At 44.9% G+C, this 1,070,915-nt stretch overlaps 28 protein-coding genes, 5 long non-coding RNA genes, 7 other non-coding genes and 3 pseudogenes across 81 annotated transcripts; 23 read left to right on the top strand and 20 right to left on the bottom strand.

Moving 5' to 3' along the window:
- Positions 1–2,273: 2,273 nt before the first annotated feature.
- On the bottom strand, positions 2,274–4,669 carry DYNLL1 (dynein light chain LC8-type 1). The gene is made up of 3 exons (XM_061385057.1): positions 4,518–4,669; positions 4,175–4,312; positions 2,274–2,597 (listed from the first exon to the last, which is right to left on the bottom strand). Exons 2-3 carry the CDS (start codon positions 4,304–4,306, stop codon positions 2,460–2,462), a joined length of 270 nt encoding a protein of 89 aa, XP_061241041.1. The 5' UTR covers positions 4,307–4,312; positions 4,518–4,669; the 3' UTR covers positions 2,274–2,459.
- Positions 4,670–32,676: 28,007 nt separating this feature from the next.
- SRSF9 (serine and arginine rich splicing factor 9) lies at positions 32,677–39,088 on the top strand. Its single transcript, XM_061385042.1, has 4 exons — positions 32,677–32,992; positions 35,362–35,522; positions 37,006–37,178; positions 38,596–39,088. Exons 1-4 carry the CDS (start codon positions 32,805–32,807, stop codon positions 38,737–38,739), a joined length of 666 nt encoding a protein of 221 aa, XP_061241026.1. The 5' UTR covers positions 32,677–32,804; the 3' UTR covers positions 38,740–39,088.
- GATC (glutamyl-tRNA amidotransferase subunit C) lies at positions 38,807–46,551 on the bottom strand. Its single transcript, XM_061385044.1, has 4 exons — positions 46,469–46,551; positions 46,198–46,370; positions 41,740–41,843; positions 38,807–40,544 (listed from the first exon to the last, which is right to left on the bottom strand). Exons 1-4 carry the CDS (start codon positions 46,547–46,549, stop codon positions 40,492–40,494), a joined length of 411 nt encoding a protein of 136 aa, XP_061241028.1. The 5' UTR covers positions 46,550–46,551; the 3' UTR covers positions 38,807–40,491.
- A 61-nt stretch (positions 46,552–46,612) lies between these two features.
- On the top strand, positions 46,613–48,923 carry TRIAP1 (TP53 regulated inhibitor of apoptosis 1). Its single transcript, XM_061385045.1, has 2 exons — positions 46,613–46,801; positions 47,931–48,923. Exons 1-2 carry the CDS (start codon positions 46,613–46,615, stop codon positions 48,012–48,014), a joined length of 273 nt encoding a protein of 90 aa, XP_061241029.1. The 3' UTR covers positions 48,015–48,923.
- A 1,136-nt stretch (positions 48,924–50,059) lies between these two features.
- On the bottom strand, positions 50,060–51,952 carry LOC133228942 (cytochrome c oxidase subunit 6A1, mitochondrial). The gene is made up of 3 exons (XM_061385043.1): positions 51,808–51,952; positions 51,519–51,661; positions 50,060–50,353 (listed from the first exon to the last, which is right to left on the bottom strand). Exons 1-3 carry the CDS (start codon positions 51,908–51,910, stop codon positions 50,270–50,272), a joined length of 330 nt encoding a protein of 109 aa, XP_061241027.1. The 5' UTR covers positions 51,911–51,952; the 3' UTR covers positions 50,060–50,269.
- A 54,910-nt stretch (positions 51,953–106,862) lies between these two features.
- On the bottom strand, positions 106,863–109,672 carry LOC133228425 (uncharacterized). The gene is made up of 3 exons (XM_061383853.1): positions 109,596–109,672; positions 109,341–109,544; positions 106,863–108,600 (listed from the first exon to the last, which is right to left on the bottom strand). The coding sequence occupies exons 1-3, from the start codon at positions 109,670–109,672 to the stop codon at positions 108,540–108,542; spliced, it is 342 nt and encodes a 113-aa protein (XP_061239837.1). The 3' UTR covers positions 106,863–108,539.
- MSI1 (musashi RNA binding protein 1) lies at positions 109,668–134,803 on the top strand. 5 transcript variants are annotated; one of them, XM_061385035.1, is made up of 15 exons: positions 109,668–109,839; positions 110,008–110,048; positions 110,617–110,698; positions 110,797–110,881; positions 113,793–113,834; positions 115,607–115,699; positions 119,287–119,335; positions 120,493–120,575; positions 121,138–121,255; positions 124,347–124,427; positions 125,613–125,669; positions 130,438–130,506; positions 131,323–131,510; positions 131,971–132,034; positions 132,975–134,803. In XM_061385035.1, exons 1-14 carry the CDS (start codon positions 109,781–109,783, stop codon positions 132,010–132,012), a joined length of 1,089 nt encoding a protein of 362 aa, XP_061241019.1. In that variant the 5' UTR covers positions 109,668–109,780; the 3' UTR covers positions 132,013–132,034; positions 132,975–134,803. The 5 variants fall into 5 exon arrangements, with proteins under 5 accessions (XP_061241019.1, XP_061241024.1, XP_061241023.1 ...); XM_061385038.1 differs by having other exon boundaries at positions 109,684–109,839; positions 131,356–131,510; XM_061385037.1 differs by lacking the exon at positions 132,975–134,803 and adding an exon at positions 132,396–132,959 and having other exon boundaries at positions 109,684–109,839.
- Positions 134,804–141,205: 6,402 nt separating this feature from the next.
- PLA2G1B (phospholipase A2 group IB) lies at positions 141,206–147,597 on the top strand. Its single transcript, XM_061385041.1, has 4 exons — positions 141,206–141,323; positions 143,706–143,865; positions 144,560–144,687; positions 147,389–147,597. Exons 1-4 carry the CDS (start codon positions 141,290–141,292, stop codon positions 147,502–147,504), a joined length of 438 nt encoding a protein of 145 aa, XP_061241025.1. The 5' UTR covers positions 141,206–141,289; the 3' UTR covers positions 147,505–147,597.
- A 7,950-nt stretch (positions 147,598–155,547) lies between these two features.
- Positions 155,548–172,683, bottom strand: SIRT4 (sirtuin 4). 6 transcript variants are annotated; one of them, XM_061385030.1, is made up of 6 exons: positions 171,766–171,884; positions 160,868–161,368; positions 158,519–158,813; positions 158,004–158,216; positions 157,603–157,738; positions 155,548–155,919 (listed from the first exon to the last, which is right to left on the bottom strand). In XM_061385030.1, exons 1-4 carry the CDS (start codon positions 171,882–171,884, stop codon positions 158,064–158,066), a joined length of 1,068 nt encoding a protein of 355 aa, XP_061241014.1. In that variant the 3' UTR covers positions 155,548–155,919; positions 157,603–157,738; positions 158,004–158,063. The 6 variants fall into 6 exon arrangements, with proteins under 6 accessions (XP_061241014.1, XP_061241016.1, XP_061241017.1 ...); XM_061385032.1 differs by lacking the exon at positions 157,603–157,738 and adding an exon at positions 165,241–165,495 and having other exon boundaries at positions 171,766–171,849; XM_061385033.1 differs by lacking the exons at positions 157,603–157,738; positions 171,766–171,884 and adding exons at positions 163,976–164,089; positions 164,403–164,448.
- Positions 171,307–171,447, top strand: LOC133229304 (U4 spliceosomal RNA). The gene has a single exon (XR_009730530.1). It is a non-coding gene; the product is annotated as a U4 spliceosomal RNA (small nuclear RNA).
- On the top strand, positions 172,105–172,245 carry LOC133229303 (U4 spliceosomal RNA). Its single transcript, XR_009730529.1, has one exon. It is a non-coding gene; the product is annotated as a U4 spliceosomal RNA (small nuclear RNA).
- A 10,879-nt stretch (positions 172,684–183,562) lies between the features above and the next one.
- On the bottom strand, positions 183,563–187,758 carry LOC133228424 (small ribosomal subunit protein uS2-like; annotated as a pseudogene).
- On the top strand, positions 187,543–230,729 carry PXN (paxillin). Of its 5 annotated transcripts, none has more exons than XM_061385001.1 (15): positions 187,620–187,769; positions 218,494–218,717; positions 219,025–219,140; positions 219,511–219,647; positions 219,759–219,960; positions 220,879–221,014; positions 222,472–223,332; positions 224,357–224,632; positions 224,869–225,162; positions 225,820–225,921; positions 226,180–226,350; positions 226,453–226,626; positions 227,165–227,246; positions 227,351–227,499; positions 228,509–230,729. In XM_061385001.1, exons 1-15 carry the CDS (start codon positions 187,757–187,759, stop codon positions 228,773–228,775), a joined length of 3,204 nt encoding a protein of 1,067 aa, XP_061240985.1. In that variant the 5' UTR covers positions 187,620–187,756; the 3' UTR covers positions 228,776–230,729. The 5 variants fall into 5 exon arrangements, with proteins under 5 accessions (XP_061240990.1, XP_061240985.1, XP_061240986.1 ...); XM_061385002.1 differs by lacking the exon at positions 187,620–187,769 and adding an exon at positions 201,384–201,957; XM_061385004.1 differs by lacking the exon at positions 187,620–187,769 and adding an exon at positions 218,135–218,232.
- A 3,158-nt stretch (positions 230,730–233,887) lies between these two features.
- Positions 233,888–237,633, top strand: RPLP0 (ribosomal protein lateral stalk subunit P0). The gene is made up of 7 exons (XM_061385025.1): positions 233,888–233,978; positions 234,928–235,103; positions 235,202–235,289; positions 235,422–235,568; positions 235,675–235,860; positions 236,679–236,819; positions 237,401–237,633. The coding sequence occupies exons 1-7, from the start codon at positions 233,925–233,927 to the stop codon at positions 237,563–237,565; spliced, it is 957 nt and encodes a 318-aa protein (XP_061241009.1). The 5' UTR covers positions 233,888–233,924; the 3' UTR covers positions 237,566–237,633.
- LOC133228935 (uncharacterized) lies at positions 235,754–239,591 on the bottom strand. Its single transcript, XR_009730421.1, has 3 exons — positions 238,495–239,591; positions 238,009–238,146; positions 235,754–236,110 (listed from the first exon to the last, which is right to left on the bottom strand). It is a non-coding gene; the product is annotated as an uncharacterized LOC133228935 (long non-coding RNA).
- On the top strand, positions 238,852–293,949 carry GCN1 (GCN1 activator of EIF2AK4). 2 transcript variants are annotated; one of them, XR_009730416.1, is made up of 58 exons: positions 238,852–238,930; positions 243,828–243,930; positions 246,777–246,840; positions 247,334–247,465; positions 247,979–248,087; positions 250,999–251,097; positions 251,189–251,323; positions 252,104–252,172; positions 252,301–252,409; positions 253,006–253,080; positions 253,321–253,449; positions 254,364–254,414; positions 254,684–254,782; positions 255,002–255,175; positions 256,567–256,719; positions 258,221–258,313; positions 259,886–259,961; positions 260,111–260,270; positions 261,078–261,267; positions 261,357–261,481; positions 262,233–262,411; positions 262,644–262,737; positions 263,879–263,992; positions 264,078–264,276; positions 265,395–265,550; positions 266,018–266,199; positions 267,945–268,025; positions 268,346–268,489; positions 269,402–269,529; positions 269,701–269,890; positions 270,082–270,152; positions 270,665–270,830; positions 271,202–271,396; positions 272,738–272,984; positions 273,392–273,513; positions 273,815–273,929; positions 274,656–274,835; positions 277,243–277,463; positions 278,633–278,701; positions 278,886–279,024; positions 279,113–279,309; positions 279,487–279,629; positions 280,938–281,055; positions 281,169–281,384; positions 282,409–282,573; positions 284,218–284,379; positions 284,612–284,704; positions 284,903–285,046; positions 285,138–285,407; positions 285,613–285,726; positions 286,169–286,399; positions 287,969–288,162; positions 288,276–288,390; positions 290,199–290,295; positions 290,631–290,779; positions 291,184–291,291; positions 291,971–292,179; positions 292,484–292,571. XR_009730416.1 is itself a non-coding variant. In XM_061385000.1 (58 exons), the coding sequence occupies exons 1-58, from the start codon at positions 238,913–238,915 to the stop codon at positions 293,359–293,361; spliced, it is 8,016 nt and encodes a 2,671-aa protein (XP_061240984.1). In that variant the 5' UTR covers positions 238,852–238,912; the 3' UTR covers positions 293,362–293,949. The 2 variants fall into 2 exon arrangements, 1 of the variants encoding a protein (XP_061240984.1); XM_061385000.1 differs by lacking the exon at positions 291,971–292,179 and adding an exon at positions 293,236–293,949 and having other exon boundaries at positions 292,484–292,702.
- LOC133229305 (U4 spliceosomal RNA) lies at positions 255,756–255,892 on the bottom strand. The gene has a single exon (XR_009730531.1). It is a non-coding gene; the product is annotated as a U4 spliceosomal RNA (small nuclear RNA).
- A 9,939-nt stretch (positions 293,950–303,888) lies between the features above and the next one.
- RAB35 (RAB35, member RAS oncogene family) lies at positions 303,889–322,670 on the top strand. The gene is made up of 6 exons (XM_061385027.1): positions 303,889–304,112; positions 309,433–309,483; positions 313,653–313,776; positions 318,975–319,099; positions 319,224–319,348; positions 320,479–322,670. Exons 1-6 carry the CDS (start codon positions 304,061–304,063, stop codon positions 320,605–320,607), a joined length of 606 nt encoding a protein of 201 aa, XP_061241011.1. The 5' UTR covers positions 303,889–304,060; the 3' UTR covers positions 320,608–322,670.
- Positions 318,501–319,006, bottom strand: LOC133228936 (uncharacterized). The gene is made up of 2 exons (XR_009730422.1): positions 318,788–319,006; positions 318,501–318,695 (listed from the first exon to the last, which is right to left on the bottom strand). It is a non-coding gene; the product is annotated as an uncharacterized LOC133228936 (long non-coding RNA).
- Positions 322,671–323,292: 622 nt separating the features above from the next.
- On the bottom strand, positions 323,293–403,418 carry BICDL1 (BICD family like cargo adaptor 1). 3 transcript variants are annotated; one of them, XR_009730417.1, is made up of 11 exons: positions 402,981–403,418; positions 397,096–397,311; positions 351,279–351,395; positions 347,876–348,022; positions 342,294–342,473; positions 341,313–341,531; positions 340,187–340,330; positions 334,743–334,873; positions 327,566–327,686; positions 326,399–326,507; positions 324,543–324,627 (listed from the first exon to the last, which is right to left on the bottom strand). XR_009730417.1 is itself a non-coding variant. In XM_061385011.1 (10 exons), exons 1-10 carry the CDS (start codon positions 403,416–403,418, stop codon positions 324,466–324,468), a joined length of 1,875 nt encoding a protein of 624 aa, XP_061240995.1. In that variant the 3' UTR covers positions 323,293–324,465. The 3 variants fall into 3 exon arrangements, 2 of the variants coding, with proteins under 2 accessions (XP_061240995.1, XP_061240996.1); XM_061385011.1 differs by lacking the exon at positions 326,399–326,507 and having other exon boundaries at positions 323,293–324,627; XM_061385012.1 differs by lacking the exons at positions 326,399–326,507; positions 340,187–340,330 and having other exon boundaries at positions 323,293–324,627.
- On the top strand, positions 336,966–342,878 carry LOC133228937 (uncharacterized). Its single transcript, XR_009730423.1, has 2 exons — positions 336,966–337,727; positions 338,315–342,878. It is a non-coding gene; the product is annotated as an uncharacterized LOC133228937 (long non-coding RNA).
- A 6,507-nt stretch (positions 403,419–409,925) lies between the features above and the next one.
- Positions 409,926–507,091, bottom strand: LOC133228934 (uncharacterized). 3 transcript variants are annotated; one of them, XR_009730418.1, is made up of 8 exons: positions 506,855–507,091; positions 506,659–506,747; positions 488,883–488,969; positions 453,669–454,006; positions 438,323–438,461; positions 426,971–427,090; positions 411,782–411,939; positions 409,926–410,186 (listed from the first exon to the last, which is right to left on the bottom strand). It is a non-coding gene; the product is annotated as an uncharacterized LOC133228934 (long non-coding RNA). The 3 variants fall into 3 exon arrangements; XR_009730420.1 differs by lacking the exons at positions 409,926–410,186; positions 411,782–411,939; positions 426,971–427,090; positions 438,323–438,461 and adding an exon at positions 448,320–452,181 and having other exon boundaries at positions 506,855–507,087; XR_009730419.1 differs by lacking the exons at positions 409,926–410,186; positions 411,782–411,939; positions 426,971–427,090; positions 438,323–438,461; positions 453,669–454,006 and adding an exon at positions 480,179–486,004 and having other exon boundaries at positions 506,855–507,079.
- On the top strand, positions 421,594–421,666 carry TRNAG-CCC (transfer RNA glycine (anticodon CCC)). Its single transcript has one exon. It is a non-coding gene; the product is annotated as a tRNA-Gly (tRNA).
- On the top strand, positions 469,168–494,956 carry ALDH2 (aldehyde dehydrogenase 2 family member). The gene is made up of 13 exons (XM_061385014.1): positions 469,168–469,463; positions 479,853–479,957; positions 481,073–481,213; positions 482,033–482,112; positions 484,366–484,477; positions 484,967–485,095; positions 485,715–485,828; positions 487,623–487,725; positions 488,331–488,515; positions 490,928–491,092; positions 492,742–492,899; positions 493,975–494,089; positions 494,529–494,956. Exons 1-13 carry the CDS (start codon positions 469,341–469,343, stop codon positions 494,559–494,561), a joined length of 1,563 nt encoding a protein of 520 aa, XP_061240998.1. The 5' UTR covers positions 469,168–469,340; the 3' UTR covers positions 494,562–494,956.
- Positions 507,092–507,373: 282 nt separating the features above from the next.
- Positions 507,374–540,794, top strand: MAPKAPK5 (MAPK activated protein kinase 5). Of its 4 annotated transcripts, none has more exons than XM_061385016.1 (14): positions 507,374–507,883; positions 515,737–515,810; positions 516,405–516,480; positions 517,277–517,374; positions 518,850–518,958; positions 520,393–520,482; positions 521,257–521,352; positions 525,128–525,208; positions 527,688–527,875; positions 530,049–530,169; positions 533,641–533,771; positions 534,041–534,156; positions 535,166–535,270; positions 537,382–540,794. In XM_061385016.1, exons 1-14 carry the CDS (start codon positions 507,851–507,853, stop codon positions 537,474–537,476), a joined length of 1,413 nt encoding a protein of 470 aa, XP_061241000.1. In that variant the 5' UTR covers positions 507,374–507,850; the 3' UTR covers positions 537,477–540,794. The 4 variants fall into 4 exon arrangements, with proteins under 4 accessions (XP_061241000.1, XP_061240999.1, XP_061241002.1 ...); XM_061385015.1 differs by having other exon boundaries at positions 507,486–507,883; positions 534,041–534,162; XM_061385018.1 differs by lacking the exon at positions 517,277–517,374 and having other exon boundaries at positions 507,486–507,883; positions 520,397–520,482; positions 534,041–534,162.
- TMEM116 (transmembrane protein 116) lies at positions 516,527–658,807 on the bottom strand. Of its 5 annotated transcripts, XM_061385022.1 has the most exons (12): positions 649,364–649,705; positions 648,757–648,803; positions 648,212–648,275; positions 641,159–641,290; positions 630,176–630,280; positions 628,074–628,123; positions 626,909–626,992; positions 626,149–626,287; positions 623,808–623,952; positions 623,000–623,073; positions 528,833–528,900; positions 516,527–516,803 (listed from the first exon to the last, which is right to left on the bottom strand). In XM_061385022.1, exons 1-11 carry the CDS (start codon positions 649,409–649,411, stop codon positions 528,862–528,864), a joined length of 927 nt encoding a protein of 308 aa, XP_061241006.1. In that variant the 5' UTR covers positions 649,412–649,705; the 3' UTR covers positions 516,527–516,803; positions 528,833–528,861. The 5 variants fall into 5 exon arrangements, with proteins under 5 accessions (XP_061241006.1, XP_061241004.1, XP_061241003.1 ...); XM_061385020.1 differs by lacking the exons at positions 516,527–516,803; positions 528,833–528,900; positions 649,364–649,705 and adding exons at positions 621,125–622,201; positions 658,371–658,807; XM_061385019.1 differs by lacking the exons at positions 516,527–516,803; positions 528,833–528,900 and adding an exon at positions 621,125–622,201 and having other exon boundaries at positions 649,364–649,703.
- LOC133228924 (disintegrin and metalloproteinase domain-containing protein 1a-like) lies at positions 542,378–545,425 on the top strand. The gene has a single exon (XM_061385009.1). It carries the CDS (start codon positions 542,415–542,417, stop codon positions 544,977–544,979), a length of 2,565 nt encoding a protein of 854 aa, XP_061240993.1. The 5' UTR covers positions 542,378–542,414; the 3' UTR covers positions 544,980–545,425.
- Positions 552,922–556,742, top strand: LOC133228918 (disintegrin and metalloproteinase domain-containing protein 1a-like). Its single transcript, XM_061384998.1, has one exon. It carries the CDS (start codon positions 553,320–553,322, stop codon positions 556,170–556,172), a length of 2,853 nt encoding a protein of 950 aa, XP_061240982.1. The 5' UTR covers positions 552,922–553,319; the 3' UTR covers positions 556,173–556,742.
- LOC133228919 (disintegrin and metalloproteinase domain-containing protein 1a-like) lies at positions 564,247–567,811 on the top strand. Its single transcript, XM_061384999.1, has one exon. It carries the CDS (start codon positions 564,634–564,636, stop codon positions 567,058–567,060), a length of 2,427 nt encoding a protein of 808 aa, XP_061240983.1. The 5' UTR covers positions 564,247–564,633; the 3' UTR covers positions 567,061–567,811.
- LOC133228917 (disintegrin and metalloproteinase domain-containing protein 1a-like) lies at positions 582,779–586,265 on the top strand. The gene is made up of 2 exons (XM_061384997.1): positions 582,779–582,868; positions 583,506–586,265. The coding sequence occupies exons 1-2, from the start codon at positions 582,821–582,823 to the stop codon at positions 585,720–585,722; spliced, it is 2,265 nt and encodes a 754-aa protein (XP_061240981.1). The 5' UTR covers positions 582,779–582,820; the 3' UTR covers positions 585,723–586,265.
- LOC133228925 (disintegrin and metalloproteinase domain-containing protein 1a-like) lies at positions 591,955–595,324 on the top strand. The gene has a single exon (XM_061385010.1). It carries the CDS (start codon positions 592,341–592,343, stop codon positions 594,792–594,794), a length of 2,454 nt encoding a protein of 817 aa, XP_061240994.1. The 5' UTR covers positions 591,955–592,340; the 3' UTR covers positions 594,795–595,324.
- On the top strand, positions 604,025–605,722 carry LOC133228933 (large ribosomal subunit protein uL22-like; annotated as a pseudogene).
- Positions 648,390–648,494, bottom strand: LOC133229326 (U6 spliceosomal RNA). The gene has a single exon (XR_009730549.1). It is a non-coding gene; the product is annotated as a U6 spliceosomal RNA (small nuclear RNA).
- An 81-nt stretch (positions 658,808–658,888) lies between the features above and the next one.
- ERP29 (endoplasmic reticulum protein 29) lies at positions 658,889–666,386 on the top strand. Its single transcript, XM_061385026.1, has 3 exons — positions 658,889–659,196; positions 664,057–664,195; positions 665,574–666,386. Exons 1-3 carry the CDS (start codon positions 659,062–659,064, stop codon positions 666,074–666,076), a joined length of 777 nt encoding a protein of 258 aa, XP_061241010.1. The 5' UTR covers positions 658,889–659,061; the 3' UTR covers positions 666,077–666,386.
- Positions 666,387–667,064: 678 nt separating this feature from the next.
- Positions 667,065–733,251, bottom strand: NAA25 (N-alpha-acetyltransferase 25, NatB auxiliary subunit). Of its 2 annotated transcripts, XM_061385007.1 has the most exons (24): positions 733,035–733,250; positions 723,536–723,621; positions 722,954–723,092; positions 719,109–719,227; positions 714,365–714,439; positions 713,162–713,269; positions 712,708–712,786; positions 711,322–711,433; positions 710,691–710,780; positions 709,277–709,446; positions 707,054–707,166; positions 699,600–699,807; positions 697,915–698,004; positions 691,848–692,028; positions 691,132–691,231; positions 686,421–686,572; positions 685,764–685,889; positions 683,360–683,603; positions 682,564–682,687; positions 681,329–681,394; positions 679,694–679,791; positions 678,440–678,550; positions 674,322–674,468; positions 667,065–672,271 (listed from the first exon to the last, which is right to left on the bottom strand). In XM_061385007.1, the coding sequence occupies exons 1-24, from the start codon at positions 733,090–733,092 to the stop codon at positions 672,149–672,151; spliced, it is 2,919 nt and encodes a 972-aa protein (XP_061240991.1). In that variant the 5' UTR covers positions 733,093–733,250; the 3' UTR covers positions 667,065–672,148. The 2 variants fall into 2 exon arrangements, with proteins under 2 accessions (XP_061240991.1, XP_061240992.1); XM_061385008.1 differs by lacking the exon at positions 714,365–714,439 and having other exon boundaries at positions 733,035–733,251.
- Positions 733,252–748,308: 15,057 nt separating this feature from the next.
- LOC133228916 (claudin-6-like) lies at positions 748,309–751,895 on the bottom strand (annotated as a pseudogene).
- A 1,993-nt stretch (positions 751,896–753,888) lies between these two features.
- Positions 753,889–773,531, top strand: TRAFD1 (TRAF-type zinc finger domain containing 1). 4 transcript variants are annotated; one of them, XM_061384992.1, is made up of 12 exons: positions 753,902–754,182; positions 757,275–757,333; positions 761,389–761,524; positions 761,637–761,690; positions 764,027–764,429; positions 765,476–765,682; positions 767,940–768,016; positions 769,451–769,681; positions 770,721–770,841; positions 771,467–771,806; positions 772,352–772,424; positions 772,651–773,531. In XM_061384992.1, the coding sequence occupies exons 2-12, from the start codon at positions 757,287–757,289 to the stop codon at positions 772,705–772,707; spliced, it is 1,746 nt and encodes a 581-aa protein (XP_061240976.1). In that variant the 5' UTR covers positions 753,902–754,182; positions 757,275–757,286; the 3' UTR covers positions 772,708–773,531. The 4 variants fall into 4 exon arrangements, with proteins under 4 accessions (XP_061240978.1, XP_061240980.1, XP_061240976.1 ...); XM_061384993.1 differs by having other exon boundaries at positions 753,903–754,182; positions 772,654–773,531; XM_061384994.1 differs by lacking the exon at positions 771,467–771,806 and having other exon boundaries at positions 753,889–754,182.
- A 2,568-nt stretch (positions 773,532–776,099) lies between these two features.
- Positions 776,100–946,794, bottom strand: HECTD4 (HECT domain E3 ubiquitin protein ligase 4). Of its 8 annotated transcripts, none has more exons than XM_061384982.1 (76): positions 946,327–946,791; positions 892,711–893,228; positions 889,143–889,232; positions 888,381–888,511; positions 884,946–885,054; positions 884,126–884,264; positions 881,086–881,256; positions 869,341–869,533; positions 865,803–865,961; positions 859,724–859,837; positions 858,838–858,978; positions 856,472–856,704; positions 855,955–856,100; positions 855,095–855,165; positions 854,359–854,464; positions 853,648–853,768; positions 852,861–852,989; positions 850,783–850,907; positions 849,113–849,266; positions 848,247–848,347; positions 846,317–846,515; positions 844,096–844,242; positions 842,899–843,003; positions 841,606–841,769; positions 840,769–841,002; positions 839,156–839,348; positions 838,800–838,904; positions 838,209–838,297; positions 837,653–837,828; positions 835,688–835,823; positions 835,452–835,593; positions 835,034–835,200; positions 832,752–832,898; positions 831,878–832,062; positions 829,417–829,570; positions 828,243–828,523; positions 827,836–828,025; positions 826,513–826,594; positions 824,785–824,987; positions 823,808–823,943; positions 822,831–823,013; positions 822,216–822,380; positions 821,642–821,811; positions 820,619–820,734; positions 817,454–817,557; positions 816,157–816,318; positions 815,891–816,039; positions 815,406–815,485; positions 812,728–812,891; positions 810,354–810,591; positions 809,447–809,583; positions 808,844–808,970; positions 807,067–807,204; positions 805,309–805,445; positions 803,227–803,387; positions 801,321–801,502; positions 799,724–799,929; positions 798,964–799,094; positions 798,494–798,699; positions 796,585–796,764; positions 794,230–795,536; positions 792,724–792,931; positions 790,039–790,262; positions 789,800–789,951; positions 788,311–788,417; positions 787,529–787,652; positions 785,839–786,029; positions 784,605–784,751; positions 784,341–784,460; positions 783,512–783,667; positions 781,792–781,895; positions 781,459–781,680; positions 780,188–780,354; positions 779,754–779,949; positions 778,973–779,195; positions 776,100–778,404 (listed from the first exon to the last, which is right to left on the bottom strand). In XM_061384982.1, exons 1-76 carry the CDS (start codon positions 946,501–946,503, stop codon positions 778,268–778,270), a joined length of 13,284 nt encoding a protein of 4,427 aa, XP_061240966.1. In that variant the 5' UTR covers positions 946,504–946,791; the 3' UTR covers positions 776,100–778,267. The 8 variants fall into 8 exon arrangements, with proteins under 8 accessions (XP_061240966.1, XP_061240969.1, XP_061240971.1 ...); XM_061384985.1 differs by having other exon boundaries at positions 788,311–788,414; XM_061384987.1 differs by having other exon boundaries at positions 844,096–844,215.
- Positions 860,061–860,208, bottom strand: LOC133229288 (small nucleolar RNA SNORA79). Its single transcript, XR_009730523.1, has one exon. It is a non-coding gene; the product is annotated as a small nucleolar RNA SNORA79 (small nucleolar RNA).
- An 11,855-nt stretch (positions 946,795–958,649) lies between the features above and the next one.
- Positions 958,650–963,608, bottom strand: RPL6 (ribosomal protein L6). Of its 3 annotated transcripts, none has more exons than XM_061384979.1 (7): positions 963,539–963,608; positions 962,372–962,605; positions 962,186–962,284; positions 960,909–961,052; positions 960,324–960,372; positions 959,307–959,491; positions 958,650–958,859 (listed from the first exon to the last, which is right to left on the bottom strand). In XM_061384979.1, the coding sequence occupies exons 2-7, from the start codon at positions 962,603–962,605 to the stop codon at positions 958,707–958,709; spliced, it is 864 nt and encodes a 287-aa protein (XP_061240963.1). In that variant the 5' UTR covers positions 963,539–963,608; the 3' UTR covers positions 958,650–958,706. The 3 variants fall into 3 exon arrangements, with proteins under 3 accessions (XP_061240963.1, XP_061240964.1, XP_061240965.1); XM_061384980.1 differs by lacking the exon at positions 963,539–963,608 and adding an exon at positions 963,379–963,531; XM_061384981.1 differs by lacking the exon at positions 963,539–963,608 and adding an exon at positions 963,020–963,260.
- Positions 963,609–998,911: 35,303 nt separating this feature from the next.
- On the top strand, positions 998,912–1,069,591 carry PTPN11 (protein tyrosine phosphatase non-receptor type 11). 4 transcript variants are annotated; one of them, XM_061384977.1, is made up of 16 exons: positions 998,912–999,145; positions 1,020,878–1,021,000; positions 1,025,940–1,026,134; positions 1,027,870–1,028,062; positions 1,030,736–1,030,852; positions 1,031,493–1,031,606; positions 1,047,351–1,047,447; positions 1,049,620–1,049,699; positions 1,049,824–1,049,982; positions 1,052,352–1,052,483; positions 1,055,361–1,055,515; positions 1,056,433–1,056,500; positions 1,056,954–1,057,105; positions 1,062,489–1,062,601; positions 1,064,532–1,064,634; positions 1,065,500–1,069,591. In XM_061384977.1, exons 1-15 carry the CDS (start codon positions 999,132–999,134, stop codon positions 1,064,599–1,064,601), a joined length of 1,782 nt encoding a protein of 593 aa, XP_061240961.1. In that variant the 5' UTR covers positions 998,912–999,131; the 3' UTR covers positions 1,064,602–1,064,634; positions 1,065,500–1,069,591. The 4 variants fall into 4 exon arrangements, with proteins under 4 accessions (XP_061240961.1, XP_061240960.1, XP_061240962.1 ...); XM_061384976.1 differs by having other exon boundaries at positions 998,925–999,145; positions 1,025,943–1,026,134; positions 1,052,352–1,052,484; positions 1,055,350–1,055,515; XM_061384978.1 differs by having other exon boundaries at positions 998,926–999,145; positions 1,025,943–1,026,134.
- Positions 1,025,297–1,025,403, bottom strand: LOC133229316 (U6 spliceosomal RNA). The gene has a single exon (XR_009730540.1). It is a non-coding gene; the product is annotated as a U6 spliceosomal RNA (small nuclear RNA).
- Positions 1,047,931–1,049,640, bottom strand: LOC133228912 (uncharacterized). Its single transcript, XR_009730415.1, has 2 exons — positions 1,049,563–1,049,640; positions 1,047,931–1,048,651 (listed from the first exon to the last, which is right to left on the bottom strand). It is a non-coding gene; the product is annotated as an uncharacterized LOC133228912 (long non-coding RNA).
- Positions 1,069,592–1,070,915: the final 1,324 nt, after the last annotated feature.

Genomic DNA, 1,070,915 nt, shown 5'->3' with positions numbered 1-1,070,915 from the left:
CATTTGAAGAAAGGATCTTATAGCCAAAAAAAAAAGTTTGGTAACTATCTAGCCAAGCCCCCTCCAGTGCTCAGCAGAGCGGGGCAGAGCTCTTATCTCCTTAATATAGTCCACTATATTTGATGTTAAAATCAAACCATAAATATTTTCAGTGTGGATGAAATTTAAGGGTTTTCTTTTTTGCAGGGGGGTAGGGGTGGGAAAAGGGCTGGTAAGAAATTACAGAAATCAACCTGGGAGTTGCTGGCAGTTTAATTGCAGAGACCTTGCTATTGTTGTTGAGTCACTAAAGTTATGCCCAACTCTTTGGGACCCCATGGACTGTAGCCCACTAGGCTCCTCTGTCCATGGGATTTCCCAGGCAATAGTGGGGTGGGTTACCATTTCCTTCTCCAAGGAATATTCCCGATGCAGGGATCGAACCCACATCTGCATTGGCAGGGAGATTCTTTACTGCTGAGCCACCAGGGAGGTCCTGCAGAGACCTCAGACAAGGCTATTTGAAATGTCTTCAGATGTGCTACCCTCTTGCCCCAGCACGGATGGGGTCATTTATGTGCCCTCACTCACAAGATCTTGCCCTGTCATTGAAAAGCTTCCAGATACAGCTGTCTATATACAAGTGTCTTAAAGAACAGCACCTAAGAACTTTTGATACAATGCTAAACCTTAGAAAAACTTTCAGCGTAGATTTTGTTTTCAGCCATTTGGAGCCTTTGAAATTAACAAGGATCAGGCACTGAAAAATCTTCATAGGCGATCAACCCAGTCCTATCAGTGGCAGTGATTCTCATATCTGAATCAAGAAATAAAAAGTTAAAAGCTGTCACTTTCTGGTGATATGGGCCAGGTCAAATTAGAACTCCCACTGTCCAGCTGTTTATGGCCTAAGAGCAGCTTTAGGCTCTTTGCTGGACTGCTTCTAAGAAGAGCTAAAATCGACAAGATTGATGCAGCTTTGGAGGCCGAATACCTGTCGGGTATCAAACAAATATAGCCAGATCACAAAAGTGGGAAAGCAGCTAGAAGAAAGGTGAATTACAGGAACCTTTTCAGTCTGTTCACATAAATCCAAACCTAAATCACCCCAATTGCAGCCCCCTGTTCCACAGTACCTCCTTATCTTTTTCCTGCAGAAAGCAGGAAAAACTCTTCTCCCATTTTAATTACCCTAAACAATTTTTTGCATTCTACCCTGAAACTTTCCCAGTCCTAACATTGTTCAGCTTCATCAGAACTTCTAAAACCCCAAGTTCTCATTAAGAAAAAGTCTCCCAAAGATGTTAGACTTAATACTATTCTTAAGACGGAGTCATTGATCAATTCAGATCTATCACTTCCTCTGTGTAGCTGTAGCCTGGCTGCAAGGTCTAAAACAAAGGAGCTTTACCTCATATAAACACTGAAAACAAAGGGAAACTAAAAGCCAGGACCTTCCTTGCAGTTTCCCAAGATGGTGTGGGTTGTTTTAGCCTCTGGATCATTTCATCTACAAAAGCTGTCTGCTTTATTTGCTTTTATTGAGATCTGTCTTCCTAAAACTGATAGCAGGAAAACTTTACTTATCCACAACTTTAATTGGGCCTTTTAATGAAAGCTTCAACTCACATGTGAACACGGCTAGTTAAAAAGCACAGCACAGCAGGCTTGTAAGTTTAAATTCCTGCAGACTTTATTAGAATCACATGGAGGACTGCTGCTCAAAAGCTTTTTCCCTTTAAGACCACCTTTAATCTCTAGAGTATACTTTGGCCAAGGCAGGGGAGGGTAAATGTCTACAGCCCAACAAATTTCTCATTAGCCCAACTTTCTCACCAGCTTATTTCCATTTTACAGCCACAGAAAACTTAAAGGAGTTATACGACACATTCATCTTCTCTTGAGACCTAAGGCCTAGAACAGTCTATAGCAGTTACCACAGAAGGAGCACTTAAGGAATGTATTTATCAGGTTAGGAGTACGAGTTTCTCTGCCATGCATTTCTCAACATGCACTTCTGAGCAGTATTCTTCCATGTACAACAGGAGCAGGCTGGGCAAGAATGAAACTCCAGAGTGTTGAATAGGCTAGTCTATTACATTCCACAAAAACTTCAAGGAATCACCCCCACCAACCTACCCAAGATCAAGTAATAGGCCATCTTCAATAGATTATTTGAACAAACGGTAATTAACGCACACTTCAACAGATTTATTTCTTTAAAGGAATGGATTTTGAAGAGAAAAAACATGGGGCAGAGAGGTATGGAATAGAAAATAAATACAAATGTAAGCTGTTTTACTAATTGCTTTATAACCACAAACTAGTACAGAGAATGCCCTGTACAAAACACAACAAAGGTTCAAAGATGGAGATGTTCCCTTAGGCAAGGCTGAAGACTTCAGTCTCTGGTATTTGGAATTTAGGCTGCAGTCCTTGTTTTTGGATGGATCACTGGGTGTGTGGCACAGTCCATGCTTTTAACCAGATTTGAACAGGAGAATGGCCACTTGGCCCAGGTAGAAGTAGATGAAGTGTTTGGTTTCATGTGTCACATAACTACCGAAGTTCCTCCCCACGATGCAGTGCCAGGTGGGGTTGTACTTCTTGTCAAACTCCTGGGAGGGGGGGGGGGGGGAGGTGGAGAAAAAACACAGAATTTTAGTGCTAAACCTGAGGTCAGAGTTTGCCTCCTAAACAGAGCCCGTAGGAGCAGAAAGGAGGAACTTCGGCATCTGCAAATTCTTAAAATGAAAGAATGTTCCCCAGCTCCAAATCGCCTACATAGTGCATTAATGCAAACATACTTGCAGTCTGAGCTAAACTGGGAATGGGGGCTGGGGAGGTAAAAGTCAGAAAGGGCAGCCTCTGAGAGTGCTTTGTTATCATGGTAATTACACCTTCTAACTTCTATAATATTCAGGGACAGCAGGTGACATCAGTTATAGTTTACCCTCTAGTATTTATCTCTAAAAGAACTAAGCTATCCTAGTGTATGACATGTACCCCCAAATCCAAGAGAATAGTATTTAGCCCAAAATATTGCCATTGTAACTCATTTTAGTATTGCTGAAAACAAAAGGCTTCCGAAAGAACAGAGCCTCAGTGAGCAGCTAAACCACTGGAGATCAAAATTTAAAGGACAAGACACTTGGTGCTCCACTGTCCCTGTAAAAAGAAAGCTGGAAGAAGAACCTGACAGCCACCTGGGCAAATTTTATCTTTACTGCCAACAGCCCTCTTCCCCCATCTATCCTGATGGTGCCAATCTACCCTACCACCTGGTCCTCAAGGCTAGCAAATTGCACTAATAACTTTTCCCTATTTTTCCCCACCCCCAGAAGCTCTAGGAACTAGAATGCCTATGTTAATTTCATCACTAGGTAACTCTAGGTAGGGGCCAAAGCTAGTCTTTCTCTGAAATCTTTCTCTATAAATGCATGAGAAGTGTCTGGCCAGTTACGCGAAATTTGGCTACTACTGTATTGTACACAGTGGGAACGTCTTTCAGATTAAGGGGAATACATTCTTATAGACTAGACAAACGCACTGCTGTTGCTGCCTTTGTCAGAAAAGGTATTTATTTCTGTTCCATCTGAAATCTTTCATCTTCTCATTCTCGACTGGAACCCTCCCACGACTTAGGCTGCCAGTTTCCTTCCCTTCTAGAAAACACAGCTCGAGAAGTTGGCAGACCTGCCAGCTTTCTACAGACTGCCATTTACCAATCCCCCAACCCACTCCCCAACCACCACCACCCACTTTCCCTCAACTGCCGACTGACTCCCCACTGGAGGCTGGCAAGATCTCCCTCCGACCCTGCTGGAAACACCCACGCAGCGCCCCCCTCTCCAACACCCAGATGGATCCTGGGCGCAGCAATCATGCAGAAGGGGGAACCGCTGCTCCCTGATCCTAGAAACCGTTGCTAGGTGGCGCTTTCCCCGTGGAGCTGGGTTTTTAAAAAAAAAGAAAAAAAAAAAAAAAACAAACTTCGGGCGCTTAGGGGCCGATCTTCAAGAGAAGTGCAAAATTCATTTGCGTCCTTTTCTGGAAACCTCTACACCGCGCCACCTTGCGTGCCCCCAAGGATCTCTGCCAGCGCTCTGGGGACGCATTATAGAGGGGAAGGAAGTTGTGACTTGCCCCAACAGTGCGCAAACTGCCCGAGCCCCCGCCCGCGCCCCGTCCTCACCTTCTTGATATGGGCCGCAATGTCCTTCTCTATATTATACTTTTCCAATGCCTGAGTAGCACACTCCACCGAGTCCTGTTGCATCTCCTCCGACATATCGGCATTCTTGATTACGGCCTTTCGGTCACACATGGTTACCTGAGGGGCGAGGCCAAGGCAAAGGATGAGGAGTTAGGAGTATGGGCTGCAGGCGCAGTTTCCCCGGTCCACTCCGCCCGCCCCACGCCACCCCGGGACGATGCCCCCCACCCCACTTCTCAGGAAGCGCGAGCCGCGCGAACAGAAGGCGGGAGAAGTCCTGTAGGGGACGAAGCTGGAGAGCGGAACCCCCTGAGTTTCTCACCAAGGAGCAGGGGCTGGCCGACTGCAACGGTCTCCTGGGGGAGGGGCTGGCGAAGCTCACACCCGCGTAGAGAGGCGGTCGCTACCGAAGCCGTGGCGCATCTAAGGAGCCCCACGCCAGCCGCCGCCGCCTAGTACCTAAGCCCCGCCCTTCTCCCGTCGACCCCGCCCCCGCCGAACGTCCCTATTGGCTTGACGCAACCCTTAGAACTCTCCCATTGGCCTATAGACTCAATGGTTCCCTCAGGGTCTTTCTCCTGCATTTTGTTGCAGACCACAATGCACCGCTCTAGGCGTCGGTTACCCCGGCAATGGGCCGCACGAGGTGAGGCCCGAACATCGGGAAGATGGTGCAGGGGCGGGGTGGCGAGGACGTACCCGAGACTAGAGAGATGATGGAAAGGGAGCTTCCGCTACGGCCGAGAGAAATGATTACAAATTTTCGGAGGTTGTCCCAGGATGCATTCGCGAATAAAGACAGTCTTTGGAAGTTGCGTATTCTACGTGCCCCCTCGCCCCCCCCCTCCCCAGGTCAGAAAGAACTACCCTTTCGACTGAGGTAGTCAGTCCCTTCACAAAAGGGTATCTCTTAAGCTGGGAGGACTTCGTGAGCAAGTGATCGGTGCAGTCTCAGAAAAGAAGCCCTAGGGTTTGGTTTAATGCTCTGCTGTCTCACTGTTGAAATTCTTTTTAATTTTTTTTAAAACAAGGAACGCCACATTTTGATATTGCATTGAGCCATGCAAATTATGCAGCCGGACCGCCTCTGAAATGTAGGGGGTGGGGGGTGTCGGAGATCCTCAGGAATGGAAGAGGGCTTCCTTATAAATTAAAGATTATTCCCAAGAGTGGGGTCTCCCGGCTGGGCAATGCTGATCTCCTTTAAGGGGGTGGGGGACCCTCTAGGTCGATTTGGGAGTGCTGATGTGGGGTGTGACCAGGGTAGGGCTTTTTGCTCTGATGAGGCAGTCTTTCCGGTGTGGGAGTTTCTTGGTGGCGATTTACCTCTAGGGCCATGGTGTCCTAATAAATAGAAAGGCATCCCTCAGGTATTTCCTCTGGTTTAGGGAGACTAACCACTTAATGGTTTAAAAAAAAAAAAAAAGAAGAAGAAGGACTTGGGGTGGGGGATTGGGAGCAGGGTCAAGTCTGGCTTTAAATATTTAAATGTTAGCCCTGTCATCTTACTAGATTTTTGGACCTCGGGGTTTCTAATCTGTAAAGGGACTAAATATAAAAGGAAACCACTACATAGATATATTGGGAGTATTAAATAAACTAGTGCATTTGAAGTTCTCTGCACATAGCAGGGGGTCGCAAAGAATCAGACACGACTGAGCGACTTCACTTTTTTTTTTCCTGAATTAGTGAGAGTGGGTGGTCAAGTAGAAATAGGCAGAAATATAAACAGAAAGCTTTTGGTTACACGGTTAAACTGGTAACTTGTTTATAGGCTCTCCTGGTGGCTCAGACGGGAAAGAATCAGCCTGCAATGGGGGAGACCCGGGTTCAATCCCTGGGACGGGAAGATCCCCTGGAGAAGAGAATGGCTACCCACTCCAGTATTCTTGCCTGGATAATTCTGTGGACAGAGGAACCTGGAGGGCTACCAGTCCATAGGGTCACAAAGAGTCAGACACGACTGAGAGACTATCGGTTTCATGCTTTCGTTCAATGCATTTGAAGTACTCTGCACATGGCAAGGGCTGGAAGAATTTTGCCAATAACTGTCAACTTAGGGAACCGTCCCAAGAGTCATGACAAGGTTTTGAACTAACACTTCAATGCCTATAATGTGTTTTTCAACTTTCATAAACAAGTTACCAGTTTAACCATGTAACCAAAGCTTTCTGTTTATATTTCTGCCTGTTTCTACTTGACCACCCACTCTCATTAATCCAGGGGGAAAAAAAAAGAAAAGTAAAGTTGCTCAGTTATGTCTGACTCTTTGCGACCCCATAGACTGTAGCCCGCCAGGCTCCTCCATCCATTGGATTTTCCAGCCAAGAATACTGGAATGGGTTGCTGTTTCCTTCTCCAGGGGATCTTCCTGACCCAGGGATCAAACCTGGGTCTCTGGCACTGCAGGCAGACTCTTTACCATCTGAACCAGCAGGGAATCCAGAGCCCCTTACAATTTAATCAAAGGCACACAAGAGTCAAAGAGAAACAGGTGGGAATAATCAGAAACTCTGGTAGGACACATGCTTATCAATTAAATTAGGAGGCTTTTCCCAGTTTCAGGTTTCCAATGGTGGGGTTATTTATTTGAGGACTTAATGTAGTTCTACCTGGTGTCACTCTTGAGGAAGAAGTTGAATTGGCAACAGGAGGGAGGCTGGGTTAGTGCTTCTACCTGACTTGGGTGTATGATTCAGAGCTAAGGAATCTATGATGCCAGAGCCTGAATCTCTCTTGGGGCCCTTTACTTTTCATAGACATAGTTTTACTCCCTGTGATCTATGGTTTGGCCAGATTCTCCTTGTTTAAACAGAGGAGCTGAGAGTTGTTAAAGGGATGAGATAGAACAGCCGCGGTGTATTGAGTGGTTGCCTGCCACCCGGTGCTTTGCATTCACTCAGATGTTGTTCACAACAGCTGTGCCTAGGACCCCTTTGCTCCTATCTCCCTCTTGCCATAACTTCTGCTCATTTAGATTTGAGTAGAAGGAGGCTCAAATGCCTCCTTCCCTAGGGAATCATCTCTACTTACCCTCTACCACCACATTCAGTTACTCTCTACTGAAATAACTATTATTTATTTCCTCTATGGTACTTGCCTCATTTATTCCTTCAGAATAAATTCACGTGAATTATCTCATGTATTTATTTGCTTGGTTATTATCTATCTGTCCCTGCCTGTCTTGTTCACTGCTACATCTTCAGCATCGAATTCAGCGTCTGCCACGTAGCATGCATTGACTTAGATACGCATTGAATTAAACATACCAGGTCTTGGTTCTTCCCTGGTGGTCTAGTGGCAGAGACTGCGCTCCCAGTGCAGGGGCCCAGGTTCTATCCCTGGCTGGGGGACTAGATCCCACATACTGCAACTAAAGATTCCGAGTGCTGCAACTAAGACCCAGCACAGTCAAATAAATAAATATTTTTTAAAAATACCAAGTCTTATTTCCCCATTTCACAGATTAGAAAACTGACTTTCATTAAAAGCTCAAGCTGCTATTTAATGAATAAATTCCAGGTCTGGATGACCCTAAAATCCATTCTCTTAACTTAAATATTACTCTAATACATTTAGCTAAGGAGCTAAGGAGACTGTGCATTTTTCTTACAGTTTGAAGAAAAGGAGATTGAAATGGGATGATATTAAGGTTTTCTAACAGATAAGAGCATTTGTTCAATAAATGCCTATAGGTTTTTTCCCATTTATAGTGCCTGCCTTCCCTAGAGTCTCCTGTGTTTTTTGCCCATCTCAACCAGCTCTTGACCCTAATTATTTCCTTTTAATTGAAGGAAGAGCACTGTCAGACACTCATGCTTTTCTGGCCTGTGTTTAACCCCAAGAGATCTTTTGGGGGTTATTGTTTCTAGGAACCAACTGCCTTTTTCATTCCTTTACCATTTATTTTTGCAAAATCATTTCTCATTTCCTATCTGCTTATAGGATATTTATTGAGGCAGGCAATAAATATCTCCTAGTTGTAAATGAAATATATTGTGCAGGATTTGGATGCTTGAAATATTCACCCAGAGTAAGTTACAGCCCCATCCTCAAGTTTCTGGTTCACAGTAACCTAATCTTTCCAACATCATAGGGGGCAAGCAGGTAACATTGAATGAGCTGAGAAAGGAGGTAGAATAGGGAGTGGAGGGGGCTGTGGCAAACAGAAAAACTTGTTTAAAGGTGCCAAGCAGGGAATTCCGTGGTGGTCCAGCAGTTAGGACTCTGTACTTCCACTGCAGGGGGCATGAGTTCAATCTCTGGTCGGGGATCCTGAAAGCGGTGGGGCCAAAAAAATAAAGGTGTCACGTTGCCACTTGGGAATATTGACCCAGTTTTGCTAAATCATCTGATTTTCAAGAGAGACCAGAAATTGGAATTATTTTTATTATAAATACATCATTTTCAAATGTTGGTCACAAATTCATTTCTTAAAACACAGTGCAGGACTTCCCTGGTGGCACAGAGGATAAGAACCCGCCTGCCAATGCAGGAGACACAGGTACAATTCCTGGTCCAGGAAGATCCCACGTACCTCAGAGCAACTAAGCCCACGGACCACCACTGGGGACCCTGCGCTCTAGGACCCATGAGCCACAACGAATGAGCCTCTGTGCCCCCAGGCTCCAACAGTACCTGAACCGTGAACTTCCAGATGTTCAGGCTGGATTTAGAAAGGGCAGAGAAACCAGAGATCAAATGGCCAACATCTGTTGGATCATAAAAAAAGCAAGAGTTCCAGAAAAACATCTATTTCTGCTTTATTGACTACGCCAAAGCCTTTGACTGTGTGAATCACAAAAAACCGTGGAAAATTCTGAAAGAGATGGGAATACCAGACCACCTTACCTGCCTCCTGAGAAATCTGTATGCAGGTCAAGAAGCAACAGTTAGAACTGGACATGGAAAAAGAGACTATTTTCAAATCAGGAAAGGAGTATGTCAAGGTTGTATATTGTCACCCAGCTTATTTAATTTATATGCAGAGTATATCATGCGAAATGCCGGCTGGATGAAGCACAAGCTGGAATTAAGATTTCCAGGAAAAATATCAATAACCTCAGATACACAGATGACACCACCCTTATGGCAGAAATCCTTATGGCAGAAATCGAAGAAGAACTAAAGAGCCTCTGATGAAAGTGAAAGAGGAGAGTGAAAAAGTTGGCTTAAAACTCAACATTCAGAAAACTAAGATCATGGCATCTGGTCCCATCACTTCATGACAAATAGATGGTGAAACAATGGAAACAGTGACAGCCTTTATTTTGGGGGGCTCAAAAATCACTGCAGATGGTGACTGAGGCCATGAAACTAAAAGACGCTTGTTCCTTGGAAGGAAAGTTATGACCAACCTAGACAGCATATTAAGAAGCAGAGACATTGCTTTGCCAATACAGGTCCATCTATTCAAAGCTATGGTTTTCCCAGTGGTCATGTATGCATGTGAAAGTTGGACTATAAAGAAAGCTGAGTGCCAAATAATTGATGCTTTTGGCTTTTGAACTGTGGTGTTGGGGAAGACTCTTGAGAGTCCCTTGGACTGCAAGGAGATCAAACCATTCAATCCTAAAGGAAGTCAGTCCTGAATATTCATTGGAAGGACTGATGCTGAAGCTGAAACTCCAATACTTTGGCCACCCGATGGGAAGAAATGATCCTGATGCTGGGAAAGACTGAAGGCAGGAGGAGCAGGAGATAACAGAGGATGAGATGGTTGAATGGGATCACCAACCCAATGGACATGAGGTTGAGTAAGCTCCGGGAGTTGGTGATGGACAGGGAAGCTTGGCGTGCTGCAGTCCATGGGGTTGCAAAGAGTCAGACACAGATGAGCAACTGAACTGAACTGATATATATATATATATATGTATTTGGTCTTTGTCCAAGGATCCTGGTACAGAACTCTTAAAACCTTTAAAAATACTTTAGTGCTAAGAGCATCATTTGTTACCATAAGGAGCCCCTATCAACTACACTGGTGTTTAGGTAATATGGTAACTCTTTGTGAGGAGAGGGGCAAGATGCTTTCAGATATACATATAGTTTCAGATATCTGGATAGCTGGTCACCAGAGGAAAGAAACAACCATGTGATCAGAGAGTTAAAACTTTCAGCCCTGTTTTGCTTCCCACATCCCATTGCCCTTCTTACCATCTCTGACTTCCTGGGATGGGAGAGTGGCTGAAGATTGAGTTCAGTCACCAGTGGCCATGCCCATGTACTGAATTCTCCATACAAACTCCAAAACCATGAAGTGCTATGAGGGTGGCGCACCCTGAGAAGACATGGGAACTCTGTACCACCCCATCCCCCAATACCCTGTCTTATGCATCTCCACCATTTGGCTGTTCCCGGTGTTGTATCTTTTATAATAAATCTGTAATAGTAAGTAGAGTACTTTCCTAAGTTCTGTGAGTCATTCTAGAGAATTATCAAACCTGAGGAGGCGATTGTGGGAACCCAAATTTGTAGTTAGCTGGGCAAAGTGAGGGTAACCTGGGAACACTGTTTGCAGCTGGCGTCTGAAGTGGGGACACTCTTGAGGGACTGTGCCTTTAGCCTGTGGGTCTGTACTGACACTGGGAATCAGTGTCAGAATGGAATTGTTGGATATCTAGTTGTTGTTGGAGAAGTGATGTGGAGAAATAAGTATTTCATGTTATAAAAACAAACAGGGAATTCCTCAGTGATCCAGTGGTTCAGTTCAGTTCAGTTCAGTGGCTCAGTCATGTCCGACTCTTTGCGACCCCATGAATCGCAGCACGCCAGGCCTCCCTGTCCATCACCATCTCCCGGAGTTCACTCAAATTCACATTTCCATTGAGTCCGTGATGCCATCCAGCTATCTCATCCTCTCCCGTCCCCTTTTCCTCCTGCCCCCAATCCCTCCCAGCATCAGAGTCTTTTCCAATGAGTCAACTCTTCGCATGAGGTGGCCAAAGTACTGGAGTTTCAGCTTTAGCATCATTCCTTCCAAAGAAATCCCAGGGTTGATCTCCTTTAGAATGAACTGGTTGGATCTCCTTGAAGTCCAAGGGACTCTCAAGAGTCTTCTCCAACACCATAGTTCAAAAGCATCAATTCTTCGGCACTCAGCTTTCTTCACAGTCCAACTCTCACATCCATACATGACCACTAGAAAAACCATAGCTTTGACTAGACAGACCTTTGTTGTCAAAGTAATGTCTCTGCTTTTCAATATGCTATCTATGTTGGTCATAACTTTTCTTCCAAGGAGTAAATGTCTTTTAATTTCATGAGTGCAGTCACCATCTGCAGTGATTTTGGAGCCCCCCAAAATAAAGTCTGACACTGTTTCCACTGTATCCCCATCTATTTGCCATGAAGTGATGGGACCAGATGCCATGATCTTCATTTTCTGAATGTTGAGCTTTAAGCCAACTTTTTCACTCTCCTCTTTCACTTTCATCAAGAGGCTTTTTGGTTCCAGTGGTTAGGACTTCACAATTTCACTGCTAAGGGCAGTGGGTTCAATCCCTGGTAGGGGAACTGGGATCTCACAAGCCCCATGGCACAGCAAAAAAAATAAATAAACAAACATGGTATCAGAAGTGATGTCAGAAAAGACACCACAGAAGGGAAGGGATGAAGGGACCTGCCTGTGATTACACAGTGAGTTAGTTATGGAACCAGATTTTGAAGATCTGATCTAACTCTAAACCTAGTGCTCTTTCCATCACATCACACAGGTTGGCTTTATTTACCCTTGGCTGCTGGAGATTTCACACTTTCTGGAAATAAATGGAGTGTGGCCTATTCTGACTACTTGCCATAGGATGTTTGCTGAATATATGCTGAATAAATGAGTGGGTACAGCACCAAAATGCCTGCACTCAGAGCTACATGAAGACAGTATCTGATGGAGTTTTGATTGGCAGCAGGGAGGGTTCAGCTCATCACAAGCCCCAGGGCTTGGGGGGCTGAGGGTGGGGTTCCATGAGAAGGCAAGAAAGTGGGGACTCAACAGCATTTCTGGTTTATCAGCACCATGTCATCAGATGCAGAGAGCCCAGGAATAGATCATTTCCACAGACCTCTGGAAGTTCAGATGATGCTACAGTAAACCCACTATGATTCCACAAAACAGAAACCCCTGAGACATATCCTAAATTATGATTTTTACCCTCATGATTTTTAGCACACCTGCACCCTACTTCTGTTGTTATTTCTTCAACATTTTTTCTTTAGCTGAACTCTCTATTTTTAATAAGCGTATTTTTAAAAGGTAAATCTGGATCATTCCATAAATGGAAAACTAGTCTCATTCATTATAAATAAAAGATAACTATAAAATATAAATAATATTAAAATAGAAAATGTTGGACTTCCCTAGTGGTCCAGTGATGAAGAATCGCCTGTCGGTGCAGGGGACGTAGACTCAATCCCTGGTCCAGGAAGATTCCAGAAGCTATGGAGCAACTACATCCATAGGCCACAACTGCTGAAGCCCATGTGCCCTAGAACCAGTGTTCCACAAGAAGGGAAGCCAGCACAATGAGAAGCCCATGTACCTCAACTAGAGAGTAGCCCCTGCTCACCACAACTGGAGAAAGCCTACGTGCAGCAACGAAGACACAGTGCAGCCAAAAGTTAATGAATTAAATTTTAAAAGAATATAAAAGGTTTGTCCTCATAGTGCTGAGCTTACCTGGGACCCCACTAGTGATATGTGTCCCACACTTGGGCAATACTGCCCTAGAGGAGAGTTCTTAAGGAGGGGCGGGTCCACGTATGGATTGCAAAGGTTTCACAAGTCCCCAGGAGTTATGCACAAGATATGTGTTGTGCTCACAAGCATTTTTCCAGGAAGAGGATCTATACCTTCCATCAGAGGCACAAAAGGATTCAGAACCCAAGGAGGATAAAGAACAATTGCTCTACAATAACCTCTACTCCTGGAATGAATGCAAGATTCTCTCACCATGTCCTACTAAATTGACCCATCTGGGATTCCATAGCATTGCATACCTGGGCAACTCACTCTACTCCACTCCTAGCTGCTAAATTTTCTTGAGAAGCCTTCTGAACCTGAAAACATGCATTTTCTACTCTTCCTACCGGAAATCATATTTAGAGGGAGGCAAAACTGAGAGCATAGGCTTCGGAATCAGACATACCTGGGAAAAACCTAAGTTGTATGTCCTCCTATGAGTTAGTTAACCTCTCAGAGGTATAGTTTCCTGATTTTTAAAAAATATATATTTATTTGTCTGCGCCAGGTCTTAGTCTTGGCATGTGGGATCTAGTCCCTTGACCAGGGATCTAACCCAGGCCCCCTGCATTGGGAGCACTGAAGTCTTAGCCACTGGACCACCAGGGAATTCCTTGATTTTTAAATGGAGATAATACCTTCATTGGAGAAGGAAATGGCAACCCACTCCAGTATTCTTGCCTGGAGAATCCCCATGGACAGGGAAGCCTGGTGGGCAACAGTCCATAGGCTTGCAAAGAGTTGAACATGGCTGAAGCGACTTAGCAATACTTTCATTGTAGGGTGGTAGCAAGGATTATATTAAAGAATACATCTTAAAGACATAGCCAAGGGACTTCCCTGGTAGTCCAGTGGTTAAAATCCTGAGCTTCCCAATACAGGGGGCCCGGGTTCCATCCCTGGTCAAGAAACTAGATCCCACATGCTGCAGCAAAGATCCTGCTTGCCACAACTAAGACTCAGCACAGCCAAAAAAAAAAAAAAAAGACCTAGCCAAGGTCCAAAAGATGGTAGCTACTGCTGACTTAGACCTTATTATGTGCCAAGCATCTAGGACACATTATCTCCTTGACTTCTCACAACTCTATGAGGCAGATGGCAAGAGCCATTGGTCTCTGCCTTACACAGACGAGGAAAATGAGGCTCAGAGAGGTGAAGTCCCTTGCCTAAAGTCACAGTAGAAAATGACAGGCGATTTGAGCCCTGCTCGGTTTGAATCCACAGTCCCACATAGTAGACGGAGCCTCTGAGCTGCCCCCACCCCCCACCCAAGACAAATGGAGCCAGCATCTCTGGCACCTGGCAGGAGCTCCCTAAATATATGTTGGGTGGATGGAAGAAATAATAATTCAAACTAATTCAGCATTGTTTCCTCTCAAACTTGACCCTAGATTGGTCCTTGACTGTCTTGCTCTACTCTGAACAGATTTCATTTGTACTTTAGTCCCCAGACTTTTCCAGGGCCCTCAAAAAGCCCTTTGGAATTGTCCACAAGCACACTGAGGGATTTCTTGCAGGGATTGGAGCTCAACCCTCCCAAAATAGGTGACACAAAACCACAACCTGCTCCACCTCCACCTGGCCACTGGCCTGGGACCACACACTATCCCCAGCCCTGTCCAGCAATCACTTTTCAAGATTTTCTGGGACCTCAAGCCCTTTCCGTGGACTGTGAGTTCTGTCACCAACCTAGCAGCTCCAGCACTCCCTTATCTGAAAGGAAGTGTGAAGAATATGACCTTGTAGTCCCCAGAGTTGATTCAAGAACCCCTATTCAGAAAGGAGGGGCTCTGTGGGAGAGTGTGCAAGGCCTTAGGTCTCAATCTAGAACCTTTCTCCCCATGAAGAAGGGCTGGCACTACCCTGGTACTGGCAGGGGAACTGAGTTTTGGAGCCAAGTACTGTACTGCAGTGCAGAGAGAATGAAGCCAGGCAGACCTGGGACAACTCAGGGAACAAAACACTTCCCTCTGGCCCATAGCCAAGCCTCGCCTGAATGGGCAGATACCTCCAAGGCCTGACTGCTCAGCCTCCTGTACATGGGGGCAGCAGATAAATTTAGGCACATCCAGAGAGGCCTAGTCAGTTAGCAGCTCCCAGTCAATAAGCAGAATAACCTAGAGGAGAGACTAAAAGTGCAGACTTTGAAGACAGGCAGAATTGAGTGTGCAGCCTTACCCTGCCCCTACTAAGACGTCTGACCTTGTGTAAGTGACTCTACCTCTGAGCCTCAGTTTCCTCATCTGTGAAATGGGGATTGTAATAGTCCTTGTTTCTCAAAGACTATGTGGAGATTGAGATGGTACATATAAAGCAGGTGATTTAGAGAATCTCGTGGTGGTCCAATGGCTAAGACTCCATGCTCCCAATACAGGGTGCCCAGATTCAATCCCTGGTCAGGGAGCTAGATCCCATATGCTGCAACTAAGAGTTTGCATGCCATTATCAAAAATCCTGCATATTGCAACTAAAGATCCTGAGTGCCACAACTAAGATCCAGTACAGTCAAATAATGAATATTTTTAAAAATAAAAATAAATAAAAAATAAAGAAAGTGGTAAAGGACTTGGCAGGGCTTCCTTGGGGGCTCAGAGATAAAAGGATCCACCTGCCAATGCTAGAGACATGGGTTTGATCCCTGGGTCAGGAAGATCCTCTGGAGCAGGAAATGGCAACCCACTCCAGTATTCTTGCCTAGAAAATTCCATGGACAGAGGAGTTTGGTGGGCTACAGTCCATGGGGCTGCAAAGAGTCGGATACAACTTAGCGACCAAAACAACCACCACCACAACAAAGGTCAATGATGCTAGCTATCAATTATCGTTAATGGTACCCTAAACCAGGATTCTTTACTTCAGTGCCAACATTTTGGACTAGAAAGTTTTTCGCTATGTGGGGGGCTGTCCTGGGCATTGAAGGATGTTTAACAGCATCATATCCCTAGCCTCTGCCCACTGGAAGTCAATTGCACTCCCAGTTGTTAGCCAAAAATGTCTGCAGACAGGAAATTCCCTGGCAAACCAGTGGTTAGGACTCCACGTTCTCCCTGCCAAGGGTGTCAGTTCAACCCTGATTGGGAAACTAAGAGTCCACGACCAAAAAAACCAGTCTGCAAACAGTGTCAAATGTCCCCTGGAGAGTAAAATTGCTCCCCCCACTCCAGTTGAGAACCAGTGCCCTACATAATCTAGGATGAGTCTGAATGCCTCAGATCCCTCAATTCAGAGCCCTGAGTAAGGCCTACTTACAAAGGGATGGAATGTCTACCAATTACAGAACAAGTTCCCTCCTGCACAGACCGAGGCAGGACCTGACTCTGAGTATGAGCCGCCTCTGACTCACTAGGTGACCTTGCTGTCACTCTTTAATTATATGCAAAGTGGCCCCAAGGAAAATCTCAGTTATTCTAGGGCTCCAGAAAATGGGACAGCTGGCTGGTATCTGACTTCTGGCATCTCCATTCTTCTTAACTGACTGGGAGAAAACCTGGCTTCCCCAGAACTCAAGAGTTCATTCAGACCTTCATTCATTGTTGTGGTCCATCCATGGGTTGAAAAAGAACTTCCAGACACTAGGCAGAATGAAAGGAGAATAAAGTTTACTAGGGCAGGGGAGGGGGGGTTGCTGTCAGCATAGAGAGCCGACTTTCTGATAATCAGGGAGAGCCAACCTTGAAATCGAGTCCTTGGTCTGTTTCTATAGCCAGCGGGGGACAAGGAGCTGGGTAGGGGTCTTGAGAGTCATTTGCTGATTGGATAAGGGCTTCCTAGGTGGCGCTAGTGGTAAAGAGCCTGCCTACCAATGCAGAAGACGTAAGAGATGTGGGTAAGATCTCTGGGCAGGGAAGATCCCCTGGAAAGGGCATGGCCACCCACTCCAGTATTTTTGCCTGGAGAATCCCATGGACAGAGGAGTCTAACGGGCTATAGTCCGTAGGGTCGGAAAGAGTCGGCCACGACTGAAGTGACTTAGCACACACGCACATATACTGGAGGAGAGAAGAACAAGGCAAATACCTTCTCCTTATATGGGGTGGGAGGGGAGACAGGACATACTACTCAGGAGGGCTCAAAAATTCCCCAATGGTTACAGCATGGCAGGAAGGGCGATAAGGGTCTGTTTTTTTCTGTTTCTGCATTCCAAGACCCTTCTCCTTCACCGTGTTGCTTTATCCTTGGGGCATCACATTCATGAGTGCTGACAGAGAGCAAGGTCCAGTGGCTAAGACTCAGTGCTCCCAATGCAGGGGGCCCAAGTGATCGAGTCAGGAAACTGGATCCCACACACCGTAACTAAAGATCTCACATGCCACAATGAAGACTGAAGATCCCTCATGTTGCAACTAAGACCTGGCACAGCAAAATAAATAATAATAATTATTTTTTTTTTAATCAGTAGGGACTTCCCTACAGGGGCAGTGACTGAGACTCCATGCTCCCAATGCAGGGGGACCCGGGTTCAATCCCTGGTCAGGGAACTAGATCCCACATACTACAATGAGAGATCCAACATGCCACAATTTTTACCAAGTTCAAGTTTCCTTGGCTCATCACGTGTAAGCTACAGTTGTTTACTCGTCTGTAGGCTGCCAGACTCCTCTGTTCGTTGGATTCTCCAGGCAAGAATGCTAGAGTGGGTTGTCATGCCCTCCTCCAGGGGGTCTTCCCTGACCCAGGGATTTGAAGCCGTGCCTCCGGAGGCTCCTGCATTACAGGCGGATTCTTTACTGCTGAGCCACCAGGGAAACCCTATAGAACTAGAGAGAGAAGCAATGAGAAACTAAAGTCAAAAGGCAGAATAGAGAGGGAGAGGCAGTAAGGAAGTAAAGAAAAAAGGGTCTTCAGTCTTGCAAAATATCTCTAGGAAGGGCCAGCCTTTGGAATGGGTATGTTAATCTCTTCTTTTTATTTGCACCCATTCACAGGTGGGCAGGGTCAGATAATCTCTCTATGAGCTGAACCAAGGAACCTGAGTTTGAGAAGCAGCATCCTTTGAGGCAACCACAATGAAAAGCAAGTCAAAGATACAGTTCTAACATGGAGTCGGAATCGGTTCTTCTCTGCAACACAACTCTCAGCCAAATAAATAAATAATAAATAGAAAGAAATACGTATTTTTCTTCATCCGTTTCCTAGGTCACAGCTCCCAAACCTGTGGAATTTTCTGAGCAACAAGAGCATTATTATAACATCTTTTGTTATATTTGGTCTCACGTCCTCAGTTCTGAAAACATTTCAGATCCATAAAGGTACAATGAGTGTCTTGTTATTCATAATAAGCTCCTTTCCACTACAAATGGGTTTCTGCTAATGAGCTGACTTTCGGAAACCACCTAAGATGGGGAGCTGGTTGTCAGTGGAGCCAACCATGGGATTAAAGGCTTGGAAATGTCAGTCCCATCCCTGGCCCCCAAGGGGGTAAGAGGGGCTGGAGTTTGAGTTCAGATTCCAATGATCAATGATTTAATTGGGCTTTCCTGGTGGCTCAGTAGTAAAGAATCTGCCTTCCAATGTAGAACACCTGGGTTTGATCCCTGGGTTGAGAAGATCCCCTGGAGAAGGAAATGGCTACCTACTTGAGTATTCTTGCCTGGGAAACCCCATGGAAAGAGGAGACTGGCAGGCTAAAGTCCATGGGGTCACAAAAGAGTAGGACACAATTTCGCGACTAAACAACGATTTAATCAACCGTGCATGTGTAATAAAGCACCCATAAAACCCCAAAAGGATGGGGTTCAGGGAGCTTCCAGGTTGGTGAACATGTGGAGGTTTGGCGAGGGCAGTGTGCTGAAGAGTGCATGGAAGCCCCCCACCCTTCCACCATACCTTGTGTCTCTCCCATCTGGCTGTTCCTGACTTACATCTTTTCATAATAAACCAGTGATTTAGTAAGTAAAATGTTTCTCTGAGTTCTGTGAACTGCTCCAGCAAATTAATTGAACTCAAGGAGGGAGCTGTGGGTACCTCTGACTTACAGTCAGTTGATCAAAAGTACAGGTAACAACCCAGGCTTGCAACTGGTTTCTGAAGTGGGGCTGAGGGGTAGTCTCATAGAACTGAACACTGGACAGTGGAATCTGATGTCATCTCCAGGTAGATGGTGTCAGGATTGAGCTGAATTCTAGGACATCAGCTCGTGTCCAGAGAATTGCTTGTTGGTATGAGGGAGACTCTCACTCCCCACACACATTGTAATTGGTGACCAGAACCCTATTAGGGATGCACAAGAGAACCAAACAGGCAAAACCCCTTCTTCATGGAACTTATATTCTAACAAGTGAATAAAGATAATAAACAAGCAAAAATATGTCTGACTCTGATAAGTGCAATGGATAAAAAAATAGAATAAGAGAACCAAAGGGGACAGAGTGAGGGATCTTGTCTTAAATAGAGGTTTCCAGGCAGGGCTCTCTGACAAGATGCCATCTGAGCCAAGACTTGATGACCTGGCTATTGGGTAGAGGATAAAGTGTGCAGAAGCCAGGGGGAGCAGAGAGACCAGGCCAGGACCCTGCAATAGTCCAGGTGAGAGGTGATGGTGGCTTGGACCAGGACAGATGCAGCAGAGGTAGGGTGAGAGGTGGCTGGATTCTGGATATATTCTGGAGGTGGAGCGGACAGATTTGCTGATTGATTAAATGCAGGGTGAGGGAAAGAGAAGAGTCAAGCATGACTCCAAGACTTATGATCTGAACAGTGAGAAGAATGGATTGAGATGGGGAAGGCTGGCCAAAAGAGAAACAAAAAGTTGTTTTGGCTATGTTAGTTTGAGATGCCTATTAGAATTTCAAGTGGAGATGTTAAATATGCAGTTGAATATATGTGTTCTGGGAAGAGGTCCAGGCTAGAGCTATCATTTGGGGAGTCATCAGATTATAGATGACATTTAAAGCCGTGGGACTTGATGAGATCACCACCAGTGGGAGGAATATGTGTAGACAGAAGAGGTAAGGCTTATCCAGGTAGCAATATCCTCTGAGCTTTCACTGTAGGCCAGGCCCCAAGCTAGGTGTTAGGTATGGAGATGTAAATCCCTCAGCACTTGCCCAAGAGAAGCTCCATTACTTATTTAATTTTTCCTGCCTAAGTGCTTTGGCCAATTAGAGGATAAACATTGAGAATTCCTGCCCTGTGTCTTAGTCACTTGCTCATTTTTTCAAGAGATATTTTTCGAACACCTAGTTGGTACAAGGCCCCCAACTAGGCAGGAGGGACATAAAAGGGAGCAACTCGGATGTGGCTCCTGTTCTTCATGGAGTTTATATTTTGTGTGTAGAGGAAATGGACAATGAGTGAGATGCACATGGTATTTTGTTATAGCAGCCCAAACAGACTAAGACAGAGTCCATTCACTTTTCAGTCCATCCCCCCAAACCAGCTTATCAAGGTTATCAAAGTGACCACCATGCTGCTAAGTCCAGTGGCCAGTTCTCAGCATCCTTCATTGATGGACTTGTTGCCCTCCTCTGAAGCTCATTCTTTGCTCGGCTTCCGGCATCCCTGGAAGAGTTCCCCTCTGTCTCGCTGATTGTTCCTCCTCAGCTTCATCTACCTGCTCCAGCTCTGCTTCCTGACCTCTAAAGGATGAAGCGTCCTGGGCCTCAGTCTTTGGACCACTTCACATAGTTTCCATTTTCAAGTCTTTGAATACCACCTCTATACTCACGACTCTTATCTTAGTCCATTCAGGATGCTGTCACAGAGTATCATAGACCAGGTGGCTTATAAACAATAGACATTTATTTCTCACAGTTCTGGAGACTGGACGTCCAAGATCAAGGTGCCAGCATGGGCAGCTTCTGGTGAGGGCCCACTTCCTGGTTCACAGATGACCATCTTCTTTCTGCATCCTCACATGGTGGAGGGGGTGAGGGAGCTCTCTGAGGCTTCCTGCATAAGGGTCCCAACCCTATTCATTACCTAATTATCTCCCCCAAAGCCTCACCTCCTAATACTATCACATTGGGGGTTAGGTTCCAACATATGAATTTTGGGAGACATATAGTTTACAGTCTATAAATATATAGACTATTTATACATATATAAATAGTCTATGTGTGTTAGTCCCTTCCCTGGTGGCTCAGCTGGTAAAGAATCTGCCTGCAATGCAGGAGACCCGGGTTCGATCCCTGGTTTGGGAAGATCCTCTGGAGAAGGAAATGGCAACCCATTCTAGTGTTCTTGCCTAGGAAATCCCATGGATAGAAGAGCCTGGTAGGCTCCAACATATGAATTTTGGGGGATACATAAACATCTATAGGAACCCCAAATTTGTAGTTGCCAGGAAGAAGTATGGGTAGACTGGTAACCCCACTTGTGCCTGGCATCTGAACTGAGGGTAATTCTTGTGGGACTAAGCCCTTAACCTGGGGCAGGGGAGGTCTGCACTAACTCTGGGTAGTTGTGAATTACTGGACACAGAGTTGGCATTGGAGAATTGATGTGGAAAAATGACACATTTGGTGCCAGAGGTGGTGTCAAAAGAAGATGTCAAAAGAGATACCGTGGTAGTCCCTGGGTATCTGCCCAGTGCTAAATATACAGACTTCAATAAAAACAAAAATTATAAACCACAGATAGGAGAAAAGAAAAAAAGATAAATAGTGATACCAAACTTCTGGATGGGAAAGCCAAATATAGCAAGAATGGAAAAATCTTTCCCAAGTAAATTTATAGATTTAACACCATTCCAGTGAAAAAACTAGAAGGTGCTATATAGAAATTGATAAAAAGATTCTAGAATGTACTTAGACAAATCAACTGGCAAAAATTCTGAGGGGATAAAAGGAATAGTAGAGGATACCTAGGCTTTTCTCAGGTACAAACTGGGAGGAAAGTACGAGGCTGGGGTCACACAGGTCTTGGCAGCACTGAAGACTAACTTACTAAGTCAGGGACCTGAAGATCAAAGAAGGTTTGACCAGGCTAAAGACTGAGGAGGCAGAGGCGGAGAAATCAATGTTCTAAGAAGAAATAGCCCCTGCAAGACAGAGTACAGGCTCTGAGACACAGCAGATCCTGGAGGAGCTGGCAGTCTGGGAGTAATGGGAGATGAGGGAGAGACTGGAGGCAAATCACAAAGGGTCAAGATAAAGGAGAACAGATAGGGCTCTCTCCAGAGGGACAGACACTGTCTCCTCCACCGCTGGGACCCTAGTATCTAGCGCAGTGCGCACAGTAGGTGTTCCAGAAATAGCCTGCAGATCTTTTCATAACTACGTTTAAGGACTTGGTTGTTTTAACATCTGCGGGGTATTCAGAACTGCACGTTTCCAGTGTCGTTCTGATCCTCTGGATGGACCCTGAGATGCTTCCAGTTTCTTAGGGAATCACAGTTACGAAATTCTGAATTTCCCAGCAGTTTGAATATCACCCCCCTTGCAGCCTTCCTCCTCAGGCCTGAGAGGGATCACTGGCTTTTTGCTTGGTCCTCTTCTGCTTTCCCTCTGGCTTCCCAACAAACACCCTTTTGCTCTGCACAGCTCCCCTAGGAGACTGTGAGACTATATTCCCCTCAGGTTCTCGCCTTCCCCCAGCTTTGAGTGTCTCATCCCATTTACAATCATCCTAGTCAGGGATATACAATAAACATTTGTATGAGCAGCTGAAATACTTAGGATTTACACGTATAATCTAACCCAGCCGGGCTCTGACTTACATTAGGGCTTCTCACCCTACGTCACTGGTGGCTTTAGAGTGAAAAAGGAAGAACGCCCCTGCTACCTCCACCTAACTATGGTTAGGAAAAGCACCAAGCTCTTTTCTGTTCTCCCAGCTTTCTTTGCAAATGCTCTTCCTTCTGCCTGGAATGCTTTTACTTATTTACTTAATTTTAACAATAAACTGGGTCTTCCTTGGTGCATGCAGGCTTTCTCTAGTTGCAGCCACAGAGGCTACTCTTCAGTTGCGGTGCCCGGGCAGCTCATGGACTGAGAACACGTGCTTCACTAGCTGTGGCACGGGAGCTTAGTTGCCTCCCAGCGCGTGGGATCTTCCTGGACCAGGGAGGGAACCCAAGTCCCCTGCACTGGCAGGTGGATTCTTAACCACTGGACCACCAGGGAAGTCCTGGAATGCTTTCTTCGCCTCTCCTCATGTACCTGGTCAACACTAGCTGCAACTTCAGGTGTCAGCTCAGAAGCCACCCCCTCCAGGAAGCCTTCCCTGAACACCCCACTCAGCTCTAGGTTAAGGGGCTGCAGGAGCACCCATTGCCATTGTCCCTTTAGTTGTCTGTGAACAGTGCTGGTCTTGATCACTCTTGTGTCCCTGGAGCCCAGCACACAGCCAGGCTGTTCTGTGGCTCCGTAAATACCCAGTTGAATGAATGAACAAATGTCAAGTGGGCAAGGAGTGGGGAAAACCATCAAAGTCCCAGATGCCAGAGACACAAGCCTGGGCTTTTTAGAGCTGGGGTCAGAGAGTTTCACGAGGGGGAGAAAAACCTCTGGTCTTCTGCAGGCATGGTCAAGGAGTATACCACAACGAGAAAAACTGGCAGCCCACGAGAAGGATGGAATAACAAAAGAAACTGGTCCCCAGCTGCCTAGCTCCAGGGAACGTTTGTCAATGTGACATTCACAGAAGCCCTGCACATGTGCTGGCTGAGGGGGAGAGTCAGCCTCAGCCAGACAGAAGGAAATTCAGCTACTGTGCACATGTTAACACTGGGGGAGGGATGGCTCGGAAGGCTGGGCTTTTTTGTTTTTGTTTTTTTAATTTATAAAATCTCCAAATATGTTCTGTATTTGTTTTTACCTTTAAGGAGTGTGTGAACTTTTGAGATGCTGTTACCAAGTTATACTGATGCAGTTCATTAAAAATCTTCTTAGTACAGGGACTTCCCTGATGGTCCAGCAGCTAAGGCTCAGTGCTTCCATTGCAGGGGGCATGGGTTCAATCCCTGGTCAAAGAACTAGAGCCCACATACCTCAGTTGTATCCGACTCTTTGTGATCCCATGGACTGTAGCCCATAGGCAACTCTGTTCATGGGATTCTCCAGGCAAGAATACCGGAGTGGGCAGCCATTTCCTTCTCCAGGGGATCTTCCCTACCCAGGGATCGAACCCAGGTCTCACATTGCAGGCAGATTCTTTACTGTCTGAGCCGCCTGGGAAGCCCCAGATCCCACATATCACAACTAAAAGATCCTGAATGCTACAAGGAAGACTGAAGATCCCATGTGCCTCAACTAAGACTCGGAACAGCCAAATAAATAAGTAAATATCTTTCTAAAATCCACTTAATAAAAAATTGGGTGCAAATTATAGGATGCTATTAAATCAACACATCTTCTTGCTGCATCAGAAAACATTATCAGCGCTGTCATTAATTGTTTCACACCCCTTCCGCCCTTTGCTCATGTTCCTGGTTCACTCTGGTTTCCAAGGTATGTGACAGACTGGAAAATGTTTAGGGAAAAATTCTGGGTTGAGGGTAAGGAATTTAGGGCTTAGAAAATAAAACCTGAAAAACAAAATCAAAAAAAAAAAAAAAAAGAAAAGAAAACCTGGTGAACTTGAGAAGTCCGTTTGTCATTTTATACTTCAGTTTGCCTTTTCTAGAGCTAGAACAACTCTTCTTTAAGTATTAGTTAATGAAATTAACAGGTGTTTATTAAACACTTACTGTGTACCAACACACAGGACTGTAAAGGAAAAGGATTGGTCCCAGTGATTCTTCACCTTTTTTGTGGGGAGTTGAGGGGTGTAGATTTACAGATCTTTGAAAATTATAAACTGCACTGATAAACTGTATGGTAGCCACTGGCCACATTTGGCTATTAAAATCAAAATTAATTAATTACCATGAAATGCAATGAATAGTTTGGCTTCTCAGCTGTAGCAGCCACCTTTCAAGTGCTTAAAAGCTACATGTAGCCACATGTGATTACTATACAGAACTCAAGTAAGAGAACATTTCTATTTTCATACAAAGTTCTACTGGTTAGCACTGCGCTGGTATCCTTCCAGAATCAAGACTTTCTTGTTCATGTGCAATATTTTGTGTCCAACTTTACAACTTTTACAGCTTCGCAGGGTGGTGTTTGTCGGGGTTGGGTGGGGAGGCAGTGCTCTGCTGACAGCCAAAGCCTATGGATCCAAGAAAAAGGATCCCTGACACAACAAGCTATCTGACGCCTCCATCTCAGAATACAGGACGTTGGCAAAAATAAAGCAAGGAGGCTGCTACAAATTCAGCATGCTCACTGCTGTAGATATACCTCACATAAAATCAGGCCCTTGTGTTCCTACTCTGGCCACATTTACAGAAACATCAGTTCAGGGACTTCCCCGGTGGTCCAGTGGCTAAGATTCTGAGCTTCCAATGCCGGGAAGCTCGGGGAACTAGATCCCGCATACCATAGCCAGGAGTTCGAACACCTTGAACTAAGACCTGATGCAGCCAAATAAATAAATTAATTAAAAAAGAAAAAGAAACATCAGTTCATTATCCAAAAATAATTGAAGATATTAACAATTTTCTACAGTCTCTTAGAGAAAACACCAAATATTCACGGTGTACTGCAACTCTACTTGAATTATCTTTCCCATCTTTCTTCCCTTCTCATCCTCCCACACATGGCACTTGCTTCCCTGAAGCTCTCTGCTCCTCCTTCCAAACTCTCTTCAGATCTCCTAGTTCTGCTGCTGCTTGTCCCCTTCCTCCCCTGCACAGCTCAGTTCTTAATTATGTAGTTCTCCAGAATGTTCCACTTGACTCCAGTGCACAAATATAGTGGCAAAGAATGACAGAAAGCTCCCAGGGTACAGCGGTCAGAAACATATTCCACAGTGACCCAGCCCAAGCCCTCCCTGCCAGCCTGGACTAGTCTCTCTGAGATGACTCATATTCCCACCAATGCTTTACTGCCATCACTTCCTCTTCTGCCCACTCCTCCCAAGGGCCAGGGTCTGGGAGAAGCTCCTGACTGAGCCTAGCAGAGAAGAAAACATTTTGCCTGAATGCCAGAGGGGACTGATGTCATAGGCAAAGGGAGGAAACCAGATGGGCAGGTTCATAGAATGTTTTATCCCCAGTGTTAATTGTTTTCTTATTATTTTTTACTGGGCACTGCCCTGCTCTCTCGTAGGGAGTAAATGCACGGCTTGCTGTGGGAAATGCCTTAACTCTTAACTGTCTGCCAAGGTCAAAGGATCCTTTTTAATCTGAAGACAATCCCATGGTGCCATTCTTATCATCACATCAGGAATGATAAATTTTATTGAGCTCCCATACAGTTTGCCTTTCCAGACTGTTCATGGGATCTTAAAGGAAATCAACCCCGAATATTCATTGGAAGGACTCATGCTGAAGCTGAAGCTCCAATACTTTGGCCATCTGATGTGAAGAGCTGGCTCATTGGAAAAGACCCTGATGCTGGGAAAGATTGAGGGCAGGAGGAGAAGGGGACGACGGAGGACGAGATGGTTGGATGGCATCGCCGACTCAAAGGGCATGAGTTTGAGCAAGCTCCGGGAGATGGTGAAGGACAGGGAAGCCTGACGAGCTGCAGTCCATGGGATTGTAAAGAGTCAGACACGACTGTGCAGCTAGACAACAACAACACAGTTTAAATGAAAACTCCTCCCTGTGGGAAGAGCAGGTCTATCCCACGTACCTGAAGTCTCCCATGCCCACCCACCAGCACCTGCTCATGCACCTGGGATTCTGTTTTCAGTACAGAGGGGACATATAGCCTAGAACTGTCATACCTCTTTTTTCCTTTTACAGGTTTTTTTGTTGTTTTGGCTGCACTGTGTGGCGTGCGGGATCTTACTTCCTTGATCAGGGATCAATCCCATGTCCTCGCAGTGGAAAAATGGATTCTTAACCACTGGACTGCCAGGGAAAGCCCAGTCATTACACTTCTTAACCTTCCTTCTTGTATCCTCCACGTGTATCTGAACTCATCGCTGTCCATCCTTTTGCAGATCACTTCCATCTGCTTCATTCCCCATCTTGGAATGATAACCACTGCCTAGCCAGTGCCCCAAGCCAGAAACCTGGGAATCGATCTGGAGTCTTCCTCCTTCTCAAGCCCCCGTGACCAATCTATCTCCAAATCCTATGATTCTGCCCTTGGGATATCTCATCTCCTTAGCATCTACCTCCATCACCTTGGGCTTTCCAAGTGATGCAGTAGTAAAGAACCAACCAGCAATGCAGGAGATGTAGGCTCAATGCCTCAATGGGGAAGATCCCCTGGAGGAGGAAATGGCAACCCACTCCAGTATCTTTGCCTGGAAGATTCCAAGGACAGGGGAGCCCGGTGCGCTACAGTCCATGGGGTTGCAAAAAGTCAGACAGGACTAAGTGACTGAGCACACAAGCACACTATCACCTTTCATCAGGCGACTGGCATCTCTCATGCTTGGATGACAGCTGTGGTCTCCCCATTGGTGTCTCCCTGCACCCACTCCTATGATACTTCCTCGTGTAACTTGCTAGTCAATAGGCCACCTGGGACTATCCCTGTTCTTATCTATATTCACCTTGAGGCTAATCTGAGCACACTGCCTTATCTTTCCTGAACAATACAAATTCAACTCTAATCAAAATCATTAACAGAGAATGCAGATTTTTTTAAGGTCTTTATTTGTTACAATATTGTTACTGTTTTATGTTTTTGTCTTTAGGCCACAAGCCTGTGGGATCTTAGCTCCCCCACCAGAGGTCGAACCTGCACCCCTTGCACTGGAAGGCGAAATCTCAACCACTGGACCAGCAGGGAAGTCCTGAGAATGCAGATTTTTAATGAAGTCACAGGAGGGGGCTTACACTGCGATTACACAGCAACACTTCCTACACTGACCCCTTAATTATTTCTGCTCTTTCCCCAAGTTCTCCAATAATGGCCGCTGTTGCCACATCTCTTCCTGTCTCCTTTTCCTTCCCTCACTGTCCTGCAGCTGCCCTCCATTCAAATTAGCTCTTAGTCTCCTCCCCTACTCTTTATTTTCCATCTGTTCAGCTGCCACTTCCTTCCGAGAAGGTCTCATCCCAACACAACTTCTTAAAACCCTTTAATGGCTACTCACTGCCCTAAGTAGAGTCCAAACTCCATAAAACAGTCTACTAGGCCTTGCAGGCCCCAGACCTAGCTCCTTCACCCCTGCCTTTTTCCTAATCGAACTCTTTGCTCCAGCCATACTGTAGAGCGATGGGGGGTTGCCCCTACTCTGCCATAATCTCATGATCTGGGCAATCGATCATGCCGTTCTTTTTGTCTAAAAAGCCTTCTCCTTCTTCCCCACGGTTAACTCCTACTGTCCCTGAAGGCTAAACCTAAACATCTCCTGGAAGCCTGTCTTATCATCTCTAACAATGCATTAGGTAGTCTCACGGCAGTTTACCCTTATCACAGCTGTGCTCTAAATGACTGATTAGCAACAGGTCAGAGTGATTATTACTGCATACAAACAGGGCCTAAATTATAGCATGCCCTTGATAATGCTGAATAACTAGATGAGCAAAAGCTCAAAAGGGTGTTCCTGCTAGTGTCTATGGCCTTAGTAGAGAATGGAGCCCAGGGGCCCCTTAAGCATTAGACCATAATTTTAGCTTCACTTGGGTTATGTCACGAGTGTATGTTCCTCGGTTCTTTGTCTCGTCACAACAAAGATTTGGAGAAACGGACATTAAAGTCCTCGGCGCATCACGGCTGTCGGGTCTTGGACAAACCGTGTTACAGCTCTTAGGCAAATCAGCGTTACAGCTCCATTTTATTTATAAGATAGGAGGAGAATCCAAGACTCAAAGAGAAGAGAGTGGAGGAGTGCATGGGGAGGGAGGGAGAGAGAGAGAGAGAGAGAGAGAGGGAGGGAGGGAGGGAGGGAGGGAGGGAGAGAGAGCCAGAGCGAGAGAGAGCACATGCACGCGGGAGAGTCCGAGAGAAACCGCTTTGGCTCCTCCTTTTATATGTTTTTCCTCCACCTGGGCCTGCCCTATGCAAATTGGGCTTAGCCAGGAGTGCTGTTTGTTCTGCCTGAAGTCTTCACTCTGGTCCTCGGACCTTCCTTGTCTTTTAGTCACCGCCATTTTGGACTCCTTTTCTCTATTCTACCTACCTAACAGTTACAACTTGCAAAGGTTAGTACCTGGGCTCACAGAAACAAAATCCACCTCTGGGGTTCCCTGGATAATGCCTCTTAGCAATTTAGCGGTCTTCTTCCTAATCCAGAAAGGCTGTACTTGTCACAGCCCATTATATGGGCACATTTTCAATGTTAGGTATGAACACCTTTGGTAATCACAAGCTGCAAAACTTTGCACAATACAAGTTGAATCATTACTATTTATACTTAGAGTCTTATTAGGTCACTTAGCTAACTCCATGCTTCTCTCTCTAGGAGACTGCCCAACTGTCTCCACCAACACGTTCCAGGCCACACCATGTAGGAGCGGTAGGCCTCAGAGAATGGTGTTAATACACCTAAGCACACCCCTCAAATGAGGAGACCTCTGGACTTAAGGATGCCTTTAGGGTACATAAGCTCGTATATACTCTGGCCAGGGCTCTTTCCTGCTTGCTTTCTGAAGGGCAGCAAAGAACATCTAGAAGCTTTACATAATTCAGAATACAACAAAAGGTTCTGATTGTTTTATTTTAGAAATAATTTATTGTTTCATTCCAACTATGAAAGTAGTACATGACAATTATAGACAATAAACACGATAAAGCACAAATAAAAATATAGAAACCACTTGCATCAGAGATATCTCCACAAACATTTGGGAGGTTAGCAATAATAAAAAAAAAAAAAGATGTATTCTCTTGCACAGAACTGAACAATATTGCATAACATTTTATTTCCATTTTTACCCCTAGAATACAAAAATAAAACAGTTGCAGTAACAATCTTCAACTTTATAGAAATGTATGACATCTAAATTGAAAGTTCTCACAACTGCATTTTTTTAGAGACAATTAGTGTCAACCAGTTTAATAGATTCCTTCAGAATATATAGTTTTATGTGTATATGTGCACCATTTTAACTAAATTAGCATGACCTTAATATCCTTCAAAACATCATTTAATACTTGTGTAACAATCAATATTATTGACTGAACCACCTCCTTATTATCAGGAGTTTAACTTTTTAATTGCACAGAATGCAATGAACGTACAAAATTTGTGAGGATTTCTTATGTTCTTGTGATAAAATCCTACAGGTGGAATTACTGGGTCAAGAGGTATATGATCAAAACTTAATATATACCATCAACTGACTTTCAAAAAGCTATACACTCAGTAGTTATATGTGGATGTTTGATTTTTTTGTTTGATTGTAAAAGATTCAGAGGTGGTATAACTACCAATCAGCTACATTCGAGCTAAAGGTTTGGTTTTATTCTCTCTCTATTGCCAAAGCCTTTGACTGTGTGGATCACAATAAACTGTGGAAAATTCTGAAAGAGATGGGAATACCAGAACACCTGATCTGCCTCTTGAGAAACCTATATGCAGGTCAGGAAGCAACAGTCAGAACTGGACATGGAACAACAGACTGGTTCCAAATAGGAAAAGGAGCACGTCAAGGCTGTATATTGTCACCCTGTTTATTTAACTTATATGCAGAGTACATCATGAGAAACGCTGGACTGGAAGAAACACAAGCTGGAATCAAGATTGCCAGGAGAAATATCAATAACCTCAGATATGCAGATGACACCACCCTTATGGCAGAAAGTGAAGAGGACCTAAAAAGCCTCTTGATGAAAGTGAAAGTGGAGAGTGAAAAAGTTGGCTTAAAGTTCAACATTCAGAAAACGAAGGTCATGGCATCTGGTCCCACCACTTCATGGGAAATAGATGGGGAAACAGTGGAAACTGTGTCAGACTTTATTTTTCTGGGCTCCAAAATCACTATAGATGGTGACCGCAGCCATGAAATTAAAAGACGCTTACTCCTTGGAAGGAAAGTTATGACCAACTTAGAAAGCATATTCAAAAGCAGAGACATTACTTTGCCAACAAAGGTTCATCTAGTCAAGGCTATGGTTTTTCCGGTGGTCATGTATGGATGTGAGAGTTGGACTGTGAAGAAGGCTGAGCGCCGAAGAATTGATGCTTTTGAACTGTGGTGTTGGAGAAGACTCTTGAGAGTCCCTTGGACTGCAAGGAGATCCAACCAGTCCATTCTGAAGATCAGCCCTGGGATTTCTTTGGAAGGAATGATGCTAAAGCTGAAACTCCAGTACTTTGGCCACCTCATGCGAAGACTTGACTCATTGGAAAAGACTGATGCTGGGAGGGATTGGGGGCAGGAGGAGAAGGGGACGAGAGAGGATGAGATGGCTGGATGGCATCACTGACTCGATGGACGTGAGTCTGAGTAAACTCTGGGAGTTGGTGATGGACAGGGAGGCCTGGCGTGCTGCAATTCATGGGGTCGCAAAGAGTCGGACAGGACTGAGTGACTGATCTGATCTGATTGCTATGCATTAATGGAGCTTGCTTTTGTTTCATAACTCCCTGCAACATTATGAAAGTTTTTAAATACAGAGAAACGTTGAAAGAATGGTACAGTGAACACACTGAACACATCCACCATCTAGATTCTACAGTTAACATTCTACTGCGTTTGCTTTCTCATATATTTACTCATCCATCAATCCAGGCAGCTTGAGGGATCTCAGTTCTCTGACCAGGGACCAGGGACAGAACCCAGATCCCAGCAGTGGAAGCGGGGTGTCCTAATCGCTGGACCTCCAGCAAATTCCCCAGAGGTTTCATTTTTAACATGAAAAACCTTTTTTGATCAAGACTCATTCTTGTAATGTCCCCAGGTTCAATGCTCTGCACTACGGAACATAAGTGTGGAAACGTTCCAAGATGAGAATCTGAGTTCCTCGACTTCTGAAGGACTAGGCGCATAGGCTGGAAGTATGGCTTGGGTTTTAATCCTGACCCACTATACCTCCGTTTTTGCCCCTTTTTAAATATTGTAATCCCTCCAAATTGTGTGAGTATTAAAAGCACAAGTCGCACCCTATAATGACAGTCGCTATAGTTATGATTCCCCCCACCCCCACGCCGCCCGCCTTTTTTGGCCGCACCGCGCGGCTCGCAGGATGTTAGTTACCAGTCCAGGGATTGAACCCGTAACCCTGCAGTGGAAGCGCAGGAAAGGCAATTCCCAGTTCTGATTCTTTTACTCCCTCTTGGTCTCCGACAAACTTCACGTCCAAGCTACGGAGGCCAGCTCAGGCCTCTTTGCACTCATTTTAGTCCACCTTACACTCTTAGTTCTAAGCAATTGTAAAACAGGGACGGAGGCCAGGGGGCTACAGATCTGGGGCAGGGGGCCGCGACGGCCCCGCTCAATCTAGCGGTCGGGGGCTCCTCCAGGCCGCTGTGGGATCAGCCTGAGGCCCCAGCCGACTCCTTCCCTCTGGCGCCCCGCACACGGAGTGACTGCCCGGGGGACCCACCCCGGGCGCTACACCCGCGTCTACCTCAGCAAATGCTCACAAAAGCCTGTGAGATAGGCAGCGCTACAGAGCGAGAAAATCGAGGCCAAGGGAGCCTGAGTCACTTGCCCAAGTCGACACAGCTGGAGAGTGTGACCTGCCCTCAGAAACTGACTCCAAATCCCCGGACTCTAGAACCTCCCTCCGTCGTCCCTCCCTGGGTCCCCTGGGCGCCTACAGGGGGCGCAGGCGCACGCGCAGTCGTCGCAGCCGCGTCCCCTTTAAGAGGATTCCTTTTTGCCTCCTCCCGACCCCTCCGCTTCCGCTCTCGTTCCCACAATGCTGTGCGGCTGAGCGCCTCCGAGCCCGCGGGGACACTGTGGGGGGATCACCGGCTGAGGCGGCGGCGGCGGCGACGTGGGCTGCGGCGGGCCCGCGGCGTCGGGCGGTGCGGATGTCGGGCTGGGCGGACGAGCGCGGCGGCGAGGGCGACGGGCGCATCTACGTGGGGAACCTTCCGAGCGACGTGCGCGAGAAGGATCTGGAGGACCTGTTCTACAAGTACGGCCGCATCAGCGAGATCGAGCTCAAGAATCGGCACGGCCTCGTGCCCTTCGCCTTCGTGCGCTTCGAGGACCCCCGGTGAGGGCCCCGCGCCGCCCACCCGTCCGCCCGTCAGTCGGTCAGCCTGAGGCCCCGGGCCCCCGCCTTCCCTTTCTCCCTTCGCTTCCAAGGGCCTCCCCTCCCCCTCTCGCCGCAGACCCCTCAGGGCGCCCCCGGGTGGAGGCTAAGGCCTCCTCTCACCGCGGGGCTCCAGGCAGTCCTTTGCTCCGTCACTTCCTCTACTATTATTTTTTTGACTTGAAAACACAAAAGCCGGGTCTGAGGAGGGCACAAGCCAGCCCGGATCAGCCTCGGGGGCTGGTACCCAGGCACCCTTCGGGGGAAGCGGCCCAGAGCTTGGGAAACTTGGCCCCTGAGGCGGCCCGGAAAGGACTCGGTGAGGAGTGAGGAGACCGGTTGTCCTCTCTACCCTCCCCTCCCCTCCGCTGGAACTCGCCGTTGTGGGGGCGCACAGTGCGGGGCGATACGGATGCCTTTGCAGGGCCGAAAGCGAGCTGGCTCTTGGATGGACCGGATTTCCATCCACGCGCGCCCCGCCCCGCAGGGGCGAGAGCCTTGCTCTGATAAAAGCATCAGGGATTTGGGGAGACTTATAGTCTGATGGGGTCTCGGATTTCACTCTTCCTTCCCTAATAAGGGGAGGCACAGCTAGATGGTAAAGGTCTCCGAGGGTTTGGACGCGCTCGATCCGAAACGGGCTCGAAGGAGTCTTTGTAATTTTGCAGTGTCGGCCCTTGTCTCCCAGAAAAGGCTTGGGAACTTTCAAAACTGCGATTGTTGGTTCTTAGAAGCCACCGCACTGTGCTGGCTACTACGCTTGGGGTGAATCGGAGCTTGCTCTCTGGTTTCCAGCATTGGCTCGGGGAGCGCTTTGCCTAGTCTGCGCCCTGCGGGCTTCGCTACGAGGACTGCCCGTGGGATGTCTTGCCCATCTTGGGGGATGTGGGCGGGTGATGCGAAGCAAGGGGAGCGTCTGAGGATGGGGAGGCAGGACGCACCCTGAGGCTTTGATGGATGAAGATTCTGACAGAAATCGTTCCTAGTATCTTTGCCATTTGCCTCAAAAATGGAACTAGGCATTTCCACACCTAAACTGGAAAAGGTTGCACCTCTAAGAATTATTAACGGTACGGGTGTTTTTTTTTTTTTTTAACAGTTGCTATTTGTCAGGTACTGTACTATATATTACTAAGCATTTTCAACAGCCTACAAGGTAGGCTCTGTTACTTTTGACATCTGAGTAAACTGAGGATAGAGTCGATAAAAGGGAGGGCTACCAGGGAAGGTAGAATTTGAATCCCCTGTTCCGCCCTTTTGAACACAAACTTACCGTGTGATGTGCTACATTGTCTTTTCCCCCCTCCTTGCTTTCATAGTGGAAAAGCTATCTTTTTGATACACTAGTGCCAAGTTTCAAGCAAAGCACTGCACACACAGTTATCTTATTTAATCGTTTCAAAACTGGCATTTTACACTTAGATGTGAAGTCCTGATCGCATACTTACCCAGAGACAAAGACTAGTAAGTAGCAGAATGATTTGAACTGAGGTCAGTTTTCATTCACAACATTAAACCCGAGCAGTACCGCCTCTCTCCCAGTGTATTCTGCATATAGCCAGGGTTGAACTGGATGTGGTCCTCCTTGCTTTTGATCCTGGGGCTAGAATCTTCATAAGCGATTGTGTGCCTCTGACATCTGAATGATTCTTTCATTAGTGTGTCTTCAGCTGTTAGTCCCCCATGCCTCAGGGCATTCTCTTTCCTGTCAAATCCTGGAGAGCCATCTTAGTGTTCCTCACTCTCCTAGAACCCTAGGAAAGACTTTTAAAGTATTACTCTATTGAATATTTATCTCTTTTGGCAAAACTGTACCCAGAGAGTGGTTTTGACAACTTAGTCCTCGAAGCCATGCTGAAAAGGTGCACTTGAGGGAATTCCGTATTTCTTACAGAACACTAATATTCATTTGAGCTTTCCCTGTTTTTAAACGACTTTTTCCTTCTGTAGACCTGAATGTACCAGGCCTTGAGGAAGAATATTAAAGGACTAGTGTGTGGTGTGCATTTTGAGAAACAGCTGCCCAAGGTCAAAGAAACACTGTTCTATGGCAAAATCAGTCATTGCCAACAGTTTATTTTTTCTGAATTCTCTTACCTGTTTATTCATTATCATTTCATACCTAGAAAACCCTGTGTGTGTGACAGCTGTAAAGTTTAATTCCAGTGTCATGAAAGGTCTTCAAAGCAGTAGTACATCAAATTCCTGAGTTTTGTTCTTTTGCTTTTTTCTCACTTCAGGTTTTTTTTTTCATACTGGTTACTCATGCCCCTCACAGGGAAATTAGTTGGTCCTCCTGAGCAACACTAACTCCAGACTTTTCTCTGCAGAGATGCTGAGGATGCAATTTATGGAAGGAACGGTTATGATTATGGCCAGTGTCGGCTTCGTGTGGAGTTCCCCAGGACTTACGGAGGTCGGGGTGGGTGGCCCCGCGGTGGGAGGAGTGGGCCTCCTACAAGAAGATCTGATTTCCGAGTTCTTGTTTCAGGTATGTTCCTTTCAAACTCAATGAGATGATGCATGTGAAATACTTAGCACAGAGTCTGGCCTCTAAGAAATGTTAGCTGTTGTTTCTCAGTGCTTAGGATTTGTGGGCTTTTCTTCTCATGCACAGTGACAATCTGAAGCCTTGCCAGTGAGGCAGGTACCTTGCCAATGAAATTTCACTGATAGTGTGGCCTTGATAGAACAGAGACTTGCTTCTTATAAAAAAGGACCTTTCTAGTGTTGAAGGAGAAGATGATGCCCAAACCTCTTCAGCCAGAATTCTAAAGACATTTTCTTCTGGAAATGTACCTTGGCATCTGACTTGCTAGAAAGACATTCTAGAAGCCAGATTTGAACAAATTATACCTAGCCTTGGATCCTAAAATAGGTCAGATTTTGTGATGGTTTTGGAATTATGGAAAAAAGAAACCAAACAACTTGGAGTCTTAGGGATCATATTGCGAAGGACAGAACAAAATGTCTAGTGTTGACAAGTGATGAGATGCTAAGCTCAGAGGTTTATGCATTTTTTGGAAATACTAACACACTGGTAAAAAGCTGGGGCCTTCTGCATGTTGTAGGGGTGTTTTAGGCCCCTGGCAGAGTGAGGTATATTGAGGAACCTGGCACCTGAGATGTGAATGTCACACAGTTGCAGCGACTCCCATGGTGCTGAAGAGGGATACTGTCAGTATCTGCCTGTGTCCCTTTGTAAGTGTTTAACCCCAGAACTCTATTCCCTCCTTCAGGATGTCATACATATCTTTTTTTCTCTCCATGCTGCTCTGAAATCCTGCTTAGAAAACTATTAGGAAATGGCTGCAGTCCTGAGCTGTGAGCGGTAAACACAGCCTTTGAGAGCAGGAGCACATTTCCCTTTCATGACATCAGGTAGGGTTGTATGACTCCCGACTAGTTTTAGCGTCTGAGTCTTACCTTTTCCCCTACTGTATTGAAGAGTGTTGGTGATATTTTAAGAGGTATTTTGTCTAGTTTGTCAGTCATTCCCACCTACAAGAAAACAAACTTTAGGTTTTTCTTGTGTTACTTCATCTACACCTTGGTTATTTTATTGGATGGTTTCAAAATTCCCATGTCCTGCGTCAGACAATAAATAATTGGTACCGATAAAGTTTCATAATGGAAAAATTTAGAATTCAAAGTCTTGGGATTTTGTTATTAATTGTGAAGGACAGAGAAAGAGATGCTTGAATTCTTAGAGATACTAAATCTGTAATGGGATAGACTTCTTGCTATATCAAGAAAGGCTTAGTCTCTGGGAGAGTAGCCTAGACCAGCTTCTCACGGTGCTTTATCACCCATACTTCAGTGTTCTTCTTTGGTTTTGTGTCCCTTGTCAAAATCTGTGATTTGGGGACCATTAGGATTTAAAAGTAGTGACTGATGGGGAAAGGACCCTAGGTCTTGGGGCTCTTAACATGGATGAAGGATGTGGCCTCTTCTCTTGTGTTCTCTGTGCCTAGGACTTCCTCCATCAGGCAGCTGGCAGGACCTGAAGGATCACATGCGAGAAGCTGGGGACGTCTGTTACGCAGATGTGCAGAAAGATGGAATGGGGATGGTTGAGTATCTCAGAAAAGAAGACATGGAATATGCCCTGCGTAAACTGGATGAAACCAAATTCCGCTCTCATGAGGTGAGTCCCCACCTGCTGTCAAGGAGCTCGTTGCCATGCCACTCCACCTGAAGCTGACCTAGCAGAAGTAGCAGCAGGCCCTGTGTTTGCCATTCAGTGACCTTATAATACTATTAAAGAGCTATCTTAAGTGGACAAAGCCAAGGAATTCCTTATGTCCCAGCAATGCAGGGTCATAGCAGAGAGAAGTCTGCAGCCATAGTATTTTTAACCCAGAGAGAATACCCAGTCTGTCATGTGGTAACTGCCTTAAACCACAGTGTCCCTCCATGAACCTAACTATTATGGCTCTCCCTTCTCGGGCTTTGGTCTGGGCTCTGCAAGCCAACCTTATCACCTTACCCTCTTAGGTACTGCTGTTGGGGCTGGCTGTCATTTCACTTTGCCTTTCCCAAAGTGGTGCAGAAGCCTCTTTGAAACCGGAGCCCTTGGCTCAGGTTTTCTTGTTCATCATCTCACCCTGGGGACTTAGCTTTCCATGTTCTTCCCTTCAAGTAGGTGGCTGCTGTTTTGGACCTCAGTCTGATTCTCATGGTAGCTATTCTTTTGATACCACGGAGACCAGACCACCCATTGGACGTTTTTGTCCTGGTTACACTGTCCTGGCTTGCTATGGGGTTTAGGGATGTCTGCAAACATCAATTTCAAGGCCTATTTCTTTCTCTAAGGATTCACTTCGCTAACTATGGCTTGAAGGCTGCACGCCTTAACAGTGCTGTTGCTCAGACTATTCTCTAGGACTTGAATTTGGAGCAGAAACAAAACAGCACCTGGTCCTCAGTTACAGAGCGGGGCCTTGGTTAGGATAAATCAAATTATTGAGTTTACCGAGGGGAACAAGCATCTGGCTTCTTTCATCTTAGCATCTTTAAATCTGAGAATGCTAGCTGAGGGTGAAAAGCCTGGGGATAGGCCTGCCTGAACACTCCTCTGCTGCTTATTACAATCTTAGCTGAGCACCTTCAAACCCTGGTTCCTGTATATGCAAATAGTTCCCAATAATAGCATTATCTTATAAGACTTGACAGGAAGCTAAATTATGAAGCATCTCGCCCAGGTCCTGACACCTGGGAGGTGCTGAATACTGGTCAGCTTCTTCCGTAGGTACCCGCCAGAAAAGGTGGCAGGGGACTGAACCATATATCTGACCTCTGCGAGCCTTTCCAGTTCTTAGATTATGGGGGTCAGTGGTATAATTTAGGTTTGTTAACAGCAGTAGCCAGTATTGGAGTTATTTACCACATAATCAAGTTGCCATTTATTATCTGTGTTACCTTGAGCAAGAATGCCTGCCTGTGGCACTATTGTGCCAAATGGTGCTCAACACTACATTATTGTTAGGCGGCCATGTTAGGTGTTGGTATGCCTTATTCTTCTAGGTCTTATTTTTTCCTTGACTTTTTTGTTTCCTTTTCAGGGTGAAACATCCTACATCCGAGTTTATCCAGAGAGAAGCACCAGCTATGGCTATTCACGGTCTCGGTCTGGGTCGAGGGGCCGTGACTCTCCATACCAAAGCAGGGGTTCCCCACACTACTTCTCTCCTTTCAGACCCTACTGAGACAGGTGGTGGGAATTTTTTCTTTATTTTTTAGGTGAACTGAGCTGCTTTGTGCTCAGAATCTACATTCCAGATTGATGATTTAGTGTCTTAGGAGATTTTTTTAATTTTTTTTTTTTAAGGAAATAAAACTACATAATTTCTACCAGGGCCATATTAGCAGTGAAACATTTTTAACTGCAGAAATTGTGGTTTTGGTTCAGAAACGAGTTGTATATTTTTCACCCCGATGATGGGAAAAAAATCAGTGCTGTATCCTTGTGGGTTGCTCTTCTATGGAGATCAGCAGTTACTGTGACTGAGTCGGCCCATTCTGTTTAGAAATATATTTTAAACGTTTAATAACTGACAGGTGTAGTTGTCTTTGATTGTGTTCATAGATTTCACCAAGAGGCACACTCATATGTTTTAAAAAAAACCAAAACATTGAGTTGCAGTGGCAACTTGTGCCCAATTGGTAAGGAGCAGGAGTGGATTACTTATTTGGGGATAAAGTTAGCTGCTCTGACGATGGTCTGAGAACATCACATCCGAGGGAAGTTTCAGGGTTTTCTTACAATTCAAGGCCAACCATATAAACTAAGCTGCTTTAATGAAAAGGGGAGCATTGCAGATAGGGGAAGGGAATGAGAAGGCTAAAAACAGGCTTTTAAAAGTGGGTGCCAGCATAAAGATCACTGGGAAATTCTTAACCAACTTTGCTTAACTTTAGCAAGTCAGGGGAAAAAACTCATTTAAGTTTTGGTTCTGTCACTTTCGCTCCTAAATTTGTCTCATATTTGTCCTTGGTATCTGAGCTATAAAAAAAGACAAACCCCAAAACCAAAACCTCCCACTGTCTTGGATTCTGCTTAGTTCAGTAATCATAGGGCAGGGAGTCAGGGTAAGGGGGCTACATTGTCACAGGGTATTTTTTTAAACCACTTTATTGAAATATAGTCAGCCCGTAAAAGCTGTACTTTTTACATTGAACTATGGGGCAGGAGGAGAAGGGGACGACAGAGGATGAGATGGCTGGATGGCATCACTGACTCGATGGACGTGAGTCTGGATGAACTCCGGGAGTTAGTGATGGACAGGGAGGCCTGGCGTGCTGGGATTCATGGGGTCGCAAAGAGTCGGACACAACTGAGTGACTGAACTGAACTGATACAACTCAATGAGTTTGGAGTGAAGGTATGCACACATGAAATGACAACCGTGAACGTCATAAACACCCATCACCTCCCCAAACTGCCTCCCCGGGGCACCTTTAACCATAGCAGAAAGTCAGCACTCAGCTTGAAATACAGTGGGTACCCAAGAACAAATTTAAGTATGTTTAGTAAAGATAAAAGGCTGCTCAGGTTGACGGAAACAGCAACTGAAAAGGTGGTCATGAAGTGATTGGATGCAAGGTCTGTAACAATTACATAAATAGATTCACTTAAGTGCAGTTTGGTAGACAGTCTTTTAGGGAGGGATAAAGTCTTCCACACTGGTCTATGAGTATCTATGAATATACTTGATCCATTTCCTTGGAAATCAGCCGTACCTTCCACTTCCTGTTGGTATCAGGGACTCTGCCTTATTTTGGCGATCTTTCCCAGTTCTGTCTTCAGAAGAATTAGTTACTAAAAGATACCTAGCCATCACTTTTCTCAGGTGACTGAAGGAAATGGTACATTAGTGTTCATAATAACAAAATAGTTGTTGCAAAATAGTTGCTGCACTTCCATGTGTTCATAGAACGCCCCTTCCCAGAATAGATACTCAGCGATGTGAGAAGGGCTGTTTTTCATCCAGCTTTGACCAAGAGATATTACCTGTTTGAAAAGAATAACAGAAAGGAATTTTGAGCTAACTGATTTGCCATGAAAAATAAGCAATGGAAGTAAGTGTAGCTATTACCCTGTTTTTCTGAGTATCTGAAAGAACCACAGTTATAAGTGAGGCCTAATTAATGCACACTTAAATAAGTAGCAGAGAGCATTAGACATGTCTAATGTTAATTAGACATTTGTATGTATATAGGAGAGGAAGGAGAGACTACGTGAACTCAATTTTTCCCAAGAAGCAAAACCTGACACAAGGTCCTGTGTGAGAAACAGCGTATGTGATCAATGGCTATGTCCGCTCAAACAGTAACAACTATCAAAGATTAACACCCAAAGTTCTGGGTGCTGTTATTGGCCCAAAGTTTTAAAATAGTTACAGTGAGGTTTAAAGATGCAAATTTGCACACTAGGGGTTGCAAACTGATGACTCACAGGATGCACCTGGCTTGCAGGTATGTTTTTTACTTTCACGGTATTTTACTTTTTTAAAGTCTTTGATTAACAGTTAAAATTTGGGAACCAGCACACAGAATGCCAGATGTCCAGGTTCTCTGGGCATCCCATTCCTGCCTGGCCCTGAACAAGAGAAGCAGCACATGGCAGCTGTCCCTTTAAGGCAGAGCTCCAGATCTGCCACTCGGCACAGCCTTCCCCACCCCAGTCCTGTTTTTGTTTTCCTCATTCCTGTTACCAACTGATCCCTAGAGGTTAATGTGACTTCAAGAATCCACCGCCACCTTGCCACCTATACATACTGTGTTTTTGTTATTCCCAGTTTTACTGAGGTAACGGACATATAGTTGTAAAAGTTTAAGATGTGCAACACAATGATTTGATCACAATGATTTGATACATGTATATACCACAAATTGATTCCCATAGCAGGATTAGTTAATGTCCATTGTCTCACTTGGTTACAGTTTCTTCTCGTGGTGAGAACTTTTTTAAGATCGATCTACTCTAGCAACTTTCAAGTATACAATACACTATTGTTAACTAGTCACCATGCTGTACATCACACATCCCCAGGACTATTTAACTCATAACTAGAAGTCTGAACCCTTGGACAATCACCACTGCCACTTTATACTTGGTCAGAGTGCTTTCACAGAGCAGATCTGGGCCTCACAGTTCCTACAGCACTCTCGGCACAGTCTGTTAAGCCATTTTGGGCAGCACGTACCTGGCGGAGCCACAAAATACTCTTCCACAACTCGGTGGGAGTTTTGTAGTAGTTCTTCAGCACAGCTGCCTTCTACCACATTGTCGGATCTCAAGTACAGACATCTACAAAACCAGAAGCTTAAGGTTAGCTTCTCAGAACATGGCTTTAAGGGCATGGGTGGAAAAGGTCAACAGTGGGAGGAGAAGATGACAGCAGCATATTCTCGAGTTAAGAGTCACTGCTCAAAGATGGAAGACCAAATAATGGCCTACCATTTATTGATTTCCCTAGCAACCTTGTGAGATAAGTGGTATTAATTAATAATTCCTCAATATGGACAAGTTTTAATAAATATTTTTGATGATTACTACAGGTAAGGTGCTTTTGGTGGAGATAGTAAAAAGGCAGTTACAATACAGTGTGTTAAGTCTAATGAGGTAAGCAATGCTTGCCAAGGAAATTGATAAGGGGACCCCACCCAGCCTGTGGTCCTCAGAACAGGTGATGTTACCCCTTAATCATGATCAAGAAAGAGCTGGATTTCGGGGGTGGGGGACGATGGGGATGGGAAATGAGTAAGGTACAGAAACTTTCTCAACAGTGGTTATAAGTGACTTAAGCTGCTAAGGGACAGCATTGGGATCTGAGCCTGGTTCTGGTATCCCTAGGATGAGTGCTTTCTTCATCACAGCCACCTTTGGATGTAAAAGTACCTTCCCTTGCAAGATGTACCACAAACGTAGCCCAAGAATCTTGTAGTGTTGTCGGGGCTTAGTGGCTTCATTAAACTATCCAGATGGGAGACTAGTGAAACCAAACAGGAGTTGAACACATCTGTGGGGCTTTACTACTGTTTTAAGGTTTGAAAGTGCATGACAAGAGGTTTGAGATGGTTTCCAGATACTTGGGCTGAAAAGTAAGCAGTATGCTCAGTCACTAACAGGATAGCAGCCAAGCTTTCTGCTTTGAACCAGACACAGATTGAGGGCTAAACGTAGTAGGGCAAGGATGGGACATGAACATCTGTAGAGGCTGTATAGAAAGGCCAAGGTGTAATCATAAGTTTCTTTTAGGAAAGGACTGGTTCTGTTTCTTAGGGGCACCCAGCCCTGAATGAGACAGGATAAACACTTATTAATGGTACAAAGAGTTCAAAGCTGAACTTTATTCTAGGACTGGCACTGTTTTAACTGTGTGACCTTGGACAAGTATGATCTTTCTAGACTTTAAGTTTCTTGCCAAAAAAGTGAATGCACTAGATTTTTTTTTAAACCATATAAGGAATATGCACTCATACTCATTTAATAAGGATACTTGGAGAACAACAGTAAAAATCATCTGTAAAGGTGACCATTGGACTTTCTGGAGTTTATATTTCTGTTGGGCAATATAACAAAATGTTTAAGAGCTGGGGCCCCTGAATCACTGCGGAATTCAAACCCCAGAGCTGCACATGGCCTGTATGCAAGTTACTTACCCTTTCCTTATCAGTTACCTTATTTCTAAGAAGGTTCAGAGAATTGCTGGGATGATGTTTAAAAAGGTCTGAGCCAAGGGGCAACTAAGTCCACATGCTCTAGAACCTGTGCTTCTCAACAAGCGAAGCGCACACACCTCAATGAACACCTAGCGCAACCAATATAAAAAATTTCCCAGGTTCACTCATTTGGTAATTGGGTTTCCTAGTAAGGTTTCCTGAAGGATGAAATTCACCTCTTTAATTATCACACATTTCTACCCAATTACTGTTTAAGGTGAAGTTGTTTGTAGAATAAATCCACACCTCCCTATTTTCTTAATCATAGGCTATTGAACCCAGAGTCTCTGTGAGGGCACACCAAGCAGACCCCTCATTTGGCAAGCTGCTGAACTTTTCTTGACCTTGGAATCATGCATAAAACACCAAACAGGACCAGATGAGCTCTTCAGGTGCCTGTCAGTTATGAAGGTCTACCTCACCTCATCTTTCTCAGTCGGGATTCTACAAGAGTTTAGTCCAGAAACGTAGGACAACTTCTATGCGTCTGGTCTAGTTGTTAGTTATGTACCATCCTTGGAAGAATTGAAAAAGAGTCCATTGATCTTGCTGTATTCTCAATCAGATGAAAAGCCCTGGTTAAGAACAGTTTCAACTGTGAATTAGAAATCTCTAAAAAAAAAAATCTCTGCCCTCTAAAGTTCATGGACAAGGCACTTAAACCAGTAACTGTGGGCAATGCATCTAATTTCACAGAAAGCACTATGGCAGCATGATGGAAGAAGTGCCTCAGCTGGCCCTGGGGCTGACCAATGGGACAGTTCTGCTGCTGTTTTAGCTTCTTTCTGCTTCTTCCCAGCTATCAGCTGCCAGGAGCTGTTTCTCTGGCCACCAGTCTACCTCCATCTACAAGCCTTTTCATTTAGTTTCACGCAGATTGAAATGAGAGCTAATCAATGTGGCAAACAAGACCCTGAGGAACATCTTAAGTATTGAAGTTATTTGACTGCAATCAGAGATGCCATGTGAGTCAGTCTCTGGCTCTGAGATGAAAAAGAATAGTTTCTATGGGATGACTTTTTTTTATGGCCACCCCACACTCCTTGCAGGATCTTAGTTCTGGACCAGGGATTGAACCCATGACCCCTGGCAGTAGAAGTGAAGCGTCTTAACCACTGGAACCCCGGGGGAAGTCCTGAGGCTAGCAAGCACTCAACACGAAGGTTACAGTTACAGATAAGTGTGGCTCTCCTGACTGGCACTGACTAATGGCAGCCTTTCGCCCACTTCTACCAGGAATTTATTTTTAAAAATTCCATCAGGAAAAGGCTAGGACAGGGTTGTAGATTGCCCTTATCTTTTTAAGTTGCATACCTATCCTTCCCAAGAAGCTGCACTCCTAAATGGCAAACAAGTCTGCTTTGCAAAAGAGAGTGTTTTCTTTAAAAATGTATTAAGATTTGGCAATAACTGGTAGAGGTGGTTAGGGGCTGCACACTTTAAGTACAGTATACACAAGCCGCTTTGTCAAAGACCCAGCCCTCCGGGTTGCATTACACTACTTCACTACTTGGGTTATTACTCTGTCCCCTTAGGCTTTCCAAGGTAAAATTTCCCTCTGCATTTCCACCTTCTCTAACACTGCTGCTGCTGCTGCTAAGTCACTTTAGTCGTGTCCGACTCTGTGTGACCCCACAGACGGCAGCCCACCAGGCTCCCTTGTTCCTGGGATTCTCCAGGCAAAAACACTGGAGTGGGTTGCCATTTCCTTCCCCAATGCATGAAAGTGAAAAGTGAAAGTGAAGTTGCTCAGTCGTGTCTGACTCTCAGCGACCCCATGGACTGCAGCCTACCAGGCTCCTCTGTCCATAGGGTTTTCCATGCAAGAGTACTGGAGTGGGGTGCCATTGCCTTCTCCATCTCTAACACTAACCATGGTTAACAGTTTCCTGCATGCCCTTTCAGGGAACAAAACAAAACTTAATGCATGCACCAGATTATATAAAATATACACATAAAGTATCAATGAAACCACATACCATATTCTGAACTTTGCCTTTTTTATTATTATTAAGTATACCCTGCAAACCTTTCCATATCAGCATATATGGTTATTTCATTATTTTTAACTGCCATTTCAATGTATGAAGGTTAGCCATGAAGGACGCTTCAGTTCAGTTCAGTCGCTCGGTCGTGTCCGACTCTTTGCGACCTCATGAACTGCAGCACGCCAGGCCTCCCTATCCATCACCAACTCCCGGAGTTCACTCAAACTGACGTCCATCGAGTCGGTGATGCCATCCAGCCATCTCATCCTCTGTCATCCCCTTCTCCTCCTGCCCCTAGTCCCTCCCAGTTTATTTTCTGTTGTTCTGTATTATCAACGGATTTGCATACCCTGAATGCTCGTGCACGCATCTTGATGCACTGTCACAGATATATGTCACAGACAGGGAACCACTAGGTCAGAATATGTGTATATCTAAAAAATTTTTGAGACAGGAATCTAGGAGTAAGCAAGTCAGATGTGAGCTCACTTTCTAATTACAAGAAATAGTACAAGTCAACAAAAATAAGATATTCAAGAAAACAGTGGAAGAAAACCCACCAGGATAAGGAGGTAGTGACTGGAGGGAGTGGAGGGAGAATTTAGAGAAGCCACGAATCGGGCGTGCAGCAGAAAGAGGCAGGAAGTCAAGTGGCCGGAGTGATGAGGTAGGGGGCGCTCTAGAAAGTTGGGCCGAGAAGGTGAAAGCTCAGACGTTTGGATTTTGTTACTAGTTACACTGGGAAGGCTCGAGGATTTTAAAAGGGAGGGAGATGATCCTTAACGTACGACGCAAAGAGCGAAAGCGCTTACCCGCAGGGTGGCCGTGGGCAAGTTCTCGCGTGTCGCTAATGTTCTTTTCCCCTCGGTGGAATGAGTGACTAAGCTCCAGCCTTTACTGGTAGCGAAGACGCCGCGGGCAAGCCTTCGAGGGCCGCGTCCGCGAGCTTACCTGTCCTCCAGGACTGATTCCATGGGCTCCACTCCGTCGGTGTTCACCGCGCGGAGCCGGTCGGCGAAGGCGATGGCTTTCTCCAGCCGGGCCACGGCCTCCTGGCTGCCGAAGTCCACCAGCGATAGCCGCTCCAGGTGCTGGATCAGCTCGCCCGTGACCCGGCCACTTCCCTGGGGGCGAGGTGGGGGGGAATGAGGCGGAGGGTGTGGGTTACGGGTGGGGCCTGCGCCGCCTTCCGCCCCGCTCCGACACCCGCCTGGACCTCTACCTGAGGATCCGCCTTGGAGGTGAAGCCGCGGCGCCCGCGCGCCGCAGCCCGAAGACCCAGGTGCACGGCCCGCGCCCACATTTCGCTCCGTCTCGGCCGCCGTAGCGCATCCTCTCCTAAGGCCGCGCGACGCGCTTAAAAGTGATGACATCCGAGAGCGCCGCCACCGCCGCGGACGTCGACGCCATGAACAGCGTAGGGGAGGCTTGCACCGACATGAAGCGCGAGTACGACCAGTGCTTCAATCGCTGGTTTGCCGAGAAGTTCCTCAAGGGGGACGGCTCCGGGGACCCATGCACCGACCTCTTCAAGCGCTACCAGCAGTGTGTTCAGGTGAGCTCCGACCCGGGCCCTCTCGCCTCTGCCCCAGGCCCCAGCTCGAGGGGGTTGGGACGGGCAGGGTGGAAGAAAAGCCTCGATGAGACCAGTGGCAGGAGTTCTCTCCCTTACCATTCACCACCCAGGATGCCTGGTATCTCTCCGGATGTCAAATCCGGAGATGTAAATCTTTTTGCAGCACCTTACTTTCTGCGGAGCCCAGTTACATTCTTTGGTTCCTTTGGTGATGAACCTGAACTTGCAAAGTGAGCCCAGTTATTTGTATTTTATGCGTGGAACACTCACGCCCAGAAATAGTTAAACGAGTAGTCGAAGTTCACTAGAATCAAGTGTCCTTGGATTTTGCGGTGGTGCACTTTTCCACTGTTGCTGAGGGGAGAGACGGGATGTTGAGTCTCTCTGGTCTGTTAGACCTCATGGAGGGTCCTCTTATGTTGTCACAATGCCTTCACTGGCCTATTTTTTCTCTCTTGGCTAGTTAGAACATCTTTATTCCAGCACAGTGAATGTGAAACAGATCTGTTTATAAGAACAGCCCAGGGCAAGGCATTCCCAATTAGTTAAGTTAAAAAACATCCTCAGTAAGTCCAGGTGGAGTTGCTGTCTTTGTCCCATAGACAGATTGGAAAGAGAGGCTTGCTCAAAGTTATATAGCCAGTAAGTCCTAGGACCGATTTGAACTTGTGTCTGTCACAATAGGAGCTTCCCAGGTGGCTAAGTGGTAAGAATTCACCTGCAATGCAGGAGATGCTGGTTCAGTTCCTGGGTTGGGAAGATCCCCTGGAGAAGGAAATGGTAACCCACTCCGGTAGTCTTGCCTGGGAAATCATGTGGACGGAGGAGCCTGGCAGGGGTCACACAGGGTCACAAAAGTCAGACACGATTTAGTGACTAAACAAGTACAACAGAGTGGTGATACTGCTTAAATTGCACTTCTGAATTTTGTTACAACTCTCCAATCTCTCTCTGGTCTTAACACTTAATTTCTTCCTAATCACACTTAGGGTTTGTCGTGTTTGGTAGTCCTTTACTTTTGTACCTAAAGTACAAAGTATTCTACAAAATATTTCTAGTTTCAACTTCAGGCTTCATGTAGTCCCTTTATCATGTTTTCTTCCATCAGAAAGCGATAAAGGAGAAGGAGATTCCTATTGAAGGACTGGAGTTCATGGGCCATGGCAAAGAAAAGCCTGAAAGCTCTTCTTGACCTTGACAGTCATCTTGAAAGTGGACTCCTCAAATCAGGAAATTGAGGACTCTGGATCGTATCAATTAAAACTGAAGATAGCATGATTTGATGAATTTAGGAGGGAAGAACTTCCTTTCCTCCTTGATATCTTTCTCTCATTTGTAAAAAATGATGAACCATCACTCTTTGCTTTGAGATTTCTGGCTTTGGCATCACAGCAGGAACTCAGTAAATAATGGGATTATTTGGGATTATCATTGCAGTACTTGGTCTGGGATCGGTTTTAAATATATCTTGTATAAAAACTCTAGTAAGCTTGTCAGGATGACTAAGGTTGCCTGACCTTGAGCCATTCTTTGAAGGACATTACGTACACTCTCCTGGGGTTCTTTGTTCATGGAAGCAACTGGTTAAGATCTCTTTTCTCTCAGGGAGCTAATCCTCTAGAAAGGGTTCCCAGCACAACAGTTTCAGTCAACGCTTGGAAGCACGGTTTTATTTTCATATAGTAATTTAACTGTTAAAGATCGTTGGTGGACTGGGTTAGCCAAGAGGAAGACCGCTTTCAACAGTTTCCTACCTTAACAAGAGGTGTCAGATTTCATACTAAGATGTGAAAGCTTCGTGAATGCTGCAGTGAACACCATTTCAGAGCACTTGGTGTAGTTCAGGAATTAAAATCTGGAGTGGCTATGGAGGAAGATCCTAAATTACCAAGATTTGCTGCTGCCAGCTTTCAACTTAAGTCAATGAATTAAGTCAACCTGTGTATCATAAAAATGCCAAAATGCTGCTGCATATGATTAAATGGGGGGGGGGTGCGGGCGGGGTGAAGAGGTCCCTTTACTTGCCTTGTTTACTCACCCTGCCCTGTAATGCCTGAAATCATGAAGATGGAATAAATTTGTAACATTTAGTTTATATTCATTATTTGTTCCTGGAACTCAGTGCATTTTATGGAACAACTTCCATTCTATGAACCCCACACATCTCATGTACACTGGGGGGGGAGTTTTATATGCTTTATAATTTTAAAATGAAGATTTATCTAAGCTAGGTTGTATGGTATAGCAAATGGAAACCTCACTGATTTCAATGTTTATATAATGGCACCCAACCCACAAAATTTTTTATGCGCCCACAGAGTATGAAACTTGATTTACAGAAAGCCTAGACTCTATATCTCTTTTCCACTTTACCAATTATTAACTTCATATTTAATGTGACCAGTCCTTAATGCCAGTGCAGTACATCTGCATTTATATTTTGGCAAGCTAAGGTCCATTATACATAAAAGATTTGGAACCCAGCTGAGGGAGGCCAGGCAGCAAACGAGTTAAGTAAACTGCCCTGAAATAAGCCTGGCCGCAAGTCGGTCAGAACCTTGTAGCCTCTTGGATCTTACCACAAAACTGTCTGGATGAGCCTTGAGAATAAAACAAATTTTACTGTAATTGCTGCTGAGGGAATACTTTTTTTCTGATTGTTCCTCATGCTATTTTTACTTTATCCTGCCCATAAAATGACCAACTATCTGAGGCACTTCAAAGGTTTTAAATTTTGAAGAGGAAATCTTAATTGCTCTTTAAGGGTGATTTTGTAACTATTACTGACTGTTGTTTCTAATTCTTATGGCTACAGGAAATTTTTAATTCCAGAAACAAACAAAGCCAGTACTATATGCAAGAAGTGTCATACTGCCATACTGCCTTTATTTCTCCAGGTTATAACCCTTCTAGCCTGAAGGGAGCTGAGACAGGACCCAAGATGCGAACTTGGAGAAAACTGTTTGATTTTAGGGAGTATCCTTCAGCAAATGTCAGTGTCTTTGCCATCCAAAGTCTGCCAGGACCCAATTTTGACTGTTAATTAGCTCAATTTAGATCTTTGTTTTACCCACCCCAGGCACGAGAAACCAAGACCAGGCCTGTTACAAACACTGTTCTTCGGGAGGCCTGACCCGGACCTGAAACACTGTCAACAGTAGCACAGACTGTCACTGTACAAACAGGGAGAATATTAACACTAATTTCTGAGGGAAAAACAACCAAAGAATGCAACTCTCAGGTCATGACTAAATTATTTATTTAAGCCATCTCTTCCTGCTATAAGCAAAGGGATGGAAGATCAGTGAAATGGTCCTCAAGTGTAATGGTCATCACTGGATACAAGGTGGTGAGCTTAAGGTCCCGTATACTTTTCTGGTCCATGCGTGCAGAGTAATGGTCCAAACCAGTGCTCTGGTCCCCACTGGGTGGTGGTCCAGGTTCTCTTTATTCGTCTTCATAGCCGGTTGGAAGCGGGTTCACATGAGGGTTATGGAATAGGGTATGGTTACCATCTCCCCAGGGAAAGGGCTGTGGAGTGAAGACGGCAATTAGGCAGTTCCAGAAAACAGTCAGCACTGCCACGAACTGCTTAAAACAGAGCAAGTAGCAGGTAACACATAAAATGGAAATTCATCCTTTACATAACTGCCATGTTTCAGTGCTCCCGTAAGAGAGCTCTTATAAACTCCAGGGGAGCCTGTAAAGAGGACAGTAGGAAAGGCAAGCTCAAGTCCATTACTCATAAGCCTCTCCCTTGTAACTAAACCTCAGTGCTGTGTTTCTGGAAGTGCAGTCCTCCCATCACCTACATCAGAATGCTAGAGGCGGGTACAGGGGAGGAGATGCTGACTTCAATGCAGATTTCTGGACCTGAAACAAATCTCTGGATTGGAAACTGCAACATACCCTCAACTATTCTGCATGGTACTTTTGAAAAACATTGCTCCAGGGCAGTGATTTCCAACCCAGGATGATTCTGCCCTTGTGGAGACACAGGCCAGCATCTGGAGACATCTTGAAGAGGAGGTACCACTACCACTTAGTGGTTAGAAGTCAAGGATGCTGCTAATATCCTGTAACTCACAGGACTGCCCTTTGCCCCAACAAGAATTATCCAGCCCCAGATGTCAATGGTACCGAGGTTAAGACATTTCGCTGTATGTATGCCTTCTAATTCTACCGTACAAGGGTGGCAGTGGCGCTGAGACTCATCAATTCTTTCGGAATTTAAGAATCCAGCTTAATTTTCCACTTGGGCTAAGTGATAGTAGTTAAATATCTACATCAAGAGTCAAAAAATGACACAGTCGGGGTGGTAACTAGCACAGGGGTGAAGATTAGAAGCTGTCAATCTCTTCGTTATGCAGCTAGTAGCTGTCAGATGCCCAGGTTTTAGAGAGGTGAACCGCCTTCCGACTCTCCCAGCTTAAGGTAATTTCACAAACCTCCAAGTTTTGTACAACCGACAACTGTTAACAGCATCAGAAGTTAAACGATGGGATGACTCAGAAAAAACCGAAGGGCACTTGTTGTATGACCTTGAAAAAGAAAACTCAGGCCTGGCCGGAGAAAATAAAAATGTGTTTGGGAGGATTAAATGAGAAACTGTGCACGCCCGGCACCCACCGTTTTAGAGAATTAAGAACTTGGACTAGGGCATTTGGGGAAAGGCGAAGAGACTGCAAGGGGGTACCTTGGACCTGATGCGGAGATGGGGATAGGCCACGAACTCGGGTTTCTCCTCCTCTCCGTGGTGCGACTTCAGGAAGACATTCAGCATGCTCACTCCCACCCCAGGGAGCGCCACGAAGTAGGTGAGGGCCTTCCACATGCGAGCTGCAGAGGGGGCACGACCGCTCAAGCCGGGCGAGGAGCCGCCCGCGTCTCACCTCCCTCCCCCAAGTCCTCAAACCAAGGTCAAAACCCCGCCGCTCTTCTCTTCAGCAGACCAGAGGCCCGCCCCGCGACCCCGGTCCCAGTACCTGAGCCCTCCTCGCCATGGGCGCCACTGGACATACACCGACTCAGCTGCAGCCGGGAACGACCCAGCAACCCAAAAACCCGAGATCCAGCTGCCGCCGCCATCTTCGACCTGAGTCCCCCGCCGCGCCGGAAGCGGAAATAGAATGTTGCCTGTGGAGGGTGGGACCACAACCTCAAAAGGAAGTTCCTATTGGGCGGTACCTTTTCCGCGGAGGCTGCGCATTGTAGTGTGAAAGCTCGGAGCCGCGGAAGCCAGAGGGAGCATGCGCTCAGCAAGCCTGTGTGCATGCTGCTGCTGCTGCTGCTGCTGCTGCTGCTGCTGCTGCTGCTGCTGCTGCTGCTGCTGCTGCTGCTGCTGCTGCTGCTGCTGCTGCTGCTGCTGCTGCTGCGTCGCTTCAGTCGTGTCTGCTGCTGCTGCTGCTAAGTCGCTTCAGTCGTGTCCGAAACGTCTGGCAGCCCACCAGGTTCCCCTGTCCCTGGGATTCTCCAGGCAAGAACACTGGAGTGGGGTGCCATTGCCTTCTCCTCCTGTGTGCATACCTTGTTCCTAAGGTCAGCACCGCGGTGAAGTTAAGCGCGTAAAAAAAAAGGTTTGTGGAAGGACATCCTGGCATCCAGGGTCGCTCCCTTCGTTGGAGTCCGTGCGCATCAACAGGTTCCGAGCACAAATCTCCTATCTAAAATGCTTTTTCCCTCCTCATCCTCTGTCTCTGCGTTATTTTTTTTTTCAAGACACCAAGACATAATAATTGTCATCATTATTATTTTGTAGGCATCACACAGCTTATAATCTGTCAGGGGAAACAAAAGATTTTGCCACTGCAGCATCCTCAAACTCTGGGATCGTGCCTGGCAAGTAACAGGTGCTTAACACAAATATGTTGAATAAATGAATAGCAACGGGAAACAATTGACATCTCTTACACTTTATCTCCGGAGAAGGCAATGGCACCCCACTCCAGTACTCTTGCCTGGAAAATCCCATGGACGGAGGAGTCTGGTAGGCTGCAGTCCATGGGGTCACTAAGAGTCGGACACGATTGAGCGACTTCACTTTCACTTTTCATTTTCATGCATTGGAGAAGGAAATGGCAACCCACTCCAGTGTTCTTGCCTGGAGAATCCCAGGGACGGGGGAGCCTGGTGGGCTGTCTATGGGGTCGCACAGAGTCACACACGACTGAAGTGACTTAGCCACAGCCACATACTTTATCTCTGCAATTCTTTCCTACCCTTCTTTCTTCTTCTTCTACTCATCTAAAAACAGTTTTTAAAATAAAAGTTAAAAAATAGATGCGTAAGAGAGACTTCCTTGGTGGTCCAGTGGTTAAGACTCCACCCTCCCAATACAGGGGGCTCAGGTTCCATCCCTCCTCAGGGAGCTAGATCTAGCATGTGGCAACTAAGACCCAGCGAAGCCAAATAAAAATAAATAAACAAAATCTTAAAAATAGATACATAAGGTAAAATAAAAGTAAACTTCTTGACCATAGGTTCCTTTAAAAATATGATGAAAGCTCTGAATCCTTTCCTCAAATGAAATATTAATACAGCTTCTCAGCACACACAGTTTAAGCACACAATGAGAGGGGAAGAAGGTAGAGTGCACCCAGAGACCCCCTAAGAGTCCTGTGCTCCAAATTAAGAACCCCTACTTAGAGGAATAAACAGAGAATCTGGTGTGGGTAGACTGGATTCATATTTTGTTCCCATCCCTCACAGCCTGTATGACCTTGAGCAAGTCAGATAAACGCATCCTGCAGTTTCATGAAAACAAAAACAGGGTCATATTACCAGAGCTTCTCAACCTGATCTTTCTTTCTCTGGGTAGCCTGGGTTTTTGCATGTTATGGTGAAATTAGAATTGTCAAATCTCTAGGCATCATCGAACAGAGTTAAAGGGTCTGTGAAGCCCTACAGCGTAGCCATGGAAAGGATCTGAGCTCAAGGATCAGGAAATCCTGGGTTCAAATCTGGTCTGCCCTCAGCTGTTCCTCTTCTCTAAAGTGGGAATGTAATATGCACTTAACTCATTTATCTGACAAACAGTAATTTAAGACACAGCTCCACCTGGAGAAGTTACTCACCCTCCATTCATAGTCATGATGGTTAATTTAGTAAATATTAACTACAGTGGCTACCGTGTGCCAGGTGTACACAGTAGTGTGCAAGAGCTGGAAGAGCTCTCATGCAATTTACAATTCAGTGCTAGAGACAGGATTAAGCAAAAAATACCCAATGCCCGGGATATGTTAAAAATTCAACAAATGTTTATTTTCCCATAGGACTTTAATACATCTTGCAGGGTGGTACTGCTAAGTAAGGATTGTAATATGTTTGGAACACAGTACCTTCTCAGGCATGATACCTATGATATTCTTGCCAAGTATGCTCAGCATTTGCAAAGCCTTGGGTGACTGAGTTTAGACAGTCCAGGAAACCAAAGTCATCAATACAACAAATAGCTAATATTTACTGAGCATTTACTTCATGCTCACATCTATGACAAGCACTTTGCATAAATTGTCTTCCCCACCTCAGAAAATGGTGACTTGGTTCCTCAAGTGAAACACTTTGGAATCATCTTTGATCACTCTCTTCTCTCTCTGTCTCTCATGTGGGATCCAATTCCCTGACCACTGAAATCGAATCCATGCCCCCTGCTGTGGAAGCACAGAGTCTTCACCACTGGACCCCCAGGGAAGTCCCCCCCGTACATTTTATTTTATTGTACTTTATTATTTTTTTTTATACACACAATTCTTACTCAGAATCTGACCATTTCTTACCACATACTGCTCCCAATCTGATCAAAGGTGTTAGCTCTCACCTGGACAATTGCAAAGCCTCCTGACTGGTCTCCTTGCTTCCTGGCCCTTTCACAGTCTATTCTTAGAGAACAGCTAGGGGAATCCTCTAACACTGGTCATCTTCCTCCTCTGCTCAAAATCCTCAGTGGTTCCCATCTCACTCAGTAAATGCCAAAGTCCCGAGAGTGGGCTGCCAGATCCCACACACCGTGTCCCCAGCCGCCCCACTGACACCATCTAGTCTACCTGCCCCCTTGCCCACTTCACGCCAGCAACACTGACCCTCCTGCCTTTCTGTGAACGTGCCAGGCATGCCTCTGACTCAGGACTTTTGCACACGCTCATCTCTCTGCCTGGAAGAGTTTCCCCCCAGGTAGCGGCATGAATTGTTTCCTTATTTCACTCAGGGGTTGTCTTAGAAGTCATCTCTTATCAGGAAGGCCTTCCCAGGCCACCCTGAAGTGACGTAGCTCCTCCCCACCCTGACACTCTATCCTCCTTACTGTGCCTTAGCTATCTTTGTGGCACTTCCCACCATCTGCTGTATTAAATATTTATTGGTTTATGGTCTGCCTGGGGCAGAGACTATGATTTGCTCACTGGTGTGACCACTTGGCCCATTATAGGACCTCGCTGAATGTACATTAATCCCAACCATGAACCTGTGGTGGTTTAGTTGCTCGGTCATGTCCACCTCTTTGCAACCCCATGGACTGTAGCCCCGCCAACCTCCCCTGTCCATAGGATTCTCCAGGCAAGAATACTGAAGTGAGTTGCAATTTCCTTCTCCAGGGGATCTTCCCCACCCAGGTATCGAACTCAGGTCTCTTGCGTTGCAGGCAGAGTCGTTACCGACTGAGCTATGAACCTGTGAACTAGATACTATTCTCCCCTTACTTTTCAGATAAGAAAACAGACTTGAAGTTGTGAGGATATTGCCCAAGATCCCCAAGCTTTAGGCAGTTGGTGGACCCAGGTAGTGTGGGACTCAAGTTCTTCTTTTTTAAAAAAAATTTAAAAAATTAATTTAATTTTGGCTGTGCTGGGTCTTTGCTGCTGTGAGAGTTCTCTAGTTTCGATGAGGGCTTTTCGCTGCAGTGGCTTCTCTTGTTGCAGAGCACAGGTTCTAGAGCATGCAGGCTCAGTAGCTGTGGTGTACAGGCTTGGTTGCTCTGCAGAACGTGGAATCTTCCCCAACTAGGAACAGAACCCATGCCCTCTGCATTGGCAGGCGGATTCTTAACCACTGGACCACCAGGAAAGTCCGTCAAGTCAGTTTTTTTAACCTCAAAGCCATGCAGACTTTGCTGTAGGTAGAACGACACCAACTTCGAGAGGTCACCCTGTCGAGCTCATGCTAGTCTGATGCTCTGAACAGGGATGAACAAGGAAAAAAAAAAAAGAGCTACATAATTTCTGATCTCAGTAGGTTTGGAAAGAAAAATATTTCAAATCATGGGTCCTCGAGAATGAATGGAACCATCAGATGTGTTTTCTAGGTGCTGAGCTGGAAGTTCCCACCTTGTGCTGCCTCTCACAGTGACCCCCAGGGCATCTGGCCTCTCTGTGAGGGAGTCTCCCCAAGGCCATGGCCAGCCAGGCCTGGATTTGACGTCATCTTCTCTGGCAGCTGGTGATGTTTACACTCATGCTGAAGCCACTACGGTCTCTGGCGCTCTATTTCCTTGAAATAGAGAGCTGGCAGGCAGGCACCTCAATCCTGGAGCCAGCTGCTGGTGGGGTAATTGGAGGAAGGCTGGGGGAGGCTGCCTAGCCAAGGACAGGGCTTGCTTAGGGGAAAGCTTATCTGGGGCATCCTGCCTGCTACTTCTCTTGTGGTTTCTCCCAGCTAAGAGTTCCTCCAGTTCCTGGACCAATAAATATTCGTCTGCCAAGAGATAACTGCTGTGTCTTAATTAAGTGTTCACTTATTGTTCATTATTATTTTTGCTATGATCATGGTTAAGGGTATAGGTTCTATGGAATCAGAGCAGAGGGGCCTGGACTATGCAGAAGGCATGAAGTATTTTTCCAAGTATGTTGCAGGGGAGGTTGGGGTGCAGTGACCACCACTTCCATCATCTGAATAACTTGTCTGAGCTGCTCAGCATCATTAATTCATTTAATGTGGAATCTCAACTACGTCCTTGGACTGGGGCGACAGCAGTGACCTTATGGAACACACAGACTAGAGGGAGAGACTGACAAATAAGCAGTTACTACTGTCAGTGTGATAGGTTTCTTCAATGGAAGGCTGTCCAGCATGAACCTTGGTACAAGTTCAAGTCTCAGATCAGCTACTTAGCTATGAAATCATGGGAGGTGAATTCATCTGCCTAAGTTTGACAACCCTTGAAGTGACTGACCCAGGATTCAAATCCAAGAAGTCTGGCCTCACCTCTCTTTGTGCCTCAATTTCCTCATCTGTAAAATGGGGATAATAATAGTAGCAACCCCATAGGAGTCCTGCAGGCTATGCTGAGTTAGGATTTTATCCAAAAGGTACTGAAGAGACTTTGGGTTTTGGGGGCCACACAGCCTGTGGGATTTTAGTTCCCTGACCAGGGATTAAACTCTCAACCTCAGCACAGAATCCTAACCACTGGACCACTAGTAAATTCCCTGAGAAGACTTGCTTTTGAGCAAGGAGAGAGATACTCAACTTTGCACCTGAGGCTTTGCACAGGCTGGCCGCTCCTGGCTAGAAATGCCCTTCCTGACTTGTTGTCCATCTTTGTCTGCATACTCCCCTCAGCCTTCACCTCCTACAGGAAGCCTTTCCTGGTTACACCAAGCCTTGGGCCTCTGGTCCCCTAGCAAGGTTTAAGCTCACTGAACTGTATTTGAGAACTATTCCATCTCATTTCCACTCTGAGCTCCAGATCGCCCCTCCCCCCACCCTTTTCTAAGATTCCCCTGAAATGCTACACAGAACAGTCATAACAAAATGGTCAAGAACTCAGTTTCTCAGTCAAAGCTGGATTAAAATCCTGGCTTTGCTGCTTTTGTTGGACAAACCCCTTCATCTTTCTGGGACTCAGTTCCCTCATCTGCAGAACAGGGAGAATCATAGTATATGTTCACCTAATAGGATGGCTGGGAGGACTGAAAGTGATGGTGTGTGTACAAGCACTTAGCATCTTGTTTAACAAATAGCAACTTGTGTTATATTATTATTAATCATCTACTATTACATTGGGATTGCCTCATAGCCCCAGTAAAGAAACTGCCTGCCATGCAGGAGACTGGGTTCAGTTCCTGCGTTGGGAAGATCCCCTGGAGAAGGGAATGGCAACCCACTCCAGTATTCTTGCCTGGAGAATCCCATGGACAGAGGAGCCTGGCGGGCTACAGTCCATGGGGTCACAAGAGTCGGACACAACTTAGCAACTAAACCACCACCACTGTTACATTAAGTTAAAAACAGAACCAGTGTCTGGTCTGTGAAATATATCTTAATAAAGCTGTTAAACACAACAAAGCAGGCTACAGAGTATGGTGAAATGTGTGTTTCCATTTTTGTAAAATGCATGGGAAAAATGCTATAAGAGTTATGTTGTTGTTCAGTCGCTCAGTCCTGTCTGACTTCGTTATCCCATGGACTGCAGCACGCCAGGCTTCCCTGTCTTCACCATCTCCTGGAGCTTGTTCAAACTCAAGTCCATTGAGTCGGTTATGCCATCTGATCCTCTGTCGTCCCCTTCTCCTCCTGCCTTCAATCTTTCCCAGCATCAGGGTCTTTTTTAATGAGTCAGTTCTTCGCATCAGATGACCAAAGTATCAGAGCTTCAGCTTCAGCAGCAGTTCTTCCAATGGATATTCAGCGGTTGATAAGGATTATACTTACATGGTAAGAGAGGTATGTCTGTGTTTTAATTTTCTTTTAAAAAATTCTGCAATGAATATTTATTACTTGTGCTATGAAAACAAAGACTTTCACCAAAAAGCGACCATGAAGTTGCTCTCAGCACTTCTGTTGTTGGTATTCGTCCCATTAGACTGTAAGCCCCATGAGGGCAGGGATCCCTTCTGCCTGGCGCCGGAAAGGCGCGGAGTAATGGACGGAAAGGTGACCGGATAGATGGGGGCGGCTCTGGTACCCTCACCTGCAGTACCGCACTCTCCCTGTGGGTGGCAGGCTCCGCATGTGCGGGCGCCGCCCACGAGTCTGGCCAGAGAGGAGTCGCGCCTGAGACCTTCAACGTGGCTATCTGATCTCAGGGTCCTTGTAGGAGGGAGAGAGGCGGAATCTGCGAGAGGAATAGAGAGAGCCCAGATTCGGGGACTCCTTCTTAAGGCCTCGCCTCTGAGACGTCTCCAGCATCTTCCCCTGATTGAAACAAGGAAACGAAAACTTTACTTTGTAGAGAATGTCCCCTTACACCACCTCACCCCACAAGGAGAGGCAGAGAGGAGAAACTGAAAGGTCCCCGGACCTGGAAGAGAAAGAAAGTGGTCCTCCCTGAAGATCGTCATCCTCACAACTCATAACTCACGGCCTGCTGCGCCTAGCAGTGGACTAATTGCCCCCACCCAGTAGCTCTTTGATCTTAGAAGAGAGGTGTGCTAGTCTCCCATTTTGCAGACAAGGGTCATTGCGCCTTAGAGAGGTAGTGCTTGCTTAGAGAAGCGGATCGCTGCTGAGTCGGATTCCAGCCCCATTTCTTATCTCTGCCTCCCTACCTCCCTCCACTCCCCCCATCCTGTGTCAAACTGAGACATCCTTGGAGAGGGTGTATTCCAAACTAAATTACATTAAAAAAAATACTAATAGCATTTGTTTAACCTACCCTTCCTATGGTACTGGCACTCATCATATATTATCTCATTTAATCCTTCCAACAACCCTTTGAAGTAAGAATTATTATTATCCCCATTTTACCTATGAGGAAATTGAGCCTCAGAGAAGCAAATACTGACAAATCTAGAGAGCAAGTGGGACAGAGCCATGATTCAAAGGTATGGCTGTCTGACCCCAAAGTCTTTGCGTTTTAGCAGTACATGTTTTTCCTTCGTAATTAAGTATAAGGGGCTTCCCTGGTGACCCAGTCCTAAAGAGTCCACCTGCCAATGCAGGAGACACGAATTTGATCCCTGGTCTGGGAAGATCCCACATGCCTCGGAACAATTAAGCCTGTGCACCACCACTGCTGAGGCTGCGCTCTAGAGCCTGGGAGCTCTAACTTTTGAAGCCCCAACACCCTAGAGCCTGTGCTCCACAAAAGAGAAGCCACTGCAATGAGAAGCCTGTACACAACAACTAAAGAGTAGCCCCTACTCACCCCCGCTAGAAAAAAGCCGGAGCAGCAAAGAAGACCCAGCACACCCTAAATAAATATATTAATTAAATTATTTTTAAACTATATTAAGTATTCAAGTATTGAATACATACATCTATACAGTACAAATTACAAAATAGTTGTAATAATAATGATTTAAAAGCCTCCCCCATTCCTGTTCTCCACCTACCCAGTTTCACTACAAAGAAGGTCATCATACTAGAGATTTCTGATGATCCTTCTAGAGATATTTGATACGTAGACAAACACCTATATTACTGCCTCTCACATACTCATCAATGACTTCCTAAAATTTAAGAAGGACTGAGTCTTCTTCTTCTAGAACAGGATATAATTTCTCTTCACTGACTCCTTGGATTGGCATGCAGGGCCTCCCAAGGGCACCTCCACCGCACTCTATGCGTCACCCACACAGGTCTCCAAGCTCCGCATCACGTTGCCATCTCCCCAGCCTCCTAGTCTCTAGCCTCCCTCCAACAGCTCCATTTATTGGGATCTTTTTCTCTTTGAGTCTCCCCAGCCAGAATCTACCCGCCTCCCGGACCCCAGAGGCCCCGCCAGCCTCTCTTAGCATATTTCATTGTACAGTGATGGTGTATCCCACAGGACCTTGGAGGTCAGAGTGAGGCACTGGGTTTTATCCTAATCGAACAGGAAGCCGTTGAAGGGTTGCAGAGAGGAGAGGTCTAGTCAGATTGGCCCTTTAGAAGGGTCATCCCAGCTGCTCTGTGGGGAACAGATTGGAGGCGGTGAACCTGTAAGGGGACAGAGCAGCCCTCATGCTAATGCAATAGTCCAGTGGAGAGACAACAGTGGCTGTGACAAAACAGGGATGGAGAACATTCGACAGACATTTCCTCTTGCTGGTTGATTGGTTGTGAAAATGAAAGAGGAGACCATGAGAAAGATGGTACAAGGGACCCCTAAAATGAATAATCCAGTAATGGGTGTTTGTCTCCGTCCCTGCCTTTCTTACTGGATTACTCATTTTAGGGGTCCCTCGTCATTGGGTAGCTGGCCTTATAATGGCACCACCATCCATCCACTCCCCAAGCTAGCAAACTAGGAGTCCATCTGTCTTCCAAAGGACCATCACTGCTTCTGGCCACCATATTCACTAAGGACACCTCAGTCATCATCTGAGCTAACCTTCTTTCTGTTTATGAAATATGGCAAGTCCCTCCCAACCTCAGGGCCTTGGCCCATGTTGTTCCCTCTGCCAGGAATTCTCTTCCCACTCCTTGTCTTGATAACTTTTAAGCATCTGGGGAGCTTCATAAGAGGAGGGACCTTGTCCACTTCGCTTACTCCTGTATCCCAGCACCGAACCCAGTGCCTGACATAAACCAGGTGCTTGCTTAATCAATATATATTTTTTAATGAAATGATTCTGCTTGTTACATTTTGATACAAAATTTGGACTCTACCATGCAAAATGGGTCAGGAAGATCTCCTGGAAAAAGGAATGGCAACCCACTCCAGTATTCTTGTCTGGAGAATTGCATGGGCAGACCACATGATGGTAAAAAGTCAGACACGACTCAACAACTAACACTTTCCCTTTCATGCAATATAACACCTTGTCTTTGTTTTTATCTAAGGATTTGGTACACCCCATAGTTATAGCCTAAACTGCACCCAGACAGTCAGCCTCTGTTTGCATTTCCCATGCCAGGCTGCCCAGTAATAAATACTGCTGCTGCTGCTGCTGCTAAGTCACTTCAGTCGTGTCTGACTCTGTGCAACCCCATGGATGGCAGCCCACCAGGCTCCCCCGTCCCCGGGATTCTCCAGGCAAGAATACTGGAGTGGGTTGCCATTTCCTCCTCCAATGTATGAACGTGAAAAGTGAAAGTGAAGTCACTCAGTCGTGTCCGACTCTTTGAGACCCCATGGACTAAAGCCCACCAGGCTCCTCCATCCATGGGATTTTCCAGGCAAGAGTACTGGAGTGGGGTGCCATTGCCTTCTCTGAGTAATAAATACTAACTGTTCTAAAATGTTTTTTTTTTTTTTTTACATTTAAGAGTTTTATTATTATTTTGCTGTTGTCTTATTCTGGTGACAAAAGAAAATATGTCAATTGTATAAACTGCAGGTAGAAATAAATTAGAAGGTACGAGTTCCCCGTGGGCCCTCCCTTTTAGAGCCACTGCTGATTTATTTTTTATCTTTTGGCCATGCTGAGTGGCATGTGGGATCTTAGTCTGCTCAGCCAGGGCTCTAACCCATGTCCCCCACGGTAATCGTGGAGTCTTAGCCACTGGACTGCCTGGGGAAGTCCCACCACTGCTGATTTAAATGGCACCTATATCTTGTTTCCATTCGTAGACTTTTCAGGGGAGGAAGAGGAGACTCACCGGCCTGCCTGTGAGCCTGATCTTGGAGGATCCCTTTCTCTTCTTAATTTCTAGCCCCCACCACACCCTGTAGTTGTTCATGCACATAGCATTGATCTTAACATTATACATCTTCTGTGTTAAAGTTGGCACACATTGGCACCAGTGACTCTGGTGAAGAGGAAGTCTGTTTAAATCTCATCTGAAATGGATTGAAGCCATTCTCAGGCTTCAATCAGGCTCCAGGTCTCCATTCAAATTTGTAAACATTGCATGAACAATTCCTGGGTCAAGTTGAACCCAGATTCAAATCTTGCCTCCAGCACTTCCTGTGTGCCCTTGGACAAGTCTTTTGCTTTCTCTGAGCCTCTTTTCTTCAGCTGGAAGATGACAACAGTAATGGTAGGATCACATTTCAGCTGTATTGGCTTTCTTTCCTTTTTTTTCTTTAATATTTAGGTATTGATTTGACTTTCCCAGGTCTTAGCTGTGGCACACAGGGTCTTTGATCTCTATTGAGGCATGCAGGAACTTTATTTGCAGCATGTGGGATCTAATTCCCTGATCATGGCTCGAACCGGGGCCCCCTGCGTTAGGAGGTCAGAGTCTTAGCTCCCGGATCACCAGGCAAGTCCCTGTATTGGCTTTCTTGTTCCTTGCACAAGCCAAATTCATCCCCACCTCTAGGCCTTCGCAAATGCTCTGCCCCCTGCCTGAAACCTTCTTCCCCCAACTTGTCATGTGGTTATGTCTCCCTTTATTCAAGGGGGAACCTTTTTGGAGAGAGCTTCCCTGGTTCCTCTCTCTAAAAGAGCACCTCTGTCTTTATAGCAAGTCTCATTTAAAAAAAAAAAAAATAGCTTTTGCTTCTTATTAATTACTCAGCATTTTCTGAGGTCCTGTTGTGTGCCAGGCATTTTTCTAAGCATTTCATAGGAAAATTCATTCCATTCTCAACATAACTCTTTGGAGACAGGTGGTACCATTGGTAGACTGCTTGGCTGGAGGAGGAAATGGAGGCATCAGAAAGTCGAGTCACACAGCTCGAGGACAGGTCATTAGAAAATGCCTGGGGACTCTGTGGCCCCAATGCAGGGGCCCAGCTTCCACCCCTGGTCAGGGAATGAGATCTCGCATGCTGCACCTAAGAGTCTGAATGATGAAACTAGGGACCTTGCAGGCCACAACCAAGACCCAGAGTAGCCAAATAAATCAATAAATAATAATTTTTTTTTAATGGATGGCAGGGGATTTGAGTCCAGGCTGACCAGGGCCAGAGTCCTACTTACCATTCACCTAATCTGAGTCATCAGTGGTGTCTAGGAGGGTTATTCAGAGCGGGAAGAGATCCAGTGCTTCTTCTGTGATAGGGTGGTTCTAAGCAGGTGTGCTCCAGGTCCCATTACAAAGGAATTCTGCTCCACCATTTATTACTGGGCACTAAGGACTCTAGATGGAAGGACTTAGTTCAAACAAACAAAGGCTTAGCATTGACAATGGAGGTGAAAATAGCATCCTGATTACAGGATGATATGGCTTCCGCCCACTATTAGTAGGCTGATAAGAGGCCTCTAATGTCCTGGGAGACTGGCCAGTCCTGGTTCTTTTCCACGCCCATTCTCTTCACTTGAGGTGCGTGTGATGAAGGGGCGTCGCTGGTGGTCAGTGGCTAAGACTCCGCTGGTGCTTCCAGTGCAAGGGGTTCGAATTCAACCCCGGTCGAGGAGCACACATGCAGTCCCATGTGACAAAAAAAATGCGATGAAGCACATACTTACACCTGGAAGACAGTCACCTCCTCTGCGGAGTCACCCCTGATTCCTCAGGCTGAGTCAGATGCCTCTTCCACCTTCCCAGAGCCTCCTGGTCACATTCTTCTGCTAAGCTGCTGTCCCCTTCCCTCCTCTCTCCTCTCACTACCCTCTCCCCAACTGTGAATTCTCTAAAGCCAGAGACTGTCTTTTTCCTTGCTGTGTCTCTTTCCCCTTCCTCTCGGTCTGTTCACTCCTACTCACCCTTCAGGTCTCATCTCAAAAGGTCACCTCTTCCAAGAAGCCTGCCCTGGTGACCTCCACAATCCAGAGAGACAATTTTCTCTGTGTAAGCATTGCTTGCTTGTCAAGTCCCCTCACCGTCGATCCAGGAGTTCCCGCATCTTGGTGTCTATGTCACCCTGGGGAAACTTCGTCAGATGTAGATTCTCAACTCCAACCTCAGAGAGTCTGATTCCAGGGACTGGAGCAGGGCCTGAGGATCTGCCGTGGGGTTGTTCACACCCTGAGTCTGGTGCTGTCAGAGGAAGGATGCAGTAAACGGGGCTGCTTGAAGGCAGGGACCATCGTTATCTGTCATGAGCCACACATTAGTCAGCCTGTGTCTGACACGTGCATGATGGTTGAATGAATGCTTGAAGGAATGAATGGTGGCCAGCATTCCTATGTTCTCCAAACACGACTTGATTTGGGCCTTGAAAAAGCCCTATGGGGCTTCCATCCTCTCCTGGAATGGGCGTGGGAAAGTGCTGAAATTCTGGTGTCCCCAGTGCCAAATTGGAAACCGGTGCCCTACTTCTCGGCCATACTCCCTGAGCAAGTTAATGAGTCCCTCTAAGCCTCAGTTTCTTCATCTGCAAAGTAGAAACAATAATAATAAGAGTGTTTGCATCATTATTTACAGGGATGTGAAGAGATTAAATGAAGCAAGGGTGCTGGCCCAGAGTCAGTGTCTGAAGACTTCTGGATCCTGTTATTATTATCGCTGTTGTTTTTACTACAGCTATTAACATAAGAGCTAGCGGGGCTAGTTGTGACTGTTCAGTCTCTCAGTTATGTCCAACTCTTTGCGACCCCATGGGCTGAGCACACCAGGCTTCCCTGTCCCTTATTATCTCCCGGAGTTTGCTCAAATTCATGTCTATTGAGTAGGTAATGCCATCCAACCTCTGTCGTCCCCTTCTCCTGTCCTCAGTCTTTCCCACCATCAGAGTCTTTTCCAATGAGGGGCTTGAGGGACTTTAGATCCTCAAATTCAGGGGCTCCCTACTCAGGGTTCTATGGATTACCCTCTCCATAGTGGGGGTTGGGAATTCCCTGGCAGTCCAGTGATCAAGATTCTGGATTCTCACTGAAAAATGTGCCAGTTCAATCCCTGGTCCTGCACGGGGTGGGTAGGGGAGAGTGAATATACATATAAGGTGTGGGGGGTCAGGAGGGTATTCTATGAACATCTGGAAATGGAGTGCAAAATTTTCGATGCCTGCCCATTTCCTAAAAAGGACAATGTTAGCTTTTAACCATTTAAAGATGGGAAAGTGGGACTTCCTGGTGGTCCAGTGGTTAGGACTCCATGCTTTCACTGCCGAGCGATGGGTTTGATCCCTGTTGGGGGAACTTAGATCCCAAAGCTGCAAGCTGCCCCCCACCCCCACACACCAAAAAGAATAAAAAAATCAAGAACTGCATCATCCCCTCCCTCTTGTCTCCAATTTTAAAAAGTAATCTGTAAGTAGCATCTCTCATTCCATCTCATCAGATGAATAGTTGGTAAGTTTATTGAAAAATTCCATCAAAGCAGGAAATGATTAAAAAGAAAAAAAGGATATAGCCCTGAAATATTCCAATTTAAACACCTATGGCTGTATATTCATTCACCCATCTTTTGATGTAGGGCCAGAGCCTTTTCTTTGAGTTTGATCTGAGTTACCTGGTTGGCATTCCCCAACATCCTTCTTGCAGAAAACACTCCTCTGAGTTCTAGCTTGAGCTTCTTTAAGTCGATGTAGATCCTAAGGCCCTTGTCTAGATTTTTAGAATTGCATGGCCACCCAATAGTCTCTAGTTCTCCAGGCCACACTTAACTAACTCCCTTCAGGCCCCCCCGACCCCATCATCCCCCCATCCCCAGTCCCAGCCCCAGTGGTTTATGACAAAGTTTACTTTGTGCTTATATTATGTGGTCATGTGTGTCAAGCTGGGGCTTTGCTCCGTCTTTCTTTCTTTCTTTTTAAATTGACTGTATTTTCAGAGAGTTTTAGATTCATAGCAATATTATCAAGAGGTACAGAGATTTCTCATAGCCCTCCCCCCATCAACGATACATACATATTCAGCCTCCTCCGTTCTCAACATCCCCCACCAGAGTGGTACATTTGTTACAATGAATGGACCTGTATTAAAACATCATTATCACCCAGAGTCCACAGTTTACATTAGGGCTCACTCTGATGTGACGGTGTTGTACTGTCTATGAGTGTGGACACGTTTGTAATGACGCATGCCAACTAACTTTTAAAATGAATCTTTCCGAAGCATTCGACTGCATTTGGAGAAACATCAATTTTCTTTAAAAAAAAAAATTTATTTATTTATTTTTGGCTGTGCTGGGTCTTCGTTGCTGCAGGGGCTACTCTCTAGTTTTGTTGAGCAGGTTTCTCTTTGCGGTGATTTCTCTTATTGCTTCGCGTGGGGCTTTACTGTGGGTTGTGGCTCACAGACTTAGTTGCCCTGCACCATGTGGAATCTTCCTGGATCAGGAATCAAACCTGTGTCTCCTGCATTGGCAAGCAGATTCTTAACCACTGGACTACCAGGACAGTCCCAAGATCACTTTTCTTTTCCCATTCCTCTTTATCAGTCATATACAATTATGTGATTTAATAACAAGAGTAAATGACTGGAGAACCTACCCAGCTGACTTTTGGTAAGCCCAGCTGCATCCTTGTTAAGTCAGTGGGAGGAGTTAGAAGTTGGTTGTCCTAGAGACCAGTCCTCCAGCTGCTGTGGGCATCACATTGTTCTGGAGTTTACAGTAGGCAAGGTGAGTGATGGCTAATCCAGGAGCCAGCTCCAGTGAGTTGGGGGATTTTTGTTTTGGCTTCATCATGGCCTGTGGGATCTTAGTTCCCTGACCAGGGATTGAACTCAGGCCCCAGTAGTGAAAGCACTGAGTCCTGAACACTGGACACCTGGAAATTCCTCAGTAAGTTAGTTAATCCAGAGAGCCTCTACCATACAATCATGTATAACAAAAAGCTATCTCTCTGAGTAATTGGTGAAACCAGAACTAATCCTGTCCTTTCTGCTCATTTATATTTTCTAGTTATTTTTTGCAACTTTAAAACAGCTGATAAACAGATGATAGTTTTTTTTTTTTTTTTTTTGAGTTAATGAGGAATATCGGGTCATAGGTGCCAAGTGCCAAATAAATTATACTAGACTTCAAAGTCTTTGAGGATTTCCCCTGGTAGTCCAGTGGTTGGGAGTCTACCTGTCAACATAAAGGACACGGGTTTGATCCCTGATCTGAGAAGATCCCACATACTGCAGAGCAACTAAGCCCATGAGCTGCAACTACTGAGCTCTTGCCCCACAAGAGAAGCCACTGCAAGGAGAAGCCTGAGCACAGCAACAAAGACCCAAGAAAGCACAGCAACACAGCCAAAAATAAATTAAAAAACAAACCAAAACTCTTTGAATTGAGCCTAATGTAATAGGCTGGGCATGACATAACCTGCCTAATGGGGATAATGACAGTGGAGTAACCTTGGTATGAAGCTCAGAGTGCAGTCCTCAAAGTGTGCTCCCAGGACCTGCAGCAGCAACATCACCTGGGAACTTGTGAGAAATGCAAGTTCTCAGGCTCCACCCCAGACCTGCTGCATCAGAAATTTAAAGGTGGGGCCCAGTCATCTGTGTTTGAACAAACCTTCCAGGGAGTTACAACATTCCCTGGAATTAACAGATGTTTCACATCCCAGGTTTACCACTTAGAGGCTGTGTGATCTCAGACGAGTACCTCTCTAAATCGGTTTTCTCTCTGGAAAATGGGAATAAAAACAAACCTAACCTCCAAGATAGTTAGTTGTGAAGAGGAAATGAGAAAATACACATAGTAAAATGCCAAACAAGGAAGCCTGGCAGGCTGCAGTCCATGGGGTTGCAGAGTCAGACAGGACTTAGCGATGGAACAAGAGTGCCGAACACACGGCAGCCACTCAGTAAACCTTACACAGAGCTAATGCTATTATTAGGGACTCATGAGTGGCTGCTAATCAGGGTGAAATACTTTTGGGAGAAAAGGGAAAAAATTTTAGGAGGTTGAGAAGTTTTTTGAGCACCACAAGATAGCAGGCATTTTGACCCCATTAAGTCGCTTGGCGCTCCTGATAAATGGGTTGAAGTAGGTAGGAGTCTACTCTCTGCCCACTTCACAGATGTGGAGGCTGAGGCTTGGTGAGGCTGAAGGACAGCTAAGAAATAGGAGAGCTGGGGCCTGACAACATTCAAGTACCTCACACGTCCCATCCCAACCCCTGCCTCAAACAGATGCAGGCAGATTGCCAGCTTCTGGTGCCAGGGGAGCCCTCCTCCTCCAAACCATCTGCCCTCCGGAGGAGGCTGACTGTTCTCCTCCCGGGCCCCCCTGCCTGATGCAGGAGGAGGCTTGGATTTCCTGCAAGGGTCACAGCAGGATTGTTTTCTTGGTGCTCTACAAGTCAAGCCTTTCAACTCATTTCTGCTGCACAGGGATTTCCTGGTTCTGTGCCCTGGACCATTCCTGCTGCTTCAGACACTCGCCCAGCTCCAGCCAACACCAGCATGATTCAGTTTTGGACCTCAGATCAGAATTAATAAAGGCATCACTTCATTAATTCATTAGACATTGCACCTGCTCTGTGTCATGCACTGAGAGTATAAAACAGATGCAGGCCCTGCTGCAAAGAACCTGAATATTCACACGAAGAGCACACAGAAGCAACAAATACCATCCAGCATGATCAGTGCAGAGATGAGAGTATAACCTTGCTCTGTGAGAGCCCAGAAGAGGTGACAGATCCAGCCTAAGAGTGGGAGGGGATCCAGGAAGGCTTCCCCGAGGAGGTGACCTCTGAACTGTTGGGTAGGACTTCACCTTAGTGTTTCATCAATTTCTCATTTTGCAGATGGAGAAATGGGTCCAGAGAGAATTATTTAGCTCATTCATTCATCAAAGCAAGCAAACATTTCCCCAGTATCTACATCCCTGAGCCTAAGGATACAGAGGTGAATAAGGAAACAGCCCTGCTAGATGGAAGGTGCAGAAAGGCCCCAAGCACCCAGGGGACCTCACCCGTTCTTGGCCCATAAGCACCTTTGTTTCTTTTTATGTGTATGTGTATTTTATTTTCCTTTATTGTTCCTTTTTTAATAGATTTTTTTTAATGTGGACCATTTTTTTGAGTCTTTATTAAATTTGTTACAATATTGTTTCTGTTTTATGGTTTGGCTTTCTTGGCCACAAGGTATGTGAGATCTTAGCTCCCCACCAGGAATCGAACCTGCAACCCCTACATTGGAAGGCTAAGTCTTAACCACTGAACAGTCAGGGAAGTTCCCCTCCTTTACCTTTTTAAAGTCAGGATTATTACAGTATGGGCTTCCTTGGTGGCTGAGACAGTAAAGAATCCACCTGCAACACAGAAGACCCAGGTTCCATCCCTGGGTCAGGAAGATTCCCTGGAGAAGGGAATGGCTACCCACTGCAGTATTCTTGCCTGGAGAATTCCATGAACAGAAGAGTCTGGCAGGCTACAGTCCATGGGGTCGCAAAGAGTCAGACACGACTAAGCGACTAACTGTATTACAGTATGCTTTACATAGAGTAAAGTATGCTTTACATACCCTTTTGAGTGTATATAGTCCGGTGAGTTTTGACCAATCCGCACAGTCCTGTAACCATCATAATGGAGAACCCCATTTATATCTCATGCTCAGCCCACTTCCTGAGCCCAAGCTTTCCGCCTGATTCACTGTGGGATCTGGGGCAGGTCTTCCCCTGCCTGGACCTCAGTATCTTCATCTGTAAAACAGGCACCATGGTATCTCTCTCACCTGAGTGAAGTGAGGATGCTGAGCAGAATAAATACTCAATAAGAAATCCCAACTCTTAGTAGAGATCCCTTTTTCGTTTTCCGTTTTCTCTGCTCTCTCTCTTTCTCTCTCTCTCTCTCTCTCTCTCTCTCACACACACACACACACACACACACACACACACACACAAAGACATTTTTTGAAGCCTCTCGTTTCTCAGAGAGGTTTTATTTATAGGCCGCGCCTCATTGTGAATGTGAAAAGGAGAAAGCCCAGGCCCTCCGTAGACCTTTCATGTGTAAATCAGCCTGGGCCCAGAGCACGGGGGTCACCAGGAGGGGGATTTCACTCTTAATTACTCCTGGAGAAAGCGGGCGGGAGGGCAGCCCGGCGCAGGCTCCACCCACGCGGGAGGGAGGCCTCGCCCCGAGCCCCCGGCCGGCCGGGCCCAGCGCGGGGAGCCTGACTCGGCCCGGCGGGGCTGGCGGGGCTGGGGCCGCACCAGGCCGAGGCGCAGGTGCCTCCGGGGAGCTGGGCCCCAAGTGGGTTTCTTTGGGGGCAAGATGTTTGGACGTGGAAAGAGGGTACACAGTTTGGCACAGTGGGTGTTAAGGGAGGGATGGTCTGCGAAAGGGCCGTGGGGGTCTTAATTTTAAAAAAAAATTTTTTTTTGGAAGGTCTTTTATTCATTCTTTCTTTTCCAGTGTAAAAATAACCTGCTCCAGAAAAGAAGTATGGAAGTAGTCTCACCAGGCCCTGCACATTGTTAACCTCTGGGAATGAACTTGGAGGTGAGGAGAGGAACATTATTAACATTCTTTTCTAACACTTTTCTTTATTTTTGACTTAGTGCAATGGCTACATATTGCCTTTTGTAATTAAAAGAGAGGTACTTTTCATAATATTTGTGATCCTGTTTTCTAATTAGAAAAGAAATTCATATTCAACGTAAAATACTGAAATAATCATAAGTACTCATGTTCCCACCCAAAGAAAGTCACTTTTAATATTTAGGATATGGACTTTGATGATTTATTTCAAATTTTTTCCATTCTATTTTGGTATTTTTTTGCATACTTAGACTGTATACTTTGCACACTACTTAACATATTAAGGTTTCTTCCATTTGTCTTGTCTCTTCATGTGTTTTATGTATTTATATAGTATATATTTAAATTTGTGTAAATGTATGTATATAAACATACATGTATTTATATACATTTCATATAAATATATTTAAATGTATTATATATAGTATACACTTGTATATCATTTATTATATAAATATATTATATAATAAAGTTATATATTTAAATATTATAAATGTCTATATCTATATTTATGTTACTGGATGGCAATATCTTGAAATTTAAAATATACAAACTCTTGGGCCCCAGCAATTCCATATCTAAAATGCTATTCCACAGGGAATTCCCTGGCAGACCAGTGGTTTGGATCTGTGCTTTCACTTTAAAGACCAAGGGTTCAATCCCTTCTCAGGGAACTAAGATCCTGCAGGCCAAGCAGTATGGCTGAATAAATAAAGTAATAAAATAAAATAAAATTCTATTCTACAGAGGTAGTCACATGAATTTGAAAAAGATAAATAGTATAAATAAATATGTACATTGCAGCAGTGTTTACAATATAAAGCAAAATCTAGCAACACTCTTGATGTTCATCACCAACCTTGATGGGATTAATTAAACTATGTCACATTACAGTGGAATGTTCTGTAGCCATTGTAACAGAATATCATACTTGCAAAAATACCTAAAAATCTATACTGCATTGAATAACAAAGCCAGTTCCAAAATTATATTGTATGAATCTCTATACATAAACACATTTTTTCAGTGGATAATCACATCTAAGTGTACATGCGCAGAAAATTTCTAGAACACACATGAAAGTGGTAACAATTACTTTTGGGGAAAGAGACTAAACAATAAAGAGGGGTCCAAGAAGTTTTACTTTCACCTTCTACCTTTGTGTACTGATTGAATTTTTCTTTTAATGTGAGCGTATGTTATATTGATACTTTTAAAGTAGTTCACAAAAATGTAGTTTAGCTATATATAACTCTAATATATGTTCATTAAAAAAAGTACAATATTTACTAAATAAACACAAAATTCATTAAAGAAATACAGTGTTGACTAAGGAAAATATAATCCTTTATGCCATCCAAAGGGTTTCCCTGGTGGCTCAGTGGTAAAGAATCTGCCTGCTAAGCAGGAGACTCAGGTTTGATGGGTAGGAAAGATCCCCTGGAGAAGGAAATGGCAACCCACTCGAGTATTCTTTCCTGGGAAATCTTTTGCTTGGACAGAGGAGCCTTGCAGGCTACAGTCCACGGGGTTGCAAAGAGTCAGGCATGACTTAGTGACCTAGCCACCACCACCATCCAAAGACTCCACTGTTAACATTTTGGTTTATTTCCTTCTAGTTTTATTTCTGAAGTTTTTTTAACTTTGAAAAATACACTAGTGGAAAAATATACACAAAAGATATATTTGTAGCAAAGTTAGGAAATAAATACCACTCAAACCCTACTATTCAGAAATAACCACTGTTTACATTTTAGTGTATAAACTTTGAATGCTTCTCTGCAGCGTTTTCTTTGGGGAGTTGATTTTTTTTTAGACTCTATTCCTTCTATATATGTAAATTTGTGTTTTCCTTTAATTCATTAGTCTATTTTTATATGCTCTTTTATGTTATTATAAATGACTTGCAACTGCAGGTTTTTTGTTGTCTTTTTTTTTTTTTTTTTGCTGAGTGGCACGCAAGATCTTATTTCCCCGGACCGAGAATCAAACCCATGCCCCCTGCAGTGGAAGTGCAGAGTCCCAACCACTGGACTGCCAGGGAATTCCCACAGGTCTAGTTTTAATAGTTACAAAATATTCTTCATTCAAATCTTTCCCTATTAATGACTGCTAAATTGTTTCCAATTTTTTTATTATAAAAAGCTCAGATGAACACTTTGTACTTACATCTTTTTGTGTGTGTGTCAAATAATGTCCTTGTATCTCAGCAGTGGAGTTATTGGGCTAAAAGGCAATATCCATTTCTCTGGCACTTAGAAAGCATTGTCCAGTGTTTCTCAAGCATTACCCTCCCTTACATCTCACCTACAGTCTCTAAAATGTCCTGTCCATTTCACTGTGTATGATGGGCACAGGCATTCTGGAGGAGGATGGGTTCGGCAAGATTGGGTGGGAACACTTGAAATTTAAATATATATCTCTGCCTGTCTGTTGCCAGCTACCCTCTTTCTTTCTCTTCTCTAGGATTGCAGCAACCACCAAGATTTACTAAGCATTTACTTTGTGCTTTGCATTGTAAATCCATTATCTCATTGACTTCTTCCAAGAACCCTATGAGGTGGGTGGTCTTCAGTTCAGTTCAGTCGCTGAATCGCTGAATCATGTCTCACTCTTTAGGACCCCATAGACTGCCTCACAACAGGATTCCCTGTCCATCACCAGCTCCCAGAGCTTACTCAAACTCATGTCCATCTAGTCGGTGATGCCGTCCAACCATCTCACCCTCTGTCGTCCCCTTCTCCTCGTGCCTTCAATCTTTCCCAGCATCAGGGAAATGAGTCAGTTCTTTCCATGAGGTGGCCAAAGTATTGGAGTTTCAGCTTCAGCATCAGTCCTTCCAATGAATATTCAGGACTGATTTCCTTTAGGATGAACTGGTTGATCTCCTCAAAGTCTAAAGGACTCTCAAGAGTCTTCTCCAACACCACAGTTCAAAAGTATCAATTCTTCAGTGGGTGGTCTTACCATCCCCATTTTACAGATGAGGAAACTGAGATTTAGGGAGGTAAGTGTCATTCCCAAGGTCATGTAGCTGGCAAGTGGTTCACCTAAAGTTTGAACCAGGCAATCTGTTTTCCTTTGCCTGATTTATAGGCTGATCAAGCAGTCATTTTACAGATAAGAAAAACTGAGGCAGAAAAGGGATGCAAATTGTCCAAAGTCAGAAAAAGAGTCTAAGTCCAAATTGCTGAACTTTTTCTGGCTATGCTCTGTTGTCTGGTCACAGAGTGTTAATCCAGGGAGTTAAGACTGCAGGAGTTCCAAAATTCTTGGCCTTCGAAAATCTGCCTGTGGGGCTTTTTGATTCCAAGAAGATTCAGAGTCTCTCAGAACCACAGCCCTAGCTGTGCGTCTCCCCTCCAGGGCTGGGTGCTGCCTGTCAGTCATAAAAAAAAAAAGGAAATAGCAGTTAAGCACCCACATGCCCAGACAGGGAGGAAATCAGGCAGCCCCACTGCATGTTCAGCCATGGCCATTCCATGGTTGGGAGCATGAAGTATTAAGATAAACAGAAAAGAGATGATAGAAGAGGAGAAGGAAAAATGCTTTAAAAACGAGTGCATTCTGCAGGAAGGCTGCAAAAACAGGCAGTAGAGAAGGAGATTGGAGCCTGGAAGAAATAGAACTGGCTGGTCCCCACAGGTGAGAGAGGACCAAGTGCTCCAGCCTGAGTTCCCACTTCAAAGAACTGTAGTGTGCCTGACCTAGAAGTTCCAGTCACTGCGTTTTACTGATAAGGTCTCTGCAGTAGAGAGAGGGAGGTTCTCCGAAGCCACAGAGATGGCACGCCTGGGTTCTGTCATTGCTTTTGAGTCCCTTCTGTTACAGTTCCATCATCTCTTGGTTGACGATCAGAGCTGCAGGAGGTGAAACTCGAGCTCTGTCTTCCTTGCTTAGGCCTGGGCCACACTCCCTGCTCACATGTGGACTCAGCGGCTCTAATGGGAAGACAACTAGTAGAATGGAAAATTCCCGAAAAGGTCAAGATAATAGATATCCATCCATCCATGTATTCATCCATCTGTCCACCCATCCATTCATCCGTTCATGCATTCATATATCCACTGATTTATCCATCCACTTGCCAGTCATTCTCTCCATCCATCCATCTATCCATGGGTATCCATCATCCATGCTAACACTAACAACTAGTTTACTAGTGGGCATGCTGTTTAAGATGGAGTGCTAGAATCAGACTCTCCAAGTTAGAATCCTGGCTCTACCACACATATAATCTGTGTGAAAGTGTCAGTCGCTCAGTCATGTCCCACTCTTTTTCGACCCCATGGACTGTAGCCTGCCAGGCTTCTCTGTCTGTGGAATTCTCCAGGCAAGAATACTGGAGTGGGTAGCCATTCCCTTCTACAGGGGATCTTCCCAACCCAGGGATCGAACCTGAGTCTCCAGCATTACAGCCAGATTCTTTACTGTCTGAGCCCCCAGGGAAGCCCATAATCAATGTGACCTTAGACAAATTTCTTAGCCTCTTTGGTGTCTTAGTTCTTTCATCCATAAAGTACAGATAACAGTATTATAGTCACCTCAGAGGGCTGTTGTAATTCTTAAATGAGTTAATCCATTTAAGGTACTTAGAACTGGTTCATATCTGCTGGGCACATGCTCCTTAGTCTAATGCCACTTATTATTTTTTTAATAATTTTATTTATTTATGGTTGTGCTGGGTCTACACTGCTGCTCAGGCTTTTCTCTAGCTGCAGCGAGTGGGCAATACTCCCTAGTTGTGGTGTGCAGACTTCTCACTGCGGCGGCTTCTCTTGTCGCAGAGTGCTGGGCTCTAGGGCATGGGGGCTTCAGTAGTGGCAGCTCCCAGGTTCTAGAGCACAGGATCGATAGTTATGGCCCACGGGCTTAGTTATCCTGCCGCATGTGGGATTTTCCTAGACCAGGGATCGAACCTGGGTCTCCTGTATTGCAAGATGGATTCTTAACCACTGAACCACCAGGGAAGCCCAATGCCACTTATTATTATTCAGGAATGTTCTATATAGGGCCCTGAGGTTTGAATAAGTTGCCATGGATAACAAAGGCGAAAGCAAACACCTTGGTCAAGTCAGGGAAAGCTGAGTTGCACGATCTTAGTTCCCCTGGCCAGGGATCGAACCCATGCCCTCTCCAATGGGGGAGTGGAGTCTTAACCACTGTAATGACAGGGAAGTCCCAGAGGTTTCCACTGCTTGATTCATTGTATTCAGGGTCCTTGTTTGGAGTCCAGAGATGAGAGGAAAGGAGAAGGCCCCCCACCCGGCTGTGATCTGGGGCCTGTGTAGCACATGCCATGGGCCACTGCCCTGGTCCCCTAGGCATGCATTTCCCAGGTGCTGGTGGCTGACCAGTCATGGCTGAGTCCTCTTTGTGGCTTCCTCATGGTTGAAGGGAGCAGTTACACCAAGGTCATGCCCTTTTCTCAGGGTAACTTATGTGCTTGGGCTGGTTCAATGCAGCTATAAATGCTCGGCCCCCTCATGTCAACTCAGGACCACGCTGATGGACCATCTTAGCTTCAGAGCTCCCCAGGCAGTTGGCTGGGGCCCCCAGTGAGACTCATTAGAGCCCAACTCTTCCCTCTACCCACTGCCACTTCCTTCCTTCCCTTTCTACAGGATTCGGCCCTAGGAGCAATTCTAATAAAGTTCTGTGTGCTAAGCCCTCCGTCTCTGAGTCTGCCTCTGTTGGATAAAGGATGCAACATCACTTGTGTGTGTACTATGTGCTTCATACAAAATATCTGATAACACCCTCAGGGAGTAGATACTCTTATGGCTCCCATTTGCAGATGGGAAAGTCAAGGCACAGATCGCGGAGAGGATTTGCCCAGAACCCCACAACTGGCATTGGATTCAAACTCAGCAGTCAAGAGCCAGCGTCTGTGTGCTTAACCATTACACTACACTGCTTACTGGGGTCTGACCACACCCAGGAATTCAGTGCAGGGTGGGGTGGGTGGAGGTGTAAATGTGGGGGGAGGATGCACATACTTGTGTGATCACATGTACCCACGTGTTCACTGTGAGTGTGACGGCATGAGTGCATGCCCATGTAACATGTGCCTGTGTTAACATGTGCTCTGGGGATTTCCCTGGCGGTCCAGTGGTTAAGACTCCATGCTCCCAGGGAAGGGGGCCTGGGTCTGATCCCTGGCCAGGAAATTAGATACCCATGTACTGTGACTAAGACCTGGTACAGTCAAATACACAAATAATAAAAACAAATATTAAAACAAACAAACAAAACAATGTGCTCTGCTGACATGAGTGTACCTGGGCAAGGCATGTGGGGATGTATGTGCACCCAGGGTCCCCCACTCAGGCTCCCACAGGACCTGTCTCCCTGCTCTCTCCCCCTTCCCCTTGGTACACAGAAGGAGTAAGTGTATTTATAAGATGTTGTTGTTCAGTGGCCCAGTCGTGTCTGATTCTTTGCGACCCCATGGACTACAGCACACCAGCCTTCCCTGTCCTTCACTATCTCCCAGAGCTTGCTCAAACTTATGTTCATTGTGTCAATGATACCATCCAACCATTTCATCTTCTGTCTTCCCCTTCTCCTGCTGCCTTCAGTCTTTCCCAGCATCTGGGTCTTTTCTGATGAGTAGGATCAGATGGCCAAAGTATTGGAGCTTCAGCATCAGTCCTCCCAACGAATATTCAGGGGTGAGGGGCAGGATTTGGATTCCAAACCCAAAATATCATGTCCTATTCCCATCATGCCTTCCAAGAGTAGTGGAGTCTGGACTTTGGAAACATCAAGGTTTCTGTGGAGTAGACTTGGAGATCAGGGCAGGGAAGTCAGAATGATGTAGTTTGCTCCAGAGGCAGCAGTCCCAGCCTCTGACCTTGCCTGGCTTCCAGCTGGGGTGGCTGGTATCTGCTACTTCACTGGGAGCCATGTACTTATTGATAAGAGAAGGCTGTGGAGTGAAACTGCTGGGTTCAAATTCCAGCTTAGCCTCTGAGCTGTGTGACTTCAGCAGCTTACTTACCCTCTCTGATCCTCCATTTCCACTCTGTAAGATAGGTGCCAAATAATAGTAGCTTCAGGACTTCCCTGGTGGTCCAGTGGCTCAGACTTTGCGCTGCCAAAGCAGGAGGCCCAGTTTCAATCCCTGATTGGGGAACTAGATCCCACATGCTGCAGCTAAGAGTTCACAGGCTGCAACTGTGAAATCCCTCATGCAACAACAGGGCTTCCCAGGTGGCTCAGTGGTAAACAACCTGCCTGCCAATGCAGGAGACATAAGAGACGTGGGTTCAACCCCTGGGTCGGGAAGATCCCCTGGAGGAGGGCATGGCAACCTACTCTAGTATTCTTGCCTGGAGAATCCCACGGACAGAGGAGCCTGGCGGGCTACAGTCCATGGGATCGGACACGACTGAACAACTTAGTACACACACACACCACAACAAACAGTAACACACACCACAACAAAAACAGAAGATCCCAAGTACTGCAACTAAGACTCAGTGCAGCCAAACAAATAAATTAAAATTAATATTTTTACAAATAGCTCCGTCATAGGGTTTGTTGTAAGGCTGAATACCACTTGAAATAATGCTGAGCCATAGTATGTACTCAATAAATGCTAGTTTTGTTATTGTTTTCAACCCATACCAGACTAGTAAAGGTCATTGGAAAGTGCTTTTCCAGAGGAAAGTGATTTTGTCTGGCAGCTGTTGTGTCCACCGTGGTGAAGCAGGTACTATCATGCCCATTTTATAGATGAGGAAACTAAAGCTCAGCAAAATGAAGTAACTTGCCCCAGGTCACACAGCGAATGAGCAAAAAATAAATAAACACCAGATTTCAAAAGTTGGTCTCACTCCAATTCCAGGGGTCTTCTTAGCACCCCACAGCTGCCTCCTCGTTTGGCCTCGAAGCTTCTGGGTTGTGACAACTTGTCCTGGAAAGCCTGTTCAACACAGATATTTTGCTGCCTACATGTTTTTCTCTCATGTTGCCTCCTCACGAGAGAATGCGCAGGGATTCGCAGGTGGTCAGACTTTATGGGGAAAAAAATAGACATTTTTCTTTGTGCAGAAAGAAATACAAGTGAGACAGTTGAGACAGTCAAGGGGAGCTCTTAGAGGAAAATGGGAGGTTCAAAAGGCAATTAATGCTGCTGCCTGAAACTGTAAACAGAGAGTTACCGGCTCCGACACCAGCAGCACACAGACAAAAGGCAGACAGAAACAGCGCACCACAAGGAAGCTGGAGTAGACTACGCCCAGGGTGGAAATTAAATGTTTTCCTGAAAGCAGAAAGGAAAACCATGGTTAAAGCCAAGCCATGACTCTAAGTCTGCGACTCCATGACAGGATAAGTTTAGGGAGTTAAAGGCCCATAATTTGTACGTAGGTGTTGTGAATCTTAAAGTCTTACTCGGCCTTACCTCTTGACCTAAGTTTGTAAAACAAAAGTAATAATTAGAAGTGAGTCTTCAATGTACACTGTCATTTTACTTAAAGATATATATGCACAAATATATGTGTGTGCATATGTATATGTGTGTGTGTGTATATATGTTTATTGCTGTTGTTGTTTAGTTGCCAAATCCTGTCCGACTCTTTGCAACCCCATGGTCTATAGCCTGCCAGGCTTCTCTGTCCATGGGATTTCCCAGGAAAGAATACTGAAGTAGGTTGCCATTTCCTGACCCAGGGATCAAACCTGCGTCTCTTGCATTGGCAGGAGAATTCTTTACTGCTGAGCCACCATATATATGTGTATAATATACAAACATAAGTATACATATGCATATATATATATATATATATATATATATATATATGCATCCCAGGTGGCACTAGTGGTAAAGAGCCTGCCTGCCAATGCAAGAGACATAAGAGATGTGGGTTCTATCCCTGGGAGGGGAAGATCTGGAGGAGGGCGTGGCAACCTACTCCAGTATTCTTGCCTGGAGAACCCCATGGACAGAAGAGCCTGGCAGGCTACAGTCCATAGGGTCTCAAAGAGTCAGACATGACTGAAGCAACTTAGCACGTATATATACATGTACATATATGTATAATACAGAGAGAGAGGACATAATTGGTATATTTAGCCAGAATGCTTGGTTGTAACTCAAACTGATGCAAACAAAAAAAGTAATAATTAATAATAATTATTATTTTGTGGCTCACAACTGGATCCAGGCATCCAAAGATCTCAATTTTCTTGCCATGGCTTGGCTCTGGTTTCCTCAGCAGCTTGTTCTCTCGCAGATACGCTCATCCCCAGGGTGACAAGATGGCCCTCAGAAGCCCCATGCTTGCTTTCTCCTCCTAGTGGAAAAGAAATTGCCTCTTCCCAGCCAACATCTCAGGGCTGTCTCTGATCGGCTCTCGTTGGGCCACAGGTCCATCTTCCAACCAATCCTATGGCCAGGCTGGATCACAAGGCTGGAGTAAATCCCATCCAAGGTACACAGACTAATATTGGCAGAGGGAGAGTTCCCCAGGGAAACTGGGGTGCTATTCCCTGAAGAAGACATATGTGTATCTGGTAGTTCCCACTCCTCTGTTAACCAAGCTTAAGGAGAGGCTGTTATCAAGAACAATAATAATAAATAATTCTTACTGAGCACTCACCATGTGCCAGGCATTATGTTAAATGCTTTTTAGGCATTATCATATTTACTCTTCATATTTTTTTCCTTGGCATCCTCTAACTTCACCAATGGGCAAACTGATGTTTAGAGTGTTTAAAGCACTGGGCCAAGTTGGTACAGATAGTAAGGAGTGGAACTAGGCGATCCTTTCCCAAATCCTGTGATCTTAGCTCCTCTGGGAACTACGTTTAGAGCTGGTCTGTCTCAGAATTGCCAACTCCGTGCCACAGAGGAAGCCCTGAGTCTTCTAAAGGGTTACCTTGCAAAGGCTAACCACTGTGGGATGGCAGATAGCATCCTGAGGCTCATTTATGATTCTCAAAGGATTTCTCCTGCAGCAGAACCATGGATCTGGTGCCTTGGATACTGAGAGGTTTGACAACAGGGAAGTCGGATCCAAGGATCATTGCGAGTTTAAGAGACGGGATCTCTTCAGCCATGCCTTCCTACCCAACCCTCCAGGAGCGGTGGAAAAGATAGTGCCACGGAGGAATGTCCTGGGTTTGAGCCCATTATGCCACTAACCAGCTCTTTGTATCCTTGAATAAACTCCCTTAGTCTCCCCTCAGTTTCTGCATCCATAAAATGGGCATAATAACACATTCCTTAGAAAGTTGTGAAAATTGCATTGTCTGCAAAACAATGCCTGCTTGTCACCTAGCTGGTGCTAGTTTTCTCACAATATCTCCCTTCTCAACACCCCCAGAGATTTAACAAGGGTGGCAAAGGAGAAAAAGGGAATCACCTCTGCCTTTTCTTTCCAGCCTGCTCCCCACAGCCCCTGCCCACTGCCTCTATTCAGCATCGTTCTTGGGTTTGAATCCCAGCTCAGTGGTCCACTTCTTAGCATTGTGTCCTTGGGTAAGTCCTTGTTGCCCTGCTCAGCTGGAGGACACACCTCCCTCACGGGATCCGATGAATGTCTCCTCTGTAAATGAGCCTGGCATATAGCTTGTTTAGTCTCTGGGTCTGAACCAGAGAAAGGGGCAGAGCTGGTGGGTTAGCTTGCTTTGGGCAGGGCCTGAGATGTCTGGTCAGCAGAGGATCCCTCTCAACACCACTTCCCATCTCCTGAATAATTCATGACAAGCAAAATGGCTGGCCCAGACTCGGCCCTCCTCCTCCCGGCTGGGGAAGGGAGAAAAGTTTCTAATTACAGGTCAGCAGCCGGACTCCCTGGGGCCCCTGGGTGCTGCACACAGGGGGTATTTATGGGAAGAGACGGGAGGGTGGGGAGGGCTCAGACCCAGCCCCTTTCCTGAAGGAACTCAGCTCCTTTTGAAATTGTAGCCTGGACTTGCCAAGGCCCAGGGAGTGACTGGGGAAAGAAATTTAGAATCGACAGGAAGAGAAAACCTTGCCGAGGGGTCAGAAAGGAGAAGGCAGGCCTGGGAGGGGCGCTCAGGAAGCCTCGGCAGGGGGAACACACAGGCTGGGGAGGGAAGAGACTTGCCCATCGTGGAGAGCGTGGCCACGCCAGGCTTGTCCTGACTCCAAAATTGCAGCCTCTCAGCCAACTCACCTGTAAAATTGGAAGAAACACTGAACTGACCTTACAGTGTGGTTGGGGAATTACACGAATTATTATACATGAAGGGCTCAGAATATTCCCTGGCACATAAACTCAAAAAATATATTAGTGGTAGTAGAGTTGTTCTTTTTTACATTATGTTGCCCCCGTGTGTGTATGTGCTAAGCTGCTTCACTCATGTCCGACTCTTTGTGACCCAATGGACCGTAGCCCACCAGGCTTCTCTGTCCATAGGATTTCCCAGGCAAGAATACTGCCATTTCGTTGGTAAAGATGAAGGTGACAAAATGGTTCAGGGAGATGGTGGGAGATGAGGAAAGTATTTGTGAGGCAGTTTTGTGTAGTGATTAACAGAAAAACCTCATAGCTTTCACTGCTGTGGCCCAGGTTGAATCTCTGGTCAGAGAACTGAGATCCCACAGGCCATGTGGCACAGCACAAAATGAAAGAAAGAAAAAGAGTGAAGATCCCATATATTTCACAGCAATTATAACAGTAATAGTAAACGATAGGAACCCCAAGACTAGACTGACTGAATTCAATCTCACTTCTGCCTCTTACTAGCTGTGTGATCTTAGGCAAGTTGCTATACCACTCTCAACGTCTGGATTCACCATGTCTAGTCAGGTCCCTGTCCTCATGGAGCTTGCAGTCAAGCAGAAAGTTATGCTAATCAGGAGCATTTACTGAATGCCTACTGTGTGCAGGTCCTGTGCCTACCGTGTCATGGAACTTGCCATCTATCAGAAATGCTATACAAATCTAGAACACTTATTATGTGCCTACTATGTGTAGGTCCTGGACACTCTGCTGCTGCTACTGCTAAGTCGCTTCAGTCGTGTCCGACTCTGTGCCATAGACGGTAGCCCACCAGGCTTCCCCGTCCCTGGGATTCTCCAGGCAAGAACACTGGAGTGGGTTGCCATTTCCTTCTCCAATGCATGAAAGTGAAAAGTGAAAGTGAAGTCGCTCAGTCGTGTCCGACTCTAGCGACCCCATGGACTGCAGCCTACAAGGCTCCTCCATCCATGGGATTTTCTAGGCAAAAGTACTGGAGTGGGGTGCCATTGCCTTCAGACAGTCTTTAAACAAGCCCTCCCAGCATTCCCTCCCATTTTACAGATGAAGAGACTGAAGCTCAAAGAGGTCAGGAGAGAGGAGATTTGAAACTAAGGGGTCATTCAACAGCATGGTTGAATCTCCAAACTAGCATTTGAGCAAAAAAAAGCCAGACACAAAAGAGTACACATTGTATGATTTCATTTATATGAAATTCTAGAAAATGCAAACTAACCTATAGTGACAGAAAGCAGATCAGTGGTTGCCTAGGAACCAGGGGTGGAGGGGGGGGGTAGGCATTGACTGCAAAAGGGCACAGGGGAACTTTTGGGGAGATGGAAATGTTTTATATCCGACAGAGATGCTAGTTACATGGGTGTATGCATTTGCCAATGCTCACTGAACTGGACATTTAAGATGGGTGCATTTTATTGCCTGTAAATTGTATCTCAATAAAGTTGGTTTTTTTTAAAGGGGGAAAAATTGTTCACTAGACTCCCAAGTTCTGCAACCCTTCTTATATTCTTTGAGTGTCTGATTTCAAGCCCATTTGTGGGCAGAAACTGGATCAGATTCATCTTTAGGTTTTTCTCCCTCTTCCGACCCCTGGGGTCTAGCAAACTATTCTCAAACTCAATAGTGCAGATCAACAAACATATCTTGGTAATTCCCTGGTGGTCCAGTTTTTAGAACTCAGTGCTTCCATTGCAGGAAGCGTGGGTTCGATCCCTGCTTGGGAAACTACGATCCTGCAAGCAGCACGGGACAGCCAGACAAAACACACACACACACACACACACACACGCATAAATATACCTCAGGCATCTTTATTTGTGCTGGGTGCTGAGGTCACAGACCTATCCATCTAGTTGGGAAAACAGAAGAAAATGAACAAATAGATACAACAAGACAGTGCAGTCAGTGTTCTGATGGGGTAAGTGAGACATCAAGGGTGTGCCAGCTGGGTCACGGTAGTGAATCCTGCATAGAACCTGGAGCCTGCACTGTGGGGAGGATGCCCTGACTCTGGAATCTACTCCCTGGGTTCAAATCCTCACTCTGCTCCTTGCTAGGTGTGTCACCTTGGGTGACCAACCACCTTAACATACCAAGCTGCAGTTCCCACCTCCCAGAAAGGATCTAAGCTTCTTCAACCTAGAGGGCTGTTATGAGGATGAAACTAGAGGGCAACCTTGCATGCTTAGCCCAGCAAGCATAATAAGAGTTCATGAGTGCGTGCTAAGTCACTTCAGTCATGTCCAACTCTGCGATCCCATGGACTGTAGCCTGCTGGTTCCTCTGTCCATGGAGGATTCTCCAGGCAAGAATACTGGAGTGGGTTGTCATGCCCTCCTCTAGGGAATCTTCCTGACCCAGGGATCAAACCCAAGTCTCTGACGTCTCCTGCATTGGCAAGCGGGTTCTTTACCACTAGCTCCACCTAGGAAGCCATAGAAAGTGTTCAGTAATTGCTAACTGTTCCTACCATGATAGAAGGTGGCACACTCAGAGACAGGGGGACTCCCTGCCCAATCCAGGGGGCGGGGGACAGTGGGAGAGGGGTCAGGGGTGCTTTCCCAGAGAGGCGAGACTTGGAGGAGGAGTTAGCCCATGTAAGTGGCCATGGGGGCAGGAGAGTGGGAACAGCTTGGAGCAAATGCTCAATAAATATTTGTTCAATTAAAAAAAAAAAAAAGACTGCAAGGCCGGCCTGTAACCAGGGGGACAGAGAAAGCCTGACAGGGCAGACTGGGGGATCCTCGGGAGGCCGGATCTGGGTGGCAGGCTCCACTGGCAGGCTCTAGACCTTTCTGGGCTACAGGGTCTTCCTTGGCCTGGTCCGGCCCCACTCTGTGCCCCTGAAGGGAGCTGGACTCCCCCAGACTTGAATCCTGAAGCCCACGGGAGGGGGAACGGTGGGGCGGAGGGGCAACGGTGGGGCGGGCTGGCAGGGCGGAGGTCCTCCCGGGCCTTCTCCCCCTAATGAGAATGGGCCGAGTCCCCTCGAGGCGCCTCCCCGTGCCCGCGTTGTCCGAGCCACAAAGGGCCGGGATCAATGGAAGGCGGGAGCGGCTGAGGGGCCTCCTCTTTGTGCGGCTGTCTCAGGCCTGTTTGCGCCGCCGTCTCCGCGCCCCCATTGATCAGGCATGTGGAAAGATTCCGCCTCCCGGGCTCCCTTTGTGGCTGCGTTGCCAGGCTGCGCCCGGCGTGAGTGCCCCGCGCGGGGCTCTCCCGCCTGCGGTGGGCACCGGGCTGCGAGACCGGGTGGGGTCCTGAGAGGGTCCGGTTGCCAGATTTTAGCAAATAAAAACAGGACGCCCAATTAAATGTGTGTTTCTGGTAAACAACACATAAAAAGCAAAGCAAAACGAAATTAGTGTTAAGTATGTCCCAACTATTGCATGGGACATACTTATCCTTTAAAAGTATTTGGTTTTTTTAAATCTGAAATTCAAATTTAACCAGGCTTCCTGTATGTTCATCTGGCACTCTGGGAGAAGAGGAAGCGGAATACAATTTAGGCTTATACTTCTCCTAACTTTAGTCGCTGGAGTTGTTTTTTGTTTGTTTTGTCTTGCTTTTTTGTGTTTTTTATTTTTTTCTTTTCTCTTGATTTGGTTTGGTCATATCTGCATGTGCCCTGAACAACTACTATTTATTCACTATTATTTTAAAATGAACTCATTATTTTTTAACTTAAATTATTAACAGTGGTTTACTGGTGCATACATTACACACATCAATTTGAATAAACATCAAATGTACCTCCAGATGCATTTTTACCTACGCAGACACCCATGTGATCGCACCCGATCGAGATATACTGTATTTCCATCACCCCAGAAGGTTCCCTTGGATCTCTTCCCTGTTGAGACCCTCCCCAGTCGGCAGCCACTAATCTGACTTCCGTCTGTTCTTGAACTTCATATACGTGGAATCGTATAGTATGTACTCTCTTGAGTCTGGCTTCTTTCATCCAATATTCTGTCTGTGAGATTTGTCCACGTTGCGGCTTGGATCAGTAAGTTTATTCCATTGTATAGCTGTACCATGGTTTCTTCATCCATTCTCTCCTTGATGGATGTCTCAGCTGTTCCTGGTTTTTGGCTACTATGAATAACACTGCTATGCTCAGACTTGTGTTAGTCTTTGTACGGACTTAAACACATTTAACCTAAGCAAGATTACTTGTGAATTCACAGGCTTGACATGCCAGTTTTATAAATATATAACTATTCTACATGTTTATGTGAGCATCTTATACTTTAAAAGTATTTGCTTTTTTTTTGTACCAACCAAGCTCACCTTTTGCAGGGTTGACGGCTACCTGCCAAACTACAGAATAGAGGTTAAGAGAATAGGCTGGCTCAGGGTGGATCCTCGGTAAGTGAGTTAGCTCTTTTGAGCCTCAGTTTCTTCATCTGTAAAATGGAAATGATAATGAAAATTGCCTCTCAGGACACTTGAAAGGCCAAATTGGATAATGCCATAAAAAAGGACTCAGCACAGGGTGCTATACAGTCAAGCATGGGATTAACAGTAGCGACTGATGAGTTGGGCCTGTTAGATGCCAGCTCTCATTCCATCTGCATTTCAATCTTTTGTAATAGGTACCATTATTATCAACCTATTTTACTGATGAGGAAATAGGCTCTGGGAGGCAGTCACTTGCTCATGTTGGCGTAGTTAGTAAGTGGCCAAGCCCCAGTTACAGAAGGTGGGGCAGGAAGGACCCAGGAAGGATGAGGCTCTACAGAGGATCTGGGTACCTTTTCCTCCCGCCTCTGTGTCCTACACCAGCACCCACTCCAAAGGCAGGCAGGGGACAGTGGAACCCGTTTCTCTTTGGAGAGTGGAAGAAGCAGGGCCGGATATTTCTAGGAGAGGCCAAGCATCGCAGCTACCAGGCAGGTTGGAGGACAGACAGGGCGGGTCCAATGGGGGAGGCAGAGGAAGCAGGAAGCAGGAGGAAAAAGCCGGCTCCTTGCAGCTCTGCAGCCACAGCCGCTGGGCATCGCTACCTGCCATCTGAAGGACACGGGGAACTGCTGATCTCAGGCGATTAGCATAACAATCCCCGATCCCACGTCCTCGGGGCCCAAAGCTGGGTCTGCACAATCCCATTTTGAGCCAGCTCTTTCTTTAGCTGGCTAATTATGGGGGGGCGGGGGCGGGTGCAGAGAGGGAGGGGAACAGGATCTTCTTAAAGGGCCCCTACACCCAGGGCCCACGCTGGGGCTGGGAGCGGGGAAAGGACCCCAACAATACCTTCAGCTCTAGCAAAGTGTGGGTGCCATCACCCCAGGCCATAGGGAAAAGGTTCATCCTCACTAGGGATTTCAAAGTGCTTCTTGTTTCAATCTTCCTTGGCTCCATTAGTGCATAACTGGAGGGTACGAACTGTTCACATCTGTATGTATCCTGGGGCGAGGCACAGAGTAGGTGCTCTGTTAAGTAGCTGAAGCATAGAGCCCACGGCTTCAGAACGCGGACTTGACCTACCTGTATATAATGAGGCCCCCGGACGTTGCTGATGGAGGACACTGAGGCAGCCTCATCTTTGTAGGTCCCTCAGGGTCTTCTTCCTTCTGCCCATCCCCACCCTCAGCATCCTGAACCTCTCCTTGTCCCTCCAGCCTCCTGGCACTGGAAGGCAGAGAGAGACTTTGGGTGAGAATGGGCGGAGCACAGGGATAGAGCAGGGTTCCAGTCCTAACTCTGCTGCTTATCACCTGTGTGATCTCGGGTAAGTCTCCTAACCACTCTGAGACTCGGTTTTCTCAGCTGTAAAATGGGGACAATCAAAACCTGTTTCAGGAGGCTTCCCTGGTGACTCAGTGGTAAAGAATCTTGCCTGCCAATGCAGGGGTGACTGGTACAGTCCCTGACCTTGGAATATCCCACATGCCGTGGAGTAACTAAGCCCAAGCCCATGAGCCACAACTGCTGAGCCCACCTGCTGCAACTACAGAAGCCCACGAGCCCTAGAGCCTATGCTCCGCAACAAGGGAAGCCACCACAATGAGAAGTCCATGCACCTCAACTAGAGAGTAGCCCCCGCTCTCTGCAACTGGAGAAAAGCCCATACATGGCAAAGAGGACCCAGCACAGCTACAGATAAATACATAATAAATAAATTAAAACAAAACAAAACTGTTTCAGTGGAATTCCCTCTTGGTCCAGTGGTTACGACTCTGTGCTTTCACTGCCAGGAACTCAGGTTCAATCCCTGGTTGGGAATCTAAGATCCTACAAGCCCCAAGGTGCAGCCAGAAAAATATATATTTTAAATATTATTTATATGCATTCACTAAAATGCCATATGGGAGTGCCTGTCACATGGTTGGGGACAAGTGAATAGGAATCCTCTGTTTGCCTTCCATAGAAACATCTACTGTGTCATTGCCAACATGGCTATGGTTTATCAAGAAAGCAAAAGTGAAAGTTTCTCATTCTTGTCTGACTCTTTGTGACCACATGGACCGTCCATGGTATTCTCCAGGCTGGAATACTGGAGTTGGTACCCTTTCCCTTCTCCAAGGGATCTTCCTGACCCAGGAAGTGAACCACGGTCTCCTGTGTTGTAGGCAGATTCTTTACCAGCTGAGCCACAAAGGAAACCCAAGAATACTAGAGTGGGTAGCCTGTTCCTTCTCCAGCAGATCTTCCTGACCCATGAATCGAACCGGGGTCTCCTGCATTGCAGGAGGATTCTTTACCAACTGAGCTATAAGGGAAGCCCTGTGGTTTATTAGGTGTCCTTTATATGCCTATCTTTGCTCAGCACTTAGATTCTCTCTTCAATTCTCAAAACACACCCTGCAAAGTGGGTTTTGTACTGTTTGAAGAAGAAGAAAACAAAGGCAGAGAGTGACTTGCCCATGGCCACCCAGCTAGAAGTTTCAAAGGGAGGCAGGAGGCCAGCTGACCCCTAAAAACAATGGCTCTGGGGTCCGGGAAGCAACAGCAGACCGTCCCCCTTCTCAACTGACAGCCAGCGGGCCTCAGGTGTCTTGATCATCCGTGTGTGTTAAGCTCTGTGCTGAGTGCCAGCAGGGGACAGAGATGGGCACAAGACAGACATAGCCTGTCATTCTGCCCTCCTGGAGTTGGAATCTGACCATAGGCAAGAAATTTCTGTGAGTGATAAGGACCTTGCAGACTAGAGTCGTGGTGGTGCTGGTGGTGGTGGGGGCATCTGGGTAGTTGTCTCCTGATGAAGTGATACTTGAACTTCAGGATAGCTGTGGGAAGATTGAAGAAGGAGGCAGGTTGTGGGGAGAGCAAGTGCAAAGATCCTGGGGCAGGGTGGAGCAGCCCTGGGCTTGCAGCACTGGGAGAGAGGATGGAGCGGGGCATCATGGGCAGAGGTTGGGGAGGGAAGAAGGGCCTTAGCCAGGCAGGCTCGTTGGACTTGAAGAAGCCACTCTTCTTTCCTTTACTCCTCTCTCACTTCCTTCCTCCTTCCTACCCTCTTTACCTCCCTCCCTCCCTCCCTTCCTTCTTTCCTTTTCTTCCCCTCCTGCCTATTTTCCCAGGCACTGGGCCAGGGGCTGGGCCCTGTGAGTTTCTTCAGGCTTCTCCCTCTCTGCCCATCTCCCCTCCTGTCCCCTCCCCCGCCTCTTCCGAACTGCTGCCCCGCCCCCACTGGTCCAGCTCTCTCCCCCACCCCACCCCCTCGCCCCCCGCCCAACCCCTCCCTTCCCCCTGACAATGAGAACGCACGCCCTGAGCCCAGCTCTCCCCAGCCTTGTCCCTTTAAGGAATCCCTAAATCCAGACACCCCTCTCCTCCCCCACCTGAGAACCAATTAGGGTTCCCGAATTCAAGTAGAGGCTTTTGTGTGTCACGTGTTTGGGGAACAAAGCCCTCTCCGGCAGGAATAAAAGCTTCTATTCAGGAGCCAGTTTGTTCTCATTCTAATCGTCTCCACTTCAGCCTCGCCTCCTTCCCGGGTTCCCAGGGCCGCCCAGCCGGGCCTCACCTTCCCGCCTCAGCACCCCGTATTAGAGCCCTACCCAAAGGCAGGTGGCCACAGACCCAGGGCTCAACCCATCTTCTCTTCCTGAAAGCTCCTGTGACGCTAGCCTCTGAGCGGGGCTCAGGACCTGACGTGCATCCACCCGGAGAGCTGTGACAATCCTCAGTGCGATGGAGGAAACTGAGGCTCAGAAGGGTTAGGGAACTTGCCTGAGGTCACCCAGCTAGTAAGAGGAGTCTAGACTCTAGAGCCCACGCATTACGCTTCAGTACCCTCAGCTGGTCCTAGAGTAGGGCAGGGTGAGGGAGAAGGGAGCTGTCATTTTCACAAAGCCCACAGGGCCAGGCACCTGCTGGGTATTAGAGACTCCTCACAATGCGTTTGAAGAAGCAACAACCGAGGTCAAAGTCACGGGTAAGCTGGAACTCTGGACTCGGAGGATGGAGAGACAGGGGAGTACTTTCATATAATGGAACCATTAAGAAGGATGTATTGAAATGGACCAATCACTGATACATTGCCAAGAGAAAAAAGGCAATACTGAGCATAACGTAATCCCATTTGTGTAAGAGAAAAAGGAAATATGGATACACACAGAAACATACATATGTACTTACTGCACAGTGCTACATGGGCAGAAAACATTTAAGACAAATACGTAATAAATTGTATCCGTGTTTATTCCCCCCTTTTGGGCTTCCCTGGTGGCTCAGAGGGTAAAAATCTGCCTGCAATGCAGGAGACCTGGGTTTGATCCCTGGGTCAGGGAGATCCCCTGGAGAAGGGAATGGAAACCCACTCCAGTATTCTTGCCTGGAGAATCCCATGGACAGAGAAACCTGGTGGGCTCCAATCCATGGGGTTGCAAAGAGTTGGACACAACTGAGCGACTAACATTTCCTTTATTCCCTTTGCGGAGTGGAAATGGAGAGTAGGAAGAGACCTCAGGACCATTCTGTCCTGTGGGAAAAAATATTTTCTTACCACAATCATGTATTTCTTTTATAGCATTTAATTTTGTTTTTTGAGGTTGACTTAACCACGTAAAGCGTAGAATTCTGCTGCCTTTGGTACGTTCACAGTGTTGCGTGACCATCACTTCTATCTAGTTCCAAAATATTTTCATCCCTCCAAAGGCAAACCCTATACCTGTTAAGCCCTTATTTCCATTCTGCCCTCCCTTGGCTGCTAGCAACTACAAACCTCCTTTCTGTCTCTATGGATTTGCCGTCTCTGGCTATTTCATAGGAATGGAATCATAAAATACGTGACCTCTTGTGGTCTGGCTTCTTTCACTTAGCATCAGGTTTTTGAAGTTCATCATGCTGAAGCAGGCATCAGCGTGTCCTTCCTTTTCATGGCTGAATTATATTCCCCGGTGTGGACACACCACTATTTGTTTATCCATCCATTCCTTGATGAACATTTGGGTTGTTTCCATCTTTTGGCATTTGTGAGTAGTGCTTCTATAGTCTGTCTTCAAGTTTCATTTGAATACCTGTTTTCAATTCTTTGGGGTATATACATAGGAGCTGGGTGATATGGTAATTCTGTAATTTTTGAAGAAATGCCAAAGTGTTCTTCACAACATTGCACTATTTAACATACTTACCACAGTGGAGAGATTATGATTTCTCTGAATTCTTATCAATACTTGCAATTTCCTTCTTAATTTTTTTTTTTTTTTACTGTAGCCATCCTAGTGGGTGTGAAGTGACATCTCATTGTGGCTTTTACTTGCATTTGTGTTTGTGATGGTTAATGACGTTGATCATCTTTTAATGTGCTTATTGGCCATTTGTGTATCTTCTCTACAGAAATATCTATTCTAGTTTTTTGTGCACTTTTAATTGGGTTGTTTATCCTTTTATTATTGAGTTGTAAGAATCCTGTTGGCTTCCCTGTGGCTCAGTGGTAAAGAATCTACCTGCCAATGCAGGAGACTCAGATTCCATCTCTGGGTGGGGAAGATCCCCTGGAGAAGCAAATGTCAACCCACTCCAGTATTTTTGCCTGGGAAATCCCACGGACAGATAAGCCTGGTGGGCTACAGTCCATGGGATTGCAAAGAGTCGGATACAACTTAGCAACTAAACAACAACAACAGAGTTCTTGTGGTATATTCTGGAGACTGTGCTGCGTGCTAAGGCGCTTTGGTCGTGTCCAACTCTTTGCAAACCCATGGGCTGCAGCCCACCAGGCTCCTCTGTCCATGGCATTCTCCAGGCAAGAATACTGGAGTGGGTTGTCATTTCCTTTTCCAGGGATCTTCCTGACCCAGGGATTGAACCTGAATCTCCTGAAGCTCCCATTTTGCAGGCAGATTCTTTACTGCTAAGCCACCAGGGAAGCCCCTTCTGGAGACTAGACCCTTATATATAATTATATATAATAATATATAATTTGCAAGTATTTTCTCCCGTATTGTCAGTTGTCTTTTCACATTGATAGTGTCCTTTGCTGTACAAAAATTTTCAATTTTCATGAAGTCTATCCATTTCTTTTATGTTTGTGCTTTTGGTGACATAACTGAGAATCCATTGCCAAATCCATGGTCATGAAGATTCACTCCTATGTTTCCTTCTGAGAATTTTATAGTGTTAGGTCTTTGATCTATTTTGAGTAAGTTTTTAAATGTAGTGTGAGGTAGGGACCTACCTAACTTCATTCTTTTCCTTGTAGAGATTCTATCATAATTGTTTTCAATCCTTGTCCTTGGTATCTTAACCAATGATCTCCAAATTTTTATGATCAGACATCCCTAGAGGAAATCATCTTTGAGCCCATATCTTTAGTATATGTAGATGTACTTATTTTATTTATTTTTTGGCCATGCCTGGAGGCTTGCGGGATCTTAGCTCCTCAACCAGGGATCGAACCCTTGGCCCCTGCAGTGGAGTCTTAACCACTGGACCACCAAGTAAGTTCCTGTAGATGTACTTATTTATTAAGTATATAGGTGTACAATTATAATATCTATGTTATGAAATGTATACAAAGGATCATTTTAAGAGACAAAATAGGAAATTCCCTGGCTTCCCAGTGGTTAGGACTCTGTAGTTTCACTGCCAAGGGCCCAGGGGTTTAATGCCTATTCAGGGAACTAAGATCCCACAATCAGCATTTCAGTGCTTCCAAAAAAAAAAAAGATGAATAGGACAAAATGTAGAAGGCCTGGTCTTTTCTTGGTGGATCACATCTTGAGAGTTCCCAGGGCTCTCGCCCTTCTCTGGAGCCTGCTGATCCTGAGGACAGAGCAAAGTCAGCTGTCCTTCTCAAGGGACAGCTGGGGCTGCTGGTGGGAGGGTGAGCACTCCAGGTTGGATCTGATGTCCCTCTTCCGGGTTACAAAGTCTGGTGTCAGAGGGGCAGGTGTTTGAACCCTTCCTCTATCTCCTAGTTGCGTAAACTCAGGCAAATGGCTTTGCTTTCTGAGGCTCAGAGAACATGAGTGAGTCAGTGAGTGAGTGAAAGTCACTCAGTCATGTCTGACTCTTTGTGACCCCATGACCTATACAGTCAATGGAATTCTCCAGGCCAGAATACTGGAGTGGGTAGCCGTTCCCTTCTCCAGGGGATCTTCCCAACCCAGGGATCAAACCCAGGTCTCCCGCATTGTAGGCGGATTCTTTACCAGCTGAGCCACAAGGGAAGCCCTCAGATAACATAGTCCTCACTTACTTCATGGGCTTCCCAGATGGCTCAAGTGGTAAAGAACCCACCTGCCAATGCAGGAGATGTGGCTTCCATCCCTGAGTCGGGAAGATCCCTAGGGGAGGAAATGGCAAGCCACTTCAGTATTCTTGCTTTTAAAATCCCATGGACAGAGGAGCCCAGGGGTTGCAGAATCGGACACGACTTAGTGACTGAACACACACACATAAACTACTTATAAACTGATAAACCACTTCATGGGGTGGTTTGTGACACAGATGAGTACAAGGCCTGGCACCTGATAATGTCTCAGTAAACCGTAATGGGACTTCCCTGGTAGTGCAGGGGCAAAGACTCCATGCCCACAAGGCAGGGGGCCTGGGTTCAATCCCTGTCAGGGAACTGGATCCCACATGCTATAACTAAGACCTGGCACAGCCAAATAATGAAAAAACGAAAAACAATGATCATTATTACTATACTTAAGGAGCCAAGTTCTGACAGACCTTCTGATCCTCTTCTTCTAGAAAAAAAATTCAAGGCAGGTACCCCTGGTTGGAGGAGCTGAAGGAAGGGATAGGGAAGGGAAGCAGGGAGAGGCCATCCTGGAATGGGCCAGGCCACACTCTGAGGAGCAGTGTGGTGTGATGGGTGAGACAGAGGTGTCTTGAGCAGAGAGGCCTGGGTGGCCTGTTCTTCCTCTTACCAGCCACGTGACCTTGTCCAGATGGTGACACTTCTCTGAACCTCAGCATCCTCATCACTCCAAGGGAGATAATAATAATTGCACTTGCACCGTAGCGTTATCTAATGAGCAAATGAAACAGCACGTGAACGTCCTTGCCCTGCCAGAAGAGCTTGAAACACAGCAGTGATTATTATTACTACTTGACACCTAAAGAGGATACTGTATCTACCACCCTATTTACCCGTTTGTTCATTTTATCGAGATTTATACAGTGCCAACTACGTGCCAGCCATATGATGGGGAACAGGAGAAGACAGTCCTTACTTTCAAGAACCTTATAACCTAGGGATACACAGGCATTAACCAAGCAATAGGTACATGTGAATCTTCACCGTGGCAGATGCTATGAGGAAGAAGGAGTGGGGAAAAGGCAAAGGAATAAAAGATCAGAGAAGTGATGTGGGGAAGTCCTGTGGGGAAGTGACATATATCCGGAAACTCGAAAGATGGAAAGAAAGGAAGCAGGCACAGAAGGAAAGGATGTTCCCAGCTGGAGGCAGCATGGTCAGACTGGGGAAGGGTGTCCAGGCTCAGAAAGGTGCTGCAGGTTGAATAAAGGGGGCTGCAGGCTGAGAGAAGAGGGCGAAGGGCAGGCATTCCAGGATGAAACAGATCCTCCTGTCTGGAGGACGGTGGTTCCAAGGCCCTCCGTGGAGAAAGAGTTTGGTGATTCCAGGTTCTGAAAGGCCAGTTGATCAGAGAAAAGAGAGGAGGTAGGATGTGGGGGGGGGAGAAGGCAATGGCACCCCACTGCAGCCTGGTAGGGTCCATGGGGTCGCTAAGAGTCGGACATGACTGAGCAACTTCACTTTCACTTTTCACTTTCATGCATTGGAGGAGGAAATGGCAACCCACTCCAGTGTTGTTGCCTGGAGAATCCCAGGGAAGGCGGGGCCTGGTGGGCTGCCATCTATGGGGTCACGCAGAGTCGGACACGACTGAAGCAACTTAGCAGCAGCAGCAGCAGAACGTGGGGGAGATGAGGCTAGAGAGGCAGACAGATGCCAGTTTATCTAGAGTTTTCTGGGTGTCTGGGTTTTATTCTATCACTGAAGGAAAGAAGCTATTAGAGGGTTTTCAGCCTGGGGCAGAGAGCCAGAGCAACTGCTAGAATACCAGGCATGCTTTACAGACATCTTACTGAGGGCATGATACCCGAACCTGGTGGTGGACGAGACAACACATAGAAGTGACTGGATTCTAAAGTGGCTTAGAACCAGCCTGGGGACTTCCCTGGTGATCCAGTGCTAAGACTCCACTCCCAATGCAAGGAGCCAGGGTTCGATCCCTAATCAGGGAACTAGATCCCACATGCTGCAACTAAAGATCCTGCATGTCGAAATGAAGACTGAAGATCCTCCCTTGCCACAATTAGGACCCAGCATGGCCAAATAAATAAATATTTTTTTTAAAGAACCAACTTGTGTGAAAATCCCAGCTCCCTATTTCTTTGCCATGTGACCTTGGGATGTTATATACCCTCTCAGGGTCTGGGTCTCCTCTTCTGCCAAGTGAAGTTGATAAATGCACCTACCTCAGTTTGGGAGGGAAAATGATATGATTCAATTAATGTGTACTGCTTAGCCAAGCACCTGGCATATTGTAAGCTGTGACTAATGGTAATTATCACTCCTATTCTTCTTCTTATTGTTTTTCTGTTATGTCCAATAAAGAGAGGTGGGGCTGGTGATGGAATATTTGACTTAAATCCCAGGTAAACATTTAGCACTATGGTTGGAACATAACAGACTTGTAGTAAGTGTTTGCTGAATGAATGGATGAGTACATCTTTCTCTGTTTCTGGTGAGAGTTCCATCCCGCATCGTCTACCACCGCTCCTTGAGCCTTAATGTAGACCCAGCACCATGTTGTGCAGTGGATGTGGGACATGCATACACAGTTCAGTCAACACAGGTGCCCACTGCCTCTCATTCAGGGAGTGCCCACTCCTCTATTTCTGCTTTCTGATCCAGCTCAAATGCCAATCTTCCTTTCCTCTCCAACCTGCTGTACCTTCCCTCTGTTGACCCTGCAAAGCTCTCTTAAGGTCTTATGATCCTCCTACTTTACTTAATATACTGTAATTTGTCCCTTTACTGGAGTGTATCGGAAAAGGAGTACGTCAAGGCTGTATATTGTCACCCTGCTTATTTAACTTATATGCAGAGTACATCATGAGAAATGCTGGGCTGGAAGAAGCACAAGCTGGAATCAAGATTGCCGGGAGAAATATCAATCACCTCAGATATGCAGATGACACCACCCTTATGGCAGAAAGTAAAGAGGAACTAAAAAGCCTCTTGATGAAAGTGAAAGTGGAGAGTGAAAAAGTTGGCTTAAAGCTCAACATTCAGAAAACTAAGATCATGGCATCTGGTCCCATCACTTCATGGGAAATAGATGGGGAAACAGTGGAAACAGCATCAGACTTTATTTTTTGGGGCTCCAAAGTCACTGCAGATGGTGATTGCAGCTATGAAATTAAAAGATGCTTACTCCTTGGAAGGAAAGTTATGACCAACCTAGATAGCATATTGAAAAGCAGAAATATTACCTTGCCAACAAAAGTCCGTCTAGTCAAGGCTATGGTTTTTCCAGTGGTCATGTATGGATGTGAGAGTTGGACTGTGAAGAAAGCTGAGCACAGAAGAATTGATGCTTTTGCACTGTGGTGTTGGAGAAGACTCTTGAGAGTCCCTTGGACTGCAAGGAGATCCAACCAGTCCATCCTAAAGGAGATCAGTCCTGGGTGTTCATTGGAAGGACTGATGCTGAAGCTGAAACTCCAATACTTTGGCCACCTCATGCGAAGAGTTGACTCATTGGAAAAGACTCTGATGCTGGGAGGGATTGGGGGCAGGAGGAGAAGGGGACGACAGAGGATGACATGGCTGGATGGTATCACCGACTCGATGGACATGAGTTTGAGTGAACTCCGGGAGTTGGTGATGGACAGGGAGGCCTGGCATGCTGCAATTCATGGGGTCACAAAGAGTCGGACACGACTGAACAACTGAACTGAACTGAACTTAAACTCCTCAAGCTATGGTTTCTCCAGTAGTCATGTATGGATGTGAAAGCTGGACCATAAAGAAGGTTAAGTGCTGAAGAACTGATGCTTTTGAATTGTGGTGCTGGAGAAGGCTCTTGAGAGTCCCTTGGACTGCAGGGAGATCAAAGCAGTCAATCCTGAGGGAAATCAACCCTGAATATTCACTGGAAGGACTGATGCTGAAGCTGAAGCTCCAATACTTTGGCCACCTGATACAATGAGCTGACTCATTGGAAAAGACCCTGCTGCTGGGAAAGATTGAAGGCAAAAGAGGGCGACAGAGGATGAGATGGTTGGATGGTATCATCGACTCAAAGGACATAAGTTTGAGCAAACTCTGTGACATAGTGAAGGACAAGGAAGACTGGCATGCTACAGTCTATGGGGTTACAAAGAGTCAGACACAACTTACTAACTCAACAAAACAGCAATAAACTCCTCAAGAACTGACAGCAAGTCTCATTCAGATGTAGATTTCTCCAAGGGAACTGACTAGGTAGAAAATGCATATTGGATTTATTCGGTGGGAAGTGAAGAGACAAAGATGGAACCACTGAGTACTTGGGCAAGAGTCTGCAATTTTTTGTTTTGTTTTAATTTGGCTGTGCTGAGTCTTAGTTGTGGCACCCAGAATCTTCACTGAGGCATGCGGGATCCAGTTCCCTGATCAGGGATGGAATCCAGGTGCCCTGCATTGGGAGCTTAGAGTCTTAACCACTGGACCATGAGGGATGTCCCAACCCTTCTCTTTTTGGATCTCTAAGTTTCTCCATCTGTAAAGCAAGAAGGCTTCAGAGGTTCTTCATGGCAGCTATTCTCAACCTTTCTGAAATTGGGACACTCCTGATGGAATGACAATTCCATATGATGCAAATTCCATGGGCATTCAGATAAGATAGTCAGAAGCCCTGTATAATCCCAACTCTTCCTGGAAAGCACATTGGAGAGCACGTCTGAAGGTCAGGGGGCAAGCGTAATGTTATTTATAGACATAACCTTGAGTCCACCATTCCTCATTTGTTTATTTCTTTCTCTTCTTTTCTTTCATTTTTTTGAAAGTAAGTAACGCATTTTCAAGCTTCAATAGAGGGAGCATTTAAGAATACCTGGTCAGAGGCTTCCCTAGTGGTCCAGTGGTTAAGAATCTGCCTTGCAGTGTAAGGGATGCACGTTCGATCCTTGGTCAGGGAAGTAAGATCTCACATGCTGCAAAGCAACTAAGGCCGAGTGCTGTGGAACCCATGCACCACGAGAAGAAAGCCCTTGAGCTGCAACAAGAGATCCCATATGACACGACAAAGATCCGCTTTGCCAAAATTAAATTGAAAAAAAAAGAACACCAGGTCAGAAGCCAGGAGGCCTGCCTAGAAATCCCCTCTTCACCACTTCTGAGTTGAGTAACTTTGGACAACTTACTGAGACTGGGTTTTCTTTTTTCTTTATAATTGTTATTATGATTATTAGTTTACTCTGAGCCTGGGTTTTCTGGTTTGCAAAATTGGAGGATCAGAGCAGAACCAACCTCAGACGACTGTGGAGAGGATTAAGAGAGATCATGCAGCAAAGTTCTTAGCATCATCTGGACCAGGTGTTAAGGGTTCAGAAAAATTGTCTATATCTACATGTACTGTGATTACTTACATGCCCAGTGGCTTAGCGGTAAAGAATCCGCCTGCCAATGCAAGAGACTCGGGTTCGATTCCTGGGCGGGCAAGATCCCCTGGAGAAGGGAATGGCAATCCACTCCAGTATTCTTGTCAGGATAATTCCATGGACTGAGCAGCCTAGCAGGCTACAGTCTGTAGGGTTGCAACAGTCGGACACGACTGAGCACATACACACACATAACACACTAGAAGAGTATGACACGAAGCTGAAGGCTGAAAACTATGCTTTTGATTAGCTTCTCCAAAGTTAATCTTTTGTGGTTTTCTGACCCATTCTTGGGGGTCCTGAATACAGGTAGATTTCTCTGCTAAGATGCTAAGCAGATTTATGGATGTAGCTCATTCTTTCTTTTTTTCTAATATGACTTTTAAATTTTTAAATATTTATTTGGCTGTGCCAGGTCTTAGTTGCAATACTCAGGATCTTTAGTTGTGCACGCAGGGGGTTTTTGAATTTTTCTTTTAGCTGCAGCACGTGCAGTCTTAGTTGAGGTACATAGGATCTAGTTCCCCAACCAGGGATCAAGGGTGGGGGTCTGTACTGGGAGTCTTAGCCAATGAACCAGGGAAGTCCCAGTAGCACATTCTTTCTTTGCCTGGTTACTCTTTCCCCCACTGTCTCTTCCTATATTTCTTTTATTTATTTATTTTTAAAATTTTGCCTTTTTAGTAAAGCATGATGTTCTTTTTTATTGTGCTATAATTTAAATAAAGTGAAATGTACATATTTTAAGTGCATAGCTTGATGAATTTTTATATATAACTACAACCCACAGTAAATAAAATGCAGACCTGTGTGCATCTCACCACATGTGACTACGGGGCACTTGAAATGTGGCTGGTCCAACCTAGGAAGTGCCGTAAAGTATATGTTGGATATCAACTAATGTAGAAGATATCTTAACAATCGTATTTGGTTGACAGCTCTGGTTTGCATCTTAGTTCTATTGGCCAGTGCTGGTATAGAAGAACATTTTCATCCTCCAGAAAATTCTTCCCTGCTTTCCAGGCAATATCTGCTCCCTTCTCCCCTCCCCCAAAACAAACACTATACCAATTTCTCTCCCAATGGATTCAGAAGTTTTGTTCCAGAACTTCATATAAATGGAATCACATAATATATATTTTTAAGGGTTCAACTTCTTTTGCTCAACATAATGTTTTTGAAATTCATCCATGTATCAGTCATTCATCCCTTCTTATTTTTGTGTAGTATTCCATTGTATGAATAGATCACACGATAGTTTATTCATTCTCCTATTAATGGACATTTGAGTTGCTTCCAATTTCTGACTATTATGAATAATGCTCCTGTGACCATTCTTGAAAAAGTCTTTCAATAGTCTCATCAATTATATTTACTGTGTTTTTTCTTATTGTTAAGATGAATCCATACCTACAAACTTCCCAGGTGGTGTTGGTGGTAAAAAAAACCTGCCTGCCATCACAGGAGGCACAGGAGATGTGGATTCGATCCCTGGGTCAGGAAGATCCCCTGGAGAAAAATGGCAACCCACTCCAGTATTTTAGGCTGGAGAATCCCATGGACAGAGGAGCCTGGAGGGCTATAGTCCACAGGGTTGCAAAGAGTCAGACACGATTGAAGCAACTCAGCATGCACTGACAGGAAAAATCCATTTGCGTACTAACACACAATGTGGGCCTCCACCCCTGTTTGATGTTAATGGTTTATGTTTGGTGTGAATCTTTTCAAACCTTTTCCTCCACATATGGAATCAAGTATTATTATTATTCCTGGCAAAGGGAATAGCTACCCACTCCAGTACTCTTGCCTGGAGAATTCTATGGACAGGGGAGCCTGGAGGCCTACAGTCCATGGGGTCGAAAAGAGTCAGACTAACACACACACCCATTATCATTATTAATAAAATTCTCACTTTGCTTCTTCCTCCCTTGACTTCCTGACCTCTGGAGATGGCTGCGTGGCTCTTGATTCTTGCCCTGCTTATTCTAAAGTCCCTAGAAGACCAAAACTGGAAAAGACATAGGGATGGTCCTGGGAAGGCAAATACATGGCACTTCTTCTATATTCCTTCATTACCTGTATCCATGTCAGACATCGCTAATCAATCACAGCTTTCTATCCTTGCCCTGCCCCAGCCACTACTAATCAATAGAAAAACTGAAACCAATTTCCCACGTCTGAAATAATCTGGCCACCTTCCATTTTGCTGATGAATAAACTAGGGCTCAGACAGGGGAAGAGCCTGCTTCAAGGTGAGAGATGGAGCCCCAAGCTCCTGACTTCCTGCCTAATGTTTTTTTTCTACTATATTCACTGACTCCAGAAACGATTTCCCTGGGATACCTGAAAACCTGGTCTCTAGGGAAAGAGCAATTTATTCCCCAAACAGCACTCACAGATGGGACCCTGTCTTCTAGGCAGCCCCTCATCTTTATGCCTTGCCTGACTGTATCCGGAAGCCCCTGCCAACAGACTGGCATCCCTTCCCCCACAGACCTGCGGTTTCTGTGCTTCAGGTCTGCAGTTTCAGTTTCCCAAAATAAACATTTAAAAAAATAAAAAATAAATAAAGGAGGCAGGCTCTTAGCATCTTTGTCTTCAGCCCAAGAATTGTGGAATTATTAACTGACCATACTAAATCAAATTGTTAATTACAACAGAGAGGCGACTTCAGATGCTGAAACCGTGAAACTCCCCAAAGCATCTGCCTTTCACCAACACATCAAACTGACTCTGGCTGTCATTGGAAGCGACAGTGAGAAAGTGGGAGAGTCAGCAGGTCTGGACAGACTGTGGGTGTTCTCAGCTGGGCAAGCAGAATAGTTTATTTAATTCCCTCTCTGCCAGGGCAAGGGGGAAAAGTCAGAGAGAAAAAAATGGAGACAGAACGTAGCCTAATGTTTGAGTTGGGTTGAGTTGGATTTAGACTGGCCCCACACCCTTGCTAGTCGTGTGATGCTGGGCATGTCATTTCTGGTATCTGAGTTTCAGTTTCTTCATCTGTAAAATAGGGATGCTAACAGAACCTACTTATTGGATTATTGATTGCAGTGATTTCAACGACTTGCTTAAAAAGTTGCAGTTTTATAGTAGTAGTTTTATCTCTTGTATTTGACTCTAGATTGTAAGCTCTACAAGGGCAAGAAGAGCTGCCTGTCTCATTCATTGTCACACCCTCCAGTGCTAGCACAGTGACGAGTTCTAGGCAGGGATTTACTGAACACCAATCTAAGCTATGGTCCTGGGGATGGAGATGATGGTGCACAAGATTGCGAAGCAGCTTAGCACAGATACCCTGCCCTTAAGTAGCTCTCCTACCAGCCTGACAGTCCAGAACTTCTGTAATAATAAACACTTTGTTATGCATGAAATAGGTAGATTATATAATATGGTAGTTCATGGTGGAGATTCCGGCATCAAACTTGCTACCATTCTGATCTTTATTAGCAGGTTTACCTCTCGATGCTTCTGTTTCCAGATGGGTAAAATAGGAGCCTACCTAACAAAACTGTTGTGGGGACTGAATGAGTTTTGTGAAGCGAAGTGTCTGTTTGTGTGTAAGTTCAGTCACTCAGCCTTGAACATACTAATTGCTCAAAAAATCTTTGGGACCCTCATGGACTGTAGCCCACCAGGCTCCTCTGTCCATGGATTTTCCCAGGCAAGAATACTGGAGTGGGTTGCCATTCCCTTCTCCAGGGTACCTTCCCGACCCAGGAGTCAAACCCGAGTCTTCCGCACTGCAGGCACATTCTTTACCCGTCTGAGCCACCAGGGCAGCTCAATAAATCTTAGCTATTACTTTTCCCATTTACTATGTGACTTTGGATAAATTACTAAACTTCTCTAAGAGTTTTTCCTGGTCAGTAAAATGAAAATACAAGCGTTCCTACCTTGAAGAATTGCTGAAAGAATGAAATGGGAAGATCCCTGAAAAGCGCTTAACACAGTGCTGGTATGTGGAAAGTACTTAATAATTTCTAAACGATAGTAATAGTAACAATAATGATTTAAAAAAAAAAAGGTGCTACAGGAGAAAAGAGTAAATTTCATTTTGATGGATAGACACAGAGCTAAGAAAAAGGTTTATAACAGGTAAGTGATTTCTTTCCTAAGAACTTTATTGAGATATAATTCACATACTCAATGGCTCAGCAGGTAAAGAATCTGCCTGCAGTGCAGGAGGTGTAGGAGACATGGGTTCAACCCCTAGGTCAGGAAGATCCCCTGCAAGAGGAAATGGCAACCCACTCCAGTATTCTTGCCTGGGAAATCCCATGGACAGAGCAGCCTGGTGGGCTACAGTCCATGGGGTTGCAAAGAGTCGGACACGGCTGAGCACATACATACACAATTCACATACAGTGCAATTTACCCATTAAAAGTTTATAATTCGATAGTCTTTAGTGTGTTCACAAAATTGTGCAACTATCACCATAATCAATTTTAGAATATGTCATCACTCCAAATAGAGACCTATATCCACTAGCAGTCACTTTGCCTCCCTAAATCTCCAGTTTTCCCACCGCTGAAACCCTAGACAACCGCCAGTGCACTTCCTGTTTCTGTGGATTTCCTGATTCTGTGGACATCTCAGGTAAATGGAATCACACAGTTATGTGGCCTTTTGTTTCCAGCTCCTTTCACTTAGCATCACGTCTTCAAGGTTCATCCACTTTGTAGCAGGTCTCAGTATTGAATCCTTTGTACGGCCAAATAATATTCCATTGTATAGATTTGATAGATATTTCAGTTGTTTCCACGTTCTGGCTATTATGAATAATGCTGCTATGAACTGACATGTATAAGTTTTTGTGCAGATTATGTTTCCGTTTCTCGCTGGGGGTGTATACCTAGGAGTGGAATTTCTGGATTATATGGTAATTCAAGTTTAACCTTTTGAGGACCTGCTTTTCTAGACTGTTTTCCACAGTGCTGTACCATTTTACATTCCCACCAGCAATGCACAAAGCATCCAGTTTCTCCACATCCTTACCAACAGTTGGGTATTATCTATCTTTCTGATTATAGCCATCTTGGTGGGTGTGAAGTGGTATCTCATTGTGGCTTTGATTTGTACTTTCCTGATGGCTAACCCTGGACTGCAAGGAGATCCAACCAGTCCATTCTGAAGGAGATCAGCCCTGGGATTTCTTTGGAAGGAATGATGCTAAAGCTGAAACTCCAGTCCTTTGGCCACCTCATGCGAAGAGTTGACTCATCGGAAAAGACTCTGATGCTGGGAGAGAATGGGGGCAGGAGGAGAAGGGGATGACAGAGGATGAGATGGCTGGATGGCATCACTGACTCGATGGACGTGAGTCTCAGTGAACTCCAGGAGTTGGTGATGGACAGGGAGGCCTGGCGTGCTGCGATTCATGGGGTTGCAAAGAGTCGGACATGACTGAGCGACTGATCTGATCTGATCTGATGGCTAATGACGTTGGGGCATCTCTTCATGTGCTTATGGCCACTTACATATCTTCTCTGAAGAAATGTCTATTCAGATCCTTTGCTCATTTTTAATTGAGTTATTTACTTTTTTATTGTGGCTTCCCTGGTGGCTCATTGGTAAAGAATCTGCCTGTAATGAAGGATATGTGAGTTCGATCCCTGGGTTTGGAAGATCCCCTGGAGGAGGAAATGGCAACCCACTTCAGTATTCTTGCCTGGGAAGTCCCATGGACAGAGGACCCTGGCAGGCTATCCTTTTATTACTGAGCTGCACAACTTCTTTATGTATTCTATATAATACAAGTCCCTTAGCAAATACATGACTTGCGAAATTTTTCTCCTCTTCTTTGAGTTGTTATTTTCACTTTCTCATTTTTCCCCTGCATTGGAAGCTTGAAGTCTTAACCTTCAAGGAAGTTGAAGCCAGGGAAGTTCCATTGTTCTAGTCACTTTCTTGATGGTGTCCTTTGAAGTGCAAAGGTTTCTATGTTAATGATGTCCAACTGGTCTATCTTTCTTTTTATTTTTTATTATTATTTTTAAAAAATTCTTTATTGAATTTGTTACAATATCGCTTCTGTTTCATGGGTTTTGTTTTTGTTTCTGTTTTTCTGAGAGGCATGTGGGATCTTAGCTTCCTGACCAGGGATCGAACCTGCACCCCCTGCATTGGAAGGCAAAGTCTTAACCATTGGACCACCAGGGAAGCCCTATCTTTCTTTTTATAGTTTTAGGTCTTTGAACCATTTTGAGTTGATTTTTGTATATGATGTGATGAAGAGATGACACTTAATTCTTTGGCATGTGGACATCCAGTTGAAGAGATTGTTCTTTTCCCATTGAATTGTGTCCATGCCCTTATCAGCAAATCAGTTGATCATAAATGTGAGGTGTTATTTCTGGACTCTCAGTTTTGTTCTGTTGATCTCTATGTATACCCTTATGCCAGTTCCACACAGTCCTGAAGGGAACTGAATTTGAACTGGACGAAGTTAACTGGACCTGGGGATACACAGTCACAGAGCTTCCTACGAAATGCTTCAGAGTATTTAAGGTGTTTTTGTATACATGCTCTCACTTAAGTCTTGTAGCAATTCTGGGAGTAAATGCAAGTCCAGCAGTTCAGTTCAGTTCAGTCGCTCAGTTGTGTCCGACTCTTTGAGACCCCATGAATCACAGCACGCCAGGCCTCCCTGTCCATCACCAACTCCTGGAGTCCACCCAAACCCATGTCCATTGAGTTGGTGATGCCATTCAACCATCTCATCCTCTATCATCCCCTCCTCCTCCTGCCCTCAATCTTTCCCAGTCCAGCAGGCTGAGTGGCAAATCCCTAGACCCACACAATCAGAAATAGTGGTGGTTCCAGGACCAAGCTGTGGACCCCAGGACTCTTGATCAAGTGCTCTCATTAACCCCGGTGGATTGCTTGCTGTCCAGAAATTTGGGGAAAGTAATAAGTAGAGAGAGAAATTAGGGCACAATTGTGGGCGGGGGCGGGGGGGGGAAGGATGTCAGACAGACTGATTATAAATGTTTGGTTCCTAATCAGCTTGTGATAAAATTTCCCTTCTCCTCCTGCATGGACAAGAAATGGGATGTTCTGGGTAATCCAGGGTTTTGCATTTTCAAAGAATGAGAACACAGTGAAATTCTCTCAACACTAAAACCACACAGGCTGTAATTTAATCTTTAATTTTGTTGTTGTCATTCTAGAAGACTCTTTAGTATATTTTAAAGCGGTGTTTCTTCAAGAGTGGTCCAAGGAAAACCTCAGCTATCAGCATCACTGGACGTTTGTCTAAAAATGCCATTTGCAGAGCCCCCGTCCACCCTGTGTCTACTGAAAATCACTGGGTGATTTTTTTTTTAAATGCACGTTAAAGTTTGGGAACCACTGCTTTGGAGCAGTGAAAATAAAATTATGAATATCAATTATCATTGCACTTAGGAGATTCGGGGATTTTGCTTAAATGAGTGTTCTGGATGACAGATTAATGGACCTCATTTCCTTCAAGTCTTGACTAAAACATCACCCTCCCTGTGAGGACTGTGAGGACGTTCCTGATGTAAAATTGCTTATCACCCTCTCCCCCATGCCCCCTACCCTCATCATCCCCCTTCCTTCTCCCTGGCACTTACCATTAAGTAACTGACAAATCACCAATTTTATTTATCTATTTATTTATTGTCTGATTCCTGTCTCTAATAAGCAAGTTTCGCCAAGGTAGCTGCTAGGAATATAGCACCTAAGACAGTGTCTGGTAGGTAGCAGGTGTCAGTAAGTATTTGTGGAATGAATGAATGTGCCAAGTTTTATCTTGGTACTTGGGTGGAATGTCATTGGCCCACTGTATTTCTCAAGAGGATTTTTTTTTAAAGTATAAACCAATTTATGCTTTAATTTTCTGAGTGGTTTTTCAGGGTGTGTCATACTAGAGAGAAAGAACTGGAACCGAATCCTCTAATCTCCTAATTCTGGGTCTGGCCCAGTTGCTCTAAAGATCATTTTTTCCTTAATGCCGCTGAGATCTTCATTTTACTATGAGGACCATCCATTTACAGCTACACTGTCCTATGAAGGCTACCGTTCGAAGGACTCCTTGCCCCTACTGTGAAAGTGGAAGGAAGCAATGAGACTGAGATGAACCTGCAGTGGGAGGGGACTTCTGTAAATTCACCCCACACGTGACAGGTAGTGACAACAAGTAGACGCTTGTTTCTTCCTCTGAGGTCCTGCACAAGGAGGATAATAAATGGATCTTCTCTCACCTGGCTTGGCTGGCTCTGCACAAATGATCCTTACCCATCTCCCACCCTCCAACAGCTAGTACCCAACAGCGCTAGCACCAAAATCAATGCTCATGGGTGCTTGGGGCTCCCTCCTTCTATCTCCCCATTGGCCCCATTTTACACACGGGAAACCTGAAATTTAGCCCTAGGAATGGTCAGTTCCCTAACACTGGAGATGCACCCTGCTGACCCCTATCCATGTCTCTTCCAATACATACCTGATATTCCAGTTTGTATTAAGATGGTGAGAAATACCATGTGTGGGGGCACCCCCCCACCCCCAGTCTGGGGGTGTCTGAGAAATTGTGGAACCAGTCAGACGATAAAAACAGGAAAAAGCAAGTTTGTTTCTAGTGTTATGCACACAGGGTGGCAGGATATACCTGCTGAGTGTTCCCAGAAAGTCCCCAAGGAAACCATTAACTTGAGTCTCTCACGTTCTTCTACCAGAGGTGGCTGGGGTGGGGGGCGGGGAAAGTATACTCAGAGGAGGGGGATGGGCATACTTCCAGAGGTCAGGTTTATGTTGCCCAGAGCTCCTGCACACATTAATAAAAAGTGGTTGACTTGAGGGTGGAGGTCAAGGTGAGCAAGGGGCTTGTCAGCGAGGATTGTCACCGGGTTAGGGACAGTGGACTGAAGGAGGGGGGTGAGAAAAGGAGTGGAGGTGAGTTTGGTGGAGGGGGGCTTGTGTGGCGCTGAGACTGCCAACCCCCACCCCAGCAGGGTTGGGGATTTGGGGAGGAGTGGCTGCTTAGCCTCCTGCTTTGACCCTTTCTTGAGTGGTTTCTGCCAGGGAATTGACAAGAGCCTGTGGATTTGGAGAGATGGGGTAGGGAGAGTGGCCTGAATCTGCCCGCGATTCAGGGTGGACTAGCCGGGCTAAGGGAAGGCACTTAAGGGGTGGGCGAGATGGCTCCCAAGAGCCGAGGGCAAAGGCACTAGAGGGTCTCAGAGACCCAGAAGATGGGGATGTGGGGAGAAGGAAGACGGGAAGGCGTTTGCCTCCATGGGGATCCCTTTAAATTGAGACGGACCTAGAGAAGTATCTTCAAACACACTGGGCAGGCATCTTAGGTTCTTCCAGTCCGATGGGGGTGGGGTTTAGAACTCTGCAAAAAAAAGGGGGGGGCGGTCATTCAAAGAGGAAGGTGCACAGCTGAGCCAACGGGTTCCTAAACTGGAAGCGGGGTGCGGGGGGCCCTCTGGAGGCGCTGACCTTTTCCCCAGCCTCCATAGGGACTGGGCGGTGAGCCTTCTGGGACCTGCTTTCCCGAATCTAGACAGAAGTTCGAGCAGGGCTGACCAGAGTTAGCCGGGGAGTGAGGCAAACGGTGGCGATTCCTCACATTGGGGAGGTGGGGGCAGTGGGCAACCGGCAAACCAAGAACGCGAGCTCAGAGCAGGAGGGTTTCCTCAAAATGACTATAGAGTCCACGGCTGTGGATGCAAGAAGGGGTTGGGGGTGAGGGGACCCGAGAAGGAGTCTCAGAAAGGGTCGAGGAAAACTAACACGGTTTCTACTGAGGTGCTGATGGAGGCTCCCCGCTCGGGACGCTATGCACCGAGAGGGTTCCCTGAACTGGACTTGGGGGAGGTGGGGCGGTATGGGACACTGGGAGTGGACCGAGGGCAGCCGAGGGGGAACTCTAAATTAGGTTTAGCGGGAATTGGGGGCTCGGAGGGCGATTCTCGCTCCGACTGGGGGAATGGAGGGATCCTCACCAGTTGGAACGTGCGGGCACTGGGGGGCTATCTCCCACCCAACCCAGGGAGATTGGGGATTTCTTAGATTCTAGATACCGGGGAACTGAAAGGGAGGACTAGGGATGGGGATCCGGAACCGAGCTACCTTGAAGGCACCGGGAAGCGCTTCATTCCGGGAGGGCGTTCCCGCGGCCCGGCCCCCGTGCCGGGGTGGGTGGGGGGTGCGGCCGCGCCCAGGTCCCGGCCCGCCTCGGGTTTCGAGGGGGTCTCTCTCGCCCTCGGGGACCCGGGAGCCCGGCGGGAGCGAGGTCCGGGCGCCGCCGCCTCCGCGAGCGCCCGGGCGGGCGGGCTGGCGAGCGCTGGGCTTTATGCTCGCAGGGCGGCGGGGGGAGGAGCCGGCAGGTCGGCCCCCGGCGGGCCCTCCCCTCGGCCGTCCCCGCCCGCCCGCCCGAGCGGGGTCGGGGGAGGGGGCAGCATGGCCTGTCCGTCCGGCCCCCTTCGCCGCGCTCCTCATCTGCCCCGCGCCGAGCGCTGCCGCCGCCGCCGCCGCCGCCGCTCCGCTGCCCGCGCCGCCCGCGGCTCCCGATGGAGACTGACGCGCCCCAGCCCGGCCTCGCCTCCCCGGACTCGCCGCACGACCCCTGGTACGTCCCGGCCCGGCCCGGCCCGGCCTCGCTGGCCCGCGCCCGCCCCGGCCCCGCCAACATGGCCGATCCGGGTCGGGCCGGGCCTCCCCGGGGCCCGGGCCCGCGCCCCCTGCGCCCGGGCGCCCGGCGCTCACGCGGGCCCTTTGTGTCTCTCCTCCTCCGCAGCAAGATGTTCATCGGGGGACTCAGTTGGCAGACTACGCAGGGTGAGCGAGCCCGGGAGCGCCCGCCGGCCCGGCGGGGCACCCGGGACCCCCCGGCGCCCCGGAACCGGACACCCCAGCCCAGCCCTGCGCCCCGCTGACCCCGGGCGCCCCTGCGCCGTTTCGCGCCCCGCCCGGGGACCCCGAGAGCGCAGGGCGATCGACAAGCGCGCACGGCCCAGCGGGTGGAGGGGAGGAGATGAGGGGTTCAGGGGGCATCGGGGGTGGGGGGTGGGCTGGGCCCCGGGGACCCGCCGGCGGCAGCGCCAACTCCGCTCGCACCTGCGGCTCAAACTTTTGTGAGGCGGCTCCCGGAGCGGCGGGAACCCGGCCGGAGCCGTCCCCCCTCCAGCCCTGCTCGGCCCTCGGTTTCCTGGGGCCCCCGTGGGCGCCAGGAGGCTCCAGGGGAGCCGGGTGAAGACCTGGGGTGGGGGGGAAGCGCCGGAGAACGTGCAGGCTGCCGGGCGCGGGGGCGGCCGGACCGCGCCGGGGTCACTGGGGGCAAAGGACGGGGGAAGGGGGGAAGGGCGCAGGGGCGCGGGCTGGTCCGAAGGCGGGTGTGTGGTTACAGAAGGGCTGCGCGAATACTTCGGCCAGTTCGGGGAGGTGAAGGAGTGTCTGGTGATGCGGGACCCCCTGACCAAGAGATCCAGGTGAGCCCCTCACCCCCTCCTCCGGCTCCCGGCTCGCCCCGCTCCGCCGCCACTCTCTGCCTTGTAACCATCTGCCTCTCCCTCACTACGGCGCGCAGGGGTTTCGGCTTCGTCACTTTCATGGACCAGGCGGGGGTGGATAAAGTCCTGGCGCAGTCGCGGCACGAGCTCGACTCCAAAACAGTGAGTGGCCCTCGGGGCTTCGGGGGTCTTTTGGGAGAGGGAGGTCGCTGGAGGAGAGGGGCAGGACTCTGTCCGGGGTTGTGGGCGGGGGGGCGGGGGGGGGTGGGGGCAGTTGGATGGGATCCCGGGAGAAAGGAGGGAGTTTGCCGAGTAGAAGGGCTGCCACGCTCTGAAACTTTGTCAGTCGAGTTGAGGGGATACGGAGCTGCAAAATCCCAAGCCTGCTAATTGATGTTACATCCCCACCCCACCCCAGTCCCTCCAGGACCGGGGAGGGACGGTGAAGCTGCCTCCCCCTCCCTGCACATACTAATCTTGATGCCTCAGAGAGGAGCTTGGGGTGGGGCTAGGTCCCTCCCCTAGCCCAAATGGGGTGAGTCAGGGCTGCAGTGACCCACCCGTGGCTTCTCTGAACTCTAACTAGTACTTGGCTCCCCCCCCACCACCACTACCCCATTCCAGACCAATGGCAAAGCATTATTGAATCCCCCCTCCTTCCTCCCCCCCTCCCCTGACTTTTGGTCAATGAGCTCCTGGCTTTGTGTGGAAGATGTGAACCTGCTTTGCCCGTGGAGGAATTTATGAGGAGGGCCCTAGCTTGCCTGGAAACAACTCTTGCCGGCTGGGTCTGGGGAGAAGCCGCTGGCTGGGCATTCAGACTCTGGGAACACTTTGCTGCTGTCCCGCCGCTCCCCAGTGTCTTGGGCCCTGCAGGGGGCGCTGGCCCAGGCCCCGGCTAGAGGGGAGAGGGGAGAGGAGAAAACCGAGGAAGGGCTCCTCTGTGATGGGGTGACTGTCTGCCAGGGACAGTGCGATCTCTCTCCACACTCCCCCACTCTCCTCCAGCGCTGGGCCTCCCTGCTTGGGTCAGTCACTGGCTCCTGCTTACCTGCAACAATAGCTGGTTGTGCCCAAGAATTTGTTAAACTACCGCCTGTCCCCAGCTCCTGTTATCTCTGCCCAGTGGCTCCCACTCTTGCCCGCGGTAATGAGCCAATGAGGCCAGGCCTCAACTTTGCCGGCCCTGAAAGGATCTTCTTGGCGCAGACCAAGTGACCCAAGCTGGGAATGGAGAGACAGTGGCCTATTGTTTTTGGTGATTATCTGCCATCAAGCTGCCTGTTCTCCTACCATCCCCTGTCCTCAGAATGCACTGATGGCTTCTGCGGCACTCAGGAAGCCGAGATGTTGGGACTGGGGTTGGAGCTGGGGGGGCAGGGGCATGGACGATGGACAAGAGGAAGAGAGAGGGGAGGAAGGAGCAAGAGATAGGCATCCTTCTGAGATGCGGAACTTTGCAAAGGGCAGGGGCTTTGTGTTTGGCGTTCTCCAGCCTGGGAAAGGGGTGGGGGTGGAAGGGAGGCTTATTGTGGGGAGTCTATTTTGGGTTCTGACTTTCACCTTTTATTTACTTGTTGGGTTTTATGTTGCCAGCTGTGAGTCAGAGTGGAGGTAGGGTGTGTCAGCGACTGGTTGTGCGTGGGTCTGTGGGCCGTGGCTTAGGTACCATCTCCCCATCAGTGTCTGCGCAGGGGGACTGTCAGAGGTGTGTTCTGGTGGCCTTCAGGAGCAATAGAAGGATGAACATGTCCATTGAGATACAAAATCGGTGGGCAGCTATAATTATCCCTGGAGCCCCATGGGATTTGGGGAGAGAGGAAGCATTGCCCAGTGTGGAGTTTGGAGGTTCCTTCTCTGTGGGTAGATTCCAGTGGGGGAAACAGGAGGGCTGTTCCCTGGCTCGTGCCATTCAGGCAGTGAGGAGACAGAGTCTGTTGCCTAGAACTAGGCTGAGTTGTGAACGGAAGGAGCTGTGGGGAAAGACAGATGTTGCCTGCGATTGGCTGGTGAACTTCTGAGTGGTGTCCACCCACGTGAGTGGCAAGAAACTCTGAAATGACTGGGCCTCAGAGGTCCTGTGTTGATCACAGTATCTCGAGCTCTGCCTTTTGATGTTTGTTAGTATGAATATAGTACCTGGGAGTACCCAGGTGCATCTTGCTTTTTCCCCTTTGGTTGTTCACGGCCAAGGGCAAAGGTGGCCCGCTGGTAATAGCACCTTTGTTTGTGCAAAGAAGGGCAGTTCACAAAGGAACGCTTTCACCTGCGTTATCTCATTTGATTCCATGCAGCTGCCTCTGGGAAAAGTGGGTGCTCTTGTCCCCACTTTGCAGATGAGGGAACTGAGGCTCAGAGAGGTCAGGCAAGTTGCTAAGATCACAGACTTGGCCAGGAGCGCAAAGTTTCTGAGTCCAGATCCCGTGCTCTTGCATGTCACCAAAGCCTGTGCTCTGTTTCACCCCAAGCCAACCTGTACTACCAGGGAACTGTTTGCTTGCACCATCAGGAAGGACTGTTAGATGGCGGTGGTATTGGGAAAACAGAATGGAGTCTACCCTTGTGGTTTACGAACTCTTATCTCAAAGCCTTTTGCAGGCAAAGATTGTTTCCATTCCCAAGGCTCCCGTAATCTGGATTGCCTGCCTCACCTGGACAGGTATCTCTCAGGCAGGAAGGGCTTCAATATACCTGGTGCCGGAAGGAATAAGTCTCTGCTTACTTTTTTTCTGGTTTTTGCTGAGGGCTAGACAAGTGCTTTGTAAGCATTACCTCAAATAATCTTCAGAGGACCCTTTGACGTGGATGTCAGTATTGGGTCCATTTTGCGGGTGAGCTCAAGCCTAAGGCTCAGAGAGGTTAAGTCATTTGTGCACGATCTCACAACTGGGAAGCAGTGTTAAGTGGGATTTGAGCCCAACAGCCCAGCTCTAACCATTACATCTTCCTGCCAGAGGCCACGGTGGTTTCTGTCACTTCTGTGTCACCTCTGTGTCCTGGGATGAGAGTGGTCCTCAGATCTTCAGGCTGTGTTTAATAACCAAGGCTCCTCTACCTCTGTCTTCTCTTTCAGATTGATCCCAAGGTGGCCTTTCCTCGGCGAGCACAGCCTAAGGTAGGTATGTCTGTGTCTGGGAGCAGCTTTGTACCACCAGTAGAGATTTTCCCATCTTTCTCTTCTATGGAAGAGGCTTCTGGGTGGAGTGCTAATGGCATGGCATGGGGTGGGAGGAGGGAGGATTCTTGATGTCCTTGCTCTCTGGATTGCAGAGATGATGCATTTTTCCATCTGTGCTCTGGGGTGGACTAGGGAGAGGGGGCTGCGTGTGTTGAGAAAAAGAGGAACCCCTCAGGGGATTCATTGCCCTGTATTTGAAGTCAGTACACTTTGGATTCTGGGCTTCCTTAGTGGCTCAGAGGGTAAAGAATCTGCCTGCAATGCGTGGAACACAGAGATGTGGGTTCAATCCCTGGGTCAGGAAGATCCCCTGGAGCGGGGCATGGCAACCCACTCCAATATTCTTGTCTGGAGAATCCCCATGGACAGAGGAGCCTGGTGGGCCACGGTCCATAGGGTTGCACAGAGTTGGACACAGCTGAAGTGCCAGCATGCATGCATGCAAACTTTGGACTCTAATTCTGTGACTTTGGAGATCACAACTTCTGTGCCCGCACCTCTTGGGTGGGAGGCACTCAAATACAGCCCAGACTTACCCGCTGAAGCTGAACTAGAGACAGGTCAGGGAGCTACCTCTGACCCCCGGTGCCCCGCCTCCCCAGCTCCCCTCACCTCTGGGATGAGGTACGTTGGGCTTGCAGAGAGGGAAGGGATCCTGGCATCTGTTACCTGTTATCTTTCAACTTGGGTGACTGTGGCTGCCTTCCTAAGTGTTCTTTGTCCCTGATGCTCTGGCAAATTTTTCTGGGTGCCCGCAAAACAGCTCTCTGAGCAGTGGAGCCATACAGAACTCAAAACTTTTGGTGCAGCACAGGGGCCTAACAGTGGTATTCCAGTTCCCAGGGCACCTAGCTACATCTTAGTTTTTAAGCAGTTGAAAACAGGAGACAGGCGGTGGGCTGACTGCAGTCCTGGGAGCAGGACCCCTGCGTCGGCTGATGTCATGTGTCCCGGGACTAGGTCCCTCTCCAGGAGATCTCAGTTTCCCCCTTTGCAAGGGCTTGGTGGAAATTGGTAGCTTTAGGATTCTGAGTCATGGCGCCTAGCTCTGGCCACAGTGAAAGGAGAGGGGCAGGGGAGACAGGAAAAGGGCATCCCTGCCAGGGTCCAGCAGAGGGCCTGAAAGCAATTATAGACCAGGTATTGGAAGGAAGCCGCACCAGGGAGCACATGGTCGGAATTGGGTTAATTCCATTAAGCAGTTTGGTGACAGAAGGTGCTTTAGTGCTAGGATGGGGCTGGGAATTGCCGTGGATTAGCCATGCGCTCCTGGGGTAATTAGGACCATGTGTTCTTCCTAAAACAGGGCTGGGGCCACGGGGCTGCCAGAGGTTGGGTTGGGAAGAGGTTGATGAGGAAAATGTCGGTGTTAAGTTCAGGGGGACCCTGGGATGGGCCTTGGCCTCTTCTAGGAGTGGCTGGTGGGGTCTTCGGGGTACGGCTGTAGGTCTGGGTCACTGAGCCAGCCACCCGCTTCCTGACACAGACCCAGGGAGCGAGCCAGGGTGTGGGGTGTACAGCTGCCTGCGACAGGCCCAGAGGTGGGAGTCCAAGGGGGGAGCTTGGGGTGGTGGTGGGGGGAGTCTTCTGAGTAGCTAGGGCCACAGAGAGCTAGTCAGCTGGCACCGCGGCAGGAGGGCTGGAGCCCCCGCTGGTGGCGGTAGGCCACAGGACTCAGATGCCCACTTTCTCATTCCCTCCCCGAACAGATGGTGACTCGAACGAAGAAGATCTTTGTTGGGGGCCTATCAGTAAACACCACGGTGGAGGATGTGAAGCAGTATTTTGAGCAGTTCGGGAAGGTGGGTCCTAACTAGGGAGTGCTGGCTGGGGGTTAGGGCCGGGGGGAGGGGGGCCGGGCACAGGGTATGAAAGCCCTGTGGAATTTTGGTCGGGTAGCAAGCACGAAGTCCAGCCAGGTCATTCCAATTCCTGCAAGAGTCGCAAAGGGGGCTGGGTCCTTTTGTGGGTGAGGCTGGGCCAAACCCAGCGTTCAGGCTCCTGGCCTATCTGTGGGCTTCAGACTGTGGACGCGTCCCCAGGGAGGGAAGCCACACAGTAGCTATCCCTGTTGTCGCCCTTCTCCTGCTTATCTTCCTTCTCCTGAGGGAGGCTGTTCTCCCGAAGCCAGTTCAATCCAGTCACCCCCTTGGCCTCCTGGGAGTCTGCACCTGTCCAGTCCACAGGGTGGTTGTACCTTCCCCCACTCCTTCCTGCTAAGGATGATAACGAGGCAATAAATATGACTCCCAGTTGTACTCAGAACCCTGCTTGTGCAGGTAGGAGCTGGGGTGGGGGTGGTGGTGCAGATCTCTTAGCTTATTGGGGAGGGGCTGCAGAGACCACCCCAAATTCCTGATCAGTCCCAGAGAACTGGTTCTCAGCTCTGTGGTGCTTGGAACTTAAATTTCTGGGCCATTTAGTTCGTGCAGAAGCAATGTAGTGACATCAGACAATAGCGTGTCCCGCCTTCCCCAGAAAGGGGAGCGTGTGAACATCAAGGTGCCATGGAGAGATGGCTAGGAGGGGACCAAGTTTTACTTAAGCCTCAGGGTGAAGTAGAGATTTCTGTGCTGAGTGCTGGGGTCCCTATGTTTTTCAGACGTGAAACAGGCTGCCGGCTGGGTCTCACCTTCTCATCAAGGCCCTTTCGGTTCCCTATATTAGGCGCAGGGCACAGGAGAACCGTGGCTTGGGAATGGGACGTGAGCTGGTGACTGGGTGGGTTTCCAGCCCCCTGCCTCTAGGGTAGAAGGGGAGCGGGTGGGAGGTCCCCTGGCCAGCGTATGCTGGCGATGCCGGGGCCAGAGGCCTAGGCTCAAGGCGCCTCCGCAGGACCCGGGTACCGGATCCAGGGCAGGTCGGCGGCCTGGGCCCCAGAGGGAAGGGCGCTCCTGGGAAGCAGCAGGCCCCGCTCGGGCTCCGGTGGGGTGTCTTTGTGTCTGAGCGCCGAGCATTAGAGCTCGCACTAATCTGATCCAGCAGCTGTGATTGGAGGCCGCCTGCCCCCGGGGCCGGCGTTGCCATGGCAACCGGGCCCCAGGAGAAGCCGTCAGCGGCCGCGTCTTTTGTTCGGGCCTAAATCGGCGTTGGCATGTGAAACCGGCCCGGGGAGGCCAGGGGGAGCCGGAGAATAGGCTGCCAGGGAGCGAGGGGGACAGCCGGGAATGCCAAGGGCCCCGCGGCGGGGGGCCCCCCGCCCGGATCGAGGGGCCGCCGCCGAGGGGGGAACAATGGTCAGCCGCCATGGCTGCCACTCAGGCTTAGCGGCCGCCGAACTTGGCGGCTCCCACTGGTCAGCAGGCCTCGGCCGCCTCCCCCCCCCCCCCGCCCGAGCCCCCCTGCCCCCGGGTTCCCATGGAGACCAAAGCCTATTAAGGACACTGGGCTGGGAGCCTCCCTCCCCTCTGCTGGCCCCAGGAGGGGACGCCAGTGGGGGGGTCCCCTGGACCCCCAACCACTTTTCCTTGCTCTGTGCCCTGGCCTCAACCCCCCTTGCCCACTCCGGGTCTGTCCAGCCAAGGCCTAGGTTGAAGGGTGGGGGTTGGCCAGGGCTGGTGGAGCCAGAGGGGTTGGTTGGAGGAAGGGCGGTGGATTTGGGCTGAATCAGGAACCCAGCGGCGGGATAGGGAAGGAGGGTGTGGCTGGATTCATCTATTCATTTGTTCAAAAAATAATCAGGGAGCACAAGTCCCGTGATGGATAGGGTGGTCATGACCGACCTGGCACTGCCTTCATGGAGCCTTCAAAGCCAGTGGTGTCCAGTCGTTTACTCTCTAGCTTCGCGAGTCTGCCCCATGTGACTGTGGGCAAGCCCCTCTCTAATAAAGGTAATAATAATAATAACAGCTGCTATTTATTAAGCACTTACTCTATCCCGGGTGCTGTGAGTTAGGAGTGTTGCATGCAGATCTCCTTTAACACCTCCCTATAAGACACAGCTAACGCCCCATTTGACAGATAACGGACTTGAATCATAGAGACCTAAAGCTGCTGGCCAAGGTTACTTTCCAGCTCCAGCCGGTCCTACTCAAAGCCTATGCTTTTATCACAAGCCCCCCCTTTCCGGGTTTCTCTTTTCTCTGTGCCAAATATGAAGTGTCCATCCAGTTTGGATGGCTGAGCTGACTTGGGACTCAGAATGGGCCCATAAGGATAGGAGCAAGGGTGACACCGAGCTGTGCGGCCCTAGGTCAGGTGCCTCTTTGGGCGGAGAGATGTCATTTTCTCCTGAGATTCTCCAGGGACCCCGCTGCCTCCTGACTTACTGGTGTGAGGGGATTCTGGTTCTCCTTGGGGAAAGTCAGGGGCCCAATTGCTGCTTGGTGCCTAAGAGCTGGAGGACCACCCAGCTCAGGGGCCGCCCTTTCCACTTCAACAAGGCAGATGACAGCCTGGAAAGAGAGCAAAGGCGAGTGGGGAAGAGGCTGTGCCCCAAGGCCTCAGGAAGTTTTCCTGATCCCTTGGGTGTCTGACCATTTGGGGGAGGGTCAGCAGCTGGAGTGGGAGGTGGAACGGGGAGAGGCAGTGTCAGAGGCAGCCCTTGATTTCCACCCAGGATGAATCCGACCTTAGCTTAACCCCGTGAGACAGCTGACATTGGCTGAAGAATTAAGAGGGCAAGGAGGAAGCAGCAGATGTAGAGGGAAGCTGAGACTGCGGAAGGGAAGAGAAGGCCTGTGGCTGTCCGTGCATCCAAGGGGATGCCTTGAGGGAGCAGCAAGAAGAGAAGACTTGGGGTCCAAGGGATGGGGGATAATGCAGAACCTCCCCCTTCCTCCACCCTTCTCCCCTCCCCCGTCAGTGGGAGGCCAGCAGCCCAAGCACTGAACTCTACTTGCTTTAATTACAGCCTCTAGCAAAAAGGAAACCTCAATTAAAGGAAAAGATCTGTAGGAGGAGAGGGGAGTTGGGTCTGACTGGAGTAGCTGCTGGCCTCCTGGCCTTTTGCAAGTGGGAAAGAGCCTTTCACTTCCCCATCTCCTATCTTACTCCTCTATTTTCTCCTCTAACACCCACCGTCTGTCTCCTCCTACTCCTCCCAGGCTTGATCTGGGATGTGCTGTGTGACCCTGGACAGGTGACTTTACCTCTCTGAGCCCATTTCCTCATCGACAGAATGAGGCTTTTACCATGCAAGGAGAAGATGGTGGGGCAAAGTGCCAGGCATATAGCAGGTGCTTAATATTTACAGGAGAATCTGGTGGTTGAACGGGGATGCTATGGTAGCCAGTTGGGGTTGCAGATGGAATGCTGTCCCCCACCCAGGAAGCAGGTTGAAGATAAAGCCTGGACCGGGCAGGAGGGGAGTGGGTGTCGGAGCCCTCGCTCCTGGGTTGCGTTGGAGACCCTTGGGTCTGGTGGGTCCTCCATGGGAGCTCTGTTTTAGGTGGATGATGCCATGCTGATGTTTGACAAAACCACCAACCGGCACCGAGGTGAGTGTGGCCCCTCCCCCTTCCTAGGCCGGGCTGGGGGGCCTGTGGTCAGCCAGGGGGCTACAGGTCACAGCTGCCCTTTCATCTCGCCTCCTGACATCCTATCCCCGAGGATCTGCATCCTCTCCCGGGCCTGGCCTTACAGAAGGCTTTTGTCCCGCCGTTTCCTGTGCTAGAAACTTGCCGAATTGCAGACACCCGAGAGGAGAGGAACGGAGGAGTGGACCTCTCCTCCCCCTGCAACTGAGCCCTCCGCCCCCGCCCCAGCCGGTGTCTGCTGGGCTTACCTTGTCCCTGGTAACCAGAGCTGAGGCCCGGCCACCCCAGGGTCAGGCTGACTCTACAGTCTGCTCCTGCCACTGGCCCCCTTGCCCCACCCCTGGGCCGAGCCCAGCCCCCTTGCCCCTGGATCTGTGAGCATCTGGGCCACCGGGTGCGCACTGCCTGCTTGTTTTTTTCCCAAGGGCCTTGCCTTCTGAGAAATACCATTCCAGCCCCTGGGGCACACCCAGGAGGAGGCACGGTTGTTTCTCCAGTGCCTTCAGAGCTTTGGGCCTTTTAGCCTGTTTGGGGAATGGGGTATGTGCTGGTGTGTGTGTGTGTATGTGTTTGTATCTATGCATGTGAGGGTATTTGATATGAACAGTTGTGTAGACCTACATGTCAGGGTAACTCATATGCACACAGGGGCCTTTATGCCTTTGTGAGCACTAGTTAGAGTGTCTCTGTGATGTATGGGTACCTAGGGGTGTGTGTGTGTGTGTGTGTATCTGTATACAAAAATATACTTTGTCCATGTTCATGTACGTTTTTAAAAGTATTTGTGTGTGTATTTTAAAAGTATTTCTATTTCTCTCTCTGGAAAGCATCTGAGGAAGAGAAAAGGCATGTTGAATGTGATATGTGTCACAGCCCTGCCTCTTTCTAATTTGCTATGTGATCTTGGGCCAGTCACTTCACTGAGCCTTGGTTTTCACGTCTATGATTTGGGAACTGAAATCCTGTCTCATCACGTAATTGAGAGGTTGCCAGGGTGCGGGTGAAGCCTCTCATTAGTTCTTAGACACTTGCCTGTAAGAAGGGAGTGGTGCTCTTGGTATGACTCGGGGCTGGGTTTTGACCAGGAGCCCGGTTCTGACCTTGCCTTTGCCCTCCAGGGTTCGGCTTTGTCACGTTTGAGAGTGAGGACATCGTGGAGAAAGTGTGTGAAATCCACTTCCACGAAATCAACAACAAAATGGTGAGCAGGTGGACTTCCCTAGCAGTGCAGTGGTTAGGACTCTGTGCTCCCACTGCAAGGGGCACAGGTTCAGTCCCTGGTTGGGAACGTTGTGCATGATGTGCAGAGGGAGACCGGGTCTCTAGCCTGAGTCAGTCAGGGAATGCTTGGAGGTTCTGGAGGCAGTCAGAGAGGCCTCACAGTCCGTGGGCCAGAGCCAGTTTTTTCACCCCCCTGAAAGTGTGGACAGGAACATGGCAGTTAGAAAGCACAGCTGGTGGGCTCAGAGGGACTTGGACTGAAATCCTTATTCCACCACTTCCTAGTCTAGTCATTGGACAGATGACTTCCCCTCTCTGAGCCTCAGTTCCCTTGTCTGTAAAACGAGAGTGTCAGTAGTACCTCCATCCACTTCAGGGCCGGTGTAAGCATTTGATGAACCACTGCATGCTCAACCCATCTCTAGCACATTGCGATCACGCCAAAAATAGTAACTATGAAATGAACAAGAGGCCTGCCAGGGAATAGGAGGGTCCACGACCCTGGGTCTATAGGAGGGACTGACTGCCGGATCTCATTGCAGGTGGAATGTAAGAAAGCTCAGCCAAAAGAGGTGATGTCACCGACGGGCTCGGCCCGGGGGAGGTCTCGAGTCATGCCCTACGGGATGGACGCCTTCATGCTGGGCATCGGCATGCTGGGTATGTGCTAGGCCTGCACCTGTGGCTTCTTCCTGCCCAGAAGTGCACCTGGGGCTACCAGGAGCTGTGTGGGTTTTGCCTTTCCTCTGTGGTCTGCCCTCCTGTCTGGGAAGACAGTGCCCAGGGTGTGTGGACCAAGGATCTCAGGGCTGGCAGTCCTAACCAAGGTGGGTGATTTGGTTGTGGGGTGCTGCCCTCTGGTGGTGACCGAAAAAAATGGTCCAGTTGCTCCTTATTAATTGGTCCTTCTGTCCATCCCACTGTTCAATTTGTTTGTCCACTCATCCATCCAGTAAGTAGTTATTGAGCAACTATAAATGCCAGGCCCTGTGCCAAGAATTACAGCAGTGACTTTCCTTGGAGCTTTATGGTCTGGCAGAAAAAAACAAATGAGTCCCTGGTGGCTCAGTGGTAAAGAATCTACCTGCCAATGCAGGAGACACGGGTTCCATCCTTGAGTCAGGAAGATTCCCTGGAGAAGGAAATGGCAACCCACTCCAGTGTACTTGCTTGGAAAATCCCTGGACAGCGGAGCCATGGGGTCGCAAAAGAGTCGGACACAACTTAGTGACTAACAACAAAAACATACTAGGTTTCGGATGGAGAAGCGTAGGGAGCATGGTCACAGTGAAACTGACCAAGACTTGGAGACGCTAGGATAGACGTGACATTTAAGCTGAGTCTGAGGGTTGAGTAGGAGCTAAGTCATGGGAGGGCAAGGAGCAGGGGAGGGCAAAAACGGTCAGGCAGATGGAACAGCATTTACAGACGCACATGCCTTTGGGAAGGGAGAGAGAAGCCTGTTTCTTCTTGTTTGTTCGACTAATATTTATTGAGCAGCTTCTGAGAAATAGGACCTGCCTTCATTGTAATTCCCATCAAGTGAGAGACAAGATTAAACAGACCGTGTCACCACAGACTGACTGCAGGCTGTGGGAGGCCCGAGGAGGCACCTAAATCGACCTGGGGGTTGGGGAAGCTCCCTGGGGAGGGGGGTCAAGGTCACCAAGAGCCTTGGAAGATGAACAGGAGTCAGCAGTGCTTGGGGCCCTTGACCAAGGGTGAAAAATCTGAGCTGGGACCCCAAGAAGGTCACAGTCTTCCTGGAGAGACAAGCTGTATATACACAGAAAGAGAACACTAACAAGGGGGTCTTTATGCTGGAGATGGGGGAGGGGTGCCCTGAGGACTCAGAGAAGGGGGTACAGCAGGGCTAGAGGGTCAGGAATGGGATCACAGAGAGAGGGGTGAGGAGCACACCCACCAAGTGGAACATTGTCTGCGCCTAAAGTTTTGTTTTTGTTTTTTGACTTTTTATTTGGAAGTAACTTTATATTTTCAGAAGAATTGGAAAAATAAAGTAGTATTACCAAAAAATCCGTATACCCTTTACCAGATTCACCTGTTTTTTTTTTTTTTAAGATTTTTTTCTAATGTGGATCATTTTAAAATCTTCATTGAATTTGCTACAGTATTGCTTCTTTTTTAATGTTTCGGTTTTTTGCTTGAGAGGCATGTGAGATATTAGACTTGGTTGGGGGACAACCAAGGATTGAACTCTTAATCCCTTTGGAAGGTGATGTCTTAACCAGTGGACCACCAGAGAAGTCCCCAGATTCACTTATTGTTAACATCAGACCCTATTTGCTTTTCTCATTTCCTCTATAAGTGTATGTGTGTATATATATACACACACACACATATGTGTACACACACACATATATGATATGCTTATGATTTTTCTCTAAATCATTTGAGGGTAAATTACTTAAGTGTGTATTTCCCAAGATTAGGGGTGTGCTTTCATGAAACATTGTAATTATCAACTTCATATATTTATATTGATAAAATATTTTAATCTAGTCTACTATTTTCTGATTTTATCAGTTGATCCAATACTGTTCTTTATAGCTATTTCTGTCCTCCAGAACAAGATCCACCAGAATCAGTTTTTGAATTTAGTTGTTCTGTTTCTTTAGCGTCCTTTGGAACTTTGAGAAAATTTTCTTTTCAAAACAATTTATTAGCTGGTTTTACCCCTTTTAAGAAGTGTGGGAGGGGCCTTCCCTGGCAGTGCAGTGGTTAAGACTCAGTGCTTCCACTGCAGTGGGTATGGGTTTGATCTCTGGTTGGGGAACTAAGATCCCACATGTGCTTGTCGAAGCCCCCCCCCAACAAAAAAAAAGTGAGGGTGGGGGAGAGAAAAGAACACCTCTAACCAATAGAGAATATTGGTTAAGAGACTTGGAGCCAGTCAGATCTGATTTTGAATCCCAATTATACCATTATTACTCACTATGTGATCTTTCTTTCAAAGCTGCAAATATCTGTTATATACATACTAACTAGTAGGCACTGTGCTGGTGATGGAGAGACAGAAATAAAAGATGGGAAAGACAGAAAATCAGCTCTTGAAGAAATCCTGGGATAAGTTCAGATACTGGTCATCAGTGCTATGAAAGGAAAAAACCAGGGTGACATGATAAATATTGAAAGGAAAAACCAGGGAGAGTCACATGATAAATACTGTTGTAACTGATGAGAGAGAGGTCTTTTGTGGGATCACTTCTCTGAGGAGGTGACATTTGAGCTGCCTCTTGCACAATGAGAAGGACATAGTCATGTGAAAACCTGAGGAAGAATGTTCCAGGCAGAGGAATTATCATGTGCAAAGGCCCTGGAGTGGGAAGGAGCTTGTGAATTTGAAAAACAGCATGGAGGCCAGTGTGGCCATAGCAGAGTGAGAGAGGGGAGGGGCAGGGTGTAGATGAGGAGAGGATAGAGGCAGGAGCCAGAGCACGAAGAACCTTGATAAGGGTTTGGATTATTCTCAGCTAGTGTCACCTCACTGAGCCTCAGTTTCTCTACCTATAAAATGAGGCTCCTAACTGTGCCACTTGGGATTCTTATGAGGGTTAAGGAGAGAGCAAAGTGTGCAGTGGGCTTTGTATAGGGTTTGGCATGCAGATGGTATGTATGTGGTAAATGTGATTATTATTCATGATACAAAGTGGGGAGGGGAATTCGTGATACATCCTCCCCCACAGTGCTGTAGATAAAGCATCTGACACTGGTCCCCTTGCCTTATCAGGTTACCCTGGTTTCCAAGCCACGACCTATGCCAGCCGGAGTTATACAGGCCTCGCCCCCGGCTACACCTACCAGTTCCCCGGTAAGTCCTGCCCAATGTCCCTCTGCTGCCAGCATGTCCCCGGTTCCCAGGCAGTCTGACTCCTCAGGGCAGTGTTCAGGGGGTGGTGCATGGCTGGGGGAGGTCTGGCTGCTGGAGGTTAGGAAGGAAGGGCATGTCTGAGGAAGGAGTGCCTCTCCCCACCCAGCCCCCCCTCCCCTCCCGAGAAGCTGGGGGTGGGGCTCCCTGTGTGGCCCTGCATGACACCCCTCCCTCCCAGGATGACCTCTGCCAGTCTCTTGCCTTTACTCCCTACCCGCCTCCAGGGTTGCCACTTCCACCAAAAGGGCATCAGGCTTGTGGTGGGGAGTCCCCCCTGAGGGCCAGCGTTGGCTGTGTCCTTATGGAGTCACCTATAATGACCATGTGCTACAGTGAGCTCCTTCCAAGGCAGATGAGACCTTTTGAGACCCTGAATGCTGAAAAGCAATTTAAAACCACGATGATCACCACCCTCATTTGCAATTCAAAATAAAAACAACACTAGCCCTTCCCATATGTGGCAAGAAGCCCAACAAAGTTCTGAGCCTTTCCCATGATGACTATTCAATGTTTTTTTTTAATATCAAATATCATATTTTTGCAAGGCTCTTGTTTGTTTTTTCATCTTATTTCTCTGGAGGGGTCCCCTAAGCCCTTGCACCTTGGGCTGTCCAGCTATGACTCCTCTGTGCCCATGACGCTGACTAGTCCTGACAGTGATCTCCGGGGGAGGCGGGATGAGCCTGATTTTCTAGGTGAGGAAACGGGCTCAGAGGGGAAAAGTGACTGCAAAGATGACTCATCTAGAAGGCGGCAGAGCTGCTCTAGGGTCATTGCTTGCCTGCCCCCAAAATAGAACAAAAAGATGGATTCTGGGAGATGTTTTAGTGCCTTCAGACCTTTTAAGAAAAACACCAGGGACAGAAGCTCCACCATCTCCCAGTGCCCGGGGTGTAGGTGGCAACTCTGCCCACTTGTTCCTTCCTTGTTGGTCTCGCCTCTCTGTGTCTTTGTCTCCTTCCCCACCCTGGCCTGCTGGCGACCATGCTCTCCCAATCCCCAGCTCTCGGGTCCTGTGCATGGCCTGTCCCCCCATCAAGTGTCCCGTGGGTGCCTTCGTCCTCCCTGGGCCACGCACGAGGGGCCTCTCTGCATCTTCCTAAGCTGTTTTACGTTTCATTTTAGAATTCCGTGTAGAGCGGACCCCTCTCCCGAGCGCCCCAGTCCTCCCCGAGCTTACAGGTCAGTCGCTCGGATTTCGTACACCTCACAGGCCACATGGGGGAGAAAGAGAATGACCCAGGGACCGACCCCGGGAAAGCTAGGGGGACCCTGTTCTGCCCTCCAGTCCTCCGGCGGTGCAGCAGCCTCGGGCACTGGCCAGTCTGCGTAGCTACATGGTCCTTAAGGGTAAGGCACAGGGCCAAGGCCAGCAGATGGAGGCGAAATCACTCATTCATCCATTTGATAAATATTTATCTAGCGCCTCCCGTATGCCAGGCACCGTGTAGGCGCTGGGATCCAGCGGTGAACCAGCCAGGGTCTCAAACTCAGAGAGGAGTGGGCGGGGTGGGGACGTCCTACACGGTGGAGGGCGTGGCTCCAGTGGTGGGCGTAGCTTCTTTCGGCCCCAGTCAGGACACGGTGGAGGGCGTGGCTCCGGCGGTGGGCGTGGCTCCGCTCTGCCTCTGCCAGGAGGCAACGTAGAAACCCGATATGTTCAGATCCCATTTTTCCAAGAGAAGCCAGAAACCCGGCTTTCACTTTCAAGTGAATTTTTAAGTTATTTTCAAATATTAGCAACGATTTTCAAATTTTTTAAGTTCCCTGAGGACCAAACGAAACCTATTTGAGGGCCGAACCCAGCCCATTTGCAACTTGTAGGCAAGTAGGGTGATGTGTGCGGCCATCCTGGGCCATTTCTCCAGGTGGAGTTTTCACCTGGGCCTGTCAGCTCAGCTCTGGAGCTGGGGCCGGGGCGGAGGCCCACGGCAAGGGGCAAGGGGCGGATGCAGATGAGGTGAGCTGCAACGGGTTTCTCTGTTCAACCTGCTTCTCCCCTCACCCCACCCCCAGACTCCTTCCCCCAACCTAGCCGCGTGTGGAAGACACAGCGTGGATGCTGCTTTAGATGAGACCTTCCTTCCAAGGGGTGCCCAGAGGGCCCCCAAAATGGGGGAGGGGAAAGAGGCACCTGGGGTGAAGGAAGGGGAGGGAGTCCTGGCGGTGGGGGTGATAGAGGATCTTCCCTGAGCAGAGTGAGTTGAGGGGCAGATGGGGGTCTTTCCTACTCATCTCAGAATTCGTATTGAGGGCCTACTGTGTGAGACAGACAGCCAAGACCTGGAGGCAAAGAAGGAACCAGACAGCAGGCTCTCATCTGCAGAACTTGTGCTCTAGAGAAAGAGATAAATACTTATTATATAAATGAGTAATGCTTTACTGTTGTGATGAGAGCATGCTGGTTTTGCTTTCAGGAAATGCCTAACTGGGCCCCAAACCAGACCTCAGGGCCCAACCCTGCCCTTAAAGAACTGAGGGAAGGAGTAGCCCCTCTGCAGACATTTTGGCCTGGGGAGGCAGTGGGTTCGAGGCTGAGCAGTTCTTGGAGGTCTGGTGTCTGAACTTTTCCCTCACCTTCAAAAGACGACAGTATTTCCTTGTGCATTTAATCAATATTTTTGTTGTGCCAAATGCTGTTCTAGGTGGTGGGGATTCAGTAGGGAGTGAGACAGACAAATTCCCTGCCCTCCTGGAGTTGACAGTCTAGTGGAGGGAGACAGGAATAAACAAGTAAATCAAGATACTTGCACCGGGTGAGAGGTTCCACAAGGAAAATAAAACAAGGAGATGTGCTAAGGTGCTCGGGTCAGGACAAGGGGCTGCCTTAGTAGGGGTAGTTAGGGAAGGCTTCTCAAAGGAGGTTATGTCTTAAGAAGGTGCCAGCACTCTAAAGATCTTAGGCAAATCGTCTCCCAACTGTGCAAGCATGCTGTCCTAGATTTTCATCTCCTGGTCCAACAACCTACCCAAGAATTTTCACGAGGATTTTTTTTCCAGAGTCCCTCACCCCACTTCCAGTTCCAGTTCAAGGCTAGGGTACTAAAACAGCCCCCAGGGGCGCATCTTTGAATGGGAGACGCTGGCTCTGGATGAGAGTGTGGCCTCTCAGGGTTGCAGTGGCAGAGCCAAGCAGTAGGGGGTGCTCACCCCCAGCCGGAGGCAGCTCCAGGCTCATGACAACCCATCATTAAAGCACGGATCCCTCCTAGTTATATTTCTTCTAGTTCAGTTCAGTTCAGTCATTCAGTCGTGTCCAACTCTTTGGGACCCCATGGACTGGAGTACACCAGGATTCCCTGTCCATCACCAACTCTAGGAACTTACTCAAACTCATGTCCATTGAGTCGGTGATGCCATCCAACCATCTCATCCTCTGTCGTCCCCTTCTTCTCCCTCCTTCAATCTTTCCCAGCATCAGGGTCTTTTCAAATGAGTCAGTTCTTCCCATCAGGTGGCCAAAGTATTGGAGTTTTAGTTTCAGCATCAGTTCTTCCAGTGAATATTCAGGACTGATTTCCTTTAGGATTGACTGGTTTGATCTTGCAGTCCAAGGGACTCTCAAGAGTCTTCTCCAACAACACAGTTCAAAAGCATCAATTCTTTGGCACTCAGCTTTTTCTATAGCCTAACTCTCACATCCATACATGACTACTGGAAAAACCATAGCTTTGACTAGATGGACCTTTGTTGGCAAAGTAACATCTCTGCTTTTTAATATGCTGTCTAGGTTGGTCATAGCTTTTCTTCCAAGGAACAAGCGTCTTTTAATTTCATGGCTGCAGTCACCATCTGCAGTGATTTTGGAGCCCCCGAAAAATTCTCTCACCTGATTCCATTGTTTCCCCATCTATTTGCCATGAAGTGATAGGACCAGATGCCATGATCTAAGTTTTCTTAATGTTGAGTTTTAAGCCAACTTTTTCACTCTCCTCTTTCACTTTCATCAAGAGGCTTTTTAGTTCTTTGCTTTCTTCCCTAAGGGTGGTGTCATCTGCGTATCTGATGTTATTGATATTTCTCCAGGCAGTCTTGATTCCAGCTTGTGCTTGGATCCAGCCCGGCATTCGCATGATGTACTCTGCATATAAGTTAAATAAGCAGGGTGACAATATACAGCCTTGACGTACTCCTTTCCCGATTTGGAACCAGTCTGTTGTTCCATGTCCAGTTCTAACTGTTGCTTCTTGACCTGCAAACAGATTTCTCAGGAGGCAGGTAAGGTGGTCTGGTATTCCCATCTCTTGAAGAATTTTTCACAGTTTGTTGTGATCCACACAGTCAAAAGCTTTGATGTAGTCAATAAAGCAGAAGTAGATGTTTTTCTGGAACTCTCTAGCTTTTTCGATGATCCAGCGGATGTTGGCAATTTGACCTCTGGTTCCTCTGCCTTTTCTAAATCCAGCTTGAACATCTGGAAGTTCATGGTTCATGTACTGTTGAAGCCTGGCAGGGGGAGAATTTTGAGCATTACTTTGCTAGTGTGTGAGATGAGTGCAGTTGTGTGGTAGTGTGAACAGTCTATGGCATTGCCTTTCTTTGGGATTGGAATGAAAACTGACCTTTCTGTGGCCACTGCTGAGTTTTCCAAATTTGCTGGCATATTGAGTGCAGCACTTTCACAGCATCATCTTTTAGGATTTGAAATAGCTCCACTGGAATTCCATCACCTCCACTAGTTTTGTTCATAATGATGCTTCCTAAGGCCTTCACTTCGCATTCCAGGATGTCTGGCTCTAGGTGAGTCATCACACCATTGTGGTTATCTGGGTCATGAAGATCTTTTTTGTATAGTTGTCCTGTGTATTCTTGCCACCTCTTCTTAATATCTTCTGCTTCTGTTAGGTCCATACCATTTCTGTCCTTTATTGTGCCCATCTTTGCATGGAATGTTCCCTTGGTATCTCTAACTTTCTTGAAGAGATATCTAGTCTTTCTCGTTCTATTGTTTCCTCTATTTCTTTGCACTGATCACTGAGGAAGGCTTTCTTATCTCTCCTAGCTATTCTTTGGGACTCTGCATTCAAATGGGTGTATCTTTCCTTTTCTGCTTTGCCTTTTGCTTCTCTTCTTTTCTCAGCTATTTACTTATAAGGCTTCCTCAGACAACTATTTTGCCTTTTTGCATTTCTTTTTCTTGCGGATGGTCTTGATCACTGCTATTCCTTAAACACCTGCTGTGTACAAGGCAGGGTGCTAGGCGCTGTAGAGGTGGGGGGGTGGGGTAGACAGCAAACTAGGGAATAGCCAGATCCCTGTGTTTGAAGAGAGGGTCAGAGAAAAGGGGATGAGGAGACCTGGGGAAGGGAGTGGTCATTTCTTCCTGGGTGATGGTCAGGGGTGCTGAGCCAGGAGGAGGGGCACGAGGGGAGCCAGCCAGGGAGCAGAAAGAGCAAAATGGGGTTGTCGAAGCTTCAGCCCGATCTTTTGGTGGGGGGAGTGGGGGTGCGGGGAAGGCGAGAATGCACTTCTTGGTCCGTTGGTCCTTGGAGCGACAGGCCCGGTTTTTGGTGCCTGTGTCAGTCAGTCACTGGCTCCAGTTGACTTGGACTGGAAAGAGGGATGTATCTCTCGATAGCCCTGGGCCGAGTAGCCCCCCGGTTCGGCCAAGGGCCCTCCCTGGCGATGGCAGCAGTGGGTAGTATTCAGGGCAGCTCAGGGGGTGCCCCGCCCCCATCTCACCCCCCATGAGATGTGGCTTGTGCACCCCCCGCCCCCACCATGACATTTGGGTCGTGCACATGTGTCCCTCAAGTCCAGGTTGAAGCTGAGGCCCAGCTGATCCCTGGGAGGCCATCCTCTCTCCTCCCTTTCTCCAAGGGAGCTTTTTTCTGCCTGACCCCGGGGCTGTGCTTGAACCCTCTGAGGTGGGGTATGGCCAGAGAGGCTCTGCCTGCACCCCCGCTGCCCCTCAGCCATCACACTGAAGTGCCCACACCTTTCCTTCCAGCCATTCCCCTCACCGCTTATGGACCCATGGCGGCAGCGGCAGCAGCAGCGGCCGTGGTTCGAGGGACAGGTGAGGCCATCTGGGGTACAGGGGGCGAGGGGGATGGGGGACAGAGAAGTCTAGAGGGGAGGGGAGGTGGCCATGGCCACCCCTTTTCAGAGGGACTCACTTATTCATTCACTCAAGGACTATGAACTGAGCATCTGCCAGGCCTGCCAGGAAGGAGACAGGTGTGGTCTCTGCCCTCCAGAGCTTGCAGGCTGGTGGGGTGGCAGGTGTTAAAAAGGCGATCCCATGCTACAGCCCCAGCAGGAGAAGTCAGGTGTCAGAGAGGGGCCTCTCAGGAAGGGCTGCCAGGAGGTTGCCCCTCTTAACTTCCGATCTGAAGGCAAAGAGGAGGAAAGGTATTCCCAGCAGAGGGACGAGCAGGTGCCAAGGCTTGGAGGCCAGTTAGCATGGGTGGAGTGGAGGAGTGAGGAGTAGAGACAAGGAACCAGATTCTAGGGAAACACCAAACATTTTAAATAGCAGAGTGATGATCATTTTAGACAGCACAGGCAGCTGCAGGGTGGGGACAGGTGGGAAGGGCTCCACAAGGGTGGGGCAGTCAGTAAGGAGCCTGCTGAGCCATGGCACCAGAGATAAGGGGGGCCCTGGGCTGAGGCTGGTGGGGGTGGACGGACTCTGGGCAATCTCCAGGCAGTGGTCCCACAACACTCTGCTGGATGTGGGGATGAGGCCGAGGTGGAGGGGTCAAGGTTGGGGGAGGGGTCAAGGTCCGGGGAAGGGTCAAGGTCTGGGGAGGGGGTGGGATGGGTTGGGGGGTGTTGCTGCGGGGTCACAGTGGGCGCTGGGGCTATCACTGTCTTCTTTCTGGGTTGCCAGGCTCTCACCCCTGGACGATGGCTCCCCCTCCAGGTTCGACTCCCAGCCGCACAGGGGGCTTCCTGGGGACCACCAGCCCCGGCCCCATGGCCGAGCTCTACGGAGCAGCCAATCAGGACTCGGGGGTCAGCAGTTACATCAGCGCTGCCAGCCCCGCCCCCAGCACTGGCTTCGGCCACAGTCTTGGGGTGAGTGGCCCCCAGACCTGGAGGCCCCAGAAGTTGAAGGAAGGAGAGGCCTTGTCTATCTTTTGAGGGAGGGGGAGAAGAGAGGCAAGAGATAATGGATGGGAGACCCGGGATCAGTGAGAGTTATCATTCACTGGTTCAGTGGGCATTTAATGATCGCCCTCTGTATGCCAGGCATTGGGTGGGCTCTGGGAATACTGTGCAAATGAGGCTCAGCATCTCTGCCTGTGTGGAGGCTAGATTCTATCTCAGGGGTGCCCTGCTTTTAACCAGGGTGCTGGTAATCTGCAGATTCTCAGGCCCTACCCTGGATAATCTACCCTAACAGAAAGTAGGGGTGATACGGGCAGGGCTAGAGAAGGTCTGTGCCTTACCTGAGGCTCCTGTGGAAGAGAGGAGGAGCCCCTGGGCTTTCTCTGCCACCCCCAGGAATCTAGGAGTCAAATCCTTTTCTTTCCAGGGCCCCTTGATTGCCACAGCTTTCACCAATGGGTACCACTGAAGCAGGAAACAGGTGGCAGGAGGTGAGGAGGTGGGCTGGGGCTTTGGGGTGTGGGTGGCACCTGGGAGGCTAGCGCTGAGCCACACAGTCTGGGACATAGACTTTCATGGAGCCCACAGCCCCAGTGGAGAGACAGACCTGTATCCCAACAATGATCAAAGACCCGGAGAAGCTACTCAAACTGCTCCAGAAAGGATGTAAATGATAGCCACCATAAGGCAGCACGTGCCGCTTCTCAGGCAAAGATTTTTTTTTAAGACTGTTGGGGCTCCGCTGTGATGAGGGAGGAGAGGAACCTGTGCAAATCGGCTCAGGTTTTTCAAAGGGCAGGGTTTATCTGGACTAAGCATTTCATGCCCATAACACAGCAATTCTACTTCTAGGCATTTATTTTTATAACTGAAATGCCCATCAACAGGAGAGCGGTTAAATAGACTGCATGCATGCACTGGAATATCCAACAGGTGAAACAGGATACTGTCCACATATCTACATATACAGAGAGCCAGGGGGAGGGGAAGACACACAGCCATCATGCTGTGTACAGTGGGGCGCTCTGTGTCCCAGCGACACTTCCTTTGTTTGTCCATTTGTGCATTCCAACAACTATTCATTGAGCATTTGTTTCAGGAGGGGGGTGGTAGAAGACCAAGAAGGCTCGCCTCTCTCTACAGACAAAAAAACAAGTGAGCAATTGAGATCATTCTAAATTGCACGTGAGAGGTCTGCCTGCTTCAGGGGTTCAGAGCGCAGCCCCTGATAAGGTGACATTGGAGCAAATCCAGCCATCCAGAAATCTAGGGAAAGAGGGTTCCAGACAGGGAGTAGGAGATGCGAAATATATGCGCAAAGCTTGCCTAGGAAGGGATTAGGGAAAGAGGCCTTAGGCACGAGGAGACGTGGGTTCTGCGAGTCGCAGAGAGGCGTGGGGCAGGACCCCCTAACCCGCTGCTGTGTTCCAGCGCCCTGGCCTGCAGCTGACTGAGGACCACGAGTGAGCCAGCGAGGGGGCGGGGACACCTCAGCCGCAGCCGCCGCCCCCTCCCCCGCAGCGACTCGGACCGCTACTGCCTGCCCCCTACTCCCTGGGCCCCCCGGCCCCTGCCCTGCTGCCCCCCCACCTCACCCCCGGACATCCATGTCTGGCTCCCCTACTAACCTCCTCCTCTTCCGCCCCCAGCCCTTTCCCCCACCTCCCCTGTCCTACCTGCTTTTATTTATTTTGGATTAGCCGGTTGCCCCCTCCCCATGCCCACCGTCTCCCCCCCCACCCCGCCCCGTTCTCCTCTCTGCGCCCCACCACGTCGGGTCTGCGCCCCTCTCCCCGCCGCGCCCCCATAGGACCCCCCCACCCAGAAGGCTTTTGTATTTGTGCATAGCTAGAGTGAGGGCGGAGGGGGCCTGCTACAGGCCACAGCCACAACCCTGGTTTTTTTATTCTGATTTTTCCTTCCTTTTCTCTTTCCTTTTTGTTTTGTTTTGTTCTGTTTTTTAAAGAAACCGTTTTTTAAACTATTTCTAGGTTTGTGAATGTGAAGCCCCAGGCCGCAGGGGGCAAGGGGCCAGGTGCCCCCCCACCAGCTGAGAACAAAATGTCTGTGTGGGTGTGGGCCCCTGGCCAGCTCCCTCCAGCCCTGGAGAGGAGGACAGGCTGAGGAGGCCAGGCCGAGCCCCTGGAACCATCCCGTCCTGTATCATATATGTAAATACTGCGAGGTGAAGCCCCCACCCGTCTTTAAGACCCCTTGGGGGCGAGGGCGTTGCCTCACCCCACCCCGCGTTTCTGTACCTCCCTCTCAGACACCGTTACTGTAAGCTTGCAGGCCTCAACTGTGGCCAAGGCAGGCCCCGCTCTCTCAGGCCCTATGGGGTCAAAGGCCTTGGGCCCGTTCACCCCAAAAAAAAACCCAGTGTGGGGGCGAGGGAAGAGAAGGGCTCGCCCGGAGCCACTGCTGGAAAGGAATTAACTCTCCAAAGGTCACCCCCCACCCCCCCACCCCCTACCTGGTCAGGCCTTCATGGTTTCTGCCCTGAGCCCCCCATGAGTGGGCATTGGGGGTGGGCACTTTGGGAAGGGGCGGACCCCAGGGGAAAGCAAAGGGCTTCTCAGGGAACCCCCACATTCTCTTACTGAAGTTCCCCACCAGGATGGTCCCGTGGCCAGAGCCCCGAGTCCCTGGGCCCTCTTCAAAGGAAAAAGAGGCTCAGGTCATGACTTCATGAACAGCGAGTGACCAGGCTGGTGTGGCGGGGTGGAGCCCCCCACCCACCCACTGCCTGCCCGTGTCCTCTCCCCCACGTCTGGGGCTGGGAACCTAAGCTCCCTTCCCCATCATAGTCCCCTCCCCTGAAAACCCCCTTTGGAGAGTTAATTGTCTGTGTGAGGTGCTTAACCTATTAGCCCTGAGAACACAAAGCAATAATCTTTGTTACTGAGATGCGCGGCTGTTCGTGGTTTTTTTTTTTTTTAATGTTTCCTAATAAAAGAGAAGCTGCATTTTATTGGTTTTTATTTTTAATTTTCTACACACTTGAGCTGAGTCTTGAGAGACTTAGCTTTCCTCTCCTCCCCTCCCTGTGATCCCCCCACCCCACTGGGCCCACCCATGGGCTCAGGGCCTTGGAATTCCGTTTTCTGATTTGTTTGGGAAATTTTTTTAAAAAGATGTTACACGGTGTTTTGAAGCCAGCAAGTTACCACCCTCCGGTGTCTCTTTTCTCCACATCTGTAACTTCTTTTTCCAGGTTTTATTTTCAGTTTTGAATTCCTAATAAATTATTTGAAAACGGGCCTGAGCTTGTGTCTTATATCTCTCTGTGCATTCAGAACTTGGTACCCCAAAGATACCCTGTTTTCCCTTAATTTCTGTTTTCCTCCTGGAATAATCTTTACTTTCTTGTCAATCCAGCTCCCATCTCCAATTTCTTGACCAGCCTCAAAACTTGGTGTTGATGATGATACCATTTCATACCCAGTAGGATGGCCATCATCAGGAAACCAGAAAATAACAAATGTTGGTGAGGATGTGGAGAAATGGGAACCCCTGTTGCATTGCTAGTAAGAATGTAGGATGGGCAGTTACTGTGGAAAAGTTTGGCAGTTCTTCAAAAAGGTAATACCATCTGATCCAGCAGTTCCACTCCTCGGTATACACCCAAAGGAATTGAACGTAGGGGCTCAAAAAGATGCTGTGCACCAATGTTTACAGTAGCATTATCCACAACAGCCAAAAGATGGAAGCCACCCATGCATCTGTCAACAGATGAATGGATAAATAAGGCCTTTCCAGCCAGTGGAATATTATTCAGCCATAAAAAGGACTGAAGTACTGCTATGCGCTACAACACGGATGAACCTTGAATTAGGCTGAATGGAAGAAGTCAGACACAAAAGGACAAATATTGTATGATTCTACACATTTGAGGTACCGACTCATTGGAAAAGGCTCTGATGCTGGGAGGGATTGGGGGCAGGAGGAGAAGGGGACGACAGAGGATGAGATGGCTGGATGGCATCACTGACTCGATGGACATGAGTCTGAGTGAACTCCGGGAGTTGGTGATGCACAGGGAGGCCTGGCGTGCTGCGATTCATGGGGTTGCAAAGAGTCGGACACGACTGAGAGACTGATCTGATCTGATCTGATTAATAGAATCAGCAAATTCATAGAAAGTAGATTAGAGGCTGGGAAGGAGGGAGTGGAGAGTTAGTTATTGCCTAGTGGTTACAGAGTTTCTGTTTGGGATAACGAAAACATTTAAGAAATGGATTGTGCATAACATTGTCAATATAATTAATGCCACTGAATTGTACAGTGAAAAATGATAAATTGGGAAGGGGCTGTAAAACACAGTAAATTTTGTTATGTATTTTTTTCCACTTTAAAAAAAAAAAGAAGCTTGGCATCGAACCCCTTACTCTCATGTGCTCAGTCGTGTCTGGCTCTTTGCAGCCCCATGGACTATAACCTGCCTGGCTTCTCTGTCCAAAGAATTCTCTAGGCAAGAACACTAGATCGGGTTGCCATTTCGTACTCCAATGGATCTCTTAAGTCTCCTACATTGACAAGCAGATTTTTTACGACTAGCACCACCTTTGCCCTGCTTTGCTTTAAACTCAAAGAGAATCCTAAGAGGGTGAGGCAGGAAAACCAGCTCAGGTGGGTGTGGGTAATCCCCCAAAGTTAGATGTTGTGGTTCTAACACCTGGCTCCTCCCTTTCCCAGCTGAGGGTCCTCAACCTCTCTGAGCCTCAATTTTCTCGTCTATTAATGGGAATGATATAAAAGGTCACATGGTAAGATTCTGTTTATGTGAAATAGCCAGAAGAGGTAAATCCATAAGAAATAGAAAACAGATTGGGGCTGGAGGGAGAGGGGCAAAGGGGAATAAACTCAATGGTTAAGGGATTTCCTGTGGGGTGATGAAAATGTCATTAAAGGCGGTGGTGGCATGACATTGTGGGTCTGATAAAAGCCACTGGATTGGTTACTTTGAAATGGTTATTTTCTAATGTGTAAAGGAATTTCACCTCAACAAATTTAAAAACAGAATGGCAGCAGTAACTAGGGTGGTGGTTAATTAAACAGGGAGGGCAGACAGAGGATTCAACACCAGGCAAGGCACAAAGTAAGTGTTTAGTGAATAGTAGCTGCTATGAATCCCAAGGTTCCTCCAGGTGATTGGGGCTCAGCATTGGCTGCCCCCTCCTGGGTGGTCCCTACTGGCTCCCACACTCATTCAACAAATATTCCCTTAGCATCCACTGTGCGCGCATCACTATTAAGAACTGAAAGGGTGACCAATCTGTCCTGCTTTGCCAGGGACTTTTCTGGTTTGAATACAGGAAACTCTGTGTTCCAAGAACCCTTCAGTCCTTGAAGGGGGAAAAAAAAAAATCAGAACAATTAGTCATCTGAAAGGCAGTGATTTCAGTTGGGTGTGTATGCTGCTGTCACTTCAGTCGTGTCCAACTCTGTGCGCCCCCATAGATGGCAGCCCACCAGGCTCCCCCATCCCTGGGATTCTCCAGGCAAGAACACTGGAGTGGGTTGCCATTTCCTTCTCCAATGCAGGAAAGTGAAAAGTGAAAGTGAAGTCGCTCAGTCATGTCCGACTGCAGCCTACCAGGCTCCTCCATCCATGGGATTTTCCAGGCAAGAGTACTAGAGTGGGGTGCCATTGCCTTCTCCGAGTTGGGTGTGTAGGGGGGGGTCAAGTTCTGCTAAAATCTGCAAGAAGGGTAAGAATTAACTAGGCAAGGCTCACATAGGAGGAGCATACCAGCAGGAGAGACAAGCAGTTGCAAAAGCCTTGAAATGGGAGAAAGCACAAGGACTTCAATCAGACAGCTGAGACAAGGCTTCCTGTGGCTGGAGAAGAGGGTATTCCACCCCATTCTGGGCTGAGAGGTAGGTAGGGGCAGAGGAAATTGGGCCTCTAGGCTGATTTTGTTTCTTATAGAAGAGCCATGGGAAGGCGTGAAGGGTTTTAGGCAGTGGGGTGAGAGACTGATGACGTGATGTAATTGGGTTTGGGTTTGAACATGTCATCAGCCCACACCATAGGGAAAAGATTTGAGGAACGCCATTGTGGAGGGAGCACAGGGTCACTGAGGAGGGTGCTGCAACCATCTGGGCAAGGGATGCTGGGGCAGGTACCAGGTATTGGAGGTCGGTGTGGCTTGAGAGCTGGACTTGCAAGGGACTGGACAGGAAAGAGAGTGAGTATGGGGAGAGTTCCCAGGTTTCTAAAGAAGGTCAGCTTCCTCGGTGGGTGTGCTCAGTTTGAGAAATATTTTCAGCTGAGCCCAGATGTACTGGAAACAGACAGAGTGATGAGAGAGGGGGAAGGGAAACAGCCCCTTAAGGTGACCCCAGCCAAGTTAAACCCAGTCCAGTGTTACCTAAGGCTTTCTGGGAACTTCCCAACAGCCCGCATTCGGGGCTCAGTGCCGGATTAAGAGGCAAGAACATGCAGGTTCAAATCCTATTTCCATCACTTTCCAGCTGTGTTGACTTTGAGCCAGAACTTAAGTTCTCTGAACCTGTTTAATCATCTATAAAAATAAGATGACGACAAAAATAATAACTACGTCAGAAGATGGTTGTTAGGATGAAAAACAACGTAACACTCTTTGCCCAGGGCTGAACAGACAGAAGCACTCAGTAAATGGTAGGTGCGCTTAAGCATTTCCTAGAAGCAGGAGCCGTGTCCTCCAGGGGCTGGCCAGGTGTGACCTTGCTAGAGTGTGGGTATGTCATCACCTGAAGGAGTCAAGAAGCTATACTTAGCCATTCTTTCCACTGGACAGTGTGTTTTTCCCAGGCTGGGAGAAGCTGTGCTGTACACACCTGTGCAAGGGCAACAGCGGGTCACGGTGCAGATCCCAAGGGCCTGGTGGGCTATCAGTGACCTCCCAGGCCCATCCCGCTGCCACCTCCGTGTCCCCTGCAGAGGTCTGGATTGTCACATTTATCTCGTCTCTTTCCAGGGGGAGAGGGTTCCAGCAGCAGTCTGACCCCTCTCCCACCAGCTGCTTTGCTTAAGCCCTGGCACAAATTGCACGTGGGAGTTTGTCCAGCCTGCCCTTGTGGAAGACTTCCAGCTGGCTGGGGTCGCGGGGAGAGAAGCAGGCAGGACTAAACCTCCTTCTGGCCTCCAGGGGCCTTTGACATTCCCACCTGCTACTACAATTCCCTGTTGTGAGGTGACATTGCGTTATCATCAGTGCCAGAACCAACTCGCATCCTGCTGTGTGACATTGGGCAGTGACTTAACCTCTCTGAGCCTCCGTCACCTCTGTAAAGTGGAGTTCGTCCTTGGACCTGCCTCAGAGGGCTGTGCCAGGTTCTTAGCATGCAACTTGGACTGTTAGCGGTCAGTAAATGGTAGTTAATACTATTAGCCTTAGAGGATTTTTATAGCATCAGCTACTCCTCCTCCTTCAGATCACCCCCAAACAGGAGCAGTGCCTATTCTCTGCTCTGTTCTCAGCCCCAAAGAACCCAACACAAGAGGGACTTAGCATTTTGTTGGCCACGACTCCCCTTTTCCTGGGCAGCCTTCACTCATTCTGAAGAGGCAGAACCACTTTGCAGGTTGAAGTTGGGTCCTGAGTTAACCCTGTTCTTCTTCCAGGAGCTCTCACAGGTCTCCTCCCTACACCTGTGGGCCGGCCCCGGGACAGGTGCTGTTACACCCTGAGGGGCACTATGCAGTAGAACCTTCTGTGATGATGGAAATGTTCTAAGTTCGTTCTGTTCAAAACCACAGCCTCTGGCCATTTGTAGAACCTTCTATGACGATGGAAACGTTTTAAGTTCGTGCTGTTCAAAACCACAGCGCCTGGCCATTTGTAGCTATCGAACACTTGCAATGTGGCTGGTGGGACTGAAAAGCCAATTTTCAATATTATTTGCTACCTAAATAGCTACTTGTGGCTAATGGTTACCATAGCTATTGGCTACGGTACACTGGTATGCACACTGGCTAATGGACTGATGGAGAATATCTACAGGCAAGTAGGAAGAGATGGGTGATGAAAACCCTGGATCAAATAGGGGCAGAGTCAGGCCCAGGCAAATAAATCCATTCCCCTTTCTGGGCCTGTTTCCCCATCTGCTTACTAAATGCTGTTTCAGTGTTACTGCATTAGCTGAAGGACCTTTTTCTGGGGCTCTTGGACTTGGAATGAAACCAGGAAGCTCTTCCAGACAGATTTCTTCTTTCTTGCCCCCAGTACCTGTTCAAGGGCAAAGTACAGAGCTGGAATCCTGGGGTGCATGCGTGAGCAGAGGTCACAAGAGTCAGAATTATCAATTCTGCTCTGATTCATGTGACATAACCTAACATAACCTTGCCAAGGGCAAATGGAGGTGTCTCAGTGGGAAGAGACAGGTGTGGGTTCAAGTCTTGGCATGGCCATTCCCAGCTTCATCCCAGGCTGAACCTCATCTGGAAGTTCTCATCTGGAAAGCGTTCTCATCCAGAAAGTGCCCAAGATCCATTCCAAGACAAGAGACGATCAAACCCAGCACGGCCGTGGGATGAAAATGACACTTCACCTCTGTGACCTTCCTCCCCGAAACCCATAGCCAACCCCCAGTCTTACCATGAGAAAACATGAGACAAATTCCAAGAGAGGGGCATCTTATGATACACCTGACTAGTATTCCTCAAAATGCCCAGGTCCAGGGGGCTTCCCTGGCAGTCCAGTGGTAAAGACTCAGCACTGCCAATGAAGAGCACATGGGTTTGACCCTTGGTAGGAGCCGCCAGGCTCCTCAGTCCATGGGATTCTCCAGGCAAGAATACTGGAGTGGGATGCAATTTCCTCCTCCAGGAGATCTTCCCAACCCAGGGACTGAACCCATGTCTCCTGCGTCTCCTGCATGGCAGCTGGATTCTTTACCACTAGCACCACCTAGGAAGTCCAAAATAATAATGTCATGTCTTACGAAGTGAATTTCACCTTAAAAAATGTTATATAGACCTTTGATATGACAGTTGTAAAATTCTTTTTATTCTACAAGTCAGATGCAAGCCTTTGTAATTCCCAAGTCCAGGGTTTTCTTACAAATCCGCGGTGGGGGACTGGGAGAGGGAGTGGTATTGCTGGAGTGGGAAAAAAAATTCAAGCTGTGCCTTAGAATCAGATGTCCTAAGTTGGAGCCCCTGCTTAGGGGGCTAGCTGTGTGATCTGGGGCAAGTTGCTTCACCTCTCTGAGCCTGTTTCCTCACCAGCAAAGTGCATGATTGATGGGAACCTTTCAATGAGACCCACAGCCCAGACTCAGGCTCATGAGAGGACCTGGAGGCAATAGTCACTTCCTTCCCATCCCCCTTCTCCCAGTTGTTCAACGGGGTTGACAGCCACCCCTCCACACACACACACACACACACACACACGCACACACACACAGTGTTGAAGCTGGACTGAGTAAAAAGGAGTGGGTAAAAGAAAAAAAAAGAAGAGAAAAAGAAACACACACACACAAAAGGGGTGGGTATGAGGGTCAAAATTCCAAGGTGCGCAACTCCACAAATAATCCCTTTCATTCCAAAGGGTGGATGACAAATACGCACACTACTTCCAAGGACCCCCGGCTGGCAGGGCTTGCTTGTTGCTCAGGATTATTTCTGCAACAGACTCAAGGCCAACTCAGAGTCAGCAGGGAGCAAAGCAAACACGACGGTCTTATCTCAGGGCAGCAGGGCAGCTATAAGGAGGGAGGCCATAGTGACATTAGTTTTTGCTCACCAACCTGACAACAGGATGAGACTCCTGGTGTTGGCTGCTCTGCTCACAGGTAGGCAAGTGCCCTCAGCCCCACCCCTTCCTGCCCTGGGATCTCTCTGCTCAGCAATGGGGGCCAGAGGTCACAGGGATGGCCAGACCTAGGGTCTTTTTCAGGGCTCACCATGGGGCTTAAGAGCTCCCATATTGGGGTCCCCTCAAATCCCCCTCGATGGGCTTTCCAAGTGGCACTAGCAGTAAAGAACCTAGCTGCCAATGCAGGAGACCTAAGACACGAGGGTTCAGTCCCCGGGTTGGGAAGATCCCCTGGAGGAGGGCATGGCAACCCACTCCAGTATTCTTGCCTGGAGAATCCCCATGGACAGAGGAGTGTGGCGGGCAACAGTCCACGGGGTCACAAAGAGCCAGACACGACTGAAGTGACTTAACACACACACACACCAACAAATTCCCCACATCTGGCATCTTCTCCACCTTTAGGTCTGAACTCAGATGACCCATCTCAGAAAGGCTTACCCTCCTTGTCCATCCAAGCTAAGAGCACCTGTTCTCTCTCTCCTTGGAGTGGGCCGCTATTTCCTTCTCCGGGGGAATCTTCATAACCCAGAGATGGAACCTGCATCTCCTGGTGGCAGGTGGATTCTTTACCACCGAGCCATGGCCTTGGTACAAGGGCTTCTCAGTGCCTGTCTTGGCCTGCAGCATGTCTCTTGTTGATTCATTTTTTATCCCACACCCACACCTAAGCACAGACTCCTTGAGAGCGGTGATAGTGCTGTTTGCACCATTTAATGAATGGATTAATAGAATCAGAATTAACTAGAATTCAAATCACACCTCATTCAGCCATTATTCATTCATTCAACATAGATGGTATCAGAGTCTCTAAGGTATCAGGCTCAGGGTTGAGACTGAGGACTCAGCCATGCTCTGTCTGGGGGTATGCTCATGCACTCGAGCAGTACCTCCGTTCAGGTCTGGCCTCTGCAAAGAGCAGAACTGGTGGGATCAGAGAGAAAAAAAGAGGAGGGAAGCAGGAGAGGGGTCCGGAGAGGGGCCAAGGCAGTCAGGCCACTCCTGTCTGAGCACAGCTCCACCACTCCTCTGGGGTCTGCTCCTGGATGTAGCCGCTGTCAGCTGCCACCGTGGAGGCTGCTCTTGAGAGAAAGTGACCAGCTGCCACCCTTCCTGAGTCCTGGAGCCTAAGCACTTGGAGCGACTCCAGTGTCCACAGCATATCAAGGACAGGAAGGGCCAGGCATGGGGCAAAGAGATGACACTAGGGGCTGAAATCACTTAGCACCATCTTTACGGCACCAAATCTCACAGGTAGGGCTCTGCATCGGAAGTAAAGAGGTCCTAGGAACTTACACTGGCAGTCCAGTGGCTAAGACTCTGTGCTCCCAATTCGGGGCCTGGGTTCGATCTCTGGTCAGGAAACTAGATCCCACATGTTGCTGCTTAAAATCCTGCATGCCATGGGCCTCCTCACCATTCTTCACATTCCTGGCCCCCTTCAACCTCGTCATCCCCCAACCCAACCCCCCATTTAGATTCCCTTACTGTGCTTCAATTTTGACACCTTCTAACACAATGTCCGATTCCCATATTTATTACCTTTATTGCTTACTGTTTTTTCCTGCACTAGATCATAAGCTCAAAGAGGTTACAGATTTTTCATTTGTTCACCGATGTGTCTCCAGGGCAGTGACTATCATATAACAGGTGCTCAGTAAATATTTACTGAATAAATAATGGAAATAGCTTTAAATTATCATATATTTGCACAAAAACTAGTACACAAATGTTCACAGCAGCACTATCCATAACAGCCAACAAGCAGAAACAACCCAAATGTCCGTCAAATGAGGAACAACTAAAAAAATGTGATCTGTCCATACAATGGAATATTAATCAGCCATAAAAAGGACTGAAAAGCTGATACCTGTGATAACAAGGATAAAACTCAAATCTTATGTGAAGTGAAAAAAGCCAGTCACAAAAGGCCATATATTGTATGATTCCATTTACACAAAGTGTTCAGAATAGGCAGTTCCATAGAAACAGAAAACAAATTAGTGGTTGCCAGAAAGGAGGGGAGAAAGGGGAGTGATTGTTGATGGGCAGAGGGCATCATTTGGGGGTGATGAAAATGTTGTGGAATTAGTATTGATGGTTGCACAATTCTGTGAATATACTAAAAACCACTGAATTGTGTGCTTTGGTTAAAATGGTGAGTTTCATGTTTTGTGAGTTGTTTAGAAAATGCCTACTCGCTTTACCAGGTTCCTGTACCCAGCTCTTTTCAGAGGAGGCAGCTGATGGGGGGTCAGGGGGACAGCATGGGGCCTGAGAGGGCAAGCAGGTAGTAAGGTCCCTGGGGCGCCGGCAGCCAACCAGGACATATTTGAACTCTGGCTATGTCCTCCTGCAGTGGGCGCTGGCCAGGCCGGCCTCAACTCGAGGGCGTTATGGCAGTTCAACGGCATGATTAAGTGCAAGATCCCCAGCAGTGAACCATTGCTGGATTTCAACAACTATGGCTGCTATTGTGGTCTGGGTGGATCAGGGACCCCTGTGGATGATCTGGACAGGTGAGTTGCCCTGCCGGGGAAGTATCCCTGAGATGGAGGGAGGGCAGAAGACAAAGGTCAAACAAGACACAAAAAAAAGGGGAGGGGGGAAAGATTTGCCTATTTGCTAAAGTAACACATGTTCACCTCTTAATTGAGGGGAGCGAGGGGAAAGCTGAAGGTTGGCAGGGGAGGGTGTGTGTGTGTGTGTGTGTGAGCTGAAGGTTGGCGGGGGAGGGTGTGTGTGTATGAGCTGAAGGTTGGCAGGGGAGGGTGTGGGTGTGTGTGTGAGCTGAAGGTTGGCGGGGGAGGGAGGGAGGGTGTGTGTTTGAGCTGAAGGTTGGCAGGGGAGGGAGGGAGGGTGTGTGTGTGGGTGGGTGTGTGGGTGTGTGTGTGTGTGTGGGTGTGTGTGAATGCTGCCCTCTAGTGGCAGGACTTTACAGCACAAACGATCACTGCAAAGATTCAATCTTCCAGCTGGAGTGAAACCATCACTGCCTCTTGTGCTGTATAGGCTTGTGCTGTATTCCTGCAACCATTTAAAAATCATCTTCAATAAACATGAGGAAAAGACTTACTGTTTTCAAGCCACAGGACCAGTACCTCTCAGAGCAGGTCATCTAAAACAGCCCCACCTGTTCCAAGGGAGCAAGTTCAGGCTGACGTGCTGCCCTACCCATGCTCCTGCCTCAGCTCTGTTCCTCCCCTTCTCCAGGTGCTGCCAGACACACGACAACTGCTACAAACAAGCCAAGAAACTGGACAGCTGTAAAGTCCTCGTGGACAATCCCTACACCAACAACTACTCCTACTCATGTTCTAACAATGAGATCACCTGCAGCAGTAGGTTTACCCTCTTGTTGGCTCTTGTTAGCGGGCATGGAGGGAAATAATAGTAATGATAGCCATCACTGACTGATCATTTTCTTGGTGCCAGGCAGTATCTCCTTTAATCCTTGAAACACCTGTATGGAATAGGTACTGTTATTATCCCCATTTTACAGATGAGGAAACTGAGGCTCAGAAGCCTGGACAAATTGTCCAAGGGCACACAGTCCCATAAATGGTAGTGTTTGGTTTTTGAACATAGGTCTATATCACTCCAAAACCTCTGCTTTTAACTGCCAGGCCATACTGCTTTGTTTATTTCATAAAAAGAGCTTAGAACTCCCACATATCAGGCTTTCATTATGTGCATATGTGATAGGTCTTATTAAGCCCATTTTACAGGTTAGGAAGCTGAGGCCCCAAAGTAGTCACTTGCTCCAAATCACAACCTATGAGTGGTAGGGCCAGCATTTGAACTCGGTTGCTTCTGATTTTAAAGGCTCGGGTCTTAACCACTAAGTTATACAGCGTTCATGATGAAACATGTCCCTCCATGAAGACAGTTCTGGAGAGCAAGACAATTCAGAGAGGTGTAGGGTTCTGTCTTGTGAGACCAGCATTCTAAATTTTCATTGCCCTTAATTTTGCAATCACAGATACATCCCAATTTTTGAAAATTGTACTAACAACACTGGAATCACCATAGTCCAACTCCCAAAATGCCAAGAAAAGACTGACCTGGCATCCCATCACCCTAAGAAATAAAGTTTCATGACTCTATTCCTTTTAACCAGGGATCCAACCCCTGCAGAGGAACCGCAGAGTATGCTGGACCACCAGGGAATTCCTTCAACCTGTTCCTTTAAATCATATACACATTTTCTCCATCTCTCCAGCATTTTCTCTTTTCTCTCTGCTTTATTTTCTCCACTGAATTTCCTAATAGCTGACATATTAATGTTATTCCTTCATTTGCTGTCTCTCCAATAGAAAGGATTCACAAGATCAGAGGTTGTCTGTTCTCTTTATGGCTGTGTCCCCAGAGTCTAGATCAGAGCTTGGAATCATGGGTGCTCTCGATGTAAATGTTTGATGAATGCAGTCTAGATACAATCTTGCATTCTGTGTTTTTCTCACTTATCACTTTATGACCATGTTTCCATGGTCTCACAGTCTTCCTTATTACTTCTTTCAAAGCTGCATAAAATAGCTTCATTTGCTTACAGAGTCCCTGGTAACAGAGATTTCAGTTGTGCTCTACTTCAGAAAGCCAGATATACAGAAAATCATATTTTTGCCCTGAAACTTGATCAGTAAGAATTTCTTTCTATGGATTCTGGACTCCTTTACTAATCTGCTGAAAGCTATAGACACTCTCCCCAGGGAAACACACACACCACGCATACATGTTTGCAAATAATTTATTTTTAATGCAACTGTCTTCTTCCCCTACAAGCTAGTCAAGAAGCCTTCAGCATAAGACACTGATTCAAATTATAAACAATAACTTGCTAGACACACACTACTATGTATCAGTTCAGTTCAGTTGCTCAGTCGTGTCCGACTCTTTGCGACGCCATGAATATAAAACAGATAAATAACAAGGACCTATATAGCACAGGGAACCATATTCAATATCTTGTAATAACCTATAATGGAAACTAGTCTGAAAAAGAAAATATAAATGTATAACTGAATCACTTTTGCTGCACACCTGAAACTCAGACAACACTGTAAATCGACTCAACTTCAATAAAACAAAATTAAAAGAAAAAAAACTCGCTAAATAATTCTCATTATGCACACTTTATAATCTAACTAAGCACTAATTTATGCTTAATGAGTGGTTGAGGAAAACATTCATGATTTTTAAAAGAAAGGAGTAGAGAAACAAAACCTTAATAAGATTATTGAAGGTAAGCAGATATACATAATAAATTATGGATAATAAAGCTGAAATGCATTTTATCTGCGTTGCTTCTTTTGGTTACAAATGTAAATGAGGTCAAAATAATATAATATCAAATTCTCCAGTAATGTATGTCATAGAAAGCAGAAGGCATCTATAATCCTAATACCCTAGAAAACCAGTTATATATATTGCACTTCAGATTTTTTCAGCATATACTATGCACTTTTTACTGTTAATAAAATATCTTGGAAACATTTCCACATATAGACACAATTATTTTCAACATCTCTATAATACTCTATTGTAAGGATATTCTGTAATCTTAAGAATATGTGCTTTAAAGTAGAGAAATTGGCTTACAAAACTTCACTAAGTTGAAATGTAAAATATTTTGCTGCCTTGAGTATGTGTTTTAGTATTTCCCATACGATTTGCAGTTGCTTATCTATGTTATCAGTGCTCTGTGGTTATATGGGTTTTAAGAGCAGTGAGTTCATTTATAAGTGTGAAACAGAGAATATCCCAAAAGCAGCTATCGTACCTTAGGATCACCAGATAAAACAGGCTGCCCAGTTAAAACTCGATTATCAGATGGACAAGAAATGATTTTTTTTAAAGTCTGTGTCCCAAATAGTGCATTTATTGTTGATCTGAAATTCCAGTATTTTTATTTGCTTTATCTGTCAACCCTAAATTTGCACCAGTGGAATTGCCAGCAAATCATTTCATTTCATTCTTCCTGCCCCTGGATCGTACAAAGCATGAACAGCCTTGACTCAGTCCTCTGTTCTTGCTCTATTCCAGGCGAAAACAATGCCTGTGAGGCCTTCATCTGCAACTGTGACCGCAATGCCGCCATCTGCTTCTCAAAGGTGCCATACAACAAGGAGCACAAGAACCTGGACAAGAAGAAATGCTAGATCTGAGTATCTTCCTGGGAAATTAGGATTCCCTTTGGGCCCCATGGCTTTGACCTTATACCATGTCCTCCAATAAAGCACCCATTGAAAGGCCTCCTGCTTGGAGATTGTTTTATTCTCTGCCTACTGAACATGACTAAATTTCTTCCTGGTTCTTTGGGAGCATCATTCGTTCCAGACCTGGAAGTTGAATTAGAGGGACATTTCTAGGAAGTGAGTACCACAAGACCTGAATAATGATTAATAACCACGGATTATTTACTCTGCACCTGAACTGTGTGTCTCTAGATTCTCTGGGCAGCCCTATAAGATTTAGACACTATTAGCAAATTCTATTTTTCTAAGCTGAGCTTCAGTAAGAAAGGTCATTCACCCACCGAGAGAAATGCATCTGGTAAAGAGCAAGGAAGGGATCTGAAGCCAGACAGTCCAACAGAACATCGGCTCTTAACCATACCCTGCCCAGCCTGAGGCAGTGGGCTCTTCGCTTTGAGTCAGACCTGCCCTCCCTGTTTCTCTGTCTTTTGCTTCCAACCGTGTTCAACCATTTTTTTTCTATAATTCCTTTCTAAACTCTACAAAGCCTTCACCACAGTCTACAAGCTGGTGTGTGTGTGCGCGTGTGTGTGTGTGTGCACGCATGCACACGCGCGTGCACATGCACGCACGGGAGAGAGAATTCTGGGAGAGCGAGAGGAATTCTGAGTGAGGGAGGCTGTGAGGGAATTCTGAGAGATGAAGGGTATGAGACAATTCTGAGACAAGGAAGGTGAGAGGGAATTCTGAGAGAAGGAAGGTGAGAAGGAATTCTGAGAGGAGAGTGAGAGAGAGGAAATTCTGAGGAAGGGAGGATATGAGGAAATTCTGGGAGAAGGAGGCCGAGAGGGAATTATGAGAGAAGGAGGGTATGAGGAAATTTGAGTGAGGGAATTCTGAGTGAGGAAATTCTGAGAGAAGTAGAGTGAGAGAGAAATCTGAGTGAGAGAGGGTGTGAGGGATTCCTGAGAAAAGCTGGGTGAGAGGGAATTCTAAGAGAAGGTGGGTGAGAGGAATTCTGAGGAAGGGAGAATGCACTGTGCTTAGTCACTTCAGTCGTGTCTGACTCTCTGCGACCCTCCATCAGGCTCATGTGTCCATGGGATTCTCCAGGCAAGAATACTGGAGTGGGTCGCCATGCTTGTCTCCTGCGTTGACAGGGAGGGATGGATGAGACAGCCCGAGGGAGGGATGGAGAGAGGGAATTCTGAGAGAAAGAGGGTGTGAGGGATTTCTGAGAGAAGGAAGATGAGAAGGAATTTGTACAAGCTGATTTTTTACATCATAGTCTTAAAGTATAATTAACAATAATAATTTCTACCTCTTGAGCACTTACGATATATTACTGTGCTAAATGTTTTCTGTGTCTCATCTCTTTAAGTGTTCAAACCAGTTCTTTGAGATCCATACAGCTGCCTCCAGTTTATGGGTGAGGAACTAAAAATTCAGGTAAGTCAAGTCACTTGCCTGAGATCACACAAATGGCAGAGTCAGGATTTGACCAGATGTGTCTCTTTGGTGGGTTTCCCTGGTGGTGCTAGTGGTAAAGAACCCAGTTGCCAATGCAGGTGACATAAAAGACACGGGTTCAATCCCTGGGTTGGGAAGATCCCCTGGAGCAGAGCATAGCAACCCACGCCAGTAACAGGAGCCTGGCAGGCTACAGTCCACAGGGTCACAAAGAATCGGACACAACTGAGGCAACTTAGGAAGCATGTTAACTCTCCTTGACAACGCCTGAGCCGTTAACCACTAAGTCACTCAGCCAGGTTTCTCTACAAAAGTTTATTACTACACTGGCAATGAAATTCACCACAGAGAGTGGAGAAGGGCACAGAAGAGAACTGAATTGGAAAAACAAAGATGAGAAAGGACCACGTGGACTATGAAAAGCCATGACTGAGCAGTTTTAAACCACTGGAGACTAACAGAATACACACTATCGGGTGTGTGGTAGGCAGCAAAGGAGTGCATGTGGATTCATCTTTGGTCCCAACTTCTCCTTCATTTCATTCCTCCATTCAAAGAATATTTATTCAATACTCACTCTGGGCCAGACACTGCACAAAATGCTGAGGATACAATGTATCTGGGATTGGCCTGAAGACAATGATTTATTGTTAGTAGCTGCCATCAGTTTTTGAGACTTTTTTTTTCTCCTTGCTTGTCAACTGGCATATGCTGTGTAACATATGCTATGTTCTACCTTCCAGACTGTGCCATGCATTTTGCACAATTACCTCCTCACCCTCACAACAGCTCTATAGTTGAAGGTATTATTACCTCCCCATTTTACAGATGAAGAAACTGACTCAAAGAGGCAAGTCATCTGTCAAAGGTCACCCTCTCATAGATGGTATAGCTGACACTGGAACCCAAATCTGGTCATTTAGAGGAAAAATGCCATCACATCGAGAATTGCTGAAGGTAGAGTGCGGTGTCTTAATCACTTTCATAACTCTGTCTGCCTGGTACTGTACTTGATATATACAGCACTCAATGAATAATTGCCGAATGCTGAATGAAGTGTTGGTCATTAGTGCTCAGCACCTTTTCCGCAGGCAAGAATGGGACTATTTTCAAAAGGAAATTCATCATTTAGGTTGAATGTCTATTTTATACATACTGTGCTACAGTATCATTGCAAGGGACAAATAATTAAATTAGACCTGACCTCGGCCTTCAAAGAACTGTAAAGTTCATTTTTTTGTTGTTGTTTTGTTTTAACTTTTTAGCTGCCTGTCTTGAGGGATCTTAGTTACCCAATTAGAGACTCAACCGAGTGCCCCGAGTTGGCAGGGAGGAGTCTTAACCATTGGACCGCTCCGGAAGTCCCTATAAATATCTTCTTTCAATGGAAGGACACTGCAAGTCCCTGTTTGGATGAAAGAAAAATATTTTAGGGGACTGTTTCTGATTCCTATTTTTTTCGGTGGATAAACAACAGAGTCCCCTGAGTACTCAAGCTGGGATCTAAAAATACTCTCTTACGCAAAATCCTACCTCTTTTTATTATCCCAAGGGTTGGGGGAGTGAGAACTCCTGTAACATATTCCTGTAACAATCTTAATGAGCATCTGCGGGGTGCTTACTACAGGAAACGAAATACCGGAAACACTGTTACAACGGCTGGGATGATTTAAATGAATAAACACATAAACTGGACCGAGAGTAATGCGATGTCAGGATTAGGTATAATCTCAGAAGCTACAGTATCTTCACAGAGCTTGGCACATCACACACGTTCATTAAATAGTCTTTCACTGAAGGTACAGCGACACTCAACCATTTGCCGCAAACGAAGAAAAACCACGTGGCCTTATTTACCTTTTCTGATCACGTGATCGTGTGCTCCCAGGCCTGCCAATTCGCTGGCCACACTCCAGGATGGAGGATTTCAGTAGCAAATGTGACTGGCTTTCTTATGGCCACGTGGCTCTAGGCTCCTCTTTTCTATTGGTGAACACTGGCCCAGCCCCAGCCTACCGCCGCTTACCCCGGGCCCCGGCCCCGCCCCTCTCGCGTGAGGGTAGAGGGTGTGGGCGAGCCAGCGCAGGCGCAGTGGTCGGTGTCCGTGGAAGGTGGGGTTGAGTTCTACAGAATCCCGCAGCAAGGACAGAGTAGGCGAGTCAAATGTGAGAAAAGGGTGAACTACACTCTGGGTCTCTCATTCTCTACATACATGCGCCTGCTTCTACATTCCCTCTGCTGGGAACACCTCCATTGCGTTTATCCTTGGTAGGCATCGAGGGGACCAGGAAAGTCAGTCAGTTCAGTTCAGTCGTGCGACTCTTTGCGACCCCATGGACTGCAGCACGCCAGGCTTCCCTTCCATCACCAACTCCCGTAGTTTACCCAAACTCATGTCTGTTGAATCGGTGAAAGTGAAAGAAAGTGAAAGTGAAGTCGCTCAGTCGTATCCGACTGTAGCCTACCAGGCTCCTCTGTCCATGGGATTTTCCAGGCAACAGTACCGGAGTGGATTGCCATTTCCTTCTCCAGGGGATCTTCCCAACCCAGGGCTCGAACCCGGGTGTCTCACATTGTAGACAGATGCTTTACCGTCTGAGGCACCAGGGAAGTCTATTGAATCGGTGATACCATCCAATCATCTCATCCTCTGCCGTCCCCTTCTCCCCCTGCCTTCCATCTTTCCCAGCATCAGGGTCTTTTCCAGTGAGTCAGTTCTTTGCATCAGGTGGCCAAAGTGTTGGAGTTTCAGCTTCAGCATCAGTCGTTCCAATGAATATTCAGGATTGATTTCCTTTAGGATGGACTGGTTTGATGTCCTTGCAGTCCAAGGGACTCTGAAGAGTCTTCTCCAACACCACAGTTCAAAAGCATCAATTCTTTGGCTTTCAGCTTTCTTTATAGTCCAACTCTCATATCCATACATGACTACTGGAAAAACCATAGCTTTGACTAGACGGACCTTTGTTGGCAGAGTAATGTCTCTGTTTTTTAATATGCTGTCTATGTTGGTCGTAGCTTTTCTTCCAAGGAGCAAGCAACTTTTAATTTCATGGCTGTAGTCACCATCTGCAGTGACTTTGGAGCCCCCTAAAATAAATTCTCTCACTGATTCCATTGTTTCCCCATCTATTTGCCATGAAGTGATGGGACCGGATGCCATGATCTAAGTTTTCTGAATGTTGAGCTTTAAGCTAACTTTTTCACTCTCCTCTTTCACTTTCAAGAGGCTCTTTAGTTCTTCTTTGCTTTCTGCCATAAGGGTGGTGTCATCTGCATATTTGAGGTTATTGATGTTTCTTGCAGCAATCTTGATTCCAGCTTGTGCCCAGCATTTTGCATAATGTGCTCTGCATATAAATTAAATAAGCAGGGTGACAATATACAGCTCTGATGTATCCCTTTCCTGATTTGGAACCAGTCTGTTGTTCCATGTCCAGTTCTAACTATTGCTTCTTGACTTGCATACAGATTTCTCAGGAGGCAGATAAGGTGGTCTGGTATTCCCATCTCTAAGAATTTTCCACAGTCTGTTGTGATCCACACAGTCAAAAGCTTTGTTGTAGTCAATAAAGCAGAAGTAGCCACTGGACCACCAGGGGAGTCCCTCTTAAGACAAAACAGGTACACAATAAGGAAAAGTGGCTCTGGGGGAGATCCGAGTGAGTCTACTCAAAGGAGCACTCAATAGAAGACAAAGGTTTTGGCAGATGGAATGGCTTCTCACCTCACCTTCCCACCCACCTCCCATATCCTAGTGATAATGGCTGACATTTGCTCACTCTGCCAGGCACTGTGCTGTGAGCTATACATGCTTCATTAACTTGTTTAATCTTCATAGCCACCCAATGAAGTAGCTCCTATTATCCTCGTTTATAGAAACTGAAAATTAGATAAAATCAACTTGCCCAAGTTCACCTAACTACTAATTAGCAAGACAGGGTTTTGGAAATCCAAGTCTGCCTGTATCCTAAGAGTTTCAGTGCATTGCTGTATTCCTTCTCTAATAAGAAGAAAGACTCTGCTTTCTTGGATGAGTTTAAATTTCTTTTTGTTCATGTGACATAAAAATTAAGGAATCAGGGTCATTCCTGGTTGCCCAGAGGCTAAGACTCTGTGCTCCCAATGCAGGAGACCTGGGTGCAATCCCTGGTCAGGGAGCTAGATCCCACGTGCTGCAACTAAAGATTCTACATGCCACAACTAAGACCTGGAGCAGACAAATATTTAAAAAAAAATTAAGGAAACAATCTGGACATCAGAGGACCATCTTGAATCTCAACAAGAATAATATATCTGGAATTAACTATTACAGCTGGCAGCAACCTTTGCTCTTCCTTGGAGCAGAGTGAACAAGTCATCTTGATTTTAGCACTGCAAGCCCTGCATCAGGAAACTCCTTCAGTACTGGAAAATCTGGGATGGCTGGTCACCCTACCTAGGAGTGTTGCATTTTCTATCCATCCTGCCTCTGATCCTCTCAGGAAACATTTGGCATCCAATGAGGATTGACCTTGATGCATGCACAAGCATCTCTGGTGGGGTCAACCGAGCTGATACGTTGTAAAATACTTTGCACAATGCTTGGGATATAGCGTGTTCAACAAATGCTATTATTTAAGGGAGAGCCGAGAGGATACTCAGTTTTAACATCGTGAAAGGAGTATGAGTTAGTGGGAAGGAGATTTGAGTATTCTGTGCTTGTTTGCCTTCATGACTTCTACTTATGAAAACCGTGAGGACTTCCCTGATGATACAGTGGATAAGAATCTGCCTTGCAATGCCGGGGACACAAGTCCAATCCATAGTCTGGGAATGACCTCACATGCCTTGGGGCAACTAAAGCCCATGGGGCCCAGGTACTGAGTCTGAGCTGAAAAGCTTGTGCCCTGCAGCAAGAAGAGCCACAGCAATGAGAAACCTGAACACCACAGAGAAGAGTAGCCTCCACTCACTGCAACTAGAGAATGCCTGTGTGTAGCAATGAAGACCCAGCACAGCCACAGTAAATAAATTAATTAAAAAGCAAACCATATAATACAACTGTGATAGCAGAGTTGTGGAAGCAACTAGGAAGGATATGAGTGAAAGTCACAGCCAAAGCTGGATGAATGCAGTTAGAACCATGTAACCAGGGCAGCGACAAGCTGACAGCACCCGCTAGTAGAAGTCTGTTAGTCCAACTCAGGGCACTTAGAGCGGGTTGGGAACTGCAAAGCTAGAAGAAAGCAAAAGATGCAAAGTAAGAGACATGAGAAGCATCAGCTTCAGGAAATGCCAGGTTCCTCTTGAGGCAAATTTTTTTTGCAAAGAATTCATTTCCAGAGGAAATACAACCAAAACAAACATTCCTAAGGCCCTCAAGACTTGGTTTCATGAATCATGCCAGCATTAGGTGATAAAAGAGCCTGACCTCTCTCCCTGGCAGCCTAACCTGGTCTCCACTGCCCACATTGTTACCATTCTTGGCCAGGGGTGCTGTTGACTTCCACTTCAGGCTAACTTCCTACTAACTGGAATCTTCAGAGAGGTAGGAATCACTGCTGTCTAAAAGAACAGGGAGGAAGATCTACCTGGATTCTAGTCCTGGCTCTTTAAAAACTGTGGCCTTAGTTAAGTCTGGATCTTAGACAAAGTGAATCGGGGATGGACTAAATTTTCTCTCCTATCATTTCATGCCTGACTCTGTGACATCTTTTGGTAAGGAATGAGGGTGGGCGAGATAACACATCTTTTGTGAGCCACTTGAGAACAAGGAGCTGTATCTTTGTAGCCTTAGTAGATAAATACACTGTTGGTCAGTAACCATTTATGAGATTCATGGCGGGGAATGGCTTGGAATTCAAAAGACCCAGATTTGAATGCAATTATTGGTAGTACCGACTTTCAGTAATTGAGCAAATCTCGTTCAGAGCATCTTAGTATCTCTAGATGCAAAAAAGCTGGAGTGAGATTTACAACAACCTTACGCCTCTCCAGCATTAATGGATGGTTATGAGCAAACATATTGTGCAGGTGAAAAGAAAGCTATGTGTTTTCAATATCTTGGGTTATCCCAGTTAACTGAAATTTGCTTCCTAGGCAGATGCAGGATAAATGTATATTGCTTGCCCCAATTTCAGACAAAAGACTATCCAGAATAGGCTGTGAATCTTTCACCTGCCTCACTTTTTGATGAGATTGTGCAGAAAGCTTTAGCGTAGGACGATGATTCTCTCTGGCTAACACAGTAATCAAACAAGGCTTGCTGCTTCCCTCAGCAGAAACAAATCAATTTAAGAACCCACTTGGGAATTCACTGTTTCCTCTCTACAGACCAGGTTCAAGGCCCGTCTCATTCCAGCAGCTGAAATCAAGCAGAAATCCTTAGAGAACTGGGTCATCAAGCTACATTCATTTTCAGCTGATTAAAAAAATATAAAAGTACAACCCACATACCTAATGTGCTATTTAAAAAATGTTTCCTTTATCCCTTGGTTAGTAAAAAATTAATTCATATTATTGCTCATCATTTTTTTGAAAAAAAAAAAAAGTATATCAAAATGATTCACTTAAATATATTTAACCATTTAGAATTAGAAATTAAGTCATTTTCTTCCCCCGACCCCCTTACTTAGGATATTAGTGAGATCCCTAGGTTAGCACTCTGGAGGTCATTCTGGTTTACATATTTCCTGGGCTCTTTCTTCTGCCTAATGAGATTTTTAAAAAGCAGTTTTCCTATCAAAAGAAACTGCAAGTCCATCTTATGGGGTAAATCTCATTAGCCTGAAGATTTTAACTCCTGAGCTCTGAAACCTGCTGGGTTCAGAGATGGTCCTGCAGAGAGATGTTGCTTTGCCGCCCTCTGCAGGCTACAGTTGGTAAGCCTCGGTCAGATAGAGGAAGCGGGGATGAATCCTTAGGTATCTGAAAAGAAAAGAAACAAGTTAATGCCAAAATAAGCCGACAGTGGGGAGGAGGAAATGGCTGTGTACATCAGTCCCCCATTCAAAAAACCATAGAATTTAGGGTATGTCACCTCTGTAAGGTGAAAACAGGATGTAAAACACTGCACTGCTTGATTCAACTTTTGTAAGAAAAGAAAAGCTTTAGATTCAGTTACACCAGAATGTTAAATTTTGGTTATCTTGGTGGTAAGATTATGGGTAATTTGTATGAAAATCCTTTTTACTTATCTGTATCACCTGCACTTTCCATAATAAATATGTTTTATTCTAGTCATAAGACACTAGTTAAAAGTGATTGTGGGCTTCCCTGATGGGTCAGATGGTAAAGAATCTGCCTGCAATGTTAGATGCCTGGGCTCGATCTCTGGGTTGGGAAGATCCCTTGGAGAAGGAAATGGCTGCCCACTCTAGTATTCCTGCCTGGAGAATTCCATGGACAGAGGAGCCTGATGGGCCACAGTCCATGGGATCACAAAGAGTTGGACACAACTGAATGACTAACACTTTCAAAAGTGACTGTGCCAAGGGGACTTCTTGGGGGCTAGCAGGGTTCTGTTCCTTGATCTTGATGCTCTACATCTTCATTAAAATAGTTTAAAAAAGTAGTTGTACAGGAACTCTCACACATAGCTGGTGGGGAAGCAGCCACTTGAGAAAACACTTTGATAGTTTCTTACTATCAAAGAACTAAAAACTAAACATATTCTTATCATGTGATCCAGCGATCTCATTCCTTGGTATTTGCCCAAATGAGATGAAAACGTATGTCCACAGAAAACCTCCACTTTATTCATAATTGCCAAAAAGTTGGAAGCAACCAAGATTCCTTCAGTAAATAAACAACAAATACCGTGTGAGTAAACAGGGGGAAGGAATGTATGGGAACCTCCTGTACTTTCTGCTCAATTCTGCCATGAACCTCAAAAAATAAAATCTGTTTTTTAAAAAAGTGGCTTTACTCCTCTGGGAATATATTAAAAACTATTGAATTGTATGCAGTAAATGAGTGAACTGTATGATATATGAATTATATCTCAAAGCTGGAAAAAAACCTTTTTCTTTAAGTGGTTGTACCAATAGTGAATATAGAGGTAGAGTACTAACACCTGCTACAATATGGGTGACTCTTGAAAACATCACACTAAGAGGAGAAGACAGACACCGAAGGCTACCTACTGTATGAACTGTCCAGGACAGGCAAAAACAGAAGATTAGTTGTTGTCAGGACCAGGGAGGGTGGGAAATGGGGAATCACTGCTAATAGGTTTTCTTCCTGGGATGATGAGAATGTTCTAGAAGTAGTGATGATTCATGTGTAAACTTTGTGAGTATACTAAGAACACATTAATTACATACTTTTTAAGTATACTTTTTAAAGGATGAACTTTATGGTATGGGAATCATATCTTAATAAAGCTGTTATTTTTGGTAATGGGGGAAAAGGCAATGGCAGATTTTGGAACATTGTCTTAAATAGCTATGTGCCTAGAATTCAAAAATCATTGTCTTTCCAATATCGCTTAACATACATAAAAAAATTAAGAATGGTTTCATTTAAGAAACCATTTCACTTAAGTTTAAACCATTTCACTTAACCATCAAGAAACCATTTCACTTAAGTTTCAGTTAAGAATGGCCATACCAAGACTTCCTTATTGGTTCAGTGGTTAAGAATCCATCTACCAATGCAGGGAACAGGGGTTCAATCCCCGGTCCTGGAAGATTCCACGTGGTGAAGGGCAACTAAGCCCGTGCCACAACTAGTGAAGCCCTCCTGCCTAGAGGTAACAAGAGAACACAACACAATGAGAAGCCCCTGCACCCCAACGAAGAGTAGCCCTCACTGGCCACAACCCAGAGAAAGCCCCTGCAACACAGCTAAAAATAAATAATAATTTAAAATGGCCATCCTTTTTTTTTGACCACGCCCTTTAGCATGTGGGATCTTAGTTCCCTGATCAGGTATGGAACCATGCCCCCTGCAGTGGAAGCATGGTATTGGACTTGAGTAGGAACTGGAATCTGGTATCTAAGGTTTTTTACCCTTAGCAGCAGAATTAAAGTGAAAGCCCCAGTTTCCGGCTCCAGAACATCAGGCTGTGGTCAGCGTGGGTCTATTAATGGCAGCAACTCTCCACAACGAGAATCCAGTTTCAGAGATGCCAGGTCATCGGACCGCGTGGGCCCAATGTTCAGTATCACGATGGGCAGCTTCTTCTCTCGGGCAGTGAGGATGAACCTGTAACCTGAGTACACCTGTCAGGGCAGAAGAGGCAGGTGAGAGCTCTTTAGACGCAGAAAGAGCTGGACCAAATAGGGAGCCCCTCCAGGGTAAAGCCAGTTCAGGAGACATGGGTTTGATCCCCAGGAAGAGGAAATGGCAACCAATTCCAATATATTTGCCTGGGAAATGCCAGGCACAGAGGAGCCTGGCGGGGGCTACAGTCCATGGGGTCAGAAAGAATCAGACAAGACTTAGAGACTAAAGCACCACCACTACCACCAGCACCAGGGCCTCCCAGCTTGCAGTTAGTTACCAGTAACAACAAGCCAGTTACCTGCAAGGATGATCCCACCACCAGGAGGGAGTCAGCTTCTTTCACCCTCTTGTGCACAAAATCAACCTTGTCAGGCTTCACCGTGTCCCCGAAGAAGACGACGTCTGGTTTCAGGGGGCCCCCACATCGAGAGCAGGATGGGACCTGGAAGCTCTGTACCTCCTCCTCGGTGAGAAAGACATCGCCGTCGGGAGCCAGGCCGTGGGCCTCGGCACTCCAGGTTGGGTTCAGGACTTGGAACCGCTCCTGCAGCACCCCACGGGGAGTCTGCTCCCCACAATCCAAGCAGAGGACCCTGAAACCACAGAAGGGCCGACTGACCTGGGGGAGGCACAAAGCTGCCAGAGACCTTTCATCCCAGCCATCTCCAGCTCCTCCATCACGATGGCTTTCTCTCCCTGACACCCCCCGTTTCCCCTCATTTTATTAATATCTTGTCATGACCTCTTTAGCTATCACCTTCCTTCCAGTGCCTGCCAGCCTTCTAGAACAAAATGCATTTGTTTCTTCACCACCCACTCCCTGCTTAAATCTGCTGCAGCTCACTTTTATCCTTAACATGACTGCAAAGACTTTACCAGATAATTTCCTTAGTCCCGAAACCAGGGTTTTCCAACCCCCTCCATCTTCTGCTCTAATCATTTGCTGTAATTATCGCTGCCCATGAAAATACTTTTCCAGGAGTTCCCTGGTGGCCTAGTGGTTAGGATTCCAGGCTTTCACTGCCAGGTCCCAGATTTGTTTTAAAACATTTAAGAAAATGGGACTTCCCTGGCGACCCAATGGTTAAGACACCCCACTCCCAATGCAAGGGGCACAGGTTTGATCCCTGGTTGGGGAGTTAAGATCCTGCATGCCACACAGCGAGGCCAAAGCGGGAAAAAAGAAATTTAAGAAGAGATGAAGAGAAAGGATAAAGTAGACTTGATAAAACTCTTTGAATCTGGGTGATGGTACGTGGGAGTCCATTATATGACTCTACTTCTGTGGATTTTTAAAATTTTCATCACAGAAAAAAACTTAATGAACCCATAGCCATCCCCAGCTCATTCCCTGACACTAACTTAGTCTGAGTCCTTCTGGCTGACCTCCCTGAGCCACTCTTCCTAATCCTGTCCAGCCTTCCTCAAATGCTATTTTTATCATATTGCTTTCTTGTTCAGAAACCACCAACAGCCCCCTTTGGTCTCTCACAACAGACCCAAATCAGCACTGCAAGATTTTTAAATGCATCCAGGATTTGGGTCTAGCCTTCCCAGACAAGCTGATTTCATACTAGTCTCCAAGGAGACCAGTCCACTCTACAAAAGTTCCCTTCATATGGAAAGCCCTCTTTCCCTGCCTTTGTCAAGTTAAACCTGAGCTATTCTCCAGCCCCATCTCACCTATAAAAGCTTTCTTGATTACTCCTGTTTCTCTGAACCTGTAAAACATGTCTATCAAGGACCACATAAAATAACAGTCATGTGTGGAGTTGTTTGTCATTAAACCTGGTATTTTCGGGTCTCCCCCAAAAAAAGATTACCAAATTCTCACATATTATATTTTGGTATTATTTTATATATATATATATATATATATATATATAATGCAGACCACATTTTATATTTTGGTTTTGACCCCTCCACACCGGCAAGGAGCACACCAGTACACACCACATGTTGCAGGCACCCAATAGAGTTTACAAATGGTGGACTGATTTCAGTTCGCAGAGAACTGTTTCCCAGGCTTAAAGATAAGGAAATGGGCTCCAATTAGCTACAAGTTACAACCAGGGCTACGTATGTTCACTTCATCAGTCTTTATTGGGTCCTGGCTGTCCTGTGATCTATGTGTCTAGGCACTGGGGACCCAGCTGTTTGTAGCACATGCTGTTTGGTGGTCTGGTCACAGTTCCCTGGGAACACTCAGAGGCCACCTGCATACAGATCTCTTGTAAATGGCTTCCTAATTCTCTGGCCATAGAAGCTTTCCTGCAGGAGCAGAGTCAGTATTAGGGAGTTAATTCTCCCAGAGTCCCCCTCCACCAGTGAAGGATGGGAGATGATGGATAAACACCCCAGGTCCCTTGATTTTCAGTAAGATGATTCTGAAACTGCTGAACAGTCAGAGAGCCAGCTGCCCCAAGCAGTAACACATTCATTAGCATAACCTTTCCCTAGCTCTCCTATCTTCCCTGTTTCATGTCCCATTCCCTCACTGAATTTGCTAGGATCAACTCCAAAGTAAACAACTTCCTCCTGAATCATTTCCTCATGGTCTAGGGAAGACAGCAGTGATCAGCACGGCCAGGTCCCTGCTCTGACGGAGCACACATTTCTACCTTCACTGTTTTAGGTTTTCCCGTACCTGTGCATGCATCCGTGCAGTTCTGTTAGGCGCTGACTCCCCGCCTTGGTATGCAAGGCATCCACGTTTTGGGTCACCAACCAGTGCAGCTTTCCGAGTCTCTCCCAGTTGCTCAGAGCCCAGTGTGCAGGGTTAGGCTGGCGGGAGGAGAACTGAGGCCAGCCCACAAAGTTTCTAGCCCAGTACCGCTGGCGGACGGGAGTGCTCCGTACAAAATCCCCATGCTGGATAGGCCTCCGGTCTGTGCGGGCATAAAGTCCCACCTTTTCTGACCTGTAGTCTGGGATCCCTGACTCGGTGGAGATTCCTGCCCCGGTCATTACTAGGAGCCTCTTGGAAAGGGTGATGAAGCGTTGTAACTCTTTGACCTTCTCAGGGTCCAGAGGAGGACTTGGTGGCACAAATAACCCAGTGGATCTGAGTGAGCACTGCTGGCTGAAGTTTGCCCTCCAGTGGACTTTTGCTGTCCTTTTGAAAGTTAACCCAAAGCTCATCCTCATGCTAGAGAGAAAAAAAGCATCACAGGAGAAACTTTTTTTTTTTTTTTTAATTACTTGTTTTTTTTATCTATTAATTGTTTTTTTCTTTTGCCACATGGTACATCCCATAGGATCCAGGGACCTTCCCTGAGACCAGGGATCGAACTGGTGCCCCTGCACTGGAAGCTCAGAGTCTTAACTACTAGCCCACTAGGGAAGTTCAGAAACTGGGTTTTAAAAATCAAGATAACCAAGAGAAGGGGGGTGGGGCAAGATGGGAGAGGGGATTAAGAGGTACGAACTTGATCTATAAAATAAATAAGCTATAAGGATATATAGTACAACATGAATATAGCCAATATTTTATAATAACTATAAATGGAATATAACCTTTAAAGATTATGAATCACTAAGTTGTACACCTGAAACTTTCAACTAAATGTAAAAAAGTTTTTTTCTAAATATTTATTTGGCAGTATCAGGTCTTAGTTGCAGCATGTGGGATCATTCAGTTGTGGCATGTGGGATCTAGTTCCCTGACTAGGAATTGAACCTGAGCCCCCTGCATTGGGAACATGGAGTTTTAGCCACTAGACCACCAGGGAAGTCCCTAAAAATTTTAATTTAATTAAAAAACATACAAAACAGAAGAGTGAATAATCAATAGGTGGAGTATATAAATAGCACAAGATTAACCAAGAGCTGTTCATTGTTGAGGATCTGTGTTAGATCCAAGGATGGGGCTTCATTACATTACCTATCTCCACAATAACAAATAAAATTTTCAACAGTAATTTCTTAGAGGAATGTTTGGATGCCCTAGTGTGCCCTGGACAGTGGAAGTACAGAAATGCCAAAAGTCATGAAAATGCCAAGAGCCAAGTAAAATATACCCATATTTTATAAGCTCAGGAGATATGATCAGAAAATCAGAAAGGACTTCCTTGGTGGTCCAGTAGTTAAGACTCCCTGTTTCCAATGTAGGGAAACTGCAACATTCTGAGCCCACATGCTCTGGAGCTCAAGGGTCGCAGGGCAAGGAAGACCCCACGTGACACAACTAAGACCCAACACAGCCAAATAAATAATTTTTTTTAATGAGAAGAAAGAAGAATGGAGAAGTTTGAAGAGAAGCTTAAATATGGAATATTTTGCCTTCATGGTAGACAAAATTCCAATATCTGGATGATATTAGCAATCATATAGTATTTGGAGAAAACTATTTGAAACAACTAGACATAGTGAACAAGGGCAGGTAACTTAAAACGTATACCTCCCTCCTGTTGCCCTTGACCTAGACAAAAATGACAGCAAGGGCACATGATTATCAACAGTACAGCAGTAAACAAGGGCTAAGCTTAGCCTAAACTTACATAGACAAACCTTAACTCTAGGCAAGAAACTAAAAGAAAAGCCTGGGTAACATCCTTATTTAGTGCCCTTCTCCAGGGGTTCTTCCTGATCCAGGGAAGCCCAAACCCAGGTGGCATTAGTGGTAAAGAACCCACCTGCCCATGCAGCAGACCCAAGAGATGCAGGTTCGATCCCTGGTTTGGGAAGATGTCCTGGAAAAGGAAATGGCAACCCACTCCAGTATTCTTAGCTGGGAAATCCCATTGTCAGAGCAGCCTAGAGGGCTACAGTCCAGAGGGTCACAAAGAGTCGGACATGACTGAGCGACTAAACAACAACCTTGTTCACAAAATAAAACGTATAGTTTTATTTCATGATAGCTCAAGCCTATCTTGTCTTCCTGGTCTCCTAAGAGCCATAGCTCTCCTATGCTCTGACCATCAGATGGGTATTAATTATGACTGGCAAATCTGCCAAGGCTTTCTGCATCCAAGGGAAACTGTATGTTTTGGTTTCCTAAAAAAAAAAAAAAAAAAAAAGGAAAGAAAAAAAAGAGGAGGAGGCCTCTAAAAAATAAAATCTATTTTAAAAAGGAGGGAGATAAAATGATAAAGCAGAATTCTAACATAATATAAGAACTATTCTGTCTCTCCCAGTAACACCTGGCTGGTCAGAACTGAATTTCTTACAAACTTCAAAAAGTGAGTGGTTGGGACTTCCCTGGTGGTCTTGTGGTTAAAAATCTGCCTTCCAATGCAGGTGATGTGGGTTTGATCCCTGGTCCGGGAACTAAAGTAGTATTCCCTGGGTTTGACTCCTGGGTCAGGAAGATCCCCTAGGGAAAGAGATGGCAACCCACTCCAGTATTCTTGCCTGGGTTAGGGGCCTGGTGGGCTACAGTGCATGGGGTCACAAAAAGTTGGACATGACTGAGTGACTAACACTTTCAACACTTTCTGGGAACTGAGATTCTGCGTGCCGCAACGAAGACCCGACACAGACAAAAATAAAAAATATTTAAGTCCTTTAATAGCTCATTGTTAACCTATCTATGACTCCATCTAAAGACGTCTTTATCAGAGGAACATATTTATATTTTTAGTTAAAACCATCCCTTGGGGGACTGTGTGTCCCAAAAACCTACTTCCCACTTTATAAATTAAAATTATCTTATTTCTTCATAAACTAAAGAGGCATATTTGAGCTCCAGTTTAGTTGATGAAACTGTTGCTCAGACTTCTCAGGATTTTATTAATGTAGTTAAGCACTCGCCTACCTTTTATTCTATTTCCCCCACATTCTATTAGTTTACCCTCAGTTGCAAATACAGATGCTTGGACACAGTGAAGAGTCGTGAGACATGACAAACAGTCTTCCTCAGCTTTTCTAGCTGTAAAAAAACAAGGCCTTGACATAGATTTTGATAAAATGTAGACATTCTCCAGTGACACTCACCCCATACGTAAACATTATTTTATATTGGGCTTTCCAGATCTGGGATCAGGACCCTGACTTTCCAAAGTAACACGTGAACAGCTAGACAAATACAGGTTCCCGATTCCTGAGACCAAAGGGCTCGGGAAACCCTGTTGAAAACATGCTCAACTGGAACAACTGCTCTCTCCCAGGTCCCACCAAAGGCAAAGAAGAGAAATGGAATCCACAGTTTCTAGAAACCTGCAGCCGGCACAGAACACACTTACCTTCCACAGCTTAAGGGACACTTTACGCCCAACAGGGACAGACGGGCTATATTTGCATTTTGGGAAATGTAGTTCATGAAGCAGAAATGATGCAAGAAAAACTACAAATCCCACAGTCCTTTGGGCTTCACAGTTGTAGGACCCAGATTGTCTAGTAAGGCCCCCTGTTGGCCTTCTCTGGTCGGAGGTTTCAAACCCAGGTATGCGATGTGTAGCTGTCTCCTAAGCCATCATGTTTTTGAGAGAGAAGCGGTTAGTTTAGATGCCAATGTCCTGAGTGCAAAATAGTACATCCAAGGACTTCCCGGATGGTCCAGTGGCTGAGACTCAGGGCTCCCACAGCAGGGGGCCCCAGTCGATCCATGGTCAGGGAACTAGATCTATCATGCATGCCTCTCTCATGCCACAGCAAAGAACCAGCATAGCTAGATAAATAAATATTTTTTTAAATAGTACATCCTGTCAATTACAAATTGGCACTTGCAAATTTGTAATTGCAAAGAGCTGCAAAGAGCATTTGCCAGCGATTGAATAAAAACAAGGAGATTGAACCCTGTGCTGCTGCAGCTATTGACCTTCAACACCCCCTAAGGGAGTTCAGGGTGGAGTGAGGCACTCTGTGCTCCAGGGAATCTGGTGGGACAGGTCTTTAGATACATAGATATTTTCAGGAACTGATTTCATGATCCCAATTTTTGCCATCTCTTCCTATCTAGAAAATCACTAAATCCCTTCATGGTGCATCACTAACAGAACACCTTTTGTAAACTCCCCTTTCACCAGAATCTTCTATATTAACCTTCCCTCACTACCTCTCAGAGCAGTCTCTCAGAGCTACCTGAGGTGCTGTCCACCAGGCTGCAGTCCTCATTTTACCCCAAATAAAACTTAACTCGCAACTCTCACGTTGTGCATCTTTTTTAGTTGACAATCCAAGTGGGAATTCACTCTCTCATTAGAAGCTTCAGCAATGGATCTAGGTTTGACTCATCCTCAACTTCAGTGTTTACAATCCTTCCCACGCATTGAAACGGAATCAGGTTCCCACCATGCAGTGAGTTGTGAAGAAATTCATTCACAAATGTCTAGAAAACTGATTACAGTTGAAAGGAACAATTAAAGTGAAATATAATACACAGGGACTAATATGATTACACATGTGGCTTCTCCACTTTTATTTCTCATCTTATGTTTTTATTAAATTAACCAACACAATGCCTGAGTCTTACTTCCAAAAATTCTGATTTAACTGGTCTGGGGAGACACGGGCACCAAGCCGTTTTACAAACTTCACAGTTGTTTCTAATACGCAGCCAGTGAGAGCCACTGATCTGTAGCGTGGCCTGGATAAGACATCAGTTTGTGCTTTAGAACACATCAAAGAAGAAGACCACTCTAAGGAACCACTTCCCCCATTTTAAAACGAAGTGAGGAAAATTCTCAGATGGTCCAGTGGTCACGACTCAGAGTTTTCACTGCTGATGGTGCATGTTCAATCCCTGGTCAGGGAACTAAGATCCCTCAACCCACTGGACACCGCCAAACGAAACAAAACAACAACAACAAAAAACTGAGGCCCAGAGAAGAAATATGAAAGCTGGAGTCAGAGTTTACTCTCATTGAATGCATAGCGGTAAATATTGGTAAAGTAAGTTCAGTAGTTTTGAAGCAGGAGGTAGATGCCCCCCACTCACCCACAAGGAAAGCGATTTGAGTTTATTTCCTGTATACAGAAACTCCAAAATATCAATAGCAGTATAACCAAGAGAGGAGGCTGGCCCCTGCCTGGATGAAAATAAGAGACCACATATTTCTCATCCTTCAAGTCAAGGCAACCTTGACTTCCAGACCAGAAAACTCTTTGGAGGTCAAAAGAGGAATGATGCTAAATTTACCCATAAGTTTTTTTGGTGAAATCCATCCTGACAGAGATTCATGCGCACACCTTGGAAGATAGTAAGAGGCACCGAATAGGGACTCAGAACTAGGCAAATTGAAATGACTGGCCAAAGGAAACCCAGAAGAAATGCCTCATATGAGTGATTCAAGCTACCATGAGGTCGCGACTGAGTCCACCTGTGTGTCTATCTAGACGTACTGTACTCTTTTTCCTCCTAACAAACATTTTACTTGTCTCACTACTTTTCGTCTTTGGGGGAATTCTTTTTTTGCAAAGCCAGGGCCTTGTCACTCATCACTGGTCTAGTAGTTAGGATTCAGCTCTCTCTCTGCAAGACCCGACCTCAATCTCAGGCTGGGAACCGAAACTCTGCTTCAAGCCACTGCAGGCCGAGGCTACCAGAGATCACTCTGGGAGCAGTACCTCCAGTCACACCTCAAATAGGTCCCTGGGCTGGGAGAATCACCTGACATGAATATTTTGTGCCTTAGTTAACCTGACCACGCTGGCTGAAAGTGAGTGAAAGTCGTTCAGTCATGTCTGACTCTGCCACCCCATGAATATACAGTCCATGGAATTCTTCAGGCCAGAGATACTGGAGTGGGAAGCTGTTCCCTTCTCCAAGGGATCTTCCCAACCCAGAGATCGAACCCAGGTCTCCTGCACTGCAGGTAGATTCTTTACCAGCAGAGATACAGGGAAGCCACAGGGAACCCTGGCTGGAAAAAAAAAAAAAAGGATCAAAATGTAGACTGGAAACTAAGGCAAAAAATTATAATCCAGAATATTTTCTGCACAAATGAGTGTTTGATCAAAACCTATAGAAATGTCAAAACATGACATTACCCCCATCTCAGGCCAATATTATCCTGGAAAACTTCATATCCACATTATTTCCTCAGTTCTCCCAGGGGAATAAGCATCATTAAGAGACTGGCCAGGAACACAAGATTATTGTGCCTTTAGGCCCCAAAGAATCTCATGTTCTGGGGAGAAGTTAGCTGAGTTTTCCAGCTTTCTTAGTCTGGGAAGTCATCCGTGGAGGATGAAGTCATTCAAGACAGCTGGTGAAATACAATTTCCCTTGGTAGCTACCGACGGGCTGTAATGAGCCACCCAATCGAGACATTCTCAAGGGCTGAGAAGTTCCTTGGATGATGCTAGTCTTTGCATTTCTCACAAATCCACTGCACCAGGCATTAATGACAAAGTCCTCTAAGTTAATCACACTGTTAGTCTTTTCTTTTTCTCTCTGCTGTTTTTTCCTACTCTGGCTGTGGAAAAAAAAAAAAAGTTAACTAGACATCAGCATCAAACAGGTCTTTTTTAGAAAAAATTTTGGCTGCAGTGGGTCTTTGTTGCTGTGTGCTGGCTTTCTCTAGTTGCAGAGACTGGGGGCTACTCTGTAGTCGAAGTGCACAGGCTTCTGACTGCGGTCATTTCCCTTGTTAAGGAGCTGGGGATCTACAGCATGGGCTCAGTAGTGTCCCACGGGTTTAGTTACCCTGCAGCATGTGGGATCTCCCCCAACCAGGGATGGAACATGTGTCCCCTGCATTGGTGGGCACATTCTTAACCACTGGACCACCAGGAAAATCCCCAAACAGGCCCTTTTATGTCAGTTTTACATCTAGTTGATGACTACATAAATATTCAGTAAGCAATACATTGAACATTTCATGTTTGAAGTTTTTCATAATGAAATGTTGGGGGAAATACAATTTTCTCAGAGACTACCGTTTTCATCTTCAGATCAGATCAGATCAGTTGCTCAGTCGTGTCCGACTCTTTGCGACCCCATGAATCGCAGCACGCCAGGCCTCCCCGTCCATCACCAACTCCCGGAGGTCACTCAGGCTCACGTCCATCGAGTCAGTGATGCCATCCAGCCATCTCATCCTCTGTCGTCCCCTTCTCCTCCTGCCCCCAATCCCTCCCAGCATCAGAGTCTTTTCCAATGAGTCAACTCTTCACATGAGGTGGCCAAAGTACTGGAGTTTCAGCTTTAGCATCATTCCTTCCAAAGAAATCCCAGGGCTGATCTCCTTCAGAATGGACTGGTTGGATCTCCTTGCAGTCCAAGGGACTCTCAAGAGTCTTCTCCAACACCACAGTTCAAAAGCATCAATTCTTCGGCGCTCAGCCTTCTTCACAGTCCAACTCTCACATCCATACATGACCACAGGAAAAACCATAGCCTTGACTAGACGAACCTTTGTTGGCAAAGTAATGTCTCTGCTTTTGAATATGCTATCTAGGTTGGTCATAACTTTCCTTCCAAGGAGGAAGCGTCTTTTAATTTCATGGCTGCAGTCACCATCTGTAGTGATTTTGGAGTCCAGAAAAATAAAGTCTGACACTGTTTCCACTGTTTCCCCATCTATTTCCCATGAAGTGATGGGACCGGATGCCATGATCTTCATTTTCTGAACGTTGAGCTTTAAGCCAACTTTTTCACTCTCCACTTTCACTTTCATCAAGAGGCTTTTTAGTTTCTCTTCACTTTCTGCCATAAGGGTGGTGTCATCTGCATATCTGAGGTGATTGATATTTCTCCCGGCAATCTTGATTCCAGCTTGTGTTTCTTCCAGTCTAGCATTTCTCATGATGTACTCTGCATATAAGTTAAATAAACAGGGTGACAATATACAGCCTTGACGTACTCCTTTTCCTATTTGGAACCAGTCTGTTGTTCCATGTCCAGTTCTAGCTGTTGCTTCCTGACCTGCATACAAATTTCTCAAGAGGCAGATCAGGTGTTCTGGTATTCCCATCTCTTTCAGAATTTTCCATAGTTTATTGTGATCCACACAGTCAAAGGCTTTGGCATAGTCAATAAAGCAGAAATAGATGTTTTTCTGGAACTCTCTTGCTTTTTTCCATGATCCAGTGGATGTTGGCAATTTGATCTCTGGTTCCTCTGCCTTTTCTAAAACCAGCTTGAACATCAGGAAGTTCATGGTTCACATATTGCTGAAGCCTGGCTTGGAGAATTTTGAGCATTACTTTACTAGCGTGTGAGATGAGTGCAATTGTGCGGTAGTTTGAGCATTCTTTGGCATTGCCTTTCTTTGGGATTGGAATGAAAACTGACCTTTTCCAGTCCTGTGGCCACTGCTGAGTTTTCCAAATTTGCTGGCATATTGAGTGCAGCACTTTCACAGCATCATCTTTCAGAATTTGGACAGCTCAACTGGAATTCCATCACCTCCACTAGCTTTGTTCGTAGTGATGCTTTCTAAGGCCCACTTGACTTCACATTCCAGGATGTCTGGCTCTAGGTCAGTGATCACACCATCATGATTATCTGGGTTGTGAAGATCTTTTTGTACAGTTCTTCTGTGTATTCTTGCCATCTCTTCTTAATATCTTCTGCTTCTGTTAGGTCCATACCATTTCTGCCTTTATCGAGCTCATCTTTGCATGAAATGTTTCTTTGGTATCTCTGATTTTCTTGAAGAGATCCCTAGTCTTTCCCATTCTGTTGTTTTCCTCTATTTCTTTGCATTGATCGCTGAAGAAGGCTTTCTTATCTCTTCTTGCTATTCTTTGGAACTCTGCATTCAGATGTTTATATCTTTCCTTTTCTCCTTTTGCTTTTCACTTCTCTTCTTTTCACAGCTATTTGTAAGGCCTCCCCAGACAGCCATTTTGCTTTTTTGCTTTTCTTTTCTATGGGAATGGTCTTGATCCCTGTCTCCTGTACAATGTCACGAACCTCATTCCATAGTTCATCAGGCACTCTATCAGATCTAGTCCCTTAAATTCATTTCTCACTTCCACTGTATAATCAAGGGATTTGATTTAGGTCATACCTGAATGGTTCAGTGGTTTTCCCTACTTTCTTCAATTTAAGTCTGAATTTGGCAAGTAGCAAAAACCAAAAGTCTTTTGGAAAATATAGTCCAGAGCTGAAACAAGTCCAATGAAGGTTTCTAGTAGCCTTCCACTTGCCAACACAATGAGAGTGACTGTTACTTCAAACTCACAAACGCTGGGCATTTCTGTGGAAATAACCTCTCTGGGCCGAATTAATATGTCCTGCCCAGAGAAAACCTTTTCAGGTTAAATATTAAATTACCATATGATTCAGAAATTCCACTTCTAGATACATACACAAAAGAAATAAGAACTTAAACTGATACTTGAATGCCAATGTTCATAGAGACATTACTCACAATAGAAGGAAGAAACCTCCTGTCAAAGAATAAATGGATAACAAAATTCCGTACAGTAGAATATCAGCCATAGAAAGGAATGAAATTCTGAAATATACTACAACATGGATGAACCTTGAAAACATGCTCTGAGATAAGGTAGATACAAAAGGTCAAATAAATGTGTGATTCCCTTATATGAAGTACTCGTGGTGGTCTTGTCGCTAAGTTGTGTCCTACTCATGCGACCCCATGGACTGCAGCCTGCCAGGCTCCTCTGTCCATGAGATTCTTGAGCTACTAAATTCATAGAAAGTGGAATATGGGTTGTCAGGGGTTGTGGGGAGAGGAATGGGGAGTTAGTGTTTAATGGGAACAGTTTGGGATGATGAAAAAGTTCTGGAGGTGTGCAGTGGTGATGGTTGCTACCGAACTGTACACTTAAAAATGGTTCAAATGGCGAATTTTATGTTATGCACACTTTGCTACAATTAAAAACAACAACAATAATAATGATAACCAACACTTTTTCAGAGGATAGTCACACCGTGAATCAGAAGCCAAGTGAACAGCACTCAACACAGAGCACATTTCTTTTCCTCCCCAATTCTTAGTCGTGAGTTAAGTTAATTAGCATGTTCCCTCCCACAATGCTTTGCTTCATTCTCCACTAAAAACTAAGCGAAATCAAGCAACTGAATCAGCGTATGTCTTTCCGAGAGCTCTTCATATCGTTGTCTAATTTTTATTCATTCAATATTTAAGGGTTTTGCCACGAGACGCCAATTCACCTTTCTGAAATAGGAACCTTGATTATTGGGAACGATGAGAAGGGGCGTTACTCGTTAGCTTTGCGCAGTGGCAGTATCGTAGCCAATGAGGTTTATCCGAGGCGCGATTATTGCTAATTGAAAACTTTTCCCAATACCCCGCCGTGACGACTTGAAATATAGTCGGCATTGGCAATTTTTGACAGTCTCTACGGAGACTGAATAATTCTGGTTTTAAAAGAAAGTACTACTTTTTCGAAGCAAGTTATATATTTGTTAAGTGCCTATGTGAGAGAGTAGGCTCACGTTTTCATTTATAACCGCTTTGTGAGAGTACATTCTGTTTTCATTTATTCTAGCCGTTTGTTGGATTTTGTGTTTTATGTTAAGCTTTCATGAAGATTACTTGATCAAACGTGGTTAGGCAAATCCAGTTTTTTATTCGTACTGTCTAGTTTTGTATCTTTGTAATACTAACAATTAAAAATTTTAATTTGGGTTTTTGAAAATGTTTTTTTCTGGTCCCACACTCTCACCTCCAATTCCTGGTTCTTCTTCGGTTTGTCCTCGCTTTTCCGGTCCTCCTGATGCTCTGTTTCCTCCTTAGAGTACAAGTCAACCCGATTCGTCTCTGTGACGTCATGCTAATTTGCATAACATTCCCCGGCATCCCCAGCGAGAGCGCTCTTATTTCCAAAATAATAGTGTTCGACAAGAGATGGCCCAACCACAAGAAGCCCCCCGCGCGGATGGGCCTTAAATGTAACTGTATGCAGGGAAACAGATTCAATCCACGAGCTCGCTGGCGGTCGCTCACCCTCAGTGGAAAGGCAGTTGTCATCCGTGGGGGAAGCGGGTGCGTGCTCACGTTCTCCAGCTTTGCGCAGTGGCAGTATCGTAGCCAATGAGGTTTATCCGAGGCGCGATTATTGCTAATTGAAAACTTTTCCCAATACCCCGCCATGACGACTTGAAATACAGTCGGCATTGGCAATTTTTGACAGTCTCTACGGAGACTGAATATTACTTGTATAAGAAAAGCTTAAAATTTTTTCTGGGCTTATAAGTTTGGTTGTATTTTTTCTATGCTGGTTTTACAGTATGTTGGGCTTTTCTAACCGCTGTAATTCTGAGGCTTGCGTAAAACTCGTGTTTGTACAGTCGGTTGATATCATCCAACTATCTCATTTTCTGTCATTTTCTCTCAATTTTACTTAGCATTAGAGTTTTTTTTTTAGTTTTTCATAACGTTAAATACATTTATCTTAAGGAGCCATTCTGTGATATCTTCTTCATTTTTTATTTATTTTTGGGTACATTGGGTCTTTGTAGCTGGTAGAGGCCTTTCTCTAGTTGTGGGGAGCAGGCTTACTCTTTGTTTCTGCGCTAGAATATTTTCTAATAAGTCGGTTTTTCGTATTAGGTGGCCAACTTATTGCCAACCTTCAGCGTCAGTCCTTCAGCGTCAGTCCTCCCTTTGAATATTCAGGACTGATTTGTTTTTCTAGGGTTGATTGGTTGGATCTCCTTGCTGTCCAAGGGACTCTCAAGAGTCTTTTCCAAAACCACAGTTCAAGCGCATCAGCTTTCTTTATGGTCCTACTCTCATACCTATATTGACGTGAAAACATGCTTCACGGAGTTTGTTGGTTTCAGTTGCGGCGTTTTCTTATGTATTTCTAGTCAACGTGATTTAGGGGTACGTGTCTAACTCCAGTATTCTTGCCTGGAAAAACCCATGGACAGTGGAATCTGTCGGGCTAAAAGCCCACAAGGGTCGCAAAGAGTTGGACATGATAGCACGCATGCACCTTGTCACACCTGCAAGTCCAGCCTGGAGGTTTCCCACAGTACTACCCATGATTTTGGTTGTAATATTGTAGTTATCCCCTGGGAGCTCACAGTTGCCAAATGACCAATTCGGCTCCCATCACCCCTGAAGAGGCAGGGACTCTTAAGAGGGTCACGGATGCACAGAACCAGACAGAGGTCTGAAAAATTTTCATCTATTTCCTTTTAAAAGGACCAGGAGGTGGTCCAGTGGTTAAGACGCCATACTCCCAGTTTGGGCTTCCCTTGTAGCTCAGTTGGTAAAGAATCTGCCTGTAGTGCAGGAGACCCAGGTTCGATGCTTGGGTTGGGAAAATGCTCTGGAGAAGGAAATGGCAACCCATTCCAGTATCCTTGCCTGGACAATCTCATGGACAGAGGTGCCTGGTGGGTTGCAGTCCATGGGGTCCAGAGTCGGGCACGACTGAATGACTTAACACTTACTCCCAGTTCAGGGGGCCTGGGTTCAATCCCGGGTCAGGGAACTAGATCTCGCATGCCACAACAAAAATCACGTGCCATAACTAAGATCCGGTGCAGTCAAATAAATAAATACATATATTTAAAGGAAAAAAAAAAAAAGAAGAGGAGGGGAATGGACACAATAGACTTGTTCAGGTCCCACTATGGAGTCCCTGGCAGAGCTGCTCTTGGAACCAAGTCTCCTAACTCTTAATAGGGATGCTGGTTTCCACTTTAGTGGCTACCTCTAGTTTTGTCCTCTTAGGAAGCCAGGTGTGTCTATGAACAGAAGGCCTCAGGAATCCTATCCCTGGCATGGCAGATCCTTGACCTGCTTAGGCGACCACTTATGAATCATTCCTCTGGCCTCTAGCAAAACAACAGACTGGTTCCAAATAGGAAAAGGAGTACGTCAAGGCTGTATATTGTCACCCTGTTTATTTAACTTATATGCAGAGTTCATCATGAGAAACGCTGGACTGGAAGAAACACAAGCTGGAATCAAGATTGCCGGGAGAAATATCAATCACCTCAGATATGCAGATGACACCACCCTTATGGCAGAAAGTGAAGAGAAACTAAAAAGCCTCTTGATTAAAGTGGAGAGTGAAAAAGTTGGCTTAAAGCTCAACATTCAGAAAACGAAGATCATGGCATCCGGTCCCATCACTTCATGGGAAATAGATGGGGAAACAGTGGAAACAGTGTCAGACTTTATTTTTCTGGACTCCAAAATCACTACAGATGGTGACTGCAGCCATGAAATTAAAAGACGCTTCCTCCTTGGAAGGAAAGTTATGACCAACCTAGATAGCATATTCAAAAGCAGAGACATTACTTTGCCAACAAAGGTTCGTCTAGTCAAGGCTATGGTTTTTCCTGTGGTCATGTATGGATGTGAGAGTTGGACTGTGAAGAAGGCTGAGCGCCGAAGAATTGATGCTTTTGAACTGTGGTGTTGGAGAAGACTCTTGAGAGTCCCTTGGACTGCAAGGAGATCCAACCAGTCCATTCTGAAGGAGATCAGCCCTGGGATTTCTTTGGAAGGAATGATGCTAAAGCTGAAACTCCAGTACTTTGGCCACCTCATGTGAAGAGTTGACTCATTGGAAAAGACTCTGATGCTGGGAGGGATTGGGGGCAGGAGGAGAAGGGGACGACAGAGGATGAGATGGCTGGATGGCATCACTGACTCGATGGACGTGAGCCTGAGTGACCTCTGAGAGTTGGTGATGGACGGGGAGGCCTGGCGTGCTGCGATTCATGGGGTCACAAAGAGTCGGACACGACTGAGGGACTGATCTGATCTGATCTGATCTAAGTGGGGAGGTGGTGGGCGAGCATCCACTGGTACAAAGCAGCACCGGGTGTGTCGGAGGGGGGAGGAGGGAGGAGTGGGGGGGAGGGAACCCCCCAGTGTCATCAGACTCTTCTCTGCTTCAGAGAGCTCAGAGTCTTGAGACAGACCACAAATAAACATATGAACTAGATAATTACAGATTATTTCAATGTTATAAAGAAAATAAACAGGGACATGTGATGGAGTCATCCAGGAGACCAGCCAAGATCCAACAGCAACAGCTATTGAGCACTGACTTGTGTGTCAGACTCCATGTGAAGTGCTTACTTCATATCCCAGACTCCACACAAAGTGCTTAATATGCTTTATTTCACTTAGGTTCTCACAGAAATCATCTTGCTATTCCTTTCTTTTTTACAAGCAGCACTATTAAAGGATAATTGATATTCAATAAACTGCACATATTTAAAGCGTACAATTTGATGACTTTTAAAAACATGTACACCCATGAAACCATTTCTGCAAACCAGCTGGTGAACATATCCATGACTCCCCAGTGTTTCCTGGTGTTCCTTGGCAATCCATCCCTCTCCAGCATCTCTCCCCACTAGCTCCCTCCTGCTGCTGTCACTATAGATTAGTTTTCATTTTTTTAGAATTTTATATAAACAGAATCTACAGTATGTGATTTTTTTTGAGACTGTTTTAATGAAAAATATGTTCTTGCAGTCCATCCAGGTTGTTGCATGTATCGCTGGTGCATTCTTTTCCCTTGCTGAATAGTTTTCCATTAATGGAAGTACCAGGGTTTGTTCAACCGTTCACCTGTGGAAGGACACTGGCTTGTTCCCAGTATTTTGCTAGCACAAATAAAGCTGCTAAGAGTATTCCTATACAAGCTTTTGTGTGATCAAAAGTTTGTTTTTGGCTGTGATGGGTCTTTGTTGCTGCATTAGGGGCTTTCCCTAGTTTTGGAAAGTGGAGGCTGCTGTTTGCTGTGTTGTGCAGCCTTCTCATTTCAATGGCTTCTCTTGTGAAGTACAGGCTCCAGGGCACACAGGCTCAGGAGTTGTGGCTCTCAGGCTTAGTTGCTCCGCAGCCTGTGGAATCTTCCTGGACCAGGGATCAAACCCCAATCCCCTGACTTGGCAGGCAAATTTTTATCCACTGGACCATCAGGGAAGTCTCTGAGTATAACTTTTTTTAATTCTCTGGGTTGTATAGTCAGTTACATGTTTAGTTTTTTTAGAAGCTGCCAAATTATCTCCCAGAGTGGCTTTCATTTCCATGTTATTTTCCATCTACAGTTCTTAAAAATCCCAGCAACCAAGGGGAAGGGATAGCAGTGACTCTGGGAAGGTCACAGCTATATTTAAAATGGATAACCAACAAGGACCTATTGTATAGCAAAAAAACAAAACAAAACACCAAAAAACGAAACTCAGCAAGTCCCTCTGCCTTTTTTCTTTCCTTCACAACAGTGATTTTTTTTTTAAGAGTCCAAGACAGTTATCTAACTCTCACATTCCGACTTCCCTGATTGTGTTCCCCTTATTTCCTGTAACCAAGACCACAGCTTGATTTGATTCAGCAGGATTTCAGAGATGGCCTTGTGAACTTGGTATTACACCTGCCACTATAATCAATGCTGAATTTAAATGCCAGGGTAAGCAGTAACTGCTCTCTCTCTCTTGTAAACGTGCATTTTCCCCTGTGTAGTCAGTAATCTGTGGAATGAAGGATCCTTGACATAGGAACTGTTTGGTACTAAAAAAGACCTTTTCTTTCCACAACCGTGCCTTTAAACCACTTTCTGACCAGTCATCAAAATATGGCTAAGTAAGATAAATTAATGTCACTTCTCTGGAACCCAGGGAAGGTTTGGTAAGACCAAGGAATACCCTGTGGTTCCAGAAAAGGGAAGAAGAGTCCCTAATTGACCCAAATGTATCAAAATTGATGAAAAAGGGGGTCAGTGATAGCTGCCAAAGGGGCATCCCAAATGTGGGAACTACAAGAGGAGCCGACATGTGCTACCCAAAGACTGAAATTTCAAGGAGTTAAAAATATCTGTGACAGCGTGGTCTGAAAATGCACTCCAACCATTTCTTTTCACCTTAGTTGGGTGCCAAGATGGCTAACCTGGGTGTCAAAACAGGTCTGGAAAAGACAAAATAAGAATGCTCCCTCCATGGCAAATTTTGTGTTGATTGGAAAGTCAGATGATGCTCTAGCAAACATGTGATTGTGTGTGTGTTTGTGTGTGTGTGTGTGAGATTTCCTTGGAATTCATAATAACAAGTAAGTAATGACTCATTTGTAAGCAGTTACAAGAAAGAAAAGCATGGAAAGAGCACCAAAAATATGAACAAAACAATGCTGAAAAGCAAAACAATGGTTTCTTAAAAATATTTTATTTTCGGTTGTGCTTGATCTTCATTGCTACACTTGAACTTTTTCTACTTTCGGAGAGTGGGGACTACCATCTAGGCGTGTGTGCAGACTTCTTATTGCGATGGGTTCTCTTGCTGTGGAGCACATGCTCTAGGGCGTGAGGGCTTCAGTAGTTGCTGCACGTGGGCTCAGCAGCTGCAGCTTCCTGGCTCCAAAGCACAGGCTCAGTAGTTGCGGCGCATGGGCTCAGTTGCCCTGAGGCATGTGGGATCTTCCCGGAGCAGGGATTGAACCAGTATCTCCTGAATTAACCACTGGACCACTAGGAAAACCCCAGTGTGTTTTATTTAAAGGTAAAATTCATGGAACATACATGTAATATTTTGCTCTCAGCTCTAGTGGAATTTTTCTTTGGGTAGTTTGAGTTACAATGACTTTTTTTTTAAATTGAAGTAAAATTCACAGAACATGAACAAATTTTCAAGTGGATCCATTTGATTTTCACGTAAGTTTCTGTTTCACTATCTAATTTTTATCTGGTAATAAGATTACCGCATGTTGGGATATCAAATCCAGATATTATATATATGTGTGTATATATATATATATATATATATATACAGCAGGGACAGTCAATAATCACCATAATTCCACCTCCAGGACTAGAGGAAACAGCCACAGATAGGTGAGGTTATTCCTCCAAATTGTTCTATTTATGTGTCAACCTAATTATTAACAAACATTGGATTATACTCTACATTCAGTTTTGTGCATGTGTGCATGCTCAGTAGCTTCAGTCATGTCCAGCTCTTTGTAACTCATGGACTCATGAGTCACTCATGGGATTCTCCAGGCAAGAATACTGGAGTGGGTTGCTGTGCCCTCCTCCAGGGGATCTTCCTGACCCAGTGATCGAACTTGCATCTCCTGCGTTGGAGACAGGTTGAGCCACTGGGGAACCCCACATCCAGTTCTACTATTTCCTTTTTCTTTCTGCTAAACTGAGATGGTGGACCTATTTTCCATGTCAGCACATAGCTCTCCTCTTCCCATATAGATACATCCCACTTCAGCTCACCAGTCCCCTATGGATGGACATTTGGGTGGTTGCCAGTTTTTTCCAATGATGAGCAATGCTGTGATGAACATCCTTGAATGTGCATTTTAGCCAACTCATGGGGTATTTTGGGGGGAATTCTGCCTCCCAGTAAGCTATCTCTAGGGGAAATTCTGTAGGTGAGATTGCTTGCACAAAAGCCATTCATATTTTGCATTTTATTTATTTTTCTTAGAACTTTATTTAGTAGTTGTTTTTTTTTTTTTTTTCCTGTGCTGGGTCTGCTGCTGCACCTGAGCTTCTCCTTGTGTTGTTCAGAATATGGGATCTTAGTTCCCTAACAAGGGATGGAATCCTCCTCCCCTGCATTGGAAGGCAGATTCCTAACCACTGGACCACCAGGGCAATTCCCACATTTTGCATTTTAATTTTCCTTTGGCTGCACTGCAGGGCGCCCTCAGCCGTGAAAGCGTGGCATCCTAACCACTGGACCACCAGGGAATTCTCCATATTTTGCATTTTAAGAGGTGCCCCCAAATTGGGTTCCCCCACCATTATACCAATGAATCCTCCCACAAAGCCACATAGGAGAGCGTCTGGAGAATGTTCGATGTGTGTGTTTGGACATGTTCTGCAGCTTTCACAGGACTCTTCTGGGTTAGGGAGGGGAAGTGGAGGAGGGTGAATTCGTATCCAGTTCCAACACTTGTTTGTTCTCCTTTCCAGGCAGAAAGCAGGGAGAAGGGGCTGGGTTGGGTGAGGTAATCCTGACCCTCTCCCCTTCCACCATGTATGGAAATATGCTTGGAAACATCGGTTCCAGATGGAGCCAACCCCCACCCCACCCCCTCCACCCCTGTCACCTGAGCCAGCCTGGACCTATTGGCCTCAGGGGACAGAAGGCTGGACTCAGAGGAATATTTCAGCAGCAAGAGGGTCCATAAGCCCCGAAACAATCTTCCCAGTGTTCGAGTCACTGCAGGCTGGCTGCAGGAATCACTGGCTTCTTTTGGTTAAAAATATCCCATGCCCGAGGGGCCCTCAGTGTCTGTCTCAGAAGGGAGCTGGCTCCCATTTCTTCATCACTGGGGAAATGAGCTGAGACCAACTGATTTTTTTTTTTTTTCCATGAAGCTTTGAAAACAGACTTTCTGGGTTCAAATCCTTGCTCCAGGGCTTCCTTGGTGGCTCAGTGGTAAAGAATCTGCCTGCCAATGTAGGAGACAGGGGTTGATCTGGCTTTGATCCCTGGTCTGGGAAGATCCCACATGCCGCAGAGCAACTAAGCCCGGGCACCACAACTATTGAGTCTGTGTGCTAGAGCCTGGGAGCCACAACTACTGAGCCCATGTGTCACTGAAGCCTGCACTCCCTGGAGCCTATGCTCCGCGACAAAAGAAGCTACTTCAATGAGTACGTTACAACTAGAGAGAAGCCCCAGCTCACCACAAGTAGAAAAAAGCCTGCACAACAACAAAGACTCAGCACAGCTAAAAATAAATAAATAAAATTATATATATATATATATAAAATCCTTGCTCCACCGTTCACTAGCTGCGTGACCTTAGGCTGCTTACTTAACTTCTCTGTGCCTCAGTTTTCCTGGCTGAAAAAGGCGTGTCGGAGTCACCACATCTATCTCAGAAGCCGATGGGTCTCCACCCTGGCTGAGCATTTAAAATTTCATCTGGGAACTTTTAACAAATCCTGATACGCAGGCTGCATTCTGGGTCAACTCAATCAGAATTTCTGAGTGTTAGTTCTGGGGCAGGAAAAAAAAAAAATTTTTTTTAAAGCTTTCCAGATCATTCTGATGTGTCAGTGCTGTAGAGATTTTGTGGGTGTTAAATGAGAACATATAGGGAAAAGGCTCCCTGTAGTGCCCGGCATAGAGTTATATACTTTGGTGGGTGTTGTAGGATCAATTATCCAAGCCTGGGTGGTGGTCAGGGAAGGGTTCCTGGAGGAGGGGGTGGTTGAGCTGTGAAATGAGGGAAGAGAGAAGTTAACCAGGAGAAAGAGGACAGGATGCATATCAGCAGGGGTCTGGAGCTAGGAGAATGTGGCCTCTTGGGGGAATTGAAAGTCATTCCCTGTGACTGGAGCTGAGAAGGGAGAGTTGAGGAGAAGATACCTTGCACTGGGTCCCCTAATGAGGTCAGAGGTCCTGGGGAGTCACTGGGCTTTATTTTGGTGTCAGCAAGGTTTTAAGCAGGACAGTGAGTGGGGGGTGCACGTGTGTTGCTTCAGTTGTGTCTGACTCTTTGCCACGCCATGGACCCTATAGCCTGCCAGGCTCCCCTGTCCATGGGATTCTCCAGGCAAGAATACTGAAATGGGTTGCAATTTCCTGCTCCAGGGGAGTGCGGGGTGGCCTCCGCCCAAATTCAGGAATAAAGGCACTGTGGCCAAGCCTTCTGGGGAAGTTTAAACTTGCTGAGGGGTGTGACACAATCCCCAAGCCCCCCTTCAGGAGCTATGACCTAGACTCTGAAGTCAGATGGTCCTGGGTTTGAATCCCAGCTTTGCCACATCGTACCTGTGTGACGTAGGGCAGATGGCTTCATTTATGAGCCTCAGTTTCCTGGCCTGGAAAACAGGCATAGAACGCCCCCATTGGATCTTTGCAAGGATTAAATGAGATAATAGTGTAATGACTTTACAGGTGTTTCCCACATGCTAAACAATAAATGTTCTCAATATGTGTGAAAAAGAATGGTCTATAAGGATCTACAACTGGTCATTAATTTGGGGGGAATTATGGAAATCTGCCTGCAATGCAGGACACCCGGGTTTGATTCCTGGGTTGGGAAGATCCCCTGGAGAAGGAAATGGCAACGCACTCCAGTATTCTTGCCTGGAGAATCCCATGGACAGAGGAGCCTGGCGGGGTACAGTCTATGGGGTCACAGGAGTCGGACATGACTAAGCAACTAAACTATCACCACAGGGGTCTTTCTGGGCTTCCCAGGTGGTGCAGCAGTAAAGAACCTGTCTGCCAATGCAGGAGGCACAGGAGAGGCAGGTTCAATCCCTGGGCCAGGAAGATCCCATGAAGAAGACATGGCAACCCACTCCAGTATTCTTGCCTGGAAAATTCCATGGACAGAGGAGCCTGGCGGGCTATAGTCCATGGGATCGCAAAGAGTTGGGACATGACTGAGTGACTAACATACACACACATCGCCTCTTTATTCCCAACATCAATTAAATGAAAGTGAAGTCGCTCAGTCGTGTCCGACTCTTTTTGACCCCGTGGACTATAGCCTACAAGGCTCCTCTGTCCATGGGATTCTCCAGGCAAGAATACCGGAGTGGGTTACCATTTCCTACTCCAGGGGATATTCCCAACCCAGGGATCTTCCCAACCCAGGGATCGAACCCAGGTCTCCCGCATTGGAGGCAGACGCTTTAACCTCAGCCACCAGGGAAGCCCAGTGCAGTGGTAAATTTAATTCATTCAATTAAATTCAATAATAGATGTTATTCAGACAACATATTTTTATTGAGCACTTACTGTATCCTGTGCTCCGTGCCAGGCACTGGGTAGAGCAGTGAATGAGACAAACCTGGCCTTTGCCTTCCTGAAGCCTAGAATCTAGGAGAAGACAGACAGATGCAAGCAAGTGCGTAAGTATTTCATTACAGTTCCTCGGTATCTATGATTGGTTCCAGGAGCCCCATCATACCAAAATCCTTAGATGCTTAAGTGTCATAGTCAGCCCTGTGTCTCCGGTTCTGCATTCACAAATTCAGTTAATCTCAGGTCTTGTAATACTATCTACATTTGTTGAAAAAAAAAATCCTTTGTAATTTTTTGTTATTACAAAAAATCCTTTGTAATAACTTTGTAATTCCCTGGCAGTCCAGTGGTTAGGATTCTTTGGGGCGTTCACTGCCCAGATCACAGGTTTAATTGCGGAAGTATGATTCTGCAACCCAAGCAGCCAAAAAAAAAAAAAAAAAAAAACCAAACCCACCTGCTTATTAGTGGACCTGTGCAGTTCAAACCAGTGTTTTCCAAGAGTCAACTGTACAATTATGAGGAGTGCTAAAAACAGGTCATAATCACAGGAGCCCTGACATAGTCTACCAGGCCAAGGAATGGTTTTCTGAGAAAATGGCTTTTAGGTTGAAATCTCCCCACTCCCCCCAAATAATGATGCCAGCTAACATTTAAACCTGTGCCGTCCAGGGTGGTAGCCACTAGCCAACATGAGGCTCTTGAGTCCTAGGACTGTGGCTAGTGGAAATGAAATGTGGTGTAAGTGTAATGTGCAAATGTGATTTCAGAGACTTCCTAGTAAAAAAGAAGTAAGCTATCTAACTGATACTTTTATATTGATTACAAGCTGAAATGGTAACATTTAGGATAGACTGGATTAGATAAAATATACTAAGATTCATTTTAACTGTTTCTTTTGATATTTTTCAATGCGGCTACTAGAAAATTTTTAATTACATACTTTGCATTTTGTTTCTAGGGGCTAAGCCCTGAGTTCCCTGGAGCAGGAAATGGCAACCCAGTCCAGTATTCTTACCTGGAAAATCCTATGGACATAGGAGCCTGGTGGGCTACAGTCTATGGGATTGTGAAGGGTTGGACACCACTGAGCAACTGAGCAAGGCATACGGATCCCTGAGTCAGACAGTGCTTGTTGATGACCAGGGATATACCAAGGTGTAAATGTGTAGTATCTTGTTTAATGCTATGATGACTCTGACAGGTAGCTATTATTTATCTACTTTCTGCAGAGGAGGAAACAGATGCAAAGAGTAAAATGGACCGAGATTCACCACCATCAAGGAAGATAACTGGAATTGGGTCTTTCTCAGTCCACTGAGCTGTGTACTTAACCTCTACCCTACACTGCTGAGCAGAGGCGCCCGTGGGCTGGGACAGGAAGAGGCATCCAGAGCCATGAACGTGGAAAGAACAACTACACGAAGAGACAGACATTCCACGGACTAGAGGGCCCTCGGCAACATTGGCCATGGAGTGGTCCCACGGTCCTGTCAATGTCAGTTCTTCTTTTTTTAGAGACTGTTTATTTTCCATCAACCTATTTCCATTTAAAGAGTTTGTGGAGAACTTCCCACCTCCCCACCCGGTGCTCCAGTGGCTAAGACTCTGTGCTCCCAATGCAGGGGGCCCAGGTTTGATCCCTGGTTGGGGAACTAGGTCCTACATGCTGTAACTAAGCATTCGCATGCCATAACTAAAGATTCTGCGTGCTGCAACTAAGACCCAGTGCAGCCAAAAAAAAAAAAAAGTTTGTAGAAGAACAGCTTAAGATTGTTGTGGTTGTTCCTCAACAACCACAGTGGTTGTTCCTACTCATTCAGTGGCCTGAGTGGTGGGAGCTACAGGCCAGTCTTCAGTGGGGAACTGTGGAATAAGCCCAGAGAGCTCCTGCACACCTCCGGACCAGTCCACCACCTCAGGTTGAGCATCGGTGAACTCAGGAGCTGGAGCGGTCCATTCACCCTGAAATGCCTCCTTGGTCACAACCTTCTCAGCGGCCGCCCGCTCTTCCTTTTCAATCCCTTTCAGCATCTCCATAGAAGGAAAGATAAGGTATGACCTTCCAGGGTGTTCACAGGAGATGGTGTCATGTATGGGCAGAACTTCTCGGGTGAGCACCCACCACGTCAGACCCACTGAGTGAGCTCCCTTGTCACACGGGATGGCTGGGCCCACAGAGCACAGAGGAGAGTCTGTGTCACAAAGATCAATGGAAGGCAGGTGAAGAGACTTCTGTGAGAGGCTGGTGGTCAGCCCTGCGATTAGTAACCACCAGAAGCCTTGGCTCCTGGAAGGCTGCCTAGATCTGGTTAGTGAAGGTTCCAAGAGGGAAGCAGCCAGCAATAGGAACGGCTCCAGTGGCAGCAGCAAACCAGCACAGCCCACAGGCCAGTATTCTCGGAGGAAATGACGCTGATGTCCACTGGGTTTTTAGTGACAGCAATGGCATGAGCTGCCAACAGAAGCTTCTGCAAGGTTCTCTTCAGATTTATGATGTAGATGTCATGACTTTTCCTTTTGTAGACATGCTGTTTCGTTTGAAAGTTAAAGTTGGTGCCACCTAAGTGGGTTTCCCTTCCTTGGTGGCTCAGTGGTAAAGAAATCTGCCTGCAATGCAGGAGAAGCGAGATGTGGGTAAGATCCCTGGGTCAGGAAGATCCCCTGGAGGAGGAAATGCAACCTGCTCCAGTATTCTTGCTAGAAAATTCCATGGACAGAGGAGCCTGGTGAGCTCCATGCGGTCACAAACAGTTGGGCATGACTGAGTGACTGATCACACACACACAAGTGAGTTTCTGATGAAAGGAATTTGAGGACACCCTCCTCCCTATTTGCAGGACATCAAGGGCTCTGGATATGGTGAAAGTTTCCCTTTAAGTTACAATGGGAATCCAGAACAATGCCATATGGACCCCAGTCTGGGTAACGAGGAGAGGCAACATCAGTTCATCTTGAGGAAGGATGAGAAAACCTGGTTTGAATTAAACAAGTCTGATGGCTCAGGGATGGGAATCCCAAGGGGAGGAAATCCCAGGTAAGGGACTGAGTGTCCAAGGTCACAGTACTGAACCGCAAAGACTCAGTTCTCTTTAGAACATTAAAATTGATGTGCTTAGTCACTCAGTCATGTCTGACTCTGCAACCCCATGTACTGTAGCCCGCTGGGCTCCTCTGTCCATGAGAGTCTCCAGGCAAGAATACTGAAGTGAGTAGTCATTCGCTTCTCCAGGGGATCTTCCTGACCCATAGATCAAACCCACCTCTCACAATGGAGGCAGATTTTTTCCCCGACTGAGCCACCAGGGAAGCCCCTCCTTAGAACTTCACCCACCAAAGGCATAATTGCCAGCTTAGTTGATGTTTTCCTTTCCAGGAAATATTGCTTTGAAAAGAAAGGTTTGAGGGACTTCCCCAGTGGTTCAATGGTCAAGAATCCACCTTGCAATGCAAGGAACTCTGGTTTGATCCCTGGTTGGGGAACTAGGATCCCATGTGCCAGGGAACAATTAAGCCTGTACACTCCAACTAGAGAGCCTGAGAGCCACAACGAAAGATCCCACGTGCCACAACTAAGACCCAACAGAGCCAAATAAATAAATAAATACTAAAAAAAATAGTTGATCCACCTTAAAAAAAAAAAAAAAGGGTTTGAGACCTTTGAAACAGGGACATGTGTATGCTGTGGGATTGGTCTAAGGACAATAGTTTCACCTGGCAGAGTAGCAGGTGTCCTGCAGAGGCCTTAGCTAGGCCTTCTCAGGTTCAGATCTCAGTCTTCCCACTTATTAGCTCTGTGACCTTGGGTAACTCAATCTCTCTGATCTTAACTTTTCCAACTGAAAAAGGGGATACTAGTGGTCATTTCCTAGGCTTGTGTCAGAATTAAATGCAAGAAAGCACGGAAAGCACCCAGCTCACAGCCTGTTCATTCTATTGATAGTGCTGCTGCTGCTGCTAAGTCACTTCAGTCGTGTCAGACTCTGTGCGACCCCATAGACGGTAGCCCACCAGGATGCCCCATCCCTGGGATTCTCCAGGCAAGAACACTGGAGTGGGTTGCCATTTCCTTCTCCAACACATGAAAGTGAAAAGTGAAAGTGAAGTTGCTTGGTCGTGTCTGACCCTCAGCAACCCCATGGACTGCAGCCTTCCAGGCTCCTCCATCCATGGGATTTTCCAGGCAAGAGTACTGGAGTGGGGTGCCATTGCCTTCTCCGATTGATAGTGCTGGCACTCAATAAATGGCAGGTGGAAAAACAAAAAACGGCAGGTGGTGCTATCACCTGATTTCTGAGTTTGTGAGAGCAAAGCCCCTTTGGGGTCTGGGGTGGCAGTGGGGTGTTTCAGGAAACCATGCCCAGCACTGGGTATAACCTCCTTGTAGTTTTTCCCTTAGGGTCTAAGGTGGGGTCCTTTTTGCTCTGCCCAGAACTTTGGAAAAGTCTTCTTCTAGGGAGGATGGATATGTGTAAAATTAAAGAATATATAACCTTGAAAATGGGCTTCCCTTGGTAGTTCAGCAGTAAACAATCCAGTGCAGAAGACCCCAGTGAGTGGGTTTGATCCCTGGGTCGGGAAGCGAAGATTCCCCTGGAGAAGGAAATGGCCCCACTCCAGTATTCTTGCCTGGAGAATTCTATGGGCAGAGGAGCCTGGCAAGCTACAGTCCATGGGGTCACAGACAGATACGCCTTAGTGACTAAATGATAACAAACCTTGACAATATTGAATCTGGCCTCAAAGGCTGGGCTGAGAGATTGCACTGCCACGGAGCCAGAGGGCAACCCCAGGAAAGGTCCTTCAAACGTCCCCAGCCTTCAGTTCAGTTGCTCAGTCATGTCCAACTCTGTGACCGCATGAATCGCAGTGCCAGGCCTCCCTGTCCATCACCAACTCCCGGAATCTACCCAAACCCATGTCCATCGAATCGGTGATGCCATCCAGCCATCTCATCCTCTGTTGTCCCCTTCTCCTCCTGCCCCCAATCCTTTCCAGCATTAGGGTCTTTTCCAGTGAGTCAACTCTTCGCATGAGGTGGCCAAAGTACTGGAGTTTCAGCTTTAGCATCATTCCTTCCAAAGAAATCCCAGGGCTGATCTCCTTCAGAATGGACTGGTTGGATCTCTTTGCCGTCCAAGGGACTCTCAAGAGTCTTCTCCAACACCGTAGTTCAAAAGCATCAATTCTTCGGCGCTCAGCTTTCTTCACAGTCCAACTCTCACATCCATACATGACCACTGTAAAAACCATAGCCTTGACTGTGGCACCTTGACGGACCTTTGTTGGCAAAGTAATGTCTCTGCTTTTGAATATGCTATCTAGGTTGCTCATTACCTGGTACTAATTTAGGGTCTTCTTTGGTGGGGTGGCAATTTACTGAAAGATGGACGTAGACGGACGGGCGGACAAATCTGACTCTCCAGTGGACGGCGGTGTGATAAGTGAGAGACCGATGGACGGAGAGACACAGGTGAGATTGTGAGGCGTCAAGACAGGCGGATGGATATGTTAGCCAGACAGTCAGGCAGGCGACCGTGAGACAGAAAAACTGACAGACAGGAAACCCGGGAGCCTCTCACCTGCAGGCTTGGCCGCGAGGCGGCGCCGCCGCCCAGCCCAGCGGCGCCAGCCGCCCCGGCTGGGCGCGTTCTCGCGGGTGGGCGGAGGGGGCGTGGCCATCGTGCGCACGGGGCGGGGCCGGCAGCCTCGCGGGGGCCCCCACGGGCGGAGGGCGCGGCGGGGGCGGGGCGCGCGTGCTCGCGGGGGCGGCCGGGGGCGGGGCGCGCGTGCTCGCGGGGGCGGGCCGTACAGCGGGTGCGGGCGCGCGCGGCGGCGGCGGCGCGTTCCGTTCCGGGCCGAGGCTCGCGGCGGAAAAGTTGCGCGGCGGCGAGGAGCGGCCCCGGGACGGGCAGCGAGCGCGACGCCGAGCCGGCTCCCGGCGCCCGCGGCGCCCCCACCATGGACGACCTCGGTGAGTGACTGGAGGGGCTGAGGGAGAAGGCAGCGAGGGGCGCGCGGCCCCGGGCCCCGGGCCGGGGCGGGGGCGAGCGAGCGCGCGAGCGGCGGGCTGAATCCCACCCGCTGCGGCCCGGGTCCCGGCTCTGGTTCTGGCCAGCCCCGGCTCGGCGGGACAGGATCCTGGGCTGGGCCTGAGTCCCAGGCCAGGCCAGCCGCCGTGCTCACAGCCGCCACCCCTTCGCCTCGAGGACAGCCCCACCTCCGGACCCCCCGACCTCGGGGATCCACCCCCATCTCCCAGCTCAGCCTCAGGGACCTGCTTGCTCGTCAGGGACCCGCCCGGTCCGCCTCAGGGACGGGCCCCCACTGCCGGGACCTGACCACCTCCCCCGCTGCGGGACCCTCACTTCACACAGCGCTCCCCCACCCCCATCGCACAGTTGGAACACCCAATTTGGGGATCAGCTGCCTGATCGCGCAGCCGGGGCCTGCTCCCAGCCCCTGGAGGACCACCCCCACTTCACAGACGGACATCCGGCACCTCAGGGGTAGCCCGTCCGAGTCTACCCTTTTTATTTCACAGGTCAGATTCACAGGTTAGGGATGAGCCTCCATGACCACATCCCCACAAAGACAAGGCTCTTTTCTGCCCCACTAAGGCCCTGGGTCCATTTCACTGCCCTGGCCACTCAGTGGACCAGCCCCTCCGCTTTCATATCACAGACCAGCCTCATCCTAGAAGCGTAAGCTGGGGAGACAAACTGGTGAAGTGCCAAGGGAACGAGGTGGGAAGTGGGCCCCCGAGGTATGGCCATCTCTGAACTTGTCCAGGCTGGCAGTACCTTGCGGAAAGCCCTATCATAGGTAAGGAGGATAGGATGCCCAGAATAGAGTTTTACTGTTTTCATGTGACTGGAGCTCCCAAACTGTTTTTTTTCAGTCCAGCCTTGATCTGGAGTTTGGGCAGAAGAAAGTATCTTCTGAACCAGACACTAAACCCAGGGGTCTTGGTGCTGGGGGTTCTAGGAATGCCTTGAGCACCGTGAACCCTCGAGTGGGAGGATTCACTCTCCCTCCCTCCCCTTCACGCCTGGAGCTGGAAGGCCTCTGAGCCAGGGAGTTGAGGAGGGGGAGGAAAGTTTCTTCTCTGTAGGAGCCTTGTCTTCCCTCTAAGGACTGTGGGTGGCTTGTGTGACCACTGATGCTTTCTCTGTCTCAAGCTCTTAGGGGTGGATTCATCAGACAGGACTGATGGGCCTCCCCCGAGCTGCATAGGGCACTAAATTAAGACTGGTTATTTGTAGGCACTGGACTTCCAAAGGAACAGGGAGGAGGATTGGGGCATGACTGCTTCCCAGAAGCTTCCTTTGGGGATCAAGGTGCCTCCCCAACCCCCTAACTCCCAAGATCCTGGAGCTGGGGAGAGTGTGCGGTCCTGCCTGTTTTGCAGAGTACAATGGCTGCCAAGCATAGTTCTGTCTTTGGGTCAGGCTTGGCACCCATTTTTCCAGCACACTCAAGGTTGGCATGGCTTCCAGGCAGGTATTTTTTTTTTTTTTTTCATGTAAAAATAACTGAACTGAAAGGAGGCTGGGGGATATTTTTCGAATCAGGATCTGAAAGTCTCAATGCTTTCCCTGTGGGAACTCACAAGCAGAGTCAGTTTCTGAAATGCTGGTGTCGGTTCCATTGCTTCCAGACAGGCCCCGTGCTGTTTGAAGGACTGAGAAAGTCTTTGTAGAGTTCCCTGTTGAAGCCCAGAATTCCTGTCCTCTGACAGTCTTCCATTTAGGGCCAGGGAACTGAGTTCGTCTCTTGAAAGGAAAGAAAGTGTCCTGGCAGAGCAGATTGTAGGAATTGAGATTTGCTGTTCCTGGAGTATTTCCCCGTACCTCAACTGTCCTGTCTTCACAGTAACTCTTTTTGAAGAGCCCCTTAAGGGTCCCTGCTATCAGTACTGCTGGCCTTTTACAAATGGAGAAAACTGAGGCTAAGAGAGGTTGATTCACTGGCTCAAGGTTGCACAGTCGTAAGATGACAAAATCATGACTGGAAGCCCGATCCCTCGCTCCTGCATCTGCAGCTCTGTGCACCAGCAGGCCTTTCTTCGTGGCAAGGGGGTCTCAGAGAGGTGATGGCTGCCACCTGTAACTACTTCTGCCTCCCCCTGGAGGCTCCTCAGTTGTCTGAATCTGGGCCGCCTGGCTGCCTTGGCCTAAGCTCCCAGGGGGCCAGCCACGCCTGCCTGGCTGACCGACCGGAGGAGCCTGGGGTGGGCGGAATGGGGCGTGCAGGAAGAGAGAGGAATTCGCCTCTGCTCTCAGCCCCCATCAGCTGTCTGGATGGCTGCTCAGCACCCTGCCCGTCAGCTGTTTTCCTTAGTTAGGCTGGACCCAGAGGCCAAGCCTCTTGTTTTTATTTTTCTCCTGAGAGTGCTGTCAGCTGTGAGCCTCTTGGTTCCTAAAAGAGGAGTCTGACCTGTGGCAAGTCTAGAGGGGTCAGAGTCTGTGCTGTGACTTTGTTTTTTATTTTTTGGTCTAAAAGAAAAAAAATTGGGGAGCCCTCCCCTTCCTGTAGCTGTTAGTGACAAACTCACCATGTGTTGTTTAATAAGTTACAAAGTTACAGCTCTTTGGGCAGAAAGTCCATAAGTAAAGGTAGTGTCCTGCCCTTCCCTGTGTGTTCCGTCCGCTTTGTGCTGCGGGGTGGCTGCTGGTGGCTTTCCTTGTTGCTGTTTAGATGCTGGTTTGGCTGGGAGTTCTCGGTGTTCTAGTTCTGGCTGGAGTTTCCTGGACAGAGTTCTCACAACACGGACAGGCACTCTGGTTATGTTCTGCTCGCCCCTCCTTCACGTTTTTTAGTGCGCTTGGGGGTGGGGGGATGGGGACTGTGACCACAGCTGGGGGCTAATAGTGATCACATGCGTTTGATAGGAGCCAGGCAGCCTACTCAGCACTCCTTGGTATCATCACAGCGATTCCTGGAGGGAGGTGTTTAATCCCTGCTTGATGGACGCAGAAATCGGAGTCAGGAAAGTTCAGTGAGGGCTCTGGGATTGTAACCCAGGTTGATCCACTTCCAGACCTGATCATCTTCATAATAAGTAGTACACGCATGCATGCTCAGTCATGTCTGACTCTTTCCAATCCCATGGACCATAGTCCAACAGGCTGCTCTGTCCATGGGGATTCTCCAGGCTAGAATACTAGAGTGGGTTGCCATGCCCTCCTCCAGGGGATCTTCCCCGCCCAGGGATCAAACTACCCTCTCCTGCACTGCAGGAAGATTCTTTGCGGCTAAGCCCCTGGGGGAAGCCCTAATGAGTTAGTAAGTGCTTGGTAATCAACCAGGGGAATGAGCCATGGGGCCTGCTGAGTAATTGCTGGGTACCTTTTAAACTTCTGCCCTTGGGGCCATCATCCAGTATGGTCTGGGTGGCAGTAGGTAGGCTGGTTCAGGCCTCAATAGCTTTGCCATTCCCATCCCTTGCAGGGGGAGCAGCCAGCTGTTGGCAATGCCCAGTTGCCTCTGGGATCTGGACCTGTCTCCTTGCAGCTTCTCAGCAGTCTTGACCCTCTGGAACACAGTGCCTCATTGTCCTTGGGTGGGGAGTACTGGGGAGCAGGGGAATTGCCTGGGGCATTCCAGGCTACGGAGCCTCTCTGTTTCCATGGAAAGTCTGGACTTTGGGCTCACCCATCTGTGGTGCCTCTGTGTGTTAGGGCAGGGTCAAGGGCACCAGCTGCTGGGCTTGTGGCAGGGGTGGTCTGTGGGGTGATGGTGTGCTCCTCGGGGGGCCCTGCGTCAGCCCCAGATCTCCTCCTAGGCTGTACTCTAGTGAGGTGCGGAGCAGGCACTCAGACCCTGGTGTGTTTGGTTCTTCAGCAGGTGCCCTTTCTGTTGGGCAGCCAGAGGTTGGTGGGGAGAGGTTCAGGCTGCTGCGGGACAGAGCCCTGCCACTGAGGGTTTGAGTCCCCTCAAGGGAACATCCCAGGATCCTCATGCCTGAGGGTACTGACTTCCTAAAGCTTTCCTGAGGTCTTTCTCTAGTTCCCAGGGCAGAGACTGGAAAAACTCCCTTCCACTTCAGTCTCGTTCCAGCCCTCCCCTGGGTTGTCCAGGTCTCAGTGTCTTCATTCGTGATCACAGCCGTCTGTAGAACGCTTTTGCTTGTTTATACGGTGTTTGCAGACCCCTTTCTGTAACGTTTATTGAGCACTTACTACGTGCGAGCCCTGGGCTGGGCACCTTACCCGCGTTTTCTCATTGAATCATGTTGGCCCTACGAGGCGCAGGTTCCGTTACTATTACTGCCACCCATTTTACAGATGATGAAATGGAGGCCCACTTGCCCAAGTTCTATAACTCGAGAGTGGCAGGGCTGGGATTTAAATCTTGTAACCCATTTTCCACGTCTGTTCCTGATACTGGATTGGATCTGGTTTGCCCGTTGGTTTGATTGCTTTCTGTTTCTAGAACGCTAAAAATCTTTTTCCACCCTTCCCATACCCCCAGTCTCTTTTCTCTCTCTCTTTTTTTGGCCACCGTCACATGGCACGCGGGAATCTTAGTTCAGGAATTTACCTGCAGTCGAGGTGTGGAGTCTTAACCCCTGGTCTGCCAGGTGTGTCCCCTCGTTTTCTCTTCAGTCTCACACTGTCCTTTCCTGTTCTCTGTGGCTTCCTCGCTCTCGGTTCTTTCTCAAGGATGCCGTGCTCAGGACAGGATGCTAGGCGCTTACAGCAGTGTCTCCTGCTTGGTGGAAGACCTCCCTTCTCTCTCACTGTCCTCTGTCCACTCACCGGTTAGCCTCAAGACAGAGCTGCGAGCTTCCAGCACAGCTGGCGCTGAGAACCCGGGGCAGGCTCCACGCTCCCTCTTCTACTCTTTGCGGTTGGAGTCAGAAGCCCTCTGTGCCCCCAGCTCCGTACACCCTCCTGTCTTTGTTCAGGTGTTTGCACCTGGCTACCACTGGGAGCCAGCCCATTTCCAGAGGAAGAAATCCTCAGAAAACCTTCAGGTGGTGAACTGAGGAATCCTGGGAGAGGGAGAGGGGAAGAGAAAGCATTAGGAAGTTGAATTTTCCCGGAAATCTTGACAAACCAACAGCTTCCAAGGCGGGGCCGGGGACTGCCCTGATGGTCCAGTGAGTGGGACTCCAAGCTTCCACTGCAGGGGGCGTAGGTTCTATTCCTGGCCAGGGAACTAAGAAACTGCATGACTCAATGTGACCAAAATAAAAATAATGAAGTAAAATAAATAAGTGTCCAGAGATCATCTCCTGACCTGGGATAGGCCTGGAGCCCTATGGCCTCCCAGGCCCATTTTGCCTTTTCAGTTGCAGTCCTGTTGGGAGCCTCACATTTGGCCTCAAGCGTCCATTCTCGACCAGATAAGTCTCCCAACTAACGGATTGATGGCCTACCCAGCGGGGCTCAGGGCTGGCCTCTCCGGGGAGGCCGTGGATGCTGGGCCAGAGGCAGGCAGGACGTGTGGTTGGCCAGGCCCAGCAGAGCCCCAGTGGCCTAGTTTCCCCTTAAAGAGGGCCTCTTAATGCTTATTCCTTGTGTGATTGTGGTATTGTGGTTTTATGGGAGAACGTTGTTATTGTTAGGTGCAGGCGAGAGTATCTGGGAGTGAAGTGTCACCATGTCTGCAACTGAGTTTTAAATGATGTAGTAGAAAACGTAGGGAGGATATGTATATGCTGTGTGTGTATATAAAGAGGGAAAGAGGAAACTTGTGCGTGTGTGCACAAAAAAATGGCAAAACATCACCTGTGACTGCACCCAGGTAGAGGGCATGTGTGTGCTCACTGCAGCGGCCTTTCAGCTTCTTTGCACGTTTAGACATTTGCATGATAAAAAGTTGGGGGAGAAAAGGTGAGAAAACCTTGCTTTTCCACAGCGGGCTCGTAGTCATTCCATCAGGGATGGGCATCAGTTGCCTACCTGTGATTGACCCGAGTGACTCTTGGCCTCCTGTAACTCTGACGCAGGTGGTAGAAAGACCAGGTGGGTAGAGACAGGAGCCATGCAGGCCTGGCATGGGAGTGACTGGTGATGCCGCCGGGGATGGGGACGCACAGTGACCCATGCAGGAGAAAGGACAGGGCCCAGCAGAGACAATGAGCATCGCTGGTGTGGAGGGAGCCTCTGGGGTTATTCTGAGTGTAGCGATGTGAACCAGACTGTGGTCCAGGCAAGCAAGATACCGGGCCCCAGTGGGATTTGGGAAGGGATGGCCTGGGTGGGATGCAGAGAGCTGCCTCTGGGCAGCTGGAGCCTGGGAGGAGGGGATGACATGCCTTGCGCTTCACATCAGGAGAACCTCTTATCTGTGGCCAAAGGAACACCATAGCCGGTGGGCAGTGGAGGCCGGAGTGGCCCCAGGCTCTTGCTTGCAGCCCCTCTTGGCCATTCGATTCTCCAGACTTGAGGCTCCCGCTCCTGGCATCCCCACTCCCAGGGCCCTCCTGTCTCGCTTTCTGCCGACTCCAAAGCTTGTCCGCCGGGCCTCCCATCTCTGTGGGAGAAACAGCCGGATTCCCACACCAGTGGCCCCCTTGGCTCAGACGGCCCCTGGTGCCCACTAGAAGCATTTAGCAGCCCGTCAGCCCTCCTTAGGGGAGTGCCTCACATGAGGGTCTTCTCTGAGCCTCACATCTGTCTGTCTGTCCCCAAGCAAGGACTCCGAGGCTGGCTGCTGGGTCCTGATCACGGGGTCATCCTATGGAGGTCTCAGAGCCGCGTGTCCGACCTGACCGCCTGTTCGAGGAGCAGAATGACGTGTGTTTTATGGGCGGGGTGGGGGGATGGGGAGGGGTGGTGCTGGGAGGAAGCTTTATGTAATTCTTGGCTGGGACTCAGGTAATTGTTTTAATGAAATGGAATGCAGCTTATTCAGAATGCGCTTGGCAGAAACAGCCATGTTCTGTTCTGTGTTCTCGTTGGGGAGAGCGAGTCACACACTCGAGGAGGCCGATTGGGAAGAGAGTGGAGCCTGGGGTGAGCGTGAGCAAGGTGGGCGGAGGCCTCTGGGGATCTCTCCCTTCACAGCGAGGATCCTCGGCCGGCTGGACTCTTCCCCTGGATACCGATCCGGGTGCCTTTCTGAACGGATGCTTCTTGCAACAACAGCAAGACCCTGTTACAGCAAGCGGGCTGTAAACTGAGCCTGAGGCTGCCTCCCTGGTTGTTGGGAGGCCAAGTGACGTGGGCGTGGGAGTGCTCCCACACAGGCGACAGACCCTCCGAGACATCTGTCTGTTATTCACTGTACCCCCTCCTTCCCACCTCAACACCTCCCATAACTCCCTGGCCTCCCCCGCCCCCCTGCCCCCCCAGCATCTCCCATCAGTGTCAACATCCGTGCCTGGATGTGACCTATCCATAGATACACCTGGATCCGCTTTCCTTCTGGTTTCTTCCCCCTGACCCTGTTTGTCCTTCCTAACTTCTTTTTTTCTTCTTTAATTTTTCTCTTGGACACACCCTGTGGCATATGGGACCTCAGTTCCCCAACCAGAGATCAAACCCACACCCTGTGCATTGGAAAGCAGAGTCTTAACCACTGGACCTCTTGAGAAATCCCCCTCCTGACTTATTTAGTTTCCTCCTTGTCCTGTTTTCAATGCAGCCTGGGCCATTCTTCCACGTTTTTCTCTTTGGCTGAGAACACGTCCCACTCTGTAGCAGCCATATTTCCCCCTCTCTTCCTTAAATTCTGCTTCTCTGAAGATCCCCCATTCTCTGAAGAACCACCCTCTGCCCACCCCCCACTTCCTTCCCCACCTCCTTCTCTGATCCCTTTTTGGGGGAACACCAGTGCATTTTTGCGAAGGCTTTTTCTGGGCCCCCTGTTTCTCTCCTATGTATCCAGGTCAGTTTATCTACTTGCGTGACCTGTTTTATCACTTGAATGCTGGTGATGCCTAAATTTATATTTCCACCCCTGACGTGGATTCTATTGTCCAGATTCTTCCGGTCTGCAAGCCAGCAAAGATCCAACTCATTTCCTTCTCACTCTCTTCGCTCCCTCAGTCTATTGTCCGCTCTGTTTTTGTCCCCTCCCTTCTCTTGACCTGGGTTAAACTGTTTCTGCAACATTTTACAGTTTGGAAAACATGTTTATGTGCTCCATCATCATTGATGATTCTGACAGAAGCCCTTTGGGGTAAGCGGTGGTTTCCCCATTTTACAAATGAGGAAGCTAAACTGCAGCTCGGGGCACAGAGGAAGTGGACACTCCCAAGTGTCACCGCAGATAATGTTGCGAGAGTTTGGTCCCAGGTCTTCGAGCGCCCCAGCCGGTTCTCTTTTTGGTTCTTCAATGCTGGAAGCCTGAAGGTAGGGATGGGAAGTCACAGGGTGCCTGTGGCCTGCAGACCCGTGTCACTTGGCCTTCATGGTATTTAAATATATTCAGAATTAGACCCCAGCATTGAAAGTATCAGGAGATGGCACCTCAAAACCCATAGGCTATTTTTTTTTTTTTTGGAAACTCAAAAGTTGGCAACACTGGATGCCCATCCTCCGTGGCACCCGTGGGTTGAACTTGACAGCTCGGCTCTCACAGCGGCTTTCTCTGTTGCCTGTAGCAGGCCTGCTTTGAAAAGTTCTAAAAATGCTCTCTCTTTTTAAAAAAATTTTATTTATTTATTTCTGACTGCCCTGAGTTTTTGTTGCTGCTCTCTATCTTTCTCTAGTCGCGGTGGCGTCTCTCGTTGCAGAGCATGGGCTCTAACATGCATGCTTCAGTAGCTGCAGCTCACGGGCTCAGTTGCCCTGTGGCATGTGGGATCTTCCCTAGACCAGGGATCAAACCTGTATCCCCTACATTGGCAGGCAGATTCTGAACCACTCGACCACCAGGGAAGTCCCTAAAAACGCTCTCTTCCTGCCCTCCATTTATGGCAAACACGCAGTTGCCAAATCTAGGGGATTTCTTAAACTCCATTCTGTGACTTAGATCTGACTTCTCACCACTCTAAGCGCTTAGCTCTGCCTGGGGTCTGGACCCTTGTCCATGTGGCAGAAAATAACCCCCTGACTTGTCCGTCTCCTTTCTTTCTCTTTAAGGTCTCAGTTGCAGGCACTTTTTTAGGAAAGTTTTTTTTTTTTCCTTTCCAGTTAAAACTAGCCAACCTCTTGACCCTCCCACTTTCCTGTAACTTCACAGATCTGTGCCCATTGGGCTTTTCCCCTTGTGTTTCCCCCTCTGCCCTGTAAACCCCTCGAAGACAGGGATCTCACCTGCGGTTCAAGTGTCCCTAACCTCCAAATGTGGCTCAGTTCTTTCTGTGGTTGCCTAATGAGTTTTTTTTTTTTTTAAGTTTTTATTGTTGTTGTTATGTGAGCCATTTTTAAAGTCTTCATTGAATTTGTTGCAGTATTGCTTCTGTTTTATGTTTTGGTCGTTTGGCCACGAAGCATGTGGGATCTTAGCCCCCCGACCAGGCTGCCTGCCTGCAAACCCATGCTGCCTGCCCTAGAAGGCGAAACCTTCCTTAACCACTGGACTGCCAGGGAAGGCCCACCCTATTAAGTATTTAACAATGGTCGATGATGAAATGGGTTTGAACTGCGGACCCCCACCAAGACGCTGATCCCCCATCGAAACACTGCCTCCGCTGGAGAATCAGCGTGAAGCCCTCTGGGTTTCAAGCAGGTGGGGAGGCCACCTGGAGCCCCAGGGCAGAACACAGGGTCCCCCATCAGCCTCTCGTCTCCCCGCTCTGTATCCATGCTGCCACTCGCCAACTGCGTGACCTGGACAGGTCACCTGATACCCTGAGCGTCAGTCCCCTCATCTGTGAAACAGGTGCATTTCCTGAAATGTGGTAAGGTGCTCAATAAATGGTAACGATGGTTCTTTTTCATCCATGGAATAATCTAGTCGTGGGTCACGGGCAGGGCGGGGTTCAGCTTTCTCTGTTACTTTTCCGCCTGCTTTCACAGCCTGCTGCCGGTGTCCGCTGTGGCCTAGGAGGTGGCATTCAGAGCTCTGGACGGCCATTCAGCCAGGGCCTGGAGGAGGAACCCTGAGTTCTGTTAGCTCCCTTGGCGATGTGATCGGAGGACCAGTCGTGGCCCTGTGGGGTGACTAATGCACGTTTGGGGCTCTGCAAATGAAATGGTCAGTCCTAGTGCTGGTGGCATTAGGTTGGGTTTGGTTATATGACGTCTCACTTCCCCGAGCCTCTTTGGTGGCTTTGAGGAGGAAGCGGTGGGGAGGAGGTTGTTTGGTGGCTTGGTTTATCCTGATTGCTCATGTAAGGCGAAAATTTGAGAGCCGCTCTGAGGTCAGCCCTGGGCTTCTCCTGGAACTCGCAGGCCGTACGCTGGCCAAGGCAGGCCATGAAAGATGCTCAGTAGCATCTACAAGGCCTCCCACAATGGGTCCAGGCCAGTGAGGCTCCTAGTAGCAGTAGAACAGGAGAGTTTCTGGGCTGGAAACTGTGGCTTTTGTCAGTGGAGTGGGCTTAGTTCCTGGGCTGCCCCCTGCCTGCCTTTCTACCCTTTTAGGGGCAGTTGATATGTTGGATCAGCACCGGGCCCCCCTCATTTGGGGTGTGGAGCGGCTCAGAGAGTCCTGGACAGGCTTTTTCCTTGCCCTCTGTTTCCAGGAACATTCCTCCTCTTTGGGTGGAAATGGGTGTGTCCCACACAGCCTGTACTTGGTCTCCTCCGGATTCACCGTGTGTCCCGTGGACTCCCAGCCCTGCTGGCCGGCCTGGGAGGGTTCTCAGTGTGGTTGAGCTGCAGGACAGCCAAATCGGGCTGGCCCCTCTGGGGCGGGTGTGAAGGAAGAGCAACCACAGCACCTGGAAAATGACGCTCGTGCCTCGGGGTCACGACCTGGTTCCTCCCCCACCCCTGGCCTACTTGGTCACCTGCTGCTCATCTTGGAAAGTCTTCTGTTCCCACAAGTGGACCTGTAGTTTTCTCACCATCTGGCGGAGCGCCAGCCTAGCTACATCTTGGGGGCAAGGGAGCTGCTGAGCTCGGTGGCCTTGCTTCCTCCCTGTCTCAACCCCTCAGGTGGCTTCTTCTGATGTGTCTTGAACTTTCAAGAGTCCTCACCCCTGCTTTGTCTGGAGAGCTGCACCGGAAGTTTTTTTTTTTGGCCTGGTGTGCTGATGCCACAAGCAAGCTGGGGGTCACCTGGAGGCGGTTGTCACGCTCCCTGTGATCCCTTGTGGTCAGCTGTCCCTAAACATCCTGTTTGCACCCTTAGTGCGGCGGGAACACCGGCCTGGAACCAGCTGTTATCTGTTTGCCTGGCCTCGGGCAGAGGCGTGGGCCCGGGGGTGTCACAGCTGGTCTGCCTCTGGGGGACCCTGGGCTGTGTGGTCCAGGGCTGTTGATGGCGTGGCTGGTGGCAGCTCCTTTCCTTGTCACCAGCCTGGGCTTTGTCCCAGCTCTGCCCTTTCTCTCCTCGCTGCTTCTACTGCCTGTGAAAGTTTTTCTTCCAAATCTTCTGCTGGGCGTGACCAGTGGCCACTCCCTTCCCTGTGGTTCTGGGCCGATTCAGTCTTCCTTAGACTCCTGGACTTGTAGAGTGGAAGGGGCCTTCGGATGTCACCCACTCCCGTGGTTGGGGTTTTCTGCCCGTTACTTCTTCCATCGGAGCTGCTCACTTTGTTTATATATTGAGCTTCCATTGGAGGCTGCAATCGCAAAAGGGGTTTTGTGGTTTTTCAAAAATTTGAAAATAAGAACATAAAAACATTGGAAAATGACTTATGAGGTTCAGCCCACCTGTTTTACAGAGTGACAGGCTGAAGTTCTCCAAGGAGAAAGCACTTGCCTAGGACACTTAGTAGCAGAACAAGGCTGTGTTTTTGTTTTTTTTTCCCCTCTCTTTCTAGCCCTTTTTTGGGGGTGTATCTGGGGTCCTAGTCTTCTTTCTAGAACCACACACTTGCCACAGTGTGGCCTCAGGCCTTGTTTTCTTCTAGAGATCTTTCTAATGTCATTATGTGTCTGATACTGTTACTTGTAAAAGTTCTTGTGTCAGAGGAGATACATACTTATTGTAAAACAAAAAAAGAGGAAGGTACAGAAGTGAAAGTCCTTCCTTCATCCCCCTCCAGGATTAACTTGTTAACGGTTTGGTGTGTATCTTACCCACCCATGTTGTATATATTTATAAATATATAGGCATGCATGTAATATACATATTCTTCATTTTTTTAAAAGCCCAGGTGAAAAAAAAAAAAAAAGCCCAGGTGAAAATCACATAACATAAAATTAACCACTTTAAGGTGTATACCTTAAATTCAGTGGTATTTAGTACATTTAGTACAAGTTGGAGAAGGTGATGGCACCCCACTCCAAAACTCTTGCCTGGAAAATCCCGTGGACGGAGGAGCCTGGAAGATTGCAGTCCATGGGGTCGCTGAGGGTCGGACACGACTGAGCGACTTCATTTTCACTTTTCACTTTCATGCATTGAAGAAGGAAATGGCAACCCACTCCAGTGTTCTTGCCTGGAGAATCCCAGGGACGGGGGAGCCTGGTGGGCTGCCGTCTATGGGGTCGCACAAAGTCGGACACGACTGAAGCGACTTAGCAGCAGCAGTACGAGTTGTGTAGCCATTGCCTCTGTTCAGTTCAGAACATTTTCATCATCACCAAAGGAGTGCCCGTACCTTTTTTTTTTTTTTTAATTTATTTATTTGGCTGCGCGGTCTTAGTTGCGGTATGTGGGATCTAGTTCCCTGACTAGGGATCAAACCTGAGCCCCCTGCATCTCTGGAGCATGGAGTCTTAGCCGCTGGACCACCAGGGAAGGCCTTTGGGTTATTTTCCAGTTAGAGAGTCGAATTCTCCAGCTATGATTGTGGATTTATCTTTTTTTTTTTCATTTCTGTCAATTTTAGCTTCATCTAGTTTGAAGCTCAGTTATTGGATATATGTGTGTTTAAGACTATTAAATGTTCATGACAAATTGACCTTTTATCATCACAGAGGGTCTTTATTTCTAATAATATTCCTGTCTGGAAGTCCATGTTGTCTGGTATTAACGGAACCACTCCAACTTTCTTGATGTTAGTATGAGTGTGGTATCTTTTGCCTGATCATTTTATAAATGTCCTATTTCAAATCTTGCATTTTTATCCAGTCTGACAATCTCTACTTTTTAACTGTGAGCGTATAGACCTTCTAACATGTAAAGTAATTATTTGCATGATTGGGTGTAAGTCCGCGATCTTGCCTCTTGTTTTGTGTTTCTACCATTTGTTCTTGTTTTTTTTTTTTAATGTTTATTTTTTAAATTTTTGGCTGTGCTGGGTCTTCGTTGCTGCGTGGGCTTTTCTCTAGTTGCAGCAAGCAGGGGCTCCCTCTCTAGTTGCGATCCTTGAGCTGCTCGTTGCAGTGGCTTCTTGTTGCTGAGCACAGGCTCCAGGTCTTGTGGGCTTCAGTAGTTGTGGCTCTTGGGCTCTAGAGTGCGGGCTCAATATTCGTAGTGCACGGGCTTAAGTGCCCTGCGGCATGTGGAATCTTCCCGGATCAGGGATCGACCTCCTGTCTCCTGCATCCGGAGGTGGATTCTTTCCCACTGAGCCACTTGGGAAGTCCCTCTACTATTTTTCTGAATTCTTCTTTTCTTGCCTCCTTTTGGATTTGTTGAGTATATCAAGTTCAAAGAAATTAACAAAAATGTTTGCAAAACCTTATCTTTTCCCTCTCCCCTCTCTTTCAGTTTCTCTTCCAAAAAACTGTCGTCTTTTCTCTTTCGCTGGCAAGTTGCCCCCGCCTGCGAGGCTTCCCTCTGCATCGCTAATCCTTGCGTGCTTTTTTGGCTGTCTCATCTGTGCTGGGTGGTGATAATCAATGATGCTATCAGCTGCCCCAGCTACAGAGCCCCATGGCTGGTGTTGCTAACACATTCCAGTGGCCCAGGGTTTAGAAAATCAGCACATTCCAGCTCCTGTCTCCTCCTGCCTCCTCTGTTCCCCGGGAAGAGGTGTGACAGACAGGAGCAGGTCCGCAGGACACCGAGGCTGCGGTCCTCCCTGTTCCTCCCCGCCCTCCTCCTCCCCCGCCCTCCAGCGCCAAGTGAAAGTACCCACCCGCCCCAGGGCCGAGCTGCCCCGGGTACCAGCTTCCCCCCAGGCCAGCTGCCTCTGCCGGCCAGCCCCCACTCCCGACTTGCTCTCCTCCACCCACAGAGGAAGCCAGACTGGCCACACAGTGAGTTGAAGCCTTAAGTACCCACCAGGGGCTGCTGTGCTCAGGCCACAGAGTCCTGTGCGGTGCTCCTTTGATTTTCTTTCTTTTTTTTCTTTAAAGGGCAGGAGCGGTGCCGGTTTGGGAGGGGTGGTGGTAACTAGATCCCAGTAGAGGGCGATTTCCTGGGATGGAAGAGGAGGAAGGGCTGGGGCCCTGCTGCTTGTGCAGGCCACCCTCCCCCACCCCACATTGTGCTTGGCGGGTCATGAGCGCTCACCAAAGCCAGGAGTGGCATGGAGTGCGGGGGTGAGCAAGTCTTGGTGATGGATGGGCTTGGCATGGCTCTGCTGGAGGCAAGGAGGTAAAGATGGATGGAGACAGCCCACCTGCCCTCGATAAACTGGGAAACTGTCACAGACTGGTGGGACCAAGGCACTCCGGCTCACAGTTTCTGCCAGTTTGATGCGTGCTCCCTTAGGGGATGTGCACGGTGCTTTGGGAGCTCAAAGGAGAGGGGCTTGGAATTCTATGCCGGGGATGTAGTCATGGAGGGCTTCTTGGAGGAAATGGTACCCTAAACTCACTCTTTGATGTGGTTTATTTATTTACTTATTTTATATTTCTTTAAAAAAATTATTTCATCATTCTCATTGCTGTTTCTATTTTTTGGCTGTGCCATGTGGGATCTTAGTTCCCCAATCAGAGATCGAACTGGTGCCCCCTGCACTGGAAGCACAGAGTCCTAACCATTGGACCATCGTGGAAGTCCCTAATGTGTGTTTTTTTTAACTGGAGTCTTGACTTTTAGAAAAGCCCCAAGCTTTCATTGTTTATATAAATCACAAGGATTTCTATAATAAGATATGGAAATCTCTTACAGAAGTGCTGTAAGACTTGTTCCTTGTGGGGTACCCATCCCTGAATAAGTGTTGTTTTCTCTCAACAGCATCACCCATGAAGTGTATTTTGACTTTCTTTTTTAACGTTTCAAAGGAAAACGACAGACTGCCTTAACTTATGTGCGCTTCCTCATTGTAAATAGGCTTGCTTCCTGTCTGGATATTTTTGTGCCTCCGTGTTCTACTCATTAACTACTTTTGAAGTTTTAATCTATATTATTTCTACTTTGTTTTGTGTACAAGGGGGAAAATGAAAAAGCTGGAATCCCCTCACCTCCCAAAATGCTTATTTTCCATACTAAGATTTGGGAAGTTCTGACAAAAGAGGCATTCCCCCGCCCCCTCCCCAGCATAAAAACCATGCATTCCTTTTTGTTTAGGTAGGCAGGGTGGATCCTCTTTATCCTCGGGTTGCGGAAGAGGAAACTGAAGTCTTGAGGAGTCTCAGGGGATTTATTGTGGTAAAGAAGACAGGAGGGTGGTCTAGGCAGCTGGTGCTGTGAGTGCAAAGGCCCAGAGGGAGGAGGCTTTCTGTGTGTGATGATGAATTCATGGGCTCTGCTTTGGCACTGTGTGTCATCCCAGTTGGATCTTACAGGCTCATCAAACTCAGCCTTGAGCCACGAGGCCACCACTGACAGCCGCTAACCTTTGGTTCCTTGGTGGAATGACCTTTTTGGGTGGCCTCAGTATGGCAGTTGGAATGAGGCCGATCTCTGGGACACCCAGTCAGGTGTAGAGCCTCCGTTGGGGCAAATTCTTTCCCGGGCTCAGCCGGGGTGGAGCCCAGGGCCCTTTTTGAAGGGCTTTTCCACAGGAGCGTGGGACCTGAGATTTCAGTGTCCCGGGCCCGCTGGCCCCAGCGGTGAGCCCATGTGCTTGTGTGACAGGAAGGACCTGGTTCCTGTGATAACACACCGGATCTGGCCCCTCTTCCGGAAGGGAGCCATTGAGGGGATGGAGCTGGCTCTTATTTGGATCCCAGGGCTGGACTTGGGGAGCAGGGCAAGGGAGGGGTGAGCACCCCGAGAATTCCCCAAGCCAGCTGCATGCAGTGCACGGCCTCCCCACACCCAGCTAGAGCACACAGGCGTGCCTTTTCCCAAACCTCTGCTTCCTGGGCCCTGGAGAGATTCAGAGGCAGCTTGGCCAGGGGAAAAGAAAGACCTGGGGCTCGGTAGCCCCGTGGCTCTGCCTGTCCTAAGTCGTCACCTGTCCCCGTCACCCTGACCCTCCTGTGCGCCTTCCTCCCCATGGCCCTGCCCCCGCACCAACCTGCCCTGTTTCATCTGGTGGATGGCCCGTCCGCCTGCAGGAAACAAATGTGGGAGGCAGCCTGTCCTCTTTGCTCACAGCCGCTCAGTTACCAGGTCGCCTGGATTTCGCATACTTTTATTTAGAGCATTGAGGCTCCTGGCTGCCTCGGGTGCGCCCCGCCTCCCTCAGGGCTCCCCTGCACACGCTGATGTACCAGCACAAGCCTGGTCCTGTCGATCCCCCCGCCCTGCCGTCTGCCCCGGTACGTCCAGACTCCACAGCACCTCCTGCTCCCCTCTCTCCCCAAGCTGGGACTTGCACACTGAGCTCCAGCCCCCTCTGTCTGCCTGGCTGCGTCTCACCTCTGCCTCTGTTCCTCCCTGTGTCTGGGAAGGAAAAAGCCCTGCTCCTTCCTCTCGGCCCCGGTTATGACGGTCTCCCACTCAGTCCTCTGTGGGGACAGACGCTGTCATGTTTTGGCCGTGCCGCCCAGCATGCAGAACCTTAGCTCCCTGACCAGGGATCGAACCTGCACCCCCTGCAGTGGAAGCACGGAGTCTGAACCGCTGGACCAGCAGGCAAGTCCCAGGCACTGTACTTCTGTCACCTCTGTGCCCAGCGTGGTGTTTCTAGACACTTGTCAGGGCCACCAGAGGTGAAGGTGAGGCGGCTCCCAGGGAGAGGGATGGAAGGACAGGAGGAGGCGTGTTCTGAGGAAACCCCCTCCCACCCCTGTGATATTACAGGCTGTTTTCAGACCCAGTCTACAGATGTGGGGACTGAGCTCAAAGAGGTGCAGTGCCAGCAGGTGACAGAGTCAGGACTTAAGGACCGGAGTTGTTCAGCTACAAAACTCACACTGCATTCTTGTGGCAAACTCACGTACTCGCTGAGGCCGGTGGGTGTTATGAATGAGTGGAGTAGGCCCAAAGGAAGGGTGCTGGATTCCAAGAGACAGCCAGTGGCGGCCCTGAAGGAAAGTGGACGTGAGCTGCTAGCTCTTGTGACCCCTCCCCGGAAGCCAGACATTTTGGCTTTCATGTGAAACCTCTCAGTTTCTTAAGGCTAACTCAGATTTCTTTAAAAAGCACAAACAGGGACTTCCCTGGCGGTCCAGTGTTTGGGGCTTTGTGTTTCCTCCGCAGGCAGCACGGGTTCAATCCCTGCTCAGGGCACTAAGATCCCACAGTGGAAGGAAAAAAAGCACAGAAAAGCACAAACACATCCAGGGCCTTATGTGGCCCGCTGCAGCCTACATGCCTTGGGCCGGTGGTCTCTGCCATGTTCTCTGTTGCCTCATTGAACCTGCGCCCACCTTCCCCTGGTCCTGTTGCCTCTAGAGTTTTCTCCAGAAGGAGAAGAATCAGAGTTCCTGACTTAAAAAAGCTGTTGCAAGATTATCTGGGCCAACCCTTAGCCATTTATGTTTCCTGTTTCACCAAAAAGATAGGTAGGTGCAGACAAGTAAGGCCCTGTGAAATCAGAGTCTGTGCTCCCCGGCCGGAGCCGCTGGACTCAGCCCTGCCGCCCCACCCGCAGCGGCCGTGGGCACCTCCTCCCGCCTGCCACTGTCTGCCACCACACACGGAGCTGCCGGTGGCGCTTAGGAGGGCACCGGCCCTGGGATCTTGCCTCAGAGGACCCGGACGTCGGGCGAGGGCGCCAGGGCTGCGCTCTGAGCCTGACTGTTGAAGTTTGTGTCTTCCACGTGGAAACGGGCGTCCTTATTCACAGCCAGTGACAGCTGACTCCTCTCATCCCAGCTCCTGTCTCAGCTGGGTGTGGGGTGGGACAGCGGAGTGGGGTCAGGCACCCCTTCTACTTATAGGCAACCCCCCCACCTCACCCCGATTTCCTGCCAGGGAGGGTTTCCAAAGAGGAAGACGTCACAGTTCAGGGTACAGTAGGAGGGGTGGATGTGGACAAAGAGTTGCAGTTATTTTTTTGCGTGTGTGTAATTTTCCTTTTTTTATTGAGGTATGGTTACTTTACAGCGTTTCAGGTATATAGCAAAGTGATTTAGTTATATATTCTTTTTCAGGTTCATTTCCATTATAGGTTATTACAAGATACTGGACATAGTTCCCCTGTACCATACAGTGTGTGCTCAGTTGGTCAGTCGTGTCCGTCTCTTTGCGACCCTACGGACTGTAGGCTGCCAGGCTCCACTGTCCATGGGATTTCCCAGGCAAGAATACTGGAGTGGATTGCCATTCCCTTTTCCAGGGGGTCCTTTTTAATTCCTTTTATATTATAGCGGTGTGGATCTGTTCACCCCAGACTTATCCCTCCCCCGCTTTCTCCTGTGGTAACCATGCGGAGACCCGCGTTTTTGAAAAGGAGAAACAGGCGGTGTTAAAGAGGGCTGGAGCGGCTGTGCTTGATCAGCGTGCCGCCTTCCTGGGTGGCCACTTCTTTTCTGGATGCAGTGGCAGGCAGGAGGAGAGGCAGCAGCCCCAGCTGGCAGTTCTGTCCAGATCGAAGGTTGCCTAGTTGACCACAGGGCTCCCGTTTCCCATGTAGTTGTTCAGGGGCAGGGGCACAGCAGTTCTTGTCCTGTGCATTCTCAGCAAGTTGAGACCAGCCTCATCCAGGGCAGCTGTGTGTGGCCAATGCCGCCCCCCCCAACACCCCCCCCCCCCACACGCACGCACGCACGCAGTGCACAGCACCTGACTAGGCTGAGTGCACAATGAGAGATCCAGTGGTCCTGGCTTGAGCTGCCCCCTGCTCCGCCTTGGGTGGCCCCTCGGCCCCCTCAGAATCAGAAAGCATTCTCTGTAAACCGCAGAACCTAGCATCCTGTGGAATGAATGATAGAAATGGTCTCCCTGAACCATCACCCCCAAAAGAGACAGTCTCTAACTTCCAAACAAAATTCTGGAAAACTCAGGTGTGAGGACATTTGGGGTCTTCCTTTGTGATGTTTCAGGGCGTTACAGTTCACGCCTACTCTTGTCACCTCTCCTGGCTCTGCTGGGTTGGGTTCCCAGAGCCCCAGATGTCTCCACTAAAATCCAAACCAGGGCTGAGATGGATCCTCCCCACCATTCATCTTCTCATGTCACCAGCTGGGCATGATCGAGGGAGGCCAGCCTCGCCAAGCCAAGCAGAGCCCTGGGACCCTGTTTCATGATCTCCGGGGCACAGATGTCCCTGATCAATTCTCCTGTGAGACCTGTCATCTGCTTGGCTCCCTGCCTCTGCTCTGGGGTTTCTTGCTGGTGGACCACAGGGTCTTCTCGCCCGTCCTCCTCCTCTGTTCCTTGATGCCCCTACATGTGAGCCCTTCCAGCGAGACCGACAGTCCACAGCAGTCCCTCCCTCCCTGAGAAGGACCCTCAGCAAAATCTTTGCCTCCTTTTTCACTCTCGCGGTTTCGCAGTGTGACTCTGGTTAGGCAACACCGTTGAGGACCGCGGCCTCCATCCTCTCCCTCCCTGTCCAGGAAGAGGCTGGTTTCCCAGCTTGGAGAGTGGGCAAGGATCTGGGCTTCCAGAGAAATCTGCCCTGTCCTCAGGGCCGTGGCTGAAGGCATCTCTCCTCTGTAGATGAGCGATGCCAGAGGGACTGGGACAAGACCGGGGACTCCTCCCTTCCTAGGGAGGTTCCAACAGGCAGTCAGCTGGCCCGAGAATTTTGTCTTGCCCCAGACCAAGTAGATGGCTTTCAAACTGGTGAGACTGTTGGAAAACCAGGGCTGGATGGCATAGATACTTCTAGGGAAACGAAAGTGTCATTGAGGTCACTTGGGGGCCAGTTGGCCCTGGCTCTTTCTTGGCCCATCTGCCCCTTCGTCTTTGCTCTTGACTTTCTCAGATAGTGGTTCCAACTGTGCTTTGCAGCGTCACACCCTCCAGATGACACTCATGGCAGATAAGGATCATGAGCTGCCCATCCTTCTTCTGGAGGGTGCTGCCTGGGGTTCCGAGCCCCTCCCAGCCCTTTCTCGCCCTCAAGAAATCATGTTGGGACACATGTGGGTGGGGCCAACGGTCGCAAACTCGCTGCCAGTGTATTCTCAAAAAGTAACAGCAAGAAAGTAGCAAGTGTCCGCGATCTGTGATCCTGAGCTGTGGACAGTTGGTGGCACGCCTCAGGCTGATCGATCCCCCATTACGCGAGAGATTCTTTGTCCCTCTTTCAGTTGGCTGTTTGGTGCCTTCAGAGGAGCCCTGCCTGCCTGCCTGTCTCCCGATGATTCTCCTGCTTCCTGTCCCTGCTTCTGGTGGAGGCTGGGGAGCCTCTGATCTCTCTGAGCCCCGGGCCCCTCCCTCTGTCCAGATGAGAAGAGGGTGGAGGTCAGCGCCCGCCCCGGAGGTAGCCCCATCTTGGGTCATGATGTTCCAGTGGGCTAGTGGGTATGGCACGGCGATGGTGGTGGGGGGAACACTCTTGCAAGTAGACAACCCCCCCCCAGCCCCCAGGCAACAAGTTAGAACAGGGTGCTCCCTGTGCCACACCGAGGGGCTCACCTGTAGCTCAGGAGCCTGCTCCAGGAGGGAGAGACAAGAAGGGAGGCCCAGAGCACAGGCTCCAGCAGGGGTGGGGGTGGAGGGGCACCTCAGTGGCCAGGCTTCTTGGATGGCTTCAGGGGCACTGGAGACGGGCACTTCGGAGAGTGGTTACAGGCAGAAGGAGGGACAGCTGACTGCGCTGTTCCCCTCCCGGTGGGGTGTTACAGCAAGACTGAGGGTGAGCTCTGTGGCCAGGCAGAGCTGTCCCCGAGGGGGTGGCGACTCCGCCAGGCCGCCTGCTGTACTCCTCAGATGTCTCCGCGGCTCCTTGTCCTGCTCCGTCCTCTGCCCGTGCCTGGGGGCAGCCCTGGCTTTGGGTTCCCTCGGGGCACTCGGCAGGCTTTGAGCCTCGGTGGCAGGGGAAGGGGCCGCCCTGCCCTGGGCTCCTCCAGTTGTCCCAGTTCCAGGTTCAAAGTCACAGGGCTTTCAGCCCGCAGCAGCCTGGGGGCGGGGCCGCGAAGCTCTGAAGCTTCTCCCCCGGGACCTCTGTCCTTGCCCGGGAGTGAGTCGGAGGCTCCTGGGCTCAGCTGATGTTCTCCGAGGAGGACTTGGAATGAACCCGAGGCACGGAGGGATGAGGTCAGTGGTTTTGCTCGGCAAGGAGGCCCAAGTCAGTGACAGACCTGTCACAGCTCCCGGGATTCCTGGCCACAGTCCCCGGCTCCGCCTCGTCCCCTCCCGTCCGTCCTCAGAGCGGGGCCTCGAGTTTCTTTCCTTAGTGTCTCCTCCTGTCCCAGCGGGGGTTTCTTTCCTGAGTGTCTCCTCCTGTCCCAGCGGGACGCCCAGGAGGTTCTCCCCCTGTGGGTGGCTTTCGTATACTGATTGATTTCATTGATTCCTTACCCTGCACTCTGTGAGGTGTCTGAGCAACTAAAACCCAGAATTGCCACTGGGAGCAGGCTGAGAGCGCTGTGGATTTGAACGTGCCCCTCCGCTGCCCCTCTGTACTTGGAGGCCCATTCTGTCCACTGAGCCACACTGCCATGTGGGCTGGGATGCCAGGAGGGGGCTTCAGAGAGCTGTGTGGTCAGCAGCCCAGCTCCCAGCACCCCGTGGGCAGCCACGTCTATGGTTTAGACAGGATGACTCCACGGGCTGCTTAAATGTCTCCTGAGCCCTCAGCACGAGCACGTGCAGAAGGGCGCTTTGACACCTCAGTTTTTAATCTCATGGTCCATCGGCATCGGACTCTGGAAGAGTAGCCTTTTCTAGCAGTTTAATTTATATGTTGGTCGCACAGGGTCTTCACTGCTGTGTGCACAGGCTTTCTCTTATTGCGCGAGTGGGGACAGCTCTTGGTTGCGGTGTGTGGGCTTCTTGTGGCAGTGGCGTCTCTTGTTGCGGAGCACGGGCTCTGGGCACATGGGCTTCAGTAGTTGCAGCACGTGGGCTCAGTAATCGTGGCATGAGGGCTGAGTTGCTCCGAGGCACGTGGAATCTTCTCGGCCCAGGGATTGAACCCATGTCCTCTGCATCGGCAGGCAGATTCCTATCCACTGTACAGTGGCCCTTTAATTCAAGGCAGTGGTCTCAGTTTCTGCTCCTGAGTCAGTTTGATCCTGAGAAGGTGTTCCGGGTTTACCCCCAGCTGGCTCCTGTATCCTGGGCCTCCACGTGCCCCCTGGGGGTATGGACATCCCTGTGGGTGGTGGCGGTGGGGGTATATGTTCAGTATTGTGAATAAAGGCACACGGATGGGGAGATGGAAGAGGGGCCCAGTTTGGCTGCAGAGGCAGGTGGCGGTGAGCAGGCCGAGGAGGAGGTAAAGGCTGATCGGGACTGTATTCTAAGAGGCTCAAGGCCAGAATGCCAGCCCTGGGGGTTCCGATCTCACCCTGCAGGCAGAGAGGGTCATCAGTGGCTGGGCACCGTGAGTCCCCCTTGCTTGACACACACTTAGTTACCACCCGAGAGGCTCACGAAGGGCCATGTGCTGTGGATCTGCGGAGCAGAAAGGAGGTTCCTGCCCTCAGAGGGCGAGCTGTCTAGTGGATGCATACGCAAGGGTGGGATTATCAAGAAGTTCACATGCTGGCCTCTTCTGCAAGGGTTAGAGTCGGGGAATGCAGGGCAGGGGGTTGCCGGTGAGTTCGAGAAAGGGCTGAGCATGGATTTGGTTGCCAGTCTTAAATGATTGGCTTCCTGTGATAAAAAGAAAGGGAGGCAAGTAAAGGGAAGAGGGGGGCTTCCCTAGTGTTCCAGTGGTTAAGAATCTGCCTTCCAATGCAGGAGGCGTGGGTTCGATCCCTGGTCAGGGAACTACAATCCTGCATGCCCTGAGTTGCAGCCAAAAAGTGGGGGGGGAAAAAAAAGGGGAGAGGCCCAATGAAGGAAGAACTGATGGTACTTGGTAGTGACATGTGGGGAGTTGGGAAAGGACCTGCAGGCTATCACAGGTGCTACAGGAGAACAGGGAAAGGCTGGGAAGTGGCCCAGCTTCCAGAGATGGGGAAGCAGGGACCTGTGCTGGGGGCCTCCGTGAGCCGTGTTTGTCAGTCAGAACTTGACTGGCCTAGAGTGGGTAACTAGTGCTACGAAATCCACAAACATCGGGAAAAGACTGCAGCTCGTTCCTGGAACACAGGCAAACTTTTGAACTTTCTGTTTGGGTCTCTGTAGGGCGGATGACTCACTGCAGAGCCCCTCCTAACCTCTGTTGATGATCAGCAGGGGTGGGAGGCCCCCGGAGCCGCCCTGCTCTGCAGCAGCCCGACTTGCCTTGAAGAGCCCAGATTGCAGGGGTGGATGGCCTGGCTGTGAAATAGCTGAGAAAAACCCTGGCCTCTGAGCTTCCAAGGTCCGAGGCTGTCTGTCTCACTAGTTGTATGTAAATCCGCATGTCACCCTTTGAAGAAATCACGGGGTGGGCCTGGAGTCGGACCCTAGATGTGACTTTAGAAAAGTCCAGAGTCCCGGGGCACCTGAGGAGGTGGATGAAATCTGACCAATGAAATGTGTCCACGGGGTTGGGCCCCTCTGGGGGAGGGCGGGGCCAGCTGGTGCTGGACCCAGAGATGAGTTATTTACAACAAAAACGAGACTTGGCCGTCCAGGCAGCCTGGACCTGCTGCTGTGCCCGTTGTGGGTGGTGGAGATGTGCAGTGTGTACCTGGGCGGCCTCGCCACCTGTTGCTACTCAGCCTGCTGGAGCCCCCTCAGATGGGGAAGCATGGTGGCCCCCCCAGGGCCGGGTCCCTGAGGGGTGCTCTGCTTGGGTGCCTGGTGCAGACGGGGCCTGGCTCGGTTGGCTTCTGCCTGGAGCTTGGGGTGGCCCCTGGATTTGCCTTTGCGCCTTTATTCTCTCGTGTCTCTGATTACCTGTGCTCGGTGACCTTGGGCGCCACCCAGGCACCCAGCCAAGAGTCGGCCTGCCTGCTGGCGTACTCTCGTTATATCAGTCCCTGCAAGGAAGGGCAGGCGGGAAACTGTTCTCCGAGGCAGGTGGAAAGCCCAGGGAAGAGCGGCCTTCTCCACAGGGCCGCCGCCCACCTCTCGGGGCAGCAGCCTGGAAGACTCTGGCCTACGCCCAGGGTTTCCTGTGTGTCACCCCCAGCCCACACTTCCTGCAGGGCCCAGAGGAAAATGGCAGTTCCTGTTGAGTGAGGCATGAGTCAGCGGAGGGGAGCGGTGGCTGAGTCTTCATAACCTCCAGGCACAGCTATTAAATATTTAAATGACACTCCAGTATTGATTGTTTCTCCTCCTGGCCCCTTAGGGAGCACAGTTTCCCTGTCTGGGATTCAGATAATAGCAGTACCTTGGATTTAGACAAACTCTGAAGAACTCCAGGAAAGTTCTCTCTAAATCTCACCCGAGATTGTGTTGTCTCCTCCTCCTCGGAGCTTGCAGTCTGGCGTGGGAGCCAATTGGGTCTGCTTATTTTAGGCCGACTCAGTGACGGGTACCTGGCAGGCTGGGCCCACTGCTTTCTCTGGCTCACGGCTTCTTCTCCATCTTCTTCCTCCTCACTGTCCCGCTGTCTTTCAACCCTTCATGCTAGCTGCTGGGGATAGGGCACCCAGAGCTTAATTTCTTGGAGAGGAGGCCGTTGGTTGACAAGAACCCAGAACCCAGATCGGCAGGGGAAGGCGCCTCTGAGAGACCAAGTTCCTAGTCAGGTCCTAGCCCAGGCTTGCTGGGGCTGGGCGGTACAGAGCGGACCTGGCTGAAATGGTCGGACTGGCCCTTCCTAGTCCCAGATCTGCCTGTCCTCCCAGGACAGTTATCAGGATAAATATACCCAGCTCCCCATTCCTGGGGAGTTACTCAGCGAGCAAAAGTGCCCCGCCGCTGTGGATTAGATTACCTCTGCCCCTACTGCTCATGTGCTTGGGGCTGGGGGAGGGGAGACCCGCCCTCCTGCGGCTAGCCTTCCTAATCTGGAAGTCTCAGCAGAGGGGGCCGAGAGACCATCCCCATGGAGGGGAGCCGGCCCTGCTGTTAATGCGGCCCCTTCCTTAGGCAGGGCTGAGCCCTGCTCCCTGCTTGCATCCTGAGCTCGGGCAGCTTCTCCTCGGACCCTCGAGGTGACCAAGGCTGCCCCAGTGGTCAGCAGGGGTGGAAACCTCTCGCCCGGCGTTCTGAGCCCAGCAGGGTGGGCAGGCCGGAAGGCCGGGCCTCTCCAGGTCCAGAGGGGAAGGGACTTGCTGTCTGTGTGAGAGGCTGGGTCTCACCATAAATGGCGGGGAGGGACGGCTGGCCCTGGGCCACTGGGACAGCCTGTACCGGAGCTCTCGGGGCAGGATCCACTCTACCCTCCCTCGGCTTCTCAGCTCCTAAGGAGATACCTGCCTGGGCCATGGAAGCTGAGTTAAAGTGGCCTGCAGAAAGAAGGTGGGTGAGCCCAGTCTTGGAAAGATCTTGTTCCTGTTGTGGGCCCCTCCTCGGCCAGGCCTTGAGAATACAAGGCACGTCGAGGTGGGGTCTTTCTGGTGGCCAAAGGACCCCACCTCTTTTAAGTTGGCCTAGCGTTGGTGGGTGGGGCCTAGCTAGGGGGTGGCCTGTGAACTCTGGGATGCGATGATGCCCCCATGAACCTGCCCCAATATGAAGACCCGCTGGGGTGGCTTCTCCTGTCGCGACTTTGTTTTCCACCCCCTGAACGGTGTCCCTCACTGCTGATCTGAGATTGCAGCATCCTTTCCCTTCAGGAGTGGGCCAGGGTGGGGAAGCGCTTTTCTCCTTCTCATCCAGGCCTAACCATCCCTGTGGGCAGGAGCTCATTTACCGAGAGTGTGTGTGTGTGTGTGTCCGCCCGCCCGCCCATCCCAGAGACTGTGCTAAAGCGGGCACTTTATATCCACTCTGTCCTGTAGTCCTTACTCCTGTGAATCAGACGGTGAAACTCCCATTGGACAGACAAGAAAACTGAGGCACAGGAGCAGTTAAGCAGCTTGGCCTGGCCAAGCAGCTTGGCCTGGCCGAGCAACTCGGCCATGCAGCAGAGTCTGTGTGACTCAGAACCATCCCACCGTGTGAATTCAAACACCTAGAGTCCTCAGAGCCTAGGATGGGGGGAATGACATTGTGCTGGGCTCCCCCCACCCTGCCTCCACCCTCCGCCCCCACCTTGAGGGATCACGGCCGGCCTTTTATCTCACTCTCTCTGGCGTCTGGCCAGCTCTAGGCCTCTGATCTTGATAGTCGTTATCGCATTCTAAGAAGTGGCCAAGCTTGGGTAGGAGGAAGGCAGGCTTTCGAAAGAGGCCTGGCTTGTCTTTAGACTCCAGTTGGGGGTGGAGCTGGTTAATGGCTTTTCTTTAACTTCTTATTGGGTCAGCTCAGGCCCCAGGAGCTGCAGCCTGGGGGAGAGATCCCCTATGTTGGGGGCATCAGGGGGTCCTCCCATCCCGGAGTCCCCCTCCCGTCATCCCCACGTGTCTGAGCTGGTTTGGGAATGTGAGTGGCCCTGGAATGCAGGCAGACCGGCCCCTGGGTCTCCTCCCTCCCAGGGCAGAGAGCCTGGACACCTGAGTGTTAACCCTCTCAGGGCGGCAGACCCAGGGGCTCCCACTCTGTCCTGAGGATTGTGCTCAGCGGGTGGTTACTGCAGCCAGCTGGGAGAAGGGCCTGTCACCTTGGCCTGGCCCTGGTGCGCTGTGCCCACCAGATACCTCCCTACACCTGGGCAGCTCTCAGCCGAAGCCACCACCTCTCTGAGCTGCTGCTTAGGTGCAGCCACCGGGCCCTGGAAGCCAGGGCTTGTGCCTGTCTCTCTCGGGTTCCTGCGGGCTCTTGCGGCACTTTTGAGTCTCGCCTTCAAGTGATATATGTGCTTGCAGGCTTGGCACCCGGGCCCGTTGTGCCCTTCCTCGCAGCCTGCTCCGTCCTGAAAGCTCAGTTAGGCCTTTCTGGCATTGAAACTTTGCCGGTGTTCCTGTGGCCGGCCAGGGGCTCCCGGGTCTTCCCCTGGCTCTAAAATTCCGTGATTGCAGCGTGGTTACCTTCGGTTACTCCCGGCCGTGGAGAGCCGACGGGCGACTAGCGCCCCCTGGCGGGCAGTGGGGGACAGTGCACACCCCTCCCAGCCAGGGCGCCGCTGGCTGGCCTTTGCCTCTGGTGGGCTGGAGACTTAGCGTTAACACCCTCCACCCACAGTGTCAAAAGGAGAGACTCAGAGACCCTGTACACATGTACCCAGAGACCCTCTCCTTGGATGGAAGTGCCAGAGCCTGAATCAGCTGGTCCTCGAGGCAAAGCGTCTGCAGAATCTGGGGTGGTTTCCTCCAGAAGGAGACTGGAAAGCCCCCGAGAGATCTCCTTCCCCAGGGTGACCGGGGCCCTCCTGGTGGCTCTGACTTGTCCCAGAGTGCTCAGGCCTGGACCCAGAAGCTTAGTGGAGTTTGAGGCCTTCCTCAGCCTGAACTGCTTCAGATGCCGCCTCTGTGTGGATGAAAGGCAGCCTGCAAACGTGGGAGGGTGTCTTCTCAGACACCCTCTCCGGGGCATATGCTAAGCAGTCTCTGAGCCTGCCCCTAGGGGATCCAGAGCTGGCACCAGGCAGTAACTCTAGCTGAAAACTGGGGACCCCCCAGCCCAGACACCTTGGGCCGCTGCCTGCAGGCGGACTCCCTTGTTCCGTCCTCCACCTGCCTCCTCTGTTTATTCAGGCAAGAGAGGAGTTTGCTGAGCCTGCAAGAAGACTTTGGCCCGGCACCCTTGTGCAGCCTCTGGGGAGATAGCAGCCCCAGGAACGCAAAGTAGAGGCCAGAGAGTACCCCCCACGCCTTCTGTGTTCCCTGGTCTTCCTTGAGGCACCTGTGGGGGGTTTGGTGGAATTGGCAGCCACACGGGTCCCATCCCTCCCTCAGACAGGAGTTTCGACAGCGACGGGGCTCTTCTCTCGGACATCCAGACGTTTCACTTTGAGTGTTACTTTATTACTTTGCTCTTCTCTCTTCAAGGTCACCCTTTTCTTGTCCTGCCCAGATCCTACCCAGAGAGGACTTAGAAGGAGGAGTCAGCACTTGGCACCCTCACCTGGCTTCCTTGGAGGAAAATCTTTTTTTTTTCTCCTGTATTTCTGAAGCAAATGACATGTGATGTTTGCAGCCCCCTCCCATGTCCTGTATCATCTGCTCTCCCATGTAAACCTCGCACCAGTGCCGTCAGGTGGGGGCCAGGTGATCTGCCCTATGGCCATGGGTAGGGTAGACAGAGGCGCTGGGACTGACCTCAGGTCTGGCTTGACTCCACAACCTGTGCTCTTCCGTCTCGATCCCCCAGGACTGTGCCTTCCGGCCCACAGATGTAGCTGTGTTGAAAAGAGTCTGTTTAAATCATAAGCCAATCAGCCAGACTTGGAGTCAGCTCATGAACAAGGCGGGGGACGGCGTTTGGTGCAGGGGCGGCAGTGTCCCTAGCTCAGAAGCTTTGACAGGGAAGGTTCACCATCTGTCTTTGATTGAGTGGAGCCCAAGAGACCGCGTTCAGGTCCGAGTGGCGTCCCTTCGGTCAGCTCAGGTGGCGCAGGCATGTGCCTCTACCTCTCTGAGCCTCAGTTTTGCCATCCGCACTAGTGGTGTTGTGAGGAGCAAAAGTGGTGACCCAGGTGGCACTCCCAGCACGCGGCGGGCCTTCCAGCATGGCAGCTGCTCCCGTTACCCTTACTGGACTTGCACTTGTTGTCAGCTCTAGGGGGCTGGCTCTGTCCGTGGTGGAGAAGGAGGGATCCGCCCCGCCCTGCCGGCTTGGGCACAGAGGAAGCCAGGATGCCTTATGGAGCCAAGGCAGCAGGTGTGGCCGTGGAGAGGCCACTGGGATTGGCCCTGGAGGCTAGTTCCTTTTCCTCTGTTACCTAGACACACGCAGACTCCCTCTAGTTCCGGTTTGCTACAGACAGGAAGTCAGACGTCTTCCAAAGGACCTCGAGGGGGAGGGGGACCTGCAGGACCTGACCTTCCTTGGAACAAGCTTCTGATCAGCAGGGCTAGGAGCCTGGGGTAGGTGGGGCCAGGCCAGCCTTGGGTGTCAGAGATCAGGGCAGGCAGCTGGGAGGCGGTGTGGGCCCGCAGACTGGGGCCCTGGGTGTGGCCCTTGATTCCTTCTCACTGCCTCTGAGCAGGGGTAGGGTTTGGAGACTGGGTCACCAGGAAGGACCAGACTGGCAGCCCTGGAGCTTGGGCCCTGTCATTCAGGAAGCTGTGCCATTGAAACCCGGCATCATCTTGTGATCACCGCAGCCTCTTGCAGGGCAGAGTTTTGGGTTTTTTGGGGGGCCTCCGAGGAGTCGTTCCTGTGACGCACTGGACTTTGGTATGGCGGCGGTGGGCGGGGAGCAGTCCTATCACCTCTTGAAGTCAGTTTCCCATCTGTAAAGGGAGGGTGGGAATTCCAGCCTCATTAGAAGGGTTAATGGAGACCATGGATACAGTGTGCCGAGCACTGGGCCCATTACTAGTAAAGGGCTGTGAGCCAGCCATTGCTTTCTGAGGATGGTTATCACCAGGCCCCGACCCCAATGGGTCAGCACTGGGGTGAGAGTGAGCTGGTTGGTGAGCACAGAGCAGGGCATGAGTGAGGGCATGGCATGTCGGCCGGGCTAGGGCAGCTGAGGGTCTCAGGAGGGGAGGATCAGCAGTTCCTGCCCCCACCCCCTCCCCCAGCTGTACCCTTCTTGTCTGAGGACTGGGGAGATGCAGAGCCCCCCCTGTTGGTTGCCCGGTGCCTGGGTAATGGAAGCTCGCACTCAAGGCCGATCCGGCTCCCTAGCTGCTGTTAAAAGCAGAGTAGTGGGGCCCTGGAGCCTCTGGGGCCAGGCTGCCTGCCAGGCTTCTGCAGAAACAGCCTACAGAGCAGTCCAGCCTGCCCCTCTCTGCCGAGGGGGTAGGGAGCAGCATGCCAGCCTCGTCCCGGCCCCCACCTCCCCAGTAGCCCTGAGACTAGGGAGGAGCTTGGAGCCTGATGGGCTTCTACCTGGTCAGGAAGGCAGGTACCACCCCTCCAGGCTGCGGGCTGAGCTGGCTTAAGCTCCTGGGGGGGACCTGGCCCCTCCCTGTGACGTGGGGCCCCTCCCGCCTGGTCTGTCTGCCTTGCCCTGCGGAGTCAGGCAGGCATTTCTGACTCCCGGCCAGCCAGCCGCACAGTCCTGTCGGGGAGGGAGCGCCGGTGCCTGGCTCCCAGAGGTAGGAGAGCCCCGGGGGGGCGGCCCCAGAGCCCCCAGAGCACCTCCTCCTTGGCCGGGAGCTGAGCTCTGGGCGCACACCTGGCCAGGCTGGTCCGGGCTGGCACCTTTCTGCCCCAGGGCCGGTCTTTTCTCCCATGGGTGGGGCCGGAGCTCAGAAGTTGCTCATCAACTCTCAGGTGCAGGCCTGAAGGGTGCCGGCCCTGGAGGCTGAGTTCCCAGGACCCCTCTCCCTCACCCATTCCCCGCCCACTCTCTGCAGACGCCCTGCTGGCGGACCTGGAGTCCACGACCTCCCACATCTCCAAGCGGCCTGTGTTCTTGTCTGAGGAGACCCCCTACTCCTACCCGACTGGGAACCACACGTACCAGGAGATTGCCGTGCCCCCCGTCCCACCGCCCCCATCCAGCGAGGCCCTCAATGGCTCGGTCCTTGACCCCTTAGACCCCTGGCCACCCAGCACCTCCCGATTCACCCACCAGCAGGTAAGGTGGGGGATGGGGAGGACTCAGAAGTCAGCTTTGGGGCCAGTGGAGCGGGTCTGGCAGGGGCTTGGGGAGCCCAGGAAGTTGGGGGGGAGGCGCGGCAGAGGCAGGAAGCGTCTGGCCCTCCCCACCGGATGCCACGTGAAGGGACAGTGACCAAGCGTTAATCACCTGTCTCCTGGCCAGAGTGTGGAAACTCCCTGGTGAGGCTGGCCGTGAGCGGGAGGCCCCCGGGGGTGATGCGGGCTGTTCCTTCTCCACCCACCCCCGCCCCTCGGGGAGGCCCTGAGCACCGTCCTCCCCACAGCCTCAGTCCTCATCCCCCGTGTACGGCTCCAGTGCCAAGACTTCCAGTGCCTCCAACCCCCAGGACGGCGGCGGGCCCCCGTGTCCCCGAGCCGGCGAGGAAGACCACGTGTACAGGTGCCAGCCCCTCCCCTGACCCGGGGATCCCACACATGCTGGGCTGAGTCAGCCGAGGCTGCGCCAGGGCGCTGGAGGGGGGCGGGGGTTCCTCCTTGGGTCCTCGGGTTACTGCGGAAGGCCCGGTGTGGCCTTATCTGCCATCCCCATGCAGCCACTGGGCTGGGTGTCACACCGCCCTGCATGGAGGAAGGTTCAGGAACTGAAGCAACACTTCCTTTCTTCTCTCCTCTCGCCACATCCCTTCCCCACACTTTGTCCTTGGCTGCTGGAGACGTCGGATTCTCACCCCACCCCCCCGCCCCCTCCTGGTTCTCCTGGAGGATTTGAGGAGCTTTTCTCACCACAGCCTTCCCTTTGCTTCTTGAAGCTTCCCCAACAAGCAGAAGTCAGCTGAGCCTTCGCCCACCGTCATGAGCTCCTCCTTGGGCAGCAACCTCTCCGAGCTCGACCGCCTGCTGCTGGAGCTGAACGCCGTGCAGCATAACCCCCCAGGCTTCCCCGCAGGTAGGACTGGGCCAGGGGTCCCCCACTCCGCCCCTGCTCCAACCCCTTCTGCTGGTCTTGGGTCCCTGCGGGGCTCAGGGCTGAGCGGCTCTTCTCTTTCCTTCTCCCAAGATGAGGCCAACTCCAGCCCACCACTGCCGGGGGCTCTGAGCACCCACTATGGCGTCCCAGAGAATAACAGCCTGCTAGGGGGCAAAGCTGGAGCGCTGACCAAAGAGAAGCCCAAACGGAACGGTGGCCGGGGCCTGGAGGACTTGCGGCCCAGCGTGGAGAACCTCTTGGATGAGCTGGAGAGCTCCGTGCCCAGCCCCGTGTGAGTCTCCAGGGGGCCCTCCCGGGCCGGGGAGGGTCTCAGTCTCGCTCAGCCCATCCTGTGCTCATCCCTGGTGTCACCCTGAAGTTCCTGCTGTTTGCCGGGCCCTGCACCAGGCCCTGGGGGACGGCAGTGAGCCACCATCCCTCACGGAGGACAGACGCTGGGCGCACCGAGGGCACCCCAGCCCAGCGGCTGTCAGTGCAGGCTTTTTATTTGTTTCCAGCTACACATGTGGCTTGTGGGATCTTAGTTCCCCGACCAGGGCTGGACCCCGTGGCCCCTGAAGTGGACCCCCAGGGAAGTCCCCCAGTGTAGGCTTCAGAGCCACGCAGTCGGGGCCACATCTTAGCTCTGCACTTTGGGAGTGTCGTCTTTCAAGCCTTCGTTTTCCCATCTGTAGAAGGGAATAAGGGGAAGTGAGGTCGTGGGGATGAGACCACCCACCTCAGTGGGCTGAGACCTGATAAGACCCTTAGAACACGTTACCGAGTCCACATGGTAAGCGCCTCCCCAGGGTCAGCTCTTCTCTGTTTTTCTGCATGGCTGCAGCAGCCTTGCGTGTGCGTCTAGTGTCGTGGAGGCCACACAGGATGCCGGGGCTTGTTGCACAGGCAGGCTTGGGCTTGGGCTTGGGCTTCTGGGAAAGGTGCCATGTGAGCTGCCTTCTCCTCTCCCCCGTAAGCTCCGCTTGGCGCTCTGTCCCCCTGGCCAACAGCATTGCCCCCCCACCCACCAGCAACATGTCCCCAGGAGAGACTGGGAGCTGGTGGGCTTCCCCGGGGTTGGGTGGCGGCTGGGTCCCAGTGTCGGAGCCGAAGTGTTGACCCTCCCCTGGGGAGGGGAGGGCCGGGCCATGCTGGGGGCGCTCAGGCTGGCCCCAGGGGTCCCTGCTGATGCCTCCTTGCCTGTCCGCAGCCCCACCATCACTGTGAACCAGGGAGAGATGAGCAGTCCCCAGCGAGTCACCTCCAGTCAGCAGCAGACGCGCATCTCAGCCTCCTCCGCCACCAGGGAGCTGGACGAGTTGATGGCCTCGCTGTCGGATTTTAAGGTGCCCTAAGGTCCCCCCACCCCTGCTCTTTCCCCTGCCCTGCCTGCTCAGAAGCCCCCAGTTTTCCCCTCCCATACCCCAGTGTGAGTGGCTGGGACTTGGCCACTCAGGGTTTGGGTGCCTCGCCCCGAGCCTGGGACACAGGGGCATCCAGCAGCCTGTGAAGGCTGGGGACATGCTCAGCAGGACATTCCTTCCTGCCTGGGTGCTCCCGGCTCCCCACCACCCAGGCAAGGATCAGGAGGCTGGGACAAAGGGCCCAGTGTTGGTGGCTGCTCTTGGCGGGGGAGGGCGGGCTCCGCTGGCGGGTGGGATCCTTCACCCAGAGGTCATTTGTCCCGGAGCCCCATCTCCCACGCTGGCTGGCGTCCCCAGCGTGTCCTCTTTCTTTTCTGCTTCTGGCTCCTTCGCCGGCCTCCTTCCAGCCTCCATGGACCTCCGAGGCCCACAGGCTCTTGTCTGGGAAACCTCATCTATCAGGCTCTTGGGCACACCTGCCAGAGGTGCCCTGTCCCCTACCCACCACCTGCTTGTGTAGAGGAGGCAGTGCCTCGGTGGGTCCTGATAGTGACTGAACTCCAGTTCCTGACCGTTACTGACTCCACCCTTCCCATGGTTGGGGGAGCATGGTTAGGGAACTGGAGGAGGGGCACCAGCTCTGGGCCCCAGGGGCACCTCTGAGCCTCTGAGGCTTCACCTGGGGCGGGGCAGTGGCCTGCACGTGTGAACCTCCTGAGTGGCCACAGTCAGGAGCGTGTACACTGGTCTCAGGCGGGAACCGCGCCCCAGCGCCCTTTACACTTTGTCGCTTTCAAACCCCCTTGAGATTCCCTTTAGACTCCCTTGAGAAGCTGTGCTGGTTCTCATTGAGCCCCAGGAGCGAGGTTTCGGGGGGATGTAGGAGACCTGGGATCACCAGGGAGAGACAGAGCCGGGAGCTGCCTGCAGCTGCCTGTCTCCTAATCATGTCTGGGCTGACCTCCCCCGGTCCACCCCATTTTAATCTCTTCTCTCTCGTCCCTACTTGGACTAGGAGCCCCACAGGCGTGGGTCAGAGGCTGCTTTCTGCTGCCTGGGTTCTTTTTTTTTTTTTTCAAAAAAGACAATCTTTATTTGGCTACGCTGGATCCCAGGTGCAACATGTGGGGTCTTCAGTTGCGGCATGTGGGATCTGGCTCCCCCACCAGGAGTCGGACCCGGGCTCCCTGGATGGGGAACGTAGATGGGAACCAGGGAGGTGGAGCCCAGGAAAACCCTTCTAGGGGCTGAGTCTTCTTCCAGAACCAGTTGTTCTGCTTCAGCTTTGCTGCCATCTTGGTCTGGTCAGCGCAGATGGTCTGGTCAGTGTAGCTGGGGCTGTCAGAGCCCTGAGGCCCGGTCTGCCCCCCAGTGTGTGTCCCTCCTCACCTTTCCCGTCTCTCTCCTCCCCCCTGTCTCTTGTCTTTCTCCTCCTCCAGACCAGCTCCTCCTCTGCTGTGGCCTTGAGCTCCTCGGGGCTGCCGCCCGGCTCAGCTCCATCCTCACACCACAGCCTCTCCCCTCCGCCTCCTGCCGGGTCCTCTGGAGGCCTGCCACCCCCTCGGAAGCCCTCCCCTCAAGGCCACAGCCACACCCTGGGCGTCCTCTGCGCCAAGGACAACGTGGCCCCCGGCCAGCTCGATTTGGCTGGCTTTGGGGTGATGCCTGACACCCCCAACTCAAGGTTTCCCTCCACAGAGGGTTGGCCAGGGCTGCTGAGTGTAGAGAGCCAGGCTCACGTTTGGAGGGACCCACCAGACCTGGTTGAGGAGCTCTGCAGGGTGCCTCCTGGCCACATTCTACCCTACCCTGGGGGCACAGGTCCCCAGGATCCTGGGGCCCCCCAAGCGCCATTGGCCAACGCTTTGCACCCGGAAGAGGCGGTGGCTGCCACTTGGCAGGGGCCGTGGGCTCTGGGGGTGCTCAAGCCTGAGCCCCCGCAGGGAGCTGCTCCCAACTTCCAGGAGGTCACCGAGCCGGCCGTCGTGGCCGTGGACCGTCAGGCCGTCTTCCCCGATACCTGGAGCCTCACGGAGGAACGTGGATGTCAGGAGAGGGCAAGGCCAGAGCCAGGGGCGCCGGAGAGCGGCCGCCACACCCCCGTTGAGGACGAGCAGCTAGGTGGAGAGACGCCCCTGGCAGGTGGCCTGGTCAGGCCAGCCTGGGGACCTGAGACCCCCAGGAGGCCAGAGGGCACCACCGAAGTCACCACCGAGGCCAGGATGGACCGGCCAGAACTCCCACGGGCTGTGGCCGTGGACACGCCCAGCACCACGGAGAGGATTTCCACATCTAGCCAGGCAGGCGCGCACTCGCCCGGCTGCTCGGCGTGGCCCCGCCTGGCTGGCTGCATGCAGCCTCCCTGTCTGCGCATGTCTGCTTGGGCAGCCGGTTACAAGAGGCTGCGGCCTGAGACCCTGACGGCCAGCGCTGGGCAGTGGGCTCTGTGGGGCCAGCGGAGCTCCGTGGCCCCCGGAATCTCCTAGTGACAGCCAGCCTCTTGCTCAATGAAGGCTTTTTCCTTTAGATGAGCTTCGCCTGACATCCTGATGGGATGTGTGTGGAATGGTTAAAAGCATGGGCTTTGAAACCAGCAAGAAGTGAATGAATACAAACCACGCTTCCAACTCGCGTGCCCCATGTGACCTTGGGCAACCCCCCCGCCACCAGCCTCAGTCTTCTTATCTTTAAAATGAGGGAAAATAGACCCATTTCCCCCAAGGTTGTCCAAAGGATTAAATGAAACAATGCCTGAAAAGTGCTTCGGAAGAACATAGCACGCCGTCCCCAGTGAGCTGTGGCTGACGTCATGTTATTATCTGCTTTTTGCTTGATTGAAATTTTTAGGCCCTTTTCAAAAGCGACAACAAAATGAAACCAAACTGCTAAAAACAAGTAGGTTATAATCCTTCTTATATAAACGAGGGGAAAAAAAACAACTGGTTAAAGGATATACTGGAAGAAAAGACTATTTTTTTTTGTTTCTATTAAGAAACAAAAAAAAGGAAGGAAAAGTCTCAAGCCCGTTCGAGAATGTCCACTTAACGTTCTTTCACATCATTCTTGTAATAACTCCTTAAAGCCATTGAAAAAAAAAATACCATTACCCCATTTAAAGGATGGAGAAGCTGAGGCCCTGGAAGTTCAGGGTCTTACCCAAGGTCAGGGCCCCCTGCCTCTGCTCTAGCTCTGCTCGGCTCATCTCTGATGGTTGGGTTCTTCTGCTCTCCCCTCCTGGCACCCCCCCCACCCCCACCCCCGAGTGTGGACTGAGCCGCCTCCGCTGACCCCAGAGTGGCCTGTGACAGTGTGCCTCCCCTCTAGATCCGCTCGGTGATCAGGAGGAGCCGGGAGACCGGCCACGCTCACCCCATGTCCCGGGAGCCCTCCCCTCGCCGCCGGCTGGACCCCGCCACCCTAAGCAGAACCCCGTCCCAGGAGCGGCTCATCACCGAGCTGCAGGGTCGGCTGGGCATCCGGCCGGAGGCAGAGGAGGCCACGGGGGCCGCAGGGGCCTCCACTGAGGACTGGCTGACCGAGGGCGTCGTCATCACTGTGCAGCCGCGTGGGAGGCGGGCTGGGGGGCAGCTGGTGGAGAAGGTAGTGAGCAGATGCCCCTGGGCCGGGCCGGGGCGGAAAGGGCCTCTGGTTCTTGCCCATCCCTGGCCAGAGGGCAGGTGGGGTGGGGCGGGCGAGGGGGGCCATCCTGCGTCCTCGCGAGGCCGGCCTCACCCCTGATGCCAAGAGTGAGAGGGCCCTGGGAGCCCCCGCCCGCCGAGCTGCCGTCTCCTCCACCGTCTCCGTGCTCACCTCTGTCCCTCTTCTCTCCCTCCCAGGTCGTCTTCCCTCCCGGCTCTCCTATTCCCCTGCGGAGAACCTTCTCTGTTCTGCCTTCTCCTCTTCCTCCTCCCAGCCCTCTGCTCCAGCACCGCAAAGACGCCTCCTCAGCCAGCAGCTCTCCTCCCCTGCCCAGCCCGCCCACCCCCTGCGGCCCCTCCGGGGTCCAGAGCACTGGGACGGGGCCGCAGGGAGTCGGCGTGCAGGGCCCCGCCCCGTGCGTGGCTGCACCCCGCTCCGTGAGGTCCATAGGCTGCCAGACCGATGAGGATCCGCTCTTCCCCCCGATGCAGGCAGGCCTCCTGGGGCCCAGCCCCACCTGTGCCTGTCCTTATGCTCCAGCGGCGTCCCCACTCTGCGCGCGCACGCGCGCGCGCGCACACACACGCACACACACACGCAGCGCTCTGTCTCTCCACCCCCAAGATATCATGTCCGTCCTTGCACTTGGCCCTGTGCCTCCACCACAAGGCACCTGCGAGGTACCACAGCCCTGCCTTGGCCTTGGCCTTGACCCTGGACCCTCGCTTCACCCGATGTCCACGCTCACTGCCTCCCCTGAGGTGTCAGCCGCCCCTCGGTCCTGCCCCAGGCTCCCTTTGAGGATGCTGTCCTCAGAAGGAAAACCAAGCCTGTGTCCCCTGCAGCCCCAGGTCTGGTACCTGGCAAGGCCCCCTGGCTCTCTGACCCATCACCCCGCCCCTCAGTCCCGTGCCTTTGGTGGGCTCACCTCTCTCTCCTCTTCATCTCTCCCTGGGCCCCTCTCTCTCCTGGTGGTTTTTCCGTAGACTTTTTCTCCTGATTTTGGTTACTGCCAGTAGGGGGGGGAAATCCATTCTCTTATCTTATCCTGGAGTCCCTTTTGTGACATGGTCTAGTGACAAGTTTTCTTATTCTTTCTTCTGTAATTAAAAAAAATAAAAGCAATCCTTCTCGTTTCCTCCCCTAAGATCCAGGACCTGGAACAGAGAGCAGATGGCGAGCTGTGCTGGGCAGCTGGCTGGCCTCTGAACGGCAGGCAGAGTGGCCCCAAAGGGCAGGACATGGGAGGGGTCAGTGCTGAGGCTGGGGCTGCAGGTCCTGCTTGTGTTGTGTTCCGGGGCCCAGTCAGGCCCACCGTGAGCCCCTGGGACCCCCGGATGCGTTGTGGAGACCGTTCCCACCTGAGGGCTTCCAAGGCCCCTGGAGGGGCTACACTTCCGCCCGCCTCAACCTGTCTGTCCAGGAGGGAGAGACGCCCTCGTGCGGCAGCAAGTCCCCGCCCCCAAGGCCCAGGTGTCCTGACCTGCCCTCTTTCCCTGTCTCTGCAGTTTATGGCCCAGGGGAAGACGGGGAGCAGCTCTCCCCCAGGGGGCCCCCCGAAGCCCGGGAGCCAGCTGGACAGCATGCTGGGGAGCCTGCAGTCTGACCTGAACAAACTGGGGGTCGCCACGGTCGCCAAGGGGGTCTGCGGGGCCTGCAAAAAGCCGATCGCGGGACAGGTGATGAGGAGGGGTGGGGCATTACCGGGGGGCATGAGAGGCAGGGTGCCCGGCGCAGGGGCAGGGCCGGGTCCTGAACCGCATCCCCCGCCCCTCCGTCAGGTGGTGACGGCCATGGGCAAGACATGGCACCCCGAGCACTTCGTCTGCACCCACTGCCAGGAAGAGATCGGCTCCCGGAACTTCTTTGAGCGGGATGGACAGCCCTACTGTGAAAAGGACTATCACAACCTCTTCTCTCCGCGCTGCTACTACTGCAATGGGCCCATTCTGGATGTGAGTGCCCAGGTGCAGGGGTGGGGGCCAGGCGAGGCCCAGAGAGGTCACGCGCAGGCCCGAGCACACACAGCCGGGAAACTGGGATTCACCCTCTAGCCTGAAGCACGGCTGGTCCTAACGCCCATCATGCAGCCATCCCCCACTCCCTTCTGCCGAGGACAGGTGGAGCAGAGTGCGGGCTCCCTCGCTCTTCTGCTGTGAAACTTTAGGGAAATGCCTAGCCTCTCTGGGCCTCCATGTCTACACTTAAAAGATGGGTGGCCCAGTAGAATGTATGACCTCAACTGCCCGTGAGGATTACAGGAGACAGAGCGTGTCTGGCATGTCACGTCCTTTTCAGTAAATCAGAATTCTCAGTGGTGTTCAGAGCACAGCTGGGAGAGACCCCCATCTGGGGAGCGTCAGCTCCTTCCTTGACCGGTGGAGGGGGAGTGGGAAGGACACCCTGGCCTGCAGGTCTCTCTCAGCTGGGGGTGGGGGGTGTCTGTCGCGCACACCAGCCGCTCAGCTGGGGCCGCACGCTTGGCTTTCACAGAAAGTGGTGACAGCCCTCGACCGGACGTGGCACCCTGAGCACTTCTTCTGTGCCCAGTGTGGAGCCTTCTTCGGGCCTGAAGGTACTGAGCCTTGGGGAGGTGGGCTGTGGTGCGGGGGGAGCCCTTGCTGAGTCAGGGTGGCCCCTCCCCGAAGCTTAACCTGCCCCCCAACCCCCGCCCCTCAGGGTTCCACGAGAAAGACGGGAAGGCCTACTGCCGCAAGGATTACTTTGACATGTTTGCGCCCAAGTGTGGCGGCTGCGCCCGGGCCATCCTGGAGAACTACATCTCGGCCCTCAACACCCTCTGGCACCCCGAGTGCTTTGTGTGTCGGGTAAGGAGCCCCGTCGCTTCCTCTGGAGGGGCTGAGAGCGGGCCGTTGCGGGGAGAAGCGGCTACCTCCCTGTGCTTTCTGAAGCTGACTTACAGGGCCTGCTTGAGATTCTTGATCAGGTGGGAAGGCAGGCAGCGCACTCCCTCAAGCACAGTTGGTCCTGGACCAGGGCTTGTGCAGGGGCTGCGAGAAATGAGAGCAAGGCAGACCTATGCAGCCGCCCCTGGGTCAGGCCAGGTCCAGGAGAAGGGGATGTGAGAGTGAAATGAGGTAACAAGCCTTCAGCAGCCTCGGCGGACAATGGAGGATGGTTTCCAGACTGCATTCTGGGGGATGATGGCCCCCAGATGTTATGAGGGTTCCGGCAGGGGTCCCCTGATTATGTAAGTTTGGGAAACACTGTTCATTGCAGGACTTCTCAGAGCCTTTAATATACCTGAGTGTGCCTGCGGATCTCTATAAACGGGAATCTAGGATGCGGAGTTTGACCTCAGAACCCTTTTTTTTTGACACCAGGGTTTCTGGGCACATATGCTGCAGTGCCCAGGAGTCAGACCTGTGTTTGAATCCAGGCAGTGCAACTTAGCAGGCTTCCCTGGTGGCTCAGTGGTAAACAGTTTGCCTGCCAATGCAGGAGATGCAGGTTCGAACCCCGGGTCAGGAAGATCCCCTGGAGAAGGAAATGGCACCCTACTCCAGTATTCTTGCCTGGAGAATCCCATGGACAGAGGAGCCTATCGGGCTACAGTCTGTAAGGTCACAAAAGAGTTAGACATGACTGAGCAACTGAACAGCAAAAACAGCAGCACAACTTGGCAGCAGCGAGTCGAGGTCATTACCGGGAGAGCTGAGTAAGGGTTTAGCACCACACTCGGCACGTCGAAAACACTTGTCGAGGGGGAATCGTTTGCTGTGTGGCCACCCTGACGGTCCCCTGCCCGTCACCCAGGAGCTGCCTCGGCCCCCAGCCCCCCAGCCTGAACAGCCCCCCGCCCTCCTCTGTCTCCAGGAGTGCTTCACGCCGTTCGTCCACGGCAGCTTCTTCGAGCACGAGGGGCAGCCCTACTGCGAGGCGCACTACCACGAGCGGCGGGGCTCGCTGTGCTCGGGCTGCCAGAAGCCCATCACGGGCCGCTGCATCACCGCCATGGCCAAGAAGTTCCACCCCGAGCACTTCGTCTGCGCCTTCTGCCTCAAGCAGCTCAACAAGGGCACCTTCAAGGAGCAGAACGACAAGCCTTACTGTCAGAACTGCTTCCTCAAGCTCTTCTGCTAGGCACCCTCGTCCCTCCCCGTGGCCCCTTCCCCGGCCCAGCCTCCTCACTGCTGCTGGGACCCAGAGGCCTCGTCCCGGGGGGGCCGGGGTGGGGGGCGGTGGTGAAGGGGCCAACCCGACTGAAACTGGAACTGCGTCCTTGGCGATGGCGAGAGGACACTGAGGGGTCCTGCCTGCTTCTCTTGTCCCCTGCCAGCGCCGCTGGGCCGCCTTCCTCCTCCCGAGGCTCCCCCAGGCTGCCAGCCCGTCACCCTCCCCCGAGGCAGAGGCTGGAGGGTCCCACCTGCGTCCCCACGAGCCCGCCTGGCCAAGCCAGCACCCCACACTGGAGCCATCTCTTACTTGTATTTTGGCAGTGGAGCCGGGGGTGGGGAGGGCAGGCAGGGTCAGACGGGGGCCTCTTTGCATCCTTATCCCCAACCCCAACCTCGTCAGCCTTGTTCTGAGAGTACCGGGGGGGACACAAGCTCCCCCCCAGACAATGCCAGCATCCACCCAACCCATCCACCCACCCATCCACCCAAGGGCGGACGTGCCTGCAGGGCCTTGGAAGGTTCCTCACGAGCCTCCTGCCCCTCCCGTCTCCCCAGGCCTGGGCAGCTGCCCCCAACACCTGCCCCCCACCCCCCCACAACTGCTCTGGTTCTACTGAGAAAGGCCTCTCCAGCAATAATGTTTTCCAGGCACCTCCTCCGTCTCCTGGGGCCGCGTGAGGTGGTGAGTGTCACCCCGTTGCCTGGACACTGTACCGACTTTGATAGTTTTCTACACTGAGGTTTGGATTCATATCGTCTGAATTGCTTTTACTTCTCTATACGAAACTGACTTTGAAGAGATTTTACAGACGACTCCTTTTGTACTCCTCCCCGTGTGCACCGCGGTGGCTGCGGGATACGCAGGGCCTGCCTTGTACTGAAGGCTCGGGGTGGGGAAGCAATTCGTATCTTATTTTTTTCTTAGCACAAGCAGGTGAACGGGGAGCGGCTTTGTTGACTCCCCATCTTTAACTTCATAGCTCTCCGGGACTGTTTTTATAAACTGCTGTATTTCGAACCCCCTTCCTTACTCCCCAGGCCAGCAAGTTCTTCACTGAAACCCACCTGAACGGTGTCTTGCCCTCTGGGGCTGAGAATTCCGAACCTCATCCGTCCTGTTTCTGAGCGGGGAGAGAGGGGGACGTCCACTCTGGGGGTGCCCCTTCCCTGTGTAAGCTGTTAGGAGTGCTCACGCCCCTGTGAACTTTCTGGCCACAAAGAGAACATTATCAGCCTCCCCCCTGCTACTCTGGGGATCCTTTCTTCTGCCTCCTCAGGAAAGATGGGATCTGATTTTGACCGTTAGTCTTGTTGATTCCACTGGGTGCGTCCCTTCCCCAAACTTCCTGCCTTCCCTGGAGACTGGTGGTGGTGGGCCCCCCCCCCCCCCCCACCGAGGAGAGAGCCCACCCAGGCTGTTGCCTGGGGGCCTGATAGGATTCTGGGCGGAGGGACAAGAACAGCAGGAGGCAACAGGAAGCCCCCTGAGGATGAGACAGGCAGGGCTGGGGTTCCGGGTCAGTGGAACGGGGCCCCAGTGGGGTCTTAAGTGAGGACAAGCCAGACCCACTCCACCAACCTCATCAGAGGCTGGATGTCCTGAGCCTCTCAGGAGGAGAAGGGGGTCCCTCCTTGGAGGCGGGGCTGGGAGCAGCCTGGGTCTGGGGAGCTCGGCCAGGTCCTGCCACAGGTCTGATGTCTCCACTTCTACTCTTAGGCCTTATTGCTCTGTTTACAGTGACCCACCCCAGACCCCTCCCCTAGAGGAGGATCTGGGGCTTCCAGAGGTTCTACCCTCTGGGTGGATGGTTATTTGATGATTTGATTTTTAATTTTTTTTTCCTCTGTAAACTTATAACCTGGCTTTTTCCCATTTTAATTCCTGTGATTTATGCCAATAAAGTTTGCCATTATTTTCACCGGTGTTAGTGCCATTTCTTTGTGGTCCGAGATGAACAGCTCAGCCCCAGAAGAGAGACCAAACCCTCCCCAGACTCACAAGCACCACAGTTTGAGGGTCAGTCACTGCAGTTCACTTACCTGAGGCCAAAGCCCTCACGGGGCACTTGTGGGCCTCCTGGCTTCTTACCCACTGCAATTTGCCATGGGTTGCCTCCCATGGGCGCAGGGGTGTGGCCTCCCACTCACAGATGGGAAAGAGGTTCAGAGAGAGCCGATATCCTGTGAACGAGCACAGAGACAGGCTGTGAACCCAGGGCTTGTCTGTGTTCTTACATGTTGACCAGACACACCACCACTGCCCCCTAGTTCTGGCACCATACCTTGGGTGTAGAACCTTCCTTGTTGCAAGTGGATGTGAGAGTTGGACTATAAAGAAAGCTGAGTGCCGAAGAATTGATGCTTTTGAACTGTGGTGTTGGACAAGACTCTTGAGAGTCCCTTAGACTGCAAGGAGATCCAACCCATCCATCCTAAAGGAAATCAGTCCTGAATATTCATTGGAAGGACTGATGCTGAAGCTGAAACTCCAATACTTTGGCCACCTGATGCAAAGAACTGACTCATTTGAAAAGACCCTGATGCTGGGAAAGATTGAGGGCAGGAGGAGAAAGGGACGACAGAGGATGAGATGGTTGGATGGCATCACCGACTCAATGGACGTGAGTCTGAGTAAACTTTGGGAGTTGGTGATGGACAGGGAGGCCTGGCGTGCTGCAGTCCATGGTGTCACAAAGAGCTGGACACGATTGAGCGACTAAACTGAACTGACTTAATAGTAGAGGATGGGTCTCCACTGCCCCCTGGTGGTCATGTCTGTATTTGCATGCATGCTTTCTCCTTGGCTCTTATCAGAGCCATAACTCCAGTCCTGGGCCTTTGCAAGCTTCCTGGACAGTTTTGTAGCTTTGCAGTCTCCCTGTTGTTTGGAATGGTCCTCCAAAAGCCGCATGTCGATTTCAAGTCTGAACCTTGACCATTTCGCATTGAGCTCAGAAGTGAAAATTACCTTCACCCCTCACCCAAAAATCATATTTCCAGCTCATGTTGGACTTACGTAATTGAACAGGTCCACTTCATTGTAACTGGCTCACTCAACTGTACTTTATGTTTTCCCATGTCAATAAATAGAGATAGGCATCATTTTTTAATGGCTTCACGGTATTCCATTATATTGATGTACTATAATTAGCGACAATATCATCAGAGGCAGGATGTCCTTGGGAAGTTAATGTGTCAGTATGTATATCCTTGCAAAAGTGCATTTGAAGGAAGACAGCCTTAGGGTTTGGAAGGGACTGTATAGCATAGTGAGACTCATGGGCTTTGAACTTGCTTTTAGGTTTTGGTCCTGAAGCCATCACTTACCAGTTGAGGGACTTGGGTGAATTATTTAACCTCTGTGAATTTCCTTACCAGTAAAATGGTACTAATACTGTTTCCTTGGGGGTTTGTTGCAAAGATGAACAGCAGTAATGTGCATAAAGTACTTAGTACAATGCTGAGTGTGCAGTAATACCCTGTCACTAAGAAGAGATCTTAGCGGTAATGGACTCCAGCAGTTGTCTATACAGGCTTATCATCAGGAGGCTTGAAAACAATACCAGGGGTTCTAACTTGGTCAAGTTAAAAGGATGGAGTTGGGGAGAATCACCTCTCCCCTTCCCACCCTAGGATCTAAGCTTATTCATTAAAAACATACTTAATGATACAGCACAATAGTTCAAATAAATGTTGAATGAAAGTGTAATAAAATATGTTGACATTAAGTGATCTCCTGCATTCCAGGAACTGTGTTAACACATAACTCACGTAATCCTCATGGGGTGTGAATACTATTATCCTCATTTTGCAGATAGGGAAAGAGAGAGTCAGGAAGGTGAAATCACTTCCTAAGATGACCAACCTAGCAAGTGACAGAATAAGGATATGAATTCAGGTTATCTGACTGCAAACTCTGCATCCATTCATTCAACAAGTGTTTATTATATGCCCATAGGTGCCAGGCTCACGGCAGAGAGAGAGACAAATTATTTTAGTGTGTTACTAGGTGGAAGTGCTACCAAAAAGTTAAACCGGAGGAAGAGGGAAGTGGGAGTGGTTTTGGGGGTAATTTTGAATAGGGCAATGGGGATAGACCTTCAGCAGGTGATCATTGCGCCAAGACGCGATGGAGGTGTGGATATCGGCAGAAAGCCTTCTAGGAAGAGGGACTAGAGAGTGCATGAGCCCTGAAATGGGAGCGTCACCCAGCCGGGAGGAAATGAGTCAGTAGGCAAGTCAGATGATGGGGTGAAGGTGGGGAACAGATCATGTAGGCCATTTACATTTTAGGTTTTTTCTGGGAGGGAAATGGGGAGACTCGAAAGTATTGCGAGCAGATGAGGAAGTGATCCGACTTAGGTTTAAAGGATCCCTTTGTTTCGATAGGGGGAAGAACAAACTGTAGAGGAGACGAGAGACCATCCTGTTTCTAAAGCATGAGAGTTCTTTCTCAACGTCATACTCTGTAGTTGCGACTTGGCCAGGTGACCAAAGGAAATGTGAACTCAGCTTGTAAATGCTAACTCTACACGGCAGCACCTCCAACCCGGCAGAGGGCAGCAGCTCTGAGAAAGCGCCTCCAGCACACAGCAGTGCCCTCCTTAACTACCTCGTTTAAAAACAGCTTCCTGATGGTTGGAATGGCAGGGATGCCACCCAATGGCTGCCTGCATCTATCCGATTTCTTCAGACAGACGTTGGCTCCAGCCAATAGGCGGGGGGATCTGCCCGTGGCTTCTGATTGGCTGCTTCGCTCATCTATAAAAGATGCCCGCCGGCGCGCGGCCCTCCTCTCGCCAGGCGTCCTCGTGTGAGGTTCGTCCGTCTCGCTGTGTTCTCACCGGCAACTGTGGCGGGAAGGATGGGGTTACTTGGGGGTTCTTTTGGAGGCTCTTGGGGACCGCGGGGTCCGGCCTCCTTGGTTTGGGGGTGCGGCGGTCACAGCCCTGGCTCGGGGCGGCGGGCGCCCGCGCGTGGCCTACTCCGCGTGTGCCTTGGGCTTGGAGCCCGCCGTGCTGTGGGGACGCGTGTCGGGGTGGCTTGAGCTCCTTTTCTCTCCTCAGTGACATCGTCTTTAAACCCTGCGTGGCAATCCCTGACGCACCGCCGTGATGCCCAGGGAAGACAGGGCGACCTGGAAGTCCAACTACTTCCTTAAGATCATCGTAAGTTTGGGGTAGGCCCCAGCCGCCCACCGTGCTGCCTCGGGCCCAGGCACTAATGGGGACAATCAGCTGGCATGTACTGAGGGCCTACTCCTTAGCTACCACATTAGGTCTTTTTAGGCACATTTCATTTAATTTTCACAATTTGCCGAGATCCATGCCCTTCCCCCTCCCAGTGTTGGAGATAAACAGACTCAGGCAGGTGAAGTGGCTCTTCAGGTGAAGAGCATTCAAGCCCAAGCCTGTTGGAAGTTCAGATAGCACTTGTCCTAATTTTCCTGCCTTGTCACCATCTTTAAGAAGGTCTGAGGCGATGAGTGATTCATTATAATGGAGCAAGTTGTTGCCTATTTAGAGCCTGTCAGTCAAGAAACCATGTGAGTTCTTTAATTTAGATGGCCTTGAGTTGGGTCTTCCTGGCCAGAAATGTTAATCACGCTGCTCTTCAAGCCATAGGATGCGTTGTGGAATTTAGTTCTTTGCGTTCTTCCTCATTTATCATGCAGGTTTTCAGTTTAACAAAAAACTTTGTAAAATGATTATATATACACAGCCTAGGTCCTACAAGTTACTATTTCGTTGTACTTCCTTTATGTTGTATTTTGATTGCTGTAAATCTGACTTGGAACAGTATTTTTTTTTTCTGTTAAGGCAGTCATTTAGTGAATCAAACATGCCTCATAATTGGGGAAAGAGCAAAAGTTATAATTTTTTTTTTTTATTTACCGTATAAACAGTTACCATTTATACTCAACAAGCCAGTCTTTGACAAAACTGGTGTTAACTCAGGTGGCCAATAGGAGGAACTGTCCCAATCTCTGTGTCATTTCAAAAGCTTAGAGGAAAGGGTCAGTGAGATGGAAGCTGGTGATTGCGGGATTTGGTTTCTCTTAACCTTTTCCCTCTTTCCTCCTGTGAAACACTGCTTGTTTTTGGCTTGTTTCTGTAGCAACTTCTGGATGATTATCCAAAATGCTTCATTGTGGGAGCAGACAACGTGGGCTCCAAGCAGATGCAGCAGATCCGCATGTCCCTCCGCGGGAAGGCTGTGGTGCTGATGGGCAAGAACACGATGATGCGCAAGGCCATCCGAGGGCATCTGGAAAACAACCCGGCTCTGGAGAAGTCAGTGTCTTTATCCTCTCTTCTCAGTGTCCTCCTCCCTCTTCTTGGAGAGGAATGGTGTTAAAAAGTGACCTTCTCCTGTAAACTTCTCTTCGCAGACTGTTGCCTCACATCCGGGGGAATGTGGGCTTCGTGTTCACCAAGGAGGACCTCACTGAGATCAGGGACATGCTGCTGGCCAACAAGGTAAGGGAGAATCAGGTTGACTGGAGAGACCTTATCATTTGGCTCCTGAAAAGCAACAAAACTGACTGATCTCAGGTTGTGTCTGGAGAGAAGACATCTCACTGTTCACATTTTTTTTTCCCATTTTCTCAGGTGCCAGCTGCCGCCCGTGCTGGTGCCATAGCGCCGTGTGAAGTCACTGTGCCAGCACAGAACACTGGTCTGGGGCCCGAGAAGACCTCCTTCTTCCAGGCTTTAGGCATCACCACGAAGATCTCCAGGGGCACGATTGAAATCCTGGTGAGTGGACCTGGCTTGCCAGTGCTAGCTGGGCCAGCGGTGGGGACTCGGTGGCCTTGGACTTGCCGGACATCCAGGGGTTAACTGCCAACTCCTTGTTCTTCAGAGTGATGTGCAGCTGATTAAGACAGGAGACAAAGTGGGCGCCAGCGAAGCCACGCTGCTGAACATGCTGAACATCTCCCCCTTCTCCTTCGGGCTGGTCATCCAGCAGGTGTTTGACAATGGCAGCATCTACAACCCTGAAGTGCTTGACATCACAGAGGAAACTCTGCATTCCCGCTTCCTGGAGGTACCCGAGGGCCCATTCCAGGCTCTTCCCTTCTCATTAATAGTTGAGAGCGCGTCTGGCTTCAGCTGGATCTTGGCAATGCAGCTGACTAGCAGTTTAATAACCAGGAACAGTTGTTTAATCTGTATCTCAGTTTCCTCATCCTTAAAACAGCAATGACAATATAGGATCGTTGAAGGAGCTAATGAATTAATGAGTGTAAGGCCTTGGAACTGTGCTGGGTACATAGTAAGGGCTGTCATTTTAGGGCCTGCAATAAGATGTGAGATTTTGAGTGTCAGTGAGTCAAAAGAGGGATAAGGAAAATGAGGTAATTAATATACAAGTGTTGCCAAGTACCCTACTATCTTGGGAGAAAGGCTCTCTCAGTCCATCCTTAGTCTTGTTTTGCCACTAATACACTCTCTTAACAAAGTGATGCAATATATAATTCCTGTTTTTTTGGACAGATAGACAATTGTAATTACATATACTCTTAACTCTGGTTACTTTTGGAAATCTCAGTAGTGGACGAAATTCACACCTGGAACTAACGTTTTTCTCAGAGTGCCGTGACTATATATTTTTACAAAACGGTGGCTTTTGAAGTAAATACCATCGTTATGGTATAGGGAAAACCCTTGTCGAGAATAAGGGCAAAAAGCATTTGTAAATTAAACTGGGTCTGAATTTCACTGCCAGAAGCATTTGGTGTGAGGTGAAGTGTCCCTGTGTGAGACTGAGGTACTGAGCAAATCCTGTGTGCTTTTGAGCTCCGCTTCATTGTCTCTTAAGATGTCATGCCTGAAGAGCTAAAGGAATGTTTCCTCCTTCCACAGGGCGTCCGCAATGTTGCCAGCGTGTGCCTGCAGATTGGTTACCCAACCGTCGCATCTGTACCCCATTCCATCATCAATGGGTACAAGCGCGTCCTGGCTTTGTCTGTGGAGACTGATTACACCTTCCCACTTGCTGAAAAGGTACAAAGAACCCACCGGGACCACAGCAAGAATATAGTTGTGCTTCCATCATGGATACCAAAATCCATGCTCAAGTCTGTCATATAATAAAATGGTGTTAGTTAGGTTACATCATTTCTAGGTTACTTAGAATACCTAATCCAGTTTGAATGTTATGTAAGTGTTTATAAATACAATGTAACTTGAGTGTAAATAATTGCTACAATACAGCAAATTCAGTTCTGGAAATCCACCCCCCCCCCTTTTTTTTTTTGAGTTTTGATCCACAGTTGGTTCAGTCTTTTAAGTGTGAAACCGTTGGCTACAGAGCGCCAATTGTCTACTTGAAGTTGGGAGGCAGGGGAGATGTGTTCTTGATTTTAGAAATTACGAGATTTAAAGCAGAGATAGTTTAATGGGTAAGAGCTGGGCCTGAGTTCACCAGGCTTATACCCAAGCTGTCCTGCCTGGTTACTTGAGAGGAAGGCTTCACTGACATGGAAGTGGGCCCTTAAACCCAGATCTCTGCAGAGGCAGAAGGGTTGTGGGTAGTAGGGGTGCTAAGATGACCCTTTTGACCATGAACTTTGCCCTTGCTCTAGGTCAAGGCCTTCTTGGCTGATCCATCTGCCTTTGTGGCTGCTGCCCCTGTGGCTGCTGCCCCCGCTGCTGCCCCTGCTGCCACCACCGCAGCCCCAGCCAAGGTTGAAGCAAAGGAGGAGTCGGAGGAGTCGGACGAGGATATGGGATTCGGTCTTTTTGACTAATCACTAAAAAGCAGCCAACCAGGCCAGCATTATTTGTGAAATGAGAAAATAAAGGCTTACTTCTCTTACGAGTCTCTGAGCTTCTCATTTTGTGCGTTTGAAGGTTATATAGTGCTGTATGCTAGAAACCAAAGGCATGGTAAAATCAGCTTGATTTGAAATTGACATTTGGGTGTCCTCTTTCAAAGTGACACATTGCTCTCCTAGCATCCTATACTTTGTCTCTACCCAGCGTTAACTATATTTGTTAAACTGAAATTTGTCTCCATGACCATCAGGCCACAAGCCTGGGTCACTCAATTTAAGTAGGCTTAGTGTCATACTGAGTTAAGCTGTGTGCTGCCAGGGGTGTTTCAGACTGGGTGGTGCTCCAATTTAGTGGCCACTGTTATTTAAGGAGAGAAAATGTCCTGTAGGTGTTGTGAATCATACATATCACTTACCCTGTACTGGGTCATGAGGTAAGTGCTGGTTGTATCCAGGTCTCAGAAGTGCAAAGGGGCTTCCCAGGTGGCTCAGCAGTAAAGAATCTGCCTGCAACCCAGGAGACTCGGTTTGAATCCCTAGGTCTGGGAGATGCCCTGGGAGGAGGAAATGACAACCCATTCCCTTATTGCCTGGAAAGTCCCATGGACAGGAGCCTGACCTGCTACTAGTCCATCTACCTGCAAAGAGTTGCTTAGCTGCTGAGCATGCACACACACAGAAGTTTGAAAGCCATTGCTAATATCAGAGACAAGGACTGATGTGTGCAGATCATATTTAGGTAGAGTTGTCAGGTTTGCATACAGAATAAAATTTAGCCCCAGCCTCCTACCCTGTGGCCTTGTTTTAAGGAGTTGCCCTTGGGCAGCTTCCTCAGCTCCAGAATCTTCTAACATTGGTGCTGGGGTACAAACAACGGGATAAGACACGACTTGGCTGCCTACCTGTTACTGAGTTCAGCCGCTGTCATCAAGGAAACCCCTCTAGCAAACAAGTAGGCCACACTTATGTAAAACTGTCTTCACACAGGAGAGGCCCACGTGGGGGTACCTGGGCCGGACCTGCCTGCGCACACGTGGGTCGGAGCTGTAGGGACCCTCGTCTTCCACGAGGCTGGACTGAGAAGGGCCCTGGGACCCGGGGGTCAAAAATCACGCCCTTGGCAGGCCTTGATAGTCCCCGGTATCCCTCAGATAACCCACTCAGGCAGCCTGAGTCAAAGCCCGGCCTGCGGCGACCGCCGTCCCGCCCGGGGGCGCCAGGCCCCGGGCCCTGGCTGGCTCCCGGCCTCGCCCTGCCGCGTGGGCTCGCGCTGTGACCCGGAAGCGCTCCGGAAGCGGTTCCGGAGTCAGCGCCGGCAGGATGGCGGCGGACACGCAGGTAAGGCGGGCGACTGCGAGGCCAACGCGGTCAGCGACTGGGCGCGAACGGCGGCGGTCTGGTCGGACCGCTAGTGCAGCTGCCGTAGGGGGTTATGGGGCGGCGGCTGCGGAGGGCGCGGTCCTGGGGGCGCTTCGGGCCAACCCCTCACGGACCCGGGTTCGCCCTGGTTCCCCGCCCGGCCGGCGCAGACTGGCCGTGGGCTCGACGAGTCGGACTCCGGCCTCGGCTTCGGCGGACCCTTCTTGATCCTGAAGTTGCCACAGTTACCCTTTCAGAGTCTGCTCCATTTTTCCGAAGCCCTCCAGCATGAACCTCGGCCAGCGCCAACTATGCCTTAAAACTTTATATTCAGCATATATTTCTCGGACATCTACTACGTTCAGGGACTTAAAGCATAGTGTTTGGATTCGTACGGATCTTAGTTTGAGTGCTAGTTGATCAGTTTCTCTAAGACGCTGGGCAAGTTTCTTAATCCTGTCAAGTCTCGGTTTTTTCATCCATACAATGGAGCTAAACTAATACCTGTCTCGTAGGGTCGTTGTGAGGAATCAATGAAATAAAGTAGGGCTTCATGTAAGTTGGTGGTTATTATTAGGTCCAGCGTTAGATAAAAGAGCTGTCACAACTTTGGAAGAGTCTTGTCACCTTGAGTGTTGTGGGGGTGGGGGTGGGGGGGACTTTTTTCCTCCACCCCAGCCTCCTTTGTAGCTGTGAGTGTTTTAGAGAGAAAAGACAATATTATGGGAAATGAAACAGGTCTCTAAAGGACAGCTTGGCTCACTTGGGTGTCGGGGTGAGGAGATTTATTGATTTTGATATGAAGGCCCTGAAGCCAGAGAGTGAGCCCTTAATTTCATTATTCAGAATGTGTGTATTGTGAGTTTCCTGTGCAAGGAAGGGACTGGTAATTTGTTCAGTTTATTGTGATGGATCCTGGAAAGAAAGGGGTATTTTGAAAGGGGTTGGGAGAATACATGCTGAATGTGTAACATTAAAACTCAAATGAAAAAAGCAAACACGTCTTGGGACTTACCTGGTGCTCCAGTGGTTAAATACGCCTGCCAGTGCAGGGAACACGGGTTCAGCCCCTGGTCCAGGAACTAAGATCCCTCATGCTACCGGGGAACTGAGCCTGGGCACCCCCTGTGCCACAACTAAGACCTGACACAGCCAAATAAATAAATATTAAAAAAAAAAATCTCTAGTGCTGTGTTGTTCAGTATAGTAGCCAGTTAATTAATAGCCAACTACTTAGGTTAGTTAAAATTAAGTGAAATTAAAAATTCAGTTCTTCGGTTGCACTAGCCACATTTCAGTGCCTGGGTAGCTGTATGTGGCTGGTGACTGATGCATTGTACAGCGCAAAAGAACATTTCCGTCAGCACAGAAAGTGCTTCTGGACAGTGTTACCCTAGAGAGAAACCTGTGAACTTTTTAAGCTCTTTGCATCTGATCTCAACCAACAAATGACTTCTCTGAAGAATCTTAGTGTGCTCTTTTTCACTTTTGTTCTGACAGGGTCCCAAGTGGGTGACATTCATTTTCTGATTAAGAAAAAGAGCCTTGTACCTGAAATGCCCTTTAATCTTTCGGGGAGAAACTGTAGCCAGGGACTTACCATTAGCATGGAAAAACAGCTATGTGGGAATTTCAGGTAGAGGGTGTATTATATATATAAAGATGCATCTCAATTTGCTATCCTCTAGCCTTACTGAAACTAGTAAAAAGTTAAAAAAAAAAAAAAATTGAGAGAATGGGGAGCAGACAACAGCAGCAAACTTTGGGAAGCTAGAAAGTGAGGAGTGGTAAAGGATCCTAAGCCAGCAGTTCGGAAAGCTTGAGAACCAACCTGATTTACATTGTAGAATCTCTGATAGCTGGGAATTGGTGGCAGCTGCTAACCCCTGGATGTGAGGGTGAGTGGGGAGGGGTTAAGTTAGGAGGATTGGTTGAAAGCCCTGTTTACATGCCTTCAGAACCCCAGCTTTCTTTCTCCATCTTGGCAAAAGGCTGGAAGTTTTCCTCTCTGGAGAGTGTAAAACAGGACCACACAAAAGTGTAGGAGGTCCAATATCCAAGGAAATCATCAACAGAATAATTCAAGATGCTTTCCCTGAACCGAAGCATGTGTTTTCAAATCAAAAACGGTCAGCACAATGGATGAAAGCAGACTCATGACAGAGCACATTAATGTGAAATTCAGTTTTTCTATTTTTTAAAAAATATTTTCTTTCTTCTTTATATTTATTTTATTTACGGCTGCATCGGGTCTTATTTGCGGCATGTGGGATCTTTTTGTTGTGGCGCATGGGCTTTCTAGTTGAGGTGCGTGGGCTTAGTTGCCTGCTTTGGAAGGCGGATTCTGGACCTCCGGGAAAGTCCCAACCTGAAATTTTTTTTTTTTTTTTTTCCCAACCTGAAATTTTAAAACCTTGGATACAAAAAGATCTTAGAAATTTCCAGGGGGAAAAATCAGATCTCAGACAAAGGATCGAGAATCAGAATGGCATGAAGGTTCCCAACAATACTGAATGCTAGAACTCAGTGGAGAAAAGTCTTCAGTATTCTGAAGGAAAATTTCAATCTAGCATTCTGTATTCAGGCAAACTTCAGGTAGGAGGTCAGAACATTTTCAAACCTGCAAGGACTTCACAAGTTGGAGTGTGTGGTTCACCCAGACACACAAAAAGAGTACATTCTCAGGGTGATAAACCGCATCCCAGCTGTAGCGATCACAGACCAGATCAGGACAGCTCAGAAAACTGGGAGAGACCTCTTCTGGAAGGTGGAATTTGGTCAGACTGCATGATCTGCGTCAATGTATTGAGATTTAGACACGGGGGAAACTGTGGGATTGAATGGTTAATTAGAACAGATAAAACAAGGCAGACTGAGAGTGTAGAGAATGAAGGACTCATTATTCAACTCCAGGGTTAATTTTAAAAAGCTGTGCAGGAGAGCAAACGTGGTTCATTAAACGGAAGTTGAATGCCAGTTGCGTGTAATGTAAACACGGAATTACTGAACTAACGTATATTAGGAAACGTGAGGAATTATTACCGAAATAATCAGTCAGAGTTGGTGAAAGAGATTGTGTTTGTGTGTGAGGGCATGGGACTGGTTTTTAGAGCAAACCTCCCAGAACTTTTTGACTCTTTAATTATATGCATGAATGACTATAGGAGCAAAAGACAGTAAACAGATCCTTTATGTAGAAGATGGAGTTTTGCACATGATTTTATTCATTGCTGATAGAATTGTGGCAAAGGTTTAACTATAAGAGGAACTCAGCATTATTTTACTTCTCTATGCACCCTTAAGTCTTACTCTTTTAATAAGGCCTTTCTGTCAAATACCCTCAAAAGAAAAAGAGGGCAGGAGTTGATCACTTGGGTCTTATTATGCCCTGCTCTACTGCTCATATCCATGACCTGCCTGCTTTGTAGCCTGTAGAACAGAGGTCCCCACCCTCTGGTGTCTAATGCCTGATGGTCTGAGGTGGAGCTGATGTTATAACAATAGAAATAAAGTGCACAGTAAGTGTAATGTGCGCAAATCATCCCCAAACCATTCCCCCCGCTCCCCAGTCCATGGAAAAATTGTCTTCCACAAAACCAGTCTCGGGTGCCAGAAACGTTGGGGAACACCGCTGTGGAATATTGTTCAGGAGCAGATTTTCAGGAGTATTGGCAAACCGCCCCTTTTCCAGGTCTTACGCTGTGTCTCTGTGCAAGGGAGGCAGTTGTAACATGGATGGCGGTTGATAGCCAAGGACTGCTCGCGTCAGTTTCTACACTTGCTGGTTTCAGGTTTAGTTTCAGAAATGCAGGTGCTGCGGCTCTTGACTCCAGTCTGAGCAGTGGCTTCCCCTCTGGGAGTCGATTTCTTCATCACCTGAAAAGTGGGGAATACGATGCCTGTTTGGAAGGCCTGCTGGTTAGTAGTAGCTGATTTTGTGCTCGGGGTGAGAGTAATGCTCTACATGCACTCTCTCATTTATTCCCCATAACAGTCATGAGGTAGGTGCTGTTTTCTACATTGAATCGATGCGGAACCTGAAGATCAAGCAGATGACATAATTTGACTGAGTTTCCACAGCCGGTAGGAGGCTGAACTGGGATTCAGTTTCTTAAATGTTTTACCCTTTAGCCAACTGTGCTTATGACTTGTCAGGATATTCCTCGTTACAGGAGGCTTATAAGAAATAATATAAAGGGGACATACCGGGCACATAGTCGGCCCTCCCTAAATTTTCCTTAGTTCGGAAAGGATGTTTTTTCTGTCTTTTTAAAAAAATACTTCCTTACTTATTTGGCTGAGCTGAGTCTTGGTTGGGCATGCAAATGCTTAGTTGTGGCATTTGGGCTCTAGTTCCCTGACCAGGGATCGAACCCAGGGCCCCTGCATTGGGAGCGTGGAGTCTTAGCCACAGGACCACGAGGGAAGTCCCAGAAAGGATGTTTTCTATCTTGAGGTTTTTGCCTTAAGCCTTGCCTCTTTTTGTCCAAAGTTTAACTGAGTGGCTGACCGGTTGGGTTAAAAGCAGTACATCTCAGCTGGGGGTGATTTTGTCCCCCAGGAGGGGCCTGACAATGTCTGGAAGCAGTTGGGGTTGCCTCAGCTGTGGTGGGAGGGTGGTATGCTGCTACCGGTGTCCAGTGGGTAGAGGCCAGGAGCACTGCCCAAGATCCTGCCGGGTGTAAAGGCAGCCCCCACAGTCAAGAATGATCAGGAGTGGAAGTTGGTCCCCAAAGTGGAGACTGAGAAGACCTGGGTTGGAGGGAGCCTCTCTGAGCCCTGCACGACCCTCCCCCAGCACGCCCTCCCTCTCCCTCCCCGCTGACGTTTTGTAGTCTGACTGGTGGCATTTTCTCCGTGGGCTTGGTCTTTGCAGGTTTCTGAGACACTAAAGCGTTTTGCAGGGAAGGTGACGACAGCCAGTGTGAAGGAACGGAGAGAAATCCTCAGTGAGCTGGGGAAATGTGTTGCCGGAAAAGGTATTTATTTTCACATCACTGATTTCATTTCAGACTAAATTGGGCTCTCTGTTTAGAACCATGGCCTTCTTTTCCTCGCTTCCAGCAACTTCTGTCTTCACTGTCTATATTTGCTTGTTATAAATGTGCACTGAAACAGTTGGGTTGGTGGAAAGTTTATCCTTCTAGGTGCCAAAGCTTTTAACAGTTTTAACCATTTTGACTGGAAATAGTTGTAATGGATGCCAATAGTTTTTCTTAAGTAATTTATTAGATGCAAAAACTTTTTTTTTTTTTTTTTTATTTTACAAAAACTTTTTTTGTTTAATGACTGGAGGCACTGTTTTTGCCAGCGTTTCATGAAAGTCAGCAAGATCGTAACTAGTGATTGGGTAGTGAAGGATTCCAAGATCATCTAAGTTTGGGAGATGTCACCTTTTAATCCAGTGTTTCCTTGAACCTCTTTTTTGCTGAAAACCTATTCAGTCTGGGCAGCACATTTTGGGAAATGCTGAGCACATGTAGTTATTCTGATTCTGTACCATAACTGAGGGCTCTTACGGCAAACTATGGGGGTGTGTATAAGACTAGTTTGCCTTCAACCAATAAATCTTCATTAGTTGGTTTTTTATCTTTTAATTTTGTATTGGGGTATAGCTCATTAACAATGCTGTGATAGTTTTAGGTGAGGATTAAAGGGACTCAGCCATCCATATATACGTGTCCATTCTCCCCAGAACTCCCCTCCGATTCAAGCCGCCACATAAAATTGAGCAGCATTCCCTGTGCTATAAAATCCTCGTTAGTTTTTGAGTTTCCTTTTGGTGTGTTTTTCCTATGCAGTGTTGGTTCTCAAAATGTGGTCCCCAGACCAGCAATATCAGCATCGCCTAAGAACTTGTTTGAGATACAGAATCTCAGCTCCACCCCCAGAGACGCAGATTCATGAACACTCTGGGGATAGAGCCCAGCACCTGTGTTTTAACAAGCTCCCCAGCTGATTCCCATGTTTGCTGCAGTTTGAGAACTGTGGTGGCATAGAGTTGGGTCTCCGATTCTGTCAGCTTTCACTTCTTGTTAGGAAAGAGCCTTCTTCCACTGTCTGACCCACACTCTGATTTGCTGCTGTGATCTGTTGTCGCCTGGTTACATACCCAAGCTTGTTAAAGTTGTGTGTAAGTAAATTGCTGTTCGTGAACTTCTGAGAGATTCTGCTGTGTATCAGAGCTTTGGTGCATGAGTTTATGGCACCTTCAGAAGTCCTTCTGGTCATTTCTCAGCAGGGTTCTAGTTAAAGAAGGCTGCCACATGACAGATGCTGGCTGTCCACCCTAACCCTAGTGGCTGACTCCGTGCTAAGTAACTGCCGAGTGCCACCCTTTCCCCCCAGTTTGTGGAGTAAGGAGTTCGACAAGTGTGAGTGAAGTTTATGAACTACTCAGGCCTTCCAGGGTGATTTTACTCCCCAGTCACCCTGAAATTCTACAGTTCAGGGCGAATCATATTTGTAAAATGTTTGCTTGCCTTTGATGTGCAGGTCGTTTGGGGGAAGCGAACTCCTCACATGAAATAGTTCTCAATTTCCTCATTTTCGGAGTCTGTGGAGCCATTGTGTAGTGATAGTTATTGTGGCCTCTCCTTGTGTTAGGGTCCCAGGTCCCCAGGTGGGTTCATCCAAGGCGGGGCAGGGAGCTGGAAGGCCTCTTTAGAGGCCGTCAAACCCTGAAGGCGGGTGCCCAGCCTGGCTCAGCCCGAGCCTGGCCTCACAGCCTCTGGTGCTCTGCTCAGTCCTGCCTCGCTGAACCTGGAGCCTGAGGCTAGCGAGGCAGGTTTGCTGGGCCTGGCCTTGCCAGTCACAGGCCCTCAGCTCAGTCGGAGGTGATGGGCTCTGTGTTCTGGCCATGGCTCTGCTGCCTCCAGACTGTGGGACCCGCCCGGTCCAGGTTCCTTCAGCTGTGAGCCTGCCTCCTTGCATTGAGTGTGGAGATAGTAAGGCCGTGCTTCCCTCACAGGGTGAGAGTATGGAGGGAATGCGAACATGTAGGGATAGTGCCTGGCTCTTAACAGCCCTGGTATCTGTTAGCAGTTACTAACTGCTTTTCTCCTCTGCTGTGCTTAGTCGCTCGGTCATGTCTGACTCTTTGCGACCCATTGGACTGTCACCCCCCCAGGCTCCTCTGTCCATGGGATTTTTCTGGGAAGAATACTGGAGTGAGTTGCCATTTCCTTCTCCAGGGGATCTTCCCAACCCAGAGATCAAACCCGCTTCTCCTGTGTCTTCTGCATTGCAGGCAGATTTTTTATCTGCTGAACCGTTGGGGAAGCTCTTAGCCACAACCTGTTCCTGGCCCCAGTCACTCTTTTCCTCAGTTACAGAGACATTCTCAAATCAGGTGGGCCAGTGCCAGGCTTAGGGCTCTGGGGAGCTGGGTCCATGCTCCTCCTCCTCCATCGGCCCCCATCCCTCAGGGGCCCGGGCGAGCCCTTCGTGAGCCTCCTGCCCGCTGGTCTGTCTGACACTCAGCTTCCCTTTCCCCCATCAGACCCTACTCCCTTCATCCTTGGGCTTCAGCCCGGTCTGCAGAGCCATCACAGGTTGGCTCTCCGTTACTGACCACTGTTGTTCCACCAGCTTCTCTTTCTCTCAACTGGCCTGCTTAGTTTTCCGTGCCTTGGTTTTTTCTTCTTAAAAACTGGCTCAGTCGCAGTACCCACCTTACGAGAACTGAGTTAGTGTCTCAAGCGCTTAGAGCAGGGCCTGTGCCTCGTGAGCTCCGATTCAGTGTTGGGTGTTGTTATTTCTGGGCCAATGCCCAGGAAGTGTCGATAGTGCTTATTGACTAACCTCTGTGAATCTCTGGTTTTAGATCTGCCGGAGGGAGCTGTGAAAGGCCTCTGCAAACTCTTCTGCTTGACCCTGCATCGATACAGGCGAGTCCCAGCTAAAAGCCTGGTGTCCAGACCACTTTGTGCAGAGAGGTAGTAGAGGGCAGTGGTTAGAGCCCAGGCTTTGGAGCCAGACTGCCTGTGTCCTGAGCAAGTTACGGAAGCTCTGTGTGCCCCAGTTTCCTCCTCTGTGGACTAGGGATCGTGCCTCCGTGGTGGTTCGTGTGAAGTTCTCGCTCGCTCTGTGCGCTCTCACTGGTGCGTGTAAAGGCACCAGGGCTCATCTGAGCCCTGTAGTAAGTGTTCTATAAATGTAGGTGGTGCCCGTACAGCCTTAAGGCTCCTTGCCCTTTGTTAGGTGCTTCTAGAACTCTGGGATGAGGTAGATTTATCCAGTTACTTCCAAATTGCCTCATCTGTGATGCGCTGAAATACAGTGCAATGTTGTTTTCCTGGAAAGACGGGGCTTGGCCGAAGCCCCCCGCCCACCCCCTGCCCTGGGTCCACGTGTTCACCTTGGCCTTTGCCCCTCCCCCAGGGATGCAGCCTCACGCCGGGCCCTGCAGGCAGCCATCCAGCAGCTGGCTGAGGCCCAGCCTGAAGCCACTGCCAAGAACCTTCTGCACTCTCTGCAGTCCTCGGGCATCGGCTCCAAAGCGGGTGTCCCCAGGTAAGAGGGGAAGCTGGTGGCGCCTGAGGCTCCGGAGTCCTCGGGGGGAGCCCATGCAGACCAGCCGGGGTGGCCACGCCCGCCCCTTTGCCCTGTGCAGCCCTGGGGGGCGCTGGTGGTCTGCCTTCTGGATGGAGAGAGATGGAGAGAGAAGCCAGGATGTCAGGCCCAGCAGAGAGACTGCTTTCCTGGGGAACAGGGTTGGGAAACTAGGGGCAGCAAGGCCATTTTAAGGAGAAACCAAATGCTTCCCCTCCCAACCCGTCCTCCCTGCCCTAAAGGTGGGAAACCATCCTTCAGATGTTATAGTTGTGAGTGCTGAGAGGCAGGGGCTCGGCACTCCTTGTCCTGAGTTGTCACAGGTGGTTTGTGGAGAACCAGTGTGTGGTTCCGTCCAGTCGCATGTAGGTCAGCAGAGAGTCCTATGTGCCAGGCAGGGCCCTGCGGGAAGCCCTTGTCATCAGGTGGAGGCCGCTGCTCTGACCTCTCCCCTCCGCTCCCCTCCCTTCCCAGTAAGAGCAGCGGCTCGGCTGCCTTGCTGGCCCTGTCCTGGACTGGCCTACTGGTGCGCATCGTCTTTCCCTCGAGAGCCAAGCGGCAAGGAGACATCTGGAACAAACTGGTAGGTCCCCGTGTCTTTGGAGTCGGCTCCCTGCACAGAGTTGGGGTGTGTTTAAGCACCTTCTCTGGTCGGTGTTCTCCTCAGGGCCGGGTGACCGGCGCTTTGAGTTACCCTGAGGTGTGTGACTTTGGTGGATGGGCATGAGGGCAGCATAACGTTCATCTACTCAACAGATATCTGTGAGCTTTCCTGGATCGGGTGTGGGCTAGACCCTGGGACCTGAAACACAGGGATGAGCAAGAGAGACGCGGTCCCTGCCTTCATGACAGGCCAGAGTAGGGAAGACAGCCGCAAAACTAGGAAACCAGAGAACAGTGTAAATCATTCCGTTTTTTCTGACTAAGCATTCCTTTCCTTGTGTTTGGATTTCAGTGCTGAACTGGCTAATGGAGTGGGATTCTTGCCATGTGCTTTGATCCTTGAATCCTTTCCTCCCTGGTCTATGCCTGCTCCTTCCATTTTCCCTTCCTCGCCTTCCAGCATGTCTGCTAACCAGAGATGGCCCCACAGGCCACATTGGGAGGTTCTCTTGAATGTCTTGATATGCTTAGTGGAGGACAAGAGGAAAGGTATCACAGTTTTAACAAAAAGGAGTCTGAGGATCTTGGTGTGGATTTGATTCTTGGCCTTGAGATTTGGCCAAGTACTTCATTTAGTTTCTGAGTCCATTTCCCATTACTGCGAAAATGGGAACAAGTACCACCCACCCATCCACATCAAAGAGTTGTCATGAAGATGGGCCCAGAAGAGGTGAAAGGGCTGTGGAAACTTAGGGAGGGCTGTGCAGGTGGACACGTGGCGTTAGCAGACCTTCAGCGCTGCTGCCGGACACAGCCAGCTTGTAAGATGCATTGAGGCCTCAGCCCGGGAGCTTGTGCAGCACACTCCTGGGGATGACCGTAGATTGGCCATCAGCAGTTGACAGGAGGATAAGAACACCGAGACTTCACAAGTAGTGGATACACTCCAAACCCTCCTTCGGAGTGTAGGTTCCATTGTTACCAAAAGGTCTTCTTATAAGATGGTTATCTCACAGGCCCCTCATTGGTGCGTCTCCAATGACTTCTCATAACCATTACCCGAGGTAAGTCAGTGTGCTTGTGGGTTAGTGAGCTGGAGGGGTCGACCCTGTCATGTTGTATTTATGGGACAGGATGCATCGAGAGCTTTTCCTTTGCTCGTTGCTGATGTTGACTCTACACACGGGTGGCAGTTCATTCAGTTGCTGAGGTATTTGTTGAGGGCCCCCGTGTGCTGGGGTGCGAAGCTGAGGCTGAAGCAGCGGACAAGGAAGAGGACCTTGCTTTCTCATAGCTTTCAGTCCTGGGGAGAGGCTGGACGCAAATAGGTCCACACCTGGGTGATAAGGTTTAGAGCCGCATAGCAGAAAAGCAGGCAGGAGGATAGAGAGAGGGCCGACGCTGGTGGTGGGAGGGAGGCCTCCGGAGGAGGTGCCGTTTGAGCAGAGACCTGAAGGGTGTGAAAGAAGAAGCCATGCCCAGATGAAGGGTTAGAGCATTCAGGAAGAAGGAACAGCAGTACGGTTCTTAATGAGATGTCAGCAAGCTTAAAAAGCTATTTTAATAAATTTTTTTTTAAAGTTCAATATTCAGCAAGTGTCGAATGTATACCAGTTTCCTTCCCACCCCTTCTCTAGGCATCTTGGTCCCCCGCCAGAACTAGTTCCTTGTGTAGGTAAAGACATTCCTTGTGTATATAATTAAGTCGATTTTTTTACGCAAATGATAGCATGCTGCTGCTGCTGCTGCTAAGTCGCCTCAGTTGTGTCCGACTCTGTGCGACCCCAGAGACGGCAGCCCACCAGGCTCCCCCGTCCCTGGGATTCTCCAGGCAAGAACACTGGCGTGGGTTGCCATTTCCTTCTCCAGTGCATGAAAGTGAAAAGTGAAAGTGAAGTCGCTCAGTTGTGCCCGACTCTTAGCAACCCCATGGACTGCAGCCTGCCAGGCTCCTCTGTCCATGGCATAGATATAAACTTTTTGTCTCATCTTGTGTTTTTTTCTTTAACCGGATGTAGAATTTGTTCTGGAGTATTGTATAAAGAGCTTCTCATTCTCTACGCTTGTTACTAATCCTTTGAGTGGATGTACCACAGTATGTAACCAGTCCCCTGTTGATGGCCGTGTACAGTGTTTATAGCCTCTCATGATAAAAGCGTTGCCGTGAGTAACCTTGGGCATCTCCCACCTTGTACACATGCAGATGGGACTCGGCTGACTTACGCTTGCCCTCGTTCTCAGGGTGGCAGTCCACACCAGTGACCTCAGGTGCTTGTGGCCCGTACGGTCTCTGTGAGGCTTGTTAACCGAGCACCTGTTTGTGCTCCACTCTGGATTGGACAGTGAGCTCCCGCAGGCAGGATCAGCCTGTTGGTCTTGACTTCTCGAGCCACAGTGCCTAGCCTAATGCCTGCCGTTTCATCAGCGCTCACTGCCTGGGAATTAATGGGGAAATAGTCAAGGCAGATGAAGAAGTACCTGCAACAGAATGCTTACCCTTTTTCCACATGGCGCTTCCCTTGCTGTAATTATGTATTCATTTGTGTGTTTATTTGTTTAGTATCTCTTTCTCCCTCTGGAGTGTGAGGTACATGAAAGCAAGGACCATATCTGTCTTATTCTCCTGGTGTTTTCATTGTCTGACTCATAGTTGGTGTTCAGCAGATACTTAAGAAGTGCTTGAGTGAACAGATGTAATTCTGGGACAGGGGCTGAGTTGGGGGTCTGGGGGGTGGAGGGAAGAGGGGCTGGCTGGAGTCGGGTGGGAGAGGCCTGGCAGAGATGGCCTCAGGTTCCGGCTGGCGGGCCTGGCGGAGGCCTTGGGCAGGCCGTGAGGGCCACGGGTCCCCTGCTCCCGTTTCCGTCCGGACCCGAGCACCCTGTCCCCGCAGGTGGAGGTGCAGTGCCTGCTCCTGCTGGAGGTGCTGGGTGGCTCCCACAAGCACGCCGTGGACAGTGCCGTGAAGAAGCTCACCAAGCTGTGGAGAGAGGTGACCGGAGGCTGCGGTGGGCGGCAGGCACTGCTTCCTCCACACACTCCCCCTGCCATCTGATACCCCTGCCCTCCCCGTTCCTCCTCAGAACCCCGGGCTGGTGGAGCAGTACTTGTCAGCCATTCTCAGCCTGGAGCCCAACCAGAGCTACGCGGGCATGCTGGGGCTGCTGGTGCAGTTCTGCACGAGCCACAAGGAGATGGACGTGGCCAACCAGCACAAGGCAAGCGGGCGCTGGGCGGGGAGTGCGTTTTCCCCCAGTGGCCCCAGCCACTGGCCCCATCTGAAGTTGGCTGGTTTTCTCTCCCGAGACCCCGGCCTTTCGCAGTGATGTGTGAGGAGCGGGAACGTTTCCTCTCTGGTTCTCACTGGGGGTGGGCCCTGCCGCAGTTACTGGGATGCTGATTTGCCTGTTCTTGCTGTCACTGAGTCACTCACCCCTGAGCAGCTGCCTTATGCCAACCTCTGTGCCAGGTGTTGGGGGTGCAGCAGTGAGCGAGGGAGCCGTGATCCCTGCCCGGGCGGGGCTGAGTCTGAGGAGCCCACTGTTAGGCAGAGCGGCATCTTGTCATCTCTGTGAAACACGCTACAAAAGGGACCACACGAGAGGCTGTGATACTCTGTGGCAGGGACCTGTCTCAGGCTGTGGGTCAGGCAACACATCTCTAAGGAAGGAACTTAAAGGGTGAAGAGATGTTAACAAGGCCAAGAGGCAAGGAAGGGCATCTGGGGCAGAGAGAGCAGTGTGTGGGCTGGGACGTGGGCGGTACGTGGCTGCCCGGGTGAGAGAGGAGCCGGCAGGCCTGTGAGCCACGCCAGGGGCCTGGACTTGATCCCAGGAGCCATGGAAAGCTGTGGAGGGCTTTTCATTGGGCAGTGGCATGGACACTGGCATTTCCATGCTTGACTCCATGTCATTTGGGGCCCTGATTGGTACTGTTCACAAGTGCTCGCACAAGAGGGACCTCAGAGCACCAGGGTCCGACAGGTCTCTCTTCCCCAGAGTGCCCTGCTGGACTTTTACGTGAAGAACATCCTGATGAGCAAAGTGAAGCCTCAGAAGTATCTGTTGGTGAGTGAGCGGTGGCCCTTCCTCGTCCGTCCAGCTGAATGCCCTTTTAAATTCTGTGATTCGGAGCCATGCTTTATTCTTAGTCTGTTCCCACAAGGGCAGGGTGCCTGACCCCTTTCTCTTGGCAGGATAACTGTGCCCCTTTGCTCCGGTACGTGTCCCACTCGGAGTTTAAGGATCTGGTCCTGCCCACCATACAGAAGTCCTTACTGAGGAGTCCAGAGAATGTCATTGAAAGTAGGTTGCTGCCAGCCAGGACAGTGGGAGGGAGATGACATCACCCAGTGAGCCAGATCGCAGCTGCTTGGCAACAGGCAGTGTTTATGGGGGGTGTGGGGGGAGGCTGTATTCACTGTGTACCTCGTTGGGCCCCTCGAGAGGGAGACTTAGGGACCCTTTCGAGAGTATGTTGAAAGTAATGGGCCCTCTTGTTGAAAGAGTGTGCAAAGTGTATCCGTTGAAAATGCTGCATACATACATTTTTAGAGGTCTGAGAACCTTCTGGAAACCAGGTTAAGAACCTCTGCTCTAGACAGGTTGACCTTGGTGCCGGTGGTATTTGAAACCCTAGGATGTGAGAGTTGAGTCTCTGTCCCTTTTTATCTTGGTAAGAGGTATAGGTGGAGTGTTGGGGGCACAGATTTTGCTGTAGGGATGGGGCAGTGTACAGCTTTACAGCAGAGCAGAGGGATAAAGGTGTGACCATACAGAGGTAAAAAGTGGTCGTGTTCCATGTGGCTAGATAGCGGGCCTGAGCATTGGCTGGGGAGCCTGGCAGAAACGGGCAACTTCCCTCCGAGGTCAGCATGGTGTGTGCTTTCTGTCCCCCTCAGCTATCTCCAGTCTGCTGGCATCCGTGACTCTGGATCTCAGCCAGTATGCCCTGGACATTGGGAAAGGACTGGCTGGTGAGTGTCCCGACCCCTCTCCCACCCCTAGAATGACACCTTGGGTTTTTGGTTGCATTTGTCCCAGTTGTAGAAGAAGGGGCACGAGACAGCCCCGTTTAGAAATAAACTACAGGCGCGGAGTTTCTTTTCTGAGATCCTTGATCATGAGAACGCAGAGCCAGGATGGATGAGTTGGGAGCCAGGAAGACAGACGAGAGCCTGGCTACTCAGCTCTGAGCAGCGGCTCTCTGTGTCCAGGTCAGCTGAAGTCCAACAGCCCTCGCTTGATGGATGAAGCCGTGCTGGCGCTGCGGAACCTGGCCCGCCAGTGCAGTGACTCCTCGGCGATGGAAGCCCTGGCCAGGCACCTGTTCGCTATCCTCGGAGGTGGGCTCGCCTTTCCGGGCATGGGGATGGCTGAGGTGTGGGCTCTGGCACTCCCTGGGCGCTGGGGCCTGCTGGGAGCTCAGTGCTCTGAGTCTTCTTGTGTCAGGAATGTGAGTAGAAGCACAGGCAGAGTGGTGTGGATGGGGGTGAGCTCAGATTTAAGTATAGATGTTTTTGTGCACATAGGTTATAAAAAATAGAGAAAAATACACCAAAATATAAGTAATATTCTTAGATGGGTGGTTTTTAGATTTAAAAAAAAATTTTTTCTGTTCGTCACATTTTCTGCAAGAACATATTTACTTCTTTGCTGCTGCTGCTGCTGCTAAGTCGCTTCAGTTGTGTCCAACTGTGCGACCCAATAGACAGCAGCCCACCAGGCTTCCCCGTCCCTGGGATTCTCCAGGCAAGAACACTGAAGTGGGTTGCCATTTCCTTCTCCAATGCATGAAAGTGAAAAGTGAAAGTGAAGTCGCTCATTCTTGCCCGACTCTTAGTGACCCCATGGACCGCAGCCTACCAGGCTCCTCTGTCCATGGGATTTTCTAGGCAAGAGTACTAGAGTGGGTTGCCATTGCCTTCTCCATTTACTTCTTTAGTCAGAAAAAAGAAAAACCCAATTAGTGTGGTTTTAAACCCAACTTCATGATAAAGAGGCTCTACTTTTAGAATCAGAAACTATCTTTCTTTCTCTCTTTTTTCCTTTTTTGGCTGCACCACTTGGCCTGTGGGATCTAGTTCCCCACCCAGGGATGGAAGTCAGGCCCTCGGCACTGGGAGCATGGCGTCTTAACCACTGGACCACCAGTGAAGTCCCCCAGTGTGTCTTGATGTCACACACATGACTACTTTGTTCACCCCCTTGGGAAAGGTGGCAGATGGGAATTCTGAATCTTTGCTCTCTCTCCTCTTAGGCTCGGAGGGGAAGCTAACTATTGTAGCCCAGAAGATGAGCGTTCTCTCAGGTATAGAATTTCTCTTCGGGTGTCAGGAAGTGTGGTTGTAGATGAGGGTCACCCCGACCATCAGGTGTGGCGAATCTGTTGGATCCTGACAGTCTTGGACGTCCCAGCCTGGCTTCTGTAAAAGGCAGGACGTCTGATGGGAGATTGAGGGAGGGTCAGTGATGGCCAGAGGAGAGGCGTGGCCGCTCGGGAGGGGGCAGCAACAGGAAGATGGTGCGTTGGCAATTCTGTGCTGACCAGGGGCTGAGCAGGGAACCCCCGTCTTCCAGGGATCGGGAGTGTCAGTCATCACGTGGTGTCGGGGCCTTCTAGTCAAGTCCTGAGCGGGACCGTGGCTGAGCTCTTCATCCCGTTCCTCCAGCAAGAAGGTAATTCTGGGCAGCACGGTGAGGCTGCAGCTGGGCGCCGTGTTTGAGCCCGGTTTTCGCGGTTGGAGCCTGTGGTGACCCCTTCTGAAGGCCCTGCTTCCCCTCCCCGAAGCCTCACTGCTTCCTCTCCCTTTACCTGGCTTGCTTTTGCATGTGGCTCGCGGTGATGTGACGTGGGTGTAAGATGTCTGGCTGACCGGCTCCAACTTCTCCCCCTAGTTCATGAAGGCACCTTGGTGCACGCTGTCTCTGTCTTGGCTCTCTGGTGTCACCGCTTCACCACGGAAGTACCCAAGAAGCTCACCGAATGGTTCAAGAAAGCCTTCAGCCTTAAAACCTCCACCTCTGCCGTGAGGCACGCCTACCTGCAGTGCATGTTGGTCTGCTTTCGAGGTGAGAGGTTCCCCGCAGAGGAGACACAGTCTTCAGGGCGTCGACATGGCTCTGGGCCTGCCCTCTCGGTCCAGCCTTTTTTATATTGTTTCCTCCTGAGTCCATGGGAGCATCCAGCTTAGTCATCCACAAAGCCTAGAATCAGAGCCCCGTTTGATTTTGACTTCTCCCCCTTATCAGACCTTCAGAGTACAAAGTTTATTCAGAGAGGACCCATAGCTAGAACCTGTCACTCTGTTTTCTGAAATCATGAAGATATGATTCTGATAGACTGATGTATGAGGTGTAAATGTATAATGTGCACCCTGGACCTGTGAGAAACTAGCCCTGCCGTTGCGCCAGGGCTGACAAGCGTGTCATCTGGGCACTTGCCTCCTTTCCACGTGCAGTGAGGGGACACAGCAAACCTGGGTAGGAGCTTGATCCCCAAGGAGAAAATCTCCAGCGCTGATTTCCACCTCTCAGATGGGCTTGTGTTTCACTCATGGTTTAAATGGATGACGATTTTGTCTAAAGAAATGTCTGGGAGATTCCAAAGTGCCCTCTAAAAAGGTGACCCCCTTCTGTTCTGTGTCCGAGCTTTGCAGACAAAGTCTGTATCACTTTGCAGTTTTGCTGCACTGATCAAAGTTGACTTTATTTATTTATTTTTTCAATTAGCAATAATCGCGCCTTGGATAAACCTCGTTGGCTACGATACTGCCACTGTGCAAAGCTCAAAGTTGACTTTAGATTGAGTTCTAAGTAGCCAAGTCTTGGTTTAACCTCATCTCTAGCTGGAGCTAGTTCTAGTTCTGCTCCAGACTTTAAAAGCAAACATAAAATAAACCTTTAAAATATACATTTCTTGGATTCAAAAGCATGGCATTGTCCAAATGAAATGCTTTCTTTGTGTGAAATATTCTGATATACCACTTTGGTAATTTATGAGTTTAGTTACAGGTTTTAGTAGGTTTTTACCTTTTTTTGAAAAAACAGACTTTAGTTCATAGGTCAGGAGATTGGTTCTGGTTGGGGGGTTTGGGTCTGGAGGTTGTCTGGTATGGGGGAAGTGCCCCAGAAAGAAATTGGTGGACCTGAGGTTTTGCCCTGGTTCTCTTCGCCCAACCAGCTGTGTGGCCATGGGCAACTCACTTCACCCCTCTGTTTCTTTATTCATCAAATGAATAGCCAGACTCTTGGGTTAGTAAGGACCCTTCTAGCTCTATCTGTAAGGTTGTAGAGTTTGATTTAAGCCCTAGATTCTATTCCACTCCTTCGAGGTATTTGAAAGGTAATCATTAGCCGGTTCAGACAGGGGTGAATGTCCTTTCCCGGGTAATCTTGCCGCTCCCCACCCCACCCCGCCCCTGCCCCCGAGTGATGGACAGGCGCCGGTCCTGTCTCCACAGGCGACACACTGCTGCAGGCCCTGGACTTGCTGCCCTTGCTCATCCAGACAGTGGAGAAGGCGGCCTCCCAAGGCACTCAGGTTCCCGTTGTCACCGAAGGGGTCGCCGCTGCCTTGCTGCTCACGAAGCTCTCAATGGCCGACTCGCAGGCTGGTAAGAGTCCAGCGGTGTCCAGGAGGCTGCAGACAAGGGCCTCTTCCAGAGTCCCTGGGAGGAGGGCCAAATGTTCAGGATTTGGCTGCATCAGCTTGGCCACTTACCCCCTGGGCAGCCACGGGGCCACTTGGCACCTGCCGGGATGGATTTTATCTGCAAGCTCCCGTCCCTGAGCACTGGGGCGACAGAGCAGAGGAGGACGGTGACAGCGCCCCCTGCTGCCCTCCCACTGCTCAGTGCGACCCTGAGGCTCATCCCTGCAGGTGCTCAGTGGGACTTTGTTTTTGATTGGTTATACAGTTTTAAGGTGTAACATGAACAGTGTCCCCTGAGTTTAGCCAGCCTGCCTTCCAGCCACTCAGTTTCTGTCCTTGGAGGACAGTACCAGTTTCGTGTCCAGAGATGGCTAATGTGAAATTGCCCAAACACGCTGGGTAACGTACTATACACGGGCTTCACTGGTGGCTCAGTGGTAAAGAGTCCGCCTGCCAATGCAGGAACCTCGGGTTTGATCTCTGGGTTGGGAAGATCCTCCAGGGTAGGAAATGGCAACCCACTCCAGTATTCCTGCCTGGGAAATCCCATGGGCAGAGGAGCCTGGTAGGATACAGTCCCTGGAGTTGCAAAAGAGTTGGACACGACTTATCAACTAAACAACAACAGTGTGGCATTTTATATACTGAACACATCTGGGAAAAGGTTCCATATCAGTGCAACAAAAAGAGCGTTCCTGTTTTTGGGGCTACAGGGTATTCCATGCTTGTTTAGTCTAACTCCTGCTCTGTGCGGACGTAGCTGGACGTACTCCTGTGGTTAGAAACAAGATTCAGCTCTTCACATGTTATTGCTTGACACCTGAGTATATGCCAAGGCACTCAGCTACTTCTCCGTGGGGGGAGGCAGAAATGAACATGACCCTGCTTCAGCAAATTTTAAGCTGCCTTTACTGTAATGGGAGAAGGGATATGCAAACATTATCGGCTGTTAAAGGCAAAACATAGCATAAGAGCAGGTTTGAAGGATGGGTTGCTTTTAGTTTTGGGGTTGGGGGCCAGGAAAGGCTTCCTGAAGGATGGAGCGTTTGAACTAGTGCCCTGAGGACTAGAAGAAGTTTCACTGACTGGAAGGGAACGGCCCAGTGTGAGTTCAGACCAGGGAAGGACAAGGGAAGGTGCCATGTGAGGACTTTAAGGAGCTCAGCCTGGCACCTGGAGCAGGTGGGAATCCGAGGGGGGAGGCAAGTCGTCTGGGCTGCTGCAGGAAGTGGAGAAGCACCAGAGGTTTCCATAAGGGGTGATGCTACCAGAAGAACTAGTTAGTTCTTGGCGTGGGAGGACGGTGAGCCTGGGAGTGACCCCTTCCTGCCGAGCGAGGACCCTGGCCTGCTGCACTGAGGCGGGTCTTCCAGAGGACCCAGCCCTGGCAGCTGCAGCGTGGCGGGGCTAGCCCTGGGGGAGGCGGTGGGCTGTGTGGTGGAGTGACCTTTTGTCTCTTGCAGAGGCCAAACTGAGTGGTTTCTGGCAGCTCATTTTGGATGAGAAGAAGCAGGTTTTCACTTCCGAGAAATTCCTCCTCATGGCTTCAGAGGATGGTGAGTCACTACCTGCCTACTCGAAGTTGAACTTAGGGCCGAGTCTCTCTGGTGGGTCTTCACAGAGGACCCTTCCCGGACTGCCTGTTGTTTTGACCAGTCAGCTCGGCAAAGACCTGGAGCAGAGCGATCTGACTAACAGCTCAGCTTTCCTGAGAATGAATTTATTCCTGTGGGGCCTGGAAGGCTGGGGAGGTGGGAGTGAAGTGGGAGATTTGTGGAGACAGAGCACTAATAGCTGTAGAGCTGTGATATTAGGTATAATTACAGCTGATTGGGTAATTGGTGCTGTCTCAGAGGTTTTCGTATGTTCAGAGACAGCTGAGAAGCTCTAGTGAAGTGTGGCTGGCTCGACTCCCCCACTGGGAGATAGAAAAACTACTGGTTTCTATCTTGGCAGAAAAGGAACTGTGGATCTTTAAGTGTATGTTTAAAATTCTAGGTTGCCTTAGAAGTATCTGTGGCTAATTGGTGACTTGAAAAGTCTTTTGACTCGCACATCACAACATTCTGTTCATGAGCTACAACTGTTAGTCACTTTCTGATGTTTAAAACACATTTAGCTAGTCTTTGAACAGGAAATGTATTCACATAATACAAAAATAAAAGCCCCAAGAGGGGCTACACTGAAAGTTACACTTTTGCTTTGATATCTGCCCAGTATCCCTAGCCATGGAGAGCCAGTTTTATCCCCTTGCTGTGTATTGTTGATATTTTATTTTTATACCAATAAATATCCTTATGTGTTAGTTCTCTTCCTTTTTATATAAAAGGTAATATGCATGCTATATGCATTGTGCTCTCTAGATTTGGAAATCATTTCACATCAGTAAGTGCTCTTATTCTTTAGAACTGCATACAAATTAAATTATGGGAGTATAGTTGAATATACTTACAGTGAATTAATACACTCGTGTGTTAATTTTTACTGTACAGCAGAATGATTCAGCTATATATATATATACACGTTCCTTTTCATAGTCTTTTCCACTATAGTTTATCACAGGGTATTGAATATAGTTCCGTGTGCTATACCATAGGATCTCACTGTTTTAATTAAAAGAAAGTGTATACTTTTGCTTGTTCCAAGATACACGTGTGTATATGCTAAAAGCATAACTTGCTTTTAGCAGAAAAGCAAATTCAGTAGATAACACATATACGTATAACTGAGTCACTTGGCTGTACATCTGAAATTAACACAGCATTGTTAATCAACTATACTTCAATATAAAGTAAAAAATTTAAAAAAAAGAAAATTCAAGTGAAACTGTGATTTTACGCTTACATTTTGATTTCCAACTTTTCCAGTTCTTTCTGGATATTTTCTCTATTAATTTCTTTGTGTATTTGGCTGCTCTGGGCCTTAGTTGCGGCATGTGGGATCTAGTTCCCTGACCAGGGATGGAACCTGGGCCCCCTGTATTGGGAACGCGGAGTCTCAGCCTCTGGACCACCAGGGAAGTCCCCGTTTCCTCTGTTGTAGACGAGATCGGGCCCGTTCAGGGCAGTTCAGCCGCAGATGTATTCTCTATTTTAAAAACACTTGCACTGTTTCTCTCCCCTCGCCAGCCCTGTGTACCGTGCTGCACCTGACAGAGAGACTGTTTCTTGACCATCCGCACCGACTCACAGGCAACAAAGTTCAGTACGTGGGGCTCGTTCACCCTCCCCCTCGGGCCAGATGACCCCGTTCCCTGGCAGGAGCCCGAGCCTCAGCTGTGTGTGAGGGGCGGGAGGCTGGCTGCAGAGAGCCGCGCCCGGCCATCCCCAGCGCGCCCTGTCCCTCTGCTGCAGGCAGTACCACCGGGCCCTGGCGGCCGTGCTCCTGAGCCGCCCCTGGCACGTGCGCAGGCAGGCCCAGCAGACGGCCCGGAAGCTGCTGTCCTCTCTCGGGGGCTTCAAGCTGGCTTACGGACTGCTGGAGGAGCTGAAGACCGTCCTCAGTTCTCACAAGGTCAGGGCCTCTTCCGGGCCCCAGAACTGGGGCTCACAGACCCCCGAGCTGCCCCTGCCTGCGCTGTGGGATCTCACCTGGGGTGCTCCCTGGCTGTCCTCACTCACGTGGGCTCCGTGTGATGCCAAGGTCTCCTGCCCTGCCCCACAGCTCAGGGACCACCTTGTTTCACACCATTCCTTTGCAGATGCCTTTCTTTCTTCCCGTGTCTTATGACACATAAGTCAACCTTTTTATTCCTGAGTAATGGAAAAACACTTCATTTTTAAAGCACTTTATAATTTTTAAAACATTTTTCTACCCTTCTCTCTGTCCGTTTTTCATAATGCCTTTAAAAGGCTGACAGGCTTACTATGCTTGTTTTATGGGAGTTGTTCATGGTTCTGGCAGCTGACATGACTTGCTCAGCGTCTCCCTTCAGCGGGTGGCGGCAGGACGGGGACCTGGCTCCTGATTTCAGTGCTCTCTGTGTCCCGTTCACTGCTTCCCTCCCTCCCTGAGCCGGCTTAAGGGATGTGGGCTGGTGACAGACTTGCAGTCTCAGGTTCATTCCCCCTGGATCGGATTCTGTTGCCTTTTTACCCACTCTGGGCTCTTTGAGGCTCAGGACCCTAGGTGTTTCCTTCCAGGCCTATCTCACAGCCTGTGGATCCCAGCGCAGGGCTCCGGGCCTTGGTCTCCACGCCAGCAGGGGGCCCAGAGAATCTACTGAATGACAGACAGCTACGTTCCTGGCGTCTTCATCTCCCGAGGGCTAGGCCGGCACGGGACTCTGATCATTGGGGCTCATTCGTTGTCTCCCCACAGGTGCTGCCCTTCGAGGCTCTGGTGACCGACACTGGGGAGGTGACTGAGGCGGGCAAGGCCTACGTGCCCCCGCGGGTCCTGCAGGAGGCTCTCTGTGTCATCTCCGGGGTGCCAGGGCTGGAGGGTGGCATCACCGGCATGGAACAGCTGGCACAGGAGATGCTGATCATCTCTCACCACCCATCCTTAGGTCTGTGGCCTGGGTGGGCGGGTAGGGCAGGGACTCTTGTCGGAAGAGCAGGCGGGCAGTAGGCCTCAAAGAGCTCCCCTTCCCTTCAGTGGCTGTGCAGTCTGGCCTCTGGCCAGCACTTCTCGCCAGGATGAAGATCGATCCGGAAGCCTTCATTAGTAGGCACTTGGACCAGATCATCCCCAGGATCACCACCCAGAACCCCTTGAACCAGGTAGTTGGGCCTGTGAGCTGGCTCTGGCATCAGGTCAGCAGGCAGACCAGGAAGATTCAGAGAAACAGAAGACGGGGTGATGAGAAGTGGGTTGGACTGTTGGGTTGCAAGTGACAGAAAGCGCAGACTAGTTTGAGCTTAGCAGGGAGCTTGCTGGTTGCCACGTCTAACTGGTAAGCCCCTGGATGTGACGGGACAGGGACTGAGATGTCCTCAAGACCTCGTAAGTGGTATGTTTCTTGCTCTCTGTCCGTCTCCCTTCCTCCTCTGTCTGTGCCTCACTGCTGCTTTCTGCAGCATGGGCTCTGTTACCAGTCTCTGCTTTTTGGTAGCAGGATAGTTGTTCGAGGCTTATGTCTCATCCCCTGTTAGCTCCAGTGGGAAAAGCTGGCGTTTTCCAACCATTCCAGCTGGCAGAGGGCCTTACCGCCTGGGTTGACCTGACTCAGGTCTTATGCTCATCCCAGGGCCCATCCTTCCAGTCTGGGTCACGTGTCCATCTCTAGCGAGGGTGGGGGAAGCTCTGCCTGAACCACAGAGATCAAGAGTGGGAGAGAAATGTCCCCCATGTCGGGGTGCAGCATGCCGAGAAGGCAGGCACACCCTGTAGCCGTCCACTCCAGCAGCAGGGCTCAGAAAGAACAGGCAGCGGCAAGAAGGGGAGCCTGCCGCCCGGGGCGTGAGACATGGCAGGCCCTCTCTCCTGTGCCAGCCGCGGCAGGCACTGACCGTGTCTGTGTTTGTCTGGCAGTCTTCCATGAACGCCATGGGCTCCCTCTCGATCCTGTCCCCAGACCGGGTCCTCCCGCAGCTCATCAGCACCATCACCACCTCCGTGCAGAACCCAGCACTGTGCCAGGTGACGCGGGAGGAGTTTGCTATCATGCAGACCCCTGCAGGGGAGTTGTACGACAAGTCCATCATTCAGAGGTGAGCCGCCTGCTTGAGGGCTCAGTAAGTGATACAGTCTGTCTGTTCGTTGGGGGAGTGCTGGCTGTGGTCCACACACAGTCTTCGGTCCCGGATACGAGAGCGTGTGGAGGACCCAGCACTTGCCTGGTGCCCATGACTTAAGAGGTAGCAGGGATCTCGTGGCTGGTGGGAGGCTAAAGGGCCTCGTGGCTGGATGGAACCTGGCTGATCACCCACTCTGGTGTTTCAGTGCCCAGCAGGACAGCATAAAAAAGGCCAACATGAAGCGAGAGAACAAAGCTTACTCCTTCAAGGAGCAGATCATCGAGTTGGAGCTGAAGGAGGTGGGTGTGCGGAGGCCTCAGGCCGGTCCATTGGGTCACCCTGACCCGTGGCATGCTCCTCTGACCTCCCTGCTCTGCCCGGCTCCTCCTGTCACCTTCTTGATCTGCTGTCTCTCAGTAGCTTTCTCCACCCGCAACTCCAGGAAAAGAGATTTTTCTTCCTGCTGTCAGTAGTTCATGTATTTCCTGTGCTAAATGGTGTAGCTTGACTCTATGCCCGTCCCCACGCCCTGCTCCTGGATGGCCGGGACCCGTCTGTCCTCCTGACTGGGCGCGGGCCCTGGCACAGTGTGGCCTCTGGGGCATCGGGGTTCATGGCTGTGTTCAGTGGTGATGGGGCTGGTTCTGGCGGAAGCACAGCACACAGGGCTCTTTCTCTTGTCTCAGCCTGTGCACCTCTCTCAGTCTTTTTTATTTTCTTCTTCAATCTTTATAGGCTGAGTTCTTCTTGTCTTCTATATCTCTGCCCACATGTCCCTTCTGCAGAGAGGTGACCCCTCTGCCCACCCTACCCAGAGCCGAGCCGCCCCTTCTCATTTGTTACGCATATTTATTCCTTTCATGACACCTGTCATGATCTGAAGCCACCTTGCTTATGTATCTGTTCCCTGTTCGTTGTATAGCCACCCCCACTAAGATGGTGAGCTCTGTAAGGGCAGAGACTTGGTCTTGTTCCCACAGTCTCCCCAGCATCTGGCACCTCCTAGGTGCTCAGTGAATATCAGATGAATGAATGCTCTCAGCCTCTGCCAGGCTTTAGCTTACACTAGAGGAGAGTGTAGGGCAGGCTGGTCAGAGGTAGGAGAGCCTTAGGCTAGAATTCTGAAGCTATGTGGCTCCCAGAATACCCTCTTCAACACTTGGAGGAACTTTCCATTTCTCTTAACATGTAAAGACTCTTTTTGTGTTTTCCTTATAGAGAATCTGGCAAGAAATGGCCGCTCTACTGCTCTCTGTTCTGTAGAAACCAGGCGGCCTTGGGCTTGTGGGAGTGGGGCAGGCCAGTCGGCAGGTTTGGGGCCCAGATCACAGACTCAGAGCTGGCCTGGGACCGACGGTGGCGCCAAGCTCACCTTGCCTGGTGGTGGGAGGGAGGCAGGTCTGGGCCCTGGAGACGGAATTGCTGTGCTTGTTCCTTCAGGAGATAAAGAAAAAGAAAGGCATAAAAGAGGAGGTGCAGCTGACCAGCAAACAGAAGGAGATGCTGCAGGCCCAGCTGGACAAGGAGGCGCAGATCCGGAGGCGGCTGCAGGAGGTGAGCGGCTGCCCCAGCGACCCCGCCTCACTTGCTGTTAGGGCAGGCCCTGCTGACCAGCCCTCTGGGCTGACTCTGCTTACAGCTGGACAGTGAGCTGGAGGCGGCTCTGGGGCTGCTGGACACCATCCTGGCCAAGAACCCGTCCGGCCTGACCCAGTACATCCCGGTCCTGGTCGACTCTTTCCTGCCCTTGCTGAAGTCTCCCCTGGCTGCTCCCAGGATCAAGACCCCTTTCCTGTCCTTGGCTGCCTGTGTCATGCCCCCGAGGCTCAAGGCTTTGGGTTAGTTCTCATTGGCTGGCTGTGGGCATGACCCCGGGTCAGGAGGGGGGCGGACAGGCGTGCCCTGAGTGCTTGGGGGAGGCATGCAGTGATCTCAGCTACTGACCTGTGTTCCCATGGGTGCAGCCTCAGGCGGCCCAAGCTACACATCCCGGGGAGCACGTGATGCCATCTCCTCTCCTTTTTTATGTCTACTGTGGCTTCACTCTGAGGACCAAGTTTTAGATGCTAGTCAGTGATTGTGTGTGTGTGTGTGTGTGTGTGTGTGTGTGTGTGTATGTGTGTATGTGTATGTGTATGTGCTGAGTCGCTCAGTCATATCCAGTTCTTTGCTACCCCATGGACTGTAGCCTTCCAGGCTCCTCTGTCCATGGGGTGTCCCAGGAAAGAATACTGGAGTGGGTTGCCATTTCCTACTTCAGCGGATCTTCCTGACCCAGGAATTGAACCCTCATCTCTCATGTCTCTTGCATTGGCAGGCAGGTTCTTTACCACTGGGCCACATGGGAAGCCCTTGATCTTTCGGTAGCAGCTTTAAATTCAGTGGCAGTGGGATAGTTGGTGCCACGTGGCCTATCCATGGAGCCCAGAGCTCCTGAGCAGCCAGGTGTGGGTGACCAGAGGGCTCTGTGGCCTTGAGAAGCTTTCTCTTTAGCCACAAAGAACCTTGTGAGGTAGCTGGGAATTGTGGTAACCTCGCTCTGTGGATTGTATGACACCTTTGAGCCTTAAGGATACGTTCCCATGGGTGAGGCTGGAGTCAGGCTGTGCACACAGAACCTATCGGAAGTGTTACCCAGCCGGCTGGGCTGCTGCATGGAAGGTGGGAGCACCCTGTGGCTAGAGCTTCACTCCCAGCTGAGTAACCTTGTGTGGCTCATGCCTCCTTGCTGCATACTTCCGATTCCTTACTGTCAGGAGGATAGCCCCTTGCCAGCTTGTCCATGCTTTTGGAGTGTCACGGAGATGAAACGAGAAACTAGGTTGAGGAGATGGGCAGGGCAGAGCAGAGCTTGATTAGTGTTAACTCAGGGGGATGTGGGTCCCTGGTTCACACCCGAGCCAGATTGTGTGTCTTTGCGTGGGTCATCCCTGTGGGTCCCTTCTCTTGGACACAGGCACTTTGGTGAGCCATGTGACTCTGCGCCTGCTGAAGCCGGAATGTGCCCTGGACGAGTCATGGTGCCAGGAAGAGCTGTCGGTGGCCGTGAAGAGAGCAGTGACCCTGCTGCACAGTCACACCATCACCAGCAGGGCAGGCAAGGGCGAGCCAGGTGAGGGACCGGATAGGGTGGACAGAGGGCGCAAGGCGGGTGAACCGTGCGGGGGCTTGACTTCCATCCTCCGGGCTTCCCGAGGCCGCAGCTTCCGCTGGTCTCTCCCCTTGCTGGTGTTGATTTCCTCACCTCACCCCTTGAACCAGATGGATGATTTTTGAGTCCAGTCACTGTGACCCCCCACCCCACCCCCGCCCCCCTTGAGGGTTTAGTTCTTGCTGTTGGAATCTACTTGTCTGTTTTAATGCTCACATTGTGGAACCAGGCGCTGTCTGGGGTAGGAGCGGCATTGGCTTTAGAACTGGACTGCCGTCTCTTGTCCCTCTTGTCATGCCTCTGGCTTCAGGGTATCAGAAAGGGCCTCCAGCCGTCTCCCTGCCCGCTTGCCCTGAGGATGGACGCTGTGGCGGCCAAACTCGGGGCCCGGCCCGCCTGCAGAGTCGGTCTACTTCTTGCTCTCACAGACGCTGCGCCCCTGTCCGCGCCAGCCTTCTCCTTGGTTTTCCCGTTTCTGAAGATGGTGCTGACTGAGATGCCCCACCACAGTGAGGAGGAGGAGGAAAGAATGGCCCAGATTCTTCAGATCCTCACAGTCCACGCCCAGCTGCGGGCCTCCCCAAGCAACCCACCTGGGCGTGTGGACGAGGTAGGCTGGGGAGCTCAGCTCCCCCTTGGCTTGAGTGGGGTTGCGGGGGGTAGGGCAGGGGCTTCTGACACTTCCTGACCCATGAACAGTTCTGGGGAGGGGGTCCTACAGCAGCGGCCATTGGTGGGGAGACCCTAAATGTTCTATTGAGAGAGCCTCCAAGGCCTTACAGAAGCTATGGGTCTCCTGCATCTGATAGTTTCTGAGCCAAAGGAGTTGAAGGACTCTAACTTATTGTATGTTGTTCTTAAGAAGACAGTGCTGGTTACTATCCTTTTCACTTGCTTTTGAGACGAGCTCATTCAGTCAGGATTTTTGGGTTCTTTTTTTTTTTTTTAAAGACTTTTTGGGTGTGGACCATCTATAAAGTCTTTATTGAATTTGTTACAATATTGCTTCTGTTTTATGTTTTGGGGTTTTGGCCATAAGGCATGTGGTATCTTAGCTCCCTGACCAGGGTTAGAATCCCCACACCTTTCATTGGAACCTGAAGTCCTAACCACTGGACCACCAGGGAAGTCCCAAGGAATTTTCTTTTTTAATAGATTGAAAGTGAAAGTCTCTCAGTCATGTCCGACTCGTTTTGACCCCATGGACTATAAAGTCCATGGAATTCTTCAGGCCAGAAAACTGGAGTGGGTGGCTGTTTCATTCTCTAGGGGATCTTCCCAACCCAGAGATTGAACCCAGGTCTCGCACATTGCAGGTGGATCCTTTACCAGCTGAAGCACCAGGGAAGAGTACTGGAGGGGGTAGCTTATCCCTTCTCCAGGGGAACTTCCCAACCAGGAGTTGAAACAGGGTCTCCTACATTGCAGGCAGATTCTTTACCAGCTGAGCTACCGAGGAAGCCCAGTTTTAGTAGATTATGTTCTAAAAATTTGAAAGTAGTGCTTACGTACTTTAAAAAAATTCCAACAGTACAGAAGCAAAAAGAGAAATGCCCCTCCTCAGAGGTAGCTATTAATAACAGTTTGGTCTATACCCTCGCGGACTTTTTTATTTAAGCACGTATAAAGCTCATACCCACAAATGCAGTAATGCAAAAAATGGATTGCACCGCTCCTTCCACGGGACTGTCTTCTCTGGGCCTCCTCCAGTGTCAGGACCTGTGTGGTCCACATCATGTGGATCTCATATTACAGGCTGTGTTCTGTGGGCGCACAATGTTTTAGTCAGCTTTTTACTTGCTGATTGACATTTTAAGGCCGCAAACGTTTCCATGTTTTGAATGCAGCTGTGGGGTGTCCCCTGTTCATTTACATGCCTTGCACACCACGTGAACATTCTCATAGGACAGATTCTTGGGCGTGGAATTGTTAGGTCATGTGACATGTTCTGAACTATACCCTTGCTAAGCGTTTCCTTTTCTCCAAACCTCATACAACCTCATGTAGTGTTTAGCTTGTCAATGACAGGTGGAAGAATGGTATCTTGTTTTATTTTGCATTTCTTTACTTATTTGTAAAGTTCAGTGTCTCTTTGTGTATTCATGAGCCACCTGTATTTCAAAAGTCTGTGAATTTCAGCCAAGGTTAGGAATAGTTATTTTTAGTCCCTGGAGATCACGGCTGACTGGGGTTGGCTCCTGTGGATTGAGTTGTAGACTTGACAGGGTCCCTCCAGTGTGGTCAGCAGGAAGACCCAGAATGTTCCCCTGTGGGTGAGAGGGACTCACGTGCCTCTGGGCTTGGTTACAGACCTTCCGTGGAGCTTCGTCCTGCCTCATGTGCTTTCTCCCGTAGAACGGCCCGGAGTTGCTGCCTCGCGTGGCCATGCTGCGCCTTCTGACCTGGGTGATTGGGACGGGCTCTCCCCGACTTCAGGTAATCTGGTCCCCTGCTGGCTTCTACTGTTCACAACCCCACCCTCAGGTTCCGATTGCCTCTCCCAGCCCTCAGTTCTGACCTTGGGCACAGCGGTACTCGTGAGAGCCAGCCAGACTGTTCTCAGCTCATGAGTGGTTTTGCTTGGATCCTGCCACTGGCCTTGGTCTGGCGCTGGGGTCTGAGGCCTAGTAGGGGTGGGTGGGATGGGCGTTCTTAGTTCAGATTCCCCCCGGAAGCTCATCCCCAGCTCCCCTGCCTGGCCCTGTAGTAGGAAACGATTTGTCGAACTGAGCCCAGTGGCTGGATGTCTCCCTCAGGTTCTGGCTTCAGAGGCCCTGACCACCCTGTGTGCCAGCAGCAGTGGCGAGGATGGCTGTGCCTTTGCAGAGCAGGAGGAGGTGGACGTGCTGCTCTGCGCCCTGCTGTCCCCCTGTGCCAACGTGCGGGACACTGTACTCCGGGTGTGTGCCCATGCCCTCACGGGGCTGCCTTGCCCCCCGCCCCCCAACATCGTCCCTCAGTGCTGCTGTTTGAGCTGCCCTGATGGGATGTGCCGCGTGTGTGCACCAGTGTGTCCTGGAGGCAAAGAGCAAGGTCACAGAGGGTGGCTTGGGATCATTCTGGGAACTGGAACAACGAAGCAGTTGTATCACTGGTTTTTTCCTTTGCCTTTGAAGACGTCACCTAACTTCTAAAACGCACCGTGGAACTTGGTAGTTTTGTAGATCTGACTCACAGGATTGGCTCATTTCTTCAATCCACTACCTTATACTTGCCCTTTCTTGGAGCTTTGGGACCCAAACTAAAGGATCCCGTAGGAGTGTGAGAACGTGTTTCCCAAATGCCAGTCTGCAGCCTCCAGCTACTGCTCTGTGACAGAGTGTTCACTAGTCCTTGATAAAATGGAAAACACAATGGCAGTGCGGCAGATATTCTTAAAACAAAGGGAACATCCTTTTTCAGAGATTTTTGTCGATCTTGAATGTTAACAGTTGAATTTTGAAAGTTTACTTAAAAAAAATTTTACCACTGCATGCCATCATCTCACGAAAGAAAAGCTCTTTGAAGAGACAGAGCAGCTAATGAGTTGAGCTGCCTCATGGCGCTCCCTAACCAGCACTGCTGTCCAGCGGAGCTGTCTGCCGGGATGGGACTGTTTAACTGTGTCATCCAGCAGGACAGCCACCAGCCATCGCGTGGCTCCTGAGCACTTGGAATGTGGCTGGTGCAGCTGAAGAAGTTAAGAGTTCGTTAATTGATTTTCTGTGGAGACCCACGTGTGGCTGGTGGCTTCATCTTGGGAGGCGGGGAGGGCAGGTCGGAGTGTTCTCCCAAAGGTCCTGCCTCACGTGGTGCGATCCCACCCCTCTCAGGGCCTGTTGGAACTCCACATGGTGTTGCCGGCGCCTGACACCGATGAGAAGAATGGCCTGAACCTTCTCCGCAGGCTCTGGGTGGTTAAGTTCGACAAGGAGGAAGAGATCCGAAAGTTGGCCGAGAGGTGAGCGCCATCAGAAGGCTGGCCTGTCCTGGTCTGTTCTCTTTCTTCTCATGGAGTAATCGGACCCAGCATGCTGAGCCTACAGAGGGATCGAGGGCTGGGACTTTGGCTTTGGCAGAAGGGCCTGCGCTGCAAGTCCTGGTCCGAATAGATGCCTTTGGTCTGTTGTAGGCTCTGGTCGACCATGGGCCTAGATCTGCAGCCAGACCTCTGCTCCTTGCTCATCGATGACGTCATCTATCACGAGGCAGCTGTGAGGCAGGCCGGGGCGGAAGCCCTCTCCCAGGCGGTGGCGCGTTACCAGCGGCAGGCGGCTGAGGTCATGGGCAGGCTCATGGAGATCTACCAGGAGAAGCTCTATGTGAGTAGTCTGGGCACTGTAGTCTGGGCATACAAGGTGGGGTTGGACCCTGATCAGCCTCCAACCTAATCCAGACAGAGCCACCCCGTGGCTCAGGGTGGCTTGTGCCTGATCCCGCCTCACCTGGGCGACTGGCTGGCCTGCGGGCCCGGAGAGAGCCCTGCAGTGCATCGATAACCTGTCTTTTGCAGCGGCCGCCCCCGGTGCTGGATGCTCTGGGACGAGTTATCTCCGAATCTCCTCCAGACCAGTGGGAAGCCAGGTACGACAGCTGTTTCAGCCTTGTACCGCTCAGCACTTCTGGACGTGTGGCTGGGTGGAGGCTGCATGCCGTGAGGAGGCAGCAGAGGGTGATGGGTCAGCAGGGATGGGAAAAGACAAGACCTCCCTCTGAGTCAGAGGCCTGAGGTCCACTTCCAGCTCCTCTTGGCCAGCTGGGCTACTTTGCTCGTGTTTCTCCTTTCCCCTGGGAACTGTTTTCTTAGAGGTCCCCAGGTACCTCCTCACGGCCGTGGCTGATTCACCATACTTGGCTTTGTAGAATACGGGCATTTCTGGTGTTGTCACCTCTGCCTCCTTCCCCTCCGTCTCCTCCTGCCTGGTGGGAGAAGGCTAGGCAGTGCACTAACACAGAGGGAAGCAGGCTTTGTGCTGTGCTCTGCCCTGGAGCAGCGTGTGCTGTTGGCAGGCTCGCGCTCCTCGTGACATGCCAGGATAGAGGCCCCTAGCCAGGAGGCCTCTAACTCCCCTGACACACTTCCCCTTCTTTCCCAGGTGTGGCTTGGCTTTGGCCCTGAACAAGCTCTCCCAGTGTTTGGACAGCTCTCAGGTGAAGCCACTCTTTCAATTTTTTGTCCCCGACGCCCTCAACGACCGAAACCCAGATGTCCGGAAGTGCATGTTGGATGCAGCTCTTGCGACACTCAACACACATGGAAAGGTAGGAGATCTCAGCCAGGCGAGGAGATGGGGGAGAAGGTCTCAGGCACCCGAGGAGCGGGAAGAAGGTTGGGCTGGGGCAGACGGCAGGCTGCACCATGGTGCCATGGCGAGGCCTGGTGCTGGACGTCCTGGCTGGGCGCTGGCCCCGCAGCAGATTCTGTTTGTATTTCCTTGGGGTCAGAAAGACCCCAAAAAGGTATTAAATTGATGTAAGTCTGCTGCAATCCTGCCAGAAAACCGGGAAGCCCTCTGGCATGGCTGGCTGACTGGTCAGGATGCCTGTCACTCACCCAGGCTTGGGCAGAGTCCGTCGTCCCCAGGCACGGCCCCTGGGGCTGACGTGAGGCTCTGGGTGCTCTGGGCTTTCAGGAGAACGTCAACTCGCTGCTGCCGGTGTTCGAGGAGTTCCTGAAGAACGCGCCGAACGATGCCAGCTACGATGCCGTGCGGCAGAGCGTGGTGGTCCTCATGGGCTCTCTAGCCAAGCACCTGGACAAGAGTGACCCCAAAGTGAAGCCGATTGTCGCCAAGCTCATTGCTGCCCTCGCCACCCCCTCCCAGCAGGTATGTGCCCCGACTACCTGGTCCCTGTTTGGGTGGGCAGTGCAAATGAAGTTTGGGAGCTGCAAACGAAGTCGGATGTCAAATCCAGATGGCTGTGTTCTCTGCCCTTCTTTCAGGGGAACTACCTCGTTTATTTACAGTTAGAAATGCCCTAGTGGAGAGTCAGTTTGTTACTATGTTCTAAATCTCTTAAATATATGCATTTTTTTAAATCATTTTTTAATAGTTATTTTTTGCACTTAGTATAAACTTGGTTCTGGATATACAAAGATTAGGGGGAAAAATCGTCCTTGGTGTGTTAGGCTTTTCATGACATTCTCTGTGTGTGTGTTGTATGTTTTGGGGGCCTTTTAATGCAGTTTTCCGGAGAAGGCAATGGCACCCCACTCCAGTACTCTTGCCTGGAAAATCCCACGGATGGAGGAGCCTGGTAGGCTGTAGTCCATGGGGCCGCTAAGAGTCGGACACGACTGAGCGACTTCCCTTTCACTTTTCACTTTCATGCATTGGAGAAGGAAATGGCAACCCACTCCAGTGTTCTTGCCTGGAGAATCCCAGGGACGGGGGAGCCTGGTGGGCTTCCGTCTATGGGGTCGCACAGAGTCAGACACGACTGAAGTGACTTAGCAGCAGCAGTAATGCAGTTTCAGGCCACAGGGCAAAGGATTTTTTTTTTTCTCTTTCTTGAAGAACACATTACGTGTATTTTCTGTGACTTGCGTTTTGGTCACTTCATTTTGAGCCATCCAGAGTGTCCTCCTCAAAGGCACAGTTGAAAACCATAGGTTTACAGAATCGTGGTCGAATAAGCTGTCAGAGCACCCGGCCTCCAAAGCATCATGCCCAGGGCCCCTAGCCACAGGCCGCCTCTTGGGCCTGGTTGGGCATTCTGAACTTTGTCGGGATGATTGACAGCATCTTCTGGAACCACTCCATTTGGGCCTGGTCCTCTAAGTCCCAGCCCCGTTTCCCTGTGATTCTAACAAATTTGAGAATCGAGAGACTCGGGCTGTTTCTAAGAAGACAAAGTAGCCCACTTCTCTCAGGATCCTTCTTTGTGAGTAAGTTTTTCCGTCCTGAGCCTCCACCCCACCTGCCCAGGCCTTGGTTCTCCCTTCAGACCAGAAACAGCCCCATAACAGCTGATGATTTGGGGGCTCACAGACGTAGCGTGCATCCTGTGGGCACGCACTTCAGACGTGATCATGGGCCCCTGTTGGCCTTTCTGATGCTCCTTGTGGGCTGACAGGCAGTGGCAGAGACTGGCCTGGGGGACCGCATCAGCCGCCAGGCACCGGCTGTGGTTGAGCCTCAGCACTGACGGGCAGGCCCCTCCCCCAGGTCCAGGAATCCGTGGCCAGCTGCTTGCCACCCCTCGTCCCTGCCATAAAGGAAGACGCGGGGGGTATGATCCAGAGGCTGATGCAGCAGCTGCTGGAGTCAGACAAGTACGCCGAGCGCAAAGGGGCTGCGTACGGGCTGGCGGGCCTGGTGAAGGGCCTGGGCATCCTGTCGCTGAAGCAGCAGGAGATGATGGCCGCGCTGACCGATGCCATTCAGGACAAGAAGAACTTCCGCCGCCGGGAGGGTGAGTATCTCCAGGCTCGGCCGCTGCCCCCTCCCCGCCCTGGCTGCCTGAGGAGGGAACCTGGCATTTCCTCCCCTGCCAAAGGCTGGCGTCGGGTTGTGTGCTCCTGTGAGCTGTTCCTCCCGGCCACGCCGGTGTGGCCTGGGCGTCCTTGTTTCTGACTCAAGCACCTTCAGCCGAGGGAGACTGTGCTTTTCTCACTGGTGGTGCTTCCCATTCTTGCCTCCTTTCTGTTTGGGGCAGGCAGAGGGCGCTGCTCCCTCCTGAGCGGCCACTGTAGCCCCCCAGCTGCCCTGAGCATTTCTAGAGGGTGAGGAGGGGACGAGGAACTTGTCCTGTGGCTGCCCCATCCCCAGAGGATGTCCCGATCCCAGCCTCACTGCCCCACCTCGCCCTGCCACCCCCAGGAGCCCTCTTTGCCTTCGAGATGCTCTGCACCATGCTGGGGAAGCTCTTTGAGCCGTATGTGGTCCACGTGCTGCCCCATCTGCTGCTCTGCTTTGGGGACGGGAACCAGTATGTGCGGGAGGTAAGTCCTGAGGCTGCGCGGGGCGGGGGTGTGGGGGGGCCTGCCCCACGGGAGCCCCTCTGCCCACCGCTCGAGTGCCGGTCACTGGTGTGGACTCCCCTGGTTCCCAGTGCAGTACGGAAGCCTGGTGAGGTGAGAAACCGCGTCCCTCCTGTCAGTTGCCTGTGTGGGCCGGGGCCCGGGCTCTGACACAGTAGACTCCTGGTGAGCGATGATCACCAGCGGGGCACAAGGTCCAGCCTTAGGCCTTGACCCTGGTGTGCTGGAGAAAGCCCCTGAACGTCTTTTCTCCTCCCTCGAGGCTGCAGATGACTGTGCCAAGGCTGTGATGAGCAACCTGAGTGCTCATGGGGTGAAGCTGGTGCTCCCCTCCTTGTTGGCTGCCCTGGAGGAGGAATCCTGGAGAACCAAAGCCGGTGAGGCTGCTCCTTTGGTGCCGCTGTCTCAGCTTCCTGTTCTGCACAGCACCTTCCCAGGGGTGCAGAGATGCTGCTCTTGTCCTGTGTGCACACCACCCACCCCCCCCACCCTCCCGCCCAGGGGCGAGGCCAGGGCTCTCATCAGGTGGCTTGTTTCTATAATAGTTTGTTCACTTTCGTTCAAGAAACAGGCCTCTGACAAGAACCACAGACCTAAATCAGAAAATCCCAGAGCTCTAAAGTTGGTCTGTGGCTAGGTCTCTGATTCTAAGATCTCTTCCCCTGTTAAGTCCTCTTTTTAAAAATATAATCTTATTTGGAATCCTAACTTGTAAAACGAAGCTGCTCTGCTTTGGGGCGGGTCAGCGTTGGGCGGGGCTCCCCCGTGATCCTTCAGGCTTTGCCCTACTGTGTCTTGAAAACTCACTCTCTTACTCAGTGGGTGAGCGGACTGAGGACAGAGTAGCTCAGTGAACTGACCTGGGGACACTGCCAGTTCTAGGCTGGGTCTGGCCTCTGTCCCCACCACTGCCCAGGCTCTCACCCGGGCTCCCCCGGCTCAGCCGGCCTCAGGCGCGTCTTGCTCAGTTGGCTGGAGCCAAGCCCTGTGCCCTCCCGCTTGGGGAGGAGCAGGCCGCTTCTCCTCTGCCCAGGCAGCCAGCCTGGGTGAACTGCCAGCCTGTGGTTCATGATTTCACACAGGCATGTGTCTGCCGTCTGCAGGGTCGGTGGAGTTGCTCGGGGCCATGGCCTACTGTGCTCCCAAGCAGCTGTCGTCCTGCCTACCCAACATCGTGCCCAAGCTCACAGAGGTGCTCACCGACTCCCACGTCAAAGTGCAAAAGGCTGGGCAGCAGGCGCTCAGGCAGATCGGCTCTGTCATCAGGAACCCAGAGATCCTGGGTACGTAAGGCCTCTCCCACGAGCGCGCGGGCCGTGCTCCTCCCTGTGCTCCTCGACGCTGCAGGGAACGTGCACTTGTTCAGCACAGGCCCTCTGAGGACAGAGACAGTCGCCCTGAGATAACCTTTAAACTCAGGGAAGCCCTTTTCCTACGATAATCAGTGGAAAATAGTTCAGAAGTGGTCTGTTTTCCTGTTGGTCTAGAGCACTCATTGACCATAGAGGTGGGGAAACTGAGGTGTTGACCCGGAGGCAGCTTGATTCTCAGGGAGCCTTGAGATCCGCAGAACTGAATGACAGGCTCTGGATTGCAGCAGCAGCACCCCTCAGGGGTTAGGTTCCAGGGAACTTTGTATTCACGCTCATTCCAGGAGACCTATGATGGAGGGAAGATTAGGGAGCTTACTCTTTAGTATGGTTGTTTCTTGAGTGACTAGGAAAGACTGATTTCTAGAAATAAACCCCAGCCAGCTATGTGGACTTGCAGCACCATACTTGTCAAATTTTAAGCTTCAGCTTAGGGCATTGGTGACCATTCAGTGCGTTTCAGCCTAAGTATTTCCAGACTTGATTTTAATCAGAAAATGATGGGTTTTACGGGAGGAACAGGTAGATGTGGGTTTTGTTGTCGTTCTTTACAATGTCCAACAGCCCTGGGCATTTCTAAGGCCCAGAACCGTCTTATCTCTTATCAAATGAAGGCCTTCCATTTTGGGAATCCAGCCTGGGTCCTTTTTTCTTTTTTTTTTAATTGCAGTGTAATTTGCATAAAATTCACTTTATACAAATGTACAACATAGTGGTTTTTAGCATCTTCGCAAAATTATGTAAGTATCACCACTGTCTAGTTCTGGGGCACTTTCATCGCCCCAGAAAGGAACCCCACACCCATTATTAGGTTTCACTCCTCATTTCCCCTTCTACCTCTAGCCCCCGATGACCCCTAGTCTATTTTCTGTCTCTGAGTTTGCATATCTGGACACTTTATGGAAACAGCATCATACGCTGTGTGACCTTTTATGCCTGGCTTCTGTGTCTAGCATTATGTTTTCAGGGTTCATCCACATGGCAGCATCTGTCAGTGTTTCATCCCTTTCTATGGCCTAATAACGTATCTCGTGTGTGGCTGTGCCATTTTGTGTGTCCATACATCAATTGATGGGTGTTTGCGTTGTTTCCACTTTTTGGTTTTTAATGTTGCTACTAACATTTGTGTTCAAGGTTTTATTTGATTTTTGTTTTTGTAGACATGATTTCAGGTTTTTCGGTTAGATACCTAGAGATGGCATAACTGGGTCATGTGGTAACTGTTCACCTCTTCTAGGGAACTGTTAACCTGGCAGCTGTACCATTCCTGACACACTGAGTAGCTATATACACACGCACAAAGGTGTTCAATTGCCAACACTGTTACCGTCTGTGTTTTTGGTTACAGAAATCCTAGTGGGTATGAAGTGGCATATCACTGTGGTTTTGTTTTGGCCATGCCACATAGCATGCGGGATCTTACTTCCTCAGCCAGGGATCGAACACATGCCCCCTGCAGTGGAAGCACGGAGTCTTAACCACTCATTGTGGTTTTGTTTTACATTTCCCTAATGACTAATGATGTGGAACGTCTTTTCATGTGCTTGTTTTTCATTTGCATATCTTCTTTGGAAAACTGTCTATTCAAATCCTTTGCCCATTTTTAAATTGGGTTATTTAAAAAAAAAAAATTGGGGGTGGGAATGGGGCACCACTCTGCATGGCTTGCTTGTTCTTAGTTCCATAACCAGGGATTGAACCCAGGCCCCCGCAGTGCCGAGTTTTGACCACTGGACCGCCAGGAAATTCCCTCAGAACTCTTGACTGGCGTGTATCTTGTTAGTGGTGAATTCCCTGGACTTGTGGGAAAGATGAGCCAGGTACCCCTCTTGAAATTCCTTCTACTGGGCTGATAACGCTGACTTTGGAGAGCTCATTTTACCTGTGGCGGCTGCTCTGAGTGTTGTGTACCTTATTCCCACCACTGGTTCAGGGGGCCTTTGTCGTCTCCAAACGGTTTTTTTCACAAAGCCTCTTTGGGTTGATGCTGCTTCCTGAGTAAGATCCACGTTGCTAAGTGGCCTCCCCTGGAGGCCTAGCTGGGGCTGTAGCTCAGGGCCACTGAAGCTAGCCGGCAGGCACCCCACCAGCCACAGCTCTGCAGGGCAAGGGGGTGACAGCTGCCGCCCCCACACCACTTCCTCCTGGGGAGCAAGAATAGAATTGCTCTTTGCAGACAGGCTGGCTTCTTCAGCCCCTTGTGGGGCTCTCGGGAAAGGGCCCCTGGCCTCCTTTTCTTCTGACCCATCTAGTGCTGGGGGCTCTGGCAGCTGCCCCACAGACTTGTACCCAGCTGCCTCTCTCTTGTCTGGACACGCAGCCATCGCCCCGGTACTGCTGGACGCCCTGACAGACCCCTCCCGGAAGACCCAGAAGTGCTTGCAGACCTTGCTGGACACCAAGTTTGTCCACTTCATCGATGCACCGTCCCTGGCCCTCATCATGCCCATCGTCCAGAGAGCCTTCCAGGACCGTTCCACGGACACACGGAAGATGGCCGCCCAGATCATTGGCAACATGTACTCCCTGACAGACCAGAAGGTATGGGCCTGTGGGGGGCTCACGCAGGACAGACCGATGGATGCTGGCTCAGGACACACGGTCCCTACCGACAGTAGACACAGGGCAGCTGTGGGCATTTGATTCCTGATGGTATCAGGGCAGAAGTGGACTGTTTGGGGTAGAGGGTGGAAGTCTGAGCCCTCTGCACATCTTGCAGAGCCCAGCCACACAAGTCTCGATTACCTCCACCCCAAGATGAGGCCCGTCCCCGTGAGCTCCTTTCACCAACTGATGGGGAGGAAAGGTCCAGCCTGGCCTTTGACTTTTCAGGGGTGTTGGGAAAGCGGCTGCCGCTTTGATTGCTGGCAGTGTCTCCTTGTCATAAGCACTGGCTTCTGTGAGCCTCTCAGGAAATTAGCCTCGTTTGAGAGATCTGCTCTGTTCACTCACTCCCAGAGGCTGATGTTTGTGCTCTTAGTACCACAGCTCTGATTTGCTTGCTGAGGCTACAGGCACAAGAGATAAGTGGAAAGTTAGGTCAATCCTAGGAAATTTGGGAAATTGGAATTTGGAAAACCAAAACATTTTGCCCTTAGCCCTCCAGAAGCCTAGACAATTATGTTTTAAAATTACGTTTAAAAATGATATTTCTGAACATAAACGTATGTCCAAGTTATAACGAGTTATTCATAAAACCGAGTCTTAAATAGTTATGTAACATTCCAACAAGTTTATATACCATAACTTACATAATTCTATTGTCGGTCACATAGTGTCCAAGGTTTCTTGCTATTTTAAATGATACTGCAGTGAACATAAGGTTCTTTCTATATTTAAAACTGTTTCTGAAAGTCGAGTGCTGTATCAAGAGACATAAACCTTTTAAGGTAAAGATTGTGCAACTCTGAAAGGAAAGTGCTAAGAGAATCTTGTGGATGCTCAAGGCTGGGCAGCCCTCAGTCCCAGGAGGAGAAAGAGCTCTGAATGGCAGCTGGGGGCTCTCCACCACCTGAGGAGGGCCTGGGGTCCCTCAAAGGTTTTTCCGAGTGATCACTCAGGGCCTTCAGGGAACCAGGGGGATGGAGGGGGTTTTTTATCCCTGTGAGTGCTCCTAGTCAGCAGAGTGGGGTGGTCAAGATCTACCCAGGAACCAGTCTGGAGAAAGTGGGCCTCAGGCCTCCACTGAGTCGCTCCTTCCGTCTTTGCAGGACTTGGCTCCTTACCTGCCAAGCGTGACGCCTGGTCTGAAAGCCTCTCTCCTGGATCCTGTGCCTGAGGTGAGTCTGAGAGGGAAGAGGGCGGGAGCTCATGGCTTTAGCCCCACCCCAGCCAACCGATCGCTAAGAAGCCATAGAAGCTGCGTTTGCATCTGTCTGGTGAAGGGCAGGAGACCCTAGGGACCTCTCCTCATTCCTCTGTGGTCACATCTCCCCACCTTGCCCTCTCTCGGTTCCCTGACAGGTACGGACAGTGTCTGCAAAGGCTCTTGGGGCCATGGTCAAGGGCATGGGGGAGTCATGCTTTGAGGACTTGCTGCCGTGGCTGATGGAGACACTGACCTACGAGCAGAGCTCTGTGGATCGCTCAGGCGCCGCGCAGGGTGAGGCAGGGCGGGCCCAGGGGCCAGACCTGGGAGGCAGTCTGGGGGCCCTGAGGTCCTGTGGGCTCACTCTGTCCCTTTCCTGCAGGGTTGGCTGAGGTCATGGCCGGCTTGGGGGTGGAGAAGTTGGAGAAGCTGATGCCAGAAATTGTGGCTACAGCCAGCAAAGTGGACATTGCCCCCCACGTCCGAGACGGCTACATCATGATGTTCAACTACCTGCCCATCACCTTCGGGGACAAATTCACTCCTTATGTGGGGCCCATCATCCCCTGTATCCTCAAAGTAGGCACCGGTGCCCCCACTGAGGATAGGGCCTAGGGTGGGGCCAGGACACATGCTCTCCCCTGGGGGGCTCGGCTTCTCTGCCAGATGCAGCTGGGGTGGCAGGGAGTCCCATTTTTTCTTGGGTCTCGGTGCCTAGGGGGCAGCAGGTCTGGCTGACACCCGCTCTGTGCACAGGCTCTTGCTGATGAGAACGAGTTTGTGCGTGATACTGCCCTGCGTGCAGGCCAGCGGGTCATCTCCATGTATGCTGAGACGGCCATTGCCCTGCTGCTGCCCCAGCTGGAGCAAGGCCTCTTTGATGACCTCTGGAGAATAAGGTAAGAACTCAGGCGGAAAGACCCAGTGACCATAGCTTTGTGTTTGGGGAACTTACTGAGAAATGAGGGCTTCCCAGGTGGCGCTAGTGGTAAAGACCCACTTGCCAATGCAGGAGATGTAAGTGACATGAGTTCGATCCCTGGGTCAGGATGATCCCCTGGAGGAGGAAGTGGCAACCCACTCCAGTATTCTTGCCTGGGAAATCCCATGGATAGAGGAGTCTGGTAGGCTTTGGTCCGTAGGATTGCAGAGTCAGACACAGCTGAAGTGACTTAGCTCACACACACGCATGCACTGAGAAATGAAAAGCAGAATGTTGCCAAAAGCTCTCAACTTTTCCAGATCCTCATTTTTCACCATTTGGTAACTCTCCAGTTTCCTACAGCAGTGTCTGTAATTCTGATTCTCCTCTAAGATGTTCTTTCTTTTCAGTCCTTCAGTTTGTATCAAAATTTTAAATGTGAATACTTTCTCATCTTGAGATTCTCCTTCTAGGATTTCATTTCAGGGACATATTTAGTCAAGTGCTTAAAGATGTATTTAGAAGGATGTGTGTTTCGATACTGCTTACCATTTGAAAACCTGGGGGTAGGTTCGAAAAAGTCGGGTAGCGTGTCCACACCTTGAACTTTGACCCGGCCATTATGAAGAATGGTGTGAGGACGGCGTCCTGTGTCAGCGGACGCCTTCTGTTGCCGGGTGGGGCGGTGCGGGCCGTGGCCAGGTCCTGTGCAGGCCCACTTTGCACATCCTGTGTGTGGGAGGAGTGTCTGTGTACAGGGTGATTGATGTGTACAGGCTGTCACCGGAGTGTCGGAGCGGTTGCTTGGGTGCTGGCAGTCTGGGCGCTTGTTTACCCTCTCTTTCTTTCTATTTGTTTGTATTAATTGAATTTTCAGTTTGAATACAACTGTTAGTTTTATACTCATTCATTCAAAGAGAAACAGTTTCTCCTAGGCCTCTCCTTACGTCCTACATCCTGATGATCTGCATTCCTGGATTCCCTGTTCATACTTTCCTCTGTGTTCTCTCTCTCTTTAATAACTTTTATTATAGAAATATTTGTATCCACTTTTAAAAATAGCTTGTTCTTTTCCATTATTAAAGTAACGTTCATTAGTACAAAACTTGGAAGGAACATACGTGGGAGACTGTCGAGAAATGACTATAATTTGTGACCTCTCCTGTTCTAAGAGAACCACCACCAGTGTTTGGGGTTCATTTCCTTTCAGTCTCTTTTTCTGGCTGGTGCTTGGCTGAGACTTCCTTCTGCACCCTTATGACTCTGTTCTTGGCCTCCTTCTCAGGTTCAGCTCTGTTCAGCTCCTTGGCGATCTCCTGTTCCACATCTCAGGAGTCACTGGGAAGATGACCACAGAAACTGCCTCAGAGGATGACAACTTTGGAACCGCGCAGTCCAACAAGGTGCACAGCCCCAGTTGACCTTCCTCCCTCTGCTGCTGGTGGGGAGACTCCCTGGCACTCACACCGTGGAGGCTTCACCACCTCTCATTCTGGGCTCCCTTCTGCCACTGCAGGCGATTATCACCGCCCTGGGGGTAGATCGGCGGAACCGGGTGTTGGCGGGGCTGTACATGGGCCGCTCGGACACCCAGCTGGTGGTGCGGCAGGCCTCCCTGCACGTCTGGAAGATTGTGGTCTCTAACACCCCCCGCACCTTGCGTGAGATCCTTCCCACCCTTTTTGGGCTCCTGCTGGGTTTCCTGGCCAGCACATGCGCGGATAAGAGAACAGTAAGTGTCCCGGGCCTGGCTTCTGACACATAGCCCTGATGCCTCCTTTCAGAGGCTAGAAAGCTGGGTCTGCAGAGAATGGGAGAACAGTGGGGTCCACCATCTAGCAGGGGAACTTTTATTTACTTAGTTATTTAAGAAATATTTCTTAAGCACCTACCATGTGCTAAGTGGAGGCTTAGGACCTTGTAGAGAAGAAAAGCAGCCTTGTGGAGCTGCTGTCTGGCAGAGGAAACGGATATTAATCAAACAGTCACACAAACAAGTGGGAAATGCAGCTATGGCGAGTGCTACATGGCACTGCCAGTGCGTGTACCAGGTCAGCCAACTAGGGGCTCAGGGAAGGCTTCTCAGAAGAAATGATGTTTGAAGACGGACGGTGAGTGAGCATTAGCAGGTGAGGAGGTGATGAAAGACTGTTTGGGACCAAAGGACCAGTGGTTGAGATACCAGGACTGGACACACACAAGCCTTGAGGTGGGCAAGGAATTTGCCCAGAGCAGGGGCTAAGCAAAGGCCAGGGCAGCTGGAGGAGGGCCCCCAGGGCCAATGATCACTTCTGACAGTCCACTCCCAACCCCCGTCCCTGTCAAACAGATTGCATAATTGGCTCTGAACAAGGGTTTGCACACGGCCTCAGAGGAGATGGGTCTTTTTCCCTGAAAGTTGTGATTACAAACCCAGCTCTCCTTTCCTGGGCAAGATCATGAGGGTTAAGTGACTTCCAGGCCACAGTTTTCAATCCAGGGATATCAGCCCTCAACTGGACAACACGTGTTGAGTTTCTTGTTCGTCCATAAGGTGCTGACTCTTTAAGCTGAGTAGGCATGTGTGATGCAGAGAGAATTTTATTTTGTGGTGTTTTGCAAGTACCCTGGGGGCTTTTCACAGGATAGAGGGTTGGGGAAAGTTAAGTCTGGCTCCAATAACATCTGGGAGGTCCTGGGGCCCTCATTCTGGAGTGGCCCACTGGGTGTCCCAGGGTCTGCAGGGAGTCTGTCCTAACTTGAGCTCTGCTCGGCAGATCGCAGCCAGGACGCTGGGAGATCTCGTCCGGAAGTTAGGGGAGAAAATCCTGCCGGAGATCATCCCCATCCTGGAGGAAGGCCTGAGATCTCCCAAGAGTGACGAGAGGCAGGGCGTGTGCATCGGGCTGAGCGAGATCATGAAGTCCACCAGCCGGGATGCGGTGAGCATGTCCTCAGGGCCTGCAGGACCGCCCCCAACTCAGAGGGCCAGGGGGTTGGGATGCGGTGAGCATGTCCTCAGGGCCCGCAGGCCTGCCCCCCACCCCCTCTCAGAGGGCCTGGGGGTGTGGGATGCTGTGAGCATGTCCTCAGGGCCTGCAGGCCTGCCCCCTACCCACCTCAGAGGGCCAGGGGGTGAGGGCTCCAGGAGAAGCTGCTCCATTAACGACACTGCACCCTCAGGGACACGCCAGCCTCACTCCAGAGGGTGCTGTGGACAGTGAGGTGCTGATGGGGCCACAGCGCCCTGGGCTTTCTCACCTCTCAGCTTTCCCATCAGTTTACAGGCTAAGAACTCAGCAATTTAGGGGCGGGGTGGCTTTTGGAGATTGAAGTGGTCTTTCTCTCAGCACTCCTGAGGTGGCTTCAGATTAATCCTTTTGCGTCAGTGCATCAGTTCAGTTCACGTGTGTGGTGTGCTTAGCCGTGAAGGGAGGTGCATGTGTGTGAGAGGTGGAGGGTGGCGGGGAGCAGGAGGGCGTGGAGTAGATGAGAGTGAGCACCCAGTGGGTGGAAACGCGTCGTCTCCAGCAGTGAGATTGTTTCCATATGGCAGCAGTCAAGGGGGGTTGGAGTCTTTCACCGACCCTACTTTTTCTAATTGAGTAGGTTGAGCATAGGCATAGAGCTCTAGATTGGGATGAAAGCGCCAAAGCGATGAGTGGATAGCGGGTCAGAGATGCAAGCACGTGGCCAGTTGCTCAGCCTGAACAGCCTCATCTGATTCTTCTCCTGCATGTGTCAGTACATGTGTGCCATTTGGGGTTTTTATAGTTGCGTTTTTCAAAGAACAAAGGTAAATTCTGTCATCAAATGGGACTGTGATTAATTAAGTAGGTAGTGCCCCAAAGCCTGAGGCCCTGCCCATGACATGGCCACCATATTCAGATTTGGTCCTTAGATTCATGGAGGGGCGTTGCTTTGGTGAAATTGGTTATGGAGTGCACAGAGCAGTTGTTGGCCCCACTGTAGACCCAGAGACTTCATAAGGGACCAGGTATTTGAGTTGAGACTTGAAGAAGGACTTGGAGTTTCCCAAGAGGATGAACAAAGGAGCCTGGGGAGTGGAGGCCAGGTCACTTGGGGCCTCACCGTGGGAAGGAGTTTGGCATTCCCATGAGAGACCAGAGTATCTGGGGAACTTGCCAAAAAAAATCAAGACTATTAACTGTTAAGTCCATGGCTCAGTTGGTGAAGAATCTGCCTACAATGCAACACAGAGATGCAGGTTCCATCCCTTCTCGGGAATATCCCTGGGGAAGGCAGTGGCAACCCACTCCAGTGTTCTTGCCTGGAGAATCCCATGGACAGAGGAGCCTGGCGGATTGCAGTCCAGGGAGTCTAAAGAGTCAGACATGACTTAGCAACAAAACAACCACCACTGGGGGAAGGCTCCTTAGGGGCAGATCGCAAATCCTCTCTGCTTTCTCATACTTGTGCATTTCCACAGAAACCAGCTGAGTGAAAATCTAGACCCGGCAAGAGTCCAGGAAGCCTGTCTAGGCCAGAGGTCCTCACCACCCCCATCCCCCGCTGACTTCCCCTCCCTCCACCACGTCAGGTTCAGCACTCTCATGCTGTTGCAGGTGCTGTATTTCTCCGAGTCCCTCGTGCCCACGGCGAGGAAGGCTTTGTGTGACCCGCTGGAGGAGGTCAGAGAGGCGGCGGCCAAGACGTTTGAGCAGCTGCACTCCACCATCGGCCACCAGGCCCTGGAGGACATCCTCCCGTTTTTACTGAAGCAGCTGGTGAGTGGCTCCGCCTCACCCCTGCCAGGAGGGGTTCCACCATCTCCGTGGAGGCCGCACGCCAGGGCTGACTCTTGCCAAGGCAGCCAGTGCAGGCTCCAGAGGGAGTGGGTGCACAGGATGGCATTGACTCGCTTGGGGGTCAGGTGGGGGGTATCGGGGCCAGGGAGGTCCAGACTGCAGAGGCGGGGAGAAGAGCGGCTCCCAGACGTCACCCCATGCCCCTCTGCAGGATGACGAGGAGGTGTCCGAGTTTGCCTTGGATGGTCTGAAGCAGGTGATGGCCATCAAGAGTCGTGTGGTGCTGCCCTACCTCGTGCCCAAGGTAAGTCCCCACACATGGCAACCCTCTCTGGCCCAGCAGCCACAGCCACGTCACCATCCCCAGGTCTACGTGATGACCAGCTCTGAACCTGGATGCTGGGGGAGGCCGGCGACTCTGCAATGGGACAGGATCTCCCAGAGCCCAGCACTGCAGCTGGCATGGGCAGGCCCCACTAAGCTGATGTTCATCGTCCTGCAGCTGACGACCCCGCCCGTCAACACCCGGGTGCTGGCTTTCCTTTCATCTGTGGCGGGTGATGCCCTGACACGTCATCTTGGCGTGATCCTCCCGGCGGTCATGTTGGCCCTGAAGGAGAAGCTGGGGACTCCAGACGAGCAGCTGGTGAGGGGCACAGTCACCCCTGTGGACTCTATCCATGTCCTGTCCCATCCTGGAGGCGTGTGCTCAGCTGAGGTGTCGCCTGTGCTTTTAGGAGATGGCCAACTGTCAGGCCGTGATCCTGTCCGTGGAGGACGACACCGGGCACCGGATCATCATCGAGGACCTGTTGGAAGCCACCCGCAGCCCTGAGGTGGGCATGAGGCAGGCCGCGGCCATCATCCTCAACATCTACTGCTCACGCTCCAAGGCGGACTACACTAGCCACCTGCGGAGCCTGGTCTCAGGCCTGATCCGCCTCTTCAACGACTCCAGCCCCGTGGTTCTGGAGGAGAGCTGGGACGCCCTGAATGCCATCACCAAGGTGAGGGGCTGCTGGACCACCTCTGGTGAAGACAGTTCCAGGCGTTTCTAAGACTAGGTGCTGTCAGCCAGCTTCAGCATCTGTCCATGCGTGGCCAGTCTTACCTGTACTCCCGCCCACCCCCTTCCTTTCCTTCCTCCTGCTGTCTTGAGAGGGCTTGACTTGAACCCTGACATCCTCTTTGCTTTTCCCCGGTGTCCCACAGAAACTGGATGCAGGCAACCAGCTGGCCCTCATTGAGGAACTGCACAAGGAAATCCGGTTCATAGGAAATGAGAGCAGAGGCGAGCACGTGCCAGGCTTCTGCCTCCCGAAGAAGGTGAGCCACGGCCCTGGACAGGGCCCTGTGGGCTTGTGGCCCTCCTCTGCCTTCCCTGGGTCCCCAGCGCTGGGGCTGCTGGAGCAGCTGCGTGTTACTCCATGTAGTGCTCTAGGTGCTGTTGCGCACCTCCACGGACAGCGTGTTTCTTCCCCATGGTGGCCCCGCGGGGACAGGGTCAGAGTTCACCACCTCCAGTTTCAGCTGTGGAGGCCACCTCAGAGCAGATGAGTGACAGGGCTGCAGGGACTCTGCTCTCATCACTGTCAAGTCGAGGAGACTGTTCCCCAGCCAGCACCCTCAGGCCACGACCCTGGCCACCCGACTTGGTCGCTCACAGAGTTGAAGAGAGGGTGGCTGACAGAAGCTCCTGGCTTCGGGTCGGGGACACCCGGGCCCAGAACCTTTGCAATTTGACTCTCAGGTGTGGTTCTCTTGTCAGGGGGTAACGTCCATCCTTCCAGTGCTGCGGGAGGGGGTCCTGACTGGCAGCCCGGAACAGAAGGAGGAAGCTGCCAAAGCGTTAGGCTTGGTGATCCGCCTGACCTCGGCGGACGCCCTGCGGCCATCCGTGGTCAACATCACTGGCCCTCTGATTCGCATCCTGGGGGACCGGTTCAGCTGGAACGTGAAGGCGGCTCTGCTCGAGACACTCAGCCTCTTGCTGGCCAAGGTGAGGACTGACAGGTTCACTTGGTCCACGCGGATCTTAGAGCACAGATCTGTGCACAGGAGACCGGCACCCACTGTGCTGTGCAGGCAGAGTGACAGCTCTGCCTGGGAGTCGGCAGAGCAGAGGGAGCAAAGACCTTGGTCTCTAGACTCACCACACATGGTCAAGTCCAGGTCCACCACTTGGCAGATGTGTGGCCAGAATGACCTCAGAGTCTGCTCCTTCACTTGTGTTTTGAGGGTACAACACTGCTTGTCTCTCAAAGGGCTGTGAGATACGGGGCTCAGGTGAAATAACATCTAATGACACGTTCTAACTCAACACACCAGCGTGTGTGTGTCTGATAATCGCTTTTATTAGAAGTGGTTGAGTCAAAGGACAAAATCCAGGGCCATGTGAGTACAATAGAAACTTTGTTCACATACATTTCCCATCTTTATGACTACCTTATAAAGGGAGATGAAGAGAATATGAGGAGAGAACGCAAAGGAAGTCCAAGAGCAACTGCAGTAACTTCAGTTTTTGCCCAAAGTGTCAGAAGTGAAGCAACACATTAACTATTTCTGATACTTTACAGGCCAATAATTAAAGCCTTTAGGCTTAGAGAGTTATAAACAGCCAAGATTTATTTTGTTAAAAAAAATTGTTACTTGTGGTTTGGAAACAAAAGCTTAAGAGAGTGGTAGCTCTTTTCCTTCTGTGAGAAAAGTGTGGGGGAGCAACTTCCCAGCTAAAAAATGGGACTGTGAGCATCAGCCTCGTTCTCTTGGAAATTGTTTTTTCTTTTTTCTTTTTATTTAAAGTATCATCTTTATCTTCCATTCTGTGCCGTGTGTGTGTGTGTGTGTGTGTGAATTCTGTGTCCAGATGGAACCTTTCCCTCCTGGAGTTTGTCCCACAGGCTGTGAGCCAGGTGTCACCGTGGGCAGGTGGCTCTCACCGCAGCTTTGCTAGCTTTATTCTGTGGTCCGCCTCCCAGCAGCCTGCAGCCCCAACCCCAGTGTCTCTAGACCGTAAATGGCATTGAGCCTCCAAACAGCTTCTTTTTCCTTCCCTTTTAGCCTTGAGTAGATCTTTCCTCTGGGACCCATCTGTAGTTTGTCACAGACGTGCGTCTTTTCCTGTACGTGGTCAGGACTCAGACTGGATTGTCAGTGCATAGGTGCACGTGTGTACAGGGATGACCTCCCGAAGCCACCTGTTCTGTAGGATTGTGTGCAGTAGGTGGCACCTGACCTGTTTATCTGCCTTTGCAGAATGTTCTTCCACGGTACTGACAGGTCTGCTGGCCCGCTCTGTAATGTATTCAGAGCCGGGGGTTTCGAGTCACTTGTCCACGTGGGCAGAACTCCCCTAAGCTGAGCGGATGGTTCCCCGCTCATGGGAAGCTGGAAGCAGAAGAGGAGGCTGAGGGGACCCTCTGTGCTGGGCTCCCCCATCTTGTGGCGCCTCTACTCCTAGCCTGAATGTGGAGCCCCGCAGGTTTGGGGTGCTCTGTTTTGATGCCTGTGTGCCCTGTGGCCTGCACTCCCCTTCACCCGGGCTCTGGGATGGGGGTCTCTCTGACAGGTCGGGATCGCCCTGAAGCCCTTCCTGCCCCAGCTGCAGACCACCTTCACCAAAGCCCTGCAGGACTCTAACCGCGGCGTGCGCCTGAAGGCCGCCGATGCGCTAGGAAAGCTCATTTCCATCCACATCAAGGTGGATCCTCTTTTCACGGAGCTGCTGAATGGCATCCGGGTCATGGAGGACCCAGGCGTCAGGTGAGGCGCTGGCGCGGGGAGAGCTGTGGCCCTGGGGCGGCCTGGCCCTGCCTGTGCAGTGGGAGCGTGGGTGGAGGACAGCCAGGTTTGAGTCGGGCACGTTGGTTCTGCAGGGACACCATGCTGCAGGCCCTGAGGTTTGTGATTCAGGGAGCGGGGGCCAAAGTGGATGTGGTCATCCGGAAAAACATCGTCTCGCTCCTGCTGAGCATGCTGGGACACGACGAGGTACTGCCGCAGGTGGACGCGGGGCGCGCGGGCTGGGCTGGTTTCCCTTCCCTTGGGCTGGTGTCTCTGCCTCGAGAAGCAGAACCTGGTCAGGAGTGATCATCACTCCCGACATTCGTGTCACTCTGGTTTGCCACACCTCTGGTCTTGAGGGAGATAGGCACTTGGTGTTGATATGGACGACGTATCATATAGGTAAGGGAACCTAAGGTTTCTAAAGTCCCAGGTCTCGTTCATTTGTTCTCCAGTCTTAAGTCGCTTCCCCTGCTCTGCCCCTCATTTCCCCAGTTGTCAAATGAAGAGTTTTGTTTTTTGGCTCGAGAAACATTTGCTGATGTGCAGAGCCTTGCCCATAGGTGAATGAAGTGTGGGCACAGCCCCGAGGAAACAGTGTCTGGTGTCTGTCCAGAGGGGGTGTTCAGCCCTGTTTGTGAGGGGCAGACTGACCTGGGGCCGTGCCCTACCATGTGTTAGAGTGAGAACTGGGACTGAGCCCATGACTCCTGGTTCTCAGTCCCAAGGCCCTTCCTGGCCCAGTCTGCAAGCATCTGTGAAGTACCAGTTGGCTGCCTTGTGCTCTGGTGAGCCCCAAAGCGGTTGAGTCTTTGAGAAGGATTTTCTCTTTCCCCTTTGACAGACGTCTCTCTGCCATGTCACCAGATTGACACTGTGGGGCTGATCTCTGGAGGGAGGCCTTGGGGTTTGCGCGGAGCTGCACCTCGTTTGCCCATGCCCGGGGCCGGTTATCCCCTGCAGCTGAGGCCCCGGCCTTTTGTGGCACAGAAGGGAGCCTCTGCCTTCTTTTGGTCACGGTCTGTCAGGGTTTTATAGGGCCACTCACAGTGCAAGCAAAAGTTAGTACGCAAACCAATTTGCATTTCACCACAATGGAGCTTAAAATAGACTCCTTTGAGAGAGTGGGTGTTGTGTCAGAGAGAGCCAGCTTTAGCCTCGCGTGACACCTGGGAGCTCAGAGGCCCAGACTGCCGGCCGGCCACCCTCCTCCCCCTCAGAACTTCAGCTGGATCAGAGGTGGCAATCCAGGGTGCCGGCCTGGCTCATGCCTCCCCATGGGCCCTTGAGGCCCTGGTTGGTTCTTTGGTTGTTTTGTTTGGGAGAGGCACGCCAAGTTGGCACTTCGAATATTATAGCACGTAACCCAAAATCCTCTGCACAGCATCCTGTAGTGAGCCAGCAGGGAGAGCCGCCAGGAAGCGCTTATGTACGAGACTTTGGTTTTGACACAGAACCCTCAGCCTTTCCCTATTGCCTTGGGCTGATTAGAGCTTCAGTTTGACTTCCCAGGACAGACCCACACAACGTTGGGGCAGCAGGGAGCCTCTCTGGACACAGGCGGACACATGAGAGGTTTGGGAGCGGGGTGGGGTGGGGTGAGGTTGAGGTGGAGCTCCCAGTGGTCCTCTAACCACCTTCCCTGAGGACTGTGGGCAGAGCTTGCATCCCTTCCCACCTCACAGGGCTGTTGATAGTAACTGAGATAATAAACGTGAAGTATTCAGGCTTGTAAGAAGAAAGGTGCTATGTAAATACAGTTATTGTTGCTATTATGATGATGATCACCATATGCACACATGCTGGAGTTTTCTATAATTAAGTTAAGTGCTGGGTGTGTAATTTTTAACTCGGTGCCGAGTGGCAGCCGCAGTGAGTGGCAGCCCTGCTCTGGCGGCGGGAGTGAGTGTGCCTGCAGGGAAGACTGGACTTGGCGTCCGCCTCCCTCCCGCCCTGGTGCCCGTGGAGCCCATGTGAGGTGGCACCCTGGTTCACTACCTTCTCTGCCCCGTCAGGACAACACGCGCATCTCCTCGGCCGGGTGCCTGGGGGAGCTATGTGCCTTTCTGACGGAAGAGGAGCTCAGCACTGTTCTTCAGCAGTACTTGCTGGGTAGGCCTCTTGTGTGCACTTTTCGGGGCCTCTCTGTCTCCCCTGCCCCTCAGAGGGTCTTCTGGCAGCTGGACCACCCTCTCCTTGGAAATGTCAAAACGGAGTTTCCAGGGGTCTTGCAGCCCGGAGCGTCTCTGCTCCGAGGACGCAGCTGTGGTTGGGAGTGGCCTGTGAGGGATGGCCGCTCGGCGGCCACTTCGGGCAGGGAGGTCTGTGTGCAGTGAGGACTGGGGTTCCCACCAGGCTCCGAGCTGACACACGAGTCTCAGGTGGTGGAGGTGGGCTTCGCGGGCGGTAGACGGTGCAGGTCAGCCCCCCTGTGTCCTTCCACCCAGCGGATGTGTCTGGCATTGACTGGATGGTTCGGCATGGGCGGAGCCTGGCTCTCTCCGTGGCTGTGAGCGTGGCTCCTGGCAGACTCTGCGTAGGCAAGTATGGCAGCGACGTCCAGGACATGATCCTCAGCAATGCCATGGCAGACAGGGTAAGGCTTTGGGGCAGCCAGACCAGGTGGTCAGAATTTCACTCTTGCCAGTAACTTCCTGTGCCCTGGGACCAGTGCTTGGTCTCCCTGGGCACCAGGTTCATCATCTAAATAGTGAGGAGTTTGGGTTGGAGCATCCAGAGGTCCCTTCTAGGCCAGAAAGTCTCTGATTCTGTTTCTGGGAACTAGTGTCTCAGGCTTTGTTCACCTGCCCCACAGCCAGGCAGAAGCTCTTTATGAGAGCTGTCAAAAGGTCTTGGAGATGATGTAGTCAGGGGTGGGGTGGGGACTGGTGGTGGAGAGCCAGGGTCCCCGGAAATGCCTGGGGAAGGGATGGTGTATGGCCCTGCTGCCCCAAGGAGGGAGCCGGAGGCACCCTGTCTAGCTCTCTGCTCACTTTCCAGATCCCCATCGCCGTGAGTGGGGTCCGGGGCATGGGCTTCCTGATGAAGCACCACATCGAGACCGGAGGAGGACAGTTGCCGGCCAAACTCTCCAGCCTGTTCATTAAGGTGAGTGGGGTAGCCTGGCTCATGAGACGGATCTGTGACCAGAAGACACCGGAAGTGTGTCCGTGTGTTCCAGGCACTCTGAGGGTGGCCTGCAGGGCTGGGGGGTGGGGGGTCTCTGAGCCCGTAGGGCTGGGGTGCAGAATGGTCTCTGGAAGACTGCCCAACTTTTTCTTTTGGCCCAACTTTTTGTCAAGAGTCTCCCATAGATCCATGACCCCAAATCAAGTTAAGAACCTCTATTTTAGGCATTCTTTCTAGGTACCCCAATTTTTCAAACTTTGGGGCAGACCTGGGTTCAAATTTATCTTTGCTTTCCTGCCTCCCTTTAGTAGGCGTGACAGTAATTAGAAGGCATGGCTACTCTGGTGGCTGCAGGACCCGCTTGGGAAAGCTGGGGAGCCTGGCAGAGGGGTCTTCAGCATCTGCGTGATAGAGCATACTGCTCGAACGCTGGTGTGCACACAGAGCCAGAACCTACGTTTTAAGAAATGCAGCCGAGCCCGCCTTTCTTTCTACACCCTGCCTTTGTAACCAGCTCCCGGGCAGTCAGTGGCCCTGGTGCACTGGCCTCACTCTGAGCAGGGAGGCTCCCACGGCTGCTGTCCCCACCCTGCAGACACCCAGAGAGGAGGGTGTACAGGGCCCTGATTGGACTGAGCCTGTATCACCCCGCATGCAGCTGTCGTCAGTGTTTATTACTGAGGACCTGCTGTGCTCCTGGCCGGGCTAGACCCTGAAGTACAGAGGTGAACGGGGCAGACAAGATCTCTGGAGGCGGAGGTACACAAAGAGCCTGTGGGAGGGCCCTCATCTAGATAGGGCTGTCGGGGAGATGCCTGAAGGCTGACATCTGAGCCGAGGCCTGAAGGATGAGAGGGGACCAACCAGGTGAGGATCTGGGGCAAGCACGTCCCAGGTAGTGGGACCCGCCAGTGCAGGGGCGCAAGGCAGGAAGCAGCGTGGGGTGTTTGAGGAAGTTGGAAGCCCTTGTGGGCTGAGAGTGCCGAGCCGAGGAGAGGGTGGTGTGAGATGACGTGGAGGAGGTAGGGTCTGAACACACCCAGCCGCCCTCTCACAGTGGGAATGCTGTGGAGGGAGCAGGGGGTCAGGTCCCACGACGAGGGCAGAGCCTGGGCTGTGGCGAGGAGCAGGCTGGATGTGCCTGATGGAAAGCCCACGCTCCTCTTCACAGTGTCTGCAGAACCCATCCAGTGACATCAGGTTGGTGGCTGAGAAGATGATCTGGTGGGCAAACAAGGACCCGCTGCCTGCCCTGGACCCCCAGGCCATCAAGCCCATCCTGAAGGCCCTCCTGGACAACACCAAGGATAAAAACACCGTCGTCAGGGCCTACAGCGACCAGGCGATTGTCAACCTCCTCAAGATGAGGCAGGGAGAGGAGGTGTTTCAGGTGGGAGCCTGGGACTGGCGGGCCTCCCCACAGCTTCTGGGCGCTTGTCTTGTGGGCCTTCTGCATGACAGTGTTTAAGGCTTGTACTCTGCCACCCCATAGGCATGAGTGTTGATGGGCAGATAGTCATCTGGTAGTCATCTGGTCTGGTGCCTAAAAACACTCCCTCTATTCCTGAGGTGTTGAGATTCCTTTCAGCAGCAGGGTTCCTCCTCCAAGTAAAATCTCAGGTGGCTCCCAAACCTGTAACAGACCTCCCAGGGCTGCCTGTTGAGGCCCAGAGTTCTGTCCCTCAGCCCACTGCCTGCTGAGCCACCTTTGAAGCGCTGAGCACTCCAGGCCCCACTCTATCATCGGCTCGGGGTGTGAGGCCTGCATGTCTTGGCTGTCTCTGGATCCACTCGATTTTCTTCCTTTGCCAGGGTCCCCCTCAGTGGTTCTAGTTCTGGGTTCGCGTTCAGTGTTGTCTTTGATTGGAGAAAGCTGAAGCCATATTTTCTCATTTTGTCTCCTCATTTCCCTCCTCCCCCCAGTCCCTCTGCAAGATCCTGGATGTGGCCAGCTTGGAAGTGCTGAATGAATGCAACCGGAGGTCTCTGAAGAAGCTGGCCGGCCAGGCTGACTCCACAGAGCAGGTGGACGACACCATCCTGACCTGACGGACCCAGGCCCGTCCGCTGGGCTTTGTATCAGCATTTCAGCTCCACCTTTTTGTTCACTGTTTTCATTTTTGAAAATACATTTGTTCTGATGGGGAGCTTAGGAGATGGCGTTCCCAGAAAGTATTTTAATGTATCAACAGACCACAGCCAAAGCCTTAAATCAAACCTACACACAACTGAAAATTGCCTCCTCCATCTCTCACTCTTTTCTTTGGAGAAGACAAGAAAAAGCACACGCATGAGCCTCGCCCAGCGGTCACCAGGAGCTGCTTGTCCACTCTGCGTGGCTGGGTCCAGAACGTGAGGCTCAGACGTCTGCCTCCTGGTCTCTTGTGCCAGAGCTCTGGCTCCAGGGCCAGTGCTTCCAACCTCTGCCTAGATCCCGAGGGGGCAGAGAACTGCAGAGGCCTGCCCGTGCAGTGTCTCAGCGTGGCTTTTCAGCATTGTGCAGCTCACCTGGATCTGACCCATCAGGTGACAGGGACAAAACTTGCACAGCCCTAGTAGTTTGCAAGTTGGGGGAGGGGAATAGGTTTAAACGCAGGTAGTTTGAAGGAGGGATGTTGAATAAAGGCTTTGATTTGATCTTGATAAGCAGATTTTTAAAAATCTCCGAACATCCACTAAACATGAAGCTTCGTGCATCAGGAGCAAGGCAAGGGTGCGTGCAGCTGTCCCCGTGAGCACAGGCAACTCTGATTTCTGGGCGTCTCTCCTGCTCTCTGAAGTCTCATAGATACCTGCAGCCACCGGATCTCAAGAGGGCTGCAGTCAGACCTGAGATCTCACTGGTGTGGAGATCCTAGGGGTTGAATCAGCCGCCTCCCTGTTCTGTCCTGACTCAGAAAGGTAGGCAGCTTCTGAGAGTCGAGTTTTACAGAGAAAGTCTTCCCTTCTGTGGAATAAGAACAAACCACATTCCTGTAATCAGAATTGCAAGAGGAAACCAAAGTCGCAGTTGAGCATCTGCCTCCTTTATGAATGACTTCCTTCCTCCTGGTTCTTAGAAGGCTTGTGATCCAGGCGTCCTGTCTGACGGAGCCCGCCCCTCCGGGCCCCAGTGACGCAAGTGTTCCTGGGCTATTTTCCCTGGTCACAATACGGAACAAAACTTGTACCAAAATTTCTGGTATGAGCTGTAAAAGGAAGGGAAAAAATGAAACATGGTGGGAGCGAGCTCACGTTATAAAAGGCCTAAAGTACTATACCAAAAAACAAACAAAAGCGAGGCTTTGCTTATTAATAATGCAGCGGAGGTAGAAAGCCTTGTGACTCAGCACTTCTGATGAATAAGACAGGTGACCTCTGAGGTGCCTGAGCCTTGTGTGTCACAGGACTTCCTGTTTTCTTGCAGCAGACGTGGTCTCCACGGGCTCGTTGGAACTGTGGAGTCCCAGGGCTGGAAGGGACCTTGAGAGGACAGCTGAGCCGGTCCCCACGGCCAAAGCAGCCAATGGTTACAGCTTTGGTAGCCATGGTAACTGTCCTCTGCTCCTGGGATTCAGATGATTGCCGGCAGGCTCCCAGCTGCCTGGGGCATATGTCCAGCAAGCCAGTTGCAGCTGCAGTCACCTCTGCCGGTCAGCCCTGGGGAGGCAGGTGGAGTTCTCATGGGAGGGAGGGGTTGTGGGCTGGGAAGCCTCTTTGAAGCGCCCGAGGTGTGTCCAGTGCTTCCTCCAGGATCTTAGAGCAGACACTTGTGTCCACCTCTGGTGTGCTGTCCCTAGTCTGAAATCGGGAGAGCCTGATGGTACTTACAGCTGGAGGACTCTGAGTAAGCAAAGTCCAAACCTGCCTAGTGGCTCAGACAGTAAAGAATCTGCTCGTAATGCAGGCGACCCAGGTTCAGTCCCTGGGTCGGGAAGATCCCTTGGAGAAGGGCATGGCTACCTACTCCAATATTCTTGCCTGGAGAATCCCACAGACACAGGAGCCTGGCGAGCTACAGTCCATGGGGTCACAAAGAGTCAGACATGGCTGAGCAACTAACACACTGACATTTTCAAAGGAGAAACACCGGGTTCCCATTCAGAGACTGGAGGACAATGAGATCTCTCTATTCAGGATGGATGGACGGATGAAGGTTGATTCACAGACGGAGATGACTCAGAATCCTGGAGTGCACTGACTTGCATCCCCTGAAAGTGGGAAAGTGGGCTGCAAAGGGCTGTCACAGCCATGCCAGTGGAGCAGGTTAAGGGGATCCCACCAGCCCACAATTACTGCGGTCCTGAAAACAGCTGCCCAGACCGAACACCCTGGAGGAGAAGGAGCTTGGCAGCAGAGAATGAAGCCATCTGCCCTGGTGGTTCGTAGGGCTGTTTAGCCTCAGAGGAGTCGCCCAGCCTTTCTGGGCCAGTTTTCTCATCTGCAAAATGAGGAATTTGGAATGGAAGCTCCCCATATGTCTTAAAGTTATCCTTTAGGGGTTAATAGTAATTGTAACAGGTGCCGTTTGGCTTTTTTTTTTTTTTCCCCCACTTAACACACTCAATCTGTGGAGTAGGTTCTCTAGTTAGGACTTTTTTCCTGAGGAGGAAACTGAGGCACGGGATAGTCATAAGTGGCAGTCTGTCCCCAGAGCCACTCGTGTTCTTAGCTTGGCTCTTCCTCCCGCTGCGCTGGCTAGCTGGGCACAAGCCTTGTCTTGTGCCACTCTATAGACTGGTCCTGCAGGCCTCTCTTGTCCTGCAGTGCACGAGGTGAAGTGCCGAGGCGGCTCCAGGTGACTGGCCAGGGGCCTGAGCCACCCCAGGCCTTCCCCCGTGGCTCTGCAGGCTGATCCATACCTCACCCTGTATATAGGACACTTCCAACACTTCCTGTTGTTAGAAAAGACACTTCTCTGAGACTTTTGTGAGAGAGGGGACCCCTGTCTTTGTCTGCCATGTGTTAGAAGGGCAGTGACAAGATGGTGTGCCTTTAGCTAATCTGGAGAAAACTAAGCTGAGCATTCTTAACCTTTTAACTTTGGGAGCCTCTGGAATCTTGGTGTTGAGACTGTTTTAAAATGTAGGGGAGTGTGACGTGGTTCACGTCCCTTGTTCCCTTCATCCCACTGCCAAGATGCTGGAGGGTTTGGGAGAGGGCAGGGGATCTGCAGAGTCAACACTATTTCATTGGTAGGGATTTGGGGACATTATTTTACTGAGTGGATGTCAAAACAAGACAGGCGGTTGGGGATGTTTTTCTTCTAACTAGGGTTCTGTGTGGACTGGTCTTTAACTGCTCCAAGCCTTTCTAAGTAAGAGCAATAGGAAAAACAGGAACCAGCCTAACAGGTTCTAAAATATTTTTAAGGAAACAGCTGTTTCTTTAAAATCCTCATACAGAGCACCCTGGTGGAGCTGCATGGACTTGGAAGTCAGGTTTAAACCTTAACTTGACTGCTTCATGTTAATCCAGAGCACGTCCCCTAACCTCTCAGAACGTGTCCTCGTCTGGACAGTGACAGTCCAGCCCCCCAGGCTGTCTGGAGTGGGTGAGGTAACGCCCTCTACATGGCCGGGCCCGCAGGAGGTGCTGCACATGTGGATGGTGTGAGTAAAGCGAGGTGTGTGGACAAAAAGTGAACCGTGGGCACCTAGTGCTCTGCTAGTGCTCCGATCTGGGGGTAACCGTGGGCCCAGAATTTGCAGATGCTAAGTTTTTGAGCCCAAGTTTTGAAAAGCCATCAACCTAGAGTCAGATCTTTCTGGCGGATTGATTACTGTGTTTGAATGATACCACCCTTATGGCAGAAAGTGAAGAGGAACTAAAAAGCCTCTTGATGAAAGTGAAAGAGGAGAGTGAAAAAGTTGGCTTAAAGCTCAACATTCAGAAAACTAAGATCATGGCATCCGGTCCCATCACTTCATGGGAAATAGATGGGGAAACAGTGGAAACAGTGTCAGACTTTATTTTTGGGGGCTCCAAAATCACTGCAGATGGTGACTGCAGCCGTGAAATTAAAAGATGCTTGCTTCTTGGAAGGAAAGTTATGACCAACCTAGATAGCATATTCAAAAGCAGAGACATTACTTGGCCAACAAAGTTCTGTCTAGTCAAGGCTATGGTTTTTCCTGTGGTCATGTATGGATGTGAGAGTTGGACTGTGAAGAAAGCTGAGCGCCGAAGAATTGATGCTTTTGAACTGTGGTGTTGGAGAAGACTCTTGAGAGTCCCTTAGACTGCAAGGAAATCCAACCAGTCCATTCTAAAGGAGATCAGTCCTGGGTGTTCTTTGGAAGGACTGATGCTAAAGCTGAAACTCCAATACTTTGGCCACCTGATGTAAAGAGTTGACTCATTGGAAAAGACCCTGATACTGGGAGGCATTGGGGGCAGGAGAAGGGGATGACAGGATGAAATGGCTGGATGGCATCACTGACTCAATGGATATGAGTTTGAGTGAACTCTGGGAGTTGGTGATGGACAGGGAGGCCTGGCGTGCTGCGATTCATGGGGTCGCAAGGAGTCGGACATGACTGAGCGACTGAACTGAACTGAAACACTGAAAGAGAGGCACGTAAGCACGTGGACAGGTCTTCACTGTGCCTGGGCTGGACAGCAGTCCTGTCATTGCTGAAGCAGGAGAGGCTGGGAGCCAGCCCCTGTTTTATGAGGAGAAATGCTGGACTGGATGAGTTATAAGCTGGAATCAAGACAGGAGGGAGAAACATCAACAACCTCAGATGTGCAGATGATACCACTCTAATGGCAGAAAGCAAAGAGGAACTAAAGAGTTCTTGATGAGGGTGAAGGAAGAGTGAAAGAGCCAGCTTAAAACTCAATATTAAAAAAAAAATTAAGATCATGGCATGTGGCCCCATTACTTGATGGCAAATAGAAGGGGAAAAGGTGGAAGTAGTGACAGATTTCTTCTCCTTGGGCTCTAAAATCACTGCAGATGGTGACTGCAGCCATGAAGTCAAGAAATGAGTGCTTCTTGGCAGGAAAGCTATGACCTAGACAGTGTGTTGAAAAGCAGAGACATTACTCTGCCAACGAAGGTCCATATAGTCAGGGTTGTGGTCTCCCCAGTGGTCACTTATGGTGGTGAGAGCTTGACCATAAAGAAGGCAGAGCACCAAAGAATTGATGCCTTCGAACTGTGGTGCTGGAGAAGACTCCTGAAAGTCCCTTGGACAGCAAGGAGATCAGTCGATCTTAAGGGAAATCAACTCTGAATACTCACTGGAAGGACTGATGCTGAAGCTGAAGCTCCAGTATTTTGGTCATCTGATGTGCACAGACAACTCATTGGAAAAGTCCCTGATGCCGGGAAAGACGAGAGCAGAAGAGGCGTCAGAGAATGAGATGGTTGGATAGCATCATTGATGCAATGAACACGAACTTGGGCAAACTTCGGGAGATGGTGAGAACAGGGAGGCCTGGCATGCTGCAGTCCATAGAGTTGCAAAGAGTCAGACATGACTGAACAACAACAAAACTGAGGTAGGGAAGGAAGGGAGCGTCTCAAAGGTCATGTGGCCAGTTGGCTGCACAACTGGAAAAGCAAACCCACATTTCTTGATACTGTGGTCACCAAGCCCCAGGGCCATATTATAAAAATACTTTTGGAAGGCGAATTTAACAAACAAGTCAAGTTCTTGGCGTGTGGTTCTGTGGAGTGACTGGGTTTCACTTTTTAGAAGAGGTGGAGCCCCGTTGTTTCATTGGGCAGTTCTGAGCTGCTAGGAGGGTTCCCTGCAGGAAGGAAGGTGTTGATAGTAACAAAGCTTAGGAAACTGGAAAAACTAGTCCAAAGATTATCAGCTCAGTGGGATTTCTGGGTGAGATTCCTGAGTGTGTCTGCATGGAAACACCAGTTCACTGTGAGCTGCTCTGAGAGTTGGTTGAGATGGCATCTGGGTCACAAACTACCATTTAGACCCTCATAAAGAAGGGAAGTGGGACGCTTGGGGTACTGCAGTATTTAACACAGTGTTTCTCAAATATTTCAGCCCCAAGACTCCTTTACACTGTGAAAAATGGTGGCAGACCCCAAAGAACTCTTGCTTATATGCAACTTGCCTACTGATACTTACCATCTTAGCAAAACTGGTCAATTTTAGAAGCTCCATTAATTCACCTGAAATAAATCTATTACACATTAGCATAGATAACCATATAGCAAGTGTTAAGTTTGAGGAGGGCAGCACTGCTTTGCATTTTTGCACGCCTCTGCACTTCCTGGATACTCACGTCTGCTCAGTGCAGCCCTGGGAGACTCCACCATGCCCTCTTAAGGAATGAGTGGAAAAGGCAAATGACATCTCAGTTTTGTGAAAATGTTTCAGCTTCACAAATCCTTTGAGTCTCATAGGGGGCCTTGGTGTCTCTAGACCGCAGTTAGAAAATTCTGATCGAATCTTGAAGATGGGAGAAAAATCCTACTTATAATGGGAGGGGGTCTGACCTTGAGTTACAATGAGAGACCCCAAATTTGGCCCACACTTCACAGAAAGCAAACTTGAGAAAGTTCAATCAGGTTATTTCTGAGGCTCCTAACTGTAAATTCTAGGTGTGGCTGCACTTTAACTGAATGGAAACCAAGTGCCCACCATGTCCAGGTCCCAGTGGGTATCAGGATGGTCCCTGCAATCTAGGGACTTCATGTCCACTTGATCTGGAAGAGGGGCGACCAAAGGGCAGGGCCAAGTCTCTTGATCCAATTCTGCCTGCAGCGTACAGGTGGGGAGTCGGGCCAGTTCTCAGGTCCGTCAGAGAAGAGACCACAGTTCCGTTTATTCCCTCCCTCCTGGACCATCATGTTGGGTAGTGGTGCCCTCTGGTCTTATCTGCACCCACTTCCTGTTACCTGATTGCAGCAATTGCTTTTTCCCTCAACAGAGAGTTCAAGTTCAGACTTCACTGGTGACCAGCCCGAACTGTGGATTTCCCAGGTCCCTCCCCAGCCTCTGCTGCACTAGCCCTCATCTGTCCTCCCACTCTGGGCATTGCTGGCTCTGAACCCAGACCTCACACTCAGGGGTCCCTCCCCTTTCCCCTCAGCCTCCACAGCACTCGACTCTCCTCTGCCAGTTGAGCTTTTTAAAGTGCTCTTAACCCATCTTCCTCCCATTCTTACTACTCTATACTGTTCACTGGCTGCCAATCCTCTACCTACGCTATCCTGGAAAATACTTTATTCACCCCACTGTTCTCAGCAGCCCCTTCATTTCTCTTCATTCACAACCAGACTTACTGAATGAACAGTATATACCCACTGCCTTCAGGGCATCACTGTATGTCCTGTAAATCTCTGTATACTCTGTCCCTCTTACTCTCTTTGGTTTTTCCTTTTAACATGTGTTTATTTGCATTTTCTATCAGAATGTGAGCTCCATGGAAGCAGGGACTTGAAAGCTTTATTTCCTGCCACCTCTCCAGCTCCTCCATCAGTGCCTGGCAGCTGTGAGCCCTCAAATGTTCACTGCCTCATCTTCCCCAGTTGTACTGTAAATTCCTGAGGATGGAGTTTTGTTTCGCTCCTGGTAGGTCCTCAGTGCTGGCACCCAGTAGGTGCACAATACCTACCTTACTAGTAAAGGGATCCAGGTGTCAGGCTAACTGTTTTCTAAAAATTTGGTAGATACTGTTTGCATATCGTATTTTGTACTGGTCCTTCTTGCTGTTACGTCACACCTGGGCTTCAGCAGTAGCCTTCGTTAAAGCTCTGCAGCTGAAAATCCTCCTGCGTGCCTGTACCAGATAACATCCCCCCAGAACATTCTGATAATGCTCCTCTGCTCAGGAACTTTCAATGCCCCCCACTGTAGTCGCTGTAAGGTCTGAACAGGTGGTGTTGCAAAGCTCATCATCGCTAAGCTGGCCCTTCAGAACAGTGGAACAAAGTTTCCCATTGGCAGCACATACTGCTGCTTACCTCCAGGGGCACCAAAGTTTATGTTGTTCTAAATAGAGACTTTATCTACCATAACATAGCTCCAGTCACTGCATTGTAGTTTAGATCATGTATAACAATGTTTCTAGAGGAAAATGTGCTCAGATTTTCCCTTTGGGGAACCAGGCACACACCCTGTCTCATGGGGAATTCTCCCTCAAGGCTAACACCCATCATCCTCAGGGCTGTGAGAGCAGCTCTTAAAACACACCTGCCATTCCCAGCTCTCTCAATTCCAATTCCACCATGAGAACTCTAGGATGAAATCCTTCCCCCCACCTCCCCCCATTCTAATCAAAAGTGCTAGCTCTCCTCTGAAGTCTAGTCTGCTAATCTGACAGCTGTTTCATCTTGTATTTTTTTTTCCTCACAAGTGTGTCTTATCTCTGATGAGACTGAAAGCTCCTGGATGGGAAAAGCTCTATCCTAGAGTCTGTGGCACAGGAATTAACACCCATTGCCTCCTAGAAGGCACACGGAGGTAAGTCAGAGGAGTCTGGGCTTCCTAACGGCTGGTTCTGCTCCACTTCTTCAAAGTATCCTACAGCTGTGCTCTCAAGAGGCCTCCCTGGGTATGTGCGCTAAGGTCTGCAACAGCAAATGGCCCAAAGCAGGAATGAGTCAGTGCAAAATGACCTCAGGTTTAACAGCATTACTATTACTGTTTATCATATGCCTGTAGGAGCCGGGTGATTTGCAAACATCTCTCATCCTCACAACTATTATGAGGAAACTGGGGGCTTTGAAACACTGATGTGATTTTTCCAGACTCTCAAAAGCTTTTAAGGGGTGGTGCCAGGATTTCAAAGCTGGCAACTGAACTAAAGCCTGTCTGATTCCAGAGCAGGTTGAGGTGGTGATCCAGAGCAACCTTCTGCCTCACCAGGTGGGCAGGGTGGACTGTGCCTGCCTGGGGGAAACTGAGGCTTCTTTCTTCTCTTGTATTTTCTAAAACTGCTAAATCAAAGGGGATCCCACTAATCTTTCCCAGAGCAAGAAGGACCATTTTGTTTCAATGATCATATGAAGAGCTCCCCTCCCAGCTAGTACCTTCAGATCCTAAGCCCATGTTCTTTGGTCATCACCAGGCCGATTCTCAGCTCCCGGAAAAACAACTTAAAGCTTGAGTCAAGACACCCCATGTGCTACTCAAGGATCTTCCCTGCAACACTGTTTATCATAAGAGATTGTAAACGTGAATGCCTATCAAGAGCAGAGTGGTCAAATTATAGTATGCCAATGATGGAGTGCTCTGTGGTTGTGAAATGACAGAAGATCTAAGTATGCTGTTAAGAGAGAAAAGGCAATTTACATACATGTGTGTTCCACAGGCAAAGACAATTCATTGAAAGACATTTATTCATTCAACAAATATTTGTTAACCATTTTAAGGTATCAAGAAACTTAGTAACTTGTGAGGGGGTGGGTCTGAGGGGGTAAATGGTAACTTGTACTTTCTGGTAAGCTTCTGTACATTAAAAAAAAAAAAAAAACTCCACAGGCATTACTTTGTATAAAGTCAAAATAAGTTTGGGAAAACAAGAAGAAATATCTAGCAAGTACTTGATTAGAAAAGGACAGAGCTATACAGAACTCAGCAGTAACTTACATTTTCCCCCTGCAATTCTACAAAGGAGGATGGCAGTAGGCGCAACCTATTTTTAGTGCAGGTAGGAATTTAAACCCGGAAAAAAAACCCAACCAACCCACCCTAGGGCTGATAATAACCTGAATACCGCTTAACGTCGGCGGCCCAGGTCTTCCTACCACACAATCTGCAGAAGTTTTATCTGTAGGTGCGGTGCAACTGAAGCTGAGGGCGCTGCTGCTATCGATCTCAAGGGTGCATCTTACACACGGGGGCATTCACCTCGCAGGCCAGGGTCAAGTTGGAAAGCGACCCGGAATCTGGAACCTCTCGGTCCGCTTTACCAACGGGGCATCTCAGGCCCCAAGAGGTCGCGCGGGGCTGGGTTGTGACTGCCCCAGCGCTGCCGTCAAAGGCCACACTGCTCACACGGTAAACTCACACTGCTTACAGTGTAAAGCTTACACGTCCGGTAAAACTCCCGCAGCCTCCAGCCGCCCTCGGAGTCCAGTCCACGGGCCCCGGGACATGGTGGAGGGCCCGGAGCCAGCACCTCGTAGGCGGTGTCCAGGCAGATGGGGGCGGAGTGTGCTGAGTTCACAGTCCCGAGAAGCTTGGAGCTCGGCGTAAGCCCCGCCCCGCCCGGTCACTGCGTGCCAGTCGGTCCCTCTCCGCAGCGCTTGCGGGTCTTGAAGATGAAGCAACAGCAGCAAGTCCACCCCGGGCCACGGTCGGCCTCGCCCGGCACTCCGGGATTCTTGCAGCTAAGGCCTGGCTGCAGCTGCGCTCTCGGAGCTCCCAGCACAGCAGGCCGCGGACGGCGGGCGGGCGGCGGTGGTGGCGGCGACGGTCGCTGAAGAGCCACGGGCAAGACAAGCCCGCGCCCCCGGGACCCCGACAGGGCGCAGGCGCCGTGCGCGAGCGCGGAGAGGGAGTGGCCGGCCGCCACTGCGGCTGCGCGGAGGCGGGGCCAGGCGCTGCGCCTGCGCAGTGGCGGGGCGGGGCGGGAAGGAGTGAGGCGGCGGCAGCGGCGGCCGCTGCCGAGGAGGAGGAGGAGGAGGAGGGGGAGCGAAGGGAGGTGTTTCTGTCAGTTCCGGCTGTTTGTTCGGGAAGTGGATCCGCCGCTGCCGGAGCAGCCCGGAGGGAACCGCGGATCCCGAGGCCAGCACCGACCCCGCCCGCCCGCCCTCGCGCGCGCGCGCGCGCCTCCCCCGCCCGCCATGGCCCGGGACTACGACCACCTCTTCAAGCTGCTCATCATCGGCGACAGCGGTGAGGGCCGCAGCGGCCGGAGGCGGCGTGGGCCCTGCCGGGCGCGGCCCGCAGGGGCCTCGGGGAGGGCAGGCGGCCGGGCGGGCGGGGAGGTGCCGGCCCGCACCGGGCGGCCGGGCGGGGCGGCCGGGCGGCCCCAGGGGCTCGCAGAGGGGCTCCGGGGCGCGCCGGGGTGAGGCCGGGGCGCGGAGCCGCGGAGCGGAGGGGCCGGCGCGCGGGGCTCGGGTCCGGGCTCCCGGTCCGCTCGCCGCGCCGACCCCTCTGCCCCACGTGTGACCTTGGTCCAGTCTCGCGATCCTCTGGAGTTGGAGGGAGCCGGGTTCGAGTCTCGGGACTACCAGCTTCCTCACCCTGACCTTGGGCGAGTTGTTTCGCCTTTCCGAACCTCGGTTCTCTCATTTGAGAGGTGAGGACTTGCCTCGCTGGGTAGTTCCTGAGTCTTGGGTGAGATGAAGCTGGAAAAGTGCTTCACACTGGACCTGGCGGAAAGGGAGCTCCTGGTGTGTGGTTGTCAGTAGCGTTTGTAAGCCTAGGTTTCTTCCTGGGGAAAGTGGGGCGGGGGTGGGGGGTGGTTAATCTCAGAACCCGCCTCATGGGATTCCTGTGAAGTTTAAATGAAGTAAGACAGGTAAAGCACTTCGCGCCGAGTCTGGCACATTCCTGCTGAATTATTCTCTCTGTGGGGTTCCCTGTGTTCATCTGTAAAATGGAGCAGCAATGGGATCCGCCTCGCTGGGGTGATGGAGTGTTGTTCAAGGAGATAATACACGCGCAGTGTGCAGAACCGGGCACATAGTGAGCGCTCCCTGTGTGTTTGCTGTTGCACACTGTCTGCTGGACAGAGCTGGAGGTGGGTCAGCCAACATTACAAAAAAGTGTACCCTCCTTTAGAGCTCCTAAGTCTCTCTCCAGTGCCTGGCACCCAGTCGGTGCCTAATATGTATGTATTGAATGAATGGATATCCAACATCTTCAGAAAAGATAGTCTTGTTTCTGAGAAAGGGTGGAAGGTTGTAGAGGTGTTTGGAGTGTGGCAGGTAAGCAGGTTTATGGGGTGACCAAAAGGTCAGGGAGGTAGGCCCTGGGAGGTTTATAGGAGCATAGCTGAGGTGCTGGGATTTTACGACGGGGAAGGAGGCTTGGGAACGGCCCAGATTTACAGACCAGACCTGAGTTGAGTGCTGACAACGGTATCATGTGACTGGAGGCAGAGGCCAGGTTGGTGGTGGAGCCCATGGATTGTTAGGGAAAGCGGGGACCAAATCAAGGGGCTGTTAGGCCTTGAAGTTGGAGCGTTGTGTCAGAGCCCAGGCAGAACCAGGCGAGTGGCTGGGTCGTGGTCTCACAGTGGAGATGGATTGCGACGTGGCCGGTGACTCGGATCAGGTGAAGGATGGCTGAGGTTTCTGTGGTTGCCCATGGAAGGGAAAAAAGTTTAAGGGCTAATGAGGGAGGTGAAGAGTAGCTGTGGGCAGGGGAGCATGGATTCGTTTTGGTGTGAATGAGAGAAGTCCAGACCAGCTGTGTAGCCTCGAGACCAGCACGGCCTTGGGTGTTTCCCAGGGTCCTGGCACGCTTATGCCTTTTGAGCTTCGTTCTCAGCCCTCACCTTGGTTCTGGAGGGGCTGGCATCAGGGTGATTTTCTGTCCTTTTGGAGTTAAGGTCAGCTTACCACGCTCAAGGTCCCTGTCCCTTTGCAAGAGGCCTGGGGCCTGCGTGTAGCCCCACAAAAATGGAGGGCATAAGCTTAGCCAGAAGATGCACCTTCTCCCCAGTGAAACTCAGGCCATGGTTTGGGCCTTCTTTCTCACCATACATTCTACCTGATGTATTGATTCTTCACTCTGAAGTTAGTTGTGGGAGAAGACTCACTGGGTCAGGATTTATGGATCCGGCTCCGTGGTTGGTCTGAGCATGTAGACTGTTGACTAGAGGAGATCTAGGCTTTGCAGTTTCACGTCCCCTGACAGTGCGCTGCCACTCAAAGCCTTGAAAGTTCAGGCTAAGCTCTGGCAGCTGAGCAAGGTAGACTGGCGTCTCACCCTCCCCTGAATCTGGCTTCTTATGTGATGCTTCCTTAAGGGTTTTCAAACGATTTCATAGACACTCTCTCATTTGGTTCTTACCCATTGCTTGTGTGGTTTGTCAAATAAGGAAACTGAGGCTCAGAGTAGCTGACTAATCGACTTGCCCCAAGTTGCACAGCTCCTCAGAGGTAAAGCCAGGTTTTTTTTTTTTTTCAATAGCAAAATAGTTTCATAATAAACTTGTTTGTTGTTTAGTTGCTAAGTTGTGTCCGACTTTTTGCGACACCATGGACTGTAGCCCACCAGGCTTCTCTGTCCATGGGATTCTCCAGGCAAGAACACTGGAGTGGGTTGCCATGCCCTCCTCTAGGGCAAAGCCAGGAGTTAATGCATATGATGCGTTATGAGCAGCTGGTGTCAGGCCTGGCAGACAGTAGGCCCTCGATGAATGTTAGTCCCTTTCTGTAGAAATCCAGAGCTCTTCTTCCCACTCTGCCACATTGTCCTTGCTTCTGGAATACAGACCCTCTGCTTTTGCATCTCTCTTCTGTGCTTAAGGTGGAACACGGTCTCTCAGGGGCTTCTAACATTGGCTCTGTAACAGCAGTTCGTCCGGTCCAGGGGGCCGATCAGACTCATTCTTAGAACCTGCAGGCTGTGTTGGAGATCAAGTTAAAGCCTCTGACTCCACAGCTGAGTGAACTGCAGCTCAGAGAGGGGAGCGACTTGTCTGAGGTTGTACAGTGAGTTAGTTACTGAGCCAGGATTAAAGCTGAGCACACTTTATTCAAAGATTTTGGGGTCTTCAACAGTAGAGAACTGAAATGAGGAGGAGTGAAGGAGCTGGAGCACACGGGAGGAGCATGGCCAAGGTGGGGCCTGTGGTGGAGGCTTTGAGGACGAGCATCTTTTGAGGACGAGTGCAGGGCGTGCAGGGCGAGGGGCAGAAGCGGGGGAGGGCTGGGGTTTGGTGGAGATGGAAAGTGGTGGGTCCGTTTTTTACAGAATGAGTCTGTGTCTCCCCGCTTCCAGAAGGCATCAGGGGCCGGGCTTATACTCCCTGCGGGGTCGAGGGTGATGGGCTGGAGTGGCCGTGGGGAGGCTGTTGACTTCGGCTGAGCTGAAGGCCGATCGGCACCCTGCACTTCCCTGCTTCTGTGGGTGCTGCGTGTGTTCCCAAGGCTGCCTCTTCAGGGACATTTAGGAAACGCGTTTCTCAGGGTGGGTTTCCCTTCCTTCCAGAGGGACCAGCCAGGCCAGAGGTGGGTGTTGGCCTGAAGTAGCAGTTGACGGGGTGACTGTAGTGGTTTTGAGCAGCTCTGCAGATGAGCTTGGGGTGAATGAAGCCCCGCCCTTCCCCCTCCCCCACTCCCCAAGGCCAGGCTTGGGGGGACGCTGCTGCTTTCCTGCTTCAGGCAGAGGGCGTACCCCAATCCCTTAGGCTTCTGCTCCCCCCAGCCCGCCCAGAGTTTGAACACCCGCGCTTGGGCTCCTCTTCCTGCTGCAGCCGTAGCGTCAGGTGGTGATCGGCCCTGGTTTAGTCACAAGTTCACTGAACAGTGTTCTGTTGGCGCCTACTAAATGCTGGGCCCGGCTTCCAGCCCCAGGACCATGCAGGGCAAATGAGGTGAGATCCCCTTCCTGGAGGAACTCGTGGCCCAGACACAAGGTTTTCGCTGAGTAAGCAGACCAGGAGGCTCTGGGAGGAAGCAGGGAACCCGTGGGGTGGTGGCGTGGGGCAGAGCACTGCCGCGAGGGGCCGGCCCGGAATCTGCCCCCCGCCCCGGCCTGGCCGACAGGAAGCCTCGCGGGGGCAGCGATGAGGAAGTGGGCCCGGTGCTCACAGGCGCTGAGCGGTGGGCCTGGGGCTGGCTGCGGCTCCTGTCTGCTCAGAGCAGCGCCGGCCTGCCATCGGGACAGCCCGAGCCTGGTTCGCTCTGTGAGGCCGACCGGTTCTTCTGGGCATCCCTGGGCGACTCACCCACTGGGAGAGGTCCTCAGAGGAGCTAGTCAGAGAGGATGCCTGGGTCAGCTGGGGAGGGGGCAGAGGCCGGGCCTTCTGCGGGTTTGGGGAACACACACACACACACACACACTCACACTCACACTCACACTCACAATTAGCTCTGAGCTGGATGTGCAGGGGTGCCGTCTGAGACCCCGGGTGAGGAGCTTTTCACGTCTAGCTTTTAGCAGTGCTGCTAAAACTCTTTAACAGGAATGAGACAGAGGAGCCTCTTTGGGTTTCTCTATTTATTTAAAATATTATTTACTTGGCTGCACTGGGTCTTAGTTGGGGCATGTGGGATCCCCTACTAGGGATCGAACCTGGGGCCCCTGTATTGGGATTGTGGAGTCTTAGCCCCTGGGCCACAAGGGAAATCCCAGGTCTTTTTATTATTCCACTTCCTGAAGCAGACACAGGAAGACTCCCAGAGCAGCATGTATCCGCAGGACTCAGATCCAGCACTGCCCCCCAGCCCTGCCGAGGCTCTGAGACCAACGTGTAGGTCTCGGAACCTCAGGTGCCTCCTCTTAAGAGATGCAGCTGGGCTTGCGGGCATGTGCGTGCGGGCTTCCTTCTGTGCTTGGCTGACCCTGCGGGCCTCGGAGGCGGGACAGGAGGGCACAGGACAGGTGTACCTGGGGGCTTATGGTGCCGGGTGTGGGTGTTGATGGGATTTCAACAATCCTTATGAGGATTCTGTCCATCCTTGGAACAGGAGAGGTCGTGGTAAGTGAAACGGTCTGAGTACCGTGAGCTGTCGGACTGAGGAGTGTCAGGCGGACACCCCCTCCCCACCAGTGGCATTGGCCGGGGGAGAGTGGCCAGCAGTGGCTTTGAGTTGTCTGGGCCTCCCTTTCCTCGCCTGCAGAAAGCCCTGATGGTCTCCAGGGTGCTTTGCAGCCGTGCAGCCCCCGTCTCACCAAGCTGAAGCGCTGCACGTGATGTGTTCTCCGGACGGTGTTCTGGACACGCCTTGGGGACAGGAGCACAGGGTCGGCCTTCCTCAGCCTCATTGCTGTTGTCGGGTCTCCTTGAGGGGTTGCTGGAGCCGGGCGTGGACCCCTTCCTTGTCTCTGGCTTGGGGGCAGTTTGGGGCTCACCCTGAGTTGGAGGGCAAGGTCAGAGGTGGAGAGGGAGGGGTGTTCCGGTGGGAGGCTGGCTAGGGAGGTAGGTGGGTGCTGTCATGTGTCTGGAGAGCCGGGACCCGGGCTGTCTCCCCGAAGTGGGGTCGGGCTTGGAGCAGGGACCCAGGCCGCCTCTCACCCCCCGCCCTCTCCCCTGCAGGTGTCGGCAAGAGCAGCTTACTGTTACGTTTTGCAGACAACACTTTCTCAGGTGAGTGTGCCCCTGGGGTGCTGCTGGGTGTTTTGGTTTTAAATCCTTTCCCCTGGCGCCGGTACACCCTGGTCTCTGCCTCAGCAGACAGAAGCGGGGAGTGGCGAGTAGGTTAGAAGTCTCCAGCTGTCTTCTTGGAAAAAAAAAAACAGTTGCAGGCCCATCATTTTTCTACTCAGGGTCTTTTTTTGTGCCCCAACATTGAAAAAAGAAAGAAACAAAAAACTGACGCTTAGGACATGCCCATCTAAAGAATCAAACAGGAAGACTGAACAACATGAAAAGAGAAAGCTCCTGGTCCCCTGCCCCGCACTGACGCTCAGTGTCCCCCCTCACCCTGCCCCCGCCTGTGGTGGGCGGCCCCCCCAGCACATCGGAGATCACCCTTGCACGTCAACACGCAGCCCTGTGGTTCTTCGAGTGGCTGTGCAGCTTCCTGGGCTGTGCAGGGGTGCACGTGGTTCAACAGTGTTCTTGACGCGCGCTTGCTTGCTTTCTGGTAGCCTCTCTCAAATGGTGCCGCGTTTCTTGGGACACTGCATTTATTCCTGTATAGAAGCAGAGGTACGAGGTCAGGGGGTATGTGCTTTTCAGGTTTTCACAGGTCCTGCCAATTGGCCTTTCGCACTTGTGAGAAGCTGAAGGGCTCAGAGAGCCCCTTGTCAATGCCAGTCGCTGCTGGGTCTCAGTGGTCTCCATTTTTGCTCAGCTGATGGGCGGAAAGTGCTGCCCATTTGATCTTGCTTCCCCGATCCCAGTGGGCCACGTTTTCATTGCTGGAGCTCACTGGTTCAGTGCAGAGGCTTCAGGTCGGCCTGGCCTCTCTGACCGAGGACTGAAGGAATGCCCTGCGATGCCGTGGAGGGAAGTGGTCACGTGGCAGGCGCCTCTCTCTCGGGGGAGAGGTGGGTTTCTCCTGACAGCGGTGGTGTGACATCGGAAAGAGTTGTCTTCTCCGCATCACCATGAGCGTGACTGAGTCTCAGCTGACCTTTAAAAGAGGAGCTGACGACCATCCCTGCCACGCGGAGTTTTTGCGAGGATGGCCCGGGCCTAAGGAATCTCTCCTTCCTCGCGACCTTTGCCGCGAGTGGAGCTCCTCGCCGCTGGCTCCTGGCGAGGAGACATCGCCGGTTTGTCCTTGCTGCTCAGGAATGGTAGCCAGTGGGCACTTGCCACTGAGCTGGGAGACCTTCCCCTCCGCCCCGTCCGCTTGGAGCTCTCAAAGGGCTCTCTGCTGCAGCCCGTCTCCTCCTCTCCACTCTTCCTACCAGCTCAGACTGTGGTTGGTTCTCACCTGAGGCATCCCAGCAGCTCCTGCCCACCCCATGCCAGGCTGCTGAATTCGTCGTCTCTAGTAGGGTCTCTTCTGTTTAAAAACCTCAGCGGACCTCTCTTAAGCGAGCCGAGCTCATAGCAAGGTCTCTCCACTTTAGGACCACGGACACTCTGGGCCCTGCAGTTCTCTGTTGTGGAGGCTGTTCTGTGCCCCCGTCCTCCACCCCCCACCCAGCTGTGTCATGAAAATGTCTCCAGGCATCACCAGGCATCCTGGGGGGCAGGCTGGGGGGGCCTCAACCACCCCCTGCTGAAGACCGCTGGCCTTCACACTGTCCTCAGCTCCCCGTCCAGCCTCCTCCCTCCTGCCGTCTCGCCCTCCTTTGTGTCTTCACCAGCTCGCTCGCTCGCTCAGCGGTCAGCCGTGTTTCACGGGCCCACGGTGCTGGGTGCTGGGCCGCTCTCCTGGGCGGAGCCCGGTCCCCGCGGAGCCTGAGGCCGCCTTGGTCTCTGTGCTTCTGCCTCCACCCTTTCCTCTGGCGAGGATGTCCTTCCCCAGCCTGGTCGCAGCCTTGGAAAATGTACCTGTTCTTTCAGGCCAGGCCCAAGTGTGACTTCTGCCCCAGAGCCTTCCTTGAGCTGCACCCGACTTTGAGCCTTGGCCTTTCCTGGCCGCTCTGCACTCTCGATGCAGTCCGTGTGTCTTGTCTGCAGCCCCGCGTCACCGTCAGCTCCAGAGGGAGTGAGCGTGTGGGCTCCTCCCAGCAGCGGTCCTCGGCGTCTTGGGCACCAGGGACCCATCTTATGGAAGACGGTTTTCCCACAGGCGGGGTGGGGTGGGGGTTAGGGCTTCAGGATGATTCGAGCGCATCACCTGCGTTGTGCACTTCCATTCTGTTACTATGTCATCGACTCCACCTCAGATCATCAGGCATTAGCTCTCGGAGGCTGGGGACCCCTGCTTCCTAGCACTCGGGCCTTTGAAAGCCTGGACGAGACTGTTCTGTTGCCAGAAATTCTCTCCAGCGCCATCTTTCACACAGATGCCCCTGGAGAGCTATTTACAATGCCGCTCATGCTTGGGTTAAACCCTTCAATGCCTCCCTGTCACACACAAGAGAAAGTCCAAGCTCTTGAAAATGGCGCAAAAGCCGAGAACTGGCCTGGAACCTCCACCCCAACCTGCCTCCCGACATGTGCTCAACCTCAGATCACCCGCCCCCCACACACACACACATACCACACACACACCCCATTGCTACACACACACATACACACACATACACGTCCCATTGCTATACGCACGCACACACACACACACACCATTGCTACTCACACACACATGCCCCATTGCTATACACACACACACACACACACTATTGCTACACACACACCCCATTGCTACACACACACACATGCCCCATTGCTACATACACACACACACACCCCATTGCTACACACACACACACACACACACACACACACCATTGCTACACACACACGCCCCATTGCTACACACACATACACGCCCCATTGCTATATGCACACACACACACACCATTGCTACTCACACACACATGCCCCATTGCTACACACACACACACACCCCCCATTGCTACACACACACACAAACACACACTATTGCTACACACACACACACACACCATTGCTACACACACATACACACACATACACGCCCCATTGCTATATGCACACACACACACACACACACACACACACCATTGCTACTCACACACACATGCCCCATTGCTACACACACACACACACACACCCCATTGCTACACACACACATGCCCCATTGCTACACACACACACACACCCCCCATTGCTACACACACACACAAACACACACACTATTGCTACACACACACACATACACACACACACCATTGCTACACACACACACACACGCCCCATTGCTACACACACACACCCCCCCCATTGCTACACACACACACACGCCCCATTGCTACACACACACACACGCCCCATTGCTACACACACACACACACTATTGCTACACACACACACCCCATTGCTACACACACACACACATGCCCCATTGCTACACACACACACACCCCCCCCATTGCTACACACACAGACACGCCCCATTGCTACACACACACACCATTGCTACACACACATGCCCCATTGCTACACACACACGCCCCATTGCTACACACACACACACACACACACACACACACACACACACGCCCCATTGCTATTTCTGCTGCTGCCTCTTCTGCCTGGAGCAGTCTTTCAAATCGCAGGTCACGACTTGTGTGTTTTAATTGGGGCATAGTTGGTTTACATTGCTGTGTTCGTTTCAGGTGTCCAGCAAGTGAATCAGTTGTACATACACATATATCCACTCTTCCTTCGACTCTTTTCTAGGCCATTGCAGAGTACTGAGTAGAATTCCCTGTGCTATACAGTAGGTCCTTGTTAGTTATCTATTTTGTATATAACAGGGTGTATATGACTTGTTTATGTTTTAGAAAGTTAATTTTGTGGGTTGTTTAAAATGTTTGGAATGGAGTAGAAAAGAGAAACCCAGAGTGTGTCGTGGTTCCCCCACGGTTCCCGGGCCACTCTGGTGGAGCATTTCCTGTTGCAGTCATGGTCTCTTCTCTTATTTCCTTGATGGCTTCATTGCTGTTGAAATTGTCTTCTTTATCACTTGGTTTCATTGTATCCTGTCTCCTGCCCTCACCTTGGGGCTCAGACTCTTTTTCTGTCCAGGGCTGTGTCCTCCAGGCACTTGGAGTGAGCCAGGCGGGGTGGAGCCCAGGGTCACCTGGGCTGTTGAGGACGCAGTCTGACCAGGGCGGCCCTGGGCCGTGCTAACATCCCTGTGTGTGCAGGCAGTTACATCACCACGATCGGAGTGGATTTCAAGATTCGGACTGTGGAGATCAACGGGGAGAAAGTGAAGCTGCAGATCTGGGACACGGCCGGGCAAGAGCGCTTCCGCACCATCACCTCCACGTGAGTCAGGCTAGCCCAGACCGCTCTGACCCCCTCCCCCCTCTTAGACCACCCACCCCCACTCAGGCCCCCTGCCTCCACTCAGACCCCCAGCCCCCGCCATTGGGAAATGGCTCTGGACGCCCCCAAGGCTGTGGGGAGGTGCGCTCCTGGCCGAGGTGCGGCCCTTCCCCTTGAGACCAGAAAAGCGGAGGGTGCGCGCGCTCTTGCCTGCGGCGGTAGTAGCCTTGCACCTCCCTCTGGGGCTGGCAGGGCAGTGTGCGTCAGTCAGCGGAACCTCTGGCTCCTTTGTCTTTATTTTTATTTTTTAAAGATTTATGTATTTATTTATTTTGCCTGCTCTGGGTCTTGGTCGTGGTGTGCGGGCTTCCCCTTCTGTGGAGCACGGGCTCAGTGCTTGGGGCTTGGTGTACCATGGGATCTTAGTTCCCCAACCAGGGATCGAACCCGTGTCCCCGAGATTGGAAGGCAGAGCCTTAACCACTGGACCACCAGGGAAGTCCCTCCTTTGTCTTTAAAATAGGGTCACAGTGCTGGTGCTGGCCTCGCCGGGAGGTCAGACACTCGGGCAGCGAGGGTACTCCTGTTCAGTGTCAGCTCGCCTGCTGGAGGTGCCAGCTCCGTCACCACCCTGACGTGGAGGAGCGTCTCTCTGTTGGGGGTCTGGAAGGAGCACTGATAGGTGGGAGGCTGTTGGGCGGCCCCCTCCTCTGCCCCAAAGCTGTTGACTGGGGACCCAGCGCATCCTGGAGTCTTCCCTGGTGGCTCAGATGGTAAAGAATCCGCCTGCAGTGAAGGAAACCTGGGTTCATGCAGTCCCTGGGTCGGGAAGATGCCCTGGAGGAGGAAATGGCAACCCACTCCTGTTTCTTGCCTGGGAAATGCCAGGGACAGAGGAGCCTGGTGGGTTACAGTCCATGGGGTCGCAAAGAGCCCGACATGACTGAGCGACTAATAGACTCAGCTCGCCCTGAGGGTCGCCCTCCTTTGCTGCCGCAGGACCTTTGAATCTCTGCTGTAAATGGGCGGAATTGTGCTGGGTCCTGCGGAGTGGCTCTCGGTTCTTGGGCTGTTACTGGAACAGGTTCCGGGAAAGAACAGGACTTTGAAGGCAGGCGGTTTGGAATTTACATTTCTGCCCCCTGGGTTACCTTGGGCAAGTTGCCTAAAGTCTCTGCTCTTTGGTTTCCTGGGGGGCTTGTCTTTGGGGTTTGCATTAATGCGAGGTCCCATGTGCTTGGGCTTCACGTAGAAGATTCTGTGGAGCTCCCTGCGGTTGGTGTTCTCATCACCCTGGTTTTATGGATGGGGGAGCTTCTGAGGGGTGTGTGCAGAGTAGGAGCCGGGCCCAGCCTGGAGTGGCTGCTGCTTCTCCTGGCCTCTCTTCTGCCTCCTCCAGCGGGTCCTGTGGTGGGGCGCTCTCGGGGAGGCGCCACCAAGTTCCCTCTCCTCCCTGCGAGGTGGAGGCAGGCGGCCCCCAGGATGGCCACCCATCGGGGCTGCCGGCATCCCAGGGGTGCGAAGTGTCGGGGTGAAGAGCCCCCAGGGTGGTGGCTGAGAGTGCAGGGGAACCCGGGGGTGCCAGCTTGGGGGGTGGGGGTGACAGACCGGTGGGTGGGCAGCCCTGGTGAAGGGGGTTCAGGGGCCGGATCCTGAGCCACCCTGGAGCAGGACTGGGCCAGCCCTGAGACACGCACATGTGCCGTGATCCACACCCCCTGAGAGCCTGGGGGTCCCCAGTCCCGGGAGCTCTGCAGGGCAGGTCTCTGCAGCCACCTCCCGATGAGCTGCGGGAGCCCCCTTGTGTCAGCGGCTGCCAGCAAGGCCCGAGCTGAGGGGCAGCTGGAGTCAAGGTTCCCGGGGTAGTCGGATGCCGTGAGCCTGGGCCGCCCGAGCTTCCAGGCCTGAATGAGACCAGGACCTCTTGTCGGTGTTGCGAGGTGTGGGCACTGACCAGGGGTCCTCCTCTAGGCCAGGACTGTTGCCAAGGACTGTGGCTGCTTCATCTCGTTTAATCCTGGTAAGAGTCCTGTGGTTCTCTCCAATGTACGGACAAGAAAAGCGAGGCCCGCAGAGGGTGGAGGGACCTGGCTTGGTCAGTTAGGCAGGAGTTGAGTTGAGGTCTGCCCTGTGCCAAGACTCTTGCCTTTAACTCAGCTGTCCCCCAGCCGTTTTGGCACCAGCAACCAATTTCGTGGAAGATGGTTCTTCCTTGGTCTGGGGGTGGGGGCGTGTGTGGCCTGGGGATGGTTCAAGCACATGACATATTTTTAAAATTTATTTATTTATTTGGCCGTGTCGGGTCTTCACTGCGGCATTCGAACTCTGAGTTGTGGCATGTGAGCTCTAGTTCCCCGAGCAGGGATTGAACCCGGGCTCCTGCGTTGGGAGCACAGGCTTAGCCTCTGGAGCAGCAGGGACGTGCTGCTCATGGCATCTACTGTGCACTTCGTTTCTAACCTCATGCCGCCTCTGATCTGACAGGAGGTGCTGGTCCGCGACCTGGAGGGTGGGGACCCGCGCTTTAGTGGATCCACGGCCCCGCCCTCTGCTGGCCCCCCACCCTCAGGGACCAGGGCTGAGCCAGCGGCAGATGATGTGGTGGCTCCTGTGGGTTAAAACCAGCTGAGAACGTTGGGCCTGTGGCCACAAGAGATGTGGCCACAGGCCGAGCAGCAGGCTGGGGTCAGCTCCCTCCAGGGCAGCAGGAAGGGGGTGAACTGCCTCCTTCATCCTTTGGGGGGACTGGAGTTCTCGGCCACCTGAGGGCAAGCTGGGTTTGTCCCAGGAGGGTGGAGGAGCCGTGCGGGCTGGGGGTGGTTGCTGAGGGAAGGAGCTGGGAAAAGGTCAGGGGTGGGGCAGTCTGGGGGCAATAGTGTGGCCCTTTCTGATTCAGGGCTCTAAAAGAGAAACTAAAACTGCATCCTGTCCGCCTGCTGAGAACGAGTGCCCTGTTGTCCCCTCACCGATTCTTGGCTGTGGCTGCTGGGGTTCGCTGACCCCGAGCGGTGGGGCTAGGGGTGCGGGTCGGGTGGTGGTGGGAGAGGCCGAGGCAGGGAAGGCCCGGCCCAGGCCATGGCTTCCGGCAGCTCCTTCACCAGCCTCCTGTCCTAGCGGTGACGTGGTGGCCTCCTGTCTGTGGTAGCCGGTGAGCGGAGAGCATCGAGGTCATGTTGGCACAGAGCCAAGCTGTGGCACGTGGACGTGGTGCCTGATGGCGGGGAGTGACAGGCCCAGCGCCCGAGCTCCACGCCCCAGGCTGGTCCTCCCTCCGCAGATTCTCAGCATCTTTGGTTGTCGTCAACAAAGGAGGCTGGGCAGCACAGTGCACTGTTCTCATGTCCGTTGCTGGCAGGGGACAGTTGTCTCCCTCCTCTCCCCGTTTCCTGGCTTGCTCTCCTGCACCTGCTCAGGTGGGCGACCCCCAGGTGGACCCAGGTGATGATCTGGGGGGAAGGGGGGCAGGGCGTGGATGGCTTGATTGTTCGGGCTGCCCAGGGCAGGGCTTTGTCCCCAGGAAAGCAGAGCTGTGGGTGGACGAAGCCCCAGGAGACGTCAGGCGGGGTCTCAGAGTGGAGAATGGGCGGTTCTCGCCGCCCTGGTGGCCAGCCCAAGGGAGCCCCCCTCACCGCCTTTGGTTTTCCTCTGCCTGCGTCTGGGGCCCGGAGTGTCGCTGAAGGACTGTTAGTGGTGATGATAAAGAGCTGCTGCTGCTGCTAAGTTGCTTCAGTCGTGTCCGACTCTGTGCGACCCCATAGACGGCAGCCCACTAGGCTCCTCTGTCCCTGGGATTCTCCAGGCAAGAACACTGGAGTGGGTTGCCATTTCCTTCTCCAGTGCATAGAAGTGAAAAGTGAAAGTGAAGTCTCTGAGTCGTGCCCGACTCTTAGCGACCCCATGGGCTGGAGCCTACCAGGCTCCTCCGTCCGTGAGATTTTCCAGGCAAGAGTACTGGAGTGGGGTGCCATTGCCTTCTCCGGATAAAGAGCTGGCCCTTGTGAAAACATGTATTATCGCCTTAGTCATACAGCCACCCCCAGAGTTGCATCCTGGTACCCCCATTTTACAGTTGAGGGAACCAAGGTGCCATGAGGTGCGTGCAGTAACCTTCCCAGGTCCACACCGCCTTTCAGAGATGGAGCTTGGTTGATTTTGTCACGGGATGGGGCTGTGAGGAGTCTGCCAGAGCGCTGCTGGGCGGGCGGCTGAGAACGCGGTGCATGTGCGGCCCGGCCGGCTCCGTCCTTTCGGGGCGTGTGTTGCTTCAGGACTGCCACCTGGGAGGGCCTGCTGTCCTACGGGCCCAAGAGGTGGAGGTGCTTCGGGCTGGCTCAGGGAGGCCGCTGTCCACCATGAGCCTGTCTCTTGTGGGCAGTGGGTCTTCCCCTCCCTCTCAGAGGCCCCTGTGAGCGAGTGTCTCCCTGTACCGGGTGAGGTGACGTGTTGGCCGCTGGGTCAAAGCTGGCTCTCTGGAGGAGCATGAGGCCCGTGCTCCTGTCTGTCCCCCTGAACTTTTGAAGCAGCCCCTCCTGCCTGAAGCCTGGAGTGGCAGGAGGGCAGGTTCCCGCCCATCCACTGGGGTGTGAACAGACCTTGGCAGGCCTCACAAGTGGCGCCTGTCCTTGAAATGGCATTTTACTAAGACAGATTTGAGGACAGAAAAACTTTCTTGGATGTTAAAGAGCACAGTGATAATATGCTGTCGAATGTAAACCTTGCCTGAATATTTTCTTTTTGTGTTTATTTACCTGGCTCTGCCAGGTCTTGGTTGCGGCGCAGGAGACCTTTAGTTGTAGCAGTCGGGTCGTAGTTGCCACTGGTGGGATCTAGTTCCCTGACCAGGGATCGAACCCTGGTCCCCTGCACTGGGAACTTGGGAGTCTCGCGCTGAACCATCAGGGAAGGCCCCATTGCCTGAACTTGAAAAAGGAAACAAGAACTTAAGTTTCATGCCTTCGGCTGCCTCTGAACAATCTGGCTGACCCCACAGGGCGGGGCGCTCCCTACGCACTGCGCTCGGGGAGCAGGGTGAGCGGCAGTGCTGACCAGGTCCCGACGTCAGCTTGAGGCCTCCGGGCCTGGGGGGACGCACCGGCCCCTTGCCCTCCCCACCTGCTGTCCGGGTGCGGGCCGGCGGGTCCTGCGAAGGGGCTGCCCTTGTTTACGCCGTAGCTCTGACGCCGACCCTGGTCCCACAGGTATTATCGGGGGACCCACGGGGTCATCGTGGTCTACGACGTCACCAGCGCCGAATCCTTCGTCAACGTGAAGCGGTGGCTTCATGAAATCAACCAGAACTGTGACGACGTGTGCCGGATCCTAGGTGAGGCGGCCGGCCGGTGGGCGGGGCGGCCCGGGGCGGGGCCGGCAGGTGGGCGGGGCGTGGGGCGGCCCGGGGCGGGGCGGGGCGGGGCCGGGGGCCGGGCTGACTCTGTCTTGTGGTCCAGTGGGAAATAAGAACGACGACCCCGAGCGCAAGGTGGTGGAGACGGAAGACGCCTACAAGTTCGCCGGGCAGATGGGGATCCAGTTGTTTGAGACCAGCGCCAAGGAGAACGTTAACGTGGAAGAGGTGAGGCCCCCGCGCCGGAAGGGCTGGGAGCGCGGGCACGCTCCCCACCCCAACCCCGGCTCCCCACTCTGCCTTGGCTGACCCGGGCCGGTAGTCGACAGCATCGTCTTAGCGGCCACTGATCGAGTACCTGCTGTGTGCACCAGGCTCCGTGTCTGGGCATCTCCCTGCCGGGGCCACCTCGCACCTCAGCAGTCCTGAGGGAGAGGCTGCCTCAGACGTGGGCCTGCCCTCAGCCAAGCCCGCGTCCGCTCAGTCCTCCCCGCCCCCCACTGCCCTCTCTCCCCGCTCTGCTCTCTGGCTTTCTTTCCTTGGGCCTTGGCCTGCAGAGCAGCTTGCTTTGCTGTGGCCTCCAGAGCTCTGGTGGGTGTCGAGGCCGGCCCCGAGTACGCCCCAGGCGGGCCGAGTACCACATGTGCCAGGGCTGCTGGAAGTGCTTGGGAGCTTTCGGGAAGGTCCTGCCCGTGGGCTTGGAGCCCAGAGGTCCAGGGGGCTGATCCACTCTGCGTCCTGGGACACAAGCCACCCAGCAGTGGGCACCCTGGGCCCCTGCGTCCGGCTGGGGTCACACCGTGGGCCTTTCCCCCAGGGGCCTGCAGCAGGGCCCTGAGCCCTTTCCAGGCTCCCCCATTCTCGTGTAGGTTGGGGAGGGGTGAGCCCTGCCCCCTAGGTTGTACTTGATTCCTTCCCCAGGAGTGGAGGGAGCTGGGGGTGGTCTTGGGTGGTCTGGGGAAGGTTCTCAGTGGGCTGTGCAATGAGGTAGTGTGGAGTGGGCAGACTCTGGCTGCTTCTGGTTCGTCACCAGTTCAGGGACACCTTTATCTGTGTCGTCCGAGGTGTCAGCTGAAGGAAAGGAGCTCTCTATCCTTTCACAGAAAGGCTGGAAAATCCCTGAGGCTGACTTCCCTGAGACAGCTCAGAGGTCTTTGATGCTTTTCCTTTCTGACCTCTGTAGCATCGCCTTCTAGATGGGGCTTGAAGACAGAAGTACAGAAATAGCCCCCAGTGGACTGGAAGGCTGGGCCCGGGGAGGCGGGAGAGGCCGCGCTGACCAGCACGGGGCGGGGGGCGCAGCTGTGACAGGGTCTCCTCCCCGGTCTGAGGCCGCCCTGCTTCCTTCACCCTCACAGATGTTCAACTGCATCACAGAGCTGGTCCTCCGGGCAAAGAAGGACAACCTAGCGAAACAGCAGCAGCAGCAACAGAATGACGTGGTGAAGCTCACGAAGAACAGTAAACGGAAGAAACGCTGCTGCTAATGCCCCCAGCCCATTGCAGAGACTGCGCTGCTGCCGTGCCCCCCCGCCCCTGGCCGGGGGCTCCTCTCCTGGGGGACAGTCTCAGTTCCGTGCCGTTATTTAAAGAATTCTCTCCACGTTTTTGTACCGGGAGGTGCCGTCGGGACTTCCTCCCCCCTCTCGAGTGCCAAGAAGGTGTGGGACGGCCTGCCCTTCCCTTCCGGCGCCCCTGTCCCCCGGCCGAGTGCCCGGGCTGGTAAGGACGCTGCCAGCTGAGCGGACTGATTAACCGGAGTCTGTACATAGTGTATATCGCTTTAACCAGCGCGCCGCCCTCATCCCGCTCCGGCTCTTGCCTCCTTCGTGCCAGCCTGCTGCAACACCCCCTCCCCTCCCGACCCCACCCCGACTTACCGCCAGCAGCTTCCGGAGAGGACAGGATCACGTTCTAGAACACGTACCTTTTGCCAACCTGGGCTGGTGCCGTGGGCTCCACGGGACTCGTTCTCTCTCACCGGCATCAGCATCTCCCCCGCGTGGAGGGCCGGCCCCCATCCCACCCCGTCACCACTCCGGCAGCTGGGGATCCCGCCTTGAGGTGGGCCCCAGGGTCCCCCTGGAGGTCTGGCCCTTCGCTTCCAGAGGAGAGATCACTCCTGCCCTTTGGCCCACAAATTTCTCGTCCTGCCTTTCAGACGCCTCAGCTATAACCCAGGGGAGCTGTGGCTTCTGATTTAGATATACCAACCTGTTTGGGTTCCAACAGAAAGGTAGGGGTGTGTTTGTGCACAGATGGGCTTGCCAGTGGGGGAGCTGCTAAGGAGTGTCATTTTAACTGATAAAAGTGAAGCCAAATCAAATGAATTAAGTTCCTCATAGTTTTTTTCTCTCTTCCTGAGGCTTGGTTGGCACAGCAGCAAAAGTTGTGGCCTCCCCACTCTGGGTCCAGTGTTTTTAGAAAAAAGGAATGGCTTCCTGTCGCTGTGGAGCTGGGCTCCTGGCCATTTGTTGGTGGGAAAGGAGGGGCCTCCCTTGGAGTCCCGGGTCTCTGATGAGCACCTGGCACCCCTCAGTGTGGGGGAGCGGGTGTTGGGCCACTGGGCCCTGGGGATGGTGCCTCTGAGCTGGATGTAGGCAGCCTTGGGTCCGTAATGGGACTGTTTTAGTACAAAGGCAGCATGAGAATTTCTTGGCCGGGTGGTAGGGAATGGCCGCCTGGGCTGGGCGCCAGCCGTGACTCGCCCTGGTGCCCTTGGAGGAACGATCAGGGTCTTCTGCACTTGATTATGGTCACCCCCTCTCCCCCTCGACACTCACCTTTCCCCTAAAAGATCATGTAACCTGGGAATAATTTATTTCAGCACCATGATGTGTTTTACTAGATTTCCTTTCCTACATTTCCAGGTCAAGCCCTGACTGGACAATCACATCACAGATTCACTGCAGATTTCCCATGTCACTGTTGATGGGTTTTTAATCAATAAAAGGGGGTTTCGTCTGACCTCTCTCTCCACTTCCCCCCAGACTGCCGAAAGCCCGCATATCGGGGTGACAGGCCTTCCTCACTCTGGAGCCACGGGACAAGGTGGGGGTGCTGCGGGGCTGGGGGCTGGCAGTAGGCAGCCGTCGGGTTGGGTGCGTGGGGCCACAGCGCCGCCTGTCTTCAGGACTGTCCCAGCCACCCCAGGTCCCCGGTGGACGTGGAGAATCGGGGCTCAGCCCTGAGTGTTCAGGTGACGCAGGTGTGGCAGAGCTTGCAGATTTAGGCAATAAGTGGGGGGCGTCCTGCAAGTTGCCAGAGCAGGCAAGAAGCCTCCGTGGCTTCAGCTGCTGGACACCCAGACCCAGGTGGGGGGAGATTTGGTGATGGCAGCGTGCCGGTCCGCGGAGTGTCTCACGCATGAATGGGGGGGTGGGGGTGGGGGGGGACTCAGGGCTGGACCAGCGTCCTGGTGGACCTGATGTGAACTTCCTGTCAAACAACAACACTTTTAAATGGTTTGCTAGGATTATTTCTGTATTGAAAGTTTCTAATTATGCTTTTTAAAAAAAAACTACTAAAAATAAAGGTTCAAGCTGCCAAATTTTCTTGCAGGGTCTGTTTGCTCTCCTCCAGCTGTGCTCCGGGTGGGCCTGGCTGCTACCCACCCGTTGGGTCCAGCCCTTGTCTGTTGAGTCCCGCACAGGTGTCCGTCGAGGCCCGGGGACACTTTCAGAAGCCAGGGTGGCTCTGTCCGCGAAAGGTGGGTCCAGGTTGAGCTCCCCCTTCTGACACACGGTAAGAAAGACGCCACGGGAAGCGCCATGTTTCTCCTTCTGGAAGGATGTGCCTATAGTGACTTCTTTCTACCTCGAGGTTTCTGCTGAGCTATCAGGTCTGCCTGGGGCTTGGTCAGCGGCGCTGCTGGGGCCTGGTGCCTGGAGCCAGGCAGCTGTAGTGCTGGCCAAGAACCCAGGGCCAGGGTGGACGTGGCACCTTGGGTCACAGCTCACAGAACAGCTGTCCCTGATGCCTGCCTTCACTCTCCGGGTGGAGGGTGTGCGCACGCCTCTTCCTGGCTGAGTCCACTGACTTGGTGCCAACATGAGGTGACCCCCCCAGGTGCGTGGAGGACTCTGCCTTTGCATAACCAGCCAGCGGATAGAAACTATACTCTGCCTTCTGCCCAGACACCACCCAGGTACCCAGTGACTGAGGCGGGAAGCTCTGTAGAAATTCATTTTATTCTTAGACTATTTTCAAAAGAAGCAGTGGTGTGCTGTTTTTCTAAAAATATGCCTTTATAGATTCATATATAATATGTATATTATAAAATCCATACATGTATTTACATGGTTGCTACATACAAAATTACAGCACTGTGTCTGTACAGCACTGCGTCTGTACATATCTGTAGGTACATTCTTTCCACTCATCCCTGCTGTGCTTTCCCCGTGAGGGAGGAAGATGATCCTTGTAAAGCAGCTTGAGGGCGGCCTCAGCCCGGTGCCTCTGAGTCCCGAGTCAGGGCCTCAGCAGAGAAGGTGAAGCGGTTGCTGAGGATGAGCAGGAGTGGGAGGTTGCTGGGGTGACCTTCCGTGGGCCTGGTGGGCAGTTTCTGGAGACGTCCACCCTGTGGAGCTGATGCTGCCTGGCGGCATGGCTGAGCGCAGACCCCTTTGGAGCCGTCCTGTGGCCTGGACGTGCTCGGCCGAGCCGAGAACTTGGGTATGCGGGGGGCTGGGGGGGCTGGAATGCCCTCTGCCCGGCACCGGGAAGGGGAGAGGGCTGAGCCTGCAGAGGGCCCTGCCGAGGAGGAAGGCCTGCAGCAGAGCGCGGGGAGGCAGCTTCCTCTGAGGCTGGGGACGGCCTCAGCCGTGGCCGGGCCCGCTGTGGCCGAAGAGCCAGCTGTCAGGCCCACAGGCCGGGGCCTGGAGGTGCATGCACGTGGGTGAGGGGCCGCCTCCTGGGCCGGGGCTGTGGGAGGACGGGATCCAGGCCCGGGCCTGGTACCCAGCAGGAGGAGGCCCCCCGCGGTGGGCAGCTGTGGCCTCGGTGCGTAGAGTGGGCCTCCGCTTCTCTCCCTGCTCAAGGGCAGCAGTGCCTGGAGCCGGGCACGGCAGCCACTCTGGAAGCAGCCTGAGCCCCGCTCCGCGGTGGTGGACCCCAGGACGGGCCCGGCAGTAGGGACATGGCTCGGGCCGCCCCGGTGAGAGCTGCCTTCAGAGGCGGCGGGGCCTCCCGAGGACGCGGCCCCCAGGCGAGTGGGCAGTGCGGCCGCTGAGCCGGGCCCAGCGCGGCAGGACCGGTGGGCACACGTGCTGCCCTGGGGCCCGGCCCACGCCTCTATTTGAGTCGGCGTCAGTGTGCCTGTCCTCGCTGGCCTGACTCCTCCCGGTTTAAATCTTCCTGAAGAACGAGAAGAGCCGTTTGCCTTCGGCGGTGCTGGGCTCGTCCCCACGCCCCAGGCCCGGGGCCCGGGCGAGGGTGGCGGGAGGCCGGCTCCGTTCCTTCAGGTGCGAGTCCATCAGCTGCCGGTCAATGACCCTGTGCATGTCATCCTGCGGGCAGACGGGTGGGGTGAGGATGCTGACCTGGCGCGGATGGGCTGGGGAGGCGGCGGAGCGGGGCAGCACGAGAGGAGAGAATGGCAGGGACGTGGGTGAGCGGCTGCGGCCACGGCTGCCCTGACCCGAGACCAAGAAGCACCGCCCTCCTGGTCTCCCGGGGCTTGGCTGGCTGCGCGGTGTTACTCCCGGGCCGACCCGGGACCAGCTGTGTCCCTGTGGCCCTGGGAGCAGCTGCCGCTGGTGCCTGTCTGTCACCCCTAGCCCTGCTCAGCCTGTGGGCAGCCCTCTCGACCCTGCTTCCTGTGTGTCTCGGGCTGAGTGCTCCCCTCTCACCTGGTCCCACTCCTGCAGCCCCAGGGTAGCCGAGGCCACCACCAGCTCTCCAGCCTCACAGCCTGGCTTTTCTCGCCTCTCTGCCCCCTTCAGACTCCTGCCAGCCTGAGCTGCTGGCGCCCATGAGCCCCTGGCAGGCCCGTGTGCAAGATCGAGGCTCCCTGCTGCATCCTCGCCAACTACCATCCACGCTCAGCCCCCACGGATGGGCCCCTGTTTGGTGGAGGCTGGGGAGTCGCCATGTTCGAGGTTTGTCACGCTCCAGCCTCGGTGCTTCCTCAGTGAGGTCGCCACGCCTCCCCCTCCGGCAAGCTAACTGCAGAGTAGATGTTGCCTCCACCCCGACTTTGCCTCACAGAACCAGCTCTTACCCCACGGCAGCTGCTGGACAGAGCGGCTCCGCTCTCCTCACTGGACTGAGTCTGTGCAGGACAGGGCCGCTAACAGACCATGAAAAGTCCTGGTTTAGAAACAAGCAGCCCTGTCTCTAGTAACATCAGCCAGAAACACAAGCATCTGCCCGGCTGCTTTACCCTAAAGCTGGTGGGGAGGGTGGGCTCTGGGATGTCCTGGTGAAAAGACTGAGCCACGGGCTGAATGCCGGAGTGAGCGTCCACATGCACAGATGTGGAGGCTGTGCGGGGCGGGTGCTCCTGAGGTTGGAGCAGCCGCGCCCTCGGTGAGCACAGGAAGTGGGCCGGCTGGGCCGCTGGCTGACCAGCTTGTCCATCACCTCCCACACACCTAAGCTTGCGGTCACTCAGGTGTCTTTGTAGTTTCCTGAGCGTGTCACCAGGTGGCGGCGGGCAGACCCCTTACTCACGTCCCGCTCTGCTGCCTTCCTCCCCGCCCCTTCTTCACATACAACTTCCCACCTACACCCCCTCCTCGTCAAGTGACACGGTCCTCACTTTGAAGGTCCCACTGTCAAATCCTCAGCCCAGTGCTCTGTTCTTGGGACGCGCGCCATAAGACCTACATTAAATGCAACTTCAGGAACGTCACGAGGTCCTTCAGAGAGAAACCCTTTCAAAGCTGCCAGTGTTTTTTCTGATACACCCCAAACTGCATTTTTTTTATACTGTAAGATTCAGCAAAAGAATTCCATGAAATCTATCACGTCATAACTTGATACACACACAAGCTGCTTGTAACTCCATGCTGGGTCACATCCATAAAACAGCCCCCTTGTGAGGAGGTGGAACCAAGAAACCAGCGTTGGCCGGGTCAGCCTGTCAAGACCGGGCCACGTGCTGCCGCGCTCATGGACGTGACGGTGGAGGGAGCGGGAGGCCGGGGAGCGATGGCATGGCACACTGGATGAGATGACGCCGGCACCGACACACGACATGGTGACCACAAGGGAGGCAGCGGGGCAGGACCGTGATGGCGGGAGGGGAGAGGTGAGGGGATGAGGGCTTGAGCTCACCTCAAAGGCAGGAGGGGTGTACAACTAAAGCTGTTGATACGGGAACTGAGAAAGGCCACTAGATCAGAAACCAAAGGAGCCAGATAGTAAAAAGCCCTGAGGAAGCAAACTGTAGCCGAGAGAAAAGAGAAGAACAGACGCAGTGAGCCAGGACACAGCGGTCTGGGAGGCGGGGAACAGCTCTTGGGGTGGGGGGACCCTGGCGTGCCTGCAGCCAGCTGGGCAGGGCCCTGCAGGAACAGTCACTTGTAAGCTGCCCCCTGCGAGGGGCTTGCCTCGGAAAGCTGCAGGGGTCTTTTCATCTGTCCAGTTAGGATTTGTTGGGGAGAAACGTGAATGGTTACACCCATATCCTGAAATTGTACTTCCCTAATCTCATTAATGGAGAAGGCAATGGCAACCCACTCCAGTACTCTTGCCTAGAAAATCCCATGGATGGAGGAGCCTGGTGGGCTGCAGTCCATGGGGTCACTAAGAGTTGGACACGACTAGGCAACTTCACTTTCACTTTTCACTTTCATGCATTGGAGGAGGAAATGGCAACCCACTACAGTGTTCTTGCTTGGAGAATCCCACGGTCGGTGGGGCCTGGTGGGCTGCCGTCTATGGGGTTGCACAGAGTCGGACACGACTGAAGTGACTTAGCAGCAGCAGCAATCTCATTAACAAAAAGCAAGTCGTGGCCCTGGCCCAGTGGGGAGCGCATCGGGGCCTGGGACAGGGCAGGCTGACTGGACTCTGACACCTGTGGTGCTAGAGACAGACACACTGACTCACTTTCCCCAGACCTGCGCCAGGACGGTGCTCTGTGGAAGAAGGAAGCTGGCCTCTGAGAAAGGGAAGAGCAGCAGCCGCTAACAACCCAAGGGTGTCGGAATGACATGCATCCAGTAATCCAGTCAGTTATACAGGGCTTCCTGGGCCCTTAGCATTGACAGCAGTATCAAAGCCAAGGCAAGCGGCTGAAGGAGGCCCCTGTTCAAGCCTGGAGGTCGGCACAGCCGGGTTCCTCGCTCTTGAGAGCAGCTTCCTCCAGGCACTCAGGGCCTGGGGCCTGGAACCCCAACTCTCACCCAGTGAAGACGAATCACTGCTCACCTGCACACACGGGACCCTCCAGTAACAAACCCATCCTTACACTCAGGCTGGGTTCACAGACTCCTTTACCTGCCAAGCCTCAAGCTGCTGCGAGAGGTTCAGTTTCTGCTGAATGGCATCCAGCAGCTGGCTGTTGAGAGACATCATGTCCATCTTGCACTTGGCGAGTTCCAGCTCCACAGCGTTCTTCCTGGAAACACACAGGCTGGGGTGAGCGCAGACACCCTGTGCCAGAGCATCAGGTCCTCTGCCCGGGGCACCTGGCATCCACGGGATAAGGAAACAGTCTCTGACCCCAAGCTCACAACAAACTAACTGTAACTACAGTGTTACTTCTAGAGGACTGGAAAGTTGTGCAACATGCTTTCATACACATTTTCTCAACTTTCATAAACAAGCTGTAGGTGAAAGGATTATCTGACCGCCATCTTAAAGTGATTAACAGAGGATACTTAAATCAGGACTGGAACCCAGAGATCAAAGACCTCTCACAGCACTAAGGGGCTGCTGCCTTCATCTTTCCCCCAAAAGACCAGTCCCCATGGAAGTTGGACTTAACCCATTGGTGCCCCCTTTCTACTAGCAACCCCCTCTTTTGAGGGTGTGTGCACTGGCAGCCACACAGTGCTGCACAGCTCAGCTAATCACTGTAGCCAATTAGGGGACCTGTGGGAGATTATATGATGGAATACAGTCACCTCCCAGTAACAACCACAATGTTGAATATTTACTGACAGTGGGGAAACACTCGTGATTTATGCTGAGTGTAAAAAAGAACCAAGAGACAAGGTCACATAGATACTAGCTTTGTACAAGAAAACCTGCCGGTGTATATTTGAAGGTCACACCCAAAAATGTCTACTTGGTTCTCTTGGGATGATGACCATTGATGAGTAATTGCTCCCACACTTCTGCATTTTGTATTTTCACATTTTGATGTGTTTTACATACTTTGTTCACCTTCCCCAGCATTCCTAAACCATGGTGGTTCAATGCAAAAAGTAACTTTGGAGGGACACAGGTAATGGGAATAAAGTGGCAGAGCCTTGGCTGGGTACCTTCTATAAGGTGGCAGTGGTTGTCCTGCTGCCAAATGAGTATTTAGCCTTTCAGGGACTGATACCTTTCACATGAAAAGTTAAAACTAAGACGGCTCTCATCACCCAGGGCCGTAGACCAATGCGCATGGCCTTGTGAGGACGCACCCTCAGAGGCTGCCCAGCCCCCGTCACAGCCAAGCTCGACCAGAAGGAAGTTGGGGTGAACCGTTCGGGCTACCGCGCGACCAGCACTGTGGCCTCAAGTCCACCGGGCAGTTGGTCACCTCCCTTGACACGCCGGGGCTCCGTGCCGGCGCCCCACCCACCCATCCCGGACTCTCCCGGCTGCTCGCAGAGGGTCCGCCCACCCACACTGCGGCTGCCTGGACAGGAGCCGAGCCTGGCCAATGAACGCCGGTGTCTCAAGCGCCGCAAGCGTCACGGCTGCTGCCATTGGCTGGTCGCGAGAGGCGGAAATCCTTGCCTGGCGCCGGTTGCCACGGACGCCCGGCGGGCCCATCCCACGGTCCTGGAAAGTCAGCGCAAACCCCCGGCGCCCCGCGGCAGGGAAGCCTCCTGAGCTTACAGGCGTCTCCCGGCAGGTGGCGCCACGAGCAGCCTGAAGACTCCGGAATGTGCTGACTAACGCCGCAGCCAGAGGGGCACAGGTCCAGGGGCAGCTGCGGCCCGCCGGGCACACAGGGGAACCCTTTCCTTCCGGAAAGCCCTCGAGCTGGGCCCACCTTGGGGGCCTAGGTGTCAGTCACAGCCTGGGACGGCACCCTCGGAACGTTTGCTCAGTAGGGCATCTTGGAGCTCATTCATGAGAAAGCACAAAACAAGGAAAACTTAAAGCTGTAGAAGCCCCTGAACAATACATTAATCAGTTTTAAAAAGGAATATTTCAAAGGGTTAGGCGAATCCCTTGTATAAATGAAACTACTAGCAACTGAGCCCTCTGCCTGTGTAAGGTAGATGCCACCCTGGGATTTCTTTTCACTGAGGACCTTTCACCTGCAAGGAGATAAAATTGTTAACTTTTCTGAACACCTTAAGGTTTTTGCTGTCCAGTGGAGAGAGGGAAGTTATTCTTCTTGGGGGCGAGTCTCACCCTTATTGCATATTAGAATCATGGGGTAGGAGCTGCCCCAAATCCAGAGGTTTGGGGCCTGAAGAAATGTTCTGGAGAGGGCCCTGGGGTTGGGGGCGGGGAAAATTCTAAAATGCAGCCAAGATCAGAGACGATGTATATAAAACTCATACTGCTGCTGCTACTTCATGTCAGTCATGTCTGACTCTGTGCGATCCCATAGACGGCAGCCCATCAGGCTCCCCCGTCTCTGGGATCCTCGGCCCTACACAAATGTATGGTTGCCCCACACTTCCATGATTCCTTAGGTCTCGTCTGAATTCTGTAAACCCAGAATTTCATTTGTGAGGGACAGAAAAAGAGCCCTCCTGGAGTGATCTAACACTCCAAAGGCAGGGCCAGGAAGGACAGGGCCTCACTCCAAAACCTTTCCTACTCAGGAGGGAGAACTCACTAATCTGTTCAGCCAGACCCCAGGAGGCTGACTCGGCCTCCGTCGAGGGCAGCAGGCAAGGGCATGCATTTCAAGGTTCCATGGAGACTTGTAATTTCCTGTCACCCAGGTGTTGGAGCTAGGTGCACTCATTTTAATGGAGGGGACTGGACAACTTGTTTCTTCTGCTCTCCTACACCCTGGCACTTTCTCTGGCTGTATCCCCCACCTCCTGTGCAGATAGATGGCAGAGGGTGGTCAGAGCCTGATGGCTAGCTCTCTTGTTTCTCTAGCTCAGAGAAGCTGTCAAACCAGACTCTACTTCTAACTTACTGGGCTTCCACAATTAGCACCCCAATTTTACCATTTTATTCCCTAATTGTTTGACACAATTTCACGCTTTGTTATTCGTAATAGTATGGTCTCACTCCAAAATACCACACTGCTATTCAACAACACAAGAGACGATACTACACATGGATATCACCAGATGGTCAATACCGAAATCAGACTGATTACGTTCTGTGCAGTCAAAGATGGAGAAACTATACAGTCAGCAAAAACAAGACCAGGGGCTGACTGTGGCTCAGATCATGAACTCCTTATTGCAAAATTCAGACTTAAATTGAAAAAATAGGGAAAACCACTGGGCCATTAAGGAACGACCTAAATCAAGTCCCTTACAGTGGAAGTAACAAACAGGTTCCAGGGATTAGATCTGATAGAGGGCCTGAAGAACTATGGACAGAGGTTCATAACATTGTATAGGAGGTGGTGATCAAAACCATCCGCAAGAAGAAGAAATGCAAAAAGGCAAACTGGTTGTCTGAGGAGGCCTTGCAAATAGCCGAGAAAAGAGAAGCGAAAGGCAAAAGAGAAAAGGAAAGATAAACCCATCCAAATGCAGACTTCCAAAGCATAGCAAGGAGAGATAAAGAAAGCCTTCCTATGTGAACAATACAAAGAAATAGAGGAAGATAATAGAGTGGGAAAGACTAGAGATCTCTTCAAGAAATTTAGAGACACCAAGGGAACATTTTATGCAAAGATGGGCACAACTGACAGAAATGGTATGGACCTAACACAAGCAGAAGATATTAAGAAGAGGTGGGAAGAATACAAAGAACTATACAAAAAAGATCTTAATGATCCAGATAATCAGAACAGTGTAATCACTCACCTAGAGCCAGACATCTTGGAGTGCGAAGTCAAGTGGGCCTTAGGAAGCATCACTATGAACAAAGCTAGTGGAGGTGATGGAATTTCAGTTGAGCTATTTCAAATCCTAAATGATGATGCTGTGAAAGTGCTGTACTCAATATGCCAGCAAATTTGGAAAATGCAGCAGTGGCCACAGGACTGGAAAAGGTCAGTTTTCATTCCAATCCTCCAAAAAGGCAATGCCCAAGAATGTTCAAACTACCATATAATTGCACTCATCTCACACACTAGCAAAATAATGCTCAAAACTCTCCAAGCCAGGCTTCAACAGTACATGAACTATGAAATTCCAGATGTTCAAGCTGGATTTAGAAAAGGCAGAGGAACAAGAGATAAAATTGCCAACATCCGTTGGATCACAGAGAAAGCAAGAGAGTTCCAGAAAAACATCTACTTCTGCTTCATTGACTACACTAAAGCCTTTGACTGTATGGACAGCAGCAACCTGTGGAAAATTCTTCAAGAGATGGGAATACCAGGCCACCTTACCTGCCTCCTGTGAAACCTGTATGCAGGTCAAGAAGCAACAGCTAGAACCAGACATGGAACAATGGACTGGTTCCAAATTAGGAAAGGAGTACATCAAGACTGTATATTGTCACCCTGCTTATTTGACTTATATGCAGAGTACATCATGAGAAATGTCAGGCTGGATGAAGCACAAGCTGGAATCAAGATTGCTGGGAGAAATATCAATAAACTCAGATGCAGATGACACCATCCTTATGGCAGAAAGTGAAGAGGAACTAAAGAGCCTCTTGATGAAGGAGAAAGAGAAGAGTGAAAAAGCTGGCTTAAAACTCAACATTCAAAAACCAAAGATTATGGCATCTGGTCCCATCATTTCATGGCAAATAGTTGGGGAAACAATGGAAACAGTGATAGACTTAATTTTCTTGGGCTCCAAAATCACTGCAGATGGTGACTGAAGTCATGAAATTAAAAGATTCTTGCTCCTTGGAAGAAAAGCTATGACAAACCTAGACAGCGTATTAAAAAGCAGAGACATTCCTTTGCTGACAAAGGTCTATATAGTCAAAGCTATGGTTTTTCCATCTGGTCCCATCACTTCATGGGAAATAGATGGGGAAACAGTGGAAACAGTGTCAGACTTTATTTTGGGGGGCTCCAAAATCACTGCAGATGGTGACTGCAGCCATGAAATTAAAAGATGCTTACTCCTTGGAAGGAAAGTTATGACCAACCTAGATAGCATATTCAAAAGCAGAGACATTACTTTGCCAACAAAGTTTCCGTCTAGTCAAGGCTATGGTTTTTCCAGTGGTCATGTGTGGATGTGAGAGTCGGACTGTGAAGAAAGCTGAGTGCCGAAGAATTGATGCTTTTGAACTGTGGTGTTGGAGAAGACTCTTGAGAGTCCCTTGGACTGCAAGGAGATCCAACCAGTCCATCCTAAAGGAAATCAGTCCTGAATATTCACTGGAAGGACTGATGCTGAAGCTGAAACTCCAATACTTTGGCCACCTCATGCAAAGAGTTGACTCATTGGAAAAGACCCTGATGCTGGGAAAGACTGAGGGCAGGAGAAGGGGATGACAGAGAATAAGATGGTTGGAAGGCATCACCAACTTAATGGACATGAGTTTGAGTCAACTCCGGGAGTTGGTGATGAACAGGGAGGCCTGGTGTGCTGCAGTTCATGGGGTCGCAAAGGGTCGGACACGACTGAGCTGAACTACAACCATAAGGAATGGCAAAGATAGTGTAGGTTTGTGATTCTAACCGAGGATAATTCCAAAATGAACTGGAAATTGAAGGACAACTTGATAGGAGATTCTGACCAGACAGAAAAGGGGACCCAAACGTAAAACCAAAATGGAAATGATGGAAATTACTGAAGAGAGCAGAAGGGAGGGTATATGAAAATGAAAAGGGGAAGATGTGTGGAATCTTAGAGTCAGAAATTAAAATGTCACATTACTTCTTAAAAAAGTCAAATAGTATCTATTTACAAATTCTTTTAAATAAGCTCCTTTTAGCTTTCTGCCAAGTAGCCCTGAGGTAAGGGCAAAGGAGCCTGAGACTGAGGTGAAGGCCAGTGATCAGCACTGGCTGTGATCCTGGGGAAACACCCTCATCTGTAAAATTGGGATTAAAAAGCTCTACTTCTTGCTGTGGCTAGGATTAAAGGATGCTTTGTAAGCAGTAAAGTGATGCACAAATGTTGTTATTAATGTGTTATAAAGCCTGCAAAGCAGATACAATTTTAGTACCCTTTATCTCCTTAGATTCAATAAACAGGACAGATTGAATGTGTGACAAAGATAATTTTCAGGAGGATGGGAAATAAATATGGTCTTTGCCTTTGTACTGCCAAATGTTTTGAATGTACAAGAACGCGTTTATGCATTTCTTCTCTGCCAGAGAAAGTCCAAAACATTATTTTAAAATGACCCAGTTTACTAGAAATTAACAAAGACAAAGAAAAATGTTCAGTGACACTCTGGGGATGCAGTCAAACTCAGAATGTAGGAAAACTATGAATTAAAAAGAGCTGGTTTCTTCAGTAAATGCAAATCGAAAAAAAAGACAGGGGGAAGAGTTACAACCTTTTGGGACATAACAACTAAACAGAGTATGCTGGACTTTAGCATCTGACTCTTATCAAGTATAAAAAGACATTTACGGGACAACTGGGGAAATCTGAACACTGGATACTGGATGATATTAAGAAATTGAAGTTTTTTCATGTGTGATATTTCTGGCGTGTGTTTTACAATAAAGAGTCTTTCTCTGGTAGAGATTTCTGTGAAAATGTTTATGGATGAGATGATATGTCTCGTGATCCACTTTAACATGGTCCAGAAGGGGAGGGGGGAGAAATGGACGGCTACAGATGAAACTACATTGGCCATGCTGTTCATCAGCGCTGAAACTGAGAGGTAGGTAGGTCGGAATTCGTCTTATGTTTTCTACTTTTGTGTATGCTTGAAAATGTCTATGATGAATAGTAAAACAAAAACAACAACAAACATTATGTGTGTGTGTGTATATATAAAATGAGATTGGCCCACTCCAGTATTCTTGCCTGGAGCATTCCACGGACAGAGGAGCCTGGTGGGCTCCAGTCTATGGGGTTGAAAAGAGTCAAACACGACTGAAGCAACTGAGCACGCGTAACGCAACTGGAATGCTGAGATATAAGTGAAAACAACAACAAAAACCCATGTAGAGAGCATCACCTCACTGATTTTTTAAAAAGTCCACAAAAACTGTATTGCGTATACACCTGCATACACGTATGTAAAAAACCTGCACAAAATGCATACCCGACTTTTAACAGTAGTGTCTGTGCGGGAAGATGGGATGGGAGTGAGAAATTCCGAGTAGCAGGGAAACTCTTTGAGTTTTATATTCTTCTGTATGATTTAACACCTAAGACTGAGCACATTCTCGTGTTATTTATTAATACCTGCAGTTAAACAAGTCGTGCCCACTCACTTTGCGATGGCCTCGTCTCGGTCCCTGATGGCCTTCTGAAGCTGCTCCTTTGGTTCCTTGTCCTCAGATGTCACTCTGAGTCGGTCTCTCTCCTCCTTCAGGGCAGTCATCTCCACGCTCAGCAGTGTCACCTAGTGGGAGACGAAGGGGATGAACACGGCGCACCACTGCTGCCGGCCTGGTGTGTCTCCCTCCCGAGGGAGAAGAGAATAGGCCCAGGCGGGCTCAGGGCCTGTGCGGGGCAGACTGGTGACTTCCCGCTGCCCCACCCCCCCCACCCCCGCTCCAGGAGGGAGGGACCACACGCGAAGCTGGAGTTCGAGTTCGGTGGACGGGGCGCTCACTCCTCTGCTGCAGCCGGGGCCTGGTCCCCCTGTGCACACCACGGCACCTCCTTCACCTGCAGGCACTCTCTGGGAGCTGCTGAGTGAAGGCCACGTGCGCACCAGGGCCCGGGAACACATTTAGGGGGATAGGGACTAGAGTTTTGTTTCCAGTTATCTTCCACTCGACATGGAACACTGCCCTGTGCCCCACACGGACCCTGGCTGGCCCCAGAGCCTGGGACCTGGTTCCCGTTTCTGTTACAGCACTAGACGCAGCCTGGCTTTCCCATCCTCTTCCTTCAGCTCCCCAGGTCAAAGCCACAGGGAATTTAGGCAGAAAAACATTGTCATCTTTCACTTCAAGCCTCTTACCTTCTCTATGGTCCATGCCTCTGTGAATGGCATCAGAGTCCACTCACAGAGAGTCACCCTTCGGTGGTGAGGCGCCCCTCCTGGTGGCTCCCTCAGTAACCAGAGTTTACCCCACCCTCTGTACACAGCGACCTCTCACACACCTTGTGTTCTGCCGTGGCGAGAAGCATGTCCTATCCATATGTGTGTCTCAGAGCCTGACCAGAAACAATGCTTAATCCCCAAGTGCCTGTGCAGTGGACAGCTGTCATTTTGGGGCTTGTCAAGCACCCAGAATTCCTTCCCATCTGGGGCATTCCTAGTTGCATGGGCCTCGGCAGGAGGCAAAGCATGCCCACCCACTAAGGAAGCCAAAGGAAGAGACCTCCTTTCCTAGGTACCTGGGCCCCTACCTGGGGCTATAGCTCTAAGGGGCACAGCAAACCACTGGCCAGTGGGAGATTACTGCACGGACAGCAAATGGTTTTGTCACCCCACTTCCCATGGCTCCTTCCTGTTTTGGAGCTCAGTTCTCCAGCCTGCCTATTGATTCTGTGATGCTTCAGATTTAATTCCAGTATATTATTTTTCTGCTCAAGTTAAGCAGAGTGAGTTTCAGTTGTCTGCAACCAGAAACCCTGGCTGGTAGAGCTTTCAAAAAATATTTGTTGAATGAATGGAAGGCGGGGAACCCTCCTTCTCACAGTCGATAGAATCAGACTGGAGTCAGGATGCCTGACCCTGCCCTCTTATTAACTATTACACATGCCTTTGACATTTTTCCAAGGAAGGATCCATCCATGCAGATCTGTCTCTCCCACAAGGGGAAAGACATCACCTTTCTGCTCTTTGAGGCCTAGATCTGATCACCTTGACAGTGAAGCTGAGCAAACGCCCCAGGACTAAGGCTGAAGATCAAGCTTCTCTTGAGATACCTTTGGCTCTATAAGCTGAGACAACAGAGGTGCCAGCTCCTGGGGTAGCAGCCACTCAGGAGTAAATCAGAGGACGCACACCAGTCAAGAGGGATATGGGACAACTTGTTACTATATGCAGTGGACTCTGCACTCTCAGGTGTGCGGGAGGGAATGTCAGGGCTTGTGCTCTGTGCGTCCATGAAGGGGACAGCTCTGGTGATGAGCCTCAGGGTGCTGGGCATCCGCAGAGGCCAGGGCATGCAGGTGCAGTGAGCTCTGAGGCAGACAAGGCATCAGGTGAGAAGTCCAGCCTCACCCTATTCTTAGCAGGTTCTGCAGCCTGATAAGCCAGAACTCAAGACCCAGAAAGCACCTAGCAGAGACAGCCAGCCCTCCTCAGACCAAATGAGCCCTGACATGGCCTCGAGCCAGCCAGGTGTTCTGCCAGCTGAGTCGGCAACAGATAAAACTACATGCTAGGCAGGAAATGCCAACGTGTCACAGTCTCCAGATAAAACTTCACAAGAACTTTTTGCTGTGGCCTGGAAAACCTGACCAAGGTAGAGACCGCCAGCTTAGGAGTGACAAAGGATTTACCCTCTCTGAGTTGCACATGAATTCGATAAAAAGAAGGAATAAAAGGAACTATCCCCTGCCATCAAGTTGTCATGAGGATCAAATGAAATAAATAACTTCAAGGGCCCAGCTCAGAGTATAAGCGCCACCCCTTCTCTCCCCTCCACGGAGGACCTTTCAGTTAACAGCTGGTTTATCTGCTGACTTAGGTTACAGCAACCCCTAAACCCACTCTTTCCCATTAAGGTGGGTGTCCTTGAAATTGAACAGCATCAAAGGAAACTTGAGGTCATACATCTGGGGCTGACAATCATTTGAGTGCCTGCTCTAGGTAAGGCACTGCATGCACTAGGCGCTTCAAGAGAAGACAGAGAGGTGTGCCTGACCTGGAGCCTATCCGTGCAGGCGGCCCTCTAAGGCCTCTAAGGGGAAGGTGAGAAGGGAGTGAGGGTAACCATGACAAAGCAGGGCCGGGGACTCCCTGAGCAAGGGAGGCAGGAGAGTTTCGAGGAGGAAGTGAAACCTGATCAGGAACTTGAAGGATGAGGAGGGCTGTGTGTGCAGGGGAGTCTTCCAGGGAGAGAGAAAGACTGGGATAAAAGACCCAGCTGTGGGAACGCAAGGGCAGCCCGTGCCACGCCCATCTGGAACCTACGTTCAATTCTGCTAAAGCAGAGGCAGTGAAAAAGAAACAGGAGCAAAGGCTGGACGGTCGGACACAGCCAGACCGTGGGGCCATGAGGGTTTGAGAATATTGCAAGGGGTGTCCCACCTTCAAGTCGTGATTCAGAAGATCACTCCAGACCATCTGAAGGGTGAGTGGCTAGGGAAGTGATGACCAAAGGCAAGGTGTGAAAGAATGAAGTTCTGAGGGGAACAGTGGCTGGGAGGCTGGAGGAGACATAACGTGCTGAGATTTCAGAGGAGGGGGCACCCAGACCTCATCAGTGAGAGCCTCAGCTGCTCCTGGCTCACGTTCCCCTGAGTGTTCACGTCCCTGGAGTAACTGGCATGTGCTTCAGTCAAGCCTAAAGGAGCCAAATGATGGGGTGAGACTGTTTCTCTTACTCTGCCTCCCAGGACCTGGTGTACTGGCTTGGGAGAACTACTTGTCATGTTGCCCCACAGGTCCTCCTGCCTCCGGGCAGCAGCTCCAGACCCCATGGCCAGCCCTCCCTGGGGAGCTGCAGGGATGGGGCAGAGGGGGCCGGGCACAGCCAGCACAAGGGCAGGAGCAAGTCTGCAGGTCTGGCTTTGGGGCTTTGCCTCAAACAGGTGATGATTAATTAGAACCTGGGCTCTCTTTTAGTTTAGAATCTGGGTAGGCTTCTGAGGGGTGGGGAAGTGTGGGCACTTCACCATCAAGGTCCCACACACCTTTTACCTCTGGCCTCGTTTCCAGGACAGAAGAGAACACTCAGGTAGGAAAACAGTGGCAGTGGAGGTGGGACCATCTGTTGGGGAGGCTGGACCTCAGCCCCACGTCACCTGAGCTGGGCTCCGCAAAGGGTACGAAGCTGGTCTGACTCCCCTCATCTTACATCCACCTGAGCCTCTCAGGGTCTCAGGGCACAGGCACGAACTGAGCTAACTGCAGGAGGCACCCCTGCCCACCCTGAGGCTGCCATTTCCACAGCCCTGGCAACTCCCCCTGCGTCGCCCACTGCCCCGGGAGTCGGAGTCCCTCCTAAGGGACACTCCTGGATGACGCAACTTGGCTGAGAGGTCTGTGGCTTTGACTGAGCCTGTGGGTACTCATAAGCCCTGGCAGAGGCCCAACTCTGTATCTTATGTGGGACTGAATGTAACCATCTGCTTGATAGGTTTTTTTTTTAAAGGGAATCCATAGGAATTGACCTAAATCAGTTGTCAGTTGAACTTTTAAGGAAAATTCTCTGGTAGAGATGACTTCCTAAATATTAATTGTTCCATAGTAGACTCTCAGCAACCTCTACCTTATGTTTCTGGGTCAAATAATGCCCTCTCGGGCTTCTAGAAGCAACAAAGCGGCTTTTATTAATCCAAATAACTTTAAGGCCCACTTTCTTTTGCATTTTATTCTACCCGTTTGGAAGGTATGATCCCTCCTGCCGCCAACCCTTCTGGCTAAACGACCACCAGAGGGTCTTAGGTTTTAGGCACAAGAGTATTTTTGGCTGTCCAAACCTACTCCCCAGGGCTTGGTCAGGAACAAGATACAGCTTTCAGTAGCATCCTTCTGCCCTTCTTATCTGGTCACTCACAAAAAGAAGAGAGCAGTGATGACTTGTCTCCCAGTATCTTCCAAGAGAATAATACCAGGAAGTCTAATGGGTACAACCCGAAGGCAGAAGTTTATTTCTGTAAGTTCCATTACATTTAAGAAATACCGAATGAAGTGAAAGCCCGGCTTAAATTCCATCTTTCAGCAACCTCTTCCTGTAGCAGGAAGGGAGGACTAGCTTTGGACAAGGAAAGAAGGGGGCAGGGTTTAAAGGGGTACCTGTCTGGTGTGCCCTGCAAATGGGACAGAACCTCCATACAGGACTTCAGTCAAAAAGAAGAGCTTTTATTTATCTCCTAGGTAGATTTTAGAAGCTCCTTTTTGGGTGGGGCCGCTCCTAAGCCCTTTAAAACTTTTCAGATGAGAATACAGATGTCCTTCTCTGGTGTTCTCGAGAGATGAGATCACGATCAAACAGGAAGGGAACAGCAAAAGCAGCAGTGCGTGCCTCGAAAGCTGAAATACGGCTGGCAGAGGTGACAGCACTCACAAAGAGCTCAGGCCCTCAAGGGATCAACTGTCCCCTGGTTTGCAAACTTCCTGCACAGAAGCTGCTGGACAAACTTCTAAATGTGTCTTGGGAGCTGTGGCACTCTTAACTATCAGAGTCCACATGGTTATTCAGGCTCTGTAGAGGGCTGGGAGTCCTGAAGGAAATGGAGAGCTGTTCTTAGTTGTGGAGGGATCTTTTTAGTTGTGGCATAAGGGATCTAGTTCCCTGACCAGGGAGCAAACCTAGGCCCCTTGCGTTGGCGCATAGTCTTAGCAACTGGACCACCAGGGAAGTCCCTTGGCTATTCTCATTCCTAACAATTTCACTGTGGTCTAAACCTGAGGACTGACTTCTCTTGAAGACACCCAGCTCATCTCAGCTTCAGGTCACTACCCCTGAGAGTCCGACCATCAGAGGAGAGCCCTTCTCAGAGAGACATGGAGAGGGGGACTCACAGGGGTCCCAGGGAGCAGGAGCCCATGAACATCCTGCACTGGGCTGAGGACGGGGGTGCTCACCTGACTGTGCAGCCGCTGCAGCTCTTCCAGGCTTTGCCTCAGTTTACCCCTCTCTCCCTCCATGAGTTCCCTCAGGGCTCTCGAATCCTCACTGGTCTGCCTTATCTGTTCTTCTAAGGAGTCATCGTCAATTCTCCGGGCGCTCTGACAGCAGAGTCAGCCGGCCAAGCAGAGAGGTGGTGAGAGTGGAGGGGAGTGGGGAGATGGTTAATGGGAGAGATGAAGAGGGGAGGGGAGCAGGGAGACGGTTAAGTTTGGGGAAGAGCAAGGTGGGGGGATGGGAGAAAAAAAGAGAAGCAGAACGAAGAAACAGAAGGTTAGAGAAGAGAGGCTGTCTTGCTCAGTTTCGACGTGCAGACAATAACTAGAAGTTTGTTTCAGGCTTTGGAGAAGGGAAACTGCACACGCCAAGAGCACACCCCTCCACCAGCTCGCTCTCCCACGCTGGCCCAGCCTCCGCACTACAGCGCGTCCCACGAACCACCTTGGCAGGACAGCCACCTTTTCATCTAGCTTCACCTAATACGGGGAGAGAGACGCAACCATCCTGCAGGAGGAGGAACCTGATGAGAAACAACAGCCCTCGAGCTGTGGGTGTAAATGGAGGGGGAGTCTGGCAGGAATCTGACACGAAGCTGGAAGAAAGGCCTGTCTGCCCATGGGAACGTTCCTCTTCTGCACCAGAGGAGCCGTGTCTGGAATTCTAAAAGGCCCGGCTGTTGATCGTTTCAACTTTCCGTGCTCACGTCTAGCCTTTGAGCAGAAAGCTTCAGATCTTTTAAGTTTGCCTATTCACGATTACCTCCACCACCAGGACCAGTGGACAACAGAAGAGCAACTTGCAGTTTTTACCAGGATCCAAATTTCTACATTCACAGCCTCCCAGGAAAGTGCTCACACTCGAGGCCCCAAGGCCTCATCCTCACCCTGAGCCTGCAGGGAGGGACTCTGGGGGCTGATCAGTCCCTGTGCCTGCTCCCCTGTGGGAAGTGAGCTCCGACAAGGGCTCAGAAGGCATTCTTGCAGACTTTATTAGGTTCCGGGTTCCAGGGCTAACCTCACCCTCTGGACTCGGTTTCAGCCTCCAGGCCCTGCGGAGCCCGGAGCACTCAGTGCGGCCTCTTACCGTGGGCTCCATGCCATCCACGATGCTCTGGATCAGTCTCTTGAGCTCGTTCAGGGCAGTGCGCAAGCTGCCGGCTGGCACGTCCTTGGCCGATGACGTCTCTGAAGACTCATCCATTGAGGAGTCCGTGGAGACGGCCGAGTCAGCGCTGTCGCTTCCGCGCAGGTGCGAGCAGAGATAACGGACCTGGCAGTAGGCCTCCCAGAGCTGCAGTCTCAGCTGCGGCAAAGAGTTACCCCGGTTAGGGCTCCAGAGCGGAGAAGGCGATGGCACCCCTCTCCAGTCCTCTTGCCTGGAGAATCCCAGGGACGGGGGAGCCTGGTGGGCTGCAGTCCATGGGGTCGCTAAGAGTCGGACACGACTGAAGTGACTTAGCAGCAGCAGCAGGGGCTCCAGGGAGATGGCCAGCACCGTCTGTCTCTAGCACACGAGTCCAAGAGTCTAGTTCCAGGAAAGGTTTTTTTTTTAATTACTTGTCCCAAGAAACATGTACTTATTCTGGGCCCCGTACAACTGCGTGTGCTTAGTTGCTCAGTTGTGTCCGACTCTTTGCGACCTTATGGACTGTAGCTGGCCAGGCCCCTCTGTCCATGGGATTCTCCAGGCAAGAACACTGGACTGGGTTGTCATTTCCTTCTCCCGCACAACTGCACAGACTCCCGGTTCTTATATCCTCTGCCCTCAGGTCCCTCCCAGTTGCACATAAAGTACTTCTTGATATAGTCAGTTACTTTTGGAGGAAGTCCCCATATAATTAGGGGAATGAGTGGTCACGGGTAATATGAAAAGAAGCCGATCAGGTGGATCACGAATGTTCCAGAACCCTGTCAATACCAGAGTTCTGAGGCTGATTAGTCAACAAGCATTTCCTAAGAGGCCGCCTCAGGACATCTTCAGCCAGCAGGCCGAGGGGCTTGCACACGTGCAGACCACGGCACCCCAGGCGTGGGGTGAGCGGGAGGGCCGGGGGCACGCCAGCACCTGCTCTCTCTCCTGCTCCAGCTCCTCGGCCTCCATGCTCTGCTCTATCTCGGACAGCAGGGACGCACTGGTGGCGGCAGAGCTCTGCAGGCTCCTCTCCTCGGTCAGCTCCTCCACCTTCACCTGCAGCTGCCGGTAGGAGAGCCGCACCTCCTGCAGCTCCAGCTGGCTCTGGTGCAGCTTTCGGGGAGACAGCAAAGGGGGGTGAGGGGGCCAAGCCCCAGCTGACAAACCCACCCCGAACCTGACCATGCTTCTGGAACCTGCCACCAATTTACAGGAAAACACAGAGTGGAGATGGCACTCAGGGTATGCGGTTGGTAAAATCCAGATGTGGGAAACTACAGGACAAACAGTCCAGCTTCTTCAGTAGATAAATTTCAAAAAGAAAAAAACAAAAGGGGAGCCTACAGATTAAAAGAGACTTAAAAGACATATGACCCGACTGCCACATGCAGGCGCATTTTAATTTGTATCTTGCCTCAAAAGAAAAATATGAAAAACAATTATGATATTATTAAGATAACTGAAAACTTGAATGCTGACTAGATAGCTGATGACATTAAAGAAATATGGCTAAATTTTCTAGGTGTACTAGTCCTGTGTTTATGTTTTTTAAAGTTCTTATCTGTAAAGTATTCTTTACTTACAGATGAAATGACAAAAATTCTGGGATTTACTTCAGATTTTACTTCAAAATAATATGAGAGGGGAGCAAGTGGATGTCATGGGGCTGGCCAGGGATGGATGGTGTGTAGATATGGACAGTGGGGTACATGGCGTGTCATTGTACTATTCTGAGTTTGTCTGAAATTCTCCAGAATAAAAAGTTGCACACACAAACCTACAGGCAGACAAAATAAGGCACCATTAGACTCTCACCAGAATGGCTAAGAAAAATAATAGTAACAGAATAATAATATCAGGTTTTGATGACAATGTAAAATAACCAGGATTCTCACTGCTGGCCGGAATGGAAGATGATGTGCACCTCTGGAAAACTGTTCGGCAAGTTTCTAGCGAGTGAAATACACACGTGTCTTTTGATGCAGGTGTTCCACTCTTAGGTGCAGACCCAGTAATAAATGACTGAAATGTACATGAAAGACAACCAGGGCGTTCACAGCAGCGTTATCCACAAAAGCCACTCACAGGAACAATCTGAATACCAATAAAAACAGAATGGGTATGCTCACATCCTGCAATACTGTACAGCACGCCACAAGAGCACGAAGAGCACACTGCTTCTCATGCCACAATGGGGGTGAGCTTTTCAGACACTGATGTTCAGCAAAAGCCAGACACAAAACAATTTATAATGTATGATTCTCTTTATAAAAGGTTCCAAAACTTGAGATAAAAGAGATAAAAGTTAGAAGAGAGGTTTGCTTTTGAGGAAGAAACAGTGCGCTGACTGGGAGGGTGCAGGAGGAAGATTTATGGGTGCTGACGATGGGTTGTCTTGACCTGGATGGTGGTTACACAGGTACCGATAAAAGCTTCAGTGGGCTATACACCTAAGGTCTGTATGCTTTACTATATGCATGTTGTACTTTGCTGAAAACGTGAAGGGGAAAAGGGTTGTTTGGAAAGGAGCTAGAGGTGGAATCTGAAGTTACATCTGGGCAATAATACCAAGAGTTCCCAAACTCACGAGAGAGGCAGTCTCACCTTACTCACTGATTACAGGTGAAGCCCTTAGCGGGGGACAGATTTTAGGAGCACGCGTGTGATAGATTTCCACAGCACACGCGGCTCAGAGGAGGAGAGCGACACCCGTGTAGAGAGGGGACGGCAACGCAGGCATCACGACTCATGGGCCAGGGCTCCTTCCCTGTCTTTTGCTGCCACTGCCTCACCCCTCTCTGCATTCTCTGTGGCCCCTTCCCTGTGGAGTCCAAACAGGGCATTTGCCACCTGATGAGGTTATTACTGTTGAATGTAAAGGGAGACTCCATCATGGCTGCTAAACGCCACACTCTTACTGGTACACTCCATCCCTGCACTTACTTTCACCACAACAGCCCCGAACTGCAGAATCAGTCTGTTGGCTAGCTGCTGTGTACTGTCCGCACGCTACGTACAGGAGCAGTGTTTCCTACCTCTGTAACGTGAGGGCTGCTCACCTCCCGTCCCCCGACTGAAAATACACTTTGGGAGGTGGAGGTGGGGAGAAGAACTTCCTGGGATTTAAATTTAGTTAATCCTTTAATAAAATAGCATCTTCGGTCACCCCTGTTCATTAAAAAGATGGAACGCCATACTCTCTTTTCCAGACTATCATTGACGTAGGTCTGTGGCTCCTGCAGAGATACAGAGCCCAGGGGCAGCAGGCAGCAACTCGAAGCTCTGTGGTTCTCATGAATGGAGCAAGCTGCCTTGCAGAGCCTTCAGCTATCCCTCTGGGTGCCCTGGGAGCCTCTCCTCTGCTGGTCAGTATCAGAGAACATTTGGCTAATGGCACCAGTGGTCTGGGTGTGCCTTAACTAGGAAGGATTTGAGCCTGGCTGCTCACAGAATGACAAAGGACTTGGCAAGCCTGCCCTGCATGGTTCCAGTGGGTCAGCAATACCTGCTGGTCCAGTGGGAACTCCTCCAGCTCTGGTTTTGAGGAAACTCAGAAAGAAGAAATTAGGTTGATTTTTTTTTTTTTTTAAGATATGCCTAGGAAGCCTTTGGCACAATTACAAACGGCATATTAAATTGACAAAATGCTTTGCAATTATTTTCTAGACAACTTCCATATACATCTCAGCAGGGGAAGTTCAGCACTGACAAGTACGAGTTCTTAGGCACTGGACATTAGTTCAATTCCTCACGCACACTCAGAGGTGCTTAATTACTTGTAACAGCAAGAGAACAAACACCAGGACAGGTCTGCCCTCTCTGGTCAATAACTGATCCATAAATAAATGCAGAAAAACTAAACCAACGAAGAGTCTATTAAATACAAGAACCTTTTAACATATGAAATATCACCCTTTATAGGACAAAGATGAAACTAAATGTAATTTATATGTCTGACCAAGGAAGACACCAAATGCCTTGTGTTTGAAGAGTTTGCGAAGTTCGAGCTTACAACACTAATGCCCTTAAAGTGGGCAGAGGTCGGGGCACTCTCTCCGTCTTACGCTGAGGGAACTGAGATGGCTGATATTAAGTGATGTGCCTAACGGCACATACCCAGAGTCAGCGAGGTCTAGACTCCAGGTCATTTGTTTCCTGGGTCCCCACAGGGAGCAGGGCCTGCCTTCTCTGCTGATGACAGCCACCCACTCCTTGGGACGAGGCCCCTGCACACATCTGTAAGATGCTCACTGTTATGAAACAGAGCAGTTAAGTGGTCCTCTTGAGGGACAAATCCTTTACTGGGTATTAAGAGTTTAGCAAAATGCCTACTTTTTCAATTTCCTGGGCCCTCAATAGTCATTTTTATCCCTCTCAGACTGAAAAAAAAAAAAAAAAAAAATCAGAGCTGGATTTGATCAGTGTTTTAAAAACCTGTTTCTGACAGTAGAACCCCAATTACAGAGTGAGCCAGATCAAAGGGGGCTACTCTGCTTGCGGCAGCCTGTTGCCCTGCCCGCTCAGCCATTCTCTCATCCTGTGTCTGAGGAAAAGGATTAAAACCGGGGGGATGAGAAACACTCCAAGACCACTAGCTCTGCAGTCTACAAGTCTGATTCAGGACCGTTCACCTACTCCCTGAGCGAGCCGAGATTTCTATTTCTGCACAGGCCATTTCAGCAACAGAACTAATTAGCAACACCTTAAAGAGTTTTATATGACTAGAGGAGGAAAAAAAAGTACAAATAGTTGGGAAAGAAGAGATTTCAGTCCATAAACGCAGCTTTTCCCAATGCAGAGGTCCCAAGGTGGGACCTCCCTGACCTGATGCAAGCGTTGCACTCCCATTCTTGAAGAAGCCCAATCGGGAGGCAGCGCATGTGCAGGGGGCGAGGATGTGAACGAGGTGCGACTGGGGACTCTGGCTGCCGAGAACATACAGCCCACGTGCTAGCCAAGTACTACACAGTCCACACTGGTCCTGGCTCTTCCTCACCCCCAGGTCTCCCATTCTTGATCTGAAATAAGGACTTCTCATTTGTGAATTCATGTTGAACAAAAGTTTTTTTTTTTTTTTTTTTTTTTAGGCAGGGCCATTTCCCCATTTTTCTTTTTCCTTCTCCTCTCCATACTCTACCTCGGCAACCCTCAGGAGAGCACCTGATGGCGTAATAAACGCTGGTGAGACACTGACTTGGAGAGGCACGTGATACACAGGAAGTCATCACTGAGAACCAAGTAAAGCAGGCAGGAGGGCCCCCTTCTGGATTCTACCCAGGACTTACTACACTATTTAGGACAGAGAGCTCACCTTTCTTAGCCTCAGTTTTAGAACATCTGCAAAAATACTCTGTTCTGTGCAGAGCAACCGACAAATGTCCATGGCTGTTATCACCGTAAACTTTAAAATAAGAGCAAACTCCTTTCCATTTTGAAAACTGATGTGAGGCTTTAGCCAGCATCATTTTCTGTTCCACACTTACTGAGGCCCCGCTTTACACAAAGTTCTGAGCTGAAGGTATAAAACACAGAAAAAATGTTAATTTGCCCTTAAAGAGGCTAATCACTCAGAGGGCTGTTTAACTGATGGTATCACATGACCTTAGCCTAAGATGTTTCCTCATCCCACGACCCAGGGTTTTCCTCAACAGCTGACTGCTGAGCCCAGGGGCCTTCTGCAATCTGGTCTTTGGGCAGGGACCCACCTGGCACAGGACTATCCCTGCTGGCCACCTGCACGCGAACTGCACTGCTGCAATCGGCTCTGCTCCCTGGCACACTCAGAGGACACCCCAGGGAAGCAGGGCCCGGAGCCCCAGGCCCAGTGCTCCTAGGTCATTGAGGCGAAGCATTCTTGGCAGCAGATGCTGCACTGTTTCTGGGGAGGCTGAGTGTTTAAGGGGTCGTTTCCTGTCAAGTGTGAGCTTTGGGATTCAGCTGAGGCCTGGTGGCAGTTCCCAAATAAGGACAAATATAGCCATGAAACAATTTCTTTTAGCAAGGAAAAAAAAGAGGCTAATGAGGCTCATAGAGGGGTCGGCCTGTGCCTTCGCTAGCAACTGGCAGAATCAGGATATGTCCCGCTGTGCTCAGTGGGCAGCTTCTGGGCTTCTGCTCGGGGCCAGCCCACTGAAGGCAGGGGCCTGGGGAAGCAGCAGCAGAGAGCACCGTGAGTCCAAGACACAGCCACGGGCTCCCTCTGAAGTCCCCCCCAGATTCCACAAACCCCAGGAGGCAGAACAGCACTGCAGGTGCTCCAGTCACGTTAATAGCCCGGAAAGAACTCCATGAAACTGCTCCTGGGGCCAGTGGCTCAGAACAAACTGGAAGGATGACCTGCTGGAGCAACGCACTGGTTCTTGGCAGAGAAAGAGCAGCCAGTTAGCCACACCTGAGGAGACCCATATCCGGCCTGAGGAGAGGCCTCAGCGTCGCCCACTGCCCATGCACTAGCCCCTCCTCGGGGCCGGGCGGCCGAGCGCGCCTGGCCCTGAGCCCGCCCCCCGTGCCCGCACCTGGAGGTCCTTGTCGTGGCCCTGCCTCTCCAGGATCAACACCCGGTCCTGCAGCTCCTCCACTGTCCCCTGGAGCAGGTCATTCTCCTCCAAGGTGGCGCTGAGACGGTGCTCCAGCTCCCGCTTCCGATCTGACAGCATCTTGATCTGAAAGCAGGGAGAGCGCCACAGGGCGGTGTGGGGTTACACCCTGGCTGACGAGTAGGGCAGGAGGGACCAGCCCCGGAACACGAAGGCAGGCGTCTCTCCAGCGCTCTGCCCCAGCGCCCCCACACCGGACAGAACAGCTATGAACTCTCCAGCTGAGGAGAAAACCCCTCCCCTTCGTAAACCAGTCTGGGAAGGAGTGGGAGTTAAGCTTTGGGGAAGCTGGAATGTGGGGTGCCAGGTAGAGGCAAGGAAGGTTAGTGCTCTGGAAAATTCCACAGATAACACAGAGAAGGGCTCCACCTTGCTGCCCACAACGGTTTTTTTTTTTTTTTTGGCTGTGTCATGCAGCATGCAGGATCTTAGTTCCCTGACCAGGGATCAAACCTGTGCCCCTATGCAGTGGAAGCGTGCAGTCTTAACCAACAGACCGCCAGGGAAGTCCCCTGCCTACGACTTTACTCCAACCCAACAGCTGGTGGGGTAGTGGAACCTAACCTGTGGGACACTTCTCTCAAGTCCCGAGCCTAAGACAAGGCCCAGGACAGCCCCTGGGGCACTGCACTCTCATGTTCTTCTCTCTCTCCTCTGTCCTTCCCCCACCGCTGGCAGGTCTGGCACTCGAGGTCATGGCTCAGACCCAGGGCCCCAGGTGAATGGGGGAGCCCTAGGATACAGAAAACAGCACTGCCTGCATCAGCCCCTGCCCTGGGAGGGAACAGGACACTGACAAGTAAATAACTGATTTTACTCAAGGTATCTTCTGCTTCAGCAAGAAACTAGTGAATAGAAGCCATCTTTCTCCTTTTATTAAACAGGTTGATATGTTTGTACACTGAGTATCTAGCCAGCCACAAGAGAGATACAGACTTTCTTTTAGGAAAGTCTGTTCTGTCTCTTCTGTTTCAGTGAGAAAACAGAGGAAAAGAGGAAAGAGATGCCAAGTCTTCTGTGGCTTCAAGGTTTGCAGGGTGAGAGCCACCCAGCATGCCCCCAGGCCAGCAATGCTTCCAGCCCAGGAACCCTGCCCTGCTCAGGGGCCTGCAGGAACCATCCCGAGTCCCCTCAACTGCCAGTGGCCTTGGGGGACTTCAGGAGTCCTGTAGGTGCCTCGGCTCCTCCCATTATTAGTTCCCTGCTAGACTGATCTCTTACCCCATTTCTTGCGAGTATTCTCCTGGCGTGGTTCAGATGTGCTCTACGATCTCTAGTCTAGCATGATGACAGTTCACTAAGGGGACCAACCACAGATCGTTTCCAGGAGAGATCTGGAAATGAATGTCCCAAGTCCTCTGAAACCTGCCTCCCCTCCGCTCTTTGGCTGTTCTCACTCTCTGGACTAGAATTCTTGCTCAGAGGGCACGACTCTTCCCCGGCCACCTCCCCTCCGTTGGATGAGATGCCGTCCTGGGGAAATGAAGTATGAGGCCTTTGTCCAGAGGGATCAGGTATCCGGCCAAACAAAGGAACACTGTCTCTCAGGTGTGCACCCCGGGAAGGACCAACGGAGCAGCTGTGTGAATGGCCTACTCTTCTCCACGCTGAAGCAACGCTGCCCACGTGAAGGGAGCTCTTACTCTAGCTGCATTTAAGTACCCTCTGACTCTCACATTTTCCTTCCCGTGGATCATCTTTGGTTCCCAAGTCCCATTCAGTGAAGTCATGAGGTAACCTGGTTCTGATATACAACCCCACCCCTTAACAGAAAACAAACAAACTCAGAAGTTCAGAGCTTTGTGAAGTGTCTTACTGCTACTGCTAAGTCGCTTCAGTCATGTCCAACTCTGTGCAACCCCATAGACGGCAGCCCACCAGGCTCCCCCGTTCCTGGGAGCCTCCAGGCAAGAACACTGGAGTGGGTTGCCAGGTCCTTCTCCAATGCATGAAAGTAAAAAGTGAAAGTGAAGTCGCTCGGTCGTGTCTGACTCTTCGAGACCCCATGGACTGCAGCCTACCAGGTTCCTCCGTCCATGAGATTTTCTAGGCAAGAGTACTGGAGTGGGGTGATATCGCCTTCTCCGAGTGACTTACTGGAAATAAACAATTTCATAGCTTGGCTTTTAGATGTAAAAATGTTATTAGATGAAGCAGGGAATTGGCATTAGGTAGCCAACTCCCTCACCCGATCCTACACACCCTGAAACTTGGGACCCAATCTGGCCACAAACATTCCTGGGCATGACCCTGTGTCACAAGGGTCTAGGCAGACAGACAACTTGAGGGTGCTGGACCTTGGCAGAGGTGGCTGAACAGCATGTCATGCACACAGACCATCACAGACAGGCATGCCAAACCCACCAGCACCAACTACTTACTTCAAGGACCTGCTGCTCAATACCCGTAGGAATCCCAAGGGAAGGGAGGGAAGAAGGGAGTGAGAGCCAGGAGAAAAGAGAAGATATTGACAGACTTTAGGAAAAACATCTTTGCATCATGTATGAAACAGGGGAGTAGCCATCTTGGCCTCTTGGGTCTGACCATGAGGGCTCGTTCCTTTACCATGGTGGTGGCGCTGGACTGTCCCTCAAAATGTAACTCAGTCAAAGGGCTGTTGTTCAGACACTTGGCTGAGGGGTCTCAGGAGCAGAGGAGGTGGAAGCCTCTCCAGCACAGAGGCCCCCTTTGGGCTGGTGATGTGACCCTTCTCCGCTCCTCACCTCCCCACAACCTGCTTCTTACAGACTCGTCCCCTCAGTGCTACTTTCCCTGCTCTGGCTTGCCCGCCAGGGCCACAGACCCCGCCTGGCCTCTCGTATGCTTTCAATAACACTACTTTCTTCTAAACACCACACACAGTGCTTTCCATGTGTTAACTCATCAAATCCTCTCATCAACACTATGAAGTAGATTACTTCAACCCGATGAAGGACATATTACTCTCGGTTTATAGGTAAGAATAATAGGTCCTATTTAGAGGGACTGAAGCGGACCCAAATGGAATGGAGAAAGGGAAGATTCTCTTTCCAATCCTCCGTTTAGGATGTTTTGGAGGGATCAACATATCCAGTAAAAAGTAGGTCATCCCTAATTTCAGCACACTCGGCAGTAACTCTGAGCAACCGTACTTCTCTAGACAACAGGCTCCCCAGGGAAACACGGTCGCGCGATCCCCATTCAGTTTCTCACAGACATCTCTCTCCAGAGATGCTAGATAGGGCAGGTTTTTGTTCAGAGGACTCCGTGTCTAAAAGGCCAGGCACGGCTCCTGCAATGAGAAAAGTCCTTCCGCCCAACATGGCTGCTTGGGGAGGCTGACCTCGGCCTGAAGGCTTTCGAGCCGGATGATGTGCTGGTTGGTTGATGAGTTTTTCTCCCGAAAGTCTTCTCTGAGGGCGTGTACTTGCATGGAGAGTTGTCTCTCAACTTCTGATGCCTGTAAGCAAAAGAGATCATGGGGCTGATTCAGAGGCTGTACAAAGGAACGCCGTTCAGAATTTTGCCTTTCATTTCTCAAGCATATCTTTGCAACTCTATTCTACAGGAAGTACAGATGAGAAACAACCGGTTTCCCACCCCGTTCACTTTGTTCTCTCATGCCCAAACAAGACTGACCCCTATCCCTACCTAAAGCATGAATGACTCTGTCTAGGTCTAAGACCACTTCGCTGATCAGAGGAAACAGGCCTAGAAAATAGTAAGTTCTCAAATGTTAGTTATTATCATTATGACTCTGCACACAGCAGAAGCTCCACAAACATCTACTAAATTCAGAGACAGTCTCAGTATTTTACAAGAAAGAATAAGACCAATATACCTAAACTTTAGAAATTCCTTTATCTTCCCCGTCCATTTCCTTAGTGGGGGCCAGGCAAATAATCTATCTGTCTTACTCCCAATGTGGGCACTATTTAAAATACCCTGTCATGTCTGTTAAGATTTTTGCTGTTCATTTCTCAAGGATGTTTTCTGTACCTCTCGATTCTCTGGGGAGTGCTGGCCGAGGGGCTCCTTTCCCACCCTAATCTGTTTATTCTCTAAAGTGGAAACCCAGCAAACACCAAGTACCATTCAGTGTATCCGCGCCTTCTCTCGAATATGCAGGAGAATGTTTTGAAAGAATGTGCCCTTGGAAGGATCCAAGCCCTGTCACACCCCTGAGGGCCCAGCCAGCCAAGCCTGCAGAGCAGAGCCCTGAGCGCAGCCCTGGGGAGGGTGGCCACAAGACAGGGCAACTCACTGCCTCAGTGCTTCTTGGAGGCCAAACGGGGTCAGTAAGCTTTATGGGTTCTCAGGGGAGATCACAGCTGCAGAAATGGTGAGGGAAGGCTTTCAGAGGAGGCGGGTGGTAATAATCTTGAAATGGTAGGTGAGCTGTTCAATGAGGCTCTCATAGTAATGGTCACACGTTCAATATCTTTTATCTTCCTTTTATCTTCAAGTGCTATGTAATCAATTGCCCATCTGTTTTTGGTCCCATAGATTCAACAAACATGCCCCCCTCCCTGCCCCCAGACTACAGAGCCACAAGAATCAACCCACAGTGCTAATTTTTAAACAATTACAAGATACACAGCAAAAGAAAAGTCAAACCATCTCTTTTTTCTTATTCTAATTTTAGTTTTAGACACTACCAGCTTATTACCGAATCACTTAGAAACACAATATTAGTCGCTCCTGCCTAAAAATACCATGAGTATTATTTACCAAGTGCTCCCTATGTGCCAAGAACTGTGCTAAATGCTTTATCTCAATTGTCACAACCAAAGTGGGGCCTATCACCCTCATTCAAGGCAACAAGCTCAGGGAGGTGAGGGATCTTGCCCCACATCTCAGTGAATGACAGCATCAGAACGGTCAATTTGGGGTTATCTTACTCTGAAATTAGGACTTCAGTACTACCTTCTTATACAGTACCTTGAAGTAGGTTTTCCTATTTCTATCACTCACTATTGAAACCAACTTTATGAGTCCAATTTAGACTTTTTTCTTTCTTCTTCTTTTTTTTTTTTAATACTAAGCAATTTTATTTATGACTCTTGAAATTTCTTTGAATAGAATTTAGGGCCCATAAGGAAAATTTCCTCTTAAAAATGCTGTAGTTTGGTAGTTTGGTCACCTACGTCAAATTCAGTTGACTATCAGAGTTTCAAATATGCTGGAGATTACAAAGCACTGGGTAATTTAGGCAGCTGGGACCTTATTCTGAGCATCGCCATCTTGACATGAATCATGAGACAACCAAGCCTAAGAGGTGCACTGGGGACCACAAATAGGCCCAGTTATCAGAAGGGCTCCTGTAGACAGTCTCCTCTCAAAGCAACCTTCCTAGAAACGAAATTTGTCTCTTCCCTCCAGGCATCATGACACCAGAGTCTCAGCTCTTAACCACTATGTTATAATGTCTCTTTAAAATGTCTGACTCCTCAGATGTACCCAAGGATTTACTGTTGACGAAGGCTTTCAACCTATAACTCTCATTTGAATCTCCAACCGCCCAAAGAAGCAGGAATTGCTGGCCTCATTTTGCAGACAAGGAGGTGGAGGCCGAGAGGGAGTGGCCCTGCCCTGGCCCTCCTGGTTCTGTGCTCGCCCACAACACCCTGGCCACCTCCAGCCAGGAGGCCAGTCACCGGTCTGTGATGGTGATGGAGGGGAACACATCGGTCAGACACATAAGCACCATTTTCAAGGAGCTAATGCACCTTCCAAAATATATTATTTCCTTCTTTTTCAGAGATGGAAACTGGCACAGATATTTTAGATCTAACAGAATGAGTATTAGCTGTTTCTGCACATAAATGAAATAATGATGGCTGAAGTTTGTCCGTAACTCTAATGTTCTAAATGCTTTCTAAATAAAGTATCAGAAAGGTTATAAAGTCAGTTTTACTTCTATAATGAACACAGCACACTGGTGCTTGTCAGTGCTGAAGCCAGGATTTGTACCCAGATCTGCAGCTCCTACCCTGACACTCTCAGCCCCAACACACAGCACTCCCTTTCTACTCTCCTTTGCTCCCTCTCAAAAAAGCTTACAAAATGAAAGTGACATCAGAGTGACAACCTTGAATTTATTCTAATTTAAGACAAAGGGTGAATTATTAAAAACCATTTGTAATTTACTACAGTTGAAAACTGTTGCATTAGGACATGAATTTAAAAATAAATTTATTTTTCAATTTCCTATTTTTATTTATTTCTATTTTTTGGCCACACCATGTGGGACCTTAGTTCCATCACCAGGGATCAAACTTGTGTTCCCTGCAGTGGAAGCACATAGTCTTAACCACTGGACTGCCAGGTAAGTCCCTATTTTTCAATTTTCAATTTCTGTAACAGAACTCCATCGCAGAATATGGGTTTATTTTCAAAGTACATTTTGTTGATTTCTCCCCAATCTTTCTGTGTGTATGTACACACTTCTGTGTGTGTGTACAATTAAATTACTCATGATCATATTGCTTACATAAATTTTTCTTTTTTCACTTAGCATCAAAACATCTGATATCAAAAACAAACATCAGGTATCAAAAACATTTCCATGTTGTTTATTATTGTGTGTGTGCGTGCACTAAGCTGCTTCAGTCATGTCCAATTCTTTGTGACCCTATGGATTGTAGCCTTCCAGGCTCCTCATGTCCATGGGTTGCCACGCTCTTCTCCAGGGGATCTTCCTAACCCAGGGATCGAACCTGTGTCTACTGCACCTATTGCATTGGCTGGTGGATTCTTTACCACTAGCGCCACCTGGGAAACCCAATTATTTATTATTATACTTCTTAGTCATCACTTTAAATGGCTTCATAATATTTCATCACGAAGATAACTTATGATTTCCTCTAGCAATGGCACCCCACTCCAGTACTCTTGCCTGGGAAATCCCATGGATGGAGGAGCCTCATAGGCTACAGTCCATGGGGTTGCTAAGAGTCAGACATGACTGAGCAACTTCACTTTCACTTTTCCCTTTCATGCATTGGAGAAGGAAATGGCAACCCACTCCAGTGTTCTTGCCTAGAGAATCCCAGGGACAGAGGAGCCTGGTGGGCTTCCGTCTGTGGGGTCACACAGAGTTGGACACGACTGATGCGACTTAGCAGCAGCAGCAGCAGCACTCCCTTCTTGTTAGGCATATGTGATTTTCCCAGATTGCACAGTTATAATGATTACATGTCACTGTGATGGTGGTAGTAGAGCTTTCCTACTAATAGAAGTAGAATGGAAAGCCTGAGTTTTCCGGTGGAATGCAAAAACTGAAAAAGTAGATGATTATAGTTTAGAAGAGGAAATCTACACCAATTTGAACCAAAAATGGGTTTATGATTACCCTATGCTTAACTGGAAAATTCAATTAACCAAAAGTCTCTATTTTCTTATTTTCAAGGTCTTATTGTTCTTGATAAAAACTTTCAAATTTGTAATGGGTGCTATCAGCTTACTGAGAGCATATTATATGATAAGTCTCCTTTTTACTGTCTTGGGTATTTATAGTACTAAAAGTAATGGCCAGCAGATGATACCACCCTTATGGCAGAAAGTGAAGAGGAACTAAAAAGCCTCTTGATGAAGGTGAAAGAGGAGAGTGAAAAAGTTGGCTTAAAGCTCAACATTCAGAAAACGAAGATCATGGCATCCAGTCCCATCATTTCATGGCAAATAGATGGGGAAACAGTGGAAACAGCGTCAGACTTTATTTTTGGGGCTCCAAAATCACTGCAGATGGTGATTGCAGCCATGAAACTAAAAACGCTTCCTCCTTGGAAAGAAAGTTATGACCAACCTAGATAGCATATTCAAAAGCAGAGACATTACTTTGCCAACAAAGGTCCATCTAGTCAAGGCTATGGTTTTTCCAGTGGTCACGTGTGGAAGTGAGAGTTGGACTGTGAAGAAAGCTAAGCGCTGAAGAATTGATGCTTTTGAACTGTGGTGCTGGAGAAGACTTTTGAGAGTCCCTTGGACTGCAAGGAGATCCAACCAGTCCATTCTAAAGGAGATCAGTCCTGGGTGTTCATTAGAAGGACTGATGCTGAAGCTGAAACTCTAATACTTTGGCCACCTGATGCAAAGAGTTGACTCATTGGAAAAGACCCTGATGCTGGGAGGGATTGGGGGCAGGAGGAGAAGGGGACGACAGAGGATGAGATGGCTGGATAGCATCACCGACTCGACGGACATGAGTTTGGGTAAACTCCGGGAGTTGGTGATGGACAGGGAGGCCTGGCGTGCTGTGATTCATGGGGTCGCAAAGAGTCGGACACGACTGAGCGACTGAACTGAACTGAAGTAAAATATAAATATATAACAAACTTAACTTCTGAGTTTTATTTTTGGAAGGCTTTGGGAGGAATTGGCACACTGAAGCCTAGTGAGAACAAAAGACTACCATACATATTTGCATTTACTTCAGTTCGGTTCAGCGTCAGTCCTTCCAAAGAACACCCAGGACTGATCTCCTTTAGGATGGACTGGTTGGATCTCCTTGCAGTCCAAGGGACTCTCAAGAGTCTTCTCCAGCACCACAGTTCAAAAGCATCAATTCTTCAGCGCTTAGCTTTCTTCATAGTCCAACTCTCACTTCCACACGTGACTACTGGAAAAACCATAGCCTTGACTAGACGGACCTTTGTTGGCAAAGTAATGTCTCTGCTTTTGAATATGCTATCTAGGTTGGTCATAACTTTCCTTCCAAGGAGGAAGCGTCTTTAATTTCATGGCTGCAATCACCATCTGCAGTGATTTTGGAGTCCCCCAAAATAAAGTCTGACACTGTTTCCACTGTTTCCCCATCTATTTGCCATGAAGTGATGGGACTGGATGCCATGATCTTCGTTTTCTGAATGTTGAGCTTTAAGCCAACTTTTTCACTCTCCTCTTTCACCTTCATCAAGAGGCTTTTTAGTTCCTCTTTACTTTCTGCCATAAGGGTGGTGTCATCTGCATATCTGAGGTTATTGATATTTCTCCCAGCAATCTTGATTCCAGCTTGTGCTTCTTCTAGTCCAGTGTTTCTCATGATGGACTCTGCATATAAGTTAAATAAGCAGGGTGACAACATACAGCCTTGATGTACTCCTTTTCCTATTTGGAACCAGTCTGTTGTTCCATGTCCAGTTCTAACTGTTGCTTCCTGACCTGCATACAGGTTTCTCAAGAGGAAGGTCAGGTGGTCTGGTATTCCCATCTCTTTCAGAATTTTCCACAGTTTATTGTGATCCACACAATCAAAGGCTTTGGTATAGTCAATAAAGCAAAAATAGATGTTTTTTCTGGAACTCTCTTGCTTTTTCGATGATCCAGCGGATGTTGGCAATTTGATCTCTGGTTCCTCTGCCTTTTCTAAAACCAACTTGAACGTCTGGAAGTTCACGGTTCACGTATTGCTGAAGCCTGGCTTGCAGAATTTTGAGCATTACTTTATTAGCGTGAGAGATGAGTGCAATTGTGCGGTAGTTTGAGCATTCTTTGGCATTGCCTTTCTTTGGGATTGGAATGAAAACTGACCTTTTCCAGTCCTATGGCCACTGCTGAGTTTTCCAAATTTGCTGGCATATTGAGTGCAGCACTTTCACAGCATCATCTTTCAGGATTTGGAATAGCTCAACTGGAATTCTATCACCTCCACTAGCTTTGTTCGTAGTGATGCTTCCTAAGGCCCACTTGACTTCACATTCCAGGATGTCTGGCTCTAGGTGAGTGATCACACCATCGTGATTATCTGGGTCATGAAGATCTTTTTTGTACAGTTCTTCTGTGTATTCTTGCCACCTCTTAATATCTTCCGCTTCTGTTCGTTAGATTTTTACCAATACCTTTCCAAAGGGAAGGTTTCATTTCTGGTAATATGTTAGGTTAGGTTACTTGGACTGACTTTCCTACTGAAAACAGCTAAAAATATTGGATAAAATGGAAAAGACTTCTTAAAAGCGTCAAAGAGCTGCCAAGATAGTGATGGAATCATAAGAATGCTTCACATTATTACAACCAACCAATGGAACACAAACAGTAACAAATAAACCTAATTACACCACAAATGAACAGCAAAACCACAAGTACAGTGGGTGGAGAAGAAAATAACTCAGTTAAATGGCTTTGGAAAACAATCCTTTGACTGTGTACTATAAGGTTCAGGAAGAAAGAACTACACAGAGCTACTGAACTGTAGGTCATAACTTGCTTCTCACAGATGTATGGGTTAGCAATTCTAACATTACTGGGTTTATAGAATTGAACAAATAAGTAAATGTATCATGGATAATGAGAACCACGTTTTCCTGTGGAAAAAGAAGTTACAAATAAGGAAAGAGGGAAGGCTAACATGAACCTTATGGTACTAGATTAGAATTGAAGACATCAGAACGAACTTACGGTGTTTAACACACACACACATATATATATAAGTGGAGGGATTGAGAAAATGATTATATGCATCTGTTTATGAATGAGGTAAGTTTTTACACACTCATTCCCTAATTCTGTCTTCTGAGAGGACCTAAAAGTAATGACATCTTAGTGCACACATTGGTTTGTATACACTAATCTCTAAGAAATGAACCAAACAATGCTCCTTGGAGAAATGGCTTGTTTCAGGGTCGGGGGAGGAAAAAATACAAGATGAGCTTAAACCATCTTAGGATGCCAGAAAGAAAGGAAGTGCTTAATAAATGAGAGAGGTACACTGAATGGACATAGAACTCAACTTGAAGGAGCTCCCAGTGGCTAAGGCTGGGACCATTTGATCAATGAAACAAATAATGATGGTAATGGATTAAAATGCATAGAATAAATATTCATGAGTCCACAATGATAAGTAAATAATTGGATAAATTAGTTACTGAGGGAAAAGAGGCAGCTCTTCCTTACAGAGAATTCCAACTAATAAATATAGAAGGAATGCTGTAAACAGAAAATCGCCAGCAGGCAAGCATCACAGCAGTAACTGCTGCAGGCAAGAGCTGGAGGATGGACACTAATAACTGGTGGCAAAAACTGGACAAGAAACAGGGTATTTATACAGTCTCAAAGTATCTCCCTGTAAGGCTTACTAATCACAAGGAAGAAAAGAGTAACTTCACAGTGGAGAAGCCTGGCAGATACTACCTTAGAAGTTACTGTCATCAGTTAAAAAAAAATGTCAAACACGACGTGTCCTCAATATGAACACTGAGAAGGGCGCCACCGCACTTCTGTGCTACCTTGCAAAATGGCATAACCTAATCATGACAAAACATTAGACAAACCCCAAATTGAGGGACTTTCTATAAAATAATCCATCATTACTCTTCAAAACTACCAACTTCAGGAAAAACAAACCAAGACTGAAGAACTGTCAGAGATTGAAGGAGACAAAATAAACATGACAAATGAATACAGCATGGGAGGTTGAACTGGATCCTGGGCCAAAAAAGGACAAAGGTGGGAAAGCTGGCAAAATCCCAGAAGGTATGTGGATTAGCTAATACTGCCTCAATGCTGGTTTCAATAACTACTATGGTTACCTAAGATGTTAGCATTAGGGGAAACTAGAAGAAGGGTGTATGAGAATCTCTATCTTTCCCCTAACTTCCCTGTAAGGCTAACATTGCTTAACAACAACAATAAAAAAACAGCTGATTGGTAGTGCCCCTAGACACTGCAGGAGAAAACGAGTTATCTCTGAAGGATGGGAACGTCATTCAAGGTCAAATAATCTCCATAAATAATGTTCTAATAAAAATAAGCAGATTATAGTAAAACAAAACAAAAATACACATGGAAACAAAGATTCATGAGCAAGAACCAGCATAAGCAACAACAGAAACAGATTCACAATGACTTCAGATCCTAGAATTATCAGTTACAGATTATAAGACAACTGTGATTGTGTTTAGATAAATAAAAGGCATGATTAAAAATATCTCTATGGAACAGGAAAATATAAAATACAACCAACCAGTCTGAAAATGGCACAAGATGTCCAGCGATAAAAAACAATCCTTTTAGTTCACATAGTGCCCTGGACACACACCTCTAGCAGAACGCATATTATATTTTATTACAGTTATCCATTTGCATCCTTCTCCCTCACCACATTTTAAGCTTTTTAAGATGGGGGGTGATGGTATCTAATTCATTTTTATATTGCCAGTGGATAGCGCAATGCCTGGCATATGATAAGTACTCAAAAAATGTCTGAACTAAGTATCTCTTTCATGGCTGTTAGAAACTGCCCTTGATTAAGTAAAAAAGAATCAAGTCTAAATGTATAGTAATATAGCTACCATGGGATGAAAAAAAAAAGTAAAAATCTCCAAAGAACCAGAGTAGACACACACCCCCAAATTAAAGTCAAAATGTTAACAAAGTTTATTCCACTTTTAGAGTGGCTAGATTTATTCTACAAACTAGGGATACAATAGTGAGGAAGACAAAAAGTGTTAGTCACTTAGTCTCAGTCAGTGTCTGACTCTTTGCAACCCATGGACTGTAGCCCACAAGGCTCCTCTGTTCATGGAATTCTCCAGGCAAGAATACTGGAGTGGGTAGCCATTCTCTCCCTCCAGGGGATCTTCCAGACTGAGGGACTGAACCTGGGTCTCCTGCACTGCAGGCAGATTCTTTACTGTCTGAGCCAGATCTGGTCTCTAGAACTCTCAGAGCTGGAACCCTACTAGAAAAAAGAAACCAGTTACTGAACTCCTTCACTGTATACACAAGGAAACTGAGGCCCAGAAGGAATCCATAAGGATCATATAACAAGTAACTGAAAGGTAAAACAAGTGAGATACCAATTTAGGGAGAATGACTTGAAAGGATGGAAAAACAAATCACAAGAAACAGGAACTTAAATTTTAATAGCAAGGCAGTTGACAGAGAAAGGATAGAGAATGAAAAAACAAAATCAAACCTAACGCTGGTTAATATTCAAAGAAAAATATTTTCTTTTCCTGCTCTCTCTCTCATCTTGAATTTCAACTAGTTTGAAGTATAATTTACTATTTTAACCTCTCTTCTGCTAGACTTTGAGCCCTAGTATCCACAACATTATTTAGTACATCACTGGTTCTTAAAACATATTTGCACAATGAAGGGTTTATATTTTATCAGAAAATCAGTTTTCCTATAAGGTTCTGTTTTTCACTTTAGAATACAAAATATCCTCTATAGACTATGCAAACCACTACTTTTTTTTTTTTTTTTGGCCAAAACAAATACAGAAACAAATATCTAACAATTCTTTCAAGTGAAAAATTCAAGATTTTAACAAAATGAAGATAAATTTCATGTTGATCAAGCTTTTTTTTTTTAATTTTAGCTTAATAGGAATCTTAGTTTTCCTGAGCAACCCAAAGTTCCATACCTGTTACAGGTAGATATTTGCCCGTCTAATCATGCTGGGTTATTGGGTTCTTGCAAATTTATGGTGTTACATGACAATGGTGTGGCTATAGACATCTGCTGTACTATTTTGCTAATTAATACTATCTTAGTGCAGGTATGTGATGCAGACAGATGAGACTCACTTTGTACTCAAGACCTGTAGAACAAGGTTCACTGCAGCGTTGTTTGTAGAAGACTACAGGCAACCAAAGTGTCCACCATTAGCAGCCTGTATGTATCAGTGCAATCAAATGCTGTATAATCTGCATGCACCAATACGACAGGCAAGAATTCTACCGGTGAGTCACCCATGCATCAATTACTTTGCCTTAATGTGGAAAGATTTCAACAATGTAACATATTTTACAAAGCATTATATGTTTATTTAGGTGCACACATGCATAGAAGAATGCCTGGAAAGCTGTTCATCAAAATACTATCAGAAATTACCTATAGGACATGATATTCCTAGCAATGTTTGCCTTGGAAAAGAATTTTTTGTAAAGTTGAAATATTCAACAGTAGTACGTATTATCTTTAATAATGAGGGAAAATAAAGTTATTTATTTAAAAATAGATAAATTCATAAAATATCAACCTAGGGACAAAGGTGAAAGGAAAAAAGTGTATTATTAACATCAAATAAAGATCAGAAATTTTAGTAATAATGAGGCTGGGGAGAGTGATACAACAATTATAACAAACCTCAGACAGCATAAGCTTAGAAAGACTGAAGGGGAAGAGTATTTTATTTTTTAAACTTTTAAAGTTTGAAAATTTACAAAGTTTCATGGCCCTATGAAGTACACAAAAAATACAAGACACAATCTCCACCCTCAAGCAACGGAAGGAGAATGAGGTGAACGCTCATGAAGAAAGCCAATACAAGGCACAGGATTCTGGCGTGCGCTGAGGGTGGCATGAGAGACGCACAAACCGCTCAAGACAAAATACGGCAGATGTCTTAAGGAAGACATCTTAGGGAAGGCCAAGCATACAGTTGAGTGATCTGGAGAAAACTATACAGCCACTGTACCCCAGTTTCTTCATCTGAAAAATGGTGAGTAAAAGATCTACCTTAGCATTAAGATGAAACAATGTTAGGGAACCATGGACTGAAACCTTCTGCCCTGACCAGGGATGAAAACAATCACTTACACAAGTTGTCTCTCATGAGAAGGTTCCAATAAGGAACAAGGAAATGACAAGCTGCCGCCAACCTGAAGAATTTGGGAGGGGCCGAAAAGAGGGAGGAGATGCTGGGCCATAGTATGTCCTGCCAACCTCCCGGAAACTCTCATGCTGGAATCTGTCTTCACCGGGAGACTCTCATGCCACCTGGAAATGCCCAGACCATATATGGACACGAGCAAGGTGATGGGGCAGTGACAACCCAGAAATTAACCCTCCTCCATAAAACCCGAGACTGCGAGCCAAGAGGCAGAGCAGTCCTGGGTTCCCTGACCTTGCTGCTCTCCACTCAAGTGGCCCCTTTTCAATAGTGTCTTGCTTCATCAGCAAGTGTGTCTCCTTGGACAATTCATTTCCAAGTGTCAGATAAAGCCCCTCTTGGGGCCTGGAAGGCATCCCTCTCTAGTCACAGGAATGTAGATAAAACGTTTAGTGCAGACTAAATATGTAAGAAGTTATAGCTATTACTCTTATCTATGATCAAGTGAAAACTCCAAATTGTGCTCATAGGAAAGCATGCAATTTCAAAGTTGAAACCTCAGAGACTACCTGGTCCTGACCCCTAATTTGGTGGTTAATGAAACGGAGGCCTGGGTCAACAGAGTGAGGCCTTTGATGTGATCTGAGTGAACCACAGTAAGGTCTTGCCTAAGACCACACATGACTACCGTTTTCAGTTTCTTTCCATTTCAATACCATTTTTTTCTTTTTTTAGACAATAACAAAGAGTCACATATTAGATGCTTTTCAAGGATACCAAAAACTCATCCTCTAGAATGAAGAAAGTCTGATGCCACTACCAGTGCGTATTACTCACGAGAGGGAATACCTGCTTACATGAAACGCGTGGAAAGCTGCTCCTTGACATTTAGAAGGCGCACACCCACTAGATAGGTGCCATGTCTAATTCTGTTTGAATGAACTTTAAAAGTAGAGCACAATAACAGTTTTATTGTCATCCTTTTAATCACTGTCAAAATGTAATCCCTCAGTATCAAAGGCCAGCAACTCTGGCAGCACAGGCTTTTAATTGAAAAAGAGAAAAGGACAAACGTCAGTCTGCTTTTGTTTCTGGAGGAGGGCCTTTACTCCATGTCAGATCCCTACTGCTCGTTAAGTAAAAAATATTTCAGAAGTCAGAGAAAAGGATTTACCTTTTTAAATGTCCTACGAGGACCCATACCAGAAAACAAGCCCTGGATATCCCCAATACACTGGACTCACAATCAGAACTTTTGATTCACGTAGAGCTTTTTTTTTTTTTTAATCTTTTTTTTAAATCAAAATGACACAATCCTCTGTGTTCACTTGATGGCCTGGTGCTTTGCACTAACTCCAACACGGATGAAACACTTGCTTTCTATGCTTTTAATTGAGGATACACAGAGATTAAGACTCAACTCTTGTGGAAAAACTGTCTTCCGAATTCAGGCTCTGAAAAGATCAGTTCTTCTCTACCAATTACAGTATTGTGCAACCTCAAGCAAAACCGCAATGCTTTGTGCCTCAGTTTCCTCACTTGTAAAATTAGGATAAAGTGTAGCTCTCCTAATTGGTGGTCACTTCCCACCAACATAAAAACAAAATTATTGGGTTTAAACGTAAAAGAGGGCAGGTCTCAACAGCCTAAGAAAATGCGGTAGAGACTGATGGCAAGAAGGACAGCCCGAATTGAGGCAGAGAATCTAGGCGCTCTCTTTTGCCCATGGATGGGGTGTGGTGATCACCTCAAAGGTCTCAGCGGTAAAGGGGGTGAGGACATGGACCTGAAGATAAGCTAAAAGAATTACTATCCAGCTAAACTGAGGAACTGCATTGTCTACAAGAACATGTCTATCCTGGAACAGGCTTCCCTGTTCCCTCAGGGTTGAAAACACCGTGAGCACTGCAGATTTCCCAGAATTTGAAATGTTTACGCTTTCAAAAGATTACATGGAGGTACTTGGAAGAGAAACTGAGAACCTTTTCATAATAAACAGGAAGGCTGAAGGGGAAGACAGATACTTTGAATGACATTCTACTTAAAAAATTTTAATTTAGGTCAGTGATGGGAATGGGCTGGGCTAAGTAAACACTAGGAGTCCTTCCCAGAAGACCGGTGGTGTCCCAGGGACACACTCAAGATTCCCTCAGAAAATAACTGTCACGGCTAATCCTAATAAAGAAAGAAAATTCTAGTATTTTTAATGCTTTTTATTTCTTTTAGTCATATGACCCACCAGGGGATTCATCTAGACCTTAAGAAAGGTTGGAATGTTCCAATGTTACTGTTTGGAGCTGGAGAAGGATTAAGGAAAATCTGCTCTCCTAATTGGTGGTCACTTCCCACCAACATAAAAACAAAATTATCAGTCTTCCCCAGTAGCTCAGTGGTGAAGAGTCGCCTGCCAATGCAGGAGACATGGGTTCGATCCCTGGTCCGGAAAGACCCCCAGGCCGCAGAGCAACTAAGCCTGGACACAACCACTGCGCAGTCCACCTGCCTGCAGCCCATGCTCCGCAACAAGAGAAGCCAGCACAGTGGGAAGCTCGAGCGCTGCAACTAGCGAACAGCCCCGCTCTCTGCAACTAAAGAAAGCCTGCACAGGAATGAAGATCCAACACGGACAAGAAATACAATTATTTTTAAAATTATCAATCAAACTACGTCTTTTCCTTTTTTCTCTGTACATGCCTCTACGGTTCTGCTTATGGCATGCTCCTTTTTTTGGAATATCTTTCCCTGAAAATTTTCACCTGATGAATTCTTAACCTTAATGACCCAGTTCAAAGGTGACCCTTATATCACTTTCATAATCTCCTAGGTTAAAACGACTACATTATTTGCAGTCCTGTAATAATGCTCTTTTGAGTATTACATACTCTTTTTTGTTTGCTTACTACATAGTCTGTTTACTTGTTTACATGTGTGTTTTCTTTCTTACACTGTGAAGGCCTTAAGGACAGGAATTGTATCTCATACTCATCTTTGTTTGCCTACAAATATACACAGCACATAGTAGGTACTCAAATGTTTACTGTATGAGATAAAATCTGAATACCTTAAGTGTGTACTTTTTGAGGTGGTCAAGCTAAGGTTGGAGGAAACAGAAGTGGGATTAAGCTAAATCCCAGAAGTGTCCCTTTAGCAAATTCCCAGCAGGATCACCAGGTAGTTAATGAGATAATTCCCTTTGATTTAAATAGTCCATCCTCAGGAAAGGGCACTCTTTCCCCCACAGGTCATCACCATGGCTCAGGCGGGTTTACTTCCACTTTGATATAAATTAGCCGTGACTGATCTGAGGATTTGCTGGTTGGTGCTTCTCCCTGTACCTTCAGTCTGCCTGTGTGTGGAACCTAATACTCAGAAGCCACAACTTCTTCCCCTGTGCCGTCTATAAACCTCACCAAAGTCCTTTCTTTTATAAAGTTATTATTGACTGATAGGAAATGAGTTCGAATTAAGTCCTTTTCGGAGCTTGTCATTAAGTAGGCACTCCCAAGAGAACATTTGGGGGCTTCCCAAGTGGCACAGTGGTAAAGAACTTGCCTGCCAATGCGGGAGACACCAGAGACGTGGGTTCAGACACAACTAAGCACACATACACACTTGGGCTTTATATCGAAACTTATTTATTTATCCTGAAGAGAAGCTCATGTTCTGTTAGTTTGCACTGAATGCAACAAACTAAACCTGAAGAAAAGGGAGATAATGAGCATTTACTAAGCACTTTCCGTGTTGGAGCACCGCTCCAGGTAATATATGTTATTTCATTCTATCTTAACAATGCTACGGGATATATCCTGTTAACACATTTTACAGAACGAAGAAAGTGAAGCTAAATTGAGTAAGTTATATAGTTGGACACTTGATTAGTAAATGACAGAGCTAGTATTCAAATGCAAGTCTGATGCGAAAGTTAATAAAAATGTCACTCTATAGCCACACCCACAGGAAAAGACCCCTCAGACCGACCTGGGGTTAGGCTTACCTCCTCCACATGTCCAGCTAGATCACTGACTGCATCTCAAACTCAACGGGCATGAAAACTGAACCCCTGATTCTAGGGCCTCCACCAAACATGCTTCTCCTGCGTCTCCCCTTTCTCAGCAGATGGCAACTCCATTCTTAGGAGTTTTAGCTCCACACAAAGGAATTAGCCCACACGCCTCCTTTTTTCACTTCTACCCACATCCAATCCATGTACAAATCCTGTGGGCTGTACCTCTGAAGTTTACCTCAGAGGGCTGTTATGAGCATGAATGAGTTGATGTTTTTTAAAGCACTGTTAGAACAGTGCTCGGCATAAGCATCCATGAGTACTTATGGAGCAAAAGAAACACCCAGCATCCTACCGTTACTCTTTGTCCCCACTCTACCACTCTCCGTTAGGCCAGCATCATCACCCACCGGGACTACTGACTGCAGGAAGTCATCACCTAAGCGGTCTCCTTGCTTCCAGCCTTGTCCTCCTAGAGCCTACTCTCCAAGCAGCAATCTTTCAAAAACCCAAGTTACATTTTGTCACTGCTTAAAAGCATCTAGAAGTTTTCCATCTTACTCAGAATAAAATGCAACAAAGTCCTTACTATGGCTTATAAGACTCTACCCTCTTCACAGATCACATCCTTGTGGTGAAGGGGCTTGTGTAACTCAATGAGTCATGCTGTGCAGGGCCACCCAAGATGGACAGGTCACAGAGAAGAGTTCTGACAAAATGTGGTCCACTGGAGGAGGGAATGGCGACCCACTTGAGTATTCTTGCCACAAGAACCCCATGAACAGTATGAAAAAACAAAAAGATAGGACACTAGAAAATGAGCCCTCCGGTCAGAAGGTGTCCAATATGTTACTGGGGAAGAGAGGAGGGCAATTAATAATCACTCCAGGAAGAATGAAGAGGCTGGGCCAGAGCAGGAACTTCTTTCTTGAGGCTCAGCTGTGGATGTGTCTGGTGGTGAAAGTAAAGGTGGATGCTGTAAAAAACAATATTGTATAGGAACCTGGAATGTTAGGTCGACAAATTAAGGTAAATTGGATGGGATCAAGCAGGAGATGGCACAGGGAACACTGACACCTTAGGAATTAGTGAACTGAAATGGACGGGAACGGGCAAATTTAATTCCGATGACCCTTATATCTACTACTGTGGGCAAGAACCTTTTAGAAGGAATGGCGTAGCCCTCATAGTCAACAAAAGAGGATGAAATGCAGTACTTGGGTGCAATCTCAAAAACAAAAGAATGATCTCAGTTCATTTCCAAGGCAAACCATTCAACATCATAGCAATCCAAGTCTATGTCCCAATCACTAATGCTGAAGAAGCTGAACAGTTGGTTCTATGAAGACCTAAAACAACTTCTAGAATTAACACACACACACACACAAAAAGATGCCCTTTTCACATAGGGGACTGGTGCAAAACTAGGAAATCAAGAGATACCTGGAGTAACAGGCAAGTTTGTTCTTAGAGCACAAAATGAAGCAGAGCAAAGGCTAACAGTTTTGCTAAGAGAACACACTGGTCACTTCAAACACTCTCTTCTGACAACACAAGACACAACTTTACACATGCACATCACCATATGGTCAATACTGAAATCAGGTTGATTATCCTCTTTGCAGCCGAAGATGGAGAAGCTCTAGTCAATCAGCAAAACAAGACCAGGAGCTGACTGTGGCTCAGATCATGAACTCTTTATTGCCAAATTCAGACTGAAATTGAAGAAAGCAGACCACTAGACCATTCAGGTATGACCTAAATCAAATCCCTTCTGATTATACAGTGGAAGTGAGAAACAGATTTAATGGACTAGATCTGATAGACAGAGTACCTGATGAACTATGGACGGAGGTTTGTGACACTGTACAGGAGACAGGGATCAAGACCATCCCCAAGAAAAAGAAATGCAAAAAAGCAAAATGGCTGTCTGAGGCGGCCTTACAAATAGCTGTAAAAAGAAGAGATGCAAAAAGCAAAGGAGAAAAGGAAAGATACACCCATTTGAATGCAGAGTTCCAAAGAATAGCAAGGAGAGATAAGAAAGCCTTCCTCAGTTATCAGTGCAAAGAAATAGAGGAAAACAATAGAATGGAGATCTCTTCAAGAAAATTAGAAATACCAAGGGAACATTTCATGCAAAGATGGGCTCAATAAAGGACAGAAATGGTATGGACCTAACAGAAGCAGAAGATATTAAGAAGAATACAGCAAGAATACACAGAAGAACTGTACAAAAAAGATCTTCACGACCAAGATAATCACTCACCTAGAGCCAGATATCCTGGAATGTGAAGTCAAGTGGGCCTTAGGAAGCATCACTATGAACAAAGCTAGTGGAGGTGATGGAATTCCAGTTGAGCTATTTCAAATCCTAAAAGATGATGCTGTCAAAGTGCTGCACTCAATATGCCAGCAAATTTGGAAAACTCAGCAGTGGCCACAGGACTGGTAAAGGTCAGTTTTCATTCCAATCCCAAAGAAAGGCAATGCCAAAGAATGCTCAAACTACCGCACAACTGCACTCATCTCACACGCTAGTAAAGTAATGCTCAAAATTCTCCAAGTCAGGCTTCAACAATGCATGAACTGTGTACTTCCAGATGTTCAAGCTGTTTTAGAAAAGGCAGAGGAACCAGAGATCAAATTGCCAACATCGTCTGGATCATGGAAAAAGCAAGAGAGTTCCAGAAAAACATCTGCTTTAGTGACTATGCCAAAGCCTTTGACTGTGTGGATCACGATAAACTGTGGAAAATTCTCAAAGAGATGGGAATACCAGACTACCTGACCTGCCTCTTGAGAAATCTGTATGTAGGTCAGGAAGCAACAGTTAGAACCGGACATGGAACAACAGACCAGTTCCAAATAGGAAAAGGAGTACGTCAAGGCTATATATTGTCACCCTGCTTATTTAACTTATATGCAGAGTACATCATGAGAAATGCTGGGCTGGATGAAGCACAAGCTGGAATCAAGATTGCTGGGAGAAACATCAATAACCTCAGATATGCAGATGACACCACCCTTATGGCAGAAAGTGAAGAACTAAAGAGCCTCGTGATGAAAGTGAAAGAGGAGAGTGAAAAAGTAGGCTTAAAGCTCAACATTCAGAAAACTAAGATCATGGCATCTGGTCCCATCACTTCATGGGAAATAGAAGGGGAAACAGTGTCAGACTTTATTTTGGGGGACTCCAAAATCACTGCAGATGGTGACTGCAGCCATGAAATTAAAAGACACTTATTCCTTGGCAGGAAAGTTATAACCAGCCTAGACAGCGTATTAAAAAGTAGAGACATTACTTTGCCAACAAAGGTCCATCTAGTCAAGGCTATGGTTTTTCCAGTAGTCATGTATGGATGTGAGAGTTGGACTATAAAGATATCTGAGCACCAAAGAATTGATGCTTTTGACCTGTGGTGTTGGAGAAGACTCTTTTTTTTTTTTTTGGAGAAGACTCTTGAGAGTCCCTTGGACTGCAAGGAGATCCAACCAGTCCATTCTAAAGGTGATCAGTCCAGAGTGGTCATTGGAACAAATGATGTTGAAGCTGAAACTCCAATAGTTTGGCCACCTAATGCAAAGAGATGCAAAGAGTTGACTCATTGGAAAAGACCCTAATGCTGGGAAAGACTGAAGGTGGGAGAAGAAGGGAATGACAGAGGATGAGATGGGTGGATGGCATCACCAACTCAACGGACACGAGTTTGGGTAAACTCCAAGAGTTGGTGATGGACAGGGGGCCTGGCGTGCTGCAGTCCATGGGGTCACAGAGAGTCAGACAGGACTGAGCAACTGAACCAAACTGAACTAATCTGTGTGGGAGATCCTCTGTAACAGCACCCAGGAAAAGTGCTCTTGAGTGACCATGTAGGGTGTTTCTTATCATTTGTTATTACAAACAATGCTGCAAAGTATATCCTAGACGACTTGCTTGAGAAATTCCCAGAAATGGAACTACCCAGCCAAGGAATGTTTACAATTTAAATACAGTTGTCACTGTAATTATCCTCCAGACATGTTTCATCAATTTACGCCCTACCCCTTGTCCTCTGAGTTTCCTCACACCCTCAGAAATACAGTTAGTCAGATTAATTTTTTTTAGCCTTTGTAATCCAGTAGGTGAAAAATAGTATTAATTTGTATTTCTCCTCTTAGGAATGAGCTTGAGTATCTTTTCTTGTATAAATTCAGGTGTTCTTCCTCTGCTACAAACTAACTGTTCACATCTCTTGCTCATTTTTCTATTGGATTGGTTGTTAGTTTCTTTGAAATTGATTTACTTACATCAAAGCTGTCAACCTTTGCTCTGTCATATGTGGTGCAAATACTTTCTGTCAATCCTCATTAATCTCTTCACTTAATCTATAGCTTGTTTTTCAACTTTATTGTAATTTAATTGACAGGTAACATTGTGTAAATTTAAGGTAAACAGCATGTTGATTTGATATCCTTATATAAAGCAAAATGACTACCACCTTAACATTAACTAACACCTCCATCCATGATGCTGGGAAAGATTGAAGGCAAAAGGAGTAGGGAGCAGAAGAGGATGAGTTGGTTAGATAGCATCATCATCTCAATGGACATGAATGTGAACAAACTCTGGGAGATACAGTGGAGGTGACAAATAGGTTCCATGGATTAGATCTGGTAGACAGAGTGCCTGAAGAACTATGGACTGAAGTTCATAGGAGGCAGTGACCAAACCCATCTCCAAGAAAAAGAAATCCAAGAAGGCAAAATGGTTGTTTGAGAAGGCTTTACAAATAGCTGAGGAAAGAATAGAAGTGAAAGGCAAGGGAGAAGGGGAAAGATATACCCATCTAAATGCAGAGTTAAAGAGAATAGCCAGGAGAGATAAGAAGGCCTTCCTCAATGAACAACACAAAGAAATAGAGGAAAACAATAGAATGGCAAAGACTAGAGATCTCTTTAATAAAATTGGAGACCTCAAGGGAACATTTCACACAAGGATGAACATGCTAAAGGACAAACAGTAAGGACTGAACAGAAGCAGAGGAGAACAAGAAGAGGAGGAAAGAATACACAGATATACAAGATACACAAGAATACAAAAATGGTCTTAATGACTCGGATAACCATGATGGTATGGTCACTCACCTAGAGCCAGACATCCTGGAAAATGAAGTCAAGTGGGCCTTAGGAAGCATCACTACGAACAAAGCTAGTAGAGGTGATGGAATTCCAGATGAGCTATTTAAAATCCTAAAAGATGACACTGTTAAAGTGCTGCATTCAATATGTCAGCAAATTTGGAAAACTCGGCAGTGGTCACAGGACTGGAAAAGGTCACTTTTCATTCCAATCCCCCAAAAAGGCAATACCAAAGAACGTTCAAACTACCATACAATTGCGCTCATTTCACATGCTAGTAAGGTTATGCTCAAAATCCTTTAAGCTAGGCTTCAGCAGTATGTGAACCAGAACTTCCAGATGTTCAAGCTGGGTTTAGAAAAGGCAGAGGAACCAGAGATCAAATTGCCAATATTCACTGGATCATACAGAAAGGAAGAGAATTCCAGGAAAACATCTACTGCTTCATTGACTATGCTAAAGCCTTTGACTGTGTGGATCACAACAAACTGAAAAAAATTCTTAAAGAGATGAGAATATTTGTCTCCAGAGAAACCAACATGTGGGTCAAGAAGCAACAGTTGGAACCTAACATGAATCAACTGATTGGTTTAAAATTGGGAAAGGAGTACCTCAAGGCTGTACACCTTGTTTATTTAACTGCTATGCAGAGTACATCATGTGAAACACTGGGCTGGATGAATCACAAGCTGGAATCAAGGCTACCAGGAGAAGTATCAACAACCTCATATATGCAGATAATACCATCCTAATGACAGGAAGTGAAGAGGAACTAAAGAGATTCTCAATGAGGGCTAATGAGGAGAGTGAAAAGCTAACTTAAAACTTCACATTCAAAAACTAAGATCATGGTATCCAGTCCCATTACTTCATGGCAAATAGATAAGGAAAAAGTGAAAACAGTGACAGACTTTATTTTCTTGGGCTCCAAAGTCACTGTGGACAGTGACTGCAGCCATGAAATTAAAAGACACTCGCTTCTTGGAAGGAAAGCTATGACAAACCTAGACAGTGTATTAAAAAAGCAGAGACATCACTTTGCCGATAAAGGTCCATACAAAGCTATAGATTTTCTCGTCATCATGTACAGATGTGAGAAATTGGACCATAAAGAAGGCTGAGTGCCAAAGAATTGATACTTTTGAACTGTGGTACTGGAGAAAACTCTTGAGAATCCCTTGGGCAATAAGGAGATCAAACCAGTCAACTGTAAAGGAAATCAACCCTCAATATTCAATGGAAGGACTGATGCTAAAGCTAAAGTGCCAGTATTTGGCCACCTGTTGCAAAGAGCAGAGTCACTGGAATAGACCCTGATGCTGGGAAAGAGTGAAGGCAAAAGGAGAAGGGGCAGCAGAAGAGACAATTAGATAGCATCACCAACTCCAACCGACATAACTCTGAGCAAACCCTGGGGAGACAGTGAAGGATGGGGAGGCTGTTGTGCTACAGTCCATGAGGTCACAAAGAGTTGGACATGATTAAGTGACCAAACACAGCAACAACATAAGACTCTATGAGATTCCTTTCCCCACCTGCCCTCTGCTCTTTCACCCCCCATATTACAGGATGAGTTGTTTTCAGCAGGAAAATATTAAGAATTTTACTTTAAATCTTTCATTTGAGTAAAACTGATGGAATATGAGTCAAGTCTATGTTACCCTTCTACATAATTACTTACCAGTAGTCACAAACGATCAATAGTCACAAAAATATTTATAAATGAGATATAAAAGCCTTTTCCTCCCTCAGATTTATGTTATCGGTTATGCCTATTTTGCAAAAACTATTCAAATGGAACTCAAGCATAACTACATTCCCTTATGGGAAAAAATCCACAGTAAGATTTTTTTAAAAAAATATTTCCTACTAAATGTCAAACACGGAAATGTGGAAGAGCAGGGTTTAGATTTTGGAGACAGCAGCTAAGTGGTCGGGTAATCTCCCATTGGACATTCCACCAGTAAATTTGGACATTTGTTGATGAAAATACTTCTCACATCTTGCCTCACTAAGATTATATGTCATCTGATGGTTGCCATGGAAATAGTAGTAATGCTAACAAGGATTAGCCCCATACGGTTTTACCACTGGGTACAGGATTATTTTCTGTGAAGTCACTGGGGAAGCAATACAGATACTACGTGGGAATAAAAAACTGGTGAAATTTAAGTAGTGAAGCCCAAACCCTTCCTCCAAATTAGAGCCAATCCATTCCCTACCCGGATAATACCTACAGCTTCATCACCTAAGTTCTGAGCCTCTTTAGATCCCACATTCTCCACAGAGTCTTTCCTAACAAATCTCAGCTCTCAACTCTCAGTCTGTCTCTTGATTCACATTCTTTAATGGCCTACATACCATAATTTACTTATCTAATGATACTGTTTTGCCTGGTTTCCCAGACGCAAACTGAATCAACAGTTCCTGAGTGTGTGCTCTCCACCAGGCAAGGTACTGTCACGTGAATGACCTCCTTAAGTCCTCATGATACCTGTTAGGCACGTATCATTAACCCACTATTTAGATGAGGAAACCAAACTCTGGAGAGGTGAAGTGATTTCCCCAGTACAAGTTTATTTCCTCAAAACAATCATTACTGTTTGACTATAGGCTCCTCAAGGAAAGGGAGGCTTGCCTCTTGCCACTTCTCCAGGATTCAGCAAGGGCTTGGCTCACAACAGGCAATCAGTTGGCCAAAAGTGATTTAAAGAAAATCAACAGATTAAAAAAAAAGAAAATCAACAGAGAAAAAAATAAATAAAAAGGACTACCCTGGATATAAACAAGTTGGGAGGCAGACACTGCTGGGGCTTTTGTTTGGTTTTTGTTTTAAGAAATCAAACATACTGAAAGATTTCTAACAATGTCCATTTACTATTTTGAAGAAAATAAAAGATCTTATATAAAGCTATATTCTATGAACATACTGTTCGGTCTTGATGAGTTGTGAGATATATTACAAGACATTTGTTATTACTAATAATGTAAAGTTAATATTTCATTTCTTCAAAAAAATTTCAATAGTAAATACAAAATGTTCACATATTTTCATGACTAGGAAAAAAAAAAGGTATTAGAGCTAGAGCTTGTCCTCTGTCCACATTAAACATGTGTCTTGATGGACAAAAGGTTAAGAAGCAAAGAGCACTGGGGCAGGGATTGGCTGCCGCTGGACTCCTTTCCTAGCTGGATGAACATAAGCAACTCAGGTAAGCCATCTGGCCTCTGTCTCCTCAGGCCTTCCAGCACAGGGACATTAACTCTGCCCACGGCCAAACTGTCCTTCAGGGACAATGAGATGTTACTTTGTGTTCTGAGTTGGCATCTGGTCTATTTTCTTGTTTCTCCAAGATGGTGAGAGAGCAGGAGGAGCTTACTGCTTCTGGAAACTGCCGAGGGTGCTGGCTTCATGAAAATGGAACCCATAAGCTTTAAAGTTGACTCAGTTGTCTCCTTCTGAGAAAAACAGAAGGTCAGAGGATGAGCCTCTTTCAAAAACTTCAGATTAAGAAAAACAGAAATTTATTATGGGAAGTTGGCTACAAAAAATGTCTATGATTTTAAACAAAGGAAGTTGTTCCAAGTGAGTGTCCACTTCTGATCAAAAGCATATCTCACTTTCTCAGCCACTAAATACATAATAAAAACCCATTTCCCACTTCTCCAACATGTTGGAAAACTGATGAGTTAATGTTTGCTAAAGCTTTCAGGTATAAGGTGCTATCTCACAGCTAAGCACTATTCTATTTAAACTTGTTTCTGTTTCTTTTCTGTCATCTTCCATGTCTATCTGGGATGGAATGATGGAGATGATTAACTAACTGCAGTCTAATAAGCCTGAAAATTCTTCAGAGCAGGGAAGCTTAAAAATATAGAAATGAAAATTAGGGCCCATTCTGACAGAGGCTTATTTAAATATCAGAATAATTATTCCAAACCGAAAACAATCCAAATAACCTGTCACCTGAGAGATCCCAGATGGAGGAGAAAGTGCTATAAAAATGAAAATGATCATAATCACTAACACACCTAACATATGAAGGAAAAGCAAAAATCCAAAATGGCAGTAATTCCAAATAACGTCGTAATCCGATACTATTCCAACACAGTTACTAAACATCCTTCACGGGAAAGGCAAGAACGGCACTGATTAGGATGCAGCTACATTCAAGGAAGGACATGAAACAGGTAAATGAACAAACACATTTCACATTTGCTAAAGCGAAAGCAGCAACAGAGAAGCACATACATTAAAACATTCAATTGATAGAACTTAAGTTCTGGAAAGTGAATCCTCCAAAAAAGCATACTGAATCAATGTATGTATACATTTGATCATGGACAAATTACGACTTCTATACAATAATATTCAACAGTTCTAAGTTTCCTTCCAATCAGCCATAATTACTACATAGACTCACAGAATGGGTATCAGGAAGCATGACAGAAGTACACTTCTAGATGGACCTAGAGATTATCATACTAAGTGAAGAAAGTTGGAGAATGACAAATATTACATGATATCACTTCTATGCAGAATCTAAATAGTTCAAATGAACTTATTTATTTATAAAACAGAAATGGACTCACAGACATAGAGAACAAATTTATGGTTACCAAAGGGGAAGCAGAGAATGGGGGAGTGGGGATAAATTAGAAAGAAGAAAAATGAAAAATACATTACCAGATTAACTTGAGGGAAAAAACAAGTCTGATGCTCACAATACAAGGAACTGGTTGTATTCCTGATTCTGTAGTTTGCTGCCAACTGAACAAAGTGTAGCTAGTTTATACTATAGAATTAAACTAGAATAAAGGCTAGTAAATTTATAAAAGTCCTGAAATCACCTTCCATGGTTACACTTTCTGATCCACTAATTTTACTTCTAGGAATCTATCTTCAAGAATAATCAGAGAAGCCATCAAAGCTTTATGTACCTAGCAATTCCCTATGGGTATATCCTATAGGAATACGTGTTTCTGTCCACCAGAATGGATATCCAAGATTGCTTATAACAGCATTATTTGTTAACAGCTAAAACCCATAAACAACCATTAACCAGAACAATAGGTATGTTATATATTCACACAGCGGAATACAATACACCAAAGCAAGTGAATTACCTAACATACGTGTATCAACACAGATGAACTCTAAAAGCAAAATGTTAAGCAAAAGAAGTTACACACAAAATAATTCATGCTGTATGATTCCATTGGTGTAAAATCCCAAAACAGGCAAAACAAAACAGGATTATTTATGGATTCACACTTAGCAAGTAAAACTCACAAGAAAGCAAAGGTAAGGAACGATCACCACAAAAGTCTGGGGAGTGGCTGCTCTGTACAGAGGGTGGGGTCTGCTTATGCTGGGGCTTATAAGACCTAGAGCATGGGACTCAGTGAAGCCAGGCTGACTCCTGATCACCAGCAATCATGAGATAATAAATAGTTTGCTGACCCCTGAATCCTTTCAAAGAAATTGGCATGTGAAGCCAAATTCTAGTTTGGGAGTTTCATGGATGTCCTTATATGCCAACTAGAGTCACATGTTGTGGTGTCTCTAGGGATCAACTGCCCAGAACCAGAAACTTCTGTTCCAGCCTAGCACTCCCACTCCAGGGAAGGAGACCCACCACGAGGCTGCAGCTCTCAAACCCCTCTGTGTTTAGTTAACTCTAGTACCATAACTTTATGCCTTGATTGTATTTCGCATGTTTCCAAACCTGTACTCATTAAAAGACAATTCTTGGTTTGTCAGGCAATTTTATTCATTATGTTTAAAGTCTTCCTAATCTCATTTTTAGAGATAAAATACAATTTATGTTAGCCTAAAAGTAATACTGGTTCATTTTCCAACATCAGAACACTAGGTTATATGAACCAAAACTGTATGGCCACAGGAAACCACAGGAAACATGTGAAAATTTAGTTGGTGATATGCTATTTTTGTCAAAATGCTCAGTGACCACAAAGGATGAGAAACAGTATTTGGTGGTGTGGAAAGCAGAATCTTTTAAAAGTCAATGCCTGACTGTTTATAATAGCCAAGACATGGAAGCAACCTAAATGTCCATCAGCAGAGAAATAAAGAAGATGTGATACATATATACAATGGAATATTACACATACATTAAAAAGAATGAAATAATGTCATCTGCAGCAACATGAATAGACCTAGAGACTGTCATACTGAGTGAAGTCAGACAGAGAAGCAGAAACAATGTATGACATCCCTTACACACAGAATCTAAAAAGTCATGATACAAACGAACTTATTTACAAAACAGGAACAGACTCACAGACTTAGAGAACAAACTTATGGTTGCCAAGGGTCAGGATGGGGGGAAGGGATAGTTAGGGAGTTTGGGATGGACATGTACACATGGCTATATTCAAAATGGATAACCAACAAGGTCCTACTATATAGCACAAGGAACTCTGCTCAATGTTATGAGGCAGGCTGGATGGGAGGGGAGTTTGGGGGAGAATGGATACATGTATATGTATGGTTGAGTCCCTCTGCTATCTACCTGAAACTTTCACAACATTGTTAATCAGCTATACTCCATACAAATAAAAAGTTTAATAAAGAAAAAGTCAATGCCTGAAAACTCCACAGATTACGTGTCTTGTCAAAAGTGAGACAACACAACTGAATAACAGGGGATCTCACATTATCATCCTAAAGTGCACATCTAGTAAAAAATGTTTGATTTGAATCCAGCAAGCTGTAATACATAACCTCCAGTTAGTAGGATATGCCAGGGAATAGAAGAATGATTTAAATGTCATTATGAGGAAGCAACCAGACACATTCAGAGGCTAAAATTTTCTATAGGACAACTGGCCCAGTTTCTTCAATATGTCAGTGAAAAAGAGGAATTGCACTAGAATAACACTTAAGGGACCAGACATATTAGAACAAACATAATGCATGGTCCTGGGTGGGATCCTGATTTGCAAACCAAGAGTAAAAGAACATCTTTGGAGATTAATTGGGAAAATCTGAATATGAGCTTGAAGTTAAGATAATGAAAAGTTACTGCAGTAAAAAGGCATAGGTCATTAATTTAAAAAGCAGGTTACAAAACAATACATGCAGCATATGATTTGGTTTAAAAAAGTATAGATGAATTTACATATACCTAGGAAAAGGTTCCTAAAGATTTACACTAAGCTGTTACAATGGTGATCTCTGGAAGGTGGACATGTGATGTTTTTATTTTTTCATTATTCCGCTTGTCTCTATTTTCTAATTTTCTTCAGGATACATGCACTGCTTTTGTAATAATTAAAAAATAAGTTAAATAAGAACTGCCAGTGGCCAGAGGGATTCCCTGGTCCAGTGGTTAAGAATCTGCCTGCCAATGCAGGGAACATGGGTTCAATCCCTGGTCCAGGAAGACTCCACACCTACTGAGCCCACGTGCCCATCCTCTGCAACAAGAGAAGCCACAAGAAGCCTGCACACAGCAGCACAGCCACAAAAACAAATAAATCTTTAGGAAAAAAACTGTCAATGGCCAGGAAGAATTCCTAAGATGACAGAGGAGTAAGACCTGAGCTCACCTCCTTTTATAAGCACACTAAAATTACAACTATTCAGAGAGAACTTACTGATGAGAAAAAGACCTGAACCTTCCAGAAAAGACCTTTCACAGCTAAAGGTAAGAAGGAACCACAAGAAGGTGAGTAGGAGGGGCAGAGTGGAAATATAGTTAAGACCCAAACGGTCGAGTGGGTGACCCACAAACGGGAGAGTAACTACAGTTTCAGAGGTTCTCCCCAAGAGCGAGGGGTCTGAGCCCCACATCAGGCTCTCCAGCCCGGGGGTCCTGTGCCAGGAAGATAAGTCCTCAGGATGTTTGGCTTTGAAGGCCAGTGGGGTTTACTTTTAGGGGACCCAGAGGGCTGTGGGAAATAGAGGCTCCAGTCTTAAAGGGTGCACACAGAATCCCACCTGCTAAAGGACCCAAGGCAGATGCAGCAATTTGAAAGGAGCCTGAGTCAGATGCACCTGCTGAACTTGTAGAGTCCCCCAAGAGGCAGGGGGCAACTGGAGCTCACACTGGGGACAGACACTGGTGGCAGCCGTTTTGGGAGCTTGTTCTACTCTGTGGACACTGGTGCTGGCAAGTACCATTCTGTCCATCAAAAGACTAACAGATAAAGATGATGTGATAGATACACACGTGCATGCGTGCACACAGCAATACTACTCAGTCATAAAAAAGAATGAAATCTCCCCATTTGCAACAACATCAATGAACCTGGAGGGTATTATTCGCAAGTGAAGAGAGTGACAAGGGATTAATCTCCAAAACATACAAACAGCTCATGCAAATCTAAGTTTAAAAACCTAACAACCCAATAAAAAAATGGGCAGAAGATCCAAATAGACATTTCTCCAAAGAAGACATACAGACAGCCAAAAAGCGCATGAAAAGAAGCTCAACATCGCTAATTATCAAATAAATGCAAATCAAAACTACAATGAGGTAGTACAAGGTAGTACCGGAGGTATCACCTTACACTGGTCAGAAAGGTCATCATCAGAAACTCACAAACAATAAATGCTGGAGAGGATGTACAGGAAAGGGAACCCTCCTGCACTCTTGGTGGGAATGTAAATTGGTGCCTCACTCTGGAGGACAGTATGGAAATATAAGGAATTCAAATTGGAAGAGAAGTAAAGCTGTCACTGTTTGTAGATGACATGACACTGTACATAGAAATTCTAAAGATGCCACCAGAGAACTACTAGAGCTAATCAATGAATTTAGTAAAGTCACAGGATACAAAATTAATGCACAGAAATGTCTTGCATTGCTATACAGTAAAAAAAAAAAAAAAAGATCAGAAAGAGAAATTAAGAAAACATTTACTACTGCAACAACAACAACAAAACACCTAGGAATAAACCTCAAGTCTCTTTTAACCTTTTTTCGTTTTTTTTTTTCTCATGCTATTTTGGTTTTTTTTAACTTAATTTATTTTTTAGGTATTTATTTATTTGGCTGTGCTGGGCATGTGGGTTCTTCAATCTTTAGTTGCAGGATATGGGATCTAGTTCCCTGACGAGGGATCAAACCCGGGCCCTCTGCATTGGGAGTGCAGAGTCTTAGCCACTGGACCACCAGGGAAGTCCCTATTTTTTATCTTTAATTTTTGGGTATAGTTGATTTACAGTGCTGTGTTCATTTCAGGTATACGGCAAAGTTAATCAGTTTGGATTTGTCTAATTGCTTCCTTATAAAATCAATTAACTTGTTCCTCTAAAATAGGGTTGGCAAATTTTCCTTAAAGGTCCAGACAGGAAATAGTTTAGGCTTTGTGGGCCACTTACTACCTCTGTCATATACTCTTTTTTGCTTCCTGGTTTATTTCTGTCTTGTTCTAACAATCCTTTAAAAATGTAATCCCTCTGTTGTAAAGCTGTGTTTTTCCCCTTGAAATAACCAAATAATCTGTGGGGTGATATTTCCAGTTCTCCATCTACCTTTCACCTAATAATTTTTATCATATGTAGATGGTTTTTGCCTGAATCAGATATTTTATTAGGAGTTGAAATGGTGATTCTCTAATTATACCATTACTTCTCCAAATACTAGCTGGCATTCTTACATAAAAAAAGAGCATACCCTCTTTACCTAGAGTTATTCAGTTACCTTAAAATAGCTGCTACTAGAAAAATGGTCAATTCAATCAGTATTTAGAGTAAGCAGCTGATATTAGAGTAATTTTTAAGATGGTCAATTGTGGGATGGGGGAAGGGTCTCTTTTCTGAGGACTCATGGATTTTTACATATTCATGTGAATAAATCAACTGCAGCCACTATTCTCCCCGATGCTCCAGCTGTCACAACTTCAGCCAGTGTGAGTCCTTTCAAACTGCCTTCGGTGTCCTTTGACACAACTCCATTAGCTTGTTTGATCTAAACTGAAGTACACATATAATTATTCCATTAGGTTTTGCAAAGCTTTCTTGTTTCTAGCACAAAATGATTTCTCAGGCTTACCCTGTTGAGTTCCTACTGCAGACTTGGAATTTCTCTTTTTCTCCAAGGAGCCCTGGTTCCTTCTAGTGGGGAAGGATATAGGAAGTAAAATCTGTGCGTTAGGGGTACTCATTACTACTAGCATTTGATTAATTTAGGTTCTTCTGCAGACAGAGATTGGAAAAAAAAAATACATGATGAACTTCACGTGTCTTGTATCTTCTGATTTATGCTTATCTATCTGTCCTCGTGTCTGATTTTTCTGATACTAACTCCTTGCCTGATTCCTCTTCACAGCTGTCCTCATACCCATTCTCTTGCTCACCTCAGCCTGCTGTAACTGTTAAAGCCACCTCCTGCTAAATACTGAAGCGCTACTATTGCTGTCCCTGCGTTATATGACATTGCATGGCTCTGACCATGAATCACATTAAGCAAAAATGAAGGGATATTGCCATTAAAGTAATGTGTAGCAACATTTATTTGCTGAGCACTAATTTTAGAATGCCACATCTCTCCTAATTGTTTAACTGCGAAAACAGATTGATTTATAAAACCAAATTTTGTTTTCTATATCATCATCAAATTTTACAGACTTCTGAGCTTTAAGGGCACTGTTATTGGCACAGAGATACAAATAAGTCAAAGACAGTCTTTAGTGTGAGTTGTATCAACACATACAACTGCTCTTTAATAAGCCAGGAAGCATGAGAAGAGCTAGTAGGAAATGGCAACCCACTCCAGTGTTCTTGCCTGGAGAATCCCAGGAACGGGGGAGCCTGGTGGGCTGCCGTCCATGGGGTCGCAGAGAGTCAGACACGACTGAAGTGACTTAGCAGCAGCAGCAACAATCCTAACAACCTCGTAAGGTATATAGTATGATTCTGGTCGTGTTTTTAATAATCCCTACTTTTTGTCCACATGAGAAAAATGTGCGGTTTCAAACCCTGAATCTCAGTCAACACAGCTAGCAACCAACAGAAACAAAGTAAACCCAGACTCACCTAGTACCAAAACCTGAGCCCGCCTCGCCTCGCCACGCCGTCTCCTAGAAGGGGTGATGATGGACGAAACATGCCCTAACTGCAGCAGGGCTTAGTGTTTGCTTTCATTCCACACAACCTTCCAGGCACTGACTGTACCACTGAGGTGGAAGAAAGTGCTTATCTGAGAGGTTCCTCCAGCGGCTTTGTGTCATTCTAACAGGGTATCCCAGAGACTCCATTCTGCTTAATGCCTTTACTGATGAAGGAATTAAGAAACTCGTAACACTGGCTGCTGATACTCAAGTAGGCAAGAACAGCTGTTACCAATCCTAGTTTCATATCAGAAATAGTAATTCTCATCCCTGGTTACACATTATAATCACCTGATTAAAAAAATCTCGTGATGTGCAGGTCACATCCCAGAGCAGCTAAATAAGAATCTCTGGGGGGTGAGACCCAAGAATCAGAATTCAGTGCAAAAGCTGCCTGGGTGATACTTATATGCAATCAGGGATGAGAATTAGCTTTAGAATACAAGAATAGCATTCACTAAGCGACTTTGATAAATGGAGGGTAGGGGGGAGAAGGTTCCAATCCAAAAAAGAGGAGACCAAATGAAATGGATAGACAACAAACAGCATTTTGAAGTCAGCAAGGAATAAGCATGAAAAGCAGTGTTTCTAAGAATTTACACTGTCTCCATTCAAAGGCACTTTCACTAAAGGAGAATCTGCTATTTCTCTAGCCTGGTTCAGCAGTTAGAATTCTCACCTGTAAGGCTCCAAAGCCTATGCTCTTCAAGTCACACTATCCCCAGCAGTAACAGCTGTCACTAATTGAGTACCTATTATGAACCAAATGTTTTAGTTTCTAAACAACTTTATGAAATAGGTCTCTATTTTACAGAAGATGGATAAAAAAGATAGCTTACATTTATTACTAAACAAGTCATCTGGACCAGGAACACCCAACTGTGATCCTGGGGGCACTGAATTGCTATTCTAGTGCACACAAAGCACTGCCTACAGACAAAATACATCATGTCATTAAATGCTGTTGTGATAAGAGAATATACATATCCTTCTAGAAGTATCACTAATTCTGTGTCATTTTTACTCTTTTTATCGACCTGCAGATACTAAAATAACCTCTACTATCACGTGAGAGCATACGATTTTAAAAAATATTAAGAAGGGGTCCTCCTGTGTTGAAACTGGAACTCTCAGGCACTGCTTGTGGGAATATAAAATTACACACGCCTCTTTGAAAAGCAGTTTGGCAGTTACTTAAAAAGTTACACAGAGATATATCAAGATAGCAATTCCACTCAAGAGAAATGAAACAAATGTCCACACAGACTTGTACATGAATCAATTCATGATCAAAGCAGCACTAGTCATAATAGTTGAAAACTAGAAACAATACAAAGATCTATCAACGGATGAGCCAATAAACAAAATATAGTATAATCATACAATTGAATACTATTCAGCAATAAAAAGGAACTATTAATATGTGCTACAATGTTAGTGAACCTCACAGACATTATGCTAAAGAGCCAGACACAAAAACTACCTGCTGTCTGATTCTATTTATACAAAATATCCAGGAAAGGTAATCAATACAGATCTAAAGCAGATTAGTGTTTGCCTGGGGCTGAGGGTGGAAATGGGAGTGGGGGTGGTAACTGACTGCAAAAGGTCAGGAGAGAACTTTTGCGGGGGCAGGGGTATAGACATGTTCTAAAACTGGATCACAGTGATGGTGGCACAATTCTGTAAATCTGCTAAAAATAACTGAATTTTACACTTACAATGAGTGAATTTTATACTGTAAATTATACCTCAACGAAAGTGAAAGTCACTCAGTCGTGTCCAACTATTTGTGACCCCAGGGACTATACAGTCCATGAAATTCTCCAGGCCAGAATACTGGAGTGGGTAGCTTTTCCCTTCTCCATGGTATCTTCCTAACCCAGGGATCAGAACCCAGGTCTCCTGCATTGTAGGCGGATTCTTTACCACTGAGCCACTAGGGAAGCCCAAGAATACTGGAGTGGGCAGCCTCTCCCTTCTCCAGCGAATCTTTCTGACCCAGGAATCAAACCAGGGTCTCCAGCACTGCAGGCGAATTCTTTACCAACTGAGCTATCAGGGAAGCCCTATATCTCAAAAAGGTCATTCAAAAATATTGTAGAAGGTCACTGGATTAGAGTTGTAAAAGAGGAGGGACGTCATACTGAAAGACTGGGAACCAGCTATATAGACAATAGTGAAGGAATTCAGCAAGAGTGAGGGTGCATAAACGAAGTAAAACAGAAATTCTCTGGGTAAAAATTTTTAGTAACAGTTATATTTACTATACACTAGAACCACAGAACTAAGTAGTGTATGCCTATTTGACTTGTGAATGTCATCTTATACTCATTCTATTTCATCAAGGTGCTCAGCCTCCTGCAGAAGATGCCCTGAGTACACAGCCCTCGACTCAATGGAATTAAGGACATGAATTAACCGGAACAGACGACAAAACCTAAGTGACAGAAGAAAAGTACTAAAGTGCTCTTGGTGGTCAGGAGAGATTAACACAGGTGGGGAAGGAACAGCAAAGGCCTCATGAAGGAAGCAGTAACTCAGTTTGGCCTTAAGGCCTGGGGAAATTCCAACAGGTGGCAACAGGAGGAGAGAGTGAGGAGGGAAAGCACAGGGCATTCTCAGGAAACACACTAGTCCGGTCGAAGCACAGGGCATAGAGAGGGAATGGGAGATGAGGCTGGAAACGTGTAGGTCCAGATGGTACAGGGCCCAAAAGCCATGCCAAGGAGCCTCAACTTTATCTAGTTGGCAAAGGGGAGTCCCCAGAAGGCAATGAGTTGTTCAGAACTTCCATGGAAGAAGGTAATCTGACAAAAGGAAAAAATGAAGGGGCAGAGCATAAATGCAAGATAAAGGTGTGATTATTGCCTAAAGTTCAACAAAGGATGTGGCTGTATAGAAAGGAGGGGGCAGATTCTTTGATCCCAGGAAGGAGGGGAGGTTCATGCTGAATTACAATTCATCTCTTGAGAGCTTCTGCTTTGTCATTTTTTCCAATGCTCTTGGGATCTGTCTGTCTCTCCCACTGGCAGTTAAGAGTCCATTACTAACATCTTTGGCAGTCTGTGTTTCAGAAGACACATTTTTCATTCACTTTGTTTTACCCCAAAGGATTCTATTTGGCAAATAAATTCCTTTCACTTTAAGGAAGTGCATGCAAGGAATGACTTTTTAATTCATTTCTGCCAGTTTTTAAATAGGATGTTAATTTTGAAAAACTGGCCTCAATCCTATGCTATGTTCGACTTCAATCTGGTTTTTGAAGAATAAGTCAAATATTTAAATAGACTGCAAGGCTTTGAATCGATTCTAAATAAAAACTGGTATGCTTTTTGTAGAGTTCCTATTAAACACTGAAGTTCCTTTTCAATAATCTGTCTGTATACAGACTACATAAAAGAAAACACTACTGCTTAAGTAAAGAGAATTAATTTTACTGCACAGAGTTTAAACTCTGTGTTTTACAGACTTTTTATAACACACATTTGCATAAACCACAGCTTTTCTTGCTCTGTGACCTTAGGTGAGTCACATCCTCTTAAGGCCCTAATTGTTTCCTCAAGTGTAAGATGAAAGAGTCATACGGTAGAAGCTAAGTAACGGGTTAAGCCTGGCCTTCAAAATTTTAGTACGAAGAAATTCTCACCATCTTCAAACTTTATTCTAGAAATCTGAAGTCAAAGTGGTAATTACCTGTGCTTTCAGTCTTCAGCTCAATAAACCTTTACAGGATTGTGGCCATGTGTGGGGCACTATACCAAGCATTGGGATAAAAATCAGTTCAAGACACAGTCCTTGCCCTCATATTGTCTAAAGCCTAGCAGGAAAACAAACATCATCATTGTGAGATTAAATGGCAAGAAAATATAGACCTCAGGCTTTATCATTTAAATAAACTGAGTCTGAGAAAGAGCATCACAGGTCAGTGCCCCTAACCTTTGAGGACAAGTTAATGTTTACCCTCTGTCGGCAGCCCTCCCTTCAGGAGGGAAGAGGCTGACTGTGTGGAGCATGAGTTGGATGTACAGAGAACAGAAGGTCTTCTGTGAACAGTTTATAACTTTGTTAGTTTTATTTCTGTGAAATAATTATGGAATAAAGATCTGAAGTGATGAGGTATATCCAAAATTCAGTTAATACCTCGTTTCCTTAATTTATATAATATTAGAAAACATGAAATTGACATCTATTACTTAAGTCTTATCATCAATCTAGAGGGAAGGCCATATGCTAAAACACCTGTGACATCATGGGTACATCTTCCCTGCACTCTGAGCCTGACCACAGCAATGTCATAGTGGAAAGAATGACTGGTATCCATAGAAACATCACCAGACTGGGACCATGTAAAAAGCTGTAACCTAGCAACTGATGACGAGAGGTGTGTGTAGGGGGAATTCTTCCAGTCCAGCAAATGATAAACATGCAACACTGAATGCAACTAATAATACTAGGGCAGTGTGGAAAGGCGGACTTATCTGTAGAGAACTGGGAATGTCAGGCTTTTTTTAAAAAAAGCCGCTTGCACCATGCTGCTTAATTTTAAACAGGAAAAGCATGTAAACACCTCCTCACTGCCTATAGTATCAGTTGTGTGCATGGAAAGTACCTTACACGTCATGACTAGAATGGAAAATACATTTTGTAGTGGCACCAATCATTTCAACCTCTATCTCTCATTATACAGAGGCAATGAATTTTGTTGAGAGGAGAAACCATCCCTGGTCTCAGAGAAGGATGGATGTGTTCTATATGTAAAGAAGGCAACATTACAAAGCTCCCAGATTCCCCATATACCACATAAATGTGAGAATGTTTCTCTTAAGCATTTTCTTTTCAATAGAGATCACATAAGTATCTATATACATGGACATTTAGAGAGTGGAAGAAACATCTAGTTCAATTCCCTCATTTTACAGTCACAGTCTGCGACCCAGAGTGAAATTTTTTTTAAGCTCAGAAAGTTAGTGACAGAGCATGGGCTAGAACTGAGGTCTTCTGTTTTCCATGCCAACCCTTTCCATTAAAGGAGAATTCCATTTTTCTTTTCCTTCATGTCTAAAGAGGAACATCATTTGGATTTTATGAGAATGAAAAACAAAAACCACTGGGATCTTAGGGTTAATCTGTTGTAACAGTTAATGTTACTCTACTTAATATAAAAATGAATGTATGTTGTAGCTCAGTCAGTAAAGAATCTGCCTGCAATGAAGAAGACCTGTGTTTGATCCCCCAGTTGGGAAGATCCTCTGGAGAAGGAAATGGCAACCCACTCCAGTATACTTGCCTGGAGAATTCCATGGACAGAAGAGCCTGGCAGGCTACAGTCCATGGGGTCCCAAGAGTCCAACACGACTTAGAGACTAAATCACCGTACTACCCTAGGGCAATTTGAAAAACACATCCTTTTTCTTTGGAAATTCTATTCCAGGTTATAGCTTCAAAGGAATTTATTCAAATCTGTGATTATCAGATATATTGCCTGAGTACAAAAAGACCAGCAGCTTCTCTATTTGGAACAAAATGGTATACATGGCACACTTACAGCAGTCTGCCATCCTGCTCAGCTTAACTACTCACTAATGGATTAGTGATTTACAAATCATGTTATAATATACAGGCGAAAAAATATTTTTTACAAATAAAATATTAAGCAGAACTTTAATACATGAAACATAAAACTGCTCAGGTTGAAATGGAAATGGGGGAGGGGACAGGAATCCACCAGCAAAATGTCCCTTTCAGCTCTTCCTTCCTTCAAACTATTCTGAGGTACCTCTTGGAAACCTATGGCTCCTCTGATCACAGTTTGAGAACCACTGATCTAAACCAATGGCTGTCCAAGTTATGAGTGTGGTGGTGGGGGTGGGTTTTCCCTCTCCATATGCTTTCCCATATATAATCTTATAAGAAGCCTCGATAAACAGATACAGATAAGGGTAACCTTTTATTAATATTAAATATTTTATAAATTTAACTAAGATTTAGAAGATCATTAAAAATACCTAGGTCTTTAAAAAAATTGAAATTGGAGGATAAGGATGATAGTACTAGCTTTACTCCGTATCAATGTAATTGTGGATTCAGCTTTGATTTTAAAGCACTGAAGTAGTTACAAATGCGACCAGTTTCTACGCAGTTCATCTTACAACAGTGTCATACTACTGAGTTACCGGAGAGGGCACAAAGCCAAGGTGAGCTGGCGGCACAGCCTGAGACACCACCGGCCTTTCATTCATTTAACGTGGCGCTCATCTTAAGAGGGCACATGATATGTGTATTCTGGTAATGACTCTTCAGAGCGTGACAAAATTTTAAAAACAGTCAAATTTGTGGAAGCTCCAAAAAGACATTTTACAAACATTTTCTAGTCTAGTCCAGCTAGACTGGAAGTTCTTTTTCAGTTCTAAAAATTATATGAGAATACTGGATCACTGTCCTGGACACCAATGAAGAACAATGGAGAAGACGCTGTCACAGTTAAAACATTATCAGCTTTTCTGCTGATGATTATGATTACGATTATTATATTAATGATTATGTTTACTCACTGAATACAGATACATTATTTTTCAAGGCAACAGTATTTAGGGACCAGACCTGCGGGCCAGCCAGCATAGGTAACAACAGAGTGCATAGTTTGTGGCCATTTTTTGTTTTCTCTGCCAGTAAAGGCCAACCTTACTATCACTTGCAATCATTTGCCAGGTATAAAACTTAGAGGCCTCACCTCACATCAGGCAGGGGCAGCTCATTTAATTCTGTTTCCATCACTCCAACACAGCACACTAATCTGTCTACAGAGACTAAGGGAACCCAGGTTAAAAAAAAAAAACAAACCTGACTACCAATGTACTAAGTCAAATCTAGCAGCATTAAGAAAACCTACTCCCACAGTGATTCATCTAAATCTTGGGCCTGGCAACCCCCCAAACTTAGACTTAACGTGTCAGAACCTCTGGCTCTCCTCTTTTGAAAAAGAGAATCAAAACACGATATAGTTGTAACTAACAGAACCAACCTAAGATTCCTGAATCAGGCACGGTTCTCTCTGGATAAATAATTAAGATCAGTCTCAAATAATCAAGATACAAATTTACCCATAAAAACACCCATATGCTGAACGAACAAGCAATTATCACCTTAATGTGTTTAACCTACTAATTAGCAACAGTACCAATCTGGAAAAAGCTGAAAATGCTGTCTTCACAGAGAGCTCCTATAGGCAAAAACCCCTTTTCTCTTCTAGCTGAAGTGAGCCTCTTAACAAATCCTTCTCAATCTTCATAGTACCTCCTTGATAAAACAAATACAAGCTGCTGAAAGTGGACCCTAAACCTCTGGATGCATTTTACTCAGTGACTCTGAAGTTAAGGGGCATCCAAAACAACATGCAGCAAATATCAACAACAACAAAACAAGCCAGCGAGATGGAAATACACGTGAGGAGGTTTTTGTTTCTGATTGACCACCTCTCCTAGAAAAGGTACAAAAACCAATCTTAACATCACTAGTTAATCCATAACCACTTTAAAGCCTTCAGCAATTCACTGACTTTCTGATGATCAGTTTCTTATCTGTCAAACAAAGAATAACTGCTATCCGTTTCATCACAGAGTGGTAATGAGATCTCAGAAGGTCCCATATGTGTCCTTTTGGAAGTCTGAATTTACTGTTGTCTGGTTGGAAAATAATCTTGTCTTCCAAACTTCTTTCAAGGATAAGCTGACTAAAAACTGCCATGTCTTTTTTTCTACAACACAAAACCGGTAAATGAAACAGACTTTAAGGAGAAGACAAGTAAAATACAGGCCCCTGCTCCCAAAAGCCCAGTCAATAATTAAAACTACTTTTGATGAGCAGCTGTTGCTCACTGTAAAGTGTTCTAGAAACAAGGATGGTTGTGTGTCACCAGGCAGAGCCACAACAGTCACGATTTTAAAGCCTTTAACCCTGAGAAAGAAACCTGGGAGAAATTTGCTTCAAAAAATACACGGATGCAGAGCTGCTAATCCCAAATGAGCTGTTTAAAGAACAGGGATCTGTTTGCTCTTCAGGGGAAAATTAGTCTTTTCAGGAAGATTAGCTCCAGCTACTGTGCATCCTACCTTCTTTGTGTGTGGATAAGACATTAGAGGCAGACTGAGGAATACAGCTTAGAACAGGCAGCAGACAGACAAAGCACCTGTTTGCACCAACTTCCTCCTACTCACGTCATTCCACAGACACCAACTCAGAAGAGCAGTTCTCCTAGCGGCTGAGAGTGTGGGGGACAAACGAGAAGAGGGGGGTCATGGAGGGTAGAAGTCAGGGCTAGACGGAATGAGAACTCATCTGAATACAGCTTCAGTCACTCTGAATAAATTCTTGGGAACAATCAACAGAAGGCACTATAAAACAGAGCCTCAGGCCCTGAGAGTGCTCAGATGACTGTGGGAAATTTAAGGCAATATTTCACCTCAATACAACAGAATTCTCACTGTTCTACTTATATGAAACCAACATGGATATTAAGGGTAGCTCAAACTTCATCCAACAGTAATTATTCGATTTTATATTCCAACCTCTCCTCTAGCCTTTGGTCTCTCAAGTTAATGATGCCACCATTCCCTAGGGAGCCCAAGATGAAAATCCAGGAGTAATTTTTTATGATTCTTTTCTTAACTCCCTTTCTCACATCCATCCATTCCATTCAAAACTCTTGGTTGGTTCTACCTTCAAAACATACACCCCATCTAACCCTTCTCATCACCTCTATAACCAAAGTGACCATCAACTCTCCACTGGAGAGTGGCTTCTTCCCTGACCTCTAGGCTTCCACTGCTGGCCCCTATAATCCATTCTCCCATGGTAGCTAGAGTAAACTTTTAAAACAGTTATCGATCAGGTCTTGATGCTCCTCTGCCAAAAGCAGATCACTGGCTTCGCAGCACATTGAATAAAACCCCAAATCTGTATCATGGCAGGAAAGGGCCTACATCATCTGGCCACTGACTACTCCCCTTTGACCTCATCTTCCTAAGCCAATGGCACCATGGTCACATCAGCCTGCTTTCCATTCATTCTTAGGCTGGAGAAGGTGTGGAGAAAAGGGAACCTTCGACACCACTGGTGGGAATGTAAACTGGTGCAGCTGCTAAGGAAAACACTGTGGAAGTTCCCTAAAACTAGAATTACCAATCTCAGTCCTGGACATATATCCGGACAAAACTGTTTAATTCAAAAGGATAACACACCTCTATGTTCACAGCAGCCTTATTCACAATAGCCAAGACATGGAAGCAGCTTAAATATCCATCAACAGATGAATGGATAAAGAAGATGTGGTACAGCCCAGAAATAAACCCACGTACCTACGGTCAATTAATCTTCGACAAACAAGTCAAGAATATAGAATGGAAAAAAACAGTCTCTTCAGCAAGTGGTGTTGGGAAAGCTGGCCACTTGCTGGTAAATCACTGAAGTTACAACATATCCTCTCAAGATACACAAAAATAAAGACCTAAACATAAGACATGACATCATAAAACTCCTATAAGAGATCATAGGCAAAACATTCTCTCACATAAATTGTACCAATGTTTTCTTAGGTCAGTCTCCCAAGGCAACAGAAATAAAAACAAACAAACTTGCACAGCAATGGAAACATACCATAAACAAAATGAAAAGACAGCCTACAGAATGGGGAAAAATATTTGCAAATGATGTGACCAACAGGGGCTTAATTTCCAAAATATACAAATAGCTTATACAACTCAACGACAAAAAAACAACCCAACTGAAAAATGGGGAGCAGACCTAACTAGACATTTCTACAAAGAAGAAACAAAGGCTTCCCAGGTGGCTCAGTGGTAAAGAATCCACCTGCAATGCAGGAGACAGGTTCAATCTCTGGATTGGGAAGATCCCCTGGAGAAGGAATGGCAACCCACTCCAGAATTCTTCCCATTCTTGTCATGGGAAATCCCATGACAGAGGAGCCTGGTGGACTACAGTCCATGAAAGGGTCACAAAGAATCAGACATGACTTAGTGACTGAACAACAACAAAGGTATCCTCAGGATATATGCAGCAATGTCAATACTAAGTGCTATAGGATAAACCTAACTCAACTCCCAGGAGGGTCAATTTTACACAAATATTTTTGAAAAGAGATTTGACTACTAGACAAAACAGTTTTAACATGCTGATAAGTGCTGGGGACACTTCAGATTCTTCCATCCTCTCAAATTAGAGAATCAACATTGGACTAGATGCAGAAATCTCATCTTCATGATGAGGATATGATGGTTACCATTTATTGAGCACTCGCTATATGCTAGACATCATAGTTAGAGTTTACATACATTACCTCATTCCATCCTCATAACAACATCAGATAATAGTAATAATACTATTGTTTCCATTATACAGAGAATGAAAGTAAGATTTTAAAAAGTAGGAAAACTTTCCCATACTCACCCAGCTAGTACATAACATAGTTGGTGTCTGGTCCCAGGGCTGTCTGGGCTCCAAAGCCTGTGACCTTGATTGCTACCTTAGACATTTGAAACTGAGGCAAAGGAACCCTCATCAGTCTTGTACTGGAAGAGCCTTAAGTAAGCCACATATCTTTTGGTCCCTCCAGTTTTTCTCAGCTATAAAATTAGGACAATTCCCATCCCTTCCATCATCATAACGTGGATCCGAAAGCTTATGAGATATATATTATAGCATTCTATTTTAGAGCTGAAATACAAACACCTGAATATGAATGTTTATGGCAGCCTTATTTATAAAAGCTAAAAAGTGGTAACAACCCAAATGTCCATTTATTAATGAATCAATAAACAAAATGTGTTGTATCCATGCAATGGAATATTCTTCAGCCATAAAAATGAGGTTTTGATATACACTACAATGTGGGTGTACCTTGAAAACATTATACTAAGGGAAAGAAGTCAGCCACAGAAGGTCACATATGTATGATTCTATTTACATGAAATGTCTAGAACAGACAAACCCATCGAGATAAAAAGTAGATTAATGGTTTTCAGGTGTCAGTGTGTGGGATGGGGGTTAGGAATGAGGAATGACTGCTAATGGGCACAGGCTTCCTTTGAGAGGTATGAGATGTTCTATAATTGGATAGTGGTGATGGTGAAACTGTACACTGTTAAAAAGCAAATATTATGGTATATGAATCCTATCTCAACAAACAAACATTAAAAAAAAAAACAAAAACCATGGAGGCCATGGCAGCAAAGGAAATACATTTAAAAATACTTTGGACAAATAAATCAACTATACTTCAATAAAAAAATACTCTGGACAAAAGCATCACGGAAATATCAACACATTTTAGATATCATACATTTCATGCTTATAAAAACACATTATTCACTCTGTAAGAAAAGCATGGCCTTCTACTACTTTTGCTGGTTGTTAACTTGTCCTAAGAGAATCTTAATTCACTTCAAGTACTCCACTCCTCTAGTTTCTGAATACTCAGTTAATAAAATGATAATAAAATGCAATCTAAACTGGCTGCTGATGGAAACCCAAGGGGCTTGGCCTGCTTAAAGAGAGAAAGGAGAAAAGCCACAAAACTCATCAAGGGCCTACATTCAAGGCCAGAGAAGATAACAAGAATCTAGATCTAGTGGAAATGTTATCCTCCCATATTCTTCTGGGAACCACTTATCAGAATTGTCTACAGAAAAATCAGGCACAGGAATCTCAACTATAAAAATACTACCTTAGTAAAATAACCATCAGCACTGAAACAAATTCTTTAACTTCATATTCTGCTTAACATAAACACATTATTTCATTTCGATTTCAACAGCACTTGCATTAGGTACAACTTTTTACCCCCATTTCAAAGATAAGGAGAGGGAGTCATAAACAAGGTCACCCAGTAAAGAAGCAGAGTCAAGATTCAACACGTGTCTGAATTCTAAGTTGAGGGCTCTCCCTATGTTATGTTAAAACTTGCTTTCTCCCACCACCTATCTTTCACCAGATCAAAAAGCAGAGTTGAGGCGGCTTCTGTTCATGTCACTTTGTAACATGAACTCAGCTCCCAATAAATAATTTCCTCTTAAATTGTTCTGGTTTGTTGTATTCCTTTCGTAAGTCTCCGTAAGAAACATTAATTCAGAATAAGTATTAAATGTTTTTGAACAAATCAATCAATCTGGCCAGGCTGACCTGGTCAATCTTTAATGAAAGGACTTCCCTGGTTGTCCAGGGGTCCTGGCCAATGCTGGGAACACTGGTTCAATTCCTGGCCCAAGAACTAAGATCACACATGCTGCAGAGCAACCAAGTCCTCACGCCATAACAACTACAGTCTGCACGCCCTAGAGCCCATGCCCCGCAACAAGACAAGCCACCGCAATGAGAAGCCCGAGCACTGCAACTGGAGAGTAGCCCCTGCTCGCCACAACTAGAGAAAGCCCATGCGGCAATGAAGACTCAGCACAGCCATAAATCAATAATTTAAAAAATTTTCTCATGAATGATAGATGAAGTCTCAAAAAGCTATATAATCTCAAAAGGATAGAGATTCCCTTCCCAGTTGCTGAAAAAGGTTTTAGAACTGACTCTGAAAGGCTCCTGAGCTGGCCCTGTAATGACTTCCGGAAGAACTGTCCAGCCCCTCCGTTCCAGCCAATCAAATGGCAGTCTGATTCCCTAGCGAGAAACCTGCAGGCAGCTCCACCACCACCTGAATTCTCATCTTTACATACATTCTGAGAGCTCCTGTGACTAGCTCTTTCCCAAGCTTTTGGCATCTCCCCTTCGGTCTCTCCCCTGCCCCCTCTGGCCCCCGGCGCCCTTGGTTCCATCCTCTCCTCCTTCCTCTCCCTTTCTCTAGTGGTAGCATTTACTTTGTACTTCCTGGTGAGGCACGAGGTTTAGACCAGTCTCAGGGTCCCCATGCCCCTGGAGGAGGGCATGGCAACCTTCCAGTATTCTTGTCTGGAGAATCCCCATGGACAGAGGAGCCTGGTGGACTACAGTCCACGGGGTTTCGAAGAGCTGGACACGACTGAGCGACTAAGCACAGCACAAGGTCCCCATGAGAAGCAACTAAGACACAACCTAGTGAAATAACTTCACGTGCTGCTCTAGCTGAGCCTTTCCCAGAGACCTAAGCACCAAACACTAAGCATGCAGACAAGGGCAGTGCTCTCCTAAGGGCATCTGTGCTTAGGGGTGTGATCAGAGTAGAAGTTCTTTTTTCCTCTAAAACGAGTAACTGAACTTGTTTTATTTTCAATACATAAGAAGGCACGAGGTACAAAAGTAAATCCAGCTCTTAATTTTCAAAAGTAAGTGGCTTTAGAGACCAGGGCATTAACAACATTCCTGCATTTGTTAAAAGGTGTGCTCGTATTTAAGTTAGATTTCCACCTACTCAGCTCTCATACTCCTTCTTTGCATTCTCTTGACTTTGGTTAATCAATACTTCTATGACACCACACTATAAAGGTACAAATAAAGAACTTCTACTTAATGTAGAAATAAAGAGAACACATTTTATATATACGGCTACACATACCTCTTTTCATATTTAAATAATAAGAAATGTACATTCACACTGAAAATCATTTGCTCTAGAAATTTTCCCTAAGCTTTTCAGTTTAAAGACGGCACCATTTGGACCTCCCTGGTGCTTCGGTGGTTAAGAATCCACCTGCCAATTCAGAGTACACGGGTTCAATCCCTGGTCCAGAAGATCACACATGCCATGGAGCAACTAAGCCCCAATGTCATGACTCCTGAGCCCATGGGTCGCAACTACTGGAGCCTGTGCACCTAGAGCCCGCGCTCCACAAGAGAACCCTGCACACTGCAGCTGGAGCGTAGCCCCTGCTCGCTGAAACCAAGGACGTCCAAGCACAGCAACCAAGACCCAGGGAAGCCAAACATAAATTAATTAATTAATTTTTAAAAAAAGAAAAGAAAAACGGTAAATTTATTTTTTTTTTAAAGATGGCACCATTTAATATCTGAACTAAATGCATTAACGTAATTTTACCAGTGACAGACTTTCTCTAGGTAAAAGAATCACAGACTTGTAGAGCTATAAGCAACATCAAATCATTAAGCAAACTCTTAGATTTTAAAAATGAGAAGACTCCCAAGTTAAATGATTGCCAAAAGCTCACAGTTGGTTGGTGACAAGCAAGGGTCTTTGCTCCTGGCACCTAGTCCATCCCAGTCGAAATTCTTAAGAGGTGAAAAATACCTGATTTACTGGTATCAATACCAAAGGCAACAAAAATGAGAACTACTCTTACCATATATATGATGACATTAAACAGAAGCTCTGTTTCAACTTTTAGTATTTTATACCATAAATTCTTTTTTTCTAATACCATAAGTTCTTAACTCGTGACTCACCCTGCTGAGTTGGTCCAATAACCTTTGGTTCTGTTCTGATAACTCCTGGACGGCCCGTGTTTTCTCTCGATCTGCTTCCCGTAGATGAACCTGCTGCCTCTCCAACTCATCCTGAAGCTGCTTCACATCACTCTCCAGCTCAGACACACGCCCTTCCCACTCGCCTTCTCGGTTCTCAAATCGTCTTCTTAGTTCGTGTTTCTCTTGTTCTAAGTGCTGGGTGAAAATGAAGAGGATTTTTAAACTGTTAAAAAATTCCAGAGTCATTAATTTTTCTTCTCTTTTCACACTCTTCTAACTTTTCTTTTTCCTAGTCAGTCAGCACAACAAAACACTCTGCCATGTAGGACAAGTTGCCCATTTCACAGCTGCAAAAATATCCCTTTCTGCCAGAGTAGGGAAGGCTAACTTCACAAAGAGAACGCCATTCCTACTGAAATACTTAATGTTATTATGTTTATTCCTGTCCTTGGACATGGGGGTTCTAGACTTAGGAACTCACCTGAAATTTAGTAAGTCATCTATTAATCAGTGAAATATACATTTAAGCAACCTAAAACAAGCCCTTGAGAAAGCTTCTTTTGCTGTCATCTGTTATGTCTGGTATAACACCAGGCACTTAGAATTTTCAGAGACAGAAAGGACTTCAGAGATCCTCCAGATCAACCACCTCTTCTTAAAATGAAGCAACAGAAGAGATTCTGCAACCAGCTTAAGGTCTGTTCTAGCAAATGGGACAGCTGGGATTGGGGTCTCCCTTACTTGACTGTTTAATGCTCTACATAACAACTCAATGAATATTTGCTGCTATATATAGCATTGCATTTCAGAATCATTAAGGCAAGTTCAGGCCTACTTTTATTAAATCATGGCCTACGATCCTTGCATGTTTATTTCTGATTCATTCATTCCTGACTGACTGTTATAGGTTAGTCATTGAAGTAATGTTGAGCAAAAGAGACTTGATCTTTTCCTTTATGGAGTTTCCACTCTAGTGAGAGGTTGATAAAAGTATTATGTTGTACAGTGTGACAAATGGTATACAGGAAAAGTACAGATGGTTTGAAGGAGCAACAACAGAAAAGAACTCTTTTTGGATTGAAGGAAATAAGAACATCTTTTTGTTTCCGTAAGATAAATATGAATGCCTCTTTTCAGAGGCAAGTATGTTCTCCTATTTAAAAAGCAGTATGAGGACTTCACTGGTCGTCCAGTGGTTAAGAATCCACCTTGCAATACAGGCTGATGTGGGTTCGATTCCTGATCCAGAACTAAGATCCCGCATGCCTTGGAACAGAGCAACTAAGCCTCCGTGACACACTGACTGACCCATCCCACAACCAGAGAGCCCACGGGCCACAACTAGAGTCCACGCAACACAACAAAAGATCCCACCTGCTGCAACTAAGGCCCGATGCAGCCAAATAAATAAATAGATTTAAAAAATAAACAATAAAAAAAGCATAGCAAGTACCAAAAAACCAAGTAAATACCTCAGAGTATATGAGATGCATATGAGAAGTAAAGCAATGGTCCTCAACTTTTTCTGTCAGAAAATCTCTGATATAACTGTTCAAAATATATCCACCTAAACACTAATTCCAGACTGTGATTCAGTAAAGAATGGGATGAGGCCTAGGAAGGCATCTATCTGTCTATCTACCCATTCATCTATTTAGGTTCTATTGGAAATTCTGATGCACTAAAGGCTGACTATCAAGCACTGAGATTGTTTCAACAGGCTACGACAGGCAATTGCATCTTCTCCTTCAGCGTACTCAGACATCTTTTCACCTTGTGACTCTACACTCTTATTCCATCTAAGTTCTCACCTTTCAAATGTTTTTTAGGATGCCTCTTTTGGAAAGCCTTAAGGGGCAGTGTATAGTTATACGAGAAAATCAGTCTCATTATTTCACATCTGAGATGTGCCTAAAAAAAGATTTTTCTCTCAAGAGAGGGACTTGTACTTCTCAGCATGAAAATTTTCTGTTCTATGCTTCCCTCATTTTGCTAAACTTCCAAAAATGAGGATGTTTTAGTCACTACACAAACTTCAGAAAGATGAGATGCAGAAGTAAATGGTAATTACAATTCTAAAATTGTGATACTTGGTTTTATTGAGTTTTTCCAAAATGGAAAAGACTGAGCAGAAGGCAACAGCAAGAACTCAGTAATCACAGTATTACTGAGAGGCCAGATAAATTAGGCTTGTGTTCTAAAAGAACAGAGAGACTTAAAAATATTCCGCAAACAGCTGTTAGTGAACAGCCCAACTAAGCGACTAAAACAATCTAATCCACGTGCAGGGAGTGAGGCAGGGTTGAGGACAAGTGATGCTGATTAATCTATTCTGTCCTTACATTTCTTCCTAATTCAGGTTTCCCAACACTCTGGGGAAAAAAGTCAAGACTTTCCTATTAATGAACATACAGAACTTAGCCTTCTGTCTATTCTGAGAAAAGAAAGGTTTCTCCCAGAATTACATTTTCAGTGAAGTGCTAAATTAACCAGTAAACTCTAGGAAGAATATCAGAAAGTGTAGCGGTCAGGCTCTGTCCATGCTATTCCCTGTTTCTTGGGGTTACACTGTACTTTAAAAGGTAATATCTACACCTGAAACTAATATAATGCTATATGTCAATTACACCTCAATAAGAAAAAGAAAAAAGTTCATGTCAAAACTGTCAAGGTCATCAAAAACAAGAGAAGTCTAAGAAATTGATACAGGAAAAAAGAGACTAAGAAGATACAGAAACTAAATGTAAGGGTATCATGAAACAGAACAAGACATTTGGCAAAGGCTAAAGAAATCTATTTGCTAATAAGTCGTGTCTGACTCTTTGTGACCCCGTGAACTATACAGTCCATGGAATTCTCTAGGCCAAGAATACTGGAGTGGGTAGCCTTTCCCTTCTCCAGGGGATCTTCCCAACCCAGGGATCAAACCCAGGTCTCCCACATTGCAGGCAGATTGTTTACCAGCTGAGCCACAAGAGAAGCCCAAAGAAATCTAATTAAACTAAATGAAAAAGTTAAAGTGTTAGTCGCTCAGTCGTGTTAGACTCTTTGCAAGCCCAGGGACTGTAGCCTGCCAGGCTCCTGTGTCCATGGAATTCTCCAGGTAAGAATACTGGGCTGGGTAGCCATTCCCTTCTCCGGGGATCTTCCCAACCCAGGGATGGAACCCGGGTTTCCTGCATTGCAGGCACAGTCTTCACCATCTGAGCTACCAAGAAAGCCTCATAGCTAATAATACTGTATTAGTATTGGTTTACTAATTATGGCAAGTACTGGGGGCAGGGCATATGGAAACTCTGTCCCATCTTTCCAATTTTTCTGTAAATCTAAAACCATTCTAAAAACAGCTTATTTAAAACTCTGAAGAAGTTAGTATCACTAGCTCACCTAAAATTGGTTGTTACAGAAATGGACTTCTGCCACGAACCAAAAAAGCGTATTATTCTCCTAAGTCCAGGATATGGTTCTTGAAAGATACAAAGAAAAAAAATACTATTTAAGTGGATCAAGCACTGAATGTAAACAAGGACTCCTGCATTTGCTTAACTAAATCTACTACCCAATTATGTAATCATTTTCACCTTACTTTTTTTAACAAAAAAGTTTAACAAGAACATTTATTTTTTTTTTTTTTTTTTGGCCATATTGAACAGTATGTGGAACTTCCCCAACCAGGGATCAAACCCAGATCCCTGCATTGGCAGATTCTTAACTACTGGGCCACTAGGGAAGTCCCACCATACTTGTTTTGCCTCTTAAAAAAAAAAAAAAAAAAGTAGTGCCAGAATCATTAGAATTGGCCTAGGGAAGAGGGAAGAAAATGTAACCTAGGCAAGAGACTACCTCTGCATTAAGAGAGAATTCACTCTCACCTGGAATGGGGGAAAAAGAGAATCCTGGACTTCAAAAGCATACTTTTAAAAAACTAAATAAAGATTAAATCTCTGAAGAAAAAAGTGTATAAATGTAAGTTAGTGCCTTAGATCATAGCATACATAACATAAAATTTATCACCGTATCCATTTCTAAGTGTACTGTTAGTTCAGTAGCCCTAAGTCCATTCATACTGTTGTGTAACCAACATCCAGAAATTAAAAATAAACCTCTAACACTTGAGTTCATATGCTGACCTGAGAGGAGTGAAGATTTTTAAAAATAGTTTAATAAGAATTTTAAACTATTTTAATATTGTCTATCAAGTCAATAGCAAAAAGTCAAATGTAATTTATTCTTCTACAGTATAACCTTTCTTGTTACAGAATTTGAAAATCTTTTTCCTTTGGTGAAGACATGTATAAAGGTTCCAAGTGGAACCCAGGATGTGTTTAACTACACATTCAGGATTACCCTTGAAAACTATCACTCAACAAATCAACTGATATGATGTTCCTTTCAAGCCAGCTGTCTCTTTAATCAAGTCTCTCACTGAAGGAATTTCAAATCACAAGCATACATCTCTGCAGTAGTACTTCTATTTAGAGTCTGTAATCTAATCTCTTTTTCAAAAAAAGACACCCTTTTAGTCTGAGACGTGTACTTCAAGTGAAAATCAAACAATTCAATTCACTGGGTTGCTTTTTGGCAATCTACATATAGGTTTCACAAACCACTTTTCAGAGAGGTATCTCAGGAGTTCATCGACTGGCAGACCTAGTTAACAGGCCAACTGAACTACAGGGCACTCACTGGTTTCCTTTTTTTCCTCTCATTTATTTTTGATATATTGTTGGACTACAGACATACTTACTAGAGAAAAGTTTCTGAATCTACACTCTGACCATTAAACCAGTAGCGGTGATATGGAACCAGGCAATGGTTAATTTCAAACCTTACTCAGGGCTGTACTATTCTCTTCTAACAAGAATAAAAAGAACTCATTGCCACCAAACTGGGAGACAATGTTAAATGCATAGACAGAAAAAGATAAGCTCATCGCCACTGCCACAGATGCATCTCCCCATCTTCACTTAAGAAAAAAAGACTCTAAAAATTTTTTTAGAAGTGGTGGCCACTTGTATCAGTTTCAAGGCCCTTTTCTAGTTAAGGGCAAGAAAACAGAAGCAAAAGACTTTGGTCCAGAGAATTGGCAGAAATCTTATAGATATTTTAAGGGGTATTTATAACAATGGTTAAAGTTATATGGTTCTCACAAGTTGCATTTGGCCATCCAAATGCATGTGTGAGACCCAGAACAGAAACAAAAGTACTGTTTAAATACATATATATACTGAAGTCCATATCAAATCACAACCGTCACATGTTGAGCCCAGGCTCACCTGATTTCTGCAGTGGAACCGTATTTCCTAATCCGTGAGTATCTGAAGGCTATATAAAGCTCCTTTAGGAGCACTCGTATCCCACCATTCTGAGCTGTGTGGAAGTTAAGACAAGGGCATGTGGAAGCCCTTAACTCCAAAGCTAAAAAGCTTTAGGCTAACACCCTGATTAGCGATTAACTACCTCTCTGAAAACCTGGAGCATATTTTAAATGTTCCCGACTCTGTAATTTCTCTGTGTGCAGACATCACCTCAGTGCTGTATAAATTAGTCATACTGTAAGCTCTATTTTAGATGCTGTGTACAGTACATATATAGAACGGCCCACAGCGTTTGGGGCCGTGCATGGACCCATTTGCTGTGAGCAGGGTAGGAAAGCCAGGTGTGTTCAAAGAATGCCCTCGTCTGATAACCCCAAACCCTCCATGCTACCCACCTCCCAGGTGGTTTTCTGTTAAGACAAGATAAGCAAGGAGTGGGGTGAGGTGGATGAGTGCCTGGCTCCCGAAGCTACCCAGGGCCGGCGGGCGGGTACCTGGTCTCCCCCCACTCCCGCTTCCCACCTATCCCAGAAGTGACGTCCTCACCTCCAGCTTATCAGTCAGTTCCTTGTGCATCTGTTCGTACTGCCGGCTCATGTCCTGATTCCTCTCGAGCAATGCCTTGCCCAGTCGGGCCGCCAAGACCAGATCCTTCTCCTTCTGCCGGATCACTGACAGCAGCTCGGGATCCTGGGCGGGCGGCGGCTGCAGTCCGGCCGCCTCGGCTGGAGGCCCGGGCTCGGCCTGAGGATGCTCCCCGGGCTCGGACGGCCGTTCCCCAGCCGCCAGCAACGCCAGCTCCTCCTCTAACGCCAGTTCCAACTCCCCGCGGCCCGCGGGGAAGGAGATGAGGGCAGCGGCGGTGGCGGTGGCTGGATTTCCGACTGCGTCCGCGGCCGCGGCGGGCAGCTCCATGCAGCAGGCGCTGTCCGGCTCGGCGGGTGCTGAAGCGCGGCCGGCCAAGCCCAGGCAGAAGGCGGACATGGCCCGCGCGCGCCGAGCCCGCAGCGGTGCGGCCCGGCCGGCGCGCGCCAGGCTGCAGGGGGGAGGGGCCCCGCCGCGCCGCCCGGCGCCCCGCGCCTCGCCTCACGCCGCGGCACGCGCCCCTCGGGTCTCCGCGAGCCCTGGGCGCGGCGCGCGCCGGCCCGCCCCTCCCCCGCGCCGGCGGCACGCGCCCCCTCCCCCCGCCCCCGGGCTCAGCTGCTCGGCGCGCGCCGGGGGGGAGGAGGAGGAGGAGGAGGAGGGGGGATGGCAAAGGGAAGGCTGAGGAAGGGAAGACTGCGGGGACGCGAAGCGGGAGGGGAGGTTGCGGGGAGGAAAGCCGCCGCCGCCGCCGCCGGGTTTTCAGCCACCCTGTTGCTGCTGCTCCCGCTGCCGCCGCCGGCCGGGCAGCGCCTCACGGGGCGGGCTGCGCTCCGCTGTCGCTGCGACGCTCGCTGCTGCTGCCGGCGGCCGCTCTCTGCAGCCGCGCTCCATGTCCCTCGGCTCGGCGGCAGCCCCAGCAGCAGCAGCGGCGGCGACGGCGGCTGCTGCAGGCGCCGAGGCGGCGGCTCCACATCGCGCACCGCGCGGCCCGGCGACCTCCTTCTTGCCTGCCTCAGCTCTCCCCAGTTCCACCGGGCCGGCCGCGCCGCGCCCCGCCCCGGGCTTCCGGCCGCGCCCCCTCTTCCCGCCCCTTGCCGGCGCCTGACGCGCACGGGCACCTGTTCACCGCGCCCGCTCGCGATTCGCCGGTTCGTGGGTCTCCTCAGCGGCGCCCAGGTGGCGCCGGCAGCCTTAACCCCTGCACTGCCTCACGCCCGGGGGCAGCTGCGTGCGCAGCCCGGGGAGACGGCCGGCTCTTCCGTAACGGTCCGGGCGGTTCCTCGGCGCGGCCACGCCCCCGGCCTCGCGTCCACCTCGCGGTGTGGCTCCGCCCCCGACACGCTCACCTCGGGGTGTGGCCTCGCGCGCACCTCCGAGCACGGCCCCACCCCCAGCCTCGTTCTCACCTCAAGGCCTGGCCCCGCCTTCGACCTCTCTCGGGATTCTGGACTGGCGAGCTTCTGTGGGTGCGATGGGTCTCAGGTGGTTGGTCTCCAAAGGGGACTCAGGACGTTTCTCCAAGACGGGTGGCCAAGCCCGACGGAGACTTGCTGCCACGGACTGTGGGTCTGAGCCCCCGCGAGAGCTAAGCAGTCAGGAGAGGGAGCCCTAGAAAGCAGTAGAAGGGACGACTTCAGAAATCCAGCATCTCGATGATGACTCAGGGATATAAGGAACTAGAAGCCTCGGAGATCAGCAGCTCCGAAAGAAAGGGGTGCTGTTGAGAAATAACGGGGGAAAAATGCTCACAAATGGGAATGCGAAGCAAAGACCCTCCCTAATAACTTCTGTTTATTAGGCACTTAGTGTGTGCCATGTCTCGTGCTTTATAGGCATTATCTTAGATAATCCTCACAAGAATCTTAAAAGTCAGTACTGTCACTCTTCTCATTTTACAGAGAAGGAGACTGAGGCCCTGAGATACAGAATCAGATCTAGGCAGGCTGACTCCAGGGTTCACGTATATACTATTATTCTTTACTTTCCTCACATACAAGTCTTGAGGAAGATAAGTAGTAATTTGTGACCAAGATGGCCTGGGTCAGTATCCATGGTTCTATCAGGAAAGCTTCCTGCAATGATCAAGAATCAAGGACTGAAGAGCCTAATGGGTGATTCCAGTCAGTTCTTGCTTTGACCTCATTAGTGATGCCCAGTCTCCTGTTTTCAGAAACAACCCCATCTGAGGCTAGAATTTGTCCTTGTTCTTTCCCTTTTCTTATGGACAACAATCCATTTTTGAGTTAGATCACAGTTTGATCCTTTTCATCACAGTGAGATGGAATATTTCAGGACACCAATTGGCTGAAATGAGTCAAATGGTTTCTCATGGGTTTTTCTCCTTATTAAAGTCAAAGCCTAAACAAAACTCCAGTGCATACTTTTTACCTTCCGACTGAAGGGGATGACTCTGTTCTCTAGTTGATTGAAAAGAAGACAGACAATAGAGGGGTTCACACATCTTAGAACCAAGTTTTGAAAGTTGATGGTGGTATCATTCCAACAATGCATTGTTCTAGCAGTTTTTATTATGCCCCCTTGAGCAGAAATAGTGGGTCCATGGTGACAGCCAACTGCAAATCCCTTTTGTCTTTTTTGATCAGGAAAGAAGTTACTCCTGTAAACAGATTGCTGCTGCTGCTAAGTCGCTTCAGTCATGTCCGACTCTCTGCGACCCCATAGACGGCAGCCCACCAGGCTCCCTCGTCCCTGGGATTCTCCAGGCAAGAACACTGGATTAGGGACACACATCAAGAGCAAACAAAATCCTAATCAAAAGGGGTTTCAGCTATTTATTTTCCCTTGAAGCAGACTTGCAGCCTATCTCTCCCCAGAGGTCTTTGTCTTGCCTTCCTTAAGCTCCGTGGTCCTACTCTACTAGACTTGCCTGTTACTGTGAGAATGAACTTTTACAATGCTAACTCTCATTTCTGAAGAACCTTCCTCACAATGTTCCCCTGCCTAACCTGACTAGGAAGCAATCATATTCTACTACAACTTTGGCCCTAAAGTACTATCTTCCTGTGAATAGTCAAAGGAGACCAGCCCAAGTTTGGAGAACTATTTAGAATAGTGGTTCTTACCCTTTTCACTCTCAGAACCTGTTTACACTCTTAAAAATCATTGAAGATCTCAAAAATCTTTATATTGGTTTAGATATTGATATTTGCTGTATTAAAATTAAAACTGAAAAAATGTTAATTCTTATTTTAAATACTTATAATAAACCTATTAAATGTTGACATAATATAGTTAATAAAAGATATATATTCCCAAGTTTATGTTTTTAAGTGTTTTATTTTGTATTGGGGCATAGCCAATTAACAAACAATGTTGTGACAGTTTCAGGTGAACAGCAAAGGGACTCAGCCATACATATATGTGTATCTATTCTCAAACTTCCCTCCCATCAAGGCAATTCCCAAATTTAAAAAATGAGCAAAGAGGAATGGCATTATTTTTCATTTTTATAAAATCTCTTTAATGTTTGACTTAACAGTAGAAAATGGGTTTTTATATCTGCCTCTCCATTCAATGTAGTGATGTTTGTTTTGGTTGAAATACATGAAGAATTGCTCTTGGTTACTAAGCCTTGCATTTTTATCATTTTTATATTCCTTTATAATATATTTGCATCACTGTTGCTTTTGGTATCTGGATATCCTGTGAACTTAGGTGAGACCCATCTTAACTTGCCACGGATGGATTTCCACATGAAAGTGCTGCCACATCCCTAAGAGCAAAGCATGGAATATTCTTTCTTAGGAATCCTGATATTTCCAAATGTGATAACACTCATCAAATTTCCTTATTTCTTTTTACTAGCCTCCTGATCTGCAAAAACTGGAAAGTGTAGAAGACAAAACATTCCAGAAAATTTGTTTTTGAAAAGTCAAGTGTGGAAGAAATATGAGGAGCTGGCATATCACTGCTTTATGTGATAAAGCAGTTCTACACTTGGTATTTTCATTCAGCAATTATAAGTGCATATGCATTTTTTAAGTTTTATATTTTATTTATGAACTAGTAGTGGGAACATAAAATTCTCAAAAATTCCTAAAATGTTACCCAAAAGCTTTTTATATTTTTTGGAGATGAATTGACTCAACATTTTTCAAAATGTGGTATGTGTACCTCTAGGGATTCTCAACTTGATTTTTAAGGGAAAAACACTTAGTGGCTGATGCTCAGTAGCATCAGTCTTTAGCAGGTGCCATGCCCTGCCTGGTGGAGGAGTGAGCTTTCTTTGCTACCTGTTACTGTGCCCCAGCTCACCTTGCTGGGACCTCCTACCCAGCTTCTCTCATTTCTAGGTTCTTATCTTGGCAGCCCCTTCACATTTCCCTTCACCCTCCTAGGGTCCTCTCTGGGGCCTCAACCCCACCTCACACTCCCTTTCCCCCTTTTCCCTCAGCTTTTTATTAAAAAGACTTCATAAATGTACAGCACTTAAAATGGCGCCTGGCACATGGGAGGCACAGTGTGGGCACTTGATAAATAAATAAATGCATAAAATAACTGAGCATAGGGGATTCCCTGGTAGTCCAGTGCTTAGGACTCCGTGCTGCCACTGCACGGAGTGTTGGTTCGGACTCCTGTTTGGGGAACTAAGATCCTGCATGTTGTGTGGTGAGGCCCCCAAAAAAGTCTGTGCGCGCATATATATATATATATATATATTTACTTACGTGGCTGTGCCAAGTCTTAGTTGCGGCATGAGGGATCTTTTAGTGTGCCATGTGGGATCTAGTTCTCAGACAAGGGATAGAACCCTGGTTCCCTGCTCTGGGAGTGAGGAGTCTTAGCCACTGGACTACCAGGGAATCCCTGTATGCTTTTTATTATCACTATAAGATGGTGATTCTAAACAATGTCCGTGGCAACACACTCTCACCTCCCCCACCTTGGCATCCCACTGACAGTATTTGACAAAACTGATCAAGGAACACTTCATGACTTTGGCCCTTAAAGGACATAGGGGACTCCATGGGCAAAGATGAAAGGCAAGTAGAGAGAACCACTTCTCCAAAGACACAGGAGGCAGGAGTTGTCTTGGAGAAGAACCAAGGAGGGAGAATGAAGTTGTAAAGGTAAAGACAGTCTGGCATTGACTTGCAGAAGAAGGAAAGATGCCATTTTCTGAGTGCCTGCTGTGGGAGGCCAAAGGGTTAGCTTATGTTTGCTTGCTTAAACTTTACAGTCACCTTTCCATATGGGTATTATCATCTCCATTTTATAGATGTGGAAACAGATTCTGAGAGGGTCAGGGTCTTGCCCTGAAACTAGTAAAGGGCAGAGTTGGTATGTGAGCAGAGTTCAGATTGCTTATAAAACCTGTGGTCTTTCCACCTATGTAGCCTTGAATGCTTGGAGAAGGCAATGGTAACCCACTCCAGTACTCTTGCCTGGAAAATCTCATGGACGGAGGAGCCTGGTAGGCTGCAGGCCGTGGGGTCGCTAAGAGTCGGACACGACTGAGAGACTTCACTTTCACTTTTCACTTTCCTGCATTGGAGAAGGAAATGGCAACCCACTCCAGTGTTCTTGCCTGGAGAATCCCAGGGACGGGGGAGCCTGATGGGCTGCCGTCTATGGGGTTGCACAGAGTCAGACACGACTGAGGCGATTTAGCAGCAGCAGCAGCCTTGAATGCTAACCCCAAGACAACAGGGGGCTACTGGTGATTTTAAAATTGTGAAGTGTCCTGAATAAAGCTGTAGCTCAGGAAGACCCACCTGGCGCTAGTATTAAGGACGAGCTCGTGGTGGGAGCTGGGAACCAGTGAGAGCAGTTAAGATGCAGCTGGAAGAGTCTAGATGACAGGGATGAAAGAAATAGGGAAATACAGAAAAGAAGTCAGAGAGGTTATAAAAAAAAGAACTGCTAGGGGGACTTCCCTGGTGGTTCAGTGGTAAAGAATCCACCTGCCAACGCAGGAGACACGGGTTCGACCCCTGGTGAGGAAAGACCCTACATGCTGCAGAGCAACTAAGCCCATGTGCCACTACTATTGAGCCTGGGCCCTAGAGCCCGTGCTCCGTAACGAGAGAAGCCCCACAATGAGAAGCCTGCGCACTGCAGCTAGAGAGTAACCCGTGGTTGCCGCAACTAGAGAAAAGCCCACACGGCAGCAGAAACCCAACACAGCCAAAAATAAATAAAGTTTAAAAAATAATAACAAAAAAGAACTGCTAGGATTTGGAGACTGACTGGAGATTAGGGAGTGCGAGTGAGGAAAAAGGAGGGTGCAGAAATGCCTCTGAGGTTACTAACTGGGGCAATAGAATGATGGTGCTATTGCCAGAAACAAGAAAGCCAGAAAAAAGAGAATTCCACAATCAGGCCCTTGGATTTGTTTGTGGCCGAGGACATCTGGCCTGTACAGGGAAATAAGACAAGCATGAATCAGCATAAACACAGCAGTTGTAAGAGTGAGTTGTGGAGATGTTGGTCAGGAATTGTATCAGTGGGCTTGAAAATAAAGAGAGATTCCTCAACTGAAAGAAACCTTCTTAAAGAAAGCTACACTGGATGGAAGAGAAGGGCTAGAGTACTTGACAGGAGGAAAAGGCTTGTTCCTTGTGGTTGGAAAAGCGTTAGTCAAGGCCAGGAGACAGGAAACAGCTGATCATGGCTCCATGCCTGTGGGAATGGAAGCGCCTCTCATCTACTGCACCACTATGGCCACAGGTGGAGAGACCCTCTTCCCCATCTCCCCCAGTTCCCATCTGGAAGCAAAGAGCACTGGACTTTTCTTCTCAACTGCCCACTCCACCCATCCAGCCCCAATCTAGTAAAGGAAAGGATTAGGGAGAGAAGCAGTCCTCCTGATGGGTTTAGAAAATAATTGCATAGAAGAAAGCCGTATGCAGGTTTCATTATACATTTGCACTTAGAAAAACCAAGAATTTGCAAAGGCTTATATTCAATAAGGCATATAAAATCACCCAATTAAAAGAAAAGAAGATGGCAAGGACTCAAAAACTGGTTACAGAATTTAAGTTAATTGAAGAAAAACCAAGTAATACGTCAAAGGTATAAATCTGCATTTCCCTGGGGTCTCAATTGAGCGATTCGGCTTTTTTTTAGTAAGTGGGTCAGAAAACTGCTAATCCTATAACGATTTTCTTCAGCGGCATTCAGCTGGTACATATGTTTCTTGCAGATCTTAAAAAAAAAACAAGTATGTTAAGACTGTATTACTCAGCCATAAAAAGGAAACAATGCCATTTGCAACAACATAGATGGATCTAGAGGTTATCATACTAAGTGAAGTCAGTCAGAGAAAGATACCATATGATATCATTTATATGTGGAATCTAAAATATAACACAAATGAACCTATCTATAAAACAGAAACAGACTCTGACATAGAGAACAGACCTATGGTTGTCAGTGGGGAGAGGCAGTGGGAGAGGGATGGCTTGGGAGTTTGGGATTAGCAGATGCAAGCCACTATATATGAAATGGATAAACAGCAAGGTCCTACTGCATAGCACAGGGAATTATATTCAGTATCCTGTGGTAAACTGAATCACTTTGTTGTATAGCAGAAATTAACACAATACTGTAAATCAACTATACTTCAATTAAAAAAAAAATAGTGCTTACATTATGGAGTTGTTGATCAAATGTTGATCTTGTTATTGATGGGAAATTCTCCAAGGTGTTAATACTGTATGAGTTTTCTTGGTAGACAAAATCTGACCTCATAGAGCACATTTGCTTCTTTTCTGTTGGAATCTGCATAACTCTTATTCTCAAAGCACAAGCCAACTTGTGAAGGATTTATTTGAATTGTCTATTCTTACCTCTTCCTTTGGTGCCCCTCCCCTCTGTTTCCTCGTATCCCACACTCCCAGGATTTTGTGCTCTGGCAAGACAAAGCCAGCACCCCCACAGGCAGTACCCCACGCTCTGGCCGTCACATAACCCAACTTGCATGTTCATAAGGACTGGTCACTATAGCCAATATAAGAACTTGACTGATGCCAGTGAAGTCACAACTGATAATGTCAATGTTTTAACATCCAAAGGAATGCTCTCAAATTGTAGAATTTACTTGACTGAAATTGGCCAATAGGGAAAAAAGAAAACTTTGGGTCATATGAGGCCTGTTTGGTGCCACCTCTCAAGTCTACAATTTTCTCCCCCGTCCTTTTAAAGAATTCTGGGCCATTACAGCAAGAAAACTTCTGCTCTTGTGTGAATTCAAGGGGTTTTATGAGATTTATAGGACTTTGGGTGAGACTAGGGAAATTCTTGCACTAAATTAGGGGTTTTCAGGTGTGGGTGAGCTGCTGCACATTAACTATAAGGTAGTTTGGGGCAGGTACAGAAGAATAACATGAAATGGAGCTCATCTGAGCCTAGGACATTGTTTCCTTTGGAGCAAACTAGGCTTGGTCCAGGGGACCTCAAGCAAAGAGAGGGACTAGTCACCATTCACTTTGCTACTTTCTAATCATGAGCCAGCATTCGATGCTAAAACTAGCGGATGGTTCAGAGAATCACAAAACATGGTTAAACAACTGGTAAATAGGACTTACAAAGAAAATGCGAGTGAAGAGAAGTATTTAACCAGAGATAGGTCATATTAATAACATACCCTGTGTTATTTTACTGAAGGTTGGTTGTTATCAGTCAAGGTTCTCCAGGAAAATAGAACCAATAAGGTGTGTGTGTGTATATATATATATATAGAGAGAGAGAGAGAGAGAGAGAGAGAGAGAGAGGGAGAAACATTATAGCAAGTGGCTCACATGATTATGGTGGTTGAGAAATCCCACAATCTGTCTATATGCCTTTTGGAGAAGCAGGAAAGCTGGCGGTGCCATTGAGTCGAAGGTCAAAAGCTCAAGAAAGGGGGTTGGGGGTGGGATGGGGCTGCTGGTGTAAGTCTCATTCCAAGTCTGAAGACCTGAGAAACAAGCAAAAATGTTCAATGGCAGAAGATGAAAGTCCCAACTTAGGTGGAAACAACACAAAACAAGCAAATAGAGCCTTGCTCCGCCTTTTTATTCTGCTCAGGTTCTCAACGAATTGGAGAGGGCTAACTTTTGAGGCTGACTGTTCTTTGCAGAGGGCATTCTTGGGAATGTCCGGCATAATTATCTGGTATTATTTCAAGTGATGATTAAAAGTGAGTCTTTGTGGCAGGGAGGGCTTTCTGTTATTTATCTTATTTATTTATTTTAAGCCTCCTTCCCAACTTCTGTGGCTCAGTTCTGCTTATTTTAGGAAGCCATTAATGTATTCAGTATCAATTACCACTTGCACACAGCTCTGTGTGGGTGAGTTGCAGAGCTGAGAAATTCGTTAAGAAAATGAGTTCTGGTTTTTTAAGTTTACTTTTATCACTTTCTCGTTTCAGCTGGCTACCTGGGGGGGGTGAAGAAAAGCTAAAAGACACCTGATGCCACTTTTAAATTTCGGCTTGAGTCATACCAATTGGATTTAACTTTAATAAAAATAGAGGAAATAAACTCTGAATGTATGTGTTCGTCCAAATTTATAGGTCTTAGCCAAGAAGCCTGAGTTATTTTTAAAAGTTCATAAAGAATGCACTTTTCATGCTTGCTGTTTGAAATCTCAGGTATCATTTAGCCTAAAACACACAGGCAAACAAAATGATGTACTGTTAGATTCTTGGCCAAATTTTTTTAAACTCCACTCAACCTCCCCTCCCAGTGTCTACCTCTCCGTGGTCGGCCCCTGCTTTCCCCTCATCTTTACAAAGACACGCTCACCCGCTTCAGCATGGTAACGAGCTGGCCCCCTCCCTGCCTCGTAACCTTATTTTCTTTCATCACAGAGGCTATGTCTCAAAGTCCTGTTTGTGATTAACTAACCTTGGTGGTTAGGATAACAAAAGGTGAAACAGTTCAAGCAGCAAGTGGGAAATTTCCCTTACAGATGGTTTCTTTCCCTTTGGTGGAAAAACCAGAAATTACTGGATGGCATATACGACTCATCATGGGATCACTAAGCCAGCATGGAATTGCATCATGTTTGCTTTGCATCTTTCCTCACTTCTTTTCTCTTTTTTTCCAAATCGTCACCTCCTGTAGGCTTTTACCTCCTAAATAAAGCACTTTAATTCTTGTCTCAGTTTCTGTTTTCTAGAGGAACCTGGCTAAGTAAGTAGAACCCAGGAAAGGAATCTTTGATTAAGGGAAGGTCCATAATATCAGGCCTCTAGGTGCTCAGGAGGAAGGCAGTAAGATTGTTCTTATTGTTGAGTCACTAAGTCACATCCGACTCTCTGGGACCCCACTGGACTGTAGCCCACCAGGCTCCTCTGTCCATGGGATTCTCCAGGCAAGAATACTGGAGTGGGTTGCCATTTCCTTCTCCAGGGGATCTTCCTGATGCAGGGTTCGAACCCACATCTCTTGTGTCTCTTGCATTGGTAGGTGGGTTCTTTACCACGAATCCCCCTGGGAGGCTCTTGTAAGACTGTAGAAAACACCAAAAAGGAAGATCCTAAAGGCACATTTTCCTAACTTAACACTTCCATTGAAGCATTCCTCCACAACTGGAGAAAAACAGGGAATGTGGCCTACTCAAATGTCACAGTGACACAGAGGTGGTTAAGGCTGAAGGAATTCAGAACTTAAGGGTAGAAATTTCATAAAGCTTTCCTTCCTATAAGCTACAGTGTAGTTTTTCTTCCACCCATCCTCTATAGAGCACCTGCTGTGTGTCGGGAACCCCACAAGCTGCTGAAGAAATAGCACTGGAGAGAGAGTGATTCTGGTCCTCACAGAACTCACTTTCAGCAGGCAAGACAGAAAGGACACATACAAGTGAAAAGTGCAGGAGTAAAGGGGAGAATTTTTTAGGGGCTTTTGGTGTCAAGAAACAGATGGTCTCCTATTACCACAAGCATATAAATGGAAATGGGGAAGGCAGAAAACTCAAAAGGCCGCCTCATGAGAACCCAGATAAAAGCACACAATTCAGCTTCCCTGCATGTATGGAAACTGGATCTTGTTGGGTTTCTGAATGCCTAGATTGTAGGCAGAAACTGTAAGGCCCTTCAGATCCAGTGCAGTGATCCCAGCTCTATTATTTCATGAATAAGTTACCATAACAAACAGACCCTGGGACCTCCCTGGTGGTCCAGTGGTTAAGACTCCATGCTCCCAATGCAGGGGGCCAGGGTTTGATCCCTGGTCAGAGAACTAGATCCCACATGCCGCAACTAAGACTTTGCATAGCCGCAACTAGAGATCCCAAGTGCTGCAACTAAGACCCGGTGCAGCCAAATAAATAAATGTAAATAAACATTAAAGCAAACAAACAGACCTCAAAATAGAGAGGGCTAATCAAGTTAGACATTCCCTTCTTTCTCACACTCTTGCCCATAGGTAGGAGTTGGTCCAAGATTAGGCGTCTGCTCCAGGAAGCTGAAAGGGGACCCAGGTTCCTTCTTTGTTGTTGCCCTGCCGTACCGGGTGGGTACTGACTTTATCTACATGGTGCAAGCTGGCTCTCCAGCACAGCATCAGCTTTTGACCCTGTGGGAAGGAAGGAAGGGGAGGAACTGAGTGGGCAAGCCGCTGAAGCAGCCTACTTCACTTCCAGTCGTTCTGCTGACAAGAATCAGTCACCTGACCACTTCCAGTGCAAGGGAGGCAAAGAAACCATCTCTAGCTGGGCTAAAACCCCTGGATTTGGGGGTGGGGACTAGTACTAAAAGGAAGAAAGGGAGAATAGAAACTGGATAAGATTGCCAGAATTAGAGTATAATAATCCCAGTTGAAGACTCTTGAGAGTCCCTTGGACTGCAAGAAGATCCAACCAGTCCATCCTAAAGGAGATCAGTCCTGGGTGTTCATTGGAAGGACTGATGCTGAAGCTGAAACTCCAGTACTTTGGACACCTGATTCTGAGAGCTGACTCATTTAAAAAGACCCTGATGCTGGGAAAGATTGAAGGCAGGAGAAGGGGACGACAGAGGATGAGATGGTTGGATGCCATCACCCACACAATGGACATGGGTTTGGGTGGACTCCGGGAGTTGGTGATGGACAGGGAGGCCTGATGTGCTGTGATTCATGGGGTCGCAAAGAGTCGGACACGATTGAGCAACTGAACTGAACTGAACTGAATCCTAGTTAACTTTGAATTTCTGATAAACAACTGTTTTGGTGTAAGTGTGTCCCATTTGGACATACTCAGTGTTTATCTGAAAATTATTCACTGGGTATCTGCAATTCAAAGCTGGCCGTGTGTCCCGCATGCTGTCCGTCAGCGCTAACAGTAGGGCACAAGGGCTGCTGTCACTTTGTCAGTGGTGCGGTCTTCTTGCATCGGTTACAAGCCATTAAGGCAACTCAGGTTCAAGGGGAGGGATTAGAACATCTCCTGATGAGGGAGTGACAAGGTTGCATTGCCAAAGAGTGTGTGGCAGATACAGTCGTAGCCATCTTCAGCAAACACAATTCACCTTACATGTTTTATATCATTTGAGCAAATCAAATGTCACCCCTCTTAAATGTTAGTTTCATCTTTCACTTGCACCAAGTCTCTTAAAACTCACCTGACCCACCCTGGGCTCTCTCTCAGGAATCTGAACTCAGAAATAGAAAGGAAGGAAGCAGAAGGAGACCAAGTGGTGGAACCAAATGGTGTGCTCCTTCACGCAGGGCTCTGGAGGACAAGTTCATGAGCTGCTGTCGAATTCTCAAGACTCACCCCTGGATTCCTCCTTTGATAAATTTTAATAGTTCAGCTTTTCCTTTGATGCCACAAAATACCTCCAACATCCTTTCATTAACTTCCTCTTCTCTCTTATCCAGTTTTTCTTCTTTGGTTTACACTAACCACAGGACGCTTCTTTTAATTGCCATCAAAATTTTACAAGCAAGGGACTTCCCTGCTGTGCAGTGGGACATTGGAAGACTGTGCTTCCAATGCAGGGGCGCAGGTTCAATCTCTGGTCAGGGAACTAAGATCCCGCCTGGGGCACAGTGTGGCCAAAAAAAGTTTTTTAAAAGTGAGACATTGCATACAGCCAAATTTAATCTTAAAAGAGGTAAAAAGACAGCAATTCTTTGGGAGGATGTCATTTCTCCTGAGGCGTCTATAAAAGATATCACTTTTGTCAGCAACAGGATTGAATATGTCACCATGATTTATATTTTGCTGTTGTTGTTGCTATTCAAAGAAACTACCCACTGTCTGTGTTATAAATAAATAAGAGGCATAGATATGTGGTGACAGCTATCACTTCAATATTAGTAAAGTAGAATTTGAATACATTTCCTCTACAGGACTGGCCAAGGAAAAACTGACCAGTGGAAACTTTAATCACTTTTCTCTCCAATCTGATAAAGGAGAAGAACAAAAAAGGCAGTGGGGAGCAAGAAAAATGGAAAGAGAATAAACAGTCAAGTCTACAAACTGAATAATCATATCGGGATACAGAAGCATCAAAAGTGAGAAAATCCTAAGGAGATATTTCCAGGTAAAGGGTCCTGATGTTCAGGGAACAGCCTCCCGGTCTTAGCTGGGAGGTTTACAAGAGAAAAAAAGAGAAATTAATAGGAGCGTTTTGGGTAAGAAAGACTTAGAGGAATACTTCTTGATACCTGAGAGGTACGATATAGTTCAATCAGAAAACAAGAGTGGTTGTGGATCTTTATCTCTGGGGAGTTGAGAGAAAAGAACAAATTTCTGGTATTCATTTGGGATGGACCGGGTGAGCTGATCAGAGCCTTCAGAGTCCTGTGAGTCCTCCTCGGAGTTTCTCGGGGTTTTGTGCCCCTCCTCATTTATTTTATTTATTTATTTATTTTTGTGAATGGCATTAAAACATGTATATCCCTCCTCATTTAAACTGCTGTCTTCATGGGTGTCACAGTGCAGCACCTCCTCTCCCTGACCTCCCTTCTCTGCTCTCCTCGGCTCCCTGGAGAGGAAAGCTTCTGCAAACCACTAGAACGACTTGTAATGTCTTTTGAAGCACAGGCCACAGGCTTCTGGATGCCTGGTGCCCTTCAGAAAAACTATTAAAGAATCACAACATGCTCAAAAGTGTGACCGACCTAACAATGTCACCCCAAAACGTGCTAATCATGTGGAACAGGAGCAATCAGATTTGTGGCTGGCTCTCGTGAAATGGAAACGTGACACTTCAGCGGCTGCCAGGTGGTGCTTAAATAAAACTAGGGCACTTCACCTTGAAAACTTTCAGGAAGTGCTGGGAAGCTGTGTCCTGTAAAAAGAGAAATAAATGATTTAAAGAGCCCCGGCCTCTGCGTGGGAGTGGTTTGGCCCCATGTTGAGTGACGTCATAGTCCAGTGCTGTTGAGTACTTGGATTGGGGCTAGTGGGATGGTGGAACTGATGTCATAATTTTAATTAAATTGTATTCATTTCAAATTTTTAAATCGAGGTCAAAGTCACACAACAAAAAATTAAACATTTATAAATGAACAACGCCATGGCTTCCCAGGTGGCCCTAGTGGTAAAGAACCCGCCTGCTAATGCAGGTTAGACATAAGAGCTGCGGGTTCGATCCCTGGGTTGGGAAGAGCCCTTGGAGGAGCCTACGGCAACCCACTCCAGTGTTCTTGCCTGGAGAATCCCATGGACAGAGGAGCCTGGTAGGCTGAAGCCCATGGGGTCGCAGAGTTGGACACACTGAAGTGACTTAGCACAGCACATACTGTTGTGCAGCCACCTCCATCAAGTTTCAGAACATTTCATCACCCCCACCAAAGACCTCCTATCCTTTAAGTACTCCTCACTCTCCCCTCCCCCTTGATACTGGAGTCAAGTATCAAGTCAAATTGATACTTAACTCCACTATTGGAAAAACTTTTAAATATGTTTGGAATTCCTTGGGTCTATGAATCTACTTTTTCAACTCTACATTTTTGAAATCTAACCACAGAGGAGTAGAGGCTTTACTGACAGTTCAGTGGTTAAGACTTCACCTTCCAAAGCTGGGGTGCAGGTCTGATCTCTGGTGGGGGAGTGGAGATCCCACAGACCTCATAGCCAAAAAACCAGAACATAAACAACAGAAGTAGTATTGTAACAAACTCAGTAAAGACTTTAAAAATGGTCCATATAAAAAATGTTTAAAAAAATAAAATAAATACAGAACAATAATTTCCAATTCAAACTTATCATCTCGGGAATTTCTTGGTGGTTCAGCAGTTAGGACTCTGTGCTTTGATTGCTGGGGCCCAGGTTCAGTCCCTGGTCAGGGAATGAAGATCCCATATGAAGAAACCATAGAGTATGACAAAAAAAAAAAAAAACAACAAATGTATCATCTCAATTGAGGTACGCTACAAAATAAGAAAAAATGTAAAAGATCTTATTTATCTTTTAAAAAAATATATTGATTAATAATGAAATAATACTATTTAGAAATATTAAGTTTAATACAATGTATTGCTAAAGTTAATTTCAGCTTTTGTTATTCTTTTCATTTTGGCTACTAGAAAATTGAAAATTATGCACGTGGGGAAAAAAATAACGCATGTGACTGACATTTCTACTGGACAATATTGGTCTATCAAAAGATTTAACTCAAGCTAGATACTAATTCAGAAAACTTTTTAACTACCTACTGTGAACATTTTTTTTTTTTTTTTTGCCACTCCTCAAGCAGCATGACGGATCCTGGCTCCCCAACCAGGGATCAAACCTGTGCCCCCTGCAGTGGAAGCATGGAGTCCCAACCACTGAACCTTCAGGCAAGTCCCCCACCGTGAACTTTTATATATAATTTTGCTATCCTGTGAAAAAGTAGGTTGGAAACAATGTTTGCAATTTTATTGACCTTTCCTTAGACTTTAGCCTGGACCAGAATTGGTTACCAGTTAAGCTGTGGGAATTCTATGAAGGTTTCCTCCTCTCCTGCCAATTACTGATGCTCATATGAAGGCAGAATCATTGGGAAATGTCTTATGATACAATCACTAAAATATTTTAAGTGAGGAAAAATAAGGGATGCTTTCTGACCTTCTTGCTTTTTTAAGACATACATATCGATCTACACTCTCAGTTTTGAATGAACTGAAAGTGTGCACTTTTCTGCCGTTGAGAACAGAAAATAAGCACTTGTCTATGTATGTTCATTCATCAACATATTGAGTGGACACTACGTGTACTTTGTTGGCTGCTGCATGTTTAGGAGTAAAGACCAAACCAGGTGCCTGTCCTTGAATCAAGCTTACATCCCAGTGAAAAGAGACAGAAACCAATGAATAAGATAAGATAAGCACCAAATGCTGACATGTTCTGTGGGAAAAAATGAATATCAATGTATCAATATAATGACTTAATAAAGAGCAACTTTATCAAATGGCGGGAGTGTGTGTGTGTGTGTGTGTGTGTGTGTGTGTGTGTGTACACTATGTGTCTAATTTAGGTAACTGGGCAATCTCTCTGAGATGACAATTAACATTTGAAGAAAAAGGAATCAGCCACACAAATAGCCATGGGAAGAGCAGTCCAGGCAGAAGACACACTCTGCAAAGCAAAAGTTGGAAAAGAGTTTGGTGTGTTTGAGAAACAGAAAGGAAGTCATATGATGAGGATGTGGTGAGCAAAAGGGAAAAGAACAGGAGACAGGACTGGCAAGCAGGAGCCAGTAGGTCATGTAAAGAAACCTACATTTTATTTTATGGGTAATGGGGAGCCTTGGTGTAACAGATGCTTTTTTTTCTTTTTCATACAGATGATCCAGCGGTAGCATCAGTGGACAGCTGACCCTGTTCTATAATTGCCAGAAAGAAGAACTGATCGGTTCGGGTAGATGTCCTCCAGTATTCAGTAGTATTTTAGTTAATACTGCTGTATACCAAGACACCTTGAATGTATACTGTTTGCACCAAGGGCCCAAGGACCACCTCCCCTGCCCCCCGCTACTAGGAGATAATTCATCAAAAGTTGTGTCCAACTCTTTTCAATCCCATGGACTGTAACCCCCCAGGCTCCTCTGTCCATGAAGATTCTCCAGGCAAGGATACTGGAGTGGATTGCCATGCCCTCCTCCAGGGGATCTTTCCAACCCGGGGATCAAACCCAGGTCTCTCTCATTTCAGGCAGATTCTTTACCCACTGAGCCACCTGGGAAGCCCAGAAGGAAAGACAAGATCAGTCAAATAATTCAAACTCAAAACAAGGCATAGGGACTTCCCCGGTGGGTCCAGTGGTTAAGAATCCACCTTCCGATGCAGGGGATACAGGTTCAATAAATAGCAAATGAGGGTATGGTGAGCTATATTGGGTTGGGTTCCCCACGAAGCTCATTCTGAGACAAGGATTCAAGGGCAGGTAGTTTATTCTGGAGATGATTCCAGGAAGCACAGTAGGGAGGATAGAAAGGGAGACACAGAAAGGAAGAGGGCCAATAAGGGACATGTGGCAAGTGAGTTATTGCTGTGGGCAACTGGAGCTCAGCATCCTTGGGGGCAGGGGGCACTGGCAGGCTGCAGAGAACAAGTCCCGTGTTATCTCCATGGAAGGAGAGGAAGCTGGGATATTCATCTACCAACTGGTGGGGCCGTTTCTACAGACAGAAAAGCCTTGCGACTTCTGGGCCATCCTGCTTGCTGGCCAGGTGTCCTTCCACAGCCAGAACAAAGCCCTCATTCAGAGAGTCGCAGGTGTAGCGATGAGCATCTTTTTGTGTACAGAGATTAGGACTGAGGAACTCTGGGCAGGACCCCAGCAGCATCTACTACACAGCGTCAGGCATAGAGGAAGTTATCACATAGTCTCATTTCTGGCCCCATTGCCAGTCCTCGTTCTTTTTTTTTCTTTCTCTCCCTTCTCTCCCACTTACAATTTATGCAATCTGGCTGTGTTTTATGTATCCTTGTAAGCTGCCTTAAATCTTTTTTTGGAACACAGCAGCACATAAATAAATAAACACTAGCAAGGTTTAACATTTTCCTTTATTGACCATTTTTCCCTTCTGTGAACTTTTTGGACCAGGGCCTCTTTTACCTGCTTCTAGCATCGTGCAGGGCACATTGAAGGCATTTGATTATTGTTCTGTCGAGCAGCACAAAGATATGCAGTGGGTTTATAAACTGACTCTGTGACCAGAAACAGAGGCACAGGACTCTCTGGTCCCTTCTTTCTTGAACCCAGAACTTAAAATATTGCCTGCACATAGCAGATGCCCAGCCAATGTTTGTTAAATGAAAGAACGGGACTTGGAACACCTATATCAATGAGGGTTCCCGTGGATCACCATTTAGAAATCCATCAACACACTGGAATTGTGTGTTTTCTAAGGGCAAAACTGCCCTTATCATGTGGATGCACTTATTTTCATGAGTGTAATAAGCTGGGAGGCAGGAACTAAAGATAGATCTAGAGATGGTGTTTTAAAGTGTATATCCAGCAGGCTCTGTGCATCTCAGGACACCCATTGGTAATGCAAATGCAGCCTGTTTGTGAACCCAATCTTTGCTTGTAGGTGTCCTGGCAAACTGTTCTCATAACACTCCTATTGAGAAACTGGGTTCCCCAGGAAACTCAGATGCTAGAAACTGAGTGACTGCTTTATATCTCATGAATCAGAAATTGTTGGACTTCCCTGATGGTCCAGTGGCTAAGACTCCACGTTCCCAACATAGGGGGCCCAGGTTCAATCCCTGGTCAGGGAACTAGATCCCATATGCTGCAACTGAAGATCCTGCATGCTGCAACTAAGACTCAGCACAGAGAAAGGAAGGAAGGGAAGAAAGAAACAGGAAAGAAAGAAGTTGTGGTTTAAGTGGCAGGTTATAGGCATGTAGGTATCTGGATTGGGTTTTTTTTGGGGGGCTATCACATCTCCCCTCCTTTTTTATTTTTGGCTATGACATTTCCCCAGTAGTTTTAATAAAACACTAGGTAGAAATTAAAGTGTAGCCTCTGAAAGACAAATTTTTTTCCACTTAACAGATCAGCATTACCCATAAGTAGGTTACTTCTAGGAAGCTCCATTTTCATGGAGTTCCAGTGACATAGTTTGGCATTTCTTTTATTTATGTGTGTTTAAATTAAGATATAATTTGAATAACATAAAGTTCATACTTTTTTTTGATAAGTAAGAAGTGAATTTATTTAGAGAGAAACACACTCCACGGACAGAGTATGGGCCATCACAGAGGGCAAGTCTGGCAGCCAAGTTCACCCTTTTTAAAGTGAATGAACCAGTGAGTGTGTGCTCAGTCGCTTCAGTCGTGTCCGACTCTTAGCGACCCCATGGACTGTAGCCCGCCAGGCTCCTCTGTCCACGGGATTCTCCAGGCAAGAATACTGGAGGGGGTTGCCATGCTCTCCTCCAGGAGTTCTTCCCGACCCGGGGACAGCACTCGCATCTGCCTGCACCTCCTGCATTGCAGGCAGTGGTTTTTAGTATATTCGCTATGTTATGCAACTGTCACCACTATCTAATTCCAGAACTGCTCCTTTGCCCCCCAAAGACTCCAATACTCATTAGCAGTCATTTCCTATTCCCCGCTCTTCCCAGCTTCTGGCAACCACTCATCTCTGTGGATTTGTCTACTTTAGACATTTCATATAAAGGGAATCATATGATATGTCACCTTTCCAATCTGGCTTCTTTGCCTTGCCAGAATGATCTTAAGTTTCACTATGTTGTGCCATGTATCAACACTTCCTTTCTCGTGGCTGAAGAATATTCCATTGGTGTATGGCTACACCACACTTCATTTATCCATTCATCCATGGACAGACACTCGGCCGTTTCTACTTTTTGGCTATTGTGAATAAGGTTGCAGTGAACACCAACTGTTCGTTTCTAAGGCAAACCATTCAATATCACAGTAATCCAAGTCTATGCCCCAACCAGTAACACTGAAGAAGCTGAAGTTGAACGGTTCTATGAAGACCTACAAGAACTTTTAGAACTAACACTCAAAAAAGATGTCCTTTTCATTATAGGGGACTGGAATGCAAAAGTAGGAAGTCAAGAAACACCTGGAGTAACAGGCAAATTTGGCCTTGGAATACGGAATGAAGCAGGGCAAAGACTAATAGAGTTTTGCCAAGAACTGGTCATAGCAAACACCCTTTTCCAACAACACAAGAGAAGACGCTACATATGGACATTACCAGATGGTCAATACCTAAATCAGATTGATTATAATCTTTGCAGCCAAAGATGGAGAAGCTCTATACAGTCAACAAAAACAAGACCAGGAGCTGACTGTGGCTCAGATCATGAACTCCTTATTGCCAAATTCAGACTGAAATTGAAGAAAGTAGGGAAAACCACTAGACCATTCAGGTATGACCTAAATCAAATCCCTTATGATTATACAGTGGAAGTGAGAAATAGATTTAAGGGACTAGATCTGATAGATGGAGTGCCTGATGAACTATGGACGGAGGTCCGTGACATTGTACAGGAGACAGGGATCAACACCATCCCTATGGAAAAGAAATGGAATAAAAGCAAAATGGGTGTCTAGGGAGGCCTTACAAATAGCTGTGAAAAGAAGAGAAGCAAAAAGCAAAGGAGAAAAGGAAAGATATAAGCATCTGAACGCAGAGTTCCAAAGAATAGCAAGAAGAGATAAGAAAGCCTTCCTCAGCGATCAATGCAAAGAAATAGAGGAAAACAACAGAATGGGAAAGACTAGAGATCTCTTCAAGAAAATCAGAGATACCAAAGGAACATTTCATGCAAAGATGGGCTTGATAAAGGACAGAAATGGTATGGACCTAACAGAAGCAGAAGATATTAAAGAGAGGTGGCAAGAAAACACAGAAGAACTGTACAAAAAAGATCTTCATGACCCAGATAATCACGATGGTGTGATCACTCACCTAGAGCCAGACATCCTGGAATGTGAAGTCAAGTGGGCCATAGAAAGCATCCCTACGAACAAAGCTAGTGGAGGTGATGGAATTCCAGTTGAGCTATTTCAAATCCTGAAAGATGATGCTGTGAAAGTGCTACACTCAATATGCCAGCAAATTTGGAAAACTCAGCAGTGGCCACAGGACTGGGAAAGGTCAGTTTTCATTCCAATCCCAAAGAAAGGCAATGCCAAAGAATGCTCAAACTACCGCACAATTGCACTCATCTCACACGCTAGTCAAGTAATGCTCAAAATTCTCCAAGCCAGGCTTCAGCAATACGTGAACCATGAACTTCCAGATGTTCAAGCTGGTTTTAGAAAAGGCATAGGAACCAGAGATCAAATTGCCAATATCCGCTGGATCATCAAAAAAGCAAGAGAGTTCCAGAAAAACATCTATTTCTGCTTTATTGACTATGTCAAAGCCTTTGACTGTATGGATCACAATAAACTGTGGAAAATTCTGAAAGAGATGGGAATACCAGACCACCTGACCTGCCTCTTGAGAAATTTGTATGCAGGTCAGGAAGCAACAGTTAGAACTGGACATGGAACAACAGACTGGTTCCAAATAGGAAAAGGAGTGCGTCAAGGCTGTATATTGTCACCCTGCTTATTTAACTTCTATGCAGAGTACATCATGAGAAACGCTGGGCTGGAAGAAGCACAAGCTGGAGTCAAGATTGCTGGGAGAAATATCAATAACCTCAGATATGCAGATGACACCACCCTTATGGCAGAAAGTGAAGAGGAACTCAAAAGCCTCTTGATGAAGGTGAAAGAGGAGAGTGAAAAAGTTGGCTTAAAACTCAACGTTCAGAAAACTAAGACCCATCACTTCATGGGAAATAGATGGGGAAACAGTGGAAACAGTGTCAGACTAGTTTTTTGGGCTCCAAAATCATTGCAGATGGTGACTTCAGCCATGAGATTAAAAGACGCTTACTCCTTGGAAGAAAAGTTATGACCAACCTAGATAGCATATTCAAAAGCAGAGACATTACTTCACCAACAAAGGTCGGTCTAGTCAAGGCTATGGTTTTTCCAGTGGTCATGTATGGATGTGAGAGTTGGACTGTGAAGAAGGCTGAGCGCTGAAGAATTGATGCTTTTGAACTGTGGTGTTGGAGAAGACTCTTGAGAGTCCCTTGGACTGCAAGGAGATCCAACCAGTCCATTCTGAAGGAGATCAGCCCTGGGATTTCTTTGGAAGGAATGATGCTAAAGCTGAAACTCCAGTACTTTGGCCACCTCATGTGAAGAGTTGAGTCATTGGGAAAGACCCTGATGCTGGGAGGGATTGGGGGCAGGAGGAGAAGGGGACGACAGAGGATGAGATGGCTGGATGGCATCACTGACTCGATGGACGTGAGTCTGAGTGAACTCCGGGAGTTGGTGATAGACAGGGAGGCCTGGCGTGCTGCGATTCATGGGGTCGCAAAGAGTCGGACACGACTGAGCGATTGAACTGAACTGAACTGAACACCTACATACAAGTAATCTGTTCAAGTCCTTACTTGCCATTTCTTTGGGTACTTATCTAGGATTGGAATTTCTAGGTCATATGAGAATCACCTGTTTTTCAAAATGATTACACTCATTTTACTTTCCCCCCAGCAATGTATGAGAATTCTAATTTCTCCACATTCTCACTAATACTTGTTATTCTGTGTGTGTGTTTAAACCATAGCCAACCTGGGACTTCCCTGGTGGTCCAATGGCTAAGACTCTGTGCTCCCAATGGAGGGGGCCTGGGTTCAGTCCCTGGTCAGGGCACTAGCTCCCGTATGCTGCAACTAAGAGTTCACATACCACAACGAAAGGCTGAAGATCTGCAAGCCATAACTAAGACCGGCACAATCAAAGAAATAAATATTAAAAAATAATAAAGTGGCGGCTCAGATGGTAAAGAATCCGCTTGCAATGCAGGAGACCTGGGTTTGATCCCTGGGTTGGGAAGATCCCCTGGAGAAGGAAATAGCAACCTATTCCAATATTCTGGCCTAGAGAATCCCCATGGACAGAGGAGCCTGGCGGGCTACATTCCTGGGGTCCCAAAGAGTCGGACAAGACAGAGCGACTTTTACTTTCTTTCATAGCCATCCTAATAAGTGTGAAGTGGTATCTTGTGGGTTACCTCTATTATTTTTTTTTAATTTAAATTTCCCCCTGTCCTGTCTGAGCCCTGATATACCTGTCCTGGAACAAACATCCATCTTCCCCCTGCCCCCACCATCTTTCTTCTTCCACATACTTTGGTTTTGAGAAGTTTTAGGTTTACAGAAGATCGAGCAGATAGTACAAAGAGTTGCTGGGCTCCCCAGGTGGTACTAGTGTAAACAGCCTGCCCGTCAATGCAGGAAACATAGGAGATGTGGGTTCAGTCCCTGAGTTGGGAAGATCCCCTGGAGGAGGAGATGGCAACCCACTCTAATATCCTTGCCTGGGGAATTCCATGGACAGAGGAGCCTGGTAGGCTACAGTTCATGGGGTCACAAAGAGTCGGACATGACTGTAGTAACTTGGCACGCAGGCAGGCACAGACAGTCGCCATATACCACTTCTCTCTTCTGCTCACAATTTCCCGTTAGTGACATCATACATTAGTGTGATATATTTGTTATAGTTGCTGAACCAATATTGATTCAGGGTTATTTTTAATTTATATTGATACATTATTGTTAACTAAAGCCCTTAGTTTATATCACGGGCCTTCTTTGTGCTGTACAGTGGTATGGCTTTTGACAAATACGTAATATGTCTGTTATTATAGAGCAGTTTCATTGCCCTGAAGATCCTCTGTGCTTTTCTTATTCATCCCTCCCTCCCGCCTCCAAAGTGCTGAAAACCATTGATCTCTTCCTATCTCTTTTTACTAGAAGCCTTTTTACTTTTGACTATAGTCTTTTCCAGAATGTTGTGTAGTTGGAGTCATACAGAGTTTGAACTTTTCAAACTGGCTGCTTTCATTTGTTTTTTCACCTTTTGAAGCATTTCAGAGTGGGGGCAGTTTTAAACAAAGGTGCTACAGGCATTCTCTGATTGAGTGATGACGTGGAGAAGCCAGTGCCACTGAATGGATTGTTTATTACTCACCTTCCTGAGAGAAGGGGACACAGCACGCCACTTAGGGCCACAGGGGAGGCGTCAGGTCTTGATCAGGAGGCAGAAGCAGGAATAAGCGGAAAGCCTAAGCCACAGCCTTTACTCGAGTTTCTGCAGAAAAGGAGAGACAGTGTACACCACTTGGGATGGGCTCCTTTGCGTAATTCCAGCGGGCTCTAGGCCATAGGAGCTATCTTCAATTGTCTGGCACCTGATTTAGGGTGATTAGGGAGGAGCAGCTATTGGCTTGGTGTGTGAGTTAGATAAGCAGGTGGGTGGGATATGACACTGAGTCAGATGACATTTGCATAACTAGACATGTTCCAGCAAGCAATCTACCTCCTCTAAGGGATTAGCTAGCTCTGTAAATGCAGTCTCTCCTCTAATCTACAAGGTCCCCCAAGATGTCACAACCTCATAAGATATAGAAAATTAAAAAAAAAAAAACAAAACAAAACATGATTAGGGACTTCCCTGGTGGTCCAGTGGGTAAGACTCCAAGTTCCCAATGCAGGGGGCCCAGGTTTGATCCCTGGTCAGGGAAACTGATCCCAGGTGCTACAACTAAGAGTTTGCATGCTGCAACTAAAGATTCCACATGCTGCAAATGAAGACTCCGCCTGCCGAAACTAAAAGAACCTGGATGCCAAAACAAACACTGAAGATTCTGAGTGTGGTGACTAAGACATGAAACAGCCAAATAAATAAATAAATAAACATTTTTAAGGTATTAAAAAAATGTTAATTCACTGAGTTTCCCTAGAGGAATGGTTTTGGGGTTGGTTCTATGCAAGCAGATACTTATGGGGTTTTTATTAGGGATCAGACCCTCTGAAAGGAGAGGAAGAGTCTGGCTACAGTACCAGCTTGACAAAGTCTTGGCCAACCCAGAGGGAAGGTGTGCAGTGAGGACTGCCCATCAGAGTGCCCTGCATCCAGAGGAGACGGGCACCCTTCACAGCCTTGCCTTGGTTGCTCAGTAGTACAGGCTGCTCTGGAAAGGGTATGACCTTGAGCGAGGCAGCTCTGCTCCTAAAACAGACCCTGAAGGAGCTTGGGGGCCATCTGCTGACCCCACTCCCGGCAAGTGGACAGCAAGCCCTTTCTTAAAGGGGGAATGTTGGGTGGCACATCTCTGTGACAAGCTTGGGGATTCTACTGCAGTTGGCCTCTGCCGTTGCTGGCTTGAGGACACACTCTTTTTTTCCTTTCCATATACTAGTTTTGTTTTGTTTCGTTTTGTTTTTGAGGATATACTCTTATTGGCTACCTTTCTTCCCCTGCCTCACTTACCCACTCTCCTTCACCTCTTAATCAACTACTTGCACCAAAATCCTTGTCTTAGAGTCTGCTTTTGGGGGAACTGAAATCAAAACACATCCAATTCACCATTAGAATGATGTTCCTTGGGGCAGGTCTGCCAGTTTCCAGTTCTATAAATGTACCTGGGGCTTCCCAGGTGACGCTAGTGGTAGAGAACCCGCCTGCCAATGCAGGAGATGTAATAAGAGACATGGGTTCGATCCCTGGGTCGGGAACATCCCCTGGAGGCAAGCATGGCAACCCACTCCAGTATTCTTGCCTGGAGAATCCCATGGACAGATGGGCCTAGCAGGCTATAATCCACAGGGTCACAAAGAGTTGGACATGACTGAAGCACACATATCTTGCATTACATATACGTAGGGTGATTCTAGTCCTGATTCGTTCGACACAGTTCAGTTCAGTCGCTCAGTCGTGTCAGACTCTTTGCAACCCCATGAATTGCAGCATGCCAGGCCTCCCTGTCCATCACCAAACTCCCGGAGTTCACCCAAACTCATGTCCATCGAGTCATTCCCGTTTAATATGTTGTCCTGATGTTCCATTCCATTGATGCCCCCTTTTCTCCTAAAATTATCCTGGTTTAGGGACTTCTCTGGTGGTCCGGTCACTAAGGCTCCATGCTTCCTATGCAGGGGGCCTGGGTTCCATCCTTGTCAGGGAACTAGATCCCACATGCTGCAGCTAATCAACTAAAGATCCCCCATGCTGCAGTGAAGACTGAAGATGCCGTGTGCTGCAACTAAGACCAGGGAGAGCCAAATAAATAAATATTTAAAAAACAAAACCATCTTGTTTTGGATGATACATCTTATGATCAACCTACAACGCTTTAAAGTAAGTGATCCTTAATAAGATCCATGGACAGGGAAAAGTGGTTTGTTTTGATCTTGTATGCCATCAACTCATAGTTTATTTTGGGTGAATCATCCAGTTTTAGAGCTGGAAGCAACCTCCAGGCCTGGCTTATCCATTAACTCTCAACTGTTTTTTTATTCCCCCAAACTGTTGGAATGCACATGGTTGACTATTCACATGCATAACACTCCCATGGGAATTCCGATTATGCCAGCTGTAACCCCACTCCTTTTCTCCTAGCCAGGAAAGCATACCGACTGCTGGGGAGAATTAGGTTGTTACAAGGATAATGTGTTATTTTTAAAAAGATGAATCATTCTCCTGCTCCGGTACTTTAACCACCAGCATCAAATCAGTCATGACACAGTTCGTGACTGATTGAATTTGAGAACTGCTGATCTCAATCCAAACCCCTGCATTACATAAAAAAGTCATTTAGCCATATGGTGTCTCCACTTTCTCACCTGGAAATGGGGATGCTAAAGTCTCCTTCTTGTCTGGTTGAGTTTTGGTAGAAGGCAAATGAGGTAATGGATGTGAAAGCTTCAGGAGGTATAAATCCTTTGAACCAATGGGAGCCATTGTGGGTTTTATCTGTATGTGGCAAGAGGCAGCCATATCTGCTTAGTTTTCCAGAGCCACACTAGAATTTACAATATAGGTGGATTTGTACCCATGTGGTTTGCACAGAACATTTATGAGTGAAAAATTTACCAGTGTTCCTGTTCATTATGTGAATTCTCTTTATGTCTTTGCTAAGGTGTCTTAGTCAAAATTCAATGGTTGGGAGTGGATAGAGGTATATGTATGGCTGAATTCCTTTGCTGTCCACCTGAAACTATCACAACACTGTTAATCAGCTATATTCCAATACAAAATAAAAAGTTTAGTTAAAAACAATAAATAAAAATCCCAAGTTGGGAACTTCCAACTTGGTGGTCCAGTGGCTAAGCACTCGGTGCTCCCAAGGCAGGGTCCGGGGTTCCATGTGGACTCTAGTCAGGAAACTGGAGTCCACATGCTGCAACAAGAGTTTGCATATTGCAACTAAGAGTTCGAATGTCACAACTAAAGATCCTACGTGCCACAGTGAAGATCGAAGATCCCATGTGCTGCAACTAACACCCGGCACAGCCAAATAAAGAAATACAAATATTAAAAAAAACTGTATATAAAAAATTCCAATGGTTACAAGAGACAAAGATCCAACGTGAATTAGCTTGAATAAACTGGCTCACATAATGAAACCACAGGAACGTCCTGGCCAGAGTTGGCCACAGGGACGGCCAGAACTTGAGACTGGAACATCTAAAGGATTCTCTGTGTCTCTCACACATGCTGCTGTCTATACTTCATTATCTTGGAACAGCTCTTCACTAGGTGGGGGCATGGCTATCAGACGCTGGGCTCACATCTTTACCTCTTCGTGATCATAGAGGAGAGAAGCCCTTGTTCCCCAGCCGGTCCCCTCAGATTAGTTAGAAGAACCCGAGCGAGGCACTCTGATTGGTTCACCCTTGGATCAATCACTGTAGTCCAGGAAATAAAGTATAGACTAAGTCAGCTGCCCACACCTCCCATCAATTGCCCGAGGGCTTCTCACGCACACAGTTGCTTCAGCGATTTGGGGGAGCTGGCAGCCACCAGATCTGTGCCCATCATTCAAGGAAAATAAAATCTTTTAATACACTGTCAAACCTTTATTCCTAACGAATCTTTTTCTATTTCGGGGGCTATAAACAGTAAATCCTTTTCTTTTCCTTCCAAATGAAAATATTTTGAAATAATTAATGATGACTTTCCAAAGTCTACTTTCAAAATCACTCTTGAAATGGTTTGTGCCAATGTACACTCCTACTCACAGATGGTGGTGGGCATTCTTGAACCGTAAACTGTCATTGATCTATGCTGGTGGCTGTCGATTGAGGGTGATTGTGACTTCCTAGGGATGACGACGGCAATGTCTGGAGACAGTTTTGACTGTCACAAATGAGGGTGGTGCTACTGGCTTCTCGTGGGTAGGAGGACAGGATACTGCTAGATACCCTGCAGTGCGCAGAGAGCACCTCCCCACAATAAAGAATCATCTGGCTCAAAATCTCAATAAAGGTGGGGTTGAGAATCTCTCATCTATACATACAGATATGGTCTTTGTATATAAAGAAGTCTCAACAAGAAGCCTTGCCTTGACAGAAAAACTTAGGTAGCACACTCTAATGGCTGGTCTTGGCACAGGGAGGTACACTTGAAGTTGTGTCTTCCCAGTTTGGGAGGAGGGTGGTGAACATGGCAGGTAAAACAGTTTTGCAAGTGCCCAGATAAACTGCTTGGAAAACTCACCCTTTCAAGCTCCTCTGGACTCTTTTTTGTTTTTTTAATTTATTTTTTAACTGGAGGATAATTGCTTTACAGAATTTTGTTGTTTTCTGTCAAACCGCAACATGAATCAGCCATCAGATCAGATCAGATCAGTCGCTCAGTCATGTCCGACTCTTTGCGACCCCATGAATCACAGCATGCCAGGCCTCCCTGTCCATCACCAACTCCCGGAGTTCACTCAGACTCATGTCCATCGAGTCAGTGATGCCATCCAGCCATCTCATCCTCTGTCGTCCCCTTCTCCTCCTGCCCCCAATCCCTCCCAGCATCAGAGTCTTTTCCAATGACTCAACTCTTCACATGAGGTGGCCAAAGTACTGGAGTTTCAGCTTTAGCATCAGTCCTTCCAAAGAAATCCCAGGGCTGATCTCCTTTAGAATGGACTGGTTGGATCTCCTTGCAGTCCAAGGGACTCTCAAGAGTCTTCTCCAGCACCACAGTTCAAAAGCATCAATTCTTCAGCGCTCAGCCTTCTTCACAGTCCAACTCTCACATCCATACATGACCACTGGAAAAACCATAGCCTTGACTAGACGGACCTTTGTTGGCAAAGTAATGTCTCTGCTTTTGAATATGCTAACTAGGTTGGTCATAACTTTCCTTCCAAGGAGTAAGCATCTTTTAATTTCATGGCTGCAGTCACCACCTGCAGTGATTCTGGAGCCCAGAAAAATAAAGCCTGACACTGTTTCCATTGTTTCCCCATCTATTTCCCATGAAGTGATGGGACCGGATGCCATGATCTTCGTTTTCTGAATGTTGAGCTTTAAGCCAACTTTTTCACTCTCCACAGGTATACATATATCCCCTCCTTTTCGAACCTCCCTCCCTGGGCTCTTTGTTTTAAAGACAGTATTTAAAGCACTTTAGCAAAAAGAGGGGTAGCTCAGTATACAACTGAATGTGAGAATTACCGATGTTTAGTTTATTTCTATTCTGATCCTTGGAAAATAACAGTCATATATTATCATTAAGGAAATTTAATGCATGACAGAATGGAATGTAAGAAGCCTCTCCCCTCCCCTTACAGTGTCCGGTCTCAGCAAATTTTACAACAGGAAAAACTCATCTTTAATTTTCAGCTTCCTTATTTTTCATCTTTCTCCATGTCACTCACTGCCTCTCTCTACTGACTGACTCCAATGCATGTTACCATCTGCTTCTTTTCAGAAGTAGTAAAATGAAGCAATTAAGAGTAGGGACTCTTGTCATTCGACTGTCTGGGTTCAAAGCATGACTCTGTTAATTATTAATGGTGCAGCTTTGGGCAAATTTATTCAATTCAGTTCAGTCGCTCAGTCGTGTCTGACTCTTTTCGACCCCATGGGCTGTAGCACGCCAGGCTTCCCTGTGCATCACCAACTCCTGGAGCTTGCTCAAATTCATGTCCTTCGAGTCAGTGATGCCATTCAACCATCTCATCCTCTGTCGTCCCCTTCTCCCCCTCCCTTCAATCTTTACCAGCATCAGGGTCTTTTCCAATGAGTCAGTTCTTCGCATCAGGTGGCCAAAGGATTGGAGCTTCAGCTTCAGCATTAGTCCTTCCAAAGAATATTCAGGACTGATTTCCTTTAGGATGGACTGGTTTGATCTCCTTGCAGTCCAGGGGACTCTCAAGAGTCTTCTCCAACACCACAGTTCGAAAGCATCAATTCTTTGGCCCTCAGCTTTCTTTATAGTCAAACTCTCACATCCATACGTGACTATTGGAAAAACCATAGCTTTGACTAGACAGACCTTTGTTGGCAAAGTAATGTCTCTGCTTTTTAATATGCTGTCTAGGTTGGTCATAGCTTTTCTTCCAAGGAGTGAGCGTCTTTTAATTTCATGACAGCAGTCACCATCTGCAGTGATTTTGGAGCCCCCCAAAATAAAGTCTGACACTGTTTCCACTGTTTCCCCATCTGTTTCCCATGAAGTGATGGGACTGGATGCCATGATCTTAGTTTTCTGAATGCTGAGCTTTAAGCCAACTTTTTCACTCTCCTCTTTTACTTTCATCAAGAGGCTCTTTAGTTCTTCTTCACTTTCTGCCATAAGGGTGGTGTCGTCTGCATATCCGAGATTACTGATATTTCTCCCGGAGATCTTGGTTTCAGCTTGTGCTTCATCCAGCTCAGCATCTCACATGATGTACTCTGCATATAAGTTAAATAAGCAGGGTGACAATATACAGCCTTGACGTAGGTACTCCTTTCCCAGTTTGGAACCAGTCCGTTGTTCCATGTCTGGTTCTAACTGTTGCTTGTTGACCTGCATACAGATTTCTTAGGAGGCAGGTCAGGTGGTCTGGTATTCCCATCTCTTTCAGAATTTTCCACAGTATGTTGTGATCCACACAGTGAAAGGCTTTGGCATAGTCAATAAAGCAGAAATAGATGTTTTTCTGGAACTCTCTTGCTTTTTCCATGATCTAGCGGATGTTGGCAATTTGATCTCTGGTTCCTCTGCCTTTTCTAAAACCAGCTTGAACATCTGGAAGTTCACGGTTCACGTATTGCTAAAGCCTGGCTTGGAGAACTTTGAGCATTACTTTACTAGCGTGTGAGATGAGTGCAATTGTGCGGTAGTTTGAGCATTCTTTGCATTGCCTTTCTTTGGGACTGGAATGAAAACTGACCTTTTCCAGTCCTGTGGCCACTGCTGAATTTTCCAAATTTGCTGGCATATTGAGTGTAGCACTTTCACAGCATCATCTTTTAGGATTTGAAATAGTTTAGCTGTAATTCCATCACCTCCACTAGCTTTGTTCGTAGTGATGCTTCCAAAGGCCCACTTGACTTCACATTCCAGGGTGTCTGGGTCTAGGTGAGTGATCACACCACTGTGGTTATCTGGGTCATGAAGATCTTTTTGCATAGTTCTTCTGTGTATTCTTGACCCTTCTTCTTAATATCTTCTGCTTCTGTTAGGTCCTTATTGTTTCTGTCCTTTATTGTGCCCATCTTTGCATGAAATGTTCCCTTGGTATCTCTAATTTTCTTGAAGAGATCTCTAGTCTTTCCCATTCTATTGTTTTCCTCTATTTCTTTGCATTGATAACTGAGGAAGAGTTTCTTATCTCTCCCTGCTGTTCTTTATTTATTTATTTTTTTTTGAGGATAAAAAGGAGCTATTTATTTGTTAATGAAAAGAAAAATAGGTGAAAGATAAACAGATATTTTACCAAGAAGACATACAGATGGCAAATAAACCATGTGGAAAAAGAAAGATCAACATCATAATTCTTTGCTGCTGCTAAGTCGCTTCAGTCGTGTACCACTCTGTGCGACCCCAGAGACGGCAGCCCACCAGGCTCCCCGTCCCTGGGATTCTCCAGGCAAGAACACTGGAGTGGGTTGCCATTTCCTTCTCCCCTGCTGTTCTTTAGAACTCTGTATTCAGATGTGTATATCTTTCCTTTTCTTCTTTGCCTTTAACCTCTCTTCTCAGCTATTTGCAAGGCATGAGAAACGCTGGACTGGAAGAAACACAAGCTGGAATCAAGATTGCCGGGAGAAATATCAATAACCTCAGATATGCAGATGACACCACCCTTATGGCAGGAAGTGAAGAGGAACTAAAAAGCCTCTTGATGAAAGTGAAAGTGGAGAGTGAAAAAGTTGGCTTAAAGCTCAACATTCAGAAAATGAAGATCATGGCATCCAGTCCCATCACTTCATGGCAAATAGAATGGGAAACAGTGGAAACAGTGTCAGACTTTATTTTTGGGGGCTCCAAAATCAATGCAGATGGTGACTGCAGCCATGAAATTAAAATGGGAGAAAATAATAGCAAATGAAGCAACCGACAAACAACTAATCTCAAAAATATACAAGCAACTCCTACAGCTCAACTCCAGAAAAATAAATGACCCAATCAAAAAATGGGCCAAAGATCTAAATAGACATTTCTCCAAAGAAGACATACAGATGGCTAACAAACACATGAAAAGATGCTCAACATCACTCATTATCAGAGAAATGCAAATCAAAACCACTATGAGATACCATTTCACACCAGTCAGAATGGCTGCGATCCAAAAGTCTACAAATAATAAATGCTGGAGAGGGTGTGGAGAAAAGGGAACCCTCTTACACTGTTGGTGGGAATGCAAACTAGTACAGCCACTATGGAGAACAGTGTGGAGATTCCTTAAAAAACTGGAAATAGAACTGCCTTATGATCCAGCAATCCCACTGCTGGGCATACACACTGAGGAAACCAGAAGGGAAAGAGACACGTGTACCCCAATGTTCATCGCAGCACTGTTTATAATAGCCAGGACATGGAAGCAACCTAGATGTCCATCAGCAGATGAATGGATAAGAAAGCAGTGGTACATATACACAATGGAGTATTACTCAGCCATTAAAAAGAATTCATTTGAATGAGTTCTAATGAGGTGGATGAAACTGGAGCCTATTATACAGAGTGAAGTAAGCCAGAAGGAAAAACACCAATACAGTATACTAACGCATATATATGGAATTTAGAAAGATGGTAACGATAACCCTGTATACGAGACAGCAAAAGAGACACTGATGTATAGAACAGGCTTATGGACTCTGTGGGAGAGGGAGAGGGTGGGAAGATTTGGGAGAATGGCATTGAAACATGTGAAATGTCATGTATGAAACGAGATGCCAGTCCAGGTTCAATGCACGATGCTGGATGCTTGGGGCTGGTGCACTGGGACAACCCAGAGGGATGGTATGGGGAGGGAGGAGGGAGGAGGGTTCAGGATGGGGAACACATGAGAAAAAAAAAAAAAAAAAGACGCTTTACTCCTTGGAAGGAAAGTTATGACCAACCTAGTTAGCATATTCAAAAGCAGAGACATTACTTTGCCAACAAAGGTCCGTCTAGTCAAGGCTATGGTTTTTCCAGTGGTCATGTATGGATGTGAGAGTTGGACTGTGAAGAAGGCTGAGCGCTGAAGAATTGATGCTTTTGAACTGTGGTGCTGGAGAAGACTCTTGAGAGTCCCTTGGACTGCAAGGAGATCCAACCAGTCCATTCTAAAGGAGATCAGCCCTGGGATTTCTTTGGAAGGACTGATGCTAAAGCTGAAACTCCAGTACTTTGGCCACCTCATGTGAAGAGTTGAGTCATTGGAAAAGACTCTGATGCTGGGAGGGATTGGGGGCAGGAGGAGAAGGGGACGACAGAGGATGAGATGGCTGGATGGCATCACTGACTCGATGGACATGAGTCTGAGTGAACTCCGGGAGTTGGTGATGGACAGGGAGGCCTGGCGTGCTACGATTCATGGGGTCGCAAAGAGTCGGACACGACTGAGCGACTGAACTGAACTGAACTGAACTGAACCTTAGTTTCCTCATCTGTAGAGATGATAACAGTGCTTCCTCAGGGACTTTCCTGGTGGTCCAGTGGCCAAGACTCCACGCTCCCAGTGCAGGGGGCCCAGGTTCGATTCCTGATCAGGGAGCTAGATCCCATAAGCTGAAACTACGACTTTGCATGCTGCAACTAAAGACCCTGCATGCCGCAGCAAAGATCAAAGATCCTGAGTACTGCAACTAAGACTAGATGCCACCAAATAAATAAATAAAAATTAATATTAAAAGAAGAAGCAATATTGGTTTGGTCGTAGTCAGTGAACTAGGAGTCAGAAAACGTGGGTTCCAGCCCCACTAGAACGCTGCTCTTGCCCAGCCTCAATGGCCTGGGCACGCTAGGTCTCAGTTTCCCAGGCATTGCTCCAGTAACAGACACTGAAGTGAAGTGAAGTGATGTCGCTCAGTCGTGTCCGACTCTTTGCGACACCATGGACTGTAGCCTACCAGGATCCTCAGTCCTTGGGATTCTCCAGGCAAGAATACTGGAGTGGGTTTCCATTTCCTTCTCCAGGGGATATTCCCGACCCAGGGATTGAACCCCAGTCTCCCGCGTTGTAGGCGGACGCTTTACCGTCTGAGCTACCAAGGAAGCACTAGCTACCAGGAATAGCCACTAGATGGCAGCAAAAGCAAGTTCCCCCTCAGAGGCTTCCTCTCATCAGTTTCCCGATCTCTGGGTTGGGAAGATCCCCTGGAGAAGGAAATGGCAACCTACCAGTATTCTTGCCTGGAGAATCTCATGGACAGAGGAGCCTGGCAGGCTACAGCCCATGGGGTCTCAAGAGTCGGACATGACCGAGCAACTAAACCACCACAAGGTCAAAAGGCAAAGAATCTGCCTGCTAATGCAGGAGACCCTGGTTCGATCCCTGGGAAGGGAAGATCCTCTGGAGAAGGGAATGGAATGGCCACCCACTCCAGGATTCTTGCCTGGAGAATGCCATGGACAGAGGCCCCCAGTCTATGGGTTTGCAAAGAGTCAGACACAATGGAGCGACTAACACGCTTTCAACCAACAAAGTAACTGCGGGCTTCCCTGGTGGCTCAGTGGTAAAAGAATCTGCCTGCAATGCAGGAGACAGTCCATGAGGTCTTGAAGGTATCAGACACAACTTAGCGGCTGATGAAACGACGACAAAGTAGCTGACGTTTCTCCCCAATTTCTGTCTACCCCTTCACTCACTTTCTGCTCACGTTTTTGTGGGTACTAAGCACGGGGCCTGCTGGGGCGGATGGAGAAGTCTGCCGTAACTGAATTCATGCATTTCCATTTCTTTGACTACTGCCTTTGTTCCAGCGACACTCAGACCTTCTTCACCAGTCCATCATCTTTCCTGACTGCATAGCTGACCATCTAGTCACTCACCGAGTATCCACACTGGCTGTCCCAGAGGCATCTCAAATGCATCAGATCCAAAACTGAACACATTGCTTTTCTCACCAAAGTTGCTTTTGCTCCTGTGTCCTTGTTCGCACCACCATCCAACAAGTCAGGAATGGAGAGACCTCAGGGTTGTCTGTGACTCCTCCTCCTTCATCCTTCACAGCCACTCAGTCACCAAATCCTGCAGACACCACCTCTGGAAAAACACAATTCCAAAGTGGTTTATGTGACACAGGCTCATTTGTAAAACATTCAAAGAGAAAAAAACCAAAAACTGAAAGACACAGGTTGGAATGTTTCACTGTTTGGAAGACTAGTGCTTTCTTTGTGTTTTTTGCTTTTGCTTTCCAAAATTTCTACACGGAGCCTGTGATTCTTCTCAAATTAGAAACTTTTAAAACCTACAGTATTATCTGTCTCCCAAAAGTATGTGTACATACAACTGTTAGGACATCGCGCATAGCTATCTCTAGGGTAGTAATGCGCAGAAAAAATTTGCCCGTAGGTACAGTACTTTGCCAGGCGTCTGTGCTGAGGCTGCCAAGTGGATCGGCTGGCACGGCCAGTCTGTCAGCCCTTTGTTAAAAATGGCACTTCCTCCACACGTGGCTCCTGAAAGCCACTTCATTTTTGGATCCGATTATTTAATGTGAAAAATATTTCTGCTGCAGAAATTCATTGTTATCTCAAGTTTATAGAGAAGATTTTTTTTCTCACAGAGTGGAGTGCTGATATATCCAAAGGGAAGCAAGCCCCGCCCGAGTCCTTCAGTCAACAGACATTTATAGCGTGCTGACTTACACCTTGGGCATTACTTGAGGAGTTTGGGTTCCAGGGGTAAAGGAGATATTTAGGGTCCCTGATCTTAAGAAGATGTCATCACATAGCTGCCAAGCAGATGAACAAGATGGTTACAGACAGCAGAAATGCCAGGGTGGTGGGAGAGAGAAACTAAATCAGTAGGGGTGGCTAATTTGGGGTTGTGTGATGCCCACACGGGAGGGCATATTTGAACCACGAGGTAGGCTACAAGATGGAGCTCACTGTCTGTGGAGCTGCTGGTAGAGCCCAGCCTGAGGGAATGGCGAGCAGAAGGGCCCTGGGCCAGGGACACACTTGGCATACTTAGGAAAGAAAAAGGCCAGTGTGGTTTTCGAGAGGTAAGTCATTGAGGAGAGTGGAGCGGATGAGCTGGAGAAGGTGGACAGAGCTCGAGCAGGCTCTTGTAGTTGATCAATAAAGAGGCTGGATTTTAATCTAAGTTAAAACCCAGCATGAGTACAATTGCTTACACATACGTATTGTGTACCTATTATGTGCAAGGACTGTTCTAGGCATTTTACACGTGCTATTTCGTTTAATCATTACAACCACCCTGTGACACAGGGTTGGTCCTGTGGCTGCTCTGGGTTCTGCTATTTTCAGTGCATCTCCTATCTTCATGCCCCACCATTTAGGGAGGAAAAGATACATCTTCTGTTCTCTCCTTGATGAGTGCTGGTGTAGGGCTGGCTAACGAGGACGAGAGGTCATGTGGAGGAGAACTGAGGCTCCGCAAGTGACAATCAGCACCCACCCAGATACTGAGCGAGACCATCTTGGATCTTCCAGCTCAGCCCAGCTAAACTCCTAGCAACCCAGGAATATTACTGCTGGTCCCACCAATATGTAGAAAGACAGCATCTCTGATCCAACTTAAAGAAGGTTGGCCATTGAGTTTATACTTGGAAAATAACAACTATTAAGGCACATAGAACATTTTTAATGTACCAGGCACTATGCTGCTTTTACATAGCATTTCCCCTTACAACAGTCCTGTGACATAAACACTGAATTTTAGCTCTTTTTTATAGATGATGAAACCGAGGTGCTGAGAGATAAACTGGCTTGTTCACAGTCACATAGCTTGTAAGAGCACCCTGTTGCTTATTTCAGTTCAGTTAAGTCACTCAGTCATGTCTGACTCTTAGCAATTCCATGGACTGAAGCACACCAGGCTTCCCTGTCCATCACCAACTCCCAGAGCTTATTCAAACTCATGTCCATCGAGTCAGTGATGCCATCCAACCATTTCATCCTCTGTCATCCCCTTCTCCTCCTGCCTTCAATCTTTCCCAGTGTCAGGGTCTTTTCCAATGAATTAGTTCTTCACATCAGGTGGCCAAAGGATTGGAGCTTCAGCTTCAGCATCAGTGCTTTCAATGAATATTCAGGACTGATTTCCTTTAGGATGGACTGATTTGATCTCCTTGCAGTCCAAGGGACTCTCAAGAGTCTTCTCCAACACCACAGTTCAAAAGCATCAATTCTTCGGCACTCAGCTTTATGGTCCAACTCTTACATCCATACATGACTATTGGATAAACTATAGCTTTGGCTGCCACTGCTGCTGCTAAGTCACTTCAGTCATGTCCGTCAAGGCAATGGCACCCCATTCCAGTACTCTTGCCTGGAAACTCCCATGGGCAGAAGAGCCTGGTAGGCTGCAGTCCATGGGGCCATGAAGAGTCAGACACGACTGAGCGACTTCACTTTCACTTTTCACTTTCATGCATTGGAGAAGGAAATGGCAACCCACTCCAGTGTTCTTGCCTGGAGAATCCCAGGGACGGGGGAGCCTGGTGGGCTGCCGTCTGTGGCTAGACAGACCTTTGTTGACCCTGTTGCTCAACCTTGGGGAAAGGGAGGGAAAATCATTCCTATGGACTGCAGAGCTGGGATATTCCTCCAGGGAGGAGCAATTCACATTGTCTTCTCTGTGTACCTGCTGTCCAGCCCTGTGCTTTGTTATTCATTATTCTGTACTGACTCCAAAGGCCCCTACTGGGTGTACTAGTCTTAGGTCAACAGAACCTTTAAGAGATGGAGGATATAAAATAGCGCGACATTAGCCATCAAGGCTGCGCTCAGGATCTGCAGTCTTGGAAGTCCTCCACAAGGAGGAAGCTTGGGCAGGGAGTGGGGATCAGAGAGCAAGCATTAGATGGACTCTGCAGCTGGGAACCCAGGCAAGGCTGTGTGTCACTCTAGGCATGCAGAGACTGGAAAGGGAGAAACTTTAGAAGGCAAAAAGAAGGGACGTGGTCAAGACTGAGTGGCTGACTGGAAACTAGAAAATGCATTGATAGAGGCAGACAGCATCAAGTCTGTGTGCCTTTGCAGCAAACTTGGGTACCCTTTCTTCCAGACTGGTATGGTGGGTGCCAGCCTCAGGAGTACCCATCATTGAGAACAGCTAAGAGGGTGAATTTGAGAGGTTGTTTTTATTGTTGTTTTAGTTACTAAGTCATATCCAACTCTCTTGTGACCACCATAGACTGTAGCCCGACAGACTTTGTCCATGAGACCACTGAAATAAAGAAAGCAACTATCGAAAGCCAAGAAATGTATACTTATAGCGAGGTGTGAAGATGTGGTTTCTTTTGTTTTCCTCTCTTTCTCTGTCTCTGTCTCTGTGTCAGTTTCTTAGTTATAGTCCTGGACCTTAGCAATAATAAGAATCCATATTTGCACCTCATTGCAGGAACATGTCAGAGACTTGAATGCCTTCCATCCAAGTTTCTAGCCCACAGGATCAGCATGATCTCAGGAACTTGAATCACAGGGCAAGTTTGCACAGCTGTCTACTCTTTATAAAGCTATTTGGTTGGCTTATTAGCATGTGTGAGGTTATGCCAACGGTTTGTAATAAAAACACAATGGAGAAGAAGAAGAAGTTTCACAAGAAGTTTTAGGGGGACTTTATATTTCATTCCAGGACTTGATTCCCTCCTGCAAGGGCAAAGGTTTCTATGTCACGTTCAGCTGAGTTGGGTAAGAAAGTAACTCCACATTTTTAGGTGAAAGTAACTTAAAAAATATCTTTGCTGACAACTTGAATAATGCATGCTCATGATTAAAAATAATCAAATGTGACCGGAAAATACATAACCTAGATGCAGCAAGGTCCCCAACGGTAATCACAGCGCTCACCCTTGGTCCACTCTGAGGCTGGATTCAGAATTTAAATGCAATGCCAGGAAACCAGCTCTATCAGTGATGGAGCGATAGAGTTTTACTGAAGATTTTCTGGAGAAGGTGTGGCAGAAGAGTGACATTGCATGTGTGTGTGTGCTGGTGTGTGTGTGCTCAGTTGTGTCTGACTCTTCGTAATCCCACGGACTGTAGCCCACCAGGATTCTCTGTCCATGGCATTTCCCAGGCAAGCATAATGGAGGGGTTGCCATTTCTTCCTCCAGGAGATCTTCCTGTCCCAGGGATCGAGCCCATGTTTCTTGCATCTCCTGCATTGGCAGGCGGGTTCTTTACCACTGTGCCCACCTCACAGAGACATTGCATACCTTGTGGCAAACGCCAAAGCAATTCCCTTTAAACATCTTAGTTCTGCCCAAACTTCTTCTCTAAATATCCGCCTCCTTTCCCCTTTTCTCCTCCCCCTTCTTTGCCTTTGTCTGGGTTCCCCATCACAACATAAACTCCCCTCCACCGTCTGGAAGAACTCAGTTCTGGCCCTCAACTTGCCTATCCCACTCAAAAAGAGAAAAGCTCAGTAAGCTGATTGTACTCCGACTTTTTTTTTTATTTTAAAGAAAGCAGTTCAATATCCAATTATTTGTCGAGAGTGGCTGGGAATTGGCACTGGAACTGGCTTTCTCAGGCTTGAAAGGTCTGAGCATTTTTCCTCCTGGTTGCCCATTTGGTGAAATCATGGTGGTAGCCTGAAACAGGCTCTGGTTGTAGTATTCACCCCACAGAAGTTGGCCAGTTCTGTAAATCATCCTGCCTCCCACCCTCAGAAGCTAGTTCTTAAACATTTATCAGCACATGACTGGACTCACTCCACAAGATACATATAAAATTCTTACCAAACAAAATCAGGTCTTGTTCTGTGGAAGGCAGTGCCAGGGGTTGGGGTCAGGGTGGAAGACAATTTTTGACGTCAAGAAAATAAAAGATTTCTCTATATAGTGATATATATAACATACACTATTAAAGAGAAAAATCACTGACCCTAAATGGCATCACTTGTGCTAATGCCCATGACACCAAACCTAGGTTTAGTATCTAACCTAATTGCTGATTTTCTTTTTTTTACATTTTTGTTTTATTTTTTAATTTTTTGGCCACAGCACATGGCATTCAGGATCTTAGTCCCCCGACTAGGGATTGAACCTGTACCCCTTGCAGTGGAAGTGTGGAGTCTTAAATACTGGAGTGCCAGGGAAGTCCTCTAATTGCAGTTTTGACCTTCATAGAAATGCAATCTTAATTAACCAGTTTGGAATTTTCTGGTCAGCACCAACGAAATAATCTATCACATGGACCCTCTCCATTTCCCTTGCCCTGCCCAGTGGATGAGGAGGCAACCGACACAACAATATCTTTGTCTGTTCCCTCTCTCAAAAAAGATATCCTGGCCAGAAAACAATCCTTTATTTACTTCTGCTAATAGCTGCCTTGTCCCACCCTTCTTCCTATAAGAAAGTTCCATTTTGCACAACCCCTAGGAGTGCCCTTCTAGTCGCTGGATGAGATGCTGCCTGTGTGTGGCCATTAAGGCAGGGTTTCTCAGCATTGGCACTGTTGACATTTGGGGCAGTTATTAGTAATTCTCTATGATGTGGGGGCAGCCTGTGCAACAGCAGGAGCTGATACCACCTCCAGGTCCGAAGGTGCAAGCGCAGGCTCCAGTTGTAACTACTGCACGACATATAACTCCAAAACTGTGTGTCTGTCAACAGCGACAGCAATGATTTTACTCACAAATCTGCAGTCTAGGGACAGAATGCGTGTTTGACAGAATGCCACCCCTGGGGTGGCTTGCAGGCCGAAGGCTGGGATCACCTGAAGCCTTGCTCACACCCCTGCATGGGGCAGAGGAGAGCTGAACCTCCCTCTGTGTCTCTGTGGTTTTACACCTGGTCTCTCCAGTATGGCAGCTTCTGGGTAGTTGAACTTCATACCTGATGGCTCAGGGCTGCAAAGGTGTGTGTTCTGAGAGGAGAGGGCTGTGCACAAGCTGATCACCTTTTCTGTCCTTATCTCTGGAGTCACTCAGCACCACTCCCACCTGCATTATAATTGTTAGAAGTGAGATGCTTCCAGAGGTGAAAGATGAGACTTTTCTTTTTGTGGTAGGAAAGTGAAAGTGAAGTTGCTCAGTCATGTCTGACTCTTTGTGACCTGTGGACTGTAGCCTACCAGGCTCCTCCCTCTGTGGGGTTCTCCAGGCAAGAATACTGGAGTGGGTTGCCATTTCCTTCTCCAGGGGATCTTCCTGACCCAGGGACTGAACCCAGGTCTCCCGCATTGAAGGCAGACGCTTTACCCTCTGAGCCACCAGGGAGTGTTAAATTGCAGGGCTTCCCTGGTGGCTCAGTGGTAAAGAATCCACCTGCCAGCGTAGGAGACACAGATTTGATCCGTAGTTCAGGAGGATCCCACATGCTGTGGAGCAACTAAGCTCATGGGTCACAAAACACAGCCTGTGCTCTAGGGCCTAGGAGCCACAACTCCTGGAGCCCATGAGCCTAGAGCCCACGTTGGGCAACAAGAGAAGCCACCGCAATGAGAAGCCCACGCATCTCATCTAGAGAGTAGCCCCTGCTCGCCCCAACTAGAGAAAGTCTGGGCAACAGTGAAGTCCCAGCAGAGTCAAAAAATAAAATAAATAAACCAAAATTTAAAAAAAGTTTAAAAAATTGCAGACCTGGGCCACCTCCCCGCCCCTCAGCCTGCCAGGCTGCAGGCTACCCACCTGCTCCCTTTCTCTCTGCCCCTTGCCTCACTCGCCCTGGCTCCTCCACCTCCTGTTCCCCCTCTAGGCCTCTGCCACTTCCTGGCCCTCTTGGCAGGGCAGCTCCCTTCTCAACAGGTATTTCTGGTCCCATCCCACAGGGTTGGCGCCCGTCTCGGCCTCCTGGTTCTCCTGGGCTGCTACCTCCCCTCTCTCTGAACCATTATCTGATGCCAGCCAATGGGCGAGCTGCACCCTTAGCCTATTGGCCTGGTCCTCGTCCATCTAGCCCAGCCCTCCGCCTATGGGCGGCATTTGAGAGAACCCCTGGAGAATCCCAGGGACGGCGGGGCCTGGTGGGCTGCCGTCTATGGGGTCGCACAGAGTCGGACACGACTGAAGCGACTTAGCAGCAGCAGCAGGAGCAGCTTCCCGGTTGAGGAGTTATTTTTTGTAGGCCTCATTAAATAGATGGGTTTAACGCTGAAGAGGACAAGTTCACGAGCTACACTCTGGAAGCCAGGAAAGATCTTGGAAAGTCATGCAATGATGAATCCTTCTCCCTGCTGGTATTTAAAGCAAAGATATGGCGCCTCCAGCCTGTGGTCTGGATCAGCCTGCTTTCTTGGTATCTCTGCCTGCCAAGGCTTCAACTCCTACAATAAAGTTTTCCATCAGGAAACCTACACCCACTGGCTCTACATTTTCTTTACCATCAGATCCCTTTAGAACCTCGTCATGCCAATAACTGTTCCCTTAAAGGTTATCCTTCATTGTTCTCTATCAGCCATTATATCCAGCATGTCTTTGCAGATCATCACCATGGACCTGTGCCACTCTGAGTCTCCATCCATAAATCTGACTCTCTCAGTCTTCTGGAAACACGATATGCAAGAAAGAGCAGGCACGTTACAGTCAAACATTCTGGATCAGGCAGACCTGTCCAGATCTGAAGTGACTGCATAGCCTTTAGCTTAGTGAGTTAACCTCTCTAATCCTTAATTTCCTCATCTCTATAATTGAAACAATCATATCCACCCAACAGCATGGTTATGAAAAATAATAATGCTAAATCCTTGGCACATAGTATTAAATGGATGTCAGTTTTCATCTTTCTTTTGTATGTTCAACCATTTCCTTGAAATCGAAAGGTGAACTTCTTTCAGCAAAATCTCCCTTGTTATTCTCATTTACTCTTTTTTTTTCCATCAACTATCTCTTCTTTGAGGCTCCCACTCAAATATCCAGCTCCACAGTAAGTGCTTATTGAAAAATTCTGAAGTCTTAAGTCACTTGCATGTTTTAATATTAGTCATCTAATTTGAACAAATACAAGGAAATTAAAAAAAAAAAATCCAGCCCTGTTTTAAAACCATCTCAGGCAAGGAGTAAATTACAAGAACCTAGACACAGTCATTGCTATATGGTGAGGGCTGCCTGACCAAAACTCTGGCCCTCGAGAGAGGAATACAGCTGTTCCTTGGCCTTCTGCTGAAGGGAGGTGGGCAATTAACATGCGGGCCTCTTCCCATCGCCTGCTGGTGTCCGAATTGTCTGAGCCCATCTGAGCCAGACAAGGGAGCTGGTGGATGCAGCCCATGCGGGCTCCTGGGCACCTGGGGCACAGAAGTGGTGGGGCAGGGCGTGCTTCTGAAGGGGCCAACACAAGACGCCCAGCATGGAATACAGCCTAGCGGTCAGTTTCCTTAGAGCTGTCTCCATTAAGACTAAACAACCTGCTATTCCATCCAGAAAAGACCAAGGGGCTTGCCATTCTTGACTGCTGCGAGGTCTGCTGTGCTACAGCAGAATGGCTGGTGGTAATCCTTTCATTCGCCAGGCGCTAACTTTGCAGGGTGCTCCATACGGGTTGTGTGGACCTCACCTCACTGAGTCCCCACTACTCCCCAGAAGGTCCATCTTATTATCTCCATTTTACAGAGAAGGAAACTAGAACGGAGAAGTGACTTGAGTCACTTGCCTAAGGTACTAGCCCCTCACAGCAAGCAGAGAACCCAGAGTCCAGGACTGGTCTGATTCTGAAGACTATACCAAAGCCATCATGTTTCCACTGACAGGCTGCCAGTGAGAAGGTGGCAATTTTCAGCCTCTTGTCTCCCAGTTATATTTTCAACTCAACGCAGTGCTTTTTTAAAAAATGGCTCTTATGATGTTGGATTTCTTCCTTACTGGGACAAAAATCAATTGCTCTTATAGCTGATCAAGGGCATGCACATCCTCATCTGATCATGGAAAGTCTTTTTTATTATTATTATTATTATTCTGGCTGCGCTGGGTCTTTGCTGCTGCACGGGCTTTTCGCTAGTTGCAGCGAGCAGGGGCTATCTCTAGTTGCAGTGCCTGGGCTTCTCATTGCTCTGGCTTCTCTCGTTGCAGAGCACAGGCTCCCGGGCATGCAGGCTCCAGGAGTTGTGGCTCAGGAGCTCAGTGGTCGTGGCTCCCGGGCTCTAGAGCACAGGCTCAGTATTTGTGGGGCACAGGCTTAGTTGCCCTGAGGCATGTGAGATCTTCCCCGGTCAGGGATTGAATTTGTGTCTCCTGCATTAGCAGGTGGATTATTTACCACTGAGCTACCAAGGAAACCCACAGGAAGTCTTAAAGGGGCCCCGTCTGCTCACGGGCTTCAGCTTCCCTGGACTAGGGCTACGTGTACAAGGAGACCTGATGGCGCTGGCGTCAGAGGACGGGAGTCTGTCTCTCCCTTCCTAACAGGCACCCTGGGTCCCCGCTGGCAACTCTGCGTTTATGGGAAAAACAGGCCCAGCTGCCCCATGCAACCAGCAGCAGTCCGTGCTCTTGGTTCTTGGATACTCAGGATAAAAGTCATCTGGCCTTTGATGGTGTTGGGGCTGGAGGAAGCACCAGGTCATCCCCCCTGGGAGCACTTTGCCTCTCTGTGTGGGTCTGGGTCTGAGCCTGGGAAAAGGCTTTGGGCAGCCCTTGCTCCAGTGTAGGAAGTAACACCTGTAAGGGTGTGATGACATTTGGGAGGCCACGTGCTCCTGCATTTTCCCTTCATTCATGAGTATCATCCATGTTGGCAAGTTTCAGACAGGGCCACAGAGGACGGAGCAGGAGGCAGGAAGTCCCTCCAGACCCCCCTTGTGGACCCCAGTGAGGACAGCCGGCCTCCTGGCCTGAAGCTTCTCTCACAGGGAGTCTTTTTCTCTTCTGATGACATTCACGTTTTGCCTTCACTGTTTCGGAAGGGGCACTACGTTGTTAGAGTCACATACCAACAGGGAGTTGCAGCTTAAGGCAGAGTCATGTTTCATAATAGGAAGGTCAAACTATTCATTTGATATTGTAAATCAGTGATTTATTTTCCATCTTTAACAGGCTCCTTCCTGCCCTTCCTCCCCCTTCAACCATGTCACAGTTAGAAGGCTACCAAAAGGCAGGAATATTGCTGTAGATGACCTGAGGCAAGGGATAAGTACATCGGAGGAAAATGGGTACACGGGTCACTCAGGGGAACCCTCTGGGTCTTTCAGGTGGCCACGCAAAGTCCTGTTCCAGCAGGCGCGTGTGCCCAAGGAGAACATGGTCCTGAGTCTGGCCCAGGCTTTGTGATCCTCCAGGGCTGAGTGGGTTCCGACAGGATCCATCACTGCATCCGGCTGATCGGATACTTGGAGAGGGCACTGGTGCTCGGGAAGGCCCGTCTGTTTTCTTATTGGACGTCAAATTCCGTTTTCTGAGAGTAGACTTGGCTAGTGAAGCAAGATGATGGTCTTTCAAGGAGCTGTGTCCCTGTCTTTGCTTCGTATCTGCTACTTTGCTGAAGTCCGAAAGGTAGAGAATAGGCCTCACTCTGCTGAGGTGGCCAGAAGGGGAAAAGTCCAGGTCGTGTGGCAGCAAAGGGCAAGGTTTCAAGGTCCACAGGGTGATGGCCCGCTGATGGCCACCCCTGTTACCAGATCATCTTTAAAAACCAGTTACCAGGGGGAACCTGGGGTTCCAGCATCCAGCCCTGCACCACCCTTCTCCTGCTATGTGTCCTAAAAACTTTGCTCTGCTGTGACCTCCTCAAAGGTTGGAAGCCCACACAAAAGGAAATTCTACCTGGGATCCGTAATTCAAATCATTGGTATCGATTTCACAGAGATGAAACAAACACATATTTCACAAGATACTCCGTACAAAGAATGGAGAATCCATTGTGTTTGGATTACTGAGCAAACCTGAGACTTACACCCTTTTCAGGGTGACCAGTTTTTTTTTTTTTCTTTGAAAACGCCTTTTGTTTTTTTTTTTTCTTTGAAAACGCCTTTCTTGGAACTTCTCTGGTGGTCCAGTAGTTAAGAATCTGCCTTTCAATGCAGGGGACACAAGTTTGATCCCTGGTCCAGGAAGATCCCACGTGTTTTGGAGCAACTAAGCTCGTGCGCCACAACTACTGAGCCCATGCACTGCAACCATTGAAGCTGATGCACCCAGAGCCTGTGCTCCAAAGCGAGAGAAACCACTGCAATGAGAAGCCTGTGCACTGCACTTGTCGCAACTAGAGAAAGCCTGCTCACAACAACGAAGACCCAGTGCAGCCAAAAACAGATGCATAAACAAAATTTTTAAAAAAATTCCTCTCTCTAAGGGCTCATGTATAGTACTCCAGTCCCATTCTGCAGAGCAGTTTGACTGTATGTGTTAGAAATCTTAGAAGGTAGGACCTCCCTGGTGAGGCAGTGGCTAAGATTCTACACTCCCAATGCAAGGGGCCCAGGTTCTATCCCTGGTCAGGGAACTACGTCCCACCTGCTGCAACAAAGATCGAAGATCTCGTATGACACAAATAAGATCCAGTGCAGCCAAACAAATAAATAAATTTTTGAAAAAAAAGAAGTCCTTTTTGTGGACCATATGTTTTGTGTGTGGCAGTTTAAGTTATTAGTTTTTAAAATCATTACTTTTTTTAAAATTTTATTTTATTTTTAAACTTTACAATAGTGTATTGGTTTTGCCAAATATCGAAATGAATCTGCCACAGGTATACATGTGTTCCCCATCCTGAACCCTCCTCCCTCCTCCCTCCCCATACCATCCCTCTGGGTCGTCCCAGTGCACCAGCCCCAAGCATCCAGTATCGTGCATCGAACCTGGACTGGCGACTCGTTTCATACATGATAGTATACATGTTTCAATGCCATTCTCCCAAATCTTCCCACCCTCTCCCTCTCCCACAGAGTCCATAATACTGTTCTATACATCAGTGTATCTTTTGCTGTCTCGTATACAGGGTTATTGTTACCATCTTTCTAAATTCCATATATATGTGTTAGTATACTGTATTGGTGTTTTTCTTTCTGGCTTACTTCACTCTGTATAATAGGCTCCAGTTTCATCCATCTCATTAGAACTCATTCAAATGAATTCTTTTTAATGGCTGAGTAATACTCCATTGTGTATATGTACCACAGCTTTCTTATCCATTCATCTGCTGATGGACATCTAGGTTGCTTCCATGTCCTGGCTATTATAAACAGTGCTGCGATGAACATTGGGGTACACGTGTCTCTTTCCCTTCTGGTTTCCTCAGTGTGTATGCCCAGCAGTGGGATTGCTGGATCATAAGGCAGTTCTATTTCCAGTTTTTTAAGGAATCTCCACACTGTTCTCCATAGTGGCTGTACTAGTTTGCATTCCCACCAACAGTGCAAGAGGGTTCCCTTTTCTCCACACCCTCTCCAGCATTTATTGCTTGCAGACTTTTGGATCGCAGCCATTCTGACTGGTGTGAAATGGTACCTCATAGTGGTTTTGATTTGCATTTCTCTGATAATGAGTGATGTTGAGCATCTTTTCATGTGTTTGTTAGCCATCTGTATGTCTTCTTTGGAGAAATGTCTATTTAGTTCTTTGGCCCATTTTTTGATTGGGTCATTTATTTTTCTGGAATTGAGGTGTAGGAGTTGCTTGTATATTTTTGAGATTAGTTGTTTGTCAGTTGCTTCATTTGCTATTATTTTCTCCCATTCTGAAGGCTGTCTTTTCACCTTGCTAATAGTTTCCTTTGTTGTGCAGAAGCTTTTAAATTTAATTAGGTCCCATTTGTTTATTTTTGCTTTTATTTCCAATATTCTGGGAGGTGGTCATAGAGGATCCTGCTGGGATGTATGTCGGAGAGTGTTTTGCCTATGTTCTCCTCTAGGAGTTTTATAGTTTCTGGTCTTACGTTTAGATCTTTAATCCATGTTGAGTTTATTTTTGTGTATGGTGTTAGAAAGTGTTCTAGTTTCATTCTTTTACAAGTGGTTGACCAGTTTTCCCAGCACCACTTGTTAAAGAGATGGTCTTTAATCCATTGTATATTCTTGTCTCCTTTGTCAAAGATAAGGTGTCCATATGTGCATGGATTTATCTCTGGGCTTTCTATTTTGTTCCATTGATCTATATTTCTGTCTTTGTGCCAGTACCATACTGTCTTGATGACTGTGGCTTTGTAGTAGAGCCTGAAGTCAGGTAGGTTGATTCCTCCAGTTTCATTCTTCTTTCTCGATAGCTTTGGCTATTCGAGGTTTTTTGTATTTCCATACAAATTGTGAAATTATTTGTTCTAGCTCTGTGAAGAACACCGTTGGTAGCTTGATAGGGATTGCATTGAATCTATAAATTGCTTTGGGTAGTATATTCATTTTCACTATATTGATTCTTCTAATCCATGAACATGGTATATTTCTTCATCTATTAGTGTCCTCTTTGATTTCTTTCACCAGTGTTTTATAGTTTTATATATATAGGTCTTTAGTTTCTTTAGGTAGATATATTCCTAAGTATTTTATTCTTTCCGTTGCACAAGCACGGAAATTGAAACTGTAATCAAAAATCTTCCAGCAAACAAAAGCCCAGGTCCAGATGGCTTCACAGCTGAATTCTACCAAAAATTTAGAGAAGAGCTAACACCTATCTACTCAAACTCTTCCAGAAAATTGCAGAGGAAGGTAAACTTCCAAACTCATTCTATGAGGTCACCATCACCCTAATACCAAAACCTGAAAAAGATTCCACAAAAAAAGAAAACTACAGGCCAATATCACTGATGAACATAAGATGCAAAAATCCTTAACAAAATTCTAGCAATCAGAATCCAAAAACACATTAAAAAGATCATACACCATGACCAAGTGGGCTTTATCCCAGGGATGCAAGGATTCTTCAATATCTGCAAATCAATCAATGTAATACACCACATTAACAAATTGAAAAATAAAATCATTACTTTTTAATGAAAACAACTTGACCAAAAATCTGTCACAGAATTTGAGACCCATTAAAAAAAGTTTAATGAGAAAAATAATGATAAAAAAATAAAAAAAGTCCTAGAAGGTGCCATAGTATTGATGTGGCCATTCCACTAGAAGACGTGGTCACAAGGAGTAATTAGATTTGATATTTGATACTAGGAGGTTCATCACAGCAGTGATTATAAAATGTTGAAAACAACTTATAAGGCTAACAACTGAAGTCTGGTCAGATAACCGTGGTATGGGCATGCAGGAAATTCCAAAATAAAATTTATTTCTTAATATATAGAGAGATGCTCCTAAATTTAAAAAATCAGGCTGTAAAGCATTATATAGAGTATGACTCCACTTTTGGTAAGAAATGCAGATGTATGTATGTGTCTGCGTGTGCTCAGTTGTGTCTGACTCTTTGTGACCCCATGGACTGTAACCTGCCAGGCTCCTTTGTCCATGGAATTCTCCAGGCAAGTATACTAGAGTGGGTTGCCGTTTCCTCCTCCAGGGGATCTTCCCAACACAGGGATTGAACCCGAGTCTCTTGCATTGGCAGGTGGGTTCTTTACCACTGCGCCACCGGGGTGGCCCATGTAGGTATATGCATGTACAAAAAGTGCAAGAGGGTGTCCACCAAACATTAGGCGTAAGTCACAGATGATTGGGTACCGGGTATTTGCATTTTCTTTTTTTTTTGTCTACAAATGTATACTATTTCTGCCATGAGATATATTATTTGTGTCATAATTGTATTTGGCTTAAAAAAAAAGTTGGGAGACTTCCCTAATGGTCCAGTAGCTAAGACTGAGCTTCCAATGCAGGGGGCCCGGGTTCAATCCCTGGTCAGGGAACTAGATCTCACATCCTGCAACTAATGATCCCGCGTGCATCTGAGACCTGACAGAGTCAAAAAAGAAAAAAAAGGTGAAGGGAAGGACCCCATATAACCTTTCCTGATTGCCTGTGGCTCTCAAAGAGGCTTGGATCCCTCTTGCAACAGGAATTGCTCACAAGTGGGGTCTGGCACCCAGACTTTGCTCCCGAGAGCCCGGCAGGACGTGAAGCAGGTCCTGCCGCCAGCAGAGGGCGTCCTCCTGGCCTGTGTGAGGTGCCCACCATCTCTGCCGGATTCCCTGCGGAGCCCTGGGCCTGAGGCGGCGCAGAGCAAGCTCTGTCCTGCCTGGTGGCCGGGCCTGCCCGAAAGGGGCGGAAGGGCTGGAGTAAAGGGGTTCCCAGAGGTAATTTGTGCAGGCACCAATGTGACTAGCCCCACGATGCCCTCGAACATTGTCTGCGTCTGGTTCTTCCTCCTGGAAGTTTCTGGGGGCTGGAGAGCAGGCCAAGCGGCAGATGAACTGCGCAGTCTGCCTCCAGCCCCCTCCCCCCTGCCGTCTCCTGTACTTCCACCCACCTCCTCGGAAGGGCGCAGCCCCGCGCCTCCGGTCCTGTCTCCTGTGTCCACAGGTGAAGTCCCTGATAGAGCAGGGCACGGTCCTGGCAGAAGTCTCCCAGTCCCTCGTAGAGATGGAGCAGCCCACCTCCCGGATGTGGTGGGAAGGAGGCAGGAGGCCTTGGGGGGCGGGGGCCTCACAGAGGGCAGGTCCTGAGGTCACGGCGAGGGCCTGAATCTGAACACGCGGACTCTTCCCTTCCGGTTCTGCACACCTCAGAGAAAGCGCTTGGCTCCTTGACATAAATGTGATCAACTCTTCTTGGAACTGCTTGAGCAGCTCTTCAAAACTGAAAAAGCTACGAAAAGAAAAAAAGAAAAGATACAATAAAAGAGGACTGAACTTTCTGTGTTATCAACCTGATGAATTTCCGGGTCCTAGACAACAGGCTTGACGGGGCCACATGGCCCCCAGCCTCAGCTACGTCCCCCCTGGACTGCCCACACATCAGGTACACTAAGAGTAAGCAAAGGAATTAGCCAGAGGAGAAGCTTTACTTTCAGATGTGACGTTATTCCTCAAACGGCTCTTTCTGAGTGCTTCTAACACCAGGCATGGTGCTGTGCTGACACCTGCCTGCTCCAGCTCTCCATGGGGCCTCCACCCCTTAGCTGAGAGGCCTTGGTTGGGGGGGCAGTGTTGGGAGGGTGAAGGGGTGGAGGGGTGGGGGTGACCCAGGCTCAAGTTCCCAGTTTTGCAGCAATCTAGTGCCAGGTGTGAGGGCTGTCAGGGGATCAAATGCCCACACTCAGGGTAGATCCTCGCAGCTCAATTCCCCCGAGTCCTGGCTGGCCTTGGTCCACTGTCCAGTTGGAAACAGAGCTGGCCGCAACCCCGAATGAAGCACAAGCCATTCCCACTCTGGGGACACTGCCAGTCACCTGGGAAGATGCCCGGAGTCTGTCCTTGACCAGACACCTGCTCACACCATACCACAAGCTGAGTCACCATCCTGCTCACCACCGCCACCCCCTCCACCCCACTTGGTGCTGGACACACACCGTGCACCAGGCAGGGCTGCCTCACGGTCCGGCGGGACCCCAGGTCTCAGTTCTGAGCCATGGTTTCTACTCCTCCCTGTGAAACTGATGGTTCTTCCAAGCATTCCGCCCTTGGGTCTGCCCTCCTCACCACGGCTCCTCGTCCTTAAAGTTTGCAGCTCTGGATATTGCCATGATTCAAGTGGTAGCCCTGTCCATGGCCTCCCAAGCGGCTGATAGTGCATTCAGGTGAGCACAGTTAAGATCACTGGTTCTTCTGAATCATTTACAACAGATGCAAGACTCCCTCTCCTTCAACTTGCCCAACCTCCTGTAGACTAACAGCCTCTCTTTGTTGCATACTCACCACACGTGACTTTCCTCTTCCTCCTCAGAACAACCCTAGGAGGGGTCCTAGTCCCTCCTCCATTTTGAATATGTGAAACAGAAGTACAAGAAAGTGAAGTGACTTGTCAAGGTCACTCACTTTGCAAGGAGCTCAGCTCAGATTTGGGGGAACCTAAGGCAATGGCACCCCACTCCAGTACTCTTGCCTGGAAAATCCCATGGACGGAGGAGCCTGGAAGGCTGCAGTCCATGGGGTCGCTGAGGGTCGGACACGACTGAGCGACTTCACTTTCACTTTTCACTTTCATGCATTGGAGAAGGAAATGGCAACCCACTCCAGTGTTCTTGCCTGGAGAATCCCAGGGACGAGGCTGCCGTCTATGGGGTCGCACAGAGTCGGACACGACTGAAGCGACTTAGCAGCAGCAGCAGCAGGTTGATCTGTCCCTGGGTTGGGAAGATCCCCTGGAGGAGGGCATTGCAACCCACTCCAGTGTTCTTGCCTGAAGAATCCCATGGACAGAGGAGCCTGGCGGGCTACTATCCATAGGGTCACAAAGAGTTGGACGCGTCTGAAGCAACTTAGCATGCACGCATGCACAGGTCGTTTTTAGGGGCTTCCCTGGTGGTTCAGATGGTGAAAAACCTGTCTGCCACGCAGGATGCCCTGGTTTGATCCCTCAGTCGGGAAGATCCCCTGTAGAAGAGAATGGCTACTGACTCCAGTATTCCTGCCTGGAGAATCCCATGGACGGAGGAGCCTGGTGGGCTACAATCCATGGAGTCACAAAGAGTTGGACACCACTGAGTGACGGACACTTTCACTTTACATTCAGGTCCTTCTTACACCAGGCCCAGCCTCCTAACCATGCCATGCCTCCTCCCCAAGTCTCAATCCCTTGGTCCCTGTCTCAGTACATCAGTTGCCTCCCCATATTTGAGTTTACACAAGATCCTGCCCCTGGGGTTGCAAAGAGTCAGACACGACTGAGCACACACACACAAGATTCTGCCCGGTGCATTGGCCCACCTGCGCACAAGGAGGGCACAGACGCAGTGAACCCCCGCCCTCCGAATCAGACGTCTCACTCCTGCTTATGGTAAGGTTAGCAAAGGACCATGATGTTCTGGTGTGTGAGGGCCAACGTCCATTGCTCTGTAGCCAGAATGGTTGTTGGGGAGGGGGGCGTGGGGGGCAGTATGCCACTACAGTTCCGAGAGCAGTACTCGTGGAGAAAGGTGGACATGCTCACTCACTTGAGATCTGAGCTCTTCAAGGAGTGGGTGCCTGTGAGCCCAGGTGGTGGGCAGAGATAAGCCACTGGCTGTTGACCTGGTCTGCTAATCTCATGATTTGGGATGATGTGGCCAACAGTTGCCTGTTTCAGGTCAGGCCATGTGGGCAGGGGCCGTCCTCCTACGTGGTTCCATTTGGTAGGCATTCTCTTCTCCAGGGGATCTTCCCGACCGAGGGATCAAACCAGGGCATCCTGCATGGTAGACAGGTTCTTCACTGTCTGAGCCACCAGGGAAGCCCCTAAGAATGACATGTGCATGCGTGGATGCTAAGTTGCTTACCTGACACTGGAGACCTGACCCCCTGAGGGAACCACTTTACTGGAGAGAGTGCCCGCCTGCTGCAGCCAGGGCTATGGGCCTTCAGGGTACTGGGGAGTCATGGGGGGCTTGTGAAAGGGCTCCCCCAATACTCCTGCCCCAGTGGTGGGGGAGGCAAGTCCAGGCTCTCCTCTACTACCTGCTGCTCATGGAAGGTAAAGTTAAATTCAAGCCCCCAAATGAATTGCTGTCCACCGTGTCAGCCCAGTGTGTCTGGGTGCAGAGCACAGACAGTGGGAGGTGCTGGGTTATGTGAGGCCTCAGAGGCCTTGGTTAGGAGTCTGCTATTAGTCCTAATTGTGACAAATGTGAGTTTAGGCAGTGGTGTGACACGCACTGACAACACCAGCCACACTGGCAAACAACGTTTTGCAAACTCTGACAAGCTTCTAACACCCTGTGTTCTTGCTTCCAGTCTTAGAAAGGATGAGGATGTTCTGAAAAAGTACATCCTTGGCTGGTGGCCTGGTTTATCAAATGGCTCTAGAATTTCTCTTGTGGCCTCTGAGGTTCCCCTTGCTTGTTAAGTCATGCACTGCAGGGATGGAAATAGAAGCCGTGCTGTGGGGTGACCAAGAGTCTCCCTCAGATACTGTGCTGCAAAGTGGGGGGGTGGGGGACAGTGAACAGTGCCTGATGGATGCAAGTCACGGAGATGCGGCCTCCAGCAGCCCCTCATCCAGGGTCTCCTATTCTGTGAAATAATTCCACTCATCACTGTGAACTGTACCCTGCCTCTCAGCCGGGGGCTGGTGTAGGCCTTGGGGAATGTGTGGGAAAACAAGCTGGTCCAGTTGCCATTATCAAGGGGCCCACATCTCAAGTGGGGGATGGTGGCGAGTGCCTGAGACCGTGGTGGGTGATGTTGCGGGTGCTGAGGTAGGTGATGTGATAGGCACTGCTGGAGGTGGGGAGCTGGGGGCTCAGAATGGGGGACTGGTTCCAGAAGAGGCAGTTGGGCCAGACCTGCAGGATGCCAACAGGCAAAGCTGCTTCAGAGGCAGCAGCAGCAGAGGCAGAGGCCCCGGGGGACAGCCCAGTGTGTCTGGGTACAGAGCACAGACAGTAGGAGGTGCTGGGTCATGTGAGGCCTCAGAGGCCTTGTTTAGGAGTCTGCTATTAGTCCTAATTGTGACAAATGTGAGTTTAGGTAGTGGTGTGACACGCACTGACTTGAGTTTTCGCTTGTTTGGGGTTTTTTCGGTTGCACCATGCAGTGTTCAGAATCTTACTTACCCCGCCAGGGATCAAAGCCCCTGCATTGGGAGCGCAGGGTCTTAACCACTGGACTGTCAGGGTATGAATATGAATTTTTATATGATATGAATTTTGAAAAGATCCTTCTGTTCTCCAAAGTTCACCAGGATGAAGAAGGATTAGAGCTAGTTTCTCAACGCTGCATAGGACTCCCAAAAAACCACTTTCAAAATTAAAATGAAAAAAGAAAGGGACTTCTTTAACCACTGGTTGTCCAGTGGTTAAGAATCTGCCTGCCAATGCAGGGGACAGGATTCAGTCCCTAGTCTGAGAAGAACCCACATGGCACAGGGCAACTAAGCCTGCGTGCCATGACCACTGAGCCCGAGGCTCTGGAGCCCCTGAGCCACAATTCCTGAAGCCCGCAAGCCCTAGAGCCTGCGCTCCTCAGCAAGGGAAGCCTGCACACGCACCCAGAGAGCAGTCCCTGCTTGCCGCACCTAGAGAAAGCCTGTGTGCGGCAGCGATGACCCAGCGCGAAAATAAATCAAACAAAAAATGTTTAAGTTAAATTTAACATAAATGGAAAAAAGACAAGGGTAGGCAGGGGGATGGGGGCAGGGCCTTAACAAGACATGAGTAAAGAATCTAAAGAATAAAGGACATTTAACCTGGTCCTTGGGCTTCCCTCGTAGCTCAGCTGGTAAAGAATCTGCCTGCAATGCAGGAGACCCAGGTTTGATTCCCGGGTTAGGAAGATCCCCTGGAGAAGGAAATGGCAACCCACTCCAGTATTCTTGCCTGGAAACTCCCCATGGACACAGGAGTCTGGTAGGCTACAGTCTATAGGGTCGAAAGAATCGGACACGACTGAGGGACTGAACCACCACCAACCTGGTCCTTGTCTGGCTTCCCCAGCCCCCTCCCACCTGTCAGTGAACAGGGAGACAAACGAGGTAACGAATGTGGTGCTGGACCAGCATAGCGCCCTCTGGAGGGGAGGCAGCGTGTGGTTTGTGAGTGTATGCTCGGATGTGAACGAGCTTGGCGTGGTGATGAGTGTGCCTGACCATTTTTATCTGTGGTGCAATTAACAGCTTACCACCGTCCCTAGATGGCTGGGCCTGCCTTCTTATTAGTGTGTCTTGGGAAAGGGAACAAAATGTGATTATAACATATACTAATTATTTTCTTCTCACAGATGTCCCAGAGGTGCTCGACATCTGGGTCCGTATTTACACTTTCCTCCATGGTGCCACGCGGCTATAGCCCTCTTCCCTCCATCCACCCTGCCAACGTGTGTGAGAGTCACAGCAGAAAGATGTGGGAGTCCCAGACTTCAGAAACCTGGGGTCCAGACCTGTGACCTTCTATTGGACAAGTTCTCTGGAGACACTGTTCTCCCAGGAGAGATGGCTGAGGGATTTCCTTATCTGTCCAGTGGTTAAGACTCTGCACTTCAATGTAGGGGGTGCAGGTTAGATCCCTGGTTGGGAAACTAAGATCCTATTAAAAAAAAAAAAAAAGATGGCCGAATAGAGAAATGATTTCAGGGAATTCTCTATCTTTCCAGCATTAGTTAGATTACCTGGTAGTGGTAAAGAGCTATTTGTCACAGATAAACAGAGACAGACATTAAAGTGTTAAGGACACATAATAATATGCTATCACAGTATCAATACCATAATAGAAATCAACCCTGAATGTTTATTGGAAGGACTGATGCTAAAGCTGAAACTTCAATACTTTGGCCACCTGATGCAAAGAGCTGACTCATTGGAAAAGACCCTGATACTGGGAAAGACTGAAGGCGGGAGGAGAAGGAGACGACAGAGGATGAGGTGGCTGCATGGCATCACTGACTCGGTGGACATGAGTTTGAGCAAACTCTAATTGACTAAACAACAATTGCAGTAAGGACAAGGGCCTGGCATGAACTCACTTCAACTTCCATTTGTACGGGGGTGCATTTTAAGAGGAGAATGAGAGAGCAGGCAGGGGCAATGGCAAGGTTTACACAGGGCAATTCCTGCTAAATCTACAGAAAGCCGGCAGGAGGAGGGCACTAGTCCACACGAAGCTTGTGCGGGTTGCTAACTGGCACTTAAGGAAATTAGGCTCGTAGCCTCCCAGAGACTGGGCAACGGGCCATATCTTGAGGCACTGGCTGGAATAAACAGTAACTTCTGGCAGCCTTGAGTTTTCTCAGGCAAGCATATTTTCTGGGCCAACCTAGGGCTGTGGCCCTGAGCTACTAGAAACAGTGTTTGTTCAGGTCTTCGGATATGCTGCTGCTGGGGTAGACTAAATCTTTGGTGCTGAGAGTCTGCAGTTTTTATAGGCCAACGTTGAAGCCCAGTCAGGAAGACAGCTTACAGAATTCCCTGGTGGTCCAGTGGTTAGGACTTGGCGCTTTCACTGTGGAGGCCTGGGTTTGATCCCTGGTCAGGGGAACTATTCACAAGCGCTCCTGCAAGCCACATGGCACCGCAAAAAGCAAAGCAAGCTGAGAGAAGCCTGTCCAGAGATCAGTCAAAGAGAGGCTCTTTGTCAGCTATGCTTCTGGATTCAAACAGCCCTGGGTTTCAATCCTGCCTCTGTAACAGATGGGCTGGGTGATGACAGGGAAGAGATTTTTCATCTCAAGGGGTTGGTTTTCTCATTTGGAAAAATGCAGAGAGAATTCCCTCCCAGGACTGTTTAAAGATTAAGTGAGTTGACTACAGTACACGCCAGTGTGTCATGTGGCTGGAGTCTGGAAGGGACTAAAGAGGAGGCTGTGCTCGAGCTGGGATGTGGGCCTGCGGGGGCCCCACCAGGCCGGGCACAGCTGGACCAGCCACGGCTGCAGCTCTCACAGGCGGACATGCAGGTAGTGAACCCGCAGATATGGTTACAGCGCCTGTGACTCAGCAGGTCTGCCTTCCTAATGCACTCGCAGTTACTGCTTGCTTGTTTGGGGACCCCATCTGGGAAAGCAGGGCGAGGAGAATGGCAGGATTCCCCTCACTTCATCACCTAGATGGAGTTACAGCTGCTAGATGTTCAGTACCTACCAGGTGCCAAGAACTGCACATGTATCACTTTGAACACTTGCAATAACTGGCAGGTACATTTTTTACGCCCATTTAGGAGGTGAGCAGACTGAGGTTCAAAGAGGTTACACAGTATGCCTAAGATCACACAGCCCGTCAGTGAATTCAAACCTAATCTCTGAGACTGCAGAGCTCTTTCTCCTCGGAGGCATGGGTTTTTACCACCTCCGAGGGGCTTGAGAGGCTGGCTGCCTTACTGGAAAAAGAGAAGGAGGAAAAAGAAGCCCCACCCAGCCAAGAAGACATGTCCTGCCATGAAGAAAATGTATGAGGCTGTTTCTGAAGCCGGGGAATCTTGGGGGTGCCTCCTCACTGCCTTCGGGGACAGCCCGTGTGGGGGCATCTGGGGCATCTGCACCAAGAGCCAGGCTGCAGGCGGGTGTGGTGTGCTGGCAGCCTGTTCTGTGTGTGTGTGTGTGTGTGTGTGCATGCGCACGCAAGGAAGGAAGGCAGCCTGTGCACAGTCTGGACCACATTTTCTCCTCTTAGTTCTGAGAATGTCTTCCAGTTTAAATGCTGCTTTGAAGGACTTGCCTGGTGGAAGACTCTGCGTTTCCACTGCATGGGGCCCCGGTTTGATCCCTGGTCAGGGAACTAGATCCCACATGCTGCAACTAAGAGGAGTTTGCATGCTGCAATTTAAAAAAGATACTGTGCGCCGCAACTAAGCCCTGGCACAGCCCAATAAATAATAAGTAAATATTTTTAAAAATATTGCTTTGAATTAATTCCCACCAATGTTTTGCAAAACAAAACAAAACATAACACACCTTCCATTTGACAGTGTCAGTGTCCCAGCACTGGGAGTACATATCCAAATATCTAAAATCTCACCATTTTAGATGGACACCTCAGTTACCACTGTTTTTAGAGAATAGGGGGCAGGTAGATTCTTTTTAACTTGGAAACACGCTCTTGGGCCCTAACAATGAAACACGTTGGAATATTTCAAAGCTAAGGCTTGGCGTTATCTTCTTAGAGGAACAGAAGGACTGTTTCTTACCCAACTGGGTGCTTCTCCCAATGATCTCAGCAGGGTGAGAGGACAACATTTATTCATGTCAAAGTGTTCACACCTCTCCCCTCTGAGGCACCTGAAAATAAGTCACATTTTGCTTGCTTAGCTCTTCCTCTGGCTTCATTCCTCTTCCCTCTCTGGATATTTTGCTTTTGCCAGTTCCATTCCTGACAGTGAGTCCACAAACAAGGGGCACTGGAGAGCAAGGAACAAAGTTAGACCCAGAGGAAAAAAGAGATTAAAAAAAAAATTAAAGGGATTTCCCTGGTGGTCCAGTGGCTAAGACTCCATACTCCAAATGCAGGGGGCCTGGGTTCGATCCCTGGTCAGGGAACTAGATCCCACATACTGAAGCTAACACACGGTGCAGCCAAACAAATAAGTAAAATAAATATTTTTTAAAAAATCAGAATAAAGACATAAGAGTACAGAAAACAGATTGAAAGAAAGATGGAAGAAAGAATGAGCCAATACAGATCCTCAGGGAGAAGTCTAGGTTGAGAGTTAAACTGTATTTAATGCCTTGGACAGACTGAGCCAAATGGAGGCGTAGATATATGAAGGTTTCAGCACAAGCACTTCATCTTGGGCTGCAGTGTTTGGTGGACCTTGAACAGAAAATTGTGTGAAAGCAGCTAAAGGAGGTTAGTGTGGTTCCAGAAGACGAGGATCTGAGCTGAATCTTGGAAGGTAAGACTTCCTTAAGCAGAGAGGGTAGGATGGGCATGAGGAAGTTGGGCCCCCAAAACTACGGGACTAGGGGGCAGAAAGCCGCTGGTGGGTACGGTGAATACCACCGATGGACAAACCAGAATAAATGCCTCTGTGAACTAACATGTGTGCTAAACTGATACACACAGCCGTGCACACTGCTGGGGACCCAAGCATGTCGCCACAGGCCATCTCAGCATAAATGAATGTCTGTATGTCAATGCATTTTCTCCTTCCCATCCCCACAACCAAATTTACTGGTGTTTTTTTTTTTTTTCTGGCTTCCACTTCTTAGTGAACAACAGAAGGTAGAATCTCAGCACCACTTTCCTCTCCTTCCTCATCCGTATCTCTGGCTAGTGAGCAACCTGTCACTTCTACCTCCATGCTTGCCTTCCTAACCATCCTATTGCTTCTTCTTTTTAAAAAATATTTATTTTAATTATGTATTTGGCTGCACCCAGTCTTAGTTGTGGCATGTGGGATCTTTAGTTGCAGCATGCGAACACTTAGTTGAAGCAGGTGGGATCTAGTCGCCTGACCAGAGATCAAACCCAGGCCCTCTTCATTGGAAGCATGAAGTCTTAGCCACTGGATCACCGGGGAAGTTCCCCATACCCGCTGCTTTTAACCAGGGCTTCATCATCTTCCGTGTCAGCTCTCTGCTTCCACCCTGTCTCTTCTTTACAACTGATTTTGCATACTATCGCTAGAGGAACCCATCCAAAACACTCATCACTTCCAGACTTAAAAATCTTGGTTAAAAGAAAGGATGGTGTGAGAGATCAAGACTCACAAGAGAGCTACAGTGGTCACAACAGCATCATCCTGGCACATGAACAGGCAGATCCATGAACAGAATACAGTTCAGAAATACTCAACTACCGAAGGGCATTTAATAAACAAAAAGAGGGCTTTTCACATGGGTGGGGAAAAGACCAATTATTGAATAAATGGAATCAGGAGCTCTGAGTAACATTCAAAAAAAAAACTGGATCTCTAAATCTTTCTTTGTACCAAAATTAATAAAAGAATCAAACTTTAGAATGTAAAATATGAGCAATCAAAGTACTAGAAAATAAAGAATATTCAATAAGTGGTGTTGGGAAAGCTGGATAACCACACATGCAGAAAAATGAAACTGGACCCTTATCTTACATGACTCACAAAAATTGACTCAAATTAACTGGCATGAACACTTAAGCATGACACTTATAGGAGGAAAAAAACCAACAACAACAAGAAAAAAGCTCTTTGACATTGGTTTTGGTCACAATTTGTTTTGGATGTGACACCAGTCTACGGCCATTCCACCCTGAATATGCTTGATCTCGTTGTCTGGATATGACACCAAAAGCAAAAATTAATTAGTGTTTCTACATCAAACTAAGAAGCTTCTGCACAACAAAAGTAACAACAAAATGCAAAGGTAACCTTTGGAAGGAGAAAGTATTTGTGAATCATATGTCTGGTAAAGAGTTAATATCCAAAATGTACAAAGAACACACAACTCAGTATCAGAAAAACAGATAACTTGACTAAAAAATGGGCAGAGGAACCAATAGACATCTTTCCAAAGAAGGTATACAAATGGCCCATGAAAAGAGAGTTGCATCACGAATCATCAGAGAAATGCAAATCAAAACTACAATGAGAGGGAATTCACTGGTGGTCCAATGACTAAGACTCCGGGCTCCCAATGCAGGGGGCCCGGGCTCAATCCCTGGTCACGGAACTAGATCTCACATGCTAGGAGTTCACAAGCCACAACTAAAGATCCTGCATGTGGCGACCAAGACCTGGAGCAGCCAAATACATAAATAAAATGAAAATAAATATTGAAGGAAAAAAAATAGTGAGGTATGAACTCACACCTGTGACAATGACTATGAACAAAAAGTCAAAGATAACAAGGGCTGGTGAGAATGTGAAGAAAAGGGATACACCACTGGTAGGAATGTAAATTGGTACAGCTACTATGGAAAATATCCCATGGACAGAGGAGCCTGGCAGGCTACAATCCATAGGGTCTCAAAGAGTCAGACACGACTGAGCAACTAGGCACACACATTATGGAAAACAGTATGGAGGACTATCTTATGATCCATCCATCCAACTTCTGAGTCCAAAGAAAATTCAAAGAAACTAAAATAACTATCCCAAAGAGATATCTGCACTCTCGTGCTCATTACAGCACTATTCCCAGTAGTTAAGACACAGAAGCAACCATCAACAGAAGTCCATCAACAGATGAATGGATAAGGAAGATGGACTATTCTTCAACTATGAGAAAAAAAATCCTGCCATTTGCAACAAGGAGGAAACTTGGGGACTTTATGCTAACTGAGATAAGTCAGAGACAAAATGGCAAATAAAGTATGACCATAGTTGTATGTGGAGTCTGCAAAAGGTAAACCCATAGAAACAGAGCAGGATGCTGGTTATGAGGGGCTGGGGATTGGCGGAAATGAGTACATATTGGTTAAAGGGTACAAACTTTCAGTTATAAGATGAATAAATCTTGAGATCGAATATACAGCACGGAATTATAGTTAATGATACAGTATTATATACTTGCAAGTTGTTAAGAGAGTAGATCTTAAATGTTCTCACCACAAAAGAGAAATGAAAATTACATGATGTGATGGTTCATGTTGTTGTTCAGTAGCTCATGTCTGACTCTTTGCAACCCCACAGACTGCAGCACGCCAGGCCTCCCTGTCCATCACCAGCTGCTGGAGTTTACCTAAACTCATGTCCATTGAGTCGGTGATGCCATCCAACCATCTCATCCTCTGTCATCCCTTTCTCCTCCTGCCTTCAATCTTTCCCAACATCAGGGTCTTTTCAAATGAGTCAGCTCTTTGCATCAGGTGGCCAAAGTATTGGAGTTTCAGCTTCAGCATCAGTCCTTCCAATGAATATTCAGGACTGATTTCCTTTAGGATGGATGGGTTCTTCACAGTCCAACTCTCACATCCATACATGACCACTGGAAAAACCATAGCCTTGACTAGACGGACCTTGTTGGCAAAGTAATATCTCTGCTTTTTAATATTCTGTCTAGGTTGGTCATAACTTTATTTCCAAGGAGTAAGCGTCTTTTAATTTCATGGCTGCAGTCACCATCTGCAGTGATTTTGGACCCCCAAAAATAAAGTCTGTCATTGTTTCCACTGTTTCCCCATCTATTTGCCATGAAGTGATAGGACCGGACGCCATGATCTTAGTTTTCTGAATGTTGAGCTTTAAGCCAACTTTTTCACTCTCCTCTTTCACTTTCATCAAGAGGCTTTTGAGTTCCTCTTCACTTTCTGCCATAAGGGTGGTGTCATCTGCATATCTGAGGTTATTGATGTTTCTCTGGCAATCTTGGTTTCAGCTTGTGCTTCATCCAGCCCAGCATTTCTCATGATGTACTCTGCATATAAATTAAATAAGCAGGGTGACAATATACAGCCTTGACATACTCTTTTCCCTATTTGGAACCAGTCTGTTGTTCCATGTCCAGTTCTAACTGTTGCTTCCTGACCTACATACAGATTTCTCAAGAGGAAGGTCAGGTGGTCTGGTATTCCCATCTCTTTCAGAATTTTCCACAGTTTATCGTGATCCACACAATCAAAGGCTTTGGCATAGTCAATAAAGCAGAAATAGATGTTTTTCTGGAACTCTCTTGCTTTTTCCATGATCTAGCGGATGTTGGCAATTTGATCTCTGGTTCCTCTGCCTTTTCTAAAACCAGCTTGAACATCTGGAAGTTCACGGTTCATATATTGTTGAAGCCTGGCTTGGAGAATTTTGAGCATTACTTGACTAGCGTGTGAGATGAGAGCAATTGTGCGGTAGTTTGAGCATTCTTTGGCATTGCCTTTCTTTGGGATTGGAATGAAAACTGACCACTGGCCAGTCCTGTGGCCATTGCTGAGTTTTCCAAATATGCTGGCATACTGAGTGCAGCACTTTCATAGCATCATCTTTTGGGATTTGAAATAGCTCAGTTGGAATTCCATCACCTTCACTAGCTTTGTTTGTAGTGATGCTTCCTAAGGCCCACTTGACTTCACATTCCAGGATGTCTGGCTCTAGGTGAGTGATCACACCATGGTGATTATCTGGGTCGTGAAGGTCTTTTTTGTACAGTTCTTCTATGTATTCTTTCTGCCTCTTCTTAATATCTTCTGCTTATGTTAGGTCCATACCATTTCTGTCCTTTATTCAGCCCATCTTTGCATGAAATGTTCCTTGGTATCTCTAAGTTTCTTGAAGAGATCTCTAGTCTTTCCCACTCTATTGTTTTCCTTTTTTCTTTGCACTGATCACTGAGGAAGGCTTTCTTATCTCTCCTTGCTATTCTTTGGAGCTCTGCATTCAAATGGGTGTATCTTTCCTTTTCTCCTTTGCTTTTCGCTTCTCTTCTTTTCACAGCTTTTCACAGCAAGGCCTCCTCAGACAGCCATTCTGCTTTTTTGCATTTGTTTTTCTTGGGGATGGTCTTGATCCCTGTCTCCTGTATAATGTCACAAACCTCTGTCCATAGTTCATCAGGTACTCTGACTATCAGATCTAGTCCCTTAAATCTATTTCTCACTTCCACTGTATAATTGTAAGGGATTTAATTTAGGTCATACCTGAATGGTCTAGTAGTTTTCCCTACTTTCTTCAATTTAAGTCTGAATTTGGCAATAGATGAGTTCATGATCTGAGCCACAGTCAGCTCCCGGTCTTGTTTTTGCTTCTGGTCTGACTGTATAGAGCTTCTCCATCTTTGGCTGCAAAGAATATAATCGATCTGATTTTGCAGTACTTGGATGCAGTCTCAAAGATGACAGAATGATCTCTGTTCATTTCCAAGGCAAACCATTCAATATCAAGGTAATCCAAGCCTATGTCCTGAACAGTAATGCTGAAAAAGCTGAAGTTGAACGGTCCTATGAAGACCTACAAGGCCTTTTAGAACTAACACCGAAAAAAGATGTCCTTTTCATTATAGGGGACTGGAATGCAAAAGTAGGAAGTCAAGAAACACCTGGAGTAACGGACAAATTTGGCCTTGGGGTACAGAATAAAGCAGGGCAAAGGCTAATAAAGTTTTGCCAAGAGAATGAACTGGCCATAGCAAACACCCACACAGATTAGGAAGTGAAAAAGCAAGCCGTCTTGGGGAAGGGGAACCTGGACGTGTGGGCTGGGTGCTGCTTTCAGAGAAGAGAGAGAGACTCACTTTGCAGTTTATCTCTACAGCTGATTCCCAAACTTATCTCCCCTTCTTTCTGGGCACAGAACCCTGTTTCCTCCCCTTAAGGAGGACATGGCAACCCACTCCAGTACTCTTGCCTGGTGAATCTCCATGGACAGAGCAGCCTGGTGGGCTACAGTCTATGGGGTCGCAAGGGTTCAGACACGACTGAGAGACTAAGCACATGGCACAGCCTGTCTCCTAGACTCCTTTATGTGGTGGAATGACTACACGACTGACTTCTAGCCAATGAAACAGGCTTAATCCAGAAAAGCCTGTTTATTTTTAAATTTTTATATTTTGATGTTTATTTGTTTGGCTGTGCTGAGTCTTAGTTGGGGCATACAGAATTTTTGATCTTTGTTGCAACATTTGGAATCCTTAGTTGCCACCATGTGGGATCTAGTTCCCTGACTAGGATTCCTGGTTTCTATCCAGGCTCCCCAGGTTCAATTCCTGAGCAGGGAACTGAGATCCTTCTACAGGATCACTCACTGTCTCTCCTAGATGAATCCTTCCCTTCCAAACCCCTCCCCACTGCCTCTAAGATCCTTCCAGCTCTTGCCCTGCCCACTTCTCTCACCTCACCTCTCAACTCACTCCGCCTTGTTCCCTGGCCTTCGGTCTTTTCTGCAGCATAAGTCAGGTAGCCCCATCGCAGGGCCCTGCCCTTCTCCCCACTCCTCCTGCCACACTTTCTTAGTCACACGATCTTTACAACTGAGGTTTCAGGGTCAATTCCTGGCCACGGGCGCCCTCAGCCCCAAGTCCTTCTTTACCTTTCCTTCATCTCCTTCACATCCCTTCTCACTATCTGAAATTATCTCGTGTTTGGTTTAAGGTTGGCCTCTCCCACTAGAGCAGAGGTCCCCAACCTCTGGGCCACCGACTGGTACCTCCGGGCAGATCAGCGGGGGCATTAGACTGGAAATAAAATACACGATAAATGTAATGGGCTTGAATCATCCTGAAACCATCCGACACCCGCTTCCACAAAACTGGTGCCTGGTGCCCAAAGGTTGGGGAGTAATGCCCTAGAGTATAAGCCCCCGCAAGTCAGGGCCAGGGGCGCTCGAGTTCAGGCCTGTATACATTAGGGGTTCAGTCAACGTGCACTGAATTCGGGAGAGCCTCTTATTCTACACCCGCGGCGCGCCCTGCATGGGGCAGTGAGAGGCCCCTCGGAGGTCAGCCCCGAGGTTCACTCCCGCCCCTTCCGCACTGGAGACGAGCTGCGGAAGGGCTCTCCGCCCCGGGCGTGGGGGAGGCGCGCGTAAGCCCCCGGGGCCCCGCCGCCCCGCCCCACGGCTGCCCATTGGCGGCCGCGCAGGGGGCGGGGAGAGGTAGCCCCGCGTGATAACGCGCCCCGCAGGCAGTCAGGCTCCAGCCGCCCTCTCGAGCCCCCTTGTCCCAGCTCCGGCCTCGGCATGTTGCGCGCCGTTGCGCTTGCCGCCGCCCGCCTCGGACCCCGCCAGGGCCGCCGCCTGCTGTCCGCCGCCACCCAGGCCGTGCCGACCCCCAACCAGCAGCCTGAAGTCTTGTACAACCAGGTGAGGCCGCCCCCGTGCTTTGTTCTCTGCCGAGTGGGAAGGGACTGGATCTGTTCGGGCCTCAGTTTACCCCGTTGGGTCTCCACGGGTTTGCTCACAGTTGCTCTTTCTACACAACTTCCCTTCCTTCCCCGCGAGCAGTTTGGCCCCTTAAGCGCCTCGGACACCTCGGCTCCCTGATCCAGCTGTTTCCCCAGTCGTCCTCGGCTTTCGGGTCTCTTAGTCGTCCCTGTGCCTGCGCAGAGTCATCCGGACGTCACTCATCCAGAGGACATGTCCATTTAAGACCCTCTTTGCAGGAGCCGTTTTGTCTTTTCGTCATATTTTATCCCTTGACTCATGCCCTCGACCAAATGGGAAAACAGGAAAAAGGGGTCCTTTTCAACTAAAAGTTCACCAGTTCCCCAGTGGAGAGGCCAAGGCCATGGCCGTGGCCACTTGATGTCCTGGCTGCTTCCACTGCTGGGAATTGGAAAAGGTCTGGGATCTTTGCCACCTCAGTGTCATCCCGGGGTGGTGTCTGCACCTTCCAAGGGTTCTTTCTTTGATCAAAGCAAGGATTTTCCAGTATAACCTCGATTCCCAGTGGCTGACTTCTTGGTCAACCAGGACTTTGGCACATCTTTTCTCTTGACCTTTGAGTTTGGGTAAAGTGCTGGAGAATTCACCGAGAAGGAGACTGGTTATGAAAGAGTTCGTTTTGTTTTTACAACAAGTGTAGCTGCTGCCCTTCTTTGAGCTTCCCCTTCTTCTTCCGGCCTGGGGAGGGGCCGGAAAATGAGCACAGGGGCTCATTCACTGCACGGGCACTTGCAGGAGTCACAGCTCCTATTCTCTGTGCACCTCCTTCGCACCAGTCTAAGCATTTACCTGATTGGCCATTTAATCCTTAAGCAGCCTGGTGAGGTAGGTACTGTGGTTATCTCCATTTTACAGATGAAAAAACTGAATTTTCAAAGAGATGCAGTGAGTTACCCAAAGACTCAAATCAGTGGTCAGGCTGGGGTTCACATCTGGGCTCCCAAGAGTAAGCCAATAACCAGAAACTTCTGTGTATTTTTGTTGCAACTCTAGGTGGGAATATAGGGGTCACTGCTGACCTAAGATGCTGGGGAGCCTGCCTCTGGCTGGCTGCTTTCAACAGGGGACTTGATTGTCTGGTCTGGAGCTTCACTGTAAATCTACACCCTGGCAGTGGGTAGATGTGTGATTTAAAGGGTGGTGTTTAGTTGCTAAGTTGGGTCCGACTCTTTTGCGACCCCATGGACTGTAGCCCCGCCAGGTTCCTCTGTTCATGGGATTTCCCAGGCAAGAATACTGGAGTGGGTTGCCATTTCCTTTTCCGGGAGCTCTTCCCCACCCAGGGATTGGACCCTCTTCTCCTGCATTGGCAGGCGGATTCTTTACCACTGAGCCACCAGGGAAGCCCCTTAAAGTGTGTTACAAATCGTCATTAGCAAGGGAATAGAAACAAAGGATAAAATAAGATGCCCTTTGCATAACACAAGCCAAAAAGGCAGCAGCTGCTGCTTCCTCAGTAGACTGCTTGAGGAGGAAGGAGTTCACGCTTGAAAGACTTGCATATCACGCAGAAATATCGACGGAAAGACGGCAGCACCCCAAGCTTTTGTGGCCACAGGTTCTAATAAGGATCCTCCTCCTTTGTGCTCATGTGGAGGTGAGGAAACTGGGTCCAGATGTGCGCGCGCATATCCGTGGTAATAGCACAGGTCCTGAATCTAGAGTTCTCTCTAGGGTTAGTTTGTAACGCCGAGTGAAATCTTTCTGCAGCTGCTTTTATCACATTTCTTTGAGATCATAAAAGTAACCATTGCTCACTGTTTACAAATGCAGAAGTAAAACTTCCAGCATATTCCATTGCACTCCCTCCAAGAACAATGTTAGGTGGTAAATTTGCGGGCACGCGTGCACATGTGCATATATAAGAGCATTGGGCAAGTGAGCTTGCACTAGGTGGTTTTTTTTTCCTATTTAAATGAGATCCTTGCACTTGCTCTTCTGAAGCTCTGTCTCATTAAACAATGCATCTGGTTATCTTCCTAAATTAGTAGATTCCAATCTTACTTTTTCCAAGGTTGCAAAGCAGTTCACGTGAGGATGACATTCTGCTGTACAGGCACATTTTAAAGCTCCTTGGGTTTTCAGTGTTGAGTTCTTATAATCCCTGCTAGCAAGAATGTCATGGTCTAATCCTAACGTTTTAAGTTTCTTACCAGGGATTCTAGGTACAAACTAGATCATATGCTCCAACATTTCTCTGGGGATTATTGACTCCTTGATGTTCAGTGAACTCTTCTGGATCCTGGAGCTTGCCCCAAAGGCGCTGTGACCTAGGCTTTGAAGTTGCTTCTGTAGGCGTTGCATTTTCTCATCCAACGACATGGTGGTGGTGACTGGGGGTGCGGAATGCTGCATTTCAAGTTTGTTGGGTCTCTCCTTGAAGAGAGGGTGGCATAGGCAATGGATCTTTTCCTTCTCACTTCTGTTTCTTAACTAGAAGAGGTACAGTGGGGTGTTTTGGTCGACTTTCTTGGGGTCCTTTTGCCTCAACTTGTCCTGGATGGATTCCTGTTACCACTGCTAACAGGCGATATATACAGAATAGGAGTTTTGAATTATCTTGTTTTCCTTGCAGTCTTATGGAATGAACCAGAACCTCTGTTGGGCTAGGCTGTGGTTCGGAGTTGGCTGCAGGCTGAACGAGTCAAGTGAAATATCCCCACGCTGATTGCACTGCTTTTACTGCTTGTTGAGAAGCTGTGAGAGCCTTTGTAGAAACAGTAGATTTGGGCAACCCAGGGAATCGGAGGATTTCACTGGCCCCACCTTGGTTTTTTCTGCTTCTATTATAAAGAAACAGAAATGCTGTTCAGTATGTCCAGAGCATGCTGGGAACCGGCTAAGTTAGAGGTGACTGGGTTAGGACAACGTTGAGACTGGCCATGTGTGTTGTGGACATACATGTGAACTGTGACCCCATAACCGTGATGACTGATTACTTACGATCTGTCAGGCGCTGCGCCTGATAACTTGAACCTACATTTTCACGTTTCGTCCTCCCAACAATTGTAGGAACCATATTGCATAGATGAGGAAACTGAGCCTCAGGGAGGTCAAGTTCACATTTGTGTGAAACCAGCGTTCAAGATTAGCTCTGTTAGCTCTTAACACACAAGACCCCATGCTATGATGCCTCATGACCAGGCCCTATGGTCAAGATCAGATCAGATCAGTCGCTCAGTCGTGTCCAACTCTTTGCGACCCCGTGAATCGCAGCACGCCAGGCCTCTCTGTCCATCACCAACTCCCGGAGTTCACTCAGACTCATGTCCATCGAGTCAGTGATGCCATCCAGCCATCTCATCCTCTGTCGTCCCCTTCTCCTCCTGCCCCCAATCCCTCCCAGCATCAGAGTCTTTTCCAGTGAGTCAGCTCTTCGCATGAGGTGGCCAAAGTACTGGAGTTTCAGCTTTAGCATCATTCCTTCCAAAGAAATCCCAGGGCTGATCTTCTTCAGAATGGACTGGTTGGATCTCCTTGCAGTCCAAGGGACTCTCAAGAGTCTTCTCCAACACCACAGTTCAAAAGCATCAATTCTCCCTGTACCAAGCGTGGATGTGCCCTGGGGATGCTGAGGTGACTCAGGCTGGTCCCTGGTCTGGAAGGTCATCTGGGCTCCCTTGGAGGGGTGGTCTGGGCTAGTCCACCCCAAGTCCCCATGCTCTGCCCATCCCCTGCCCCTGTCCTCTGGGGAAGGACAGAAGCAGAGCCCAGAGGGGCCTGGGAAAGAGGGCAGCCCCCCAGGCAACTTAGCAAACACAGGGTGGTCAGAGCAGAAGAAAAACATGATTGCAAAGGAAGAGTTAGGTCATCTGATTCCAGGCAGCTGATGGATCTGGGGAGGCGGAGCCAGATCAAGAGCTCCATCACGGAGGTCCACAAGAGTGAGCAAATGTCAGTGGTCAAACAAAGATGTAAATATTTATGAGATAGTTGAACTGAATATTTAAATTGGAAGGGAGGAGCCAAGTTTGTGTTCACATTTGTATTTCCACACCAAGACTGGAACATAATTTGTGTCTATGTGTGTGTACTCAGTCATGTCCAGCTCTTTTTGACTCCATGGATTGTAGCCCTCCAGGCTCCTCTAATCCGTGGGATCTCCCAGGCAAGAATGCTGGGGTAGGTTGCTGTTTCTTACTCCAGGGGATCTTCCCAACCCAGGATCAAACTTGCTTCTCCTGCACTGGTAGGCAAATTCTTTACCGCTGAGCCACCTGGAATATAATTACTGCTCAGTAAATATTGAAGGTTGACATTTATGAAACTGTTTACAATCTTGTGTTCTAGTAGCAAGGCATGGGAACCTAAGAGTTCTACTCAGAAGGGCCTTTTTGCAAAGAATTGTGGAGTTAATGTGAACAAGATTGTGAGGACATATTGGGAGTGTTGAAATTGGCTAGAGAAGGGATTGCAGTGAGCTAGAGATTGCCCAACTGTAAGCCCACAGGCATGTTGACAAATTGAAATTGCCTGTCTGGCAAACAGTCCACAGTGGAGTCAGCCCTCCCATCTTGAAAGTGGTGAAAGTCCAGGAATGTGAGACCAAAGACCCTGGGGGATGTGGAGGAGACAGAGGAGGGCTTGGGGGCAGTGCCAGGTAACTGCCCTTGGCCTTGCTATGCTATACTAAGTCGCTTCAGTCGTGTCCGATTCTGTGTGACCCCATAGACGGCAGCCCACCAGGCTCCCCGTCCCTGGGATTCTCCAGGCAAGAACACTGGAGTGGGTTGCCATTTCCTTCTCCAATGCATGAAAGTGAAAAGTGAAAGTGAAGTCGCTCAGTCGTGTCCGACTCTTAGTGACCCCATGGATTGCAGCCCACCAGGCTCCTCCGTCCATGGGATTTTCTAAGCAAGAGTACTGGAGTGCAGTGCCATTGCCTTCTCCGCCCTTGGCCTTAACCCCAAACTAACCTGGAGATATCTAGATGATTGTGTGGAAAAGTGTGACTGCGTGTGGCATTCCAACGTTCAGATTCTGAACGTTTCTCCTTAGGATCTTGCAATACGAAAGATAATATGTTTTCTCTTTGACATAAAGTACTCAGCTGCCACTGAAAAATCAGATGCCAGCAGAAGCTATCCAGGATAGAAAGCCAAGCATTTGCTTACTCTTAGGGAAAAGAACATATTCCAGGGATGTAGATTTCCTAGGTAATGGATCCCGAATTCTTTCATGCATCTGAGCTTGGAAATGAGGTCTTTCTAGAGTGTGTCCTGTGTCTGTAAATTGGAGCTACTGAAGGGCATTTAACCTTTTCTTGGAGACCATGGGCAGATGATGACTGTCTGTTGACATGGGTGGAGGCTGCGCTGGACCATCCCTGTGTCCTCGCTTTGGTTAAGACTCCTCTCGTTAAGACTCCTCTCCAGGGTCCTGCAGTCCTGCTCTCAGCTCTGTTGTCCCTGCCCCAGCTTCTCCCCTCACCACGTTTCTGTTTGCATTTCCTAATCTGCGGGGACCTGGAATACAAGATATCTGAGGAAGCCAAGGATCATGTTATCCTGCAACTCAGCAGTTCTAATTTTTATACAGTAACCTGCCCCAGCTTTGCAAAGATGCACATCAAGTCAAGATGTTCACTGCAGCAGCACCGTCAGGAGTACAGGCAGAGCTCATTTAATTGCGCTGTGCTTTACTGCACTTTGAAGAAACTGTGGTGTTTTGCTTTTTTTTTTTTTTTTTTTTACAAATCGGTTTGTAGCAACTCTGCATGGAGCAAATCTGTCAGTGCTTTTTTTCCCAACATGTGTTGGTAATTTTCACCGTATTTCAAATCCTCCAGTAGCAAAAAAAAAAATTACAGCTTGCCGAAAGCACGGAAGATGACTGGCACTTTTTAGCAGTAAGGTTTTTTTCAGTTCAAAGTAGGCGCATTTTTTTTTTTTTTTTTTTTTAGATATCACGCTGCTGCTGCTGCTGCTAAGTCGCTTCAGTCCTGTCCGACTCTGTTCGACCCCACAGATGGCAGCCCACCAGGCTTTCCGTCCCTGGGATTCTCCAGGCAAGAACACTGGAGTGGGTTGCCATTTCCTTCTCCAGTGCATGAAAGTGAAAAGTGAAAGTGAAGTCGCTCAGTCATGTCCAACTCTTAGCGACCTCATGGACTGCAGCCTACCAGGCTCCTCCGTCCATGGGATTTTCTAGGCAAGAGTACTGGAGTGGGGTGCCATTGCCTTCTCCAGATACCATGATATTGCACCCTAAAACGATTGGTATAGTGTAAACAAACGTTTCATATGCACTGCTGTTAAGTCACTTCAGTCGTGTCCGACTCTGTGCGACCCCATAGACGGCAGCCCACCAGGTTCCCCCGTCCCTGGGATTCTCCAGGCAAGATTCATATGCACTGGGAAACCTAAAGATTCATGTGGTTCCCTTTATTACAGTACTTTATTGCAGTGGTCTGGACTGAAAATAAAATATCTCTGAGGTCTGCTTGTAGTGAAAACTTGTCCTAAAGTGCATTTGTAGGACATGATTCAACAAACTGAGGTCTGTTAAGTTTTGAAGACTGCTATGTTGCTTAAAATAGTGAGACAGATATGCCTGTGGAATAATGTCCAAGATAAACTCACTCATAAAAAAAGCAGTTTACAAAACAGAAGTCCGTGATTGCTGCTGAGTGCGGACGCTCCCCGTGTCTGTCCCATGCCCCTCAGAACCGCAGCACCAGTGCAGGTCCTGGCCTCTGCTCTCTCCCTCCTCGCCCTGCGGCTCCGGGGCCCTTCTGGTACCTCCTGCCCAGGCCCCTCCTGAGGCAGCTCCGGGGCCCTTCTGGTTCCTCCTGCCCAGGCCCCTCCTGCAGGCACCCTGTGTCATCCTTCGTGCTCTAGAGGCTAGAAGGGGTAAGTGAGAGCCTGGTAGGACCGCCTCCCAGGGTGACTGAGTTAACATGTTATGTAAGTTAGGCTTTGGGTTTCAAGAGGTCAGGAAGTGTTTGGCCTGGAGTCTGCTCTTGTGTTTATTCAAGAAGTCACTATGAGACTCTCCTCACTTGAAGCAGAACTTCGGCAGTGCCTCAGTCTTGGAACGCTTCTCACCCTAGTTCCCCCCTTGCCCCACCTCCCCAAGGAGGAGACCATTAAAGCCTGGTTCTAGGAGAGGGAAAGTGGGAACTCTATAAACAGAAGGAAGATTCTAGGTTCCTGCAAACTCCAGTTTCTCCTGTTAGTTAGAAGGGAGGATGGATTGTTGAAAACTCAACAATGGAGAGTGACTCAACAAATTCAGGCCACTGAGAGGCAGGCTAGGGAGCGGACTTGCCAGGATCCTGGACTAAGATCAGGGGACAGTGTGGGCCTCGCCCAGCGGGGAAGGGTGTAGGACCTGGGGAGTTTCACCAGACTGGCCCATTGTCCACTTCATACCTCCTGAGGTTTGTGAAATAACAGTGGAGATTTTCTCAGGATAGACTAATTCTGCGTGCTACTGTGCAGGGTATCTGGAGGAACGCAGGGACTGTAGTGGTGAGACATGGTGTGCGTGGGGTTCTGGCCCAGGAGCTTTACACCCCTTGTGGAATTTTACCCTCACATTTATGCCCCCAGATGTATTATTTCCAGAGACTGATAAAGCATCCGGAGATGAAGGGATTGGCCCAGGGTCACAGCTTGAGAGAGGTAGAGCCAGGATTCCAACCCATGTCTGTGTGGCTTAGAGGCTGTGCTTTTTTACAGCACCCATAATAAAAACTCAAAATCAAGCTTGCAGTAGGGTAAACCATAAAGGTGGAGATTAAGAAAAAAAGAGTTCTGACCTCCTTGAAGGCAGACATGGGCTCTGGACTGGAGTTGAGAACTGGGCAAAGAGCACAGGTCTCAGAGTTCCAAAGACCTGGGTTCAGATCCGGGTTCTGCCTTCACTGCTGTGTGACCTTGAGCAGGTGGTTTGGCCTCTCTGTGCCTCAGTGTCCCCCACCCCCACCCCCCACTGTAGAGAGGATGAAACTCACCTTAGTTTGCTATGAAGTTTAAATGGGAATGATCCCGTTTTGGAAAGCTTCCAATACAGGGGCTGCTGAATAATGAGTAGCTAAATAACAGTCATTAGCCATTTCCATGACATGTAGGTGTCGGGGGGAACATCTTCATGGGACCAGGCGCTGACATCCTGGTCAAAGGCAGGGAACAGTTCAAGGCTAGCCCGTCTCACTCCGCCGCTGCGGCCTGCCTCTCTCTGTAGCTACTCATCTCTGGCTTCAAGTGCGTCCGTGAAGCGGTGGGTGTGAGCCTGGAACCCTGAGCCTGCACTCAGGGTGGCGATGGGAACAGATGCTCAGAGTGGTCACAGACTGTGTGCCAGGCCCTCCTCCTTCCTCCACGGATGTTATCTCTGCTCCTGCCCCTGGGCCTCCCTCTCCTCCAAGTTCACCAGGGGGTGAAGCTGATTTCTCAGAGGGGAGCACGCAGGCAGGGTGTGGCCCAGTCCAGCTTGAACTTGGGTCCACCTGGCTGAACTCTTTATGCCAGACCTGTACCCTCCACTGGAAGCGACCTGTGGGGCTCACTTCCCAGCCCTCCTGCAGGAAGAAACAGAGGTGTCTTTTTTCCCTTCAGATTGATGATCAGCCAAATGAAGTGATACCCACACACATTTCCAGAGAACCTGGCTGAGTGACTAGACAACTGCCTGGGTCCTCAGCCAGGGCCAGGCCACGGTAGGATGCTGGGGCCCAGGAGAGCCCTGGGACAGGAAGGTAATCAGGCCTTGGACCGATGGCCTTGACTTCACCCCACCTGTGACCTCTGCCCCAGCCTTGGTTAAAGGGACTGAAACACCTCAGCCCGCTTCCTGAGACCAGTTTCCCCAGCCTCAGGGGACAGCTTGCTTCACAGGACCCACCCTCCTCTCTGTCCCCATCTCCTAGCACTCTCTTCCTTGTTCACCAGTAACTCCGGCCACCTCTGTTTTTTCTCTAACACACCAGACGGACTTCTGCCCCGGGGCCTTTGCACTTGCTGTCCCTGTGGCCTGCACTGCTCCTCCTCCCCCCACTCTTCCTGCGGCTGGCTCCTTTCATCAGTCAGGGCTCAAGTCAAATGTCTGCTCTTCAGGGAAGCCCTCCTTGACCATCCCAGCTAGAGTTCTCTATCTTCCCCCACTTCAGTACTCTGTCTGCATCTCGTTTTTCTCTTTTGCACTTAAGACTGCAGTCTGAGGCTGCCTTGGGTATTTAATTGTGTCTTTACTTTCTGTGCCTACCAGAATGCCAGCTCCATGAAAGAAAGGTCCTTACTGAGTTTGGTTTCCACTCTGTGTCCTCAACCCTAGAACAGTGCCCTGCCCACTGCAATGTTCACTAAATACTTACTGAATGGATGAAAAGAAGAATCGAACTCAGTTCTCATAATGACCCTGACAGTAGTGTGGTAGAGGAACGGTGGTTTCTATGATATAACATGACCGATGGAATTTGGTGGCAGAAATAAGGCTGTATGACTTCTGAAGCTAGATCTTAGGCAGCCTTTCAGGGACTTCCCTGGTTGGCCCAGTGGTTAAGAATCTGCCTTCCGATGCAGGAGATGTGGGTTTGATCCCTGGTTGGGGAAAACTAAGATCCCACATGCCATGGGACAACTAAGCCTGTGTGCCATTAACTAGAGAACCTGCGCTCCAACCAGAGAAGCTCTTGTGCCACAGCAAAGAGCCCTCACACCACAGTGAAGACCCTGCACGACCCAAAAAATAAAGATCAATAAATAAAACAAAGAAGTCTTTTGAAAAAAAAAAAAAAGGGAAGAAGAAGCCTTCCAGCTTCTGGCTGGTGTTGTTGAACACTCTGGGAAGCCAGCTGTCATGTGAGAGGTCTGACTAGCCTGAGTCTGCCATGGAGTCAGGAAGCCCAAGCACCCGTGTAGCCACAGACATACGAGTGAAGCAGGCATCTTGTATCTTCAGCCCCAGGTGCCCTCGCTCTGCAACCACATGACCAAGCCCTGCCCGGCTGAGCCCAATCAATGGACCCAACCGTGAGAGATGGTAATAAATCATTTTAAGCTACCAAATTTTGAGGTGATGTCACACAGTGGTAGATACAGATAACTGATAAGGAAGGTATGTAGTCTTCATTTTTCGGGCCAAAGAAACCAGGGCATTGAAAGGACTGATGCTCTACCTCAGTACTTTTAGCAGAGTGGGTGCTCCAGCTTGGACTGTCTCCAAGGCCTGTGCTTTTAACTTCTAGGCCACATACCTCTGAAGCTAATTCCTATTTGTTCTCTCTGATTTTTTTTTTTTTTAAACATTGCTGTTGGTCAGTATCAGGTTGAGAGCTGCTCCTCAGGACTTTCCTTCTCATTGCAGATCTTTATAAACAATGAGTGGCATGATGCCGTCAGCAAGAAAACCTTCCCCACGGTCAATCCATCCACTGGGGATGTCATCTGTCACGTGGCTGAAGGGGACAAGGTGAGAACTGGTGACTTAACCTCAGGGCAGGGCTAAGCAGGCTGGGGATTGGCAAGGGCGGTTTCACTCTTTAACATAGATTTTCGTATGGCTGAAACTATCGTGTATTACTTTAATAACTAAAATGCCCATTAAGATTTTTGAGTAAGTGAAGCCACAGAAACTCTTCCTTGTAGATAAAAGTGCTAGATTGTACCCCAGTTCAAGAATTCATACAGCTGTAGAATTGCCGACTTGGAATTTAATTTGAGAATGTCTAATCCAGTCTCTCCATCCCAGACCTGGAAGCTGAAGGTCAGAGAAGGGAAGTGCACAGCTGGTTGGAAATCTTGTTGAACACAATTTGGGTCTTCTGAGATCTAGTTACGGTGTCTGTAGTATTTTTTTGATTTACATATACCCATGGTAATTAAAAAACTGTAATATTAAAGTTAAAAAATTAGACATTCAGTAAAAAAAAACACTTCACTTTTTGAAACAGAAAAAGCTTTAACAAATGATTCAAGAATGCTTCCTGTCCTCTGCTTTAAGACAGTCTTCTATATGCACATTTAAAGCTTTGCTTCCTTTGCTAAAAGAAAGTGTGAATACTTTTCTGACTCATAGTCTAATGGTAAACGTATTTAATATTAATGACAACCATGCTCCCCACCTCCTGATACACATCTGCCTCTATGAAAAATGCTGCGTTGATTTTATTGCTTCCCCAAGGAGAGAGAAGCTGGTTAAACCTGCATGTGTTGTAGACTGCAGTCATCTCAGAAGGAATGGTTAATTTTACTGGACTTGTTTGGGAAGGAAGCAGGGGCAGAAATGACCAGTTTCTAAGTACTGATCCCTGCATTGCTGCTCCCTACATAACTCTTTGGGGGATTTGGAAATGGGAAACCATCAGCATCCTCATTCCCTCTCTGACTCCTGAGAAGGAAAGGAGCCCAGCTGCTCATCTTAAACCTGGTCGACAGAGCTGTTCGAGGCTGGGAGGAACTGTTTGAGGCAGTGTCTCCACCGGTATCGACTGGAGCCCCTGTGGGTGCGTTTGGCAGTGGGTCAGGAGGTATTTGGAGGAGGTTACTGCTAAGAAGGCCTGAGGTGCCTGGGTGGGTGTTTTCCAGGCAGACGTGGACAGAGCAGTGAAGGCTGCCCGGGCCGCATTCCAGCTGGGCTCGCCCTGGCGCCGCATGGACGCGTCCGAGAGGGGCCGGCTGCTGAACCGCCTGGCTGATCTGATTGAGCGAGACCGGACCTACTTGGCAGTGAGTCCCCAACTTCCTGCCTTCTCAACCTACACGGAGAATGGACATCCCACGGATAGTCAGGAAAGGGTTGCATCGCTGACAAGTAACTGACCAGAATGGTGTAGGGGAGACCTTTGGGGTTTGCCCCTGTATCAACCTGGGGAGCCTCTTGAGTGTTTCCTTTGATGTGATGGGTCTGGCTAAGAAAGGAGACGGGTGGGGAGGCGGCTATGATGGGGAGGCCTTCCTGGAGACAGCCCAGAAGATGGACAGCCTGCTATGTGCTGGGCCTCCTCCCTGGCTGCAAGAGGCAGAAGAAACCAGGAGGCAATACCCTCACCTCTCCCAATCCATACTGCACATAGCAGCCACAGTGAACCTTCTAGAAGACAAATTATACCATGATACTCTGCTCTTAAGCCTTCCATGGCATCCCGTAGTCTTAGGATAAAGCCCTGTTCCCTCAACATGATCTACTCGACCTTGCCTGGTCCTCACACTTGTGACTAATGATTTGTGTCCTTATTTGCTGGCTCTTTGTTCTATAAGCTCCCAGCGATCACCTCTGTATTCCTAACATCGCTCTGCCGTAGAGCAGAAGCTTGAAACAAATGTTTATGAAATGACTGAATGAGAAGTTGGTGCCTCCTTCCTCCCGTCCCCGCCTCATGCTCCCTGCCATTGAAGAGGCCCAGAAGTGCCTTGAAATCCAGCACAAAGGGGCCACCAGCCCTCCTCGTACCATGCTGAGCCTCCGTGCTGCTCATCGCCTGATTTGCTCTGATTCATTCCTGTGCCCACCCGTCTGTGCTGATCTTGTTTTTTTTTTTCACTCAGGCCTTGGAGACCCTGGACAACGGCAAGCCCTATATCATCTCCTACCTGGTGGATCTGGACATGGTCCTCAAGTGCCTGCGGTATGGGCGCAGGCTTCCTGCTGTTGGTGTGGCCGTGCCAGTGAGGGGGAGGGTGGGGTGGGGGCGGGTGAGTGGGTGGGGAGTGTTGCTGGAGGGCTGTGAAAGGATCACAGGAGCTGGGGGAACGTCGTGAGACTCCCTCTCAGGGGGGACCGTCCCTCCGTACCAAGACTGTAATTGAGTCGCACATGTCTTCTCTTTCAGTTTTGGCAGTTCATGGGTTAGCTGAAATTTGTCCCTCTCTTGGAGGTTATCTGCTTTGTTGGCTATAGTGGCACATCACATTCTCTCTTAATCATTTCGATCTCGTTTTTTATAATCATAATCCCCTACTTCCAGTTCTGACTTCAGTTATTTGTGCTTCTCTCTTTTTTCTTTTTAAACATTATTGATTCAGTTGGCTGTGCTGCGTCTTAGTTGTGGCATTCAGGATCTTTAGTTGTGGCGCGCGGGATCTGGTTCCCCGACCCGGGAACAAACCCGGGCCTCCTGCATTTGGAGTGCGGAGTCTTAGCCCTGGACCACCAGAGAGTCCCTCCCTTGTTTTCTTGGTCTAGCTAAAGGTCTGTCAACTTAGTGACCATTTTAAAGAACCAGCTTTTGAATTTGTTGATTCTGTTGTTCTTCTGTTTTTCATTTCGTCTGTCTCTGTTCTCCATTATTTGCTTCCTCTTGCTAGCTTTGGGTTTAACCATAAACATTTTAATAACCGAGAAATACAAGATGAGGAATAAGAGGTTTCAGGCTAACTTGGGCAGCTACAGGGAGTGAGGGGTCTAAACCAACAAGGCCATTGACTGTCACTGCTGCCTCCTTGCTGCGTTCTTTTGATCGACTACCCCAGCCTCTTTAGGGCCTGGGCCTGTCTGCATGCTGGAACCTGGTTGCACACACCTGGGCTTTCTTCTCTGTGCTTGATTCCAGCCAGACTGACCTCAGCCCCTTAGTCCTCATGCCAGTTTCCTGGAGGAGCGGCCCTGATTGAGTCTGACCAGCTGTGGTTCGGGTGGACAGGTCATTATACAAATAATGGCTGCTGCCCCGTGCCCATGTGGACGGGGTGGAGGGGAAGAAGCAGTGTCGAAGACATATGGGCTGGAGAACAAAACAGTGCTTCTTTCTTGTGACAGGGCTTCTCAGCTAGGGCCGCTGTGTCTCCCAGGGGACGGTGGGTAATGTCTGGAGGCATTTTTGGTTGTCACAACTGGGAGGGAGGGCTGCTACTTGGCATCTCGTGCACAGAGGCCAGGGATGCTTTAAAAATCCTAGCAGGTATAGGACAGCTCCCACAGTGAAGAATTTTCCAGCTCCAAATGACAGGCGTGCCAAGATCGAGAGTACTCTGCAAGAATACCCAAGAGGGAGTGGCTGGGTGAACCCCAGGCAGAGCGCCAGGCCCTCCTGAGTCTGAGCAGTATACTTCTGTGCTGATTCAACATCTGTCCTGAGGCATGCAGACACACACCGTATAGGCCTAAGAGGAAGGGAGCAGCAGTGCCTTAATTTGTACAGACTGGCAAAATAACTCCCTGGCTGTTTTTTCCCCAGGGTCACCCACCCATGTTCACACTGAGGTCAACTCTGGTCTTGGGCCAACTGCAGCAGACACGTTCATTTCTGCAAGCTCTCTCACACCGCGTGCTACATCTCTCCCCGTCTTTCATTTTCCTGCTTCCCTGAAAATCAGTACATACTGCACACTCATGGCTCTTCTTCCCCTCGACTATCCTGCAGTGCTTTTTCACCAGTGGTGTCCCTGTGTGTCTGGATGGTAACTCAGTCCTTGATCTGTCTCTGGTCACTGCTCCCTCAGTGGTAGTACGGTGTTGTGCACACAAGTGCCAGCTGTTAGATGGGTTTGCACTTTCCCACTAGAGTGGAGCCATGGTTCTCAGATAGTAACCTACGGTGCTGCACTGGTAAGACAGTCACAGTTTAATATATCTGCTTATTAAAAATACTGACTCCTGGGCATAGGCCGCAGAGAGTCAACTGAATAAGTCCGAAGTGGGTACCTAGAATTTGGTGCTTTTTTACAAGCACCCCAGGTGAGTCTGAGGCTTCAAGGTTAGTTATCTAGAATGAATTACTGAGACCCTAGTGGTTAGCTAACTCTTTGGAAATAAAGCCGAGAGCAAGGGCAGTTATCAGAAAGACCCAGCTGGACCAGTCTGAGTCTTTGCTTTCTGCCAGGGTTTACAGGGTCCCTGACAGTCACTGATTAAGTTGTTATTTTTCTTTTTTTTTTTTAAGTTACTATGCCGGCTGGGCTGACAAATACCATGGGAAAACCATTCCCATTGACGGGGACTACTTCAGCTACACCCGCCATGAACCTGTGGGAGTGTGTGGGCAGATCATCCCAGTGAGTCAGACTCAAAACAAACACGTGAAGGTTTACCAGGAGTGCTGTGGGAGGCAGCAGTCTCGGGCAGGTTCATTGCCAAGGTGGGAAGGTCTGTGGGGTGATGTTGGATGGTGGCCTGGGCAGTGGTTGAGAACATGGGTTTTAACAAAACCAACCAGCCCTGCCGTGTGCGAACTCTGTGACCTTGGGCAAGTCACTGATACCCCTAGGAACTGGTTTCCTTATCTGAAAAGTGGAAGTGAGAGTAGCTGTCTGAGGGTGGGAGGGCAGTGTAAATGCAGTGTGGTGCCGCCACATTGGTAAAAGCATCAATGAGCATGAGTCGCTGATACTGTCCCCCGCCACCTGCCCACTCGTCTGTCTTCATCTATAATGGAGTTGTGAAGGAAACAGGAGAGGTTCAGAGTCTCTGCTCTCTGGCTGCCGCTTTCTGCGGCTGCTGTAGCTCTTGGCTGAGGTTTTGGCAGTGGCTGCTGTTGATTGCAGTGGAACTTCCCGCTCCTGATGCAAGCCTGGAAACTGGGCCCAGCCTTGGCGACGGGAAACGTGGTTGTGATGAAGGTGGCTGAGCAGACTCCACTCACTGCCCTCTATGTGGCCAACCTGATTAAGGAGGTGCGTGGCTGTGTCTGTCTTGACCTCTAAATGCCTTTTTTAAAGGCTTGTCCTATAGGAGTTCTGATGAGGGGTCCCCCGGTGGGGCCAGGGCCTGACCCCCTTCACCTCTGCTCATCACACTTCAGCCTAGGTGACCCCCCATCCCCTCTTTTCTATGTTGGGTTTCATTGCCAGACCCCTTTTCATTGGAAAAGATTCCAATGCTGGGAAGGATTGAAGGCAAAAAGAAGAGGGCAGCAGAGGATGAAATGATTCCATAGCATCACTGACTCAATGGACATGAATTTGAGCAACCTCTAGGAGATGGTGAAGGATAGGGAAGCCTGGCATACTGTAGTCCACGGATTCGCAGAGTCGGATATGACTGAGTGACTGAACAGCAACCCCTATGAAGATTATCATTCTGAGTGCCACAGGGGTAGGGGCAGCAGCCACAGGGAATCCCACAAACGGGTTCCTCACTGCACCATCTAGAGCTCCTGAGCAGCACCCAGTAAGACTGCTTACCTGGGTGCTGCGCCGACTGTCTCAGCCTCTCTTGGAAGGGATGCATATTCCTCTGCCTGGACTCTGGAGCAGGAGAATGACTCCAGTGTCCCTGGTGTTTTTTTCACAGGCTGGCTTTCCTCCGGGTGTGGTCAATGTTATTCCTGGATTTGGCCCCACGGCGGGAGCTGCCATCGCCTCCCATGAGGACGTGGACAAAGTGGCTTTCACCGGCTCCACTGAGGTAAGGCATCCCAGCACCTCAGGCTTGCGGTGCATTTGGCTCAAGCGCCCTTGTCCTCAGAGGACAGTGAGTTCAAGATCAGCCTCTGGGGGAATTTCCTGGTGGGCCAGTGGTTAGGACCTGGTGCTTTCACGGCTGTGGCCCGGGGTTCAGTTCCTGGTTGGGGAACTAAGATCCTGAAAGTGGTGCGATCAAAACAAAAAATAATAATAAGATTAGCCTCTGGGCACTTGATGGGGGTCTGCCCCAGGACTGTCTTTGAGTAGCTCGTGCAAGGGGCCCAGGTGTGCCAGCAGAGTCTATCAGGGTGGAGCCCTCTGTAGACTGGTCGACACTCCAGCTGCTGTGGGGCCAGGGGGTGGGTTGACATCCCATGTGAGACAAAGAAGCCAAGGCTGTCTAGACTTCTAAAGCCCAGAGGTGCCGGCCTGCCCAACGTCAAAGCACCTGGGCTGTGTCAGACTCCTTGGTGCTGTCCTGGTGATTAAAGAGAGTGGGCTTCCGGGAGACATGAGTTCAAATCCCAGCCTTGTCATTATGACCTGGGGTGATTCACTGCATGTGTTTGGGGGCTCCAGTCATTGTGTTTAGACTGAGGATGGTAGTATCTATGCAGTAGAGATGTAGGTATGGTGTAGTGGCGGAGATGATTGGAGTCAAACTAAGTGTTTCAGCAGCACTTACTTAACTATGTGACCTTAGGCAAGTCAGCCTCCTGAAGCCTCCATTTCCCCATCTGTAAAATGGGGATAATAACTCTGCCCACTTGCCAGGGTTGGCGTAAGTGAGATAAAGCTTATTCAACAAAGATCTAGCCCAGAGTAAGTACTCAGTGAGTGAATGAATGAGTGAGTGCTGCTCTGGGCCAGGCCCTGGAGAGACAAAGAAGTATAAGATGTCTGGGGATTCCATAAACGTAATTACCTTGGAAGCAGAAGCAAAATTCATTCTAAAGAGCTAACTTGAATTTTTGGGAGGCTTTATCCCATGACTTTAGAGAAGGCACACTGAATAGCATAATAAAGGGGATCTTCAAAATGATTTCCCTGAGACGAAGATGCCTTCAAATATTCAGTCTGTATGTAGAGATGGCGGTTGCGGGACGGCAGAATAGTGGCTGAGGTGACACGGTCCACTCTCTCTGGGGTTAGTCACCACCTAAATCAACGCCTCAAGGGGATATTGGGAATCTGGCAGAGGGGATGGTTTCCCGACCGAGATAATGTGTGTTCACCCATCATGTAAGCACAGGGGTGTCTTTGTGCCAGGCTTTTGGAATATGGAGGTGAAAAACACCCCATCCTTGCTGTGTGAGGGGGATACCATTTAGAACACTGAGGAGGAGGCGGGATGCAAGTCTGAACTGGTGCTTGACGCAGTTTGCCCAGTGTGAATTCTGATTCCAGGGCAAGTGGGCAAGTGACTTGACCACTCTGAGCTGCCACTCCCACACTTCTGAACGGAGGAGGAGAGGCGGCCCTCCCTCTGAGGTTGTTTAGAGGGTTGACCTCAGTGCTCACAAAGCACTTAGCACAGTGTCTGGTATGTAGATGGTGCTCAGGAGGTAGAAGCCACACGGCAGTGACTCTGACTTGTCGTTACATCGTCATCATCCTGCGAGCTCAGAGGGTGGGGCTGCTATGTGAGTGAGTGGCCAGATGTGGTGAAATTCTCCAGGTCTCTTCTCATCCAGCTGCTCCCTCAAGCTGTGGGGACTTCTGTTCTGTGCCTGTGAGAACGTTTGGCTCTTTTCTTCTCTACTAAGAGTTTGTCCCTGTTTATGCCTCCCTGTAGGTTGGCCACCTAATCCAGGTTGCTGCGGGGAAGAGTAACCTCAAGAGAGTGACCCTGGAGCTAGGAGGAAAGAGTCCCAATATCATCATGTCAGATGCTGATAGTAAGGTTTTCTTTTGGTTGGTGGGAGGCAGAGGTCTGATATCAACTCGCCACTAGCTGTGTCCCCTGTGGTCCCACTCGGCTCTGCAATCCTTATCATCCATTGGATTGGTTTCTGCGCCCAGGGCCTCAGGATGAAAGACTCCTCAGCGTGGCCCTCCGGCCTGTGTGGCCGTGGCCTGTCTCCTGCCTTTCTCCTCTCTGCTGTCTGTAATCCAGCTGGGCTGAGCTACTGACTTGCCCAGCTGTGCAGCTTGCTGTCAGATCAGGCTACTTTCCCTCCATCACGTCCTCTCTCCTGGTCCTGTTGAGATGCTCCTAGATGTGTCTGCCTTGAGGGAGTCTTCCCTGATGGTCGCAGGCCAGCTGGCTTGTCCTCCAGCCGCCCTTGGCTTCAGGACCGTAGTGGGTTAGGACCACTGCTCTTCGTGTCTGTCTGCCACTTGGTCTCCGTGCTTGGAGAAGGGAGAGGTCAGGCCTGTCTTGTTCCCACATGGGGTCTGGCACCCAGCGGGTGTGAGTGCTATTGGCAGTGTTAATAGGTAGCAGCCGCCACAGGGGCCAGGCCTTTCCTTCTCTGATCGTGGTTGCCTTCTGCCTTCCCAGTGGACTGGGCCGTGGAGCAGGCCCACTTCGCCCTGTTCTTCAACCAGGGCCAGTGCTGCTGTGCAGGCTCGCGGACCTTTGTGCAGGAGGACATTTACGCCGAGTTTGTGGAACGGAGTGTTGCCCGGGCCAAGTCTCGTGTGGTTGGGAACCCCTTTGACAGCCGGACTGAGCAGGGGCCGCAGGTAAGCTCGGTGGTGGCACTCAGGTCTCAAGTGTCCAGAGCCGCCGTGGAGAAGCAGAAAGGGCCTTGGACTCTTGAGTCAGGCAGGCCCGGCTCCGAGGTTCAGCTCTGCCAGGCACCAGCTGTGTGCCCGTGGGAAGCCACCTGCTGTCTCGGAGCCACCAGTCTCTCACCCGTAACGCCTACCCTTCCTAACTCCCAGAGTGGCCGTGAAGTGGAAACTAACAGTAGAAAGTTACACTTACACTTACCCTTGGTAAGTTACACACACATAATAAATAGGAGGAGTGTCTATGGGAAAGGGAACATGTGTTTTCTGGACCTTGGCCATCCATAAAAATGCCTTGACCAGAAAGACACACACATACCTGTTCGTTGCGGCTGCTTCTGGGAGGCGAGCAGAAGGCCATGTATGGGTAGCAGAGGGACTTCATTTCACTTTATACTCTTCTGAGCTGTTTGATCGAAAATTTAAAAAAAAAAAAAATTTTTTTTTTTTTTTTTTTACCATGAGCATGTATTCATTTGAATTAATAGTCAATAATAATCACAGTAAGAAACACAGCAGTACCTCTCCCCACCACCTCCTCTCATATCCTGGTCCTTTTACCAGCACTGTCCTTAGACCCAGCTGTCCTGGGCTCACTCCACAGGGCCCCGTGCGGGCCACCTCCTCCCAGGGAGGAGGAGCCATAGGACCAGGCATCAGGGATGCTTGCCCCCACAAGTCCCTTCTGTGCAGCCCTGAAGCCACTTCTGGGGCCCGCGAGGGCTTCTCTGTGAGCTCCACTGTCCTGGGGCACCTGTGTTGCTGGTGTTCACTCCCCAGAATCTGGGGCCAGCCAAGGCAGCCCTTTTTTTTTTTTTTTAACAGATTCTGTTTTTTTAGAAAAATGAGCAGAAAGTACAGAGTTCCCATAAACCCCAAACCTTTCCACTCCCTAGTTTCTCCTGTTTTTAACATCTTGCCTCGGTTTGATATATTTGTTGTATTATTAACGAAAGCCCATAGCTTGCATTAGAGTTCACTCTTGGTGGTGTGCATTCTATGGGTTTCGACAAATGAATCAAGACATGTATCTGCCATTACAGCATCTCTTTTTCTCTCATTTTGCTTTGTGGTTTGTGGCTGTTTAATTATTAAGGTAATATAGATTTGTATTAGAAACTTCATAAAAAAAGAGTTTACAGTAAAAAGTAAGATTCCCCTTTTCCCCTCCATGTCCATTTTCCGTAGGTAACCAACCACACTCACACACACAGAATTACATTTTGGTATATTTGTTGTAACAAAAGTTGGAATATATATCATTCTACAAGCTTTCTCCCCTTTAAGAAATATCTTAGGCTGTCTTTCTGTGTTGATTGATCTGTTGTTAATGATGATACAATATATGGATATACCACAATTATATTAACCAGCTCCTCTACTGATGTATACTTAGAATTGTTTCTGCTTTTTGCTTTTATAAGATGTTCCCCAGTGACTATCCTTGTTCAGGTCCCTTTGTCACATGTAGCATAAATTCCTAGAAGTTAAATAGCTGGGTCAAAGGATATGAACATCTAATTTTTTGTCTAATTTTTAAGACACTTGCCCAAAGAGCTGTACCAGCTTACAGTCCTTTTTTTTTTCCTTTCTAAATTGAGGTATAATTAACCTGTTTTATCAGTTCTTCTAATAGTATATGAATATTACAGAGTATGTAACATACCTTTACCATCAATGTATTTTCATACTAGTTAAAATTTTTAGTAATCTCATACTTGAAAAACAAAAATGGTAGGCTTAATATCAGAGAAGGCGATGGCACCCCACTCCAGTACTCTTGCCTGGAGAATCCCATGGACGGAGGAGCCTGGTAGGCTGCAGTCCTTGAGGTCACTAAGAGTCAGACACAACTGAGCAACTTCACTTTCACTTTTCACTTTCATGCATTGGAGAAGGAAATGGCAACCCACTCCAGTGTTCTTGCCTGGAGAATCCCAGGGACGGGGGAGCCTGGTGGGCTGCCATCTATGGGGTCACACAGAGTCGGACACGACTGAAGCGACTTAGCAGCAGCAGCATTCATGATCTGGGCTTCCCAGGTGATGCTAATGGTAAAGAATCCACCTGCCAGTGCAGGAGCCATGAGATGTGGGTTTGATCCCTGGGTCGGGAAGATCCCCTAGAGGAGGGCAATGCAACCCTCTCCAGTATTCTTACCTGGAAAATCCCATGGACAGAGGAGCCTCGTGGGCTATAATTCATGGGGTTGCAAAGAGTTGGACACGACTGAAGTGACTGAGTGTGGAGCATTCATGATCTGGCCCATTTCCCAGGTATCTCCATGCCTGTGTGGTTCTAAGAATGAAGCTAGGAGACGTCTGGCTGTAGCATCTGTATAACTCTGGGCTCCTTCTCCCTCAGGTGGATGAAACGCAGTTTAAGAAGGTCCTTGGCTATATCAAATCTGGGAAGGAGGAGGGGGCGAAGCTGCTGTGTGGTGGAGGGGCGGCTGCTGACCGTGGCTACTTCATCCAGCCCACTGTGTTTGGAGACGTGCAAGATGGCATGACCATCGCAAAGGAGGAGGTCAGTATGGGTCCAGCGCTTGAGGGAATGTTTTTAGGAGGAAAAGTGGACAGTTCAGTCCAGCATCTTGACCCATGACCCATCTGCTGACCTTGGGTCAAATCCTGGCTCAGTGCATAAGACAAACCATTTGCAATTCACTTGTGACCTTGTACTTCTCTTCAGCCTCTTATGGCTGCCAGTGGTTTGGGGCAGTATCTGAATTCCCTGGCCAAGCCTGCAGGTCCTGTGTGTGTTCTGGTCCCGTGAGCGGTGACTCAAGGCATGACTCTTCCCAGTACTTCTCATGGACTTCATGTAAGCAGGACACTGGACTAGGTCAGAAGCCAGAATTCCCCACATGGCGAGAGTCCCTTGATCTTCTTCTCCTTGGTATTGATTATGAACGTAGGGCAGCAACTGTCTCATTGATTTGTTTGCTTCACAAATCATTTCTGAGTGCCTACTGTGTGCCAGGTGCTCTACAGACACTGGAGAGCCGGGGGTATCCAGTACCTGTACTCTGCCCTTGTGGAGTTCAGACTCATTCCACCTCCCCTGGGAGGATGAAGCCCTTTAGCAGCCTTACACAGGGAAAATATTACACTGCCACCCTCTTCCATTGATTCAAAAAAAAGAGCAAAAATCAGGATAGGAAAATACAACAAAGTTCTGCCTCTTTTCGCCATCATGACTACTTTGATTCTTTTTTTTTTCCATTCTCAACGGAAAGGGAAAATACTCATTTTCCAAGGAGGGCAGGAGCTCCTTTGCTTTGCTAGCGCCCTCAGTGCACGACGCCCCATCTCTTGCTCCAGCTCTGACACGGGCTCCTGGCAGTCTTCTCACCTCCCTCGTGACACTCTCTACCCAGTCCTGGCATCAGCCGTTTCTTCACAAAGTCCTACTTCCTTTTAGTGGCAAATGGATTTTTTAAGAATGGGCGCCAAAAAAAAGAATGGGCGCTGGTGCCTGGAACTCCATTTTCCTCCTCCCTGCTCCTCCCCCTGACTCTGGCTTGGCCAGTTTCTGCTCCTGTGGTGTCCCAGCTTGATTATCACCTCTCGGGGCGTTTCCTGACCTCCCGCCTCCGACCACTCATTCGGGCCAGGTAGCTCCTCTGGGCTCCCCCTCTGCCCATGTCCTGGTCATAGGCCAGTCACTGGATTGCATCAGGATCCGTTCCCTGGGCTGTCCCCTGATGGGGCTGAGAGCAGCCACACTGCAACGACAAGAAGCACGCCCGATTCCCACGTTGTGGTTTCTAAATCCCGTTGTCCACTTAAAAGGAAGCAGGATTCCTGGAAATGGCTCAGAAATAAGACAGGGAAGGTGTAAGATAAACCTGGAACATCTTGAGATCAGAGATCCTGTTTTGTGCATAGTTAACTTCTTCATAGCTGTTTCTTCAGCATCTGATGCGTGCCTGGCTGAACGACTGACTTGAGTTCTTTGAAACTAAATGTACATGTAACTTGTCAGTGTAAACCCCTACCTCACAGGTAGAAATAAGCTACGGTATGTAAGGCCCGTGGCCACCGGCTGGCTTCCTTCCCTCATGCTCCAGTGAGTCTGGGGGCTGCTAGAACCACCTGCTCAGCGCTGGGGAGAGCTGGCTAACATATGGGTCTCAGTCTGCCACACCCACCCTTAATGCTCTCTCATCCCAGATCTTTGGGCCAGTGATGCAGATTCTGAAGTTCAAGAGCATGGAGGAAGTCGTCGGGAGAGCCAACAATTCCAAGTACGGGCTGGCTGCAGCTGTCTTCACGAAGGACTTGGACAAGGCCAATTACCTGTCCCAGGCCCTCCAGGCTGGCACTGTGTGGTAAGGGCCTCCTGCAACCCTTCACAACCCTGGCAGAGATCCCAAGCCGGGCTCTTTGGTATTCCCCTGCTCACATCCCGGAGTTGGGGTACCAGGCTCAGTGCCTCCTGGGTCTGGGTGTGGGGTAGCGGGTAGAGGTTTCCCATGCCCTTCTCCAGGGGATTAAACTTCCCTCTGGTGCGTATGTCCGTGACGCACTTCTTGGACAAGCAGCTGGGTGACTGGGCTCCTCACCAAGCTGTGAGGAGGCCAGCGCTGAGGGTCCGCATCTGTGTCACCCTGGTTTTCAAAGCTTAGCACCTATGTCACACCCATTAGGCCAGCAGTAATGTAAAAAACAGAAAATACCAAGTGTTGGTTAGGGTGTGGAGACAGGAACCCTCCCACATTGCTGGTGGTACTGTAAAATGTTGCACCCACTACAGACAAGTCTGGCAGAAGTTCCCCGGTCAGTTCAACATAGAATTATCCTAGGACCCAGTAATTCCACTCCTGGGTGTATACCCAGGAGGCAAAAAAAAACACACATCCATACAAAAAAGTGTACCTGAATATTCATAGACTATTCGCGATAGTCAAAAAGTGGGAACAGCCTAAACGCCCCCGAGCTGATGAATGGACACACAACCTGTGGTTTATTCACGCGATGGAATGTTCAGCCATAAAAGGAATGAAGTGCTGATGCCTGTTTCAACATGGATAATGCAATACTAAATGAAAGAAGCCAGACACAGAAGGTCACATGTCGTGTGATTCCATTTATATGAAATATCCAGAACAGAGCCATATAGACAGCACCTAATTAGCAAAAACAATTCATTAAAATGGGAAGCTAGCATTTGGTGCACGCTGGTATTGACATCCATGTCATGAAGGACCAGACAACTTATGGCTTTGTTTCACACGGCCTGCTTTTGAACCCCTGTATGATTTTAGTAGGGTTCTTCACCTCCCTTTTTCTAAAGTAAAATTTGCTCTAAAGTTAAATTTTAGAGCAATACAGGAAGTTTGAGGGGGCAGGATACTTCATCCCTGCCCCAGCGAGTTACTCCTGAGATCTCATCTTAAATTGTAGGGTCAACTGCTATGACGTGTTTGGGGCCCAGTCGCCGTTCGGTGGCTACAAGCTGTCTGGGAGTGGCCGGGAGCTGGGGGAATACGGGCTGCAGGCGTACACCGAAGTGAAGACCGTGAGTATGGGTGCCTTCTCTGCCCTCTCCCTGTGCTGGGCTCCACCAGTGTTGACTGCAGGTTTCTTGTTTTAAGCCATGCAAGCTACCAAAGAGGGTAAAGATCCGGTCTCTGCTATGCCTTGTGAAGAATAAGTAGGGACTTGACCACCACTGTGCTTACACAGTCCTTTGCTGGGCTTTGTCATACACCGAGTTCTATAGAGCCTGAGAAGAGGGAAAAACCCCCAGTGGAGAAAGACTGGGTCAAGGGGAGGCCGAGTGTGATCTTAACGCAGAACATAGCCCTAGCAGGTTGCTCAGATCGACCATTTGGTTGTCGAGATGTTGGAAAATAAGGAGAACCCTTCTGCTTATTGCTCCGGCAGCATCCAGCTGAGGAGGCCTGCGGACCACAGGGAAGCATGCAGATTTAACAGCTTCTCTGCTCCCCTCACAGGTCACAGTCAGAGTTCCTCAGAAGAACTCCTAAAGAACCACGCTGGCTTTCTTACTCATCCAGTAATGGAAGGCTCAGAGATCAGCCACAAGACCAAGAAAAATGACCCTTGCACGCTAAAGGTCTCAAAAGAGAAACTCTGCCAGAAGAATCTCTTGGATCAAGAAAGTTCCTTCCAATACACGGGCTGGGTGTGCGGCAAAGGGTACATGGAAAGCCTTTTACACTGCAATACTGCTACTAGCTTTCAAAGTGACTTTCCACAGATTCAAATATCTCATTCTGTCCATCTGACACACTTCCTTCTGTAATTTGCCTTAACGGGAAGGAAAAGCCATTGTTGACCGCTCTACTATCATTGAGGCAACAGCTAGCACCTTGCTTTGTATTCTGGACTAAAAACTCAATAAAGACACTATGGCTCTTCACTTTCTAACTCTTTCTTTCTCCGTCTCAACCCAAGGAGATGCTGTCACACAGATACGTTGTCCCCTCTGTGCGTGTGTCACACTGTCAACACCTACCACCCTCCCCTCTTGGGGCCAAATAGCCTTTGTATCCTGCACGTAATTAACGGGTGTCTCTGGCCTGCCCCTGTGCGGCGGCCCCTGTGCGGCAGCCCCTGTGCGGTGGGCCCTGTGCGACACACTGAGTCTCGACACCTCAGCAGCACTCGCAGCCCCTGCCCCGAGAGACGGAGAGGTAAGCCGGGAAAAATGCGCACTTGACCCTCCAGGCTGGTCTCAGTGTTGTAAGTTCAAGACTGGGTCAGAACGAATGAGACACATTCCTGCCGGACCAGTTTTATAAGAGATTAACCTGAAAACCAGATGTCCATTTACTCATTTTAAGTGAGGTCTGTATTTTCAGACTTTTTGAATCTTGTATCCAGAACACTGCCTGCCTTTAGCTAGGGGACCTGGCAAGTTAGTAATCAGTACTATTAGTAAATTAGGAAGCTGAACATTCCTTAGTGAACAATGAAAATGGAGCAAAAAGAATTGAATCACAGTCGTAGTTTGTGAGTGATCATGATTGGGTCACAGCTTCCTTTAAGAATTTGGGGGAAAAGTTTGATCCTTTCCTGAGAAACACACGTGTATACTTTTTGCAGACAGTGTCAGGGGAGTGGTGGAACTCAGTGGTTGACCCCTGCCTTTATTTCACTGAGGCTAAGCCACGTCTTGATAAGCGACCCCTATTCTACTAAAGACTCATTTCATTTCTCTGAGTAGCACTTAACAATTTTTGTCGTATATGCATATACTTGTACTATAATTTACTTTTTTCTTTAAATTGACATTTAGATAAAATTTTTGAAAAACACCTTATTTGCAGTACATAAAAAAGAACAGCATTTAACTGTCATAAATAGTAGACATGAAAAATGAAAGCAGAACAATATCACTAAATTTTAAACAATAAAATACAAGTAAACCAAATCTTTTAGATTATTAGGTTTACTAGTATTTAACCTTTTAGATTATATATATTTACATATGGGCTTCCCTCATGGTGCTAGTGGTAAAGAACCCAGCTGCCAATGCAGGAGACATAAGAGATGCAGGTTCAATCCCTGGGTTGGGAAGTTCCCCTGGAGGAAGGCATGGCAACCCACTCCAGTATTCTTGCCTGGAGAATTCCATGGACAGAGGAGCCCGGCAGGCTACAGTCCATAGGGTCACAAAGAGTCGGACACAACTGAAGTGACTTAGGACCACACATATTTATATATGTATTCAAAACCTCTTAATCATTCTGTAGCTGAAATAGGTACATCTCATTGAGGTGACGATTTTATGACCAGTTGGAAGTAACAAGATGTTCCAGTTCATGTTGCTTCAAGGTGAAATGAGGTTCACTGCCAGGAAAATGATTCTGTATTTTAGCTTTGATGATGAGCTGCAGCAGCAACGGTCCCATGACAAATGAGTGGCAAAAGGCAACATTTTGAGCTCATGCCACCCTCCGCCCCCTGTTCTTCCATCTTGGCAGTCTCCTAGGCATGAGGTGGTGCATGGTGGCAGGAGGTCAGCTGAAACCTCTGTCCTTGTTGTCACAGCACCTGGGTCTACCCAGGGAGAGAGAGGGATTAAACATAGGGACTTAACAGGAAGAGGGTGTTCTGACTGTGCCAAGGGGGATGGCTGGCCTAACCTGGGCCTGGTGGAAGAAAAGGTTACACTCTTCACACTTACATACGTCCATCATAAACAACTACTGGAAGGCTACTGAGTGCTAGGTCGTGGTGATGCAAAGACGACTAAGACCTGTGAGACTCACTCTCTCTAGAAGCTCAGGACATGGTGAGGAGAGACAGACTCTCGGATGATTATAATACAATATAACTGCCAGATACAATGAGAGCAAAAACGTAATGACATCATGGAAGGACAAGAAGGGCCCCTGCTGACTGCAGGCAGGGAAGAAGGCTCCCTAGAATGTGCTCATGTACCTCTCAGGTAAAAGAAGCCCAAAGGTGAGCAGTGAAGGGCTATTAAAGTGATTCCACAGAGTCTTTAAATAAGTGATTCCTACTATTTCAATGTTCCATTATCCCTACAGCATGACCCTCATCCTTGAGGTTTAATATGACTTCTCACATTCCAGCCATCACAACAATATCCAAGAAGCAAGACGGTTAAAGGACAAAGAACGGTGGGATACTTTATAAGGCAACTTCCAGGAGGCTGCCCACAAAGCTTCTATTTATACGTCTTTGGACATACAAAGAGACCTGCCTCTTGAGAAATCTATGCCGGTCAGGAAGCAACAGTTAGAACCGGACATGAAAAACAGACTGGTTCCAAGTAGGAAAAGGAGTACGTCAAGGTTGTATATTGTCACCCTGCTTATTTAATTTATATGCAGAGTACATCATGAGAAACACTGGGCTGGATGAAGCACAAGCTGGAATCAAGATTGCCGGGAGAAATATCAATAACCTCACATATGCAGATGACACCACCCTTACGGCAGAAAGTAAAGAGGAACTAAAGAGCCTCTTGATGAAAGTGAAGGAAGAGAGTGAAAAAGTTGGCTTAAAGTTCTCAACATTGAGTAAACTAAGATCATGGCATCCAGCCCCATCACTTCATGGCAGATAGATGGGGAAACAGTGGAAACAGTGGCAGACTTTATTTTGGGGGGTTCCAAAATCACTGCAGATGGTGACTGCAACCATGAAATTAAAAGATGCTTACTCCTTGGAAGGAAAGTTATCACCAACCTAGACAGCATATTAAAAAGCAGAGACAGTACTTTGCCAACAAAGGTCTATCTAGTCAAGGCTATAGTTTTCCCAGTGGTCATGTACGGATGTAAGAGTTGGACTATAAAGAAAGCTGAGCACAGAAGAATTGATGCTTTTGAACTGTGGTGTTGGAGAAGACTCTTGAGAGTCCCTTGGACTGCAAGGAGATCCAACCAGTCCTGAGTGTTCACTGGAAGGACTGACGTTGAAGCTGAAACTCCAATACTTTGTCTACCCGATGCAAAGAGCTGACTCATTTGAAAAGACCCTGATGCTGGGAAAGATTGAAGGCAGGAGGAGAAAGGGATGACAGAGGAGGAGATGGTTGGATGGCATCACCGACACAATGGACATGAAATTGGGTAAATTCCAGGAGTTGGTGAGGGACAGGGAGGCCTGACGTGCTGCAGTCCATGGGGCCGCGAAGAGTCGGACACAACTGAGCGACTGAACTGAATTGGACAAAGTTAAGATACATGGCCACGTCTAGCTGCAAAGGATAAGGAACTTCATCTTTTTAGCTGGGAGTCAGTGTGCCTCTCTAAAACTAAAGTTCTTAATTCTAAAGAATAAAAGGAAAATGGATTTGGGAAGGCAAATCCCTACCATGATGCGAAATAGCACCCTCAAAATTTAGGGTGATAAAAATTTAGGGTGATGACTTTCCAATGCCTGACCTTACCACCAACTTAATCCAAATCTCATGATATAGGTGAGAGTACTTCTGGGAAGATTTTCTATACACAGTGTATTACTTAAGAAAATTTTACTTGCAAGTATCAGAAAACCAAGTTCAAGTCAGTGTGAAAAAAATATGGTCCCCATATTCCAAAACCCTGAGATCTCGGCTCTGACCGTGGCTTGATCCAGAAGTTCAAAAAGTTTCCATCTCTTGGCTCCAGCTCTCCATGTTTAAACCATACCCATTTTGGTTCTGGTGGGTCTGGATTCTTAGAAGAACCAACTGACTTCAAGAGCTCTCATCTCATACCGGGCAAGGCCCAAGTCCACTGGCTAGGAGAAGGTCCGTGTTTGCTAGCCCCAGCAGAGACTCAGGTTCATGCTAACTGATGTGACGTCCTGCCCTTCCCTCGACCAGTGGCCGGATCGATAAAGCTGCAGTGATCACTTCGACCTGAGTTCTAACCGTCCACCCTTGGAGCCCTGGAGGCCCTTCTAGTCTATTTGAGGCTGAAAATGACGGGTGGATCCCCAAAGAAAAGTGGTGCTCTTATCTGAAGGAGAGGACTTAAGACATTGGAACTGCCAACCTTTTAATACTCCAGTGCTGCTGAAAACCCTGTTGGGGTGAATTGGAGAAAACAGAGAAATGTAATATTTCTTGCCCACATCCCTGTGAATCAGACTCATGGTAAGAGAATCTGCTTCTTAAACTGACAAATAACAAAAGAAATGCCAGCTATTAAGAAAATTTCTATAATGTTGATTCTGACATCCTAGACCCATTAATCTCCTTGGCTTTTAGTGACAGAAACCTATTAGAACACTAGGTAGCTGTCTGGAAGCAAAAACAAAGTTCTCAGGTTATGAACAACCTAATCTCTCTGGGTTTTTAGATGTGGGTCAGTCACAGGAGTATTGGGTGTAAAGCTGGTGTTTCTGCCTTTGGCCTTGCCCAGCGTCCAAGAGGAAATGGCGGAATAGAGGACGCAAAGAACTTCCTGCAGCCCTGAGAAGGGGGCTGATGTGGGGTTTTCTAAGTCCAGGTGCCACCTTGTGTTTGTAAGTACAACTGCAGCGCTATCCTCTCCGAGATCTGACAGGTAGACCAAATGATCAGGCTGGTGTCTTTCAAAGATAGTGTTACCCGAATGAGCTGATTTACAAAACAGAAAAGACTCACAGCAAACTTACAGTTACCAAAGGGTAACAAGGACCTACCGTGTAGCATAGAGAATTGTATTCAATATCATGCAATAAACTATAGTGGAAAAGAATCTGAAAAAATATATCTATATAACTGAATCACTTTTCTGTATACCTGAAACTAACACAACATTGTAAATTAACTATTGTTGTTGTTCATTCACTAAGTCATGTCTGATTCTTTGCAATCTAATAGACTGCAGCCCGCCAGGCTCCTCTGTCCATGGGGTTTTCCAGGCGAGAGTACTGGAGTGGGTTGCCATTTTCTACTCCAGGAGATCTTCCTGAACCAGGGATTGAGCCCACATGTCTTGCATTGGCAGGCAGATTCTTTACCACTGAGCAATACTTCAGTTTTAGAAATGGTTGAAACAAAACACAAGATGGCATTACATGCCTCGTGATTGTATATGGGCAACACCTAGACAAATGCAATGAGTCAAAAGGCGACGGTCACACGCCCAAAATAACAGCAAACAGGGACTCCAACAAAAACTTCTCCATGAATGTTCACAGAAGTACTATTCACAACAGCCCCAAAGTGGAAATAATCTGAATGTCTATTAACAGATGAATGAACAAACAAAATGTGGCCCATTCACATAATGAAATTATTTAACCATAAAACACTAATGAAGCACTGATACATGCTATTATATACATGAACCTCAAAAACATGATGCTATGGGAAAGAAGCTGGACATAAAAGGCCACATATTGTCTGATTCTATGTTTATGAAATGTTCAGAATAGGTAAATCCAAAGAGACAAAGCAGACTGGTCACTGCTAGGACTGAGCGACTTCACTTTCCCTTCTCCCTTTCATGCACTGGAGAAGGAAATGGCAACCCACTCCAGTGTTCTTGCCTGGAGAATCCCAGGGACAGAGGAGCCTGGTGGGCTGCCGTCTATGGGGTTGCGCAGAGTCAGACACAACTGAAGCGACTTAGCAGTAGCAGCAGCAGGAGCTAGGGAGAGAAGGAAAGTTGATGCGTAACAGGTAAGGGTTTCCCCTGGGGATGAAAATGTCTTTGAACTAGTTAGAGATGATACTTGCACAACATTGAGTACTAAATGCCACTGAACTGTTCACTTTTAAATGGTCAGTTTTATGTTACATGGATTTTAATCTTAATTAAAAAAAATAAATTGCCTTACCTCTGGGCCTCCATTCCCTCACAGTCCCTCCAGTCATGTCCCACTCATTCAGCTACTTCATGAAGAATAAAAAGTAACTGATTGTCATTGTTTTTATTAATTTTTTCTGAAAACGAAATGAACATGGTAAAAGGATTTTTTTTTCAGTGATATACACTCCTGGTTTCCAATCTTATGGCCCCAAGAAGAAATATTTACTGTACATCTACTAAGGGCCCCATACTACTGGTCTGGCAGCCACACTTGGAGAACCAAAGCCCAGACCTCTATCTGCTAAGTTTGTTCAAGATAATTTAGGCTTTCTATAACACACTCGTCAAACTCGTTAGAACCTCTGCCCACTGCCTGGTTCCCAACCACTCCTGCATTTTAGGGAGCTGTTATGATAGCACCCGTCTTTCAGGCACCAACATCTGTGTTAGTTATCTATGCTGCATAACAAATGGCCCCTAACTTTAGCACTTTAAAAACATGGATTATCTCAGTTTCTGTGGGTCAGGAATTTGGACATAGCTTAACTGGGTGCCTCTGGTACAGAGGGCTGCAATCAAGTTCTTGGCCAAGGATGCAATCATCTCAGGGTTCAACTATGTGAGGATCCATGCTAAGCTCACTTACGTGACCACTTGCCAGGCCTCCAGTTCTCACTGACAGCTGGTGAGACATGAGTTCCTTGACATGTGGGCCCCCCTAGGGGCAACAATAGTGGGCTGACTAGCATTCTCTCCCCTATTCCTGGTCACATGGAACCTCAGAATGTGGAAAGGTCTCTGCAGATGCAATTAGTTAGGATAAGATGAGGTCATACTAGGTTAGGGTGACCCCTAAATCCAATGACTGGTGTCTTTGGAAGAGGAAGGAACACAGAGGCACACGGAGAAGGTCATGTGAAGATCAAGGCAGAGATTAGAGGGATACACCTGTAGGCCAAAGGACTGCTGGGAGCCACCAGCAGCTGGCAGAGATAGAAATGACCCTTCCTAGAGTCTTCAGAGGGAGCAGGGCCCTTCTGACACCTGGATTTCAGACTTTGGGCCTGCAGGACTGTAGAGCATAAATTTCCATTGTTTTAAGTCACCTAGTTTATGGTAATTTGCTATGGCAGCCCTAGGAAACTAATAAAGCTGCTCACATTTGAGCTGGCTTTCCTCAGAGCAAATGGGGAAGAGAATGGGAAAGCAAGAGAGGGGTACCCAGGAGGGAAGCCACAGCCTTTTTGTAATCTAATCTCAGACATGAGAGCCCATCATTTGAAGTGAGTCTCTAGGTCAGCCCATGAGCACAGTGAGGGGATTACACAAGACCATGAATACCAAGAGGCACAGGCATCTCTGAGGGTTATCTTAGGCTGTCTACCACGTTCCTTGATTTCTTGAACAAATATTTATCAAACACCTACTGTGGGCTAGGTGTTGAGGATGGAACTAATAATGCAGATAAGATTCCTTCCCTTTTTGAGAATATTTAATATAATAGAGGAGAGGACCCTAAAGAAAAAAAAGTGGATATATAAATTAAAATTGTGATAAGTACAAGGAAGTGAATTATGAGGTAATATGAATAATTGATTTAGACTGAACCAAGTGTCAGGCCTTGGCTGAGATGGTTGGATGGCATCACCGACATAATGGACATGAATTTGAGCAAGCTCAGGGAGCTGGTGATGGACAGAAAAGCCTGGTGTGCGACCATGGGGTCACAAAGAGTCAGACACGACTGAGCGACTGAACTGAACTGAAGGGTCAGACCCGGGGCTTCCCAGGTGGCTCAGTGGTAAAGAATCTGCCAGCCAGTGTTGGAGATGTGGGTTCAGTCCCTGGGGTGGGAAGATCCCCTGGAGAAGGGAATGGCAACCCATTCCAGTAGTCTTGCCTGAGAAATCCCATGGACAGAGGAGCCTGGTGGCTACAGTCCAATTAGTCACAAAGAATTGGGCACAACTAAGCGACTGAGCACACAAACACCAGGTGTGGGGAGCCAGCTCCGCCCGTGGCAAAGGTCATGAGGAAGGAGGCTTGACATACGCAAAGGCGGGATCAAGCCTCAGGAGTCTCCCTGGAAATTCTCGAGCAATCTACCCCCAAAACCAGAGTCTGCCTACTTTCTGCTTTGTGCTGTCACCTACACCTCTGACTTTACAGGGGGCTGTCCCCCACTACCTCTCTGAAAAAGAGTTAGCTTACAGCTCCAGTTAATAATTCTTGGGTGTGACAGTGTTTCAACCTACAAACTCCTTTGGAAGTCCTCTAGCCTGCCTGAATAGGTTTTTTCCGGCAACATGTGATTGTTCAGAGCCTCCCAACTGTGAGAGGCAGGAGATGTTCTAAACTGTGTAAATACAGATTCTTTTGAGTAGTTAAAAGATTGATTAGAAATTGTATTGGTGAAGGGTTTTTCACTTGTTGGGCCAATGTTTGCTGCTAAGTCTCCATATCCCTTACCTACTGTGTCCTTGGCGGTGTATTGATTGATATAATGGGTGTATAGAAATGTAAGCAGTTGCCTCAATGTTTGTAATCTTGGACCCTTGAGTTAATTCTTTTCTTGATTGAGCCCACCTCACCTTTGCCCTATAGGAATGCAACTTTCTCCAATGCTTTTTGGAGGCTGGCGCCTGACTTTAGAATAATCACCTTTAGAGAAAAATAAGTTTCTTAAAATGTTAACAGGCTTCCTGGCCAGAAGATGATGTAAATCACCTAAACTTTTGCATATGATAAGTTTGAAAGCCTGACTTCGCTAAGGATCAGGAACTGCTGTCTTTGCATGCCTCTACCCCTTCCCCCATTATCCTCTATGCACAACTTAAGGTATAAAACTGCTTTGGAAAATAAAGTATCTCCTTTTGTTCACCGGAATTTGGTGTCCCCATGTCGTTCTTTCTTTCACCTTCTGGCTGAATTTTTCCTCTGAGGCAGGGAAGCTTGTCAAGCCTACTAATTTTGCCTGGGCTTCTAAGATCCGACCGGGGAGGCCTTAGTGTCTCCTCTCCTTCGGGAGAACGGGAGGACGCCTGCGGCCTTCGTAGGTGACATTAATTCCCTGCTTTGGAATTTTATTCAGTCTCTTTTCTTCACTGAATTTTCCTACTGAGCTATCCTTATTTCAACTGCTTTTCTCCACTAAATTTCCTCACTGAGCTATCCTCATTCTATTACTCTTTATATCCTTAATTAACATTTAATTAAGCAATTGTCTCCTGATCTTCGCCTATGCCGTCTCTCCTTCGAATACCCTGGATCAGCCGGGGCTGGTCCTCGGCAACCAGGGTTAGGCCCAGTCTTTCTGATGAATTAATATTTAGAATGTGGTTGAAGAACACGTAGGAATTGGCCTCTGTGTGCCAAGGAGAGAAAGTTTCTAGATAGAGGGACAACATCTGCAGATGACAGATGTTGAGTTTAGCTGCAAGACTCAGAATGCGTACGGCTCAGACCTCATCTCTGAATCTCTATGTAGCACAGTGCCTGGCACGGAGAGGGACCTGAGAAATTCTTACTGAAAGAACCAAAGAAACCAAGGCACCTTCTATTTCCTAACTGTCGTAGATAATGTTAATCCAAGTCATTTCAAAATTTTCTCCCACAGTTCACTGCAGAATCACTTTCTTATTTGTGTTACAACAGGCAAAGCTGCTATAACAAAAAGCTGTAAATACATGAAAGCTCAACACAAGAGATTTTTTTTTCCCTTCTTCTCTCATATAACAATCTTGAGAGGATGCTGAGATCAACAGGGCAGAGTTCTCTTCCATCCAGGTATCTTCCATCTTAAAGTCTTGCCTTCTCCAGAACCTGGTCATCATCTTCCAGCTGGCAGAGTAAGTGAGAGCATCTGTTGACAGATTTTCCAGGCCAGGCCTGGATATGTGCACATCGTCTTCTGCTCACTTTCCATTGGGGGAGAGCATAGACACATGGCCACACCGACTTTATGGGGGATGGAGAATGTCCTGTAGGTGTATGGCCAACAAAGAGGACACTATGTCTGCACCGCAAAATATATCCCATTATGTGTCCAATTCTCTGGTACATTCCTCAAGAACCTCAAATTAACCAGATAAAAAAGAACTCTAGATTTCTCACTCTCATCAAGTCTTTCATTCACTGAATGGCACCACCATCTATGCAAGTTGCATAAGGTGGTCTCTTAAAAGTTATTCTTTTTTTAAAGTATTTATTTTTATTGCTTTTATTTGGCTGCCCTGGGTCTTAGTTGCCACATGCGGGATCTAGTTCTCTGGCCAGGGACTGAACTCGGGCCTGAGGTATTCAGAGTTCAGAGTCTTAGCTACTGGACCACCAGGGAAGTCCTGAAAATTATTCTTGATTTGTTTCTTATTCTCATCTTCCTCATGGAGTTCTTCAGGAAGTTCTTTCAATTCCACCTCCAAAACATCATAAACCAATCTACTTTATCTTTATGGCCACTGTCTTAGTTCAAGCATCATAATAATCTGGGCTATTCCAACAGCCTCTTAATAACTGTTCACGTCTCCACTTTCACTTGTCCATATTTAATTCTCCATACAGCAGAGTCTTATCTTTAAAAACATAAATTTGATCAGACCCCTCTTTAGTTTAAAACCTTCCAGTGGCTTAGAATAAAATCCAAAGTTCTCATCATGACCCTAAAGGTGTATATCAGCAGTCCCCAACCTTTTTGGCACCAGAAACCACTTTCTAGGAAGACAATTTTTCTACGGACCAGGGTAGGGGAGAGGGGATGGTTTCGGGATGATTCAAGCGCATTACACTTACTGTGCACTTTGTTTCTATTATTATATCAGCTCCACCTCAGGTCAGGCATCAGATTCCAGAGGCTGGGGACCGCTGGCGTAGATGATACAACCCTCTTCACCTTTCCGACCTCATCCTTTACTGCTCTCTCCTACTCTCCCTGCTCCAGCTACAATGACCGAGCTGCTTCTTGACCACGTTTACCTAGCTTCTACTTTAACACTTTTACAACTGCTGTTTCATCTGCCCAGAAAGTGACCTGGATCTCCATAGACAGTTCCTTCTCATTTATCCGAGGTCTCAGCATCAGGGTTGCCACCTGGGAGACCTCTCCTGATCCTCTACTTTAAAAGTCCTGACACCCAGTTAATTCTCTTACCTCAGCATTGTTTACTTTCTTAGTATCCACAAACTGTGCTTTTCTTTCTTTAGTTTCTGCTGCTCTTTCTCAAAAAAAAAAAATCCATGAGCAGGTACTGTGTCTTTTTTCTACTTTTTCCCCAGGGTCGAGTAGGCCTGGCACACAGCGGTGCTCAGTAAATAAGTGAATGAATGAAGAACCACCAAGAGGTGATTAACCAAATACTCTTTCAAGGTTCTTTGATAGGCTGTTGGTATAGCCTGGCTTCTCCACCTTCCCGACCCCTAATCTCCACCACCCCTTGCCCAGGAGAGGTTTGGCAGAAGAGCAGCCGCATCTGGTGAGGCCCTCCTCTCTCCCACGGAGCTATGGGAGCCTGAATTTGCTGGCTACTCCACTTTCCGAAAGGGAAAGATACCCAGCTAAATGCCGACATGAGGAAGAGCGGAGCGAACGAGCCTTGGGGTCAGAGATCTGGGGGGCCCGTGCGGCAGAGCTGGTTCCAGAGCCCCCAGGCCAACCCCATGAGCTGTAGGCTGCTCCCCGCCGCCAGAGCCTAGGGGCTGCAGAGAGGGAGGGCCTGCACCCAGTTCAGCATTTGGTCCGCAGATGGGATGCTGATAGGCAAAGGCTTTAGTGTCCGGCTTTCATTGATTACTTGTTTTCTCGAGCCAGGCATTAAAAAAAAAAAAAAAAAAAGTCATCTGTGTTGGTTGAGTAACGAGCACAAACCTGCGTCCCAGTTCCGACTTGAGCACTTCTCAGCTATCCGCAGTTGTGCGCAAATGAGTTTCGCTCTCTGACAGCCTCAGTTACCTCACCTGTTAACAGGGAACAAGAACACACTTAGCTCAAAGGGCCAAATGCCTACTTTATAAAGATGAGACAAACTAAGGGAAGAAAAGAGCCTCACGTAAAGTAAACGCACCGTATATATATAACTATTATTGCTATTATTATATATAGAACTCTTGTTACCGCCTGACCCACCCGGAGCCTCAGTTTCCAAGCCTGCATCACTAGTCGTTTATCTCCGGATCTTTCCGTAGGGCAGTTCCCGCGCCAGAAGCCCTGTCCACTGCGCAGGGACAAACTAGTTTGTAGTGCCACCCGCAGGCACCAGAGTCAGCTGGTGAGGGCCCGTAGCCCCGCCCCGCCGGCCCCTGACCCCTTTACGTCATCAGCTCGGCGCCAGCGCTGCGGAGGGCCCCGGGGCCTGTCCTGGGTGTGGCGCCACCTTGGGGAGGCCTTGGCGGACGCCTGCAAGTCGACTGCTTGGTTCGCGGGCGGCTCGGAAACCCCAGCTGACCGCGGCGAGGGGCGCGTGGAGCCGTGGGGACACGAAGTCGGGCGACAGGAGGGGCGGCCCAGAGCTCAGGCGGGGCACAGCGCCGGCAGGCGGGCGGCCGGCCGGGCTGCCCGGCGCGGGTGTCCCGGCGATGTGTGGTGCTGAAGCGGCAGCGGGAGAAGCAGCGGCGGCGGCGGCGGGCTCGGCCTCGGCTTCGCGGCGGTGCCGGCGGCGAAGGCGGAGGCGCAGGCTCCTCCTCAGGACCTGGCGAACCCGGACCTAAGCGGCGGCCCCGCGAGGCCCCGACACAGCGCCCCTGATCGGGGCCTTCCCCGCCTCGCCCTGCCCCGGGAGCCTGCCTCCCCGGCCGGGGATGAGGCCGGGAGGCGGCCGCGCGGGGCCCAGCACAAAGAGTTGTTCCCGGGAGCCGCTGCTGCTGCCGCCGCCAGCCTAGAGCCGCCTGCCGAAGCCGAGCCGGCCCCGGGGCCCTCGTCCCCTCAGGTCCCTGGGGGCGGCTGCTGCCCGTCTCCCCGAGACCCAGGGCCCCGAGCGCTGAGCCCCTTGTTCCCCCGGCTGCGGTGGGATCGGGCAGCTGCGCAGCCTCCGCTGCTCCCGGCCTTGCGGGCCCCGCGGAGCATGTCGGAGAGCGATATGGAGAAAGCCATCAAGGTAAGTTGGGGGAGATGCCTCCCCGCTTTGTCTCTTTGGCATTCCTCTCGGCTTCAGCCTCAGAAAGCGGAGAGAACTTAGAGATTCCAGCAACTCCGGCTTTCAGTTCCGTGGGTTCCAACTCCTGGGTTCCGTGGACTGCGTTTTACAGCGCTGAGAGCAAAGGGTTTGTGGAGGGCGCGGGAGGGACGTCCGATTCCCTCCGACTTACCTGCTTGAAGCGGGATGTGATTTGTACTTCCCTAGAATGGAGGGTGGGTGGTGTGGAGATACTTGATGGGAGTAGCACGTAGGGCGCCCTGATACTCTCTATTCGATCACTCCCCAAGTACCATTAGATTTTGTTTTCAGGTGATCTGCTGCAACAGCACTTGGAGAGTTGGATCTTACCCCTCGCTCCAGATTTGTTTGAAATCTGCAGTTTCAGCAGGAGGTGCTTCACCTTACAAAACCTGCCCTTTGGCAAATAGGTTGTTTTCACTTTTCCGTGTGGTTCCTCCCCTTTTCCTGTTTCCTTTTCCTTCTCCTGGGGGGCGTTGAGTTTATTTAGGAGGAGCTAATGGTGTCCTTTACATACCGCTCTGTTAACAAAAAAAAAAAAAAAAAAGGCAAATATGAGTGTTCCAAAGTGGCCCAAATAAAATTTTGAAAAAAAAAACAAAAAACCCTGCTTTTTACTTTTTTTAAACAGGCAAACATTGCGGCAGTAAGTCACTAGGAGTCAGAAAGTTACCATTCAGCTGTACTGAGGAAATTAAGTTTCTTATGTAAATTGAACACGGAAGCTTAAAGTTTGATATTTATTACTTACTTATTTTACAGTATTAAGTCAAATCTGTGCATTTAGGAATTTCATTTTCTCTTGAGGGATGGGCAACTCGGGGTTATTTTCCCCATCAAGACACAATCACTACTACCAATAACTAATTAAGAACTTCCACTTCTAACAATTTTGGGGGTTACAAAGTTTATAGAAGTCATCAGTCATTTCAAAGAAAATTCACCTTTTAAAGGAGGCATCAAGACAGAACATATACATTAAGAAATATCAGATTTTAAATGATAGAATTAAAGGATCCAAAAGACTGCTTTGATAGATACATTTTTTTTTCTTTTGGTTTGGATTTCATTGGTATAGCATCATGTATTGCCTAAAGTTATATGATTGGGTTGTGAATCAAAATACATTTGGCAGGTTTTTAAATTCAGCTAGCATTATTTGCTTTGTGCAAGGTGTTGTGTTGGGCACTTGTGAAGCAAAGTCAAGAGCCCTAGATGTCCCTCTTTTGTAGATCTTCTATCTAGATGGTGGAGTTAGTTAATAAACATTGTCAGGTGATTATAATTAAAAGACACATTTCTATCCCTGGATTGGGAAGATCTCCTGGAGGAGGAAATGGCAAGCCACTGCAGTATTCTTGCCTGGGAAATCCCATGGAAAGAGGAGCCTAGTGGGCAACAGTTCATGGGGTCGTGAAAGAGTTGGACACAACTTAGTGACTGAGCACACATTAAAAAAGGTGGAGAGTGCTATTTTAGGAAGGGTGGGCAGGGAAGGTGTTCCTGAGGAGGTGACATTTGTATCAAGCTTTGAAGGGAATGAGGGAGCAAACCTCCATTGTCTTGGGGAAAAATATTATAGGCAGTGGGAACAAAAGATACAAAGGCCCTGAGGTAGGTGCAGGTCTCCTGTGACCCAGGAACAACAGGGTGACTGGAATGCAGTGGGTCAGTATAGATTATGTTGGAGCCAGGTAACCAGAAGCTCAAGTACATAGGGCCTTTAGGCCATTGCAAGAACTTTGGCTTGACCCTGAGTAGAAAGGGAAATCTGAGAGAGTTTTGAGCAGAAGAGATACATAGTTCTAGTGGGCAAATACATAAATGGGGAAGCAGTGTTACTGAGTGCTTATAGTAGTTTCTCCAGGTTGACTCATGAGTTGAAATCTCAGCCTCGCCATTCATTTAGCTGTGTCCTTGAATAAGTCACTTTACTTCTCTGTCACTTAGTTTTTTCATCCATAGGAAGAGGATAAAAAATCTCCCCAGCTCAGGGTTTTTTTTTTTTTTGAGAATTTAGTAAAAATGTACTTATAATATCTAACATTTAGTAAGAACCCAATGGATATTAGCTCATAGCAACTTAAGAATGGTTCAGAAAGAACTGTATGTAGTTTTCTTCAGTTGGTCACTATTGTCCAACCTGATTTTCTTACTTTTTTTTAAGCTTTTCTTCTTGTACTTATTAGTAGATCACTGGTGAATCTTCCAATTGTATGTGTTCAACCTAATACAGATTGGTTGCCGGGGCCAGGGTCCAGCCCCGGCTGATCCAGGGAATTCAAAGGGGAGATGGCGTCAGCGAGTACACTGGCTTTAATTAAATATTAATCAAAGATATAAAGAGTAATAGAATGAGGATAGCTCAGTAGGAAAATTCAGTGGAGGAAAGAGGCTGAGTAACTTGGTTTACGTGGAAAACCAATAAAACTTCGAGACAAGAAGTTTGCACCACTTACGTAGGCCACAGGTGTCCTTCCGTTCTCCCATGGGAGAGGAGACACTGAGGCCTCCCCGGTCGGATCCTAGAAGCACAGGCAAAATTAGTAAGCTTGGCGGGCCTCCGCGCTCCAGATGGGAACTCAGCCAGAGGTTGAAAGAAAGAATGACATGGGGAAACCAAGCTTCGATGAGCAAGGTCCGTAGCTTTATTTTCAACAGGGGCTTTTATACCATAAGTTGCACATAGAGGATAATAGGGGGTGTGAAATCATGCAAAGTCAGCAGTCTTTGATCCTTATCGAAACCAGCATTTCTTTTCTGCAAACTTATTGTATACAAATGGTTTAGGTCATTTACATCATCTTCTGGCCAGAAGGCCTATTAACATTTTATGACTCTGACAAAGGTTTGTCAACCGTAAGATTTATTTTCTCTAAGAGTAATTATTTTAAAGTTTGGCGCCATCCTCCTAAGGTGTTAGATAAAGCTGCATTCCTATAGGGCAGAGGTGCAGTGGGTTTACAACAAAGGAAAGAATTTATTACCTTAAGGGTCTAAAGTTGCTAACACCAAGGCCACTCCTTATTTTTTCTACATACCAACTATATTAATTAATACACATTCAAGGATACAATACAGGGGATGTTGAGACTTGGCAGCAAGCATTGGCTCATCAATGAAATCTTTTACTAGTTTTATTCTGACAGCTTCTAACTCTCCGAGAGGCTCTAAGCTATTTGAATATCTTAAGCTTCCCGTGCCTCTCGTGGTTGGGAGACTGTAAACAATCGTATGCATAGCTGTAGGAGTCCGGGTAAACTGGTCAGGCAAGTTAGAGAGCCATCTGAGGGGTTTGGATTTAAACACTCCTATTATGCCCAGGAACTTTATTAACTGGAGCTGTAAGTTAACTCTTTTTCAGAGAGAGCGAGATGGTGGTGGGGGACAGCCTCCCGTAAAGTCAGAGGTGACAGCACAAAGCAGTAAAGTAGGCAGACTCTGGTTTTGGGGGTAAATGCTCGAGAATATCCAGGGGGACTCCTGAGGCTCGATCCCGCCTTTGTGTATGCCGAGCCTCCTTCCTCATGACCTTTGCCACAGGCGGAGTTCCTCACGCTGGCTCCCAGCAATTAGTGAAGTTGAAAATATCTAACAACCAGTACTGAATAGGATATACTCCTTGGAAGCAAGCCAGCATCACATCAATTAAAACTTTTGGTTTGTGGTGTCTTATATTCATTGTTTTGGTTTTTTGAGGTTGTCCCTCATTTGGTGAGAACTGAGACCTCTAGAGTTCAGCTGGAAAAGCTATTTTCCTGGGTTTTCACTACAACATTTAAACTTCTGCTGCCTCGTTACCTGAGAATGGGCTGACTGGACTTTAAGATCTCATCCTATTACTCTTAAATATTTAGGATAAGGCCAGCTGGCTACAACCATAGGCTCTGTCTTCTCAGTTTTGTCTCTCCTGCCATAGCCCGTGACTTCAGAACTCCCAGGTCACTTAGCTAAACCTGGATAATGAGCGTTTGGGGATTATGGGATTAGAAATTGCCTTACATATTTGTTTTCTGTTGTATATCGCAGTTTTTAATATTTGATGAACTTAATAAAAATTCATTTCCGTAGTTTTAAAAAACATTAAAAAAATTTCAGTTATAATTCACATATGATAAAGTTCACCCAAGATAAGTGTATAATTCAGTCATTTTTAGTAAACTTAGAGTTGTGCATCTGTCCTCACTATCCAGCTTTAGAATTTTTCCATACACTCCCCACTTCCCCTGAGAGTTCATTCTGCCTCACTGTGGTCAGCCTGTACACTCACTCCCCACCCCAGACAACTTTATTGATCTGCTTTCTGTCACTATTATTTTGTCTTCTCTAGAAATTCCAAATAATTGAAATTATATACATGTAGTCTTATGTATTTGACTTTCACTGAGACTCACGTCCATCGAGTCAGTGATGCCATCCAGCCATCTCATCCTCTGTCGTCCCCTTCTCCTCCTGCCCCCAATCCCTCCCAGCATCAGGGTCTTTTCCAATGAATCAACTCTTCGCATGAGGTGGCCAAAGTACTGGAGTTTCAGCTTTAGCATCATTCCTTCCAAAGAAATCCCAGGGCTGATCTCCTTCAGAATGGACTGGTTGGATCTCCTTGCAGTCCAAGGGACTCTCAAGAGTCTTCTCCAACACCACAGTTCAAAGGCATCAAATCTTCGGCACTCAGCCTTCTTCACAGTCCAACTCTCACATCCATACATGACCACAGGAAAAACCATAGCCTTGACTAGACGAACCTTTGTTGGCAAAGTAATGTCTTTGCTTTTGAATATGCTATCTAGGTTGGTCATAACTTTCCTTCCAAGGAGTAAGCATCTTTTAATTTCATGGCTGCAGTCACCATCTGCAGTGATTTTGGAGCCCAGAAAAATAAAGTCTGACGCTGTTTCCACTGTTTCCCCATCTATTTCCCATGAAGTGGTGGGACCTGATGCCATGATCTTCGTTTTCTGAATGTTGAGCTTTAAGCCAACTTTTTCACTCTCCACTTTCACTTTCATCAAGAGGCTTTTGAGTTCCTCTTCACTTTCTGCCATAAGGGTGGTGTCATCTGCATATCTGAGGTTATTGATATTTCTCCCGGCAATCTTGATTCCAGCTTGTGTTTCTTCCAGTCCAGCATTTCTCATGATGTTCTGCATATAAGTTAAATAAACAGGGTGACAATATACAGCCTTGACGAACTCCTTTTCCTATTTGGAACCAGTCTGTTGTTCCATGTCCAGTTCTAACTGTTGCTTCCTGACCTGCATACAAATTTCTCAAGAGGCAGATCAGGTGGTCTGGTATTCCCATCTCTTTCAGAATTTTCCACAGTTTATTGTGATCCACATAGTCAAAGGCTTTGGCATAGTCAATAAAGCAGAAATAGATGTTTTTCTGGAACTCTCTTGCTTTTTCCATGATCCAGCGCATGTTGGCAATTTGATCTCTGGTTCCTCTGCCTTTTCTAAAACCAGCTTGAACATCTGGAAGTTCACGGTTCACATATTGCTGAAGCCTGGCTTGGAGAATTTTGAGCATTACTTGACTAGCATGTGAGATGAGTGCAATTGTGCAGTAGTTTGAGCATTCTTTGGCATTGCCTTTCTTTGGGATTGGAATGAAAACTGACCTTTTCCAGTCCTGTGGCCACTGCTGAGTTTTCCAAATTTGCTGGCATATTGAGTGCAGCACTTTCACAGCATCATCTTTGGTGATGGACAGGGAGGCCTGGCGTGCTGCGATTCATGGGGTTGCAAAGAGTTGGACACGACTGAGCCGCTGATCTGATCTGATCTGATGCTTTTGAGGTTCATTCATGTTAGTGTATGCATTAGTAGTTCACTCCTTTTTATTCTTGAGGAATCTCTTTATGGGCACTTGGATTGTTTCCAGGTTTTAGCTATTATAAATAAAATGATAAATAAAACTTGTCCATACAAATTTTTGTGAACATAATGTTTCATTTCTTCTGGGAAATAACTAGGTGTGGAATTACTGGATAGTACAGTAACTTTTTAAGGAGCTGTAAAACTTTTCCAAAATGGAATTGTTCTAGGATCATTTGTTCAAAACATTATCTTTTCCTTGTTGAACCACCTTTGGTGATAATCAGTTGTCATAAGTGTATGAGTTTATTTTTTGGATTCTCTTTTTTTCATTCTTTTGGTTTTATTTTTTTAAATTCCCTTTTCTGTTTCATTGATCCATATGACTGTCTGTGCCAGTGCCACACTGATGTGATTACTGAAGCTTTATAGTAAGTTGTCAAATTGAGTAGCATGAGAACCATCTTGGTTTTACTATTTCAAAATTAAGTTGGCTATTCAAGTTCTTTGTATTTCCAAATAAGTTTTAGAGTCAGCTTGTCAGTTTCTACCAAAAAAAAAAACGTGTGTTGGGATTTTAACGGGGATTCCGTGAATCCCACATGCAGCAGTGAAGATCAAAGATTCCGTGTGCCACAGCTAAGATCCACTGCAACTAAATAAGTGTTAAAGAAAAAAACTGGCAGCAGAAAGGTATGGAGATGAAGACTATTCTCAGCTTGTTTTACACATTTACATATTCACTGGATAGAAGCTCTGTTTTCATCTCTGAACTTAGCCTGGTGTCTGGCACTTCTAATTGCTCAGTGCGTTTGTGTTACATGGACAGATGTCCTGTTGCTAGACCTGGGAGTCAGGATTCTGTTGCTAACTATAGTCTATCAGATTTTCATTGCAACAAAACAGTTTGAAAGTCTCATGAGTTTTGGCCTAACTTCTCAAGGTCTACAGTTGGTTTTCAGTACTGCCCATGGAACCCTGAAAAATGAATTTTACTCTACCACAGTTTAAATGTATGACTTCCTTGCCTAAAAACATGGCAACAGAAGCTCAGTATATAGTGTGTGCGTGCATGCTCAATTGCTTCAGTCGTGTCCAATTCTGTGACCCCATAGACTATAGCCCGCCACGCTCCTCTGTCCATGGGATTCTCTAGGCAAGAATACTGGAGTGGGTTGCGGTGACTTCCTCCAGAGAGTCTTCCCAACCCAGGGATTGAAATCGCGTCTGCCTGCATCTCCTGCATTGCAGGCACATTCTTTACCCCCGTGAGCCACCTGGGAAACGCCAGTATGTAGTGACTACACAGGAATTCCATAAAAACTTTAGGCTGTAGAGCTCTATATGGAACTATGGAAAGCTATTGGAATCTATTTTTAAAAAACTATAAAGAATATAGTTATACAATGAATGTATGTCTTTGTGTTCAAAATAACACTTGAAAACCAAATAAATGTACTATGATATTTACTGTTATTTTATTTGAACTTAATAAGTTTTAGTTTATTCAGTTATTCCAATTTGATCAGTTAAGGATATAGGCCTCTGTGGCATAGCAGCATTTATAAGACCAGTCTTTCTAGAATCTTAGAAAATCCACTTGACCATTTGAAGAAATAAGTCCTCAGTAGTTTTGAAAGGGTATCTTCCACACTCAAGAAGAAAAAACGACAACCAAAACACCCCAAAACCAGCAACGAGGATTGACTCACATGGATCTTGAAGATGAGCTGAAGAATTTCTTTTCACCCCCAAGTTTTTTGCCTTCTCTTGTTGGAAAACAGTGCCTAGCCTAGTCACTTAGGTGAAATGTCTAATTATATAGCCTTTCACAAAGCTCTACTTACCAGCTTCTTTCAGGAGGTATCAATAAGATATTGAGCTGTTACGGTCTTCTGTTGTTCCATCTCTGCCTAACTATTCAACTTTTAATTGGAGAATCATTCTCTGCCTCCTCCCTTTTTATTTTAATAGGAAAGCTCCATTTTAGAAGAATACAATATCAATTGGACTCAGAAGCTGGGAGCTGGAATTAGTGGTCCAGTTAGGTAAGAGACCCATGTGCTGCTGCTGCTGCTGCTAAGTCGCTTCAGTCGTGTCTGACTCTGTGCGACCCCATAGACGGCAGCCCACCAGGCTCCGCCATCCCTGGGATTCTCCAGGCAAGAATAGTGGGCTGCACACCATGACAAAACTGTTCTAAAAAGGGCCATTCATAATACACATAAAGTTAGAAGCATTATGTGTTCCAGATTTGTGAAATAGTCTTAATTTAACAAGTCGAAGTATTTATGATAGGCTTTTTCTCATCCATGTAGAAATATATTTAAGTGACATGGTCTGTGACAGGATCATTTAAGATGTTGATACCAGGGAGGCGCTGTGTGAGTCACTTGTCACCAGCAGAGGCCATTTTTTCTTTCTTTACCAGCCTCAAATTGATTTCCCGTGTCTGAGGCCTGTGGAGGGTGGGTGAGATGCCTCTTTCTGCCTTTCCATCTGTTAACCCTAGGGGCAAGTTTGTTCTGATGTGCCTGGATATATTTTTGATTAGAAGTACAGTTCTCAAAGAACAGCTTGTTAGATTAGTTTTTACGGTAACATAGATGATTTCTGATTGAATTTTTTTCTTTCAAATCTAGAGTCTGTGTGAAGAAATCAACGCAAGAACGGTTTGCACTGAAAATTCTTTTTGATCGTCCAAAAGCTAGAAATGAGGTATGAACCTTTATTGCCTTGACTTGCCTAAATATTTGAAGTGCCTAAGAATTTATTCTTTTTACAAGTAAGGCAGCTTCCTAGAGAGAATACAGAAATGCACAAAGAATTTTATGTTCATACTTACTCTTTTTATGTTCATACTTACTTTTCCCTATTCATGTTGTTATTATAAAGCAGTCCTTCATCCATCAATACCAAAAGCTATGAATAGAGTCTTGCTTCCTTTCAAACCACTTCTTTCTTGTTCTTTTTCAATTAATGTGATTCTTGTACTCCGAAGTAGTCAGGTTTACTTTAGCTTTTACTTATTGGAAAAGGTCCTAAAAGGGTGGAGATAGAATAGTATGAGGAAGGTTCTAGTGAATGATATATTGAAAAGGTGCTGTAGAACTCTGAAGATATGTTTCTAGTTTTTCAGTAATAGGCATTTGTTTAAAATTATTTGGATGTGGTGATGACATGTTAATTATATGCAATGAAGGACTTATTCTTTTGCTTAGAGATATATGAATAATTTCTGAAATAAGATGAATTTTTCATTTGGTAATAGGACAGCAGAAAATACATCTGTTGGTGAGGTTTTTTTTATTTCATGGAAAGAGCATTAAGGAGGTAATTTGTATATGAAAGCATTTTTTTTTAATGTCATTCCAGATGATCAGGTTTTTTACATAATAGGCTCATGCCCAGGCCTAGTGTGGTCACTTTTGGCAGGGGTATGGGGTGGGGGAGTTTGGAGAGAAAATGCTGGCCTCCCCTATGTACAGAAGCATTTCCTCTGTTCTTCTTTAAGGTACGTCTGCACATGATGTGTGCCACACACCCAAATATAGTTCAAATTATTGAAGTGTTTGCTAACAGTGTACAGTTTCCTCATGAGTCCAGCCCCAGGTAAGACTACACAGGGTCACTGTCACCTGCTCACCTCTCCATGGGTAAGCCAAGGTGTAGTGGGATCTTCTCTTTTGTGCTCTCTTTCTCTTCCCTCCCGTCCCTTCCTTCTTTCTTTTTCTTCTCTTCTTTACTTTTTATTTTGGATATTTTCAAACATTTGTAAAAGAATTATGTACTGAATCCCCAAGTGCCCATCACTTATCCTCAGCATTTATTAACTCCTTGCCAGTCTTGCTTCGTCTGTACTTCACTCACTCTCCTTTCCCCGCTATCCCCGATTATATATGATTAATTTCTCTTTTGAAAAAGCATATCATGTGGAGTTTAAACAGATTCTATTTCAAATTAGAAAAGGGGACCAAATATTCTAGGCAATGTCTTGAAGCTGATATGGCAAAAGGCCTTTATTGCTTAGTCTGGCATTCCTTTTAAAGGAAGAGATCAATGTCATTCCTTTAGCCTCCAAATGCTTGGGAAGCCCATTGAGTGTGACACCATTGGGTGTCATTCTAAATCTTTTCCAGGGAGTTCAGTACCAAGGGGACTGAGATGTGAACCTGTCACTCTAGCAGTGTGGTAGGGACCAAGGACAGGCACGCATGAAATACTTTGAGCTTACAGAGGAGGAGAGCTGCTGTCTGTAGGCTGGGGGGTGAGGCGTCTTAGCGTGGTTGTTCTGGGCTTGGACTTGAAGGAGATGTGCAGGAGTTTTCCAGGTGGAAAAATATGAATTTGTAAAGAAAAACGGGAAATCAAATGATTATTTCTTAAAATTGTGCTCTGTTGGTGAAAGCATTTGGATGGAAGGTGGAAGCATTTATATCAAAGAATGGTAACCAAAATTCAGATTTTTTTTTTTGGACAACATAGGAATTTTTGCTTTTATTTAGTAGCTGTTTAACCCTATCTGACTGTCTTGCTGGGCATGCTATGGGTCCTATGGAAAACTAGTGGAGTAGGGGTGGAGAATAGAGACGAGGAGGGAGAGAATGTGCGTGCACACACCATGCCCCTCCTACACACACACACGCGCATGTGCGTGCACACACCACACCCCCTACACACACACACACACAATGTGCGAGTACACACCACGCCCCCCCTACACACACACACACACACACACACACACACACACGAATAAATAACAAAGACAGCTCAGCCTATACAAAGTCTTATTCTGTTTTCAATATGCTTTCAGTATAGCTTCCCTAAAATACATATACACGTATAGAATCTTCAAAAGGACCATTGTCTTCAAAACTAATTGTTTTACTTCTTTTGGCATCTTAGAAGCCTTTAGCTCAGGGTTAGTCCTTATTCATGGTGTCCTGCCGGTAGTGACAGGGGGTCCAGCTCAAAGGGGCTGGCAGGACTAGACTTAGGACATGTTTTGTTGATGAAGTATCTAGCTACTTGATGTTTCAGTTTTTTTTTTTTTTAACTTAACAAAATCAAATGCTTTCAAACAGGGCTCGGCTCTTAATTGTAATGGAGATGATGGAAGGGGGAGAGCTATTTCACAGAATCAGCCAGCACCGGCACTTTACAGAGAAGCAAGCCAGCCAAGTAACAAAGCAGGCAAGTTGACCCCGGGTACCAGTCAGACTGCCAACAGTGTTGGTTAACAAGCACAATTTCACTGTGGGGGGAATAAAAGAAAGCTTGGAGAAAAGCTCTATTTGATCTCTCATTGCCTGCTTTGTTATGTAATTAGAAAAGATGCCTTGACAGGAGGAATGTGGGCCCCTTTTCTGCTTTGGGGAGGGAGCTGTACTCTTCAGTGGCTGTCGATTGTTTGCTTATCATAAGATTTAAATAAACTCTGCAAGGAAGGTAATCTTAGCTCCTTTTTAGATGGTAGATAATCTTTAGGCAGGTAGCTTCCAAGCCACTGTTATTGGACTTTGAGATGCTGCTGCTACTACCTAAAAGACTGTGTGGTATGAAAACACATTCTAAGACAATTGCATTTAAGATACTTTTTGCTCCTGAGTCACTTTTCTCTCATCAGATTTTAACAGTATTCTAAAGTCTTTGTAATTCTGAGGGTATTCCTGGTTATATGTTCTTTCTATTCTGACGTCACGTTTTATTGCTAGAGGTGTGATCTTTTCACAAACAATACTAGGAGTCCAATTGGAAATAACCTCATGAGGAGATGGAAAGCCAAACCCTCAAGGTTTCTCTTTAGGCCAAGCAAGCAAAACAGAGAAGCATGACATATGGCCCAGTTGGTTCTTAAAGAAAAATTCTTCCAAATTTTCTGCGAGCCTCAAGCATTTTTTGAGGCCTCCTTTCTAGTAGGGAGGAACTGCTCTTTGGAATGCCAAGACAGTTCCATACAGAGTGTTAAAGAACAGGTGCAATCTGTTCTGTTAGGTTTTAAAAAATTATAGCTTGTGTTTTTCAAACATTAGGACTAAAGGATGAGCTCTAATAATCTGTAAAAACAGACCTCTTTAAAGCCACCAAAACAGGCAACATTTTCAACCAGTGGGATGAGCAGATTGGAGCATCAGATGGAAACATCCATTCAGCTGCTTTCTGTTGTTCTTGAAGGCAGAACTTCAAGTCCTGCTCCCTGAAGAGCTCAGGTCTCTCTTGAGCCAGGCGTTCGTGCCACTGCCCCGCTAGGGGAAACGAGGCCTGTTGAAGACTGCCTGGCCCAGTGTTTGCTCTGCAGTGCTTATCACATCTCACATTAATGGAAGTGGAAGTATTTTGTTTTCCCATTTAATATAGGATTTAACCATCAGTTTATTCTGACAAAGAATTATTTTCCTGTTGTATTTTTCTTTTTGTTGAACAAAATATAGGTTGCTATTAAATGAAGCTTACTTCATTTCTATTTCTTGGTATGTAAGTCTTAATTTCTGCTGTAAAGCTGAAATCTGACCACAGTCTTAATTGACTTAGTAAGGGTCATTTTTTAGCATCCTGAGTTTTCTAAGCCAGGGGAATTCAAGAATAATCTCTTCTAAGATGCGGTCGCTCCATTATGTCCTTTTCCAGATAGCTTTGGCTCTACAGCACTGTCACTTGTTGAACATCGCCCACAGAGACCTCAAGCCTGAAAATCTGCTCTTCAAGGATAATTCTTTGGTGAGATGACTTGCTTTTCTGTATTTCAGTGCCGCTACTCCCAACATAGTTCAGGAGTGGTGCATGGGTGTGTTGGTGTGTATATGTTTGGAGTGCTCTGAATCCATGTTGAAGAAGCGTTAGGCCAGAGTGCTTCCGGCAGCTTACTTTCCCCATCTGTTCCCTTGGTAGAGGCTCAAGAGAAATTTTACCATACTCCTGGTACCAGTCATTTTGGATGATACTGATACATGTTTGTACAGAAGGACTTAAGATTTGGGATATCATTTGGAAGGACTTTGGGAAGGGGCAGGAATCTTTATGCTGTTATATGTTACCTTGAAACTTAATGGTTGTGTTTATGGTTAATCCCGATAAGGTGTTTTCCTCTCCAGCCCCAACCCACACCCATGCGCTATGTCCTACCAGATTACAGATTACTGACTCTGGCTATCACGAAGCTGACATTAAGGGTGAAGCCGCACTCTAGACTGATGAGAGATGATGCACAATAGGCAGAATCAGGGCACATGCGACTAATATCTTGGTTTGAGTGCTGCCTTTACAAGTTAGGAAACAGGGATAACTGAGTGGGCAGAAATCTCTCATTTGTGTTTTACTAAGAACAGCTCCTCAATATGAATCTTTGTATCCAGACATGAGGACATGCTACTCATAGGTTCCAGTTCCAGCCAGAAACTCATGAGAGCTCAAGGTGACATGTCTTACACCTGGATTTTCCTTTAACATTTTCTGAGAACTGTGGGGCAGTGATTCCCATTTGTTTGATTTCAGGATGCCCCAGTGAAGTTGTGTGACTTTGGATTTGCCAAAATTGACCAAGGTGACTTGATGACGCCTCAGTTCACCCCATATTATGTAGCACCTCAGGTAAGCATGTGCTGTTTCTTCCATAGGATGTATCACCAGGCTACCTGTAGACTCATATTTCTTCCATTCTACAGCATGAGTGGGCATATATTACAAATGGAAAGGGGAGAACTCAGCTTCAGAAATCCATAGGCTGCTTAATTTGGTATAGGCATTTTATTCTTTTAACAGCAACCTTACTGAGGTATGATTAGTATACTGTAAAAATACTTCTACCTTGGGCTTCGCTGGTGGCTCAGAGGTTAAAGCATCTGCCTGCAATGCGGGGGACCTGGGTTCGATCCCTGGGTGGGAAAGATCCCCTGGAGAAGGAAATGGCTACCCACTTCAGTATTCTTGCCTGGAAAATTCCATGGACAGAGGAGCCTGGTGGGCTATACTCCACGGGGTAGCAAAGAGTCGGATACGACTGAGCAACTACACTTTCGTGTAGTTTGATGAGTGTTGACAGATGGATACTTCTGCATGGACCTTGCCAAAATCAAGAAGTAAAACAGTTCTGTCACTTCAGAAACCATCTTGTGCCTTTGCAGTCATTCTGCTCCCAAATTAATCCCCTTAATTAAAACCACTGATCTACTTTCTGTCATTATTGGTTAGTCTTGCCTGTTGCAGAATTTCAGTAGAATGGAATTCCTGTACCTTTTGTGTTTCACTTCTTCGACTCAGCATGTTTTTGAGATTTATTCATGTTGCTGTGTGTATCAGTAATTAGTTCTTTTTTATTGCTGAGTAGTATTCCATCATATGACTAAGCCACATTTGTTTTATCTGTTCACTGAGTGGTGGCCATTTAGGGTTGTCTCCTGGTTTTTTGAATAAAGCTGCTGGGAATGTTCATTTACAGGTTTGGGGAGACATGCCCCTCCCCTTTAGGTAAAATCTTTTTTCAGAATGGTTGTGCCATTTCTTATCTCTAACTCAAGTTTGTTCGTATTTATAATCTCAGTCATTCTAGTAGGTATTTAGTGTTATTTCGTTACGGATTTAATTACAGCATTTTCCTCATGGCTACTGTTGTTGAATATTTTTTCATGTGTCTATTGGCTATTCTGTTGTGAAATATGGATACAACATTCGGTTATGAAGTATGGTACAAATCTTTTGGCCTTTCTGTGATTAGTTTTTATTTTCTCTAGATTTATATATAGAAGTAGCACATTGTATGGTGCTTTCTTGAGGGGGGGCAGTTTCTTTTACTCAGCAAAATTATGTTTATTTACCTATGTTATTCGTATGTCAGTAGTCCTTTCATTTTACTGCTGGAAGGTATTCCATGATGTGGATATACCATGGTTTGTTTATCTACTCATCTATTGATGGGTTGTTTTCAACTTTGGGCTGTTAAAAATGAGCCTGTTGATAAACATTTGCACACAAGTTTTTGTATGGACACTTTATTTCCTTTTCTCTTTGGTAAATATCTAGAGTGGAATAGCTCTATCATATGTTAGATGTATTTAACTTATTTAGAAATTGCCAAGTTGTTTTCCAAAGTGGTCATTCGATTTTACATTCCCAATCAGAAAGTTTCAGGGCTCTCCACATTCTTACTGGCATTTGGCATGGACAGTCTTTAATTTTAGCCATTTAAGTGACTTTGTAGAGGTATTTCACTGTGGTTTCAATTTGCTTTTCCCTAATAGCTACTGATGTTGAGCATCTCTTGTGCTTCTTTGCTGTCTGTATATTTTCTTTGAAGTATAAGTTCAGATGTTTTCCCCATATTTTAAATTGGATTGTTTATTTTCTTGCTGAATTTGAGAGCTTTTTAAAAAATATGTTTTGGATATAAGTCCTTTATCAGATACGTGCTTTGGAAAGATTTTCTTCCAGTCTGTGGCTTTTCTTTTTTTAAATTGAAGTATAGTTGATTTACAGTGTTTGAGGTATATAGCAAAGTGATTCAGTTATACACATACACACATATCATCTTTTCTGGATACATGCCTGGGAGTGGGATCACTGGGTCATATGATAGCTCTGTTTTTAGTTTTTTAAGGAGCCCATACTATTTTTCGTAGTGGCCGCATCAATTTATGTTCCACCAACAGTGTAGGAGGGTTCTCTTTTCTCCACACCCTCTCCAGCATTTATTATTTGTAAACTTTTTGATGATGGCCATTCTGACTGGTGTGAGGTGGTAACAGTGTCTTTCATTTTGGTGTGAAGACCAGTTTGTTAACTTTTAAAAAAATTTTATGGGTTCTGCTTTTGGTTTTCTATCTAAGAGATCTTTGTCTAACCCAATATCACAAAGATTTTCTACTATAAGTTTTATAATTTTAAGTTTTACATTTAGGTCTGTGATCCATTTTGACTTAATTTTTGTATAAGATGTGAGGTATAGATCCAAGTTCATTTTTTAAAAGCATTTGGATATCTAGTTGTTCCTATATATTTGTTGAAAAGCTATCTTTTCTCCACTGCCTTGCTTCTCAGCCTTTGTCAAAAACCAGTTGGATGTATATGTGTGGGTTTATTTTTGGATTGTTCTACTCTGTTCCATTGATTGGTCTTTATACCAATATCATATACTGTTTTGATTGACACTTCTTAGTAACTTTTGACATGAGGTAGTTTTAGCCTTCTGAGTTTGTTCTTTTTCATAGTTGTTTTGGCTATTCAAATTTCTTTGCATTTCCATATGAACTCTAGAATTGGCTGTTGATTTCTACAAAAGAGTGTGCCGGAATTTTGACTAGGGTTGTTTGAAACATATAGTTCAATATGGGAGTACTTACAATATAACAGCATCGAGCCTTCTGACCCATAAGCAGGCTGTATTCCATTTATTTTTGTCTTTGGTTTTGCTCAGCAATATCTGTCTGGTTTTCAGTGTACAGGTTTTTCACATCTCTTTTTAGATTTATCCTTAATATTTTTAATGCTGTAGTAAATGGTATTTTCTTTTTTAGGTTTAATTAATTCACTTTATTATTCTTGTGTGAGAACATGAGCCTGGGTCCTTTCTGCACAGAGACTGTAGTGTGGGTCTTTACAAGATAGTCAGTGAATATTCCTGATAGGGAGCTTTAGTGAGCACAGTCACCTTCAAGAGGTCAGGTGTAAGACAGCTGTAGGCCTTAGAGGTGGCATCAAAGGTGGCCTAGGCAAGGTTGCCCAGGGTGGCAGTGTGGCCGCTGGCCGAGGTGTAACAGCGTTCAGTACCTGCTGTCAGCAGCATGGTCCTGTGGCCATGAAGGCCCAGACAGTAGCAGTGTGTCTGGGTACAAGGATGACACCTGCCTGCAGGGAGCTGCAGTATCATGTCTCGTCACGGAACTCTGTGGGGTTCGCTGGTCTTGTGTCCCCAGGAGCCCCACTCCCCATGGCAGTGGAGAGCTGGGCCGCGGTGGGGGCCCCGAGGGTGGCAGTGGTTACCTCTGCGCAGCACTTAGCACCCAGACCCGTGTGACGATTACAGTGCTTCATGGCAGCAAATACCTTGAACCTGAGCCACTGACCAGCAAGTCTGCTTTCACTGCTTGCCGAGGCATTAAGAGACACCCCTAGGAAAAAGTAATCTCAGGAAGAAGAAATAAATCTCCTTCAGGGACTGAATCTTCATGTCCTTGACCTAGGCAAATACTGATAAGTTGCTGATAGTAAGAGAGAAAAAAGGCTTTTGAAACTATTTAGAATTTTTTAGAATTGTTGGTTGTTAACTGCCAGTGGCTACCCTCTTCAGCCTTCTAACACAGCAGTCTGTCTCAAGCTGCAGGTCACGGATGTGAGGTTCAGTCAATTGTCCCCTTTGGTGTGACTCTGACAGGTACTGGAAGCCCAGAGAAGGCATCAGAAGGAGAAATCTGGCATCATACCTACCTCGCCAACACCCTACACTTACAACAAGGTAGGAGAAGAAAAACGAACCTCCACCCCTTGGGTGAAGCCTGTATTCTCCTGTGAGGTGTTGTGGTTCTTTGGGAAGGTGGCAAATTCTCTTTTTGTTCCTTGATATTATATTGCCACCTGAGAGGCTGAAAGAAGCCACCTATGCAGAAGAGTATTTGGAATTCAAGTTTCTGTCTGATAAAGTAAGATTCATACCAGTTTAAGTTTTGCAGCAGGAATCAAAGGCTGTGGTCACCTGGAGGTTATTTATTTGACTAGCTGTACAGTCCACTGATCACATTTAAAAGATACATTTGTCCTGCTCTTTTGAGGTGGAGGCCATGTCAGAGAATATTCCTTGGCCATTTATGGTGCCATTCTTTCTAACCCCATAAAATACCCAACTTAGAACAGTGTCTAATACACAAGGCAAGTGTCCTGAGTGGTACCTGTTCCTATCACAGTTGTTAATCTGTACCCTACACATCAGGCCTCTCTGTCCTAAAGTACAAGAGGCTTAAGGCCTCTTGAAACAAGTCATAGAGATCCTGGAGTCACAGAGTGGATCAGAAAAGAATGATGCTGCTTGGGGACTCAGGGAGATACAGATGACAGGAAGGGAGCTGAGGATGGCAAAAGGGCAGGCCAGCTCCTCCTGGTCGCACACCCCAGAGGGCCCCCATCTTCCTACCCACACGCACATGCATACACACTCGCAGACACACGTATCAGAGGGCACACAGGCTCCTGTGGCACTCAGCACCCTCCACTTGGCACTGGCCCAACGTGACTGGAACTCTATACATCTGCTTTCATGATTAACCCTGTTCAGTCCCCAAGTGAGTACTTACTGCTCCACACCTTCTTCCTCTACAAACTTTAGGCTGCTGTGTCCTTATGTGATGAAGGTTGGAAGTGAGGGCTAGGCTGATGATAGTTATCAGTCAGAAATTGCCTCCTGCTTCCCACTGTGGGCAGGAATTGAGTGGTAGAAGCACTTAGCTAACAGAGATCAGAATTTACTTGATACAATATTCTCAGCATGAATACAATGGATTCTTGTGTGATAACAAATTTCCCAGTACTATTTTTTTCTCCTCTTCCTACTCTGTTTTGTGAATCTAGTGGTGTTTGTGAATTTGCTTGGCATTCATAAAATTTACACTCCACAGATGAGTAATATATTAAAATAATAAGCTCATAATAATTTTGAATGTGTATATATATTCATCTAGTTATAATCTTTACATTGGCAACTGAGTGAACACTGAATGCTACATTTGCAAGTAATTTTTTAAAGAAAAATAATGTAATAAGAGGTAGTTAAATTTTCAAAAACTAAATACATCAATCTTAATTAAAAAAAAAAAGAGGCAGGACACTTGCAGTGACTCCAGCCCCAGTCTGCTGCATGATGCTGGTCGGTGTGCCTAGTTTCACTCTTGACAGATGACCCTAGATGTAACAAGATCTCCATAGCACCAGTTTCCTCATGTGAACTATTTTCCACATCTGAACTTGTTAAGATTTCTTTTCACCTCTATGATTTTATAATTGTTTTACAGCATGGGCCATGTTGTTTATGAATCTCTACTAGTAGGTTGATGCCGAGACATGGCTGAGATACCTGAGGTACCTCCTTTTCCAGGCTTCTTACAGAGCAGCGCCCAGCTGCGATGGGAGGCGCGAGTGGCCACAGCGGCAGGCTCCCTGGGCCGCCTTCCTCAGGCGGACACTGTTCTGTCCTGCCGTTCTGGAGGGGCTTGGGTTGAAGTCTCTGTGGACCCAGCTTCTGAGGCAGGTGGAAATGCGTTTAATTAAAATAGGAGTCCGTTATTAATAAGCATGCTGTGACTACAGGCCATGAAATCACCTTAAACCTACAGACATGGTCGTGCGTGGCAGTTTTGTTCCTTTCAGAATATCTTCCCTAAGAAGGGCCTTGAACATGGGCACAGTGAGTCCTTGGCCAAAGGATTGCTTTCCGTCTCCCGTTCTTCCCTACCATGCTTGTCTCTCATCTGTGTCAAACTGCTGTGAGCCTTTATAAAACGACCGGTGCTGTTTTATGGGGTCAGCCCCCTGCATCCTAGCTATTTGTTCCTGCACCCTCAACCCGCCCAGGTGGCCAGAGGACATGTTTCACAACAGCTGGCTTACATCAGTTACTTTTCTGGCTGGGGTCAAAGTGTCTTACATCTGTACCCAATGGTCAGATAGCAGCTTGGGCCTGGGCAGTGAGAATAAAAGTGACTTTTTACCCCAGATTGGCCTTGTGTATATGATGTGCATATATGTAGCATTGATAGCAAATAACAAATAAGGATAGAAAGGTTAATTCTCTTAAGACTTCGTGAAACTTTTCCAGTCTCTGATAAGTGATTCTTGGTTGTGATATCAGCCTGTGGATATCAAGGGCTGTTTTGGGGTCAGTTCTGGGGGCTTTATTTTAGAGCTATGCCTCTGGTATGAGTGACCATTTTCTTTTTTGCTTTCAGAGCTGTGACTTGTGGTCCCTAGGGGTGATTATCTATGTGATGTTGTGTGGATACCCTCCTTTTTACTCCAAACACCATAGCCGGACTATCCCAAAGGATATGCGGAGAAAAATCATGACAGGCAGTTTTGAGTTCCCGGAGGAAGAGTGGAGCCAGATCTCAGAGATGGCCAAAGATGTTGTGAGAAAGTGAGTCTCTGGGCCACTGGGCGGGGGGCCTTAAAAGTGGTGGAATGCAAAGCAATGTTGGGTAGAGAAAATTCTTTGTTTCACAGGCATGTACCTTCTCATTTTTATCATCACAGAAAATCTGCCCTGGAGTCTGAGATGAAAGTTCTCAGTATCCACATCTCAGTGAAATTGGAGCTGTACTCCGTCCTGTTGCATTCCTAGAATTTGTCCCTAGGGTTGAATCCAGGTCCCTTGGTAGCCACTGTATCCGTGAGCATTAATTCAGACTTTAAATGGTAACCCCCCTGGTGTATCCTTCTGCATGGAGGCCAGGCATTTGGGGCTGACATGATGCCGGGAGCTGAACTGGGGTGCCAAAGTGACCATGGATGCTTTTGTCTTTTCCTTCCTTAGCTACTGTGGGAGTGTGATTGGTTGTCCAGGACCTCAGTCCCACCCTGGCCTCCCTGCTACTAGTTGGTTGCTCTGGCATATAGAGATAAAAAGGTTCAAAAGGACTGGGGCTGAGTGAGTGGGCGAGGGACACATGGCATGCAGAGTCCTTTGTTTCTTACAGAGCAGCGCACGGTTGTGATGGGAGGCGCGAGTGGCCACCAAGGAGGCTCCCTGGGCCGCCTTCCTCGGCGGACACTGTTCTGTCCTGCCGTTCTGGAGGGGCTTGGGTTGAAGCCTCTGTGGACCCAGCTTCTGAGGCAGGTGGAACTGCGTTTAATTAAAATAGGAGTCTGTTCATAAGTACGCTGTGACTACAGGCCATGAAATCACCTTAAACCTACAGACATGGTCGTTCATGGCAGTTTTGTTCCTTTCAGAATATCTTTCCCCAGAATGACTTTGCACATGGGCACGTGCTCCAGCTCCTTAGCTGGAGTTACTAAGAAGTCAGGCCTACATAGGAGGTGTGCTTGGTTTTTCCGCCCACCTGTGCCAGGGGATCTGCTGCCTGGGACTTACATGCTCTTCTGACATTACTACTTTGGTCTTCACTGAGTAATTGCTCCTCTTGGTTTCAGTTTCTTCATCTGTAATGTGATAAAGATAAGCATTAAAGGGGCAGTACCTGGGAACTGTCTCCTAATAGTACAGCTATTTCTCTTTCAGAAGTGAACTTGTCCTGTTGGTTAGGTGTTTATGTATATAAAAAGGGATTCATTTCTAAAATATCCAAGTGAAGGTGTTTTAGGAGGGAGGAGGCAATTTGAAATCTGTCTTCCCATGCTCTTTCCATGCTGTATTCTCAGCTACTTAACCAAAACATCAATATCCTCTAAGTGGTTCTCTGCAGTTCTATAGACTGTATTTCCTGTCACTAGAGTAACATTGATTATCTTCTCTCAGCATTGAGGGTCTTTTCTAAATAATCCTTTCTTTAGACTCTGAAGCTGTTCACAATGATCCAGAAAGTTACAGAGAACATGAAAGAGCAAGTAGGCATGTTGTCCTGACTGATGTTTGGAATGGGAGGCTATGTATTTGGAAGGAGTGCTGTAAAAGGTCCAGGGAATATGCTGGGGTGAGCTAGGAATTGCATCAGTATGAATGTACAAGATGGAAAGAACTGTGGTCAAAAGCCGATGGTACAGACAATACATTAGGCTTAGAAAGAAATGCTGTCCCCTTCTCAGATATTAGATTTTTAGCTTAGAATGTCTTTGGAGAAATGGCTCAGGGTTCGTGTCCTGCCATATGGTGATATCTAAAAGTTTTATCACAAGTAGCAATCTGGATTTTCAGAACTGTATGATTGCCTAACTAATTTTACAGCCACTGTTGGCCAAAAGAGTACTTTGAGTCCCTTTTGGAAATTATAGCCCACTGTCCTAGAAACATTAGTCTGGGGATTCAATGTCTCAGGAACTGTGAACCGTATATAAAATTGATTACCTTACTGAACCTAGAACTCAGTCTGAGATATCACTGGATTAAGCCTTTTCCTACCATTTTTAATCTCAATTTATTTAGTATAGAAAGGACCGCCTAAGGACACAGTGCCCTCACAACTAACAGTTAGGGAAGAGAATCTCACCTCTGTCCTACAGAAAGCCTAGGCTGTAAGAGTTGGCAGAAAGTAGAAAGTCAGAAGCTGGAGCTGGCTAGAGCCAGACTCGGGAACTTCCTGGCCTTCTGGAAGCAACTGTGCATGGCAGCCCTTTTGGCCTTTTCTCCACAGGCTCTTGAAGGTCAAACCGGAGGAAAGACTTACCATCGAGGGAGTGCTGGATCACCCCTGGCTCAACTCAACTGAGGCCCTGGATAATGTGCTACCCTCTGCTCAACTGATGATGGATAAGGTTCTGAATGATGCTTATGTTGTTGGCCAAAATGGTGGTGTTGGGAAGGAATGCTGGGGCTTGACTCAGTGAGGGGGTTAAAGGCAAAACAATGCAGAGCACACAGTCTTTCCCAGAGAAACATCTCTGGTCTCCTGAAGATCAGGATTGGAAATAAGGAGCTTCCTTCCATAAAGACCAGATCAAAGCCTGGTACATACACTAAGGGAACATTCAAAGTATCCTCTTCCACATTTGTGCTGTGGGGTTGAGGCAGAGAGCAGTATCAGATCAGACATCAACCATCCTTTTGCCCAAGGGGTTTAAACAAGACTGGTTAGAAAAACCAATAAACACAAAACAAAGAGGGAACGCGCTTAGACGTCAGAGCTTTTGCATGCTAAATTTTCTGTGAATTCTTATGGGAATTCAGAAAAAGAAGACATCTTTGAAGGGCTGTAATTAGGGAAGGGTTCCCAAAGAGAAAGCAAAACCCATCACAGTTATTAACTATTGTGTGGCACTTTTAAACCCCTTTACATGTTTAGCTATGAGCTGGCCTTGGAAGAGCTGGAGTAGAGAACATGTGTGGTGTTCACCACATATGGTGAACAATATGAGCAAAAAAATTAGAGACTGAAATTCATCAGTGGGAAAAACAGCCTGATTTCATTAATGGGAAGTTGGTGAAATGGATGTGATAGGGAAGGGCCTGGCTTTGAAAGTAGACAGAGGGGTGTAAGTCTTAGTAGGACCTAATTGAGAGGCTCTTACAGATTTCTGAGAAGAGTCCTGGCACAGGGAAGATATTTAGGGATGGTTAATCAGACTTGCAGACTCACCAACCTAATACTACTACAGTAATCTAGAAGCTGGGAAGCTGCTCTAGGAGCAGAGAGGTAGAGATGAATGAATAGGCTCAATATTTTTGAAGACAAATTTCAACAATTTTTGGTGACTGACTAGAGATAAGGGGACAGTGAGTGGCATATCTGGCGATACCACTGACAGGGAAATCAGGAATGAGCCTGGTTTGGGTAAAGGGAAGTCTGTTAGATTTTCATTATTATTTGATGATAGATGGACATTCAAATGAATGAGATGTGTGGTGTGAATTCAGAGTGTGGCTGAAAGGTAAAGGCAGTGACACAGACTTGAGTTACTCACTTAGAAGGGATGGAGTTGAGGTGTGAGAGAATAAGTGAATAGGAGAAAGGAATGCTAAGACCTCCCTTAGTTTAGCTGGAGTGTGAGAGAAGAGAGAACTAGAAGGAACAGAGTTTTCTGCTGTCCCTGATCTGTGTGCAGTTGTTTTCCTGGTTTAAAAGTATCCAGTAATCCAGAAATGGTTTGTTTCAGTTCAGTTCAGTCACTCAGTCGTGTCCAACTCTTTGTGACCCCATGAATCGCAGCACGCCAGGCCTCCCTGTCCATCACCAACTCCCGGAGTTCACTCAAACTCACATCCATTGAGTCAGTGATGCCATCCAGCCATCTCATCCTCTGTCGTCCCCTTCTCCTCCTGCCCCCAATCCCTCCCAGCATCAGAGTCTTTTCCAATGAGTCAACTCTTCACATGAGGTGGCCAAAGTACTGGAGTTTCAGCTTTAGCATCATTCCTTCCAAAGAAATCCCAGGGCTGATCTCCTTTAGAATGGACTGGTTGGATCTCCTTGCAGTCCAAGGGACTCTCAAGAGTCTTCTCCAACACCACAGTTCAAAAGCATCAATTCTTCGGTGGTCAGCTTTCTACACAGTCCAACTCTCACATCCATACATGACCACTGGAAAAACCATAGCCTTGACTAGACGGGACCTTTGTTGGCAAAGTAATGTTTCTGCTTTTGAATATGCTATCTAGGTTGGTCATAACTTTCCTTCCAAGGAGTGTCTTTTAATTTCATGGCTGCAGTCACCGTCTGCAGTGATTTTGGAGCCCGCCAAAATAAAGTCTGACACTGTTTCCCCATCTATTTCCCATGAAGTGATGGGACCAGATGCCATGATCTTCGTTTTCTGAATGTTGAGCTTTAAGCCAACTTTTTCAGTCTCCTCTTTCACTTTCATCAAGAGACTCTTTAGTTCCTCTTCACTTTCTGCCATAAGGGTGGTATCATCTGCATATCTGAGGTTATTGATATTTCTCCCGGTTTGTTTGGTCAGTCCCAAATACAGGATTATATCCTCTGATTGTCGGCACTTGAGTGTTACATTGTGGTTTTCCTCAAGATGTTGGAAATGAAGAAGATTGTCTTCAGGAGTTACTTTAAGATTAGTGTCTGACTAAGCCAAGTTTGAATATGCATAATCTTCTTAAAGAAGAAAAAGGCCTTTTAGGTGGAACTAGAGTGTGACAGTGTATTCCCATTCTGAAAGAAATGATGTGGTCAAGATGCAGGCTGGTCAGCTTTGGAAGTATAGAAAAAATGGCCACATGCAGAAGCTGAATAGTGTCCATCTCGGCTGTGGCTAGGAGATGGAGTCTGAGCTCATGACCTTGCAGGGTTCCTATCTCTTTGGTTGGGCTATCTCTGGTAAGAAGGAAATAGATGCACGGGTCTGGAGGTGGGTAGCCAGGGCCAATTACTGTAGTTTACTTCAATGAGTTTGAACTCTTCCAGATCTAATTATGTGCTTACCAAGGAAGTATTTTTTTTTCTTAATTGTCAGATTTTGTTGTTGAAATTCAAATAACACAGAGGTATATAAACTAAAAAGCAAAAGTTCCTTTTACTTACCCTGCCTCAGTCTCACCCCTCAGAGGTGAGGTGATCTGTGACTTGATGTATCCTTCCTGATCTTTTTCTGGGGAGACACATACACATTCATTTTTTCCTTTTTTTTTTTTTTAATACAAAAGTGTGATCATCTCGTTCTTACGAAGCTTTTTGCTGATTATTTGCTTTCCCTCATTGATCTGCCCATAGTGAGAGAACACACTGGTCATAAAGACAGACTTGAAGAGTGCTAGACTTTATGACAGTTATTTTACATTGTAAATTAATTGACTGGCTTTATAGAAGAGTTTGTGAGGGTCTTCCATGCTCACCAGGTGAAATACTTAGGGTTCTGAGTCATTGGGGCTGAGGTGACTGTTTCCACCTTGAGGGCAGCAAATAAATGCCAGTCAGGGAGTCTTCTCAGGCAGCAGCCTGCCAGCCTTTCCCCCGATGTACATGTATGACTCTCTTTACACTTGCCCTTGCCAATGACTATGAGCATGAGCCTTGTTCGTTTTTCTTACTTGCCTTCTGTCCCCCTGCAGGGAAGAAGGGCTTGCTGTTGTGTGGCCCTTGGCTGGCCTAGTATTTCCTGGGCCCTGCTAACCCATGGGGAAGAGTCCTCTGCCTTTTCAAAATTTGTATACTGCCAAGCATAAGACTGAAATTACCTGCTTAGTTCTTTTAGAGATTCTCCTTCTCACTCTGTTAGATTGGTTTTTTAGGTGCCCAGAAATGAATATGAAAACCTGACACCAGTGTTTGCATTCAGGCGGTGGTTGCAGGGATCCAGCAGGCCCACGCAGAACAGTTGGCCAACATGCGGATCCAGGAACTAAAAGTCAGCCTCAAACCCCTGCACTCTGTGAACAACCCCATTCTAAGGAAGAGGAAATTACTTGGGTAACTGAACTTACTTCTTTGATTCTCCCTTCATGGCTGGTGTGGCCAAGGACAGGGTTCTGAAAGGTCAGCCAAGGGTCTTGCCCCTTTTTTGCCTCTTAAGAGGGTGGAAAGGATAAGTTCTTTAAATAGCATCAGAAGTTGGAGATACTTTATAATTATTTTATCTGAAAAATCTTGCCTTATGTTTAGTGTTTAGAGTTAACATCTGTGAAGAGTTGGGTTTTGGGGTCTCACTCTGTTATTACCTCTCTCCCCAACTTCTAAAGCACCAAAGCAAAAGACGGTGTTTACATCCATGACCGTGAGAATGGAGCTGAGGATTCCAATGTTGCCTTGGAAAAGCTCCGCGACGTGATTGCTCAGTGTATCCTCCCCCAGGCTGGTAAAGGTCACACCGTTTCTGCTGCTCTGTGCGCGGCTGCGTGTGTGTGTGCGTGTGGCTGGAGGGGTGGTTCAATCTGGAGTGTCCGTCTTGCCTCTAAGTGCCTTACACACTCAGCCCACTGAAGAGGTGGGCACTTAGAAATGCAGTGGGTTCTGCCCCACCTTTGGCTTCCTATGAAACTTCTAGTTTGCGTTTAGTTGGCACTTTCAGGCATAACATGTAGTTTTGTATTTTCTTAGTTTGTTAATGAGATAACAGGATAGAGGATGGAAAATGTGAACAGGGTCAGGATTAGGTTGGGAAGGTCAGGAAGGTTGAGAAACACCATAGAGCCCATATCTAGAGTACAAGGCTGTCATTAACTTGCGAATATAAAGAGAAGACCTCCCAAGTTCAGAAGTGGCCCTGGCTGCTACTGGTATCCCAGGCAGACTGGGACTTATATACATAAGTAAGTCCTTTGAGTAAGAGCTCTCTTTCAGTATATTCTCTTTCCACTTAATGGGATAGGACGGGCTTTTCTCAGCAGATGAATGAGATACTTCATGTTGTAGGCCTGAAAACTACTGAGCTGACCAGTCTTCCTAGATCCTTGGGTTTTAAGAGAGCTCACCTAGTGTACCTCAGGTAGCCTTCCAGAGTAGGAAATGAGCTTAGGAGAAAGAAGGCAGCCCACTGAGCCTTGTTCTCCTTCCTTCTCATGATCTTGTAGGTTAACCAGGTGTTTTTGATCAGCAATAGCCCAACATTGCCTATTTCCCATCTCTCAGGGCTAAGACTCTGGGGGCCTCAGGGGATGTCTGTCAGGTGGTCAGGGTAGGAAGAATTCAGAAACCAGAAGTAGTCTACATGTAATGTAGGAACTAGCAGTAATGATAGTCTGGAAAAGCTCACACCTTTAATGATCACTTCTCAATAAAGTTGGACATCCTGTCCTTCCATCTGTGACACTAAAACCCCATGATGCTGCAGAGGAACGCAACTTCTTTTTCACCTTTATTAATAGGAGAGAATGAAGATGAAAAGCTGAATGAAGTAGTGCAGGAAGCTTGGAAGTATAACCGGGAATGCAAACTCCTCAGAGATACTCTGCAAAGCTTCAGCTGGAATGGTAGGAGCCTTAATTATGCCTTTCCCCAGGAATGCAGAAAAGTATTTGTGTTTAGATTATGTAGGATCTCTGGGGGCTGAGCTGGGGCTGTGTTCAGGTGAAGCAGGGCTGGAGTCTGAGTGGAGTATTGTGGGACAGGGAGTTAATCCTGCAGTAACTACCCAGGCATATCTGGACATCCAGCCTTTTTGCTTATTTTCCAGAGTTCAAGTGAATTGTGTGTTGCAGATTCATTGCTGTCCAGAGCCCCCCATCACATACCACCTGGGCAAAAAAAAAGCATCAGATCTCAGAACTCCTTCCAGATACCTGAGCTTTTAACCGCATCATTAAAGAGCAGTTCAGTCCGAAGGGGAGAAAGAGGGCAAAGTACTGCAGAGTCCACCCTGCAGATCTGCTCAGTTTAGAGAAGACCTGTTACACTAAAGAGTAGAGTGTCCCAAATCTGCTGCTCATTGAATTTTTTCCCCCACAGGCAGAGGCAGAGGTGTATTTTTTGAGCTGCTTTTGTATTGTCTTTTAGTGTAGTAGGCTAGACTTCAGGTCTAAGATGCTCAAGGCAAGGAGCCTGGTTTTTGGACATCAGAAGTCCAAAAGCTAGCCCAGCCATTTCTGTACTTGGAAATTAGCTTCTCTAGGATTTTTTTTTTTTTTTTAAAGATTTTGAAATCATCTATACAGAAAAGTGACCACATTTGAGGTGCACACTTCCAATAAATTTTCACAAAGTGAACATTCTCACGTAACCAGCACCTGAATATATGCCCTCCTCTACTACCTCCTTCCCCACAGGGTAATTATGAGCCCAATTTCTAGCACTGTATATCAGTTTTGCCTAATTTTATATTTTATGTATATGGAGTCAGACCAAGTCTATGTTCTTTTGTATCTGGCTTCTTTTTGTCAATGTTTGTGAGATTCAACCATATTGTTGTGTGTAGTAGCAATTCATTTCTCATTTATATATATATATATATGTAAATGTATGTATGTTCTCTCTCTATATTCATGTTTTTTTCTCCATATATATACACCACATAGTTTTTGTATTTATCCATTTTACTTTTGAATGGATATATGGGTTGTTTCCAGGTTTTGGTAATTAAGGAAAGCACTGCTCTGAACACTCTAGTATATATCTTCTTTTTTTAAGATTTATTTATTTCCGTTTGTTTATTTTTAGCTGCACTGGTTCTTCATTGCTTCACGCAGGCTTTCTCTAGTTGCAGTGAGCGAGGGCTGCTCTCCAGTTGCGGTGCGCAGGCTTCTCATTGCAGTGGCTTCACTTCTCTTATTGCAGAGCATTGGCTCAAAGTGTGTGAGCTTCCGTAGCTGTGGTTCATGGGCTTAGTTGCCTGGTGGCATGTGGGATTTTCCTGGATCAGGGATCAGACCCATGTCCCCTGCATTGGCAGGCAGGCACCCAACCAGTGGACCATCAGGGAACTCATTTCTCTTATGTATCTAGAATTAGAGTTGCTGGTTCACGGGGATATTCATCTGTTTGGCTTTAGAAGGTACGGCCACCAGTTTCCCAAAGTGGTCGTACCAATGTATACCTCCACTGGCAGGGTTTGAGGGTTCTAGTTACTCTGGATCCACACCAGCACTTGCTATTGTCTTTTTCATTTTAGTCATTCTAATTAGTAAGTACTGTTGGCATTGCAGTGTCATTTTACTTGGCCTTTCCCTGATGACTTATAAGCTTAAGCACTTTTTAATGTTTACTGGCCACTTAGATTTTGTGAAGTGCCTATTCTGTTGCCCATTTTTCTGTTGACTTGTACCTCTCATAAATGTGCAGGAGTTCTTTATATAGTCTGGATATGAGTTCTGTTGTAGACACATATTACAAAGAACTTCTCCCTCTTTGTGGTTTCCTTCTGTGCTGTTGTACTGAACACTGGATTTTTATGACCAGGTTAATAAGCTGCTCAACTCTGCCTGAAAAATGGGGGACTTGAACTGCTTGTGATCGGTGTTGGTGATGGTTCTTCCATTGGTGAAGGTGAATTTGACACTAGTGAGGTGTACCTTATTGGGTCCCTGTCAAGAATCTTACCATCTCCCCAACAGTTTGGAGACTCACCTTTTCCTTTTTTGGGTTTCAGGTCGTGGATTCACCGATAAAGTAGATCGATTAAAACTGGCTGAAATTGTGAAGCAAGTGATAGAAGAGCAAACCACTTCCCACGAATCCCAATAATGACAGCTTCAGACTTTTTTTAAAAAGAATTTGAAAATTTATTCATTAATGTATAATTTTTATGTAAATTAATAAATCATAATTTCATTTCCACACTGCTTAAAGATGCTATATAAATTTAGATACAGGATTTACTAATAGTATATATAGTTCATTTGTTTTAAGAAAAGCTCAGTTCCTAGAGATATACTATTACTTTAGGATTGTTTAGTCATCTGTTGCAAAGCTGACGGTATTGTCAAGCAAGATTGTTTTATTTGTAATAAAGCATACAAAAACCATTTGCCAGTGGTAGGCAAACGACCGACTATTTTGACCTCTCTGTGTAGTAAAGAGCTGAATCAAGTACTGTGGAATCTGGTTTCAGTTGCCCTGTGTATTTCCTCTCTGCACTGTTGGTGGATTAGCTCTGGTGCCAAGAATTTTTTGTGGATCCGTGTTGCAAACTGCCTGATGGAACTCAGAGGGTGCCAACTCCTGTGATGGAAGAGGCAGGGAGCTGAGTCCTCGTATCTCTTCTCCCTAATTCCCTAGGGAAAAGTGGTCCCATTTCTTTATTGTCATATTTGTTAAAAGGTATTGATGTGTTTCTTTAATAGGATTCTCTATTGAGTTTATTCTTTCATGTTTAACCAGAGCTTCAGCCCTGCTACTTCCTTGAAGGTCCTACCTTGTACTCCCCATTTCCTGAAGCCCTCACCAGCTCCATTGCTTCTTACTTCCTTTTATGGAATGATTTTTCTGAGAAAGTTACATATCATAAAAACTGGACTAATGGATATTCATTGGAAGGACTGATGCTGAAGCTGAAGTTCTAATACTTTGGCCACCTGATGCGAAGAGCTGACTCACTGGAAGAGACCCTGATACTGGGAAAGATGGAAGGCAAAAGGAGAAGAAGGTGGCAGAGGATGAGATGCTTGGATAGCATCACCAGCTCAATGGACATGAACTTGGTAAACTCTGAAGGGATAGACTCTGAGGGATAGTGAGGGACAAGGAGGTCTGGTGTGCTGCAGTCCATGGGGGTCACAAAGAGTTGGACATGACTTAGTGACTGAACAACAACAACTGGGTTAGCAGCTAAGATGGTCCAGGTTTCTGTCTTAAAGCTACCTTTTCTCTCTAACGTTTCTGCCTGGGTTTCATGTTGACATCCCCTGGACTGCATGTATTTTATTTAGCACTCTTCATTTTCAGGAAGCATGGTTTTGGCCCAGAGATCAGATACTTGAATAGAAACAAGGCTCAGTGCTTTTCTACTGTGCTGTTGTGCAATGGGCTTCCATAACAAACCATTTTTATTTATTTTAGTAGTTCTTGGCTGTTGGTTCGGTGTTGGTAAATGGGAGAACTAATAGGCAAACTCCAATTCACAGAGAAGGAAAGGCTCGGTAGGCTCAGTTACTCAGTTTCATCCCACCACATTCTCTTCAATCGAAGTCAACCCCACAGAGCTCACTTACTTTCTAACTCTTCCACTTTCCTAATATGTCTTCAGGATGACATTGGGTTAGTATACCCCATATGTGTGTCAATGAGTGTAGTAATACACGATAAAAATAATATCTTTTAGGAATTACCTTATACATCGGTTCCCTCATATTTTGGGGAATTTTTAATCCATGGTGTTTTTTGAGGTAAGACTCACTAATCTCAGGTGACTGATAACTCATAAATGGATACCCTGTAAAGAGAATTCAATACTTTTAAACATGGCAAAATCTAACAGGCAGCAGAGAAAAACAAACCAAAAAACTTAGCTGAGAGTTGAATTAAAAGTTGAATTCTGTTTTTCAGTGAAATGCGGTCTTATAAATCACTTTCTGCAATCAGGAAAAACTGCACTTGTTTCTGGAACAACTGAATCCCTGTTATGTTTCTTATTTTATTGCAGACGTTCAGTATTTGTGGGCTTTTCTTGTGGCTCAGCTTGTAAAGAATCTGCCTGCAATGTGGGAGACCTAGGTTTGATCCCTGGGTTGGGAAGAGCCCCTGGAGAAGGGAAAGGCTACCCATTCCAGTATTCTGGCCTGGAGAATTCCATGGACTGTATAGTCCATGGGGTTGCAAAGAGTTGGAAAGAACTAAGTGACTTTCACTTCAGTATTCCCTGGGGTGAGGAAGGCAGTAACTAACTTTGTTACTCTTCTTTTTCTTCAGAGGAACCTTCTAAGAGAGGAACTAGTCTACCATTAACTTCTCAAATTTGCTATTTAGGTGTCTTCTAAAGGCTCAGGATGATTTCCCTGTGTAGTGAATTTTAGGTATGATCTAAAAGGGCATCCAAAAGATGCTTCCTTTTACTCTGAACAGAGGTTGCTCATGTTTCTTTAGGCTGAATTAAACTGGCCCCCCAAATGAGTAGAGTGTCCAGAGGGTTATGCTCAAAGTTTTAGAATAGCCTGAAAGTGAAGTGGCTCAGTTGTGTCTGACTCTTTATGACCCCGTGGACTGTAGCCTACGAGGCTCCTCCTTTGGTCCATGGGATTTTCCAGGCAAGAGTACTGGAGTGGGTTGCCATTTCCTTTTCCAGGGGGATCTTCCTGACCCAGGGATCAAACCCAGGTCTCTTGCATTGTAGGCAGACGCTTTTACCAACTGAGCCACCAGGGAAGTCCATAGAATACCCTGGAGGGTGTTTAAAAGTGGGTCCTACCTGACACAGAGCTCCATGACAAAACCGGAGGTTCCAAAAGACTCAGCACTGTTTGGTCTTTAAAGTGGGGTTTTGTTTATGGGAAGTTTGTAGACCAGTAGCATATTCTGCTTTAACTTTACCAGTCAGGTTTGGTAATAAAGCAAAATTAACATGTACTGGAAATGAAACAAAATCATCCTTGTCTCTTTTGACCTGTCCCTCTAATGCCTGTATCTGCAGAAAGTTCAAATTCTAAGAACAGTTCTCATAGGCAGGAGGTTTAGAGTCTTCAGTTTTCCTACATGATTTGCCAACCCTCTGTTTACTATATAACCATTACTTATCACTCAAATACCTTTAGATTTTACCACAATTATTAATCTATTTGATGTGGAACAACATTTGTATTTTTCTGGCTAATGTATTTTATAAGCTAGGAAACACTTGTCAGAAGTTAATTGTCTGAAACATGCAGATAGGAGGAAATGCTTTTTAAAAAAGAAATTTGTTTTTGTATTCATTTGAGATAGAACAAGTTGAAGGAATTATTGAAGTCAAATGATGTAAATCAGATCCTGCGTGTGAATACTTTTGCGTACATGTGTATTGATGAAAATGTTTCAATTTGAGAATTGGAAAACTGGATATTTAATTTTAATTATATTTTTATTTATTTACATAGTAGAAGTGGTCTTTCATTATTGATTTGATTCTTTTGTCCCACAAAATGACTTGATCAAATTTGTCCTGTCTGTTTACTTAAGAACAGGGGAACATCTAAAATCTGTGATAGTTTCCAAGTTACATACTTTTAAGAGGCTTTTCTCTTATATAAAATACAAGGAGGAAGGAAATACACCTAGAAATCATTTCACCATTTTTGCTGTAAATTTTAATGGGTGATATGATGGTATTAATTTTCTTGCTAGATATGGATAAATTTCCTTGTCTGTGTTAGGAATTAAACATTATTAACTAGAAAGGGTTAGTGAGTTCATGTGCTCATGCTTATATCTGAGATCTTGTATACCATTCTTTTTCGAATTCTATAGTGCATCTCTCCATTTTTGTGCGGTACTTATATTCCTTACCCTTATTTTGAAGGTTTTATATTGTAAGTATTTGACTTAATATAAAATTATTTTAATGCAAGATAAAAGATGTAGAGTCTTACTTTAGTTGATATTAGGATGCAAAAAAGAATAACAGCAAAGAACATGATAGATAAAGCTTTTTTTCCCTTTTTTCCTTTTAAATCTATACTACTAAATATAACAGATCAACATCAAAATCAAAAGACATTCATAGACAGTATGGTTCAGTTTTAGTTACAAAAACAAAGAGGTCTTCAAAAAATTCTTATACAGTGCATTTTTATTTTCTTGATGAAATGGTAATTAGATAACCTGGTTATTCAGAGTTTAGTTTTACTCCAGAATTTGTTTTTATGTTGGGAGAAACTGAATTTCAATCCTAGTCACTTGTTAGTCTCCATAGTGAAACTGAGCTTCTTTCATTTAACAGTTAGTATGTCTATACATTCAGAATACTTCTTATTGGAGGAAAATTATGTTTATATGCAGATATAAAATGTCTAAACTCATCTGTCATGAAAAAAGTGAATGAAGGAGAATTTCTGCACCCATGTAGAAGTTTGCTTGAATTAAACAAAAAAAACCGACCCTGACAAAGGAGGACTGGACTGAGAAGCAATGCTGTCAGTGCTGCAGATACTGGGAAAAGCGGCAGTGGGCAACAAAGAGCATCATCCCGCTCTGGGTCCCCAAAGAATCCCCATCCCCTCCCCCCTGACCTCCTGCCAGAATGTTGGGTTTCAGAGAATGAGCAGATTAATGGATATCAGGAATAGTGTGGACTGGGCTGAGGACAGGATAATTTGCTTGAGTAAAACTACTGACTTGAAACCATTAGAGGCCGTCTACTTGGGTAGAGGAACCAGCCATGGACCATTAAAACCATTGCTGTTGGAAGGGGGTCATATAGTAAGGAAACCACTGAAGACCAAGAGAGAAAAACAACAGAAACACAGCCCCAAGGTCTGTAAGACTCAAGAGTTGGGCAGCACCCACCCAGTAGGGACCCGGCATAGATCTGGGGCTAACAGCTAAATTTCCCAGGCTCAGCATGCCAGGGAGATAAACTGCTTCTGTTGGAAACAAGCCCTGCATCGTCACCTGATCACTAGGGCCATGTCAGTGGCAGCGTCTGACTCTGTGAGAGTCGCAGTGAGAGACTCTGCCTCTGTACTGCCTTCTATATGAAAAAGGCAAGTGCCTATGTCTGAGGCTATCAGAGTGCTTCAAACTTGGGCTCCTCACATGAAGGGTTTGAGGCTGGCCCTGGTGCCAGGACTTTCATGTGCCAGGTTGGGGATCCTGTTGTTCTTGGTACTGATTTCTCTGCCAAGCCTGTACTGTGACCTGGGCTCACCATATCACTCTTCCTATGAAGTAGTCATTCCCAAGAGTCTGACAGTGGAAGGAAGGGAAGACCAAGTGGAAAAGCTCTCCTATGTGCTATTTATGCAGGGCCAGAGGCAGCTGATTCACCTGACGCTGAAGACAGACTACTTTGTGGATAACTTCCCGGTCTTCAGCTACCACGATGGCATCCTGGGGCAAGAAATGCCTCTCATCTCGCGGGACTGTCACTACGAAGGCTACATAGAAGGAGTCCCAGGTTCTTTTGTTTCTGTCAACACCTGTTCAGGCCTCAGGGGCCTCCTGATTAAGGAGGGAAAATCCTATGGCCTTGAGCCCGTGCACTCTTCCAAACGGTTTGAACACCTGTTGTACGCCATGGCCCACGAAGCTCGAGTCTCCTGTGGCGTCACGTCCAAAGACAGCCAAGTGGCGTCCACCAGCCGGCGACCAGAGAGCGGCAAGCCTCACAGCTGGCAGGTGCCATCCGACTTGTGGTCACATACCAAGTACGTGGAGATGTTTGTCGTGGTCAACAACCAGCGGTTCCAAATGTGGGGCAGTGACGTCAATCAGACAGTCCAGAGAGTAATGGACATCATCGCTCTGGCCAACAGCTTCACAAGGGGAATAAACACAGAGGTGGTGCTGGCTGGAATGGAGATTTGGACGGAGGGGGACCTCACAGAGGTCCCCGTGGACCTGCAAGTTGCACTCAGGAATTTCAACAGCTGGAGACAAGAGAAGCTCTTCCATCGTGTGAAGCATGATGTTGCCCACATGATCGTGGGACAGCATCCTAGAGAGGATACGGGGCAGGCATTTCTCAGTGGTGCCTGCTCCAGTGATTTTGCGGCAGCCGTGGAATCCTTCCACCACGAGGATGTCCTCCTGTTTGCAGCGCTCATGGTCCATGAGCTCGGACACAACTTGGGTATTCGGCACGACCATCCGGCCTGCATCTGTAAAGACCGGCCCTTCTGCCTCATGCGTGAAAACATCACTAAAGAAAGTGGCTTCAGCAACTGCAGCTCTGACTTCTTCCACCGGTTCCTCTGGGAACACAAGGGGGCCTGCCTGTTCAACAAGCCTGGGCACAAAGGCCGCTTACGGAGGGCTTCCCGCTGTGGCGATGGCATTGTAGAAGGACCTGAGCAGTGTGACTGTGGTTCTAACTGTGAAAGGCACCCATGCTGTGACACCAGATGTCAGCTGAGAGAGCATGCAGAATGTAGTGATGGACTCTGCTGTGATAAATGTCGCCTGAGATACCAGGGATTCATGTGCCGTGCTGCTCTGGGAGAGTGTGACCTCCCAGAGTATTGTAATGGTTCCTCGGGAGAATGTCCCAGAGACAGCTATAAGCTAGATGGTACCATGTGTGACAGAATTCACTACTGTGCTGGAGGTCGGTGTAAGAACCCTGACAATCAATGCATGGATATATACGGGTCCCCTGCAAGGTCTGCCCCAGAAATGTGTTACGTTTCAATGAACACAAGAGGGGACCGGTTTGGAAACTGTGGTACCACCAGCTCACCGAGGTTAACATATCTGAAGTGTGCAGATGATAACATATTTTGTGGCAAACTTATATGTACAAATGTTAGAGAGATACCACAACTCAGACCCAATCATACACTGATCCAGGTCGCTCACAAAGATGACTGGTGCTGGAGCATGGATGCCTATGGCACTGCTGATGTCCCTGATGATGGAGATGCACACACTGGCACTCTCTGTGCCCCACACAAAGTCTGCATGAATCACTTGTGTACTGATTACACCTCACTTGGGTACAACTGTGAGACAACAGAACTGTGTAACGGGAAAGGAGTTTGCAACAATTTTAGGCACTGCCACTGTGAGGATGGCTATGCGCCCCCTGACTGCAAAGATCTAGGAGAAGGTGGTAGTGTAGACAGTGGTCCTCCTAGGATATCAATTCAGCTTTCAAGTGGAGGTGAAAGTGAAACTCCAAAGAGACGCAGTAATGAGATTCAAGGTATTGGCAACGTTGTTTTCATAGTCCCTTCACTACTTTTAGTACTTTTGATAACTGCAATACTATTTATTAGCCTCAGGACTGGAATTGAATCAGTAGAGACCCCAGGGGGTATCTCAGATGAGACTACAGAGGAAACCAGTAGTGAGGTATTCATAATGGAGCTCCTCCCAGTGGGGATACAAGAGGGGCCAGAAGGGGGCCCCCCACCAGAGGAGAGACCCCCAATGGAGGCTCCTCCACCAGCAGGACCCCCACCTGTGCCCCACCACCAGGACAGCCAGTATCACAAGAGGCAGCAGGTGAAGGACAAGGATAACCAAAGGCAGAAGTGTACTGGAGGAAGAATTCAAAAGTATCAAATGTCTCAAGCACTAAGTGGGAATAAGGCACTCACAGAAGCAAAGGTGAAGTGACAACTGATGGAACCTGTAACTCTGACAGGGATAGTCTACAGAAACTTAACAACATAGGAACAGGATGACAAGGTTTTCAGTATTCACTTTATTAATTTGGTTATATATTCATATGTGAACTCGTATGTAAAATATTCTACACTTTCGCTTTTTTCCCATTTCACGAAACAATTTTATGTACGTTCTCCTCATGAATCATACTTATCAATGTCATCTTTTAGTTGGGCCTATTTCTGACCTGAAATTACTGTTGACAGCATACTATCTTCCATCTGCACTGTTTGATATACACTATTATTTGCACCTAAGATTATCACAGGATCATTCATCCCACTCCTACATATTATTTAAAGAATGTTATCTGTTCAGTAATCTAATTTGCTTCAACAACTACTATTCATGAATAGGAAATGATTTTAAATAAAAAGCTATTTTAAGAAGCATCACTTCAGTCTCCATAGTGCCTAGTCCTTGGGGCTTCTTTATTTTGCGGCTCTCTTAGAAGGGGCTACATCTGCTCCAGGGGGATCTGATCACCTTGGATGCATGAGGGTGGTGCATGAGGAAAGGAGAGCACTTAGGCAAGAGACAACCTTGTCTAGAGTGGAGTTCAGCTGGAATTAATAATTATTGCTTTTTTTTCTGTTTTTCCACTTATGTTTATTTCTGATTTTTAAGTTAATATATTGCTGATTGACAGTCTAAAGAAACAGAGCTTTGGAGGGGGGTCAACTGTGTGTAAAGAGAGCACAAAACACATGTAACATCACCAACTCTACGCAAGACAGTGTGTGCAGTCAGATGCTCTACCCCTAGCAATACCCCCAAGCACACGTAACATCACTGACATGGTGCTAAGTACTCTACACGCACCCTTAATTTCATGCTCCCGTGCACAATATGAGACTCCATCGTGAATACGAAGAAACAGAGGCTGGAGAGTTCTGCTCTAGAGTTGGTAAGGAGTGGAGCCTGTGTCACCATCACTCTCTCCTAGACAAATGCACAGGTATTTACCTGACTTCTCTGCTCCCACAGTAGTATATTTTCTACCCAGCAGACAGAGTGATTCTTTTAAAAAGCAAGTCAGAACCCACCCATTATCTTTAAAAGTTGCTGGTAGGTCCATAGCCTGAGGGCCCCATGTTGATCATTTGATTTGACAACGGAGAGTTGTTTATCCACTGACATTCCGGAGCTGGCAGTTTGGATGGATGCATGGGGGTGAAAGCTTATTCCAGTGGAGTCAAAATGCAAAAGATGGGCCCGAACCCATTTGTGAAGGTGTCCAATCTCTTTAGTATTCAGAGAAATGCAGCTTATCTAGCCGTAGAGAGATATCACTATACACTCACAAGACTGATTACAGAAGAAGGAAATTCCAAGTATTACCACGGAACAGTGGAAACTCTCATCAATTGCTTTAGAAATGTAAACTGGCAGCCACTTTGAAATAGCATATACTGAATACCCTTGACCTTTCTACCCTGACATCTGCATCCTCTGACTAGATAATAATGGACACAGAAGCATAGTTCACAGTATTCCAAAAGAACTCCACGTTGTATTCACAGATAATACAATGGACGTTAAATTGTGACAGATCCACATAGAGAAACAGAGGAGTACAGCAACGGAAAGGAATGAATCACAGTGGCACACAAAAGCACCTAGGAAGCTTAAATACTACTGTGGAACTAAAGAGGCTTTGCATTAACACTGCATTCATCTGGCTTCATATCAAGTGAAGAGGGGAAATGGGAAGCACTTCCAAAAGGTCAAAATAAGGGTCTACAGAAGCCCCCTCCTCCACAAAAGCAGTGGTAACACTGGCAAAAACAGTCACAGTCAACTTTTTTGCAAGTGTGGAAACTGTCTAGGTCATACAACAACAAAACAGCTCAATCTTGGTGAGAGCAGTGAGGTGTGTGAACTTTTAACTACGCAACTCCCATAGCCGTCTCCTCAGGTGCCCACGAGTCATCTCAAGTACAGCTCAACTGCATCGTCTCAACTGCAACGGCTGTGAAAACAGGCAGCCTGGTAGAATGGACAGAACGGTCTGGAGCTCCCTCAAAAGCCTACCCATAGCATGACTACTAGTTTGTGTGTCTGGCAGGCTCCTGGAGAATCCCCATTCAGGAAACCTGTGTTCCTATAAACCTCATAGGAGAAAGCGTAAGGCAAAAGTTTCACGGCACTGGATTTGGCAAAGGTTTCTCAGCTATGACACCAAAAGCACAGAAACCGAAGAAAAACAGACAAGATGGACTTTAGGAAAATACTTAAATTTTGTGCATCCAAAATTACTATATATTCACAGAGTGAAAAGGCCACCCACAGAATGAGAGAAAATAGTTGCCAATCATATATCTGATAAGGAACTACTATCCAAAATACATAGCGAAAACTCCTAAAACTCAACAACAAAAAACCACACAGCCTGATTCAAAACATGGGCAAAGGACTCAAATGGAAATTTCTCCAAAGAAGATACACAAATGACCTTTCGCATATGAAAAGATGCTCGATGTCACGCATCCTTAGGGAAATGTCAAGCTGAACTACAATGAGATGTCACCTCATATCCATTAGCATGACCACTACAAAAACAAAAGAAAACAGAAAAGAACAATGTTGGAGAGGAGGTGGAGAAAACTGGAACACTTGTGCCCTACTGGTGGGAAGGTAAAATGCTACAGCTGCTGTGGAATGGTATGGTAGCTCCTGAAAGATATTAAAAATAGAATGACCATGTGATCCAGCAAGTTCACTTCTAGGTATAAGCCCAGAAGGATGCAAAGCAGGATCCCAAAGAGAGCTTTGTATGTCCATACATGTAATGTTCAGAGCAGCATTATTCACAACAGCTAAAATGTGGAAGCAACCTGAGTGCCCACAGAGGGGTGAATGGAGAAGCGAAAGGTGGGCTGTACATACAATGGAATATTATTCACCCATAAAAAAGAGGAAAGTCTGCAAACTGCCACAACATGGATGGATCTTGAGGACATTATGCTAAGTGAAATAAGCTTGTCGCAAGAAGACAAATACTGTCAGATTCCACTTAAATGATGTACTTGTGTAGTAAAATCATACAGACAGAAAGTAGGATAGAGGTTGCTAGGGGCGAAGGGAAAGAAGATAATGGGGATTTATACTTTAATGAGTATAGTTTCATTTTTACATAACGAAAAGAGTCCTGGAGATGGACAGTGGTAAGAATTGATGCTTTTGAACTGTGGTGCTGCAGAAGACTCTTGAGAGTCCCTTGGACTGCAAGGAGATCCAACCAGTCCATCCTAAAGGAGATCAGTCCTGGGTGTTCATTGGTAGGACTGATGTTGAAGCTGAAACTCCAATACTTTGGCCACCTGATGTGAAGAGCTGACTCATTTGAAAAGACCCCGATGCTGGGAAAGATTGAGGGCAGGAGAAGGGGACGACAGAGGATGAAATGGTTGGATGGTATCACCGACTCAATGGACATGGGTTTGGGTGGACTCCGGGAGTTGGTGATGGACAGGGAGACCTGGCGTGCTGCGGTTCACGGGGCCGCAAAGAGTCGGACACAACTGAGCGACTGAACTGAACTGAATGTAGCACACCAGGGACGTTACTTAGTACCACTGACGTGTACACTTAAAATTGGTTAAAATGGAAAATTTTATATTCTGAATGTTTTAACAGAATGAAAAAAAATCCAAAGAAAAAAATGAGATAATTTTCCACTCTAAGAGGTAACCATTGAGAAAGTGCAAAAGCCCACAGAATCGGAGAAAACATTTGTAAATTACATACTGACGGAGGTCAGCTAGTACCCATGAAACATTTAGAACTCTTACAACTCAACAAGACACCCTGTTTTAAAAGGGCAAATTATGTGAGGGGTTGTTGTTGTTACTCAGTCGCTAAGTTGCAACCTCATGGACTGCAGCACGCCAGGCTTCCTTGTCAATCAGCCAACTCCCGGAGCTTGTTCAAACTCATGTCCATTGAGCTGACGACGCCATCCAACCATCTCATCCTCTGTCGTCCCCTTCTCCTCCCGCCTTCAATCTTTCCCAGCATCAGGGTCTTCTCCAACGAGTGAGTTCTTCGCATCAGGTGGACAAAGTATTGGAGCTTCAGCTTCAGCATCAGTCCTTCCAAAGAACACCCAGGGCTGATCTCCTTTAGGATGGACTGGCTGCATCTCCTTGCAGTCCAAGGGACTCTCAAGAGTCTTCTCCAGCACCACAGTTCAAAAGCATCGATTCTTCGGCGCTCAGCTTTCTTCACAGTCCAACTCTCACTTCCACACATGACTACTGGAAAAACCATAGCCTTGACTAGACGGACCTTTGTTGGCAAAGTAATGTCTAGGTTGGTCATAACTTTCCTTCCAAGGAGTAAGCGTCTTTTAATTTCATGGCTGCACACACCATCTGCAGTGATTTTGAAGCCCCCCAAAATAAAGTCTGACACTGTTTCCACTGTTTCCCCATCTATTTCTCATGAAATGATGGGACCAGATGCCATGATCTTCGTTTTCTGAATGTTGAGCTTTAAGCCAACTTTTACACTCTCCTCTTTCACTTTCATCAAGAGGCTTTTGAGTTCCTCTTCACTTTCTGCCATAAGGGTGGTGTCATCTGCATATCTGAGGTTATTGATATTTCTTCCAGCAATCTTGATTCCAGCTTGTGCTTCTTCAAGCCTAGCGTTTCTCATGATGTACTCTGCATATGAGTTAAATAAGCGGGGTGACAATATACAGCTTTGACGTACTCCTTTTCCTATTTGGAACCAGTCTGTTGTTCCATGTCCAGTTCTAACTGTTGCTTCCTGACTTGCATATAGGTTTCTCAAGAGGCAGGTCAGGTGGTCTGGTATTCCCATCTCTTTCAGAATTTTCCACAGTATGTTGTGATCCACACAGTCAAAGGCTTTGGCATAGTCAGTAAAGCAGAAATAGATGCTTTTCTGGAACTCTCTTGCTTTTTCCATGATCCAGCGGATGTTGGCAATTTGATCTCTGGTTCCTCTGCCTTTTCTAAAACCAGCTTGAACATCTGGAAGTTCACGGTTCACGTATTGCTGAAGCCTGGCTTGGAGAATTTTGAGCATTACTTGACTAGCTTGTGAGATGAGTGCAATTGTGTGGTAGTTTGAGCATTCGTTGCCATTGCCTTTCTTTGGAATGAAGACTGACCTTTTCCAGTCCTGTGGCCACTGCTGAGTTTTCCAAATTTGCTGGCATATTGAGTGCAGCACTTTCACAGCATCATCTTTCAGGATTTCAAATAGCTCAACTGGAATTCCATCACCTCTACTAGCTTTGTTCTTAGTGATGCTTTCTAAGGCCCACTTGACTTCACATTCCAGGATGTCTGGCTCTAGGTGAGTGATCACACCATCGTCATTATCTTGGTCGGGGAGATCTTTTTGTACAGTTCTTCTGTGTATTCTTGCCACCTCTTCTTAATATCTTCTGACTTCTGTTAGGTCCATACCATTTCTGTTCTTTATCAAGCCCATCTTTGCATGAAATGTTCCCTCGGTATCTCTAATTTTCTTGAAGAGATCTCTAGTGTTTCCCATTCTGTTGTTTTCCTCTATTTCTTTGCACTGATTGCTGAGGAAGGCTTTCTTATCTCTTCTTGCTATTCTTTGGAACTCTGCATTCACATGATGTTCATAATTGATGAATCAAAAACTATGATATATCAATATTAAAAAAATGTTATTTTGCCCAAAGGAAATAAACTATTGGTATCTGCTATGATACGGCTTTGAAAACTTTATGTGAGGTGAAATAAGCCAACCACAGAGGACTACAACTATAATATAGGAATCCATTGCTATGGATTGTCAAGAATAGACAAAATCATAGAGATAGGAAGGAGAGTAGTGGTGACCAGGGGCTGCAGGGAGCAGAGAGTGGAGAGCGACTGCTAATGGACATGGGAGTTTTATTTTGGCATGAGGAAAATCTTCCAAAATTGCTTGTGGTGATGACTGCATAACTTTTCGATCATACTACAAACCACTGAATTGTACACTTTAAAGGATGAGCATTCTGGTATGTAACTTTATATCTCAATAAAGCTGTTATTAAAAGACAACTAAAGTAAAATGATATAATTTGAGGATGCACACATTTAGGAAGCAAAAATAATAAAGAAGATGAGGAAGTAGGTATCATAAAAGACAAGATCATGATCTCTCTGAAGCAGGAGGGCATGAGATTGGCAATGGCACGCAGGTGACTTCTAAGAAGCTAAAAGTACTGATTACCTCATCAGGGCTGTACTTAACACAGCTGTTTCTCTCTCTCACCCTCCCTCCCTTCCTTGCTATTTCTCTTTTTCAGTAAAATACACACAATATTAAATTAACCATCTTAACCATTTTGAAGTGCACAGTTCACTGGTATTAAGTTCATTCATGTTGTTGTGCCACCATCGTCAATACCCACTTCCAGAATTTTTCATCATCCTAAACTGAAAGTCTGCAAGAACTCCCCATTCCTCTACTTCCCTACCCAGGGTAACCTGTATTCTACGTTCTGTCTCCATGACCTTGGCTATTTGTGGAACCTCAGATATGTGAGATCAAAGGTACTGCCTTTCTCATTTTATTTAATACTAATTCACTGAAAAGCACATTTATGCTCTATGCATATTTTGTGACTGTGTTAGGATCAAAATAAAAAACATTTGAGAAAATAAAGAAAGGAGTGGTACAAACTGGAACAGAATGTCTCTACACTGTTTCAAAGAATTTCACTGTAAAACAGAAAAGGAGAAACTAGATGGTGACTGGAAGGTGCTGTGGGCTGAGAGGGATGGTTTTTATAAAGGTGAGAAATTACAGCAAATAGTAAGACTGCATCCAGCAGACAAACAGATGCCCAAGATGTAAAAGAGAGAAGGGAGAAAGGTAAGAATGAATGAAGTCCATGAGAAATTAAAAGGGAAGGATACCTCACACACAAGTAAAAGGATTGGTCTTAGACGGGAGCAAGGACAATTTATTCACGATAGTGGGGGGAGCATTTAGATACAGGTGGTGGACTCAGCTAGTGTTTATATGTGGAGGCATCCTTTTGATTGCTTCTATTAATATTTTTCTCAGTGAAATATGAGGCCAGAAGAAATTAGGAGAGTGAACTGGACAGCAAAACGTAGAAAGAAGTACATTTTGAGATCATGTCTGTGCCAGCAAGGTTTTCGTGCGTTTTTCTGAAGACATTTACAGATATTCAGGGCAGGCACGAAGCCGAGTAGAAACACAGAAGATACAGCAAGTGAGACACCACAGCAACCATACCTGGGAGCTATATAGTCATTCAATAATTCTTGTTCGTCTACTCTTGAACAAGCACTCTTCTAGACCTGGGAGAGTGTATAACGAGGAACAAACAGAAGTGGCCACTGAACACATGGAAGTCATATACAAACACAGGGGAGACTTCAGGATTCCTAGTCTTCAACAGGCATGGTCTTAAGATACTGCTCTGCCAAGACCAGCCCAAGAATGGTAATAGGTCTGGAGATACTTACCACCAAGGTTCCCATGATAACTGCACAACGGGGAGACTGCTCTGCTGGCATCTCCCATACACACTTTTAGTGTCATAAATACACACTGTGTTAGAAACACAACTTGAGAAACTGAATGCTGATGATGTTTTCTTAAAAGTAGGGAATGTCATTTGTCCCACGGGTGACCAGCACACTGGGGTTTATCTATCTGGGGGCACAAGGCAGGTACCACACTGGCTTTATCTAACAGATTGGTCTGTTGTGCATCGCATCTATAATGCCATGTTACATCTAGTTACAATCTCCATGTGATACAGAACAAGAGCTTTAGGAGAGAGGAAACGGGCAATGGAGCGTGCCCACTGAAGACGTCCAAGCCTCCTGGTCTAGAACATTAGGAGTCAGCTGAGCAACGGACGATGGGAGAGTGGGGGAGGGGTGTTCCATGCGGTCCAACTCAAGAAGATATGGAGGTTTTGTTTCCTTTCTCAAGGTACAGTCTTGCATTTTAGAGTCTGCAGTCCCTCTTCATGATTACAGCTCTTCCTAACGTCAGGAAGACCTTAACCACTGGAGTTGAGGGTGTGGAGGGAAGTCACAGAGAAAAGACTATTTGAAGCATAACAGAGAGATCCAAAAGACTAGAAAGGACACAGCCAGAGGCTGACCTCTGAGAGGCAGGCAAGAGCCGCCCTGCATGCAGCCAGAATAGATCTGAAGTGAGTACCTGTGGCAGAGGGTCTGTGTGTCAGGGAGAGCTGCTGCTGCTGCTGGACACAAGCCCTGCATCATCAACTGATTCACTAGGGCCATGTCAGTGGCAGCGTCTGTGAGAGACTCTGCCTCTGTACTGCCTTCTCTATGGAAAAGGCAACTGGCTATGTCTGAGGCTATCAGAATGCTTCAAACTTGGGCTCCTCACATGAAGGGCTTGAGGCTGGCCCTGGTGCCAGGACTTTCATGTGCCAGGTTGGGGATCCTGTTGTTCTTGGTACTGATTTCTCTGCCAAGCCTGTACTGTGACCTGGGCTCACCACATCACTCTTCCTATGAACTAGTCATTCCCAAGAGTCTGACAGTGGAAGGAAGGGAAGACCAAGTGGAAAAGCTCTCCTATGTGCTATTTATGCAGGGCCAGAGGCAGCTGATTCACCTGACGCTGAAGACAGACTACTTTGTGGATAACTTCCCGGTCTTCAGCTACCACGATGGCATCCTGGGGCAAGAAATGCCTCTCATCTCGCGGGACTGTCACTACGAAGGCTACATAGAAGGAGTCCCAGGTTCTTTTGTTTCTGTCAACACCTGTTCAGGCCTCAGGGGCCTCCTGATTAAGGAGGGAAAATCCTATGGCCTTGAGCCCGTGCACTCTTCCAAACGGTTTGAACACCTGTTGTACGCCATGGCCCACGAAGCTCGAGTCTCCTGTGGCGTCACGTCCAAAGACAGCCAAGTGGCGTCCACCAGCCGGCGACCAGAGAGCGGCAAGCCTCACAGCTGGCAGGTGCCATCCGACTTGTGGTCACATACCAAGTACGTGGAGATGTTTGTCGTGGTCAACAACCAGCGGTTCCAAATGTGGGGCAGTGACGTCAATCAGACAGTCCAGAGAGTAATGGACATCATCGCTCTGGCCAACAGCTTCACAAGGGGAATAAACACAGAGGTGGTGCTGGCTGGAATGGAGATTTGGACGGAGGGGGACCTCACAGAGGTCCCCGTGGACCTGCAAGTTGCACTCAGGAATTTCAACAGCTGGAGACAAGAGAAGCTCTTCCATCGTGTGAAGCATGATGTTGCCCACATGATCGTGGGACAGCATCCTAGAGAGGATACGGGGCAGGCATTTCTCAGTGGTGCCTGCTCCAGTGATTTTGCGGCAGCCGTGGAATCCTTCCACCACGAGGATGTCCTCCTGTTTGCAGCGCTCATGGTCCATGAGCTCGGACACAACTTGGGTATTCGGCACGACCATCCGGCCTGCATCTGTAAAGACCGGCCCTTCTGCCTCATGCGTGAAAACATCACTAAAGAAAGTGGCTTCAGCAACTGCAGCTCTGACTTCTTCCACCGGTTCCTCTGGGAACACAAGGGGGCCTGCCTGTTCAACAAGCCTGGGCACAAAGGCCGCTTACGGAGGGCTTCCCACTGTGGCGATGGCATTGTAGAAGGACCTGAGCAGTGTGACTGTGGTTCTAACTGTGAAAGGCACCCATGCTGTGACACCAGATGTCAGCTGAGAGAGCATGCAGAATGTAGTGATGGACTCTGCTGTGATAAATGTCGCCTGAGATACCAGGGATTCATGTGCCGTGCTGCTCTGGGAGAGTGTGACCTCCCAGAGTATTGTAATGGTTCCTCGGGAGAATGTCCCAGAGACAGCTATAAGCTAGATGGTACCATGTGTGACAGAATTCACTACTGTGCTGGAGGTCGGTGTAAGAACCCTGACAATCAGTGCATGGATATATACGGGTCCCCTGCAAGGTCTGCCCCAGAAATGTGTTACGTTTCAATGAACACAAGAGGGGACCGGTTTGGAAACTGTGGTACCACCAGCTCACCGAGGTTAACATATCTGAAGTGTGCAGATGATAACATATTTTGTGGCAAACTTATATGTACAAATGTTAGAGAGATACCACAACTCAAACCCAATCATACACTGATCCAGGTCGCTCACAAAGATGACTGGTGCTGGAGCATGGATGCCTATGGCACTGCTGATGTCCCTGATGATGGAGATGCACACACTGGCACTCTCTGTGCCCCACACAAAGTCTGCATGAATCACTTGTGTACTGATTACACCTCACTTGGGTACAACTGTGAGACAACAGAACTGTGTAACGGGAAAGGAGTTTGCAACAATTTTAGGCACTGCCACTGTGAGGATGGCTATGCGCCCCCCGACTGCAAAGATCCAGGAGAAGGTGGTAGTGTAGACAGTGGTCCTCCTAGGATATCAATTCAGCTTTCAAGTGGAGGTGAAAGTGAAACTCCAAAGAGACGCAGTTATGAGATTCAAGGTATTGGCAACGTTGTTTTCATAGTCCCTTCACTACTTTTAGTACTTTTGATAATTGCAATACTATTTATTAGCCTCAGGACTGGAATTGAATCAGTAGAGACCCCAGGGGGTATCTCAGATGAGACTACAGAGGAAACCAGTAGTGAGGTATTCATAATGGAGCTCCTCCCAGTGGGGATACAAGAGGGGTCAGAAGGGAGCCCCCCACCAGAGCAGGATCCCCCACCAGAACAGGGCCCGCCACCAGAGCAGGGCCCGCCACCAGAGCCATCGCCGCCAGGGGCACCACCTCCGGAAGCACCCACATCAGAGGGACCCACACAGGCACCACCCCCACCAGAGGCACCCCCACCAGAGGGACCCACACAGGCGCCACCCCCACCGGAGGCACCGCCACCGGAGGCACCCCCACCGGAGGCACCCGCACCGGCGCCCCCCCCACCGGAGGCACCGCCACCGGAGGCACCCCCACCGGAGGCACCCGCACCGGCGCCCCCCCCACCGGAGGCGCCCCCACCGGAGGCACCCGCACCGGTGCCACCCCCACCGGAGGCACCCCCCCCACCGGAGGCTCCCCCCCCACCGGAGGCGCCCCCACCGGAGGCCTCACCACCAGGACAGCCATTATCATAAGAGGCAGCAGGTGAAGGACAAGGATAACCAAAGGCAGAAGTGTACTGGAGGAAGAATTCAAAAGTATCAAATGTCTCAAGCACTGAGTGGGAATAAGGCACTCACAGAAGCAAAGGTGAAGTGACAACTGATGGACCCTGTAACTTTGACAGGGATAGTCTATAGAAACATAACAACATAGGAACAGGATGACAAGGTTTTCAGTATTCATTTTATTAATTTGGTTATATATTCATATGTGAACTCATATGTAAAATATTCTACACTTTCGCTTTTTTCCCATTTCACGAAACAATTTTATGTAAGTTCTCCTCATGAATCATACTTATCAATGTCATCTTTTAGTTGGGCCAATTTCTGACCTGAAATTACTGTTCACAGCATACTATCTTCCATCTGCACTGTTTGATATACACTATTATTTGCACCTTAGATTATCACAGGATCATTCATCCCACTCATACGTATTATTTAAAGAATGTTATCTGTTCAGTAATCTAATTTGCTTCAACAATTACTATTCATGAATAGGAAATGATTTTAAATAAAAAGCTATTTTAAGAAGCATCACTTCAGACTCCATAGTGCCTAGTCCTTGGGGCTTCTTTATTTTTCAGCTCTTTTGGAAGGGGCTACATCTGCTCCAGGGGGATCTGATCACCTTGGATGCATTGGGGTGGTGCATGAGGGAAGGAGAGCACTGAGGCAAGAGACAACCTTGTCTAGAGTGGAGTTCAGCTGGAATTAATAATTATTGATTTTTTTTCTCTGTTTTTCCACTTATGTTTATTTCTGATTTTTAAGTTAATATATTGCTGATTGACAGTCTAAAGAAACAGAGCTTTGGAGGGGGGTCAACTGTGTGTAAAGAGAGAACAAAGCACATGTAACATCACCAACTCTACGCAAGACAGTGTGTGCAGTCAGATGCTCTACCCCTAGCAATACCCCCAAGCACACGTAACATCACTGACACGGTGCTAAGTACTCTACACGCACCCTTAATTTCATCCTCCCGTGCACAATATGAGACTCCATCGTGAATACGAAGAAACAGAGGCTGGAGAGTTCTACTCTAGAGTTGGTAAGGAGTGGAGCCTGTGTCACCATCACTGTCTCCTAGACAAATGCACAAGTATTTACCTGACCTCTCTGCTCCCACAGTAGTCTATTTTCCACCCAGCAGACAGAGTGATTCTTTTAAAAAGCAAGTCAGAACCCACCCATTATCTTTAAAAGTTGCTGGTAGGTCCATAGCCTGAGGGCCTCATGTTGATCATTTGATTTGACAACGGAGAGTTGTTTATCCACTGACATTCCGGAGCTGGCAGTTTGGATGGATGCATGGGGGTGAAAGCTTATTCCAGTGGAGTCAAAATGCAAAAGATGGGCCCGAACCCATTTGTGAAGGTGTCCAATCTCTTTAGTATTCAGAGAAATGCAGCTTATCTAGCCGTAGAGAGATATCACTATACACTCACAAGACTGATTACAGAAGAAGGAAATTCCAAGTATTACCGTGGAACAGTGGAAATTCATCAATTGCTTTAGAAATGTAAACTGGCAGCCACTTTGAAATAGCATATACTGAATACCCTTGACCTTTCTACCCTGACATCTGCATCCTCTGACTAGATAATAATGGACACAGAAGCATAGTTCACAGTATTCCAAAAGAACTCCACGTTGTATTCACAGATAATACAATGGACGTTAAATTGTGACAGATCCACACAGAGAAACAGAGGAGTACAGCAACGGAAAGCAATGAATCACAGTGGCACACAAAAGCACCTAGGAAGCTTAAATACTACTGTGGAACTAAAGAGGCTTTGCATTAACACTGCATTCATCTGGCTTCATATCAAGTGAAGAGGGGAAATGGGAAGCACTTCCAAAAGGTCAAAATAAGGGTCTACAGAAGCCCCCTCCTCCACAAAAGCAGTGGTAACACTGGCAAAAACAGTCACAGTCAACTTTTTTGCAAGTGTGGAAACTGTCTAGGTCATACAACAACAAAACAGCTCAATCTTGGTGAGAGCAGTGAGGTGTGTGAACTTTTAACTACCCAACTCCCATAGCCGTCTCCTCAGGTGCCCACGAGTCATCTCAAGTACAGCTCAACTGCATCGTCTCAACTGCAACGGCTGTGAAAACAGGCAGCCTGGTAGAATGGACAGAACGGTCTGGAGCTCCCTCAAAAGCCTACCCATAGCATGACTACTAGTTTGTGTGTCTGGCAGGCTCCTGGAGAATCCCCATTCAGGAAACCTGTGTTCCTATAAACCTCATAGGAGAAAGCGTAAGGCAAAAGTTTCACGGCACTGGATTTGGCAAAGGTTTCTCAGCTATGACACCAAAAGCACAGAAACCGAAGAAAAACAGACAAGATGGACTTTAGGAAAATACTTAAATTTTGTGCATCCAAAATTACTATATATTCACAGAGTGAAAAGGCCACCCACAGAATGAGAGAAAATAGTTGCCAATCATATATCTGATAAGGAACTACTATCCAAAATACATAGCGAAAACTCCTAAAACTCAACAACAAAAAACCACACAGCCTGATTCAAAACATGGGCAAAGGACTCAAATGGAAATTTCTCCAAAGAAGATACACAAATGACCTTTCGCATATGAAAAGATGCTCGATGTCACGCATCCTTAGGGAAATGTCAAGCTGAACTACAATGAGATGCCACCTCATATCCATTAGCATGACCACTACAAAAACAAAAGAAAACAGAAAAGAACAATGTTGGAGAGGAGGTGGAGAAAACTGGAACACTTGTGCCCTACTGGTGGGAAGGTAAAATGCTACAGCTGCTGTGGAATGGTATGGTAGCTCCTGAAAGATATTAAAAATAGAATGACCATGTGATCCAGCAAGTTCACTTCTAGGTATAAGCCCAGAAGGATGCAAAGCAGGATCCCAAAGAGAGCTTTGTATGTCCATACATGTAATGTTCAGAGCAGCATTATTCACAACAGCTAAAATGTGGAAGCAACCTGAGTGCCCACAGAGGGGTGAATGGAGAAGCGAAAGGTGGGCTGTACATACAATGGAATATTATTCACCCATAAAAAAGAGGAAAGTCTGCAAACTGCCACAACATGGATGGATCTTGAGGACATTATGCTAAGTGAAATAAGCTTGTCGCAAGAAGACAAATACTGTCAGATTCCACTTAAATGATGTACTTGTGTAGTAAAATCATACAGACAGAAAGTAGGATAGAGGTTGCTAGGGGCGAAGGGAAAGAAGATAATGGGGATTTATACTTTAATGAGTATAGTTTCATTTTTACATAACGAAAAGAGTCCTGGAGATGGACAGTGGTAAGAATTGATGCTTTTGAACTGTGGTGCTGCAGAAGACTCTTGAGAGTCCCTTGGACTGCAAGGAGATCCAACCAGTCCATCCTAAAGGAGATCAGTCCTGGGTGTTCATTGGTAGGACTGATGTTGAAGCTGAAACTCCAATACTTTGGCCACCTGATGTGAAGAGCTGACTCATTTGAAAAGACCCCGATGCTGGGAAAGATTGAGGGCAGGAGAAGGGGACGACAGAGGATGAAATGGTTGGATGGTATCACCGACTCAATGGACATGGGTTTGGGTGGACTCCGGGAGTTGGTGATGGACAGGGAGACCTGGCGTGCTGCGGTTCACGGGGCCGCAAAGAGTCGGACACAACTGAGCGACTGAACTGAACTGAATGTAGCACACCAGGGACGTTACTTAGTACCACTGACGTGTACACTTAAAATTGGTTAAAATGGAAAATTTTATATTCTGAATGTTTTAACAGAATGAAAAAAATCCAAAGAAAAAAATGAGATAATTTTCCACTCTAAGAGGTAACCATTGAGAAAGTGCAAAAGCCCACAGAATCGGAGAAAACATTTGTAAATTACATACTGACGGAGGTCAGCTAGTACCCATGAAACATTTAGAACTCTTACAACTCAACAAGACACCCTGTTTTAAAAGGGCAAATTATGTGAGGGGTTGTTGTTGTTACTCAGTCGCTAAGTTGCAACCTCATGGACTGCAGCACGCCAGGCTTCCTTGTCAATCAGCCAACTCCCGGAGCTTGTTCAAACTCATGTCCATTGAGCTGACGACGCCATCCAACCATCTCATCCTCTGTCGTCCCCTTCTCCTCCCGCCTTCAATCTTTCCCAGCATCAGGGTCTTCTCCAACGAGTGAGTTCTTCGCATCAGGTGGACAAAGTATTGGAGCTTCAGCTTCAGCATCAGTCCTTCCAAAGAACACCCAGGGCTGATCTCCTTTAGGATGGACTGGCTGCATCTCCTTGCAGTCCAAGGGACTCTCAAGAGTCTTCTCCAGCACCACAGTTCAAAAGCATCGATTCTTCGGCGCTCAGCTTTCTTCACAGTCCAACTCTCACTTCCACACATGACTACTGGAAAAACCATAGCCTTGACTAGACGGACCTTTGTTGGCAAAGTAATGTCTAGGTTGGTCATAACTTTCCTCCCAAGGAGTAAGCGTCTTTTAATTTCATGGCTGCAGTCACCATCTGCAGTGATTTTGGAGCCCCCCCCCAAAATAAAGTCTGACACTGTTTCCACTGTTTCCCCATCTATTTCTCATGAACTGATGGGACCAGATGCCATGATCTTCGTTTTCTGAATGTTGAGCTTTAAGCCAACTTTTACACTCTCCTCTTTCACTTTCATCAAGAGGCTTTTGAGTTCCTCTTCACTTTCTGCCATAAGGGTGGTGTCATCTGCATATCTGAGGTTATTGATATTTCTCCCGGCAATCTTGATTCCAGCTTGTGCTTCTTCAAGCCTAGCGTTTCTCATGATGTACTCTGCATATGAGTTAAATAAGCGGGGTGACAATATACAGCCTTGACGTACTCCTTTTCCTATTCGGAACCAGTCTGTTGTTCCATGTCCAGTTCTAACTGTTGCTTCCTGACTTGCATATAGGTTTCTCAAGAGGCAGGTCAGGTGGTCTGGTATTCCCATCTCTTTCAGAATTTTCCACAGTATGTTGTGATCCACACAGTCAAAGGCTTTGGCATAGTCAGTAAAGCAGAAATAGATGCTTTTCTGGAACTCTCTTGCTTTTTCCATGATCCAGCGGATGTTGGCAATTTGATCTCTGGTTCCTCTGCCTTTTCTAAAACCAGCTTGAACATCTGGAAGTTCACGGTTCACGTATTGCTGAAGCCTGGCTTGGAGAATTTTGAGCATTACTTGACTAGCGTGCAAGATGAGTGCAATTGTGTGGTAGTTTGAGCATTCGTTGCCATTGCCTTTCTTTGGAATGAAGACTGACCTTTTCCAGTCCTGTGGCCACTGCTGAGTTTTCCAAATTTGCTGGCATATTGAGTGCAGCACTTTCACAGCATCATCTTTCAGGATTTCAAATAGCTCAACTGGAATTCCATCACCTCTACTAGCTTTGTTCTTAGTGATGCTTTCTAAGGCCCACTTGACTTCACATTCCAGGATGTCCGGCTCTAGGTGAGTGATCACACCATCGTGATTATCTTGGTCGGGGACATCTTTTTGTACAGTTCTTCTGCGTATTCTTGCCACCTCTTCTTAATATCTTCTGACATCTGTTAGGTCCATACCATTTCTGTTCTTTATCAAGCCCATCTTTGCATGAAATGTTCCCTCGGTATCTCTAATTTTCTTGAAGAGATCTCTAGTGTTTCCCATTCTGTTGTTTTCCTCTATTTCTTTGCACTGATTGCTGAGGAAGGCTTTCTTATCTCTTCTTGCTATTCTTTGGAACTCTGCATTCACATGATGTTCATAATTGATGAATCAAAAACTATGATATATCAATATTAAAAAAATGTTATTTTGCCCAAAGGAAATAAACTATTGGTATCTGCTATGATACGGCTTTGAAAGCTTTATGTGAGGTGAAATAAGCCAACCACAGAGGACTACAACTATAATATAGGAATCCATTGCTATGGATTGTCAAGAATAGACAAAATCATAGAGATAGGAAGGAGAGTAGTGGTGACCAGGGGCTGCAGGGAGCAGAGAGTGGAGAGCGACTGCTAATGGACATGGGAGTTTTATTTTGGCATGAGGAAAATGTTCCAAAATTGCTTGTGGTGATGACTGCATAACTTTTCGATCATACTACAAACCACTGAATTGTACACTTTAAAGGATGAGCATTCTGGTATGTGACTTTATATCTCAATAAAGCTGTTATTAAAAGACAACTAAAGTAAAATGATATAATTTGAGGATGCACACATTTAGGAAGCAAAAATAATAAAGAAGATGAGGAAGTAGGTATCATAAAAGACAAGATCATGATCTCTCTGAAGCAGGAGGGCATGAGATTGGCAATGGCACGCAGGTGACTTCTAAGAAGCTAAAAGTACTGATTACCTCATCAGGGCTGTACTTAACACAGCTGTTTCTCTCTCTCACCCTCCCTCCCTTCCTTGCTATTTCTCTCTTTTTCAGTAAAATACACACAATATTAAATTAACCATCTTAACCATTTTGAAGTGCACAGTTCACTGGTATTAAGTTCATTCATGTTGTTGTGCCACCATCATCAATACCCACTTCCAGAATTTTTCATCATCCTAAACTGAAAGTCTGCAAGAACTCCCCATTCCTCTACTTCCCTACCCAGGGTAACCTGTATTCTACGTTCTGTCTCCATGAACTTGGCTATTTGTGGAACCTCAGATATGTGAGATCAAAGGTATTGCCTTTTTCATTTAATACTAATTCACTGAAAGCACATTTATGCTCTATGCATATTTTGTGACTGTGTTCGGATCAAAATAAAAAACATTTGAGAAAATAAAGAAAGGAGTGGTACAAACTGGAACAGAATGTCTCTACACTGTTTCAAAGAATTTCACTGTAAAACAGAAAAGGAGAAACTAGATGGTGACTGGAAGGTGCTGTGGGCTGAGAGGGATGGTTTTATAAAGGCGAGAAATTACAGCAAATAGTAAGACTGGATCCAGCGGACAAACAGATGCCCAAGATGTGAAAGAGAGAAGGGAGAAAGGTAAGAGTGAATGAAGTCCATGAGAAATTAAAAGGGAAGGACACCCCACACACAAGTAAAAGGATTGGTCTTAGACGGGAGCAAGGACAATGTATTCACGATAGTGGGGGGAGCATTTAGATACAGGTGGTGGACTCAGCTAATGTTCATATGTGGAGGCATCCTTTTGATTGCTTCTGTTAATATTTTTCTCAGTGAAATATGAGGCCAGAAGAAATTAGGAGAGTGAACTGGACAGCAAAACGTAGAAAGAAGTACATTTTGAGATCATGTCTGTGCCAGCAAGGTTTTCGTGCGTTTTTCTGAAGACATTTACAGATATTCAGGGCAGGCACGAAGCCAAGTAGAAACACAGAAGATACAGCAAGTGAGACACCACAGCAACCATACCTGGGAGCTATTTAGTCATTCAATAATTCTTGTTCGTCTACTCTTGAACAAGCACTCTTCTAGACCTGGGAGAGTGTATAAGGAGGAACAAACAGAAGTGGCCACTGAACACATGGAAGTCATATACAAACACAGGGGAGACTTCAGGATTCCTAGTCTTCAACAGGCATGGTCTTAAGATACTGCTCTGCCAAGACCAGCCCAAGAATGGTAATAGGTCTGGAGATACTTACCACCAAGGTTCCCATGATAACTGCACAACGGGGAGACTGCTCTGCTGGCATCTCCCATACACACTTTTAGTGTCATAAATACACACTGTGTTAGAAACACAACTTGAGAAACTGAATGCTGATGATGTTTTCTTAAAAGTAGGGAATGTCATTTGTCCCACGGGTGACCAGCACACTGGGGTTTATCTATCTGGGGGCACAAGGCAGGTACCACACTGGCTTTATCTAACAGATTGGTCTGTTGTGCATCGCATCTATAATGCCATGTTACATCTAGTTACAATCTCCATGTGATACAGAACAAGAGCTTTAGGAGAGAGGAAATGGGCAATGGAGCGTGCCCCCTGAAGACGTCCAAGCCTCCTGGTCTAGAACATTAGGAGTCAGCTGAGCAACGGACGATGGGAGAGTGGGGGAGGGGTGTTCCTTGTGGTACAGTTGAGGAAGGCATGGAGGTTTTGTTTCCTTTCTCAAGGTACAGTCTTGCATTTTAGAGTCTGCAGTCCCTCTTCATGATTACAGCTCTTCCTAACGTCAGGAAGACCTTAACCACTGGAGTTGAGGGTGTGGAGGGAAGTCACAGAGAAAAGACTATTTGAAGCATAACAGAGAGATCCAAAAGACTAGAAAGGACACAGCCAGAGGCTGACCTCTGAGAGGCAGGCAAGAGCCACCCTTCGTGCAGCCAGCATAGATCTGAAGTGAGTACCTGTGACAGAGGGTCTGTGTGTCAGGGAGAGCTGCTGCTGCTGCTGGACACAAGCCCTGCATCATCAACTGATTCACTAGGGCCATGTCAGTGGCAGCATCTGTGAGAGACTCTGCCTCTGTACTGCCTTCTCTATGGAAAAGGCAACTGGCTATGTCTGAGGCTATCAGAGTGCTTCAAACTTGGGCTCCTCACATGAAGGGCTTGAGGCTGGCCCTGGTGCCAGGACTTTCATGTGCCAGGTTGGGGATCCTGTTGTTCTTGGTACTGATTTCTCTGCCAAGCCTGTACTGTGACCTGGGCTCACCATATCACTCTTCCTATGAAGTAGTCATTCCCAAGAGTCTGACAGTGGAAGGAAGGGAAGACCAAGTGGAAAAGCTCTCCTATGTGCTATTTATGCAGGGCCAGAGGCAGCTGATTCACCTGACGCTGAAGACAGACTACTTTGTGGATAACTTCCCGGTCTTCAGCTACCACGATGGCATCCTGGGGCAAGAAATGCCTCTCATCTCGCGGGACTGTCACTACGAAGGCTACATAGAAGGAGTCCCAGGTTCTTTTGTTTCTGTCAACACCTGTTCAGGCCTCAGGGGCCTCCTGATTAAGGAGGGAAAATCCTATGGCCTTGAGCCCGTGCACTCTTCCAAACGGTTTGAACACCTGTTGTACGCCATGGCCCACGAAGCTCGAGTCTCCTGTGGCGTCACGTCCAAAGACAGCCAAGTGGCATCCACCAGCCGGCGACCAGAGAGCGGCAAGCCTCACAGCTGGCAGGTGCCATCCGACTTGTGGTCACATACCAAGTACGTGGAGATGTTTGTCGTGGTCAACAACCAGCGGTTCCAAATGTGGGGCAGTGACGTCAATCAGACAGTCCAGAGAGTAATGGACATCATCGCTCTGGCCAACAGCTTCACAAGGGGAATAAACACAGAGGTGGTGCTGGCTGGAATGGAGATTTGGACGGAGGGGGACCTCACAGAGGTCCCCGTGGACCTGCAAGTTGCACTCAGGAATTTCAACAGCTGGAGACAAGAGAAGCTCTTCCATCGTGTGAAGCATGATGTTGCCCACATGATCGTGGGACAGCATCCTAGAGAGGATACGGGGCAGGCATTTCTCAGTGGTGCCTGCTCCAGTGATTTTGCGGCAGCCGTGGAATCCTTCCACCACGAGGATGTCCTCCTGTTTGCAGCGCTCATGGTCCATGAGCTCGGACACAACTTGGGTATTCGGCACGACCATCCGGCCTGCATCTGTAAAGACCGGCCCTTCTGCCTCATGCGTGAAAACATCACTAAAGAAAGTGGCTTCAGCAACTGCAGCTCTGACTTCTTCCACCGGTTCCTCTGGGAACACAAGGGGGCCTGCCTGTTCAACAAGCCTGGGCACAAAGGCCGCTTACGGAGGGCTTCCCGCTGTGGCGATGGCATTGTAGAAGGACCTGAGCAGTGTGACTGTGGTTCTAACTGTGAAAGGCACCCATGCTGTGACACCAGATGTCAGCTGAGAGAGCATGCAGAATGTAGTGATGGACTCTGCTGTGATAAATGTCGCCTGAGATACCAGGGATTCATGTGCCGTGCTGCTCTGGGAGAGTGTGACCTCCCAGAGTATTGTAATGGTTCCTCGGGAGAATGTCCCAGAGACAGCTATAAGCTAGATGGTACCATGTGTGACAGAATTCACTACTGTGCTGGAGGTCGGTGTAAGAACCCTGACAATCAGTGCATGGATATATACGGGTCCCCTGCAAGGTCTGCCCCAGAAATGTGTTACGTTTCAATGAACACAAGAGGGGACCGGTTTGGAAACTGTGGTACCACCAGCTCACCGAGGTTAACATATCTGAAGTGTGCAGATGATAACATATTTTGTGGCAAACTTATATGTACAAATGTTAGAGAGATACCACAACTCAAACCCAATCATACACTGATCCAGGTCGCTCACAAAGATGACTGGTGCTGGAGCATGGATGCCTATGGCACTGCTGATGTCCCTGATGATGGAGATGCACACACTGGCACTCTCTGTGCCCCACACAAAGTCTGCATGAATCACTTGTGTACTGATTACACCTCACTTGGGTACAACTGTGAGACAACAGAACTGTGTAACGGGAAAGGAGTTTGCAACAATTTTAGGCACTGCCATTGTGAGGATGGCTATGCTCCCCCCGACTGCAAAACTCCTGGAAATGGGGGTAGTGTGGACAGTGGCTCCTCTGGTAAACCAAGGGACAGTATCGACAATAATCCAAGTGAAGAAGAAAGCAAAAGTCATGATTCAGAGGTTGTTAATTTTCACAGAAACAGTGAAAATAAAGATGAAAGCCAGAGCCTTGACAAGATACTGTATATAGTCCCCCTTTTTCTCTTAGCAATATTTTTAGCTCTAGTTATTGCTGCCAGTTTTCGGGCTAGAAAGGATATGTCACAGTGCTCACAAGAGGACCTCGAAGAATCCGAAGAAGAAGCTGTTCAAATAGAGGAGGCAGTCAGATAAGTGGAAGAACCAGGGGCAGAAAATGAGTAGTGCTAGGAAGAAGTGCTAACATTGCAAACTCTCGATACGTTGGGTAGGAAGGAGGTCAGCTGGGCAACGTGCTGTGGGCACTGACAGTTGCACAGGCTCTGTTTCGGACTCTATGGTCTGCACAAATGTCCAGATGTGGGAGGAGGGATTTTCTTGTTTAGAAGGAAATTATTTTAGTAATTGATTATATGTACATGTGTAAAGTTATCGAAAAGACAATGTTTTACTACTTTTTCCCATTTTCACATTTCATGAAACTCATTTAAATTACACTTTTCTCATGGATTATTCTTATCAATGTCTCTTCTTAGTATGGCAAATTTGACTTCCTCTGTTTTCCAGGGAATGTCGTATCGTGTCTACTTTGCTTGACCTAAGATCTTATCTGTGTGTGCGTGTGCACATGCAGGTGTGTGTGTGTGTACACACACTGCTATCTTTGTTTTTTCACCTCATTCACTATTACATATTATGTTAAGAAAGTTATTTATATGATTTGTTCACCTAATTTGCTTTTAGAAGTATATTCATTAATATAATGTCCGACTCTTTGCGACCCCATGGACTGTAGCCTACCAGGCTCTTCCATCCATGGGATTTTCCAGGCAAGGGTACTGGAGGGTTCGCCATTTCCTTCTCCAGGGGTTCTTCCCAACCCAGGGATCAAACCCGGGTATCCCACATTGTACACAGACACTTTACCATCTGAGCCACCAGGGACGTCCTTATTCATTAAATAAAAATGTTTAAATGAAAAAGTAAATAAATGTTTGTTTTCAGATAAAGTACCACTATAGCTTTTATGGACTTTATGGAGCCTATTACCTGTTTCTTCCAGTTTGCTTTAGAGGAAGCTACATTTGATCCAGAGAGGTCTGATCACCCTGTGTCTGGGTGCATGGGGGAAAGGAAGCAACCTAAGCAATCTTGTTCAGCGTGGAGTTCAGCTGGAAGTATTGATTATTCTTTTTTCTTTCTGTTTTTCTACTTCACTTATTATATTTATTTCTCATTTCATTTTTAAATTAATATATTGTCGACTGATAGTCCAAACAAATAGAGCTTTGGAGGGGAGTCAATTGTGTATAAAGAGAACACCAAGCATGTATTACATAACATTACCCATTCTGTGCAAGACACTGTGCTATATACTTTACATTAATTCTTAATCATCCCAGCTACCCTATCAGACCTCCATCTTGTCCATGAAGAACTGGAGATCAGAGAGTTTTGCCCTAGAACTGGACTGCATTCTGCCCAAGGATGACAGTCTACATTCTCTACTACCTCATGAGCCTTTTCCTTTAGTGAAAAAAAAAAAGTGAGAGGGAAGACAACTGATATATCCTTAATTGCCCAGGATGTGACTTCCTTCTCAGTGACTCTAATGAAACAGAAGCCTTATAAATCAATGTTAATCTCTATCATGAACTTGCCACACTGTGTAGTTATTATTGATGAAAGAATCCTTTCCCTTATTACATTCTGCCATCATGGAGTGATAGGTTTATGCCCTTTTCAGCTCTGAGGGCCCAGATCACCTTAGGTTCTCAGGAAACGTTGACCAAGTGAATGACTTCACCAGAGCCAACCCTAAAATAAGATGGTAATGTAACTGGATACTCTTGCTAGTTCCTAGACAGAGCACAACTGAAACCTTTCTCAGGTGCTGTGTTGCTACAGGTTAAGTATTCTCAGCCTTGGGAAAGTTTCCGAGCATCAGTTTTTGATGGTACAGTTGCTGAATCCCTCTTCTAACTGCCCACTCCTATGTGAGTGGGAAAAAAGCAAACAAAAGAAGGGTAAAACCTGGTTTAGGCTTTCAAGAAGCTGATGCTAATTACTTTTGGTGGAACAAAACCAAACTTCAGAGCAAAATCCAAATTCAAGCCTTCAGTTATGTAAATTTCCAGACCACAAGATTTGCTGGTAATCAAATCTCTAGACATTGTATCGGAGAAGGCAATGGCACCCCACTCCAGTACTCTTGCCTGGAAAATTCCATGGATGGAGGAGCCTGGAAGGCTGCAGTCCATGGGGTCGCTAAGAGTCGGACATGACTGAGCGACTTCACTTTCACTTTTCACTTTCACGCACTGGAGAAGGAAATGGCAACCCACTCCAGTGTTCTTGCCTGGAGAATCCCAGGGATGGGAGAGCCTGGTGGGCTGCTGTCTATGGGGTCACACAGAGTTGGACACGACTGAAGTGACTTAGCAATAGCAACAGACATCGTATGCCAGGTCAAGATTCATGTGAAAGCACACTATTAGTTGGTAGTGGCTTTGAGAACAAGGGTGAAACTGGGTAACTGAAGGCCTCCAAAGGTAAACCTGTCATTAGAGACTTCTGAAAAAGATGTGGAGGATTTCTGCTGAGAAGCATTCCAGTGCAGAACAGAAGTGGTAACCTTCCTAAGTGCACAGGCTGATGACTATAATAAAACCTAGTAAGCATAGTCTTTTTTAAAAAACTGAAGAAATAGAAGGGAATCCTGATTTAGGGTAATTATGCTTAGCTAACTTAAAGGTGTCCTTTAAAAACCAAAAGTCAGGTAGATAATTGAAAATCAATCAATAAAACCTACTTAGGATTTCACAATATTTGACAACAAAATTTAGCAAATACAAAAGCTGTATAGATTATTTTAAAATTTTTAGTTGCTGTCTTTACAACCAACCCTCACGTTTACAAGACCACGTTAAAGGCAGGAAACAAAGGTTAGGAAAGCCCTTTAAATAAACTTCTTCTGAAAGAATGATTAAAAAAAAATGAACAGATTTATAAGTTGTCAGGTGAATCTTAAAATGCATGGAAACTCCACAGTCTCGGCATTGAAGGCCAAAGCTCTTTAGGGTAGACTATAGGAGAGAAGTGACCAGTTTTAATGTGTGCAGGAGAGAGAAGATAGGGTAACTCGCTTTGGAAATCTCCAGGTTCAAGGTGCAATGTTCTGTATTTTGTGTGACTGCCTCTGCTAAGTGTACTCTCTGGCCCATTTAGTTTGGGGGACTCTGAGAAATGCCTGCTTACACTTTCCAATAACCTGTGTTGGCAGTGACTCATGACCTAGCCAGTCACTGCCCCAGCAAATTCTGACAGTGACTTCTTGCTATCCTTTATCTGCCTTCCCTGGGTGGCTGTTGTCCTCCCTGTGCTCCCTGTGGCCAGTGGGGATCGAAGCCCTTCCTTAGCTTTGCAAAGCGTAGCCACGTTCAGGCTCTGGGCTGGCAGGGAGGGAGGAAGAGGGAAATTACAGTGAAATTTTGATGTAGCCAGTATTAACACTCACAGGGAGACTTGGATAGGTTCTCTCTTTGGATATCCCTAACTTGACCTCTCTTCTTGTTCATGTAAGAGTGCTTTTGGGAATGTCCTCATAACCTGAAGTCAAATTCCACTCTCTTCTCTGGGCCCAGCTGAAGGAAAAAAAAAAAGATTTATAAACACAGGTGATATCATCAACCTCACAGGGATGTGATTCTGCACAAAATAAAGTTTTATATTAGTTTGCAAAATTTTTTGAAAATGTATTAAAAATTAAAAAAAAAAACCTTCTTGTGTTTACTAACATAAGTTCAGAGTACAATTTTGGTGTTTCCTTTGGGCAAATGCGCTCATCAAAAGGTTTTCTCAAAACCCAGAGCAGGTTTCCTTCAAGGATGATTACAAATGGCTGACTCTTTAAAAATAAAATTCCCCATGCTTCTGGACATTCAGTTTTAAAATTCTGTGCAGGAGGGAAGAATAGGAAAGACCAATCCAATACCACTTTTGTTATTCAATACAATTATGAAAGTCTTACATAGGAGGTTATGTAAGGAGGTTATGCCGGAATGAAATACATGAGGGTAACGAATCACTCTGTGAATAACACACCCATGGTGACTCTTCTCTCAGGTAGAAAATATTTTTTAAAATATTTAAAAAGAAAACATCAGACGTGGAATCATGACTGACCAAGTGTTTGCAACCTCATGACTATTTCATTGCTATAAAATATCTTCCTGGCCAATCTAACATCAGGCCTCTGATTCCCCAGACTGATTTTATTGCCAGCCTGGAGTTCAGGAACTCGCATTGCCCCTCTCACCCCCAGGGCTCCCTGGACCCTGCCCCCATTATCTAGGGCAGAAAATATACACTTGGTGGAACGTTAAAGGATTGTGACAATTGCAACCTCCTGTCCGTTTCCAACCACTGTCTCCTATGACTTTTGAAAACAAGTATTTCCTCATATTGCTATGTCAAAGAGGAAGAACCTCTGTCTTCACTACATACCGCGGTCACTTTCCACTCTGGGCTTTTGATCATAGCCTTGTTTCTACTGAATGACCTTACCTTTCCCTTCCCCTAATAAGCTGGTAAATGTCACAGCTCCAGTGAGGCTCTTGAAACTGCTCCTGCATACCTCCATTTTTTGAAAATGAAAACATGGGTTCCCTTTGAGGATACTCTTAGGAACAGCCTATAAGAAAGTCAGCCTGAAACAGATCATCAAGTGGTTGTTTTCTGTAGAACAAGGAGCATATATGCATCCTTATGGTCAAGTGAAGTTTCCAAGGTACCTGGAGAGCGAGAAATGTGTTTTTACTCACGGAACATGTTCTTAGAATCTCAAATTCTGGACATACTCTTGTGTTGGCAGGGAAACAGAAAGAAAACCATGTAGCATACAAAAGGAATAAACTCCAAAACTACAATTTCTCCCAGTAAAGCATTTTCAGTCATCTAACAATCACGAGCTGGCTGCAGATGATTTCACATGAAAAGTAGAAACGAAAAAGACATAATGTCAGTGCCAGGCAACAGGAGAAAAAGCTGCTCTCCCTCATGTCTTCCACTGGCCAAAGCCATCTTTATCTACCTAAAGCCATCCTTTACCATTCCGTGGATAAATTATGTCACTATAAAAATACAGAAATGAAAATAAATATGCCAAATAAAGCAAAAGGTACCGATTAATTCTTTGCTTTTTAAAAATGAGAATGCATTTCAACTTTGAGGTAACTGACCTTCATGATCTAAGGAAAGCTCACAGACAGAAATCTCTATTGGAGAACTAAAACTGCTGCAATAAAATTATATATATATATATATGTTAAATTCCCCCAACTACTGAGTCTGCATTGAAGAATTTACATTTTATATAATCTATTAGTCTTACACTAGAGTTTTTCCAAGAACAGATACCATTTTTAATCAATTTTATTGTCCCATTAGCTGTCTTTATAGCAGCTAATAACAGCTATAACAGTATATAACAGCTATAACAGTTGTGTTTCCAAAACCACTCAAGCATTAAGAGAAAAGAGTAGGATAGCTTTCCTAAGCACTGTCAGAACTCCCTTCTTCTCCTTGGAGCTAAGAGCATGAGTGCTGTATAGGCTTCAGGCCTTGTGTTCTTCAAGCCTAACAAATCCAACCAGGAAAAAATTTCTGAGAGTGAAAAACAGCCTTTTCATAAAGGATAATATTGCCTTTCTTCTGATTGAGGGGGCTTCCATATTCCACGTTCCCAAGTCCCAAGTGTTACTTTTTGGCTGATTGGTCTGAGATGTGGAACTTCACTAACCTCAGGCCTGGGTTTCCTCCTCAGTTGGATAACCACACAAAGGGTTCTCAACCACACAGCGTGACTGGGAGGTTCAGTTAGATCACATAAGTGATGGTATCTAGTGCAGTACCTGGCATACAGCAGGTGCTCAAATAAATGCTGAGATAATCTAAAATCAAATGTGATGATGGATGTAAGACAGTATTGTTAATTCTAAGCTATTCAGCAATGATATGATTTAGCCACTATCAAGTCATCATACTGAATTTCCTTTACATCGATGGCATTCTGACCTACCATATCACCATCTGCAAACGTATTCTATTTCCCCTACTCAATCGTACATCTCTGGGAGTGAGGCACAAGATCTGGCTAGTGTGGCAGTCACTGCCTTGGGTGCAGTTATGGGTAAGAGTGATGGGGACTTTATTGTTTTTCTCAAGATCATGGTGGCATTCAAAGTAATCTTGCTTATTGGATTCTAATCAAGGGCTCCAGCTTCCTCCCTCTTCTGACTAACCTCAATCTTTAGCATGTAAATGGCCCAGGACAGCTTGCTAGCCAAGCTTGATGCTTTCTACAGACGTCTAATTTTAATCAGAAAATGAGACTTGTTGCCGCCGCCTCTAATCGCACATTCATTCAGTCATTCATTTGGCTGCTACTGAGTCTTCATCCATGAACTGTTCTATTACTGTGGAAATGGTAGTCAATAAGATAAAGTCTCTGATCCCATGAAATTTTTATTATTTTTTTGAAAATTTTAAAACTTACAAAACTGACACAAATAAACAGAAAACTACACAATGTGCCAGGCTGTGATGTGTGTGATGGAATGCCATGAATGCAAAGGGAACAAGAGTAATGCTATTAGCATAGAATGCTATTTCAGGCCAACGGTCAGAGAAGTCCTGTCTGATAAGGCGATACTGGAGGAGAGACATGCAGAAAGTGAGGGAAGAAGCTCGGGTATCAGGGGGAAGAGCAAACCAGGGGGAGGGAACTCTAAGTGAAAAGGCCTTGAAATGGGAGCATGCCTGGCATGTTTGAAGAACAGCACGGAGGTCAGTATATCTGGACACAGTGAGCATCACAGAGAGTAGTATGCGGGCTGAGAGGAGACCAGACACATGAAGACTTGGAAAAGAATTATGTTTTTATTTCAGCGGAGATGGGAAGCAGGGAAAGGTTTTAGCAAAGGAGTAAACAGAGCTGAGGAGCACTGAAGGATAACCCCATCTGCTGTGGCAGTCAGGAACAGGCAGGGACAGGGGAAAGGCAGAAGCGGAGAACCCTTAGAGACTCCTGTGATTTGCCAAGTGGACAATATTGGAAGCTTTTAGGAGGATGGCTGTAGTGACAGTGATGAGAAGAGGCTGGAATTTGGGTATACTGTAAGGTAGAGCTACAAGGATTTGCTGATGGAACAGACAAAGAGAGTGAGAGACAGGCAGAAAGGAAGGATGGTTCCAGTAGCTTTCCCTGAGCAACTGCAAGAAGAGAGTTGCCCTTTATTGAGATGCGGATGAGTGTGGAGAAAGCACGCACCAGACACATTCAGTTTGAGATGCCCATTAAACACCCATGTGGCCATGTCAGCTTGGCAGTAAGATGATTGAGTCTGGAATTCAAGAGAGAAGTCAGCCAGACTTCTCTATATGTGATGGTTGTCAGTGTTCAGATGATATTCCAAGCAATGGGACCAGGTGACACTGCCAAGGGAGCAAGCACAGCTAGAGAAGGGAAGAGATCCGAGGACCCAGTGAGGACTAAGCCCCAAGGTGCCCTCTGTGTAGATGGTGATGAGATGAGGAGAATTCAGGAAAGAAGTGAGAGAAATATTGGCCAGTGTGGTAGGGGTACCACCAAGAGAGAGTGTTGACCTGAAAACCAAGAGAAGAATGTATTTCTAGAGGACTTTTACTCTACAAATGGTACAGTGCAGGGCCCTGTAGGGCTCCTGGGCACAAGGCCTTGGTGTCCCCCATTGCTTTGATGACAGGAAACAGCCTTCTGTCAGCTTCCATGACCTTCCCTGAGTTCCAATGGACAGATTCGAACAGTTGCTTATTAGGGAAGGGTGGGAATGAGAGACCAAGGAAAAACAGTCAAGAGCAGCCTTGGGGCAAGGTCCTGTTTCCCCATCAAAGGATACATACAACAGTATCTTTGAGCTATTTTGAAGATATTGAAGCCCTCTCGAGGTAGGAGAAGTTAATGATTAATGATGGCATATTGCCTATAGCATGTAGACACCAGATGAGTTGGACCTGAAGGTTGATGATGTGGACTCCTACCTACCTCACCGTCAACCCACTAGAAGAATGCCCATGAGCTGATCATGCCCTCTTTGAACAATTACTATAAAGCTTGTCACTATCTTCCCCAAGTTAAGACACTTGGTATTGAGGGCATTAGCTCACTGTGTTCGCCTTTGCCTGCCAAAGCAATAAAGCTTCTCGTCTCTACTTCACCCAAAACTCTGTCTTTGAGATTTGATTTGGCATCAGTGTACAGGGAAGCTGAGCTTTCAGCATCACAAACTCAGGGCATCTACGAATTCTCTTGGCCCTACCTTCAATACATACCCAAAATGTAACCCATTACCACCACTTTCAACTCTCCAGTGCACTGCAAATTACCATCACCCCCTCCTAGACAACTTCAAAAGTTTTTAACTGGTCTTGTCTCACACAAGAGCCTATTTTCCACCCAGCAGACAGTTATTCTTTTAAAAAGTAAGTCAGAACACACCCATTACCTTTTTTGTTTCTGTTTTTTAACTTTTTATTTTGTATTGGGGTATAGCAGATTAACAATGCTGTGATAGTTTCAGGTGAATAGGAAAGGATTCAGTGGTAAATATACATGTATCCATTCACCCTCAAACTCCCCTCCCATCCAGGCTGCCGCAAAACATTGAGCAGAGTTCAATGTGCTATAGCAGGTACTTGTTGGTTACCTATTTTAAATACAGCAGGGTGTACATGTCCATATCAAACTCCCTAACTATCCTTTCACCCCTAACTTTTCCCCTGGCAACTATAAGTTCCTTTACAAAGTCTGTGAGTCTGTTTCTGCTTTGTAAGTTCACTTGTATCATTTTAGATTCCACATAAAAGGGATGTCATATGATATTTCTCCTTCTCTGACTAATTTACTTCTTTCAGTTCAGTTCAGTTCAGTCACTCAGTCATGTCTGACTCTCTGTGACCCCATGGACTGCAGTATGCCAGGCTTCCCTGTTCATCATGACTCTTTCTAGGTCCACTCATATTGCTTAAAGGACACATGTTATCATTTAAATGCTGCTGGTAGGTCCATAGCCTGAGGGCCTCATGTTGATCATTTGATTTGACAATGGAGAGTTGTTTATCCACTGACATCCCGGAGCTGGCAGTTTGGATGGATGCATGGGGGTGAAAGCTTATTCCAGTGGAGTCAAAATGCAAAAGATGGGCCCAAAACCATTTGTGAAGGTGTTCAACCTCTTTAGTATTCAGAGAAATGCAGGTTATCTAGCCGTAGAGAGATATCACTATACACTCACAAGACTGATTGCAGAAGAAGGAAAATTCCAAGTATTACCACGGAACAGTGGAAACTCTCATCAATTGCTTTAGAAATGTAAACTGGCAGCCACTTTGAAATAGCATATACTGAATACTCTTGACCTTTCTACCCTGACATCTGCATCCTCTGACTAGATAATAATGGACACAGAAGCATACTTCACAGTATTCCAAAAGAACTCCACGTTGTATTCACAGATAATACAATGGACGTTAAATTGTGACAGATCCACACAGAGAAACAGAGGAGTACAGCAACGGAAAGGAATGAATCACAGTGGCACACAAAAGCACCTAGGAAGCTTAAATACTACTGTGGAACTAAAGAGGCTTTGCATTAACACTGCATTCATCTGGCTTCATATCAAGTGAAGAGGGAAAATGGGAAGCACTTCCAAAAGGTCAAAATAAGGGTCTACAGAAGCCCCCTCCTCCACAAAAGCAGTGGTAACACTGGCAAAAACAGTCACAGTCAACTTTTTTGCAAGTGTGGAAACTGTCTAGGTCATACAACAACAAAACAGCTCAATCTTGGTGAGAGCAGTGAGGTGTGTGAACTTTTAACTACCCAACTCCCATAGCCGTCTCCTCAGGTGCCCACGAGTCATCTCAAGTACAGCTCAACTGCATCGTCTCAACTGCAACGGCTGTGAAAACAGGCAGCCTGGTAGAATGGACAGAACGGTCTGGAGCTCCCTCAAAAGCCTACCCATAGCATGACTACTAGTTTGTGTGTCTGGCAGGCTCCTGGAGAATCCCCATTCAGGAAACCTGTGTTCCTATAAACCTCATAGGAGAAAGCGTAAGGCAAAAGTTTCACGGCACTGGATTTGGCAAAGGTTTCTCAGCTATGACACCAAAAGCACAGAAACCGAAGAAAAACAGACAAGATGGACTTTAGGAAAATACTTAAATTTTGTGCATCCAAAATTACTATATATTCCAGAGTGAAAAGGCCACCCACAGAATGAGAGAAAATAGTTGCCAATCATATATCTGATAAGGAACTACTATCCAAAATACATAGCGAAAACTCCTAAAACTCAACAACAAAAAACCACACAGCCTGATTCAAAACATGGGCAAAGGACTCAAATGGAAATTTCTCCAAAGAAGATACACAAATGACCTTTCGCATATGAAAAGATGCTCGATGTCACGCATCCTTAGGGAAATGTCAAGCTGAACTACAATGAGATGCCACCTCATATCCATTAGCATGACCACTACAAAAACAAAAGAAAACAGAAAAGAACAAGTGTTGGAGAGGAGGTGGAGAAAACTGGAACACTTGTGCCCTACTGGTGGGAAGGTAAAATGCTACAGCTGCTGTGGAATGGTATGGTAGCTCCTGAAAGATATTAAAAATAGAATGACCATGTGATCCAGCAAGTTCACTTCTAGGTATAAGCCCAGAAGGATGCAAAGCAGGATCCCAAAGAGAGCTTTGTATGTCCATACATGTAATGTTCAGAGCAGCATTATTCACAACAGCTAAAATGTGGAAGCAACCTGAGTGCCCACAGAGGGGTGAATGGAGAAGCGAAAGGTGGGCTGTACATACAATGGAATATTATTCACCCATAAAAAAGAGGAAAGTCTGCAAACTGCCACAACATGGATGGATCTTGAGGACATTATGCTAAGTGAAATAAGCTTGTCGCAAGAAGACAAATACTGTCAGATTCCACTTAAATGATGTACTTGTGTAGTAAAATCATACAGACAGAAAGTAGGATAGAGGTTGCTAGGGGCGAAGGGAAAGAAGATAATGGGGATTTATACTTTAATGAGTATAGTTTCATTTTTACATAACGAAAAGAGTCCTGGAGATGGACAGTGGTAAGAATTGATGCTTTTGAACTGTGGTGCTGCAGAAGACTCTTGAGAGTCCCTTGGACTGCAAGGAGATCCAACCAGTCCATCCTAAAGGAGATCAGTCCTGGGTGTTCATTGGTAGGACTGATGTTGAAGCTGAAACTCCAATACTTTGGCCACCTGATGTGAAGAGCTGACTCATTTGAAAAGACCCCGATGCTGGGAAAGATTGAGGGCAGGAGAAGGGGACGACAGAGGATGAAATGGTTGGATGGTATCACCGACTCAATGGACATGGGTTTGGGTGGACTCCGGGAGTTGGTGATGGACAGGGAGACCTGGCGTGCTGCGGTTCACGGGGCCGCAAAGAGTCGGACACAACTGAGCGACTGAACTGAACTGAATGTAGCACACCAGGGACGTTACTTAGTACCACTGACGTGTACACTTAAAATTGGTTAAAATGGAAAATTTTATATTCTGAATGTTTTAACAGAATGAAAAAAATCCAAAGAAAAAAATGAGATAATTTTCCACTCTAAGAGGTAACCATTGAGAAAGTGCAAAAGCCCACAGAATCGGAGAAAACATTTGTAAATTACATACTGACGGAGGTCAGCTAGTACCCATGAAACATTTAGAACTCTTACAACTCAACAAGACACCCTGTTTTAAAAGGGCAAATTATGTGAGGGGTTGTTGTTGTTACTCAGTCGCTAAGTTGCAACCTCATGGACTGCAGCACGCCAGGCTTCCTTGTCAATCAGCCAACTCCCGGAGCTTGTTCAAACTCATGTCCATTGAGCTGACGACGCCATCCAACCATCTCATCCTCTGTCGTCCCCTTCACCTCCCGCCTTCAATCTTTCCCAGCATCAGGGTCTTCTCCAACGAGTGAGTTCTTCGCATCAGGTGGACAAAGTATTGGAGCTTCAGCTTCAGCATCAGTCCTTCCAAAGAACACCCAGGGCTGATCTCCTTTAGGATGGACTGGCTGCATCTCCTTGCAGTCCAAGGGACTCTCAAGAGTCTTCTCCAGCACCACAGTTCAAAAGCATCGATTCTTCGGCGCTCAGCTTTCTTCACAGTCCAACTCTCACTTCCACACATGACTACTGGAAAAACCATAGCCTTGACTAGACGGACCTTTGTTGGCAAAGTAATGTCTAGGTTGGTCATAACTTTCCTCCCAAGGAGTAAGCGTCTTTTAATTTCATGGCTGCAGTCACCATCTGCAGTGATTTTGGAGCCCCCCCCCCAAAATAAAGTCTGACACTGTTTCCACTGTTTCCCCATCTATTTCTCATGAACTGATGGGACCAGATGCCATGATCTTCGTTTTCTGAATGTTGAGCTTTAAGCCAACTTTTACACTCTCCTCTTTCACTTTCATCAAGAGGCTTTTGAGTTCCTCTTCACTTTCTGCCATAAGGGTGGTGTCATCTGCATATCTGAGGTTATTGATATTTCTCCCGGCAATCTTGATTCCAGCTTGTGCTTCTTCAAGCCTAGCGTTTCTCATGATGTACTCTGCATATGAGTTAAATAAGCGGGGTGACAATATACAGCCTTGACGTACTCCTTTTCCTATTTGGAACCAGTCTGTTGTTCCATGTCCAGTTCTAACTGTTGCTTCCTGACTTGCATATAGGTTTCTCAAGAGGCAGGTCAGGTGGTCTGGTATTCCCATCTCTTTCAGAATTTTCCACAGTATGTTGTGATCCACACAGTCAAAGGCTTTGGCATAGTCAGTAAAGCAGAAATAGATGCTTTTCTGGAACTCTCTTGCTTTTTCCATGATCCAGCGGATGTTGGCAATTTGATCTCTGGTTCCTCTGCCTTTTCTAAAACCAGCTTGAACATCTGGAAGTTCACGGTTCACGTATTGCTGAAGCCTGGCTTGGAGAATTTTGAGCATTACTTGACTAGCTTGTGAGATGAGTGCAATTGTGTGGTAGTTTGAGCATTCGTTGCCATTGCCTTTCTTTGGAATGAAGACTGACCTTTTCCAGTCCTGTGGCCACTGCTGAGTTTTCCAAATTTGCTGGCATATTGAGTGCAGCACTTTCACAGCATCATCTTTCAGGATTTCAAATAGCTCAACTGGAATTCCATCACCTCTACTAGCTTTGTTCTTAGTGATGCTTTCTAAGGCCCACTTGACTTCACATTCCAGGATGTCTGGCTCTAGGTGAGTGATCACACCATCGTCATTATCTTGGTCGGGGAGATCTTTTTGTACAGTTCTTCTGTGTATTCTTGCCACCTCTTCTTAATATCTTCTGACTTCTGTTAGGTCCATACCATTTCTGTTCTTTATCAAGCCCATCTTTGCATGAAATGTTCCCTCGGTATCTCTAATTTTCTTGAAGAGATCTCTAGTGTTTCCCATTCTGTTGTTTTCCTCTATTTCTTTGCACTGATTGCTGAGGAAGGCTTTCTTATCTCTTCTTGCTATTCTTTGGAACTCTGCATTCACATGATGTTCATAATTGATGAATCAAAAACTATGATATATCAATATTAAAAAAATGTTATTTTGCCCAAAGGAAATAAACTATTGGTATCTGCTATGATACGGCTTTGAAAACTTTATGTGAGGTGAAATAAGCCAACCACAGAGGACTACAACTATAATATAGGAATCCATTGCTATGGATTGTCAAGAATAGACAAAATCATAGAGATAGGAAGGAGAGTAGTGGTGACCAGGGGCTGCAGGGAGCAGAGAGTGGAGAGCGACTGCTAATGGACATGGGAGTTTTATTTTGGCATGAGGAAAATCTTCCAAAATTGCTTGTGGTGATGACTGCATAACTTTTCGATCATACTACAAACCACTGAATTGTACACTTTAAAGGATGAGCATTCTGGTATGTGACTTTATATCTCAATAAAGCTGTTATTAAAAGACAACTAAAGTAAAATGATATAATTTGAGGATGCACACATTTAGGAAGCAAAAATAATAAAGAAGATGAGGAAGTAGGTATCATAAAAGACAAGATCATGATCTCTCTGAAGCAGGAGGGCATGAGATTGGCAATGGCACGCAGGTGACTTCTAAGAAGCTAAAAGTACTGATTACCTCATCAGGGCTGTACTTAACACAGCTGTTTCTCTCTCTCACCCTCCCTCCCTTCCTTGCTATTTCTCTCTTTTTCAGTAAAATACACACAATATTAAATTAACCATCTTAACCATTTTGAAGTGCACAGTTCACTGGTATTAAGTTCATTCATGTTGTTGTGCCACCATCATCAATACCCACTTCCAGAATTTTTCATCATCCTAAACTGAAAGTCTGCAAGAACTCCCCATTCCTCTACTTCCCTACCCAGGGTAACCTGTATTCTACGTTCTGTCTCCATGAACTTGGCTATTTGTGGAACCTCAGATATGTGAGATCAAAGGTACTGCCTTTCTCATTTTATTTAATACTAATTCACTGAAAAGCACATTTATGCTCTATGCATATTTTGTGACTGTGTTCGGATCAAAATAAAAAACATTTGAGAAAATAAAGAAAGGAGTGGTACAAACTGGAACAGAATGTCTCTACACTGTTTCAAAGAATTTCACTGTAAAACAGAAAAGGAGAAACTAGATGGTGACTGGAAGGTGCTGTGGGCTGAGAGGGATGGTTTTATAAAGGCGAGAAATTACAGCAAATAGTAAGACTGGATCCAGCGGACAAACAGATGCCCAAGATGTGAAAGAGAGAAGGGAGAAAGGTAAGAGTGAATGAAGTCCATGAGAAATTAAAAGGGAAGGACACCCCACACACAAGTAAAAGGATTGGTCTTAGACGGGAGCAAGGACAATGTATTCACGATAGTGGGGGGAGCATTTAGATACAGGGGTGGACTCAGCTAATGTTCATATGTGGAGGCATCCTTTTGATTGCTTCTGTTAATATTTTTCTCAGTGAAATATGAGGCCAGAAGAAATTAGGAGAGTGAACTGGACAGCAAAACGTAGAAAGAAGTACATTTTGAGATCATGTCTGTGCCAGCTAGGTTTTCGTGCGTTTTTCTGAAGACATTTACAGATATTCAGGGCAGGCACGAAGCCAAGTAGAAACACAGAAGATACAGCAAGTGAGACACCACAGCAACCATACCTGGGAGCTATTTAGTCATTCAATAATTCTTGTTCGTCTACTCTTGAACAAGCACTCTTCTAGACCTGGGAGAGTGTATAAAGAGGAACAAACAGAAGTGGCCACTGAACACATGGAAGTCATATACAAACACAGGGGAGACTTCAGGATTCCTAGTCTTCAACAGGCATGGTCTTAAGATACTGCTCTGCCAAGACCAGCCCAAGAATGGTAATAGGTCTGGAGATACTTACCACCAAGGTTCCCATGATAACTGCACAATGGGGAGACTGCTCTGCTGGCATCTCCCATACACACTTTTAGTGTCATAAATACACACTGTGTTAGAAACACAACTTGAGAAACTGAATGCTGATGATGTTTTCTTAAAAGTAGGGAATGTCATTTGTCCCACGGGTGACCAGCACACTGGGGTTTATCTATCTGGGGGCACAAGGCAGGTACCACACTGGCTTTATCTAACAGATTGGTCTGTTGTGCATCGCATCTATAATGCCATGTTACATCTAGTTACAATCTCCATGTGATACAGAACAAGAGCTTTAGGAGAGAGGAAACGGGCAATGGAGCGTGCCCCCTGAAGACGTCCAAGCCTCCTGGTCTAGAACATTAGGAGTCAGCTGAGCAACGGACGATGGGAGAGTGGGGGAGGGGTGTTCCATGCTTTCCAACTCAAGAAGACATGGAGGTTTTGTTTCCTTTCTCAAGGTACAGTCTTGCATTTTAGAGTCTGCAGTCCCTCTTCATGATTACAGCTCTTCCTAACGTCAGGAAGACCTTAACCACTGGAGTTGAGGGTGTGGAGGGAAGTCACAGAGAAAAGACTATTTGAAGCATAACAGAGAGATCCAAGACTAGAAAGGACACAGCCAGAGGCTGACCTCTGAGAGGCAGGCAAGAGCCGCCCTGCGTGCAGCCAGCATAGATCTGAAGTGAGTACCTGTGACAGAGGGTCTGTGTGTCAGGGAGAGCTGCTGCTGCTGCTGGACACAAGCCCTGCATCATCAACTGATTCACTAGGGCCATGTCAGTGGCAGCATCTGTGAGAGACTCTGACTCTGTACTGCCTTCTCTATGGAAAAGGCAACTGGCTATGTCTGAGGCTATCAGAATGCTTCAAACTTGGGCTCCTCACATGAAGGGCTTGAGGCTGGCCCTGGTGCCAGGACTTTCATGTGCCAGGTTGGGGATCCTGTTGTTCTTGGTACTGATTTCTCTGCCAAGCCTGTACTGTGACTTGGGCTCACCATATCACTCTTCCTATGAAGTAGTCATTCCCAAGAGTCTGACAGTGGAAGGAAGGGAAGACCAAGTGGAAAAGCTCTCCTATGTGCTATTTATGCAGGGCCAGAGGCAGCTGATTCACCTGACGCTGAAGACAGACTACTTTGTGGATAACTTCCCGGTCTTCAGCTACCACGATGGCATCCTGGGGCAAGAAATGCCTCTCATCTCGCGGGACTGTCACTACGAAGGCTACATAGAAGGAGTCCCAGGTTCTTTTGTTTCTGTCAACACCTGTTCAGGCCTCAGGGGCCTCCTGATTAAGGAGGGAAAATCCTATGGCCTTGAGCCCGTGCACTCTTCCAAACGGTTTGAACACCTGTTGTACGCCATGGCCCACGAAGCTCGAGTCTCCTGTGGCGTCACGTCCAAAGACAGCCAAGTGGCATCCACCAGCCGGCGACCAGAGAGCGGCAAGCCTCACAGCTGGCAGGTGCCATCCGACTTGTGGTCACATACCAAGTACGTGGAGATGTTTGTCGTGGTCAACAACCAGCGGTTCCAAATGTGGGGCAGTGACGTCAATCAGACAGTCCAGAGAGTAATGGACATCATCGCTCTGGCCAACAGCTTCACAAGGGGAATAAACACAGAGGTGGTGCTGGCTGGAATGGAGATTTGGACGGAGGGGGACCTCACAGAGGTCCCCGTGGACCTGCAAGTTGCACTCAGGAATTTCAACAGCTGGAGACAAGAGAAGCTCTTCCATCGTGTGAAGCATGATGTTGCCCACATGATCGTGGGACAGCATCCTAGAGAGGATACGGGGCAGGCATTTCTCAGTGGTGCCTGCTCCAGTGATTTTGCGGCAGCCGTGGAATCCTTCCACCACGAGGATGTCCTCCTGTTTGCAGCGCTCATGGTCCATGAGCTCGGACACAACTTGGGTATTCGGCACGACCATCCGGCCTGCATCTGTAAAGACCGGCCCTTCTGCCTCATGCGTGAAAACATCACTAAAGAAAGTGGCTTCAGCAACTGCAGCTCTGACTTCTTCCACCGGTTCCTCTGGGAACACAAGGGGGCCTGCCTGTTCAACAAGCCTGGGCACAAAGGCCGCTTACGGAGGGCTTCCCGCTGTGGCGATGGCATTGTAGAAGGACCTGAGCAGTGTGACTGTGGTTCTAACTGTGAAAGGCACCCATGCTGTGACACCAGATGTCAGCTGAGAGAGCATGCAGAATGTAGTGATGGACTCTGCTGTGATAAATGTCGCCTGAGATACCAGGGATTCATGTGCCGTGCTGCTCTGGGAGAGTGTGACCTCCCAGAGTATTGTAATGGTTCCTCGGGAGAATGTCCCAGAGACAGCTATAAGCTAGATGGTACCATGTGTGACAGAATTCACTACTGTGCTGGAGGTCGGTGTAAGAACCCTGACAATCAATGCATGGATATATACGGGTCCCCTGCAAGGTCTGCCCCAGAAATGTGTTACGTTTCAATGAACACAAGAGGGGACCGGTTTGGAAACTGTGGTACCACCAGCTCACCGAGGTTAACATATCTGAAGTGTGCAGATGATAACATATTTTGTGGCAAACTTATATGTACAAATGTTAGAGAGATACCACAACTCAGACCCAATCATACACTGATCCAGGTCGCTCACAAAGATGACTGGTGCTGGAGCATGGATGCCTATGGCACTGCTGATGTCCCTGATGATGGAGATGCACACACTGGCACTCTCTGTGCCCCACACAAAGTCTGCATGAATCACTTGTGTACTGATTACACCTCACTTGGGTACAACTGTGAGACAACAGAACTGTGTAACGGGAAAGGAGTTTGCAACAATTTTAGGCACTGCCACTGTGAGGATGGCTATGCGCCCCCTGACTGCAAAGATCCAGGAGAAGGTGGTAGTGTAGACAGTGGTCCTCCTAGGATATCAATTCAGCTTTCAAGTGGAGGTGAAAGTGAAACTCCAAAGAGACGCAGAAATGAGTTTCAAGGTATTGGCAACGTTGTTTTCATAGTCCCTTCACTACTTTTAGTACTTTTGATAACTGCAATACTATTTATTAGCCTCAGGACTGGAATTGAATCAGTAGAGACCCCAGGGGGTATCTCAGATGAGACTACAGAGGAAACCAGTAGTGAGGTATTCATAATGGAGCTCCTCCCAGTGGGGATACAAGAGGGGCCAGAAGGGGGCCCCCCACCAGAGGAGAGACCCCCAATGGAGGCTCCTCCACCAGCAGGACCCCCACTGGATGCCCCACCACCAGGACAGCCAGTATCACAAGAGGCAGCAGGTGAAGGACAAGGATAACCAAAGGCAGAAGTGTACTGGAGGAAGAATTCAAAAGTATCAAATGTCTCAAGCACTGAGTGGGAATAAGGCACTCACAGAAGCAAAGGTGAAGTGACAACTGATGGAACCTGTAACTCTGACAGGAATAGTCTACAGAAACTTAACAACATAGGAACAGGATGACAAGGTTTTCAGTATTCACTTTATTAATTTGGTTATATATTCATATGTGAACTCGTATGTAAAATATTCTACACTTTCGCTTTTTTCCCATTTCACGAAACAATTTTATGTACGTTCTCCTCATGAATCATACTTATCAATGTCATCTTTTAGTTGGGCCTATTTCTGACCTGAAATTACTGTTGACAGCATACTATCTTCCATCTGCACTGTTTGATATACACTATTATTTGCACCTAAGATTATCACAGGATCATTCATCCCACTCCTACATATTATTTAAAGAATGTTATCTGTTCAGTAATCTAATTTGCTTCAACAACTACTATTCATGAATAGGAAATGATTTTAAATAAAAAGCTATTTTAAGAAGCATCACTTCAGTCTCCATAGTGCCTAGTCCTTGGGGCTTCTTTATTTTGCGGCTCTCTTAGAAGGGGCTACATCTGCTCCAGGGGGATCTGATCACCTTGGATGCATGAGGGTGGTGCATGAGGAAAGGAGAGCACTTAGGCAAGAGACAACCTTGTCTAGAGTGGAGTTCAGCTGGAATTAATAATTATTGCTTTTTTTTCTGTTTTTCCACTTATGTTTATTTCTGATTTTTAAGTTAATATATTGCTGATTGACAGTCTAAAGAAACAGAGCTTTGGAGGGGGGTCAACTGTGTGTAAAGAGAGCACAAAACACATGTAACATCACCAACTCTACGCAAGACAGTGTGTGCAGTCAGATGCTCTACCCCTAGCAATACCCCCAAGCACACGTAACATCACTGACATGGTGCTAAGTACTCTACACGCACCCTTAATTTCATGCTCCCGTGCACAATATGAGACTCCATCGTGAATACGAAGAAACAGAGTCTGGAGAGTTCTGCTCTAGAGTTGGTAAGGAGTGGAGCCTGTATCACCATCACTCTCTCCTAGACAAATGCACAAGTATTTACCTGACTTCTCTGCTCCCACAGTAGTATATTTTCTACCCAGCAGACAGAGTGATTCTTTTAAAAAGCAAGTCAGAACCCACCCATTATCTTTAAAAGTTGCTGGTAGGTCCATAGCCTGAGGGCCCCATGTTGATCATTTGATTTGACAACGGAGAGTTGTTTATCCACTGACATTCCGGAGCTGGCAGTTTGGATGGATGCATGGGGGTGAAAGCTTATTCCAGTGGAGTCAAAATGCAAAAGATGGGCCCGAACCCATTTGTGAAGGTGTCCAATCTCTTTAGTATTCAGAGAAATGCAGCTTATCTAGCCGTAGAGAGATATCACTATACACTCACAAGACTGATTACAGAAGAAGGAAATTCCAAGTATTACCGTGGAACAGTGGAAATTCATCAATTGCTTTAGAAATGTAAACTGGCAGCCACTTTGAAATAGCATATACTGAATACCCTTGACCTTTCTACCCTGACATCTGCATCCTCTGACTAGATAATAATGGACACAGAAGCATAGTTCACAGTATTCCAAAAGAACTCCACGTTGTATTCACAGATAATACAATGGACGTTAAATTGTGACAGATCCACACAGAGAAACAGAGGAGTACAGCAACGGAAAGGAATGAATCACAGTGGCACACAAAAGCACCTACGAAGCTTAAATACTACTGTGGAACTAAAGAGGCTTTGCATTAACACTGCATTCATCTGGCTTCATATCAAGTGAAGAGGGAAAATGGGAAGCACTTCCAAAAGGTCAAAATAAGGGTCTACAGAAGCCCCCTCCTCCACAAAAGCAGTGGTAACACTGGCAAAAACAGTCACAGTCAACTTTTTTGCAAGTGTGGAAACTGTCTAGGTCATACAACAACAAAACAGCTCAATCTTGGTGAGAGCAGTGAGGTGTGTGAACTTTTAACTACCCAACTCCCATAGCCGTCTCCTCAGGTGCCCACGAGTCATCTCAAGTACAGCTCAACTGCATCGTCTCAACTGCAACGGCTGTGAAAACAGGCAGCCTGGTAGAATGGACAGAACGGTCTGGAGCTCCCTCAAAAGCCTACCCATAGCATGACTACTAGTTTGTGTGTCTGGCAGGCTCCTGGAGAATCCCCATTCAGGAAACCTGTGTTCCTATAAACCTCATAGGAGAAAGCGTAAGGCAAAAGTTTCACGGCACTGGATTTGGCAAAGGTTTCTCAGCTATGACACCAAAAGCACAGAAACCGAAGAAAAACAGACAAGATGGACTTTAGGAAAATACTTAAATTTTGTGCATCCAAAATTACTATATATTCACAGAGTGAAAAGGCCACCCACAGAATGAGAGAAAATAGTTGCCAATCATATATCTGATAAGGAACTACTATCCAAAATACATAGCGAAAACTCCTAAAACTCAACAACAAAAAACCACACAGCCTGATTCAAAACATGGGCAAAGGACTCAAATGGAAATTTCTCCAAAGAAGATACACAAATGACCTTTCGCATATGAAAAGATGCTCGATGTCACGCATCCTTAGGGAAATGTCAAGCTGAACTACAATGAGATGCCACCTCATATCCATTAGCATGACCACTACAAAAACAAAAGAAAACAGAAAAGAACAATGTTGGAGAGGAGGTGGAGAAAACTGGAACACTTGTGCCCTACTGGTGGGAAGGTAAAATGCTACAGCTGCTGTGGAATGGTATGGTAGCTCCTGAAAGATATTAAAAATAGAATGACCATGTGATCCAGCAAGTTCACTTCTAGGTATAAGCCCAGAAGGATGCAAAGCAGGATCCCAAAGAGAGCTTTGTATGTCCATACATGTAATGTTCAGAGCAGCATTATTCACAACAGCTAAAATGTGGAAGCAACCTGAGTGCCCACAGAGGGGTGAATGGAGAAGTGAAAGGTGGGCTGTACATACAATGGAATATTATTCACCCATAAAAAAGAGGAAAGTCTGCAAACTGCCACAACATGGATGGATCTTGAGGATATTATGCTAAGTGAAATAAGCTGGTTAAAAAAAGATAAACACTATATGATCCCACTTAAATTATTTACTTGAGGAGAAAAATCATACAGAGAGAAAGTAGGATAGTAGTTGCTAGGGGCTGAGGGAAAGCAGACAATGGGAATTTTTATACTTAATGAATATAGGCTTTCTTTTTTACACAATAAAAACAGTCCTGGAGATGGACAATGGTAATGCTAGCAGAACAGTTAACACTACTAAATACCACTGAAGTATATACTTAAAAATTATTAAGATGATATACTTTATGTTCTGAATATTTTAACAGAATAAAAAAATCAGAGAGAAAGCTGAAATAATTTTCTACTCTAAGAGATAACCATTGAGAAAATGAAAAAGCCCACAGAATGGGACAAAATATTTACAACTTATATACTTGATGGGAGACTAACCCCAAGAAATATTAAGAACTCTTACAACTCAAAAAGAAAAAGACACCCTGTTTAAAAAAGGCAAATGATGTGAATAGACACTTATCCAATGAATATTAAATGAGTAATAAGAATATGAAAAACTGTGCAATACCACTAATTATTAAGAAAGTGCAAATCACAGCTACAATAAGATACCCCCTTACTTCCACTAGGATCACTGCAATCAAAATGGCAAATAACAAATTCCAGTGATGATGCAGAAAAACAGGTGAAACAAGCCAGTCACAGAAGACTACAACTCTAATACAGTGTTCCATTGCTATGGACTATCCAGAATAGACAAAAATCATAGAGACAGAAAAGGGAGTAGTGGTAACCAGGGGCTGGAGGGAGCTGATAATGCAGAGTGACTATGAATGAACAGGGGAGTTTTGTTTTGGCATGAGGAAAATGTTCTAAAATTGCTTGTGATGATGACTGCATACCTTTCTGAACACACTACAAACCTCTCAATAGTACACTTTGAAGGATGAGTATTCTGGTATATGACTTTATATCTTAATAAAGCTGTTATTAAAAGATAACTAAACTAAAATAACATAATTTTGGGAAGCACACATTTAGAAAGCAAAAACTATTAAGAAGGTGAAGAAGTAGTTACCATAAAGACAAGATAATGATCTCACTGAAGCAGGAAGGCATGTGATTGGCAATGGCACATAGATGACTTCTATGAAGCTAAAACAGATCACCTCACCAGAGTTGTACTTACACAGCTATTTCTCTCTCCCCTTCTCCCTCCTTTCCTATTTATCTTTTTCAGTAAAATGCATACAACATTAAACAACCATCTTAACATTTTTAAGTGTACAGTTCATTGGCATTAAGTTCATTCATACTGTTGTGCAACCATCATCAATATCCACTTCCAGAACTTTTCATCCCAAAATGAAAGTCTGCTCCCATCAGACAAGAACTCAGCATTCCTCTATTACTCCACCCCAGGTCACATCTATTCTGCATGCCTCTGCATGTCTCCTATTTGTGGAATTTCATATATGTGAAATCACACGATGTTTGCCCTTTTGTGTCTGGCTTAACTGTTTTCATTCCACTAATTCACTGAATAGCACATTTATGTTTTATGCATATTTTGTGACTGTGTTAGGAGTCAAAATTAAAAACTTCAGAAAATAAAGGCGTGATACAAATTAGAATAGAATGTCTCTACACTGTTTCAAAGAATTTCACTGTAAAACAGAAAAGGAGAAACTAGATGGTGACTGGAAGGTGCTGTGGGCTGAGAGGGATGGTTTTATAAAGGTGAGAAATTACAGCAAATAGTAAGACTGGATCCAGCAGACAAACAGATGCCCAAGATGTAAAAGAGAGAAGGGAGAAAGGTAAGAGTGAATGAAGTCCATGAGAAATTAAAGGGAAGGACACCCCACACACAAGTAAAAGGATTGGTCTTAGACGGGAGCAAGGACAATTTATTCACAATAGTGGGGGGAGCATTTAGATACAGGTGGTGGACTCAGCTAATGTTCATATGTGGAGGCATCCTTTTGATTGCTTCTATTAATATTTTTCTCAGTGAAATATGAGGCCAGAAGAAATTAGGAGAGTGAACTGAACAGCAAAACATAGAAAGAAGTACATTTTGAGATCAGGTCTGTGCCAACATGGTTTTTGTGGGTTTTTCTGAAGACATTTACAGATATTCAGGGCAGGCACGAAGCCAAGTAGAAGCACAGAAGATACAGCAAATGAGACACCACAGCAACCATACCTGGGAGCTATTTATTCATTCAATAATTCTTGTTCGTCTACTCTTGGACATGCATTCTTCTAGATCTAGGAGAGTGTATAAGGAGGAACAAACAGAAGTGGCCACTGAACACATGGAAGTCATATACGAACACAGGGGAGACTTCAGGATTCCTAGTCTTTGACAGCAGAGAAGGCGATGGCACCCCACTCCAGTACTCTTGCCTGGAAAATCCCATGGATGGAGGAACCTGGTAGGCTGCAGTCCATGGGGTCGCAAAGAGGCGGACAAGACTAAGTGACTTCACTTTCACTTTCATGAAATGGAGAAGGAAATGGTAACCCACTCCAGTGTTCTTGCCTGGAAAATCCCAGGGATGGCGGAGCCTGGAGGGCTGCGTCTATGGGGTCGCACAGAGTCAGACACGACTGAAGCGACTTAGCAGCAGCAGCAGCAGTCTTCGACAGGCATAGTCTTAAGACACTGCTATGCCAGGACCAGCCCAAGAATGGTAATAGGTCTGGAGATACTTACCACCAAGGTTCCCATGATAACTGCACAACGGGGAGACTGCTCTGCTGGCATCTCTCATACACACTTTTAGTGTCATAAATACACACTGTGTTAGAAACACAACTTGAGAAACTGAATGCTGATGATGTTTTCTTAAAAGTAGGGAATGTCATTTGTCCCACGGGTGACCAGCACACTGGGGTTTATCTATCTGGGGGCACAAGGCAGGTACCACACTGGCTTTATCTAACAGATTGGTCTGTTGTGCATCGCATCTATAATGCCATGTTACATCTAGTTACAATCTCCATGTGATACAGAACAAGAGCTTTAGAAGAGAGGAAACGGGCAATGGAGCGTGCCCACTGAAGACGTCCAAGCCTCCTGGTCTAGAACATTAGGAGTCAGCTGAGCAACGGACGATGGGAGAGTGGGGGAGGGGTGTTCCTTGTGGTACAGTTGAGGAAGGCATGGAGGTTTTGTTTCCTTTCTCAAGGTACAGTCTTGCATTTTAGAGTCTGCAGTCCCTCTTCATGATTACAGCTCTTCCTAACGTCAGGAAGACCTTAACCACTGGAGTTGAGGGTGTGGAGGGAAGTCACAGAGAAAAGACTATTTGAAGCATAACAGAGAGATCCAAAAGACTAGAAAGGACACAGCCAGAGGCTGACCTCTGAGAGGCAGGCAAGAGCCACCCTTCGTGCAGCCAGCATAGATCTGAAGTGAGTACCTGTGACAGAGGGTCTGTGTGTCAGGGAGAGCTGCTGCTGCTGCTGGACACAAGCCCTGCATCATCAACTGATTCACTAGGGCCATGTCAGTGGCAGCATCTGTGAGAGACTCTGCCTCTGTACTGCCTTCTCTATGGAAAAGGCAACTGGCTATGTCTGAGGCTATCAGAGTGCTTCAAACTTGGGCTCCTCACATGAAGGGCTTGAGGCTGGCCCTGGTGCCAGGACTTTCATGTGCCAGGTTGGGGATCCTGTTGTTCTTGGTACTGATTTCTCTGCCAAGCCTGTACTGTGACCTGGGCTCACCATATCACTCTTCCTATGAAGTAGTCATTCCCAAGAGTCTGACAGTGGAAGGAAGGGAAGACCAAGTGGAAAAGCTCTCCTATGTGCTATTTATGCAGGGCCAGAGGCAGCTGATTCACCTGACGCTGAAGACAGACTACTTTGTGGATAACTTCCCGGTCTTCAGCTACCACGATGGCATCCTGGGGCAAGAAATGCCTCTCATCTCGCGGGACTGTCACTACGAAGGCTACATAGAAGGAGTCCCAGGTTCTTTTGTTTCTGTCAACACCTGTTCAGGCCTCAGGGGCCTCCTGATTAAGGAGGGAAAATCCTATGGCCTTGAGCCCGTGCACTCTTCCAAACGGTTTGAACACCTGTTGTACGCCATGGCCCACGAAGCTCGAGTCTCCTGTGGCGTCACGTCCAAAGACAGCCAAGTGGCGTCCACCAGCCGGCGACCAGAGAGCGGCAAGCCTCACAGCTGGCAGGTGCCATCCGACTTGTGGTCACATACCAAGTACGTGGAGATGTTTGTCGTGGTCAACAACCAGCGGTTCCAAATGTGGGGCAGTGACGTCAATCAGACAGTCCAGAGAGTAATGGACATCATCGCTCTGGCCAACAGCTTCACAAGGGGAATAAACACAGAGGTGGTGCTGGCTGGAATGGAGATTTGGACGGAGGGGGACCTCACAGAGGTCCCCGTGGACCTGCAAGTTGCACTCAGGAATTTCAACAGCTGGAGACAAGAGAAGCTCTTCCATCGTGTGAAGCATGATGTTGCCCACATGATCGTGGGACAGCATCCTAGAGAGGATACGGGGCAGGCATTTCTCAGTGGTGCCTGCTCCAGTGATTTTGCGGCAGCCGTGGAATCCTTCCACCACGAGGATGTCCTCCTGTTTGCAGCGCTCATGGTCCATGAGCTCGGACACAACTTGGGTATTCGGCACGACCATCCGGCCTGCATGTGTAAAGACCGGCCCTTCTGCCTCATGCGTGAAAACATCACTAAAGAAAGTGGCTTCAGCAACTGCAGCTCTGACTTCTTCCACCGGTTCCTCTGGGAACACAAGGGGGCCTGCCTGTTCAACAAGCCTGGGCACAAAGGCCGCCGACGGAGGGATTCCACCTGTGGCAATGCCATTGTAGAAGGAGATGAGCAGTGTGACTGTGGTAATGCTTGTGAGGTTGACAAATGTTGTGATGACACATGTAGACTGAAGTCGACTGCACTGTGTAATCCTGGACCCTGCTGTAATGCCACATGCCAGTATGAACGAACTGGACGTAGCTGCCGTCCTGCTTCAGGAGAATGTGACCTTCCAGAATTTTGTCTTGGTACCTCTGGGGAGTGTCCCCAGGATACCTACAAGCTAGATGGTTCAGAATGTATGGGTGGTTACTATTGTGTTGACGGGGTATGCATGTCTTCTGATGCTCAGTGTTCTGAAATTTTTGGGTTTCCTGCAAAAGCTGCTTCTGAACAATGTTTTCAGTCATTTAATGGTAAAGGGAACAGATTTGGAAACTGTGGTATTCCCAGTGACAGTGTCTCAGAATATACTAAATGTCAAAACGAGGATGTATTTTGTGGGAAAATGATATGTACAAATGTTCAAGAGCTACCAGAGACCCAAGTCAATTATACATTGTTGCAGGCTCATTATAAAGATGACTATTGCTGGTCCATGGATAAGTATAGTGTTCAGGATGTCCCTGATTCTGGAGATACAAAGAAGGGCAATCTTTGTGCCCCAGGGAAAGTCTGCATAGACTTTGTCTGCTTAGATGTCAGTGTTCTTGGGTACGACTGTGATACAAAGGTACAGTGTAACGCGAAAGGAGTTTGCAACAATAAGAAGAACTGCCATTGCGATGATGGTTTTTCCCCTCCTGACTGCAAAAACCCAGGACCTGGTGGTAGTGTGGATAGTGGCTACCCTGGTTTAGATAATCCCGAGCCGGGGGAAGGTGGAGAAGAAAATGCTACCTCTGAGACACATGAAGCTTCCAAAAACATCTTAGACATAATAATCCCATTAGCTGCAATACTTTGTATAGCATTATTACTACTTATAATTTTTTGTGTCTGCACGTTTTGTAAAGAGGACCAAGGAGCAGCTGCTGAATCAAAAGAGGAACCAGCTGCCCCAGAAGAGGAGCCTCCAGAAGAGGAGGCTGAGGAGGAAGAGGTGGAAGAGGAAGAAGAGGAAGAAGAGGAAGAAGAGGAAGAATCAGAGCCATAAGACAAGCAATGGGAGAAAGAAGCCTAATACGTCAAACACCTCAAGCTCTGAGTGGGAATGACAGGCTCACTGAAGCAAAGGTGAAGTGGGAATTGATAACTCAGTGGCTCTGACTACGATTATATACTCTATAAAAATATACTACTACTAGGAGGAGGGATTCTGTCAGTTTTATCACCTTAGTCATTAAGATTTTATGGTTTTAATTATACATTAAATAACTTACTGCTTTTCCACATTTAAATTTGAACTCTTCACATGTGTCTATTGACATCAACATCCTTGTCTTGGGCTAATTTTTCCAGGTACCAGAATCTTTTTCAGGAAATTCCATCTTTCATCTAAGTTGTTTAACATATACCACTATTTGTACCTGCATTTACTATTATCACTTGGATTTTCAAGCAACAGCTACCTACTATATGAGAGCAACTATTTATGTGACTCATTGTTCTAATTTGGCCTTTTATAAATGTTCATTCAAGAAATGAGTTTTTTAAAACAAAAAATAAAACCCTGTTCAGATTAGATATCTCTTCAGATTCCATGTGGTATATTTATTGAGTCTATTTTCTTCTGGGACTCTAGGTGGACTATATCCAGTAAGTCAGAAGACCCCAATTATACCCGCGTTCCCCATCCTGAACCCTCCTCCCTCCGACAGGGAACACGGGTATACCTGTGGCGGATTCATTTCGATATTTGGCAAAACTAATACAATATTGTAAAGTTTAAAAATAAAATAAAATTAAAATAAAAAAAAAGAAGACCCCAATTAACCCAGGGTCAAGGGGCTAGTGTTTCAGTCATTTAACTTTTCAATTCTGGCAGATGTTGGTGAGTATGCTCAGTTGTGTCCAACTCTTTGTGACCTCATGCACTGTAATCCACCACCCCTCTGTCCATGTAATTCTCTAGGCAAGAATACTGGAGTAGGTTGCCGTTTCCTACTCCAGGGCATCTTCCCCACCTAGGAATCAAATCCGTGTCTCCTCTGTCTCCTGCATTGGCAGGTGGATTCTTTACCACTGCACCACCTGGGAAGATGTTTTAACACTGATATATTACATACTCAATTTATTATTTCCCAGGATCTCCAGGTCCTTTCTATAGCCATACTCCCCACTTTTTTTGTTGTTTCCATTTTTTATTCCTTTTCTTTAACTCTTTATTACAAGGATCACTCTTATAGAAGTATATGTGGACTTAAAGTGAAAAAATCAAATGTATCCAAGAATAAAAAACACAGTTTCTTTTCCCATCCAGTTTTTATTCTTTAGTTTTTTTTTTTTTTTGACTGCACTTAGCAGCATATGGGATTTTAGTTCCCTGATCACTGACTGAATGCTTGAACCCACGTCCCTTGCATCTGAAGTACCAAGTCTTAGTCACTGAATTACCACCGAAGTCCCTACCCATACTCCCTTTTTAATAAAAGTATTTCTTTTTCTCCTTGCTGTTGTTCAGTCAATCAGCCGTGTCTCTTTATGACCCAAGGGGCTACAGCACGCCAGGCTTCCCTGTCCTTCACCATCTCCTGGAGTTAGCTCAAATTCATGTCTGCTGAGTCAGTGATGCCATCCAACCATCTCATCCTCTGTTGTCCCCTTCTCCTCCTGCCTTCAATCTTTCCCAGCATCAGGGTCTTTTCTAATAAGTCAGTTCTTCACATCAGGTGGCCAAAGCACTGGAGCTTCAGCTTCAGCTTCAGCATCAGTCCTTGCAGTGAATATTCAGGGTTGATTTCCTTTAGGATTGACTGGTTTGGTTTCCTTGCAGTCCAAGGGACTCTGAAGAGCCTTCTCCAACACCACAGTTCAATTCTTTGGCACTTTGCCTTTTTTATTGTCCAGCTCACACATCTGTACATAACTACTGGAAAAACCACAGCTTTGACTATATGGATCTTTGAAGGCAAAGTAGTGTCTCTGCTTTTTAATATGCTGTCTAGGTTTGTCACTGCTTTCCTTCCAAGGAGCCAGTGTTTTTAATTTCATGGCTACAGTCACCGTCTGCAGTGATTTTGGAGCCCAAGAAAATAAAGTTTGTCACTGTTTCCATTGTTTCCCCATCTATTTGCCATGAAATGATGGAACTGGATGCATGATCTTTTTTTTTTTTTTTTTTGAATGTTGAGTTTTAAGCCAGCTTTTCACTCTCCTCTTTCACCTTCTTCAAGAGGCTCTTTAATTCCTCACTTTCTGCCATAAGGGTGGTTTCATCTGCATATTTGAGGTTATTGATATATTTCCTGGCAATCTTGATTTCAGCTTGTGTTTCTACCAGCTCGGCATTTCACGTGATATACTCTGCATATAAGTTAAATAAGCAGGGTGACACTACACAGCCCTGACATGCTCCTCTCCCAATTTTGAACCAGTTCATTATTCCACGTCTGGTTCTAACTGTTGCTACTTGACCTGCATACAGGTTTCACAGGAGGCTGGTAAGGTGGTCTAGTATTCCCATCTCTTTAAGAATTTTTCACTGTTTGTTGTTACCTACGCAGTCAAAGGCTTTAGCATAGTAAATGACGCAGAAGTAGATTCTGTTCTGGAATTCTCTAGTTTTCTCTACGCTCCCAACAAATGTTGGCAATTTGATCTCTGGTTCCTCTGCCTTTTCTAAATCCAGCTTGAACATCTGGAAGCTCTTGGTTCACATTCTGTTGAAGCCTAGCTTGTAGGATTTTGAGCATTACTTTACTAGCACGTGAAATGAGTGCATTTGTGCGGTAGTTTGAACATTCTTTGACCGCCTTTCTTTGGGATTGGAATGAAAACTGACCTTTTCCAGTTCTGCGGCCACTGCTGAGTTTACCAAATTTGCTGGCATACTGAGTGCAGCACTTTCACAGCATCATCTTTTAGGATCTGAAGTGGCTCAGTTGGAATTCCATCACCTCCACTAGCTTTGTTCGTCATGATGCTTCTGAAGGCCCACTTGACTTCACACTCCAGGATGTCTGGCTCTAGGTGAGTGATCATGCCATCGAGGTCATCTGGGGTATTAAGACCTCTTTTTGTACAGTTCTTCTGTGTATTCTTAACACCTCTTCTTAATATTTCTGCTTCTGTTAGGTCCATAATGTTTCTGTCCTTTATTGTGCCCATCTTGCATGAAATCTTCCTTTGGTATCTCTAATTTTCTTGAAAAGATCTCTAGTCTTTCCCATTCTATTGTTTTCCTCTATTTCTTTGCATTGATTACTGAGGAAGGCTTTCTTATCTCTCCTTGCTGTTCTTTGGAACTCTGCATTCAGATAGGTATTCCTTTCCTTTTCTCCTTTGCCTTTAGCTTCTCTTCTTTTCTCAGCTATTTGCAAGGCCTCCTCAGACAACCATTTTGCCTTTTTGCATTTCTTTTCTTGGGGCTGGTCTTGATCACTGCCTCCTGTACAATGTCATGTCTTGATCACAGCCTCCTGTACAATGTCATGAACCTCTGACCATAGTTCTTCAGGTACTCTATCAGATCTAATCCCTGACTCTATTTGTCACTTCCACTGCATAGTTGTAAGGGATTTGATTTAGGTCATACCTGAATGGCCTAGTGGTTTTCCCTACATTCTTCAATTTAAGCCTGATTTTCTCAATAAGGAGTTTATGATCTGAGCCACAGTCAGCTCCTGGTCTTGTTTTTGCAAACTGTATAGAGCTTCTCCATCACTGGCTGCAAAGAATATAATCAATCTAATAGTAATATTGACCATCTGGTGATGCCCACGTGCAGAGTCATCTCTTGTGTTGTTGGAAGCGGGTGTTTGCTATGACCAACACGTTCTCTCGGCAAAACTCTAATAGCCTTTGTCCTGCTTCATTTTGTACTCCAAGGCCAAACTTACCTGTTACTCCAGGTATCTCCTGACTTCCTACTTTTGCATTCCATTTCCCTATAATGAAAAGGACATCTTTTTTTGGTGTTAGTTCTCGAAGGTCTTGTAGTCTTTATAGAACAATTTAACTTCTGCTTCTTTGGCATTAGTGGTTGGGGCATAGACTTGGATTACTGTGATATTGAGTGGTATGCCTTGGAAATGAACTGAGATTATTCTGTTGTTTTTGAGATTGCACTCAAGGACTGCATTTCAGACTGTCTTGTTGACTATGAGGGCTATTCCATTCTTCTAAGGGATTCTTGTCCAAGTAGTAGATATAATGGTCATCTGAATTAAATTTGCCCATTTCTGTCCATTTTAGTTCAGATTCCTAAAATGTCGATGTTCTCTCTTGCCATCTCCTGTTTGACCACTTCCAATTTACCTTAATTCATGAACCTAACATTCCAGGTTCCTATGAAACACTGTTTTTTATAGCATGAGATTTTACTTTCACCACCAGACACATCCACTACTGGGCGCTGTTTCCACTTTGCCTCAGGCTCTTCATTTCTTCTGGAGCTATTTCTCTGCTCTTCTCCAGTAAGCATATTGGATACCTACTGACCTGAGGGGTTCATCTTTCAGTGTCATATTTTTTGCCTCTTTATACTGTTCATGGGGTTCTCAAGCCAAGAGTGCTGAAGTGGTTTCAATTCCTTTCTCAAATGGATCACATTTTATCAGAACTCTCCACCATGACCTCTCCATCTTGGGTGGCCCTTTTCCCCCTGTATTGTGCTATGCTTAGTCGCTCAGTCATGTCCAACATTTTGTGACCCCGTGGACTGTAGCCCGCCTGGCTCCTCTGTCCATGCGGATTCTCCAGGCAAGAATACTGGTGTGGGTTAACATGCCCTCCTCCAGGGGATCTTCCCAACCCAGGGATTGAACCCATGTTTTCCACATTGCAGTGGATTCTTGACCATCTGAGCCACCATGGAAGCCTAAGAATACTGGAGTGGGTAGCATATCCCTTCTCCAGGGAATCTTTCCAACCCAGGAATCGAACTACAGTCTCCTGAATTACAGGTAGATTCTTTACCAGCTGAGCTACCAGGAAAGGCCCCCTTTTCTCCTAGAGAATGTTTAATTCCCTTCTTTTAATATTCCTTGGATGAATTTCATACCTTCAGATGTGTCATGTCTGATGAACATTACCTAGTTATAAAAGTGCATTTATACTTATTTTATATAGTACAGAGGCCTCTACCACAGTGCTTAGTACATGTATTAAACTAAAATTTTGTCTTTTCTATTTTTCCTTTTTTCTTTATTGAAACAACTTGTTGGCTGACATCATAAGGAATTTCTACAATTACAAGTAATAGCTTTAGATCTACTAGATACTTCTCTGTGAAGAAAGCACAAAGCAAGTATAATATTAACACTATTCATTCTGTGCCAAGAACTGTGTTAAACATACTATATTCATTGTCTTAATTTAATCCTCCTAACCACCCTATGAAACCTCCATCTTTCATGAGGAAACAGACCAAGGAGAATTTTCTCTAGAGATAGTAAGTAGTGGTATTTGCATATTTTCCAAAGTGTGACTCAATGTACAATTTCCAATACTTCCTGAACCTCTTCCTTCAGTAAAAAGTAACAGGGAAGACCTTCAAAATGTCCTTAACTAACTTCTACTACATATGAATCCACAAATTGTGTAGTCATTATTGATGAAAATGTCTTTCCTCATATTATATCCATTATGGTGTGGCAGATTACCATCTTATTCAATGCTGTGGGCCCAGCATATTGTACATGCTTAATAAGTGTTTACCAAGTGAAGGATTTAATCTTAAAATATAGGGCCAAATTCATTCTTGGGCCAGGATGCCTCTTAACACTCCCTAACACAACCAAAATCTTGCTCAGATTTAATACTGCTAAATTACTTACAGACAGACAAATAAGACATTAAAAGTTTATAAAACCCCACACTTCAATCAAAGATAGACTATGGTAGGGGTGTACTCAGATGCTCAGTCATCTCTGACTCTTTGTGCCTCCATGGACTGTATAGCCTACCAGGCTCCTCTGTCCATAGCATTCTTTTGGCAAGAATACTGGAGTAGGCTGCCATTTCCTCCTCCAGGAGATCTTCCAAACCCAGGGATAATATTTGTATATTTTGTGAAATGATCACCATAAGAAATCTAGTTAATATTCATTACCACACATCATTACAATTTTCTTATGTTGAGAACTTTTAAGATCTACTCTTAGCAACTTTTGGAGAAGGAAATGACAACCCACTTCAGTATTCTTTCCTGGAGAATCCCATGGACAGAGGAGCCTGGTGGGCTAAAGTCCACAGGGTTACAAGAGTCAGACATGACTTTAGCAACTAAACCACCACCAACACCTGAGCAACTTTCAAATACACAATATAGTAGTACTAACCATAGTTACCATGATGTAAATTATATTCCCAGGACATTTTAACTGGAAGTTTGCCCCTTTTGACCACCTTCATCCATTTCACCAAGCCCCCACACCCCGCCCCTGGCAACCACTGATTTGTTCTCTATGAGTTCAACTTTTTGTTTTGTTTCTTTTAGAAATGTTGTTGTTGTTCAGACGCTACATTGTGTCCGACTCTTTCTGACCCCATGGACTGTAGCACACCAGGCCTCCCTGTCCCTCACCATCTTCTGGCGTTTGCTCAAGTTCATGTCCATTGAATTGGTTGGTAATGCTATCTAACCACCTCGTCCTCTGTCACCTCCTTCTCCTGCCCTCAATCTTTCCCAGTATCAGGGTCTTTTTCAATGAGTTGGCACCTTGCATCAGGTGGCCAAAGTATTGGAGCTTAAGCTTCAGCATCAGTCCTTCCAATGAGTATTCAGGGTTACTTTCCTTTAGGATTGACTGGTTTGATCTCCTTGCTGTCCAAGGGACTCTCAAGACTCTTCTCCAGCATCACAACTGTAAAGTATCAATTGTTCAGCACTTAGCTTTCTTTATGGTCCAACTTTCACATCTGTACATGACTACTGGAGAGACCACATAGCTTTGACTATGTCAGACCTTTGTCAGCAAAGTGATGTCTTTGAAATATATATAAGTGAGACAATAAGGTATTTGCCTTTCTTTTGTAACTTATTAGCATAATGCCTTCAAAGTCCATCTATGTTGTCACAAACAGCAAGAGTTCCTTCTTTTTATGGCTGAGTAACATTGTGCGTGTGTATGTGTGTGTGTAACATATTTTTTTAAATTTAGCTGTGTTGGGTCTTAGTTGCAGCACACAGGATCTAGTTCCCTCACCGGGGATTGAAGCCGGGCCCCTTACATTGGGAACATGGAGTCTTTTTTTTTTTTTTTTGGAAGTTGTGATGACAACTAGTATCTTAGTCACATGAAAAAGTTTATCTACTAAATGATGCAGGAAGAAACAACAGGCTTGTGCCACGTGGTGGCATCTAACAGACACCAGCAGGTGTTCCTGTCTTGTTGCTGGGTAGTCATTGTTTCACATTTTAGTTCACTGGCCACGGACACCTGTGTTTTTGCATGTATTGCTCAGGCCACAAAAATCTCCATTAGAACGTTTGAGTTCCGAGGAGTGGTTAACTCCAAATTAGCCCACATACTGCCCTTTTACCTCTGTGGCAGGAACTAGTCTTTTAAGTGTTTCAGATACTATAGATATAAGATTCATGATGTAGGGTTCCTGCTCCTTGGAGTTCACCAAGGTTGGGTGTCTTCTCACTGGAGGTTTGTCGTTTCCAAATCAAGCATTATAGCTACAGTTGATTGAGCATAGACCATGTGGCAGGCACTGTTCTAAGCACTTTCATATTTTATCTCGCCATTTCCACAATAGTCCTATGAGGTACCCACTGTCATTGGCCCCACTCTCCCCATGAAGAATCTGAGGGGTTAAGCAATTTGCCTAAGGTCACATGGTAGGTAAGAAGGGTATACAGGTGTCTGAGCAGGTCTGTCTGAAGCTAAAGTCAAGTATTCTCAACAACTGTGTTTCACAGCAGAAGGTAGAATTGCTGGCCTTTGTGAGCAATGTGAGTATAACGTGGAAATGCAAATCACTGCTGTGGTGCATCTCTGGGCCCTAAGCTCTGGGTTGGACTAGTTCAGGGCCTCTACTGGAGATTCAGGTCAACTTTCAAAGTGAGCTTGAAAGGAACAAGGAGAAGTAGAGGGAGAAGTGGGGAGGAAAGAAAGAGAGGGAGAAATTTGCAGCCTTCATTAAGCATACTCTAGTGGCATTAGAGTATGCTTATGCCACTAGAGTATGCTTAATGAAGGCTGCAAATTTCTCCCTCCCTTTCTTTCCTCTCCCCCTCTACTCTAGTGGCATTAGGAGAAGGCAATGGCACCCCACTCCAGTACTCCTGCCTGGAAAATCCCATGGACGGAGGAGCCTGGTAGGCTGCAGTCCATGGGGTCGCTGAGGGTTGGACACAACTGAGCGACTTCACTTTCATTTTTCACTTTTATGCATTGGAGAAGGAAATGGCAACCCACTCCAGTGTTCTTGCCTGGAGAATCCCAGGGACGGGGGAGCCTGGTGGGCTGCCGTCTATGGGGTCACACAGAGTCGGACACAACTGAAATGACTTAGCAGCAGCAGCAGCAGTGGCCTTAAGGCACGCTCCTTTTTCTGTTTCAGCTAAATGGTGGCCCCCTTATGATGAAAGAATCCCCAAATCGCCCATTTGGAAGAAGCTGAATATTTTATATTGAATAATTTTATACTGAATAATTTATATATATACAGAAATGATTTTATAGACCTGTTTCCTCATTACCGTTGATGAGGCTTTGGGTTGCAGAGGGGAATGCAGAGTCTGAACCAATGGACCACCAGAGAAGTCCTGTATAACATTTTCTAATTCATTCATCCACTGATAGATGACACCTAAATTTCTTCTATGTCTTGGCAATTGTAAACAATGCTGCAATGAACATGGTGGTGCAGATATCTTTCTTTGTTGGCATTTTGTTTCCTTTGGATAAATGTCCAGAAGTGGACTGCTGGATCATACGGTAGTTTTACTTTTAACTTTTGAGGAACCTCCATAATGCTTGCCATAGTGGCTGCACCAGTTGCATAGCCATCAACAGTGTTCCTTTTTTTCCACATCCTCGCCAAAACTTATTTATTGTCATTTTGATAACAAGTGTGAAGTGATATCTCATTGTGGTTTTGATTTGCATTTCTGAGGAGATTAGTGATGCTGAGCACCTTTTCACGGACCTGTTGGCCATCTTTATGTCTTCTTTGGAAAAATGTCTATTCAGATCCTCTGTCCATTTTTAAATTGGATTTTTTTTTTGTTACATTCATCAGAGAAGATAAACAAACATGACAGACATTTTTGCTAAATTCACTGCAGATGGTGACTGCAGCCATGAAATTAAAAGATGCTTGCTCCTTGGAAGAAAAGTTATTATCAACCTAGACAGCATATTAAAAAGCATAGACATTACTTTGCCAACAAAGGTCCGTCTAGTCAAAGCTATGGTTTTTCCAGTAGTCATGTATGGATGTGAGAGTTGGACTATAAAGAAAGCTGAATACCAAAGAGTTGATGCTTTTGAACTGTGGTGTTGGAGAAGACTCTTGAGAGTTCCTAGGACTGCAAGGAGATCCAACCAGTCCATCCTAAAGGAAATCAGTCCTGAATATTCATTGGAAGGACTGATGCTGAAGCTGAAACTCCAATACTTTGGCCACGTGATGTGAAGAACTGACTTATTTGAAAAGACCCGGATGCTGGGAAAGACTGAAGGCGGGAGGAGAAGTGGACGACAGAGGAGGAGATGGTTGGATGGGATCACCAACTCAATGGACATGAGTTTGAGTAAGCTCCAGGAGTTGTTGATGGACAGGGAGGCCTGGCGTGCTGCAGTCCATAGAGTCACAAAGAGTCGGCAACACGACTGAGCAACTGAACTGAACGTAACAGTATTGATGAATCTTGAAAATATTATGCTAAGTGAAAAGAGCCAGTCAGAAAAGGACACAAATTGTATGATTCCATCTATATTAAATGCCTAGAATAGACAAATTCATAGGAAAAGCTGAGGTGGAAGAAGCTGAGGCAGAGAGCGGGTAATTAGGTACAATACTAAGTACTTTGGTCACACGTACTGTAGTCATAAGTACAACTGGCGCAAAAACATTTGGAAATAAACATAACCTTGTACTTGGTGGAAACAGATACATAAGGAAAGTAGGTATTAAAGTACAGCCTACTTCCTTTTCCGGTAAGCGGCCTGAGGTGATCCCTAAAAATGGTGCGCTATTCACTTGACCCAGAAAATCCCACAAAATCATGCAAATCAAGAGGTTCAAATCTTCGTGTTCACTTTAAGAACACTCATGAAACTGCCCAGGCCATAAAGGGTATGCATATCCGAAAAGCCACCAAGTATCTGAAGGATGACACTTTAAAGAAGCAGTGTGTGCCATTCCGTCATTACAACGGTGTAGTTGGTATGTGTGCACAGGCCAAACAGTGGGGCTGGATGCAGGGTCGGAGGCCCAAAAAGAGTGCTGAATTTTCACTACACACGCTCAAAAATGCAGAGAGTCATGCTGAACTTAAGGGCTTAGATGTAGACTCTCTGGTCATTGAGCACATCCAAGTGAACAAAGCCCCCAAGATGCAGCGCAGGACTTAGAGAGCTCACGGTCGGATCAACCCCTACATGAGCTCTCCCTGCCACATTGAGATGATCCTTACTGAAAAAGAGCAGATTGTTCCTAAACCAGAAGAGGAGGTTGCACAGAAGAAAAAGATCCCAGAAGAAACTGAAGAAACAAAACTTATGGCCCGGGAATAAATGCTGCAAAAAATAAATGCAAATAAAAGTAAAAAAAAAAAATTAAAAAAAAATAAAGTACAGCGTACTAATGCTAAATGTCCAGTGAGTTGTGATTATCACTGTGTTTTACAGAAAGAATGGAGAACATCAGTTAATGAAATGAACAGGTAAGTAAAAGGTAAGAGGACTTCCAATATATACCAAAATGTTAATGCTAAATGATTATGTCAGGCATTATAGGATACTTCGAAACAATTACAGGTAGTCTCATTCAAAACTTATAATGTCAATCAGGCTGCAGTTTAAATATGTGTCTTGAAAAGACAGTCTCTTCAGCAAGTGCTATTGGGAAAGCTGAACAGTGCATGTAAATCAATGAAGTTAGAACCCACCATGACACTATAACCAAAAGTAAACTCAAAATGGCTTAAAGACTTAAATATCACACTTGACACCATAAAACTCCTAGAAGAGAACATAGGCAAAACATTCTCTGACTAAATCATAGCCACACTTAGGTCAGTCTCCCTAGGCAATAGAAATAAAAGCAAAAATAAACAAATGGGACCTAATCAAACTCAAAAGCTTTTGAACAGCAAAAGAAACCATGCACAAAATTAAAAAGACAACCTATGAACTGGGAGATAATATTCTTTAATGATGCAACTGACAAGGGCTTAATTTCCAAAATACATAAATAGCTCATATAATTCAATAACAAAAAACCAAACAACCCAATCAAGAAATGGGCAGAAATACTAAAGAAATGTTTCTCCAAAGAAGATATACAGATGTCCAACAGGCACACGGAAAGATGCTCAACATCACTGATTAGCAGACAAAGGAAAATCAACAAGGTACCACTTCATGTCAGTCAGAATGGCCATCATTAAAAAGTCTAAAAGTAATAAATGCTAGAGAGGGTGTGGAAAAAAGTGAACCCTCTCACAATGTTGGTGAGAATGTAAATTGGCACAGTCACAATGGAAAACAGCATGAAGCCTCCTTAAAAAACTAAAAATAGAGTTGTCATATGATCCAGAAATCCCACTCCTGGGCATATATCCAGACAAAATTCTAATTTAAAAAGACACATGCACTTCACTGTTCACAGCAGCATTATTTACAATAGCCAAGACATGGAAGCAACCTGTGTCCATTGATAGATGAATGGATAAAGAAGATATGAAATATACACACACACACAATACACACACACACACACACAATGGAATACTATTCAGCCATAAAAATAACATCATTTGCAGCAACTAGGATGGGCCTAGAGGTTATCACACTGAGTGAAAGGGAATAACATATGATACCATATGATATCATTTATATGTGGAATCTAAAATATACAAAATGAATTATTTATGAAACTGTTTTCAGACTCACACACATATAAAACAAACTTATAGTTACCAAAGGGAAAAGTGAGAAGGAGAGGGATAAATTAGAAGTTTGAGATTAGCAGATACAAACTACTATATGCAAACACAAGGTCCTAATGTATAGCACAGGAAACTACATTTAATATCCCATAATAAACCACAGTGGGAAAGAATATGAAAAAGAACATGTACATACATGTATAACTGAATCACTTTGGTGTATACTAGAAACTAACACATTGTAAATCAACTGTACCTCAAAAAAATAAGCAAATAAATAAATAAAACTTTGAAAAAATGCATGGGAAAAAGGAAATTCTAGGGCCTTCCCCTGGCAGTCCAGTGGTAAGAATTCGCCTTCCAATGCAGGGGGTGCAGGTTTGATCCCTGGTTGGGGAGCTAAGATCCCACATGCCTTGGGCCAAAAAACTAAAACAAAAGCAATGTTGTAACAAATTCAATAAAGCTTTAAAAAAAAAAAAAGGAAATCCTAGCCAAGTTCTGTCAAAAGAGACTATGTGAGGGAAGTTAATAATAGTATCTTTATCTGTGTAGCACTTTTTATTTTACAAAGCATTTTTACAAATGCTATTGAATCATTAGTAAAGCTCATACAGATATTATTTCCACTTTATAAACAAGAAGCTGATGCTCAAAGAGATTAAATGACAAAAATATCAAAATCTGCAAATAACAAACTAAGTCCTGAATTTGGATTTTCTAGGTTAAAAAAAGAAAACAAAAAAAACCTTTCAGTAAGGCTCCATATCACAGTGCATGGAAAAAGTTGATTCACCAAAAGATGTAGCATTCAATTCCTTAAAGGCTAGGAAACATATTTAATTATTAGGAAGGAAGATTTGCAGAAGGTGGCAACAGTAGTGCAATTAAAAAAAAAATCTCAACTCACAGCATAAAAACAGATAAAGCACTATGATGGTAAAAACTAAACCCTACAAACACCAAAAAATGATGACAAGGCATCTTACAAACCCCAATATACGGTTTAAAAGGTCAAACTACCAATAGCTCCAAAATCCAAGTGATATTAGTAACTGTCACAGAGAAAGTAGAGAGAAGTGATGGGACACCTTCTGGACCTGAGACCAGGAAAAACCCAAATATCCAACAGATATTCACTGGAAAGTATAGTTAGCCAATCTGAAAAGAAGTACCTGAAACTGAAGTTTTTGACATCTCAATTTTGGGGAGAATGCAAGGGGCTGATTTTAAGGGGTTAAGGGACCAGAGGAGTCTGGGACCTATGACTTTAAAAAGTAAAGGACAAAACTGCATGCTGGGGAGAATCCACTGAAAGTTGAATTCAAATTGTCCAAGACAAAAAAACAAAGAGATTTTAAGTGGAAATACATTCACTGTTTCACTAATTAATACGCTGCTTGGCATTACATTTTGGTAAATGGTCTTTACCTGGTTATGCATATCTTTCCCTTCATGGATCACAGCCTTGTTGTGGTGGAGGGGTTTGTGTAACTCAACAAAGCTATGAGCCATGCCATGCAGGGCCAACCAAGATGGACTGGTCACAGTGGAGAGTTCTAACAAAACGTGGTCTACTGGAGGAGGGATGGCAAACCACTCCAGAACTCCACGAACAGAATGAAAAGGCAAAAAAACATGACATTGGAAGATGTGCCCCCCAGATTGGAAGGTGTCCAATATGCTATAAGGGAAGGGTGGAGAAATAGCTATAGAAAGAATGAAGAGGTTGGGCCAAAGCAGAAACAACGCTCAGTTATGGATGTCTGCGGGTGAAAGTAAAGTCCAATGCTCTAAAGAACAATATTGCATAGGAAACTGGAATGTTAGATCCATGAGCCAGGGTAAATTGGACATGGTAATGTAGGAGATGATGGCAAGAGTGAATGTCAACATCTTAGGAATCAGTTAACTAAAATGGTTGGGAACAGGCAAATTTAATACAGATGACCATTATACCTACTATGGTGGGCAAGAAGCTCTTAAAAGAAATAGGACTAGCACTCATGGTCAACAGAAGAGTTCGAAATACAGTACTTGGGTGCAATCTCAAAAACAATAGAATGATCTTGGTTTGTTTCCAAGGCAAACCATTCAACATCACAATAATCCCCATCTGTGCCCTACCACTAATGCTGAAGAAGATGAAGTTGAACAGTTCTACAAACATCTATAAGACCTTCTAGAACTAACGCCCAAAAAAGATGTTCTTTTCATCATAGGGGACTGGGATGAAAAGTAGGAAGTAACTTGCCTGAAGTAACAGGCAAGTTTGGCCTTGGAGTACAAAGTGAAGCAGGCAAAGGCTAACAGAGTTTTGTCAAAAGAACATGCTGGTCATAACAAACATCCTCTTCCAACAATACAAGAGACAACTCTACACATGGGCATCACCAGATGGTTAATACTGAAATAAGATTAATTATGTTCTCTGCAGTCAAAGATGGAGAAGCTCTATACATCAGCAAAAACAAGACCTGGAGCTGACCATGGCTCAGATCTTATTGCAAAATTCAGGCTTAAATTGAAGAAAGTAGGGAAAACCATTAGGCCATTCCAGTAAAACCTAAATCAAATTCATTATGATTATACAGTAGAGGTGACAGATTGAAGGGGTCAGATCTGGTAGACAGAGTGCCTAAGGAAGTATGGACAGAGGTTCATAACATTATATAGGAGGCAGTGACCAAAACCATCCCAAAGAAAAAGAAATGCAAGAAGGCAAATTGGTTGTCTGAGGAGATTTTACAAATACCTGAGAAAAGAAGAGAAGCAAAAAACAAAGGAAAAAGGGAAATATAAACCCAACTGAATACACAATTCCAGACAACAGCAAGGAGAGATAAGAAAGCCTTCTTAAGTTAACAATGCAAAGAAACAGAGGAACATAAGAGGATGGGAAAGACTAGAGATCTCTTCAAGAAAACTGGAGAGATCTAGGGAACATTTCATGCAAGGATGAGCACGGTAAAGGGCACAAATGGTAAGGATAATAGAAGCAGAGAGGATTTAGAAGAGGTGGCAAGAATACATAGAACTATATAAAAGGGTCTTAATGACCCAGATAACCACGATGGTGTGGTCACTTACCTGGAACCAGACATCCTGGAGTGTGAAGTCAAGTGGAAGCATTACTACAAACAGGAAGCATTACTACAGACAAAGCTAGAGGAAGTGGTGGAATTCAAGCTGAGCTATGTAAAATCCTGAAAGATGATGCTGTTAAAGTGCTGCACTCAATATGTCATCAAATTTAGAAAACTCATAGGACTGGAAAAGGTCTTTTCATTCCAATTGCAAAGAAGGGCAATGCCAAAAAAATGCTCAAACTACTGTGCAATTGCACTCATTTCACATACTAACAAGGTAATGTTCAAAATCCTTTAAGTTATGTTTCAGCAGTACATGAATAGAGAACTTCCAGATGTACAAGCTGGATTTAGAAAAGGCAGCACAACCAGAGATCAAGTTGCCAACATTTGTTGGATCATAAGGGAATTCCAGAGAAACATATTACTTCAGCTTCGTTGACTGTGTGAATCACAACAAACTGTGGAAAATTCTTAAAAGAGATGGGAATACCAGAACACCTTACCTATCTCATGAAAAACCCGTATGCAGGTCAAGAAACAACAGTTAGAACTGACTGTGGAAAAATGAACCACTTCAAAACTGGGAAAGGAGTAAGACAAGGCTGTATATTGTCATCCTGCTTATTTAATTTATTTGTAGAGTCTATTGTGCAAAATGCCACAATGGATGAATCACAAGATGGAAGCAAGATTGCCAGGAGAAACAACCTCAGATATGCAGATGATACCACTCTAATTGCAGAAAGTGAAGAGGAACTAAAGAGCTTCTTATTGAAGATGAAAGAGGAGAGTGAAAAAGCTGGCTGAAAACCTAACATTCATAAAATGAAGATCATGGCACCAGTCCCATCACTCCATGGCAAACAGAAGGGGAAATGGGGGAAACAGTGACAGATCTTATTTTCTTGGGCTCCAAAATCACTGCAGATGGTGACTGCAGCCATGATATTCAAAGATGCTTGCTCCTTGGAAAGAAAGCTATGACAAACCTAGACAGCGTATTAAAAAGCAGAGACATCACTTTGCTGACAAAGGTCCATATGGTCAAAGCCACGGTTTTTCCAGTAGTCATATGTGGATGTGAGAGTTGGACCATAAAGAAGGCTGAGAGCTGAAGAACTGATGCTTTCGAATTGTGGTGCTAGATAAGAATCTCAAGAGTCCCTTGGATTGCAAGGAGATCAAACCAGTCAATCTTAAAGGAAAACAACCCTGAATATTCTTTGGAAGGATTGATGCTGAAGCTGAAACTCCAATACTTTGGCCACCTGATGTGAAGAGCCAAGTTACTGGAAAAGACCCTAATGCTGGGAAAGACTGATGGCAAGAGAAGAGGGCAACAGAGGATGAAATGGTTAGATAGCATTGCTGACACAATGGACATGAGTTTGGGAAAACTCCGGGAGATAGTGAAGGACAGGGAAGCCCATGGCTGTACTCCATGGGATTGCAAAGAGTCTGACATGACTTAGCAACTGGACAACAATAACAATGTAGTATTTTTGTATTCCCACTAAAGTTTTAAAATATGAATAACTAGTGACTTTTAACAACTTTTGGGCATGTACTCATATGTTCATTTTATTTCTCTTTTAGTTTGTGATGTGATGAATTATAATATATTTCTTAATGCTAAACTCATGCTTATGTTTCTGGCATAAGCTTTTTTTAGCATGGTGTTTGCCTTGAATATTGTACAAGATTTTATTTCTAATATATTTCTTAAAATTGTTTTAATATACATCCAGAAAAAGTGAAATTTATTTCTGACTTTTTAAAAATGCCAGCTCTATCAAGTTAGGGAATTAAGATTATATTACCTCCACAAAGAATTTTTCACATTTTCCTTTAGATTTTAAAATTTAGTAATGAAGGAGTTGCACAAATAGTTTTATATAATTTAAAATCTTCTGCACCCATACTATACATTTCTAACTTACTCATTTCTTATTGTGGCAAGAATACAACAATTCTTAACAAAATTTTAAGTGTGTAATACAGTATTGTTGACTCTAGGTACAATGCTGTACAGCAGATCTGTAGAATTTATTAATCTTGCTGAACTGAAACTTTTTATTATTAGTGGGTAAAGCTCCATTTCCCCATATCCCTACTCTATGGCAATCACCATTCAACTCTCAGATTCTATAAATTTGACTAATTTAGATATCTCATATAAATAGAATGATGAGGTATTTGTATTTCTATGACTGGTCTATTTGACTCAGCATAACATCCTCAAGGTTCATCCATATTGTCACATGTTGCAAGATATCTTTATTTTTTTAAGGCTCAGTAATACGGTATCGGTGAAGGCAATGGCAACCCACTCCAGTACTCTTGGCTGGAGAATCCCATGGACAGAGGAGCCTGGTAGGCTACAGTCCATGGGGTTGCTAAGAGTCGAACACGACTGAGCGACTTCACTTTCACTTTTCACTTTTCACTTTCATGCACTGGAGAAGGAAATGGCAACCCACTCCAGTGTTCTTGCCTGGAGAATCCCAGGGACAGAGGAGCCTGTTGGGCTGCCATCTATGGGGTTGCACAGAGTCGGACACGACTGACGCGACTTAGCAGCAGCAGCAGTATGACATATATCACATTTTCTATATCTGTTGAAAAAACATTATCTTGTTGTGAATCTTAGTCACAGTGAACAAGGGAATGCTAATATCTTTTTAATACCATTCTGGCCTACAAGGTTTTTGCTGGAAAAATTAATGAGAATTTTTGGACATTTCTTTACAAAGAAAAATTGTGAGTAGTCAATTTTCTACAGCCTCTTTCAAAGTCCACTCTTTGACTTTAGACAATTTGTTTATATGCATCTTAGTGTGAATTATCTTCAGATACATCTTGCTTGGTGATCTCTGGGGTTTGTGGATATGTATTGCCATTTGCTTCTCTACATTTGGGAAATTTTCAAATTTTTTAACAAGCTGTTTGGTCTTATTTTCTCTGTTCCAATTAGAACTCCTAAAATGTGTATATTGGTTGGCTTGATGATACTGCATAAAGTCCTTAAGCTTTCTTCACTGCTTTTCATTCTTCCTTTTTCCTTCTCTGCCTGAATTACTTCCAGTGCTGTCTTTGAGTTCACTGATCCTTTCTTCTGCTTGATCTAATATTGAACCCTTCTACTGACTTTTTTTTTCAGTTTAATTATTGTGTCCTTAAGTTTCATGACTTAGTTATGGAGTCCATGGGGTTAGTCAGTTAGTTAGCCCGTGGGGTCACAAAGAGTCAAAATTTAGTGACTGAACAACAATAACCATGTAGTACCTTTGTATTCCCAATACAGTTTTAAAATATGAGTAACTAGTGACTTTTTAGTATCTGATACTTTTTAGTATCTTCCATCTGCCTGTCGAAATTTTCACTTTGTTCATGTGCTGTTCTCTTTGACTTCAGTGAGCATTTTCATAACAGTTATTTTGGATTCTCTATCAGGTAAATAATATACCTCCATCTCATTAGGGTCAGTTTCTGGACATCTATCTCGTTCCTTTATGTGGAACATGTTTGCCTGATTCTTCATTTCTTTAACTTTCTCTGTTGGTGTCTGTGTTTCAGACAAACCAGGTACCTCTCTCAGTCTTCACAGACTGGCCAAATACAGGACAAGACCTCCACCAATAACTCTGGCCAGAGATTCTCAGGGCCTTTCCCAACTTTTTCTCTCCCCAGGAAGCAGCAAGTGAGTCACAGCTACCCCTCAACTCTGTCTCCGCAGAAGATCCTCCTACAGTAGCAGGTAAATCTAGCCCAGTCTTTAATGTTGTTTTTGTTCAGTTGCTAAATCGTGCCGTACTCTTTACAACCCCATGAACTATAGCACACCAGGCTACTCTGTGCTCCACTACCACCTGGAGTTTATTCAAATTCATGTCCATTGAGTCAGTGATGCTAACTAACCATCTCAACCTCTGTCGCCCTCTTCTACTGCCCACAATCTTTCCCAGCAATAGTGGGAAGTTGCTGTGGGAAGTTCCAGTGCATTGGCTCTTCACATCAGGTGGCCAAAGTACTGGAACTTCAGCAACACTTTCTTTTGAGGTCCCTGCTTTATTCCTTGGGTCCTGGTGCACACAAGACCTTGTATGTGCCCTCCAAGAGTAGAGTTTTTGTTTCCCCTAGTCCTCTGAAATTCCTGTAATCAAGCTTCACTGGCTTTCAAAGCCAGATTTTCTGGGGCCTCCTCCTCCTGTTGCCAGACATCCAGGCAGGGGAGCCTTACATGGGGATCAATATTTTCACTCCTGTGGGAGAACTTCTGTGGTATAATTATTTCGAGTTTGTGAACTGCCCACCTGGTGGTATGGGATTTGATTTTATCACAATTGCACCCCTCCTACCATCTCACTGCCTGGAAAATCCCATGGACGGAGGAGCCTGGCAGGCTACAGTCCATGGGGTCGCCAAGAGTTGGACAGACTAAGCGACTTCACTTCACTTCACCTTCACCATCTCATTTGTGGCTTCTTTCTATTTGGATGTAGGGGATCATTTCTGGTAGGTTCCAGCAATTTTTGTTGGTGGTTCTTCAGTAGTTAGTTGTGATTTGGTGTTTTCATAAGAAGTGATGAGCTCACATCCTTCTACTCTGCCATCTTGTCTCTGTCTCAGCTTAAGGTTCTTGACAAAAGCTTTTACTTTGATTAGGTCCAATTTATGGATTTTAAAATTTTATGGATCATGCTTTTGGTGCCACGTTTAAGAATTCTTCAGCAAGTTTTAGATCCAAAATATACGCTGCTGCTGCTGCTGCTAAGTCGCTTCAGTCGTGTCCGACTCTGTGCGACCCCAGAGACAGCAGCCCACCAGGCTCCCCCGTCCCTGGGATTCTCCAGACAAGAACACTGGAATGGGTTGCCATTTCCTTCTCCAATGCATGAAAGTGGAAAGTGAAAGTGTTGTGTCCGACTCCTAGCGACCCCATGGACTGCAGGCCACCAGGCTCTTCCACCCATGGGACCCTCCAGGCAAGAGTACTGGAGTGGGTTGCCATTGCCTTCTCCGAAAATATACGCTATGTTTTCTTCTAAAAAGTTTTATATTTTATATTTATATCTATGATCCATTTGGAGGTAATTTTTGTATGAAGTGTTAGGTTTAGGTTAAAGTTCTTCTCAGCAGCATGTCCAATTTTCCAGCAAGATCTGTTGAAAAGACTATTCTCCTCCCACAGAATTGCTTTTCCCCTTTTGTCAAAAATCAGATGACCATACATGTGGGTTCTCTATTTCTGAATTCTTTATTCTGTTCCAATGATCTATGTGTCTATCCCATCACCAATACCACACAGTCTTGAAACTCAGTAGAGTGGTTCCTCCCACATTATTCATCCCCAAAATTATTTAAACTATTCTATTTATTGTCTTTCATAAAATTTATATTCACAATAAATGTTTCACAATTATACATACATCAAATTATGTTGTACACTTCAAATACATAAAATTTTATTTGTGAATTATATTTCAATAAAGCTACAGGGAGAAAATTGAGGAGAAAAAAATACCAAGAGCTTGATAAGAAAAAAATATTAACAATTATTAAAGGATATAAAAATGGCTTTTAAACATATTAAATATTTAAATTCACTCAAAATTAGAAAAAAATAAAAGTTAAACAATACTGACATGCTACTTATACTCTATCAGTTTGGTGAAATGATATATTATGATATATTCTGTTGCTTAGATTTTGGGGAAACAGGCATTCTAATACATTGCTAGTGGGAATTAAAAGTGGCAAAAAGCTTCTGAAGTTCCCTTCATATATTTGGGAATATCAGACAAGCTATAAATGTCATTAGTATGAACACTATCTTCTCATTTCTAGGAATATTCTTCCACAAAAAAAATATATGTGCAACATTATTTGCTGATGATAGTGTATTAATTTTGAAATAAACAACCTAAAAGCCCACATATAGGAGAGTAACTGAATAAATTATGGTACATCCATAAATCTAAATACTACGCGATTATAAAAAAGAGAATGAGGAAGATTTTTTACAAACTGATATGAAGTGATTTACAAGCTATATCTTTAAGTTTAGAAAGGAAAGTAGATAATGTTATGCTATATTTACATATGAAAAAGGGGAATATAAGGAAATACACATGTATCTGCTTATTTGTACAGAAAGAAATACAGGAGAAATAAACCAAGTACTATTGAGACTGATGACTGAAAACCGAGTGGAAAGAATGAGGACATGGGAACAGATGAGAGGCTCAAGGAGGTGTACTATGAATATACTTCTTTGGTATAGTAGGTGGCACTAGTGGTAAAGAACTCACTTGCCAATGCATGAAATGTAAGGGACGTGGGTTCGATCCCTGGGTTGGCCAGATCCCTTGGAGGAGAGCATTGCAACCCACTCCAGTATTTTTGCCTGAAGAATCTCATGGACAAAGGAGCCTGGCAGGCTACAGTCCATAGTGTCACAAAGAGTCAGACACAACTGAAGCAACTTAGCATGCACTGACTTTCAGAATCATGATAACATTTCACATACTCCCTCAAAATAAGCATCATCCAAAATGTGGGAGCAAATCAGAATGAAATACAAAAAGTAACATATGACCTTAACTATATTAGAAATGAATAACATGACCACACTGAATAGGTCTAGACAAAACAGTACCAATCTAAATAATTCTGGGAAACGTTATTTTGACCTCATATGTAAGGCTAAAAATAAAGGAACTGAACATAAACTCTGTTCTCCAGTTCGTAGACTTCCTTTTCACAGAGGCCTGGGTTAGTTCCTCTAAAAATACTTCACATGTATTCTAGGATTGAGCAAATAAACAAACATTGTAAATAATGTAAAAAAAAAGGAAAAGGACTGGAGGTTTGAAATGGGCTATAAGATATAGAATAGAGAATGGTGTGAATGGCATTCAACAGCAGAGGCCGGTGATTTACTCAAAAATCCACAAACCCCTGCTCTGGAAACTTTATAGTGTCAATAATTCAAAAGCATACTAAACGACAGGAGGAGAAAGCTGTTCCACAGAAACTAGGACTGAGGGAAGAGGTTATATATTTTTCTTTTCTTGGGGCCTGATCTGTTATCACTGTACTGGCTAGACATCTAAAAGTTGCCTCTCCTTGATATACCCTTCTATGAAGACAGCAGGAACTCGGCTAAAGATTACTGCTGCTGCTAAGTCGCTTCAGTTGTGTCTGACTCTGTGCAACCCCATAGACTGCAGCCCACCAGGCTCCCCCGTCCCTGGGATTCTCCAGGCAAGAACACTGGAGTGGGGTGCCATTGCCTTCTCCAAAGAGTACTACAACTGCTGTTTTTTGAGGGTGGTTACAAAGTGAGGACACCCCTAAAGAGCTCGAGCTTGAGAGAAACAGGAAGTGACATAGACAAAAGGTAGTGTCATCATGTAGTACTCTGAGGGTGGGAGCGGCTATTCTTCTTGCAGGCAGCATAGTTTTGATCTTTGTCCAAACAACTGTGTCACTGACAAATAATTGTGTCCCAGGGAAATCAACTCACAATCAATTTGCTGTTTCACTTGGGCCATGATAATGACGACCCCAGTTTGTTACTCTGCCTGCCTCCTATCCTTTCTTCTACAAAATCAAGTGATAATGGGTTAAGTTTTAGAGTGATTTCTCTTTTAGGAATCCCACTTAGGGCATTTGAAAATGGCCCCTTCCCATATAAAGCCTAGTGTCACTTGATTGGTAATTCTGACTGTTCTTCCAGGGATACATTGTAGCGGGAATCTCTTTATTATAAAAGTCTTTCCTAGGAACCTGATGATATTCAGAGGACAAGAAGAAAAAGCAGAAAAAGTGTACAAAGTCCTGCCCAAACAAGGGAAATGATATATTATTATTAATTTGAAGCAAAAGAAAAGATTATTTATTTCTTTTTTACACAAGTTCCCTCTTCATACATGTCAAAATGGGAAACTAGTCTTGCTTTTATTCAGGATGACTGAGTATTCAGAGGATGACCCGGATTCTTTTGTGATAATGAGCCCTTGCTCAGGTCAGAAGGGAATCCTGACCTTATATGGCACTGTCTTTGGCATCAAGTCTATACATCCTCAGCATATGGTTTATGCACATCTTCAAAATCAGGTTACTCTTGTGTAATCCGTGAAGATAAACAAGAGGAACTCTTAAGCATTTCACAATTTCAGAGCAGAACAGGATTTCCTCAGTTCCTATGCCTTATATATGGCCATTTCCCAAGTATGTTCAAGTTGACTGTGGTTGACAGTGATTCCAAATGCGGGAATAATAAGTTACCAAGATCCCAAAGATGTTAACAGATTCCATGCTCTGGTTAATAGGTGGTGGTGGTGGTTTAGTCACTAAGTCATGTCCGACTCTTGAGACTCCATGGACTAAAAGCCTGCCAGGCTCCTCTGTCCATGGGATTCTCGAGGGAAGAATATTGGATTGGGTTGCCATTTCCTTCTCCACTGGTCAACAGGTACACCAAGGATATAACATGAAAGTGGTACTTAAGAAGTTAGAGATATGGACAGAAAAAAACCATTGTGCAAATCTTCCTGAATTTGTAAGAAACACTTAAAAATTTTAACCACTAGAGAGACTGGCATCTCTTGGGAGAGGTGAACATGATGCTGCTCATATGACTGCTGGCCAAAGTTTTGGGAATTACCAGGGCCATGCATTTATTTCTGTGGTATCTGCACTGCCAAGAATGCAACCTTGATGACTCTTTCTTTCAAAAAGATACACCAAAATTCACAGCTTTCACAGCTCATGAGGTTGGCCATCATTTGGGAATGAAGCATGACCATGCGGTCTGTAAATTCCATGGCCAGAATCTCTATACGGCCCATGAATTTATTATTATAGATATGAGCTTCAGCAATTGCAGCTTCCCTATTTCCACACATTGTTGCACAGAAAGGGCTGCCTATTTAATAAATCTGAGGTCCAAAGCTCCTTTTGAAAGCTGTACTGTGGGAAAAAGACAGTAGATAAGGGTGAAGAATGTGACTATGGCAGTGGTCTTCAAAAGAATCACTGTTGTCTGCCCTCATGCCGGCTGAAGAAGGGTTCAGATTTTGCATTTGGATCTTGCTGCAAAAACCACAAATCTCTAAAGACAACCACACCCTGCCACATCAGTGCAGATGAGCGTGACCTCCCAGAATACTGTGATGGCACCCCAAGTAGTGCCACACAGACACCTACAAGCAAAATGCACCCCTTGGAAGGAACAAGGTTATTGTTGCCAAGGCCAGGGTTGAAGCCTAGAGAATCTCTTTGTTAAAATCTTTGAAAGGAGTACAAAGGTTGCCCAGAAAAGTTGCTAATGTGAATGAATACCAAGGGAGACAGGTTTTGGAACTGTGGCAGTGAAGTCTTCAGCCAGAGCAACGCCAAAGATGTAAAATGTGGAAGGTGCCTATGTGAAAATATCCAAAGACTCTCATGCATTGAAAAAACCTCAAACACTTACCCATTTCCCCATGAAGAACACGTGGTGGTGCAGTACAGAGATTTTTGAAGCCACAGACAGGGCTAATGAGGGGAAGGTGAAGGATGATACAACATGTGGTCCAAGAAAGATCTGTATCAATCAAAGCTGCATAGATATCACTGTATGCCACTAGGACTGCAACCTAGAGAAGTATCAGAGTCACGGGAGGGGTGTTCACAGAAATTTTAAGAACTGCCACTGTATCTATGTCTATGCTCCTCCTACATGTGAATTCAAGGGCGAGAGAAGCAGTCTGAATAGTGGCCCTCCTACTCTTAGTATAATGAAGAGCTGATAATCCTAATCTTGCCTAATCTTTTATTATTTTTCATTCCCACTATCTTTTTGCTTGCCTACATCTATAAACTATCCAAGACCAGTGTCAATGCAAAAAATTCATCAGAGAAGATAAACAAATCTGACAGACATTTGATAATTATCTTCTTTTTGGAAATAAAGTCAAATATGAAGTGATACTGATAGGACTTTTTAAGAAATGGGCTCCTTACCTCACGTATCCCTCAAGGCCTATGGAAAGAATTCTTGTTTCCATCTGTCTTTCTATATGCTGAATTCTTACTAGTTTTTAAATTAAAATAAGTGAAGGCAGCTCTCTAGGTGAGGTATCTTTCTCATTCTGTGCCACCCAAAAATCTGTGCTACACACCTTGAGAGGTCTCAAGATATCTTGATAGAATGAGGTCAGGTTACCATCCTTAGAAAGGCTGAAGCTCATGGCCTAAAACCTAAAGAGCTATTATTGAGTTCCCTAACATTTCTATTGGTTGGATGGCATCACCAACTCAATGGACATGAGTTTGACCAAACTCCTGAAGACAGTAAAGGACAGGGAAGCCTGGCGTGCTGCAGTTCATGGGATCGCAAAAAGTCAGATATGACTTAGCAACTGAACAGCATTTCTATTGAAAATTCCTTTGGGAAGATCTCTGGTCTTACTTTTCAGAGTATATTGTCTTCAGCTCAGTTGAGTCACTTAGTCGTGTCTGACTCTTTGTGACCCCATGGGTTGCAGCACACCAGGCTTCCCTGTCCATCACCAACTCCCGGAGCTTACTCAAACTCATGTCCATAGAGTCGGTGATGCCATCCAACCATCTCATCCTCTGTCGTCCCCTTCTCCTCCTGCCTTCAATCTTTCCCAGCATCAGGGTCTTTTCTAATGAGTCAGTTCTTCGCATCAAGTGGCCGAAGTATTGGAGTTTCAGCTTCAACATCAGTCCTTCCAATGAATATTCAGGATTGATTTCTAATATATTATCTAATATATTTCTAATATATTGTATACTATTTTATCTCCCATTATAATCTACTCTGTCAATTTTCTCTAATCTTAACGATTTTACCTTGTATAGGCCAAGGAAATATATTAGGTGAAAAGTATCTGATTTAATAAACACTCCAGATGTTTTAGTTGATTATCATTCTAGTTTTTGTCCATTTGACTTTCCCCTTTGTTTAGGCATCACAGCATCTGATGCCCTGGCCCTGGTTTGGCTTTGCTCATGACTTAACTAGAGAGACCAAACATCATTTGTTACATGACTCAAGAGGAAGAAACATTAAACATCCCTACCCATGAATAAGCCTCTTCAGTGTGGGAGTCTTTTCTTTCCCAAAGGTTCAATTCTACTTGTTAGTCATTCATTCACCTGTTTATTCATTTATTCAATAAACATATATTTAGCACTTCCAGTCAGATTGAACCATGTAAAATAGATGACATTAGACCATTTTAACCTACAAAAATGGCAAGTTCATAATGTTCAATCTAATTCTACATCTAAGCACTATGAAACCTACAACCTAGGATTTCTGCTTATAAATGAGAGTTGAGAAGTTTTTGATTCAGCTTTAGTCCTGATTTCTCTTAAATCTTATTATCCACTGTAACTTCAAAAGACTGGCCTTAACTTTCTAGAAGGGAATGGTTTCTATTGTTAAGACCTAGAACAGCATGGAATATATACGAGACTAGGATGTTGAGTGTCTGAGGATCTCCCTATCACTTTTTTGACACCTTCTGTCCTTTCTTCTTCTGAATTTCCAAAACTCTGTTCAAAGGAGGTAAAACCAGGACTTTCTCTGTTCAACAGAAGGAAGAGCAATGTAAATATCTGAGAAAGTTGTTACATGCCACACTGCTTCCCCTACAACCACACAGTAGAGGGCCTGGAAATACTTTGTATAAATAATAACTAATAATAACTTGAAATTTATTTTTTTCCAGAAGAGACTCCACAAATCTAGTATCTATTGAAGTAATATGAGTGTATCTCTTAGGTGGAAAGTAGCTTCATCTCCCTGAACAGTGACTTAATCTGTGAATCTAAGAATAATGGATAGATTCCACCCACTTCAACTAGAGTAGCTACCAATCATGGTACTATATTCTCTTTCACTTCTATAGCTTAAGGTATGGTTAGAAAAGACTTAAGATGTTGACTGCAAACACTCTGCCCAAACCATTAGTGCAGAATAATTCCAGTTCTGGATGTTCTAGTTTTATAGTTTCAAAGAATGGTAGAGGTGCTAGTAGCAAAAGCAAGAGTTGACTCCAACGGATCTAGGCCCCTGCAATAGAATCTTTTCTGTGAGCATAATAATGGTGTCTGGGTGTCTGCATCACGCCGAGCCTCTTGCTTTAGTTGGTAGAACTTGTACTGTGTCCAGCCATATACTCCACAGTTGAGCAGACCCTGAGATGATGTTGTTAGAGCCTGGAGGAGATGAAGGGGTGATGGAGCCCATCCTTCAGGTTTTCAGAGATTTGGGGAGGAGTTCCATTCCTCTTATTTATAAATCATTGTTATATTCACTTCAAAAATCAAGATTTGGTGTTGTTTTTAAAAACCATTTTTCATCTCTTCCTGAACTCACTTTTCACTGTTCTTTCACTGTTCACTTTTCTTTCACTGAACTCACTGTTCTTTGTCATGAGAGTTAGTCATATTTCTTACCTTATACATACAGACAATGAAGTGGTTTCAATATCCCACCTTATTGCCCCATTTCCTGGGTTAGGCTTGAGGAAACTGCCAAGCAGCATAGTCTGAGAGCCCCCAAAAACCTACTTAAATCTGACAAGGAGGGAAAGAATCATTCTTTTCTTTGTTTCTTTCTCTCTGTTCACCTAGAATAGCTAATTTATCTATTCATTTCACTCTGGATGGGAGACAATCATGTCACTATCAGTGTTTCATAAGAACATTACCTGGAAGAGCTTGTCTTTTGTTACCCATCCCTTAAAAAAACATATCAATAAAATGAAATTGGTTAGAGACACACAAGCTCTGAAATGCATGGCAGCACTTTCATAAAGATATCCACCTCATCAATGAGGAAATTTTCAAATTTTTTAGAACTGAATGCAAATAATATATTTTTCTCTTGCAATGTAGAAAGAAATACCCTAAGCAGGGGGCGGGGAATGTGCTTACTGAATTTTGGCAGTGTAAGAGAACAGGATAAGAAAGTGTAAAAACAGACATGCTGGATGTTTTTTTTGAAGATGTTACCTGGAGAACATAGAGGGCCATATGAAGTCTGGTGTCCTGTAGTTTTGTCAGCTTTATGATCATCAGAATGACCACTGTGAAAACACGAAGCACAGATCTTGTTGCCAATTCTGGGTATCTGAGCATACATTTTTTCGGTATAAACACTTAAGCACTGTGAGAATTACAGGCATAATGAAGACTAGCAGTGAGATAAACCAGTTATATAAACCACTGGCTTCAGGTCTCCTCTAACAGCAGGTCTCCACTGCTATCCCTCAGCAATTAAACTTTGCAGATTATTAAGAATAGTAATGGAAGCAAGACATACTATAGGAAGGACATAAGTTACAATTTTTAACTTATGTTTATCAAGCCTTTTCATAAACTTTATCCAATCTGATCCTCACATTATAACTCTGTGTAGTAGAAATGGCAGGTCTTAATATCTCTGAGTTCTGTCATGACATTTCCTCTCATATTATTTCATGTCTGCTGCTGCTGCTGCTAAGTCGCTTCAGTCGTGTCCGACTCTGCACGACCCCATAGACGGCAGCCCACCAGGCTCCGCCGTCCCTGAGATTTTTCAGGCAAGAACACTGGAGTGGGTTGCCATTTCCTTCTCCTATTTCATGTCTAATTATCTCAATTTCTAAAAACATAAGAAGGAAAAGAAGTTAAGGAGGTTGAGAAAAACTGGAAATATGGGTGGGACCAAAGTAAATTTTATATGCTGGATAGCACATACTTCTTGGTGAAACTACTTTGCTTGATTACAGTCTAACAATTACCCTTTTCACTGCCCAGATCTTTCAGTTAAGATACCCACCTGGGCTCCAGCAGCAAAAGAAGGCCACTGGGTAGAAACGTACTCGCTGCTCCATGATATGAATCACTGCCCACTGTTCACTCCCCAGAAAGCCAGTCGATTTCAGAAACTTCTTGTAAAGTATCTGGGCTTGAATGAGTAAGACCTAAACATGGGTTAGAGCAGTGAGTAGTCTGCCTAATGCTTACTAAAATTTCCCTGTCTAGCCTGTCATTTTGGAGAGAGCCTTCTCTTAGGATGTGACAGCAGGAAAGACCATCCTCTTTATTGTCTTTACTATCTGAGATCAGGTTTTTCTTTTTCTTTTTTTTTTTTTTTTTTGAGAGAAAATTCTCCAGAGTGATCTTTTGCTTGGCCAGGGAAATGGACAAATATTAGTCAAACCTGTGGTTATCATGTTCAATATGTAAAATTTACATCAACCCTAAAGCTTTTATTTTTCTCAATGAGGTTACTTGCAATATGCATGGGAAATTAAAACTAAGATATAACCAGATTCTCTTATAAAACACTTTCTTAGAGGTTGTGTTAGTGTTCTAGCTTAATACCTTTTAAATAAATACTTTAGCACTTGCCAGAGCTTAATATTCTCAGCTCCCCAAAAAAAAAGTTTTAGGAAGTTTCTTACTATCTTTAGATGGAAAACAGATTGTTTTTCCCTTCCAACTGGGAACAATTTGAATACGCTTTAGTTAAGGAAATAAATATAAATCAGTTAAATATCTTTTCTGTGGGGGAGTAAGTTAGGTAATAAACCTGAGCTTCCCAGGTGGCTCTGTGGTAAAGAATCTGCCCGCCAATGCAGGAGACGTGGGTTCTATCCCTGGGTTGGGAAGATCTCCCTGGAGAAGGAAATGGCAACCCACTCCAGTATTCTTGCCTGGGAAATCCCATGGACAAAGGAGCCTGGGTGGGGCTACAGTCCATAGAATTGCAAAAGAGTTGGACACAACTTCAGTGACTAAAACAAGTAAAACAATAACAACAAAAAAATGTGACCAAATCTGAAACTTTTTTCAAATAATCCAGATCTTCCTGGTGGCTCAGACGGTAAAGTATCTGCCTTCAATGTGGGAGACCCGGATTCGATTCCTGGGTCAGGAAGATCCCCTGGAGAAAGAAATGGCAATCCACTCCAGCACTCTTGCCTGGAAAATCCCATGACGGAGAAGCCTGATAGGCTACAGTCCATGGGGTTGCAAAGAAGTCGGACATGATTGAGCGACTTTACTTTCACTTTTCACTAAGTTAATAACCCAATTCCTTAAGTTTAGTCATGCATTTTCCTTTACCCACAGACACAGGAATCAAAAGGAGGCCGAAACTTGACTTGAGATTATTTATGTCTAGTAGAAATCAGTTCACTATCTGCTGACTAAAAAAGAATCAGAATGCCAGTTCTGAATGCCCACTGAAGTCTGGGTTATTCTGAAGGAGCAAACAGGAATCCCCAGGGTCTCATGTTTTGGGAGACCTGTCTCTCTTGTCAATCAGTTCTAAGTGAAAACCATCAAGGCCATTTTAACATAAAGTAGTCACTGTGCTTTCTTTACCAAGTCACTGATCTGATCAAAGCTACCTCCATAACTTACTTTTGAATTATCAAAGAAAATACTCCACAATTGCATTTCATTCACACATGCTAGGTATGCTAGCAAAATGAAAAAATTTGTGGGATAAAGTTGGTCTACAAACATAATTTATAATCCCTGAACTAGCATGTAAAGAGGAGAAAACGATACTGAAAAGTAGATTTGGCAAATAAAAAGTCATATTTCCTTGCTTACTGATTTTGTCCTAGGCAGTTATATATAAATAACATATTGTCCCACAGATGATTATTTGTCCATCATTCTGATGATATCAAAGGAATATTTAGTAACTGTATAACCACTCTGTACTTTAAACTCAGTTAGATATAGGATAAGTGCAAATTTATATTCAATAAAGAACCGAGAAAAGAAAACTCTAATTATTTGAAAAATAAAAGAACATGTTCTGTGCTCCAGAAAATCATACTATATAAAGAATATACTTGACACATACTAGTTTTCTGGTCTGGTCCTTCATGAGGATCCACAGGAACACATACTAGTTCTAGAGTGAGCATAATTCTCACCTAATGAATACAGGCTCTTTTCCCCACTTATCATTTGACCTTGGGAAGTACAAAAAACTGAGGAAGTAATTAAATTATCAATATGTACCAGTCACTTTCTTGTTTCTAGGACTATAAGAAGTGCCTCTGTACCACATCTTTCCCAGGCAGGCCCAGAAATATTGCACCACCTCACCCCACCCCATCCCGCTTTCCATAAAGACAGATAGGGAGGTACAGTACCACAATGGTGAAGAAGCTGAGTACAAAGCTGGCCAGGAAAATGATGAGCCCATAAAAATAAAGTGTGCTACAGACTGATGTGTTGGCAGAAGGCAGGAGCTCAGCCATGGCTGGTGGTGGTGAGTATATCAGGATACACCTAGGAAGAGAATCAATGGTCAGGAGTGTTGCTACAGGTTTAAGACCAGAGAGATAGCCATTTGGTGCAACAAAAGTTAATGAGTATGTAATTTTACTTACGGAGAAGGCAATGGCAACCCACTCCAATACTTTTGCCTGGAAAAATCCCATGGACGGAGGAGCCTGGTAGGCTGCAGTCCATGGGGTCGCTAAGAGTCGGACACGACTGAGTGACTTCACTTTCACTTTCCCTTTCATGCATTGGAGCAGGAAATGGCAACCCACTCCAGTGTTCTTGCCTGGAGAATCCCAGGGACAGGGGAGCCTGGTGGGCTTCCGTCTGTGGGGTCGCACAGAGTCGGACACGATTGAAGTGACTTAGCAGCAGCAATTTTACTTATCATCTAGCTAAGCCTTGTCCATAATATCTTGTTCCTTCTACTGAAACATTCTCATTTAGTCACTTTATGTCATATTTCTACTTAATGTATTTTTAGCCTTGACTATAGCCCTTATCCATAGCCCATGTAAAATACAAGCATCTTGGCCAGCATGGATGTACAAAGTGTTCTTCCATCTTTATTTATAGAAAAGAATAGGTGTAGTCTACCATGAAAATGATAGGTTTGTTCTTACTTACCTGTGGCTCTGGCTGAAGTTGCGGAAACATTCACTGACATTGCCCAAACAGAATACAGGTACCATCAACAGTAGAGGTATCAGACTGGGAGGAAAAAAAATTATCACCCTAATATTCAGACTTTTTTATGCCTTTTTACCTGTGCAAAATATTCTCCTATCCTTCTCCCAATACCATTCCCCTACCCACTCTTCATGAAACCTACACATTTAATTTCTTCAAGAAAAATACTTCAAAAACTTTAAGTATACTTTCATTTCAAGTTCCTGGTGAAATGAAGCAGGAAATGCATTTTATATCTAGGTTAATAAAATCTAACAGACTTTCACAGAGAGTCTCTGGGAACTGTGAGCTTCCCAGGTGGCAAAGTAGTAAAGACATAAGAGATGTGAGTTCAGTTTCTGGGTTGGGAGGGTTCCCTGAGCAGAAAATGGCAACCCACTCCAGTATTCTTGCTTGGAAAATTCTATGGACAGAGGAACTTGGCAGGCTACAGTCCATGGTATTGCAGAGTCGGACATGACTGAGTAACTAAGCCTGCACTCTGGGAGTTGCATGATCAGATTAAAAAACCAAGTGGGTCAAAATGAAATGAAAAATCTATCAAGGACCTATGTGATCTGTCCATTCCCTAAGAAATTTTCCAAAACACAGCCTTAAGCAAACAGTTATTTATCCAGCTTAATATATGCAGATTCCTATAACTGGAAAAGATCCAGGAGTAAAAGATTACAATGTCTAAAATCAACTCAATGTGACCATCACTTTAGGTGAGATACAGATCCTTTCTGAGTTTAGTAGAAGAGTCTCACCCAATGTTATAAAGGTGAATAAGTTCTTGAAAATCATCTATTACAGCTTTCATGATATATGAAAAGGAATTAGAAGTCAAAAGACTTAAAGGAAAAATATTCACTCCAGGTCACATACAGTTAACGGCAGAACTGGGGCTAAAACCCAATCTGTAACTTCAAATTGCTTGCCTATTTTACCTGGGAAAATGAAACCAGTGATTACACATTTGTTGCTTCCTACTCAATAAAGCTATGTGAGGACCAAGGAGTGACAGAATGAATGGAAATAAGAGCTCTGTCCTTTTAACTGTTCCCACCTGGACCCAAGAATAATGAGTCTACACCATGCTAGGAAGGAAAAAAAATCTTACCTGGACAAAATGATGGCTATTTGACCAATTCGGCAGGTATAATCTATAACCTATGAAAATAATAAATGTGAGTAATGTCTTAGGATATTGCCAATCATATTATAATACCAAGTCATCACTTACTATTTGATAGTACAAAAATTCCCAATAGCAGGTTTGCTTCAGTTAAGCAATATTTGATAAAAAAGTAAATGAAATGAATAGTTCCTTAGCACTGAAGATAAAGAGAATTTATCTGTATTATTGTATATTAAAAAATACACCAGTAGCCACAAAGAGGGCCTGCAGAGAGTAGCTTAATATAAGATTTGGATACCACAACAAATTTTCTTAAGAAGAAAGGCAAATATGAAATCACACAGTAAATCTTCATCTTCTAATAACTGCTCAATCCTCTCCTCTTTTAGATCAAGGGAGGTGTAAACTGTTCAGACCTTATAGGTGGAGTAAAAGTCTATGTATAAGATGACCAGCAGAACCATTAACAGCCCAGGGTTAATATAAGAATCAAAAAAGGCACCTTGAATATAAGACCTATCTAGAAGATAGGAACCCATATTCCCTGCATCGGAAGGTGGATTTTTAACCACTGGACCATGAGGGAAGTCCCCCTGCACTTCATGTTTATGATGAAAAATTGAGGCCCAAGAAAGGAAGATGATGTGCCCAAGGTCATACAGGAGACAAATGACAGAAATAGGTTTAGAGGACAGATCTCCTAATTTACTTCCAAATGCTCTTTTCACAATGCTATAATATCACTTATTCATTCAACAAACATTTGCTGCATTTCATCATGTGCATGACAGGATACCACTTTCATTTGTTCTAAAACTGTAGGCTTTGGGAAAAATATGCTGGGAGGCTTTCTAGATTCACTTATTCCATGGTGCTCTTGAACAAAAATTCTCCTTCAAAAAACCATGACAGAATGGATAAGGCATAAATAAGATGACTAGAATACTGAGTAAGATAAAATACACACAAAGACAGTTAAAGAAATGAACATTGCTAACAACATAAAAATGTATTCTGCTAAATCACCTAGTGATTTACTTAAAGAATCAAAAATAAGGAAGTAAGAGTACTATACAATGGAATACTATTTAGCAATAGAAAGGAATGAATTACTTATATACAATGAATGAACTTCAAAAGTATTATGCCAAATAAAATAAACCAGACACCAAAATATTTTGTATGATATATAAAATATCTATATGAAATGTCCAGAAAATGAAAATCTATAGAGACAGAAAGTGTATTAGTGGTTGCCTATGGCAGGGTGAGCCAAACATAGAGACTGAACAACAAGGGCAGGACAGGGTATGGAAAACAAATTAACAGTAAATGTGCATGAAGGATTTTACTGAGTGAAGAAAATATTTTGAAACTGATTTATGATAATTTTACAACCTGGTAAGTTTACTTTTAAAACCACTGAATTGTACACATGAAATAGGTGAATTATATATGTAAGATATGTATACACAGAAAAGGATCCAGGTATACTGACTTATTTACCAAGTGTTCTCTTCTCTTTCTGCAATGCTAGACAATGTCCACAACTCTTTTGTGACTCAAAGAAGGAACAAGTTGCTTCCTGGATCTTGTTTTCTAATTACCATGCATTTATTCCTCTGCCCTTCTGCAAACCAATATGTGTTACACACACATACCAACAAAACACGTCAGAGCACAACACTCTGCCTTTCCAATACCCATAACCCAAATCCCACGTTAGCTAGCTGGGCATTTTCCTACCTGCTCACCAAGGTCGTCTTCTTTAACAACAATGATGGATTGGCATAGAACCAAGAAGGATTTCCCTTACTGAAAGGAACCAGGCAGGAATGGTAATACTGTAAATAATGTTTCCTATAATCAAATCCTGTTGGTGGTGGTGGTGGTGGCAGCAGGGGTGGTGATGGTGGCAAAAGAGTAGAGAAATCATGTCAACAGAGTGGAAACTCCATGAGTTTTCTCTTTTATTAGCTCCCATGAATTCACCTAGTCAGTGCTAAGTGCTAAACTATTTGTCAAAGACATGTGGATTTGTTTTAGCATACTGTTCTTAACTATCTGCTCTGAAGAAAACTTACCAGTGAAAATGTCCTCTGTGCACTCTGGCTAGGTTTCATCCTCAGTTCTTTGTACAGATACCAGATATAATTGATGGTGTAGAAAAATGAGGAGATGTACAATACCTAGATGAAAATCAAAACAACTGATCATACCTGTCCCACTATGGCTTCTTTCAATTTATTTCATTATTTCCTACTGTAAGAATCCTACCTACTGGTCTATTAGTAACTTAGCATCTAGTACCTCTATTATGCAAAACTGGGCCAAGTCTGAGAATTCAACCCAGGCCTACCTAAAATATGTCCCAGCATCCTTATTTTATCCTTTTGACTGTTCAGAGGAACCACATTATCCACCTCCTCTCAGTCAACTGTTCAATTTTTATGAGGATATCATAGAATCTTTTTCTATTTCATTTTTTAATTGAAAAGGACATCAGAAGGGTACAAACAAACTTTTTTACAAAACAGAAGTAAAATCACAGATGTAGAAAATAAACTTAAGTTTACCAGGGGATAAGGGGTGGGGGAGGGATAAATTGTGAGATTGGGATTGACATATACAGACTCCTATATAAAAAGTACTTAACTAGTAAGGACCTACTGTATAGCACAGGGAACTCTACTCAATACTCTGTAATGGCCTATATGGGCAAAGAATCTAAAAAAACAGTGGATATTTGTTTATGTATAACAGATTCACTTTGCTGTATACCTGAAACTAACACAATATTGTAAATCAACTATACTCCAATAAAAATTTTAAAAATAAAGAAAAGGACATAAGAATTTCCATTTCTAATAATGAAAGCCTAGGCTATCCGAACCAAACTTTCTATTCAAAAGAACTAAACATGAATATTTTTTTAATCTTTAAAAACATCGAAGAGCTGACAAGATTGCAACAAGCCAGCAGGACAAAAATCCAAGAGAAGGAACTTTTGCTTCCATCTTTGATGAAATAAAAGGAATAGAATTTGCACCTCAGCCTTAAAAAACTAAAACCTGGACAAAATACATGAAAACACCCTGTTTTCAAACATCGGATAACAATCAGTACAGAACAGTAATCCCTAAAAAAATAAAAACAAACAAGTTGAACCCAGCTAACCAGCTGGGCAAGGTGAGTGTGGTGAAGGGGAATCCAAAAGAAATAAGCTGTCTGTGAGTTCAGAGAGATTTCAGTGTTCATGGAGGCCAAGGCAGCTAAAATGTGTGAAACAAATTATGAGAGAAGAGGCAGATACATAGAGACCTAGCGCTCTGGAGGTTTGCAGAGGTACCTTCAAGTTTTTGGTTAAGTATTAATCTATACACATGGGAGAGAAAACCATGAAGAACAGAGAAAGAAGCACTAGAAAGGAGTATGTAGAACAATCTTCAAAAAAAGAATCCCTAAAGGAATAGTTTGTGTCTCCATAAGCCAGTGTGGAAAGACTTCCTAATCCATAGGCTGAATGGCAGTATTGTAGAATAATAATGTAAAATCATAAGAGTACTGCCCTACTAATCAAACCAAATTAGCTGTACATTAAATACTGCCCTGCTGCTGCTGCTGCTAAGTCGCTTCAGTCGTGTCCGACTCTGTGCGACCCCATAGATGGCAGCCCACCAGGCTCCCCAGTCCCTGGGATTCTCCAGGCAAGAACATTGGAGTGGGTTGCCATTTCCTTCTCCGATGCATGAAAGTGAAAAGTGAAAGTGAAGTCGCTCAGTCCTGTCCCACTCTTGGTGACCCCATGGACTGCGGCCCACCAGGCTCCTTATTGCCTTAACTAAGCTTAAAAGCAAGCCTTCAAAAAAAACAAAGGATCAAACAAATGCAGAGTTAACTACATTGAAGACAAAATTCCTGAATTTAAAGGGGATTTATATGTATATATAAAACCTAATACTCAACAATATAAAATCTATAATATCTGGTGTGTATTAAAATATTTTAAGTCATGTAGATAGGCAGGAAATTATGGCCCATAATCAAGAGAAAAATTAATCAATAGCAATGAACCCAGAAACAACATAGATTATAAAAATTAGGGGAAAAAAGTTAAAGGAACTATTGTAAATATACTCAGTATGTCCAAGAAGGTAGAGGAAAGCATTAGCACAACACTGAGAAATGAAAGGTATAAAAAAGATCCAAGTTGAAAGTCTAGAGATGAAAAATATATGGAATTTAAAACATGGAAAATTAGAAACTGCAAAAAATTAGTAAACTTGAAGACACAGAAATGGAAACTAAAATGAGACACCTAGAGATAAAAGATTTTGAAAAAAAAGGAACAAAACTTCAGTAAGTTATGTAACAATACAAGCAGGCTAATAATCCCTAATATGGAATTGGAATTCCAGCAGGAGTAGAGAGGAAGGGAGGAAAAAAAATATATTTGAGGGAATAATAACCAAAAATTTTCCAAATTTGATGAAAATACAAACCACCATGTCCAAGAAACTTAATAAAACCAAACATAAGAAACATGAAGAAACCATATCAAGGTACAATATAATCATGAAATTAGATGTCAAAATCCTCAACAAAATATTAGCAAACCAAATTAAACAATACATAAAAAGGAACATACACCATGATCAAGTGGAATTTATCCCAGAATGCAAGAATGGTTCAATACCCACAAATCAGTCAATGTGGTATACCATATTAACAAACAGGAAAATGAAAATCATGATGATCGCAATAGATGCAGAAAAAGCTTCTGACAAAATTCAATATCCATTTATGAAAAAAACTCTCCACAAATTGGGTATAGAGGGAACATACCTCAATATAATAAAGGTCATGGATGACAAAACCACAGCTAATATCATACTCAACAGTGAAAAGTGGTCCTCGAAGATCAGGAATGAGACAAGGGTGCCCATTTTCACCACTTCTATTCAACAGTAATAGAAGTCTTAGCTACAGCAATCAGACAAAAAAAAGAAAGGCTTCCAAGTTAGAAGAGAGGAAGTAAAATGGTCACTATCTGTAGATGACATGATACTACACATACAGAAACTTAAAATCTCTACCAAAAAACGACTAGAGCTCATCAGTGAATTCAGTGAAGTTGCAAGACACAAGACTGATATACAAAAATCTGTTGCTTTTCTATACATTAATAAAGAACTATCAGAAAGAGAAAGCAAAAAAACCAATTCCATTTAAAACAGCATAAAAAAATAAACTTAACTAAAGAAGTGAAAGATATATTCTGAAAACTATAGACAAAGGAAATTTTAAATGATACAAAGAAATGGAAAGATACACCGTGTTTACGGATTGGAAGAATTAATATTGTTAAAATGTCCATAGTATCCAAAGCAATCTACAGACTCAAGGTAACAATCTCTATCAAAATACCTAGGAGAACTAGAACAAATAATCCTAAAATTTATATGGAACCACAGAAGACCCAGAATAGCCAAAGAAAGCTTGAGAAAAAAGAACAAAGCTAGAAGTATCACATTCCCTGACTTCAGACTGCAGTACAAAGGTAAGTCATCAAAACAGTATGGTATTGGCATAAAAACAGGCACATAGATCAATGGAACAAAATAATGAGCCCAGAAATTAACCACACACTTTTGGTCAATTAATCTATCAAAAGAGGCAAAAATAAACAATGTCAAAAGATACTCATCAATAAGTGTTGCTGGGAAAACTGGACAGCTATGTGTAAAAGGATGAAATTCAAACATTTTATCACACCATATAGTGCTTCCCGTGGTGGCTCAGCAGTAAAGAATCAGCCTGCCATGCAGCAGATGCAGGTTTGATCCCTGAGTCAGGAAGATCTGTGCAAAAGGAAATGGCAACCCACTCCAGTATTTCTGCCTCAGCAATCCCATGGACAGAGAGCCTAGTGTGCTACAGTCCAAGGGATCGCAAAAAATTGGACATGACTTAGCAACCAAACAACAACTATTATGATCACACCATATACAAAAATAAACTAAAAATGGATCAAAGACCTAAATGTAGGACAGGAAACCATAAAACTCTTAGAAGAAAACATAGGCAGAATACTATGACACAGAAACATTTTTTAGGATGTCTCCTTATGCAAAGGAAACAAAAGCAAAATAAACAAATGAGATCTTATTAAACTTAAAAGCTTTCGCCCAGCAAAGCAAACCATTGAGAAAAAGAAAAGACAAACTACAGAACAGGAGAAAATATTTGCAAATGATATATCCAATATGGAGCTAATATATGAATATCTCATACAACTCAATATCAAGAAGCCAAAAAACCAAATTTTTAAATGGGCAGAAGAACTGAATAGACATTTTTCCAAAGAAGACATACAGATAGCCAACAGGCACACACAAAAATGTTCAATGTTGCTAATTATCAGGATAATACAAATAAAAACCACAATGAGATATTATCTCACATCTGTCAGAATGGATATCACCAAAATGACCACCAATAACAAATGTTGGTGAGGATGTGGGGAAAAGGAGAACCTTAGAACAGCTGGGAATGTAAACTGGTTCAGCCACTATGGAAAACAGTATGGAGGTTCCTGAAAAAAATATAATTACCGTATGATCCAGCAATTCTACTCCTGAGCATATATAGCCAAAGAAAAAGAAAACAGTAATTTGAAACGACAGTTTCAAACTCCAATATTCATAGCAGCATTATTTATATAACCAAGATATGGAAGAAACTGTCCATCAACAGATGAACAGATACAAAATATGTGTATATAAATAAATAAATAAACACACACACACACACACACACACACACACACACTAGAATATTACTCAGCCATAAGAAAGAATGAAAATTTGCCATTTACAACAACATAGATGGAACGGGAAAGTATAATGTTTAGTGAAATAATCAGAGAAAGAGAACTACTATATGTTACTACCTATATGTGGAATCTAAAAAATAAAACGAATTAATAAATATAACAAAACAGAAACAAACTCACAGATATACCTAATAAACAACTGGTTGTGCTAAGTTGCTTCAGTCCTGTGTGACTCTTTGGGACCCTATGGATTATAACCACTTGTTTATATTCTTGCCTGAAATATTAACAAGTGGTTACCAGTGGAAAAAAACAGATGAGGGAGGGGCAAAAAAATGGGTAAGTGATGAACAAGTACAAGCTACTATGTATAAAATAAACAATATACAAAGATATATTATACAGCACAAAGAATATAGCCAATATTTTATAACTTTAAACAGAGTATAATCTATTAAAAAGTGAATCACTATGTAGTACATCTGAAACTAATAAAATATTATGCATCAATTATATCTTAATTAAAAAAAAAGAAATTCTGACACATGCTACAACATGGATACACCTTGAAGACATTAAGCTCGGTGAAACAAGCTAACACAAAAGGTCAAATACTGTATTACTCTACTGATATGAGGTACCCAGAGCTTCCCAGGTGGTGCTAGTGGTAAAGAACCTGCATACCAATGCGGGAGACAAAAGAGACCTGGGTTCAATCCCTGCATTGGGAAGATCCCCTAGAAGAGGGCATGGCAACCCACTCCAGTATTCTTGCCTGGAGAATCTCCATGGACAGAGGAGCCTTGTGGGCTATCGTCCACAGGGTCGCAAAGAGTTGGACATGAAGAGTCAGACAAGAAGCAACTTAGTTTGATATTTGGCAAAACTAATACAATTAGTAAAGTTTAAAAATAAAATAAAATTTTTTTTAAAAAAAAGGAAAAAAAAAAAAAAGAAGCAACTTAGTACACACATGAGGTACCCAGAGTAGTCAAATTCATAGGTGGTTACCAGAGGCTGGAAGGTTCAAGAAATGGAGAGGTATTATTTAAAGGATACAGAATTTCAGTCTGGGATAATAAAAATATCTGGAGGTGAACAGTGGTAATAGTTGCACAACAATGTGGATGTATGCTGCTGAACTGTATACTTAAAAGTTGCTAAAATACTAAAGTTTGTTATGTATTTTTACCAAAACCTAAAATTTTTTAACAGTTAAATGGAAAACTCTATGTTAAATGTGTTTTACCACAATTTCAAAAACTACAACTAATTCATTAAATAAATAAGCTACTGTGTTTAAGCCCTCTATAGCCCATCCCTACCACTGATTGCAAACAAAAACTATCTGGTAAAAATATAAAAATCAACTACTTGAGGACTGTGAAAAGTAAACAAAAGCAAGTGGATTACAGAAGAGAGTCAAATGTGAAGAAGTGAACTGCACAGAAATAAGTTTCCCAAACTTTTTCTCACAGTTTTGCCTCAAAGGTGTGCCCGGATCATGCTGCTGCTCAATGTAGGCACCTAACACTCTAGTAGAAACCCATCCTTTAGGCTACAGAAACCAGAGAAGGGCTCCCATCAGGCAGGAAGGTATGGAAAAGTATGGGGCGAATCCCAGAAATGATAAGAGTCAGAAATGAGGATGCTCTGATTCTGTGTGTGATTCCATAGAAGTCTCAGCCTAATCCCTACACCATGCATGAGCTTGGCAGTCCCAAAACAGCACAGCCACGGCTTAGAGAAATAGACTGAGATCTGAACCACTGCCTAAAGATTATGAGATGGTAATTACATTCTATATATAAAGAAAAGAAAAATGTCACTGACTCTCATGGGAGAGTATAATCATCAAACGTCAGCTCAGGAATGAGCCAGATGTTGGAAACATCCAACCGGTATTTTTATTTTTATTTTTTTGCTGTCTGTAGCAGAGTTTTATTAAAGTGTAAAGGGATAGAGAAAGCTTCTGACATAGACATCAGAAGGGGACATAAACAGTGCCCCCTCGTTAGTTTTTAGCAAAGCATTACATACTGATTACCAAGCATTTTGAGATAGTTGTTAGTTTTTGGCAAAGCTTTCTATACTGGTTAGCAAGCATTTTGAGATAGAATTGGCACAAAGAGAGTCATCTCTGGCCATAAAACAATTGACATGAATCTTGAAGACAGGCAGATTTCCAAGCAAATACAGAGGTTCATTAATATAGCTTATTAAGAAAAACATTTTCATGAGTAAGACGTATTGGTTTGCTGAGCCATTAGAAGCTCAAGGCTTGAGAAAAACGAGTTCAGGAGGAACCAAATGTCGTCATGGAGCCTCCTTTAATCCTGTGTAAAAGAAAGAAAGTCAAGTCACTCAGTCGTGTCCAACTCTTTGTGACCCCACGGACTGTAGGCTACCAGGTTCCTCCATCCATGGGATTTTCCAGGCAAGAACACTGGAATGGGTTTCCATTTCCTTCTCCCCAAGCAGTATTTTTAAAAGCAACTATTTACAATGCATTTAAGGGGGAAAAAAAATAATGCTCAAAATTCTCCAAGCCAGGCTTCAGCAATACATGAACCGTGAACTTCCAGATGTTCAAGCTGGTTTTAGAAAAGGCAGAGGAACCAGAGATCAAATTGCCAACATCCGCTGGATCATGGAAAAAGCAAGAGAGTTCCAGAAAAACATCTATTTCTGCTTTATTGACTATGCCAAAGCCTTTGACTGTGTGGACCACAATAAACTGTGGAAAATTCTGAAAGAGATGGGAATACCAGACCACCTGACCTGCCTCTTGAGAACCTATATGCAAGTCAGGAAGCAACAGTTAGAACTGGACATGGAACAACAGACTGGTTCCAAATAGGAAAAGGAGTACGTCAAGGCTGTATATTGTCACCATGCTTATTTAACTTATATGCAGAGTACATCATGAGAAACGCTAGGCTGGAAGAAGCACAAGCTGGAATCAAGATTGCCGGGAGAAATATCAATAACCTCAGATATGCAGATGACACCACCCTTATGGCAGAAAGTGAAGAGGAACTAAAAAGCCTCTTGATGAAAGTGAAAGAGGAGAGTGAAAAAGCTGGCTTAAAGCTCAACATTCAGAAAACGAAGATCATGGCATCTGGTCCCATCACTTCATGGGAAACAGATGGGGAAACAGTGGAAACAGTGTCAGACTTTATTTTTTTGGGCTCCAAAATCACTGCAGATGGTGACTGCAGCCATGAAATTAAAAGACGCTTACTCCTTGGAAGAAAAGTTATGACCAACCTAGATAGCATATTGAAAAGCAGAGACATTACTTTGCCAACAAAGGTCTGTCTAGTCCAGGCTATGGTTTTTCCTGTGGTCATGTATGGATGTGAGAGTTGGACTGTGAAGAAGGCTGAGTGCCGAAGAATTGATGCTTTTGAACTGTGGTGTTGGAGAAGACTCTTGGGAGTCCCTTGGACTGTAAGGAGATCCAACCAGTCCATCCTAAAGGAGATCAGCCCTGGGATTTCTTCGGAAGGAATGATGCTAAAGCTGAAACTCCAGTACTTTGGCCACCTCATGTGAAGAGTTGACTCATTGGAAAAGACTCCGATGCTGGGAGGGATTGGGGGCAGGAGGAGAAGGCGACGACAGAGGATGAGATGGCTGGATGGCATCACTGACTCAATGGATGTGAGTTTGAGTGAACTCCGAGAGTTGGTGATGGACAGGGAGGCCTGGCGTGCTGCGATTCATGGGGTCGCAAAGAGTCGGACACGACTGAGCAACTGAACTGAACTGAAGCGAAAAAACACTTGAAATAATTTTAGGGGTGAAAGAAATAGGAATGTTTATTAACTTGATTGCGGTGATGATTTCATACATATATTAAAAATGTACACTTTAAATATATGTAGTTTTTGAATACATAGCTCAATAAAGTTCAAAAAATAAAGTAACATTAATCACATCTGTGCCAAACACAAAGTAATTGTTATTAGCGACAGTTTTATAGATTTAGGAGACTGAATTCGGAAAGATGGAAGTATTTGCCTAAGGTCACAAAATTAATCAGGTCCAGGATTCCAGTGCAGATTTTTTTCTTCTAGTAAGATAATGCTCAAAAGCCTTCAAGCTAGGCTTCAACAGTACATGAACTGAGAACTTTCAGATGTACAAGCTGGATTTAGAAAAGGCAAAGGAGCCAAAGATCAAGTTGCCAATATCCACTGGATCACAGAAAAAGCAAGAGAATTCCAGAAAAACTTCTCCTTCATGGACTACAGTAAAGCCTTTGACTGTGTGGGTCACAACAAACTATGGAAAATTCTTAAAGAGAATTTTACCAGATCACCATTCCTGCCTTCTGAGAAACTGGTATATAGGTCAAGAAACAACAGTTAGAACCGGACGTGGAACAATGGACTGGTTCAAAATTAAGAAAGGAGTACATCAAAGACTGTATATTGTCACCCTGCTTATTTAACTCATATACAGAGTACCTCATATGAAATGCCAGGCTGGATAAAACACAAGCTAGAATTAAGATTGCCAGGAGAAATATTAGCAACCACAGAAAAACAGATGACACCACCCTTATGGCAGAAAGTGAAGAGGAACTAAAGAATCTCTTGGTGAAGGTGGAAGAGGAAAGTGAAAAAGCTGGCTTAAAACTCAACATTCAAAAAACTAAGATATGGCATCTGATCCCATCACTTCATGGCAAATAGATGGGGAAAAAAATAGCAACAGTGACAGACTTTATTTTCTTGTGCTCCAAAATCACTGTGGACTGTGACTGCTGTCATGAAATTAAAAGACACTTGCTCCTTAAAAGGAAAGCTATGACAAACCTAGACAGCATATTAAAAAGTAGAGACACCACACTGCCAACAAAGGTCCATATAGTCAAAGGTATGGTTTTTCCAGTAGTCATGTAGAGATTTGAGAGTTGGACCCTAAAGAAGGCTGAGCACCGAAGAATTGATGCTTTCAAACTGTGTGCTGAATGAAGAATCATCTTGAGAGTCCCTTGGACTGCAAGGAGATCAATCCAGTCAATCCTAAAGGAAATCAACCCTGAACTTTCACTGGAAGGACTGATGCTGAAGCTCCAATATTTGGCCACCTGATGCAAAGAACTGACTCATTGGAAAAAATCCTGATGCTGGGAAGGATTGAAAGCAGGAGAAGAAGGGGCAACAGAAGATGAGATGGTTGGATGGCATCACTCACTCAATGGCCATAAGTTTGAGCAAGCTCCGGGAGTTGGTGAAGGACAGGGAATCCTGGTGTGCTGAAGTCCATGTGGTTGCAAAGAGCTGGACACAACTGAGCGACTGAACTGAACTGAACTGAACTGAATGGACAGGGAAGCCCGAAGGGCTGCAGTCCATGGGGTCGCAAAGGGTCAGACACAACTGAAACGACTGAACAACAACAAAGAGTATAATATTATAATATAATAATTGTTTATTATTACCTGAGAAAATACAGCCTTAACCCTATCTATGAGGTTATAAGCAGGACTGAATAAAGTATGTCTCTAAGATACTTAAATTCATACAAGATAGGTAACATATTATTAGTACCTGGAGTTCATATCACTAATTACATATTAGTATTTTCCTACTAAATTAAAACAAATTTCCCCTCTAGCAACAACTCCCAGATCAAGTAACCAGCAGTGAGTATAGACTGCGCATTAACCTCTGCTTTTTTCACATCCCAAGTCTCAGAAACATTATATACTGATAGTACAAGATAGGTAAATCCACTGATAAAATCTATGAAAGATATATAACTTACATATAATCATATGTAGCATTTCTAAAAGTCAACGTTTATTATATTAATAAAAAATGCAATAATCTCAAAAGATGTTGACATATACTCCATTACATGAAAATATGGTCACAGTATGTTGAATAATAAGAGCAGATTATAAAGAGTATAAATATACCATATTTGCTCTAAAATGCATTTATCTATAGAGAAGAAGATTGAAAATACATAATATACATAAAATATTAAAGAGTAATTATATCTGGGATTTAACTACCTTTTTGCTTCTCCGTATTTTCCAAATTTTCTATAGTAAGTAGTTTTTTAATGTGGAAAAACAGTAAAAGCTATTATTTCAAAGTGTACCAATAAATAAAAGGGTCCCACTTTCCAGGATGGGTTACCCTCACTTCTTATTTAGATCAGAGTGTGCCTTTCACACCAGATGTTGTCACAGTCTAGCAGCACTCACCTGTCCAACTACTTGCAGGTTATAGCAGACAATGTCCTTACTGGCTGTTGAAGTACCATAGAGAAGTGCCTCAGTGAGCCAGTATATCCCCAAGAGGAGGTCAGAGAAGCTCAGGTAAAACAGTGGTCTTCTCTGTCAAAGCAAGAAAATTCATGCTTTCAAAAATGATGCAGCCAAAAGAATGTATCAATCAATTAGGTTTAACCTTTCTAATATAAAACTGGGCATAATTTCTCTGGGGCCTCTGCTACTGGCTAACTGTAGGGAATCTAAATGAACAATCCAGGTAGGAAGGAATCTGTAATCTCAATTATTCCAACTGTTCTGGAACCAGAGGAACTTCTCCCTCACAGAGACATTCCTTCCTCAGATACAGGGTTGAAGGAAAGAATGGAAAAATGAAAAATTCTGTAATGGAGACATACCTCAAATGGGAAATTTTAAGTGTTCAAGCTGCACAGCCAACATCTTCTAACAATAAGACATGAGATCTGAGTGTTTTAGGATATGGTTAAGAACACAAAGAACATGAAAACAGGTGTTTTTAAATTTTCGTATAGTTTAATTTGCAATTTTTCTTTACTGATGTATAACTGACAAATAAAATTATAAGATAATTCAAAGTACATGTGATGATCTGATGTATATATACACTGTGAAAGGATTTCCTTCAAGTTAATGAACACATCCATCACCTCACATATTTAACTATATAACATAAATGTGTGTGAGAACATTTAACATTTACGTCCTATTCTCTGAGCAAATTTCAACTATACAATATAGTGTTATCAACTATGGTTATCATGTTATATACAAGATCCTAAGATTTTATTCATCTTACAGGCTTTCATATTAATGAACGTCAAGATGGAGAAAAATACCAGCAAGAATTATATATGTCTTTCAATTTCTAACTACATTCTGAAGTTTGTCTGTCTCACTTTCTAGTATCCTTCTCCTTTTGGTCTACACACTCCCACTTTCTTGAAAACAGTTTTGGACCCCCATGGAGAAAATTATAAAATGTTTATTAAAAGACCCCAAAGATCTAAGGTGAATGCTCATGAACTGTAAGATCCAGTATTATGAAAATGTCAGTTCTCCTTTAACTGATACACAGATTAAATGTAAATCATTATATCTCAACATATTTTCTTGTATAGTTTGATGAAGTTGGCTCTAAATTTGATACTGAAACACAAAATATCAAGTTAACCATGACATTCTTCAAGAAAAAGGAGAAAGAGGACTTATCCTATACATACCAAAACAATATAAAGCTGGAACAATATAAAGCAGATACAGTGGTACTAGCCCAGAGATGGACAAATAGATCAATGGAACAGAATGGAGTCTCAAACAAGCCTAAGCATGCAAATATATATATAAGATTCATAAACTTTTGATACATGACAGAGGTAGTACTTTCTGGGTGGAGAAAGAACAGGCTTTTCAAAATGTGATACTAGAACAACTGGGTATCCATATGGATAAAAATGAAATTGGGCCCCAACTTTCTATTTCACCCACTCAAAAATTAGTCTCAACTAGTTCAAAGACCTAAATGTGAAAGACAAACATCTATAAAGGTTTTTTAAAAAAAATTTTAAAAGTAATATAGAAGAATGTCTTCAATTTTAGGGAAAGTTTTTCCTAAACAAAATTCTAAAAGAAATAGTTAAAAATTTGCCCACATTGAAATGAAAAATGTTTGTCAAAGGATACCATAAAGAAAGTGAAAAGACAAGCCACGAAGTGGGAGATCTTTGTAACACATATGACTAACAAAGGAAAAGTATCCAAACAATATTAAAGACAAACAAAAACTCTTAAAATGCAATAAGAAAAACTAATTTTAAAAATGGACATAAGATTCGAACAGGTAGTTAAGAAAGAAATTCAAATAACCATAATCATGTGAAAATACATCTGACCCAATCAGCAATCAAGGAAATCAAAAAATTAAATTTACAAGGAGACCAAAGTCAATCAATCATAAACTACAAGGGGACCAAAAGTCAAATCAATCAATCAACAATGAGACTGGGACTTCCCTGGTGGCCAAATTAAGTGGTTAAGAATCTGCCTGCCAATGTAGGGGACACGGGTTCAATTCCTGGTCTGGGATCTAAGATCCCACATGCCTCGGGTCAACTAAGCCTGTGCACCACAACTAGAGAACAGCCCCTGCTTACTGCAGCTAGAGAAAGCCCACATTTAGCAACGAAGATCCAGCGCAGTCAAAAATAAATAAACTTTAGTTTTTAAAAAAATCTACAGTGAGACAAAAATTACACACCCATGGCAAAAAAATTTTAAAGTCTGACAATATCAAATACTGAGGGGAGCATGAAGCAATGAGACAGTTCATATGCTGCTGGCACAACCATTTGAAGAAAGCTTGGCATTATCTACGGGATATCCATATCCTATAGCAACTCCATTATTAGGTAAATATATTAGAGAAATTTTTGCATGTGGGCATCAGAAGACACCTACCAGATTGTTTATAGTAGCGCAGATAGATAAACTGTGGTATGTTCATAATACAGAATGCTAAACATCAATGAAAAAGAAATGAAGCAGAGCTATACACAACACCATGGACAAATCTCAGAAGTAATAATGAGGGAAAAAAGCAAATCACAAAGCAATACATCCTCAAAAATGCAATGTTATCCCATCTATATTAAGTTCAAAAATGCAAAAACTAAATTCTTTCACAGATTTTACTGGTCTATGACCTACCACAAGTTTATAACTGTTAATGGGTAAAAAATTAAAACAGAATACACAATAAACTCTGGAGCAGAAAGGCAGCCAAGCAGCTCTTGTGAGCAAGAACATAATTATAGTCAATGATTCAACAAATAACCTTAAACATAGGGAACCGCTGGTCATTAAAACATACCTAAGGTCGTTCCTGGAGAAATAAAGGATAAAAAGAGGTTTATATACTTTCACTCATGGTTGGAAAATCATGAGTTCTAGTAACAGGAGACAAAATCAAATAAACAACAAAACCTGGGACTTCCCTGGTGGTCCAGTGGCTGAGACTCCCAACTCCCAGTGCAGGTCGTCCAGGTTCAATCCCTGCTCAGGAAACTAGATCCCACATAATGAAACTAAGAGTTTGCATGCCACAACTAAAAGATCTCATGTGCTGCAACTAAGACCAGGTACAGCCAAATAAATGAATAATATTTCTAAAAATATATATGTAAAATATCAGATCAGATCAGATCAGTTGCTCAGTCGTGTCCGACTCCTTGAGGCCCCATGAATCGCAGCACGCCAGGCCTCCCTGTCCATCACCAACTCCTGGAGTTCACTCACACTCATGTCCATGGAGTCAGTGATGCCATCCAGCCATCTCATCCTCTGTCGTCGCCTTCTCCTCCTGCCCCCAATCCCTCCCAGCATCGGAGTCTTTTCCAATGAGTCAACTCTTCGCGTGAGGTGGCCAAAGTACTGGAGTTTCAGCTTTAGCATCATTCCTTCCGAAGAAATCCCAGGGCTGATCTCCTTCAGAATGGACTGGTTCGATCTCCTTGCAGTCCAAGGGACTCTCAAGAGTCTTCTCCAACACCACAGTTCAAAACCATCAATTCTTCGGCGCTCAGCCTTCTTCACAGTCCAACTCTCACATCCATACATGACCACAGGAAAAACCATAGCCTTGACTAGACAAACCTTTGTTGGCAAAGTAATGTCTCTTAAACACAAAACTGATGCATCCATTATTGAAATCAAAAGATATGTCACCCCTTCTGTTTAACAAGATACTATATAAAACGCAATACAAAGACATGTATGATAGAAACCATACTTTAAGAAAAATACAAAACATAAAAAATTTAAAACTTTTTTAAAAAGGTACTTCCCTGGTGGTCCACTGGCAAAGAATCTATGCTTCCACTACAAGGGGCACTGGTTTGATCCCTGGTCAGGGAACTAAGATCCCACATGTCATGTGGCATGGCCAAATGTTTTTTTTTAATAAATAATGTTTTAATAAAAATACAATCAGCATAGTAGTTAAGAAACACATGAAAAAGCTTAATAATGATCCTAAACATTAAAGAAAAATCTTAAAAATATATATATATTTGTACTTGTCTAACTAAAATCAAGAGCAAAATAAAATGCAGAGACAGAATGCATTATGTGAAGGTCTTTCCCTGAGGAGGTTCTGGGTCCAGGTCTATCCGGTAAGGTAAAACACCTAAAGCAACCCATATTAACACTCTCCCAAAGCCCCACTTCCCAATATTTCCAGTGAAATCAAGTTACAAAGAATATCAAAAGTAACCTTCATAAGGAAATGAAGTCACACAAGTGTAGCCTTTTTTTTTTTTTTAACATTGGCTGGCCTAAGCCACTTTCTTCTCTTTTAAGGTTGCTTCTCTGAGTCACTGTTTAATCAGCTAGTCCACTCAAAGATTTCCCATGGATTTCTCCAATTTACCGTAATTGTTAATTTAATAATTATCTTTTTTTCAGATTATGCCCTCATGTGTCTTTGTTGTTTAAAATGTTACTTAACAAATAAATAAAACAGTGTAGTATGACTGACCAGAGAAGGCCATGGCACCCCACTCCAGTACTCTTGCCTGGAAAATCCCATGGACGGGTAGGCTGCAGTCCATGGGGTCGCAAAGAGTCGGACACAACTGAGCGACTTCACTTTCACTTTTCACTTTCATGCACTGGAGAAGGAAATGGCAACCCACTCGTGTTCTTGCCTGGAGAATCCCAGGGACGGGGGGAACCTGGTGAGCTGCCGTCTATGGGGTCGCACACAGTCGGACACGACTGAAGCGACGCAGCAGCAGCAGCAGTATGACTGATATTTTTAAGCTGGAAAAATTGGAATCTTCCCTAAATCAAGAAAACAGAATGTGTAGGCACTACTGAATTAATAATTACTCAGGTCCTTCAGGCTCTGGTTATGTGAAAGGTATGAGCATTGAAGCCAGAGAAATTAAAGGTTGCACCCCAGGCCAAACTAGACCCCACATCTTTATAAAACTCTAACGCACGGTCATGGCAAAGGTCACCCTAGAGCAGCGATTTTCAACCACGAGTGACTGTCTCTTCCAGGAGACATTTGACAACATTTGAACATATTTTTGGTTGTCACAACTGGGTGAGGAAGGTTTCTGCAACATCCAATAGGTAAAGTCTGCTAAACATCCTAAGATGCAGGACAGCCACCTACAACAAATAACCATATAATCCCAAAGGTCAATAGTGGCTGAGACTGAGAATCTCTGCTTACCCCTCTCTATGTAACTTTATATTTTATTAACTTAATCACACCTGAATTAAAATTTTAATAAACATCCAGGAAACAAACATTAAGGAAATTCATATCACAGGAAGATGTGTGGCCTAAGATTACTTTGGCAGGCAACTAACAATACAGTATAGAGACTTCTACTTTCTAGTTTTACTTACATAGCCACATTCTATCTCTGAAATTCAAAATTCTCTTTTCATTAGGCATTATATTTCAGTGGTTTAAAAGTGTATGGGAGAGGGACTTCGCTGGTGGTCCAGTGGTTAGGATTTTGCCTTCCAGTGCAGGGGGTACAGATTCCATCAGGGAGCTAATATCCTACATGCCTCAGGGCCAAAAAACCAAAAGCAATACTGTAACAAATTCAATTAAGACTTTTAAAATGGTCCACATTAAAAAAAAAAAAAATCTTAAACAAAAAATAATACAGGTGAGGAGAGGCTTTAGAACAAGATAACTCTGAACCCAAAATCTAGTTTTAATACTTACTAGCTTAGGAAAATCCATCAATTTAATAAGGATTCCATTTCTCCATCTATAATATCAGACTAATAATATCTACCTTACAGGATTATTTTAAGGATTAAATGAAAAATGCTTTTTTTTTTTTGACTGCCCTAAGCAGCAAGTGGAACTTTCCCAACCAGGGATCAAACCTACACCAATTGCGGTGGAAGCACAGTATTAACCACTGGACTACCAGGGAAGTCCTGAAGAGTGTATTTAAAATACTGGGCATATACACCAATAATATAATATGAAACACTGTGTTTAATTTGAAGGGGGATTGTAGTTAAGAGTTAAGACTTTTGAAAAATCCCTGCTCTGCTACTTACTGTGTAACTTGAACAACTTATTTCATGACTTTGAGTCTCAATTTCCTTATCTGCAAAATTTAGCTAATACCATTCTTCTCACAGGACAGTGATGAGGACCAACAAGATACAGTATTTTATATACAGAGTTAAAGTGGGCCAAATAAAACCTAGTGACATTTTCTACATTACAAAAGTTCTCTAATATATGTTCTAAATTACATTTTGCTTAATTTTGTGCCACCTGGCCTGATTTAAAAAGTTTTCTTATATTTTTCTTAAAATATTTTTTTAAAGGCAGTGAAATCCCAGAAACCTACCCACTAGGCCACCAAGAAACTCCCTGGTTGGTTTTTTTAATACCTTAAGAATATTCAATTTTTATTTGTCAATTACATCTCAGTAAAAGGAAGGGTTTTTTTTTGGTATGATTAGTTTTACATAGGATGTATTTTTGTTCTATTTTCACTGTTAAATGTAATTGCCAGAAGGCCAGAACAGCAAAATAAATATCTTTTGTATAGCAGTCTTTGAACTATTTCCAGCCCCACTAGCAATTTTACCAAGATATCAACATCAGAAAACTCACCTCTCGGCAGGACCCTACTATGTTTAGAGCAAATTATAGGCTTCAAACAACACTCCATTTCCTTGACTTTAATAATTAAGGCATACTCCAAAAAAAATCTACATTTATCCACTAATCCACATCTAGTCAATTCCTCAGTATTAAAAATTATAGTTAAAATAACTACCTAAAAGAAAAGGGAGATCTATTGGCAATGTCTAAAGCATCCCAATGTATCAAAACGACAAATTTACAAGCAACTTACAGAATTATTCCATCACTTACAGGGGACACCCACCTCACTTAATTATTTCAAAGGCTAAATCACTGAAAATTCAAATCCAACACAAAAACAGATGGCTCACCTCTGGAGATTTCTGTATGTTCTGGAATATAGCATAGGCAACAAGTGAGCTTGAACCTATAACACTGACAGAGATAAAAGACTATCATTAAACAGGACAATTGGGGCTCCTTTGTTTTTGCTATTGATTTTATGTACTTACTGAAATATAATTGATATAAAATAAACTGCACAGTTTTAAAAATATGGAATGCTTAATGAATTTGTGTGTCATCCTTAAACAGGGGCTATGCCAATCTCTGTATCATTACAATTTTTAGTATATGTGCTACCAAAGTGAGCACTTTGCAACTGGTTTTGAAAATCAATCCTGTTGACCAAAATATCCTTTAATTACTTCAATCTGTTTTTTATTACTGTAGTTGTTGATATTATTACAGTTTATTATTCAGAAAAAATCAGCACGGTATAGAAGTGCATCTCTTTCTAAAGAATAAAAGTAAATCCCCAGGGGGTGAGGGGCAGAGATATAGAAACTACAAGAATTCTCCAGTTCTGCTTGTAGTAGTTTAAACAGTCACATTACATGAGATCAAATAAACTTACCTCAGAGTAGCCATCACAAACTGTATCCACTGTATTGCAGAAAAAAACTAAATAAAAAGAGAAAATGAGAATAAAATTAAGTCTTTAAATTTTAATATTCAACCCTACTCTAATTTCACTATTTATTAACTATCTGTGCAGAGCACAAACCCTTCATTGCCTAATCAAAACATGTTAGGTCTGAAAATGAGTAGAAGGGGTGAACCGGCCCCTGGAAAGCCAGGGTGGCCCTTTTTCCTTCCTTATTGCTACATCGCTGAGAAACACTAAGATAAAAAGAATAGAGAGGTGGACAGAAAATGACTGAATAAAAAAAGAGTTGGATGAGAAAATTAATAGAGTCAAGAATAAAATGGAGAAGAGGTAGAAAAAGCTAAATTTTGAGAGAGAACAGTCAGGTAAGTGGAAAGAATGGGTAACAGAAAAGGCAAACAGACACTAAATGACGTTGACTGCCAGAGAGCTAGACAGAAAAAACAGAATAGTAAGCAACAGGGGAAAAGGAAGAAGTTAATTGCATGGAGAGAGATACTGTTAGTGAAAAATACAGACCAGGGAGGAAGGAAGGGGAAACAAAAAAGAAGAGAGGGGCTGCTTCTAGTCTCACCAAATCCCAACTGTCCTCCAAAATGCTAGTCTCCAGTAGGAAGGCCATACGGACTTCAGCCTCAGCTAAATTTAAGCAGCCTGATCCTTCCTGGTCAGGTTCTGAATTCCAAGCAGTAAACAGGTAGCTCCACCCTTCACCCAGCTGGGCTCCTCCCTACCCAATCCTGCCCTGTATCTTGAGGGCAAGGAGAGAAAGTAGTGAGAAGTGGAGGAGAAAGCCAAGCAGAAAGAACAAAAATAGAGAGAGCAGGTGACAAGGAAACAAAGTTCTAAAAAGCATTAGGAATTGTAAGAAGCGGCAAGAGGTAGGAATAATAAAAAATACAGAGAATGAGTCACTAAGAAAAGATAAATGGAGCTGCAAGGGAGAAATGGAATAAAAAAATGGAGAGAAAAATAGGGAAGAAGGGAGTTCTGTTTGAAATCTGTTCCTGTTTAGGGACAATAGCCTGTATTGGGGAAGACAGACTGTATATTCACTCAATTAGTCAGTTTTTAGTAATATCTGGAAAAGGTGTGAAAGAAGAAGGGGTTATTAACGTCTTATATTTATTTAATATTAACATTTTCTTAAATATTCTGTACCAAAATTCCCACCATATAATTACATTAATAAATTACATAATTTAATATGCTTGTGTTTATATACCAACTTTGCATAAAACACTGTTATGAAATATATAAAGACAAAAAAGATACAGACCTAGACTTCCAGGACCTTATACCATAGTAAAAAAAATAACTTGAATTCCAAAATCTTGAATAATTGTCACAAAAAATAATGTACACTGATGGTCATTTGAACATTATCTGGAAGAATTGGAAAAATTTGGACAAAAATTGGGGGAAGGAGAAAGCAGAAGGAAGAATATTTCATTTACATAACTATTTATATTTCATCTAACCATTCCCTCATACATTTCACAAATATTTAATAATGTAAATTCAATCATGAGTAACTTAAATATATTATTCATTTTTTCCCATGAAATTAAGAATATCATGTGCAGTGGAAGATAGGACATTGTTAAGTGGAGGTAGGCTCTAATCACTTTGCTTAAATTATTAGATCAACAAATTAAAATACCAGTATATTTCTGGATCAGAAACTCCTACCACAAAGTCTTAGAGTTTCGAGGCCTCTAATCACACATCTATCTAATAAGGGTGAGGGACTAATTACAGTCTCACCAGTGATAAGAGAATGTTTTTGAACAAAGGACTCTTGTCTCAGTCAAGAACAAATGTCAAACTATTCAGAGAACAGCCACGGCAAATCAGTCTGCTACTTTTGGCAAGAGAACTTTTCTCTTTTGGCCTCTCTTCTAAAACAGCTTATGCCACCAACCAACATTTGGGGATTTACTTTTCTATTTTTCTCTATAAATTAATCCCCTGCCTGTATATTTAGCACTGTTTCCCTCTGACATGTCTTTGGAAACATAATCCTCCCAAATCCTTTTCTACAAGGGCTAATCCAAGCCCAATGATGAAGTGGGTGATATATATTTTCAGTTTTCTCTTTTCTTTTTACTTAGCTCCTTAGCAAGTTAAAACACATCCCAGTTTGCAATGTAATGGGCTACTAGTATATGTTCAGTTCAGTTCAGTTCAGTTGCTCAGTTGTGTCCGACTCTTTGTGACCCCATGAACCACAGCACGCCAGGCCTCCCTGTCCATCACCAACTCCTGGAGTTCAGCCAAACTCCTGTCCATTGAGTCAGTGATGCCATCCAACCATCTCATCCTCTGTCGTCCCCTTCTCCTCCTGCCCTCAATCTTTCCCAGCATCAGGGTCTTTTCAGATGAGTCAGCTCTTCGCATCAGGTGGCCAAAGTACTGGAGTTTCAGCTTCAACATTAGTCCTTCCAACGAACACCCAGGACTGATCTCCTTTAGGATGGACTGGTTGGATCTCCTTGTAGTCCAAGGGACTCTCAAGAGTCTTCTCCAGCACCACAGTTCAAAAGCATCAATTCTTCTGCACTAGTATATGTGCATGTGTGCTAAGTCACTTCAGTCATGTCTGATTCCGTGTGGCCCTATGGACTGTAGCCTGCCAGGCTCCTCTGTCTGTGGGATTCTCCAGGCAAGAATACTAGAGTGGGTTGCTGTGCCCTCCTCCAGGGGATCTTCCCAAACCAGGGATTGAGCCTGAGTCTCTTAAGTCTCCTGGACTGGCAGGTGGGTTCTTGATCACTAGCACCACCTGAGAAGCCCTACTAGTATATATGACATATCAACTTAACAGATACTCACTACATTTCTACCAGAATCAAGTTACTGCAGTGGGTACGAAGTCAAGAAAAACACCTATGTAATAAAGTATTTTAATTAAGCAAAATTAGTACTTAAAGAAAATTTCTAATAATAATCATTACCAGTTATCAAGTGCTTTCTATGTAAGCATTTTAATCCTCAACACAATCTTTGAGGTAAGAAGTATTATTCCTATTTTACAGATGAAGAAATTGAGGCTTAAAGAAGTTGAGTCATTTTCCTTCTGATTACAGAATTAGCAAGTGATAACACCTACAATCAAACTCAGTCAGTCTGATCACAGTTCTTACTCTTAACAGGACAGTGCTACTCACAGGAAACTGGTTAATGGGAAAACAGGGAAAGGTAATTTAAAAAATTAATGGGCCATCAAGAGAATTCTTTTATTAGACAATTTCATCTTAGATATGATAACAAAAGCACAAGCAACAACAGAAAAATATATATATAAATTGGCTTCTTCAAAATTATAAACTTTAGTTCTTCAAAGGATACCGTCAAGACAGTAAAAAAGACAACCCACGACGTATTTATAAACCATATATCTAATAAGGGGATTTGTATATATAGAGAGAATTCCTATAACTCAATAATACAATCCAATTTAAAAATGGGCAACAGGTTTTGTTCTGTTTTTCCTGCACTTCACAGCTTGTAGGATCTTAGTTCCCCAACTAGGGATCCAACCTGAGCTCTGGCAGTGAAAGCACAAAGCCTTAACCACCGGACCACCAGGGAATTCATAGGCAAAGGCTTAAAATTAAAGACTTATCCCAGAAATTATACAAATAATCAATAAACACATGAAAAGATGATCAACATCATAAGCCACCAGGGAAATACAAATTAAAATCACAATGAGATGACATTTCACACCTACTAGGATGGAAACAGGAAACCTCATCTATTCCTGATGGACATGTAAAACATTGCAGCCATTCTGTCAGTTTCACAAAAGGTTAAATATATCCTGTATGGCTCAGCTCCTAGGTATAAACCCAGTTCTACTTCTAGGTATACACCTAAGAGATTAAAACACTATGCTCACACAAAAATTTTGACACAAATATTCATAATAGTGTTATGCATAAGAGACAAAAAGTAGAAACGCCAACGTCCGTCAATTTGGTGAACACATAAATGTGTTAATAAGATGTGCTATACTAGTTCAGTGGAATATTATTCAGCAGTTAAAAGAAGTACTGATACATGCTACATCATGGATGAACCTTGAAGTCATTCAGTTCAGTTCAGTCGCTCAGTCGTGTCCGACTCTTTTCGACCCCATGAATCGCAGCACGCCAGGCCTCCCTGTCCATCACCAACTCCCGGAGTTCACTGAGACTCACGTCCATCGAGTCAGTGATGCCATCCAGCCATCTCATCCTCTGTCGTCCCCTTCTCCTCCTGCCCCCAATCCCTCCCAGCATCAGAGTCTTTTCCAATGAGTCAACTCTTCGCATGAGGTGGCCAAAGTACTGGAGTTTCAGCTTTAGCATCATTCCCTCCAAAGAAATCCCAGGGCTGATCTCCTTTAGAATGGACTGGTTGGATCTCCTTGCAGTCCAAGGGACTCTCAAGAGTCTTCTCCAACACCACACTTCAAAAGCATCAATTCTTCAGCACTCAGCTTTCTTCACAGTCCAACTCTCACACCCATACTTGACCACTGGAAAAACGATAGCCTTGACTGGACAGACCTTTGTTGGCAAAGTAATGTCTCTGCTTTTCAATATGCTATCTAGGTTGGTCATAACTTTCCTTCCAAGGAGTAAGCGTCTTGAAGTCATTAGGCTAGGTGAAAAAGCTAATGACAAAGGGCAACATATTATACAATTTCATTCATACAAAAAGTCCCAAACAGGCAAATTTACAGCGACAGAAAGTAGATTAGTGTTGTTTAGGGTAAGAAAGTTTGGGAGGGAACTGGGGAGTGACTGCTAATGGGTACAGGCTTTCTTTTTAGGGTAATAAAAAATATTTTAAAATTAACTAGTGGTGATAGTTGTACAATTCTACTGGAAACCACTGAATTGTATACTTTAAAAGGATGAATTGTATGGTATCTAAATTGCATCTCAAAACTCTAATGTCTAAAAAAAGGAAGTTTGGGACAAAAGCAAGGAAGGATATTTCCCGTTGCTGAAATTCATGATATAACGATTAATGGATAACATGTTTCTGTCTTTCCTACTGAAAAGAATATTTAGAATAAAAAGTGTAAAACAAACACTGTAAGAGGGAACCGAAGATAAACATTGTAAGAGAGCACCTGACTGCTCTAAATGAATACACCACTCCTCGCCTGAACAAATTACACTCCAGGGCTTTGGTAAAGCTTGGAAGTTAACCCAACAAACCACTGAATGAAATGTGAGAGTTCATGTGAAACTGGAAAAATTGATAAAGTTGTAGAAAACTGTAGAAATTGCTAGAAGTCATAGAAATTGTAGAAAGCCGTTGATAACTAAAACATTTTTATAAGGAGAAAGGACGGTAGACTTGTAATTGTATAGTTATTTGAATACGTACTTAATGTTAAGTCTTTCCTCTAGGACTGCAGGGGGCACATCTGTTCTTTTCACCAGTGTAACCCTTGTCCCCAGAAGTGTGTGAGTAAAAGATGTTCAGTAAATAGTTATTAAACATTGAAAGCTCCTTATAGGAGTACGGGGCTTGGAGAAAATCATACTGTGGAGCAAATCTTCCCTCTGTAACAATTTTTTAATGAGAAGTCTGCCTTAAGTGTTCATTAAGACATCTCTGTCAAAAGAACTACTGTTAATATCACCAAAACCTTCCAGGGGGAAAGCAATTAGCCCTCAGGGAGAGGATAGTGCCAAAGAACAACATGTGATCTCAGAAGGGAATGAAGAAAGAATCAAATTTTGAAAGACAGGCATGGAATAGTTTCTCTCTCATTGACTTGATTCACTTATTCACAGAACAAGAATGTATTGAGCATCTACCATGTGCCAGACACTGTTCTAGGTGCTGGGAACAGTGAACCCAACAGACAAAACAACAAGAAAAACAAAACCAAACTCATCCTTCATGGGAAACAGATACTAAGTAAAATTAAGAAATTATACAGTATGTTAAGTTGAAGAGTGTTATGGAGAAAAAAATAAGGGAGAAAAGAGATGGAAAGCAGACAGTTTGAAGCCCAGTTAGGGGAGAATCTTGAAAATCAAATGCTGTTTTGTCCTGTAGTCAATGTGTGATTGTGTGCTTAGTCACTTAGTCGTGTCTGACTGTGACCCCATGGATGGTAGCCGCCAGTCTCCTCTGTCCATGGAGATTCTCCAGGCAAAAAGACTGGAGAGGGTGGCATGCCCTCCTCCAGGGGATCTTCCCAACCCAGGGATCAAACCCAGATCAAACCCAGGTCTCCCACATTGCAGGCAGATTCTTTATGTTTGAGCCACCAGGGAAGTCCCCTGTAGTCAATAAGGAACTATTATCCACTTCTGAGTATATGAATGCTCAGAGAGAACCGATTTTTTCAAGGATGGTCAGGGTAGATCTTAGGAAGCTGACATTTAAGCAAAGGCTTGAGGGAAATGCAGGAGCCAGCCATAGGAGTATCTTGAAGAAGAAGTGTTCTAGACAAAGAAAGCCAGTATAAAAGCTCTGAGGCAGGAACATGCCTTGTGTATAAGAGAAAGAGCAAAGAGATCAATGAGACTGGGGGGTCATCAGCTTGATGATGTTACGCAAAAAAGATGGGAGAATTTATATATTAGTTGTCTCAGCAGACCATGTCCTTTTCCTTCCTTCTTATTTCACTAAGCCAGCGTGCCTTGCCGCCTCCTCCTTCCTGCTACTGCTGCTAAGTCACTTCAGTCGTGTCCGACTCTGTGCGACCCCATAGACGGCAGCCCACCAGGCTCCCCCATCCCTGGGATTCTCCAGGCAAGAACACTGGAGTGGGTTGCCATTTCCTTCTCCAATGCATGAAAGTGAAAAGTGAAAGTGAAGTCGCTCAGTCGTGTCCGACTCTTATCGATCCCATGGACTGCAGCCTACCAGGCTACCTCCATACAATACCCAGGGTGAGCCTTTTAATTTTCCACATGTGTCAACTGGGATTTTATGACTTCCTAAATATGGAGACTTATACTTGGCTTATTTGTGTAGATGATGGTTGTCAAGGTCCTGAAGTCAAGAAATCTAATTATATCATGAGGTAACTAACTGGGACCAGTGCACTATTGAAAGGGAGCTTAATACAATTACTATATGTTTGCAATTCATAGCAAAAATACCAGCGTTTCCCTTTCCTCTCCAACCAAACCACTTCTTTCACTTTTTTCAAAACCCACTTCTAAGCGAATCATGACTAGAAAGTCACTCCTGATCAACCATACTAACCACCACCGATGTACTCTAGGCATTCATATACTCAGAAGTGGAGAACACCTCCTTATTGATTACAGGGGACTTCCCTGGTGCCCCAAACATAAAGAATCCGCCTGCAATGTGGGAGACCTGGGTTTGATCCCTGGGTTGGGAAGATCCCCTGGAGGAAGGCATGCCACCCACTCCAGTCTTTTTGCCTGGAGAATCTCCATGGACAGAGGAGACTGGCGGCTACCATCCATGGGGTCACAAAGAGTCAGACTCGACTAAGTGACTAAGCACACAAGCACACAATGACTACAGGACAAAACAGCATTTGATTTTTAAGATTCTCCCCTAACTGGGCTTAAAACTGTCTTAACTTTCTGTTTCAAGAACTCCTTCAAGCCAAGCCAGTCATTCCCCAAAGCATCATGCTCATTACAACTTCTTTTTAATTTGTTCTTCATCTAAAACATTCTTTCTTCTAAAGCTTAACTCCATTTCCACCTCCTACATGAAGACTTTTTAAACCACTTTACCTCACAGTAATTATCCCTTCCTCAAACTTTTATTCATTTGTCTATGTGGCACATTTTATTTAATAATTTACCAGGGAAAACTCAAATGTTTCTGAACCTTCCCACCACACACACACAGAGGATTCTCTCAAAATTTCTATCTAAACTGGCCATCCAAGATTGGCTATTATCTTTGATGACTCTCTTATACACACATATATACACACGTACACACACACACATTTATTGGACACCTGCAATGGTTACTCCGGGCTTCCCAGGTGGCTCAATGAGAAGACTCCACCTGCCAAAGCAGGAGATGGAGCACACAGGGGTTCGATCCCTAGGTTAAGAAGATCCCCTGGAGAAGTATATGGCTACCCACCCCTATACTCTTGCCTGGAGAATCCCCTGGACAGAGCAGCTTGGTGGGCTACTGTCCCTGGGGTTGCAAAAGAGTTGGACACGACTCAGTGACTATACAACAGCACAACAATGGTTAATTTGGTGCTAAATCACTGCAGATGGTGATTGCAGCCATGAAATTAAAAGACTCGTACTCCTTGGAAGGAAAGTTATGACCAACCTAGACAGCATATTGAAAAGCAGAGACATTACTTTGCCAACAAAGGTCCGTCTAGACAGGGCTATGGTTTTTCCAGTGGTCAAGTATGGGTGTGAGAGTTGGACTGTGAAGAAAGCTGAGTGCTGAAGAATTGATGCTTTTGAAGTGTGGTGTTGGAGAAGACTCTTGAGAGTCCCTTGGACTGTGAGGAGATCAAACCAGACCATTCTGAAGGAGATCAGCCCTGGGATTTCTTTGGAGGGAATGATGCTAAAGCTGAAACTCCAGTACTTTGGCCACCTCATGCGAAGAGTTGACTCATTGGAAAAGACTCTGATGCTGGGAGGCATTGGGGGCAGGAGGAGAAGGGGACAACAGAGGATGAGATGGCTGGATGGCATCACTGACTCGATGGACGTGAGTCTCAGTGAACTCCGGGAGTTGGTGATGGACAGGGAGGCCTGGCATGCTGCGATTCATGGGGTCGCAAAGAGTCGGATACGACTGAGTGACTGAACTGAACTGAACTGAAGCCCCTTATAATGTGTTATGTAACTTATTCTTTTATCAGCACATCCATTTGTTCATCAAGTCTTGTGAAATCTACCCTATAAAAGTTTCAATCCCATCCTCATCTCTTCATCTTTACTGTTAGGATCTATTACAGGACCTTAGTCTCTCCCACCAAGACTACTGCAATGAATTTCCCTGCCCTCAGCTTTCTGCCTTCCAGTGCACCCCCTTTATTGCTGAGTGACAGCAAATCTAAGTCACTCTCCTGGATAAAACCTCTGGTGGCTCCAAACCTGTTATCTTGATGAGACCCTTAACAACGCAACCCCCGTTTACCGCCACAGATTCATTATACTTTCCCCCTTGCTAGAAATACTCTTTGGTGTTTGCCTTATAAACACCTTTTTTCAAGACCCAGCCACCAGAGGTTTTCCCATCCAGAACTTTCCTTGACACTCCTGGCTGACTGAATCTCCATTTGTGTTTGCACGAAATTAATAGTCTTATTTTCTACCAATTACATTATAATGGTTATAAGGCCATTTCCACGCCTCCACCGCCCACCACTGAGTCTGTTCAGTACACAGCTCTGCATTCTGTATTCCCGCGGGCAAAACCAGGATACGGTGCAAACTACCCTGAACAAACACTGGTTGAAGACAATTACTAGAACTTTCAAAAAATTTTTCAGAGAGCCTAGACCATAGGTAGACCTATGTCCTATGTCAACTTTCAAGGAAGCCTATTTTTATAGGAGCCCGGAGCCTCCCTGGTGAGGCACTCACCAGAGCAGGCCTAATATCGGACTTGGGCAGCGGCAGAAAAGGCCTGACCACCACACTGACGAAGAGTTGAGTCTCACTGTCCAACTCCGGTCGCGGCTGAGGGAGCGGAGTGTGACTGACTGAGGAAAATACTGGGCCACCTGGCGGAGGGGTAGTTGCAATCAGACTGGCTAACAAAGTAGCAACAGGTCCCAGCCGACTGCCTGACGGGCTAGAGGCAGAAACAAATGAAAGCCTGCCTCGCCGCCTTCGAAAAAGAGGAGAGACAGCAAACGAAAAGTTGCTAACACGTCAAAGACGAGCTTCTCGCCGCGCCTCAGGCGGAGCATGAGCGGAAAAGGCCAGGTAGAGGGCCAACCTCGCAGAGTGCGCGTGCGCAGCAGACTCTCCTTCGCCTCCTCCGCTTCCTCATCCCCTCCCCCAGCCTCCCCGGCACTGCCGTCCGTCCCCCACCCCCTACGCGGCCCCGCCTTCTCACCCTCGACCCGTGCGGGCTTCGCCGAGTGCGCACGCGCGGCAGCTCCATTTCCCCGCCCCTCACGTGGCTCCTCCCTCTCAGCCTAGGCCGGCGTGTGCTCGGTGGGCTGTACACGTGCGCGCACCCGAGCCTGGCCGCCTAAACTTCGTGGTCCCTGGGTCAGCGTTTTCTCCACTACAGCCTTCCCAGCACCTACTGCCAGAATCCGGCGTTATGGCTGCCGCCATTCCCCGCGCCGCTTCTCTCTCCCCATTATTTCCCCTTCTGTTCCTCCTCTCCGCGCCGCAAGACAGCAGTGGCCTGCACACCAAGGGCGCCCTTCCCCTGGATACAATCACTTTCTACAAGGTAAAGGGGCCGGGGATCTAGCGCTCAGGTGCAGCCAGACCGCCCAGGGGAGCGCGCACCCGTGAGGGGACGCAGGGGACTGACAGCTGGCAGGAGGTGGTCTGTAGCGACGGTCCGGGGACTTCCCACCGTCCTGTAGGACTGATGGACTCTGGGCCCAGACCGTATCCTGACCATAGAGCATATGATCGAGGGTCCCCAAACACCTTTGCAGTATTTGCATTTGCTTCTTCTTTTGCTAAAGAATTGCGGAGATGCAGCCTTCCCGTCGCCTAAGGGAAGAGGGCGGTGCCGGGCGAGACCCAATCCTTGAGTCCCAAGTTGGAGTACCGGAGGGCGGTGCGAGGCGGATGCCATCCAGCTCCAAGCAGAGCTGAGGCGAAGGTCGAAAGGCGGCTTGTTAGCCTGCGTTTCAGCGCCCCTCTCGCGTTGGCTTCGATTGCAACCACTATATTCTGCGTCTCCTTAAAAAGTGCAGGTTTTAAGAATAAGTTTCGGTTCTTCCACTCTAGTGAATGTCTTGGGCCTGGTGACAGATAAAATCGGGTCGAGACATGGAAGAATTCGCCTCTACCCCTGCCTCCATATTTACAGAATTAGGGTCTTGGCCTGGGTAAATGGACTTTGGGAATGTTGAAGGCTGAATGCAGTCCCAGTCCTCTAATTTTGCACCCACTGGCACCTTTCTAACCTTGCCCGTTGTGATGGGCAAGCTGAGTGTTGAGAGAGAGCCATTCGTTTTATTTTCTTAATTTGTACCCATTGCTGGGAAGTGAAACCAAGAAGTGGAGCGCTAAATCTGTCTCATTTGGTTGAACTCAGTATTTTTGAAAGGGTTCCCCGTTGTGGAGTTGGCACCTGTGGCTCACTGAATGCAAAGTTTCAAGAATTCAAAAGTGTAGGTATGACCAGTTGGTTGTCAGGCACACCCCCACAGTACCCTTTGCTTTGGGGGCCTTTCTTGGCAAAGGGAACCCGCTACCACCCAAGCATGGATATGGTATAACATCACAGACCAAATGTGACTTAGAGGGAAACTTCGCACTGTTAACGGTAGCAGTATTTCCTCATCGACTGGTGTGTCTCCATCTTTATAGCTACCACCCTAGTCTAGGCTATATCTTAAGTAGTTTCCTCACTAGTCTCCAGATTTTCACTCTGGAGCCTCTCAGTCGGCTCACACGGTAGCTGACTTCCTGCATGATCTGATCCCTGCTTCCCTCTTCCTTTCATCGAACCTTAACGATTCCCCTCTTTGTCCCCTCTGCTTCAACCACCCTTGTAGTGCTCTGTCCTCTGGCTATTCCTAGCTCCTTATTGCCTTAGGCCCTTGTACTTGCAGTTCTTTGTGAGTAGAACATTCTTGGCTCAATCTTTGAAAGGTTGGTTGCTCCTCTTCATTCAGGCTTGGGTTAAATGTTATCTTTTCAAATTACCTCCACCCCCTCCACTCCAGGGGTTTTTCTGGTGGCTCACACAGGAAAAAATCTGCCCGTAGTGCAGGAAACCTGGGTTCCATCCTGGGTCAGGGAGATCCCCTGGAGAAGGGAATGGCTACCCACTCCAGTATTGCCTGGAGAATCCCCATGGACAGAGGATCCTGGCAGGCTACAGTCCACAGGGTTTCAGAGTTGCACACAACGGAGTGATAAACACTTTAGCTTTCTCAATTTCCCCCTCGTGCAATCTGAAGTGCCAGTCACATTGCTCTGTTTGATTTCTCTGAACTCTCATCACTGTTTTTTTTTTTTTCCTTGCCTAGTGTATTGTCACCCACTCCAGTGTTCTTGCCCAGAGAATCCCAGGGACGGGGGAGCCTGGTGGGCTGCCGTCTATGGGGCTGCACAGAGTTGGACACCACTGAAGTGACTTAGCAGCAGCAGTAGCAGCAGTGTATTGTCTCCCACACTAGAATATTATATACTTATGAAGGACTACCTTGTCTGTCTTGTTCACTGATCATCTGCACGACCTAGACCTGTTACCTAGAAGATGCTCAGTAATAATCTGTTGACTGAACAAATGTTTTCTCCAATCTGTTTCTAAATCTCACTCTCTTCCATCACTGTAGAACAAAAGGGGAGCTTCCTAGGGTCACTGTATCCATGGGTCTTTCTGTGATCTCCAGTGTTGTTTTTTGTTTGTTTGTTTCTTGCCCTTTACGATCACTAAAAATAAGAGACCCTGTCTGTTTCCTTTAGTTCTGTGTTCACTTAGAACAGTGCCTGGCAATGATAGGCTGTCAGTACCTTTTAATTCAATGAATGAATGATGAACTCATCAATACATTGAAGAAACAAGGTGCCTAAATGTAGGTTAATGTGAAGCAGATTCCCCAAGGATGAGGAAAGGAGAGAGATTTCTAAAGCAGTTCAAAGGTACAGATTGAGTAAGAGAACAAGAAAAAATTAATCATGCAAATGTTTGCCATTCAAACGAGGGCTTCACTTGTGGCTCAGCTGGTAAAGAATCCACCTGCAGTGAGGGAGACCTGGGTTTGATCCCTGGGTTGGGAAGATCCCCTGGAGAAGGGAAAGGCTACCCACTGCAGTATTCTGGCCTGGAGAATTCCATGGACCATATATAGTCCATGGGGTTGCAAAGAGTGGGACACGACTTAGCGACTTTCACTTTGCCATTCAAAACCATTCTGTGATGGCTAAAAATGGTGAAAATAAAAGATGAAGTCCTCTCTGTTCTATTTCAGTATTAAACCACTGTATGATTATTAATTCTGGAGAAGGGAATGGCAACCCACTCTAGTATTCTTGTCTGGAAAATGCCACAGACAGAGGAGCCTGGTGAACTACAGTCCATGGGGTCATAGAGTCAGACACGACTGAGTGACCTAACACACACACATACACACACAGAGACATGATTATTAATATTATTCTGTAATATAAATGGAGCTCCCTTTGAAGGTAGGTTATCACGTATTTTTGTAAAAAATTTTCTCCTTGGACATGTTGCATCTGCTACCAAAGCCTACCCTGGGTTTGTTCATTCATTAGATATTTTTGGAATATCTGTCACATGCTAGGTGATGTTGGGCACTAGGGATACAGCAGAAAACAGGTAAGAGAGGGTTCCTATTCTCATAAATGTATATTCTAGTGGAGAGGACTGACAACAAGCAAATAAGGATTTCAGAGAGTGATTAATGCAGTGAAGAAACTGGTGCAGGGTGGCATGATAGAGTTCCATGGAAAGGAAGCAGAATTAGATGGTATGAGCACAGGAGGCCTCTGTTAGAGAGGACATTTGTACTCAGCTTTGATAACCATGGAAAGGCCCAGGGAAAGGGCACTCCAGCCAGTAGAGACAGCAAATGAAAAGGACCTGGGTAGGAATATTTGTTGAAACTAAAATAAGGCCAAATGGGCCAGAGGGATGTGATCTGATTTATATTTTTAAGTCTTCCCTGCTTGTTAGGCTCCAGAGCTCAGACTTCTGGGGATCAGTGACCATTTAAAGATTACCTGTTCTGGACTCTACTCCCTCTTCCTTTGTGTCCCTGGGCACTGTTATTTATTTTTTAAAACCAAATGGACAGCAAACAAAATAAGGAACACACACTAACAAAAAGTGGAATAGTGTCAGCTTGATTTAATTACAGCAGTGATTGCCTGTGTTGAAAAATTAACCAGCCATGATGACTTTGATTAGAAAAATAAAAGGTTGTAGGAGGGAAAGCAGTGCTACTGACCTGAGGGAGCTTATTAGATAAAAATCTGTGCATTGGGTAAAACCATCAAAGTGAAGTTTTGCATTTCCTCGTTAAGTTAAACATAGAATTGCTATATGACCCTGCAGTTCCACTCCTAGGTATGTTCCCAGAAGAGCTGAAAAGAGGTGTTCAGACAAAAGCCTATACACAAGTGTTTATAACAACACTATTCACAAATAACTCTAAGGTGGAAACAACCCAAATATCCCTCAACTGATGAATGGATAAACAAAATATGATATATCCATACAATGGAATATTTATTTGGCCATAAAAAGGAATGAAATGCTGATGCATGCTACAGCATGAATGAATCTTGAAAACGTTATGCTAAGTGAAAGAAGCCAGACACAAAAAGTCACTTAGGAGGAGGACTGAGGAATGACGGCTTAATGGATATGTGGCTTCTTTTCAATGATGAAAATGGAAGATATTCTGGAAGTAGGTATTAGTGATGGTTGTGCAGCATAGTTAATGCGATAAATTCCACTGAATTGTACACTTTAAAATGGCAAATTTTATGTGATGTAAATTTTACAATTAAAATAAAAATCTTGATCCTGACAGTTTAGAACCTAGAAATCTAATGTAACTGCTTACGTTAACCAGTCTAAACTGATCTAACTGGTTTAGAGAGGGGACACTGTCCCAAGCCTAGCCTCTCAGCAACTTCCTGTGAACCCTGAAATTACAGAGTTCAAACTCTGGACCTCCGCACCAGAGTGTCTTTCATGGTGCCAGCTCCTTTATAGATGGTTGGTTGGCTCCAGAAAGGCCCCCTGGGATGATGGGTGTGACAGGGGCTAACCTAGTGTGTGCCAAGGGTAGGCTTCCGTAGTCTTAACTTACCAAAAGGGCCACTGGAAGAGAAGGCCTTAGAACGTCTACAGCATTGCTTATTGCAGACAGTTTGATTTGTGTGAGCAACTACTTAATGGGGTCCCCGGGACACAGCAAACATCATCAAATTGTTAAATGAATCGAGGGATGAAGAACGAATGAATGAATGTTTGTGAAAGCTTGTCTCCCTCGTGGGCTTGGTTTCCACGCTGAAAGAGGTCCCTTGGGAAAGGGAATTAGCCCCAAAGGTCCTTGGGAACCCTTACTTGCTCAGCTCTATGTGCCCTCAGGTCATTCCCAAAAGCAAGTTCGTCCTGGTGAAGTTTGACACCCAGTACCCCTATGGTGAGAAGCAGGATGAGTTCAAGCGTCTGGCTGAAAACTCAGCTTCCAGTGATGATCTCCTGGTGGCAGAGGTGGGGATCTCAGGTATGGATAAGTCTGGAATGACTGAGGAGGGCAGAGGGAGAAGAAACTAGGGGTTACTTCCCTGTTTGTCAGAACATCCCAGCATCTTTCTGTCTGAGCCACACACGTCTAGTGTAAATGGGGTCATTGCCTTTCAAGGAGTCTGGTACCCACGGCAGGCTTAGCTTGAGCAGATTCTATGACCACAGAAACTCAGCTCAAATGTTTACTGTGTGCCAGGCCACTGTGCCGAGTATTTTACATGTATGTCATCCTTGTGGCAGCTCTGTGAAAAGTCTTATGATCCCCAAATGAAGAAACAGATGCTTAGAGAAACTTGCTCAAGATTATAAAGTGACAGGCCTAGGACTGGAAGCCCACACCTCCTATACCACTACCCAGTAATAGGTGGTCTTGGTGAGGTATAAGCAACTAGTTGTCGTCGTGTCAGCCCTTGGGGCTGCTACTGCCTGCTGGGAAAGACAGCAAATAGTAACAGCTACCACATGGTGGACTTCCCTGGTGGCTCAGTGGTAAAGAATCCACCTGCCAATGGAGGAGACGCAGGTTCGATCCCTGGGTCGGAAAGACGCCCTGGAGGAGGGAACGGCAACCCACTCCAGTATTCTTGCCTGGGCAATCCCTGGACAGAGGAGCCTAATGGGCTACAGTCCATGGGGTTGCAAAGGAGTCAGACACATCTGAGCAACCAAAACCACCACCCCCACATATTAAACGCTTAACTCTGCCAGGTTAAGTGGCACATATCCCCTTATTGGGTCCTCCCAAGAGCCCTCAAGTGTTAGGGTCCGTGTTCATTACCTACCACACATTCCCTCAGCTCTGGCCAGACTATACTTTGTAACCCTTAAACACACACAGGTCATTCCTGCCTCAGAGCTTTTGCACTTGCAGTCCTTTCTGCCCAAAACACTTCCCACATCTTGATATGTCTGGCTGCTTCGTTTTCAGGTCCATGAGTTCATGTCATCTTCACAGGGAGGCCTTCTCACCCAGTCACTGTGTCACCGTTTCATTTTTGTCATGGCACTAATCACTTCACGTTCTTTTGTTTATTATCTCTTCTCACCCTTTGAAGAGTGTAAGCTCTGCGGTCAGGGAGTGTGGTACTCTTAATCACAACTAAATCCCGAGCACTTAAGAGGACAGTCCCTGGCACGTAGTGGCACGTATAATAAATATGCAGAATTCCCCCTTTTCAAATGAGGAAAGTGAAGGTCACAGAGGTTAAAGGACTTGACTAATGCCACACGGTTAGGGAGTAGCAGAGGAGGAGTTCTGACAGCCGGAATTCTCCTCAGCTCAGATAGGCCTCACAGCAACCTCCCGCCATGCCTTCCTCAGGGTCTTGTTCCTCATTTCTGGTTTCCATTCACAGATTATGGCGACAAGCTGAATATGGAGCTGAGTGAGAAATACAAGCTGGACAAAGAGAACTACCCAATCTTCTATCTCTTCCAGGATGGGGACTTTGAGAACCCAGTCCTGTATAGTGGGGCAGTTAAGGTTGGAGCCATCCAGCGCTGGCTAAAGGGACATGGGATCTACCTAGGTATGCCTGGTTGCCTGCCTGCATATGACACCCTTGCTGGGGAGTTCATCAGGGCCTCTGGTGTGGAGGCCCGCCAGTCCCTCTTGAAGCAGGGGCAGGACAACCTTGCGAGTGTGAAGGAGACTGACAAGAAGTGGGCCGAGCAATACCTTAAGATCATGGGAAAGATCTTGGACCAAGGTGAGGATTTCCCAGCATCGGAGATGACCAGGATCACCAAGCTGATTGAGAAGAACAAGATGAGTGATGGGAAGAAGGAAGAACTCCAGAAGAGCTTAAACATTTTGACTGCCTTCCAGAAGAAGGGGGGTGAGAAGGAGGAGCTGTGAGAAGGCACTCCAGGGTTTGGTGGGGTGGGGAGGGGTAAGTTACCTTCTGGCTGTGAAACTCTCCTGGGATATAACGGAATTTTAGGAAAAGTGGCATGAAACCAGAAATCTGAGCATGCGTGGATACTGACGCTGACGTGACTATGCTTGGAACATCTCTGTAGCCGGTCGCGGACAGCTGGTGAACACTTAGATGGCTTTTGAAATTCCCCCTCAGAAGGAATTGGTGCTATAAAGAGGAGTATACTGCCCAGGTTCTTGAAAGGTATGATTCTGATCCCAATTAAAGTTTCTGTGTTTTCGTTAAGTAGACCTGTAGCCATTCAGTTTTCTTTTACAAATTATACTTTGGCCTGTGGCCTACTTTTTCCTTGAAACTTATTTTTTTTAAAGCTAAGGTGGTGTGGAATCTGCTCTACCAGGGTAACAGACTATCCTGGTAACTCTGTGGAAACTAGGCTGAGCTCAAGACCTACCTTTAATTTCCTTTCCACAGGTCTTCAGATTCAGGTGGACTGATTGCAGCTGATTGAATGCATTGTCCGTTTTCTGGTCCTTGAAGCTGAATAGCAGTAAATTCTTTCCCATGCTCCGTGAGATACATATAACAGATTCTTAGTTTTACCAATATAACCTGGTAGGTTTCTTTAAGAGTTGCATTTAGACAGCTAAATGATATAACTCAGTTCAATTTGAAAGTTTCTTTAGAAAGGGATTGTTTTCCATCTAAATCACCTTGTCGCTGTTGATTACTCAGTAACCACCAGCTTTTTAATAAGCAGAGTGGGAGAGCACTGTACTGACTTTCAAATCTCTTCTCACACTTCCATACTTAACTATTTGAAAATATCAAATGGCAGCTTATAAAATGTCTAACTGTACCCACACAAAGAAATTTAAGTTGAGCAGTGTTGGCAAGTAAAACTTTCAATTCTTTGTTCCTCCATTTCAGCCAGATTGGGTATTTAAAATCACTGGAAACAAAAAATACAGCAAAACTCATGTGTTTAATTGGATGGAACAACAACAACAAAAATCCCACAGCTTAGGCTAACAATTCAAACCAACTAGATAAAAAATGTTTAAGCCTAAACACCTGCCCATAGCCAGCATGGATACTCTCAATATTTGACAAAAGAAGAACTATTTAGATATTAGGCCCAATAATTTCAATATATCCCCTACTCATCATTTCAGTTCTAACTGAAAAATCTGGAAGATCTTTTTCCATGCTTCTCACTGGTAAACTTGTTGAGCTGTTCTAATTTTTTCTCATCTACCTTAAAACAGTCATTTCCAAAGAATGAAGTATTCATTGTCTTATAGAAATTAGAGTAAGACAAATGACAGGTAGAGAAAGGACTCTAAAACTAAATTCAGTCCTTGAACGTGGTCCCATTTCTCAACTGTAAGGGGAAAGATAGAAAAGTGGCAACCCACCCAAGGGCATTTCATTGGATGGGTCCATGCCCTCTATCATTATAAGCCTAGGGTCTTGAGTTGAAGAAATGCGGGCTGTTGGATAGGACTGGATTGTCATACATCAAAGACTCTTTGCATAAATATTTTTCATTAAAGGTAGGCTGTGTTTCTCATTTAGAATCTGCAGTGATTTGTATATGCCACACAAAAATCTTCCCTAACATGTCCAATGGATTCCTTCCCTCTACTTCTTAGCATATAATTACTAATATTCTGTGGCTCAGATGCTACTAACTAGACTGTAATAAAGGCTATGGCTTCCTACAATCAAATGCTACACAATTTTTAAGGGAATTTCCAGATAAACTGAAGCACAATGAGCCCCTGGAGCCAACATGAGTCCTGTTCTAAAGAACCTGCAAGTTATCTCAAATAGTGCCAAGGGTAATTTTACTAATAGTCCTTGGTAATTGGTGGTATACACACACACACGAGGCATTAGAATTGCTTTAAGAAAGAATGGTTCTTCAATAGAGAACTTCTAAGATAGAATCAAGATGAAGAATGTGAGGTGGGGTGGACACTCTGATTTTTAGCTCATTTCATCAATGCTTAAGAGTTTGAATCTTACCCATCCCTTACCTTACTGCCTGGCCTTAGTAGCCGTATCTGCAATAACTGCTTTTCTCACCCGTAAACAGTACATTATCTGGGACCCACTTTTACTAGGTATGTGGAAGCTGAGGTTGCAAAAAACCTGTACACTCAAGCATAAACACGGGTACTCCACAAATAATTTTTATAAGCATTTGGCTCATGGTTGCTTACCCTCCGCTTGTTACTATGGAATAACATGCCTGCATCGAGGCGGTGACAGCATCTCAAAAACAGGGAACGTGAAAAAAATATAAACCTGAGTCCACCTTTTGAGGAACTCAAAAATGGCAGTGAGAAACAGCCAAGTGCCCATTTTTTTGTTAAAGGGGAAAAAAAGAAATGTTGAGGTGGCATTAATTCATACCTGAAGAAGCAAAAACTGACTTTTCCAGGGCTCAGTTAAGGGCATTTAATATCACAGGACAGAAAGGAAACTAGGAAGAAAAACAGCTCTTCCCACTGTGTTGCATGTATGAATAAACGTTTGATCTCAGCCTGTATGTTCATACACTCTTGGATAAAAAAACCATGTCATCAGCCTGCCTGAAATCCTCCAGTAACTTCGCACTAAATTTAGAAATCTCATTCCTTCCCCAGGCTACAGTTTCCTGATTGCTCTAATCCCCACTCCACCTTCTATCTCAATCTGTACCCCTCTTCCACTCCGGTAAGTCCCAGGCACTTGAACCATTTTTCCCAGTCACTGGAACATGCCTTTCCCAAGGCTGATGCTTCATCATTCAGGTCAGATGGCGCCACCTGAGAGGTCCTCTGGTGACCCGCCTGTCATATACCCTGACTTATATTTATCAGTCAGGAATTAATTACAAACTAATATTTACCTTTATTGTCTCTCCCCCCACTTCAGCCACTAACTAGGATACAGTCTCATTTACCATTATATCAGCACAGCCTAACATGGAATCTGGCACACAGTAAATAAATGCCCAATACATGTATAAATCTAATTAATGAATACTAAAGCACAAGGTGCTATTAAAAGGACTAGTGTGGCCTTGGAGTAATTTTAAATTCACAAGTATTATCATTTTTTCTGAGGAATATAACAATACAAAATGAATTACACCATTTAAAAGGTTGTGGCTTCTAAGAACACGAACAAAAATGAACCAGGCAAAAGTGCCAAATTGAAAGTGTTTTATATAAATTAACCCATCCAGTTTAAAGTAGGTCTGCTATGCTTCACTTAATTCTGAAGAAGGAAGAATATATGCTTCCCATGTTAATAAATCAGAGCAACAAAGTAGAGTTTCAATAACAAGGCTGTAGATACATTGAAACCCCTTTTTATATTAAAAGTTAAAATGAAAGACAAATCCAGATTGAACATAGTGACTGCAAAATATAATGCAATTTTGAACAATTAAAATTATGAAAATATACAAAATTGATGGGCAACACAACTAGGCATTTGTACATTTTCCATTATGTGGAGAACACTAAAAATTTCTCTACCTTTTATCCACATCAGATATATGATTTAAACCAAATGTTTGCTTTGGAGAGTCTTAACTTAGGATCTCAGTAGTATAAAAAGCAGTAATTTTTCAGTCTGTAAACAGTAGTCTTTTTTTTTCTGCTTTCCTTTTTTTTTTTTAAATATCAATTTTCCACACAAAATAAAAACAAAAAACCCAAACAAAGTAAAAACAGCAGCAGCAGCAATGAGTTATTTGGGAATTCTCTTCAAATACCAATGACATACAATTGCTGGAGAGGGTGCTTTTTACTCATGTAAGAATATATATATATATATATATATTTTTTTTTTTTTAACTGTACACAATTTATAGTGCATGACAGTTTCCAAAAGAACAGATCAATAAAAGATATTGGCCATTTCTGCATAATTTCATTCTTTTTACAATTCTCTCAAAATGTAAGAGGTTGGATCTAATTGAAATGCTACATTTAGTGGGGAAATCAGGAAGTAACAAGCATAACCCCAACGTAACATTATTTGTCACTGAAACCAGTAGAGGACCCAGATGCCCCTAGGAAAGAAAACAGGTAGGCAGACCACTGAGTCACACACTGTCCCTGAGGACCAAGGCCAGCTCACTGAGCACACACATTCTAGAATGATCATGGTCAGCTGATAGACTTGTTTCAAAGAGCATTTCTACTTCTATGTACAGTATTTTTGGATATTCAGAGAAACATCATTTCAAGAACACATGCCATACACACACCTACCCCCCATCCACAAAGTTCCATCTAAATAGGCCACAGTTTCATGAAATGTTATGTTATTAAATTAGATTTGGAATCAATCAATTTTTAATTCATCTTGTTCAAAGCAGTTCTTTCCTTTTGGGATGGGGTATGACAGTTGTGGCTACCAATTAACAACAAAACTAGTTTTTTGAAATTACTGGATGGACTAAGATTTCCAACAAGTCTTATTTTGAAAAGGTAATTTGGTAATTTTCAAAACAGTTTCCTTGCAAGTTGAGACACTTATCACCCTATCAAATTGTGAATCTAAAGTCGAAATGATGGAAACAAAATGCAATTGCTTTACATAAATAGATTTTCCAAGCTCTTTTTCTGGTTGCTTTTAAAAGAAAAAAGTACCACATTTCACTGGAGAAGTGAGTTGGAGAGAACTTGGAAGGCCTTCAAGACCAATCCTCCATTAGATACTTGAATTTCCTCATCAAATTCATTTCTTTGCTTTTTCAGAATTACTAACTTTAATGGTATTTGGATAACAAAGACCAAAGACTAAAGCACAGATTCCAACACAAATAAATTACCAAAGCAATTGTATAAAATGTGTAACATTTTCAAGAGCAGTGTTTACCTTTTCTGTCAGACCCACCACTGAAGCTAGTCTTGGGGGCTCCAGGTGAACAAGGTTAAACACCATCCTGGTCTAGCTCTCAAGTTTGAAAAAAGTCAATGCAACCTCAAACCCAACTGGTAATGTTTCTTTTGCCAGCCTAAAACTTAAAACCTAGATTAAATCCATATTAATATACATTCTTTCCTTTCTTCCTTCCCAAAGCCCCCACTTAAAAAACACTAAGTATTAAATCTTTATTTTCAAGCATATATACACATGTATATATGCTTGAAAATATACGTATATATGTAAAAGCATATACATATATATATATCTCACAAAACCAATGACACTGGTATTAGACTTGCCTGCATAAATTATGTACACCTCTCTTCTTTAAAACAGTGATTCCTGTCTTTCCCAAACAGACAAAAGATAGCAAGCTAGTCCTCAGCAGGCTTATAAGTGGTCTGTACTACTTTCCCCTCCAAACAGCTGTAAGTTAACAGAAGCCTGTCTCTGATTTAACTCACAGGAGCCAGGATGGGGATGTCTTGGCCACTGGCGTTATTAAGCCAAAAAACGAGGGCCTGTCATCATCTGAGTGATGCCCTTCAGTGGCAGGTGCTTAGGCCAAATTTAATTGGAAGCCCTTTGAGTACCTACCTTGGGTTTTGCGGGAGCCAAGCAGCTGGAAAGAGGGCCTGCTCCCAATCATGGTCCCCCTCTACTGGCTTCCTGCTTCCTAAGGCTCGAGGACCAGACCAAAACACCCACTGCTATAATGGTAGGGCCATTCAGCTGCTCTGAGTTCAATGCTTTATGCTTAATTTCTATTGCTGCTTTTATAGGACACCCCCAACCACCACCACCAACCACCAGATGTTTCTGGTGATAGAAGGGAAGAAGAAAAGTAGGGTTCTCTTGTGGCTGCCATATGCATATGAACATGTATAAAAAGTGGTCAAACCCAGACAAGGGTCCTGCTTCTGGTTTATATACAATAATTTAATCAGTTGTATACATTTAATACCTAAAAAATTAATTCACAATCAAAGTCCTTCATGCATTTTATGAGGAAGTTCTGGATTTAAAATGATGGTCAACCAGATGTAGTTTTTGCCTGGAAAGATGATGTCATTTTCTCTTGTAGAATCATCAGTGCCCGTGGTTCACACTAACTTTTAAATTTTTAGTTTCTTTGTGGTCTCAAGTCTTTTTTTCAGCAGCTCCCCAATTTCCAGAAGTGAGTGCAGATAACTGCTCTGAACTTTCCCTTGTACAGTCTTTGAAAATTTTCTCTCTTCCTACAAAGGAAATAAGAATGAGTGGACTTGCTCAGAAAGCATTCCCCCAGATTATAGTTTTTCACATGTAAGTTAAAATTACCACTTAACTCCATGAGAAGCTCCATCACAATGGAGTGGGTCATTTTCAATTTCATTAAATGCAAAGATGGCTAAACTCATCACAGATGTCTATTTCTCCATGTGACTTTTTACTAAGACCCTGTTGCTTTAGCATTACTATTCTTTCAAGTAATCTTAGTTATAAATTATATCAAGTCAGAAAATTGAGATTTCTGAACAAGGAAAAAAGTTAGAAAGATTATTACTAAGTACTTGGGCCATAAAGTCACTACTATTTTCTGATGAGCTATACAAAGTAGAAAAACTGAGATTTCTTACTATTAGAGTCATCAGGAAACAGGAAAAAAGCAGAAATTTATTATTAATTTAGACATTATCACAGCCACTTTTTAAAGGCATCAAATTTACCAGTATCATCTTTTCTAGTTATAATACTGACACACCTCCCTCCATTTTAATAAAGTCCACCGATTCCAGAGGCCGAACAACTAAAAAAGACCAAAGTTTTCCTAAGGCTGCTCAAATACGTGAGTTAAATATTTGCTGCTCATTTGACCTGTGGTAGCAAGCACAAAAAATAAAGGGGATGGGTGGAGTGTTTAAATACGGAAAAAAGGTTGGCTGAAAACGGTTTAGCTTTATGTGAATTTGGCAGTATTTTAAAGCCCAAAAGAAACCAGATAAGCACACTTTATTACCCAAACGTGCATTAAAAGGTATGTACACAAATCTATTTTATTCAGTACTACATATTCTTTCTTTCCTCTTCGAATTTTTTTTTTCACCATGTACAGATTTTACTTTTTGAAATAATGTAAGGCTTAAGAGGAAAACAAAAATACTAAAAATTAATAATACATCAATTAGTACCTCTAATGACCTATATTCATTCTATATAGTCTATATTCATTCTCAAGTATATAGGAAAACAGTTAAATATACAGCTTAACTGGCTAAAACCAAACGCATCACTTGTTTGATTCCTTTAATCAATCTTTGGAAATGTTAAATGCTCTGAGCCCTTTCCCACAGTAAGCAGTTTGTTCAAAGCTCTAATACGTTGACGTTTTTACAAAAGAGGGGCTTACAATCTTTTAAAGCTGGTGTTCCAAGCAAGATTCCATTCATTCCCTTCCCTCCAAGGGTCTAGGTGGAAGTCTTGGGCTGGGATGGTGGCTGCCTCATATTACTGGGGGAGCTCAGTCATCAGCAGAGGCTCATGTTAGACAAACTACTGAAGAAAATCATTTCCTTAAGATCAGAGTTCCATCACTGGAACAATAAGCTAGAAACAGGTGGCTCCACAACTGCCCTTCTGGCACCTTCCAAAATCCTAAACCTACTCCAGGGTGGTGCATGTTAACTTACCTGACACCATTTGTTCTATTAAATTTGTTTTTTAAAAAGAACCTACATTTTAAAAAGTGACTTTACTGGGATTTTCCTTGCAGAATTTTAAGAAACCAGCCTAAAAACAATGATCAGGAGAAAACTAATGACTGGTACCTTTGATTCTGTACTTCCTTATTGGCTGACTTGCTCTGGCCTAACTAATACTGACATGATTATTTCTGATGTTCAGCATCTTTCCTTTTTTATGTGATGACTGCTGGGCTGGTAAAGAAACCAACCAATCCAGCAGCAGGGAAGTTCTCAGTCAAGGAGATTGTCCCTGGATTTCTCAAAAGTATGTTTGGTTTCCTCTGGTGCTCAAAATAGGGACAATAATAATTCCACTCCTCAACAATCCATCAGTAGTTTTCACAGTAAAACAGCACCCCCAAAAATGTATAAAAGGGAGGAGTGGGGGATGAGTTGGGGAGAAGACCCCACCACCACCACAACAAAAACTAGTGCCAGGGACCTTCTCATCTCAAGTCCTACAAGGAGAGAACGGGGAACTGAAAACTAACTCGTCCCTGTGATACAAGTGACAACACTCGACTGTCTCTATTTAACTTACTGCTGATCAACTACAGTCTCTTACCAGCGAGAGAGAAGTGTCTTCTAAAATAAGTTCTTCAAGTTTAAGTGCAATTAGATGTGTTTCAAGTCCTTTAATATGATCCACAACATTGGAAATTAAAGTCTGAAGCCCAGTAACATAGTCTTGAAAACTGGTAAAAACAGGTGGCTGAAAAAAAAAAAGATTTTTAAGAAGTTGAAAGATTATCAAACATATTTCTTCAGTGCTTATATCACATAATTATGTTAAGAGTCAATAGCTCAAAACATATCAATGGAAAAAATAGTACCATCACAATAGGAAAAACTTGGCCAAAGACAGAAACAGAAGATATCAAAGATATCCCAGCAGGGCTTCCCTGGTGGTACAGTGGATAAGAATCCACATGCCAATGCAGGGGACATGGGTTCAATCTCTGGTCCAGGAAGACTCCACATGCCAAAGAGCAACTGGGCCCATGGACCACAGCCACTGAGCCTGTGCTCTAGGACCCGCGGGGCACAACTGCCAGTCCACACGCCCTAGGGCTCACGCTCTGCAACGAGAGAAGCTGCTGGCAGTGAGAAGCCCGGGTACTGCCGCTAGAGTGGTCCCTGCTCACTGCTGCTGGAGAAAGCCCAGGCATAGCAGTGAAGACTCAGTGCGGCCGTAAATAAATAAATCTTTAAAAAAGGAAAAAAGAAAACAAAAAGTCCCGGCAATGGTACAATTAAAAAAAACAGATAAACACAAGAAACCCAGCCAATCAACTAGTAAAGCTAGCTTTTCACTCAAGAAGTTTTCTTTGAAGGTGCAACATCAACAGAATTCTTTCAACACCAATTGGCGGGGGGCAGGAGTACCAATGTTTGCCTATCGAATGGGTAAAGATACACCACACCATTGGAGAATGTAAAAACAGAAGAACAGGTATCTCTGGCTTGTTGAAAGTTCACTTCATGCCACTTAGCTTTTATGAGAGACCTACATTAGTACCTGTTTTTGCTAACCAAAAGAAATCCAAAGAGGATTTTCACTTTTATAGGAAAAAGGTGAAAAGCACTTGCAGCAAGCTGTTATAGAAGCAGCGCACACACTGAGCAACAAGAGTGGCACTGGAACCATACTCAACATCAAGCCACCACAGCTCTGAACTATGTCTGTAAGCATCTGTGCTTTATCTCAATTTATTCTGTGTATCCCATTAGCAAGACGTGTCTTAAGGTAATTGCTTCTTCCCTTTATGCCACTTGGACTTATGAAAGGTTTCAAAGGAATGCTAAACTTCTTGTAGCAGGGGAAACCTGTATACATAGTAATTTCAGATCTAAGAGATAGCCTAAGGAAATCATATTATAAATTCATCTTGTGTATTTGTCCATATTTTAATAGCAGTACTATTTGTAATATTAAGAGAAAATTAGGACTTCCCTGGTGGTACAGTGGATAGGAAGCCACCTACCAATGCAGGGGACAAGGGTTCGATCCCTGATCCGGGAAGATTCCACATGCCACGGAGCAACTAAGCTGGCAAGCCCCAATGACTGAAGTCCTTATGCCTAGAGCCTGTGCTCCACAACGAGAGAAGCTATTGCAATGAGAAGGCTGTGCACCGCAATGAAGAGCAGCCCCTGCTTGCTGCAACTAAAAGCTGGAGCACAGCAAGGAAGAGCCAGTGCAACCAAAAATAATTAAAAAAAAAAAACAAAAACAATAGAAGAAAATTAGAGCCAGCTAAACAGCCAACATTGGGAATAAGTTATGGTATATGACTAAAACAGGATGGCACATAATCATTTAAAGTAATGAGATACATCTATATTTGCTGAAATGAAAAGATATCCAAGATACCTTAGTAAGTGAAAAAAAACAAACAGCTAAGTTCAGGGCTTTTGATAGAAAGTTCTATAGAGAGTTTCTATATTTCTGGCTTGTATGTAGTGGCTATCACTGTTTAGTGGGAAAATGGGTGATTTTCTCTTTATTCATCTTTAGGTTACTTTGACAATCGGAAAAAAGAAGGCTATTCTCATTTTTGGAAATTAGAAAAGCAGTATCTACAAAAACTCACACCAAATCCAAATACCAAAAGCTATTTTGACAAGTACTAGGAGTGTAGGGGTTTTCTGCAGAAAAGAAAGTAACAGAGCAACTCTGGTCTATACTTTCAAACACTGCACTCATGATCTGTTAAAATTATCTTGAACAATGAAGGAGAGAAGTGAATAAATGGTAATACCCAGGACAAGTGTCAAATCTAAAGAATTCCTGAATTGTTACTGAATTGTGCAGGAAATTAATATTACTAATAAGACCATCAAAATTTTCAAATGACAATGGTTACTATATTGCTACAATGAACAAAAATCTCCCATTAATGAAATAGCATGTCATTGCAGAATAAATCCTGAACATCTTTCCTTATGAAAAGAATACAAATTATGTTAATGTTTCACAGATTCAAAAGTTAACCAATTAAGATGGGAGGAAACTCCAAAGTTGAATACAAATAGAAATACATGAATCTTATCTACATTAATAATATAATCTGAGTTTTAAACTCCAGTGCTTTTATAGAGTACCTCAACTACTACATTCATTGAACATATTCTAAGGACAAAAAAGAACTGCAAAAAGTTGAACTTCAGTGGGTTTGTTACTGGAACTGGTAATGGAACCAATGTACTATTTCCAAAACTATTTACAGTTTTACTGTAAAACAGCAAATGAATAAATATATTGATCCTGTTGGGAACCATTGTTCTCACTCTGAAAGCTACAAATATTGAATGAAAGAAGGAATGGAAGGAAGAGGACTATGATATTGGACTATAGCTGGAGGTTGTCTGTAATAATTATTTAAAACTATGTGTGTATGTATCTAAATAAATTTCCTGTCTCTCTTCACTGACATTAACTAGAAGCAATAAAACCCCAATAGCAATCAGTGCATCTAACAACTAGATCCTAGTATTCTGAATAGCCATTCCCCATAAAGGAACTAGGGCTCAATGGAAAAAATGTATGCTTTCAGTTCAATGGGTGAGAACAAAGTACTTAGAACATTTTGTGGTTTCGGAAAGTAAGGGCTCAAAAACCAATGAGGACACGTTCAAGGACAGGAACCAGCCTAAAGTGGCTCCCAGTAGCCAAATTTGGGCATCCAAAAGAAAATGATGACAATGGATTATAAGGTAAAGTTAAAAAAGAATGAGTACACAGTGATACTAAAATAGTTGGTATTAAAAATATACAACTCTGTTTTACAGAATGCCAGATAATAAATGATTAATGATTAGTAGCATTTAAAAAAAATTACCATTGTGGAACCATCGAAGTAATAAATGATTCATGCAAGTCAGACTAATAATGAATGTTAAAAGTAGTGGGTGAAAAGCTCTAGGGAACAGGATACTCACAGTCTCAATTCACAGATTAATTACACAGAGAGGAAAGACACACTTATAAATCTGAAATTATCAATAATGGGACATAACATTAGTGCCTCCTGATTTAACTGCTAAAAAGGACACAGCCATCTAAATCTAATGAAATAATTAACCAAATCCAGATTGTGGTATATTCTACCAAAAATCTAGCTAGACTCTTCAAAGACAAAGACAAAAATTAAAAGCTGAGGAAGTACTTTCAATGAAAGAAGAGTACAGAGAAATGACAAAAAGCTGTGTCAGATCCTTAGTAAAATTCTAGGATTTTGAAAAAGACTATAAAGGTCATAACTGAGATAACAGGGGAAAGGTTAATGTGAACATATTATTATATCAATACTAAATATCTTGGGTGTGAAAATGTCTTGAGTACCGTGGTTTTGTAGGAGACTGCCTTTCATTTACCCTGGTGTGTTAAATATTACAAAGTCTATACTTTCAAATGGTTCGACAAATGGGGGTGGGGGATGTTAGAGAATGAGAAAGGGCAAGAGAGAAATGTGACAACCATTAATAAGTGGTGAATCTAGGTATGGATGTTTGGGTGTCATTATAGTAGTCTTTCAGTTTTTCTGTATAATTTTTTTTTTAAGCTGGGGAGAGAAAATGAACACATATAAGATTCTAAGATCCTTTACAAAATGCAGGAAAAGAGTGAAAAAAAAAAGCAGCATGCAGCCAGATTGTTACTTGTATTTTCTCTGTTATTACCATGATGATACTAGTTTCTTTTTTCTTCTTCTTCTTTTTCTGTAAATTTAATTTGTATGGTCGCAGGACACTCTCACAGTAACTGGATACCCAAAGGATAATAGAAATAGTCTGAAAGAAGAAAAATTGCAAATTCATCAATAAGGATTACACTCAGGATACCTCAGGAACAAAGACTATGGACTAAACCAATTCTATGCAAACAGCTCTTCTTTGTAAATCCCTTCAATTTCTCTTATAACTCTCCACTCTAATTCTACGGTCACCACATTGATCCACGTCTTCTTAATCTCCTCCTCAGAATACTGCCTTTACTCTTTCTCCTCACTCTCCCAGCTCTAAACTAATCCTCTACTCAGTCCAATATTCTTTCACCTCCTTGCAAGAAATAGGGATCTTTTAACATCCTTTTCACTGAAAAGTCCAAATTTAGGCATGGAATCCAAAGGTTCCATACAATATGCCTCTCCGTGCCCACTTCTCTATCCAGGTAAGACACTGCCTCATGTGCAAACCTTAACTTATGTACGAAGAATTCTCCCCTAGTTGGTCAGCACCTATTCTCCTTTGTATTAAGTTAGGAGTTTACAGTATATTCATGTACATATATATATATATGTATACAATTATTTCTCATTCACTATCTCTTTTTTTTTTCCCACTCATTATCTCTTATACACTTGAAATGTGCCAGTCACCAAAATAGAGAACACAGTCCTCAGGAAGCTTACAGACTAATAGGAAAAGAAAGTAATTAAACATGTGACAAAAGGAAAAAAGATAATGGACTATGAGTGTTTGTGTCCTCCTCTTTTTCTCTCTGGCTAAAAGAGTTTTGCTACATCAGCTCCTGGATTCTCCTTCATAATGCACAATCTCAGCAACTAGTGAAGAGCAGCAACAAATGTAAAAAGCAAATTAAAAATTTAACAAGAATTAACTTAAACTACATAACAGTTGAGTCAAAAAAGAGGATGAACAGAACACAGCTAGATTTAGAGTGAATCTGAGGACTCTCTCGAGATTTGTAAAGCAAATTTCAGAGTTTTACCCTAGCAGTATGAATTAAAATTCTCCTGATATTCTTGGAAAGATTTAGTTCAGAAAATTGAAATTGCTTTTCAATTAACAAAAGGTGGGGATGACGGGTTAAATTATAGGTATAAGGTGCCTATTACCTGTTCATTTTTGAAAATTAATCCTCCACACAATCAAGGAACACTGAGTTTTTTTAGGATGAAAACAAAAACATACCTCAACCAAGAAGACTAGATTTTCTAAAAGAGTAGGATGTGTTTTCAAGTTACCATCTTTAACTTCTAAGAGGTCACCTTTACATTTACTGAAGACATCTGAAAAAGGAAAAATATTTTATGGTTTTATTCAGCTTTTGTTTCAGTGTTATTTTGTACAATCTAGTCAAGAATAAGCAGATATAAAGACTTAATACAGAAAGCTCCCCCTCCCCAATGAACCAAACACTAAAGAATATGTTTTAAGCTCTTTAAAAAGTCACATGACTACAGCTCTACTGTCTTCAAAAGATAAAAGGTAGACTTACAAATTATATTCTAGGGTCTAAATACTACCTATGTCTTTCCATAGATAGGGCACTCACATAAAAGTAAGAATTCAAGCGGGGGATTTACAGAATGTGTCATTATAGACTGAAAGACTAATGTGCACGGTAGAAATGCACCTTCATAACAAATTTCAGGTTTTACTCTCATAATCTTGATCATCTTTTAATTTTCAGCTTCATTTGAGCAACAAAATAAAAAACCATTTAGGCTCTGAAAAAGAAAGGCCCTTATAGATTTAAAATGCACAATAACCTATAACGGAAAACAATCTCAAGCTGTACACATGAAACTAACACACTGTTGTAAATCAGCTATAATGAAATAATAATTTTTTAAAATATTTAAGAGTTAAAAGAAACACATATGTATGTGCCCAGTTGCTCAGCTGTGTCCGACTCTTTGCAACCCCATGGGGTGCAGCCCCCCAGCCTCCTCTGTTCACGCGATTTCCCAGGCTACTGGAGTGGGTTGCCATTTCCTTCTCCACCAGGTCTTCCGGACCCAAGGATTGAATCTACGTCTCCTGCCTGCACTGCAGGTGGATTCCTTACCACCGAGCCACCTGGGAAGTCCTATGTTCTTTACCAATTTCATTGCTAGGAATTTAACCCCAAGGAAATACTCAAATAAGTACCCAAACAATTATGTCCCAAGATACTTATTTCAGCATTGTTACACATAATATATTATGTACTCAGGGTATATAAATAAAACCAGTACATGGATACAATATTATGGAATATTATGCAGCTCTTAAAACAAATGAGGTGTGGATATGGATATAACTTACATAGTAAGAAGTCCAGGATAACAAAAAATAAAGCCAGAAAAGCATGCATTATATCTTTCCCTATATTTTTTTTTAAAAAAATCACTACTATGTATTTCCATATGCATATGTATGACTGTGCACATTTCTGCACATTGCAGAATGTCAACAGCACCTACTTACGTTGGTGGGAATGTGACTGGTAAAGGGGAAAAGACCATATCCATTTGTGTACTGTACTGTTTTACAAAAAGTGTCTACTATTTTTGTAAACAAAACTTTTCAGTTTTTTTTTGTTTTGGACCATACCATGCATATGTGGGATCTTGGTTCCCCAACCAGAGACTGAACCCACATCCCCTGCATTGAAAGCACGTAGTCTTAACCACTAGAACACGAGAGAAATAGAAACAAGTCTTTAAAAATACCAAAAGTGTACATTACTATTTTTCAAAATCTCTTGCAAGTTTCTATTAAAAAATAAGCTGCTATCAGACAATCAGATACGATATGGGAATCCACAGTTAGAACACTTACCTTTTAATTGTTCTAGTAAAGACTTAAGGCTATTCTCTACTCGCTCCTGGATCTCCACTGTATCCTCTACAATTGACAAACAATGAAAAACTTTCAATTCATTTTTAAAAATAAGATAAAGAAGCAAAACCAACACCTGAAAGCATAGGCAAGGACATTTTCTTTTAAGACCCACAGGCACCTAAATTCCATTACTGAGAGAAAGATGGAGGACAGGAAAAGGAAGGAGAAAAGGAAAAGAAAGGTATTAATCACCTTTCCGCCAAAAGCACTATCTAAAATTCTCTAGGAGGACTAAAAATGTATGTGTTTCAAGTATACTAAATGATAGAATCGACAAACCTTATGATTTGGGAAAAATAAAACAGAAAGAAAAATACATGATGTGTAAGGCATTTGTGATTCTCACTGGGTTGACAGATTAGGAAAAAAAAGTCTTCTCTACAAAGTTTAGGCCTTCATTTTTAAGTAAAAAATTCAATCTGATACAAATGAACCTATTTATAAAACAGAAATAGACTCACAGACATTGAAAACTAATGATTATCAAAGAGGAAAGGGAGTGGAGGAGGGATAAATTAGGAGTTTGGGATTAGCAGATACAAACTACTGTTTATAAAATGGATAAATGACAAGGTCTGACTGTATAGCACAGGCAACTATATTCAATATCTTATCATAAACTGTAATAGAAAAGAATATGAAAATATATACAGATATAACTGAATCACTTTGCTGTACACCAGAAATTAACATAACATTATAAACCAATGATACTTTGAATTTTTAAAAAAAATTCTAAATAAATAAATGAGTGAATTAAAAGAATTCAATTTGAAATCCAACAATATTTCAACAAACCAAGGATTTCTTCAACTTTTGGACCTAAAATATGATTTTAAATATGGAATGGACTTAAAAAGGAAGAAAAGGGATTGACTGGTATTTAGAGGTGCCTAACCAGGGAGAGTGGGGGAGGGGAGAAAGGGGGGTAGAGAAAATAAAATATGAAACAGACTTAAATTTCTAGAACATTACTTGTAAACTGTTAATCGATTTTCTTATAAACTGTTAATGGATTTTCTTGTATATCAAACCAGACATTCCAGAACAGCTTCCTGCTTCCATCTCTGCCAAACTTTTCCAAATATGTGAGGTGATAGATATTTTGTTGCATTCACTAAGTTTTCAGTGACAAAGATGCTGTAAATATACTCATGCAAGTATACACTTACCTAAACCATTGATGTCCAGCTCATAAATATCGCTAACAAGATAAAAAGAGCTGGTCTGACACTGAGAACAGCCAGAATTAAAGAATCCAGCCATTCTGGTAGGTACAGGACCAAGGAAAGGGTACTGGAAAGAAGAAAAAGTGATGTTCTTTAAATCCACTTAAATTTCAATTCATATAATACAAAATGAGAAAACAAGGAACAGTAACTACTGGATAAAAATCTATCTCCATGATTAAGTCACAAAGCATTGATCTGCAAGCTAATAATAACCAAATCATTATGATGAAAACAAAAACATTATATTAATTTCTTGGTAGGTATTAAAAGTTAATCATCACAAAAAAAAACTATTCTGCTTTTCCTCACTATCCAAGTTGGATACTGAAGAAGCCTTTGCAATTCACCAAGTTTAGAAAAAGTTTTATCTTTTTCCTGTAGATGCCATAAACGGGGACAAAATACTGTTCTTTACTACTCATGCGTAAGTGCTAAGTCACTTCAGTTGTGTCCAATTCTTTGCAACCCCATGGACTGTAGCCCACCAGGCTCCTCTGTCCATGGGACTCTCTAGGCAAGAATACTGGAGTGGGTTGCCATGCCCTCTTCCAGGGGGTCTTCCCGAACCAGGGATCGAACCTGTGTCTCTTGTGTCTCCTGCATTGGCAGGTGGGTTCTTTACCACTAGCGCCACCTGGGAAGCCCCACTTTACTACTCGCCCAACCCCAATTCCTATTTTCAAAAAGACAGTCACAGATTTTTGCAGCTTTGATTGTAAATAAACACTGATGATACCTGAATGTCCTTCTCAATAAATCGCTTTCCCGTCTCCAGCGCCACCTCCAGCTGTTGAAGGAGCAAACGGAGAATATCAATCCGGGAGGATACTCCATTCTCAGTGGTCTTCTCTGAGTTCTTTGGCCCAACAGAGTGGTTAAGACTTGGAAGTCCACTGATTAGCCTCAACGTTAAGGAACGGATTCTTAACCACATTGTCTCCTCCTCCAGGGAAAGTTTCTTATGTTCTTCAGAAACATCCCTTAAAAAGAAACATTCCCAAACCATCCATTTTATTCATGTCAACTTTAAATCTTTTAAAGTTCACTTTCATTAGTCAAGATGACTTTGAATGATCCCAGCTTTCATTTAATAGCTGAATGATCTTGGACAAACCAAAACAGTCCAAGTCACCATCTTGGTACCCATAAAATGGAAAGATAACCTATCTAACAAGTCATTTTCCCCTTATGTGAGACTGGTTTTTCTGATGATAAAATACATAATGTAAAAAACTCAAACACCACCAATATAAAAAATAATTTTAAATGGCAGGAAAATGGGCCCTAATAACCTAAGAATCCACAATATTAACATGCTTGGAATAGATCTTTATGCTTTTACAATACAGATGTACAAAAAATGAACTACAAATATTTATATATTTTAAACAAATAAAATGGGTTCACAGTAGTGTTTATACTGTTTTGTAAACTGCATCTTTTTATGACAGTGTGTACAAAAAAGTTAACATAGTAAGCCTGGGTCTATTATCTTTATTTAGAAAGGCCTGCTTGCAGTGGTTGGCCCCTGGCTGAGGTCTGGGAACCTGGTGTGCCAACCATTCCCTAAATGATCAGAGTGGCTCACTGTGCCTAGACTGTTTACATAATCATGTGGTTTAGGGTAAACAGCGCTTTCCTTCTGGGAGTCTGAAATGTTGGTACATGCTACAAAGTGGGTGCCTACATAACCAGTTGATAAAAACCTAGGGCATCAAGTCGTTAATGGGCTTCTCTGGACAGAAATACTGCACACGTTACTTCATTTTTCGCTGCTCGAGAAAGGAGCATGCCCAGCGTGTTCCTTCACAGGAGGGAGAGAACACTGGAAGTCTGTGCAGAGGGTTCTCCACAAACCACCTGAATCTCTTTCCCTTGCTGGTTCTGTCACATACTCTTCCTTTTGTTACAAAAGACCTCAGCTGTGAGTACAACTACATGCAGAGTCCCTGAGTCCTGGCAAGTCACTGAATCACAGCATATTCAGAACTACCTCATGTACATGTCTCTGCAACTTCTTAGTTTCCACTTTCCTAGAAGTGAAAGTCACTCAGTCGTGTCTTGCAATACAGTCCATGGAATTCTCCAGGCCAGAATACTGGAGTGGGTAGCCTATTCCTTCTCCAGGGGATCTTCCCAACCCAGGGATCCAACCCAGGGATTGAACCCAGGTCTCCCACATTGCAGGTGAATTCTTTACCAGCTGAGCCACAAGTTGGTACACAGTCTTTTCAATCTTGATATGTATCACTAAAATTCCCTATAGGAAAGTTATATAAAGTTTTACTGCCACGTAAATGCACAATAGTCATTCTCCCATAACCTTGCAGAGAACAAAGATTAATCTTTTTTTATCCAATAGGTTAAATCTTTGTCTGATAGGTTAAAATACGAATATAGATATAAAGTGCATTTCTTTGAAATTCCTGTTAAACCCTTTGCCCCACTTGTTTTCTGTTATCTGCTTCTTATTGATTTATTGAGTTCTCTGTATATGTGAAGGATATTAATATATATGAAGAAAGTTACTAATACCAGATACCTCTAGAACTTGTTAACAGATTTACTTCTATATAGCAGGTTAATATTTACAGGGGTCAAATCCTTTGTTTCCAGATCTGACACAATGCTAAGGAAGGCTTTCCCAACTTTTTAAAAATATTTTTTATATTTTCTTCTAGAATTTCTGTTTTAACATAAAATATTTAATCGATCTATAACTTGTTTTCATGTATGGTGTGACAGAGGAACTTTTAGATTAGCCAGTAATTTCCACATAGGGGTGAGGTTTATTTTCTTCCTTTGGCTTACCTGTATTTTCTGATCCCTACAATATACATGTTATTGTATGACATAATTATGTGTATATATATACATATAATATATATATATAAAAAAAGCTCTTAAATTCATCCTAATTCTATGTTTTTGGGATTCAGCTTACTAATATTTTATTGAGTGTTTTTACATCTGTATTCATGGGGGATATTGGTACCTAGTTTTTTGTTTTTGTTTCTGTTTTTAATTTATTTATTTAAATTGGAGGTTAATTAATTTACAATATTGTAGAGGTTTTTGCCATACATTAACATCATCCTAATTCTTTAAAAATAAATTTCTTGGGGTTAAATTCCAGTTACCTGTCTTTTGGATCCCAGCTAAAGAAAACATTTAAGTCTCTGTTGTCTCGCAAGGCTTCCCATGGAATGTCATCTTCTTCTGGCCGAAGATTCATTGACTTTATACTTTCTGCTAAGCTGGTTGATCTGGGATATAGAAATTTTATTTAAGTATTATTCAATAGTAAAATAGCCATGAAAACATACTAGCCAGGACTTTGTTTTACTAGAAAGAAAGAAAAGGAAAGAGTAAAGAAAGGAAAGCTTTAATATTAAGAAGTAAAAGCTCATATAACATGAAATAGAACCAAGCACTGATCATATTGGCCTGCTACACAGCTAGAGAAAGGCATCTGAAAGCCCAACGAAAATAAAATTCATCAGCATTAATTCCCAACATCTCATGTCCATGGGATATGGGGAACTTTGTAAACACAACATGGACCAGGGACAATGACCATGGCCCAGTTGGCTTCTGTGGGGAACCTGGGATGGTGCTGACAATACTTTATCACTCCCCATGACAGGCACTTTCTCCTTACTTCCCTTTTCCCTCCTACTCCCACCGCCTCATTTTTCTTTAGCTTAAGCCCACTAATGACATCCATGAGCCCATTAATGGCTCTCAGCATCTGATCTAATCCCTTAGTTCCTTATTAGCTCTCTTGCAATACTTACATATTTGCTTCAAGTAGAAGGTCTAACAACATCCGCTCAGTACGAACTTGTGCAAAATGAAGAGAATTATTCAGCCTGTTCCTAAAAGCGATAAACTCTGGGATCTTCTCAAATGCACCATATTTGTAAGCTTGAATAATATATTCTGAGGTCTGGGGGAGGAAAGACATCACCTTGGTATAAATATTTCACATGTCAGGCAATGAACACAAACCTTGCAAGACAAAACAAAACACTCAAACTAAAATTAAGATGTTGAAACTAATCTTGAAAGTTTTTGGTCACCAAGCAGAATACCAGCTTTTAAAAATGTTATTTTTCTTCTATCATATACTGGAGTCAAATGTCTTCTTCACTAGTATTATTACTAATAATACTTAACCACTGCTACCACCACACAGACTTCCTCCTAGGAGTTATGCCTTTCATTTCAACAGGACTGAAAGTTTTGTTATACACATCAGTCAAAATTTTGATTAGTGCCATAGTGGAAGGAATGTTACTCCATATTTTTCTGCATCTAAGATATACTTTCTTTTATACCGAAACACCAGTACAATATAACCATCCCACTACCATCAGAAGTAAAAAGTACTCTCCTTCAGAAAAAACGACAGGATGCCTCTTGGTTTTGTTTACTTCTGAATAAACACAGGACATACGTGCATTGCATCAAGATAGAATTCACCAAACAAAAGACCTAAAAAAATCATGTCATAATCCATTCTGAAGACAGAAAATTCAAAAACCAGGCTACCAGTCCATCCAAACTACTATGCTAGAAATTCCATAAACAGGTAAATAAAGGGAACACTCAACACATGTACTTTAATTAGATTAATACATATATACAGATGAAACATGAACAGAGGCAAGATAAAGAATACTAAACAGCAATTCTGGCACAACAGAAGGAAATCTCAGGGAAGAACTTCATGGGTATGGGCCTATGCCATCAGGATCAGAAGTCAGAAGGGCACCCTTTCAAGCTAAGGGAAGTATTAAGCTCAAAGCTGATGTCTGCCCCAAAGATCCTTTACAGAAAAGCTAGTCTTTTTGCACAGCCTCAGTCAGCTCTGTCCCCATCTCCATTATGACTGAGTAATTTGCCCAATAGGAAAATAGGCCAATAGTCAACAACATACCCTCTGATACACAGCCTCGCAGGGTTCATTTCAGGCCGCGGGATTGCGCCACGGGCGCTAATTCAACTGCATTCGATGCGGCTTTTAAACCCCCATGGGACACCTCGGCGAGCTGTTTGCCTGCAGTATCTGGAGAAATTAAAGACGGACGGACACAAGAAAATTAAAAAGATTACTTGTGATCCTGCAGGTTTAAAGAAGGACTATCTGAAAAAGCTCGTGTACCTTCTAGCCTGATTAAGGGACAGTGACACGCCCAGTCAAGGAGAGGCCAGGATACCCTAAACACATATGCCTATCCAATGGCCTCCTGGCTTGGAAAACATAGCAAGGTTTAACATCAGCCCTTGCAATAGGACCTTATAGTTCGGGGGGGTGCTGGGAGGGGAAAGGCAGCTGGTTAGGAACATATGATCCAGAGACTAATCAGGACAGAAATTTTATTTTGGTGATTCCAATCAAATTTATTAATTACAGTTGCAAAATACACTGTGATTAAAGGAAAGAACTCAGCCTTACCAAGTGCAGAAGAAATTTTTAATTCCTGAGTGGGCCACGGAATACAACTTAAAAAAAAACAAAAGGCAAGAGAATAAGGGGCCACAAAAAGGGGATGCAGTCCTTTAACTAACTAAACGTAATCAGAATTCTCTGGCTTCTGTTTTTGAGATAGTCCTCCTTTAATACTGCAGTGTAGTATCACTGCAGAGCTAGGAAAGGGCCCGGGCAGCTCCCAACAGGACAAAGACTGAGGAAGCACTACGCTTTGAAGCAACAAGGCCTTATTGGAACTGCAGGCAAAACTGGAAGCCATGGTACTTTAAAGACTTCTGAGTATCACAGAATGTTGTCCGTACCCATTTCTATTCATTTATGCACCAATGAGGCTATTTGGATCCCATATGGATGCCTGAAATGAACCCTGGTCACTGTGAAAATTAGCAGAATATTAATAGATGGACATCAAATCCCTGAATGATGATCTCTGTGAATACTTAAAACAGAGAGTTTTAAAGGCAATTTTTTAAAAGTATGAACATGTATGTTACTTCTAGAGATATGTGAATATAAGCTCTTAATTCCTGTATTATAAAAATCTACTCCAAATAAGATGACGGCAGACAATGACCTTTCCAAAAAGAAAATCCCTATGTAGATTTCCAAATAGAACTTTCAATCCCACAGCACAAAGCCTTACAAAGCAGATCTTCCAGGATTTTAAGGAGTAGGAACTGAAATATATCAGTCACTCAAGCAAAAAAATCATCTCGGGATGCCAAAAACTACTGAGCATAAAAGATGTATAACAGAGCTTTAGCTTTCCAGAAAGGTATTTCTAATATTGTCAGTAGGTTTGACACAGACAGTACAACACTACAACCATGACCTTTCTTAGCTTCAAACTCCTAAAGGGAACAGTCCACACCACAGTCTCCATTTTCCTATTCTGGGACTCGGCCTAGGCACTACAGTTTAAGGTGCGTTTGCCTTGCTGTACTGTGCCTTGCTTTCAGCCCCAGGACCTAGTCCTCATCTTCTCCTCCCCCTCAGTTATATACTTTAATGTGATTAAACAGCTGTTTCCCCTAGTTAGTAATAATATAAATAAATTTCAAGTACAGTTCTAGTCCCAGATTCATAAATGCTTTACTTTTATCATCTTCAGCATCTCATACATTCAGGTGAATTAGTCACTCCTGCCACACATGACCATCAGCAAAATATCAAACAAAGATACCAAGAGCCACTGAGGACAATCATTCCTGGAGATCTCCTTTCCCTATTACAGTACTTTTGGTTGGGTTGTTTTATGTGTGAGTATACAGTTCTCAAAACATTTCTTCAGGTAAAATATATTTTGTGGGGGAAAATATTAAAGCTTAATTTTTATTAGCATAAAATAATGTGCCTTTATTGACCAATTCATGAACAATATAGTTCCTCTAGAATGCTGGATGTTTGAAAACTGGACAAAAACCAAACTCCAGACTTAGATTAATCCCTTAATTTACCCCCCACTCCCACATCAAAGCTATTTGAGAAACAAAACTTTGAAAAGGATTCTTCAGGATATCAAATGTTTATTTAACCTTTCCCTTAGAAACACAGTAATGAGAGTCAGAATAATGAGATTTGAAATATACTCTTCTTTGGAGTCTTTCCTCAGGTAGTGAAACAGAGAATGGCAAGCATAGACACTTGAATACACAGTGAAAACTCACAGATTTATAACTTGACTGCCCACTCATGCTAGGAGATTTTAGAACCAAGGTCCTAGAGATTCCATTCTGACCCTAAAGCTAGGTCAGCAGCTTCTGAACAATATGTTTAAATGCAGGTGCCTACTTCTGTCTCTCCCCAATCAGAAGTTAGGGCACAGAATGAGACCTGAACAGACACAATCACTGTTGGGAAGTGGAGTCATGGGGAAGAGGGATAGAGCTTAAAAGCCAACTGATGATGCAAAGATTGCCACTCTGTGCTACTCCAGCCCTCTATGCCATGCCTTGAAGTGTGGCAGAATTTAATTATCACAAGCTGAGAGCAGCAAACCTGTATTCCAGTGGTTAGAAATGCTTCTGTCCTGTGCCCGCTTTCTATTTAATACACACATGAAGAATTATAGATGAAAGATAACTAGATATAGCAGTCATAGTTACAAAAGGGCTTTTAAAAAAAATCTTCATGAGTGTTGGCCAAGAAGAACCTCAGAAACCAGCTTCCTTGTTGCTGTTTCTTAGCTGCTGTTAGACCATGAAAATGGAACACTACGGGCAGACACCAGGCATGGCCAAATTCCAGGTGATCAGTCTTAGAAGCACATGAGAAGCAAGCAGGCAGTGACCACTGCTGAGGCATGTCTTTTCTCCACGTATGTTCCTGAGTGGTTCTGCATACTTCGATTTAGTAGAGACCATATGGCTTCCCCACAAAAACTTCTGCTTAACTGACAAGTTAAGCAGATGACAACATCTGCTTGCAGTGAAAAATATGGTGCAAATCCCATCCTTTCATTATGGCACATAAAAACTCTACGTTATTTATTGTCACTTTAAAATACAAATTATTGCCTTAAGTTTCTTAAAATGTCCTTCAAATGGTCAATTTTATAATTGTAAGAAAGGTAAGTATACTCTCTGTGATAAAGAGCACAGTTGTCATAAACTTCAGAAACCCATAAAAGTAACAGAGAACAAATGCTATTATAAAATCATATTTGGCATCCCAGGCTATAAACTCTTATGGGCTATTTCTTATACCCTTAGAAAGTCTCTTAGAGATTAAAAGACAGACCTAATAGGCACTTCCTATTCTGTTAATAACCAGTTTTTAAATGCACTTGCAAGGATTCTAGTAAACACACCCGTTCTAACAACCACAGATAACTCTCTACCTCTGCCTAACAGCCTTCAGCCAGGAAGGTATGGCCTAAGGCGCTGGCAAGTACAGCATGGTGCGCCTTCATGTGTGCATCTGGGACTCGAAAGAAGACGCTCTCTGGATCATGTGCATTCAGTAGACCAAGACCACATTAAAAAAAAGAAAGAAATTTTTTTTTCACTTACATCTTTCTGGTTGGAGTGGAAAAACCTGAGTGCGAAGTTACACGATTGGGATGCAGCAGCATACTGACCTAGGGATTCGGCATATCGGGTCAAAAGATAACTAGGTTGGAAGGAAAAAAAAAAATGTTATACCTATCCACCTCTAGTATCAAATACTACACTTCAAATTATTCAAACAGCTAGGCATAAGAAAAGTTTAAAAAATTCTGCCAAAGAAATGATGTAATTCACAGAATCAAATTTTTTTAAAAACAGCAAAGTTAATTCAGTTTTATACAATGCTGTCTTCCTAAAACAGCTCTATGGGACATGGAGAAAAATACCCTTGATTCACCACAAAGAACAATCAAAATACAAATTCAAAGGATCTCTGAGACCAATGCATAATGTAGAAGTCTCAACCTCAACTGCAAGGCAGAAGTAGACTTCAACACAATGTGTGCCAAGGAAAAAGAGTTCAAAGTACATTAACTGTTCTTTTGAATCTGAGGAAAATTTTTTTAACCATTTCTAAATTGTATAAATTTAAAATTACCACAAAATGCTGAAAGATATAAAAATCTGCTTTGCAATGGGTCATACATAACAGGTGATTATTTTATCTACAAAACATAATACCAGGAACAACGTTTCTGCTAAAATTAAAATACTAGAGTTCCATGTATGAGGACCCCACCCTGCTGGGCTGCTCATTATTCAGAGTATATACTACCAACCCAATGGTGTCATGCTGGATATGCTTAGCATCAAGGCTGGAGTACAGATCCACCACTGGTTCAAACGCCCCCAGCATACAGTAGATTCGAACAAGCAGCAATTTGAATTGAGCATTGGAAGGGCTATGAGTCAGTCCCTCTTCCAACAAAGTCAGGGCCTGCCACACAGCGGTCTCATCACCTAGAACCAAAATATAATAGCATTATCCAGTTTTTGACAGCAAATGGGGGTTCTCAAAAATAAAAAACAAAAACTTAGTGACGTCATCCCCTCCACTATTTTTAGGATTAGGCTGGGTGGCAAAGAACACATTTTAGATACAAACCTGAAAGCAAAATAGGGAATTTCCCTGAATAGACAGTCCCTCAATAGTTACCTCAGTTCAACTGAGGTAAGATCTGCAAAAACGATGCAACTTTAAGTTGCTGGGTCTTAAAGAGAAGTCTGGAATCTCACAGAATCCTAGATTCTGAGAAGAGATGGACTTTGAAGGAGAACTGGAATCCACCAACCTTCCCAGTACAGGGTTTTCTCTATAAAACCCCAGAAAGATGCTTTCTCTAGACATCATTTTTCTTCTACATGTAACTCTACTAATAGGATGTCAACTAATATTTGAAAAAAAAATTGCCCTCTAATAATTAAACTAAAATGACACACTTTTCTGGAGTACCAAAATTCAAAAAGTTACACACATCAATATTCTTAACGGGTAAGTAATTTCTCTTTTATGAAATTGTCTAAAGAAAATAATATGAAATGCAGATAAAGTTTTACATACAAGGACATCCATTGTACTAATAAGAGAGGAATAGTAAACTATAGTTATACCCACACAGAGAAATATCATACAGTCAACTGATATTAACAAGGAATTTTTAAAAGCCAAAAAACCACACAGTAGTGACCAGTAAAACATACAGAATTCAAATGAGTATGAAGAGTTCATCTCAAGTATATAAAGCATTCACAAAGAGAGAAGGAAATATGCAAAAATGTTAGTGTCTTTAGGAAGCTGGAAAACTGAGATTAAAATATACCATTTTCTGTTTAGTTTTGTTTAGGAAAAAAATGTCTAAAGTGGAAAGCTTTAAGCACTGAGCTTCTGAGATTATATTTTATATGCTTTTTTCCCCAAGAGAAAAGAAACAAAATATAACCAAAAATTGGAGTTTTAAATAAATATCATCTATAATCCTACCCAAACTATGTAAACTATCCAAGCTCTACTCAAACTACCACTATGATTAATGTACTGCTTTTGAACTATAATTACTTTCACACAGTAGTAATCACTGCATACATCCAATTTTGTGTTTTCTCATGTTGCTAACTGGTCTTCACAATCCTTATTTTATTTAATTCAACACTCAGTGACCTAAACTCTGCAGTAACACTAGATATAAGACCCAGAGAGTCACAGGTGGTTGCTGGCCTCAACAGGTTCAGAATTGAGCAGAAGAGACAGTTGTACAATTACAGATAAATTTTTTAAGTCCAATGTTATTCAAGGATAACCATAACAGAGTTTTTTAACTTCTTTTTTTTAATGATCTCTCTTAAATGGAAACAAAATTTCAAAGTAAATAGCAAAAAAAAGATTTAATTTACACTTCTGAACTATTACATTCAACATTATGAAGACATTTATCAACCTATTTTATTTTGCAAAATTTAGAATATAACTACAACTCTATGCAAATTCTTCACCAAATCAAAGAACATCAAGGGTTGATGAGGATCTTGGGGAAAATTTTTTTCTAATTAATTTTTATAATATAACAAAAAGGTATAAAATACATTAAGTTCTGAGGATATAATGTAGAGCATGGTGACTACAGTTAACAAGACCAGTCCTGGGTGTTCTTTGGAAGGACTGATGATAAAGCTGAAACTCCAGCACTTTGGCCACCTCATGAGAAGAGTTGACTCATTGGAAAAGACTCTGATGCTGGGAGGGATTGGGGGCAGGAGGAGAAGGGGACGACAGAGGATGAGATGGCTAGATGGCATCACCGACTCGATGGACATGAGTTTGGGTGACCTCCAGGAGTTGGTGATGGACAGGGAGGCCTGGCGTGCGGCAATTCATGGGGTCGCAAAGAGTCAGACACGACTGAGCAACTGAACTGAACTGAAGAGAGTAGATGCTCATCACAGGGGAGTAGCTATTCAAGGTGATGAACTTTAACTAAACTGACTGTGGTAATCATTTTGCAACACATTATCATATAATATACCTTAAACTAACATAATGTAATGTATCTATTATATCCCAGTAAAAATAGAGAGGGGGGAAAAATTATATCCTTCATGCCTCATTTCATTTGTGTAGCAGAATCATGAAGTCTCTATTGAATTTGTTACAATATTGCTTCTGTTTTTATATTTTGGTTTCTTTGGTCCCATGCATGTGGAATCTTAGCTCCCTGACTAGGAATCCAACCTGCATCCCCTACATTAGGTGAAGTCTTAATCACTGGACCACCAGGGAAGTCCCCGAATGAGTGTTTGAGGGCATCATCAATTTAAAGTGCTCTTCTTAATCCTTTCACATTCACATCAGTCTCTCTAGAAATCCTCCCAATTTTCTGAACATTTCTTTTGTTTTTAATCTATTTATGTATTTGACCCAGCCAGGTCTTAGTTGTGGCACGCAGGATCTTTGGTCTCGGTTATGGTATGTAGGATCTTCTAGTTGCAGCGTGTGGGATCTAGTTCCTTGACCAGGGATCAAACCCAGGTCCCCTGCATCGGGAACGTGGAGTCTTAGCCACTGGGCCACCAGGGAAGTCCCTATATAACATTTCTAATTTTTATCAGATCCACCTTGAACAATGACTATGTCTACAACTGGAACATTCAGCATCACTTCTGTTGACTTCAAGAAACCAAAAAAAGAAAAAGGAAAAAAGAATAAAATGAAAATCCTAAAAAAAAGTAAGAAACCTTGCATCTATAATATCTGTAACTTCCCATGTATTTGCACTGTATGATTTTTGAACAACCTACCTTCTTTATTTCTCTGCCCTGTACTTCCCTCATCTGTAAAACTGTAACAATCTTAACTATATTGTTAACAAGGTTTAAAACATGCAAAGATGGGCTTGATAAAGGACAGAAATGGTATGGACCTGACAGAAGCAGAAGATATTAAGAAGAGGTGGCAAGAATACACAGAAGAACTGTACAAAAAAGATCTTCACGACCAAGATAATCACAATGGTGTGATCACTCACCTAGAGCCAGACATCCTGGAATGTGAAGTCAAGTGGGCCTTAGAAAGCATCCCTACGAACAAAGCTAGTGGAGGTGATGGAATTCCAGTTGAGCTATTTCAAATCCTGAAAGATGACGCTGTGAAAGTGCTGCACTCAATATGCCAGCAAATTTGGAAAATTCAGCAGTGGCCACAGGACTGGAAAAGGTCAGTCTTCATTCCAAGCCCAAAGAAAGGCAATGGCAACGAATGCTCAAACTACCACACAATTGCACTCATCTCACACGCTAGTAAAGTAATGCTCAAAATTCTCCAAGCCAGGCTTCAGCAATACTTGAACCGTGAACTTCCAGATGTTCAAGCTGGTTTTAGAAAAGGCAGAGGAACCAGAGATCAAATTGCCAACATCCGCTGGATCATGGAAAAAGCAAGAGAGTTCCAGAAAAACATCTATTTCTGCTTTATTGACTATGCCAAAGCCTTTGACTGTGTGGATCACAACATACTGTGGAAAATTCTGAAAGAGATGGGAATACCAGACCACCTGACCTGCCTCTTGAGAAACCTATATGCAAGTCAGGAAGCAACAGTTAGAAGTGGACATGGAACAACAGACTGGTTCCAAATAGAAAAAGGAGTACGTCAAGGCTGTATATTGTCACCCTGCTTATTTAACTTATATGCAGAGTACATCATGAGAAATACTGGGCTGGAAGAAACACAAGCTGGAATCAAGATTGCCGGGAGAAATATCAATAACCTCAGATATGCAGATGACACCACCCTTATGGCAGAAAGTGAAGAGGAACTAAAAAGCCTCTTGATGAAAGTGAAAGTGGAGAGTGAAAAAGTTGGCTTAAAGCTCAACATTCAGAAAACGAAGATCATGGCATCTGGTCCCATCAGTTCATGGGAAATAGATGGGGAAACAGTGTCAGACTTTATTTTTTTAGGCTCCAAAATCACTGTAGATGGTGACTGCAGCCATGAAATTAAAAGACGCTTACTCCTTGGAAGGAAAGTTATGACCAACCTAGATAGCATATTGAAAAGCAGAGACATTACTTTGCCAACAAACGTCCATCTAGTCAAGGCTATGGTTTTTCCTGTGGTCATGTATGGATGTGAGAGTTGGGACTGTGAAGAAAGCTGAGCGCCAAAGAATTGATGCTTTTGAACTGTGGTGTTGGAGAAGACTCTTGAGAGTCCCTTGGACTGTAAGGAGATCCAACCAGTCCATCCTAAAGGAGATCAGTCCTGGGTGTTCTTTGGAAGGAATGATGCTAAAGCTGAAACTCCAATACTTTGGCCACCTCATGCAAAGAGTTGACTCATTGGAAAAGACTCTGATGCTGGGAGGGATTGGGGACAGGAGGAGAAGGGGACGACAGAGGATGAGATGGCTGGATGGCATCACCGACTTGATGGACGTGAGTTTGAGTGAACTCTGGGAGTTGGTGATGGACAGGGAGGCCTGGCGTGCTACGATTCATGGGGTCGCAAAGAGTCAGACACGACTAAGCGACTGACCTGAATTCATATAAAGTACTTTCAAGTGCCTGATGATCAATAAGTGTCAAGTGTTATTATTATTATATGGTCAGATATCTTGCTCCAAAACCAAGAGATTAGGAAAACCATGTCATTATGAGCAAGAACAGATGCTACAAATAAGTGGGGAAGGGTATCTGGGTAGAGACCAAATTACTAAGTAATCAGTTCATTATGGTTTTTACATTAAGATGACTTTTACAGCTCTATGCAACCTTCTGAATCTGGGGCTTCTGATAGCAAGTACTCTGATGAAAAGAATTTCATCCCCACCTCCAGTAGAACACAGTATAACAAGCAGCAGCATATGGGTATATACAATATCCTACAAAAGTTCAGAAGGGGCACAAAATCTGCAATGAGGAAAGGGATGAAATCAAGACACACTTGTCAGAGGCACTCTTTGAGTTAAAGTTAGATGAAGGAGGTGATACAGTTATTTCAAAGAGAGGCAACGTGATGTTCAGTAACAGAAACAGCAACAACAAACAAGTAGATTTAGGGCTTTAAGTAGTTAAGAATCTGGAGATGCAGGCAGAAGCTAGATTAGAGAGCACTGTAAACCATCCTAAGAAGGCTGACCTTTATCCTCAAGAAAATAGGGCATCTCTGAAGGATTTTAAGCATGAGGAGGACATCAAAATTGAGTGCTTGGTGAAATGACCCACAAGAGCAGGGCTGTGTCTGCACACACCATTGTCTCCCCAGCCCTGTTTCTTCTGCAGTTTATTTTCATTAATAATAATGCAATAAGTAGCTAGTTATTTTTTCTCAAAAACTGCTAATAAGAGAAAATGTCAGAGCATGAGACCTAAAGAAAAGGCTGAACCATCAGCTGAATCATTCTTCTCTTGCTCAATGAGTCATGATGTTTCCTTTACCATGTAGTGTGTTTTTGTCTTAAATGGGTTAATCTGAACTATATTCCAAAAAAAAGTATATGCCCGTGTATATAATTTTAAATGAACAAAAATGGCTATTTCATTCCATGGATTCATACACCTATCTCTAAACTAGTTTCTCTGCATTTTAATTATTGTAACTTTGCAATAGGTTGTTTACTCACTATTCAGAAACATTTTAAAATAGAACAGATATCCGCTGATTTAAGATTATCCTGAATATACAGAGGATACTTGGGGGCCTGGGTTCTTCTAGAAGCACCCTGGAGAAAGGCAAGAAGAAAAACCTAAAAGCATAAATCAAAGTCTTGGATTATGTAATTAGTCTAAGGATTTATAATCAATAAAAACAAAGAGTAAAAATAAAGTTAAACTGAAATCACTGGTTTTTACCTGTTTCTCTCCATACATCAATAAGCACATGGACAGCAAGGAGACAGTAATAGTCTGAAAATTGCAATTCGGTTTTCAAACAGGATTTCCCTATAGGGGAAAAAAAAATTATATCTGTATTTTAAGATTTGTTCAATGATTATTGTCCCCAAAGAGTTATGTAAAGCAAGAAAACGACAGCAGGAAGAAGGGTAAAAGAAACTATTAAGAATAGAGTAAATACCAGAAGAAAATATGAGCCATGAATTAAAAGAGTCAAAAAAAGGTGAGACTACACTCAGCTGGAGCAAAAGGCTTTCAGAACAGAGGTGGTACTCCAAATAGTCCCAAAAGGACTATGCGAAAGGCTGTGAAAGGTTTCAAGTGAAGAAAAGAACAGATATCAAGAGCTATGTACAACTAGTGTAATATGCTCATTACTTCGCCTAGTTTTTAATACAGTTAGAGAAATACTAACATCATCCACTTAGATAATTTAATTTGTATTTTATCACACATATCTAAATAATTTGAACATCATCTACTTCTTTTTTTTTTTTTTGGGAACCCCCCTCCTCCGCTCAGCGCTCTTGCATCGCTCCCCCGTCAAACGATCTTGCCTGTCTTCTCCCTAATTGCCACCACTCCGGGTCCACCAATTGGAATCCACTCAGCTCAACGCCCCGTCCCTTTCCAGTGTTCCTGGATGACCCCTCGTTTTTATTCCAAGATTCCATCGGACCTCTAGCCCCGCACGGAGCAAGCCCATCTCGTCTCTGACCCATTCCCAGAACCCTCATTAGAGTCAGACATTTTTCGTGATTTCTTTCCCTCCAAGGTCACAAAAATTTCCCTACATCTTTCACGCTAGTGGCTGAGACTTTGGCGAGGAGGAAATGGAACTCTGGGACCCAAAAATACGGGTTCTGTTCCACACAGATTAGTCGATTAATCTTAAGAGGCCAGAATTCTCTCTTGCCCTCTCTTTAGCTGAGACCCGGGACACATGGCAGAGGGAATAAGACCACTATGTGCCTTAGTCCTTCTAATCTTGTCCCTTATAGCTTGATTCTCAGGCCCTGGAGGGTATCTCGTGGTGTAAGGGGAAAAGGTGTAGGTCCATTCTAAAAAGGCTTTAGAAAATAAGCGGAAATCGACAGCCTGCAGAATTAATGAGAAGGGTGGTGAAGGACAACACAGGAAAAAGAAGCAGGTTCTATAAGACGAAGGCCCGAGCGCCAGAGGATTAGGCCAAAGGCTGAGGTCGAACTGAGACTCCATCATCTACTTCTAAACTAAATATATACCTCACAATTTACAACATTCTTTTTGTTCATTGACATAGTCTGTATATGAAGAATACTAAGGCCTCCAAGCAGAAAATGTGACAATTATCATAAACTCTGCAACTCATCCGAATCCCAGTGTGATGAAAAGCTGGCTCACCAGCGCAGGAAGAATATGGCTATCTGGGGCCTATTAAAATTTTTTAAAACTCCAAGCTTAAGAAAGGTTTTGCATTTTATTACTTGGATAGTGTTGCCACTTGATAAAATATTTTTCCTGCCAAAAGCATTAAAACAGTGTGCTATGAGTAATTAGCCTCCAATTAAAAAAAAAAAGTATACAGACATTAAGAAAAAAAACCCCGACTTCTAAGTCTTAGCAGAGCAGGGAACTACTGAACACTTTGAAAGGTTGCTCACCAAATTCCAGTCCATGCTGGTACCTTAACATCAGTTCTCTGACCACACTCAGCTTCTGGTTCTTATCCATCGTATGGTACAAGCCAAGTAACCTCGTCAGCTGCACCACACACAAATGTCGCTGCAGAGCTCTGATGTCGGCAGGCAGTGCCAGCTTATCCTCTGTTGGTGTTGACAAAGGAACCACTCCGAGTAACTGATTAATAAACTGTAAAGTTGAAAGAAAAAAAAAGTACAGGTCTCAAGATGGAACTCATCTTTTAGTAGGTCACAATTAACAAATACTGAAATGGTCTAGAAAAAGACATCAAGGAGAAATACAAATTAAAGCTCCATTTTCTACCAAAATTGCCAACAAAACACTTCTAACAGTACACTTGCTGGTGAAACTCCACATGTGAAACATTCACTGCTGGTCAAGTGTTAATGCTAACACCATGCAGTATATGCATTAAAAGATGAAAAGAACTGTGAAAATGTTTCTTAAATCACAACACATTAACATAATATACAATGTAGCAATGAAAAAATTTATTGAGGAAGAAGGTTAAAAAAAAAAAAACAATTACCCTAAAACAAATACTATTATACTACAAATAAATTCTTAAAGGAAACATTATACACTGAAGGGAATGTCAATAGCCTTAAATTGTTTTTTTGATTAAAGCTTTGAGATAATTATAGATTTGCATGAAGTTGTAAGAAATAACACAGATCCTATGTACCCTTCACCCAGTTTTTCCAATGGTAACATCTTTTTTTTTTTTTTTGGCCATGCCGTGTGACATGCAACATTAGTTCCCCAACCAGGTATCAAACCTGTGGTCCCCTGCGGTGGAATCAGAGTCCTAACCACTGGACTAGGAAATTCTATCCCTCTGGTAACATCTTATATTAAAATGTTTTTAATTCCCTAAATATGGAATAAATTTTTAAAAACATGAGTTCCACAACCAGTTCAGTTGCAATACTGGCAAAAGTGAGTTAGAAGACTGAACTGGAGGGACCCCTACACTGCAGTCAGAGTGCCTGTTTACATGTCACACACGCTCGGGTGCTATACTTTGCAGCTGTCAGGATGTGAGAGCATGCTTGAGCGGCACAAATCTGGGGTTCTAAAAGCTGTTTATGGAAGAGAAATGCAGCCAAGGGGTCACTATATTTTGTGTCTTCCCTATATTTTAAGATCCAAAATTAATACATTATTTTAAAGGAAAAAAGTTCCAACTACACATTTATTAAACACAGGCTATTTTCACTCCCTTCCAAGATCCTATGAAGATGACAGTGAAGAACAAAAAAGGACGCACCCATAAGGATCAAGAACATGTGAAATGTGAAGAGATGACAGCCAGTAAAAAGCATTAACAAGATTTCAAAAGATAAAAGGCACAAGGGCAGGTGGTAGGTAATAACCAATGTATGGGGTCAAGAACGCTGGAATCCAGTAGTATGCAATGGGGAGGCCACCAATAAGCAGCAAGTCTCTTCTAGCTGCGGAGCCTTGGAAGACTCAGAAATTAAAGGCAGAAAGTATGTCTGAAAGCTAAAATGCTGTGGAACTTCAACAGGAGAATCTGCTAAATTCTAAAAAGTTAGACTCCTGCCAAGGTCACTGAGTGAATTCCTAAACCCAGTAGAAGTCAGGGTTTTCCTTCATCCCCAGGAGAAGCTGAACCAGAGACACTGTAGACTCAAGGGGAGACTGGAACGGATCTACTAACCTCACATTTCAGACAAACCCCTAAGAGGAGTTTTAAACGTTCATGGTTCTGTCAGACTGACTGGGGTGAAATGAACAAAAAACAAAAACATTAACTCCAAGAAAGAAAGTTGTATAAAAAAGCTATAATCTCCATATATAAAGTGGCATTAGTCATAAAAATATAAACACTGAATAATGACTATACTATATTGAGGGGAAAATAAGTAAGAGAAGAGGTAGAATGTTAGAAATGAAATTATTGCTTTCCACAGTAGGATCCCATGGACAGAGAAGTGTGGTGGGCTACGATTCATGGCGTTGCAAAGAATCAGACATGACTTAGCAACTAAACACACACACACAACAGGATACCAAGAGATAAAGACTGTAACCATAAAAATAAAGAAGTATATGAGCATAAAATTTAGAAATACAGCATTAAATAACAAAAGAAACAGTTAAGAGTTGAAAGTAATTTGTCTGCACAGAGCCAGAACCAGGGCTGGAGAAGGCAAAGAACTGCAATTGTTTTTCAAGATAAGCCTTGTAGTACCATTTGACTTCTTCAATTTTATACATGTAATTTTTAGACAGAAATAAAAATTGAAATTCCTACTCATCATGCAGTTTCACATCTGTCTTAACTTTGCTTCAATTTCTCTGCAACTGTGTGAATTTTAACTTTATTATGATCAGATAACCACATCTGTAACAAAAACTCTGTGGTATTAGTTTTCATGTTTTTTATTAAATGCCCACATAATTTTTATTGCCAGCTTTTCCATTCTTATAAGCCATTTTATATTTCTTGGAAACCATTTTATATATGTAGTTATGTTTATTATTAAGGCCTTCCAACAGGTTTTGTCATAAAACAATATGTTCATTCTCTGTTCTAGTCTTTACAGTTTTACTGCTATACAAAAAGTTTCTTTAAAAACTGGAACTATTTTATTGTTAACTTAAAACCCCAAGACAAAGTAAACCAAATATAAAAATGTCACCAGGGGTGAGACACTTTGGGATAACTGAACTGTATATGGTCCATTCTTAGGGACCAGTCCCATTTTAGAACGTGTCTCCTAATTCAGTGGGACAGCAGTTCTGTGTGATTACTTGGAGAGTCCACAATCCTCTGACAAACATACTGCTGAATGGCAGAATTTTTAGCTACTGAAGTCATCCTACATTTAAAAAGTTGTGGCAGCATAATTACCCCTCTCAATTTAAAAGTTTACATAGGACTACAAAACTCACTGCAATAGCCTTCAACCCTTCGTCTCACTGAACAATGACCAACTCAACACTGCTAGTATTTCGCTATTTCTAGAGGGTTCCTCCCAGTAGATTATTACTATATGGGGTCACAGAGGTGACCTAAGATTTTCAAACATGTCGATAAAGCAGAGCTTCTGGTTCTAAAACTGTGCTAGCAAACCTATATGAATCTCAGCTTAATGAGATGTAAGCACTCCTCTAATGCATTCCCATCATTTGATGCTTTAATTTACAAGATGGTAAGCACTATGAAGCATGGTCAATTGTTCCCTACCTTAGCACTCAGCACATAACATGGGTGACACTTACTGAACGAATCTCTCTCTCCCACATGGTTCTATTTTCTGCTTTAATCCCTCCAGTAGCATGAAACTCACACGCTGCCTTTTTAGAGAATTGTGACTATAAAAAAGATCTTTTTCTCACTGAGCCAAATTCTTAACTCCCTGCAACAACTTCTTGCTGGTCCCTGTTCTTATCCCTCTTCTACAGGAGAGCTTTTCAAATTAGGAGAAATAAAGTACTGTCAGCACCAGACCAAACATCTCTCTTCCAATCAACTGTTTCTCAAAGATTTTCAAGTATAACCCAGAACCTTCTTTTCTGGATATGTTACAATTTATCTAGAAAACTTCTAAAGCTTAGTCTGAGCTTAACAGCACTCCAAGAATAACCTTTTCTCAACCAAAAGTGAATGGTGGCAGTCATTTCAGAATCCAACAGAGAATACCGGCTACTTACCAGTTTGGGAAAGCACTGCTCCATCTGCCCTAGATGTGTAACCTCAAGACTGCCAGAGCACTGAGTGCAGGTGGACTAAGGGTACGGTCATGAGACAAACGCTGTAGTCATCACCACTGCACTCCCACTGAGCTTCACTCATTCCACATGGGGGTGACAAAGGCTTTCTGGAAGAACAGACGGTGGGAGCCCTGTGACAGGAAGACTTCCAACCTCCACCAATTAAGAGCTTTTTATAAGTAAAGCTGACAAAAGGTCACAGACTTTCTTGATAGACACTAGTATTTCTTAATATAGTGCTATATCCTACCCTGGGCACACTGTTCTTCCAACTGGTAGAGTACTCCAACTGCCCATTACCCAAGGATACTCAGGGCTAAATGCTTAAAAATCTTTAATATGCAGGAAGGTATGAACTTCTCATTAATGGGTGAACTATCTGATCCAATACACGTTGCTGTGGATGAGGAGTCGAAAGGTTCGCCACTTCAGCATGTAATTGATTTGCATTGATTTAATCACATGAAAAAAATCCTGATAGTTGACAATTAACTACAATATGGTACCCAGGCTTAGATCCCTGAAGAGACAAAGGACACTAATGGAAAAGCTACAGAAATACAAATAAAAGTCTAAAGGCCAATTAACAGTTACCAGTTTCTTAGTTCTGACAAATGTACCACTGTTTTTAAGACGTTAACATTGGGGAAAGCTGGGTGAAGGGTAGAGTGTAACTTTCTTTACTATATTTACAACTTTCCTATAAATGTAGTTATTCCAAAATGAAGGGTTTTTTCCCTTTAATTTTATTGAAGTATAGTTGCTACAATATTGTATTAGTCTCAGATATACAGAAAAGTGACTTAGCTATATTTTTTCCAGATTCTTTTACATTATAGGCTTTTATAAGATATTGAATATAGTTTCCTGTGCTTTTTATTTATCTATTTTATATATAGTAGTGTGTGTATCTGTTAATACTATACCCCTAATTTACCCCTTCCCCCCTTGTTCCCCTCTGGTAACCATAATTTTGCTTTCTACACCTGTGAGTCTGTTTCTGTTTTGTAAATAAGTTCCTTTGTATCATTTTTTAGATTGCACACATAAGTGATATATTTGTCTTTGACTTACTTCGTTTAGTATGATAATCTCTAGGTCCATCTATGCTGCAAATGGCGACATTTCATTCTTTTTTATAGCTAATATCTCATTTCATGTGTGTGTATGTCTACGATGTATGTATGTAAGGGCTTCCCTGGTGGTGCAAGAGTAAAGAATCCACCTGCCAATGCAGGAGATGTGAGTTCAATCCCTGGGTTGGAAGATCCCCTGGAGAAGGAAATGGCAACCCACACCAGTACTCTTGCCTGGAAAATCCCATGGACAGAGAAGGCTGGTGGGCTACAGTCCATAAAGGTGAAAAAGAGTCGACATGACTTAGCAACTGAACAACAATATATGTATATATGTGTGTGCATATAGACATAGATCTACACATGCCATATCTTCTTTATACAGTTATATGCTGATGAATACTTAGGTTGCCTTCTTGTCTTTACTACTATAAACGGTGCTGCTATGAACACTGGGATGCATGTTATCTTTTCAAATTAGAGTTTTCATCTTTTCTGGCTATATGCCCAGGAGTAGGATTGCTGGATCACACGGTAGTTCTATTTTCACTTATTTAGGAACTTCCATACTGTTTTCCACAGTGGCTGCACAAATTTACACTCCCACCAACAGTATAGGAGGGTTCCTTTTCTCCATACCCTCTCTAGCATTTATTATTTGCAGACTTTTTTTTTGCAGACTTTTTGTTGAAAGCCATTCTGACTGGAATAAGGTGATAGTTCATTGTAGCTTTGATTTGCATTTCTCTAATAATCAGTGATGTTGTATATCTTTTCATGTGCCTGTAGGCCAACTGCATGTCTTCTTCAGAGAAATGTCTATTTGGGTCTTCAAGGTTTATTTTTTAAAAATCCCTAAGATTTGATGACTGTTTCAGCAAGAATAAATCGTGATTTGACAAAATCAGCAATTAACTGCTACAGTTTTGAAAAAATCAGAGACAAGACATTAAAAGCAAAGTCCACTGGACTTCATCAAACTTTAAAATTTTACTCTGGGAGTTTCCTGGTGGTCCACTGGCTAGGACTCAGTGCTTTCACTGCTGAGGTTTGACCCCCAGCCAGGGAGCTAAGATCCTGCAAGTCCCATGACATGGGCAAAAACACAACTTTGCTCTGCAAAGGATCCTGTTAAGAAGATGAAAAGACAAGCTGGGAGAAAATATTTGAAACCACATATCTGACAAAGGACTTATATCCAGAATATCTAAAGAATTCTCAAAACTCAACAGTAAAAATCCCTGGTGGCTCAGATGGTAAAGCATCTGCCTACAATTCAGGAGACCTGGGTTCGATCCCTGGGTTGGAAGATCCCCTGGAGAAGGAAATGGCAACCCACTCCAGTACTCTTGTCTGGAAAATCCCATGGACGGAGGAACCTAGTAGGCTGCAGTCCATGGGGTCACAAAGAGTTAGACACAACTGACCAACTTCAACAGTAAAAAAAAAAAAAAAACAATTAGAAAATGAGCAAAAGATAATAACAGACATTTCACTGAGGAGAAAATACAGATGGCACATCAGCACATGAAAAAATGTTTAACAATATTAACCATTAGGAAAATGCACATTAAAACCATAATGAAATATCACTACATATTTATTAGAATGGCAAAAATTAAAAATTGTGATAATACCTAATGCTAATGAGGATGCAGAAAAACCAGATGACTCATACATAGCTAATAGGAATTTAAAAGACCTAGTCACTGTGGAAAAGTTAGGCCTTTTCTCTAAAAAGCTAAACATGCAGCTGCCATAAGATCCCACAACTGAACTCCTGGGCATTTTCTCAGAGAAATGAAGACTTAGGTTCAAGTAAAAAACCTGCATGCAAATGTTCACAGCAGCTCTATTTGTAATAGCCTAAAACCTGAGACACCCAGATGTTCTTCAACAAGTTAAAGTAACTTGTGGTACATCCATATCAAGGAATATTATTCAGAATAATATTGCAGTACCAGCAATGAACATGGTACATGTAACAACACAGATGAACTCCAGGGAATTTTGCTGAGTAAAGAAAGTTATACATAATATGATTCCATTATATAACATTCTTAAAATGATAAAATTGTGGAAAAAGAAAACATATTAACAGTTGCTAAGGGAGAGGGATGGGTAAAGGAGAAGATACAGGGAGGTGGCTGTGGGCAGAAAAGGGTAGGCAGCACATGGGGGGCACTCTGGTGTCAGAACTACTATGCATCTTGTCTACGTAGTGGCCACATGAATCCACATGCACTACACACACAAGCACACCACACATATACATACAAGTGAATGCACGTAAAACTGGTAAAATCTGAATAGGCAAAGTGGGTGAAAGACATACAAATCTCTTTGCATTATTTCTCTCTCTCTCTCTCTACACACACACCAGGAGAACTCAATTACCTACCAGGGGCTTATTCTCACTGAGGCCCAGCTTTACAAGAAATTATGCCTTAAATCTGATAGCACCTAGACTACTTGGCTTGATAGAGCAATATCTTGATAATCTCACATTCACTACTTTCAGCCAGTTTAGAGAAGAAACATGAACTCTTAACCTAGTTACAATAAATACAGGTAACCAACAGACCCCTACTTACTTTTGTACACTGTGTAGCAGGCAAGAGGTCAACAAACACCTTGAGGTCTGTGAAACAACAAGGTTTATCCCCAAACTTTTTAAAATACTGGAACATTAATTCCTCTGGATCACCTAAGAGAGAGGAGGGTAAAATATCACTAAATAATTCATGGACTAAAGAAATTTCTAATTTAAGTGATAAGTCTGATTTGAGAAACATTTATTTAAATTAAATGAAAATTTGCTTCAATGAGAATGAAGATGACAATGAGGGCAGGAAGATAGCTTGCTAGTTTAAAAATAAATGAATACTTGAAAAAGAAGTTGAATCTTACCAGTTATTACACTGAGGAAATGTGAAGTTTTTCATTCAACTGAAGTTTAAATAGTTAAAAAGTTTTCATTAAAGTTTAAATACTTGAGTCTATACGCAAGCATAAAACAAACATGCTTTTCTCCAGTTCTTGAACTACTTAATAAATGTTAAATAAATGTTAACTGCATGAAAGATAATGTTTGTAAACAGGCACACCAACAGAAGAGAAAGTCAATGGGAAGAGCCGTGGGCCAATAACTCCAAAGTCAAAATGTAAAATTTAAACCTGGATATGCAGAAAGCTACCAGCTCATTTTATTTTTCCTCAAATTAAAAATAAAAACAATAAAAGTAGAATGCTCTCAAACTGAACTAGACTTAGGAAGCACAGATTTTTAATAAGATCTCTGTAAGATTTCAGGCCTCAGTTCCTTCTGTTTCTAGGAACAGAGATCCCATAGCTTTAATCAGATTCTCACAGGTCTCTGTGATCCAAAAGAGACTAAGAATCACTCACTGGTAAGAAAAAGACAAAAACTTCTATGTGTGGAGATTAGGCAAATCCAATTTGTAAGATTCAGGTGGGTGAGAGGGAAGAGAAAGATAGGAGATGAATATAATAGCAAGTGTGAAAGCAGATCCAAATAGTTTTCTTTCCAGCTTTGGAAAGAAAGCAATTTTTTTTTTTTTGCCTGCACCATGCAGCTTGTGGGATCCTACTTCCTCAACTTGGGATTGAACCCAGGCCCCCTGCAGTGGAAGCACAGAGTCCTAACCACTGGACCACTGGAAATCCAAAAAAAACAATTCTTTGAAATATATTTTAACATATTTTGCTGAAAGTCACGTGAAGAATTTTCATTTGCAATTCGGGAATAAATACAAACTAAAGTGACTAAGGTAGACCCAAAGAAAGAAGTCAACATGGAATTCAAAACTGGCTGTGAATAATCGACATACAGAATGACAGAGGTAGCCAGTTAATTTTAGAATAAACTGCAGAAAACATTAATTACATGATTAGAAGGGACAGAGATGTTCTAAGATAGGTTTTAGGTATTGAGAAGTGCTCATCATCTGAGGACAACTGGTCCCTAAAAAACCCTCTTAATCAAGTTTTAATGAGAACCAAATTTCTATAATGATGAATGGGGTGGGGGGGAGGGGAAAGGTTCTTTGGAGCTTTATCTTAAAAAAAAAAAAAAAAAAAGAAAAGAAACTGAAAATGTTTTTAAAGTTCACGATCCTAAACCTAACAAAATTTAGGGTATAATTAAAACTGAAGCTAATTCTAATTCTTAATATGAGCTGATTTTGGCTGGGAACAGTGCTTTTTCCCCATAAAACGGTGAACTAGTACAATATGACCACATTCACTCTTGTGCAGTAAGCTCAACAAGAACCATTTTAGAAAAACATCTAAGCACTTTCATCACATTTCCTGAAGGTCTCTCTTAATGCTCTACTATCCAAATCATTCTTTTCTCTCATCTTGTCATTATCCTTATAAATTTTCTCAACTGTTAACTGCTCTAAGTTGGCCAGAAGTTATTTTATCAATGGTTTTGTGAGTGCTTAGAGTAGATTTTCAAGAAATTCATTCATTCATTTCTTGAAATCCTCGAACTTTTACAGAACTGGCTATTTTACTTTGAAATCGATTTTGATATTATTGTTAGGTCAGCAAAAGAATGCCTGACAAAGACTCTGATGGCATAGAGAGAAATGTTAAAGTTAAGCCAAGTTGCACATGTGACTGAGGCCTAATTTTATTAGTGATCCATTCATCAGTAAGGTTAAGAAGACACTTGCTTCACAAAACACAACTTTATCACTGTAGGCCTCAGAGAACAGATACCGCCCTTGGCTACCGAGTGTGTCTTTATCCCTTCTCCATGGTTCCCAAATAGCATTACAGCTTCTTACCCAGTTTGTACTCATCATTAAAACCCTGACGTCGTAAACGTCTAATCAGCTCCAGTTTAGCTAGATGGGGTCCTCGGAGATGGCGAGAATTTTTAGATTCTTCTGTTATCCGATCTTCTATAAACCTCACAGCTTCTTCTGCAGAATAATGTACTTCTCCTTCTAAAGAGCTGGGTATAAACACATGAAAAAGGTATTTTGTGCCTCTATTCTTCTGTGCCAAAACTTACAAGTCAAGCCAAACTGATTTCAAGAAACAAATTAAAAATAAAAAAAAGTATCTGATAACAAAAAAACAATACAAATGAGAATAAACGCTATGAGCATATTCTGATGGTTAGTATGATACATGATTCCTCCCAGTTCTGGCATCTGATTATTACAGAGACTAACCACGTCTACTGCTTTCTTAAAAAAACATTATATATTTTTCATATATAAAATATTACCCAATTAAAAATATAAGTAAATTTTAGTGCTAAGAAAATGAGTCTGAGAAAAATTAGACACTTAGTTAATATTATAAAGTAAACATCAGTTCATAATTGATTATCATGAGTCTTATTTCCTTATTCACTTTTTTAAAAGATCCTATTTATGAATACTGTCTGTAATAGTCCCCAAAACAGGAATCGGCAACAATACAAGTACCCATCAACAGGAGACAGATTGAATGAATTTTGTACATTTCTAAAACGGAGTTCTCTTAAGTCACTAAAAAGAATTAATCAAATCTGTGTTTACTATATATGGAAAGACGCCCAAGATACATTTTAAGGCGGGAGAATATCAAGTTGTAAATCATTACATCTAAAAGAATTTCATTTTTATGTTAAATAAGAATAGTTATGTTAGTATATGCATAATATAAATAAATTTGGAAGACACCAAAGTCTTTTTCAAATAAATGTGGAAGATATCAAACTATTATCAAGAGTAATTTCTGTCAATCATACCTCAATAAAACTGGGGAAAAAAACATCCTGGGGTGACAGGGTCTAGGAACTAACATTTTTTTCACACCATACATTTCTGTCCTAATTTAGGATTTTTACAATGGACATGTATTTATTTTAAAATTTTAAAATGGAAAAAAAAATCTTTCTTTGAAAGAGATACATTATTGAGACAGAATTCAATTAGGCTTATAAGGAAAGTGAAGTCGCTCAGTCGTGTCTGACTCTGTGACCCCATGGACTGTAGCCTACCAGGCTCCACCCTCAAGGGATTCTCCAGGCAAGAGTACTGGAGTGGGTTGCCAGTACCTTCTCCAGGGGATCTTCCCGACCCAGGGATTGAACCCGGGTCTCCCTCATTCCAGGTAGACGCTTTAACCTCTGAGCCACCTGAGAAGATCATCTTTTTACTACAACATATTAAAAAGTGCTGTAATTCAGGAGAAGAGACAACTTACTGTTCACCTTCAGCAGGAGGAGTCCAGGCCTCTTCAATCAGTCGAAAGACAGAATCGAAATAAGTCAGATAGAACTGCCAGTCATCTGAGCTAAAATCAGATTGAATGGTGCACACAGGATTAAACCCAAGTTGTGACAAATCTGCCTGAGGAACCATGATACTCAACTTATTTTCTAAGTGATATTTTAGTCTTCATTAGGAGAAATCCAATCTTCCCTCTGGGTTTCTTCTACAGCCCTAAAAGGGCAGCAACTCCAAAGATATTTTCAAGGTCAAACACTTCTAAGAAGCTATTTTTTCCTTCAATAAAATAACCAGGTCTAAAAACCTAATATTTTTTATAGAAAACCCGCCACATCAGTGCTTCCTAGGTGGGCTGGGGGGAGACCAATACTTAGTTTGACAAATTAATGAAATTTCAGCATTCATTCTGAATACTCAGCATCCTGGTCGCAAAAGTTCCACTATACCTCTTTACTGAAAGATGAAGGCTCATCAAAAACTTTTAAAAAATATCCAGGACACACAACTAAAGGACTTCACTTTATGCCCAGAAATCTCAAAAGATATAGTCCAAAAAAATCAAAAAGCCCCACCCTATTCTCATAGTCCAAGAAGCATCTACTTACTTTTTCAGTAAGAGGCGCCGAGAAAGGGCGTTACACTCTGGCCACCTGCTCAGTTTCTTATACATAGCCATGCATTTATTTTCCCGACTCTGAATCTCACTTGTCAACTTCTCTACAATTAAAAGCAATAAAAGCTAGTAAGCTGGTTTCATTTTCACTCAGAAATCAGAACAAAGTCCAAATACAATAAGGAAATTGTCACATGTTCTTAAAATTCACTCTCTCAGAAAATGGGATCACCGTTAGATACAAAGTTCTATCTCATAAAGGTTATTTTCCTGAAAAGAAAAATAGTATATTTCTGATATAAACTTTTAAATCCTGTTTTCCTATAGAATAAAAGGATCCAGAACATATAGAGTTGAAGATCTAGTATATGGGATACACATAAAATCCCAAGAGTATCTAAGGACTATATATTTAGACCATAGACTGACCATCCACACACTTTCAAAACACTGAATAAGCTTGGCCTTGAACAAGATGAGAAAGGGGAGATGTTAGGAGGAAGATGAAAAGAAATGAATCAAATTCTTCCGACAGCTGGGAACAAAAAAACTAGGATTAAATTTCTGACCAAATTACATCTGCCCTGTTCTTTTAAAACAGTTTAGCAGATTAAGGATGCCAACAATTACATTATGAATTTTCTATAGAAAATTTAAACTTTAACTATCCATAGAACTACAACCTAACTGAATAAAAATACAAAGTTGACTTCTACTCACCTGCAAGGAGGCCAAAGTTAGAAAGTAACATTAAAAATAAAAACAAAACTCTTCCTACATTTTACAGAATTAAAATAGTTAAAACTATCAGTTACTGATGTGGTTTTAGTAAAGGATACATTATTGTTGTATGAAACAAAATCTTTTTCATGGCTGGACCTAATGAGAGTTATGAGGCCATAAAAGAAACTGACCATAAAGTCACAATTAAAAAAAGAGAGTTGTCAAAACGATAACTGCATTCCCATGAATTTCTCCTAAGGAAATCAAAGATGTGTAAATATTTAGGAAACAAATTGTTATAAATGTCTAAAACCAGAGAAATAGTTAATACCATCTATGAAGTTCATACAAATAAATTTTCCAACAAAAAGAAAAAAAGTATTTTCACAACAACAGAAAAGAGCTCTAACTTCTTTAACACGTAAAGTGCTCTTGCAAATCAATAAGAAGATTAACCAAATTTTTAGAAATAGGGAAAGACTAAGGAAAAGCAGCACAGAGAAGAAAACATTAATGATTTTTAAACAATTGAAAAAATAATTATGCTCCCTCATGGCTAAATAAAAAATTGTTAAGGTATGTTTTATCTAACTGAAAAACAAAAAGTTTGATAATATAGATAGGTAAGTATGTAAAGAAACAGGCCCTCAATTACCTCCTAATTTTCCTCTGATAACATCCAAGGCTTCCTGGTACTTTCCCAAACGTTCCAGGATCATATAATAAAGTTCAACCTTATAGAAAAAACAAACAAAAAGTGTAACCACTGAAACTTTTCATTAATAAAGAGATATGTCATTTATATGTTTTTTAAAAGCTGTCTAATAGAAAAGAACACTATCTTCAAATAAGATGAAATTAACAGTGAGAATCAGGCAGCAGTATCTCCCCTATCTGTGTATATCTCAACCGAGAACACTTGCTCGAAGCACGCAAGAAACAACAGCTCCTTCATTCACCACACCTGGGCTGGGGAATTCCACAGTTTCACATTTACACCAAAGACAAGAGTGAGGAACTAGTTCTCTAAAGGGAATAAAGCAACAATTCATAATGTTGTAACAGTATCAAAAACATGCAAATACAAAAGTGGGGTTTAAATTACTCACTTCAGCCTCTGCTTCTATCTTGTCCTCTTTCACCATTTTTTCTACCATTCTCTCAGCCAGGGGCAGAAACATTGTTTTTGAAAGGTTTTCATCCTGTGCTGATATAGACTGGAGGAGAAAGATACATGTTTCATTCTAATTTCTTCCCTGTTTGCACTATTTATATTATCGCCATGCAGACTATTATTGTGACTCTGGCCCATAATTAACAAACCACTATGTCAAATATCAGACCTAATTTGAATTTACCAAGAAGATACATTAGAGATGGTTTGCTTTACAAGAGATTTCTTAAGATTATCTTACACATTCTTGAAACTGTTTCTACAATATGACCTAACTTTTAAATAGGTCATTCAAACATTTTTCTTGAAATATATTAAGGGGGTTATGTTTATACTGTTTATTATAGATAAACGGTACCAAGCATTTGAAGAGAAAAGCTTTTGCGATGTCTTCTTGAGATGTTCACATATTATAAGGAAATGCCAATTTCTTCTATTTATAGCATGGCTTACTTAACAGCTACAGTTGCCTCAGACTGATCATTAAAATCGACACATGATATTAATCATTTTAACATTGCCAAAGATTCTGCCCCGAGCTCATTTGCCTCCTGTAAACAACCTTTCAGAGTAGTTATTATGCTTATTTTATAGATAAACTAAGGTTAAAAAGATTTCCCAACAGCTCAAAACATGGGATAAAGCCAGTATTTGAAAAGCAGACTAGTCTGAGCCTCTCTGTTCTAAACTGCTACATTTTAACACCTTCCTCCCATCCTCTCATACACAATATCTCATTTTGGTCCTCACTGTGGCTCTGGGAGATAAGCATCTCCATCAGGCAAAAGAGCAGACTGAGAGGCTCAAAAAGAAGTGACAAAACAAGGTCACCCAGTTCAGCGATCTGTTCACCAACCAACAATATCAAACATTTCCGGGCTCATACTTGATCAAGCAACCTAGTAATAGATCCAATGTTAAGGGGAAATACACTGTGTATTACACACAAATAAACCAATATATCAACTCATAAAGAATATCAAAACTCAATTCAAAAAAATCAGCTGACAGTGTATCAAGTCCCTGTTTGACACATGCTGCAACACATCACCCAAGATGTTCAGAGGACACATTAAGGACAATTACTGTACACAAAACTAAAAACAAATCTCAATCCCATTCTGAAGGCCATACTCACTTGCATAATTAAGCTCATCACAGACCAAAAGTAGTAAGGGTTTTTGGGGACAATCTTATATAGAGCCATGCCAGCCTGAAAGACAGAGAGCCATAAATATTTTGTTTAGAAAACATCAGACAGAGAGCAGTTAATGATATGTGGCAAGAAGTTTCCAAGGAAAATAACCACATGTTTACATATGCCAGTTACTGTAAGTGCCTAGTAACTTGATGGATATGCTCTATAGGCTAATAAGAGAGGTAATCAAAATGGCAAATTTTTACAAGATCAGGAATGATATTTCACCTTTTAAAGCACATTTTCTCAAACTGAAGCCCAGTGTTCCTAGAGAATACTGCATTCCAATATAGTTCTTGTAGACTACCAAGCAAAAACAAATGTGGCTTATGACTATATATCAATAAACAAACTTTACTGAAGCCACTGCACTAATCAATTACAGTAAAATAAAAAAAATACAGCATATTTAAACTTCAAAGTTAGACAAAATTACTATGACAGTATTCAAAAAATAATTCTTAGGAAAACATTCAAGTTCTTTCAAGATACCATTAATTAGAATTGAACCCCTTCATTGTATAATGTATAATACTCAAATACTTAAAAGCAGAAACATGGCATAAAGGAGCAAAAATCTATTTATGTAAAACTGAGAATCTGTCCATAATTGCCCAATTAGTAATCAATGCTAAGAACTCTGTCAGCTAATTATCACAGTCACTATTGAAAAAAACACATGGAGCCCCTATTACATTAAGTGGAAGGAAACGTCTATTCCTGCCAAGAATACAAAGATTGAGTCCTGATCCCCAAGGCACTTAAAAGCTAGGTGGAAAGAGCAATATTCAGACAACTAAAAATATTCTTGGCAATAAAAACAAACATCCTACAGGGGAAAGTCCCTGGCAGTCCAGTGGTTAGGACTCAGCACTTCACTACTGGGGGTGGGGTCTGATCCCTGGTCGGGGAACTAATAAGATCCCACAAGCCACCGAAAAAACAATCACAAAAAAAATATCCTATACAGAAACACCATGCTAGGGTGTTTCCAGGAGCTTGCCAGGTGGTGGAGCAGTAAAAGAATTCGCCTGCTATGCAGGAGACGCAGGAGACTTCGCCCCTGGGTCAGGAAGATCCCTTGGAGGAAGAAATGGCACCCCACTCCAGTAGTCTTTCCTGGGAAATCCCATGGACAGAGGAGTCTGGCAGGCTACAGTCCATGGGATTTTGTAAGAGTTGGACATGACTTGGTGACTAAACAACAACAGGGTGTTTCCAAGGAAAGCAAGGTTAATAAGTTTGTTTATTCCTTTTTATTTTTTTAAGGAAAAGCAGAGAAGAGCCTTCTCCAAAGTAGCAGTCTTTCAGATGGAACTTGAAGGTCCAACACAATGTCTAAAAGCAAAGATGTGGCGGTAAAAATACATATAATCATTTGGAGTGAATGGATAAGTGAGTGAATCAACTTCTTAGTAGAAGCAAAATGAATAACTAAACAAAAACATTAAAGAAAAGACACGCTGACAAGAACAAGTAGGACATCTAGCAGAAGCAAAAAATTAAGAGCAGTAGAAGGGAAAAGGGCTAAGAGGTAGACAGAGGTACCTTTGTTATTAAGGCATTCAAAAAGGAAGCTACATAGAGTAACACTGTGACATTGTATAAATCTATACTCCTCCAAAAAGAGTGTTTTAGCAGTACTGTGAAGAAAGAAAATAGGGAGAAAGAACAGAGGAGGCAAGGAAGAATTAAACCGAGAATCGGTATATGAAACAGGGAATTCTCTGGCTGCCCAGAGGTCAGGACTCTATGCTCTTATTGCTGGGGGATGGGATGATCCCTGGTCGGGAAGTAAGATCCTACAAGCCCTGTGGCCAAAAAAAAAAAAAAAACAGAGAGAGAGAGAGAGAGAGACAGAAACCTCAAAAACACCTTAGAGGCAGAATCAAGATGATCTAGATGGTGAAACACCAAAAGGCAGGGGATATATCTGTATGTGTGGCTGATTCATCTTGCTATACAGTAGACACTGACACAATATTGCAAAGCAACTAACTATATGTCAATAAAAAACTAAAAAAAAAAAAAAAAGACTCTGGAGACAAAATGGACATAGAGGATAAGGAGGAGAGTCCAGGATGGCTTGAGGTCCCTGTTTCTAATACCAAACTGGAGAAATGAAGTGGAAAGCATTAAAAAAAATTTTTTTTTCGATAATTTGGGTAAGGAAAACATTTTATAATGACATACAGAAATAAAAAGGAATATTAATATGAATTTCTAACATAAAAGAAAAATTTCATGCCTATACCCTACTGTCTTAGAGGTGCTAGCATTCTGTTGCTACAGAGAATTTCCAACCACAGAGAAGCTGGAAAAACTCGGCCATAAATTGGTGACTCAGAGAATAGGAATGTTACTAACAGAAAAAGAAAGTCTAGTCATCTATCATATGAATAACTAGCAACTCTTCATTCAAGGTGGCTTTAAATATTACCTGCTGGAGATATCTGTGGGGCAGAAATCCTTAAACTTTGATTCCCTGGCTTCCCTCCCTCTTACCTAAACCAGTTTATGCAAATCGCTCATTATTTAACAAATATTTAGCATATGTTATTCTAGGAACTAAGGATTCAGTAGTGAACAAAAACCCTTACTTTTAAGAAACACAGCATGTAATTTATAAAATACCTATTACCCCAGACGGACGTACCATTTCAAAATAAGCATACATACGAGCTGAGAACTGTGATTACCTTGAGCAGCAACAAAGGTAGAATAAGAACTAAGAAATTCCATTCTAAGACATTTAACACTAGAGGACTCCATTCTTCCAATACATTAGACTAAGACAATGCAAAAGCAAGCTATGGTTAAAACAATGAGAAGCTGTAACTACTAAGCCAAGTCAAAGCAACAATCTCCAAAAAGCAAGCTGAAAAATTATACATATCTCTGGCAACAAGTTAAACCGTACACAAATAAAAGATGATCAAGTGGCAGATTATTTTTTCCTTTTCTCAAAATTTACCTTAATATTGCCATTGCATGAACTTCTACTTTTTATTTTATGTATTTATATTTTATAAAATATATATTTCAAAAATGTATTTTGTGGGATCATAAAATTAACAAAAGCTTTTTAAAAAAACAAAGAACAGAAAGTAAGTTGGAAAGTATCCACAGCCCTATACCCTGGCAATATTTCAGTACATACATCTAATATCTTTTATTAAGGAGAGGTGGATGGGAGAGGAGTGGGAGAAGGCCATTTTACAACCTGCTCTCTTCAATCACTACTGGGATATCTTTCTATGTGAACAAATAAAGACACACAGTACCACGCATGGGTGCAGGGAGTGAGAATGAGGTGTTGCAGTTTTTCTACCACATAGGTGAACTGTAATTTCTTTATCTGCATCCATATTAATGTATATTTAATATGCTTTACTTAAAACATATTCCTAGAAGTAAAAATGATACTAAGATTTACATGTATGTGTTAGTGTTACCAATTTTAAAAATACACCCATTTTACAACAGAAGAAAAATTATAATTTCTGAATACTTTTCCTGAGAATATAGTCCAACAATAAATAAAAATGATAAAATTTCTTCAAAGAATTATATTTGGGCCCCCCAAAATTCTTCCAGGTTAAAAACTTGCCAAGGTGAATATAAAGATAGATATTTAAAGGATGTATCTTAATACAGTATCTTCCCTGTTAATCTAGTGTTACAGTTTGATACTTCAAGTGAAAGTGTTAGTTGCTCGGGTTGTGTCCAGCTCTTTTGCAACCCCATGGACTATAGTCCACCAGGCTCTTCTGTCTATGGGATTCTCCAGGCAAGAATACTGAAGTGGGTTGCCATTTCCTTCTCCAGAGGATCTTCCTGACCAGGGATCAAACCAGCGTCTCCTGCAGGAGATCCTGCATTGGCAGGCAGGTTCTTTACCACCGAGCCACTTGGGAAGCCTGATATTTCAAGTAAATAAGACCAAATAAAAACCCAAGTAGGAAATATCTGCCTTCAAAACATATTATATCCACAAAGCATTTCTTTAAAAAAATTCTAGCTTGACATCATAACCCTTTATGAGCTTAACTGGGCAAATTTCATTTCTCTGGGATGCCAGTTTTACTCACGTATCAGCCCCAATGTATCCAAATGAGGCACCTTCATACGTATACAAGGAACACGAAAAATGTGCTAACTAGCAGAGAAGGAGAAGCTACATCCAGGGGGAAAAAAAAAACGCATCCCAAGCAACAGGGATTTGTTACCCCGCCTGTGGATTTAAAAATCTTAGCAGGCTATATACACAGTTGAATTTACAAAATAGATGTAAACTTTTAAAGCTAATTTTTCTAGTCTGTTCAGTTATTGCTCTGGGATTTCTGCCCATTTTCTGAAAATATACCAGAGATCTGATGCAGTGGGACAATCTAAAGGTTGTCCTTTAGATTGTTCTTACTAGAAGCAAACAAAACATACATTAGGCCACAAAAGAACAATCACGTTTCCCAAATAAATCAGTTAAAGAATCTGAATAGTTGGTTCATCTTTAAAACACACAAATATCTGGTTGATCCACACACACAAATACATAGACTGACTCCTATACATGTATGCAAGCATACACGTGCAGACACACACACGTACACAAGTGCAGTTAAACCACAGCAAAAAGGCTTTCCGTGAAAATCCCACAGCCCAGGAGGCTTGGGTATCAAGTTACCTGTTGCATTTTCTTGTATTCGCCCACTCTGGCATAGGCCATGAAGAGGTGAGAGTGATATTCCTCACTATTGGGAACTTTCTTCACAGCTGCCTCATAAAGTTTTGTGACTAACTCCGCTAAGACAAAGAGAAACAGGATTTTAATTACTGATGTCTAACAAATCTTAGCAGTAATGTTTTTTTCCTATTTGGAGGAAACAGATGTCTCCTATCATTAAAGAAGAAGAACTATCTGCTTTGCCTCACTTGATCATGACTCTTCCCTTGCTCAGGTGTTTTCAATAAAGAATGGACTAGGTCAGCCCCCAATGACATTTACAACATATAAGACTCTTCAGGATCTATCTAGCCTTTCTGTCTTCTTCCAAATTCCTTCCGCCTGACACTTTATGCTCCAGCTACATCAAAATATCTGTAGTTCCACGAGATTCCCTGTGCTGTATCGTATCTCCATGAATTCACATTGTTTCCCCTGCCTGGATTCCCCTTTCCTCTCTTTTCTACTGAGAGAACATCACCTAAGACCCAGTTCAAATGTAATCCCCTCTTGCCAGGAACAGGGCTTCCCAGGGGGCACAGCAGTAAAGAATCCACTTGCCAAGGCAGGAGATGTGTGTTTGATCCCTGGGTAGGGAAGATCCTCTGGAGAAGCAAATGGCAACCTGCTCCAGTACTGTTGCCTGGAAAATTCCATGGACAGAGGAGCCTGGGGGGCTACAGTTGATGGGGTCATAGAGAGTCAGAGAAGACGTAGCACACGCACATCCATGCACGGTGCCAGAAACTATGCAAGTTCAAATGTAATCCCTTCCTGACACCATCTCTGCTCCTCCACCTCAGTTTGATCACTGCTTCCTTCTGCCACTTTTAAATCTTTTAAATAACTTTCTTATACAATGTATTAATATATAATGTAATATACTATCTATTGATCTATTTTTCCTTATAAACTATGAGTAACATGAAAGCAGAAAGAATACCTTTCCTTTATGATTCTAGTACACTACTTGTCATAGAAAAACTTTCAACCAATACTTGTAGGATAATTTTTTTTTTTAACGCTAGGAGAGAATTCATAGCACTAAACTGACATAATTCCTAAATAATCAGATATACCTCAATTCTTAAGTTTTAATCTTTTATAAGAATGAAAAACAAAACTAAACTATAAAATAACATTTTCTGCCTGCTAGGTTGGCAAAAAAATTGTTTTTTTTCCAGTTTTACTGAGAAATAATTGACAAAAACTGTATATTTTTAGGAGCACAACATGATGGTTTGATGGCAAAAAAATTTTAAGTCTAAGAACACCAATGACAAAGATGTGAAGCAACTAGAACTCTTATACACTGCTAGAGGGAGGGTAAATTTAGAAGCAAGCTGACATCATGTTTATCTTTAAGCTGAACCTACACCCTATGGCCTAACACCTCCATTCCTAGATTCTAGTGTACTCACCCAAAAAAGTATTTTGTGGCAGAGAGCGTGAATTAACTACAAGCACTTGGATATTAGGTGAAAAGTGCAAGTTACAGAAGATGTACAGTATGAGGCCATTTACATTAAGTCCAAGAATAAGCAAAACTAATAATGTATTGCTTAGAAAAACAAATGTGAAAATATTTTTAAAGAAAAGCAAGAGAATTTAAAAAAATATTCAGGATAGCAAATCCCTCTTACAAAGTTAAAGGGGAAATGAGATTGACAAAGGACAGACAGGAAGTCCTCTAATCGCAGGCATGCCTCATTTTTTTATTGCACTTCCCTTTACTGTGATTTGCAGATACTGTGTGTTTTACACATTGAGGGTTTTGCGGCAACCCTGTGTCTAAACAAATCTATCATTTTTCCAACAGCATTTGCTCCCTTTGTGTCACTGTGTTACATTTTTGGTAATTCTTACAATATTTCAAACTTTTTCGTTATTATAAAGTTATGGTGATTTATGACCAGTGATTTTTTTTAAATCTATTCATTTATTTGGCTGTGCTGGGTCTTTGTTGCTGATCATGGGCTTTCTTTAGTAGTGGGGAGTGAGAGCTCCTCTCTAGTTGCGGTTCATGGGCTCCTCATTGTGGTGGCTTCTCCAATTGCAAAGCACCAGCTCTAAGGCACACAAGCTTAGTTGCCCGCAGCATGTGGAATCTTCCCAAACCAAGGATCAAACTTGCGACCCATGCATTGGCAGACAGATTCTTAACCACTGGACAACTAGGCAAGTTCAACCAGTGGCCTTTGAAGTTACTACTGGAATTGTTTGAGAGCACCACAAATCATACCCATATAAGACCTTGAACTTAATCAACAAATGTTTGTTGTGTTCTGACTGCTCCATTATCTAGCTGTTCCTATCTATCTCCCTCTCCTCAGGCCTCCCTATTCTTTTAGACACAATATTGAAATGAGGCCAGTTAATAACCCTACAACAGCCTCTAGTGAAAGGAAGAGTCACATGACTGGCACTTTAAATCAAAAGCTAGAAATGACTAAGCTTAGTGAGAAAGGCATGTAGAAAGCCAAGACAGGCTGAAAGGTAGGCCTCCTGTGCCAGTTAGCCAAGTTGTAAATGCACAGAAAAGTTCTTGAAGGAAATTAAAAGTACTCCTCCAGGGAATTCCCTGGATGGGGAATCAGATCCTACAAGCCAAGAGGTGCAGCCCTCCCCTAAAAAAAAGTATTATTCCAGTGAACATATACATGATAAGAAAGTCAAACAGCCTTATTGCTGACATGGTTTTAGTGATCTGGGTAGACAATCAAACCAGCCATGATATTCCTTTAAGCCAAAGCCTAACCCAGAAGAAGACCCTAACTCTCTTTAATTCCATAAAGGTTGAGAGAACTGGGGAAAAAATTCATGTGACTCACTTTATTGCAATATTCACTCTAATGTGAAACCAAACCCAGGATATATCCAAGGTATGCCTATACTAATAATGCTCGATTTCTTAAGCTGGGTGGTAGGTTTATGAATGTTCATTTACCTCACATCAAATGTTCTAGTGTGTTACATAAAACATACTCTTCTATAACATGTATTATTAAAGATATGTATCTCATAACAAAACATTTAAGAAATCAACAAGGAAAAACTTTATCTACAGATGAAACTGTACGCTACCTAGGATATCATCAGAAATAATCTGGCAGGCAGAGGGGTATAGATTAAAACTGACCATGTGTCAATAATTGCTGAAGGTGAGTAATGGGCACACTGGGGTTTATTATGTTATTCTGTTTCTATGTTTGAAATTTTCCATAATAAGAAGTGGGAAAAGGGGCTTCCCTGGTGGTTCAGTGGTGAAGAATCCAGCTGCCAATAAGGAGACCCAGGTTTGACCCCTGATCCGGGAAGACCCCACATGCCTCAAAACAACTAAGCCCATGTGCCACATGCTCGAGCCTGTGCTCTAGAGCCCGGGAGCTGCAGTACTGAAGCCTGTGCTCTGCAACGAGAGAAGCCACCACAGTGAGAAGCCTGCGCACTGCACCAGAGAGCGGTCCCCGTCCACCCCAACTGGAGAAGGGCCAGCGAAGCAGCAACGAAGACTCAGCACAGCCAGAAATATATGTTTTTTAAAGTGCGGAAAAAGCAACTCTTTCATTTAGCAAATAAAAATGTCATAAATAAAATTCAAGTCCTCATTCCAATTCAAGGATCCTAATATGAGCAAAATAGCCACTCTGTCCACAGCCTTTGCAGGCCATGATCAATGCATTAGTTTACTTGCTGTCATCCATCAAATCACAAGTGGTAAGTAAATTAGACAAATACAGAAGTCAACCAGAAATAGCCAAAAAATGAAGCACAGTTTTAAAAACAGTGGAAAGAAAGAAACGTACGTCGGTGCATCTCCCGGTAAAGAATAGTCAGTGCCTGCAGCGAGTTGTCATCTGTGGGTTCAAGAGCGGCCACCTCCTGTGCCAAGATGAAAGCTTCCTCTTGCTTTCCAGTTCTCTGTAAACCAATTGCCTTTAACACCTGAGAGAAAAGACAAAACTGCTTTTAAAGGACAGAAAAGGAAATGTGAACCAAAGAAAGGCAATTTGAAAGCACAAGGTAAATTATAAGATATGCCTATGTTGCAAATCAACTATTTTACTAAAAATATCAGCAAATAAAGATTCTTTCCTATTTCAGTCATATTAAGAATGCACAAAGCAAAACAAAAAAAACGTACAACATCCCTTAAAGGGACCCTGTGAAAACAGAATAATTAAATTAGAGGAGTCATGTCCAAAGAAAAAAGCAGTGAGCTTTTAATTAAATACTATTTATGGCATTTAAGGGATCAGGAAAATATATGGCCTAAGAAATACTCTGAAAAACACAGGCACTAAAGAGATTAATGAAACACCTTTCCCTTTAAAGATTACAATATATAACCCACCAAATATAAGTAACTCGAAGGCAAATGAACGTACCTTAGCACAATGAAGATCTTTATGCTTTTTCAACAACTTATCTGCTTGCTGAATTGCCATTTTATTATTACCATTATCAAGATAATCTATGAAAACAGAAGTTAGGGTCATTATATTCCTTCAACAACAAATATGAAAAATGCATAGGCTAGTATCAGATATTTCAAAAAGTGTCCTAATATGGTATTTAAAAATATCACGGAGTGATATGAACTCTAAACAGCCAGGATGGTCCAGAACCCAATCTTATATTTTGTTATAGTCATTTCTCATCCAAAAGCAATATAATCCAGTTATACTAGTCCTTAATGAAGACTCAAGACCAAATATATTTAGATGACAGATAACACTAATATTTTTACCTATGCCAAACAAATGGATTTAGTCACACAAAAATTAAAATATCTAAAAAAACAGTTTATTATACTCAAACTTCAAATCTACCAAATGGACCACATTCCCTCAATAAAATGTGTACTGTGTACTTATTATGCCACAGAGTTAAGAATAATTTGCTGGGGGAAAAAAAGAGAGACAGTAACAGGGGTGGCAAATTAAATCCAACAATATTAGGAGTAGACAAGGTAGGAAAAACAGTTCTTTCATATACATTAGTTGAAAGAGAAACTAGCACTGACTTTGAAGAAAAATTGCCTTCTAAGTTCCCTAACCTATGCATCCATTCCCAAACTCGAGGAATATGGAGACTTGCTATAAAATTTTGTTAAGGAAGAAAAGCAATCAATTATTATTCAAAAGTAGAATAAAAGCAAAGATTAATTTCCAAATGAGAGGATCTAAAAGAAAATGAGAAGTGTGTTAAATGGGCAACAGTGGTAGATGTGAATTCTATATACAGGAAGATGACTGAACGCTGACCAGGCTACAGCCTACTACTACCACCAGGTCCCTCTTGGCTCATCGAGGTCCCAAATCAGCAGGAGAACAGACAAAATGCCAACAACTCAAGTTAATCTATGGACCAAATGCTGGTGAGGACAGGGAACAAAAGCAACTCTTATTGGCTGTCGGTGGGAACGCAAAAATGGCACTGCCACCTTGGAAGACAGGCTGTTTCTTAAAAAACTAAACATACTCTAACCATACGATCCAGCTCCTTGTTATCTACCCAAATGAGATGAAAACTTACTTTCACACAAAAATCCGCACATAAATGTTTACAGCAACTTTGTACGTAATTGCCACAACCTGGAAGGAACCAAAGTGTCCTTTGGTAGGCAAATGGATAAAAAAACTGTGGTACATCCATCCATCCAATGAAATATTATTCAGTGATAAAAACAAATAAGCTAGCAAGTCAAAGAAAAAAAACAGAGGACTCTTAAATGCACACTGCCAAGAGAATGAAGGCAATATGACAAAACGACATACTATATGATTCCAAGCATATAACAGTCTGAGAAAGGCAAAAATTATAGGCACAGTGGAACAGTCGGTGGATGCCAGGAGCCGAGGGAAGGATGAATAATCGGAGAGCAGGGATTTTTCAGTGCAGTGAAGCTATATGATGCTGTAATGACGGTATGTGTCAATTTTTCATTTGTCAAAACCCACAGAAAGTGCAACATACAGAATGAACTCTAATGTAAACTAGTAAACTAGGGAGTTAACAATAACACATTACATTGGCTCAGCAACTGTAGCAAACGCACACCAGTGCAAATGTTAGTAACACGGGAAACTGCCGGGAGAAGAGCGGGGTGTGTGGGTGAATAGGAAAAACCGCTCTAGGAAAACAAAGCTGATTAACTTGAAAGTAAGAGGTGTTATAAATGGGAAATAGGGCGGTAGCTGCTGATTCAGAACACAGAAACATGGCTGAACACAAGCTAGTTCACCATCCACTACAACTGGTCCCTCTTTGCTCCTCAAGGTCCCAAGTTAGCAACGGGGAGAGAGGAGGCCAAGACAACTCAAAATCATTCGGCCCTGGTGGCTCAAGGCCACATAACAGAAACACTATCATTTTACCTGACAGCTTCAAGTTTTCTCCAATGAATACTTTGCCACAACTTTTAAAAAACCACCACATGAACACATGAGTTTCATCTCTAGTCCTTCTTCAAGGCACTTAATACCAATGAGCACCAATAATGCTAGGTACAGTGATTAAGAAGACTTACTCTGGAGGAAACACAATCTAAAAAAGACCAAAGATTTAATACTCAGGTAGAGCGAAATCACAGAAATTTAAAAGCACACAAAATCTTGGCCTGAATACCTAATACCAGTTTTCTTAAATTCTTAGTTCAGCCGACAGGCCACCATTTGTCCTTACAGAATATCTGAGAGACGTTTCAGTTCAATAAATGATATCTTCTCTAATAACCTGGTGTTGGTCTCACGCAGAGTGAGTTCTAAGTTATGTCTGACTCAATCCTGTAAGACTCCAGGTTCATGGACCACATCTTGAAGCCTTCTCAAAGAATAGGTATCTTTGGTGAAACCCCAGCTCTGAGGATCGCCCCGTAAACGGATCAGACCAGAGGTTAGCACTACAAGGATATTTAACTTTTCCTCTCTGTTGTTGACAAGGCTCTGATATATTAATATGCTGTACCCTTGCCCTCTTCCCTGGGAATGGTTTCCACAGACTCTGCTGAAGGGGTAGAATTGGATGAGCATGTCTAGATCACGTAACTGAAGCCCAATGGAGTGGACATCTGACCCAAGCTGGGTAAACCTGGTAATCTATAACTGCAATGCTGAAACCTAGAGTCAGAAAGCTATGTAGAACTCCATTTGGAAGGCAATAAATATTTCCAGTTTGAGATCATCTGGGGCAGGTCCAGAATTTCCATCTGGAAGGAGCCTTGCTGCTAAGTCACTTCAGTCGTGTCTGACTCTGTGCGACCCCATAGACGGTAGCCCACCAGGCTCCCCCGTTCCTGGGAATCTCCAAGCAAGAACACTGGAGTGGGTTGCCATTTCTTCTCCAGGAAGGAGCCTTGGGAGATGCAAATTTGTTAATGGGGAGTGAAAAAGGGAGTAATCTCTTGGCTCTTCATTCATGAAACATTTATAAAAGAATAATGTCAGTTATCTTTATCAAAAAATAGATGCAGGGGTGGGGGGGGGGGAGATAGGGGGCAGTGCTGATTAAGCAAACAACCTCTCCCTACTTTATCTTCAGCCAGCATTAGGGCCCTGCATAAGTGATGAGTAAGCACATTAAAAAAAAAAAAAAAGGCTTGAAGAACCTAGCAGAGAAAAGAATAGACACAAACAGATAAGAGCAGCAGAGACAAGTGTTTGAGAAAGAAGCTTCAGATCTTGACAGCCTTCCAGTTTCCATCAGGCTCCAGAACACTGCATTCCTGCCCTAGGCTCCCACAAGGGTTTATAAACAACCTCCTTCTACTTGAGCTTGTGTCAAAGGGTTTCTGCTCCTTGAACCCAAAAGAATTTTAACTAAGACATCCCACCACATTCAGCCTGCTGTCAGGCTCCCCCTTCCTGGAAGCCTACTGATTAATTGGTTGCTGAGTCTTTGGGAAATGTTTATTTCCATTTTACATCACTGACTTTGTAATATAAATTATGTAGCATTTGGTGAAAAAAGGCCAAGAAAAATGATATCCTAAGTCTATTTTTTTAAGTCTTTTTAAAAGCTTACTCAAGGGTAATTGTGGCTTGACCATGAGGACTGGTATGGTTCCCTTAATGAGAGTCAGCCAGTCAGCCATCCACAAATCGGGCATAGGAAGTAAGATGATGTGTCGGTTAAAGCAGTGTTTTTCTTTCTTTTTTTTTTTTAAAAGCAGTGTTTTTCAAAGCATAGTTATCACTCCAACTACTCTGTTTTTAGGTGATCTCTGTAGGCAGTACTAGATAACACAGTGAGAAAGCTGACTTCTAATATTTCCTTTATATTAAGGAGATACTCAATTTGGCATTTGCCTGTCACTTCTTTAATATTTGTTAATGTCCCCCCCCCCCCCCCATTTTTTTCAAACAGAGAAGCAACAGGTCTCAGATTGAGAGTTTCACAACTATCAGAAACTAGTCAAGGGACTTCCCCGGCGGGCCAGTGGTCAACTCTATGCTTGCACTGCAGGGGGCACAGGTTCAATTCCTGGTTAGGGAACTAAGATCCTACATGCCACTGGTTCAACAAAAAAAAATTTAATTCTTATGGTTTGCTTTCTCAGGGCAAGTGACAGATTTTCCACTAACAGTAACAATAAAGATTTGTTGTTGTTTAGTCACTAAGTGCGGAGAAGGCAATGGCACCCCACTCCAGTACTCTTACCTGGAAAATCCCATGGACAGAGGAGCCTGGTAGGCTGCAGTCCACGGGATCGCTAAGAGTCAGACATGACTGAGCGACTTCCCTTTCACTTTTCACTTTCATGCATTGGAGAAGGAAATGGCAACCCACTCCAGTGTTCTTGCCTGAAGAATCCCAGGGACGGAGGAGCCTGGTGGGCTGCGGTCTGTGGGGTCGCACAGAGTCGGACACAACTGAAGCGACTTAGCAGAAGCAGCAGCAGTCACTAAGTGAAGTGAAATGAAAGTCACTCAGTCGTGTCTAACTCTTTGCAACACCACGGACTATACAGTCCATGAATTCTTCAGGCCAGAATACTGGAGTGGGTAGTCTTTCCCTCCTCCAGGGGATCTTCCCAACCCAGGAATCGAACCAGGGTTTCCTGCATTGCAGGCACATTCTTTACCAACTGAGCTATCAGGGAAGCCCTGTCACTAAGTCATGTCCAACTCTTCTGTAACCCTGTGGACTGTAGTCTGTCAGGCTCCTCTGCCCACGGGACTTCCCAAGCAAGAATACTTGAGTGGGTTGCCATTTCCTCCTCCAGTGGATCTTCCTGACCCAGGGATTAAACCTGCGTCTCCGGAACTGGCAGGTGGATGATTTACCACTGAACCTCCAGGGAAGCCCAATAATACAAATTATTTTTAAATAAATTTAACAGTCAACTTAGAGAAAAATATTAAATAATTAATAGTACAGATGATATTATAATATAGCTAAAATCATCAGATTGGATAAAAGAATGATAGAAATCTGGGAAACACTGGGTTAAACCACTGGTAAGACTATCAAAATCTACTGAACGAATGAGCTAGCTCCATTCCTGGGTAATACGGCCAACAGAAGCTCCCCTTCCCTGCAGGTGCAGACAGACGGCAGTAGGCCCCGACACATACAGGCCTACTGTCTACTGGCCCTGTAGAGAGGCCCTGGGACCAACATCCTTAAGAATCATAAGTCCAATCATACTTACGAATACTGACAATAGAAAAGGGATCAGTCTCACAAATAAAAAGGAAAGCCTTTAAATTAGGTGTCCTTGCAAATGCTTTTAAACCTTCCAGAGTAGCTGAAATTGACAACCTGTAACTGTTTTCACTTCCTACAAGGACTTCAGAGACTACTCAAGATATTGCTCCAAATTTAGAAAAAGACAAGCTCCATTTTCAAATTACAATGTCCTTTGCTTAAAAATCCTAAATGCTTGAGAACACAAGTCTTGCTTTTACCAAGAACACAAATTGTAGGTGAAACATTCTTTTAATCAACAAGCCTTTGTTAAATACCTAAAGTGCAAGATGGGGGGTGGTGAGGCTGAACTTAAAAACAAATAATGCCTTCGAACTGATGGCCTTCCATCCTGCATCTGGCCCTTTTAAACCTACTTCTCACACGGTATTCAGACTTATCCTTTTACAATGCGGGAGAAAGAGATACATACATACAAAGTGACCACAATAGGATATTCAAGGAAGCAATGATTAGTGATGGCTTCCTGTGATCAAATTGGACTTTTTTCAGTTAATTTTTACATAATAAAAATAATAGTCATAGTGGAAAAAAAAGTGATTCATACAGGTATAACATGAAAAGAATTATTAGTCTTGTAATCTTGCCCTACGCACCCACTGCCCTCTACTCTGTGCATGCTTCTAAGACTTTTCTGTGCATTAACATGTCTTTCTAAGTTTAAAATGCTTTTAGAATCTCAAAGTCTAAGAGCTTTTTAAAAGGTCAAGATTTCAGAACAGAAGACTACAGGTTGTGCCAAGTGACTTTTCTACAGAAAGAAAAGATAATATTCACTCACCAAGACACCCTATCACTCTTGGGGCGAAACAGGACAAGACTCACTGAGCTAACACCGCCCAACAGAAGGTTCAGAATATATAGAATAATCATGTGAAGACTTGGGAAGTTTTAATAACGAACTATAGCAAAATAATTACCTGGAGTCTGGCCACACATGGAAGGGAAATGTCCTAAAGCACCAAAGAAGTGATTATCATTCAGGAAACACAGCTAGGAAACAGGTTACACATGATTCAGGCTAGAGCAAGACTGCAAGTCAGTAGCCAACAAGGACTACTGTATAGCACGGGGAACTCCACTCAACATTCTGTGACAGCCTATATGAGAAAAGTCTAAAAAAGCATTTAGACATGTATCACTGAGTCACTCTGCTGTACACCTGAAACAAACACAACACTGTAAATCAACTATACCCCAATAAAATTTTAAAAATAAGTAGACCAAAAAAAAAAAAAGACTGTAACTCAGTAACAAAGATTAGAATGGATCTCATGCCATAAAAGTATGTGTGTATTCTAAAGACTACAGAGGTATTTTTTCTTTGAAACTTCTCTAATTTTATTTTACAATTCCTGCATCCTATAAAAATTTATTAAGTGCCATATCTGACCATCACTTCCAACTCTACACACCTACTTACTACTAAAAACATTTTAAAATAATAATGGTAGAAGCAAGCACTGGAGCTCACCACGTCACATGGGAATACAAAATCTGTTCAGAACCACAAAGTACAAGAAAATAATTTTAGTGAAAGGAGACAACAATAAAGTAGGCATTCTGAGAAACTCAAGATGGTTTTCAAAAACCAAAACTGCAATACCCAAACTTACCAATTTATGAGTAAAGAGAAGCACTCTAAAAACATTCGACTAAACAACTAGCTATTACATACAGAGACATCAAAAACAGAATTTCAACCTACCATAATTTCACAATTAATCACCCTGTCCGCTTCTACCCTCAACAGCATCAGCAAAAGCTGAGGTCATAGGCAAAGTTTCTCACAGCTGTAAAATCCTAAACCTTGGGTATATAAATAATGTTGCACAAAAGGCAGTGGGGCTGCAGAATCCAAACTCAGTAAGGGCTGAGCTCTACAGTGAGAATGGCCACGTTCAAATTCCAGCTCCACAATTCACTAGCCGCAACCCTGAGCAAGTTCATCCCTGGCCTTCAGTTTACTACTATGCTCACAACAATCTTACCTCCCGAACAGGACAGTGAGCACACCAACAAGCACTCAGTCAATGCTGAGTGTTGTTGAACTTTGGGCTGGCGGGTCAGTACCACCAAGCATTAGCTCGTTCATGTGTCAGCTAATGAGATAAATTCAAGGGACAATAGTGGTTTAGGGGCACTAAGGTATTTAAACACAAAAGCAGAAGCTGTCCCAAGGTCCAGAAGTCAGAAGTGCAGTTCTTTCCCTAATTCTGCCAGTGTATATTAATTGCCTTGGAACTCCTAAAAAAAGTATCTTCTAATCTTCTTCCCATGTAACTATAAGAAAAGCTACATAATTCTGGCTTCAGTTTTAATATGACCTACGTATCTGGTTAACATAGCCTGATGTTTAATAATGTTAAAGGGACTAGCTTTCCTATTGGATAGTTCAAAACATTATTAATTCTAAGCAATTTATGGGGCACCAAAGACATAATCTTTGGTCCTCAAGAACAATTTTTAGAAATCCAATGATTCTTAAAAATATTCAATCTTAAAAAAAAAAAGTCTGCAAGCAGCTGCTATAAAGCAGTAATGAGCTACCAATTGTGAACTCTGGATTCAGTACTTACCCTCAAGTCACGCTTGTCTACTTCATCTCTGCCCTTTAAAATGTCTACTGGAGGACACAAGACTTTACAGCCCTGGGAAAATGGAAATCTACCACTCTCCACCTTTGAGACCTTTGGCAAATCAGTGCCTTCAGCGCAAGCTAAGGTGATTTCTAACACAGTGGTTAAAAGAATAAGTCTAGGACAGTCCACAGGGTAAACAAGATACCAGTTTCATGTTAGCTGAGTGACCTTAGACAAATCACACATCAATAAAGCCCCCAGTTTCCTCATCTGTGGAAAGAAGAGAGGGAGAAGAAGGGAGAAGGGGACTGGGAAAAACCACCCACCCCAGAAGAAAATGTGAAGATCAAACAATAATAAATATAAAAGGGCAAGGAAAGTGACTGACATAATTAGCAGACTATCCACATTATTATTGCTGTTAAATAATAATTATTATTATTATTATCAACAAAGCTGTTGCTAGAATCAAATAAGACTCGAGAGCAAAACATCATACAAATTACAAAAAGCACTACCAGTTGTACCAGAAACATAAAGTTACCCCCATCCAAAAAAGTTAAATCATCTCAGCTTTGCGGAGAAGCCTCCATTTAACTAACATCTACCCCATAAACACGAGGCCTCCTTTTGCAAAAACCACTGACCTTGAAGCCTTCCTCACTATGAACTAGAACTATGAACTAGACCAAGACCACACAAGCATCTAAGGGGAAAGGAAATACAAACGGGACCACCGTCCAATTACAGAACGTCTCGATTACTGAAGAGGTTTTTCTCCCTTACTCAAATACGTGATTTTTCCCAACTGGAAGAGCAGAATGCCACCAAGATCTTAAAGCCTGAGGGTTGAGGTAAGCGTTATGAAAGGGGATCCACTTAGCACGCGGAGGGCAGGCTGCAAAGGAAAAACCAGAGAAGCTAGAAGAAGGAAGAGCCCTCCCTGCATGCCCCTCGACACCAGCTATTGCAGTCGCTTCACCGCTATTTTGGACCCAAGACCCCCCCGCCCCGCCGCCCCCGCTTCCCACGTGTGCCCAGAGCAGCTGTTCCTCCACCAAAGGGCTCTGTATTGGGAGCCTCAAATCCGGGCCTGCTCCTGACTCGACATGGGTTGACCTTGCGTCAGCCCCTTCCCCTCCCTGGCCCTCTGTTTCTCCCTGTGCGCCAAGCACAGTTAGTCAGACAACACTTTAGGCCCCGCTCCCACAAGTAAAAAGTCTTTAGTAGGAAATTTTCCCTCACGCAAGGGTGTCCCACCCTCATGCCGGAGCCAGCTTCCACCTGCGGATAGACAACGCAGCCTGCGGGTAGCGCAGGTCCCGGCGAGAGTAGTGTCTCACAGGGCCTGCCTGTCAGGCCGGCTCTGCAGACCTGCGGCCGCCCTGGCCGCGCCGCTACCAACTCAGGGCTCGGGAAAGCCAGGCCGGCGCTTACGCGAGGCCCGTGGCTGCGGCCTAGAGGCCCGCGCGGCCCGCCCCCTGTGCCCGCCGGCTCGGCTCCTGGCCCCTCAGTGCCCCTCCCGGACCTTCGCCCCGGCTTCGGAAGCCCTCGGCGCATTCGGCTGGCGACCAGACTGGCCCCAGGCACTCACCGTAAATGGGTCGGAGGCGCCTGTCGTTAGGGTCCTGCACATGGCCCCGCGTCGCCATGATGACAAGCGCAGGACCGCAGTGCGCACGCGCGGGGCAGGCCCCCGGGAAGGGGCTGTTAAAGGGCCAGCGCCGATCTCGCTCTTCTATCGCGATGGTCGCGGGGTTGTGACAGAACGCGCCGGCGCGGAAAACACAGACACCCAAACCGCATCCCCGACCCCCCGCCCCGCAGGTGTGTCACTTCAGTGGCTCCTTTTCCTCCCTTTTGCTGGTGAAAAGTGAGGGGAGGGGTGGGGGGGAAACTTGGTTAAAGACAGGGCTCGGCTGCTCCTGCTCATCTTGTTTCTCCTCTGTGCTGAAGGACCAGTTAGACTTGTCTTTGATTCACTGTCGAGGAACCGGAAACTCTTGTGGGAGGGTGACCCCGGGGACAGTAGGGGAAAAGGGGTGCTGAGCGACAAGTAGAAACGTGCCAGAAAAGTTCGGGGTCCCTTCACCCCTTCCTCGGTGCTCAGCCTACTAAGAAGCATCCTAGGGATCAAAGTTAACATTAACAGTTTAAGGTGATGAGAAAGAAACTTCCCTTCTGTAGTATTTTTTTCTGGAAGACCCATAAACTCAGACTAGTTACAAAGAAAACATCAAACAAATCATACTGAGTGACATTCTACAAAATGCCTGACCGGTAGGCTTCAGGACTGTCAAGGTCATGAAAAATAAGGAAACTGAGAAGCCGTTACAGACCAGCAATGCTTAAGGAGACACGACAACCAAACATAATGTGATATCTTCCTTGGGATCCTGGAACAGAACAAAGGGCATCAGTGGAAAAAGAATTGAAATTCAAATAAAGTCTAGAGTTCAGTTAATAGTATTGTGCTAATGTTGGTATCTCATTTTGATAAATGTACCATGGTAATGCAAGATGTTAAGTGGTTGAGGGGTATATGAAAACTTAATCCTCTTTTCACCCCCTTTGTGAGTCTAAAATTATTCCAAAATCAAAGATTTTAGAATGCTTTTATTGTTTGTTTTTTAAAATTTTCTGCCACACCCTGCAGGACTTGGGATCTTATTTTCCCAACCAGAGATAAAACCCCCTGCAGTAAAAGCACAGTCTTACCCTCTGGACCACCACGAAGGTCCCTAAATGCACTTGTGGGGGGCGGGGGTTGGGAAGTGGGGAGTGACTACTTTTTAAAAATCAAATGCACTAGAAACTCTCATCCCAATTCTGTCCTGAGTTCTAGCTGAAAGAGAAAATTCCAGAAGCAATTACACAGAAAAATTCTTATGGAGAATGGGGATGGCTGGGGAGAGGGAGTCCCTCAAATGAAGATATGATCTGTGATCCTCATAGAAAATAGTTCCTAAAGCTGAGGAGAGTTTAAAATATGCTAGATGGGGACCTCCCTGGCCATTCCACTCCAGAGGACACGGGTTTGAGCATCACCTGGGAACTTAGAAACATTATTAGGCACTGCTCCAGACATACTGGATCAAATGCTCTGGGAGCAGGGTCGGCAATTTGTATCTTTACAAATCCTCTTGTGATTTGGATTCAGACAAAAGTTTTATCCTGTTTTAGATCAGAAGCAGGCAAATTATGACCTATAGGCCAAATCTACCTTACTACTGTTTTTGTACAGTTTGTGAGCCAAGAATGATTGTTACATTTTTAAATGGGGAAAAATAATCAAAAGAAGAATAATATTTCACAACATGAAAGTTGTATAAAGTTCAAAGGTCAGTGTCTATAAGTAAAATTTTATTGAACCCAACTATTCATTTATGCATTGTCTGTGGTTGCTTTTGTGCTACGACAGCAGAATTGAGTAGTTGCAACAGAGACCTTGTGGCCCAGAAGGTTAAAATATTTACTCTCTGACCCTTTACAGAAAACATTTGCCAATTGCTATTCTAGAATATGCTCAGGATAAATGAATAAACAGATACCTCCAGGGTAGAGTTGTCAAGTCAAATATGGTACAATATTTGGGGCATACTTACACTAAAATGACATTCACTGTTTATTGAAATTCACATTTAACCAGGTGACCTAGATTTTTTGATTGAGACATACTTGATTTACAAGATTATATTAGTTTCAGGTGCACAGGTGTTCTACACATTTATTTGCTAAACCCTATCCCAGGGAGAACTCCATGCTTCCAAAATCGTGTTAACCAGCAAGAATGAAGGTCAGGAGCCTCCAGTAAGCTAATCCCAGGCTTGCTCTTAGGTGCTGTGGCCAGGTAGGACTGGGCTGGACTTGGGCTTGCCCAGGGGAGAGAAGGGAGGAGACCTGGGGTTCATCTATGACACAAATGAGAGAGCTGTTGAGTTACCTGAGTTTCAAGAATTTCCCAGAATGGAAAAGCGCAGCACCTTAAAAGGGGCACACAGGAGGCTCCTGACCAGGACTGTGGTTACTCAGCTATGTTCTTAGATTACCTTTGTTGGGCTGGCCCAAGAGGAATGCTGATGCTTGGCACCCTGCTACCTGAACTTGGCAGGGCTGGAGTCTTATGGACCCACCTAAGAGAGGCCTTCAGGTCCTTGAGTCACCATGCTGCGTAGAACATGTTTCCCTCCACCCTGAAAGCCTGTTTGGCATACAAGCAGGATGAATTAGCCTTTTTCTTTTCTTTTTCTCACTCCCTGTCCTCAAAAGCCTAAGACTGAAGCAGTCACCCATCTCTAGGCCTGTCCTTACCTGCTCCCTGAGCGGCAACGTTCACACCCTTTGGCCTGAATCATTTCAGGTAACAAACGAGTTGCCCCCCAAGGGAGCCAAGAGCCTATCCTTCTCTCTGTACCTTAGAGCTGACGTTATGGGAAAATACTTGGTATACAACAGATGTTCATTCAATGGTGGTGTCCATTATATTGACTTAGAACAGGGGGCTAAGCCCTTCATTCCTGTCCTATTTGGTGGCAGATTTGATCTGGTAGGAAACCCTCTTGCTCAGGAGCCGTGAGGCACACCAGTGTGTCGTGCTGGTAGCTGGGGACTTAGGGCAGGGCTCTGCATTACTTGGATGTAGTGGTTGTGGGCATCTCCACTGGATAACTTTTCTAATTTTCCTTTGCTTTTCTTTTCCACCTTGATCCAATGCCTAATCCTAATCCTCCACAGAATAAACAGAACAGTGACAAAGTTCATATTTTTCATGGATTTCTCGACCTTTTGAAAATGTATTTATTTTTATTTTTGGCTGCACTGGGTCTTCGTTGCTGCACTAGGTCTTCCTCTGATTGTGGAAAGTGGGAGCTACTCTCAAGCTGCAATGCCAGGGCTTCTCATTGCAGTGGCTTCTCTGGTGGAGCACAAGCTCTAGGTGCGTGGGCTTAAGTAACTGTGGCTCACTGGCTCAGTAGTCGTGGCACACGAGGAATATCTTGGAATTTCCTGCAATACTTAGTATAAAGAAGGACAAAAATACCAAATAGGCACAGAATTAAAGGTAGACAGAGATCAAGGCAGAAAAACACAGAACCAAGAGTTAAGAGTTGGGGGTTATGGTCTTGTTTTGGCCAATAATTTAAGATACACTCCTGGGCCTCATTTTTCCCAACAGGAAAAGAGAGAATGGGTCTGAGAGCCCCTTTCAGCTTTCAGTCCCAGCGGTGCCCTCTTTGTTCACTCTAGCACTTCCAATTCTGTCCACCAGGTGGCATATGAATGCTAAATTGCCCAGGCCTCTTTCAAATTAGAGGAGAAGGCAATGGCAACCCACTCCAGTACTCTTGCCTGGAAAATCCCATGGACGGAGGGGCCTGGTGGGCTGCAATCCATGGGGTCGCTAGGAATCGGACACGACTGAGTGACTTCACTTTCACTTTTCACTTTCATGCATTGGAGAAGGAAATGGCAACCCACTACAGTGTTCTTGCCTGGAGAATCCCAGGGACGGGGGAGCCTGGTGGGCTGCCATCTATGGGGTTGCACAGAGTCGGACACGACTGAAGCGACTTAGCAACAGCAGCTTTCAAATTAGAAGGGATAGATCTCATTTTAATTGTAAAAAATTAAAAATAAAACAGAGGACATTCCCTGGTGGTCCAGTGGTTAAGATTCTGCATTCCCAATTTCCAGGAGATGTGAGTTCAATCCCTAGTAGTGTAAGTAAGAGGCCGCGTGCAGCCCAGTTATCTTTGTAAACTTTTTTTTTTCTTTTTTGCCCACAGGGCTTGTGGGATAGAAGAAGGAATTCACAGGGCCTGGACTCCACCTTAGGCCTGTTCATGCTGATCATGCTCGGCCACCTTTCCAATGGACTCTGAACTCTGTGTTTAGTGCCTATGAAAACAACAACAGAAGGATAAGAGCCCCTCCAGACAGGGGAACCTTGAAGATCGTATCTAGGTTATTCATTGCCTAAGAGAAAACATACACTAATCACCCCTTCCTCCAGACAGGCCGTAAATTTTTCTCTATCTATCGGAGTGTAACCTTGGGTTTATTGATTATTGGCTAATTATTTGACTGTTTGACCACATGAGCACATAGCACATGAATGATGGGGTTATTGGGATTTATTTTCCTTGGTTTATGTAAGTCTCAAGGAATTTGGGGTGGTGAGTTCAGACACGTACACATGGGATATAAAAGATTTTCACAAATGCTGGTCGGGGATCCTCTGTCCTGGGCCCACCTGTGTAATAAACTGCACTCCACTATCTGCATTGTCCTTCTGAGTGAGTTTGTTTCCCGGAATGCGTGGCTACAGCAAGGTCTTAGTTCCTGGACCAGGGACTGAGCCCGGGCCCCAGCAGTGAAGGCACTGAGTCCTAGCCACTGAATCGCCAAGAATTCCTTATATCTTTGCAATATTTATGCTCAACTTTTTATTAAGGTGTTATACACCATAAAATTCCCTCATTTTGAAGACACAATTCAATGCTGTTTTACTACATTTTACCAAGTTGTGCAGCCATTAATATAGTTTAAGTTGAGAACGCTTACATCCTCTTAATAATATTCCTCTATAAACTATGTTTCCTAACTTTAAAAATAATGAAATGTTTCAAAATCTAAAGATAGAATAATAATCATGTATACATATCACACAGGTCTGACAAATGTTACGTTTAACAAGCACAGACTTGATATTGTAGGTACATTTCTTCATCTCCCCATCTCCCTGGCTCCTCAGAGATAAGCAGCATTCTGCTATTGGCCAGTATCCTTCCTTCTACGTTTTCATATTTTTAAAAATAATTTTATTTCTTTTAAAATGTATTTACTTTTGGCTGTGCTGGGTCTCTGTTGCTTGTGAGATTTCGTCTAGTTGTGGTGAGCGAGGGGTGACTTTCTAGTTGCTGTGCATGGGCTCCTCATTGCTGTGGTTTCTCCCATGGAGCATGGACTCCAGGGTGTGTGGGCTTCAGCACGTCGGTTCAGTAGTTGCCGCTCCAGGGCTCTAGAGCATGGGCTCAATAGTTGTGGCCTAGGGGATTTAGTTGCCCGACAACATGTGGGATTTTCCCACACCAGGGATAGAACCTATGCTTCCTACATTAGCAGGAGGATTCTTTACCACTGAGCCACCAGGGAAAGCCTTTGTTCTCCTTTTAACTTCTGGGATATGGGAAGGGGGTGGTTTGCTGTGAAGAAGTGTTTTGGTTTTTGCAGTCTTTTCCCCACTGCTGTATTATTTTTCAATTGCTTTAGGAATTCTAGTAATCTGATGGTTTTGTTTTTAACATTTGAATCTTTGACTTGTTTGGAATTTTACTCAGCATGAATAATGAGGTAGGGTTCCAATTTTATCTTTTCCTATTGCTCCAAACCCTATTTATTGAATAATCCATCTTTTTCACAAAGCACACAATGCCATCTTTATCATATATTACATTTCCACATGCATTTCTGTCTAGTCATGGGACAGTCTGCAGGATCCTTTCAAGGGCAGGTCAATGCTGGGGCCACAAATAAGGACTCTGCGGAGCTGACTGGAATCTGTGTTCTGAGTCTGAACTTTATCTATACAGCCTCTGGGTTGCTGAACTCTGGGAAGAGCTTTTGTCAGCTGCAAATGGCTGCTAGGTGCCAAGAAGGCAGTCTCTGGTTTAGAAAAAAGGAGCTTCTGGGAAGTAGTGCTGCTGTGTGGTCAGGTCTCTGATGAAGATAAAGCGTAAAAGAGATTAAAGCTCACAAACTGAGAAATGCACAAACTGATTCTAAAATCTATATGCAAATAACCTATAGTGGCCAAATAAATCTCAAAAAAGAGAAACAGAGTAGCAGGACTTACATGATGAGATTTCAAGACATACCATAAAGCCACAGTCTTAAGACAGTGTGCTATTGGCCTAAGACAGACAAATAGATAAGTAGGACAGAGAGTCCAGATACAGCTGCCTGTATGTCCTTGGATTTATGACAAAGGCCCAAGTCCAGTTCAATGGAAGAATGAAGTCCCCGCTCCACAGTAAATGAAGCAAAAGGATATACCTTAAAAACAAACAAATAAAAAACCTATGGGACTTTCCTGGCAGTCCAGTGTTGGGACTCTGCGTTTCCACTGCAGGGTGCTAGGGTTCAATCCCTGGTTGGGGAACTAAGATACTTCATGCCAAAGTGTGGCAAAGAAACAAAAAGCCCTTTACCCCAACCTCAGACCATACAGAAATACTAATTCAAGATGGGTCACAGACTGAAATGTAAAAAGTAAACCAATAAGACTTCTAGAAGAAAACATAGAATATCTTTGTTACCATGGGGTAAGCAAGGTTTTTTTTTTAATAAGCACAAAAAAGCACAAATTATAATAGATAATTCTTCCCTTTAATCAATATTTATATAGTGCCTACTGGGCAGTATATATGCTAGGTGCCAGACATGCCCATGAAAAAATGTCAGCCCAGCCTTGGAGCAGCTGGTTCAGTTTAAGAGGATAGACAGGCACCTCCTCAGGCAACAATACTGTAGCTCTCTAGGGGCCCTGATTGGTGACCACAGGAGGCAGTGGGGGCCAGAGGAGGGGTACCTTACCCAGAGTTCTTGAAAGGCTTGTTGCAATACGTGAGGTCAAAGCCAAGTCTTGAAGGATAAGGAAAGCCTGACAAGTCATAGCAGACAGAAACAGTGCTTTCAAAGTCCTAGCAGGGACAAGAGAAGGTGGGTAGAACTGCAAGATCTTCAAGCTGGTGGGAGCAGGTGCTTGGGACTGCATATAGTTTCAAGAATGTATCTATGTTTTTAATTTTCCTGTAATTGAACTTGGTTCTCTAAGTTTATTGTACACAAGAATCACCCACCAACTTCTAAAATGAACATTCTGGGACTGCCGCAGAAATATTTACCCATTGGGACTTCTCTGGTAGTCCGGTGGCTAAGTCTCTGTGCTCCCAATGCAGGGAGCCCAGGTTCGATCCCTGGCCAGGGAACTAGATCCCACATTCTGCAACTAAGACCCAGCGCAGTCAAAAAATATATATATTTACCCATTTATCTAGTAGGTGTGAAGTGGGCCTGAAAATGCATCTTAATGAGCAATCCTCCCCCCCACCCCACACTAATTCTGCCAGCCAGCAAACCACCCTTTGAAAAACAATGATTATGCACTAAGGTTCTTCCCCCTGGGAAACAGGAAGTACTTTCTTCGGCAGCGTGGTGCCAAGACAGCTGAGAGTTTTTCTGGAAAATCAGGTTATGACGCAAGTGAGCCTGGTGTCTCCTTCTCTGGATCTAGAAGGGCTCTGTGCAAGCATCTAAGGGATGAGGAAGCCAGAGGGCAGAGAGCAGCAGCCTCTGGGAACTCTGCCTAGTAACGGGGAACTCTGCCTAGTAACGGGGAGCTCTGGACAATTTTCCAGCATGCCCTGGGGACTCAGGTCCAATCTCCATTCTCCTTATGAATATGTATGAGCCCCCAGAAGTCAGCTGAGTTTCCTAGCCACCTGCTTCAGAATTGACAGAATAATGTAAACATTTCAGAGCCTGAAGGGCATACCAATAGCAAGTTTCAGGGCCTGGCACCTTGACTAGGAAACTGTTTTCTAGCAGTGCTTTCACAAGTGTTTCTTCCGTAACAGATGAATATACCTGTGAATATGTGGAAAGTATCAAACAAAAAGGATTTTTTAAAGGCTGCCCTGAAAGTTCTACCTTCGCTGACGGGGTTGGTGTGTATGAGTGCCCTTCCTATAGCAGACACTAGGAAGACTCCCTAATACCAACCTCCTGGGAATTCCCGGGTAGTCCAGTGGTTAAGACCCTGGGCTTTCACTGCCAAGGGCCCAGGTTCAATCCCTGGTTAGGGAACTAAGATCCCACAAGCCCCGTGGCATGGCCAAAGGGGAAAAAAGTCATTCCAAATGCCAACCTCCCCCTTTACTCCCTGCCAAAGGCCTTATTTCCCCTTCCCAGCTTGTCAATTGTCTAAGTACCTGGTGACCAACTAATGGGCCAGCTCCTGGGGTCATTGAGAGATAGAAGAAGACAGAACCCAAAACTCATCGGTGGAAATTAAGAGGTTAGTGGGGGGGGGGGGGGGGGGGTGGGGGAGGGGGGGGGGGGGGGGGGGGGGGGGTGGGGAAGCAAAGGCTAACCATAAATACTTGAGAATCACCAACTCATGAGAAGTGGAGATATTTATGAATACATGGATGGCTGGAACTTTTAATAACCAATATATGCATACCCTATAGCCTTGCCCAGGAATTCCATGCTTGGGTGTACATCTAACTGAAATGAATGTCATATCTAATCAAAGAACTAGAAATTCATTCTTCCCCAAAATAGAAGCAAACCAAATGTTCATCAACTGTAGAATGGGTTAATAAATTGTGATATGCTCAAAATTTATTTGGGATGCTATGCAGAAATGATAATGAACAAACTAAGGCTATATGTGAGAACATGAGTGAATATATTGCATGAAATATGAAATATAAAATCAAATATTGCATGAATAAATCAGACACTGAAGAGTATATAATGAGTTATTTACATGATGTACAGGAATAGGTAAAACTTATTTATTTATTTGTCTGAGCTATAATTGACATAAAATATTGTATAAATTTAAGGTATAAAACATGTTAATTTGATGCATTCATATATTGCAATATGATTACCACCTTAGCAATTGCTAATACCTCTATCATTTCACACAATTATTATTTCTTTTTTGTGATGAGAACACAAAACAATGATAGAAGTCAGAAAACTGGTTGTCCTGTAGGAATAGGGAATAGGGTTAAATAGGGAAAGAGCCTAAAAGAACCCACTGGTGCTGGAAATATTCTATTTCTTGATCTGGGTGGTGGTAACAGGCATGTAGACATATGTAAAAAGTCATTGTGTAAATTCCCCTTCTAGGTAGAATTTCTCCTAGCAAAATGAGAACATATGTCTACACAAAAAAACTGTATACAAATATTCAGGGACTTCCCTGGCGGTTCCAGTGGTTAAGACTCTGCGCGTCCACTGCAGAGGGTGCAGGTTTCATCCTTGGTTGGGGAACTAAGATCCCACATGCCATGTGGCAGGGCCAAGAACAAAAAACAAAACCAAACAAAATCCCAAATGTTGTTCATAGCAGCATTATTCATTGTAGCCAACAGGCAGAGACAACCCTTTATTAGTTTGCTAGGTGTTTCCTCAGTGGCACCCCACTCCAGCACTCTTGCCTGGAAAATCCCATGGACGGAGGAGCCTGGTAGGCTGCAGTCCACGGGGTTGCTAAGAGTCTGGACACGACTGAGCGACTTCACTTTCACTTCTCACTTTCATGCATTAGAGAAGGAAATGGCAACCCACTCCAGTGTTCTTGCCTGGAGAATCCCAGAGACGGGGAAGCCTGGTGGGCTACTGTCTATGGGGTTGCACAGAGCTGGACACGACTGAGGCGACTCAGCAGCAGCAGCAGCAGCAGACAGTAAAGAATCTGCCTGCAATGCAGGAGACCTGGGTTCGATCCCTGCGTGGGAAAGATCCCCTGGAGGAGGGCATGGCTACCCACTCCAGTATTCTTGCCTGGAGAATCCCATGGACAGAGGAGACTGGCGGGTTATAGTCTATAGAGTGGCAAAGAGTTGGACACGACTGAGTGACTAACACTTTCACTTTCAGGGCTGTGGTAGCAAAGTACCATAGACTATGTGCCTTAAATAGACATTTATTTTCTCACCATTCTGAAGACTAGAAGACAGAGATCAAAGTATCAACAGAGTTGGTTTCTTCTGAGGCCTCTCTCACTGGCTTGTACTTGACTTCTCCCTGTATCTAACATAGTTTTCTCTGGGTGTCTGTGTCCCTATTTCCTCCTATTCGAAGGAAACCAGTCAGTTGGATTAGGGCCCGTCCTAACGACGAGGGCCCATCCTCATTTTACTTAATTACCTCTTTAAAGACCCTGTCTTCAAATACAGTCACATTTTTAAGTGCTTGGAATTAGGACTTCAACATGTTAATTTTTTATTTTATTGAAATAAAACAATAAAATAAAAACAATGTTGTGTTCGTTTCAGGTGTACAGCAAAGTGATTCAGTTATAGATATAGATATATATACACATATATATTTATTGTTGTTTGGTCGCTCATTCATGGCTGACTCTTTAGAGACCCCATGGACTGTAGCCCCCCAGGCTCCTCTGGCCATGGGATTCTCCAGGCAAGAATACTGGAGTGGGTTGCCATTTCCTTCTCCAGGGGATCTTCTGTCCCAGGGATCAAATCTGCATCTCCTGTATTGGCAAGTGGATTCTTTATCACTGAGTCACTAGTGAATGTGTTCTTTCTAAAATTCTTTATATGTTATTACATTTTACATTGTTAATAGGTTCTTGAGTATAGTTCCCTAATTTTTGGAGGACATAATTCAGCTCATAACAAACCCACATGTCCATCGACTGATGATTGGAAAACAGAATTGGTATATCCATTATAAAAGAATATCATTCAGCAGGAAAAAAAAATGAAGTATTGACCCATGCTACAACATAAATAAATCTTTAAAACATCATGCTAAGTGAAAGAAGCCAGCCACAACAACGTACATGTTGTCTGATTCCATTCCTATGAATGTCCAGCATAGAATAGTGGTTGCCAGGCCCAGAGTGGAGAAAAGGGAGAAACAGAGAGTGACAACTCATGACCTCAAAAGTTCCTTTTGAGGTGGCAAAAATATTCTAAAATTAATTGTGGTGACGGTTGCACAACTCTGTGAATATACTAAATATCACTAAAAGATTAATTGAGTGAATCGTATTAATATATGAATTATATCTCAGGAGAGCTGTTATGAAAAATTCACTGCACTATTCCCTTAAGATTTCTGCACTTTGTTGTGGCATTTGTCCCAATACAAATTAAAGCAAATCAAAACTATATTGTCCCATTTACAACAAGTTTCTATTGCATAGCACAGAGAACTATATCCAATCTCCTGGGATAAACCATAATGCAAAGAATGTATACATATGTATAACTGAGTCACTCTGCTATACAGCAGAGATTGGCACAACATTGTAAATCAGTTATGCTTCAAGAAAATCAAACAAACAGAGGGACTCCTTGGCAGTCCAGAGGTTAACACTCTATTTTTCTACTGCAGTGGGCACAGGTTTGATCCCTAGGGAACTAAGATCCCACATGCTGTACTGTGTGGTGAAAAAAAAAAGCAAAACTATCTTAGCTCCAGAGGTATTGAAGAAGGTGGGTGGAAAGGGAGACAGTGTCTGGGGACTTGCTCAGTGGTAGAGTTGCCCCTCAGTGTATCTGAAAAAGCATCAGATAGGATGGGACCAGGGACCTGAAAATGGATGAAGCTGGGGAAGACCTGAAGGAAGGGAAAATGGAATGCCTGAGAGTAAAACGGAATTCAACTCCGTGAAAACGAATTTGATTTTGGCCAAACAAAAACAAAACTACATGATAATATTTCATATGAAGCAGCTCATAAAGAAAATCAGCAACTTCTACAGATCAGAGATGACCATCGGGAACACCTTGCTATAATCCTGCAAGTATGAATTGAGTGCCTTCTGTGTGTTGGAGTCTGCGTGAGGCACCAGGCCAGGAATATGTGACTCCAGACAGCTACTGCCAAGTGCGTGTGGGAGGAAGGGGAGAGCGAGGGTGCCTGCTGAAGACACAAGGAAAAGCTGCATTCTGTTAGGAAAAGCCATAACCCTGAGCTGGGGCTGAGGCTGAGGGGGGTAGAGGATGGGGGAGGAGGACAGTGTTTGTGAACTGGGAAAGTCAGGCAAGTGCTTGGGTGGGGGAAGTCCATTCTGGCTTCTCAGACAGCTTTAGCTAGAAGAGAGGGACCTCTGCTTCCCCATCCTGGTACAATCATTTTGGGAAAACAGTCTGGTAGTTTCCTGTAAAATTAAAACATAGACTTACCATGTGATCCAGCAGTTTGAGTTTGGCAGAGCCAGGACCAGCAAGGCAATACCTATCCCGAGGGCTTTAACAAAATTCCACTCCGGTCAGTGCTGCATCTGCCTGAGCCAAGAAGGGAAAAGTTCAGGTCCTGTTCCCCAAAATTCAGCATCTATAAAGCCGGGTGGCGTTTGCAGGTATGAGAGATGAGGGGTAGTCTGGCATCAAATATTGCAATTCTTCAACAAGCCCCCAAATGATCCTGGCACAAGTGGGTGGGAGGTGGGAGGAAGTTTCTTCAACTGTAGTTGGAGAAATACTGCCTAAGGGGAACTGATCTAATCCTCTTTTACAGATTGGCTCCTAGTAAACAAGGCTCACGGGACTTCGTGATGGACAGGGAAGCCTGGCGGGGCTGCAGTCCATGGGGTCGCAAAGAGTCAGACGTGACTGAGCGATTGAACTGAACTGAAGGGGAACATAATCGTCTTTTACGGATTGTCTCCTAGTAAACAAGTCTCACCTAAACCCTTTCTGCTGTTGCTATAAATCACCCCACGCTACCTGCCTCTTTTGGTTAGCAATAAAAAGTTGGATAAACTTTTAAAAACTTCTGCTGCTGGATACAGGCCAGTAAAAATAAGACACTTGGAGCTTGTCATTATTTCTATTTTATTCCTTGGTACCCTGGATGATGCCTCCCACTTTAAACTCTGAATTCAGAGGAACTTCTGGGTCACGCATGCAGGGGAAGAAAGTGAGTTGTTCCCAGGAGATAGGAGTGCGCTATTCTTTCGTTTGTTTATTCAAAGCATAATTATATCAAGTTGTGCATATGTAGAACAACTGGAACTCTCATGTGCTGCTGGGGGGAATGTTAAATGGTACAATCATTGTGGGAAAACAGTTTGGCAGCTTCTTGTAAAATTAAAACATAGACTTACCATATGATCCAACAGTTCCACTTCTTAGTATTAATCCAAGAGAAATAAGAACATATGCCCTGGACTTTCCTGGTGATCCAGTAGCTAAGACTCTGAGCTCCCAAAGAAAGGAGGCAGTTGGGGCTCCATCTCTGGTTGGGGAATAAGATCCCACATGCCGCAACTAAGACACTATGTGGCCAAATAAATAAATATAAAAAAATTAATAAAAAACAACATCAGTTCAGTTCAGTTCAGTTCAGTCGCTCAGTTGTATCCGACTCTTTGCAACCCCGTGAATCGCAGCACGCCAGGCCTCCCTGTCCATCACCAACTCCCAGAGTTCACTGAGACTCACGTCCATCGAGTCAGTGATGCCATCCAGCCATCTCATCCTCTGTTGTCCCCTTCTCCTCCTGCCCCCAATCCTTCCCAGCATCAGAGTCTTTTCCAATGAGTCAACTCTTCGCATGAGGTGGCCAAAGTACTGGAGTTTCAGCTTTAAATTAATAAAAAACAACATAGGTCCTCCCAAAAGCTTTGTACAGAATGTTCCTAGCAGCTTTATCTTTATTAGTGAAAAACTGGAATCAATTCTATCAACACAAATTGTGGTGTATCCATGTAATGAAAAACTAGTGCTGCTGCTGAGTCTCTCAGTCGTGTCTGACTCTTTGTGACCCCATGGACTGCAGCCCGTCAGGCTCCTCTCCATGGGGATTCTCCAGGCAAGAATACTGGAGTGGGTTGCCATGCCCTCTTCTAGCAGATCATCCCAACCCAGAGATCAAACCCAGGTCTCCCACATTGCTGGTGGATTTTTTACTAACTGAGTCACAAGGGAAGCTCAATGGAAAGCTACTAGGCAATAAAAGGGAATATATTATTGATACGATCAATAGCACAGGTGAACATCAAAAACATTATGCTGAGGGAAAGAAACCGGACACAGAAGTGGACATACTGTATGATTCTATTTCTGTGAAATTTCACTCTGAAGTATACAAAGCATCACATGGGCTGCCAGGGTCTGGGTGAGCAGTGTAGACTGAGAAGAATGATCGGAACTCTATCTTGATTGTAGTCATAGTTACAGATGTCAAAACTGCACTGTGCACTTAAAATGGCTGCTGGGTTTGTAAATTAGGCTTCCATAAAACTGAAAAATACGGTAAAAAAGAAAACTATATTATGCCAGATTACTCAACCAACAAGGCATACAAAGCAGTCAGCAGGTATAAAAGTCTGACTTAGGATTCTCTCATCAATACATTTTGTGCCGGTCAGGAGAAGAGGGAGAAATTTTGATTCTTTTTATGCGTGTATGCTTATAAAAGTAACCCATTTGTAAGAAGTTAAAGTTGTGTAGAATGCGAGATCTCAGTTCCCCAATCAAGGATGGAATCTATGCCCACTTGCAGTGGAAGGCAGAGTCTTAAGCACTGGGCCACCACAGAAGTCCATCTATTTTTTTTTTTTCTTTTTAACTTAACAAAACATGCTTTATTCAGTAAAAACTGGTGAGTGTAGGCAGGACAGGGCAGATGTACACAGGGGCTGGGGACAGGAGGGTTAGGGGTTAGCACAGGGGGACATGACTCAGGATGCAGGAGCCAGAGATCAGAAGACATGGATGCAGGTGGGTCTTCAGTAACTTGTCATCTGCTCTTCTGGAGGCTCTGTGAGGCTCAAGAGCCCCTGGGGGTTCCAGAGGCTTGACCAGCAAGGGAAGGCTTGTTCCCACAGACCTAGGGAGGCCCTGCTGCCAGCATCAGCAGGGGGCAGGATGAGAGCACCTGGACAGCAAGCACCCTTCACATGGGGCCCGGAGCTCCAGGCTGGTCTCTAAGATAGGGTTGTCCAAGGTGGAGAGTGATACAGAAACTCAGAAGCATTTAGCTCCATCATTCAAAGCTGAAAAAAGCCAGTAACAGAGCCCACGTGGATTATCAAATGAAGTAACCACCACCCTCCCACCCCCAATAAAAAGCAAAAACAGTCCCCAAATTGTCATGGATCACCATCTCCTTGACTCCAGCTCAAAGGTTTGGGCTCCACTGTCAAAGGAACCCCCACTTCCCTACTCAAATTAGATGTAATTCTTAGTGGGGCACTTGGAGGGACTCCAAATGTGTGGGCTGATGGTGAGTATCAGGCCATATAATGACTGGAGCCCTAGGACCCCCCACCCCAGGAAGGGCAGGTGCAGGACAGTGGCCCCCAACTGAGCAACAATAGGCCAGAAGTCGCCTAGTCCAGGTAGACGGAAGCCCTCAGCTCCCGCTTTTGGGCCTCAGACACTAGGGCATTGTAGAAGTTCCGGATGATGGTGTGGGCTGTCCAGGACCCGGTGATCAGGGTCAGGACCACTGAGATGACAAAGATGATCTGGAAGATGAGCACCAGACAAGCCTTGGAATCCTTGTCCTCCATGCAGGGGGTGCACTTGGCTCCCACGAGGTAGACCAGCAGGCCGAGCGGGACCACAGGTAGAGAGATGATGCAGAAGGTTCGGGTAGCCTGCAGGTCCTGGGGCAGCGCCAGCAGCAAGTTGTACACCTTGCACTGCATCCACTTAGAACATCCAAAGCCCCTCCCACACCACCTGGGCCACCACAAGGCCATTGCTGATGAAAACGTTTACCTTCCACAGGGGCTGGGTGCAGGACATGACGACATTTACCCAGCCAAGCAGCATCAGGATATCCCCAGTATTTGCAAACCAGAGGAGTCCATGGTGAGGTTGAGCAGCAAAGGAGTCCACAAAGATTTGGAGTAGCTGGCTGAGTCTATTTTTTTTTCTTTTAATATTTATTTTTATTTGTGTATTTATTTGGCTTCCCAGGTGGCACCAGTGATAAAGAACCTGCCTGCCAATGCAGGAAACATAAGAGACACAGATTCGATCCCTGGGTCGGGAAGATCCCCTAGAGGAGGGCATGGCAACCCACTCTAGTATTCTTGCCTGGAGAATTCTATGGACAGAGGAGCCTGGGCAGGCTAAAGTCCATGGAGTCCCAAAGAATCGGACATGGCTGAAGCAACTTAGCACAGCACAGTCCATGTGTTTATTTGACCGCACCGGGTCTTAGTTGCGGCTCGAGGGGCATCTTCATAGCTGCGTGCGGGGTCTTTAGTTGCAGCATATGAGCTCTCAGCTGAGGCATGTGGGATCTAGTTCCCCAATCAGGGATGGAACCTGGGCCCTCTGCTTTGGAAGTAGGGAGTCTTAGCCACTGGATCACCTGGGAAGTCCCAAGTCCGTTTATTTTTTATTGCTGAAAACAGTATTAGTCATCCTTGTAATTACACAGCATGAGGATTCCTATATGTAAGTTAGTTTCCTAGAAGTCTCTTGGTCAAAAAAGCAGCTTCAAGGAGAGAAAAAAATGATTCCCTTTCTGTTGCTGTGGCTATAGGATATGTGTGTGGGGGTGGGGCAGGGGAGGAAAGGAGATACATTCTCAAGGATTCAGGTTCTTATAGTTTTTTTTTTTTTTTAATCAGACAAGATTATTAATGACAAGACAAAACCCAACTCTGGTTGACTTAGTGAAAATCGAGTTTTGTTGAAAGGATTCTGTTTAGTTCATAGGATTAGGGGACAGCTTTGTTATAAATTGAATAACATTTCGCAGATCAGTTTGAGATTGGAATCACCAGTGTAATACACCTGCTATGGGAAAATCTGTTTCAAACTTCTGAAACCTGGGCTTCCCTGGTGGCTCAGTGGTGAAGAATCTGCCTGCCAATGCAAGAGAGATGGGTTTGATCCCTGGTCTAGCAAGATCCCACATGCCTCAGTGCAACTAAGCCCGTGAGCCACGACTATTAAGCCTGTGCTCTAGAGCCCTGAAGCAACTGCTGAGCCCTTGCGCTGCAACTGCTGAAGCCTGAGCACCCTAGAGCCTGTGCTCCACAAGAGAAGCCACTGCAGTGAGGCACCCTCTGACCGTGGCTTGGGTGGTCTTACACCGTAACTGTTCTGTTCCACCCCCAGCTGGGTATAGTTACTCAATTCTGATGCTAAGGTCTGGAGTTAGCCTCTGCCTCCAAACACGAACAGACTCAGTCCCTGTGACGTGGTGGTAAAATAAGAAACAAAATATTTGGTCTTTGTCCTAGTTCCTGGCCTAAGAGCTTCTGAGACCCTTGGAAAATTCCCTGAGTGTTAGTGGTGATAATTCTTTGTTGCTCATATAAGCTCCTTTCAACCACACCTGAGTTTAATTTATACTAATGAGGTGACTCTTGGTGGGTCCCTAGATAGCTGGTTACCAGATAAACCAACCAGGTGACTAGAGCATTAGAATTTTTAGTCTCACCCTTTGCCCACCTCCTAGAGAAGGGAGCGGGGCTGGATACTGAGTTTATCGCAAATGGCCACAATGATTTAATCAATCATGCATGTGTAATTGAACCTCCATTGTTGTTGTTCAGTCGCTAAGTCGAGTCTGACTCTCTGCGACTCCGTGGACTACAGCACTCCAGTCTCCTTTGTCCTCCACTATCTTCCAGAGTTTGCTCAAACTCACATCCATAAAAACCTCTAAACTATGACCTTCAGGGAGTTTCCATATGTCAGGAAGGTGCCGCACTTGAACTCCACAGGGACAGACATTCCTGTGCTTGGGACCCATTCAGACCTTGCCCTGTGTACCTCTTAGTCTGGCTGATCAATTAACTGTATCCTTTATAACACCCTTTATGAGAAACCAGGAAAATTGAGTAAAGTGTTTCTCTGAGTTCTGTGAGCCAATATAGCAAATTATCAAATACGAGGAGGGAATTGTGGGAATCTTCCATTCATAGCTGGTTGGTCAGAAGCATGGTGACAAACTGGGCTTGTGACTGGCAGCAGAAGTTGGGAGAGGAGGAGCAGTGTTGTGGGGCTGAGCCGTTAACTTGTGGGATCAGGTCGTTAGTGTGAGTCTTGAATTAAACTGTAGGATACCCAGCTGAAGACCAATAGGTTGGAGGATTGGTTGTCAGTGTGAGGAGAAACTTGTACACATGTGTTGTCAGAAGTTAATTGCTGTGCATGAAAAACAGATCTTACTAATCCTCAACAAGATGGCACTCACGTCAACTGCTGGCCACACGTCAGGGGTCCCCAGATCAACCATACTTCTGACCAACTGGCTTCAAATTTAGGGTTTCCCATGACTCTCTTAGGTTTTTCACTAGAATGACCCACAGGCTTCCCCAGTGGCTCAGCGGTAAAGAATCCAGCTGCAATTCAGGAGCCGCAGGAAACATGGGTTCTATCCTTGGTTTGGGAAGATCCCCTGGAGGAGGGCATGGCAACCCACTCCAGAATTCTTGCCTGGAGAATCCCAAGGACACAGGAGCCTGGCAGGCTACAGTCCCTAGGGTTACAAAGAGTTGGACATGACTGAAGGGACTTAGCATAGCACAGCACAGAATGACCCACAGAACTCAGGAAAGTCCTAACAACCACTGCTTGATTGTAAAGGATAGAGACCAGGAACAGCCAAATGAAGAGACACACAGGATGCAGCCTGAAGGACAACACACAGCTTTGGTGCCTTCTCCCTGTGGAGTCAGGGTGTGTCATGCTCCAGGCACACGATAGGCTCACCAATCCAGAAGCTCCCTCTAGCCTAAGTGCCAGAGTTATTATTGAGGTTTCATCACTAAAGGCAAGATAGATGAAATCACTGGTCACCTGATTGAACTCAGCCTCCAGACCCCTCCCATCTCTGGAAGTGGAAAATTCCAATCCTCTAATAATGTGATTGGTCTATCCTGGGGACCAGCCCACCATTCTTTTTTTTCAATGTTTATTTGTGTAGGTTGGGCGCGGTCTTATTTGTAGCCTGTGGGATCTAGTTCCCTGACCAGGAATTGAACCTGGGGCCCCTTTTATTGAGAGCATGAAGTCTTACCCATTGAACTATCAGGGGAAGTCCCCAGTCCACCATTCTGAAGCTATCTAGGGGTTCACTTTGAGTCACCTCACTAGCATAACATAGATGCTCCTATTGGCTCAGGAAATTCCAAGGTTTTTCTGTGCCAGGAACAAAAATCAGATACATTGTGTTCTTTATTATACCACAACAGTATCATAGTTATTGTCATTTCCATCGTGCCTCTCTTCCTGGCAAGCTTCTGGGAAGGCAGGGAGCTTGACGTGTTGTTTGCCAGTAAAGCTCCAGGATCTCATCTGGGGCCTGGCACATATGGTACCCTCTATAAATGTGCTGAGCGAATCAATGAGACTGGTGCTGATGTAGTTGTGGACTTCAGGTATTGGTTATGGTGTATTCAAAAATAGCATTTTGGGGCTTCCTTGGTGGCTCAATGGTAAAGAATCCTCCAGCCAATGCAGGAAACATAGGTTTGATCCCTGATCTGGGAAGATCCCATACGATGCAGAGCAACTAAGCCCGTGTGCCACACCACACCTGTGGAACCTGTGCTATAGAGTCTGGGAACCGAAACTACTGAGCTCACTTGCCTAGAGCCCATGCTCAGCAGCAAGGAGAAGTCCGGGCATTGCAACTGCAACTAGCCAGTATCCCCCTGCTTTCCTCAACTAGAGAAAAGCCCACACAGCAATGAAGACCCAGAATAGCCATACATAAATAAAAATTTAAAAAAGCGTTTTGTAGCCAAAATGTCTATCCATAGGGAACTGGTTGAATAAACCATGGCACATCATAGAATGGAATGACTGCTGAAAAAGTGTAAAGACGCTTCAGATATAGGAGCTAAAAATGAATAGATCTTCAAGACTGAATGTGTAGTATTACAAAAAAAATAGTCAAGGTGCAGGACAATATAGAATGGTATGTTATCTTTAACATATCCTAACTGTATAGCCTACTGACCATCTACTAATTAGTACATGTGTTTACCACTTTGCAGATCAAGTTATAGAACACTTCCAGTACTTGGAAATCTTTTTCATATTTTCTTGCAGATCATACCCTCCAAATGGGAACCGTTATAGTAACTTCTCTCACCTTAGATTAATTTTGCCTGATTTTGAACTTTATATCTTGGGAATCACAGAGAATTTACGATCCATTTAAGCTAAGCATTTTATCCTGTTATAAATAAACAATACTTTGTGACCTGCTTCTCCTGCTTACCACTATGTCATGAATATCTTGCAATTATAATCTGCAAAAAAATCATTACTTTGAATTGCTATATTGTAAATAATATGTTCTCTTCTATATTCAACTATTATATATATATATATATATATATATATATATATATATATATATAATTCATGAGGGAGGAGGAATTCAGAGAATCTATTCAGGCAGCAAGTGGAGAATCTGAAACTAAAACCTGCCTGTCATGCACTCGCTCTTCCACTGTAAAGAGCCAAGTGCTCAAATATGGGCAGAGCCTTGCAGATGTCTTGGCACGAGGGCATTATAATAGCAACAAGAATGACTAATAAGTATTAATGGCCCATGACAAGAGAACAAATGCCGTTAGTTATCTTGATATATAAGGAATATTAGTAATGTTTGTACAGAGTTTATTCATGCAAATATTATTAGCATGTGCCAGGAAGAACTGCAGGGTCTTAGATCTAGGCTCACAGCTCAGGTCTCTGCTGCTCCTTCCAGATGTGCAGGGGTTGGGACTCCTAGGAACACGCCCCCGCGGAGCCCTGCGGAGCCAATCGGCACGCAGAAGGAGGGGCTCTGAGAACGACAACGGTGCCGTCCAATGGACAGAGAGTCGGGTCCGCTCCTGGCCAATGGGCGCGCTCCTCCGTGACGGTCGGAAGTGGTGAGGCGGCTTCGGGGGCCGTTGTTCAGTCGCGGGGGCTCACCGTAGAGGCTCAGTGTCGGCGGCTTAGCGGATTGGCTTGGCGTGTCTCTTCTCGTCCCAGGTGAGAGAAGCGGTGGCCAGCGTCTAGGGAACCTCCTGCGGCCTCCAGTTTCGGGAGGAGGCCGGCATCCCGAGGGTGGGCTTTTGTGGGCCCCTGGGATCGCGGGATTTCTCGTAAAAAAAAAAAAAAAGATGCCCGCGTCGCAGTGTCTGTCTTGGCCAGTGGGAAAGGCCGTTCTTGCCCCTCTTAAGCGGAGCCTCGACAGCTCCCGGGGGTACCGCCCCTTCCAGGCCTTGGCCCCGCGGGGCTGGGAGTCGGCCGTAGTTCGGAGCGCGCGGTGGGCACGGCGCCCCGGGCGGGGCGGGGCGGGGCGGGGCCGGAGTCCGGAGCGGCCAACCTGAGAGGGGGCCGCGGGTGGCCTGGCGTGGGCTGTTAGCTGACGGACCCGGGTTCGAGGCCCCGACTCAGAACCGTGCAGCAGCTGTCTTCCCCGGATTTCCTCATGCGCGGTCTCTGAAATGGGGGTGATGACTTTTTCACCACTTCGGATTGTGGTCTGGATGAAAAGATTGTCCATGTAAAAGCGTTTAGCCATCAGTAGTGTTAGTCGCTCAGTCGTGCCCGACTCTTTGCGACCCCGAGGACTGCAGCCCACCAGGCCCCTGTGTCCATGGGATTCTCCAGGCAAGAATACTGGAGTGGGTTACCATTTCCTTCTCCAGGGGATCTATCCAACACACAGCCATCGAACCCGGGTCTACCTGCACTGCAGGCAGATTCTTTACCGACTGAGCCATCAGGAAACAGCCGGTAAATGTCAGTTACGATTGGCGTAGCTCTGGTGCCCTCTCCATTCCCCATATGGTATCACCCCTCCCCCTCGGGAAACTGCCTTCTGGGGTGTGGACCCTGCGGTGGTGTCCCCACCCATCTCGGGCAAAGGAAGTCCTGGGAGTCCTGGCCTTCGCCTAAGAGGGGCTTCCTTCTAAGGTTTGAAAGAAACTTGCTCTACCAAAGCGCTTCCATGCATTTCGCTCCTTTACTCCTCCCAGTGACCTTTTCTGCGTGAGGAATCCGAAGGCCCAGAGAGGTTAAATCACACATCTGCTGAACGGCAGAAGCAGAATTGACCCTCAGAGGGGACCAACTCCGAGCCCTGCGTGCCACCCCAACCCCCTTGAAGCTAGAGAACCGGGTACTTGACTCTTAAGAGGCTCTGACCCTGGCTTTGGTGGGATGGAATACAGCATGCCTAGGATCAGTCAGACGGCCGTAAGAAAAGTTATCAGGCTTACCCCTTTTGGGAACATGGTTTCTTTTCATAGATAGGTGCTTCCTGTCACTAGTTGACATCACATCAGAGTGGATGTCGTTAATCTTGTCACTGCCTAGTTTAAAACTCTTCTGTGGTTTATCACTGAACCTGGAAAATAATCCAGTATTCTTTTCTGTCCTACAGGATAAGGGCTTGAATCATTCCCCTTTTTCATTATGCTCTTCCAGATCTACCTGTACTTTCTCTCATTGCCTGTTAGGCCCAGTGCCTGAATGGGTTTTTCTCTATTCCATCCTCTTATCTTCCTCTGCATGGATGGATCCTTGTGCTTCAGATCTTTTTTTAAAATATGTCATGTCCTCAGAAATGTCTTCCCTGACCACCCTTATCTAGAGTAGATTCCCTTCATTCAGTCTCCACTTGTCTACTTAAATTTAACATCAAAATACTCCTCAGTTTCTTTGCTTATTTTCCCCTATCACTAAATTGTTGTTGTGTTAGAGATTGGACAATATATTTTGTTATTTTGTATTGTTAGGACTAGGGTACAAGTGGCACACGGTCTTAATTATGTTGAATGAACGAGTAGGTGTTTTGAATAGTGTTAATTTGGAAAGGTGTAAACCATTCAAGAACCCTACTAAGGCAGTATTTTAGACCATTTTTGCGTCACGGAAAGGGGTAATCTGAGTATCGTAAATACTGGTATTAAAGTTGCCAAAACTTTGCTTTCTGCATTAACATCTTGTTTAGAAAGAAGCAAAGACTTCATAGTGGCAAAATCTGGCAGACACTATTTCAATGAAGTGATCAAAGTTAGCATCATCTGTAATAATGACTGTTGACATCATGTGGTTTCTGATATAATGCCCTGAGATGAGCACAACATCACTTCTGTGGTATTTTTGTCAAAAATGTATTAAGCACAGGAAAACATCAATGAAATTCAACTTGAAGGATATTCTACAAAATAACTAGCCAGTACATTTAACAAGGTCATGCAGGATGAAAGACTAAAGGAATTGCTGGCAGTCTAGTGGTTAGGGCTCCGTTCCTCCACTACAGGAGGCATGGGTTTGAGGATTTGGTTCCTAGTTGGGGAACTAAGATCCTGCATGCTGCTTGGTCAAAAAAAAAAAAAAAGAATGACTGAAAAAATATCCCTGATCAAAGATGACTAAGGAGAAGTAACAAATAAATGCAATATTTGACTCTGGATTGCATCCTGAACCCAAGAAAGGGTATTAGTGCATGATTTGTGAAATTAACTATTTGTGGATTAGTTGTTAGTATTGTATTAGTGTTAGTTTCCTGCCCTTTGGTAATTTTACTATTGTTACTTATGATGTACTGGGTGAGAGATATGTGGGAGTTCTTTGTGCTGTTTTTGCAAGTCAAATTGTTTTTATTTGTTGTTAATTGTTTATTTTTGGCTGTTCTGGGTCTTCACTGCTCTGTGGGCTTTGCTGTAGTTGGCAGAGAGCGGGGGCACTCTTTAGTTGTGGTGTGCGGGCTTCTCACTGTGGTGGCTTCTCTTGTTGCTGTCCCCGGGCTCTAGAACACAAGCTCAGTAGTTGTGGCACGAGGGCTTAATTGCTCCGGCGTGTGGGATCTTCCCAGACTGGGGATCAAACCCATGTCTCCCTCATTGGCAGGCAGATTCTTCACCACTGAACCACCAGGGAAGCCCTGCAAGTCAAGTTATTTTAAAATGAAAACAATCAGACCCAAGTTTGTTGCATATTAAATGAACTGAACTGGCTTTGGTGACATTTTCTGTGCACTGTTTTGTGTGTGTGTGTGTGTGTGTGTGTGGTCATTCTTAAAACAAAAATGAAATGGAAAGATCCTACTTCTTCCTTTGTTGTTTTTTTAGGAACAGCTCAAGATGGCTGAATTTCTAAATGACCAGGACACTCGACTGTGTGACAATTGGTAAGAAATCGAAGAAATATTATTGGAATGAGGACAGTTCTGTAAACAGTTGATTTAGTAGTTGGCAGGTTAAAATTGGAGCCATGACATATAACATGTCATGCAAGTATATGGGATTAAAGTTTTTTTAAACCATTTTGGATAAAAGTGCCTGTTTTAGAAATTCCACAAGGGGTGATTGGTTTAGGTAGCATAGAGCAGTGACAAGACTGATGGGATGGAGATGGGAGTTAGGAGTCTGGTTCCTACTGTGAATTAGTTAATAACTTTTGGCAAGTCACTTGACTCCTTTGAATCCTCACTTTTCTGACCTATAGGTTCAGGAATTTGTTTTTTGTCTTCCTGAAAAATATCATATGTTTTTTAAAGATAATAAAAATATAATGAAATGTTTGGACTAGAGCAGTGTTTTTCAAAGTGTGTTGCGAGGACCTCCCTGAGTGGTTGCAGCGGCTGTCTTGAGGTTGAAGGGGATCATGGTTTGGTGTGCACTTGGCTCTGTGTGTACAGCAGAACAGGTCAGCTGTTTTTGTAAAGGATTGTACTGAAAGAATGTTCCATTGCTTAAAAAAAAAACTTGAGTCAAAGTCTTTCAGCAGTCCTGCATGATTCCAGAACTGTTAGTAGAAGGACTGGGTCCAGACTTGAATGTCAAGCTTCCTTATATTCGTGTTTTTAACTGACAAGAGTGACAAGAAAGGGCAACTCTTTTTCTGCTGAAATGAAACTTAGGAGTGCAGCTTGTAATCAGCTGATTTCTGGTTGGACTTTCTCAAGAACTTGGCATTTTAGGGATATCCAAGTTCCCTTACTGAAAATAAAAGAAAAAAGCAAAGCAGAACTACCGGTGCTATATTTAACTTACCAAATTGTGGTAGGACAGGCTGTTGAAAGATGAGCCTGATAAAGTTTTTTCTTTCTTTTTTTTTTTTAATTGCCTTTTGCTTTCTCCTCAACTCTAGGATACAGTCAGAGCCACTGCTGGTCACAATATTTTTTCCCTGCATGAAATTAAGATTTTATTTCTGTCAGGATGTCTTGCCTTATAGGGTATTTTTTTGGTACTGTGCCACTGTCCCTTTCACCTTTTAAAAAAACTATTTTAGCTCTGTTTAGGTTTTATGTGTACAGTTTCTGATGCAAGTGTAATAATCAATTATACAAATAATCATAAGAAAACATGGTGTTTTTAGAAAGAAAGAGACATATTGGCTTTAACATCAGTTAAGAGATTCTTATTTTTTCAGTCCACTACATTTTGAAGGAATCTCAAACCTAAGACAGTATATAAATGTCCCTATGCTAAGGGACTTTTTTTTTTAAAAAAGAAAGGGTAAGTTAATGGAAAGCTAATGAAAACAAAGTTATTCAAAGCCAAAGCAATTTAAAGAAAAAAGACAGATTAGCATGGAAACCTGACCAAGCCAGTACAATCCTCCCATCTAAGTAGCCCTATTTAAATTCCAGGTTTTAAAATTCTGTCTTTAGAGCCATATTCCTGTTGTTCCCTAAGAAAAGTTAAGATGCTCATCAGAGTATGCGCTGCAGTTAAACCTCCTGGGCCAGGAAAAAGAATAGTTTGTTGTGATTGAAGGTGGTTTTTTTTTTTTTTGCATGTTACCTGTTTTCTTATTGTTTTGTCCGTTGATGGGAGAGTTTGAGTCTCAAAAACAGAAGCTTCAGTGTTAGAAGACTTTGACTTCTTATTTTTGCATGGTTCTATGTCATTTGGAAGCTTGCTGGGGATTTTTCTGGAAACCTTGGAAAATAAAATTTCCATTTTCTGGAAACCTTGGAAAATGAAATTTCATCTCTAACTTGGCTAGTTCTTTCTTGGGGCTTTTAGCAGTTTTATCTAGACTTGAATGTGTTCTCATTTACATCTTAATTTTATCTGTAGGTAGGAGGCAAGTTTTATATTAGTATTTTGTCTCTCTTTAGAACTTTTGGTGGAACTACCTTGGCAGCTAAATTTTAAAAAAAGTAACTATCAGGCAACCATTTTGTGTAATTACTTCAATTGTCTTTTATCTTCTTTCAAGGTTTCCCAAAAGGTGACATTGTAAATGCTCTGTGATCTTACCTGACAACTGCTTTTGATTCTTGCTTCTTTATGTCATGGTCCTTAATATTTTTTAATCCTAAAGTTTTTAGTGGAATTATACATGTAGAATGAATGCTCTGTGTCAGTAGATTGTCCTGAAGAGCCCTGTAAAGACCAGACATTTATTTTCTTGACTTTGGCCGTTTAAAGAAAATTGTTGTCAAAATTACGAAAAAAGAATCTAGACTCTCAGCACTGTAAGAGGTAATTGCTAGCTTTAATTTTTCGTGGCATCTGTGCACACAGGATTTGCAATCAGGATATGGCTTTGCTTCCTGCGCTTTGTTGGTATACAGTATTTAACTGTTGCCTTATAGTTTAGGTATTTTTAATGGTTTTCAGTTTTTTACCGTTTTATGATACTAATGAAAATCTTCATAATCCCAAGAGTGGAATTACTGGTCTTTAACAAGTAATTTAATGACAGGGTCTTTGTTTTATTAAACACACTTTAACTGCTAATGGTCCTAGAAATAGAAATGCAGTTTTAGACTGTTTAAAAACAGTGGTTTTATACTACCACCAGCAATCTGTTAAGAGTACTAGTTTCATAACATCTTTAATAGTAGGATTTACTAATTTTAATATTTATTAAATAGATTTAGATGATAACTTTGATTTATAGCTCCTTCCACTATATATTTTAATATTCTTCAGTTTTGAAAAACTTAAGCTGAATTAATTTAAAACTGACAATTTCCTTGGAAAGCTGGGAATTTTGGTAAAATAGGGCACGTTGAGGGTGTCAAAGCATTGGTAGTTTCCCTCTTATTCATCTGAGTTTTCTTCCCATCTCTCACACTTGATTATTACTCTGCATCCCCTTCCAGTTTTGTTTTGAGAGCTGCCTCGATGACTAGGGTACAGGTGACATCAAGGTACATGCCTTGATGGTTCTACCTTTGGATGAAATGAATTTACATTTTTTTTTTTTGGTGTCTTAGTCCTTCAGATTGGGAGTATGACTAGCTGGAGGCACACCTGTCATCCTACTTTGAAATGTTTCTTAGACTATGTCTGAAGATGAAAACTATAAAAGAGAAATAATCTGCAACTTGATGTGGGAGAAGGTCTCTGTAGTATTCAGCTTCAGAGGTGAAACAGGTTATTATAGATTTGTTGTGTAACTGTCTGTATTTATCCTGTTCAGTGTTTTTTGTTTTCTGAAAATTTATCCTAGGTGACATACTTACAGGTACATTCTTTTAATGTTTCCTTTAGTTAGAATGAAGTTGGAGATATCTAATGGTCATAACCGAATGAGTAAAAGGAAGGCCTTTGAATGTTATGTGCCTCTAGTTTGAGTGTATATGTGCTCTGGGGGAAGGGATTCAGGATTTCCTTTTGGTACATTTCTGCAGTAAAGTTTATACCAACCAGAGAGCTTGTTCCCAGTTCATGTCCAGCCTGCTTTGAAAGACATGTGAGACATAAAGGGGACGGGATCCCTTCCCCACTGACAGTTGCAAAGCTGGCATTTGCCCTTTTTGGTTTGACTTTAGTGGCATAAAATCTAATGTGATTAAAGGTAGCTGAGACTGAAAGTAAATGGTAGATATACATTTTTAAAATTTGTTTTAAAAAAATAATCTTGGAGTGGATCGTTGTGCTTTGGAGCATGGATGGTTTTGGAAAAGCCTAGCTCAGCTAGCTCCCTCGTGGCATCTGACTTCATGCTGTTGGTTGTGATGAACTCTGACATCTAGAAAGTGAGGCTGAGCTTTTAGAGGTTGTGCACAGCACTGAGAACTCAGTGTTGCATGAAAGACTGAAAACCTTCAGGAGTTAATTCTTGGAAAGCAGGGGCAGTAACAGACACAGAGCTTATTTGTTAGGTCCTCACTAAAGAGAAGTAATGGAGTCTGAAGATTGGACCAGACAGATTTCCCTGTGATTCCTCTGGGCATAGATGTCAGTAATTCTTGCCTTTTTCTTTGATCTATTTCTGTAGCAAAAAAGAAATTCCTGTGTTTAACTTTACCATCCATGAGATCCACTGTCAAAGGAACATTGGTGTGTGTCCTGTCTGCAAGGAACCATTTCCCAAATGTGACATGGAGACGCACATGGCTACAGAACATTGTCAGGTGAACCACCACGCGCTCAGATGTTCAGAAGCGGAGTAGACTTGCTGTTGTGTAACAGCAAGCGAGCGTGTTGTCACAAAGCCCATTTACTGATTCTTGCTTCTTACCCTAGGTGACCTGCAAGTGTAACAAGAAGTTGGAGAAAAGGCAGCTAAAGAAGCACGAGGTTAGTTTCCCTGTACCGTGAAGGGAATTACCATGGGGCCAGTCCTGTTGAGATTACAGAGCCGCCTGCAGAGCAGAAAGCCAGTCTTGTGGAGTCTTTGTTCTCCACCAGCGCCAGGCACACTGCCTCTCAAAGCCTGTTTGAGCCTACTTGAGACTTCGACTGTCTGCTGCCAGATCTGACTGCACGGCTGCTGTGCCTCAGGCTCAAGCCCCAGAGCCTTTGGAACTGAGTCCTTCCTGCTGGGGTTTGACTGTTGGCAGGCTCACCGAGTGCTAAACCAAGCCTGGGATGGCCAGTGTGGTACAGCCTCTTTAGCACACAGCCTGCCTTCCATCTTCTAATTCCATTTTGACTTCTTGATCGCTTGGGTGACATGCTGTTTACACCCAAACAAATTCTCAGCATTTGACAAGAGAGAACATGGTATCATTTGGTCTCTAGTTGAGATAAAATTGGGCATAGTTGGATAAGTGTGTTTTTTTTTTGTTTTAATTAATTTTTGGCTGTGCTGGGTCTTTGTTGCTGCACTTTGGCTTTCTCTAGTTGTGGTGAGTGGGAGCTGCTCTCTTGTGGCATGCAGGCTCCTTACTGCCGGGGCTTCTCTTTTGGAGCATAGACTCTAGGACTTGCCCGCTTCAGTAGTTGCGGCCCATGGGCTCAGTTGCCTTAAGGTACTTGGGATCTTCCTGGACCAGGGGTCGAATCTGTGTTCTCTGCATTGGCAGGGGGATTCTCCACCACCTGACCACCAGGGAAGCCCTATATATATGTGTGTATGTGAAGTCACTCAGTCGTGACTTTGCAACGCCATGGACTGTAGCCCACCAGGCTCCTCTGTCCGTGGGATTCTCCAGGCAAGAATACTGGAGTGGGTTGCCATTTCCTTCTTCAGGGGATCTTCCCGACCTAGAGATCAAACCCATGTCTCCTGAATTGCAGGCAGACGCTTTAACCATCTGAGCCACCAGGGAAGTCCATATATATGTATGTATGTGTGTGTGTGTGTATGTGTGTGTGTATGTGTATGTATATATTTTGAATGAACATAAACATATTCACCAACTAATAAATCCCAACAACTGTTTAGTTGGTGGTCATGCAGGAGTGTGTATATATATATGTAAAAATTCATTAAGGTATGTACTTATGATTTGTGCATTTCATTCTATGTACCTGAAAAAAGCTATTAACTTATTAATTTATAATTTTGAAAGGTGATTCATAGTCAATGTAGAAAATTTGGAAAATATAAAAACAACTACTTCAAGACCCCAAAGCTCAGAGATAAACATCTTATAAAGAATTTGGCACTCTTTCATTTTTTTTTCTAAGCATTTGACCTACATTTTATTAGGCCAGGGAAATCCCTTTGTTGATGATTCTTGATTTATTTGGTTAGTTTAAAGGTAATATTGTGACTTTCCTGGTGGTCCAGTGGCTAAGACTCCACTCCCAATGTAGGGTGCCCAGGTTCAATCCCTGGTCAGGGAACTAGATCCCATATGCAGCAACTAAAGATCCTGTGTGTAGCAACAAAGACCCGGTGTAGCCAAATAAATAAATGAATAAATAAATATTTTAAAAAGAACAAAAAATAAAGCCAGTGCTATATACAAATGTGCAGATTAAAAAAGTCAGTGTCTTTCTAAAGGACAATCACTTTTCCTCATTGCCAGGTACTTAAATCAGAGTAGTAAGGGGAAGGAGAAGGCAATGGCACCCCACTCCAGTACTCTTGCCTGGAAAATCCCATGGATGGAGGAGCCTGGAAGGCTGCAGTCCATGGGGTCACACAGAGTCGGACACGACTGAGCGACTTCACTTTCACTTTTCACTTTCATGCATTGGAGAAGGAAATGGTAACCTACTCCAGTGTTCTTGCCTGGAGAATCCCAGGGACGGGGGAGCCTGGTGGGCTGCCGTCTATGGGGTTGCACAGAGTCGGACATGACTGAAGCGACTTAGCAGCAGTAGCAGCAGCAGTAAGGGGAAATTGGTCTGGGGGGGGCTCTGACAAGCATATGGGAATTGCTCTGCTTTTGCTGTTTGCCCCTGGACTTGGCTGGCTGATTTTGGGTTCCTTTGTAATGTGTACACAAGATGACAGGGTGGCTGTAAGTAGTGAATAGTTTCCTCATAAGATTTTCTTTCCCTTTGTAGAATCTGGTGGCGGGACAAAGAGGGAAGCTGTGACTTTTAAATATAGAAAACCATGGCAGGCAAAGCTAGGGTTGGAAGAGAATATTTTTGTAAATACTTTTTGCTTTCCTTGCCCTATGCAACAGCATGACCTCTCTTAGGAATATTAACTGCCTCATTATTCTGTTTTGCAGGAGACTGAGTGTCCTCTACGGCTTGCCCTTTGCCAGCACTGTGATCTGGAACTTTCTGTTCTCAAACTAAAGGACCATGAAGATTACTGTGGTGCCCGGACGGAGTTATGTGGCACCTGTGGGCGCAATGTCCTGGTGAAAGATCTGAAGACTCACCCTGAAGTGTGTGGGAGAGATGTGGAGGAAAAGAGAGTCGAGGCTGCCATGCCACCTAATGCGTATGATGAATCTTGGGGTCCAGATAGGATCTGGATTGCGTCCCAGCTCAGACAGATTGAGGCTCTGGACCCACCCATGAGGCTCCCTCGAAGGCCCCTGAGAGCCTTTGAATCAGACCTTTTCCAAAGTAGAACCACCAACCAAAGGAGCATGACAGCCCAGTTTCCAATTCAGAATAATCTATGTGAGTTGTGTCTGGGAGTAGAAACCTGGAATGGTATCAGGATCTGGGCAAATGGGAACAGGGCTTTGGAACCAGATAGATCTTAATTATAGAAACCTGACTGTAACAGGTTAAGTATTCTTCATACTTAACTTTCCTATAGAAAGTTTGCTTTTGGATCTTTGCTATTGGATTATTGTTGGGTGACTGCTGTTCACAGGTGACATTACTAGTGTACCCTTGTGTGCCTAAAGGCATTTACAGAGTGCTTTACAGGGCTTCCCTGGCGGCTCAGCGGTTAAAGCTTCTGCCTGGAGTGCGGGAGACCCAAGTTCGATCCCTGGGTCGGGAAGATCCCCTGGAGAAGGAAATGGCAACCCACTCCAGTATTCTTGCCTGGAGAATCCCATGGACGGAGGAGCCTGGTAGGCTACAGTCCATGGGGTTGCAAAGACACGACTGAGCGACTTCACTTTCTTTACTTGTATTAATTCATTTAGTTCTCAGAATAGTTTTTTGAGGGTAGGTAAGTGTTAGAGCTGGGGTTTGAATTCAGGCTGTCTGACCCCATGCTTTAAACCATTCTGCTATCATGCAAAAGTGTGTTAAGTCGCTGAGTTGTGTCAGACTCTTGATCCCATGGACTGTAGCCCACCGGTTCCTTGGTCCATGGGATTTTTCAGGCAAGAATACTGGAGTGGGTTGCCATGCCCTTTTCCAGGGGATCTTCCCGACCCAGGGATTGAACCCTGGTCTCCCACATTACAGGCAGACTTTTTCCTGTCTGAATAGAAAATACATGTAAAATGCATAGCACAGTGCCTGTTTCATAGTTACAGCTCATTCATATTACTTACTAGTAAAACAATTAGAATAATAATTGAGCCTTTTATCATGGCATTCTTAATGTTTGGATTCCTGTGAGCACTGTAGGGCTGGGCCTCTTTTGTTCCTGCACAGATTCCTGGAAACCTTGAATATTTGCTAGGCCTGGGCTTGAACTAAGGGATGGCAGCATATCTAACATTTCTTAAATACTAGTTGTTGTCTTTTTTTCCCCCCCTCAGTGGAAGAACAAGAAAGGCAGGAAAGGAATAGAAGCCGGCAGACCCCCAAAGAGCGTGGTGAAGACAGTGCAAATTTGGACTTCATGTTGGCCCTAAGTCTGCAGAATGAAGGCCAGGCCCCCACCTTGGCAGAGCAGGACTTCTGGAGGGTCATATATGAGGCAGACCAGTCCCGTGAAGGTCCCAGCGCTCTGAATGACATCAGGGGTGTGTTTGTTTTTTTCTCCACTAGCCTCTATTTGTCACAATTTGTATAAGATTGCAAGTTTTTCATGAGATAGAATGTTTTTTTAAAATTTCATTTATTTGCTTTTCTCAACTCTTTTTAAAAGATTGTCAAGAATAGTAAGTACAGTGACTATCTATTAATATATGCCCCTCATTTATATTCATCAGTTTTAGTATTTCCACTTATCTTTGTATTTCTTTCCCCTGAGCCATTTGAGAGTAAGTTGCCGACATGACATTTTATCCCTAAGTGGTCTTAAGGTGTACGTCTTGAGAACAAGGGCATTCTCCCGTGTGAGCACAATACAGATACCACTTTCAGGAAGCTCCTTGCTTATACATAGTGTCCTTTAGAGCTTTTTAATTTTGTTTTTGAAATCCAGGATTATGCATTATACATTTAGTTCTTTCTGGGTTCTTTTAGTTTGGTTTCCTACCCTCTCCCTCTTTTTAAAAAATTTATTTATTTGTGGCTGTGCTGGGTCTTTGTTGCTGTGTGGGCTGTCTCGTTGCAGCGAGCAGGGGCTGCTCTGTAGTGCGGCATGTGGGCTTCTCACAGCAGGAGCGCCTCCTGTGGTGCGTGGGCTTCAGTAGTTGTGGTGCACAGGTTTAGTTGCTCAGCCGCACGTGGGGTCTTCCTGGACCAGGGATCAAACCTGTGTCCACCGTATTGATAGGTGAATTCTTAGCCACTGTACCACTAGGGAAGCACCTCTCCTCCTCTTTTCTTTCTTTGGCATTTTTGAAGAGTCCAGGCCTGCTGTTTTGTAGACTTCTTTCTCAATTAAGATGTGTCTGATTATTTTCCCATGTGTAAGTTCATGTTATAGTTTTGGCAGGAGTGCTATACTGGCCATGCTGTGTCTTTCTCAAGATGTCAGTTCATCCTGTTTGTTAGAGTGGAGTCTGTCAGGTATCTCCATTGTGCAGGTAGCCTTTTTGCTTCATATTAGCTGTGTGTAGGATGCTGTTTCTAGATTGCTGGGGAACAGGATACTCATAATCTTATCCAGCAGTTTTAGTATTTATTGCTGTTTCTTGCTTGAATCAAGTATTATTATGGCAGTTGTAAAATGATAATTTTTGTATCTTTCTCCTCTGTTCTGTATTTATTAGTTGTCCTTCACCTGTAGAGAACTTTGGTCCCCCCACCCCCATTTAAAACCAATTTTTTTTTTTAGTGTCATTGGGTTAAAACTAAGTTTTTAAAAATAAAAGTTGGATTATGAGCAGTGAATCACCCTTTGGGTCTCTTGTTTAGAGAACAATACGTTTGAGAAAGGCATGTCATATTTAAAATGCTCAACTTGTAAGATTTTAGGGACCTGAAAATTAGGCAGCTCTCAGTTGTGGTTTTTCTTCATGTCACTGTAAGAATAATGACCTTAAGGACAGTAGGATTAACTTTGAACATTTTGTTGATTTAGAGAGAATAGGAATTGGTCCTGGATCCAGATATTTGTTTGAGTCTTTCTTTTTCTTTGGCCAAGCTGCATGGCGTGTGGGATCTTAGTTCCCCAACCAGGGCTCAGACTTGAGCATTTAGATTGGTGAAGAAAGTAAAATTTTAATAGCATAGTTATGACAAATGAAGACTCTGGATTCAGTGTAGTTTACTTTCTCCTTTCCTGGTCATTTCTTAGATTGCTTTATTGACTTTTTTCTTTGTTTGCATGTTTCATTCACTCATGTCGGATCTTTCCAGATCCTGCATGAATGAATGGTTTGGAACTTATATTCTCTTGTAATAGTTGCCCTGGAAATTTCAACATACTGCTTTAACTTAATAAAGTCTAAATGTAGTCCGCCTCCTCACACTTCTCTCGGGTAACACGGCAAGCTTAGAATGTGGATTGTTCCTTTGTGACTTAAATGCCACTGACGGGTGTCAGTGCTCTCTGGTGTGCTCCTTTTAACACCCTGAGGTAGAGTCTTCCTGCTTATACGCTCACATTTATCATTTTGTGTATTACGTGTTCACCATTTTCTTGGCTCACCCCTGCTTCCTTGCTTCTTCAAATTTCCTTTTAGGATACATTTCTTCCTGAGGTACATTATAAGTTCTACTGCAAGTATCTGTTGATTATAAAGACTCTGTTTGGGTCTGAAAATATATTTTGTCTTCATATTTAATAGTTTTAAGGAAATCAGATTTTCCTGTCCACCCCTCCTAAGGGGTATAAAAGGTTGAATTGAGTGTGGTTTTCACCTGGAGTCTGTGTGGCCTGATACCTAGGTGCAGTTGACGAGACCATGTTGCCTTGTGAATTTTGTGAGGAGCTCTATCCAGAGGAACTGCTGATTGACCATCAGGTGGGTTGTGAGTTACTTGAGGGCTTTAAGCTTTAAGGAAGAGCTTATGGCCATATGTGCAGGCCATATTGGTGTTGCAGAACACATGAAATCTTGAGCAAACTGATACAACTCTTGTGATGAGAGGAGCAACTGTGTTTTTTTCTTTTTCTTTTTTTAAGTATTTTGGTTTTTTGGGCTGTACTGCACAGCATGTGGAATCTTAGTTCCCCAACTAGGGACTGAATTGGCACCCTTGGCCGCTAGTGAAAGCACGGAGTCCTAACTACTGAGCTGCCAGGGAAAATCCAGTAGTAATTGTGTGTGACTCACATGTGGGTGTGAGAATTCGGCCTCATTCTCTCTGGGCAAAGTAACGTTCATGCCAGCAGGCTCAGTTGCTGCCTCCATCCTGTGGAGATACTGTATGTCTCTTGAGACCATCTTGTAATCAGCTCTCATCTCATGCCACTTTTGATTTACAGGAGCCCTGAAGTCCCTGCAGTTCCTGGGAGGGCCAGGGCTCTGTTTTGCACTTTACTTTTTCTGCCTGGACATGTGTGGCATTTTATCCCTGTCTGCTTAACAACACCCAGCCACACAGACCCCTTGCTCACAAACTTGGTTCAGACACGACTCTCAGGAAAGTACCCTGGGGAGTGCTCTGACAGCTAGGCCAGAGGTCCCGTCTGTGTGCTCCCCAGACGTCCTGTGCCCATGTCTCTCTCAGCCTGTCACCCTCACCCTGTGGGGTGGCCGGCTGACCCCCTGCTGGTCTGTACCACTAGCTGGAGTTCCTAGAGGACAGGTTCTGGGTTTTCTTGGTTTCTGAATCTCTTAATACGCAGTGTATGAAAGGTGTCAGGTAGTTTTTGAATGACTGAAAGTTCCTGTGCCCTTTAGGAAGGATTAGGGAATAGCCTTTGTGCTGGAAGAGCGGCTCCAATGGGGGAGGGAGCGCCTTTCCCTCTCAACATTCTTACTTTCTGATTTGGTTTGACCTAGTCTGGTACTTCCATGGCTAGTAAGTGGTCCCTGTGCTCTGGGTGGAACACGCATTCCCCCATATGTGGAACAATACAGCATTTGAATACATCTAGTATTTGGTTTGGGAGTAACATAAGAAAATCCATTCACAGGGATAACAAAGAATATATGAGCCTCTCTTACTGTATGTCTGTGGAAAGAATCTTGAAGCTTTTCAAATTAATTTAGAGAGAATAATCACATAAAAACACACTTAAAAAATTAAAACAGTACAGAAATGTTTAAAGTAAAAGCAGAGTGAGTGTTTCATCTGTGTTCCCCTGACCCTTTTTAGTCCTTTTCCCAAATATTTATTAAGCATTATGAAAATGTTGTGACTTCCTGAAAATATTTTCAGAATTTAGTTTGTTCCTTAACTTCTGTTTTTTTGTTTGTTTGTTTGTTTTAACCTGTGTTTTTTTGAGACAGACAAGCTGTAACCCTTCATGTGCCTTACCTCCGCTCAGTGTGGGCAGCACTTCGCCCCGAGGGGTGGAGGACCCTGATGCTATCTTCCAGAAGCTGATGCGAGAGTCTGCAGGTGGCCAGTTTGAGTCTCTGATGGGCTTCAGCAGCTCTGCTCCCGTGGAGGACAGTGTTGTCATCCCATGTGAATTCTGTGGGGTCCAGCTGGAAGAGGAGGTGCTGTTCCATCACCAGGTGAGAGTCCCCGAGGACCCGGGCACTTCTCTTGTCCCCTTGATCCTCTGGGAGTGAACCTGAGGCTTTCAGAGCGGAGAATGCGTCTCTGGCCTTGAGGTTGCATGCATACCTGATCTGGCTACTGGCCGTGTCCTGTTTTGTGAGCTGAGATACACAGAACCTCAGGCCTTTGGACTTTCCCTGCCTTCTGGCATGGAAACCATTGTATCACGAGCTGCAGCTCCAGGAGCCAGGACTCCAGGTAAGCGGGTATGGAGGCCATAGGGTTAAGGAGTTTCCCTGAGGTCCCTAACAGTTTCTGCTTTTGACCATGTGTGTTCTTCCTGTTTGGATGGCATTTGTATCTTGCATTCCAGGAATCTGGAATCTGATTCTAGCTTTGCCCTTACGGTTGGCCTCTGGTGGGTCCCAGCCCCTCACGGGGGATGCCTGTGAATGAGGGAATTAGACTGGATGATCTGAAGTCCTTTTTCAGCTTTCACAGTCTGGGATTCCAGCGTCTCAGTGGAAGATATGTTTTCTGCCCAGTCTTGTTTGTTATGGGAGTGAACACTGAAGGTATTTCAGAGGCATTTCTGTAATTGATGCCATAGAGCTACTGCTAGAACACCACACATTTCACTTCTGAAATAAACACTTGTGCCTTTGGATCAAGCAGTAGATAAGTTAACTGCTTGTTGTCTCCTAGGGGAGACCACAAAATAAGCAGCGGTGCCAGTACTCTGTGGTCAAAATGTAGGCAGACCTTTCTGGGCTCCCAGGATCTGCCCTTCCTTCATCCCTGCACAGACCAGAGAGTGCTTCCTGATCTTCCTGATCAGTCAGTGCTAGTAGGAACGATTGCTCTGCTCCAGATCGCTTCCTCTTGCTCCCAGGCCCTTCCTCTCGGTGGTTGTCAAAGTCATCCTGTCCCATCGACACCACGCGGCCACCCTCCTACCCACCATCAGGTGTTTACCGCCAGCCCGGTGTTCTTTCCTCCCAGGGCTTCGTCTCATAGGAATGACTGGGTACTAAGTCTGGTTTTTCTTGTTAGGACCAGTGTGACCAACGCCCAGCCACAGCAAACAACCACGTGTCGGAGGGAATCCCTAGCCAGGATCTCCAGCCTCGAGAGACCTCACCAGAACTGCCCAAGAGGCGTGTCCGACACCAGGGTATGGGCCAGGGGTGCGCCAAGGCTGCACTTCTCATCAGCTACTCTTAACAGAGTTCACCTGCACCCCAAAATAGCAAGCGCAGTACAAGCTCTCTTAGGACTCCCTTGGGGCTAGTGGTGGTCCCGGGTTAGACTCGGCTGCTTTGGGGACAGCCGTGAGATATGCTTAGCATCAATGCTTATTCAGCTGCCAGTCCCTGTCGGTACACTTAGTGGATGACTGGGAGGTAATTTTCACACCTCACTGTGGCTGCCCTGGGCCCCTGCTTCTAGTTGAAATATGCTCACCTAGAGTAGGGTGATCAGAATTAGCCTCAGTATTCTTACAGTCTCGAGACTAGGCAAGTAAACTGTTTTTGAAACCCAGTCACTATTAGAAACCCAAAGCCAGTTAGAGGTGATTTGTCAAAGTTTGCTTATGCGCCGTTGTTGACTAGTTAGTGAGGACTTAGGTGGGAAGTGTACGGTGCGGATTGATGTTCTCAACCTGTCCTGCAGACAAGGGTTTCAGCATCCTTTAGGGGCGAGGCGGTCATCTTTTACCCAGGCTCTTTTGTTCTTGCCTTGAATCCAGCACCAAGAGCAGCCTTTCCCCTGAAGCTAGTGCTCTTTTCTCTTCTCAGGAGACCTGTCTTCTGGTTACATGAATGATCTCAAGCAGGAAATGGCTAAAGGGCCCACCTACCCTCTCCCCTCTAGCCGACCCCCTAACAATACGACAGCTCCTCCTAACCGCCTGTCTACATCCACATCAGGCCCCAGGCCTGGGTGCCAGCCGAGCCCTCCTCGCGCTCTGAAGCTCAACAACTTAGACAGCCAGGGTGTCCGGGGGCGCAGTCGAAACAGCCATAACGGGGCTCTGGCTCCTGGCCACGTCCCAGCAGCTTACCCTGCTCGGAGTCTCTACCCAGAAAACCTTGTGCCCTCTTTCCCCCGTGGGCCTTCAGGGAGATATGGAGCAAGGTAAGAAACATTGCTTGGGAGGAGAGCTTGGGGGTAGCTCAGGAGAATGGAAGTGTGGATTTTGCTTGTATCATGGCCTGATTCATAATGTCCTTTTGCTCTCTGTGGTTTTTTATTTATTTTTGGCTGTGCTGGGTCTTCACTGCTGCACAGGCATTTCTCTAGTTGCAGTGAGCAGGCGGGCTTCTCACTGCAGTGGCGTCTCCTGTTAAAGGAGCACAAGCTCTAGGCGCACAGGCTTCAGCAGTTGTGGCACGTGGGCTCAGTAGTTGTGTCTCCCGGGCTTGGTAGTTGTGGTGTACTGGCTTGGTTGGTCTGAGGCATGTGGGATCTTCCTGGACCAGGGATAGAACCTGCGTCTTCCTGCATTGGTAGGCGACTTCTTTACCACAGAGCCACCAAGAAAGTCCCTCTGTGGTTTTTTTATTCATTAGTTTTATCTTCTGGAGAGCTGCTTTTGTCTGGCTCCAGCTGTTTCTGTCCTGAGTTTCCTGACTTTGGCTCAGGGGCATCTCAGGAATGAGTTTCCAATCCTTCTCTTTCAGCAGTAGGAGTGAAGGTGGCAGGAACCCCCGGGTCACCCCCACAGCTGCCAGCTACCGCAGCAGAACTGCAAAGGTGAGTGGGATCCAGCCCGTAAAGCTCAGTGAGGACTCCGGTGGGTGGGCTGGTGTGGTTCTTCAAGTCAGAGAAGCTGCGGGGCCTCAGGCTGATGGTGGCTGAAGGACTGCGCTCTGGCTCCTGAGGAGGAGGCTCCATAGAAGCCTGGCACTTCTGGCGCTCTTCAGGAGGACTGTTGCTTTCTTTCTGTCTGCATAAACCTTGTTTGTGTTCTGTTGTCCAGCAGGCAAAAACCCCCAAGCAGCAGGGAGCTGGGGATGCAGAAGAGGAGGAGGAGTAACAAGCGTCCATAGAGAACTCGCGCGCTGGTTCCATCTTCTCCGCACGACTTGTCATGGTGCAGCCCTGCCCCTCGGGCTCTGTGGGCAGGGGCAACCTTTCAGATTTTAACGTTTTCTAGGTTATGGCCATTTTGTGTCTTTTGAGATTGTGCTGTGGGAGTTTAGGGGTTTGAGGGAGGGTTGGCAGGGAGGCTGTTGAGAATGTTTCAGCTTTAGCTGCTGCCTTTGACAGCACAGAAGTGTACATTAGGGCCCCTCGCCCCACCAGGGCTTCATCTTTTGACATACTGTCACCGTCGCTTCATGGTGCTGTGGGGTCCTGGTGGGAAAGAGGGAAGGTTCTGGAAAGTTGGTCCCACCAGTGAGGTGATGCTCGTCCTGTGGTGGCCTGAATTTGGGACCTTGGGGGTAACCTCTCGTGTGTCCTGCCCATCCCCACTCTAGAATTTGGGCTCTAGGGTGCATGGAGGAACTTTGCTAAAGTGTTCAGGCCAGTTGTAATATGCGTTAGGAACAAGGCTTTTGGAGATGAGGTTTAGGTGCGTGGACTACAGGCTTTGTTTTAATCTGCTTCTTTGGCATTTGGCATCACTGCCTTCTGTTTCTGAGGGGAGCATGGCTTCTTTGTCTTCACTACCTTCTGATGGAGAAGGCCAGGGGCTCCCTGTGCCCTCCAGAGCCGTGCTGGGTTCTGCCTTAATCAGGACTGAAGCCTAAACTCGTGTTTGGCTCTGAAAACCAAGAATCAGAGCCCCCTCCCCTCTTTTTATTTTACTATTACTGTTATTAACATCCTTGTAATAAACTTTGTACTTGGAGTTCAGCTGAGTCGTGTGGTTCCTTCTACTTCGCACTCTTTGGGGAGTGTAGGCGGACCAGGGCGCCTGGAGTCAGCTCTGCGGAACGAGGGAAGGCACGCCTTCTCAGAGAGGGCCAGACAGTCAAGATGCGGCTTTTCTGCCCCCTTGGAGTCAGGGAAACTGACAGGTGGCTGCAGCTCTGGGCTGATTTGGGGAGGGCTGGGGGCCATCCCCAAACAAAGAGGGGAGGGCAGATTCCTCAAAAGCCTCAATCCCGAGAGTTGCTGAGCCTTAGCAAAATTCTCCATCACCCCCTGGCACCTCATACTTTGCACCAGAACATCTAGCACTGTAGGTCATTTGTTGTCCTCTCAACAACCTAGCAGGAATGGGAAGAGTAGGAAGAATTGCCCCAACTTCACATGTAGAAACGGGGGTGACTTGTATAAGGCTGTGCAGCTATTAACTCATGGCAGCCAGGACTCATCTGGATCTGAGTTATATCGAGAAAAAGAAAAAGGAGGACCTCCCTGGTGGTATAGCAGTTAGGACTCTGTGCTTCCACTGCAGGGGTTGTGGGTTCCATTGCTGGTCCAGGAACTAAGACCCTGCAAGCTGTGTAGCATGGCCAAAATAAATAATTTTTTAAAACGGTTATTCCCATATAGCTTTCTGGTATGCTGTTACCATGAGGTTTTGATATAGTAGTCTGTATATATACAAGACTATTTTAAGTTGCTGATATCTTAATTTCAAATGCGTTTTCTGTGTCCTGCATTTGTACTTTCCCTCATGCTTGCTGGTTTTGAAATTCTATTTGTATGGATGATTTTCTACCTTTACTGTAGGTTAGCCTTTGCCGGTGAGCTTTTCCATTCATTATTTGCTGTTTTCGAGTTTTGCCCTTCTTTTAGCATGTTATAAGGCTGGTTTGGTAGTGCTGAATTCTCTGAGCTTTTGCCTGTCTGTAAAGCTTTTGATTTCTCCACCAAATCTGAACGAGAACCTTTCTGGGTAGAGTATTCTTGGTTGTAGGTTTTCCCCCTTTTCTTCCTGCAGTGGAAGCCCGGAGTCTTCACCGCTGGACCCCTAGGGAAGTTTGGTGCCGTGTTTCTACTGGATTTACACCTAGGAGTGGACTTGCTGGTCTCAGAGGAGGAACCAGAACAACTAAGGCAGGTGTAGGGCCCATTCCCCCAGCAGTGCACGAGAGTTCTCTTGGTTCCACGTCTTCCCTAACCATGGTGCTGTCTTTCTAGCCCTTTTGCTGGTGGTGCAGTACACTCATTGTGATTTTAATTTGCATTCCCGATATAACTAATGAGACCGGATATGTTCTAATCATTAGATGGTGTAATTCTGAATATATTCGAGACAACTTTTTAAAAAGGAAATGGCCTCCACCATCCTGGCCAGCTGAAACTCCAATACTTTGGCCACCATATGTGAAGAACTGGCTCATTTGAAAAGACCCTGATGCTGGGAAAGATTGGAGGTGGGAGGAGAAGGGGACGACAGAGGATGAGATGGTTGGATGGCATCACCGACTCAATGGACATGAGTCTGAGTAAACTCTGGGAGTTGGTATTGGACAGGGAGGCCTGGCGTGCTGCAGTCCACGGGGTCGCAAAGAGTCAGACACGACTGAGCAACTGAATTGAACTGATCTGGCCAGCAGGAGAATCCTAGATGTGACAACGGAGGTGTCTTATTCTCTAGCTTTGTGTGTCTGATAGTCTTCTCTCTGCTGTGAGTGGTTGTTTTTTGCTGTTTCTAGCACCCTGAAGCAACAAACTGAAGAAAGGAAAGTTGCTTGTTCCTCGTCCAATAGGGTTCTTAATCTTTGTATAATAAATATGTAGGACGCAACCACTATGAGCATTTATTGAGTACAAAGAAGGTGGAGTCAAGAGAATGAGAATTAAGTGGGTCTGTGGTCTCCTGAATGCAGACCAGAGGGCATGTATGTATATGTGCGAGAGTGTGTAGGGTGTGTGTGGTGTGGTGGGGAGTATGTGTGTGATGGACACGGAACAAGCAGGCAGAGCGTTGATCTTGGATGGTAGTTCTGAGCTAAGTCTTTCCCTCTTCCCTGCATTTTCCTTTGCACAAAGTAGTTCTAAATCCACTGCCGGTGCCCAAAGGAGGGCACGTGGTCTAAAGAGGGGCCAAGACTCTTCCAGTGCAACTGTCCACTTGAGGAAAACCTCACACCAGATGAGAGCTCCAGGACAAGCAGTGGGCAAGACCTGCAGGGTAGGTTTACCTTTGACCTTGGATTTCCATCCCTTCGATCAAACTTCCTATATGAAAACCAGAGAGACTTCCCTGATGGTCCACTGGTTAAGACTTCATCTTCCAATGCAGGAGGTGCAGGTTTCATCCCTGGTTGGAGAGCTAAGATCCCACATGCCAAAAACCAAAACATAGAAAAAATATTGTGACAAATTCAATAAAGACTTTATAAAAAAGTCCACATCAAAAACAAAAACAAAAAACCAACACAGACTTAAGGGGTCGAGTCTGGGAGCAATAGGTCATTTATAAGCATAATGGAGTTAAGAATCACACCAAGTGCAAAGAGACCATAATAGTTAGAAACACTTTTAATTTCTAGCCTCTTGGTGACCCTCAAGCATCAGAGCCATTCAAGGATGTTGGCCTTTGAATGTTCTCAGCAAGAGTAGATGACCACAGAACTCTTAAGGTAAATAAAAATTAGATGAAGGTTATTTATTGGTGTGACTTTTCCTGTCATGAGCGTCCTTTACACAGCAATGGTGTAAATAGCATCAAACTGAATGAAAAGTTTGTTAGATGCAACCATAAATAATTATAATAAATATACATCAAGTAACTTTACAGCACACATTTTTTAGGGCCAAGGTTTGGATCTGTCTGGACCTCAATGTGTTCTCTGGGAGAAGCAGTCATGTTAGCAGCAGATACCTTACTCACAGCTGTCATCTAGTCAAGAGATGGGCCAACAAAAGCTTCCTCTTGGGGAGGTAGCTGACAATTCAGAGTCCATTCAAGGGATGGGAAGGATTGGGGGGTGGGGGGACAAAGATTTAAAAATACAGGGAGGAAAAACCACTTTTAGTAAATCCAAAGGCTCTTTCATTATGCAGAAATGAAATAAGAGGATCCTTGTTGTCAGGACTATGTCCTGGTGAGACCCCCTAGTCAAGGGGGCTATGGCCCCCAGGAGGCAGTGGCCGACCATGTTCCTTCCAATCAGGGAAACTGCTGGCAGGCACCTCCAGACGTGACTGATCCTGCATCAAATGTAACTGATGCAACTGGAACAATTCATCCAGGTTTATCCTTTCCTTAGGTCAGGGAATCGTTTCTATAATGGTCCTTAATGCATTTCCTAAGAAGAACAGGGAGGCGGTAGATGCTAATGCCTTTAACTCTAAAATCCACACCTTTCCAACAGGCCAGGGCCACAGCCGAGAAAGGAAGAGCAAATCCTCTCTCTCACCAGCATTCACACTCTAAAGCCTTCTAGACAGCACTCACGCAGAACTTCCAATATTCACAATATTTTACAATAAATACAGTGATGTGATTTTGCATGAACTGGCAAGGTCCAAAAATGACAGGGTCCAACAGGATGGCGTATGCTGCTCTCGAACAAAGTACCACTGGACAAGAGACCTACTCGGGCACAGATGCACTGGGGCTGCAGCAGCTCAGCCCTGGTACACACTCACGTGGGGAAGGGGGGTGTGCAGGGCGGGCCTGGCCAGAGGGGCGGAAGGACCCTGGTATCTCCATCTGGACTTGAAGGTCTTAGTCACTGAAGTAGACCCCGAGTGGAGCAGAGCACCTCAGACAGCTCTTTTGAAAATGGGGTGTGGCCTTTCCGCTGCTCCTCACATCACAAACACCGTAGTGAGGAAGGGCCGTTTCTGAGGACAGAAGGGGTCGAGGTGGGATAGGGGGGCAGGCCAAAGTCATGTGCTTTCATGTCCAGAGTCCCGGAAAAATGCCCCTACTTGAGCTCTGTCCCTTCAGCTCCCGGGCTCCTCTCAGCTCCTGAGCTGGGACGTACCTGGCCTGACTCTGTGGACTAAGGTCAGGAGGGATCCCTTCGGTCATCCGCTCCTCAGCGGGAGCCTGTCAGACTGGGCCCAGGAGAGTCGGAGAGCAGAAGGGTTGTCTGGGTGGGAAGGGAAGGGCAAACCACAGTGGGCTTTTCCTCAGAAAAACCCAGACCATAGACAAGAGTCTACACAAAACTCCCTATGTGTGTCTCCCATGTTTGGGTCACTGGCCCAACCATTTCAAGTTGGAAGGAGGCCTGCAGGAGCCATTTCCGGCAGAAATGCCAGCTTGAGGTGGAAGGCAGGGCTGGCCACAGACTTGCCTGTGGAGACATGAACAGGGTGCTCTGCAGGCTGAGAGCATCTCACTACCAGCTTCCCGCTGGGCGATTCTGTGACGTAGCATCAGAACCCGGTGGCCACGAAGGAAAATGTCCAGGAAGATCAAATGAGACATGAGCTGTCTGGGAACTAAACTATCCTACAAACATACCACAAACAGGTAGCAAAAGAACCAACCCATCACGAAACGTACAAATACATAAGGTTAAGTCTTCCAGGAGGCCCTGGAATGTGGACAAAAGTTTGGAAAAGCAAAATGTCGCCAACTCCTCACGCAGGGCCCCGGAGGGGTGTGCCTGCAGCAGCAGGCTTCCCAAGCCGGCAGAGCAGAGCCTCGGTGACAGCCTAACTTTGGCTCCCTCCCATCAGCCACTCAGAGGGTCTTCGCGGTAGTGAATGGCACAACGTAGTTTCTCCAGCATGATTTCCAGCGAGGAGTACTGGGGAAGCTTGATCATGAACATACAGGTCTCCACTCGGATGTAGCGAGAATCTGGGGAACCTACAGTAGAGACCAGCATTAGAGCGAGGACCCCAGGGGGCCTGGTGGGCCCTTCTGTCTCCAGGTTTGCCTCTCTGGGCAGCTCTTAAGACAACCCCAAGGCCCATTTATCCGGTGGGTGGCGGGTGGAGGGGTGGAGGGGGAGGGTCTGGGAGGCTGGGGTGGGGCAGGAGGAGATTCTGGGGGAGGAAAGAGCAGCACAGGTCACAGATGGCTGACTTGTGACAGGCAGGTCTGGCCAGCAAAGAGTTTTGTTTGGATTTTTCAAAAATTAAAAATTTTTTGCTGCATTTAAAAGTCAAAAGATGACATTTCTGGATTTTAAGCTTTTGAAAATCTCAAAGGATATGTCAACTTTGTCCCTGTACTGCCACTTGGCAAAAAGTCAGGTTTGGGAAGCACATGACCCCCCCACGCCCACCACCCCCGCACCTCTCATTTACATTTGGGGCGTGGTGTTCGGGGGTACCTGTCCATTGTCCTTCCCCCTTCATGCAGCACCTAGCAGCCCCAGCTCCAAACAGGGCCTAAGTGTCCCTGCTTGGAATGTGACAGGGAAGGCCAGTACCTGCTGTGCCATCTGGGGGGGCAATCTTCATGGGGTATGGGGGCACATGGGCCGTGTCAGGACCCCCGTCTTTGCAGGGGCAGGTGAACGGGATGCGCTCCTGGTTGCAGGCAAACTTGATGAACTTGCACAGCTCCTCCTGGGCAAACATCTCCAGTGCCCCCCAGAAGAACTCGATGTGCTGGTCGGTCTCCATCAGCCCCACCTGGTACATGGTGTGGGCCTGTGGAGAGAGGCCCCAGACGTGAGCAGGCCTGAGCCTCTGCTAATCTAGCCTCCCACCCAACCTCAGGGTGCATCCAACTCCATGGCGCGGTGATGACCGCAGGACACAGGGAGATCACAGCTACGACAAGGACTCCAGAGGCAGTGGCAATGAGAGTCTACGTGACTCTGGCCTATCCGCTAGGCTCAGCAGCAAGGGTTCTACCTACGTTACCCCACTGACCCCACTGGGTGGGTCCTGCCGCTGCTCCTGTTAGAGGTGAGGTCACTTGGGCAAGGTCTCCCAGGTGGCATGGGTGAAAGCAGGCCACGCTGAGCAGTGGAGGGGCTTCGCCTCTGGTTGGTGGCTTAATTCACAGGCTCTGGAGGCAGGTGACCTGCCATTTCCTGGCTGGGTGACCCTGGGCAAGTGACCTCTCTCAGCTTTCGTTTACTCAGCAGTGAGACAGGGATGAGCACGGCTCCTCTCTTACGTAAGGGGGACAGAGCGCCAGGACACAGAGTACTATACAGATGACAGGCCGCATGCGCCCGCCAACCTGGCCCGGCCACCAACCTTCAGGAACTCGAGGTTGATGTATGGGAGGCCGCAGGTGCGCAGCTCCATCTCCAGTGGGCTGAGCATGGTGAGCAGCTGCAGGGGGATGATGGCCCCGAGGCCCGCGCGCACGGCCGTCACACACTCCACGTTCTGTAGCTCACGCAGCCGCAGGCTCCGGATGGCGGCCGCATAGATGTCCTTGTTCTCCCACCTGGGGCATGGGCAAGGGATGACACTCAGGAGGCTGCTGGCGGCATTTCCTGGACCTCCCAGACCTGGCAGCTCAGGGAATTCCTCTCCTGCTCTGGGTGTCACCTGCCCCAGAGCCAGTGTTCCTGAATACAGTCCTTCCACTGAAGGTACTCCACCATCTTTCCCGGCGCCCCCTGTCCTGCCTCCTGTCTTCCCCCGGGAAAGCCGCCTGTCCCCATCCGAGGCCCTGCACTCACGCCACGGGGATGTGCCGGCCACGGCTGCACAGCTCCACCTCCTCGCCGGTCATGGTCAGGTAGGTGAACCGGCAGCAGGGCTTGTTGGGCCCCTCGGGGCTCTCAGTGGCCAGGTGCTGGGAGGCGATCTCAGCACACAGGGCCTCCAACTCCGTCTCGTCGTTGATCTGGAGGGAGGGCACGGCAGAGCGGGGCTGACCACTGCCCTGCTCCCCAGATCCCCAGTGATAGAACCTCATCCCCATTTGGGGACAAACATCAGGTATTTTGGGTGGGGCTACCCTGGCCACCATGAACAGGTAGGTGGCACTGGCCTGGACTGTCAGCCATGCCCTCGGTTCAGGGTTGGGCACTGACCAAGGCCTGGCTAACAAGACCAAATTCCAGCCTCCCTCTTTCACTGGTGCAGGCAGGGCTGAAGGAGGGTGAGCCTTGTACTGCTGGGGCATCCTGGGACGAGTCATTGATGATGTTATTGGAGCACCTGGATTCAGCTCTGTCTGAAGCCCAATCTATATCTATACTTTCAGTTTTAAGGTCAAATCATTTTTTAAAAAAGTTTTCCTAAGCTGGTTTGAGCTGGGGTTTCCTGTCACTTGTCACCAGAGAACCCTGACTTAATCCCACATGTGGAAGGTACACGGGCCACCCTCCACCATGCGGCACACTGAAGTGCATGCAGGGCCACCCGGAGGAGAACAGCCTGTGGCTCTGGGGTGGTGAAGGCTGAGGGCACCCCAAAGTAGGTTCGTCTGCCTTCCCTGCCAACCCTGGGGTGGTTCTGTCTCCTGGCACCCTCTGGGGCCTTGCCCATGCCCTCTAGACAGAAGACTTGGCTGGACTGTCTGCCTGGACACCGTCTTACATCCCTTGCCTGCCTCAGGCTCTTGGCGCCACCCACGGCTCTGGGAGGGCCTCTCAGAGCAGCGCCTGGCAGTGACTCATAACCCCCAGCCCCTGGGGGATGTCCTGCTTCGAACCTTTAAGCAACTCATTGTGGGCCACTTTCTGCTGAGGAGTCAGCTGCCATCCCAGCCCTTGGCTTTGTGGCTCCCGTGTACTGGCTGCCCTCAAGTGGCAGCTAAGGGGACTACAGAGAGCCTGGCAGCAAGGACCTGCCCCCCACCGCGCCAGGGACCTCAATCTGTGCCGGGGGTGGGGGTGGGGGGGGGGGGGGTGCATCAGCTGACGCCTCTTCCAGCAGACACAGGGCAGGGGCACTGCTCCAGAGCCCCGTGGCCCCCCAGGAAAATAATGCGCTTTTCACTTACACTCTCAAATTTCTTGACGTAATTGTAGGTGAGTACGTCTGCTTCCTGCAGGTCTTGGTCAGGGTCCAGGGGCTCGCCCACCAGTGTCTTCCAGAAGGAGGGCAGGAGGTCCAGGGGGAGGGGGACATCTGCTCGGATGGCGATCCCTAGCAACTGGCCCAGGAAGTGCAGCAGCTGCTCCTCCCCATAGGTGATGGGGCTGGGGGTCAGGATGTACTTGCCCTGGAAGCCGAGGCAGGGGCGAGGGATGGACCACGGGGTCTTGTGGAAGGCGCAGAGCTGAGCCCCCGCCCCTCAGGGAGCTGCCCGCGGGGCTCAGGCCCCACGTCTCACCTTGTTCTTGTTGACGGCGGAGCTGGGGCACAGCAGGAGGAGGGAGAGCGAGGAGCTCTGCAGCTCTCTGCACACCTGCCACAGGAAGTGGCGGAAGGAGCCACCTGCAGAACAGAAGGGAACCTCTCAGACGCCCTGCCCGCAGGCCCTGGCCCCACTGGGACACCCTGACCCCACTGGGACATCAGCCACTCTGCCCACCTGCAATGGGGCTTCGCTGAGTGGAAAGAACCCGCCCAAGGGCTGAAGGACCTAGGTTCAAACCTGAGGGGCCACTAACTGGCTGGCGGCTCCCAGGGAACCGCATCACTGCTGAGGCCAGCCTCCGCCTCTCCACCTGGCAGATGGGGGCCATCACTACACCCACCTCCCAGGCTAGTTCTGGGGTGTCCACAAGATCAAAGTCAGATCCTTCATGGGTCAGCTGTCATGGCTGCAAGCTGACACTGATATGAGGTCTTGGAGGACCTGTGTCTGTCCCCTGAGCTGGGGCAACAGCAGGGCCTCCGGCTTCCTCAGCATGGCCTCCCACTGAGCCCAGGGCTTGGCATGTTCAGTGAGAACACAGATAAACGGACGGACATACAGATACAGTGTGATGAGCAACGGGCAGTAAGCAGCTCCTTTCCTGCTGCCAATTTCAAACGTGCCCCTGGGTGTCTCACAGAACTCCTGTCTGTGGCCGCTCTCCTGCACCCTCCCCTGGGAAGCCCCTGTCAGTGCCCTCGGGTCTGGACGTTCTAGGAGAGCTGTGTGTACGGAGGACTTGCTTGGGGACAGATGTCAAGGCCTGGCCCTTATAGCTTCCATGGAGAAGCAGGAGACTCCTGCCTGCTGAAGCTGCCAAGGGCTGGGACAGAATCGGACAGGCCTGGGTTTGAACCCCAGTGAGCCTGCTGACTTTGGGGAAGCCCCATGTTCCCCATCTTTAAAGCAGGGCAGTGTTGGCATCAGGAGGAGTATAAGCTGTTGAGCCTGGGCCTGGCTTGTTCTCTCAGTGAAAAGTGCTGTCCTCAGACAGCCTCCGAGTAAGGTGTACCCAGGGGAGGCCACGGCGCCGGCCGGAGGGAAGGCTGCTGCAGGAATGCAGGAATGTGTCCCATGATCAGGGCAGGCATGGGAGATGGAGCCGCTGAACAGCTTTCCTGCCCAGGGTGCCCAGTGAAAGAACTTTATTCTCCCACCCAGTGTGGGAGGCATTTTTAGAATGTCTGAGCTTAACTGAGGACCACGAGGGAGCACTTTCTGAGTGGCTGTCCCTCATCCCTGCAGCGTGAAACGGCAGAAGGTGCCATTTTGATCGAGGGTTCCCCAGACCCCTGTCTCTTATGCGGCACATACAACCCCTCAGTCAAGGGCTCTTCCTGGAAAATAAGTCCAGTCCACACTGAGGGCATCTCTCCTGACCCCCTCTGCCAAAGACATACCCCTAACACTGATCAGAAGCCGCGTCCCTGAGCCTGCATGGCTCAAGGCTGAAGTCCCAGACTAGCAGTGGCACCACTCCCCAGAGGACAGGGGCCAGTCCAGGGGGGCTGGGTTTGGAGAACCTGGGACCACTGGTCACTCGAGGGCAGTCCTGGCTTCTCTGTAGAGCAGGGTAATAAGTATGTGGCTTCCCTCTGCTAATGGGGAAGATACCGGCTGTTTAACAGTAACCCCAGGAATTTCACACTCTACACATGGCCTCCAACCTGAACTGGCTGGGGACTCCACTTACTGGTGCCATGGACCTCCTCTCCCGTGAAGCGGATGTTGAAGGCATAGGTAGGGTCACCGCCACTCGCCAGTTTGACGCAAAGCTGGGAGGAGGGCACTGAGGCCAGCTGCCTGGCTGCCTGGCAGAAGTAGGAGTTCTCAGAGGCTCTGATCTCCCCTGGAACGAGAGAGAGGAGGTGCTGAAACCTCTCAGCGCCAAACACCTCCCGCCTCCCAGGACAGGAAAGCCTCCTGGCCAGGCCCTGCCTACTGCTCCCACGCCCCCACCCCTGGAGCAGCCCCTGCCTGCCCTCGACTCCTGGAACATCTTTAGTCATCACGTCTCCATCATGGTGGGGTCCTCTCAAGGAGCCCACGGCCCTGTTCTCCACATGGTCAGCCCCTCCCATCCTGCCACGTGTCCCGGGGATACACCCAGGCTCCTCTCACTCCCTGGCTCATGCCCCTCCTGACATCTCTCTGGTCATGTGCTGTAAGGGAGACTCCTACCTGCCTCCCCAACATCCAGCCTCCCCTCTGCTTTGGTGCCTAAGCCCGGAATTTGGCAGGTCCATGGCCAGAGCAAAGCCCACCTTTCCCACCATCCCCTGAACGGAGGCACGGCCTGTGCTGCTGACACACCTCCTCCTACCCCCGAGAACAGTGAGCTCTGGACAGACTAGACGGAAAGCCACAGGCTGGGATTAGAGCAGGGTGGCAGGAGCACCCCCACCCATGAGGGACTGTCAAAGCAGCTCCCACATCCTCTTCCAGAGGCTTCTTTCACGTATGAGAAACCAACTAGCCAGGTGCTGCTGCCTGCATCTTCTGGTTTGCGTGGCTCATCTCACCTCCCACGATCTCCAGCGGGTCCAGAGTGATTTCTGGTGCTGCATGGTCAGCCGTCCTCTGCACCGTGGCATTTAGCACCCGATTCATGACGGTCACCTTTGTGTCATAAAAGATCAGCCCTGGAGGGAGGAAGGTGGGAGAGAGGCTGGGACAGGGTGGGCGGCTTCCTCCACCCCAGTCACTCCGAGGCTGTCCCCTTTGCATCGTGCAGTCTCTTCTTGGGGGGTGAGGGGGGGACAAGCTGCTGGCGGCCAGGCACTGACCTTTGGCCTCCTTGAGCAGGGCGGCGATGCTGTGCGTGTACATGGGAGTCTGGCGCAGCTCAACCAGCGGCAGGAAGAAGGTCTCGAGCGTGGTGTTGAGGGACTGCAGCAGAGCGAAGCGCAGGCGCAGGCTCTCGATGGGCACGTCTGCAGGGCACAGTGGGCAGGGGTGATCAGGCGGGGGCTCGGTCTGGCAAGCCTCGACTCTCCGTCTATCTGTGAATCCCTTGAGGGGCCTGGTCACACGTCCTTGAGGGGTAGGAGGCTGCCGGTGAGGGAGTGAGACCAGGCGGAAGCAAAGGGCGAAGGCTGGGTTCTCAAGGAACCCATGGGTCCCCTTGGCCAACTCTGGGGCTGTGCCAGGGCTGTATGCTATACTGTTTTTAACTTTTAATTTTCAAATAATTATAGGCTTAAAGGAAGTGGCCAAAAAAAAAATGTGGAGTCCTATGCACCTTTCACCTAGCTCCCCTCAGTATGACATCACACATCAAAACCTGAAACCGAGATGTGGGCACACTGACTTGTACTTGTCTGCCCTCACGTGCGTCCCCTCTCTGACCACGAGACTGATGTCGGGCCAGCTTCTTGCTCATGTTCACTGTTGCAGTGCCCGCAAGAGAGCGAGGGCTCGGACGTGTGGCTGATGAGAGTGAGCGGGCTGAGGGGCCTGAGGAGCAGCACATGGGCACCAAAAGCCTCAAAGCCAGCCCGGGCCTCCTGTGTCATGACAGGGCACCCTCTCCAGGGATGGATTTCTGGAGAGTGTCCGTTTTTGTGTGTGTATTATTTTTCTGTGCATTCCTAGTTTTGATTAAAAAATGCTGTTGTCCTGTCATTAAGGATTGTGCCTCCAACACAGGCTACCAGATGGTCTCTTACCCCCAACACCAGGCTGGCATCCAAGGTGGCCTCTAGGCAGGAGGGGGCCTGGGTGTGATGGCAGGGGTCTCGCCTCCCAGCCACCGCACTCCTGGGTCTGCTCCTTGGCGTGGTTAAGAGGAGCAAGTAGTAAGTCCTCAAAAACTTTAATTTGGCCACAGTCACAGCCTCCTGTCCTTCTCTCTCTCTTTCCTTACCCACTTGGTTCACAGCAAGTGTTTCTAAGGATTTGTTTAATGGATGTGTAAAGGGCTTTGAGTCCTTCTCACACCCCCTGTGCCATCGTGGGTGAGGCCCCCACAGGGCAGCCCAGGCGGTGGTCCCTGACTGGCATCCCCCTGGACCCACATACTCAAGAGACAGGCCACTCTGGGGTCAGCAGCGTCTGCAGGGTCCAGATACACCTCGTGGGGATGCAGACGCGCGGGCGTGATGGCCAGGTGGCGGCACAGCCGGTTGATGTACTGCACGAGCGCCACATCCATCTCCAGGGTCCACTTCCTGGAGGCCTTGTGCGCATGCCGGACGTCGATGCAGGCACACCTGGGGGCAGGGATAGGCAAGGTAGGGCGGCGGCCACCGGGGGACGCCGGGTTCCTCCGCAGTCATGTCCCAGCTCCTGTTTATAAGACAGCCTTGCCTTCCAGGTGTTTCTTGGTGTTCAGCCAAGTGCTGACTGTAGATGGAGGGACTGCTCCTCTTGAGCAGAAAGTGTTCTTCAGAAGCAGGCAGGGGGTGGGGTGCGGGGAGGGCAGTATGCATCCCCATGTGCCTCCCTCATGTCCCTGGACTACACAGTCCGAGGGTTAAAGATATGAGTGGAGTCCTTGGGTGAAATCTAGGCTACAAAGCACACCTACTTCCTGGGGCTCAGTTTCTCCCATCTATAAAATGGAGCTGGTGATGGCATGACCTGTGCCATCAGGAGGACTGAGAGGACGCCCGTAATGCACATGACACGGTGCCCAGCACCTCCCGAGGGCGGTGCCAGTCACAGGTGTCCTTTACCCTGTGACTCCACCCCAGGTCCACTTACGCAGCTCCTTGAACAGGCAGGCAAAGGTGTGTGTGTGAGGGCTGCCTCGCTACAGCTGCGTAAGATGTAAATTACAGTTTCTAAAACCAACCAGAGAACTCGGCCCTGCCACCGTGAGCCAAGGCCCATCTGGGCATCGACTCTGAGCCTTCAATGAAGGTACAAAGCGCTGGTGCCAAGCAGTAAACAGTTTCTCAATTGTTTGGAAAATGGGGCTTTAAAAAAGCATGCTTCTTGCAGCCATTCCTTCTCTGAGGTCCAGAGACTCTTGCTGTGGGTCAGGGTGTGTAGGCCTGTGTGGTGGAGCCAGAGGGAGAGGGCGGGCAGATTTCTTCCGGTTTGCAAACATCTTGCCTGTTTGGGATTCTCTTACAGAAAGGGGAAACCATATTTAGTTTGACCCTGGAGCCTTGGTGACTAGTGACCCTGCTGTGTTCCCGCCTGGGAGGGAGAGGCAGGAGACGAAGTGTGATGCCAGACAAAAAAAGACTCTTTGGAATAAGTCATCCCTGTAAAGGACTGACCTGTCCCCTCCCACCAGTTCATATGTTGGAGCCCTAACCCCTGCAATGTGACTGTGCTGAGACAGAGCCTTTAACAAGGAGATGAAGTTAAACAAGGTCACAGGGTGGCCCTAATCTGACAGGACTGTGATCCTCACAAGAGGGACAGACACCAGGGATGCAGGCACAGAGGCGAGGCCACATGAGCACACAGTATGCAGGTGGCCGTCTGCAAGCCAAGGAGAGCCCTCCGGAGAAACTACCCCTGCAGACACCTTCATCTTGGACTTCTGGCCTCCAGACTGTGAGATACTGGATTTCTGTTGTTTAGAGCACTGTTTCAGATGGGTGAGAAAACCCACTTAAGCAAAATTAGAAACTAACTCAATAGGCATTAAAAACAAGCCAGACAGAATGGCTTCCCAGGAAGTCATCTCTTGGGAAGTGTCTAGTGGCTGAGGACAAGTTTTCACAAGGAACTGACCGGGCTGACGGCCTCTTACCTCTCAAAATGAAGATCGTAGCCACAGGATAAAATCGCTCTCCAGACGCTGCGGATGTCTTGCTTGGCTCGGTCGATCACAAACTTGTGAAATCCTTCTAAGGTCAGGTACTTCTCCTCTGGGACTGACAAAAGAGTGTTCACAGAGTTAGGAATCTGGTGAGAAGTGCGGGCCCCACAGGATGCTCTCAGTGCACCCTCTATTTCAGGACCCAATTCATCTAACTCCTCTGTCTCCCGCCGTCACTCCAGGGTCTCTTAGCAAACCGTTTCCACCTGCTGCTCAAGGACATGCATAACCCCTCAACCTAACAGGTGGTCACCAAGCGGTGGGGCGCTTCCCCTCCAGTCCCATCTTCCTGTATCTCAAACATTCCTGACTAAGCAATTTTTAACAATAACAGCTTTCTCCAACTCTGCTTGGACCTTTAGGAAGATGAAGCTCTAATGCTCAGGTTAAGTGCCCTCTGGGAAAAAATTTCTGAGCAGATTGCCAATCTTTACTTTCAGTCATGATCATCAGTTTTCTTGGGGATATGGTGTTTCTGGAGCTACTAATCTGACCTCCACAAGTTCAGGTCAGCAGAGACGGAGGCCTGGAGAAGTAACTTGAGTCGGCCAAGGATGTGGTCTGTGTCATGAGCAGGGCTGCCCTGCCTAAGCTAAAATGCGAGGGAGCCAGGCAGGAAGGGAAAGGCACGGAGACTGGTTTCCAGGCTGGGCTGCCCCTGACCAGGGTGGCAGCAGCCCCAAGCCTGTATCAGACTCCAAGTGCTTATTTACCGTCTTGTTTCTTGGTGGGTGACTTTTCAGGGTCCTTTTCATCTGGCTTGCTCTTTTCAGGTGACTTGGGCTTCACGGTGGGCTTCTTCTCACTCAAGGCAGTCCTGCTGTAGATCAAAGCACTGGAGTCGGGATTCCTCACGCTCACACTCACGCCTACACCCTCTCCCGGCAAGGGGAATGCAGAGCCTCACCAGGCAATGGCTCCTCCTCCCCCAGCTACGGCTGATGGTTCAGGGGAGGCTGGGGTCTAGACCAGCTCTGTTCTGATCAAGACAAGCTTCCTGAGCAAATTATGGGGACAAATGGACACTTTAAAATGTGGACAATCTTGAGGTGACACTTTCCAAATGTTCTTTCTGCATACTTCAGAGCTGCACTGTCCAAGACGGAGTCACTGGCCACATGTAACTACTGAAGTTTAAACTGATTACAGTGACAAGTCCAGTTCCTCGGTGGCGCCTGCTCAAGTGAAGTGCTCAGAAGCCAAATGCGGCTAGGGGCTATTGTGCTGAATTGAATAGCACAGACAAACAGCACATTTCCATAGTCACAGAAAGCTCTATGGGACAGTACTGATTCAAACGCACCATTTGTGTATAAGTAATTAATGGACACTCTTTTCTCTGATGATTTAAAGGATTCCTCTAGAGACTCCTACTAAGTAAAACTTTACTATCTGAATTTTAACCTGGGAGCCATAAACTTGTATCTAAAGAAGATTCTATCAGGTAAGTGTACAGATCCACACATGGAATATTATACAGCTACCTTAAAAAGAAATGGGGGGGGGTCTTTTTGCGCTGATATGGAATCATCTCCAAGATCAGCAATAAACAGAAAGAACAAGGTACAGCCTTTCTGTACAGTTGCCGACATCTGGGTATGCTTACACTTGCTTGTGTATGCCTACACTCGCTTGTGTATGCCTACACTTGCTTGTGTACACCCAGAAGGGTTTTGGGAGGCTACGTATGGGGCACTGCAGCCTCAGGGAGGGGGCCAAGGATGGAGAGGAAGAGGAGTGGCTTTGATACTTTTGAATATTGCACTATTTAAAATGTACCAAAATAATACATATGCACAAATAAAACCTTTTGCATTTGAATGTTACAAGCAGTGGCTATCTGGGGGTACTTCAGTATTTTCCAGTATGCATGGGAGCATTTTACAGTCTTTCTACAATAACCATGCACTATATGTGTTGGTAAAAGAATTCAGACTTTTACAGAATTCTGTACATTTTAGACATTTAATTAATTCAGACTGGTCTGCTTTCCAGCCTGCATGGTCCAGATTTTACTATCCTTGTGCATCAAAAGAAACGTTCTCTTCTAATTGATGAAGGTGAGGGCAGAAAGGCCCCCAGCAGTAGAGCAGAGTCAGACTGTCTGGCTTCCCTGAGGTGCCCACAGCCTCCCAGGAAGCCTGCTGGCAGGTGGCCCGCGTCCTCCCACCAGTCTGGCTCCTGTGCTCCTTCGCCGCCCACCTGACGCTGTTGAGCACTGCCTTGTCCTTGGTGGGCGGCTTGGTGATGGGCCGCTTGGTGCTCACCACCTTCCCGGGGTGCTGCTCCTTCCCCGCCTTGCTGTACTTGCTCTTGTCAAACTTGGGCTTCGGCACACCGTACTTCCTCAGGATCTGGGGCGACCAAAGAGAGAGGGCCTCAGGCTGAGCCCAGGGCATGCCTGAGGCCCAGCACAGGAGTGGCGGGGACAGGGTGGCTACCTGGGTGAGCTGGTCCTCTAGCACCTTTTTGGGGGGCCGGACATTGGTGAAGAAAAGGTGGAGGAGGTTGCCCGGTGTCTGGGAGTTGATCTGCTCTTTGCTAAGATAAATGTCCGACACTTTGATGGGCTTTGCTGGCGTCAGGCTCAGCATCTGCTCCGAGTGGGCACAGCTCTTAAATATCTCCGTCAGCACCTCTCTGGCCCCAGGCACCAGCTTCTCACCTGTCACAGGATGGAGGGAGGGCAAACGATTCTGCCATGAACACGCTATGTCAGGACAAGCCCTGCAGCACCTGATTTATTTTTCATCAGCAATTTATTTGGGAAGTGGATATCGGGAGGTTAGTGGTGATGAGGAGCTGTCCACCGAGACCTGGTGTCCCCGCTCTGTTAGCACACCTCAGTGACATGCCCAGCCTTCTCTGCCACGAGGTGTGGCCCTGGGACACGGGCCCGTCCTGGACCACCCTGCTGTCTTCGGTGTCTGTCCCCGCTGCTGGCTGCGTGGAGATGACAAGCACCCTGGATGGAGGACCTCAGGGCTTACGCTGGACTCTTACATGTGTTAAGAAATAAAACTTCTACTAGGTCTGAGTCACTGCACTCTGGGGTCTCTTCATTATGGAGGTTGAACCTCCCTTAACTTCAAGAATGTATCTATAACGGACAGACCCCAGGGAGCGAGAGGATGTAGAGGCTGCAGGAATTTTCAGTGCAAAGTAGTCAATACAGTTGTTCAATAGTTATTGTTACAGGATACATTTCAAACCTGGCACAATCAGCAGGTGGAAAAGAAAGTTCTCTCAGATACAAGAGGGACTTCCCTGGTGGTCCGATGGTTCAGACTCTGATCTTCCAATGCAGGGGGCCTGGGTTCGATTCCCGGTCAGGGAACTAGATCTCACATGCTACAAGAGTTTGCATATCAAAACTAAAGATCTTGCCTGTTGCAACTAAGACCTGGTGCAGCCAAATGAATACTTTAAAAAAAAGAGAGTTCTCTCAGAAACAAGAAAACTGTCTATGAGTATGAGAAAAAAAGACTTAGTTTTTTGGTCCCCAAACTTATTTTTTTGGTCTTCCTGAAGATGCTCTTACCTTTCCTAAGGGGCTAGTCAGGATCTACCCACGCGTTCCTCGTGGCCAAGGGTCCCCCCTATCTCGGGGCGGGACTGACCGGTCTCCTAATCCCCTCTCTTTGGCGTGTGGTCTGGGCCACACCCAGTTCACGGGGACGGGGCTGCGAGAACGAGAGCACAAAGGCTCCCTGGGCATCTGGGCTGAGGGTGAGGACATGGCTGTATGGAAGGCATGACCAAGACCTAAGAGGTGATTCAGTACAACCACAACTCAAAGAAACTCAAGCGAAACGAACGTGGCTATGATGCGGCAAATTTGTTTTCAAAAGACTGAGTACCTTACATGGAAGGTTTGACTATCATGCAATCAGGAGCTAGAAGTAAATTCATATCAAAACATGAAAAGACTGGTATAGCATTAATTGCGGCAGAAAAAGACCCAGGGTTCCCACAGGTCTTACATTAGCCAAGCCCATGTGGCAGATGAGAGCTGAGGGGGCAAAGTACCACCAATAAGGGCACAGGGCCGAAGCCAGGGCCGGGAGAGAGAAACAGGCCCTTGGGAGCAAGAGTCAGACAAACTCACAGACCGAGATACGTATTTTAATGCAATATTAAAAAAAAATCAAAATTAATATAAAAAACCCATAATGAGCAAAATATTTAAAGTTCTGTGCTGAGCCATATTAAAGCCTGATGCAAAAGGAAAAGTCTTTAATACTGATCCTGTCTGTATTTAAAATTTTAATGGTTTACTCACCATGGATATTTTACATTAATTTTGACTTCCATAAGTACTGTATTAAAATACTACTACTGAGTTTTTTCAGAGCCCCATTGAATTCTGTGGCCTCACTTAACCTCATTCTGGTCCCAGCCTTGGAGCAGTATTTCAGAATTTCATGACTAGAGGATAATAATTTGGAACAGCAACAAAAACCCATACCCAATATTACATTTCTGTCCACAGCAAACATAAAACAAACTCAACCACTCTATTGTGAAATTTCAATAATGTTAAAAGAGTTGGAAAAAAGAACATAAATTAAAAGATTTGAGAGAGACTGATACAAAATAAAGACAACCACACAAAGAACTACAGTTACAGAAAGAAAGGGGAAAACTGCTGTTGCTTCTGATGCAAAGCTGGGTGGGGGTGGGGGTGAGTTCTCAGCCTCAGGACCTGCTAGACCTGGCTCTGTGGGTCCTGGGTGAGCAACAGAAACGGGGAAGCCAGACAGAGACCACCCCCAACATACGAGCCACCGAATGACAAAGGCCTCTGTGGAAAAGAAGCTGGGACAGTTTCTTCCTCAATAATTCATTTTAAAGGATGAGGCATCAGCTGTCCTCAAGCATACAACTAAATGATTACCAGTCATGTATGCGGCACATTCTAGCTCCATAGGACACAGAAAAGAAATACACTTGAACTCAAACAAGAGGAAGCCTGACTAGACAAAAAGAGAAAAAATGACCTGAATGCAAGCCCACATCTGAGGCTGATGCAGGCTGTGGCACAGTCATTCCTGGTGGTCTCTTGGCTGGCTGAACCCTGAGGGGAAAATGTCTATTTGTTTAAAAAAACAAAATCTGTAACCCACCTTTAATTGACTTATCATTGAAATAATCTTCTAACCCTGGGCTCCCCTGCGTATCGAATAGACTCTGATTCACTACAGACACCGTGAGGATCTCTTCCGTTGACATTTCCATCAATTCATCCTCACCATCCAAGCTTGACAAACCTATCAAGTCATTGTTGTTAAATAAACTTGCTCGAATTTTCTCAATTTTGGCTCGGGACCTTATCTGTGTGAACAAGAGAAAGAGTCAGGATTTAAGTGGAGAAACCAGTCATTCAGCTGTATGACCTCTCTTTCCCTCCTGCCTGTCCCAAAGCCCTCTGCTCGTCTTCAGCGTTCTGAGCACCACCTGACCAGGGCGAGCTGGCCTTCCTGACGGAGTCTCTCTCAGGTGCCAACAGCAGTTACTTGCAGAAGAATGACTCAACCAGACACTCCTGCTGCTAAACCCTGGCCAGATCTGTGGCTTTACCTGAATGCCCAGGTGGTTAAAGGCCATGCTTGGTCCAGGCTCTGAGAAAATCCCCAGGGAGAAGATGGACAGACGAGAGGTGACTCTGGGAGAAAGCCACCCCTGAATCCTTGAGCTTTCCTGTCAGAGCCCATGGTGGGGAGCGAGGGGGTACCGGTTCTCTTCCCAGGGCCTTCCTCGCCATATCCAGTAAGGGGGAGGACGGTTTTCACTTTGCACCTGACTCCTGTTACAGAGGGTGCAGAATTTCTACACAAGGAGCCCACGAGACAGATGGCATCATGAAGTGGAAAAGGAACCTGGCAACACACACAGCACCTGAAACTTGGAGTCACTCGGAACAGAACAGCAAGTCTGTTCTCACGTGCTCTATGGGGGTCCCTCCTGATGGCAATGATTAAAACAACCCAAGGCCACTCAAAAAGATGTTTCTGGGGCCCGAGAGGGAAAGCACTCGATAAAGCCCACCCCTCAGCAAAGTTGAGCCCCTGGAGCCCCTTGGCCTCCCTCCCTCCGACACCCAGCAATGAGCTGTGTTTCCTTCCTGACATCAGACTTGCCATCACGCTCAGAGATGTGACCTCAGACACAGATACTGCTGCTGCTGCTGCTAAGTCGCTTCAGTCGTGTCTGACTCTGTGCGACCCCATAGATGGCAGCCCACCAGGCTCCCCTGTCCCTGGGATTCTCCAGGCAAGAACACTGTAGTGGGTTGCCATTTCCTTCTCCAATGCATGAAAGTGAAAAGTCAAAGTGAAGTCGCTCAGTCTTGTCCGACTCTTAGCGACCCCATGGACTGCAGCCCACCAGGGTCCTCTGTCCATGGGATTTTCCAGGCAAGAGTACTGGAGTGGGGTGCCATTGCCTTCTCCACAGACACAGATAACCAACATGATAAATCATTGCTGTTGCTAACAGCTGCCTCAGGCAGCCCCATAAGTGCTCCAATGTCACCTATTAGTCCCTAGGAAACAATAATGGAAGGCGTAAAGAGGCTGGGGGGATTCTAACTGCTCGTGATTTAAGTGGTGGCCAAGGCATGAGGTGCTGACCTCCACGACCGCGAAGCCTTTGATGGGGCGCGCTGCAAGGGGCTGGTTGTCCAGGGACGTGACTGTGTACATGGAGCCCATGTCTGACACTGAGGCCGTTTCTGCGTTGTCCAGTGGCTCGCCCAGGCTCCCCAGGCTGCCCAGGCTGCCGGTGCTACACAGGGAAATGTCCAGGCTCTCCTGGCTGGACACCACATGGGGCTCCAACAAGCCTGCAGGGATGGGCAGCTCCAGGCCTGCAGGCAACGGATCCGCGGAGAGGTCACTGACTGTCTGCGAGATGCCCTGGGAGCTGCAGATGGAAGCCTGGCTGGTGGACGCGGATGCGCTGACGCTCATAGCGGGGGTCAGGCTGCTGGATGTGCTGACCTCCAAGCTGTCCGTGCTGGGGAAGCCGAGGGTCTTTTCCGGCTCGGCTTTCCCATCACCCCCCTCGGCCTTATCTTTTGGCTTCTTGGGGTCTTCGTCCTGCAGGGGGATGTAGATCTCATCCTTGAACACCCCGCCATGGGCATTGCAGGCCTTGCGGATGGCACCCCTGACGATGCCCTCGTCCAGGTGGGTGGGGATCCCAGAGATCACCAGCAAGCGGCTGTGGGCGGTGGGGCCCACCAGGGCCTGGCAGGCGTCGGCGATGGCGTCGCTTGTCACGCCTAGCCCCTGTGGGTCCTTCCTGGTGAGGTGGCGGAGGATGATGAGCAACGTCAGAGCACGATGGAACCACAGCATGTCCTCGGGCTTGCTGCCCCCGATGCTCAGCACGGCGGGGTCCGAGTCCACAGAGCGTGAGGACTGGCGCTTCCCAGAGGAGGAGGCCTTTTCCCGCTTCATCTTGACTTTCTTCCTCTTGGACAGGAGGCTGGGGCTCTGTGGAGTCTGTCCTGGGGAGGACGATGAGGAGGAGGACGAGTCGCTGAGGTTTGGGGCAGTTGCTGACGTCACCCCGCTGGCGGTGACACTCATGTTGGTGGGCAGGGTCACCTCGGCCACCGCCAGGCAGCCCTCCATGAGTGCGTGGAAATACGTCGAGAACCGGCCCTGGTCAGCAGCCGCCGTGGCTCCTGAGCCTCCGCATGCACTGCCCGAGACCCAGCTCTGCGTCTCCTCGTCGTACAGCTTGTGAAGCTCCGACTGCAGGGCCATCAGCATGGCCAGGCAGGGGTTCAGCTGGAGGGCGATGGATGAGGACAGGCCGGCTGGGTGCTTCCTCTGCTCTAGGCTGTGCACCGTGCGCAGGAGCTCTGCCAGGAGGTGGAAAACCAGCTCCTTCACGCAGGCCGCCATGTCTGTGGTCCAGAGGAAGTTGCCTGAGGTGAATGAAAGCAGTCACAACTTAAAACAACCACCTATACAGAGCTTACTAGGTGCCTGGCACTGCTCTGACAGAGTAGACCCTCACAGCAACCACATGAAACAAACATACATCCTTCATCCTCATTTCACAGATGAAGAAACAGAGGCTCGAAGGGCCAAAGGACTCACACAGCTGCTACAGTCACACGCTCTCACAGGGCAGACTGACACCAGGGCTGGTGGCCCTAACCCCTGTGCCACCTGACTACATGGAGTCAGTTCTACAGCTCTGACCTCCCAAATCAGTATTTTATTTCTCATAAAGTTATTAAGTAGGTTGGTGACAAATCACTTTCCTCTCATATCATCTGTCTGAACCCCTCAGGGCATATGAGTTTGCAACATGGTTTTCCCTTTGACACTATATTATGAAAAAATACAGAAAAGTCGAACAACTTATACAGTAAATATTTAGATGCTCACCACCTACGTTCTACCATTAACCTTTTGCTGTGTTTGCTTTATTGCACATCTATCCATCCCTCTATTCATCCATAGACTCACCCTAGATTTTGATTATTTCAAAATGAATAGCAGATATCAGTATGTTTTATCCCCAACCACTTAAGCAGACACATCATTAAAGTTCAATATTTAGAAAAATTTTGAGGTGAATTTATAGGCTAATTTCACAACTCTTTAAGTTTACCATTCCATGAGTTTTGCCTAAATGCAATCTCTCTTTAACCTTTCAGGAGCTGTTACCATGTTTGCAGGTAAAAGGTGGCATGGAAGTGAACACCAACATAGAATCAAAGTTACAATGATGGCATATGTTTGTGTTTTAAAGCAAAGTAGGATCAAATTAATCTTGTTTTCCTAGTTAGATGCCACCCTTCAAAATAACGACAATACCCTGCAGATCATGGATGTGGAAGTCTAACTTCCACTCAGCTCTCCAGGCCCGCTTGATAGCAGCTCGTGAGAGCTATCGCTACTCCAGGCCACTGTGGCCACCCCAAAGCAGCTGCCCCGGCCGATCCCGGGGATGGTGGGCCTCACCGAGCAGCTCCACCACTTGCAGGAGGACGGACGTCGGGATGGTGTCAGGCTCATCTTCAGCTCTACCTTCACCATCCTCTGATTTCCAGGACAGTAGCTGCTCGGTGAAGGCCATCGCCAGGGGGAACTCGAGAGGCAGGGAGTGTAACACCAGCACGGCTCCGGGTGGGGGAGATACCCCTAGAAGAAGCACCCAGAAGGAAAGCTTGTGATTGGCAACACCTGATCAAAACTAGCTTGTGAGAAAGACCTGCCAGGTGTGAGCAGAGAAACAAGGCCTATCCGCTCCTGTGCTGGGGTGAGAAGAAACCTCACTCCCCACCTGCCAGACAACGTCCGCTGCAGGCAGAGGAGCAGTGGAGGATGAGCTCCAAGGAGTCCACTTGCTGGTGTGAGAACGGGACAGAGGGGACAGGGAAGGATAAACATCCCCTGGTCAGTCAGATACCACCTAGCCCCATGGCCTGAAGTGGAGACAGGAAGTCAGACTTTAAGAGATGCTTCACTGGAATAGTTCTGGCTTGGTAAAGAAATAACCAGCTCCTTAGTGTGGCTGCAATCCCATGGGAGCATCAGCTTATCTTAGGTTGACAGAGCAGACCAGTGAGGAGGTCCCCAGACTTCATGCACTACCAGGGCTTTGATTCTTTTTTACTGCCTTGCATTACTGCTATGATCTAAATCTGACTGAAGTGGCCTATGATGAGAGAGAAAGGCTCTGAGGCTGGAACCCCGTCATACCCTGAACTGCATCCCCACCCTCTCTGCAAGCAATGATCACACGTAAGCTGAGGGGGACTTCTCTGGCAGTCTGGTAGTTAAGACTCTGCGCTCCCAGTGCAGAGGGCTGGTCAGGGAACTAAGATCCTACATGCTGCACAGTGTGGCCTAAAAAACATTAAAACCAACAAACAAATAAACAAAAACCCATAAGCTGGGCTACCAGGGGTCTCTGGCCAGATCAGGAGGCACCATGCTGACAGCTGTGTACTTTGGGGTGAACATTTATTTAGGGAGTGATAGTAGGACAGAGACCCTCTATGTTTACACACAATTTCAAAAACAATGTGGGCAAAACACAATGAAAAAACTAGACCCTAAAAAAAGAGATCATAAAGTTGTTTAGCATTGACCAAATCTCTTAAGAAATGTTCTTTCACTTTATTCCCTAAAGATGCAATGTCCCCAGGACTGGGGCTGTGCAGAAGTCAAGGCCCAATTTTGGCTGAAAGTTCACAGACATCTTTATGACTGTCTTCAGCAAGCACCTGTCTGTCTTTTTCTGTCCAACCTGCCAAGGACATGCAGTGGAAGTCTGAGAGTAGATTTTCCTTTCTCTGTGTGCTGACTCAGAAACAGAATCAGCTGGCCCTGGTATATAAAGTAGACAGCCAGCGACAGTGTCAGGATTTACAGAGGAGGAGCCCTCAGCTCAGTCCAAATCTACAAAGACTTAACAAAGGATGCCAGGGAGATGTGGGCCTCCCAGCCTGGCCACTAGCTTTTGTTTATCATTTACGTGGGGAGTGGACGATCTCTGAGGTCTGTGCCCTAGGGAGCCATAGTATACTCGAGAGAACTCAGTTTTAATGAGAACTTGAGGAAGGGCAGCCAAGATGGTTATAGCTAAGTGATGGGTTTCAAACAGCATGTGCCCAGCACACACTTGTGAAAGGAGACAAAATCCCCCCTGTCATCTGGGCAGCATCTGCCAGGCCTTCCCTGAGCAGGAAAGGGACAACTTTTCATTTACTGTCTCTGAAGTACACTGCCCCGAGCAGTCCTATTCTTCACCCATGGGAAATGGGAACACAGCAAGGTAGAAAATTCTTTCAATTTTCACAAAGAAGGAAAGCAGAGAATGACTTCAAAGCTGTTCTTATTACCGTGAGCTAATTCACAGACTTACCCAGTTTGATGTGGACTTTGTCTGTGGAGAGGATCACAGAAGGGTACTGGTTGGTGGTAGGAGGTGGTGTGAGCCCTGTGTTGGCCGGAGACGCATCCCGCGGGTAACAGACGGCCTCAATGAGGTTCAGCTGGCCATTTCGCTTCACTTTGTGGCCTAGCCCGTACACCAGCACACGCGCCCATGGTGCCTTGTACAGAGAGGAACTGAAGAGGACATATGAAATTGAGCAGAGTTCAGTCTGGCACACATGTTCAGGCACACATGTCATCCCCACCACGTTTTAGAAGGTCATTCTTCATACAGACTAATTTCTAAAACGTGGAAATTAGGGAAGAACTTTAAATCATTTTCAAATACAGTATGCATTAAAGAATAAAAGCAATGAGTTTTCTTTTTCTGTAAGTTTCACCAGAATCTGCCTGACTTTTTCTCTCCCTGTCACCATCTGCTGGAGTCAGGTTACTTACTCTTTGCGGAATCCAGACTGACTTTCTTTGCAAGATACGACGACGAAAGCTGCCCCGGGGAAATTGACGTCCATGTTGACTTTGGACTCGGAAATTGGAAACTCTTCGGAGGGGAACTGTTCTGGTGCTGTCTGCAGAGACATTGAACAGGGAAAACCAGGGATTCAACACAAGAGGGCATTTCATCTTCCCAGCTCCCAGGCAGGGGAGAGCCAATACATAATACACGCACTTTAACAAGATCAGGAAGACAAAAGAGCCCTCTGGGAGGAAGGACACATGGATTGGACAATGTAGGGGAGCTGCAGAGAAAAGGAGGCTAGTGAGGTGGGGGCTTGAGGGAATTAGTGCTATTTTTCTTTAATTCTTTCTTTTTTGCTGTGTTGGGTCTTTATTGCCAAGGGGGCTTTTCCTCTAGTTGTGGAGAGCGGGGACTACTCTCTAGTTTGGTGTGTGGGCTTCTCACTGTGGTGGCTTCTCCTGTTGCACAGGCTCTAGGGCACTTGGGCTTCACTAGTTGTGGCTCCCGGGTTCTAAAGCACAGGCTCAGTAATTGTGGTGCACGAGCTGAGCTGTTCCATGGCACGTGAAATCTTTCCAGATCAGGAATCAAACCCACGTCTCCTGCATTGGTAGGCAGATTCTTTACCAATGAGCCACCAGGGAAGCACCAAGAAAGTGTCATTTTTAGCCAGCCAGTAAGATTTCCAATTAGAACCTGTAATCCCAGTTCAGGGATGTCAGAGCTTTGGACTTTCACCTGCAGGAAAGAGCAGATCTGTTTGGTCAGCTCCAGAAGGCTTTCCTCGCCCTGGTGCAGGGTCCGCGTGATGGCCACGTTGAGCCACTCTCGCACCGTCTGGGAGCTGCCCTGGTAGAAGAGGTCTGTGGCCGAACAGTTCTGGGAATGGACACAGTGCTGCAGGGACTGCGCCAGGAGGATGGAGCTGGAGCTGATGGTGCCATCTGGGGACGGGAAAGGAAACACAGGTGATGAAGATCACAGCAGCCCAGGGCTGTGAGATCCTAAGTAGCAACGAGGCGCGACCCATCTGGAAAACTGGGATGAGTTAGCTTGGCTTTGCTGCTGCAGCTGCTGCTAAGTCGCTTCAGTCGTGTCTGACTCTGTGCGACCCCAGAGACGGCAGCCCACCAGGCTCCCCTGTCCCTGGGATTCTCCAGGCAAGAACACTGGAGTGGGTTGCCATTTCCTTCTCCAATGCATGTAAGTGAAAAGTGAAAGTGAAGTTGCTCAGTTGTGTCCAACTCTTAGTGACCCCATGGACTGCAGCCCATCAGGCTCCTCCATCCATGGGATTTTCCAGGCAAGAGTACTGCAGTGGGGTGCCATTGCCTTCTCCAAGCTTGGCCTTAGGTCTTGGATAATAGATGTTACCAATCAGATCCTCCAGGGTGGGATTCAGGAATTCAGTGGTCTTTAAATGTTTGCTTTCTTAAGGTACAAAACTGTTTCCTAAAATAAAAATTTGAGTGGAGGCCCAGGTCTATCAAGCATGTAAAAGAGGATTCAGGGGTTCCCACAGCCTGACCTACTGGCTGCCTGGGTTCACCCTTAGGAACCACCAGGGTAGTTGAGAGTGGATTTTATAACCCAAGTTAGTCATTGTGATAAAGCTTCTTCCACAGTACTTGGAAGTTTTTCAGGTCTGTTTTGGAGCCTCTAAGTTCTTGGGGGTGGGCCAGTGGACCCCACATGCTAAAGTCGGCCTGTGGAGATGTCGTTCACAAGGGCACCAGCTGGGACCCCAGGGCTGTGAGATGTCCTCTAGGCTTAGAATGCCATCTGCCCTGTCACTCCTGCTCCCATTGCAGTTGCTAAGAGGTCAAGGGAAACAGGCTGGAGGCCAACATGCCAGAAGATAGGGAGGGTCCCTCTGGTCTTCAACCGGGCTGAGAGCAGAGTCGTCAGCGTTCACCAGGGAGCACCACACCACAAGGGCCCCAAGTTGAGCCGATGCACACAGGGTGGCCCACGAAAACAGCTCTGGTTGAGGTTACGATGAATCAGTTAGGTCTCCTGGGTGGCATTTGATGGCAGGGGCATTTTCTTTTCTTTACACGCCAAACAGAATGTGACAACACTACAGTGACTAGATTTCATAAATATATTATTTTCCTTGATCCATGATTAGTTTGGGAAGCTCAATGAATGCTTAACAGGTTAGCAATCTTTTCATGCTGTTTATGTACATTAAGTCTAAAGGTCCTGTGATGGGACTCCTCACGTGGAGAAGGAGGACACCACACACACCTCCTGCTCAGCGCCTGGCTCACCCTTACGGCTAGTCTGTCCTGGGTCTGGTGTCTGTGGTGACAGCGGCAAAGCCAAGGTTTACCTGGGAGGGGAGGAGCGAGGAGCTGATTGGACAGCAGCTGCAGGTGCTCCAGGGTAATGTCCCGGATGGCGGGGATGTGGAAGAGGCGGGTAAACAGGTGAGGCAGCTTGGGGGCGAAGATGTTGAGCAGGGCCATGCGGCAGTACAGCCTGGCCAGCGCGGCCTCGCAGCGCAGCAGCTCCCTGCAAGGGAAGGGCAGGGGAGGCGCTGAGCTCTGACACTCTGGCCACCATATCGGGTGGGCCGTGGGCTCCTGAAGAGAAAGGGCCACATCTCAGGCTTCTCTGGCCTCATGTTCTGTGCTCCAAGTTAGATACTTGTGTTTTAAACAAAACAAAAAGCCACATTTAATTGCTTTTTTTTTTTTTTGGTCATACCTCACTGCATGTGGGATCTTAGTTCCCTGACCAGGGACTGAACCTGGGCTCCAGCAGCAAAAGCACTGAGTCCTAACCACTGGACTGCCAGGGAACTCCTGAATATCAGCAGTATTACCAGGCACCCTGTTTATGGTCACAACAAGCCCCTACTGGCAAGCTGCACTGGGAGGACTGGAAGAAGAGCTTCTTGGTAGGAGGTGATGGTTTCGGGGCTTTCCAGAAAACGGTGACTCTTACCTATGGGGCATGCCTCTTGCTAAAATCCCTGGAAGCTATGCTTGTAGAGTTGTTACAAAAGATGCTGGGTTCTATTTGGGGCGTGGGGCTGTTTAGTCACCACGTGAACATGGCCATGTGACGTGTATTCCTCACACCTGGGCTGTCACCGGGTGAGAGAAGAGCCCTTGAACTTGTGTGTGGGTGACTCTGACTCCTGCTGACACACGTGCACGACACTGCCCTGTGGCATGCTGTGTGGCCCATCCTGGACCTAGGTGAAGCTAGTGCCAAGTACAGCCTATCTGGGTCTCGTGAATTTGACTGTCCAGTTGAAACTTCAGACCACCCACATGGGGTGATGACATATCTGAGTGGAGATGGCAAGGAGGCAGCTGAACATGTGTATCTGGTGTTCCAAGGAGAGGTCTATGCTGGAGATAGACTCACGCTGCTTCAAAACTGACAATAAAACCAGAAGTTATAATGTTAATGGATGAATGGTATGAAAACAGCTTATGGAAACTTTTATCAGATAGCTCCATTATATTCTCTTCTGAACTGTTGTGAGAATTTTTATAACTGAAAGAAGGAATTCACAGGTGTTTGTGAGGGAATTCTGCCAGGTTTTTAGGTGTTAACCCACGGAGGGCAGACACTCTCCTCTTAGAGACCCCCATAGGGTGCTGGGCACAAAGCAGGGTTCAGGATTTCATTGTCAGATTAACGAAAACAAGCTGGCTGCTCACCTGGTGCCCGGACTCCTCTCAGCTGTCTCTCTTTTTTCTTGGCCATGTACTATGAGGGATCTTAGCTCCCCTACGATCGAACCCATGCACCTTGCCCTGAAGAGTCTTAACCACTGGGCCATCTGGGAAGTTCCTAGGTGTCTCTTCTTGACTCGCTTTAGTCTTCAGACTTTGTCCACACTCTTCAAATCTCCAGACGCGCTTCCATCATCCAGTGATAGCCAAGCACCCATGGCTCAGGCCAGGGACACTGGATCCTGCACCTCTCTTCCTAACCTGCTATCTCACTATTATCTTTACTAGCTGCCTCTGACTTGCTCAACTTTGAAAGAAAAGTATTGTCAATGATGAATATAGCACATGTGACAAAACACAGTAAGTGGATTTCTGTGACTTGCTTAGAAAGAAGGGCTCAACTTTACCTATGCTTTTTAAAAAAAAATTTTTTGGCCACACCACATGGCTTGTGGAATTTTAGTTCCCTGACCAGGGACTGATCCTGGGGCCTTGGCAGTGAAAGTGCTGAGTCCTAACCACTGGGCAACCAGGGAATTCCCTTACCTGTGAATTTGAAGGTTGGTATTGTCCAGTGTGACGAGCCCATTGGTGGCAGTCCTTCTGTAGCCTGCGGGGGGCCTTTCCAACATATCAATAGGGTACCAGTATCGGACCAGCACACCTTCACTTCGGAGGTACGTTTCTACCTGAACTAGTTCATTAACCTACAACAGAAAAGAGAAATGTCTATTTGTTTTTTGAGCACTGGTTTGCTTCCCAATTTTTAAAATACTTATGTATGTATGTGTATAGGTACCAAACTTTTATAGAAGTAAATGCTAGTATCATGTAATTTATTGAGTCTAAAATGCTAGTTTCATGTCATTTATTGAGTCTAAAAGTCCAAAGACATCTGGATAGTGTGTTTAGTTTCTTCATACCAGTTGGCAAATTTTTAAAAATTGTTATTGGAGTATAGCTGCTTGAGAATTTTAATTGGTACAATAAATTAAGGAACTTTAATGTAACCATGAGTCAGAAATTTAAAGAAAATAGTGCTATATTTCTGTAACAGTTCAACATACATTGTTGCCAGGTAAAATTTATATTCATTGGTTTTATGTTAATTTTATAAAAGCAGAGATTAGTCTTATAGCTTTATTTTATTGCTAGTAATTTAAAAAAGGTAAGCTCATGCATGTGCATTCTGGACTCCAATAGCAACGTAATCTTTCTTTGTGTGTGTTAATCATTCAGTCGTGTCTGACTCTTTGTGACCTCAAGGACTGTTGCCTGCCAGGCTCCTTTGTCCACGGGATTCTCCAGGCAAGAAAACTGGAGTGGACAGCCATTCCCTTCTTCACGGGATCTTCCCGACCCAGGGATCGAACCTGGTCTCTCACATTTCAGACAGATTCTTTACCATCTGAGCCATCAGGGAAGCCCAATCTTTATTTAGGGATTATTATTATTATATTTAAAGTAATAACAAACAATACTATTACTTTTTCAAATAATAATTCTGGTATCTCTTAAGTAGTCTGATTCCCTTTGTTTTAATCTTTATTTAGGGGTTACTATTAAAAAAAGGGAATCAGACTACTTAAGAAATACCAGAATTACTACTTTAACAAATTTCTATTTTTGTAATTTTCCTGGCACACATTTCCCTTGCTGAAATATATTGTCAGTTACATACTTTCTAATAACTAGAGTCAGAAGTTTGTATCAGAAGGGAGTGGGAGATATTACTGATGGAATTTTCTACTTGGAAGTTCACCTTAGTAAACCACCAGTCAATAGCTTCTCTTTAAAATGTCATGATTTAAATTATGGTCTGGTAAAATGGAGTCAGTTAAAGATGTAAAACCTTTCATTTCAAAGCATCAGTGATAACTAACATTATCTGTATCTGTAGACAGACAGATAACAAAGCTTATCTATGTGGTGATAGCTACGTCTTTATCTGACTTCTAGGCTTGATCTGTGTATTATTTCTTCCCTTTTTCCTGCATGGGAAGCATAAATGCAAGCACATATATGTAACCTAAGGATCACAGCCTTCAAACAGGACTCTGTTTTCAAAAGAAAGCTTTGGTACGGCCCTTACTTTCTTCTATTCCTTCTCCCCTGCCACCTCCAACCTCTTGAGAGGGTTCTGCAAAGCCGAGAAGAAAACAACTGATCTAGTTTAATACACACATTTTATAGATGGGGAAATCAAGGCTGGAGAGAACCAGTAACATGATGTGATCAACAAAACCATTCCTTTGAATCTGCATAACAATTGTGACAATGACAGATCGTTCATTCAACAAGGCCAACAGGAGAATTCTCCCTTGGAACTTGGTAGATATAAAGCAGGGGCAGACTGAACATGGCTGATGGAAAAAGTCCCCAAAAAACCCTGCAGTGGCAGTATGGTCTAAAGTTACAGACAACACTGAAAGTTAATAGCTTACACTCTACCATCAACTCTGATCTGGGCCCCTGAGAAAATCTCAGGCAAGTCATCTGGCATGACAGCACTCAATCTGGTTTCTTTATCCTGACTCTGAAGAGTAATCTATCTGTATAATCACTTTTAAGGTACTTGGAGGCCTGGGCATGAAAGTCTGTACTGTATATAAAAGGCTGTTCACTCACTGAATCAACATCTAAGACAACTCCATGAAGCCCAAAGGTTTTCAGCATCCCTCGGATAGCAAATTTTGGCAGGGCAGTTCCAACAGTGCTGCTGGCTACGTTATTGCTGTCTGGAGAGCGTGTTACTACCGTGAGACCTGAGGAAGGTAAAGGGGAGAAGATTTTTCAGGAGCAAGTAGCATTAACATGTTGGGACCCTATATATTTTAGGATACAAATAACTCTCCAGCATTTACCAATACCCTCAATGTAGTTATAGCCCCAAAGGAACACAGCTTAGTCTGGAAGATAATAAAACAAAGTGCTGTGAGAACTGTGGCAATTCAACAATAAAAAGACAAGCCAATTAAAAAACAGGCAGAAAATCTGAATAACCATTTTTCCAAAGAGAAAAGATATGCATGAAAACATGTTCAACATCATTAGTTTTTAGAGAAATGCAAGCCAAAGCTACAGTGAGATACCATCCTTCACATCCATTAAGATGGCTATCATCAAAAAGACAGACAATAGTAAGTGCTGGCCAGGATGTAGAGAAATTGGAATCCTCATACGTGCTGATGGGAATGTAAAATGGTGTAATCACTTTGGAAAACCATATGGCAGTTCCTCAAAAGGTTAAACATAAAATTACCATATGAGCCAGCAATTCCACTGGGTCCATATATTCCATATATACCCAAGAGGAATGAAGACACGCCCACACAAAAACATGTACACAAATATTCACAGCAGCATTATCCATGATGGCCAAAAGGTAGAAATCACCCAAGTGCCCACCAATTGATGACTGGACAAACAAAACAGGGTATTATCCATACAGTGGAATATTACTTTGCCATAAAAAGGAAGTACCAACATGAGTTACAACAAGGATGAATTTTGAAAAAGAATTCCATGTGAAAGAGGCCAGACACAAAAGACCACACATTTTTTTATGAAATGTCCAGACTAGACAAATCTATAGAGATGAGGAGGTACAAAGTACATCACTGGTTGCCAGGGGCTAGAAGGAAGGAGGAATGGCAGTGGTGAGAGTACAGGATTCATTTCAGGGGATGAAAATGTTCTGGAATCAGAGGCAATGGTTTGGAGGCTGCACAACTTTGTGAATATACTAAAACCACTGAAAGGTATACTTTAAAAGGGTGGGTTTTATGGTCTGTGAAGTTCTTCTCTCAAAGAGGAATCAAAACAGAAAAGTAAATACATATGCCTGCCCCTGCCCATGAGGTTCTGATATTTTTGTGAAAGTCTAATAATGAGTGGGTTTAGATTCTTTTTTGCGCTTTTCTGTATTTTTGTTTCCTCAAAATCTGCAACAGATTTTAAATCAAATGAATATATACCTTCTATAAAATTCTAAAAAGCATAGTACAACTACATATTCATGGTTCATTAGCTGGGCAGCCAGGATTAAGCCTGAGAGGCCTACCTGCAATCTTCCAGCCACGCCCCACTTCTCTGTCTTCAAGTGTTCTGTCTCATCCTGCTCATGCAACAGGTTCTGGGAAAGTGCAAGAGGCCCCTAGAGGCCAGATAAGCATCCAGTTTCCCCACCAGGGAGCCAAGGGCCTCACGAGGGAGAGCTCAGGAGAGCTCAAATCACTCAGAGTGAAGAGAGTCACCCTAGGAGAACCAGCAGCTGCCTACTCAAACTCATGTGTGGGAAAACTCAACTTCTCATTTCAGGGTAAGTTTCTTTTTTTTTTTTTTCAGGGTAAGTTTCAAAGAGGAAGGAAAGGGGGGAAGCAAAACCTTTTCGAACTTTATCAATCGTGAACTTGTTCGCTTCATCTTTAATGTCTTCAATGGTGGGAAGATAAAGGTCTCTTGGGATGCCACCATTCTCCTCGTAGAGGAATTCAACTGTCTGCCGGGCAATATCCACCATGCCTGAAAGACAGAACAGAACTGGTAACCCTCCAGAGAGCACACGATCTTCAGTCCAATCATGACACTGACTTGTACCTAGCATGAGGACAGAAGGGGAATTCATGGGAGTAGGCAGGCTTTTGGGAATGGTAATTGTACAGTGTCTATCAAGTTTAAAATACTCAATGCCCTACTTCTAAGAAACTCTCAAATCTCTCCCACAGAAACACAAGCTCAAGTGTGTAAAGGTACAGGGAACACTCCCTGTAGCACTGCTGGGAAGTATAACCCAGGAAAAAAAAATGGAAAGAAAGAACATATTCATCTTAAAAATGATTGTACATTATTATGCAGTCATTTCATTAATGACTAATTAATAAAATTAATTAATTTCATTAACTAATTTCGTTAACTCAAGAGAACAAACTACGGGACAAATGGAGAGGAAGAAGAAAGTGAGGGTAGTGCTGCACTTTTTTCTTTATACATTCTTGTACTGTGTTTGATTATTGCTACAACTGACACAGGTTGCTTATTTAAGAGCGAAGGGCAACTCCATCAACTTCTTCTATCCAGTACTGAAATTTGCTCTGTTCCTCTTTCTCAGTGGGATAAAAAACAATAATCAACCCCCCCAAAAACACACACACACACACACATGCATATACTGATTAGTCCTGGCACCAATCTGAGAAAAAGGAATTACTTAGCTATCACTGGAAATCAGGGATTCAGTGTATTAGTTGGTCAAGAAATAAAGGTCTTTTGGTGGTTTTTCTCCTTATTTGTTCCTAGTCTCAGTTAGGACAAAAGTTAAAAGAGAGCAAGTACTGTCTCCTTACACCTTCTCTGACTGCCATGATGATGACAGAAAACCTGATCTGATGGTCCGAGGGAAGGGAGCTGTGCCGCTTAGAAAAAGGCATTTCTGCATCTCACAAAGCAGGTTTTCACAGATTAGAAAAAGCCTTAAAACAGAAATCAGCTATCTGCATTTAAGACTAACTAATAATTCACTGTCTGCAGTCAAACTCCGTTGTATTCTATGTGCCCAGTGGACAAAAAAAAATCTCACCATCATCATTACTGTGACATTTAATTTTGGTCAGACTACAAAGCCTGCAGGATCTCCAACCAGGGATCGAACCCGTGCCCCCTGCAGTGGAAGCTCAGAGTCCTAACCACTAGGCTTCCAGGGAAGTTCCATGGATGCTTACTACGTGCCAGAAACTGTTCTTAGGAGCTTTATCTGTGTCAGCTCTTTAATTTTTCATACCGTTATTGGTTCCATTTGAAAGGTGAGGGAAGTTGAGAAAGGTTAAGTAACTCTCCCCAGGCCATAGAGCTGGTAATAGCACAGGCATGATGTCAGAGCCCAAGCTATTAACCACCAGGCCATCCAGCTTCCTGGTATAACAAGGCCAGCTTCATTCTAACAGTCCATCAACTTAAAATACTGAGCAGAACTGACAAGCAAAGAAAAGCCTGGCGAAGAAAGCAAAAGACCACAAAGTTCAATAAAGGCCCAAGAAGAGGACACTGTTAAGTCTGGCCCAACTTTAGATGAGCCCCTCTTTTCTGATTTATTCCCTGAGTTTCATGTAAACACATCTCTTCAAGCCATGAAGTGGGTTCCATAGGAAAACATAAAGCACCAGACCTAGTTGTAAAGCACCCTTTATCTGGTCCAGTCCTGATTTCCTCTCTGCTTCGTTGCGGAACCGTCTTCGGATGGTAGGAAAAACCTTGGTCTCCCAGGCTTTCACCAGCAGGGCATAGTGATCCTCCTGGAAGGAGAAGGCAAACGTGAATGGAGAAGGAACACCTTGTGTCCTTTCCTGACTTACTACGGCTTTCACCCCTGAGGTCTTCACCCCGCTCAGATGCTAGTGGCAGAAACACACCGTGCAGACCGTCAAACTAACTACACCCTCAGAGGCCAGGGGAGGCAACAGCTGGCTTGGAGTGAGCTCTTCCTTTCCCTCTAAAGCCATATAAACACTTCACATGATTCCAAACTTCACTGCTGAATTACCATCAAAGTACTTCTTTCTCCAACATCCAGATTGCTGCTGGGCCATGGAGCCAAACAGATACAGCTACTGATATGTGGTTTAGAAAAATGAATACCCCAATTACTGTCCAAACACAATGATATATAACTGAAAGCATAAAGACTTAAGTTTTGCATGCTCAGATCAAAATATTCCTCGTGGCTTGTCTTCATCACCAGGGAGCTAAACGATCGCTGTGGGGCTCTTACCTGTGGGATGTCATCGTCGTCATCATCATCACTTTCGTCATCTGCAATGGGGGGTGGGTGGGGGTCTGGCCCAGAGGTGATGAAATTCTCATAGCTGAGCTCCACTTTATAATGACAGGAAGTATCACTATCATATTCTGTAACAAAGCACAGTGACAGTGAATTCTAGGCAAGGGCATATGAACTCATACATGGACAGATCAGATTCTCTTAATTTGTGAGATATAAAGACTCTTAGTTCTTAGAGGAATTTTAAACCACAGAGTCAAGGAATAACTAATCGTCTACAATTTCCTTGAATCCTAAAATAGTTTATATGGATATAATTCATTTAACTCAAAGAAGACTTTAGATGGTTCTTCAATAAGATACAGAATTAAACAGACTCTTAAAACAATTTTCAAACCAGTATCCCAAGGGCCAAATATGGCTGCAGACATCTCATTTCTTGAAGCTCATTTTTATTCAATCTTATTATGAGATTTTTCAAATAATCAGGAATGTTTTTAGTGCATACCTACACATCTACCATTTAGATTCCACAATTAACATTTTATTATTCTTTGATGGGTTCCATTTTAAATCAGTTTAAAAATGATTAACATTTAAAATTAGGAGATTTTATATAAAATTCTGTGGTTCTTAGCTGTCTCATAAAAAGTGGACAATCTTTCAGGCCTGCATTTCCATGTGGCAATATTCTGTTGGTTCTGAGTAGTGGCAGACTTTTTCTATGTGGGGGATGGACTCTCCAGATCACCAGGCTTCATCCTGGCTCCCTATTTTATCTGGGCCTATTACCCCATTATCAGTGGGCACTGGAGTATGTCCAAGCTAAATGGGTTTATGGAATTAACAGCATTCCCATTTCCAAGAAGCAGGTGGACCCTGAGGGGAGGGAGCTTACGTTGCTGAGCAGTGGCTACGGCAGCAATTCGGCATGGTGGCCCATGAGTGCCCGGGTCTGACGCAATACTGGTGCCAGCATCGTTATCACTGTCAGAGGCCATGGCAAAGGGCAGGGCCTCGAAGTTAGCGCTAATTTCCTCGGCCAGGTCAGTGCACAGGTCGGCAGCATTGCGGTGGGCTTGCCCTTCAGCGTAGGCAAATGGGCGGGAGCCAAAATTAGCGCGAGTCTTGGTGTTCTGGAAAGGAAACCAAAGAAAGGACTTGAAAGGAGTTAGGTTACTTACGTGCTCACTTTGAACACCTCCAAGTGGACTTCATTCACTGTCCCCAGCTATGGAGAGTCTGTGACCCTGGGAGAGGGGCTGGTGCAACTACAGACCCTGGTGCTTCAAGCTTGGCAAGGCTGCCCTGCCCCTCACCTCACACTCATGCTCTTTGCTATTCAAGCTCAGTGACCTTTCTTGTTTCCAACACTGTTCCTTTCTACCTGACGCCACTGCACATGCCACTGCCTTCACCTGCAACATTCTTTCCTCCAATTTTGTCCATTTAAACCAGTTAAAATTCCAGATCTGGCTCAAACATCACTTCTTCAGGGTAATACGGATGTGACCAGATTGGCTTCGTACTTGCTTCCTTCAAGTCTATGATTCAATCATACTGTGATGATTAATTTTATATGCTGATTTGACCGGCCACAGGGTGCCAGATTAAACATTGTTATTGCTGGTGTGTCTGTGAGATTAACATTTGAATCGGTGGACACAGTAGGTCCCTAATGTGAGTGGGCACTATCCAATCCATTGAGGGTCTGAATAAAACAAGAGGTGGAGGGAGGAGGAATTCAACCCTTTTCCCTTTACCCCTGCTTGAGTTAAAGGATATCTCACTCCATCTTCTCTTTTCTCTTGCTATTGGACTGAGATTGAATCAAGCCATGCCTCTCCTGGGTCTCTGGCATGCAGATGGCAGTTCATGAGACTTGTCAGTCTCCAAAGTAACATGAGCCAATTCCTCAAAAGAAATCTCTCCCACCTCTGTCTACATACACACACACACATTCTTTCTCTCTCATATATATATGTACACACACACACACACACACATTTATGTGAATGTTTGACTAGTACCTGACTCCTCCAACTGGATTTAATTGCACAAAGACCGTATCTTTTTTGCTCATTGTATGTCCAGAGCTTAGCATAGTACTTGAGATATAGCATTCAACATAGGTGCTCAATAAATAAATATTTATTGAATGAATAGAACAGGCTGACTAAATTATTGACATCTTTAATCAATTCACTGAAGAAAGAGCAAAGATGCTATCAGAGACGTGGTACAGGGGCACATCCTACAAGATCTTCTAAGTCATTCTAAGATTTGGGCTTTCACAATATGTGACACAGGATGCCACTGACCTGTTGAAAGCAGAAGAGTAACATGACCTAACCAACATTTTTAAGGGATCACTGTAGCTGCTGTGTTGAAAAGACATGTAAAAGGGCAGGAACTCAGGGGATGGGAGAAGAGGGAAACATAGGAATACTGTAACATGCTACCCAGAAGGTGAGGGTGGCTGGGCCATCAGCTAAGTGGTCAGATTCTGGATACATTTTGAAGGTAAGTCAACAAGGTTTGCTGACAGACTGGCTGTAGAATGGGAGGAAGAAGAGGAGTCAAGAAAGAGGCAAAGGTTTTTGGCCTTAGTGACTGAAGGAATGGAGCTGCCATTTCCTGAGACAAGGCAGGCTAGGGAAGAAGCAGGCTGGGGGTGGGGAAGAGTTAGGCTCAGTTTCAGACATGTTAACTGGAATATCTATTTCTAAATGTTGTCTAGGCTGCTGAATATTTGTGTCTAGAATTTACGGTGAGATCTGGACTGGATATAAGGATGTGGGAGCTACCAGCATGTAGTAAATAGTAATGTCCCATAGAACATTAGTTGTTTATAGGTGCTCCTTAAAAACAAGAGTTCCATAATTAAGTATAAGTGTAGGGATGCTAGGTTAAATAAAGTTTAATTTTTAAATCTTTACTGAAGGATACCTCTGAGCTTTTGCTATACTAAAAGCAACCCAAGAGGGCCATGTTCCAAACTTATTTAACCACAGGCTTTTTCTACTGGCGTTGGAAGAACACCAGCGTCCCTTGCCTTGTTGTTTAGGAAAGATGGCCAAAAGGAGATCAAAGCATTTAAGCACTCAGATTCAATGCAAAGGAAGGACCCACTTCTTCAGGTTTTTTGAGGTTCTGTCATCAGGTACCACATACTATGTCAACCACGCCACGTCTAGAGTCTAATTTTTCCATTCCCGATGGAACAAATTGCTGAGGAGAATTTGGTTTTCATTCCCAACAAGACAACCTGCCTTTTTCTGAATATGAACCACCGGCCACATCCCACCCGAGACATCTTCGAGATACGGTGAGAGGCGCTGCCCACAGTATGTGAAGTACACACGGCCCTTGGCAGGCTGCCCGGGTGGAGGAGGCGTCCCCTCGGTTCTCTCCCAGCCAATCCCTGCCACGTCACCTAGGGCAGAAGGAGACAACACTTTTTTTTTCCTTTTTATTGACTATTAAAATTCCAATATGTAACTGGCATGCGGTCACGTACCATTGACTGTCATAGTTTTTATTTATTCATGCCATCAGTTACAGTTGAAAAAGACATGGAATACCTTGTATTGGGTTGGCCAAAACATTCATTTGGGTTTTTCCATAACATCTTATGGAAAAACACAAAGGAAATTTTGGCCAACCCAATATTTAGATATATATAAAGTAACATAGTTTCCCTGGTGGTTCAGACGGTAAAGAATTCACCTGCAATGAAGGAGACCCGGGTTTGATTCCTGGGTCAGGAAGATCCCCTCGAGAAGGGAATGGCTATCCATGCCAGTATTCTGGCCTGGAGGATTCCATGGACAGAGAAGCCTGGCAGGCTGCAGTCCATGGGTCCACAAAGAGTCAGAAGACTGAGCCACTAACACTCACTCACTCAAAGGAACACAACGGAAATAAACAATTTTAAAAAGAGAAGTCAGAAACTGTTCAGAAGAACAAAAATAGTAGTGTCTACATAGTTACATAATTACACATGAAATTTAACCTTTATTTTCCAGGCAGCTAAAACAAAAATGAAAAACATTGGATATGATTTTTTAATAGAGGAATACAAGTTTTTCTCTTTTGACATGTACAAGATTGCTTATGAATAAAGATAAGAAAAGTAGTGTTTTCCCAGCAAGTTTGCAGATGACTTAGAAAGGGTCTAAAAAATGTAATTTAAAACTCCACCTACAGTGTAAACTAAACATACATCATTAACTCATATTATGACTCCTTAGTTATATTTATTTAAGGCATTTTTCAGGAAGTGAAGATAATACAAGCTAAGCTGCTTTCTGATGAGATGACTAGATCCTGGGATGAACTTAGAGAACCAAGGGGACCATGTCCACCACATCAGCACTATAGGCTGCCTCAGGCAAGCTGCTAGTGCACATAGCTTTACAATTAACCCACTGTAAACTCTCCAGTCAGTGCATGAAGTTCTGTGATTCTGCTTTTGATCAGTCTCACATGCTTTCTTTTTTTTTTTTTTGGCTGCACTGCATGGCTTTCAGGATCTTAGTTCTCCAACCAGGGATCGAACCAGTGCCCTCAGAAATCAAAGTGTGGAGTCTTAACCACTGGACTTCCAGGGAATTTCCAGTCTCATATGCTTTTGATACCACTAGGCTGGGTTTCCCAATGGCTGGGGACTTGTCATTGTTCACCACGGCATCTGCAGGGCTAGAAGAGGGCCCAGCACATAGGAGATGCTCAAAGAGTAACTGTTAATGAACAGACACTGAAGGTGTTGGTACTGAGGTTGGGATCCTGTTGTTAAAAGTAGGTTCTTAACTCCTAATACCACACAGACACATTTCTCTAAGAAAAGAGTAGGTAGCAGGCTTGCTTGAGGTCTGATCCAAAATTTTCTCAACAACTAAAATATGATCAAACAAAACAATCAACTATAACAAACAAATAAACCACCTAATTACGGGTCCCCTGCTCTCTCTACTCCCCCTCCCTTTGTGCTTAAAGCACTTAAGTACTCAGCAGGTTACAGAGTTCTGATCCATAGAGAGAGAAACAACCTGCCAGGAAGTAACTTTCTAAGGCATAACTTGACCATAACTGAAAATACCATGCTCACTGGTAAAGTACAATTTAATAAGCAGCTCCCTCAAGGAAAAGTGATGACCAAATTACCCCCTCAGACAGCTACAAGAAGTTATCTGTCGGGTTCAGTGACTCAGGAATCCCTACCTAAGCATCTCAGATCATCTATCACATTTAATAATTTCAAGTTTCATCAGAGATGATGCTAAGATGTATTGTCTGAAAATAAGTCACCAACACTTTTGGCTGCTTCTAATGTCAAGAGGACAATATTTGTATTATGCTACTTCTGGAGCAGTTAGGGCTATTCCTCTACTATTTCCGATCAAGTTATTATATGGAGGCTTAAAAAGACAAGGGGAAAGATTTTCTCTTTATTGAACCGACTATGTGACTAAAACACCTGGGCAGAAGATCTGCTGAAGCTGGACTGGATGTTTAGCCTGCTGAGAGCAAAGTCTATAGCACATTGTCTTACCTACTGATAATGCATTTCTTGAGTGCTTCAAGGTGACTGGTAGGGGTGGGGTTTGTTTTTTTTTTTTGAAGCTATTTATATGTTTATTAATGAAAAGCTAATTAAAGACCAAACTTCAAAGAAAAGCAAAATCTCAGATTTTTCTAATGATGGAGGAATGACAATTACTGTGACTCCTAAGTTACCAGTGGAGGCTTTAATGACAACAGTGCCTCATAAAATGAAAGGTTCAGTGTAAACTAGGGGACAGCAATGACAAGTATTTCATTTTCACTAGAAGACAGTGTCCATTTCCATTTGCTGAGTTTCATTAATTTTGACCTATTCTGGCCCAAACCTGGGAACAACAGAAATAGACAAGGTACAAAAAAAAAATGCACCTCCCACCATGCTCACCAGGAGAGAGAGTTACGTCTAATCGAACGCTCTTCCACTGTAATAAACTGGAGCCATTGTAATGCACAGCTCGGCCATTGCTATTGAAAAAAAAAACAAAAAAACAAGAAACAGTCAGAGACAAGGCTAATGGGCCAACATAGAGGAAGGTAAGCAGTGAATGGGTGGAGGAGTTTCAGTAGCAGGAGAGTAACCAGAAGACAAATCCTAAGAGCTCTTCTCTTTCATTGAACTTGAGTGTATTTCCAGCTGGTATTGTCTACATTTTTTAGGGTAAAGACTATAATTGTATTACTATAGTTTTAAAATACCCACATCCATGTTGGTTGTTTTTTTTTTTTTTTTTTGCCACACTGTGTGGCATCTTAGTTTCCTGACCAGGGATTGAATCCATGCCCTCTGCAGTGGAAGCAGAGAGTCTTAACCACTGGATAGCCAGGGAAGTCCCTATTTTTTTTCAGGTAACAGTGATAGCAGCCACTTACTTATGGAAAAGACAGGTGCCCACTGGATTAGTCCATGCCCCATCTCTTTTCTCTGCTTCTGTAGCAAAGCCAAAGGAAACTATTGGTCCAGTATCATCATCTGTATCTCCATAGGAAACAATTTCAATTTCCCAGTAGAAAGACGGGGCCTGAAGAAACACCAGGAGTGGGCAGACAATCAGGGCTCAACATGGGCCCTTGAACTTCCTCTTTCTCTCATATTTGAAGGACAGAGGCAGAAGACAAAGGGTCCTGTGATTTCTCACCTGAACGGGCAGTGGTGAGGTGGCGTAGATAAATGTGCCCCTGGGCAGACCGCCCCCTGCACTGGGGTCTGCTAGGAAGGTGACAGAAGTGAGATGCGAGGAGAACATGCAGGCTCGGACAGGTGGAAACACTCGTGAGGGGCTCCACGTAATCTCTTTGGGCTGCATTGGGGAAAAACACTCTCATTCAATAGCATTGTGAACACAAAATGGAGATGTTGAGATTTCAAGTGACATTTTTTCTCATATATTTTTAACTGTCTTATTTTGAAATGACTTCAAATCTATAGAAAAATTATAAGAATACAGCAATTTTTGTATACTCTCACCTAGTATAAATAAAATTTTTTGAGATACAATTCACATAACATGTAACTTTCCCATTTAAAGTGTATAGTTCAATGGATTTTAGTATATTCACAGAATTCTACAATCATCACCACAAACTGTTAGAACATTTTTGTTCTCCTTAAAAGAAACTGTACCCATTAGAAGTTAATTCCCATCCCTCTCTCCTCCCAGTCCCTGGTAACCACCTCTATGCTTTCTGCCTCTCTGAATCTGCAGGTTCTGGACATTACAAGAAATGGAATCATACAGTATGTAGTCTCTTGTGACTGGCTTCCTTCACTTAGCATCATTCCAGTTTTGTCCATACTGCAGCATGTATTAGCACTCCACTACTTTTTAAGGCTGATAATGCTCCATTGTATGAACATGCCCATTTTATGCATTCATTCATCAGGGGATGGACATTTAGGTTGTTTCTACTTTCTGGCTATTATGACTAGTGCTGCTAAGAACATTCACAGATATGCCAATATTGGCCATTTTTGCCTCTTTTGCTTTTGCCCCTCAAGTGAAATTTGTTTTTTCCCTGTGAGTCTGCTTTTTCGTTTGTTTTATTCACTACTTTGTTGTAGTTTTTAGATTCCATGTATAAGTAATATCACATATTAAATGTCTTTCTCTGTGCCACTTTTGCTTTTTAGTCACTCTATGTATACTTTTTAGTATTATTACAAGATGAACTACAGATCTAAAATTTTGAAAAAGTTTTCTTTTTTTGTTTTTATTGATAATGCAGAAATTATTTACAGACTGCCAAGTTCTGCTCCTCTGCTGTAATCTTTCAATGTTCGGAATGTCAAGTTGATGTGCTTTGACATTCAGAGATGACAGCATGTCATATACCTCCAAATGGCTCTGCAAACACCCCTTCTAAAATCATGAACGTGCTGCCTGGAATTCTGTAATTCTCTGATGCTGCGTGCTGCAGACACAGCAGAGGGCTCACCTGTCTCCGGTCAGCCTGCAGCGGAGGCGGCGGGGGCCGAGCACAGTCCCGGTAGAGCATCCTCAGCCGTTCACACTGCACTTCCACAACTGCCAGCCGCTCTCCTGGAGGGGAAGATGTCGAAGACGTGCAAATAAATCCTACAACTCTGGAGAGGGCTCCAACTCTTTTGGAGTTGGACCCGAGCAATGAAATACAGAGATTATTCAAATTCTTACAAAGAGCAAACACCCTGAGACATCTTTGTCTCCTACGTGTAGCTCAGCAACAAAGCAATGCAGTCAAGTGCACGGGCCCTGACGTTGGGCTGCCTGGATCCAGAATTTGGTTCCATTACTTGATATTTAACATCTCACTGCCAACATGGGGGTAAGGACAGTACCTGTGCCTCACAGGATGGTTGTGAAGACAAGACAATGGAAGTTAAAGCCTTTAGCCGAGTCCCTGACACATGGCCAACACTCAATAAATGAAAGCTATTATTGTCATCTCCCACAACCAAAGCACAGGGCCAGATGTTGGAAAATAGAAAGCTAATATGAGCCGAAGTCCCTAATCTGGGAGGAGAGAGAAGACGTGTATATGCACACATGCACGTGACAAAGAACGCAGTGCAAGGCTGAAGCATTATTATGCAACATAAGAAACAAACCCGGGCAAAGGTGAGAGACAGACCAAAGACGGAAGCATTTCAATGGCCAAGTCTGTGGCTTACTTTATCCCAGATTCACTTTAGAGAATCAATATATTATTGCTTATAAATTCTATGACACATTCATTTATGAAATTAAAAAACCCTGATATATTAAAAAATAAAAATCAAAGAACTCTTTCTCTTCTACACACTACTTTGAATCTCATGTAGTAAACAGCATTTCTTCTGAGCACAGACTCTAAGTGGGCTATAAGAACCTACTGCTGTGTTGGAAAGTAATTCAGACATAGTTTTTCTTTTTTTCTTTTAATACAGATAAATCAGCAAACTTAAATACCTACTTTAAACCTTAAAATCCTTTCTGGTAATCCAATATGTGAGGTATTCAGGACTGTTAAATTTGACATGGATTTCCCTGGTGGCTCAGATAGTAAAGAATCTACCTGCAATGCAAGAGACCTGGGGTTCAATCCCTGGGTCGAGAAGATTCCCTAGAGAAGGGAATGGCAACCCACTCCAGTATTTTTGCCTGGAGAATTCCATGGACAGAGGAGCCTAGTGGGTTACATGGGGTGTAACCTAGCCTAGTCCATGGGGTGGTAAAGAGTCGGACACAACGCAGCGACTAACACTTTCACTTTCTTGACATAGGACACTATTTTAGAATATAAATTGCTGTGTATAAGCTCATAGTCTTCTATTTTGTAGCAATTAATAAGAACTTCCCACATGTTTCTTTCAACTCTTTGTTTCTATAGGGTTCTTTTCTACAGGGGGAAAAATGGGTTAGATGGGTTATTATTAAAGCTATTTGCTCTAAATTATTATGATTTCTGGCTTATACATTAAGTACCAAAGTTAATTTCACAGAGTAAGATAAAATGTATTCTATTTTATTCTATAAAATGTATAAGAGAGACCCAGAATGAGTCCTAGAGAAAAGCAAGTGATTCATTCAGAAGGTTATATGTTTGCTAAAATCAGTCAAATAAGTCTTAGGATGCAACCTAAGCCAAGAATATTAAAAAAGCAGAAGTAGGGAACTACCTATGACACATACAAAATTAAATAATGAGCAAGTGTTGAGTCACAAGTAATTTCACTTGAGAAGCCGAGCAAGCAAGCTCCTTTTATTTTGTTCTTGCTGTCTCTTTTGGGGGGATCTCTCTGAGGCTTTTTAATGGTTGCTGGCCCCAGACAGCTATGCTTATTAAGGGAAGGAGATTTGAGAAGAAAGATAGATATAAAAACGAAGATGAATTAAAAAGCAAAAACAAGCCGAAAGAAATCACTGTCACATGAAAAAGGACAAAAATTTAAGGACAGAGAAATTAGAGAGTTACAGAAAAAAAGCAAATAGCATGAGAGACAGTAAATAATATAGGTAACAAAAATGACCAAAAAATAGATAAGATTAAAAACATTAAGGGAGGTAAAGATATCTATTTTTTCTTTAGTTTATTAAAACATTAGTACAAGAGCATTGGAGAAATGCTAATCTAATTGTGAACAATTATATTTAGAGTCCAACTAGATCCTTGAGGATAAAGGGTAAATTTTCACTCAGAAAAACCCAGGCCAATCATCAGTGTACAAGAAATTCAAGAACACAAAAACATATTAAATGACACCATAGGATATACAAAATCCAGACTATGGGAAACTTCAACAAGTAAGATACTGAGGGGAATTTGTATTTTAAAAGCGATTTAAAAGACAACAATGAATTACAATGGATGAATTCTAATTGGATTCTGATTCAAATAAACAAACGTAAAAACAAGTATGACTTTGAGAAAATTAGAAAGCTGAACACTGACTAGATATTAAATAATATTAAATTATTGTAAATTTTTCACATGTGAAAATGATATTGTGTTTAAGAGCCCTTACTGAGATACACACTAAAATATTTACAGATAAATAAAAGGAATATCTAAAAATCTGCTTAAAAATAATCCAGGAGGATGCAGTGTAGAAGAAACAGGATTGATTATGAGTTGATAACTGTTGAGACTAGATGATGGAAACATGAGGGTTCATTATACAAAAATAGTCTATTTTTGTATTTTTTTGAACTTTTCCATAAGCACACATACAGACACACAGAAACACAAACACACAAAGATGGATGTTAGTGCAAATTTCTGGACTCTGAATTCACATGTGGCCAATGACAATAGTCAGAAAGTATCCATAGCCCTAAGGGCAGGTCACAAAGAATTCTAATACAGAAATGAAACCCACTTATTAATATGAATGGGGCAAAGAAAATACTCTGACATCATGGTCCTAAAGTTAAAATGAAAAATGCTGATTTTCTAGTTGGCATATACTGAAGCTTTTTATTTACATTTACAGATTTGAAATGAAAGTCAGTCGTGTAAGTGCTGTGTCTAGAGCTTAGCTGTTGGAAGTGTATGTGAAAACAGTCAATATTCCATTCCAGATTGTCAGTGTGCTAACAAACCTCGACACAAAGGATAGAAAGGAAAGCAACAGGTACTTACCAGCACTGCATTCCTGGGCTACTAGGTTAAGAACTTCAACAGCTGCTGGACACTGCTGTATGAATTCTTCACAAAATAAGCTGTCTTCTAAAAGCTGGGCCATGACCAGGCATGCTCTTAATGTTAAAAGATTTACAATATTTCAAAGTCATCAATGGTCATTCTCTAAAAAGCCAACTGTGAAAAACATTTCAATCAATTTTATCCACTAATTTAAATAAGGTTCCAACTCTCCATTCCTCTTGCTTTTTTACTGAGCTGCATTGGTTTGAATATATGTAACTAGCTTCTCTTTTCCCACACAGTAACTGCTGACACTGCATGGACAATTGGAAAAAGGGGAAATGGCTGCCATCTCCCTACATGAAGACACCAAGTGCCAGCTACAAAATAAGCACTGTCTCCTAATACCTTTTCCTAAACTTTGCTCTGTAGGCAATATTAATGTTCTGAGAACAAGAAGGACCCAAATGCTTGGGAAGTCTGTATACTGACCTCTCTCACCAGATTCAAAACATATATTAGAACTTTCTGGCAAGTTTCATTTTCAAAAGAAACTTGTTGCTATTGTTTAATTATAAATAAATGTGTTTTCTTCCAATTCTGACACTTGTGAGCATTCCCTAATTTTCTCCTCAGCAGTTTAGAAAGAGACTAGATAGGTACTGATGTGGTCTGAACCACTTAAAAAAGGGCCAAGTGACAGAAGACTTCCTGTGATAGAACAAAGCTCTTTGACCAAAGCAAATCAATGGGGTCTATGCGTGCACTCCATATACCAGTCATATTTTGATTGTTTATTTCCTTAGGGAAACAGCTAAACTTTATTTCAAAGCTAAGAAGTTGGGGAATGCAACAAAAACTGTAGTAAACACAGCACAAATGGATGGTTTCTGTTACTCAGTTTGGCATGAAGTTCATGCTGTGGACCCAGTAAACCTGGCACAGAGAGGCCCATGGAAGATGCCTGTCCCTCTGGCCTGCACCACTCAGCACATTAGGGGGTCTCTGGAGGGCGCTCACCTTGTTCTTATTTCAGCCAGGAGCCGAACGACTGCCATCACAGGAGCTGACCCATCTCCTGCTGCAGGAAGTGAGGTATGAATAGAGAGACTTCCCTCCTGAGGAAGCAACATGGACTGGACTGCCTGTACTACCTTCTCAGTAATGGACAGTTTATGAAGAGGCAATGCCTGATGGCGGTGGGAGGGGGAGGAGGGGGCATGGCAGAAAGTTAAATTCAAGTAGTTAGTTTATAAGAAATGAGGGTGTTATTATCATCTGGAGTTAATTCTCAAAATTTCAATTAAAAAAAAAAAATCACCATACAGAAAATTGCAAGCTAGACCAAAACAATTAAACATACAATATACTGCGGAATATTCCTCACCAAAGAAATGAATTTGGTCATTTAGGTAAAAATCTTCACATCAACGTTACTATTAAATAATTACACCCAATATGTAAATATATATCATAAGTAAAATTTAAGAAAACCAAGTATTTGTGCTTCAGCACTATGCACGTGCGTATTATTCATTACAGGATGGTTACCATTTGCAGTGACATTTGAGGATACATTTAAAAATCACCTTACCTCTGATCTTGGAACACAAAGTCTAGACAATGGAATAGTCAGTGTGTCTGATGCTTGCGAAGTCTTTCTACAGTCTATGGGTGGGAATCTGACCGTAGCTATACCTTCCTGTTCGTTGATAGAAGCCACCACTCCGATGCTTCCTGATATTCCTCTACCTAAAACCTAGAGACACAGATGGGTTAGCACTACCTACCAACTCTGATGGTGTGAGCAGCGATCTGATGTGACAAGTGGGAGGAGTAAATCTACAGCTGTCATTATGGCATTACAGCAATAGGTTCTTATAATGCAGACGCCAAGCCCTGAATGTGAGTTAAAATAATAGGTCCTAAAACCTTATGTCAAGGTGATCACAGTATGAAGCAAATTCAAGCCTCAATTCTAAAACACTCCCAATATTAACACCACCACAGGACACAAGCGTTTTAACTACTGTGCAGTATTGTACTGATGTCTGAATAATCTGCAGCACTGTGTGGATGAGAAGCCACTTGTTTCTTAGCTTGAAAAAACAAGAATTTTTGTCCAGCTGGGTGTCTTACAGCTGATAGATGAATCAATGGACTTATACACAAGGAAAAGCGATGACTTGGGAAAATGGTGGCTGGTTACCTGGACCTCAGACCCGATCTTGATTGTCTCTTTGAAGCCTCCAAGTGCACAGAGTGCAGCCACAGCCTGGCGGGCAATTCTCTGAAGTTTGGCAAGCTTTCTGCCACTGCTGCTGCCATTTTCCAGAATGCTTTCTGCATATTTCCCCAACTGTGGAATGTACATCAGTGCACGAGACAGAACCTAAACATATGAAGCAGCCCACATGGCAGGAGTTAGAACTTTGGTTGTTTTCATAATAAGGGTGGTGCAGTGTCAACAACAGGGCCCCTGGACTAAAGGAACTCTGGACACAGGAGGGGTGCAGTAACGAGCAGGAATGACCACTGATGTTCTTGCCATATTGGTCTTATGTAATTGGACAAAACTGGAAATGAACAATCTTGAAATATGAGCAAATCAAACATAGTTAAAAAAATAAAAAAAACCTAAAATAAAGCCAAAAATTTATCTGAAGAAAGACCTTAACAGCATATCACCTACCTTGGAACACCCAGTTACCTTTAGGATATGTTATAAGGTGTTCACAAGATGAATGACTATGAATAGGGAAACTGATGACCAAACTCTAGTTTTTGGGAGACTGGACTAGTTTGTCAAGATGAATTATTGAAGAGCTCAGGGAGTGTAAATCCGACAGAGGCCTCCTTAATACTCATCAACTCCACTTAACAAATCCAATAAACCAAGGATGCATGACTTCCTAATGTTAGTACTGATTGAACACAAGCAAGGAGGAGAAACAAGGTGTGCTATTCTTTCCCTGAGAATACTAGCCTGCCTTCTGTGAAATCAGAACTGGCAGTGATAGGAGATGTGGGTTAACAGAGTTGAAACAACTAAATCAAAGCAGATTCCAGGGGGAACACAAGTCTATCTGGCTGAAGTGGGGACTCTCTCTGTTACAATGTCCCTTGCTAGAACAAAAAACTGACTTCTGTCCTGCTTCCTCCTTTAAGCAATAACAGCGTACTAACCTTCTCTGCTGTCGTGGTCCATATCTGAGCAGCATTTGACTCAGGTGCCATCAGCAAGCTATGAAGCAAGGCGATCACCTCAGCAGCCATGCTGTTTGCCACGTGCCCACTGATGAAAGGTCGGACGGGGTCGGTCCTGCAAGTGTCAACAGGGAAAAGTGTCAAGGCCCCGTGATGGTAAAGAAGCCAGAAGAGTGGCTTTAGACTTGGCACCAGATGGAAACATTTTCTAATTATGATGAGTTAGCCAAAAAGTTGGTTTGTGTTTTTCTGCAAGATATTACTGAAAAAACTTAATAAACTTTTTGGCCAGCTCCATACTAGAAAAAGTGGATTTTGATGACTTCTCTGCATCTGCCTCTGGCCGGCAAGCATAAAATGTCACCCAAACTTATCAGGGGCAACATGTGCTCATCCTTCTGTACACAGCTGGAATGGTGACAAGTATCGTTTGGATGAAGTAAAGGAAGCAAGGCCAGAATTTACTACTGCTGCTCAAAAAAACTGTAGCTGGTGTTCCTGGTGGTGGCCTTTCTCAGAAAAAGAGTCCTCCAGTTTCAGATGTGCACTCAGGCTGGAGGGCCTCCCTATTCGTCCCTCACAGCATCAGATCCACCAAGTGAATGGTCATCACTGGTTGACTCGACTTCAAGAGCAGCTACTACGAATGCTGGGTATTTTAAGCCTCACTTCCTCACTTCCAGCAGGTCAAGGGGAGGATATAAAATTAAAACCTTCAGGACTTCCCTGGCGGTCCAGTGACTTCTCACTCCCAATGCAGGGGGCATGGTTCAATTCCTAGACGGGGAACTAAGATCCCGCATGTGATGTGGCAAGGCCAAAAATAAATACGTAAATAAAAATAAATACTCTACAAAATAAAATATAAAAAAATAAAATTAAAACCCTCAAAACAAGCCCCTCACACAGGAAGTCTGAGAAGAGAGTAGACAGCTTCTGTCCTAGGAAGACTTTACCTGGCGAGTTCAGAGTTTCTCTCTCGGCAAATGGAGGTTTGGGCAGTCTTCTTCTTGTCCCCTGTGGACAGCCCGCTCACGGCCTCTGGGTTGAGAGACTCCACGGGTGGCCCAACACTGACAATGAGGCCTGACTGTGCCCACTTGGTCGCTTTTCGCAGAGCAGCTGCCGCCTCTTCCGTAATCACCTCACAGCAGCCACCCTGGGGGTCAGTTTAAAGATTCTCGTGATACTCTTTTCACTCTTCTCAGCACTATTTGTTAAAAAATCTGTGTCCTCCATCTAGGCTCATTTTTATAGATGCAAATACTAAAATATTAGAACTGTAGAAAGTTAAATCTCCACACATATCCCTTGTCCTCAGCCAGACAGAGATCACTGCTAGTCTGCCAGAATTTTTTCCCTGCAGATTCTGACATACAGAATCATAGGTCATGCTACAAGCAGTTTTGAATTCTTTTTAACAGTTATCAAAACATTGTGAATTTTGTTCATTCATATGAATCTGATACCATAAAATATCATGAATATCCATGTCAACATAGACATATCTGGTTACTTTTATGGTTAGACAGTATTTCGTTGTTATTGTTTAGTCACTAAGTCATGTTCGACTCTTTGTGACCCCGTGGACTGTAGCCCGCCACGCTCCTTTGTCCATAGGATTTCCCAGGGAAGAAAACTGCAGTTGGTTGCCACTTCCTCCTCCAGGGGATCTTTCCAACCCAGGGATCGAACTTGAGTCTCCTGCATTGGCAGGTGGATTCTTTACTGCTGAGCCACCAGGGAAGCTCAGAGCATTTCATCAAATGGGTGTAATAATTTCTTTAACAAATCCCCTATTTATGGGTACATGAATTCTATTTTATTTTTTTTACAAACAGAACTGAAAAGAATAAGCTTGTTTCTGGATACTTGAAAATGCCCTATTTACCCTCACCGTGGCAATAAAGGGTATCATCAATCTTAACATTATCAGGGTGATAAGGTAAAAAGACACGGTACTATTATTTTTATTCTTTCCCTTTATTTATTTACTGTGTAATTTGTGAGACTGAACATATTTTTTATGGGCTATTTGTCTTTATTTCTTATTATCCAATATTATTACTCATTTAACCTTTCACCCTATGATCACTTTTAAACTATCTTTTATGCTGTAGAACTTTCTTAACAGAGCTAAGAAAATTTCTAGGTCAAAATCAAGAGTTCTCTTCCATATTTTAATATTAATGATAAATTGATCTTTTTTAATTTAAACTTTTTATTTTCTATTGGGTATTAACAATATTGTGATAGTTTCAACGTGGGTAAACCTATGGCTGATTCATGTTGATGTTTGGTTGAAACCAATGCAAAATGAACAGTAAAGCAAATTATCCTTCGATTAAAACAAAACACAATACTGTGATAGTTTCAGGTGAACAGTGCAGGGGACTCAGCTATACATATACATGTATCCATTCCCCCCTAACTTCCCTCCCATCCAGGCTGTCATACAACACTGAGTAGAGTTCCATGTGCTACACTGTAGGTCCTTGTTGGTTAGATGATAAATTGATTTTGACTAATCTTCCTGAAAATAGCCTCAATGACTTCAATTTCTCACACTGCTTCTTTGTGGTAACGTGAATGTTTAAAAAAAAATTTCTCCTGAAAACCTGAAGCCTGGCAAATGTTCTCAACTGTGGTTCTCGTTGGAGCAGGTTCCTCCACGTTGGGGTTACCTTCGTCATGTCTCGGTCCATTTTCACAACTTTCTCCATGTTGGCACCAGTACCAAGTCGGAAGGGCCGTCCTTCTGAGCTACTGAAATGGGAAGTCAGAGAGAGGCAATGATTTTACAGGATGGTCACAGCTGGGGACTGCAGGCCATGAGGCAACCTGGTAACGGTCAGGCCACCACTACACGCTGTAACAAAAATCCACAGTAAGACTCAATTTTTCGAAAGGAAACGCTCTTTATTGCTCAATTATAGCACTTTTTGGGATCAAAACAATTTTTTTTAGTTATAACGATAATTAAAAACCTGTGTGAAGATGACAAACTAAGTGACAAGCTGATCCTAAAATAAAGAGAAGGCCAGGCCCATGGGAGGCCTCAGTGAGGGATCTAAATCTCCAAGTAAGGCAGTTTTAATAACAGCCTGGACTGCTGCCTGGGTGTTAATGACTGGATCTCCCTTTCTAAGAATTTAGCTCCCCCTGCCTCCTCAACCTGGCTCTCAAAAAAGCTTTCACCAAGTTTGTATGATGACATTTCACAGTGCCCAGGAATGTGCCTTGGAAATTTCTTCATCTGTGCGCTGACTTCCCCTGACTCAGCTTAGCCTATGCCAGTAGCCCACAGTGCTTTTGGTTTCTATCATGGCAGACAAGGGACCTGATTATGAGGATGACACCATCATTCATTTGAAGAGAGGATTCTTCCATCTGAGACAAACATCTCTGCTAAATTCCCTAAATTTCTCTTCTAAATTCCCTAAATTTCTCCTAAATTTAGGAGTTTGTGTTCTGTGGGACCTTCTCATTGTCCTGGATTCCACTAACAGGGCCCTGCAGGTTTGTAATCTTTGGACAATAATTATATTTTTTACTTCTTTGTTGGGCAATCATATTGTTCATACTTCCAATTAATTATGGCTTTTGAAAAAGTTTCTTCTTTACCTCATAGTCAATGGTATCCCTAATTTTACTATGACTGAGGGATGCCCATAACTGAAAACCAAGCTGCATTATTCCTTCTCACAGCTGAGGTCACACTACAGATTTGGTTGGACACAAATGATACATACTCAATAGGACTTCCACTCTGTCGGGTCCAGAGAGACAGTACAGAGTTATGGTTAAAATTTCAGGCTCTAAAGTCAGAGGGACCTGTGTCTGCGTTTCAGCTCTGCCTCAGTTTGTCTGTGTGTAACGACAGGGATGATAGTAGCAGTGATTACTTGTGATGAGGGCTGAGATGGTTGACATCTGTAAGGGGCTTACTCAGCACAGTGCCTGTGACGTGGCTCATGCTTGAAGGCATGGACTATTAAGATCATCACCTTAGTAATGGCTGCAGAACTTCATGGGACGACTGGTCTTCCCGCTTGTGGATGAAGATAGAGAGCTTGCCATCCACTGCTTCACTCTCTTCTCCAGGATCTTTATCGCCTTTTAAGGAATTCTTGGGGCTGGTTTTTGTCAATGTGGTGTCAGGTTCGGAAGCGGTTGGAGAAAGGACTGTCTGACATCCTTTAAGCAAACAGAAAAATTGCAAAAAGTTGTTTGTGCAGCTCCCCTGGATGGGGGAAGCACTGGCTTTGGAATCTCTCTTTCCTCCCTCTCTCCTACCCTTTCCCCCTTGCCTTTTATCATAGGAAGCACAGCTGCGACTGTGGACAAGGGAAAGCTTGGTCTGATCATCCACAGGAAGTGACGGTGCCTTTCTCCAGTCCTGGATGTGACTCACCTGGGACCACGTAGTCTGCCAGCTTTGCCAAGAGCAGCGAGGCGATCTTGGACGCTGGGTCGCTGGGATCCTCCTGCTCGCTGTTTAGGGAGGGGACGGAGTAGCTCCAGGGTGGGAGCTCCACGTTCCCACAGTCTTCTACGCTCATCAGCGGGAGTGCCGCCCGGCACAGCTGAAGAATGATAAGAACCAGCTTTGGGGATGGGCGTTGGTCAAGTAGCAGGGAGAGGAGTTTGGACACACAAGCTGGCTGGCTCAGGATGGCTTTACCTATATGACTCCTGCAAAGAGAAGAAGAAAAGGGCCACAATGCTGGGGACGTTGATCTATAGAAATTCAGAAACAAAGGTTCCCTCAATGAGGTTAAACAAACTGACTTCAGATTTCATGGGAAGACACAGATTTTTGGCAATATGTTTTTATGAAGGTTTTGTTATAACCATCTGATGAAGGCTCATAATTGACGAGTAATACTTTAAAAGATTTTTGAAAATTTTTTGATTCCTTATGTTTAGTTAATTGAGATCCTCTAGTTCAGCATGATTCACAGAGCATCAAGGCTTAGAAGCCCAAGCTAGGAGGCTTTTAATTTAGTCTTTTATTCCTTTTCAAGAAGTGCTTCAAGACCAAAGAGATAATACAGTGCTGTACAGACCTCAAGAGTCTGGGCTCTGCCACAGCTGAACCTGTTACATTTCAGCAGAAACCAGTGAATAAGCAGCCTTAGGTGGACAAACCTCTGTGGGCCTCACAGCTCACACATGATTAAACCTCCCAAGAATATCTTCTTTCAAAGACACAGCATGAGAAGGTGAATTAATTACAAGTCCTGGCTGGTTAGTCTTTAATCTTGCTATAATGAAGGTTAAGCTGTTTGGTTACTAAATGCAGTGGTACTGATCTGAAAGGCTAGCAGCTGTTACCAGCAAAGTATTGGAGCAAATGATAATATGTAATTTTGTGGTATATATATTCAAATAAATACTTTCCACATTTTGGAACTAAATGCTATTTTTCAACAACTGTATTCTCTACTATTTTTCTTGAGGCAGGAGCATGTCAGGACAGCCTAGTAATTTAGATGTTTCTAAAGACAGCCACCCTCTCCCCAAAGGAATTCCATCATTCAGAGGAAAAACCACCTCCTCCCATAGCTCCAGGGGCCCTTCCATACCTCGAGAGATCATTGAGGAGACTCAGGACGTCCTGGAGGGCATCGTTCCCGGCAGCCTGGTTGCCACAGCACTCGGTCGCTCGGGCAAGGTGATTCGTGAGAAGGCTGGACACCTGACGGGCCAGACCTGAGTGCACAGCCTCTGTGGAGCCGCCTTCAGAGTTCAAGCAAGAAAAAGCATGGTGAAAATCCCAGGAAAGCATGGTGAGTCTACAGCTGTGGCGGGTCTGCACTAAAGCCTCCCTTTGCCCAATTTTTCTTTAACCTGCTCAGTATTTTGTTAGCCATCTGATTAGTGTCTCCCATTAGATAACAACTTGGCATAGCAACCCACTCCAGTATTGTTGCCTGGAGAATCCACATGGACAGAGGAACCTGGTGGGCTATACAGTCCATGGGGTTGCAGAGTCCGACACGACTGAACAACTAAGCACACACAGAAACATAAAGAAGGTAACAGTAACTTGAAAAATGATTCAATGTTGGGGAAATACATAATTCTTTTTTTTTCTTTTATCTTCAGTAGTTGCAGCCTGCAGGCTCAGCTGCTCCAAGGCATGTGGGATCTTAGTTCCCCAACCAGAGATTGATCCTGCGTTCCCTGCATTGCAAGGTGGATTCTTTAGCACTAGACCACCAGGGAAGTCCCAGGAAAAGACATTTTTCTTAATTAAAACTGAATATAATTAATCCACACAAAACCCAGAAACATATTTTGACAGGGAAGAATTATCATTTTACTGGGATGAAAACATCATTTTTTTTCCCATAAAGTAGTTGACGTACAATATAAATTACAGGTGTACAATATAGTGATTCACAATTTTTAAAGGTTGTATTCCATTTTTAGTTATAAAATATTGGCTATATTCCCTGTGTTGTCCAGTATGTCCTTGTAGCTTACTTTATGCACAACTGTTTGGGGCTTCCCCGGTGGCTCAGACTGTAAAGCATCTGCCTGCAATGAGGGAGACCTGGGTTCGATCCCTGGGTCAGGAAGATCCCCTGGAGAAGGCAATGGCAACCCACTCCAATACTCTTGCCTGGAAAATTCCACGGCCTGAGGAGCCTGGTGGGCACAGTCCATGGGGTCGCAGAGTCGGACACGACTGAGCGACGTCACTCTCACTGTCACAGTGCCCTCCCCTTATATAGCCCCTCCTCTCTCCCTTTCCCCACTGGTAAACACTAGTTTGTTGTCTGTGAGTCTGTTTCTTTTTTGGAAAACTTCTTGATATTTAACTCACACCCGACCTCTTCTCAAACACAATAAAAGATTTTCTTGGATTTCTCCATTTTCAAGCACCTCTCATAAAAGCCACAAAAGTTATTTGCCACTGACTGTTCATTCTACTTGGGAAGTCTCCTTTACCCCTCAAGAAAAATGCTCACATCACCTTCTTTGGAAGCTCTGCCTGATTCCTTAGTACAGAGGGTCTGTAAGGACCTCTATGCTTCTCCTACAGCACCGTGTGCTCACCTTGATCACAGCATTGATTGCACTGGAATTATTTGTTCACTGGCCTATTTCTCCCACTGGACCATATATTTTAAGGGGAGGAACGATGCCTTAGTCATCCTATGCCTGGCTCCCAGAACAATAAAACGCACAGCGAATGACATGTTATATACCTGGGATAGTATGGAGGAGTTATCCTTCAAGTTTACTTTTTAAGTTGGATTGCTGACTGAACATATGATTTGGAAATAGCATCTCAAAAGCACAACTGAAAAATCATTTCATAAAAGTATCTACTCAGATACCATTAGCAGTGATGGCAAGAAGGAAAGGAAAGATGTCTTCAATTTCCGGGGTTACTATCCTCTTTCAGGTGGTCATCACTCCTCCCAGCCCCCTCAGCTTTACTGAGGTGTGACTAGCAAATAAAAACTGTATATACTCAGATTGTATAATGTGAGTGTTTTAAAAGGTATACAACGTGATGATTACCTCTCTGTGAAAATACAAGACATCTTCTCAGTGAGTTTCAAGTATAAGTGAAGCATCATGAACTCTAATCACAAAACTGTACATTAGGGCTCCAGAACTTACTCATCTTACAGCAGAAAGTGTGTCCTTTGGAACAAAATCTCCCCATCCCCCTTGCCCCCTAGCCGTGGTGACCACTGTTCTACTCTCTGGTTTCTATCTGTTTGGCATTTTAGATTCCACACATAAGTGAGATCACTGCAGTATTTGTCTTTCTGTGCCTGGCTTATTTCACTTAGCATAATGTCTTTTGCGTTAGGATATTGTTAAATGTCATAACACAGTGATAAATTTTCACAGAACCATGCTGTTGAAGAGCCTCCCATGAAATCATAATTGATTAAATCAATCTAGTTATGTAATTTAATAGTCTTTCTTTTCCTCATCCAGCACAAATACTAAATTAAAAAAAAAACACATCGATAGAAGAAATCAAGGAGCTCTGTTATAGAAAGGGATCCTGCTCCTCACCTTCTTCTTTTTCCCATTCAACGCAGCGGTTGGCAAGCACCTGGAAGGCTGCCCAGGCCATGGTGGCCACCTTCTGCTTCTTGGTTTGTTTCTCACTGGAGCTGGACTCAGTCTGACTGCTCAAGCTGCATAGTCGATCCATGAGCTGGACAAGGCCACTCCGCACCAGGCACTTCTCTTCACTCCTGGCCAGGCAGAAAGGGTTGATTGAAAGAAACATAACTGACCAGCTCTTAGGAACTTCTCACTTAAGATCCAGATTATCAAAGGGCCATAAAATATGTCAATATAGTCCTTTATTTACAACGTAGGATGCTACCATGTAAAACTCAACACAGAAATTTTTAGAATGACAACTTCCTTCATAAATAATGAATTTCAAGTTCTGGTTAGTTCATACAGGACAGCAAAGTAAAAATCAATGGAATCAACACAAGGTTATCATAATAGAAAAAAAATTGCGTATTTTATCATAAGGGGATTTAAAGACTGACTTCATGAATGCTTGACATCTTCAAACTCTTAATCAAGTAATGAAGAAAGGAAATGTGCAAAGGCAAAAAGTTTTGCCCAATATAAGAAGTAACTTCCTAGGGACCTTTTCTTTCCTTCAAACTTTTCCATTTTGACTATGTAACATAATTTCTAATGGGGATCCAACTTTGATCACGTAGGAACTCAACAATAAGTATTTACATAGTAACTTTAGGCATTTGTCAGGCGACAAGCTCATTTAATCAGAGTGATAGTGTCACTGGATAATCAAAACCAAAAAATCCTTTTTAAAAATATTTTTAATAAATAAAAATATTTCTATTTAATTGGTGACACTGTGGTATAACTTACATACACTAAAAAGCATTTCTTTGCTTACCTGGTATAAGGTATAGTGCACAAGAGTCCGATGCTATTTGCACATGCGATAGGGTAACGTGCGCACAAAGACACCACAGAGGTCATGGTCTCACCGAAGGCTTCCTGGACCTGCTCGACCATCCCACCACAGGTCAGTTCTTCAATTCTACAAAACAGAACCAAAGCTCAGGCTTCCTCAACTGTGTCAAGAACAGCAATAGTGAACACGAAAGCAGGAGAGGTCTTCTGAGAAACGCAAAAGTGGCTAGATGAATCCAGAACTGAAGGAACCTTGGAGACTGGTGTTTCCCAAAGTGCAGGACTACAGAAGGCTGTTGGGCAGGCTTCCTAAGAGTGCCTCAGAGACAATGCCCACACTCTAGGATGCTCTGGGAAATCCTAGGTTAGGTAAAGGTAAGCAGGGTTCCTCACTCCAGGACAACTCAAGGCTTTAAAGTCCTTCATATCTCTTGGAGCAGGAGAAAGGCACCCAACATTTCCCAAATTTATTTAATAATGAAACCATTCATTTGAGACAGGCCTACCTCATCCCATGCAGTACTGAATACCATAAATGCAATTGTACTAATGAGAAAACCAAGACACAAATATATTAGCTAAGTATCCTTTGCAAGTTCATACTCCAATAATTAGCAGAATATGAGAATCCAGTTGGGAAATAAGACTTTCCCAATGTAAAAACACAACCTGGGATAGATTCTACAGCAATTAATTTTAGTTGAAAACTGGAACTATTGAATTTATGTACAAAGATATGCAACATAATATTGCTTATAATAGTGAAATAAACAAAAACTATGATTTAAAAATAGGAAATTGGCTTAATAAAGGTTCAAGGATATGATGCAATGCTATATAAGCACTAAAAACATTATAGGAGATCACTAAGGTTAGAATAAAGACTGAACAAATATGCTAAAACATTAATGGGTTTTTAAAACGGATTTACAGGTGATTTTTATCTTGTACTTTGGGGATTTTCCACACTTTTTAAAATGTCTGACATATGGCGTTAATAATGTCACGAGGAAAATATAATGTAATGAGGGGAAAAGGAATAATGCTGCCAGTGTTACAGAGAAAGTTCTGGAAATGAGCTGTGGTAATCATTAGTGTAACTCACTACGCCTTCTGGGAACCGCTGTGGTCGGGTGGGCATGTGACTAGTCTGGCCAATGAGTCAGAGCTCTGACTAGGGGCCTGACAGCTTTCCAAGATGGTTGTCCCCTCCTCTGTCCCAAGCTCTCTGTAATTACCACGAGCCAAGATAGACTTGTGAGGGACATGAGCAAAAACTAAAATTTAGTTTTTTAAGCTACTGAGATTTTGGGAGTTGTTTGTTTCCAAAAAATAACCTGGCTTCTCCTGATCGACACAGAAATTTTTCTCAAGACAGTCATGTTAGCTCTTAGTTCATGTTTCCCTCCAGCTATTGCTTCTGCTTCTTGGCCAGAGTTCCTGAGAGCTGTCAGGATGCACAAGCAGCCTCCAGCAGTTGTAGTCCAGTCTTCGCAAGAACGCCTTTTCTATGTCTATCTAAGTATCTTTGAAGCCCAGTCGGGCATTAGTATAGAAAAACTCCTCACAAATAAGTTATAAACCCTTCCTCAAAGTTAATATCTATAATTATGTTATTAGAAATTTGACCCAATAAAAATAAGCACCAAAGTATACAAAAATATAGGTATATAAGGTTGTTGACTACAGCACTACTGTTAATAGAAAAGCAAAACAAAACAGGAAGAAAGGAGGGATAAAAGAAAAGATAGAGAGTGAAAGAGAGAATGAATGAACCCATGTGTTCATCAGCAGCTGAGGAGTTAAGTAAATATAGCATACAATAGAGCTCTGTAAAAGGTCTTAAAAGCTATAAAGCAGAGCTATACATATTAACATGAAAAGATACAGATGTCCAAAATTTATTGAGGAAAACAACTGATTATAATAAGGCACGTGAAATATAACCTGAACTGAGTTTAAAAAAAAAAATCACACACAAACACTTAAGCATACAAGGACAATGAAATAGCTATTTACGTGTGTATAGTTGATGAAACAACTATAATAGTGGAATTTAGAAAAGGAAGGTCAGGAGAATTTACTTTTTGTTACATGTGGTAAATTTTTTAATTCTATCCTGTACCATTTTTAGAAAAATGTATTATTTTACTGGAAAACACTAGCAAACACCATGATCTAACATTTGGCCCCAAGAGGAATCTCTGCAATGGCCTTTGCCCATTCCAGACAGGATGGGATAAACTAACAGAAACAACTGACCTGGGTCCTCCCTGCAGGACCATTGTCACTGGACCCACAAGGTGTGTCACTCCCCCGACTCGCACGGCAGCCGTCAGCAGCTCCCGCATGTGCACCAACGCCTGCTTGCGGGTGTTTCCCCGCCGCCATCTCGTCTGTGCGGCCAGAAGAAAGCTGCTGCTGGACACCTGAACATGTGAGAAGGAAGTACACCTGACTCCTGCGGTCACAGCACCTCTTGCGCTACTCAGCTACTTAGCAAAACGTGATGTACAGGGACATCCCCAGTGGTCCAGCAGCTGGAGCTCCCAGTTCACTATGTAGGGGACCCGGGCTCGATTCCTGGTTGGGGAACTAGATCCTGCATGCCACAACTAAGACCCAGCACACTCAAACAAATAAATATTACAAAACCAACAAACAAAAAACATGGGCGTACAGCTTGGTCAGGGTTGGTGCCGATGAAAGCAAACAGCTGCCCCAGCAGGACGCTGTAGGTGGGCTTGTCCCTGCTGTCCTCTATGGCCAATGACTGCAGGAGTGTGAAGGAGCTGCTGCGGTGGCTGGTCACGTGGCGCCGCCTATGGCCAAACAAGAGACCCGTTCAGGGAGTGTGCTGTGGTGAACGTGCGTGGCAGCATGTGGGGGATCCGACCTTGGCCCTCAGCTATTTACCTCTGATTTGCTCTAGTAAATTCCAAATCTTCATTACCGATCATTTCCAGGTCAGAGGGAGCCGACATGCTGCGAAGGAAAACAGGCTGACGCACAGCATGAGAGATCACCTTTGTTTCAGAGGCTGATTTACAAGCTGGAACAGAAAGGAAGAAGAAGGTTGACGTATCTGCTGTCCTATTTGTAAGAATGACACAGCGACAGCAAAAACCAACAAGGAACCACCAAACTAAGAGTACCTTCGCTTTCCAGGAAATTGGCCCCCAAACCAGCCAGCACCATGCACAGATGATTTTTAGGCCAATTTTAAAAAAATTTGAAAACCGAGGTTTAAACCTCAAATACCAAGGTTAAAATATTACTTCAGCTTGAAAAACCACATTCTTTTATTAAATTGGGTTTCCAAAAAAAACCTGAAAAATTCATTTAATTTCATAAACTAACAGTGTTAACTTTATGTTTTTATTTATTTTGGCCAGGCCATGTGGCTGGTGGGATCTTAGTTCCCTAACCAGGGATTAAACCAGGGTCATCAGGAGTGAAAGCTAGGAGTACTAACCATGGGACTGCCAAGGAATTCCCATTGTTAACTTTAATATAAGGATTCTAAAAATCAAGAGAGGATAGAGAAAATAGTCTCTGGAAGCAAATAATCTTAATTCAAATAAATGCAGATCATTTTTTTTCAGAGATGGCCTTTGATCCCCCTTTAATCCTGGATTTACTTTGCTGACTTAATGCCATTTGGTGAAACCTCTGCTTTGATCATAGCTGGTGTGACTAAATATTACACTTTTCCTAGAATCTGACTGGCCCTTCCTATAAGACATGTGGCTCCTATCCAGGAAATAGGTGTTTTGTAAAAGAATACTTTAATGGAAGCAGACAAAACTGCATGTGCTGATCAGCTAAGAAAAAAGATGTTAAGAAAGTTGAGGTCATTTTGAATCTGTCTTAAGAACAGTTAGATAGTTTCAATCTAAAAAAAAATTATAATATTATCTCTTAGGAAACTACTGGTTCATCATCTCTGGTGCCAAGAGCCTCCTGGAAAGCATCACTGACCTTACTGAGTGGGAAACTTTTGGGGGGGCCTTTAATGAACTCAGGCTAATACGGCCAGAGACGTGGCACAGCAGATCACCTTGGCATGTGATCATTATCTCATGTCTGGAAAGCTTCCCTTGATGCTCTCAAGGGGGGAAACCCTATTACTGAGATCAGAAACCTAGGAGTCATCCTAGACTTCTGTCCCTAGTGAGAAGAGCCCTAGGTAGTCAGCTGGGATGAAAACAAGTTCACTTGTTCCATAGTGTCCATCAGGCAATGGGGCTAGACAACACGGAGTCCTTCATTTAAGAACATGTTTATGACTTATTCTCTTGAGTGAGAATTAACACTTGCTATTATGGGGTCTGCCCAGTGTTGTGGATCTGACTTAAGTAAGAAGACTCATTGATTTCCCTGAGAAGTGTATTCTCAGGCTAACAATTAAAATGTGACCAGGAAAAAAATTAATAGTGCAAATGTATGCTAGAAGATTCCACATAATTACTAAAGAGGAAATGCAAACTCAGTTTCAAGAGGAAAATATGATGCAGTACAGAATTCACAAAGTTGACTAATTATATGTTACTATGAAAACGATAATCTATAATCTAAAAGTGAGGATCACTGGATAATAAAAATATATGTCACTGCACACCTTAGATGCTCCCCCAAAACTAAACAAGGCAGGTGACAAGGCACCCCCCAATGCTCAGATGACTCACAAAGTACCACATGACTTCAATGGAAAGCATTTCTTGGCTAGAAAAAGTAAAAAGCAAAATAACATTGAAATTTCCTTTTTTTCCTTTCTACAAGTACACAAGAGTTATTTTCTTTCTTTTTTTTAAATAGCTAGTGTATGTTTTATGAACAGACTAGTGTAGAGAGCCTTGTAGGGCTTGCTGTCAGCAGTACCCGGTGTTTCCGCGGGGGTCCCTGAGATGCTTCTCGTGAGGCCAGACTGGGCTGCAATGGTGACGTGCAGCAACAGCTCAGCTCGGTTCATTAGACTCTTCACTAACGTCTTCGTTTTAGCCAGTGGGTGCGAGGGTTTCTGAATAAGAGAATTCACTTCTTGTAGGAACTTCTCCCTGTAAAGAAAGACTGATGTGCATTTAGTCGTCCTCTGGTTTACCAAAACCAGTGTTTAATCACAAAGGGTATGAGAAGACAGAGGAGAAATGAAATGGAAGTAACCTGATAAACATTGCCCGCCTTCTCCCTGTCCCATCCAAGGAAGGCAGTGCTTTAACTGCAGCCAGTTTTAGTTCCTCTTGCCCAGTTTTAGATGCCTATATGCTAACTCTTGAAGGTTAAAATCAAAATTTCCAAATACCAAAGAAGTTTCAACTCTAAAATATTTAGTGAATGCATAATATTTTTTAAAATATCTGTTAAGAGATGCGATCTTTGCATTTTATTTTGAGCATCAAGGTGATAAATTAGCTTTACAGTTACTAACATCACTAACCTCAGAGATAGCACCATGTTTTCAAGATCATTTCCATCAAAGGAGACTTCCTTCATTGAACACAAAAGTTCTAGTTCTTTCATTTTGTTCTAAAGAAGGAAAAATCAAGAAAAGATGGTATGCAGGATCTGCAAAAACCGAATTTTACTGTACGTGTTACAAGAAACAGAAAATTTCAGGGACAAAAACCCACCTTTGGTCCATGTTTCTACACCAGAAGCACATTTATAAGTTACTACTTGATATTTTAATGATTAAAAATGGCATTGACTACTTTCCAGGGATTTCTTTATTGTTTGTAACTCTTGTCTTTTTTAAAAAAGGCTTGAAAGCAGAATTTGGCAATGATAATAACTGCTCTATAAAACTGTTTAATCAGTTGAATAATTTGAGTAACTGACTCTTTGTATCACTAACATGTTAACCTAAACAACTTTATTTAACCTTTTTTAGAGATTGGGTACATTTTGAGGTATGCAACATTTTAAGAATGACATTTTTTTTATTGTTACAGAAAAACCTGAGCAAACTTTTTGGCCGACTTAATATGACAACAGCAATGCCCAGTGATGAGTCATACAACTTGCTCACCTCATTGAAATGGTAATCATAGAAGAAAGGCATGTTGTTCTCCAGTTTCCCCTGCATGGCATCATCAACTTCACTCTGCCATTTCTGTTCCAATTCTGCAACACTCTGACATATTAAAATAGAAAACAACATGAAACTAGATGCAAAATAAGGAATCTGTGACTTTAGAAATTTTAGTCACAATAACTTTTTAAAATTCAGATACTTCTTTTTCTACTATGTTAGTTTCTGTTACAGAATATACTCATTCAATATTTTTTTTTTCAGATCACTTTTTAAACATCATTAAATTTTTAGGAAAGATGTCATTTCCAACAGTTATAAGAGACATCTAAATGCTTTTAACTTTTACTTACCTGCAGCTGTCTCTCCATGGCATTGAGTTTCTTAAATGTCTCTCCCATGATTTTACACAGTAAATCATATTCCTCAGCATGTTCTTCTTGATACTGGAAATTTATTAGGGACTGCAGTGCATCAACTAAGTTCAAGTGCTTAATAACACATGATACCACCATTTCCTCCATCACATCTGGCTGAATTACTTCTCTGTGATCACAAGGGAAACTAGTCAGATGCGTGCCATGCTCTAAGTGTACCAACACTGTGTTTTTATAGATGGGAGAATGTCACTGTAAGTATGTTAAATATTCACCACACCATCTTCAGCACAATGAAGTGGCATGAACATTATGATGGCTTTCATAACAAGATGGCAAAAACTTAATATATTGAACAGGTAAAACCGACACTGGCCAATGAAGCTGAAAATCCAAATTAAACAGACTTGATTTTCTACTATTTGTAAAATTTTGAGCTGGAGTTATATTAAAGTTGGAATAGATCTAATGCTAATAAAAGATCTTTGGCACCATTTATTTGCCAATTCATTTTATGCAGTATTATGGTTCATAGTATTTTAGGCGTATGGATGTTAGGCTGAAAACAATGGTGCTTTTGTATTTTTTCACATTAAATTTCATCTATTCTTTAAATTTTTCTCTCTGAAATGGCCAATCTTGCCTCAGAAGGCAGAACAGGCCTGCAAAACAGACTTGACTTTAAGCAAGAATACCACAAAGACATTTGTCACTGTAAGACCTCACATTCTAAAGACCATTAGCATCTCTCTGGGCATCGAAAATAAATAAATGCCTCTAGACTCCATGGAAACCACGATGACTACCATGACTCCTTAAAGTACAAGGTTAAACCACCTGAGAAAAACCTAGAACTTGTCAAATGTTAGCCTGTATCAAAATCATATGGAAAACTTGGGCCACACCTTCAGAGGTTCTGATTTAGTAGGTGTGAAATGGGGCTCAAGAACTAACAAGTTCTCAAGTGATATTAATGCTGTTGACTGAGAGCCCACACTTTGAAGCCTGTTGACCGGGAATACCACCTGGGGTACTCCCCACAATACCTGGTTAACATTCATTGCTGCTGCTGCTGCCAAGTCGCTTCAGTTGTGTCTGACTCTGTGCGACCCCAGAGACGGCAGCCCACCAGGCTCCCCCGTCCCTGGGATTCTCCAGGCAAGAACACTGGAGTGGGTTGCCATTTCCTTCTCCAATGCATGAAAGGAAAAGTGAAAGGGAAGTAGCTCAGTCGTGTCCAACTCTTAGCGACCCCATGGACTGCAGCCTACCAGGAACCTCCATCCATGGGATTTTCCAGGCGAGAGTACTGGAGTGGGGTGTCATTGCCTTCTCCATTAAGTACATGTAAAATTAAAGGTTCAAGAACGTCCCTAGTGGTACAATGGTAAGACTCCATGCTTCTAATGCAGGGGGCACAGGTTTGATCCCTGCTTGGGGAACAAAGATCCTGTGTGCTAGTTGGTAGGGCAAAAATAAAATAAAAATAAATGAAAGATTAATTTGTTAGACTACAAAAAGAAATACATCTCCTTCACTTGTTTAAACATTTTTTCATTGGGAAAATAAAATGCTATACAGCAACATACTTTATACTTGGTCTAAACTGTGGTCTAGCACGCCCAGAAATTTCCCTGAGCTTTATCATGATTCCTGGAGGCAGCCTGATCCGGGGCAGGTCAAAGTAGTTTCCAACAGGAGGCACGAGGACATCAGACGGGTAAGTGAACTCTCTGTCTTCCTCGATGGTCAGAGGCAGCGGAGATGGGCTTGGAGTAAGGGCAGGGGAGATCACACCGTTGGCCTCTACCTGCCACTGGCACCTGAGCATAAAGAAAAGAGATTCTTCACCTCCTCCTCTATCTGGAAAGTTACTTAAGATATATTAAGTAACTTAAGTAACAGATATATTAAGCACATGAAGGATCACACTATGTGCTAAGAATTTATTCATCAAACCTCCTCCAGAGGCTTAAGAAAAATGAACATTAAATGAAACCCCATCTTTGGGACTCTGCCTGCTCCCCAACATTTTATTACGCAAACTTTCAAATATATAGGAAAGTTGAAGGAAATATATGGTTAATACACAAATACACACAGCTGAGATTCTAGAATAAACATTTTGCTCTGTTTGCTTTATTTCCATCTGCCCATCCTTTTGGGGATCCTTTAATTTAATTATACAATATTTGGGTTGGAGAAAAGCTTATACAGTTCAAGGCTGCAATTTCACATTTAGTACAGGAAGGACCACAAGGCACTTTGGTGTAATTTTCATCTTATTTCTTAGACACAGAGATACCCACCCACAGGATTGGCAGGCAGTAGGCCCAATCAGCTGGGAAATGTACTAAAAGAAGTTTTTCACATAAAGTCCTCTTTCCTTTGTGAGCAAAACCAGTTGGATTTGAAGCCTTTGTTACCTTTGTAAAAGTTTGGACCGCAACAGCTCCTGACAGGTTTCTTCTTCTTTGGTAATTTCTGGTCCGTTGTATAGGATTCTTAACATGGAACAAGCTAACACAGATAGACCTAAAGCCAGGTCTACCAGAAAGGGTAAGCCTCCTGACACATCCTCCGAAGACTCCTACAATGCAGACAGGGCAAACCGCACTGGTCAGTTACACGGCGGAGCACGTCACCTGCGCTGCATCACGCTGCACTGTCCCCAACCACGAGGGCTCACAGAGCAGCATCAAGTATCATTGCTACGGGACACAGAGACAGCACCCAACACCATGAGGAGATAGATGGTGGCACTGGAATGACCACAGAGTGAAGTCTCAACACAATTCTGGAGAGAGAAGAGCCAATAAGACTCCATATTAGAAACAGCACAAAACACATGCAAGATTTTTTGGATAGCTTCCTCTCTGCTATACCTATCTAGGTATAAATCACTATTGTGTTTTGTCACCTCCATCCTGTGCTTGAACGAAGATGCTGTCAATGATTACACTGAATTCATTCAATAAACATTTACTGAGTGCCTAGTGTGTACCAGCCATTGTGCTAGGTGCCTGAGAGAAAGCAGAGAACAAAATGAAGATGCCTGCCCTCATGGAGCTTACATTCTAGAAGATAATCCCACTCTAGAGAGTCTTGGCTTGGTTAAACTTAAGCAACCTCCCAGTGCTAAAATGTGTTATACAAATCAGTCAACTAGAGGGGTTAGGAGAACTCTTACTACTCTCTCTTCCTCTCTTTTTCCATGTGGGAGAAGAATTTATTTAAACAGATTCCTGGGAGGAAAGTAACTGGCACTATTAGAAGGAGTAGATTTAAGCTATATACAGAGTATAACACGAGTAAATAAGCACAGACAGATCTAGACCGGCAAGAAGAGCCTTTGGGAACTGAATAAAAAGAATCCAATCCTACTACTTTGAAAAGCAGAATCCAAGTGCTTACTTCTATCAGGTGTTCGAGTCTTCCTCACCCTCTGGAGAGATGCTAGCAGCAGACCACCTCTCCAGGCTTTGAAGATGGGCCCCTAACAAGGGATTCTTTCTGTGGTGCTATACTGATTTTAGGTCTTAGCTAGTTTTATTCCATAAAACTATAACTTCTGTTAATGGTTTTACTATAGCCAAGTGGAAGAGATGGATGAAACAGTAGCTCATATTCTGCCCTGTTTCCAAGGCAAATATGATGTATGTAACCAAGGACACAGGAAAAAGTACATTCTGCCCACAGCAGTGGTTAGGTTCAAATACCTGAGCGCGAACTGTGCAAGCAAAGCCCCACATAGCCTTATCGGGAGTGTTGTGTTCACGGCCACTTCTCATTTCAAAGGAGAAGGTGACTGTATCTCCTTCCACCTTAAAATTTAAGGGGGGAAAATGCACTTTAAAAACAAAACACACAATTTGCAAGAGAGCAATGAATTTTAGAGATTTACTTTCGAAAAGGACCACACAGCAATATTTCACTCCTTTCCTCACTTGCTTTTTGATTCAAATTCCATCCCCTCTCAGCTGTCTTTCCTGACCAGGGAGCTTTCGGAATGAGGCATCTGTGAAATGGGCCACAATTGCCCAACAGTGGGACCAGAGTAAAGATCAAATCTTGAGCCTAACTTCAATAAATTCCCCAGGTTTCTGTGCTTTCTGCCTTCCCCTCTCCACTTTTACCACCTCACTTGTGCCAATAAGGTGGGCAAATAGATGTCTTTAAGAACAGAGAGAGAGTGCTGAAAGACCATGCTCTGTGTTGTAGAACCAACAACATGAGTAAGAGACAAAATGTAGGAAATCAGAAAATAATTCAGTCTTGTGCTAATCTGAATCTGGCTGCATCTGGGCTACCCATCTGGAGGTAACTTGCTGCCTGTGGCTGAATTAAAGCAGGTATGTAATGTATTTGAGATAAAAGCTATGGGAACAGACTCTGGAGAGGTCTGCAGGTCTAAGTGGGCATTTCTGTTCATATTTATATTCTAGATAGACATACTTCAAGTTGAAGCCCACATTACAAAGCATGGCTCCAATCTCATCAGTTTGAGAATGGATCATTGTTTTTGCTCTCAAGTCCCCAGTTCATTTGAAAACACTGATTCCGTATTTTAAAAAGGCAACAGCTCTGTGGTTCTAGGACACCCCTCATGAGGGAGTCTAGAGAACAAGTGAGTAGGAAGAACTAGCTGTCCTTTCCATGGCCAGGGAAAAGATGCTATGACAACCTCAGCCCATGGGGCGACCTATGGAAAAGATCCAAGTTCTGGAGTGGATAGGGGTCTGATGTCTTATAAAGAAAGGAAGCTCATTCTAGTGAGTTTAAGGCCTATCTAAGAGCCCCACCTCAATAAGAGTCCCCATGGCAAATTTTCTCTACAGTTACAGTTAATACTTGGGCCCATGAGGAATGCAAGGTCATTTTCTTTTCTAGGAAGCGAATGTGCCTGAATACCATACCTTCACCAAGTCTTTCGGCCAACCAGTTCCTAAGACACTACGGCTGCCATATCCCAGTGTATTGCCTCCATACTCAGCAACCTTCCTACTGTTTGTGTTAGGCCCCGCGTATATCACCAACTTCAAAACAGAAAATATACTGTTAGACTGTAAAAGAAAAACAAAAACAACATCTACAAATAAAAAGGCTGCAAAAAAATGTTTGTTTAAAAACACATTTATAACCAGGCACTGGGGTCATTATAACTAATATTTCCTGATTTTTTTCTTTAGGTACAACTGATACTGGTTTAGATGCAATCAGCCATTGGTATTTACAGGGTAGCCTCAGAGTAGTAACAAATATTAGCACGATTTAATTGGCTTGGGGACCTCACATTAAAATAAGTTATACTCAGCTACTGTACATATTTTTTTTAAAATCTGTTTTAATTCTAAGTAATGAGATATAGCCTATTAATGACAGGTACAGTTTGCCCCTTAAATCCTCCCCCAAATTAATAAAGTGAGCAAATACAGATGGTAAGATGGTTATAGCTAATACAACAACAAAAGTCAAAAAAATTTAATGAGTGAATATTTTAAAAGATGCAACAAATTGAAAATAAGCCATGTATTCTTAGAATGTTGCTTAATGGTATAAAAAGAAAATGACACAAAATTTGGGTCAGAAAAGGGGCTGCTTCTTCTTGGGTCAATTTTCATGTATCAGTATTTTTCTTCAATAAAAGCTATTCATTTATACACAGTTAACAAACTTTCTATTAATAACACGCAGGAAAAACATTTAGAGGTCATTTGGCATTCAAATACTTTCATAGGAAGAAGGCTCTGGCTTCTGTAAATACCAAATTCTGTCTTGTAACATGTACTCTGACCACTGCTGAGTTCAGTTCATATCTAAAAGCTGCACTTTAAGCCCTAGATGCTTCATCACTTTATGATTTCTTACCCTTCTGCACCTTTGGGGGACACCAGCCAGGGACCGCTGGAAAAGTAAGTGTTACTTTTATCCATGTAGTAAGCCTCCCTCAGCCTCCATTTTAATACTAATGTCTACAGCAGGTGGAGGTTAGCTTACATCAGAAGATGCAAGTTATTAGTTTTTTTAAAGGAGAAACAAAATGACACCAACTAAAACAGTAACATCTTCCATTTCTGTTTTAAATAGTTATTAAATGAATGTAGGAAATAGGGGTAGCTACTGCCAGGAGCTATGAAGTGGGATAGACTGATGCCAGGAGATATATTTTTTGAAAAACCCACTAAAGAATTTTCTAAATTCTCTTGCTTCCGGCTAAGGTGAGTTTTAGGGGCAAGTCTTAAACCCCTCTAGACATCTGGGAATCGTCACTATCCTAGAAGATAAGGGGGGAAAGAGGATACTATAATTTGCCCAGTAATGTGTTTCACCATCTCAGTATTTACAGTTAACAAGTTCTCTATTTTTAACCTAAAACTCTCCCTTAAAGGCGTTTAAGATCATTTGCCCTTATACAGATCACAGAAAAAGACAACAGATAGTTAACAATTCACATAAAAAAACCCTGTGTGCATACAACACTATCAGACAATCCTTCAGTTGTACCTGTATGTTACATGTCACAATTGTATTAGCCTTTCCACATAAGCTCAACAGAATGGTTTGCAATGCAACAATTAGATACAAAGGAAAATACTTCAACCCCTAAAATGATTTCTTTTACTTACTATTGTTAAGCTACTAGGTTAAAAACTATAATTCCTCAAACTGTGTGGGCTCTGAGGTAAGGGCAAAGAAGAACAAATAATTTAAATAAATATAAACCCGGTCCTAGGCACATCTGAAGCCCTTCTATAAAAAGCCACCTTCTCCCAAAAGATACATGAGAAGCCCCAAGAACTGGGCAGCGAGACCTTTTGAAGTGAATGGACACTCACATCTACAGGAATCCCAAGCACAGAGGGAAGGCAAGAGGTAAACAGCATGCAACACTTTTGAAAGCTTACAAAAGTCCACTTTCAACATGTCATTAAAACACTGCTCTTGGACTGCAGAGGTGCTGGCTCTGACTCTGCCAGTCACTACCCTTTAAGTCATTATCTTAGAAAGTTCTCCCTAAGAAATCTCTGCAGACAGAAATAAGTCAAGAATGGTGACCAGCAGCAAAGAAAAATAAGAAGCATCTAAAGAAAACAGCTTATTAGAGGTGAAACCAACACTAAATCAGTTCTTGCTTACTTTGTCGTAGTCATATTGCGAAGAGCATCTGCTATCAAATCTAAGGTACAGGCAGCGAGCTCCGGGGATGTGGACAGTTTCTTTAAATTTATAGTTGTCTCTGACAGGGTGGACTGTTTCCACAGTCTTCCCAGCAGCCCATGGAGCAGGAATCTTTAAACCAGTGAGAAACCCTGGCTCCTCCTTCTCTTCCAGCATTCTAAAACCAGAAAGCAATGGAGCTTAACAGCAAGGAAAGGAAAAGGTATACACAGTAAAATATGAAAGGTTAAGAAATTTTGGTTTAATTTTCTACAATAGGCAGTATGACAACACTGTAACAAAAACAAACAAACAAAAAGCCTTTTATTTATTGGCCATACTGCACTGTGTAGCATATAGGATCTAGTTCCCCAACCAGAGATCAAACCCAGGCCCACCCTGCAGTATAAGTGCAGAGTCTTAGCCACTGGACCACCATGTAAGTCCCCAGAAATGTTTTTTAAACTCCTATATTTAAGGTTCTTTTTTCTTTGTTAGACAATATATTTGCATTCCCCTCCTCCCTTTTTTTTCAGGGGAGAAGCCGAATTCATACCCAGAAGAAGACCACTTTGCCAACTCTCATTTAAAATTCCTCAGGGGAAAAAAGATACTGTAAAGGGCCTTTAAGACTGGCCATTTTCCAAATCACACAGGAAGGGTCCTGCAGTCTCCTCTTGTTGATAACTAAAATGCCAACTGTTAAAAATCCTATGAGTCTACATGACTACTTTTACTGTAATTTTTACTAAAGAAAAGTGCCTTTGAAGGTCCTCTTCTCTATTGTAATTCAATTCTCAGGGTCTTCACAGCCCAAGTTTGTATCATGGAATACAAACTCCTATACCCTAAACTCAGCTGTCGGGGAATTCTTTTTCTGTTTCAGCTTTGCGCTATCCAATGTAGGGGTTACTTTGTCAAGTGTGGCCATTTAAATTGAATCTAAATGAAACACAATTAAAATTCAGTTTATTGGCCACACTGGCCACTCAGAAAGAGGTCAGTAACAGCAGGTGGCCATGGCCAATAGCACTGAACAAAGATACAGACTTTTACTGCCACACAAAGCTCAACCAGAGAGCATGCTGCTCTAGAAAAACCAGGAAGTCTTTCCTTTCTGATCAATGTTCTTAAAGACAGCTTTAGTGAGATGTAATTGACATATAATAAATAGCACATATTTAAAGTGTACATTTTGATAAGCTTAGCCCTCTGTATATACCTTTGAAGTCTCCTCCTTCCTCATGGGAATCCTGGTGGTCACTTCTTCATTTTCTTTCACTGGAAATTAGTTTGTATTTTGTATCTTATATAAGTAGAATCATAGTTTGTACTTCTCAGGGGGCTCTGACTTTTTTCACTCAGCCTAAGTATTCTAAGACTCATCTGTGTTGTTGAAAATATCAGTGGTTCATTCATTTTTATTGCTGAGTAGGATTCCACTACACAGATACACCACAGTGTTACCCTTCCACTTGTTGATGGACATTTGGACTTGTTTCTTATTTTGGACTATTCTAACTAAAGCTGTTGTGTGAACCTTCACATACAAGTCTCTGTAAGAATCTGTGCCTTCTTTTCTTTTGTGTACATACCTAGAAGTGGAATAGCTGGATAACATGGTAGATATATTTTTACTTTTCAAGAAACTGTCAAGCTGTACATCTCCATCATTGGTATATGAAAATTTTTCAGTTTTGAGCTAATCTCTTGATCTGCAGGGAAATTTATTCTAACCCATTCCTATAATCTCCAAAGCCATTCTCTTAATTATCTGTAAAGGTTTGACCCTGAAGTCTCTGTCTTTTCCCAGTTAAAAAAATCACAAAGTGAGTACTACAAAGGGAGTAGTAGGCTTTCACCAGAGGAAAACATGGCAGAGGTTCCTGCAGGAAGCAGTGCTCCTTACCTCTCATCCGGCAAAAGCCTGCCCTTCTGGTCTGATGCACCACATGGGGAACAGCCCACCTCAGCAAAAACAGGACACTGGGTTTTAAGCAGCAAAGCCGTCTGAAACACAAAAGCATCATGTCCTAAAGTGCTTATGTGTCAGTTATCTGGATGGTGAAAGTGAAAGTTGCTCAGTCGTATCTGACTCTTTGCGACCCCATGGACTATACAGTCCATGGAATTCTCCAAGCCAGAATACTGGAGTGGGTAGCCTTTCCCTTCTCCAGGGGATCTTTCCAACCCAGGGATTGAACCCAGGTCTCCTGCATTGCAGGCAGATTCTTAACCAGCTGAGCCACAAGGGAAGCCCAAGAATATTGGAGTGGGTAGCCTATCCCTTCTCTAGCAGATCTCCCCGACCCAGGTATCAAACCGGTGTCTTCTGCATTGCAGGTGGATTCTTTACTAACTGAGCTACCAAGGACGCCCATCTGGATGGTACTAGAGCCAAACTTAGAATTCTCACCTAAGTCATCTTTTCACAATCCCAGTCTGTTCTCTTTCACTAAGAAATGCTTTGCTACTTAGACCACTTAATATCATTTTAACTCTGGAACATATCATTTATATTCATTACCAATATCCAGCAAAGGCTCAGGAGACTAAATATAATGGAAGGATCTCAGTCGCACCATAGATAGTATTTTTACAGTTCACTGGCAATTAATATTTGTTAAATGAATGCAGTAAGTAATTTAGTCAAACAAACTGTTTTCCCTTACTATTTCAACTTATTTTTATGACACCATGTTTTGCTTCATTGCACCTTTATTTCATTTTCTGCTCCCAAAGAGCAGTTCACTTTGGCACATCTTCGGACCATACCTGACTGGTATAGAGTACCAGCTGCACTAGCTGAGGCATCAGGGCATCGGCCATGGTCAAAGTTTGTAAATTTGGATGCATCAGGGAAGTGAGTAACACTGGGAGAAGGTGACCAAGCATAGTAGCCTTAGTAACTTGTTCCAAGCCTTTTAACCTACAAAAGTTCAAGAAAACATACAGCTTCATCAATTCTCAGGCATGAGAAGAAGCCACTATCATTATTCTTTGACACATTCTCTTAAACTGCATCTCCTGGTACTAGCTAAGCATTTATTGTTTCAGCAATTCAGTCTACAAATGTTCCACCTCCCACGAGGGAGAGGGAAAGAACAGAAATCTAGTAATAGATTTTACCTTTGAACTGTGATTTTTTTTGCCCTACCAAGTTTATATGGTGCATTTTATAGCACCTTTGAAGCACTTTATAAATGGGTTCTAAAATGCAAACAGGTACTCTAGTTACCACCTGCAAGTTCCTTTGGCTCTGGGGCTGCAGGGTGCACTGTTGCACTGAATATCTGATAAGGAGACAGGGAATGGCTACAACGCTGACTCAGCTGCCTAAAGAAACTGGTTCCCATGTGGGACAGAGGCAAGTAGATTTTTAATTTGTCTTTAAAATCATGCTCTCCCCCCACCCCGTGTTTTATTGACATATAACTGACATCACTGTATAAATTTAAGGTGTACAGTATAATGATTTGATATATGTATATATTGTGAAATGATTACCTAAAATCCTATTCTTAATAACTCATCCTCTGCTCAAAGAACGAAGGTATGTGACTCACCCCAAGAAACATGTGGGTTATGTAAATTCTCTAAACTACTTAGGATGCTTGGGTTGGAACCCTCACATCTCCCCGGCTCTCAGACTGTGTGTCCTCCCCAGGCGGACCTGCTCCATGTGCCCACAGTGAACCTGACATGTCCCAACAAGCCCCAGTGCAATGCCTTTCTGGATCACACTGTTGGCAGCTCTAGCCTGCCCACCTGCCCTCTGGGAGTGGGCAAGAAACAGGGACATGGGACAGACAGCGTTACTAGAGAAAAGAGACACTGCAGGGCACTGTTTCAGATCAGCATCTCAACACTGAAATAATCAACAAACACAAGATGTAACTCATCTCTGACAAGAAACCATAGCAGAAATCTTAATGGGGAGGACTGAGAAAGAGCTTTAGTACGGGGAAAGAGAGATTTACCCTCTGAATAGATCACTCCTGTATTTGGAGAAGTAAAATTACAGTAAATTCTCGGGATACTGTGTCAGTATCGTCTTTTGCAGAGCAGTTATTTCTGTGTCACTGAGTCACTTCCTCCTCTCTAGAGTATTCACCACAAGGAAACTAAGCACACACGGTGCTGAGTGAGGCAATGAAAGGAAAGGCCAACTTGGAGACGAGGGTGGCAGAAGACCCATGTGTCAGAGAGGACGGTGTCCATACCTTGCAGCCCTCAGATCATGGCTGTTAGCCCACTCCTCCCTAAAAGCACCATTAAAGATTTCAACTGTGTTTGGCTTTGAAACACTTGCCATTCCAACCTGGTCTCACAAAAACGCCTCAGAATTAAGTGAGCATGTGATGTTCTGTTCTAAAAGATTTCGCTTTCATAAGCAAATTCTTCCTGAAGGGCAGCAGGCCACAGTTCACAATCCAAGTCCTCACCTCTGCTCCCGGTCGGGTATGTCACTATTTATGAGGGCAGTTGTGACCTGCTGTAGCATTTCCAACACTTCATCACATCCAGTCAGGATTTGGGTAGCAAGAGCCAAAATACTGACCTTTAACTCCTAGGTAGGAAACATCACACAATTATTTTTAAGCTCTGTGATGACGATATACTCACAATGACAACACAAAATGATGTATTTAATGATGCATTTCCAAATTAAATAATGAAGTGTTCAGAGTAAGCCCAATGCAGTACGTTCCGCTAAGGATGGCAAGTAACAATCTGAGTTGGGAGGCTAAGGTCTGGAGTGCTGACAGAAATACGCAGTATTTCACGGGGAGCACACTGAGTCCCTGGGAGAAAAGGCGTTTCTCCCGTCCCCTCCAGCACAGGAGAGCTCCCGGTGACCAGCCCAGAAACTGTCCAGGTGGAAGAATGCCGTGGGCAGGATGAGGATAGCTAAAGAGAAAAACACAACAGCAAAAGGTGCATGGAGAGGCGGTGAATAAAATGAGACAAAAACACAACATTCTGAAACAGTGCAAGTGACCTTTTTACTTAACGTTTTAAACCATTACACTTGAAAACAGGCAAGTTTAAAAATTCAATGAAAGTAGCAGGCAGTTACAGGCTATTAAACATTAAGAATAACTATTAGAGAGTTCATGGGAGTACGAGTACTGAATAACGTGTTAAGAAACATTAGTTAAGATCATAGAAATGTTTAGTTGACAGTTATTTCCTATTAGGAAAAAAAATACAAACCACTCTAACCCTTCAGGTGAAATGTGTATCCGTTTTTTCCCCAGAATTCCTAGACAAGCCAGCCTATTCTGCCTTTACCGGGAGTATTTCCTTCCAGGAGTTCAGGATTTGTAACATTTAGTCTTTCAAATAAAAACACTGTTTTTTTGTTGTTGGAATTTTCTGGGGTCTTTTGGGGGTATTATTTAGACATTTTGATCATTAAGAGAAAGGCATTCTGAACTGACTACATGAGATCCTGTCAGCCTTCATCTGCTGACTACTTGCGGGCTGCAGCGCATCCAGGCGCTGCACAGGCCTCGGCTCTATTTCTCACAGCAGCCTCACAAGGGAGAGGCTTTGGCCCCTTCATACTGATTAGGAAATTAGAGCACTTTCAAATTAAGTGTAATCAATTTAAATGATTAATTCATGTATTTCTGCCTGTTTAAAAACTGATTACATAATGAGATAAAACCCATAAATATGAGCTAGCAGATGTATGAACCCTTTTATATGTGTGTTTGTGTGTGTGTGTGTGTAAAAGGGTAAGAAAAGGGCAAACTATAGTGGTTTTTATCTTTAGCTATAGCTTTCTTCGTTAATTTTTCAATGTGTTTTAGTCAACATTTTAAAGAAAAATCGAGTTCTTATGAATTTCTCCAATTCTCCCAACAAAGTTGAAATTCTGAAGAACAATGCAAACAACAGCCTCAAGCACCTGTCAAGATTATAACAACCAGGGCTACTAAAAAAAAAAAATCTGTAGATTGCTATAAATTGTCATGTGGGAACAAATTATTGAGTTTATACAGAAGCTAACTTAAAAATAATTACCAAAAATGAAATGAACTATAGGTTCAGAAATTATTCAATATAAGGAGTATGAGAAAATTATCACCTTTTTAAAGTTATCTGAATCAAGAGAACACAATAAACCAGCCAAGATGTCAAAACTGTTTAAAATGTTACGCTCCCAGATTCATTTACCTATATTTATTATATATACATACATATATTTATACTTAAACTTTTCAGGTGCATATGAGATCACTTGTTAAGTGCCAATTCTTAAAAACAGATGAAAATAAAGCCACAAAAAGACTGACAGGAGCTCATGGATGACACACTATGGGAGTGTCACAAATATGGTAACCACCGTGCAATGACATAAAAATCTATGAGATGAGTGACCTAATATTACCTCACACAAAAATATAGGCCACACGGTGAACTCTGACATCATCAAAGACAGAAATTTAGCCAGTTAAGCTGTGCTTTTACACATTGGGTAGAAAGCATCGTTAGAATAAAGCTTGGTGTTTACCTGTACCTTCAATGTCTCTCCCTGCAAGGAGTTGTCACTGTCATCATTCTCATCAGGCTTAATCAAAATAGTGTTACTGAGAAGGTGGTTCTGAACTGCCATCAGATAGCGCAGGCAGGAGGATGCGGCCTTTAATACAAATAAGGGCATTTAAATGATCTAAACTGTACTGAAAGAAGGGCTCACGTTTTTAAAAGATTTTGATAAGGGAAGCAAAAGAGAAAGTACAGAAAACAGACCAAGTTAGTTTCTCAGGTAACTTATTTCAATACATTTATCATAACTTTCTGCCTTCTGCTATACATTGCTCACTAATCACTCTGATACTTGAACTTCTGCCTCTTAATAAGTAATTCCTCTTCCCCCCTCCCCCTCACATGCATCTCTGTGACAGAAGACTCTACCCAAACCCTTAAAAGAATCTTTTGGTTCTTATCAGTCTCTGTAAATCACTGCTGGTTTAGAAAACAATGCTAAATTAAAAATTAATAGAAGGAAAATCCCCAGGATTTTAAACAAAATGAAAACATCCAAATTCAGTCTAACAATTTATTGCATTAAGATATTTAAGCTGGAGGAATAAAGTCTTTGGAGAAAATACTCTAAGTGGATTTGTCTAGTTCTACATTTCTAAGACAAGCACAGCTGTTCATTGACTTTCATCAATTAAGTCTATCCTTGAAAAGTATGTGTATAAGTATGTGTGTACACACATACTTTAAAATGGTAAAATGAAAACAAGGACACTTGATATAATTTTGCTTTCATTAAACACATTTTTACTTACAGGCACAGTTGAAAGGAGTTTTTGAAAATCATCTTTAGAGACAGTTTGGCACTTGGTGATTAAGATACAGGATTCTCGTACAACAATCTTCAGAATGTAGTGTAAAAGTTCATCATTTAGTCTTTAAAATGTAGGAAAAATGTAACAATAAGATACTGATGGTTAACTAATAAAAGGATAAAACTTACACAATCAGTACAAGATGACAAATAGCAGATACGAAAAATTCATTGGCTCTGTAAGTGAATCATCTTACTTAGTAATGATGCTAACAACTAGATATATTGTCTAAATTAAATTTATGGAAATACAATGGTACTCAAGCACCTAGTTCAAGTATTTTATGAATAGCAGAGACACATCTTCCTCTACTCACCAGCTCTAGCCACACCTCCCAGCCTCTCATAGACCAGCAATTAGATGATGCCCTTTACCAACATTTCCTAAATAACCTCCACCTGTTACTTCCGCCAAGTGCTCTTTTTGCCAGGCTCAAGTTATTTCACTCATAAAACTGAAATGTGCTATTATCATTTATTAGGGCAACTGTGGGATTTTTTATCTTTCAGTTGGATCCACAGTTTAGACTTAACATGCTAATTATAGCAAAAGATATTACAGGAGACTCAAGATGATCAAACACATTTAAGTGTAAATTAATTACTGAGGAAAACACTAAGAAAAGGCTAGCAGTGAATCACATCACATCACCTGTAATGATCCTCCTCCTCGCTGCCGAATCGGTTGTTTTGAAGTTGTTCAGCTAAATTAGTGAGGATCACATCCCGCAGCTGGGAGAGGCCACTGTTTCTCTCTCCTAGCACAGAACAAAGCTCCATAAACTATCTTAACAACCATGCTTAGAAAACTGATACTATTTTTTTTAAAGTTTGTAAATGAGAAGACTGTTGACAATTGAGGGGCACCAGGCATATGTACTAAGACAAACAACAGCAGCAAATACTATATCACAACCAATCAGACTTTCTTTAACCAGTACATCCTGATTAAAGTGGAGTTACTGTCTTGATATTTCATGAAGTGCGATTTCTAATTCTTTAAACTTCTAATTCTTTAATGTTGCTTATAAATGCAGAGTGTTCTTAACAAGGTGAGTTTTGTTGCTGTCATTGAGTCTAACTTTAAAAGTTGAGTTTTAATGTGTGGGGGAACAACTGTCTTAGAAATCCCAAGAAATCATTATCTTTAATGTTCTTTGAACATCTATAACCAGGTACATTATGCTACACAGTGGGGCTAGAAAGAGGTTTACAAAGCTTGACAATATATAGAACATGGTTTCTGCTTTCAATCTGGTTTAAGTGTTGGCATATGTGCACTTTTAAAAATAATGCTAACAGATATGAAGAAAAAAATAAAATTCAGTCATTTCCTTAGGGACAAAAAAAGGATGGTTTTTCAAGGGTAATTAAAGGATAATTCTCACCTTCTGTTAAGACCAGCTTAAGTAAGTTATTGATTTCAGTTTCACCTGGGTACAAGATATTTAAACCAGAGCTGAAATGACAGAAAAGTTGAAGTTTTTAAACACGTGTTCTAGAATATCCAAACTCTAAGTTTTAAAATTTTTATTAAAGATGCCATTTTGAGTACAGTTTCACCACTAAAAAGGCAGTGGAACCTAAATTTACTGTTGTGATTCAGTCCAATGACCGTCTTGATAAACAGGATCCCACTCCTCATATTTGTGAATTACCAAAATGATAACTTATCTGAGGCTAGATGCTGAACCAGTTAGAGAGAACTGAGTTATACAAAATCACTGTAGTGAAGCCAGCTAGATGTAGATTGTAGCAGAAAACCATTTGAGAAGTAACTGGCAGAGCAAAGATTAGAATCCAGGTCTGCCTGATGCCAAAGCCTGTTTCTTTTTTTAATTTATTTGGCTGCGTGGGACTCTGTTGCAGCATGTAAACTCATAGTTGTAGCATGTGGGATCTAGTTCCCGAATCAGGGATCAAACCTGGGCCCCCTGCACTGGGAGTGTGAAGTATTAGCCACTGGACCACCAGGGAAGTCCCCCAAAGCCTGTTTCTTAACCACCTTGCCACACTTTGACCAAAATGAGAAGAACATCTATTTGCAAACCACCAAAATATCTACTTATAGGGACTGTTTTTTTCTTTTGCTATTTTAAGATCCATACATGAGGAACGTCTGAGTCCCTGAGGTCCTGACTATGGGATGGGGCAGGAGACATGGGAGGCTAACAGCCTAGAGGGACAATTACAATGAAGCGCAGAAGAAGCCTTTGGTAGAGAGCACTAAGAAAATTGTGCTGATTACCTGATGGCAAGGCAGACCTCCTTCTGAATTTCAGGGCAAATTTGATCTTTGGGTGCCATCAACAACTGCCAAAGAAGCAATCCTGACCGTCGAATGATGTCTCGATTCCTTTCAGTTTGTGGGCTGAAGAAAAATTTAAACACCACCTACAGAAACAGAAGGGGTATATCTGAAAATGCTAATTCTACTGGGAATAAAATTATCCCTATGAAGAAAGAACAGGCTAGTTATTCTTATGAATAAATACCGAGGTGTATTTTTAAACACAATCTCTTCTATTGTGTAATGGTATAATTAAATATTTTACATGTATTAATTGCAATGAGCTACATATAGCAATATTCCATTAACTGCAGGGCAATGAGTATGATGGTTATTCTAATTACAGGATTAGAACGTGGTTAAGTTCCAAAACAGGAATGTGATAATATTTTTATCCTGGTAGAAATTAGCTGACGGAAGCCAGAGTCTGTGTTTCTTTTTCTCTATTTCAATTATCTCAAAACAGTATATTTACCTGAAAGACAACAAGAATGCAGCGTATAATACAGGTGTCTCCATTAACCATGGCCTTCTCCATAATGTCACAAATACTGCTCAGATGGTGTGCTTCAATGGGATGCTGTTTGCCCAAGACACTTGTGATTGGAAGATTGGGGTTGGTAGCAAGAAGATTGAGTTGGTGTATGCACATCGCACCAACGTGGTGCAATAATTGGTTTATAACCTCATTCGTGGTTATAGCCTCTTCTAGAAGATGAAAAGGAAAGTCTGTGAGGAAAGAAATCTCTGTGGGTGGTCACCACAGAACATACCTCTCACTTACAAAAGGTACATGCACGCTAGAAGAGACTAATTTGGCTCCAATCTCTGCCACTACTGCTGGAGAACTCTATTCCTTGCCACAGAGTGCTGGGGTGAAAACACCTGGGAATTTCCATTTTTTAAAAAAAGCGTAAGTAGCTACCACTTTTTGAGTCCTTCTATATGCTAGACAATGGGCTGAATGCTTTGCATGTATTACCTTACAATATCGCTATCAACTTTGATTATTTCAGCCCTGTTTTGTAGAGAAGTGACTCAAGAATCAGAGTCAGTAACTCACCTGAGATCACACAGATACTAATGGTAGAGTTGGGATGTGAATTCAGGCCATATCAGCTTAGATTCCATGCTGGTAACTCTTCTAGAAAAATCTCTATTCACCTATATTCAACTTTGCTGATTATTTTTCTGACCATCTCAAATCTGCTGTTGAGCCATTCTAATAATTTTTTTTTCTTAGTCACTGAACTTTTCAAATCCAGAATTTCCAACTAGTTCTTTTTTTTTTAAAACAAATAAACTCTTTGTTGAAATTCTCTATTTGTTTATAATTATGATCATTATACTTTCCTTTAGTCTTTTAAACATGGTTTTCTTTAGTTCTCTGAATGTATTTATAAAGGCTGCTTTAAAGTCTTCATCTTCTAAATCTAATATCTGAGTTTTGCCTGCAGTGTTTAGCTACTGGTTTCTCTGCTCACTTTTTAAAAAATTCTTCTTTCTATTTTACTATTTCTTTTCTTTCATTTGTTTATTTTTATTATTCTCATTTTTCTTTTTAAGGCTATCTTCCTAGCGGTAGGTAGGAAATAACCTTGTCTGAGTCACAGGTTGTGCTCCAACACCCTGAGCTAGTACGACTTCCACCCTGGATGGATCATGTTTTATGCGGGAAGCACAAAGTTTAGGCAGTTTTAAACTCTTCCATGCTTTTCACCTTCTGCTGGACCCTCTCAAATTTCTGCATGTGTATGACGGCTCATTTTCAGCCAGGCCTATGTGAACAGTTTGGGCCTTCTCTGGCTTCTTCAGATGTTTGGGGGAGCTTATGAAGGTCTTTTTGTAGCTTTCTCATTACCCAAATTTCACCAGTAAATTTCTGGCTAGTTTACTGGTTTGCTGCTTGCCCTAACCAGGACCACAACCTCAGGCTAGTTAAGCCACTGGTTGTCTCTGTTTGCCACCAAGACCACTACTGTTATTGACACTGCTGCTGAGCATGAGTTTTTCCCATGCTCCACTCCAAATCAGTCAGCCCCTTCTGGCAGCAAAGCTGCTGGCTTCCATGATCTGCCCCACCCTGCCAGAATTACGGCACTGATCAAGCTTACGGTGGGAGACAGGGGTATCTCCAGCTAAGAACACCACTGACTTCTACTGTTCTAGCCTAAGTTCAGTGGGTTTTTTGTTTTAATGAATACTGCTTCTGAATTTGTTATATCCCTTTGGTCAATTTCCAGAGTCTAGAAATACTTTTTTAGTTGGTATTTTAATTTTGTAGAAAGAGTTGTTTGTGATAATTCAGTTCATTTTATCACTGCTTTATCAAGAGAGGATTTGCTGAGCTACTCACTACTCCATACATACCACTGTAGTTGACTTTGAAGTCATGAGATTTTAAATTAATATTAAGTTAATAATTCTTAATATTAACAACTTTAATATTAAGAAATCTAAAGGTCATTTGCTGGATATTCTATCAAATTGTAAGTCTGTGTATAAGTAAGTTATTTTTAAAGCAAAACAAAACAAAACATAACATTATATAATCCCATGCCAAATACAAACAAAGAATGAATTTCTGTACTAAAGTTTTGACAATTCAGAAGGGTCGTAACAATTTCCTTTTAAAAAAAGTCTGTGGACCACCTCAAAAGCTCTATTTATTTACTTAATCATAAACCAATCAGATAACAAGAATTTTAAACTCTAAATTTGAAGAGGGAAGGCTGTTGACACACTTTGCTGCTTGGGGTACATTCCCACTTACACTGCTGCTGTGCTGTCTCTTATTTCCCGGGGGAGCATCTCTTCCCATAGGACAATGAGTGCACCCACCTTTGGGCTCAGTGATGATATGGCTGACTCCAAGTCTCTGGCAGACGTAATGGAAGGCCTGATTCCCAGGATTACACCACTGATCGATATAGTCATTTGAGCATGTCCACAGCATGTTGTTCACTGTATCATAACAGGCACCTGCAAAAAGAGCAATCTTTATACAACTATCATGTCTGGATATATACTTATATATATATATATATATATATATACCTTTATACAACTATCACTGCTGGATATATACTTCTCATAAGCACTGCTAAAGAGTAGAAGGGCAAGGATGCTCCCCAGAGATGGCAAAGCAGTAGACTGGGGCTCAAAGGATTCAGTCTACTTGGCTTAACTCATATGTGAGAATGGAATAGTTTCAAGGAATAGAAAGTTTTTAGTCAGTGACTTACATTGTAACCTTTTCAACTCCAAAAAGGATTCAAGTAGCTTACATTAAAACTCAGGTACAATAGGACTAGTTAACATTAACACGCAGTAAAAGCCTTAGTAACTGAACCCTAAACTCAGAATCAAGTTTCCTAGGTGCCAAGGCAAACAGAATATCCAATATACTACATAATGCTCATCTTCTAACAATAAGAAGTATACCAAACCCTTAGGGGAAAGAAGTTTCTTTACAGCATGAACTTGAGAAAAATTTGTTATAGGATCATCATATAACCTATAACGGACAGTATCTTCAACCATAATTTATGCAGAGGAATTTCACATATGACAATTTCTTATATTAATCCTCACAACTAAAGAGTAGCATAAAAAAATTCTTTCAAGGAAACTAGAATACCATAGAGAACTGGCAAGACTTTTTGAGAGAAATTGCTAAAATTTTGAATTTTTCCAAGGACAATAAATGTGGGCTTTTAATTCTTACCCAATCCTGGTACAAGAGCACCACGCCCCAAGGAGCTTCCAGCAGCATCTATGAGGTCGGCACGACTTGTGAATTGACCATCCGAAATATTATACACCAAGCTAGAGGCCAGGACTTCGGAAACAAACAGTTTAGTAAGCCTTGAGATGAATGATGGTGAGTTAAATTTTAGCCTCTTAATATAAAGACTTTCATCAAAATCACATCTTGTTTTGGTTGTCTATTGGTATAACAGTGAGGAGACAAAAGACACATGTTAAGATCACACACACAAAAAAAACCCTGTCATAAAGTCTCTTCCAGTGTAGTGAATCATATTTTTTTCTTTTTTTTTCCCAATTGTTTGACTCCGCAAAATTCAGAAGGCACTAACGGACAGCCAACTCATCCCCATGGTGCCCAGAGTGAAGAGAAGTCAGCTTAGATGCACGATGGACTAAAATCCCACTACTCGGAGCTCCAAACGGTAAGAGGAACAGCCATCAAAGTGAAGTATATTTTTGAAAGTGTTTTTAAAACAGCAACTTTTACATACGGGTTTTTTCAATATAGATTGTCAAAAGGGTAATTGCAAGAGGGGTTATGATCATTAACATCAAAAAGTAGCAATATTTACAAGAAATACTTTACATACATTTGGTGCTCAATAAAGGTCAGAGGGTGTTCAAACACAAGTCAGTTGCTATCCTTCCAAGCACTGGCTCTAAAATTTGGAGAGATTTTGGCCTTTTCCCTTAACAAAGGCGAGTGCAGTGATGACAAGCATGCACTTTAGGATTCTGAATTTGAATTATAGCTCTACCACTTCTGTGTGACCCTGGCAAATTTACTGAACCTCTCAGTTGCCCCACGTGTAAAGTGGAGATAATAAAAGTATCTACTTTATACAGTTATTGTGAAGATTAAGTGAGTTAAAAAATACGTCAAGGATCTACACCAGCACATATATGCTAGCTGCTAATTTTTCTCCTGAAAAGGTTTTATTGGGACAGAGAGGAGGGGGCTCAGTCCTTCTTGGATGCTGCTTTCCTCATGGTGGCCGGGACATTACTCAGCTTCTCTCTCTCCCTCTCGGCATGGATATATGTCCCCACCTTTTTTCTTGATGAACTTGAGGGCCTGCTTGTTCTTGGGAGACCATGGCATGCTGCTCCTCAGGGGCAAAGGTGCACACCTTCTGCATCATGTCTGGTGGGGCTGTTCTTGTTCTTGGTCATCTGGTGGCCCTTGCTGAGGCCCCTGGCTAGGGGGTAGCACAGAGCCATAGTCACTGCTCTTCAATGGCTGCTGTGGCAGATGGGCTAGCTCTATTACTGATGTTATTTTCTTCCCCACTTTTCAACAGAAAATCTGAGCAGTGTCTCTCAAATTTCTCGCTTTTAGTCGCATCACCCTAGTAATCCAGATTCTCATCACGACTGACTTGAGCTGTGATCTAAATGGCACTCTTTGTTTCTTTTCTATTTTCTATTGTTCTGTCCTGCACACCAACAAATGGTCTTCTCCAAATCTCTTTTTCATTGTGTTTCCCATGCATATGCCTTTCCCCATGTGGCCACTTACATGAATAACAGCCATTTTTCAGGACAAACTCAAAACTTCATGAAGTGTCTCCCTTCTACCCCACTTGACAATGACCCTTTCTGTCTCTGATTCTGCAGCATTTACATCTGCTCCCCACGGTTCAGGCAGAGAAAACAGCATCATGCTTCGTTTTCTAGCTGTTTCACACACCGACATCATTTCTCCTAACCAGACTATGAGCTCTTACTCCACTTACTGAGTAGCCTCCACAGTGACCACTGTGGAAGAGAGCACAGAAGGAATTTCAGCATTTATTCATTCGTTGGTCTAAAATAGAATCACTGAGTAAGCTATATCCTCACAAAAAAATGGCACCATGAAAACCTGTTTTAATCAAGTGGGGCTAATTTCAATTGAGTGGGGGAAAAAACCATGCCAAGGAAACTAAATAAAAAGGTTTAAGATGATTAATGGTCAATAAAAAGACAAATAACCCAATTTTAAAATGGACAAAGAATTTGAATAGATATTTCTCCAAAGAATATACAAAAAGTCAATGAGCACAAGAAAAGATGTTCAACATCATTAATTGCTGCTGCTGCTGCTGCTAAGTCGCTTCAGTCGTGTCTGACTCTGTGCGACCCCAGAGACGGCAGCACACCAGGCTCCCCAGTCCCTGGGATTCTCCAGGCAAGAACACTGGAGTGGGTTGCCATTTCCTTCTCCAATGCATGAAAGTGAAAAGTGAAAGTGAAGTCGCTCAGTCATGTCTGACTCTTTGCAACCCCATGGACTGCAGCCCACCAGGCTCCTCCATCCATGGGATTTTCCAGGCAAGAGTACTGGAGTGGGGTGCCATTGCCTTCTCCATCATTAACTGCTAGGGAAATGCAAATCAAAACCACAATGATATACTACTTCATATCCACTAGGATGGCTAGTAAAGCAACAAGAACAACAAAAAGGGAAAATAACAAATGTTAGAGAGAATGTGGAAAAATTGGAACCATTGCTAATGAGCCTCTAAAATGGTACAGCCACGGGAAAACAGTTCAGCAGTCCCTCCAAAAGGTTAACAGAAGTACCACAGGACCTAGAATTTTCCTCTCACACATACACCCAAGAGAAATGACAACATGTCCACACGAAAACTTGTACATGAATGCTCATAGTAGCATTACTCAAAACAGCCAAAAAGCAGAAAGAATTCAAATGTCAATGCAGTATATCCATACAATCAAATATGATTTGGCCATAGAAAGAAATGAAGCAATGATTTGTGCTACAACATGGATGAAACTTGGGAACATTATGTTTCAGTTAAGAAAAAGCCAGTCACTAAGTCTGAGGAGGCCTTACTAATAGCTGTGAAAAGAAGAGAAGCAAAAAGCAAAGGAGAAAAGGAAAGATATAAACATCGGAATGCAGAGTTCCAAAGAATAGCAAGGAGAGAGAAGAAAGCCTCCCTCAGCAATCAGTGCAAAGAAATAGAGGAAAACAACAGAATGCGAAAGACCAGAGATCTCTTCAAGAAAATCAGAGATACCAAGGCAACATTTCATGCAAAGATGGGCTCAATAAAGGACAGAAATGGTATGGACCTGACAGAAGCAGAAGATATTAAGAAGAGGTGGCAAGAATACACAGAAGACCTGAACAAAAAAGATCTTCATGACCCAGATAATCACAATGGTGTGATCAATCACCTAGAGCCAGACATCCTGGAATGTGAAGTCAAGTGGGCCTTAGGAAGCATCACTACATACAAAGCTAGTGGAGGTGATGGAATTCCAGTTGAGCTATTTCAAATCCTAAAAGATGATGCTGTGAAAGTGCTGCACTCAATATGCCAGCAAATTTGGAAAACTCAGCAGTGGCCACAGGACTGGAAAAGGTCAGTTTTCATTCCAATCCCAAACAAAGGCAATGCCAAAGAATGCTCAAACTACCGCACAATTGCACTCATCTCACACGCTAGTAAAGTAATGCTCAAAATTCTCCAAGCCAGGCTTCAGCAATACATGAACTGTGAGCTTCCAGATGTTCAAGCTTTGTTTCAGAAAAGACAGAGGAACCAGAGATCAAATTCCCAATATCTGCTGGATCATCAAAAAAGCAAGAGTCCAGAAAAACATCTATGTCTGCTTTATTGACTATGCCAAAGTCTTTGACTGTGTGGATCACAATAAACTGTGGAAAATTCTGCAAGAGATGGGAATACCAGACCACCTGACCTGCCTCTTGAGAAACCTGTATATAGGTCAGGAAGCAACAGTTAGAACTGGATATGGGACAACAGACTGTTTCCAAATAGGAAAAGGAGTACGTCAAGGCTGTATATTGTCACCCTGCTTATTTAACTTATATGCAGAGTACATCATGAGAAACTGGGCTGGATGAAGCACAAGCTGGAATCAAGATTGCCCGGAGAAATATCAATAACCTCAGATATGCAGATGACACCACCCTTATGGCAGAAAATGAAGAATTGAACTAAAGAGCCTCTTGATGAAAGTCAAAGAGGAGAGTAAAAAAGTTGGCTTAAAATTCAACATTCAGAAAACTAAGATCATGGCATCCGGTCCCATCACTTCATGGCAAATAGATGCGGAAACAGTGGCTGACTTTATTTTTTGGGGGCTCCCAAATCACTGCGGATGGTGATTGCAACCATGAAATTAAAAGATGCTTACTCCTTGGAAATAAAGTTATGACCCACCTAGATAGCATATTAAAAAGCAGAGACATTACTTTGCCAATAAAGGTCCGACTAGTCAAGGCTATGGTTTTTCCAGTAGTCATGTATGGATGTGAGAGTTGGACTATAAAGAAAGCTGAGCAATGAAGAATTGATGCTTTTGACCTGTGGTGTTGGAGAAGACTCTTCAGAGTCCCTTGGACTGCAAGGAGATCCAACCAGTCCATCCTAAAGGAGATCAGTCCTGGGTGTTCATTGGAAGGACTGATGTTGAAGCTGAAACTCCAATACTTTGGCCACCTCAGGCAAAGAGCTGACTCATTTGAAAAGACCCTGATGCTGGGAAAGGTTGAGGGCAAGAGGAGAAGGGGACGACAGAGGATGAGATGGTTGGATGGCATCACTGACTCAATGTTCATGAGTTTGGGTAGGCTCCAGGATTTGGTTATGGACAGGGGGGCCTGGCGTGCTGCAGTCCATAGGGTCGCAAAGAGTCAGACACGACTGAGCGACTGAACTGAACTGAAATGAAAAGCACATATACTTCGTAATTCCACATATATGGAAAGTCTAGAATAGATAAGTCCATAGTCAGAAAGCACACTGGTGGAGGCCACAGGCTGGGTGAGGGGGTGGGGAAAGGAGTGGCTGCTAATGGGTATGGGATTTCTTTTTGGAGTGATAGAAATGTTTTATAATTAGATAGTGGTGATGGTTGGACAATTCTAAATATATAAAACCACTGAATTGTATATTTTAAATGGGTAAATTTTATGGTATGTAAGTTATACTTTAATCATGATAGTACACCTCCCTCTTTTATAAAAATATATGTACACTTAACACTAATGAATTTTTGCACATTATTTTGTATCATATACATTATTTGCTTAACATTTCAGAGACACATATGTGTCCTAAAATGGAGGCATTTCACAGACCTTTGCTTTCTACATTTTTTATTTTGTATTTGGGGTATAGCCAATTAACAATGTTGTGATAGTTTCAACTGAACAGCAAAGGGACTGAGCCATACGTATACACGTATCCATTTTCCCCCCAAACTCCCTTCCTGTCTGCTGCTGCTAAGTCACTTCAGTCGTATCCAACTCTGTGCGACCCCATAGACGGCAGCCCACCAGGCTCCCCCGTCCCTGGGATTCTCCAGGCAAGAACACTGGAGTGGGTTGCCATTTCCTTCTCCAATGCGTGAAAGTGAAAAGTGAAAGTGAAGTCACTCAGTCGTGTCCGACCCTCAGCGACCCCATGGACTTCAGCCTTCCAGGCTCCTCCATGGGATTTTCCAGGCAAGGGTACTGGAGTGGGGTGCCATTGCCTTCTCCGCCCTTCCTGTCTAGGTTGTTACATAACACTGAGCCAACTTCCCTGTGCTATACAGTAGGACCTTGCTGGTTATCCATGTTAAACATAGCAGTGTGTACATGTCTATCCCAAACTCCCTAACTATCCCTTGCCCCCATCCTTCCCCCCAAGAACCATAAGTTCGTTCTCTCACAGACTTATTTTAATAGCTCTATGGTGGGTAGTGTTCTTGCTGTGTCATCAATAAATAAAGTGATGACAGATTATTTTATTTCCTAAGATCTTTCTGACCTCATTATTATTCTGAGTAATTCTACAGGACAATAGTTTTCAGAAGTATACTATTACATCATCTACAAAAATTCTATTTTTCATTCCTCCTAGCCTATGATGATACTGATAGGGTTTTTTGTTGCTATCAAAGAGCTTTTGCAAACATTTAAGAGAGTAAGTGCAAAATCACTATTAGGAAAAACCTTATATTTCAGAGTCGGAGACAAATTGGGAAAAGAGCCATAAATAAAGTTCACTTACTTTTTAAAGACGACAAACCACTTGTTCCACCAAAAAGAGAGCGGGTGGCAGAGCTGCCTGATCCCCCTGGAGGTGGGACCAGCATCACCAAGTATGTACCACAGGTGTAAATGGGTGTCTTCCGAAGCATTTTTAGAGGAAGTCCACAGCTAGTATTTGCTGGTAAAAGGAATGAAAATGGTGAGTAACAACAGTTGACACACAGATTAACCTGATTACCAAACCAGAGTATGACAAGGGGGCCCCAAATTCTAGCAAGGATATACTAAGATTCAGAAAATAGAGCAAAAAATAATAAGCTAAGGCAAAAATAATGATCTTCTAGCTCCACAGCCTGGCCCCAAGCCCCCTGGTTCTATGATCTGAACATTTCTCAAAGGTGTTCCCAGTACTCAATATGCCCTTATGGCTCTAAAAAATCTTTCAAAGGAATGAATCCTCACATGGACTAAATCTCAAAATAAAAGAAGAATCCTACTGTTTATATTTCCCCCTAGGAAACTGTCCTCCAGTAGAGATCTTTTCATTTTATATAGAACAAATTCTTAATAGGCTTGTGATATTTCATTCATTATAAACAGCTTTAAACATGGAATCAGCCAGAAATTTCAACCCATAACCAGTTAATAAAAGCTTTCACAGTATCTATCACAAAATAATTTTATGCCTGCAGGATTTATAACCGATGATGCATTTTATTTCTTTTTTTTTTTAGGATCAGTGACATAAACTATCATTAAGAAAATAATTATTGTTTATAATTAAAAGGTATAAAATGTACTTTAATTTCCCTTACTCACTGGCAGATATGAAAACGTAGGGTGAACTGAAGTATTAGTCTAGTGAGGATTGATGACGGCAGCAGAAAGTCAATCAGAGTGTTTTACCTAGGAAGCTGTCAGGGTATAAAATATAACTGCCTACATAGACATAAAATTATCTTTAGATGGTTTAGATTAGAAAAGTGAGACAAGCGAAATCTAATCTGTCATTGCTTTGAATGCTTGTGGTTCTAAATTCCATTTTTTAAAACTTCAAGCCTCCAATAAATATATTCTTCATTTAGGACATAAATCCAGTAGCATAAATTTCCATAAGTATGAAACCCTAAAAAGCTAGCAACTTTGTGAGCATAACATTTTCACTGAGATTTTTTTTAATAGACATCTTATTAACATAGTAAGAGGTATTAGTTTACCACAGAATAAAAAATCCTAGACCTTCTGAATGTTGAATAATTGTCAAAAATTCACTTAGCCTATTACTGATGAATTTTTATGTAACATCATGTTTAAATAAATACATCAAGAATGTGCATAAAAGTACAATGATTGAGATCACATATTTAGAATACAAGTAATAGTTTCAGAGGAACTAAATATACCTCGCCTACTGAGTCCTCTTTTTGATATCACTCATATTTTCTTAGGTAACAAACATTCCTTTAGCATTTCTATTGTGCAGGTAGGATTCAATTTTCTTCCAAGGGACAAACCCAGATCAAGCCTTCAGCTTATCAAGAAAACATTTATTTAGGTAATAAGGACTGCTCTCTACAAAGTATTGCCTATAACTCAAATTATCCACAGACCCAAGTTATAATAACTATTAGTAAATTTCTAACTTGTATTTGATATAATAGAGATCTATAGAAGTAAAATATTATCCTTAAATTCTAATATGGACTAATAAATATTTAAAATTTTATAGTCTCACAAAGAATTAATCACAAATATTTTTTCTGAACATTTCAATTTATAAAAGGATGAAAACATAAAATTGCATTAAATTCATTAAACATATATTTATTCAGATCATTTTTCTCTACATGGCATCTTTTTCTAGCCTTATCTTTTACTACAGGTCATGATTTGTCATAAATTCATGTAGTTGATATGTAATATGAAAACTCTCCAAGAATAATGGTTCTTGACTTTTGGGGGTGGTCATAAGAGACCGTGAAACTCTGATGAAAATTATGATGATACACATACTATGTTATTTAAAACTTTGGGAAAGGATGCTTATGAAACACTGAATTTTTACCCTAGTTAAGGATTCCTGCTTTAAAAGTACAGAACAGTGTGTTTAGAAGGCTACCTTTTACTGAGAAAAGAAGAACAATAAAAATACATAAATTTATCTTTACATTAATTTCTCTTTGCATAAAAAAAAAAAACAAACAACTCTGCCAGGATAAATAGAAACTAATAAATAGAGCTACCTATAGGGGGCAGGGTGGGGCAAATAACAGAATACACCAGGATACTGGAGTAAGATTTTTCTGCATGTACCATTTATATTGTTTTCACTTTCAAACTCTGTAAACACATTATCTATTTCAAAATATTACAGTGCAAACACTAAGTGCCAAAGTCCAGAAAAATCAGTCTCTGTTGTAGAGGGTTTGCCTTTTATTTGCTTGGTCGAGAATATGTTTAGTGAAAGTGGAAGTGTTAGTTGCTCAGTCCTGCCTGACTCTTTGCAACCCCATGGATTATAGCCTGACAGGCTCCTCTGTCCATGGAACTCTCCAGGCAAGAAAACTGGAGTGGGCAGCCATTCTCTTCTCCAGGGTATCTTCTTGACCTGGGAATGAACCCAGGTCTCCTGCACTGCAAGCAGATTCTTTACCCATCCCAGCCATCATGGAAGCCCATATTTAGTGAAGATGATGTTAAATGTGAATTTTTTACATTCATGAAGCATATACTAAACATGAAAATAATTTATACTAACAGTAATGACAAAGTATTTACAATTAAGGAGAGAGCTGTGTTGAATTCTTACAGATTCTTGCTAATTCATGTTCACAGCCAACAGTATGTGTTAGCTTGGAATAAAAAAAAAAAGAACAATGACTGGAAGGACACAAAAAGGTGAACTATGTAAAGCAAACTGCTTTGTAAGTCTGTAAGAGCTCAATAACAAGTACTGCCTGAATTCCACAGGCAGCATGCACTAACCACAAGCTGAATCCATCAAGCCATGAAAAGGCATGGAGGAACTGTAAAGGCATATATTATTAAGTGAAAGAAGCCTATATGAAAAGGCTATATTCTGTATAAATCTGATTATATGATATTCTGTAAAAGGCAAAACTATGAAGACAATAAAAGATCAGTGGTGGCCAGGGTTTTTGGGGTGGGGAAGGATGAATAGGTAGAGTGCAAAGGACTTTTAAGGCTATACAACTACTCTATGTGATACAATAATGATGCACACAGGTCATTATGCATTTTTCCAAACCCATGGAATGTACACCACCACCAAGAGTGAACCCTAAGGTGAACTGTGGACTCTGGGTGATTATTATGTGTCTTGGTGGGTTCATTGATTGTGACAAGTGCACCACGCTGGTGGGGGATGCTGATAATAAGGGGGGCTGTGCACATGTAGGGGTGGGAGGTATACAAAAAATCTGTACCTTCAATTTTGCTGCAAACCTAAAACTGCTCTAAGATAATACTCTCAAAACATGCATAGAGCTGAATGAAGCTGTACAAGGTAAACATGAGATAAGCGAAGGGCAGCCGACCTGCTTGGTCCTCTTTCAGGGTGTTGGAGATGGTGGAGCCGGTGAGGGCAGCCAGTGTTGCGGACGGCGAGGCTCGGTAACGGGACAGTCTGCTCAGGAGCATCTCATTAATGCTTTTTGCAGACTCGCCCTCTTTTCTCATTAGAATTGTGCGTTCCTGAAGCGGGTTGGCTACGAATACACCATTTTCCACCTGATATTTAAAGAAAAAGAAGGTCTTAAATGGAACCTGTTTCCATTCAGTGAGCAAACTTCTCCTTCGGAAGTGTATTATTGTCACCTGGTTACTCAAAAGCATTTCCCAAAATTGTACCTGAGTAGGTGTACACCACAAAACCTAATTGCTCTACAGAAGCTGAGAACAAAAGGGAAGCTATGAGATGTTTGAGAGCTTTCACTTTTAATAGTCCAGATTCTTAAAAGTAATGAGCCAAGTTTAATAGGTTCTACGAGGGTTGTTGATGAAAATTCCTCATACTGAATTCCACAGGCAGCTCTCACTAATTACAAGCTTCTGACAGGTACAAGTAAGATGAGAGGAAAACAAATCAATCAGGTCTTGATTTACTATTAAGTACAGCCATGAGGATTATATCTTCTTGAAATATAATTAGTGGCTAAAATCCAAACTCTGTAATAACAGCAGTCAACATTAGCCCCAGCTGCTCGGGGATTGGCAGAGCAACAGTAGAGAAAGGCAGACTCTGTCTGCTAAAAATATATGCCAGCTTCAACTGGATCCTTGCTGGTACTTGGCAGTTCTTCCTTCATCGTTTGATTATAACCCAGCAAAAGCTCTGGGGCGGTGATTCCAAAGTTCTTCCACCAAATTTTGAGTATGGCTTTAAGCAGACCACCTGCCTTTTATTATTACTGAAAAGATCCAGACCACTTACTATAAGCTGCTCCCACTTGTCTCTCTTCCCACTCAAGAATCTTGGTGTTCAGCCTCATTTATTCTTTTCCTCTTAATTCAGAGGAAGAAGCATTTCCGCCTCCTCTCTAACTGCCCCCTCAATTATCTCCCATCTGCCCCCTTCACCCTCACAGTCTCCCTCTCTGATGTCCTTCTTTTTGGTTTCAAATATTCACAGGTCTCCGAGATCTTAAAGAAAACATTGGCGGCCCATTGCAATACCATCCCTCTTCTCAACTTCCATTCACTGTCAGATGTCTCAGATATACCTAAAGCAGCCTCTTCATCCACTGCCCGCTCCAGACCAGACTTCTGGGTCTGGCGGGAGTCTCAGAAACTGGTGCCATGAGTGAAGAGAGGCAGAAATAGAGATAAGAAAGAACAGGAGTGCAAAGTAGACAGGCTTCCAGAAGCAAACAAAAAGCAGTGAAGGAGTCCAAAGTGAAAAGTTGGTAACAGAGAAGAGGCTAGAGAAAGCAAACTGAGGAGCACAGCCAGGCAAGGTTCCGAGAGGTGGATGGATCTGGTGGGGGAGGCTTTTACGAGACATTCACGAAAGATAAGCAAAAGGTTTCTTAGAGTTTGAAAATGCTGTTTCTATTTCCTCACCTCTGCCTCTTAACGCTTTACAGCTACTTAACTCAGTTCCCTCTAACAAGTGAACATTCTTGATGGTCAAGAGGAACCTAAAACCAAAATCATCAAGCTTTTCCTTGTCTTCTGTGTAGGCTGTGCCATGGTTGCCAGAAACCTTGGCGTTGTCCTGCCTCAGTCTCAGCGGTAGAATACAATCCTGGTTTGTTTCTTTTCAACATGAACATGTACCTATGTGTAAGGGACTCTTCTAATGAGCAAAGTCAACAGTTCCTGCCCTCTGTGTGTTCCTCTTATCTGCTGGTTCCCATCTCCACTTACTTAAATGGGAGTCTGCTTAGGATTAGACCCCACCTCTGGTTCACACCATTCAGGTATGACCTAAATCAAATCCCTTATGATTATACAGTGGAAGTGAGAAATAGATTTAAGGGACTAGATCTGATAGATAGAGTGCCTGATGAACTATGACACTGTACAGGAGACAGGGATCAAGATCATCTCCATGGAAAAGAAATGCAAAAAAGCAAAATGGCTGTCTGAGGAGGCTTTACAAATAGCTGTGAAAAGAAGAGAAGTGAAAAGCAAGGGAGAAAAGGAAAGATATAAACAGCTGAATGCAGAGTTCCAAAGAAGAGCAAGAAGAGATAAGAAAGCCTTCCTCAGAGATCAATGCAAAGAAATACAGGAAAACAATAGAATGGGAAAGACTAGAGGTCTCTTCAAGAAAATTAGAGGTACCAAGGGAACATTTCATGCAAAGATGGGCTCAATAAAGGACAGAAATGGTATGGATCTAACAGAAGCAGAAGATATTAAGAAGAGGTGGCAAGAATACACAGAAGAACTGTACAAAAAAGATCTTCATGACCCAGATAATCATGATGGTGTGATCACTGACCTAGAGCCAGACATCCTGGAATGTGAAGTCAAGTGGGCCTTAGGAAGCATCACTACGAACAAAGCTAGTGGAGGTGATGGAATTCCAGTTGAGCTATTTCAAATCCTAAAAGATGATGCTGTGAAAGTGCTGCACTCAATATGCCAGCAAATTTGGAAAACTCAGCAGTGGCCACAGGACTGGAAAAGGTCAGTTTTCATTCCAATCCCAAACAAAGGCAATGTCAAAGAATGCTCAAACTACCACACAATTGCACTCATCTCACACACTAGTAAAGTAATGCTCAAAATTCTCCAAGCCAGGCTTCAGCAATACGTGAACTGTGAACTTCCGGATGTTCAAACTGGTTTCAGAAAAGGCAGAGGAACCAGACATCAAATTGCCAACATCTGCTGGATTATCGAAAAAGCAAGAGAGTTCCAGAAAAACATCTATTTCTGCTTTACTGACTACGCCAAAGCCTTTGACTGTGTGGATCACAATAAACTGCGGAAAATTCTGCAAGAGATGGGAATACCAGACCACCTGACCTGCCTCTTGAGAAACCTGTATACAGGTCAGGAAGCAACAGTTCGAACTGGACATGGAACAACAGACTGGTTCCAAATAGGAAGAGGAGTACGTCAAGGCTGTATATTGTCACCATGCTTATTTAACTTATATGCAGAATACATCATGAGAAACACTGGGCTGGAAGAAACACAAGCTGGAATCAAGATTGCTGGGAGAAATATCAATAACCTCAGATATGCAGATGACGCCACCCTTATGGCAGAAAGTGAAGAGGAACTAAAAACCCTCTTGATGAAAGTGAAAGAGGAGAGTGAAAAAGTTGGCTTAAAGCTCAACATTCAGAAAACGAAGATCATGGCATCCAGTCCCATCACTTCATGGCAAATAGATGGGGAAACAGTGGAAACAGTTTCAGACATTATTTTTTTGGGCTCCAAAATCACTGCAGATGGTGACTGCAGCCATGAAACTAAAAGACGCTTACTCCTTGGAAGGAAAGTTATGACCAACCTAGATAGCATATTAAAAAGCAGAGACATTACTTTGCCAACAAAGGTCCGACTAGTCAAGGCTATGGTTTTTCCAGGGGTCATGTACGGATGTGAGAGTTGGAATGTGAAGAAAGCTGAGAGCCGAAGAATTGATGCTTTTGAACTGTGGTGTTGAAGACTCTTGAGAGTCCCTTGGACTGCAAGGAGATCCAACCAGTCCATTCTGAAGGAGATCGGCCCTGGGATTTCTTTGGAAGGAATGATGCTAAAGCTGAAACTCCAGTACTTTGGCCAGCTCATGCGAAGAGTTGACTCATTGGAAAAGACCGTGATGCTGGGAGGGATTGGGGGCAGGAGGAGAAGGGGACGACAGAGGATGAGATGGCTGGATGGCATCACTGACTTGATGGACGTGAGTCTGAGTGAACTCCGGGAGTTGGTGGTGGACAGGGAGGCCTGGCGTGCTGCAATTCATGGGGTCGCAAACAGTCGGACACGACTAAGCGACTGAACTGAACTGAACTGGTTCTAAAACCTTTGCTGGAACACCCTGTCCCTAGATCCTCCTGTGTGTGCCTGGCTCTTTCCCATCATTTAGGTCTTACATAGAAAGTCACCTCCTCAAAGAGGCTTTCCATGATTACCAAAGAAGAATCCCCTCCACCCTCTCCTACTCGCCCCAGACAAGCCAGAGCACAACATCCAGTCATGTTATCTGCACAGCACTTACCATTCTCTGAAATGATCTTACTCATTAATTCATTTATTATTTGACTTTCTACCTCCACCCCACCTCAGCTGAATGCCGGCTCCCCAAGAGCCAGGATCCTGCCTGCCTTGTTCACTGTCTCATTTCCAGCACTCACAAAGCACATGGTAAATACTTGAAGCTCTGCTGAATAAACAGATCTGTGTCCTTACTCAAGAGGAGGGCATGCAAACCACTCCAGTATTCTTGCCTGGAGAATCCCATGGACAGAGGAGCCTGGCGGGCTACATCCATGCGGTCACAAAGAGTCGGACACGACTGAAGCGACAGCATGCACACACGTCCTGACCCAAATCCAATCCTACCTCTCCATGGCAACTCCTACATTGCTATATACAGACCCATCCTTGCTACTGGGATTCAGCACAACTTTTCTAACTGCCTCCCACTCCCCAGCACTTCAGCTAGAATAGCCTATGTCGCCTAAAATTGAACACATCCACATCTTCCCACAGTGTGTTACCCCCACCCTTCAGCTAGATTCACGTTTACCGAGTGTAGCTCTATTTATGTTGCACAACTCTAAATATGACCCTTCAAAGGCATCCAGATTAAAAAATCAATCACTTGGCATTCAAAAGCACTGCCCAATCTGGCTCCATAAGAAAAACAATGACTAAATTAAGAAAAAAAAAGTCATGCTATTGTGTTTAAGTACTTTGAAAATATTGAAAAGAAAACCTGATAAAGCACCCGTGAGAAGCAAAGAGGACTCAGCTTTGGTGCCCAAGTAGTAAATCTGGGAACCTCTATACTTAGCAAAGCATTTCTTTGGGATGAAAAAGCTACTAGCGATTTTGAAAGGAGCGGGAAGAGCCTGGGAGGAGTGAGAAGCAGCACACAGCTAGTGATGACGAGAAGCTTCCCTCTGGCTCCCTTCCTGGCCCAAGCCACCACCTCAAGTCCAGTGACCATCCAGCCTCTCAACTTGGTCTCCCTACTTTGACCCCGTATGTTTTACTACATTAGCCAAAGATTCATTTACAGATGAAAATAAAATCATGTCTTTCCCTGTCTGAAGCCCTGCATCAGCTTCCCAATAAATTTAAAACAAAACTCAAATGGCTGGTAAGGCCCATGGGGTCCAACATCCACTGACCTCCCTGCTTCGGTCCCCGCTTCTCCCCACACTTTCCGGGCGCTGCCTTCTGTCCCTCCTCTAAAACGCCTGCATGCTAGGCCTGTACTTGCTGATCCCTCTTTCTGGACTGGACTAGTTCTGGTTTGCCTGAGACTGTCCTGGTTTTAGCACCAACGGTCCATGTCCTAAGAAATGTCTCAGGTCCTGGCAAACGGGGAGGGTTGGTTGCCTTCTTTGGCAGGATAGATGATTGCTTCTCATCACTCTCATTTCAGCTCAAATGTCCTTCCTCAGAATGGCCCTCTCTGCCAGGCAAACCAGAGTGGCTCGCCACCTCTACCCCCTCACTCTCTATCACATTACCCTGTTTTATTTTCTCCCCAGCATTTGTCAGTAGCTGAAATTATTTTGTCCTTGTATTTCCTTTCTTACTAATTCCCCATACTCTGATGTAAGCTCCTTGAAAACAAAGGCTTTTACCCTGCTACCCAGACAAGGCACTGGATTAACACTGAATGAATGAAGGTCATCTCAGCTATCCGAATCATAATTTAAAGGAAATCATAAACCAATGGAGTTGAAGGGGGAGAGGCACCTAGTGCATCCCTTATTATACTGACCATATAGTTAAGAACAGATCTAAAAAAGAGACAAAACATCAGTAAAATTGTCACTGAATCTATCTGAAGAACAGCAGCTTACAGAAAGCACATGGGGACAGGAAGAAGTCTCAGAGCAAAACAGAACTCAAGATGTAAAACACGTGCCCTGAAAAGGTAAAAGAGAGTCACAGAAGATTCTCAAGCAAGGATGTGTCCAGTGCACAGGTAATGAAATCAGGCAGAGAGAGTCCATGCCTTGGTTATTCTATAATCTTAAAGGAAAAGGTTAAAATTAAGAATAAGGTATTTCCTGCTGATCACCATGTTGGTACTGCCACAGCTGAATTCTGCACCAAAGCAAAACGGATAAGGAGGGACAGGATTATATTTTACATAAAATAATTTATAAGGAATGGTAAGAAGGGTCTTTTTGATAAGATGATACGTGAGCAGAGACCTAAAAAGAGAGAACGAGCTGTCTGTTTATCTGCAGATGACACTGCACAAGGCCCGGAAGGGAGAAACACGTTCAGTGCCCGTGTGTCAGCCAGGAGCTCAGGTGGGGCTGGAGTGGAGTGACAGAAGCCCCAGATCACACAGGACTTTTACGGAGGTGAAGGGGGTTGGGAGACACTTTGAAGGTAAAGCAGGCAATATATGCTGACTAGGCAAGGAATTGGGGAAGGGAAAAAAGAGGAAGAGAGAGGGACAGCTCCGAAGGTCTCTGACCAGCACCAAAAGGACACAGATGTCATGAAGTGAAATGGGAGAGCCTGAGGCAGAAGGAGATCTGGGGTAAAATCAGGAGTTTGGTAGAGGGCATATTTAGCTTGAGGGAACTATCAGACTTCCAACTGGAAAAGTCTCATATCCTGAGCATATACAAACACCCACCCACATCAATATGCATGCAGAGCCTCAGGGACAGGTTTTGGCTGAGAAGCAAAACTAAGCATCATCTATACAGAGAGGTGTTTAAAGCTATAAGACAGGATGAGATCAACGAGGGAGTACGAGCAGACAGAGTAGACAGAAGTGGTCCTAGAAATAGGTCCTGGTGCCCTTGACTGTTGAGAGATTAGGAAGACAGGAGATAGGAAACACCAGTGACGAGAGAAGCCCTAAGAGTGTCCCAAAGTCCATATGAAAACAGTTTCAAGAATGGGGGAGTGAGATCACATTAAATACTGCTAGAAGGTCAAGTAAAAAGAAAAAAGGGGTGCCCTTGAATTTACTATTGTGGAAGTCCCTGGGGAACATGGGAAGAGCTGCTATGGTGGCATGGTGAGACTGCAGCAGGTTCAAGAGCGAACAGAAGGAAAGTAAAACAGTAAGAATAAACTCTTTTAAGCACATTGCTGTAAAGAGGAACCAAAGATAGGGGAGTAGAGGAGAATGAGGGTCAAGGGAGTTTGTTCTGCTTTTTCAAGACTGAATATCCTCTCCTGTATTTATATGCTGTGGTGAATGGTCCACTGAGAGAGGAAAGTTAGTATCATAGGAAAAGGCCAATTCCAGAGAATCCATACCTGCCCACCACAATTTTATCACACAGTAGGTAGTGACTGATTACACACAGTGCACTGAACCAAGCTTTCTATACTACAATATAACCTGGAAATTAATTTACTTCAGTCTACACAGATCTGCCCACTGCTTTTTAATGGCTACACAGTGTTCCTTTCTGTGATAGTATCATAAGCAGAAAGCCAGGTATGTATCTTTGTTTAGCTTCCCAAGTCAGTATTTTAGAAGTTGCTAAATTAATGGCAGGTGATGCTTAAAATTTTCTTATCTTATGATGAAAAATTTCAAATATAGGTAAAAATTGTGAATAGTATAATGAACTTTCATATATTCATCATTCAATTTCAACTATTATCCAGATATACCCAAATCTGTTTAACCCACCTATCTCTTTTTTACTCCATTTTAAAGCATGTCCCAGACATCATGAAATTTCACTTCTGAATATTTCACTGCTGCTGCTGCTGCTGCCAAGTCGCTTCAGTCGTGTCCGACTCTGTGAGACCCCATAGATGGCAGCCCACCAGGCACCCCCATCCCTGGGATTCTCCAGGCAAGAACACTGGAGTGGGTTGCCATTTCCTTCTCCAATGCATGAAAGTGAAGAGTGAAAGTGAAGTTGCTCAGTCGTGTCCAACTCTTAATGACCCCATGGACTGCAGCCCACCAGGCTCCTCCATCCATGGGATTTTCCAGGCAAGAGTACTGGAGTGGGGTGCCATTGCCTTCTCCGCACTACTCATCTCTAAAAATATGGACATTTTCTTACATAATCACAATGCCATTATCATAACTTTAAAAATAAGAATATACTCCTTGGTTTCCTCTAATACTTATTTTACATTCAAATTCCAAATTGTCTCCAAATTTTCTTTTCTATAAATGGTCCATTGGATTCAGACTCCAAAAGTGACTCAAAGGTTACTGTTTTAATCTATAGCAGGCCCTTGAGCATCTCCCCAACTTTTTATTTCATGCCACAGGCAAAGGCTTGTAGTTGTTCTATTTCCTCCAGGGCAGGTATGAGCTTTTGATCCTATATGTCTAAAAATATCTTTATGTTGTTTTTATGATTGATTGATATTTTGGCTGACTACCTGACTTCTGGGTTAGATATTGATTTCCCCCAGATTTTTTGAAGTACTGCCCCATTTTTACATCTAGTAATGAGACTGAACAGCCTGGTGTTCTTCTTATACCTCATTATTTATACATGATTTTATTTTACCTCCAGAAGCTTTAGAATCCTCTTTGCTCCTGATAATCTGAAATGTCAAGATGAGGTGCCAGTGTGGACATTTTTCATTCACTGTGCCAAAGACCTTTTAATCTGGACATCAGTGTCCTTTAGTTTGACATTTTTCTTCTATTATTTCTTTGATAATATCTTATTTTCTGTTCTCTTTTGGGAACTACTGTTACTAAGTATCCAGAAGGATTATTCCTTTATGTCTTTTATCTTTTCATATTCTGAGAGTCCTTTTTCCATGACATCCTGTTCTGTTTTATGAACGCAGTATCTTCTCATATGTCTCACAGAGTAGTAAGTGCTAATGAGGTCTTTATCTTACTCTATTAGCTGTTTTTCTGATTTCTTTTTCTTATTTTTAGTTTCCAATCTAGAGACTTTCCTAGTTTGTCTAGAGTTTCTCAATGGTCTGCTTTAAAATTTTTTAAAGAACTTTATTAGTGTCATTTTAAAATGTACACAAAAGAAGAAAGAGTAGTATAATGAGCTCCCCATGTGCCCAGCTCCTGGCTTCAATAATTATCACTACCTTGCCAAACTTTTAAATCTACTCCTCTCCCCTCCACACACACAGCTCTCCAAAGTCCTGGCTTTTACTTGTTTGGGGTGTTTTTTGTGTCTGCTCTTTTTTTTAAACAGTTCATCACTAGAAAGGAATGCTATGCACATGGTTGGGGAGGCTTGCTTATTAGAAGACATCACTGTGGGTGATTCACTGGGGCAGCAAGTCTTTAACTTATATGAACCCAAATGTCAGTACACTGGGGTCTTTTCTCCAGGGTCATTTGTTTTTTCAGACAAACATCAAGACTTTTGCCTGGGCGGCTGGCATCTGAGCACAAATGTTGTGTGTACCAGGAAAGGAGACGACAGTTCCTTTAACAAACTTGCAGTCTATACCCCGTCTCACAATGGTTCTGTACCATACCTGATGCCACCAATCCTTAAGACTCTCTAAGGCTGGATGTTGGTGAATCATCTCACTTCCTCTTGGGAATTCCCCTGAATGTATACTTTTAGTTTTGGCTTTCCCCATACTAAAGGACAAGAAGAGACACTATTATCTATCTCCCTCTCCTAAGGTCAAGGGATAAGAGATACTACTTAGAGCTGAGGAACAAGTAATAAAGGTTTAACTATAAGTTACAAAGATATCCTCCTCCAAAGAGGAATTAAAATGAATCAAATAAATACACTAGGAGGAAGGAAGAAAAACAGGAGGTGAATTGAGCCAAATCCTCATCTGCCACAGCAAAAAACCAAAACACAAACACACAATATATGGAGTTAGTAAATCAAGAAACAGCAATGTAAATCTTTCACTTAGAGACATGAAAGTAACCACTAGAAGAAGGAAAAGCTGACACCATTAAAGTAACTATCTATAAGGAACATGCCAGGGATGGGGCAAGAGACTCCCACTTTTCATTGTGAGCTTAGAATGTACTACCTTAAATTTTATCCATTTGCATGTTTTTCTTTGACATGATTTTTAAAATTAAACCAAAGCATATCAAGGAAAGGGGAATTCTTTGATGTTTTTTCATTATTCTTAGGTGGTGGTGGTGGTGGTTTATTTGCTAAGTCAAGTCTGACTCTTGAGACCCCATGGACTATAGCCAGTCAGGTTCCTTTGTCCAGAAAAAAGACCTAAATCCTTTAACCAGCTGGTTAAGTTTGTTTGTAAACAATTATCTTTTTTTTTTTTTTTTTTAAAAGACATTCCTAGCTGTAAAACCTCTAGCAGATCAATTTGAAGGCTCACTCTGGCTAAGACATTTTATAAGAAAAGATCATTTTTTGAGAATACTGTGAAACTAGATAATAGAAAAAGAACAATGTATACTGAAAGGTTACTAAACTGATAGCTGGCAGGATGGATGACTGATTTCCCAGAACAAGTTTTAACCCCATAAAAGTTTATTAGAAATTGCTTCAGTGTCCTTTTTTTCTCCCTTCCCAGGAAGGCTAAAATTCTTCCCAGAAGCAGGCTGTTAAATTACATCATTAAAAAAGGTTTTGTTGAACCTGGCTTGGAGCAATTTTTTCTTTTACAAGTCTCTACAAATACTACCTAGACATGTCAGTGCTGTCCAATAGAACTTTCTTTAATGATGGAAATGTTATCTTTGACATTCAATATGGTAGCCACTAGCCAGCCACATGTGGCTACTGAGCACTTGAACCATGGCTAATGTGACTGAGCAACTCAAGTTTTAACTGTATTTATTTCTGATTACTTTAAACTTCTGTTTAAATTAAACCACAGCTTCATGTGGCTACTGGCTACTGCACTGGACAGTGCAGATCTGGACTCTCATAGTTCCCAGTCTCTCCTCACCTCAAGCTCTGCTCTCTGCACTCATCCACTCTGTCATTTCCTATCACACACATGCCTGCTCCCACCACAGAGCTTTTGCACTTGTAGTCTCCTTTTCCTGGAATATTTTTCCCTCCCCTACCCCCAACTCCCTCATCTGTTTAGCTACTGTATTTCCTTCACTACCTCAAATTATGTTGTCCATTTATTTGTTCACTCGATTATGGTTGAAGTTTTGTCTCTCTCCCACCACCACTCAACCCACCCACTAGTCAAGATACAAGCTCCATTTGAGCAAGGATCCTACTCCCTTGCCCATCACTGTATTCCCACCACCTAAACACCACTGTGCCTGGCTCTCAGTAGATACTTTGCCAATATCTACTGAATGAATGAATGATTGCCTTTCACAGTTTCAATCATCTCTCTCTCGGAGACTCCCAAAATCCATCTGTAGACACAATCTTGCTACTGTAATCTAGTTCCAAATTTCCAGCAAGCTCATGAGCATTTCTCCGTAAAAACCCCACTGTCTACATATTAACTATTGTTATCTCCATTCTGTTGCTCGATTAACCTTCAAAACGCCTGGCTTTACTTGTGTCATACAACTCCAAATAAAGAAACCTTCAAAGCACATCCAAGAGGAAAACCAATTTTGAGGCAAGAGTGAATATACTGCACAAGTACTCCAAGTTCTTTAGGTCCCATGTACACTAACATAAAAAGAAAGCAAGTAAAAATGTCTCTGCAAAGACACAGGATTAGAAAGTGAAACTCACCACAAGTTCAAAAGTGTCCATGAAGACAGAATGTCCCTTAGGTGTTTTCTCATTCAGGCTGGCAGGAGACCAGATCCAATAGAAGTAAGTGCCGTCTGAAGAAAGGTGCACAGTGCTCATAGTGCTGCCAACAGGGAGGTGATTGGCTGGCATTGGCACCACCTGGCACACCTGGACAAGAAAGAGAGGAAAACTTCATTAGTGTGACATGTAAATTCTGTTTCTATCAATTCATCATTAATGCCGTTAAGTCCAAGAAGAGAATTCAGAAAAAAAAAAAAAAGAAGAGAATTCAGTAAGCTTCCTGATCAAAATAAAACTGACATTTATCTCTAAGAATAATATATGAAAATCACATGACAAATATATAAAACTTTATACAACAAGCCATGCAACATATTAAAAGATCCTTGAGATTAATTCAAATTACATTTTAATAGGAAAAAAAAGTATTTACTAAACACTTTAAATCTGCTTTGCATGTGTTTTATCAAATATTTATTTTTTAAAAAGTCTTAGAGAAATAGTACTTTCTGAAATTTCCTTAGTAAACAAATTTAAGACTTTATTATATGTAAAGGACAGGAACTATATCTTATTCATCTTTATACTTTCAGCACCTAATTTAGAGTCTAACTCAAAAATTAATAATTATGGAAGGAAACAAAAAGAGAAGGCAAGAAGAAAACAAGAGGGAAAGCAAAGAAGAAAGAGGAGAAAGGCCAGATGAAGGCACATACAAGCTCCTAACTTAGAACACGAGACCTTATTGAAATTTACCATGTCCATCAGGAAGAAAGAGACAAACAGCCATTCTCTACATTAGACATGAAGGCATGTGTTTCTAATAGCAAACATCCTTCTGTTTAAGTATAATGAATAAGTTCTGCATCATTTCACATTAAGTGTGCAGTTATATACTAATTTTTATTGCCAGAGAAAAGCACTTAAAATAATAGAAAATAAGAATCAAGAAACCTGCTTTTTTTTTTTTTTAATCCAAGAATAGGAGCAGAACTGAAAATTCCCAAAGAAAAATAATTAGACATGGTCAGGTTCCCTCAGGGAACAGTAAGAATGACCTTCAGTTACTCCATTTCTTTGGGTGAACCACTACTTTTCCTCAGGTTACTTTTGACCCCTGAACTCATGTTATGAACTTTTTTCCAGACTTGTTTTGTCTACCTCAAAAGTTTAAAAAGTCATGGAGTTGCTGTAACTACACTTTGAAATATGTAATGCCAATAAGTCTATAAAGTTAACAGCTACTGAATGGCCTAAGTGAAGTCGCTCAGTCATGTCTGACTTTGCTCCTCCATCCATGGAATTTTCCAGGCAAGAATATTGGAGTGGGTTGCATTTCCTTCTCCAGGGGATCTTCCCGACCCAGGGATTGAACCCGGGTCTCCCGCATTGTAGGCAGACGCTTTACCATCTGAGCCACCAGGAAAGTCACTGAGTGGCCTAAGGCACTCCCAAATCATTCTAATGCACATATCTAGTTAGTGAACACTGCTTTCTTGGACAACAGTTTTTACGAGAACACAGGATACTAACATTACTTCAAGTGTAAATCACATTCTAAGATTTAACATCTGTTTAATTCCCTAGCTTATAACTCCATTGCAAATAAATATAGGCAGTGTTCTCATCTATCTGAATTACTGACAGGAAATGGAGTTAATATGGCCTCTATTTATTCACTTTTTCATCTAACAATTTCTGAGTACCTCCAATCTGCTCTGGAGATGCAATGGTGACAACTCCAGGAAAAACACCGCTGAGAGGCAAACAAGAAAAGGTGTAACATCTCACTTAAGCCCTGGCTATGACTACTCTCAGGGCGCTCACTCCACAGACGGCAACTCTAACTGTTGTGTTTGAATTTGGTTGAAAGGTAGAAAGCTGTAGCATAAAGAACTCAGACTCTAGAGTGGATGGGTTCAAGTCCTCTTGCTGCCATTACTGTGTGCCAAGATACTTAATCTCTCTGAGCTCACTCTTCCACTGAAGGACAAACACTTACTGGATGCTTACAAGGTGCCTAGCCTCAGCTGCCTTAACTGTAAGATGAAACTGCCCTAGTTATACCTCCCAGGTAGTACGTGTCAACTGCCCAAACCAGGGCCTGGCACAGAAAGACAAGCTTATTATCATTATCATCAATCAAGTGCTGTGGCTACATTCTAGGAACACAAATATGAGTAAGACAGTGTCCAAAACTAAAGGTGTGTGTGGTCTTGGCGAGTAGTTCCACACGAGAGTAGGTGATTTCAATATAATGTGGCAAGTGACATCACAGAGTGCTACGAGAGCACCATGGATGAGCTCGATCCTGGGCACAGGATGATTTTATCTAAACTCACTTCAAAGCTCCTGTTCCCACAGAAAGGCTGTTTAGAACAAACTCAATAAGGGAAATACTGTCTTTTCAAAATAGATCTAGTTGGAAAAAAAAAAAAAAAAAGCTGGTATTTATACCATCTTTGACGCTCTAGAATTTTTTTAAATCAAAAAAGTTTGTCCTGGGATGATTTGGGAGACTGCAATTGATGTATATATTATTGTTTCTATGTATAAAATAGATAACTAATGAAGACATACTGTATAGCACAGAGAACTCTACTCAGTGCTCTGTGTAGTAACCTAAATGGGAAGGAAATCCAAAAGAGAGGAGGTACATGTACACATATAGCTGATTCATTCTGCTGTACAATAGAAAACTAACACAACTGTTGTAAAGCAACTGTAGTCCAATAAAAAGTAACTAAAAAAAAAAGTTTGTCTTTGGCCTTAGAAACTCTAACAGCACATTCACTCAGAGCATGTAGGAAAACTTAAGACACTAGAGAAAAAACAGAATGCCCAAAACAATGACAGTTAAAAGGATGTCACTCTGGCAGGAAACTACTTCTGTAACACCTTACGGAAAAACCCAAACGAACCCAAGGTATCACCTGTGTTATTCCTTCTGATTATGTCACGAACTTTGCTTACCATCTCCAAAATATAAAACACAAAGCCTTGGTGTCCTGTTTACCTGAAGGGTATTCTGGTCAATGACCTGGAAAAGGGAGTGAGGTTTATTGTCAAAAGATACAGGCCGGTGGAGAAGACTGCCACTGCCAAAAGCAAGCCATCCTGGTTCCAGTTCCTCGTTCCGGCAGTACACAAAACCTCTGCGGGGGAAAAGGTACACAGGCTAAGTCAGCAGGTCAGGTCTGACACCCGACAATGAGCTACCACAGACAAAACTATACTTCCCTCCTCATTTCTTTTCAATGATTAAGTATACAAAACATCTGAAGGAGAATAAACATATTAACTTTGAGACTGACAAACTATGGCAAATATTAATTTCCCACAACAAATTGGAGAGGAGAAAAGGTTGGGGAAACAATCTAATTAAATATACATAAGGATCTCAAACTGTGGTTTCTTTTGGCAGCAATTCATAGATCTTATATCTCAACTGAAAAAAAAAAATCACTGCTGATCCAATGTCAAATCCAAGGACAAAGAGACTTAACTAGAAATACACCCATTTTTTGACATGGAGAAGTCACTAATAAAGAAATTCTGATCATGGAGGGATTTTTGGCTAGAAGCTACAAACAATGATCTTAGGCTACCAAACTCAATTTTTATAGAGTCAAAAACAAAGCTGAAATGCATTAATAAAACCAGGAAAAGAAAGTGACAATAAGAGAAAGCCAGAATCATATGAAGTCATTCAGATTTGTTTAGTCACTAGTCAGTCTACAGGGAGTTAGCACGCACTCCCAGGTGTCTTCACCACAGATTTACGTAATGAGGAAAATGTTCCAGCCAAATTATTCAGCAAGTTCCATGCAACTGACCTGAGAGTACCATGTAATCCAGACCCCAATTTGCTTACTCCTCTTCCAACTGAGTTAGTAGTATACAGGTAAAGACCATCTGCCGTGAGACAGCGTCCCAAGTCAGCATCTGAAATCGTTTTTTCACAGGTAAATTATATACATGCTTTTTCTAATGAAATTATAAATGTGCTTTTTCTAATGAAAAAGCCATTAGGAGGCTGAGTGAAAGATAATTTCCCACTTTTAAGATAAGTGCTTCTTGAGAACTCCCTGGTGATCCAGTGATTAAGACTCAATGCTCTCATGGCCAGGGCCCCAAGTTTGATCCCTGGTCTCAGAACTAAGATCACCACAAGCTGTGGAGTACAGCCAAAAATAATAATAATAAAGTAAGTGCTTCAGTGTGACTTCCAGGGAAGACAGCTCAAACCCCTAAATCAAACTTCAAAATGCATGTAGGGTTAGGGACCAAGATCAGGGAAAGAGGTCAGACAGTTATTGTCAGAAGAATCTGGTTCAGTCTGCAAAAGATTTTTCTTTTTTCTTTCTGAATAGCAAAAATTCATTCCTAACTCTAATCTGAAATGACTAAGAATACAATACTTTCCCTAAGGAGTGCATAATAAAAAAAGGTAGAAGATTCAAGAGTTTGGGACACTTATTAGTTGACTTTGGACCTCTCTGAATTTCAGTTTCTGCAGCTCTAAGATGAAGACAGTATGTACCTTAAGAGTGACTGTGATGGTTGAATAAGACAATATAAGCAAACACCACACTGTTCTCTGGTACAAAGCCAGTGCCCCTTAAATGGCAAATGATATTATATTGATAGACTAATGATAATTTGAACTAGAATCTGCTCCTTGTGGATTTTTCCATCAAGAGATCCTAATTTTAAATTTCTGGAGTGTTGTGCTCAGTTGCTTCAGTCATGTCTGACTCTTTATGATCCTACAGACTGTAGCCGACCAGGCTCTTCAGTCCATGGGATCCTCTAAGAATACTGGAGTGGGTTGCCACACCTTCCTCCAGGGCATTTTCCTGATCAAGGGATTGAACCCACGTCTCCTGCTTTGTGGATGGATTCTTTACTGCTGGGCCACTGGGAAGCCCAAATTTCTGGAATGACACAGTACAAAAGTATAATACTGCTTCTATTTAAAAACAGCAATATATTTCCCTTTTGGTATATCTTCCCCAAGCTAAAACAAAGTTTCTCTCTGAATGATAGTAAATGGTTTACTAAAACATTCTAGAGAATTTACCTTAAAGAAAGAACATATAAATAAAACATTGTGCTTATTTTCAAAATCAATCCACTTACTATGTTTAAGTGGAGTTTCTTTACTACTTGTCATATTAGAGGAAATTCAATGTCACAGCACTCAAATTGGTACTGAGTATGTGGTTGGGAAGATCCTCTAGAGGAAGAAAATGGCAACCCACTCCAGTATTCCTGCCTGGAGAATCCCATGGACAGAGAAGCCTGTCTGGTTAGGCTACAGTCCATGGGGTTGCGAAGAGTCAGACACGACTGAAGCGACAGCACACATGCACATCCACATGCACATCCACATGTGATTATCTTAAAAATTCAGTCTACTAATCCAAGATAACTGAGACTTGTTCCTATTGGTTCTTCAAAAAACGGTTAAGTAGGTCATCATTTTAAAAATACTAATTTCATTCCTTAAACATTTTAACTTACAACTTATAAATAGACACTTATTCACCATTATTTAGATTAAGGTCAAGGCCTTTTGAGTATGGATCTGACAGGGAGTGGGAGTGAAGGGGACAGAACAATAAATAAGATGGGCCAGAGCTGACACTTGCTGAAGCTGAGTGTTTACTATAGAATTTACTATAGAATTCTTTCAACTTCTGTGTATGTTGAATTTTTCCAGTATTAAAAGTTAAATAAGATTACATTTTAAATTTTTATAAGAAAAACATCCTCTAGCTAGAAGCAAAACCAAAGGTACAAGAGACTGAAGGGCATACAGATCAGCTTGATACCATCATCCTCAGTGAGAAATTACATGTCTGTGAGATTCTCTAGGCAAGAATACTGGGGAAGGTTGCCATGCCCACCTCCAGGGGATCTTCCCAACCCAGGGATCAAACCCATGTCTCTTATGTCTCTTGCATTGGCAAGTGGGTTCTTTACCACTAGCACCACCTGAGAAGCCCAAAAGGACTAAAGGAGAGAGTGAAGAAAAGGGTTTTGGTTTTATATGAATTTGTTTATTTCTGCCCATAATGTTTAAGAACTTCCTGGGCACTGCAGGTTTTCACTTCTCCTGTTGACTCTAATTGAGTCAGTGAAGGTAGTAACTCACATCCCAAAGTCTTGCCTGCTCCTCTCATCACTTTAGCATGATTATCTGGAATAAACAGGGGACCATGAAAAGGCACAGGCACCAGACAAGAGATGGGGGGTGGCCCATCGCTGAGACTGCACCCCATGCCCCTACGGTTATCTGAGAAAGTTGCCCCCATCAAGAGAATGAAATGAAAGGGTAGGGAGAATAGACTCTGAATCCCACCCTAAATTCTTAGACAACGTCAATTTCTTAGAGATCGTTCTAAAGCATTCCATTTCTAAATGGAAACGATTTCCTAGGGTTTTTTAAAAATTCTTAACTTTTATCAGTTATGCAATATTTAATGATATAATCACAAGTACCATCTACAATAACAAACAGGTTTGGAAGCAAGGCGGACTCCTTGCAAGGCTGCAACTCCAGATGTGGAAGCAGCAGGACACAGACTATAAAAAGAGTGTATTGGCCTCATGGGTTGTGTGTGCCATGGCACACTGGTCAGTACATCCACCAAAGAAAGAAAGAGGCCTAATTCATCTGGCAAGTCAGTTAACTGCAGGACATTTCAGAGACCTTCTGCCATTTTCGCTGAGATCACAGAGTAAAGAGATATGTAATAGTTGTGAAATTGTGTAAAAACACTTTAATCTCCTTTGTTTAAAGGAGATACTTCACAATTCATGCTCCTTTGAACAATCTTTTTTTTTTTTTTTTTGCTTTTAGGACAAGAGGGTTCACCAACACACACACACAATAAATTACTCAAAGAAACAGAATCAGGCAGCAAGACCTGATACTCTACTCGTGGATATAAAAATGCAACTTAAGGCTCCCATGCCCAAATTTAAATACTCAGGAATCAATTTAAGTAACTCATGCCTCATTGGCAGGACTGTACAGATGATCCTTTTCCCTTGCGATAGTAAAACCTATCCATTTTCTTACCTCACTCAGTATCAGCTTTTATACTTTTACTGATAAAGCAGACAATGAACGCACTGTATAGGAAGCTTGAGCTCTTAATTAAAAGGAACACAGAGTCATATCTAAATCGTTTGCCACAATGATTTAAAACCACTCTTTTCATATCTTAATCTCAATCACAGGACCCAAACCCTTGCATTACCTTTATTTTCAGAACTGGAGCCAGTGTTGCTATCTGGTGCAGGCAGCATGTCTTCATACCCCCAGGATACTATATGTTTGCCACCAAGCAAACAGGAGGGGGATCCAGGCCCCCCTTCCAAAAGCAACAGCCTAAAAGAGGAAGGTAGAGAATCATAAAGACACTGACACTATCCATTCCAGCAAGAAGATAAAAGTCAATTTACCATCTCAAAGAGCAGAAAACTACAATAGTTCTACACAAATACTATGTATCTGAAAAGACATTCATGAAACTTATATTTTTACATTAAAAAATTATGAAGTGGTGCTTATAATAAATTTGTAGCTGTGTGTAAAAATGTATATATTTTACATGTATACATGTATGAGAGAAAGGAAGGGATGGAGAGAGAGGGGTATGAACTAGGAAATACATACAAATTTGGAGTGGTTATCTTTGAGTAGCGAAATTATGAACAACTTTCACTTTTTTTACTTTATATCTTAACATATTATCATCTTGAAATCTACAATAAAAATTCAAGACAAGCTATTGCATTTTTTTAATCCACTAAAATTAAAAAATGAAAAACAACATGCTTTTTTAAGAAGGAAAAAACAAAATTCTTACTTACAATGATTAGAATAGCACACTTACTTAAAAACATGAGTCATTAATTGATTAAAAAAAAAGAGTTTAGCAATTTACTTATTGGAAGAGCTTTAATTCTCCAGGCTCACTTGTGTAGGAGGAGGGTGAGGATCTAAAGTGACAGCTTACCTATACAGCACATCCGCTACAGGCAGGGACCCTACATCAGTCTGTTTCTGTAATAGATGGACTGTATGAACAAAAGTTTTCAATGATCCCCTAAAAAAAGAGGGAACAGAAAATCACTGAAATTGAAATGTCAAATAATAAGGTTGTTGATGTCAATGTTATTAATCACATGGGAAGCTTCCAAAATAAGTCTGTGTCTGCTGAGCAACTGAGCATGTACACATGCTGCCAGTCAGTAGATGTGTTGTACAAAATATCAGATATACTTGCCTCTTTCCATGCTGGTTCTTCTTGTATTTGCAAAAGTAAATTATCTCCCCCTAACATGAAAGTTCAAAACAGAAAGCTCAAGCACAAAGAACAGGTGGTGATTATGACTGGATACTCTTTCATCAAGTCAATCTCTAGTCTAGAGGACAGATTTCATTGGAAGAGGTTACATTTAAAGTCTAGCAGTATTTCCAGGCTTAAATTTTTTAATATCTTTGTTAAGTTCATCCATTTTACATCTCACCAACCCCCATCACATTAAATATGACCAAAAAGAAAAACATTCAAATAATACTTTGTGCTGAAGGGTATTCCTTCTGCTTTCCCCTGCTGTGAAGTATGTGATTGTAATGTTTGCAGAGCTCACAAAGGCCCGATTTCCTTTTGGTTCCAAATGCTTGAAGGCCTGGGAAGTCTGTAATACAGTCAGCAGGATCTAAAAGAAGGTGCTTTTAAGATGTACAAGACTTACCTGGCCAGGTCCCAAGTATAAATCACCTTAAGAACATTTCCTGAACTAAATGATCATGGGTATCAGATGGGCTGACTTCAGACTGCTGCCTTATTTCTCTTAGCCAAGGCTTTAATTGCTAGGTATCATGTGCCTAAACCTCACAAGAAATGAAATACCCAACAGAGGATCAAGGAGGCCTAGAGTCCTCCTCTTAATTGTCCCCTTCCCTATCTCTGGTGTTCAAAAGAATCAAAGCCAAAGAACCATAATGGCAGGGAGGCAGCAGATAGAGTGTAAAAGCACAAGCTGGGAGAAAAGACCCCTAGGCTCCGAAACCAGGCTCTGGCACTCACCAGCGGCATCATCTCAGTCCTGTTGCCAAACTTCTATAGGTTTTTACTTCATCATCTGTCCAACAAGGATACCTCCCTGGGTTACAACGAGGTTAAAATTAACGGGCAAGGGCACACTGGAATATCTAAAACCAGTAAGCCAACTGTAAGATATTACTGGCTGCCAGATTCAGACATTAGAGTAAAATTTAGACTCCATCCGCGGCTCCTAAGCCCCAACATGGTCTGGACCCTCCTCTCCCACCTCCCCTTCTACCACTGCATTCCAGCCCCCTGCTCACTTTGCTGTCCCTCAGCTACCCCAAGGACAGGAGGATGATCAGATTTGTGCTGCTTGCTGCTCCTCTTGCCTGGAACTCCCTGTTACTGGCTTTTTTGTGTGGCTGGCTCTGTGTCAACTGTCTAGGCCTCAGCTCAAATGTTATCTCTTCAGTAAGGTCTTCCCTGGCATCTCTAGCTAATGCTGGCCTCTACCTCCTCTTAAGTTATTCTCTATTAGCAAAATATCCTGATTTGTCTTCTTACTATGAATATCTTTCTCTGGAAATTATCCTATACATTCATTCATTGCTAGATGTCTGTCTCTCTCTCACGTAAACTTTGCAATCTTAGGGACCATCTACTTTGTTCACTGCTATGTTCCTACTGCCTAGAAGAGTCCCTTGCCTGTGGTAAATGAGCAATAATGATTGACAAAATGCAATCTACTCAACTGTAAAATTAGAGATCATGAGTCACCCACTGTGAGTCACTATTTCTCTAAGACCTAGCAAGGTTCCTGGCACATCAGAAGTGTTCAATAAATGTTAGCTAATTGAAATGAATGAATATCTTCAAAATAATTTTTTGGAAACACTGTTCTGTCTTTGAGAGCATCAATCTCAAAAGTTCAATAATATGCTCCTAAACACGTCATTAAAAGAGATAATCCAACCCTGAAAAGCATATGACTTCTGAGGTAAATAAAGTCCAGACAAGGTGATAATATTAGCAACAGAATGTAGGCACTATCTAAGACAAAAACAACACACACACACACACATCCAAGAAGAAGAAAATGAAAACACTCATTTCTGCTGGATGGACTTTGGAATCTCAAGTACACGAAGCAATTTCAATAACCATCTGTTGGTTCAGACTAAATTAGGGCACAATAAAAAAGTGAGTTTTATGACCCCATGTTTATTAAAACATCTGAAAGTAAAGAGTTGGTAGTTATTCCAAACATCCTAAATCTGTCTAAAGATAAGACAAAAAAATTTCCCAAAGTAGGACTTTTGCATTAATAACAAATCTATTTAGGGCTCAAAACTGTCTTCTGCATATCCAAAAATTAATAAATAAATCCAATATAAAGCCTTTACAGGGAAACTCATTTTGGTACCACCCAATAACGTCTCCAGAATTAAGCTCATGTCAGGATTTCCATAATCAACTACAGTCTTCCAGGATCTAAAAGTAGGCTACGACAGTTTGCTCAAGGCAAAGAAACTGACAATACATGTTGGTGCCATTTTGCCTTAAAAACAGCTTGAGATTGAACCATCTGAAGGTCAACTTTGAATCCATAAAAATAGAGGAAGGAGTCTAAGGCCTTCGTAATCCTCCAAGAAGTTACCCACATTTGCTTTGCTAACAAAAGGAAGAACTCAATCAAAGAAAAAATTTTGAAGGGAGAGGGACAGATTAGAACATTAACCTGTCAGACCATGGTCCTAATGGTCCCTAGACAATTAGGTTAGAAGAAAGCAAAGGCAGTGAACCTTTTCTTCACAAATATGTGAGAGGGATCAACAGTTTACTGAGCAGGAGAATTAAGAAATCCTCTCCTGGAAAAGTAACTCCAAGAATATTTCTTATTGACGGTTATCAATGACATCAACTTACATGCGAAGGACAGTACACTATTAAAAATCTTATACACACACACACACACACACACACATATATGTATACATACACAGAGAGATCTTTCAATCAGATTGATGGAGCCAAGCATCAAGGTCCAGAAATATAATTTGTGACCATATCTGTGTGACCGAGTCCAGGTGAGTAATAACCCATTCACTGACACACTCCTTACAGACACGTGTCACAAAAAAATTTAAATGCTCTACACATTTTTTTCACTGTCCTTCTGGGAGAAATATAGATATAACATCCTCCACTAACCACTGGATGTAAAACACAAATCATCTAAGGGTAAGTAGATAATGGCAAGTGTTAATTCTCCATTTTAAACTGTTTAAGCTGTTATCATGATATAACACAAAGCAAGACCTTGAACTTGGGTTCCAGCTCCAACTCCTGGTGCCAAGTTTTGTTGAAAACATCTTAGGCACTGTCAAGGCTGTGAAATTCAATACTGAAAACAAAGAAGGACTTCTGAATGTTAAGACTTCCATCAAATATGCTTGCTCACTCATTCACTCACCCAACCCAGGCAGCAGCAGTCACAAGGTCACCAGGGGGTACCTTTGATTTTCCTTACCTGGCACATGCCAAAGCCACGAGGGCAGCAGCAGCATTTTCTTTTTGCTTATGTGGGATGTGTTGGCCTGTGTCAGAAGTCTCCTCTAGCCAGGAGCACAGCAAAGTTTCAATTCCATTGAGACAGTCAGCAGGCTCCTTGGTCAGGCTCAAAGGCTGGCAGTCGCGAAGGCAGTTCAATAGCACCTCAGCAGTGATGTTACAGAGAGAGGGGTCTGTTCTACTCTGGGACTGAATAAGGGGGAAGACCAGCAGGAGCCCCATCCTTGATGTGAAGGGAGCTTGCTCGGGTTGCTGCAACAAGCCCTGGCGTTTGAGCAAGGCCAAAGTTTCTTCATCACCTGAACTCTCCCTTTCATGCTGTTCTTCCAAGGCCAGCTGGCGCTGGGCATTCCACAGTCCTCGCAAGGCATTCAGGCGGTATTCCAGCAGGCGGGCATAGGCGTTGCTCTGATTCCCACAAACAGAGCGCAGACGTTCTGCTAATTCCGTTGGGTTCTTGGTCTCAAATGTTAAAATCTAAGGAAAGAACCAGTAGAGAGGAAGTTGCTATGTATTGCTTCCACCACCACTCTCATCTATGATAAGAGTAAATCTATCCACTGGTATCTAAAAATGGTCCACATCACGGCAGCCTGGATGGAAGGAGAGTTTGGGGGAGAATGGATACTTGTATATATATAGCTGAGTTCCTTTGCTGTCCGCCTGAAACTATCACAACACTGTTAACTGGCAATACCCCAGTACAAAATTAAAGTTTAAAATTAAAATTTTAAAGTTAAAAGTTAAAAAAATGGTCCACATCAAAAAATCTTTTGTGACCAAATATGAAAATGTGTGCTATAAAGCCAGGCTGTTGATGGAGATTTTCTTTTCTTGGCATTTCTGCTAATGTTACTATTAAAAGTGAGATTAGAACCTGAATCATGAAAATAGTTAAATATGGAAGTCAAAGTTAATTTGAATAACTTATCTTAGAAAGCTGAGGCATAAATATTTATTCAATCAATTTACAAACCTGTCTCTAACTTCTATTACCAATTAGATTGTCAATAAAAATAGAACAAGTTTCATCTTCAAAATCTAAAATACCTATTAATAAATGATTGCTTATTATTCTCTCCGCTTGAGGAGCATTCCACTCTTACTACTGTTAATCCATTATTTCAATTGGTGACATCATAAATAGATTTATACAGTTCTCATTGATAGCAGAACCACTATTTTCTTTCCAAAAACATACAATTATCAGGAGACCTCCTTGAGATTTTCAGCAGCTGGGGAAATAATAAAACCTCAATCAACTAAGAAATAGATACTAAGATAAAGAATCAAACTAAATTTATGATGCAAAGAGTTTATACACGGAAGTTTGACTAAGTTAAGATGAATAGACTGTTATAACCAGCAAATAAAGGCAGGCACTCCTGAAGCAAGCATATTAAAATAGATTATCAGCCACCAGAGGTGTCTGGTTCTCAGTAGACCAGAAAGTCAGGATGGGAAGAGGCTTGGAACAAAAGCAAAGAAAATGCTGTCAAGTCATTGGCACTGGGATTTTAAAGGGTCATAGGTCATTCTATTTTGCTCATAAACTGCAAAATCCTTTTTTTTAACCTCAAATTTTGCCCTTAAATCCTGTAACTGCCTAGCTTAGCTATACATGCAAGCCACTAAACTAAAAAAATGTTCAGTTTAAAAAAACATTCTAATTCAGAAAATTAACTACATGTATATCTCATTTAACTGATTTAAAAAAATAGTCAACCCAGTTAAAAGCAACCAATTCAAACTTCAGTGCCAATGTCAGGTCAGAAATAATATCCAAATGCCATAACATTTCAACCAACAACTTAGCAATAAAAAGCAATGAACTACTGATCCCCACAACCTCAGTGAATCTCAATGGCATTTTGTTGAGTGAGAGAAATCAATTTCAAAAGGTTCCATCTGCATGATTCTATTTATTACTTCCTGGGGAAAAAAATGTATAGGGATTAAAAAAAACAGATCAATGGTTGCCAGAGGTTGGGGTACATGCAGGGTGTGACTATTTAGGGAGAGTATAAGAAGGTTCATGAAGACAAACTGTTCTATACCTTGAACAGCACTGGTGGTCACATGAATCTTACATGTGCTAAGTGGTTGCATGAATCTTACATGTGTTAAGTGGTTACATGAATTAATATATGTGTTAAGAGTCATAGCACTGTACTTACCCCCCCAAAAAATGTCCATTTTACCATACGATAATTTTTAAACAAAATTTTTAAAAGTTCTAACCAGGCAATAGTTGTATTCAACTAGGTATCACTGGGTAAAGCTATATTGCAAATCATATTATTAAAAATAAGAACTAGGGACATTTCTACTTAGTTTTTACTAAAGAGTATCAAACAGATGATTATAATGTCCTTTACCATCAAGTCATACAAATTTCATCATCCCACCCTTTTGTCTAGATTCAAACACAAATTACACTTTTGATTATTTTTCACAAATGGTAACAGATAAAATAACTACAAATTCCTTTAGAAAGGATCGCATTTCAGAGGTGACTATTTACCCTGAAGTAATCATACCTAAGGAAGCTAGCTTGCCTATTTTCTTTTTTTTTTTAAGATCTCCCCTCAAAAAGTCAGTAACCAGCTTCCACCATCATGGTTAACAATCAAAGATGGAGATACTTTTAATGTGAAAAACCACAGAATTTTAAATTTGGTCATCTCAAGTTATGAAGGTCTAAACAAATTTTGTTACATTTTTTTAAAATTTTATTTTATTTTTAAACTTTACATAATTGTATTAGTTTTGCCAAATATCAAAATAAATCCGCCACAGGTACACATTTGTGATTTCTACCCAGTAAAACCCTTTGATACACAATACATATGCACTCCAGATACATTTTTACTTATGCTACACTGAGCAGCTACTTATGTTATATGAAGCAACTCCTGAAAAATTCAATATAGGCTTTTATTGGACACAAGAATCAAACAACAATTCAGTATCATTCAGTTCAGTCGCTCAGTTGTGTCTGACTCTTTGCGACCCAAGAACTGCAGCCCTCCAGGCTTCCCTGTCTATCGCCAACTCCCAAAGCTTGCTCAAACTCATGTCCAGCGAGTCGGTGATGCCATCCAACCATCTCATCCTCTGTCATCCCCTTCACGTCCTGCCTTCAATCTTTCCCAGCATCAGGATCTTTTCTAATGAGTCAGTTCTTCACATCAGGTGGCCAAAGTATTGGAGCCTCAGCTTCAGCATCAGTCCTTCCAATGAATATTCAGGACTGATTTCCTTTAGGATTGACTGATTTGATCCCCTTGCTGTTCAAAGGACTCTCAAGAGTCTTCTCTAAACACAGTTCAAAAGCATCAATTCTTCGGCGTTTAGCTTTCTTTACAGTCCAACTCTCACATCCATACATGACTACTGGAAAAACTATAGCTTTGACTAGACAGGCCTTTGTCAGCAAAGTAATGTCTCTGCTTTTTAATATGCGGTCTAGGTTGGTCATAGCTTTCCTTCCAAGGAAGAAGCATCTTTTAAATTTCATGGTTGCAGTCACCATCTGCAGTGATTTTGGAGTCTAAGAAAATAAAGTCTGTCACTGTTTCCATTGTTTCCCGATCTGTTTGCCATGAAGTGATGGGACCAGATGCCATGATCTTAGTTTTTTGAATGTTGAGTTTTAGGCCAGCTTTTTCACTCGCCTCCTTCACTTTTAAGAGGCTCTTTAGTTCCTCTTTGCTTTCTGCCATAAGGGTAGTGTCATCTGCATATCTGATGTTGATATTTCCCCATGCAATCCTGATTCCAGCTTGTGCTTCATCTAGCCTGGCATTTCACATGATGTACTCTGCATGTAAGTTAAATAAGCAGGGTGACAGTATACAGCTTTGATGTACTCCTTTCCCAATTTGGAACCAGTCCATTGTTCCATGTGTGGTTTTAACTGTTGCTTCTTGACCTGCATAAAGATTTCTCAAGAGGCAATTAGGGGCTTCCTTGATAGCTCAGTTGGTAAAGAATCCACCTGCAATGCAGGAGACTCCAGTTCAATTCCTCCTGGAGAAGAAATAGGCTACCCACTCCAGTATTCTCGGGCTTCCCTTGTGGCTCAGCTGGTAAAGAATCACCTGCAATGCGGGAGATCTGGGTTTGATCCGTGGGTTGGGAAGATCCCCTAGAGAAGGGAAAGGCTACCCACTCCAGTATTCTGGCCTGGAGAAGTCCATGGGGTCGCAAAGAGTCAGACACAACCAAGCAACTTTCAATAAGGTGGTGTGGTATTCCCATCTCTAAGAATTTTCCATAGTTCATTGTGATCCACACAGTCAAAGGCTTTTTAGCATATTCAATGAAATAGAAATAGATGTTTTTCTGGAATTCTCTTGCTTTTTCTATGATCCAATGGATGCTGCCAATTTGATCTCTGGTTCCTCTGCCTTTTCTAAAGTAACATTGCTGCTGCTGCTGCTGCTAAGTCGCTTCAGTTGTGTCCGACTCTGTGAGACCCCACAGATGGCAGCCCACCAGGCTCCCCTGCCCCTGGGATTCTCTGGGCAAGAACACTGGAGTGGGTTGCATTTCCTTCTCCAATGCATGAAAGTGAAAAGTGAAAGTGAAGTTGCTCAGTCGTGTCCGACTCTTAGGGACCCCATGGACTGTAGACCACCAGGCTCCTCCGTCCATGGGATTTTCCAGGCAAGAGTACTGGAGTGGGTTGCCATTGCCTTCTCCGAAAGTAACATTAAACTCAACTATTTACTTTTATTACTAAATGCTTCTGAAATTTGTTCCTTCATGTTTCATAAAATGATGTATATGGCAGAATCTGAGGTTAACTTCAAATATTAAGATTATCTGAAAAAATACATACTACTACATTTTTCTGATGGTTCTATTTCTTACAAGCACTTTAGTTATATTTTTAGCATTCCACTTGAAAGACAAATATTCTGAAAGGATTTGATTAACCAAATAATACATAATATACACACTTAAGTGACTGTTATGTTTATTGATTTAGCAGTACCTAAAGCACACTATGCTTTCAGAAATCCATTAGGTTACTCAGCATTATCCATTTCAATGGCCTCTTATGAAAACTAAGAACTGTCTGATATGCTGCTGTTTTTAAGAATTCTAAAGTTTGAAAGTCATGGCCTAAAATCATTTTATAAAGAGAAAGAGATCATACCTTTGGGTTTTAGTGAGTTAGCTATGGAGGATCTTTTCTGGTACTTGCGAATATTAAATAATTTGTCTCTGATGCTCATATAAAACCACTACTCTTAGTAACAGTTCTTGATCAAGAAGATAAAAGACCAAAATATCATTAGAAAATTAAATTTTTTTTTAAAAAAGGAAAAAGGCTATTTCAGGAAAAGGGAAGATCCCTGACACCTTTAATCAGAAGACAGGTTTACTAACTGTACGTTGGTGACAATGCTGATGTCACCAAAGTATTAAGGGAATGACACTCAAAATATTAACTCAAAGCCTTAATGTAATTTTTCATCATACATGACATATATGTTTTGAAGCTAAAAAACAATCATTCTGGAAAGCTGAGAGAAAGGAGGCAAAATATTCTTTACCAGCCATATCTAGCTTTGAACAAGACTCCAGTATCGACAGAAGAGTTAGAGAGGATTGTATCATTTTAACCAACTTTTTTTTCATTTGGGAAACACAGAACATATACCTACCAGTCATGATGCGAAATATGGTAGGACTAAGCATACCTTATTGTATGCTAAATAATAAGAGGCTTTTCGGGTAATAGAAAATATTGTATATACACATTAGGAAATTAACTAGACTAATAAATCAGTAGAAAAATCAAGATTAGGGAATGAACTACTATACCCTCCTAAATGTAAATCTCAATTTCCATATACTTTGCTGTTCAGAATACCAGAGATGTAATTCTCTAAAAGGGTCAATATGTAGCTAAAACATATATAATCTCCTACCTCTCAAAGAAACAGAAAGCAAACCCATTTCTAAGTTATCCAAAAGAAACATTCCAGAAATAAAAACACACAGAGAGATTTTCACTGCAGTCTTATCACAGTGGAAAAAGTAGAAGCAATTTCAAAATTCAGAAGTGTTCAATTAAATTATATCATAATGGAGTATTGTAGAATAAAAATAATTAAAACTATACAACAATAAAAAGCAGTATAAAAATTGTATATGCCCTATAATAAGGTAAAACATTCTTATTCAATTTTGAAATGTCATTAATATTTGAGGTAATATAAACAGGTGGGTTTTTTCCCACTATTGAAAAAAAACTGTGATGACAAGTTAAATAGTTTATATTGAGGAAAAGTAGTCATAACTAGAGCTGGTATTTTACAGCAGCAAGCACTGTCTTTAATAACTCCTAGTCAAACAAATGGTAGCTGATATAATCAACATTGGGGGATGTATCTGACAAAGCACAAGCGTAAGGACCACAGGGAGTGTTTTCTTTAAATCAGTTCATTAGGCCCATCTATTGTACTTCAGCAGCAGTTTTTCTCACCGTAGGGCTCGTTAGGCGGAAGACTGTGGTGGGATGGGGGAGACCACCACAGATGCTGAGAACTATCAGTGAACAATACAACTGTTCATTCTCCAAAAAGAAACGAGATTTAAAACTCAGGATCACGGAAGCTCCAAATAAATTATTACACTCCCTAGTATGAATAAATTATTATACTCCCTAGTAAGGTTCATTAACTGATTCAATTCATTATATGAACCTGTCAGCATAAAATGAATTTATACATGAATTATTCCAAAGCAGATTGAACTGGCCCAACTTGCAACCCCAGGACAAAACTTTTCAGTAGTCAACAGAATACCAAAATTCTCTCAAACATTAGAGTGAGTTTTTAAACCCTTTTATAGATTTTCCTACAATTTTTTTTTACATTATGAAGATGGCAGTTATGGTCAAATTGAATTGCATCTGGCAACTCAAAGATCAGAAAGATTTTATGTGAACCAAGTAAGTGAATCAAGAATCAAAGGATGGAACTCTATCTCTAATACAAAAGCCTAAATCAAAAGTGGATCCGTTATCAATTAAATTAGACCCTGAAGCTGCACAACCTTATTCAGTCTTGTATGTATTCAAACTCTCATCAGCATCTATTTTTTAAAACGGTCTTAACTGATAACCACGATTAAATTTCACACTTTAATTCATGAGTTTTAGCCCTTAGCTTGGTGCCAAAACTAGGAATGGACTCTGCCTTGTTACCAGGCTAATTAGCTTTGGCTCTGTTCTGGAACTCCAGCACGTGGTGATTTCTCCCAAATCGCTGGATAAACTGAGAGCAGTTTTTATTGAGAGCACAACTGTTAGAACTCTGAGGACTCCTAAATGTAAGAAATCACTGTTCAAATTCTTTTTGCATAAAACTTCCATCTTATCCTAATCCCTGCCTAGTTTTCATCTCTGTCATGTTCTATGACCAGGGTTCTATTTTTCCATCTCCCTGCTAATGTGGCCTGAATATCCTATACCACTAAGTTTAAATCCTACCTATCATTTAGAACTCAGCTCTGCTCCACCATCAACTTTGAAACACACTTTTCTTCCTCTCACTTCCCCTTCCGAGAATAACCTTTTATTATTAGTTGCTTTATAAGTTTTGTGGCTAAGTCATGTCTAATTCTTATGACCCCAGGGACTATAGCCCACCAGGCTCCTCTGTCCATGGGATTTCACAGGCAGGAATACTGGAGTGGGTTGACATTTCCTTCTCCAGGGGATCTTCCTGACACAGGGATCAAACCTGAGTCTCCTGCATTGCAGGCAGATTCTTTACCTACTGAGCCATCAGGGAAGTCCCAGAAAACCTTTTGGTATTCCCATATTATCTAGGACATACCTCTATCAAAGGGTCAGATACAAACTCTAAGAGAAAATGTGCCTGCTATTTCAACAGATGTATCAAAGATTTGTTTTTAAATATTTATTTTTATTTATTTATTTGGCTGCAGCTCGTTGCAGGCAAGTGAGACCTTTAGCTGAGGCATGGGAACTCAGTTGCAACATGCGGGATCTAGCTTCCTGACCAGGGATGGAACCCTGCATTGTGAGCATGGAGTCTTAACCACTGGGCAACAAGGAAAGTTCCTCAATGAATTTGTTTTTCTCCCTATACCACTTCATATTACTTTGTTTTTAATTTTTAAACTTTTTTTTAATTGGAGGATACAACGGTGTTGATTTCTGCTGTACAACAATATGAATCAGCTATACCTATACATATATCCCCTCCCTTTTCAGTCTCCCTCCCACCCCCATCCCAGCCTCAGTGATTTGTTTTTAATAAATGATGTCTGCCGGGAGCTATCTCCCGGCATATTGCATACTGAGTGCAGCACTTTCACAGCATAATCTTTCAGGATCTGGAATAGCTCAACTGGAAGTCTATCACTGCCAGGAGCCAGTGTGAGGAACTCCGTCCGTGGCAAAGGTCATGAGGAAGGAGGCTCGGCATCCGCAAAGGCGGGATCGAGCCTCAGGAGTCCCCCTGGAAATTCTCGAGCATCTACCCCCAAAACCAGAGTCTGCCTACTTTCTGCTTTGTGCTCTCACCTACACCTCTGACTTTATGGGGGGGGCTGTCCCCCACTACCTCTCTCTGAAAAAAGAGTTAACTTATAGCTCCAGTTAATAAAGTTCCTGGGTGTGATAGTGTTTCAACCTACAAACTCCTTTGGAAGTCCTCTAGCCTGCCTGAATAGGTTTTTCTGGCCACATGTGATTGCTCAGAGCCTCCCAACTGTGAGAGGCATGAGATGTTCTAAACTGTCTAAATACAGAGTCCTTTGAGCAGTTAAAAGATTGATTAGAAATTGTATTGGTGAAGGGTTTTTCACTTGTTGGGCCAATGTTTGCTGCTAAGTCTCCATATCCCTTATCTGCTGTGTCCCTGGCAGTGTATTGATTAATATAATTGGTGTAAGTAGTACCTTTAATGTTTGTAACCTTGGACCCTTGAGTTAATTCTTTTTCTTGTTACAGCCCACCATACCTTTGCCCTATAGGAATGCAACTTTAATGCTTTTGGAGGGTGGCGCCTGACTAATCACCTTTAGAGAAAAATAAGTTTTCTGAAGAAAGGGTCTTAAAATGTTAAAAGGCCTCCGGGCCAGAAGATGATGCAAATCACCTAAACTTTTGCATATGATAAGTTTGCAGGAAGAAAGCCTGGCTTACTGCATGACTCTACCCCTTCCCCCATTATCCTCTATGTATAACTTAAGGTATAAAAACTACTTTGAAAAATAAGGTGCGGGCCTTGTTCATGGAAACTTGGTCTCCCCATGTCCTTTCTCTCACCTGGCTGAATTATTCAGCCTATTTTCTCCACTGAATTTCCTCACTGAGCTATCCTTATTTCAGTCTCTTTTCTCCACTGAATTTCTTCACTGAGCTATCCTTATTTAACCACTCTTTATATCCTTAATTAACGTTTAATTAAGCAATTGTTTCCTGATCTTCGCCAATGCTGTCCCCGCTTCGAATTCCCTGGATCCACCGGCAGATGTCCATGAAGGAAATGTAGTGAGTGGTATGTAGAGTGACTCTTCAAAGTTGATCTGAGGCATAGAGTCCAAATCTAAAAATTTCTCCATGTTACAAAATCATTTTTTTTCACCAAAGTCTTGACAAAACCAATACAAATCATCCCTCTATGCTTAGTAATCAACAGAGTAAAATTCGGAGAAAGATGTAGAAATGAACTCTCAAAATGGTTTCAATGCTATTATAAATTTTATTATTTTTTCTATTTAAAGAAAAAAGATAACTATGCAAAGACTAACTTTACTTGTTATTGCTTGAATTACATATTTAATGAAAAGACTATCATTGTGACATATTCACTAAATGCTTAGCATAAATATCTTAGTAAGAAAGCCACTGATGACAATTTAAAAATACAAAAATATAACAACTTGAAAAAGGAAATTATGCAGCCCCCAAGATGTATAATACACTCTACTATAATGTTATTTAAATCTGTACCCCTATTTCAACTGTGAACTCTGAAAGAGGGAACCATGTCTTATTCATACTTGTATCAGTGTCTGGCATATAAATGTTTGATAAATTAATGAATGAGAAGATACATAAATTCCAAGAATAATGCTCTTAGGATGTACAGCTGGTTCCCACTGTTACATCCAAGTAACCTTCCCTCATTTGGACTAATTATATTTCTGCCTTCTGGAGCAATGGAAAATAACTATTCCTCTTCTATGTAAGAATCTTCTAATTAGATGAAGAAAATATATGCGACAGAGGAGGGAACATGAGATATGAGTTAGGGTAGTTGCTTTTAACCGTGGCTAAACATTGAGAACTGCCTTGAGAGCTTTCAGATAATATTTAATGGGCCCCACCCCAGCCCGATTAACTCAAAATATCTAGGCTTTTGTTTTGCTTAACTTCAGAGGTGAATGAGATACACAGCCAAAATTACAAACCACTGAGTTAAGGAAACTAAGTTCTAGCTGAGCCTCTGCAAATAATTCTCCACTTAGTCATTTTACTTATATTCTCTCAGTCTGTGTTTCTACATTTATAGAAATGAGGGGTTTACACCATTAAGATCAAAGGAAATCATGTACAGAGAGTGCTCTGAAAAATCCGAAATCTGATGGAACCCTGATCTAGAAGTGAGATCCAGAGATAAAGTTACAGGAAATTTAGACGACAGAAAAAAACATGTTGAACTATACCAGGCAGGTGCAATAAGTATAAACTCAGCAGAGGCCACAGGACTGGAAAAGGTCGGTTTTCATTCCAATCCCAGAGAAGGGCAATGCCGAAGAATGTTTAAACTACCATACTATTGCACTCATTTCACATGTAGTAAGGTTATGCTCAAAAATCCTTCAAGTTAGGCTTCAGCAGTATGTGAACTGAGAACTTCCAATATACAAGCTGGGTTTAGAAAAGGCAGAAGAACCAGAGATCAAATTGCCAGTATTCTTCAGATCATAGAAGAAAGCAAGGGAATTCCAGAAAAACATCTACTTCACTGACTATGCTAAAGCCTTTGACTGTGTGGATCACAATTTACTGTGGAAAATTCTTCAAGAGATGAGAATACCAGACCACTTATCTGTCTCCTGAGAACCTTTATGCAGGATAAGAAGCAACAGTTAGAATCAGACATGGAACAACTGACTGGTTTCTGATTGGGAAAAGAGTATGACAAGGTTGTATATTGTCACCCCACTCATTTAACTTCTATGCAGAGTACATAATGAGAAATGCCAGGCTGGATGAAGCACAAGCTGGAATCAAGAATGCCGGGAGAAACATCAACAACCTCAGATATGCAGATGATACCACTCTAATGGCAGAAAGTGAAGAGGATCTAAAGAGCATCTTGATGAGGATGAAAGAGGAGAGTGAAAAGGCTGGCTTAAAACTCAACATTAAAAAACTAAGACCATGACATCCGGCCCCATCATATCATGGCAAACAGATGGGGGAAAAGTGGAAGCAGTGGCAGACTTTATTTTCTTGGGCTCCAAAATCACTGTGGACGGTGACTGCAGCCATGAAATTAAAAGACGCTGGCTCCTTGGAAGGAAAGCTATGACAAACTTAACATACTAAAAAGCAGAGATCACTTTGCCAACAAAGTTCCACAAAGTCAAAGCTATGGTATTTCCAGTAGTCATGTACAGATGTGAGTTGGACCATAAGGAAGGCTGAGCACCGAAGAACTGATGCTTTCAAATTGTGGTGCTGGAAAAGACTCTTGGACACAGCAAGGAGATCAAACCAGTCAATCCTAAAGGAAATCAACCTTGAATATTCATTAGAAGGGCTGATGCTGAAGCTGAAGCTCCAATACTTTGGCCACCTGATGTGAAGAGCCGACTCACTGGAAAAGACTCTGATGCTGGCAAAGATTGAAAGCAAAAGGAGAAAGGGGTGGCAGAGGATGAGATAGTTAGATAGAATCACCAACTTAATGGACACGAATCTGAGCAAACTCCAGGAGACAGCGAAGGACAAGGAAGCCTGGCATGCTGCGGCCCATGGGGTTGAAAAGAGTCAGACACAACTTAGCGACTCAACAATACCAAAGGAAACTCAACAGGACAAAGAACCAACTTTCTGCAAGGCAGAGGAAGGAAAAAATAGAGAGAAGTAACATGTAGTTTAAAAACATCAACCTGGGACTTCCCTTGTGGTCTAGTGGGTAAGACTCTATGTTCCCAATGCAGAGGCCCCAGGTTTTGATCCCTGGTTGGGGAACTCGATCCCACATGCATGCTGCAACTATGAGTCCACATGCTGCAACTAAGATCCGGCACAGTCAAAATAAAATAAATATTAAAAAAAAAAATCAACCAGTGTCATTGTGTGTCCTATTTATATCCTGATTCAAACAACCAATCTTTTTAAAAATATTAGCACAATCATAAGACCACTGGAAATGCAAATGCTGTCTACATACTTAATTATATTTTAAAAAGTTAAAGATATGAAAGATTATGATTGTTTTTAAGGATTCCTCACCTCTTTAGATACATACTGAAACATTTATGGATAAAGTGATAGGATGTCATGTATTTACTTTAAAATAATATGAGAATAATATGAGAAAGAGAGAAAACAGGCGGCAGTATAGCTGAAAGAAGATTGGCTATGTGTTGAAAACTGGTAACGTTGGTGATAGGTACCTAAGGGTTTGTTATGCACCTCCGTCTACTTTAATATTTGGGGATAATTGTCCAAATTTTTTTTATAAGAAAAGGGTTTTTGGAAAAAAAAAAAAAAAGCTTGTCAAAACCAAAAGCTGAAGAGGTTATAAGAGCCCCACCAATGGGCACAATCAAGAAGAAACTAGATTTTATTCCAGTTCTTATAAATGGCAGATAAGAATTTCCTCTCCCAATGCTAGGATTCCATAATCTCAATTTGCCACTTAACTTTGCTAATAGAAACTTTTTCTTGGGCCTCTCAAAACTGTTACAAACAACTATGATTCATCCAGTTTCCTAAGTAAATATATCTGGTTAAATGTGTACCCTTAAGGAACCCAAAAGAAACAAATTAATCAAATGAGGATATATGTTTTAAAATTATTTTTTAAACTGCCAAAAGCAATTCAACCCTAAGGTATTTACAATTATTGTTAGTATGGGCAATATGTTTATCATCAAACAAAATAATTCATGAGACAAAGGAATGGTAACATTTTCTGAGATTGATGACTAAACATCTGTTCACTCAAAATACATACAGAAATACACTATTTTATTGAGCAGATAGTTTATAATTACTGCCCACTGCCCATCCTCCACAAAATACTATTTTACCAATTTATGTTTAGCCGAAAAGATTTAACACGGGATAGAGTAAAGACAGAAACAAAGCAAACAGCAACTAAAGGGCATGCCGACTCATGTAATGAGTACCAGAGAATCAGTAGGTATTTTTTAAAGTTAAGTCCAAACAGCTTATATTTTAAAATATTTATTCATTTGGCTGTGCCAGGTCTTAGCAGTGGCACATGGGATCTTTAATTATCGTTTAGTTATGGTCTACGGGACCTAGTTCCCTGATCAGGGATCGAACTGGGGGTCGCCTGCATTGGGAACGTGGAATCTGAGCCACTGGACCAAAATGGAAGTCCCCCATCACTGGATTATTTTCAAGAGAAAGAAGAGTGTGTAGAGAACATACTAAGTTCAGTGGTTAGGAGATAAGGCAAGAGAAATAATAAGTATAATACAGTATCTATAGCATATTTATCAATTTAACCAAACCCCTTATCTTCATTATTTATAGTATTCAATATCAACATTTTTACCTTATTAGCATATTCAGTTTTTTGCTTGTTTTTGCATTCTAGACTAAAATTTTCAAAGTTTACACCAAATTTAATATACTTGCTTAGAAAAATCTCTTATTGGTAAAATGCAAAAATACCTAAGTGCTGAGAAGAATGTCAAACAACAGGAATTTTGAGACACTTCTGGTGGAAACAGAAATTGGTACACAAACACCTTAGAAAACAATTGGCATAGTCCAAATGAAAATGCATTGTTTTAGTTCGCAGCAGCTGCTATAACAAATCATCATACTTAGTGGCTTAAAACAACAGATATTTATTTTCTTACAGTTCTGGAGGCCAGAAGTCCAAAATCAGTATCAGTGGGCCAAATTCAAGGTGTTGGCAGAGCCGAACTCCATCCAGAGGCTCAGGGAAACTGTGTGTCTCTTGGTTCCTCCACCTCTGGCTGGCCGCTGGTGCCCTCAGCTGTGGCTACATCACTTCAGTTTCTGTCTCTGTGATTACATGGCCTTCTCCGCTTGTACTCCGAGGACTCTCCATCAGCCTTTCCTTTATTAAGGACACCTGTGATTGGGTTCATGGCCCTCCTGATAATCTAGGAAAATCTCCCCAGCACAAGATCTTTAACTTAATCACATCTGCAAAGATCCTCTTTCCACATAAGATAACATTTACAGACTCCAGGCATTAGGACCTGATATCTTTGGGAGCCATCCTTCAGCCTGCTCCACAGATAGCCTAGAATACAGCCATCCACTCCTGGGTAATTCCCTGCAGAAACTCTTGCACATGAACACCAGATGACAAGTACAAGAAGAGTCACAGAAATGTTGTTTACAGCCACAACAAAACTGGAAACCACTTAAACATTCAGCAACAAAATGGATACACTGTGATGTATTCATATAATTACACATCAGTGAAAATAAAAGTACGGCTACACATAGACATGAAGAATCCCAGAACACATGTGGGACAGAAAAAAGAGCACGTCACAAAAAACATAATATGGCATACTACATTTATATAATAAGGTCTTAAAACACACAAAACTGAGCTCTGTAATGTTTAGACTTGTGTGCATAATATGAGAAAACAATAATGAAAAGCAAACACAAAATTCAGGACAGTGCTTCCTATGTGGGAGAGAGGGAGGGTTGGATGGTACAGCATTGCAGTAGTCTTTAAAGGTATTGGTCAGGACCCACTTCTTAATTGGGTGGTGGAAAAACAATACATATTTTAAAAAATTATTTTATGTATAGATTCAAAGTTATACTTATGTATACCTCACATATATACTATTTGAATTCATAATAAATTTAATAATAAAAAATGAAATTCCCACTGATTATTCTAGCTCTGAAAAGCAGATCAAGATCATTATCCCCACCGCTGAAAAGCACTTAGTGACACTGCAGACACACGGTCACTGTACAGGATTGTATTTCCAGTATATGGTGTGAAGAGCCCAAGCAGTTCACATTTGTAGGAAGAGAGTGAGCTGGTGGCATAAGCTAAATGTTGGGTGATACTGCCGTTGGCTTTGCCTCCTGGAAGAGCTGCTGATTGTCCAGGGACACTAAGGCCTAGAGCAGAGACTCTCTGTGCCTCCCAGGGGACGTTTGGCAATGACTGGGAATATTTTTGGTCGTCACAAGTATAGAAACTGACATCTACTGAGTAGAGGCCAGGGACGCTGCTAAACATCATATAATGTACAGAGAAGCCCCCACAATAGAGAGTTATCTGGCTGAGGTTGAAAAACCCTGCTCTATGGTAAACACTTGATTGAATGTATGCCTAACTAACTGTAGTTAGTTAGTAGCCTAACTAACTACTGCCACCTGACATTAAGTGTGACGAACAACTTCCCATTAGGGACACAGTCTGGTTTGCAAAATTTGTCAATCCTGAGTTGTGCATTGGAGGGATTCTAATATGCTCAATTAAAATTAAGTTCTATAGATACTGTTACCAGAGGGATTCTGATAGATTGTAAACTTCTTGAGGGTGCACACTTAGATTCGTTCCTCTTTTCATCCTCTTCACTTAAATCTCAGCATGTTTTGATGGCTTCCCCCGAAATAAAGCACTGAGCAAAGCACTTGGCAGGTAGAAAGCACACAATAACATTGCCTGTGTGCTCAGTCGCTCAGTCATGTCTGACTCTTCGCCTACCCCGTGGACTGTAGCCCACCAGGCTCCTCTGTCCATGGGATTCCCCAGGCAAGAATACTGGAGCGGGCTGCCATTCCCTTCTCCAGGGGATCTTACCCACCCAGGAATCGAACCTGCGTGTCCTGCATTGCAGGCAGATTCTTTACTGCTGAGCCTTCAGGGAAGCCCCTTAAATAACATTCAGTTCAGTTCAGTTCAGTTCAGTCGCTCAATTGTGTCCGACTCTTTGCGACCCCATGAATCGCAGCACACCAGGCCTCCCTGTCCATCACCAACTCCTGGAGTTCACTCAGACTCACGTCCATCGAGTCAGTGATGCCATCCAGCCATCTCATCCTCTGTCGTCCCCTTCTCCTCCTACCCCCAATCCTTCCCAGCATCAGAGTCTTTTCCAATGAGTCAACTCTTTCCATGAGGTGGCCAAAGGACTGGAGTTTCAGCTTTAGCATCATTCCTTCCAAAGAACACACAGGACTGATCTTCTTCTTTGAGGAGGTGACATTCTATGTAAGACCTAAATGATGTGAAAGAGCCAGGCATACACAGGAGGATCTAGGGACACGGTGTTCCAGCAAAGGTTTTAGAACCAGTTCAGTTTAGTCACTTAGTCGTGTCCAACTCTGCAACCCCATGCATCGCAGCACGCCAGGCCTCCCTGTCCATCACCAACTCCCGGAGTTCACTCAGACTCACGTCCATCGAGTCAGTGATGCCATCCAGCCATCTCATCCTCTGTCGTCCCCTTCTCCTCCTGCCCCCAATCCCTCCCAGCATCAGAGTCTTTTCCATTGAGTCAACTCTTTGCATGAGGTGGCCAAAGTACTGGAGTTTCAGCTTTAGCATCATTCCTTCCAAAGAAATCCCAGGGCTGACCTCTTTCAGAATGGACTGGTTGGATCTCCTTGCAGTCCAAGGGACTCTCAAGAGTCTTCTCCAACACCACAGTTCAAAAGCATCAATTCTTCGGCACTCAGCTTTCTTCACAGTCCAACTCTCACATCCATACATGACCACAGGAAAAACCATAGCCTTAACTAGACGAACCTTTGTTGGCAAAGTAATGTCTCTGCTTCTCAATATGCTATCTGCTGCTAAGTCGCTTCAGTCGTGTCCGACTCTGTGCTACCCTAGAGACGGCAGCCCATCAGGCTCCCCTGTCCCTGGGATTCTCCAGGCAAGAACACTGGAGTGGGTTGCCATTTCCTTCTCCAATGCATGAAAGTGAAAAGTGAAAGTGAAGTCGCTTAGTCATGTCCAACTTCCAGCGACCCCACGGATGGCAGCCCACCAGGCTCCTCCATCCATGGGAGTTTCCAGGCAAGAGTACTGGAGTGGGGTGCCACTGCCTTCTCCGAATATGCTATCTAGGTTGGTCATAACTTTCCTTCCAAGGAGTAAGCATCTTTTAATTTCATGGCTGCAGTCACCATCTGCAGTGATTTTGGAGCCCAGAAAAATAAAGTCTGACACTGTTTCCACTGTTTCCCCATCTATTTCCTGTGAAATGATGGGACCAGGTGCCATGATCTTCATTTTCTGAATGTTGAGCTTTAAGCCAACTTTTTCACTCTCCACTTTCATTTTCATCAAGAGGCTTTTTAGTTCCTCTTCACTTTCTGCCATAAGGGTGGTGTCATCTGCATATCTGAGGTTATTGATATTTCTCCCGGCAATCTTGATTCCAGCTTGTGCTTCTTCCAGCCCAGTGTTTCTCATGATGTATTCTGCATATAAGTTAAATAAGCAGGGTGATAATATACAGCCTTGATGTACTCCTTTTCCTATTTGGAACCAGTCTGTTGTTCCCTGTCCAGTTCGAACTGTTGCTTCCTGACCTGCATATAGGTTTCTCAAGAGGCAGGTCAGGTGGTCTGGTATTCCCATCTCTTTCAGAATTTCCCACAGTTTATTGTGATCCACACAGTCAAAGGCTTTGGAGTAGTCAATAATGCAGATATAGATGTTTTTCTGGAACTCTTTTGCTTTTTCGATGATCCAGCGGATGTTGGCAATTTGATCTCTGGTTCCTCTGCCTTTTCTAAAACCAGCTTGAACATTTGGAAGTTCACGGTTCACGTATTGCTGAAGCCTGGCTTGGAGAAGTTTGATCATTACTAGTGTGAGATGAGTGCAATTGTGTGGTACTTTGAGCATTCTTTGGCATTGCCTTTCTTTGGGACTGGAATGAAAACCGACCTTTTCCAGTCCTTAACATTAGTTCATATTAATTGAAAAAAAAATGTTTTTCTCTGTCAATACGGATTACAACTTTGTCTTTTCTGTTCCTTAGTGTATCCCAAGCACCAGAGAACCTAGCAGGTAACAGGTGCTCAATAAATACTTACTGAGGAGCAAATGACTAAAGATGCTACCCAAGAGTGCACATAAAAACATGCAGACACATGCAGAAGGAAATGGCAACCCACTCCAGTATTCTTGCCTGGAGAATCCCAGGGACAGAGGAGCCTGGTGGTCTGCCGTCTATGGGGTCGCACAGAGTCAGACACGACTGAAGCGACTTAGCAGCAGCAGCAGCAAACAAAACAAAACACAGAAAGCTACAGACACAATAAGGCACCATGTGCAAATACACTCCAGGTCAGTAATTTTTTAAAAAACTTATTCATTTGGCTGTACCAGCTCTTAGTCGAAGAAGGCAATGGCACCCTACTCCAGTACTCCTGCCTGGAAAATCCCATGGGTGGAGGAGCCTGGTGGGCTGCAGTCCATGGAGTCGCTAAGAGTCGGATACAACTTAGTGACTTCACTTTCACTTTTCACTTTCATGCATTGGAGAAGGAAATGGCAACCCACTCCAGTGTTCCTGCCTGAAGAATCCCAGGGACAGGGGAGCCTGATGGGCTTCCGTCTATGGGGTCGCACAGAGTTGGACACAGCTGAAGCGACTTAGCAGTAGCAGTAGCAGCAGCTCTTAGTTGCAGCCCGCGGGGTCTTTAGTTGTGGCATGTGGGATTTAGTTCCCCGACCAGGGATCAATCCCAGGCCCTGAGATTGGAAATTCGGAGTCACAGCCACAGAGAAGTCCCTAGGCTTCTAATGAGACTCCTGACCTCATCTTCCTCTAGTCAACATGAACAAAGAAGCTGAAATCAGTCATCCATATTTTGATTATAAGATCAGAGATGTTAATTTCTAGACCTGTAGCCTGTAATTGTTTGGCTGAGTTAGGTAAAAACATGAACAGGCAACCCAGCAACTATTCAAAAATGACCAATGACCATGGCTGACCACTAAGTACATCTAAGAAAATGAGAAATATTGCATCTTCTATGCCATTGAATCGTGCCCTTCTCATCAATTCCTGCTCACAGCTGTGTCTGACTAATTAGAACTGCCTGGAAACCTTGTCTATCACTTTACTGGTTATTTCTTCTACTAACTCAAAAGACCCCACTTTAGAATTCAAATCCATCTGTCTCTCTCGGTCTACAAAGAACAAATGTTCAGAAAAACTATCCAACTAGCTAAAATTAAATGTACCTTTTGTAGCTAAGACTTAATATGTTGTTGGGGGCAGGAAGCAAGCAGTACACGAATAAATCCATGGATAAAAAGAAGGTGACACAAAGCTTAACTATATTACTTATTCAACTCCTATCTTAGCAAAACAGAGATAAATCCAGAAACTTATGGGTAAAAAAGGTTTGTCTAAAGGCAACTTTCTGGAGAAATGAATACTTGTCAAATGCTACTCTTCCAAAATAACTGCATAGGGCTATCAACTCCAAAGGTCTGCTCATCCATTTTCCTCTCATCTGAACATTCAAAAACCTAAATAGGCTCAAAATCTATAGCTTTACTCTTGAGATCTGAAAAACAGATGATTCATTACTGAGCTACTGGGTCCTGTCCCATGATTAGGAAAAAAAAAAATGCACTTTTTATGGTCTCTATCTGGAACCTATAACTTCCAATTTCTAAGAGCTTTATAAATTATGACAGCAAAATACATAAAATTCCCCCTCTTAATGCAGATTTTACTTCACTTCTGAGTTACAGAGTCCTTCCCTAGGTATGATAAAGGAGGAACACATGAAAAAGACCTATTTCATTATGGATTTTAACTGTGAGACTGTAGATTGATTTTTGTTGCCCAAACCACACATACCAAATTATACCATGTTATACCTATGTCCTTAAACATCACAAAATGTCTAAAGTCCAGTTTCTCTTTGCAGAACAGTTTTTTACCAAAGAAATCCTCTCTCTAGTAAGTACTGCAACAGACAACAAAATGAAACATTAAACATTTTACATTTTGGAAATTTATTTGAAAAACACTACAATTTACCACATCAATGTATATTTAACTTACAACACTCTGTACCCAGGAATTACAGCTCCTTCTTTTTCTTCAAAATCATATAACTGCAATTTTAGAATTTCACTAAAACTCTTAAAACTACAGACAAAATCACTTCCAAAGACATGTCATTTTTTTTTTCATTGCACAGGAAATATGCCACAACAAATTTAACAGAAAATAAATTTCCACCAACTAGGTTAAAAATATTTTTTTACATAGATTTATTGTACAGGGGTTCAACTAGCATGAGCATATAGGTAGTTAGTGATACTGATATTCTCTCAAAAGTATACTTCAAAATTTTTGATAATATTGCCACTTTGACAAATACTAATGAATTCCATTTATAAATAAATAAACCCACATTCTTCAAATTCAGTCAACAAACTTTATTTCTGATGTGGCTTCTCATGTACAAAGTACTGATAAGCACTGTGAGGATTCAGAAACATTTGCAGGTATAGAGACATTAAACATTGTACTGGAGAAAAATTGGAATCAATCTGAAATGTCTATCAGCAAGAGAAGGGCTAAATAATCTCTGAAGAAGTTTAAAAGAATGAGGCTGAGCAAGTCATATAAATAAATAAATAAGCAATTTGTATATATATATAATTATATACAATTCATATGAATTATGTAAAATAGTTATATATAATCCATGTCATATATATAACTCATGCTGCTGCTGCTGCTGCTGCTAAGTCGCTTCAGTCGTGTCCGACTCTGTGCGACCCAATAGACGGCAGCCCATCAGGCTCCCCTGTCCCTGGGATTCTCCAGGCAAGAAGTTCATATTCATATATATAATTCAAATACACACATATGAATCAAGCTCTAAGATATACTGAGTATAAAAAATACAAGTTGCAAAAACATGCATATAACAACATTGATACTAAAAAAAAAGGACAATACTACATATCTCCTATAGGCAGCATCTACAGGCTCTGTGAGCAAACAAGTCAAGAGCTGAGATGAACATACTTGGAAGAGACCAATTATGGTGAGGGACAATGGAATGGGATTTGAATAGGGCAGAGTGTGAACCCTCAGTATCTCTCCAAAGAATTCCTCAAGCAAGCTTGCAGATCACTTAAATTTTTGTAATAATTGATTTCCATTTACTTAGAACTGTTACTCTTGGGAAAACTCAAAATTTTAACTCCAAAGCATTTCCAACTCTTAATGGCTTCAAGGAGAAAAATCAACCACCACAGAAGTATCCTACAATGTCCTGTTTTAGTGAAACAACCAAAGCTGTAAACCAAAAACTGCAGGGGTGTTATAACTGGCTCAGTGATTTCCGGAACAACTTGGATGAGTGTTCAGCATAAAGAACACGGCCCGGTCAACAGCCACACTGTGAGGAACTAAACAAAGCGGCAGTGTCTCTGTTCAAAATACAAATTCCCAAACTAGCTTCACTCAGAGCTCATAAAAGCTCAACAAAGCAGAGGCACAAGGGTACTAACACAAAAGTAAGGAGACTGGAAACAAAAATGGCTGTAGGTCTCTGGACTATCTTGAGTTTTCTTATTGCATACCAAATGTTTGGATTAAGAAAAAAAATCATGATCAAACAATACAAAAACAATAAACAAGGCTCTAAACCCTATCTATAAGAACAACCAAAAACTAACCAACCAGAATAAAGAAAGAAACACAAACGTAAATAGCAAAATAAGCAATTTGAGAACAATAAAGTATTTTACAACAGAAAATTTCTAGTTATATATTAATCACATTATAACACTTGCCTACAAAGACTGGAAATAAATTCATCAAATTATGGAGTACAAGTAATTTATATTCCTTTTGCTTTTTCAAATTTTCCCCAGAGAACATGCATTACATTTATAAGAATTACGTTATTTTTTAAGATTTCTTCATTTTTAAAAATTGAAGTATAGTTGATTTACAATGTTGTGTTAATTTCTGCTGCACAGTAAAATTATTCAGTTATGTGTGTGTGTGTGTGTGTGTGTATACATTCTTTTTTCCTATTCTTTCCCATTATGGCTTATCATAGGATACTAAATATAGTTCCCTATAAGAAGCTATTTTAGAAAGAGTACAAAGCAAATGTCTTTCCAAAAGGCACTAGAAAACTGTAGTTCAGGAGCTCACAGAATGGAACTGTTTAGTAGTGAGGGAACTACATTTACAAAATTTACCAAATGTTTATGTGCCAGAAGCTGTGCCAAGAAAGTTCCATTCACCGTGGTTCTTAATCTGGAAAATCATAGCATGAGGCGGGTAAGCAATAGTGCTGTTAAGTAGTGCAACAGCCCCACTAGATAAGAAAATGACTGCTTTGGGAGAAAGGGATAAATTGGGAATTTGGAATGAGCAAATACACATTACTATATTTAAAATAGATAAACAACAAGGACCTACTATACAGCACAGGGAACTATATTCAATACCTTGTAATAACCTATATAAGATTATAATGGAAAAGAGTCTGAAAAAGAGTGTATATAAAAAAATATATAACTGAATTCACTTTGCTATACACCTGCAATAGTAAATCAACCAATAGGAAATGGCTGGTTTACCAGGTTAAAGCAATGACCAAAATCACTTCCCTAGTAAATGGTGAACTTGGATTAAAAGGTAGTCTGTAAACTCAAGTCCACATTCTGAACCACACCACCAGTATTTCCACACATGTTCAGAATAATCTTGAACACTAGTTTAAAAAACATGCTCCCCTACACCTTATAACATGGACCTGGAAATCTCTATATTTAACAGGTGTCCCAGTAATTCTTACAAGCTATAACTTGGAAGATCTGTCCATCCTCCGCTATCACCCAAACTTTTTGTTTAGGATGAAGCTTATTGCCGCATACAAACTGGCCCTAGTTGGTATGAACTGTTTAAATGTCAGATACTACATTCTGCAAAACAGAAAAGAAAACCAGGACAATCTATGGTTGAAGTCACCCTTGGATTTCCAAAGAGAGAGAAAGACTATATAACACAAAGCAGGAGATAAAGCTTTTGTATTGAGGCTGTCATAGATCCTGAATTTCTACAACCTCCACAGTTGCTCTGATGAGAGTCACTGTCAGCTTGTTTTCCCAAACCACAAACTGGGGAAATCATGGTTGAGGAAAGGAGGAAGGAGCAGGAGAATGAGTTCAGTGACCTCCCTACTCTGTTACTCTCATTTTGAAAATAGGGGAAAATAAGATATGGAATTTCACATTCCTAAATAAGAGATTTGAATTAGTATTCCATCTATACATATATGGGGCTTCCCTGGTGGTTCAGACAGTAAAGAATCCACCTGCAATGCAGGAGACCTGGGTTTGATCCTTGGGTTGGAAGATACCCTGGAGAAGGGAATGATCACCCACTCCAGTATTCTTGCCTGGAGAATTACATGGAAAGAAGAGCCTGGCGGGCTACAGTCCATGGGGTCGCAAAATAGTCAGACAAGACTGAGCAACTAACACTTCCATTTTTCACTTTCACGTACATATACACAGGCAATGGTGAGGTCCACCACAAACTGGAAATTTGGAGTTCCTCCTAAAGGCATTCAAATATTTCGTAAAACTCTGCATGCCAAACAAAGCCTATGGGTTGAATCTGACCTTCTGACTATAGTTTGTAATCCTTGTGGGCCCAAATTTCTTCTTACCTCAGTGTCTTTTTCCATAAATACGTATCATTCATTATACTATGTGTGTGTATTCATGGAGAGGACAAATGTTGCATTTAAATTCTTTGTCAATCATACTTCAATAAGCTGAAAAAAAACCTCTGATGATAAATGACTTGGCATCTGTCAAGTAGGCTCTTTAAAAAGTGAAACTCAGGATTGGTAATACTAAGTCAGATTTTAAATAAGGAATTTATTTGCACTTCACTTTCTTACCGTTAATCATCAATATGCATATTGATATAAGGAATAATATCAGACCTAGTGGACAGAACTTGGAGCTATGATTTACCACCTTCCTTCTATTCAAACAGAGCCAAAAGACGTATCATACTCTTCCTCAGTCACCCTGATTTCCTAACACAGTGACGCTTGGGGCAGAAGGAGAGGGGGCCCCATGGCAGGTGTTAAGAATTGCTGATTTGGAACATAAGGACAGTATGTTGGCCCAAGCTGTGCTTGTGTTCATGCCAATTGCTTGCCATATGAACTATAAACACATTCCATTTATATGGGTGACGTGTAATAGGACAATACACAGAATTCCCTGCTTGAGCTTTTCCAGCCTGTCACTTCCTTGGCTCTGCCAAGTCCTTGCCCCAGGCTTGAGTAGAGATAGTTCACGTCTGAGTTTGGACAAACCATAGAGAGACAAGGGTGGAACACCGTGAACGTAAAGGCTGAATGTTTTCAAAGACCAAGCTTTGATATTAAGAAATAAAGTAATATAGATAATTATGACTGATTTGCATTGCTGTATGGCAGAAACCAGCACAAACTTGTAAAGCAATTTCCCTCCAATTGAAAAATAAATTAAAAGAAGAAAGAAATAGAAATAAAAAGGTAAATGAAAAAATTAAAAGGGAAAAGAAATCAAGTAGATTAACACTTTAAATAAAAGTGCTCTACAAGAGGATGCATTGAGAGGACTATATATTTTATCTGGGTGACCCTAGCCCCTTTCTATTTTTGTCAAAAACCTCTAAAGTAAGATGTAAGGAACTGACCAATTTTAGGGTTGAGAGAAATAAACCTCATCAAGAAGATTCTAGACTGTCTTTGAAATAGGCTTTATGATGCTCCTGCTTGTTTTATCAATCAGAACGATGGATCAAAAACCTAAAATTTACATTCACTAAAATGTTAGAGCATGATCTTATTTTTCAAATGTGCATGTATGTTTTATGTACGTGTGTATATATTATGCATATATATGGTGGGGGGAGGGAGAGGAGGAACAGGTTCAAAATCCTTAGAGTGGATAAATTATGGTTGACTTCTTTTTTTTTATTTTCCAAGTTGTGTACAGTAAGCACAAATTGCCTTTGAATTGGGGAGATGGGTGGGTATGATATCATGGGAAGAACACTTAAAATACAACATCAGGTAAATAAATAAAGCAGGTTACAAAACAAAAAAATGCTTTTACTAACTTAAAAACATTATAGAGATGCCTAGAATGAAATACCCCAAAATCCACATTTAAAAACTTCTTGCATGATATTTCCATGTCAAATTATTCTCCAGTGAACACTCTAATTGGCAAAAATAAGCTGTGCTTCTTGGGAAAGAAGTCAGGTAAAACATCTAGTTCGGCTTCTCCCTCGTTGAATGAATCTCAACTTCTCCATGCTGAGAACAGATGGCAAAAGAAATTGGCGCAGCACTCAGCTGTGGCAGCACCAATGTGGTGGTCAGCAGGAAATTCTTTATTCTTAATTTTAACCTCTTCCTAGAAACAGTGCCTGGAATGTTACAGAGTAAAACTGGATGAGCCAGTGTAGGAGGATTTTATTTTTGGCAAGGTCTGCGTGCAAAGGAAAAAAAAAACAAACTGACTAAAGAAATCTACTTAATTCTAGAAAAGCAATAATGTTGAGAATACCTCAAATAATGTTATATCCCTGAAAATTTTTCTATTGGGTGGGGGCTGGTAATAAATATACAGCATTTTTTATTTTGGTATCAAATATCTTTTTAGATTTACATCCCCAAATAAACATGCCGTTCTCACAACATGCTGCAAGGAGGAGGTAATGATCATTTCTGAGGAAACAGCATGTGCTACCAGAAAAAAAAAAATTATTTTGTAAAACTTCTTGTTTTGATTTCATTGATTTAGGAAGCAATACTGTCATATCCTCCTAACCTTCTAAGTAGTCTATCATGCAAATTCCAGGCTTTGTTTCTTAGAGGTTTAAAGTGCCTATTTTGTTTTTCTTTATTAAGGATATAAAGCCAAGGAAGAGACCCCCCCCCCCCCAATTTCTCAGTATATTTTTATCTAACAAAATTTTACGCTTTACTGTTCTTGGATGAATTCATTTTTCAAAAGAATCCCTCAAGTGTCCCTCAAGTTTTAAAAGCTTAAGGCTGTCAGCAAGACACACCCCTCAGTTTTCACTGTCCACGTGCAATCAGCTCTGATTTATGATGCCAAAGCTCTGGCCGCACATCATACCACCCTTTGCTCTCCTGGTCATTAAGACCTTTCCGTGAGAGGGCTGGGTCAGCTCTTTGGGCTAACACAACTGGCCCAGTTAGCTGGAACCAAATACTAAATTGTGGTTCAATCTACATTAAGGGCCTTTTAGTATCCCTAAGAAAGGGCTTCATCCTGTGTCAGAAATCCAACAGAGTGTGAATGGCAGAATAAACCATCATCTTCGTTTTTTAGCCACCTCATTTCCCGTTATAGCCATCAGTTCAATTTGGGGATTATTTTCTATACTTTGGGGTTATTTTCTATACTTTGGGGTTATTTTCTATACCTTGCAGATCTGAATGATCTGAACCCAGCTTTCTGTGTAGATGCATCAAGTAACCGGCCCTTGCCCAGCCTATCTGCCTCACTTCATTAGTGTTCACAAAGAATTCAAATCTCTTTGCTTCCAAAGTAAATCAAACTTCCTATGAGGACAGAGGTCCCCAGTGCAGGGAGGGACCAGAAGTCGTCATCAACTAGGACACACTATCGCCTCTCACCAAATATACCAGGGTGGAGTTCATTTACAGTGTCTGTCAGGACACAGATAAGGACACACAGCTGGCCCTCCTTCTGCTATCTCAGAATATGGCTCACAACACCACAGAGGTCTCCTCTAGGTAACCAACTTACAGAATCTTTTAACAGTAAAAAAAAAAAAAACCCAAAAAAAAACCAGGTGGGAGGTTTAAGAAAGATGACAATTTAAGCAGGTACCCCAAAAAAGACAACTCTGGAGAGTTCTAGACCTATCAGCTACCCATAGGGACAAATGGACAGATAGAAATGAATCTCATGCTTTAATAAACAGACATTTCTAGAGAAAGGGGTAAAAATGATAGTTTTTAATTTAGCATGTTTTGTTGGTTTTTTCCCCTGTTAAAGCTACAGATAAATCATGAGAGATCATAAGAGAATATTTTTACCTATTTGTATGCTACGTGGCCTGACTTAAATTGGGCCAATGCACTGGATTTCATTACCAAGGCCAGCCGTGTGTGCTGACTTTGTAACACAGCTTAACAGAGAAAACACACTTAGTGTGTTAAGAGGCAAAAAGTCTAACCTAAATTATGATAGTCACTAATCTTTCTGTTTAGTGACTATCATAATCTTTCAGGTTCCTAGGAATCTTTCAGGTTCCTAGTCTTTAACACAAAGACAGAATGATTCCTATCTAGCAACCACTCAGAAATGTGACTAAACCTGTTTTAATATGCCCATTCTCTCTCATATATTGATGCTTTCATTCAATTTAACAAATAAATATTCAGCAAACATACCATACTGTGGATAATAAGTAGGTTGAGCGGCTCTCATTCACAAATGTACATGCAGTTATAGGGAAATTGGGAAATTTCTGATTAAGAAGGTTTTTGTTTTTTATTTTACAGAATGCCTGGCTCTTAAAATACATCAGGAAATTTAAAATATGTCATGGTTTCCATATGACTTAGAAACAATAAAATCGTCAATAAACATAAGGCATCTGTTTGGTTTTGGCTACTTGAGGTCCCTTAAAAGTAAAAACATGGAAAAAAGAAAGAAAAACCCCAAATAAGATCACTAGGTACAATCCTTGCTAGCCTAAGATTAGGAGGCCAGCAAGCCAATGGAAAAGCCTAAGAATAAATCAGAAACAGCCAACGGAAACCTATGCTAGATGAAATACTGTTACTGAATATTCAGTTCAGTTCAGTCACTCAGTCATGTCCGACTCTTTGCGACTCCATGAATCGTAGCACACCAGGCCTCCCTGTCCATCACCAACTCCCAGAGTTCACTCAAACTCACATCCATCGAGTCGGTGATGCCATCCAGCCATCTCATCCTCTGTCGTCCCCTCCTCCTCCTGCCCCCAATCCCTCCCAGCATCAGAGTCTTTTCCAATGAGTCAACTCTTCACATGAGCTGGCCAAAGTACTGGAGTTTCAGCTTTAGCATCATTCCTTCCCAAGAATACCCAGGACTGATCTCCTTTAGAATGGACTGGTTGGATATCCTTGCAGTCCAAGGGACTCTCAAGAGTCTTCTCCAACATCACAGTTCAAAAGTATCAATTTTTCAGCACTCAGCTTTCTTCACAGTCCAACTCTCACATCCATACATGACTACTGGAAAAACCATAACCTTGACTAGATGGACCTTTGTTGGCAAAGTAATGTCTCTGTTTTTGAATATGCTATCTAGGTTGGTCATAACTTTCCTTCCGAGGAGTAAGTGTCTTTTAATTTCATGGCTGCAATCCCCATCTGCAGTGATTTTGGAGCCCCCAAAATAAAGTCTGACACTATTTCCACTGTTTCCCCATCTATTTCCCATGAACTGATGGGACCAGATGCCATGATCTTAGTTTACTGAATATTAGATTATATAAAAAAAGGAAAGCTTGTAAATAAGTTTTTGAGGGTAGATTTTACTTTGTGAAGTTGATGAGGATGTCATTTTGGGGACTGTTTCTGATGGTATAGAAATACATAGTTTCTATATACACAGAAACTATACCTTATGACAAGGCTATATCCAAGCTGGTCTTTCACTTCTTGATTTCTTTCTACTATTCACCTGCATCTATTCAAATGAGACGACAGGATAACAATAAGAAACTGATGAAAGGACAAGAGGAAATGGTAAGGATCATCTGTCATCTAATTATAAGAAATAGAAAGTTCCTAAGCTTTTGGATTATGCTGTGAAATCTGAACAGAATGAGTTATGACCTAAGAAAGAGGAGAAAAATGCATCTTTGAGAACATTTAAAATTTTTATTTATTTATTTTTGGCTGTGCTGGGTCTTCGTTGCTGCGCAGGCTTTTTCTCTAGTTACGGTGATGGCGGTCTAGTTGCAGTGTGCGGGCTTCTCATTGTGGTGCTTCTCTTGCTGTGGAACATGGACTTTAGGGCGCACGGCCTTCAGTAGTTACCGCACGTGGGCTCAGTAGTGGCAGCTCCCAGGCTCTAGAGCACAGGCCTAACAGTGTGGCGCATGGGCTTAGATGCTCTGCGGCATGTGGGATCTTCCCGGGTCAGGGATTGAACTCAGGTCTCTCACCCTGGCAGGTGGATTCTTTATCACTGAGCCACCAGGGAACAGCCAAGAACATTTAACATCTTGAACTCAAATAGTAAGGCACCAAAATCCTTTGATGATTCCTTGCTAGAGAAACATAATCTACTAGCCAAAGTAATATCCAAGAGCACAATTTGATAAATTAGAATCTAAAGTAATCAAAGACAGCAAGAAGCCAGGGAGCTATGTTGTCCCTTCCAGCCAAGCTTTAAGGCCTCCTAGTTTCTATTTGCTCCAGACAGTCTTTTTCTGTGCTTCTATTTCTTCATGAAGCTTGATGTTTCTTTATGTAAGACCTCTGTTTTTCCTTATTCTGGTCTAAAAGCTTTATTTAATCTTAAGGGAATCCTTTAGAAGTAGAGCTTTTTTGAAAGAAGAAACCTCTATTTCTCTAGTTTATGATATCAAATTGGTTTATCAAAAGACTGGGATTTTTCCCTGCCTTCTTAGAATATTGAAACTCCCATTTCTCTTTTGGAGGTTTAAAAAAAACTTGGACTATAATATAAAAAACACACAAAGTACTTTCTGACTAGAACTGCATCTTTTATACTTCTATAAAAAAGTAACATTAACGTCCAGTTTGAAGGCTCATTTTTAGATAAACTGGATTGCGGGTGAATTTATTTCAGAAACTGAGAAGGAAGTGACCATCAGTATAACCCTATCAGGACAGGGAAGCTGAAGATTTCTCAGTAAAAGGTTTCCTATCTATTTTACTAACATTTCAAATCCCAGACAGGCAAAAACAAGCTGTAATCACTCAGATATAAAAGCAAGCTGGAGAAGTTGTCTTTAAAAGTCAGTAAAACATTAGCATCACCTAGCCTCCCTCAAGGCTATTTAAAAAAAAAAAAAAAAAACTTCTGAGGGAAATAAGAAGGAGGTTGGGAGGAAGAGTGACAACAAGCAGGGAAGGGCTCACCGCAGGGCTGAGCCTCATTCAGATCATCTATATGAAAATACCAAGGCCCCAGAGGGATATGGCCACGGAGTAACACTTAGTCACAAATAAAATTTTTTCTCTGCTTTATTTAGGCACTTGAAAATACAGGAAGCAAACGGAAAAAAAATTTTTAACTGTCAATCTGAGTTATAAACACAGAGAGCATAATTCTGATCCTCAAAAACTGAACAGCAGAAACTGGGGCAGAGCAGTGAGGAAACCTTGTCTACAATGAAGAAAACACCAGGATTCCAACAAGTCAGTCGCCGAACGGCTGGAAGCATACTTGTTTTCAGGTTAACAAACGTTGGTGACAAGGATGAAGTCACCAGGGATTTCGTATGAATCAGACTGGGTAGCCCCCTAACTAGGAGCCACCATTAACCAGGTTAAAACAATGCTGACCTCTCTAGCAATATTATCTTTTTGTTCTTGGCTGTGCCACGTGGTTTGTGGGATTGAACCCAGGCACTCGGCAGAGTGAGTGTGGAGTCCTGACCACTGGATCTCCAAGGAGTTCTCTCTAGCAATATTATCTTGACAGCTTTGCAGTTCTCAGGACCAGTGTGTGGTTTTGTTACAGTCAAGGAACAACTTAATAACAGGTGAGGGTATCTTACTAGGAATCTTTCTAGGCTAATGAAATTTCCATTAATTTCCATTAATTCCAAACCTGGACTATTTCCTTAAATTCTAAACATGGTACCTGGGAGAATGGGCTTCCTTGGTGATTCAGTGGTAAAGTCCACCTGCCAATGCAGGAGACGCGGGTTTGATCCCTTGGTCGGGAAGATTCCCTGGAGAAGAAAATGGCAACTCACTCCAGTATTCTTGCTGGGATAATCCTAAAACAGAAGGAGCCTGGTGGGTAACGGTCTCTGTGGGTATGTTAGTTGCTCAGTTGTGTCCGACTCTTTGCGACCCCATGGACTGTAGCCCGCCAGGCTCCTCTGTCTATGAGATTTCCCAGGCAATAATACTAGAGTGGGTTGCCATCCCATCCTCCAGGGGATCATTCTGACCCAAGTATTGAACCCAGGTCTCTTGCACTGCAGGCAGATTCTTTACCATCTGAGCCACCATGGAAGCGTGAGTAACAGTCTATGGGGCCACAAAAGAGTCAGACGTGAAGCAGAGTAAACAACAACCTGGGAGAAAAGACTCTCAAATTATTAGCCCACTTAGAGACTAGTGTCTTCCAGCTCTGTCATAGAAGAACATATTATACCACTAAAAGAGTTCTAGTTTCTTCTCTTCCATATTTTCCAACACAAAGCTTTTCCTTGAATTTCAACACAACTGCTAACAGAGATAAATTGAGTTATTTAAAAAAACTACAACCAGATCCTTTCATGCATCAAAGCAAAATCCCAAAATAAATTCTAAATTTTGAAAAGTTAGGCTGAAAGAACATTCATTTCCTGTCCTCCTAGGATCTACCTGCTTCTTAGTGACATTACAGAACTATAACTTTTTAAATGTGAAGGGTAATCTTCACCTCATCAGCCAGACGTGCCAAAATGTAACACATGCTCAACAGGATTAGTAATGGTGGGTTTTTTCCCTGAAGTTCTTCAGCCTGACTCCTAAAAGACACAGAAAGAGAGGAAAACCTGGATGTGTCATTCAAACGCTCCTAGTAAAACCAGGGAATGACACTTCAAATCTCAAATCGTTTTAAGTCCTCACTTCAAAAATACTCTCAAGCATGGTATATGCTGGTTATTTCAAATCCTAGCTCAGTCTCAGACACCATGGCTATTAATAATTTGATCTTTTAAAAGAATGAAGTTTTGCCATTTGCACACATGGATGGACTTGGAGGATGAAATAAGTCAGACAGAGAAAGAAAATGCTGTATGGTATCACCTACACGCGTAATCTAAAAAAAAATACAACAAACTAATGACTAGAACAAAATAGAAGCAGACTCACAGACATAGGAACAAACTGGTTCCCACTGGGGAGTGGGAAGTGGAAAGGGGCAAAACAGGAGTATGGGATTAATAGGTACAAACTATTATGTAGGGGAAATAAGCTATAAGAATATATTGTACAGTATGGGGAATATAACCAATATTTTATAAGTATAAATAGACTATAACCTTTAAAAATTGTGAATCACTACATCGTACACCTGTATAAAATACTGTACATCAACTACACTTCAATTTTTTTTTTTTTTAACACTTCAATTTTTAAAAACAAAACAAAACAAAAAAAGACGTAACCAGGGGACTCCCTTGGTGGTCCAGTGGTTAAGACTCCATGTTTCCAATATAGGGGGTATGCGTTCAATCCCTGGTAGGAGAACTAACATCCCACGTGCTGCATGGCACAGTCAAGAAATTTTTAAAAATAAATTAAAAAAAAAAAAGAAAATTTGAGCCTTGTCCAAATAAAATTGAAACTCAGAACAAAAATATTTGATCTGCCCTACAGAGCAAATATTTATTCTAACATTTAAATAAGCATAAGATTAAGGATGTTCCAAATAGGATTTTTTTAATGTGTCATTCCATTTCATTTTATGGACAAAGATTTATCCTATTACGTTATGTGTATGGTATTACATGGAGGTAGATGGTACTGCCAAGGAAAGAGCAATCCTTTAAGGTTTCTCAACATTCAAATAATTTTTTCAATTTGCCAAAATGAAATCTCATAAATCCAAGGGATTCATTTCTAAGGATTCTTGGTTATAAACAGAATTTTTAAAGGGGTGACATTTGAGGAGAATCACCTGGCTTAGTCATTGACCTCTCTTTATCCTTACATAGGGAGTGGCAATTTCAAGGTCTTGAATAATATGAAAAATGTCCCTCAAACCTGTAAACCAGGGTAAGCTAAGAACCTTTGATACTCTATACTTACTATGTCATATGTAAGCTCAACTACAATTTAATTCAATTAAAAAATCAGGACAAGACTAATTTCAAAAAATAGTCACGGATTGCTAAAAATAAATAAATATAAAGGCTATCGTATGTGGCATTCAATTGCTTCAAAATGGGAATGCCAAATATTATAACTGTGTACTTTCCAAAAGCTGAATGACATGAGAAAACTGACAAAAGCCCCAGTGCTTCTCACTAGATCTTCTCCTTTTATCCAAGAAGATAATATAAGCATACTGCCATGATGTATTCAAATATTTATGGATATGGCTTGCTACCAAAAAGTTTAAGTTCCTTCAACCTTGCTAAGCTAAGGGTTTAGGAGCACATTAAATGTTATAAAGGAACTCCAAGAATCAGTGCAATTATGTATTACAGTTCTACCCTGTATAAATCTCTCTTCAAAGCACAGGCTAAATTTAAATAGGAAAAAAACCTGAATTACTTGTATTTGAAAACAAGCAATGTCAATTTTAATCACCTCATTTCTATAAAGTAATGTTTCATTTATCTACTACTCAGATCTCTAGCATCCTTACCCAAAATAAATGCAAACTTTTACAAAACAAGGAAACATTTGGTTTTTTTGAGAGCCTGCTGCTGCTGCTGCTGCTAAGTCGCTTCAGTCGTGTCCAACTCTGTGCGACCCCATAGACGGCAGCCTATCAGGCTTCCCCGTCCCTGGGATTCTCCAGGCAAGAACACCGGAGTGGGTTGCCATTTCCTTCTCCAATGCATGAAAATGAAAGGTGAAAGTGAAGTCGCTCAGTCGTGTCCGACTCTTCTCGACCCCATAGACTGCAGCCCACCAGGCTCCTCCATCCGTGGGATTTTCTAGGCAAAAGTACTGGAGTGGGGTGCCATTGCCTACTGTATGCCAAACATTATGTTAGATAATTCTATATCAGTTGCTTCTCAAACTATCTTGGGTGATTCCTGGGTCGGAAAGATTCCCTAGAGAAAGAAACGGCAACCTACTCCAGTATTTTTGCCTGAAAAATCGCAAGGACAGAGGAGCCTGTTGGGCCACAGTCCAAAGGGTCCCAAAGAGTCGGACATGACTGAGCACACATGCACAATGTAGGACAAAAGTTTTCTAACAAAAAGTGAACAAAAGTGAACAAAAAGTGAAAAAAAACACAAAATGCAAGTCCCAAGTTTTATTGTTACAGATATAAAACTAGTCTAGCAATCTGCTATGAAGTTTCTGAATGTTGATTCTCAGTTTCTGTACTTGCCTTGTTGTTACAGGTAACAGTTCATGTTAGTGGCCCACACGTAAATATGCAACCATTTAATTTTTCAAAGTAATTTTCAAAAGTCTCCAAACTCTTAGTAATAATCACAACAGGCTAAAGGAACTCAGTGTCTCCTGAAAAAAAAAAGCTAGATTACATGATCTCAAGATCCTCTTCAGCCCCACACATCCTACGATTCTGAATGCTGAAGATGTGACATGACCAGCAAATAAAACCCTCACTGCCTAAAGACAGCCAATTCTGTCACAGCAATGGAGTGACTAAATGAGGAAAGGCAGTAAAGCAGGGCACTCAAAGCTGGAGCTCTGGAACAACCCAGAGGGATGGAGTGGGGAGGGAAGTAGGAAGGGGGTTCAGGATGGGGGGACACGTGTGCACCCGTGGCTGATTCATGTCGATGTATAACAAAAACCACCACAAAATGTAAAGTAATTACCCTCCAATTAAAATAAATTCATTTAAAAAAAAGAGGAAAGGCAATAAACAGGGGAGAAGAGTAAGCTCAGAAAAAAGGAATAAGAATTTACTGGGAGGCAGATACTGACAGTGAGATGCAGCTGAGTAAGAAGGATAAACACCAACCACAACAGCTTTTATCTGGGAGAATTCGGGTGGGGTGGGAGCGGAGTGCAACTCTCCTACAAATTAGTCCCTAAAAATTGGACACTGTAAAAATTAAATCTAAGTCATGAAAAAATAAGCTTAAAATACAACCAAGAAATGGAAGTTTGGACAGGTGACAGAATGTTGGCTAGATGTGTGGGTTAATGCCAAAGTCTATTGGCTTAACCACTGGACTCAACCTTTGTGTCTTCACATCCCCTGATGACTCCTACATTTAGAAGTCCCAGATCTGTCACTGACTCAGTATACCACCATTCTTTAAATCCCAGAGGGTACCATATTCTGCATAGCCCCATATATTAACATGCATTCTAAAAACAGCAGGCAAGAAAAGAGCCATACAACACAGTACTTTATACGCATTTAAAAATCAGTCCTGTGCAAGATATATAGTTGCTTATCATGTAGGTGCCTATCTGACTCCAGTAGCAGGCAGGGAGACATTTTAGCACCAAACAGAAATACTTAGAGCAAGATGAATCTCTAGACCAGAATTTGGGAGAACCGTTCTAGTTCTGGGTAACGCTGTATGCCCCAATTATGTGGAATTACCACACAGTCCTGCAACCAGAGAACCTCTGAACCAGGAAGTCCTCTGTCTCCTTTGCCATGCATGGCACTCAAAGCAGGGGTTTCTATCTCTGCTCTCTAGAACTGTGTTACACATATAGCTGTTTGTATCTGTTTGAAAGATTCATTGTTTAACTTGTTTCCAAGTTTTCCCACTGGTCTGCTATCAGAGCTAAAGCTGCCCTTGGTAATATGGCTATTTTTGTTTTCTAATATGTTTAAGTTTCTACCTTTTTCATACTCTAATATTCTCAAAAGTACAACCTCTATCTCCTTTGTGGATTGCTGCCTTGTGGAAGCTAATTTCATCCAGAGGGAAGAGCAAAGGCTCTGAAGAAGGGACCCACCAGCCTGACCTTGAGGAACACCAGGAGGCCCAGGTGGCTGCAGGGGCGTGAAGGAAAAGAAAGGGAGCATAGTGGGAGCGAAATCCCAAGGAATCTGCTAGGCACTGGCTTGTATGTGTATTAAATACCTCTGTGGGCACCACTGGCTCCTGCCAGGGAAGAAAGGCTAGGAAGGAGACTTTCCCCTGAACTCCCTTTTGAACCCTAATGATTTTAAGCCATGCGTTGCTTTCCTAAAATTTTTAATAAAGCACCTCAAGAAGTCACAGACTTCACATGTAATTTATATATTACATAATCAAAAACATGAACCTGACTATGCATATAAAAACACACAAGGAAACAATCCTATTAATTGATACAGTTACAGCACAGTTCTGAAGCCTCTCATTCTGACTTATGGTAAATAAATGTAGATGGTCATATATCTGTGTTGAAGCATACTTAAAAGAATCTCACTATTTATAAAAATAATTTCCCTAATTTTAAAAACCTTTTCAACAGAATTGGCTAAATATCCAACAATTGAGGAATGGGTACATAAATCATTGAATATCCATATAATGAAATACCATGCAGACTGTAATATCTATGCAGGTATTAAAAATTATATTCTCAACAATACTGAAAGTTTTAGAGAAATGCCCCCCAAATAACATCAATGTTAAGTGACAAAGGCAAGATACAAAATGCATATAAAATGAACCTGATTTCTTAAAATATCTCTGAAGTGTACATGCATAGAAAAAATTCTGAAGGGAAACACATGAAATTATAAATTAATCTCATCTCTAGGGCAATATTATTTTCTTCTTTACACTTTTTTTTACATCTTGCAAGTTTTCTAAAATTATAATATTTTAATTTTTTTAATTGTAAGCATTTTATAATATTTTAAATAAAGTATGATTAGTAGCATTATGCTAATTAGTAACTAAATCCTGTAAGATAACTTTTGTGACAGTTCAGTCCTCAAGGCACCACTGCCACTCAATAAAAGCTGATAAATGGTCACAGTTGACTGAAAGCCTGAAAAATAAACAAAAAAAGCCTCTATGTGGAAAAGTTCAAAATAAACACAATAATGCTTAAGTTCACTACCTAACCACAGAACAACTAAGTTAAACAAAAATTCATTCAAATTCATTAAGAGTTTTAGAATTATGAGTAAAGCAAGGTATTGTTAATTAACTTCCTCTAATCTAGCTGTTTTCAGAAATCTCTTGTGAAGTGAAAGTCACTCAGCATGTCCAACTCTTTGCAACCCCATGGACTGTACAGTCCATGGAATTCTCCAGGCCAGAATACTGGAGTGGGTAGCCTTTCCCTTTTCCAGGGGATCTTCCCAACCCAGAGATTGAACCCAGGTCTCCCGCATTGCAGGTGGATTCTTTACCAGCTGAGCCACAAGGGAAGCCCAAAAATACTGGAGTGGGTAGCCTTTCCCTTCTCCAGGGGATCCTTCTGACCCAGGAATCGAGCTGGGATCTCCTGCACTGCAGAAGGATTCTTTACCAACTGAGCTATCAGGGATATCAGGGAAGCCTGATAGCAGGGAAGAGATTCAGAAACCTCTTGGGAATGCATTATTCCTATGAAAAACTGCATTGTACTCTACACAAAATTAAAGATGTTAACCATCATATTATCCACACTCCTGCATTACCAACATGTATTACAACTGCTGGAATGTGTTCAATTTTCTTACCTAAAATGCAAAGCACAACCACAATTAAAATTCCTTAAGTCTCACCTGAACTATTACTTCAGTTCATCAAAAATAACTACCTATTCTTATCTTATTCTCTGTTAATGAATTCTTCCTCACCTATGTCCTCAACTCATGATGGTGGTAGTGGTTTAGTTGCTAAATTGTGTCCGACTCTGGCAACCCCATGGACTATGGCCCTCCAGGCCCCTCTCTCCATGGGATTTCCCAGGCAATAGTACTGGAGTGGGTTGCCATTTCCTTCTCCAGGGGATCTTCCTGACTCCAGGATTGAACCTAGGTCTCCTGCATTGCAGGTGGTCTCCTACATTGCAGGCAGAGTCTTTACAACTGAGCCACCTTCATTAAATCACACTTTTTCACACATTTCAAATGCACCTTTTAAAATTCAGTTCAATCAATATCCAATTTTAGAGCTGCTGCTATATTAGTAGGTACTTGATGTATAATATGAAATGGCTATTCTCAAAGAGCTTATAGTATGATAACTTTTACATAAAGCAGTGCTACAGAGATACAGAAGAGAGTGTGACTACCTCTAACCATAGGCATCATGAAAATTTCATGTAGGAGTAGCATTTGATCTGCCCCTTGAAGGATAAAGAGTAGGGTGTCAAAGGTGAAGGTGGGGTACCCCAGGGCAATGGAACCACATGACCCAAGACTGTAGGAGTAAATGTGGTCAATTTATAAAATATGGGGGAAGGCAGGGCAAGTATTAATGATACAAGACTGGAAAGCTAGATGGAGCCAAGACATAGCTATGTTGAATTATTTTATTTTGTAGGAAATGGGAAGCTGTTGAAGATTTGAGCAAGGAGGTAACATAACTGTGCTTTAGGAAGATTACTCTGGCAGCCTGTGTAGGCTGTGCTATGTAGTTATTATTTAAAATAGCTGCCATTAATTCCTGTCTCAGAGATAATAAGTTATTAGGACCAAATGCTACCTAAAGCAGAGTTATAGTGGAAAATCGCTTCAAGAAATGAAACAGAGTCCTGCTGCTGCTGCTGCTGCTACTGCTAAGTCGCTTCAGCTGTGTCCAACTCTGTGAGACCCCATAGACGGTCTCCTACCAGGCTCCTCTGTCCCTGGGATTCTCCAGGCAAGAACACTGGAGTGGGTTGCCATTTCCTTCTCCAATGCATAAAAGTGAAAAGTGAAAGTAAAGTCGCTCAGTCCTGGCTGACTCTTCGCGACCTCATGGACTGCAGCCCACCAGGCTCCTCCATCCACGGGATTTTCCAGGCAAGAGTACGGAGTGGGGTGCCATTGCCTTCTCCGAACTAATTATATTACCTTGGACAAATCATTTCACTTCTTTTAGTCTTTTTTCCTAAAATAATCAATATCTCCTCTACTGTCTCATGAAGCCACTGAAAGGATGAAATGAAAATAGTATGTATGGAAACCCTTGGAAGGCTTGCTGGCCATAAGGTCTCTGTCACAAACACTCAACTTCCTTGTAGCATGAAGGCAGATACTACGTAGAGGATGGACTGGGTATGTTCCAATTAAACTTTATTTATAATGACAGCTGGATATGGCCATGGGGGCCATAGTTGGCTGACCTATGTATACAGAAGCACTGTCCAATAGGTGGAACACATATGGAATTTAATATTTTTCCAGCAGCCACACTTAAGATAAAAAGAAATTAATGAAATGAATTTTAGTATATTTTAATTTAAATAATACATTTTATTTAATCCAAAATACTATCATTTCTACATTTAATCCATTTAGATGTTATTAGGGAGATATTTCGGAGAAGGCAATGGCAACCTACTCCAGTACTCTTGCCTGGGAAATCCCATGGATGGAGGAGCCTGGTTGGCTACAGTCCATAGGGTCACAAAGAGTAGGACACGACTGAGCGACTTCACTTTCACTTTTCACTTTCATGCAATGGAGAAGGAAATGGCAACCCACTCCAGTATTCTTGCCTGGAGAATCCCAGGGACGGGAGCCTGGTGGGCTGCCATCTATGGGGTCGCAGAGTCAGAAATGACTGACGTGACTTAGCAGGAGCAGCAGGGAGATATTTTGGGCTTCCCTGGTGGCTTAGCTGTAAAGAATCCACCTGCCAATCCAAGAGACACAGGTACGATCCCTGGGTCGGGAAGATCCCCTGGAGAAGGAAATGGCAACCCACTCCAGTGTTCTTGCCTGGGAAATCAGACAGACCCTGGTGGGCTACAGTTGCTGGGGTTGCAAAGAGACAGACATGACTTAGCAACTAAACAACAGCAAAGGGAGATATTTTACAACTTTTTTGGATGAATCCTCAAAATCTGATATGTTTTTTACACCTTCAGCACATTTCACTCTGACTAGCCACATTTGCAGTGCTCAATAACCACATGTGGGCAGTAGCCACATGTACCCACTGGACAGTATAGTTCTGGAGGCTATTTAAATAAAACTGCTAAACTTTGACAATACAAGCATAAAATAACACTTTGAACCATAAAAGAAACCACAATCACATAACTGTACTCTACAGAGATGAAAACAAATTATTTTCGAGCTTAAAAAAATAATGTTCTCCTGGGATACCAACAGTTACTGGTTGAGGCCATTTGTTTAAAATGGTTCATTATTAGCAGTATAAGATACCAATATAAAGTACGTTGATTAATTTTTATTTCCATAGTTTCTGTTGACCAACATTCTCCCCAGATAAGGGGGGAAAACCCCAAAATATTTGGTTAACAAAAAATTGTTCTATTTCAAAAGAACTGCTTGTCATTTTTTAGCAAGTATTCAATTTTCTTTTTTAAAAAAGTTTCCTTTTTAATGGTACCATGTTTAGCAAATGGGCAAAAATCAGATCACCCAGGAAAATTATTATTAGCTAAAAGCTTACAGTTAGTAGGTAATGGAAAAAACTAGGAGAATAACATTTGCAACCACAGAAAACATTAAGAATTTTCCAACATGTGGTCACTTTTATTTCAAACAATTGCAAACTATGCTGGTGTTCAGTAAACCGTGACCAAAAAGGGAGAGATGCTGGCAGAAAGAGAGTCTATCTCTGAAGGGCTTTTAACCCTCACATGTTTGGTGATGCCGACAACCCTTCTCAGGTAACATTTTTAAATGCATAAAACAAAACACATGGAATTATAAAAACCAATTACAGTATACTAAAATACAGTTACCAAAATACTTTAAGAAAGTATCTGTGACATCAGAAACTTCATTATTAATTCATACATTGGAATAACAAGATCTAACAGTTGCCATAATTTCCAAGTGGTGGTGAGGCAAGCACCACCACAAGTATTGTTTAATACTTCAAGATATGTTCAGCAACCATAATAGCAATATGATTTGAAAATATTCATGATTTCTATGGACTTCCTTGGCAGGTCAGTGGTAAAGAATCTGCCTGCCAATGCAGGAGACTCAGGTTCAATCCCTGGATTGGGAAGATCCCCTGGAGAAGAAAATGGCAACCCACTCCAGTATTCTTGCCTGGAGAATTCCATGGACAGAGGAGCCTGGCGGGGTCACAGAGTCGGACACGACTGAGTGACTAAACAACAACTGGTTACAAGGTCACAGGTACTGCCAATACTAGGGTTTGTTGACTCCACTCATAACCGAAGGAAATGCTGGGGAAGTGGGTGGGAGGGAGGCTTCAGAGGAAGGGGAGATATATACACACACACACACACACATATACATATGTATATATATAGTTATAGTTATGACTGGTTCACGTTGTTGTACGGCAAAAACCAACACAACATTGTACAGCAATCATCCTCCAATTAAAAATTAAATTTAAAAATGAAGGAAATGCTGAGTTCTAGCTAAAGGTAGTAGTAAATAAAGATATAATTTTCCCCATACAAGTTCATGGGACTCCCCCCCTCCCCCATCGAATTCTATTCATGTTCAGAATCCCTTTCCCCTAAGGGAAAGCAAACTTTTATTATAAGCTCATCAAAAAAAAAAAAAACTTCCTTCAAAGTTCCCCAAATGTATATTTACCTTTCTATCACATATTTTGCTCCTTTTCAGATTAAATAAACCAGTAGTTGTCTTTCAGCCACACCACAACTGGATAATCAGGAAAGAATTCATATCAAGAACTAAAGAAGGTATTTATTCTGTTAGAGGCCACTGTTTTGATAAAAATATGCTGACACAGATTCTCCTTTAACATTCTTAATGATTTTATCTCACAAGTAAGAAAAGCAAATATATCTAAAGATAGGAGGTCCAGATTTTCTATCTGTCCTATAAATAGCTATACCTTTTATATTAGACCTTGTTCATTTGAAATCAGTCATGCAAACTACAGAGCTCAAAGAAAATAAAGAAAACCCAGAAAAGGTCCATTACAAATACAAGTTGAAAGTTCATATTGATATTTTGTTGGTATAAAACCACTACTTGAACCATGAATCTGTAGTTATTAGGGTTGCTAAACCTACAATTTGCATAAAATAGTCTGCAAATACCATATCTCTTTATTGTTAATCTAAAATTGCTACACACTGTGCTCTGACCTAATAATTCAGTCAACTGCAGGTTTCAGTAGAAACACCAGGGATTCAAGTGTGTCCACTTTAAAGTGTCCCATCATGGAACATTAATTAATTATTCTACAATTGTGCTTTAATAGCACTTCATAAACTCAAAGCTCCACACAAATATTCAACATTACTGGGAGAGGAATCATATAGCACTGTATTAAATAAAAATCTCCTTCAATTATAACTGCTAATAACAATGGGTTGCAGAAACACACTTCGTTGTTGTTGGTGCTTTTCCTTTTTTAATTTTATTTTTTACTGAAGTATAGTTGATTGAAACATACTTTTAAGTTACCACAAATTAGCAATTTACCAAATTTTGTCGATAACACTCAAAAAAAAAAAAAAAAAGAAAATTACACTCCAAACATTAAAAATCTTTTGGATTTACAATAATATATATAAATGTGAATTTAAGAAGAAACTACTAAAAAGTGAGTTAATATGGCTATTTCTGGATAGCGCAATCAAAGGATATTTCTTTTCTCTCTTATACCTTTAGAACTCCCTCCAATTTCTATGACATCCATGTATTACTTATTTATAATCAAAAAAGTTTTGATAGCATAAAAATATAATGAACTTACTATCAATTATTTTCCATACAGGGTAAAAAACAGAGAATTACTCCTTACATTGGCATGTACAAGAGAAAAATTTAAGACAATCTGAGTCCAGACAGTCTGCCTAACAGCTACTCCGCACTCTACACTCACTGGGGGCCACTGCATCTCCTCCCAGGGTGGGCAGCTCCCTGGCTCTGCTGGCCTCTGGCAGCATCCCCAGACCATCAGAATACACAGCTGTTGCTCTCGCCTGCCTATATATGGACATAGTCTGTATTCACTGGATTACTGACTAACATGAGTACATGCCAGGAGGTGAAGGCAATCGAGCCACCAGAGAAGTTCTCTGAAGTGAAGTGATAACAGCTAGGCAACCTCACAGAAAATTCTGGCTTCTTTCAGCTGACTAGGATTTGGCACGCATGTGCAGGTACCCAGTTACATCTATTGGACTCATCTTTGGGAGCAAAAGCCACTGGCTTAAGCAAATGATAAATTTAAGCAAATCCATATGTTCTACGAGGGTGTGAGGAAAAGAGGCCTATCAGAAGCCCTGTTCTTTGGGTGCATGAACTGGGATAGCCACTCTGGAGAGCAACTTGGCAGTATCTATTCTAATTTAAAATGGTCACCTGTGACTCAGCAATTCTACTTCTCAGAAATTGCTCTAGAGAAATACTCCCACATGTGCACAAACAGGCATACAAGGATATCCACTGAAGGATCATTTCCGTATGTTTGTTTAAATATTTATCTGGCTGCACCAGGTCTCAGTCGTGCACTTAGGATCAGCATATGGGATTTAGTTCCCTGACCAGGGACCGAACCCAGATCCCCTAAATTGGGAGTGTGGAGTTTTAGCCACTGGACCACCAGGGAAGTCCCTGAAGGACTGTTTTAAAGAGAGAAAAACTGAATTCAAACAAACAAAAAATACTCATTGTGGGAAGCCAGATAATGAACCGCCCTCAAGATGTCTGTACCCTAATCCCTCAAACCGGTGAATGTGACCTTAGAGGGCAAAAGGGATTTTGCAGATGGGATTAAATTAAGGACCCCAAGATGGGGAAATTACTCTGGATTATCTGGGTGGGCTCTAAATGTAATCACAAGGGACCTTGTAAAAGGGAAGGAGTCAGTCAGAGGAGAAGGTAGGATGACCGATCAGGGACGAGGGTGATGTACTTTCAAGTTTTGAGGAAGAAGCCACAAGCCAAGGAATACAGGCACCCACTAGAAACAGTGAAAAAGGCCCAGGAATGCATCCTCCCCTAGAATCTCGAAAAGGAAGCAGATCTGTCAGCACCTGACTTTAACTCAAGGTGACTCATTTAGGACTTCTGATCTCCAGAAATGTAATAGGTAAGTTCATGTTGTTTTAAGCCACTAAGTCTGTAATAACGTGTTAGCATAGCAACAGGAAACTAACACATCCGTCAACAGGGGAACTGCTAAATAAACTATGGTATTTCTGGAGTCTTGTGCAGCACTTAAAAAATGTGGTAGATCTATATACATATGGAGACATAGAAAACCAAACCATTGAGTTGTTTTTTTTTTTTTTAAGAAGTGAGTTATACAAAGATATGTCTAGCATCAAATCTTTCATGCAAAAAAGAAAAATAATAAAAAAGTGTCATGTATACACACACACACACACAAACATACACATTCAACAATGGTCTTGAAAAGTATGTAAAAAAATTATCATTGTCTTAACTGAGCTGGGGAGTAGATGAAGACAGGATTAGTGATGGTAGTCAAAAGGAACTTCAGTTTCCCCTGCATTTTTTATAAGAATGTATTCATGTGCTGGTTTTTAAAAATATAATGAACACATAAAAATGCTAAAAATGCAGGATCAAAGTAATAGTTACACGATTTCTGCAGGTTTCTCTCCTTTCTAAGTAATTATGCATTTGTCTCATAGTTGATCACCTGCTGTTATTTACATTTGTCTACAACCACTGACTAAACATCTTGCAAAGCAGACTACACTCCTTGTGTTCACCCCACCACCACCATTGTTAAAAACAATCCAGAAAGAGGGGCAAAGGGGAAAGACAGCATGGGGTATATGCAGGAACTGACAGTCCCTTTATAGTGATCACCACAGGCACCTTACCAGACTTAGGAAAGAACAGGTGCGTGACAATTCACCCAGTAGCCCTGGTGGTATATTGTGATAGCCAATATGGAAGTCAAGAAGACAGATAATAATCAGAACTGATTTATTTAGCAAAAGCCTAGGCATACAATTCGAGGAAAACTGAATGAAGACTATTATCTCATCTGCCAGCCAGATTCCAAACAAACTGGGAAGGAAGAATATTCCAAAGGGATCATAAACACACCAAAAAAGCACAATACCCATTATTCACTACTAGAAAAAAAAAATGTTGATGGGATACTTTTGCTTTCATATACAACAGGCAGTTAACTCAATATACATGAAATAACTTCAGCAACATAGCACCTTCCAAAGAGAATGTATACACTGTAAGTACATAATCACATCCATTCTTATTTAATTCTTACATTAACCCTATTATTATCTCCCTAGTACAGATGACTAGGCAGTCTAACAATGGTTTTCAAGCCTCGACCCTGGGCTGGAATCAGCCAGATCTATTTCAGCCTCAGCATTACTAGTAACTGTATGACCTTCCTCAAGTGACTTCATTTCTGTGCCATGGCTTCCTTATTTGTAAAATAAATAACAATAATACCAACCTCATAAAGTTTCAGTGAGGATTAAATGAGATAGTGGGTGGGAAGTGCTTAGCACAGAGCCTGGCCTGCAATATGCTGACACTGTCGTCCTCCTGGTGGCAGAGGTGGTGACAATGATGACAGAGATGTTGCAGTGGAAGAAATCAGGGATGAGCAAAGGTAACTGAACTTGCCCAAGGTCACGCAGCTAGTAAGAGTGCAGAGCTAGAATTTCAATCCCAGTCTGACTCTCTGAATCTGATTGTAACCTCTAGGCAATACTACCTCCCAAGGTCTTCAGATACTTCATCCTAACTTCGTAGCTAGCCAGCCAGGCCTGAGAATGTTATTTTTTATTCAAGTATAGCTGATTTACAATGTTGTGCTAATTTCTGCTGCACCGCAAAGTGACTCAGTTATACACGTGTAAACATTCCTTTTTATATTCTTTCACCTGAGAACCACTGAGCCATTTGCTGAACTGAAAGAACTGTACCAAAATTCAGTGACTCTTATTCCAGTGCTCATTAAATACCTGATAATTAATTCTCTTGCTGAACAAAGGTAATTTATTCATTTACTCATTAACTCTCCCAAATCTAGAATTTGAATTTCTCTGAAAGTACATAAACACTTTCCAAAGATTTCTGACCAAAGGATAAACAGGTGGTAGTATCCTCCTAGGAGAATAGATCAACATTTATGAATTTAAATATCATCTCAAAGATTTTATTTGAGCGTAATGTAAGTATTCAAAGCCTTGTCTATTTCAGCTGACCACCTCCAAGCCCAAAATGTTCCTTCCCTTATATGACAAGACAATACCAAATCAAAGAGATATTTAGTCTTTTTCACTTCCTGCTGCTGCTGCTGCGTCGCTTCAGTCATGTCCGACTCTGTGCGACTCCATAGACGGCAGCCCACCAGCCTCCCCCGTCCCTGGGATTCTCCAGGCAAGAACACTGGAGTGGGTTGCCACTTCCTTCTACAATGCATGAAAGTGAAAAGGGAAAGTAAAGTCGCTCAGTCAGTGGCTGACTCTTAGCGACCCTATGGACTGCAGCCTTCCAGGCAAGAGTACGGGAGTGGGGTGCCATTGCCTTCTCCGTTAATAAAGTATTCTGGGCTTCCATGGGTTTTGTTTTATTGAAGTATAACTGGCATACAATAAACTACACAAATTTAAAGTGTACAATTTGAAGAGTTTTGACATATGTACACTTACAATATGAAATCATCACAATCAAAATAGGGAACATTACTATCAGCCCAAAAATTTCCTCATGGACCTTTGTAATCCCTTCTCCCAAACCTTCCTGCCTGTCTCCATCCCCAGGCAACCACTGATTTGCTTTCTGTAACTGCAGATTAGTTCACATTCCCTAGAATGTCATATACATCTTACAGTGTGCACTCTTGTAAGACTGGGTTCTTCCACTCAGCATAAATCCATGCTGTCAGTATCAACAGCTCGTTCATTTTTATTGCTGAGTAGTATTCCATTATACGGGTGTACCACATCTGCTTACCCATTCACTTGTTGATGGATGTTTTTATTATTTCCAGTTTTTGGCAATCACAAATAAAGCTGCCCTGAACATACATGTTGAAGTCTTTACATGTTGTTGGGGGTTGGGAGCGGGGAGGTGATGAAGAAAGGGGTCCTAATAAACAAACACAATGAAAAATGAGAAACACTAAGCAAAATGCTTGGGTTCAAAATTAATCTAAACTACAGAGTAAAAAATATCTTGGCTACCTTAAGCAAGTCAGTTAGTATCTCTACCAACACCCATATGTATGCTGCTTGTCCCCACTTGGAGTTTGTAAAGTAAAATGTGACAGGAGGCTGAAATCTTTTGGAACTCCCACAAAGAAACTGAGACCTGGGTTCGATCCCTGGGTTGAGAAGATCCTCTGGAGAAGGAAATGGCAACGCCCTCCAGTACCCTTGCCTGGAGAATTCCATGAATGGAGGAGCCTGGTAGGCTATAGTCCATAGGGTCGAAATGAATCAGAACTGATGCTTTTTCCTTGTAAATTCCCTTTTGTTTAGAAGGACTAATGTACTATGAAATGTAATGCAAAATATTTTGAGTTCAATAATATTTGAGTTGTCATTTTTGAGCTATTGCTTTTTTTTTTATTTCTCTTATATTTATATTTATTTCAACACTTAACAAATAACTTCCTGCATGCTTTCACTTTTTGCCAACAATATAAAATGAAATACAGATGGCTATTTTAAGGGGCTTCCCTGGTGGCTCCGTGGTAAAGAAATCACCTGTCAGTGAGGACATGGGTTTGATCCCTGGGTTGGGAAGATCCCCTGGAGGAGGGAATGGCACCCCAGGCCAGTATTCTTCCCTGGGAAATCCCATTGACAGACAAGCCTGGCGGGCTACAGTTCTTGGGGTCCCAAAAGAGTTGGACAGGACTTAGTGACTAAACAACAGCTATTTCAAAGGCCAAGAAAGAGCTTCACTCTGCATCTTTAATTCACTCAGAGTAGATTCAAAGTTCCTATCTACCAGGCCCTGCTTGATCTGCAGCCCCCACCTCCATCCAATCATTCATTCTCCTCTCCCCCGTTGCTTCCTGGGCTCAGAGATCCACACTATGGATGCTAAGGCTGCTTCCCTCTCAGTGAGCTGGCTCTTGCTGTTCTCTGTCTGGGATGTGCTTCCTCTACTAGCTATACGGTACACTCTCACTACACCAAAGCCTTTGACTATGTGGATCACAACAAACTGTGGAAAATTCTTCAAGAGATGGGAATACCAGACCACCTTACTGTCCTCCTCAGAAATTTGTATGCAGGTCAAGAAGCAACAGTTAGAACCGGACATGGAACAGACTGGTTTCAAACTGGGAAAGGAGTACATCAAGACTGTATATTGTCACCCTGTTTATTTAACTTATATACAAAGTACATCATGTGAAATGCTGGGCTGGATGAAGCATAAGCTGGAATCAAGACTGCTGGGAGAAATATCAATAACCTCAGATATGCAGATGATACCACCCTTATGGCAGAAAGCGAAGAGGAACTAAAGAGCCTCTTGATGAACATGAAAGAGGACAGTGAAAAAGCTGGCTTAAAACTCAACATTTACAAAATGAAGATAATGGCATCTGGTGCCATCACTTCATGGCAAATAGTGGGGAAACAATGGAAACTGTGACAGACTTTATTATCTGGGGCACCAAAATCACTGCAGATGGTGACTGCAGCCATGAAATTAAAAGACGCTTGCTCCTTGGAAGAAAATCTATGACCAACCTAGAGAGCATATTAAAAAGCAGAGACATTACTTTGCTGACAAAGGTCTGTCTGGTCAAAGCTATGGTTTTTCCAGTAGTCATGAATGGATGTTGAGAGTTGGACCATAAAGAAAGCTAAGCTCCAAAGAATTGATTCTTTTGAACTGTGGTGTTGGGGAAGACTCTTGAGAGTCCCTTGGACAGCAAAATCAAACCAGTCAATCCTAAAGGAAATCAACCCTGAATATTCACTGGAAGGACTGATGCTGAAGCTGAAGCTCCAAAACTTTGGCCACCTGATGTGAAGAACTGACTTCTTAGAAAAGACCCTGATGCTGGGAAAGATAGAAGGCAGGAGGAGAAGGGGATGACAGAGGATGAGATGATTGGATGGCATCACCGACTCGATGGACATGAGTTTGAGCAAGCTCCGGGAGTTGGTGATGGACAGGGAAGCATGCCGTGCTGCAGCCCATGGGGCTGCAGAGAGTCGGACACGACTGAACAGCTGCATTAAACTGACACTCTCACTTCTTTCAGGTCTCAAATGCCATCCCAGGCTTTCCTCTCTTGCCCACTGCATGTAAAATAGAGCCCTCCCCCATCCCCATTACCCTCCATCCCTCTTACCCAGCTACACTTTTCTCCATAGCACTTATCATTTGACATAATGTATACAAGTCCTACGTTAAACAATATTTGTTACTGTCTATGCTGCGGCTACTGCTAAGTCGCTTCAGTTGTGTCCGACTCTGTGCGACCCCATAGACGGCCTCCTACCAGGCTCCTCTGTCCCCGGGATTCTCCAGGCAAGAATACTGGAGTGGGTTGCCATTTCCTTCTCCAATGCATGAAAGTGAAAAGTGTGCCTGACTCTTAGCGACCCCACGGACTGCAGCCTACCAGGCTCCTCCGTCCATGGGATTTTCCAGGCAAGAGTACTGGAGTGGGGTGCCATTGCCTTCTCCGGTTACTGTCTATATCCCCCACTAAAATAAAAGCTTTTTTAAGAACAAGGATTTTATCTACCCCTTGCTATGCTCACCTCACAACAGTAGGCTCGGCTCACCTCTAAATTCCATAAACACTTGAATGAATTTGTTGATTAAACACTATTTACTGAAAAATAAACAAACCAACAACAACAACAAAAACCCTTCTGTTTAGAATTCACAGGGAAGAAAATTTTTTTTAATTCAAATGCCCTGCTACTGCTTAAATTAAAATGCTAAGTTAATGCTGATCTACTTTTCAGGATGGGTTCTTTTTTCAGATTGACATTTAACTTTAAGCTACACTTACAGATGAAAAGAACACTGGAATTTAAAGACAGGAAAGCCAGGGTCTAGTCATTTGCCCTGCCATAACTAGCTATGTTGTTGTTGTTCAGTCGCCCAGTAGCATCCGAATCTTTGCGACCCCCTGGACCGCAGCACGCCAGACCTCCCTGTCCCTCACCATCTCCCAAAGTTTGCCCAAGTGCATGTCCATTGCATCTGTGATGCTATCCAGCCATCTCATCCTCTGACGCCCTCTTCTCCTTCTGCCCTCAATCTTTCCCGGCATCAGGGACTAGCTTGCTCCAAGCCAAAACCTTTCCTTATCTCAGATAACTTCTCTCTAAAATGAGGGGAAGGAAATTCTCTGCCCGTGTGATGGTTAGGGCTCTGTGCTCTCACTGCTGAGGGGCCTCGGTTCAATCCCTGGTCAGAGAACTAGGATCCCACAAGCCATACAGTATGTCCAAAATAAATAACATTTTTAAAAAATGAGATTGGTGTTTGACAGAAAACAACAAAATTCTGTAAAGCAATTATCCTTCAATCAAAAATAAATTTTAAAAATGAGATTGGTTTAAAAAATTTTTTTTAATAATAAAATGAGAGAAACAAATATCTCTAAGGTTCCTCCTAAAATTCTGAGACTGTTACAGCTAGTGCAGTCTTATGAAAGTTGCCAATCATAAATCACTTAACTCAGTTTGAGTCTCATCTTTCTAATCCCAAATTGAAAGATTGTATATAACTATAAAATCCTGTAAAAATCGGTCATTTTTACCCAGGTGTCCACTAGAAGGTGTGGCCTGGAAGAATATATTACATAGGGGTGGCAGCATTTCAAAAGTTAGGTGTTTTGTTTTGTTTTTTATTTACCTAGCTGCTCCATGTCTTAGTTGAGGCATGTGGGAGCTAGTTCTCTGACCAAGGACTGAACCTGGGTTCCCTACATTAGGAGCGCAGAGCTCTGGCCACTGACTGCCAGGGAAGTTTCCAAAAGTTAGTTTTTAAAAAGTTAATGAACCTCTAATCTTCCTCAAAAATAAAAAGAATAAGTCACTAGAAAGGAAATAAAGATATCTGTTTATTACCCTATCTTTAACCAGTTATTGAATTTAAAATAATTACAAACATGAGCATCATACATACATGATTAGTAGCAGGTATGTTTGAGACCAAATAGAGCTGAGTTAATGTCAGGCTCTCTTTTCCAGTTATGTGATCCTGAGCAAACTGTATACCTGCTCTGCAGTTTACTTGCCTCATCTGTACACGGATACAATATTTACAACTGTTAAAACAGGTAACAATATTTAGCTACCAGGATCCTTTTTTAAAAAAGCCAAGATCCCTTTGAGAATTTAATAAATGCTTGACACATATGACATACTTAATCAACATTATTGTTATTAAATAAATAAATGTGAATACACCCACACAAAACACAAATCTAACAAAACATTCTTAGCAGCTTCTCCTGATACTATGTTGCCTGTATCACACATGGAAAGAAATGAAAAAAGTTCTGACTATAGTCAGAAGTGTTTATCATCCATACACATATTGGTTTCTGAGAGGTCAGACAACAAAAAAATGTTTAAGAGTTTTAAAAAAACTTCCAGGCCAGAGAGGTTCTTTCTTTTAAAATCATTCTTCTGTGGAAATACCTGGCAAATATTCAGTACATTTATACAGTAAACATCTTAGGAAAGCCAACTTCACGTATTTTTAATGGAGCCTACACTTTTTAATCCTAAAAATAAATAAACTACATACATATAAAAATTTTGGATCTGTGAACTTAGTCTTGAGGAACAAAGAGCTTTCCACATTTCACCTACAAGAGAGCCAATTAAATCCAAAGATTCCACCATCATAGCATAATGCCCCTTGAGCTTTCAAGCAGATAAGACACTCAGACACACCTTGCTTTTTATAGAAAAGGCCCAAATGAGACATGATAAACCTCTAATTCCATGTTAGGAATTCCCTATCAATATGCACATGCCTTTTTTTGGTAGCTAGACTGTAAAATAAGTCATTAGGAGTTCACAGTGGAAATGCTGCAACCTCAACCTCGAATCCAGACACAAAAATACAGAGGACGGTATTCCCATCTCAGACACATACAAATGTCTCCGCCAACGGGATCCCGTCACTGCCCTTTCCAGAAACACACAGTAATGGGGTTTAATCCGTTTCTATAAATGATCGTTGTGTTGAAAGCCAAAGTGCCTGCAAAACCGCAAAACACAAAAAGATTCCTCGCATTCCGTTTATAGCCAACAGACAGGCCAGCCTCTCTGCGCCCTACCCCTGAGAGTCCTCCTTGCGACAATAAGAATTTCGTGCCACTGGATGCTTCCTACACGTCAAAATGTCATCCCGCAAAGTGGAGGTGGGGTGGGGGGGGCAGTGCCTGGATCAACCGATCCTAACGCAGCTCCCACCCCGGGGCAAACACCGGAACCAAGTGAAGTCGGTGCAAAGTTCCCATCCATCCAGCATATTTGGTTTCCTTCTGCCCCCAAACCCAGCGGCACAACTGCTGAGATTTGCTTTTGCACCTGCCACGGCTTCTAAGCCTGGGCTTCTCCTCGACCCCCGAGATCATAGAAAGGCCTTGCGGCCTAAAACGTTCATGACCCTTGCGGAGAGAGCATTGAGGACCGCCGCAGCATCCCCCTTCGCTGTCCACACAGCCAGCTTGCTTCCCTGACAAAGGCCCCGTGCCAATACCCGCACGACACACAGTAGTTGCTGGAATGCCCATCACCGACTGGCAGCTGCCACTACCTTCTCCCGAGAAAAATAAACAACACACACACGCACACACACATACACACACACACACAGCACTGGGGTATAACAACATGGGGAGAGATGTAAAGCGTTAAAATTAAAAAGACCCCGCAGCTAAGCAGCCTGGGTGTGCCCTGGAAGTGCGACCGAGGGGCCCGTGGGGGAGGGGAGATAGGGCCCGGGAGGCGGCGGCTGCTCCTCTGGGGCGTGAAGGCCGGGCCGGGTGATGGTCTAATAAAGTGCTAGGAGTCGGAATGTTCAAAATGAAACCACAAATGAAACCCCGGCGGGCCTGAGGCCCCGGGTGGTCTGCAGACCAGCGGCGCGGCCCGCACCTGCCTGCCCAGAGCCCACCCACACACACACCTGCCAGGGCAGCCTTCTGGGGCCCTCGGGGTCCGGGGTGAAGCGGAAAGAAGGCCCGACCCCAGGGGTGCGGGCCGGGTGGGCTAATCTGATGGTGGAGGCCAGGGGGCAGCCTCGCTCACCTCTAAGTCGGTGTCGGCGGCCTCCGGGGCCCCGAGGATCTCGCTGGGCAGCTCGGCCAGGTCGGTGACCCGGATCAGCCCGTCGTGCAGGAAGATGGTCTCCTCCTTCACCGAGAGCCACTGCGCGGAGTCCGCGGCCGCAGCCGCCGCAGCCGCCGCGGCCGCCGACGAGCCCATGGCCCCGGCTGAGGGGTTGGCTGTGAGGAGCAGCCGCTCGGCTCTGCGAGATGCGAGCAAGAGCCGCCGAGTTCACCAGTCCATGGCAGCAGCCGCCGCGCCCGCCTGCAGCGCCCCGCTCGCCGCCTAGACCGTGCAGCTCCGCCCTAGGAGGTCCGAGCTGCCATCCTCCCACCCCTGGCCCCGGAGACCCCGGCCCCGCCGCCGCCGCCGCCCTGAGGAACAGGATCCGCCTCTGCCGCTCGGCAGCCAACTGTCAGTGAGGCGCCATGTTGGGGGCGGGGCTCCCAGCATGCCCCGCGGAGCGGACAATACCGGCTCCGCCCACTCATCTGGCCCCGCCCACCTACCGAAGGCCCGGCGACAGCCAGGTTGGCTGGAGCTCCGCCTAGCCTTTTTCTGCATCTTGCCCTCAGAGTGACCTCCCACGTCCTTACACTTCCAGGGCGCCCTACGTCTGCATTACTCCAGGAGAAGAGGGCAGCCTTCCTCTACTCTCCTCCCCTCTGCTCATGTGTGTACCCCTCTCTCTCTGGCCCGAGTCCCACCGTGGGCACCTGGGCAGACACGTGGAAGTTCACGGGCTGCTTGCACGTTTAAATAAGATATATGCAAAAATATGGCTCACAGTAGGTGCTGCAGTTTGTTCATAAGCACTTGGTCGAAACGCACAGTAGGTGCTACATATTCACTACAAATTCTTGTACCCAATAAGCACTCAAAACCTGGTGAAAATAAAGCACCGGTCACAATGTCTGGTGTCTGGCCCTTAATAAATGCTCCAAGAGGGAGTTAAAATTATTCTTATATTCCATCACTATTCAACACTGATTGACATACACCTTAAAAATATGCCAGCCATCCCACTTTTATTAAAAGAAGAAAGGAAAGAACTATGTGTTTAGAGAAAAATGTGTGGGAGACTATGTACTAAACTGTTAATATGAATTGCCACACAGAGCAGAACTAGCCTGGAATGGCTGAAGTAAGATGATCTTTGTATTGCTTTTATACTTCAAAAAAAAAAGCAGTCTTTGGTATCAAAGGACTTGAATGCATATGTCCACCAAAATACTTGCACAGGCCTAGATGTCCATCCATACATGAATGGATAAAGAAGTTGTGGTACATATATGCAATGGAATATTACTCAGCCCATAAAAAGGAATGCATTTGAGTCAGTTATAATGAGGTGGATGAACCTAGAGCCTATTACACACAGTGAAGTAAGTCAGAAAAACAAGGACTGTGTGTTAACCATATATGTGAAATCTAGAAAAATGGTACTGATGAACCTATTTGAAGGGCAGCAGTGGAGACACAGACATAGAGAACAACCTGTGGACACAGTGGCGGGAGGAGGGGATGGGACAAACTGAGAAAGTAGCACTGAAACGTATGCATTACCATATGTAAAATTAGATAGCCAGTGGAAACTTGCTGTATGAGGCAGGGAGCCCAAATCAGCTGCTCTGTGACAGTCTAGAAGGGTGGGATGTAGAAGGGAGAGTCAAGAGGGAGGCTAAATATGTATACCTATCGCTGATTCATGTTGGTGTATGGCAGAAACCAATATAACATTGTAAAGCAATTATCCTCCAATTAAAATAAATTTAAAATTTTAAAAATCTGCATAGGGAAGTTTATAGCAGCTTTATTCATAATTGCCAAACCAAGATGCCCTTCAGGAAGTGAATGGATAGATAAACTGTGGTACATCTGGACAATGGAATATTATTCAGCACAAAGAAGAAATGACTACCAAACCATGAGAAGACAATACACTGTATTATTCCAACTATATCATATTTTGGAAAAGACTAAACTATGGAGATGATAAAAAGATCACTGGTAGCTAGTGGATGCAGAAAGGGAGGGATGCAGAAAGGCAGAGCACAGAAATTTTCAGGGCAGTGAATAGTACTCTGTATAATACAATAATGATGTATACATGAAATTATACATTTTTTCAAAATCATAGAATATACTACACCAAGAGGGAGCCACAATGTCAAATATGGACTTTAGGCATTATGATGTGTCAGTTCGGTTCATCAGTTGTGACAAATGTATCACATGGTGGGGCATGTGAAAATGGGAGAGATTATGCATGCATTGGAGCAGGGAGTATGTCTGATATTTCTGCATCCTCAGTTTTTTTTGTGAACCTAAAACTGCTCTAAAAAATAAAAGTTTTCATAAAGAACGAACGAATGAGAGCATTAAAGAGCAAACTTTTTGATCCAGCAATTCAACTTTGAGGAAGTTGTCTGAAGGAAATTATCAGACTCACAGTCCAGGTTGAACACACAGGGATGTGCAGCTCAGTATTGTTTATAAGAGGAAAAATTATAGTCAGATTAAATACCCAACAGTGTGGGACTGGTTAACTATTATAATGGTATATCTGAAACATGGAATATTATGATGCCATTCAGAATAATGCTTATGAAGAATATTAATACAAGTGAATGTTGATGATGTATTGGTAAATGGAAAAAATCAGGCTAAAGTAGTAAAGAAATTTTGAAATTTAATTGTGCTTGCTGTAAGACTGCATTTTTAAAATTACATGCATGCATGACTGTAGATGTAAAGACAGGGAAAGTATCATGTCTGACAATATTTTGGTAAATTTCAGCAATGCATTTACAGGAGATGCACTACATTTACAGCAGTGCATTGACTGGGAGATGAGTGGTTTGTGCTTTGCAATGTTTTCCAAATTTTCTTTCTCAAGCTTGCATTACTTTTGATAAAAGCAAAAAACAAAATCTATTGAACATCTAGGAATGGAGGTACCTCCACTCATATTTCTATCATACTATCCTTCTGAGTATTCTTACATTTTACAAGGAACTGAAGCTCAGAATTAAGTGACTTGCACCCACCTAGAATTTGGCAGAATTGAGATTTGAACCCCTGACTGGCTCCATTCTCTTCTGCCTCCCTCCCAAATAAGCAATTCATATGCATTGCACTGTAACAATCTCATGTGCCTTTCAACGATTGTTAATTTCATTTTCAGGATATTTATCCCACATGCATGTGTTAAGCTCCTAGCAAGTATCAAATCCTGGGAGGTATACAGAATGGAGATATTATTACCCCCATTTTCGGCTAGGAAACCAAGGCTCAGTTGGATGCTTTAATCAATATCTCACAGACAGCAAACACCAAATCTCAGATGCGAACCTAGTTTGAGTCTATAATCCCAGCTTTGTTTTTTAAAAACGTTTTCTTTTGTATTGGTGTATAGCCAATTAAGAATGTTGTGATAGTTTCAGGTGAACAGCAAAGGGACTCAACCATACATATACCAAACTCCCCTCCCATCCAGGCTGCCACATAACATTGAGCAGAGTTCCTAGTGCTATGTAGTAGGTTCTTGTTGGTTATCCATTTTAAATACAGCAATGTGTACATGTTCATCCCAAACTCCCCAACCATCCCTTCAACCCAGCAACCATAAGTTCATTCTCTAAGTCTGTGAGTCTCTTTCTGTTTTGCTAGTAATTTCATTTGTATCATTTCTTTTTAGATTCCACATATAAGGGATGTCATATAGTATTCCACCTTCTCTGTCTGACTTACTTCATTCGGTATGACAACCTCTGGGTCTATCCATGTTGCTGCAAATGGCATTATTTCATTCTTTTTAATGGCTGAGTAATATTCCATTGTGTATATATGTACCACATCTTCTTCATCCATTCCTCTGTCAAAGGTCATTTCAATTGTGTCTGGCATCACAATTTTTGAACGCTCAGGTTTTGGAATCTAAATAGCCTTGTGTGACTCAATGGAGAAGGCAATGGCACCCCACTCCAGTACTCTTGCCTGAAAAATCCCATGGACGGAGGAGCCTGGTAGGCTGCAGTCCATGGGGTTGTGAAGAGTCAGACATGACTCAGCGACTTCACTTTCACTTTTCACTTTCATGCATTGGAGAAGGAAATGGCAACACACTCCAGTGTTCTTGCCTGGAGAATCCCGGGGACGGGGGAGCCTGGTGGGCTGCCGTCTATGGGGTTGCACAGAGTCGGACACGACTGAAGTGACTTAGCAGCAGCAGTGTGGCTCAAAATAATTCTCCTCCTCATATTGTTTATATTTCAAGATAAGGAGTCAAGATGCCCAGGAATTACAGATCTTTCTTGACCTATGATGGGGTTATGTCCTGATAAACCCATTGTAAGTTGAAAATATAAAAAATAGAAGGCCTCACTGAACTTCATAGCTTAGCTTGCACTACCTTAAAGGTGCTCAGAATGCTTACATTAGTCTATAGTTGAGCAAAATCAACTATATCCATTTTCCACCACTGTAAAGTTGAAAAATCTGTAAGTCGAACTGTCCTAGGTTGGGGACAGTCCGTATTGCCCTTCACTTCAATGAATGAAAACATATCCACAGCTGAAAGTCTTTAGACTGCATAATGAATAGTTATTTAATATTTTAGCAACAGTAATTAATTAGTCACTGGATTGCATGGCTGCCACCATACCATGAAGAGGCAGCTGATGAATTAATATTTATAGAAGCCCTATGGAAAAAGAGACCATTTACTGGAAATCTCTAGAACAGATTATCAAGATGAAAAAAGTCTTTGCTCAAAAGAATTTTATGCTAGAAACCTGGATACAGAGAATCCAAATTTAGTTAAGATCACACATACACACACACACACACACAGACACACCATGCATACAGGAAACAGCCATTCATGGAATCATATAGAAAGGAAAGGTTTATGATTTATGACTTATTTTCTTTGGAATTGTCCTCTCCACTCTTCTGTTTGAGAATGGGTACTTGGGATAGGAAAAGGATAAGGAGAAGGTGTTGTCTGGACAACCCTCTGTTGGAAGCAAAGAAGCATGAGCAAGGAGGAAGAAAAGCCATGAGTAGATTGCACTTCAGTTTCCCCTGGGAGGCATCTCCCCAGGAGAGAGAGAGCTTGTTGGTAGAGACTGTCTCCCCGCTGCCCCAGCTGCTGACGTGGTGTTCACTGGCTTTGGCTAGAGCTGGGGCCCCTCTGGGATTTTGCAATAGCTCTCCCTTCTGCTGGCTTTCCTGCACTAGCTGAATGTTTAAAATTGAGTCTGTAATCCTTACCGGGCCCACAAAAATGCAACTGCAGGGTGGAGATAAGTGGTCCTTGATAAGTCTTAATAGAGCTTGAAATAGCTTTAAACAAAGCAGCCATGTTAATTTTTAAGGCCTTTCAAAACACCAAGGGAAAAATACATGCCTACATCTGCTACAGAAATATACGCACACACATCGACAGAATATGTGGGGGAGATTGATTATTTCCATCTCACTAATCACAGTCTCAAAGAGGAAACACACACACCTACTCAAAATCTTTTTTCCAAATGATATGGTTGGCCGTGTTTTCTTCTTTTTTTTTTTTTTGTAATTTATTTTAAGGAAAATTCCTTCAGCTCATAGGAGGGTCTATGAGGCATCGGAGAAAAGAATTTGAAAGAAAAAGATATTTGAAAATCAGAGGGAGAAATTCTCCTTCGAGCTCCCTTAATTACGGTTACCAAGGGAAGAGCCTCCAAGCTGATGAAAAGCATCAAGAAGTGCAATTGTCATTGGAGGAATCCGCACCTTGGAGTTCCAAAAGATGCCACGTCCTCTCTCGCCCCCTTGTGGATACCAGAGGCCTTATTCAATAGGGAGGGGATATGTGTACACATATAGCTGATTCATGTTGTTATACAGCAGAAAGCAACACAACATTGTAAAAAATTATCCCCCAATTTTAAAAAGCTAGTTCCCACAAAGGAAAAGCGGGCAAAAGGCACAGTCCTAGAGTTTTCAAAAGAAAAAAAGCAAACACTCTTATCTTTTCATTCATTCCGTATTCTGATGCTGGCAAAGTATTAGGTTGGCACTCCTCCCCTCTAGGAGAAAAGCATCTTTCCTTGCTCCAGCTTAGAATGGGAAAATGACTTGAAACAAGTAATTCCAAAGGGGATGAGAAGGCCAGGGACCTGATCTGAGAAATGAGGACGGTTCCCCTAAAGGTTTTTTTTTTATTTTTTTTGTCCAGGGTGTTTTTGCTCAAGTTTTGTGTGTGTATGTTTTTGAGATATAATTGACATAAGTTTGGGCTTCTTTGCTGGCTCAGATGGTAAAGAATCTGCCTGCAATATGGGAGACTTGAGTTCGATCCTTGGGTTGGGAAGATCCCCTGGAGGAGGGCATGGCAATAATCTTGCCCGGAAAATCCCATAGATGGAGGAGCCTGGTGGGCCACAGCTCATGGGGCCACAAAGTCAGACACAACTGAGCAACTAAGCACAGCACCCAGTTGTGTAAGTTTAAGGTGTACAGCATAATGATTTGACTTACATCATGAAGTGATTATCACAATGATGAATGAACATCCATTCATCCCATATACAAACAAATGAAAAAATAAGTTTTTTCCTTGTGAAGAGAACTCTTAGGATTTACTCTCCTTAGGCCAGAGCCAATCTTGATCGAAGAGTTACCCTGGCTTCTTCCCGGTTCTTAGCCCTTGTACCGGTGTTCCTGCTCTGGGTCTTTGCACATGGTAGTCCCTGGCCTAGATTGTACTTCCCACCTGTTTCACTTGACACACTCCTATTCATCCTTCAGGTCTCAGCTACCTCTAAGAGAAATTCCTTGGCTCCCCAAACATGACAAGTCCTCCTGTTTCTCAATCTCTTTGCACAGTATACTTTCTCAGTAGTACCTATTTTGTGCTAAGCCGCATCAGTCGTGTAGAACTCTTTGTGACCCCATGGACTGTAGCCCACCAGGTTCCCCTGTCCATGGGATTCTCCAGGCAGGAATATTGGAGTAGGTTGCCATTTCCTCCTTCAGGGGATCTTCCTGACCTAGGGATCGAACCTGAGTCTCTTACAAATCCTGCATTGGCAGGCAGGTCCTTTACCACTAGCGCCACCTGGGAAGCCCACCTATTTTAACTGCAATTAAATAATTATTAATAAAAATTTAGATGCCCTTGTGAGACTGTATACCTTAAATACATTTAAAAATATGTTAAACATTTACATATTTAATCAAATACCTATATATTAATACATATACAAATATATATTAAATGTGCTGTGTTGTACTATGCTTAGTCACTCAGTCGGGTCTGACTCTGTGACCTCATCAACTGTAGCCCACCAGGCTCCTCTGTCCATGGGGATTCTCCAGGCAAGAATACTGGAGTGGGTTGCCATGCCCTCCTCCAGAGGATCTTCCCAACCCAGGGATCAAACTCAGATCTCCTGCATTGCAGGTGGATTCTTTACTGTCTGAGCCGCCAGGGAAGCCCAATATATTAAATTAAATTCTTAGTGCCACTGAACTGTATATTTAAAATGTTTAAAGTGGTATGTTTTATTATATATAACTTACCACAATAAAATAATTCTAGTATTTCCCTGGTGGTAGAGTGGATAAGAACTCACCTGCCAATGCAGGGGACAAGGGCTTGATTCCTGGTTCTGGGAAGATCCCACATGCCACAGCTACAGGAGACTGAGCACCCTAGAGCGCATGCTCCACAAGAGAAGTCACCACACCACACCACAAGAAAGCCTGCGTGGAGCAACAAAGACCCACCACAACCAAAAAAATAATAAGATAACTAATTTAAAATACAATTCTAAAAAAAAAAAGTATACACTTTAACTGCTTGGCACATAGTCAGGACAATAGCTTTTGTCATTAGGATCACATTGATTACCTGAAAGGTAAATGAATAGCAGCAAAGTTAGAATTCAAATCCAAGTCCATTGGATCTCCAAAGCTACAACTTGAACCTCTATACCATTTTCAATTGACCTGTATTCAATGAACAGTTTTTGAGTGTAGTCCATACCTTCTCTGCCCAGGAAATTCCAATTTTATACTTGTGCAATCTATGGGCAATTCAGAACACAGTTGCCTTTCCTTACTTTGATCCTGTTTTTATTTTGAATTACATACATGGAGCATAGCACTGGGGTGTGTTCAACACTTAGGGCTGCTAAAGGTGGTAATCAGGCCCTGGACTAGAGTAGGATTCCTCCCCAAACCCACGTAACCAGTTTGGTGCTTGATGCAGGCTACATAATGGTCCCAAAGAGTCTCCTGTCTTAATCCCTCAACTTCATGCATATTACTTTATATGGCAAAGGGTACTTGGCAGATGTGATTAAGTGTTTTGCTTGCAGGATCTTAGTTCCCTGACCAGGGATCAAACCTGCCAATCCTGCAGTGGAAGCAGAGTCCTAACCACTGGACTGCTGGGGAAGACCCAGATGTGATTAAGTTAAAGATCTTGAGGGACATCTCTGGTGGTCCAGTGGTTAAGAATCCACCTTCCCTTGTAGAAGATGTGGGTTAGATCCCTGGTTGGGGAACTAAGATCCCACATGCCTCAGGGGGTAACTAAGCCCACGAGCCACAAGCAGAAGCCTACACTGGAAAGATCTCATGTGCTGCAACTAAGACATGATGCAACCAAATAAATAAACGTTTTTTAAGAAAGATCTGAAGATACGGAAGGCAGTATAACACAAAAATATATTTGGTCTTTGTCCTGGGTCCCTGGCACAGAGCTCCTAAAGCCCATGCAATTTCCTGAGAGATGGGAGTATCTTTTGTTATTTGTAAGGAGCTCTTTTTGATTACTCTTGTGACACCATGGATTAGGGCCTGCCAGCCTCCTCTGTCCATGGAATTTTCCTGGCCAGAATACTGGAGTGGGTAGCCATTTCCTTCTCCAGGGGATCTCCCCAACCCAGGGATTGACCCCAGGTCTCCCACATTGCAGGTGGATTCTTTACCATCTGAGCCACCAGGGAAGCCCCTTTTTGACCACATCCAAGGTAATGAGTTGACTTAGGGTCAGACCCCAGCCTCAGGATAGGGATGGTCACCAGAAAGACCAAGGGATAAGAAGGCTGGAAATTTCAGCTCAACCCAGACTTAAGGAAAGGCAGGCAAGTGGTGGTAGTGCTAGTGATCAAGCTCTATATAAAACTCTTGAATAAGATTTGATGAGCTTCTTGATTGATGAACACATCAAGAGGTGCGGGAAATAGTATACCCAGAGAGGGTACAGTGCTCCCAGCACCACCCTTACTTACCTTGCTCCATTTATGGCTTCCATTTGGCTGTTCCTGAGTTGTACCTTTTATCGCAAACTGGTGAATCGAAGTGAAGTGTTCCTCTGAGTTCTCAGAGCCATTATAGCAAACTATCAAAGCTTAGGATGGATTTGTAAGAATCCTCTATTTGTAGCTCAGACAGTAGTGTGGGTGACCCAGGGACCCAGTACTTGTGATTGGTATCTGACATGAGGGGCAGTCTTGTGGGACTGAGCCTTAATCTTTGGGTCCATGCTAATTCCAAGTAGTTAAGTGTCAGAACAGGACTGTAGGACCTTCAGCTGGTATCTGTGGAGAACTGGAGAATGGCTTGGTGTGGGAAAATCCACACATTTTGGTGTCAGAAGTGTTGTGAGTGGAGAAACTATCTCCACAAGGAGATACCCTGGATTTTCCAGTTAGGATGTAATCACACTGGTCTTTTTTAAGAGATCGAGGGTCAGAGGAAGGTGATATGACGCCAAGAACCTGGGCTGGAGCACCCGGAAGGAAGGGATCCCAAGTCATGGGAGATGGATGCACATTCACCACCATAGGCTTGACACTAGCCCACTGAAACTGGTTTACGACTTCTGACCTCCAGAACTCTAAGAGAATGTACTTGTCACAGACTTTGTGGTAACTTATTACAGCAGCAACAGAAAAACTAAACAAGAGGTGTTTGGATGCTAAGGAAGCAGGATCTCAGACACAGGGTTCCCAGCCTCGTTCTCTACAAGCAGTCCTGCCCTAAGCACTGCACGGATGCACCAGAGCTACAGGAAGCAGATGGACGGAAAGGGAGGACATCTCAGAGACGGAAATACTGGGGACTTTGCTGCTGGTCCAGTGGTTAAGACTCCGAGCTTCCATTGCAAGGGGTGTCGGTTCGATTGATTCCTTGTCAAGGAACCAAAATCCCACATGCTGTGCAGGATGGCAAAAAATGTATTAAAAAAAAAACCAAAAATGAAATATCAAAGAATCTGGAACATTGCAAAGGATAGAGTGGTATTAGCTATGATTTGGGAATCCTCGGTGTCCGAGATTTTAAAATCAATCTGTGAAAAAAATAAATAAATAAAACCAATCTGTGAAGTGAAAGCCATTTGCCATGTTGCTACTGAGACGCTGTGTTCACATTCATTCTCTGGTAAGTGTAAAATGAAGTGTCCAGAGGGTGTGGGACACATTTGACACAGCAACAGACTCAAAGTAGAAGCAAGCATGAGAAGCCAGCTGTCTTCCATAAAGCCAGAAGCTAAGAAATTTGCAAAACCATGAAACAATGCCATTTTTGTTTTGGAAATTTTTCACAAAAATATTGCATTAACATGGAATGGTTTGTCATTTAAATACAAGTATTTTAATAATTATTTGGTCTTAATATGGTATATTATCAACAGACATAACTCACATGAACAAAAAACTCTTTATTGCTAATAATTTAAGACCATAAAGAGCTTTTTTGGAAACCAAAAAAGGAAAAACTCACACTGCCTTTAATGTATGTAAAAATTTCTTGTGGCGATTTTTATAATCACATTACATATAAATAAAATGAGAACATTTTCTCCACATGACTTTTTTTTGCATATTTATGGTTATTTCAAGATTCTTATGTTGCTCTCTTGAATATTCTGCCATTTCTTTCATAAACAGCGCATCAATGTTCAAACAAATCCACATGAAGTATTAAAACATACTTCATAAATCTTAATAGATGAACGGACTTCCCTGGTAGTGCAGTGGCTAAGACTTCTCGTTCCCATGGCAGGGGGCCCAGGCTCAGTCCTTGGTTCAACAAAAAACCACCACCACCTTGTCATCAAAAAAATCCCAAAATCTAACATCTTGTCATTTTTCACCTATTGCTAAAAACTGAAGTCCGACTACTTCATTTAGTGAGTCTGTAAGGTAATGGGCACTCACAAATTGGTACAACCTTCATGGAGGGTAGTGTACTTTGGCATCATTTACCAGAACTGCCTAAGGCTTCCCAGGTGGCTCAGTGGATCTGCCGGCAATGTGGGAGACGTGGATTCGATCCCTGGATCAGGAATTGGCAACCACTCGTGTTCTTGCCTAGAAAATCCCATGGACAGAGGACTTTGGCAGGCAACAGTCCATGGGTGAGACACAAACTGACACAACTGAGTCGGACACAAACGAGCACAACCACAATGGCTTAAGTTCTTTGACTGAGCCAACTTTTCCTGGTACTTGCTCATCTATATGCATATTTCAGACTGTAACACTCAGGCACCCACTGCTGAGTCTACTTTAACCAAAAAAAAGTGGGGAAAAACAGCTGTCTTGCAGAGCCATTATAGAGGCAGTGTGTCTAGGCTGTGGGAATGACATTGCCAAGCTCCTTTCCTGGGAACTGCATTTAGCACTTTAGAACCATTGCTCTGAACTGTGAGCACCTGTGTTTTATATCATTTTATACCTGTTAGCAAGATATGTCATAAGGTAATTTTACTTTATGCCATTTTAGCTTACAAAAGGTTTCAGAGGAATACTCTTTTACATAGCAGTGGAAACCTATTTAATTAAAATGCTAGAAACCCAAATATCCACAGAACGCCAAGTTTACACTATGCAGCAGTAAAGATGAGCACTTCCTATGGAATAATCAAAACACACTTATTTGTGTAATAGCATGTACTGTACTCAAGGGAGAAGAGTATCTAATTACACTAATTTATTATATACGCTTTAAGAAACTAAGCATACAAGAAACTGGAAAGAAGGGAAAGTCGCAAGCTGAAAAGCCCAGCTCTTATCCATGTAGTTAGTACAGACTCATTCAGTGATGACTGGGGAAATCCCACTATTTTGTATTGGTACGTGCCTGGTGAAAAAGCTGAAAAGACACTAAGGAAGCTAAGAATGCTTATCTGAAGAGGAGACTCCTCTGCAGTTTACAGCCCCCAATCCCACTCCTTAAAATTTAGTAGAGGCTAATGTCCCATTAAGTTGGCTATAAGTCATACCACACCTAGAGGCAGATTAAAAAAAGACACAAAGGAAATGACAAGTTATTTAATTAGGTTCTTTGCAAGAAGTTCAGAACACTACTTTGTGAGGATAAATTCCATTTGTGAGAGCAAACACGGAGCGGAGGTAGCCCTGGAGCTGAGGGACAGCTTTGATTCTTCGCAGAATTTGTGAGTCCACAGCTTTCTGATCGACCTTGCGCTGCTCTGTGATCTCGTATTTCTAAAGAAAAAGAAAAATCATTTTAAAAAAACAGCCCAAGTACCAAACTCCACATTAATGAAGACATCCTCTTTCACAAGTACTCAGTCCTGGGGATATTCAGAAGGCAATTCTGATAATCCTCTTTGGAGAGCTGTGAAATATAACCTATCTTTAATACATAACAAGTTTTACCCTTTTGCCTACTTTAATATAAAAGGAAGGATAAATGATCGATAATTCCCAGGAAAACAGTAGTTCACCAGAGTTTCACCAAAACCTCAGGCTTCTGAGTTGAACTCCTAGCTGCCAACTAGGAATTCAGCACATTACTATTTATTATTATTTATTTCCCAGATATTCCTCATTTGTTATTTACAGTCTTTAACAGTTCTTAACCTTATTTATTTTCACTCTCAACTAGAGGAGCCAGAGTTACCGAAGACAAAGACAGAAATAGAAGCTCACCTCTCTCTCTGTGTCGAAGATCTCGCCCTCCTGGTGTCTGGGTTTACGCAGCTTCTTCTTCTTGAAGTAAGTGTCAGTGAGATGTTCTGGGATTTTCACACCACTGATATCGATTTTGGTGGAGGTGGCAATGACAAATTTCTGGTGTGTTCTACGCAGAGGAACTCGATTGAGGGATAGAGGCCCTGGGGGTGGGGGAGGATCAATATAGTGAGGGAAAGGAGGAGCAAATGGTCAAGACCTGACTGGATTTGAAAAAAAAAATCTGACAAAAGTTCTAGCTTTTTTCTGGGCCTGAAGAAATTCCAAACTGCTTTCCACTGCCAGCATCAAGGCTTTTTTCAAGATGTGAGGCTTCCCCCATCCCTTACACCTTAAAAGTTACCCAGACCACCCCTCCCATCTTAAAGTTACACAGACCAGGAGAGAGCAGAATTACTCATACAGGTTGGTTAAAAAAAAAAAAAAAAAAAATCACCAGTGCCTCATGAAAAATTCAAACTGAGCACTGTTTTCTAGAGTAAACAGCTCACCTCCCCCCTATGTAGGAACTCCATCCTGGGGCCAAGTGGCAGACCAATCACAGGCCTTGTACAGTATTCCTTGGAATTAGTAGACAAACACTCTGCATTATAGGTGGCAATTACTTTATGATATGCCACATATCATAAAGTTAAATACCTGCTCCCATAGAATGCATTTATACACAAGGCAATGAAATAGGCTGAAGAATCTCATGGCACTGAAACCTCTACTTAGGTTCCCACCTAAGCAAAATGTATACTTCAGGCATTTAAATAAGCAATTCAAGAGAGTAGTTTCTAAGAGTTTTCATCACAAAGAACTTTTTAACTTGCCTACTGCAGTAATTATTTCACAATATATATATTAATAAATCAAACCATCATACTGTACACCTTCAACTCATAAGAGTGATACATATGTTATTTCTAAACAAAACTGAAGACGGGGAGAGTTGAAAATTTCAGAGAATATTAAATCCAAGGACTTTCTTACCAGTCACAAGTAGCAAGCCACTGCCCAGCTGCTTCAGGAAAACGACCCTCTGTAAATTAAAAAGAAATGCTACATGGCTCCACAAATAAAACCTGACTTCTAAATTAATCAAATCACAGACTAATTTTGTTAAAGGAAATTTCTACCTATGTATAGATCCAACAGTCTGGAAGGAATTATACCAAACTACTAACAGGGGTGACTCTAGGATATAAGCAGTAGTTCAGTGTGCCTTTTTTAAAAATTTAAATTAGCAGCCACCACCTTTAACAATAAAAACAAATATCTTTCAACTCTAATTCTATCCCTGCAATTCCATTCTAAGGAAGTAACTCAAACATATTTTTTGAGTACAGGGACACCTGAATTATTTGCAACTAGTATTACCAAAGACAGGAAAAGGTAATCAATTATCTGTTATAGACTAGACACATTATGCTCGGGACTGGATTGTTGGTTCTGTTATGGAGCATCCCATTTCTCCCATGGGACCTCCTGCTGCTAGATGCAGTTAACACAGGTAAACCAATCCTATCCAAAGTGCAAACGTATTCGGACGCAGTAACTCCAGGCAGCTGAACTCACCTTGCCTCTGTGGCGCCCAGTGAGGATGATCAGGATGGTCCCAGGAGTGATGCTGGCACGCAGCTTCCTCACATGCTTACTGAAGGGTTTTTTGCCATGACTCAACAGTTTTCGAGGCACATCTTCAGTAGGGTAATACCTAGGCTGGAGAAAGCCCACAGGTCCAACTTATTAAAGTAAGCTAATCAAGTCAGTAGAGCTGGTTCTGGAGTAGGTAAAACCTTTACTACAGTCTTTCAGTTACTTGAAACACTTTATTTACACTATTGCATTTCACTTCTAAGATTTTAAAAGTAGAAAAGGTCAGTGCTGCTTTATTAGCTTTTCATGCAAAAACACAGGGTAGAAACTGAAAGAGCTGTGTCTTCAAGCAAAGGGAAAGATCCAGCAAGTAAATTTGGGATCAAACCAAACTTTAGTGTATTACATGGCTTATGCACTGTCGTGTAGCAGTCATTCTCAATCTTTTCTAAGGTTTCTGACTCTGCTGTAAACTACATTTCAGAAAACAAAGGCCTGACACGTTCTGTATGCTATGAAAAAAAGCAAGGCTTGTTTTCCAATTAAAATATGTCCATACACATCACACCAACATGCATGACTCCCACATCATTCACAAAGAAAAACAAACTGTATAGAACCAAAGATACTAGCTTAGATCAAGACTGCCAGTTCATTTATTATAAAAATAAGACCCCACAGACAAGTAACAGACCCTATGACAAGTAACTCACAATAATCTACTTCTATCATTTTAGTGGACATTTTTTTGCTTTTACCACAAACATGAATGGCTAACAAAAAAATCAGCTCACAAAACCTTTGATAAGAAGAAATCAAAGTGCCATTTTTGCTCTTGTGCAGTAATATTCAACTGTGCAGAGTGAAATACATCTGGGAATAGTCCCATAATGGAAATCAGAGCAAACCTTTCTTTTTCACAGAGAAACTGTTGGGTCTTGTGCATGGTCAAGAGGGGCCAAGAAACACAGCTTTAGTGGACAAATGTTCTTTAGGTCTGGCCGCATTTCTAGGCTCTGTGCAGGGTAGATGTCACAACCCCAAGAGGTGAAACTATTTCAGTATTGTAAGAAACAAAACCGCAGAAAAGTAACTCTACTGAAGAATAGTAAGTAATAAAACCAAATCGTAAACCCCAAACTCACTATCCTCCATTAGTAATCCTCTGGTAAACACAAACTTCCAGAACCTTGAGCACACACAAAAATCCTCACAGGATACAACTCAACACCCAACTAAAGATCTCCAAATCTTACCATTTTGCGAAGTTTGACCACTCGGGTACCACCATTCTTGTCTCCACCAACTGGTTTTGTGACAGTAGCAAGAACACGAACCTTCTTTTTCTTTTCGACCTATGAGGAGACAAACACATCACAGTCAGAGGCAGACAAACATTTTAAGCTTAAGAGAATGCCCAATGAGTTCCCCTCATCCCTTACCTTGGATTTAGCTGCTGAATACTTTCTCTTGTACAAGGCCTTTCTGGAGTACATGGCTGATCGGGAATATCTGCCAATTCCTCTGACCAGGACAGGATTTCGGCTGCAGTGGGGCTTCCCCTTCTTAACTTTCTTCACCTTTTCCACCTTTTTAGCCTTCTTGCCAGCATCAGCCTTCTTGGCTTCAGGTTTTTTCTCCTTAGTATCTGGCTTCTCAGCCTTTTCACCCGCCATCTACCAACACGTGTATTTTTTTTTTTTAAAGGCATTTCACCAGTTATCCCATAGCTATACACTAACAGGCCTCCCAAACCACAAGTTCTCATCCTCCAAGTAGCTAAAATGTCCTTTTCATTCTTCCCACTATAAAATACAGGCCTTCCTCCTAATCCCCCCACCTTTGCAACAACATCCATAATGGTTTAATTTTTAGGTTGTCCCCCCCAATACACTATAACCTCTTCGACGAGCCGAAGACACCTCACGCCCGTTAAGTGTTTGCTGCATATTGTGATGTCACAGGTCCTTATTCCATTATTTCTATTTTGCAAATTAAAAATTCTAGGCACAGGCCAAAACAATTTCCAAAGCCAGGAAACAGCGAGACTGCAACTTGAAATCGCTCGCTTTCAGGGCTTTTGTTCTTACCAGACTGCCTCATTCAAGAAATTCGGTTTAGAAGGCGAAGACACACACACACTAAGTCCAAACTAAGCCCAGAGAGAAAAAAACCGCAAAGCCCCGGAGCCGACTTCCGGCCCTCGGACTGGGCAAGAGGGGAAAGCAGCATTTGGCCTCAGCCTCAAATCCACAACGTGGCAGAGACAAACTAGGTTGCGTATTCTGGAACCCAGATTGGGGATTCCGGAGCGCGCGCCGCCGCTCTAGTCCCTGCGGCCCCACTAGTCCGCTACGAATCCCTGGAAGGGCCCTGTTTCCCCAGTCCAGGAGGGTGGCGAGCAACTGGAGCCTCTACAACCTTTCAGCTCACCCTCTTCGTGCCCTACCGTAAACCCAAGAGAGAGAAATGAAGCGTCTGGGAGGCTTCTCAGTAGGCCCCGAGCGTGTCTGACTCCTGCAGATGTCGACTTGATACCCTCTCGGCTAGGATGGCGAAGGATTGGGAACTTGAAATCTAGCCGTGAAGAGACATACCACCATTCTTACCTTGCAAGATGGGAAAGAGAACTAAGGCCCTGGCTTCCGGTCTATAAGGAATCACAGGAAGGTCGAGTCTCACTTCCTTCCGGGTCTGAGGCATTATGGGAAATGTAGTTCAGCCTCGTTGGTACTGTATACTGTTCAGATAAGGCGCTCAGTCGTCTCCGACTCTTTGCGACCCCATGAATCACAGCACACCAGGCCTCCCTGTCCATCACCAACTCCCGGAGTTCACTCAGACTCATGTCCATCGAGTCAGTGATGCCATCCAGCCATCTCATCCTCCGTCGTCCCCTTCTCCTCCTGCCCCCAATCCCTCCCAGCATCAGAGTCTTTTCCAATGAGTCAACTCTTCGCATGAGGTGGCCAAAGTACTGGAGTTTCAGCTTTAGCATCAATCCTTCCAAAGAAATCCCAGGCTGATCTCCTTCAGAATGGACTGGTTGGATCTCCTTGCAGTCCAAGGGACTCTCAAGAGTCTTCTCCAACACCACAGTTCAAAAGCATCAATTCTTCAGCGCTCAGCCTTCTTCACAGTCCGACTCTCACATCCATACATGACCACAGGAAAAACCATAGCCTTGACTAGACGAACCTTTGTTGGCAAAGTAATGTCTCTGCTTTTCAATATGCTATCTAGGTTGGTCATAACTTTCCTTCCAAGGAGTAAGCGTCTTTTAATTTCATGGCTGCAGTAACCATCTGCAGTGATTTTAGAGCCCAGAAAAATTAAGTCTGACACTGTTTCCACTGTTTCCCCATCTATTTCCCATGAAGTGATGGGACCGGATGCCATGATCTTCGTTTTCTGAATGTTGAGCATTAAGCCAACTTTTTCACTCTCTTTCACTTTCATCAAGAGGCTTTTTAGTTCCTCTTCACTTTCTGCCATAAGGGTGGTGTCATCTGCATATCTGAGGTTATTGATATTTCTCCCGGCAATCTTGGTTCAGCTTGTGTTTCTTCCAGTCCAGTGTTTCTCATGATGTACTCTGCATAGAAGTTAAATAAAAAGGGTGACAATATACAACCTTGACGTACTCCTTTTCCTATTTGGAACCAGTCTGTTGTTCCATGTCCAGTTCTAGCTGTTGCTTCCTGACCTGCATACAAATTTCTCAAGAGGCAGATCAGGTGGTCTGGTATTCCCATCTCTTTCAGAATTTCCCACAGTTTATTGTGATCCACACAGTCAAAGGCTTTGGCATAGTCAATAAAGCAGAAATAGATGTTTTTCTGGAACTCTCTTGCTTTTTCCATGATCCAGCGAATGTTGGCAATTTGATCTCTGGTTCCTCTGCCTTTTCTAAAACCAGCTTGAACATCAGGAAGTTCACGGTTCACATATTGCTGAAGCCTGGCTTGGAGAACCTTGAGCATTACTTTACTAGCATGTGAGATGAGTGCAATTGTGCGGTAGTTTGAGCATTCTTTGGCATTGCCTTTCTTTGGGATTGGAATGAAAACTGACCTTTTCCAGTCCTGTGGCCACTGCTGAGTTTTCCAAATTTGAGGCAAAATGATAGGATACTGAAAGAGAAACTCCCCAGGTCAGTAGGTGACAGAATGTGGTCCACTGGAGAAGGGAATGGCAAACCACTTCAGTATTCTTGCCTTGAGAACCCCATGAACAGTATGAACAGTATGTATAGCGATAGTGATAGTGAAGTCACTCAGTTGTGTCCAACTCTTTGCGACCCCATGGACAGTAGCCAACCAAGCTCCTCTGTCCATGGGATTTTCCAGGTAAGAATACTGGAGTGGGTTGCCATTTCCTTCTCCAGGGGATCTTCCAGACCCAGGGATCAAACCCGGGTCTCCTGCATTGTAGGCAGACGCTTTGCCGTCTGAGCCACCAGGGTATACAGAACTAATTTTCTCAGGAGCCGAAAGAGGAGAATACGTTTTCTGAAAATGCTTCATTTTATAGACTAGTAGAATTCTCAGATGGAGAAGGCGATGGCACCCCACTCCAGTACTCTTGCCTGGATAATCCCACGGATGGAGGAGCCTGGTAGACTGAAGTCCATGGTGTCGTGAAGAGTTGAACACGACTGTGCAACTTCACTTTCACTTCTCACTTTCATGCATTGGAGAAGGAAATGGCAACCCACTCCACTGTTCTTGCCAGGAGAATCCCAGGGATGGGGGAGCCTGGTGGGCTGCCATCTATGGGGTCGCACAGAGTCAGACACAACTGAAGCGACTTAGCAGCAGCAGCAGCAACAGAATTCTGAGTACTTTTGGGAACAGGCCTAAAGTTGAAACTTTTATTTTGCCTACCAAAGACATTAGAAAACCATACCATTTTAAATATTAGGAAAGTATAGATGAATGGGTATATCTTTTCCTTTGCTTTTTGCTTCTCTTCTTTTCACAGCTATTTGTAAGGCCTCCTCAGACAGCCATTTTGCTTTTTTGCATTTATTTTTCTTGGGGATGGTCTTAATCCCTGTCTCCTGTACAATGTCACGAACCTCCGTCCATAGTTCATCAGGCACTCTGTCTATCAGATCTAGTCCCTTAAATCTATTTCTCACTTCCACTGTATAATCATAGGGATTTGATTTAGGGCATACCTGAATGGTCTAGTGGTTTTCCCTACTTTCTTCAATTTAAGTCTGAATTTGGTAATAAGGAGTTCATGATATGAGCCACGGTCAGCTCCCAGTCTTGTTTTTGCTGACTGTATAGAGCTTCTCCATCTTTGGCTGCAAAGAATATAATCACTCTGATTTTGGTGTCAACCATATGGTGATGTCCATGTGTAGAGTTTTCTCTTGTGGTGTTGGAGGAGGGTGTTTGCTATGACCAGTGCATTCTCTTGGCAGAACTCTGAGCCATTGCCCTGCTTCATTCTGTACTCCAAGGCCAAATTTGCCTGTTACTCCAGTCACTTCAGTCGTATCCGACTCTGTGCCACCCCGTAGACGGCAGCCCACCAGGCTCCCTTGTCCCTGGGATTCTCCAGGCAAGAACACTGGAGTAGGTTGCCATTTCCTTCTCCAATGCATGAAAGTGAAAAGTGAAAGTGAAGCCACTCAGTCGTGTCCGATTCTTAGCGACCCCATAGACGGCAGCCCACCAGGCTCCCCTGTCCCTGGGATTTTCCAGGTAAGAGTACTGGAGTGGGGTGCCATTGCCTTCTTTAACTTTTGCATTCTAGTCCCCTATAATGAAAAAGACATCTTTTTTGGGTGTTAGTTCTAAAAGGTCTTGTAGGTCTTCATAGAATCGTTCAACTTCAGCTTCTTGAGCATTACTGGTCAGGGCATAGACTTGGATTACTGTGATATTGAATGGTTTGCCTTGGAAACGAACAGAGATCATTCTGTCGTTTCTGAGACTGCATCCAAGTGCTGCATTTCGGACTCTTTTGTTGACTATGATGGCTACTCCATTTCTTCTGAGGGATTCCTGCCCGCAGTAGTAGATATAAAGGTCATCTGAGTTAAATACACCCATTCCAGTCCATCTTAGTTTGCTGATTCCTAGAATGTTGATGTTCACTCTTGCTATCTCCTGTTTGAGCACTTCCAATTTTCTTTGATTCATGGACCTAACATTCCAGGTTCCTAGGCAATATTGCTCTTTACAGCATCAAACCTTGCTTCTGTCACCAGTCCCATCCACAACTGGGTGTTGTTTTTGCTTTGGCTCCATCCCTTCGTTCTTTCTGGAGTTATTTCTCCACTGATCTCTAGTAGCATATTGGGCACCTACTGGCCTGGGGAGTTCATCTTTCAGTGTCCTATCTTTTTGCCTTTTCCTACTGTTCATGGGGTTCTCAAGGCAAGAATACTGAAGTGGTTTGCTATTCCCTTCTCCAGTGGACCACATTCTGTCAGACCTTTCCACCATGACCCGCCCGACTTGGGTGGCCCCACACGGCATGGCTTAGTTTCATTGAATTAGACAAGGCTGTGGTCCATGTGATCAGATTGGCTAGTTGTCTGTGATTGTGGTTTCAGTCTCTCTGCCCTCTGATGCCCTCTCTTAGCGCCTACCGTCTTACCGGGGTTTCTTTTACCTTGGACGTGGGGTCTCTCTTCACGGCTGCTCCAGCAAAGCACAGCTGCTGCTCATTACCTTGGACATGGGGTAGTTCCTCTCCGCCGCTCCTGCGCCATCGCAGCCGCCACTCCTGTGCCTTAGGAACCATTTGAAGGACCCATTTGAATGCAGAATTCCAAAGAATAGCAAGGAGAGATAAGAATCCTTCCTCAGAGATCAATGTAAAGAAATAGAAGAAAACAATAGAATGGGAAAGACTAGAGATCTGCGGGGAGCTGCCCATGAGAATGGGGTCCTTTATCTAAAGGACACAGCTCTGGGAGCTGCCTCAGTCCTTGAGGGTTTGATTGCAAACATAGCTCTCTGTCCCGCCACCCCAGAGATTAGGCGATTATTTACTGCAGACACCTGGAGTTCTGGACAAACTTCTCACGCACAGGGAAATGTTATCTGGTGTAAGAAATAATAACAGGGTGCCATTCCCATGCTCTCAAGATTTCTTGTGACTTTTTATAAGATGTATAGGTCAACCAAGAAAAATGTTAACTGTCTTGTCTTTCTCACGCTCTCCTGTATAAATAAAGTCGTGGTCAGACCGCTTCCCTTCGTGGAGACGTGTCTGATCCTCTCGACCCCATCTTTGCTGTAGTATTCTTTTGCTGTAGTATTCTTTCTCAGTCGCGTCGTGCACGTTCTCGGGACCTGATCGACTTTGCTGGCTGGCTCCAGCAGAGATCTTTTAAAGAATATTAGAGATACCAAGGAGCCGAGGCTGCGCGGGCGCAGGAGGGCCTAGAGGAGCTATCCCACGTTGAAGATCAGGAAGGGAGATACCCCTCATCCAAGGTAAGGAGCAGCGGCTACACTTTGCTGGAGCAGCCGTGAAGAGAGACCCCACGCCCAAGGTAAGAGAAACCCAAGTAACACAGTAGGTGTTGCAAGAGGGCATCAGAGGGCAGACACACTGAAACCATACTCACAGAAAACTAGTCAGTCTAATCACACTAGGACCACAGCCTTGTCTAACTCAATGAAACTAAGCCATGCCCGTGGGGCAACCCAAGATGGGCGGGTCATGGTGGAGAGATCTGACAGAATGTGGTCCACTGGAGAAGGGAATGGCAAACCACTTCAGTATTCTTGCCTTGAGAACCCCATGAACAGTATGAAAAGGCAAAATGATAGGATACTGAAAGAGAAACTCCCCAGGTCAGTAGGTGCCCAATATGCTACTGGAGATTAGTGGAGAAATAACTCCAGAAAGAATGAAGGGATGGAGCCAAAGCAACAAGAATACCCAGCTGTGGATATGACTGGTGATAGAAGCAAGGTCCGATGCTGTAAAGAGCAATATTGCATAGGAACCTGGAATGTCAGGTCCATGAATCAAGGCAAATTGGAAGTGGTCAAACAAGAGATGGCAAGAGTGAATGTCAACATTCTAGAAATCAGCGAACTGAAATGGACTGGAATGGGTGAATTTAACTCAGATGACCATTATATCTACTACTGCGGGCAGGAATCCCTCAGAAGAAATGGAGTAGCCATCATGGTCAACAAAAGAGTCCGAATTGCAGTACTTGGATGCAATCTCAAAAACGACAGAATGATCTCTGTTCATTTCCATGGCAAACCATTCAATATCACATTAATCCAAGTCTATGCGCCAACCAGTAACGCTGAAGAAGCTGAAGTTGAACGGTTCTATGAAGACCTACAAGACCTTTTAGAACTAACACCCAAAAAAGATGTCTTTTTCATTATAGGGGACTGAAATGCAAAAGTAGGAAGTCAAGAAACACCTGGAGTGACAGGCAAATTTGGCCTTGGAATACGGAATGAAGCAGGGCAAAGACTAATAGAGTTTTGCCAAGAAAATGCACTGGTCATAACAAACACCCTCTTCCAACAACACAAGAGAGGACTCTATACATGGACATCACCAGATGGTCAACACCAAAATCAGATTGATTATATTCTTTGCAGCCAAAGATGGAGAAGCTCTATACAGTCAGCAAAAACAAGACCAGGAGCTGACTGTGGCTCAGACCATGAACTCCTTATTGCCAAATTCAGACTTAAATTGAAGAAAGTAGGGAAAACCACTAGACCATTCGGGCATGACCTAAATCAAATCCCTTATGATTATACAGTGGAAGTGAGAAATAGATTTAAGGGCCTAGATCTGATAGATAGAGTGCCTGATGAGCTATGGAATGAGGTTCGCGACATTGTACAGGAGACAGGGATCAAGGCCATCCCCATGGAAAAGAAATGCAAAAAAACAAAATGGCTGTCTGGGGAAGCCTTACAAATAGCTGTGAAAGGAAGAGAAGTGAAAAGCAAAGGAGAAAAGGAAAGATATAAACATCTGAATGCAGAGTTCCAAAGAATAGCAAGAAGAGATAAGAAAGCCTTCTTCAGCGATCAATGCAAAGAAATAGAGGAAAACAATACAATGGGAAAGACTAGGGATCTCTTCAAGAAAATCAGAGATACCAAAGGAACATTTCATGCAAAGATGGGCTCGATAAAGGACAGAAATGGTTTAGACCTAACAGAAGCAGAAGATATTAAGAAGAGATGGCAAGAATACACAGAAGAACTGTACAAAAAAGAGCTTCACGATCAAAATAATCACGATGGTGTGATCACTGACCTAGAGTCAGACATCCTGGAATGTGAAGTCAAGTGGGCCTTAGAAAGCATCCCTACGAACAAAGCTAGTGGAGGTGGTGGAATTCCAGTTGAGCTATTTCAAATCCTGAAAGATGATGCTGTGAAAGTGCTGCACTCAATATGCCAGCAAATTTGGAAAACTCAGCAGTGGCCACAGGACTGGAAAAGGTCAGTTTTCATTCCAATCCCAAAAAGGAAATGCCAAAGAATGCTCAAACTACCGCACAATTACACTCATCTCACATGCTAGTAAAGTAATGCTCAAGGTTCTCCAAGCCAGGCTTCAGCAATATGTGAACCATGAACTTCCTGATGTTCAAGCTGGTTCTAGAAAAGGCAGAGGAACCAGAGATCAAATTGCCAGCATTCGCTGGATCATGGAAAAAGCAAGAGAGTTCCAGAAAAACATCTATTTCTGCTTTATTGACTATGTCAAAGCCTTTGACTGTGTGGATCACAATAAACTGTGGAAAATTCTGAAAGAGATGGGAATACCAGACCACGTGACCTGCCTCTTGAGAAATCTGTATGCAGGTCAGGAAGCAACAGTTCGAACTGGACATGGAACAACAGACTGGTTCCAAATAGGAAAAGGAGTACATCAAGGCTGTATATTGTCACCGTGCTTATTTAACTTCTATGCAGAGTACATCATGAGAAACACTGGACTGGAAGAAACACAAGCTGGAATCAAGATTGCCGGGAGAAATATCAATAACCTCAGATATGCAGATGACACCACCCTTATGGCAGAAAGTGAAGAGGAACTAAAAAGCCTCTTGATGAAAGTGAAAGAGGAGAGTGAAAAAGTTAGCTTAATGCTCAACATTCAGAAAACGAAGATCATGGCATCTGGTCCCATCACTTCATGGGAAATAGATGGGGAAACAGTGGAAACAGTGTCAGACTTTATTTTTCTGGGCTCCAAAATCACTGCAGGTGGTGACTGCAGCCATGAAATTAAAAGACGCTTACTCCTTGGAAGGAAAGTTATGACCAACCTAGATAGCATATTGAAAAGCAGAGACATTACTTTGCCAACAAAGGTTCGTCTAGTCAAGGCTATGGTTTTTCCTGTGGTCATGTATGGATGTGAAAGTTAGACTGTGAAGAAGGCTGAGCGCTGAAGAATTGATGCTTTTGAACTGTGGTGTTGGAGAAGACTCTTGAGAGTTCCTTGGGCTGCAAGGAGATCCAACCAGTCCATTCTGAAGGAGATCAGCCCTGGGATTTCTTTGGAAGAAATTATGCTAAAGCTGAAACTCCAGTACTTTGGCCACCTCATGTGAAGAGTTGACTCATTGGAAAAGACTCTGATGCTGGGAGGGATTGGGGGTAGGAGGAGAAGGAGACGACAGAGGATGAGATGGCTGGATGGCATCACTGACTTGATGGTCGTGAGTTTGAGTGAACTCCAGGAGTAGGTGATGGACAGGGAGGCCTGGTGTGCTGTGATTCATGGGGTCGCAAAGAGTCAGACACGACTGAATGACTGAACTGAACTGAACTGAACTGAGAGATACCAAGGGAATGTTTCATGCAAAGATGGGCTCAATAAACGACAGAAATGGTATGGACCTAACAGAAGCAGAAGATATTAAGGAGAGGTGTCAAGAATACACAGAAGAACTGTACAAAAAAGGTCTTCATGACCCAGATAATCACAATGGTGTGATCACTCACCTAGAGTCAGACATCCTGGAATGTGAAGTCAAGTAGGCCTTAGAAAGCATCACTATGAACAAAGCTAGTGGAGGTGGTGGAATTCCAGTTGAGCTATTTCAAATCCTGAAAGATGATGCTGTGAAAGTGCTGCACTCAATATGCCAGCAAATTTGGAAAACTCAGCAGTAGCCACAGGACTGTAAAGGTGAGTTTTCATTCCAATCCTAAAGAAAGGCAACGCCAAAGAATGCTCAAACTACCGCACAATTGCACTCATCTCACATGCTGGTAAAGTAATGCTCAAAATTCTCCAAGCCAGGCTTCAGCAATACGTGAACCATGAACTTCCAGATGTTCAAGCTGGTTTTAGAAAAGGCAGAGGAACCAGAGATCAAATTGCCAACATCTGCTGGATCATCGAAAAAGCAAGAGAGCTCCAGAAAAACATCTATTTCTGCTTTATTGACTATGCCAAAGCCTTTGACTGTGTGGATCACAATAAACTGTGGAAAATTCTGAAAGAGATGGGAATACCAGACCAACTTGATCTGCCTCTTGAGAAATCTGTATGCAGGCCAGGAAGCTACAGTTAGAACTGGACATGGAACAACAGACTGGTTCCAAATAGGAAAAGGAGTACGTCAAGGCTGTATATTGTTACCCTGCTTATTTAACTTATATGCAGTGTACATCAGGAGAAACTCTGGGCTTGAGGAAGCACAAGCTGAAATCAAGGTTGCCGGGAGAAATATCAATAACCTCAGATATGCAGATGATACCACCCTTTTGGCAGAAAATGAAGAGGAATTCAAGAGCCTATTGGTGAAAGTGAAAGAGGAGAGTGAAAAAGTTGGCTTAAAGCTCAACGTTCAGAAAACTAAGATCATGGCATCTGGTCCCATCACTTCATGGCAAATAGATGGGAAAATAGTCGAAACAGTAGCTGACTTTTCTGGGGGGAGCTCCAAAATCGCTGCAGATGGTGATTACAGCCATGAAATTAAAAGATGCTTACTCCTTGGAAGGAAAGTTATGACCAACCTAGACAGCATATTAAAAAGCAGAGACATTACTTTGTCAACAAAGGTCTGTCTAGTCAAGGCTATGGTTTTTCCAATGGTCATGTATGGATGTGAGAGTTGGACTATAAAGAAAGCAGAGTACCAAAGAATTGATGCTTTTGAACTGTGGTGTTGGAGAAGACTCTTGAGAGTCCCTTGGACTGCAAGGAGATCTAACCAGTCCATCCTAAAGGAGATCAGTCCTGGGTGTTCATTGGAAGGACTGATGTTGAAGCTGAAACTCCAATACTTTGGCCTCCTGATGCAAAGAACTGACTCATTTGAAAAGACCCTGATGCTGGAAAAGTTTTAGGGCTGGAGGTGAAGGGGACGAGAGGATGAGATGGTTGGATGGCATCACTAATGGACATGGGTTTGGGTAGACTCCGGCAGTTGGTGATGGACAGGGAGGCCTGGTGTGCTGTGGTTCATGGAGTTGCAAAGAGTCGGTCCTGACTGTGCGACTGAAATGAACTGATCGATGAATGAGTTTCCCAGGTGGTGCCTGTGGTAAGGAACACACCTCCCAGTGCTGGAGATGCAAGAGACGTGGGTTGGATTTCTGGGTCTGGAAGATTCCCTGGAGGAGGGCTTGACAACCTGCTCCTGTATTCTTGCCCTGAGAATTCCATGGCCAGAGAAGCCTGGTGGGCTACAGTTCATGGGGTCCCATAGAGTTGGACAGGACTGGAAGGACTTAGCACATAGATGGATGAAGGACTTGATTACCAAATAAAGTGAAATCTATCCGATGAAAGGCTAGATGGGGACCTTCCAGGGACATTTTCTCCACAATTACCTAATGCCTGCATCGCCTAATCAGACTACAACCTGTGCTCAATGACAGCAGGTTTAAAAAGCTAGAATTTGTTTTACCATATTTATTGAAATATAGTTGATTTACATTGGGGTGCCAATCTCTGGTGTATGGCAAAGTGAGTCAATTTACACATAGATATATTCTTTTAAAAATATTATTTTTCATTATGGTTTATCCCAGGAGATTGGATATAGTTCCCTGTGTAATACAGTAGTAGAAAAGGCTAGAATTTAAAACCAATGAAGTACATTCCTGCCCTTGAGAACATATATTCAAGGAAAAAACAAACAGAGAAATGAATAATTATAAATTACTTCTTCTGGGGGATTTAGGAAAGGTTTGCAAAACAGTTTGGTTTTGCATTGGATTTGGAAGACTAGATACAAATTTAGCAGATGGAAATGGCAATTGGAACAATAAATGCAGGGGGCATGGAGGCATCAAAGAGCATGATTGTTCGTTTCCTCCGCATTCCCTCCCTGGCCAATTTGCCCTCTGTTTCTTCATTTCTAAAATGGAGAAAACCATATGTACCTCACAGACTTGTTGGGAAGATTAAATAAGTTAATATATACAAAACCACTAAGTATGGTATTTTATGCATGGAAAGGGCTAAATAAATATCTGTTCTTGTCACTGCCACCAGCACCGTCATCACCATCTAGGTCATAGCTGTGACTGATGTAATGGAGCAGGACCCTGTGGGGTCTTACTATGTGCCAAATATTCTGCTAAAAATTATACAGCAGGGGTAGTAAGGGCAATGCTGTATGCTATGTGCTAGGCACATAGCATGTTTTATGTGTCTTGCCTTATTTCACTGAATCCTCCCAACAGCCTCTATAGAGCATACTATTATGGGAAAACTCGGACTCAAAGAGGTGCAGTAACTTGCCCACAGCACGGATTAGATTTCAAAGAGTGCACTCTTAACCAACAGTCTGTGAAGATGAAAGAACTGATTAATGAAGATGAATAAGACAGCTTGCTGTGCATATTAATAGAATTAAAAATAAGAACAGTTATTATGTCTTGTAAAACCAACAGCACAGTATATCTTCTAGGGTTGTGTGTGTGTGTGTATGTTTTAAACTTCACTGCAGCCCCTAAGGTAACATGTACACAATATGACATGTTTCAGCTTGGAGTTTCCATTCTCTTCCATTTGCTGTTGCTGGTGGCTAGAGGTTTATGCCTTGATGTATACAAACCACCTGCTTCATGGCTGTGTCCCTGAGAATAATGTAACCTTTTCTGGTTCTGGGTGACTAAGGATACAAATGCAGTGATCAGATGCTTATGAAGGTCTCAGAAATATTAGTGGGACACTTCTGAACACGGTAGAGGCAGAGATGCCATGTTTGTTGAAACATGGGGCTTCTACACGTCTGCCTTCCACATGGATTAGGATGAATAAGATCTTAATAGGCTGCATTTAGTACCAGTAACTAAAAGTGGGATCTGGCTACTCACTGCTCAAAAGACAGTAAAGAGTCAAGGTTGGCGAAGAGCAAAGTTTGCTTTATTTCGGATGCTGGCAATTCCTGTCCAAAGGCTGAGTCTGCTACCCGACAACTGGGGGCAAGAGTTTTTATAGGCAGAGGGAGGGAGCTACGTGTAGAAATAGCACAGTCAGCTCTGATATCCATCTTGAAATTGGCCTGACCAGAGTCATCTTTGATTAAGTACAGTTGACCTTCAGTTCCAGGGTTGGTATGTTCCCATTTTCTTGAGGTCAGTTCTCAGAATTGTGGCAACTTGTTTCATGGCTTCAGTCTGGTCATCATCTTGTTAAGTTCTTCCACCTGGTGGGGGTTTTAGATTCTGTAAGACCACTCACAGGATGGGGCTCAGAATACTATCTACAGCCTTTGAGAAGGAACTAAAATCCTTGACTTTGCTTACAGACTAAAGTATTATTGTTTTGTCCTGTTTGACTGCTTTTCTTTGCTTCTGCATTTTCTCACTTCTCTGATTAAACGTGTTCTTTGTCTAAAGTTTTTCCACAGAGGAAAGGCAAGTTGAGGCAAGGACCATAGTGTCCTACTCCGTTTCATACCCATTCAGAATTATTCACTGTCCAGGCATGTAATTTTCTCCAGGAAGAGCTGACACTGTTCTTTTTTTGAGAATGGGATGTCAGCACATTTATTTGCTCGGCTTCTTAAGCAAAATACCTCTTAGAAACTGCTACTTCAGAAGATGTATCACAACGAATAAAGTGCAGAATGGCTTACTTGAACCCCTCAAAAATTCTGACAGTCTCAGAGACTCTCTCCTAGTGACGACTCCAAAACGTTTGTTAAATGACTTGCCATTGACATAAAAACATAATGAACTCTTCTAGTGTTTTGTTGCGGTATCGCAAAATTTAGCATTCACCTGCTGTGCCTTAGTCACTCAGTTGTATCGCCTCAGTTGTGTGCGACTCTTTGTGACCCCATGGACTGTAGCCCACCAGGCTCCTCTGTCCATGGGGATTCTCCAGGCCAGAATACTGGGGTGGGTTGCCATGCCCTCCTCCAGGGGATCTTCCTAACCTAGGGATCGAGCCCAGGTCTCCCGCATTGCAGGCAGATTCTTTACCGTTTGAGCCACGAAGGAAGCCCTTGAGTGAGTAAGTGAAGTCGCTCAGTTGTGTCCGACTCTTTGCGACCTCCTGGACTATAGCCCACGAGGTTCCTCCCTCCATGGGATTCTCCAGGCAAGAGTACTGGAGTGGGTTGCCATTTCCTCCTCCAGGGGATCTTCCCAACCCAGGGTTCGAACCCGGGTCTCCCGCATTCCGGGCAGACGCTTTAACCTCTGAGCCACCAGATCAGATCAGATCAGATCAGTCGCTCAGTTGTGTCCGACTCTTTGCGACGCCATGAATCACAGCACGCCAGGCCTCCCTGTCCATCACCAACTCCCGGAGTTCACTCAGACTCATGTCCATCGAGTCAGTGATGCCATCCAGCCATCTCATCCTCCGTCGTCCCCTTCTCCTCCTGCCCCCAATCCCTCCCAGCATCGGAGTCTTTTCCAATGAGTCAACTCTTCGCATGAGGTGGCCAAAGTACTGGAGTTTCAGCTTTAGCATCATTCCTTCCAAAGAAATCCCAGGCTGATCTCCTTCAGAATGGACTGGTTGGATCTCCTTGCAGTCCAAGGGACTCTCAAGAGTCTTCTCCAACACCACAGTTCAAAAGCATCAATTCTTCAGCGCTCAGCCTTCTTCACAGTCCGACTCTCACATCCATACATGACCACAGGAAAAACCATAGCCTTGACTAGATGAACCTTAGTTGGCAAAGTAATGTCTCTGGTTTTGAATATGCTGTCTAGGTTGGTCATAACTTTCCTTCCAAGGAGTAAGCGTCTTTTAATTTCATGGCTGCAGTCACCGTCTGCAGTGATTTTGGAGCCCAGAAAAATAAAGTCTAACACTGTTTCCACTGTTTCCCCATCTATTTCCCATGAAGTGATGGGATCGGATGCCATGATCTTAGTTTTCTGAATGTTGAGCTTTAAGCCAACTTTTTCACTCTCCTCTTTCACTTTCATCAAGAGGCTTTTTAGTTCCTCTTCACTTTCTGCCATAAGGGTGGTGTTATCTGCATATCTGAGGTTATTGATATTTCTCCCAGCAATCTTGGTTCAGCTTGTGTTTCTTCCAGTCCAGCGTTTCTCATGATGTACTCTGCATAGAAGTTAAATAAACAGGGTGACAATACACAGCCTTGACGTACTCCTTTTCCGATTTGGAACCAGTCTGTTGTTCCATGTCCAGTTCGAACTGTTGCTTCCTGACCTGCATACAGATTTCTCAAGAGGCAGGTCACGTGGTCTGGTATTCCCATCTCTTTCAGAATTTTCCACAGTTTATTGTGATCCACACAGTCAAAGGCTTTGGCATAGTCAATAAAGCAGAAATAGATGTTTTTCTGGAACTCTTTTGCTTTTTCCATGATCCAGCGAATGTTGGCAATTTGATCTCTGGTTCCTCTGCCTTTTCTAAAACCAGCTTGAACATCCAGAAGTTCATGGTTCACATATTGCTGAAGCCTGGCTTGGAGAACCTTGAGCATTACTTTACTAGCATGTGAGATGAGTGTAATTGTGCGGTAGTTTGAGCATTCTTTGGCATAGCCTTTCTTTGGGATTGGATTGAAAACTGACCTTTTCCAGTCCTGTGGCCACTGCTGAGTTTTCCAAATTTGCTGGCATATTGAGTGCAGCACTTTCACAGCATCATCTTTCAGGATTTGAAATAGCTCAACTGGAATTCCATCACCTCCACTAGCTTTGTTCGTAGGGATGCTTTCTAAGGCCCACTTGACTTCACATTCCAGGATGTCTGGCTCTAGATGAGTGAACACACCATCATGATTATCTTGATCGTGAAGCTCTTTTTTGTACAGTTCTTCTGTGTATTCTTGCCACCTCTTCTTTTTTTTTTTTTTTTGCCACCTCTTCTTAATATCTTCTGCTTCTGTTAGGTCCATACCATTTCTGTCCTTTATCGAGCCCATTTTTGCATGAAATGTTTCTTTGGTGTCTCTGATTTTCTTGAAGAGATCCCTAGTCTTTCCCATTCTGTTGTTTTCCTCTATTTCTTTGCATTGATCTCTGAAGAAGGCTTTCTTATCTCTTCTTGCTATTCTTTGGAACTCTGCATTCCGATGTTTATATCTTTCCTTTTCTCCTTTGCTTTTCGCTTCTCTTCTTTTCACAGCTATTTGTAAGGCCTCCCCAGACAGCCATTTTGCTTTTTTGCATTTCTTTTCCATGGGGATGGTCTTGATCCCTGTCTCCTGTACAATGTCGCGAACCTCATTCCATAGCTCATCAGGCACTCTATCAGATCTAGGCCCTTAAATTTATTTCTCACTTCCACTGTATAATCATAAGGGATTTGATTTAGGTCATACCTGAATGGTCTAGTGGTTTTCCCTACTTTCTTCAATTTAAGTCTGAATTTGGCAATAAGGAGTTCATGATCTGAGCCACAGTCAGCTCCTGGTCTTGTTTTTGCTGACTGTATAGAGCTTCTCCATCTTTGGCTGCAAAGAATATAATCAATCTGATTTTGGTGTTGACCATCTGGTGATGTCCATGTGTAGAGTCTTCTCTTGTGTTGTTGGAAGAGGGTGTTTGTTATTGTCACGCGAGTGTATGTTCCTTGGTTCTTTGTCTCGTCACAAACAAGGATTTGGAGCGACGGACATTAAAGCCCACAGTGCATCACAGCTCCTGGGTCTTGGACAAACTGTGTTACAGCTCTTAGGCAATTCAGTGTTAAAGCTCCATTTTATTTAGAAGATAGCCAAAGGGGGAGAGAGAGAGAGAGAGATAAGGAAAAGAGCTCACGCACGCGGGAGAGAGAGTTCGAGAGAAAGTGCTTTGGCTCCTCCTTTTATATGTTTTTTCCTCCACCTGGGCCTGCCCTATGCAAATTGGGCTTAGCCAGGAGTGCTGTTTGTTCTGTTTGTTCTGCCTGAAGTCTTCACTCTGGTCCTTGGACCTTCGTTGTCTTTTAGCCACCGCCATTTTGGACTCCTTTTCCCTATTCTACCTACCTAACATTCCCCCCTCAAGAGATGGGAGGCCCAATTCTTTGGGAATAGGGGCATCGAGGTCTTTCTGGCTACTTCCTGCTGAACTGGGGCGGCGAGGGGTATTGGGCCTTGCCCTCTTGCTAGTCTCAAGCCTCAGAGTCCTTATAGCGGTGTCCAAGGGTGTGTGATATTTTCCGTGGTCATCTGTAGTTTTATATCTTTGTTGAACTGGCACTGCATGTTGTAGCTGGTTGACCTGGGCAGAGACGAAACAGGTTAGACAATTGACAGTACATGGAATAATCATAAGCATCATCAATATAGCATAACAAGGACTAGTAGGGACATTGGTCAATTTTAAATTCACATCGCCAGGATAGCTCAAGTCCCTCCTTGTTCAGGAATCAGAAGATCTATCTCCTGTCTGTCTTGGAGTACAATCTCTGTCAAGCTGTGTTGGCTTCTTAGAGTTATCCTGAGAAATCTTATCCCCAGAAACCAGATTTTGGGGGTGTTCATTAGAATGGCACTCATTGGTAGTTCTGAATAGGTATCTGAGATCTCCCAGGGGCTCACAGGTGTATTGAGTGTCCTCTTCTGTTTTCTTCCATGGCTTGACTCGTGAGTAGTGAATCCAGGAGTCACATCCTGGTACCTTGACTGCTGTGGGGGTAGAAAGTATTACAGGGCAGGGGCCCTTCCATGTGGGCTGGAGTTGAGCCTTTGGGGACCCATCTTTCCAGACTTTAATTAGGACTTGAGTTCCTGGAGCATACAGTGGTGACTCTTTAGAATCTTTTGGGTCCTGGTTCATACCCCACAAGCATATATCCTGTTGGAATTGCCCAATGGCCATGATATAAGACTGGAGGGTCTGAACCTCTGGATCTAGGAAGAGGTCATTGACATAAACAAAAGGTCTCCCATATAGCATTTCATAAGGCCTAAGACCAACCTGTTCCTTAGGGGCAATGCGGTGTGGAGAAGAGCTATTGGTAAAGCCTCCTTCGATCCCAGGGAGGTCTCCTGGGTTATCTTTTTTATCGCTGATTTTAAGAATTGATTGGCTCTTTCTACTTTTCCTGAAGACTGAGGCCTCCAGGCACAATGGAGATAATAAGTAATGCCCAATGCTTTTGAGACTCCTTGGGTGACCTTAGAAGTAAATGATGTCCCATTTTCACTTTGTAATGACCTGGGCAGACCAAATCTTGGAATGATTTCACGGAGCAGTTTTTTTACCACCTCCTCAGCCTTCTCAGTCTGGGTGGGAAAGACTTCAATCCATCCTGTGAATGTATCTATCATAACTAATAGGTATTTATACCCTTGAGAAACTGGCATCTGGGTGAAGTCCATCTGCCAGTCCTCTCCTGGGTAGGCCCAGGGTTGGATGGGCTGGGCCAGCTGGGGTCTTCGAGCTCCTTGGGGGTTGTTTAATTGGCAAGTGGGACAAGAGGAGACCACCTGTCTTATAGTTGTTTGGAAGCCTGTTCCTCTGAAGGACCTTTCTAGTAATCTTTGGAGGGCCTTTTCTCCTAAATGAGTAGTGGCATGTAAGGAGTTAACCAACTTCCATTGAAGGTTTCCAGGCAGAAAAAGGAGTCCCTCCTTTTGGAACCACCCCATATGATCTTCTTGAAAGCCCTCGCTCTTAGCTTTAAGAGTCTCACCTTCAGTATATGAAGGAGTTTCTGGCAAATTAGTCTGTGGAACTAAGTGGCAATCCCTATTAGGTCATGGTTCTGTAATGCTGCTCTCCTAGCTGCCTGATCAGCTGCTTGGTTACCTCGTGCCACTTCCATGTTCCCTTTTTGGTGTCCTTTACAGTGGGAGACTGAAATCTCAGTGGGCAGATGGACTGCCTCCAAGAGTCGAAGAATCTGATCACCATATTTGATTGGGGACCCTCGGGTGGTCAAGTGGCCCCTTTCTTTCCAAACAGCCACATGTGCATGTAGCACCAGAAAGGCATACTTGGAGTCAGTGTAAATGGCTATTCTTTTTCCTTTTCCCAGCTCTAAAGCTCGAGTCAGGGCTATGAGCTCAGCTAATTGGGCTGAAGTACCTGGTGGCAGAGGCTTAGCCTCTATGGTCTCAAAATTGGAGACTGCTCCATGCCCGGCTCTTCTTTTTCCATCCAAGACAAAGCTGCTTCCATCAGTGTACCAGATTTCCTCAGAATTGGTCAAAGGCTCTTCTGACAAGCCCTCTCAGGGTTTTGTCCAGTGGTCCAAGGTTTCTAGACAAGAGTGAAACAGGAGAGAGCCCTCGGGGGTAGGTAGGAGGGTGGCTGGGTTAAGAACCTCACAGGGGGATATAGTGAGGCCTGGATTTTCCATCAGCATTACTTGATATCTGAGGATTCTTTGATCAGACATCCATAAATGGCCTCTCCCATTTAGGAGTTGTTTTACTTGGTGGCTGGTAAAAATAGTTAGTTTGCTCCCAAAGGAGAGTTTTAAAGCATCTTCTATCGTGATTGCAATAGCTGCAAGATTTCGAAGGCAGGGGGGCCAACCTCGGGAAGTTGGATCGAGCCTCTTGGATAAGTAAGCTACAGGCTGGGGCTCAGATCCCAACCTTTGAGTTAACACTCCCAAGGCTATTCCCTCTCTTTCATGGACATAAAGTTGGAATGCTTTTTCTGGGTCTGGCAACCTCAAGGCAGGTGCCTGAGTTAAGGCCTGTTTTAGTGTAGCCTCTGCCTCCTTTTGAGGAGTTCCCCACATCAGTGGGATTGAATCATCTCGTCCCTTTAAGCTTTTGTATAAGGACTGGGCAATTAGACCATAGTTGGGTATCCAGATTCTACAATAACCAGTTAGCCCCAGGAAAGCTCACAATTGTGTTCGAGTCGTGGGGGAGGGCAACTGGAGAATTCCTTGTACCCGATCAGAGGACAGCTTCCTGGACCCGTGTGTAATCTGAACTCCCAGGTAAGTGACCTTTGTCTCGACCATCTGTGCCTTAGCACGGGAGACTTTATATCCCCTTTCTGCCAAGAGGTTTAGAACCTGAATTGCATGTTGTTGGGCACTTTTCTCATTTGGAGAGCAGATTAGTAGGTCATCTACGTATTGTAATATTTTCCTATTAGGTCCCAGGTCCAGATCTAGGAGGTCCTGGCTAAGGGCCTGTCCAAACAGGTGGGGGCTATCTCTGAACCCCTGAGGTAATACTGTCCAAGTCATCTGTTGGTGTTTTTCTGCTGGAGCTTCCCACTCAAAGGCAAAAAGGTATTGGGATTCTTTAGCCAGTGGTATGCAAAAAAATGCATCTTTGAGATCCAAGACTGTAAACCACTTGGCACTGGGTGGGATTTCTCCCAAGATTACATAGGGATTGGGTACTGTGGGATGGAGGGGGACTACAGCTTCATTTATAATCTGGAGATCTTGAACCATTCGCCAGGTTCCGTCTTTTTTCTTTACTGACAGCATTGGGGTGTTACATGGCGAACTGGTAGGGACCAATAGCCCACAAGCAAGGAATTTATTTATTAAAGGCTGTGGTCCCTCCCGAGCCTCTCTTTTGAGAGGATATTGTTTCCGGTTAGGAAACGGAGTGGGATCTTGGAGGACAATGATGACTGGTTCAGCTTGGTGGGCTCGCCCAGGAATCCCCTGGTCCCACACCTGGGGGTTAATTTTGTCTTCCCAAAGTTTTTGGTCCCTCTCTATTGAAGGTGTAATGGGTTCTTCAGTAGTAACCAGGAGCTGTAGAGCTCTAGGGGCTGAAAAGCTTCCCATCACAAGGGTGGTCCCCAGTTTAGTGAGTATATCTCTTCCCAATAAGGGGGTAGGACACTCAGGGACCACCAGAAACTGGTGGGAAAATATTTGTCCATCCCAGCAACAAAGAAGTGCTCGGGTGAATCTTTTAGTAGTTGCTTTTCCTGTAGCACCCAAAATGGTACAGGTTTGGGAGGAGAAGGCTCTGGAGTAGGAGATCAAGACAGAGTAGGTAGCCCCTGTGTCAACCAAGAAATTCTCGGACCTACCTGCCACATCCAATTGCACCCTTGGCTCCAGCCCCTTGATGGTTATCTGTGACAGGTGGGCTGGCTGGAGCGGGCCGCTTCAGTCCTCTTGAACCATCGTGAGGGTAGGCTTGGCGCTTGACCTTGAGGCTCTTGGGTCCCAAGGGCAGAGTGCCGCCCAATGTCCCAGTTGATGGCATTTGTGGCAAGCCGTTCTAGGAGACTTGTCATGGTTTGGACACTCTTTTGCCCAATGCCCCGCCTGTCTACAGATCAGGCATCTGTCTCGTGCCTTGTCCCTCAAGGACTCGGGGTTTGCCATAGGGCTTCTCTGGAGGGCGGCCAGCATCTGGGCATGCCTTGTCTCTTTCTCTCCTTCTCCTGGGCCTTGGCCTCCTTCTCCTGTTCTCTGTTATAAAAGGTATTGGTGGCTGTCTGGACCATCTCATCTAAAGAGACAGCAGGGTCCTGCTGTTGTAGCTGCTGTAACTTAATTCTGATATCTGATGCACATTGAGACAGGAATTTGTCCTTTAAAATCACCCTTCCCTCGTAAGAGTCTAAGTCCAGATTGGTAAACTTTTGGAGTGCCTCTTTTAGCCTCTCCAGAAAGGCATGGGGTTCTCATTGGGCTCCTGAGTTATTGCTGAGACCCGGGCATAGCTAATTACTTTTTGTTGGGCTGCTTTCAGTCCTGCCTTCACACAGATTAGAAAATTATCTCTTTCCCAGATGTGCTCAGGGTCATTATAATTCCAATTAGGATCGGAGGAGGGGACTGCAGTTTCCCCTACTGGGTATCTATCACTGGACATGTGGAGCCCTGTTGCATACCTCCAGGCTTCATTTAAGACCCTGGTATGTTCAGGATCAGATAAAGTTTGACTAAATATGACCATGATGTCTTTCCACGTCAAGTCAAAGGCCAAGGTAATATGTTGGAATGTATCTATATATTTGCCTGGGTCATCTGTATAACTTCCCAGGTCTTGTTTGATCTGCCTTAGTTCTAAGAGGGAGAAGGGCTTATGGACCCGGATTGGTCCGAATTCTCCTCCAGTTTCAACTAAGGGACATACTCGAGCTGGCTTTTGTGGAGGAGGTGCTCCCGGATATGGGGGCACGTTTGGGTACGAGGAAGGAGCACCAGGCAACTTGGGAGCTGTGGGAGGTGAGCTTTCACGAGGGGGTTCCTTTTCTTGGTTGCCTGTGCCTAACACCATTTGCCTAGTGGGCTCACTTTTAGGGCGTACTACAATCCCATACTTAAGACAGAGTTCTTTCATATCTCTTAGTCGGAAGAAAATTTGGGCATAGGGGATCTCTGTCCATTTCCCTTGTCTTTTGCAGAATAATTCTAATTGTGGGATGGTATTGTAATTTAAAGTTCCATCCTCAGGCCAGTGTTCCTCGTCCCCCAGTGGATACTGTGGCCACGCAGTGGCACAAAAGAATTTCAAACGACTTCTCCTTAGAGCTAGAGGATCGAACAGCTTCCAGTTATCAAGGATACATTTCAAGGGCGTCTGCCGGGAAGTGGATTTGTTATTTCCCATCTGAAAGACAGTCATGACAGGGAGAAAAGAAAAAGACCTCTTTCGATTTCCTTAAGGGTGAGTCTTTCTGAAGTTTATCCTACCCAGAACTGTTGCAACCTGAGAGCCAGGCGTCCCCGGGTCAGGGTGCAGATCCCCAGGCAGACTGAGGCGTGATAGCCTCCTAGAGATCAAATCCCCAGGCAGGTCGAGGCGTGACGGCCTCCCGAGGATTGGGTCCCTGGGCAGGTTGAAGCGTGATGACCTCCTGGGACCCCTGGGACTAGAAGATTCCCCGAACAGGTTGAGGCATGACAACCTTTCGAAGACCGATCCCTAGGCAGGTCAAGGCGTGATGACCTCCTGGGATCCCCCAGACTGGAGTTTGGGCGTCCCCAAGATCTCCAGTGTGACCAGTATTGGGTAGGATTAGGGGGTTGAATATTATAGAGTATTTCCCTCCCAAGGCCAACTATTTTCTGGTTGTCTCTCCAGAAGATTGTAGAGGCAGCCTTGTGGGTCTGGATGGGGCTCAGGAAAAGAGCATGAAACAGGAGGGAAGGGGGCAGAGCACAACCTTTGAAAGAATGACATAGCACAAGGGTATAACGTAAACCAATTAAAATCAATTGGGTCCAAGATGACAAGTCAAATTCAAGTAAACCTTAATCCCCAATCTATAAGCCAACAGACACACCCAGAGGTGGCAGGACAGCTCCAAGGCACAAGGTCAGAAGAGGGAGGAGTGGGTGGTTCCCCAATGGCTGGGATGATCTTCTCACTCATTAGCATATTAATTCCATCCCCTCACAAAACCTAGCCAGGCCTAATACCATGGCCGAAGCCCTTGCCCTGATGGTTCACACCTTCCATTTTATTTAGAAGATAGCAAGAGGGAGAGGGGGAGAGAGAGAGAGAGAGAGAGATAAAGAAAAGAGCACACACACACTGGAGAGAGAGTTCGAGAGAAAGCGCTTTGGCTCCTCCCTTTATATGTTTTTTTCCTCCACCTGGGCCTGCCCTATGCAAATTGGGCTTAGCCAGGAGTGCTGTTTGTTCTGTTTGTTCTGTTCTGCCTGAAGTCTTCACTCTGGTCCTCGGACCTTCGTTGTCTTTTAGCCACCGCCATTTTGGACTCCTTTTCCCTATTCTACCTACCTAACATTATGACCAGTGCATTTTCTTGGCAAAACTCTTATTAGTCTTTGCCCTGCTTCATTCCGTATTCCAAGGCTGCGACGGGCCCGGTTGAGAGGAGCTACCCCACGTCCGAGGTCAGGGGCAGAAGCCGGGAGGACCCCACGCTTGAAGGGCGGAGGCCAAGAGGAGCTACCCCACGTCTGAGGTCAGGGGGTGGTGGCCGAGAGGAGATACCCAGCGTCCAAGGTCAGGGGCGGTGGCCGGGAGGAGCTACCCCACCCCCCTAAGCCCAAGGCCAGGGGCAGCAGCCGGGAGGACCAACCCCACGCCGTGGCTGCGCGGGCACAGGAGGGCCTAGAGGAGCTATACCACGTTGAAGGTCAGGAAGGGCGGCGGTGAGGAGATACCCCTCGTCCAAGGTAAGGAGCATTGGCTGAGCTTTGCTGGAGCAGCCATGAAGAGATACCCCACGCCCAAGGTAAGAGAAACCCAAGTAACACAGTAGGTGTTGCAAGAGGGCATCAGAGGGCAGAAACCATACTCACAGAAAACTAGTCAATCTGGTCACACTAGGACCACAGCCTTGTCTAACTCAATGAAACTAAGCCATGCCCGTGGGGCAACCCAAGATGGGCGGGTCATGGTGGAGAGATCTGACAGAATGTGGTCCACTGGAGAAGGGAATGGCAAACCACTTCAGTATTCTTGCCTTGAGAACCCCATGAACAGTGTGAAAAGGCAAAATGATAGGATACTGAAAGAGAAACTCCCCAGGTCAGTAGGTGCCCAATATGCTACTGGAGATTAGTGGAGAAATAACTCCAGAAAGAATGAAGGGATGGAGCCAAAGCAACAAGAATACCCAGCTGTGGATATGACTGGTGATAGAAGCAAGGTCCGATGCTGTAAAGAGCAATATTGCATAGGAACCTGGAATGTCAGGTCCATGAATCAAGGCAAATTGGAAGTGGTCAAACAAGAGATGGCAAGAGTGAATGTCAACATTCTAGAAATCAGCGAACTGAAATGGACTGGAATGGGTGAATTTAACTCAGATGACCATTATATCTACTACTGCGGGCAGGAATCCCTCAGAAGAAATGGAGTAGCCATCATGGTCAACAAAAGAGTCCGAATTGCAGTACTTGGATGCAATCTCAAAAACGACAGAATGATCTCTGTTCATTTCCATGGCAAACCATTCAATATCACATTAATCCAAGTCTATGCCCCAACCAGTAACGCTGAAGAAGCTGAAGTTGAACGGTTCTATGAAGACCTACAAGACCTTTTAGAACTAACACCCAAAAAAGATGTCTTTTTCATTATAGGGGACTGGAATGCAAAAGTAGGAAGTCAAGAAACACCTGGAGTGACAGGCAAATTTGGCCTGAGCCACCAGGGAAGCCCTTAGTTGGGCAAAATATTAATATCATCATTCTGTTATAGAGTAAACAGTATGATTGAGCACCTGGTTTTGCCATCTATAAAGAGGCCATAAATATGTTCAGCAGTTTATTAATTACAATGTAAATATTTTAAGCCTTAATGAAGACTTTAACAGGATGTAGGACTTTAACATGAAAGAACTAAGCTTGATTACAATAAATGGCTTATCCAAGGTCACACATACATTTACATTGAATCCTATCTCTTTGAGCTACTGGAAAACAGGAAACCAGTGGGTAGTTGTGCTACAGAAAGGGTACTACTCTTCTAGCCAGGGATCATTTGTTCTCTGACCTTGTGATAAATCTCTGCATGTGAGTTATGTTATTTTTAAAATGGAGGATGATATTGACAATATTAATAATAACTCCCTTAATGTTAATGTTAAGGTTAATAGTGGTTCACTCCCTCACTCAATTTTCTCGTAAGGAAGTTCATGCAAGCACCATTAAAACACAACACCCTGTAAATAAATTGTCTACCTACACAGTAATTGACTAAATACTGAACATCCACACTGTGGATGTTATGTTATGCAGATATGGAAAAGCGTGAGTTACATCTCACTGTGCTTCAGTGTGGTTCAGTCCAGTTCAGTTCAGTCGCTCGGTCATGTCTGACTCTGCAGCCCAATGGACTGCAGCACGCCAGGCTTCCCTGTCCATCACCAACTCCCAGAGCTTACTCAGATTCATGTGCATCCAGTTGGTGATGCCATCCAACCATCTCATCCTCTGTCGTCCCCTTCTCTTCCTGCCTTCAATCTTTCCCAGCATCAGGGTCTTTTCCAATGAGTCAGTTCTTCACATCAGGTGGCCAAAGTATTGGAGCTTCAGTATCAGTCCTTCCAATGAATATTCAGGACTGATTTCCTTTAGGATTGACTGCTTTGATCTCCTTGCAGTCCAAGGGACTCTCAAGAGTCTTCTCCAAGACTACAGTTCAAAAGCATCATTCTTCAGAGCTCAACTTTATAGTCCAACTCACATCCATACATGACTACTGGAAAAACCATAGCTTTGACTAGACAGATCTTCATCAGCAAAGTAATGTCTCTGCTTTTTAATATGCTGTCTAGGTTGGTCATAGCTTTTCTTCCAAGGAATAAGTGTCCAGTATGGTTGCATCAGCCAAATGTGGTTATTAAGCACTGGAAATGCAGCCAGTTCACACTGAGCTTTCACACATTGTCTGTAAGTGTAAAATACACACTGGACTTCAAAGGTTTAATAAGTAAAATAAAATAATGTAAAATAGAATAATGTAAAATAGTTTTTATATTTATTTTGATATTATTTTGGGTTAAATAAGCATATTTTTACAAATTTATTTTACCTGTTTCTTTACCTTTTTAAGTGTGAATACCTGAAGTTTTGGGGATTCACTGGTGGCTCAGATGGTAAAGAGTCTGCCTGCAATGCGAGAGACCAGAGTTTGATCCCTAAGTCAGGAAGATCCCCTGGAGAAGGAAATGGCAACCCACTCCAGTACTCTTCCCTGGAAAATCTCATGGACAGAGGAGCCTGGCAGGCTCCAGTCCATGGGGTCGCAGAGTCGGACATGACTGAGCGACTTAACTTTCACTTTCTTTCACTAGAAGTTTTAAAATTACATATATGGTATGCTGCTGCTGCTACTGCTGCTAAGTCGCTTCAGTCGTGTCCGACTCTGTGCGACCCCATAGACTATGTATAAAATAGATAACTAATGAGAACTGACTATATAGCATAGGGAACCCTATTCAGTGCTCTGTCACCACAGAGCAGTTCTCTAAATGGGAAAGAAGTCTAATAAAGAGGGGAATATATGTATATGTAAAGGTGATTCACTTTTCTGTACAGCAGAAACTAACACAACATGATAAAGCAACTATATTCCAAAGAAACAAATAGATAAAATCACATATATATGGCTGACGTTTCATTTGTATTGGACAATCAGTGCTGGCCTACAGTTCAGTTTAGTTCAGTTCAGTTGCTCAGTCGTGTCCAATTCTTTGCGACTCCATGAACCACAGCACGCCAGGCCTCCCTGTCCAACACCAACTCCCGGAGCCCACCCAGACTCATGTCCATTGAGTCGGTAATGCCATCCAGCCATCTCATCCTCTGTTGATCCCTTCTCCTCCTGCCCCCAGTCTTTCCCAGCATCAGGGTCTTTTCCAGTGAGTCAGCTCTTCGCATCAGGTGGCCAAAGTATTGGAGTTTCAGCTTCAGCATCAGTCCTTCCAATGAACACCCAGGACTGATCTCCTTTAGGATGGACTGGTTGGATCTCCTTGCAGTCCAAGGGACTCTCAAGAGTCTTCTCCAACACCACAGTTCAAAAGCATCAATTCTTTGGCACTCTGCTTTCTTTATAGTCCAACTCTCACATCCATACATGACCACAGGAAAAACCATAGCCTTGACTAGACGGACCTTTGTTGACAAAGTAATGTCTCTGCTTTTTAATATGCTGTTTAGGTTGGTCATAACTTTCCTTCCAAGGAGTAAGCATCTTTTAATTTCATGGCTGCAATCACCATCTGCAGTGATTTTGGAGCCCACCAAAATAAAGTCTGTCACTGTTTCCACTGTTTCCCCATCTGTTTGCCATGAGGTGATGGTACCAGGGTTTGGGTGGACTCTGGGAGTTGGTGATGGATAGGGAGGCCTGGCGTGCTGAGGTTCATGGGGTCGCAAAGAGTTGGACATGACTGAGCGACTGAAATGAACTGAACTGAACTGAACTGATGGGACCAGATGCCATGATCTTCGTTTTCTGAATGTTGAGCTTTAAGCCAACTTTTTCACTCTCCTCTTTCACTTTCATCAAGAGGCTTTTTAGTTCCTCTTCACTTTTGCCATAAGGGTGGTGTCATCTGCATATCTGAGGTTATTGATATTTCTCCCGGCAATCTTGATTCCAGCTTGTGTTTCTTCCAGTCCAGCGTTTCTCATGATGTACTCTGCATAGAAGTTAAATAAACAGGGTGACAATATACAGCCTTGACGTACTCCTTTTCCTATTTGGAACCAGTCTGTTGTTCCATGTCCAGTTCTAACTGTTGCTTCCTGACCTGCATACAAATTTCTCAAGAGGCAGATCAGGTGGTCTGGTATTCCCATCTCTTTCAGAATTTCCCACAGTTTATTGTGATCCACACAGTCAAAGGCTTTGGCATAGTCAATAATGCAGAAATAGATGTTTTTCTGGAACTCTCTTGCTTTTTCGATGATCCAGTGGATGTTAGCCATTTGATCTCTGGTTCCTCTACCTTTTCTAAAACCAGCTTGAACATCTGGGAATTTACAGTTCATGTATTGCTGAAGCCTGGCTTGGAGAATTTTGAGTATTACTTTACTAGCGTGTGAGATGAGTGCAATTGTGTGGTAGTTTGAGCATTCTTTGGCATTGCCTTTCTTTGGGATTGAAATGAAAACTGATCTTTTCCAGTCTTGTGGCCATTACTGAGTTTTCCAAATTTGCTGACATATTGAGTGCAGCACTTTCACAACATCATCTTTTAGGATTTGAAATAGCTCAACTGGAATTCCATCACCTCCACTAGCTTTGTTCGTAGTGGTGCTTTCTAAGGCCCACTTGACTTAACATTCCAGGATGTCTGGCTCTAGGTGAGTGATTACACCGTCGTGATTAACTGGGTTGTGAAGGTCTTTTTTGTACAGTTCTTCTGTGTATTCTTGCCACCTCTTCTTAATATCTTCTGCTTCTGTTATAATATTTCCTCTTATATTTTAAGAGGAAAAAATATCAGAGTTTTATTTTTATATTTATACACATATATATACAAATGTATGTGTGTGTTCAAATACATACCTATCACTGTTGCTGTTCAGTTGCTAAGTCATGTCTGACTTTTTGTGACCCTATGGACTGAAGCATGCCAGGCTTCCCTGTCCTTCACTATCTCCAGGAGATTGCTCAAATTCATGTCCATTGAGTCACTGATGCTGTCTAATCACCTCATCCTCTGCCACCCTCTTCTCCTTTTGCCTTCAGTCTTTCCCATCATCAGTGTCTTTTCCAATGAGTCGCCTCTTCCCATCCAGTGGCCAAAGTATTGGAGCTTCAGCTTCAGCATCAGTCCTTCCTTCTAATGAATATTCAGGGTTGATTTCCTTTAGAATTGACTGGTTTGATCTCTTTGCTGTGTCCAAGGGACTCTCAAGAGTCTTCTCCAGCACCACAGTTTGAAAGCATCAATTCTTCAGTGCTCAATCTTCTTTATGGTCCAACTTCAACATGACTACTGGAAAAACCATAGCTTTGACTATATAGACCCTTGTCAGCAAAGTGGTGTCTTTACTTTTTAAGGCACTCTCTAGGTTTGTCATAGCTCTCCTTCCAAGGAGCAAGCATCTTTTAATTTCACGGCTGCAGTCATCATCCACGGTGATACATATTATGAACCCATAAATATATATGCACACTAAGACTCTATTTTAAAAAATCCCTATATGTGTTATATGTGTGAGTGAGTGTGGTTGTGGGATATGTGTGTTTGTATAGGTATAGAAAAAAATATGGAAGGATACACACCAAACCACTAACTCTGGTAGGGGTTTGGGAAGGGAGGGTGTATACATTGTAGAGCAGGGAAAATCACTGTTTTATTCGATCTATTTCAAGGAACTTGTATTGTTTTTGTAGATGAGGAAGAAATTAAAATAAAGTATATCTAAAGGAATATTTGGTTCCAAATAGGAAAAGGAGTACGTCAAGGCTGTATATTGTCACCCTGCTTATTTAACTTATATGCAGAGTACATCATGAGAAACGCTGGGCTGGAAGAAGCACAAGCTGGAATCAGGATTGCCGGGAGAAATATCAATAACCTCAGCTATGCAGATGACACCACCCTTATGGCAGAAAGTGAAGAGGAACTAAAAAGCCTCTTGATGAAAGTGAAAGAGGAGAGTGGAAAAGTTGGCTTAAAGTTTAACATTCAGAAAACGAAGATCATGGCATCTGGTCCCATCACTTCATGGCAAATAGATGGGGAAAAAATGAAACAGTGACAGACTTTATTTTGGTGGGCTCCAAAATCACTGCAGATGGTGATTGCAGCCATGAAATTAAAAGATGCTTACTCCTTGGAAGGAAAGTTATGACCAACCTAAACAGCATATTAAAAAGCAGAGACATTACTTTGTCAACAAAGGTCCGTCTAGTCAAGGCTATGGTTTTTCCTGTGGTCATGTATGGATGTGAGAGTTGGACTATAAAGAAAGCAGAGCGCCGAAGAATTGATGCTTTTGAACTGTGGTGTTGGAGAAGACTCTTGAAAGTTCCTTGGACTGCAAGGAGATCTAACCAGTCCATCCTAAAGGAGATCAGTCCTGGGTGTTCATTGGAAGGACTGATGCTGAAGCTGAAACTCCAATACTTTGGCCACCTGATGCGAAGAGTTGACTGAGTGATTGGAGAAGACCCTGATGCTGGGAGGAATTGGGGTCAGGAGGAGAAGGGGACAACAGAGGATGAGATGGCTGGATGGCATCACCGACTCAATGGACATGAGTTTGGGTAAACTCCGGGAGTTGGTGATGCACAGGGAGGCCTTGCGTCATGCGATTCATGGGGTCGCAAAGAGTCGGACACAACTGAGCGACTGAACTGAATTGAACTGAAAAAGGAATATTTATTAAGCTTGTTAATGCCTGTGCTAGCCTTTGGGCATAAAAAGATGAAGACAATGAGTTTAAGAAGAGCTCCTGATCTAGGGGAAGAGACAGAAAATCAACCAACAATGTTAGGGACTGACAAAGGCATGAACAGGCAAATCCCAAAGTTTAGGGAGAGGTTTTTTTTGTTTTTGCTTTCTGTTCACATTAGTTCACCAACCAGGGATTCACCCTGGGCCCATGGTAATGAAAGCGCTGAGCCCTAACCACTGGGCATGCTCAGTTGATCAGTCATGTCTAACTCCTTTGTAACCCCACGGACTTGTAGCCCGCCAGGCTCCTCTGCCCACGGGAGTCTTCAGGCAAGAATACTGGAGTGGGTTGCCATTTCCTACTCCAAAGGATCTTCCCGATCCAGGGATCAAAGCTGTATCTCCTGAGCCTCCAGCACTGGAAAGTGGATACCTTTCCACACTGAACCACCTGGGAAGCCCCCCTAACCACTGGACTGCCAGGGAATTTCCAGGGAGAGGTTTCTATTTTATTTTCAGGAAGTAGTCAAGGGATGTGTACAGTGAATGTTTCCTAGAGGAGCTGATTGAGTTGGAGCTGAATCTTGCATGACGTTCAGTTTCCCAGATGGAGATGAACTTAAAGGGTATTTAATTAATTTTTAAAATTTATTTGACTGTACTGGGTCTTAGTTGCTGCAGGCAGGATCTTTTAATTGTGCTATGTGGGACCTGGTTCCCTGACCAGGGATCGAAACAGGGCCCCTTGCATTGGGAGTGTGGAATCTTAGCCACTGAACCACCAGGGAAGTCCCCTAAAGGATATATAATAAAGGAGGATTAAATTCTGAAAGACAAGGATACAAGAAAGAGCCAGAGGCCTTTGGAAACTACCAGATTATGTGAAGAAGTTGAGGTAAATGAAACTGAACAGGTAGGCATAGTTCATGTTTAGAAGGGCCTCATGGAAGAATTTTCACTCGTAGTAAAGGCTTTGAACTTCTTTCATAGAAAGGACATGACTAGATTTGTATTGTAGAAAGATCATTCTAGCTGATGAGTGTATAGAACATAGAAGATACTGGGGTAGCAATGGCTTCTTCACTCAAACAGCTTACAGTTTGGGAATTCTCTGGTGGTCCAGTGGTGACTTGGCACATTCATTGCTGTGGCCTGTGTTCAAGCCCTGTTCAGGGAATTAAGATCCTCCAAGCCATGTAGTGCATCCAAAAGAAAAAAAAAAGCTTACAGTTTACTTTGGAAAAGAGACTAATGATAACCAGCATTTATCACATGCTGACTTTGCCAGGCACTGTTCTAAGTACTTCACAATATTAACTTTTATTTTTTATAACTTACCCCATGGCAGGTGCTGGACTGGATGAAGCACAATCTGGAATCAAGATTGCCAGGAGAAATATCAATAACCTTAGATATGCAGATGACACCATCCTTATGACAGAAAGTGAAGAACTAAAGAGCCTCTTGATGAAAGTGAAAGAGGAGAATGAAAAAATCTGCTTAAAGCTCAACATTCAGAAAACTAAGATCGTGGCATCTGGTCCCATCACTTCATGGCGAATAGATGGGGAAACACTGGAAACAGTGACAGACTTTATTTTCTGGGGCTCCAAAATCACTGCAGATGGTGACTGCAGCCATGAAATTTAAATATGCTTCCTCCTTGGAAGAAAAGTTATGACCAACCGAGACAGCTTATTAAAAAGCAGAGACATTACTTTGCTGACGAAGGCCCGTCTAGTCAAAGCTATGGTTTTTCCAGTAGTCATGTATGGATGTGAGAGTTGGACTATAAAGAAAGCTGAGTGCCAAAGAATTGATACTTTTGAACTGTAGTGCTGGAGAAGACTCTCCAGAGTCCCTTGGACTGCAAGAAAATCAAAGCAGTCAATCCTAAACGAAATCAGTCCTGAATATTCATTGGAAGGACTGATGAAGCTGAAACTCCAATACTTTGGCCACCTGATGTGAAGAATTGACTCATTGGAAAAGACCCTGATGGTGGGAAAGATTGAAGGCGGAAGGAGAAGGGGACGATAGAGGATGAGATGGTTGAATGGCATCACTGACTCAATGGACATGAGTTTGAGTAAACTCTGGGAGGTGGTGATGGACAGGGAGGCCTGGCATGCTGCAGTCCATGGGGTTGTAAAGAGCTAGACACGACTGAGTGACTGAACTGAACTGATGGTAGGTAGTATTTTGATCTCTCCATTTTACAGAGAAGTAAACTGAGAAACTGGAGAAGGCAATGGCACCCCACTCCAGTACTCTTGCCTGGAAAATCCCATGGATGGAGGAGCCTGGTGGGCTGAAGTCCATGGGGTCACTAAAAGTGGGATACGACTGAGCGACTTCACTTTCACTTTTCACTTTCATGCATTGGAGAAGGAAATGGCAACCCACTCCAGTGTTCTTACCTGGAGAATCCCAGAGACGGGGGAGCCTGGTGGGCTGTCGTCTATGGGGTCACACAGAGTCGGACACAACTGAAGTGACTTAGCAGCAGCAGCAGCAAACAGAAACAGAGGACCCAAGTGACTTGCCTGGGGACACCCAGGCAGGCTAAACTTTGGAGATTAACAACTTAATCCTCATATGATATTGTGTCTTAGATTTATAATGGAGTGTGTTCGGTTCTAAGCTACAATAGGTGTCTTAGTATTGATCAGTTAGTTCTGTCTGATGCTTTGTGACCCCATGGACTGTAGCCTGCCAGGCTATTCTGTCCTTGGGATTCTCCAGGCAAGAATACTAGAGTGGTTTGCCATTCCCTTCTCCAGGGGATCTTCCTGACTTAGGGATAGAACCTGGGTCTCCTGCATTGCAGGCAGATTCTTTACCATCTGAGCCACCAGGTATCTTGGGGACCATCTAAACGGGGTTGGAAGAATGAGGTGATTCTTTCTATTCCAGAGGAGATGACTTCTAGCCTGAGATCAGAGACATAGACTAGAGTTCATGGGGAGGGTCAGAATCCTCTAAGGAAAGGGAGCAGATTGTTTAAAGGCCCTGAGCTGGAAGAGAACATGGCTATTGAAAGGAACTGAAAGTCATTCAGCATGGCTGGATCATAGAGTGGTGGGGAGAAAAGGGGCTGGTAAAGTGAGCAGAGACCAGACCAGATGGTTGTCAAATGCTTTTAAAAACTCAAGCTGCATACTGTGCATTTTATATATGTTTTCATTTTTTTTTTTTTTTGGCCATGCTGCATCATGAGGGATCTTAGTTTCCCAACCAGGAATTGAACCGTGCCCTCTTCATTGGAAAAATGGAGTCTTAACTACTGGGCCACTAGGAAAGTCCAGAAAAAAATTTTTGACTGTATCTTAAAAGCAATGAGAAGACATTGAAGTGTTCAACTGAAAGAGTGACTAATTTTTCAGTTTAGATTACCATGGCTATTATGTGGTGAATAGTTGGAGAGAACAAGCCTTCAGGGTTAAGATCAGATACGATGTTGCTTGTCATCTGGGTGGCCAGATTCAGGGGAATGAAAAGAAATAGGCTGGACAACTGCTTGTTCAAAGTCTATGACTTAAATTGGCATATATTAAAGACAATTTTGGTAAGAATTTTTGGGTAGCATCAGTGCTGAAGCAGTTAGCATACTGTATGAGAATTCTTTGTATGGGAATGATGTGGGGAACACTGGGAGGGAAAAAAAATGAAGATTTTGGAGCTCTATAGTCGTGGGTTTGAATTTTGGTTCTGCCATTTACTAGATCTGTGGGCCTTCATGAGTCACAGGGGCAGATTTTTCTCAAATAAAAAGCTCTACCTTCTCACTCTGGTCTGAGCTACCTCATCTTCATCATCTCCAGTGTTACAGTATTCTGAACTGGTCTCTGTTTCCAGCCTTGCCCTCTTCATTCAGTTACTCAAAGTACCCAAAGTAATACTTTTAAAGCATAGATTATATTCTTCTCTGCTTAAAATCTTTTAATGACTCTCCATTTTACTGTTCATTTATCTTTTTCTGTTTTTTTTTTTTTTTTTTTTTACTGGATTAAAAAAATTTTTTTTTGGCCTATGGGATCTTAGTTCTTCAATCAGGGATGGAACCCAAGCCCTTTGCATTGGAAGCACAGAGAATTAACCACTGGACTGCCAGGGAAGTCCCTACTATTTATTTCAGTAGGCTCTTGGACCCTATATCATCTCTACCCCTTCCTCATCTCATGTCCTACTACTCTCCCTGCATCTCCTATATCACCCCCCATCCCCCACCTCCTGCTGTGCTCCAACTTCTCTGGCGGTTCAGACTCATGAAGAATTTGCCTGCAATGTTCTCCCTTTTTCTTCAAATACAGAAGTCAGCCTCTAGCCTCAGAGCCTTTGCACTGGCCTCCTCCTGTGCTTGAAATGCTCTTTTTCTAAATTTCCACTGACTGCTCAGGGCTTCCCTGGTGGCTCAAATGGTGAAGTGTCTGCCTGTAATGTGGGAGACCTGGGTTCGATCCCTTGAGCCGGAAGATCCCCTGGAGAAGGAAATGGCAACCCACTCCAGTACTCTTGCCTGGAAAATTCCATGGATGGAGGAGCCTGGTAGGCTACAGTGCATTGGGTCGCAAAGAGTCAGAGACAACTGAGCAACTTCACTACTAGATTGCTCCTTGATTCAAATATCATCCTTAGTGAAGCTTTCCCTAAATACCCCATTTAAAGTAATACAAAGGGCAATGGAGAAAAGAAGGGAGATGAGTATGGGGGGTATTATCTCAATTCTTTTATTTATCTTGATTACTGTAGCTCCTCCCATGAGAATATCAGGGATTTTTGTCTTTTCAGTTCACTCCTTTATCTCTATAGTGGAAAATCAGTGCCTAGCAGACAGAAAACGCTCACGTTTCCTTCTAATGATAATAGAGCTAATAATTACACACACAAAAAGTGAAAAAGTGAAAGCGTTAGTTGCTCAGTTGTATCCAACTCTTTGTGACTCCATGGACCGTAGCCTGACAGGCTTCTCTGTCTATGGAATTCTACTGGCAAGAATACTGGATTGGGTAGCTATTCCCTTCTCCAAGGGATACTCCCGACCTAGGGATTGAACTGGGATCTCCTGCATTGCAGGCAGATTCTTTACCATCTGAGCCACCAGGGAAGCCCCAATAACTATAGGAGAGAGTGAGTAAAAGTCGCTCAGTCGTGTCCGACTCTTTGCGACCTCATGGACTATACAGTTCTTGGCATTCTCCAGGCCAGAATACTGGAGTGGGTAGCCTTTCCCTTTTTCAGGGGATCTTCCCGACCCAGGAATCGAACCAGGGTCTCCTGCACTGCAGGCGGATTCTTTACCAACTGAGAACTTATTAAACAGACCAGGCCTAGTTCTAAACATTTTACATATTTAATCGTCCTCATAATCCAAGAAGAAAATACAATTACTATTCCCTTTTTACAGAAATCAAGGAATGGAGGCTCAGAGAAATCAAGCTACTTTCCTAAGGTTCAGTTCAGTTCAGTCGCTCAGTCGTGTCCGACTCTTTCCGACCCCAATCTCTTTCCTAAGGTTACACAGCAGTAAGTGGAACAACTATTTGAGGAATGAAATGAATGAAATTCGACTTCACAGCACAGGGATGGAAATTGACGCTGTGGGAGCAGATAGGATCAATTTACGCGACTGAGTGTAACTTTGAGCACACAACGCACGGTTTAACGCCAAGATCTAAAGGAGAATGAGAAGGTCCTTTGGGAAAAGCGCGGCGGAGGCTCCACAGAGCCACTACTGCCATGACCAGCTTCAGCACAGAATGGAAGCAGGAAGTAGTGGCGGGCGTCGCGTGGGAGTGACGTCATGGAGGAGCCGGCGGGGAAGGGCGGGGGAGGAGGAGGAGAAGGAGGAGGAGCGAACCGGGCTTGGGGGGCGGCTGTATAGTCTCCGGGCTCCTCGGGCCTTGAGGGGGGTCTGCGCGCGGCCGGCTGGCTCTGCCCCCCGCTCCGTCCGGTCCGGAGCGGGCCTCCCTCTGGCCAGCCCGATGTGACCGGGCCCAGCGGAGCCTGAGTAAGGAGCCGGTTCGTCGCGGAGCCGGAGGGCGGGAGGAACATGACATCGCGGAGGTGAGGAGCCCCGAGGGCCTAGCCCGGGCCTCGGCCCGGCCCCCGCCGCTTTCAGTCAGCTCCGCCCGGGAGGGGGCGGCCCGGCTGGGCTTCGGACTCCCGCCCGGGGTCGCGGGGCAGGCTCCGTTCCAGCTCCCTAAGCCCTCCCGGGCCCCGGGGCCCGGCCCTAGCGCGCCCCCAACCCCTCGGGTCCTCATTCATTTCCTGCCTCCGCGGAGTTCCGGCTCCCGCAGCCCTGGGGATGCCCGTCAGGATGGGGTCAGGTAGAGCCGCCCGGGGAACCGCGGACGCTAGCGGCCCGGCTCGGCGCACCGCATTCCTGACCCATTGCCTCATGAGAATTGCCTCATGGTGATTCCGAAATAACCCCGCTCACTTAGGGGAGGCTCCTCGGCCCGGGACGCGGGAGGGGAGAGGAGAGAGTTGCGCGAGGCCAGGCCAATAGTCTAGCCTCTTTGGGTCACTCTGCGTCTTGCGCGCATTTGGGGGCTTTACTCAGGGTCCTTGACCACTTTGTATGCCTCTCTGCCTCTTCTTCCTCCCCACCCCCCCCCCACCCCTCACGTGCCAGAAATGGAAAAACTGACTGTATCTGCAGCTATTAGAAGTATTTCCTTCCTCTGCGATCTTCGCTTTGGGAGGTGGGAGGGAAGGGATCGTATCTTTAGTTATTTTAATCCTTCACCGCAACCTTAAAAGTCAGGTAACATTAATCACCTCCGTTTTACGGATGTGGAAACTGAGGCTCAGAAGAAACATACTGGTAAATGACAGGGTTTGAACCTAAGAGTCAGAAGGAAGATGAGTGAGTTAATGAGATCCTTGGAAAGTTCAGAGTAACCATACTACTAATTGCTAACATTTATTTAGCTCTTACCGTATGCCAAACATATTTAATCCTTATTATAACCCTATCAGGTAGGTACTGTTATCCCGCTCTAAAGAGAGTAAATGAATTTCAGAAGTTAAGCAACTTGCCTAGTAGTAGTGCTAGTTCTAGTGTTAGTCGCTCAGTTGTGTCCGACTCTTGGCTAAGGTCACTCGATCAGTAAGTGGTGGAGACAGAACCCCACTGTTAATTACTAGTCTGCTATTACAACTGTTGCCAATCATTTGTAAGCCTTAATTTTGTTGTTAAATATTAGTATCATCAATTGTTTTCAAATAATGATCCTGCTATTGTATTGTCATTCTGTATAGGATTCACACTGTCTTAGACATTTGAAAAACTGTTTCAAGCTGTTGGGGTTATTGACTGAGAGACTTTTCAAAACATTAGGAATGTCTTCTCAGAAATACACCTGCACATTATTCATTGATGGGATGAAATGAGAGAAAGGAGAAAACTGAAAACTTAAGCAGTGAGTGATTTGGACAGGTCTTCTGGCAAGTGCTTACAGATCTGGGTAATATATAATTGCATTTCAGCAGAACAGTGTATAGCCTCAAATGTTCTAATTCTTTAGAGAGCATTTAAATAAAAACAGTTTTCTATTCTTTAATCTGTCAAATAGTCATTGAGCCTTTTGTTCCTTGTGTCTGCTTTTCCAGACAAGTAAGGATCTGCTTCTTTTAGGAGACAAAAAGTCTGGGGACTGGGGGTGGGGTAGGGGCTGGGTAGTAATAGACCCTACATTGTCCAACTTGTTAATTTAGGAGCCAGGAAGTGTGAGAAGAGCCAAAGCAGCAAGTGGTAAAGATGACAGTTTGAAATGAAGTAATTCCTCCTCTCCTCCTCCAGCCCTCCCATACTTGTTATGGAAGAAAAATATGTGCCCCCTAAAAAGTCAGATTATTGTAATGCACGACTTCCCAGGTGGCTCAGTGGTTAAGAATTCACCTGCCAATGCAGGAGACTCGGGTTGGATCCCTGGGTGGGGAAGAGTCCTTGGAGAAGGAAATGGCAACCCTCTCCAGTATTCTTGCCTGGGAAATCCTTTGGACAGAGGAGCCTGGCTGTCTGCAGTCCATGGGGTTGCAAAAGAGGCAGAGATGATTTAGCAACTAAACGATAACAACGACAACAATGCACACAATTGGGGATTATTTATTATTAGTTTTCAGATCATAGGTCTTTTATTATTTTTAAACCAGCTTTATTGAGGTATAAGTGACATGCCACAAATTGCATATATTTAAGCATACAATTTGATAAGTTTCCACACATGTATACACTCAAGAAACCAGCAACACAAATCAAGATAATGAATATACCCATCACCCCTGTGATGGCTCCTGGAACCCTTTATAATCCCTTCCTTGTTGCCAGGCAGACACTTTTCTGCTTTCTGTCACTATACCTTAGTTTGCATTTCCTAGGATTTTATACAAGTGGACTTTTGTGTGTGGCTTCTTATGCTCAGCAAAATTATATCGAGGTTCATCTATGTTGTTGTGTATGGCAAATAGTTCCTTTTTATTGATCAGTGATATTCTACTGTATGGCTTTACCACCATTCATTTTTCCATCCAGTTGTTGGTGGACTTTTGGGTTGTTTCAGAGTTTGGCTTCACAAATAAAACTGCTCTGAATGTCCGTGTTCATGTGTTTATATGGATGTATACTTTCATTCTTCTTTGATAAATCCTTATCAGTGGTATGGCTGGATCACATAGCAGATGTGTATATATATATTTAGGAGATATAATTTTAAAAAATTTTATTGGAGTATAGTTTATAATTTTTTTTTACTTTAAAAAGTTATTTATTTTTTAATTGAAGGATAATTGCTTTACAGAATTTTGTTGTTTTCTGTCAAACCTCAACGTGAATCAGCCATGGGTATACATATGTCCCCTCCCTCTTGAACCTCTTTCCCATCTCCCTCCCCATCCCACCCCTCTAGGTTGATACAGAGCCCCTGTTTGAGCAGATGTATATTTAATTTTTTCAGAAACTACCAAACTTTTTCAAAATGTTCCCACTGGCAGTGTATTAAGAATTCAGTTTCTCCACATCTTGGCCAACACTTGGTGTGGTCAGTTTTTAAATTTCAGTCATGTAAAGGTGTGTCATTGTAGTTTTTTCCTATATCAGTACTGTTAAATTTAATTTACTTATTTTAATAGAGGTATAATTGACATGTAACATTATATTAGTTTCAGCTGTACAGCATACTGATTTGATATTTATTTATTGTAATTTTAATTTGTATTTTCCCTGGTGACTAATAATGTTGATCATTTTTTCATGTGTTTGTTTGCCATCTGTATCTCTTCTTTGGTGGCACATCTATTGATTAAATATTTTCCCTTTTAAAATTTATGTGTAAAAAATAAAATTTACTTCTTTGTTTTCTTATTGAAATTTGAGAGCTTTTTTATTCTGGATACAAGTCTTTGATCGGAATTGCAAGCATTTTCTTTTAGTCTGTAGCTTGTCTTTTCATTTTATTAAACAGTGTCTTAAGCAGAGGGTTTTAATTTTGATGAAGTCGAATTTATCAGTTAAAAAAAGTGGATCATGCTTTTGGTGTTATTCTTAAGAAATCTTTGCTTAATCTAAGTCTCAAGTGTTTTCTCCAAGTTTTATAGTTTTAGGTTTGTGATCCACTTTGAGTTAACTTTTGTATGTGGTATGGGCTGTGGATGTATCTTCTCTTCTTTGCATATGAGTGTTCAGTTGTTCTAGCACCGCTTGCTGGAAAGACTGTCCATCTTTACTGAACTCACACCTTTTTTGAAGATCAGTTGTCCATTTGTACATGGGTCTATTTCTGGACTCTCTTCTGTTCTACTGATCTATTTGTCTTTATGTCAGTACTGCACGATCTTGATCATTGTAGCTTTATAACAAGTCTTGAAATCGGATAGTGTCTTCAGTCTTCAAACTGCTCTTTTTCAAATGACATTTAACCTCAAAATTAATACATTCACCAAGTAGTTACTGAACCAGGCAGGATGAGGCAATAAAGTAGGCAAAGATTGCTGTTCTCATGACTGAGAGAGAACGTGAACAAACCCATGAATAAATAAGACTATTTCAGGTAGTAATAACTTCTGGGAGGCCGAAAAAAGCAAATGTGGAGAATGTGGTTAGTTTTGATAATGGGTTTAGGAAAAGTCTCTGAGGAGGTGATCATAGGAGCTGACTCCTCAGTGACTAATATTCTGAATTTTGTGTAGCTTAATTATCAAACTAATCTTTTTTGGTTCATGGGTTTAGAGTCTTTATGTGTTCAGTAATTAAAATGTCATATTCAGTATGCTGATGCCTCTCAGCATCACAGGTAGGGAAAGGATGTGCAATTAAATGACAAGCCCCACCCCCACACACCCCTCTGCCATGGGCTTCCCTGGTGGCTAGGCAGTAAAGTATCCACCTGCCAATGTAGGAGATTGGATCCCTGGGTTGGGAAGATCCCCTGGAGAAGGAAATGGTAACCCACTGCAGTATGCTTGCCTGGGAAATCCTATGGACAGAGGTGCCTGGCAGTCAGTGGGGTCGCAAAGAGTCAGACATGGCTTAGCCACTAAACAACCACCACCCCAGGTAATAGAGTGATGGCAGTTCTGTGTTTAGATTTTGAGATTGCTTGGCTGCTCTACTCTGCCTCGCCCGGCTGACCAAACAGGTTATATCTTTCAGCATCTGGTACATCTTTGGCATTTGCTTTTTTTCCTCTGGGAGAGACTGTCTGATGACGTGTACTGAGAGGGGCAGAAAATTTAGCTTGTTCTCTAACTCAAGGCTTTTGGTTTATCTGTTGCAGGTCAAGTACATTTTGTCCCAGGCTCTCCCTGGTGGCCATGTTTGTTTATCTCCTGTGGGAGTCAATAAACTTGCCTTACTGAAAAATAACAGCTCTGTGTCTTTCCAGTTGAAACTTGTTGTCTTTGCTAACGTCCTATCCAGAACTCGGGTTTTTGTCCAGAGCTGCTCAAATGCAAGGCCCACTGCTAAGATTACTTACTCCTCTTGCACGTGGTCAATGTGGTGACTGTTAGAGAGTCACACGAGATCTGGAAAAGCAGAGCCAACCCTTGTTTGTAATTGTTACTAGTGGGCCTTGGTGTACTTTGTTAGGCAGCAGCAGAACAATAGAAGACACTGTGCTTATTCCTTTTTCCCTTTGGGAAACACAGATAGCACTTGCCTTCCGATGCTGCCCTTTTTAAGGAAGGGGAAGACAAATACTGATGTTTGGTAGGTTCTGTGGCAGTTGTGGACTGCACCCAAGGGTTTGAGAACCGCCCCCGCCCCCCCGAAGTGGATTCAAGCTCCCTAAAATTGCAGCCCAGTTCACTACTGAGTTTTGGAGGGTGATGTGCATTCAGCAAACTCTTAGCAGTGCTGAAATATGAAAGACACAGTTCGTGTTTTCAAGTAGCATTGACTTTAGAGGGAGACAGACTTGTGGGCCAGCATCGAACGAGTTTGATGAAAGTAGTATCAAACTGAAACTGAACTTTGTCAGTACAGAGCGTACTGTTTAGAGCACACACATACTTGTGCGCTGATGTGCACTTCACACACACTGTGTGTGTCTGTTATATACACATACCTATACCCACATGCAATATGTTTATTTTAAAAACAGTAGACTATAGATCCAAGCCTTTGTCACTCCACTGACCCACTCTAATGGAACCTTGACTTATTCATTCACGAATGTGGGATTTAACTTGGTTATCAGGGGATTACTACGTATGGGGGGCACTGTACTAGGCGTTGAGTGTCCAGGTTTTAAGGAAACAGTGAGTGTGAAAGTGCTGAGGTGCGGAGTTCTCAGAGTGCTTGAAGGACAGACAGGAGCACGTGGTGGAGCTGACACTGGGGCTGTAGGTGGGGACGAGACCACGCAGGGATTATTAAGGTCCTCAGCATCACGTGGACCACAGAGAAGAGTTTGGATTGTATTTTAAGAGCAGCTCAAACCCATAGAAGGATGTAATCGGGGAGTGGCATGAGATGATCTATTTAAAAATATCCCTCTAGCTGCTCTGAAGGGAGGGTTGTTAAGAGGTTCGAGTGGACCCTGGGAGAGCAGACAAACAAGAGAGAGACTTCAAACAGGATAGAAGCCATTTGTGGAAAGATTTTTGCAGGCAGTTTCCAATGCCTTGTCATCAGAGCAGAGATACTGACCAATGAAACTCCGTGAAAAGATAATGATCAATTAAGCCATAGCTCTATACTACCATTAAAAAACTGCCTTCACTTTTTTTCTAGCCTCTGTTACCTAGAATCCTTTTCCCTATCAACTACCCCTCCCTCATGACTCATCCTTTTCCCCATTGAAAATTAGCATTTAATTGGAAAAGAGGAATATTCTTGTAATCTGCAGAAAGTACCACTTTAAACTTTCTCCCCAAGGACAAAGATAATCATTTTTGTAGCGCAGCGGGTAAGAAAGCCATACCCAGTATCACTTTATATTTAGGCAAGAAACTGAAATTAGACTTTGGATCCCTAGTTTAAACTCCCTTCTTAGCATAGCAGCCTTGAGAATAAGTTCCTGAAATTAACAGCCTGCTCGACTGTTTCCCCACATCACTGGGGGGAAGGGGACGCATGGATAAAATAATCAGCATCATTGTATTTTCTTTTTGGTTCATCAGCATTTTCTTTTTTAAACTCACTTGACATAAAGAAGAGCCTGGTCTCAGTGAGCTAGGGCTTTGTAGAATCTGTGCTCAGTAATGAGAGATTTACATTTTTGGTATGATTTCCCGGCAAGTAGTTTGGGTTAGTAAACTCTCTTGGAGGTGGGGGATTCTGTCTTTCCTTTCTTCAGGCCCACTCAGCACAGGACTGATTTGTTTCACACATTGGTTGGAGGCTCTTTTTTCCACAAGCATTGGGGTTGTGAGAGTGTGCATGTGTTTTCAGCTCTTTCTGCGAGATGGGTGGCACCCACCTGGGCCGTGTTGTGACCTGAGAGTCTTAATAAGTAATAGTGCTGCAGACTCAGAGAACAGACTTAACAGGGGGGGCTGGGGAAGGGGTAGTGAGGGTGTTCGAGATTGTCATGTACACACCGTTATATTTAAAGTGAGTAACCAACAAGGACCTACTGCACAGCACAGGGGACCCTGCACAGTGTTATGTGGCAGCCTAGACGGGAGGGGAGTTCGGGGCAGAATGGATGCATGTATATGTATTTAGTGCCTTTGCTGTCCACCTGAAACTATCACAACATTGTTAATTGGCTGTACCCAATATAAAAGTAAAAAAAAAAGTTTTTTTAAAAAATAGGCAGTGCCAGAGGATGACCGATTAGAAGGGGTTGTCAAGCACCTGGAGGTTTGTGAGAGTTACAGTGTACAAGAGGAGAACGCTCATATTCCCTGGTGGCCCAGTGGTTAAGACTCTGTACTTGCACTGCAGGGGGCACCGGTTTGATCCCTGGTCAGGGAACTAAGATCCAGCATGCCTTGTGGCAGGGCACTGAAAAAAAAAAATACATAAGAGAACTCTCTTCCCCTCTTCTGCATGTGATTTTTTTCCCTGTGCCCTTCCTTTCTGGCTTTTCTCCTCCCTGATTTTTCTTCATTCCCCAAAATTAACTCAGGCATCCGTCCTTCACCAAGTGCCTATGGTAGACGTTAGGCAGACTGACATTTATCTGTTTCTTCTCATCTTTTATGGACCTACCTTGTTGATAAACCCAAATGCCCTTTTCCCCTCCTTTGAGGTAACATAGATACATTTACATGATTTGGGGAGACTAACCTCTGCTGTTTGAATTCACATGAAGCAGAAGATGGGGGCAGGATTTAGAGATGTGTGGCCTCAGTACCTACTATTACAAGTGTTTCTGTCATCCTTGAGGCCGGCTCTATAATCTAATATTAAACCTGTTAACTTCACAACCCTTTGGCTTCCCTTGTGGCTCAGTGGTAAAGAACCCGCCTACCAGCGCAAGAGATGTAAGGGACATAGGTTCAGTCCCTGGGTTGGGAAGATGCCCTGGAGAAAGACATGGCAACCCACTCCAGTATTGCCTGGAGAATCCCCATGGACAGAGGAGCCTGGTGGGCTAGTCCATAGGGTCGCACAGAGTCAGACACGACTGAAGCGACTTAGCACACGCATATCCTTTACCCTCCCTCACTAAGATCTCAGGGATTGAATGAACTCTTAACTGCTCTGTGTTAGAGGTGAGCATTTTGCGAATCACAAAACTACTAGTCGTTGAACTACAAATATTAAACATGCAATTGGGAAAAAGTTTCTGGTAAATATAAAGAACTTTTTGAAAAGCATAGCTCAGGAAAGAGAGTTTACAATATATCAAAACTCAAGTGGGTGGATTATGTTGTAGAACTTTCAATTTCTAATTATACACCGTTCGAAATAACGTGGGGACAGCCCCTGAGCCCTGAAGTTCAGTTTTTGCAAAGACAGTGTAACATAAATGATTCATATGTCAAAATGGGCCATGTGAAACTAACATAATTATGCAAGAGAAGAATCTATCTGCATATCTTCCACCAATAATAATAATGATAACAACAGCGATAACCAATGTTTGTTAAGCTCTTACTCTGTCTAGCCTTTGTGCTAAATGCTGGTTACTGAGTTTCCCCCATAAACATTACTCTCCTCTGTTCCCTCTTAATAACATGATAGGCATAATTAGAACCTGGCAATGAAGCAGTGATAGTTTGTTTAATATAAGGGTAAAGAGACCACGTGCTTTTTCCCCTGTGCCAGTCTGCCTGATGGGTGTTCGTGGTGGTTACCTAGCCCACCTTCAGCAGTCACTTTTTTTTTTTTTTAGCAGTCACTTTTATAATGTCTCTAAGCCTTAGCAGGATACTCTACGTAAATGTTGTGTTTTTAAAATACACAAAGGTGGGAACACATGGTTATGAATGAAGACCATCTAGACTCAGAGTCCTGCTCTAGAAATTTTTAGAAATAAATAACAGTGTAAAGGCTAAAAATTTGATTTTTGGAGTCTGCATTGTATGCTGGCCCCATGGAAAACAGTCAGTAAATGTGGCCACAGTTTTAAAAAAATAATGTATTTATTATTTATTTTTATTTTTGGCTGCTGGGTCTTTGTTGCTGCGTGTGGGCTTTCTCTAGTGGCGGAGAGGGGGGCCACTCTCCTGATGCGGTGCGCGGGCTTCTCATTGTGGTGGCTTCTCTTATTTCAGAGCACGGGCCCTAGGATGCATGGGCTTGGTTGCCTCCATGGCATGTGGGACCTTCCTGGATCAGAGATCGAACCCATGTCCCCTACATTGCAAGGTGGATTCTTAACCACTGGACCACCAGGGAAGCCCTGTGGTCGCAGTTTTAACTAGCCATAATAAATAATAGCCAGTAAATTATTTTTTTCCTTGCTGTCAGAGCAAGTTCATAATTGAGGAGAAAAAAATGTATGTAATAATATGAGTATGGAGAAGTCTTTTCTGTTTTATAATTTGCAACTTTTTATTTAAATCTGAAATATTTGTAGGGGAGAGAGACTCAAAAGGGAGGGGAGATATATATATATGTATATATAAAATTATGGCTTCCCTGGCGACTCAGACAATATAGAATCCACCTGCAATGAAGGAGACCCAGGTTCGATCCCTGGGTCAGGAATATTCCCTGGAGAAGGAAATGGCAACCCACTCCAGTATTCTTGCCTCGGAAATCTCATGGACAGAGGAGCCTGGTGGGCTACAGTCCATGAGGTGTGAAGAGTTGGACATGACTGAGTGACTAACGCTTTTCATGACTTGATTTGTGTTATTGTACCTCAGAATAAAAGCACAATATTATAAAGCAATTTTCCACCAATTAAAAAATATTATTAGTGGGAAAAATATAATTATGCCTTCTCTGTCTTCATACTCTTTTCCTGATGTAAATTCTCATCTCTGTCTTATTTACTTTCTTCTTCCAGTCACCCCATCTTTTTAGTACCTATTGTGAAGGGCCCTGTTAAAATCTGTGCCTTTATTGTAAATATTTTATTCTGACCTAAAACAAAATTCCTAGTTCCTAAGGTGAAAGTCCTTAGAGTTTTTTCTGTGCTAAGCATTTTATGTGTTATTAATTGACTTCAAGCTCACAACAACTTGCTGTGAGTCAAGTTTTCTAAACATAGCAAGAAACCCAGAAACCATAAAGGAACAAGCTGATAAATTTAATCATGCCAAGATGAATTTCTTTGGGGGCAAAAAAATTAACCACAAGTGAGTAAAAAAGGAAAAATGCTAAGACAAATGTTGTCACACATATAATAAAGGATCATTTTTCTGGTTCTATCAAGAGCCCCTTTAAATGAGTAAGAAAAAAAATCCAATAGAAAATGAACAATGGCAAGCTGACAACTCACAGAAAAGGGGGGAAAAAATGGTCTGAAAACTTGAAAAATCGCTCAGTCTCACACAGAAATGCAAAGTAGAATGGTACCATTTTCCATGACTCAGATGAAAAAGTTTGGTAATATATGTGGTATTGGCAAAACTGGGAGAAAACAGGGACTTTCACACTCATTTCATGGGAGTTGAAACTGTTACCTTCTTTTGAGTGCAGTTTGGCAGATTTATCAGAGTTAAAAAAACACTCTTGTCAAAACAGTTTTGTTTCTAAAATTTTAATTTACAACCATGCTTGTAAACTTGTATAGAGATAATTATAAAGGGTATGATATGCTGCATTATTTGTATTAACAAAAATCTAGGAATAATATAAATGTCCTTTAATAGGGATTAAATTATGAATAGTACATTCTTATAATGGAATAATGTATAGCCATTAAAAAGAATAGAAAGATCATATAGAAAGATCTTTGTGTTGGAGTAAGTGAAAAATCGGGGTGTAGATCAGGCTTCCATTTGTGTGTGTGTTCCACATAGCCTGGCATGGAGTATGCACCGGTGCACATGTAGGTAAGTATGTGTGTGTGGCGTGCTGCAATTCATGGGGTCGCAAAGAGTCGGACACGACAGAGCGACTGATCTGATCTGATGTGTGTGTGTGTGTGTGTGTGTATATGCATGAGACGTTTCTCAGTGTTATAGGAAACTTGCTAACTGTAGTTACTTTTGACGAATACAGCTGGGAGTCTATGGAACCTTGGGCTTTTTCTCTGAAATTTCATGCCTATCGTGCTGTTTTAATAGATAAATTTTAAAAGGTTTTAGAAAGTTTTAAGTGTGTGTGCTCAGCAGGATCCTAGAGGGCATCGACTATACAAAACTAGAGCCGCCTAAAGTAGCTGGCTGAGATAAGGAAAGATGAAACAGGAATGAAAAACAGGATAACCAAATAAAAAGATCTTGCTAGAAGCAGTAAACAGTGCTTTTGAGGGAGCCCTCCCCATGGTGAGGTTGGGGGCAAACCTGAGAAATTCTTCTAAGAACCTGTTTTTGAAAAACAAAGAGGAGATAACAGAGGTGACAGTAAGGGATCAGATCTCCCATAGGTGGTGGGGGCCAGGCTGGGTGACCAGTGTACCTGAAGCAACCGCTGAGCTTGAAGTATGCGTCAGTTCACTTCAAGTAACCTGAGAATTGTAGGCTTAAGGATTTTTTAAACACTGATATAACCATCGTTATAATTTAAAAATAATTAGAATCTTTGAATCAGGAACAAGGTATCTGCTGTCCATATCACTGAAGTAGCTGTCTTTTTCTGGGATAGATATCAGTGTTATATTTGCTTCATGAAAGGAAGTGGTGCATTTTCTTTTCCTTTTGCTTCTCTGGAATAATTTATAGAGCATGGAATGGTATGGTCTTTGAAAGTTTGATAGAATTCCATTTTGAAACCAAACAAATAAAAAGCTTGGTGCTTTTCTGTGGGGTAATTTTAAAATTGCTCTGTTTTTATATAGAAATTGGTTTGCCTGCATTTTCTCTTGAATGGACCAGTTTGGGCAGTCTGTATTTCCTTAGAAAATTATTCACTTCATCTGGATTTTCTAATTTATTGGTACACCAGTTTGCAAAGTAGTTTCTTAAAAAATTCTTCTTCTTCTGTTTGAGTGGTTATGGTTATTTCCCCCTTGTCATTTCTTATTTTATGTATTTGTGATTTTTTTTTCTTATTTGTGTATTCCTGATTGAGTTAACTAGTGGTTTATCTATTTTGCTAATTTTAAGAAGCAGGATTTTTATTAATTACATCTGCTACCTTTTTTTCTTTGATTTTTGCTTTTATCTTTATAAAATATGTTTCCTTCCTTGTGGTATACTTTGGCTTTTGTTTGGCAGGGGTGGGACTTTATTTATTTATTTATTTTTTTATTATTGTTAGTGTTTGTGTAGTGAATTTTCCACTGATCACTCTATTAGCTGTATGCTATAAATATTGATACATAGTGTTTTTGTGGCCATTATTTTTTAAAAATTGTGTAATTTGAGCTTATATTTCCCCCTTTACCTAACAGTTGTTTAATGGAAGGTTTTAAAATTTCCAGGTACCAGGGCCTTTCAGTTTTTTGCTTTTGTTAGTAGAATTCGGTTTTATTGCCTTATGATAGTGTATTTGGTAATACTTTTTTCTCTTACACTATATATATTAGTGAAGTATAGTTGACTTACAGTGCTTTAGGTGCACAGCAAGGTGATTCATTTATGTATATATACATATATATTCTATACAGTCAGCAAAAACAAGACCAGGAGCTGACTGTGGCTCAGGTCATGAACTCCTTATTGCCAAATTCAGACTTAAATTGAAGAAAACCACTAGACCATTTGGGCATGACCTAAATCAAATCCCTTATGATTATACAGTGGAAGTGAGAAATAGATTTAAGGGCCTAGATCTGATAGAGTGCCTGATGAGCTATGGAATGAGGTTTGTGACACTGTACAGGAGACAGGGATCAAGACCATCACCATGGGAAAGAAATGCAAAAAAGCAAAATGGCTGTCTAGGGAGGCCTTACAAATAGCTGTGAAAAGAAGAGAAGCGAAAAGCAAAGGAGAAAAGCAAAGATATAAACATCTGAATGCAGAGTTCCAAAGAATAGCAAGGAGAGATAAGAAAGCCTTCTTCAGAGATCAATGCAAAGAAATAGAGGAAAACAACAGAATGGGAAAGACTAGAGATCTCTTCAAGAAAATCAGAGATACCAAAGGAACATTTCATGCAAAGATAGGCTCGATAAAGGACAGAAATGGTATGGACCTAACAGAAGCAGAAGATATTAATAAGAGGTGGCAAGAATACACAGAAGAACTGTACAAAAAAGATCTTCACGACCCAGAGAATCACGATGGTGTGATCACTCACCTAGAGCCAGACATCCTGGAATGTGAAGTCAAGTGGGCCTTAGAAAGCGTCAGTACGAACAAAGCTAGTGGAGGTGATAGAATTCCAGTTGAGCTATTCCAAATCCTGAAAGATGATGCTGTGAAAGTGCTGCACTCAATATGCCAGCAAATTTGGAAAACTCAGCAGTGGCCACAGGACTGGAAAAGGTCCGTCTTCATTCCAATCCCAAAGAAAGGCAATGCCAAAGAATGCTCAAACTACCGCACAATTGCACTCATCTCACACGCTAGTAAAGTAATGCTTAAAATTCTCCAAGCCAGGCTTCAGCAATATGTGAACTGTGAACTTCCAGATGTTCAAGCTGGTTTTAGAAGAGGCAAAGGAACCAGAGATTAAACTGCCAATGTCTACTGGATCGTCGAAAAAGCAAGAGAGTTCCAGAAAAACATCTATTTCTGCTTTATTGACTATGCCAAAGCCTTTGACTGTGTGGATCACAATAAACTGTGGAAAATTCTGAAAGAGATGGGAATACCAGACCACCTGACCTGCCTCTTGAGAAATTTGTATGCAGGTCAGGAAGCAACAGTTAGAACTGGACATGGAACAACAGACTGGTTCCAAATAGGAAAAGGAGTAGTCAAGGCTGCATATTATCACTCTGCTTATATAACTTATATGCAGAGTACATCATGAGAAACGCTGGGCTGGAAGAAACACAAGCTGGAACCAAGATTGCCGGGAGAAACATCAATAACCTCAGATATGCAGATGACACCACCCTTATGGCAGAAAGTGAAGAGGAACTAAAAAGCCTCTTGATGAAGGTGAAAGTGGAGAGTGAAAAAGTTGGCTTAAAGCTCAACATGCGGAAAACGAAGATCATGGTATCCGGTCCCATCACTTCATGGGAAATAGATGGGGAAACAGTGGAAATGACTCTTTGCGACCCCGTGGACTATAGCCCGCTAGGCTCCTCTGTCCATGGGATTCTCCAGGCAAGAATGGGCTCCAAAATCACTGCAGATGGTGACTGCAGCCATGAAATTAAAAGACGCTTACTCTTTGGAAGGAAAGTTATGACCAAGCTAGATAGCATATTCAAAGCAGAGACATTACTTTGCCAACAAAGGTTTGTCTAGTCAAGGCTATTGTTTTTCTTGTGGTCATGTATGGATGTGAAAGTTGGACTGTGAAGAAGGCTGAGCGCCGAAGAATTGATGCTTTTGAACTGTGGTGTTGGAGAAGACTCTTGAGAGTCCCTTGGACTGCAAGGAGATCCAATCAGTCCATTCTGAAGGAGATCAGCCCTGGGATTTCTTTGGACGGAATGATGCTGAAGCTGAAACTCCAGTACTTTGGCCATCTCATGCAAGGAGTTGCCTCATTGGAAAAGACTCTGATGCTGGGAGGGATTGGGCGCAAGAGGAGAAGGGGACGACAGAGGATGAGATGGCTGGATGGCATCACTGACTCGATGGACATGAGTCTGAGTGAACTCCGGGAGTTGGTGATGGACAGGGAGGCCTGGCATGCTGCGATTCATGGGGTCACAAAGAGTTGGATACAACTGAGCGACTGATCTGATGTGATCTGAGATATGTATTATTTTTCAGATTCTTTTCCATTATAGGTTTTTATAAGATATTGACTATAGTTCCCTGTGCTATACAGTTAACTTTTGTTGTGTGTTGCATATTTATTTTTTTATTAGACATCTAGCATTCTATTCATACTACATCAAACAAGTAGTATCAAAATGTCATAAATTTTTTAGCTAGGCAAAAATTTATAAGTTTTCTAAAATACATATATTATACATGTATATCAGTTCAGTTCAGTCGCTCAGTCATGTCCGACTCTTCACGACCCCATGAATCACAGCACGCCAGGCCTCCCTGTCCATCACCAACTCCCGGAGTTCACCCAGACCCACTTCCATCAAGTCAGTGATGCCATCCAGCCATCTCATCCTCTGTCGTCCACTTCTTCTCCTGCCCCCAATCCCTCCCAGCATCAGAGTCTTTTCCAATGAGGCAACTCTTCGCATGAGGTGGCCAAAGTACTGGAGTTTCAGCTTCAGCATCATTCCGTCCAAAGAAATCCCAGGGCTGATCTCCTTCAGAATGGACTGGTTGGATCTCCTTGCAGTCCAAGGGACTCTCAAGAGTCTTCTCCAACACCACAGTTCAAAAGCATCAATTCTTCGGCACTCAGCCTTCTTCACAGTCCAACTCTCACATCCATACATGACCACAGGAAAAACCATAGCCTTGACTAGATGGACCTTTGTCGCAAAGTAATGTCTCTGGTTTTGAATATGCTATCTAGGTTGGTCATAACTTTCCTTCCAAAGAGTAAGCGTCTTTTAATTTCATGGCTGCAGTCACCATCTGCAGTGATTTTGGAGCCCACCAAAATAAAGTCTGACACCGTTTCCCCATCTATTTCCCATGAAGTGATGGGACTAGATGCCATGATCTTCATTTTCTGAATGTTGAGCTTTAAGCCAGCTTTTTCACTCTCCACTTTCACTTTCATCAAGAGGCTTTTTAGTTCTTCTTCACTTTCTGCCATAAGGGTGGTGTCATCTGCATATCTGAGGTTATTGATATTTCTCCTGGCAATCTTGATTCCAGCTTGTGCTTCTTCCAGTCCAGCGTTTCTCATGATGTACTCTGCATATAAGTTAAATAAGCAGGGTGATAATATACAGCCTTGACGTACTCCTTTTCCTATTTGGAACCTATTTGGAAGAACAGTCTGTCCTTTTCCTATGTGGAACAACAGTCTGTTGTTCCATGTCCAGTTCTAACTGTTGCTTCCTGACCTGCATACAGATTTCTCAAGAGGCAGGTCAGGTGGTCTGGTATTCCCATCTCTTTCAGAATTTTCCACAGTTTATTGTGATCCACACAGTCAAAGGCTTTGTCATAGTCAATAAAGCAGAAATAGATGTTTTTCTGGAACTCTCTTGCTTTTTCCATGATCCAGCAGATGTTGGTAATTTGATCTCTGGTTCCTCTGCCTTTTCTAAAACCAGCTTGAACATCCAGAAGTTCACAGTTCACGTATTGCTGAAGCCTGGCTTGGAGAATTTTGAGCATTACTTTACTAGCATGTGAGATGAGTGCAGTTGTGTGGTAGTTTGAGCATTCTTTGGCATTGCCTTTCTTTGGGATTGGAATGAAGACGGACCTTTTCCAGTCCTGTGGCCACTGCTGAGTTTTCCAAATTTGCTGGCATATTGAGTGCAGCACTTTCACAGCATCATCTTTCAGGATTTGGAATAGCTCAACTGGAATTCCATCACCTCCACTAGCTTTGTTCGTACTGACGCTTTCTAAGGCCCACTTGACTTCACATTCCAGGATGTCTGGCTCTAGGTGAGTGATCACACCATCGTGATTCTCTGGGTCGTGAAGATCTTTTTTGTACAGTTCTTCTGTGTATTCTTGCCACCTCTTCTTTTTTTTTTTTTTTTTTGCCACCTCTTCTTAATATCTTCTGCTTCTGTTAGGTCCATACCATTTCTGTCCTTTATCGAGCCCATCTTTGCATGAAATGTCCCCTTGGTATCTCTAATTTTCTTGAAGAGATCTCTAGTCTTTCCCATTCTGTTGTTTTCCTCTATTTCTTTGCATTGATCACTGAGGAAGGCTTTCTTATCTCTTCTTGCTATTCTTTGGAACTCTGCATTCAGTTGTTTATATTTTTCCTTTTCTCCTTTGCTTTTCACTTCTCTTCTTATCACAGCTATTTGTAAGGCCTCCCCAGACAGCCATTTTGCTTTTTTGCATTTCTTTTCCATGGGGATGGTCTTGATCCCTATCTCCTGTACAATGTCATGAACCTCAGTCCATAGTTCATCAGGCACTCTATCTATCAGATCTAGGCCCTTAAATCTATTTCTCACTTCGACTGTATAATCATAAGGGATTTGATTTAGGTCATACCTGAATGGTCTAGTGGTTTTCCCTACTTTCTTCAATTTAAGTCTGAATTTGGTAATAAGGAGTTCAGGAGCCACAGTCTGCTCCTGGTCTTGTTTTTGTTGACTGTATAGAGCTTCTCCATCTTTGGCTGCAAAGAATATAATCAGTCTGATTTCGATGTTGACCATCTGGTGATGTCCATGTGTAGAATCTTCTCTTGTGTTGTTGGAAGAGGGTGTTTGCTATGACCAGTACATTTTCTTGGCAAAACTCTATTATATAGACATGTAATATGTGTATAATACATATATGGCTATATATTAAAAAATGGAAAACATAGACTAAATAAAATGGGAACACTGACTATGAAATAGATAAAATGAAACAAACTAGATAAAAGTAAAAGATAATCATATAGTCCAGTTGCTTTGAAACATGGCTGCTCATTAGAAACGCATCTGGAGAAAAAACGCTATACCTGGGCATTTGTATTTTTCAAAAAATTCTAAGATAATTCTAATGTGCATCTGGATTTTAAAAAGTGATCACAGGTTTTTCTGTTAAATGGGAGTTTTGGTGATACAGAATTCTATTATTTTCTGTTGACCAATCATGATATAATGGTATTAAGTTGTAATACTTCTACTTTATAGGAGTTACTATTTTCTTTTCTTTGTGACCTAATATATCTGATCAGTTTTTATGAAAATTCTCTGGTCACTAGGGAAGAATATGTGACTATTATCAAGATGTGGAATTCAACATATGCACAATATATCTACCATATTGTTTATGTTGTTTAGATTTTCTATCTTTTACCTATTTTCTTAGTCTATTTTATTTTGTATTGGATGTGGACTATTAAAATCTCCTATTATTAGTGTGTTTCCTTGCATCTCCTATAGTTTTTGCTCCATAAAGGTGATTGTACATAAACAGATAGAACCTCATCTACATTTATTGTTATGATTGATAGGTTTGGTATCAATTCTATCATAATATTTTATACTTGCAGTTGACCCTTGAACAACACAAGTTTGAATTGCACAGGTCTACATAAACACAGATTTTCCTCAATAAGTATGTGCTACAGTACAGCACAATCTGCAGCTGGTTGAAATCATGTGGTTGGAAGCAGAACAGTGGATATGGAGGCTGTCTATAAAGTTAAATATGGATTTTCAACTATGTAAGGATCAGTGCCTCTAACCCCCAAGTTTTTCACGGGTCTGGTGTATATGTAGTGTTTCCTTGCATTGTTTGTCTCAAGATGTGTGTGTGTGTGTATAATTTTTTTCTAAGATGTGTATTTAAAAGTTTTTTGTTGAAAATAGTTTTTTGGAAGGTTTGTGTCTTTTTTCTTAATTCTAGTACTTATACCCCTCTGTTTGGTTATTTAACTTTCATTATCAGGCTTATCAGATTTTTTCATTATCTTTAAATACCCATCTGTTGCCTATTGCCTGTATAGCAATGGGGCTTCCCTGGTAGCTCAGCTGGTAAAGAATCTGCCTGCAATGCAGGAGACTCTAGTTTGATTCCTGCATTGGGAAGGTCTGCGGGAGAAGGAATAGGCTACTCACTCCAGTATTCTTGCCCAGAGAATTCCATGGACAGAGGAGCCAGGAAGGCTACAGTCCCTGGAGTCACAAAAGAGTTGGACATGACTGAGTGACTTTCACTCTCACTATACAGCAATGAGGTTTTTATTTTGGTGGTGTTGGGTCTTAGTTGTGGCACTGGGGAATCTTTCCTGGCAACACACAGACTCTTTCGCTGTGGAGATCAAGAGGGCTCATGTGGGATCCTAGTTCCCCAGCAATGAGGTTTTTATTGTTTTCCCTTTCCCATTTTCTGGTTGTAGTATTTCTCCTGTGTGACAATGTGTAACTACTGTGCATCAGTCCTCCACTCTCATTCCCATCTTTGTTTCATTGTCCATGCACACTTACAGATCATTAAATGCCCACAGTCAGTTATTTTGTCAGTGTTGCTTGTTACTATTTGCTTAGATGAAGTTTATCCTCTAGGAGATTCATCAGGAAAGACTGATATGTGCAGCATTCCCTTAGTTCTTGTATGTTGAAACTTGTTTTTTTCTATAGCTTTGATGGTTGAAGGATAACTTGGCTGGATATAAAATTCTTGTTTTACACTTTTCTTTCATTGAGTTTAAAAAACATTCTTGTTCATTTGTCAACTTGCTATATATGTTGACTTTGAAAAGTCGGGTGCTGGTCTCATTTGTTTCCTGTAGCAAGTTATTTGATTTTCCTGCAGGCATTTCCCATTTGTCTTTAAAGTATAATAATTTCATTAGAACAAGTGTCAGAGTGATTGTTCTGGGCTAGTTTTCCTAAGTACCTGGTGAAACTTTTCAGTGTATATATTCACATCTTATTCATTGTCTCAATTTATTTTTTAAAAATTTAATGTATTTAGTTATTTATTTTTGGCTGTGCCGGGTCTTTGTTGCTTTGCAGGCTTTTCTCTAGTTGCAGTGAGCTGGGGCTATTCTCCAGTTGTGGTTCCTGGACTTCTCATTGTGATGGCTTCTCTTGTTACAGAGCATGCTCTCTAGCACACACGGACTTCAGTATTGCAACACATGGGCTCAGTAGCTGTGGCTTTAGAGCTCAGGCTCAATAGTTGTGATACATGGTCCTAGCTGCTCTGCAGCATGTAGGATTTTCCTGATCAGGGATCAAACCCATGTCTCCTGCATTGGCAGGAGGATTCTTTACCACTAGGCCACCATGGAAGGCCCTCAATTTAGTTTTAAATATTAGTTCTGTTCTATTGCATGTGTTTTTTTTTTTCTTGGTTATATGTGTGTTCACCCACTCAGCTTCAGACTACCACATCAAGTAATACGTTGTTTTGTAGCCAAAAGCAAAAGAGATTTGACATTCTAACTGGCTTATATAGGTAGACAAATTGAATGTTAATGTAAGATTTTCACTGTACTTTTTGAAAAGTTATAAGTAATTGGAAACCCTCTGTTACTGCTTTTTGATTCCCTAGGGCTGTGGGGACTCAGGTGGGAACCACAGATCAAAGAAATCGTGAGCAAGGTTAAAAAGGAAAAAAAGAGTTTAGTAATCATGCTGTATGCTAAAGTATGGGATGTTGGGATGAAAGGTATATATAACTTGAGGTTGTTTTCCTGGGGTAAAATTCCATCTTGATCTTTTGACAGGCTCTCAGAGGGAGTAAAAAGCCAACTAATATATGTGTATTTTTTTCACCTGAGCCCTGTGATTTTTCTCTGGGACAATCAGAGTGATGTTTAGACTTCCCCCCAAATGCTCAGAAGATACAATAGGAAAAATTAAAAAGAAAATAAATTTCAGTTAATGTAAATAACAGGAATGTTGGTAGGCTATGTCTGAATTCTTGCCTTTTCTGATTATTCCTTGTCAGAACAGTCTTACATTTATTATTATGATTGTCAATAATAAACCTTAGTGCATAATATATATGCACTCTCAGATGACTAAGCATCTCGTATTTAGCATATGCCAAATCCAACACCTGAGTTTCCTCTCCCCACCCTTTTCCCCTGTTTTGTACACAGTACCTCCAACCTGCTACTTACCCAGACCTGAAACCCAGGCATCTTTCTTACTCTTTTCTTTGTTTCCCATCTCATTTGTTAATAAGGAAATCCTGTTGGCTACCTTTAGAGTATTCCCAGTTGGACTGTCTATCACTGCTCCTTCTGCCACCTTGGTCCTTGGTATCATCATCTCTTGTGTGGATTATCACAGTAGCTTATTTAACTGATCTGTGTGCTTCTGTCCTTGCATGATAGCTTGAGGGATGATTTTAAAATATAAGTCAGGGACTTCCTTGGTAGTCCAGTGGCCAAGACTCTGCTCCCAATGCAGGGGGCCTGGGTTCAATCCCTGGTCAGGGAACTAGATCCCACATGCTGCAACTAAAAATTCTGTGTGCCACAACTAAAGAGCCTGCATGTCACAATGAATGTTGAAGATTCCTCATGCTGCAACTAAGACCCTGCACGCCAAATAAATAAGTTAAAAAAAAACAAAGTAAGTTAGATCATGTTGCTCTTCTGCCTAAAAACCCTGTAGGTCTTTTCCAGTTCACAAAAAATAAAAGCTGAAGTTTTTACAGTGTCCTCCAAGGCCCTCCCTCATCTGGCTTTTCATTACCTCACTGGCCTCATCTCCTTCCCCTCTGACCCTTGTCTGTTCTGTCCCAAGCTGAACAGGTCAAAAACAGTCTGCCCCTGTGCCCTTTTCTTGTTCCTCTCTTTGCCTGCTGTGCTCCTGTCTTATATGGCTGCATGTTACTGCCTTGCTTCTTTCAGATCTGATCAGATATTCCCTTATGGCTGAGGCCATCCCCAACCACCCTGAATAAATAGCATCCATTTCAGCCCCAGTCCCCTTAACCGTGCTCCCAGCCCCACCTACTGTGCCAGTGGGACGCCAGGTCCCTACCTTAGGGAAGACAAGAAGGAGGCGGTGATCAAAGAGAGTTGGGGAAAGGTTGTGTTGATATTTTTATCTGCTACTCTTCTCATAGGCATTTTAGCTGCAATGGTGTGGAAAGCAGTGCTTTGTTTTTCATTGCTCTTTTTCTCTCCCTCTCAAGATGGTTTCACCCAAATATCACTGGCGTGGAGGCAGAAAACCTACTGTTGACAAGAGGAGTTGACGGCAGTTTCTTGGCGAGGCCCAGTAAAAGCAACCCTGGAGACTTCACACTTTCCGTTAGGTAAGCTGGAAGAACAAGAGCACATCCTGAGAGTGCCTGCCAGGTGGGAAATGTTAAGACCACATTTGGACAACCTGCTGCCCTCATTTAGAGTCTGAAGACCTGTCTGCAGCCCTGTGAGTGAGGCCTTGCCAGTGCCCTGGTCCCCAGATTAGGGGGGATTCAGGCTTGCTTGTGGGGTTTCAGAACATAGCCTCCTGAGAGTGAGCGGATTAGGGAGTCAGCAGAAGGGGCCTGAAAGGTGGGCTTTTCTTCTCTCTTGAGGGACCACATAAGGATGAGTTGGAGCAGAGAATAAGAAGTTCTTAAATTGAGCCTGATTCAATCCCAGTGTAATCCCAAACAAGGCACAGTTCTGGTTTCACTCATCCTGAATCTGGTTCCCTTTCTCTTCTGGTGACTACTGAATGGGAAAAAATACTCTTGAAGTATTTCTTCAAATAGACTCACAGACATAGAAAACAAACTTAAGGTTACCAAAGGGGGAAATGGTGGTGGTGGGGGTCTGGGATTAACAGATACACACTGTATTATATATAAAGTAGGTATCAAAGACCTGCTGTATAGCCCAGGAAACTGTACTCAGTATCTTGTAATGTTCTATAAGGGAAAAGAATCTGAAAAAAAGGTGTGTACATAACTGAACCGCTTTGCTGTACACCTGAAACTAACACAGCACCATGAATCAGCTATACTTCAAGTAAAAAGAGAAAGAAAGAGAAGAGTTTCTTGAGATCACTTTTCTTTTTCAAAAAATAAAGCATCACTGAGGAAGTTGTGGTGCCGTTTGTTCCCCTGTCCAGTCCCATTCCCCTCGCTCCTTCCTCAGAGGAAACCACCATCAAGAGGCTGGCATATCTCCTTCCTGAACATGTTTTTATACTTGTACTGCATTTGTCCTATGTGTGAATGATATGAAGTTGGTTTGTGTGTTTTTAGAATTCATATCCCTGGCTTTATAACGTATGTATTCTGCGACTTCCTTGAAATTTTTTTTTTTTTTAATTCTGTGCTGGGACATATAGATCTAATTATCAATTTTAATGGCTGTATAATACTTGAATGGTGTGAATATACCACAATTTATCCCATCCCCTATTGTTGGACACTAAGTTATCTTTACTATGTTTAAAATTGTTTTGAACAGTATGGCCATCGCACCCTGTTGCATGTCTCTTTGAGCCCACATGGGCGAGTTTTTTCTTGAAATTGAGTTTCTCTTATATACTTATATACTCTTATATTCTCCTTGCTCTAGCTCATTCCAGGAGCTAGATATGAACTGCTCTATGAATTTTCTTTTGTTGTTATTATTTTTAAATAAAAAAGTAAGGAAAATGTGCTCTGAGGATTTATCTAGGACCCTTTTGGGACTTGAGAAGTCCCTTTTCGATGGGTATTAGTTTCTCTAGGAGCCCATGTCATCGTTAGCTTTTACTTCTGTTTTGCTACCAGGAGTGGGCAGAAGCCTTCGTGAGTTTTTGGGCCTTGTCCTAGCACAGACCTCTAACCTACAGTTGAGTGACATTTGACTTACAAGATTATATAATAGTAACGATGAGGAGGAGGAGGAAGAGGAGGATGATAGCAGACATTACTGAGGACTCAACACATTGCAGGCCATCTTGCTAAACACTCACCGTATTTCATTTTATTTCATCTCTCCAGTAACCTAAGAATAAATACCACTTTATTAAGTCCTAAGTCCTAAGAATAAATACCACTATCTCCAGCTTTGAGGTAAGTAAGCTGAAGCTCAAAGGTCAAGTTAGGAAGCCAGTCTCGTACCTAGTAGGCAGCAGAGCCAGGACTACAGAACTGGTGAGGTTTTTTTTTTAATTTATTTTTCCTCAGCTTTTTATTCTGAGCAATTTCAGGTCTATTGGAAAGTCAAAAAATGAATACAGTGAACACCCACATTCTCTTTACCTGTTATTATAACATTTCACTGTGTTTGCTCTTTCTTTTTAGGACTGTGTGTTTGTATACTCCTTCTACCAAACCTTTTGAAAATAAGTTGCAAATGTCAGGATGCTTATTTTTAACCTCTCAATATTGTTAGTTCAGTGTGCATGTCCTACGAACAAGGACATCCTGTATAATTACAATATCATTAATATTATATATGAGAAATTTTAACATTGATTCAATATTATCTAATGTACAGTCCCTGTTCAAATTTCTCTCGTCATTTCAATCGTGGCTTTTGAAGCCATCCCATTATGTCACATCAGAAAGCACAGAATATCTGTTTGTCTTATCTTTTGGTGTTTGTACTCCTGGAGTGTTACTGCTTCTAGGCCCTTGTAGTAGACAGAGCTGGGGAGTAAATATATATTTGAAAGCAAATTTTAAATATATCAATATCAATAAATACATGAATATATATCAAACCAAGTTTGATAGTTCCAATTCAACACCAGCTTCTTCACCTCTTCTCATTCCATATTTGCATTTCCGTTCACTTATAGAGAAAACCCTGTTTTGTAGCCGCATCAGTGTATGACCTCATTTGCCCAATCCTATAATAGGAAAATAGCTTCAAAATGACTATACCACTATCATTTCTAATTACAAACATTTCTAATTAAGTAAAGTTCATGATTTCCCTGGAGTCTTTTTTGTTCTTAGAATATATCCCAATAAGGGTGTACTGTTAGTACTGTTTTCAGAAGCTACAGAAATTAATTTTCTGTGTAGTTATGAACTTACTACAAAGTCAGATTCATTTCTTTCTGTATTCATTTTTGGTTATGTACTCATTTTTTTATGTATATGATAAATGTTTTATTGTGTATATGATATAATAGACACTGAGATATGTGTATATGTGTGTGTATGACATGTTTATTGTTCTAGTTTTCTGCGGGTGATCTAAACTTTTTGTTATGCACCCATGCTAGTTAGTCAAGGAAGATACCCTGTTTTAACTTTGAGGAAAAAAAATACAGAAAAATACATAAATTTATGTACAATTACCCATGTTGTGTTTATTGCCAGTCATTTTTTTCTTCAAAGTAAAATATAAAGTAAAGCAAAGTTTCCTCTTTTTCACCACACTTTCTACTGTTCTTTTCTTTCTCAGAAATAACTACTTTCTGAGTTTGGTATAATTCTTTCTAGTTCATTTTAAAAAGGGTACATATAATAAACAATGGAACATAAAAATAATAAAATGTAAACATAATTATATATATGTCTGTGGTCTGTGTCATGAATAAGGCATGGTATGACTTGTGTACATTCTGAAATTTTCATAAATGGTATGTGCTGAGCACATTGTTCTGCATTGTGCTTCTTTCATGCTCTATCGTGTATATTTATGTATATGTACATTTTTTTTTGGCTGCACAGCAAGCCTTGCCAGAACTTGGTTCCCTGACCAAGTATCGAACCTGGGCCCCAGGAGTTAAAGCACCAAGTCCTAACCATTGTACCATCAGGGAATTCCTAATATCGTATTTTTGAGCTCCACCTATGTTGCTTTGTATTGATCTAGTCCATAACTGAAATATCTGTTTTTGTGTTATGTTCTTAAGGTTAGAGATAGAGAGCTCATGTGCTAAAATAGAATCAGGTGTAGCTGGAGGAGAGACTTACTTGAAGTACCTTTTTTACAGGGAAAAGATTGTTACCACAAATTAGAAGTAGATATTGTTGTTAACATTGTAGAGTACTTTTTCGTACTTTGTTCCCATTTTCCTTTATCTTTGGATAAAGATAGTAGTGTTTATATTTAACAGAGGCCTCATCGATAATGGTGTAGGGTCAGACTAAGAAATATAGGTTAGTGGCTTTCATTTTGGGATTGCCAGATTTCTTGGGTCCACAAAGATGATTATGAGTAACGAGGTATATTTAGTAGTTTGGAAAACCAAACGGAAAATCATCAGACTGCCTAGGCTAACCAAGTTTTAGAAACTTTTGGCCAGTGTGTTACGTCAGTTCAGTGGGTTGACATATTAGCCATCTCATTTTGGAAAGTCTGTCAGTTATATGTCTTTAAAATGATTTTTAAAGATACAGTTATGTATAGTATCTTAAAGTGTATAGTGAGACGAGTTTTGACAAGTGTACTTATTAATGCAACCAAAACTCCACAATCAAAATCTTGACTGTTTCTTTCACCCTCAAAAGTCCCTTTATGCTCCTTTCTAATCTTCCTCCTGCTACGAGGTCAGCAATATTAATATTCTTTTTTCTATCCCCATTGACTAACTTATTTGACAGCAGTATATAAATGAAGTCATACAATATATTTTCTTTTGTGCCTGACTTCTTCTTCTCTTTTTTTTTTAAATTATGAAACGCTTCACCAATTTGCATGTCATCTTTGCGCAGGGGCCATGCTAATCTTCTCTGTACCATTCCAACTTTAGTATATATGCTGCCAAAGTGAGCACTGGCTTCACTGTCATAACCTAATGTTTTAGAGATTCACCTATGTTGTTTGTGTATATCAATGGTTCTGTGTCTCTCTTTGTAAATTCCTATATGATATTCCATTGTATGAGTATTTGTATACATTTTGGCGACAAATATTTGATTTTTCATTTTTCTTCTACTACAACGAGGCCACAATGAATATTCTTGAACCAATCTTTGGTAGCCATGAAGCGTCATTTTTGGAGGGCAAAATACTTAAGAGTGGGTTTACTGAATTATCAGGTAAATGTATGTTTTATTCTAATGATATTCATTTGATTAATTAGTGATGAGAAAAATGATTGCCCCTTAATATACACAGAACCCTTTGTGTTGAAATGGTTGACTGTGTGATTATTTTTCACTCAATGCATTTGTTTAAAAAAAGCCTAAATTTGTACCTTCTTTGGGTTTGTTTCAGTTAGGTGAAATCTGATAATGAATGTGAGATCCATGTTTACTAGTATAGCTCTTCATTTGTCTTCCCCCCCACCTTTCTAATGGACTATTTTAGAAGAAATGGAGCTGTCACCCACATCAAGATTCAGAACACTGGTGATTACTATGACCTGTACGGAGGAGAGAAATTTGCCACTTTGGCTGAATTGGTCCAGTATTACATGGAACATCACGGGCAACTAAAAGAAAAGAATGGAGATGTTATTGAGCTCAAATATCCTCTGAACTGTGCCGATCCTACCTCTGAAAGGTCAGTTCTGTTTCCGTAACTGTGGAGCCTGCGTCTCTCCCGTGTCATAGGTGTGATGTGAATGCATCATGGGGGTTTGGCTTCTATCTGTTTATTAATCTTAAAATCTTAAAAATCTCATAATCTTAAAAGTTTTACTAAAGTAACAGTGATAGAATCAGTTTACTCTCAGAGTGGCCTTTTCTTGCAAAAGCTTCAGTCACTATTACTTAGAACTCATAGAAGTCTCAGACAGTTCCTGTATAGATTATACTTGGTACATGAATAATTTTAAGATTATTGAATTTGAATGTTACTGAACTTTGAGAGTTAGGAGAGGAAAATGAACGCTAATGGAAACACCAAAACGGTAGTAGTTCCCTGTAGCTCCTGACCAGCTATTCAGCAATGTCACCAACAGATGTCAGTTTAAGCTCAGAAGTGGGAAAGCAGAGAACTCAGAGGGTTCAGATTGTTCATAAGTTCTTTGATGTTATATCCACGAATGTGTGGGAATGACCTTGCTTAGAGGGAATTGTATTATTTCTGAGATCTTTCCCTTATTTTGGAACTAAGCTGATGAAAGCTGGGGCTTGACTTATTTGTATTGATTTTATTGGTTTTCTTCTCCATTCTCCGTCTCCTTTCTGACTCAGTACCAAATCAGGGTCTCCTAATTAGGTTTGTATATTTTCCATCTTCAGATAGGTTTCTTCTCTTTATACCTTCATGTCATTGTTATTTTATGCTGATCCTTTGTTTGCCAGCCAGATTATTAAGCAAAAGACTGTCAGCCAACTCTCTGCAGTTTATTTCTTTTTTTTTTTTTTTTGCAGTTTATTTCTTAATTTTGCTATCTTTGGCTGAGAGTGGATGAAAAATATCTTGATATATATACCTTCAGTGATGAGCAGTTAGCACTACATGTGGATCATGTAGTGATCTTCCTCACCAAGATCCTGAGGGAAAAAGCCACATTATTAATATGACTATATTAATTTATTTTCTATAGTAACTTAGAGTAGTATTTTCTCAAAGTCTGATTTCAGACCACCTACTCTAATGTGCTAGTTAAAAATGCAGATTGCTGGGCCCCATTCTGACCTAGTGTATTGGTATCTCTGATTGTAAGGTATGAGAGTTCACATCATTAGCCCAATCCTTTGCCTCTACTCCAGGTCTCATGTGCATTAAAATTTGAAATGATAACCCAGCGGATAGTCCAAATATGTGGACAGCAAACTTGGAGGCTCTTGAAGTATAAGTTGAAAATCTGGGAAAGCTTGGAATATTTGAATTCATTTCTAACAAAAGATCCCTTTTTTATGGAGTGTTTGCATGCCAAAGCAAGGGCAAACATTCAGATGATTCTCTGTCACTACCATAACTCTCTATTATAATTGCTTTAAATGACTGTGATTAAATAGTTGGTCATTTTAGGGTTGGGCAGTGGAGAAATGGCAGACTGCCTTTTTAAAAGATGAGGGATTTAAAAGAAAATAAGAAAGATTGAGGATATTTGTGTTCAAATGACTGTGGGCTCATTTAAGGAATTTAATGGTTACTCATAACATCTTTATCATTTTTCCTGCATGCTGGGGATGCAGGTTCAGTCTTGAATAGGATGGATCAGTCTCTTGGACGAATGTGTCTGTTTTAAATTGTTTTGAGATATGACTATGGATGGTAGTTTTATAAAAGGATATTGTGAACTCATTGTAGAACTCAATTGATTGTCATTTAAAAAAAAAACTAGGTGGTTTCATGGACACCTCTCTGGGAAAGAAGCAGAAAAATTATTAACTGAAAAAGGAAAACATGGTAGCTTTCTTGTGCGCGAGAGCCAGAGCCACCCTGGAGATTTTGTTCTCTCTGTCCGAACTGGAGATGACAAAGGGGAGAGCAATGATGCCAAGTCTAAAGTGACCCACGTCATGATTCGCTGTCAGGTAAAGCCCCAGCTGAACCGTGAGTCTTCTGAAATGTCATCTTTGGGTGGTTTTTCTGTTGGGAGAAGACCAACACCATTTCTTTCAAAGTCAGGTTTTCTTTGTTCCTTTAGGCGAGGGCTTCTATACTTTGAGTACCTTGTTAATTATAACTGTTTCATCATTTCATGGCTTTATTATATTACTTATTTCCTGTGTGTCTCTAGCAAGTCACCTTCTGCCCTGTGGTATCTTTTTAAATTTTTTTCTGGATGCACCACGTGGCTTGCAGAATCTTGAAGCCTGGTCCTTGGTGGTGAAAGTATGGAGTCGTAACCACTGGACTGCCAGGGAATTCCCAGCCCCACAGTATCTCAATCTACTTGTACATGGTTGCAGCTGGAATCTGCCTCTGTCTGAATTTCTAAAGCGATGGCCTCAGCTCCTCCCTTGGGTTGGCACAGTATAGCCTGTGACTGCATGTGATTTCATATCTTAAGGCTGGGAGAATTGAACTCACCGTTTCTTGTTTTTAATGTGGTGGCTAGACCAAGGAGGTTGGGTTTTGGTCAACTACATCAAACTTTGTTTTGACATAGTGTCTTTTTTTTAATTTATTTTAATTGGAGGCTTATTACTTTACAATATTGTGGCTGTTTTTGCCATACATTCATATGAATCAGCCATGGGTGTACATGTGTTCCCCATCCTGACCCTTCCTCCCACTTCCCTCCCCATCCCATCCCTCAGGGTCATCCCAGTGCACCAGCCCTGAGCACCCTGTCTCATGCATCAAACCTGGACTGGTGATCTATTTCACATATGATAATATACATTGACATAGTTTCTTAAATAGTAACTGTGTATTCACTTATTGCTTCGGTTTTTTAATAAGATTAAAAAAACCAGCTTTATTGAGATATAATTCACACACCATGAAATTCACTCTTTTTAGGGTGGACAGTTCGGTGGTTTTGTTTTTTTTTTACTATATTTACAAATTATGCAGCCAATAACACTAATTCCAAAATATTCTCATCACCCCAAAAAGAAACCCTGTGTTCTTTACCAGTCACTCCCTACCTTTCCTCCTCCCCCCAACTCTTGGCAACCACTAATCTCTTCATTTCAGTGGATTTGCCTGTTTGGGGTATTTTGTATAGATGGGCTCAGGTAATATGTGGCCTTTTGTGACAGACTTCTTTTACTTAGCATGTTTCTCAAGACTTATCCATGTTGTACCATGTGTCAGTAAACTCTTTCTATTGTCAAACTTTCTGTTGTATGGATATATACCACATTTTGTTTATCCATTAAACAATTGATGGGCATTTTGGCTATCATGAATACTGCATTTATGTAAAAGTTTTCATGATATTCTCTATTTGATGAGACGTGATGTTCATATTTTCTTTTAATTTGTATAGTTTCCTTTATTATACTAGCTGGTTTAAAGTTTTGTCTATACTTTCTCAAGGACAGTTTCCACTGAATGTTTCCCTCCCAGTCCCAAAATATGGTCCATACTTTCCTGTTTCTTTGCATGGCTCATGAGTTTTTGTTGGAAACTAGGCATTTTATTTTTTTCAAGTTTTATTTTGCATTGGAGTATGGCCATTTAACAATGTTGTGATAGTTTCAGGTGGACAGCAAAGTATTTTACTTATTAAAAAAATTTCCCCTACACCATATGGCTTGTGGTATCTGAGTTTCCCAACCAGGGATTGAATCTGGGCCCTCTACAGTGGAAACTTGGAGTCCTAACCACTGAACTACCAGGAAATTCCTGAAAACTAGACAGTTAAAGCAATATTATGTGGCAGCTCTGGAAATCTGATGTCCTCCTTTCCCAGGGTTTGTTGTTGCTGCTTTTTATCGTTCCTATAGTTGATGCTGTTTGTATGTTTATTGACTTTCCTGTATTCTTTGTCATGTGTGGCCACTGATATCTCTGCTTGGGTAGCATAGTGATCACCTGATGGGTGGACACAGATTTCCTTAAATGCCTTGAAACATTAAATCTCCCAGACTTTGCCAGCATGGCTCTGTGTGTGTGTTTGTGTGTGTGTTGGGGCATGTCTGCCTTTAGTGTTCTGGTACCTTAAAACTCAGCCTTAGCCTTCACTTCCTGGTTGCACACAACCTCAGAATCAGCCAGAGGTAAAGATTAGGGCCTTTTTGGATCTTTCCTGAACTTCACATAGCCCTGCACATGCACATGTCCTTCTAGATTCTCAAGAGTGTGTTGGAGGTTTTCAGAGCCCGCTATGGACGTTGCCTGGATTTTCCTTTTAAGTTTTTGCTCAGTCTCTTATAAAACACTGACTGGTATTGCTGCCTTAGGCAGCTGTGATACTAAACAGTTGCTGCCGATTGTTTTGGGGAGATCCCCTGAAGGCAGGGCTAAATAGGCTCTAAGTCAGGTTCAAAGACAAGCTCTGAAAACAGGGCACTGCTAAACAGATCAGATAGTGATAATTCTCTGGGGATTGGTCTGGACAGTGTTCCAGTTTCATCTTGTCTACTCCAGTTGTGCTAAGCTGCTTTGTTTGCCCAGCTACTGCGGTTATGAAGCTATTGGTTTTCAAGGCTACCAAGTCGGGGGAGGGTTAGTCTCTCTACTTGAGTTGGGAAAAGCAGTCATTTAACATAAAGGTCATGAGCGTAATTTTTTTTTGTTTTTCGTCATGAAAGGAACTGAAATATGATGTTGGTGGAGGAGAGCGGTTTGATTCTTTGACAGACCTCGTGGAGCATTACAAGAAGAATCCTATGGTAGAAACATTGGGCACAGTACTACAACTCAAGCAGGTAAGCTTATTGGACAGCTAAACTCCACCTCCTTATACAATTAAAGAAGTCCCAACATAAAATATTCCAGATGGAAGTAGAATAGTATCATAAACCTCCACATACCCATCACCCAGCTTCAATTATATCAACTCATCAAGTCTTGTTTCATTTATTAGTCCACTCACTACCTTCTTCCTTAGTATTTGTAAACAAATTCTAGACAGTACATCATTTTCATGACTGTCTTCATATATAATTCAAAAGGCCTTATGGAGTTTTAAAGCAAAGTTTTGATAAAGTTTTCATTGTAAATCCAGCTTTGGTTATCTTTAGGTGATCATTGCTTTTCACTTGGGAGTTATTGCTATTTTAAAACTCACTCATTACTTAGTGGCAAATGACATCATCTCTAACATGTGGTCTATTTATAAAGAAAAATAGCTTCGAATTTATATCAGCAGAGTAAAGTATGTGAAGATTCCTGACCGAACAGAAAGGAAAGTGAAACTCTATTTGAAAACTTTTATTGTGAATACTGTGAACTTCCTGTCCTTGCTTTTATGAATGCCAACAGAGAAGTCTTTTTTTTTTTTTTTGGCATTGACACTTTTTTCTGTAATACTTTCTTGTTTTTGCACTGACTGCTGAATTTGATTAGCCCCTCAACACAACTCGTATCAATGCTGCTGAAATAGAAAGTCGGGTTCGAGAACTAAGCAAATTAGCTGAGACCACAGATAAAGTCAAACAAGGCTTTTGGGAAGAATTTGAGGTAAGTTATGAAAAAAAATTTTTTTACATGATTTATTAAGTCCTGTTCTTAGTGGAAGGGAAGTCTTATGTTTGGGATTAGATCTCCAAAAGACTCACTTGGATCTGCAGCTCTTCTTAATTTGGTCGTTGATTGACATGGAGCAAGTTGCTGAGGGGGCTTTTTCAAAAGAGTTGGCGTTATGTTCTAGGAGAAAGGAGTTGGCAGTTAATATTAAATGAATGAGCCATTTGGCTCATGGATTGGCTCTTTTGGTTTGGACCGCTGGCAAAATCCCAGAAACACAAAAGTACCTAATTCTTTGGAAGATTTCCAGCATTGGCTGGGGTCTTTAGGAAGAATATATAGCTTTACTGCAGCGAATAAGTAAAAGACAGCTCAAGGTAGCTTTAGTCTGGGAGCTTCTACCTTTTATAAGGTATAATCTGGAAGTTTATACCTTTTCAGAGATTAACTGATTTCTTTCCTGAAACCAGCTTGGGTAGGAGAATGTCCACAGTGGGCTGTGTTCCTGTTGCAGTGAAATGTGTCACCATTGTAACCTGGTTCTCTCCCTTTTCATCCCTTTGACAGAAAACGCCCTTAAAAACAATTTTGTGTGTGTGTGCTGTATCCATCTTCATAGTTACCTTTAAGCAGCATGCCTAGTAACCAGCAGCAGCTCCATAAATGTTTGTTGAATGAGTATTTACATGTAGCTAATATTTATGTTATTATATTATTGTTATTCTGTTTATGGGAATGATCATTCCATACTTTTTGTAGGACTTCAGGATTCATAAATATTTGTGGAATGAATGAACGAGTAAATGGCCACATGGAGTCCTTTTTAACCGCCATATGTCAGATCACCTTGGCGGGATATTATTTCCATTTTACAGATGAGGGAGGAGCCTTCAGGCTCAGAGAGGCTGAGTAAATTGTCCAACTTTCTGTACCACGAATATTGATTGAATGCAGCACTGAGGATGGGTACAGAATAGAACAGTCATGGTCTTTGCTCAGTGTTCCTGACCAGGGACTTGACCTCATGTTTATTCCTTTATACCAGCATTGGGTTAGTCACCAAGGACACCCTCAAGATGGACAGGGTTTTGTCTTTAAGGAGCTTTGAGTTGAGAGATGGATAAGTACAGAAAGTTCAGAAATCTTACATCAGAGTTTGAGTGAAAAACCTATTTTTCAAAAAAACTTTTTATTATGTAAAATTTCGAATATATACAAATGCAGAGAGAATCATCTGATTGTAGCAGTATATACCTGTCCCCAACATTAACAATCATTGTTAGCTGGACAGTCTTTTTACACTCCACTCCACTTATAATGAAGATTAATCAAATAGTAGTTATTGTTCTCATTATACTAGTTGTCTCTTGTTGTTGCTGTTGGATCATTTTTCAAATAAGTTCCCCCTGGATCTCTGATTTAAAATCCTAAGCCTCTGAATGTTCTCCTGTGGGAGGCTCTAAGAACAGGCTAGCACCCCCACCCCACCTTCTTTCTTTCTTGGCTGCGCTGCGTGGCATGTGGGATCTTCACTCCCCAAGCAGGGATCCAACCCATGCACCCTGCACTGGGAGCACAGAGTCTTAACCACTGGACCCCCAGGGAAGTTCCCTGTATTTTTTTAGGTTGGTCTATCTAGAAGGTTTGTCAGATCCAGTTTTTCTTCAGCAGGACTGCATATATGTTGGTGTGTCAGGAGGTGCTTGTCACCAAAGACAAGATATTTGATTCTCTTCCTTTTTACTAAGTAGTGTTCAAAATAGCATTCTCCAAAAAAAATTTTGTTATCAATATGTGCTCATGGATTTTTAAACACATTTTGTACTTCTTTGTTTTTACTTTATTTTTGCATTGGTACCTTACATTTTGATTTCTATTATTTATTTATCATGTCTGTGCTGGGTCTTCCATTGCTGTGCACAGTCTTTCTCTAGTTGTGACGAGCGGAGGCTGCTCTCCAGTTGCGGTGTGCAGGCTTCTCAGTGTAGTGGCTTCTCTCATCATGCAGCATGGGCTCCAGGTACACAGACTTCAGTAGTCATGGCTCACAGGCTGGGGGCTTAGTGGTTGTGGGCATATGGGCCTAATCACTCCACAGCATGTGAGATCCTCCCAGACCAGGGATCGAACTGGTGTCCACTGCATCACAAAGCGGGTTCTTAACCACTGGACTACCAGAGGAGCCCTACTCATGAATTTTAACACATTCAGAGTGCGTCTGCTTACAGTATTATCATTTCTGCTGCTCAAATTATTTTAGCTTTGGGCACTGGGAGCTTCTACAAGTGGCTTCTATGCCTTCCTGTACAACTCTAGTAATTTTTTCTAGATTCCTTACTTTCTGGTTTAATAAATTGTTACAGGGTAATACATTTCCCATGTCAGAACTGGAATCAGTCATTTCTCTGAGGAGTGAATTAACTTCTCTCTTTCCTCCCTTTTTTCCCTTCCTTCTCGTCCTTCCTTTCTTGGGAAGTGGTATTTAGAGACTATAGTCCAGGAGCCAGAAGTGCTTATTGCTATAAGGTTGGTTATTGCCTTCTCAATGGGTGGAGCTAGAAAAAGTTATTTTCTTGAAATAACTTATTTTAAGTCCAGATGAAATTTCCAATTCAAATTTAGGGCTCAGAATTATAAGACTTCCACTGCCTGTAATAATATGATTACTGAAAACAGTTTGTTTTCCTAGTTTTTATTTTTCAATCCTTACGGTAGTTCCTTCAGAGAAATAGAGTCAAGTTACTGTCCTTTCAATTCATTTGTAATAGTTCTTCTCTATATGGTTATTTTCTTTTTTTTTAAATTTTATTTTATTTTTAAACTTTACAATATTGTATTAGTTTTGCCTAATATTGAAATGAATCCACCACAGGTATACATGTGTTCCCCATCCTGAACCCTCCTCCCTCCTCCCTCCCCATACCATCCCTCTGGGTCGTCCCAGTGCACCAGCCCCAAGCATCCAGTATCGTGCATCGAACCTGGACTGGCAACTCCTTTCATACATGATATTATACATGTTGCAATGCATTCTCCCAAATCTTCCCACCCTCTCCCTCTCCAACAGAGTCCATAAGACTGTTCTATACATCAGTGTCTCTTTTGTATATGGTTATTTTCTAACTGGATATACAGTTAGGTTGTTTCACTTTATATTTGAATTTCAGAAATTTCTTTCTATAAAATTTTATTTATAATTATATAAAATATTACCTTTGATTCTAAAGTCAGATATAAAAAAATACATTCAAAGAAGTCTACCTTCTATTCCCATCTTTTCCTCCTTATATGTATAGCCCTTTAAAAAAATTATAGCTTATCATTGCCTTTCAAAAAGCATAAGCAAATATGTATCTGTAATTTCATAACCCATCCTTTCATGGATAAATAGTAGCAATATTTTACACCCTTTTTTTCCAGCATTGTCTTTTTGTTACACTGGAGACCCATCGGACAGTAGTGTCTACAGATAATCTTCATTCATTTTTACTGCATACTACTCCATTGTGGGGATGTACCATAGTTTATTCAGCTTATTGATCAGCATTTGGATAGTTTGCAAATGAAAGAAGATACAATGGATAGCCTTGTGCATGCTTGTTTCTCTATTTTCGCGGATTATTGTTAATATTAACTTTTTTTTTTTTTTTTTTGGTGTTCTGTATTTAAAAAAAAAGTGATGGTTGTTACTCATCTTTATTCTTTTTTGGCCGTGCCACATGGCTTGCTAGATCTCAGGTCCCTGATCAGGGATTGAACTGGGCCACAGCAATGAAAGCTCTGAAACCTAAGCACTAGACTCCTAGGAAACTCCCTACTCATCTTTAATCTTTATTATCTATCCTGCATGATTTTGGTTAGCATATTTACAGTCTGAAAAGTACTGTTTTTAATTAAAATTTTAAAATATCAAATCTTTTTGGTAAATATAAGAAATAATTATAAGAAGTAAATGGTGAGTAATTTTGTAATCTAGACCCATTTTTATGTTACCTTTTAAAATAACTGGGGCAGTCATTTGCATCAACCACTTTTCCTATAAAATGTGACCGTGTGTGCGTGCTTAGTCTCTCAGTCGTGTCTGACTTTTTGCGAGCCCATGGACTCTACCCCGCCAGGCTCCTCTGTCCATGGGATTTTCCAGGTAAGAATGCTGGAGTGGGTTGCCATTTCCTTCTCCAGGGAATCTTCCTACCTCAGGGGTCAAACCTGTGTCTCTTGTGTCTTCTACACTGGCAGGCAGATTCTTACCACTGAGCCACCAGGGAAACTGTAAAGTGACTATGAACTTTTAAGAAATTATAGCAGCCAATTGGGTATCTGGTGCAGTGGTGGATTCGTTAAGTTCACTTAGGCAGTACTTAAAGAAACTAAGTCCTTCCTGCCGCTTGTGGCAGTAGGGAGTTTTTCATGATCCCATTGGTAGGGTCAAGATAAGAACTTAGAAGGAAAGTGCCTAACCTGACTTTTCTGGCCATGGAAAGAAGGTTGACTCTAGATGCTCACCGGATGGTTTCACTCCGTGACATGTCAAATTCAGTTCATCTTGTATACATTATTAACAGCAAAATGAGGCAGAACTGAGCTGGCTTTCAGGGGAAGTGGGAGAGAAACAAGATCATGTCTGAACTCTCCTATATCCTCTTCAGAGGTCAGGCTGGGGTGATGAATTGTCAGGCAGTCAGGGCATTATCGTTTCATTTAAACTGAAGCTAGATCCAAACAGCTGGTGGCCTGCTTTCTAGATCTCTTATGTACCTGCTGCTTGAATCCAGTCAATTTTTTTTTTTTTTTAATGCCCTTTAAAGTTGGGGCCAGGGGAATAAGGCTGGGAACAGAGCGAACCATTATAGAAGAACTTAGGTCTGTGGAAGCAGAGACTCATTAAAATCTAAGTCCTCTGAAGGAAAAGCTTGATCCAACAGCAAGGCGTTATTATTTTAGTGGTTGTATCTTAGTTTTTTCCCCAGAAGATGATAAATTTGGGATCAGTTCCTTCTTACTGTGTGTTCTATGGTCTTTAAAGTCAACCAGAGCTCTAAATTGCAGTGCCATTGAGAATTTAGCTCCGATAGGTACATTTTGTTTGTCTGTATGCCAGGCTTCTGGTTTTCTGTAAAATTCTGCGTGTTCTTTCAGCTATTTCTCCCCAGAAGACACTTACAAATTACTTCCGATTTTGATGCATCTTAAAATATACAAAGTCTCTTCTGAAACTCTTTGGTTCTTTCCTCCTTTGCTCCTGAAATAAATTCAGATTGATGGTTTTCTTCTAGGTCATGTGGTGTGATCAAAATGTTGCAAACCCAAGCTTTGATTTTTTTTCCCTGTAGATTCTCTGTCTTTTTTTCTTTCTCCCCCACTTTTTTTTTTTTAACCACATTTACTGTGATAAAATGAGATTGCCCTTTTCTGTAAACATCTTGTGTCTCTTGCATATCTCTGGTCATGACTGCGAAGAGGTGGACCAATATTTCTAGATTCGGTGAAATGAACTAAAGTTCTATTAAAATGAGACTGACACTAAATAAATGAACAGGTAGGTTATGATCCTGCTGTTTTGTCCCTGTGATGTGCAAGTGACCTGAAACCTGAATTCACCACTTGTGCATCGTGCATGCTAAGTTGCTTCAGTCGTGTCTGACTCTTTGTGACCCCGTAGACTGTAGCCGGCCAGGCTCCTCTGTCCATGGGATTCTCCAGGCAAGAATGGGTTGGGAAATGGGTTGCCATTTCCTCCTCCAGGGGATCTTCCTGACCCAGGGATCAAACCTGCTTCTCTTACATCTCCTTCATTGGTTCAGTTCACATTAGTTGCTCAGTTGTGTCTGACTCTTTGTGACCCCGTGGACTGCAGCACACCAGGCTTCCCTGTCCCATCACCAGCTCCCAGAGCTTGTTCAAACTCATTTCCATCGAGTCAGTGGTACCATCCAACCATCTTATCCTCTGTTGTCCCTTTCTCGTCCTGCCTTCAGTCTTGCCCAGCATCAGGGTCTTTTCCAGTGAGTCAGTTCTTCGCATCAGGTGGCCAAAGTATTGGAGTTTCAGCTTCAGCATCAGTCCTTCCAATGAACATTCAGGACTGATTTCCTTTAGGATTGACTGATTTGATCTCCTTGCAGTCCAAGGGATTCTCAAGGGTCTTCTCCAGCACAACAGCTCAGAAGCATGAACCCTGCATTGGTAGGTGGGTTCTTTACCACTAGCACCACCTGGGAAGCCCATTATCCGTTATGGTTTTGTTCAAATGAAAGTGTTGGTGAACAAATAGATACACTTCAACCCTGCTGTTTTATGTCTGCTGTATGCATATTATCTAAGAAAATAGTCCAGGTGAGTCTGTGGCCCTGCAAAGACAGGTAGTCCTTTTTGTTTTGTTTTGTTTTGTTCACTGTAGCCCCAGAATCCAGCAAAGCGCCTGGCACACAGTAGGTACAACGTATGTTTTGTGTTGTGTCAAGTGTGAGCTGTTTTCAGTAGCAAGAGACACTGTATTGGCTTTGGACCCTTTGCTTATATTCAATAGGGAACAGCTCTCTGACACTTAAAAAGTATGGAGGAATGTTCCAGGCTTTGCTTTGACATGTCCCTCTTTATTCTTATGCACTTTTCATTTGGAGTCCCTGTTGGAGGCTTGGCTAATGCACATTTTAGTCCCTGCAGCCTCTCTACAAACTTGGTTAAAACGATGTCATTCAGGATCGCAGTAATGAATTTCAGAGATTTCAGTTATGAACTTTCTGACTTAAAAAAAAATACACACGGATAAACCCGGCACATCTTCTTCACTGGGGTTCTGTTTTCCAAAGCACTTTAAAGCTTGTTTTCCTCAGTATTTTGGTTTTTCTTCAAAGCCCATCCTTCTTCCATTATACACAAGCCTCTCTTCCCTGTCATGGTCTGAAACTGTTCTCCGTTTGCATGGGCATTGCAGGCAGTTCGCTGACAGCCACACAGATGTCCTGGATTCTGCCAGAAGCTCTGCCAGCCAGCGTGTCTCCGGAAGGAGCTCGTGCCTATCTTCAAACCCACAGTCTGGTTTGATTTCTTTAAAGTGATTACATCCGCTCAGGGGAGCTATAAATTCTCCTTGGAGGTGGTTAGGTTTTTATGGAGACAAGACTTTTAACTGCACCCCAAAGCTGTGCCTCAAATAATGATTCTTGCTGGTGATCTCTAGCGGAAATCTTCTGCTGGGTGACTAAGCAAACCCGTGTTGAACAACAGCCCCCAACCAGGGCTCCAGCCTCGTGCTTAAAAATGCCCTAGGATGGCAGCCTTGCAGCTGTCATCAGGGTTTTCCATCCAGGCCCGAGCTCCCAGCTGCTATCTTCCTGCAGGCAGAGCATCACAGTGGCTAGGGGGGTCTATTCTACAAGCTTCATTCTGGAGAAATTCCTTTGTTTCCTTTGAACTCTTTCTCTTTCATCCTCCCTCCCCTCCTGCTTTTGTTCTGCGCCTCTCCAGTGCCAGGTTTTTCTCTTTAGGAATGTTTTCATTTGCTGGAGCTGTCTGACATCTTTACAGAGAATTGAAGAACCTGAGGTACTTCCAGGTACTTTGACATCTCTGCTTAACCTTCCCCTTTGCTTTTGAACACCCTTGGTGCTTTCTACACCTGTGGTTGTCCTTCTGTCTTCTCCATCTAGTGGGCCTGTGTTGTGGGCTCCATTCCTTCTTAGCCCCTTTCTTCCTTAACCTTGGAATGTGACCGTCCCCAGTATATTGAAATAACACTTTCAGAAGACACCAGTGGCTTGCTTTCTTTCTTTTTTGGGGGGCTGTGCTTGGGCTTCATTGTGACACACGGCTCAGTCATTGTGGTGCATAGTCTCTCCAGTTGCAACATGCAGGCTTGGCTGCCTTGTAGCACATGGGATCTTAGTTTCCCAGCCAGGGATTGAACCCGTGTCCCCCACATTGGAAGGCAGATTCTTAACCACTGGACCACCAGGGAGGTCCCACCAAAGGTTTTCTTAATTGTGATTAAAAAAATAGTCTTTTCTCTGGCCTTTTTCACCCATGAGCCAGTCTTGGAACAGCTGTCCAGCCTCTCTTTCCCACCATCTTCTCATTTCTCTGATAGCAGCATGTGCCTGCTTTATTCCTTCTTCCCATCCCGTGTGCCCTTCTTGGTGTTCACTGCTCTCTCTTCTCCTGACCAGTTAACTCTGCTAGTTCTTCAAGACGTGTCCTGAGCCCTCTGCTCTTCTGGCTTCTCTCTTCACTGAGAGCATGTCCATTTTCACCCCAGCCTGATTACCCCAAGTGGCTTCCAGTCTCTGGTTTTACCTTTTGATTTGTGCCTTCCACACTTCTTGGCTTTCACGTCTCTTCAGATTCAAGCATTTACAACCAGACCTTTTATTTGATTTTTGCCTTCAAACCAACTATCCGTTTTTACATCTCCATCTCTGGTGGTTGTCCTGTATATTCTCTGACCCTGTATGCTAGAATCTTCGGAGCATCCCTTAACTCGTCTTTCTCCTCTTTCTCTCATTGTCATGCACCAGGTCCGGTTGATTTTCCTTTCCTAGTTGTCTTTCTGTTTTTAGAGGAAGGAAGGAAGCAAGCCAGCATTTATGGTCTGTTTAGTGCTGCGCTGTGGGCTAAGGAAGTCATCTCATTGTGTCCCCAGATCTTTTGAGGGAGGTAGATCTTGTGTCCCTGGATGCTCTGTGATCAGGGCAACTCTCCAGGACCACCCAGGCGGGCAGCGGCAGAGATAGGAGTCTCACCTGATGCTAGGGCTGTAGGTGCTCATCGCCCCACAGGACCCCAGCTGCTCTTTTACCCTTGACCTCTGCCCTTCCATTCACCCTTCGTGCTCATCTGCTCCCAGCATTTCTCCCATCACTCTTCTGCTTACATACCTGCAGTGGCTCCCGATGTCCCACCAGAGGTATAGCATTTTCATTCTGAAGACGAAGCACCTGGAAGAAAGGGAGAAAGCTGTCCCCAAGGATGTGGTGGGCAAATAGCTGGCTGTGGTTTGAACTTCCAGAACTTCTGACTCCAAGTCCACTGCACTGTGCTGCTCAGCTGTTGAAGATCTCCTGCCCAGTTCCCAAAGCCCCCTAGCTCCCCGCCTGACCTCATTCTCCACCCCTGACAGCACAACTTCAGACTCTGACCAGTTTCCTTCCCCCCAACTCTAAGGTCACTAGCTCTGGCCTCTTAGCCACCTTTGCTCGCATCCCTACCTTGCTGGGAGATCTTCTCTTCTTCCTTGTGCTCTGCCTCTGCCTCACCCCTCACTTACCTCAAGCCTCAGCTCCTCTCAGAAACCACCTTCCCTTCATTTTCATGAATCTCACTCCCAAAGTTCCACATCACCTAATTCATTGCACACTGAATGACAGATTATTAAAGATGGATTTGTCTTGTGCTGTGGGCTGCTATTTCCTGTGTCAGGTCCTGTTCTCATCTGGGAACTGTGTCTTCTAAATGTGTTTTTCCACGTATTCTTCCCCTTGTTGGAGGAAGGTGATGACTTGACTTACAACATGCACCTGCAAAGGAACCAGATCTTAGGTTGGTTTTGTCTATTCATGGTGCTTTGTCAGAGCTTGTCCATCAGTGCGGACCTTCTCTGACCATGAGAGACTCCATCAGCCCCATCAGCCCCTTCATTTCTCGAGGTTGCCGTGGACTCATTTGGGACTAACCGCTAGACTCCACTGTGAGGAAGTGGTAAAAGGCCAGGCCGCGTAGCATCTGGAAGTGGGGGCTTTTACCCGCTAGTGGTGCCTGGTAACATTGCAGAGTTTGCAGTAAAGAGGACAGAGTGAGAATTCCAGTGTTCCTCTTTGCAGAGGGCAGATGCCAAAGGGAAACAGAAGTTCATTCAGACAGGAAAGAAGACCTGCCCATGTGGAGCCTGCCCACATGGTTACCACTGTCTTATTATTTGTGGCCCCAAATCAGAGAGGCCAGCAGCCCAGCAGCCCTTCTCAGCCTTCTCTCTCTCCTTCAGGAGGCCAGCCGTGCATAGGTAGCAGGAGAGTTAATAGCAACTTTTACATTTCTGTTTTTCTTTTTTACAATTTATAAAAACCTTCTTTTATTATTGATGTTTTCGCACACCCCGAAGTCGAGAAAATAGGATGATGAACCTTCTTTTTCCCAACATTCAGCAGTAACACTTAGCAATACTTTGTTATTCTTGTTTCCTCCCCTGGTAGCTTTGTTTTTAAAAATAAAGTAACTGCTGGGACTTCCCTGGTGGTCCAGTGGTTAAGAATCCACCTTCCAATGCAGGGGATGCAGGTTTGATCCCTGGTCAGGGAACTGAGATGCCACAGCCCACATGTCTCACAGCAACTAAGCCCATGCATTGCAGCTAGAGAAGTCTGCATGCCACAACCAGAGAGCTCGTGCATCAGGACTGCTGATCCCGCGTGCTCAAGAGCCCATACTCCACAACTGGAGAAAGCCTGCATGCTGCAACGAAGACTCAGTGCAGCCAAAAAATAATAATAATAAACAATAATTAGAATTAAAAAAATAAAGTAACTGTACAACTTGGTCTGTCCCTAATGGTTAATGGCATTATTTTTTTTTCCCCCTTAGCAATTAGTCCCGGTTGCTCAGAGCAGTGAGGACAAATGGTTCTCAGGCCTTGTCCTGGCGCGTGGGGCTGCCTGGCTCTGCCCATTCATTTGTCGTGTGTGTGTCTTTCCTTGATCCTGTTTTTCCACTTGCATTCGTGACATTCTGTTCAAGAGCCAGTTCCAGTGGTCTTTAATCAGAGGGCTTTGGAAGTCTGTGAGGGGCTGTTTCGGGAGGTCTCTTTCGATCATCACAGAGACTGAGAATGCTGCTCCTGGCTTTTGGGCTGGAGACTGGCAGGGCTCCAGGTGTGGGGAGCATGGATGTTCAACCGCCATACATGTAAGGGATGGTTCCGTACTGTGAACACCTGTTCTGTCCACACTGGTTGTGCTGCTGGGCACTCCTAATGTATAGTGTGGATCAGGGGATTATCTTTCTCTTCATGGCTTTTATAAAGGCTTAGCCATTTGATATAATCCCTTTGTTGATCAGCTTTGGCTCATGTAATCAGGTGACTGTAGCTAGCCTCTGGTTCTTTTGGAGGGTTCATCCTTGGGTGCAAATCTTTGGTTGTATTGCTTGGGAAAATGGGATATCTTATAGCCTGCGCCCCAGCTTTGTAGTGTTTTTTGTCGTTGTTGGTTGCACATGGGCTTCTCTCCAGTTTTGTACTGTCCTTTTAGCTGCCTGTCCCACGCCTTATCACTGATATCCTGCCTGGCCCAGTGGATAATGGGGACAGAAACAGTGACAGTCAGCTGCAGGTCATTCACAGCTTTTGATGACCTGGGGGCGGCTGAGAGGGAGTTCATGGAAGATCAACTTGGAACGGATTGTAACCTCCTGGGGGCAGGGCTTGGTTGCAATGCCTGGTCCACCAGCCTGGTGCCGGGGAGAAAGCACCCCTTAGCAGGTGGTAGCTGATAATCTCAGGTGCAGTTGGGGAGCCTCTGCTGGCAGAGCACAGAAAGTCACAACTTCTGAGTTCTTTTTATTTTCAGCCTCACTCTAGAGGGATGGCAACCATCCACTGTGAGAAATGAATTGTGTTCAGGCCAGTGGGCCCCAGGCATAGTTGAGAACGGGCTGATGGGGTCTGAGGAGTGGGCAGGGCTGGAGTGGGAGACACATGGTTACTCAGTTCTAATCCATGACAGCTGCCAGCCGCCGGCAGTCAGCACCCAGCAAAGCCAGGGACACAAGGCCCCTGGGCCTGTCCTTTCTGGAAGACTCCAGGGCCCAAACTGTCTCAGCTTGCGTTCTGTTTAAACCTCACATCCGCATGGAAGAGATGGTTGGTAACTTAATGCAGGATGAGGGAAGCCAGAGCCGAGTAGATGGTCCAGCCAGCACGTGCTGGGTATTGGTGAGGCTTTCCTCGGCCTGGAAGTCTGGGTTATTCTAGCAAAGTGTTCTTGGTGTGTGAGGTGATTTTCAGCGGCCCTGTTATAGTAAGATTGAACTAGTGAATGAAGAAGGTTTTCTCTTTTTTTTCACTTTAACCCTTATCCATTTCTTTGGTCATGGCTTAGGAGAAGGTCTGAGTACAGTTTTAATATGCCTCTTACATCTAGCTCTGGGCTTCCCTGGTGGCTTAGTGGTAAAGAATCTACCTGCCATTGCAGGAGATGCAGGTTTGATCTCTGGGTCAGGACGATCCCCTGTAGAAAGAAGTGGCTCCAGTATCCTTGCCTGGAAATCGCATGAACAGAGGAGCCTGGCAGGCTACAGTCCATGGAGTCACAAAAGAGTCAGATGTGACTTAGTGCACAGCAGCAACATCTATTTCTTAACACTTGCCAGTATACTTTTTTTTTTTTTTTTAAATAAAGCCTCAGGCATACCAGGGCTTCCCTGGTAGCTCAGCTGGTAAAGAATTGGCCTGCAATGCAGGAGACTCTGGTTCGATTCCTGGGTAGGGAAGATCTGCTGGAGAAGGGATAGGCTACCCACTCCAGTATTCTGGCCTGGAGAGTTCCACAGACAGTAAAGAGTCGGACACGACTGAGCAACTTTCACTTTAAGGCGTGCTATAATATCTAGGTAAGATTTGCCAATATTTCATTTTTAGTATATTCCTTCTTCTGGTTACCTTCTATATATGGCAAGTGATACTGGTTTTCTTATGTGCTAGTAATATGCAGTTTTCTTTTGAAATACATCTTCCAAAGGGGAAAAAGTGGAGGTTAGTTTAAGAAAACAACTCATATAATAGGCAGTGTGCCAAGATGAGACAGCATCTTGAAGATGCTTTCCTTTCTTTGTTTTCATTTATCTTTTTGTTTTTGGCTGTGCTGTGCAGCTTGTGGGATACTTAGTTCTTTGACGAGGGATTGAATCAGCACCCTCGGCAGTGAAAGCTTGGAGTCCTAACTACTGGACCGTCAGGGAATTCCCTTAAATAGGCTTTTCAGATGATTAAAGATTGGGAAATGCTGATCTCATATTTTGCCTACAGTGGCTTTCCTTTACGTTGAAGGCCAGGTCAACAGTGTCAGCATGGGATGCTGAGTGTGGGGCCTGCAGTTCATGGCCATCACCAGTGATGGTCTGTGGTTTGTCTGTCTCCCTCCCACCCCCCAACCCCTTCCTGTATTTATTTGTCCATCCAGCAGATACATTTTGAGGGCCTGCTTTGTGCTGGATGCTGAGCTGGTTACAGGCAAACAGGGGTGGTCCATGCTCTTTAATAGAAAAGACAGGTTGTAAAGATGTAGCTGTATTCAGTGTGACAGGAGCACTCACGGAGGGCGGTGCTTCAGATCGTGGCTGGTATCATGAGACACAGGGAGGTCGTGCTGAATGGGTTAGGAGAGCTTCCCAGAGGCGGCGGCCTTTGGGGTGGGTCCTAATGAATGACCAAAAAGTAACATTCAGAGGTACTCAAGGCAGAGAAAAGGAATTCTAGGCAGAGGCCATGAGCAAGAACATGAAGGCCTGAAGAAATACGGTGGGTTCAAGACGCTTGGTGTGGCTGGAGTGTACACAGTGCGCCTTAACTCCTATACCAACTCTGTGGTGTAGGTAGTCAGGGTTCACCCTGCTTTATACCGGAGGACACTGAAGGACAGTCAGGATCGTGACTGGACAATCAGAAGCTGAGGTTAGAGGCAGGCCTCCATCCACTCAGAGAAGAGAAGGTCTCCTGAGTTGTTCTGAGAAGCTTGCACTCGTCTCGAAGGCAGGGGGAGAAATTGGACGTGATTAAACAGGGAGGGATGGGTGCGATTTGCTGCTTCTAGAGCTTGCTCTGGCAGTGTGCCCTCCCAAGTGAAGCGTCACTTGAGGTTTGTTCATAAGCGAGCACTTGAATGCGTTGCTGTCAAGTTTGTTTTGAATCAAGCCCCTAGTTATTTCCTAGCGTGTAGCTTTTGTTGATGTTGTTTCTCTTCACTTGGTTGATGTTTAAGTGATTGATTCAGTTCATAGGGTTTGAACCTCACCTTACTATCTAAAAATCAAGATCGAACTTTCTTCCTAACAGCAGTATCAGAGGATATGCCAGCACCGAGAATGCAGATGGCTCTAATTACTGTATGTGAACTCACTGAAGAATTTTGAGTGACCGTTTGATTGTCAGAGTTCTGTGTATGTTGTATTTTATTTCTGTCCAGGTTTCAGCTGGCTAAACATTTTGGTTTTGAGCTGTGTGTCAAGGCTGAATTATTGCATTTTGAAACCTAGAGTCAAACAGCAATTTAAACTCCTGACTTTCATACCTGTCTGCGAAATGCAGATAAATGAAATGGAAATATAATAGGGCCACTGTGTTAGGAAATACTGGCTCTGCCTTCCCTTGTAGAGAAATCTTTTAAGGGATCATCATTTTGGCATATATAAATATATTTTTAGTATGTAACACTTTTTTTTTTTCTTTTTAGTTTGCCTTTCACTTTCTTGATTTGCCCATTTGTGATTTCCTGTTCAAACGAGACTTGTCTGAAACCATTGGTTCCTTGAAGAGGCACTTTTGGTGATTCTGAAAATGAAGCCTACATCCTTGAAAATGCTTCATTCAGCCTGGCTGGTCCACCTTCCTGTCTGTTTCTACAGCTGGTCCTCTCCACTTCCTTACGTTGTCCCTTCTTCCCTGGGGCCAGCTCTGCTGTGGTTGCCTGCTTTGTTTAGGCTCTTCTTTCCCTGGTTCCGCTCCCCATCTCCTTTCCCTTCAGAGGTGTCCTTCCTGACCACTCGCTTCAGGAGCCTGAGCATTCTCCTCCTCCATCTCTATCTGCGGAGACGGAGGGGCGCCCCCTCCCCTCAGAGTGCAGGGGAGTGGGCGTCTGTGCAGACACGGCTTGGCTGCCCAGGGCACTGATGTAGGTTTGGGGCACAGGAGGACTCTAAAGCTTTGCTAACAAAGATTGCATGTCCACAGTAAACCACTTCTACCGTCCACCAGAATCCAGATTTGAGAACTGACTTTCAGGTTGCTTTGAATTCATCAATGGTTAAAGTAGGCATATTACAAAGTCCTCAAGAACATGGATCACATCTCCTATTTGGGTACTGTATACCAACGTTCACTGGCTTTCATTCTTAATAACTTATTTTTAAAGGTCTCTCTCTTTTCAGGGTGGGGGCACACTGGGCGACTTGGGGGATCTTATCTTAGCTCCTCGACCAGGGAATGAACCCAGGCCCTCAGCAATGAGAGCGAGGAGTCCTAACCACTGCGCTGACAGGAAATTCCCAAAGTTTCTCTTCTTATAAATATTTATTGTAGAAAATTTAGGCAAAAAACGAGCAAAACAAAACATAATCTTACTGCTGAAAATAAAAAAGCCCCATACTTTTTTGGTGTACAGACTTCTGCCATTTCTTACATACATAGGTGCACACAGACATAAGGGTTTGTGTAAGGCACTGTTTGGAAAATTTGACCTTCTTTTTAGTTAACACTCACTCTGATCATCTTTCCAAGGCATTAGATATTCTCCTAGGCTGTCTCTTAAATGTCTGTAGAACATCCTTTGTTTGAATGAATGAAAGTGTTTCTTTCGGCAGCTCTTTTAGTGTCTCTGCCCCTCTTGATGTAGCATTAAGGTGAGCATTCTTACAGCTGTCGCCCACGGCTCTTAAACGTTTCCTGGGATAAATCCCCTAAAGCAGAACTGCTCAGTCAGGCTTTTTTTGGGAAGCTTTTGATTCATAATAATATTTACTTCTGTTTCTCTCCAGACACTACAACAACAGGAGTGTAAACTTCTCTATAGCCGAAAAGAGGGTCAGAGGCAAGAAAATAAAAACAAAAATAGATATAAGAACATCCTGCCCTGTAAGTACCAATCTCTGTAATAGTCACTCTTGGAGGTTTTGATCCCCAGTGTCTCTGTCACTTCTCTGGGGAGGTGGGGCATGTGCTTTTTCAGCAGATCCAAGGCCTTAGCTTCTTTTAATTGTAAGTAGTTTCCAAAGTAGTCAGCTGTGGTGGAGACTGATGGCCTCGTTCATCGAGTTCCTGTGATGCTGCTTCTTACAGAGTGAAATTGCCACTAGGAGGCTTAGAGTGTGGTTGTTTCCTTCTGTTAATTTAGACTGCCCAGGAGAGATCATGTCAAGGCTTGCTCTCTCCCAGGGTCTCATCGTCAGCCTCAGGGGTCCCAGGCTTGTGCCCCTGCTTTGCAGTCCCTGGCTCTTGGGTCTGCGTGGGAAAACCGGTACTGGAACCCCCAGAGTCACTACTCTTAGCTCCAGGCTCTAATGCAGGGTCTCCAGAGTGGGCCAGGAAGAAACATTTAGAACTTCTCTTGATTTATAATTTTTATCCAAAAAAAAAAAAAGGAAGAAAAGAAAAAAAAATCTGATATGCAGCTTGATACCAGAATGTGTATAATGTATTTAATAAGCCTTGTTTGTATCTATAATTGGATTGGATTGGCCAGAAAGTTTGTTTGGCTTTCCCACATAGTGAGCATACAGAAGAACCCGAATGAACTTTTTGACCCATCCAATATGTATACATTTCAATGTCCAAAAACTTTATTATTAAAGTTTATTGGGGAACATGATCAGATTGGAGAGCCTTGCTCTAATGTCTCATCGGGTCAGAGCTGCTTTGTTATATATTGTAAACCCATCCCGTGTGTGTGGAGCATAGTCCTCCTCTTTCTGTGTTCATATGGGCACATACATGGTGTATATGAACATCACATCCATATAGATATGTGTAAGTGAGGATGGGAGACAGTGGAAGCTCTTCTAATATCGAGGAGAGAAAAAGAGGAATTTGCAGGGAATCATTCTGAGCCACAGCATGGTCCTAATGACCTTGGGGAAGCATTATCCTCTTTACGTCTTAAGTTTTCATTTCTGCTCAGGAGGTCTGAATGGTGCTCATTAGTAAGATGTGGGCATGTAGGGAAAGATGACGGGAACAGTGGTATGCAGTACTAAACAGAATATTACTGTCCTTTCCTCCCATAAAAATCCCAAGCAGATGTTTCTTCTGATTAGCATCATTTTCTTTAAAGATGGGCAATCTGAAACAAAAGAACAGTATTAAGACATATGACTTTATTACTAATTCCCAGTGTAAAATGTGTTGCTTAGGAAGCACACTCAGATTTTTATATCAGTAATGTACTTTTATACAGAATTTGGTCAGTAGATACTGTTGTCAGAATCTTGTTGCCTGGAGACTGTATTTAATTCTACTTCACTTTTTAAAAATCCTTTTTATTACAGAAAGTTTAAAGTATATTTGAAAGTAGTCAAAATAATATACACAACCCACACATGCCTAGCACCCAGCTCTACCAATTGTCAGCTTGTGCCTAATCTTGATTCATTTCTATTCTTTTTTTTTTTTAATATTTATTTATTTTGGCTGCGACGGGTCTTAGTTGCAGCACGTGGGATCTTTAGTTGCGGCATACAACCTCTTAGATGTGGCATGTGGGATCTAGCTCCCTGACCAGGGATTGAACCTGGCCCCCTGCATTGGGAGCATGGAGTGTTAGCCACTGGACCACCAGGGAAGTCCCAGTTTATCTGTATTCTGGTACATGTCTCTTCTTTCCCTGAATTATTGTGAAGCAAATCTCAGACATACGTTGTCTACCTATACTTTTCCTTTAAAAAAAAAAAAAAACAGCAACAAGAAAGCAAAAAACCTTTAGTTTTGAAATAATTTTAGACTCACAAGAAGTTGCAAAAATACGTAGAGGGTTCCCGTGTACCGTTGTTTTCCCCAGCTTCTCCAGATAATATCCTCTATATCAACAATACACTATTAAAACCAGGGAATTAACATTGCTACCTTATACTCCTTAAGGAAAGCATTTGGGGGCATCATATTCAGATTATCGTGCTCACATTGGATTTAGTTTTTAATACCATTTTATCATGAAATGAATAAAACTGGGACTCCCTGAGGATGAGCTGATTTGACCTGATTTGTCCTGAAGGGGTCTGAGTACACTGTGACCGTGGTCTCTTCTTCTTCCAGTCGATCACACCAGGGTCGTCCTCCATGACGGTGATCCCAATGAGCCCGTTTCGGATTACATCAACGCAAACATTATCATGGTAAACTGCTTTCATGGTGTCTTCTGACTATATATTGCTAGCCAGTTTTTGTATTTTAAATCCTTCCACATGGCATGAAAGCAATTTTCGAACGTTTGAAGTTGTTTTCTTTCTCAATCTCTAGCCTGAATTTGAAACCAAATGCAACAACTCAAAGCCCAAAAAGAGTTACATTGCCACACAAGGCTGCCTGCAGAACACCGTGAATGACTTCTGGAGGATGGTGTTCCAAGAGAACTCCCGAGTGATTGTCATGACAACGAAAGAAGTGGAGAGAGGGAAGGTAGACTGTGTACTATAGTTTCTTGAAGTATTGGACGTGTTGGGTTGACCATGTTAAGAACTGAATAAACATGTTAAGCTTGTTCTAACTGACCCTCTGGAAAAAGGGGAGTGGAGGAAATCTGGTATAGTTTTCTACACTGCGTGGTATAGTGTTCTATACCTAGTTTCCTGGGCAGGGATCAAAACCCAGCCCTCCTCAGTGAAAGTATGGAGTCTAACCACTGGACCACCAAGGAGCTCCCTTGTAGGATTCTCGTTGTTGCACTGCTAGTTGTTAACACGTCTGAGTACCTTTGGGGCCAGTTATGGTCATGGTGAGACAAAGGCTTCCTCCAGCAGCCGCCCGCAGTAGCATTAGATGTTCTTGAATTAATGGACAAGTTAAAACATTTTTATAATTTCTGCTTCAGGGGAGGATCACCTAATCTGAGTGTAGAAAGGAAAACTGAACCCTCCGTCCTACCAGTTGCCTGGTTGCAGTTATAAGAGGCCGCCCATTCTCATTCTCTGGTTGCAGTTGTAGGTGGCTGACCTGGGGCTGGGAAGAGAGGGTTCTTGGGTTACTTCAGAGGGATTAGGATTGGTCCCTCTCAGAAGAGCTGCCAGAAGCTCCCAGAACAGACAGACATTGGGACCAGTCACCCTGCCCCACTCCTTACCTCCTCCTGGCCTGCGCCTGTGTTCCCATTCTCCCTCTTCACTCTTCAGCTGGAGCAGAGGGTGTGATGTACTCTTGGTCTCCCGACAGGTCTTTCCAATAACTTGTGTTTGCTTGGTATCCACCCCCAGTGCATAGAAGAAAAACCAGCCTCTGGATTCCTGGGCTTTTAATTTAAAAGCTAAAGTATCAGTGCTCACGTTTTTGAATTTGTTTGCCAAGGTTTACATCAGAGTTTGGGAAACTGAGAGGAGGGCGCAGTCATTCGCAGACACGTAGAGTCAGCTACAGTGTTAGGAGTTGTGATTTGTGTTCTCTTGGGTGACCAGCAGTCCTCAGAATTGATTGACCAGCGAGAGCATTGCATACATTTAATAGTCAAAGTGTTCATTTGGGGATAATAAAAATTGTATCATCTGTCAAAAAGGTACTTGGATCTACAAAATACTGGAGGGAAAGCCAAATTCAGAATAATAAATAAAAGGCCACATAAAGCATGTCAAGCAAAAAAGTAGTGCTATCCATTAATTCTTCTGTTGATCTTTCCTTCTACCATATTTTGTTTCCTTTCGATTAATCATTGACTGGCGGGGTGTCTGCAGCTGTTTTCTGATTTCTTGTTTTTTAACAATGAATTGCTGTATCTTCCTAATGTACCAGGTAGATTTCTCTTGCTGGTAGATGTGTCTTGGGGGCTGTGGAAAGTGAGTGGTGTGGGTGACTGCTCCTGAGGAAAAAAGCAAGACACAAAAACATTCTCCATCAGCAGATCTCTGCAGACTCATGTCTCATTGAACAAAGTATCTTCCTCTTTGGCAGCAAGACTGATTCCCCTAGTGCCATATTTTCCAACACGAAGCCAGCAGCTATTGCAGGCTTGGCGTTCCCAGGCGCCCGGTTAAGCGAGGGTGACGTGTGCAGCAGGTATCAAGTGGATCTGGATATAGAAAAAGCAGCTGGTTCAAAACTCCATCAGCTGCCTTTCTGTGCTGGAGTTGTTCACACTTGGGTTAGATAAGGCGCGGAGCCCTCCTACACGGGCGCGGAAATGAACCAGACAGTCTGGCTCATTGGGCAGCCCATCCACCTCCAGAGCCCCTGCCTGTCTTCCCTGCAGAGTGACTGGCAGATCTCCGGAATTCAGTGCTCAGCTGTTGCTAGACAGCAACCTGCACACCCCGTAGTCCCCCGCTCTCTGCTCTTTAGTTCTTTTTTAGAAAGAAAGTTCAAGTCCTTTCTTAAAAAATATATTTATTTATTTGGCTCTGCTGGGTCTTGGTTGTGGCATGTGGGATCTTTGGTTGAGGCATGCAAATGGTCACCTGTGGCATGTGGGATCCAGTTCCCTGACCAGGGATCGAACCCAGGCCCCCTGCATTGGGAGCATGGAGTCTTAGCCACGGGATTGTCAGAGAAATCCCTCCTTGGTTCTTTAGAGAGAAATAAATAAGCACTGAGTCTCCTTAGACCCATGACTTAGATGAACCACTCTGCTACACTGGCTTTCTCTTCCCACTTCTCCTTGGTTCTCCCTGCATCTGCTTCTTTAGTTTGAACTCTTCTTTCCTTTTCTTTGAAAATCCAACAGTTAGACACCAGGCAGGCCCTTTTCCATGTTAGTAGTCAACACTTGAATGTTGCTCTTCTGCTGGTTGAGGCTTTCATTTCACAGTTCACAGAGATTAACTCTTTTCTTGGACCCCTTCCAGAGTAAATGTGTCAAATACTGGCCTGACGAGTATGCACTAAAAGAATACGGAGTCATGCGCGTTAGGAACGTCAAGGAAAGTGCCGCTCACGACTATACGTTAAGAGAACTTAAACTCTCGAAGGTTGGACAAGTGAGTATACTGTCGTACTTTAGAGACTCTGGTAACTGCACGGAGGGTGCGCTAATCCAGGGTCGTGCGGTCACTCCTGCTGCATACCTTCAGGCATTCGCTCACTCACTGAGTAACATCCATTTATGGGCACCCTCTGTGTGCCAGGTACCAGCGAGGTACTTGTTTTGTTGTTGTGTTAGTCATTCAGTCGTGTCTGACTATTTGTGACTGTAGCCCGCCAGGCTCCTCTGCCCTTGGAATTCACCAGGCAAGAATACTGGGGTGGGTTGCCATTCCCTTCTCCAGGAGATCTTCCTGACCCAGGGATTGAACCCAGGTCTCCTGCATTGCAGGCAGATTCTTTACCGTCTGAGCCACTTGGGAAGCTGCAAGGTACTGGACTGGTGTACGGCAAACCAGACCTGCACAGTCCCTTCCCCCACAGAGCCTAGGGAGGTGGGAGGCTAAGGAGTAGATAACCAGCCAAGCTTTCCAGTTGTGCTGGGGCTGTGAACGCCACAGTGTGGTATGTTAGAGAATGAAATGGAGTAAGCAGGGAGGACCTCTTTGAGGGGGTGCCAGGCAAGCTGAGACCTGAAGGTGGAGCAGCATCTGAGGCTCGGGAGAGGAGAGCTCCAAGCAAAAGGAGCAGCAAGTGCAAAGGGCCTGAGGCCTATTTTAGTGCTCGTATTCCATGTGTCAGCTTCTAATTGTACGTAGTTCAGGTTTGTCCCTGGGATGACTATGTTTGTTTCTTTTTTTTTTTTTTTAACTTTTTATGGTATATTGAAGTATAGACGATAGTTTCAGGTGGACAGCAAAGGGAGTCACCCATACGTATACATCTGGGGTGACTAACTTTGCATCCAGCGTGATTTGGATTCAGCATGATTTCATGGTGAGACGGGCTTATTCAGGGGCCTCTGGGGACACAGAGGTGAACGAAACAGCCTTTGTCCTTAAGGAATTGCAGTCATGTTGCCACGAGAAGCCACGGTACAAGTCCCTATGCCATTGAGCAGACACCTGCTGTCACACCCACCTGAGGTGCTGAGATTCCTCAGCAGTGGGTGGAGAGAGGGTGGGGGGAATGCAGATCTGTGATGGAGAGAGTGCACGGAGTCCTAGCTGGGCAGGCGGGGGCAGGAGGCAGGCGGAGGACAGAGGAGGGACTGTCCTCTGATGAGTTCCATGATGTGGTCTAGGGACCCGAGTGAGCCGGGAGCCTCAGCGGCTGTGGTCCAGGGTGAGATGTCAGAACTTCTGATGTGCAGTTCTGTTGCTGGCAGGAAGAGAGTGGAGGTTCAGTCGATTGCAAGACTGTGCGAGGTCTGTCAAGCAGAAATGAGACAGAGATTTAGAGGACATCGGACAAAGATTTCAGATAGGTTTTTCTTCAGCTGTAGTGATAAACTATCCGTCTTCTCGTTATCAGGTGTTTCTCAGTAGCAGGTGGATTTTTGTTCAGGTTTTTTTTTTTGATAAACCATCCATCTTCTTGTTAGCAGAGATTTGGGAGTGTCAGGCATGGGAAATGTTGGTGTTTGGGTTTGTGTGTTGCACTTTAGGATGCAGGTGCTGACACGAGACCGATCATTTCTCCAAGATTGCTGGTCACGGATTATCTGCTTTTTGTATAGCATGTTCCATTTTTTTTTAAAGTACTATCACATGATCTCATTTTAGCCTCCTAATCGCCTGGGAACCAGGAGTGGGACCAGAGACCTCAGTGGCCCTTTATATAGGAGGAAGAACAAGGATGCTCAGGGCAGCTGGGTATCTCTCATTCCCTGTCCTTTCTGTGACCCTGGGAACCCCCTGAGTTTTAGCTCACTGGTAACCTCCAGAAAAATCCTTTTTCATGACTCAGCAAACTAAATGCACATAATTCACGAGAAGATCTTGACCGTGGTTCAGATTCCTTGGATATTCTGAAGGTCACAGGTGGTGGATACTGGTCTGGTTATTCTCTCTCTCTCTCTTTTTTTTTTTTTTTCAAAATCCCCTTTAAAAATGTTACTTAGCGTATGTAGTCTCCAGATAATGTAGGAAGAAGATGCAGTGACAAATAGTGACCTAACTGGGTGGACCCAGAACACGATGCTTTTTTGGTTTTTTGTAGTCTCGGTACCCTTGTTGACCTTTACTGTCAGTCCTCAGAAGAGTGCCCGTGTGCTGAGTCTCTTCCTCTCTGCTTCGCAGTGGCTCTGTGTTTAACTGGTCTTGTTTAGTCCTCACAGTGATAATTGTGGTAGAGAGTCTTATGCCCATCAGCACATGAGGGGTTTGAGGCTTAGAGATATCCACGGACCACAGTGAGTGTGAATGCTGGGGTTGGGGCCTGAATCCACCCACCTGATTGCAAAGCCTGTCTTACCCTGTCTGCACCAAAGTAAAAGTTGAAATAATTATAATAAAAGTGCATGTTGTAGGAGGGGAGGAGGGTCAGGTACAAAAGACAGAGATGAGCAGATGTCTGGAGGGAATTCCCGCTGTCTCAGGTGGTGGGAGGAGAGCCCCCGAGTCCCAGAGGGCTCAGTGGTCTCCCACGTGGAGCTGCGCTTGGAGGAGCGGGAACGGGGACCTCATCTGCCACTGGCTAACGGTACAGACACGGATGCCAGTTGTCATTTCCTCAAGAACAAACTGCCATATGAGACATCTTGTTTCTTTGGACAGAGGCAAGGGGTTCCAGCCTCCAGAATTGCTCAGCCAGACCCAGGAGGAGGAGAGATCTGGGGAACTTGTGGAGGGGACCTGTGAATGGAGCGTGAGGAGGTGGTGCCAGCCTGACCCTCCTGGCTCATAGAGGATCTGGGAAAGATGGGACTTGGACGATGCCTCAACCCCTTGGTTTATTTAATTCTTTTCTGGTTTTTCTTGGCTCTACTCCAGGGGAATACGGAGAGAACGGTCTGGCAATACCACTTTCGGACCTGGCCGGACCACGGTGTGCCCAGTGACCCGGGGGGCGTGCTGGACTTCCTGGAGGAGGTTCACCACAAGCAGGAGAGCATTGTGGACGCGGGGCCCGTGGTGGTTCACTGCAGGTGACCAGCCCCCCCACCTCTGAGATGTCACCTGTCCCATCATCTCTTGATGCCCAGGGTGCTTATTTGTATTTGCCCAGCCCCAGCCACAGCTCCTGAACTGTGAGAAAAATTTAATGCCTGTTTGTGGCATTAAGGGACACTTTGACCCCAAAGTACATTTCTTCTAGATCCTGTGGGACCACCAGGTACTGGGGTGGTGGGGCAGGAGGTGGTGAACACAGTCCTTATTCTTAAGGCACCCTTAGTCTGGTAATGTTTGATTGGTTTTCTCTGTTCTGCAGTTATTTTAGGATTAATCTCTTTGATTGTGATCCTGTTCTTGTTTTCCATGGAAATATGATGTATTTTTTTCCCCCTGACAACATACCTGTTTGTTTCAGAATATTTGGACCACTCCCCATTCAGGCTTCTAGAAGCCAGGCCCATGGCCTCCGCACCAGAGTTTGTAGGTGCCAGTTCCCAAGTTTAGGCTTCATGATTATACTGGGGAAAGTTGGGTTTCCTAAATCTTTCATATGTTTGGCAAGTAGATGCCTGTGAAACATTATTTATTCAGTTCTATAAAAACTCCCTTTTATTGAGCCCTTGCTCCATACCAGCATCTGCATTCATTGTTTTTCACCCGTTACTGATAGTTGATACTCATAGTAGCCCATTTCACAGATGAAGAAACTGAGGGTCAGAGAGGTTAAGGGATTTGCCTCAGGTACACTATGTTGGAGAAGCTGGGCTCCAAGTGCAGGATGGACTGAGTCCAAAGCCCTGGGCTCTTTGCTAATATGTTTGCAAATATAAATAGACAATCTTATAAATACTCCCAAGAGCAGACATTGTTAATATTAATAGCTTGGTTTTGAGTATAAAACCCTCATGAATGACTCCATTGTCCTCGCTCTTCGTCCTTCTGCCCACAGTGCTGGAATTGGCCGGACAGGGACGTTCATTGTGATTGATATTCTTATTGACATCATCAGAGAGAAAGGTAGGTCATTCGGAGGGCAAGAAGCTACGATTCCTGTTTTCAGTCTATGGAAGGAAAGTGCTAGTGAAAATAGCCTGCGGAAGAAAATTGAATGTTAAAGTATTTTCACAAAAATCTAGGCCAGAGACTTCAACTTTCAGTATGTTTGCTCAAGAACAGGAGTGATGCTGTTTGAGCCTAGGAGCAGTGGTGGTCTCTGTCCATCTGCTCACTCCTTGCTGATGGTACAGGGCGGTGTTGTAACCTGCGGGGCTCCTCTCCGCTGACCCCTGACCCTATAATCTTCTAGGATCATTGGTGTTGGTCAGAAGGCCAGTGCCGTAGCCCTTGGAACAGGTTTGGTTAAAACATGAACGTGTAAATTTGCTTTATCTCTGCTCAAAGTTGTGCTTTGAACCGCTGCCCCTTGTCTCTGCAGTTTCTCCTGATGCTCCATGGTGCTTTGCTTTGTAGGTGTTGACTGTGACATCGACGTTCCCAAAACCATTCAGATGGTGCGGTCACAGAGGTCAGGGATGGTCCAGACAGAAGCACAGTACCGATTCATCTATATGGCCGTCCAGCATTATATTGAAACACTACAGCGCAGGATTGAAGAAGAGCAGGTACCAAGCCTGCACGGCTGACATGTAGATTTTTGGTGTTTTTTTTTTCTGGGCAGTTTGGCTTGGATATGCTCTCCTTCTGAGCGAGAATACAGGCTTTGCTAGATAACTGTCTTTATCTGAAAAGGAGAAACAAGTTCCCAACCAGGAAGGACCTCTCTGGAAATGAATTATTCCCTACCACACAACTCTGATTTTTCACTATGGAGTAGCTCAGGGAGGGGCAACAGGCCTGACAGATGGGTTTGGGATTTTCCCAGGCTCACCTGGCAGGCTTAGAACTCCAAGCCTCAAAGTTTCCAGCCTGTTCCAGTTTTGATCCAGGCCTTACTCATCCTGATTCCATCTCTTAAATGAATGCCTCACCCTTTATAGCACATGAGGATTGGAACCACCAATGTGGTCAAGTTGGAAACAGAACCATTTCCATTTTTAATAAACCATACATAATGAACAGTGTGGCACTGGAGCCTTTCCATTGGAAGCTCTTTATAATACACCAAGCTGAGTTCATGAGGCCTGAGGAGACTGCTCTTTTGGGAGCTATCCTTAGCTCACTCCCCAACCCCAACCCCAGCCCCATCATCATGCTGCTCACTGGATAGATGTGATGTCTAAACATCAGTGGTATTTGCCTTCTGTACCCTGTTTATCACCTTCTGGAAAACTCAGCTTCTCAAAAATGGGACCTGCAACCTGATTGAAAGGCTTCTAGCCTAGCAGTGCAGCGGCCACGTTATCAAAGTGTGGTTAGCCCAAGTTAGTTAGTTTAGCAGGTTCTCAGTCCATGCAGAAATACTCACTAGGTTGTTTCCTTGTACAAAAATGTCTTCAGAAACAGTGTGGATATAGGAAGGCATGGTCAAATGATTAACAAGCTCTGTTCTGGTTTTGAACTTTACCGCTTTAAGTCGTTGTCTTAATGTAAGTGCTATGAACTTAGAAGTAGAAGTGTTAATCTCTCAGTCATGTCTGACTCTTTGCAACACCATGGACTGTAGCTCGCCAGACTCCTCTGCCCATGGAATTCTCAGGCAAGAATACTGGAACGGGTAGCCATCTCTTCTCCAGGGGATCTTCCCGACCTAAGGATCGAACCCAGATCTTATGCATTGCAAGCAGATTCTTTACCGTCTGAGCCACCAGGAAGCCTTTAGATGGTTACTGTAGGCTATTTCATATTCACCTTCCAGTTACATTGATTTGGGCCAGGAGTACTTACTTAAAGCATGAAGTTGCCTCAAAAGAAGGACTTCTAATAAGTAGAGTGCAGTCCCACTGGTACAAATGGGAAATTACTTGGGAATATCTTGAAGACCATAAGGTAGTCTTGCTTAGAAAAGCTGGGGGAAAAGCTCTCTATTTCATTCAGAAGCTTTGGTTTTTCTTCTGGTTTTGGAGAATTTAGGGACTTTCCCTCCCAGCTTATTTGGCACTTCACATCTTCCTATTACTTACCATATATGGTCTCTCTGACCCTAAATCTGAAGTTGTAATTTGGATTTAGGAACTAGTTAAAATCAAAATGCCTTTATTGCTGCCCTTTTATTGGGGATGAGGGGTAGAGGAGGTAGAATCACTTAAATATTACAGAATGTAGACTATAGAAATTGGATGTCCCCAGTAATCCCATCCCAAGAGTACCAAACGAGTGTGTGTATTCGTCCATTCAGCCAATACTTTTCAGTGCCATTATGTGTCAGCGCATTAGCTATTTGGTATATGAACCCTTGGATTTAAAAGAAAAATATGTAGGCTTACATTGTTTTTTAAAATTAGATTTTGTGGGGATTTCCCTGGTGATCCCAGTTGTTAAGACCCCATGCTCCCAACATGAGGGTTACAGCCTTGATTCCCTGGTCAGGGAACTAAGATCCCGCATGCCACAGAGGGGGGCAAAAAAATAAATTTTTTAAAAAATCCACTAATAAAAAGAAATAAAATAGATTTTGTGGTATGTTGTTTGCTTCATTGTACTGTTTGATTCAATGTAGGATCTTGCTACTTGACTTGGGACTAGAGTAAGAAGTACTTTAATTTAGTAGGTTTCAGTGGCAGACTTAAAAATATTACACCCACCTGATTTTTAGATTAAGCAAATGAACAAAGCTCATTCAGCATAATTAATTATTCTGAAATCCAGGCATTTCCAAAATTATTAATATGAAGCATTAAGGACCTTTGGGAGTAAAAGACTGTGCTACAGAGGAATAAATGGAAAAAAAGAAAATGACAGTCAGAGGTGGAGAGCAGGGTAAGGGAAGAAGAGAAACCAAGGCAGCATTGGAAGGAGGAAATGCAAAACAGGTGGGAATCTAGGGGAAATGCAAATGAGCGAGACTGAAAAAATTTTCCAGTCTGTATATACCAATCTCACACTCTGCTGTTTACTTGGAAGTCGATTTCTTTTGTTAACTTTCATTTACAGTATTAAAAAGACATTTTAAAAAAATACCCAGAAACAGCGTAATGGAATTCCCTTAGAATGTTCAGCAAGGTGATAGCATACTATTGCACTGTTTCATTATTTTGCAGTTTGTATTTTTGTATCTAACATTGTGTATGAAATCTGTTTTGGTGTGCACACATACATATGTACATTTCCTCTTATTTTGTGATATGAATACATCACATTCATTTGTTTTTTTGGTGAATGTTGTTGGAAATAGCACGTCACTGGACATCCTTGTCAGCTCTTCTAGGCTTGTGTGCATGAGCTTCTGAAGAAGAAAATGTTTAAAGTTGTAGTACATACATCCCTTTTCATCATTCAGTTCAGTTCAGTTCAGTCGCTCAGTTGTGTCCGACTCTTTGCGACCCCATGAATCGCAGCACATCAGGCCTCCCTGTCCATCACCAACTCCCGGAGTTCACTCAGACTCAGTCCATCGAGTCAGCGATGCCATCCAGCCACCTCATCCTCTGTCGTCCCCTTCTCCTCCTGCCCCCAATCCCTCCCAGCATCAGAGTCTTTTCCAATGAGGCAACTTTTCGCATGAGGTGACCAAAGTATTGGAGTTTCAGCTTTAGCATCATACCTTCCAAAGAAATCCCAGGGCTGACCTCCTTCAGAATGGACTGGTTGGATCTCCTTGCAGTCCAAGGGACTCTCAAGAGTCTTCTCCAACACCACAGTTCAAAAGCATCAATTCTTCGGCGCTCAGCCTTCTTCACAGTCCAACTCTCATATCCATACATGACCACAGGAAAAACCATAGCCTTGACTAGACGGACCTTTGTTGGCAAAGTAATGTCTCTGGTTTTGAATATGCTATCTAGGTTGGTCATAACTTCCCTTCCAAGGAGTAAGCATCTTTTAATTCCATGGCTGCAGTCACCATCTGCGGTGATTTTGGAGCCCCCAAAAATAAAGTCTGACACTGTTTCCACTGTTTCCCCATCTATTTGCCATGAAGTGATGGGACCAGATGCCATGATCTTCGTTATCTGAATGTTGAGCTTTAAGCCAACTTTTTCACTCTCCTCTTTCACTTTCATCAAGAGGCTTTTTAGTTCCTTTTCACTTTCTGCCATAAGGGTGGTGTCATCTGCATATCTGAGGTTATTGATATTTCTCCCGGCAATCTTGATTCCAGCTTGTGCTTCTTCCAGCCCAGCATTTCTCATGATGTACTCTGCATATAAGTTAAATAAGCAGGGGGACAATATACAGCCTTGACGTACTTCTTTTCCTATTTGGAACCAGTCTGTTGTTCCATGTCCAGTTCTAACTGTTGCTTCCTGACCTGCATATAGGTTTCTCAAGAGGCAGGTCAGGTGGTCTGGTATTCCCTTCTCAGAATTTCCCACAGTTTATTGTGATCCACACAGTCAAAGGCTTTGTCATAGTCAATAAAGCAAAAATAGATGTTTTTCTGGAACTCTCTTGCTTTTTTGACGATCCAGTGGATATTGGCAGTTTGATCTCTGGTTCCTTTGCCTTTTCTAAATCCAGCTTGAACATCTGGAAGTTCACGATTCACGTATTGCTGAAGCCTGGCTTGGAGAATTTTGTGCATTACTTTACTAGTGTGTGAGATGAGTGCAATTGTGCGGTAGTTTGAGCATTCTTTGGCATTTCCTTTGTTTGGGATTGGAATGAAAACTGACCTTTTCCAGTCTTGTGGCCACTGCTGAGTTTTCTAAATTTGCTGGCATATTGAGTGCAGCACTTTCACAGCATCATCTTTCAGGATTTGAAATAGCTCAAGTGGAATTCCATCACCTCCACTAGCTTTGTTCGTAGTGATGCTTTCCAAGGCCCACTTGACTTCGCATTCCAGGATGTCTGGCTCCAGGTAAGTGATCACACCATCGTGGTTATCTGGGTCGTGAAGCTCTTTTTTGTACAGTTCTTCTGTGTATTCTTGCCACCTCTTCTTAATATCTTCTGCTTCTGTAAGGTCCATACCATTTCTGTCCTTTATCGACCCCATCTTTGCATGAAATGTTCCCTTGGTAGCTCTACTTTTTATCATTACCAGATACTAACTAGTGTTAGTACTATCTGTTCTGACGAATTGTGCACCAAAGTGATGGCATAGTCTACCCTCCCACCAGCAGTGAACGAAAGTCACTGCTGTATGTCAGTATTTGATATGCATACCCTTTCTAATGTTTGCTGTGTCTTGAATAATCCTGAAATGAAAGCAGCATTGTATAATGATGAGAACTTTATGGATTAGATTTTTGGAATTGGTTGTTTCTGGGTGAATTTAGGAGGAAAGAGTGATAAATCATCTAACCAGGAGTCCTACCGAATGCAGTTCATTCTGTATCTGAGATGAGATTGCATTCTACTGATTTCTTTGCCTTTTTTTCCTCCAGAGTTTATCATTGGGCTGAAAATAAAGTATTAAATGTGCTAGGGTTTTTTTTCTGGTGTAAGGGTGGGATAGGGACGATGTGATAAAATGTATGATCCTGATAAGAGTGCTGACATCTTTTGTACCCGTGGGCCATTTCTACTTGGAGTGCATTTATTTCTGGAACTCTTTTCCTACCTGTTTACTTGAAAATCATTAAATGTGTTGCAAGTGAACTATGAAATGATTAGATGCTAATGTGGCAGAGAAAGTGTGAATTCTCTCTTAGCTCAGAAGCAGGTACATTTCATTTAATACAGTAAGTTGTTAATGCATGATTCTCTCTGTTTTTGAATTGTATGATTCAAAAGTCCCTTTCACTCATAGGATGGATTTACATGGAGGAGGTGAATTCTCTGGCATTTGGCCAGCATACCAGTATTCAGGGTTCAACTTATCTATCTGTCCAGCTCTGTCTCTCTCTCTCTCCTTTTTTCTTTCCTGTGAAATGCCTTTTTAACTTCTTCAATCCTTCAAAAAAGTCATAGGACTTCATATATGCAACTTTTGCTTTTCAGAAAAGCAAGAGGAAAGGACACGAATACACAAATATTAAGTATTCCCTGACGGACCAGGCAAGTGGAGATCAGAGTCCCCTGCCACCTTGTACCCCAACACCATCCTGTGCAGAGTAAGTAGAAATGAAGGAAATTCTTTTTGCCTGAACACAATCCTTTAGAAAAGCTTAAAAAATGACACATCTTTGCGGCACATGCCTTTCCTTGGTGCACATTATTGTTGCCTAACTGGTTTGTGAGCGTGGCTAGCTAAGCTAAATTGTAATTCACCTAAACTGAAGGCTGCTTGCTCCACTGGCTAGGAACCTAGGGGATTATAAATATATCAAATGCTGTTTCTCCAAGAAGAATTTTATTTTTATTTCAATGGGGTGGGGGATTGTTGCAGAAGTAGGTAATATCCCTTTTGATGAGTCAAGATTCTTTGCTACATAAAATAATGGTCTAATGGTCCCCGGTGGCTCAGGTGGTAAAGAATCTGCTACAGTGCAGGAGACCCGGGTTTGATCCCTATGTCGAGAAGACCCTGTAGTGAAGGGAATGGCAGCTTCCTCCAGTATTCTTGCCTGAAGAATCCTGTGGACAGAGGAGCCTGGCAGGCTATAGTCCGTCCGGGCACAAAGAGCTGGACTTGCTGAGTGACTAAGCACACAGTGGCCCCCACAGCTGTGTTCTCATTTTCCGTGGTCAGCAGAAATCCACTGTGGCCATTTAAGCCCGCGGTTAGCGAACTATAGCCCCCAGGCCAAATCTGGGCCGCAGCTTGTTTTTGTACAGCTCGTGGATGGTTTTTAAAGGGTTATTTAAAAAAACACACACAAAGAATAATACATGACAGAGACCGCATATGGCCCGCAGAGACTACATAATTTTCGGTCTGGTTCTGCACAGAAAAACTTTGCCAACTCCTTTTTTAAACTAAAACATGTGATAGGAAAATATTTGTTAAATCAATGATGTGAATAGTAATTATAAGTTATGATTTTTCTGTATATCCTGCAGTCACTCTCTGGTATAACATTTACTTTTTATTTTCCCCTGCGAGTCTTATGTCTGTTTGTTTCTGATGTGGATTTTTAAACCCCTGCTGGCTTTAATACTCTATATAAACGTTTTGGATAACATATATGAGGTTCGTATTTACATTTGCTTTCTATTTAACATTGAGATGAAATGATGCAGCAAAAGTATGCTTTCCGCCAAGCTCCCTCTTCCTTCTGGCTGCTTTTTTCTTTCCCAGTGGGCCGATGGGGAAAGTTGATACTTTGAATTGTGATCTGCAGTGGAACCAGCGCGTCAGGGCTCCGATTTCTTGCCAGAAAGCTTTCCCCACATGTTGGCTCAACAGAATTAGCTCTGACGACTCCCCTGTTACCAGTGGTCGCCTGTGACTGACAGCTTCTCTGCCTTTCCCATCATCCCTCTCATAGGGTGCAGACCCAGGAGACCCCAGCCCCTGCTGCTTGTTTCAACTTGTTCCTCTCTGGCCAGCCCTCTGCTGCTGGTTTCCTCATCCTCCTGGGCTGTTCTGGTCACCATAGAGTCTGGACTCTGATGCTTCCCTGCCCACCAGGGGCCCTAAACCACCAATCAGCTTCATGTTCACCTTCACCTGACTGGATAGGGACTGAATGGATCTAGAGTCACTGTCTGACTATTCCTACATTTTGCCTTCATGGACCTCTGGCCATCAGATCCCTCTCCTCGCAGTGAATACCATTTTTTTCTCTGTGCACATGCCCCAGCTTCCTTCATGGTCTAACCAGGACCTCGTTACACGGGCCTCCCTTACTCCACCCTCCTGGGAAACAACTCTCCTTGTGCCAAACCCTTGAGAGTACAGGAACTCAAGGCTCTTCACAATGATTTTGATATGTGTTTCTGTGTCAAATGCCCTCCTAGAATGTCAGCTCCTTGGGGCAACAGCTATATCTGTGCCATACTCAGTCCCAGAGAATGAAGTAGATGGGTTAAAACTATCACATAAGGTTAAACAGGCTGTCTGTGTTTTTGTTAGTGTCGTCTTCTTTCTTTTCTTTTCAGAATGAGAGAAGATAATGCCAGAGTCTATGAAAATGTGGGCCTGATGCAGCAGCAGAAAAGTTTCAGATGAGAAGCCCTGCCAAGACGTCAAGCACAGAAATAGGTATTTCAGTGGAAGTGGTCTTGGGTTCATCGTTCATATCAATTCAGTTCAGTCGCTCAGTCGTGTCCAACTTTTTGTGACCCCATGGACTGCAGCATGCCAGGCTTCCCTGTCCATGACCAACTCCTGGAGCTTACTCAAACTAACGTCCATCAAGTCGGTGATGCCATCCAACCATCTTATCCTCTTATCGTCCCCTTCTCCTGCCTTCAGTCTTTCCCAGCATCAGGGTCTGGTGAATTTGTGGCGTTTTGGAGCTGGCAGATAATCTGTGACTGTTATAACAAAACAAACCCCCTTCTTTTTAGAAATCAGCCTTCTTTTTCTTTTGCCTGTATTTCTTTTTCCAAGCTGGATTCATTTAAGTATTGAAATCAAATGCAAAATTAATTCTGTTAAGGCCAGGGTTAGCACTTACTGAGAAATGGTTGACCCAGGCTGTGCTGGGAGAGGATCTCTAGGGATCTAGAAAGTATGGGGACATGGTCCTGGATGATTGGAGTCAGGATGCCTGAGTTTTCACCTTAGTGGGCCTCTGATTGCCTGCCTGTGTGACAAAGGGCACTGGACCTCCTGGGCCTCTCTCTGACTGGCTCAACTCCACACCTTCCAGCTCTGATGCTGGGAATTATCTCCCTTGTACATCTCCTCCCTATCAATCACCTTTTTAGAGAGTGACCCAAGTATGTGATGGATGTAACCCAAGAGAATTTAGAAGCTCACAGTTTTTAGTATTTCATGTTGAAGTTCTCATTTCTGATGAGTAGTATATTTAAAAGCTTTAACTCTGCTTTAAAATGGTTTACTGCCTTGCCAGACTTTTCAATGTATGCTCGTTAAAAATTCTAATTTCTTTCTTTGCTAGATGTGAACTTTCACCCTCTCCCTGAAAAGATCAAGAATAGATGCAAGCAAGGTTACATGAAGAATGAACTTGAATTTGGAATACTTGCACTGTGGTTGGCTACCTTTTGATGAGCAAAATTTGAAACCATTTAAAGACCACTGTATTTTAACTCGATGATACCTGATTTCCAGTTACTCATGTCCTCAGATAAGAAGAAATCATCTCTATGATGTAGACAGTGTTATGTTTTATGGACTTTTATTTTAAATTGAGGAAGCAGTTAAATTGTGTTGTATATTTTACACATGATGGTGACTCAAATTCTAGTTATTGGCATTTTTTTTCTTTTGATAACCTCAACAGATTGAGTTTCCTCTCCCCTCTTTGTGGGGGATGCTAGGGCACTTGTAAGAGGAAAAATGATTTGGAAAAATTAAGTGACAACATCCTGTAGAAGAGAGAACAGTTTTATTTATCATCACTTATCCAGTAGTGGATAATTCATTTTGATGGCCTCTTATTTTGGCTCAAGAACAATTAAGCCAATGCCCCAGACTGTCTACCTTTACATTGACATTAAAAAATCACGGAGGGGAAAGATCACGGGAACTTAGGATAAAAGGCATCCTTTCTTCTTTGCAGTTGACCAGTTACCATTCAGCCTGTTGACTGAAAACGTTGTGGTGGGAAAACATTTGCCATCTTTTCTTTTCATTTGAGTAATTGTCTTGTGTTTGGGAAAAAAATTGCATCTTCAGATAACCAGTTTTTGGTTATCATTTGTTGCTGACAAACCACCTCAAAACCGAGTGGCTTAAAACAACAGCTTGCTTTTCCTCACCTTCTTCAAACTGGGCTGGGCTCAGCTGGGTGGTTCCTCTCCTTGTCTTGCTGGTGTCACTCATGTGGTGGGCAGGATGGCTTGGCTTCTCTGTCTGCGTGTGGTCCTCAGGTCTCTCATTCGCCAGCAGGGTAGCTGGACCACATTCATGGCAGCTCTGAGGCCCCAAGGATATAAAGTAGTAGCGGCTGCATGCACTGAAGACTTCAACCCAGAACTGTCACCACATCATTTCTACTGCCCCGTGTTGGTTAAAGTCAGGCCCAGGCCCAATTTGGGAAGAGGGGACTGCATGAGGGCGTGAACTGGAGGTAAGGTTCCTTGGAGGCCCCCAGCGTAACAGTCAGGACCAGTGCCGTGGAAAAACAGCTAAAAAAAAATAGCAAAAGTAGGAGCCGCTAGTGACCTTGGAAAGCTGAAGCTGGTTATGATAACTCGTGTAAGTTGGGAGTCAGGCAGAAACAGGGCCTTCAGCAATCTTCTTGAACCACTTCTGCTGGCTCTTAGCATATTTTCTGAACCATCACTTTGGGCACCTGACCTCTTAGGATGGATGTGTTTGTGAGGGCAGAGCGTTTGAAAGCAGAACCAGCTCGCTGCCCTAGCCCCTACAAGAGAGAGGTGTATGGAGTGCTTTCTTCACGCCCCTGGTTTTAGTCATATCCCATGCCCATGCTTGCCATTGGCTGAGTGAGGAGGAGCAGTTCTCCTGAGGTCACTAATCTGACTGAATTAGCAGTAGCTCATTTTTGTTTTAACTGAGCAGTAAGATTTGCTAACGTCCTACCTGAAGTGCCTTCTCCAAAGACATCCCTCTTTGCCCTGTGTGTTGAATCATCAGTCGGTGAGTGTATTTCAATTAAAGCGTCATTGGTGGACATGGTAAAGATAATAAAATGCCGTGGCAACTTTGCTGTTAAGTCATGGGCTCCTTCATCGAATTCTTTTTGCTTTGTCTCCTGAAAAGGAAGGACTAGATCCAGCCCTGGTAGTAGTTCCTTCCTGAGGGCTTTACCTCCTTTAAAATCCTGAGGAGATTTGTTTGAGAAGAGCCTGGCTGCCATTTTCAGAAGACAAAAATGTACATTGGAAAAAAAAAAGTACATTGATTTCCCCCCTACCCCACCTCCCATCCCGCCTAGCCATTGAACTTCAGCATTGAAGCAGTGCCTTCAGTGCTTCAGAATGCAGGTCTGATCTGAAGGTAATTACCTTGTAAGAGGAATGTAAATGACTGCTGTCTTCTTGTCAAACCTGTAAGGAAAGAGATTCCAGTTAAGTATTTGCAACAAGGATCTTGCGTCCTGTTATTTTTTCTTACATTGTCACATTGAACGGGTCTCATTTTTGCGGTAAATTTTTGACTGTGGACTTTGGGGGCAAGGTCTTTCACCAGCAAACAAGGGTTTGATTGTACAGTATATCTGCTGCAGTAACGTTTCTGCCTGTAGCTTAAGATCAGTTGGTTTTGCACTTGGAAACCACTTGATCTTGGCCAGCTTTGTAAAGGGACATTGATTTCATTTAGATTTCCCTCCATAAAGTCAGCAAACTATCATGTGCTATAAACTGATGCCAAGACAAGGTTGTAATAGTCCCTAGGGTGCTAAGGTTTGCCATGTGTTTGGTAAAGGTGATTGTAGGTTCTTGGGTAACGTTACATGGGATGGATTCAGGTGGAGGGACTGTGAAGATGGGTGGGGGCGGGGGGCGGGGGCTCAAGGTGCAGGTAGAAATACAGTGGAAATGGAAGTTCCAAAGAGGTGGTTTCTGAGGAAGTCAGAGGGCCTGGGGCCAGAGCAGTCAGTAAGAGTTGAATCAGGTTACCTGGGAAATAGGTGTGATAGCTACACGTCTACAGTCTGCTTCCGGGTTGCTGGTAGACATTAAATTTGCACAATATCCCGTAGCTGGCTAAGTATTTTAAAATTATAAGCATAGGATTTTATATTTGGGGTGAAGAAATTACCTGGCACGTGGTATTGGGGTTTTTTTAAAAAGAAGCCAAATTTCAGAGTCTTAATAAAACTTTTTTAAAAAGGAAAAAAAAAAGCAAAAAGACACCTTGTATTCAGTGTGTGGCCCTCCTGAAAATTCTGGTCATCTCTCCCTTTGAAATCAGTGACTCAGTGACTTTTTAAATGTGGCTGAACAGGGATGAGCAAGTACATGTGTGATTTTCTTGGTGTTTGTGCATCCTTTACAAAGCCCAGTTGCTTTGAAACACCCAAGAAAGTCATCAAGATTATTTTTAGGTGTTATTAAGGGGTTATTAAGGGTTTACTGGGGTTTTTAAGAACTAATACAATGTCCTGGGTTCTTTCTAGTGCAGCGGAATGTGGACAAAGGTATGCAGTTGTGAAGTGCTTTGTTGTAGCTTATTAATCCACAAGGGAAACTTAGGCTGTAGACATAAGTACAGACCCAGTGCAGTTCTTGTTTTCTGTATGTTGTTGGGGGAATAAAGTTTTATATGGCAAGCACATGGCCTCCCTGATTTCAATATGCCTTTATTAGGATCTGTATTAGCCCTTTATTTCTTTAAAATCTTTTTTCCTCTTCCTCTTGAAAAGTAAGTTCCAAAATATAGTTTATTGTATCTTCCATCCTTAAAAAGTTTGTTCCTTTTTCATTACGGGCAGTTCACACAAGGCAAAAATATTAAACAGTTGGTTTTAGTGTGTTGTATAACTTTACTGTATATCAAACTAATTTTTACAAGTTTTCATCCTAAACCTCAAATCATGTAATTAATAATTTGCCTGTTTATTTATGACCTAATTGTGATTCTTTTATTAATAAAAGCTAATGGAAAAGGATCCTTTATTAAGTTGATGACTAGACCTACAGTTAATTTTCCTGCAGTATATGAAGTATTGTACCAGAGTATTAAAAGATATGTAATATTTTATTGATAAATCTATCCTTTAAAAGGAATACGTTTTAGGATGTCATCATTTTGATGTGAATCATGTAAATGTTGATAATATGCACTGTTTATTATACATTTAGTGTTTCAAGAGATTCAGTTAATTGCCTTTTTGCCCACGTATATTATGTAGTCTACTTGCAATTGTTTTTAAAAAATGACATTAAAAGAATAGTTTATGTAGAGGAACGTTAGTGGCTGTTAATTGTCTCCCCACCTGTATTTATGGGTGTTAGTTTTAACTGCTTTGCTAGTCGCAGAGCTGCATTATCAGAGTAAAAGTGTATTTGTAAACTGTATGGGAACTAAAAATTAGGAATAAAACCATTTTCTTATATTACAGTATTTGTCATTTACTTCATCAAAAATGTCCAGAAACAACATTGCAAAGCAACTATACTCCCCCCCCAAAAAAAAGTCCAGAAAAACTGGATTTATATGTCCCTGAACCTCTATACTGGCCAGATGCTGACATTTAGCAACTCTTACCTAGAAGGGAACTTGGAATACAGAATGAATGAATCAGTTCCTCAAGCACTTACTCAGTACCTACTTCTTGAGTAGCTCTGGGAGACACAAAGGCGATTTTATTCGAAAGAACTTATGAGTAAGTAGCAAATAAAAAATATGTCTGTGTAATATATACAGAAAACATATAGAACTGAATGTAAATAGTATTGAGTGGGGCTCTGAAGTAAAGATATGATAAAGGAGGCTTGCAGGAGGAGTAAATCAACGTGGCATAGGACGTCAGCTCTCCCCTTATGAGTAGCTTTAGGTCTCATACCAACAGGGCATCTGCTGCTTCTGACATGGCTACACAGAAAGAAATCCTTTTTTATAAATAACAAAACAGGTGTTCCTTCTGTATTATAAATCCAAGGAATGATCTGTATTATTTACTTACTTACACTTTTGTAAAATACTGTTGCCCTCCTCTTGGTCTCAGCCGAGTTGCCTGTATTTGGATGCAGGTGGTCTGGTCATGTATCCGTTCAAGAAATATAGAGCCCCTGCGAAATGCCGAGTGCTGCGTCTGTCTGCATTAGGTCACTGGGCCTGAGCAGCGAGCAGAACAGATGTGGTGGCCTTCGTCACCGTGGTGGTGCTCTAACACGGGAGCTAGGCCTGGTACAGGTCAGAAGGTAGTTAACTGGGGATTCCCTGGTGGGCCAGTGCTCTCAATGCTAAGGGCCCAGGTTCGATCCCTGGTCCTGATCCTGGTTGAGGAACTAAAATCCCACAAGGGACTTCCCTGGGAGTCCAGTGGTTAAGACTTCACCTTCCAATGCAAGGGGCTTGAGTTCGACCCCTGGTCAGGGAACTAGGGTCCCACAGGCTGTGGGGTGCAGTCAAAAAAAAAAAAAAAAATCCCACAAGCCGCATGGTACAGCAAAAAAAAAAAAAAAAAAGGAAAGCAGTTAGCTGTACTTGGGATAAGCACTACTGAAGATGCAGGACAATAAGACAAGCAGGAAAAATGGGAATTAGACAGTGAATTTCAAATGGTATGGGAGTTGTGAAGAGGAACTGAGGGTATCTATCAAGCGAATTTTCACGAGAGGGGGAACCTCTGCTGGGTTTTCATAGCATGGTACTTTGGTGTGTAGTGACTGAACAGCAACAACTTTGTTGTGTACCCTCTGGGGTTTCAGAAAAGTATA

This window comes from Bos javanicus, chromosome 17 (assembly GCF_032452875.1).
Source record: "Bos javanicus breed banteng chromosome 17, ARS-OSU_banteng_1.0, whole genome shotgun sequence".
Lineage (NCBI taxonomy): Eukaryota > Metazoa > Chordata > Mammalia > Artiodactyla > Bovidae > Bos > Bos javanicus.
This window is presented reverse-complemented; position numbering and strand designations above follow the sequence as displayed.

What these genes read in the sequence shown, in the direction of transcription:
- DYNLL1 (XM_061385057.1), bottom strand. Translation starts at nt 4,306, where the DNA reads ATGTGTGACCGAAAGGCCGTAATCAAGAATGCCGATATGTCGGAGGAG. An exon ending in TTGCGGCCCATATCAAGAAG is followed by an intron (nt 2,598 to 4,174) that starts GTGAGGACGGGG and finishes CCCCCCTCCCAG; the next exon opens with GAGTTTGACAAGAAGTACAA.
- SRSF9 (XM_061385042.1), top strand. Translation starts at nt 32,805, where the DNA reads ATGTCGGGCTGGGCGGACGAGCGCGGCGGCGAGGGCGACGGGCGCATC. An exon ending in GTGCGCTTCGAGGACCCCCG is followed by an intron (nt 32,993 to 35,361) that starts GTGAGGGCCCCG and finishes TTTTCTCTGCAG; the next exon opens with AGATGCTGAGGATGCAATTT. An exon ending in TTTCCGAGTTCTTGTTTCAG is followed by an intron (nt 35,523 to 37,005) that starts GTATGTTCCTTT and finishes CTCTGTGCCTAG; the next exon opens with GACTTCCTCCATCAGGCAGC.
- GATC (XM_061385044.1), bottom strand. Translation starts at nt 46,549, where the DNA reads ATGTGGGCGCGGGCCGTGCACCTGGGTCTTCGGGCTGCGGCGCGCGGG. An exon ending in CCTCCAAGGCGGATCCTCAG is followed by an intron (nt 46,371 to 46,468) that starts GTAGAGGTCCAG and finishes CCTCGCCCCCAG; the next exon opens with GGAAGTGGCCGGGTCACGGG. An exon ending in GAATCAGTCCTGGAGGACAG is followed by an intron (nt 41,844 to 46,197) that starts GTAAGCTCGCGG and finishes CTGGTTTTGTAG; the next exon opens with ATGTCTGTACTTGAGATCCG.
- TRIAP1 (XM_061385045.1), top strand. Translation starts at nt 46,613, where the DNA reads ATGACATCCGAGAGCGCCGCCACCGCCGCGGACGTCGACGCCATGAAC. An exon ending in GCTACCAGCAGTGTGTTCAG is followed by an intron (nt 46,802 to 47,930) that starts GTGAGCTCCGAC and finishes TTCTTCCATCAG; the next exon opens with AAAGCGATAAAGGAGAAGGA.
- LOC133228942 (XM_061385043.1), bottom strand. Translation starts at nt 51,910, where the DNA reads ATGGCGGCGGCAGCTGGATCTCGGGTTTTTGGGTTGCTGGGTCGTTCC. An exon ending in CCATGGCGAGGAGGGCTCAG is followed by an intron (nt 51,662 to 51,807) that starts GTACTGGGACCG and finishes CCCCCTCTGCAG; the next exon opens with CTCGCATGTGGAAGGCCCTC. An exon ending in ATCTCCGCATCAGGTCCAAG is followed by an intron (nt 50,354 to 51,518) that starts GTACCCCCTTGC and finishes TTCACTCCACAG; the next exon opens with CCCTTTCCCTGGGGAGATGG.
- LOC133228425 (XM_061383853.1), bottom strand. Translation starts at nt 109,672, where the DNA reads ATGCTGCCCCCTCCCCCGACCCCGCTCGGGCGGGCGGGCGGGGACGGC. An exon ending in GGCCCGCCGGGGGCCGACCT is followed by an intron (nt 109,545 to 109,595) that starts GCCGGCTCCTCC and finishes AGCGCTCGCCAG; the next exon opens with CCCGCCCGCCCGGGCGCTCG. An exon ending in CGCTTCCCGGTGCCTTCAAG is followed by an intron (nt 108,601 to 109,340) that starts GTAGCTCGGTTC and finishes TTTTTTTTGCAG; the next exon opens with AGTTCTAAACCCCACCCCCA.
- MSI1 (XM_061385035.1), top strand. Translation starts at nt 109,781, where the DNA reads ATGGAGACTGACGCGCCCCAGCCCGGCCTCGCCTCCCCGGACTCGCCG. An exon ending in CTCGGCGAGCACAGCCTAAG is followed by an intron (nt 113,835 to 115,606) that starts GTAGGTATGTCT and finishes CTCCCCGAACAG; the next exon opens with ATGGTGACTCGAACGAAGAA. An exon ending in AACCACCAACCGGCACCGAG is followed by an intron (nt 119,336 to 120,492) that starts GTGAGTGTGGCC and finishes TTTGCCCTCCAG; the next exon opens with GGTTCGGCTTTGTCACGTTT.
- PLA2G1B (XM_061385041.1), top strand. Translation starts at nt 141,290, where the DNA reads ATGAGACTCCTGGTGTTGGCTGCTCTGCTCACAG. An exon ending in GTTGGCTGCTCTGCTCACAG is followed by an intron (nt 141,324 to 143,705) that starts GTAGGCAAGTGC and finishes GTCCTCCTGCAG; the next exon opens with TGGGCGCTGGCCAGGCCGGC. An exon ending in CAATGAGATCACCTGCAGCA is followed by an intron (nt 144,688 to 147,388) that starts GTAGGTTTACCC and finishes GCTCTATTCCAG; the next exon opens with GCGAAAACAATGCCTGTGAG.
- SIRT4 (XM_061385030.1), bottom strand. Translation starts at nt 171,884, where the DNA reads ATGCAAATTAGCATGACGTCACAGAGACGAATCGGGTTGACTTGTACT. An exon ending in CTGCACGGATGCATGCACAG is followed by an intron (nt 158,814 to 160,867) that starts GTACGGGAAAAC and finishes CTGTGGTTTCAG; the next exon opens with GGTCCTCTGCTTGGATTGTG. An exon ending in TGGTGGGATCATCCTTGCAG is followed by an intron (nt 158,217 to 158,518) that starts GTAACTGGCTTG and finishes CTGCCCTGACAG; the next exon opens with GTGTACTCAGGTTACAGGTT.
- PXN (XM_061385001.1), top strand. An exon ending in GGATTTCCACATCTAGCCAG is followed by an intron (nt 223,333 to 224,356) that starts GCAGGCGCGCAC and finishes CCTCCCCTCTAG; the next exon opens with ATCCGCTCGGTGATCAGGAG. An exon ending in CGCTCTTCCCCCCGATGCAG is followed by an intron (nt 225,163 to 225,819) that starts GCAGGCCTCCTG and finishes TCCTCCCCTAAG; the next exon opens with ATCCAGGACCTGGAACAGAG.
- RPLP0 (XM_061385025.1), top strand. Translation starts at nt 233,925, where the DNA reads ATGCCCAGGGAAGACAGGGCGACCTGGAAGTCCAACTACTTCCTTAAG. An exon ending in ACTACTTCCTTAAGATCATC is followed by an intron (nt 233,979 to 234,927) that starts GTAAGTTTGGGG and finishes TTGTTTCTGTAG; the next exon opens with CAACTTCTGGATGATTATCC. An exon ending in TGCATTCCCGCTTCCTGGAG is followed by an intron (nt 235,861 to 236,678) that starts GTACCCGAGGGC and finishes CTCCTTCCACAG; the next exon opens with GGCGTCCGCAATGTTGCCAG.
- GCN1 (XM_061385000.1), top strand. An exon ending in ACGTGGCCAACCAGCACAAG is followed by an intron (nt 251,324 to 252,103) that starts GCAAGCGGGCGC and finishes TCTCTTCCCCAG; the next exon opens with AGTGCCCTGCTGGACTTTTA. An exon ending in AATGGCCGACTCGCAGGCTG is followed by an intron (nt 256,720 to 258,220) that starts GTAAGAGTCCAG and finishes TGTCTCTTGCAG; the next exon opens with AGGCCAAACTGAGTGGTTTC.
- RAB35 (XM_061385027.1), top strand. Translation starts at nt 304,061, where the DNA reads ATGGCCCGGGACTACGACCACCTCTTCAAGCTGCTCATCATCGGCGAC. An exon ending in CGACGTGTGCCGGATCCTAG is followed by an intron (nt 319,100 to 319,223) that starts GTGAGGCGGCCG and finishes CTTGTGGTCCAG; the next exon opens with TGGGAAATAAGAACGACGAC. An exon ending in AGAACGTTAACGTGGAAGAG is followed by an intron (nt 319,349 to 320,478) that starts GTGAGGCCCCCG and finishes TCACCCTCACAG; the next exon opens with ATGTTCAACTGCATCACAGA.
- BICDL1 (XM_061385011.1), bottom strand. Translation starts at nt 403,418, where the DNA reads ATGTCCGCCTTCTGCCTGGGCTTGGCCGGCCGCGCTTCAGCACCCGCC. An exon ending in AACTGACTGATAAGCTGGAG is followed by an intron (nt 397,312 to 402,980) that starts GTGAGGACGTCA and finishes ATTTTCACCCAG; the next exon opens with CACTTAGAACAAGAGAAACA. An exon ending in TGGATGGCATGGAGCCCACG is followed by an intron (nt 340,331 to 341,312) that starts GTAAGAGGCCGC and finishes CTCTGCTGTCAG; the next exon opens with AGCGCCCGGAGAATTGACGA.
- ALDH2 (XM_061385014.1), top strand. Translation starts at nt 469,341, where the DNA reads ATGTTGCGCGCCGTTGCGCTTGCCGCCGCCCGCCTCGGACCCCGCCAG. An exon ending in ATGGTCCTCAAGTGCCTGCG is followed by an intron (nt 482,113 to 484,365) that starts GTATGGGCGCAG and finishes TTTTTTTTTAAG; the next exon opens with TTACTATGCCGGCTGGGCTG. An exon ending in TGACCATCGCAAAGGAGGAG is followed by an intron (nt 491,093 to 492,741) that starts GTCAGTATGGGT and finishes CTCTCATCCCAG; the next exon opens with ATCTTTGGGCCAGTGATGCA.
- MAPKAPK5 (XM_061385015.1), top strand. Translation starts at nt 507,851, where the DNA reads ATGTCGGAGAGCGATATGGAGAAAGCCATCAAG. An exon ending in CCTCATGAGTCCAGCCCCAG is followed by an intron (nt 517,375 to 518,849) that starts GTAAGACTACAC and finishes GCTTTCAAACAG; the next exon opens with GGCTCGGCTCTTAATTGTAA. An exon ending in CATATTATGTAGCACCTCAG is followed by an intron (nt 521,353 to 525,127) that starts GTAAGCATGTGC and finishes TGACTCTGACAG; the next exon opens with GTACTGGAAGCCCAGAGAAG.
- LOC133228924 (XM_061385009.1), top strand. Translation starts at nt 542,415, where the DNA reads ATGTCTGAGGCTATCAGAGTGCTTCAAACTTGGGCTCCTCACATGAAG.
- LOC133228918 (XM_061384998.1), top strand. Translation starts at nt 553,320, where the DNA reads ATGTCAGTGGCAGCGTCTGTGAGAGACTCTGCCTCTGTACTGCCTTCT.
- LOC133228919 (XM_061384999.1), top strand. Translation starts at nt 564,634, where the DNA reads ATGTCAGTGGCAGCATCTGTGAGAGACTCTGCCTCTGTACTGCCTTCT.
- LOC133228917 (XM_061384997.1), top strand. Translation starts at nt 582,821, where the DNA reads ATGCTTTCCAACTCAAGAAGACATGGAGGTTTTGTTTCCTTTCTCAAG. An exon ending in GTTTTGTTTCCTTTCTCAAG is followed by an intron (nt 582,869 to 583,505) that starts GTACAGTCTTGC and finishes CTATTTATGCAG; the next exon opens with GGCCAGAGGCAGCTGATTCA.
- LOC133228925 (XM_061385010.1), top strand. Translation starts at nt 592,341, where the DNA reads ATGTCAGTGGCAGCATCTGTGAGAGACTCTGCCTCTGTACTGCCTTCT.
- TMEM116 (XM_061385019.1), bottom strand. Translation starts at nt 649,411, where the DNA reads ATGGCCTTCCTACTGGAGACTAGCATTTTGGAGGACAGTTGGGATTTG. An exon ending in AACTTCAGCCAGAGCCACAG is followed by an intron (nt 626,288 to 626,908) that starts GTAAGTAAGAAC and finishes TTCTCTTCCTAG; the next exon opens with GTGTATCCTGATATACTCAC. An exon ending in CTTTTGCTGCTGGAGCCCAG is followed by an intron (nt 623,074 to 623,807) that starts GTGGGTATCTTA and finishes GTGTTTTCACAG; the next exon opens with TGGTCATTCTGATGATCATA.
- ERP29 (XM_061385026.1), top strand. Translation starts at nt 659,062, where the DNA reads ATGGCTGCCGCCATTCCCCGCGCCGCTTCTCTCTCCCCATTATTTCCC. An exon ending in ATACAATCACTTTCTACAAG is followed by an intron (nt 659,197 to 664,056) that starts GTAAAGGGGCCG and finishes ATGTGCCCTCAG; the next exon opens with GTCATTCCCAAAAGCAAGTT. An exon ending in GGCAGAGGTGGGGATCTCAG is followed by an intron (nt 664,196 to 665,573) that starts GTATGGATAAGT and finishes TTCCATTCACAG; the next exon opens with ATTATGGCGACAAGCTGAAT.
- NAA25 (XM_061385007.1), bottom strand. Translation starts at nt 733,092, where the DNA reads ATGGCGACGCGGGGCCATGTGCAGGACCCTAACGACAGGCGCCTCCGA. An exon ending in AGCTGGGATCCAAAAGACAG is followed by an intron (nt 683,604 to 685,763) that starts GTAACTGGAATT and finishes TTTCTTTTTAAG; the next exon opens with GGATGTTTCTGAAGAACATA. An exon ending in GCTGGACATCAATGGTTTAG is followed by an intron (nt 681,395 to 682,563) that starts GTAAGTGTATAC and finishes TGTCAATTGTAG; the next exon opens with AGGATACAGTGGAGATCCAG.
- TRAFD1 (XM_061384992.1), top strand. Translation starts at nt 757,287, where the DNA reads ATGGCTGAATTTCTAAATGACCAGGACACTCGACTGTGTGACAATTG. An exon ending in GGCAGCTAAAGAAGCACGAG is followed by an intron (nt 761,691 to 764,026) that starts GTTAGTTTCCCT and finishes TCTGTTTTGCAG; the next exon opens with GAGACTGAGTGTCCTCTACG. An exon ending in GAGGCGTGTCCGACACCAGG is followed by an intron (nt 770,842 to 771,466) that starts GTATGGGCCAGG and finishes TTCTCTTCTCAG; the next exon opens with GAGACCTGTCTTCTGGTTAC.
- HECTD4 (XM_061384982.1), bottom strand. Translation starts at nt 946,503, where the DNA reads ATGGGCTCGTCGGCGGCCGCGGCGGCTGCGGCGGCTGCGGCCGCGGAC. An exon ending in CCGCCGACACCGACTTAGAG is followed by an intron (nt 893,229 to 946,326) that starts GTGAGCGAGGCT and finishes TTCTTTCCTTAG; the next exon opens with ATTTTAACATTTGAGACCAA. An exon ending in ACCAACCTTCAAATTCACAG is followed by an intron (nt 801,503 to 803,226) that starts GTAAGGGAATTC and finishes CTTCCCTTGCAG; the next exon opens with GGAGCTGCTGCGCTGCGAGG.
- RPL6 (XM_061384979.1), bottom strand. Translation starts at nt 962,605, where the DNA reads ATGGCGGGTGAAAAGGCTGAGAAGCCAGATACTAAGGAGAAAAAACCT. An exon ending in TGGTCAAACTTCGCAAAATG is followed by an intron (nt 961,053 to 962,185) that starts GTAAGATTTGGA and finishes GGCTTTCTCCAG; the next exon opens with CCTAGGTATTACCCTACTGA. An exon ending in TCTTCGACACAGAGAGAGAG is followed by an intron (nt 958,860 to 959,306) that starts GTGAGCTTCTAT and finishes CTTTTTCTTTAG; the next exon opens with AAATACGAGATCACAGAGCA.
- PTPN11 (XM_061384975.1), top strand. An exon ending in TCAACGCAAACATTATCATG is followed by an intron (nt 1,049,700 to 1,049,823) that starts GTAAACTGCTTT and finishes CTCAATCTCTAG; the next exon opens with CCTGAATTTGAAACCAAATG. An exon ending in ACTCTCGAAGGTTGGACAAG is followed by an intron (nt 1,052,485 to 1,055,349) that starts TGAGTATACTGT and finishes GGTTTTTCTTGG; the next exon opens with CTCTACTCCAGGGGAATACG.